We start from the raw sequence: 1,153,433 nt of genomic DNA on the forward strand, positions 1-1,153,433 counted from the left end.
CCAGACACAAAAAGACAAATATTTTATGACTCCACTTATATTAAATATCTAGAATAAGCCAATCCATAGAGACAGAACATAAATTAGATTGGAAGGGGAGTTTTTGCTGAAAATATTTGGGAACTTACATCCTCGGGGAAAGTGCTTAACCAATGACTGACAGCGTGGAGATGTGAAAGGCCAGCTCCCTTGTCTCCAGCTGGCATAAACTCTGAGGTCTCATTTATTCTCCAAATTCCCAGCAGGATGAGGCTGAGGCTGGGACTTGGCCTAAAAGCTCATCCTTGCTTAGTTTCTTCCCTTTCTCTGTCTTGCTTCCTGCACTCCCTTACCAGTTTCTCCTGGAAGCACTACCTTAATACATTACTTCTTATGAATCCTCATCTCAGTCTATTTCTAATGGACAGACAGGCTGGAATGAGAGAAATGTTAAGGTAAGGCTGGTTGAGAAAGTTATTGCAAAATTCCAGGCAAGAGAACTGCGGCAGGACAGTGGCAATATGATACAGGCAAGGAAGGGAGAGGATAATCATTCCAGAAATAAATAGGCAAGACCTTTAACAAGTGGAATATATGGGATGGGGGAGAAGTATGAGTAAAGGAAGATGCCACAATTTTACCTAGGTGACAGAATGCTATTAAAAGAGTTGTAGAACCACAGAAGGAAGAGCATATTTGAGGAGAGAGGCAAGTTTAGTCTGGAGATGTTGTTTTTGCAGTAAAAGGAGAATGTAGTATGAATGCTGAGCAGATAGAAGGGCACACCAGGCTTTAACTCAGGAAAGAGTCAGGATTGGAGATCTCAGTTTGGATATCATAAGCAACGAACTATTCACTGAAGCTATGAATTAGGAGAAACTTCCAGAAAGAATCTGGGATGTGGGTCCATCTATGGAGGTCCCCAAAGAGGAAAACACTCTGTAAATTCTTGGCCTTTGGAAAACTAAGTCCAACACAGGCATCGGTCAGGGCTGGCTCTGGGATGGATCTGAACTGACTTTTGTGCCAGTGTCTATTTTAAACTGTATCTTTAAGCACACTTCCTAGGAACTAACTTCTACTCGCACCTTCCCTTCCTTCAGAGGTGCATGGAAGGCAACTGGGAGCCTGATGCATACTAGAGAATAAGCCTGACAGTTCTTGAGGATGTTGATCTAAAGGTGTGATTTCCTTTGAAGACATAATTGGGGATTTTTTAGTGAATGTATTATTTTAATCTAAAGATACAAACACAGGATTTTAAGGCCAGAAGATACCTGAGAGGTTATCTCGTTTATTTTACAGATGAGGAAACAGACTATAGGTCATACGAACAGTCATAGCTGGGTCATGACCAGAGAAGTTGTGCCTCCAAAGTCCAGTGCTGGATTCTTTTCTCCCAGCACAGCAGTGCCTGCCTCCTGCTGTGCTCTCTGTGCCTGTCCTGAGACTGCCAGTCACATCTTGGTCATTATGTGGGAAACTTTTTGCATGGAGTCATTTTTCCATTTGTAATGATGAGTTACATATGTTGGACATGTTTCTTCATATGTAGAATCATAACATGTCACAGGACTATTGTAAGGATTTGCTAAGATTCAGGATGGGAAAATGTTTCAATGTAGTAAGAATGTTATTCAAATGTAACAATGATATCAAACATCTCATCTTTCTGGCTCAACTCCTATACGGTGATTAGTGATGCAGATTGGGATCATGGAATAAAGTGACGCTGCCAGAGCTATAGAGATGAAAAACTCTTTCTTCAGCTTCATTCACATTGAACTCCAAGCAATCAATTGAACAGTATGTATATGTTGTGAGGGGAAATTATGTTTAAAACCAGTTTCCTAGTTAAGTAAGTCAAGTGAGTGTCCCTGCCATGAAATAATCAAGTTCACAAGCAAATACTGATTGCTAAATTTCAGCCATTGTATGAGGCATTGTATGAGGTTCTGGAGTTAGAGAAATAAACTACAATCTCTGCCTTCAGGAAGTCCCAGTCTAGCAGGGGCAAAAAGCTATAAAGAAACAATTGAAATACAACGTAATAAGTTCTATGATGGAGAATTGTACAAGGTATAGCAGGGGAAAAATAGGAATGTCTGGGGAAGGACTTGCTCCACAGAGAAGTTGGTGCTTGACATAGACATTTGATGAGTTGGGGTGAGCCAAACAGAAAGGCAGGGTATGAAGGACATAATTTCAGGAAAAGTCAACAACAATAGCAAAGACACAGAAGTAGGTAGGGCTTTGCTGCTTTCAAGAACTATACAGGATTTGGCATCACAAGTAATATATACTTGCTAAGTGAGTGAATGAAGGCAGGCCTGAGTGAATGGGTAGTATGTGGTAGCAATGGAAAATAAGGTTAGAATGGGAGAGAGGGGCCAAGTGGTTGAGGGCATTGTATGGAACTATGGCTTTCTGACTTTATTCAGTCCAGACCAGTGATTCTCAAAGTATGGAACCTGGACCACAATCATCATCATCATCATCATCATCATCATCATCATCATCATCATCATCATCTGGAAACCTGTTACAAATGCAAATCACCAGGCCCTGATCTAGACTTACTGAATCAGAAATTCTAGGGGTGGGGACCAGCAATTTGTGTTTTAACAAGATCTCCAGGTGATTCCAATGTATGCTGAAGTTATGAAACCATAGGTTTAGGCACTGGAGAGAAAGAAAGAGTTCAACAAGTATTTTATGGAGACAAAGAGCTGCATTAATTTATTTGAGTTAAAACAGAGAAAGAAAGCATTGGCTTCTCTCCACAAAAATGCTGGCTTAATCCACCACAAGTGCTCAGCCAGAGCCATCTGGGGTCCTGCCTGGGTCTTTTCAATTTAGTCCTCCTATCTCATCAGGTAAGTAATCTTGTAGAAACAGCACCTCATTGCCCTCCATCAAACGAGCAGTGAGGAAGCCCTTTTCATTTGAGAGCTAGATGACTGAAAAGATTCATCTGGAGCAATTGCAGTAGATGGCGGTGATTTAAACTCAATTCAGTTCTGGAAGACAGCTGAGGTATGGTACAACTTGTGTAAAGTTTAGGGTGAGTTTTCACCAGGAATGTTGAATGCTGCACTCATGCCTGGAATGGCAGGAATTAAATTCATTCATGGCTCCTCTTTCAAGCCAATTTATAAATTGAAGAAAATGGAAGTCTGCACCTGTCCCTCATCTCAGGTTAAAGTCTTGTAGCTCATGACTTCTTGGTTGGTCGAAAAAGCAAACACTCAACAGCCAGTATCACCTACCTAAAACACTAATGAAAGAAAATGGAAAAATCAGTAGAGAGCCAAATGATTCATCAAAATCAATTTAAGCAGCATGAGATAGGCAGAGAGCTTAAATTAAAAAAAAAAAATACAGTTAGTGCATCAGACAATCTCAGATGAAAATAAATATCTTTAAACGAGACACTGCGTAACCTTGGGTAATTGTATTGCGCAGGATTTGACCACAAAATCCATGGTTTAAATCCAGAGAGATATCCTTGGCCAGGGACACATTTTAAAGAGCCAAAAAAGGTAAAAGGAACAATTTGCGGATCAGCACACTGACCAAGGACTGGGGGACGATGGACAGACAGACTCAGAAGCAGGTTCAGTGTACATGTTGGAAGCTTTCTTTTTCACCATGACATAACCTGTCCACTGCCCCCACCCCAGCAACTGTGGAGCTCTGGTGTGAAAGCTGGAAGAGCAATAGTCAATAGGCAATTACAGTAATCAAATCCTGGAGGAAGTGACACAAGTGTAAATAGCCTACTCCCAGTTGGCTTGTGATTAACGTGACATCTTGGATATATTTCCCTCCATGAGAGGGGGGCAGCCTAGTCACTCAGAGGAAAATGGATAAAAGATTATTCTATTCTATCCATCATGCCCAAACTCTCAGTATTGGTTGAAAAGGAAATCTAGGAAGAAAGGAATAGGTGAGTGCACCCAGAAATAAAAGAAGCATGTATTGGAAGAACCAAATATTTACAAAAGGTGTCACATATACACTCAATTCTTTTTGAAGTAGATGTTAGCTTGAGCCCTACTTTATGATACCTTTCTGACAAGGAAACAGGCTCAAAGTGATGAAACAAACTGTTTAACAGCATATCAGATTTGAGCTCATGAATTTTCTTAATCTAAATTCTAAGCTCTTTCAATCACAACAAGATTAAGATAATTCTGGGGCTGCAGGAGAGACAAAGAGATGCATGGGTACACAGTAAAGGAGGTTAATGGAAAGCTTACTGGATCCAACCTTAGGTTTTATACATGTCCCCCAAATCAACACCACCTCAAATTCTGTCTGCTCATATGGATACTCAGTAATATGGAGACTCTCCAGACCCTGATTGTGAATGTTCCCACAGAGGCGGGAAAGGCTTTTGCCTTCATTTTGGGACTCAAAAGACAGTGGTGACAAACTAAGACCCAGAGATTTTGAATGTGGTTTGATAAATGAGGCTTTGGAATAGAGACATTTTTAACAAACGTTAAAGGAGAAGGCCATACCTCACTTCCTGAGGAGGTAAGGATAGGGTCTTTCTTTTAATGAAACTAATTTTAAATATAAGGAAAGGGGAGGTGATGAGTACAGCCCTTGGAGGACAGGAATCGTCTCATTGGGAATATATGAGAGAATTTGAAACCAGAATCTCACATGGGAAATAGATGACCAGAATCTACATATGGAAAATAGGTGAGAGGATGGAAAAGTATTCTAAGGTACAGAAAACAGCTTGGCAGGCAGGTGTTAGGGATTGAATCATCTCCCCCACAAAAGGCATGTTCAGGTCCCAACCCCTCTAGCTGTTGGTGTGAATCCATTTGTAAATAGGAATTTTGAAGAATTTGTTGGTTAAGGTGGGCCCAAACTGAATGAGGGTGGGCCCTAATCCAGTATGGATGACGTGCTTATAAGCATGGGAAATTAGATGCAAGAGAGGCCATGGGGAATAGTGAGAAGCTGGACGATAATGGAACCTGAAAGAGAAAGGAGAAGAGGCTGCCATGTGCATTGTCGTGTGGGTTGGTTTGAAGCTATGTACTCCAGAAGAGATCATGTTCTTTTAATCCATTCCTATGGCTGTAGACCTATTGTAGGTGGGACCTATGATTAGGTTATTTCAACTGAGATGTGACCCACCCCATTCAAGGTGGGTTTTAAACCTCTTATTGGAGTCCTTTAGAAGACAATAAAGGACATGCAGAAAACCCAGAGAAGCTCAGGGAAACAGTCCCAGAGAAGCTGAGAAATAAGGACACACTCACAGAAGCTGAAAGAGGAAACCACTGAAGTCAGAAGCTGGAAGCAATGAAACCCGGGAGAGAAGGACTAGCAGACATCACCATGTGCTTTGCTATCTGACAGACGATCTCAAGCTCACCAGTAACCAGTCTTCAGAGAAGGTATCATCCTGTTGACACCTTAATTTGAACATTTTCACGGCCTAAGAACTGTAAATTTTAAGTTAACAAATCCCCATTATGATAGCCAACCCATTTCTGGTATATTGCATTTCGTCAGCTTTAGCAAACCAACACACCATGTGACATAAAAGCCAAGAATGAAGGATCACCTGCCACCAGCCCCATAATGCCGGTCTTCAGGGAGAAAGCCTCGCCTTGCTGATGCCTCGATTTTGGACTTCTAGCTTAAAAACCATGAACGAATAGATTCCTATTGTTTAAGCCACCCTATTGTACGATATTTGTTTTAGCAACTGGAAAGTTCAAACAGCAGAAGAATCCCATTTTCCTGATAGAGGCCAAAACACCAGTGACAAAGGCCAAGCACCGTCCTGGCTATGGCGGCAAGAGACACAGGGCTGGGCCGTGGCTCAGTGGGTGAAGAAATGCGGGAGGAGACTCAGGCTGTGGATTCAAACTGCCTGGTGGGCCCATAACACCATTTGGTTTGAATTCACTCTCAGAGATTCCTGTAGACACAGCAATGCTCAATGGGGCTGGTTGGGGCTGGAGGTGTCATAGAGAAGGCAGGGTGAGGACCACTCCTCACCTATGGGCAATCAGATCCCAGAAGAAATAGCCCAAAAGAGGGGTCTCAGAAGTAAATGCTTTCAGACCGGTTAGGAGGAGGTGAGCCTGCACCTGAGAGCTGAGGTCCCACCCGTGTTCATTTTGACACTTCCCTAAAGCGTTACTCCTTTAAGGAAACAACCAAATAATAACTTGTAGGGGCAGAGAAGACACTTTATTCCCTAGTTGGAAGAAGGCTGGCTAGAGGGAGTTGGCAGAGGGGAGGGGGATGTTCTAATAAGCTGCTTGTGATATGGGCTAAGGGGCCAAAGGCAAGCTCAAGTGACAAAGGATGGCCAGGAGCTACCTTCAGGAAGGAGCATGCACCTAAGTGGAGGCCCTTTGTTTTACAAAAACCATGACAAGTTTGGGTGTACACATGGGATGGTAAGGCTAGAAGAGAATTAAATTGCTCTGCATTCTTAAGCATTGGAGACAATTTAGAGAAGACATCCAGTGACATTTGGGAGCTCTGTGATATTTGGGGATAAAAGAAAATAGCCAAGAGGCCCAGGAGGGATGTATCGGGGAAAACAGGAATATTGAAGGAGGAATTTCAAGTTGTCGTTTCTGGAGTATTATGAAACCCTCTCTACTGCATCCTCTACAAAATCCCCACCAGGCTCTAATGGTGATACTTTTACATAAGTGAATTAGTGTTGAGGAAAGGGAGATCTAGGAAAAAAACTGAGTTCCATGTCAAGTTTGCAGGAGCGAAAACAGCAGTTATTTGCACAGACACAGGAGCCTGATGATTAAGGAGAATAGCTGCCCTCTGGATTACACATGGACAATCTTGTTTAACATTTTCAGCAACTTTGTGGACTAGATACTATCACCACCACTTTGAAAGTGAGGAAAGCAAATCTCAGGGAGGTCTAGTAATTTGCCCAAGAAGCTGAGCAGAGGTTGAATCAAAATCTGAGCAATGCTGATGCTCACTTATTTCACCTCCGTATTGGTGGTTCTCAAAGAGTGGTCCCCAGATCAGCAGCAGCAGCATCACTGGAGAACTCCTTAGACATGAATTCTTGGGCCTCACCCCAGAGCTCTGGAACCAGAAATTCTGGGGGTGGAGCCCAGCATCTGTGCCTTACCAGGCCTTCCAGATGATTCTGACACATGCTCAAGTTTGCACCATTGATCCACCGTGCGGTGCCTCTCAGAAAGGCCACACAGCACTCCAGCTTTGGTGGATCTGTGACATTGCTGAGAAGATGACATGCCATTTGACAGCTTAAGGTGCCTATGTTAGCAAAAGCTGCAGAAACACAAAACTCAGTCATCAGCTGTAAACCTGAAACCTTAGGGGAACTGATGGATCCCATGGGTGGGGAGTGAGCAGAAGTAATTATTGCCGGTTTGAAAGTCAAGGCAACTTTCTTTAAAAAGAGAGTTAACCAGCTTGTTCCAACATCACCCTGCCTCCAGGCCAGCTCAGCAGTTTCTGTCATCCGGTGTGGTTCATCTACCCTGAGCTTTTTGTTATGTCATGTCTATAGACTGTCTTGGAAAATGGGGGGAGCTATTCTATCAGATTTTTATATATAACATATATACAGTTCAGGAAAACTGAACTATGGGCTGAGCTGTTAGAGAAGTAGTATGGTGTAACAAGAGAATCACCTGGATTTTTAGTTCTAAATTCAGGTCTCAACTCTGCAGACTGTTAACTCTGTCATTTTAGGCAAGCCGCACGACCTTTCTATAGAGTGAGAATTATGACAGCTACTTCTCATAGGTGGTTAAGAGAGTAAAAGCTAATGTATGAGGCAATGCTTGATAAAATGTGGCATTGAAAGTTATTTTTATTATCATTTTAATTTTACTCCTCTCCAATCTCAAATCCCCCGTGTTTCAAACTTCACAACCATGTGCCTCGTTCTGTCAAAATTCCCCTGTCTCTGGAGTCAGTGATTGACAACAGGTATTAATCAGTGACATGAATCCTCCTATTCTCTTATTCTTCCCAGATAATGCAGTGCCATGATGTAGGGTAGGCTAGAGAATGCCGGGACAGCATGAAGGTGGAGGGACATTTGGACCTGAGAATCTGTTAGCCACTTGTCCCGCTGAGGAGACACACTGGTTTTAGGTCAGACAGGGGCAGCTGGAAACCATGGAGTTCATTCTCACCACCAGCACCCAGAAAGGGAAGTGGCCTGCTGAAATAGCCTGATCCCTTATTTCCAAGTCCTGAGCTGGAGTGTCTTCCCATGTACAGTGGGTCCTGGCAGGGGCACTGAGAGGGCAGCAGCTGCTGAAACAACAGAGGGGGTCCCCCTTGGAGGATTCTGGTGTGAGACAATAACATCAGACAGATATTCTCCTCCAGGTCCTGCACAGACCATTCCTCTGTGGTATTTGTATGGGACTAAAGCCCACTTCCGGCCAGCAATTTTCCTAGTTATACCATATAAACAAAAAGTCTGCTAGATCACAAGTCAACATGAGTGATGGAGAGGAAAATACACATTCAGGAAAAAATTAATTTTTTAATCTGTGAGGTTACATTATTTATAGTCTCCGAGAGGTAACATGGTGCGAGAAAGAATGTTTCTCTTAAAAATAAAGACAGCCTGAATTTAAATATTAATGATAATAATAATAATTAACATTTATTGGGTTCTTACTGAATGTCAGGTATTATTACCAAGTGTGTTCTTTGCATGGATTACCTCATTTTATCCTTCAAAGAATTCTATGAAGTAGGTAGCAGTATTATCTTTTTTTAAAAATGAGAACACTAAGCTTAGTTAGGGGAGGCTTAGCTAGGTGACCTGCCCAAGGTCAAGTGGTAGAAGTCACCAGGATAGGGACCAAGCAGAGTCTGCCCTAGAAATCACTCTTCTCACTTTGCTACATGGGCTGCAAGGACTGCTCTTTGGGAGCTTGGGCCAAATTAGTTTACCTCTCTGAATGTCATCTGAAAGCATTTAAATAATTGTAGTTCAGCAGGCTTCACAGGGTTGTTGTAAAACTCAAAACAGAAAATAAAATAACTCAGCTTGGAGCCTCCTGTAAGTCAAGGCCAAAAGAGAAACTGATGTCTTTCAGAGCTCTCAATAGCTTGTCAAAGGAGGAAGACTCTTTGTCAGGAAAGACCAGCTTCTTGGTAACACTAACTTCTAAGGGTAATTTCTTCCCTGGGTGCACCATAAAGGATATTTAAAAATTCAATAGAGGTTGCCTGTGGTGGTAGTTTTACAAAATTTGCAGAAAAGTTTTTTGAGTGACCTTTCTTGTAAAAGTTCTTGATGATCATTTTAGGGAAGTATTTTGATGAGTTAAAATAATACAGTCAATGTACGTGTAGCTCTTTACTAACAATTAAGAAGTAGAATCTATCTGAAGAAGAGTTTATACTTTCTCTTAACAATGTGGAAATATTTTAAACATAGAGCCTTTTATTTGAGAGTTGGGGGTCATCCAAACTAATCCTTCTGCCTCCTGATATGCATATAGAAAGAGGCTTGCTCTTAGCCTTCTTCAAGAGGAGTGTAGATCAAACCCTGTGTAGAGAAGAGAGTTCTGTTTGGTGAAGGCAACTCAAGCCATCAGCAGAGGGACAGCTGAAGGGAAGGAGGCTCAGTGAGGCAGATGAGACTGCACAGAGGCAGGTCACTGCCCTAGCACACCAAGAGTGCATAGACTTGGTTTCTGCAGCCCCGAGGAGCAAAATGAAGAACAAATGTAAACTACCAACAGAGAGTTTGATTTTACCACAACATCAGGTAGCAGTTATCCTACCCTAGATAGAACTCTTGAGTGGCCTTCTGAGAAGTTACTTGTGTTCTGATTTTTACAGCTGTGGTATGTCTGGGGATTAGGGGCAGAATGGAGAAGGCGATATTAATAGGGAGGAAACAGAAAGCATTTTCTCCCCCTTCCTCCTCCATCTTAAGCCTCGGGAAAGCAGCACAGCACAGTGGTTGAGAGCCTCGTTCAAATTCAGTTGCTGCTCACTGGGGATGATGGTGATACTTAGCTGGTGGGGTTTGTTCTGGGAGTTCTCATATGTCCCCCCTATTCCCCCCCACACACACTCAGGCCCATTTCCCTTGCCCTTCATGCCTAGAAGTAGTCATGGTTGCCATCGCTGCTCATCTGTGGGCACTGCAGCATCCCTTGTTGGTCCCTAACCCTGACTACATCTCTGTAAATAGCTCCTTTTTTTAAACACTCTTCAGTTACACCCTTTGAATGTGCCATCTGTCTCTGGCAGGGACCATGACTGATACAAAGCTGTAGAGAAGTTAACAAGTTAGACAGCTTAGACACATAGTAGTGCTCAATAAATGTTGTTGACTACTAATAGCAGTAGCAGTAGCAGCATGGCCAGGTCCTTAGTCCAGAAATAAATAAGCCTTCTCAGTGTTTGCATTGTCTGAGCTTTTCCTAGTGCATTAAGTTCTGCCTGCTGAACCTTGGGTTCTCTTCTGAGAACAAATTAGCTGAAAATAGTCATTGGATTTGGAAAGACTAAAAAATGTAGGAGCTTCTCCAGAAGGGAGAAGAAAGGAGGTCTGAGAAATCAGACACCAGTACCCCATCCTGAGTCCATTACTAGCATGAGGCCCAGCAGGTGCTGGAGCCAAAGAATGGGGAGCAGGTTGCTGTGAAGGACCTGCCAGGAGCAGTGGCTGGCTTAGAGGAGCCATCTCAGGCCCCAGCAGGGAAGGACTCTGGGTGGGCTGCCTGTGTTTGGGAATGGGGTTCACTTTGAGTTCAATCACGTGAAGACCCACTGCACAACAGCCTAGGTCACTTGAAATTAGACCCTTAATGGGAGAGAGATGAGCTTAAGTGCCTATACTTTGGTATGAGACTCAGGTATTTAATTGTTCCAGTTTGCTAATGCTGCCATTATGAAAAATACCAGAAATGGATTGGCTTTTATAAAGGGGGTTTATTTGGTTACGAAGTTACAGTCTTGATGCCATAAAAATGTCCAAAATAAGGCATCAACCAATAGGGTACCTTCACTGAAGGATAGCCATTGGTGTCTGGAAAACCTCTGTTAGCTGGGAAGGCACATGGCTGGTGTCTGCTTGCTCCCAGGTTGCATTTCAAAATGGCATTGTCCGAAATGTCTGCATCAGCTTCCGACAGCCATCTTCAAAGTGGCTGTCTCAACTGCAGCTCCTCTCCAAAATGTCACTAGCAGTTGCTCTGTTATATGGCTCCAGTGATTAAATTAAGACCCACCCTGAATGGTTGGGGTAACACCTCCATGGAAACTATCCAATCAAAGGTCTTGCCCACAGTTGATTGTGTCACATCTCCATGGAAACACTCAATCAACAGGTTCCACCCTAATCAACACTGATACATCTGCCCCCACAAAAGTGCATCAAAGATAACGGCATTTTGGGGGAGATAATACATCCAAACTGGCACAGTAATTATATCCCAAGTAGGAGAATCAGGGAAGAGGATACCCCTGTTACTTGTAGAAGAATTTCTAGTAGTCAGAATTGGCCCAGGAGAAACTGTTATGCTTTTGAATATGAATTCCTCTTCACTATTAATGTTCAAGAATAAGGCCCACCATTTTAGAAAAAGGATGTGTCAGTCAGGGTCCTGGAAGGAAACAGAGGGCATGCTCAAAATGGGTAATCTTTCCAGAGTCTAATAAAGGGACTATTTAAAAGGCATGGGCAGTATTGTGCTCTAGGCAATTCAAACTGCCCCATGACAGCCACCTGTGTACACACCTTCTGAGCTCTGACTTGAGGGATGTCACATTGTAGCCTGAAATCAGCCATGGTGGAAATATTACATCATGGAAATCTGCAAACACTACAAATCAGGTTTTGGGTTTTGATTTTGATTCTGGAGAGCTGGTTTACCAACACACTACTGTAAGAAGCATCCAGGACCATCAACAGCTAGGAAATGTTACCACCCTAGGCTTGAAGGAACCCTGGGAGGGGAGCAATTACCAGCACCTGACGTGAAAAGCTGTGTGGGCAAGGCCTCCTGGCAGGAGTGAGACAGTCGGTAGAGAGGCAGACATAACCCATGCTGACCCTACACGAAAGGGGTCGGGCATTTATTTACTGGATTTCACTCTCCCCCTGCAGGGCCTTCCCATTGGCCAAACTCAATGAAAAGCCAAAAGGTCAGAAGCTCAGAGGATAAGTTCACACAGTTCAACTACCTGGGCCTGGAAGGTGAACATTGGAAAGAAGATCTGGAGAGCAAGCAACAGACATGAAACTCACATCCTAGAGGAAATTGAAGTTTATGATGAAAGTAACATTAGGATTTAGACATGGGAATTTTGAGCCCCTTCCAAATGAACAGTCCATGATCAGATGGCAGGTTTTTCTAAAGTCTGAGAGTATAAGCAGGTGCTTAGATGTTTGAAGCAAAGGACAGGGTGCCGTGACGGGAACAAAAGGGAGTCCAACTAGGTGGAAACCAATTTGCCTGCCTCACTCTGGTACAGCCCCACCAAGCATCCACATCTGAATTTGGCTAAGGAAGCCTTGTCTCTGAAAAAGCAGCCCTTGAGCCCTTGGAATTCATAATGAATCCCCCATTTTTGGCTTCTGTTATTTAGCACATTTCAGACTAGAAAAGAAACATAAACATTTCCATGCCACATCTAATATAATTATAAGGTCATTACACATTCTGTAGTGCAAAACAGCTGTTCCAAAGATCCTTATTAGAATTTAACAGAGTTTTATTTGTTCTGGGGTAAAAAAATAGCAATCTTTTAAATTATGATTTAATGAGACTGTTAAATGTTCATCACCAAGTGGTTACTTATTAAAGCTGCATGGAACTCAGCTATTTGGGTTCATAAGAGGTTAACTGAACTTTTCTTCCTCCCCTGCCCCCAGCCCTACAGACACACACACACACACACACACACACACACATGCACGCACACACACACACACACACACACACACACACTACTGCATAGGAATGAATCCACATATTTTGCTCCAAATCCTCTTTTCTCCCAAATTGTGGCCTATTCTTCCATTGTTCTCACTGTTTTTTAACTTTTTATCTTAGAATAATTTCAAGCTTACAGGACGGTTGCAAAAAAGTACAAATAATAAAGAACTCCAACATACTCCCCCAGATACCCAGAACCACTAATTTTAACATTATGCCACCTTTGCTATATCATTTTTTCTATCTACCTGCTTATCTATCTATCTACCTATCATCTATCTATTTTCTGAACGTTTGAGAAGAAGTTGCACACATCATATTCCTTGAACACATAATGCTTCCATGTATGTTTCTTAAGAACAAGGATATTCACCTATATAATCACATAAATTGTAGTTACCAAGTTCAAGAAATTTAACATTATTATAAAGTCTGCTTTCTGTTTTCCAATTTTTTCTTATGCCTCAATAATGTCCTTTTGAGCCTTATTTTCTCCATTCTTAGAACCCATCCAGTATAATGTATTGCATTTAATTGTTATTATATCTTCAGTTTTTCTTTCTTTCTTTTTCTTTTAATTATGGAAACATACATACAACATAAATCTTCCCATCACAACTGTTTTAAATACCTGATAAAACCAAAACTATACACTGGGTTGTCTTAAACAATGGGTTTATGGTTTTGAAACTAGAAGAAGTCCAAATCAAGGCATCAGCAAGGTGATGCTTTCTCCCTGAAGACTGGGGCATCCTGGGGCTGGCTGCCAGCAATCTTTCATCCTTGGATTTTCTGTCACATGGCAATGCACATGCCATGTCTTCTCCTTTCTCTTCTGGGTTCCATTGACTTCTAGCTTCTGGCTGCTCCCTATGGTTTCTCTCTCACTCTGTCTAAATTCCATTCTTCTTATAAAGGTCTCCAGTAACCTGGATTAAAACCCAGCCTGATTCAGTTAGGCCACATCTTTACTGATGTATCATCTTAAAGAGATCCCATTTACAATGGATTCTCACCCACAGGACCAGGGTTTGGGACATGAACATGCCTTTTGTGAAGGACATGATTCAATCCCCAGCACCAACCCCTCCCAAGCACACCATCCAGTGGGATCAATCATATTCACAATTTGTAGTCCTCCAACACCATCCACCACCACAACTTTCCCCTCACCCCAAACAGAAATCCCACATTCATTTTGCATTAACTCCCCCTTGCTACTGCTCCCTATCTGTAGTAACTTGTACTCTATTCTGTCTCTGTGAGTTTGCATATTCTCTGATATTTTCTTTGTAGTTACCATGGGGCTTAAATTTAACATCCTAAATCTATAACAATCTCATTTACTTTGATATCAACTTCAATAGTATACATAAACTATGTTCCTATAGCCATACATCACCCTACTTTTTTGTAATTCTTGTCACAAATTACGTATTTATACGTTATGAGTCTCAAACCATTGATATATTATTACATTTTGTGTATTTGCATTTTAGATCTAGTAGGACACAAAAAAGTGAAGTTACAAATAAAAAATACAATAGTATTGGTATTTATATTTACACATGCTATTGTTTTAATGGAGATCTTAATTTCTTCGTGTGGTTTCATTCAATTTTTTAGTGTCCTCTTATTTCAACTTGCAGAACTCACTTTTGTCACTTCTTGTAGGGCCATTCTAGTGGCGACAAAGTCACTCAGCTTTTATTTTTCTGGGAATGTCTTAATTCCTCCTTCATTTTTGAAAATCAGTTTTGCAGATACAGAATTCTTGGTTGGCAAGTTTTTGCTTTCAGCACTTTAAATATTTCATTCCACTGCCTTTGGCCTTCATGGTTTCTAATGAGAAATTAGCACTTAGTCTTATTGAGGCTCCCTTGTATGTGAGACTTTGCTTCTCTCTTGCAACTTTCAGAATTCTCTCTATCTGTGGCATTTGACAGTTTGAGTATAACATGGCGTGGTGTAAGTTCTGTTTGAATTTATCCTGTTTGGAGCTCATTGAATACCTTAGATGTTTCTATGCATGCCTTTCATTAAATTTGGGAAGTTTTAAGCCATTATTTCTTTGAATATTCTCTCTATCCCTTTCTCTCTTTCTTCTGTTTTGCTTGATGGTGTCCCACAGGTTCCTCAGGCTCTGTTCACTTTTCTTCATTATTTCTTCCTTCTGCTCCTGAGACTGGATGATTTCACATCTTCATTGATTCTTTCTTCTGCCAGCTCCAATCTGCTCTTGGACCCCTCTAGGGAATATTTAATTTCTGTCAGTATAGTCATCAGCTCTATCTGTTTCCTTTTCATAATTTCCACCTCCTTTGATATTCTTGTTGTGTTCATCTATCATTTTCATGATTTCCGTTAGTTCTTTGCCTGTGTTTTCCTATATCTCTTTGAGCATACTTAGAATCATTTTTTAAAAAATCTTTGTTTGGAATGTCTCAAGAATTTGCCCTGTATGTGGAAGGCAGCTCCTACAGAATGCTGTAGGAGAGCAGTCCAGTCATGCTGCCTGGTTCAATAGATTGGTAGCTGTAGGACAGAGAGTACAGTGTCCAGGACTGTGAGGAAACTGTACCCTAGAGAAGAGGGGACATTCAGAACTGTGAAAATGGGGAATTTCCTAGGACCACAGTACATGCCCAAGACAGATTGGGCCAGACATACATGCTTCTAGAACCAGGACCAGAAACCAACACTGAGAGCACAGCCATCCTCACACTGAGCTACTGAGGACAGGGGAAGGGGCCAGCCAGGGTGCCATGAGATCCTACCACTTTTAGTTTGTATTTTTCTTATTTCAGTGCACAGCCTGTTACTGCAATCCTTTAACTGTTTTCTGAAGCATTTAGAAAGTTGTTTCTGCCAGTTCTTGCTGGGGATTCAAAGCTTTCATGGAGGGAAGGAGCTCTGAAGCATCTCATTCTACCATCTTGACTGGGGCAGGGCTCTGCTCTTTGACCTATTGTTTTAAAGATGAACTTAACAAATCTAAATAGATCTAAACTCCAAATTACTATGGTTTATTTGGACTTCAAGTCAAATTCATGAGAAGTCTATATAAAATATCTTGGCTTCTATTAAATTCCTCCTAACACCTTTGAAGGGGGAAGTGTTTGCATTGTAATTCACCAAATGGTAAAATATGTGTAACTGGGTCCAATATTTGGGGTTCTGTGTATATGGATTCAGTCCTGTGGGTTTTATATTTTTTCTTGCTGGATTGAGAAACAACACACAGCCCTATTTTCTGAGTTGTCATTTTGTCAGGCTGCAATACTGTAGCAGTTAATCCACCAGCATTTATAATAATTGCCATATCCTGCAGAAGCCGTACTGTGACACAGTGTATCCCTGGAATTCATAAGTAGGTTGTTTAAATGCAAAATAATTATTAAGCACTCATTCTTGGAATTCATCCTGAGATAAGTAGCCCTTAAGAAAATGTCTAATACAAAACGACATTTGGGTTTTAGAATATATAACCTTTTGTATTAATGGTATCCCAAGGTGTTTTACATAGTAATTGGATGGTAGTGTGGTAAGTATTTCAGTAAATGAAATGGCTCTTGGGACTGAAGCAGAGGTTTAGCTATTCTTGGATTTCAAGTTGGATTTCATTGACTGTGGGGATTTGTGGTGGAATGCCAGGCTTTTTAAAAGTAGCTCAAGGCCTTCCTGAAACCTCATTGAAAAATATCAAGAGGCGGAAGGAGTGTCAGAGGTAGAGAGAACAAACCCCTCCATGACAGATGAGGAACGTGGGTACAGTGGTGAGTTAGTGCCCCAACCAGGTCTCTAACTGTGGTATAATGTTAGTTCTGGGTTCACTTCAACTCTGCCAGGTCCCAGCTGGGTAACTTTGAGCAAGTTACCTAATATTTCCAGGTCTCCATTTCCTCATCTGCGAAATGAGCAATAATATCTGCCAGGCTTGAGGGAGGAGGTAAAAATTATATATAAGGTGACAGGTACAGTTCCTGGCACATAGTAGGTGCTTCCTATGAAGCAACATTCCTATGAATATTGTTATAAATTCACATTGCTATAAATCTTTTCTGTCTGAACATTTTCAGTATTGATTTGCATCACTTCTCGTATTAATGCTGTTATGTTTTACAATTACAAGTTATAATTAGGCAAATATGACTCATCCGACTTTCCATGTCCAATTCTCAGCACTCCAACCGCATATCAAGAAACAAATCAAAATGCAATTAGATGCTGACTAGATTCTAAATAGAAAGTTTACAATTTATTGTCTCATAGAAGATCGTATTGTGAAAGGGAATCCATCTTGTGTCAGTAATGGAAGGGTAGAGACTGGGTCCATGACAAGGATGAAGAAGACTAATGCAGATGCCACTTGACATGTTTGGTGGGGAGGTGTCTTAAATTACAATGGATGGTTGTTAGAAAAAAGTGCAACCACACAGCCACAGACTGAGAGGAGGCTTTTCAGGTATATTTGAACAAATAACATTCCACATTTTATGTATTCACAGCCCCTCCCTCAATTTATATATAGAAGTTCATATTTAATCCCTCCAAGAAATCAAGGATAATTATTAATTTTACCAAAGGAGTCACCACCAGAGGGTTCTTTGAAGTGCCTCATTTCCCTAGTGTGAGTAAAGTCTGATTTGACTTGTTTTAAAATCAATTTACAAGTAAAATTTTCAGGAACACATCTGCTAGGTAAAGCAAATTCTGCCAGTATCCTGCAATGAATGTGACAGTGATATGTTCAGTTTTTATAATGGATAAAATTATGTGAGCAGAGAACATAATTACATATTTTAAAAAGAGCATAGAAATCCTTAAAAACCTGGGCTTTAAAATCACATTTTAAATTTCTAAACCAGTATATGAAACCATTCCATATTTACAGATTTCTCCAGATCAACTATCTTAAGATACAAGGTGGGTCAGTTCACAAATAGTATGGAAAACATACTAACGGCCGTACTCTGGAGGCTGTTAAGGAAGTTGCAGAGCCTTTGTACGTTGATGACCTAATTTAATCCTTTGATAACTCTGTGGAAATGTTATTATCCCTTTTCTACTGAAGAGAAAATTCAGGCTTAGAATATGAAGCAACTTACAGTAGCTCAGGAGGCTAATATGTAGCAAAGTTGGAATTCTGGGCTGACCTCCTAAATATTTCTTAAAACACACCACACTGACCTCCAGTCTCCTCCCACCGCCCTGACTGAGCACAGCAACTTCCCTCATCTCAACTGTGACAACCTCCTCTTCACGCCCCGGCCTCCCGCCTTGTTCCAAGCCATACTTCGCAGATTTGACCTTACCATTCTGCTCAAAACCATCAGTGGCTTCTCATAATCAAAGTTAAAAGTCCAAACTTTGTAATACATATTCAAGATTCTTCACCATCTGCTCTTCATATATGCCTCTACCCTTATTTTCACTCCTTCCTGCTTTGCATGGTTTAATTTCAACCAGACAGACTTGTTTGTACGTCTCTGCATATACCACATATTTCACCTCCATTCTTTTGCTCATTCTGTTCCTTTTCTCTAAAATGCCCTTCCTCTCCTCTTCTTCTGGCTCACTCCTGCTTACCGTTCAAGACTCCATTTGGTTATCACCCCCAAGGACCTTTATTGCCCACTCCCATCTCCCCTTAGCCTGTTTTGCTATGCCTACCCAGGGCCTTCATAACCCTTTGTCATTGCCCTTTCTGCATTTCACAGTAATGTGACTTACTGGTCATGTTACTGGTCAGTGAGCTCTTTAAATCATTAACTCTCTCATTCACTTTTGTCTCCCCAGGGCCCAGTACACATTAAGTGCTCAATAAGTATTTGTTGCATGTATAAATGCATATGTAAATGACATAAAATACAGTCCAGGGATTTTGAAATGTAAGTACAGTTCCCCTTTCAATACTCCAAAGCAAGCTCCCTAGGCCTCACCTTCCACATGCTAACAGATGGAATGGGCATGGGACACACAGACCTGGAACTAACAGAGAATAGCACCAAATGGGGCTGTATCGAGTGCCCAGTGATTCACTGCAGCACCACTACTGACTAATTATTTACCCCCTTTCCCAAGCCCAGCCTGGAACATCTGCAGAACTTAGCTGGCCTGGATGCCGAACCACCAGTTTGCCCATGACCAACTTTCTTATAACCCATACCGTCAATGCCCGTCCTCCTAAATCCGGGTCATTTCCTGCCTCCTGTTTGGATGATGTGCTGAACTGGTCCCTTTCTGGATTTTTGTCTGGTAATACTTTGCATCCTCCTCATATCTTCTCTCACAGACTGGTCTCAGTATTCAGACTCATGCTTCCAGGTACGTGTCCACCCTGGCCCTGCCTTGGCTCTCAGGCTCTGACACCTGGCCTTCACATCACCTGCAGATCTCACTGGGTGCCTGGTCCTGGCTTGCTCCGGGCTGGCCCCTCTCAACTCTCGCAAAGCCCTGATTCTAACAAAGAAATTTTTCCCTTTCTGAAATCCCCTGTGGCTGTTGTAGCTCTCATTTATAAACTGAAATAGTCAAGATGACAAGCTCCTAATATACTAACACTTTAACATCATAACCCATTAGAAGTGAAAATATTCTTGGTCGTCTACTTCTCTTTAAGATGTTTTCTGTTGATCAATCTGCATGCTTCCCTCTAGAGCACCTCTTTAAAATACCTATAAAGGAAAAAGCAGAGCATTCGGCTATATTTGTGCAATCCTTGCAGGAGTGCTGGACCAAAGGTAGATGTGAATTTCATCTTTCATTAGCAGAGCGCCTATAGTCTTTTAAAAATGGACCTGCTTATGAATGTGAGGTATGAAATCCATCTGAATATACTCTTCACCTTGAAAAAAAAAAAAAAAAAAAACAGCAAATTTCACACCAGTAGCTTCCTCCTGTATCAGGCAATGGGGTGAGATGAGGTTTTGACAAAAATGGTAGGTATTACATAACACTCCCATCTTCTTACAGATGCATGCGCAGCTTTAAAATAGAAATGTGAAAGCGGTACATCGTCTACAGAAGCAAACTATTTGAGGGAAGATAACAACGTTCTCATTTCTCTCAAATATGAAATTAACAAATAAGGATGGGAGGTAAAAGGCCTCCTGTTGAACATCTCAGTGTAATCCCGGAGCAGAGATGATGGTTAGACGTCATTTTGGAGCGTTTCAGAGGTCACAGGAAGGGTTTCTATCCCCTTAGGGGCAGAAGAATCTGTCCCCGTGTCCAGAAACAGGGTCTTGGTAGCCACTTCGTATGTTGTACCCTCCAAAGACAGGATTGGGTACGACCACCCAACCCATGTTCACAACTGGGGAGAAACAGGCTCTGTCTAGCTTCTGCCCCATACAAGATGCTGCCTCAAGTCACACAGCGCCTTTTCTGTCCACCAATACACCTTGCTCCTTCCCATCTTCGGAGTCCGGTTCACATTCTTGGCATGGTCCTTTTTCCTTACTCACCCCCAAGTCCATTCCTTCGAAGGTCTCACTCAATGCTTCAGCCCCATGAGACTCACCAAAACCATTTTAGAGAGTCCTTCCACCTCTCCATTAATTGTTTAGGCCAATTCTTTGGGCCCACCAGCATCAGCTTGGAACCCTCTCCAAAGCCTCTCCTGCTGTTCCCTTGTTCCTGCCTCAGCCAGGGGAAGCCCTATGTATACAAGCCCTACGTACAACTCATTGAATTTGTGTTGTATTTGAGTCAATAGCCTAGCTAAAAAAATTGTACAGTTTTTCATTTAGCCTCCAGGACCTTGCTGCAGTGCTAGAATGCAGGCCCAAACAAAGCTGTAAATATTGGCTTGGCACAGTGGGAAGAGAAGTCACCCTGGAGACCTAAGATGGAGATCCACTTACTAGGCATTCAGCTGAATCAGGGGTGACTGGAGACAAGTGACTTCTTCCTTTGGTTGGTAATTCTTAATCTAAGGCCCATCTTTGTAGTCGAGTTTCCTTGTTAGACTGTTGACTCTAACTGTATGCATGGCTTGGGGCAAGGGGAGGGTTAGGACTTACCGCTCTGGCTGGAATTCAGAATTTCTTTCCGCTGGAAGCATAGGAGAGGCAGAGCACACCACTAGGAATGGACCCACTGGGGATAATCAGGGAGTGATGTCCTCTCTGCCTTCCATGAGGTGCCAATCATCCAGGACCCTGCCCTGTGTGTCTCTGATCTACTTCCCCATAGCCCTGCTCCAGCCTGGAAGTAGACCCCTCCCCCCACCCTTGGCCATTGCCAGCTGCCAAGGAGGGGGAAAGGTGTGCACATAACAGTCCAGCTGCTCCCACTAATCAGCCTGTCAGTCATCCCTGGGCCCCCTGCTCGGGACACCTCTGAGTCCCAGGGCTGGAGAGATTTTAGTATCATTTCCAACCTTCATCCAAGTTCTCTGCCAGAAACCTCTTATACATCATTCTAGATCCTGCTGCTTTCTTTCAAATGTTTCTCATAATTTTTCTAGTTCACCAAGGATCTCCCTCCAGTGTTGCCATGATTTCTTCCTTTTCTTTTTGAGAAAAAAATTTTTTTTCCTTTCGTTTCTAGAGATTTAGGTCAGGAAGGGGAAGCCATAGTATATGTGCTCAACCTACCATCTTGAAAGAAAGACCAAGGCAAATTACCTAAGCTCCGTAAGCCTTGGTATTTTTAATAATAAATTTAGGGGAAAAATAGCACCTACCTCATAAACTTGTTACATGGATTAATTGAGATAATACACAGAAAGTGCTTACAATGCCCACACATAGAAGGGGCATTGCTATTATAAATGCATAAACCTTGAGTCACTTAACTTCTTTCGCCTCAGGTTTCTCCTCTGTAAAATGGGAGTCATAACAATGATTTCATATTTGACACCAGTCAATCTTTTTGTCTTTATCCCCTTCCATTCACCTGAAAAACCTATACTCCAGTCACAGTGGACCATTTGAAGTTCCCCAAGCAGGTCATCTGCTTCCATGCTTTTGTGCTTATCCTCGAATTATTCTCTCTGCTTCTGTGAGAGAATCAAACTGTGCCCGTACTTCCTTGCCCAGGGAAACACTACTTGTTATTCAGGCTTCCTCAAATATCACTTTCTCTGGGAAATGTTGACCTTAATTCAGATAGAATTTGTTAATCAAAAAATATGTATTGAGAATCACACTAGGCTAGGAATTGGGAATCCAGCAGTGAACAAGGTGGACAAGAGCCTTCTCTCATGGAGCTAATGGTTTAAGGCTGGCAGCTTAGTCCTCTCTGCAGCCGTAGGCTTTAGCACAACCCACTCCAGAAGCACCTGGGAGGCAGTGTTTCATTGCTGTCTCCCGTGGGATGGAAGGCTTGGAAGCAGGCCCCGTCAACCTTCATTTCTTATTCTCCAGAGCTTCTGGCACATACTGGGTGCTCAATAAATGCATGTGAGACATCTGCATGTTGAATGATTGGTAGAAAACATGAGCAGTAAACTGGCTTAGAAAATTCATGACTGTGGGCAAGAGTAAAAAGATGTTTAGCAGCATTTGTAAAGTAATAAGCAACCGGCACATTATGTCAGTGTCCAGATCAAGCACAGCTCTCAAAATTGCTAACTGACTTCTGGCCAGAGTCCTCTTGGAAGTTTCCTAGTTCTGCTAGTGCAGCTCTTTTACCCAGCTTGACAAGGGAATGTATTGAGCACTCCCAGATGGGCTTTTCCCCAAGCAGGGCCCACTGGGGCCTAAAGGAATCAAGTTGAAGGAGAGTGAGCAGAGTCAGCAGCAAGAGAAAGACTTAGCTGCAAGGTCAAAACCCATCTGAGACAGGCACCATGGAAGACAGACAGTTCTTCTTGGATCATTGTACAAGGAAAAGAGATGTTTCATTCCTGTGCTGGAGAATACCTCCTCACTGTATTATTAAATGCTATTATGATTGATTCTGTATCTCCCATCCAACCTGAGACTCAAGGAGAACAGTTGCAAAAGCCCAGGAGCCTGTGTCATTTGACCCAGGTTCCAGTCCAAGCACCCCTCCATCCCTAGACAACTCAAGTGACCTTGGACTCCTGACCTCTCTGTGCCATATTTTTCAAATCAAATAAAACAAGGATGGTGAAAACTTCATCTTGGTCTGTTCGGATGAAGAAGTGTGGCAATTTATATGAGATGCCTTGAAAAACTGTATAAAAGTAAAGTATCGATATTTCCTTCTTAGAAGCAACTTCTTGAAGTGACCCCTTACCTAATCAGCATCATTTTTTCCTTCCTCTATCTGTCCCTCCTGCAGGAATCAGGCACCTAAAAGACATGGGGAAAAGAGCAGAGAATTCACAATCCAAGGAAACCTCCAGTACACCACCAGGGCACTGAGCCTCATTAGGACGCTTTGCATTTTTCAAAGAGTGTTTGCTACCTTATTTCCTTCTCACAAGAGCTGGTTGGGTAAGTAGAATACATATTCTGTTCCCATTTGAATGATGAACAAACCGAGGCCAAAAGAGGATAAGTATCTTGTTTGAAGTTCATATAAGTCTACAGTAAAGCCAGAACTAGAATGAATGTCTCCTAAATCATAGCCTAGAGCTTTTTCCGATGCAGCACGCCATGCTACAGGATCAGGCAAGAGTCAGTGTACCTTACTACTGCAGACCAAAGCCTAAAGGGATCCCAGGAGACAAGTTCATAGCTTTTTGAGGCTTAATGTTTCCTCTTTGAGATTATAAGAAAACTTCTGTAAAACTGGCTTCCAGAAAAACACATGCACCCTCAGTAACAATATTACATACAAGTTCATGGGCTTTCTTGAAACCAGTTGATGGGTTTGGGGTTAAAATTTCCTGTTCTAGGGTATACTTAGAAGCATTTTCTAAGGGGAAAAGCACTACTGACTATTTAGGGGATAGCTGATATATAAGGGAGTCATCTTTTTTTCCACATGTAATGCTTCAACTTACTGATGTTTGAAAAAGCAACTGAATGTGGAAAAAGAAAAAGAAAAAGTGGCTTCAGTCCAAGCAGCCTGTTTTAAGAATTGCCAAAACTTTAAAGATGCTTTTAAAAGCCTTCAAAGTAGGGCCAATAGGTTATTAATTTTAGAATTTGCTGCTATTGCTGTTATTATTTTTATTACTATCATTTCCACAGTTTCAGTCACTCTTTCTCCCCAGATCTAAGAATTTATCTAAGTAACACTCAATAAGGAAGCTGAATATAAAATGCCAAAATTTTCAAAACTCTGATCAGGATAGAGTCAGCTGGTGATTTAAAAGGTCAACAACTGTTAAGAAGATGATTTAGTCTCCTGTTGATAAGTTGAAACCATGACATGTTTTGAATGAGCTACAGTCATGATTTTCCTGATGGCCAAGCATAAATTCCCACAACCATTCCTTTACTGTTTGAGTCCAAACATTTCTGTCCCATTTTTGCATCAGTCCTAAATGTAAATTGCTTAAGAAAATGCTGAGGAAAGTCTTGAGTCAGAGGTGTTTGAACTTCATAAATCAAAGACATGCTTGGCTCACCTGATATGAGATCTCTTTACTGGTCTGAAACTCTTAAACAGCTGGGAATTTAGAAAACATTGCTCAAAGTAAGCTCATCCACTCTCAGGGATAATGTATAGCCCCTTGAAGCTCCCTCCAGGGTTTCAGTCCTTCCACATTTTTACCAACAATTTGGAAGTGTCCCTGGAACCGTTCATTCAAAATATCTGAAGCTGAGGTCCCTTGACACCTGTTCCTCATCCTCCCTTAATTCCTACTCATGGCACCACCACCCAGATATCAGGTGAGAAACCCAAGATCACTTGGATGCTCCCATCCCTCCTCCCCACCCTCCACCCCCATTCACTTAAAACCTCTTGCCAGGTCTCACATTGTGCATCTCCTCACCATCCGCACCACCTCTCCCACCTCCCCATCATCTTCATGCTCACAGACACTCCTCTAACTCTTACCTGTACTGCTGTGACTGATTTTCCCACATCTGGTATCTCTATTACCTTCTTAATACAAAGCATCCAAACAGAACCAAAAACTAAACAAACAAAACAGCTCCAGTTAAGTCATTCCTGCGCTCAAAACCTTCAAAGCCTTCCCAACATACATCTGAATTTCTTAACACAGCATCCAAAGCTATCCAAGACCTGGTTCCTACATGTTTTTCTAGGTTTCTCCTCCTGCTGCCAAACACATCCTCTAGACTCCAGTCGGACTGCACTGTAGGCCACTCCCTATGCTTGCCCTGTTTGTCTACTTGCATTCTTCAGCTGCTACTCTTTACTCTAATAGAAGGAGAGTTCTGGAGCTTCAGTGCCTGGTTTTCCAAACTCAGCCCATCACAGGCCATTACACTGAGCAAGGCAATAACCTCTCTGTGCCTCTTGTTTGTAACAGGGTGTAATAACACCACTGCTCCATGGGGTGCTATGAGGATTAAATGATTTAAGTATGCAAAACACTTAGCAGAGTGCCCAGGACATAGGAAGATATAAATAATTGTCACCTGTTACTATTATACCCTTTTCCCTTCCTAATTTATTTTCAAATTCGTTTTTCAAGGTCCAGCATACATGTCACCTCTCCTTTGAAATCTCCTCTTGTCTTTACTGTCCTACAGCACTCATTTCCCCCTTCTTTATGGTACTTACCATTTGCTAATATAATTATTTGCACCCACATATTATGTCTGCTACCAAATTATAAATTCCTTTTTTACAGTAGGATTCATTCAATTAACGGTAGTTCAGAGCCTACTGTCTGCTACATGAAAGATCTCTATCTTATTCCTCTTTCTTTGCTTACCAGCGTCCAACACTAAGACATAGATGACTCTTGACAAATATTTCTATCATGAATGTATAATTATACCCACTCCATTTATGATTTTGTAAGCACATAAATAATTTGTTTCCCCAAAATTGGGAGTGTTACGACTTCAATATGATAGGTCTTGTTTTATTAAAAAGAAAATTAGCAAATTCAGACTATCTTAAAATGAAACTTTTCTTAAAAATCCTGCAATCCTAACAGTTTCCATCTGTTTTCTAAAATAGTTTGGAAATTAATATTTTTTATTTAACAAAAATCCTAGTTTGAGTTAGAACTTACAAGCACTTATGCTTATGCAATACTACTCTGCCATAAAAAGAAATGAACTATTGAAACATGGGACAACTTGGATGGATCTCAAGGGCATTATGCTGAGAAAAGCCAACAAGTCTCATGCTGTATGATTGCATTTATATAGAATTCTTAAAATGACAAAATTATAGATTAGTGGTTGCCAGGGGTAGAGATGGTGAGGGAAAGGGGATGGTGTGACTATCGGGGTAGCACAAGGGAGGCTTTCCTAGTGATGGAACAGGTCTGTATCTTGATTGAGGGGATGGTTACTCGACTCTACACATGGTAAAATGATAGAGAAGTACACACACACTTTCTACCAACATCAGTGTCCTGGTTTTGATCATGTAAGTTGTAAGCAATGGGGGAAACCAGTGAAGGGTACATCTCTCGATACTATCTTTGCAACTTGCCATGAATATATAATTATTTCAAATAAAAAGTTTAAAAAAAGTTACAGGTTTAACTTAGAAAGTAGTCTGGGCTCTTCTGAGAAAGAAAAGGAAATCACAAAGTTGCCAGAGACTCAAAAGGTCTGGAATAGCTTTGGAAACAGGTGTCCTTGTGGGAGTCCATCCTTGCCCATCGGAGGTGTGCTTGTCATCAAGCAGTGTCCCTCTGTATCCCTGAGACTGCTGTTTTTGGTAAGCATTCCCCTGCTATATGAATTCTCTCCATCACTTTATTTTTAACCTTTCTGATTTCATGGTGTGTCTCATAAGCAGCATTGTTACATGTTTTAAATACAACCTGAGAGTCCGTGTACAAGACGTGAGTTTAATCCATTTATATAGTATGTCAGTCAAGTTCAACTGGAGAAACAGAACCACTAAGAGATTTACTGCAAGAATTGGCTTATGCAATTGTGGGGACTGGTTAGGCAGGTCCCAAATCCATGGGGCAGGCTGTCAGGAAGGGCAGCCTGGAACTCTCAGACTCGGGCTGAAGCCTTGTCCATGGGCAGAACGTCTTCCTCAGGGAAGCCTCAGCCCTGCTCCTAAGGCCTTTCCACTGAGAGAATCAGACCTGCTGCGATTATCTAGGAGGATCTCCCTTACTTCAAGTCAACTGACTATGGACTCTAATCATGTCTACAGTATACTAACATCTAGATCAGTGTTTGAATAACTGGGGATTGTAGCCTATACAAATTGACATTTAAACCTGACCGTCATGCAGAGTGCATTATTATTATTATTAACACATTTGGATTTACTTCTATCTTACTTGGATTTTTTATTTACTCTGGTTTTTGGTTGCTGCTGCTCCTCCTCCTCCCTCCCTCCTGCCCCTTCTCTTCCTTCCTCCTATTCTCCTCTTCCTTCTCCTCCTCCTTCTTTCTTAAGTTCATGCCTTCTGTTGAACTACTAGTTTTATTAATTTGCCTTTTGGCTTTTTACTAGTTTGCATGCTGTACATTTATTTATTATCTTTATGTGACTCCCCTTAAATTTTTAACACTCATATCTAACTTTATATTTTTCTAACCAACTCTGAAGTTAATAAACATCTTTGTTCACCCAAATAAAACAAGGAAAATAGAAAATTTTATCTTCTGTGTGAACTGCTCCCTGCCCGAATACAATAATTCATGTTTAACCCTTTATTTTAAAACACTTACATTAGTTACTATTTTTCTTCACAGTCAATATATTTTTATTTATAAACATTCTTGCTGAAGTCTTTTCTCACCATTGATGTTTGAATTCTACTCCTTCCTTCTAGATTCTATTTCCCTCATTAGCATGTTCTTTCAGTAAGTAATAAAATCAATTTGTATGTCTGAAAATATCTTTATTTCCCTCTCATTTTTGAGTGATAATTTAGTTAGGTGTAGAATTCTGGATTGGCTGTTACATTTTTTTACTTGACATTTCGACACTTTGAAGACATTATTCAGTTATCTTCCAGGTTAGCTTCTGGCTGATGAAAAGTCTGCTGTCAATCTGATTGTTGTTTTTCATAGGTTATCCATCCTCTCCAGTGGCCTTTAAGACTTCTTGTTTATATTTGATGTATGGCAGTTTCTCTCTCCTCTCTCTCTCTCTCTCTCTCTCTCTCTCTCTCTATCTATCTATCTATCTCATTTTCCTCAGTTTAGGACTTGCTGTGACTTTTCAATCTGAGAACACGTCTTATTAGAAATTTCTCCACCAACACATTTGTATGTTACTCCTCCTCTATTATGTCCTCTTCCCTTCTGGACCTCTTTTAGACACATATAGGAGTTTTTTATTCTATTCTTCACCTCTCATTGGCTCTTTCTTATTATACATCCTTTGAGCTCTGCAAGTTGCATTTTTAGATACATCTTCCAATTTATTAATTCTCAGTTGGTGTTCTGCTATGTGTTTCACTGAGTTTTAAAATTATGATAGCAATATTTTTCACTTATAGAATATATGCTTTTTTTCAAGTCAGCTTTGTTTAGCTAATGTCTTCTAACATTATGAGTTCAGTTGATGCTTTTATCTCTGAACATTCATTTTTAAACATTATTTTGAAGACTGCTCTTTTTTTTTTTTTTTTTTTTTAGTTTCTCAACTGTGAATTCTCTCATTTGTTGTGACTGCTGACGCTCTGTTATCAGGGTGGATATCCTGCTGTGCTTCATATCTTGTCACTGTAAGCTTATTTTCAACAGTTGTCTTCCACAGTCATTTCCCAGTAGTGCCCTGGATTGTGGTGGTGATCTCATGTGGCAAGTTAGCATTTGCTTCTAACAAGCTCCTCTAGGTTTCTAAATTGTAGACCATTTAAAAATTGTTTTATAATAAAATATTTCAGATATACAAGAAGTTATAAACAACAGTATAATGGTTGCCTGTGTGGCCATTATCTGGCTTAATAAATAAAATGTTACAAATACTTGTGAAGCCCCACCTACCTTTCCCCATTTGCAATTACCTCCCTGCTCCCACCTCTAGAGGAAAATGCTATGCGGAATTTGGTGGCTTTCAGTCCTATACATGTATATATTTTGCTCCAAAAATATGTAGTGCTGCTTTGTATATTTTTGAATTTTATAAAATGGTATCATATGGTATCCTTTTGCTATTTGAATTTTTCAATTAAAATTTAACACATAGATCTCTAATTCATTTATGGTGTTTCATCTATTTCATGCTTTTAGCTTTTCATGCTTTTTTTACATGCTTTTAAAAACTATTTCCTGCTTTTATTTTTGCCATTTGAGTTTCTTCCTGTTATACTTATTCTCTTTCAGATGGTCTTTTTCTTTCTAATTTGCAGAATGCTTTATAATTAGCAGAATGCTAATTATTTCCCAGTCATATGCACTGAAAGTATTTTCTCTCACTCTGAAACATCTTTTCACCTTTTTAATGGTGACTTTTGCTTTACAAAGGTTTTAACTTTAATGGAATCAATATTTTCAATCTTTTACTTCACATTTGTGCTTTTTTGCCTTGTTAATAAATCCTTCCACACTTTTTGAGTTGTAAAAATATTTTCCTACTTTTTTTTAATTTTAAAGTTTCACTATTTAAATTTAGCACTTACCTCCACCTGAAATTTATTTTGAGTATGGTGTGAGGTTGGATTCAATTGTACGTTTTGTTTTTGCATATGGGTATTAATTGTACCAGAAACTTTTCTTAAATTGTCCTTCTTTTTCCAACTACTGCACAATTGCACGTCCATCTTATGTCAAGTTTATATTCATGTACAGGCCTGATTCTTCCCCTTTTATTCTATTCCATTCATTTTTCTATCTATCTCTAAGCCAGTTCCAAACCATTTTATTTACTATAGCTTTATAAGAAGACTAGACATTTGATAGGGTAAACTCTTACCCAACCTATTATTCTTCAAAGCTGTCTTTGTTATTTGGGAAACATTACGCGTCAATAAAAATTTTAGGACCAGCTTGTCAAGTTCCACCAAATAATTTGTCAAGGTTTTTATTGGAAGTGCGTTGAAATTTTAGCTTATATTATATAGAATCTACGTCTTTATATTATTGAGTTTCCTAAATTCTTGGTACTCAAAGTGAGATTTGGAAACCAGCAACCTGGGAACCTGTTAGAAAAGCAGACTCGCTGGCTCACCCAGAACAATTGAATAAGAATCTTCATTGAACAAGTATCCCTAGGTGTTTCGTATGCATATTAAAATGTATGGTCTAATCAATAAACATGGAAAACTTCTCAACTATTTCATTCTTAATAAAGTTCTGCATAAAGGTATATTCCATTTTTTGTTAGATTTATTCCTAGATACTTGTTTTGGCATTATAAATTAGCTATATTTTCTGGGTATTACAGAAGTACAGGAATGTAATTAATTTTTGCATGTCAAACTTCTATGCAGAGTACTTGAGGAATTCTCTTAGTTCTAATAATTTTTCTGTATTTTTCCTGAGACCTACGTGGAAAAAAAATCACATCTACAGCTAATGACAATTATATTTCTTTCTGTCCGATCCTTTTCATTTTTGCTTTTGCTTTTTGTCATTCTGTGTTGCATGGGACCTCTAGTATCTTGGGGAACAGAAGTTGAGATAGATGCATCCTTGTCTAATTCCTGGCTTTAAGAGAAGTTTCTAATATTTCACTAACAATTGCAATGTTTGGCATAGGATAAACACAAATACCCTCCTTTCCTAGTTTGTCAAGAGTTTTATCATGAATTATTGAATTTTATTGACTGATTTGTCTGTTGTGTTAGTCTTCTAAGAAAATCAGCTTTTAGCTTTATTGGTCATCTCATAGTATCTTGCTTTTTAAATGTATTATATTCTACTCCTATATTGATCTCTTTATTATTAATTTCCTTCTGCATTCTTTTTCTTTTATAAGCTTTTATTAAACTGTAACATGGTTTCAGTTACAAGCACAGACCTTGAGTGTGTAATAAAAAAGAATATAACTGTGTAGCCACCATACCGAATAAGATACAGAAATTAGCAGGAACCCAGAGCCTCCTTTGTAACCTTTCCCAAAAATTAACCCCATCCTAAAGCAAACCTCAGTGCTGACTTCTGTTGCCTGTTTTTGAACCTCAATGTAAATGGACTCATACAGTATGCATTCTTTAGTGTCTGACTTCTTTCACTCAACATTACATTCATAAAATGCATTCATGGTTTTGCCATATTTTCCTTGATGTATAGCATTCTAGTTTATGGTTAGACTATAATGTATTCTGATGAGCATTTCTTTTGTTTCCAGTTTGGGGCTATCATGAATAATGCTGCTATGAAGTTCAGTTCCTTTTGTGCACACACAAACACTCATTTCTGTTGGAGATATATATACATGATTGAAGGTGCTGGATCATAGGGTTTATATGTTTTCTTTCGTAGATAACTCCAGTTTTCCAAAGTGGTTTACTAATTTACATCCCCATCAGGTGTGTATGAGAGTTCCACATTCTGCATCCTTGACAACTCTTGGTCCATCATTTTTATTTTTAATTTTAAAGGGTGGCTTTAAGTTACATTTCTTTTCACTAATGATTGATACTGACTACTGTTGTCTCTTTTCACATGGTTTTGTTGTTGTTACTGTTTTGCCATTTGGATAACCTCTTCATTGAATAGAGTGTTCACACCTTTTGTTCTTTATTGTAAGGATGGGGAGTTGCTTGTCTTTTCCTCATTGGTTTGTTATACATTCTGGTTACAAGTCCTTTGCAAGAAAGAAAGAAAGAGAGGGATAAATACATACATAAATAAGTGTGTGTGTATATATCATGTTTTTTTTTTTTCCAAACTTCTTCTCCCTCTTTGGCTCTACTCTTTATTTCTTAATAGTCTTTTTAGAAGAGCAAATCTCAGTTTTAATAAAGACCATATTATCAATCTTTTTTTTTTCAGTTAGTGCCTTTTTTTATCCTGGAGAATAAACCTTGTTTAATTTTTAGGAGCATCATTGGTTTTATCATTCACATTTAAGTTGTATGATGCATCTGGAATTGATTTTATATGTGAGGAAGGGTTCAAGGCTCATTTTATCCCATACAAATATTCAGCTGATCTGGCACATTTTATTGAAAATCCTATTTTTTTCTGCAGCATTGTGGCCGTTTTTCATAAATTAAGTGTATGTGAGATGCTTTTGGACTTTTTTCTTTTCTTGAGCAAAGTCACACTGATTTAGTTAATATAGTTTTAATAATAAATCTTGAAAATTAAATTTTTCAACTAAGTTCTTCATAATTATCTTTACTATTCTTGGCCCTTGATTTTTTACATAAATTTTAGAATCAGTTTGTAACTTTCCACAAAAATACCTGCTGGAAATTTGGTTGGGATTAGATTGAATCTATAGGTCAATTTGGGAAGCATTGGTATCTATAACATTGAGTCATCTGCTTTATAAACATGGTATATTCCTCCATTTATTTTGGTCTTTTAATTTCTCTCATTAATGTTTTATACTTTCTCTGTAGAGATATTACACATCTTTCATTAGAGTTATTCCTAGGTACTTAAATTTTTATGTGAATTTACATTGCATTTTTTATATTTTATTTTCAAATTATTGCTAAAATAAAGAAATACATTTTATTGTTGTATACTCATTTTATTGTTGTATTCCAGTTTTATACAACCAAATTTAGTCATTAATCCTAATAGTTGATTTGTAGATTCTTTTAATTTTGTCCATTCACATTCATATTGTCTGTGAATTATGATTGTTTTCTTTCTACAGTTCTTACACCTTTAATTTCCTTTTCTTACTATGTCTCTGTCCTTCAATCAATTTCTTTATCTTGCTGAGCCATCTTACAATTCACTAATCCTCTCTTCTACTGTGTGTAATCTATTAAACCAATCAATTAAGTTCCTTGTATCAGTTATATACTTTTATTCCTAAAATTTATATTTGGTTCTCTTTTATGGATTCACTGATGAACTTCATCATCTTTTCCTTTGTTTTCTTGGGCACATAAATCATATTGTGATCACCTGTGGGACTGATTATATTGTGTTTTATTTTCAACTTTGTTTTTGTTCATTTGGTCCTGTCTCTTGGCTTTCCTGGTAGGTTTTTTAATGAATTCTGGATATTGTCTATAACAATTAAAAATTGTCAAGTCTCTGGATGATGCTATCTTTATAGGGAGGATTTAGTTTAGTTTTGGTTTGGTTCTGATAAGTAAATAGAGTACAGGCAGATCACCTTGCTCCATTTGAGGCTGGGTTTCAGGTGTTGCTATAGGAGGAGTTTCTAGTCTCAGTTTGCCTTTGCTCCTGGGGCACAGTTCTGATATCTAGAGCATTCTCTTCAGGTATCTCAGTGGAAAGCCTGGGTTGTTGACCAGAGCCTCTCCACTTTGATGGGTCCCTAATTCCAACCTCTGTTTCCCCAACCAAAGCCTTTACTCAAGCTCTTTAGCCTCACAGCAGCTGCTTTCTGCTTGCTTTTTTTGCACCTTGCCTTGTGCACATGCAGCTTAGGAGTTGACAAACCGCCCTAAGGAAAACAGCATGTACAATTTCAGGCTCACTTCTCTGCAGTCCCACCCTTTTAGGATTTTGGCTTCTTAAGTCCTGGCCACCTTGGCCAACCAAACTCTAACTTCTGTCTCTCTAGCTCAATGAGACTGTCAGCAGCTCAAGCTTTTCCTTTCTATATCTCTTCCCTGTTCCACAAATCAGCAAATTCTCTCAGGGTACCAAATGAAGGTAAGTTTAAGATTCCCCTCTATGTGATTCCCTTCTCTTTAAGATCTTGGACTCCCCAGTCCTGTTTACCTTGATTGCTTTCTGATGCCTTCAAACAATTCTTTTTGGGATTTTACCCAGCTTGTGTAGTTATTGTTGGAAGGGTTAGTGTCATATAATATTTAACATCACAGGCAAAGTAGAATCACCTCATTATTTTATGACATTCTGTTTTCTAGACGCTTAGCTCATTGATTTTCATTTTTTTCTTCTTTTCTAATTGAAGCATTTAAGGTATAAATGTTCTGGTATATACAATACTGTAGCTGCATTGCACAGATTTTTATATGTCATTATTCCATTAGTATTTGATTCCAAATATTTATAATTATCCACCATGATTTCTTCTTTGGCCTATGAGTCATTTTAAAGTGGGCTTTAAATTTTCCAAGTATTTCAGTGGGAGATTGTTTAATTTCCATTGGCATCCTGATTTTTAAGTTATTTGCATCTTGGTCAGAGAATTTGATCTATTTGCTATCATTTCTTTGGAATTTATTGGAATTTATTTGTGAACTTTATGACATAGCTTCATGGCCAATTTTAATAAATATATTCTATACTTGTTGGTTACAAGTTTCTCTTTTTAATATTTTTTTTCATTTTGAAATAATGTCAAATGTACGGGACAGTTGTAAAAATAATACAAAACCTATACAGAGAGCTCTAACATGCTTCCCCACTCAGATACTCAGAGATACCAAATTTTAACATTTTACCACATTTGCTGTATCATTCTATCTGCCTATTTATCTATCATCTTATCTATCCATCTATCTGTTTTCTAAATATTTGAGAGTAGATTATGTACATCATGCTCTTTAACACTTAATATCTCAATGTACTTAACATAAGAACAAGGGTATTCACTTCTGTAACCACCTTAATAGAGTTATCAAGTTCAAGAACATTAACACTGATATAAAATTTATAGTCTATATTCCATTTTTTTCTTAAGTCCCAATAATGTTCTTTTGGCCATTTTCTCCTCCATTATTAACTCTAGTCCTGGATCACATATTGCATTTTGTTTTTATCATCTCATTAGTCTATTTTTTATTTTTTAATGTGGAAACATATATACAACATGAACTTTCCCATCTCAACCACTCCCAAGCACACAATTCAGTGGGATTAATCACATTACCAATGTTTTGCCACCATGACTACTTTCCATTACCAGAACTTTCCCATTACCCCAAACAGAATCCCTGTACCCATTATTCATTAATTCTCATTCTCCCTCCCCATCCCCTATAAGCTGTAGTCTGCTTTCTGCCTCTATGAATTTTCATATTCTAGCTATTTCACATAAATGGAATTATGCAATAGCTCTCCTTTTGTGTCTGGCTTATTTCACTTAATAGAATGTCTTCAAGGTTTATCCTTGTAGTTGCATGTATCAGAACTTCATTCCTTTTAAGGGCTGAATAATATTCCACTGTATGTATGTACCACATTTTATTTATCAGTTCAGCTGCTGATAGACATTTGGGTTGCTTCCACACAAGGCTCCTTTTCCATCCATTATGTCAGGCATGTTCATTGTGTTGTTCAAATATTCCATATTATTATTAATTTATGCTTGATTTCCAGACTATGTCCTAATCAAGCATTACATTCCCTGTCCTGCAGCATAAAGTAGGTCTTGAAAACCCATGGACTCCCCATCTTCAGCTTCTCTCATGGCTTTAGTTTAGAGTTTCCTCCTCATCTGGACATTTTCCTTTCTTGCTTTCATGCTTGACTATTTTTTTTTTTTTCTAATTTTTAAAAGTTTTCACCATAGTTCCCCTTGAGTAAGAGGGTGATTTTCAGGGTGGCTCATTACACATCTGAATTGGCTCTCAAAATCCAGAAAATTTGCAAAATTTATAAAATTCGGTATTCAGGCTTGGAAGATCTTTATATCTAAATCTGTTACCCATTACAGGAAATTCCGTTACAGTATACCGGAGCTGTTAGTGTGATATAACTAAAATTCCTGTCAGTATGCAGACAGAGTAGTTCATTACGTTTCAGGAAATTCATGCTTTGTCCTTATTCAACCACTAACTTGGTGACTTGAAGTAAGTCATTGAATTCTCTGGGCTCAATTATTTTCTCCTCATGTAATGTGGCTAGCAATGCTTCTTACCTACCTCCTATTTCAAAGGATTCCCTGAATATTAAATGGAAGATTAAAATATTAAATTATATAAGTGAAAGACTTAATTTTTTTAAGTATAGACAATAATTATTATTGGTTGTTTTCATTATATCATTGATCACTTCAACAATGAACCTCCTGGAGGGCAATTACCCCCTTTATTCCTCTTTTAAGCCCTATAGCATCAAGCATAATGCCCTTGAAAAGAGAATTGCTTAAAAATTATGGATGGATCAATGTATAACAAAGAATCTTTAGCAAAATTTATAGCTAGAGCTTTTTTAAATTTGTGTTTGAAATTAATACATTTAGCTTTAGATCCCATGCCATAATTTGAGCTATCTGGTCAGGAAATACTGGTAGAGCATTGCTCCCTAAAGTAGAATTCAAGCAAATCCAAACACATTTTCAGTTATATGTAGACAGTAATGCTTTCAATAAAGTGTGTAGAAATATATCTTATTTAGAATGAATGACTGCCTTGATAGCAGAAGTGGAGTGGAGCCTTAAATAATGCATTAACAAATTACTTGTTGTCTCTCATGTTTGCTGTTAATTGTTCATTGTAACATGAATTTCAATTCGTTTGCTCCCAGAAATCAGACAATGGCAAAGGTAAACATGGAGACTGCTGGCAACCCCTGGAACTAGTGAGCTATACTTCACGTTTCACCTATTTGGACAATATAAATAGAGTTCTCTGCATGAGACCTTCAGAAAAGTTCTTTACCATAGAAACCCAAAGCGGAAAAGTTGATTGCAGTAGCTACCCTGGGCAGAATCTTTCTGGACAAACTATTGCCCAACATAATCAAAAGTGTACTTGTGGAATCTCAATGTGTTTTTTTGGTCCCAGTGGGATATCTTAGGCCCAAGGTTTGCCAGCAGGATGAGGGGCAACACTAAGATCTTTCCATTGTGTTTATAGATCTGCCCAAAATGTGAGAAGTCATCAGAGAAGCTGAGGGTACAGCCATAAATCAGTCTAAGTTCACCAGTGCTCTCAAGTTACTCCTTGATGGAGATGTCAGAATCCATGGCACCTTTATGAAACCACACCCTAGGGAGTGAAGGAGGGTTACTCACCTCCTGCCTTACTCAACTCTTTTTCAGCTCAGCAAGGTTTCCCTTTATCTAGTCATTCTCGACATTGGTATTGAAACACCATCCATTTCATCATACCAACCTCCTACTGAAAAACATACATTGACTCCTCATTGTTTGGCATATAAACTCCTTGTTGTGCACACAAGGCCATCCACTCTGTGGTTCTGGTTCTGGTCCTAGTTCATCTCCCCACCTTAACTCTCACTGCCGACCTTGCTCTGTTGGCCTGGATTATAGAAGGGCCTCAGTGTGTTCTACCTTTTCCCTCTTATGTGTCTGGCCGTCCCCGAGCAAAAGAAGTTTGACTCTCACTTCCATTTATCTGAATCTTATTTTCTGACTGAAGATGGGTCTCTCAGTGTTTGAAAAGTTTTCTCTTTTTGAACAAGTGCTCAGCTTTTAGAGGGTTGCACTTGGCAGAATGAGGGATGAAGAATACCTGTCTAGGCCATGCAGATCAGCCAAATCACTCTAGAATCAGTGCCAGGAGAGTTACCACTTCTGCATGCCCGTTGGCACAGGTAATACTAAATTTTCTGACTTTTCAAGGAACTGAAAACTATGGATTATAGTTAATAGTACAATTATAATAATATTTTCTCATCAATTATAACAAAGGTACCACCCTAATGCAGAATGTTAACAATGGGGGGTGGGTACATAAGAACCCTGTATTTTCTGCATGATTTTTCTATAAAATCCACAACTTCTCTAATTAAAAAATATATGCATGTGAAGTGCTCTGCACAGCGTCTGGCACAGGCAGGTGTTCAATAGCTGTTACCTACTATCATTATGATTATGGCTGTGCCATTATTCTAATTTCATAGTAAAAAGGAAATGAATCATAGACAATGAAGAAACTGGCCTTAGGCAACACAAGTTTCTTTATATCAAAATGGCCTGCAGTATAGAGAGGAGATATTAAGAATTTAGGCTTCTTTGCAGTTATGGTCTGACTGAGCGTGAACAATATTCCAAACACTACAGAACATTGTTTTCATGCTGCAAGGACATTTCATTTCATTATAGTTCATTAATGACTATGGTTTGTTAATTTTCTTGGGGTATGGTAGGAGCATATTGGAAGTAATCAAGTTATTTTAGGATATTTGTTTTTCTTATTCCTTTGTTTTGTTTTGTTTGAAATGTTTTCTTAATTTTTTGATAAAGTTTAAAATAATTCATCTTATTCATTAATTAATTTATTCCCAACAGGATTTGGGAACACATATTCATATATACAATACAAAAACATGGTAAAATAAATTGAAGAGGAAAACAATGTAAAGGGAAAATAATGAGATGATAGTACGCAAGCCAGTTAGGTATGTTATTCATTTCAGTAAAGTCACTAAAGGTAATACTAAATTTTATGACTTTTCAAGGAACTGAAGCATAAGAAACATTTCTTATTTGGATCCTGCAATAGGAATTCTATATGAAAGAGTGTGCATTGATTTCAATAACATCCCAGCTTCAATGCAATTTTGAGTTTCATGCAAATGATAACTTGCATGTTACCTAATGCAAACTGACAGCATAGTGTCAAAGATCAAGTCAGTGTAATTCTATGTCTGCACTAGGTTGGTTCAGCTTGAGCCAAGGTTAATGTGGAGAGAGTGCCACCCTTGGATAGAACTTCTTTCAACAGAGTTTTTGATAAATACTGAACAACAGCTGTTTTTAGGCTGAAAAAGATAAAAAGCTGCACTTTGAGTGACTCCTGTGGTCAAAACATTGAGTGCTTTGTATGCATTATCTCTATTAATAATAACTACATTTATTTGGTGTTTCTATGTGGTAGGTCCTATGTGACTCTAAATGTTATTGCATTTTATCCTACAACTATCCTATTTTGCTGATGAGGGAACAAAAGCTTGGAGAGGTGTATTTAACTCATCTGGGGTCACAAAGCTAACAAGTAGCAAAGCTGAGATTCCATCCTGGGTTTGTTTGACCACAAAGCCAATGTCCCAACCACCATCTCATGTCACTTCAAAGCACCATCAACTCTCACAGCAGCTAAGGCAGGGCTTGATGGCATGGCCAAGATATCCCTCATTTAGCAGTTCATTAGTGGTTATGTATACCTGTCCGGTCATTTTAATTATATTAATGATTTCTAAAATTTATTGAGCCTTAATATTCACCGGACACTGCATTAAGCACTTTATTTTTACTATCTCGGGTAATATATTACCCTAAAAGTTAGGCATCAATATTATTACCTCCATTATATAGATGATGAAACTATGAATTAGAAAGGTTAAGTAACTTGCTCAGGGTCATAGAGATAGGGATGCTAGAATTAAAACACCAGGCCTAACTGATTTCAGACACTGGTCCCATTGCTGTTATGCTGTATTACTGCCTGGACGTGAATGAGGGACATGAATGAGAGGAATGTATTGTCATTATACATCTTTATATCTCCCACATCACACAGCCTTGCAACTGTGGGTCCTCAGAAACTGTTGATTGATTGATTAAAGTGCCAGGAACATTATCACCAAGGGTTGCATGCTGATGGCTGTACTGTAATGGTGCATATAGAAGAAGATGAAAGATAACAGATGCAATGACTGGAAGATAGATAGATACATACATACATACATACATATATACGTGATGGATAATAGATGGATGATAGAAAGAGATAGATAAATTAGACAGGTTATAGCTAAAGAGATGATCTATTGATAGATGATAGAGATAGATGACATATTAATAGATTAAGATGAATTATTGATAGAGAAAGAAAGGGAGATTTATTTTACATATAGTCGCAATTCAGATATTCTGTCCTCAAATGTCTCATCTACAAGAATATTTGACCATTATTTTTTTGGCCACTTTGCCAAAACAGCATGCTCTTGTGGTGAGGCAAAACAATACAGATTTTGTACCAGCAGTTGTGAATTGGGAACTTTTTCTTTTCCCTGAAAAATCTAGGTTTTCATATACTTATAAATATAAGACCATATGGTAAAAACTTGTGTTTGGTGTGCAATTTATGTGGAAATTAGTCCCAATTCTCCATTCTCTTAGTAAGTATAGACCTGGCCAAGTTGTCCTCAAACATCCTCTCCTACCCCTGAATGCCAGCCAAGCTCCAGGGCAGAAGGTAACAGATTTCCAGAATGAAAGCTTTCAGCGCCACCAGCCAATCATGTGGGAGTGAAGGAGAAAGCTCTCTCCTACAAATGAAACCACAAGGGAGTTAGAACAGGAGGCAAGATAATTACCTACCTGGAGAATAGCCAGGGAAGCAGCCCGGGCCTCTTGCAAAAATGCCATGGGAAATGCAATGACCACATGTGGTAAAGAGGACCTCGGTTTCCTACCTGATCTGATAAGCCAGGTCAGAGCAGGACACTCATCCCAGGGACAGAGGGACTGGTATTTATTATTTATCCAACACTGGCAGCCAGCCTGGCTCTGCATGATGCAGGGACCAGTCTGAGCCCCTACCTTAAGGCTTAATTTTTTTTTTCTGGGACCTAAATTCTCTTGAGTCCTAATGTCCCCCATTTTCCTAATCTAAACCCTTGAAATCTAGGAATCTTTAGTGACCTGCCCAGACTGGGGCAATGGCTTCACAGATATTGAAAGTGCACCTAGAACCCCTTACACGTTTATTTTCCTAGGCTTCTCCTCCTCTGTCCTACCCAGCTAATTGTCTATCATCCTTCAGGACTCAGCTTAAATATAATTTCTCTGATGCCCCAAGAGTGGATGGGGGGACACGACCTCTAGGGATCCATAGCACTCTGTAATATCTTTTGCCATAGCACTCCCCTTATTGAACTGTAAACTCCTGTTTTCCCCCCTAGACTGGAAGTTTCTTACAGTCAGAAAGAGTTCAATGTTTTATTCAAAGTCGGTATCCCGCATACACTCTGCTCTGTTGTAACGCATGGTTTCTCTGATGCAAGTCAGCTTATATGCAATTCATAAATTGGAAAATGATATTTTGATAAAGTGGAAATCTTATAGGTAATGTGCCAGTTTGAATGTATTATGTCCCCCAAAACTTCATTATCTTTGATGTAATCTTGTGTGGGCAGAGATATCAGTGTTGATTAGATTGTAATTCTTTGGGTGTTTCCATGGAGATGCACCCCACCCAACAGTGGGTAATGACTCTGATTGGATAATTTCCATGGAGGTGTTACCCCACCCATTTAGGGTGGGTCTAAATTAAATCCTGGAGCCATATAAATGAGCAGACAAACAGAAGGAACTCAGTGCAGCTGTGAGTGACATTTTGAAGAGGAGCTACAGCCAAGAGGGACACTTTGAAGAAAGCACAGGAGCTGCAGATGAGAGACAGTTTGAAGATGGCCATTGAAAGCAGACTCTAGCCCCGGAGAAGCTGAGAGAGGACAAATATCCCAAGTGCAACTAAGAATGACATTTTTGAGGAACTGCAGCCTAGCGAGGAACGTCCTGGGAGAAAGCCATTTTGAAACCAGAAGTTTGGAGCAGATGCCAGCCACGTACCTTTCCAGCTAACACAGGTTTTCCGGACACCATTGGCCATCCTCCAGTGAAGGTACCCGATTGCTCATGTGTTACCTTGGACACTTTATGGCCTTAAGACTGTAACTGTGTAACCAAATAAACCCCCTTTTATAAAAGCCAATCCATCTCTGGTGTTTTGCATTCTGGCAGCATTAGCAAACCAGAACAGGTTCAAAGGCACTTTGTTCTAACACTTTAATGTTTTGTTCCACCAAACAGCTGATGCAAACTAACACAGCTGACTCTAGCAAGCTACAAAAGAACACCATCGCAAACCCAACAGCCTTCACCTCACTGCATACACTCCCCATTTACCCACATGGCAGACCCTGTCAGTTTCTGGCCTGTATCTTCTAGCCTACCCACTTTGACAGAGACCACCTGCAGAAGATTCCAGGACAAGTCAGTGACTTTCTACAGCTCTCTGGCTGAGGGCCTTCTCTGGCGACCAGAAGAGATTGCTTTGCTTATACATAGGGCAAGAAGTGCCAAGGATTTAATGCCCCAGAAGTGATCTGCACCCTGACAGGAGCCCAGTGGGGCTGATTCTGAGTTGCCCACCCTGGTAGTCTGCTCACTAATGCCATCCCAGCTGCATTATTCCACTTCATCACTGTGCTTCCAGGGATCAGCTCCCAATAAACTACTTGCACCAAAATCCTGGTCTCAGGGTCCATTTTGGAAACTAAACCAATACAGCTTGCTCTTCCTCTTGGCTCCATCTGACTTCATGCTCTGTCTTGGAAGATACACAGAGGTATAAAATGATGGTGATACTAGGTTTTTCAGAGTTGTCCTTCACAAATTCTGCCCTCTTCTGCCCTGAAGTACACAAGGCCAATTTTGGCATCTGGATAATGTGGTGGCCATACAAATCAATGTTCTTTGCCTTCAAGGAACTTTAATTTACTTGAGAAGATACACACATGGGAAGAATGACAAGTTGAGACAACAGTACAATACATGTCGAAATAAATGGTTTAGATATTTTTCTCCCAAACTATTCTCCACATGTGTCCTGGAGATTCATCAGAGGATGGAGGGGGAGCTGAGTTTGGTGATGGTTGCTCAGGGCATCCTAAAGCTCTAAATCTGTTTTCAAGTTGGTCTTACAGATTTTATTTGAAAAATAGAGTCTGCTGCTGAAAAAAAAAAAAAAAAACACATTAAGAACCATAAGCAGAATCAAGAAGAGGAAAAATTGGGGAGTTGGGGCAAGGAAAGGGGACCCCTGTATGCTAGGTTTGTGTGGAAAAGCCTTTTGGAGAACAAGGAGAAAGGGTCTTAGGTGGGGCTTGAAGAAGGGATGAAATTAAGATAATTGAAGAGAAAGAAAAAATGTAAGGCCAATAATAAGGCCCATCATTTTATATAGACAAGAATGTAGAATTGAGGCAGTTAGCTACTTAAGGCTGCCTCTGTCCCTGAGCTGAATTATCACAGTTCCTTATTCAACTGCTTTGGTTGATGGTAGAAAATGACTTTGACATTAGTTGGAGGGTGTCATGAGGCTTTGGAGCTAGGGGCAGGGATGGCATCAAAAAGAAACACATTAATCCTCTTTTTTTTTTTCACAAAGGTTTTTTGTTCTTAAAAAAAAAAAAAACCTTGATCAGTTCAATCAAGGAATATCTTTGTCCACCTCTCCACTAGACAGTTCTTCTAAAAGGCTCCTCTGCTCATCATCTCCTACCTCTGTCCTTACATGCTTGAGGACTAAAATCACATTCATCTGCATTAATATTGAGTGACACTTAGTTTTTGTCCCCTGAGAAAACTGCAATGGAGACTGGACAGGTCTTATAGAATAGAACCAAATTTAAGGTTATGGGGACTTTAAACGTCTTCTGACTGATGTTGGTTAAAGTGGCTTTTACCAATCCCTCTCCAAATCTATGTAGATAGAATCTTTGCTAAATACTAAAATCCTTCGGTATGTACTGAGAGTTGTATCCATCTCCAATCAGAGCAGTCAGCAGTAAGCAGCTATGTCTCTTAGGTCTGAGTGCAATCCAAGGACCCAGTCCTTGTGAGAAGCTCTGGGACCCAAGTCAAGACTTGGACAGCTTGTATTTTCAGTAAGGGGTCGCTCATAAAAGAACCCTGCTTATCTTTAGGGCTGCCCCCATATTTCAGCCAAATGGAGTTGAGACAAGGTTGTTGCTGTGTGTTAACTCTAGTGTTCTCCTTCAAAGAATCTGACAGAGGGGACTGTTGTCTCCAACACCATGCTAAGTCACCGAAGCCCTATTGCAAGAGCAATTTCATTTTAATTCATTATTCAACATTTACCCAAGCTTAGGCTTCATTTGAGATATGTAATAGCTAGCAAACCAAGTTTCTTTTATGAAAACTGAGAATCCAAACATAGAGTAATTACTCTGAGGAGGGAAAAACCATCCTCAGTCAAATAGTGCCATTCTAAATATTGACACTGTATAGTTTCTGCTCTGCGTTAACCGTTTGGATCCCATCAGCCTCCAAGTGTAATGCTATCTCTGGAATAGAGACTACAGACATAAGAAAATAATAGGGGGAAGGTTGAAAGTCTGAACAGCAGCACAAGAGGCAGGAATGAAGTGGTCAATATGGTAAGCGGGGAAAATGAAGAGGGCAGACCACATTTAAAAGCCACAATAATCATAGCCACTATTTACTGGTAACTCCTAGTCGCCAGGCCCTGTGCTTTATCTTCGTTCCTTCACTGCTCACAAAAAAACGTCTTTTAGGCAGTTGTATGAACCCCATTTTACCCCCTCATCACTGGAGTCTACACAAGCAGGCCACAAAAGCTACTGAAAAAGTAGTAGAAATCTTTGCATTGACGTTCAACGTTCCTTTGCTTTCACTATCCCTAACATCCCACATCCTAGAGTGAATCGCTGTTAACATTTGTCTTGTATCTTTTCCCCCCTTATAACAATTTGCAGTATCTTTTCCATCTACAGTGAATTTCTTTTTGCATCAAGAAACTGTCTTTCCAGCCAGCTCTCTCTACCTGAGGCTTGAGGATCAAACTCCAGACCTCTGCCAGAGCCCAGGGAGAAAATACAGAATGCCTGTCCCCAAAACTGGAGCATCTTTCTCATCCTGCGGAGAGTTTTGGGTTAAACACAGTCACATATTTTCAAAAATAATAAATATATAGATAATAAATACCTTTTTTATTTTAAGATTCAGTCCCCAAGGAGGAAAGACAATCTCCCCAAATTTTTTATTAATTTTATTTACAAATACTCTATAACCACCAAAAATACACACCTTCTTCCCCATTCCTCCCATCTCCTGGTAACCTGTAATCTACTTTCTTTCTCTGCAAATTTGCTATTCTAGACAGCTCTTATAAGTGACTTCATGCAATATTTGTCCTTATCTGTCTTGCTTATTTCAGGGAACATAATATTTTTAAAGTTCTTCCATGTTACACAGAAAGTCTTAGAACTTCATTCTTTCTTATGGCCGAATAATATTACATTGTGTTTATGAACTACATTTTTTTGTACATTCATTTATCGATGGACACAGGTTGTTTCCACCTTTTAACTGTTGTGACTAATGCTTCTGTAAACATGTGCAAGGATCTGTTTTAAAGACCCTGTTTTCATTTTCTTTGGATATTAACCTAGAAGTAAAATTTCCGGGTCACATGGTAATTCTATATTTGACTTTTTGAGGAACCATATTTGCTTTCTCCAGTGGCTGCACCATTTTACATTCCCAGCAGCGAAACACTAGGATTCAATTTCTCCACATCCTCTCCAACATTTGTTGTTTTCTGTTTCTTTCCCAAAAAAAAAAAAAATAGCCATCCTTGTGGGTATGAAGTGGTATCCCATTTTGGTTTTGATTTGCATTATCCTAATGGCTAATGATATTGAGCATCTTTTCATATGCCTATTGGACATTAGTACATTCTCTTTAAAAAAATGTCTGTTCAAATCCTTTGCCCATTTAAAATTGGGTTGTTTATCTTTTTTTGTTTCACTGTGAAAGTTCTTTATGTATTTTGATATTGAACCCTAATTTGATATATGGTTTTCAACTGTTTTTCTTCCATTCTGTTAGTTGTCTTTTTACTTCCCTGATAATATCAACTGATGCACAAATATTTTTAAATTAAATAAGGTCAGATTTATTTCATTTGTTGCTTATGCTTTTGATGTCTTATCCAAGAATCCATTACCAATTCCAAGGTCAAAAAAATATTTGTCCCTCTGTTATTTCCTAAGTCTTTCATAGTTTCAGCATTTATATTTAGGTCCTTGGTCTATTTTGAGTTAATTTTTATATATGCTGTCAGGTAGGGGTCTAATTTCATTCTTCTGCATGTGGATATGCAGTTTTCCCAACACCATTTGTTGAAGAGACTATTCTTTCTCTATTGCATATACTTAGTACTCTTGTCAAAAATCAATTGGCCATAGATGTGTGGGTCTGTTTCTAGACTCTCAGTTCTGTTGCATTGGTCTGTATGTCTATCTTTAAGCCAGTATCACACTGTTCTGATCATTGTAGCTTTGTAGTTCAATTTGAAATCAGGAAGTAAGAGTCCTTCAGCTTTGTTCTTTTTCAAAATTGTTTTGGCTACTTGGGGCCTCTTACAATTCCATATGAATCTGAGGACCAGCTTTTCTATTTCTGCAAAAGAGACTACTGGGATTTTGATAGGGATTGCATTGAATTTGTATATCATTTTGAGTAATATTGCCACCTTAACAACATTAAGTTTCCCAATCCATGTCACAGGATACCTTGCCATTAATTTAGGTCCTCTTTACTTTCTTTCATCAATATTTTACAGTTTTCAGTTTACAAATCTTTTATATCCTTGGTTAAATTACTAAATATTTTATTCTTTTAGATGCTATTATAAATGGAATTACTTTCTTAATTTCCTTTTCAGATTGTCCATTGCTAGTGTATAGAAACAGTTGATTTATTGTTTATCTTATACCCTGCCACTTTGCTGAAATCATTTATTAGCTCTGGTGGTTTTCTTGTGGATTCCTTTGGATTTTCTATACATATGATCATGTATAGAAAAAAGAGATGATTTCACTTCTTTCTTTCCAATTTGGATACCTTTTATTTCTTTTTCTTGCCTAACTGCTTTGGCTAGAACTTCTAGTACAATACTGAATAGCAAAGAATCCCAAAATATTTATTCCAAAATGAAACTCAGAGAGCACATCTCCTCATTATTCCAGTGAAGAATCTGAGACTCACAGAAGTGAAAAAAACATGTCCAAGTCCACATAACCAGTTAGCCTTAAACCTAATTTGTGTTCTTTCCCCTATACCAGTCTGTCTGCTAGCTGGCTTCTCTAATGAGGCCAGTGGTAAATGTAGAGGCAAACTATTTTGAGTCTGAAATCCCAATTATTTATTGGAGCCCCACCCTGAGCAAGAAACTGAAACTACAAATGCCCAGCACTCACTCCCATACAGGCATAAAAATCCAACTAGCAAATTGAAAATTTCAGTACCATTTGCTCATGACTGGACAGAGGCTCCTTCTTTCTCCTCATTACCGACTTCCAGGGATTTCAGCAGTGACGCTTCACCAGGTTATAATGATGCAGATGCTCCAATTGCCAGGCATACAGGGCTATTGAAATGTGTAACAATAAGGAAGGAAGGTTTTTTAAAATTTAAAATTAAACTTTTATTAGAAGTCATACATGGTGTTTATCTAAAATAAAAAGATAAGGATAACGAAGTAAAATATGACATTTAAAATCTCAACACCCACCACAGAAAAAATTATTGCAAATATTTTGCATCTATGCTCTCAAGTATTTTTCTGTGAATATATGTACATATATTTTTTCCTCAGTACATAAGTATATTTATCTTACAAAAAGGAGATAGCAACATATTTACTATTTTCAGTTAACAATATATTGCAAATTTATCCTCATGTTAATAAATACACTTCTATAACCTATTATGATGGATGCATTTCATTATTATGTGTTCATATAATTCATTTAGCAAACATTTACTGAGCACCAGCTTTGCCCCAAGTAGTGTGTTGGGTACTAGGGATATAGAGATGAATAAGATAATGGGATCATTATCTTCATGGAGTTGTATCATACAGGATATTCCCAGTTTGCTCCCTGGCATCAGCTGGAGCTCTGAAGATTAAACTCTTAGGCCTGTAGGGCACCCAAGGTGCTGTGATGACAGTCTGAGGATGCTGTTACCAAAGGCAAGATCTTTAGAGTGGGTTTCCAGAGGATATCTTCAGTCTCTCATCCTCTTAGTCTCTGATCTTGTTCCTAATATAAGATCCAGTGCATATTAAGTAAATTCATGTACATTGATTGAATTCCTAGTATTTTTATCTGATATATGAACATGTTTATAAAATGTGCATTTAAAAAAGCTTACTCTTCAGCAATTTAATGTTAGCAGCAGAGAAACCTGATTTTTGCTATTCTTTATACTAATTTAAACTAGTCTATTCTAGACTATTCAATACTATGTCTGTTTTATGCTATGCTATGCTACGCTACGCTACACTACACAACACTACACTATATTATTCTATACTATTCCAGTCTATACTATTCCAGTCTATACTATACTATACTATACTTAGTACCATGTGACTAGCTTGTCATATAATATCTTTGTATTTGTCCTAGTGACTGAGTCTACAAAAATAATGTGTTTACATTCATTACCTACTCTAGTTGGTTAGGGTAGGCATTATCCTACTTTTAAATATGGGTAAAGTGAAGCTCGAGATGTTAAGAAAGCTACTAAATATCCTACACTAGTAGCTGTTGAAGCCTGAACCAGAATACAGGCTGCTGCTTTGCTTGTTACTTAATCCACAGCACATCAGAAAATAGTAACTAAATACAAATAAAAGCAAAGACAATTGTGCCAAAGTGGAGGCACAGATGGGGCAGAACTTCCTCAATCTACCGTGTGACAGAAAGATAAGAGTTTTAGAATCTAGAGAAGTGGGTTCAGAGCCCAGCTTCACCACTTACAAGCCGTGTCACTTAACAAGTTGTTAATTTTCTGAGGTGCCACTTTAAGTCTTTAAGAAGGGATTTGCAGAGTTGTGGTGAGGATTAAAAATAATGTATGTTAAAGTGCCTTAGGGCCTGTATATAATATATAATGCTCACTAAAAATATGCTGTTGTAGATAGCACCCTTATTAAGATCATCATCATCATCATCATCATCATCTTCTATAAGAGGGAGGGTATTTCCTTCTCTAATCCTTTATTAGAATATCCAGAAGCTGAAGAAGCTTGTTTCTGCTCATCTGCCATGGGACTCTGTTTACATCTTGAATTACTCAAATGAACTGTAAAAACAGCTTCAGTGCATCTTAAAGTACTCATTACTTTAATTCAAACAGCACAGAGTTCCCTCAAAATAAATGACTCTGTCCATCTGTTTATTTCCCTCTGCTAAACTGGTTTTGTGCTTTTCTTGGGCTGATGGGAAACACTTCAAAGACAGCTGATTCAAGCTAAGTAGGGAAGTCCATAGCCCACGTCCCTGTGCTCTCTAGAGCCTCACACAGCCTGGGCATATGCTTTCCAATCTACCCATGTCCTGAGGTCCACTGCTCCACACACACTGCTGCCCCATCTACTTTAAGGAAGGACTTGTTTTAACGTTAGTTTTTAAATTTTTACATTAGTTTGATTTATATTTTTGATAAAATGTATGCAGATTTTGTACATTTGAATATAATTTTTTAAAAAAATTTTAATCCTTAGATCCTCACTGTCAATAGAATACAATTTACATCAAAATCTTGATTAAAACACACAATTAATGAATTTGTGTAAATAAAAATCAGGGAAAAAATAAATGTGATGGGACTAATATATAATAACTCATAAAATAAATATGTCAGTGTTTTGTTACTCTTCCAAGCATTGTAAGTCCATCAACAGGTCAGCCAAATACATGCAATAATTAAATTTCATTATCTTAGATAATTTTCTTACTTTCAGGCATATGAAAACCATAAATTTTCACATATTTTTAAATGTCATTATTTGTCAAAGTATATTTGGTTTAATGGTTAAGCAACTGATTAATACATTTAACTATTTAGACATATTGCATATAGGCCTCCATTTATATTTTTTGCAGCAGGCCTGGCATATGTTAGACATGCCTATTCCTGCTGGGTGGTGTCCAGTCAATATGTGAATCCATGTATCATATGGGACAAGTGTCTGACAGATGAAGAAGTCCAAGAGGCTCTAACAAAGTCATTGCCTCATTTAGATTCTACAGTGGGCCCTTCTCTCAATTGAAAATCTCAGATCAAGCATATAAGGTTCCCAGATTACTTGCTAATTCTTAAGCACTGCAATACCCTTTTTATTCAGTATCATTTTAGCTAATTTCTAAAACAGTTTAATTACATGCAGATTTTCTGGTTTAAATTATGAAAATAATTACCAAAAATCTTACCATATCCATGAGTCACTTATTTTTATTTTTCTATATTACACTTCAGTGCATATCATCAGCATTTCTAAGAATAGTAATACATATTAAATTATAACCTAGGTAGAATTTGTATTTTCTGCTTAACATGGTATAAGAAACTTTTTCTATGTTGTTACATAGTCACTGCAAATGGCAACAGAAATTCATCAATTTGATAGACCCTATTTTATGTAATCATTTTCCTATTCCAAGTTTTAGTTTACAATTCTTTAATGTTATAATATATTATTTTCCCTCTCATTGCTTGCTCTATTTTGGTAGTTATTTAGAAGAATAGTGATAATGGTAGTAGAAGAAGACACATTCCACAATCAGTTATTCAAAATCCTTGGGCCAATTGTGTTTTGAAATTCAGTCTTTTGGATTTTACAAATGTAATATGGTAAATATGTTGTGTATTATGTAAAACTCCCAGAAGAGTCTGAAACAACACCCCATGATCAATCCCACTGACGTTTCAAAGTGGAATGTATGGATATTCACTCTAAATAATACAAATAAAGATTAAATAGCCTCTCATCATTTTAAGTCAAGTTTATCACCAAATGAGTTCAGGTCAGATTAGGTATTGTTGCAAATTTATTTGCCTGGAGGTGTGCAAAACAGTCTTTTATGATTTTTAAATTTTTTCTCTAGATTAGTAGTTAATTCCTTTTGACATTTGTTATTTTATGTTTTTATTTTCTACCTTTTTCCTTGCTTAAATTAGCTCATAGTTTTTGGTTGTTATAGTTGATTTTTTCAAAGAATCAGGATTTTTATGAATTAATTTGATCTAATGATTTTCTTCTCTGCTTCATTAGTTTCCTCTACTTCATTAATTTCCTCTTTCATCATTATAATTTCCTTCCTTGTGCTTTCATTTGGATTTGGTGTACTTTGGGTTTTTTTCCCCCTAATATTAGAGTTAGGAATTTATTACATTTATTTCCATTCTTTCTTTTCTTATTGATATTTATGTTTAGAGTTATGGATTTCCCTCTGATAATTGCTTTAAATGCACCCCATATTCTGAGATATAGTGTTTTCATGTCATTATTTTTCAGAAGTTCTTTAATTCATGTTTGTATTTTCCCTTGCACCAATTAAATTCACCAATTTAATTTCTGAATAAAAGTGCTTTTTTGGTTTTATATCATTTTACTCTATAAGTTCATTGCATTGTGGTGAGTATTGTTTAGATTAATTCCTATTTTATGGAGCCTACTTTGTGTCACAGAATATGATCATTTTTGATGAACTTTCCACAAGTGCTTGAGAAAAAGGTATATTCTCTATGATCAGGGTATAATATTTGATATTCATCCAGAAGATATGTTTTTAATTATGTACTTTAGATATTTTGTATTATTGTTTTGTGCACTTACCTTTTATTTTATGCACTTACCTATCTCATACTCAGAGTGATGTCTTTTATTATTTGTGTTTCCATCTGTTTCTCCTTGCATTCTGTAGTTTTTGTTTTATAAACAAAAGAAAAGATACTTTATAAAGTTTCCTTATTTACCTCATTTAATGCTTTTTGCTCTGAAGACTGCTTTCTCTGGAACCAGGGTGCTACCCCTACTTTCTCATTGTTTCTATTTGCCTGGTTAGTCTTTGCCCATCCCTTTATGTTTACCTAGTTGAATCTCTTCATATTAAGTGGGTCTTGTAAGCAGCACAGAACTGAGTTTTACTTTATATGCTAATTTGAAAACCTTCTCTTTTTTTAAATAGGTGAGATGAGTCTATTCACATTTATTGATATGACTATAATCTTTCATCTCAATTCTGTCATTTCATCTTATTTGTAATTATTGGGTGTATTTTGCTTATATTTACTGAGTTACTTTCTCTATTTGGAATAAAATCTTTGCTTTGTCAAAAATCTTATTTTAGATTTAGGGAGGTCTCTATTTTTTAACCAAGTGGTTACATTTGTATAATACTTTTTATGGGGTCCTTAATCCCCTCTTTACTTAACCTTTTACTCTTCCTCAGTAAAAATATCATTTGTTTTCCATCTATTACTCATATATAGTCAATGATCTTATTCTTTCTACATTGTCTCTTTTCCTTCCTTCTCTTCCCTTTTTTAGTTGCATTCATTCTACTCTATCACAACATAAAATAATTACATTTTATTATTCTTCAATTCATGATCTCACCCATGTTTTCATCTTATATCTACAATAAAATACCTGAAAGATACACTATCAGTCCTTTTGCAAAAATTTCTCATTCATCTTTTGGTTGGATGATTCTCTGGTAGTGTTAGCCCCAAATTTCTCTTCTCATGCTCTTCAACCATAATTAATGGTATATTAATGGTTCATACTCAGGTTTTCATAGTCATGGTATTAAATAGCCTGTTATATCACAAATATATTACCTAGAGCAGTGGAACATTAAATTATTATTATCAATTAACTCTCAGTTGAATTCAGTTCAATACCCAAGTGAAGCCCTTAGGAAATGAGGCTCAGGGCCAGTAAGGCTGCTCGGGTAAAGGGAAGGTTTGAAGGGGCTGACGAGCAAAGCAAAACCAACGGCAGCAGCACTGGCTACCATGCATCAAGTACTTATGAGTACTTGTTATATGCCAAGCACTATCACTTCACAGAATTACATCGTCTTAACAATTCTATGAGGCAGATATTATTATTCCTATTTTACATAAAAGGAAACAGAACTTTAAAAAAGCTAAGTTACTTTTCCAAAGCACAAAAGAAACTCACTTGGTAGAATGAATTATTTTCCTTAATTCTCATGATAATCTTATGAGGAATTTACTCTGATTATTCCCATTTTACTGATAAGGAAATGGGATCATAGATGATAAAATATCCAAGATGAGAAACTATAGAACTAGTTAAAAGCAAAACAAAGCAAAAGAACACAGACAAGTTGAAATCACCCATAATTTTTAAATCATCCATAATTCCATATTTTGTTTTACTACTGTCAATATTTTGCTATTACTCCTTCCAGTAAATACAGTCATACATTTGATAATATTGAATGAACTTCTTTGTAATCTATTTTTCCATTAATATCTGTTAAAAATGTTTTCTTTTCAAAATATTTGTCCACTTGCTCATATTTAATGACTACATGAAAATTTCTCATTTCATATAGCATAAATTATTTAATTGGTTCCCTGTTCTTTGGATTTAAAATTGAAAGTTCATATCTTGTTCAAAAAAATTGCATCCTTTAAAAACTTTAGTACTTAAATTACATGTCTAATAATCTAGCATGTTCCAGATCAATATAATCCCTATTTAGATAATATTTTTAAACTCCACTCAATATATTTGAGATGTGTGATCACAGAACTCTATATATACATACACATGCATACTCCAAATGCATAATAGCCATTAATAATATATTTCCATTGAAATAATGAAAAATATCTACTACTGAACAATTAAATACATTTCTCTAGACCAAAACACCTAAAGGCAAATGGAAGCTGAAACTTTGGTCCTACTGGATGTCCAGAAAAGAAGTGGACAAAGCAACTCTTAGTTTCATAGGCTGCTTAAGCAAATACCATGAAATAGTATGGCATAAGCAATGAGAATATATTAGCACACAGTTATTTTTTGTTAGTTTTTTGTGTCGTTTTTTTTTTAATTCAGTTTTATTGAGATATATTCACATACCATACAGTCATCCACGGTATACAATCAACTGTTCACAATACCATCATATAGTTGTGCATTCATCACCCCAACCTATTTTTGAACATTTTCCTTATACCTGAAAGAATCAGAATAAGGATAAAAAATAAACATAAAAAAGAACACCCAAATCATCCCCCCATCCCACCCTATTTTTCATTTAGTTTTTGTCCCCATTTTTCTACTAATCCATCCATACACTGGATAAAGGGAGTGCGATCCACAAGGTTTTCACAATCACACTGTCATCCCCTTGTAAGCTACATTGTTATACAATCGTCTTCAAGAGTCCAGGCTACTGGGCTGGCTGCTGGCTCCTCTGTCACATGACAAGGCACATGGTAGTGTCTCCTGGTGTCTCCCTTCTCTTCTGGGTTTCATTGATTTCAGCTTTTTGTTTCCTGTGGCTTTCTCTCCTTGTCTGAATTTTGTTCACTTATAAAGTTCTCAGTAATAGGATTAAGACCCATCCTGAAATAACTTCATCAAAAAGTCCTACTTATGATGGGCTCACACCCACAGGAATGGATTAACTTTATGATCATATTTTTTTCTGGGGTACATACAACTTCAAACCACCACAGCAACCCAGAGTTCATTCCCAAGAAGGAAGGATTAAATACATCCACTCATGATGACAGATAATGTTTAGATTCACTTTGTAAAAATAAGACTCTAGGGTAGGGCTCTCCCAGTGAGCTGAGGCTGGAAACCGTTTTAACTACTGCTTTGGGCTGTGAATGGTATCAAGCTGAATGACTGGGTGATTAAAGATACAGTCCCCTGGAACAATGTCTTAGGTGCTCCAATATAAGACCTGTTTCTGAAGTAAGGCCTAGGAGCCCAAATGAAAGCAACCAAAAACTCACCAGATAGAGAAGGTTTAATACAGAGAGAAAAACATAACAAAGCTCCCACATAAAATGAGCTTACATGCAAACTGTCAAGGCTCCTAAGGAAAAATGAGATATGAAACAGAGTCAACAATTTCATCATCCAGAAGAATTTAGCTCTCAGTAAATGGATATAATAGAGCAATATGAAAAGGACTCAAAATAAATATACTTAAGAACTTCAGAGAAATAAAGGAAGCAGTAACAACCATAAAAATGGTAAAGAAGTTACAGAGGGCTATTCAAGGAGCAAAATAAGGTAAGAATCACAGATAATAGATTTGGACACTCATATATATATACACACACATACACACACGCACACACATACATATATATTCTCTCTCTCTCTCTCTCTCTATATATATATATATAGATAGATAGATAGATAGATAGATAGATAGTAGAAGTTCAGGTAATGAGGAATAGATGGAATGGCAGAAAGGCAATTTTGAAGAGATATTAGCTGAGATTTTACAGAATTAAAGAAAAACTCTAATTCTCAGAAAGAAAAAGCACTGAATTGTACCCAGGTTAAATAAAAATAAATTAACACCTGGTGGGCATATCAGAGTGAAACTAATAAATACCAAGTTTTCTATTATGATATTGAAAAGGTTAGATGCTATGTTTAATACCTGATCACTATTATTTGCCATGTTCTTGAAACAATTATAAGGTATATATGGCTAATAATGGGAAAATGCCTTGTGATACTCACAATACAATGAATTACAAGACTTATGAATTGTTCTGTATACAACTGCAAGGTCTTCAATAGCTCCATTTCTCCAATTTTTGGCCGCCAATGACCATTTAAAGTGTATTCTTCAGACATAAAGATGACCAATTTTAGGTTGATTTTTTAAAGATTTATCATAAATTTTATAAAATATTTTAAATGCTCAGATAGAATGTTAATAATAACCTTATGTCAGTCAATTTTATGCCAATTTTGTATTGTTTGCAGTCAATCATCAAGGTGTTTGTAACAGGTCCAATATGAACTTCCTCACTTACCATGTTTCCTTGCCTTATCTCCTGGCCAAAGTTACTCTAGCCACATTTCACTCCATTTCAAACACTCTAAAGACTGGCTGCTGCCACTGAGTCCACAAATAAAGAAGCCCCTAGGCATTGTGTCAGCTACAGGGGGAAAAGTCCACACCTGTGCACTGACTACAATGGACTTATGGAGACTTTGCCCTCCACAGTGGTACCTGATGGGGCTAGGTGATTCAACCTGGAATTGCAGAAATGATAACACCCTCTGGGTATACTTTTAAAGTTGTAAGAGGAGAGACAAATAAATTTGCTAACCTCTCCTCCATTCAATCCCTCTCCCCTCCCCAGAGTTGTTCTGAAACACATAAATTTCATATGACCTCAAAGATGACATGCCTCTAAGACTGAGTGATTGGGTTGTATTTGTTATGGAATTTGACAATCTCAGTAATGCACGCCCTTGTATTTTGTCTTTCTTCTTCCCATAATCAATTCCCTTTTTCTCTCACTCTTAATTCCCTGGGATTTTCCCCGCCATATAAAGCATTAGCAGATAATCTTTTGCCTCAGGCTCTGTTTTCTAGGGAACATAGGCTAAGACTGTATTAATATCTGACAGATAATTTGAGCCATAGGTGATGTTCTGTATCCAGTTTCTTTCTTTACTCTTCATATTCACTGTATTAGAAAATCCAAATTTACAGACACAATAAGTTTTTGGTGACTTTGAAAAATGGTTCTGGATTGAAAATGGACATAGAAATTATGAAGAGATTTCCCACTGAAGGCTTCTTTCGTCATTCAGTCAGATGCTAAATCAATGAGCATAGCACATTCAAAAGGCAGAAGGTTGAATATTTGAACTTAAGAGATGGCAGCAAATGGATTCCCAATTTTACCCTTGTTGCATTTGATTCTGTAAAGTATTTCTGCATGTTCTTATGGTTCTCATTCTCTGATGAGTGCAGACAATCAAGTGTTGGAAAACGTCAAATTCTTGGTGACTGTTATTTACAGCACATATTCATCCTATAAGGTATCCTAACACTTCATCCTGGACATTTAAAAGCATGATAATTTGGCTCTGAAATAATAGGTTTAGCTTATTCAAAAGACTTAATTTATTATGAAGAAACGTAATTGATCAAACACCTGAAATCATAAAAGTTGTGTTTATGAGAATTTGGGGAGCCATAATTTTATTTTTATCAGACCCTTGTTTTTTTTAACATACAACTATGAAAATTTTCAAACATACAGAAAAGCTGAAAGCTTTGTACTGTGAACGTATGTCATATATGCTTTCTACTGTGAAATTATATATCAGCTACCTGGATTCTACAATTAACATTTTACTATATTTTCTTTATCATGTATCTTCCCAACTATCCAGGCTTCTATTCATCCATCAATTCATCTCATTTTGATACATTTCAAAGTAAATTGCAACATGTGTATTATTAACTAAAGTTCAAAACTTGTTTGTAGTTCCTCTTAAAAATATAATTTACATACAAAGAATGTACAAATTTTAAGTATACTGTTATGTGAGTTTTGATAATTTATACACCTATGTTACCCAAACCCCTATTGATATATAGAAATGTACCATCACCCCAAGAAGGTGCCTCACGCTTCTCCCCAGACAATCCCCATCCCTATCTCCCAGAGGCAATTACATTCTGGTTTTGTTAGCAACAATTAATTTTACTTGTTGCAGAATGTCATATAATTGAAGTCATACAGTATGCACTGTGCATTTTTTTGGTAAGGCCTCTTTTGACTGAGCATAATGCTCTTTGCAATAATATGTCTTCTAAATAAGATTAAAACTATTATTTCAGAGCTGAATTATCACACTTTTAAATGCCCAGGATGAAGTAAGTATTAGGATGCCTTATACGGATGAATATGTGCTGTAAATAACATAGTCACCAAGAATTTGACATTTTCCAACACTTGATTGTCTGCACTCATCAGAGAATGAGAACCATAAGAACATGCAGAAATACTTTACAAAATCAAATGCAACAAGGGTAAAATTGGGTATCCATTTGCTGCCATCTCTCAAGTTCAAATACTCAACCTTCTGCCTTTTGAATGTGAAATAGCTCATTGATTTACTACAATTCACACTATATACAAAAATTAACTCAAAATGGATCAAATACCTAAATGTAAGAGCTAAAACCATGAAACTCTTAGAAGGAAACATGGCTATAAATCTTTATGACCTTGTATTAGGCAATAGTTTCTTAGATATAACCACAAATGTACAAATAACAAAAAGAAAAAAAATTGATAAATTGAACTTCATAAAAATTAAAAACTTTTATGCATGAAAATACACTACCAAGAAAGTAAAAATTCATCCCAAGAATGGGATAAAATATTTGGAAATCATATATCTCATAAGGGTCTAATATCCAGAATATATTAAAAAAAGAAAAAACTCTTACAACTCAACAATAAATAACACAATTAAAAAATAGAGAATTTGAACAGACATTTTCCAAAGATATGCAAATGGTTGATGAGCACATGAAAAGATGCCAGCATTATTAACCATTAGGGAAATGCAAATCAAAACCGGGGGATATCATTTCACACCCACTAGAATGGCTATAATTTAAAAGTGGAAAATATCAATTGTTGGCAAGGATGTGGAGACAGCAGACCCTTTGCACATTACTGGCGGGAATGTAAAATGGTGCAGACACTGTGGAAAATAATTTGACATTTCTTCCAAAAGTTAAACATACAGCTACATATGACTCAGCAATTCTACTCTCCATATATACCCAAAGGAAATGAAAGCATGGGTTCACGTAAAAATGTGTGCATGAATGTTTATAGCCGCATTATTCTTTTTTAATGCAATTTTATTGAAATATAGTCACATACTATACAATCATCCAAATGTACAGAGTTGTTCACAGTATCATCATATAGTTATACATTCATCACCACAATCAGTTTTTGAACATCTTCATTACTCCAGAAAATAAAAAAATAAGAATAAAAATTAAAGTAAAAAAGAACACCCCAAACATCCTATACCCCTCCATACCCTCCTCCCCCATTATTCAATTACTTTTTGTCCCCATTTTTCTACTCATTTGTCCATACACTGGGTAAAGGAAGTGTGAGCCATAAGGTTTTCACAATCACACAGTCACACCATATAAGCTTTGTAGTTATATGATCATCTTCAAGAATCAAGGACACTGGATTGCAGTTCCACAGTTTCAGTTATTTCCTTCTAGCTATTCCAAAACACTAAAAACTAAAAAGGGATGGCTATATAGTGCATGAGAATAGCCTCCAGAATGACCTCTCGACTCCATTTGAAATCTCTCAGTCACTATAACTTAATTTTGTTTCCTTTCTCTTCCCTCTTTTGGTCCAGAAGGCTTTTTCAATCCTATGATGCCAGGTCCAGGCTCATCCCTGGGAATCATGTCCCATGTTGCCAGGGAGATTTATACCCCTGGTAGTCATGTCCCACGTAGTGGGGAGGGCAGTGAGTCCCTGCTGAGTGGGCTTAGAGGGAGAGGCCACAGCTAAGTAACAAAAGTTTCTCTGGGGTCCCTCTCAGGCACAATTATAATAAGTAGGCTTAGCTTTTCCTTTGCAGTAACAAGCTTCATAAGGGAAATCCCCAATATTGAGGGCTCGGCCTACTAAACTGGTAGTCCCCAATGCTTTGAGAATATCAGGAATTCCCCAGGTGGGGACGTTTCATATTTCCACATTTGCCCCCAGTGCATCAAGGGGCTTTGCAAATACTTTTTATTCTCTGCCCAAATTACTCTGGGAGGTATTGGAGCTTCACACTACTCTGTACAAACCAACCAGATCTCACCCCCTATTCAAGGTTCCATGTAATTATCATGTTTGACTAAACTGATCATATAAGTTAAATTATATGGTGTGCTACAGAAAATACAGATTTTGTACCAAATAAACATCTCTTCCTTTGGTCCTACCTAGAAGCCAAAGTTTTAAAACACGTTTAATATCATCCTGTACCCTTTAGTCTGATCTACCCTAAACTCAACCAAGTCCATTTCATTCATATCACCAGTTGAAGTCGGATCCTCTTTTCAGCCTCTTCAACAGTTGCTGCATGGGGCAATAATGACACCCTCAGCTACTGAACTCTGGCTCTGAGTCCCAGGTGCCACACAGACCCCTGCAGCTCAGCATCTCAGAATTTAGGAATAACTGTTACAACTCATGAATAGATGTGACTGCTGTGAGAGCTTACAGTCTAAGAACCTTTACGTAAGCCTTCTCTTGATAACCTGTGCTCCCAGATTCAATTCTCAGAGTTTGTACATTATTGTTAGCCCATATTATAAGACATTATAATGTTTGTCTTTTCATTTCTGGCTTATTTCACTCAACCTACTGTCCTCAAGGTCCATTCACCTAGTTGGATACCTCACAACTTCATTCCTTCTTGCTGCTGCTCAACATTCCATTGTATGTATACACCATATTTTGCCCTGTATCAGTTGATGTACCTTTATAGGCCACCTCCATCCATTGCAAATCATGAATACTGTAACCACAAACACCAGGGTGCAAATGTCCAATCGTGTCCCCGCTCTCAGTTCCTCAAGTATACAAATAATAACAGGGTAGCAGGACCATATGGCAACCCCATACTTAGCTTCTTATGGAACCACCGCACTGCCCTCCAGATGGGCTGCAGCATTCTACTTCCCCACCAACAGTGAATAGGTACAAACCTTCTCTCCACATTTTCTCCAGCACTTGTATCCCTCTTTATTTTTTTAACAGTTTTATTCACACACCATACAATCCATCCTAAGTAAACAATCAGTGATACCTGGTATAATCACTTAGTTATGCATTCACCACCACAATCTATATGAGGACATTTCCATTTCTTCTGCAATGAAAGAAGAAAAGGAGGGGAAAAATGAAGAATAAAAAATCCCATACCACTCCCTTATATCCCCCTCTTACAGACTTTTAGCTTTGGTATATTGCCTTTGTTACAATTAATGGAAGCATATTACAATGTTACTGTTAACTATAGACTCTAGTTTACATTGATTGTATTTTTTAACCTCTATCATCCAGTTTTCAACACCTTGCAAAGTTGACTTTCATTTGTTCTCCCTCATGTAAAAGCATTCTTATATTAGTATTTTTAATCACCATTATTGACCACTCTAGGTTTCACTAAGTTATACAGTTCCAGTCTTTATCCTCGTTCTCTCTGGTATCATATATGCCCCAGGCTTCCTCTTTCACGTGTACTCATACTCGTCTTTGTTCAGAGTACTTACAATATTGTGCTACCATCACACAATATTGTGCTATTTCTGGATCTATGTAATCAATTCTGTTGAACATTCTGTACTCCTTCAGCATCGGATGCCTGACCTCTACCCTCTTTCTATCTCCTGATAACGATAACCTGTGTTCTCAAATTTAACTCTCAAGTTTCACTTATTAATGTTAGTTCATATTAGTGAGACCATACAGCATTTGTCCTGTTGTTTCTAGCTAATTTCATTCAATGTGATGTCTACTGTCCACATTTTGTCTTTTGGATTTTATATGTCATATCTTATTTTATTTTTATTTTTTCTCACTCTCTTTTTACCTTTACTAATAGTCTTCATTTGTACACTCTTCTCTATACCTCGCTTCTCTCTTTTCCTACAGTGCTCTCTTTAGTATTACTTGTAAAACAGGTATCTTGTGCAAACTCTCTCAGTGTCTATTTGTCTGAGAATATTTTAAACTTTCCCTCATTTTTGAAGGACAGTTTTGCTGGATATAGAATTCCTGGTTGGCATTTTTTCTCTTTCAGTATCAAATATATCATACTGTTGCATTCTCGCCTCTATGGTTTCTACTGAGAAATCTGCACATAGTCTTATCGAGCTTCCCTTGTATGTGATGGATTGCGTTTCTTGCTGCTTTCAGAATTCTCTTTTTGTCTTTGACATTTGATAATCTGATGATTAACTGTCTTGGCATAGGTCTATTAGGATCTATTCTGTTTGGGGTACACTGTGCTTCTTGGATTTGTAATTTTATGTCTTTCGTAAGAGATGGGAAATTTTCAGTGATTATTTCCTCCATTATTGTTTCTGCCCCTTTTCCCTTCTCCTCTCCTTCTGGTACACCCATGACATATATATTCATTTGCTTCATGTTGTCATTCAATTCCCTGAGATATTGCTCATATTTTTCCATTCTTCTATCTACCTGTTCTTTTGTGTATAGGATTTCTAACGTCCTGTCCTCCCATTCATGAATCCTTTCTTCTGCCTTTTCAAATTTGCAGTTTTATGTCTCCATTGATTTTTTCATCTCTTCTACTGGGCCTTTCATTCCATAAGTTCTGCCATTTGATTTTTCAAGTTTATGAATTCTTCTTTATGGCCACCCAGGGTCTACTTTATATCCTTCATCTCTTTTGCCACATTTTCCTTCAGCTCACTGATTTGATTTAGAAGATTTGTTTGAACATCTCTAATTAGTTGTTTCAACTCTTGTATCTCATTTGAAGTATAAGTTTGTTCCTTTGACGGGCCATATCTTCATTTTTCCTAGTGTGACTCATAATTTTTTGTTGTCTAGGCATCTGGTTTCCTTGATTATCCCAATCAGATTTTCCCAGACTAGACAGGCCCAGGTCTCAGGAGGAGGATGTAATCAGTATCAAGTTTCCCTGAGGATGAGACCCAGAAGGTTGTCAGACTTTCCTGTGAGGCCTCTAGACTCTGTGCTTTTCCTTCCTGCCCAGCAGGTGGCACTTGTCAGCCAGCAGCTGCCCACTGGCATAAAAATGTGTGGTGCCTTTAATTCTCACTAGACCCTTTCCCTGCCAGTGGCTGAGGGTGTCAGAAGCCATGGTTAAGATGTTTCTAGTTTCTGCCCCACACAGGCCCTGGGGTCTGAATTCTCTGGGGAAAGGCCACCACTTGAGCTGGGCCCTGCCCCCCTTTTCTTAGGGAAGATATATCCTTTAGGGATTTATCTCTTTCACTTGTCTTCTTCCTTTATCTCTCTAACTATCTTAACTCTACCCTTGTCTGGATCAGCACTGACAATTGAAAATGCCTGAGGCTTTCTCTAATGAGCTACTTAGACTGAGAAAAAATAGAAAAAAAGAAAGAAATTCCCTTTTCAGAGCCAGTCCCCAGCCCCCAGTTTTGCTTGTCGACTGGAGTTGGTACCCAATTCTGTGCCCCTTTTCTTGGGAGACAGCCATCTTGCAGTATTCTGAGATCAGCCATCTCCAAAAGCCTGTGTATTTATTTATTATTATTATTATTTTCTGTCAGTTCCACTTCCTCTCTACCAGGAGAGACCTCAGGGTTCCTTTCCTGCTTGCTCCAGGTTTATCTGTGTGTGTAGCTTGTGGTCAGTAGTCCAAATTTGTTAATTAAAACCGCTATTGGAGCTTAGTTGAGTCACTTTCCCTTGCTTCTAGTAGACTGCTTCTTTTGCCCACAGGGAAGTGTTCCAACTCAGCCTGCCTTGCCAGTGGGGGAGGGGTGCCAGCTCCGCAATTAGGGGAGCTTTACTTACAGTTCCATGCTGTGATCTCAGCCGTTCCACCCATTCCAGACTGGTGTATGATATGTATCCAGTCATGGATGTCCACCAACAGTTGTTCCAGAGTATTTACTAGTTGTTCCGGGCTATATACTAGTTGCTTTGGAAGACTAACTAAATTACACACCTCCCTGTGCCACCATCTTGCACCCTTCCTCAGCATTATTCTCATTAGCAAAAAAAGTAGAAACAACAAAAAGTCCATCAACTGATGTATGGATGATTAAATATTGTATATCTATAAAATGGAATATTATTTTATTCAGCCATTAAAAGGAATGAAATACTAATACATGCTACAACATGGATGAACCATGGAAAAGCCAGATACAAAATGCCACATATTGTATGATTACATGTATATGAAATATCCAGAATAGGCAAATCCATAGCCACAGAAAGCAGATTGGTGCTTGCCAGGGGATCGTGGCAAGTGGAATTGGGAGTGATGGCTAACAGGTACAGGTTTCATTTTGGAGTAATGGAAATGTTCAGAAACTAGATATGGCAATGATTGTTCAACATTGTCAATATACTAAAAACCACTCAATTGTATACTTTAAGGAGTAAAATTTATCTTAATACAAAAAAAAATGTAAAAATAAACCAATTAATTAGATAAGTTTAGGTCTATTTCTAGGCCTTCTAGTCTGTTCCATTGATTTATTTGTTCCTTATGCCAATACCACACTATCTTGATTACTGTAGCTTTATTTTAAGCTTTGGTGTCAGGTAGAGTAAGTCTTCTAATTTTATTCTTCTTTTCAAGATTGCTTTGGATGTTTTAAATCAGAAGTCTTGCTTTTAAAAACTTGGATGCATACTTTTCCTTTCACAGCAAGCAGAATGCAGCAAAGAAGAAAAGTTGTGTACCTGTTGCACATTCCTTAGCATAGCAAATTGAAAAATATATATATTTGGTGGCTATACAAAAACTCATGAAGTACTTTCCCTTATATATGTACCACTTTCATATTGTATCCACTGTAGTTATGCTATGTTCATCTGTTATCATTTGATAATGGAATTTTACCGATAGTGTGTTCTTGCTTTCTAAGTACAATATTTGTTATATTGTTTTATTTTAAAAGCTTCTCAAGAGTGACACATGTTTCTTTTTATGCTATAAAGAGAGCAACCTTAAAAGATGCTCTGTAGATTTGGTCCTTTGCCTTTAGCAACAATGTTCATTAATTTCATACTGGAAAACTTTATTTTGTGTTCATTATGGAGAATCTAAATTTATTTGCTAGAGAAGTCTCTGTGTTTAGAGAGAATTTTTTTAATGTTAGAATTTCATGCCACTATTTGACAGTTTCTTATCAGACAAGGTACTTGACCTGAGAGTGAATGACTGGCCAGCTCAATCAAATCTAATTTTCAGATTCGTCATGTTCCTTCCTAGTTCCTCTTTTTCTTTTTTGACTGTGTGTTAAAAATCATCACACATGTAAGTACATTTGTTCAAATAAACAGATATTCACATTTTCTTTTTGCATTATAGCTGCTCACCACTCATGTTTTAGACAGTATTTTGAATTGTGTTGTATGTGAGACTAATTTTATTACCACTCACCTACTTCAGTCAACAACTTCTGAATTATTGACCCTTTTTGGATTTTTGAGAACATAATACAACAATATGGTAAATTTCACAACAATAAATGCAAATTTCACAAACAAAAAAGCATATAAGAAGTCATAAAATGTTTTAACCTTGCTAAACAGGTTATCTGTTAACTAAGATAGAATAACTATTACAATTCCAGTAGTCCATGATAAACATTAAGAATGTAATGATTATTTTGACTTTAACTAGATTTCCAGAAAATCACAATTAAGCTTACAGCTAAAATAAATCTAGGCAGAACTGTTTTAAATTTTTCCTCTGAAAAGACCTGGAGAACACGTCCGACCGCCAGAGACCACTATGATCCCCGTTAGTTTATAGACCCCCATCTCTATCAACACACATAGTTAAAAGGTTTCAATATGACCAGCTAGCAAGCCTGTCTTTTTGAAGTGCTTCACTAATACGTTACCTAACTTCAACAACAATATGTCCCCATGCTGTTGAACAAGCTACAGTTCCCAAATGCCTTCCAGGCTGTTGAGCTTCACTACATTGCCAAATCACCATCAAGAAAGCCTCTATCAACTCGTATTTCCTAGTAGCTATGAATGAGAAAATCTGCCTCCCACTACTCACCAGTTCTGGGTAAAGAGAAGTTGCATTTACTATGATGGTTAGATACTAAAAACAGTATTTAAAGCTAAAAATCAGAAACAGTCAAAATGACCCTTACCGATCCTTTACATTGTCCATAAAGTACAGAGGCGGGAGACAACTCCACAGCTCCTGCCTCAAGTGCAATCTAGTAGGCTCAGTGAGTGGAATGGCAGGTGGAATAACCCCAACTGTTTTCAACGTGATTTTTGTTGCCCTTTTTATTTATTTTATTTGTTTATTTGTTTGTTTTTGGCTGACATGTTTGAATTAATATAAATTAAATGTAATTGTCCTGTAAATTACCTTTGCCATTTTTAAATTTGGAGTGTTCATCTTTTTCTTACATTGAGAGTATTATTACTCTTTTGTTATATGGATGTATTTGAATATGTTTCTGAATATAAAGTCTGCCTTTTTATTTTGCATTTGATGTTGCTGGGTAGGTGTGTGTATGCGATTTGTTTGTGGCCTTTCCCAAAACTAGAGTAAATATATAGCTTAATAAATTTATTTATAGAATACTTTCATGGTTTATATGTAAATTTTTAACTTGATGGAATTCATTTTTATATAGCATTAGGTAAGTATCTAAGTTTATTTTCTTCCCAGAACAGTTAATTATCTCCTGGAGGGACGTCCTTAATAGTTGTCTGATATTTTTATATTTTCCTGTTCTGATTTTCAAATCAGAAAAAATATAAGAATTTCAGCTGTTATAAATCTGAAGGAGAGGGTAAAAATCAAGGCAAAATTTTCCGGTAACTTGCGCCTAGGGCTTTTTCTTCCTCTTAGAGGGGAATTATGCTACATCAGTGATTTGGTTATAAATAAGACAATGGAGAAAAGAAGGAAAGCAAGCTCTTTAATCCTGAGGCAAAGGCTATTATCTCTCGATATTGTTTCTTGCCTGCCTCCTTGGTAACAGAGCTCCCAATTCTTAGGGTACTTTACTACCCTGAATAAAGACTTTTACTAGCTTTCCTTGAAATTAGGATGTATCTGCTTAATGTAAAATGTTCTTTTAAGGGAGAAGTCATGGCCTTCCTTGTCCTGCTTCCTTGTTGTTGGTTAGCGTGTGGGCTTGACAGCCAGAGCTGAAGCAGCCGTATTGGACTGTGTGGTACAATGTTAAAGAAGGGAGAGCAATGAGGCAGAGTGGCTTGGTCCCTGACATGTCAGCCCCAGGCTGTCTGCTTCTTCTTTGCTTTTACCCAAGAAACAGAATCAACTTCTAATACCATAAAACATGGTTCTTTTGGTTTATATTTCTGTTATGTTTACATAGCTGAACTTCATCCTGAATTACATGGAACCACAAGGAAGGACTTACATATTCAGCATTGTATTCACAAGACTTGTGACTGGACCTAGTGCAGAGTAAGTGCTCAATAAATGTTTGTAGGAGGCACAGATTTCAATTTATAGGAAAGAGAGTAGGGATAGTAGAGAATTTCAGATTAGTTGATATATACACATTCCTCATCATATCTTTCATATTTGAGCCTATGACTTTGAAACATCAAAGGAAACATACTCTCTCCCGTAGCAATCTTCTTTCATAGACAACTCTTTAGAAGGACTGTATTTCTTTTTCTTTTCTTTCTTTTTTTTTTAACCAGCCATTTGCTTTAATTTTAACTTGTTGTAATGTTATTATTTCAGACTCTTCTCATTAACATGGCTCATTTGCTACAAGCTAGTAAAACTAGAGCACATTCTGGGGCAAGAATGAAAGAAATGAAATAGAAAAATGAAATAAAAGTGTGATCTTGGGCATGTCACTTAATGTCTCAAAGTCTCAGATTTCACATTTGTTAAGTGAAGGTCTTATGACCTTCCTACTATAAAGTGTTTAAGAGTTCAGGCTCTGGGTTTAGATAGACTTGGGTTTAAATCCTGACCATCAACTACTGGCTGTGAAATTTGGGGCAGGTTATTTAACTCTTCTGAACACCAGTTTCCCTAGTTATAAAATTTGGATAATAGAGTCTGTAGCAAATAGTTGTGGACTAAATGAAGTAGTATATGTAAAGTACTTAATACAATGCCTGACACCCAGTAAGCACTAATTTAATGATAGCAATCATTATTATTTTATCATTAAATGAGATATTAGATGTGAAACTATCTTGGAAAGTATTAAGAGCTACTCTAGTGTAATATTATCACCAAGTACACAAAGAAAGCATACCGTGTATAGGTAGCCTGTAAAAATTGTGGACATGATTAGCATGTACTGCCTTAATTGTGCAGTTGAAATTCCATTTATCTCTACCTCTGAACACATTCCGTGTAAACACATCAATGTGTGAGATGACAGATAACCATCTTTAAATAGATGAAAGACTTTGCATGGACTTAGAAGGCAGAATTATAACTGGTGGATGGAAATTACAGAAATGCAGATTTGGACTAAATAAAATGAAGAACTTTGTTAACATTTGGGATTATCAAAAAAATGAATTGGGTACATAGTGAGCTCCATGCCCCTGAATGACCACTTATTGGGGAAGTTTGTAGAAGAAATTCAAGCATAAGATATAAGTTTGGACAGGTGAACTTTAAAGTTCCTTTTGAATATAAGATCCCATGAAATTCTAGTTGTTGAATATATATGTGTATAGATATATGTGTATGTGTGTGTGTGTGTGTGTTATCCTAGTGGTTGATATTCTACATAAATGTTTGCCATTTGACTAAGCATAAGCAATTAAAAATATACATACAGATGCTATGGGGGAAAAAGATCTCTTCTCCAGTTTTTGACCTGGGGTGATATTTTGAAGCATAATGTTCATATATCCTAGTTTATTGCCCTTTATGTTAAGCCATATATACTGCTTATTGTTTTGAAAAAAAATAGTTATTTCATATTATTGGAAGTGTACCTCTAACATTATACCTTGCTTCTAGATACTCCACATCAGTCCATCATTTCACATTTGCTTTAGATATTCCCATTACCTATTCTCTTTATGTGTTAACCCTGCAGTGCTGAGAATATAGACTGATTAAATTCCAAGGTTTGCTTTGTAGGTATTTTTTCCAAGTTCAGCTTCTTCTTTTTTTTCAATTAGAGAAGTTGTGAGTTTACAGAACAATCATGCAAAAATACAGGGTTCCCATATACCAATACTTTGCATTGGTGTGGTACATTTGTTACAATTGATGAAACCACATTTTTATACTTGTACTATTAACTATAGTCCATGGTTTAACTTACAGTTCACTGTTTGCATTGTGCATTTTCATGGATTTTTTAAAAGTTTTTATTCTAATACCATATATACAACCTATTTCCCATTTTTACCACATTCAAATATATAATTCAGTGCTGTTAATTATGTTCACAATGTTGTGCTACCATCACCACCACCCACCACCAAAACTTTTCCACCGACCCAAATAGAAACTCTGAATATTTTAAGCCTTAACTCCCTATTCCCTACTCCCACCCCATCCCCTGGTAACCTATATTCTAGATTCTGACTCTGTGTGTTTGCTTATTCTAATTATATCATATCAGTGAGATCATACAATATTTGCTCTTTTGTGTCTGGCTTACTTCACTTAACATGATGTCTTCAATGTTCATCCATGTTGTTTCACAATTTCATTCCTTTTTATGACTGAATAATATCCTGTCATATATATGTACTGCATTTTGTTCATCCAGTCATCGGTTGATGGACACTTGGGTTGTGTCCATCTTTTGGCAATTGTGAATAATGCCGCTATGAACATTGGTGTGCAAATATCTGTTTGAGTCCCTGCTTTCAATTCTTTGGGTATATACCTAGAAGTGGGATTGCCAAGTCATGTGGTAATTCTTCCTGAGGAACTGCCAAACTGTCTTTCACAATGACTGTACCATTTTACATTCCCACCAGCAAAGAATGAGTGTTCCTATTTCTCTGCATCCTCTCCAACACTTGTAAATTTCCATTTTTTTAATAGTAGCCATTCTAGTGGATGTGAAATGGTACCTCATTGTGGTTTTGGATTGCATTCCCCTAATTGGATGTTCAGCATCTTTTTCATGTGCTTGCTGGCGTTTGTATATCTTCTTTGGAGAGATGTCTATTCAAGACTTTTATCCATTTTAATATAGGGTTGTTTGTCTTTTTATTGTTACGTTGAAGGATTTCTTTATATAATCTGGATTTTATCCTTTATCAGATATGTGGCTTCCAAATATATTCCCCCATTGGGTAGGTTGTTGTTTTATGTTCATGATAAAGTCCTTTGAGGAACAAAATTTTTAATTTTAATTTTGATGAGGTCCCATTTATCTACTTTTTCTCTTGTTGCTTGTGCTTTGAGTGTAAAGTCAGAGTAACCATTACCTAACACAAAGTCCTGAAGATGTTTCCCTATAGTTTCTTCTAGGACTTTTCTAGTTCTGGCTCTTATATTTAGGTTTTGATCTATTTTGAGTTGATTTTTTGTATATGGTGTGAGGTAGGGGTCCACCTTTATTCTTTTGCAAATGAAAGTACAGTTTTCCTAGCACTGTTTGTTGAAGAGACTTCTTTCCCAATTAAAGGTCTCTGCTCACTTGTCAAAAACTAGTTGACATAAACATAAGGGTTGATTTCTGAGCTCAGTTCAATTCCATTGGTCAATATGTTTGTCCTTGTTCCAGTACCATACTATTTTGATTACTGTGGCTTTGTAATAAGTTTTTAAATCAGGAAATATGGGTTCCTCCAATTTCATTCTTCTTTTTCAAGATGGCTTTGGCTATTTGGGTTCCCTTACACTTCCATATAAATTTTTTAGTTGGCTTTTTCATTTTTGGAAAGAATATTGTTGGAGTTTTGATTGGGCTTGCATTGAATCTGTACATTGCTTCATGTATAATTGACATCTTAACAATATTTAATCTTCCAATCCATGAGCACAGAATGTCTTTCCATTTATTTAGGTCTTCTCTGATTTCTTTTAGGAATGTTTAATAGGTTTTTGCATACAAGTTTACCACCATTTTGATGTACTTTGAAGCAAATTGTGAATGAGGGACAGTGAATACTCTAGAATATATCCCAGCCAAGCTCTGGCCCTGCTGGTGGCAGCTCTCTGAAAGGCTTATGTGCCTATTTAATTGCAGTTACATCTTCTCCCTTCCCTGGGGGCCCATCTTTATGGAGAAATAGGCAACTGGCCGAGGATGTTGGCATTGAACATTTTTTGCTAATTATTTAATTTTTGTTTGGCACAAACTAAAGCCTCTTAAGTTTAATGGAAACTATAAGTCAATTAACTTTCTTTGATACCAACAAGCCTACCACTTACAACTGAAAACAAACATTCAACTCTCTTGCTTATCCTTGTCCTCAACCCTGGCCCATGAAACACCTTTCTCTTACTCCTGTTGTGAATGAAATAATGGCAGTGTGCACCTCATGCTTTTTATTACAAAATGGAGGCATCAATAAAAATGTGTAGACAAGAGCACTGGTATCTCACACTCCCATGTGTGTTCCTTGCACATGCTTTAGCCCTAATTTAATTTATCTATAATTTACTAAGTACTGGCTTCCAATGTGATACTCATAACATCGCAATGAGGAATATGTCAGGAAACTGAAGCTTGGAAAAGTGAAAGTACTCAGCCAAGTTCCCATAGCTCACAAGTGGCTACACAAGGGTTGGTACCCAGCTTGTCCTGGTTCTGATTTAAGCTCTAGACCATGGGTTTATTACCTTTGCTGCTAAGAAGTTCTTTAACCTTCTTCTTTCTTTGACTAATTCCTATTCACCTTTGAAAACACAGCACAGGAGCTACTTTCTTCAGGAAACTACCCCTAATGCCCTGGACTGAGGCCCCTTCTATGCTGCTGTAACAACGTAGTCCAGTATTCCCATAAAATACTTATACTGAGCATTGCGTTTACTATGCGCTGTAAATGTTTTACAGTGATTGCCTATTTAAATTCTCACAGCCCTGCGAGGGAGCCACTATTATTACAGACAATGTACTGAAAAAGATACTGAGTCTTTGAGGTGTTGAATAAGTCTGTTCAGATGGCAAAGAGCAGAACCAGGTATACAAATTCAGGCCTTTTTTATTCCAAAGGTCATGTACTTAACCATTCTGGTGTAAAGCATTATAGTGAATTTATTAACTTCACTACCTCCCTCATGGACTCTACATTCCTTAAGACCAGGGGTAGTTTTTTATTCATTTTTAGTCTTGGCATGCAGTATAGGGTCTGACACGTAACAAGCACTAGTTCATCTGAATTTAAATCTCCCTCTCCCTCTATTGGCCCCTCATGGTGTTACCACTTGAAATGGGAATTTATTTATTAATTTTTTTGTAATGGATGTAGTTCCAAAGAAAAGTGCACATACTATCACAAAGAGAACTGTAGATCCATCTTCCTATTGCATTCACAGGCTCACAACTTTGCTGAAATTTTTCCTCCTGGTACTTCCAGTATGTGATGAAAAATACCTTTCTAAAGAAGTTCCCATATGGGAATATTCTTTGTGATTGTCATTAGTCTTGATCACCAAGTATTTCCCATGCCACCCCTTCTGAGAACATCCCAGGGTTTCCCTTCCCCACACTAGTGAGTTGGGTGTGGCCATTTGACTCGCTTTGGTCCATGCAACATGAGCAAGTGTCAACTCCAGGTGGAAGTTTTAAGAACTCATGAGTGATTTGCCTCTGGATTAGTGACCAGCTGTGTTTGCGATATAACTGTGAAAAGCAGAGCCCTCATTGCTGACCCACAATGAACATTAGAGTGAGGAGGACACAAACTTTGGTTGTTATAAGCCACTAAGATTTGACCGACATTTGCTACCATGGGGTAACAGTCTATCCTGGCTGAGACACTCCTTAAAGTGGCCAGTGGAGTGATTATTGGCATTTTTATTTTACACTGAGGAATGAGAAGGAGAGTCATTAAACTGGGCCTTAACCCCAAAAGCTGTAGAGCAGCAGAAGCTTCAAAACATCCTCAAGCATAAGAAAGTTTTGATTGAGAGGGTGCTGCTAATCACCTGTTCTCCAGCTCCACTGGGGCCAGAGAACGTTAAAATGAACCCAGGCCATAGCCCAAGGAATTAAAGTTAGATGGCAGAAGTATGCTGAAGGTCAAACGGTAGAATAGCATCCTGGAATCTCCTTCCTGATGCTCTTTTAAAATCAGCAGCAACATCATCAACCTTGTCTGAGACTGTGTAAGGGAGGGTGTGCCAGGACGGTGGGGACGGACCTGCTGCTCTCAAGGAGTGCCTTCTGGCTTTATGATTTTATGATATCTTCAATCTTGGCTGGTTAGAAATTCATTTATGTATTTAACCAGATTTTCCCAGGGTGTAAATTTCCCCCAGAGATAAATTAAACACTTTTAGGGATACAATCGTCTGTGAGGCCACCAGGGTACCATTCACTGCTTTGCAGTAGCAATTTACCAAATGGTACCCTGGTGACTTAGAGAGTGAGTGTGCATCTGTAAAAGGGCTTACTTCATATCCAGGATGCATGCTCAGAGTTCTCCCTGCAATGCTTGGGCAGTAGAGGGTAGAAAAAAGGGAGAGTAAGGCCCCCTGGTTGCTCTTATGTTCCCATTACACCCTCATGGTGGACTGCTGTGTCAGTGAAAAATAAGCCAAAGTAAACTAGTCAAGGAGGTGAACTCCAGCTCCTGGGTGCATGCCATTTCCCTTGGTTAGAACCACCTTCCTTGGAGACCTTTCCCCCCCAGGACGCATTCGTGTTGCCTGCCACTCATCTGCCCAGGATCCCAAATATCAAAGGCTTTTCCTGAACCACTTTCCCAGGGAGATGGCTTATGCTTTAGTCCTGCCCTGCCCCTCTCACCTCAACAACTTATAATTGAGTTATTTTTCCTTCTCTTAGGATCTCAAATCCATTTGTTCATTCATTCATTCAACAAATAATTAATGATCACCTATTGTATTCAGGATAGAGTTTTAGTTAATTGCTCAGGTTCTAGATTTAGATGGATCTGAGTTTAAATCTTGGTTCCACTATTTATTAGCCCCCTGCCCTCTATGCCTCACTTTAACCAACTGTGAAATTGGGGTAATAATGGAGTTACAGTGAGGATTAAATGAAACTATGCATGTAAAAGTTTAATAAATTGTTGAGCACAGAATAACTTTCAGCTATTAATATTTGCCATCTACTATGGGTTCGGGGCACTAAAGTGCTAGAGATATACATATAAATAGGACATGGTTCTTACACTCAAGAAATGCATATTCTAGAGCAGTGATAATCTACATGTGGTTCCCAGACCACCATCATTACCTGAGAAACTGCTAGACATGAGAAATCTCAGCCCCTACCCAGGCCTACTGAATCAGAAACTCTGGGGCTCAGTAATGTGTTTTAAAAAATCCTCCAGGTGACTCTGATGTTCAATCAGTTTGAAAACCTTTGCTTTAGATTAGAGAATAATAGTACCATATAGTGTGCTTTAGAGTTTATAAAGTGTTGCCACATGCTTTTAGTATTCACAACAGTCCTGCAGTGTAAGAATGCCTATTTCTCCCATTTTCAGCTGAGGAATGAGAAGCTCTTGTAGCAGAGATGGCCAGTTTCTTAGCCATTATCTCTTCCCTGCTTGCTCACTGGACACTGCACCTGGATTCAGGCATCCATCTCACAAGGAAGGGAACCCTCTGCCCATTTAGGAGTAAATCTCAGTTTGTCCAAGCCAATTTTGGCACTTCCAATTCCTTTTTAAGTCATTTAGTTTAGGAGTGGGCTTATGACTCAATTGTGGCTAACAAACATAAATGAAAATCTGTTGGGGGAGATTCTGAGAAATTTCTCTCTTCTACTGGAAATGATACCTAGAGAGGTGATAGCTATCTTGTCACCATGAGGGCAGCGAGCATGAGGCCCAAGCTGTCATTCGGAAGATGCATAGTAGAGAGAAAGAAGGCCTTTGTTGACTTCATCAAGCTACAAGAGTAACCAACCCCAGGACCATCCTACCATAGAACCTCTTGTACTGTGGCAAATTTTCCTTTTTGTTTAGGCCATTTTGAGTTGGTTTCTTGTTCCTTGAAATGGAACACAACTTGATACAGTCAGAAAATGAGGAAAAACTTGCCTGGGGTTATAGAGGTAGCTATCTGAACCCATGCTTTTGTTTCTAAATCCCTGATCCTTCATAACATAATGCACTGATGGATGGATTTTGAAGGATGATGGTTTGATGGATGAGGTTAAATTAATGCACTAATTCATGTGAATACCTTATATCACATCCCCACACCACTTCTTCTGCCCACCCCATCAGGTAGCTTCTTAAAAACTGAGACTCTAGGTTGTCACATCTTTATTGCTAGTACCTGCAAAAAGCCTGGTGCTTACTTGCCACTCAACTAATGGCAACTAATATTACTTTTACTGTTATAATGCTCTAATTTTTTTGATGTTGATGGAAGGAATGACCACATGAGCAGACGCATAAATGAATAAATCAATGGGTGACTATTCAGGGATCGATGACATATATATATATATATATGCTTTAAAAAATCAAATTCTTATTGTCATCTTCCATGTCTTGCTGTAAACATTTCAGCATTCAGTGAGGAAAGTACTGGAGAGAAGAGAGGCTTAAACTTCCCACAGAATCACTACCTATAAAAGGAGAAAGGGGCTTTGTGGTTACTGAGCCCATCATTATAGAACTGAGGAAACTGAGGCTCAGGATTAGCAGTGACTCACCTAAGGTTACAGAACTGGTTGGAATAAAACCTGAATTTGAGTCCAGTTTTTCTGTCTCCAGGACCAGTATGCTTTCCCCTACATCACTAGGTCCTCTGGCCTTGTAGGCAGCAGCCCCTCAGTACACTTAAGCCAAACACCAGCCCTGGGAGCACTGACTTTCTGGGCAACTGGGCCACTGGGTTCTGAGAAAGCTATGACCAGCCATGCTGTTCTGATTTGCTAATGCTGCTGTCATGCAAAACACCAGAAATGGATTGGTTTTTATAAAGGGAGGTTATTTGGTTACAAATTTAGAGTCTGAAAGCCATGAAAATGTCCAAATTAAGGCATCAGCATGAGTATACCTTCACTAAAGGAAGGCTAATGGCGTCTGGAAAACTTCTGTTAGCTGGGAAGGCACATGGCTGGCATCTGCTGATCCTGGGTTGTGTTCCAGCTCCTCTCTCAGCTCCTGTGCATTCTTCCAAATGTTGCTCTTGGGATGTTTTGTCCTTTCTTAGTTTCTCCAGAGCAAACTCTGGGCTAGCATCTCCATATCATCAGCAGAAGTCCGCTTTCAACAGCCATCTCCAAAATGTCTCTCAGCTGCTCTCCAAAATGTCACTCTCAGCTACTCTGAGGTCCTTCTGTTTGTGAGCTCTTTCATAGGACTCTGGTGATTAAATCAAGACCCACCCTGAATGGGCAGAGTCCATACCTACATGGAAATAATTTAATCAAACATTAAATTATGTGATTGAGTCACATCTCCATGGAAACACTCAAAGGATTCCAACATAATCAGCACTAATACATCTGCCTCCACAAGACTGCATCAAAGAACATGGTGTTTTGGGGGACATAATACATCCAAACCTGCATACATGCCTTGACAGGACATTGAGAAATGTCATGACCATTTCTGGTTCCTGCAGTCTGACAGGCCCACATGACAAGAAAGAAAAGCCCATCTTATGAAGAGCAGGTTTGTTTTCCTCCCTAAGGTATTCATAGGAAGCAACTCTCTGTGGGGCCAGAGAATTCCCATCCTGTCAACTGATCAGTAAAGAGTCCAGGGCTTTACCTTCTGGCTCTCAAAGGCCTCTCAGGGCCCTCAAAGGCTAGAACCCTAGGCTTTGAGAGAACTCTGCTGGTGGGTGTTGAAGAATTTCTATGGGGGAAGGAGCAGAGTAGCGGGTGGCACTATATTGGGAAATTTGGGGAGAAAGGTATGCCACCATTCCCCAGTCCATAGTTCTACCTCTCCTTCCTCTCCTTTTACCTTCTTACTCTAGTGTTTTTTAAATCATGTGCTTTTCTTAGTCTTCCTGCCTTAATCACATAGAATCAACCAATGTAATGTTTAGAAAGGACCCCACAAATCATTTGGTTTTATTGATGATGAAGCTAATGTCTAGGGAAGGAAGATGATTTATCTAGGAACTCCAAACAATCCGAGCAGGTACACGGAATGATGATGAGCAGATCCAGAATCAGCCTGAAATGGAGGGGGGCAGGGGGTGGGTGGTGTTCCAATTCAGCTCTGCTACTGATGAATTATATGATCTTGGTCATGTTACTTATCTTCTCTCTGGGCTTCAGTTTCCTCAACCATAACATGGGAATGATAGTAATAGTTGCCTCACTGGGTTGTGATACAGGAAATTATGTGTTAAGTGTGGGAAATAAATTTAAAGCACTTAAAAGATAAGTGCCCCATAACTGTTAGTTGTTTAATAATATCTAATATGTGCTCATAAGGAGAATGGGATGATATGTCAGTTTGAATCTATTATGTCCCCCAGAAAAGTCATATTTTTAAATGAATCCTGTGGAGGGGGCAGACTTATTAATCTTTTTGATTAGGATGTGACCTTTTGATTGAATGTCTCCATGGAGATTTGACCCCACCCATTCCAGGTAGGCCTTGATCAGTTTACTGAAGTTCTTTAAAAGGACACACAGAGAGCAGAGAGATGAAAATGGCCCGGGATATACTAAGCCAGGACAAACAGAAACTGAAGGAGCCGGCAGAGATGCTTAGCGGTGCTTGGAGATGCAGACAGAAGGACATTTGGAGATGCTAAGCTAAGAGATGAAGCCCAGAGTTTGCTCCGGAGAAGCTAAGAGAGGACCCCCAGACGCTTAGAGAGAAACACCCTGAGAGAAAGAAGCAAGGATGCACAGGAGCTGAGAGAGAGAAGCTAAGAGAGAAGCCCAGAGATATTTTGGAGAAAACCATTTTGAAACAACCTGGAGCAAAAGACCAGCAGACGCCAGCCATGTGCCTTCTCAGCTGACAGAGGTGTTCCAGATGCCATCAGCCATTCTTCAGTGATGGTATCATCCTGTTGATACCTTCATCTGGACTAATCTATGGCATTAGAACTGTGAGTTTGTAATCTAATAAATCCCCTTTATAAAAGCAAATCCATTTCTTGTATTTTGTGTAATGGCAGCCTTAGCAAACTGGAACAGATAACGATGAAGAAGAAAGACCTGGAATTTGGACCCAGATTTCTTAATTCTTATTTCTACTAACTCATCTTTTATTTCCTTTTTTTCTTTTCTCCAGCCTAAGATTTAAGCCTGAATTTTGTTTTTCATTTTATTATTGTTTGTATTTGAGAGAAAAGAACATGGGCACTGGAATTAATGCTGGCCTAGGTCAAACCATCACCCAGTTCCTAGCATTTATGGTCCCATGTGATAATACAGATAATACTCTTAGTATTACAATACATGTGTAATACATGCTGATGATTTTTGCCCCCAGATTTTCCTCTTAGCATCACTCAAGTCCAGTGAACATGGAGGCAAAGGTTCTAAAGCTTAATATCATCTTCTCTGGAGGCAGTGTTCAGTCACCCCTGAGATCAAATCATGGTACCATTTGCCCAAATGACCAAGTCAGTGCAACTACATTAACTAGAATCCAGCCAGATCATTCAGTTAAGATGGAGGCTTATTGCAGACCTTGTACAGTCACATGATTAAGGTGCAGCTGATAATGAACCTAAAATATTAGCCACTGTGGGGCCACATTCATTGGGATAATTCTGACTTCCATCTTACAGGCTGTGTCTGTCCTCACAGGTCTCTTGGCTCACATTAAAACAAATAGAAATTTAGTGACCTCTCTGTCAGCCAAATGATGAAAGCTATCCAGAAAGCTCCGGGCTGCTGAACTTGGGACTATGCAGCAGCCTGGGGAGAGAAAGGATACTCACAGGGAGTTCTGGGTCCTTCTTTTATTTGGCCACCAACACTGTGAGTGATTTTGGCCAAGTCCTTGGTTTCCTCACTGACACTTAGGGAACCTTCCTTTCCTCTGTATCAATAGTTTTATTTCTCTGTTTAATGGACTCCCTCAGCATCTGAACATTCCACCCATAACATCTTCCATATTAAGCATATGCTTTTATCCATCCTTTGTAACAGCTCCCTCCAGTACTGTGTCTTTTGTAGTGCCAAGTATTTTTTAGGCAATTAGATCATGGAATTTCAGAGGATCCCTGGCAGTCATCTAGTCAATCACATGAAAAAACAGAGACCCAGAGACGTTTAGCAACTTCACCAAAGTCACCCAGCTTTTTGGCAGCAGTTCTAGAACCCCTGCCTTCCAGCCCTCTACATTGAATGTGCTTGGTTCATGATGATGCTTTTTTGGTTATGGCATCATGGAATATATATGAAGTGTAACAGCTGTGCAGACCCAAGGCTTTATTTTCTTTATTATGACAACATGTCCCTGGGAAGAAAATATTTGTGGATCTAACTTTTGGATGTGAAGAAGGTGTCAAACTGAAATGTTATTGACTCTATAGTGCTTCCTACTCTGATAAATGTATCCAATATGTTCCCAGTGACTCATCTGCAGGGCAGATGTATCTTTTTTCTCCTTCTTAGACACTGAGATTTTTGTTGTTCTACACACATTTCCCCCCCAAAATCTGCATATACATCAATAATTACCCATAGCATTATGGAATTTCATCCAAAAATTAATAATTTGACTGGTTATTCAAAATCTAAAGGATCCTGATAACCTGCAATCAATTGAGGGGGAAAATAATATGCAAACTGATGATGTATTTTCTTCTTTATCCAACAAATGAACTCGTCTATGAGACAGACACCATATTGAGAAAGGGTGGGAGGATGTTTTGCTCAATCACGATATCTAGAAGATCCCTGAAAAATATAAAGAACATTCCGAAGCATAGGGTGGTCTTTAAAATATCATTTTTCTTAAACTCACACACATGCACATACACATACACACAATCAGAAAGGAGATACTAATGCAACAATTTTTATTTTTAATACCATAAAGAGATATAGAAAGATCCCAAACTGAAAGCTGTGAAATAAAATTAGTGATGGAATAAATGACATGAGAGTTTTAAGACTAAAAATACTCAGAGACCCTAAAGTGGCAAAAGTTCTCTAGGGAAGAAGCATGGTTTACAAAGGAGTGGGGCTGCTAATTTTAGTCAACCCCAAGTATCCCTTTTCCAAAATACATGTCAGAAAACAAACCCCTTAGAATAGATCTTTATAAGATCCTCAAAAGTTGTAAGGTCTGTATAACTTCCTTATATTTATAGAACTTTGTATGCCAAAAGGCACAAAACAATTGAAATCTTTCTCTGTATTCATACATGGAAAAAATATGAAAATAAATGAAAAACAAAATAAATGCTTACATTATGTATGCAAGTGTTCTATGCTTTGAGATGGTAGATTCTAACTTATAATGATAACGCAGCAGTATTCTATGCTCCGGTACTCAGATCCTTCAGAAATGTAGACATTTAGCAGTTAGCACCTACACCAGTGTTTTTCACTTTAAGGATAGATATGTAACAAACAGAATCACAGGCAATTCATTAGGATGCAATGTTAAGAAAATCTCCGATGATGCCTTCTTATGAATCTGACCTGAGGCTGCTCACTGGAGGGAACTGAAATTGCATCTGACAGAGTAATGTGCTTTAACTGTAAAATGTCTTAAAAGATGGGGAGTTCCCAAAGTGAATAAGAAAGCAGTGGTCAAAATTATTTGTTTGTTTAATCGATAGCATTTGGTTTAACATCAGTGGTTTTCAGACTTGGCTGATCGTTAGAATCATCTAGGGAGCTTTTACTACTCCCACCCTGGGCTGTACCCCAAACCAATTAAATTAGAATCTCTGGGGGTGGGACGCAGGCATCAGTACTTTTTACAGCTCCCCAAGTGATTGCAATGTGTAGCCAAGCTTGAAAACCTCTGATCTTGAGACAACCCATCCCTGGCAATTGAATTACTGGTGTCAGTTGTTGACACCCTGCATTAGAGCTTCACCTTCATGCCCTTGCGATTGCCTCTTGGTAGGTAGAGGGTACTTCCTACCCCTTGACTTCGGGTTTGGCCATGTGACTTGCTTTTGACCAGTGGCATATTAGCAGATGTGATGGGTGCCAAGACTTCATTTGTGCTTGTGTGGATAGGTAGGCTCTCTTGTGCCTCTGCCTTTTGTCATGAGAAGAACAAACCTCAGTTAAACACTGTCTCAAGAAAAATGGAGCAGGCCAAAATCCAACTAGCAGCTTGGAGCTAAGCCCAGTGGAACCCTAGCCTGCCCTCAGACACAAGAATGAGAAAGAAATGCTTTTTAATTAGCTACTGAGTTTAAGAGTCATTTGTTGTATAATAGGTAACTGACATACCTAAAACAGAAAAAAAAAAAATTAGGGAGATGGCCACCAACGTTATTTTGGGTGCATGAACATTTCTTCTGGCATGAGGAGGAGGCACAACTTAGAATTATTTCTAAAGGGAAGTTTGACCTATAATATCTACCATGATGTAGCTTTGGGAACCATGCTACTGTCTTTGTCACCCTTGTGATCTGTTAAGCAGAAAATATTTCTTGCTGATTTCACGCAGGCCTTCCATCTAAATATCTGTCTTCACCAGGGCAGAACTGACATTCTGAATCATCATTGCCTCAGGCTAATTTGACAGCTTTTTTTTTTTTCTTCTTTTACTTTTTCTTGCTCCCTTTTCAAATGTAAGCTCTATCCAAGTTTTTTATGGAGGAATAGAAAAAAAAGCCCTCTCTATGTAACTACCACTAAAATGATGAGACATGTATAGAGTTAGTTATGCCAGGTATCGGGAATTCTGTGGATGTGCTGCAGTTATAGGCTGAAAGATTGTGAGGCACACAGTGGCATGGATCTTGTCCTTCATAAGAAGAGCCCTCTTTTAAGATCCATGGCTGACCATGTGTATGCATTTATGAATCCAGTGGTCCTGAATCTAGGACAGTGATTCTCAAATTCAAGCATGCATGAGAATCACCAGGAAGCCTTGTTACAACACAGATTGCTGTATTTCAGCCCCAGAGTTTCTGATTCAGTAAGTTTGGGGTAAGACTGAGAATCTGCATTTCTAAATAGTTCCCAGGTGATGCTAATGCTGCTGGTCTGGGAACTACACTTTGAGCACCACTGATGTAGAGGAGAAAAGTACATAAATATATGTATGTGTGCGATCTGTTCTAACTAGGATATTGCCTCACACAGGGCAGATTCATATATATTCTCTGAATGGAAAAATGTCTCTGTGCAACACTAAGAATAGGCCCATCTGGAGAATACAAATGTTAGTCGACTCAACTCTGTTTGCTAAAAGCTCATCTATTGCATTGACCACTTCCCACATTTGTATCTTTAGTCTTTACTCCAGGGAAAACAACTCAAGAAATGCCTCCTTTTCAAGAAATCCTTCCTTGATTTCTCCAACAGGAAGCATTGCCCTTCACCTGGACATGCCCTATGGCATTCAGTACTTCAGATCTTGAAGTGCAGGGGCTGATGGACTTACTTGTGTTAGCTTCTCTTAGAAGATATATGATCTACATGATTTATCTTAGAATACCCTACAGTCTTTCTCATAGCAAGTGCAAAATAAATATTTCTAGAATCTATGAATGAATGTCCATCTGAGGATGGCTCAGGGGTTCAAAAAATTAAAACTTGAAATGTGGAGCCTACACTGTCCAATATGATGATCATTAGCCACATGTGGCTGTTTTAACTTTAAATTAACTAAGGTTAAATAAAATTACAAGCCCAGTTCCTTAGTCACATCAGCCATACTTCAAGGGTTCAACAGCCACATGTGGCTTGTGGCATGCATACTGCACAGCATGGACAGTTCTGTTGGAGACACTACTCTAAAATTTCCAAAACACCTTCACCTATCTCATTTTATCTGACCCTCACTAACACTGTTGTGATGTAAGTTGTTGAGGGGAAAGAAGTTCACCAGGACCATTTTATAGAAGAGAAAATGGAACCTTAGAGAAGTTCATTCAATTGCTATATAGTAAAGTGGAGGAGCCTAAAAACTGTGAGAAACTATCTAGAACAAAGTAGGCACTCAATAAATGTCACTCTTATTTGTTGATTTATTCACACTTTCCTTTTTTTTTATTTTTAACCATACCTCATTCATTTCCCTTAGTCAACAAACATTACATTTATTATGTAATGTAATAAATTATGTGATTGGCACTGGAGGTGCACGGGTGAACAAGTGAGACAAGGCCCCCGCCCTCAAGGAGTTCACAATCTAGCCAATCAATGATATTAGTGAGTTCAATATCAGCAGGACTGTGGTGGTTTTGTGAAGGACCCTGTAAGTGAATACAGCATCAGGTCACCTTACCCAGGTGAAGCTCAAGTGAAGCTGCTGGAAACATTAGGCTAGAGGGAACCTGTCCCTCCTGGCATTTGCGTGTAAACTAAAGTCCACAGCCCCAGTTCCAGACACTATCAATAAAGGGAAACTTAGCTGCCTGGGGCTGGGCCCCTCCTGTCCCAGTGCCCTGAGGGAGCTCATTAGCTCCTTTGCAGTGGTCTCTGGGGGCAGTTTAAGCCTATTCTCTGAATGCTTTTAAGAAGGCATACAATGCCACTTAGTTTTGGTGTGCACATTTTACCATCTCTACAGAACAATAGCTCAATAGCTTTGTCTCTGTTTTCCTTAGCACCCAGCTCAATGCCCTGCAAATAACAGGACGTCAGTGAAGATTTTGTGAAATGAATAGATGGGTATTAATTCTTGGCCTAGTGGTTCCCCTAGGTGAGCCTTGGCAACTAGTCTTATTATTTATAAAACCTAGTATGTGTCAGATATGTTTCATACCAACAGTCCACTAGGTATGTAATATAAGCCACGTAGCACTTTTAAATTGTGTAGTAGCCACACTGAAAAAGTAAAAGGAGAAGAAATTAATTTTAATAATCTATTTAATTTAACCCAATATATCCAAACTACTGTCAATCAACATGCAATCAATATAAAATTACTAATGAGATATTTTACATTTTTTTATGCTGCATCTTCAAAATCCAGTGTGTATTTTAACACTTCTAATACATGTCAATTTGGTCTAGCCACCTTTCAAGTACTCAAAAGCAACATGTAGCTAGTGGCTACCATATTGCACCTTGCAGTTTTATACAGTATTTTATTGAATGCTGCAAGATGCATGATAATAAAAACAAAATTTTGAGTGACAAGCATTTCAGAAGGGTAATCTCATCTAATCCTGACAAGTTCCTCATGTAATCCTACAGTTCCTCATCTATATGTAAGGAAACATGGACATAGAGATGGTAGTGGCCTGCCCTCAGTCACACTACTAGTAAAAGGCAGAATTGGATCCCAAATTCAGGCTGTCTGACTCCGAGGCCACCTAATTAATTGTGTGGCCTTAGTAAGTCACTTTGTTTCTCTGCATTTTAGTTTCCTTCTCTACAAAATGGGAAAGGGGGTGGAGTGGATCATCCAGGGTCCACACGGCATGCTTTAATCCACCTATTTATTTCCTAGTGTTTTCTGGCAAAGCTGGCTCTCCTGTTTCCACCCAAGAGGACTTCAGGTTCTCATTATTTCTTCTCTGCTTTTCACAGAGGCCTCTTCTTACCCTGAACTTCCTTGGTTTGGGGGCTGCTCTGACTACAAACCCTGCAGCAAAATGGAGCCCCTGCCATGCCCAAGAGCAGTGCTGCATTTCCATTTGTGTTTCTTCTATTTTCAGCTTATGGCGCAGCTTCAGCTTCTTGATGCTTTTTTGAAAGAAAAGAAACTTGTTGTCTGGGCACTCAGTTTTAATTTTCTGTTTTCTTTGTTCTTATGAATGTTGCAGAAAGCTCCACTTTCCCAAGGAAATTCAACCATATATTTCCATCATTTCCCTTCTCTCCCTCTCCAAGAAATGCAAAGAAAATAACTGTCAACTTTTTTTGCATATATAAATTTTAACAGCCTATGCATGTCAACTAATCTCTTATCCAGGAAGGAAAGGCTTATTTCAAGTGATTGAAAGTTGAAATGCTTAGGGTTTCATTCTTGTTCTGTAATGGAATCCCTGTGTGGACATGCTGTCTTATGATTACTTCATCAATACCATTCCCCAAATCCATTAATAGTACCTAATATATGCAGGGCACAGTGCCTGTTTTCAAGGAACAATATCTTTTACTAGGGAGGATAAGGCAAGTGTTCAATAAAGCATAGTACAGGGTAGAGCATATCAAGTGCCTTAAGAGGGATGCAAAGTCCTAAGACAGTTCAAATATTTGGTTGTGGGTGAATCAGGGAAGGCTTTACTGAGAAGTTGTCATTTAGAATGGATCTTGAAAGAAAGGTAAGAGTTTGGTAAACAGAGGAGGCAGGAAGGGCATTTAAGGAGAAGAGGCATAGGCAAATGTCTGTGTGTCTTGTGGACTTCAAGTAGTAGGAGGAGTAGGCAGCATGTGGCATGGTCTGAGGACTACACGTGGATGATAGGGATTATGTAAGGATCTAGGTAGTTTGGCAAACTCCTGGCATGAGTGTTTCGTATCCTCCAGTCATGGGAGACAGCATTAATCAATCACTACCCACACCTTTCCAACCAACCTCAGGAGTGGGTCCATGAGATGAGATCGACATGCCATCCCTGACGGAGGAGCGCAGTGATGAGGTAGAACCTTGTGTACCATGTTCACTACTTAGTAGTTAACTGGATAGGCAATGGGGAGCCATTAAAGTCGTAAGCATGGGAGTGACATGGTGGAAAATAGAACTGTAGTTCAGCATAATTAACTTGGCAGTGCTATCTGAGATGGATTCGAGTGGTAATGCAACTGAAGGCCAGTTATTTGGAAGGTTACTGTAATTGTTTAGGTGAGCAGTAATGTCTGGAACTGTAACAGTGGCAGCAGAAAGCAGGGGCAGATGATACAGAGGTAGAATTATAGCACTTGGTAAGCATATTGGGATGTGGAGAGCTAAGGATATGGGGAACTGAGGTTTCCAGTAATTATCTTCGAGTAGTAGAGAGGTAGTGTTGTTGGTAACAGTGGGGGATCCTGGGATGGGCAAGAAGGTAGGGAGAGTTTTAGAAGCTGAGGGGGCAAATGGGGGCTGGGGGAGAAAGAGGAAAGGCTTTTTTCTTCTACAAAGCAGAGTTTTTCTAACCCGTTGTCTGTTAGAAAACATAGTAGTGCAAAGTAAAATAACCATTTTTAAGTAAACATTATTACCCTTTGTCAATGAACAGAGTCTAAAGAATGCTCCCATCTCATCAAATGTTTGAAAAATTGTAAAGCCTTAATTAATAATCAGGAAAGGGGCATGGAGGAAGGACAGAAATATAAACCTAATCACTGTGCTTTTCAGGTTCAAAATGCTTCCCAATCCAGATTAATCTTTAGTAACAATGATTGACAGTCAAGGAATGTATCTAACTCACTTTTATTTTTCCTTTGGGGAGAACTCTTGAGTTCCCAATTGTTTTAAATTGCAGCAACAGCAACCGTCTTACAGAGTTAGAAGGCATGGGTTTTTGGAGCTGGAATCTATGGCTGAAGGGAATAAAGGGTCTCTTTTAATTGATTACGGTCACTAGGACCATTTTCAGGAAGGTCTTTCCAGATGACCAAATAGGAGTTTTAATCAAAAAGGATAACAAAGGAGCCAACTGATGGCCTAAGGGAACAGACTTAACAACAACAACAAAAAAAGCCAGGGATATTTTTAAGCCACTTGCATCCCCAAATATATATTGGTGAAATTTAATATAAAAAGAATTTTTTAAAATATTCTAAAATAAATATGGGGCAGTGGCATGTATTTAAATGCACACTGTCCCACAGAAAGTTGTTTATTAAATCATGCACTTTGAAATATTTGTTTACTTATAAAAGTGTGACAAGCTGGATCAATTCATCAGTGGTAAATGGTGTGAAGGCTGCTCTGGAGATCAGAGTATAGATACATGGGAGGATTTACATGTCTAATTTGGGATGGAGGAGGCAAGCATGACATTGTTTGTAGGTGCCAACAGACTGGCAAAAGCCTGTGATCCTTGCAGACACTGGATTAGTGTATCAAAATTGCTCACATGTCATTTACATCACCCTGAACAGTGGACCACAGGTATTGCTGATAAACACACAGACCATGGCAAATGGCATGTATTTGAAATCAGACCAAGATCAGTGACAGTAGCACAAACCATGTGTGAAGTTCGGCATATGGAAGCTCCTCAAACTATTATCTAATTAGGTTTTTTTTTCCTTGTTTTTTAGAAGCATTTTCCCAAACCAGGAAGTTAGCAAAAGCAAAATGTTCCCCAGTTCCCTCCCCATCCACCCCTTAAACAAATATATTTATGCCACCTTCTGGTATATAATAATATTTTTTATTGTCAAAATTTGTGAGGCTTCTGGAAGAAAGGTTGGGGGATGGGGATAGTTAAAAATGGACTGGCTTCATCTGTCTTTACAAGGCAAAGGAAATGGTGGCTTGAGTACTGAGGCACTGGAATCAGCTACTACTATTTGAATGTTCCCATCCATCCAATTTGTATTGTTCCTTCATGTCGGATGGGGTCAAGGTAACACTGATGCAACTCTCTGCTTTCCTTGGGTTCATTAAGCACCTACCAGGTGATGGGGGTGGCTCAGTGGGAGTGTGTGTGTGTGTGTGTGTGTGTGTGTGTGTAGGATAATGCCTACAATGATGTAGCTTATTAGGAGTTGTTAATTATGGAATTTTATCATCCAGAAATTGTTAATGCCTCTGCAGTATATCTCTCTTTTATGAATGTGACTGTACATTTAATAGTAAAAATACCAGTGGGAATTGACTATTAGCAGCCAGGCATGAGCTACATGCTGTGTGGCATATTTCACCCAGCTTAGATAGTCGTTGATCAGGCCAAAGTTTTCCTCAATGTAAAGGGGCATGCCAAATGGTTTTTTGATCCTTAGCGGAGGAAACAGCAAAGGAGCTAAAAGCAACCTCTTTCAACTCACCAGAAATTGGCTGTCCATTGCGATTCTAGACTCAGAATATCTGTTTTAGATACAGACCTATCTAACCAAGATTGGAAACCCACTGGCCGTCCCAATCCAAAGTAACAGCGCCACGTCCTTCCATCCTCCACTTTCCTTTTCAGTTTCTCTTCATCCCTGGGCTGGCCAGGAGCTTGCTACTTGCGATCCCCCAACGCGGATAATCTGACTTGTCTCTTTCCAGGCTGGATGCAGATGGGGACGAAGTTCTGTTCCCGAGAGTCTCAGAAGTAGGCAAAGAATCATCTCCCTGAATTTAATTTTTGCCCCTGGGCTAAGGAAGAGGGGAGGAATGGGGCCTCCTCCTCCCCTCTTATCCCCACCTTCCAAAATTGGCAGCCAGTCTGTGGCTCTCCGTCTGGGGTCTGGAGGGTGGAGAATGTGGGTGTGGGGGCCGGCTGGAGAAGCTCTCGCTAGCGCTGCCTGTGGCCAGACCCGCCTCCCATCCCCTCTCCGGCGCACACACACGTCCACCTAGACACTCCGCGCGCTCCCTCGCGCTCTCGCTCGCCCGCCCGCCGCCGCCTGCTCTCTCACTCCTGCTCTCCCTGGTCTCCTTCTCCTTTTTTTTTTTTTTTTTTTTTTTGGTACCATAGAGTTGCTCTGAAAACAGAAGATAGAGGGAGTCTCGGAGCTCGCCATCTCCAGCGATTTCTACATTGGGAAAAAACATGGAGTCAGCTCCGGCAGCCCCCGACCCCGCCGCCAGCGAGCCGGGCAGCAGCTGCGCGGACGCGGCGGCCAGCTCCAGGGAGACCCCGCTGAACCAGGAATCTGCCCGCAAGAGCGAGGCGCCCGCCCCGGTGCGCAGACAGAGCTATTCCAGCACCAGCAGAGGTAGGAGGCTGAGAGAGGGAATGAGGAGGGGGCGGCGAGAGCACCGGGGCGCCGAGCGGGGGGCGGCCGGGAGCGGGCGCCTGGGGCGCGGGGTCCCACGGCCGCGCGCGTGCCTGCAGCGCTGCCCGGACTTGGAAGCACCCCTCCCCCTTTCCCCCTCCGCCCCCCAGAAATGTTGCAAACTTTTGCAGCCCGTGCTCGGGTTGCGGGAGGAGAGGGGGACGGGGAAGGTGGCGGGAGGGTTCACAGCCGGCAGGCTCACGCCTGGCTTTGATTTTTCTGCAGAGAAGAGAAAATATGCATTGTCGAAATTAAATACGTTACCCCAAAATACAGAGAACCGGAGAGTGGGGGCCCGGGAAAGAAACTTTTAAAGAGGCAGTGTCCTTTTAAGAAGGGGGAAAAAAATGTTTATGGCCACCTTCCTCCCCCTTTACCTTCTCTCCTTTTGACAGTTTCTTCCCGGGCGGCCCGAGTTAGGGGTGTGTTTTCGATCACCAGCAGAGCTGGGAGAGGGTGGGTGAAGTGAGTAACCTGAAGTCCCGGGGGTGTAGAGGAGGCCAGCCGGGGTCAGGGGGCAGCGTGAGTGCCTTCCATTGAGTACGGTGGTGGGTTTTGGATTTGGAGGAAGGACTGGAGGAAACGCGGTGCCGGCCCGCGAGGTGCTTGCTAAGTTGTCTGGCGGGCGCGGGGAGGGGAGATGAGCAAGTTTGCAGACCTGGGGTTCGGAGCTCGCGCCCAAGCTGGCTGGGGGGCGTGTGCGCGCCAGCGCGCGGAGGGCGGCGGCCCTGTGGGACGCTCCACGCGCATTCGGAGTGAGCGTCTACAAAAGCAAACAAGCAGAAAAAGAAGATCGAAAGGCATCCAAACTTACTTCTGCTCTGGGAATCCTTCCTTCTCTGAGGTTCCAAGCGTTTCTGCAGGAATCTGGGGATGATCAGTGTAAGCTGACTGCTGGTTGGATGGTGCAAGCGATGGTTCCCCCTCTCCGGGCGATTTTTCCACTTCATTTTGATGTTTGGTGTGCGTACAGGGAAGAGGGGCCCCGCTGCCCCTTTCTTGCTTTTCCCTAGTTCAAGTAGGGGATTGAGGAAAGCAAGCTTTCTTAAAGGTGTCAGAACCTAATGTGGGTTTTTCATAGGGTGAGGATTATTTATTTGAATGCGCCTGGAGTTTGCAAAGAACAGGAGGAAGCTACAGCTTTAATTACTGTTGTAAATAATGTATAAATCACGCCTGTCACTCGGAGGAAGCTGGCTCGTACGAGCAGCGCCGGGCTGGGGGCAGAGAGAATCTCCTGCCCGGCTTGGGCACCGGCCTAACGGCCCCCCCTTCTTGCGACTCGGCCTCCGGCGGCGATTGGGGGGCGCCGGAGAGAGGCAAGTAAGGGCCCCGGGAGCCGCTCCCTTCCTCTCGATGTTATAGTTGGAGGTAGGAATATGGCTGATCATGTGTGTGCTGGCAGTTTTACAGTATGCCCCCACTCCCTTTAGCCACACCCCCTGTCCGGGCGCTTGCCCATTCACGGAATCCCAGTACAGTAAAAGCCATCAGAATGACACATGTGAAAAACATTTAATTAAAGGAGATTTCTGAAGAGTGACCATGCCGAACCGCAGTTTGAGTGGGAGGGGGTCAGCGGGGGCCAGGAGGAGAGGGAGGGAGATCAGGGCTGGGGCCCCGGACCTGCCGCCAGCTCGGTGAGTTTGTATGAGGAGAGCTTTTGGCTGCAAAGAGTATATTTAGACCCTGAGACGGTGGATTTGGAATGTGAGCGGGTTATGTAACAGGGTTAATCAGAAACACTGGAGAAAATCCCCTTCATGTGTTTCTGAGGCTTTTTTTTTTTTTTTTTTGTGGAGACGGGGCACAGCATATAGGAAACTGCACTAGTTTTTGATTTGTGCCTCCATCCCCCTGCTCCTTAACCGCGCCCCCACCCCCACCCCCACCCCTTCCGTGTGTTGTTAGCATCTTCAGGTGTCATTCTTGCCAGAAGGTGTTCTTGCAAGAGATCAGGGTGGCAGGCTGCAGAACCTACTAGCAAATCCGTAACTTGCTGTTCTTGCAAATTATATAACGCTGGGGCATTCTGTACCACCAGCCCCTTAGGCTCAGCACAAAGGTGAGAGGGACAAAGTAGAGGTGGGATGCATCTTGCACAGCTGACCTGCTGACGAACATCCTTCTGACCCCCAGAGGCTCACCCACTACCCCTCACTCTTCTCTGAACCAACCTCTTGTCCATTCCTCTTGTGGAGGGTGGGGGAGGTAAGGCCCAAACGCTGGACTCACATCCTGCACGCAGGCACTAGGTTATATAACAGTCTGAATGGAAAAAGGAAGGTCAGAGATGGAGGCATCCTTTAGCTAACACAGCAGTAGTAATAGCTTCCAGAAATTATGTGCATTTGCAGACTGTAACCTCAGATGGAGCATCTGCTTCTCAGGGGTACCCATCTTTGTGTGTGTAAGCTAGGGAGAAAAAGAGAGAATGTGTAAGTATGTCTGGTGGATGAGAGTGAATTGAAAATGGGAAATGTTTGGGTTTTCAGATGATGTAATGGAGTTGGCAGAATATGCAAGTCGGCTTCCAGAGTGTAAGCAGAAAGAAAATTGGAGCTGGCATCCAGTATTAATGTTGCATAAATTACAATATCGGAAAGAAATTAACCTACACATTAGGTGATTATGCCTTTTTAATACTTAAAATATAAAGGCACACAACTAGAAAGGGAAAGCAAACATCATCACCTTATAATTAGCATTTTCAGTCTTAAGGAAGGTTGAGTGGAGTTCTTGGCGTTGGGTGAAATGGGGCGTTTTCTGATTTGGAAGATGCTTTCCAAAGGGGTACCCAAGTCAGCTTCTAACCAGTAACCATCTGAAATCCACAGATATTGTGGTCTGGATTCTTACGACATTGAGGTGACCTCATGAGACGTTAACTGGATAGACTTGAGGATATTGTTGAATTCTTAACTCCTGGGAATCTGAGTTCGAGTGGGCTGTGTACCTTTAGTCCTGAACTTCCAAAATCACTTGTGTGACTCTATAATCTGAAAGACACCCCTTTGCCCCATCCTTAAAACTGTGCAGGGAATGTCAGCAGTTTCAATGAAACTGTTCAGTTTTCTAGGTGGTATTAGTGATGACTCCTGTCATTCAATCCCATCTTTACAGCACAATAAAAGGAAAAAAAAAAAAAAAGGCAAGAGGCAGGATGGGAAGTAAGAATGAAATGGGGAAAAAACCACAGCGAATCTTTAATTTAACAAGGCTTTCAAAGGGGCTTCAGGAGCCACAGATATTAGGACAAAATTGTTGTTAAAAGTTTCCAGAATCTTGTTGTTATATGCATGCCAGAACCTTACATAGTTTATTTTACTAAAGTTGTCCTCACGGGACTGTGTACCATACTGTCAGTATGCAACACCAGGGCTGAAGGTTGAAGGCTTTTAGGGCAGGTCTACGTAAGGGAAAAATCAAAACCAAAAGGTGGGATTAACGCTGAAAAGCTTAGTTGGGTTCAGAGTGAACCCTGTGAAAGCTCAGCTTAGATTGATTTAAAATCAGTTAACAGGCCCTGGAGTTTATTGGTAGCCCTGAGGACTTCTAGAACCACATAAATCTTTAACTTTGAAAGTGTTTGTTCGTCCTGTACCCCTTCAGTCTTGGCTGATTTCTCCTTCTAGTAGGTCTGGCAATTTAGAGCTCTTTCTAGAGACTGATTCTCAGATTAACTTTTCTCACATGGACCCTGCTGTCCACCATGAACAAACGATGCCCCCATAGTTTGAAAGAGCTACCAGCTGGAATAACTTTGCCTGAGGGATGGAATAATTATTTGTTAAAGTAAGGGACTTTAATTTTCCGGTAAATTGCCCATGAAAACATTTATAATTATACCCTTTAAAATGTAATAGAATAATTTTAGGAAATGCATTTGGTGATAGTTATGATAACCTTTTTCCATTGCTCCCCCTTATTTCTTTGAAAGAATTGAATTATTAATCCAGAAGTCAAGTTCGGAGTGGCTAAAAACATTTATAGCAGACTCTTTTTATGTTAGTCCTCTGCTGGAATTTTCCAAAACCTACTGGCATTCTGAGGAGCCCTTGGCTTAAAAAATATCTCCCTTTCTGAAAGAGAAGTAATGGGGCCTGCACTGAAGTCTCGTAGTTAGGAAACCCATGAGCTGTTTCAAGACAGCAGAAATGGAGGATACAGTGCACAATTTTGGTTCCATACTAGACTTCAAAAGTAGAGTGCAGCAAGGTGCAAGAATGAGAATTGCAGTAGTTGTGCCTCCAGATGAAAATGTTCTGAGGACTTCTGGTGACCGCTGAATTGCTTTTGGAAGCAAAGTGACCACTGTCCAGAGGTAGTGCTTGGAATGAGAGTGAGACAAGCCAATGGGTTCCTCTCCATGGGCCATACTCTGGTCACTTTAGAGCTAAGATGCACATTTTCTCCAGATCACTTTCCTTTTTTGCACTTAAGAACTCGTGGTGTAACGCTGAGGGGGCAGACTGAGTTGTACGTTATTGAAAATTCTGTTTGTGTGATGTGATCTCTTAAAGCATATGCTGCTTTTCCTGAGTGCAATTTTTCTTCCTCCTGCTCTTTCTATTCTACTTGACGAGTTGTGCTTTGTGGATTATGTATGTACTTCTGTCAGCAGAAGCAAAATATATAACTACATTTCAGGTTATCTGTATGTATTGTGACTTCCCCAGTGCAAAAACAATTTTTTATGGCAAATGCAGCTCTCCTTAACATGACAGGATGCTGTTCATCCTTTTTGTCTTTCATGAGCCAGTGTGCACAGACTAAGAGGTAGGTATCATCCATTCCCACCCTGAGATTCCTGATCCATTCATCCCAGATTAGCAATAAAATTTTCCAGAGTAAGGAGAGTCTGTTTTGAAAGATCTTCAGTGCTGGAATGAATGCTAACATAGAATTTGGAATAACTTTCTGAATATGAAGATGGTCTTCCTTGCTCAGAATTTAGGAACAGACATGCTGTTTTTTGTTTTGTTTTGGTTTGGTTTTTTTCTCCTTCTATTTCTCTATCTTTTTCTGGTGTTCTTTCTTCTATTGCTTTTTTTTTTCCTTTTTTCTTTTTTTGGTGCAGTTTTGTTTTTTGCTTTTTGGGCTTTATTTTATTTTATTTTATTTTATTTTTTTGGTATCTAATTCATAATAGGGAGTGTTGATTTGGAAATGAGCTGTTAAGTTTTTCAACCATCAGATTAGGCTGCATGCTAAGAAAAATAAAATTATATATTTTTTGAATTAATTTTTTTAAAAAATCTGTGATTAAGTGTTGATTAATATAAATAAGCCATAATTTTTCTGTAAGGGTACCAAGGCATTGCTGATGAAATGTTTTTTTCTGGCTAACAGTAGATTAATCAGAAATTTTTTTTTGCCTTTTTTTATTGAATATGCTTTTTAAATATGCTGGTCCCCTTTCCTACACTAGAAAGAACGTTGAGAATGTAATTGAATCTTTCCTTGAGGTTTGAAGATATTATATTGCCACAGGGTCACTCTTCTGAGCATGAATTCTGATTGTACATTATAGAACTCTAAATGGAGACACTGTCAGAAGATTGGGCTAAATCTGTCTTTATCCCAGCTTGGAAATTGTTTTCTGTTGTTGTTGTTGTTGTAAAATCTTCAATATCAGTATATTTTGTTATTTGCCTCCCTTGTTCAAGTTTCAAGTAGCGAAACAGAAATTCATTCCAATTAGTTGGTTAATTGAGGTTTTTACTTAATAGGAAAATTTCAAGCAGTTTAGAGCCTTCTTAATTTCTTGCCCTGTTGTTGTAAAGAATGTAACATCATTCTCGAATATTCAGGAAGTCTTTTATATTTACAAATAAGTTACATGTTGACAATTAGATTACCATTACATGGTATGACTTCTCCCCTATATAATGGTAGATAGAAATGCTAGCAAATTTGCCTCTTGCTTAGATATATTGAAGGGGTATCTGTGGTAGGATGCCCTTAAATCTGGGGAGTTAGGAAACTCTAGAGCTAGAATAATGTCAATAAAGAGCATTATGATTCCCCCAGGGGAACCTCTCTGTCCCAGCTTAGGCCTTTGTTCGATGAACCAAAATGGAAGCCATCCCTGGGAGCACATCGTCAGAGGCTGGCTCTCTCAGAGCATCATAGTTTGCAGTTATCTTGTGATATTTTTGATGTCATAGGGTTAGAAATTCAGCTTGGGAGTTTTGGTGTTCTTTTGTGACAGTCCAATTATTATTATCATCATCTCTTTTGCTTTCTGCGTAAAGACATTAAGGAGATTGTCCCAAGAAGTCCTTAGAGGAGGGGAATGGGGCATCATGAGGAATAAATGTGCCACAGTGCACCGTTTAGGCAGCCTCGCTTTCAGCTCCAGCTTTTACATCTAGTGCTAAAAGGAATTACAGGTAACAATTCCCTTGTGTTGGTGGAAGAACGATGTTCTTCTATTTTTTTTTTCCCTAGCAGTTATTTTATGTCCTTAACTGACATTTCATTATTACAGACTGCCTCATAACATTAAATGCTCTGGCACTGTGGTTTCCTGGTGATTGTTGTGTCCACTCTTTCCTCACCTGGGCCCTCCATGCTGGGGTGCTGGTAGCCAGCTGGGGAGCCCTCTGCAATGTCCGGGGAGTTGAGATTATAGGTTTCCTGCATCTGTAGGTGGTGGAGGATTTGCAGGCTGTCTAGGTCGAGTTTCTAGCCAATGCTATTTTCCCTGAAACTCAGAGGCTGGAAATGAGTAGGAAACATGATTTCCCAGCTTCAGATCATCTCTAACCATATTATTGTGCATTTGAGATTTGATTATGAACTATCTTAAAGTTTTCTGAACCAGTTAGGAAGAACCTACACCCATGAACAGACCTTAATAGATGAACTTTTCCAGGATACAAAGAAGAGTGCCACTTAGTATAGGAGCCTCAAGCCAGGGAAAGAGGCAGCACACTGTTAAAAATACCTAGCTTACTTCGGGGGAGGATTTGGCTGAATACTGATGAAGTTTATGAAATATGAATGTAGTGAAGTTGCTGTACGTAAGTGGTAGGCGTGTGTGAAAGAAGCAAAAAGAAATAACATTGTGTATAAATGACACTCTAAAACTTGATGGAATTATATACGTGACAAGAATGGTGACGTTTGGGTCTTTGCTTAATGGGGGAAAATAAACAGATTTAAAATCTGTATGACAAGCCAGACATGGGACTAAAAATTACAGAATATAAAATCATATGACTTATTTCATACGCAGAGAATGCTACCAGGGATAAACAGGCAGGTTGCATAGAATAGAGGTGAGGCAGAATGGGGGAAAAAATAAGGGACCAACACTTGAATTTATAATGAGGTATGGTAATCACTGTTTTAAATAATCCAGACGATTAACTCCTTTGCCATTAGGTAGAGAATTATAGCCAAACAAAAGGCATAAATATGTATTATAGGTTGTGTAGGAGAAATCCTCTTGATCCGCAAAACATAAATGTATGTACTGAGAAGCAAAGCTTCATGTGGTTTAATTTTTTCTGTCTTATCCTGATTAATTGACAGCCAACTGTACGCATCTTTCCTGAAGGTGACTTTACAATCTTCAGACACAGACATTTCTCTCCGAAGTGGAGTGAAGGAAGGAGAACCACAAGCTAAAGTGTGTTTCGTTGGGTGAAGTATTTTTTTGGGGGGTAGGGGGAAGATGAGAAAGGGGAAATAGGGGAATGGAGTAGTGCATTCAGAGATTAAGAATGCTTATTTGGGGCTGGGGAGTTGGGGCTGTGAATAAAGAAAAGGGAATCCCTAGGGGGAAAAGAGACTTCTATGCAAAAGAAGATGAAATTAGCATTGACTCTGAAATGGCTGGGAATATGACTTTCTAATTTTAAATTATCTTTAACAAGGGCAATGAAAAGAGGAAAAGTTGACACTTTGAGAAGTTATGACGAACTGTCGAGAATGCCAATTGACAAAGGCAGGAAAGGGAATACCTGGAAAGAAAAGAACAAGAGCGGGTCTGAAGGGCATCGTGATCTGCTTCCTAGTGTGTTAAGGGAATTGGCGAGCATGTATACTGGCTCTTACAATTAGTTTTAAAGAAACCTGAAGAAATGGACAAAGACAGAGAAAAGGCAGCCAGATGTGGCTCTGCCCTTCAGGAAGGAAAAAGGCTCATTGCATCCAATACAATTGGTGCCAGTGGTGGGGATGAATTGTATGGAAGTTAATGGATTTGCAGCATCCAAATCACGGAGGAAACAAATGTATGTTTAGCAAGTTGACAACTTCTTAAATAAACTGCATTGTTTTTTCAATTCACTATATAATTATAAAACCAATGAATGATGAGAAGGCCATGGTAACAGTGGAGCACATTCTGCCATGAACGTGTGGGTGGCAGGGATGTTATATCTGAAAGGACAGTACAAAGGGAAGGATGAACTGCCCATAACTCCAGTTGTCCAGGCCATAGGCATTGGGAAAGCAAATACAAATTAAATACTTCGATAATCAAAAATGATTCTTCTTTTTGTGATCATATTAGTTGAGCTGATGACAAGTGTGAATTTGCCAGAGTTATATTTTACCTTTTCCAGCACTCATTACCCACTTCAGATAAGCACATTTATGCAGGAAGTTGGGAACTTCGGCAATTTCTATAAACCTGGTGATTAACCCTGAAGTTGTGAAATTTCACAATGAGAAGGATGAAGGCTGGTGGTTAGTGAGGCTCTACAACTTTCTCAAGGCCTCTCAGAGAATCAGTAGAAGAACTGATGCTGCAGTGAAAGGGCTCTTGAAAGTTCTAAAGCTTGCTCTTTAATCTGGAGCTTGGTGGTATGTGTCAGACATATGATGCCTACTGATGATGTTGGGTCATATTTTATTATACTAAAGCCTGTTAGGACCAGAAGGGACCTTAGAAATCATCTAGCCTAGTCTCCTTTTAAACCGAGGCTCAGAGGGGTGAAATAATGTTTCTGAGGTCACACTCCCAAGGAGCGGCAGAGCTGTGACTAGAACCTGGGTCTTCTACTTCCTATCTAACCTTCCTTCCACTTCCTTGCTGTACTACAAGCCTCAGGAGGTGAAATAAGGTACAAGATAAAGTCCCTGCCTGCCAGGGATACCATCTGAGGTTGGCTGTTAATCCAGCATTACGTAGTAGTTATATATGAAGCAAGCATGAGTTATTCTGGTTACCCATCAATAGTGGAACATTGTCAGTAACTGTTATTTTATTTTTATTCTTCATTAAAAATTAACCAGTGAGGCTATGGCTATGTCAGTAAAGCCATTCTAAAGCATAATGAAAATAGTGGCTGAATCTTATGCTCTGATTTAGTAAAACACAGGCCATGGAGTGGAGCATCTTGCACTTATTGCTTGCTAGAGCTAGACCCAGCCTGTGGGCATAGGGATGGCATGTCTCTTAGCAGCGATCTTTCCACAAAGCAGAGGATTTAAAGCTGTGCCTTTTGCAGACCTGAATCAAAAGTGAATCTGTTAATGGAATCACATTATAATAGAAAAGTATTTACTGATGGGGAAAAGGTTCATGATTTGTCGCTAAGTGAGAAGTAACAGATTTTGTAACAGTACGCACAGAATGATCTTTTTGTACAAAAATATTGTGTGTGTACATATGTATATATGAAAATAAATTAACCAGCCCCATATATACCTAAATGATTACATGATAAAGTGGTCATCTCTGGGTGGGAGGATTACCTGCAAGTTTCTTTTTCTTTGTGCTTTTCTGTATTTTCTGATTTTCTTATTTATACATGTATTGCCTTTGTAGTTAGAAACAAATAAATATTATTTTTTAAAAATAATGTCTGTGTTTTGTGAAACTGGGATACTTTAAAAGATCTGATTCTGATCTTAGCTTGTTCCACAGAATTTCTTGATGTTTTGGTATGGGCCAAGTTTACTGGGCCAGAGAACAATATCTTTTGACAGTCACGCTCAACCAGGAAAAGAAGGATCATTCAGCCTAAATGTTAAGAGGAGCTCTGTAATACTGGAACTTCTTGCTCCACTAGGGCAGTGTCTCATCAGTGTCTTTTTATCATGATAAGCAAAACATTACGCTGTGATCCAGTACACACACATATGTACACACGCACAACTGTAAGAAACTTGCACATAAAATATTTATTGTTTACCTGGAATGCCCTCTGTTATTTTTTGCTCTATTATTTAAAGACAAAATACAAGTCATGAGCCACTGAATTGGTTTCATGATCTATTTATGGGTTGCTCTTCACAGTTTGAAAACCCTGTCCTTGGCATGAGGTAGAAGCAGCCGTTGTGTATGGCCATGGCCTGGCAATGGGAGGAAGGGAGTATTTCCACAGTAACTGGTCTTGAACTCCAGGTGTTACCCATTATGGTTTTATGGAGGAGGTGGGGTGGGAAAATAATGTAAATACTTATTTATAATCATATGGTATCTTTATGCCACTTTTAGTTCATGCTGCTTAATTTTCTAGTACTTTTAGATGTGCATCTGCTTAATCTGGCTTAGAATGTAAATTCTGGGATTGCCCCTTTGTTTAGAGAACAGGGTGGCATTCTTTTATTCAACAGATATTTACTGAGCACCTTCTATGTTCCAGGCATAGTGCTAGGATCTGGGGACAAAGCAGCAAACAAGTGGAATCACATCCCTTCTTGTATCTTACATTCTAGTGGTGGCGTTTCTCAATATAGTCTCCTGACTGGGTCACCTTTGACCAAGCACTTCTGATGCTCCCTCTTTAAATATGTTGTGGACTTTGCACTTTTCTCCCCTATACCATATATATGCCTTTACCCTTCCTCTCCTCCAGCCACTCTCCCAAACCAAATCCCCCATCGTGTGTCCCCGTCTCTCTTTGCTTGTTGAAATTCTACCTTTTTCTAGCTCTAGACAAGATTCTATCCTCTCCCACCTGCCATTCCCATGATCACCATTTTTTGTTTGTTTTCTTTTTCTTCTCCTTTTTTTTTTTAAATAGCAGTCAATCTTATGGGCCTCACTCATTCAACAAACATGTAACTCCTTCCTGTGCCAGGTTCCTTCTACACTGTCTTACAGTTCTTCTTTCTGGGTATGAGCCTGATCTCTCCAAGAAGACCAGGACCATGGTATACTTTTTTTTTTTTTTTTTTTAACTTTTTATTTTGAAATACTTTCAAAATTACAGGACAGTTACAACAAAAATAATACAAACTCCATATAGAAAACTCCAACATACCCTTGCCCACTCCCAGATACCCAGATCCACCAATTTTAACATTTTGTCACATTTGCCATAGCATTTTATCTATCAGTCTACCTCTCCATCTGTCTATCAACCCATTTTCTGAACACTTGAGTGAAGGTTACATATACATCATGCTCCTTGAACACTCAATACTGCTGTGTACATTTTGTAAGAGCAAGGAAGTTGCCTGAAGTAACCACCATAAGTGCAGTTATCAAGTTCAAGAAATGTAACATTGATGCAAAGCTTTTAGTGTATCTTCCAATGTTTTCATATGTTTCAATCATGTCTCTTTGAGCCTTTTCTCTTCCCATAGATTCTTAGAACCCATAAGGATCACATAATGTATTTAATTGTTATTGTCTCTTTTGTGGCTTGCTCTTTTTTTTAACTGTGGGAACTTCCCATCTCAGCTACTCCCAGGAATACCATTCAGTGGGATTAATCACATTCACAATGTTGTAGAACCCTCACCACCTTGCATTACTAAAATATTCCTACCTTCCCCAACCAGAAACTCTACACCCATTATGCGTTAACTCGCCATTCTCCGTGCCTCCTGCCCCTGGCAACCTGTAGTCTACTTTCTGTTTGTGTAAGCTTGCATGTTCTCCTGTATTTTCTTTGTCATTACCACCACAGTGTACTTTTGTTGCACCCCTGCACAGTGCTTTGCATAAAGCAGGTGCTCATGAACTGTGCAGATAATCTCTCCCACATTGCCCTGCAGAGCTGTTTGCTTTCTCAGTAGATTCAGCTCAGCATTTCCCTGCTCTGTAGGCATGCTGGGACTTGCTTATACTTTTGACTGGGCCGTGGGTATGTACCCAGCCACCTTCGTTTGTCCCATTTCTGCCTCTCTTGGAGCCATCGATCCCCTCAATTGCAGGCTCAGCCTGCTGCAGTTCTGAGCAACTCAGACCAAGGCTAGACATGTTGGGAAGCTGCATACGTGGTTGTTACAAACCTGCTGGGAGTGAGACAGACTTGGGCCAGAGCCTCAGGTTTGCTGTGTGCTGTGTGACCTTAGGTTAGTTCATTAACCACTCAGTCTGTTCCCTCACCTGAAAACTGGGATGCTTGATAGCAGCCTCCCAAGTTTGTTGGGAGGATCATGTGTGATAATGCATGTGAAGCACCTGGCAAGATGCCTGGCACACAGTAAGTGCTCAATAAAGGGTAGCTCTGATCATGGTGATGAAGATGGAACACATACAGTAACTTTAGGGCCCTTTTGCCACCTTTTTCCCTGTCTCCTCCTCAGGTCTTCAGCATCCTTTGCTTGGATCCCTCCTCCTTGGTTCTGATTGGTTGCTCGGTGAAATAATCAAGAGTCTCAGCGTTGGTGGCGGTCCTGAAGCCTTTCCTTGTATGGCCAGTTCCCTTTCCTGAACTGAATCCTGACCCCAGTGCTTTATCTCAGCCACTCACCTACCAAGTGAGGCCAAATCACTGAAGTTGATCACCCCATCAGCAGCTTACATCCTACACTTTCAGCTCAACCAGAGGAGGGGCCGATGCCTGTCTTCTCCCTCATCTCTGCCCCCACTATTTCTGCAGAACCCACTGACTGCCTCCTCCAGTCACTGAGAATGGAATAGCCCCCTCCTTCCCATCTTGTTCTGGCTCTGTCTCACATCTCATTTTTTCTCAGCAGCCCATCATTTCTCAGCCTCCCTTCCCCTTTACTTACTTTATCCTCCTGCCAAAAAATCACGCTGGAGAAGCTTGTCTGCAAGGGTTCCATTCAACTGGCTCTACATTAATGCTCCACTATGGTGACCTACTGCTGAGTCTTTCACTTGTAATGTAATCTAATAATTTACATGCACTTTGCAAGCAGTACTCTCAAAGACTCACAACTTGTTTGAAATTGCTCTGCTGTTACAGTATTTGAGCTTGAGCTGATGAGAGAGCAGCATGAGAAAGAGTAGTTGTTGGAACCACAATGGGATTGGGTAAACCCAGGAAAAGAGAAATAATATTAGCACAAGGTGAGAGTATGCTGATGGATGATAATATCTTTCTTAGATTATCAGTTAGAATCTGCTTAGGGTCTTTCATTGATTTGGGCTTGTGATTGGACAAGGGTAGGTCAAAGTATGAAAGGGTTAGAATCATAGCAGCTTGAGAAAGTGAACCAAGAGTGAAAGCCTGTTTTTTTGGAATACTGAAAAAATTTTTTATTGTGATATACCACATGACTTTTACAGAATTAATTGGCCCTGTGATTAGGTTGTTTTATTTCTTCACTGAAACATGTTGTAAGCTGGTTCTTATAAGCAGTAGTAATGAAAATAGAGTAATGCTGTAATAATAGTGCCATTGTAAAGTGAAATACACCATTCAGCATCAGTTTGTCTAATTCATCTTGTGATACTGTGGGTAATACACATACAGACTTAGAGTAGCTGGTCCTTAAGAAACAGACTTTAGCTGAAAAGCCTCAATCCTATACTGAACAGTCAGTGAATAAATGTAAGCCATTGGTTAATGGAAAAGTGAATCTATATAAATGTAAATATAAATATCAGTATATATAGTATATATTATATACATTGCCAGTCTGGTAGGTCAAGAAAAAGGTAAATGACTTCAGCATAAAAATGCTTGACTTACTTTGCCTTTTAATAAGTTGACTAGCTTGCCTGGGGACAGATAACATTTTGGCAGGTCAAGTCAATAATAGCACCAAGGCTAGGGTTTGAAAGCAAGGCTTTATGTATTTGTTTCACCCTCTTCTAACTCATTACCATGCATGAGAACCTCTATTAATTTATATTTCTCATGTTTGAGAAGCATCATCAAAGGCCCAGGAACTATAGTCATTTTATTTTGTCATTTGTCTCTTAAGGAAGAACATTGGCCAAATTCTTCCACAGCTGAAAGATCTCCAAGTGGCATATTTTTGCCTAAGTCATAACCCAAGCCCCAAAACAGCAATGAGATCTTGAGAAGGCAGGATCTAATTCAGCTGCTTCCAATGGGATGTGTAAATTAAACAGCCCAAGAACATATTACACTTAGATTCAGTTCAAGTGACTTATTTCCTCACACACAGAAGGACTGGTGTCAGATGGGTGATTTGTCCATGAGCTTCCAACCATTAAAATGGTGCCTCCAGCGAGGTTCTGAAAAGTTACCTGGTCCATCTCCAGTCTAGATTCCTGCCTCCAGCCTCCCCCTACCCCCATCTAGTTGCAGTGGCAATCTAGAAGGAGTGTGCAAAGAGTTTACCAGTAGCCTGCCATCTCTTGCCTGTTTTTACTCAAGGGTTTTGCTTCTGTAGCATTGTCAGCACACTACCACCTGGTAATATGGAACTTCAGAAAGGACCTTGTCCAAATAATTGAGCTTTTGCGTAGTTTTGAATATATTAACTTACAGAGACCTACAATTTTTGCTCTGATGACCAAAATATAGGAAGCAAATTTGCTTCATGAATGAGTAAATGTACATATTAACTAATATTAACTCATCATTTCAAAAATGCGGAAAGTACTATAATGGAGATGCTGACAAAATATGTAGTCCACAGAAGAGGTTAAAAAAACTTCATGAAGAGTCAAGGAAGGCTCTCTGAGATGGTTACATATGCCTCGGTGTTGGAAAAATGGGGATAGATTCTTTATGTAAAGTGAGAGGGCATTCCAGGCCAAGGCACAAGAGGTAAAAGTTCATGGCATAGTATGGGAATGTGAATGAAGCTTGGCCTGAGTGTAGAGAATGTTGGCAAGGGTGGGGCAGCGAGATTGGAGAAAGTAGGCAGGGGTGAGACTAAGTTTTCTGGACCTTTTCCTTTAGCAAAATTTTGAGCAAGTGAAAGTATCTTTTGGGAAAGATTCTTTAATGTAAGGATAAGCATGTTGGGGTCAGGGGTGGAGAATTGACACTGAAGACAAGGACCCTAGGTAGGAGACTTGTGGGATAATTCTGGAGAGAGCTGTTGCAGGCTGAGACCTGGTGGGGGCAAAGGATGGGGGAACTCCGAGGTAGAATTTCCTTGGGGTGGAATTGGAGTTGCACAACTGAAGTAATGGCCGGAGTCAATCCCTCAGTTTGGGTCTGAATTATTAGCTGGAACAGTTCGAGGTAGGATGTGAATAAAGAAGGAATGGGTTTTGTTTTGGATGGATTTAGCTTTTTGGGGAGGTGTCTGATGGGCAGCCAGAAATGTGTGTCTGGTAGGAAGCATGTGACAGTTTGAGACCTGTGGAAGTAAGAAACAAATGTTTTTAGCAAGGGCCTGGAGCTCGGGAGAGATGGCAGGGCTGAAGACAAATGCAGATACAGCGCTGAGCAGTGTTTTTCACAGGGACTTGCAAGGTGCAGGTTTTACAACCACAAGGCCAGATTCTTGGATTTTAAAGTGATAACAGTAGAGAAAAAGTCCGAAGACCAAGCAGATGCGATTGAGAAAGTGAAGGGAATGCAATGGGGCCACGACAGAGGGAAAAGCCTCTCAATAAACTGGATTTAGACCTGGAAATGCTGCGTCTTAAAGGCATTAAAAAGTACGATGTTTTTAATCCAAAGTAAAGTTCTAATTGACTTCTTTGTATGTGATGGTGCTGCTTTGATGGTAGTCTCCCTACTAACATGTCTCACTGATGACTGAGGAGTTGCTGCTTTACCTCCCCCCTCCCTTTTTTTTTAAACTTTCTACACAGCATTGATTTATCCTGTCTCAAAAGGGAATCTGCCTCACACTTGGCAGAACGTCAAGGTTGCGAGAAATGGAATGAATAGTGGCTGTAGAGAGGTCTCCACACTGCCCTGGGAGAACAGCTTTGTGAGAGAGAAAGTTGAAAGAGGGCTTGAGAAAGGGTGTGAGATCTTCAAAGGATGGGTCTAGCCATGGGAAACTAAATGAATGATTTTTTTTTTTTTTAAGTTGATCAGGAAGAGAAAAAGAAGTGCACAAGCATTTGTGGGCAGGGAGGCACTGTTGTGGTAACAGGAGAGGCCAGACATGGTGGTGATGGAGATGGTGGAAATGACAGCTGTTGATTACAATTACAATGGGATCTCCATTGCTGTGTGTATGGCACTGTTTTCCAGGGTCCTTCACATAGGCAGTGACTTCTGGAAGTCCTGGGAGGAAGCTGATAATGCTGCAGTATTTGTAATTACAGAGACCTCTTGTGAAGTGCGACAGGGTGGGGGTGAGAGGGCTGTGCACTGTTGGAAAAGCCATCCCTTTGCCTTCTGAGGCAGGAGCCGAGCTCCCGATTGTTTTCAATGAGCGCTGACTAAATGCTTTCGCTGTAGATATTCCCCTAATGTGTCATATGAATTATTTGTGTTATCTCTGTGCTGTGAAATTAGAGGCCTTCATCCATCGTGTGATAAGTAGATTAAAATGAAAGCCTGTTTTTTATGGTGTGGGGGAAAGCGGGCAAATATCAGGGAAATATTTTGTGTGTGTTTGATCTAACAGTGGGGAGGCCTTGGGATGCCAATGTCTTCTAAAATCTGAAAGCTGAGCTCCGGCTGGAGTTTTCTTCAAAGAGGTTTATGTTTTATCCGTTGGCACTTCTGAGGGGGAAGGACGGTTTGGAGTGGGTGATTCTGTGATGATTCTTTTCTTGCTGTTGTTTTCTTCTCCGTCTTTTTAACTTTGCAGAAAGCCGTTCCAGTTGTACGGTCAGACCCTTTTCAAGTCTTTGGTGGCCAAACAGTCCCCTTTTGTTAAGTGAGCCTCCTATTTTTGTTTCTCTTGAAAGGTGCCCTTCAGGACAGCAGAGCCTTTATTTGGGCTGTTTATACCCGAGCCTTGAAGAAACCTAAACAGAAATCATTCTTAACCCCAGGCCAAGTGCCGCCTTTGCCTAGGTAGGCAAAGCTAAACCCTCACAAGATGAAATCTAACCAGCTGGTTACCTGAGAGCCACCTTGGGGAGTTCCCAAGCTTGCCTTCTCTTGCCTTGGCCACCATCCCAAGAGCCAGTTGAAGGCTGTGGGTCAGGACCTTTCTGCGTGCAGAAATACAGGAGGAGAATTTATGGCTCGTGATGAAGAAGGTTATGTTGGGTTACGTTTTGCCCTGTGTCAGCTTGCAAAATGTTAAGAGCCTAAATACCTGAGCCAATGTGGGTTGGAGAAGACATTTATGACCATAGGTCTAGTTGTCTTAGAGTGGTGCACTTTGAGGGAAATCTTTCCTTTTCACTGCTCAAGCTTTCCACATGTTCATTTAATATACATATCCCCCCTCTTTTTTAATAAAGAAAAAAGGCATCGTTCAGCCACCTCAACATACTTCTCTCATTCCTGGTTCTGCCTTTGCCTTCCTTGATGTAGGTAAATTGGGTCATTTGACAGCGAGGGTATATTCAGGGTTTGATAATTTAGAGGTGGGCAGTTTGGGGTTGTCTTATTTTATTTTACTCTGTTACAAGAGGTATGGGATTGATCTCTGTGATTTGAAACAGAGTCTTTATCTCCTTACTCAAAACCATCTGGTTTTGGGTTCCAACAGGCCTTTTGTACAAGTACTCCCTTCATTTTGGACTTTTTCTTTCCACTTTAGGTATCAACTGGTTCATTCAGAGGACGAGTCTTGGGCTTTGTTAGAGAAAGAAAGAAGGACTGGCTGGACAAGTTCTGATCCCTAGGGGCAGGTTGGAGCCTCCTTGAGTGTTAGGTCACCAGTGTATTTCATTTCTGAGCCGCCCCACATACTGATCAGCAAAGTTCTGCCCGTCCTGGTTAACTACAGACATTTCCCTGGATTTTTAGAGGAAGGGGACATCTGCATCTTGTGGAGCCCTGGCATGTGGGGGGTGCATTGGTCCAACTGGCTCCTGTATATACAGACGACTGAAAAGAGAAACGGTTTGGAGATAGACATCATTTTCAGGCTACATCTAAAAGTCCTACATTTTTGAAAGTTAGGGACTAGATCTGTGGCAGGGAAGTTGAGCTAAATATGCAGTTCTATTTTAACTTTCACTTTATTCCAAGGCAAAAGCATTGGGAGATAGACTATAAATGTATAAGTAAGTTACTGCAAGAATAGCCCCTTGCAAACTGCAAATTTATGGTGGCTAAATATTTTCTCACATATTGTAGTGTGCATGAATAAATAACCCCTGATTGAGTTCCTGAGAAAGAGATGTTGTGTAACCACTTAACCTTGATCACTGTAATGAATTGTACAGAGGTCTACATAACTGAAAAGTAAGTGTTTGATGCTTAAAGCATACTAATAATTTTCAGGGTGGTCGATTTGCCTCAGAAAAGTTGTTAAAAATTCTTAACTTGCTCATTTGTTTGTTTAAACAGAGTCATATTTTCTCTGTGTATATTTTATCTTTGGCAAGGCTGCATCTCATCATATTCCTGTACTGTTCGAAAGCTACAGTAGTAAAGCCCAAGGTAATTAAGGCTGTGGTATCATTGTTTTAAATTAGAATGTGATTTTTTTGTAATTCAGCAACAAATTCCTATATTCTGCATAATTGGATCACATTTTAATTTTGTGGCAAATAAAGATCTATTTTACATTTCTATTAGAAAGACAAGCCCCTGTGGGTAGGTCTGAATTAGGATGTTTGCTGTTGGTTATACTGAAGTAGGCAATCTTTTAGAGATGATACTGCTTTCAAAAAATTCACCTCTAGTTTTTGGGCTAAGAAAAGAATCTTAATCTAGAGGTTATACACAGCCATAGATTTCACCTCAAAAGACAAATATTGAAATAAACAAGGTCTACTGCAAGCAGAGGATAACTAAATCATGGGCTATCCAGTATTGTATATGCTCCAAAACCATATTGATCTCTGATTCAGGCACATCTGAATCCATATGATTAATTCCTGGGAGTTTACATGGAACAAAATAATGAAGATAATCTGTGAAGAGTGTGCTGGATAGGTAATCAAGAGGCCAGGGTTCTAATCCCAGATGGAACATTAATTATGTAAGTGGCTCTGAGCAAATGGCTTTCACTCCTAGGCCGTACCTTCTCCATCCATATAGGGGTACCCCTGGGCTACAGGTTCTTGCCAGCGTGGATGTTCTATGACCCTGTGACTAAGATCCAACTTTTTAAATGAACCGGTAAACAGTAATCATTCCTTATTCTTTCAAGCTTTTTTTTTTTTTTAATTTATTGAGGTATAATTTATATTCCATAAAATGCATCCATTTCATGTGTACAATTCAATGATTTTTAGTAAACTTACAGCGTTGTGCAGCCATCACCACAGTCCAGTTCTAGAACATTACTCTTACCCCCAGAATGTCTCTTGTGCCCCTTTGCTCTCACTCCCCTTTCCTACCTCTAACCCTAGGCAACTGTTAATATATTTCCTGGCTCTACAGATTTGCATTTTCTTTACATTTCATATAAATGAAGTCATACAATACATGGTCTTTGTGTTTGGCTTTTTTCACTCAGCGTAATGTTTTTGAGGTTCATCTATGTTGTAGCGTGTATCAGAACCTCACTCCTTTTTATTATTGAATAATATTCCATTGTGTGAATGCACCTCATTTTTTTTATTCATTCATCTGTCGATAGGCTCCCGTTTCCTTTATCCTTCTCTATTCTGCAGAGCATTTATTCTCACTGCAGCCTACTCCTCACTGAGAAAAGACAGTTCTCTCTCAGAGAAATTCATGGTCTTTATCTCAGACATTCCTTTGCAGAAGAGGTTAGAGTTTTGTGTTTTAAACTATAAAACCTTGCAAGTCAGTGGTCTGAGCTGGCTGGGTCATCAAAAATGTGATTAAACAGCTGTGTAGTAACTAACAGTAAATGTGAAAGCACTAGCTGTCGATACTTTTTGGTGATGTGTATAAATGTGAGGTATATTCCGTTAGGGATCTTAAATGCTTTCCCAATAACAGCCTGCTTTGCATTTGTGTTACACATTGGGTGATGATGTACTTGAAAGCAAGAGTTAAAAGACTGGTTGTTAGACTGACTTAGTAATGTCACTTTCAGCATTTTTCTCTAGAATTCGTCAGAATTATTATGAACAACAACAAACTCACAGAGGGAAATGGTTTCAGAGAAATTCATTACTTTTCACTTCAGCAGGAAACCACAAAGACTGCTAACTATAATTGCTAAGAAAAGGTGAAGAGAATGAGAAGAGGACTGAGTAAAGTCTTTGGGCTGTTGATTGCTTTAAAGAGAATCCATAGGTGAGACAACTCTAGTGGGTTAGGTATTGGCGTTCTTTTTGTTTTGTGTGTGAAGACTGGATGTTTATTTCCATTTGATAAGGTCCTTAGCAACTCAGTATTCTCCATGCCCCTCAGATGGTTTTCCAGGTTGGAGTTTAGTGCTGGAAATAGGGTTCATCAGCAGTATGTTTCAACTTTCATCTGTTTCCAGGTCCATCCAATTTCCTAGACTCCATCTTTGGCTAGTGTGTTGTGTAGGGTGAAGGGGAAAGGCTGCTGTGCTTGCCTTTCTCATCTCCATATGGTGGATATGTTCAGTAGGCATTCTTTATTCCAAATTTCAGAAAGTTTGGGCCCAACAAGCCATATGTATGTGTGCATATAAGTGTGTGTACACATACATGCAATATTCATCTCCCCACATAAGACTAGGCCTATGGAAGCCAGCAGCTTGGCTCAGTTTTATTTAGCACACTAATTATACACAGTATCAGTAATACCTTTTGGGATTTAGAAGTTAGATTGTTTACTATTCCTAATGGTGGAAATGCTGTTTTGAGCATCACACTGTGCCTCTTGGGTTCCGGGAAAGTTTTGCCTTGGTTGAATCCATATGGTAGATTGTTGTAGAGAAAGATTAACCAGGACCTTCTTTAGTCAACATCAGACCATCCCTTGTACCAAGCCTGAGTTACAGTAGTTATGGCAGAGGAGGCCTGTCCTGGGCTGCCCAGGCCTTCTTAAGGATGAGCAAGATCCTTAAGAAGGATGAGCAAGGGTGTTCATGGCAATCTGCATGTGGGCACAAGCCCATTCTTATCCTTCTCTGCTGTAGATTTCATTATTTTTCTTTATTACAGAAGTGGGTTTACAGAAAAATCATGCATAAAATACAGAATTCCAAGATACCACCATGTTATTAATACCTTGCATTGGTGTGGAACATCTGTTACAATGATCAAGGTGCATTTTTTATACTTATACTATTAACTATTGTCCATAATTTAGCTTAGGGGTCACCGTTTGTGTAGTGCATTTCCATGGATTTTTTGAAAATATATTTTATTCTGTTACCATATATACAATCTATCATTTCCCCTTTTAATCATATTCAGATATATATTTCAGTGCTATTCATTGTGTTCATAATGTTGTACTACTGTTAACCACCATCCATTACCAAAACATTTCCATTGTTTCAAAAAGGAATCCTGTACATTTTAAGCCTTAACTTCCCATTCCCTAACCCCAGCCCATCCCTTGGTAACCTATATTCTAGATTCTGATTCTGTGAGTTTGCTTTTTCTGATTATTTCCTATCAGTGAGACCATACAATATTTGTCCTTTTGTGTTTGGCTTATTTCACTCAACATAATGTCTTCACGGTTCATCCATGTTGTCGCATGTATCAGGACTTTTTTACAGCTGAATTAATATTCCATTGTATGGCTATACCACATTTTGTGTATCCAGTCTTTGGTTGATGGACACTTGGGTTGCTTCCATCTTCTGGCAATTGTGAATAATGCCACTTTGAACACTGGTGTGCACGTATCTGTTCAAGTCCCTGCTTTCAGTTATTTTGGACAAATATTGAAATAGTGGGATTGCTGGGTAATATGGTAATTCTATACTTAACTTTTCTGAGGAACCACCAAACTATATTCCACAGTGGCTGCACTGTTTTGCATTGCACTAGCATCCTTGTAATTTTCCATTTTTTAAATGACAACCATTCTAATGGGTATGAAATAGTATCTTGTGGTTTTGATTCACATTTACCCAATGGCTATTGATGTTGAGCATCTTTTCATATGATTTCTGACCATTTGTATATCTTCTTTGGAGAAATGTCTAGTCAAGTCTTTTTCCTATTTTTTAATTGGGTTGCTTGTCTTTTTGTTGTTAGGGAACTAGTTAGGAAAAAATATCATATAACTTTGTTTGGGGAGAATGGAGGAGGGAAAGTTAGTGGACCCTCTCAGTTGGACCTATTTTACAGTATTCTCACAGATCATTTATTGGACTTATTTTATGTATGAGTCTCTTTCTAAGTTGCGAAATCCTTAAAGGAAGAGATACAGTGGAGTTACTTTTGTGTTTTCCAGGTTCCAGCAGTGGGCACTGGGCTTTTGTGTGTGTGTGTGAATAAAGAGATGATGAATAAATACTGTTTCTGTGCAACAAAGTATTTGTGAATTGCTGGTGTTCACTATAGTGCCTGATACTGTTGCCAGGTGCCAAAGATAAAGAAATAAAAGAAGATTCCCTCCCCATTTCTCTTCTCACTTGCCTCCCTCCCCCATCTCTTACCTCCTTCCACAAACATGTGTTCAGCTCACCAAGCACTGTGCTAAGGGCTGGAGTCACAAAAATGAAATAAGATGTCATCTCTATACTCAGTGAGTTTATAAAAACAGTTATCTTGGAGTTTGCTATGTGATTTGGAAGGAGTGCATAATTGTAATGAGACCCTACTTATTGATCGCTTACTCTGCTCTAGGCACTGGCATGCTGGGCTCCATCTTTAAAATTCCTGCTACATCCCTAGGAGGCAAGCAATATGATTTACCCCATGTTGCAGATGAGAAGACTGAGGACCAAGAGGTTGGTTAGTCTGAGTCCAGAATGTTGCTCTGAACCATGGCTCACAGCTACTACCCCATTATCTACCAGTGCTCCTTCCCTCTTCCTCCATCTGTGTTATGTGTGTCTGCTTAATAGCCCTGAGGCCATTTCTGTGGTTGTCTGTCTCCATCTTTGGAGGTGGCAGTTGCAGGTGAGGTGAATGATGCTCCTTGGAGTTGTGCAGTGCTCGGCCAAGTTGAGATTGTTTTTCTTCTGTCTCTTGCTATCTAGCTGTTTCTGTGGAAGCTTTTTCATCCTTCTGGTTGCAGGTTTTCCTTTCATTCCTTAGGTTTTTTCTTTCCCTTCCTAGGCCTGAGATGGTTCTGTAAGAGAGCTCCTTGAGATTAACCCTCTTCCTCACTGTCTTGGCTGACTTCCGGCTAACTAGACAAAGTGAAACCCCGATCTTGCTGGAGTTCCTGCATGCAATTCTGACAAGTAACTTTAACTGGCTGTTGAGAACAACCTGCGGTTGTGGGTTGGCAAATGCGTGTGCTGTGGACTATGAATATTAAAGATGCTAAGTTTAAGACACAGCAGGGACAGTGAACACAAGGATGACACATCCTCAGAACCTCCCCAGCTCCTTCAGTGCTTTGCAGCTGTAACAGGAGCTGCTAACATAGAAGTTGCTGAACTTGGCATTGGCTGGGGAATAGCTTTATTCGGCCAGAATTTGAGGGTTTGCTGCCCCTTTCTGGAAGCTGTCCACAGGAGGAAGGCCATAATTGCTACCATGGACACTTCTGTTGTTCACTGCCTTTGCAAGGAGGGGGAAATCTCAAACTTCATAAAAGCTAGTAAGCCTTGTCTGGGCCTATATGTGACCCGTTGATATTTTGAGGCAGGATTTGGCCCTGTGTAGTGCAGACAACACCAGAACCAATCTTTAACCAAATTTAAGATTTTGGGTTGAAAAGCCTGAACAGAATGTTCATCGAGCTGGGGACGTATTCCTTTCCCATTTTATCTCTGCCATAAGCCTCAGGGCTGATTAGAAAACACACTCACTGCAGGATTTGGATAGCAGGATTTTATGTTTATTTCTTAGACCTGCTCCTGCAGTCAGTCTCTCTCTGTGTTTCTATCTATGGTTGAAAGTGTGTGTAGGTGTGTGTGTGTGTGTGTCTAGCTCTTTTTGGTTGGTAGTCTGAAAGCTGTGCTTCATATTACCAGTGAGGAAGTATTCTTTCCTCTTACAGAACAGTGCTAACTTCTCTGTCGCTAACACTAGGACCCAAGTGATCTTTGAAAGTGCAAATCTAATATGTTACTTCCCTGATTAAAAACCTTCATTGGATTCCCATTGCTCTTAGGATAAAATCCAAACCTTTTAACATAACCTACCTTGGCCCCTGACTAGCCTTCCAGCCTCATCTGTCACCTGTCCTTCCCTGTCACACCCCGCTGTACTCACACACACACTGTTCTCTAGCCATACTGAACTTCAGTTCCCAAACATGCCTTGTGTTCTCACCTCCATGTGCTTTCCCTTTCTGCCCCATTGATTTACTCGCTCATTCATTCATTCAGTAAGCATTTAAGGAGCACCTCCCGAATGCCAGAAGGTTCTGAATCCTGTTCTGAATCCTAGTGCTACAGTAGTGCCCAGACAGGGCCCCTATTCTCAGGAGCTTACAGTCCTCATCTGCTAATTCCTGTTCACCTGCTGCATCTCAGCTTGGATCTGCTTCTTCTGGAAAGCTTTCCCTGATCGCTGTCCTCTAGATTAGACATCCTTCCTTTGCCTTCTAGAGCACCTGTATATCCACCATCACAGTTCTTCTAACTTACCTGAACCGAGAGTTTTGAGCTCTGTGGGAGTAGGGAGGTTCCTTACTCAGGCTGACACAGAGTAGGTGCTCAATTAAAAAAAAAAGTTGAAGAAATCAATGAAGGATTCCTCTAACACTGATGACACAGTGAGAAAATATGTTCCTTTGCAATCACTTTGGACAAAGCTCATTCTCCATATTTTCAGTGACTTGCCAATGGCCTTTGACTATCAATTGGGGTCATCTACTGTTGCAGATGATACTTTGCTGTCAGTGAAATTGTTCCTCCTTTATATGTAATTTGTCTTTATGGTTGCTTTTAAGACTTTCTCTTTATTTGGTGTTCTGCAGGGTCACTATGATATGTTTAGGCATGGATTTATATTTATTTATTCTGCTCAGGATTTGGTGTGCTTATTCATTCTAACAACTCATGTTTTCCCTTAATTCTTGAAGATTCTCAGTCACTTTCTCTTTTCTCAGTCTCTCTTTCTGAAACTCCTATTAGATCTGTGAAGGATCTTCTCATATTATCCCCTAATTCTCTTAACTTCTTTTACATATCTCTTATCCCTTTTTTCCTTCAGTGTAACATGATAGGCAATTTCCTCGATTCTTTCTTTGAATTCACTCATTCTCTCTGTCAAATCTTGTTTAAACGGCCCATTGAATTATTTTAATCATGGCATAACATATATGCAGTGAAGTGATGATGACTTTACACGTGAATCAACTCATGTAGCTATCACCCAGATCAAGATAGAAAACATTATCAGCTCCCCTGAAAAGCTCCTCCAGGCAATAACCTCTCCAAGTTAAATGCTCTTCTGAGTTCTATCATCATAGATTAGTTTTGCCTCTTCTTGAATTTTATATAAATGAAACGTGCAAAATGCATTCTTTTGTGTCATGTCCTTTGTGTTTTTCAATTTTAAAGGTTCGATATTTTATTTGGTTATTTTTCAAATTTGCTTTTTCTTTTGTCCTAGTGTTCTGTTACTTCATTATGTTTTCTATTTCTTCTTTTTTAAAACTTCTTTAATAATTTTAGACTTGCTTATTTTTTATTTCTCTCTATCCAATATTCTGGTTAATTCTCTTGCTTCTTTCTTTGGATTCCTTTTTTCTCGGTCTAATCTGTTTAAACTGTCCTTTGAATTTTTGTAATGGTGGTTTAATATAGTCCAGTAGCAATTATTTTACATGTGAAATTCTATTATCTCAAGTACTTGTGCTGCTATTTTTTGTTATTTACATCTTATGCATAGCATTTCTTTTCCTTATGTGACTGTAATTTTCGACTGTGAATTCATCTACATAAGAAGTCCACTCCCCACCCCCCCATAGTCCTGTGTTTCTTGAGTTGTGGAAGTGTTCTGAGGCAGTGTTTTTAATTTAACTTCTGCTAGAGCCGCAAGAGTTTTACTTTTAGTGATCCCAGACTAGGTTTTGCATCAGTTTTTCAGCTTGAGATTCCGGCAGTACAAAGGTAGCACATTTGCGTATTGCGCAGACTTAGAGTTTCAACTTCCAAAGGAGTCTATTTTATCCTCCCCCCTGGAATTCCAGGCAGATGACAAGTTCCTTTTCCATTTTTCTGGGCCAGGGACAGTGTTTCCTCTAGCCTTTCTGTCATGAGGAGAGCAGCCTTTAGAGGATCCCCATTTTAACAGAGACCTTGCCTAGTGAGGAAGCAGTGCCCTTTCTCCTGTCCCTGAGGGGGTGTTAGCACCCATCCCCCTAGCTCCCAGGTGTGTACATACACAGGTGTGATGCCCCTCCCCTACCCCAGGCCTCAGTGCAGCATCTGGTCATTACTTCTCTGGCTCCAAGTTTTCTTTTTGCTTCTGGCCTATGGGTTTTACCCTAAGTTTGGGCTCTGTTAAATTTGTTTAAAAAAAAAAATAGTTTATGAGGGCCTTGCCTAGAACTACTGAATTTAAGTCTCTAGAAGAAAGCTTAAAAATCCCGTTTTTATCAAATGCTTCAGGTAATTATTAAGATAAGGCACATTTGGGAAATAGTATAGATGGTGATCTCTTCAGTTCTGTTTAGCCTCTGATGGAGACCTAATGGCTTTTTCCATCTTCCTTTTTCTATCCTCTGACATCGCATCCGTGCAAAGGTGGGCATTGAAATATCTGGGTATTCAGGCAAAAAAAATGAGTTTGTCTCATTCTGTTTTGATTTAAATTAATCCTTCCTGGCTCATAATTGGAGAAGGCCCTGTGAGATGGTGATTTCACTAGTTTCTGTCTCTGTCTTATATCAACAGAAACATAGTGATAACCAAGTGGTGTGCAGACTTTTGAAGAACAACAGAAAAAAAAATCACTAAACACTTTAGTTAATTCAGAAATATTTCCTGGAAAATTTTGAGTTAATGTGCAGTGTTTGAAAAACCCTGTGCAGTTAAGTACCTGCGAGACTGACTCTGACTCGAGGCAAATCACCCAATTACTGGCGGAGAATGAAATCGTGTTTACAGAGAAACCTTCAGAATCTCCTCCTGCTTCATTTCTTCACGTCTTACTGCTTGGAACATGACTGCATTGCTTTTGGGGCCTGGGTCCAGGTTTATCTCTTAGTGGATTGCTTTACCTGCCTCCCTTGCCCCCAGCCTCTCCAACCAGCAGGGCTACCATGCGATACAAGAAACTGCCTGCAACTCTTTCCCTTTATTTTGAATCCACAGCAGGTTCATGAATGTGCCAACAAATACACAGAGACTTTGACATTCATAGTAATTAATAAAATTGGCCAACCTGGTCTGACCTTACTCGGGCACCTGGGTCTGAAAACTATAACTATCCATCCTTTGGGAGTATATGTGGGGTCTCCAAGAAATGCCTCACTTTTCAAAACAAAACCTGGAATATAAATTATGAGGGTGGCATAGAAGATAATAATTGTTGTGAAGCCTAATTTAGAAAAATCATTTATTGTTCCGCTCTATCACTGTGAAAAAAATATGTAGTCTTTTGCATTTGTTAAAACAAGTCAGCTTCTGCTTTCTGGTCTCAAAATATGCTTTGCATTTTTTTTCTCTGGGACCGTCAATTTAATTCAGGAGTGATCTAATTATGAGGAAGTGAATACAGCCCTCTGGATGATAAGTGTTCACTACCCTGGGAGAAGCCCTGGCAGATGGTTAGTTCAGAGTGAATTTACCTTGGGATTGGGGCTTTAGACTGACAGCTTTTTTCACTCAATTAAGTGCAACAACTGCCAAAAGGACAGCATTGAACTTGATGCAAATCACCACCTTCGCCAGCCTTGATAAAAAGTTTAAGCTTGTGCCCTGAGTCAGCCGAACCTGTTAGGGTGTTCCAATGTGCCACATTGTGAACAAAAACAAAACCTAATGATGCTCGGAGAGGACTATGAGACCCCTCCTTTAAAGTGTAGGCATTTATTTCCTTTTCCAGGTCACTTGCTTTATTTAGGGCCTCTATTTTGGTGTCCTGTCTGTCAGTGATTCATTAGGTATCTCCTGCAGTTTGTTTTTGCTCTGGGCCCCATGCATCCTGCAGTGGCTTTATGTCCCAAAAAGCTAATTTATTATGATTTTATTTGGGGTACAGAATGACCCCACTCTGCATGCCATTGCCTGCCCTCAATGTGAAGCAGCAGCAGGGTGTGAAAAGGATAGAGGCCTTCCCAGTGGGTGGCACTTCCATGGGTCGAGAAGCCCTACATAGATTTTAGGCCATTCCTCAGAAAGCCGGTAAATCCCCAGATACTGGACAGAGTGAGTCTTTCTCCTGACTTTTTTCCATCAGTGGAGATCCGGTAGTCTCCGATCTTCACCACAACGTACACCTTTGACTCCCTTTGTCTCTTCTGGCTCCCCTAAGATGGTCCTCTTTTCTCCCCTGACTCACTGCTGTAATTCTGTGGTGTTCAGGGTCAGGACCCATTAAGATGTTTTTGAAAAGTGTAGTGAGAAATGGCTTCCTGCAAAGCAAGGTCTTCCGGGAGGGCCTTTCAAATGAGCTCCTTCTCTTCACCCTTACTCTCACGAGGCCTTCCTCCCCCTCCACCCTGCACCCCAGAGGCGTCTGGGTCCCTGGCGGTGCTGTACAGCTTGCTCTCTGTTGTTACGTCTGTTTTGTAAGCCTGGGGAATTTGAGCCTCAAATTTCTCAGTCAGGTATATGCCGTTGTCAGCCTGTTATCAGCTTCCTGATTTACTGTGTAAGCAGTTTTGATAATCCCTGTCATATGTGATTACATTTCCCCCCACTTCCCATAACATCTCAGTGTAATTGGTTTGATAAACTCGACCTCAGTGCAGTAGTTTGCTTGGAATATACTTTCACCTTCTCTCTGTGTGACCAAGATGGTTTTGAATTGCTCTACTGGGGGAAAATCAGGCTTAGAGCATCAGGCTCTAGTTGAGGAAGCAAATCGCCGGGCAGGCGGCTCAGGCCTGGGAGAGCTGGGGCCTCCAGTCAAGCTTCAGGAGTCTAAATGGAATTTTTCTTTCCTCCCCTGCGTGTGGGATTTTCAGGATACGGTGAATATTCATCTTGGAGTTACATTGGATTTCTGGGACTTTTTAACCTCTTTTCCATAGTTAATATGGTGTAGAAGTTGGATGTGTCTGTTAATTTATTGAACACCTACTTTGTTCTGGGAAGAGTCAGTGAAGATAAGGAGTTCCAGATTTTCAGTTTTTTGCTTTTCGTTTTTCTCTTCTCTTTCCAACCCCCCACTCCACCCCCTTACCCCCGGTGGTGCTGCTCCTGAGAGCAGAGGAGTGACACCTAATTAATCAGCGTGCTTTGGTTAATTAAGTGTTTTGGTTAACATAGGGTTAAACTGAAATGCAAATGCTACTTGGAGCAATCATTTGCTTACATTACTTTATTCTATAATTTAGCACCTAACGGAGAGGTTCAAGGCTTAGTGTTGAAGGCTGTTTTAGAATTGAGATTGGAAGAATGAATAAATGTAGAAAGCAGATATGGGTTGGGGAAGTTAAGAGAAGGGCTTTCCTGCAGGAAGGTCCAGCCTAGGCCCAGGAAGGTAGATTGGAAAGCCTGAGAGGGTAAAAGGGACGGGCTAGCTGGCATGTGGGTGGAGGAAAGGGGAATGGTAGGAATTAATGTGGAGAGTAAGGCTCTCCATTGTTGGGCTTTGGAGTTTGGATTTAGGTCTGCAGGCAGTTGGGAGCCATATAAGGTTTTTGAGCTCAGGGGAATATAATCAGAACTTCCCTTGCAGAAAATATATGTATAGCAGTATATAAATGCTTTGTTTCTTTTTAAGGGGAAATACAATGAAAGCCAAAACATTATCACTGCTTCAATAGTGATTATTTAAAAGATTACCTCTTTAGAATACAACCTTTGTGGATAATATTTCCTCCTAGAACACAAACTTTCCTTTAGTTATCTCTAGAATTAATGCTTAGTCTGGTCTTAGAAGATGGAAGCCATATACCCTCTTGTTGGCATATCCTCCCAGTTTGAGTCCATGGCTTTTATTGCTAATTTCCAAATATTCATTATCAGAATATTTAGCAAATGCAGATGTGAATATGACAAGAGTGAGCTTGTGGGTAAGTCATAAGCACTAATTTCCTCTGAGTATTTTCCTAGATCTAAATTTAAAGTGGAATCGGGAGATGTTATGGTGGTTTCTTTTAAAGGAACCTGGCTGTGTGGTTATTCTGAGAATGATGCTGTCTTTATTTAAAATTTTGATATTTTACTCATCATGAATTTTTGCATTAGTTTTAATTTTGAAAATGTTGCAATAAATAGTGATTTATCTTATTTTGAGCTTTGTGGTGCCCCTTAAAATTTACACCTGAGATGAGTGCCTCAATTCCCTCACCCTAGTCCTGGCCCTGTTGTTTTTACAAAGCAGAGTGAAAAATCTTCCAGAGGATCTATGAGTCGTAGAAACATCTTTTCCAATCTAATTCTATCTTTAAAAAATATGACCCTCCAATGCAAACAAACAACAAACACAACTCTCAAGCCTCTTTCAAGCTCAGTTCCCACTGATAAATTCCCTTCAGTGTCTGATGGTAGATTCTTCCTGGGTTTTACTCCTTACCGTATGGCTTTGAGATATGTGCAGTGAGAACATCTCTTGAGTGGGAACCTCCTTATTGTGATGGATTTAACCAAATCTGTCTGGATGGGGTCCAGGGCAAACTTGCTTCATAATGAGTTCTGGGGACTAGTGAGTATAGAAACATGGTCCAGTGGATTTATATTCTTTGACATCTTGACAGTTCCCAGTGAACCTCCTCCTCTCAGCCTCACCTGACATAGCCCAGTTAGAATACAGTTATTCTTGTCTGTAAGGAATAAAGACCTGCTGTTGAAATCAAGGGGGAGGAATGATAGATTCGGAAGGGACTACCAATGACTTAACTGTCATGCATTTGGCAAAACTGAGGCATGGGGAGGAGATGCGTTCTTCAGCAGGGTGGAGGCAGACCTAGAACCCAGGCCACGATTCTGTTTTGGCAGGCTCCCCCACGCCATGGGAACCGTGGAGCCCTTGTCTGGAGACTGGGATCCACTTTGTTCTCACTGTAAGGCAACCTGTTATTAAAGCCTTTCTCTGATTCTAGGTTTCACTGCCTTTCCTTCCGAACCACATTAGGCCCCCTAAGTGCCTTTATTGCCATGTAGGGAGAGAGAAAATGCAGACAGCTTTGTAATTGAACAACCATGCTCTTGTCAGTATTCATTGTTTTCAAACCAGCTATTACAGGGGCTAATGCCCCAATATGGCACTGGCAAGCCGCTGGCCTTCTACAGCTTGCTGTCTGAACGGCTTCCTAACCATCTCTCCCTGGGGTTCAGGGAGGCAATGTGTCTTTAAATTTTTGTTGTTTCCGAAGTTCTGCTCTGGCAAGCCAGCCCAGCCTTAAACCTGCAGAGTTAAATTTACCCAGACTGACAACTGTATATGCAGGGTTTAGTTACATAACAGCAGTTGCTGCTTTTCACATTGCGCTAATCCAAACACCGCGCTCAACGAGACCATGAGAAAGCAACCTTTCCTTTCGGCGCATTCTATGGTGACTGGATTATATGTCTTTAAATTTTTTTAAGCACTGTAACAATTATCCCATTATCCTGACTTTGGTGCCATTAGGTGACTTTTTTAATATCTTAATTATTAGGTTAGCAGATGCTGTGTGCATATGTGCAGTTTGTTAATTTATGCTGTTTGAAAGGAAATCCAGTTGTTTGCAACATATTTCATAATATTATGGCTAACTGAATCTTAGTACTACTGGAATTGCAAAGCTACTCCCAAGGAAAATGTGCACGTGAGCCTCCAAGTACTCTTTGTGTGCTGCTGGTGCAACTTCTCTGTCATTTCCCTATCCTCCCCCACCCCCCACCCCCGTTCCAAATTTCTATCTGGGAAGATCAGTAGATCCTGGCAATGGGCTGGTGGGGCCAGGCACTGTGACTTCAGAGCTGCCAGGATGCTGGAGAAGGAGGCCTTTCTAGTTTTCAAGAAGCCCTGGCTTGTCTGGGCGAAGTGCTGAGTTGTCTGCATTGTCATACAGAGACTCAGGGGGTCTGAGGACTGGTGATGCATGATATTGGTTGGTTAATAATCTGATATTGCAGATTTTCAGCGTGAGCTGCTCCTTAATTAATTAAGCAACCCCTAAATATTTTGTAGTAGATAATGAATGCAATGCTGAATATATGTGCTATAATGGGGGGGTGGTATATGGCTTGTGGGGTGAGACTTGAAGTAGAAAAGAATGGGCCTTGCAAGGCACAGGGTCAGACTTCATTTAGTAGCAGTGAGGTCTTAGTCATGTCATCTTATCTCTTTAAGGCTCAGTGGAGAATAGAGATATCTGTCAAATTGGCTTATCAATCAAGATTATGAAGTGACCAGCAATGTACTTGGCACATATTAGGTGGTAAATAGTCAGACCTTCCTTCTCTTGCCCTTAGACACTCTGAGAGATGGACCAGTGTGACTTCAAGGGATTATAGTCTAGATGGAGAGGCAAAGCATCAGCAGCTGATGAGTTAAATAAAAGTACAAGGTATCATTGCAAGCTTTGTCACAAGATAGGCTGTGAATAATGTAGGTTTTGGTATAAAGCTAATGCTCAGTGAGTTCGAAGGAGGTGATAGATCACTAGTAAACTGAAATGCAGGAAAGCTTCATGAGCTTCAAGAAGAGATTGACCTTCACCAGCCTTTGAAGAATGAGTAAAATTTCAGAAGATGGAGAGAGTGTTGGGCATGGTGTGTGTGTGGGGGAAGGAGAGGGGGCAATTGCTTTTCAGCGGGGGTCAAATGGTGTGTATAAAGGCACACAGATGAAGTGGCTCAATGCTGGTGTGGAGAACAATGAGTATATGTATTTGGAATGATGGTTTGTTTATGGTAAATAGTGGCATAGCAGGTTAGAAATGTAGATTGGGACCTTTTGTGGGGAGCTTTGACTGCCAAGTTAAGGAAATCACTGCATGTGTGATTTGGTTTGTTAAAACATGGAACCTGCAGACCTCCCGGTGGCCCACACAGCAGGGAACCCATTAATGAGGGGTAGCCCTCTAGTGGCAGAGAGAGTTACTGCAAGGCTTAAGGGTAATGAAGCTTGTTTAATGAATAATTCTAGCAAGCGTGGCTTTATCTTAAAAATGGAAGCAGAATGTATGCAATGTCCATGCTGATAGCAGTGAAGGTTGACAGTCTGAATCTCACATAGTCAAAAGAACTATAAAAAGCAGAAAAAAATTACATTTTTTAATCCATTTAGTGATGCAATAAACTGGCCCATATGCCTCTGTAGATCTTAAGGATATCACTGTCTTATAAAAGATAGTAATGGGTGACATAAAAATGATAACATTAATAATAACATTATTATTATTAACAACAATCATGACAACTAAAGGGCTAGTAATTTTTGCCTGGCATTGGTTAAGCATTTTACTTGGATTATTTTATTTAATCCTTACAACACTTTGATGAAAATGGTACTGCTTTATCCCTGTATTACAGATATACAAAATGTAGCTCAGAGAGGTTAATTAACTTGCCCAAGTTTACAGAATTGGAAAATTATGGCACTCAGAGACTGTCTTGGGCAGTGTAGTTCTACCTTCACTTTTTTTTTTCCCCACACTCATTCATTGCTTTTTAACTTTATCAAAAAATTAAACAACAAACAATGAAAAGCAACATTTCAAACAAAACCAAAACAAAGGAATAAGAAAAAATAAATAACCTAAAATAACTACATTGCTTCCAACATGTTCCTACCCTATCCCAAGAAAATAGACTATAACCCAACAAAGGAATAAGAAAAAAAAATAACCTAAAACAACTACATTTCTGTGAACTTGTTCCTACCATACCCCTCAGAAATTAATAAACCATAGTTGTTCCTGAGCATTCCCAGAACATTAAGTTTACCCCCCAAAACTTATCTGTTCTTACTAGATTATTGTTCCTCCTTTACTATTTGCCATCTATCGCTAGGTCCCCTACATTCTATAATATAAACCATTTGTTTTACATTTTTCATAGTGTTCACATTAGTGGTAACATACAATATTTCTCTTTTTGTGCCTGGCTTATTTCGCTCAGCATTATGTCTTCAAGGTTCATCCATGTTGTCATATGTTTCACGACATCGTTCCTTCTTACAGCCGTGTAGTATTCCATCGTGTGTATATACCACATTTTGTTTATCCACTGATCTGTTGAAGGACATTTGGGTTGTTTCCATCGCTTGGCAATTGTGAATATTTCTGCTTATGAACATCGGTGTGCAGATATCGGTTTGTGTCACTGCTTTCAGATCTTCCGGGTATATACTAAGAAGTGCAATTGCTGGATCGAAGGGGTAACTCTATACCTAGTTTTCTAAGGAACCTCCAGACTGTCTCCCAGAGTGGCTGTACCATTATACAGTCCCACCAACAATGAATAAGAGTTTCTAATTTCTCCACATCCTCTTGAGCATTTGTACTTTCCTGTTTGTTTAATGGCAGCCATTTAATTGTGTGAGATGATAGCTAATTGTGATCTTAATTTGCATCTCCCTAATAGCTAGTGAAGATGAACATTTTTTCATGTGTTTTATGGCCATTTGTATTTCCTCTTCAGAGAACTGTCTTTTCATATCTTTTGCACATTGTATAATTGGGCTGTTTTTACTATTGCCGTTGAGTTGTAGGATTTCTTTATATATACAAGATATCAGTCTTTTGTCAGATACATGGTTTCCAAATGTTTTTTCCCATTAAGTTGGCTGCCTCTTCACCTTTTTGACAAATTCTTTTGAAGTACAGAAGCTTTTAAGTTTGAGGACTTCCCATTTATCTATTCTTTTGTTGCTTGTGCTTTGGGTGTAAGGTCTAGGAAGTGACCTCCTAATACAAGGTCTTGAAGATGTTTCCCTACATTATCTTCTAGGATCTACCTTCACTTTTAACAAATACTCTATATCACCTAATAACCTCCAAGCCTTAGGTTATGATCAATGAATGTTCAGGAAACCCTTTTAACAACACACTGAAATGTCCAGCCTACAGTGTATCATTCAAAAATACTAACAATTCAAAATAACCCTTTTGCATTATCTTTTAACTTAAGTGGAATACTGTCTTCTCCAGCAAAACTAAGTGAGAAATTCTTGCACATTTTAAGTTAATATAAGAAATTAAATGTGACGCTTTGTTCTTACCTTCTCCCCTGCACTGTTTTCTTTTTTCTCTGGGAACTTGAGAGGGCACAGGGCCAAAGTCTCTAAAAGGAATTTCAGTTACCTTCTGCTCTAGAATTGATGCAGTTTCATTAGTGCTCCCATTGATTCACAATGGACTTAGTTTACTTCCCACCTGCCATCCATTACCATAGCCTTGGGCCTTGCTCTGAGGGCAAGTGAAGGGCAGTGTGAGGTGGTTTGTAAAAGCCCATCCCTTAGGACTGTAGGAAACTGCTTTGGAGGCCCTTCTAACTAAGACAGTTCTTCAAAATGGGGCTGTTGTATAGACCAGCAACCCTTAGTACACCCCCAGAGCTGTCCACCAGGGTTAGTGTCCTGAAGTGGCATTGGGTGAAAATGGAGCATTGAGTTGGGAGTCTTGACACTTGACACTGTCACTACTTGTGCGATCTTGAGAAATTGATCAAACCTTTCTGGGTCTCAAAAAGTGGAGAATTAAGAGCTATCATTTATGTGAAGCATTTAAACATAATGCTTTGTCACACTCAAATGGAAATACTATTGGTTTTGGTATTGGTCACAATTCTTTTGAGTTCACATGAGAAACTCCAGACTCAAACTATGTTAAGAAAAATGGGAACAATTGACTCATGTAATTAGAAAGTTTAAGGGGTGGATCAGGCTTTAGGAAGGGCTGGATCCAGAGAATCAAAGAGTTTCTGAGAAGGCCTTCCTCTGTTCTCAGGCCATCTCTCTCCAGCAATAGATCCTTCCAGTAAGAGATCCAAAGGAAAAGAGTACAATGTTCTCTCCTGTTGGGCCTAGATGAATCCTTAAAAAAGACACTTGCTGGCTCAGGCTGGGTCATGTGAAACCCACTTTACACCCAAACTCCCTGCACCAACAGCTGTGTTCTAGGGGGAAATGTAGTATAGCAAATGGTCAGCCTGGGTCTTGTGCCTAGCCTTGTGGACATGTAATAGATTCTAAAAATATGCTGTTGTTTAAATGAATGGATAGATTTTAAATAGACTGAGATGAAGACAAGGATTTCAGTATGATTTGAACAAAAGTATAAGATGTGGGAATTGGCATAATGTGGCCGAGGATGAAGGCAAAGATGTATGGTTGGAACAGATGGTTCATATTGGGAGGGAGGAAGAGAGCAGGTAAGAGGAGGAATATGGGCTGGGCAAACCCTCGTGTGCTGGGCTGGGGTTTGGTTGTTGATTCACTTGGTAGCAGAGAGTTGTTCGATGTTTCCATGATGAGGGCTTATAGGATAACAGTAATAGCAATAGCTAATAATTGTTAACGCTTTTCAATTGGCCAGTCACTGCCATAGATACTCTGTCAGTTTGACCACACAACATGGTGAAAAGATGTTTGTTCTTACAGATTAGAAAAGTAAGACTTTGAGATGTTTAAGGACTTACTCCAGCTCTTCAGTAGCCAGAGTTGCAGAGCTGGGAGATAGATGCTAGTCTCTGGTCATTGGATCATGAAATCAGGTTGAGAAACATGGTGGAGTTAGAAGTACTCTGGCAATAGTGTGCATTAATCATTCATTCCTTCCCCAAGTAAGTATTGAGTTTTAACCTAGGTAAAGTGATAGGCTGACTCCCTGCCTGACTGGCTTTGGGTCTCGGGGAAATGAAGAGTCACATTAGATCATGGCAGCCACCTGTACCTGGGGTGCTTCCAGGTAGATGAGGCTGAGCCCAGAACTGAGTTGCAGAGAAGGCCCCAACTACTAAGCATTGTTCCCCTGATTCTGTAACATGTGTGCTTTGGTGGAGAATGGAGGACCTGTGACCTTGTTCCGGTTTGCTAATGCTGCCATTATGCAAAATACCAGAAATGGATTGGCTTTTATAAAGGGGGTTTATTTGGTTACAAAGTTACAGTCTGAAGGCCATGGAAATGTCCCAATAAAGGCATCAGCACAAGTATACCTTCACTGAAGGAAGGCCTATGGCTTCCAGAACACCTCTGTTAGCTGAGAAGGCACGTGGTTGGTGTCTGCTTGCTGCCAGGGTGTGTTCCAGCTCCACTCTCACCTCCTGTGTGTTCTTCAAAGTGTCTCTTTTGGCTGCAGTGAGCTCCTTCTGTCTGAGCTTAAAGAGGACAACAGTGATTAAATCAAAGACCCACGCTGAATGGGTGGGGCACATTTCCAGGGAAACATTCAATCAAGAGGCCAAACCCTAATCAAAGGTATCACTCACAGTTGGGTGGATCACATCTTCATGGAAACACTCAATCAAAAGGTTCCAACGTAATCAACACTAATATGTCTGCCCCCACAAGATTGCATCAAAGAACATGGCGTTTTGGAGGACATAATATATCCAAACCAGCACAGGCCCCCAATAGGGATGGTAAATTTTGTCTGCTTTTGTCACCCATGTAGATTTTGCCCTCTACCCTGGGAGAAGTGTGCTAGATTCCTCATAGCCTGATTGGGACACTGACAAATCCAGGGTAATTTTGCCTTTAGGCACAAACCAGGACATGTCACTTTTAAAATAAAACACATTAATTTACAGAATGACTATTTTATGGTGAAGAGTAGCCTGTCTAAATGAGAGGAGTTAAAGGCCAAGGGTCAAGTCTTCCTGCATTATTCACACCACCCTCCTCAATAAATCAAAAATGCTGAACCTGCAGGTTAACACTTTCTTAAATGCCTTAGAGCACTGGGTAAGAGTGACGTGTGCTGATGTGACCTCTGTTTATATACAACTTTACCCCCCAAAAGCTGCATACATCTCTTAGCTGTCAACCTAAATACCTCATGTGCCATTAAACAAGGTTTAGATTGAGCCTGGGCTGCAGTTGTAATCTTCAGTCTAGGCAGACTTTGCTGAGAGAAGTGAAGCTTGAATGGCAATAGTATTTGGCATACAGACTTTATAGTGCTCTGCAGACTTGATTTTTAAATATTCCTGTTACCACCAGGTTTTCAGAACAGATGCAGACTACAGAACGTGGGGAAACAATTCTTGGATGAGCCTGTTTGCATCTTGGGTCTTGCTGAAGCTGCTTGATGGACAAAATTGTACTTTGGGTTAAAAGGTTGTGTCCTTGGATTGCTGTGTGTCTGTAGTGTTTGCATGAGTACCACTTCTTTATTGTTTTTCTTGTTTGGAGAGAGAGGCAAGGTAAGTAGTTACCCTGTTCCACTTGAAGGAAGAATGAAAGGGGAAGATAAATATTTTGAAGGTGAAAATGTGTTCGTCGGCAAAGCCTTGGATCTGAAATGGTTTGGACACAGCCTAAGAGATACAGGAGCCAGCCTCTTAGTGTCCTGGAACATACCTAAATGAACAAGAAAGGGGCTGTGCTGTAGTGTCATCTTCCCGTTTTTTTCACTTCTTCTCAACCATTAGGGGTGTCCTTGATCAGAACTGATTTCTATTTTTTGCTACAGTGGGAGAGATGGCAGTATAGATGTGCTTTCCTTTGAGAAATACCAATTTGTGAAATAATAATACTAGGTAACAATTATTGCACTGTGCCCCAAGGGCTGTACCAGAGACTTCATGTATGGTGTTTCCATCCTGCATGATGCTTGTGCAAAGGAAGTGCTGCAATTCCTATTTTTAGTTGAGGAAACAGAGGTTCAGAGCTCTTCACAGAGCCACAGTGTTAAAGCCAGCATTTTGACAAAGGTCTCTTCGACTCTAAAGATTATGTTCTTTCCACTACACAACACTGCTTCCCAAATGAAATCCAAGATATACGAATCATCCCCCCGATGCATTTAGTTTTTGTTTATAGACTGTTAATTTCTCAGCTGTAGGGATAAGAACCTTAAAACTAGTGTATTGAAGCTCAATCACGTTTGTTTTTTTAAAAAGAAGACAGTGGGAGAATAGGATATATATTTATATTTGCAAACATTCTGTAACAAAACCTTGGGTGATATATAGGTTCTTCCTTGAATCCTTTATGTAACCTATCATTTATGACTTTGTCTTTTTTTTTTTTTTTTTTTTTAGTAAAAGCATTTTCTGATGTTTAAAAGAGGACCTCACTTTATGCAGAAGATGTCTCTGTAAAGTTCACGTCAATTTAGTTTCCAATGGCATCATGCTTTCCCTGCACCATATAAAGCTCTCAATTTTAATGTGCCCATTAGTGTCCCTTTTGTTGATGGGGAAAATTCTGTTTGCAAAGGGAGGAGTTACAATCTTTTGTGTGTGTGCATTTCCTAATTTTGGATCTGAGCACACTGACATTCTTACAGCAGGGCACATTGATATTTTCTTTCTGGACCAAATACTAATTGGTGGAGAAAAATCATTTTCATTGATACACCTGGGAATTAACCCCAACATTTTAGTTGGAGATGAGGAACAGATGAACTTTAAAATGTGTCATGAACATCACTTCAAGCCAAGAGATACAAATCTAATTTATTCTTTTTATTAATAACTGCATAATTTTCCTTACCAAAGATGCACCTTAATTTATTCATCCCTATTGATGAATATGTAGGTAGTTTTCAGTGTTTTCCTCCTCCATTATAAACAATGCTGGAATAAACACCCCTGTTCATAATTATGGTTGTCAAGTCTATCTTTAGTGTCTAGGGCTCCTTTTAGGCTGCAGCTCTCCTCCTTGCTGGGAAATTGACATTGTGCTGGCCTCACATGGCTCCTTTTTCCCCCATCTTTTGAATTGTCTAAGATCTGCTGTGAGCTGGGAAACCAGCTAAGCAGGCTAGATAATATCCTCTCTAAAACAAGAGTCAACAGATGGTGAGTGAAAACCTGCAAATAAAGTACCTGCATATAGATTCTTTGTCTTTATCCTTTTATGTTCTTCATTATGAGACCATTAACCCTAGGAAGGCAATGACTGTCTCATATTCATTTTCGAATCTCTCATACCATGTAGCATAAATATAAAAATTCATCCATTCATGAAACATTTAAGCTCTGTGTTAAAACTGAAGAGTCAAAGATTCAGAAGACATGGTTTTTAGGCTTGGTGAGTAGACTTTGAACCACCTAGCCAGTCAGCAAGGGAGAATTGGGCTGGGGCAATGGTTTCCTCATTTTTGTTTTCTTTCTCCAATACTGTGTTGTTTTTCTTCTTGATCTAGAAAATATGGGACTGGATTGGAAGCACCTTTGGTTATTATGGGCCTGTACAAATTTTCCTTTCTCAATGAGTACTCAAAATATTATTATTGATAATGGTGGTAAGTAGATTTCTATTGGCTTTTCCACACTGACCTGTCTGTCTCATGTATGAGGAGATGATATCCTGTTACCTTAAACATGTTTTGAGCTACTTGAGGGACACTCTTAGAGAACTGTATGCCATTAAATGCTTTTGAGACCCCCTGTTTGCTATGAAAGGAGGAAAACAACCAATGGGGCCAGTTTTATTACTTGCCTCCTGCCCATCATGGTCCCTGTGTTTTTAAAGATTTTGATCATCAGTTGTACTGATTAATGATTATCTCCCCATTTCCGCTAATCAGACATAGTCAACTTGCCAGTCAGTATAGTGTGGTCACTGTTGCCATAGGAACTGATATGGTTTCAGCCAAGAGATTTTGGCTAGCTTGTGCCTTTTCTGTAAGAAAATTTGAAATATACCAACCAGTTTTGCAGACACTGTTAGTATCTGGATACCTGGATTGGACTCTGCTGCTCTAGAGTAAGGAACACCAAACTATGACCCGTGGGCCAAATCTAGCTCACCCACTGCCCTTCTCTGGAAGTAAAGTTTTATTGGAACCCATCCACGTTCATTTGTTTATGCGTTGTCTATGATGATGGCTTTCAGACTACAGAGGCAGAGTTGAGTAGTTACCGCAGACACTGTGTGACCCACAAAGCTTCAACTATTTACTACCTGATTCTTTACAGAAGAAGGTTGTCCATCCCTGCTGCAGTCTAGAGGGAGGTCACCCTAAGGTGGGTGGGGTGGGAAAACCTCTGCAAAGTATAGGGAGCTTGGGGTTGGGTTGTAAGATTGTTGGGGAAGCCCACACGCTGCTAAATGGAAAGGTGGTGGAAAGAAAGGCATCACCCCAGAACCTGTCGGGGTCCTCCATCTCGTGGGGCAAAGACGCAAGATCTGCTAGGCCGTGGGGAAAGGGGATTGGGAGTATGCTAGTTAATGAATGGAAGAGGGGTAGCTGGGGAACTGGCTTTAAATTCCTGTGTCAGGACCAGTGCAGAAGAAGGAGAAACATTAACCAAGCTAGATGCTGGGCGGTTCTGCCTTCTCCCTTACAAAATGTTCTCCAGAGCACCTCAGGGTGCTTCTGGAAAAACGACTAGATAAACAGTGGCTCTTGCCAGTGGTGCAGGCTTGTAAACTTTTTTCCCCCTTCCTTTTTATGCCTGTGGTGATAAACATATGCTTTGAAGCATGAGATTTGATTATCCTGTCTTAGTGCTTATAAATACAAATGTGATTAATGGTCATAAAAAACAGGTTGACGTGTAAGACTAATTCTCAGCAAACTATCCCTGGGCTGTTGTCTGTGAAAGTAGTTTTCTCTTGCACAGGGCCCCTTCGCCATCCCCAGCTTAACACCTCCCCTGCTCTTGGTTTTACCCTCAGATCTCCCCATCTTCCCCTGGGAGACTCTTCCTCCTTGATAATTAAAATTGGTGGATTTTACCCTAGAGAGCTACCTGAGGTAAATACCCGAGTCTCTTTGTCATACCATTAATACTCCGGAACGCTGTGGAAAGGCATTTGGCTGCATTCTCTCCTCCCCACTTGGGCCTGGCGGGCCGCCTATACATGTTGGGGAGCAACACAACCTAAATCTGGACAATTTGTATTTTAGTAGTTACGGGGATATTCTCTCTCCCCTTCTGTCATTTTGCATTAAGGACCTGCCACTAATAAAACTAATTAATAACTGCTGGCTCGGTGTGGAATAGTTGGGCTTCTTAAACCTGGCAGGCTGCCACTGCTGCTTTTGAAAGAAGCACTTCATCTTTGTCATGGACAGGATGAATATTTCTCCACACTTCTAATTGGACAAAGTGCCTTTCAAACTCACTGGCATTTCAGAGAGAGCAAATAAGTAGTCTGTGTGCTCTCTAGATACAATCACCTCTTGGGCTGCCTTTGAGATCAGGGGTTGGTTCCTGAGAAAAGCTGGCACAGAAGGTTCTGCTCTTTTGCTTCTTTTGTGACTCCATCTGATTTCACCTCTCACCTCTGGCCTCAAAAAGAAGAATGCTTGAAGGACAAGTAGAGGACAGAAGCTCATCAAGCCAGCAGTATGAAGGAGTTGTTCTCAAGTTTGGGGAGGATCACACTTAACTGCCAGGGGTGGGGGGATCTAGTAGAAAACTCAGATTTCTGGAACCTTCCCCAGTCCCCCTGAATCAGAATCTACAGGGGCAGTCCCAGAGCATCTGCATTTTTAATGAGTAGCCCAGCTGATTCTGATGCACACCAGGATCTGAGAACCAAACATATAATCCTGGTATTTTCATCTTCTCTTTCTGCAGATGATTTTTATTCTTCAGTCAACCAACCAATGCACCTTTTTAAATGACCTCCAGTAAGCAGGGTGCTGTGCTAGGAGCTATGAGGGAGGTCAAAGACCTTTGTAGAAACTTGCAGTCTAGTCAAAGACATAACATATATGCACATGAAAACTTAAGTAAGAGTCAAGTAAATTCAGTTCAACAAATTTCTTTTAAGGGGCTGCTATTGACAGGTGCTGTGTTCTGCAGACAATTCATGGATGGATAATTCTCTGTGTTCTGATAGGGGCCAGCCACAGAAAACTTTAGTATTGAATACTAAATAATGCACTGTTTTCCATTAGGCATTGGAAAGTAAGTGGCTTTAGAGCTGGGCTGTGCAGGATATGTAGGAGTTTACCAGGTAGAGAAAGAGGGTGGGGCATTCCAGAGAGGAGGGGTGAGAATGAGCCTGAGCTCAGAGTGGTAGCAGTGCAGGTCTTGGCCTGGGTAAGAGGTCAAAGAGAGGAGAGTCACGTAGACCACTTCCTCCTAGTGGGACTGTCTGAGCTTTTTTGAGGAGTTGAGATTATGTCTGGTCTGAAGCATAGATGGGGTGACCTGTAGGTAAGGAAACCACCACTGTCCACGTAGGAGATGATGAAGGCTGAACACAGAGTTAGCTAGGATGAAATTTCTGAGTGAGAACATTCTGGGCAGATTTCAATTCTTCATACTGGAGTAACCCTGGTGTCACTAGAAAGCCGGCCTGTCTAGTTGCCAAAGTTCATTTCCTACTCCTCTTGAAGCTCATAGGGGGGAAAAAAAGACTGAATCAACAGGTGTTAAGACTAAATATCATTTAGTTTGCTGCAGAGGCTCAGTGAAATCAATGTCAGCAGATAAGTACTTCATGCTTCATCAGTGTGCTAAAGCTCCACTTGCAGAGCGACACGGCCAAACCTTTAAACTTGCTGCAGCAACAAAAAGGGCCGACGGAATGTCTTGGCAGCCTGTGCTCATTTGTTCCATGTAACACCTGCATGTTCCATGTGTCTGCTACCTTTGTAAGTTCCTGGGTGGGAGGAGCCAGGGAATGGGGATGACGTTCATTCTTGATTTTCAGTAGACATTTATTGTACTGCTGACTCTATGCCAAGTACTCCCAAGGGATTAAGGATGCACAGTAAATAAAGCAAAGTTACTGCTCTCAAGGAGCTCCTATAATAGTAGCAGAGATGGATGTGTAAACAAACAATTAATATCAAGTGTTATAAGTACTAAAACAGAATTCTGTACCAGGTACCTAGGTAACAGAGAGAAGGAAGTGATTGTCTAAGGACAGTGGTGGGGTGGGGTGAGTGGTGGTGAGAGTGATGTGGAGGGAAGGCTTCCTGGAAGAGGTGATGCAGTGCATGGAATTTGGAAGGTGAGGGGCATTCTAAACAAAAGAGCACAGGGAATTTTGAACAGCTTTTGCCTCTTAGTGTCTACTATGTGAGGACAGTGTGCTATGTGGAATGCTGTGAAGATCAGATATGTGGTTGCAAACACAACTTGTATGTTTAACTTACGGAGGAAAGAGGGAGATGGGGCAAAGTCATGAAATACAGAAGAACATATGTAATTCATCCATGGGAAGCAGGGGCGTTACTAACATCAGCTGTCCAGAGGTCTGTGTATGAGTTCTGTGGACAAGGATATGGTACTTCAACAGAAGATGGCTCTGCAAAGGTTCAGCCCTAGATGAAGAAGGGAGGGTCACTGTATTAGGCAGAAGGATGTGGGAGGTAGAGGGAACCCTCTCATCTCTGTGAATTCCAAGGATTGACAGACTTAGACAAGGCATGTGTGTCTGACAGTGTCTCTTTAGACTCATTGCAGGAAGGAGAGGTATGAAAAGATGGGACATGGGGCTTTTGAATGTAACTCATTCATTCATGCAGCAGGCTTTTTTACTGAGCATTTACTTTGTGAAAATCATGGGACTGGGTGTTCTTAGCAGTGATAAAGATTACCCCCTGGTCTCTGCTCTTACAAACATTACCATTTAAAAAAGATAGATACACAAATAATCAAAACAGATGAGAAAAAGGAGCTAGTAAAAAGAGGTATAAGCAAAGCGGTTTTGAAAGAATGAGGGAAAAGTAGTTGATTCTAACAAGGGGTTGAGAAGAGAGATCAGAAAGTCTTCATCTTACCTCTTGCTTGTCCATGAGCCATTTTTAAAAAAATTTTTTATTTTGAGATAATTTTAGTCTTTCAGAACAGTTGCAAAGATAATATGAAGAACTTCTGCACACCCCTCATCCAGCTCTCTACAGTGTTAGCATCCCACATAACTATGGTGCAATTATGAAAACTAAAAATTCAACTTTGCCACAATGCCACTAATTAAACTACAGACCTTATTCAGATCCCACCAGTCTTTCCATCAATGTCCTCTTTTTGTGCCTGGATCCAATCCAGCATCTCGCATTACATTTAGTCATCACATTTCCTTAGACTCCTCAAATCTGTGACAGTTCTTCAGTTTTTCCATGTCTTTTATGTCCTTGGCCCTTTTGAAGAGCACTAGTCAGATGCCTTGTAGAATGTCCCCCACTTGGGGTCTCTGGCATTTTCTCAGTGTTAAACGGAGGCCGTGGATTTGGTGGAAAAACATCCCAGAAATGAAGGGCCTTTCTCAGGGCATCATTTCAGGAGTACATGGTGTCAATTTGTCCCATTTCTGGTATGTTAACCTTGATCCCCTAGTGAAAGTGTTGTCCTTCAGGTTTCTCCAAAATTAACTTATTTTTCCCTTTGTAATCAATAAATATTTGGGTGGGCTGACACTTTGAGACTAGGTAAATAATCTGTTTCTCCTTGAACTTGTGCACAGGCTGTGCCTTGGCTCACTCTAACCCATCCTCCTCCAGGAACAGCGTGATGCTCTGTCCCCCATCCTTCACTCAAGGGAATCGGCACATACACACGATTGATGTTCCCAATGTGGTTGTGGCAAGTGTAAAGCATTGCTTTTATTTATGTAGAGAAGAAATGGTGCTTGGGGCTAGTAATTTGTCTGAATGCCAATTTCCAAATGAGTGTCTGTGTTTCTTTGCTTTGGTGTCGTGGAAACAGCCCTACACTGGGGGAAGGGAGACTTGAGTACCAGAACCTGTCTGCCTCTGACAGTGCTTAGCTGTGTGACCCCAGACAAGGAGCTTGAGATCTCTGGGCCTCAATTTTGATAAATTGGAGTTAGATTAGACAATTCCTGGGGTGACTTGAAGCTCTAACATTCTGTGCTTCCATAAAGAGATTTCCCTCTGAGCTAAGACGTGAACTGTAATGAGGAAAGCTGAGTTATAAAATAGGGTAAATAAAACAGATACGGAGGTCTTGGTGTTATCATGACCTTGAAGTCTCTGATAATTGAGACATCTGGGAAGGGTGGTTCGAAATCAGACCAATGAATAAGAAATAAATTGCTATTTTTAACGTCTAACAAAAGGGTACACATGTAATTATTTTGGAATTAGTAAGGATGGGTGTTCTAGTTTGCTAATGCTGTGGAATGCAAAACACCAGAAATGGATTGGCTTTTATAAAAAGGGGGTTTATTTGGCTACACAGTTACAGTCTTAAGGCCATAAAGTGTCCAAGGTAACACATCAGTAATCGGGTACCTTCACTGGAGGATGGCCAATGGCGTCCGGAAAACCTCTGTTAGCTGGGAAGGCACGTGGCTGGCGTCTGCTCCAAAGTTCTGGTTTCAAAATGGCTTTCTCTCTGGACGTTCCTCTCTAGCAAGCTTGCTCCTCTTCAAAACGTCACTTCCTCTTCACTCCGTTTCCTCTTTGAGTCAGCTCATTTATATAGCTCCACCGATCAAGGCCCACCCTAAATGGGCGGGGCCACACCTCCATGGGAACATCTCATCAGAATCATCTCCCACAGCTGGATGGGGCACATTCCAAGCAAATCCAACCAGCACCAAAAACGTTTGCCCCACACAAGACCACAAAGATAATGGCATTTGGGGGACACAATACATTCAAACCCGCACAATGGGCAAGCTCTTTATGCTACAAGTCCTTTACTCTCCCTAACTCTTTCAAAGATTACTTTGCCTTTAGTTACCCAACCTCAGATCTTCAGTCGCGTGCCACTGCTGTTTCCTCATCTTTTGGAGGTGTGTAGACATCCCTTCCGTATCAGATTCTGCCAACATCTTAATTCTTACCATATGGCTATTTTCTTAAAGCTGAACGTGGAAATGACCTGCTTTATCCATCTCTTTGCCAAAGCTAATTCTAGGCATAAAAAAATCTTCCTTTGCTCTTCTAATGAAAAATGTGTGTTCTTTCTTGATGGGCATGTCACTTAAAAGGTGGCAATAAAGTCTTATTGATTTTGGAACATGAATTTCCATAATTCTCTTATGCAGCATAAGCATCCCAGATTGTCAGTTTTGCCCCTTTATCCAGTTCTTTTCAGCTAATTGGCTGCTTTCTACTTTGGTACTGCTTTTTGCCTTGTGAGTTTTTATCGTGGTATATCATTTGAAGATCCTTGCCCATACCATTTGTAATTTGTATCCTTTCAGAAGGATGAAAAGATCTAAATGTTCTTCCAGAAGATATGTTTTTAGGCTCTCTTTAAGTGGGCTGTCCTTCAACCTCAAACAAAGCAGTGTCAACTCACCATCACTGATACATGCTGGGTTTCTAGTCAGGCTAGAAAGGAATGGAATTTTGCTACTCCCTTATTATTTGTTTCCATTTTGCCTGAATTCTGATGATAAACCTCTGCACTTGGAGTGGCCTACCATGTTTTGTGATAGGTGCTGGAACAAGAAGATGGGTATCACATGGACCCTGCTTTCCAGGGGCTTGTGGTCTAGTAAGGGAGATAGTGAAAATTGAGAATTCCGATATGCTGCAGAAGACATATGTACAAGGTAAAGGGCTAAGACAGAGGAAGGGATTTTTAACTTCTCTGGGAAAGAAGAATTCCAGAAAAGCTTTTTCAAGGAGGTATTGTCCAAAATGGAATTTGAAAGATGAATAAAACATTTCCAGGGAGAAAAATGGGAGGACACTTAACACTATGGCCAAGGAACACAGTGAAGTTAATCAGTTGGTCCACAGAGATGACCCTACGCCTTGTGGGGTTCTAAGCACTTGGAACATGTGGGTTGTTGCATATTTAATTAGCCTGTGTATTAAATCCTGACAAAACCCTTTAGATGGAGATGCTCTTTGAGTTCATGGATGCTTTTGTTTCTCTGCAATGAAAAGTAAGTGGGGATAGGATGGATAAAGAAGCCCACTGATAATCAGGGCCAAGTTTCACCAATACTTGCCTCCTACATGGACACTCCCTTTACTTGCTTTTACTTGTCTTTAAACTGTACTTACCAGCATCTTTAACGTAGTAATTGCTGCTCTACAGTTTTAGTCTTCTTGCCACTATTTTTTTAAATCATGTTGTAAGCAGGAACAGAGGACCTGAAGTGATCATCCAAGGGTCCTTATTGGCCATTTCCAGTTATTGAACTTTGGATTCTCTTTCATATTTTAGAATCATCATAAGGCCCTGAAACTAATGAATCAGTTCACCAATTCATTGCAGGTATGTTGAGCATTTCAGTTTGCCAGGCATTGTGCTAAATCAGTGGTTCCCAAACTTTGTAGTCTCAGGACCCCTTTACATTCTTAAAAATTACTGAGAGAGCAGAAATACCCAGGGCGGGGCAAGATGGCGGAGTGGTGAGGAGCAGAATTTCGTCTCTCCCCTAGAGCAGCTGGCAATTACCCAAGAACTATATGAAACAGTGTTTTCGGGGTCTCCAGTAACCAGTCACACATTGGACGCAAGTTTGGAATTGGAGGAAAAGCTGAGATCGCAGTGAACATTGTAAGTTCCCCGGACCAGGGGTCTGGCGCCCCTCCCCACCCAGACCTCACAGACTGTCTTGCTGCCGGCTCCCTGAAAGGGGGGGGAGAAAACCCAAAAAACAGCAATCTGCTGAGGGCAAGAAGGGAGGCTCAACCCAGCCTCAACTGCAGAATTAATTAACAAATTAACTAATTTTGGCAGCTGGGGTGCTAAAGAAGGGCTGGGCTCCGAGAAGTGGGGGCACGTAAAAGTGGGCACCCATTCCCAGACTCCAAAAAAGCCATTTTTTTTTTCCCCTACATTTTGTCCCTTGTGGCTTCTCACTGATCCCTTATCTTTTTGCATTTCAATAGCCCCCGGCAGGGGTGGAACTGAAGGGGTTGGAGAGTAATTATCAGACAATAGCCCAAAGCATATCTTTAAATGCTCTATTCTGACACTGACAAAACTTCCAGGCTGGGGAAAGACTTTTAAAATAAGAGACTCTTTTTTCTTTTTCTTGTTTTTCTTTTCTATTTTTTTTTTTTTTTAATCTAAAAGTAATGTATGTGGTTATTTTCTACCGGAAAGCCCAGGTTGAGGGACTAGGCTGGGCTTGAGGGGAGACAGAGTACCCACAGTGTCTTTGAGTTCCGTATTCACTACTGAAGGCCTCCACCCACCCCCCCCACCCACCCCCCGTCTTTAATTGGCAACTCAGGCTGACCAAGGAATCTACCTGGAGAGGCCCCAAAGAGGAGAGGGGAGAAGGGAATAGTGCCCCTGAGAGACAACTGGAGTTCTGAGGATTGAGAGAGTGGAGGGAGGTCCAGCTCAACTGGCAGTCCTCCTTCTGGGAACTCAGACCCCAGGGGCTGGAATTCAGGTTCCGGCTTCAGTCAGCCACGCCCCCGACAGGATCAGAGTCACCAGGAGAACTAAAGTCTCCATACCCCCTTACACTGGTGGGGGAGCTGCGGGCTGGCAAGCGCCACCTGCTGGACAGGAGAGGAAAAGCACCAATTCTAAAGGCCTCATAGGAGGGTCTCATTCTCAGGAAAACTCCATACCCTCCCAATGAGACCTGGGCCTCACTAGACTGGGAAAATCTGACTAGGATCGACCATATCTGAGGAGACCCACTCACAAAAAGGTTACATAGAGGCAGAACAAGAAACAGAAAAAACAAGAGGGGAAAAATTCTGATCAACTAAATAGAACCTAAGTTAGAGGTCTAGAATAAGTTGAACTGAATAACAGAGGCCAGAGAACAAAGCCAACCAACAAGAAAACCACTAGGTAAAAGATAGAAAACAAGCTCCAAAATAAACTAATCAAGAAAATCAGATGACTACACAACTTAAGATAACAAGCCATACCAGGAAACACGAAAACATGGACCAGCCAAAGGAACAAACTAATAGCTCAGCTGAGACACAGGAGTGGAGGCAACTAATGCTAAATAAATTTGATGAAATGAAGGAAGATATAGCAAAAGAGCTGAAGGATATAAAGAAGACACTGGATGACCATAAAGAAGAATTCATAAACTTAAAAAAACAAATGGCAGAACTCATGGGAATGAAGGCCACAATGGAGGAGATGAAAAACACAATGGAGGGACACAACAGTAGATTTGAACAGGCAGAAGAAAGGATCAGTGAACTGGAAGACAGGTCACTCGAATTCATACACACAAAAGAACAGATGGTGAAAAAAATGGAAAAATATGAGCAGGATCTTAGGGAGCTGAGTGACGACATGAAACGCACAAATATACGTGTTATGGGTATCCCAGAAGGAGAAGAGAGGGGAAAAGGGGCAGAAAGAGTAATAGAAGACATATTCACTGAAAATTTCCCAACTCTTATAAAAGACAGAAAATTAGAGATTCAAGAAGTACAACGTACCCCAAATAGTATAGATCCCAATAGACCTACTCCAAGAGACTTACTGGTCAGATTGTCCAATGTCAAAGACAAAGAGAGGATTCTGAAAGCAGCAAGAGAAAAGCGATCCATCATATACAAGGGAAGGTCGATAAGACTATGTACAGATTTCTCTGCAGAAACCATGGAGGCCAGAAGACAGTGACATGATATATTTAAGATACTGAAAGAGAAAAACTGCCAACCAAGAATTCTATATCCAGCAAAACTTTCCTTCAAAAATGAGGGAGAGATTAAAACATTTTCAGACAAACAGACACTGAGAGAGTTTGTGAATAAGGGACCGGCACTACAAGAAATACTAAAGGGAGTGCTACAGGCTGATAGGAAAAGACAGGAGAGAGAGAGCTGGAGAAGAGTGCAGAAATGAAGATTATCAGGAAACGTAAAAGGAGAGGAAAAAATAAGATATGACATATAAATTCCAAAAAACAAAATGGTAGTAGAAAGTACTGCCCTTACAGTAATAACACTAAACGTAAATGGATTAAACTCCCCAATAAAAAGACACAGACTGGCAGAATGGATTAAAAAACAGGACCCATCTATATGCTGTCTACAAGAAACTCAATTTAGACACAAGGACAAACATAGACTGAAAGTGAAAGGTTGGAAAAAGATATTTCATGCAAACAACAACCAGAAAAAAAGCGGGAGTAGCTATATTAATATCAGACAAGTTAGACTTCAAAAGCAAAACAATTAAAAGAGACAAAGAAGGACACTATGTGTTAATAAAACGGTCAATTCATCAAGAAAACATAACAATCATAAACATTTATGCACCAAGCCAGAATGCCCCAAAATTCATGAGGCAAACACTGTGATCACTGAAAGGAGAAATAGATACCTCTACAATAATAGTTGGAGACTTCAGTACACACTCTCATCAATGGATAGAACATCTAGACAGAGGATCACTAAAGAAACAGAGATGTTGAATTATATGATAAATGAACTAGACTTGACAGACATTTATAGAACACTACATCCAACAACAGCAGGATACACTTTTTTCTCAAGTGCTCATGGAACATTCTCTAGGATAGACCACATGTTGGGTCACAAAGCGAGTCTCAACAAATTTAAAAATATCGATAGTATACAAAACACTTTCTCAGACCACAATGGAATGAAGTTGGAAATAAATAAAAGGCAGAAGGTCATAAAATTCACAAACATATGGAGGCTAAACAACACCCTCTTAGAAAACCAGTGGGTAAAGGAAAAAATTACAAGAGAAATTAGTAAATACCTCAAGGCAAATGACAAGGAAAACACAACTTATCAAAACTTATGGGATGCAGCAAAGGTGGTGCTGAGAGGGAAATTTATTGCCCTAAATGCCTATATTAAAAGAGAAGAGAGAGCAAAAATTGAAGAGTTAACTGCTCAGCTGGAGGAATTAGAGAAGGAACAGCAAACTAACCCCAAAGCAAGCAGAAGGGAAGAAATAACAGATTAGAGCAGAAATAAATGCAATTGAGAACAGGAAAACAATAGAGAGAATCAACAAAACCAGAAGTTGGTTCTTTGAGAAAATCAATAAAATCGATGGACCACTGGCTAGGCTAACAAAAAAAAAAGAGAGAGTTGATGCAAATAAATGCAGTCAGAAATGGGAAAGAAAATATAACTACCGACCCTGCAGAAATTAAGGCGATAATGAGAAGATACTATGAGCAACTATATGCTAATAAACTAGACAACTTAGATGAAATGGACAACTTCCTAGAAAAGCATAAACAACCAACATTAACTCAAGAAGAAATAGATGACCTCAACAAACCAATCACAAGTAAAGAGATTGAGTCAGTCATCAAAAAGCTCCCAAAAAGGAAAAGCCCAGGATCAGATGGTTTCACATGTGAATTCTACCAAGCATTCAAGAACGAATTAGTACCAATCCTGTTCAAACTCTTCAAAAAAATTGAAGAAGAGGCAAAGCTACCTAACTCTTTCTATGAAGCCAGCATCACCCTAATACCAAAACCAGACAAAGATACTACAAAAAAAGAAAATTATAGACCAATTTCTTTAATGAATATAGACGCAAAAATCCTCAACAAAATACTCGCAAATCGAATCCAGCAGCTCATTAAAAGAATTATACACCACGACCAGGTGGGATTTATTCCAGGTATGCAAGGCTGGTTCAACACAAGAAAATCAATTAATGTAATACACCACATCAATAAATCAAAGCAGAAGAACCACATGATCATCTTGATTGATGCAGAAAAGGCATTTGACAAAATTCAAATTTTGTCAAATTTTTGAAGTGATGAAAACACTTCAAAGGATAGGAATAGAAGGGAACTTTTTCAATATGATAAAGGCAATATATGAAAAACCCACAGCTAACATCACACTCAATGGGAAGAGACTGAAAGCTTTTCCTCTAAGATCAGGAACAAGACAGGGATGTCCACTATCACCATTGTTATTCAACATTGTGCTGGAAGTTCTAGCTAGATCAATTAGGCAAGAAAAAGAAATAAAAGTCATCCAGATTGGAGAGGAAGAAGTAAAACTTTCACTATTTGCAGATGACATGATTCTATATGTGGGAAATCCAGAAAAATCTACAGCAAAACTACTAGAACTAGTCAATGAATACAGCAAAGTAGCAGGCTACAAGATCAACACGCAAAAATCTGTAGTGTTCCTATACACAAGTAATGTGCAACAAGAGGAGGAAATCAAGAAAAAAAATCCCATTTACAATAGCAACCAAAAGAATCAAGTATTTAGGAATAAACTTAACCAAGGACACAAAAGACCTTTACATAGAAAACTATAAGAAACTGCTAAAAGAAATTGAACAAGACCTGAAAAAATGGAAGAACATACCATGTTCATGGATTGGAAGACTAAATATAGTTAAGATGGCAGTTTTACCTAAACTGATTTACAGATTCAATGCAATACCAATTCAAATCCCAAAAACTTACTTTACAGAAATAGAAAAACCAATAACTAAATTTATTTGGAAGGGTAAGATGCCCCGAATAGCCAAAAATATCTTGAGAAAGAGGAATGAAGTGGGAGGTCTCACACTACCTGACTTTGAAGCATATTACAAAGCTACAGTTCTCAAAACAGCATGGTACTGGCATAAGGACAGATATACTGATCGATGGAATCGAATTGAGTGTTCAGAAGTAGACCCTCGCATCTACAGACAACTGATCTTTGATAAGACAGTGAAGCTGAAGCAACTGGGAAAGAGCAGCCTGTTCAATAAATGGTGTTTGGAGAACTGGATATCCATTTCCAAAAGAATGAAAGAGGATGTCCGTCTCACACCTTATACCGAAATTAACTCAAAGTGGATCAAAGACCTGAACATTAGCACCAAGACCATAAAACTCTTAGAAGAAAATGTAGGGCAATATCTTAAAGATCTTGTGATAGGAGGTGGTTTCTTAGACCTCACACCCAAGGCACGAGCAACCAAAGAACAAATAGAAAAATGGGATCTCCTCAAAATTAAACACTTTTGTACATCAGAGGACTTTGTCAGAAAAGTAAAAAGGCAGCCTACACAATGGGATATGATATTTGGAAACCACATATCAGATAAGGGTTTAATATCCCAAATATATAAAGGAATCCTGCATCTCAATAACAGAAAGACAAACAATCCAATTAAAAAATGGGCAAAAGACATGAACAGACATTTTTCTGAAGAGGAAATACAAATGGCTCAAAAGCATATGAAAAAATGCTCAACTTCACTGGCTATTAAGGAAATGCAAATCAAAACCACAATGAGATATCATCTCACACCTACCAGAATGGCCATTATCCAAAATACAGAAAATGACAAGTGCTGGAGAGGATGTGGAGAAAGAGGTACACTTATTCATTGTTGGTGGGAATGTAGAATGGTGCAACCACTCTGGAAGACAGTATGGAGGTTCCTCAGGAAGCTATATATAGATTTGCCATATGACCCAGCTATTCCATTGCTAGCTATATACTCAGAGGAACTGAAACTTAAGACACAAACAGACATTTGTAAACCGATGTTTATTGCAGCATTATTCACAGTTGCCAAGAGATGGAAACAGCCCAAATGTCCATCAAAGGACGAGTGGATAAACAAACTGTGGTATATACACATGATGGAATATTATGCAGCTGTAAGACAGAACAAAGACATGGATCATGTAAAAATGTGGATGAACCTTGAGGACATTATGTTGAGTGAAGTTAGCCAGAAACAAAAGGACAGATTCTGTATGGTCTCACTAATATGAACAGACATTAATGAACAAACTTTGGGAGTTAAAAGCTGACAACACAGGCAACCAGGAGATAGAAAGAGGGCAGAGATCAGCCATTTGATGCTGAAGGACTACAGAATGTTTAGGATTGATTGCATAGATCCAGAAATAGATAGCATAATACCGTGTGATGGTAGCACGGTATTGTAAGTACACTGACAATGTACTGACAATGTGAGTAAAGCTGAAAGAGGTGGGATAGGAGAATGTATGACACCAGAGGTAAAGATAGATGATAAAGACTGGGACTGTATAACGTGGCAAAAACTGGAGTGGCCAATGACTGTTACTAAATATACAAATATAAAAATGGTTTTGCATGTGGGAAAGCAAATGAATGTCAACCATGTAGAAATTTGAGAAGGGGATGGTATTCAGGAAGAAACATAATCAAAGCAAACTGGAGTCTATGGTCAACAGTAACATTGTAATATACCTCCATTAAATGTAACAAAGGCAATATGCCAATGCTAAATGTATATGAGAGGGGGATATAGGGGAGAAATATGGGATTCTTGGTAGCGGTGTTATTTGCTGTCCTTACTAATATATTGTATTGTATGACATGTTATTTTTCTTTTTATCATTTTTTTCTTATTGCTAAAAAAAACCAAACAATTTTTCTTGTAGTAATCAGTATGTTCAAGTGCTGATTGTGGTGATAAATGTACAACTTTATGATGATACCATGAACAACTGATTGTACACTGTGGATAAATGTATGGTATGGGAATATAACTCTATAAAATTGTAGGAAAATATATATATAGGAGTAAAAGTGTTGGAGAAAACATGGTGAGAGGGATGATGCCTCACCAAGATGGACTAACTACAATGTGTAAACTCAGAATTGAATCTTAGAACATAGCCTAACGTGGACATAATAATTGTAATAGGCCCTAGATTGTAAGCTCTTACAGCAGTTAACTCTATCCCTGAATTGTAAGGCCTATCTCTAAACTTTGAGATGCTGATCCCCTAGCGTATAACCTGATTGGTCTCTGGAACAGTACATATCTCTGAGACACCTGAAACTCAGAGCTAGAGCTCAGCAGATATGAATGTCAGTATTAGTGCATACAGCCACTGTCAAAAAAAAAAAAAAAGCTGAAAAAGAGCCCAGACTTCAATTAGTGATATGAATGAAGCAGGTCTGGTTAAGACCAGGGCAAGCCAGGCCAAAGGGTAAAGATTGAAACTGATTGTATTTTAAAACTTCAACTTCCATATGAGACCAAGGGAATAGATATCTATTTGGTACAGGATCTAAATTTTCTAAACGGTACAACTCTACAGTCAATTTGTTCAAACACCACAATTGCATGGAACTTTGAATAGTAAGTGAGATACGGTAGGTTAGTATAGGCTGGAGTGAAATAGTGACACATCCCAGAGTAATTTGGGCAGATAATAAAAAATATATCTACAGCCTCCCCCTCCCCAGCCCCGAGGATCTGGGGGAAGGTGCGGATGTGTTGGACATCCTCACCTGGACTGGTGTTGATGTTGTCACAAACATTGGGACTGGCGGTTTGATGTGCTGAGCCCTCGAGCATGGGACTTGCCCTTATGAAGCTATTACCACAAAGGAGAGTCTAAACTTGCATGTAATGGTACCTAAGAGTCTCCCCCTGAGTACCTCTTTGTTGCTCAGATGTGGCCCTCTCTCTCTCTAACTGAGCCATCTCGACAGGTGAACTCGCTGCCCTCCCCCCTACGTGGGACCCGACTCCCAGGGGTGTAAATCTCCCTGGCAATGCAGAATATGACTTCCGGGGATGAATGTGGACCCGGCATCATGGGACTGAGAGTATCTTCTTGACCAAAGAGGGATGCAAAATGAGACGAAATAGTTTCAGTGGCTAAGAGATTCCAAATGGAGTCGAGAGGTCACTCTGGTGGACATTCTTATGCACTATATAGATAACACCTCTTACGTTTTAATGTACTGGAATAGCTAGAAGTAAATACCTGAAACTACCAAACTCCAACCCAGCAGTCTGGACTCCTGAAGACAATTGTATAATAATGTGGATTACAAGGGGTGACAGTGTGATTGTGAAGACCTTGTGGATCACACCCCCTTTATCTAGTGTATGGATGAGTAGAAAAATGGGGATAAAAACTAAAGGACAAATGGGGTGGGATGGGAGGATGATTTGGGTGTTTTTTTTTCACTTTTATTTTTTATTCTTGTTCTGGTTCTTTCTGATGTAAGGAGAATGTTCAGAGATAGATTGTGGTGATGAACGCATAACTATGTTATCATACTGTGGACAGTGGATTGTATACCATGGATGATTATATGGTGTGTGAATGTATTTCAGTAAAACTGAATTTAATAAAAAAAAAAAAATTACTGAGAGAGTCATGTATATCACCAGAAGGAAAGTTGGAGGTCAAAAGATGGGAAGGTATAAAACTGAATCCTGTGGTGGGCAATGTCCATGATTAACTGTACAAACATTAGAAATCTCTTCCATGAACCAGAACAAATGTATGACAATACAATTAGAAGTTAATAATAGAGGGGCATATAGGGAAGAAATATATACCTATTGCAAACTATATACTACAGTTAGTAGTATATCAACGTTCTTTCATAAACAGTAACAAATTTACTATACCAATACTACGAGTCAACAACTGAGGGAGGTTGGTTAGGGATATGGGAGGATTTGAGTTTCCTTTTCTTTTTTTTTCTTTTTTTTCATCTTTCGCTTTATTTCTTGTCTAGACTAATGAAAAGGTTCTAAAAATTGAACAAAAATTAAGTGTAGTGATGGATACACAGCTGTATGAGGGTGCCAGGGGCAACTGATAGTACACTTTTGGTCTTTGGATAATTGTATGGTATCTGAACAATCCCAATAAAAATTAAAAAGGAAAAAAAAATTACTGAGAACCTTGAAGAGCTTTTGTTTGTGTATTAGAAATTGTTTTCTGCATTAGAAATTAAAATGGAGAAAATTTTAAAAACATTTATAAATTCATTTAAAAAATAATAAACCCATTGCATGTTAACATAAATAACATTGTTATGAGAAAACAGCAAGAAGAGTGGCATTGTTTTTCATTTTTTGCAAATCTCTTTTATGTCTGGCTTAATAGAAGACAGCTGAATTCCTGATCTCTGCATTCAATCTGTTGTGATATCACACATCATGCAGATCCTGGAAAACTCTACTTCTTGTGAGAAGTATTATTATGAAAGTAGTTTTGACTTCCTGGGTCCCCTGAGAGAGTCTCTGGGACCCCCAGGGGTCTGTGGACCATACTTTGAGAACTGTACGAAACGATGTCCTTGCTCTCCTTGGAGTGGAGATGACTTGAAAGGAACCCAGGGAGGCCGAGCTGCAAACTGATGACCTCTGGCCTATATTACACTCCAATGGATTAATCTCAGAATAATTCATGTGACTGTATTTGTTTAGGGTGAATACACTTAAGAAAAGAGGCTGCATGTGTTTAGGTTTTCTTTGTATCAAAGGAAAAATTATGTAGATGATGGGGGGGGTCATGTGAAAATATTAAATAATGGATTAGGTATACTAAAACATTTTCATTCCATCAAAGGATATTTCAAAAGCTGTGTCTATTCTTTAGAGTTAGCTATTCAAGGTCTGTGCCCTTGCCATCTTGCCTCTGTCTAATGTGTGTCTTCTGGTAGGTTTTTGTTTGTCGGTTTTACATAGGCTCGTTTTCGATTTTAACTAATTCGCAAACTGTCTTTTTCTCTCTAGTTTTGTGTATGTGTGTTGATACAATGGTATCATCATTCATAGTTTCTTCAAAAAGAGTATTTTTATCTTTAAAAAGTGTTTTGGGGTGGTGGTTTATTTCAGAATTAAGTTAATCAAAATATCAAATAGCTTTCCCTCTGGTGACTTGAGAAACATTTTAATATGCATGGTATCATCTTTATTTTCCAGTATCCATGAAGGAGACAGATACAAGTGTGCTAGATAAGATTGATATATTTATTCTACTCTTTAGTATTTAAAATGGAATTTGATCACCTTTGTATTACATTTGGAAATATTTATGGCAATATATCTAAAAGGTTTTTTAAAATTAACTGGAAAGAACAGATGAAAGACTTTTAATTGCCTTGGACCTGAATAATTCAAGTTGAAAGCTTCTGTATTCAATTTTCCTTGACTTCTATAAGGCTTGATTTGGGATTTTTCTCGGCTTGGGATTGCATATTCATTGTCACTTTAGAGAAGTCAGGATGTATCTAGCATTTAAAGTAATGACCCACATTTATAGTTGAATGGATTTAGAATCAAAGAATTTTGAAAAATACACATTAGGTTCATTGCTTTTTTTTTTTTTTTTTAATGTCATTTTCAGGGAATCATAGTATTCTAAATACACTTTCCAGTGGTGCCCTCAGAAGTCTTTCTAAAGGCTAGGAATAAGAAAATGGAGGGAAGATAGTTTGTCCTGCCTTCCTTATTCACTTACCTCCCTTCTTCTTTCCTTCACTTCCTCCTTTGTTCTTTGGTTGTTTTAAAATTTCTTTATGGCTTTTTCCCTCCAATTTGCAATACTCAAGAGCCCAATAAGAATGTAAAAACAATAATTTGATGGAAACTGGGCCCTGGTGCAGACAGCGGTATTTTCCACATGGTTGTGAATGTGTGTAACCACAAATTAATCTTCGGTTCAATTATTTGTAGTAATAATATAATGATTAATAAAGTCCCTGTTTCAAAACAAAACCTGGAGTATGCAGACTGCACAAATTACAAACGTATTCAAAGTTACTAAATATCTAGGGTGAAGAACCTGAGCTCATTAGTATTTTTAAAAACAGATTTCTGGAAATGCAATCCTCACTAACCTGCTTTTCTAACTGTGTTTTCCTAAAATCCCCTTGTTCTTACTTTGATTCTCAAACCAAAACTCAGAGTAACAAAATCTTCCTCTTTTCTGCTGTAAGGAAACTTATTGGTAGAGATTAAAATGCTCAAGGCTTAGACACCAGAACTCTTTCCATCATTTCACAGAAGGCCTTGATAAACACTGGACAGCCACATAGGACTATGTCTTCAGTGTCTTTTAAATCTCCAAACACCAATATCCATCTAAGGCCAACCAACCCTGTTCCCTTATTTTTTGCCAACATACTCGCTCCCTCCCCTACAAACCTATGTAAGCAGGCATTCAGTAAATGTGGGGTGCTGAATGTTGCAGAGGCCAATAACATGTTAATAAGAGGTCAAGACATATAATACATGAACAGTCATTAAAAAACCTTTGACCTCTTTTGATAATAGATGCATGCCAGCTGTAATTTCAATGACAATTAAAAAACAGCCATTTTATTAGATGCTTATTATGTGCCAGGCATAAACAGCACTTTATATGTGTTAATTTGATTACAAGTTTTGCAACTCTATAATGTAAGTACTATTATTTTCCCATTTCATGATGAAGAAACTGTGACTTCCCCAAGTTCACCCAGCTTAGTAAGAAGGTCTTTTAGTAGATAAAAATATTTCATTTTCACATATTGGTTTAATTAAAGGGCTGGCCATCGTATGGAGCAGGAAATGGAAAGTACTTTCTGAATACAAAGTACTTCCGCCCACCAGTTACTCCCATTTAGAAGACCGAGTTTTAATTTTGACCCTTGTGAAACCAAATGAGTGCAGTACCCATATCAGCAGGTGTGCTATTAAATGGCAGTAGGGTGGTGTGCAAAAGGAGCATCAAACAGTCTGCCTGTCCACCAAGAAGAGAATGTTTGCTGGCATTATGGGGCCTCCTGACTGCAGAGGGTTGGGCAGCATTTAATAAGAAGGAACCAGATCTAGTTGACCTGGTAGATGTCCAACAAACATTAAGTGATAAAATATTCAGAAATAAATAAATAGGCATGTATTCCATTTTTGTTAAAGAAAGAATCTGTACGTATGTTTGTATATATTGTATAAGTTTAGGAAATAGTATAAAGGTGAATATACCAAACCACCGACAATGGTAGTCTCTGGAGAGCATTACACTGGGGTTAGCATGAGATAGGAGATTTTTTTTCTTTATATATGTTGTTATTGTTTTATTGCTGCAATGGTCCTATTTTGTGATTAAAAAGGGGGGTGGGTTGGGGAGTTTAAGGGAAGAGACAAACTTGACTCAGAGCAGCGTACTTGGAGTCTTAGTGCTGAGTGGCCCAGGTCATTAGCTGTGTGACCTGAGCAAAGACCCAACTTCCCCGAACCCACACTTCCCCATCCTTAAACTGAGAGAGTGGGACCAGGGTATCTTCCGAGTCTCTCTGGCGCTTTTGTCTTGTGAAACCATGTGAAAGGCTGTGCGTGTGAGAGTAATTTAATAGGTAACAAATTTATTATCACTTAAATATTTTAGAACACTGTCCTATTGTTTTGAGGTCGAAATGTTAAAGAACAGTCCTGTACTCGCATAAATTATCCCTTTGTATCACTGTCAAGACCATGGTCCTGGGCTAGAGGGTTTTAGGATGATGACTCTTGTTCTGACTGCTTTGGTTGTCATTCTTGAAGAAGAAGTGCCAAATATCTTGAGTACAGTCTGTGAAGTAGTGTGTGGTATTTTTAAAAATTTATCTAAATTTTTATTTTGAAATAATCTTAAACTTATAGGACAGTTGCAAAAATTACAAAACCCATACAAAGGACTCCAACATATTCCCTGCCAGATTCCCAGGTCCACCAACTTTTAACATTTTGCCACGATTTTTCCTTCCTTCCTCCCCCCCTCCTTCCTTTCTTTCTTTCTTTTCCTCTCTTTCATCTACCTATTTTCTAAATATTTGAGAGTATATTGTATACATCATGCTCCTTGAACACTTAATACTTCCATGTACATTTCCTGTGTTTCCACTTTTATTTTGATGTCATTGCTTATACCCTATAGAATTGTAAGGATCTTCTTATTAAAAAATGATCAGAGTAGTTAAGAACATGGGCTTTGCAGTCAGACTGATTTGGGTTCAAACCCCAGCTTGGGTAGATGTGTGAAGTAGGCAAGTTCTTTAACTTCTCTGTGCTCAGTTTTCTCATCTATAAACTAATGGTAATAATACCTCAGCAGGCTGTTCTGAGGAGTAGATGTTATACCTGTAAATGGTACTGAAATCCCTGGGGCATAGTAAGTGCTCAGTAAACATTAGCTGGCAATCAATAAAATCCTGTGCATTGAAAATGTGGAGTTACATGGCTGAGGTTTACTGGGCCTGGGAAGGTGGACTCAGGTTCAGGAAACATTTGCTCCATTTCAGGTTTGAAAGTGGGTGATGATAATGATGACAAATGCAAATATTAAAACATGACGTCAGAGTTTATTATAGGAAGTTTTGATCACAGTGATGTACTAGTTCCTGAGAACCATTTGTGCATTAATTAATCCTGGCTCCATTTCTAAATGAAATGATATTTCATTTTTCCCCTTGTTTAACTGTGTGTGTGCCCTTCCTCCTCTCTCCTCTCTTTCTCCATCGTTTCTCACCCTCAAGAATGGCACAAGCTGTCTACAAGGAGAGTAGTCTCTTTCTAGTACAGTCGCTACTCGGCCTCCAATGACAAATTAAACCTGCTAATCCTTATTTAAGAACCTGCCACGGTCAGAGCTGGTGCTAAGAATAGGGGGAGCAAGATGGTTAGTAAGAATCAGTCCTGTTCTGAAAGAGTGTACTGTCCAGTGGGTCAGACTCCAGAACAGCTCCTCATGGAGAGGAGACAGAAAACAAGCAGGGTGCAGTGAGGGTGGGTAGAACATGGCAAATTCTAACAGAAGGCAGCAGTCAGGGCTTCCCAGAGGAGCCCTTTGAGCTGGGCCTGGGAGGAAGAGTTAGGCGTGCATTTCATTCTGGGGAATGGGCATGAGCAGCGGCACAAAGCTGAGAGTGTGGCTGTTGTGCCTAGTTGAGCTTGCTGAATGGGTGCATCCTCGGAGCCCTCACCTAGTGATTCAGGCTCAAAGTGTGTAACTCGTTCTAGAAGAAGGATCTGAAAAGTGAGGGTCAGTTTAACAAGAGCCTTTGAAGGTCATTCAGTGTTTTGACTTTATTCCCAGAACATCAGACAATATTTTTAACTGGCTGTTTTTGTGTGGACCTAGAAGATTCACATTGCAAATGATATTCAGGTGGTTCTAGGTCAGTGGTTCCTAATGTGTGTCTAGGACAGCCAGGGGGTTCATGAGGACTAATGGGAATCCTCCAAGTTATTTTAGGTGTTTTGCAAAATCTAATGGAAGTTACGCATTTATCCTTCATACATTTGTACCATGTTAAGTAGTTCTTTCTTTGGTTTGGAACTGTGCTAACACAGTGTAGTAACACGGATAAGCTAAGGAAGTACAGTGTTGTGGTTGTAAGTGTGGACGTTGGAGACAGATCTGAGTTTTAGATCCATTCCACTGTCTTCTCACTGCAAAATCTTGAAAAATCATTTAACCCCTGTGTATTAGTTTTCTGGCTGCTAAAACAAATACCAGACAATGGGTTGACATAAATAGCGGTAATTTATTGGCTCTTGAGGCTAGAAGAAGTCCAAAACTGAGTCATCAGCAAGGCGATGCTTTCTCTGAAGACTGTGTCATTCTGGGGCTGGCTGCTGGCGATCCTTGGTCCTTGGCTTTTCTTCACATGGCAATGCACACAGCGGCATCTTCTCCTTTCTCTTTCTTCCAGGTTCCACTGACTTCCAGCTTCTTACTCTTCCCTTGGCTTTCTCTCTCTGGCCTTCTCTGTAAGGCTTCCAGTAATAGGATTAAGACCCATCCTGATTGAGTAGGGTCCCACCTTAACTGAAGTAACTTCATCGAGTGGTCCTACATACTGGACCACCACACACTGTCGTCTTGTTTCCTCTTATGTAAAATGGGATGATAGTCGTACCCAGCTCATTGGGTTGTGGTGAGGATTACATGAGAGAATGCAGGTACAGTGCCTGGCATAAAGAAAATGCTGAAAGAATGTTAACTTCTGTTATTAATATTAAGATGTCTCATGGAAAAATAATTGTATGTTACTACATACATGCACTTTAGTTCAGTAGCAAAACTTAGGGGAAATAATAACAACAGAAGGAGCCTTGAAGGTGAAAAGGTTGGAAAGTCTTTGCGAAGGACTTGTTTGGACACGACATCTGAAGCAGAGAGTAAAGGCATGCCTTTTCTTGGCTCCCCCCAGTCTAGGATATATGCTCCTTAGAGAACCTTCAGACTCAAGCTCTGCCTCTGGAGCATGATTTATCCTGGAAATCGTTCTAACAGAAAATAATAGAAAATTACTTGCCAGGAGAAGAATCAAATGAGAGAGTGTGTATTTACTTTGGACGATTTTCCCATTGCACTGGGTTAAACTGCCAAGAAGTTAAAAATAGTGGTGATAAGCACTCTGTGAATTGGTCCCTCTTGGGGTGCCAAGGGTCAACTTAAAGTAGAATTGTTCCTCTGGGCCCCTGAGAAATCTACTTCATCCCCTTTTAACTCTGTTTTGAGAGCCCCTCTTGGAGCTTCCATTGGTAGCTCTCCTGCGATCTGCATATCCCGCTTGACTTTCCCTGCTTGTCCTATCAATTCTTCAGACTTGTTCTAGGCAGCCTATTAAACCAACCCATTTTAGATGGCCTCATGCTTTAAATATGCTATTTATAACCAGTAATTTATGTTTTCATGATACTTCGTGTAGCAGCTGGTCTCTGTGCCATCGTAATAAGGGAATAATGAAATACACGGTATTTATCCGGGTGGCTGTAGTGTTTGTCATTTTGTGTATGAATTGCTATTGTAAGAAGCATATAAAATTGGAGAGGATATTTTTTTTCTCTTAAAGATAAGCCCCAGCGTATTAAATATTCATCTGCTGTGTAAAAATGCTATTCCATCTTTCCGTTTCCTTCATCCTTATTTTCTCATGGAAATATATTCAGATGTCTACAATATGTATTGTTCTCATAAAATGCTCCTCACTGCAACTGGTACCCTGAGCAAAGCTTAAAATCTTCATCAACAGCTGTTCCAAAATATGCTAATCTGCCTGCCCTTCAGCCTAAGGGTCACCTCTAAATAACATCACCAGAGCACACTGGGGACCTTGGCTCCCAAATTTCCTGAACCCTGGCAAGCTCATGACTTTGAGCTGTGGGTGAGGTGTTGAGGATGGGTGGCCCGAAGAGCCTTTGCCGTTTGAAAGGAACTGCTCCTCAACCCTGCTGCCCCATTCCCAGAGGCAGTGTTTTGTGTCGTGTTATATTTCATTTTTTGGCTCAGCTGCACAGACCAGGAGAACAGATGACCCAGGCCTCTCTTCTGAAGACGTGGCCTGTAAAGCCAAGGCTACAGATGGGGCTTAACCTTGAGGAGCAGTGGGGGAAAGTGAGCAAGACGCTGTAAATTATGTGGAGAAGGTCACCCTGCCCCCTCTGCTGGGTAGTATTAGTCAAGTGCCATGAGCAGCTCTGTGGAAAATCAAAAAGTCAAAGAGGGATTGGGAAGTGAGCACTAGTAACACACATCTAAGCAACATATTCTCCTCTAATGAATTTACATCCAGATCACTCCGGAAGAGAGGTTCTCAAAGTGTGGATCTGGACCAGCAGCAGCAGCACCTGTATCTATTTGAAATGCCAATTCTCGAGCCCTTTCCCAGACCTACTGAATTCTGAGGATGGGCCCAGCAATCTGATTTAGCAGGTCCTCCAGGTGATTCTAGTGCACACTCAGGCTTGAGAACCACTGCGCCAGAAGCGCTTACCCATCTTATTCGATTTTCCTTTTCCTAGCAAAATAACTAAGAAGTCATTGCATACCTCCTGTAGGCCCACTGATGGACGTAGGCTGTGAGAACACGAGAGAAGCATCAACTTGCTTTCTGCCCAGAAGAAGTGCACTGGCTGAGGGTGGGGCCGGCCTGGTAGAGCTCTAAGGATCAGAGTGTGTATAACAATATCTTGTCATTCCTGATGTTCAGAGAGAGGGTGGGCTCTTGAGTTGGACGAAAGAGGGTTCACACCCTGCCTTTGCCAATCACTAGCTGAATGACCTGAACAAATTATGTAAGCTGCCTTTGCCTGCAAAATAGAGCTGTACTAGTAACCAAAAAGGCCTCTTAGGGGGAATGAAAAGCACTGGCACCTGGTGGGTGCCCAATAAACATTTTTTTTTAATGCTGGGTAAGGATATGAAACTTTAAAGATGTTTTTCTGGGCACTGTGTAGCCCCAGTAGCACTTCCTTTTGTTCCCATTAAAATTTGAGTCAGATGGCCTGCTTTTCTTACGTATTCACTAACAGCCACTTCTCCTACTGTTGCTAATACTGATATTAGTATATTGCTGTAATAGCTAATGTATTCTGAGCACTTATTGTGTGCCAGGCAGTGTGCTGAGCCCTTTAAATGCATTATCTTATCTTTATTGTCATAATGATCCTACGAGGCAAGTGTAGTAAGCAAAATAAGAGCCCCTCCAATGATGTCCACATTCTAATCTCTGGAACCTGTGAATATGTTAATTTACATGGCAAAAGGAACTTTGCAGCTGTGATTGAGTTAAGGCCCTTGAGATGGGAAGAGTAGCCTCGATTATCCAGGTGAGCCCAATGTAATCATGAGGGTCCTTAGAAGGGGGCAGCAGGATGGTCAGAGTGAGAGAGAGGGAGATGTAATGATGGAAGCAGAGGGGAGGGGAAGAGGGAAATTTGAAGATGTCACACTGCTGGCTTTTAGGACGGAGGAAGGGGTCATGAACCAAAGAAGCACGCAACCTCTAGAAGTTGGAAAAGGCAAGAAAAACATTTGTCCTTAGAGCACAGAACTCCTGACACCTTGAGTTGATGACTTCTGACCTCCAGAACTGTACAGTAGTACATTTGTGCTGATTTAAGCCATTGAGTTTGTGGTGATATGTTACAGCAGCAGTAAGAAACTAACATAGGATGTCTTACTACTGTCGCCATTTTACAGATGGGGAGCCTGGGGATCAGAAAGTTAAAGCAGCTTGCCTTGGGTCCCTCAGCTGGAAAATAGCAGAACAGAGAATCATACCCAACTCTGATACCAGAGCCCATACTTAAACTCAGACGATAAACACTGCCTCTGTAGTAGTAGCTGTCCTGCACAGCAGCACTGCTTAGTGAAGGCTCTTCTCGATTTCTGTAGCTTGATAGGGTCAGCAGAAAGGTCCACCTTTGAATGGTGGCCAAACTTAGTGATGAAATCAGGTGAATTTTTCCTCCCAAATGTCCTGCTCCATTAATGTGAGCTCTTTCTCTTTTCTGAGGGAGCTTGTAAGGAAGGCAGTTGCTGGGGGTATCATTGAGAGGAATACAGGAATTGGCTTCTGAACCCAATATAAATTAGCCAACAGAAGAAAAGCAAAAAAAGGGGGGGTGTCCTCAAGTATTTAGAAAATACATAGATAGATAGGTAGACAGGTATATGACAGATAGAGGAACAGATGGATGGAGAGAGAGAATGATATGGGAAAATGTTAAAAGTAGTATATCCGGGTGTCTGTATGGAGGGCATGTTGGAGTTTTCTGTGTAGGCTTTGTATTATTTTTGCAACTGTCCTTTAAGTTTGAAATTATTTCAAAAAAAAATTTTTTTTAAGGAATTCTTTTTTCATTGAGGCAGAAAAAAAAAAAAAAAAAACTACAAAACACTGAGACCAAGAATCCTTCTAAGGCTAGAGAGTGGTCTAGTGCCTGGCTGAGCTGTGTTCTTCATTTCCCATGTAAAGGAAAGGGAAAGGGTTTGGGGCGGGGGGGCGGGAGAGGGGAGGAGATGCTGCTCTTCCTCTTTCTTGACAAGTTTATCCTCCCACAGAATAGAGACAAGGAGCCTGGAAAAGAGGAGGTAGACCTGGCAGCAGAGAGAAGCTCTAGGGGGGAGGATGCCCAGCAATGAGGCATCATTAGGATCCCCAGAAGCCAAGCTCCAGATTGAATGTTTTTCAACATCAAAGGCAGCCAGGGCTAGAAGGAAGCCCAGACTTTCTTTGAAGCTGTGTACAGGGATTCAAGAGCGTGAGGACCGGATTGATGATGGTTAAGGCGAAAGGAGGCCGGATGCCTGGTTCGGTTCTGCAGATGAGTGAGGCCGTGCGTGCCTGCTGGGGACCAGCTCTGTCCCAGGTGCTACAGGAGCCAAGTTGCATGAGTCAGGCAGACCCAGCCCTGCCTTCCAGGGTCTTGTTATGTTCTGGGTGGAGGAATCCAGCAATTTCACAAATTCTTCTCAAGTGAGATCCAGCAGGATAGAGCCACGAGGGAGGTACAAAGACTCGTGGGGGTTGAGGGGAGAAAGAAACCACATCTACTAAGTGAAAAGGGAAGGAAGTGGTAACTAGCGAGGGGTCACTAAGAGGCAGGTTCTCTGCTGTACATATTCACATAAGTGATCCCGTTTAGGCTGTTGGAGGCTCTGTGAGGTAAATGTTGACATTGTTTTGTAGATTGAGGCTCAGAGAGGTTACATAACTTGCCCAAACACAGCTAATACATGACAGAACCAAGATTGAAACTAGGTATTGTGATTTCTAGCCTAGTGTACTTTCTACCACGCTGCACTGACTCCTGGGGGAAATCATAAAATGCTTCATGCGTTATTTAATGACGTGGAAAGATGTTCAAGAGACATAGTTAAGTGGATAAAGCAGTTTTATGTGATCCAACTCTTAAGAACGCACACACGTTTTTAATCCTAAAAAATCAAGACTCATATATAGTGCACCATAATACTATCAATTAGCTATTTCTGAAGTTGGGGGTAATTTTTTAAAAATTCTTTTCGCTTATCTATATTTTATGAATTTTCTGCAAAGAACCTGTAATGTATTTGTAAGTGCTAATGGAACTAATAGAACTCTGGGTTTTAAAATCCCTTTAGAGAAGTTTTGCTTGAGCAAAGATTTCCAATACTTTAGAGGAGCCTGAAAGGATGGGTGGACATCGGAAGATTTCTGAACATATCAGAAGAGCCGGAGCAAATGTACAGAAGCACAAATATAAGGATTATTTTTGGATCTGTGTGTTGGTGCAGAGAATAAAGATTTTTGTGCTATAAAATGAGGACTGTGTAGGAGAGTAGGGGGTGTGTGTGACTGTGGGTGGTGGGCTTGGGGCCACCTTGAGTGCCAGGCTAAAGATTTGGTGTGGAGTTCCACAGACTAGGAGAGACCTAACCCAGAGTTGGTTGTTGAGATGCTTAAATACAGTAGAGAATTAAGTGTGCTATGTTTAAGAAGTTGTGAGGTGTTTTGTTTGTTTGTTTTTTGATATAGGAAGGCTGGGGAAACCCTGCTGATCCATGCCATGCTACCACCACCTGGTGGTCACATAGTCAAATTGTAGGGCTAAAGGGATTTGCCACAGCCCAGGGTGTCAAGACATTTCTTCATCAAAGCCAAGTCTTAAAGTTATCTGCAGCCCCATTTGAAAGGATTCTAATTATCTGGATGAAGAACTGGATGTTTTGGTGTCAAACTGGGTGTCTCTAATTATATGGACACTATTTCCTTGTCTACCTCAAAATTGTCCAAACCCAGCAAATAGAGAAGGAACATTTATATCCTGTGGAACATATGAGTTCAGCTGGAAGTTGAGAGGACTCAATAGCTGTGAAACTTGCAATGAAGGGAAAAAATGATTTCTTGATGTTTCTTACCAGGTTGACATTTAAGAGACTCAACTGCCAAGTACCAAATGAGTACTGATTTTTACAGAGGAACTGGTTTCAGCTGATTCCATGGCCTGATTAGATGTCATTACAACAATTATCAGGTTTTGGATAGAAAAATGATTGGGGGTTTGGCCAATTCTGTGATTTTTGTGTCACTGCAACCAATTCAAGGCAATACCTCTGGCAACCATGACTTTTCTTTATCAGTTTCTGTTGTAGTTCTTGGAAGGGCTGGTTGTAAGAGATGATCATAACTGGGATTAGATATTTTTTGGTGGGGAAGGTAGGGGTTTGGAATGGGGGAATAAATCTGATCATGAATCTATATTTGCAGGTAACACGTAAAGGGTCTGTCTGCTTCAACAAAGAGCCCTCCATGTGATGGGACAAGCACTGTGCTAAGAGCCTCTTCCTCTTTTCCTATCCTTATCCCTGGGCCTTTTTCTCTTATCAGATTCAGAAGGCCAACATGGGGAAATTATTCAGGCATTGAAAGTTGTGACTTATACTGTGTCTTCAGTGCTTTGGTATGTGGTAGGTATTTGTTAGTTTAACAGGTCTGACTGTAGCATTCTTGTCTCTTTTCATCAAGGTCCTCAATAGCCTCCTGTAGAAACAGTTTACAAAATGCTTTGGTCTTTATTTTTTGTTACATTCCTATATTTTGGAATATCCTCCCATCAGGTTGATGGGTCCACTTTTAAGTGATCCCCACACAGAGGAGTTGAGAACTTGCATCCGAAGGCAGCCCAGCATGTTATAAAAGCAAAGGCTTCCGAGTCCAACAGGCACGGGCTTGAGTTGAGATTTTGCCGTGTAGTATCTGTGTGACCTTGGGGAAGTTACTTAAACTTTCTGAGCTTTACTACTTCTTTTTAAGGCTGGAAATCTGTAAACCACAGAGAGTAGTTGTGGGGATTAACTGTAATATGTACAAGTGCCTGTGTTAGGGGTAGATATTAGTTTTTGTAAGGCAGGCCTGTGAGTTAAACATTTCCACCTGCCCTTTGCAATGAAGGATATGTTGAAGATTTTCAGCTTCAAAGTTCAAGATGGAATGTTGCTTTCTGCCTCTTTCAGTTTCATGAGCACCACTCACCTCCTCCCCTTACCCAAGTCTTATTTCTTCTTTTCTACTCTCAGGGGTCTGCCACTACCTGGCAGTGATCTACAGAACCCTAGGCTTTCCCAAGGTCAGGAATTGGTGGGACACCAGGTTCTCCACTCTGCTGTAATAGGATAGCTTGCTTTTGATCTATTTTACATATCGGAGTTTGGAATGGGGTTTCTTTCAGATAAAGGTTCTATAGAAAAAAGAGGAAGAGTTTTAAAAACCACCAACCACTGGTCTTGGTCTCAGATAAGGACACTGAATCTAAAGAAGAAATTAGATAAAGGACTAGACTTTGGTGAGGTGTAACTCATAAAATCACAGAAATGACTCTGGGAATATACAGTGGACCTAGATGCATGCACCCACTTTTGAACCATTGAGAAGTTGGGCCTATAATTCCAGCAACAAATAACCCCAAAAGATGGTAGCTGGAGTTGCACCCGCAATCATTTTTCAATTGATGGCATTTTCATAGCCCAAAGCTGGTGGCAAACTGACTTCTGTCACTGGACGCCTGGTGTGATGTTGACATGGGGAAGCTACTCCCTGGGTAGAAGCAGCAGGAATCTGAAAAGAATGAAACTGTGTTCTCTGTGCATCATACAAATGCTGTTTCACAATTATAGCAGCTTATTCTTTGGGGTTTGTGAGGGGGGCCTGGGGAGAGAAACAGGATGCCTGCTTCTCAGTATGGAAAGCGTGAAGGAGCTGTGGGAGTGGGAGAGGTAGTACAGGGTGCACGGTGACCTGGGGCAAGGCTCCTTGCTGTCTTTGAAATGGTTCTCTGCTGTAGAAGCAATAGTGCTGTACTCGTTAGTATCGATGGCCACTGGAATCTTGTGGTGCTTCCTTGGAAGCTCTCCGTAATTATGATTATGTGGAACAATCTTGTTTTGCAGTCATACCTCCATACTGTCTCTTTTAATTTTTCAAAATCTACCTTTCAGCTTCCAAATCTCTTTATTCCTTAATGGGAACTCTTTAAATAACTTGCAGATCTGGTACAGAAAAACAAGCTAATCTTGACCTTACTGATTCAGGATTTGGGATAACTGTATCGGAGGTAGAGCAAAGGTCTAACTAACCCTGCTCATGAGGAAATGACTCGCCAGAGCAAATTCGCAAAGGGAACACAGATCCAAACAGGGAGAAAGTGCTTCTGGGTATTTAGCAGCATACAAAGTGTCATCCTAATGACAAATCCTTCTTACCTTTTCATTAAAGCAGGACCTCTGCAAAGCAATGTTGCATTATCTAGGTTTGTGTTAATCTTCTTGATATAAAGAATGACATCTGGTTGTTCTGGAAAAAGCACACTCTTTTCTGTCTTTCTCTATTTAAATGAGGTAGAAAGGTTTTGCCACATATGAAAAGTAGTCTATGAGCAACTGCTGGTGATTTCTGGATTAGGGGACTACAGAAAGACAACAAATGTGGATGAAATCTTACACTCAAGTTAGAAAAAACACATGTTAATTCATAATTAAGAATATAGTCTCCACATGTTTTAGATCTGAGAAAGGTCACTGAGTCACCTGGATTAACTCGTTGTCTGGCTGTGAATGCCAGATGGGCTGGACGTTCCACTGACACAGACACACCTACACTCCCTTGAGAGATGAATTCTCCATTGTAAGCACTTATGGGTTGTTTGTTTGTTTGTTTTTTGGGGGGGTTGGTTGCATAGGTATTTCAACTACCTAACAGTTTACTGAGCTCAGCCTCAGTAATCTGAGTAATTGGTATCAAATCCTTGGTCTGTCACTTACTTGCTGTGATACCTTGGGCCAGTCATTTCATCTCATTCAAGCCTCAGTTTCCCTATCTGAAACATGGAGACAACAACCCCCATTTGGAGAAAGAAAAGATATGTAAAGAGCTCAGCACAGTCCTTTGCATATAATTATGTTAATTTGCAATAGAATTAGGAAAATTGAACTGTAAATATTAGCTATGAGTGTAGGTGAGCTGCGTGATGGTCTTGAGTGGAGAAGATGGCACCAGATTTCCCGTGAGAAACTCTAAGTGCATCTGTGTCCCAGAGCAAACCCAGCAGCTGGGATTTCTCTGCTTCCTTACCAGCTACCACTGCTTTTATGTCTCACCTGTGCACCCAGGTCTACACACATCTGGTCTCAGTCTTCTGTCTCTTCCTTCAGCACCACCCTCAGTAGGACGTCCAAATAATGAATTGGCTTTATTGGAAGATACTTATGTCTCTGTGTTGGTTGTTGGTGCTGTTTCCTTGCCTTATCTAATTTGTCCGATTCCAGCCACCATCTACATGTCCTGCCCTCTGAGGCTTTTACTTTACCTGGCGGGGTTTCTGGTGTCTGGAGTGCTGACTTACCTCTGAGCAGATATTCACTCCCATCATGACACTGGTCTCTAGGCTCTGACTTACCCTGACCGGCAGGTGTCTACTGGAACAGTGATCCCTTCGTTTTCTCCTCAAGGACACAAGACACTTGTCTGTTTAATTCCTATTTATCCTTCCATGCTTTGATATACTGATACCGAAGCAACTGATATGTACAGACATACACATACATCACACAGATAAATGGAGAAATAGATAGGTGATTGGAAAATAGAATTTGATGGAACCCCACTGAAATGGATGGAAGGAAATCATGATGTGTAACTGTTTTGAATGTGTTTCTGTTGCTACTTGCAACCATTAGCATTGATTCATTCATTGACTTATCACCCAACATATACTGGGTCCATGCACCACATCAGCTACTCTGCTGGGTGCAATCAGTGACAGATACATGAGAAGACTTGCTCTGATTTTATTAAATGGAGCATAAGGCAATTCTATGTTCTGCCAAATTCTTCAGTAATAGTGGGCTTCTTTCTAGATTTATGTTGAAGACTTGTAATGAGGATTGCAGTAGCTGGAAACTGGTAACAGAAAGCACCGTTTCTGAGCAAGCCAAAGTATCTTGTATGCAGGTGGAAGAGGACTGGGTTATGGGTCTGGAGACCTCATTTATGGTCTCAGCTCTTTCATTAACTGTGGGACCATAGATAAAACATTTAGTCTTCTCTGTACCTCAGTCTCTTTAGCCATAAAAAGAGGCAGTTCATCCAGATGAGTCAGCTCTGGAATTCTAATTTGTAAAAATTGTTTTGAAATGTCAGGGCTAAAAGAGAGGGCCACAGATTGCTCTCACCTTGCCCTATTATGTTACTCAGAGTTTGTGGATTCTGTCAGCAAGAGCATCCTCTCCATGAGCTTAGTGTGGAGCTGCCTTTGAGACTAGCACTGGACATGCCCCCACTGGCAGCATCTCCCTTAGGAACATTCCAGCCCCTGTGGCTGTTCTCGTGCATGTGCTGCTGACAGGTCTTTTGCCAAGACTGGTTTCTATAAAAGTACAGACTTATTGAGATGTTTCTCCTTCTTTTGCTTTTTAAATTTTTTCAGTTTGTGCTATATCAAGAGCAAAATCAGCTGTTGGAAACCATCAACACTGCAATGACCTAGAACTGAGGACTCAACCAGGCGGTCACAAAACATCAAAATACATCTTTCTGTAGGATGCTCTTGATCCAGGGCACTTTAACACGTACACGTGACGGGAAAGCCACACGTTATGTATAAAAGCAAATTCATCAGAGTTTATGAAAGCCTTATTACTATATATTTAAAGCTGTCTTTAATTTCTTTCTGACTATAAACAAAATATGTTTTCATTTTAGAATAGGGAACAACAAAATATCCTAAAATAACACCTTTTAGCATATATGCATATATAAATATATACATTTCTATTTTTGTATATTTATATTCTGTCTTTTTTATCAAACATTGTATCTTATGCAGTTCCCATTTGATTAGAATTAGTCCATCCTTTGGTTGTCCCATAATTTTATTTAACTGTTGCCATAATGTAACGATACATTTTTATTTCAGACCTTATGAGATTTTTTTCTAAGTGGTCTATGTACGTGGGAAGATAAATATGTCTTTGGACTAACAGATTTAAAGTTCATATTGGCTGTGAGAAGAAATTGCCTGTAATTAATATCTTCAATTTTTTTATTCTATGCACAGTCTAAGTTTTTTGATGTTTAAAGATTCAAATAATGCACCAGGACTTTTGGGAGATTCCAGCTTTGTATTCATGTATGCCCAAACCCAAGAGTAGAGATAAGTACTGTCAAAACAATAATACATTAAGAAAAGAGATGGAACGGGAAGAAAACACATTTATGAAACACGTGTTATATGGAAGCACATACATCCTCTCATTAAGATCTCAGAACCAGTCTGTGAGTTAAACGTTATGTAGCTCAGAGAGGTTCAGCAACTTTGTTCATCTAGTTTGAAAAGGCAGAGCCAGCTTGGAACCCCGGTCTGTCAAATCCAAAATCCAAATTCTTCCTATATTGTGTACCATGTTGCCTGAAACACAATTAAACCCTGAATCAGGGTAGTTGCTGTGTCCTTCCCTGCCACATAGCATTGTAAAGCTGTAGAAGAAATTCAGAAAGATAATCTCCAAGAGCAGTGGTTTTCTGCTCTTTGGAACCTCCCGAGGGCCTGAGAAGATGGGGGGGATCTGGAGCCCCTCCAGCCCCAGCATCCTCCCTCCCCCTACAGCTTCAGCCACAACAGCTCAACTTTTTCCTGTTTGACATATTGGGCTTCTGAAGAAGCTGCCACCCCTGTACCCCAGCTGCTTGGTTCCACCAGCTGCACCATCACCACCACCTAACGTATCCAAATCCCTGCCCTGGGTGCTTCACTCGAGTGTGACTGGCTTTCCCTGGGAACCTGCCTCAAAGCAGATCTGTGGCCACACCAGTGCAGAGTGGGCTTGTTAGATTAGTACTTCCCCGATGAAACATCCTCCCCAGATTTCCAGTGGAAATATTCAGTCATTGAACACAGTGAAAATAATAAAAAGGATTTTCTTTGTATCAACTCTGCGTTGTGACTTTAATGTCTTCATTTATGAAGACAGTTCTCTTCTTAACCATATAAGATTTCCCACTCAGATAATTCTCCATCTTTGCCTATGTTCAACTATGATAGCTCTAAAATAGTATGCGTTCTGAAATTCTCTACCCGCCACCATGTTATTCATTAGGCGGTTTATTTACTCATACTTTAGTCATCACACAGTTACTGAGCACCAGCTACAGACCAAGCACAAAGATCTTACTGTATTCGCAGCAGTGTCCCTTTTTCCACCCTTTCCATGCTTTGCATTTGTAGAATGCTATTTTTCAAGGGACTTTTACATTTATTTGAAATACTAATAAGAATAAATTTATTTACTGAGTGTTAAAGCTCAGTAATACTCTAGTGTGAAATGTGGTTCAATGTTAAAACAATACCGTGAAAAATATGTAATGCGATATGAACTTGTAAATTATAAAGAAGTTAATCTTTCACACCTCATCGTTACTTTACATATATCACCTAACAAACTAATATTTGTAAACAGGGAACAGCTTTGGTAATTGCAGCATTAGTAATTGGAGACAGACTTTTGCTACTTGGCTATTCTTTTTTATTTGTTTGAACTATGTTTTGTAAGTTCTTGGATCCGTGAACCTTGTCAGATACATGAGAGCTTATGTGTAGTGTATTGCTTCAAAGTTTGCATAACACTTTCACATCATTTCTTTTATTCTTCCTAACAATCTTTAAATGTAGGTAGATGTACGTGTTCCCATTCTATAGATGAAGAAACTGAGATCACACAGCTGATCATCACATAGAAGGGAGAGGAATGAATCATCTTCTGCCTCAGAGTTCACTACATAATAGTTTTCAGAACTGTGTAGGAATTGTGTCTATTTTCTGAGTGTACCCATCTTCGTTTCCTTACAAAATGAAAATTCTCAGTGACCATACATATTCCTACTTGAACAGATAAATGTTTTTCATTCACAATAGAAAAACTGAACCTCACGAAATGAATTTGGAAATAGTTGATCCCTATTTGTGGACAGCTGCCCAAACTGTTAAAACATACATTCTGTACACCTTGTAGGCACCGCACATTCAAAATGAAGCATGATTAACGGCAAAGAGACGTTATTACCTTCAGTCAGTATGTTTGTCTAAATGTATGAATGCCGCACAGTGTGGTATTTTGGAGCATGAAGTTAGGTTCCCTGATTGGAAATGTTCTTGAACTAAAATATCCTCTGTGACAGGCTTTTTTGTGGTTATAAAAAAAGATCAGCTTCTCGCAGGTTACCCGATTAGCTAATTACTTAAAATTCAGATCAGGTATTTGTGGTGAAATGAGCATGCAATAACCATCAGTTCTTGACAAGGGTTTCTGAAGGAAGAAACAGATAGCTGAAGGTGATAAACTGGTAAGAAAAAAAATAGGAAGTGGCTTTTCAGGGTTAAATTTTATCACCTAGGTTAAATGAAAGCTTAGTGTTTTAATGATGTTCAGAAAGGGTAGATGGGTAAATAGGAAAAGCAAAGCTACTTCTTTAAGAGGAGAGAAGTGTCTGGAAAGGTGTGCTTTTCCTTCAAAAAGGCTAATAACTGGAATTTGTAATGTGGACTCAGTTACCCTCTTGCATTCTGTGCAGGAGGACCTGTGAGAGATGGTTATTTTCCTGTTAACGAGGGGTAGGAGGTTGTCCTTAATATATTTATTTAGAAGCCCTGATTTACACGTAAGTTACTCAATGATTGCAGTTTACTGAGATCTAGTCTAAAAATGACCTAAGGAAGGATCTTACTGTATCTCGATCACACACTTTCCTCTGTCCCCGGTTAAAGATGCTGATATAAAATGTGAATTCAGTATTAATAATGTACTTTTTCCTTGTGTTTCTCTACTCTCCATCCCTGCCTCCATCCCTTAAATGCGATAGATTATGCTTCAGAATGACTTACCCCTAAAAAGGAATGAAGTTTTATTCTCCCAAGTGCAGAGTGTTTCACCAAGTATTGTTTCAGCTGACATGACAGCTCCCACCTTGATCCAGACAGGGAGCTGTTTCTTAGCCAGTTTGGGCCTCAGTTACCACATCTGCAAATTGGGGGAAAGAATTGTACCTAACTCACAGGTTTGGATGTGGAGTAAATGAGTTGATATTGTAAAGCACTTGTAGAGCAGTTGGTAAGGGCTCAAAAAATGTTTATTAGATAAAGGCAAAGATTGGCTGCCACCCAGGAAGAAACAAGCTCTGTAGCCAGTGGAACATAGTAGATCAAAAACAATTTGCCAGCCACTGTGGAAAGCAATATGGTGGTTCCTTAGAAAATTAACAATAGAATTACCGTATGACCTGGCGATCCCACTTCTAGGTATAGACCCAAAGAAAGTGAAAACAGAGTCTCAAACAGATACTTGTACACCAACATTTTTGCAGCATTATTCACAATAGCCAAAAGGTGGAAGCAGTTAGAATGTCCATCAACAAATGAATGCATAAAAACAAAGTATGGTTTATCTACACAGTGGAATATTATTTGGTCTTAACAAAGACTGAAGTTCTGGGATGTGCTGCAACAGGGAAGAACCTTGAAAATATTATGCTTGGTGAAACGAGCAAGACACAGAAGGACAAATATTGTATGATGTCACTTAAAAGAGATGACAAGAAATTGCAAATCTGCAGAGACAGAAAGTAGATTAGAGGTTATTGGGGAGGGGGTAGAGGAAGTGTATCTTAGGTGGATATGGAGTGTGTGTAATTAAAATTAACTTAAAAATATATAAATAATGTGCCTGTGACCAACATTCACCACCCTGGAGAAGGAATGGAAGATTAATATCTGATTAGCACTGTGGATTGCCCAACACCCACCAGATCTAGAAAGTTGAGAACCCAGGGACGATTGCAGAAATGTCCTGGCTGATCTCCAGTAGAGATGACACTTCCGGGAGGAGGAGACTGTGAGACCTTGATTTAAGCCAAGTCAGATCAGCACGTATTTCCCTGCTGTCTGGAGGAGTGGAAAACTCCACACTCACATCCAGCACTCTGGGGATCACATCTGTTAGGATGGAATTGTTCATCCTGCACTTTGTGGACAAGGACTTGGCATCCAAGTCTGACATGTGATGAACACTCAGTTTGGGGTAGTAGTCATGGCAAACTCTACTGGAAGGGAATTTGGCAAGTTTTCTTACAAGTCAGTGTGCAGCTGGGGTTGGGCTTTGGCACATCCTTTCATGAATTGAACTGTGGCTTCCCATGCTCTCCGGGGGTTGGGATTTGGCTCCAGTTGAGGAACATACCCATACCTCAGAGGCTGAGCACTGCTGCTTTCTTCAGTTCCCCACATTTTGGAATTTTACTGATCTGGGTCTGAGGAATGGGGTAATTGTCCCGATGCCACTTTCATTTTCATCCATTCATTTCTCTGCGCATGCATTTATTTATTCATTCATTCATCTGTAGCCTACCATGTGGCAGAACTAGGCTAGGGAGCTGAATGTAAAGGGAATCAGATAGCTTTAAAATACAGACAACAGTGGAAAAGGTCAGCATAAAATCAATCACAAGGACTTTATCCGTAGTGCCTGGCACTGGGAGGTATCCCTTCAGTATTGGCTATTTGAGAACAGTGGGATAAGTGTTATAATACACCTGGGTGTGGAACACTATGAGAACCAAATATACTGTGTATGTGAAGCACAAATTCCTAGTTTTGTCCAGCATTTTCAACTTTATACTTTGGTTTCATATTTCATTATATCACTTAGTTTTCACACACACACAAAAACTCTTTAAAACAAATTTTTTTCTTATTTCCTTCGTCAATTAAGCACAGAGAGGTTAATTTACCTCCCCAATATCACATAGCTCTTTGGTTGCACTGCTCAACACAGAACTGTCTACTGACTCTTTTTACCTTCATGGTGTTTCTTATATTCAGGTCAAAAGAGATGTTTTTTTCCCCTAAGAGATGGCAAAAGCCTAATGTTTTAGGTGATATCATCTACTCTCATTTAGCCAAAATACTTGATTTCAATAATTAATGTGTGCCACAAACATATAACTGTACCTACTGTGTGCCAGGCATTAACTTAAATAATCTGTGTAAGATGTACTACACGTATCATGAGTGGTTTTTCTGTTTTTCGAAGCTTGGAAAAGGATAAATCATACATTACCTTGAAACATAGTGATGCTATGCTTGGGTGATTTAGAAGGAACTTGAGACTTTGGCAATACACGGGTTCTTCAATAGGAACATCCTTCTCACCATTCATTTCAGAATATAGATGGTGTTGAGCTGCATCTGCCCTGGCTGTATTTTACATTGTGGAAAAATCCTTTTTAAGAAGTAAACCCTTGATATGGGCCTGTGTTAAGTCATAGAAGTGTGATCTTGAACAAACCTATTAACCCCTTTTCACCTCAGATTTAACAGCATCTGTAAAGTAGGGGTTTGGAGAAGGAGGGTCTTAGTTAATTTCTGAGGGTCTTAACCGTTCCAAGCCTTGGCTTTATTACATATTCCTAAACCAAATGATGGCTCTTACAATGCTACAGCTACCAAAATTTCCTTCCCAGACCTCGTCTACCTCCTAGGGTCTCCAGGTTCCTGTTTGCTTTCACTCCCACAGATTCCTGCTGCGCCGTTCTCTGGCGCCATCTCTCTCGGTCTCTGGGGAAGATAATAGAGAGGAGCTGAGAAGGCTTGATGGCGCTGGTTCTTCCATGAGCTGTTTAATGACTCATGTACTGTAGGGGGTGCTGGCCTGTGGGGGAAGAAGGGAAACTTCCCTTTGTTTGTTCCTTTCTGCTTAAAAGAAACATCTCAAGGAATGCACTATCTTGGGCAGCCGCCTCTTCCACACACGGTATTGGACCATTTGCAAAAATCACAAAGCAAACAAACAAAAAAACTGTAGAATTACACTAAAAATGGTAACATGAACAGATTTTTAAATATCTTAATGCATCCCTTCTGACTTTCTTCTTGTTTTCCCCTTTTCCTTTCTTCTCAACTCTTACAAAAAAAAAGAAAGAGAAGTGACAAGTAACTGGCTTCTCACTCAAAAAATAGGAATGGCCTTTTGGCTTTCGAATAGCTCGTGAGATTTTCTTCTGCAAAAGTTTCAGGGAGTTTCTCCCAGAAAAGTCAAAGATGAGGAGGGTAAATGGTTTGAGCTGGATTAACACCCTGCCTATGGGTTCTGAGGCATCTTTCTCTGTATAGTTGGTTTTCCAGAATGCAAGGCCAGGAATGCACTCTTGCTCATTGCTCTCTGGCAGGAGTCTCTGTCCACCTTGTGTTTGGGGAAGAGAAGGAGCTGCTGTTGCGAGGTGTCTGAATCCTTGGACCTGGGCCTAGTGATTCACCACATTCACTGCTTCTAAACACATCATCAGCCTTTGTCAAGTTTCTGCTGTGGTTGGATAATTAATGTTATTGGAGGAAACGACGAATTTTTTTCCCTCATAGCTGAAGATGAGACAGAATTTGTCAGGCTTCACACACAAGTGTATTCTGCTTAATCTTTCCTAATTTGAACCTTCCTGTTGCCCAATAATCTAGGGATCTGCCAAAGATCTTCCCATGCCTGGTGCCGCAACCCTCCAGATACTCAGGATCCATTTTAAAGGGGGAAAACAAGCCAGGTTTCCAGCTTTTCTCTTTTACCTTCTCTTTTTCTCACATTTTTTTTTCTCTATATGGAAATATTTTTGGTGCCTTCCCTTCAGTTGTATCTGGCTGGTTTTGTGTCTCATTTGCTTCAAGGTTTACAGGTCTAAAGAAGATAAATTTCTTCCCACATCTTGAACCAGGAAATAATAGTGTTGGGCACATGGATGTGCCCAAAGATCTCTTTGTCCCATGTTGATGTCCTCTTTGTCATGCAAAAGGCAGAACCGTTGTTATTTCTCAGCCCATTCTTTACTCCTGAGTCAGCCGAGGTTTTCAGCATGTATTTTTTGCTGCAACAGACATGATCGGTGGCATTCCCTTGCAGGCACACACCCACACTGAGGTATGACAGGTGCCCTGGCTCCAGTACCACTGTTTCTTTCCTATTCAGGGAAACATGAGAATGCAGGATTGTGAGAGGGGCTTTATTATGTGATAACCTTGAATCCTCTCTGGTTTATAAAGAAAATCTTCATTATCTGAAAACTTGAGAATTTGTACTCTGCTTAGCCACAAATGGCTTATGGCACATCTGGGATGACAGGTCACGTAGAGATGCTGAGAGCTACTTCTCTCTATTGCAGTTTCTTTTCACAGACTTCTTGCCCAGAAGCTTGGTTGGTAGTGGAGTTCTGTGGTTCAGAGTTTCTTAATAATTGTGCTTTTCACCTTGAAAGCCAGGGCATCAGAAGGATGACGGGTCTGAGAGTTAGACAGACTAGAGTTGGTTGATGGTCTCAGGGAAGTCTGGACTATAAGTATTGAATCATCTTCCCTATGAGTTCTTCCTATCTTGACCTTTCCTTCTGTATCCTCTTCCATTCCGTAAATAGGATATGCTAACAGGGAGAATGCCATTTGCAGACTCCAAAGAGTGAAGTAATTTTAATGTGAGGAGCAATGCCTTCAGAATGAGCAGTGGTCTTTGGGGAGGTGAAAGGGTGAATGGGGCATGAGTAAAGGCATGAGTTAAAGACTTGGTATTGGGAGACACAGGAGAAAGGGAGAAAGGGTTTGGGTCGGAAGTGTGGAATATAAGCATTTGATCCACAAATCAAGCAGAATCACCTGCTTCATATCTATAAGCTGTGTGAGCTCACTGCTGGTGAGATGTCCAAGTGGCTAGAAATGGCTTGGCTTTACAATTTGTTCACTGCTATGAGTTCAATGAAAGGTAATGTTGGTGGCTCTGTTCTGCTCCAGCCTGGGTTTCCATGTCATTATATGCCCTTGCATAACACTTTGCTTCTGAGGGTTCTTAGCAATTGAAGAGGGAGCCCACGCATAAAACCTACCATCCAGAATGCCCAAGGCCATTACTGATGCATGTAGCTATAGAGAAGAGTCATGGAGTTTTAGAGCTGGAAGAAAATTTAGAGCGTGTCATGCCCAATCTGCTCATGCAAATCAATTAAGAAAAATGATATAGCCAAACATTCAAGCCCATGCCCTGTAATTAGTAACTGGAGTTTTAGGTACTCAACAAGGTAATAAAACCCATTAACAGTCATCAGACCCACTGAGTCTCTCTGGCACCGCTAGTGGGTTAGCAGCTGCTCACTGGATGAAGCCATTGAAAGGAGGAAAATACTATCTCTCTGGGAGTGTTGGGTCCTGTCCAGCCCAGGCTAGTGAGATCCATATCTCTTCCTTTCCTGGTAAGAATTAGCAAAAATTTCCATCGCTTGTCTAGCAGTGGGGTGGGGAAGAGAATCAAAACATTGAGGGACAAACTGCCCCACCCCACTTAAGGGATAAGAAGCATAAGCATATTTGAGCAGGATATTAACTGAAATGGGGTGATCATGCCCAACTTCAAGGGCAAACTCTGGACATGGCATTGAGACCCAGCCCATTTGGGCTCCAGCCTGCCTTTCCGGAATCCTGTTCTCCCAATCCCCACCCAGGCCCCGAGGTTTCTCGTGGCTCTTCCAACCCTCTAGGCACTGTCGTGACTCCTTTCTGATGTGATCCTCCATCAGGAGGCATTGCCTCTCTTAGTCTATCTGGTACACTTCTACTTATCCTTCAGCTGTGCCTTCTGTCTTCTCCTAAAATCTAAGGAACTTTGGTCACCCCTTCTGTACATAGTGCTTTGTCTGTACATCCAGTAAAGTGGTCTGTTGTTCTGTATGAACTGCTTACTAAGCTGTAAGTGCTTGGATCTTATGTCCTTGTCTTTCTCCCAGCTTGACCCAGAGCCTGGCATATAGTAGTTACCTAATAAATAAATATGAATGGATGGATAGATGCATGCATAGGTAGATACCCTCAAAAGCTGCTTCCTTAGTTTTATTTTTATCTAAATGTAAGCTCCATAAAGGCCGAGATGTCTGTATGCTTTGTTTACTGCCCCAGTACTTAGTGCAGAATAGGTTTCAATAAATATTTGTTGAATGAATGAATGAAACACAATGGAATATTTTTCATAAAGGTTTTAACTTAGATACTAGACTTTTTCTCAGAAATATAACTGATTTAGAAGAAACTCTCTGTTAGACATGTACTGATTCTTTTCCTCACAGTGGATTGCTGTGGCTGCAGTCTTCCTAAACCTTAGCACTACCTAGTCCCACTTCCTTCTAGTAACTTCTTAGCATTCATAGTTGGGCAGGAGCTCAGCTGTTTCTCCAACGTAGGAATTGGGGAATCTTTAAGGGAATTTTTACTTCAGAAAAATGCCCTTTTTAAACCTATGTATAACATTTGCTTTTCTTCCACTGCCTTTCCTGGTTTATCATTCTCTACCAGGAGATTTGTGGGTGGGATGCAATATTTGTTTGCTTTTTGTTTTTAGTTTGCATATAGAGGAGAGAAGCTATTGAACTGCAGAGAGTGAAATAGCACTGGAATTTTTCCCAAGCTACTATGACTGACAGCTTGACAGAAAAAGAACAGCTATTTTCACCAACTCTAAAGTAAAGTGGACTCTATTTAGTATATGGTTGTGGCAAGTGGCAAGATGAACCATGTGCTAATAGTGGATGCAGGAACTGGAGGGCAGGGTCTGTATCTCATTCATTGATTACACCATGCACCTATCATAGCACTCTGATTACAGTAAACGTTTAATAAATAGCTGAGAATTTAACTTTTTGATGAATTTTATCAAGAAGGATGTTAAAGGTCAGCTCTTTGAATCCTTCTATTTAACACATGAAGAAGATGGTGCGCAGAAAAGGGAATATTCAGTTTACAGATCTATAGTAGAAAAGATAGGACTTGTGTGTGGAATTTATCCTGTGGTATTTAGCTTGTGGGCTATTTGCATTGGTAATCATGAGATGTGTTATAATGGGATATTCTGGTATTTTTGAATGTGGGGATGGATTTCAGCACTTTTCATTTACCTATCAAGTTTCATTTGGTACCCAAATATTATGACTTAATAATCATTAAGAGCTTTGTTCCAGATATGTCTTCCCAAAAGAGAAGGGAAAGGCACTGAAGAACACAGGGGAGAGCTTTACTTATTCATTTAGCCAACTTAATGATTGCTTGTTACGTGTGCAACACTGCATTAGGTGTCTGGTGGAAAAGCATTGGATTAGAGTTCAGGGATTAGTCCTGGCTCTATTACTTAACTACTCTGATATTAACTAGCCAACAATGATGTGGTGATTTGAAGCTATGTACCCCAGAAGGACATGTTCTTAAATTTAATCCATTCCTACAAGTGTGAACCCGTTGTAAGTAGGACCTTTTGATGAGGTTACTTTAGTCAAGGTGTGGCCCACCTCAATCAGGGTGGGTCTTAATCCTATTACTGGAGTCCTTTATAAGCAGGATGAAATTCAGATAGATAGAGAGAAAGCCACAGGGAGCAAGAAGCTGAAAGTCAGTGGAATCCGGAAAAGAAGGGAGAGGCCAGGAGAGGCCACAAGAAGCCTTTCTGTGTGACAGAGGAGCCAAGGACTAAGGATCACCAGAATGCTAGTTTTCAGGAAGAAAGCATCCTTAATGGTTCCTCAGTTTGTACTTTTCCTAGCCTTTAAACCATGAACCAATAAATTCCCATTGTTTAAGCTAATCCATTGCATGGTATTTGCTTTGACAGCTAGAAAACTAAAACTGCTGTGTTTGGTGTCTTCATCTCAATATTGAACTTGGATGACATCACAGAATGCAGACAGCTTTCATCTCATGTACTATCAGTTGGTATCAGTTGCCCCTAGTGCTGAGATGAGAAGAAATCTGAGACCACATTTGGGCTACTCCTTATTGTTTGGTGCTGTCTATTGTGGACTACAGATTAGGGAGCTATAGCATATGTGCAATTTAATTGCCATCCTAGCCTGATAATCTGTGAAGTTCTAATGTCTGTATTCATTTGTTCTATAAAGTTGAGTTTTTTTCCAAGAACTTAAAAACCTCTTCAGCTATGCGTAGTATTGCTTAAGTTAATTTAAAAAATGAAAGCACCAAAGAGCAACTGAAGCAATGTAATGATTACAAATGCCTACTTATATGTAGAGAAATGGTAGTTTCTCCTTCAAGCACTTTTTTTTTTCAGCCCTTGGCCTTAAAAAGAACAAAAGCTTTAAAGGTATCATTTCCCCTGGTCAGACCAGTTTCCATGTGTTTTGAGGAAGAATATTGAAACTAGTCAAAAATGCACCAGTAGAATTCTGCCAGAGTTACTATTTAGCCTAAATGAAAATTTAGTCATTTTGCATCTTTTCAGTGAAAACCTTGAATCTTTAAATAAGTCACATGAAGTTTAAAAATATAAGCAAGAGGCTTTCTGTATATTTTGGTCTAGGAGACAGATTTAACTCTAATTTGAAATTGTGTTTCATTTGGGATGTTTTCTTTTGACTATGGGTTTATATTAAGGTTGTTATACATAATAATGTTAGCATGGAGAGGGCTGAAGGAAGGTCATTAAAAACAGACCAAATTTATGAGATGATCTGTTTGCATGTACATATTATTTTTATATGTTCATCTATGTGCAAATGATGGTTCTACAGTAATTATTTTTAAATTGTATTCCCCAGTTTAAAGAATGGCAATCCATGTAGAGCTTTGAGAGCCCCAAACTGGATCAACCAAATGAGGCTGGTACTCTTCACACGTGATTTTCAAATAGTGCCTTTCTTTTACTCCTTACAAATATGGCAGAATTACCCTTGTCACATTTGGCTTATTGTTGCTCATAGTCATACTGTTGAGTCATGTGAAGTCTCCAAAAACATCATTCTATAAATTTAAGAGTTAACTTAGAAGAAGGATGTTAGTGCTGCTCTCTTCATGTATAAAGGAGGTTTACCAGGCGTGTTATTCCTAAGCTCTTTTAAAAACAAAGATTTTTATTTTGAAACCATGGAACATTAGTTCTGGAAAGAACCTCATTTGGTTCTCATCTCCCATTTTACCAGATAGGTGAGACTATTTGCCTAAGGATCTGTGGCTACTTGTGGCATAGCTAGGCGTTACACCAGGGGCTCTTGACTCCTTATCCAATGTCTGATTTTTTTTTCTCAAATAATTAAAAAAATAAGGACAATATAAATCAGTGTGAAATCAAATGGATATTACAGAGAAGACATGAGAGTTCTTATTTAGTGATTTGGCCTTCCCAAATTCATGCTTTGAAAGCTGCTTCGCCTCTCAGGTATTGGTAAGTTTTGCTATTTCTGATGATATGAAACAGGTAGCTGTGTCCTAATAGTGCTTTCCATTTTGCTCTGGCTACCTGGAAGCTCCTGGCTACAGTTCATGTAGTGTCTCAACAGTTATATTAATCATTATGGGGTTAATATATTCACTTCTTCCTTGACTGGGGCATGATTTTCTTTATGGTGTGTCTCTCTTTTGTTGTAAGCTTGTTGAATCATCTTTGGATGGAGGGAGGAGAGGAAATGAATAAATTGAAAGGAAATGATTTAGAGAAAATGTTATTGTTCCAGTTTGCTAATGCTGCCTGTTATGCAAAAATACCAGAAATGGATTGGCATCTATAAAGGGAGTTTATTTGGTTACAGAATTACAGTCTTAAGGCCATAACAGCTTCCAAGCTAAGGTATCAACGATAGGGTACCTTCTCTGAAGAACACTGATGGCGTCCGGAAAACCTCTGTCATTTGGGAAGGCACAGGCACTTGGCTGGCGTCTGCCTCAGGGTTCTGGTTTCAAAATGGCTTTCTCCCAGGATGTTCCTCACTAGGTGTCTGGGGCTGTTCTCTTAGCTTCTCCCAGGCAAACTCCAGACTAGCAAAAGTCTACTTTCAATGGCCGTCTCCAAAATGTCTCTCTTGGCTGCTCTCCAAAATGTCACTCTCAGCTGCTCTGAGGTCCTTCTGTTTGTGAGCTCTTTTATCAGTGATTAAATCAAGACCAACCCTGAATGGGTGGGGTCCATATCTCCATGGAAATAATTCAATCAAACGGTTCAACCATGGTTGATTGAATCACATCTGCATGGAAACACTCAGTTAAAGGATTCCAACACAATCAACACTAATACGTCTGCCCCCACAAGATTGCATCAAAGAACATGGTGTTCTCGGGGGGCATAATACATCCAAACTGGCACAGTTATCTTCTTAGCAGTTGGAATAAATTCTTTTCTAATAGTGGTGGTGAGTTTCTTTGATGAGAAACTTGCCTGATGAGCTCTCTGTCAGAGAGATGGAAGTCCTTGGGTAACCAGGTTTCAAACCAAATAATGAGATTTCTTTGTAGATGAAGATGTTCAAGAAGGACCATTGATGGGGGAGCTGGGCAAAGGGAGATGTGGGAGGAGACTGTCTAATGGGGACTCCTCCCCTGACCCACAGATATTTAGTTATGTGAGCAGTCACCATGGGTCAGGAATTACTGAACTTCTCATGGAAGCTGGTGATAAAGATGACTTTTCTGTAGCAGATGGCATAGAAACGGAATCAACTCTCCTGGATGAGGTCCCTAGTGCATTTGACATACCTCAGTGTTTGGAATCCCTGAATGTAACTTCTGTTCATTTTTCTGTGAGCATTGTCAAGGGAAACAGAGCAAGTTGTCTGATATGAAGTCCAAACAGCATTGGAAAGGGAGCCCTGCCTAACTAGCCAGTGGGAAGTGATCCAATACATGCGAGCTGCCTAATCCTCTCTACGATAGTAGTGCGCTGATGCAGGGTTCCTGAGCTCCTTTCGTTTAACTGGCTTTCAAGAAGAGCCACCTGGGTAGATGTTTCCTTACACAGAAGATTCATTCAAGCCTCCTTTCTTCTTGGACAAGCCAGACTGCATGATCGAATTATGATCTGATTTTAAATGAACTGCTGAGTAGCTTTTAAAAGACCTTTTGATGATACTGAACATTTGGTCAGGGCATTATTGGCTCCACTTTCTAACCTGAATGAATTGGCCATGAAATTGCAGGAATGCAATAAACATCATTATGGACAATTCCTCCCCACCCCATTTTTGTTCTTCTTCTTCATTAGATCTCTTAATAATACTTGATAGGCGCAGATCCATTGTTTCATGCCTTGACTATGTTTCCAGAGACTATGGAGAGACTGAAATTGCAGTGGCAATAATTATTACATTCCGTATTTAAAAAGTTGATCTTGAAGTAATTTGAGCAAGGTCATGGAATGACCCAGGTAACAAACCGCCCTTTGGCTGCCTTTGTAGTCCAGTGGACTGTTTAATATACGGAAAGTGGAAACTAGAATAGTCCAAAATCCAGCTCTGGCTTCCGAGCACCTCCATTTGGATGTACCACATGCACCCTGGACCCTGCATGTACAGAGCAGACCCCACAGTCCCTCCCCGACACCCACAAACCTCTGCTCCTCCTCCTGTATCCCTCCAACCACTAGAGACCAGTGTCACCTTCGACCCCACTGCCCTGGCCTGATACCTCAGGTCCTGGAAGCCTCCTCCTCTCTGACCCCCACACTGCTGTCCACTTCACTCGGCCCCCACTCTTGGTGACTTCTTTGGTCCTCCTCTCACCTGGATTGAGGTGAAAGCCTCCTCAGTGGTCTCTCTGCCCCCTCGTACCATTTTCCACCTTGTTGCCAGAATAATCCCTCCAGGAAGCACATCAAATCCTGTCACTCCGTTTAAAACCTCCTGGGGCTCTCCATAACCTCCCCGATAAAGTGTGTAAGGTGACCCTGAATGAACTGCCCTTGGCCTGTTTCTTCCCTGCTGCATTTCTCACCATTTCCTCCATACCCAGGTCATAAGCAGGTTGAGCTTATACAATGAAGCAGGCATGTCAAAACCCTGAAGATTGGACACAAGCACGGGTTTCAGATGCCCCATATCCAGTTACATAGGAGATTATTACCTCTGTCTTTACTCACAGCTCCTTCCTACACACACACACACACACACACACCACTTGCCTAACTACCTGTAACTCCTGTTTTAGAACTAAACTCAATGAAGGAGCTCATGTCCTCCACCCAGGACACTTGGGCTCAGAAATATGCCAGGAGTTCACCTGGTCAAGAAAATTTCCCTACTTACTCTTCTTCCTGTACCCCTCACTAGCAGAATAAAAAGTTCCTGACTGAAGACTCATTTTCTCCTATATCAATTTCATCTTTTTTCTTGGGCTTCCAACCTGTTTCATATTCTGGGAGAGGTGGAGCCAAGGACTTCCTGAGTCAGAGTCATCGCTTCTAGCAAGGACTGGGAACTTCCCTGTTCTTTCTTCAGTATACTCTTGCATCTGTCAGGTTACCCTCTTCTCTCTTTGCCTGGAGGGTTGGGGAAGGTGGCTGGGACTTGCTATACCCAAGTAGCTTGGCTTCCAGCAGGAGCTGAAAGAGCCAAGCTCATGGGACTGGCCATACACCACCAAGGGGCAAAATCACGGCTACCCGGCAGATAAGCATCTTCGGGGCCCCTCTGCAGCCTCTCTGCTCCCTCAGGTGACTGCAGTTCTCTGTGGTTCGTGGCTTTGTGGTTTACTCATGTGAGAACTGTGTAGTGTAAAATAAGACAGCCAGAACGCCTGCGGTATCTGCCAAAATTGGACCTATTGTGAAGTTGGCCTGCATGGTGCTCTCCAAGCGCTCAGGGGTGGCAGAGGAAATGGAATCCATTTAGTTCCCCCATGACTGCCCCCTACCAGGAATAGCCTGAAGAGGGTTTTCTTGTGGAAGCGTCTGCTTCAACCTTCTGTTTCTATCCTGTGTTTTATTGTCTCCCCCCTCCTTTGCTGCTGCTATTTTACTGCCTTTACCCTGACAAAGCACCAGGTTTATGCTCTCGCTCTGTGTGTTTGCCCGCTTGGGTGTCTAACCAATGTATCAGCCTCAGCTAATAAATTAGAATTTGAATAAATGTATAACAGCAGGTAGCAAGTGACTGGTGACAGGGTGACATATTGACTTAATATCTTGTGTAATGTGATATGAAGGATGTGCCTTTTGGTGTGTATTTTCATTTTAATTATTTTTTGTTGCTTTTCTTAGGCAGACACTTGTAGGCAGTTTTGAGTAATTGTCTGAAATCATTAACATGTTTATTAAATAAGGAAGCAGAGTGCATTATCTAGCGAATCAATTATGTAAATGCACAAAAAGCATAAGAAATTAGTCTTTAACTGTTGCTGAACTGCAACCATTTTCTAAATTATAGATGAAAGTAGCTGTGTATGTCTGAGTGCATGTGTGGGGGAGGTATATTTGGATTTATTCCTTTTCTCAGAGTTTTAAAGCAGCAACAATTCATTTATGATTTTCTTTGGGAGGGGGGCATTTCTGAAGTACAACAACTAGTAGGGATTTATGTACATCCTTCATGTAGATGACAACAGATGGTCTACAGTGAGGAACGGAGCACTCTCTATTGAAGGTTCTGAGTGAAATGATAAACAGTGTCAGTGAAGCAGAAGCGATAGCATCCCTCCTCGGGATAGGACCAACAGTATCTAGGTTAAACTCCACAATATTTTTTAAACCAACCCATCATTCATTCTGATTCCTTACAATTAAAATAATTTGTAAAAGCTTTCTGCTGTTGGCTCAAGTCTAATTTTTAGTAGCGTCAGTTGTTTTCATTTGGGGAGCATGGCTGCATAGGGTATTCAGAAACTCACTCAACGTACGGCTATTTGGTTACTCTTAAGTAAATTGTCCTGGCATTCTAGAGAAGCACCCTTCACTTGGTACCCCTTTTGCTTTTTTTTTTCTTCAGAATTTTGTGGTTCTCCTCTCTCCCCACAGATTCAAATAATTTTCCCAGACATGGGTTTCCACTGCATGGCATTGAGGTTAATGACTAAAAGGAGGACAATTGCTGGACTCCTAACCTCTTCTCTTGGCTGAACATATTTCCTCTAATCCTCCTTCTGATGGCAATCCAAAGAGGAAGACTGGGGCAGAGATCCCATCTACTTTGAATTCTCTGTTAGTGAAAGGTTTATGAGCAGATTGTAGTGTACTCAAAAGGAGATAGTAGGAAGATGATGAAACGGCATTCTAATATGTGAAATTTTAGCTTTGAGCTACAGAAAGACATTTACGTAAGTTACCATATCTCGGCCTTTTCGTCTTTCAAATGGAAATCATACCATTTATTTTTGCTTACCAGTGATTGCTTACAAAAGATTTTGGAAGCCAAAAGAAAAATCTTCTGGGAGGCAGGAGGATGTAGTAGAAAGAGGTAAATGTCAAGATATGCACTGGACTCTGCCATTTATTAGTTATATGATGTGGAACTGGTCGTTGGATCTTTGTGTCATTTTCCAGATTTGTAAAATGGGAATAATAAGATACAACTCATGGAGTTGTTAGGATTAAATGTGATAATGTATTAGAGTGCCTGTTATTGACCCTTGATATCTCAATAAAATAGTAGCTCAGTTTCTTTTCCAAAAGTATTAAGAATTACTAAGGATTAAGTTAAATTGGTGTTGTTTGCTAATACAGAAGATAAAAACACCTCAAGACTTCATACAGATTCCCTGTATATAGGACTAAGTTTATTATATTGATTGGAAGAGAATTCAGGACATATTCTAGCTATAGAAACAAAAAGAGGGTTTTTTAGATATAGATATAGGCATAGCCATAGACTATAAAGATATCTTTGTAGATAGATATTTCAATTTCATGTTCAAATTTTCTTTTTGGTGATTATTATTTTTAAAATTGCAAATATAGGATTAAACAATTCAAATAGTATGAAAGAGTATACCACGAAAAACAAGTTTTTTACCCTTCTTTGACTTGTGTCACACTTCTTAAAAGCAGCCAGTGTTAATAGGTTTTGTGCATTTTTTGCATAGACATATGAATTTGTCTTCAGGAACAATGCCTAGAAGTAGAAATGCTGGGTCGAAGGTGTGCATCTTCAGTTTAGAAAGATATGCCAAATTGTCCTCCACAGAGGTCTCAGGAATTCACATTTCTGTCAGTGGTGTTTAACGGTATCAGTATTAACAAACTTTTGTGTTGACAACCAGATTTTATCTTTGCCTATCTAATAGGACAAATGCACTCTTTGTAGTTTTATTATTTATTTTAGTGTTGTTTTAATTTGTTAGTTGTGAATGAAGTTGAGCATCTTTTTGCATATTATTAGCCATTTGTTTCTGTTTTTCCTTTTCTATGAAGTACTTCTTAACTGCAGTGGATGCTGTGCCGTGCTGGCCAGATCCTCTTTGAGAACTGAAGCTCCCATTTCTTCGTCTGCTGTGGAAGAAACTCAGTTGTCAATACTTTCTGGGATTGTTTCAGTTGAAGAGAGCCCCCAGCCCAAGATCATGTTCCTGCCCAACCAATGGCTCATCAGTGTGGGACAGTGAAGGCTCAGTCCCTGTGTGACCAACTCGAAAGGGCTGTCCCAGTTCCAGAGATGCCCTTGGAGCCAGCCGAGGCCTTTGCTCTGATTTCATCATTGCCCAACTTCTTCTGCCCAGTCGCACTTCCTTGTCTTCCCCCACAGGTTTGATCCTGTGAGCTCACTCCAGTAAACTCCCTGCATACTATTCTCCATCTCTAAGTCTGCGCCGCAGAGAACTCAACTTACCTATATTTACACTGGGTTCTTGGTCCTTTTCTTAGGGATTTGAAAGCACCTGTTCAGTAGGAATTAAACCTTTTGTCAACCATATGAGTTGCACATTTTTTTGCCTCTTTGTCATTTGCTTTGCACTTTCTTGATGGTATTCTTTGCCTTTTAAAAGATGCAAATAATGTTAATGAAAATTTATCAATTTTCTTTCTTTTTAATTTTTCAATTTATGGTACTTGATGTTTATCCCTTCCTTGATTATTTTTTTAATGTTCTTTTGTTTTTTTCTAATAACTATCTTTTGCATTAAATTTTTGAGCCATCTGGGGTTTATTTGGATATTAGGCATGGGAATGGAAACAGTGTTATTTCTCCCCCTAATAACTGGTCAATCATACCAGCATTTCTCCTATATCTGAAATGTCAACTTTATTTCATAAATTTCTATATACACTGTCTTTTTATGGACTACTTTTTGTGCCAGTTTTTGACTGTTTCTTTGCTAGTAACAAACTGTTTTAATTACCTTAGCTTTATAGTATGTTTTAATATCCAGTAGAGTTAATAAACCCATATTTCAGTATTTTCCTGGCAATTTTAACAGGTTAATTTTCCATATGCATTTTAGAATTAACTTGTCAGGTTTCAAAAATATTCCTGCTGGTGTTTTATTGGAATCATATGGAATTTATAGGGTAATTTAGGGAAAATAACATCATTACAATATTGAGTCATTCCATCTAAGAGCAAAGTATGTCTTTCCATTAATTGGTCATTTTTTATAACTTTGTAGGATTTTGAAGTTATTTTCTTCTTATGAATTCTATGTGTATCCCAAATTTATTTCTTGAAAATTTATACCTTTTTTTGCTATTGTAAATAGTATCTTTCTTCTACCATATTTAATTTCCCATTGTTAGTATAACAAAAACTTTTAATTATTGTCTACCAATTTTGTAATCGTCTCTCTTACTTAATTCTTTTAGTGTTTCTAACTATTTCCAGTTAATTGTCTTTGGTTTTCTAGGTATATACATGTATCATCTGCAAAAATAATGATAATTTTGCCTCTTGCTCTCCAATTTTTTATTATTCATGGCTTTCTCCTAATTGTACTGGCCAGTACTAACTGAATGGTATTACACAATAGTATTGATGGTGCCCATTCTTATCTAGTGGAAATGCTTCTTGTTTGTCACCATTATTCGTAATTCTGGCTTTTGAGTTCAGATATAGGAAGAACTCATATATTCCTATTTTATTAATGACTTCTTAGATCAGAATGGACTTTTATTTTATCAAATACTGTTTTAGCATCTGTGGAGATAATCATATGATCTTTCTGCTTTAACTTATTAATATTATGAAGTATAGAAGTAGATTTTCTGTTCTTGATTGATCCTGATATCCCTATAATCAGCCCTATTTCGTTACGGTGTATTATTCTTTTAATGTGCTAGTGGATTCTGTTTGCTTATGTTTCAGTTAAGATTTGTACATCACTATTTATAACTTAGATTGATCTGGATTTTCTTTCTTGGGTTATTTTTGTCAAGTTTGGAATCAGTGTTACAGCAGTTTTGAAAAAATAATTTGGAAGTTTTCTTTCCTTGATACATATTTAAATATTTTAATGTGATTCAGCATGAAAAGCATATTGTTAGTGGTTCTTTTTTGGTGCTTCTTGAAATATGTTTTTAGAGGAAAATATTTGATGATGAGTTGTAATTAATAATTGTCAAGTTGGATCTGTCCTATACAAGTTGAAGGATGAAGATGGAGGGGTATATATATATTTATCTTCTTGAGGAATTGAGAGATGCTGGAGGAGCTTGTCCACAACAGTTACAAGAAAGTGAGGAGATGTAGAATTCAGCTGGAACATCCTGATATTCCAGAAAAATGTCTCGAAGATCCAGGGAAGTATTCCGATTGGTTAGACTTGACTCATAAGCCCAACCCTGAACCAAATACTATAGCCAAGAAGGTAACATAGTATGTTCAACAAAAATTGGATCAATCCCTATCAATCCCTATCTCTTTAGCTGCCATAACAAGATACGCTAAATTGGAGTTAGAGACATGTTTCCTCAAACAAGTGTTTGTTATTTTTGGTCACCAGAATACTTTGAGTATTTTAACATGCAATGAAGTCTGAACTCCAATAATCAGGTTAATAATAGTAACAATAATAACAATGACACCATCTATTAAAGGTTTACCATGTGTCAGGCTGTGTGAAAAGCACTTTACAAAAATTATTTTAATTAATCTTCCCAACAACCATATGAGAAAGGTATTATTAATTCCTATTTTACAGATAAAGCAACTGAACCACAGAGAAGTTAAACAAATGGTCCAGGATCACACAGCTAGTGAGTACAGATATGAATCCAGTTTTGTTTGACCCTGGAGACCATCTTTTAACCACTGTCCTACATAGAAATAAGAGAACCATTTGAGGCTTTAAAATAAGTCTATCCTTTAGAAATATCTCTCTGGTAGTGATATGGAGACTGGATTCAAATGGGGTAGGGGGAGATACTGCAAATAAAATGATCACTGTAATTGTCCGAGGAAGTAGTGGTAAAGGCCTGAATGGAAAGGAAAGAACAGATTCCAGAAATAGTGAAAAGGAGATAACAAAACTTGGCAGTCATATGTACAGGTGTTTGAAGGAGTGAATTGAGTTAATGATAATCCCTACGTGGCTTGATTGAGATGGCGATGATGTCTGTATTTGTTTCTTGCTTCCCTCCTTCCTTCCTTTCTTCCCTGCTTCCTATCACAAAAGACTGGGGGTGGCTGGTGTTGAAATTAACCAAGATGGAAAATAAAAGATGTGGAATAATTTTAAAGTGAAACTGATAAAATCAGTTACAGACAGGTTGCATTTAAGATGCCCATGTAATGTTAAAATGACTATGCCTGGTAGGCAGCTGGAGATGCTTCTGGAGCTCAAGAAGAGGGCAGAAGTTAGGTGGAAAACCACAACACCTAATCAAGCCTTGGTACTCCAGTCTGGTGTGTTTGAGTAGTCCTCTTCCCTCTGTCTGCCAAGCCAGTGACAAGGGCTTGGCACAAATAGTAATTGTAACTGAAGCAGAATATATTTAATTACATAATCCTAGATGTCAAATTTAATTCTGTAAAATTTGCCTATTAAACAAGAGCATTTGAAAGAGTACTGATAAAGGAGAACAGGAAATGAATAAATCTATTTGTGGATTTTGTTTCACCATTGTTGTCAAATAATAATGAATATAGTGAATGGTTATCTCTGGGTGGTAGGATTTTGTTTCTTCCTTTTGCTTCTATTTCCTAATTTTTGTATTGTAATATTAAAAGTGTTACTTTAAAAAAGGCTTGAACATATTTAGGGTACAAAAAACCTTTATAAATTGTGCTGTGTTGTATGCAATCTGAAATTATGAACTTTTCTATATATACATGTGTTATCCTGTGGCAAATATATATAAATGCTGTCTTCACTTCCCTTCTGCTCCACTCTGAACTTTGTTTGGAGTCCCCCATAACTTAGCTTCATGTTCCTTGTCCAGGATCCACCTAGTGGCACTCGCTTGCTCAGGCATTAGGACTCTGTCGCTTCTGCTTTCCTTTATGCAGCAGCTCCTTGCCAAGGAGCTGTTAAGCCATTCCAAGCTCTAGTGCAAATTGGTGGTGATGGTTTGTGGCTGCACCTCTTGCAGGTGACCTGTTTGTATTGTGTAGGGACCACTTGACAATCCTTAGACACAAATGAGTATACTGGTGGTGACCTACCAGGCAGGCTTGCGGGTCCTTTTAGTGTGCCTGATGGCGCCGCACTCCCCATTTCTAACTCTGTCTAGTATGGGTAGGGTCAGGCTTGTGCTTATGAAATCAAGTCATGGCACCATTTGATTCAGCCTCAGTGGTCTTTAATCTTCGAGGTTTCTCCTCCAATAGATTTCTAAAATTAAAAAAACAAAAATAGCATTTTTCTGGTTTCTGCTTTTCTCTTTCTCTTGCTGGACAGTGGGATTAAATGGGATCATTTTGCCGCTTTTTAAGGTTTTCTTTTGCTCTCTGGGTCTCTTTCTGCTAGTCCTGAGCAATTGTGTTGGACTTTAAAACAGGTCAAAATATTACATAATTACATGTGTATTGGCTTAAAACCGTTCCAGTCACAAATTGTTCTGATAAATTCCTCATTCCAAATTCAACATTGATTCCAAACTTAACCAATCATAAAAAAAATTTACTCCCAATAACATACATTGAAGAACATAATATGTATCTATCCATGTTGCATCAACCCCGGAAGTCAATATCGTACCCCTTTGTAAATTCCATAAATACGTTTATGAAATATGAATACAATGTTTTGAAATGTGGACAGAACTTCTTGATCAGTCTTTGGCTTTAAAAATAAAAAGGATTTTTTTTGGTCCAATTTACACTTTTCAGTTGGTGATACTAACAGATATGGGTACTGCAAATAGAATGGAAGTCGTTAGGATTTAGGGTTCTGAAAGGAGGTTTCTTGTATGAAAAACAGCTTTCCTTGACAAGCTGCTTGTCAAGGTTTTCAACAGCCTCTCTTTTCATTTATTTATTTGGTTTGAGGGAGTTAGGAAGGTGTTTGGTGTATTTTGTGCTGGCAGCTTGCACGTCAAAAACACAAGACTAAAAATATTCCCCAAATATGAATATACAGTAGATTCTTCTTTTTCCTTTTTTTTTTTTTAAGCCACTATTAAAACCCATACAAAAGGGCCGACCACTGGCAAAACTGCCATGAGGTGAGCTCTATTCCTCTCCTCTTGGTTTCCATGCTCCCCACCCCGGTCCCTGAATTGGCTATTTCTTGCCAATTACAGTACTCCCTTGTGGTTCTTTATCCCACCAGCTCCTCCCTCCATGGCCTGAACATTCCTCTTCTGGTTTTCCTGGTTCTCTTGTTTTGTATCAGGACATTAGGGAGTGAGGGAGAGGTCACATCCAGGTGGAGGCAACATAGAATATTGATGAAGAAGATAGTATTTAGATTGGATCTTAAATGGAGCAGAATTTTGACACGTGATAATCAGTCAGGCAAACCTACCTGTGCAGTATGTTAAGTACCCCTACCAGGCAGCATAATTCCTTAACTTACTTTCAAAAGCACCTATTTACAGAAGATCTTAAAGGAATCACAGTATCACTGAAAATTTTAGGCCTTCTGCCTAAACATAAAGAGAGTGAGGCCAGAACCAACTTGTCTTTGCATTTTTGGAAGTGAGCAGACACTTGTAAAATGAGACAATTGACATGTTGAGTAGAAAATTCTAGAAAAATAAGTTCGCTATGGTGCATTCAGTGTTCTGTGAATGTATATGCATATCGGTGGTTACATTTATAGCAGTACAACTGAGAATGTGCAAATGAAGGCTGAGAAGTGCCAAATGGTGTCCTCCAGCATCTAGCAGAACTTTTCTGGTGTGAGGGGAACTTCCAATCAGGTAAAATTTCCTTTGTTTTACTGTTTTAAAAGAGAACCTAGGAATTTTGGGAAAACAAGAGTGAAAGCTGTTTTGGAAGACTTTTAATTTTTTCTTATGATTCATTTTTAGTTTCTTTTCTCTCATCATGTCTTACCCTCACACTGGCCCCGCTGTGCCCTGGTGCTGACAGGATGGCAGGTGACTGCTGTCAGGTGGTTGAGTCTTTGGATTTCATCAAGAGGTTGGTGAGCAGGAGGTTCCGTTCTCTCCACTGAGTCATACTTATTGGATCCTCTAAAGTGCTCTGCTTCCCCAGAGAGAACGTAGTTCGTCCCTTAAAGCCACAGGGTCCCGTAGTGCTGTGAGCTTCTGTGGCCTCTAGTTTGACTCTGTCACATTTTCTTACCTGCCGATCAAAGTTTTTAATTAACTTATCCAAACGTTGGCATAGTAAGACTCTCCTCTTCTTTAGCCTCAGTCTGACTTTTCTGAATTGAAAACTTTTATTCTTTTATTTCTCTGTTGGTATGTTTGTTTTCGTTTCCTAAGGAAGCAAACAAGACTTTGGGTCTCTTTAGGCAAAAGGTGCTGACTGATCTTTCTGCTCGATTAGACGAGTGTTTCCTAAATGGTGTACTGTGGAATACTGGTGACTGGTGACATAGTTGTGGTTGTTCTTTGGAAATATTTTTGTCATAAATTTAGTTAGGGGAAATACTGTCTGCCATATCTCCCCATTGTTGCTTCCCAGTGCACATTAGCTTATTAAAGACTTTGAGAAGTTTGCAGTTAAAAAAAAGAGAGAGAAGTCTTTAATTTTGTTTAGCCCAGCATTTGCAGAATATTTTTTTTTTTGCTTAAATGTTGTTTTTACCCCTGAGGGCTCCTCATCCTGAGGGGCATGAGTGTTCCACAGAATGCCATCTCGGTGATGCAGACCTCTTGAAGGAGCTTCTCTATCTGTGGTTCACGAGCATTTTTGCTGATGGTAGTAGTTTGATCTTGAGGCACGAAGGGATTTGGTTTCCTTGCAATATAAATACTTGAACATTTTGTCAAAGGACTTCCAAAGAACTGTGCTTGAAACAGGCGAGCCCTGCAGCGTGAGCATTTTCAAGGTGGTCCTCTTTGCCCCAGGGAAGTGATGACAGCCAACCTGCAGCAGTAAGTTTTCATGTTGTATGAAGTCTGCTCTCAGAATATTTTTATTCATATATCATTCGGCACGCACAGAACTATCTAGCTCCATCCCACGTCTATGTGAGTCACTTTTTTTAAGTACTTCTTTTTTAAAAAGTGTCTCATGCACATAGATAATTAGAGAAAAAAGAAGGGTAAAAATAAATCATGTTTAATTTAAAAACCCAAATGAATCTTAAGAGCCAAATACATATGTTTCTCACTTTCTTGGATTACCAAGAACTACCACCTTTGTTCTGATCTTCTTCCAAGCATGCGAGTTAGCATTTTTTTTTTTTACCATAAAAATGAATGATATGGAAACAACATGTCAAAATAGAGGTAACACTGTATTAATGTCTCCCAAATGACTCAATATAAATAAAGCATGGAAAAGTCTGTTGTAACCATATGCTTCAGGTTAACAACCTCTTGTATGTCCCCTTCCAGGGTAATTATGTTGTCATGATGGCCAATAACTTTCCAATTTGTATGCTCGTTTTTCAAGATTGTTGCCCAGGAAATAGGATGTTTAAAATTATTCATTACTGTAGAGTGGATTTACTGATTGTGTGATATTTATGTCAGAATCGGTAACCTGTTATTACCTGTTATTTCATTATTAAATTTAATGCATGAAATGTGTAATTATATAGCTGTCCATTACTATGTTAATTTAATGTAATGCCTATTGATTGTTCAACAAGAGTGGCACTCATCTAAGCACATGTTTTAAATTTTAAAATGTTAAATGTATTTTAGCTCCATTCTGGGCATGGAGAGGAGGTGCATTTTGTGGCTTTGGAGAACGTCTGCATTTGGAAAGGCCCAACATACTTGCAAAAGCACCATGATTCACTACTGCAGACTAACACCTCTTTGAATGACAATCTCAGTCAAGTTACGGGCACACACTGCTGGGGAAGGGGACAGTTTACTAAGGAGGAAAGTGTGTTCGGTATGCTAGTTTTGCACAAAAGAGTTTAAGGTCTGTTCTTTTAAGAAAGTTAATAGTAAAAAACACAAAAGGCATTTGAGCCACAGTCTCCAGGTCTGGGCTGCCTTCGGCTCTGGAGAAAATCATCTTTGAAATTTAGACCCATACCTGCTGTTGCTGATACTTTCCGTGTTGTATTTTGCTATAGACTAAATAAATGATAAAAAGTCTGGAGAGAAATAAAACATGTTGGAGTCTGTAGTATTCAGAAGACAGTTTTAGAGTAAATAAGATCTAGATTTCATTGGGACCTTACTCTTCATTTATATTGGGAAATGGTGGTTGCATTTATTTTGGCTGAAGAGATACCCACCCCTCCCTTTTTCACTCTTGTCAGCTTTGATTTCCAGTCTTTGGATGTTGGATCATCCATTCTTGGAATGGGTGGATGTCAACATAGCAAATCCTAGGAAACATCTTATGCAAAGCTGAGGCCATGTTGATTTGTGATTCAAAATAAATGTGATATTCATAAGCCTTATTTTTTTAAATTAAATTCAGTTTTATTGAGATATATTTGCATACTATAAAATCATCCATGGTGTACAATCAGCTGTTCATAGTACCATCATATAGTTATGCATTCATCACTCCAATATATTTTTAAACATTTTTCTTACACCAGAAAGAATAAGAATAAGAATAAAAAATAAAGGTAACAAAGAACACCCAAATCATCCCCCCCATCTAAACCTATTTTTCATTTAGTTTTTGTCCCCATTTTTCTATTCATCCATTCATACACTGGATAAAGGGAGTGCAATCCACCAGGTTTTCACAATCACACTGTCACCCCCTTGTAACCTACATTGTTATACAATTGTCTTTAAGAGTCAAAGCTACTGGGTTGGAGTTTGATAGTTACAGTTATTTACTTGTAGCCATTCCAATACATTAAAACCTAAAAGAGTTATCTCTATAGTGCGTCAGAATGCCTACCAGAGTGACTTCTCAACTCTATTTGAAATCTCTCAGCCAGTGAAATTTATTTCGTTTCATTTCGCTTCCCCCTTTTTGTCAAGAAGATATTCTCAGTCCCATGATGCTGGGTCCAGATTCATGCTGGGAGTCACATCCTGTGTTGCCAGGGAGATTTACACCCCTGGGAGTCGGGTCCCACGTAGGGAGGAGGACAGTGAGTTCACCTGCCAAGCTGGCTTAGCTAGAGAGAGAGGGCCACATCTGAGCAACAAAGAGACACTCAGGGGGAGACTTAGGCACAATTATAAGCAGGTTTAGCCTCTCCTGTGTAGTAATGAGCTTCACAAGGGCAAGCCCCAAGATAGAGGGCTCAGTATACTAAACCGCCAGTCCTCAATGTTTTTGAGAACATCAGGAACAATCCAGGTAGGAAGTCCAACGCTTCGCATTTTCCCCCAGCTCCTCAGGGAGGCCCTGCATATGCAGTTTTATTCCATGAGCCTTATTTTAAGAGCATAAAGTTTAGAAAGAGATGATATCCTGTATATGAAAACACTTTTAACAAAATTTCAAAGGCTTTACAATGATACAGTTATAATTGCTGTTACTATTTTGATCAACAGCCTTACTTGCCAGTCTTGTGTGTGTTCATCTATCCTAGCGTCTTGAAATTGGAATAATTGAAACCCTTTACTCTGAAGAATTGTCCTCTTGATGTATGTCCATTAATTATTTACAAGAAATCAAACCCCTTTTCTTTCCAAATTCTGTCTTGTTGTGACAATGTGCCCATTCTATTTTGTCTCATTGTAGTCTATTGCTTCCCTTTTTTTTCTTTATTGAAAAAATGAGTATTTACACTTAAAAAGGAAAAAAAAAAGCGCTTAACTGATTTTGCTCACATTGTAATAGTAACTGTAGATAGGACCCCAAACATGAGGTACTAGCTACAAATTTATTCAACTATAAACATTACCACCGCTAACATGGATTCATCTCTAATGTCAAATGTAAGGTGAAATGTAACAGCTGGTTATCAATGCCCATCAACATAACATAACCATTTAAGAAAGAAAATGGGGAAAGGGAATACAAGTGGATAATTTAGGTAGGGAAAGTATAAATTCTTGGAATGTTTTCATGGAAATCATTCTAGTGGGGCAGGGAGCAAGGCTCCAGGTGGGGTGGAAAGGTGGTAATGAGAACCACAGATTCTACATTTGTATGGCTAGGAAAAATATTACACTCTTTCATAGGATAGTAGAGAATAAATTCTAAAAGTAGCACACTAAATTTAGATCTTTGGATAATCCCTAAAAGGAGTGCAGGTGATAAACAAAGATGTTCAAAACAAATATCACTTGGATTCTTCATTAGTCTTGTTTTCTTGAACTTTTGGGGGAGCTAGAGCTATTTATCCCCTGTTCTAGTTTGCTAATGCTGCCAGAATGCAAAATAGAAGAAATGGATTGGCTTTTATAAAAGGGGGTTTATTTGGTTACCCAGTTATAATCTTAAGACCATAAAGTGTCCAAGGTAATGCATCAACAATCAGGTACCTTCACTGGAGGATGGCCAATGGTGTCCGGATAACCTCTGTTAGCTGGGAAGGCACATGGCTGGGTTCTGCTCCGGAGTTCTGGTTTCAAAATGGCTTTCTCGCAGGACGTTCCTCTCTAGGCCTCAGCTCCTCTTCAAAATGTCACTCTCGGTTGTTCTTGGGGCGTTTGTCCTCTCTTAGCTTCCCTGGCGCAAGAGTCTGCTTTCATTGGCCATCTTCAAACTGTCTCTCATCTGCAGCTGTTCTCTCAACTCCTGTGAATTCTTCAAAGTGTCCCTCTTTGCTGTAGGAAGTTTGCTCCTTCTGTCTGAGCTTATATAGTGCTCTAGTAAATTAATCAAGGTCCATGCTGAATGGCTGCGGCCACCCATCCATGGAAATTCTCCAGTCAGGGTTATCACCTACGGTTGGGTGGGTCGCATCTCCATGGAAATGCTCAATCAAAGAATTACAATCTAATCAACACTAAATACTCTGCCCACACAAGAATACATCAAAGATAATGGTGTTTTGGGGGACATAATACATTCAAACCAGCACATCCCCCCACTCCAAGTTTTCAGTTTTTTATTTGTACACCTTAATCTAGATTAATATACACAGACACAGGTTAGTTTTACAAGTGTTTCAGAGGTGACACAGAGGTGGTCAACTGGGTCAAGGTCTTTGTCATGTTTATTGGATTGTCTCTCTTGTTTACTCTGAGATGATGTGTCTGATCTGACTCCCAGTTTTGCTTATTGTCCATTAAGTTTGCCAGTGGCCTGGTTTATCGTTTTCCACTGTCTCTCTCAGTTCACCATCCTCCATGGTTCTTGATAGTCCTGCTTTCTGCTTTACTGGTGCCAGGAGAAAAGCAGCTTTGCATAGTGCTGGAATTTTGTAGCTACATGGCTTTAGGATTTCGTGGGTTTTTTTTTTTTTTTAGTGTTAGAAATACAAGTTTCTGACGTTACAAATGTGAGAATAACATCAAAGTGTGAGAAAAGCTCTCACACTTAGATATTATTCTCACACTTTGGGGAACAAAATAGGCTTTATTGGTAGGTTTCAACTGCACTTGCTGTAAGTGGAATATATCATATTCTTCCTCTCCAGTTATGATATAAACCGATAACAACACAGAAGTTTTGTTAAAGAAAACATTAGCTAGAACATTGCCTAAAACAATATAAAAAAGAAGTAGAAATTAAACTCCTTACTGTTAAAAAGGGGGTGGGGTGGGGTGATTCTTGTGATTCACAAGAGTTCTTAATTTTATCCCTTAAGAATGGCCTGAAGAAATGTGTAGTCAAATTAAGTCCTTCTACCCCTGAAGTGATGGAAGTTCATTTCACAAATAATTTCTGAATGAACTAAAGAACACTGGTGACTTCGATGAAGGTGCTCTTTGATCCAGTTCATTCCAGGTTAAAAAAGGGATGAAGATACCAATTATTTTTTAAAATCTCTTTTTGTAACTGGTGGGTGTAAAGGTTAAGAAAAATGACTTTTGACTCATCTCACAATTAAATGCATTCTACCTATATTTGAGGAACTAATGTAAATAAACTGTGGGTCTCATTGATTTACAGTTTCTGGTCTGAATACCAGTTATGGTGTCCTTTGGTTTGATTTCTCTAACTATAGAGGGCTCCTGTCTTTAAAAGGAAGCTCATTATTTAACCAAGAGTGTTGACTTTCATGTGCATCCTCCAAAGCCAAGGAGAAAACTGAATAATTATACGATAACTAAGAATAAAAATGTATTTCGCTTGATTAAACAGGTGATGGAGACCAAAGGAAGAAGAATTCTTTCTATGTGTTTTTCCTAATAGACCAAAAAATTGTTTAAATTGTCAACTCTACTGCCTTAGGACCTTACGTGGTGAGTTTACCCAGAATCTCTCAGGACAGTGGCATGTTGGAAGGAGCCCACATTTCTGTAGGCAATAGTAGCAGATGAGATGGGGAGGAAGGAAAGTACTTGCTCTCCTGGAGGCCCACAAGACTCTGAAGAATCTTAAGGTGTGACCACACCTGTCAGACATTTGCTGGACCCATGTTTGTTGGGCCAAGGATAACCAGAGCAGGTCTGAATCAGGTTTGAAAATTGTGATATGCATTTGGTAATCTAAAATGCAATGTACCTTTACCTTTTTGTCAGTCAGTCTTGGGCCATTTCATAGCTTTGTGTTATTATTCCCACCCAAGGGATTGAAAACAGGAATTTTTGCTCAATTCTTTATGGGTTCATAATAAAGGCTAATATTTATTAAGTGCCTGCTCTGTTATTAGCATTGTTCCAAATGCTTTACACCTATTTTGATCCTGCCTTATAGGGTACGTGAGTTACTATTATTATCCTTCCTCCTTGTAAAAGAGAACCTGAGGCATAGAAGGGAGCTTGTATTTAAACCTCACTAGGATAGCTGCAGAGTCCATTATCTTTGCTGACACTAAACTAGATATGTTTATGTGGGGAAGGAAATAATTTTTAAGTCAAACTGATCAAGAAACTTTACATAGTTTCTTAACACTGTTGATCATCAATATGCCCTAAAAGTCCACAGACCTTTCTGCACTTTCAAATTGATTTGGCAGAAGTCAATCCTCAAACTTGGGAAGGTTTCTGAGCAAGAAAGAGATGTAAATTTTCAATGAGCCATCGATGGCTACATCAAGTTGCTGAAGGTGGGTGTCAGTTGACAGATCTGATGCCTGGTGCTGAGGGAGAGAAGCCTAGGGCTTATCAGTTGGTAAATTGTAGTTCCAGGAATCAATGACCCACCTGCCTAAAGTCTGCAAGAAATCAGGTATATCCTAAAAGTTGCCTTTTGGCCAGATGTTCATGAGAAGTTGCCTTCCTGTGGGGGAAATTCAAGTGTGTTTTGGTACAGTCAGAGATTTATTCTCATGGAGCCTAAGGAAGCAGTGGGAAAAAGGCTAAGTATTAGACAAGGCAGGAGGATGACATCAAGGCAAATGTTCTCAGATTCCTGGAGCTAAAAGGAAGCTTAAATATGATGCCAGAGCAACCAATCACTTTCAGCAAATGGCTGGTTTATTTCAGATTGGGAGAGAGCAGAGGTAAGTTTATTTTGTGAATGCATCTGTTTTTGTAGTCATGGTCTGAGAGTACTTCCACTGTAGCCCATGAACCTTTTGTCTGTCTACATTCTCCTTGGCCATTCTGACTTGGGACTCAACTTCCTGCCTTGACTTTCATGACCTTGCTCGGGCTACTGACCTTCTCCTTTTCTGATCAGTCAGTGGCCTTCAACTTTCTGGGTTTCTTGATCCAAGTATGTATTTCTCCAGATTCTTTATATTGTGGGTCATTTTTGCTTCTCTTTTGTTTTCACAATAAGATGGTTATGTCAACCTGCTGGAAGGGTCATTTTAACTGTTTGACTATTACTATACAGTCACCTTAAACCTTGCATGAGTTACACAATGAAAATTTGTGGCTGTCCCTTGTTTAAAGGTTTAGGGATGTGTTAAAAGCTGCTTACTCCTTACCTCTCACCCTGGAAAGCATTAGCAGTTACCATGTAGACACTTATATGTTATCTGATTGATATTATTTAATATGCACATTAATAATTTTGGTACTCTCTCTTAAAAAATAAGCAACTTTTCTTTAGGGACAGTGAACAAAGCTGTTGTTTCCTTTATACATTTTCTAGTATTTGCTTTTTTACTTTTAAAAAGTTTACCTTTTGAAGCATGTCTAGTTACTATTAAACAATTGTGTTCCCTTAATAGGATGAATCTAATAAAAATGGGCTATTTTTATTAACTGCCAGATTTCACAACAGTGGAGTGTTCCATTTTGATACAAAAGACTTATAGCAAGATTTATTCAGCGAGTTCTTTATATTTATAAAAGTGTCAACAATGAAAACAGCACATATTTATACAGGTCAATCATACAAATTTACCTACCAAACAAGTGGTATTTCCAAATTTATGGCCTGCGTTTACCCTGCCAGCAGTAGTTTGATCTTATTTATAGAATAGTAGGTAAAGTCAGTGTTGGTTCTTTCAGCTGTTTGCATTTCTGACAGCAGTACTGTTATAAAAGACTTTAAATATACCTAAAAGCCAAAGGAAATCTATTTATGTTTATAATCGCTAAAAAATAAACCCTTAATTACTACACTTCATTTTTTTAGAATTGTAATTACAGCACACTGAAATTTACATTTTCATTATTCATCTTTTGACATTATTTATTGGAATACCATGGGATTGTTAATTAAAGATAATGTTGGAAAGAAGGAAGAATGTCTAAACTGGGATAATCAATGCCTTTAACATAGGAACAAAGATGAGTGTCCTTTCTTTACTGTGAAAGGATAAATTAAAAAACACACACACACGGCAATAACAATCTAGTATATAAAACCCTTTGCTGAATCTTCCTTGTTTTCCCATGATGGGGGTCATGGTTTATTGATTGTTCAAGCATCCTTTAAGATATAAAAAATTAATAATTTTCCTGTTGACATGTATATATGCTAGCATTTAATGTGGTTACACTTTGGAGAAATTAAGATGAATTGAGTTTATTTTTCAGGAATGGCATTATTTCTGTAAACCTCTCTGAATTATGCATATCAATGAACTTTCACTTCTATTTTATACCCAGAATAGAAAGATTAGTGAGTGAATTCTCCCTTTTAAAAAGACTTGAATGCAAATATGATTTCTACTTATAAAAGAGAGAGGGAGGGAGGGAGGGGGAAAGGGAGAGAGGCAATGGGGGATGCCCAGAGGGCTTGAATTCTGAAGTTTCCATCGACTCTGATAAGGAGGGTCACAGAATCTACCTCCAGTTCCCTGGCAGTGCTGTTTCTCCAGCTGAAATTTTCCCAATTTGCCAATGATGAAATTTTACCTGCTGGATTCCCCATCAATCTGGTGGCAGAACTGAATTGAGATATTTTTCTCAATTCAGTGCCCTTTCTCCTAGGCCTGCTCTCCTCCCATCCCCAACCCCTCCTCATGCCAGCCCTGGAACTTCTATTAATTGTGTTGTCTACTCTACCCAACTGAGAATTGAATTTTGGAATACTGACTTTCATTTCATTTCATTTTTGATGAGTTAATATATGGAAAGTACTCAGAATACTGTCTAAACAAAAACTAAATAGTATAAGCATGTTTACTATTTGTAATAATAATATTATTTCTGTAGGAAATTTCATTAGATCCCAGTTTCTCTAGCTTTCCAGTGAATGGCCAAAGCGCTCTATAGTCCCCCTAGTCCTTTCCCAGCAGTCCCTTAGCCCTGCTCCCCTTACCAATATATGCATAGTGTTCCGGTTTGCTAATGCTGCCATTATGGAAAATACCAGAAATGGATTGGCTTTTATAAAAGGGGTTTATTTGGTTACAAATTTACAGTCTGAAGGCCATGTAAATGTCCAAATTAGGACACCAACACGAGTATACTTTCATTGAAGGAAGGCCGATAGCATCGGAAAACCTCTGTTAGCTGGGAAGGCACATGGCTGGCATCTTCTGATCCCGGGTTGTGTTCCAGCTCCTCTCTCAGCTACTGTGCATTCTTCAAAATGTTGTTCTTGGGGCGTTTTGTCCTCCCTTAGCTTCTCCAGAGCAAACATTGGGCTAGCATCTCCAAAGTGTCAGCAAAAATCTGCTTTCAACAGCCGTCTCCAAAATGTCTCTCTTAGCTGCTCTCCAAAATGTCTCTCTTAGCTGCTCTTTTATAGGACTCCGGTCATTGAATCAAGACCCATGCTGAATGAGCAGGGCCGCACCTCCATGGAAATAATCTAATCAGAATTATCACCTACAGTTTCGTGAGTCACATCTCCATGGAAACAATCAAGAGGTCACATCCGAATCAGAAAGATCAATCAATCTGCCCCCACAAGATTACATCAAAGAACATTGCGTTTTGGGGGACATAATTCATCCAAACCGGCACATACAGCTTCCAAAGACTCTGCAGCCAGTGTTTTGTAGCCTTTCCCCTACAGAGGTTCTGGCCACTCTGCCCCAGCAATCATTGCTTCAATCTACTAGAAAATTCTTTGACAAAGGGTCTAGATTTATGTTTCCACAGATGATTCAAAAACTTTCAGAACAGCTTTTTGTGTGTTTTTTTTTAACTGACGAAGATACAAATAGTGGAAACATTTTGCTCAAACATGAGTAGGATCAGTTCATCTAAATAGTTATTGATATAGGCCCCTGTAAAAGCAAAGTGTTGGGACTGATAAAGACTGATGGTCAAGTTAGCAACTGATGTTCGAAAGTGATATGACTGTGTTGGCCAAGCAAAAAGCATGCTAATCCTTCCCACAAAACATGTTATTGAACTAGCTCTTGGGTGATTTGTATTTTGTCTCACTGGATATTACAGAGGGTTGAGTAGTGTGTGCATACTCAGAAATGAATGCATGTGCTAAGATTATTTAATGTGTGGTGTATTGGAAAGACCTCCTTGGAAAGGACACCTGGGTCTCAGCCAGTTATGATGAGCTGTTTAAACCCTGGTTAGGTCTTAGTGATACCTAGACTATATTGTAAAGATAGATACCAGCCTTCTCTCCTTTATTTCTTCTTGAAATAAAGGATTGTGTTTTATAATGTTTTTCTAGACATTTGATTATAAAAATTTTGAAATATATAGAAAAATTGATGGGATTTCACGTTGTTGAGTTTCTTTTAAAAACAGGCTACCACCTTTCTCTCTCTAAGCCCAACTTGGCAAATGAATTCATTAACTTCCCCCCTACATGGGGCATGACTCCCAGGGGACTGAATCTCTCTGGTGACGTGGGACACGACCCCCAAGAATGAGCCTAGCCCTGACATCAAGGGATTGAAAATGCCTTCTTGACCAAAAGGGGGAAAAGAAGGGTAACAAAATAAGGATATAGTGGCTAAGGGATTTCAAATAGAGTTGAGAGACTATCCTGGAGGTTACTCTTATGCACACTCCAGCTAGATATCCTAGATGGCCACAGTATGTCAAGCCCTAACCAAGAGTAGTATCAAAATACCTAGGTCCTTATTTGAGACTCTATAAAAAGTTTCAGTCACTAAGTTTATGTTTCAGAAACGTAAATCCACCAGAGTGTTTCTAAGCCAGACAAGTCCTAAAATCCAGAGGCAACAGCCTCTTAAAAAAAAAAAATAGGCCAACAACTATCGGGTACTGAGTACTTATGTTCCAGTACTGTCCTAAATAAGCACTTTATGTATATTTTCCTCATTTCATCTTCTTAATGACCCTGTAGATAGATACCTCCATTTTATGGATGAAGACATCAAGGCCCAAAAAGGTTAGATTACTTGCTCAGAGTACTTTCAACTGTTGCATTGCATAACCCGGTCGGAACCCAAGTTAGCTCTAAGTCACCGCACCTTCAGCCAGAACAACTCACATTGCAAAATGACAGTTTTCACTTGATTCTTCCATTTTCATAGGAGCAAAATCCTTAAAGCCCACCTTAAAGTACTCTTTCCCCCCCCCCCAGATGTTCAGGGCTCTTTCTTTGCCTCCCTCAGTCTCACTTTTGTAGATTTTGAAGTCTCTTCCAGCTCTTAAGATCATGTAGAGTCAACTACCATCATCAGTCATCAGATATGTCCATTTTTCTCATCCCTTCCAAAACAAATGTGAGTTGTCTCCATTTTATGGATGGAGAAACCAGTAAATGATTATACCAGTATTATTGTAGCTAACATTATTATGAATTTTCTTCAGAGTAATGGAAAAATATTCGTCATGCGCTCAGGGTTCAAGAGAAGGCTTCTACAGATCTTGTCATCTCCCCTTCTCTCCGTCTCTTTGTTTCCTTTCCCACCTTCCTGTTTGTCTTCTTTCCTCTTGGTAAGGAAGGGGCATGTGATTAGGGTGTAACCATGCAGAACATTATGGAGCCGTAATCTTCAATTTTCCATTGTGCAAACATTCGTAATGATATAAGAATACATTCGAAACCTTGTTACATGCCTGCTTAGACTCCTTCTGAGAGCTTTTATGCTAGGAAGGAAGGAAAAGGTGGTGAACTCCCTCTTCATTACTCTCTTCTCAGTCTCGTTTCTCTTTCAATTGCAGGCAGATCTCAGAGTTAGAAGTTAAAGCAGGAAACCAGGTAAATGTAGCACCCTGGCAGGAGCGTTAGCAGAATGTCATTCATTACAACCCAAACTTTGAATCCTACCGTTTAAAATGCTATCTTTTTTTTTTTTACATTGTGGTAAAATACATACAACATAAAATTTACCTTTGTAACTATTTTAAAGTGTACAATTCAGCAGCATTATGCACTTTCACAATATTCACAACAATTTAGTTCCAAAACTTTTTATCCCCACAAATATCCTATACCAACCAGTTAAGCAGTCACTCCCCAGCCCCTGGCAGCACTGATCTGCTTTCTGTCTCAATAGATTTGCTTACTCTGGGTATTTCATATCAATGGTTATGTTATAGTATGTGACCTTTTGCATCTGGCTTCTTTCACTTAGCATATTGTTTTCAGGAAAACATTGTCATTTTTAATCACCAAGTATTGCTTCCCCCCTCCCGGCCTCAAATCACGAATGGTATCTGATTCTTTAGCTCTTCAGTATCTTCTATAACATACAGAGGAGGAAAATATCTAGAAGTGAGGAAGATATCTTGAAATAGGATTTCAATAGGAGATCAAATAAGGAAGAGACATATCTCCGTAATGACCTGTAAAACTGCCAGACATAGATGTTGATTTTCTGCCTGCCTAGCTGGAAAGTCATTTATTGTTAACAAAACACATGAATTCTTAAATTATTCCTTTTAAAAATTATTTTAAGCCATTTTAATTCATGACACTACATGATTATTTTTTAAAGGGTTGGGGGCATTTGTAGAAGTGAATGGGAAATAGGCAAGCACATGCTGCAATGGCCAGTTTCTCTTAGGTGCTGTGTAAATTGATGTGCAGAACTGAATTAGTGGTTCTCCTTCCTGGGGACAATGGTGTACTTATGCTGACTGACTTCATTTACTACTTCACTTCTTTTCTCTCAGGCTGCATGCCAGCCTTGAATTGTACCCTAAGGGAATAGATCCCTTGTGATCTCCTTCTCCTCCCTTGGAGGAAATTCAGAAGTAGTTCTTCTCTCCCTTTTCCTGACAGATATCACGGAATTCGTATGAGTCCCTGGCAACTGAGAACCAGGGAAAGAACATTTCAACCCTTCTGTAAAGCTGGGAAAGACCAGGGGAGTGTATGTGACAAAATTGATTGCACATCCCAGGATTTTTTTCTCCCTGTGTCCCTGAGTTATCTAATATAATCAACAGCCTCATAGGTTTGTGCTGATGGTATCTGTAATTATGTTCATTTGTATGGATGCCCAGGGAATTCCAGTGACTGGCCCTGTAAGTGGTTAACTGCAAACAAGAGCCTGCTGGAATTACAGCGTCATTTGGGGTCTTGCACATTCCATGTCACTGGTGTTATTATGTTTACTGTTCGGATTTATTTTTTTCCTGCTTTTATTTGCAGCTTTAAAAAAAATAAAGGTAAGCAAATAATTCTCAGGTCAGTTAACCTTTTTTTCCTTAGCTCTTTTTAAGTGTACCCCTGGAGGAAACAAAACCCACAGCAGTTGTGATATAGGGGAAATACACAAATCAATCCAACTTAAGTGGAAATGACAAGTAAGCTGACTCCTGAAATTATGTTTCAGTGTGAAACCAAAAGCATTCTCCCTCCCTTTCCCCTTCCTATTTTTTTTCCTCCAGATTTAGAAACCTATGGGTAAGCCTCTTCCACTGACTGCATAATTAGGTAGATTAATTAGCACCTGTCCTATAGCTATATGAAGTTGATGCAAACAGTGTGGACTTGTAGTCTATGCCAGACCACTTAAAAAGAAACCGTGGGGTTCCAACGTCTGGCCCTTAGACATTTTCATAAATTAAAAATATTGAAAGCCAATCCAAGCACTGTGTCCTCGCTGGAGAGTCAGACAGGAGAATAGAGCTGTGCTGGGCGATCTGTCTGGATAGCCCGTATTAATGATGACAAATGAGCTTAAGGACAACTATTGAAAAATATCGGAAGCCTGAGTTCTGTAGTTGAAATGTTCTGTCATATAAAAGAAAATCAACTGAAAAGCCAGCAGTGCAAACCTTCTAGAAGGCAACTGGAAGGAAATCCCTGGATCATCAGATAGGCTGCATATTTGATATCACCACTAATTTGCTGGTGAATCAGTTTGTAAGAAAAGAAAATCTCAAGTAGGGGGGAATGACTGCCCCTTTTATTTGGGAAAAGCATTTGCCAAGTGTTTCACGTCAGCAAAATAACAAGTTGTTTGAACAAAGGCCTAAAGGGTATGAGAGGTATGAAGGCCACATACAGACGTTTTCCTTGATCCTGAGTTTCTTTTCCTCATGCAGATTCCATCTCTGGAATCCCACCAGTTTAAATGCTGAGTTCAATTTGTTTAATAATCTGCATGAGGAAGATTTAATATTCTTCACATGTCATCCTCTAAAGTAAATTGGTAATAGTGTTATTAAAGTTACTCAGTCGTGAGAAATAAATAGTCCTTTTCCTCACAGAGAAAAGCTGCAAACATTGTTTAACACACACGCAAGGTCAGAGGGCACAGTTGGAACTACACATGGAAGCACTTTGAAGACTGTGACACGATGCTTTTCAGAGAATGTCCCCTGCTGGATCTTTCCTGGGTAGGTGTCTAATACAGTAATATATTTATAATTGGATTTTAATTGCAATCTGATTTTAGTGTGTGTATGTTTCAGTTTGCCGCTACCAGAAGGACAAATGCTCCAAATGAAATTATCTGGTACCTCTCCCGGGGCAATTTGTTCTTTGCCAAAAATATATTGGAAGAATAAAATGCATACATTGTTGTTTGCTGTGGTTTATTGACTTAACAACCTAAGTCACTTTATACTTTGGAGTTTTATGTTGCTTTGTGGTTCACCCCAGCAGCACAGCATGGGGAGAGAGCCTGAGCTGTGGAGCTCCAGTTGCGGTTTTACTCTTTCCTAGCCTCGAATCCCTGGGCAAGTTCCTTGGCCTCTTTAAATTGCAGTTTTCTCATCTATAAAATGGGGATAGCAGTATTTATTAGGCAGGGGAGTTGTGAGGATTAAATGGGATAGGCATGTAAAGTATCTAGCATCTAGAATAGGAAGTTAACAATTAGTAATTTGTTAAGTAAAGCTTTTGAATATTGGTAATTTCTCCTTTAGTACTCTTCACTGTGCCTTTGTATTAATCACACACACACAAAAAAAGAATGAATGAATGAAAGACATTTGAGAGCCTTTGTTGATTAGAAGGTACAGAGAATCAAGACCCTGTCGTTGACTGGAGGAGTGGTTAATGTTATCCAAGGTTAATTCTTTATAGGCTTAGAAGAGGGACTTTCTAAAGAAAAGTGACCAGAAATCTTTCTACCTCTCATTACTCAGCTGCAAAGCTATAATTTAATGTACTGTGAGATTTCAGGAAGATTGCAACATTAATATTTGTGTCAATTGGAATTATAGTATAGCTTACCAGAGTGAAATTTTGCTCTCTGGATCCTAAGCCAGAATTCCTGTAGCTGTTATAATAGAGCTCACAAGAAAAGTGACTAGTTTTCGCTACCTGTTGGCCAGTTAATTTTAAAAAATGTGATAATGGCATTGATTTTATGCAAATAAAAAGGATTAGATATCAGGGCTTTGATGGAAAATAGGACTCTTATGTTTATTCTTGTAATTTGATTCAAAATTGGGAGGAAATATAGGGAAAGACAGTAGAAGCAGCAAAATTATAATAGTACTTGCTAGACAAAGGACTCAGGGGACCTGTCAATTAAAAAAATAAATCCATTCATAGAAAAAAATCAAAGTAGTACAATGTTACTTTTGTAATCTAATTTTTGCCAAAGAGGAATTTTGTGGCTCAAATAATACTATAAGGCATTCATTTTAATCTAACAAACTGAATGGTTTGATATATGATTGAAGTTAGCATGAATTCAAACAAAATTAGTAGACCTTCTGTGCCCACTTGTTTGAACACCATTGTGTTCTTAATGCCAGAGTAGTAGGATATACATATTTTGTAGTCCAGTGGTACCAATAAAGAAACTAACTGCTCCCCCATTTTGTAATTTGATAATGCCTTTTTACCTGCAATACCAAGAATATTACCAAAACTCCATCCATTTACATAAATACGTATAGGTTATTTAATGTCATGTTTTGTACTATGCTCATCCCTTTTGCCCACACAAGATGTGCTTTGTGCAATACTGTGATAGTTGGCTTTTGTATGAACACTAATGTTAATAGATGTAAAATATGACATTTAGTGGGGAAAGGGAGCAGCTTTATATTTTATAGCCAAATTATTTTCTTCAGCATCAATGCTGCAATAATAGGAGGAGTTGGCAATGAAAGAAGAAAATAGGAAAAAGCGTAATGATTCCACCCCTGCCCCCACAAAGCATTTTTTTTTTTTTGGCAGGTTGGACATGGACAGGTTGTATAAGGAAAGATATCAATGTTAATGCCTGCCATGGATTAGATTCTAGAAAGGAGACCCAAAGATTATAATAAATAAAAAGAGTTTATAGTTGTGGAGCTTTCTGAGGTCAGCAGTCATCTAGTGAAGTGTGGCTTCCTTACCAGATGGGGTAAACTGAGGCTGAGAGAGAGGTCCAGTCTTAATCCAGTGTTACAGGGCTCCTTAGCCATAGAGCTGGGTAGGATTACCGCTCCCAGGCAGGATGTGAAAAGTGAATGAATTAGAAAAAGTTATAAATGTAGGAAAACCAAAGGTAGGTTAAAAAATGGTTGAATAAATACAGGCAAGACATTGTTTTTATAGCTACTTGTGACAAACATAGGGTTATTCTTTTTTTGAGCTTCTTTGGCTAGAAAACCATGTTTAAGTTCAGCTGTGTTCTGCTGTTGGTCTTACTGAGCTGCCTTAGAAGAAGATGGACCTGTGAGCTCAACTCTGCACACCGCTCATTAAGTGCCAGGGTGCCGAATGGGCAGCAAAAGCGGCCGGAAGTCCCCCCCCCACCCCCACCTCCAGCTGCATCCATTTTGTTCCCGCCTGGAGGGAGAATGCAGTCAGGATCCAAGTATATAGGACAAAACCTACCAGCATGAATTATTATAAGCTGTACCCACTAGAATATAAAAATAGTATTTTCCTAGTGTTTGCATTATCTCTGAGCCCAGATAAGGGAATTGCTTAAAGGAAAAGGAGCTGATACCTAAATGGTGGGGCTGTCAGGCTGCATAATGGGCTGAGAGGCAGGGGGCCGGCCTCAGGGAACACACAGAGAAATCTGTTTTGAAGGGAATCAGCAGAGTTGATGTGGTGCTGGATGCTTGAGGGGAGGTAAAGAACCCTCACACAACTGCCGGTGTCTGTTCACCTGTATTTTCGGAAGGCTGAGGCCTGATAAGCATTTTATTTAGTAGAATTAAACAGAGACTTCTGGGGACTTTGAAGCCGTCTGAGGTGACTGGTTCCTGTCCTTTCAACTGCGTTCTATCTGGAAGTGTCAGGTGATTGCAAAGGTTGGCACCTAGCATGTAGGGAGTGGGCAATGTGATTGCACCCTTCCATCTTCCTTCCTTCGTAGGTGTTGATGTGGAGGGCGGGAAAACATTCTAGATCAGAGGCATGCCGGGGAAACTTAGTGTAGACCTAGGCTAGAGCGGAGCGTCTCAAGCACGGCTGCATATTAGAATCCCCTGGCCGGGAAGGGAAAAAAGAAACAGTGCTGCACCCCAGACTAATTACATCAGAACCTCTGGAGGGAGGGGAAACCCAAGCTTTGGCATTTTTGTTAGGATTATTTAGGCGCTTTCAACATGCATCTGAATTTAGGAGGCTTAAACATTCCCGATCTGCGGATAGTTTATCTGAAGAAGTTTTCAGGGATCCCCTAAGGATTGGTTGTCTTGGGTCACAGGTAACTCTTTAGGGGCTCTTTTTTTCTGCATCCTAAAGTGGATTAGACTACCTGGGGGAAGGAAGAAGAGAAAGAGAAGAAAAGATAAGATGACACCAGGGCAACACATCAGGCTTCAGCTGCTCAGTTGTTACACGCAGTGCTCTGAGTCAGTGAAAGCTCTGCCTCCCCTACCCCACCGCACCCCCCACCCCTGGCAGTTTACACAGCCTTTAGTGTATTAAGAAAAATCCTCACTACCCAAAAAGGGTGAATCATCCCCCCTAAGAATGGGGCAGAGCCGAGACAGAAGAGTAAAGCTCCAGGAAAGAAGTTTCATCATGAGTCGATTAAAACCCCAGCCTCCTGACCTCCAATCATAAGTTCCTGGCCCTGGGAAATAGCTCTCTAATGGGCTTTAGGCGATAAAGCAACAAGGTTGAAATTGAGGTTATATTAAAGCCTAATTTTCTTATGAGGAAAAATGTGCAAATGAATATGAAAGTGATGTACCTTTGTAATATGGCTTCTTGCCTGTGCCCAAACATCCTTAGCCTTTTGTCTCAATTTTCTCGGTACGGCATGTGCCTGAAGCTGCTCAAATATATTTTACTCAGTAATGCGTTCTCCCTCTTAACTGGGGTGTGGGCAGTGAGGAACGGTTCAGCTGCATCTGGAGAGAATCAGGACTAATGAAACCTAGTACAGGTGTGGACATTTGCCTGCAAGCCACACAGCCGACACGCAGGCAGTATTCTGGGTCCAGAGAAGGGTTCCAGATGCCTGACTTCAAGACCATCCCTTAATAGCTGTGTATGCTTAGAAAAAAATCACTCCTAGCCTCAGAGTTTTCATCTGGAAAAAGGGTACCCTCAATAGGGTATTTAATGAGATCATAACTGGTAAAGAGCTTTAAACATGATAGATCTATATGTAAAGTGTAGCAATGAGCTTTATTAGACCCAGTTCTGCCTTGAAGCCAGTTCTGTAACCTCAGGCAAATGACTTCACTGCCTGAGCCCTGGTTTCCTCATTTTTTAAATCGGGAGGTTGAGGGTGAGGGGGGCACTTTTAGATACCTTCTATTTCTATAGTTCTTTTCTAGATTCTAACGAAAGATGGATGGTATGTAATTTTCCAAAACTGTCCTTTTTCAAGTGCCTCTCTTTGTTCCCAATCCTTTTCCTCCCCTCCATTATCCATTATGAGATCTTAGAAATAGGACCAGTAGAGAAGGAATAACGTTGAATAACACCTTCCCAAACATGTCAGCACCAATAAGCATAGCCTGGCTTAAGAAAGAAAGGAGTTCTCCGAGTGCAGAGAACTGCTGAGATGCCATCCGGAAATGCTGTTTACTCTTCTGCAAACACCAAGAGAGGTGATCTAGAAATACCAAGTGAATATTTTTCCTCTTACATGCAGTTCTTATTTCCCTGGTGTTTCTCAGCACTATTAGCCTTTATGCTTAAGCAACCCATCTTATATTGTCCGGGATTTCATACACACTAGATGACATTATGCTATTATCACTTTTAATGCTTCAATGATTTTCATAACCCATAGTATGTTTATGAATCCTTATTACAATTTCTACTTGGGCCTTTTTTTATAAGAAGTTATTTTTTTATTTTGGCAGCTACACTGCTAAGGGCTTTGAGGATTTCCTTAATGCCGTCACTCAATGGGTCTGTGTTCTGCTTTTGTGCCGTTTCTCCCGTTCCTATGAGCTTCGTTATCTGCTCAAGAAGAATATGATTCTTTGGAAGTCCAGATTGCAGGCAGCCCCGGCGATGCCCAGAGTCTTGTTAGGAGGGCATTTCATCTTGCCCTTGGCATGACAGATGTGAGATTTTGGTACACGCTGAAGCTGGAGTGAATTGCTGAGATGAGACCCCAAAGACAAAGAGACTTACAAGTGGCTAAGGGCTTCAAGGAGCAATTTAATCATTGCTGACTTCAGGCTTGCTGGTTTGCAGAAATGGTTCCTGTAGCAGATTTCCCTCTTTGAGGAGAAGTTGTTAGAATTTCAGAAAGAGAAGGTGGTGGGCTACCAAAGTCATTTGATGGTATTTGGTAATTCCTTTTAGAAAGGATGCTTGGATTTGTCAAGAGAAATATATACCCCAGCACTGCACACAACCCCTCTCCCACCCCAGTTCTGTTTCCTATTAACTGTGTGCTTGTAGGCAAGACAGGACCCTCTCGGAGCCTCAATTTCCCATCTGCACAATGGGACTGTTATAACCTACTTTATTTACAGGATGGGGTTAAGGATTAGAGATAAGGCTTGTTTTCAAAAGAGTGCTAACAAGACCCTCAATGAATTTTAGCTATTTTCATTTAGCTAGGGGGCAGTCAGTGGAATATCAGGCTTTGATTCCTGTTAAAAAAGATTTATGGCCTTTAAGTGAGGGGAGGAACCAGGGAATTTTTTTTTTTTTTTTTAAATTCTCCTTCCAGGACAATAGTCTTTAGCCCTGCTTGCATATTAGATTCTGATTTAATTGGTCTAAATGATTTAATTGGACTAAATGAATAAACTCTGGCCTACCCCTACCATCCTGCCACCATCTGCTTTGCCCTCACTGTGATGGGAGGGATATGGGGATGGGCTGCAGTTAGGTCTGATTTTTGATCGTGGTCATTGTGGTCAACCTGGGGAGCAGCAGTGGGGCAAGTCCTGCTCCCACAAATCCTTTGAGAATGTCCCTGAGAAGTTGTCCTCTCACTGCTGGTTCCTGCATCTCTGCCCACACTGAGCCTCCGCATCCTCCCTGACAGCAATGCCCAGTTCATGCCGACATCCCACCTTTATAGTGTGTTCCAAGGACCCCAACCCTCATGGAGCCCTTGTTTTCTTTTTCTTTTTACTTCCTCTTGCAATTGAAGTTTGTATCATGATTGCTCAAGAGGAGCTTGTCAGTGCCACCTTCATTTCACATGAAAAGATGAACTGAGCCTTAGCACCTGCTCTGCCTGCCTGGAAAGAAATGGAGAAAAAAAATAATCATTTCCAAATACATTTTGGAAGTTTTAAATGTGGATTTTGTTTCCTTTCTGACTTGTTTTTATAAAGAAAAAGAATAAAGAAAATCACACACACACACACCCCCCCCTCTATTTTGGGTGTGATGTATTATCTCTGAGGGTAGTAAAAAGGAAGAAAAATGCCATTGAACACCTCCCACCCCACCCCACCCCCACACACGCACAGACACACATCACCGGGGTCCTGAGCTTCTCCCTGACCTCTAGCTGAGCTGAGGGTTTTTCCTGCCAGAATCTTCCCCATCCCTCTGGCTCTGTGTCTCCATTTCCTCATCTGTGAAATGGAGATATATTGTCCTTTTGTTTTTTGTCCTCTATAAATACAAACACAATTGAGAAAATCAGCTGAAACTGAAATTTCAAAAACCCCGTTTCAAGTCATGTTTGGATGTTTTCCTTAATAGCCAGAGATGCAGAAGAACTCACTTGTTATACTGTAGCTTTCTATTTCTCACCATGGAAAATAATGCCAGTGCAGCTTTGGGCTTTGGTTTACAGAGCCCTTTCCCAGCCTTTATCTTCACAGCTGCCTTGGGAAGCCGAGACAGGGCAGGTATTAAGACAAAGTTGAGGCATCAGAGTCCTTAAGAAACCTGGAAACACTGACATCCCCTGCCCCTCCTTTTTTGTTTGAATACTCTCTGCCTGTCTTTATCAATGCACCCACCAATTGTAGGATTTTCTTTTTGTATGTCTTTTTTCCCCCTAAACTGTGTGCTCTTTGAAAGCAGAGACCATACTCTCTTTTTCCCTCCAACCAAGACCCAGTACAATGATTTGCTGTGAAGCTCAGTATATCTTTGTTAAAGAGAAGGAAGGACGGAAAGGAAGAAAGAGGTCGCACAGTTTCCAAGTGGAAGACTGACCAGAACCCAGGTATCCTGATCCCAAGCAATTTGAGGGCATTTAACCCAATTATTTTATAAGTTTTTCTGGATGTTTTATTGTAGACTTTTGTAATCTTATCTTTTTATGTTAAAAATTATATTTATTGGACTTCTCTATATTTATTGTATTTTATAGCATCAGTAATTTAGAATGTTTATATTCTCATTTTGATGCATCATATGATATGTCAAAGTAGAAAACTGGGAATTTCTGAAGCCCAATACAGTAGCTAAACTGAAATTAATGACTCATTTACTTTTGCCAGGATGACTTTGAAAAAGTCAAGTGATTTCAAACCCAACTTGAGTTCTCTCTGAGAGAACTCAAACACATATAGCAGTGAAAACAGTTCTGCTGGGTATAAGAAACAAAGTGATGACATTTCTATTTCAAATTAATATTTGCAGTTCCTATAGATGAGATAAAGGTTGAATACTTGATGGAAAAAAATTTTTAGCTGGAAAATAATTTACTGTGAATGGAACTTAGGCAATTTGTATTATATTAATATGAATGTAAAACAAATTCAGCAGTTTATAGGAACAGAAAGGTCTTGGATTAAGGTAAGAACTCTTTCTCTGTTAATATCTACCTGTTAAAATGGAGAAAAGTCTGTGAACATGAACTTAACCAAGTGGCTATAGATAAACAGTTATGAGAATAGAATCTTTGAATGGTTTTGTTTTGGATTTACTTACTGCTATTAACAGAATTTTTAAGCCTGCAACTCAGTTTTGTTTTGTTTTAATCGGATTTGTTGGTTGAGGCAGTTATGTTGTTGCTGTTGTTTTTAAAAAAGTAACTTTTAACATCCAGCTGCTTTTCTGAGAATTACTATCTCTGAAAAAAAAAGTGGCACCATTAAAATTTATGAGAAACAGACTTAACATTATCATAAATTATACAGTAAACTATCTTGGCCTGGGATTGAAAGGTGTGTGTGTGTCTTTGAAGCTGATGTATTTTGACAGCACAGCAGGAGGCAGCTCACTGAATAATGGGCAATATGAGAGCCGCAGAGGAAAGAAATCACTCCCTTAAGTGAGCCTAGACCAGATAGGGGGTAAATGAACTTCCCCACCTGGACACATCACAATTTTAGAAGCACTTATCATACAAGAAGTCAGTGCTAGCAGGGACCTAGGAGCTATTTAGTTATATCTGTTTTTATTTACAAATGCAGAAGCTGAGGCTTAGGAAGAATAAAAAATTCTTTCGGCTTCATGCAGTGTCTCAGGGGTGGTGCCAGGATCAGAACTTGCCCAGTGCCCTCGAGTCCAGCTCTCAGAGCCCGAGGAAATGCGTGGACTCTTCGGCTTCTGCTTCCTCATTCATAAAATGAGCACACTGCTTGAGCCTTATGTCATTTCCAATTTGAATATACCACGTTTCAATGAGTGAGAGTGAAATTTGTAATCATCTGGGTAATTTCTCTATCTTACTACCTTGTGACATTGGTTCATCTCAAAGGAATGGCTACATCAGATGGAACGTCCAAGAATGCTGTGTCCTGTGACAGAGGATTATTCTGTGAGGTCATTGAGAGAAGAGTTAGAGAGGGGGTCCTTCAGCTGCTGCTGTCCTCCTTTAGGTTAATAGTGGGTCCTATACTGTTTTTTCTACACCTAAAGTCCTATAGCTGGGTCCACAGTTGGAGGGTAGGTCTGATGACATGCTCAGGAGGTCACCTCTCAGCTGTGCGTATTTATTTGTATTCCCATATCCACCATCTTCATTCAAATACCATCTGCATCACTTACCCAAATGATTATTCGCAGATTTATAGCTAGTCTCCTTGCCTTACCAATTCATCCTTCCTACCATTGCTAAAATGGTTCATCCTCCAAAAAGGAGTTAGTTTTTTGAGAAAATGTTTTAAGAGTCAGCAATGGATTCTTGTAGGTCATCTCCAAATCACCCAATCTACCAAGGCTGTCACACTAATAGTAGCTTTTTTATAGTAAGCCACGCCACCGATTTACCTTCTTGTCCCCTACACATGACTCACTCTTTCCCACCTACCCAGGTAGGTTTCTTCTCTGCCAAATAAAGCTTAGCTTATGGCTTATCCCATCAGGGAAGTCACAGGGACCTGAACCTCCCCTCGCTGATCACTTCGTGGCTTTTTAGCTCTTGGGTGCTCCTGGTATAATAATTACTAGATTATTCAGTTCTGATGCCCACATTGTTGAGGCCCTCTTGGCTTCAGAATAGTTTGGTGGTGAATTGCTTCTTCCTTCCCAAGGCTCTTTGCGCCCAGCTTGAGTCTCCCAAACCATGTGGTGCCTTGGCCAAAGCATCTCCCTTCGTGTTGTATCATGGGGAAGCAGACTCGCTGCAAGAAAAGGAAACCCATTTAGCAATGCCATCTCTCTAATAAGGAGAAACCTCACTTCACTCTGAAGCCGCAAGAATGTGCTCTTGGCTTTATTTGAGGGAGTCTGTTTTGGAAATTCCATGGTCAGAACCAGCAGAGCTGTGGCAGGCAGGCCCTGTGGTACAGCATATCCAGGATCAAGTGTCCTGTCTTTCAAGTCAGCCAGGCTCCTTTTAAAGTCAGTGGTTTGTTGATAGATCTCATGTGGGTTTTCCTTTTAAATAGTGCCCTTGAATGGGCTCATATTTGCATTTCGTTGGAATATCCATTACAGAGCCTTCATAGAGCACCTCCCAGTAAAAGGAGCAAAATTAAAAGACTTGAAAGCCAGCTCCTTCATGCACTCTGGAGATATAAAAGAGAGCAGTGTCCTCATTGGGCCAGCCCCAAGCCCCAAGCTTCCAAACCTGTGGGTGCTGGATCCCCACGGACCCCCAGAGCCTTCTTCAGGGGAATGGGATTCCATACACCCTTCCCCAACAAACAGTGCCCTACAGACTGTGCACGTAATGTGCTCTACACTAATATTTTTCAAATAAACGTAGATGCTCTTGGGTTTTATAAGTAATTTTTTTTAAAGTACTGCTAAATAACCTGTCAATGTTTTAAATTAATGGGTTAAGATGATAAGTTTGTGGGACTCTACGTGTTCTGATGTTACAGAGGGGTTTGTGTACCCTCTGGGCTAAAGAGCCGATATAAAGAGGTCCGGGGCTGTCTGCGGCCGTGTCTGGGTGGGTAAACATGGTGACAACTCTCCAGCAGAAGGGTAGGCTTGCTTGGGCTTATTGTTAGAGAGAAGAACTAAGGTGTAAGGATAACTGTCCATGCTGAAAAGCCAGTCACATAACCAGCTTCATCCAAAAAGGATAGAAACCAGCATCTTGCTAAATCATTTTGTAGGTATAGTGTTCGTCTATAGTTTTACTTGAATCTCTGACTCCAAATTCAGGTGGAACTGAAATGGTAAGTTCTTTGGTCCAACAGAGGTGTTTTGCCCAATTTCTTTTAGTCACAGCAACAATTAAGGATGCATATTTTAGTAAATATGCATACTGTAAAGAAATTTGCGTGAGAACCAGACTTAACAGCAGTGCATTTCTCTGCTAGAGAGCATATTAATATAGTGGGGTTCCTCCCCACCCCCGCATGCGAGAGATCCTAATGGGGTAGATTATCTGGTCTTTTCCCCCACAGTGTTTTAAAGCTGAAACTTAACCTGAGCACTAAATGAGTTTGGAAGTGTGTGCCAGTCATGGGATAAAGCTGAAATTTCAGCCCTTTGTCACTTTTCTCCCGAGTTCATTTGGGTTTGGGGAAGAGGGAAGAGGTGACATTGGATAGGCAAAGCAGTGACGTCACTCTCCAGGCGTTTTAAAAAAAAAAGTTTCTCTAGTCGCCTCTGCAGTGAGCCAAATTTTCAGTTTCACAGTTAAATTTAAACTTAAATCTTTGTTGGCTGAAATAAAAATTTTGCAGTGACATTTCTGTTTAAGGACTTCTCTGAGGACCATATTGTTGGGGTAGGAATTTAGCCTCATGGGGCAGGAAACCGTTTCAGGCTATAGTGAGTAATGTTCCCCTATTTCAGATGGAAAAACATTGAAAATCATGATTTTGGCCCTCAAAGAACAGCTATTCCTGGCTACCATGGTTAACTCTGTCTCTAGTTTTGCTTTGGCAATGAAGGCCAATTTACCACAATAACAGTGCCTTTGATTTTATGGCACTTGGCATCTTAAAAGTTGCTGAATTGCTTCACAAATTGGTAAGCAGACCAGACCAAATATGCCTTAATGTGCAGTATCTCAGGAAAAGGTGGGGAGATATGTGTGTGTGTGTGTGTATTTTTTTTTTTTTTTTTTTTTTAAAGCAGTATAGGAACTACCTGGTTAGACACTTTAAGGCCCTGTCTGCAAAATATGGACTCAGGAATGACTGCAAGCATCTGAGGCATCTGGTTTAGGAAGAGCTGACTCTGTTATTTTTCAGCCTTTTCTTTTTCCCTCAAGAGGCCCATGACCTAGGGCCACATGAGTAACTTTGTCATTTCTCCCAATATTGTCCTGCTGAGCAAGAGAATGTGCTTTGTATAGACAAAGAACCTCCCATATGATTTTTATGCTCCATCCATCTGCATTAGCTCCCTAAGTGTCTTTAGAATAAAAGTCCTCAAGCTTGAGCCTGGGATTCGGGGCCTCCATCTATCTCCTGGCCCCAGCTACTTGTCTAGCCTCATGTCTCTCATCTTTGGAGGCAGCCAGGCATGGGTTCGAATCTTCTACACAAATCATGTCACACACTTAACAGCAAATGCAGCATTTCTGTACCCACTAGGGCAGGAGCAGACCACACATCTCGTCAGGTTAGATTAAGTTCTATATTTAATTAGCCAGACACAAGAGCTTATCAATATGAGGTAGCTACTCACAACCAGGCACAGCAAACCTCAGTGGAGCTTTTCCCAGTGTCCCTGAGAAAAAGTCTGCAGGACGGTGGTGTCTTACTGGAGCTGGGAAGCTGGGGCTTGCTGTTAACCGGCGCATCTTTCTTCAGGCTCACATCAGTGTTCCAAAAGAACCTGCAGGAAAATGGTAAGTCCATCTTTTAAAGAGAATGTTTACAAACCAGACTCAGTCCCCATGAGGCCACATCCTCGTCCAGGAGGATACTAAAGAGTAGATATCCAGGGGTCCTTGAATGGTGTCTGTCCTGCTTTCCTGTGCACCTGAGGCTCACCTTCACCCCTGATTTAATATCCTTCATCTCACTGGGAACCAATTTCACAAATCAGTATCCCTGCAAGTAGTTGGAAAGAACAAGTGAGGTGATTCCTGCTATCTCCTTAGCACAGAGCCTGGCTCACTGTAAGTACTTAATAAATGTTAGCTACTATTATTATTCACCTGCCCTTTGCTTTACAGAGACTTAAATATACACTTTACCCTGCATAAACCCTTTACTTCCTGGCCACAACCTTTCTCATTGCCTCTATGTGCTCTTTTTCCTGACGTTGCCTCCAAATCCTTCCCAGTCTTGTTGGTTTTGCTCAAATGCTGTTTCCCCTGGGGGAGCCTTTTGATTTCTCCCTCCTTCCCTTCACCACGCTGGAATTGTGTTCCCTTTCTTTCCCTCACTCTTGTTCTCTCTTTCTCCTGGGCACTGCTTTCCTGGAGGAAAGACCAGGTTTCCCCCCCTCATTCCATCATGGATCAATACTTTTATAAAATACAATTAAGAAAGAAATTTAAAAATGCAAGCCCCAGTTTTTTATTATTAGAGTCAACAGACATAAAATTATACCATCAGTGTCTGTCAAAGTTTTTAAAGGCATACTCTCACTTTCTGTACTTCTCTCACTCCAGATTGGTAATAACAGAATCAAGGACCATTGGTCCATGAAGCACGTTCTAGTAGCAGGTTTACCTCATTCCCGTCTACACTGGCACACTCAGTACACATCTCATCCCGTGAGCTCAGTGAACTCAGCCTTTCACACCTGGCAGGAGCCTTACCACATTGAGGGTGCGCAGCAAATCAGTTGAATTGAATGAATGAATAAATGAATGCACAATAAATATTATGTGAACTGAATGAGTGAATAAACGATCACATATTTAAAGGTCCTAATTCTCAGAAAGAATTTTCCTAATGAATGGCATGCCAAAGGGATTATTTTCTATTTTTGCCTTTTATAAAATTCACTCATTTGCATTGCATATTAAGACCTAGTCTTTTCCTTTGCTTATATTCGCCCTATCTCTGATAGCTAAATAGAGATAAAGTTTATGCTTTCACCAGAATGCAAGGAACCCTGTGAACCCAAGTAAAATACAGTTTGCTTGATGATATCCTGAGCAATAAGACATAGATGAAAATCTGAAGAGAAGGCAAACCTGTGCTTCTGGTGAGAATCAGAATTTTTGAATTTGTTAATTGCTAATTAGACAGTGGAAGGAAGAGATTATATGAACTTGATAAGAATAGTTACAACTCAAAAACCATATTAGAATTAACCAAAGTAAAAGTTTATTTTGTAGTATTGCCTTCAATCACCAAATCAATGGTAAAGAAAATCTCCCTAGGAAGATTTTCTTCCTCCTGGTGGAATGCACTCTGGTAATTCTCACGGATGTGGGAAATGAACCAGTCCACCAGTGCGCAGGGATCTTTCCAATAATCTCTGCTTCTGTCTCAACAGTTGAGAAACCCAGCTTGACCTCCTCTATAACCACTTAGGTGAGGTTTTGAGACTTGAAGATAAGCCATGTACATTCCTCTGTAGATATCACATGCTACTGTTTGTTTCTTTGCCTTAAAAAGAAAGAGAGAAAGAAAACAAAAAACCAAGATCTGCAAACCATTCAGCTTTCTTACTCGCTCACTACCTCAGGTCTCACCTCCTCAAGACATTTCAAGCCCATAATAATCTCTCCTTCCTCCAGCTCCTTGTTCCTGCTGGGTCTGCACTGCATAATCAGTTCACAAATATTTATGGAGGTTTCCTGTGTTTGAAGCAGGAGTACAGATGTAAACATGTAAACACAGGTTGTGTCCTCATGGAGTTGACATTCTTTCACACAAGCAATTACAGGAGTGATGCATGGAAGTACAAGGAGCAAGGGGCAGGGAGACTATTGGGTGGCCAACTGGCAATCTGGGGGAGGTCAGGGAAGGTTACTCCTAGGAAATGATATTTAAGCTCATACATGAAGGATGAGAAGAAGTTAGCCAAGGGAAGTGGTGGTGGTAGAGTGTGCTAGGACTTATGTATGACTGTCTTCTCTAATCATCAGTCCTCAACATTCGGGGCTTTAGTCTGCCAGCACATGGGATTGCAAAACATGATGCTGTATTTCCCAGTAACTGCCCTTGGGTGTGAATTGTTTTTACTTTCTCAATCATGGAATGAAGTAAATATAATGATAATAGTAATCATTCACATGAATATATTAGTACTTATGTGACAGGCACTGCTATTCTGCAAACAACCCTCTTAGTTGGATACTATAATTGCCCCCATTTACAGATGGGGAAACTGAGGCACTGAGCAGTTAAATAACTTGCCCAAAGTCACATATCAAGTAGGTGGCAGAGTCAGGATGTGAATACTGGGCAGTCTTTTCAGAGTGTAGCAAGTACAAAATATTGTTTTGTACTTGCTACAGGCAGAAAGTATCTTATGTTTCTTTTTAGGCTTGTGGCTTCTAATACAGTGCTAAGTAAATCAACACCCAAAAAATGCTTACCATTTAATTAAGTTAGATTTAGGTTGCTTGTTGCCAAAGGGTCTTTATTTAATTGAAAACAAGATGGGTTGGAGGAGGGCTTGCTAGTTGAGCCATGTATTAACAGAGGAAGTGAGGTACTAACAGACTGAAGTCAGTCAAACCACCTGGTTTTATGTCTTCCCTTTGCCATCTGCTAGCTGTCTGAATCTCATAGAGCCTCAGATTCCCCATTGGTATAATGAAGCTAATACCAGGACAAACTATATGGTTTTGATGAGAACTCACTTTCATTCATTTATTTGTATTTATTGGGTAACTGCAACGTGCTAGTTACTCTTCCAGGCCCTGCGAACCAACAGTTAACCAAACAGACAAAATCCTGCCCTCATGGAGCTTCGATCTTAGTTACATAGTAAGATACGTAACATGCTTAGCATAATGCTTGTGGTATCCATTGTTGTTGTCAGCTCAGTGCTTTTTACAGGCAGCGTTGGCATATTCCTAATTTTTTGATGAGGCAACAGGATTTGTAGATGGCAATGGCAAATTCGATCATGCAACAGGGTTCTTATGGCTTTTGGAGGTCTTTATAATGACCAGTATTCAACTATTCATACAGCCATTTGCATCAGTTTTTAAGATAGCCAAAATATTCCTTCAGGCATTGGGCCTAGTACTTTTGGTACTGCAAATTTTAGTGGTAGCATTTTGGTAGTAACAGGGGTCTGCAAACTTTTTCTGTAAAGGGCCAGATAGTAAATACTTGTGGGCAAGGCAGTCTGTCTCAACTACTCAACTCTGCAGAAAAGTAGCCATAGATAATTCATAAATGAATGGGTGCAGCTATATTCCAATAAAGCTTTATTTAGAAAAACAGGCATTCAGCTCACAGGCCATGTAGTTTGCTGACCCCTGTTCTAGAAGGCGGTAGAAATTCTGTTAACAATAACTTTGTAAATGCATCAGCTTTGTAAGATAAAGTAAAATATGAACCAATATAATCAATAACATTAACTCACTTCAAATTTCACCACCTACTTCTTAGACACTTTAAAAATTTTGGAGTAGACCCTTGATGGCTTAAGTTTCCTATTTTGCATGACCTGCTTTCCTGCTAGGTTTAAGACCAAGACTAGTGCAAATGATCTCTCAAAGAAGACGTTTCAGGAATCTGGAAAGGGCATCTTTCCTGGAATAGAATCAGAGGAGATTAACTAGTCACATCAGACTCTATGTTGGATGCAAGGAAGAATTTTCAGCAGTGAGGGCTTTGCAGTAATGAAATAGATTACCAAGAGGGGTATTGCCATAAAGGATTTTCCTTCTCTAGACATTTTAAGTTCCAGATAGATCCTGCTCTGGCAGCTGGTCAACACACAATTATTAATCACTCACTGATTAAAAATGCAACTTTCTCCTTATCTTATCTGAGGTAGTTGCTTTGTGATCTGGCCAGGAAAGCTGGGGTGGATGGATTTAATGGATTTTATGTTCTCCCTGGGATTTGTTGATCAGCTTTATAATATTACCAAACAAGAGTGAAGTATCACTAAATTGCAGTAAGGGAGAGAAAGCCAATCTGAACTAGAGAAAAGGAAGCATTTCTTAATATCTTTCAAGAAGTGATTTTATTCAAGAGGCCAAAAGTGCCACAGGGTAATGGCACCATGACCAGCAAACACCTGTCAGAGATAAAAGTAAATTTTAATTAACGTATCAATAGTTTGGAGATCTTAGGCACTTCCAAAGTGCTTGAGGGTGTTTGACAACTTTTTCTTCCCTTAAGCTCTTTTGCTTTCTCTTTGAAAAACTATTTTAAACAAAGAGAACCCCTGTTCCAATCCATTTTGATCTCAAGGATGTCAGATTTGAGTAATTTTCTCACGTTCCTACCAACGTGCTCAAGGTGAGGAATAATTTACTCTGTTAGAGCCAAAGAACAAAGAACTTTTGGGGAAATGGAGAATAGGGGACTTCCTTTATAAATTAAAAAAAAAAAAAAAAAAACTACTGTAGTTTTTGTACATAGTGGCGAAACTGCCACACATCGTTTTTAAACTTCTGCATTCTTAGATGGTCTTATTTGCATTTTGAGGCCTTTCTGAATTTGTTCAAATAGGCAGTCATGCAAAAATAGCCTGTGTTCTCTTCTATCGGTGGACTCTGTTTAAACTTGGTTGGTGGGTGTATTAGGAATAAGCAGAGCAGGGGTGATTCCAGCCCATTGAATACAGCAAGTAATTACCTCAGTGATTTTGGAAACACTTAAATACACGCCCACTCCCGAAATGAATAGCCAGCGCGGAGGTGGGCAGCTGCTTGGTGTTCAGTGACCATGGTCAGGAAGGCGTGTGTAGGAGGGAAGAAGGGTTCCAAGAAGCCACAGCACTTTCTTCTAGGATTATTAGGATTTAAATGAGCCTCAGTAAAGGGCCCAGCATAGACCACGTGTGCCATAAAGGTTACCCTCCATCCTTACCCCTCTTTCCGCTTTAAGTTGCTCTTAGATAAAACCTACCTTACTTCAAATAAAAACACATTTGTCTTAAAGCTGCTGCAGAAAAGATTTGAGGGACCTTGACCTCATGGGGTACATAACTAGATGGAGAGATTTATATACGGAGAAAAAGTGAAATGAGTTATGCAATAAAAGATGACTATCTTTGATAGCACAGGCGATGCAAGTATCAAATGAGTAGTAAAACCAGCATAAGCAATAGAAACAGTTTTTAAAGGTGGAGGTGGGGGGTGGGGGTGGGACTGGTCCAGAATGGTTAAGGAAGGCTTCATGGGGAAGGTGTGATTTGCCCAAGACCTTGATGGGTGAGTGGGGTTTGGAAGGATGGGGAGGAGGAGATCCCAGGTGGTTAGAGCTACAAGCTCTTGAAGAGTAGGCGTGTATTGATTTTTTAATTTTTTGCCTGGTGTTTGGTAGGTACGTAATAGATGCTTATTAAGTGAATGAATTATTCGATTTCTTTCCTCTCTGAGCTTAGTCTGTACCATACAGTATAAAATCACATTCTGAGTTTTCTCACATTAGCAAGCCTATTCTCTCTCTAGCTACACTGTTAATGCCTTGTAGGAAAGGCCCATATTTACTGTTTCTGCAGTGGAATGATGAGAATGTTTAGGTACTCCCTAAACCATCTTCCTCATTGAACAAGATGGCCAAAAGCACATGATGCTGAGCCTGGATAGAAACTGGAGTTTTGTTGGGTACTTTGAGAAAGAAGTCTTTATAACTGGATTGTTTTGTACCACAGGGAGCAGACTCACCTCTGGGGTCTGCTTGACTCAAATGGGAATGAGCCCATATACTTATTCCTTGTTGGCTACTGAAAATAACTCTTGATTTTCCTGATAACTAATTTTGCTTATGAACTGGGCCCATACTTCTTCTACAATATGAAAGTTTTAGGTATATGGGCTTTGGTTTATGATGGTCTAACTTGAAGAATGAATTTTTTTTCCCCCACATTGTATTAAAAGGGAGATAACATTTATCTGGAATCTACTATGTGTCAGGCAAGGCGTTATTAGTGCTTTAAAATATTTCATTTAGCTTTCACAATAGCATTGTAGATATAACTTTTTCCAATTTACAAGAGAAGCTCAGAACATAAAAGTAGCTTCTCCAAGGTCATGCAAACGGCTGTGAAACCTGAAGTTGAACCAAGGACTTTGATCCAGCATCGTGCTCTTTCCACCGTGTTGTGCTGCTTCATATGACAATACATCTTCATGGGAGACTAGATTAGATTAGATCGAGGGGAGAAAAGAAGCCACTTAAGGTGAGGAGCAGTGATCAAGGCACAATTTTAGGCAATGATGTTTGCAGAAGAGGAGAGTGCCTTCGGAGAGAGTTTAAAACAATCTTGAATTTCTCTGGTTGGTTGGGATACAGAGGTTTCTGAAAGACTCCACAATTTATGAAAAATCATAGGGAGCCATTGGAAAATTCTTAACTAGAGGACTGACATGATAAAATTATTAATTAATGAATAATGCAACAAATACTTATTGAGATCATACTGTGTACCAACTTCTGTGTTGGAGCAAATTACATTTGTTCCTGCTCTAGTGAAATTTGTATTCTGGCAGGGAGGGAGTCAGAACTTAAATAATCTCATAAATATTAGGTATAATTACCAAGAATGGAACATGCTTTGAAATAAATGTATAAGGGCTAAAGAGGGTAAATGTGAAGCCCTCCCTAGTGTGAGGTAGTGACTTTTGAGTTCAGACCCAGAGCAATCAGTAAGGATTAACAAGTTGAGAAGTGGGCTGGTGGTGGCTTGAAGCTGTATGTACCCCAGAAAAAACATGTTCTTAAATCTAATCCATTCCTGTGGGTGTGAACCCATTGCAAGTAGGATCTGTTGATGAGGCTGCTTCAGTTAAGGTGTGACCCACCTCATTCGGGATTACTGGAGTTCTTTATAAAGGAAATGAATACACACGGAGTAAGAAAGCCAGGGAAGCAAGAAGAGAAGGGAGAGACCAGCAGGTGCCGCCACGTGCCTTGTCATGTGACAGAGGAGCCAAGGATTGTTGGCAGCCAGTTTTTGGGAAGAAAGCATCGCCTTGATGATGCCTTGATTTGGACATTTTTTCTCAGCCTCAAAACTGTAGCCTAATAAATTCCCATGAGCCAACCCATCTCATGGTATCTGCTTTCAGCAGCCTAGGTAACTAAAACAGGGCTCCTGCAAAGGAGCTGCATATGCAAAGGCTCATGGCAAGAGGAACTTGCCCTGTTTAAAGATATCCAGGGGGCAGCCTTCAGTGAGGCTGAGTAGTGTGAAGGAGAGAGTGGGGCAAGATGTGGGGGGAGAAGTAGGCAAGAGCTAAATCTCTTCGGGACCTTCTAGGCCATTGAAGAATGTTGGAATTTATCCAGTAAGGTGGTTGTGTGTTCCATAGATGGCTGTGGCTGGTGAGCAGGGGAGTGATGATAAATATGAAAACTCTGTTGACTAACCCCTGATATCTTCTCTGTTCAAAAGAAAAGGCAGAACTCAGAGACACCATCCTCCTGTTATATTTGCAAGCTGTTGACACAACCTGGAAAGGTTAAGAGTTTGCAACAGATTTGTCAGAGTTTGTGTTGTATGGAAACTGACAGAGCCTACAGGCTGAGGGGCTAATTTTAATAGAAATAACCTGGGTGGGCTTGTTAATTTTCTTCATTCCCATGATGACCTGTCTGCATAGCGTGAAGCTGCTTTGATGTGACTAGGAGAACAGAAGGATATTTTGTGCATAGTCGACCGTGAGAGCAATGCTGGTTTTGCAATAAGGAAGCAAAGGAAGATGACAGGTGAGTTGTGTGGAAGGGAAAGATTAGAACATACATTGTGTGACTTTTCCCACCTTCCCGAATTGCAACTTTGTTTAAGATTCATCTTTCTTCTAGCAGAGAATTAACTTTTACGAACTCGGTATTCTCAGTTCCCAAGGAAATTAAAGGAATCAGCAAATTATTTTGTAATTGGCATAGTAAACATCAGAGGAGAGGAAGAACCCCCTCCTCTTCCCTCTGGTTCATTGAATTTGTTGTTTTCCTTTTTGGATCCATGAAACGCACGGTGCTTGCAGAAGGCTATTTCTATCCAAGAGGCAGGGCATATTCAGCTCGTGTAAATGGATGGGATGGGGATGGCCTCTCCCCTGCATGCAAATGGCCTTGGGGTTGCCAGTTTGTAGAGTTCTTTGTCTGCTGGCCACAGTATCTGGGATCTGCTCTGGGGGAGTGGGTTGCCTGGACAGTGTGAATGCCATGGGAATTAGAATAGTCCCCAGCCGGCTGCACTCGCTGTCTTTGGGTCTTTGAGATCCCTGGGCAGTGGCAGGCAGATCTTCACAGGGCCCAGACAGCCGCCTTGCTGACCATTCTTGCGTGATGTCTGCAGGGGCGTTCATGTTGCACAGTCAGCACTATGTGGGAGGATGGCTGGCCTGGGCTCTGCTCTGGGAGCATCACCCTCCCCGTGAGGCCATGGAGAAACTGCCCAACCCTGTGGTTTCTCAGTTCCTACACCAGGAAAGTGGAAAGCATACACTATCAGCTCTGGATCAGCTCTGAATCTACCAGGATTAAGGGAAGAAGGAGAAGCAAAAGAGGGTCTGGGTAACCCCAAGTTCCCTTCCAGTTAACCCTTAATTGCCTGAGTGCTGATCACCCCTGTGATCATAGTTAGGGCTCTACCCCGCCTGTCCCACCCATTCTAGCACAACCCGGTTCCTCAGCCTTGCTCAGGAGGGGAGGGCAGCCTGATCGCCATGGTACCTGCCTGTCCCGTGGTTAGCATTCTGCTTCCTCCTCCCAGATGCTCCCGAGTGCACTGTGCTGGGGTTACCTACCTAAAACCAGTGCAAGGATTGAAGGAGCAGGGGAAATGTGAGGGTGTTTGAATAAAGCCATGAATTATACAGATATCTCCCTGCCAAGCATATAGTAGTCACTCAGTAATTTTTGTCTAGCTTTTGCTGCACTGAGCATTCAAAATTAAGAGACGTTCAGATTTAAAGTACAGAATAATTCTTAAAGAGCTTGGTGGTCCCTCTTAAAAAAGCAACTTGTCCATGAACCGGGACAAATCTGATTTTGTAAAATACTGTCATGTAGGGAAGAGAATGATCTTGCTGAGTGGGAGGCAGCCCCAGAGAGGTGGGGGCCTGGGGATTATGAAAATGAAGCACAAGTGCTCAGGATATGAGTAGAGCCAGGAAGTTGTGGGTACACAGAAGAAAAATGTGGATCAGTGCTCCAGCAAGAAAGCAGAAACATGTTTTTGACAGTAGGGGCCATATAGACGGGAAATTGGATATCAAAGGATGTTTTAAGAAGAGGTTGGAATGTCAGGGGAATGAAGCGGAGAGAATACAGAGCAAAAACTAAAAGCTTGGGAGGCCAGAGGTCCACAGCTGCAGCCCTGACAGTTGGGAGCCAAGGCCAGGATTCACAGTGGGAAGCAGGGCTTTTGCTTTGTTATTTTAAAGGAAGGATGTTTATAGGCCACTCAAGGAAAAGGAGATGAGATTTCACTGTCTGTGTGACATTTTGTAGTCTACTTATTGACAATGCTGAGCGTGTCAAGTTGGTAGGGTCAAGGAGGGGGCTTCTCGTATGGAAACCACGAGAGTGGATATCTACACCCTGCTTGATGACATTTGGCAAAGAGGAGTGCATGGGTTCTCTCAAGCATCACTTGCTTCAGTACTCTCGTGCAAAGGGCTGGTGGAAATGTAGGTGCAGCCTGTGCCAGAACGAGCATCTGGCAGGGACAACCTGGGGCTTGTTACAATGTGTGCCCCACTGAAGCTTCTACTCCAGGTGTGTGCCTCCAGGATGCTTTGGGAGATGGGCCTGCTCTCACTGTTTCTGCTAGTCCAGGTTAGCTTTGAGCTTGCACGAGCCCACACATACATGTTGTGCCTCTGTTTCACCCCCATATCTAATCTATCACCAAATCCTGGGTATTTCTTCCAGTGTATGTGCCATACCTATTCATTACTCTCACCCTAGTCCTAGTCCAATCCCCGCTGACTTCCAGTGGCCCTCTAGCCCCCTCTTGCCTTTGTTCTTATTCCCCGCTTTTTCCTTTGCCTCCATAGAGCAGGGAGAATGCTCTTTTTGCAATACAGATATGAGCCTGTCATTCACTTGCTTGGTAGCTTTCTTTTGCTCTTAGGACAAAATTTAAAACCCTTAACCTCGTTTACAAAGCCTTGCGTGATTTGGCTCCTGCCAGTCTTTGCACAGTCACTCCTGCTTCCTGTACATGTTGCTAAGTTGTAACCACGTTGACCTATCAGTTTCTTGACGCATCAAGCTGTTTCCTACCTCAGGGCCTTTGTACATACTGTTCCCACTCCCTGGAAAACTTTGTCTTCTCCTTCTCTTCCTGGAACATTCCTACTCATTATTCTAGTCTCAAAATAAGCAATCCTTTCTTCAGTTTCTTATGGTCTCTCATTAACCTCTTTACTGTTCTTTCATTTACTGTGTCACAGTTTGCAGTTGAATACTCATTTGTGTGATCACTTCTTCAGTGTCTGTCTTCTCCATTAGCCATAAACATCCTCCTAAGAGCAGGGGCCATGTCTGTCTTGTTCAACTTGATGTCTCCAGGAGACTTTAAATATTGGTTGGATAAAGAATGAATGACTAAATGAATAAATTACAGTAGGTTGTTATGTCCCTGTTTGTGCTTCCATGTGGAAGTGTTTAAGCAGTTATTCTTTAATTATTTACTTAATTTGTTCACTCTGAAAACATTTAATGAGAGCTTAGTGTGTGCAAGCCAAGAAAAAGGTACATTTCCTGTCTTCAAGGGGATTCTGGTGGAAGAGAGAGTCTTTTAAACTAATATTCCATGCAGTGTAATAAGTGCTATAATAAAGTTGTAGACAAGGTGGACTGTGTGCAGAATCATTCATAGGTTATCAAGTCTAATTTTACAAAATTAAAGCTGGTAAGAATCACTGCGCCTCGGACCTGATTAACCATTCCCAAATCTCAAAGCCATTAACCTCAAGTGTAAAGAGTGTAAGATAAGCTGTGATCTGGTTAATTGTAACATGAGGGCTTGCTGTGGTGACAGATAATGTGGTGGCTGATAAGGAATATTGAAATCCAGAGCCTCAGAGAGCAGGAACTTGTCATGACCTCCTCACTGTGGGGAGAAATGGGAGTTCTCATTCCAAATGAATGGTCCTAGGTCTTCAGATAGAAATACCCCTGGAATGCAGAAGGGCAAACTCTTCTGCTTGTTCCACTTAGAACCCCAGTTCTAGCTTTCAAAATGCTGTTATAAATGGGGAGAATGCATACAAATTCACCACTCATAACCAGGTATTGGGGAGAAGAAAGGGGGTAACTTCTACCTTTTTATAATTCTGTTCCTGCAATTTAAGATGACTGACCACTTTAATGGATTTGGTAAATCAAACTTGTTTCCGATTTTTAAAATTATATATGACAAGTGATAATAGTGTGAACCCAAGTTTACCATTTCTAGAACTGTCTTCAAATAACTCTAAAAAGTTGACCTTTAGGTAGTTACTCTAAGAGTGTGGCTACAAACAAGTTTCATTCACCTAAGGGCAGAAGAGTTTGAACTTTATTTCCTGACTTGATGAGTATTTCATGATAATCCAGTTCCAGTCCATTAACTTCATTTCTCAAAACACAGGTTCTAAGAGTGTTCTGCTAAAATGAAATCAGTTCAACTTGCTGGAAATAAAAACGTTCGGAGCCAAACATGGTACACAATCTTGTTGAAAATGTTGTTTTTTTGTTTTTTTGTGTGTTTTTTTTTTGGTTAGAGTGTATTGAAGGATTCCTGTGAAGTGTGAGCCTACCTTCCCATTCTCCTCCTATCTACTAACTTGACTAGAAAATTAAATATTTAAGAAAGCTGTCTCCCTCCCCTGCTGGGTATTTAGTGGGGGACAAGATAGACTGCCCTTTTGGAGACAATTGTTACTCACATACACAGGGGCATCTGACTATGTATAGATAGATTTATGCAAAATGATTTTGCCTAAACTCTGCACTGGGAAATTGTGAACCAGAATCCACTCAGTGAATCCGTTTCGTGAACTCTTTCAAGGAATGTCTGTCACTCCCATTTCAATTAGAGTAAACAGGCAGATACAGTAGGGCACTGGGGTAAACCACAATTAGGTATGTTCGTGATTCTTTGATACCTTTGTAAAATCGACTATATATGAAAGGTGAATTTTCCCCACAGATGTTTCAGCTAATTGCTCCTTCCGGGTAAGGAATGGCCCCATTTCTCAGTCTGTCTGATGATGATTTTTCATTTTCTGCCGTAAACGAACCTGATTTACAAATGAAAAATTTCACTGAAGCATACGTTGCCTGCAAGGGAATGTCAGCCCTGAACGTTTGGAAGTGTTCAGTAGAACACACTGTTGCCTTTTAAACAAAAGACTTACGATCTTAATTCATAGTTAAAGTAACAATCGCTCCTAAGTGGTACTTATTATTTTAAAAAGTGACATTCCAATAATGGTAATCCAGAGGAGTTAAATTTGCTTAAAGCAAACCAAATGAGGAGTAATTGTCAAAACTTGCTTAGCATTTCCTGTTTGTAGGGCGAGGTTTTCCTCAAATCACATCACATTCCCTTGATACGTTTCACTGATGTTGTTTCTAGATCATTGGAGACTAGAAGTCCTTTATAGCTGGGTGTCAAGAAGAGGAGTAGCAATTCTCTTCTAGGCCCAGCATATCATCAGGGGTTTACGGGAGAGAACTCTGGCTCAGGTCTTGACTCCCACAGTTATTAACTCTGCGACTACCAAGAAGCTTCTTTCCCTTCAGTATCCATTTTCTCAACACGAATAAGGAATTCAAATACCGAGGCTTTTTGGGCAGACTGAAGGTTGCTCCTTTATGTGAAAGCTGCAAAAGTTCTTTGCAAATGAAAGGTAATGGTGTATGAGACTTAATACTAGTTGTAGTCCTTTTGGTTCAGGGCAGGTTTGAGTGATTTATAGTTTTTTTTTTTTTTGAAACATCCAGACAAATTATCCAAGGAGAGCATGTATATTTGTTGACTCTTTCCTATGCTAGCTTAGGACTTTGTTCATTTATTTATGTATTCCAAAGCTATTTATTGAGCTCCAATTATGTGCTAGTCACTGAGGGTAAAAGTGGAAACTAAAGTCCCTGCTCTGATGGAGTTTACCCTTCAGACAGAGGAAACAAGGTAAGTGTAAAACACTCTGGGGCCCGGATTAGCTTGGAAGGCCGGTTGGCTGCACTGAGGGGAGGGAAGGGGAGGGTGGTTGGCATTGAGGTCAGAGAAAGGTAAGGTGGAGAAATGTGGGGCCTTGTAGTCTTTTATTTGTTTTATTTATTTTGCATGCAGGAAGCCCTTGAAAATTTAGATATTTAACTAACACTCCAGTGTGCCAGAAAAGCATACAGAACAAGGCTGGTGACTCTCTCTTCTGACTCTCTTCTCTCTGCTAGTCAAATACTTACCTTTCTTTCTGGACCCTGCTCAAATCCCACTTCTCCACCATGTACTCCCACAGCCTTCCCATTTGGAGCAATTTCCCCCCTCCTGTTTGTTTTTTTTCCTTTTTATCATACTTCTCACATTCTGCCTTTTCAAAAAATTCTTCCACCAGGTCTCCCGTGGTACAGCAGGAGCCTCTGGGATGCCAGGGCCTTATGTTACCCCCCCCCCCTTTTTTTTTACTCATTGCCGTACATATGTGCCTCATATATGGGAGATGCCCAATAAATATTTATTGAGCTGAAATAACTCAAATCCAGATATTGGGCTGAGAGTGGTTTTCTGAAAAATTGCTCTAGAGACAAACTGATCTGAGACCACAATGGGAAACCCATCACGAGCACCCACAAAATGATTTCATTGTTTTATGTGTCTTTGACTCTTCAAAGGACTGTGGGGTCAATTGCAGATCGTTTCATTTAATAGATAAATTTGATTGAGAGGATTGTTAACCTGGCAACTTATGGAATTAAATTCCCTTTCAAGGGAGAGTGTTTTTTTTTTTTTTTTCCATTTTAAAAATTAACAGATGCAATACATACAAAAATTCAAATATTAAAGTAAATACATAAAGTTAAAAAAAAAAACAACAAAAAACCACACTTCCTATCCCAAATGTCATCCCCTCTTCAGAGGTAATTACTGTTAAGAATTCCTTGTACAATGTTTCAGAATTTTTCACCGGGTAGTCCATTTCCCTTTGTTCATGTCAGTACACACAGATCTTCCTCATTCTAGTAATGATTACATATTAATATGTCCATAATGTGGATATATTATTTACACATTCTTCTCTTTGAGGGCTACCTTGTTTCTAAATTCTTGCATTATAATGAGCTCTTTGCACATACTACTATAACACTCTAAGTGGAATTTTGCTGGTCAAGTATAAGTGCATTTTATTTTTCTTTCTTTTTTTTTTCTTTTTCTTAAACATGCATTTTCAGCTGCCTACCATGTGTCCGGCACTTTGCTTCCATAGTTTTACTGGGGACACAAAAATGAATTCCGTACCACACCCTGCTTTCAAGGAGCTCATAGTCTGGGGAGGGGAGAACTGGCTATACGCAAGTAATTGTTATTCAATAATGGGAGCTAGTCCAGAGGGATGTGCAAGGTATCACGCTTACATAGAGGGAGAGCAATCAGCTCTGCTAGTGGGTGCTGGGAAAGGCTGTGCCAAGGAGAGGCAGGGCTTTTAAGGGAAATGGGGCTCTGGAGAAGGGCATTTTGGACCAAAGATATGGTGATAAAGAAAAACACCATTAATGGTATGGCCCAGATATAGGTATTGTGGGAGGGAAGAAGAGGAAAAGATGAGATGAAGGGTAGGCCAGGAACAAATCACAGAAGGCTTTTTGTGCTTAATAAGGAGCTTAATTTAATGTCACATCACATCAAATCACATCGCTTCACATCACATCACAAAATAACATAACTTACAAGTATGTGTGTGCCTACATATATGTATATACACTATTTAAAACCCCTGAGTAAATGCCATTGCATTTAATGCAAATTTGCAAGAGATTGCTGCATATTCAAATCCATGTCATAATGAGCTGATTTAGAGAATAGTTCCCTGTTATTTCAAAGAAGACTTGCTAATAATAATAGGCCAGTTTAAGAGCTGAGTCGGCAGTGTTTTACAACGGTACAGACCCTGGGTTCTGGTAATTGGGCTAACGTCTTTCTTGCCATCTCCCTCCCTCTGCCCCCCTCCCACCTCTGCATGGAGACTGTGTGCAGAGGGGTTGCACATCTTTTGTGGCTTCTGCACATAAACGGATATGACTGGTCCCCAAGGATGTCAGCCTGGCAACCTTTGGAGTGTGAAATCCATTTAAAAGAAACAGGAACAGAAAATCAGAAGGAATGGGAAAGACTGCTTAGATGGCGGTGGTTTGTACAGTCAGTGGCTTTAATTTTTATTTCCTGGAAAGGGTTTGCAAGAGAGACATGTAAGGTAAATTCTGTGAAGTCCTTATAGAATTGCTACCCTGTCAGCAAGGAACCGCAGACCAGGGCGTAAGTACTGTGAATTTAAAGCAACCTTGGATTAAATTCCTCAGGTAAGCCAGCTAGTCATGGCTCCCCAGTGAATATTTATCCAGATGTCCTTTTGGAATGCGACAGGACCGATTTTTAATGACTGAACCTCCTTCCCGAGGCTGCATTTTGCTGACTTGTGGAAGCTTCTTTGTGTGAGTGCCACTGTCAGCTGTGCATAAGGGAAGATTTGACTCTGGTCTCAGCCCTGAGAGCCTGCACAAGTCAGTTTCCCTGTCTATAAAATGGGGATTATACCCTCTCTCACAGGGACTTGATGGTAACATAAATTGGAGAGAGAATTGTTTGTCGAGAAAAATGAAGATTTATGGTATTAAAATATGCACATCTAAAATAGCTTCCAGTGCTGTTTGGCTGTCTTTGCCTGAATTTCACTGTGTCTGTAAGTGAGAGTCACACTGTTCCTGTAGTCTATGAATTGTTGCTACTAAATGAGCTTGTCAGTCTCTGTCAAAGAACAGTGTCCTTGGACTTACCACTGCTCAGCTTTGTGGGTTTACACTGGGTGGCTGGATGCAGAATGTACCCGATTCCAGGCTGTTCCTGGGAAGGCTGCAGCTTGGTAAGGGACCCTGGTGCACGCAGCCCTTCCCAGCGCTGCACAGAGGCCCTGGGGACCGCACACCTGGCCCTGCCTCGGACCCTGCGTGGGGTGTGGTGTGGGCTGGGCAGGGTGCTGCCCCCTGGAGCCACACTTCCTCCCCTGCAAAATAGTGGAAGGGTCACACCAGCTCTGGGGTTCATCCAGAGGAGCCAGTCTTTCGCGACCCTTACTTCTTCCCCTTGTGGGTGAACTTCCGGAGCTTTTCCTCCTAGCCCAGTATTCAAAATATATAAAATAGATTATAAAATAGACAAAATAGACAAAATACATCAATATATAAAATATAAAAACATATAAAAATACATAATATAAATATAAAATATATAAAATAGATTATAAAACAGACAGAAGGAAGTAACAATCAAGATGCCTGTGGGACACATCTGATCATTCTGAGGACTCGGTTTTTGGTGTGAAAGGTAAACCAGTTTGGAAGTTTACCTGACTTTCGGAGAGTGGTTTGTGTTCCGAGGGGCTCCTGGGTGTTTGTTCTGGGCCTTCATGGATTGCCTCCAGAGAAGAGAGGACAGAGAATATAGGGTCTGGGGTCCCCAGCCCCCAACACTCCATCCCAACAAAGAATCCTTACTTGTTACCTGTTTTGCCTGTGGAGTTTTGCTTGAGATTTTGTTTAAGCAAAGGGTTTTGCTGCTTATTAAAAAAAATAGGAAGAGTTTAAAACTTCTAGTTTATGGAATCTGTGGTTTTATGTCCTTGCACAACCTTGGCAGTGTCTTATCTCATTCTCCAAGAAATTGAAAAATGCCATTTGTCACTGGGACCCAGCCCTGAGACTGAGGTGATATTTACAGTGTAGCTGGGATCCCACAGATACTGATGTGTAGGCACTGACTTGGTTTAGTTGTATGCAAAGTCTTCTATTAATTATTTATATGTCACTGCCTTTAAAATTGTTGGTACATGTTATTAAAAGCTGTCTCTTTCCATAAGATAAGCCTTTTAAAAAGAGCTGTGTGTATATAAATAAATGTGTTTTTAGAATTTTTTGTTTGTTTGTTTGTAAACAAATCCCTACTGTAAGTATCTAAAATTCATCTGGGAGCTGCCTCCTATGATAACGTCTGCACACCCTGATCTTCCCAACCTCCAGACCCTGTAAGCATCCTCTGTCCTGGGCATTGTATTTTCTCTCTGGACAACCCTGCCCGCTCTACTCTCCTGACAACTGGACCAATTTTTTGGAAGTGATGATCTGACCAGCGGCTCCCTGATTACAGCTTTACATTCAAAGGGCAATCTGTTGATCCAGGCCCTAATTCTCTGATTCATCCAGTAACCTTTATCGAGTGCCCATGATATTCTGTGCTGGGCACTGGAGAATCAAGGTTGATACAGAAAAATGTATGGGCCCTCAGGGTACTGCCCTGGCAAATGCAGTGCCTTCCCCCTGGAATCCTCTTCCCCTCTTCTCTGCCTGGTGAGATGTGGGTTCACCTTCAGTAATCAGCTCAAACAGCACCTCCTGTTAATTCTTCACTGAGGCAAAGGAGCACCTCTTGCTCGTTCTTGAGACACTTTGCATGTATGTCTATTCCTCCTTTTCCCCATTGGGGTTATTGTAGTTATCTGTCTACTGTGCGGACTGTGTCCCTAGAGGGTAGCAACTGGGTCTTATTTGTCGTCGTGTCCCGGTACCTGGCCCAGGCCTGGAGAACTAGTAGGTGTTGAAAGAGTATTTCCCATTTCTTCTAAGAAACCTCCCTAATCTCTGCCCCATCCTCTCCTATTGAACTGGAAATAGCGTATCCCTTTCCCTTATGACATTTAGGTCTTTCCTTTTAGAATAGTTATTTGGATAGCTGTTTTCTCTCTCCTTCTGGAATGTAAGCTCCCCGAGGCCTGCTGTCTTCTCTGATTCCTCCTTACCTTCCCCACAGAGCCATGACATTTTGTGTGATTGGTGTATTTTTCTGGACCTTATCACGTCTGTTTCAGAGACCTGATGTCATCGCTGAGGAGGCTCCTTTTCTGAGAAAGCTTGCTGTGTTTCCGACTTGCCTTTATCCAGTGCATGGGCCCCACCTAAGGGTGGGGCAGAGAAAAAGCTGGGCTGGGTACTGGCTTCTCTTAGAATAGACCAGACAACAGTGACTGAAATATCTGCTACATGGATTCTGCTTGATTGTTCCTTGTGGTCACATTTGATGAAATAGTGTGGATAAGAGAAAAATATCATACCTAGGTCAATTCAGTGGTCTAGCGCTTCCTTCTTGTAACTGGAGGCTGAATATCTGCCACCTAAGTCTATTGGTCTTTCTGGAAACAGGAGTTCTCACTATTCTGAGCTCTCCTTTACATCAGTGGAACCCTTGGAGTCCATGGAACACCCAGTATTTTTGTTCACTTGCCCACAGGCCTACTTACGCCAGGAATGGGTGTCTATTGATGCTCTGTCCTTGGGAGAAAAGGCGAGGGGATAATGCCTGATCATCTACCATGTGGCTTTGACCTGCCGACTTCCCCAGTGTGAGGCTCCTCCCTGTGCTGAAATCTTGCAGATGTGACAAAGCCCTTTTGGAGGTCCTGGGCCTTGTTGGATGTTGGTAAAGCTCTCAGGCCATCATGCACCTAGTAGAACTTGGCAGTGGGAACAGAGAACTTTGTAGTTCTTCTCCTGAGGTAATCAGGTAATCTCTGTCCTCTGTGGGCCCCCGAGCATGGTAGACTCCCTTTCATCCAGCACCTCCGGTACCTGCAGCTCATTCTTGGAGCTCTGGACCCCTGTCGGGCAGCAGCTGTGTGTGCAGGCTTACTGCACTTGGACTGCTTCTAGACTTTGCTGTGCCTCACACCTTCCTCACCTGCTCAGTTTGTTAGCTTCAGACCTGGTTGTCAAGTTATCGGTCACAATGAGGACAGCTTTGCTGTAGCCACCACCTCCAAGGGCTTGATGTGAAATGTGGTTTCCTCAAGAAGAAGAGCTGCAGCCCCACAAGTGAGAGTCCAGGTGAGCACTCACTTGTCATTGCCCACCTTCAGCCATGACTGTACTATGTAGTTTATGGTGTGTGGAAAAACCTTCTCCCATAGGGTCTTCTGCAACTATCCATTGTCCAAGGTAGTCTCTGAGTACAGGGATGAAAAATTGATAGTTCTACAGTTAATTAGCAGCAGAGAGAGACTTGCATTGTTTGTTGGCACCTTTAGCATAGGGGATAGTGCCCCAATCATCTACCATGTGGCTTTGTTCCTACATAATTTATTTGGCTGGTGCTCTTGGCAGTCTCACATGTGATGGCCATCTGGGCCAAGGCTTGAGCTCTATCTTGGGGAAGCTTTGAGTCCAGGTTGGTCTCCTGTGACACCTGATGCAATTATATTGCAGGAAACCCAGTCACAGGAAAGTAAGCTTTTCTTTCCAGTTGGTATTTAAAGAAATTATTAAAGATAGAAAAATATGGCTTTTTTGTTGTTGCTCACTGATCTCTCCGTGGGATAACTGAGGAAATATACTGGCCCTAGTCACGTGAGAATGGTATTAGCCATCAGTCTAACCAGAAAATATTAGGGAAAAAAAACAAAACAAAAAACCCCCCAAACCAGTGGTATTTCTTCAGAAGAGAAATCCAGGGGAATTAGACAAATAAAGAAGGAGGCAGGAGTGGGGTCCGGAAGTACGGGTGTTTAAACAGCAAGAGTTGGGAGGAAAAATGTCCTGCTAGGTCTGCACCTACATCGTTATTCACCTACACAGTTGCTGTAGATTCCCCAAGGGTTTACCTGAAGGGAGGAGCTGTGGGAGACCCCCAGCTCTCCAGTTTGAATTCCCTGAGGACACTGATTCAAAACCTCAGATGGTATCTGTTGACTGGAGGGGAACAAGGTTTTGACTGTGGTAAGTACTCACCCGTTCTTTGCGCCATGCCAGCACCACCCAGGGCAGTTCATAACATTTGAATTTCCTCATAAAATGTGCTTTTATATCATTTTGCAACATGTAAGCCCATTACATTGTAGAGATTTAAGTAAATGGGAAATATTATTTAAGTGGAATCTCATGGAAGACACACCCAGCGATCATTTTCATTCATAGTTTTACATTTCTTTTGGCAGCAATAATGCAGTAGTTCTATTTTTCATTATTATGTAGTGTTATGGAGCATATTTTTGTGGGTTTAGATTCCAAAGTGGCATATCTGATTTATACTTGATAGAGCTGTGTTTGCCAAGTAATTTCGCTGAAAAGCAACCACTCAGGCAGAAAGGGAAAAGCCTACTATGAAAAGAACAGAGAATATTATGGAGTTGCAGTGTAGTTCACTGGAACCAGGGGACTTTGGCTACCAAGACATCTGGAGAGTAAAAGTTTGCTTGATTAGACTTAACTTTAAATTTTATCTCACATTTTTTTGGGCACTCTGCCAACCTTTAAGTTAAATATATTTCATTTTCACTTATCACCAAGGCCCTTGATGATTTCTTTCCTGTAGCATTGGCCACACAAAGTTAAGCAATATAGGTGACTATATATTTATTGTAACCACGGCAACTATTGTTGATGATTTATTAAGCATTCTGTCTTCTGATCCCAAACAATACCTTGTGTCGGTCCAAACTCCTGGGAAGGTTGGCTTTTTTTCTCATCATTTAGACCAGCTTTAACTTTATTTATAACATGGTTTATTTAGTTGTTTGGCTATGGTGTTGGCTTCTGGAAAAATAAAAGCCAGTCTTGGGGAGACCCTTGTGTCTCAAAAAGTGTTTACAAGTATTTAAAAGATAATTTTAACATATACCATCATAGCACAATTAGAAACACAGAAGCTTATTTTTTTCTTTCTCTTCTTTTGAGCCACATAATGGGCCTAGAAGTACTTAGCAGTCCTGGACACTTGTAGACGCTCACAAAGGTGTGTTGATTCTGCTTTTCCTGAATTAATTTCCCTTATGTGAAGTCCTCAGTTGTTTGTGTATAAGAGAACCTTATGCAAATGTTTCTGATAGTTGATCTATTAGGGCTGTCATGTTGAGGATACTGGGTGGGGTGAATTATTCAGACCCGGGACCCTCATCCCAGAGGGCTCTGTGGTGTCTTTTGTCTGAGCACCATAGCTGAGGACAGCCCCTGGGAATGGGAGTCTTTGTGCACCAACCCCCAGAGTGCACTAGGCTTTCTTCATTGAATCAGACGCAGGCAGTGGCAGTGTAGCAGCGCTAGCGGACGCCCATTTGGATGGCAATTTGGCAGGGAGTCAAACTTTGGCCCTAAAGCAGAGGTGGTGCAATTAGACAGCTGAGATGCATTCTCTAAACACACACTTTTAATTGATTTCAGCTTGTTCAGTTCACAAAGATAGAGCTCTGACACATAGCAGCCTTCTTAGAGGGGCTTATTTTTACTTTTCCTTTATTCAGCAGCGTAATTCAACAGCGACAGAAGCAACAATAATACAGAGTTCTAAAGAGTGCGTATTTGGCATGGCTTGGATACAAAAAGTATTATTAAGAACTAATGAGTGAGATAGTTAGATGTTAACCGGAAAAGCATTAATGAGCAGAATAGAATTCTGGCATAAACATCTGTTTCTGAAGCAGATGTTACCTTGTAAATCTGCTGAAGAAAAGCCTGCGTAAATGGAACAGTGACCATTTTAGGTAATAGGAGGGACTGAACGCTGTTGCGAGGTTTTCAGACACCGCTTTCAGCTGTTCTGAGACTCCCAAATGACTTTGTGTGTCGAGGCGGTGAATTTTCCAGGGCATTTGGGGGAATGACAAAAGATATCAAGCAGGGCTGAATTACAGTGGCAGATCACAGTGAGCTTGACTGGATGACACGAGAGCTGGAGACCACCGATTTTGCTTCACAGGGAGCGATTTGGGATTCTCATTAACTCAATAGCTTGTCTCTTGTCCCATCTTGTCTTAGGCTCCATAGTCTTTTCAGTATATGGTTTGTGGCTGCCATCATCTTCCTGGGCTAATTTACCCCGCCTTTGGCTGACTTATTTGATAACTTATTTTATGACGGTGACTAAATGGTCAATAATGAGTTAGTGGTCACACATTCACATATGACACAGTGAGTACATTTTAGTAGCAGCTTTCAATCCAATCACTCCATGGTAAAAATTTTCAGGGATCTCCAATGGAGGGTGAGGTATTTTTATTTTTTATTGTTTTTAGTGCCCTCAGATGACTCTGTGTGGCAATGGCCTCATTCATACCCATGTAGGAAACCTGATTTGAGTTACTTTCACTTAGTGTCATAGAGCAATTTCAGAACTAGAATGAAGATTTAGGATCATTTAGTAAGTCCAAATCTCTCAGTGCGCAGATTTAAAGAGGTGAGGTTCCAAGAGGAAAGTGATTCACTCAGCATCACCCAGCAGTTGGTGAAAGGGTTAGTCCTTGGAACACAGGCTTGTGGCTCCTGGTCTGATACTCTCCCCACTGTACCCCATTCCGGGGCAAAACTCCTGCTGCTTCTCTCCCCTACAGAAGGTCAAGAATGTGAGTCCTCTCCAGGGGGAAAAGATCCTTCGGGGAAGACCCTGGGCTTGGTCCATTTGGTGCTTTGAAAGTCAGAGCTGGGAACTAGAGCTAGAGTGAATCCCAGCCCCCTTATGGCTCATTTATTTATATCCACCCTCAGCATGGTCATTGGCATGGCCATTGGGAATTTTTTGGCTTACCATCCATCTTTTGAAAGCTGTGTTTAGCAGCAGTGTGATCACCCCAGTGCAGGGAGCCTGCTGCTTATCATTGCTGGGCTGGCTGCAGTAGAACCCAGCAAGCCAATCCCAGGGACCCAGAGCCTGCAGTAATTGTTTTGGCTGCAACTGGAACTGGTCTACCTTCCTCCATTAAAAAAAAAAAAGAGGGTGGCTCTTTCTTTAAGGGAGCATTTCTTGATCAGGGACATCTGCCCCATTTGGGGCTGGCGCCAGGACATCTCACTGTGGGCCCCTTTGGCTTCTGCCTGGAGACTGTGTCAAAAAGGTCCCCAAAGATGGCCTGTGTTTTCAGACAAGTGAAATGCATCCATTCCACCTTACACCATGTTTTTGAAAGATGTGGGGCTCAACCCTGCAGGCAAGACGATTCCCTTTCCTGTCCCAGGTTAGCAGGCCTATATTCTTCTACGGAATTCCCTCTCACACAAGAATTAAGGAACTCTGGTGGAAGGTGACCATGAATCTTTGACTTTTTCCCAGGCTACAGAGATTTAGTCATCATATAATCATTAGGGGTTTTTTATTCCCCCTAAGAGAAAATAGGAAAGCTCATGTTAACTGAAAATTCTAAAACAATTCCTTTTGTTATGCTTGAGGTGATGATTCATTTATCTTGAAAGAAACTTTGCATCTGTCATGTAGCTCCTGGCATGTCAGAAGCTGATTTTGTGTCTGTTTCATACACTCTAATAGCATTAGGACACATGGAGTGAACTGAGCTTGGGTTGGGTTTAGACATTGGGGAAGGTGCTCATGGGGCTACCAATTTGAATAGTGTCAGTTGTTATGTGTGATTCATCATCTCCCTTCTTCCTTTCACGTGTATGATGATAACACAGGAAAATGTGAGATTCCAGCATTGCTGTTGTGCCCTTGAGTTCCTCTTAAATGATTCCTTCCATTATAGTTCAGTGCTGATGTAAGAGGCTATAGAGACAAATCTTCGGGGAAAAAAAAGACTTTTTGTTGCTGTGCAGAATGGGTATATTCCCCCCTGGTGGCTTTGGTGTTAGTTTAATAGGAAAAAAAAAAAAATCCTCACTTCGCCAGTGGCTTCTAGACCGTTTTGTTCTCAGAACCCAACCGTTAGCTTCCTTGATCCTCATCTCAACCCTCTGAGGTACATATTACTGACAAAGACTCTGTAGCTCATGGAGATTCAGAAAGCTACCCAAGGTCATGCTGCTGTATACATTTAATCTATCTAGATAGATACATTTAATATATACATGTATCTAATAGATCTAGTCTATCTCACTCTGAAACCCATGTTCTTTTCACATGACACAGTTGTGTATCTCCCCAGTTCCCACCATTTTATTGTGTAACCCTTACTAATCTAAATATATGATGAACAAATCATCCTTTTTCTTGCACCTGTAGCCTTATTCATGCTTCTTCCCGCATGAACAACACACACACACACACACACACACACACGCACACACACACAGAGCTATCTTAGCTGATGTAACTCGTACTGGTCTTTGAAAACTTGCATCAGATATGACCTCCTCAAAGCAAACTTCTATGAGCTCTTGTCTTTGCCACTCCCTGATGGGTCCTGCCTCCCTGCTGTGTTCTATGGTGGCACTCTGCAGGGCTCTGCTATAAAGTGTACCATGTCGTTTTGTGTGTATGGTCTACCACCCAGGCCAAAAGGTGGAAGCCTTGAGATCAAGGGCCTTATCTTAGAGCCTAGCTCAGAACTTGGTAACTCTCTGCAGACCTAGGTGACTCTTGGCAGATATGAAATGAACCAAGTCAATAGTGGAAGATTGCAATCCTGTGTGACGCTGATAAGATAGACAGCATGAACTTCAGAAGCTGGCAGAGGCTGTATCCTTGAGCAGTTCTCAAAAGGGTCTGCTAACAGAGGACATCTGTGTCTCTCTACATTTCAAGCACTGTGACAATTTCCATGAGCAAAAGGTTTGAAGAACTATAACATTTATGACTCCCTGGCCATAAATTCACAGCAGAACACATAAAAAATGCCATTCCCACAGGGTTATGGCGGAGATTCAGTATTGCAAACATCTGCATATGAGCAGTAAAGCTAACCTCTGGTGTGCAACGCTCGACTGTTACCGACATATATTAACATTAGTGACAATTGAATGTGATTATCTGAGATGGCATTTTATCTGCCAACTGCAGACTTATGGCTTCTAAAGACCCAATTTGCCTCCTTTCTTGGATGTTGTCTTTATATGACTTGAATCACATGCAGAAATTCATGATTAGTGTGGCTCTGTTTTTATATTTTAGTGGGATATGGGTTATGTATAAATTTTCAGCACTTAAATTGATTTTAGCACTTTGGATAGAAGAGGCTCTCAAAAGTTTGTTATACAGCTGAGTAAATTTCAAAGCAATATTACTTTACATTCGAAGGCACTTCTGAGAGCCAGGAAAAAGGAATAGATTCTGACATTGGCTGCAAGGGTTTTGATCCAACAGGTTTATAATTAATTTACAAGGTAATTGGTTGGAGAATGCATGTTATACATCACATCTTAAGGTTTAAATTGCTGTTATTTCCTTTCTATTATTTAAACCAGAGGTTGGCAGAGTTTTTCTGTAAAGGGCTAGATAGTAAGTATTTTAGGCTTTCTGGGCCGAACAGTTTCTGTAGCAACTGCTCTACTCTGTTGCTGTGGCGTGAAAGCAGACATAGACAATATGTAAACAAATGTGTGTGGCTGTGTTCCAATAAAACTTTATTTATAATAATAGGCAGTGGGGTGGATTTGGTCTGCTGACTATAGTGTGCTGATTCAAACAAATATAGATTTTTTCAAAAGCTTTTGGGAAATTCAGGACATTTTTATTTTAGAACTTTTGAGAACAAACTCCTTATCTGTCTTCCAATCCATCTGGGAGTTTGTAAAGTGGCCAAGTCAAAATGTAAGTTAAAGTGTAAAATTTTAAATCAAAATTTTATTCTTTATACTATGGCAAGTGTTCTTAATACTTACTTGATTTTAGTACATAGGTGCATATAATGCATTTTTAGTAACAGTAACAACTCACTCAACAATAATTTTCAGAAGTGGAAAGAAGTTGGGAAACACTGGTCTAGAAAGTAAAAATGTCAGTAACGCTACTCTTCATTTTCTTTAAGTTCTCTTTTAAAACTCTGTCTTAGCATGAGCTTTTACATTCAAATTAGTGGAATTTCAGCTCGGCAGAATATTTGGGTGTCTGTAATCAGGAGCTGAGAACCAGATTTCCTTCTTAGAAGTAATTCCGTTGAATTCAGTGATGCTTGAATCCACTGTACTGGTGTTCTTTCCATTTCACACTGAGCCACATAGCTCTGTGAGAATGGATGTATGTGGGAATTTGCAAATATCTGATGGTTTATGGTCAGAATGGCAAAAAGGTTTATGGTTGTGCAGTTTGAAAAGGATTATAGAACTAGGAGCTAGGTAAATATTTGTAGTGTGCATTATAATACTTCTCTTCCTATTTTTCATGCTTCTCTAAGTACGTGATGTCACCTAATTCACATTGCACTGCCCCAAGTAACTTATGCAATTGGCAATACTAGGGCCCAGGATAATAATCTGGGCAAATGGAGCCAATATAATTTATTTTATTCCTGCTTTGCTATTTTGTGTTATTTCTATCTTTTAATGTCAAATGGTTTTCAAGATGCCCTCATAGGTACAGCAACTGCTGGCAGTGCAAGTGAAGCCATTAGCTCTCCTCACCCATATCTTGGCTCCTTGTCTTTGCAAATAGGTGAGTAGAAGTTGGGGGCAAAAGAAAAACTGTGGTAAGGTTGGAGAAGAAGCTTGCAGCCATTGTAGATCTTCCTTTTCATGCATCCTGCTGGGGATAGAGCAGTGGAATATTAGAGATGGAAGATACCTTGAACCAGTGGTTCTCAAAGTGTGGACCTTGGACCTCATCACCTCACCTAGGAGCATCATCGGAGAGTGCGTTGAAAATTCTCAGACCCCGTGGTTGACCTATTGAATTAGGATCTTCGTGAATGGGGCCCAGGAACCTGTTTTTAACAAGCTCTCCAGATGATTATTGTGCCCAACAAGGCTTAACAAGCCTGCCTTCTTTATCATCCAGTCAGATCTATCTAGCTCATCTTTATGTTTGGAGAAACTGAGGGCAAGAGAGGCAAGTGATTTGCCCACCATGAAACAGCAAGCTTGGGGCAGGAACCCGGTGATCTGACTCCCAATCCTGAGCTCTGTTCATCCACACTGCTGGGGAGGCCAGGAGGCTTGCAAAGATTGGTGACTTGGGACCCATGTCTGCGCTTGGTGCTGTTCATGCTGTGGTGGAGAGAGGCTGGGGTTAGGAGAGAAATGGAAGGATGTGTGCTGAGAGCTCTTCTCCCACCCTGAGCAGCAACTCTCCACATTAAAGCCTAGTGCCCCTGCTGTCGAACTTCCCCTTTTAAATGAATAGCTTCCATGAGCATCCTTGGCTGAGCTTAGTAGCAAGGGTGGAGGGAGAAGGGAGGGGGCAGGAGGAAAATGGGCTCCCCCGTTATCATCATGTCAGTGCAATCACTGGGAATTACGGTTAAGGATTAAGAGTCACTTGGGGATAATTCAGCCAAGCTGGAGAGGGAAACACACACAGACACACACACAGACACAGACACACACACACACACACACACACACCATAAACAGATTGCTAAAATTCATGACAGAAAACAAACAGAATAGCAAAAAAAAAAAAAAAAAAAAAGGTATGGCTGGAACTGAAAGAGCCTGAATTTTGAATAGGTGGTATAGGTTTCAGAATGATCTGTTTCCTAAACACTTTTGGTGAAGTTGTATACACAGTGACTAGAACAGAGCAGCTGCTCCCCCAACTCTGTGCATTGCTCTGTTTCAGATTCGTTGCATCCCTCTCCTCCAGGCATCTGTTACTGAGAACACTTGAAGGTTCTGCCAAGAGAACTCAAACTGGCAATAGAATACTTGAAATTTAGAAAATGAGAGCGAGAGAGAGAGAGAAGAGAGAGAGAGAGAGAGAGAGAGAGATTCCTTAGTTTCTGAGAAGATACAGCAAATCCCAAAGAAAAGTGTTGGACATTTCCCTGTTTCTAGGCACCTCTGAAAAAGGTCAAATAAGTTGTCCCCCTCTTCCAATTATTTTTGGGCTTGAACAAGAGACCTCAGCAAGATAGTGTTTTATTTTTCCCAGAATGGGTGAGCAATTTGCTCCCACTTTTTGACTTTGAGACTGTATGATTAGTACCTAGAAGATTTTTTCTTGCCATATTATATGAACGTCAGCCTGGTGGGCTACTCAAGAAACAAGCATGGGTAAGGCAATCTAGAAGGATCTTGTGCTTTTCCAAACATCTCCCGAAGAGCAAAATAGACCAGCGCACTCTAGTGTGAGGAGATGATTTTTTCCCCTAGAGTCTTGGCAGACAATTTGATTGAGGGGAGTGGCATAGACAGCCTCACTATGGGGCCATTCTGAGGTATACGCAGTACTGCCAACCATCATATGTCTCTTGCTTCCAGTTGTCTGCAAGAGAATTGTCTGGGTAGTAGAGAACCTCTTGCCCACTTCCCACCCAGCTGAGTCCTGGGCCTTAAATACTGGTTAACCAGGAAGCGGTGGAAACAGAGACCAAGGCTTTCATGTATTGGTGGCTTGGAGTATGTGCATGGGCTGTTAGTATTCTGAAGCCAAATAAGACTGTCTCTTGAATTATCTTTTATTTTTTATTCTCCCTCCAATCTTCATGCTTTTAGAATTCATAATCATGAGAGGTCCATATCCTCCCACCTTCTGTTTGTCTTGCATAATGAGGCTGACTCTTATTTTCCTGGGGAGAAGCAATCCCATAGGGAGAAGGTACTTGGGAGAAGTGGGTGGAAGTGTGAGCTAAGGGGAATTTTTTCCCCTTTAGGGCCAGACAACTACAGAATCCTTTTCCAGATGAACAAACACTGCAACAGATGTGGTGTTGGCAAACAGTGTATCCCGGGGTTATTTGGGTCTGTTTAATTGGGATTTTCTTGCACTGAATGATTTTGTGAAATATGTTAGGATTTTCAATGTGGAGAGATTTCTAGCCATGGATTTGGAGGGGCTAAGAAATTAATTAACCCATTCCAGAAAGTCAGTGGATGTGGTGACTTTGTATCTGGGAACTATCTCTTCAAGCTCGAACAGTTTAAATGAACAACTCTTCTCTTTTCTCTGATACCTACGGCAACTAGACATTTCATAATCTTCCACTTTAGCTTCTGCTAGGAATTTTAATGACAAGGTCACTGTTAGTGAAGAGGATGTGACCCATTCAGAGAGAAGTCGTGTATGGCCTGAGGGAAGGGAAAGATCAGTACTGCCTGCTCACCGTGGAGGAGCTGAGAAAGACTCCTTCCTGCAGGGGGCGCCGAGGAGCAGCCCTCTGTGCCTTGCCCGGCTTTCACAGCAGTTCTACACCTTTTTGAGAGGGAAGCTTTTGTGGTCTCAAATACCGGCTTCATGTGGAAAGCCTTTTGAAAAGGAAGTCTTTGTATATCACGGAGCACTGAACAGGAGTCGGGAGCCCTTCCGTCTAAACCTGGTTCTGTTAGTCTCCATGCCACCTCTGGCAATTCATTCAGCCTCTCCCAGCCTCCCTTTCCTTATCGATCAAATGAGTGGTGCTCATGGAGATGTTTTATAAGGGTCCTCTGAAAGGACAGCAGTTTTTGATTCTTTGACTCAATATTAAACAAACTGGCTGAGTAAATTATTCCTATTCTATCTCTTCTCTTAGAATTCTAGCCAAAAGGAACCTAAAGAAACAACTAATGAAATTTCATTTTTAAACACAATTTTAAAATAAAAAAATATATATATGTTGGTGTAACTCTTTCCCTGAAAGAACAATCTCATTGGCATTTGTCCTTTCAACCCTCTGTGGGAACTGGAAGGCTTTCAGTTACTACCAAGAAGTACAGTACTTTACCAAATCATGTGATTGTCACAGCAAACCTATGAATTGACTCTGTTATCTCCCAAGTTTTTTGAAATGATAAATAAGTGTTGAAACTGAAACCTATGTCTTTTGCCTCCAAATCTTCTAGAATTCTATTTATTATTCCTATGGCTAGCTCTAATTAATGGTGGTAAACCCTGGTCACTCTATTAATCAAATAGGTTTTTAGTACCTCCTATGGGTGCCTTTAGTTTTCTTTGAAAAGTACCTGATAATTAACGAAATGTGTAGTATACACTGAGAAAGGATTAATCTAATAAGGCCAAATGTTTGTAGCAGTCTACAAATATATTTTTTTGGTTCCAAGATTGTAAATAATTTTGAAAATGACAAAGCCTCCTGTCTTTTCATAAGCCGTATCTAGTTCATTTCCTTCTTCCAAATATAAATCCCTAAAGGTTAGAGTACTCTTATTTTTAAGGCAATAAGGAACAAAGTAAGCATTTTCAGGTATTTTCATGTAGTCAGGGAAGCTCTCTAAAGGAGTGAGGATAAAATGGCCCACTGCCCTCAGGCCTTTAGAAAACATTTCGTGGGGTAAATGCTTTGATTCCCAGCCGTGCAGGAGCTAACAGATGTGAGGCTCTCCATGGTGCTTATCAGAGATATGTATGTACTGTGGGATGGTGCAAGGTGCTTTGAAGATTGGAGAATTCATTGGTCCTTTAACTGTCTACTTTATTGCTTTCTTCCTGTGCAGAATGTCTCTGGGCCCAGAGGGAGAGGACCCAGTCAGACAGTGAGTCAAATGACAAGTTGACAAAATGGTTGTAATTCTAGAAGCTCCAGTCCCATCCCAGTCTCTTTATGTAGGGGTGGGGATGAAGCCAAAATCTGAAACAGCTCCTAGGAGAGCTGAAGATAATGTTACTAATGGTTGGACTGACCTGAATTCTTTCCACATTTATTTATGCCAGACATTGGTATAAACATCTGAACTGCATCCACATTAACACCTTTATCTAGCAATGGTGATCTTAAAAGAGAGTCAGCCAAGCCACGTGAGATACTCCATCCCTACCTTGGGTGGGACAGGGAGTGAATGTTGTGGTAGAAAAGTCTCAAAATGACACCGAGATCATCTTTGCTTCTTATTTCAAGATTTAGTGCCACCAGGTACAGGATGGGGCAGCAGAATGTGATGCCGCATTTGAGCCAGGTGCTTTTATTAAGGTCAGAGCTATGCAGGTTTTGACATGGTATTTATTTGTATTTATCCTTTTATCTTCTAAACAAATGGTTATTGGACACCTGCTGCATGTCCGTAACTGTGCTGGGACCTGCACATATAGCACTGGCATATGGGTTGTCTCCAGTTTCTTACAGTCTGGTAGGGGGTGTAGGAATCTCAAAGGAGAGAGAGACAGGTGGTAAGACAGGTAAGCTCAGGTGCTATGAGACCATATAGGACAAGTCAAACCAACTTATGATGGGGTGGGAGTTTTAGGAACAAATAAGAAGAGAGATTTAGGTTAGGCTGAAAGATGAATAAAGGTTAGCCAGGTGAAGTTTGTTTGGGGTTGGAAGGTGGGGAAGTGAGGATTGCAGCCCAGGGAAGAGAGTGCAAAGTCCTGGAGAAGTAAGAAAGAAGCTCTGAATAACAACCAGGTCCCTGAGCTGCCTGTGATGTGGCACCAAGGAACCCAGTTCCCTTCTGCTCAACTGCATGCTAGGTCCTTGCTTTTAATAATTCTTAATTATATGCTGATCACATGCTGGCCCCTTAAAATATGTGATTCACTTTATCTACCCCACCCTATTTTAAGTATGATTGTCTCCATTTACGAATGTGAAAACTGAGTCCTAGAGATGTTAAAGAACTTGCTCATGGTTGCACAGTTAAAGAAAGAGCAACAGGGCAAGGTTTCAAACCAGTCGGACTCTAAAACATGAGCTGTCCTCCACTACCATTCAAGAATGCACAGTCCAGCCAGGACTGTGGAATCTGATAATCAAGTGTGTCTTGTCTGAGAGTCTCCCCCAACTCCACGGCCAGCTCCTTGAGCTTCAAGATTATTCTCCTGGGTTTCACTACAGTGCCTCAGAACCATCAGGCTACATTATACTTTGTCAGTAAATATTTGCTAACTGAGGCTCTACTACACCTCTTATTCCTTTTCTCCATCCTTCTCATAAGGGTTGAGAAGGAATTTTAAAGTGACATTTGGACTTACGCAGTTTTTATGTAACTCTTCTGAAACTGGGTAAGTGAATCAGTAGGAGATGAGCTGGTTGATGTATGAGAGATTTAGCTACAATTAAGAAACCCTTGAAATCCTTGTATGCTACTTGTTTATGCAAGTGGGATTGTAATTGCTCAAGAGGGAGAGCGCATATCCTGCCAACATTGAAATCAAGTCAGGCTTATGTCATGGAAAAAGTTTTACAAACCAGCTGAGCAATACATAACTGCATCACAGACCTAGCAATGAAATAAGGGATTTAAATCACTTTAATTGATCTATTAATAATATCATTATTATAAATTTAAATTTTATCATTTTTATAGTGAATATCATTTATATGAGAATTTGAAGGCAATGTCTAAATGAATTGGTAACATCAGTTCTGATGCTCAGGGTACATAAGATCTTCACGGATATGGTCTCAGAATAGTTCTGGGTTAGAGTTATTATTATTGTTATTATTTTATAAGTTAAGAGGAGGACAGTAATAAATCTGTAGTTGGTTAATAAAGGCATCTTGGACAAGTGGAGCCAGAGTGGCAGAGTGGGAAGCATGTAGACTTTGGAGTTCTAACTAAATCTCCTCTACCTACCACCTGTGGGAACCTAGGCACGTTATTCAATCACATGGACTCTCCGTTCTCTTGTTTGTTAAATGAGGATATTACATCTTACCTTGTAGGGTTGTTTTAAGGCTTAGCAGTAGAGTATGAAGAACAACCAACTCCTTGCCCAGCATAGAATAGACATTTAAGCCCCTGATCACAAAGGTAGATGGATAGAAGGAAAAAAAAACCACATCTTCCTTCAGATTGTCCCTGTAGTGGCATAGTATCTATTAGTAAAAATTAGAGAATAAGAACATGATACTGAAGATGATTTACCACTTAGTAGCACTATAACTCAAGCAATTTACTTATCCTCTCTGAGCATCAGTTTTCTTTTCTGTAAAATGCAGATAATGATAGCATCTCCCTTAAAGGATTGTTGTTGGGATTGAATGAGAGAATGTGTTTAAGGCATTTAGTATAGACCCAGCTAGGTACAAGTTCTCAAGAGATGCTAATTGCTAATTATTATCAGCTACTTTTTCTTAAGCCAGTGGTTGCCTCAGAAGAAGATGTGGTTTTATTGTTCACCACCTTCTTGCCTGCCCATCTATCCACACGCAGCTCCTATTTAACACATAAACTAGAAGTGGACATCAGGCTCTTCCTGGTACAAAGGTCCTTCCCTCACTGCTGAGTCTTGGTTTGCAAATGAAATTGCAGTTCAGTGTTATTCAAGACATAACATAGCCACTTTGGACAGAAGTGGGGACCCTTGCATACCTTCACGGGGAGCAGGGGATGTCGGACAGTTAGGTAAGAGAGGAGGCCTGCCCGTGAGTGTAGAGATGTGGAAGAGCTACCTACACAGTTTAAGGAAAGAAGACGTTCCTCTGGATGGAATGGGATGATAGACATAAGAGAAGTGTGCTGGCCCTTTATTCTTATTTCAGGGACCTATCTCAACAGAGACGTGAACAGGTACATTTTTCAAAAGGAGATTTTAGAATGCTTCTGGGAGAGAAAGCTTTACAAAAAGCACAAGGCTGCCAGCAAGCTTTTCAATCACAGGACATCCCTCTTCCAGTCCCTGCAGCTTATGCATCTGTACAGAGATGGCCTATGTCTTTGGATGAAACGGCTGGTGAAATGGCAAGCAGTATGGGCAAAATAATTTCAGCCTGTCCACGTCTGTAACCCTTTCAAGGTAGATGCAATCTAGACTGAAGAAAATGATTCCTACTTCTCAATATATACATAGAACGTTTTCTGGGGCATGAATGTAGATGGATGGTAAATGACAGAAGATCAAATCTAGAATTTTTCTGTTCCCTTAAACAGTGTCCTCTTCATTAGGAATCTGAATCTGCTAGGCTGTTCATAATATGGTATCCTCCTAAAATGATTTCTATTCATTTTCCCTCCCGCCTCCTTACCTTTAAAAATATAACCCCTTGATCACACTTTGGTACCTACCACCTACAATTCAAGATTACTGCAACTGCTGACATTATCTCAAGCTGTTCTTTAAGAAGATATCACTCTATTAACAGCGTCCCGTGCCTGCTGATCCCACTGCAGTGTTTTTTCCGTTGAAGACATTGCCTCAACAAAATCTGTTTTAGCATTTTCCATGCTGAATTACAGTCACTGTCAGCGGCCCACTTGTGTGTAGTTCAAGAAGCAATTAAGGGCTTTTTTCTTTGAACGAGCAAGGGAGGGGGTAGAGTGAAAAATGATCATTATTCTGATGATTCCTCCACTTAGCTGAATAGTTCAGAGATCTTTGATACATGAGTCACCCCTATTTAAATCCGTCTCTACAACTGCCTTCTGCAGCCACGCCTGCCTGCCAGAGCTACGGGATGGTGATTTCAGGGCTCACATGCCATTAGGTCAGAGCAGCCCCAACCAACTTCAGAATTGTGATTAAATACAGTTGTAATATCCGTGCAGTGATCCGTGGCATGATGATGCTGTCACTGAAAATTAGAAAGTGCAAACTTCAGGGATCTCCCAAGGAACCTTGCAGTCTCAGCTGAAGCCTTTTGTGTTATTCTGTGAGAATTACTATAATCTGATGTGATGGTCTTATCTCTCTATAAGCATGTCTACGTGAATTTCATCTGTCTTTAGCTTATATGTTCCTAGATGGCAGGCACTTTTATCTAACGTACCACTCTGGGCCTGAAACGTTGCTAATGGTAGCAGCTGCTTAAAAGTTTTAAGGTGGTCAAGGGATGACCTTTTCGCTGTTTACTCAACAAGCGTATACTGTGTGTGGAGCAATGAGCTAGGACCTGGGAAGAGACAAGTCGGTATACATCAGTGGTTCTCCACCTGTGATGTCTGCACCAGCAGCAGAACCACCTGGGAACACATTAAAATGCTAATTCATCGACTCTCCCCTCAGAGTCTCTGGGAATGGGGCCCAGCACGCTCTAACAAGCCCTCCAGGTGATTCTGATGAATCCTCAAGTGTGAGCACCACTTCTTGGCATCCCTTCCAGTCCCCTATCATCTCCATAGACTTTCTTCTGTGAAGAGGAGAGAAACCTAGGGGAGTAGCAAGACTAAATGGGTAGGGACTGAGCCTCCTTGAGGTGAAGGCAAACTTTGACACAGCCTCCCAGCTGCCTCCACAGGGTGGCATCATGATGCGTGCCCTCCTTTGGGTGTTTTGAGGCTGCCTGGCAGCTCAAGGAGCAAAGTCATTCCACAAGATCGTGTGGGTGTGATAATGGGCAATTCTCGTGTTGAAGGGAATGTCCCCTTCTCAACTGTGTGTATGTTGAGGCAGAGAATGGTACTAATTCTTGCTCAAAATCTAAACAGCTGTGGTGTAAAGAGAAGAAGTTTGGACATGGATAACTCGAGTCAAGGCACAGCTGTGCTCTAGTAGCTGTGGAATGCTGGGAAAATACATTAACCTCATTAAACTCAAATGGACCTGAGTTTCCCCATCTCAAATGCAGAGATAATTATATCTGCCTGTTTCATAGGATGTTCTGCTCAATTGACATAGGGGTTAAGAGGGATTTTGCCCAGATCTTACCACTCATATTCCTGGATGAAGGTGCCCTACTCACAAGAATCATAACCCAGTGGAGAACAAAGTACTTTGTTAATTTATTAAGCTGATGGATTCACACGTGCACCCTGTAGGCTTCTCAAGTGAGTGGCAATGGAATGCAAGGCTGAGTATTATCAGCCTAAATGAAGCCTCCCATCTCTACCCTGTGGGGCAGACTCTGCATCCAGTTACCCAACCAGCCCACAAGGGAGCGGCTGGATCCCCAGGCAAGACCAAGGCCAGGATGTGATGACCGCATAAAGGCAGGAACCTGAAAAGAGCCTGCCAATTACAGATGCCATACAAGATTGGGAGGTGAGGCTGGAAGGCAGCTGGAGGACAATGGGCCCACCTGTTAGTGATTGTGGCTGAGCAGTGGGCAGGCTCCCACCAAGCCCACGGAGCCCACCCCCTCCCCTGAAGGGGTGTAACAAGGAGAGGAGGGGTATTTAGGCAGGTCTGAGGCAATCCCTGCAACATGCCCTCAAAATTCGGAGTTGGGTCGAAATTCTCCTTCCCTGTAGTACAAACCCTGGGAGAATATGAGAAGTATCCTCTTTCCTCTGTAACTGAGAGAACACTTTTAAAATGCTAATAATTTCTATACATGCAATTTTGTAATATTTTAGTCCTTGAGTGCTAAAGCTAGTAGCAGGCTTTAGGACTGTGGCAGATTAATTTATGTACCCCAGAAAGAAACATGATCTTAATCCTGTTCCTGTGGGTGTGAACCCATTTATAAACAGGATCATTTGAAGTTGTTATTTTTAGTCAAAGTGTGGCCAATGGAATCAGGATGGGGGCCTTATAAAGGCAAAGCCACAGGGAGGAGCCTGAAGCCAGAAGTCAGCTGACCCGGGAAGGGAACCCGATGGACTCAGGACAACTCGATGGACCCAGGAGGAAACAAACCTTCCAGCCTCCGAAACTGTGAGAATACGTTTCATTGTTTAAGCTGATTTATTGTTTAAAGTGGCCTATTCTGTGGTATTTGTCACAGCTGCTGGGAAACCAAGACTAATCTTCAGCAGCAGGTTTGGCTTTTCCTGCAGGCTGGGTGGGAGTGGAGTTTGGTGCTGGGAGTGGATATGGACCTAGGTCAGCTTGGTTGGGGCATTGGTGCTGAGGCATTTCCAAGGGAGTGGGCAAAACCGAAGAGTGTAGGAAGGCTGAGGGCAAGAGGAAATATGAATAAGAGTCATCGTGCTGAAACAAGGTGGGGCCAGTGGGGGGTGTGGGGGATGGGATCATGGATGAATGCTTCAGATGACATTGGCCCATGTTTGCTATTTACTTTTGTGAGAGTAAATCACAAAAAAAAATGGGGCTTGGTAAGCGGGTGAGTTTGCTGCGTTTAAAAGGTCAGGGGCAAAACACGTTTTGGCCTAATGTGGCGGCTCATCAGAAGTGCTCTTCCCAGCACTAGTTGGGACCTGGAGTGTGTCTTTGTGTTCCTTATCTCTCCCTGTGTCCAGCCTGCAAACTGCAGCCACCTTGGGCTCTGGCGTGTGTCTGCTCCCCCTGACCTTGCTTAGTCTCCATTTTGTCCTTGAGTAGGAGGCTACCCGTGTTTTATGGTTAGACTCAGCTGTGAGTGGTAAGGCAAAGCTTTGATAGTAAAAACAACTAAAAAATAGTATCTTATAGTCGTTGAAGTGGACTGGGATACTCTGAAAAAACTAGTGAGCCTGATATCAGGGAATACTTTCTGAAATTTAGCAGTGATTGGCCTTTGTGATGGGAAAATATGGTAGGGGAAACCACAACTTTTTTTATCTTTTGGTTTTGTAGTAGATCTACTGTGGATTGCTTGTCCCTGATCTGAAGATGGGTGGACCCTGATCACAGCGATGTAGCAAGTAGCTTGAGAAGGCAACATACACAGTTCCTATTTAATATTTACCTTACATTATGTCAGATAACTGACAATTCAGATGAGAATTTCAATTCCCTGCTTTTCTAGACTTTCCCCAAAAATCTATTCTCCTTTATCCCTTAGGCCAAGTGTCCCTGAAACTGTGAGGCAAGTCACAGCCCTGCAGTATAAGCAGTGCTATTGCAAGGCATTTCATGCCATTTGAGAAATTTGAACCACTGAGCAGTGACTGATAGTGCTGCTGGGAAATGGGCCTAGACAACCTTTAATATCCATTCCAACCCTGAGCAAGTTTGTGCTTTTGAGAAGTGTGCCGTTAATAATCCCACAGGGTCATTGAGTGTCTTGGTTTCAAATAAAAGAGCAGTGAGGAAACTTTTTGTGACAAATAGTGCACCTGCTCACTGCTCTCTATCTTGACTCAAAATCAAGCAAAAGTTCTTTAGCATAAGAATCTCAAGATGCATGCTCAGAGGAGCCACTTAAAACCCAGAAGCCAGGGGAAGAAGCCAGGTTCAGCCCTTTGCCACTTGATTTCAGGGCACACGTGCACTACCTACTCTTGCTCAACTTATTTTTCCACAATGAGTTAAGAAAAGAGGCATTTGGTGGTGTGCAAGGTGGATAGAAGTGGATAGACTTTTAAAAAGTCTTTATTTCATTTGCTACAAAACTGCCCAGGGCATGACAGACCTAAATTTCTGGAACTCCCTATTCCTGGGGAACTGCAAAGGAAAGGAAATACTGACTTTGAACACCTGACATTATTTGAACACTTGTGGTCTGGGCCATGTCTTGTTCTCGTTCTGAGTGCTTCACACATACTAACTCATTTAGTCCTCATAACAAAGAGTGTGATTGTTACTGTGATCCTTTGGTCCTCCATCGGATCATATGGTAGGCTTATCAACTTGACTCCCTTCAGTTCACAAAAGAACAGTTTCTGGGAGAAGAGCTAGGCTTTGTAAAATAAGAATTGTTCATAAGAAAATGAAAACAATGTCGCTTCCAACACCTTTTAGTTAATCAAAATATAAGGAGGAAAGACCCCAACTTTATACAAAACTTTGTCTGGGTTCTTTTACCATTCAAATATAAGATAGATTCATTTGAAGGTAATGGACATGTGTGATTCTTGACATAGATGTTTTTCTCCATTCAGAACTTAGAGTTCAACACTCTGCACTCTAATGATTCTTGGAGTAGCTTGGAGTGTGGAAATGTAAGCTGTTTGTTTCCCATCACTCTGGGTATTATCCCATGTTCTAAAATCATAACATAAAAATATAAAGTTACTATTGTATTTCTTGTATGCTTATCAATGCCAATTTCAATTGAGGGGACTGAGAGAAGGGGGCATGATGCAGGTAATGAAATCTTTTCCTAAAAAGAAGGAAATTGAAATGTTTTGGCTTTCTTTCAGTAACATATAATTTGTAATGTTCTTCCCCTCATTTACAACCCTGTCCGTGTATAAACAGTAATTTGCTCTTATAAACACATACTGTAGTTAGAGTTCTGTTGGGAACAATTGGTGTTCTTTATCTGTGATATCATGAGCATTTAAAAAAACAATAATTATAAATATCCTCCAGGGTGAAAAAATAGTAAAAGGAAACAGAGAATTTGTCTAGAGATTTCAGTTGTTGATTTCTTGTTACTGTCTTTGAGTGTCCTGATAAGCACCCCTCCCCATCTCTACATGTTTAGATACCCCTATCCCCACCCCAGTGTCCTTCAAAACTCAATGCAAAGCTCTGAAAATGTTGTTACTATTTGGAAAGCAATATTTAACAATAATTTTTCTTTACATCTGAAATAACTTTTTTGCTGTTGTTAACATTGATCTTCCAGTCCTGAAATCCAAAGAGTAAGCCTGGATTCCTGTGAATTGTGAACTGTGGTTTGATGTTTTCTCTTTCAAATCCAAGAATGAACCAACTGAGTCAAGGTTCATGTTTCTTTCTCTGGTTTGAATCAAAGAGAGACAATCTCATATGGTAATACTGGTTAGTGCCATGAGACCCATGCCCAAGTGTGGGCAAGACAGAGGTTCAATGTATCAAAGATGTATTTCAATTCTGTAAAATTTGCAGCCACAGAGTGGCATTCCAACAGAGGAGAGCATTAGATTTACAGTGGGGGCCACAAAAATAGATTGGATTCAAAATATATGACCTGCTTAGGTTCTAAGTCCAATTTATACCTGGTTGTACTAACTCCTAGAAACTATATTTTGCATCCCTTTTGGGTTCCTTAGCTAGCTTATTTAAGCCTGTGTCAAGCATAAAGTAGTGATATGGTTTCCTGGAAAGAGCACAGAATTAAATAACAGATAATGCTGGATTTGAATCCAAGCTGTAGCACTTACTAGTTGTATGGTCTTGGGCAGGTCACTAAACCCCTCCAAGCTTCGGTTTACTCATCTACAAACTGCAGCAAGTAAAAATGTTTTGTAAACTATAAATTGCTTTCTTGGGCCCAAACCAATCTTGATATAGAGTAGGCATTCAATTAATGTTTGCTGAATAAATGAACAAATGAATACATATCTATCTTATTTCTTTGGGAAGAATCTTTCCAAAGGATAAGGGAATCCTGCAACCTCTGTATCTTCATAGTGGTGATTTTAGGTCAGGGTCTACAGAAATGGAGACTTCTCAAGGAGACATCTGTGACAGTTTGTATAGTGTGGGGTCTCCTCTGCAGCACTTTGTGGATGAATTTATAACTGCATTAGCTTCAGAGGCAGAGCCAAGGGTTTTGGCATGAGTTCTGTCATCTTTGCATCAGAGGCTTTTTTGGACGGCATGGGATGTAGGATCCCCTGGGGACATAATGGTGTGTGGGGACCTCAATACAGGCTTACTCTCAGGTAGTGGTGGCCATAGAAGGGACGTGAAGGCCATTCATATGTTTGACTCATGCCTAAGTTAAATGTAAATCAGGGACTTGGTGTATACTTCTACCTCTTTGAAATACAAAGAAATCTTTTTATACCTTTTATTATAAGAAAATGTATTTACTAAATATAACTACATATCGATTGGCCTTAAGAAGATAGATTACTGCATTTCAACTAATGAGAAGGAAAGAGTAAATGTACTTTAAAAAAAATGAAATACATAATATTATTCTTAGAAGGGAGCAAAAGGACACAAGATAGTACAGACTTTGAGGCAGTAGTGTTCTGACTTTGGGAAGGGACCTTGGGTTTATACTAAAATAACCCATGCTTTTCTAAATATAGTCAGTGGTTGTCAAACAGAGATAAGGGACTCTTAACTGGGATAGTAGCTTTAAGTCTATCTTCTCTTTCAGTAGGCAAGCTTTCTGAAAATCACTAAAATTTCAAGAGGAAATTTTCATCTTTTTTTTTTTTTTTTTTTCTTAAGCAGTTGCTTGTTTTTGAGCTCCGAGGGCTGACAGCTGTTCTAGTTTTGCTTGGGGACTTTTTCACAATGTGGATTAATCAATGTTATGAACTGGGTCCGTGGGGTTTTGGGAATGTAATTGGTTTCAGATGACACTTTGCTAGTCAATCTGTGAAACAGCCGAATGTTGACACAGCTGAACAATTCCAGCTGTTTCCACTCGCCCCTTCCTCCTTCCCTGGACGCTACATCCTTTGCCTTTATTTTTGTCTGCCCTCTCTCATTGTGACTTTGCTAAACTAATTTGTTATCCTTTCTGAAATTTCTTTTTGCTTTTCTCTCCTTTGGGATCACATGGCTCCCTCTTTGTTTTATCCTCCCCCCAATTTTATTTTGCAGAACTTTTCTCTTGACTTTCATAGTTTCTAAGGAAGTAATAGTTTTTTTGTGTGTGTGGCGATTACCTAATTTGGGTTTTTAAGGGCACACAGCAGCAAATTTAGGTTTTATGCAAGTGCTTAGAATCTGTGAATATTGAATTTCACAATTGGTTGATTTACTTTATTTTCTTTTTTCGCTACCAGAGGCATACCATGGAATAAACGATACAAGCCATTAGATTTATTCAGTGCATTGTGTTCTTGCGATTGTATAATCCTCTGAAACAGTGAGAAAAAGAGATTCAGGTGTCAGTATTGCTGCTAGAAAGATGTATGATTAGAAGGGAGGGATCAAAAAGGGCCGAGTCTGGATTATGTATAGTATATTAAGCGTTTATATACTGTCAGGGGAATGGATCATAAATTGCTTTCAGTGGTTTTTCATTATCAGTCTAATTTCTCTTTGTTTTTTCAAGAGCACTTGTGTCTGCATCTTATCTAGTAGAGGAATGGCTTTAACCGCTTGGGTGCCACAGCTTGTTGCTACTTTATTGGGTGATGGGCTGCAGATCTAAGCTAAATGAGCTAAACCAAAGAAAAGGGCTGTGCAGATAGATTACTCGAATGAACGAGGTCATTCCCGATAGCTGAGACTCACTTGTGATGTGGATGAAATAATCCCAGTCTTCCCAGAATGGTCTGTATTGACATGTGGATGCCTCAGATTTATAGGATGATGGTGCAGCCACCTACTCTGCCTGATTTGTACATGTAGATGCACAGCACAATTAAATATTTTGAAGTCAGATCTAAGATGACAAAGAACTTGAAACAGTAGAATAATTATCATGAGAATTTGGCAAGTAAATGCAAGTGACTTAGTGAATTTTCCAGATATTTTCCTCCCACTAAACATTTTAATGAACATATTATCAGAGAAAATAATATCACGGATGGAGACTCTTTCAGAGGCAGGAAACAGTGGGTAGATAGATATACGTCATTTCTCTGAATGACAGTACAAACCCATAGGCTTTGGTTAGGGCTGATCCAGTTTGATGCTTTTATGTAATTGTGTGTAATGAAACTTCTGGATCTTTCTGGTAGCAGAATACTAAGCTGCTGGAGATCATGTGTGCTGAGAAGATTCAGAAGGGCATCTGCAAGAACAAAGCTTATGGAAAAAATAACACACATTGCACGTAGAGAATGAGCCGCCAGATTTATAGGTGATAACCTAGTAAATGGGTTTACAGATCATTGCAGACAGTTCCTAAGACTTTGACCAAAGTGCAGTTGTGGTCCAGAAGGCAGACCAAAGATGGATGTGATGAGGAAGGGTGCTGGAATCAAAACGAAAAGCATGTCTTTGGCCACTGTCATTATATATTATATGAATATCAGTCTGCCCTGTGTTCACAAGTGTCTCCAAGGTTGGTGTTGTTGACCTCTAAATCCATTCACTCATTCAAGAGGTAGTTTTTTTTAGTATTTTCTTTATGTTGAACCCTTTGTGGCCCTCATGTAGCTAGTAGGAGACAGAGACATCAATCAATCAGTCCCTAAATTCATGGCAAATGGCAGCTACATTAAGTATTGGAAGGCAGAGGAAGATATGCCATGCGCATCCATAATGAGGCGATTTGCTTGGGTCGGGGATGGCTCTCTTGAGAAAATGAGTTTATGCTCAGATTAGTAGAAGTTCACCAGGCTGGGCAGGGGGTTGTTGAGGATGCAAAGTTGATTTAAATATGGGTACTTGCCTGCAAGGAGCTCACAGTCTAATTAAAACAGCTGCAGTGCTTTGTGATACCTGCTACCTATGGTGAGGGTTTTCATGGGGATATTATTATGGAGGGAAAATCTAAATCAGATTCTGGGAGAGGGGCTGTCCTCAAGGAAATCTTCCTAGAAGAAGTGACATTTGAGTTGAGTTTTGAATGATTACACCACTGTTAATTTGTGAAACATCCTGGATACTTAACTGCATTGTTTGGGGCTCGGATTTTCCATGTTAGATGTACTGAGGACACCGAGTGATTCTTGTTAGTTAGTCTTATTGGGGAGATCGGGAGGGGTGAGTAAGCAGCCCAGGACAAGCAGTAAAGCAGCATTAGGTGTGAGGGGCAAAAGGGTGGGGGTGGGGGAGGGGAACTTGGGGACTGCTTATTGCCCCCAGGTCGGCGTATCTTTCGGGAATTCTGGAATTCTACTTCTGGGCCAGTAAAAGGGATGGATGGATGGGACAGTTGCTTCTCTTGCTGCCTGCTAGCTCAGCAGAGCTCAGAGGCCACGATTCAGCAGTGGTGTTCCCTCAACCACCAGGCATGGCCTTGCCCAAAGCCATCCATGATACATTTCAGAGACAGTGTGGCTGATGGACACCAGACAGATTTGGGGAGGCTGTTAAAAAGGGCACATTCCTGGGCCCCCACGCAGACCTGCAGAAGCAATATGGCAGGGGGAAATTCTGCATTTTTAACAGGCTCCCTAGGTGACTGTCATTCATTCTGAATTTTGAGAACCCTAAAGTTTGAACTAGGGTTTTAGGGTATGCAGGTTACAGCCCAGGTGTTAGGAGATGAAGCTCACTGGACTAATAAAAAGCTAATTAAGAATGGGTTCTGTAATTGTGCTCTTTGTATTGCAGGTCTATGCAAAACTAAAGAAAGATTTAAGTATTTGGTACTAAGAAGTAATAGACTAAAATACCTGGGCGACTCAGAGCTTATGATGTGAGTTGGTGTCTTTCTTTTCAAAATGTGATTGGATAATTGCACAAGGGACTCTGTCCCTTGAGGCAGAGGGCTAATTACATAATGCCCTGATGGCTCTGTCCTCTAATGACGGTTTATAAAATGTACTGTGTTGACTTTGCCATCACAGCTGCCCTGGAGGTTGATTCCAGAATGTTGTGTCTGAAAGGGGCTTGAGACATTATCCGGCACTCAGTCGACTAATTCTTTTTTCTGAAGTGAGAGCGAGCAACCCAGCAATTTTAAGAGAGGTGTCCAAGCCCACACAGAAAGATGGCTCAGGATCAGGACTAGAACTTGTCTTTCCTGACTTTTCCCCCATTATTGATAGCTAGGCCAAGCATGCTCTTACTGTATTTTTCAATATTGGCTCATTCTTCACTGTTTCCGTAGGAAACCTGATTTGGAATCACCTGGGATTTTTCAGTGGAAAAGCTGTCATTTAGTGTTCTTGTTCTTTTACAATAGCAATAGTTAATATTTATTGAGCATGTGCTATGTGCTAGCAGGGTGCTAAACACTTTGTATGCATTGATCATGTAATCCTTTTAGCAGTCCTATGAAAGAAGATGCCCCTAGTTTAAAGATGAGGAAGCAGAAGCTTTAGATACTTCCAGGAACCTTTCCAAAGAGAGACAACTCATTAATAGGAGTCCAGACTTCAACCAGGCCAGCAGTCTGAATCCAGCATGTTGTTTTAGTTTATATTATAGTATTGGCTGGTCATGCTGACGTACAAAAACTCCTTTTGTATAGCTGCAAGGTCAGTAACCTTACTCAAACTACTCTTTATGTTTAGATAATAAAAAGGAAAATTTACCAAACTTTGACTCTACGCCAAGTTGTAATTACTCATTTCTTATGCTTTATCTAATTACATTTGTATTCTCTAGGTTGTTCTCACTGGGCAGTGACTGCCTTCTATCTGCTTTTTGTCTCCCAACATTTTTTCTACAAACCTGATTTTTATAAAATAAACAAGGTAACTCCAAATGAACAGAATCTGTGTTTTCTATGGAGCCTGAATTTTTCGTCAGGAACATCAGTAGCTCCAAAATGTGAAGACATTGAATATTTCTAACTCTCTAAGGGGAGGCTTGGTTGTGTCAAAATAAATTGTAATGCTCTGAGATGCTGTTGTACGGTGTGTCTTGATTTGTGGGCTTCAAGAGGCCGGCCTGGTGCTTGGAGCTGTGTCCTGCTGCTCAGCGAGCACACCGGTGAACACTTTTATCCGTTAAGTCCCCACTGGTCACATCTTACACTGCGGTGTGTTTCTTGTGCTGTGTTATTGCTGTCTCAGGCAATACACCCAAAAGGTATGAAATTTATCCTTTTCAAATTACTGTAATCAATTAGAAAAAGCAAGTATGGAAAAAGAGCTCACATTTAGCCGAAATGCCTTTTTCTGTCACATGCTTTATCACAGGCTATTCTTGGGGAGCACATCCCTGAACCTCGATAGTAAGTGTGTAAATGCCTATGCACTCAGGGATGAAGGCTGCATTTCCGTGTAGACATGGAGCTCCTGCCATGCCCCTATGCACTGGGAGAGGAGAGGGAGGAAACTGCTGTCGTCCTGCCCAATAGCAATGCCATGTATACACTGAATACGTAAATTAATATACGCATGATATCCAAATACAGCCCAGGGGCTCCTTGAGGCTGCTCCTCTGAGAAGGCGTGTCTTTGTCCAGGCTCCCCGCCCTTCTCTGCTGGGCTCACCCCTCCTGTCTTTCAACACTCTACTCAAGGTCTCATCGTCCGAGACCTCTTCCCTGACCCCTCCAGGCTGGGGGTTACCCTTCCCCACTGCTCACGTGCCCTGTGCTGACCTTGGTCAGCTTCCACACTGTGCTTGGATATAATTTTTTTTATCTATTTGGCCAGACCTGATTTTTAGGGTTCCCAGAGGCCTCTCCAGAGCAGCACAAATTCTGAGGAACTCCTCTTTCTAGCAAAGGGAGCAGAGGCTAATTCTTTTCTTGCGTTCTGTAGAGTCTGGGCCGCTTGCTTAGGGCACGGGGACAGAAATTATCAGCATTCATGGCCAGGAGCTGCGATGTGGCACCCCCAGAGCTTATCATGTGGATGGGGAGACGGGATTCTCTCAGAGGGGAATTCGTACGAAGAGGCAGTGCTCCGTAACTTCCAAATGAAACACAGAAATATGTGGCATTGCAGAAAAGGAGGAGGTTGAGGTAGGGAAGGCTTGGGGAGAAAGAAAGGAGCAGGATCCTGAGGCAGGGGCTGTGAAAGAGACAAGGAGTGGAAAGCATGGCCCAAGGCTGTCTCTTAGGTTCTGTGGTTTAGCCAGAGAGAGCACCAAAAGCCCTGCGGCCTCCACGTTTGTCCCCGTTGAATGTCGATGGTGCCCTTATGCCATGTAGGGCAATTAGACAAGAGGGGACCCAGTGAGGAGGTGTCAGTACCCCTTGGGGAGGGGGTCCTGGCACATGGAGTATTTCCGTTCAATTTATCTTTCATTTATTGAGTACTTAGCTGAAACAAAGATGCATAAAACACCATCTGTTTTGCAGGCCTTCTTGTGTCTAGCAACTAAAGCAGAGGTTTGGAAAGTTTCTTTTAACTGTTGCTATGTAAACCTGAATAATTTTAATATTTCTAGGGATGCATAATCCATTAAAGGCTTTGGGGCTGGTGCACACATATACTTAAAGTCTAGGGATTACAGTGCAGGGTGAGGGAGACCTTGTAAGCTTGTCTACCCTGTACCACCAACCCCCTCCACCCCGACACTGTCCGTGCCTTTGTGTCAGCAGGCAGCATACGTGTCTGTCACCTCCACCCCCTGCCCCCACATGCCTCCACATCCGCACTTCCAGCCATGCCCTGTAAGGCCAAGTACCCAGGGAAGGAAGAACAGTAGCTCCTTCTTCCTGAGAACATTGGGGACGCCTGCTTTTAGATGCGGGCTTGCCAGAGAGGCTTGAGATTCTGTGTCATCTTTGATGTTGAATTCCAGCCGTTTTACCCCTTTTAATAAAATACTTAAGTGGCATGGCCAGTCAAACATCTCAAGCTAGTTTCCCTGTGTGCTCATGTGTATGAGAAAGCAGAGACTCCAGTCCACCGGTTCACTGCGTAGCTGATGCCGGACCAGGGGTAAGAGAGCCGTTACTAACCCACGGATGGGCTCTCCTCACCTCATCCCCTACTTTGAACCTTGGGGTCCCCTATACTCCCTCCCACCCGGAGGCCTACAGGGATGGTCCTTGTGAGCCTGCTCTGAGGGTGTGTTGCTATGGCAACTGCCCAGGCCCAGGCCAGGGCTAAGCAAGTTCCCTGTAGTGGATTGACTCTGGCTGGAGCAGAATGAGGAGGGGAAGGTGGACAAAGAAGAAGATGTGAAAATGCAGTCTGGCTGCCAGAGTACCAGGGAGCATGTTTATCAGGTGCTTACTTCTGCACTGCTTGATGCCAGGTAGGGTGACGGATCCTGAAAAATGTAAGATCTGCCTCTCTCCCTGCAAGGAGTGAGTTTGCAGTCCACTCATTCACCAGGTATGTACTGAGCAGCTGTTTGGAAGCACACCCTGAGTTAGGCAGTGGGGATAAAACACGTCACATAGACAGCCCCTTAGCCTTCACGAGGCTGGTGGCACTTACGAGCCAAAGTGGAACATCAACCTTTATATTTTATGAATTATTTTATTATTGAAAGTAACCAAATCCCTTTTTCTAGATCAAAGCTGTTGTCTGCCCAAATTGGAGGTTTGAAATAACTTTTATTTTTCTCCTTGATACCATCTGTCCTTGCCCCCAATGTAAGAAAAGGGTAAGTAAAGAAAATTTAGAAGACGACTCTTACTATAGCACATAAATAGCAGGAAATCCTGGGCTCTCGTTCCATGAGGAAAGTTCTGTTGGTGTTAATCACAATAGCTTATCTCAAGAAGATTTTGAATGGAGTAAGGAAGATTTCTACAAACCTTTATTCCTCCAGAAACATTCGTAATTGCTCATACAATAGTTTTGTAATAAATAGGTGCATTCGAATGACTCTTTGGTAGGCAGGGAACCGAAAGAGAAATATCCTTCAAAGAGTGACAGATAGCATTATCTACAGTTGAGCAAACATCACTCCAAGGTATGCAGTGAACATCTAGCTGCGATCGTCTGCAGATGGCTCAAGTGGCCTGCGTTTTGTGAGTTTTATTCTTTAGGCAAGGATCTTGGTTGTTCTAACTCTGTTACAGCAACAGGGGATTATGGTCCTCTTTCTCCTCCTGATGTCTACATGGAGGCATCCCCTGAGGTTCAGTCACTGGCTTTCTCCCCTCCTCACTGCTCTCTGTCTCTTAAAGACTGATCTGTCCCCACAGTTGTAACATTCATATGCCCATGGGAAAGACATTAGGAAGCAAGATGTGGAACTAATTGTACATTGTTGACAGGAAGGGTGGCCGTGGTTAGAGTTGAAAGGAAGAAACCAAAGATGCCCTTTCCCCTAAATTTCAGTGTTAGTCACACCTGTGGAAATGTTCTGTCACTACAAATTCACCCTTTTTTCGACTGACTAGTAGTTCCAAAATGGAACCTGCCTTATACAACAGGCATTTCTTGACCTCTTGCTGTGTGTTAGGAATTGTGCTCCAGGTGCTAGGAATATATAATGGCAAATGAGATGCAGACTTTGTCTTTGCCTGGTCTACAGATGGGCAGCACAGACTAAGCATCTGGTTAGAATAAAAGTGATAGGTCCTAGAAGTAGGGACAAAGTGACCCTGAATTTCCTGTCTCTACCAGTACTCTCATCATTCTGCTTACCCCCACATCAAGACCTGATTATCAACAATTTCATCCTCTCTTCCCTAACTCACCGTGTGATCTTCAATTAGTCTGTAACCCTCCTGACATTCCTCAAATTGTCCCCTCTGTTTTCTTCTGCCACTACCTGAACCCAGGGACTTCCTTCGTCCTACCTCCATTATTTTCCTGCTTCCTAAGCTGATTTCCCTGCTCATGAACTAACTTCCTTCAAATCCATCTGAACCCAGTAGTAAATTAATGTTCCCTAAAACATTTCCTTCCTCCTGAGGTCTTGTCTCCTGCATATCCATTAATTTAGCAAAGGGTTAAAGTGTTCTTAGGATTACTCAGAGGCTCCCCACTGCTTCAGGAATGAACTCTGTACTCCTTAGCCTGATGGTACAGACTTTTCCAGCCTCGCCATACCCTGCCTTTCTGATCTCCATCTCTTCCATCCAAACACAACCTTCCACACAATGCTTTTTTTCTCACAGTCTTGCAACGTCTGTTATATTCTTGTCTCCTCCTTTGTTCTTGCTCTACTCTCTACCAAGATATCCACTGATCACGTCACAGTCCAACTGGAGGCCTGCCTCTTCTATGAGACTTCCCAAACCACTCTATCCTCTAGGGAGATGGAACTGGACAACGGAAGACGTCCCCATTCAGTCAGCAGCTGTCTTAGCTTGGCAGGGCTGCTCTAACAAATACCACTGGTTGGCTTAAACCACAGGAATTTGTCTCACAGTTTTGGAGACTGGCAGTCCAAAATCAAGATGTCGGCAGCATCATACTTTCTCCATAACTCAAGCCCAGCCTCTGTCACATGGCCATCTGTCTCCTTCTGCCTCTTCCTCTCTCCTGCTCTGTCTAGTTCCCTCTGCTTAGAAGGACTCCAGTCATGTTGGACTAAAGCCCACCCTGATTCAACTTGTCCTCAGCATAACAACATCTACAAAGATCCTATTTATAAATGGGTTCACATCCACAATGCCGGGTATTAGGACCTAAACATACCATTGTGGGGATGTAGCAGCAAACCATACTCATGGAAGGATGACTCACAAAACCCTACGGCCACTGAATCTGTCATTGAGACTCTTCTTCAGCTTGTTTCAAAACAAAACGCCAATCCTCCAAACTGCCTCATCCTTAGTGGTCTGTTTTAAGAAATTTCTTCCAGAAGGATGAATTCCTGAATGAAAAGAGGAAATTTAGGAGAGCTAGAAACTCAAGTCATCTGCTATTGGCTTAATCACTGCTTTTTAGTAAATCTGGGTGAGACACTCAAGTGTTAGTGAAGGGTCCTGAATGTGTATGAAGACTGATATTTTTGCATAGTTTCCACAACCTCAACCTCCCTGTTTTAAGGAGAAATGCAAAGGGCAAAGAAACTAGAAGGTTCCACGGATGCCTATACCCCAAAGATGGCCTTTAGACACTGAGTGTGGGGGCACAGGAAGGAGAGTGCTCCATAGACATGTATTATTACACAGGTATTTGTTGTTACTCTCATTATATGATGGTGTTAGGAGCTGACTCCACATTTCATGTGCTTTCATTTAAAAATGATTCATGACATCTAATGAAATGCTGAAGCCACTGCCTTCCCCACAGAAAGTACTAAACATGATCATTCTGAGAAATGTTGGCAGAACGATCGAGTGTGAGAGTAGGGGTTAGAAGTCATGTTGTTGCGTATGTATGCACTTTGGGTTCACAACAGTCAGGAATAAGAATCTGTCTTTTATCCTGTGTGTCTCTTTTAGACATGAGTATTTAAAAACCAGGAGTAATGAAGTGCAAAAGACTGAGTTAGAAGTGGATTTGATTTTACATAGAGCATCCAGTGAGCTTGCTCGCCCTTTGTCTTCCTTCCTCTGCCTGTCGAGTCTAAGGCGACCTGGCAGCCTGCGATACCCTTGGGTGTTCAAAGAGATCTTTGGAGGCAGGCGACTTTGATGTGCTCACCTACCCAAAAATGTCACGTCACCCCTGGTTCTGTTATATCACACTGAATGTGAAAGATTAACTAAAAGGTTAATTTCAAGTCTTGTCAAATGTGCATCATTAGAGGCATCCTTGTTTCATGGCACACCTAGAAAAGCCAGGGGACGAGAGGGCAGATGCAAAGGTTGGACAGGCTGCCTCCCATCAGGCACTTTGGACACCACAGGAGGGTATTTTTAGCTCCACTCAGCAGAAATCCTGGTGGGCGACTGTTTGCAGAAGGAAACTAGATGGGTGTCTGCTTTTTTTGTTAATGTTAAAACGGGCCCACTCGATTCTGAGGCTGGTTTTGGTAATTGTTTTTCATTTTTTTGCCTTTATTCTAAGGTAGAGATTGCCCATATATATTTTTTAAATGGTTTTTATATTTCTATTTGTTTTGATTTCTAAGACTGTGTTTAGATGACAAAAACACCAGATTGAAAGACGATCCATCTGGTATATTTGGCTTTCATAAAAGCCACTTTGAATCACATCATGGTTGATCCAATGGCTGGAAAACACACGTTTACTGAAAGTATGGTTGATTCATTGTCTCTGAATAATCCTGGATTTTGTCTTGTTGGACTGGTCAGACCTCTTCAGTTTCTCCCTTTGTTCCTTTCCACAATTTGGGAGACAGAGTGAATAGTGAAATGAACGTGGGATTCAGAGAGAGATCCAGAAGGAGGAGGGGTTCTAGTTTTTCCTCTTTAGATCCTTTGTCCTCTCTGAACCTCAGTTTCTTCATCTGATGTAAGGATAATAATAGCTATCTCACGGAATTTAGGGGAAGACTAAGTGAGAAAACCCGTGTACCAGTGCATAGTTAGGAGCCAGCAGGTTAATAATAGCTACCAGAACTGGTTCCCACTATTGATATTGTTGTTTCCTAGTTTCTTATTTTCTTGATTAGTTGTTACCTTTTTTTTAAACTGCTTTCAGCCTCCACATTTTCCTTTGACTTTTCTGTTTTGTTTTTTTTTAAATAGGGTAGTATGTGGCTCTTTTAATGCATTTGAGTTCATAGCTGATTTATTGAATATTAAATAGTTGTTTTAGGAAACCATGCTGTTTACAAGTAATAAACATTTTTTTAAATTAAAGGGCACTTTCCAATAATAATACAGATACCTTGAACAAAGTGGAGGTATAGCCTTAGATAGAGGAATATGACCTGTGAAGAGGCCTTTACTGCATGAAGTGAAGAACAGTGTCATGATGTTAATTATTAAAAGCCATTTTTTCTGAAAATATTTTCCAAGCCCTAATGATTTTTTGTTGCCTGTAGACATTAGCAATGTCATTTTATACCTTACATTGAGATTGTTCTAAAAATGTGGAAAGGAAATGTTGATGTGCGGTTAAGAGTTCAGGATGATCAAGCTTTTCTGCTAGCACACTCTCTCTAAATATTGCTTTCAAAAACCAGATGGCAACTAAGAAGCAGCCTTCTTCTAAAATTATTGTGTATGGTGGGCCTAGTAATTTGCCCTGCAGATGCCCCAATATCTAAAACATCTTAAGACGCTAAGACACCCGCACAGGCATTGCCAGGGAGGGTGGTACGACAAGTGAGGCAACCGTGTTTCCTTTGGGAAATGAGGTGATTTTCTGCTTAACAGTTTAAGGTGCTCTGTAAATATTAGCCACAAAATAAAACCCCTCACTGTGGCTTGGCCACTCAGTGAAGCTGTGCTCATTTAATGAACCATGGTAATGAAAAGTGAGGAAAAATTGAACTAAAACCAATCCATAAAACATATTAAAACCCATGATATTAAACTTTGTTATGGAAAGGGTGACTTCAGACTTCAAATAGGAAAGGAGAAAGAACTGGGGCAGGGAAGAGGCAGCTTGGAATGGTCAAGGTGTTGTCCTTAGCCACCCCATGGGCAATCTCAGATCTAAGTGTATGACTGTGATTTATTTGTGAGAAAGTTAGAGGGAAAGTCAAGCATCATTTCATTGGTACAGCCCAGAGAATTTGGCCTTTTTCATAAACCGTGCATTTTTTGATGATGATATCATTAGCACATACTGTTCATATGCTGCAAGCTCCTCAAAGTAATTAGATATTTAAAATAATATGCTGAATGATACAAAATATACCATTAAAAACATTCAAGAAAGGGACTCAATTGTAGATGGTGAGTATTACTTAGAGCCTAAGTCAGAAGGTAAGGTGTTTCCTGTGCCTCCTTGATGGATCAGAAATACAGGGGCTTTGGGTTCTAATCCCGACCCTGTCCTCCACTTCATCCCTGCTCTCCTCAATCTCCTGCTCTCTAAGGCAAGATAACAGATATCACTTGAGATATTCCAGAAGTTGAGTGTGGCTGTACCAAGTAAAGAAGGTGAACCCTTTTACCTCTGTGGGAGAACATTTGTTTAGAAAAGAAAAATTCTTTTCAAGTATTTAGCTCCTTGCTTTATTCTTTCTGTTCTCTACATAACAATATGTTTCTTCTTGTCTTCGGAAGAAACTACATACATGTAAAAGTGATGATTAAGTAAGAAGATGCTAACTAAATTCATCCTTGAACCATTTACCCACCATTCTTTTTACTTCCCCCTCTTTTTTGCTCAATCCAAATGGGTTTGCATGAAACAAACTACAGTTTTCTAAGTCACACCTTACCACCAGCAGCTTTGGGATGAAAATGTAGTATAGTAGATTTTACATTGAAAGGATATAACTTTATAGAATAAAAATAGCTTTACAGAAAATGAAGAAACTGAAAATAAAAAAAGTTAGCTGTTCCCCACCCCTCCCTTTTCTTTAAGGATTGAATTTGCTGAAGGAAACTTCTCCCAGGAATGCCACAGGAAAATGAAGGCTTGGCACTCTTCCTTGCCCCTATCTTAAAGGAGCACATTTGTTTGAACACGTACACTTACAATACTTGTTACCTGGCTACAGAAGTAACCGTCAGCTGTGTTATCTTTCTCTAGCCCTTGAAAAAGGGATAAGAAAGAGTTTTGGTTTTGAGAGGCATTCTTCAAGACTGAGCATCCCCAGCTTGGGTTCTGGGGCTCTGCCTCTCTCCCCCCATCTCTGCTCCTCCCTGGGTATCAGCTTTGGGAGCCAGCAGGGACAGGGAATCAGGTGGCATCTGCACATTGTAACTGCTTGGATCCCACGTGGTGGCTTTTATGATGCTGTGTTCACAAAGATGGGCCCTCAAAACCGAGCTTTCTCAGCTGCCATGGGGTCACCTGTCCAAGACCCAGTTACATCTGGACTGGGAGGGGCAATCAAAGGGAAACCAGGACCTTTGTCCTTTTTGTCAGTGTGAGTCAGTGTGCTGCCATCTAGTTCAAGAGGAGGGGGGCAAAAGCCAGATTTTTGTTTCTAAAAAAAAATTTTCACAGCTGACAGCTGTATGCAAACAGTAACAGTACATTGCGGTGAGCATCTTAAAATATAGGGAATCAAGACTATTGGATTTGGGTAAAAAGTGGTCAAGGACCAAGTGATTGAGCAGTTCCAATCAAGTCTGATTTTTTTTGCTTCCTGACAATACAGACATTGGTTGCTACAAGGACAAAAGCAGGAGTGATGTGTGTGGTCAAATCTTCAATCATTAAAATAGAGTGTGAATATGAAGAGTCTTTTCCTTAGGCCACTTTATTTATACTCTGTTGCCATTTAACCCCAAAGGCACATTTAGTGAATTTTTTAAAAAGCTGTCACATATAAACCTGTGACAGGTGCACAGTTAGGGGAGAGAGGTGCAGATTTGACACTTTTGTGCAGGGCACAGGCTAACCAACTGTACATGGCATACTGCCTGAAGTCTGTATCTTTGCGTCTTTTCCCTGTTGGGCTTCTTGTGTACTTTTTGTGCTTTTTTAAAATTATTAACTGTATAAAGATGATGAAGGTTGCATGTTAGGGAATCAGCTATCCAGCCTCAGAACACACTCACAATATCTCTGATTCCCACAGAATTGGTGATCATGTGTAGAAACAGGCTGTCTTTGATCTAGTGAAGCAAATCCATTTTCAGAACTACAATCTGATAAATATCATTTACCTTCCATTTTTCTCATGGACTGATGTTTTCCTTCTTTACAGAAAACACAGTCATAGCTCATTATATTAGCATTGTGTGATACTAGATCACTACTTTAAAGCAGTGTTAGTGGGACTGCTACAGATATCTGTACTTCAAAGGATGAAAAGCATTATGCATGAGGCTTTGCCGTGCAGACTTCCAGGATTCTAGCTCTTCAATAGACCCCTTGTAACGAGTCTGAAATGGGGAAGGAAAAAAAATGTAATTTGACTACAGTGTTTCTCCTTAAACTTGGTAAAGCCTAAAAGACCCCTTCTCCTACTGTGTTTTGTGGAGGAGGAGGAGTGAAAACACAGATCCTTCCTTGTGCTTAAGCTGCACGGAATAGCACTAATGGTTAGCACCTCTCACTTCTTGACACTTGGGGATGATGAACGGATCCTCCCCATGGATCTTGTGTCCTCTGTTTCTGACAGCAGACACTGGCATTTTGGTTTCGTTTAGGAAGCAGCACGTGTTTTGTGCCAAAGACTTCCAGACTCCACAATAAAGAGAACAGATTATTGTAGCCACGGTAAGAAGTAGGAGATGATGCTGGAAGGCTGAATCAGGGTGTCTGTGTGTTCTTTGATAATTAGTGCTACAGAGTCGGGCTGCTCCTTCTTAGCGTGAAATCACTCTTGGTCCCCAGAGGTTCTCCGGGAATGTTAATATAGCCACAAAGAATGTATCGAAGCCAGAGCCGACACTTAAGATGCTTTTGCACGTGGAAGTGTTAGCCAGAAATAGCAAATGCCAGGCTTCCCAGAAACATCTCCCGCTCTTTGGGATGATGGCAGTGCATGTAAACATCACTAGGTGGCATAACTGCCCTGGTGTATTATGCTCATGGCACCACACTTGGAACTGCCATGGGCAGCTTTGATGATCTACCTGATAGGACTCCTATGCAGAAGGGGCCAATAAGGTTCATTCTAGTCAAGTTGTGGTTTCCATTAGCAGTGGATTGCTGGGCTGACTGCGGGAGAAAGAGGAGCCAGGCTTTAGGGTCTGCACACCACAGTTAATCCTGCCCATGCTGCTGCTGAGACAGAGCTGCTGAGTGGAGTTTAGGCTTTCAAGTTTATGAATCAGTCGGCCCCATAGGGCTTGTTTGCCTCTGCCCTTACCTTGCCTGTACCCCCCAAATATATATATATATATATCTCCCCCCCCAAATATATATGTAATTTATCAAAACTTTCCTGATTCCTTAAAAGTTGAGAATGTGGTAGTATGACGTTCTGTGTACCCTCAGTGCCTTTTCCTCCTCGTTTCTTTCGTCCTTCTGTCCCCAGCCTTCTGCATGAGCTGCTCAGTCCACAATAACCTCTCTCCCACCCGAGGCCCGGTGCCCGTTTATTCTGTGGTTGCTGAGTGCGTGAACATGGGCTGAGGGTCACAGCTTAGAGAACACTGCATCTGCACTCCTTCTGTGAGATGCGTGTGCTAGGACATCCCGTGGCGTCTGGTTACATGATATCCCTGAGAAGGAGCCACATACACGGTACTTACCCATTGAATATACTTGTTTTTAGTCCTCATTCAGCACTTCCTAGCTATGTACTTTTTTCTTTTTTTTTTTTTAAACAAGTCAATTAACCTAAGACTCTGTTTCCTCACCAATAAACTGGGCTAATAATAGTACCTACCTCTCTGTGTTGAAAATTAAAAGAAATTCTTCATGTAAAGCAATTGTGATGTGCCTGGTACAGAGTAAGTGCTCAATAAAAAAGAGATTACTGTTGTTATGGAAGGAGAAAATATCACAGGAAGACTAAACTCCAACTCTTTTGGGTCTAAATTCTGTGTTTGTTTTGTTCTTCCTCACTCCTCTTTGTCCTTTTCACTATGCCATATCGCCTCTTATTGTTTAGAATGCCTATTGGCCCTCAGTTATCTGTGCCTTGTATTATCTTTTCCCATATATGCCCTCCAAACTAGTGAAGTCCTTGAAGACAGAGACCTTATATAATGGCACGGTGCCTTTCTATGTTATTGCCAAAATGCTTGAATAGTCACCAAGAGAGTTGTTTATGTAGTTATTAAACAATATTCTACTAAGCATTCTCAATGTCGACTTTAGATTTGTTGGAAATATTAATACCAGGAATGAAGTAGATTTTCGAAACTGCTTTCTATAGTACAGGAGTCAACAGGTATTTTCTGTAAAGGGTCAGGAGTAGATATTTTAGGCTTTAGGGTCCATGCATTCTCTGGCACACTACTCAACTCTATTGTAGGATGAATGCCGTCATGGGCAATATGTAAATGGGTGAGTGTGAATGTATTCTAGTAAAACTTAATTTACGAACAGGCAATGGCTAGATTTGACAGACGGGTGGTGGTTTTCCAACCCCAGCCATGGGTAGGGGTGGGGGGTGATTTGATAAAAAATATAGTTCATGATAAATGGGTTTTGTGGTCAAATCAAAAGTGTTTGCTAAATTCTGATTTGTCTTTGAACTTCACAGCACTCATTACTGTATTAAAAGCACTGAGAAGTCCTGTAGTTAAGGAACACTAACTCTGCTTAACCTACTGTGCCAGTTTGGATGTATTATGTCCCCCAAAACACCATGTGTTTTGATGTAGTCTTGTGGGGCAGAGGTATTAGTGTTGATTAGATTGGAATTCTTTGTGTGTTTCCATGGAAATGTGACTCAATCAACTGTGAGTGAAATGTTTGATTGGATAATGTGCATGGAGGTGTTACCCCGCCCATTGAGGGTGGGTATTAATTGGATCACTGGAGTCATATAAAGGAATTTACAGACAGAGGGAACTGAGAGCAACTGAGAGTGACATTTTGAAGAGGAGCTACAGCTAAGAAAGAACAAAACACCCCAAGAGCAACATTTTGGAGAATGCCATTTTGAATCACAACCTGGGAGCAAGCAGATGCCAGCCACGTGCCTTCTGAGCTAACAGAGGTTTTCTGGAAGCCAGTAACCATCCTTCAGGGAAGGGACCCTGTTGTTGATGCCTTACCTTAGACACTCTATGGCCTTAAGACTGGAACTTTGTAACCAAATAAAGCCCCTTTATAAAAGCCAGTCCATTTCTGGTGTTTTGCAAAATGGCAGCATTAGCAAACGAGAACACCTACTGTTTCCCTTCTCATGTAACATGGACTGTGTTTTACATAGCATATCAATTAATTAACATCCAGCAGGCCAGTATTTCATATCATCAGAATTGCAAGCTTTTTTCATGATGATGCAATAAAATTGAGCCTACTCTAATTTTTAGTGGTAGGACATTTGCCTTTATGAAATTATTATTTTCTTTTCAGGGCTTTTTGGTCTTGTATGATGACCGACTTCTGCATTTTTGTGTTTGTGCATCGAAAGAACTTAGCACCTCCTCAGAAGGGAACCTTATGCATTCTATCCAAAAAAGAGGATGTTTGAAAAGGATACATCTCAATGCTCATTTCTGTGTTGAGCTCCAACCTAAGTGGGAGTTCTTAGACGCCGTGTGGTTTAATACATCTGTCTCCTTGGCTGCTGTGCCAGCTTTTCATGACAGTGCTTTTCATCATCTGAAACATGTAATTGCTTTTGACGACAACAAGAGAATTGTGGCAAGAGAACTCTCCACAGTTTCCGAAAGCACTGAGCTGCCAGCATTTCGGGTCCAGTCAACTTCAGCAGATGTGGTGTTGGGACAGGAGGGTTTTCAGAACCAAAGAGGTACCCAATGGGCCCTACACAGAGTGGCTACCTCAGAGAGCTTTTTTTGAAAGTAAGGATTCATGGATGGAGATTTGTCTATGATACAAAGGCATGATGGAAAACAGAAGTGGAGGATGGTGTGGAGGGATGGGTTAAAAGGTGATTCTTTGTTTTGTAACAAGGTCACTGTTGGCCGTATCTGAGACAGGAGTTGGCTCCAGGAAATGGTGTGTGCTTTGGAGAGCTGGTTGTTAAATAGAAGAGTCTAAGTGGAGAGCCCAAGCCCCCACTCTCCTCACCAATCCCTATTTAAAACCTTCTCTCAGGCGTCCCACACAGATGAGAATTGTTCAAGGGCTCTATATGTATCGTGCTGGAATTGACGTCAAAGTCTTCTTGAGTCCAGAGCTTAAGAAATTTCTGTAATTGCACATGCCAACACATCCTCCCTGTCAAGCAAAATAATCAGAAACAGACTGCTGGGCCATGATGCTCACCCGGCTTTCTGGATAGAGGCCACCATGAGATTTGGAATGTGGAGTGAGAGGGGAATGGTTCCCCCAAGGAAAGGGGTCTTGTCCTCTCTTTTGTGTGGCTCTTGATAGAGAGAAGAAGCCTCATATCAGGATTTTCTGTGCCTTCCTCACTTCAGTGGCCTTGCTGAGCTACTAACCTCTCAGATAACCCAGCTAACCAGAAAAGGAAACCAGGACACAATTTTCTGCTCTCACTTCCTAGGATAAAGTGAAATTAGATAACTTAGGAACAAGTTATCAAAGGCTTGTGGACCAGAATATAACAAATAGACTTGCATGTAATTTAACCAATAATACCTGCATAATCATACTTTTTAAAATGTTAATATTATTTAGTTTTAAGTATAATTTAAAGAGAAGAAGTCATAAATGATGGTGATTTAAAATACACACATCAGGGTGACTCTCAGTGCAGTTTTGAATACTAGGGTCACATTTACTAGGCTACTGCTTGCCCTTTTTGGGCCTGCATTCTGTTTCCCAAAGTGATATCTAAATACTTAACTACATAAACATATATATATCTCTTCTGCTTCCTGAGAAGTTTTTAAGGTATTCATTTTGTCACTGTGGGAGCAGTCCGTTGAATAGGATGGGTCTATCCTGGAAAATCAGTCCCTCAAGAATGTATGCTGAACAAATGATTATATCCTTTCTTTATGGCTGGGGAAACCAAGGCAAAAAGCTTGCAGCCAGAGGACGACAATTGCTCTGCTTTTCTTCCTGAGTCTATTCAGGATGTGAGCTATTATGGGCAATAAAGGATTGGTGTGTTCTGTGTATTATCAGACATGCAAAAAAGGAAAAATGTCAAGCTGTCAATTTCTAATGGAACCATAGAACCAAAAGAGATGATTTTTCATCGAATTTTTTTTTTCTTGACCATTCTCAATACACTGATCCTGATTCATTTCTTGAGAACAAGGCAAGGGACACTCCAAGTAGAACTTCCAATCACCCCTTTGAAAAGGCAGAGAATACGTTGGAGGCTGTTATTACCAAATCCTCTAGAGGCCCGTCTGTGGGCTTAATGCTTTTTATTCCTTCCTACTTGTGAACCCCCAAGCCCTGTTGTTTTTCTCTTCAGGCAAAATGTGGGTATGGAATGAGAAATGCAGTCTTCCTTTAGAAATCCTTCCCATGTCAGAGGACACACATTAGTCCACTGGTGAAGCTGCCTCAGTCCCTTACCGTGTGTGTGTGAAGGATCAGGCAGGAGCCTGTGCTGTGTGCCCGCTGGCCTAAGGAGAGGGCGTTCAAGGCCCTGCATGCTGGACAAGTGGGCACTTGGCATCTGATCACCCACATGTCACAGAAGAACCCACTATGCGGCCAGGGGGAAGTCATATGGTCCTCCCTCCCAGCAGGCTGGAACTCCCCCAGTACTTCTAGAATCAGCAGAGAAAGTGTTCACAGGTTTCACACCAGAAGTGGCTGCCCCATTCTAGGTAAGAAATAAACTAAGGGTTGTGCAAGTTCTGGGTGAAGTTGCCTAAAATGAGCTTATCAGGCTGCCCCAAGGATTAAGCAGAAGATGCTCTCATAGAAGGGCCTTGAGTTTGCAAGTCTCAGCTCCCCTTCCACAAACAGTGCCGTCTGGCAGGAGGCCAGTGCTGGGGGCCTGAGAAGGTCCTGGGTTTTGTTAGAGCAGCATCAAAGTCGGAAGAGCCTGGAAGAGGTCCCTCCAGAAGAGGCTGGCTCCTTCCCTTTCTGCTGAAGGCCTGCTGGTGTCCCGGCTGGGAGCAGTGCTGTCTCTTCTCCTCCGGTTCCCTGCAGGGTCCTGCGTAACACCCCACCCAGGCCAGCTGGAGCTGTGTTTTAGTTTGCTCATGCTGCACAATGCAAAACACCAGAGATGGATAGGCTTTCATAAAACGGGGGTTTATTTCACTACACAATTACAGTCTTAAGGCCACAAAGCGTCCAAGGTAACACATCAGCAATCGGGTACCCTCACCGGAGGATGGCCAATGGCCTCCGGAAAACCTCTGTTAGCTAGGAAGGCAGCTGGCATCTGCTCCAAAGCTCCGGCCTCAAAACGGCTTTCTCCCAGGACGTTCCTCTCTAGCAAGCTTGCTCCTCTTCAAAACATCACTCCCAGCTGCACTCTCTTTTCTCCCCCCAAGTTAGCTCATTTATATAGCTCCACCGATCAAGGCCCACCCCAAATGGGCGGGGCCACGCCTCCATGGGAACATCTCATCAGAATCATCTCCCACAGCTGGGTGGGGCACATTCCAAGCAAATCCAACCAGCACCAAAACCTCTGCCCCACACAAGACTACAAAGATAATGGCATTTGGGGGACACAATACACTCAAACTGGCACAAGCTGGTTGATTTTCTTAAACACTAGTGAGCTGAAATGGCTAAAGGAATTGTCTGGCCCTGTTGCTTGGTGTAGGGGCTTAGGGACATGAGCGCTTGTGCTGTGACCCTCTGTGGCTTAGCTGTGGCTGGCTGAGAGGGGGCTCAGGTCAAGCTCCAAGCTGCTCCACCACGGCGGCAGGCCAGGTGAGGTGGCATACGGTTCTGCGTCCCCAAGCCCACCTTCCTTTCCTGAGAGGCTTGTCAGCTGATAGAAACCTTGTGGCTGTGTTCTCACAAGCTTCTCCTGGGGGAGCCTCTCCCACAGGGCAATTACCAGAGTTGAGAAGGACCTGGCCAATGTTTCCTGAGAATACGGTAGAAGAAGTTGAGTTTCCATAAGAACTAGCCCTGTTTTTTGATGTTCTCTGGATATACGTAGAATCCTTTTTCCTCATTCCTCGTGGTAATTTAAAAAGGAAGTTTATTTAAGACACACTTTCATATCACACATACACACATGCACCATCTCTCTCTCTCTCCTCTCTCTCTCTTTCACACACACAGACACACAGACACACACACACACACACACGCGTGCGCACACACACACACACACACACACACACACACACACACACAGCTTCTGATGGAAGTTCCTGGGCCTGACTCCTTCCTCTCAATCCCTCCTCTTCTCCCCGCCCTCGTTCCTGTTCCCTGATTCCTCAGTCTGTCTTCTTTCCTCTCTGCCCTCCACTGACCCTCCAGCCTTCTCTTTTCCTGGTCTGAGGTTGGCCGGGCGGAGGCTGTGGATGTCTGGGAGAGAGTGCCAGGAGTCAGAGGCAACAGTTGTGACTCTTGTTCTCTGCAGGCCATGACATCCTTTTCCCTGAGCATTTGCTTCTGATTAAAAAGGAAAAAAAAAAGGCTTTATGAGACTATGTTATTACAGCTAAGGCGATCAGACATTCCATTTGTGTCGAGGATTTTGGGTCTAGAAAGGAATGAAATGGAGAGTTGGGAGGCAGACCAAGCCCCTTGTCAGATATTAGCTTTGCCAGCCTCTCCCTGAGCCCTGGCCTGTCCCTGTTCTGTTCCCTGCTCCATGCACCCCTATTCTAAGGTCTTCTCCTCCTGCTCTATACTTGGGTGATCCAGATCCTGTGATCCTGTGATCCCATCAGAAGAAGTTCTGCCACCTGGGACTCTTTCTCCCTCGTCTTCTGGGCTGGTCTCAGCCTTCTTGCTCTGTGCAGCAGTTGACACCCTGTCCTATACACCCCTTATGGTTCACCTGGGCAGGGGCAGTTACAAAGAGGATTCCAAGTCAGCGGGGCTGGGGAGGGACCCAGGATTCTGCATTACTAATCAGTTCCAGGGACGTCAAAGCTGCTGGTCTGTAGACCACACGTTCTTTCCAGGACAACAATCTCCCAAGGCCTGTTTCCACCGACCCTGCTAAAATGAAAGGTGATTAATTTGCTGAACACATCAATATCAACGAGCTAAGGAGAGAGCCAGGAAAAGAGTTTACTCTTTTTCCAAGTATCTCGTGTGCAGCAGCCTCCTGGATATAACTAATTTATTCATTCAACAAGTATTTCTTGAATACCTAGTGTGTGCCAAGCAGTGTTCCATGCTCCTCAAACTTTAATGTGCATGCAAATTCCTGGGGATCTTGTTAAAATGCAGATTCTGATTGAGTAGGTTTGGGGTAGAGTCTAGAATGCTGTATTCCTAGCAAGCTCCCACTTGATGCTGATACTGCTGGTCTAGGGGGCACATCAAAGCAGGAAATTGTCTAGACGAGAGCTGTCCAATAGAAATGTGGCGTGAGTCACAAATGCTCACCGAATATGCAATTAAAATTTTTTGGTAGCCATATTGAAAACAAAGGTAAAAAGAAACAGGTGAAATTAATTTTGAAGATATGTTTTATTTAATCCAGTACATCCAAAATATCATTTCAGCATGCACTCAATATAAACATTGAGATTTTCTATTTTTTTCTCACTGAGTCTTCCAAGTCCAGTGTGTCTTTCACATGTGCAGCCCATTTCAGTTTGGATGAGCCACATTCCAAGTGTTTGTTCCCCACCTGTGGCTGGGGACAGCGCAGGTCAGAGGATGCCTCGTTCCTGGGCGACTCGGGGGAAGTGACCGTCTTGAGAGGGGCAGAAGGTACCACTGTGAGTCTGGGTTGCCCATTACAGGGCCACTTAAGGAGCAGCCTCAAAGACACGAACCTTAGACCAGCCAATTCCCATCCCCTTATGAACAATGAAATCCAAACCTCAGCACTAAACACCATGTTCTTCCTACCAGAGAAGCTAATTGCTTTTGGGTAGGTCAGACTCTTTTCTATCCCAAATGAAACACTCATCCTGCTTCATTAAAATGGCATCTCTTTAAACCCCCAGGTGAGTTAGGGGGCAGGGTGGGAGGAGTGCGGGGTTCTTTGGTGTGCCTCTCTTCCAGTTTTGTTTCTGACGTCAAAGCCTTGAGCAGAACTTGCTCTGGGAACCAAGTTCTGACTTGTACAATCCTGCAAATTGTCTTGATGCTCCAGCTTTGCTGGGGAAAACTAGGAGAGGAGAGCCGAGTGCAGGGCATTGATGAGTCACTACCTCCACCTGCTGGGCCAGCCCATCAGGGGAAGGGGCCAGATTAGAGGATGTTGGGACGTTTAAGAAAAATAAAATCCTTTGCTTCCTTGCCTCCTGCCCTCTCCTTTGTTCCCTATCCCCTGTGCTCTGTGCTTTTATAACTGTTTTATCCTTGTTGACAGTGCATTGGGATGTGGCAAATGTAGCCACATTGTGAGTTAAAACTGAATGACAGGCACAAACCCAGGATACGATGTGTTTCTGTGGTTAGGTGGATTTTTCTCATGCTCTGTGACTGATGTCCAAATGGTAAATGGCTCTACAAGAGTAAAATAAATTCTGAAATAGGGCTTAAGGGCTGGTGTAGTGAGAGCAGTTGAAGTGTATGTAGCACTTCTTAGTTTATGTAGCTTTTTGACATTATTTCATCTCATTTTTGCAAAGTTCTTGTCACAGGTAAGTACTTTCTGGAGGTGGAAAAAAGGACTGGGCAGGGGTCCTGGTCCTCATCTGTCAGTCAAGGAAGTGGAGGGGTGGATTTTTACAGTCCGTTTGTCTCTAACATCTGTCGTTGGGGATTTGTTTGTGTATTTGAATGTCAGCCCCCGTGGGTGCTAGTGTTGGCTCTGAGGTCAGATTGCCTGTGCTGGACTGTGGTCTCAGTCTTTATCTGCTCTGAGTCTCAGTTTCTCCATCTCTAAAATGGGATGGTCGTTGTGCCGGCCACAGAGGATTACAAGAGCAATAAATGAGATCATCAAGGTAAAGCTCTTTGTAGCTTCTTGGAAGTGTTGCCATCAGCCTCACCATCTTGCTCGCCCTTGGCCTTGTGGCCAGTGTCTGCACTGTAAGCGATGTGCCAGGACAAAGGACCTCTGACGGCCTCCTTTCTCAGCCCTGCATTTCCCTGCTGGCCGTGGACCCAGGATCCTCACTCTTTCCTGCACTGTTTTTAGAAGGGGAGAGTCTAGTTCTCTTTGTTGGTGTTTCAATTTCCTACCAAAGCAAAACAACCAAAAAACAGCTCCGTGAAAAACCTTGAAAACCACAGGTCAGAATTCCTTTGGAGAGGCAAAAATGAGTTAAATTAAGTAAAGGGCTTGGCCAGCAGTTCCTAAAAAAGCAGGCTCGGGAGGGGTGATCTGAAGCACAGTGGGAAGGCTTCCGTGGAGAAGCTGCTTGTCCGTGCACTGGCACCGTCCCCTATTGAGTTATCACCGTGTCTGCTCGGCCAGCTAAGTACGAATTAATCTCTCGTGGCTGACCAATTACACAAAGTCTTTTGTGAGAACACACGTTAAAAGAAATATGTTGGGCAAAGAAGGGCTAGCAGCTCTCGGGGTAGGTGGAGGAATGGACTCGCACGGTGTCAGAAGGTATTTTGTTTTACATCTTTAGTCCAGCTGATCTCATCAGAGTGTATCTGAAAGAAATTATGCCTAATCATGTGTGTAACCAGGGTGACCAGGCATCCTCATTCACCTGGGACAGTTCCAGGCTACTCCTGTCATCCTCAGGTAATTATTACTAGCACCCCTTTTCACTCTCCGATGTGTCCTGGTATGGGCAATAAATTACACGGTCACCTAATTATGAGTGCAGAGCATGTTGGCGTCTGTTGCGGGACACTGTTATCGAGTTCCGACTTGGCGGGCCTGGGCCAGGGGAACTGATCAGCCCCTAGGAAAGGTAGTGGGGCACGGGTGGTAGCGCCCTCCACGGCCCCCCGGGCCTGAGAAAGTGGAGCCGAATGCAGGCCCCATTTCCTCACCCCAAAGTACAACCGTTGGGGAGGGCTTGCCGGAGAAACCCCCCCCCCCCCCCCCCCCCCCGTGCCTTACCCGCACCCTCCACCCTCTTCGTTACCGGAGCAACTCTCGCCCCTTTTCAATCAACCTCCGCGCCCTCTCAGAACCAATCCAAGCCTTTAACCCCTACAGCTACCCCGCCCTCTAAACCGCCCGATATAAGCTTGTACTCTCCCCTAATAAACTCTCTTGGCTTCCTCACCCTATAAGAAACGTGTCCCGCCTGTTCCTGCTCGCCGCCCTCCACACCTTGCACGCCACCGCCGGGGACCGGGCCCAGTCCCCCGCCTCGCCCTCGCCTCCGGGAAAGAGCCCCCGCCGCCGGTACCCTCCGAGCAATCCCGAGAGCCTAGGATTTAGCAACCGGTTATGGTGCTGGAAAGGAGCCTTATAGGCTGTTGTTGAGACATAAATATTTTTGTTTCCTTTAGAAAAATAAAATGAAAATTGTATACTTGGAAAGAAGTTGGCCTTTGGAAAGAGGCTGACTGCACCCTATTACGGAGAATTGGTTGGATGTTGAAGAGAACAGGGTCCGGTGCTGACCATCTGGGTTGCAGCCTGAGCTCTGCCACTTACCAGCTGTGACGCCTGGAACAAGTTACTTAACCTCTCTGTCTCTGTTCTGTGACCTCTGAAAAGGACATAGAGATACCTTATAAGGTTAAAATGAGGATTAGATGGTTAATAGTTAACACGCTTGAAAGAGTGACTGTCACTGATGAGGCAGCAGTAAATATTTGCTATCACTTTAGCCCCTGCCTTCTGATTTTTAGCTGTTGGGCCTCCCTGAGCCGTTTCCCTTCTCTGTAAACTGAACACCATAATGTCTACCTTCTGGAAATGCAGCCAGCCTCAGATGGGATGATGTCTGTGAAGAGATTAAAGTCAGTACCTGGTTGTTAATGGGTGCCCTACAATGTTAATTTCTCTTCCTTGCCTTCCTGCCTTCCTTCCTCCCTTCCCCTAATAGGATGGGAGGGATCCGTGATAACTCTTGAACCTCCTCTCCTAGTTTGCTTGTTCTGTGGGAAATTTAAAGTTGTTTTCTGTGCTGTCACTGTCATGAGGCTGGAAGCCCACTAGTGAGATAAGTCAACTTCCTGAGGGCTCCCTCAGCATCCGGAGTGATGCACGGAGTCTTTGAACATAGGATGAGTATAGTGACCACACAGAGACTTTCCACAGCTGTCCTAATTTGTTCAGACTTCTAGAGCACCTGCTGTGAAATACCCTGGTGAGGTTTGCCTTTTTTTTTTTTTTTTTAATCTCTGCCCACTTCCCCTGCCCTGCTCTCCCTCCTCTGCCCTACGCCTGCCACTCCCCAATGTATACGTTATTTTGGCTTGCAAAAATGTTTCAGTTTACATCATAACAAAAATTAAATGAGATGAATACAGCAAAGAAACATCTGTATGATAGCTAGCATTACAAAGGAAGGCATGTTTAAGATACGATATTTGCTTTTGGTCTCTGTGGGGTGAATAACAGCTAACCAAGTGTTTTCTCCATAAGAATATCCTTTGAAGAAATGAGTGGTCATGGATTAACACTGTAAAATATGAATCTTCTGGACTAGCTTTATTCATTCATACAGTATCCATATAACTGAGTTTTCTTTGTTGTCTATCATGCAGCCATACTTTCATTCATTTTCTCATTCAACAAACATTTATTGAGGACTTTCTGTGGGCATTGTGCCGTGTTCAGAGGTAACAATGGTGAAAAAGATAGTGTCCTCAGTGAGTGAGTAGTCTATTTAGTATGTACGCTATATGTTTAACATCATCTAAACATGCCCCAAGGCCCACCAAATGTCATGAAATACGTTAAGTAAAAGGCAGAAATTTTGCTAAGAGGGAAATACAGGAAAAGGATCAGTATTGCTGGTCTAGAAACAACAACAAAAAAGTCTCATGCCAGTTGTTTTGTTTTTTATTTTTGTTTTTGTTTTGCAAGAGGATAAAATAGGTGACTTGAGCCAGCACCATGCAGTAGATTAGAGTAGAAACAACAGCTTCATGATAAAGCATCCAGATGCCTTGCTGCAATTACTAGTCCCATCTCAAGCCCAAAGCCATATCTTTACTTTGCTTTTCCATCTCACTTGACTTACACAATGAATTAGAATGTCCCACGTAACACCTACCTATTTAAGAAAAAGCCTACTTGGAACTAATAGAAAGTGGTTATACATGTATAAAAGTTTGTGATCTGATATGTACAGCCATCAAAATTGTGTTCTTGTGATACAGGGGATGCATACAAAATCTGAAGTTGAAGGCAACTGGGAGAAATGTAATTGGAAAGACACCATTAACAAAATGACCCAGATCCTTTGCCTAAGTGTCATTAGTTACCGATGTTTTTCAAAAGGGTGGGCAGGGAAAGTGGATCAAAATTAGATGAGCCCTGTGCTAAAATCCAGTCTCCTGGGCCCCACCTCATCTGCTCTGGGAGGCTCTCTGGAAGTGGGGCCTGGAGAGCTGCAATTTTAACAGCTTTCCTAGGTTCTCATACACATACTGACCTTTGAGAATCATCTCATGGAGGAAGAACGTGAATATCAGCTTCAGAACACGGCCTCTCTGAGAAATGGGCAAAGCAGTAATGCAGTACAAAAAATAAAATTAAATGAAAGAATAAAATTAATGAAGAATTTTTTAGAGAAAATACTGAGGAATCTTGGGAATATTTGCAATTGCCAGACTAAACCAGTATTTAGAAAGGATGGTTCAACCAAATACCTTTCATTTCTTCAGAAGTCCCAAATGACTTTTGTAATATTTGAGGTTGGCAAGAGCCCAAGCATATTTTGCCAGACAGATAATTTTCCCCTCAAATTTTAGCCCTCCTCCTGCATTTTTAGGGAAATTCAGTCCATGTGTTCTTGATAGTCTGCCCTAAACTCATCAAAATGTCATTTTGTAACTGATTTGGTAGCCATGTAGTATTTCACAGTCTTTTGTAGCCCTTTAGAAACAGGAAGTTGTATTTGGCCAAGGATAAACTAACCCCAAAGAGCAGGAGATTTGACCTGTCTCCAGAATACAGACCCCACAAGTATCTATGAATCTCCCACAGGCTCTGTTTGCTTGCTCTGCTTGGAATTAGAACCTAATCTTCAAGTATCCCTACCCTCTTGTGTCAAAAATAGCAGTGTACTAGAAGAGCACAGACTGGGAGAAAAACGAGTGTTTTAGTCTTGGGTTTTACACCAATTAGCTGTGTAGCTTTGGGTATGTATTTTAACCTCTCTGGTCCTCTGTTTCTTGGTGTGTAAATAAGAGGATTGAATTATATGACCTTTGGGTCTAAAGTACTTCTGTGTCTTAAGTAGCATAAGAATTATTGAAATCATTGCCTGGAATCTTCTGCAACCACAGTGTATTTTGGTTGGCCTGTTTATTGCCTTGGCAAACATAATGCATTGTTGTGTCTTTGGCTTCTTGCCAGGAGAGATGAGCCAATTTGATCATGTTGCTACTGGATGTCAAAACATTCTCATCTGACCATGCCACAGAAAAAGTTTGTTGAAAGTGTGACTGACTGACATAATGACTGATTGGCTGATAACGGTGGCTGACAGTGATTGATTGAGTGTAAAATTATCTGCTCTCATTACTTCAGAAATTGAATTCAGATTGGTTCTATTGGGGAGTTTCCATGGAGACCATAACCTGCTGTAGCAGGTGTTTGTGGATGTGTTGGTTTATTGTGATCAATACCTGCTTCCGTGCCGGTCTGAAGACATTACAGTGACTGTACTCAGGTAGAAAGAGACAGACATTTATAAGGAAGAAAAAAATATCCACAAAAAAAAAACAAAACGGAAACCTCTGGTGTTTTTGTCTTAGTGCTACGTAAAACAAATGCAGGCCTTTGACCAACTAGTCCATGAGATATTCAATAATTTGCCATTCTTATTTTGTTATTAACTCTGAGGATTTGCTTTTGGAATTAAAAAGAGTTCTCTAGAGATTTTTTTTTCCCTTTGAAGATCAAAATAGTAGATAATTGTTCATACTGGTATTTTAAAATGTGACATACTACAGTGATGACAAACACTTAATCAAATCTTAAACACACGCATGTTAATGCAGAGACAGGGATGCCCCTCAGACTTTTTTCTGGGTTGCTTCCATGAATGAAAAAGTCAATAAACAATTTCATAGCCTTGCTCTATTGATCCGTTACAGCAGGCATTCTATGCCTGCTCTTCAGAGAATCCTTTCCTAACTGCCCCATCAGAGTTAATTACTACTTCCTCTGTGTCCACATGGCATTTTTCCATCTTCTATTTTAGCATTCATCTCAAATGACCTTGCGTTAAAATCACTTGCATCTCTATAGCCATCTATATTATGACCTCCATGAGGACAGGGTCTTTTTCTTTTTTTTTTTTTTCTTTTTATCTTTATATCATCCTCAGCATCTAGTGGAGTTCCTGATACATCACAGGGGTTCAGTAAATGCTTGTTGAATTGGATTAACTGGATTTGCATTATGAGGTCATCTCTTCTGAGACTGGTGTTTAATAGGCTTCCCATGAAGTGGATTCAAGACAGTGGAACGTTTACTTGGTGGGTCAGTTGCTTTGTCTACTACCCTGTAGCTGTGTCTGGACCCGAGAGAGTTGTTAGGAAATATTGTGCTACAGGAGGTTTATATTGTATGGGTTGTCTTTACAGTTTCTAGATGGGTGCTGACTGTGCTGAGATGATAGTGGGAGGATACCTAGCAAGGATTCAATTTTTTGCTTAGCCGCATCCATTCATTGGTTCAGTTGGACTTGGCTTTGACTCATCCCCTCCCCCCAAATTTAGCTCATTAGTTAAAAGCTCTTGGGATGAAAACCACTTTTAGTAGCTGCTCACCTTTTTTTGAGTGCTTACCACATGCCTGGCACTGTACTAAGTACTTTACGTATTCTTCACTTCTTATACATTACTACCATTGTCCCATTTTGAAGGTAAGGAAACTGAAGCACAGAATGGATAAGTAATTCTCCTAGGGTCACACAGATAATAAGTGGTAGAGCTGGAATTTGAACCACTATTGTGTGGCTCCAAACCTCAACTCTTAACCATTTACCATGCTGCCTTTTGATAAATATGCTTTTCAAAATTTAATTCTGGAAGCACCTGCATCAAAATCACCTAGAGTGTTTGTTTAAATGCAAACACCCCCAGATCTGCTTCAGACTCTTTTGGCTGAGGTCAGCAAATCTGCCTTTTAAACAATGCTTGCACCAAGATGTTTTACTCCCTTCTATATTCAGGAACTTTGATGTCAGTTTGTTTTCTTGTATTGTAAGTAGGAGGGTAAAGTAGTTTCAATACCACAACTTTGAAATCTTTGCTTTAAGCCAGGCATATTCCTTGAAACTTCAAATGCAAAGTCAAGGCTTTTAGATTGTTGTTTCTTTGTACTGCTTAGCTTTAGAAAGAACCAGAAGTGGTAACATGAAACATTTTAAAAGAGAATTGTCAGGCCTTTCTGGTAGAATGAGAGTTTATGGAACAGCCAGAAAACTCATCAAAAATGTTCATTATAATGCACTCTCAGCTTGCTTTCTATTCTTAGTATCTTAGTTAACTTGTACTCTAGATGGTGGAGACCTTCTTTTTCAAGCTCTTCTATTCTTACCCTCCTCCCCCGACTCCTGGGACAACCACAGCATCTTCGGGTACAAAGACCATGGTTATCTATTAGCATTTATTTCTATTTCATTGCTTTGTTGGTTTATTTATTTATTTTCTGTCTTCCACCATTTAAAATATTTGTAGAAATGGTTAATGGACTTTCTCCATATCCCTTCCCTCCAACTTTTTCTAGCTATCCCCAGTCTCTTAGAAAGCTTCTGTTCTTGTCTGTTTATCCACCTTCTATGGGGAGATTCTCGATCTTGGTGTTTATGCCATCAGTGGCATTGCATTTTTGTATTTAGTGTAAATATTTTTAAAAATTAGTATTTCTTAGTGACTCAGACACCTATCATTTGGCTTACCTGCACTGGTCTTTCCAGGTAAGCTTGAGGCCTCTGTATTGATCTAGAAGCTCACTGCAGTTGAAAAGCCTCCAAGGGATTTGCCCCTGGGGCCCAAGGGCCCCTGCAGTCCCAGAATGCCCTTTGGTGACCCTGGCTGTGTGGTTCAGGCAGGATTCTTAGGACTCCTAAGTGAAATGGGACAAAAAATTGCTTGATGTGTTTTGCCACATGAAGTACATTTAAACTGCCGCTTGTTTCTTTGTACTCTTTTGATTAAGAACTCTCCTAACATTGTGTGGATAAGTAAAAATTCTTTTTATCGTTCCGCTTTAAAAAAAAGAGAAAGAGGAAGAAGAAGAAGAAAGAAAAAAAAAATCTAGGCATTGTCAAAATATTTGCTTAATCTTGCAGATTTGGAAAGTTGTGTAGCCGCTTGCTCTGACAGACCAGAACAATGGTCATTAAATGAGAAGCAGATGCAATAAAGTATGCAGTAAAAGCCTTCTATTATAGGCTGTGAGGGGAAAAAAATTAGTTGTTAACAGAACACAGTGAGCGTTATGGAATAAATCAGAACAAAACCGTTCCCAATTACTGTACAAAGATAATTAAAGTCTACAACGCTAATTAAGGTCTGTTTATATCTATTTCTGTTTGTGTACAAACATATGCACATAGTTAAATATTTTCTATTGTGTTTTATGCTATGCTGACTTCAGAGTTGAATATTTCTGAATTTAACTTGTTTTTATACCACCAGGAAGTACAGTCTCCAGAAACTGAAACTCCAGCTTTTCCTCCTTGATTTTACTTTATTTTTCTTGGCTAACTTCAGAAAATTCTTCAAGTATGTAACCCTACTTCCTTGAGTGGATTTTTTTGGTCTGTGTTGTTTTTGGTGGGATCAGTATTTCCTCATCTTACATAAAAAGGATTTTTCATTGACCTTGACCAATATGCCAAATTATATTCGCACATTAGAGTTATATGAGATTACATGTCTTTCGATATAAATCTCAAATAAATTCTAACTTGAAGAATGAGAAATTGATAAATAATCGTCTTTACTGGTAGTTCCCAAGGGTTTTCTTTACAGGCTATAAATATCACATAAATATTCCCTTAACTGTAAGCTATAATTTTTTGGATGAATGTCAATGGTTTTTAAGAGAGAACAACAATGAGCTATAATTATCATTCAGAAGTGACCAGCTAAACAACTGGGAAGGCAGTAGCTTACAACTAAGGTCCAGGAATAGCCTCTGTATTCACTGTACTTGGCTCAACTTTGTAGATGAAGAAGCAGCTTAATTCTCCCTTGCTGTTGATGTTCTTATGAAAATTCCTTTGTGCCACCAAACTGATCAACAACCACTTGGTTTTTAAAGAAAGTGCTTGATACGCCTTCCGACTTCCTTCCTTTCTTTCTCTCCTTTCAGTCACTGTTGCTTCCTCTTTCTTTTTTTTTCCATTAGTCCACCCTGGATTTAGTATAGCTGCAATTTTAATACAGTTCTTCTTCTAGGATTAAACCAAAACAAAGGAACCCATGTATGATACAGTACTTTAGTGGTCTTTGGCAGCAGTGGCATGCCTTCATTCTGGGTCAGCACTGTCCAAAAAAATACAATGCAAGTGACATATGTAATTTTAAGCTTTCTAGTAGTGACATTTAAAATAGTAAAAATAAACAAGTGAAGTAAATTTTAATATTATATTTTATTTAACCTAGTATATCCAAAATATCATAAATATTTTTACTTGAACATGTAACTAATATAAAACAACTGTAATTAGAGATTTTACGTTCTTTTTTTTTATACTATGTATTTGAAATCTGGTGTTTATTTATAGCTACAACATATCTCAATTCAGACGGCCACATTTGAAGTGCTCAGTAGCCACATGCTCAACAGCCATATTGGACAGAACCTCCCTAGACAATGCTTGGGGAAGACTCAGTGTTAAGCTAAACAAACTCTATAGAGACTTCAGTTTCTTGTGTACATGGAGCTACTATCTAGGAGTTCAGTTTGGAGATAAAGGAGTAATCATCCCCTGGTTCTCACTTGGTTGGTGATGAATTTGGAGAAAGGAATGGGAGGAGTTCTTAAAAATTTAAAAGGTACGACTGAGAACAGGACTTTCTGTTTTCTCAGCAGAACACTGCAAATGTGGGGCTCTTGAGTTTTACTTGCCTGAGAATTCTTTCTTGATGGTCTTCACATTCTTGGTATGAGCAAGCCAGGAGTGAACTGGAAGGACTGTTGGGAAAATCTAGTCCTCTCTGAGCAACCTCAGAACAGGAGAAACATCTGGACTAAAGGAGACCCCGCATGCCTCTCCCCTCATTGCCTGAGGCAGCTACTGCCACAATGAAGAACCACATCGCTTCTTCTGCCTTGTGTTATACCTATTGGCTCAAGTCTAAATCCATTCCAAGCATCCTTATGAACTGGCACAGAAGCCTTGGGGTATAGCTAAGAGGGCATGGACTTTCAGAATCTGATATCCCTGGGTTTCAACAGCTGCGTGACTTGTGGCAAATTGAAGATATAAATCTGTTTCCTCCTCTGTAAAACAGGAAAGAAGATGTCTACCTTGCAGAATTGTTTGAGGAGTTAAGACCATAATGTGTTTAAGCACCTAACAGAATGCCTGGTACATAATAGGCAGTCAATAAATAAGTTATCATTTATAAACATAAACAATAACAAGTGATACCTTATTGAATTCTTGTCCCCAGCTACTGCTGTGGCCCTGTGCACAAGGATCCCTTGAGTCGCTGTCAGATGAATGAAAACAGTGTTCCCTAGTTTATGATCTTTACATGAAGAACTCTTGAGGTGAAGCTGGAGCAGGAATTGTAGATGGCTGGGCCGTGTTAGAAAAACTCCTTGTGTATGTGTCAAACCCAGCTTCTGCTTCTTCGTTTTTTCAAAATGACATTAGCTGCAAATGCAAAATGTTTCTAACATTCCGTAGTTGGTCTATCCTGGGTGTATTGCCTGTGATTAAACTTCTTACGGTTTTCATTTGAAACTGGGCTTCAAAAGGTGGGGCAGGTATGCGTTGGCCTTACCGTGCTTACAAAATACAGGTGAAGTTCTTAGGTCTGGCTTTTTAGGGACTTGTGGTTTTCCTGGAAACCAAACCTTTATTATTTCTTTTCTGTAATTGACTTTAAAGATTGAGAGTTTAGTGAAATCTCACATTGACTCATTCCTTTGCCCAGAAAGGCACTTCTTGCAGGATTCCATTTCATTTGGGGAGTGGAGGTTTTTGTTCTTCTGCTCAACACTCCTTACTTTAGATTATATATGGGCCACATTTTATAGTTTATTTTATGATCCATAAAAGTGGTAACCACATTTGGTTAAAGGTGATATGAGCCACTTAGAAGGGTTTTCTTTGAAATGCTGCATAGTTTCAAGCCCTCTGCATGTAATATTGCTAACCGGTCAATTAACTAAAATGCTCTTTATGGCTGGGGTGTGTGCTGAATTTGACATACCTCACTTACATGACGCTTACATGAAGCATGTCTTTTTCACAGTATACTCTCCCCTGTGACACAAAAAGACATTTGTAGTTAAAGACAAACTTTTACGGGTGATTAGAGATGATTGACCATCCTTCGACAATAGCAGAAGGGACAAATACCCTCCAGTTTTTCAGAAGGGCAATCAGTAATATTGAGATAATTATGTATAAATTAAGAACATCTTTATATATATAAACATCTGTACATAATGCTTTACATAACAAGGGCTCCAACTGTTTCTGTGGTTCTGCTTTCATCCATTCACCCCCTACCTCATGATGGAACAAGTAATAACAGACGGTTATCCTTTCACATCTTTCTCCTTGCTAATACAGATGTACATATGCATCTGTATGGAAACACAATCATACTATACGTATTTTTTTCATCATGTGTACCCCTAAAAATCAGTAGCTATAGTTCTAACCCTATCCTTCCCGCCTAATTTGCTAAGAAGATCTTTGTCTCATTCATGCAAGTCTAGAACATACACACACACAACCACATTGTATTCCAAAACTTACTGATAGTATTCCAGGAATTTGGTTGCTTGCTGAGTTAAGTGTCAGTTCAAATATGCATCTGAGCTAAAAATGAAACAAGAGAATATTCCCATTCAGTTTAGACCAGAGAAGAAATGACTGAAACTGGAGCTATTATCTCTTATGATCACTGTAGATCCTAGACAAAGATGCATAAAATAGAAGTACTCTTCATCTGGAGACTAGGAAGATCTGAAAAAGAAAGAATATAAATTATGCTTTGGTGAATACCTCATTTCAATGAGTTCGACATTCAGAGAGAAGCTTTCTTTATGTCATAATTGAGTTTCAGCTAGCCAATCACACCTTTGATTTTAATATTTTTATGCAGTGACTTCTCTTACCCTTTTCCATTGCCCAACTATTGTCAAAGCTAATAATTTGTAAATAAATTCTTTTTAGTTCAGAAACTATCAAATAATTACTAATGCAATTTGTGTTGGTCCTGAAGAAAGTGCTTAGATGATGATATTTTTTAAAACCTGTAGTAGTAGTATTAAAATGAAATATGTGTGTATATACATATATGTATATATACATATATATACACACACAAATGTGCTGAATTTTTTTGTGTGTTTTAAACTATATTTTTTCTTTAAGGTTGCTAAGCCATTAAATGCAAAATCCTAATATCATTCGCAATTGTTAATTTGAGGTTTTATCAAACAAAATTAATGAGTCACCATACAATGTAGTTGATTAGAAATAAACTTGTTTATTAAGTTGCTTATATATGTGTGTGTATATGTATGTATGTCATATATATATGATCTTAAAGAGTCAGTTCTGAATGCTACATTTTTTACATCCTTGAGTGTGGTTTTGACATGGTTTTGTCCACAGTCACCATCCTGATATGGCCCCAGCTCTGCCTGGCAATCCTTTCTACTTCTCTGATCATCTCATTCTCCTGTACAGCACAGCAGCTATTTCAGGTCTCTTCTCAACTTTCTTTCTTCCTTCTCAAACTCTTCTGTCTCAGGAATTGTGCCCCACTGGTTATTCCATCTCTTTTATCATCTGCTCTCTTTTTCAAATGGATCAGGCCCCGTAGCTTACAGAAAAGTAGCAAGAAGAAAAAAAAAGAAAGGTACAAAGAACTTTATTTTATCCTGAACCATTTAAGATTAAGTAGCTAACCTCAGACCTCCTGGATTACTTTGGTATGTAATCCCTGTACAAAGGGACATTCTCTTGCATATCTGTGATGCAACCATCAAAATCAGGAAATTAACCATCAAATCCCATTCAAGTTTCATTAGTTGCCCTAATTGTATCCTTTAAGGCAAAAGTTTCCAATTCATAATCATGTATTACATTTAGTTATCCTGCGTCTTTAACTTTTTTCGGTGTGGAACAGTTTATCAGTCTTTCCTTGACTTTCATGACCTTGACACGTTTGAAGATTATAGACCAGTTATTTCATAGAATGCCCCTCAGTTTGGGTTTGTCTTATGATTAGATTCCAGCTATGCATTTTTGGCAGGAATAAATGTTGTAATTCTTCAGAATCTTTTCACTGAGGCAAACTAATGCATATACATGGTTCCAATTACCATCTCTCTATAGGTGAGTCACAAATTCACCTCTTGATCCCAGGCCTTTCCAGTGAGCTCTGGTCTCATAGAAAAAAAATGTCTCCTTCATATCTCCTCTTGGCTATAAAAGGCCTCAAAACTTGTTGTCCAAAACCAGACTCATTATCTCCCCTGACACCCCTGACAACCTGGTCCTCTTGCAATGTCCTTTGGCCTTTGAGTGCCACCACCAACTAGCCCATCTCAAAAAACAAAAATAGTAATTCATTCTTCTTCTTTATCCTCAACTCCAATCCATCACCTTTTCCTGTAGATTTAACATCTTAAACATCTTTCTCATCTGTCAACTGCCTGCCATTGCCACCTCCACCCTGGCCTTGGACGTGCACTGGTCCCACTGGTCCCCCACATGCTCTCTGCTCCCCTCTACTCTGTTCTCCTTACTCTGGCAAAAATGATCTTTTCAAAATGCAAACTTGATTGCTTCATCTGCCTTGACTGCTTGAAATCCTCCAGTGACATCCCATTGTGCTTAGGATAGACAAAACATTAACAAGGTCTGCGGAACCCCCTGTGGAGGGGGCTTTGCCTCCCTCTTTGGCCTGATCTCATCCTGACACAGCCTGCTCTGGCCACACTGGCTTTCTTTCTGTCTTTCCAACTGGGCTTCCTTTAACTCAGGACCTCTCATCCTCAGCTCTTCATCTTCCCAGGCTTCAAATATTTTTTAATCACTTTATTGAGATATAAGACACATACCATACAATTCACCCATTTAAAGTGTACAATTCAATGCTTTTAGTTTATTTACAGAGTTGTGCAAATATCACCACTATCTAAGTTCAGAATAATTTCATAATAAATGGGAAGGGTTGCTCCTCATTTATGCCCATTAACATTCACTCTTTATTTCCAACAACACCATCCCCTCTGCCCAGCCTTAGACAATTACTAATCTACTTTCTGTCCCTATAGATTTGACTGTTCTGGATATTTCATATAAATGGTGTCATACAACTTGTGGCTTTTTATGTCTGACTTCTTTTACTTAGCATGATATTTTCAAGGTTTATTCAGGTTGTAGCATGAAATGGTTCTTCATTCCTTTTCATGGCAGAATAATATTCCACTGTATGGATATACCATATTTTGTTTATCCATTCATCAGTTGATGGACATTTGGGTCAGCCTTCAAATCTTGAAGTATGCATCCCTCCCTCTGAGAACTTTCCTGAGCTGCCTGATTATGCCAGGTCCTGCTAGATGGAGTTTCATTGTACTGTGTCTCTCTCCATAGCATTTTTTTTTTTCATGGCTGCAATTTTATTTTTGTTTGCATGGTTCTTGGCCTAATTTAATGCTGATCTTTTCCATCAAGGAGTAAACTGTAGGAAGCAAGGACTGTATCTGTTTTGACTCACCTTCTTATCCCAACACCTAACCCTGGGCTGCACATACAATAGGAACTCATTAGATATTTGTTGAATGAATGAATCCTAACTCAGTTCATTAAAACAAGATTGTTTCTGGAAATCTAGATATTTCTGTAAATCTAGATATTTAAGCTATTTGTATGAATTTGCTTGACAGACGTAGTCTGTGTTGTGCCACAGATTAGAAGGGCCCTCTACAAACCGCGTGGTTCTTCCTCTTGCCTTCAGCATTTCTATACCCAATTGTATTTCTTAATAAAATTCAGTATTTATCATGTATATTTATTTGAATTAAGTTGCAAAAATGTAGGAGTATATGTGGGAGGCAAAACAAAGAAGCATGCTGATAGCAGAGCTGTAAAGATCTGGGAAAGATGGAGTTTCGGGATTCCTGGAACATGCTTCCATCAGTATTTTGAAAAATTTAAAAAAAAAAAAAATCCTCTTTGCCATGAGAGTGTAGGAAATAATTTATGATAGAGACACTTTTGCTTGAATAAGTGGTTAGCTAGAATGACAATAACTACTTTTATGGAGCCCTTGTGCGTTAGGCATTGTGCTGAGGGCTTTAGGTTAGTAGGTCCATTTAATTTTCCAAGCCACCTTGTGTTACTTTTCCCATTTTGCCAATGAATAAACTGAGGCTTTTGAGAGAAAAGGTAACTTGGCTTCTATCCCTTAATTTTTCTAACTCCGTATCTCAGGATAGCTGCCATAGTTTGAGACATTACCTATCAATTTTGGCAGATCTGGAGTCTCTGTTTAATAGGAAGTTTTAAAGTAGAGAAAGAAAAATTAAAGGGGAGAATTACAAGCCTATAATGATGATGCCTGCATGAAACAATGAACTGCTGTGACAGAGTAGAGGAAATAGCTCATGCTTTGGAACTAGATGGATTTGGGTTCAACTTCCACCTCTTCCAGTTACCAGTCGAGCATGTTACTTACTTTTCCAAACCCCATTTCCTAATTTTAAAAATGTGAATAATTATAGCAATCTCAGTGGTATAAGAAGAGATTAAATAAAATAAATAAACAAAGTCCCAAACCAATGCCTGACACAAAGTAGATGCTCAAAAACAGACGAATGACAACAAAAAAACCCCTACTTTCCCTCCTTCTTCTATATTGATGTGTAAATGCATGACTTCAGTATAAAGTTAAGGCTAGACTTCCCAATTAATATTTTTTCAGACCAAGAATAGAAAGAAATTAGGCACTAAAAAGTTAAAATGTTTATTAGAGATAGAAACTTACATTGTTACCTTAAATATTCCTCTTTTCATTTAAAAGAATGTCAATTTACCTAATATTACTTGAGCACAGAAATGAATGTAATAGTAATAGACCTTGCCCACATCAAGCTCATATTCCAAAGGAGAGACACGAACAAACATGCTTCACCATTCAGCCAAATACATCTCACTTCCTATGGCAAATGCCAGGATGCTGAATGGGGAAATCTAACTTTTTTTTTTTTTTTTTTTTTTTTTGCAGTCCAAAAAGCTTTTTAAGTTACTTCCGATGCAGTTAAAACTCAAGGGCCATTGGAAGCCATCGGAAATCCTTACTCCTGACTGAAATGTAATTTCAATGGAGAGAAAATTTAACACATTTTTATGAGGCCAAGTCTCCCATTAGGTACTAAAGGAAGGTATTGCTCAGATGCCCCACCTAACAACTCCTCCAGTAACAAAAGATCATCATCCATAGGTACTTCCTGTGCCTGATTCTTTAGAGTTTTAAACAGGAGTAGACTAAGGACACATTTAGGAGCTAACTGGAAAAGTTTAATTCTATTGACAAACATTTCTCATTACTTCATTGTGAAATAGAATTTGCGAGGCCAACAAGTGACTTAACTTCACTACTTATGAGGCAAGCACATTATGTATGACATACACGAACCGGAATTGTGGATGGTATTTCATGGAATAGTGTCATATATTGGGGCAAGGGAGGCAGAGGGAGTTGGAGTATACTTAATTTGTTTGGCGGTCAGCTTTGCTCTTAAATACTCAAACTCCAAAAGTTTAAACACATTTTCCTGATTCCTTTGTATAAAAGAAGCAAACAGAGTGGCTACTATTGTAATTTTGCTGCTTCTAGCAATTCACCAGCAGAATACATCCCAAAATAGCAGATACACAATGCACCATATGCTTCGGTGAATCTAATAATCTTGTGAACTCCTTCACTGCTGGGTTAGTAATCGACAGAGCTCTTACAGTGAACTTTATAAAATTTGGAGCCTCATGAATCAGAAGGGGAAAAAAAACAAAAGTGGACAGTTTTAACAATGATGGATGAGTTGCTAGGGAGTAAAATTAAATGGCTGATAATAATTGTGGTAGCTCACAAAGACTGATGTTATTTACAAAAGCCCCATTTTGCATATAATCAGAGGTCTATTCCCATGAGCTGGGTCATAATTCATATTCCACTTTAATGTTTGTGGAAAATGTGCTTCTCTCTGTGTATGTATTATTTTTAGGATGTTATGTTTCCTTGGTGCATACACAATGAGCCTGAAATCCTTTAGGAATGTGTTTAATTTGAAAGTTTTATCCTCTGGGTCTGGTTAATTCAAATACACGGCTAGGAACATTACTGTGGTGCCTGAAAGAATGTGGGCATGGCAAATTATGTGCACAAAGGCAACCCCACCAGTGCTGCTGACACTTGTTCAGTAAAAAGGCAATCCCAACCAACGTTGCTAACATTCATTTGGTGAAAGATAATGGAGGATTTTTCCCCCAAACTTTTCCCTTCGTCTGTTCATATAATTTGTCTGCACTAATTCTTACCTTGATAAGTTCGATTCATACTGAACCAGACTTCTCTGGCTTTTAACGTCAGAACCACCTCTGGTGGCTCTTTTGAATTAAAATTGTCCATCCAGGTACCTTTTATAGACAGTTCGTCTTCAGCCCAATAGCTCCAGAGTCACCTGTGTGTTCTCCCTTTGGTTCTTGGTCTCAAAAAAGGTCTGAGCTGCATTTTCATCTCTAGAGGTTAGGAAAAGGTTCTAGAGCCACGAGCAGATGACTTAAGGAACGCGGCTCTCCAAAGTGAGCAGGCTTTGCCCTGCTGCTTCCGAGGAGCTGTCCCTGAATCTTGTCATTGAGGAATAGCTGGGGCCTGGGAATTTCCCTTTCAGGGGATGACTGGCTCTCTGCGTCCTGAAAGGTGTCTCAGGAGAGGTGCTTTGTGATACTTTGCCTTACACATGAGCGGAGGCATGACTTAGGATCTGAGAAGTGTGATGGAAGCCAGTTGTGCATGTCCAGGTGCAGTGCTGGGCCAAGGGAATGGTTAGAACGTTCAGGAGTATCCCCGGGCCTGACATCAGCTCATCAGTTGACACAGAAGGGGGCTCTGGAATGAGAGAGCCATGGGTCTGAATCCTGGCTCCTTGCCTCATTAAATGTATGATCTGGGCCCACATGAAGTCCTCTGGAAAGCTCAGACGTCAAAGATGCGATGCCTTTGCCTCACCTCCAACCATGTAGTGCAAACAACAAATAAAGAAAACCATAAAACAAGTATAAGGAAGTTAAATTTTTGCTTTTTTTCCTAGGAGGGATGCTACTTTCATGATTTTTTGAAATATCAAATTACTTCCTCCAAGTTTGTGTTTGTGCCCTGCTTTGCTGATGTCCTCAGCTTGGGCTTTGTGTGGAAACCCAGCACAGGGGTTTACTGCCTCCCTTTCCTGGGGGTTATGTGTATTAAATAAACAGAAGTCTTTCACGGGCCTCTTCACATGGGTTAATTTTCTTTCTCATTCCTTGTCCCCTTTTTCTTTTCTTCCATAGATTCTTTACAGACCAATTTAACAGGTCCCCAGTGCAACGTAACTGGGCATTCTGAATTGAGTTTGATTATGGTAGGCAGGAGAGCATTGCAGTTGTATATACCAGTGCATTTGTATACACTATAATTTGTATGCACTGATATATACAAATTGGACACTTTCATTTCTTGAGCCACTGGGAATTTCTGCTGACAAAGAAGACACGTGATGAGCTCACTCATCCCATGTAATTTAACGAAGGGAGGAGCCAGATTTGCGACTCTTATGAATAAAGGTGCATGTTTTGTAGATTGTTCATTTGTTTGTTTTAGTGTCTGCACCACCCCAAGGGAAACTTGAAATTATTTAGACAAAAATATCAAAGCTCTTAAATGAAACTGTGGAGATACACTGAGCGCAGGTTTGAAGTTTTAAGAATTTTTAGTAGGGCCTGAGGTAGTCCCACCTCTTCAGAGCCCTGTGGAAATTGAACATCTAGTTTTTTTATTTCTTAAATATTGGTTATCCCTTGGATGCCTGCTGCCTGCCTGCATCTCTTCCCTGAGGAGCTGAAGAGAGCTGAAAACTCGGTCGTAGACTATGTCTGACGCAGCATTTTCTCCTTCCCTTGTCTAGACAGCCAGACTACAAATATGTTTAGATGGGAATTAACCAGCTTTAGACCCTCTGTTAACCATTTCACTTAAATCTGTGTAATCGTTGCTATGATGTATCTCAGGGTCATTTTTTTTTTAATCCATTCTTGAGATAAGAAAACACAGAAGTGCAGAAGAGTGTCTCATTTATCACCCCAAGACTCTAAATATGACCCAGTCTCCCAATTCTTAGTGCTGAACCCCATCCATTTTATTCTGGCTTTTGTTCAATTCATTATTAAGGCCTCATGAAATGTAATGCACTAAGTGTGTTGTGTGTGTATGCCTTGCCGAGTCTTTAGCAGATCTCGTGTCAACATGGTGTGAGTCTGTGTGGGCACCATTGCCAACACTGGCACTAACAATAAAGATGGCACTGTTAAATTGGGCCCTGTTCTGAAAAGCATTGGGGAAACGGAGCTGCCTGTCAGGTCATGTCCAGCATCCACAGGTCCAATCTACACTTACCTTCCTGCAACGTCTAAGCATGTGACACAATTACCAGGCACATTTCCACCCACATGTCTGCTTACACTGGTGTTTATTCATGGGTGCCAAATCTTTGCATGTTTACATGCATTAGCTCACTGATCCCAACCATCCTATGGGTTGGGTGTTTTTGTTACGATTTTACAAATAGGGAAACTGAGGCAACAAAGTAGTGAAGTAAGCTGCCCAAAGTCATATATCCCACAAGTGGTTGTCCTGGGTATGCAAATACAGGCGGTCAGACTGTAGACCCATCTCTTACCCATGCCCCAAAGCTGTTCGTCAAGCAAATCCTGCCCACCTTCCTGGGCTCCCATGGTCAGCACACAGTTAATTCACCAAGTGCACTTACCCTGAGGGAGCACTGCATGAAGCATGCCAGCACCCTTAACGGATAGTCCCTGCCCTTGCAATCCCATTGCACCAGTAAGATGGAACATGACTTTACACAAGGGCTCTAGCCTGAGGTTAGAAGCATAGATAGGGTATTCATACATCCTGGCTTGCCTATGTTTTCCTGGTGTAATTATTAACCTATAATCCCGTTCATTCTCAAATGTGCCCTAGTTTGGATGATATTGTTGCCCTAGCTATAGGGGAAGTACATCAAGAAGGCTTTGAGGGAGGAAAGGGTGTATCTGATCAGGTAGATTGCATGCAAGGTATTCTTCATGGAGAAATTGTACTTAAGCTGTTCATTGCAAGGCAGTATTGTGTGGTGGCTAGGAGTGTAGGAGTCAGACTGCCTGTTTAAACCTCTCAGGCTCAGTTTCCTCAGCTGTGAAACAGGAATAATAATACTTCCTATCTCAGAGCGATTATGAAGATTAAGAGTTAATGCCTGTAAAAAGCATCTGGAGCAGTATCTGGGCTATAGTAAATGCTTACTGAATGTTAGCTGTAATTATTTAACTAACAGATGCAGGTTAAGGAAGGAAAGACATTCTAAGTTTAGGTGGTGACATCTAGGATGCGTTTAGGGAACTCTGATGGTTGGCTACTCAGATACCAAACACAAAGCCACCCTTCTTCTTTGCCAGTCTCCCACCATAGAGACTTAAAAGTAAAAATCATAGCCTCACTTTCCCAGCCTCCGTTGCAGCTGTGTGTCCCAGTTATGGCCAAGCAGACCAGAAGGGGGCCCCTGAGGAGTATCCCTTGCTCAGTTCTTTCATGCTTCCTGTGTTGGATATGGGTGTGGACTTGATGCTTGGAGCTGCTCCTGTTGTGGCTGCTGCTGTCATCTATCCACCCAGATGGGAAGGCCAAGAGTATTACCAAAGCCAGCCCAGAATGCAGACCTTGTTCAACCACTGAACCAATGTCTAAAGCCATCTGCCTCCAGACTTCATGGTAAATGAGAAAAATAGAAGACAGAAGATAGGTGTGGGAGCCTAAAAGGTCTTCAGAAAATTATAGGGAACCCTTGAAGGCTTCTTAGTCTGGCAATAATGTGAGTTGAATTATGCTTCAGGAAGGTAATTCTAGCTTCAATGTCTATGATGGATTAGAACAGAATTTCCAAAATCTAATTAGGCATCAAGATCACCTGAGGGAACTTTTCAGAAATATAGATTTCTGGACCTTTTGTCAGATATTCTGATTCAGAATCAGAGTCAGATCTCTGATTCAGGGTAAAGGTTTGGGAAATATCCAAATTGGAAGAGAAGAACTTGGTGGTTGAAACAACAACCAAGCATTTAATATCTGATTCAGGGTAAAGTTTTGGGAAATATCCAAATTGGAAGAGAAGAACTTGGTGGTTGAAACAATAACCAAGCATTTAATATTTTCAATAAGCATTAAGAAAGGTGCCTCATTCATATTTTAAAGATGGGAAATGGAGGCTGAGAGCAGCTGAGTCACTTGCCCAAAGCCAAGTCATGGAAAAGCATCAATTCTGAATTAGCATCCTGGCTCATCTTTCTCCAGAGTATGTGTGCTTTCCACTATAAGATGCTGCTTCTGAGAACAGAGAAGCCTCGTTCATCCTGGGCTCCAGGTGAGAAGGTCTGAACTTGAGTGGTGGGAGTGAATGGAATGTGGGTGACAGCTGTGAGAAGCAATGTGGAGGTGAGGTGATGCTTGGAAGCTGACTTGATGTGGGGGCAAAAAGAGAGAGAATCAAAAAGACAACTCTGAGGCCTTTCAAACAATGGTGGCCCAAGTGAGTTTTGGAGATAAGGTGTGGCATCTAGGGATGGGTTTCCTTGATACTCTGCCAATGATATTCTATGGTGATGTCCAGCAGATTCTTGGAAATGTGGATGTAGTGTTTCTGAGAAAAGTTACTGAGTCCTTTGATGGTTAATGCATCAAGAGTTGTGGGGAAGGATATAGAGTGAGAAGAGAGGAGGTTGGAGGACAGTAAGTAGGACATGGGATTATACTTGGAGCCAGAGCAGGAATGGGTGGAGCTTTCTGCGAAGTGGAAAAGTAACCAGGAGTGTGCGATGCTCCGAAGTGAAGGGAGCAGGTCCTGGTACAAGGCGACTGACTGGCCATTGGAGAGGGTATCAGGACGCCATTGAGTACCTCATCCAGAGCATTTTCAGTAGAGTGGTGACGAGGAGAAACAAGGTACACAAAATTAGGAAGGGGATTGCAAGGGACTTGAAGTAGCTGAATAATTTACTCCTTTAAGAGAATTGCTGGGAAAGGTTGGGGGGAGGGTATTGGTTCAGTGTTGGCCTCTTCCATAACCACTCTGGTGGAGAACATCCTCTGCCTCTTCTGAACATCAGTAGCAGTCGCCATCTGAACCCAGTTAATTAGCACTAAGACTGACTCTTCCATTGTCCTCTAAGTTGGGGGGGGGGCGGGGAGGTGATAAGTCTTGTGTCATCGACAGCTGTGAGTTAGTAGTATTGCTTCATATAAACTTAATCATTGACTGATTGACAAACCACACCAGGAATTCCTACACAAAATGGACACGGGACCCAGGGAAAGGCATTTTTCCTCTTTAAAGAAAGGGCATGATGAAGGACAGACATGGAGAAAATTCTGTTACTTTAAAATGTGGGAAGCAGAGCCTGAGAACAAATGGGGTTATCATGACAGTGTTAGAAATTTGGGGCGAGTGATGCCAGCAATATCAATTTCCGAGGAGCTGTGCTGGCGCCGTGTGTAATGTATTCCGCTGGGCATGTTCCGTGGAGCTGTGAAGCCAGTGCAATTCTTGTGCCTCGCAGCAACTGGGTCCTTTTGTATTAGAGAGCTTTGGAGATGTTAAGAGCATTTGGGGATCTTAGCAGAACTAAAAAAGATCCTTCCTTTCAGAGGGTGTATTAGATAAGATGGAAGAAAATTCAGAGGAGAATAGAGATGGATAAGCCTGCTCGCATTAAGCCCTTCAGTCTAGATTTAGTCTTGGGCCATTTCAGACACCCTCGATTGCAGTGGTTAATTGGCTCAGATACATACACATTTAATGTGTGTATTGGCATGTATCAACATATGCATATATACTCATAGGTGCTATAAATGTATTTTTACTCTGAGGTCAGTATATTAATATATGCATATATGTGGGTGCCTATACCTGTACACATGTGTATGCACGTATATGGTACAAGTTTAGTATATACATGCATGCACATATGCATATACATGTAAGTATTCCTGTATCCAAATGTATGTATGCGTATAAGTGGTATATGTATTCAACACACCATGCATACACACATACTCACAATATGGAAATGTGACACCTTACTATATACTTTTTTCATATTGTTTTTGCAGCCTTTTTTCCCTCACTTGATTTTCAGAGCAATCCTGGAAGATTGATGGGGGCAGAGAAGCCCCTTAAACAAAAGAGGAAATAAGCCCACTGAGGCTCTTGGTCTCTAAGCTATCTAACTATGCAGACCCACTTGCAGCTAGAGCCAAAGAGGGCCCCAGGAACTTGCGACTTTTAAGCGCCAGATACTTGGCTGAGGAATCCGAAGGCAAGGCCCCTCTGAGTTAGTGAAGAGCTCAGATTATGAACAATTAGAAAGACATGCAATTTTATCACTTTTCTACTATACATAGTAAAATATAATTGGCTAACAAAAGTATTACATAGGAGAGGTTTCTTTTTGGGGGGGATTGTAATAAATAGAAAAGGTGATGGAATAATTTTACTGATTTTATATGTGTAAACAGTGCTTATTCTAAGAGCTTGGAAAGGGCTTAATTCATTATATAGGTTGACTATGCATGCTGAAATATTGTTTGATATTTATTTGTTCTGCCAACCTTTTCACCCCTGAGAGAAAGGTAAACTTCTGCTCCCACCCCTGTTGGAATGATCAACATGGAGAATTAGTAGAGCTAGAATTCCTAAAATTTTACTGTAACAACAATTAGAAAATAATGCACGTGTTTGTCTCTGGGAAGTTTAGAAATGGAAATAAATTTTAAAATATGCTTTTCTGGCAAGTCATCTTTTTTTTTACATGAAGACAGAAAGACTGAAAGCACAAGACAGCTTTGTTTTTCCCTTTTGAGGGGTTGGGGTTGATTTTCTTTCCTTTTCTCCTGGTTTTTGCATAGAAAGAAACTTGTTCTTCTCCCACCCACACCACCCCCCCCCCCCAAGCTGAAATATCTGTCCAAGCTCATCTTTTTAAGTACTCAGTCTTAGAGAAGGGAGAGGAAAAAGAACTGTGATTTAAAATGTATATGTACGTCTTTTTTTTTTTTCAGCTTGCAAACTGGGATTTCTAGACTCAGTTTGTGTTCTTGAGACATTGGAGTCAAGTTTATATATAGTTTTTTGATGTAGGACCTAATTAGGCTCTCAGCATATCTTAATACTTTCTGCTACATCTGCATTAAAGATAACATTGCATACATTTGCATTTCATTTACATAAAAAAGTTAGCCCTGCTGTACGTAATAATCACTTTAACCAAGTACCATCACAGCAAATATTTTGAATAAGCATGCGAAAATTTGTGTCTACACAAAACCTGTCTTGGGTTCTGTTGCATCTCTCACATTTGGAATTTGTTTGTTTATAACACACTTATTCCAGCAGAATCCATGAGGTTAAGCCAACAAATAAAGACTTAGGACTCAAAAGAGTCCTATTCATGTGATATACTCGACTTGGGAGAGAAAAGATCAATTGATACTCTTTTGATACTTTTATAATTTGAACAATAATGGTAATCATTGGTAATAATAACGGTGTGCTTTTTATGACATGTTTTAAGGAGAGGGGATAACCTTGAAATAAAAATGTTCATTCTTTTCTTTATTCATTCAAGTATTTGAATGAGTCTATATGGGGCAACCTTATTTCCAAGTCTCCTTTAATGAATCTCGAGTATATCTGGGCCATTTTATTTTAAAAGTGAGCTTTTACCAGGGGACTGCTCCACCAGTTTCCTTAGAATGAGCTGCTTCTTGCCTTAAGACTTTGTGCCCACCAGCCATATTCCCGTGTTTCAACCTGCCCATGGAGCCCCCTCCCTGGTTTGCCACCCTCTGCTATTCTTTTCCCTTATGGGTCCCAAGACCTCCAGATGGAGTCTCCAGGGCATGGCATATTGACATCAGAAGGTGACAGGCATAGCTTACGATGTGTAGGCTCTTCTGCAATCAGGGGATCCAAAGCTTGTTCTCTGGAGCAGTCCTTCCAAGGAATTTTCTTTAAAAAGGGTCCCATCCAAATGTGTCTGGGTTATTGCTGCATACTTTTACCCCTTGTGAGAGAGCCACAATGCATAGAATAACAAACCTCTTAATCTCTGAGTTGGTATTGTCCAACCCTTTGTTGGCATGCCATCTACTTAGCCTGGGAGACTAGTTTTCTGCAGTGATTTTGGCAATTTTGGAAATTTCCATTATGTTTTAAGAGCTACAAGAACAACAAATAACAACAGCAGATAGCATTTGCTAACAGCCTCTCAAGTGTGCTTCTTGAATGTACTTCTTGAGTACAGTAGTGAAAGCTTTATTTTTATTACCTCATCTAATTCCCTCAAGAACCCTATGAGGTTGAATGTCATTATTAGAGCCATCTTAGAGATGAGAAGACTAGGCCCAGAGAGGGTTAGTAACTTGCCCCACATCATGATGCTAACAAGAGAAAGAGATGAGACTTGAACCCAGGTCAGTGCTCATACTTATTATGCTGTGAAAGAGGGGACTAGAAAAGTGAACTAGTCCGGCACGACATCCAGAGGATAACTTGCCACTCCAGCCTGACAGATGACCAGCCTTTGCTGGTAGGTTGTCAGCAGGATCATCCTTTTGTTGACTTGGGTCTGCTTCCTTTCCAACCCACCCTACTAATACACTGTATTAGTTAGGGTTCTGTAGGGAAACAGAATTAACAAGAGATATCTATAAATATAAAGTTTATAAAAGTGTTTCACACAACTGTGGGTATGCAAGAGTCCAAATTCCATAGGGCAGGCAGCAAACTGGCAACCTCAGTGAAGAGGTTCGATGAACTAACTCCTCAGGCAACGAACTGGCAACTTGGATGAACTCCTCAGGAAACGCTTCGCTGGGCAGCCTAAGAAGAAGTGAAGTTCCTCTATCTATTTCACTTAAAAGTCTTCAACTGATTGGATAAAATCCAGCAGACTGCATTCTCTCATTATGGAAGACACGCCCTTTGTTGACGTCAGTCACAGCTGCAGCCAATTGACTGATGATTTAATAAACCAGCCTGTTGGTTTATTAACTAGCCACAAACATCCTCACAGCAATGGTTAGGCCAGTGCTTGCTTGATCAGACACGTGGGTACCATCACCTGGCCAAGTTGACACATGAACCTAACCATCACACACCTCCTCCTACCTTAACTTCTACCCTCTGATTTCTAGGTCTGTCTTCTGGGACAAGCTAGGATAACTCTACTCCCTCTTCCACAGCCAGATCTTCCAGAAACTTACAAACTATTAAAAGTCTTGACTCTTGTTTCCAGGCTATGGCCACTGGTCCCTGTGTTAGTTCCTCACATGTCATGACTCTAGTCCCTTCATTATCTTAGCCACTTTCCTCCTGGTTTATTCTTAACCCATGTAAATTGTGTTCACTGTACTAGACACTGACTTGCAGATGGATGCTGAGGTCCAAAATGTAGAGAGGACCATCACCTCCTTTGTTCCAGACACTGTTCTTCAGTTAATGCAGCCTGAGTCTGCACTGCCTTTTGGGCAGGTATATAATAATTGTGGAACATACTCTCAGAATTATTCAACTGTTTCCCCACATACAATGTCATATCTTCTTACCTGTGTTCTCTCCTTCCCACCTCCCTCCCCATGTATGCAGCTGATTTTTTTTTTTGAAAATGAGATTTGTGACCTATATAGCAAGTTACTCAATTTCTTTAAGCCTCAGTTTTCGGGTGAGCGGAATAGAGATGCTAATAATACTATTATGAGTTTAGTTGGGACCAGATTAGCTTGTGCAGTCTTTGACACAGTACCTTGTACATAATTACTGTTCAATAAATATTAACTAGTATTATTGTTGTTATTGAAAAATTAGAAATGGTAGTCAAACAAAAAGCCTTTATTCCAAACTTTCTGTGCATTTCAGCGTAATTTTTATTTTACTTTAAAAATTTTGAATTAATACCTTGATAAGAGCAGCTTTGTCAGTACTTTAAAAATGATTCTCACAATGCTGATTTAGGCATTTTACACTTTGATATGCATTTTTAGCTGCTTGTCACTGTCACAAGACTCTGGGAAATGAACTGATCCTCAATTGGCAAGGAAGTCCCTCCTCAAATCCTTGGATTAAAATAGAATCTGCTGCCAGGGCTTTCCTTGTCTTCTGTGATTGAGATCTGTCTTAGGCAGAAAGGCATCCAGTACCTGCACATGGCAAGTTCATTCTTCAGAGGAAGAATCTGCAACTTTTGTATTTATTGATAGTCACACTAATTCTCTTGATGATGGTAATTAATGAGGTGCTTATATCTTATTTTGCGGTAGTTTAACAAGCTTCAGGCTAGTGGGGAGATCCTATGCTTGCTGTAAATGCTGAGAATCAAAGATGCTGGAAGAAAATACAGAAAATGGAGCAGAAAAATTAAGGTTTTAGTAGATAAACTATCTCAGATTAAAAAGAGTCTCAGAGCAAACCTTGGTAAGACAGCTGCATTTAAAAATCAGTGAGGGTTTTCTGTGGAAGAAAGTCACATTTTTTCCCCATTTCTTTTCCCCTGACCATGCTGTTAATTTTGACCACCCATCTGTCTTTCTTACCCCCCCAGTCTGTTCTGTGTTATCAGTATGTAGTAAAAAATTGATAAGAAAACATATTTTGCTGGTTAAAGCTAGGATAGTTAGGGCCAAAATATCTTGTCATATTGAATAATTGTGCCAAATCTACACTTAATTTTGCCTTAGACGGCTAGCCTTATGACCCTAGTTAACCTGTGTTTTCTCTTGTCCTTTCATCCTTTGGAAATGAGGTCCACAGAATACAAATTTGGAAAGGCATAAATTCTAACTCCTCAGAAGACAGGAATAGAAGTCAAAGTGACCTCAATAAATCAAAAGCAAGTTGAAGTTCAATGGGGACAATTGTAAGATGGGATACTTGTGTTCAGTAAACAGACAAATTTAAAATTGAGCACCATTGGTCGGGGGTTTGAGGAAAGTATCCTTGTAGCCTTGTCTAAGGACCTACTATGTCCCAAGCATTTTGCATAGGTTAACTAACTTATAAATAGAATTGTAATCTCTATGGTAACTCTCTTGGCTTATATATTGGTTCTCTCATGTTATAGATGTGAAAGCTGAAGTCTAGAGAGGTTAAATGATTTGCTCAAGTGTTCACAGTTAGTAAATGATTTAGCTGGTTTTTGGACCATGCTCTTTCTGCTTTACCTAGAGCACTTTATTATCAAATTGTTATTTAAAAAGCCAACCTAATTCTTGACTGTATTAATGAGGATTTCACTTGAGAACCTTTCCTGTGTACTATACATTAATTAAAATTTAAAAGAAAAATGAACAGGAGAAACTGGAGCCGGCCCAAAAATACCCCACCCAGAAATAAAGGCAGTGAAAGAAATGGAAAGTCAGCCATATGGGAAAAGGCTCAAGGTGTTTGGGATTGCTTAACTAGGAATAATACAGCTATCGGATGAATGACACACTCATTGTCTATAAGCATTGAAAAGTCAGTAATAAAAATTTACATTTTACATAAATATTTGCAATGTACGATGTACTTCCAGATCAGTCATCTTATTGGTTTCTCACAACAGTGTGCTAGAACAGGAGTCAGCAAACATTTTCTGTAGAGGACCAGCTACTTAAATATTTTTGGTTCTGTGGGCCATATCATCTTTGCTGTCGCAGTTCAAAAGCAGCCATTGACAATACATGGAAGAATGAGCATGACTGTATTTTAATAAAACTTCATGTACGATGACAGGTGGCAGGCCATGGTTGGCCAATGAGCCATAATAAAGTGAGTCCATATTATTATTCCCATGATACAGATGAGGACATTGAGGCACAGAAAAGGAAAGTGACTTGCCCTTCGAGGCTCAATGAATGAACAGTGGCTGTGGAACTAGAATCCAGTTTCTCTGGTTCAGAGTTTGGTGCTTGATGCCCTAAATTGAAGACAGGACCCCAGAAAGATTTCAGAGAAGTTCATTATCCCTTGATACCATTTGCCTGTGATGGTGAATAAAATTTGGAACAGACAAATAAAGAAGTTGTTAGGTGACTACTTGGTTTGGTGAGGTAGTATTTGCCAGGCACCAAGAGGGGTATCTGATCAAAAAACATCTCTCTGCTTGCCTAAAATTTCCATTATTAAAGTTATCATTCCTGAGACATGTGAATTTCATTTGAATTACAGCATTCCTTTACCTGGGAGAGGAAATACATTAGGTGGCTTACAATTTCATTGTCCAGTTATCCTGTTGGAACTGATTTTTAGGTAGCAAAGGGTACAGTTGAGAGGAAATAGCAGGAGAAACTTCGTGTTTATGTAACTTGGGGTTGGGGGAAGGTTGTCAGCAAAGATGATTGTATCACTGGGTGTTATATACAAGCAAATGGAGAGCTAAATTTATTGAGCACTTAATAACCATTTTCCAGGTATTGCTGTAAGTGCTATGCTTGAAATAATTCATTTACTCTTCCAAACTACCCTTAAAAGTAGGTATATTTTTATTTCCAGCACAAAGGCTCACAGTAAGTGTGGTGGAAGTAGCACATCAAAATTATTTTGTGCTATAATCTGCAGTTGAAGCTCCCCCACCCCCTTGGTTCATCTCCAGGGGAGGAAGTTCTACACCATTGGGATGCTTTAACTGCGTGCCCACTCTATGCAATTGGCTGGCCCAGGTGACCTCCCAGCTCTTTCTGTTTCTTGGATAGAAATATAAAATAAGGTAAGCTGTGGAGAAAACCAAGAGTATTTTCTCTGGAAGTTAATGCATCAATCCTGGAGAGGCTTGATGGCATGGAACTCGAGCTGAAGAATGTTTCCACTTGTTTTGCAGAAAGAATTGTAAGTGGGGCACTTACAGCAAGCTTGGTTAAACCTACCCTGCTCAGGGTTAAACCTCATAAATCAGAATAGCTCGAGTGACCTTTGTTAAATTGCCAGGTAACCCACAATGTCTGGAGTAATTCAAGCTATGTTGTGTGTCAAGTAGCTACTACTTTTAAAAAAACACATTTTTTTAATGTGTAGGAAGTTTTTGCAGATATACTTTCAATGAGAGTATTTGCCATTATCTCCCTTGAAAGAATAGAAGGAAATGCCACTTGTTTCCTCTTTAAATTCCAGTTTTATTTCAGCTCAGTGTTCTAGCACATAAAGTAGATAAGATTTACATGTTTAAAAATAAATAACAAATGCAAAACCTTATATCATTTCTCAGTTTTAGGATCATTAGTTTTAGTGTATCCGTATTATTAGAATTTCTTCCCAAATTTCCATCTTTCTAGAATTCACAAACTTGAATACCTTTACAAAATGAGAGAAGCTGATCGAGTAATGAGAAAATGGATGTTTATAATGGAAGAGATAAAAGAATGTGAAAGATATAGATAATGGGAGGAGAAGGAAAGTAATGTGAAATGGACATAGGAAAGAAAGATTAAGAAGCCAGATGCGGATGCAATGGAATGAGGAGGCAGGAAGGAATGCTGCCATTGGAATCAGAAGATCTGGGTTCATTACCCAGCTCTGCACCTTGACTGCATGACCTTTGGCTTGTCACTTGACCTTCATCAGATGCCTTTTACAACATGTTGGAATAATCATATTAGCCTATCAGGGTGCTTAAGTGGGGTGATGTGAGTGAAAGTGCTTGGCTTAATCGGAAATTTACATGGAATCTGAATCAGTGTCTTAAAACAACAACAGAAGAGAACCAATGGACCAGATTCATGACGTGAATAGAAATGGGAAGGAAGTATCTCAGGGAGTAAATTCATTTGAGTGTCCCCAGTCAACAGTACTCATCTCCCAGCTCTGGAAAGTCATGGTCCATCTTTACCCTCTACTTTGTATTGCACAGCACCCCATTTCCAGTAAGAGAGCTCTTATCACCAGGTCACTAATTTTCACCAGAACCTTGTAAGCTAAGTATAGGATCCAGGATGTGTACTGTCTTATAGATGGACACTTAAAGGGTAATTTTGGTACTTGACAGGCTTTTTGAATGAGACTCTAGATGACTCTACTCGAAACAGAATCTCTCTGTGACAGTGTTAGATTCAGGTTCCAGTGTGCCTTAAAAAATTCTCTATGGAAAAACACCCCCCAAATTTTCTCAAATAAGGCTTTTCCTCCTCAAAGCTAGGGAATTTTGTAAACTGGATTTGAATTTAATTCTTTTCTTCCATTGCCTTTTCTTTTTAACTCACCATCTGACAGGGAGTACTTAGTATATAACCCAAAGCATATGTGGCAAGCTTGTTCCTCTCTGCCTAAATATGAGTTTAATAAAAAATAGCAGTTCAACATATGTTAAAAATGAAACAGTACAGTTGGGGGCAAAGACTAAAAGGCAACACAACTGTTTATTAGTTGTGTTTTTCATTTTCATGTTCAGAGAATTTTAAGACCATGATTTTTTTTCAAGCTGCAACCAGATCTGTAGTTGCATACGCTATTTTGGTCTTTGCTTCCTACTGATAAACACTAGATTGACAGTGTTGTAGCCCATGTCCAAAGCAATGAACATTAGCTAACAAATTAATAAATTAGTATCCTTTTTATGTATCAGTTGTCCAGGTTAATAGTGTCGGGGCTAATTTTACTTTGCCTCAAGAGAGAGCTTTGGCAATACTCTGAGAAATAGTTAAAGAATATGTTAAACGATCTTGGCTCTTGGATTGCAGTTCTACGTGTGTGAGATCTAAACATAGTCAGGATCAATCAAATGTTTCCATTTTTCACTGTGGTTAGTACTTTATTAAGACTAAGTCCGTCTGACTTTATCAGTAATTAGTCTTTATATAGGTGTAAATGATCCCTCCATTAATTTGCCAGTTGTTCTTTCCTGTATCATGAGGATAAATCAAGGTAAAGAGGCATCTTTCATCTTGGTGTAAGTATCTACACCAAGCCAAAACAAAGTTCAGAATTGTTTAAGAAGAATTGAAGCTGTTCCTTTCCTTTCAGTGAAGCTAGAGCTGTTGGACCTAAGTTTTCATTGAAATGTTCATTCTGCCTTTAATCTTTTTTCCCCCTCTTTGTGCATGACATCAGTGGCAACTCTCCACACCCATCCTTCTGCCCAAACGGGCTGCTTTGTAGGGAAGAAGAGACAGCCTCAGGACACAGGTGGAATGGAGAACACCAAATTAAGATTCTTCTTCTAAAAGTGTTGCTATTGAAAAGCTTTTAAGACTTAAAGGGATGAATCAATAATGGATATTCACCATCAATCATTAAAGAATACATGAACAAGCTCTTCTTTAACACTCAAAAATTTTATGACTTTTTTTCCTTTGAACTTGTAGTTCTATTGTCTTGCTCCTGTAGAATTTTATCCTAATATTATATATTTTTTATGCTTGAAAGTTTTTTATTGATCATGTTATCACACTTTGTAATAAAGCAGGTGTACAAATTTACATTTTAAAAGTCCTGTTACCATAAGTTCTAAGTAATAAAAAATTTCTTCTAGACTGATCATTGTAATGACTTTTAGTACAAAACTAATAAAAAAAAGTGTTACAAATATTGATAATTATTAAATATAAAGTAAAATTTATTGGAATTACATTCTTAATGAGATGGGTGAGGCATATTTTCCAATTAGTTCATGTACTTATGGATGAATATTATTTATTGCTAAGAATTTGTCATCAAATTCATTCCTATGTATAGTTTTGATGTAAATGTTGAACATTGTCTACATATTATGTGATGGGAATGGAGTAAGTTTTGTTGGTGCTACATCATTCTCATCTTTGAACTTCTGAATTATATGCCACAAACAAGCAATCAACAACAACCACACCAATATTTAATGATCTATCAGTTGTTAAATTGATTTAGTCCTCCTTTGATTTCGTGAGAAGTGAGGAATTAGAGGACTTTGCTTCCAAAAACATTTGTTAATCTTTCATTAGAGTTATCCACATTCTCAGTGTATACTAAAAAGTATGTCATAAAGGCTTTATCAATACTTATCAAATGACTAAAAATTATGTTACTCTTTTACTTAGTGACATGTTGCTTAACATGATCTATTTAGAAAGTGTTGGCAATTTAGAAATACTTGATAATTTCAATACACTTTTGCCTACCAGACAATATTTTTATATAATTATGATAAAAATGCTTTTATCACATCTTTTAAACACATAGCCACCACACATTGGATCTGCAGACTTAGCTCATTCAGCACATAGAAAATATACCCTAATTATCCTCATTATTTAATCAACCAGCCAAGTCACATTTATTTTGTCAGAAAATATCTGACTTCAGTTTTCCATTAACATTTTTCAATATGTTACTGTGTATTCCTGTAACAACCATACCACTTTTGCATTCTAATTCTTTTACAGAATTTCACTGAAGGTAGCTTCATGAGGGCAGGGCTTTTGTTTGTTTGCTTGCTTGCTTGCTTGCTTGCTTGCTTGTGTTTGGAGGGGGAGAAGTTGCTCAATAAGTATTAATCAGAAAGAAAGAGGCATCGAGTTAGAGATGACAGACGCAGGGGGTTTGTGGGAAAGAGAACCAGAGAGAGACAGAGATGGATGGTGCTTTGCCAGGAGCTTGTGTCCTGGATGTCATCAGGCTGCAGAGCTGTTAGTAGTTTTCACTGACTCCCTTTGCTCTGATGGGGTCTCTGATAATAGTTGAGGAATAGACAAAGAGGGGCTGTTCAACCATAATTGTCATCATCCCCATCAACCCACTCCCTATATCTGAATCTCCGAACAGGTCAAAATCCCTATTTGTAATCCTTTACAGAAGATCTACAGCCTTAACCACCTTGGCTTTAGAGTATCTTGATTACAGGAGGCTGAATTTTAACCCATATATTGAACTGACCTTTTGGGGGCACTCTATCGGTGTTCTTAGTGCTGGGCAATGCACTGTAGTAGCTTTGGGATGGGTGAGAGTTTGGCCTCTCAGCAGTAAAGGAGGAGAAGGACGATTGGGAAAAGGGAGATGGGTATTGACGTGTGACCCCTTGACCTTGTGTGCATTCTGACAGATTTAGGAGAGAATCTTAGGAAAATTGAAAATCTGGAAATTAATTCCCTTAAAACTGTTTGTGTCCATGTCCTTAGAAGGATTTTATGACACTTCGGAGATAAGCATACCTTTGTTTGAAGATCACAATAATAGAAATGTAAATAATCTCAAAAATCAAGGACTGTAATTCAAAGAGGGCTAGAACTTGGGAGAGGAGAGACAGGCCAGCTGCATCTGTGGGGCATTGACAAGACATTCTTCAGGTTTAATGTGTTTCCCTTTGGTTTTGAGTCAATGATCTTCCCCAGTACAATGAAAACTTGCATGAGGCAGAGCCTGGAGAATGCCGTTCCTGGAATTGGTGTGTACAGAACACTGGAAAGAGAAAGGCCAGACGGCGTTTATTGACCAACTGCTGTGTGGAGTGGTTTTACATGCCTTATCATACTTATTTCTCACTTTGCCTTAGAAGGGCTAAGTGACCTTGTCCCCGGGCACACAGTCAGTAAGTGGCCAAGCCAGAATTAAAATTTACTGTGCCTGGCTCCAGAGCCCATCCTGGGAAAATGCGTCTCTTAGTTCCTCTCCCCTTCTTCTTGAAACCTCTGGAATCCTGGGATGTCAGAAGATAAGTCTAGTCAAAATAAGATCTCAAAAGAGGTGCTGATGGTATATTTTTCCTTAATTGCAAAAGAAATGCATGCTCATTGTAGAAATCATGAGAGGCACAGGAAAACACAAAGCAATAAAAACAAAAATCACCTCTATGCCAACACTCAGAGATGACTATAAACGTAGTATATGGGTGTGCACATATGTGGGCATATGGACCAGCACACAAACATACACTCACTACAGAGAAAGATAATTCCTCTCATTTAGACCACCACTTACCTGGGTTTAAATTCTTACTGCCCCATTTACCTGTTTCTTCACGCGTGAAGAGGCAATAGTAATGTATGTACTTAATGGGTTTGTTGTGTTAAATGAGTTAATGTATGTGCGTTAACTAAATGTTTAGAACACAGTAAACACTATAGATAAAGCTTATATAGGTATATATAGATGTAGGTATAGGTACAGAGACATATTTATATACGTATACCTACACTTATACCTATACCTATATCAATGTCTATACCTCTATCTAAATAAAAATTTTTAGACTTTTTAGTTAGCAACATTTTCTGAACACTTAGCCATTTCATTAGTTATGAATTTCTCTAAGCATGACTTTTAATCACGTCTATTGTGATTGCAACTGAATTAACATGATGCAACTGAATTAACCAATTGCCCTATTGTCAGGACACCCAGATTGTTTCCAACAATTTGCTATCCTAAACAATGCTGCACTGAACATCCTACTGCTTATAACTGATACAATAAATTGCAAAAATGTGGAATTGCTGCATGGGAATATGCATATTTAAGGCATTTGCAACATGTTGCTTAATTTAAGCCCAGAAAGTCCCTAACTATATTCCAACTCTGACCCTATGAAACTGCCTGTTTGCATAAATGTGCACCAACCCCGGTATTATCTTTCTTTTTCATCTTTACTAATTTGATAAGTTTTATACAAAAAAAAAAACCTGTCACATGTTTTAGTTTGCTTTTCTTTGATTGTGAGGGTGCATGTCCTTTCTCATTTCTTTAGACTTTTAAACCAATCTAACAGTGTGAGTATGTGCAGGTGTTTTTCCTTGCTATGTTGCTTAGTGTAATTTGCTCCCTGCATCTGCACCCTCTCTCCTCTCTGTAGGAGGCATAAAATTAAAGTTAAGCTTTCCTAGAGCTAGTGAGTATGCGTAAGAGGTCTAACCAACAACTGACAGTTTGATTGGGGTTCAGAGTGCCCTCCCAGGTCTCTGTGGAGTCTTTCTCTTTGAATCTGGCTGCTTCTTCCCTGACAGGTGCACTTCCTAGCCCTGGAGACCTGGACCTGACAGCCCTCAGCTCTCACTCTGCCCAGTGCACCTCGGGACCCCGGACGTTGCAGAAATACATATGGCCTGGAGAATGCAAAAGGTCATAGGCTTATTTTCAGATGGGAAAAATATGACTCCATTTTAAGTGTCAAGAATTCCATAATAGGATATGCCCTCTTGCTATGTGTTATTTGTATCCTGGGTATCAATTCTTCTCCCTATTTCTCGCTAAAAGACAAATTAATCATCAGTCTTTTCCATGACAAGGAGTACTGTCGATAAAGCAAACACATGACAAGTAATTTAAATAATAGATGAAAATGTCCCAAACCTAGAAAATCATCTTGTTTGTAAATTGACAAAGTGAGAAGGATTTTTCTCACCTTGCAAAGAGTTGAAACTTCATCTTGTTTGCGTTTCCTTCACTCCGGGATCTGAAACCTGTGCCCGAAACTCCCTGTTGCTTTAATTACTCCACGCTGGGGTGTTTTCTTCCTCAAATATTTTTTAGGGGACCATGAAAAAAGTTTTCTCGCACAGAATGTGTGTGTGTGTGTGACAGACAAAGACAGACAGAGTGACAGTGACAGAGGAAGCGGCAGCAGCGAGGCCTGCAGCCTGTGCCTTTCTCCCACCTGACCCTCCCCTGTTCCGTTTCCTTCCTATAGAGAAGAAGCCAGGTCTCCACAACCACTGCTGGAGTCAGTCACAACTATTACCTGTACCGCTTCTCAGATTTTAGCCATTTCTTTCTTCTAAAAGCAGGCTGATACAAGGTTAATTTCTTCCTAAAAGCTGGCTCTGTCCTCATACCCACTCACCCCCATGCTTGGCCTTATTTTGCACTTTGTAGTTGAAAAGTCTTGAAAAAAATGTTAAAACTTGCTTGATTAGGTAAGCATTCTCTGGCCTCGGATACACACACAAGCCCATGTGATCAGTGTGAACACAAAAACATAAGAAGGTGCCAGAAATAATCTATCTTGTCTCTGAATTTCGAAAGTTTGCATCCTCCAGCTGGAATCCTCTAGTGGGCCTGAATTCATGTATATTCAATACGAGCATAAATGGGATCCTAATTAATGAGTTTGTAAATTCTCCATGGCCGCTAGGGATAAAAACCATTGTTTGGTCTCCAGCCATTGTGTATGTGTGTGTGCGCGTGCATGAGAATCTGAAATCCCCAGATTTCAAATCACTGGATCAGATTATATAGTCTCTTCCATTGCTCAAGATTTTTTATGAAGTGTGGAAATTCTCTCTTATAGTGGTTTATAATCAAGAACAACCTTTTTTAAGGCTGCATACTAGAAAGCTTATCATACGGAGGATAGATAGATTAAAAATAGTTACGCCCTTGTATTTTCAAGTGACTTATGGAAAAACTGTTTTGTGGCATTGGCAAGCTCGAGCTCTTTATATTCCCTGGCTGGGTGCATCCAATAACTCCTGTTCAAATTGGAGTCTCAGCTCCAAGGATGAAAGGATCGCTTCATGGAGTTTAAACCCTAAAGCGGTGTCATTCATGACAATGATTTGCTTGCAGAGATTCACTCTCTGACTAGATGATGCTTTGCATAAAGTAAGAAGTGGGCTGACTAGTTCTTAAATTAGAGGTAGGCTGCTTTCAGAAACTCTGAGGTATTCTTTTGATATGATACAAGCCCTTTAATCTCTCTCTATGGCATTGTTTTAGCACTGAGCAAGGATCTTCAAAGCCCAAGATTAAATTAGGAGAAATCCCCCTGCTGCTTCTATTGAATTGAGTTAATATAATGAGAGTTTATTGTTAAATTAAACAAAATGAAACCTGCCATGTGGAAGAAATACAGCTGAGATCGCAGTGGGATGTTGTTTTTCCCTTCCTACCTTGCTTCTGTGTTGCTTAGAGTTGGCTTACCGGCTCAGATGGCGCAACTCGGACACACTGACTCAACTTTCCTTGGGAGGTGAAAGCTGGAGTTAAGGTTGACGCGTGAAGCAGACGGGAATTTAAACCATTCTGGGTAGCAAGATGCAGTGGCAGCCTGCCTGTGACTAACTCCTCCTTCATGGATGCAGGTGATATTGTTACGTGGATTTGGTTTCTGTTTCCCTCCCATTGCTTCTATTAACGGCAAAGGATGACACCCCTCAACTCACACGTGACCCAAGGAAGGGGCTCATTAAGGCAGCAGCTGGCTTATCTGTTCCCCCTCCCGTCCGTCATCAGTCACCGCTGCTGGCTGCGTTCTGTTTGAAGTTTGCCATCTCACTATATAGCCTGTGCCCTTTCCTCTTGTTCACCTGATCTGACTCTTCCCCAGATCTTTGCTGGGTGGGTCCTACTTGTCATTCGGTTCTTGGTTTAAATGTCACCTCCTCTGAGAGTTCATTTTTCCTTTGCCACATAGAAGTAGCCCCTCAGTCACTCTCTATTATTGGCCCTGGTTTTATTTTTGTCATCTTTCATCACTACCAATTATTTTTTCATCAGTTAGCTTAAGTGTTTTCATCTGCTTGTTCCTCCTACAAGGAAGTAAGTTCTGCCAGGGCAGGCACCGCGTTGACTTCTTGCACAGTATCCCACGATGTCTAAAACACAGTAAGCGCCCAATAGATGCTTGTTGAAAAAGTGACTCTTCAGTATCCTGGGTGACCTTGGGGGGCTCCTTGACCTTTCTGAACTTGAGAGTCCTTGAATATGACATGAAGATAATAAATACCTATCTTCTGGTGGGAGCAAAATCTATTGTAAACTAGCCCAACACAATGCATAACACTACTAGTGTCCTTCTCTTAGCTCTAAAATTTGAGCTTCAGATGCTTGAAGTGTCTTGGAGGCCACACCTCACTCAGCCAGAAAGCACATTTTTAGGTAGTCAGTGCTTCCAAATGAGAAGTTGAGCTCTAATTTGAGTTATTAATGACTTTTCTATAGCATACTCTCCACTTCCTACTGGGATATATGTCATTTTCAAAGATATCATTTCCTCCAACAGGCCATAGACTTGGTAAGTTTTGTCTTTATCCCAGCGGTGATGGGCATAGTGATGGGACTAAAGCTCGGCGGCAAAGCAGGCCAAAGGCAGACTGTCGAGAAGACCATCGGGTCAGACTTTATCTGTTACTTTCTTAAGGAAATTTAAGATGGAGAGTCCTCAACAACCTACTTGATAGTTTTTATTGATCTTCCCAGTTGAGAAAGTTTTTTTTCTTTTATTGATTTGTTGTTGTGGTAACCTATATAACAAAATTTGCCATTATAACCATTTTAAGTGTATAGTTATGTGGCATTAATTATGATCATCGACACTATCAATTACCAAAACTTTTTCATTCCCACAACAGAAACTCTGTATCCATTAAGCAATAGCTCCCCATTCCTCCCAGCACCTGAGAACCTCTAATGAACTTTCTGTCTCTATAGATTTGCCCATTCTAGATATTTCATGTAAGTGGGCTCTTACAATAATTGTCATTTTCTGCCTGGATTATTTCACCTGGCATAATGTTTTCAAGGTTCATCCATGTGGTAACCTGTGTCACTACTTAATTCCGTTTCATGAATGAATAATATTTCGTTGTCTGTGTATATACCACATTTTGTTTATCCATTCATCTGTTGATGTACCCTTGGGTTGATGGACCTTTTGGCTATTGTAAATAATGCTGCTGTGAACATTGGTGGACAAGTATCTGTTTGAGTCCCTGCTTTCAGTGCTTTGGAGTATATACCGAGGAGTGGAATTTCCAGGTCATATGATAATTCTATGTTTAATATTTTGAGGAAATTCCAAACTGTTTTCCACAATAGCTGTACCATTTTGCAGTCCCACCAGTGGTTTTTCCACATCCTCACCAGCAGTTTTTCCACATCCTCTCTGGCTGGTATTTATTTTCCAATTTTTAATAATAGTCATCCTATTATTAAATGGATGTGAAGTGGTATCTCATTGTGGTTTTGATTTGCATTTCCCTAATGGCTAATTATGTTAAGCATCTTTTCATGTGCTTATTACCCATTTGTTTATCTTCTTTGGAGAAATGTCTGTTCAAGTCCTTCACCTATTTTTTAATTGGAGTTGTGGTAGTTTTTAATATAGTCTGGATATTAAATCTTTATCAGGTATATGGTTTGCAAATATTTTCTCCCATTTGTGGGTTATTGTTTCATTTTCTTGACAGTGTCCTTTGATGCATAAAAGGTTTTAATTTTGATCAAGTCTAACATCTATTTTTTTCTTTTGTTGCTTGTGCTTTTTGTGTCATATCTAAGAATCCATTGCCAAATACGAGGTCATAAAGATTTCCCCCTTTTGTTTTCTTCTAAGTGTTTTATGGTATTCACTCTTACGTTTAAGTAGTTGGCCCATTTTGAGTTAAATTCTGTATATGGTGTGAGGTAGGCATCCAAATTCATTCTTTTGCCTGTGGTTATCCAGTTGTCCCAGCATCATTTGTTGAAGAGACTGTTCATTGCCCCATTGAATGGTGTTGGCACCCTTGGCAAAAATCAGTTGGTCATAGATGTGAAGGTGTATGTCTGGACCCTCAGTTCTGTCCCATTGTTCCATATGTGTGTCCTTATGTCAGTACAACACTATTTTGATTACTGCTACCTCATTTATTCTTTAATTAAAAGGTCATATGAGCTGGGAGCAATCTAAGAAATCATTTGTTGCAAACTTTGTCCCTTACAGATGAGGAAACTGAGGCCTACAGAGGTTTAAGACAATTTTGCAAAGTCTCCCTGCTTATTAGTGACACACTAGGTACAACCAGGTGATTTCTGGCTGATAGCTCCCTCCTCAGCTGATCTCCCTCCCCAAATGCCCACCTGAATTTCTCCTGCTTGCATTTAATTTCCCTAAAATCCCTTATAATAGTCATGAACTTGAAGAGAGGGATCAAGTTGCCATTTTTTCTTTTATTTTCTGAAGTCAAAACTGCCCTAATTCCATGAATCTTTCCTCACCAGAAGTTTCTGTCTGGTTAGTGGCTTTTGCTCCTCTTGTGTAAATTCTCTCCACTCACTTTGCACCGGCTTAAAGGGCAGTGTCCAGCCATAGCTTCTCTCTGCCATCCCTGGCTTTCTCCCTGGACAAGGTTCTCCTTGCCTTTTAGCCTGTGATCCTGGGCATCCCTTGATTTCAAAGTTCTCTCACCAATGTGATTAATTATCAGTTTCAATCGCAAGATGTGCACTTTGTGTATGATACCATCCTCAGCCTTGGGGCCTCTCATCTTTTAAATTAATCATCTGATCAGTAGGAGAACCTATCCCCAATCTTAAAAATTGTGTATTAGTGCCTGCAAATGCCCACTTAATCTTAGGCGAACCTGGACAAGCCACATGTTAAGTTGATTCAAGTATGATTTAGTATAATGAACATTTTAAATTTTAAAAATGTCTTGCCATCATCAAGAAGTACTAACCATCAGATGTATTTTCCAAAAAAGATCTTCTTTAGCTAATAAAAAAAAACCCTAAATGCTAAGTATATCCTATAATTTTACATCTGTTAAGTGATTTAAACTGTAAAATAACACTAAAAAAAAAAGTTTGCCTTTCCAGCTGTTGATCTGCTCTAAACATTTAACGTGGTAGTACAGGAAGTCTCCCTTGCAGCCTTGAAGTAATTCTAACTGTTGTGATTTCCTCCCCCCATTCCCTTTTTTGGCAGATTAATTTTTGTCTGCAATTCAGCTGTTTTCATTTTAACATACAAAGCCTGTTTTGAGTTTGCCCCCCCCAAATCTGATGCACTTCTATGTGGCCACAAGCCTGTTTTCATGGCCCTCTATTCAGAAAGGGTAGACTTTGCTGTGATGCTAGCAGAAAAAAAGAAGAACCCAGCAGCAAAAAATCTCTTCCTTCCCTTCTTTTCCATATGTACAGTCAAAGGCCTGCGGATTTCCCTCAACAGCCCACACAGCTGAATACTGAACCCCCAGCAAACACAGACAGATATATGAGAAGCCTTGGTTAGACGGCAGTGGGGACAGAGGTGGTTTGGGGCTTGAACATACGTGTAGGAGGGAGGGAGTTGACACAACCTGCCATATAATGAAGGACATGTCTACAATACAGCATACCTGCTACCTTCGAATGTATGGAGATTTCTACCTGTGAAATGGGTATATAACATTTTATTTAGCCTCAGAGGTCAGCTACCATCAGTGAATTTAATCTCCCTACAGATAGATTTCAGTTCTGTGTAAGAAAGAAATCTTCTAGGAATGAGCGCCCTGCCATGTTTTTTTGTTGTTTGCAAATGCCCATGTTCATATAATCTCTGAGGACCCTCCCACAGGAGTGTTTCAGGGCCCCATAAGCAAGGAAAAAGAGTCTTTCCCACTGAACAGCAGCTGCCCAGCAACATGTTCCTCAATTTTAATTGTTTTCTATGGCAGGGGTCAATGTAAAATTTAATTTAAAAAGGAATTCTGCTTTAAAAAATAAAAGAGTCCCGAACATCCTCACTTTATGATTTTTGAGCGCTCTTCTAGCTCTAAGATGCTGTGGCTATAGCAGAAGCCAGTGTGGTTGGTCATGAGATCCTGGGCCTACAAGATCTCCAAACAGCCACCCTGGTTTAAGTGTCCTCAACATTTCCCAGAGAGGTTCACTTTCCTGTTGAAAGGAAGATGGTAGCTCTGATCTGTGCATTCTTTCTCTAAGACCACTTTGGTACTTCCTGTCAGTTGGTTTTCTTTGTAAAATGAAAATTATCATGTCTGCCTCCCCAAAGTGTTGAGAATCTGCAGGAGGGTATGTGCAAGTACAGGTATGTGCCTCAACCAGGCTCAGGGAGGCATTTAGGATTTGTCAAGAATTTCACAGTCATCAGCCTTAAAAAGAGCACTGTCAGAAGTACACATGGTGATGGTAACTTTGGCTAAAAGTAATTAAGAGCTTTCCTCTGGGACTTTGAAGTTGCACTTGGCCCTCACCCATTTGGTCTCTGGGGTAGGCACAGTTCTGCTCTGGGCTGTAAATCACCATCTTCAGTGTGGCTCGTGGGGATAGTAATATCCTGTTAGTGTCAGTTCTTGGTGGATCACACTCTCCACAAACAATGTGTTGAAGACAAACAAGAATTCTTTTTTTATTAAACATAATAAATGGTTTCCATTAGATCATGGCTCTTATGCATTGTCATCGGCAATTCTTTTTTTCTTTCTGTATGATTTTTTTGTGTGTGTGCTATTTTATTGAGATATTTTCACATACCATACAGTCATTCGAAGTATGCAATCAGCTGTTAACGGTATCATCATATAGCTGTGCATTCATTACCACAATCAATTTTTGAACATTTTCAGTACTCCAAAAAAAAAAAAAAAAGAACACCCCAAACATCCCCTACTCCCCAACCCCTATTATTCATTTATTTTGTCCCCATTTTTCTCCTCGTCTGTGCATACACTGGATAAAGGGAGTGTGAGCCACAAGGTTTTCACAATCACATGTTCACACTGTATAAGCTAGTTATATAATCATCTTCAAGAATCCAGGCTACTGGATTCAAGTTCAACAGTTTCAGATATTTTCTTCTAGCTCTTCTAATACACTAAAAACTAATAAAGGATATCTATATAATGCATAAGAATAACCTCCAGAATGACCTCTCAACCCTATTTGAAATCTCTCAGCCACTGAAACTTTATTTTGTTTCATTTTTCTTCCCTCTTTTGGTCCAGAAGGCTTTCTCAATCCTACAGTTCTGGGTCCAGGCTCATCCCTGGGAGTTACATCCCATGTTGCCAGGAAGACTTACACCCCTGGGAGTCATGTCCCACTTAGTGGGGAGGGCAGTGAATTAACCTGCAGAGTTGGCTTAGAGAGAGGCCACATCTGAGCAACAAAAGAGGCTCTTTGGGGGTGACTCTTAGGCACAGTTATAAGTAAGCTGAGCTGCTTCTTTGCAGTAAAAAAGATTGAGAGCTCGGCCTTCTAAACTGGTAGCCCTCAATGCTTGCAAGAATATCAGGAATTCCCCAGGTAGGGAAGTTTAATATTTCCACATTTTTTCCCCAGTCCCTCAAGGGGGCTTTGCAAATACTTTTAATTCCCTGTCATTGGCAATTCTTGTAGGGAAAGATAACTTGCCCAATCATTGAAGTGAAGTTAAAGGAACATTGTGGTCCAAACAGGAGAAATTGTGAATTTGTGGTCATAAAAATGCCTTCACTATCTTCTGTCATAGCAAACATGAATTAAAGTGTTTAAACCATAACTGTTAGACAGAAATTATACATGAGTACTTTCTAAGAAAATAAACATGAGTACTTGAGTCCAAGCCTAGACTATCTTAAGTTTTTAAACACATTTTATTTGGGAAACACTCATTCTCAGGGGATAAACAATTTTCTGAAGATGTTTTTTCATATAAGTATTTGTTGAAAGTTGGTGATAGATATAAATATCTTATTTGCTTCAAAGTATTAGTAGAGGATGTTATTTGGAAGGAGATCAGACTGGGAAGCCAGTAGACCCATGTTGGGCAGACAATAGCTGTGCATCTTTAGGCAAATTTTTCTCCTTCAAGCCTCTGTATTTATATTGATTTAATTAGGGGATTAGACCAAATAATCTGATGCCTTTTCACCTCTGAAGTTCTGTCATTCTCTTCCTGAATGTAACAAATTTTCTCATTTGATCTGTGAGTCATATAGTTCAAACAGACTGTGTTGCCCTCCCCGCCGAACTCCCGGTCAGTTCTCCCACCCCGGAGTTTTTGAGACCTGCTAATTCAAGCACCAAATATATTTTATTTTCAGATTAGAGGAATAACAATAACCAGCCAACTCATGTGTAACATAGCTATAACAATACCATCTCTTCCTCCAAAAATATCTTTCTGAGCCAGTCTAGGTAGGTTCCTAAAATGTCTTTGAAGATGGTATAGGAATTCCTTTGTGTTCTTTTGAAAATGTTCTGTTATGTACGGAGTATCTGATGAAGTGACATAATGTATGTATCTCCTGTGCATTTTTACAGTAGCTGCCACTTCAGTACGCTGATGTAGATCTCAATAAATGTTACTGGACTGTAAGCACTTACACTTTTTATTATTTTTATTCAGATACAATTAACACTCAACAAAATGAACAGCTCTTAAGTGTTCAGGTCAGTTGAGTTTCAACAACTGTATTTATACCCATGTAACTACCACTTAAAACAAGATATAGAACATTTCCATCCTCTACAAACTTATTTTCTTATCTTAGTTCCTCATTGTTGTCCTTTTAAATTTCAAGCAATCCATAAACAAGAATCACAGGAAAAGTAGACAGTTTGACAAGTAAGGACCTTGCACTGTTTCTTACAAAAAGTTTCTACCTTGAATTTGATTCAAAGTTTCACTTGCTTTTCTCAAACCGAATGGCCACATGTACTCTCCTTTTGTCATGATTGTACTGTGTGTGTGGACATGCAATGAGAAAATCAGTATGTGGGGCATACTATTTGGTTTTAGTGGACATTTACAAAGAAGTCCTCTGTGTCTTATGGGGAAGCACCAGGGTTTTCTGCCAGGGTGTTGGCGGACCCTGTAGTTTGATGTGGTGACCTGAAAAGAGATGCTTATCAGGCATTTTCTAAGGAGGCCTTGGGTTGGACCATGAGATGCTCCCCATCCTGCAGACATGGGCTCAGGCACTTTCCACTGGGTACTGGGGCTGCAGCCTTTCCACTGGATGGGCAGGAGGAAGCCCCACCAATCTGAAGGAAGGAGATCATGTCAGAGGATATTGGGGGAGGGAGGAGGGACAAATGGAGGGAGAGCCTTCCTCCAAGGTTACCTTTATCAGAACAGAGGGAGAGGGTAGAAGGGAGCGCATGGACATTCTGAAGGCCAGGAGGCCACAACGCTGGCTGAGAATCTCTCAGGGATAGTTCTGGAAGATCTGCTGCTACACCTGAAGCAGACCCTCATTTATCTGAGCCTCTGTGTCTGGGCTGCTAACAACTGGCTCAAATTGGCTGATTTTTCCACATTTGTGAGGAAGCCAGCTGCACTGGCTCAGCTCAGCATCTGCAGAAAGGCAAGCAGAGAACCAGAAAAAAAAGCTTTTAAGTCATTATTCTTATTCATTTCCCTATTCTCTGCCCCACCCCTTCCCAGTCTCCATGCCATTCCTCTTTCTTCTTCTTCTTTTTTAAAAAGTCTTTTTATAACAATCTTTTCCTTTATGTGGTGAGAGCCCTTGGCATCTTTCCAGTGACCTGTCTGTAGAGACATACTCCTCCCTTATAATTAGGCCTTTGTTAAACCACTTCCTGGTTTTCTTCTCTTTCTTTCCTTTTTTAAAGCTTCTGGCCCTTGACACCCCAGTGCCCCAATGGAATAACCACTCTTGTTAAAACGAAGGGCCTTCAAAAGGGTGATAAAGTTGGCTTTCTGAAATGGGTCTTCCTTGGAGGCATGTGAGCTCATGCACGCCCGCTGTTACAACGGACTAGGTGCGGTCGCAGTTGACTCGTCTGGGGGAGGGTGGCGGCCGGTTGCTAAATCCTAGGCTCCCAGGATTGCTCCGAGGGTACCGGCGGCGGGGGCTCTTTCCCGGAGGCGAGGGCGAGGCGGGGGACTTGGCCAGGTCCCCGGCGGGAGGCGTGCAAAGTATGGAGGGCGGCGAGAAAGGAACAGGCGGGACACGTTTCTTTTAGGATGAAGAAAACCAAGAGAGAAAGAGCTTTATTAGGGGAGAGTACAAGCTTATATCGGGCGTTTAGAGGGCGGGATAGCTGTAGAGGTTAAAGGCTTGGATTGGTTCTGAGAGGGCGCGGAGGTTGATTGAAAAGGGGCGAGAGTTGCTCCCGTAACGGTGTCTGGCAACAATGTATGCGCACCGGTGGTGATGGGAGTTGCGCTGGCAACGGGGAGTGTCCGGGCAAGATAAGGGGGTGGGGAAAAGGCGGTTCCCTCCGGCAAGCCTCCCCTAACATTGGTATTTTGGGTGAGGAAATGGGGCCTGCCTCCGGCCTCACTTTCCCAGGCCCGGGGGGCTGTAGAGGGCGCTGTCGCCCGTGCCCACTACCCTCCCCAGGGGTGGATCCGGTCCCCCAGCCCAGGCCCGCCAAGTTGAAGCACGTAATCAGTGTCCCGCACTAGGGCGTGGAAGGGCCCAAAAGATGGTGTACGTCGTGACATCTTCATTCTGGTCACCACTCACCTACAGTGTTCTCCCCACGATCCTATCCCCCATTCTTGGGCCATTTCATTTCTGGATTTCAGTTTCTATATTCCACCAGTCCTGGGCTCTACCCACGTAGGCTTCTGGGCAGGAGGATGGGATTTCTTCCTGTCCAGTCTCCTGAAAGGACAGAAGAGCTAAAACCCAAGACGGAGGGAGAGGACAGAGATGGCAACAACAGGGCCTTGCTACAAGGACTAGACTCCCTTCTCCTGGGACTCATGAAGTGGTAAGCCAAGGAGAAGGGATGGACTTTCAACAGACTGTGAGGGAGCACATGTAGGCCTGATTATTGGATTGGACACTTGGTTACATTTCATTCAGTCCTTTGAAAGAGAATTGGTAATAGGAGATAATACATTCATAGCAGCTGCATTTGAAGGATCACAGTGAAGGTCTCTGTAAGACTGGGCCTCGCTGAAGTCTTCAGAATATAAAGAAGAAATCATGAGGGGTTTAGCCCTTCCCCTGATATCAGGATTTATGAGGCACAACCCTGTTCTCTTTGTTCTGAACTCCTTGGTTCAAAAACAAAGATGTTCCAACTAAGCTAAATAACCATTCTTAGTGACCTCTCTTTATCTAAGACAGCATTTAGACATAAACCCATTTGTCCAATCCAAACTTGGACAAAACTTTGGATTTTCATTTGTCCTCAGATTGATTTCTTGGGTAGCCAAAAGTATTCAGGTTTTACCAGTTTTTCCACCAATGGCTTTTTTCCCTCAGTCTCCCACACTGTATTTAGTCATCATGTCTCTTTATTTTCTTCCAATCTGTGATGGTTTCTCAGTCTTTTCTTGTTTTTTATGACCTTGACACTTTTGAAGAGTACTGGAGGTCAGGTATTATGTAGAATGTTCCTAAATTTGGCTTAGTTTGTTGCTTTCTCACGATTAGACGGTGGTTATAGATTTTGAGGAAAAAAAAATCAAGAAGTGAAGTGCCCTTCTCATTACATCATTTTAGGGGTTTCATGATATTAACGTAACTTGTTACTGGTAATGTTAACCTTGGTTGCTTAAGGTGGTGTCTGCTAGGTTTCTAAATAACCTAATTTTGCTTTCAAATAGGGTAGCCAGATTTAGCAAATGAAAATACAGGACATCAAATGGGACATACTTACACTAAAAAAATATTGTTTTGCTTATCTGAAATTCAAATTTGATTGGCCAGCCTGTATTTTTATCTAGAATCCCTACATTCAGAGATAAATTCCCATTATAAGCCATAAATGTTCACTGAACCCCTCATCTTGTGCATGGAACTTTCCTCATCCCATCTTCCACAAGCATCCCTTCCCCCAAAGACTGAAGTATAAACAAGAATCCTAATTAATGCTTAATTAATGGTCCTTAAACTTTGGCATCCGTCAGAATCACCTGGAGAGCTTATTATACATTGATTTCTGGGTTCTGCCCCCAATTTCTGATTCACAAGGTCTAGGGTGGGGCTCTGGAATTTGCATTTCTAATACGGTCCCAGGTGATGCTCCAGCTGCTGGCTGGGGACCACAATTTGAGAACCGCTGGCATTCACAGAGGGGAATCTGGGTATTTGTATTTCCCACACTTACTACAGGAGAAAAGGTCCACAAAACACACGTTACAAATCTATCATAACGACTCTCATAGGGTAGATCCTAACCAAGGCACTTTCAACTTATGGATGGCTCCTGTATAAGAACGGGGACGTGGAGTCCACGCCAGCCAAGTCAAGACCAGATCTTCCTATCCCCTGTGAGTAGGAATCCTTTGTGTCCTTGTTATAGTTGAGAATTAATTAGGCCTAGATCTAGCTAGGAATGTACAGTGAGATTGCTCTCGCACCCCTTCCACCTCTGTAGCTGTTGAAAGGGTACAAACATCGACTCATCTGTTTTCATCTCTTGTCCTACGGTCAGAGCCTCTGACACCATGGAACTTGTCAGAGAGCCACTCATGTAGCTTGCGGAGAAGTAGGAAAGGGATGTGTGTCTAGAAATGAGAATGTACTGTTTTCATAGAATAAAATTCTGATTAGCTGTCAGATACTGACCAAAGCGAGTCCAATTCAGTCTGTACTAATGTTCTAATGTTAATTTCTTAGTCTGAATCAATGTACTATGGTTCTATGGGGTATTAACCTTAGGGGAATATAACCAGGGTGAAGGGTATATGGAACTCTCTGTACTATCTTTGCAACTCTTCTGTAAATCTAAAATTATTTCAAAATAATTTTTTTTTTTAATTTAGGTTGGGTACATCTTAGTAGTTTTGTAAGTACTGTCTTTCTTTGTCTTCTTATGGAAACAAAGAAATATTTTACCTAAATGCTGAGCTGTCTGAGAACATTTAGATTAATTATGAACACATGGCACATGTCTCTTCCAACACTGCAGGGGCCAGAAATGTTGTGGTGGTTTTAAATCTGTCGTGGACAAATGTCGTCTCTTCTGTGAGTGTATAATGTGTTTTGCCTGGACATTCATGGGAATCCATGTTTCCTGTTACGATTTTTTCACCCCAGAGCTGATTGAGATGTGATGTTAGGAAGGAGGAAGAAATCAATGGTGGGATGGAGGTGTGAGAAGAGGTTGCAGGAGAATGGCTAATCAGGGTGCCTCAGTTGTTCCAAGAAAATTATGTTTTCTTCCCCCAGTTTACAGTCCTGTCTGCAGAGACTAATCTGTGTGAGCCCATGAGCTTGGGATGCTACAGTAGTTTTTCAGCCAGAAAGGTCTTTCCACAGCACCAGCTTGCAGGTGGTTGACTAATTTGTTCTGGAATTAGTGGTTTCAGATAAAAACTTTCTGGTGGGGCCTGTGTTTGCAGGCTTTTGGAATCAGGCTGTTAGTTTATTTTTTCCCCTTTCAGTCATTTGTATTTCCTTGCATGGGAATATGTATTGAATTATAAGTCCCCCAAACACAGAGACCGTGGGGTTTTCTTGTTGGAGTAGAGGGGTGGGTACTGAGAACTCTTCCCCACAACAAAAGGCCTAAAGATTGCAATTAGCTTTTCTGTAGAGGCTTAGGTTAGCTTCAGGCTTTTAGATCAGTCCTTAACCAGAAATGAGTGTGGCCAAAATTCTAGCCATTAGACAGAACTCACTCGTTATTCTTCTCTCTTCCCCATCATTCCAAACCCAAAGGCCTTCTCTGTGCCAGCAGGAATCCATTTTCCATCCTTGCCTGAAACTCTTGTGTGTGTTAATAAAATAATGTTTAAAAGCATACATTATAGTACTTATAAAAATTTTATACTGCCTTTTTTCACTTAACACTGCTTCACATCTGCTGCTCCTTGGGTCCAGAGTCTTCATTCTGTTTATTCACTTATCATAGTTTTCTTACTGTTAAACTGTTAGGTCGTTTCTAACTTTTTAGTATTGTAAATAACAGTGGTATTTATATTTTTCAGACTTTGCTGCTCTTAAGTTTTTTTCATCTCTTGAATCATTTTTCTTAGGAAAGACTCTTAGGGGTAGTAGTATGGGGCTAAAAAAACCTCCAGAATTCTTAGGACTTTTGAAATGCATTGACTGCCAATTTGATTTTCACATGTTTAGAGTAGCCTGGAAATGTCCTTCTCTGTCATGTTCCTTAATTCTATCACCTTCTTGAAAACCACATTGAAACTCCCCTCACACACTATGTAGTTTCCAAGTAAATTCTACTTATTTCTTTGTCCTGTCTGTGGTGTTTACTTTATTATTCATTCATTCATTCGTTCATTCATTCATACTGATAATTTTAGTTTTGGGTTTTGGTCTTTGATTAGAAGTCTGCTTGGTACAGGGAGTTCTGCTCTCTTCTCAGCTCCTTTCCTGGGTAAAACTGATGTGTTCTCACACAGAAATTAGGTTTTCCATTTATTGTTCTTAATTTAATTTTTTTACAAGCAAGCATCCAATTCAGTAAATGAAATTGTAAGACTTGGCTTTCACTAGTTAAAAAAAGTTACTTGTTTTAATAAACATAATATCTAGATAAGGATTGCCTGGAATTGGATGACATAGAGAATAATTTTACTTCGTTGTCAGTTACTCACTTTATCTAAGAAAATATAAGGTTTAAAATTTTATTTCTGCCTGAATTGTGTTTTGCAATGCCATTTATTTTAACTCTTAATAGCATCTACAGCTCAAGACCCTCAAGTGTTGAGTAAAATAATGGTCCAAATATTTTTGCTCTTTTGGAAGCTTGGGAATCTCTCTCAGGCTATTGGTGTCGATATGGGGTGTGTACCTATATGGGTTTATGAGAAAATAGCCATATAATTGTATACGTATATTACAGACATATAAAATTATTGGTTGCCTCGTTCCCAGAGCCCTATTTCTTCCAGAATTCTCTGTCTTACCAGTTTAAATTCCTGATGAAAGTTTGGGATAAACATGTTGGCTGTTTGGCCAGCCATTTTTTTATCCAAGAATAATTGGATTTGAATATATTACACCATTTTTTAAAACTCCACATTATATTTTAGTTTTTATTTTGTTCTCACAACTCACTGCTAAAAGATAGAAATTTACTCATTTTCTAGTTCTTGATGACTGAGTTACTGTCCAGTCATAATGTGAGACAAGTGTAATTATATCTTAAAACAATGGCTAATGAAGAAAATCACATATAAGCCTTCCTAATTCCACAGTATCCTAACACTTTTATACCATTAATTGACAATTAAAATTTCATTTATTATCTCATTAACACCTCTGAGTGCATAAACTCTACATTAGGGCATAATTGGAGCTGTTTAAAAATAAAAGTTATATTTGATCTCACAAGATAGAGTCTGTTGCTATTGATTTGCCTGGGAAACACAAAGCTCAGATCTCAGCATGAGCCAGAGGAAACACAGGAAACTGTGGGTTCCATGAGTTCAAATTAGTGCTATTAATCATATGACCTCAGGGTGTTTGATTTGAGGTTAAAAGTTAGAAATCTTTTACAAAATAGTTATTCAGTGACTTTTTAGCCAAAGAGGCCCTAGGTGTAGTGAATGGACCATGGGGTTTGGAGTCAACTGGACCCGGGTTCCATTTCTGCTCCACCACTAATGAGCTGAAAGACATGGGTAGGGTACCTACCCTTTTTCACCTTCAGTTTCCCCTCTTAAAGCAGGACTGAGAATACCCTGAAAGTTATCAGGATTAAACCAGGGTGAAGTGCACACAGTAGGCTCTGAAAAAATCCACTTCCATTTCTTTATTCTATACTTCTCACCCCTACCCAACATTTTCTGGATGATTCCTTCTTCCCTTGGGTATAAAAGGAAAGAGTAAGACTGTAATATTTTCAAATGAAAAGTGAGTGAAAATGATGAGGGAAGGGTACAAATTACTACTTTCTGTGCACCTGCAGTAGGTACATCTAGTTCAATCCTTTAAGATGTTAGCGTCTATTAAGCCACTTTGTGTATCTCATTTAGGGATTTAGGTGGCCTTTAAACAGCCAGCATCTTTGGAGGGGTGGAAGTGGACAGAGCCAGCAGATGGGTCTGGAGTACTTTATCTAGGGAAGGCGTTTGCTAAGGAAGCAGTGAGTCATAATTCTAATAGTTTAGCAACAGAGGATTTGCCATGGTCGATGGGCTGTTTGTCAGCAAGGCAAGTGTTCTGCCTTTGGCTATGACTTTCATATATTCTTTCCAACAGCAGCATAGCAACAAAACAACAGAAGTCCCCGAACAGTTCACTCACTAGTTGAAAAATAGGCATTTCCTGAGCTCGATGAAGGTAATTGCCTTCTGACCTACGAGGTTATCAGTTCATTTCCAGAAGCATCAGATGTGACTCCCCTGCTATTAGCATGCTATGACTGATTGTGGGTATGTTCACGCCTGATTTTCCACCCCAAGGGGAATTAATATTTCTACCTGTTTTTAGAAATCGGTAATCTATCCCTTGCCCCCAATATCTTCCTTCTCTCAACCCCTCTTCTGACCCTTCAGACTTGCTTGAGGGTTCTGCCTGCCACCCTGTTCTCATTCTTACCATTTAGTTCTCCAGTAAAATATGGTTTGTTAACTGCCTGAGTCCTTGGAATTTTATTTCATCATGCTGGCCCTCAACATAATGGCAAGAGTAAAAGCAGAATCAGTGTAGGTGAATATTTCGTAACAATGGGATGGCAGGTACAATGAAGACAAGGATGCAGTCTGACTAGGGAGATGTGTGGCATTCAGCTAATCAATCAGTAAGTATTTGCATTGGAGCATCTACTGTGTACAGATCACTCTGTTGGGTTGAAAAGAAGACGGGTTCATGCCAGTTAACTAGCCGTGTGGCCTTGGACAAGTAACTGATGGCTCTGAGCCTTAGTTTCTTCATCTATAAACAGGGATAAAAAAATTTCCTCTTCTCATAGCTCTTTGGAGAATTAAATGATGACAGGTTTGCTTATTATACAGGTTTTTATTTAAAGCTAATGCAAACTTTGGATTTTTAAGAACTCCTTGATTTATATAAAACATATCAGGATGAGCTCCTAGCCTAACTTTGACACAAGATTAATTTTTCATATATGGGAAAATGTCCTTTCATTCATTTCCAAACAGAATGATGGCTTTTGGAAACAAAGATGCTAAAATTAAGAATTCTCAATTTGGATCAAATATTCTGATTATGTTCAGTGCAAAACATTTTAGTTTAGTTCCTTTTTCTCTTAAGTGGGAATAAGCTCATCTATCTAATTTTGAAAATGAGAAGGTGTGCCGGTTTGAGTGTATTGTGTCCCCCAAATGCCATTATCTTTGTAGTCTTGTGTGGGGCAGAAGTTTTGGTGCTGGTTAGATTTGCTTGGAGTGTGCCCCACCCAGCTGTGGGAGATAATTTTGATGAGATGTTCCCATGGAGGTGTGGCCCCACCCATTCGGGGTGGGCCTTGATTGGTGGAGCTATATAAATGAGCTGACTCAAAGAGAGAAAAGAGAGTGCAGCTGGGAGTGATGTTTTGAAGAGAAGCAAGCTTGCTAGAAAGGAACGTCCTGGGAGAAAGCTGTTTTGAGGCTAGAGCTTTGGAGCAGATGCCAGCTGCCTTCCTAGCTAACAGAGGTTTTCCGGAGGCCATTGGCCATCCTCCGGTGAAGGTGCCCGGTTGCTGATGTGTTGCCTTGGACGCTTTGTGGCCTTAAGACTGTAACTGTGTAGTGAAATAAACCCCCATTTTATAAAAGCCTATCCATCTCTGGTGTTTTGCATTCTGCAGCATTAGCAAACTAGGACAGAAGGCAACTTCCTTAACATTTTCTCCCTCACTAAAAGATACTACCAATCGTTCACATTATTTAAGTCTAAATCCCTTCTTTAGGAAACTTCAAAGCCAAGGAGGAAATCAAAAGATTTTAATCCATTCCCTAATCTCATCCATCATAATGGAAAGAGACACCTCTATTCAGACAGAAGAAATGCAAAACCATAGAGAAATCTACACATCTTTCATTTCCAAACTCTAAAAACTTGATGCTGGGATATTCCTACATTTTTCACTTATACTTTGTAAGAATGTCAAGTCTCGTTTTTCCCATAAATCCCATTCAAACCACTCTTGTCAATAGTGAATTCTCTATTCCTCCACATTCAAACAGTAAATGTTGCCTGAACCCTTTATTTCCCAAATCATACACCTTATATTGCTTAAACTAATACTTCTTAAACTATCTGCAGTGAAGGACTAATTCTTCTCCCAACACAATTTACTGAAGACTGATACTTCTGTTAAAAAAAAACAAAGACCAAACAATAAAAACGAATTACCAGAAAAATGAGATGAGGAGGAAAAAAGGGCATACAAAATCTAAGCCCAGATTTATTATAATTAAACTCAAAAGAAAAACTGTTCATTTTGGAGGGATTGTTGTCCATTGTCAAAGTGCTGCAAACTTTTAAATACTGCTCTCAATTTCTACATTTATATTGTCTCAAACCAGTAACAAGTTTGCAGATCAGCTCTGGCCAACAGTTCTTTTGTTGAGTAGCACTGGTTATTACATGCACTGTTTCATAATTTTTGCATATATTATCTCCTATATTATGTAAATTACTTGGATCATGTATATTTCTGTATCCACATCCCCTATCTCCCTACAGTAAGACTGGTAAGTATGTGACTGGCTGTAGTAATGACAATGATGATGATGATAATGATGATGATAATTTTAAAAATAATTAAAATAATCAGCAGTACTATCAGTAATATCAGTGAATTACTATTATTACTATTACTGTTCTTTTTATAAATAACAAAAAATATATATCCAGAACTCATTCTTTTTCACCTTCTATTTAGTAATATTATACTCAAAATACTCAATTGTTAAAATCTAGCTTTTAGGGAGAGGTAATTTTTAAAATCTGATGAAAGATAATCATCTTGTTTATTATCTTTGCTCAATCAGCATGCTGTATTTTCTTATAAAGTGCATTTAAAAAACAGATTTGTAAATAGGAAGCTTCATAATTGAGCATGTTTTCTATATCTTGGTTTTTGTCTTTTTAACATATGCTAAAAAATAGTTTTTTAGTACTTTCCACAGTGTATTCCAAGACCCAGTAGTCCTAAGTGGAGAGAAAACACTACAGCATTATAATTTTGTTACAACATCACAAGTTATCAAATATGAATTCTCCTTTTCCAGAAACTTCCACGCTCCACTCTCCATCCCCCAGTCTCTTTCAAGGACTATACAGGTAGCTATGATGCCCAGAGTAGGAGGTGCTTTCACACTAACAGTAGTGGGGAAGCAAAACTGGAGGATGACATCAGAAAATGGTTGAGTAAGGAACTTCAAAAGTACCCCCTCCATAAAAGTAGTGAACAATCTGGCAAGAACTATCAGAATCAATTTTTTTTTGTTTTTTGAATTCTGAAATCTAACCAAAAGCGTACAGCAGTTAGGAAGCATTTAATTTTTAAAAACCCAAGCAATTCTTGGTAAGAGGAGTGGGCTTTGTGACATCTTAACTTAGCCTAGTCTCATCCCCTGTTCACAGTGGCTGCCTTGGAGATAACAGTTCACTTTCCCAGAACTGGTATCTGAGGTAGCAGAATGGACCTCATCCACAAAGAATTCCTATTTGATCTGTCAGGTGGCTTCCTAGAAGGCCAGATAAAAAAAATCATCTTTATCTCTCCTGACTGGGAATTAGCCTAGTGCTAAAGCTGCTACCTCCGGGCTATTGTTAGAGATATTTACAGGCAAATGTTCTAGTCTCTGCTGCCTGAGGCACCAGATAAAAGTTTGAGGAAACAATAGATCAACCAAGAAGATTGAAGGAAAGGATGGAGAATGGGATGCTTTGGTGAATAAAAACCTTGAAAAGCTCCAACCATTCCTGAGGATCTGGAAGGGGATGTACTTGCCCAGTATTCATGTTCATGCTCAGAAAAGACCATAGAAGGCCCAAAGCCCTCACCTCTGGCTGACCTTCAGGATCAGTGCAACTGGAAAGTAAAGGCCAAGGCAGAGTGATAGACTGCTTGGCTCAGTGCTGAGGGTATGCTCCCACATGCACACAGAGTACCTTGGCAAAGACTGTGCAATTTGTTCATTCCATGCATTTAAGGAAATCTCTCAAAACATTAACAGACTACTAAGCTAATGGAACAGAGACCTCATAGCCACACATGACAAAGAATACACACTTTGCAGAATTAGTTGAGAAGAGTCAAGAAACAAACAACTACAAAGCAGCAACAACTACAGACCTTGGGGAGGAGGGAGAAACTGATTTCCAGTTTATGACATTATAACATTCAAAATGTTCAGTTTTCAACAGAAGAATCACAAGGCATGCAAAGAAAGAAGAAACTATAGCCTTGCACAGGAAAAAAATTAACCAACAGTAACTGCCCCTGAGGAAACCCAGACTAGACAAAGACTTTAAATCAGGTCTCTTAAATATGTTCAAAGAGCTGAAGGAAATCATGTCTCAAGAACTAAAGAAAAAGTATGAGAATGATGTCTCACCAAATAGGAAATGTCAATTAAAAATAGAAATTATAAAAAGGAATCAAATAGAAATTCTGGAATTGAAAAGCTCAAAAACTGAAATGAAAAATTCACTAGGGGAGGTTCAACAATAGATTTGAGCAGGCAGAAGACAGAAATAGTGAACCTGAAAATATGTCAGTTGAGATGATCCAGTCTGAACAGAAAAGAAAGAAAAAAAGAATGAGGGAAAATGAACAGAATCTAAGACCTGTGGGTCACCATCAATTATGCAAACTTATGTATGGAATAGCATCTTTAAAGTACTGAAATAAAAATTAACTGTCAACCAAGAATTCTATACCTAGTAAAACTATCCTTCAAAAAAATTAAGGAGAAAATAACATATTCCCCAATAAACAAAAACTGAGACATTTTTTCATTGCAGTCCTACCCTGCAAGAAACTCTAAAGGGAGTTCTTTAGGCTGAAAGGAAAAGATATTAGACATTAACACAAATTCACACAAAGAAATAAAGAACATTGGTAAAGGTAACTACTTAGGTAAATATAAAAGATGGTATTAATATGCTTTATTTGTAACTCCCCCTTTTTTTCCCTATCTGATTTAAAGACAGCTGCCTAAAGTAATAATTATAAATCTATGTTGATGGGCACATAATATAAAAAGATGTGATTAGTGAAAAATGGGATTCATCTCAGTAATGCAAGGTTGCTTCAACAAATGAAAATCAATTAATATAATATGCCATATTAATAGAATAAATAAAAACACATGATTATCTCCACAGATACAGGAAAAATATTTGACAAATCCAATGCCTTTTCATGATAAAAACACTCAGCAAGCTAGACATAGATGGGAACTTCCTCAATATGATAAAGAGTATCTATAGCTAACCCACAGCTAAAACCACACTTAATGTTGGAAGACTGAATCTTTCCCATAAGATCAGGAACAAGGCAAGAATGTCTGCTCTTACCATTTCTATTCAGTATTTTACCGGATGCTCTACCCAAGGTAATTAGGCAAGAAAAAAAAATTAAAATCCAGATTGGAGAGGGTAAACGGCATGATCTTATATATAGAAAACAATGAAGAATCCACAGTAAATGAGTTCAGCAAAGGTGCACAATACAAGGTAAACATACAAAAATCATTTGTATTTCTATACATTAGCAATAAATAATCCAAAAATGATATTAACAAATCCATTTGCAATGGGAATCAAAAAGAATAAAATATTTTGGAATAAATAACGAAGTGCATGACCTATATACTGAAAGCTACAAAATATTTATGAAAGAAACCAAGGAAGACCTAAATAAATGGAAAGACATCTTGTGTTCATGGATTGGAATACTCAATATTTCTAAGATGACAAAACTCTCCAGGTTGATCTGCAGAAACAATGTAATACCTAACAAAATTCCAACAGCCGTTTTTTCCAGAAATGGACAGGCTTATCCTAAAATTCATATGGAAATGCCAGGAACCCTGAATAGCCAAAATAATTTTGGAAAAGAACAAAATTTGGAGGATTCACATTTCCTGATTTCCAAATTCACTACAAAGCTGAAGTAATCAAGACACTGTGGTATTGGCAAAGGGTAGGTATTTAGATTAATGGAATAGAATGGAGAGTACAGAAAGAAATGCACACATTTCTAGTTAATTGATTTTCACCAAGGGTGCCAGGACTAGTCAATGGGGGAAAGAATAGTCTCTTCAACAAATAATGCTGGGATAATGGAATATCCTTTTGCAAAATAATGAATTTGGACCCCTACCTCACATCATATACAAAAATTAACTCAAGTGGGTCAAGAAACTAAATGTAGGGATCAAAACTATAAAAACGTAAGGGTAAATCTTAAGTATCTTGGATTTCACAATGGATACTTAGATATAACACCAAAAGTATAAGCGATCCAAAAAAATAAATAAATTGAAATTTGTCAAAATTAAAAAAAAAATTCTCTGCATCAAAAGGACATTATCAAAAAAGAGAAAAGAGAATCTGTGGAATGGGAGAAAATATATAAACAACTCCTACAATTCAGCTACAAAAAGACAACTCACTTAAAAAGTGGGCCAAGTGCTTAAATAGACATTTTTCCAAAGAAGATATATATATCATATATATGCAAATGAAAAGATGCTCAACATCATTAATCATTTGTGAAATGCAAATCAAAACCACAATGAGATACCACTTCACACCCAGTAGGAAGGCTGTATTTAAAAAGATGGGAAGGAAAATAACAGTGTTGGTGAAGATGTATAGCAATCGGAATGCTCATACATTGCTGGTGGGAATGTAAAATGGTGCCGCTGCTGTGGAAAACAGTTTGGCAGTTCCTTAAAAAGTTAAAGGTAAATTTACCATACAAACTTGCAATTCTACTCCTAGGTATATATGCAAGAAAATTGAAAATATATTTTGTTCATTCAAAAACTTGTATATAAATGTTCATGGCAGCATTAATCATAATAGTGTGAAAATGAAAAACAACCCAAATGTCCATTAACTGATGAATGGATAAACAAAGTGGCTATATCCATAAAATGGAATATTATTCAACTATGGAAAGGAGTGAAGATACATGCTACAACATAGGTGAAACTATGATGCTAAGTGAAATAATCCAGACACAAAAGGCCACATATTATATGATTCCATTTATATGAAATATCCAGAACAGGCAAATAAATAGAGACAGGAAGTAGATTAGTGGTTGCCAGTGGGTAGAGGAGTAGGGGAATTGAGATTAATTGCTAACAGTTATGGGGTTTCTCTTTGGGGTGATGGAAATATTCTGGAATTAAATAGTGATGATATTTGCAAAAAATTGTGTATATACTAAAAATTATTGAATCATATTTTGATTAAAATGTGAATTTTATGTTATGTGAATTTTATCTCAATTAAAAAGGAAAACCTTTTTATAGGAAAATATTTTAAAATGAGTATGAACAAACATTATTTGGTTTTAACGTAACATTTTGTTGTTAAGTAAAGGGCACTTTGTTGACAATGGATATCTGTTAAAAAACAGGATAGAGAATACCATTCTTGTTTGCATAATTTTGTAACACTAAATTGCATTATTACTTCCTCCCCACTTGCATCTCAAACTAAATAGATAACTTATATGGACAAAATTTCTGGTCATCTTGAACTTGGAAATGTCATCTTACAGTGAGAACTGGTGGCTCTATAGGGTTTTTCCTGCTTTCAAACCAATTTTGACAACATCTTGGTAGAGCCTGGGTAAGCACATAATTTATTGACCAAATGGGACACGTTTGAGTGTGAATGTAGGCACTAACTAGATGGGATGCTGGGACAACAGGTGTAAACCAGCCTGTCCTGAGGACCCAGGACATATGGCCACCTAAGCATTTCTTTCCAGCCACAGACTCATGGCCGGGAGGACTGTTTTAAAAGGATAATGGCTGTGTGATTGCTGCTACTGTAGGTGGTAGTGGCGGGCTCTGCCTTGTCTTCCCTCAGAGCATGACGGACTGGGTCCCTTGGAACTTCCTGCAATCCCTGCTCACTGGAGCCAGGATTTCTGTGGAGGTAGGGAAGGGGACAGGGTCTTCCAGTCACTTACCTGTGCCTGTCCAGGGACTCCTCCTAAAATCATTACTGCCTTTCCTGTTCTGCATCTGGATAGAGGCTTTGACATTAGCTCTGGCTGCTTTGCTAACCTTTGTCCCCCTCTATTATCAGCTGGTCGTGGGAGAGAGAAAATCCACATGGTCAGATCAGATTGGGACATTTGAACTGTGGCTGCTGATGTTGGGGAAGCTGGGCTTTCCAGTCACAAACAGAATGGGTGTCTAATAAAGACTCAGTCTTCAGTGTTCTCTATTTTGATCTCCTTGGCCTGAAGGCACTTTCCAGATTACGTAAACTGAGGCTCAGAAAGGTTCATGGATCTTCCCTGTAACGCCCCCTCTACTGAAATAGGAATTGTTACGTTTCCTTTGTGGACTATCGATAAAGCTTCCATTTTACTGGGAGAAAAGGAAAGAAATCTGCAGAGTGTTGGGTGCAAATCTTGAGGGTCAAAGGCATTGATTCCCCCAGGAGTGTCTGCTGAGCTGCCCAGCTCCCTGCCTGGCCCAGCCCATGCACCTGTAGCATGGCTCAGCTATCTCATTAGTGAAGTGGCCATCCTTTCTCTGCCTCCCTGAGCTGGGTGGTGGATTAATTGCTCAACATTCAGACAGTTCTTTAAGGAAGGAATGGTTACTGGGTCCTTCCAGCTATCATCACTCAGGCCCGTATCTGCCAGTGGGTGGGAGAAGAGGTAAAAATTGTGACATCCGGGCCCTGTGAAAAGACTCCTACTCCTGAAAAACCTCACGGACTGTGTTAACTGACAGTGGAAGTCGAGATGGGGTGTGTGCTGACTGTGTGTGGGTGTGGTTGGGGGGGTTGTTGTGAAATAAAAGGGACACATAACAGGCATATAAGTATCAGGGAGAGGAGCCAAACTATTTTAGGGGTGTGCCAGTTTCTGCACTGGGACTGTAACATGTATTTGATATCCATCCACACTTTTCATTCTCTTGACAACTTGGACACATGTATTTTTATCCCTGTTTCCTAGATGAAAACTGAGAGTGCCCCAGAATCCACCTTAGTCTGGATGGGGGCTCTCCTCAAAGATGGCCCAGATTCTCCCACACTCGAGGCAAATATGCCCTAAATATGATCCCACATGTTTATCTTAAAACTGTTCATAATGAGTTTCGGGGTTGGCTTTTCTGACAGTCTTGCAGTTTGGCAAACTGGAAATGGACTCCTGGGGAAATTGTGTAAGAGCCCAAACCCTGCTCCACAAATCCCAGAAGAGGCCGCGACAGTGGTGAGACGTGGAGAGCCTGGGAAGGAACCTGGCTGGCCGGGGCGACTGAAGAACAGGAATCCAGGGCTCTGTTGGCCTGCTGTCCCTTTTCAGACCCTACTTTCAAAATTTTTGCAAATCTTCATGCTGTATCTCACAGTCGATTGGGATTGTTTGGGCACCCATTGCTCCCTGCCCCCAATTTCTGCAGCAGCCTCCCAGGTTGTCACCCTGCGTCTGCTCTCACCCTGCCCTGGCCCCATCCACCCTCTGCTCTCCCACGAGGGAGAACTTTCTAAAACGTGCATCTCTTTGTGCCACTCCCCTTGTTGAAACCCCAGTGCTCACTCCCCTCTTCCTCAGCTTTGGGAAAGATTCCCGACTTGCCCAGCGTGGGCTTCAAGGCTCCCTGCAGCCTGCCCCTACCCTGGCCACACTTGTTCACAAGTCCAGCCAGACAGAACGGCTTGCCCTTCCCCAGATGTGCCAGGCTTTCGCACCTCCTCTAATGCCGAGGTGGCCACCTTCCATTTCTTCACTGGCTAAATCCTGGCACATCTCAAATCAGCTGTGAGGAGACCCCCTCCCTCAAGGAAGCATGCCTGCTGCCTCCAGGTGGAAGTTGGCCTACCATGAGGTCAGGTTCCTGGCGTTTCAATGACACAATGCCGCCACTCATCGGGGGGGCTTCTCGGGGGCCTTGTCTGCAAATTCTTTAAACCCACCACCTTGCACAGAGCCTGCCACAGAGGGGAAGCTAACTCCATGTGGAATAAATGAGGCCTTTGGAAGGCTGAAGCTCCCGAACATATTTCTCACACATTTTGGCTCTAGAGGGTCCTGATAACTCAGGAGCCATGAAGGTCAAGCTGAGTGAATAAATCCTATTCTCACCCAAAGGTGCAATAATAAGTTCTTATCAGGCACAGTGCTCTTCACCAGAATTACCTGGCTGACTGTGTGAAGTGGGGAGGTGGGGAGGCAGGGATCGTTTCCCATTTATAGACATGGAACCCAAGATGTGAATCAACTTGACTAAAGTGAGTTGACAAAGACATGCTGGTGAAGAGGGCTGCTTGTGGGTTCAAGGACAGCTGTCGTCTCTGCACTTCCTACCACACCTCCCTTAATAGCAGCCTGGCAGGACGTGAAATAACTCAGGCTCATTAGGGGACTCGGGGGTAACTAATGGAGTGAAGCTGGAGGAGAATGGGATACTTCTTTACCTGGTGAGCTCTGCAGGGGCAGGGAAGGAGGCTAGGGCATCGATCCTCCTAAATTGTCCCCAGACTTTTTCTGAATTTTCTACTTTTTCTGGGTAACTTGCCCCTAGGACTCTAGGAGCAGCACATTAAGTAAATGAAGTCAATTAAAATAGGCTTGAAAAGCAATGCCCTGAAACTCAGGTATGGATTGGGGACAAAAGGATTGAAGTGGCAGGGTGACAATGTGCTAAAAATAAGCCCCCCGTATAAAATGATCGTCCCTCGGCTAAGAGCTGAAAGGGATGCAGTGTGGGGGTCCCTCAGCCCTGGGAAAGGGTCTAACTGGCCAGTCCAGTGGCTGCATCTAACGTTTCCGACACACGGTCACAGAAAGCAGTGGTTGTGGGAAGCCCAATTGAGCTGCCGGCAGCTCCCAGGCCCTCAGTGCTGAGGTGACTTCTCTCCTTGAGGTCTGGCCCTGGCAGTGTCACCTCCTCCCCGGGCCTGGCTACAAGGGTCTCGAGGGCACCCTCTGTTGTAAGCGGAAGGATGTTCACAGCTGGGGCGTGCCAGTCTGTCAGAGGTCTCTGCTGTTACAAGTCTCCGAGTGAACATTTTTAGTAGAAGGTAAGACAGGAGAACCACTGCAGGCTACACTTTGAGGCTACAGACTTGAAAAAAGGAGCATCTTCAGAGCAGCAGGCTGAGCCTGCCCAGCCGCCCCTGCTTGTCCCTCACGGGTCCTATTAGTCAGGCAGAGCCTAAGTAAAATTGGGCAGGTGGCAGGAAAAAACTCAGTGGCCACCAAATCAGGAGACAGGAGTTTTAATCCTGCTCTTCCACTGCTTAGGCAAGTAATTTAACATCTCTGGGTCTCCCTATCTGTGGTTGGAGGGAGGGCTCTCAAAGATCTCAGCTCTGACATTCAGTGAACTGTGCGTCTGAGAATCTTTCATGTTTCAGCGTCTTCCGTATCCCTTTCCAGGGCCCTCCCTGCTGTTATTCAATGTCTCCACCCCCGAGATGCACAAGGCTTTAATTTGTGTCCTTCCCATGCTCAGCTGTCCAGGCTGCCTCCACTTTTAATTCTAATCCTAGATTTCCCGTGAGTCATTGGGTGGTTTAGCGAAGCTGCCTCTTTTATGATGCTTCTTAATCAGTTAAAGCAGGACCTCGTCTGCTAACTGATGAGAGATGGGGATACATATTTTTTTTAATTGTATCATATATGACATAAGATTTTCCATCTTAACAATTTTAAGTGTATAATTCAGTAGCATTAATTATATTCAGTGTTACCACTGAGTTGTATAATCATCACCATCCATTACCAGAACTTTTTCATCACCTCAAACAGAAACTCTGTACTCATTAAACAGTTGCTCCCCAGTGCCCCCCATCCTGGGTTATTTCACTCAACATGATATCTTCAGGGTTCATTCCTTTTTGAGGCTAAATAATATTCTACCGTGTGTATGTACCACATCTTGTTTATCCATTCATCTGTTGATGCACACTTGGGTTGTTTTTACCCTTTGGTTATTGTGGCTAATGCTGCTGTGCACATTGGCATTCAAGTATCAGATTGAATCCCAGTTTTCAATTCTTGGGATATGTGCCTAGGAGGACTGAGATGAATGATTCTTGGGGATTCCTGAACGAATGCTTGTCCGATGAGCTGGAATGTTCTAAAGTCAGAGGGCAATGATAATAGCAACCATCATCATAATAACAGCAACAAATATTAAGAGCTTACTCTGCCTGGTCCTGGTATTGTGGGATTGAGAAAGTCTTCTTGGACCAAAAGGGGGAAGAGAAATGAAACTAAAGTTTCAGTAGCTGAGAGATTTCAAATAGAGTCAAGAGGTCATTCTGGAGGTTATTCTTACGCATTATGTAGATATCCCTTTTTAGTTTTTTGTGTATTAGAACAGCTAGAAAGAAATTAAGGAATAGTCTTGATTCTTGAAGATGATTGTGTAACTAGCTTTTACAGTGTGACTGTGTAATTGTGAAAACCATGTGACTGACACTCCCTTTATCCAAGGTATGGACAGATGAGTAAGAAAATACAATAAATAAATAAATAAATAATGGGGGGCAGGAGGAATAAGGGGTATGGAATGTTTTGGGTGTTCTTTTTTTTTATTATTTTTTTTTTCAGTAATGAAAGTGTTCAAAAGTTGATTGTGGTGATGAATACACAACTATACGGTGATACTGTGAACCACTGATTGTACACTTTGGATGATTATCTGGTATGTGAATATATCTCAGTAAAATTGCTTTTAACAAAAAGAACTTACTCTGTTCTGGGCCCTGTGCTGAGGGAATAACATATTTTACCACATTTGCATCTCCTAAAAACCCTATGAGATAATATTATTTTTCCCTTTATACAGATGGGGAAACTGAGTTTAGAGAGTATAAATGATATACCTGGGGTCACACAACCAGTAAGTGGTAGAGCAGCATTTGAATCAGACTAAAAACTATGAGGTATTCTTTCTTTCCTCAAAGACTAACTAGAGAACTTCTGGAGTTTGACTTTAAAGCAGTGCTAAAAGTAAGTCCTCATATAAAATTATCATCCACTGGCTAAGAGCTGAGCGCATACACACACACACAGTCATATTCATAATCAACAGGAAAATTTATTTGTAAGAATGAGTTATGAACTTCAATGAACACCTTGTCCAGTCAATTTATGTTTTTGGTCCAACAATAACATAACTACTTGGATAGTAAATTCCTCCTGCAAACATGCCATGAATGACACACACACACGCGTGCGCGCAAAGTATTTTTATATCTAACCACAGTCTACTTTTTATTCTGTTACTGTTATTCTCTTAGCTTGCAGTGGTGTTATTCATTGCAATTACCTGTCCTTTCATGAGGTTTGGCTCCACGTGGCTTTTGGCTGTTTCCAATGTGTAAATCCAATCTACCCCTAATGGGAAGATTTGCCAACATTCAACTGGTTTGACCGACAATATGTTTTCTCCCACTCTCTTAGTGGCTAGCAAAACATTTTAGCAGTAGAACCGTTTTTTTTTTCCTACTGGAATCTTATAGAGAAGCCCAATTAATAAGGCAGATTAAAGCACAGCTTCTGTGTTTGAAGCATGAGTGGGAAATAATCCCTGTCCACGCTTCTCTCTTGCCCTTCTTGTACCACCACGGGAGCTTTAGGTTCCAGGGGACACAGTTTGAAAACCACTTCCCTGGCCCAGGCTGCCCAGGGGTGGGAGGGACAGTGTCAGGAGCTTCTCGCCACTTCGTCAGCACAGCTGTGAACTGAGGGAAAGTGGGGTCAGCCTCTGGACTGTACGCAGAGCCACCCCTATACACATGCTCATGTCTCCTAGAAATTCTTACTGGCTGCAAGGGAGGAGAATGTGACTCCTTGGTGGCTGCCAACTCAGGGACTTTAATCTACCATTCATGTTTGCAGCGGACTTTTAAGAGGTTTGCAGAAATACATTAAAGATGGAAGAAGAGAGAGCTTGGTGGCTATAAATAGAGAGGCTACTTTTGAAGTCAAGAAAGATAAAGGGGAAGAGAAAAAAAATAAGGACTGGAATGGAGTGAGGAAAAAAAATCAGAAAGATATTAAGAAAAAACACAGAGAGTGGGAGATTCCAGCAGAAAGGGAAGAGTACGTTGTTGTTGGCATTCCAGGCCAAATGCTGGAAGCTTGCCGTGTCCTCTGGTGCACCCAGCTTCCCATTACATTACTGGAAGGGTATGTGGATACCTGCTTCATGCTGGGCCCTGGAGACACACACAAGCATCTGTGAGATAGGAATCCCTCCCTCAAGGACTTTGCTGTCCAGTAGAGGACATACACAAAACTCTAAATCATAGAGGAAATCAGGAAAAGCAGTAAGGGAGAGAGATGGGGGATGATAGGGGAGTACAGAGGATGGGAGCTTCTGCAAAAATATCCAAGTGAAAGCAAGGCCTCCAAAGATGCATGGCATGATGTCCCTCTCAATTCTTAAATATGGACTTGGGTGAAATTTTGGACTCTTCAAATTTGATCTTATCAAACTTGTGTTTCCAACTCGCATCCTAGCTTAGTTCCTCTCGAAAGGAAGAAGTTACTTCTCTGTTTATACCCCCAAAGGAGATATAAAACTGTGACTCTGCTCTTTTTCCAACATGAGTCAGTTGAACTCTTGCTTTCGTTTAAGTCATGATTGCATGTGGCTCAGGAATTTTTCTATCCCTCCCTTGTCTGAATTTCAGTGGAGCACAGCAAGGCACTTGCATTTTTGTTTAATTGCTTAAAGTTCCTTTCACTTGAGAGTGTTATTATCTAACACCTGAAACCAACACTGAGGGGAAAAGTTCTCTTTGATAGCCAAGAAAGGAAAAAAAAGACCCCATTAGTTTGAAGGATTAGCTCTCAGCTGATTATTGGCAAGCTGGGAGATGTTGTTATCATAGACTATAATAAAACCAAGGGTGAGTATGGAGTATTGTTGGATCTAATCCTATTATTTACTCATGTTCTCAGCCCCAATGCCATGGAACAGTTTCCAAACCAAATGTCTGTTTCGTTTTGTGAATCAGTCCCTTTATTACAAATGGAATCTGAAACCACCTCACCGTGGACAGCACTGGGCGGCGTCTTCACTCGTGGCTTTGGACTTGAAGTAATGTCTGTTGTACTAGGTATTCCCCAGGCCTAGTACAGTGCCTGGCATACAGTAAGGATTTGGTCAGAAATGTTTGTGGGACTGTGCGGGGTGTGTTTGAGGACAAGTTAACTAGTAGAAACAGCAGACACTTTTTAGCATTTACTAAGAACCAGGTGCCATGATGAGTGCTTTATATTTCCTTCTCATTTAAACCTCATAGACTTCAGTGAGGTGGGACTATTATTATCCTTTTACAGGGGAGATACTGAGACTTAGAGCAGTTAAGTAGCTAGCGCAAGGTTGCATAGCTGGGAAATATCAGAACAGGAACTCAGACCCCCTTACCTTGAACTCCATGCTCTTAACTGTGAGGCAGTACTGCAGGATGTGTAGGTTATAGCTTAGTGTCCAGGTTGCGATATGACCCTATCCTAGGAGATGATGATGGAGAGATACTCTGGGTTCAAATGAACCCTGAAGGGTGAATCTCCTGCTACTCCATCTCCCATCCCACCCTCCAACCTTACTGAAATCCTTGCAGTTCTTTGATGCTTTTGTTTGTTGACTCCATGCCTTTGAATGTGGTGCTTTGCTCTGCCTTGAGCAGTGGCTCACTGGCAGGCTTTAAGACAAAGAGATGTCAGAGCCAGATTGAAGGGTTCACACTGGTATCAAGAAATAGTGATATTAACAGATTTTAACCCATTGAGCAAAAGAAGAAGCTATGAGTTCATGCTGATATAAATTACATGGTGAATAGATTGAAAGTTTGGTGACGAGCAGGATATTTACGTAGTTTCAAAGCACTTCCTCACAAAGGACTTACTGATTACAAAAGGAAAAATAAATACATTTACAGTGGGGAAGTCTGGAAGATATCACCATAATCAAGTGACCGAAGTGAATATCATAAAAAATAGGAAGTCACTTTATCATAGAATGCCTGGAGAAGATACCAGGTGACTACTGTGATATTCCTGTCAAAGATGCATGATCTGGATCTACTCATGAGGAAACATCAGGAAAAAAATAACAGGCCTCTAATTTTCAAAAGCATCCAGGTTATTAAAGAAGGAAACTCTGAGGAACTGTTCCAGTATAAAGGAGACTGAAGAGATGCAACCCGTAATTCTGAACTGGATCTTGTTGCTATAAAAAATACTATTGGGACATTTGGCAAATCTTGAATGCAATCTGAGAATCAGATGGTTAAAATGTATGAAGATGAATTTCCTAATTGTAGTTATGTAGGAGAATGTTCTTTGCAGGAAAACACACACTACAAAGAAGGTGGTGATAGGGCATCAAGTCAACAAATTACTCTGAAATTATTCAGGAAAAATAGTTATTTGTACTATATTGGCAACTTTTCTCTAAGTTTGAGACTGTTTGAAAAACAACAAACAAAATCCCTGATGTCCAGTTTGTACCCCAAACCATTTAAATCAGAATCTCTAGGGATAAGACACAGGCATCCTTGGCTGTTGAAGCTCACCAGGTAATTCTAACGTGAGCCGGGGTTGAGAACCCATGGCCTATTCTAAAACTATGGTCCCAGAAGCTGCAGCAGCAACACTCAGAGACTTATGAGAAATGCAAATTCTGTGGCCCCACCCTGGACCTACTGAATCAGAAACGCTGAGGATAGGACTCAGCAATCTATTTTAACAAGCCTTCCAGTTGCTTTGGGTGCATGCTTAAGATCCATTGGCCTAGAACCTTCCTGTCACAATCCCCACTCCTTTTCAGTCTATACTTGCTCACCAGTATCCTTCAAGCGTCAGCTCGTACTCTCATCCCTGAGGCTACCCCATTATTTTAGCCGTCAAGATCTTAGGGTTTAGAAAGGATCTGTTTATTTGCTTGTCTCCCTAACCAGGGCTGACCTGAGTCTCATTCATCCTGGCATCGAGTAGGCACCAAGTGCATGCTTATTTAATTGATGCTTATCAAATTCAAATGAACTGAGGGACTGGTGGTGAGGCCCAGTGTTCCCACTTTGCCACACTTCCATTTGCATGTCCGTAGGAGGCCTGCAGGGGTGTATCTCAAGTTTGATTAGGGGCTCCATGGAGGCAGGGGAGATGACAGGCATTTGAAACCACCTTCAGAAGTGCCCCTGCCTTTATGGGAGCTGGTTCTGAAGCCTTTTGTTAAAAGGTGCTTGTGAGCTGCTGGGCTCGCTAATTAAACCAGATGGATTGGATGATAGCTGATTAGATTCCTGACTTACCGACCGTCCTTCTATTTACTCACATAAATTCGTTGATGAGCCAGAAGCCATCTCATTCAGGAAAAGTACCTTGCTGAATATTTTTAGAAAATTAAACTTTCATGGATGACCCAGTCTGTGAACAGCTCAAATGCCAAAGTCTGTGTCCTACGGCACTTGAATGGTTGAGTTTTCAGCAGGGGAACTGTGAACAAGTTTGTTGCTGCAAATGTGTGCCAAAACAACAGCAACAACAAATTACAGGCCCATCAGTCATTTGGGAAGTAGAGAGGAGCAAGTCATAATGCTAGACATAACTAGGGACGTACCTCTGCCTCCCCTAACTCCATTTGATGGTGTCACATTTGGTTGATGCTGACTGCCAGTTCACTTTGCTCTCTTGATTGTTAATATTTTGGAAGAAAGGTGATGAAGAATATGCTCGCAAAAACACATACGTACATTAAAACATCTGTTTACAAGCACATGCCTATAAATACAACTGCATCTGCCTGTATATAAATATACATGCATGTTTATGTCAATAATTATATACCCCATGCTTTTAAAAAAATCTCTTTCAGTTTCACCCTACTCAAAATATACTGAAGTAGCAAGGACCTTAAGTAATGATGGGTCCTGAGGAAATCTTAACTTCAGGTCCTGCTACTGATTAGAATCCATACCCATACTCTGTGGAAAATATGTAGGTGGCCCTCATTGGATCTGTAGAAATCATTTGGAGTAACACATTGCTTTAGGATGGTTCCAGGATTTGAGTTGACAGGAGAGTGGAATGTTTTAAAGGTATGACATGGGATTCAAGGTCCTGCGGAAACTTCATGGTAGTCAAGAGGAACAAACCACAGTCCCAAATGCTCAGATTGGCTTTTATTGAAAATTATGTTGAGCTGGAATGACTTCCTTGGCTGAGCTATATAATCAGAATTCTATTCAGTTACATCTAAAGAGTATTTTTGAGTACCTGTTGGAGAGCTAGCATGTGTTTACTTCTGCAGCTGATACAACATATTTAGACATGTCAGGGAATGTGGAAGCATTCCCTACACATAACACTTTTTTATGGTGAAAGCCAAGATCAGGTTGCTCGGTAAAGAAAGGCAGGTCTCTGGGAGAGCAGAAGGATATAATCCCAATGGTTTAACTTTCTGGTCATTTATTCATTCATCTAGTATCTAATGAATTTCTGCCGGATTTTATTCTAGGAGTAAGCAGTGGTCAAGACAGGCACAGTTTCTTCTGTCATGCAGATTACAAATTTTAAGTTTTATGTCAACTAACCATTACGTTTGGTGAAAGCAGGAATGAAAGGCATCAGTGGAATTTATAGTTTAGCTGGGGAGTCAAAACTCTTCTTCAGGATACCAGTCAGGAAGCCATCTCTACAGAATATATTAAATGCTAAAACATAGACAGAGAATAGACTGGCCTAATGGGGGAGAGGGGGTTCATGGCAGGGACAAAGACATGCGATAGGGTAGACAATTGGTCAGGTTTTGAGTAGGAGGGAGGATGACATAGTTGGTGTTTCAGGAAAAAATAAATAAAACAGTGCTTGCAAAAAAAAAAAAAGTGCTTGCAAACAGAGAAATCAAGATGCAACTCTCTTTGCATCTTAATCACCTCATCAATGTAAAAGAGGCTTCAGTTCTCTCCAGAGGATCCATTCCCCTTGATGTCATGTTTTTTGAATTTTGTTTTTCAAAGAGGCAAAATGGCTTCATGTTGGGCAAGTCCCTTCCTTTGCATCCATATATTAAGTTCTTCCAACGTATGCTCTCTTTGTCCCTTGTAATTATACGTTTAGGCATTTCCTTAATGCTGGGATTTAGAGTTTAAGCTCAGGGGGCAGAGACCAATGCTAGTTTTGCATTAGGATTTGTGCCCAGACCACCTGGGACAATATCAGGACACACAACTGTAGGTGGAGAGAGAAGCAATCGAACTGAGTAATGGTGATATTTTGCCATTCCTGCTCTATTACTGGGATGTTCTATGACAGTGTTGAAAAATTAAGCTGGGAAGGAAGGGTAGGGCATGCCCTACAAGATGTGAAGTCAAACACTTGTGCCATGACATGGTACATTGTTGGTTCTCATAGAGGCCTAAAATTTGCCACAGTGCATGAGGCCCCTACAGTGGTTCTGCTGGTCCCCAAAGCTGTCTTCATCCAGGGCTGTAAGACATACTTGTGATATGGTCTGATTGCTTTAAGCATTGGTTTAGAAGTTCACTGTCTCTCCCTCCGTTCCTTCATGTCTTAAAAGCCTCGATTTAGATATTAGGCTCTGTCCCAGTGGTCATCAGACAGACCAGCCCAAAGGGCAGAGGAGTTGCTCAAGTACTCAGAGAGGGATGAGTGCTAAGAGGTTCAGAGGATCAGAGGATCTCCTGCAGTATAATTGCTAATTACTACTCTGTCTCTCGCAACAAATAGAAAATGTTCACTGGCAGGAACAATCCTATTGTTGTATCAGTATCCCTAGAAACTAGCCTATGCCTGGCACATAGTTGGCACTCTATAAACCTTTGCTACAGGGAGAAGGAGGAGGAAAAGAAACTTTCTCTTTGGTCCAAGGAACACCCCTTATGGTATAATTACTGTGGCCTAAGCAGTGTAACTTTTGGTTCCCAAGAGTCTTAAACTGAAGATTTTCCAGATTCCACCCTTATCCATTCTCTAGAAACTCTCTGTACCCACGGCCCCTTCCTGATTACTTCTTCCACAACAGTGACTGGCTCTGTGCTGTTGAAGCCAGTCCTCTCAGCTGCTGCTCTAGGCCACCATTTTCCTTTCCCCCCACGTCAGCATCTGCCATGTTCTTTGCCGCTAGAGCTGCCAGGCCTGGAGATGGAGGCCACTGTTCTCCCTGAGTTCCTTCAGGTCTCATGGTAAGCTTGCCTGGAAAGCTGCTCAGACACTGTGATATACGGCAGCTGGACAACTTACGCCAACTCCTGCTGGCAGTATTTACCTCCATTTGCCACAAGGCAGCACTGCCTTCCTCACACTGCCTGATTTCTACTAGCTTTTTTATTGTAGTTTCTCTCTTCAGAATCGGGTAAGAAGCCACAGAGAATGGAACAGAAAGAAATCTTAGAATAACTCTTCCCTATGACACTGACCCTTGTCCTTAAACAATGCTGTGCCTCTCATGACTTGTTCCCTTAGGATGGGTGCTTTCCCAGGAGGCTCCCTAGAACCTCCTGCAAAGGAGCTCTACCCCACCCCACCAGCCATACTTGAATCCCAGGCTGAGTACCACTTAGGCTCCAACTGGGATCCTTGCTTCATAGAGACGCAGACTAGGCCGTGGCCAATTTCTTCATTTAGAGGCCACGCCTCATTTTATCCAGGGATGGTTTTCCTACTCTCCTGGATGCCTCAGCAGAGTAGGAAACCATGAGGCTGGGGAGTTGGAGTCAGATGACCTTCTACTTGCAACCAGAATGTACCGCTTACTAGCTCTGTGACCGTGGGCACGCGACTAAGACTTTCTGGGCTACAGTTGCCCAGTCTGTTAGATCAGATATTTCCTATCTCATAGGATAATGTGAAGTTTTAATGAGTGAAAATGTGAAAGGAGGGGAGGCTGCAGCCTGCAAAGTGTAGGTATTAAATCCACCTGGGTTTTCTTTTCTTCCCATTCCCTGAAGTTAGGAGGAAGAAAAAATTTGATGTAAATCTCTGTCTCCACTGAGGGCTCTCCCCTTGAATGCCCTGTCAAGGGTTCTTACCACAGCTGGGACACATAAGTACATGAACCTCGACTGTGCCAACTGGTACTGAAATCCACACCCGCCCACCAGAGCTTCCCAGGAATATGCTAGCAGAGCTAACTGGGCCATTCCTACTGAGTTCTGTGGCATTCAATAGAACCCTTTGTGGTAGGCTGAATCATGTACCCCAGAAAAAAACATGTACTTAATCTTAATTCATTCCTGTGGGTATGAACCTATTGTAAATAGGACCTTTGGAAGATGTTATTTTTAGTTAAGATGTGGTCCAACTTAATCAAGTTGGGCCTAAATCCTGTTACTGGAGGTTTTATGAAGAGAAGGCCACGTGGAAGAGGAGAAGCTGGAAATCAGTGGAACCCAGAAAAGAAAGGAAAGGATGTATATTGCCATGAGACAGAAAAGCCAAGGACTCTGAAGCCCCAGAGTGCATTGCCTTGCTGATGCCTCGACTTGGACTTCTCCTAGCGTCATGACCGTGAACTAATATATCCCCATTGCCTAAGCCAACCCATTGTATGGTATTTGTTTTAGCAGCTGGGAAACTAGGACGATTTTCATCAACACATAGACAATGCTCAGCTAGGACCCAGAAAGAGAGGTGCTGTCAGCAGAGTGAGCTGAGCAAGGAGCAGAAGATGGAAGGAAACCTCATAGGTATATACAACCTCTTTGCCAGCTGACCACCCCCAGGAGGCTAGGGGGCCAAAACCTAGATGATGCCTGCCGCCGTTCCCATCACCATCCAGAAATGCTGAATTGTCCTAGGTCATAGGAAACTAACAAAAACCTCTCTAGGTTCTCACTAACCTTGGTTGTTCTCAAACCATTTGCTCCCACCCCCCTCCTCCACCTTTCCGCATTACTGCTATTCCTGACTGTTCTGATTTGCTTGACTGAAGAAAGTTCAGTGGCGCCCAGATGTTGGTCCTTTGCTCCTGGGCTGTGTCTCAAAATGGCTTTCTCTGAAATGTCTCTGGGCTTCTCTCTTTGCTTCTCTCAGCTCTCTGCTTGGTGCATCTGGGGCATTTCTCTCTAATATCTGGGAGTCCTCTCCTAGCTTCTCCAGGGCAAACTCTGGCCTTCATCTCTTAGCTTAGCATCTCCAAACATCTATCTGTCTGTGTCTCTGGGTCTGTGTCAGCTCTTAGCTTCTGCTGGGGACAAACTTAGCTTCTTTCCAAAATGTCCTTCTTTCTGTGAGTCCTCTTAAAAACACCCCAGTGATCTAATTAAGACCCAGCCTGAATGGGCAGGATCATATCTCCAAGGAAATAATTTAATCAAAGGCCTCACCCAGAGTTGGGTGGGTCACATCTCCATGGAAACACTCAATCAGAAGTTCCTACCCTAATCAAAAGACTAGTAAGTCTGCCCCCACAAGATTGCATCAAAGAAGCTGGCTTTTCTGGAGGACATAATAGATGCAAATTAGCACACTACCTAAGAACTCTGATTAGTGGACCGTGCCTTATGGCCCATGCCTTATCTTTGTGCTCTGAAAAGGGGGCTTCCTGCACCAGTACCCCCTGAGTCAGACGAGCATGCTCTGTATTCCAACTTCCATGCTTTAGAGCAGGACTAAGAGCACAGACTTTAGAATCAGAGTTGATCTCACCTGGTCATGATTCAATTTGGAGACAAGCCATTTACTCTCTGAAAGCTTCAATTTCTTGTAAGTATACATGAGGATGGTCAGATCTACTTCACAAGTGTGACGATTAAATGAAATGATGCATTTATAGCATTGAACTAAACATCTTGCACATATGTGTTATGACATGGGCGTGTGGTGGTGGTGGTTAGATGCATTTACCCATACCAGTTTCTTTGACAGGAGTACTCTCTCCCAACCTTTTAAAGCCCTGCCTATTTTCCATGACCATGAATATACCACCTCCATATTATCTGCCTAATCTCCTACAACCGTTTATTTTCTTCTGAACTCAAGTTGCACCCACTTTGTACCACTTCTTGGCCTTGATCTCTTGCTACCAATTCTTCTGAGCATGTCTTATGTTTTCCCAATGTGACTAGAAGCCCTTTCAGGCAAGGACCACGCCACCACTATCATCTTTCTAGGGAGTCCTCCAAAACGTGGCTCAGTGAATATCGACATTCGTGTTTGGGCAGATGGATGTGTTAAGGCTGGCAAGTGTTCATTTCATGGTATCTAAGGTGGCTTACTAACATGGTGAGGACAGCTCAGAGATAGCTATGGTGAAGTGCAGGGAGAGCAGCCATTTAATGTCATGCCAGGGGGCTGCTTTAAGAGAAAAGACCAGCTTCTTTGGTCTGTGTATGCCTTTTGGAACCAGGTGATTGTACATTAAGATGGGTTTGGGAATTTCTATGCAGCCCAAGTCACCATCTGTGACCCTCCTTGGTTCTGACAGCAGATGTGAAAAGGAAAAATAATATTCCATCCATCTGCAGTAACCTCTTTTTTCTCTAGCAGTTAGAAAGAGAAAGAGGTGAGAGAAAATGAATCAAAGGCCACATCAGAAAAAAAATCTGAAGAGCCAGGCTTATGCTCAGTTTGTTGCCAGGTCATTTTCTAGTCGTACAGGAAATGCCAAACTTCTGTGGCTATTGGGTGGAGGTGCTGGGAATATAATCATTTGGACTGTGATGACTGAAGGCATTAAAGAGGAAAGCCTAACTGAAAAACTTCCAGAAAAACAAAGGCCCCCAGAATTCAAAGCAGGCCACTCACCTACACAAGCTTTTGGCTATAGTAAGAAGAAAGCTGCACTTGGTCAGGATTGGAACACCTTTCCGTGTCCCAACAGAATCCACCCATCTGTAGCTGTTGCTCCATGCCAAACAAAATCCAACCTCCAGTGCCTTTTCACATATTTATTTGCAGAACTTCCATGTTTGTAGGCACAAACTCATCCATGTGGTGCCTGTTATCAGTTACTGCTTTCAGGCTGGGACCCCAGGGAGCATAAACCTGATGAGAGCTCTGCATATCTTGATATGCTGCCCATCAACTTAGCATGTGCTTGTGTTGGCTTGAGTTGGCAGTTCACAGTGCTCCAGAAGGCTGGCCAGGTTGACAACATATATCTGCAGATTAAACCACTGAAGCTATGATGGCTTCTCCCCTGCCCCCCTCCTCCCTCCTCCTTCCCTTTGGCCCATTCACAGCCAGGGAATGGTTCTCAAAAGGAAGAGCTCTTGCCCATTCATATCCTAGGCCAAATCTAAAGTAGCAGCAGAGATACTGTATGACAGGCATGGTTGCTGCATACGATCAACACTTGACTTTTAAGTTTCTGTCATGTACATCATTGGGTGATAAACATCTTGTTGTTGACTTATATTTCTTTCCTGTGGATCTTGGCTTCAAGGATCAGGTGTGTCTGCATCTCAGGTATGGGAAGATTGAGACTGGCTCAGTGCCTTCATATGGCCATCAGAGAACTCATCCACAAACAGGTTTCTGTTGAGTGTGATGTGCCAAGCAGGGCATTGTAGCACACAGAAGTAATAATTTTTGAGAGGTTCTATCTTGAGGGGAGTCAGAGTCTGATCAGAATCCAGACACGCAAAAATCGGCAAACCACAACATGAAGCAGAAATTGTGGGAGATACAGCGAAAGGGAAATGGGGGTGGAGGTGAGGGAAGCACTGGGGCTAAGACCTCTTAGAAAGTGCTTCCAGAAGCAGGTGGGATTTGCTCTTGACCTTGATGGATTGGTCAGATTTGGAGAAGAGGATAGGATGAAAAAGCATAAGATGCTCGTGGAAGAATCAGTGCTTCCTATAGCCTGGGTTTAAATCTCCGTTCCACCTCTTCACAGCTGTGTGACGTTTGACAAGGTTCTTAACATCTGTGGTAGTCTGGAGCTGTGATGTACCCCATAAAAGGCCATGTCCTTTTAATCCTTTCCTGTGGGTGCAGCCCTGTTGCAGGTGGGACCTTTTGGTTAGGTTATTCCAATTGAGATGTGACCCATCCCATTCAAGGTGGGTCTTAATCCTTTTACTGGAGTCCTTTAGGAGAGGCTAAAAGACAGAAAAGGCCAAGAGAAACATATAGAGAAACCCCATGGAGAAGCTAAGCGAGGGCCCACAGAGGAAGCCACTGGAACCAGAATTTGAAAGCAACGGAACCTGGGAGCATAAGACCAGCAGACGTCACCAGGTGCCTTCCCATGTGACAGGGGTGTCCCAGATACTGGCAGCCTGTCTTCGGAGTCCAGGTATCACCCTGTTGATGTCTTAAATGGGATATTTTCATAGCCTAAGAACTGTAAATTGTAAATTAATGAATCCCCATTGTAAAAGCCAGTCCATTTCTGGTATATTGTATTCTGGCAGCTTTAGCAAACTGAAACATCTTTGTCCCTCAGTTTCCCCAGTTGTAAAATGAGGATGACAAAAATAGTATCTATTTTGTAGGGCAGCTTCTAGGGTTACCTCGAATAACATCTGTAAAACACAACTCAAAAAGCAGCAGTGATGGTGATGATGCAGGGCTTATGGGAGAGCAGAGAGAACTGTCTAGAATGAGAGAAGTGCATTAAAAACCAGAAGACATAGAGAACCCTGTCCTTGAAGGGCCATAAAGTCATTCAAAGGAGTTTGGACTTGGTGCAGTAGGAAATAGCAACTGTTTTTAGTTTTTTGTTTTGTTTTGTTTTGTTGGTAGGGCGTAATGTGGTGAAAGTGGACTTTAAGGGAAAACTAGTGTGTCAGCAATTCATCTTCTTTCCAGCCATTTAAATCTCCAGACCTTGCCGCCTTTGTTAGATCAGCTGGATAGACATCTAATCCAGCCATTCCAGTGGGCCAAAGCATCAACCTGGCTGCTTTCTGAGCGGGTGTTTTATTTTTAATCAGATTCACAAATATGTGACCTAAATCAGCTCATGTTTGAGTATCATGGCAACCCCTTCCTAAGAGGGTCACCCAGTTTTGAGGCTGATTTCAGAACAGGTAAAAATCAACTGGTTTATTTGCTCTGGTGCATATCTCTGCCAGAGGAATTTCATAAGAGTAAAATGCTTGCAGGTCATCAGCCATAAGCTAATGATTTTATGATAAAGTCACGGATTTTTGTTGACCTGTCTCTATGGAATCTAAATGACTGAAAACTCATCTAGACTTTGTAGAGACGAGAGGGATATGAAGTCAGGTGGCTGTACAGCTGGCAAGAGGTGGAATCTAAGGCAGAGTCTAGAGCCCCTGAATCCCAGTTTCAGGCACTTTTTTCCCCTTCATTCCCCAAAAAAGTACTATTTCCATGTATTTTGGGGGCTTCTGTGGAAACTGTTTACAATCCCTTCTGGCTGCAGAAAAGCATAGGGGGGCACCTCTTATAACGTCTCCCCACCCCCCACCCTCAAGCCCAGCAAAGGGCACTGGTGAGATGAGGTGGTCTTAAGCATTGGAGGGGAGAGGGAAGGGAGAGATTTTCACAGTTGTGTTTATACCATAAATACAGGTTTATGGTATTTTGTATTACAAAATGAAACCCTTTCTGAAGGTCATGGGATCCAGCAGCAGAAGAACCAACCCTTCAGGACCCTTTAATGCAGTGTCCCTTAAAATGTGTCCTATCAGTTTCCCAAGATGTTTCCAGGCATTGCATTTCATGGTTCACTGCTTTGGAAATGGTGGCATGAAGGATCTTAGCAAGTCTGTTACGAGTTTTTAATATGCTAATTGACCTTGTGATTCTCCAAGAAAGCAATGTAAATGGAAGGCATATTCATGTTTTGTGCAGTTATTGTTACTGTTTTGTAAAGAACCCCTTTACTTTAAGGCTCCTGGAACATCTCCCAGCATTCAGGTTCTGTGGAATTTTAGGATACATGGATTTTTTCTAATACCTTAGTTTACAGTTGAGGAAATTAGAACAAAATCACCATCAAGTTAATGCTTGCACCAGAGCCTGGAGCCCAGGTCTCCGAGCCTTTCCTTCAGAGAACCAGAATTCAAATCAGACAGATTAAGCTGCTACTTGAGCTGTAATTGTCTGAATGTTTCTGGGATTTATGTTGTTTGATAGTTTTTGTGTAAGTGTTTCAGACTGTCATTCTATTAGTCACACAGAGTCAAACAGCCATGGACTATTAATACAATTCTACGCCCAACAGACATAGAGAGAAAGCAAAGGGACACTTATTTCTTTTCCTTCTGTACAAAGGTGCCCAACAGGGGTGGCTGTACCAGGCAGACTGGTAATCCGGCTTTTGAAATTTCCCAAGCATTCTGCATGTAATTAATCTTGGAATGTGTCCATAAGACTCTATTAGCAGGTACAGCTTTAATAGGGGTTCCAATTCGGTAGTGCCTGAGCGGTTTTGATATTCTGGCTTGTTGGGAGAGAACAGAAAGACTTGGACTCCTGCCCCTCCAGCACAGAAGAGTAGGGGCCCTTTGCCTCTCTTGAGTCCTTGCCAGCCACCTAAGAATGTTTTGCACTGAGCTTAAGTTGCTGTACAAACCTGCTGTGTGGACATCTGGGCTTGTGTCATATCCTGATCAACAGTCAGGAAACTTCTCACATGGTACGTTTTCCAAATAATGCATCTTGTGGACGTTAGAGTTAGCTTTTCTTAATGATGATACTGGTTGCCATTAATATGCGGCTAACCATCTACCAGTCGCCTTATTAGGCATTTTACCTATATCATATCTTATTTATTCTTCACAGCTTCCACTGGGGCAGCTAGGTTCTAGTTACCTGACCTCAAATAAGATGTTTAATCCCTCTGTGTGTCAATTTCCTCATCTGTCAAATGGGGAGGAAGTTCCAGCCTCCCAGGGTGATTGGGAATATTGAGAATGAGGTGGTGTTGAATGAGCATCCAAATTCATGCCATCATGTGCTAGGCAATTAATAATAAATGGGGGCAGAATTTGTATTATATAGGATATTATAAAATCCCCCCTTCCTCTCTCTCACCTTCTAGTCAAGGCAGTTGGTCATTAGTAATATTTTAGACAGTCATATGTTTTGATAAAAAGACAGTGGACCATGTTAGCCAGCTAAATCCAGAATGGCTTTCTGCAGTAGCTTCTTATCAGGATGAAATGGAATTTGATTCTCCATACATGCTAAGGCTCAGGTAATTTGAGCCTGATGTTTAATCCAATATGAACATCCCTTTGTATGAAATCTCTGCCATCGCCACTTTAGGAAAATTAATATTTATATCAAACATCTTCTGTAATGAAATATGAACCTTTGACCACCAAAATTCTAGCTCATATTTCAGATTTGCATGTTGCAATAGTCAGGTTTCTGAATAATTTATTTATCCAATTGGAGAAATAAAGTAGATGAACTATTTCAAAGGAGATATTGAATCAAAGCATATCACTAATTATTTCCTTCTCAAGGTTGCCTGGATCTGAAAAAAATAAATAAATAAAAAAGACTGAAATAAAACATGCCTCACATGTCATTTGAATATATTACTTATGTCTTATGTTTACAAAGTTCCTTATAGGATAAACCATGAAAAGTAGGTGATATAACATGATTATATTTGGGGACCACATATTTATATTGGAGAAGAAAATGAGTCAGTTTGCTGGAATAATTGGTTAGCTTTTTCACGTGGTTTCTATCTTCTGTTTGTGCTTTTCCCTTCTCTGTCATAAACTTTGATTTTGTTACTTTTTCTGTTTTTCTTTTTCATCTCTCTCTTACCTTTAAGAGCAGGTTTTATCTCCTCCAGGAAGCCTTCTCTGACCTCTACATGGGCCCGGGCCCCATTTTAAGGTCGAGCCCTTTGCAGATCCATGTACCCACTCAGAGCCTGGGCAAAGTGACCTTTCTATTTTTCTATAGCAGGTACATAGTAAGTAGGCCTCCAATAAATGTCTCCTTAAAGGAATTAAAACAAACCCTGCGACAGTGGGCTGCACCACTGCATTATTGCGGGAAAAAGAGCCAAACGGTTACATGGTATTGAGGAGCTGATGGAACCATAGCTCAAAAGCCCTCTTGCATTCTCTTATGCTTCTTTGCTTAAGAAATGACAGGCACAGTGGAGTCCTCACCTGCCTTTCTTGGCAAAGTTCCTAAATGTGGGTGTTGAGAGGATGTAAGTCTTTTCTCTCCAACGAGATTGGGGGCTGAGTACACATTTTAAAAGATCTCTTGTAGCCCCCACATGTCTATTTCAGTTGTAAGCACACTGTGATACCTTATTTGAATTCATATCATCGTACAGCCACTTCCCACTTTATGTGTCTGTCTCCCCAACTATACTGACTCATTTTTGAATCACCACTGTTTAGCCCAGAGCCAGGCACTTAATAGGCACTCTGCCAACAGGCTATGAATGAATGAATGAATTCGCATCACACCTTAGAGGCTACATAATACTTTCCCATCTGATCTCATTGGATTTAACCCTTACAGTAGCAGTGTGAGACTGACAGGACTAGAGTTATTATCCCATTTCACAGATACAGATAACTTGCTCACGATCTCACAGTTGATAAAGGGCAGAACCAGGGCTTATGCCCCTAACTCACAGCTTCCTCTACTACCAATAGTATATTAGGTATGTATTTGTTAATTGAAGGGACAACTAGACTTACGAAGACATTTTTCTAGGACAGAAAGCATAATAATAATAGTAACAAAAGCTACTATTTATTAAGCCCTTAAGTTGAGTACCCAATAAATGCCAAGCACTTTACACAAGTCATCCGAACAAACTAATACACTGAAGAGGTAGCTGCTCTTGTTACTTTCATTTCTCAAATGAGGAAACTGAGGCACAGAGCATTTCTATAATGGACTCAGCTAGTTCATGTCAGAGGCATGATTTGACCCTAGACAGTTCATTCTGCCATACTTCCTCCCTGGGAAGCCTAGTTTTCTTCTAAATTGTCGTCATGTCTCAATGGATCAATGTTATGAGCAATTGTGACCTTGGGCAAATTATTTCACTTACCTGGGCCTCTGCTTTCTGAATTATAAAATGAAGAAATGAATATTTACCTTTTGGAATTGCTGGGAGAATTAAGTGGTGATACATGAAGAATGTGCTTTGTAAGCTAAAAGCATTATACAGATGGAACTTATTATTGCCCAATGGAAAAAAGCAACAAGCTATTGTAATAATAATTTGATTGAACAAGTATTTATTGAATTCATACTGTGGGTAAGTCATGATCAAAATAAGAGAAATAATTCTTTTCATTATTGAACATAATACTATTAAATTTCCAGCAAGGGTCTGCTTTCCCTGCTTCTTTTTGTTACAAACCTGGAACAAAAAAGAAAGAAAACAAAACCAGGTAAAGCAATCTTGTTTAAAATTGTGCCAGTGATTACAACGCTGTTTATGATTTTCTATCTGTTTTCAATAATACACTGTCCTGCTTAAAAGCTTTGTCTGCCATTATTGTAATTTCAGACAGCATCTGGCCCCTTTGGAGAATATATGTATGTATACTGTCCTTTTCTCAGTGGAATAAACAAAACGGATAAACTAAAAACATGATAGAACGCTGCAGGGAAAAACTAGAGAGGCACTGGGACTGCCAGGGTTGGAAGGCAGAATTCTCTCTTGGGTCTGATTCCTCCTTCTGCTCCTTTCTTGCTCTGTAACCTTGAGTGAGACAGGTAAGCTAGTTGGGACTCCTTGTCTTCATCAGCAAAATACAGTGGTTGTAACTGTGTAAAAGCATTTTATAGAATTTTTTGCACTCTGCAAATGCGAGTTATTATTATTATTATCTTGAATTCCCAAGAGTATTTAGCACCTTTTGAAAATATTTGTACAAGCATTAGAACCAGAAATTTTAAAGGCCCTAGGTTAATGTCTGATTAAAGTTACGTATGAGAATAGTACAATAGCTAACATTTATTGAGCATCTGCTATTTAACTGACATATGCTAAATGTTTCACCTGTATTATCTTATTTAATAATATCCATTAGTTCTTATAATGAGAGAATTCTAATCTGGAATAATACATATAAATAAAGATGATCTTTCTAAAGATGTAAACCCTACATAAATGAAGTAAGTCTGAGTAAGAGATAGCTGGAGAAAATAATTTTTCCTTAACAATTACCTACTGAACTAAAGTTTGCTAGTTACTGGATGGCTCCACAGAGGAAGAAACAAGTGGCTGCTCTCAGGGAGTCCACTGTCCAGCTCAGAATGTGATGGGAGCTGAATAAGGTGTATGAAGTACTGGAGGAGCTCAAGAAAAATCATTGGTTCTCCCTGGGGGGAATCAGAGAAGGCATTCACCAAGAGATGGTATTTCACTTAAAACTCCAGGGTTGATTAGGATTTCCCCTTGATGTTTTCTGGCACTTTCACTTCTGTTAAATCCAGTAGAACTCACACATAGGTCAGTAGGTGATGGATCCAGATCCACTGGGGATCAAATCATGACTCTCCTCCCAAAACATTCCTCCACAGAGCAAAAGCTTTCGTTATCCACTTATAAGGAGGACTAGAGGCCTGCCCGTATACCTGTGGACAATTTCCCCTGTAAGTATACCCAGAGTCTCTTTAAGATTTAACTTCTATCCTAGAGCTTGAAAAATATTCAGAGAGTTTTGATAATCTTAAAAGCTCCTTCTCATCCCTTTTGCAAAACCAGTGTTTGTGACATATAACAGGTGGTATGAAATGGAAGCTTTATCAGTTGATTTCACTTACAAACCAAATACAGATAAAAATGTAAGGAGGAACAGAGTGGAAAAAGTATTGCTAAAAATTTGTAGATGCCCTTTCCCAAACCCCACAAGGGACGCCTGGTAACTGAAACAAGACACCAGGCGACAAAAAGGTTAACTAGCCACCCCACCCCTTGCCCCCGTCCCTTCCCTGTATCCTGCAGTGGCACAGTCCTCAGAGCTCAGATGAGGTTCTGACAAATAGAACAGAAGTGGAGGGGCTTCTGCATTTGTGCTTTGTGTCTGCCTGGTATCCTCATGTATGTGGTGACAGACCCCCAAGGGAAGACGATTCGGGCAGGTCATTTTTCCATGCTGAGTTTTCTCCCCTCTTTGCTCTATATTGGGACGTTTAATCTCTGTGAAGCAGTGCTGATAAACAGCCTACCTTGAGAAGCCAAGCAAGATTTGGACTGGCAACTTCCAATGTTTTCATTATGGATGCAGGAGATAGTTTGGCTGGCCTGGGAATCGCATGGGGTTCCACTTTCTCACCACATTAGGCCTTCAGCTTCCCAAGGCAGGGGCCATGCTTTAGGTGTATGTGCCTGGGTCCGGCAATGTGTCTACCACGTGCTTGGTGCTTCATAGAGGTTTGCAAAGGAGAGAATGAACGTGCAGGCACCCCCATTAGGCTGTATTCCTTCACTCCAGTTCAGCCCAGAAGGAGCTTGTGCATTCTCCTCATTCACCATTGACAGTAACTTCAACTCAACCCTGCCTGCTTTCTATTTGCTTAGCCAAATCCTCACACCACACCTTCTCTAGAACAATTCTCTGCCAATTCCAACTTTTGTTGATATCTCTCCTACCTGATTATATCCCTGCTGCATCCATCTTTGGAACCAGAACAGACTTTAACCAGGATCTAGTTTCTAATCATTTATTGGGTTTGGTTCTCTTGACTCCTTGAAAACAAAGAGTAAGTCCACAGCTTTGAACTCCACGTGGGAAATAGTTCTCGGGGATGGAAAGAATCTGGGGCTAGAATTGGAAGATCCAAGTGTGTGACCTGGTTCTTTCCCATAGTATTTGTATGATCTTGGCCAAGCTAGTTAACTTCCCCAAGCCTCAGTTTTCCCAATTTTAAAATAGGAAACACTGCTGCTTGTCACAAGGTGGTCATAAGGATTGAATAAGGTTGCTTATGTAAAATGTCTGGCAAAAAGAAAATATTGTTATTGTTGTTTGTTATTTATTCCTCACTGATGCTAGTGCTAGCTGGGAAGTTCATCTGTTTTTAGTTACTCTTTGTTGAGGGGTTGAGGAAATGAATCATGGAGAGTAGTTTGTCTTAGAACTCATTTGTAAATGTTGGCATTTTGGAGCAGAAAGAAAAAATGGATTTTGTTTTTCTTCAGTGAATGGTACCTTGCTTTTGCTTCACTAGAAAAAGCAGAGAAAATTTTCCATTCAGTTTTATTTTCTTCTTTAATACCAGTGACTCGTATTTCGTAGGCCATATTAGTCTGGGAATAAGAAAATAGGGTCACCGAATAGTTTTGTCCCCATCCATTCTGAAGAGAACTCTTAGCCCTCCCCTTCCCAAATACCATTTTAGTCATCTGGGAGTCTCAGGCCAATATCTCAAGTGGCCTGGTTGTCGTGGTGCCTTCGCTTTCTGTGAGGCTCTCTGCCGTCACATCTTCCAAAGCAGCTTAGCCTTAACATCCACGGAAAGCATCAATCACCACCAGAGATGCCCATGGACAGCAGTGGTGGTGGAGTTGCTGCCTGTTGACAGCACTGATGCCACATCTGGTGCCGTCAGATAGTTGCCCCTGCCCACTCAGGAGGCTGCCACTGCTGCATCTCCCACCAATAACCCGACGCAGGTGCCAGCTCCCACTACTGCGGCTGCAGGATTGGGGGAAATGGCTCCTTTCTGTTTCATTTTGTTTTAACTCACCCAGGGGACCCAGGACAGTTGGAGTAAGGGACACCATATCCTACTCAAGATCACCCATCCTCTGGTCCTGGCCAAGTCTCTTTGATTCAGAAAGATGCTCTTTGACTCAGTCTCCCCTTGGAATGCATAGTCTTCCTGGAGGCTCATTGGTCCCTCCTGTGTATAACCCCCACTGAGTAGCGCCTCTCCCCCAGACCTGCCTAAATCCAAGGTGAGCCCAGCCAGAACTCAGGGTGTGGATTCTGCTACCCTGCTGAGTCTTGAAAGCATCCAGCTGCTGAGAAAAGTCATGCCCGCCATTACCTGGATGGAACAGGACAGATCTAGTTCATCTCATGGATTTAAAATTGTGTCAATAGTTTGGCTTGTGTTGTGACTTTCTGCCTCTTCTGGGTGACTTCAAGTTGTCCTGGCTTTCCCACAAACAAAGGTGACCTCACAATTTCGGGTCTCACCATATGCATTGTAACACATGGGCACATGCTCCAAAGGAAATTGCCTTGGGTTTGCTAGGTAAATGCCCCTCCCCTCTGAACCAATTATTTTCCCTTTTCCAAAATATAGTCTCAACTGTATTTCTTTTTTTTTTTTTTTTTTTTTGGGGGGGGGGGTTATTTTTTTTTTTCATTTTTATTGAGATTGTTCAGATACCACACAATTATCCAAAGATCCAAAGTGTACAATCACTTGCCCCTGGGTACCCTCATACAGCTGTGCATCCATCACACTTAATTTTTGTTCAATTTTTAGAAACTTTTCATTACTCCAGACAAGAAATAAAGTGAAAGATGAAAAAAGAAAAAAAGAAAAGGAAACTCTAATCCTCCCCTATACCTAACCAATCCCCCTCAATTGTTGACTCCTAGTATTGATATAGTACATTTGTTACTGTTTGTGAAAAAATGTTGAAATACTACTAACTGTAGTATATAGTTTGTAATAGGTATATAGTTCTTTCCTATATGCCCCTCTATTATTAACTTCTAATTGTATTGTCATACATTTGTTCTGGTTCATGAAGTGATTTCTAGTATTTGTACAGTTGATCATGGACATTGCCCACCATAGGATTCAGTTTTATACATTTCCATCTTTTGACCTCCAACTTTCCTTCTGGTGACATATATGACTCTGAGCTTCCCCTTTCCACCTCATTCACACACCATTCGGCACTGTTAGTTATTCTCACGTCTTGTTACCAACACCCCTGTTCATTTCCAAACATTTAAGTTCATCCTAATTGAACATTCTGCTCATACTACGCAACCACTCCCCATTCTTAAGCCTCGTCCTATATCTTGGTACCTTATATTTCATGTCTATGAGTTTACATATTGTAATTAGTTCCTATCAGTGAGACCCTGCAATAATTGTCCTAATGTGTCTGGCTTATTTCACTCAGTATATTGCCCTCGAGGTTTTGTCATCAACCCATTTTTTTTAATATGGTTTTGTTCACTCACCATACATTCCATCCCAAGTAAATAATCGATGGTTTTCTGCATGGTCATACATTTATGTGTTCACCACCTTCACCACTATCTATATAAGAGCATCTACATTTCTTCCACAAGGCAGGAGGGAGAGTCAAAGAAGGTAGAGAGGCAAAAGAAAGAAGAAAAAAAAAATGACAGCTAGGAAGCAGCAAAAGGAAAAATAACCTTAAATCAAAGTAGAATAAAGAATCAGACAATACCACCAATGTCAAATGTCTAACATGCCTCCCCTATACCCCCTCTTATCTGCATTCACCTTGGTATATCACCTTTGTTACATTAAAGGAAGCATAATACAATGATTCTATTAGTTAGTCTCTAGTTTATGCTGATTGCATCCCTCCCCCAATGCCTCCCCATTTTTAACACCTTGCAAGGTTGACATTTGCTTGTTCTCCCTCGTAAAAGAACATATTTGTACATTTTATCACAATTGTTGAATACTCTAGATTTCACCAAGTTACACAGTCCCAGTCGTTATCTTTCCTCCTTTCTTGTGGTGTCTCACATGCTCCCCATTTTCCTCTCTCAACCGTATTCATAGTTACCTTTGTTCAGTGTACTTACATTGTTGTGCTACCATCTCCCAAAGTTGTATTCCAAACCACACACTCCTGTCTTCTATCACCCTGTAGTGCTCCCTTTAGTATTTCCTGTAGGGCAGGTGTCTTGTTCACAAAGTCTCTCATTGTCTGTTTGTCAGAAAATTTTTTGAACTCTCCCTCATATTTGAAGGACAGCTTTGCTGGATACAGGATTCTTGGTTGGTGGTTTTTCTCTTTCAGTATCTTAAATATATCACACCACTTCCTTCTTGCCTCCATGGTTTCTGCTAAGAGATCCGCACATAGCCTTATTAAGCTTCCTTTGTATGTAATGGATCGCTTTTCTCTTGCTGCTTTCAGGATTCTCTCTTTGTCTTTGACATTTGATAATCTGATTATGAAGTGTCTTGGCGTAGGCCTATTCATATCTCTTCTGTTTGGAGTACACTGCGCTTCTTGGATCTGTAATTTTATGTCTTTCATAAGAGATGGGAAATTTTCATTAATTATTTCCTCTATTATTGCTTCTGCCCCCTTTCCCTTCTCTTCTTCTGGGACACCAATGATACGTACATTATTGTACTTTCTTTCATCCTTGAATTCCCGGAGACGTTGCTCATATTTTTTCATTCTTTTCTCCATCTGCTCCTTTGCGTGTAGGCTTTCAGGTGTTTTGTTCTCCAGTTCCTGAGTGTTTTCTTCTGCCTCTTGAGATCTGCTGTTGTATGTTTCCATTGTGTCTTTCATCTCTTGTGTTGTGCCTTTCATTTCCATAGATTCTACTAGTAGGTTTTTTGAACTTTTGATTTCTGCCGTATACATGTCCAGTGCTTCCTTTACAGTCTCTATCTCTTTTGCAATATCTTCTCTAAACTTTTTGAATTGATTTAGCATTAGTTGTTTAAATTCCTGTATCTCAGTTGAAGTGTACGTTTGTTCCTTTGACTGGGCCATAACTTTGTTTTTCTTAGTGTAGGTTGCAATTTTCTGTTGTCTAGGCATGGTTTCCTTGGTTATCCATATCAGGTTTTCCCAGACCAGAACAGGCTCAGGTCCCAGAGGGAAGAAATATTCAGTATCTGGTTTCCCTGCAGGTGTGTCTTAGAAAATTGCTCCACCCTTTGATGCCTCAGGTCACTGTGCTTTTCTGCCCAGCAGGTGACACCTGTTAGCCTGTAATTCTTGACTCGTGTGAGGCGGTGTGGCCATGTTCCCCCAGGCTCTGGGGTCTGGTTCTGAATGGAAAGGGCCCCACCCCTTTCCTCCTAGAGAAGAGAGACCCCTCAGGTGGAGGTCATTAGCATTTCAATGGTCTCGCTCTCTGCTTGTGCTGTCTCCGCCCTTCCCCGAGTCACAGCCCTGGAAACTTAAAATGACTGGGGCTTTCTCCACTGAGCCAAAAAAGAAACAGATAGTCCCCTTCAGACCCAGTCAAGGCAACTCTCCGGCTCTCCCAGGTCAGTCGTCACCCAAAGCCTCTGTCTGGTTTTTTGGGGATGCCTACCTGTAGTGAGCAGTTCACACTCGCTACTTAAAACCCCAGTTGGAGCTCAGCTGAGCTGTATTCGCTTGCTGGGAGAGAGCTTCTCTCTGGCACCACGCGGCTCTGCAGCTCGGGCTATGGGGGAGGGGGTCTCCTGAACTGGTTCCGCAGGTTTTACTTACAGATTTTATGCTGTGTTCTCGGGCATTCCTCCCAATTTAGGTTGGTGTATGATGAGTAGATGGTCTCGTTTGTCCCCCCACAGTTATTCTGGATTATTTACTAGTTGTTTCTGGTTTTTTGTAGTTGTTCCAGGGGGACTGCTTAGCTTCCACTCCTCTCTATGCCGCCATCTTGCCCCTCTGCCCTCAACTGTATTTCTTTATTTCTAATAACATTTCTTGATGCAACATCTTTGTGAGTGTTTTGGGGGTGGGGAGAGGTGGATACAAATGGAAGAAATTTTAAGAAAGAACCCTTTTTCTCCCAAAATGGTGAGAAGGCTTATTTCTTCTAACAAGTACTGATCTTTGCAGTTGTAGCCTGGAGAGCCTCATCCCTTCCCTCACCTTCCCCTCTGCAGCAGCCATGATATATAACATTTCCCCTAACAGGAGCTCAGGCAAGCCACTGTCTGTTAGAACAGAGCCAATCTGATGTGCTGGCCAGTTGGCACCACTTGCCTGCAAGCACGAAGCCAGCACTTTGCTCTGTCCCCGGAGATGTCAGCCCTGCAATGCATAGCTCCTTCCAACAGGAACCTTGGAATACATATTTCACTCTTACAAAAAAAAAAGAGAGAGAGACTGAGAGTTACTGTTCCCTCCCACCCTCATAGCATGCACAGTTTATATGATCTTGAGTTTGGATTTTCAGAGAGGGGTTGGGAAGGGAGAAGGATTTTTACAGGTTGTCTACCCACTCCAGCCCACAAAAGCTGGATCTGCTGGGTATTTTCAACTGTAGCCTTCCTCATCACAGCTTTTAAGCCAATCAGATTCTGGCTTTTTTCCTCTGCAAAATCAAAGTGAGCTGTTTGCTTTTGTTGTTATTTCATTCTATTCGTTTTGCTCATTTTGGACATCTGTTAGGTCTCTTAGCTGCAGACCCCGTGGAAACTCTGATTTGTCTGCTTGCCTCTCCTATTGCTAAACGCAGGCCACTGTCAGTGGGAATTCAAACCATGCTGGGCACATAGCATCCTCAGCCACAGGGGTCTGACATGCAGTTTTAGGTGTTAGTCTAGTTGTTGATGTATTTTTAGCTTCCATAGGGGCAATCATTGGGAATGATTTTCTGTCCTCTGGGAATACGAGAAGCATCATTCAGGAACTCTGGGCCATGCTGCTTACTGTGCACAGATTTGTGAGCCGCCTCCCCCAACCCCTACCTGCCACTGCATCACTGTGATTTGTGAAGAGCCTCTGAAACTGCACTCACTACAGTTGGCGGGTTCGAGAGCCTCATACTAACCCGAATTGCACATGAGACTCTCTCAGGGACCTTTTAAACAATACAGATGCCTGAGCCCCAGCTCAAATCTGTTCAGTTAGCCTCTGGAGAGTGGGGGTTTGGAGGTGGTTCTCCTGTTAAGTCCATTTTGCAATTCTCCGTTTATGGATTTTTCTCTTAACAGCCAAATGACCTTGTGTGTGTAGATTTTCCCCTCCACAGTGATGGTCAACTGACTAACAATGGCAAAGGCTTCTGTTTTATGGTTTGTTTAGCCAGTGAAAGCAACATATTTATGCTAGTATTACAGACCCTCTGGTCTGGTTCCCTTTGAACCAGCTACTCACTTTTTTTTCAATTCAGTTTTATTGAGATATATTCACATACCATACATCATCTCTGGTGTATAATCAGCTGTTCACAGTACCATCAGGTAGTTGTGCATTCATCACCCCAGTCTACTTTTGAACATCTTCCTCACACAAGAAAGAATCAGAATAAGAATAAAAAATGAAAGTAAAAAAGAACACCCAAATCATCCCCCCCACATCCCACCCTATTTTTCATTTAGTTTTTGTCCCCATTTTTCTACTTAACCATCCATACACTGGATAAAGGGAGTGCAGTCCACAAGGTTTTCACAATCACACCGTCACCCCTTGTAAGCTACGTTGTTATACAATCATCTTCAAGAGTCAAGGCTACTGGGTTGGAGTTTGGTAGATTCAGGTATTTACTTCTAGCTATTCCAATACATTAAAACCTAAAAAGTGTTATCTCTATAGTGCGTAAGAATGTCCACCAAAGTGACCTCTTGACTCCATTTGAAATCTCTCAGCCACTGAAGTTTTATTTCATTTCATCTCGCATCCCCCTTTTGGTCAAGAAGATGTTCTCAATCTCACGATGCCAGGTCCAGATTCATCCCTGGGAATCATATCCCACATTGGCAGGGAGATTTACACCCCTGGGTGTCAGGTCCCATATAGGAGGCAGGGCAGTGAGATCATCTGCCGAGGTGGCTCAGTTAGAGAGAGAGAGGGGCCACATCTGAGCAACAAAGAGGCACTCAGGGAGACTCTTAGGCACAATTATTAGCAGGTTTACCAGCTACTCACTTTTGCAAGACCCCTGACTAAGGTTAAAGGTATGATCACTAGCATGGGGAAACAGAACTGTTTCCAACTGAGGGATGTGGGCCCTCACTGGGCTGAGACCCTCAGTCCTGTCTTTGTACGGTTCTCTGAAATAGTGGCTGAACTTTAACACTGAAAACAACTGGTTCAAAGCCCCTGCTTAGGAAATAACATTCTTGTTAAGAATGGCCATGATTCAAGCAAAGAACAAGAACACCACAGAAGAGTAGAATGGGACTTGACATCCCTAAGCTAACTTAAAATGTGAAAAATACGCAAAATGTAACAAACAAAACCCTATACCTGGCAGTCCACTTCAAAATTGTCCTGCAGAGCTTTAGCTCCGTACAACATCTCAGCAGAGCCCTCTTTCTTTCTAAACCATTAATTGAACAGCTGAATCTCCAAAATAAGAAGATAATGCTGTGCTTGACTGCTTGGACTTGGACTGGTACAGGATGCCAGCAAAGATGGATACAGGTACCCTGTTTCCAACTTTCTTGATTTGGGTGAAGATATTGCAATGAAAAATGTATGCTAAAAAGAGGAAGTTGTTCTTCAACCATTCTGTGAGGGTGGAAAAGAAATTCTAATAACTTTGACCTTCAACGAGCTGCCTATTTCAACTCAAACAGGGCTTTGTGGGCTTGATATTATTAACCGAGTTTCTTCCAGAATGTCTAAGGACAGCCTTGGATTTGTGAGTTTTTGCATCATGCTCTTTCTTGTTATGTTCTTCCCCACCCCCTTCCCAGTGTATTCCCTCTGGTATACTTTTGCATGTAAACCTGAAGATGAAAGATGGTGTATGTTTTGAAGGAAGATAGGAAGATCCAGTAAAAAGAGACAACTTAAGTGTTTGCATGTATAAGCATATAATATGCATCCAGAGTTTTAACAACTGGGCTCTAAGTGTCATCAGTACCAGGAAACTTCTTTTAAGTGATAATCTTGTGAACTGCTTACAGGTCAGTGCTTACATGAACATGTGCCTGAGGCTACATCTCTAATGTGACGTAAAGTGCAAGACATGAGAAACCTAAACATAGATCTATTTATCCAGGGATGAATAATTACAGAACATCTTGCTTAACACATATAATTAGCCGTATGAATAGAAATGTAAACAGAAGCCTGGTTCTCAACTTTGAAATTAAGCACTAGAGGGAAGAGACTGACTTTGGATTTGGGCAGACATGGTATCTTCCCAGCCCTGTTGCTTACGTGCTGTGTGGTCTTGGGCTTGTGGTGTGAATTCACAGTTTCCACATCCAGGTTGTAAAGCTTGAAAGATCTATGTGTATAGAGTACCTGACCATTATTTAGGGGCTCCATAAAGAGTTATTTTTAAGGTTAGTTATGGCTTTTGCTGGTTTTTAGTTTTCAGCCAGATTCGTTGTGTGAAAAAAGAAAATTGAATGCTTTCAGAATATTAAGGGGAGTCTTCCAAGGATATCATGGATGAAGTTTTCTCTCAGCCTTTAAGGAAGGGAGGATTTGCTTGAAGACTTAGTAGATTTTATGCATGGGAGATTTGCCTGCTTCCTGCACTGGTGGATGATGCAAAAATCAATAATTAACTTCAAAAATGCTCCGCTTTTGAAAACCATTTCTTGGTAATAACTGCAATGCTAGTCACCAGTAACAGGTTCTCATGTCTTCACTTTTCAAGGGCAAACATTTAAAGCCCTTCCTTACTTCTAGAATCCTTGAAGAGATGAAAAAGATACATCAGTGATGAGAGAGGGTCTTGGGTTGCAGATGCTAATGTGCTGAATGACTCATAATTGCATAAGAAAGCGAGATCAAAAATTCCTCATTTTAGGATCTAAACGTTTTCATGGACTACAAAGTGAGCCCTAAAAGGAGCTAAAAATAAAGTAGATAGGCCAGTAGAGGTTTTCCAAGAACACCTCTGGGTGGGAGCATGATAGAAACTGTGGCCCCAGCGTCTAGGCAGGGAAATCAGCCTCAGGGGTGTCTCACCATTAGAGTCCGCAGTTGACTATAGCTCAGGTAATGTCTCCTCCAGGCAGCTTAGGGCCCTTCACCCTTTCTACAGATTGATGATTTGGGGACCAGCCACATTTGGCTCAGGGTCCCAAGAGCTAAGTGAAATCATAAGATGCCGACATTTTAGAGAACTTGGAGAAATCAAAGAATGGCATGGTTGTGTCTCTGAAAAGCTTTAACAACCATTTTGTCCAACCCCTTTAACTTTAAAGACAAAGAACCTGAAGTCCAGGGAGGTGAAACCACTCACTTCAGATCATACCACTGGTTAATTATTCACGCCAGAGTTGAACTGAAACCAGCAGTACTTTTCAGCCACAGTGGTGGTGTATGTAGCTTATCATCATACCCTAGAGATTATGAGGGTTTGGTCTCTACAAGTTCAGCCTCAAAGGTTGGCTTATTCATTTTTTCCTAATGAGTATAACTCATTTTCCTATACAATACCAATTCTATCTTGTAGGATTTCTGAGACATACGAAGGAAATCAGGGTGAGTCCCCTTACTCAACAATGTCTTTTTGTTACCAGTTTTTTGTTGTTTTTTTTTTTAATGTATGTGTCTCCATTTAATACGGCATGATTTACATGTAATAAGATTCACCAATTTTAAGTGTACAATTTGATGAAATTTGGTGTAGCCATATAACCAACATTATTTAACATAATGTTTATGAGATACAGCCATGTTGTTGCATGTATTAATATTCCATTTCTTTTTATTGCTGGAATAGTATTCCATAGTATTGGAATACAATTTGTTTATCCATTCACTGGGTGATGGCCATTTGAACTGCTTTCAGCGTTGGACTCTTAGGAATAATCTTAGCTAATAATTTTATCCTTGATTTCTCTTGGACAACAAAGTCAGTCACAGTCACCTAATTCCTTGACCCAGCCTTTGATTTTTATGATCTTGCATTGTTTATCTTCACTATTACAGTGAAATCTTTTCCAACAATGCTGCTGGGGGAGAGAAGGTGGCCCCAGATCATCCCATCTGTGACTTTGAAAGGGATCTTCCACTCATCTAGAAGTAGGTCCAAAGCTGACATGATGGCCTATTTAGTGTGCTATAGTGTAATTTACCATCACAGTAGGCCTTTGGGGATGTGACAGAGTGCAAAAACTGCAGTGTCCAACATCTATAGTAAATAGAGTTGAGTGGATTTTTTTTTGTAATCTTGCCTTGTAGAAAATTACACACATTGTATTTTTCAGCCATTCTAAGTGCTGGGGAAAGGCAAAGAGGAAAGTCCAGTTGGATGGAACTTCCCCTTGCTTAAATGTTGAGCAGGAAACGGGGCTGGTGCAGCAGACTTGGAACAACCTGGGACAGGCTAGCACTTAGACCTAACAGAGGAGACTCTCCTGAAAAATGTGCTGTCCCCCTGTTATAATTCACTGTAATGAGCAGGGAACAAAAGATTGTGAAGGAGAGTGGTGACTGATGGCCAACACGGCTGCCCTGTGCTGCAGCTGGCGCAGCTGCAGCTGGCGCAGCTCCCGCTGGTGAAAGACATAATATATTATTGCTCCAGGTCGCATAGTGGTAAATGAACACTTACGGCCGCTATGGCAACTGGATTGATTATCGCAGCCACCTCAGGACCAGCCTGGCCCGGCATTACAAGTGAGCACGTGTTTCCCCACCATGTTTCAGTCAGAAGAACACCTCAAAGACAATTTGTACAGAATGAAATCTCTGATGATTGCAGGTGCCTCCCCTCCAGCCCCCCTCCTCTGGTGGGGAATTTGGGCAAGGCTGGCCCAGAAAGTTGGGTCTGAAACTAGAATGGAAGGCAGGGCCACTCTGCTTAAAAGAATGCCTAGCTCAATGTGAAAGTTTGGAAACCATTTGTTGAATACTATAAAATGAATGAATGTGTGAAATGAATCTATGAGTGGAATGCCAAGCAGTCTCTTACAGAGTGTTAAATGGGAAGTGAGGGTGGAGTGGCCAGGGTGGGTGTCAGGAGCTTGAATGGTAAGGCAGGATGTCCAAGAGGGGGCAAGAAGATGAAAGCAGGATACAGCAAGTTGAGATGGACTAAACGGGCAGTGGTCTGAGCAAATAGTATTGATCAAGCCATTGCTAGTGACTGGACTTTTGCATGCTCCTGGAAGCATGTTGCATGGAAAGGCTTGGTTCATTTAAGTGAGGGAGGGGCCAGGTCCTTTTCTTTTAATCCATGGATATTGATTGGAATTTATAGGTGAATCTCCAGTTTTTTTCAGTAGCCAAAGGAAAAGGAGCCATCTCTATGCTCAATGGCAGGTCTAAGCAGATTTCGTTGTCAATGTTCCAAATACCTTCTATCACTTTTGTTTTTCCCAATATTTTACTAAACATTTAAAATGAGTTTTTCTCTCTTGTTGTTTGGGTAAATTGATCTAAATATAGACCATCCAGGTTTGCAGGTGGATAGTATTAAGGATGCATTAACTTCCTATTTTATTTGGCAGAAGCTTTATCCTTTGGAGTTGAAATGTGAACATAATCTACTTCTTTGCACGTGACTTCTAAACTTGACCATCTATGATGGCAATTATAGTGGCCACTACCTTCTCTGGGACTGTGTCTGAACATAGCATCCAACCTTCTATTTTAGGAGCCTAATGCCATGGTAATAATAAGAATTATCTTTATTATTTATGGGAGATAGCTTGATGTAGTGGAGTTAGAACAGTGTTTCTCAACCTTTTTTTCCCCAATATTTCCCCCTAAGGAAACTTTTAGACTTTTTTTTTTTCCTTATCACCCTTATCCTTGAAATTATAATACCACAAATATACTGTATTTAAGCATTACCTGTGCTTTATATATGAAACAGTAAGATTCTTTTGCCTTCCCCGAGCCGATTTCCACCACCTCAGGAGCGATACCACCTCTGTGGAAAAGGCACGAGGTAGAAACACCCGGGCACAAGTCCTCCATCTGCCACTTCAGTCTCTCTAAGCCTCATCATCTTCTTCCCCAATTGCACATGGAGAGACCAGTATCTACCTCATGGGGTTCCTAGTACAGAATAAGTAATCAGCAGATGTTGTTATCACTGTTTTGTTATTTATATCCATACATCCTTTCTTATATAATATCTTTGTTAGGCCTAATTGTGAACCTCTGATGTGTGCAGGTTTATGTACCATTATTACAAATGCCATCATACCACAGCTGGGCAGAGTAATTCCGTGATTTGTTCAGGGTCATGCAGGTAGTAAAGTTAGTTATTGCTGAGTCTTGAGCCTAGGTATTTTAATCCCAAAACTCAGAATTCTCTCAGCTACACCTTCCTGCCTGGTTTTATGATGACCCAAGCTGGAGATTGGAGAATTGGGGTAATCACCCATGAGAATGGGCTTCAAGGACCAATTATACATTTTTTCTGCCCCCAAAGAAAACTGAATTATCAAGGTTTTGAATAGAATGGTCACACCCAGTTTCAGGAAATCTCTGATAAGCTTTTCCTGTGTCACTTGATAGCCCATGGGGTTTAATGAGGGTGGGGCTCCCCAAGCTTGGGAGACCTTAGCTTTCCAGCTGGTTGGAAGACTTATAAAATGAACATTAATTCTCGCTCAGAGAGAAAATACTTTTGAGCCACTACCATGCTGCGGCTCTGTGCTAATAATGTAGAAGTTCTCCGTCAGGGGAGGGAGTGTATTCTCCCTGAGCTCTGTGAAAGGCCAGTGCGGCAAAGGAGGCAGCCTGAGCCCTGGATCAGACGTTCAGAGTTCTAAATTGAGTTCTGACACTTACAAGCTGCGTGCCTCAATTTCCTCATCTGCTAAATGAGGTTGATACCTTGTAAAGTTGTAAAGATTAAATGAGAGAATCTAACATAGAACAATCCATACAGGGCCTTAAAAAATTTAAGACATACACCCCTCCCTTCACAGAGCTGGAGATCTGTCTCTACTCCTGTCTAACAATCATACCTTACACTAGCATAGTGCTTTGTATTTGTTGAAGTGGTTTTTCTTGAGGAGTTCTCAGGAATGGAGTCCTTGACCTCTGGAAGTTTCTCTGATCTTCCCCCTACCCCATGAAAATGCCTGTCCTATATCTTTTATCAGTGTTAGCTGCTCATTTTCCTAACTAGCTGCGAGGTATTGAATTCTCTACACCAGAGAAAGAGGAAGTATAGGGGACAAGGGCTTGTTTTTTAGCTACTACCTCTGTTGCTGTATGGTCAAGGGCAATGTGATCCTTACTGGCTTCTCCACACAGTCACTCTTGGGGTGGAGAGAGCTGGTGTGATCCGAGTTTGAGGTGCTAGGTGGTAGTGACGGTGACGGGGGGATGCAGGAATAAACCTTCTCACTTCTGTAGCTGTTGTTGTCAGACGTCATTGGAGAAGGTAGAATTGGGCAGAGGCTGAGGTCCTGACAAGCATGTAAGGATACCCCCTGCTTCTCTGTTCAGGCTGTTTCTGGGAACATACCCCTGTGTTGCTAATAACACTAGATCTCTCCCATTAGAGCTACTCCATGGGTTGCCTAGTGCCAGGATAAGCACAAGAACTGGATAAGAGTAACCTAGTTTGTTCAGTTAAGAGAAGGCTATTGTGAGCAGCCAGATGGAAGACTGTAAGGAACAAAGCAAGTGATGTTGCTGCTGGAGATGGGTCTTACCTTTGCCCAAAAGGGCTTTCCCCAGGGCCATGGAGACTGCGGGGACGTGTCTGAGGCCTGATACCATTGTTTTTCTCCTGGGACTTTGCAGGGGCACTATGAACATTTGTTTCATGTGTAGACTCCCCCGTGGCTATTACCATGGCAAACCTTGAGGCTAGGTAAGTGCAGGGCCCGCCAGCATGGGGAGCCCTGGGAAGTGACCCAAAAACTTCAGCAAGAGATGAATTCAATATCAGTCTTGGTTTGCTCAACTCAAAGATATTTGGGTTGAAACTCACTTTGTGATCATTGTCTTCTCTGCTCCCCAGAAACCAAGAATGTTCTCCAGAAGGGGTAAAGCTGAGTATCCTTTGGGAAAAACACACATCTTGGGAATGACTCGCCTGCTCTGGTCTCAAAGGGTCCCATTTTCTGTTCATTTGTGCAGCGTCTAGCTGGTGAAGCCCGCTTCCTCCAAAGCAGTGAAGGATGAAGTTACCAGTTTGAGTCTGATGTTTTATTTATCTGTAGTGGTAGCTTTATGTATGATGTTTTCTGTGTTTGGGCCTCAAGGCTGGTTAAGTAAAAGGCGGGAAACATAAATAAGTAATAGATAGAGAGGGCTGTCCATTTATAGACTTTAAAGATGACCTGGTTTTCTGTTCCAATGTAAGCATTAGGGTTGCTTTAGAGTAGTATGCATCTGTAGATGTTTTTGCTGATGCATTTCATGGTGCTAATCAGGAGAGACATATTCCTGTTCTATTTTTATAATAAAAATTAAGAGGCCTCAGGCCACACCATGGGCCGTTGTTGGCAGCATGAACACCACGAACTTGAGCCGTCCAGTTTCCTCAGATTGTGCGGGATCATTGTGTTCCTTTCTGCTCTCCTCCAGTTTCTGGTTATTATTAAACAGCACTTTTGTCAGGGATGAACTCTGGCTTTCCTCCCAGCAAGGAGACGTCCACATACAGCCAGAATATCCAGCCAATTGTGGGGAAATGGGTTATTTGGTGTAGTACAGGAACAAATAACTGGTTGGCAAGCCAGTTCTTCACTTTTTGATGGCTTCCCTTGGCTTGGAAACAGCTTTCTGTAGTACATGATGTAAATGTTTATGAGTGTCCCTTTATTCATTCATTCAAAAAATATTTCCTGAGGGCCTGCTGTGGGATTCTTAGCTTCTAAAATGAGGATAATACAAGTACTACAGAATTATCTGGATTAAATGACTTACTATGTGTAAAGGGTTTAGAACAGTGCCTGATACACAGTTGGGGCTTAGTTGATACATGCCATTCATTCAGCAACAAATGTTTATTGAAACCTTCTATGTGCCATGGATTCTTCTAAGTGCTGGGGCTACATTAGGGAATGAAACAGACACAAACCCCTGCCTCTATCAGCTTAGGTTCTGGTGGAAGGAGACAGACAATACGTGAGGTTAATTAAATAGCAGGCTAGAAGATATATGCTTGGAGAAAAATAAATAAACCAAGGAAGAGGGATAAGGAATGCTGTTTTATGTAGGATGATCAGGGGAGGACCTCAGGTAATTAACTTCTGGACAAAGATGTAGGGAGCTGAGGGAGTGAGCTGTGCAGAATCTGGGGGAAGAGTGTTGCAGACAGAAGGAACAGCAAAGGCGAAGCCTCCTAAGGCTTCACCAAGGAGGCCATTGTGGCAGGAGTGGATTGAGCAAGGGGGAGCTTTGATGGAAATGAAGTCAGAGAATTGACGGGAGGCCAGAGAGTTATGTGCCAGGCTCCACAGGCCATCAGAAGGACATTGGCTTTCACTCTCAGCCAAAAGGGAAGGCATTGCAGTATTTTGAGGAGAGTGTCATGATCCCACTCACACTGAACAGGAGCCCCCAGGTTGCTGAGTTGAGTAGAGGCCATCCTAGACCAAGGGTAGAAGCAGGAAGACAGATCGTGAACCATTAATAACAGAGCCTTTGACAACTCTATTGCATCTCCAGCAGTTACCTTGTCTTCCTCCCTCTGCGTTATTGGAGGCTCATGTGTCCACTTTTGCCCCCATCCTTTTGTTTTGCACTCAACTCAATGATCAGAACGAGTCTGCCAGGGATGGCTCAGTGTCAGATGGTGACAGAGGTCTTTCTTGCTTGGCTGTGGAGTGTGGGTTTTGTCTTACAGGCAGTGAAGAGGCAAAGGAACCAGTGAGTATGCAGATGTGTGTTCCAGAAAGTTGTTTTGGTGTCAGAATGGGGGGCACATTGTAACAGGGGAGAGCCTGGAGCAGGAGGCGGTCACATCTCTCTTGGTCCAGCCTCTGGTGGCTCTCAGTCACTTTCTTGGGATAGTCTTATGAGGTGGTTCCCCAAGTGCAGTCCCTGGGCCAACATCATCAGCATCACGTGAGCCCCAGAGCTATTGGATCAGGAACTCTGGAGCTTTGTTTTAACAAGCGCTCAAAGTGACTCTGGTACTTACTAAAGTTGAGAACTGCTGGTTTAGCACCTGAGAGAAAGTGGGAAGGGGAGCTTTAAAACTACCCCCAGCGTGCACGCACGCGCGCGCACACACACACACACACACACACACACACACTCTCACACTCATTTGGTCTCTACTGGCCCAGTGGGGGGAAGGCATGCAGATGCTCTTGGGGTAGTGCCTGTTAGGCTGGAAGGCTTTGTGGCAGGTCTCCCTGCATGAGGCAGGCAGCAGTCTCCTTATGAGCTGGTCACACAGGAGCAGGAGCCTTCTTAAGGCAGATCAAGGCCACATGTTGAGCACAGCAAAACCAAAACGCAAATCTCTGCCTGGCTTGCTGCCAAGAGGGCACTGTGACCCACCCTGGTTGATACATATGGTGCGGAGCTGGACCTAGTGCTATGCTAAGTAGGTGTTTCTTTCCAGAAAGACTGTCAGCTCTCAAGCCTCCAATGTGGCTCTCATCACACTGAGAAACGGGAGAGGCAAGCCTCTCAGGGCCCTTTAAAAGCAGGTGTTGCATTTGGTTTGTAGGAGTCTGTGCACACGCACCAAAGGACATTTCATGGGCAACAGAATGGATCATGCTGATGCCTCTTCCCCTTCCCATATGAAGAGCTTGTGGCCAGGCTGGTTTTTATTACTGATGTGCAGCCACCTCTGGGATGAAGTGCCACAGCTTTAGATAATTTTAGAACATCCATCTAGATGTTCTGAATTCATTAATTTGTTCATTAGCACAAATTTGTATACAGAGGCATGATGGAGAATGCCATCCAGGAGGAGAGAGAAGTCATTCACATAAATGTCTGCAAATCAGAACAATGTGCTGTATGTCAATAGAAGGGTACCAACAAGTGGTATAATAGATCAAAGGAGCTTCATACAAGATGATCTGGAGAAGCTGCATGGAGGAGGTGGCTTTCAATCTGGGCCTTAAAGAAAGGGCAAAATTTCAAGAGACAGGGAAAAGGCACCTCAAGTGAAGGGAACTACAAAAGCACAAGCATGGAGGTTGGAACGTGTATGGTGCATTGAGGGAGTGAGTAGTCCAATTTGCCCAGAACATAAGCTACAAGTAGAATAATAGAAGAAAAAGAGGCTTGAAAAGTAGAGTAGGGTTTGAATACCAAGCTAAAGAGTTTAGACATGACCCTATAGGCAGTGGGAGCCATTGGAGGCTTCTGGTAAGGAAATTGGTATTGATCGTCATGGTGATAGAGAGCAATTGGGCTGATGATGAAATTGGGGTGGGTGGGACTTGAGGTACACACGAAGAGATGTTGTCAAGGTCACAATCATAGAAAGCAGCAGACAAAGCTAGAACTGGGTGTTCTATAGCCACAAGTTCACCACTGTGGGAGGCAACCTGGAAGCTCCTGGGTAGGAAGGAGGAGTAAGCTTTTAAATTAAAAGTTGCCTGATACAGAAAGCCATCAAAATTCTCCAGAAATTGAGAGGCGAGAGAGAAGGGCCACTGAGTGAATTCACCTCCTTCTCTGATCCACACTCCTTGGTCCAGCTACCAGATGAGCACTCATCCCTTTACAGATAAACACCAGAGGTCCTCAGTATTACATGCCAGCCCAGCTCCAGATCATCTCAAAAATGCTGGGGAGTCTTGGCTCGGGGCTGGGTCATGGGCTTGGTTCTGACTCAGAGGAGTTGGAACCACCTACTGAGTCATTAGCTCTAGCTTTGGTTTCCTGGGAGGTTTCCCAACCAGTCACCCACCCTGCCAAATGGCTGGTAGCATGCGAAATCTAAAGGGAGCCGCACATTCACCATGCCATGGCTTCAGGCAAACTCAAGTTGCACATCTCGAGCTGTTGCATGGAAATTGTCTCCTTTCTCTGCATAGAGAAACTTGGCACTTGGCAGAAACACATAAACAGATGAAACTTTTCTATTTACCTGTTAGCTATTTGACAGTAGGGAGGCCTCAGCCTCTACATAGCCCAACTATAAAAATGAAAGGTTTAGATGAAATTGCCAAAGACCCTTCCAAACTCTAAAAACCAGTGGATTCTTTTCATCAGACTGAAAGAATTGAAGGTTCCTAATGGTTTGTCCTCAAAGAGGTCCAGAATGTCTTAGCCCCAATCTCAGCTGAAAGAGAGTTTATAAGAATTGCCTTCCCCTGCACACCACATGCCTGAGGTTCCTGGTGGGAATGAAATTTGGTCCAAATCTGCTCATGGCTCCTCTGTTTCTTACATGTTTTTCTGCTGCCCCTCAAACAACTTTGCCTTCTCAGGTCTCTCAGATTTCCACATAGTTGGAAATGTTCAAACACTATGCAATCTTTCCACTCCAAGGGACACTGTAGTTTGTTTTTCATGGTGAATTCAAAGACATTGGTACTGCTGTGTTACTCCAAATAGAAGTTGCCCCCCATGCCCCACTGTTGAATCTTATTTTTTTGGATAACATCTCTTTAATCAATATTTCTCTGGAGGCTGCTTTTAGAATTCAAGTTAAAACAGAAGTATCCTTAAGTCCTGTTTGTCAATTCCAGACCCAAACTTCCGGTGTTTAGTTTTTTGCTGAGCTGGAGTGTCAAGCCAGTACGATAGCTTAACATGGCTACCTAATATTGCTGTAATGTTGAGATAACGAATTTTAGCTGGAGAGCTCAGTCAGCTGCCTTGAGCCTGAGCTACTACCATCACAAGACAGAAGAGCCGGAGGGGAAGGGTGAGATTTTTGTCAGACAATCTCCCTTCTTTTCCTGCCCCTACATTTGTTGATGAGTTACTTGCAGCAGCCAATGACCCATTAAATTCTCCTGTAGGACAAGCCTTCTCTGCTCAGGGCAGAGGCAGTTTTGTTCCTATGCAAGATATTTGGGTATATTAAGTCTTGGCATTAGGTACAAATCTTTCAATACCAGAGCCTATTTTCTGGAGGCAAAAATAAAGCCATGTGATGAAAAGAAAGGAGAACAGACTCCTAGAGTCTGGGAGATTGGCAGAGCTAAATCTCTGGAAGCTGGAGCCAGGCTTTTCTTCTCCTCAGCTATTCCCCCTGCAGCTATGAGTTGGGCTTCTGCTTCCCCAGAGTCAGAGGAGTAAGGAAAAGCATTTGGGTGGGGAGAGGGTGTGTAATGGTGGCAGGGATTTCAGTGGAGGCCTGTGAGCCACCCCTTCCCTCCTGTGACAGGGCATCTGTGCCTCTGGTCATGGGCTGCCCTCCTTCCAACGCAACTCAGTGCCTCATGCTTCCCGGGGCCTGCCAGGCCTCACTTGCAGGCCTGTACCTTTCTGCTGCTGCACCCTTCACTTTCCCATGCAAGAATTCTCCTCGGACCCTGACTGAGAGTTTCTTTTTTCCAACCTTTAAATATGTGTTTGTATGTGTATCAGGATGAATCCGTTTCAAAACACTGTAAAGGGGGAACACCCATGTCTTTTACCCTCAAGATCAGGCCACTTTCTGCTTTTTAGGGGCCACTGGCCCATGTGACTCGCAGCCTTTAAGCAAGACTTGAGGGGCCTCCCTAAGGCATATATGAGGCGACTTCATTTAATACATGTTGTGTGGGCCCTACGTGTGCCAGCCCTGGGATGGGCCGTGGGACTCAGAGATGCAGGAGCCCTGGTCTCTCCTCATGGAGCTCACAGGCAAGCACAGTCCAGCAGGGGAGCAGGTGATGACAGCCACCACGTGCAGCGTGTCACCGGAGAGCTGGGTACCCATTGCAACATGGCAGACGGGGGAACCTACCTTGGAGTCTTGAAGGAAGGAATTTAGAACTCTTAAGTTCTCTTGTTAATTGGGCACAATTAATTGCTCGGCTGTCTCAATTCCCAAATGGGGAAGGAATTTCTCATGTCTGGAAGTGTTCACAACACTAGCAGGCAGAGGCTGAGGACTCCTGGCTCCTTGCTTTTTTTTAGGTGTTTTCCTTTACAGTCTCAGGGCTTTCTTCTCTTAGAGAATTTATCACAGTCTGCCACCTGCTGTTGGCTCCCTTGTGTATTCATCTTCTGTCCTTGAATTGGGAGGCTGTAAGGGACCAGGACCATATCTTATTCTCCAAGGCATCCCCCAACAGCCACACATAGAAGGTGTTTAAGGAAACGAATCTCTCTGTCTTACCCCTTGTCTAGACCTTGGGAATGGAGGAAGGAGCATATGCTCCTCCCTACTCCTGTTCAGAAGTGACTAAATAGGGAATACCCCAGGGGCTTGCAGTATTTATTAGCTGGCAAAATATGGGGGAGTGGGAGGAGACGGGCATATCAGGTCTTATATGCTTCTTGAGTTTTTAAGTTTGTACATGCTTTCCATAATTCAGATATGCGGTGATGAGCTATAGCTGCACTGTCCAACATGGTAGCCACTAGCCACATATGACTAATTTAAATTTCAGTTCCTCTCTCATACTAGCCACCTTTCAAGTGCTCAATAGCCCTCTGGCTACTGTATTAGTGTAGATTTGGGATGTTCCCATCAGTCAGCCAACGCTGGAGATTCCAAGCAGCTTTTATAAAGTGTGGTCCACAAATCACATGCATCTGAATTAACTGAAGGCAAAGGGAGAGGAGAACTTGTTAAAATACACATTCCTGGGCCCCTCCCTAGACCTCTTAAATCAGAATCTCTGGGGGTGGGGCCTGGAAATCTGAATTTTAACAAGCACTCCCAGATAGCTGTTATGCAAACTCATATTTGCAAATCCACATTCACAGGGAAGCCAGAAGTTGAATAGAGAAGCTGGAAAACATCCTGGTATAGTGACTCTGAGCTTCTGAGATGTCTTGGTAGCAGTTTCAACTCTAGTTTAAGGTTTTCCATCCAATACTTCCAAGAGTGTGTGACTCGAGTTTCCAGTTTGGCAGCTAAGGGCTCCATCTCTGTAAAGCCCTAGCCGTTCTTCTACTAAATAGTAAATAATGAAGGAAGAGGCTGTTCTAGAATTATCTCCCTCTCTCCTTTTGCAAAACCAGGAGGATAGAAATAACCTCCTTGCTCCCCTTGAGTATGTTTGAATCACAAGTACCTTCCCTCTGAAATGAATTTATTTCCTGCTGCCTTCATGCCAACAAAGACCAGCCAGTGATGAATACCAGACTTCATAGCTTATTTGTCAAAGCAGCACACCTGTGAGGATTCCTGTGGCAGATAAATTTTGTTTGGGGAGGGGGGGGTTGGGGGAAGGAAGAGGAGGGACCTGGTCAGGAATAAATCTTAACATGTTGCTCCAGACTGTGAATGAGCCTTTGCCTCGCAAGGTTCGCCCTTCTGACAAGGTATGATAAATTACCCTCTTTGTTGACACCTTCATTGGGTTATTTATGGCTCATTAATTGAACCGAAAAGGGGACTTGTAGACCCAGCAGGGGCACCGTACAGTGCTCTTCCAGTAGACCCAGCTCGAAGCGGTGAACAAAGAAGGGAAGTGGAGGAGGGGAGCACACAAGTGTGTCTGCTCCTTGACTCAGGACACTCTTCACCAAAGAATTCAAGATTTGTTTAAAAACACAAACAAAAAAAACCACCTTTCATAGCCCAGGTGAATCTCTCTTGGGATGATTAGCTGTGCCCCTCCCCCCAGCACACACTGCTGTCTGGAACCTTCTGTGCCTAGAGCGCTGTGCGTGATTGCCAGCATTGCTTCCGGCTTGCCTAGAAAGTCAGCATGGCAGAGAGGAAGCCCTCAGCAGACCCAGCACAGTACCTCCAAATCCACAGACTTCCTCTGGGACTCTGAGGAGGTCTTGTGAGCTCTCTGACCTTCAGATTTCTCGCCTGTGAAGTGAGGGAATCAGACTGGACAGTCTCAGAGTTGTCTTGAGTTCTAAACGGTCTAAGAAAATAAAGAACAGTTTGCTTTTCACTGCCCATTGTATTGGTTTAACACCTCCATTTCTGGTTTTTAATTAGTTTCTTCATTTGGCAAATAGTATTTACTGAGCTCCTGCCATATTTTGGGTTCCAAGGGGTGTGCAGGCGTACGGACTTTGCAGTTTTGTTGACTTCCAGGAACTTCCAGTCTAGAATTTTGTATGGTATTTGGTAACTGATTAGCACTTAAGTTATTACTAGAATAATCCCTTGGAATGAACTCTCCCTTACGTCGTAGTGAGGGAATATGCCGTATTTACAGCTGTTATATTTGAAAGGTTGTTTCTACAGAGTGTCATTATAGTCCAGGAATATATTGTAAAAACTCTTCTTTAAAGAGTTAGGTCTTTTTTAATCATTTTTGTATTGTCAAATATAACATGTATACATAGAAGTGATAACTTTCCAAGTGCAATTTAACAAATAGAGAGCAAGTTTCTAAAAATTACAGGTTACAGTGCAGTTTCAATTATTTCCTCATTATGAAATATATATACAAAAAGGTAATAACTTTCAAAGTATGATTTAACAAGTAGATGTATAGGAAATTTTCACACTTGTTATGAGTTATATTACCATGGTTTCAGTTATTTCCTTATTGTGAAATATAACATATATACAAAAAGGTATAGCTTTCAAATTACAATTTAATAAGTAGCTATAGAACAAATTTCAAAGGATGCTGTGTGTTACAGTTCCACCATTTCAGTTCTTTCCTCCTAGCTATTCTAGTACCCCAGCAATTAAGAAAAAGAAAATTATATAAAGATTCAGTATTCATAATCTTTTGTTAAATTCCACCTTGTCTGTTGTTACCCCTTCCTCCAGTTTAATCGCTTTCATGATCTTCAGGGATGACTAGGCAGTGACCACCCTAACCTGTTCATGTTGAAAAGGGATGTCAACTTTATGAGAAAAGGGGACACATCTAGATGATGTTCTTGAAGAGGCTATTGCCTCTGGGTTTGGGGACTTAGCTGGCGTAAGGGCACTCTAAAGGATTTAAGTCTCTGAAGAATAAACTTAGTGAGTGAAACCTTCATAGAGTCTCAAATAGGGATCCGGGTATTCTTTTAAGTTTTCAGGACTACTGCTGACTTGCGCTTATCATATTGTGGTCATTTGGCATATCTAGGTGAAGCTTGCATAGGAGTAACCTCCAGGACAGCCTCTTGACTCTATTTGAATTCTCTTAGCCACTAAAACCTTATTTTGTTGCCTTTCTTTTCCCCTTTTTAGTCAAAAAAGCACTCTCAATCCCTCAATGCCAGGGTCAGGCTCATTCCCAGAATCCATATCCCACATCACCAGGAAGGCTCATTCATCTTGGGGGTCCTGTCCCACATTGGGGGTAGGATGATGAATTTATTTGCAAAGTTAAGGACCTAGGTGTTTTGGCTGTTGCTCGTGCCTTCCAGAAGATTCCATCCTATGGAAAGTACTTATGAATAAAAGGAGTGGCAGCCTGATTTCTTTCATTCATCTATTTGTTCATCCATTTGATCATTCTTTTATTAAAAAAAATGTAATTGCATGTTTACTTTCATCTTTGTGTTAAGATTTGTATTTCCCAAGATGAATAATACAGCATTCAAGAATTCAAGGAAACTGCACACTGGTGGGAAAGTATACACACTCCAAAATTACTGAGTGCTATTATAGAGTCATTCACAGGAGTCTATGGGAGCATATGGAAGGGAGCATAACTGTGCCTGGGGGCTTAGGAAAGGCTTCCAGGAGGCTTAGTTGGGGTTTTGAAGGAAGAGTAGGAGTTTTCCAAGCAAACAATCTGTAGAAGAATATTCCAAGTAAGGTCAAAGCACAAATACGTACATCAGTTGTTTGAGAAATTGCGAATTTAGTCTGGTTGGAATATAGGGTCTGCTTGAGTTTAGGAGGTAGGCAAAGTATGGGAAGAGGAGGCTTGCACAGGGCTAGATTTGAAGATGCTGAGGAGTCTGGCCTTTGTCCTAAAAGCCATGAGGAACATTTGAAGAGATTTAATGAGGAGAAAGACATGGTCAGATCAGAGTTTTAGGAAAATCCTCTGGTACCAGGGTGGAGCAAGATTAAAATATAAAAGAGACTGCGGTAGGAAAAGCCTGTTTGATGACTATTCCAATAGTTCAAGCAAGAGAAAATATGGGCCCCAGAAAAGGGCATAGCTGTTAGGAAGGTGGAGGGAGGACAGGACTGAGCTAGAGGACATCCGTTCTAATCCAGGATCTGTCAGTATCTAACTCAGATTATTTATTTTCTCTGGGACGTGTATCATCATCTATAAAATGAGGATGTTGGACTGGATGGTCTCCACACTCCCTTCTGAATGTCACATATCTGCAAGGAAGAAGGAGGAAGATACAGTGACTGAATTTAAAAATGAGAGGTGCTATTTAATAATTACGACTGGAATGTTCATCAGCTACTTACTGCCAAAGGTGAAGATGCGCCAGGATGATGCCTGTTACAGAAGATAGTGGGGGAGTCCTTTGCCTCCTTTCCAAAACTCCTATGATAGAACTTCCTTAGGACACACTCTTTGCAGAAACCCTCTTCTGCTCAGGAATCATTCACTTGGAAGCCAGAAGGGAAAGGTTTTAGGAGAACTGTCCACAAATGTTGAGTGGTTTGCATCCAGTTGGTTAGGTGGGAAGGATGAGCTTAACTATTGCATGCTGAGAAATTCAACACTTTGGAGAGATCTCCATTCTTTCTCCTTACTTTCCAAGGCTACCACTGATTTTTTTTTTAATTGCAAAGAGAAATAAATTATTTTTCTGATCTTAACAAAGATCATCCTCATTTGAATTTGAATCAAGAGAATTCAAACTGTAAAGAAAAGTATAAAGAGCATATAAAACTCATTCCAAATTTCAAGGTCTAAGTAGTAAGTTAACATGTCCATAACATTCTTCCAAGTTATCTCTCTATGCATATGTATCTGGATATTTTTATATGTATGAGCTTATGTCATGTAAACTTTTATTCAGTCAACAATGTCTTGACATCTTTTGTGATATATTTGTGCATCATCATTTTTATGATACATAGTATTTCATTCATAGGTCTATAATAACTGATATATCAATATTAATGGACATTTAGGTTATTCCCAATTTTTATCTTATAAACAATACTAAGGAACATCCATATACACACGCATTTATGCATTTGTGCAATGATCTGCTAAAAATGGAAGCTTAGGGACAAAATATAAGCATGTTAAAAAAAAATTTGCTACCTATTGCCAAACACACTCTCTGGAAAGATTTACCAATTTATTTAAAATGTAATTAAATGTTTTGTTTCACTGGGAAATTAATGTGGGATGGATTGAGGTTGGGGACAGGGTGAAGGCAGAGAACCCTGTGATCTGCTCAACAACTGTTTCCCCCAAGCATTGCCGAGTCCATAGGCCTCATGGAGATGTAAGACTTTGCCAAGGACTCATGGAAAGCTGTGCCAGGTCAGATAGGGGCCTCCCAGGTTCAGCTCCGGGACGGCTAAGTCCAAATCTGGGGACATTTGGCTTTTGAAAAGTGATGTGTCACTACACATATAAGCTAAAACAAACACAGATGTGGAGAGGCCTCCAAAATGTTACAGGGTACCTGTCTGACATATTACCTTCTTCAGGCCCCAGAGCAACGTTTTCTGGTCACTGATATGGCAGCCTTATGGCCTTGGTTTTCAAGAACAGTTCCTATTTCAATACGTTCCATCTTGCTGCTTTCTTGGTGTCTCCGTGTGTGTCAGACCCTGCAGGCCAGATAGTGGGTCAGCATTTTTGGGCCACCACAGAGTTCTTTAACACAGTGTGACAAATTGATAGAATTCCTCAGCTGTTGTGTTTCCATTCATGGAAAACACAGTGTTTCCACCCATCATCCACTCATTCATTCAACAAATGTTACTGAAAATCTCTTTCATTGCAAGCACTGTGCTAGGCACTGAGCAGACCCCAAACACAAACAGGAACTTATAGGCTGATGGTATTTTGAGCAAGAAGGAATCCTGATACTCAGGCTCAACTGTCTCATATTCCTGTTGAGGAAACAGAGGCCTCTAGAGGCAAAGCGTTTCTCCCCAGATCACCCGTCTGATCACTCTCCAAGAGGGGTGTTGGGTACTTTTCCTGAGCTGTGTTGCCGTTGGGCCAAAGTTGCATATTGGCCTCTCTGGGGATGGCCGTGGCCTCCATTTGAGGACAGCCAGTCAGGCAGAGCCTGGAGCCTTTATGATGGGGCCACACAGACGGTTTGTTGTTAGCACTGCAGAAACAGAGCAGTGTTTTGTGGCCCCTAACAATGCGTGTAACTTGACATCTCTTGGCTGGTCCAGCTGGTCCAGCTGGTCCACCTGTCTCCTTTAGGATTGAATGCAGAAGCTCTTGAATTGCCCCTTTGGAAGTAGATCCTCTTCAGAGAGGACAGACTGTCTGAAGGTGACAAACTGAGCTGGGAGATGTTCCAAAGTTGACAATTCTCAAAAAGTGCTTTTGGAGAGAGTGTTCTACAGTTATGGCTACAGCTAGGGTCTGTGCCAGGTTGTGTATGGAGGAGATTTCTCAATCGTTAGATCACCTTTGAGTCCTTGAAAATGGTAATATTTCTTATCAGTAATCACTCCTCGTACATCTACGATCGTTACAGTTTATGAAATATTTTCACCGCGTTACCTGTTTCACCCCTGATGCATCCTGTGTATTAGTGCTGACCTGTTTTTATTAATGACGAACTTGAAGATGGAGAGGTTGAATGGCTTGTCTGAGGTCCCTGAGCTAGCAAGAGACGAGTTGGGATTGGAAACTTGATTTTCTGACTAGTTCTTTCCCCAGGTCTCCCTTTGTAGGCCCCTGTGTTTGTTTACCGATTGGGCACAGAAATGGCCAGCTGAGGGTGTTGGCAGGGAAAGAGGCCCTTCTGTCTAGAGATTTGAAGGTGGGTTAGGAAAGACCCTTTGCCTCAAAAATTTGTTCTACCACCAAATTCCTTTGGCTCCTAGAAGCTTTCTCTTGTTCAGAATTCCCTCTCAAAATGCAACTTGCTACTTCGGTAAGTCAAAAGTGCAGCCATATATTCATATAATAGAATTCCAAAAACCATTAAACATGATGGATGGAAGTATGGTTATGGACCTATAAAAAATGTATTCACATATAGGTATATTTTTAAATCTGGGAGGCTCTATAATTTAAAATGTCTATAGTATGTAGTAACTTTAATTTTCTTTTTTATTCTAGTCTGTATTTTTATTTTTGTACTGTGATGATACATTAACTTACAATTAGAAAGTCTAAAACATTTAAGAGAATACTCATCCTAGTTGTGTGCTTAATTTTAAATGGGTGAAAAAGGACTGAATAAATGTAACCACTCCCTCCCTTTCATTCTCCCGGCATGCATGTTGGTCACACCTTAAGCCTCGGAAAAGTCACCAGCTAATACTTTAAGGACATGAGTTGTCAACAAGCTAAGAGCCAGAGCTCTTTTCTAGAATGGGCTCCTGGAACGAGATGTGGGATGGATGGCAGGAGAGGGGAGAGAAAATGCCACTTTTTTGTCATGTGACCCTACCTGTGCCCCCTCTGGAAGCACATTGCCCTGTACTCACACACAATACTGCCCTCCGTCACAGCTGTACATGCAGCTGAGTCAGACAGGGTCAGAGGGGAAGGAGGAGCTTAGCCAGTGACTTAGTTCCGCTGTGTCGAACACATGGCATGGCCCTTGGAGAGTTAGATGGGAAGGTTCGTTCCGGCCTCTGAGGGTGGGTGGTTGCCATTGCGATTTGTGGTGAAAACACAGTGGGTAGAGGGCAACTGGCAAAACAGTTTTGTGGCTGTGGGTTGTTCTGAAAGGCATCAGCACTTTGCTTTGCAGTTAGTCTTCAGTTGTCAAGTAATAGATGAATCAACACAGCAGAGTAGTAAGCGATATAAATACATTCTACAATTGTAGACCTTTTTAAAATGTTAGAAGAGGCCCTAGAAATCATCTGAAGCCCAAGATGTTAGAGGACTTGCTTTAGGTCCCCCCTATGGTGAGGGGTAGGAAAAGACCAGGCTTCAGGCCATTTATGTCCCACCCACCCGTGCTCTTCCCACAGACTCTTATAACTCTCATTCTCTAATTTATCCCAAGATACATTGGTTTTTTGGGCCTTCTATATGTCAGGCACTGTGCTGGGATGGGGAAATGTAGAGATAAATAAAGTGAGGGTGCTTTGTCTGTGGGAGACTCGTGATTTAGTTGGAGGAGACAGGAACATTAGCTGGTTATTTAATAAAATACAGTAAGATGCCTCCCTGCACCAAAGGCTGTTAGACGCATGCAGTCCAGGAGACAATCTTTTTGTTTGTTGGTTGGCTGGTTTTTTTTTTTTAAGGAATCAGCACGAGGTAAAATCCTGCTTGGGCATGCAATACTGCCTTTGTTCATACTTTATCCAGTATGCAAGATAATGCAACAAGGATGAAAACCGAGGTTTCTTTAGGTAGTGTTGAAAGAGCAGATGAAAGAGATACAAAGTAAAAAATGTGGGTCCTGTCTACTTCAATTCCACCTTAATTTGGGCATTGTATTTATTTGAGGACTGTAAAACATTTGTCTCAAATAAATAGCTGAGACCATATACTGCACCTTGTCTATCTTCCAGGAGATGCCTTGTACAGAATTTCTTCTGTATGTTGTGTGACATAGTTGCTGCTCTCTCATCTGTATTCACATTCTTGTGTTAAGGGGTCTTTCCTTTATTGCATTAGATCTAGCTCTGACAGTGACAGCAGCCATCCCTGGTTCTGAGAGAATACAGAACAGTGCTCTAGATGGAAACTCTGGATGTTTTTAAGAGCCTCCATGACAAAACCCCCTTTCCTTCCCTACAAAGTGTTCTGTGATTGGTGGCCAAATGTCATCGACTACCTCTCTATCCATCAGTCTGTGATGTGTTATAAAAAGATTGAATGAATTAAGAATGAAAAAATATATACGCCAAAAACATCTTGAGTCTTGATTTGAGCAAACCAGTTGTAAAAAGACATTTATGAGACAAGTGAGGAAACTTGGTTATTAGTAGTAATAGTAGTAGGAGAAGCAGAAGTATTTAATAATGATGGTATATGATTATGCTTTTTAAAAGAGTTGTTTCTTAGCCTTGCAAACTGAAGTATATATGGATAAAAGTATCTACCTTTAAAATATGCTATTAAAGAAACCAAATGGTTGGGAGGCAGACAGAACTAAAACAAGATTGGTCGTAGGATGATAATTACTGAAGCCAGGTGAGGGGGGTATGGAGTTTGTTAAACTGTTGTCTATAGTTTTGTGTATGCTCAGTAATTTCCATATTAAAATGTTTTCTAAAAGAATGAATGACTGTATTTTGAGTATCAACCATGTATTAGGTTCAGGGCTGGATGTTCTACATGCTTCGTCTTATTAGATCCACATAACTCTGTGAGTGACTTGTATTATGCCAGTTTCTCAGAGGAGGAAGAAGCTGTAGCTTAATGGTGATGAGATGGTACACAGCAGAGAGCTGGCAACTGAACCCTGATCTTTTCCTTTACCTTTTCTTTGAAGTGTACCACATATACAGAAATATGCACAAATCATATTTGTACAGCCCAATCAAATTTTCCATGAACATTTCAAGTCCCCTATACCCAGATCAAGAAACAGAATAGTTACCAGGATTCCTGAAGCCACCTAGTGACCTTGCCAGTTACTACCCCTCTTCAGAGATAACCATTAGCTTCATTTTTAGCATCACAGGTTAGTTTTGCATGTATTTTCAGCTTTATATAAATGGAATCAGTGGTATATACTCTTTTATTATGACTTCTTTTGCCCAACATTATGTCCATGAAATCCATCCACATTGTTATCACTGTTTCTTTTTCGTTGCTAGATAGTATTTCATGGTAGAAATACCCCATACATTATCCATTCTCTTATTGAAGAATTGGTGGTGTTTTCCACTTTGAGTTTATTACAAATAGTGGCTCTGTGAACATCCTTATATATGTCCTTGGGAGTTTTCCTAGGAGCAGAATGGCAGGTCCTGGGTAGGCATTTGATAGCCAGGAACCTGGGTTTTATTCTCCCTGTGATATCACCAATTTGCCTCTAAAAATAGATTAAGAAATTACTTTGTATGATTAATTCCATATGCCTGGGCAGTAATATAGGGTCCTGGAATGCTCTAAAAGGAAACAAGAATTAGGATTTGGACCTTGAATATTCTGATCCAGGACTGCTGAACCAACCCCATTGCCCAACTTGGGCCTTTTGGACTTCATGTATCCTCCTTGAAATAAATTAATGTAAGAAAAGCAATATTCTGAAGCGTCCTGCATCTGTGATTTAACACAGTGGCATGTCATTCAAGGACACCAAATATCATACAACAGAGAAACATGACTACTCTTGTCTAAACCATTAGCTATATATATAATAAAAGAGTGTCAGTAAAATCCATCTTAACATTTAGCATACTTGAAGATCTGTCAATATTATAACAATGGCGTCATCGCAGTTTCATTGTGAAAGATGAAAATAGCTTTGTAATAAATAGCTCACTGTCAACTACCAACCCCAGGAAATTGGTTCTCCCCTTGTTTAAATGGGTCATCCTCATCCTTCACACCCATGACCCCTACTATGTTTTTCCTGGGAGTCCAGTTTGGACATTGATAAAGTCTGGTGGCCTTAGGCCTAAGAGAGAAATAAAATGGGTAGCTCCTAATGACAGCTCCAGGTGAAACAGTGACGGTCTGAGGATGGGGATGATATGGTGGAAAGAATGTGGGCTTTCAATACAAACGGGCCAGGGTTCAAATTCCATGGCTACTTCTTATTTGACCTTGAGAAAAATTGCTTAATTCTGAGCCTCTGTTTCCTTATCTCTGTAAGACTATGGATGATAAAGCCAACCTTAGAAATAAGTTAACTAGAAAGATGATAGAGAGGTAGATGATAAAATGATTAGATAGATAGATAGATAGATAGACAGACAGACAGAGACCGATCAACAGACTGACCTCATGCAGTACCAGGCATACTGCAGCATCTAGGAAATGTCAGTTGCTTTTCTTCACTGTCTATTTATGTGTTCCAAGTTATTTAGGCTCTCTCCAAAAATCTCACAACTCCAAGGTCTCTAGAAGCCTTTGTTTCTGCCTTTGATTCTTTGGGATCTTATGGTTAGTGGGTGAGATGCTGCTCCTGAGGCTGAAGGCACTGGCCTCTTCTATTTACCTACTGGTCCTTTTCCCTAAATTTGCCCCTTCTGCCCCTCCCCTATGTATGTGGATAGCACAGGAGGGCATGTGAGCCTTCTCAGCTCTTCTATAAATTCTCTAAGATTTTTTTCATGTGTGGTTGAACTCCAAAGTTTGAGATCATTGCTTATTTTTTATTCATTGATTTTTTGATAACCCTACCACCATCCAGAAATTTTATAATAAAAACACAGGGACAAAGTGATCAAAACAATTTACATAAAACAAAAGAGAGGAAAAGAAAACTCTTAGGAAAATTCCTACCTTAAGTAAATTAGAGCAGCTGGAGGAAAAAGGAAATCATTGGGAACTGCAGAGTTCTCATTGTCTTGTGGAGGAGGCATTTCAAGTCAGGAGGAGCAAATTTTGCCTGGCCTTGACCACTGAAAGGAATTTGATATAGGAGACTTCACGTGAGGGCATTAAAAAGGGTAAAGAAGTTATCCCAGGGTAGCTTTCCTAATGGATGCAAAGATGCTCCCCATACAGCTATTATTTATATTAGCCTCATCTCCACTTTAGAGCCTCATCTTCTCCCTTGTGACAGAGTTGCATTATGGAAAATCACTCGGAGGTGGCCCATGTGGGTTCCAGACCTGACTCCACCATTTATCTGCCATGTGACTTTAGAGCACATATTGAACCTTTCTGGGCCCTGGCTTTCTCCTCTGCTAAAAAAGGAGCTCCTTGCACTTCTAAGATCCAATGAGTCTCTTACTCTTCAAATGCACTACGTAGCACAGTGCTCCAGGAGGGCTGAGAACTCATCATATTGCATGGGTTTCTCCTTTCTGTGTCAGGTGATAGCCAGTGGAAATAAGTGGTGATAGCAACCTCAGAGGAGAATAGTCAGCTTGAGGGGGATGAGAGGAAGGGACAAAGAAGGCACTGTTGTCACAAACCAACCTGGGGCCACTTTTTTGGAGGGGAGGGGGAATTTGCATACTCAGTATATGTTATATGAGCTGCTTGCCTTTTCATAGCACCCCTAGTGTAGGGAGTGCACCATCTCTACCACTTCTGGCCCCCTCTCTACTGCTTATTGTTCCCCTGAACCCCAGAGCAGCAGAGGACCAGGCAATCACTCAAGTCTTCTGACTCCTGCACCCCCGAGCCCAAGCTTAGGTACTCTGAGGTGCCACACTCACTGCCCAAGTTGGTAATTCCCACCTGCACCCTGGCTCAACAGAAGTGGAGACGGACCTGGAACAACTCAGGTCTTGTACCCTTTGCTAAAACTCACAGAGCTCCTTCTGTCCCCTCCCTGTCACCAGGGCACCTCAGACATGCCCAGAAACAGGACAAACCTGCACAGCTACATCATATCCTGCCAGAAGAAGAAGAAAAGATTCCTGGTATTTCCAAGCTTCCTGCTTTTTCCATCAATTGAGAATGAAAAGATAAGAAGTCCCTTACATAACAACTTTTCTTACAAGGCCACATTAATCATGTCATTAATGGGTAATTCCAAGGTAGCCAGTTGTTGGTAATCATGGGCCTCTGAAGTACCCAGTTTTTACATGGCAATTCCAATTGTAATTACAGGAAATGCTGTAACTGCAAATTATCCTGTCATGTGAGTGATATAAGTAAGTATATACCTGCTCTACGATATAAATTTTGATGATGTAGCTAGTTAGTTAGTAGCAATTGGAAATTCACCAGTAGGCTACCAAACCAATTAACTTACTCCTAGAAAGGGAAGAAGATGGTTGGAGTTTGTTCAGTTTGGTTTAATCAAGTCCCAGGGAAGGCACTGAATTTGTCTACTGTTTCTCCTCTCTTAGTCCCTCCCATTTGAATCTGGAAAATGAGCTTCTATTGTTGGCAGGCAGGGTGCACTACAATGAAAGCAGAACTGAGAGTCCAAACACGGTGAGTCCCAGCTTAGCTAGCCGCTGACTAGCTGTGGGATGTTGGGACAATCCTTAATCTCTCTGAGCCTTGATTTCCTCCTCTGTAGATTGGGAGTGATGTTGAGTGATAATTTGCGTTCCTCCTGGGGCTGTCATGAGGATGAGAAGAGTGTACACACGTGAAAGCATGCTGTAAACTCAGCCTCTCCGGTGTTAGCTGTTACCATTGGCTGAGGACGGGAAGAAAGCCCAACTTCACAAGCAGTACAACTTCTGTACTCTCAGGGACAGGTCTGATTTAGTTGGGTGTGAAACACTGTCAAAGGAGAGACACTGTCACGCTTTGTCACTTGAGGGTGACAGATTGAACCCAGCTCTGAACTTTTTGCCAATTTCTGAAGAGAGATTATAACTCCATTTCCACCAGGAAATAAGGGATGATGCTTCAGATGCGTGAGAGGAAGGGATTACACCCAAAGAAATTTAACTCCTAAGAGATTATGTTCTCAGCCCTTGTCCTAAGCTGGAAAATAAATCAGCCAAGGGTAAACTGACCAGTAAAACACTCCAGTTGTGCAACACAGGAACCGTGGCCCAGCAACCACAGCTACCCCACAGCCGACTTTCTCTTCCTTCTCCCGAGAGGTCTCTCGGGTGCTTCACTCAAGGCAGGAAAATCTCAGAGGGAGAAAGGGAGACAGTGCCCAGCAATTTCAGGAGTGTCTGTACTAGGCTTGAAGGACTTTCATATACAATCAGACCAAGAGAGGCCACTTTCCTTAAGACCAAAAACTAATGCTGCTATTCAGCTTGCTTTTTGATGCATATAAGGACTGCACCTTGACAAACAGAAAGCTACTTTCGGGGATGATGGATTTATATTCCAAAGTGCTACTAAAACTTGTAACCATAGTAACAAACAAAGCTATTACATAAAATGGCTTTGCCATGTGAAAGCAATAATTATATTAACCAGATGGGAGGAAGAAGGAGAAGGAAGTCTGATCAGTGTGGAAGGCACCGGTAAATTGGATTGAAAATGCATGACATTTTCCTAAATTATATCTATTTAGGGGAGGGGGTGAGAACCCGGAGATGAGGAACAGTGATGAAGTTGGGACCAGGCCCCACCAGGTGGCAGCAAGCAGAAGTTGTTGAAGCCGTTGTCGATGGCTTCCATGCTCCGGGAGCCTAAGAGTCTTCAAGGCTTGATTTTAAAGCACCCCTTCCCATCGTCAGTTTGATGGGGAATTTACTTGTCAACACCAGCAATGTGGAACTGGCCCAAATTAGACTCTGGTAAAGAGAATGTTGGTTGAGAAATATTCTAGTCGCAATAAGTAATATCTGCTAAACAAAACATCAGTAGGATCTGATTAGGCCTTGAGTGGCTGATACAGATCAGGGCCGCTGTGCAGTTAACCCCTGAGACACTACCCAGATCTCTACTTCTAAACCAGTTGTTCTCAAACTCAGCTGCATGTTGGAATCACCCAGGACGCTTTAAAAAATTCTGACGCCCAGGTCCCACCCCCACCATTTCTGATTTATGTGGTACAGCCTAGGCCTTGGGATTAAAAAAAAAATTCTCCAGGAGATTCTCGTGGTGTTTGCAAGTGTTGGACGGGTAGGAAGCTATATATTAAGATGGAGCTGATACAAATTATTCAGAGTTGACATACTTGGGGGGAAATGGGGATGGAGACTGACTCTCTTATCAGCTGTGTTCTCTTTTAGTCCAGTGGGTAGATTTCTGTTTAATTATTCTAGCTAGAAAACACCAGCCAAATAGCAAAGGAAGTGTTCTCCAGATGTTTTAGGCTGCTCCGTGGATTTCTGGTAGAATGTCAAGGACCTTTGTGTGTAGTGAAATGTAAACACCAGAGATGATGCCTCCTGTAAAATCCCTGGCCAGTCGGATCTTTTCCTTTACAAGGCCATGAGGATGACCCAACACAGGCATATCTGAGGGAATTTAATATATAGCCAGATCTTGTGTAATTTAACCAAATCAGTCAAGGGACACAGGCAGGGATGGCCCTGGGAAAAATGTAAACGAAACTGCCTTTCCTTCCACTACTGTCCTCCTCTCCTCTGCCCCTCCACTACCCCACCCAAGGGATTTTAAATGTCTCTCTTCTTGCATTCAATTTTAGATGTGACATGTGGAAATGAAATAATGGGTTAATCAGGGAGGGAAATCCACCACCACCAGGGCTACTTCATGGACCTGTTATAATAACCTCCATGTATGGGACCCTCATTATGTGACAGACGTGGACTAAGTGCTTTATCTCACAGCAAATTTATGTGGGAGCCGTTATTATTTGCATTTTACAGAGGAAGAAACTGAGGCTGGAAGCAGTTAAATGTCTCAGACTTTTAACCTCTCAGTAAGTGGTGGGATGGAATGTGAACCCCCATCTGTGTGAGCTGGAACTTTTAATCTTACCTCATACTGCTTCCTTCCCCACTTTTTTAGAGCAGAAGTTGCATCACTTCCCTGTCCCTTATGGAAGCTTCTACATTTAAATATAAATTAATTAAAATTAAGTGAAATTAAAAATTCAATTTCTCAGTCACACTAACCATATTTTAAATTCTCAATAAGCATATGTGGCTAGTGGTTACTGTGTTGGACCGTGGCGAAACAGGGACATGTATCCTCACAGAAAGTTCTAGAAAGCTGAGAAAAATCAGTCAAATCTCTTCAATTTACAGAGGAGCAACTGAAGTGATTTGCCTAAGAACCAACCCTCCTGTACTGCACCTCCCTCTTTCTTCTTCCTGCTCCCCCGACATCTGCCGCCCCCACCCCTGACCGTTGCTCTGGCAAAGCAGGAGCTAGAATCTGGGCTTCCTGCTGCTGACCTCTTGCTCCTTCACACTAGACCTTACCTGCTACTCAAAATCATTCTCTAAAGTTGAATAAAGGAAAATGTAAACCCAGGAGGCTCTGTATCATCCAAGCTAGCCATACGGAGGAGACTTGGAATGCTGCCAGCTCTAGAAGACCCTTCACAAGGCTGTAGGATTATTGCTGTTAAAGTGTGTTGCAAGGGTTTGTTTAATAGCAAGGAAACCGTCTCTCTGGTGAAACTCTGTGCTCCGCCAGTCAATCAGTGCTGCCTGAGCACTTCCTCAAGCATCCAGCACTTAGGTGCATGTCCTCAGGTGGTGACTGGGCTGGCATCAGACCACCTATTGGTAAGTAAGTCTTGTCAGTGTTTGTGATCCAGAATGCAGCTCAGAAAACATGTCTCCCTGCCTCTTATGGCCCACCCTGGAGAGAGGAGGATACAGAGATGAATAAGATTCAACTCTACCCTGCTGGGACTCAAAATCCTGATGAATACTAGAGGCCAGATACATGGTAGACTGGAAAGAGTCTGGTCTTTAGAGTCAGATCGGTTTGTGTTCATGTCCTGGTGAGGCTCAGGCTGTAGCCGGGCAACCTTGGGCATGATCTGTAGCCTGACTGATCTGCCCCCTTCTCTTTTGCAAAGTCAGGATCACCATAACCATTTCGTAGGGTTTGTTGTGAGAACTGAGATGAGAGATGAGAGCATTTGGCTCAGTACCTGATTCAGAGTTGGTGCCAAAGAAACTTTATTTCTCCTCCCTCGCTTTCACTCATGCTTCTTCCTGGTTGTTCCACCAGCTTCCTAAGTCCTCTGAAGTGTCTGGGGCCCCTCAGAAGGTGCACAATCACTTTGGGATGCCGCGGATTTTGATTCTTCTGCTTTTATTTTCTAAATGGTGGAACTTCCAGGCTTTGGTTCCCATGGATTTACTATCCATTCATTAATCATGTTCACGAGTTGTTTCCTAGCTAAGTAAGATGTTCAATGGAAAACTCATTTCAGGACATTTGTGTTTTTAGAGCACCAGAAAAAAAAATACACTTTTTATGAGAAAAGAAGACAGCCAGACTCTGAAATATCCATTCACAACACAAATATTTACTAAGTGCTTTCCATGTGCCAGGCACTGTGGTAAGTGTTGGAGATAGAACAGTGAGCAAGACAGCCAAAAATTTAAAACTGTGACGGCAATCCCATCAGCCACAAATGGAAAGCACACGTTTGTATTTCTTGCGATGGATATGGATTTGCTATCGATATATATAAAAAGGGGTGGTTGCCTCTTTCTCACAAAGCATGACTGTGGAATTCACACATTTCTTCTCTTTGCTTGGAACCTGCACAACAGACAAGTACTTTGAGAAAGCCCCTTCCCCAAAGCCTCCCACCCTTTCTCTTGTAATCCAACATCACAGTTTACATCGGTGTTTCTTGAGTCCAAAACAATTTCTTAATTTTAAAAATTATCACTAATCATTTCCTAGCTATATATAGCCTGGCAAATTAGCACAGCTGCCTAAAGAAGGAAGACAGAACCCCTTTGTTTTCACAGCCCTTTCCAAGTCGGTTGAGCCCAGATCATCTATTGGGCATCCTTTATGTGCCAAACACCAGGGTTACAAAGGTGAACAAGACCTGTTCCCTTCCTTACACACTCATGAAGGGAGACAGACATGAAACAGAAATACCTAATCCACCAGGATAAATTCCATAGCAAAGAGTGAAATGGAAAAAGGAGTTGTCAGTAGTTTGGGTTTGGGCAACCATGAGATGGAAAGACAGACAAGAGGAGGAAAGAAGGTGTTCAAAAGAGAGAACAGCATTTGTAAAAGGTATAAATACCTTTTGTTCAGACTCCCTCTAATAGACTGTAACTCCACAACCGTTGCTTTGACTTAAGCAGTAAACCCATAGTGTTTAAGCAGGTTTTAAACACAACCAAATATTTGCTCATACTCTTTCTTTACCCTGTCTGCTGCTAACAAATGCCAGCAAAGCACAGCAGTGTCTTTGTTCTAGTGTGTGACTTAAAATAGGGCTGCCTGTCTGTTTTCCACTTGATGTTCAGTGAAAGAAAGACCTGGAATAAAGTAAGTCATTTGGTGTCCTGAGATATCGGATGGTGCAGCAGCCTGTTGCATGGTGGGCAGAGGTGAAGTGGCACTGACAGTCTCTAAGAAGTGTAAGAACAATAAGGGTACTTGGCTACCAGAATGTAATGCCAAAGATACTGGTCAGTTGCCTTCAAGCTTTCCAAGGAGAAGTGGATGTAGGAGCCGGGAGTGGGGGTAGGAGGGTTGGGGGCCAATTACATTCTTGCTTACCTGGCTTAGGAAACTGGAGCTATGACCAGGAGCTCTGAAACTTTCCATGTAGTGAGGATGGAGACTGTGGAAGTAGCAATGGGCCTCATGTTCATATCAATACACCCCCCGCTTGAGTCTAAGTGCCATGTGGCTAGACTCTGAGCTCACCCCCAAATCCTAGCAGACAATTTCTCTGAAGCCAGGGAAAGGAGGCAGATCCTCCAAGGCCTGGCTCCCCTCGCCAGTGGTACAGTGGAGTCTAATTTAGGCAGCTATCAAGAAGAATAGATTCTATAAAGTGCTATGATGGACAAGCGGTAGTATTATCTTTCAGAGTATTATTTCTCCAAAGTAAACCTGTTTCTAAAGTTGGATTGTGGTGACAGTTGCACTACTCAATAAATGTACTAAAAAAACATTGAATTGTACCCTTATAATGGATGAATCTTGTAATAGGTAAATTATGCCTCAATAAAGCTATTAAAAATAATTGAAAAAAATAATCAGACATCTTAAAGGATTCTCAGACAATTACTTCAAAACCCAGAGGGTTTGAACAGGTATTGCCATAAGCAAAATAATTCAGCCCCGGGGGCTGTCTTCAAGGTTTCTAAAATACTGTTTCCACCCAATTCCCACTTTCGTGACTTGATGCCCCACATCAGTTACTTGATACCCATTTCTTCTCTCTTACCCTTTCTTACTCCTAGGAAGAATTTCTTAGTATTTTTCTTATCCATTAGTGAATGTGTCTATTGCCCTGTATTAATTCTTTTAAGATATTTGCACTTCAAGCCTGTCTCATTGTAGAATGATTTTTTAAATCCCCATGCGAGGGAATGAATAGAAGGGGATTAAAGAAGAGGGGCCTTCCCCAAAGAACCTGAAAATCACAACAGGAAGGCAACCATCTATTTTGTCTGCAAGTAAAATCATCCGACTGCATATGACGAAAGATTGGGTAGGTCCAGTATTCTTGGATCTAGCCATGTAAATGGCCGTGGGAGCCGTGAGTATGCGGTAAGACTGGTCCAGTCATTTTATCCATCCATTAGTGAATCAGGCAGCCAGATGCTTCCATCACAGAGGAGCTTGCTGTAGTCATAAAGACAGCCAGAAACTTGTAAAGATGATTTACGTCCATGGAGACATGACTGACAGCATGGAGAGGAATATAATTAGTTATTACAGTGTCACTCTTTTAACCTTTAAAGGCATCTTGCTTCTACCAAGATAGAAGCAGTGTGATTCCATGGCGAGAGAATTGGATGCAGAACGAGCCATTGTAGGTTTGTCCCTCCTCTGCTGCTCTCTAGCTGTGTGAACTTAGAGGAGTCACCTAACTCCCCTGAGCCTTAGTCCTCTCATCTCTAAAATAGGTCTGTAATTCCCAATTTCACAGGATTGTTTTGAGGAAGGTAGAATTGTCCTGTTTACAAATGCTGCAGGGAGTAATTGAGATTAGGGATTGAAGGGTGGTTTTTACAAGTCAAAGTGCCCTTTAAATAGAAAGTATTATTATTTCCTTGACCTATCCATTAATATTCCGAAAAAGATATCGCAGATGCTTGTTACCCATCTAGCTGATGACAAAGAAGGGCACCAGTTAGCTAAGTGACTTCCCTAAGATTGATATTCACCTCTCCTTATTAAAACGTGGGGCTTCCTAGAAGTCAGCATTTTAAAGTTTCAGGGTTGGTTTCCACTGTGGTTCAGGGAATCCAGACAGGGAGTGTCAACATTGACATTTCAGAAGCCTTCCAATTAGTCTCAAGAGTGCAAATATCTCCCTCTGTTCAACACAACCCAGAGTGTAATCATTTGTTGGTAATAACCTGGCCCTTGTTCACCCTCATAGATCTGCCTCTGAACCCAGTCATCCCATGGACAGAAACACTACTTGCTTTTTTATTGGCATGTTGGGTGGAATGGCCGTATGCAGCTAGGAAACAATTTTATTTTTCCCTTTTGCAACTCAATTATGAGGCTGAAGGGTACATATAGATTTTTCCGCAGGAAGCAAAGGGCTTTCGGGTTTACTTTATTGGTAGATTTCTGCATCACCTCTATCGTGAAGGGTTAGCTGCTTTTAAGAGGCAGAAATGCCTGAACTGAAACAAAGACAGACAAAATGATAATACATTTGAGATCGCCTGGTAAAAAAGAGGGAGGCATTCTAAATCCTGGCCTTTCACTCCTGTCCCATCTGAGACCACTCTCTTAGCCAGAGGCTTTATAATTCAAATGAGAAACAACCAGAAGGTCTCCATGGGGTGGTGAGAACTCTGAATTAGGAGCCAGAACCCTGGGTCAGGGCTCTGTCCCCAACTCTGACATACACTGAAGGGGGACCCTGTTCAAAACCTTCAGGTTTCTGTTCCTGCTTCTTCACCTATAAAATGAGGGAAATGAACTGACTGTTTCATAGACTCCCTCTTTATAAATATTCTGTGATTCTATCCCATAGATTTTCTCAGAGCACGTCTTTCTCCATTTATGTGCATGAGGATTAAATATTTCGGTATAGGCTTGATGTGCAAGATGATGGAAAAGAAAAATAAGTTTTGGTCCTGGGTCCATGGCTAACTTTTGACTTTTCCTGCTAGCCCACCTCAGTGCTAAGGAGCCACTCCTCAAAGCATGAGTGCCTGGGGCTTGGAGCTTTGGAGAGATACTCTTTTTGGTTTTCTGTTAAAATCCCAGAAATCCCTTGAATCTTCAGAACCGCTCATGTGGGAGTCTGAGACTAAGGCTGGAGAAGATGCCCAGCATGGCACTTGGAAACCAAAGTTGGATTTTGGCTCTGAATGTTTGGGGTGGAGAGAGGTGGCTCAGTTACACACACCTCTGCCGCCCACTGGGACTGCTTTTGCAATTGTTTTCCTAGTAAAGCAGAGCTGGCAAGGCTGGCATGGCCTCTTAGCACACGCTCCACCCTAACTGCAGATCAGCACTGTGAGCAGGCCCCTCTGCCCCCCACCCCCTGCCCCACCTAAAGGAATGACATAGAGGCTTAGCCAGGGAGGGAAAAGCCGACTGGGCAGGCTCACCAGGCCCCGTGGAATGATAGAACCCCCAAGTCCGTAGGGACGTCTAGAGGGGATTTAGACATCCATTCTCTCCAGCACTGGGTGGTTTGCCTACAGTAACCTTGGAACTCTGTAAACAATAAAATAAACATAAAAAATTCCTGTCTTCAGTACACCAAGCAGCAAGCAGGCTCTAATCGCCCCAGGGCTGTGGCATCTGGCACAATATTCAGTTGCCAGAACCATGTTTTCTGTATGGGCAATAAGCTCAATATTCAGCCCATATTCCTGGGGGAGTGGGACAAAATGAGAGAGAGACCACTGTAGAAATGAATATTGAATCCAAAATATTATTGTTGGAATCTCTAGAGAAGATGGTTCCTGAACATCCAGGATTTCCAATACAGTTTACAAACAGAATGAGTCTTCTGTTTTTTTCCACTTATTGTAGCTTCCCAAAGCTTATTTTAGTAGCACTAATAGTGCTGTCTACCCCGTTCTCATTTTCTACAATTTTAAAATTTGGTATTATCCCGTCCTTCTCAGAGGCTCTTCTATTTCTAAAACATTAGTACCATGGAGGTGGGGAAAATAGGGCATTTTCTGAGAGAAAGGAGCCTTGGATATTTGCATTCCATTTTGATGAGTATTTTTGTTCCTCATGGTTCCTTCTGAATCAAGGGAACACATTTAAATGGAAATAACGTGATACCAGGGACTCCACACCAAAGGCCCCTGACACAGGCAGCTCTGGCAAGAAGGCGAGTGTCCCTTTAGGGCTGAGTGGATGGTGTCCTTGTATCAGGGCTGGCTTCACCAAGATGGAACAATTATAAACTCAACCGAGGAGAGGAGCCCGAGCCACAGTGAGCTATGGACAGCAAAGACGCCGCGTGGGTTCCGGGATAGGACTGGGGGATGCTGAGCCTTCCGACAGACACCATGCACAGGCTCAGAAGCCAGAACCAGGCATGCCGTCCCTGAATGGTAGGAAATCAAGGAATTCACATCACAGAAGAACCCTCTGTTAATTTTGCACCTGGGAGCAAGTCTTCTGGCAACAGAGTCTGCCACTGAAGAATGACAGCCCTTGAATTCTAACTGGAGTTACAAACCTCAGGGACTTTGCATAGACCTCTTAAACTGGGCAGCTTGGCCAAATTACACATGTGGATTTGCTGGGCTGCAATGCATGCTGTTATTACCTTTTGGCTCTTCGAGTGGCTAGTTATTCCTGAAAGGAAAAACGTGGGCATGCTCAGCCCATCACTCCTCCTTTTACAAAGAGATGACTTTGTGACAACATGGTTATCTTGGTTGTAACAGGGACATTACGGGTCAAATTTTGAGAAAATAATGCTATGCTAGATTTCCTTGTATGGCCTCTCCAAAGAGCTCCATTTAAGAGCTTAAGACGTCAGATGTGGAAGGGACTAACTCATTGTTGCCTTACTTGGAGGCACTGAGCCCAGAGAGGGGATGTCACTGGCTCAAGGTCACCCAGCCAGATAGTGTCTGGTACAGGATTATAGGCTGAGTCTCTTGACGTGTCCTCCATTGCCCTTCCTACTGATCCCTAAAGATGAGAAGTAGAATAGCTGCTGTGGCATGATGTTCGTTTGGAGAGGCAGGGATTCCACTGACTCTCCACAATTGCCTCTTCTCTTTCACCCATCTGAGACTTTTCTTCCCAACTCCTCCATGCTGTGTAGCCCAGAACGAGTTGCTGGACCTGTACCTCATTTGTCTCGTGTGAAATGGAAATGATGATGATCATGGTGATGATCCAAAGTGGGAAAGTGGGCCAGCAAGAGTTTCTGAGTCAGAAAATTGGAGTCAAATCCTGGTGGTGCTCCCTCCTCCTGGTTGCTTGGAGCACTTGGAGTCCCTTAGTCTGTCGGAGCCTCAGTTTCTTTGGTTTTAAATTACGGATAGTACTTCCTAACTCAAAGTTGTTGGGAGGATTAAATTTTATATGTAATTTATACATTAGCCCAATAGTTTATGCTCAAATGGCTACTGCTATTACTATAATTACCCATAATAATAATGAATTAGAGAATGTAGGTAAAAATCCTTAGAAAAGCCTAACGTACAACAACCAAAGTGGCCTGAGTATCCACCTCAAGCAGTTGTTAAGAATCCTGCATATCCAGCAATGCAACTGGATCAGCCAGAGCTGGATACTGGATTTGCTTGCTAAAATAGTATAAATAACTCTTTTACCTCTGATTCAGTCTAAGTATTTCTGACATGGCCAAAGAGATGGCAGAGGGCATTAAGCGGCAGAAGAGAAACTACAAAATAAGAAAATCCCCCCCTGTAATGGTGGGGACCACCTCCCTGCCAGTTTGATTTCCTGTGCAGATGAGTGTGGTGAAAAGACTGATGTGGGCTCAACTTTCAGACCCCTGTTTGGAGATTATGCTGACAAACGATACTTTAATGGTACATGTGGCAGTTAGGGGGTTGTGTTAATTACATTTGAATAGAGGGATGGCGATAACTCACTAGCTCAGTCCCTGGTAGTTAATTTTGTTACATCCAGGGGAAAATTCTGCTGGGGTCTATGAGTAGCTGCGGTGCAATTAGGCGGCAAGAAGGTTTTTGTCGGTACAGTTGCTATTGATTAGTATTTACTTTAAAAAGAGTAAAAGCTATTCCCTTGCACCAGAGCTGCCTAATCTGTCAGAGGCAAAGCTACACGTTTCAGAGACTCATAGCAGGCTTTTTCATATATTATGAAACCGCCCCCAAAAGAGGGTCCAGTATGAAAACCCTCCCAACTGGTTTTAATGATGCTCAAATAAAAGGCATATACCACAGCCAAGATCTCATTAAAAGAGAGAAGTCTTTTTGTAGATTTGCTTATTTATTTATGAAATGCCTCTGAAATATTTATAAATGCTTCCCTGATATTTGTCTGAAAATACATTTTAGGGCTTCCTTGGTAGAAGGGCTCGGGAGGAGGAGAATGGAGGAGAAGATGCAGATAGAAGAAAAAGAGGTGAATTGGGCAGTTTCTTTCTTTAGCAAGGAAATGGACGTGCCAAGATATACTAATGTGTCACTAGGGGGTGCCCCAAGAACCAGGCAGAGTCTCACCTGCTCAGCACAGGTGACCCAACTTGTTTGGGTCTCTTAAACAGAAGCAATGGCAATCACAAGTGCTCTGTTTAATTTTTCTGACAGAACCAGGGCAGATACAGATGCTCTTGAGGCCTTTATCATTTCCTTCACTTTTAGAGCAATTTATTAATTGAAATAATAGTTATGCTACCCCTTGCCTCAGACCTACTTTCATCTGTTTAGCAAATGCTTTCTCCGAAATACAAAAGAGCTCAGCAATGACACTGGTGTCTTAATTAACCATTGAATACCTTATAGAGCAGCTATCACAACTCTTGTCACTTGAAAGAAAGAACCATGGTCCCTGTTTAGACACACACACACGGAAAAAAAGTTGATCTAATGAGCATTTTTTTTTGACATGTCTTAAGAATTGCATTTTCTTAAAATCATTGTGCATTACACTCACATAGCAATGCAAATTAGGGAATCTCAAGCTGCCCTGGAGGAAACCACTGAATTTGCTATTTTCTCCCCCACCTTCAGAAAGACATTGGTTACCCAGTGGCTCCAGGAACTGGTCCAAGGTCAGAGGTGACAACAGAGCTAAGACGGCTTGTCAGTTAAAAGACGGGGAGGGACCGAGGTAAACTTATGTAACCAAAATGTTTCTAAGCGTTTCCAGCCGACGGGTACCCATGAGTCTCAGCCTTAAGACTGGAGCCTCCAGAGCCCGGAGCTCTCACCTATTAGCACAGATAATACAGTCCCTTGCAAGGTGCATCCCTTTGTGTCCCCAAATAGGTGTTTCACAAGTGTTCAGGAGTTACTCCTGGCTTCCGCTCCAGCTGAGCTCTGCTCACTTCCCTGAACTCTGCTAGTGCTGTGATCTTTGCTGCCCAAAACCACATCACTTCCGTTTTTCCTGACTGTTACTTGTGGACTTCTGCCCCTTCCCACAGCCACCAACCCTCTACGATCTTTTATTACCATGACAGAGTAGCAGTTGAAGTGAGGAGCAAGTTTTCTCTGCCTGTGCTTATTTAGGAGGGTTTCACTGCAAAGTAGTTTGAGCCATAAAGTGTTCTAGAACTTGGAGAGTGAGTTTTTCAGTTTATACCTTTTCTACCCAATGTATACACAGCCCCTGGATGGTAGAAATGGTTTGGGTTCAAACACCAGCTACCATAATAAAGGAGAACCCCAACCCATCTGAACATCTTCCCTTCTGACTCTCAGATTTGTGGCAGAGTCTACCTGGTAATTTTCCCCTTTTCCCATGTGACCTTGTTTTCCATCCCTGTCTCCTGACATTCATCCCCTCTCTCCTCTTCAAATCATATTTGTTTCTAAGTGCTGAATCTCTGTTGCTGTTAAAGTTCAATTCTACCACCCCCAAGTGGGAGGCTCCTTAGCTCTCAGGTAAAAGGTCTCATCTTACTCCACATATCATGTATCTTAAGCTCAGCTCTGGCCCCCATATCATATTGGTAAAACCTATAAAAGAGCAGACTTTTAGAAAAATCCAGCATAAAACTTGGGGAGGTTAGAAAAATCCAGCATAAAACTTGGGGAGGATAAAAGTGCAAACAACATAATAAATTGCTTGTTTCAAATGTGTTACTACAGTTATACACTACTCAAAAGTTTACAAAGGACATCCACGCCTAACTAGTTTGCAGACTCCTCAAGGGCAAAATGAACACTATTCCCGACACTGAATTTACGGTCCATAATTAGTAGGCACTCAATATGAATGATAGGGAAATCATAGCAACCCAAGGGTTGTTGGTATTGGCCTTTCATTTTTCAAAATACTTTAAATAACACTATATGAAAAGGCAAAATATATCCCCACAAGCTTATGAAGTCAATAGAACAGCAATGCATTTGATAGCAGGTTTTACCATGGAAATTTTAGCATGTTAGAAGATATTGTACCTATTGCTACCTCATTTAAATCACTGTTTGTGAACATTTAGGGCCTGGCCTCCTCCTATTTCATGTAATTCCAAATTCAGAATCCCCGAGACAATACTCACCCCTTTAATATCTTTTGTGCTTCCATTTATTCTAAATTAGGAGTCCACTCATTTGTGACTTTATGTTGGGAAAGCATGGTGCATTCTGAATGACAAACTTCAGAGTCTGCCACCCTGAAGTGTATATAGCACTTGGGGAAATGGTTGCCAGTTGATTCTCAAAATAAAATATAATCTTGAAAATCACGTGCTTGGGGCCTAGCGAAACTGAGGAGGTCTGGTGCAAAGCAGACAGAATCAGGGCTCTGAGGCTTACTTATGCACAGGGAACAGGATGGTTCTGGAAGACATTTTATATAAAGCTTCTTGCCAAATTGGCCAGTAGGGCCCATAAATGCACCCGACAGTAGAAACAACAGATCTGCTGGGTTCTGCCAAGGGTGCCCCTGGGAAAGCACACACTGTTTCCTAATTTACTCTCAAGTTGTGATGCGAAAGGTCTGGAGCAGGGTTTTGCTTGCTTCGTGTGTATTAAGCCTCCTCTCCACAGCTAAATTGTCATCTCAGGACAGAGTCTGCAGTGTCTTCCCCTGGGACCCTGCAAAACACCCAGTATAAATATTGGGCCTGTGGTTGGTTCATGATGAAAACTTGTTGACTTGACTTCCCTGGAACACACCCCTGAGTTAATAGGCTCAGCCTGAAAGTCCAGCATAGTTTACCCCATATAGAGAGGAGAGGAACAGAATTCCTCCCCTGCATAAAATGCTTTGGATTAGATACTTTCTCACCAAAGCACTCTTTTTTCCAGCTTTATTTATTGTGTCTGGGAGAAAGCCTCAATCAGGAGCTAATAAACCTGAACACTTGCAAATCTTCCTTTCAGCAGAGTATCTCCCTTAATTCAGAGCATTCTGCAGGCAGCTATAGACAAGAAACACTCTTCAGGCTGTGGTGGGCTAGAGCCAGTCCCGGAGAGCTGATCATGGGCATCTCTTCCCAACTCCATATTCAGTCAGCCATGGTGGGAATATTTATACCACAGAAGCCAGCAAATGCTACAAATCAAGATTTTCCCTCTCAAAAGCACCTCTGTTAAGCATTTATCAGCATATCTTCTGCCTCTCCCCACCTCTCCGCATCCTCTTCTTGAACAAGGTTTAAACTGCCCTTCACCTCTGCAGATGTGCCTATAAAACAACATAAAATAGCATCTGAATAGAAACAGATGGTAAGCCTTGTTGCTTTCTGAGGCCTGGGTTCTAAGGCAGGACAGCAAAGCTACAAACAGAGTTCTCAGGTTTTGAACTGTTGTTAGACATAAAAGGAAATTCCCTTCTTTCATCTCATATGTTCTACTGGAAGCTGATCCACAGTTCACAAAGTCATATTAATGAGAAAGATCAGCTGGTAAACTTCGAGATACTCTATTAGTTTGTTTGTTTGTTTGTTTGGTTTTTTTAAATCATAAAATCCAGATAAGTAAACATCTTTTTTAAGTCCCCAGAATCTTCACTGCAGTATTTATTTGGTGACCATATGACACAATTAGAACAACTTTTAAAAGGTTGAAATATAAACGGACTGAAAAGTGAAGAAGAAATACAATTATAACCCCATTATAACAAGTTTCATTATTATTCAGATTTGTTTATAGTATTGTTCAAATTCATGTTTCAGTAATGCAGTAGCATAGAAGAACAATCTGATTCAATATGGTTGATTAGCCCCCTCGTTCCCAAAGTGTGAACCAAGGCACCCAGAGGCATTGCAATGAGCTCAAAAGGGTGCCAGGAAATATTTTAAGTATTTGAGGATAATACAGCAATTCTTGATATCTGTCAGACACCGTGTGAACTAGTAGCTCAAGATAGCTCACAGTTTCAATATTGGAATGCACTATATTTTTCTCAATGATGTCATATCTTTGTGAAGCTAGGTTTTTGGCAGTTACTGTAATAAAAAGTAATAAAAAGTAAGTACCACATGAAAATCAATGTGGAACTGGAAATGAGCGTGAGGGTGCCCGGTGAGGATGCCAAGGTTTGAAAAGTTGTGCAGTACCCTGTTGGGCACATACATTTCATTAAAAAGTACTTGTGATTATTCAACAATGAAATAAAAATCTTGCAAATATATATCTTTCAATTCATTTTTATTACTTTTTCAAAAAGCTCCCAAGCTCCAAAGACATAAATACTCGTTAAGTTATTTGGGTCTAATTACTTAATAAACAAGAACTACAGGGTATTTCTTTTAGCCTAGGAGTGCTGTAAAACTTACTGGGACAGTAAGTACTCCGAGAATCAAGAATGTTTGGAAACCTCTGGGTTAGGCATTGCAGAAGGTAAATAATCAATATTCAGTATTGAATAAATGACAAAAAAGACTTATGGTGTGCCTACTATATATAGGCATAATTTCAGTATTAAAGGCAAACACACACACACACACGTACACACATACGCATACTCTTCCCCTAAAGGAAAGTGCCAGGGCCAGATACTTTGCATGTAGTCGTATTATGTCTGTACCAAAACCTATGAGGAAGACCATATAGTTCTCATTTTACAGATTATAAGACAGTTTCAGAAATTGGGTGCTTGTCCCAAATCACACATGTACTAAGCGAACAGGCTAGTATTTGACCCAGGTCTATCTGACTCTGAAGGATACTCAGCCATGCTAACAGTGCACTGTACTATCACAATAGCGGTATTGAATTAGCAGTCCACACGTTTCAACACAGATCAAGAAGATGCCATTTTCAGATTTCTGGGACAATCCAAATCACTCTGTGCTCTCGGGCAAAGGTTGTTTGTATTTTTCTGTTGATCATTTTGTGAACATACTTAATTCTGTATGTGAGTGTACACTTTAATTCTTTCTTTTTCTCCTAATTATATGACTGGATCATTTCACTTTGAAACAATCTATTTGGCAGACAATAAATGACCCTTTTAATCTTGGACCTTATAGCTTGTATGCCAACAAAGTCAAAAAGTGCCAAACGATGGCAGTTGTATTATGGTTTTAAGGATGTGTGATGTTCAAGCTTAACCCACAGCAATTAAAGAAACTCAGAGGAGGAGCTTACCATTCTGCCTAATAGGAGAAGGCTATCTTGTTCTTTCCAGAAGACAGTTAAAATAGTTGTACAGAAAATTTGCTTTACTGGTCTCTGCGTAAGGAAAAACAGACCCTGGGGTGGAAGCTGGAATCACTGTCAGCTTCCCTTGCTGTCCTGAATTGGCTGGATGAGGCAGTCCTTAACAGCATCTCAAAAAAGAAAAAAAAGAGTTTGACTTTGTGGTCTGACATTTGTATAATGGATATTCTGTAAACACGTTTGCCAGATTTTGTTGATTCAGAGATTACTCAAACTCCATCCTGATAAAGCTGTGTTTAATCTGGGTTTACGTAGTTGTTTGTTTAGTTTGATGTGTGGGGAGTTGTTTTGGAAAATAGGTTGCCACTTGTGCTGAAAAGGCTTTTTGCTGACGTTCTTACCTGGTGAAATGGTAAGAGGTGGTTTCAGTAGCTGGTCAAGCCTTGGGTCAGAAATCCGTCAACCTAATTTTAAGAGAACACCATGAAAGAAGTGTGGCTAAACACTGCTGGGTTATGCTTGCTCAGGAAACTCCCCGTCTGGGTTACTTACCTTTTATTACTAACTTTTCACCCAGTCAATCTACTGGATTTCCCCTCTTCCCCCTCAGAAAATTAGTAATCATGTCATTTCCAATCCACGTTTGTTCATTTCAATCAGATAAGAGCTGTGAAGGCACCATGTCCATATTGGGTTATATAATTTGGCCTATCACATGCGAATCTGCTTTTGGCCTGCCCAGGTGGCTGAGTGCAGAGTTATATGCTGTCTATGTTTAGGGCTTTTGAGAAGGGTACATTTATTTCTGTGACATCTTGCATAGAAGATCCGAAAGCAGGATGGAAGAAGATGAGCTTGGAAAATGACAGGTGTAAAGCATGTATTGGCTGCCTTACGTAGGCCAAGTCATGGTTTCTTCTGCACCATGGACAACCCCTGGTGTCCTGGAGATGTGATGCTGCCCCTTGTTCCCCTAAGTAGGGTGTGGAGCACCCCTGACCACGATGCTGGTTTACAGTCACGTGGAAGTCACTTACTGCCCTTCAGACTCCTGGCTTGCTGCTTTCTGGAAGCTCCAGGGTATATCTTCCATGGTCTTATTCATCAGTAAGCCTGAGATCATGCCTTGCTCCCCACCTCATCCCCTATGCCCTCATTTTAGATCCCTGAAACCTGTGCTAGATAGAACCTCTTTGTAGTAATTGTTGTTGGAGTGCTTCCCTGTCCAACCCCATGTGGTGTTTCCCAGAAATAAAGCCAGAAAGTATTGCTTTGTTTTCTGACGAGTTCTGCCCTGCCTGCCTCCCTATCTCCAACTCTGGGAGAACAAAGCTATAAAGAAATATTTACCAGTTATGTTTACTGCTCTTTTTTTGAACTAAGCCTGTATCTCCAGTGAACAGAAGGCTTCCAACGCATGATGATCATCTTGACCTCATCCCACACATGCTTTGTAGTCATCGGAACTCAGTTTGAATCTTCATTCCCTCACCTTGCTGAACCTCTGCTTCTTTGTCTGTAAAGCAGAAGAAAAAAATATATTTTATTGTGTTTTTACATAATATATTAGGTGAGTTAGTGTGCATAAAGTATCTAGCACATAGTAGGTGCTCAGGCATTATAGCTTCCTTTGCTAATCTTACGCCATTTCTTCACTACTGCTTAAGATCCTGTGTTCATCATTTGCGTGACCCCAGGAAAAGGATAATGTCTTTAGTGAACATGGTTTTGCTTTGCACTGTGCATAACTTTAGTGCTTAACAGGGAAAACAAGAAGATTGAAGTGAATGAATGGAATTAAAGTTGTCAACGCTTAAAGGCGTAGACTGATCCTGGGAGAGACTTAGCTCCCTCACTGTGTAAGCATGATCTATGAGCAGACATCGCAAAATTTCCAGGATCATCCCTTCCATGTAAGCTCCTATCTTTTAAACAAAAGTGCAATTTCATAAGAACTTCCACATAAATAACATTCACAAATTATTTGCAAAACCAAATGCCTGAATTTGGGACTTGAAAATATGTCTGTAGCCACAGGACATCTATCTAGTGGACCTGGGACACACAGACACGGTGTCCTCTCTGGGCAATGATCAACCTCATGGAAACTTTTATCCTCACTGAGAAAACAGGCACTCCTGGTCTCTGGAACTGTCACCAAGATCATTGTTTCATGCTTTCCTTTACATATTCGTTTAGGATTCATAATCTCTCCCACATATAAGAAAAGGATATGAGGCAACTATTTAACTTGATCTTTAGCACAGTAGAGATTTATGTGGTACATCCTGATTACTCACTGATCCCACAGGCAAAGATCTTGAGATGTCATTTTTGAGATAATGAGCGCAAAGCCCTGATACGTAATCAAGTCAGGGCAGACCTAGAATGAAACTTGTAAAGCTGTGGGTAGAGCTGGCTATCAGCGGACGGATGGAGCAGACTAAATGTTGCCCTTCTAGCCTCTTTGCTTCCTCTCCTTTTGATGGTTGTTTCCTCCATTCTGCAGTCCTCTCTCCCAAATGACTAATACTCTCCTTGTTCCTACTGCTGCCAATTAAACATCATCACATACACACACATGCACAGATACCTGCTGACCCACTCCTGGAGCTACCCTTCCTAGGATGTGCCACTTGTTTCTTTGATCTCTTTTCAAGCCTGGGAAGATAATCTAACCTGACCTCACTCTCCTGTCTGGCCAGCCCATCCAGAAAGGGAATTCACATTATTGAGCTCCACCTGGGTGACAGGCCACACACAGTATCCTATTTCTTCATTTACTTCTCACAGGTATGAATTATTATTCCCCTTTTATAAATGATAAAGCTAACCCTCTAAGAGGTTAAGTTACTTGCCCAGAGTCCACAGAGCAAGGAAATGATGGTACTTAGATTCCAACTAAAGTCTGAATAATCTCAAACCTAAACTCTTTTGTCTGTACAACAAAAATGAATGGCTTGCTATATCCTCTGGAGTCTTGCTGACTAAATAGATTTAATAGGTTGCCTCTCTGGGAATAATTTACTATTAAAAGGGTATCCCTGGACTCAAAATGTCTTGAGCATTTTTTCAGTGGTGAAAAATTAGACATCAGGTAGATTGGGAAGGGAAATATTTTTTGGCTGGGATTTTTGATCACCCCTTCATACCACACCAAAGGAATGGCCTAGTATTAACGTCTAAAACCTTCACGTGTAACTACAACCTCCTGTATGGGTATTAGGAGAAATATCTGTGTCTGGAAAATGGATGTTTTTAAAGAGTCTAATTGTGTAAATGGAAGAATTAGAAACATAGTCTTTGTCCAAGGGAGTAAAATCAATCCTTTTTCACATGTGGAGCATTTGGAAATGTGTTAGCTTCCTATTGATTGGCACCAGTGATGTCCAGGATGCATTAGCTTTGAGAGCTGATATGAGAAAAAGGGTTGGGCAGAAAAAGCCAGCTCTCATGGGGAAAGATGCCCAAGCGTTTCCAAGTGCTTATGGCCTGAGTTGGTCTTTTCTACCCACAGGCTCAGTGAACAGAGACAACCCTCCCTAATTCAGTCCATGATAGCAATGCCAGAGATGGCTCAGAAATATAACATGATCCCGAGGATGATTTTAAGACAGTAAATAAGACGATCCCTTCCTGAAAACCTTAAAATGTGCGTGCCTAGAAGACTGCCCATTGAAGAAGTTTGTTATTATCAGTTTGCCTTTTTTAAATTAAAAAATGAGTCACTCACACATTTTTGAGGATGTAGTGTAAGCTCTTGGCCTCACCCAATGAATACACTGTGATCAGTTAACCCTAAAGAAAGAGACCAAGATGGAAACCGAGGTAAAGAGCTCAAGTAAGAATACTCGTTTATAACAGTTAATTGTGATCAGGGAAGTTGCTGAGGAGTGAAAGGACTGCACTTGAACATGTGTTGTAAGGACAAGGCTCTGCAAAAATGGACTAGGTGCCTTTAACAATTTATTTTCAGCCACTGACTTTGCTGTGAGTGACAGGGTTTATTTTATTTTATTTTTTTAAAGTGGAAGCCTCAGCGTAAGGAAATTCTGGGCTTCCACAGGATGCCAAACTATTGAAAGGGCTGTTTCTGAGAGGGGGTGGGAAGCGGGCAGGGGGGTGGGAGGTAAAGGGAAGAGAGTATATTTTCTAAGATTTTCCGATACTAAAACCCATTTACGGCTGTTGAGAAAAATCTCTCTGACGGAGGATTTAGCTTTCACTAAGCCTTAAGTGACTTGTTTTGACAGAGCCTTTATAGGAGATTTTCTCAGTAACTTTGGTTTCCTCTAAAGGAGCAATTACTGATTTGTCTTGCAGCACCTTCTTTTTTTTTTTTTAATTTTTCTCTTTTAATGTTTGCCAGTTAATGAAATTCATGTATGTTCCAAAATAGCAAGAGAATCCGATCAGAACTGTTTACCGTAGAAATTCAGGAACGTTTGGATTTTCTTGGATCTTGCACTCTCTCTCTTGCCTCCGGGTGTCAAGGACCTGGATTTCATTTCGTGTGTCATGTGGCCTTCTCAGCACATTCTTTGACTTGAGCTTGTGGAAATCGAGCCCTACTTTCTATTTACACTGCACTTTCTCTACATAAAGACATTTTCTCCTGCTTGAGGAAGGAGCACGGGGACCCCGGATTTTTAAGCTTCCCGGTGTTTGCTTTGGCTCAGCATTATCTTTTTAGCAGTGACTAAAAGAGCTGGAGTACATCGCTCACCTCCCTGTTACAGCGACCACGGGGCACGCTGATGACAGTCCCTCACATCTGCGTGGTTGGCTCCCCCCCTGCCTGCTGTGCCTACGAAGGGCTTTAAATACTCCACTTCACGTTCAGTTTCCTACATTTTGATTAAGTCCCACTCCAGCAGAGGCTTGAGGGTGCCCTTCCAGCCCAAGAGTGTGTCAGAGTGTGGGCCCCAGACCAGCACCCAGCGTCACTTGGGAACTCGTTTGAAATGCAGATTCACAGGCCCTCCCCAGACCTGCTGAATCAGAAAGTCTCTGGATGGGGCCCAGCAATCTGTGTTTTAAACAGACTGTCAGGTGATGCTGATGCACACTCAAGTGGGAGAAGCAGTTTTCTGGTCCATTGCCCATTCTTAGGAAAGGACTGCAAGGAGCTGTCCTCCAAAATAAGTATCACTGATTGTCAAAAATCCCCAGAATGGTGACTCCACACCTGAATTTGGTTTGCCATTTCTAGGCTTCATTTGCACAATTAAATTTCTAGTTCTAATTTGTGATTGTATTTATCTTTTTCTCTCTTTCTTTCTTTTTCTTAATTTCAACAAATGTGCCAGTTACAGAATTGTCATTAGGGTGTGGCATGAGAGATTTATGACTCTTCAAGAAAGTGTACAAAACCCTAGACAAGCATTAACATATTGCATTTTACATTGTTCTTGAGACTTTTTTTGAAAGCCTCCTGCTTTAATTCTCTTGTCAGGGAGCTGCTGTGTTAAAAATGATCACCGAAGCGACTTTGCCAGCTTCACATAAAAAGTCCGCTGTGAGAGCTCTTCGCAGGAAGAACCTGTCTCTGTGCCCCTGTGGTAAACGGAGATAGTTTTTAGAGAAATGGGCAGCCAAGACAGTGTTTTGGAGGAGAGGAGCATTATGGGAGGCCTCCTTGGGGTGGACATGGGGTCATCCTCTAGGAATTTTGGTCCTCAAAATGGCTGCTTCATGGTGATGGTGGCAGCAGCTGCTGGGAACTGTGGAGAAGTTACTGGACTTGGGGACTAGGAGAGCTGGATTTGGGTCCTGGCTCTGTCTTCATAAGTTGTGTAACCTTGGGCAGGTCCATTAACATTTCTTATTCTTAGTTTCCTTGCTTATACCAGATGACCTCTAAGGGTCCTGTCAGCTTTAAAATTTATGATTCTGGGATCCCTCCCCGCCATCCGGCTCCCTGCACCATCCTTCCCCTTGTGCAAAGGAGCGGTCAAGTTTATTGATCCCTTAAAGGCTCTGCTACCCACGTCTCCTTCCTTCATTTCCCTCCTTCCCTTAGGAGACTCCTACAGGGCTTGACAGAAACAAAGAGAAACAGATACAAGGGGATCCCCTCTTTTCAGCCACATGGAAACTCAGTTGCAAATTTGCTGCTTGATTTCTTGTGAGGGGGTAAGGTAGGCACCCCAAGACGATGGAGGGTCAGGGGATTTGGGGTGTCTGTCCAAGAAACCCTTCAGAGAAATCTGAAATGGAATATTTAATACCCTCTTCTCTCAGAAAAATCAGGGCTCCCAACCTAATCCCATTCCCTCTTGCCTTGTCCTCTGAAGAAACCAAGCTGCTAAAAACACAGTGGAGGTGAGACAAAGGACATGGTTGCTAATTGCTATTGAGCATCCTGGGATGGGGGGGTTTAGGGAATGTCCTATCATCTTGCATTTGCTTCCAGATCTGGGAATTCTCATGCCTTTGGTTAGAGCTGTGTCCTTGGGTAACCTGGCGAAGCAGGTCATTTGATGTTAAAGCACATGACAGGAAGAGACCCTGCTGATTTTGTTCAGTCCAAATCTGTGACCTGAGGTTTAAAAGTTAAATCATCTTTTGCAAGTTTAAGCCACACTGGGAGAATTCATCTCTATTTCCAAACCCTCACAAAAGAATGGGGGTGATGAAAGGGAACAGGCAAGGGTTTGGTTTTGTTTTGTTTTTTAACCCTTTAATGATGCAGGAAAGTACATTATAGAATCCTGTAAGATGCTCTGGCTAAATTTAAACTACAATGGTAATGTGACAACTTTGTGTCAGGCTGGAAGCATGCCAGCTTTCCTTCCCCTTTACCTTGTAGCCTCCTGAAACTGGAGCCCACTGGAAAATTCCTTTCAGAGTTAGACAGGAAAAGAGTATTATCTAATGTGACCAATGGAGTATATTTCTTTCTCAGGAAAGTTTCATCTTCCAGGGTGAGGAGCGAAAGATGAATTGGGAGAAGGGGCTTCAACTCCCCTACCTCTCCTCCCTCATCAGAGCAGCACACATCAGTTTTGACGGTATATTTAAAACACCTTCATTTTAACTTGGGTCACAGGCATTAGCAGTGCCAAACCACAGACTAGAGAAAAGCACTAAGGCAGAGATTGAGAAGGATTGATCCTTGACATGAAACCTTTTTGCCATCTTCCCTTAGGCAGAAGCTCAGAAGTTGGTAAGAGGTCGTCAGAGCACACAGAAGTGGTACTTAACCCAGTCTGAAGTTTTGGAGAACAAAGAAGGCTTCCCGGAGGAAGTGATTCTGAGGCTAAATCTTGTAACATGAGAGGCATTATTAGGAGAAGGGAGAAGGGACTTTCTGGGCACATAGAATAGGAAGAACTAAGGCAAGAAGCTGGGAGAATAGCACCGAGGGTGCTGTATTTTTAAGCTGTTGGCATATAAACCATCACATGGGGAATAGCCGGGGTGAAGTTGGAAACAGGCAGAGATCAGATCCTCAAGGGCCTTGGTGGCCAGGCTTCAGCGCTGTTTCACTGCCCTGTCCCTCTAGTCCTCCGTGTCCTCTTGCCTTGCGTCCCACCTGCTCTCTGCTGGTTTCTGAGTCTGTGCCTCTCGGCCTCTGCCTCTCGTGGCCTGTTTGACCCCTTGCTTGTCCCTAGCTCTGACCCTTCTCTGGCGCTAACATTGTACTTATCGTTACTTACATTCTCTGTGACCTAACCTTATCCTGAGGCTCATGCTCAACGCTTGTCCATGTTCCCCCACTTTCAGTAGCGCCTTCCTTGCATGCACTTTCTATTCTTCCCTGTCCCCTCACCCTTCCCCCCACTGTACACACACACACTCACACACACACACCCCCTAGATCTAGATCTGAGCTTACATCAAGGGCATTTGGGAAATATTACATAATGACAGCTTCCTTCAGATAGAGTTTGAGCTGGTTAGAAAAGAAAAATGGGCTCATTTGCAGGCTCATATTGGCACTCACATGGAAGATGGTCTTTTTGAGGCGCTAATGGGCAGGCAGCGGATTCTGACAGCAGAATTCTGGGTCCTTGATCTTCCCAAGACATTTCCCCCCTGTTTTGAACGTTGGCTGTGGTGTGGGTCCTTCCCACGGAGAACTGTGAATCCTATTCAGCTGCTCCTTGTGATTTGGACATGAACAGGGAGCTTTCTCTGTCTACTTAATTCCCTTTGAAAGCTTTCTCGTCCCACTATTGGGCACTTCAGAGAGAGCACTGCATTAATATCTTCTGCTCTGGTTTCAACTTGGTGTGGTTTTGTGATCTTAAAATAGATGGAATTACCACAGCAAGGCATTGTTCTGCCTTGAACTTAAAGTCTCAAGAGCAAGTACTTCTAAAAAAGTTAATCCTTTTCTTATTTGCAAGGATTCTGGACTGCAGTTTACAAAGAAATATGCTAAATTATTTATAATCCAGGATTACTGCAATGCCAAAGATTTCCTTGCATCATATCCCAGCTCCACAAAAATGGCACAAACGGATCAGCCCTTGGCCACATCTTGTCACAGCTTCTCTCCGTGGTCCCCCTGAAGGGAGCTCCTGGGCCCCGGGGCATGTTGAGGGTTGCTGGTGCCCTGACTGCAGGCAAGCATGTTCTTCTCTGGAGCATCACCCTCCATGGCTCGGGTGCTCACAGCTTTGCTGCTAGGACTTCCGGGGCAAGAGAGAAACTGAGACAGTGTGGACTAGCCCTCTCGATGGCAAGCATGCCATTTCTTTCTTAGTAAGATTTGTACCCTACGTTCTTCTGGAGGGGGGTTGGAAGGGTCTATAGTTAAGAGTGGCATTGTATGAGCCATTTTATAAGTAGGCAGTGTTTTAGGCCCACCTCTGCTATTAACTTTGAGAAAACTCACTGAGCTCTCAATTTTCCCAAATGTAAAATAAGGGGATTAGAATGAATTATCATGAAAGTGCCTTCAGCTCTAACACTAGATGCCTTCAGAAAGAAATACTGATATAATGCAAGGATACTTCTGGGTAAGGCACAGACTATTGGAAAATAAGACAGCAACTTTGAAAGTGCCCATGATGTATAGATGGAGCCTGGGAATCCCAATAGAGTGGGGAAGCTTCCAAAATATATGAGTGTATGTAAATATGTATAAATATAGTTTTCTTTATTTTCAAAATGGGAAAATTACTTGATGCTGTTTTATAATCTTGTATCCTTTATGAATAGTTCCGTGTTTCAGAAGTAATCTTATATTCTTCAGGTATTTTTAAATCTGTTGCCATCCAAAAGAGATATATTGATTTACATTTCCAGCAGCAGTGTATATTGGTTTCTATGTCTGAGTTCAACATGGTATAAATTTAACTCTGCCAGTGGGTAAAGGTGAAGGGGGAGAGGGAGAAATTGCATATTTTCCTGGGTTGGGTCTACTGCCCTTCAGCATTTTAACTTCAGGATTCTCTGTCTTTGCCTGCAAGGCAGGCCAGATCTAAATTCTAGTGGGCATCGGTGCTGCCCAAATGCTCTCCTTCTGCACAGCTCTGTGCTCAGGTCTCTGATGAGCCGTGAAGCTCCTGATGCTCTCCTACCCCACGGCCACTCCTGTCACCATTTGCCCTTTGACTTTGTACAAGGTTGCACTTCATTCTGTTCCAAGTAAATTTGTGTCCCCGCACTCACCAGCAGATCTGGAGGGCAGCAAAGCCTAATTCACTGCAGTTCTGGGAGGAAAATGAATTAGTGGAAGTCAAACACCAAAGATGCTCACTGGCCCATTGATTTGTTTTCCTCCCTTCATCCTTCCCTCTCTTCCTCCCTAAATATCAGTTTTTCGCTCTGCAAAAGGAGGCCAGACTAAATGATCATTCAACAAACATATAGTGAGCACCTCCCTCTGCCAGGGTCCGTGCCAGGGTGCTGGAGACCCAGTGGTGGAAGGTCCAGTACTTCCCATCTGGAGTTCACAGTCTGGTGGGAAACAGTCAGCTACAGGCCGGAATAATGGCAAGGGTGAACACAGGATGCTTGTGGGGCCAGGAAGGCTGGCCTGACCCGTGGCTGGGGGCTGGGCTGAAAGGGTCAGGAGAGGTACTCCACAAGTGGAGTACCAGTGTGGGCATTTTCTGGTTTCAGCAACTTTATGTATGCCGAAGACACATCATCTTTGTCTTTGTGGTACAGGGCCGTTCTCTGCATCCACCCTCCCACCCTGCTGAGGATAGGGAACGTGAGGGTCCTGTCTGGTCCACCTGCCCTGTCCCCTCTGGGCAGGGGCCTGCTGCATCCGAGGGGAGGCTTGCCTGGTGGCGGGTTCACGTCACATGGGGCAAGAAGAACCAGCAGCTTTTCTCTCCGTTGCTCACTCTAATTGACAAGCGCCTGCCTGAAGTGTCAAAAAGAAAGAGAATCTTGAGGAACGCCAGAAACAGCAGTGCTGAAAGAAGCCATGGGGCAAAGGACATAATCAGCCACACCATGCTCAGAAATGCCATGTGTCAGGTGGATCAGGTGGCTGCTGTTACCTTGTGATTTGGTTTGATTGTATTTAGTTGAGGAAACATGGCCATTAGCCGCTAACTTCCAGAAGATTGTTGGTGCACGCATGTGTTCGTGTGTGTGCTCACGCGTGTGTGCATGCATCCACAGTCGTCTTCTCCCTGCCTCTCATTGCTCTCACTCCTGGGTAACTCCTCCATGGCACTCACATGTTCTGTTCACCAAGTTGATATGACTTGGTAGGAAAACCCACTCCAGGGATTGGTGGCACTCAGGACCAGTCCACTGACCTCTGCCCCCGGGGTGGGTTTGAGTCAGGCCTGACAGGTGTGACAGCCACCAGCCAGACCCCTGACATATTCACCTGGAGTTGATGGAGCCAGAGAGCAGATGAGAAAAGACCAAAACAAACGAACACTTGCTTAGATGAAGTGCTGTATGAATCAAGCCAGTGAAACAGAATCTGTGGCTACGTGTGTATGAGGCTTCCCCTCTTCTGGGAAAAAGCTGGGGGCAAAAGCTAGAGATCAGGAGCCTGTTTAATGAGGCGAGATTAAGGAACAAAGTAAGGGTGGAGAAAAACTTTCCTGACCTTTTTCCCCAAACAGAGCTACGGTTTCTAGGGACTCCTTTTATCGGCTGAATAGGGCTAATTTTTGGTTTTTCTTCGTCTTGAGTGCTCATTAGCCTTATTCTTTTTAAATGCCCTTGATTAGTATACATGAAGTAAGATGTGAGGAATTCAGTTGTTCTTAGGTGTAACAAAACATGGCCACTGGAATCTTGACGTCGTGTCTAGCTTATTATCCCACCCAGAGGCTGTTAAGGTCATGGTGAGGTATTTGCAAGAGGAGAGCCCCACACTCTGTATTAGTAGTTTGGAACAACCAACCTTTCATACTATAACTGTCTTGTGCCAAAGAGAATGGGCTATTTTTAAAAACCCTTTCCCTACCTTCTGCCCATCCCAATGCCCAATAACCACAAAAGTATAACCACAGAGGAAGAAATAGACGTCCCAGAGTTACATCCAACATGCATGTAAAGGTGCTTTTTTCCTACTCATTTTGTTTTCCTGATTTCTTTGCCGATTCCTCTCTTTCTTTCTGCTCCTCTGCTCTTTATGTAATATGTAGAACATTCAGGGTTGAGGAACTTAGGTTTAATCCTAGTAAGGGTCTTTGATCATTTTGAGACTTCTGAAATTCCTGTGAAACCCCAGTTTGGTTCCCCTTTATCAGGAAACGGGCCTGTGCCCCAGTGACAGCACGGCAGTCAGAGTGGGACAAGAGAAGGCCTTCACAACTGACCAAATCACTAGATCCCTTGTCCACAAAGGGCTGCAAATCTGATATGCTTTACATCTCTGTCAAAAAAAAATCATCAGCATCACAAAGGCACTTGAAACCTTTTTTCTAATTCCAGCTCTCTCTCCCAGCTTTGGCAAAGGACAGTTTCTTGCTGGCAGAGAAGCCAGCTTTCTACTGACTTGTCCTGGCTTTCCTTTGTGATAACCTGATGTAGAGCAAGTCACTTCCAGAGGCAATAACAAATACCGAGGGAGGTGATCTTTGCAGCCTAGGAACACGAGAAGGACAGTCGTAGCTGATGTAGTTCTAGTGGGCTGTCAGGTTTAAATGTGGTGACCACAAGTCTTGCCAGCTTTTAGCAAATGGTAGGGATTTTAAAGTTCTTAGTCACCTTCCAAGTCTTTGCCACAAGCACTTAGCAGGTATGCCAAACCATTTCAGAAAGAGACTTGGTTGTCTAGGAAGAAGTCATAGCTGTAAAATATACTCATTGCAAAATTGGGATGAAGACATGGTAATTTTAATACCGTTTTAACTTGTGCTTTTAAGAGTTTTAATCTTTTCAACCTCCTCACCATTGTTTATGCAAGAAAAGTTGTTTTTCTCATTACCATAGACCCACCTCAGATGGAGATCAAAGCTATCCATATTGACTTGAGCAAATGGCTTGAAATATTTTGCAGAAGTTGAAATCCGTGACTGTAACTGGGTGGCCCTTGGCAGGTTTACCCTGTAAGGAGTTTAACATAAGCAAGTGTAAGGAAAGGTTGCACAAGCACCTCCTAGGCATGGGATTTGGGCAAAAAGATGTTGGAGTGTATCCTGTGAGACCTGGCTAGTGTGTCAACCCTTATGAACTGTAGAATAGTGAGGTGGGATAACTTATATGGAAGTGGAACAACTTATGCTCATCTTTGTCCAGTCACTTAACTGAAATTCCAAGTTAGAACCTTTTTTTTTTTTCCTATCATCCTAACTCTCAGAGCCCCTCCACAGCTTTTATTTTTGGGGACTGTCTTAAGGATTTTTAGATTGTTTGCCTTATTATCAGATCAGGTTGTCTGATTTTGTGTGGGAAATGTAATCTCCACATATGAAAAGCTCTTGTCCCTTTTTCAATTTGAGACGAGATTGCAAATCAGAGGGAGTTCTTTTAACATGGGGTTCTTTCCCTGAAGGACTAACAGTGAGTTGGGTTGAGATATAGACAAGACAAACAGTGGGGAAAGAGAGAGTGTCCAGGAAATGAGATGGCAGAGGAACTAGCTGAGATTTGGAAACCCAAGGTGCAGGTGGGCATCACGACACAGGGAGCATGGGCTGCGGGGGCTCTCCCTGTGTGCCAGGGGCTGTGCTCTGCGGTTTACGTTTGCTTTCTCAAATAACAATGACAGCACCCCAGTCAAGAAGCTGTTGTTGTCCCTATTTTATAGAAGAGGAAATTGAGGCCCAAAGAGGTTAATAATTTGCCTAAATTCTACTACCAGGCAAGTGGCAATGCTGAAATTTGAACCAAGAGTCATCTGACTCCAAGACAGATACTAATTGCCTTGCATTCAATTTTAGAAACAGTATAGACTGTGTTTTAACTCTTATTTCCCAGATATGGATATGGATATGGATAGATTCGAGGTTTAAAAATAAGGTTTTCTGAGGCAAAGCCAATACTGAAAATGGACAGACCATGTTAGCCTCCTGCCTGGACCGGACTATCTAATTGCCGTGTAACGTACTATCCCAAATTTAGTAGCTTAAAAAACACAACTGTTTTGTTATATATTCCAATCTTTGAGATTAGGAATTCAGGCAGCAATAGGCTGGGCATTTCTCCTGGGCTAAATGACATCAGTTGGAGTCATTTGTTAATTCAGCCACAGCCAGGCAGGTCGAAGGGTCCACGTTGCCCTTACTCATATGTCCAGAACCTTGGCAGAGACCACAGGAAGTCTGGGAGCAGCGGGCCCCTCTCCCTCTTCTGTGTGCCCAGGTCATCTCCAGGTGGTTTCTGCCACAGGGACTTGGACTTCTTATGCGACTCCTCTTAAAGGCTGGGCCCCAAACTGAAACCGCATCACTTCTGCCAGACTCTATTGATCAGAGCATCACAGGCTGTCCCAGGCTCAAGGAAAAGGGAAAAACCACCTCACTTCTCAACGGAGGGAGTATCAAAGAACCTGTGGCCATCTTGAATCCACCACAGTCATGGAAGCAAATGAAAAGATTGCTTTTAAGACCAGGCTTGCGTGCCTTAAAGAAGGCTGTACAGAGTGGGTTTGGGCAGAGGGGCCTTGACAAAGCCACTAAGCTCTAGACCATGCCAGGAACTCCTAATTCTACCCTGAGGTGGTGGATGCTGAGTCCACCCTGCTTTATGAGTGTTCCACATTTGCCCTGTCTCGCTCACTCTCTCTGTGTATTCCTCTCTTTTCTTCTCTAGTTTACTCTCTGTCCATACACACTGGTGGATTTATATTTTTAAATGTTTATTTCTTCAGTAACCCCACGAGGATGACCACAAGTAGTGAAAAACATAAATTCGCCATGCTTTTTTTTTTTTTTAACCTAAGTAACGTAAAGATACAGCCATTCCAGGAAAGTGGCAGATGACATTTTTCAGGGTTGCAGTCCCAATGGGGCATTTGTGAAAAGAAAAGAAAATGTTCTACAAAGGATGTGAGAATCATATTCATGGGTCTGGGTTAACGCTGGTCTTTTTAGGCTGTTCCAGAAGCTTGCCTCTCATGTCTGTGTCATGTTCTTCTTCTCTCTCTCTCTCTTTTGGATTTTTTTTTTTTTTTTCTGTTCTATTTCGAGCACCACAGCATAGCTCTTTTATTCCATTTGTCAGCCGCAGTCGCAGATCCAGTTAAAAAGCACCCCAGCCTCCACCACCACAATGCCCATGAACCTTACGGCCACTGGCATCTCTGACACAGGTCTGTTGATTTGTGGCTTCTCTGTTGTTTTAGCTTTTGGTGTTACCAGTGGGAGAAAAGCGCAAATGAGGGAAGAATGCTGAAACAGTAAACTATCTATGACAAAGGACTGCTGTCTGTCCAGTGCGTTGTAGCGAAACCCCATATTTTGAATGCATGGTAGCTGTATCTTTGTATCCCTCAGTTGTGGCATGGAACTGGCTACCCAGGCACGGAATGCACTTTTGTGCTGCATTCTTTTTCCCTCGCTCGCTTAGGTTCTATGTGCTTTTACTTTTTGAAACAACAAAATCTACATATCCTTTTTCTTTTTGTAAAAATACATGCTTATTTGAGAATCTTTGAAAAATACAGAAAAATGAAAAGATGCCAATTATCTATAATACTGCCACTCATTGATAATTGTAATTCATTCATTCAACAATAATTACTGATTATCTCTGTGCAAACTGCTTTGGATATCAGGGATGCAGCAGTGATCAGAAAGGAAAGTTTTCTGAACTTCATAGCCTTTAGTTTAATAGGGAGACCAATACTGAAATAATAAGACGTTTTTAACAGCTGCATAACATTCCATCATTTGCATATATTTGGGATTATAGTAACACTATCCTTTTATATAATTTATATATTTTATTCAGCCAAACTATAATTTATTAAACTAATCATTTGTTACTAGGTATTTAGATTATTTCCAGTGTTTTACTTTTATAAATAACATTTCTCGTCACATTTTTGTAAATAAATCTTTGACATACTGTATTTTCTTTCACTGGGATAAATTCCTTAAAGGGTGATTACTAGGTCAAAGACTGAACACTTTAAGACTCTGCGTACATACTGTCAAATTATTTTCCAGAAGAATCCCAATTTATATCCCATGCCCCTCCCCACCCTACCCCTGCAATACTTGTCTTGCTGTACTCTTGTCAGCAATGAATATTAATTAGTTAAGCTAAATGTTATCACATTTCATATGACTTTTCAAAATGAAAATAGTTTCTTGCTCTTTTTGCTTCTAAAAGCAATAAATGCTTTTGTGAAAGCACACAAACAAAAACCAACCAAATGAATCAAGACAGATGTAGAACAAAGAAGAAAAATTAGTGTAATCTGACCATTCAGAGATAAACACAGATAACATTTAGGTGTGTATCTTTCCAGACTTTTTTTTTTTCTCCTGTAATTAAGCTCCATTTTAAGAATAAATCCTTAAAGAATAAATATGTTGTAGGGAAAACTTACAGAACCAGATAAACTGGGGGCCACCATGGGCTCTGTCACTACCCAGCTGAGTAGTTCTGGGGAAATCCTACCATCACTTCCCCTCCATGGGCTTCAGTTTCTTTATCTGTGAAGTAAGAGGTTAGCCTAACAAAGTTTTATCCCTGTTTCTTCTTGGCCAGGGTTTCTCAAGCTCAGCACTATTGACATTTTGGCCCCAATGATTTTTTTGTTGTGGGGCTCGTCTGTGCATTGCAGGATGTGTAGCAGCATCCTGGGCTCTGCACACTGGATGCCAGTGCATGCCCCACCTCTTGGTGGTAGTAAGCAGACATCACCAAATGTCCCATTGGGAGCAAATGTGTCCCATATTAAGAACCACTGTTTTGGACTGAAAAATGTCATAAAAATTCCATGTCTAGTGAATTATAATGGTTGTAACAAAACAAACCTTGGTCTTCAGTCAGCATGCTGTGTATCAAGAGACAGAGATGGCAGCTCTGGGACCGGCGGGCATCCCCAGCAGGAGAGGAAGGGTGCCGCCTGGTAGTGGTGTGGGCAGCATGCTGGGGACAGTCCTGAGCATGTGCAGGGGAGACAATGCTCCAGACCCTATTTACGTCTCAGGTGTCCATTCATGGCCAGCACGTGGGAAAACAAATTTCCTTTGGAGTAGTTATATTGGAAGCCAACAAGGTGATGAATTATTGAATGGGGTCTTTTTTTTTTTTTTTTGTACAAACATATTTATCATCTTTCTTTTTCATCAGTCCTGTGGTGAAAAGGGAAGGCAGAAACAGGGAAACATTTTGCAAAGAACTTCAGATGTTACCTCCTTTCGGTGAATGGCCCCCTGGTCTGAGGTGTTATTTCCTCTCTGAGTGGTCTCTCTGCCTCAAGGACACTTTTTAATGCAACTATTGTTCAGCAAAAAAGAGTCATCCTGTTTTCTAACACTTTTTCTCTCTCTTTCTCTTTCTCTCTCAGGTGGTAAAAGGAGGCCTGGAGGGTTATTAAAAATGGGATAATTGGCAGAGTGGCCATTTTGTGTTTTGAAAAGTGCTCTGAGCCTCAGCTGTAAGAGCCAGCCAGGCAGTTGAAGCCACATTCCCATTTTACAAATAATGTACTGAATGTTAAAACTATCAAAACTGCGGCTCATCCGGTGGTGGGACTGGAGACTGCAGGAGAGTGGAGCATGTTGAGAAAGCCCCTTCGGGCCAGCGATGGCACAGCAGGGGTCCTGCGGCCAGCTGGCCTGGGAGGGGGGTTGGGTCTGAGCAGAGGCAGCTGTGGCGGGGGTGCCGGGTCCGCCCGCGCGTTGGCTGGAAGGCTCCAGCTCTGGGGGCCACGGGGAGCGGGGTCTCGGCCAGTGCAGCCGGAAAGCCGAGGACAGGCCGAGAGAGTGAAGATGCTTTAGGGGTCTTAAGGACATGATGAAGTTAAGAATCCATAAGAATCAGTGTAAGAAAAGTGAAGCACAGGGCATTGTTCCAACTGTCTGCTAATTAATCAGTCGGTTTCTTTTGATTAGTGGTATCCAAATGTTGCTTTCAGGGACCCTTAAGAGGTCCCTCAAGGTTTAAAATGTTGGGGTGGGGGGTGGGGCTGGGGTATTAAATGAGTTGTTAGCAGCAAAATATGTTTTGTATATTAGTACCTGCCTTGATTTCCACTTAAAGAAAGGTATCATGTAATTAAGAAAAAAAATGTTAAACCTGTTGGGTGATTTTTGTATTTCTGGTTTTCTCAAAGCAGGTATATATTAAATTTAATCTTTCTGTACTGTAATTTTAATATCTGCAACATTCAACCATTGTTTTTATTTTATTCATACTGTTCACGGAAGCTTTGAGCTGACCTACAACAAATCCATAAACTAAAAAGTGGTAAAAAAAAAAAAAAAAAAGTTGAATTAAATAAAATTGTTGAAATATAACAATTTTTGACCTACAAAAATGACAGTCATATATTTTAACCTAATAGAAATCATTAATTAAAAATAAGGACCTGCACACAAATGTTTATTGCAGCTTTATTCATTATTACCAAAAATTGGAAGTGAACAAGATGTCCTTCTAAAAAGAAATGAGCTGTCAAGCTACAAAAAGTCATGGGGCAACCCAACCTTAAGTGCATACTGCTTAGTGAAAGTAAATAAGCAAGTCTGGAAAAGCTACATATAGCATGATTCCAGTTAAATGATATTCTGGAAAAGGCAGAATTATACAGACAGCAAAATGATCAGTAGTTGCCAGGGGTCCAGGAGAAGGAGGCAGGGATGAAAAAGGGGATCCCAGGACATTTTTAGGGCCACAAAAGTGTTCTGCATGATACTGTACCAGTGGATGCATGACATGATACATTTGGCAAAACCCATAGAACTGTGGGTACACAGAGTGAACCTTGATGTAACTAAGGACTTCAGCTAGTAATAGTGTATCAACATTGGCTCATAGTTGTAACAAGTGTACCACACAAATGAAGATGTTATTGATAGGGGACACTCAGGAGTGGGGGAGGGGAAGAGATGTGGGAGCCCTCTGTTCTTTATGTGCGATTTTTCTGTACACCTAAAACTTCTCCAGAAAATAGTCTATCTAAAAATGTTGAGATCAAGGAGCAGTTAGAGCGAAGGGATGTAAGCCGAACCAACGCCAGGGAGAGGGTGGGGTGGAGAAATAGAAATGCACAGATCAGGTGGACCTGAGGCGTTGCTATTATTTGAGCCTTAAATGGTCCTGGAAATTGACGTGTTAAGTGAGATGTGGTTGGGTCAGATGTGGTTAAATCTCTGAAGGAGGCAAATCTGTTTCTTACACTTTTACTTAAAGGAATTTTGTATGGAGGCCCTCCTACAGGACTCTTGGGTGAGAGAGTAAATTCTTTCTTCAAAGCATGCTTACAGGAAATGCATGTAGTGACCTAGATGACAATATTATATTAATGGTGATGGCTTAAATAGTTGTTTTTAAAGGAAGTAGTATGATAAAATAGCGCATTGAGGCAGAAGGTTTATGTTTGTGTCTGATTTTACAGGTGGTGAAAAAGGAAATTATTTTCTTCTGCTAAATAACCTTTAAAAGCCTTCCCTTTTATGATATGGGGAATGTCCAGAACCCTGACCCTAAGCCCTAATTCTGTGAGAACCTGTTAGAGATAGATTTTATTGATGCCCTCTTAGGTCTGATGTCCACTGGTATCACTTCATGTCCTCTTTAAAGTGAGTCCTCACAATTCGTTCCTATAATCTAAATAATTGATCATAGAAACTAAGTGTTCTTTGTAAGAAACATGCTTCAAACATTATAAACAGAGCATTTATTTAATGAGCAGGTTGCATCTAATTAGATGTTGGTGTGTCATTTTATTGACTTGATAGTTGCTGGATTTCCTTCTCCAAATAACACTAAGAGAACATTCGCTGCTTGCCAGATTCTGTCCTCAGGGGTTTGCATGCATCATCTCACAGACTCTAGGTAGTATTATTATTCCCATGTTATGGATGAACAAACTGAGGCTGAGGGAGATTAAAAAACACTTTTCAAGGTCACCTGGCCAGTAACTAGAAGGCCAAAATTTGTACTCAGCTCTGTGAGCTTCATGACACTCATTCTTTATCACAGTACACTCTTGCATCCCTCGAAAGACATAACTATTCTTTGCTGCTGTTTAGTGGAGATGAAATGTGTGCCTCTGACACATGGGGACAGCTTGAACTTGGACGGTAGAGGAACTGGGTAGCCAAGAGGGCCAAGGTCATTAGAGGTCATTGGATCCAACCCGAAACCTGTTCTCATTGACAGGTGAGTGGTTGAGTTGGGGCTTGAAGAGCAGATAGATACCTCTTGACCCTGAAGATCTATAATCCCAGGAGCTCAAATTAAGAAACAAAGATGAAAGGTCCTAGGACAAGACAGCAGTTCTGGATGCCTAGAGGGAGAGCCGCATAGTGGGAATTGTCCTTGAACCAACACACTGTAGTAACTTTAGGAAAAGGAGTGACCCCTGGGCACAAGTTACTTAATCTGGAAAAACGAGCACAGTTAAAGTACATTGCTCCTGAAGCTGCTGCTTCTATGGGGCCCGGGTTTTCCGGGAAAGATCTGGGCAACAACAGGAAGTTGGGATTTAGCCAAGAGGGCTAATGAAACAGAGTTCTAGTGGAGGATCGGTGCTTTCTTCTGAGTAAAGGCTTTCAGGAATGAGGACTGGCCTCCCAGAGTGGCAAGACATGGCCACCATAGAGTGAGCTGGCAGACCTGCGAAGGAGCAAGGTGTTCTAACACTTAACTTTAGTTTCTGTGTTCCCATTTCCTTCCTTCTGAGTCACATCAGAAACCAACGTGGTGATGCCAAATCCCCAGCTATTGCTGAGTCCCAGGAGGGTGAGTGTCGATGAGAAGAAAGTAACTCCATCTGCCTCAACATTGGAAAATCCTGTTAAATTAATTTAGGCGCCACACTTGGTTCCTCCACAGCACAAACTATCTTCAGCGGGATCAGTGTTTGAAGTTTGTGTACTATGGTGAGCCGTTAGAAGTAGGGCATTTTACACATTTAGTTTGTCTTGAATAGAAATGAATTCAATTCGGGTCTCATTAAAGCACCACTTGTGTATGATTTAAGCAATTTTACCATTATCTGCAAAGAGAAGAAATCATGGGTACATTCAGACATAATTCCATAGCATAAAAGTGAAATCTCCCTTTTATTGCTTTGGCTGCTAGATTTTATTTATTTATTTTACTTCTGTTCTGAAAGTAGTAGGCATCAGGAACCACCGTGAGTATGGTCTTGAATTGTTAATGAATTTTTAGACCTTGCAACTGACTAAGTCTTTGGGGTGAACGCTAGTCTTTTCATTAAAAAGAGCTGGTTATTTTTTGAATTGAGAAAAGACAGTGGCTTTTTGATAATTGTCAAAAAATGTTTCTTGAATTCTGCTTTGGGCTGAGGCCTAGGCAGATACCATGGAAAGATACCAAAGAGACAGAAGACTTAGACTGTTCTACAACAAAGTCCCAATGGGTTAAAATTTCAAAAGAGAAATACAATTGCCAGTTATTTTGTAAAGGCCTCTGTTCAGTGAAGTAACTGCTTGGTCACATTCACTATTGTGATGGCGATGGCGATGATGATAATGAGAATGATGGTAATGAGGATGATGACATCTACCTTGATTGCTTTTTTCTTGAATAACAGCTGTATTGAGATATGATTCATATTCCATAAAATTCAGCCTTTTAAACGGACAATTCAGTAGCATATTCAGAGTTGTGCAACCATCACCACCATCAGTTTCAGAATAGTTTGATCACAACAAAAAAAAGGTCCATACCTGTTAGCAGACAATCTCAATTCCACTATCCCTCCTTCCCCTGATAACCACTAGTCTACTTTCTGTCTCTATAGATTTGCCTCCAAGTCTGGATATTTCATATAAATGGAATCATACAATGTATGGCTCTTTGTGACTGGCTTCTTCCACTTAGCATAATGTTTTCAAGGTGTATCCATGTTGTAGCATGGGTCAATACTTAATTCCTTTCTATTGCTGAATAATATTCCATTTTATGGATATGTACATTTTGTTTATCTGTTCATCAGTTGAACGCTTGGGTTGTTCCCCTGTTTTGGCCTTTGTGAATATGAATGTTTGTGTACAAGTTTTTATGTGGATATGTGTTTTCAATTCTCTTGGGTATATACCTAGGAGTAGAATTACTGGGTCATATGGTAGCTCTACATTTAACATTTTGAGGAACTGCCAAATTGTTTTACGAAGTGGTTGCACCATTTTACTGCTGCCCTCCCCGCCCGCCAACCCCCAGCAATGTCTGAAGGATCCAGTTTCTCCACATCCTCACCAGCACTTGTTTAGACTGTCTTTTTTATGTCAGCCGATCCTATTGGGTATGAAATGGTATCTCACTGTAGTTTCACTTTGCATTTGCCTAATGACTAATGATGTGGAGCATCAGTCTATGTGCTCATTGGCCATCTGTGTATCTTCTTTGGACAAATGTCTATTAACATCTTTTGTCCATTTTTTTAATTAAGTTGTTTGTCTTTTTATTGTTGAGTTGTAAGAGTTCTTTGTGTATTCTGGATACAAGTCCTTGATCAGATATATGATTTGCAAATATTCTCTCCCATTCTATGGGATGTCTTTTCATTTTCTTGATAGTGTCTTTTGAAGCACAACAGATTTTAATTTGATGAAATCCAGTTTATCTGTTTTTTTTTTTCTTTTGTTGCTTGTGCTTTTGTTGTCATATCTAGGAAACCATTGCCTAATTCAAGGTCATGAAAATTTACTGCTATGGTTTCTTCTAACAGTTTTATCATTTTAGTTCTATTATCTATGTTGCCTTTATTTGTATATATGATGTGAAGTAGGGGTCCAGCTTCATTCTTCTGTTTGTGAATATCTAGTTGTCCCAGCAACATTTGTTGAAGAGACTGTTCTTTCCCAATTGAATTGTCTTTGAACTCTTGTTGAAACCTTGTTTTATATTTAACAGTTAAATCAACTAGATATCCTAGGATCACATTAAAACAATCCCAGTCCCTATCTTCAGAGAAGTTGCTACCTCTTGAGAAGAAAATGCATGCCAAAAAAAGTCTTAAGAGTGCTCATTCATTCATTCAACTTCATTATTACATATTTACAAAATCCCAGGCACTATGCCAGGACCTGCGGAGATTGAGACATGTAAGAAGGCTAGGAGTGCACTACACAGAAGCAGGTGAAGGGGACACAAGCTTTCTATTCTAAATAAAACTACATTTAGTCGTAAGAGGTTCTAGAAGTACATTTGTGTTTGGCACATGTTCAGCCTGATGTGCGTTACCTCATTTACTTGTCTTGGTGAATTACTTTTTACCCTTTAATTTAGATGATCTTTCTTCCAAAAGATCTTTGCCAATATCCCCAGATTTGTAAATACATCTGTTATAAGCAGTTAGCATGTTGAATTGTAACTGGGTATCTGTCTGTCCCACTAAGATTTGAGGAAAGAACCCTGTTTTCATCGCATTGTATACCTGATAACTCTCAAGCATAGTTAGGTGTTCCATGCATGTATATTGAATGAATGAATAATTGAATCATTCATGCCAGATGGAGTTGCTCTTTGAAATTTTCCTGAAGGTGGTAGTTTGCAAATCTTCCACTTGATTTCAGAAATGAAAATCAATACAAATCTTAACCTGTGCAATACATTGTATTATAAGTGGACTGAAAGCATGTGACTCATATCACCTTGAGTGGACTTCACATGCTTCTGATGACAAAGTTTAAAAATGGGAGAGGGCGTAGATGGGCACTGGTGTAATGTTATCCAGGACTTCCAAAGAGAACATTGTCTTTGGCTCAGGAAGAAAGATCTTAAAATCAAATTCAAGTCCAATATGACCCAGATGTCTCAAGTCAGTGAAACCGTTTGTCAAAAGAATAATTCCACTCAGTATAACAATGTGGTGGGCTTCTAGCTCCCACTTCCTGCCAGAACCCACAACGATAGATCCCAGAAGCACTAAGCATTTTTTTGGACCAACCTCAGGAAATTAATTCCCCGCACTCCAGCTGCCACATTCACTATTAATTAGCTCAAAGTTCCTTGAGAGAACGTTTATGCTGTTGTGGCTAGATTTGCCTGAAATAGTAGAAATATGTGGGCCTTCAGAAGGGTGTGGTGGTAAAAAGCCCTTGGTTTCCACAGCTCTGTTTTTTTTTTTTCCCCCTTCTTTCTCTTTCCCTGAGGATAGTTTACACTAAATACGCTGAACCACTGTGGTCTTCAAAGGAGTTTTTGGAGAACCTGATCCTTGAGTAAAACAAGCAAAAGGTTTGAAAATAGTTACCATGAAAAATAATATTTTGAAGGACTCATTGGGTGGTCTGTCGGAGCATGCCATCAGGTGGAAGAAGCCAAAACATTTAACGTAATCCAGGAGTTCTGGGTCACACTGAATATCTACTGAAGGCCTAGCTTCATTCCATGTATGGAGGGGTTGGGTTCTCTCACTCATCTTGGGCCTCCATTTTAGAATTTATTCTGCAAATGACCATGTTCTCCTCATGGGTCATTTCCATTGCTAGCCTCACCAGTGGACATACTGCTGAGATACCAGCAGATTAACAGAAAGATTTGGGGTAGGCCTGTTGCCTAAAGTCCCTCCCCGTACATCACAGGACAGCCCGAAAATTCCATGGAGGATTAAACTGAGGGAGCCCTACTACTGTTTTTGGATGTGTCCCATTTTTATTTCTCACGGATATGTGAGTTATTGAGATCCTGAGAGAAAAGCAAGTGTGTTGGACAGGACTCCAGCTTTGGAGGCAGCAGTGTCTGGGTTCCCATCCTGACTCCAGCATTTATGAGGTATAGGCCCTCTGCAAATCATGTCACTTCTCAGAGCCTCAGACTTTTGCTGTTGCCATTATTACCGTTGTTGTTGCCATGATGATGAATAGCTAGAATTTGTAGTGAATTTCCTGTGGGCCAAGTGCCCTGAGAAGTGCTTTGCTTGGATTCTCTCAAAAGCCTACTGAGACATAGATATTATTATTCTCTTCCTTTTATCAATGAGAAAATGAGGCCTAAAGCAATTAAATAACTCGCTCCAAATCAACTGTGGTAGGTGGCCAAGACAAGATTAGAATCCTGGCAGGCTGACCCCAAAGGCCACTACTTACCCACGACACTACCTCATGAGGGGATAAAGAGGTTCCAATCAGGGATGACCTTTGTCAGCTTTAAATTTCTGCAATTCTTTCAGCAATTCTATTAGTTCTATAAGCCATGTTTTTAGTTTCAGTGGTTCATAAGAAATTTCATGAACTAGATCTAGGGCCTGCAGGCCAAATCAAGCCCACTGCCTGTTTATGTTAATAAAGTTTTATCGGAACACAACTATGCTCATTTCTTTACATATTGTCTGACTGCTTTCACACTGTAGGCATACCTCAGAGATATCGTTGGGGCTTGCCTGTTTATGTTAATGAAGTTTTATTGGAACACAACTATGCTTATTTCTTTACATGTTAGCTCTGCTTTCAAACTGTAGGCATACCTCAGAGATATCATTGGTCCGGTTCCAGACCACCACAATAAAGCAAATACCACAACAGAGTGTGTCACACAAATTTTTTGGTTTCCCAATGCATATAAAAGTTGTTTGCACTATATTGTAGGATCTTAAGTGTGCAGTAGCATTCTGTCTTTAAAAAAAATGTGCATACCTTAATTAAACATGGCACAGAGACACGAAGTGAACACATGCTATTCGAAAAATGGCACCGAGAGACTTGCCACAGGATTATCTGAAAGCAGGATTGCCACAAACTTCCAATTTGTAAAGAAAATGCAATATCGGTGAAGCACAATAAAATGAGGTATGCCTATATAATGGCAGGGTTGAGTGTTCTGCATGACAGTATGAGCTGCAAAACCAAAAAATAAAAACTTAATTCTCTTGACCTTTTACAAGAGAAGTTTGCTGTCCCCCAAACTATAATGTATGTCCATAATGCAGGGATTTTGTTCTGTTTTCTGCTGTTTTCCTGGCTTGTAGAACAATATTTGGTACCTAGCAGGTGCTTAATCTATAGTTTGAAAAAAAAATGAACAAGATAAAATGTTCTGTTTGTAACTTAACAACTCTACCCTTGTAGATACAGATTTAGTCTGCAAATAAACAGATTCTTAGTAAAAGCTATCCCCCCAAACCCAAAACCTATAAAATCTGACGTCTCAAATATATAAATTTTATGAGTGCTGAATCATAAAATGAGATTTTATCAATTTTCTTGAGCATTTGCCAAAGAGGGAGGGAATGCTAGATGTAAGATAAACGGTTTGGTTTGGGTTGTTCTTTTTACCCCTTCAGGAACTGATGCTGTGGTTTGGTAAAATTAATATTGACATTGAAAACTAGTTTATTTGTTTTAGGTGGATTCCCTGTAAAGGTGATTGGTAAATATGCCTAGAATGATAGACAGACTGTTTTGCATTCTGTATTTGCCTCTTCTTTTGTGATTACTCTGCAAAAGATAAATTCTCTGGTATTTTACCCTGTCAGTTACCTACAAAATTTGTCTTTTGCTCCTGGAATGTATTATTTGGAGTTAGTTTAAAACAGCAGCTGGTTATCGCTAGTTGTATCCCAATTTAATAGAGCTAATATAGCTAATTGGAGGTGGGAGTTGTTCAGTGAAAGGTACTTTATATTCCAGAACAAAATTAGAAACGTAATAGCTATGGCGGCTTTTTTTTTTTTTTTTTAACCTCCGAGTTCTTATAGTCATTTATCTTAGCAGTGAATTAATTAATTTTCTTTCATTATCTGGTACTTAGTCATAAAATGTTGTCATTATTATGTCATTCTGCAAAATGCTCTGTACATATTAGTACTATAAACCTTGTAAACCCACTACTAGTCATGTGAGTCTGTTATTCTAGTAGAATTAATACTCAATCTTTAATACCAAGTTCTCCTTAACTTTTAGAGGCACATGCATAATTCTGGAGTAGACCTAACTGGCCTGACCATTTATTCATTCATTCATTTATTCCTAAAACCTACTTTGTTCAGAATCCTTTGCTGAATGATTGGGATACTAGAAAACACACACACACGGAGTCTTTACCCGTAAGAGATTACAATCTGGTGTGGAGGATGTTGGGATGACAGTTACAATATGGGATGAACAATTTAATCATGAATTGAGGGGTGGTTATGGTGGCAGAAAGAAGGATACCAGTCGGGTTTAGTCAAAATTTGACTTGGCAGTGTTTATTTGATGAGTGACATTAGTTTGGCTGGCCATAGTCTCTTGAAACAAATAGTGCTCGTAAAATTCTTTGATGCTCGTGTTGGTATAGTCTTCCAGTCCCATAAGCCATGCCTTGTTGACTAGGGCAGTGGTTCAGTGAAGGTCAATATTGAGTTCACAACTTTGGTTTGTAAACTGAATTCCAAATTTAGTAGGAAGGTTACCAAAGACTTCTTAAGTGCTCTTGAAGAGTTTGGCCTCCAGATATGTGCTTTGGTGTGGTTTTAAAATAAAAAAAAAAAATGTTGATCTGCAACAGGAATGTAATTTGGAAAAGTGTGCAAAACTTCTGTTGCCTAGATCTGTCCAACCTGCCTACTTTCCTTGACTGGAGCTATTGTGCACTGAAGTCCATTCTCATGCTCTCTGTGCATGTTCTAACATGCTGAAAAAGCCATTTCCAAAAGTTCTCACTTTGGGAAAAAGATGTTTTGGTGGTGTCTGCACAGAGTAACAATTTTCCAACTTGAATCTTCCAGCCAACCAGTCAGGTATGATATGTTTTCATTACAAGACTGGTGAAGTAACTGAGCGAGTTAATTTGTTTTAAAAATACTTCTTGACTGGAGATCACAGTTGATTGTCTTGGAAAAGAATAGCATGGTTAGGACTTGTCTCCCACTAGGGCCAGAGGCAGGCTTGTTCTCATGTCACAGGGACTGTTTAATGGACTCTAGAAGTGACCTATCTGTTACTAATGGGAGTGACGATTGAGTTAACATGGAATGCGTGTGACCATAGAAAACCAGAAAATCCAGTGAGAAGGAGAAAACCTCATGCCATTGTCTAGGGCTTATGCCTTTGTAACACCAAGGTTTGTGGGCAAAATTGTTGGAGCATCATCACTGTTCCAGTTTGCTAAAGCCACCATTATGCAAAATACCAGAAATAGATTGGCTTTTATAAAGAGGATTTATTAGATTACAAATTTAAGGTTTTAAGGCCATAAAAGTGTCCAAACTAAGGCATCAACAAGAGAATACCTTCACTGAAGAAAGGCTGATGGCGTCTGGAACACCTCTGTTAGGTGGGAAGGCTTGTGGCTGGCATCTGCTGGTCCTTTGTTCCCAGGTTCTGGTTTCAAAATGGGTTTCTCCAAAATGTCTCTAGGCTTCTGTCTCTCTTAGCTTCTCTCTCTCAGCTCCTGTGCATCCTTGCTTGTTCTCCCAGGATGTTTCTCTCAAAGCATCTGAGGGTCCTCTTTTAGCTTCTTTGGGGCAAACTCTGGGATTCATCTCTTAGCTTAGCATCTCCAAACATCTTACTGTCTGCATCTCCAAGCATCTGGTCTATGTTGGCTCTGAGCTTGCTCTCTCTGCCTGAGCTCTTAAGGACTCCAGTAAACTAATCAAAACCCACTCAGAATGGATGGGGCCACACCTCCATGGAAATAATCTAATCAAAAGTTCCCACCCTCAATTGGGTGGATCACATCTCCATGGAAACAACCGAATCAAAAGGTCCCACCCATAATAAGTCTGCCCCAATAAGATTGCATTAAAGAACATCCTGGCATATATAACAGTTTAAAACCGGCGCAGTCACACACAAACACAATAAACTTCCTGCCTAATAACAATAAAATGCATCGTTAGCATTTGGTACACAGACATTTGCAGGCTCTAAAGCCTCTACCTATTGTTTGCTGCCACTACCACTGCACCACCACTACCTTTTCAGGTTCAGGATTTTTTTTCTTTAATCCATCAAAGACAGGCATACAAGCTATCTCTTCCATGCATCCTGGTAGAATTATGTAGAAAGAAGAAATCACCTTCCCTCTAAAAATCCTCAAAATCTCTGTCTGTAGCCTCTTAGGTGCCCTTCTTTCTCTCCAGTTATGTAAGTGGATGTCTAATTTCTCTTTGTATAGTACAGTTAATTTGCGGACTTACATTTAATTCACCTTTGTATATCCCACAGTGCCTATCATGCGGCTTGGCATATAATAGCAGTTCAATAAATATCTCAATAAATAGCATCTGGTTTCTGCAGCCAGTTAGTTTGCAGCTGATGACAGAATAACCCTAGTCTTCCTCATCAACTTATGAGTGAAATCATGAATCATGGGAAGACCTGGCCAGATGTCTGAATTCTAATGCCACTAGTGCAAAAATCACTTCATGGAAATATTTTCCTTGGTCTTCTCAGCCATCATTAGCTTTCAGCAGCAAGTGAGACAAGACAATCAGCCAACCAAAGAAGACAGAGAATCCCGAAGTCCTTTTTCTTGACACTGCTGTGAATTGAGAGTCACACACCATATCCTAACCAAATTGCCTCCTCCCACTGGGATATGGGGTAGGAAGCATGGAGGGGCCCTCTGAAAGACAGAGGGGACAAGAGGAGGGTGGCACAGGCATCCAGGCCAGTCTTCTTGGGCCAGCATCACTTACGCAGTTTCTCATCCATTTTGTGGTTTTCCAAGGGGAGAGGGAGCTATAGTCACCCTCTTGCCCTTTAATTATTTGTTTGTTTGTTTGTTTGTTTGTTTCTCATGGAAGGCTGGCATCCTTTATGGAAGCTGTAATCTGGGAACAGCTAAGCCACATGAGGGATACTGTGTGCCACCAGATCTGCCCACTCACCTTTCAAGATGTTCTGTTAATAACAAATGCCAGGCATGTCTCCAACCTAAGTACTACGTAAACCCAGGAGTATTAAGTTGGAATGTGTCATTCACTATTAAGACTGTCATTTCTTCCCCAGTTAGACGAAGGTGCAGTTGGATGGCCTACATTGTAGACAACCTGGGGTGACACATATAGTCCCAACCTCTGTAATAGATCCTCCTCCTGGAATTTTCATGGAAAAGAAAAATCCATCTTTATTAAAATCATGAAATCCACGTATGGCCTCCTTATCTCTGGAAAATTTCCCACCTATCAATTCGGCTTCCATTCAGGTACCTGACAACTCTTAAGACAAAGGTCAGTGGAAAAAACGGTTACCATGGTTGCGATGGGGAGCTGCAATTTTATGGTCATCCCAGGCAAGATGTGGAGAGCTGATCTGTTCTTTTTCCTTGATGTGGCGCATTTTCTGAAGGACGCCACCCTGAAAATACTGTAAAATAATGGGGGAGTGATTTGGTCCAAGGTGACTATAATATCACTGGAACGCTCATCCCACTCAACTTGGGTTCTGGGCAGCTTCCCTGTCTGTGCCTTGGTGGAGATAATTCAGGCTGCCAACCTGTGCTTGGCAAGCCATGTAGAAAGCAGCTTTTTCCTTACAGACAGATAGCGAGGCATGAAGTGCTGCCGACATTTCCTCAACTCACCTCTTCCTGGGTGGTTTTTCCCCACCCTAGAAAGTGCTCTCATATTCAATTGATGAGGTCTCTAATGCAATTTCTACACGAATGAAGAAAGGATAGCTAATAAAATGACACCAGAATCCTTTTCTCCCAACATCCATATGCTGACTCTGAGTGGATTTAAACAGACCACCGTGGACCTTGTAGTTGGAAGGAAGCCTGAAGTTCTCTTCATTGGCTCCTCATTTGCTGTGCAGATCCCCACACAGAAGCCCATTCAGCAGGGCTGGTCCCTGACTGCAAATCCACGATCCTTCCGATGACTGAGCACTTGCTAACCCAATAGAATGGTCAGTTTGGGAAGTGAACTTAAGCTGATAAAACAGTTTCCAATGTGAGTCCTCTTTAATAAAAATAGCTCCTTTTTTTTCCCCAGTGCCCACTATACGTGTCAGACAGTGTTCCAAGAGCTGGCAGTCAACACTCACATGCTGTTCACCCCACCTTCCACAGGAAATACTCTTACCCCCATTTTACAGGTAAAGAAACCAGGGTTTATATGAGTTGGGCAAAGGGCTTATCTGGTTTATTCACAAATGCCTCCAGTGAAAGGGACCCTGTGCCTCTTTAACCAGCTCTGTCTTTTAGAAAATGCTTATTTATAAGGTGAAATGCATTTCCCTGTAAATCAAGCAGTAGGTATTAATTCAGAACCAGGTGCATTTCTGGCACTATCTAGGCCTTGTGGATTAAAAATTATAGGCTTTATTTATGTATTTATTTATACTTCATCTTATTTCAAAAATATTGGGGGCAAACGAAAAGGAAATTTCTGGTACATGGCAATGGCGAAATAGAAATAAGACTAGGAAACCAGGATCAGAGAAAGTATAAATAAAATTGAAAGCTCTCATGACCAATTTAAAAAATATACTACACAGATCATATGGAACAGTAAAGATCATATCAGTCAGTTTTTCCTGTTTTTCTGGCCACCAAAACATAAGGGGAGACATTGTCAATTCACAATTTTGATTAACAAAGTGATCATCTAGCAGCACAGCTATTTTCTTGAAATTAAATTGCAAAAGAAATCTCTCTCATAGGACTTCATATTGGGAACATTGAAAGAACAGGTTAGCTGTAACCCCAGCAAATTCCTATAGGGTATGCGATAACATATTTAATGCAATTGTTCTTGAAGCATCTTTCATTAGAATCCTAGGGCAGAGCATTAAAATAATCTTGGCAAATAGGGCAATATAGGTCAGAAATGTAGCCTAGGATCTTCCGGGTATCTGCCCCCAAAAGCCTGAAACATTACATCTGCCTTTGAGGATATTCCGTATAGTTCTCAGATATTGAAACATATAGACATGCCTGAAAGTCCAGGCCTTAAATTATAAGAGTATAAAAATCAGGAACTCTTCTGAGGTTCACAGGACAATGCTTCACTGCAGGCCTTGAAGGGCCACTTCTAGGAAGGGCTGGGCTTTGAACTGACCTGGACCGGACAAGCATTGGGGAAGGATTTGGATTAAAGATGATTCAGGCTGAACATGACTGATTTGATTTACTCCTTTCACTTAAACTCTGCCGAGATTATGTGTATTGCACCTCAGTCTCATGTGTCTGTGGAGGACACTAACCCTTGGCAACCACTGGAAAATATAATTTCAGGGCATCCATGGGCACGGTCTCGAGGCCATCAGCAATCCCAGTACCAAGGCTCAGAGTGAGTCTCTTTAGACAGATTTGGCTCCAAAGAGCAACCACAGCTCTGTTTTCATAAACTAATTTCACTTGTTTGCCCCAGTTAATTTTAATAAGCCCAGGGCTACATGCTTCTACTTACCAGAGCACAAAGATAATAGAATAATGGAATGTTCAAGCTGAAATTTGCCCTACCTAGTCCAGTCTCCTCATTTGATAGATGAGAAAACAGGCACAGGGAAGTGAAGGGATAGCTTGAGGATAGTCAGGTAAATAGCCTGGACTGGAGACCAATTTTTCTGACAGCCAGCTCTGTATATGTGGTCTATCAGATACATCTGGCATCTTGCTACCTCATCCCTAAGAACTGTAGGGTTATGGAAAAAACACTGGACCAGGCAACAGGAGAACCAGGTTTTAAACATATCTTCATTGATTTTTATCTGGAGTTTCTGTAGCCTCTTATTTCTTCCTCACAACATCAGCCTCATTGTGAAAGTAGACACCTGATACTGTTTCCCAAAAGAGTAGGCAAGATAAAACAGAGTCTTTGCATTGCAGCCAACAGTATTGCAATCAACCCCAAATTGGTACAAATCCTAGTAGTGGTGGCACTTGGTGCTCTGGACCTTGAACAGATTGTTTAACCTGGAACCTAAGTGTCCTCAATAATAATAATAATACCTGCTTCACTGAATTGTCACAATTCCTAAGTGAGTAAATATCTGTGTAAAACACATACCACATGGCTTGATGCTGAGATGCTCAAAATATGCTCATTCTCTTTACTGTGCTCCTGTTGTCTTCTCTCCCAATAGATCACATGTGAGTCCTTGTGTATCTCTAAGGGGCATGAATCATCCAGAACTCTAGCTAGTCAAAATATAGAGTGATATAACGTGCCTAGTTGCTACTGAATAAGTCAGCCTGCGGGATTCATTTCCATTTCTCTTCAACTAGCCCAACATCCATTTTCACCTACGTGGAACCTTCTACAGGCCCGGGGACAAATAAATCACATTTAGAGTGGTCCCAGGACAATTCAGCTTTACGGAAAAAGAAAGTATGGCAACATGAAGGACATTTGCTATGTTGGACTGTCACCAGGTCCCCATCAGAACCATGAAAAATTGTGGCCAATAAAATAACATTTTTCAAAACGTAACACTCCCCTTAAATTTATCTTGTGAATAAATGGGTTTTGAAAAGAACATTTGAGGGCAATCCATTCTTCAAGCACTCAATAACACATCATAAATGAATTGCGTTATTAATTTATAATAGAATAATTGTTTTGTCTCAACAGTCATTTTCAAAAGCTCTGACTTTAATTTTCTCTTTCTTTTTAGTCATCTCAAAATATTAGCACTTATACCACCCCCAGCATGCCAGCCAACCCTCTCCGCCTTCCCCTACAAAATGTAAAAATGATTCTGACTAGCTGACACACAGAATCTTCTGGCTATCCTCTTGTGATAATGAAAAGAATAAGAACAAAAGCAGCTAGAATTGATTGAGGTTGACTGTCTGCCAAATAGTGTGCTAAGCTGTTTTTTACAGTATTATTTCATTTAATCTTCCTGACAATCCTGTAAAGCAGGTGCCATTATTATGCCTGTTTTACATAGTAGGAAACTGAGGCAGAGAATCCTTTCCCTAAAGCAGAAACAAACACACACATACACAAAACACCCCCCTGATTTATTAAGCTTCATGTATACAGGTTTTCATAGAACATACTTGCTTAAATTAGGATGTGCTTATACAACACAAAGTAAAAATAGAATCCTTAACTGTACCCAAGGTAAGTAGAGAAGGGCTGAGAAAAATTAAGTGAATTACCCATTGAGTTAAAACCATGAAAACTATGTATTTGGAGAAGAATTCTTTTTTTTTTTTTTTTTCCAAATTAACAGTCCAGTTTGGCTACATATATGCTGGAGTGTTAGGATGACAGCTCAACCCAGCTCCTCCCCTCACCCAATGACCTTATTGTGACATGTATGGATGGAGTGGGGCCCCTGGGTGCCAGCCCCCAGCTCTGTCACTAACTGTCTATGCCATAGTAGGCAGATGATTTCATCCTTGTCAATCTCAGTTTTCTCAATTCTAAAATAGGGACCCTGAGAGTCTAACATTCCCAAAGGTTATAATTGACTGCAGGGTGGATCCAAGCACCTGTTTACAAACTTATCATGAAGATAAGGAGAAAACAACCCATCTTTCAGGCTCACCATTTGATACACACTCAGTCTTACATTTCAACCTGTCTGAAGGGAGAATTTAGTAATTGGACTGCAGAGAGGAAAGAGCTTGTGTGAAAGCTTAATAATAACAATAACCAAAAAAAAAAAAAAAAAAAAAAAGAGGCAGTCTTGAAGCATCATGACACTAAAAGCTCATTAAGATCTCTGTCCCAGCTATTACACTCCTAATTGAACAGTTACACAAATAGACATACAATACAATTGTGACTCTAATTAAGGCTCCAACCTCAGAATCTAGTAAAAGCTTGCACAGTTCTCGCCCCCACCCCTTCCCCCCTTTAAATATCTGCTCTGGGCAAGCTCTGGGAAGCTGTCCTGTTAGGACTTTACTGAAATAACCTGAAAACTCATACAAGTACTTTTTTTTTTCTTTTCCTACCCCAAAACACCGCTTACCCCCCGCCCCCCCCCCTGCTTCCTTCCTTTTGCTTGTGGGAGTATGAACCCTTGGCATCAAACGATGCAGTTTGTCATCTCCAGTGGTATCTGCCATATCGCTTTCAACATTTTCCTACAATGCTGCCCATCAGCACGTTGATTCATAATACTATGAGCTTGAGATTTTCCTGTCTGATACTCTCAAGCCAGACTCTCTCCTATTGGGTAATTGACTTTCTTGCCTAAATATTAGTTTCACTTTCCCTGCCCACTTGTCCTTGCCCATGTGTGTGTCCAAGCTAAGGATTTTGCCAGGTGCACAGTCTTATATTTTTCTCTGCTTTTTCATCTTCCCTCTTGTCCTGATCTTTGAGGGGAGGAAGGATTTCATGATCCATAGGAGGTAATCTTGGAAGGATTGAAAAGTCCACAGCTGTCTTTGAATAATGGAGTTACTAGATTAGAAAAATTCTAAAGAGTGAAAAATGTAGCCAAAGATTTGTACAAAGCAGATATTCATAAAATGCCCAGGTTCTCTTACTCTGAGGGAGTCACCGTCAATGTTAACAGAAGTTGGAATATCCAACTGAAGCTAAGACAAAATCTAGAGTGAGTATAATGTGAAATTAAAGTTGACCATCTCCATGAATTATTTTTCTTCCACTAAAGCAAAGGACCTTTTTTGAGGGAAGCTTAGTCCACCTGTTGAGGGGAGCCTCTAGATCCTTCTGTCACATTAAATCTGAGTGATGTAGCCTCCTGCAGGACCACTTGAATGGAGGAGAGTCTAACCCACTAGGACACTTAATGTAAAATTACATAGCAGAGGGCAGTTTAAAGAGATGCCTCCTTTCCTGGAATTCAAATTCTTATTTCTAATCCATTTCAAGTTAGGAATGACTCTTTTCTTTTACTGAGAACATGGTATAGGAGAGTCCTTTCCTCGACCCTGCAGAAACTAGCCTTGTCACACTGAGGCAAGCCGTCAACTACGCCCAGGGTTACTGCAAAGCACAGCGTGCAAACATTTATAAAGGTGCTTTTTAAACTGAAAGTCACCTTACCAATGTAAGTGGTTGGGCCTGCAAACACATCCAGCTCCTCTAGTGGGAGATGATTTACAAAAATCAAGACATAAGCACTTTTCTGAGATAGATGAATGACAGTAAGCCCCCCCCCCCAGCTATCTTACTTAATAAACTCTCAGTGCCTCAGTTTCCTCATTCTAAAAAGCTATGATGATGAAATGAGTTAAAATATGTTCAGCTTTTACAACCTGACATTTACTAAGTATTAACAACCTGACAGCTATTTTCATTATTATGATCATGAGGAACAGGTGGAAAGATAGACTTGAAAGTTTTCTCTAAATTGTGACCTGCAAAACAAGTATCAATTATTGGTTCTAGTATTAAAGGCAAGATTCTGAAACCTCTAGTATTAAAGGCAAGATTCTGAAATATATGCTACAGATATCAGGGCCATTAATTCAACGTACACTTATTGGGCATTCACTGCGTGGCCAGGGACAATATTAGGTATTTAGGATTCAGTGTAATTTGCTTCAAGTTACCCAGTTTGTAAGTGGCAGAGCCATCCTTTGACTTACATGGGAACTGTTGTTTCATGGACCCATGGTTGAGCTATAGTCCTCTGGGGCAGAAGGCACTGTTTGGATTGTTGCTGTCCTTAATGGTCTAGCAAAGAGCTCAGCCATTTTTAAGGGGCAGCATAGTGCATGCCTATGTATACTATATATTGGGTCAAATGCCCTCCATTTTCCTCAGAAGGTTTCACTAAGAGCCTTTATTATTGGAAGCTTGAGGTTTGGCACAAAATTGAGAGTGTCAAGTTTCTTGCAACTTTTGACCTTTGATGCTACACTTAGATTTTCCATTGATGAGCAACTGATGCATATGTGATTAGAGAAATGACTGTACTCTCTTGGATTAGGTTGTAAGGCAAACTAAAACCAGTAACCAACATATTTGGAATGGTTTGAGAACACAGATTTGGTTTCAGTCCCCATCTAAAGGTTTGGATGGTCATCTGAACTTGACTCATCCGATATCAATTCAGACTATTGAATTTGCAACACAAAGCTTAAAACCCAAAGAGGGAAGACTCTTGACATTTCTGGTCCTGCCAACTTCTCATCAGGCCAGTCACATTTCACTGAAATGTCCTCGGGAATTTTGGCACGTTGTGGTTTCTTTGAAAGTAGTAGGTGTCGGTAGTAGGTGCATGGGAACAGGCCATCCACTCCAGGGCTGAGAGCCTTAAAGGGCTTGCATTCCCTCCACCTGTTTGCTCTGTCTTCCTGGAGGAGAGGTCAATTCAGCAGAAATAACTGGATCATTAAGTAAATTCCACAAATATTGACTGTCCCAGTCCAGTGCATCTTAACTTTAATGTGGCCACAAATCACCTGGAGATCTTGTTAAATTGAAGATTCTGATTCAGTAGGTCTAGGGCAGGGCATGATTCTACATTTCTCACAAGCTCCCAGATGACGCTGGGTGTCTATAAACCACATTTTGAGTAGCAAGGTCTCATGTCTGAAGCCCTGTGCCGAGTGCAGGGAACACAAAGATGAGTATGTGAATAAGAAAAGATCATTGCTTTTAAGGAATCATCTCTTGGTGGGGAGACAGTAAAATAATAACCATTCTACAAGGTACTCAGTGGGACAACTGGGTTGAGTAGAGCCCTGTGGGAACCCTTGAACTGGGCCTTAGAGATGAGTAGAAGGTGAGCAGGTAGGGAAACCAAGAAATCCTATTTCAGACAAAGGCAAGATTCTGGGTACAAAGAGAAACCAAACATAAGCTCTGCATCTTTCTGCAGACACCTAAGAAATTGCCCAGTTCAAGAAAAAGAAATAAATAAATGAATAAAGTAGAAGCCCCAGAAAAAAAAAATAGAATAAATAAAGCATAGGAAAGCACAGAACATTCCTGTGGCAAGTAAGCGATCGCTCACATCTAAGGGCACCAGGCCTTCTTTCTGCTGCACACATAATTAGAGCATTTGAGACGTGGTGTCGAGAGAAGCACCAAGCCGGGGATATTATGAGACACCTGAAGCTGTGAAAAAGTCCTACATGCCCATTCTCAGCCCTTCCTACAGACTTGTCTTTCATTTCTTCTGGGTTGGCCTAACCGGGGTTTTGCTTTTTGCTGCTGCTTCGTCTTCATCTTCTTCCTCTTTGTCTTCTTATTCTAATTTTTTGGTATATTTTCTTTTTCTAATGAATCTTAAAACTGAAAGGGAAACCCAGGCAGATTGCTCGATTTCCCCAGGTTTTTTCCTTGCCCTCCTGCTGCCCACCACTGCTTTACCTCATCTCCCGCCCCGTCCCATGAAATCCCACCCAGAAATGAGACCCTTTGGTGTGGCACATGCTGAAGATCTCTTCTCACCCTGTAGCTCCTCACTGGCCCATCACACTTTCTGATCCAGACTTGGAGAGTCCAAAGATTGCAACCCAACAATTCTCCTGAAGAAACTGTACCTGGTGTGCCTAGTGTCCTGCATTGGCTCTGCCACTACTAACCAGTAGGGAGCCCCGGAATGTGTCTCTTTATAATAGTAACAAAAATAACACCAAGCTTGCTTGGAAATTTACAAAGGTCTCACCATCAAGTCTTCTTGACAGGTAATTAGGGCAGGTACCAACATTCTTATCCCTTTTTACAGGTGGAAAAACTGAGACTCAGAGAACCACAACTCAGTAAGCAAGGCTACAAGGCCAGTGTTCTTACTCTACCTAGTAATGCTATGTACTTACATAAGCAGGCCCTGTGAAGATCCTCAGTTCATCCTCACAGCAGTCCTCATTTCACAGAGAGAAAACTGAGGCTTAGAGAAGCTAAGAAACTTTCTTGAGGTCAGTGAATTCCAAACCTGAGATGCAAACCTCGGTTTGTTTGATCTCAGAGTGTTGGCTCTTACCCCAATGCCATATAGCTTCTTAGACCATCCACTGGCCCTGTTTGCTCTGCGTTCAGTTCACCTGTCGTGACTGTATTTTCCAACCGTAAAATAGAGGTGGCTCTCCTTGATGTCTCAGACCCTTCCCGGCTATAATATCCTGTGATCCTATAATATTGTCTCAGAAACCAGAGTTTGTCACTGCCAACTTCTATTCAGTGCTAATCATTTTGCTTAATTATGTTTAACTCTGAGTGTGTTTTACTGCAGCTGTCACCACACTTCAATTTGTTATGCTCGGGAAGTTGAGAGCTGGATGCTAGCGCCTGTTTGCCATTTGACAGGGTGCATTCAGCAGCCAGGCAGGTCTTCTACTTGGCGTCGTGTTACCGTGTTGCAACCTGATGCCAGCTTGGTTCTTCTGTTTGTACTGGAAAGAAACAGTCTACAAATACCCAGAGAGGAACATTAGTCATCTTTGACTAAATGTAAATTGCTGGCTATTTTCCAAAGCCTGGCATGTTGCGTCAATGGATTGTTCAAGGTAAAGGGGGCAAAGACTCATATATGGTGTGTGTATATATATATATGTTTTCTTCCATTTTTGGTGCTTGAGCAAAGAGCATTTCAGTCTCAGTTTCTCTGTTATAACTTCACCTCCCCCTGTGGAAGAAAACTCCCTGTTTTCCTTCAAGCCTCCCTGGAGGTTCCACATCATCTTGTAAGCTTTCCCCAATATGTTCTATCTGCGCTCACGCTTTGCCTGTGTGTTCCTGAGTTTCTACCCATCACAGCCTTGTCCCACCATAATGAAAATCTATTTTTCTGGCTGGCCCATCAGCCTGCAAGTTCCTTTAGGGCACCAGCTGCACATGATGCATCCCTGTATGCTCTCCCACTAAATGTTTATAGAATGAAGACTGGATGAATGAGTGAAACATTAACACCTTCCTCAATGTTCACCCTCCTGGTGTTCTACATACAGATTAGGAACAAGATTTTCCTTTCTCTTTCTAATGTTCTCCCACCATTCCTCCTCCTTCCTTTATTGACAGATTTGCACAAAGTTTATCCAGTTGCCCCTATCTCTCCTCTGAGCCTTCTCTCAGACATTCAAAATAGCAGCCCTTCTCCCTCTCTTTTCTCACCCTGCACACTCCTCTCTTGGGCCGGGTTCTCTGTGCTGTCCTCCACCCCTGAAATGATGCCTGAAACACTGTTTCGTGACTAGCCCACGAAGAGGCAGCACCTTCTCGGTTGCCCTATTTGAAGTAAACATACAGCGTCCAAGACTCACCTGTCTTCTCGCTTTACAAAATACTCCTTTTTTCCCTTTGATGTACTTACAATGTAACATTTCATATTTTTACATTGTAAAGTATTAATTCATTTGTATCAGTGACCTTTTCTTTTCTTGTCCACCTAATATTATGGTAAACTATAAAAGACCCGACTAGCTGTAGTCAGTGATGCTTATAGATAAGTGATGGATTTTGTCCCCCAAGACAGTCCATTCAGGAGATCTGCTAGCACACCTTAAATCTTAGTGGGTGACTGGTAGGCCAAAGGGAGGCCTGGCTGGGGTGAAAATCATTGGATGCGATATATGGGGAGAGGGTTGGAAGGGAACTAAGAAATTGGAAGGTGGGAGGCCTTGGATGACTTCCTTCTTCAGTGACTAAACCCTCATTCCCCTTAATGGTGGCCTCAGATATGCCAGGAAGTTTTATACCAGCTTCTCTTGTTGTCTCCCACATTTTCTTTTTTCTACTTGGTCAGTTTTCCCAATTGGTGCTGATGACCTTCAGACCCGTTCAGGATTGTGGTTGGTGAGAAAGGATCATCATTTGAGAATGTTTACAAGTTTGGATTCCCAGGCCCTTGACCGTAATTCCTGATTTAATGCATGTGGAGTGAGTGCAAAAATCTGCATTTCATTTAGTTTTAGTTAAATTTTAATGCAACAAGATGTGTTTTTTTAAATAAGCAAGCATTGCAGAAGAAGTAACCAGTAAAATATAAGACACTACACATCTGTCCTCCAAGACCAGAGTCAAATTCTACCTGCACAATGGAAGAAGCATGGCAAAGTGAACTCCGACATGCCTTTGCTTCAATTTCTACCACTGTTCTCATAATTGTGTGACTAAATCTGACCAGTTAAACCAAGTGGAACTCTACTGAATGGTTCTTAACTGTTTTGGGGAGGTGGCAGCAGAGATATCCTAGAAAACCTGGCAGAGACACCTTAGAAGATCTTAATTCCACGCATGGATTCCCTTGGGAATGGGGATAGAGGGTCCATACCTCTCCAGTGAAAAGTCTGGCCCATGACTTGACTGGCTTTTCTCCTCAGCATGGATCCTTGAAGCTGTAGAGGGCAGGAGCACCTGGAGAATGAGTCAGAAGTCATGCAGGCACCTAAACAATCTGTCATGTGGTTTCCATGTTACCGTAAATGCTGATCCTAAGCTTTAGTTGCCCTCCTAGGCTGTGTATCTCTCTCTAGATTGCAACTTGAAAGGCCAGGAGACCTCTCTGTCCTTTGATATCCAGCACTTCAGGAAACTATAAAGGACAGATTTCTCCCACGGCTTAACCAAATAGCTTGGGTGTCTACCAGTGAGTTATGTGCAGGCTAGTACAGCAGGCAGAGCCAGGAGCCTCACTGACATGGTGAGACCCCTGCAGACAAACGTGATCTTAACCCCTGCCCTGGCCTCTGAGCCTGAGTCAGCTACTCTGGGGTTACCGTGCTATGTTTAAAATGGCTATAAGCATCTTCTCCATACCAAATCACCAGGGACGGGTACAGAACTTTAGAAGGAAAACGCTTATGGCTATGCTGGATGATTCTCAGTTTCAGAGTGTTGCTGATGCCACAGTCGATTTCTTTCTGGTGAGGAATGGGGCAAATAGTTTGAACCACCAAAGTATCATTCCTTCTTCATCCTCTATACTGGCAGCTTAAACCTCAGATTCTCCGTAACTGTAATAGTTGATAGAGGTCAAAAGTTTTTAGCTAGAGCACACTTGGAGGGACCCATGTCACGTCCTAATGTTATGGTGTTTTTAGGAATAATCGTCATAAGTATTTGTTATTTATGTACTTCAGTTGCCAGGAAGCTTAGCTGAAGTGCTACACGTTGCTAATTTTGTTTCTGATACCCACCAAAGGCTACATTCAGCCGTATGCTCACACGTGCTGCGTGCCTTGGTTTCCTTCTCTTCTCCCGTTTTATTTATCGTCCCACTTAAATAGTTCTATGTGTAACATTTTGCAGATTCCCTTTAATCATCAATAGTAGGAAATCTTCTCTCCTAGAGGGTCTAATACAGAAAATCTTCCCTTCTAGGAGGATCTAATACAGGAAAAAGACCCCTAGGAGGGTCTAATATCCTTACTAGAGTGGCTAGGGTAATAAAAATAATTATTAATATTATTATCATTTGTATTTGTATCATACCTGATTATTTATAAAGGATTTTTCCAAAGTTTCTCAGATTTAATTTTCACTAGGGCCTTGTACAGTAGTTGTTAAAATCATCCTGACTTTCCAGATAAAAACACTGTGGAATCACGGCCCATGGATGATAAAGGACTATATAATGCTGCCAATCAAATATTGACAAAAATTGAGGTTTGAATGCAGGTCTATCTGACTCCAAGTCCAGCATTCTTCTTTCAGTTCTCTCTATCTTTAAACTTTCCTGAAATTCAAGAAACTAGATGGTGGCATTTTTGCCCCTGCTGGGCCATAATGATTAGGATAGTGATGGAACCACATGGCAAACTCCCTGCACTGTTGCAGCAAGGTCTGTCCAGATATACGGTGAGCCCGTTTCCAGATCCAAGGTGATGTCATGAGATGTTTTAATCTTACTTGCTCCTTCCTGTTTGATGTCTTCTTGTTGGCAATGGTAGAGCCATTTGTTATGCACCCAATTAAGTCAGCAGTCTTGTAGTCTTTTGTAGAATGTGGAAACTTCTCGTTTTATGAGTTGTGACTCTGCTTCATGGAGCCGACAAGAGAAGTGGTGGAAAAGGTTACAGTCACTCTATTTCCCTATTATCGTCTTCTACTGAGAGCTTATCACTAATTTTGGTGTCAGAGCAATAGTCATTTTGAGGCCTCGTGAAAGCCTACATACTCCCCTGAAATGCAGACAGCCCTCTGACCTTTGCGGCTGGAGATAATGGCCAAGGCTGTGGCACAGTGACCTTTAGGCCAGGAGTGGGTGGCAGCACTTTCTTTTTCTGTGACATTCATTTTGCTTTTTGCCTCTGTCTGTATTTTTAATTGGAAGCATGTACAATGTGAATCTGCCTTGTTCTCTCCTATCCTGAACTCTGAGTAGAAAGATAGATCGTATCTGGCTGGCCCTTGTCATAAAGGAATGCTCTCAGCACTAGACTGGGGGGTCATTACTAATTGCTACAGCTACAGACATAAGGGATATAAATGGTGAGCTTCCAGGAGATGCTGTTAGCAGATGAGGGCCTCTGTACCACCTGGCCGGGCTCATGCTTCTTTCTCGTACTCATTTTATCCCATGATTGTGTGAGATGAATCTGGCATTTGGATCTTTTTATTTTTTTTCCCCAAATGGCATGTTTTGTTGCATCAGAACTCTTGTTATCCAAGGAGAGCCACAGCCACTTATGCCATTTCTTCAAGTTCCATCTCAGGTCTGTGTCCTCCATGACACTGTTTGCTGTGGCCTCATCTAGAACCATTTATTCCCCTTCCAGGCTGCTGACAGCTCAAACCTATACCAAAGATTTTATTTATTCTAGTTAGTTCTTTATTATTTACTGATTCTAGAATGTTCCCAGTTTGCTTTCTGCATGTACATCTTATCTCCCCAGATAGATTTTTTTTTTTTTTACTACTTATCAAAGGAAAGCATGACTGGCCACCAGATTTCATAAACACCTACTATGTGCTGGCTGAGCCCTGAGGTAGGCGCATTACATACACAGCTTCATTTAATCCTTACAACAAACCTGGGAGTTAGGGCTTGGTATCCCCGCTTTATAGATAGGGACTGAGGCTTATACAAGTTCATGAATGTTATAAACTTGCCAAGTGCCCCACATAGCTGGTGAGCAGTGGAGACATGCCACTGTGCAAAGGCAGATGCCAGCCACTGGGCACTGGTTGGGGTGGGCTGGGGGGGAGTCTTCAAAGTGTGTACAATGATAGGCTCCTAGAGGGTCCCCCAAATGGGTAACCTTCCCTTTGTACCACCTGCTACTTAGCACCTGGCACATGGCCGGTGTTGAGTAAATAATATCTATACCTTATGGAAGATTTTGCACATAATCTTCACAAGAAGATGAGAAGTAGGAATCATCTTCACCATTTTACAGATGAGAAAATCAAGGCTTAGAGAGATTAATTAGAGGAAAGATCATGCAACTCGACAGTGGCAGAGACACTATTCAAAGGAGGCTCTGCGCTCCCTCACTGTGGTCCCTCGGACAGGGTTCAACAGGGATTATGAATTCAGAAAAAGGCCATCAGCTTTTTCAACAACTAATCAGCTCCCTCAACAACTACTCACAGTGTGGGCACTGGGGACACTTTTCAGGAAACGTGGCCGTTAGTGTCCCTACCCCAGGGACATTCCTCCTTCCTCAGAACTGTCCAGCAATCCAGACGAAAAGTTCTCAGATCTGGTTGGCACAGTGACCTTTCTGACGAAAGCTGAAGAGAGGAAAACTGTTGTGGGGGAAAAATCACCCACACATATTGGTATAAACCAAAGCCACTTTTCCTTAATAAAACCAAGATCTCCTTCTTCCTTCACGTTATTAGAAATTGCTTTTTATTTTCAGAAAAAAAAAACAGAGTGAGAGATAATAGTTTTCCCTTACTTCTTTGAGTTTTGTTAATTGGATAGGCTGGAACCCAGAACACCCCAGTACCCTAGTACCTCAAACTTGGCCCCGTTCTCCGGGCACGTGGCTGCCACCCCCTGCGGGGCACCCAGCCGAGGTCGTTCACACACACACTCAGGGATCCTGCTTTGTCAGAGGATGGAGCAATCATGCCTTGTTCCTGTGGAGCAGGAGGAACAGTGTTTCCAAGGCAGCAGGACTGATGCGTAAGATTGTCAAAGGGGAGGACAACGTGCCGTTATCTTTAGAAGAACACTGTGTTTTCATGTTCTGCCGACTTTTGAAATCCAGCTCCCCACTCATAAATTGTCATGTAACCATGTCAAGGATTATGTAGGGTTTTTTTGTGTATATATATATATATATATATATATATATATACACACACACACACACACACACACATTGTTGTTCCTGATGATTCAAGCAGTGGGGCTAGTGGGGAAGCTTGGTCCACCTCACAAAGTGCTTAACAAGAGACCTGACAACAGCAATATATTACCTTTTGTTTGTGCTGCATCTTCACACCCACTCACTCAGCAACAGACTGAATGAAATGTGCTCTGGTGCTTTGTGTGGGGGAAAAGAATGAAAATAATGGCCATTCAGGCAAAATAAAGCTTTTTGGTGCTTTTCAGAAAGCAGGCTTGTTTTCATTATTGTCCCTGTGTTCACATAATGGCCTTCCCCTAGTGCTTCATTGAAACACACCCCAAGCAAGAAAAACATCTCCGTGTGCACTCAGACAAGCATGTGCTCTTAAAGTGGTCAACAAGGAAGGGAAGGAACTGGGGGCTGTTGGGCCAGTGTCTAGGGGATATGTGAGGAGAGGGCTCCCTGCTCAGTGCAAAGAAGATGGACAGGTGACCTGGATGGCAGGAAGGGACTCGTTAGGAAACAAGCTTTGGTTCTACCTGGAAAGACCTTGAGAAAAGGAAAACATTGTTCTCACCATCATCACCATCATGGCGCACATTTACTGGGCAATTACAGCTTGCCAGGCACAGTTTACTGGGTGCAGTATATACATCTTTTAATTATAATCCTCACAAAACCCTCTGAGGAAGATAAAATTATGATTCCCATTATACAGTTGAGGAATCCAAAGTCTAGAGAGGTTAAGAAACTTCCCTAGTGTCACTCACATGGGAGGTGGTACCGTCAGGATTTGAATCCAGAGCCCATCCGACCCTGGGCACCAACCTTTTAAACACCACCCCGAAATCCTCTGAATTAAATCTCCCGGGCTTGTGAATTGGTGGAGACGGCTCCTAGATGAAGATGGGCATTTCAGGGAGGGTTACTTTGAGAACTGTCCCGAAGTGGTTTGTTCTACATTCACTAAACAGCTCATCTTTATGATGGGGCCGTGGGGGAGCTGCATGCCGTATCATTCCTAAATGTATGAGAGGCACAATGAGTGAGGACATTAGCCTGGACTCGGGTCTTGTCTTCTCATCACCAGCTTGGTGAATACAGACCACTCACTGCCCTTCTCTGGGCTTCAGTAGCCTGAGCTCTTGGCTATACCCCATACTCATTAAAATATGTGCTGGGCTGTGGTAAATAGTAAGTGTTCCCCCATACCTGTCAGTGTGGTTCACTTCATCTTTTTAGGGTGTACTTTTTCTCTGAAATGTTTCAGATGATGTACAGTTTATTGAAAGAGCATCCTTCAGATAGCCAATTGCCATTCACTCATTTATTCAACCATTCGTTCATAACAATGAGCATTCACTATGTCCAGGGTAACTAGTGGTAAACACAGCAGAGGGAGTCTCTGTCCTCAGGGAGCTCATATTCTAGTCAGGACAGACAGAAAATAAACAAGTAAATGAGTCAACAAGTAGATGCTTTCTGATAGCTGTAAAAAATATGAGGAGAATAACTGGGAGGATGGGATCAAGGAGCTATGGGCTGAGGTGCACAGGCTCAGATTGGGAGGTGTAGTAGTATCCTATCTCTGCTGTAACAAATTATGACAAATGTTTCAGCCTCTAAAACGACACAGATTTATTATCATACAGTCCCAGAGGTGAGAAGTCTAAGACGGGTTGGCAAAGCTGTGTTCCTTCTGAAGGCTCTAGGGAAAGTATGTTTTCTTGAGTTTTCTAGCTTCTAGAAGCTGCCTGCATTCCTTGGCTCACGGCCCCACCCCATTCTGGCCTCTGCTTCATTGTCTCATCTCCTTCTCTGACTCTGGCTCTCCTAAAAGGAAAAGGTCCCCACCTCAAGATCCTAGCTGAATCACATCTGCAAAGCCCCTTTTGCCCTGTAAAATGGCATATTCACAGGTTCCGGAGATTAGGTCGTGGGACTCTTTGGGGGTCATTGGCCTGCCTTCCGCAGGTGGTGAGGGAAGGCCTCTCCAAGGAGGGGACACATGAGACAAGTCTGATGACTGAAACCACCGAGGGAAGAGTCTTCCAGGCAGAAGAAAGAGTATTCCTGACATAAGTCTGAGGTTTCTAAGGAAGACACCAGGGTGCCTGAGCTGAGCCACCAGCAGGAAGCAGGAAGGAGCTCAGAGAAGTAAGCAGGGCCAAGACTCCATGTCACGGGGGCAGGGTGGGGGCAGGGTGGGAGCAGGGCTTTCACTCTGGATGCTACAGGAAGCAGGCAGAGGGCTTGAGAGTTGAGTTTTTCACTCAATCAATCTTTGTTTGAGTGGAAACGACTTCTCTAGTAGTTGTTTAGAGCAGCACTGTCCCATAGAAATACGGTGTGAGCCACATGTGTAACTTGGAAATTCCTGGTAGCCACATTTTAAAAAGTGAAAAGAAGCAAGTGAAATTAATTTTAATAAAATGTTTTCTTTAACCCAATATATCTAAACACCACATGTAATCAATTTTAAAGAGTTATTGGTGTGATATTTGACTTTTTTTTTTTTTTTTGCACTAAACCTTGAGTAGCCTCTTTGAATTTTATACTTAGAGCACATCTCAATTTGGGCTAGTCACATTTTACGTTCTCAGTAGCCACATATAGTATGTGGCTACCATTTTGGACTATTACTTGAGTCCTATTCAAAGTCTACCCAGACAGTGTTTGAAAAAGCAGGGAACAGTGGAGTGTCAGAGAGTGTGGCTGTCACCCCCATTAGCCATCCCTGACTTCAGAGGCTTTGACTAGGCTGCAGGACGTGGAGGAGCAAATAGCAGATTCTAGGAGGTAATGCATGTCCCTGCCAGGGTTGGTGGGGCTCAGTCCCAGACCCTGATGTTGGACTCTGGGAAACTCTTGCCTGGTTGGACCCTCCAGGGTTCACGTTGTTTCTGTGCATTTGATTGATCTTTGAGTTCACCTCTGTGTGCAGCTCTCCCACCTTTAGTCCCCTGAAGGAGCTTGAGCCAAAGCCAGACTTTTCCTATCTCTTAATAGACAGCACCATTTATTCAACTCATTATACCAGTATTACTGAAAACAAGGGCAGAGGTCAAGAACAGGAAAAACTCATCAAAGCAACTGAGTATATATTGTTAGGGCCAGAAGTATGTGTCAGGCACCTCCAAGTTATGCTGATGCGCTTGAGCTCGTACTGTGACCCTGATATTAACCATAAAGTGTAGCCCAGAATGCATCATACCAGCAGAGGATTGTGTCCATTCTTTTAGATTTTTACAGTGATATTAAATTAAAAGGTTTATGAAACAGAAAATAAAGATCAGAATGAAACATTGAGGTCACGATGGTTTGCATAAAGGCTACCTTATGAGAAGCATATTCAGCACGGCACAAGACAATAAAAATAACAGCATTGCTTGTTGGAGTGTCCGATTTAGAGCTAACAATCTCTGCAACACCCCCACCTTTCAGGGGAAAGGCTGGCGGTGAGTTCCCTTCTGGTAACTGATTTGTGGGCTGGCATCTTGACCCTGACATCAGGGCTGTGGGTGCCAGCAACCCCATCCAAAGGCAACTTGGCTCTTTTGATACGTAGTGACAAGAGCTCTAATGTACAAGGACAATGGGGCCTTCAGTGAGTGCTTTGGGGCTTTAGAGCATCAGTCAAATTACCAGTGGCTCTAATTAGTGTTCCTGCAATCTGGAGCGATCTATATCTGCATTCCAAAAAGGGGTAGAATATTTCCCTCTGATTAACACATTACTACAAACCCTTCCTGGATGAGTTTTCTGAAATTATGAGGAGCTGATGGTGTGGGGGGAGAAGCAGCCATGACATAGAAACCTCTTGCTGTGGAAATCAGGAGCAGTCTTTGCAATCAGCTGACTAACAAATATTTATCTGGTACCTAAGAAGTGCTACACCATTTGGGGGGATTTAAGAATCACAAGGTCCCCTACTTTCCAGGGGCCTGAGATGTGGTTGGAAAGAGATAACCATGAAATGATAAATAATAGTACGTTTACTAATGCAGCACAGTGGGACAGGCTCTGGTCTGAGATTCAGTAGACCTGAGTTGTGCCACTAACTCAGTCACTTGTGAGTGATGCCTCCTGGGGTCTAGTCATTACCTAGCAGAGGCAACAACTACTGGATCATTCAAGACTCATCTCCTTGGAACAAGTCATTTTACCTCTCTAAACCTTAAGATCCTCTTCTAGAAATTGAGAGTTAGAATGGATTATAATGGTGGTGCTAATAATAATACCTCAATAGAGTGAGGTCTTTGTGCTTATGTCTGCGTGAAGTACTTTTTGTGAATGAATTAATATATTCCTAATGCACCTTTAACTAGGATGTGGGTTCCATTATTCCCAATTAATAGGTGAGAATACTGGATTTAAGTTAAGTAACTTACCCAAGATCAAAGAGCATTAACTAATGCCTGAGCTAGGATTTGGGAGTAAGTCTCCGAGTCTGCATAGTTTGTGATGTTAACTTTTCTGAGGCCCATCCCAGCTGTTGTATTCTATAATTCTGGGGACCTTAAGGAATCAGCATATTTCTTGGGGGGGGGGGATAAAAAGGGTCAAGACTGATGTAGGAAACCACGTTGCAGTAAAACATAAACCAGGCATAAGCAGAACTTCAGAGAGGAGAAATGCCATTGTCTTTGGGGAATTCAGAACCTAACTAGATCAGAAGGCCTTGATATTGAAATTCAATATCTCTTTCTGGGCTATGCTGATTGATCTGTGCTGAAATCCCAGTTTGCACTAACATCACTGGTCATTCAGCAAGAGAGTCTTCACATGGCACGTGGTGTCACCAGGGAAGGTGCTTCAAGGCTTGCTGCATGACAACTAGTCTCACCTTTTCAACCTTTTCATTGTATACCAGTCTCAGCCGCAGTTGGAGGAGCTATGAATTTCACTTTACCATAGGTTTAGCAAAGACGCACACAAACATACACACACACACACAAAATTGGCACCCACAGAGTCTTCACTTTGAGACAAGAGTGGGTTTGGTTTCCTTGGCTAATATAATTGATGCCACCCAGGGACACTTTTGTTTAGATGGCTTTTGGCCACAAACCGTTTCATTATGTGTTGCCCAGTTACCTTGGCTTCCTGCATGTTCTCTTGAGCAGATAGATCATCTTCTTATCTCAGAGAATTGTTTCCCCAAGCATAGCCTCAGAGTCAATAGCTTTGATACCATCAAGGCAAGAAGGCACTAAACCACCCTTTTTTGTAATTATTTAGGTCCTACTTTTTCATGTCTGTTTCATGAAAAGATAATGTGGTTAGATTTAAGCTGGGCCCTGCCAAGGATGTCATTTATGCTTGGGGTTACCCACATCATCACGTGACTTGCCTTCTTTTGCAGCCTGGTGATCTTATCTTCTTTGCTGCATCTTGCCGTAGAGCACCCAGCTCCTTCCAGCGTCTGTGTGTGTGTGCGTGTACACACATGTGCCCATAGGCATATGTGGAGGTTTGCTGAGGGCAGCAGCTTGTAAACCAATCCCCTACCATTCATTTATAGAATGGAAACTAACTGTTTGGGGGCCTTTGCTATGCCCTTAGAACAAACATTCGTGGTTTCTTACTTGGGAACCTGGAGCAAAGTTTTCCTTAAGCAGGTAGATTTCTGTTCAGTTTAAGCCAGTAATTGTATTTTCCCCTCTGTGTGCCAGGAACTGGGCCTATCACTCAAGATACAGAGATGAATATGACTGAGCCACTGTTCCTGAGAGATTCTCAATATATCCATAGACAGAAAACATGTTAACAAATAGCTGGAATTCAACCCAGAAGGGGCCAAGGAGGTGCCATAAACAGAGTCTGTGGGAAGACAGATGAGGGGTGCTAGGAGGGAAGGGCCAGGGGAGGCTATGAAAAGGAAAAGATATTTATGCTCCACCTTCAAACTCAAGTATGACTTTGCCAATTAAACAAAGAGGGGAAAGATATTCCCAGCAAAGGGAATAGCAAAACAAATATATGACGTTGTGACAGGGTGGGCAGTGTTTAGTATGGCTTGAGCAGAGCAGGTGTACTGGGGCAGAGAGACAGAAAGGGCTGACCCAGCTGGGGAACGACTTTGTGTTGTGCATTGCTCTGAGATGGTCAGCAGTTGGCATATGTGTTAAGATTTAAATCCAAAGAATACACCAGAGACCCCAGGAAAATCAAGAGGAGTCCTTCGTGAATATCATTGAAACAGAGAGCTTTGCCTTCCCCAGCCACATAGGACTGTATCTGTGAGTCTATCCCCTGGTCCTGACTCAGCCTGTGGCTTTCCTTTTGCAAGTCACTTAACCCTCCTAGTACCTGGCTTGCTGTGGTCAGAGTTTATCATAAAATTATCCTTGACCTCTACTGACAACTGAAAAGACACGTAGGAAGGTTCACTCTTAAATCCCTTCAGGCCCCTGGGAAAGCAGTGGATGCTTAACCATGTCATGTTTAATAGGAGCAGTTGTCTGTGTGGCTACACTGGGCAAAGGCAAGGGCTGCGTCCTGCAGACATGGGACTTGTGGTCTTGTCCAGACTCAGCCACTCCATGCTACTGGACCTTGGACAAGTGATTTCTCTCCAGGCTCCAATTTCCTGTCTGTAAAGTGAGGAGGCTACACACCATGACTTCTAAGGGACCTTTTCTACCTCCCCTGATCCTGTCTTACCTCTTTAATTTTTAGGAAATCAGAGTGGTCCTTGACTGAAAAGTCTGACCAGCAAGTGTTTCATCTTAACATGAGGGCTCTGGGATTTTTGTGCCTTGGGCAAGGAAGAAAAAATCATGACACAATCCAGTGAGAATGCACATTTTAACATCTCCCTGTAGCAAAACACCAGGGGGAGGGAAAGATTCAGACTCCAGCTTCCTAACTGAGTAGTCCTTGGATTTGGAAGTTTGGAGAAATCACCCTAGGAATGGAGTTCCATGAGGGATGCAGGGAATGAAAAAGGAGGGTGGAGACAGAAGGAGGAGGCTGCAGGTTGCAATTAAAGGACGTACATCTCAAATGCATATGAGACCAGCTCAAACCCTTCCACCACCCACTCTCACCCAGCAGATGCGGTGCAGCCACTCCTATTGCCTGTCCACTCAAAGCTTCCCAGGCTCATATTGTCTTTAATCATCCAATTTTCACCATTGAAGGCAGAGGAATTTCAGCTAATGTGCATTGAGGGCTTCTCAGGGTGCCTCCGACCCAGGCCCTGGGTTGGGTTTTGGAGAGTGTGATCCGTGACTGCCTCAGACCTGAGTGGAGGGCAGGGGGCAGGGGTGGGGTGGCCATGGCACGGTGAACCTATTGAGGTAGAAGAGGCCATGAAAGATATGGGCAACGACATGGGTTTTTGCTATCACATGACCTGGATTCAAATGCTGGTCCTGCCACAGACTGGCTATAGGACCTTCCACAGTTCCCTCTTTTCTACAGCCCTCATTTTCTCATCTTTCAAGTGCAAATAATGGGACTTCCTAGGACCCTTGTGAGAACCAACCCAGATAAAGCACTTAAAACTGTGCTTGATGCATAGTAAATGCCCCATAAATACTAGCTTTTTTAAAAAGTCTGTTTTTATTTATGTCTAGAAAAGTAAGTTAGGGCCAAAATTGTGAGGATTTTGTGAGGAAATTGTGAAGCCAAGGTGTTTGGACTTTGTCTTGTAGTCCATGGGCAGCTGATAAAGGCATTCCTGCAGGGAAGGATGTTAAGGAAATTGATGATTGGGGAAATCTTCACCTGCCACCACTTTGGGGAGTGTGGGAAGAAAGAAGGAATATTGGGAGGAAACTTGGTCGGTGTCCAAGCAAAGTGGATGAGGGCTCAGGGTGGTGGTAGAGAGAATGGAATGGAAAAAAACAAATTTAAGAACTTTGGAAAGGAAAGTGGCTGAGGAGTAAAAGATGGGTGTTCAAATTGGGAGAGTAAAGGAGAAAATAAACGAGTATCCAAAGATGTGTTTTGAGGATGCACCAGTGACAGCACAGACCTAAAGTGAAGCTTGAGGGGAAGAAGGACAGAGCTATTTCTGTCCTGGGGGGAAGGTCACCATCCTGGGTCACCTGACTCGGGTCCCACAACCCCAAGGGAGCTACTGCAAATACCAATTTGTTTGTTAAGTTTATGTCCTATTTTTCTCAAAAAGGATTTGAAGTAGTTTTATTCCTGAGAAAGGAGGTGGTTTATACTTGTCTCATAAGGAAAAATGAGTGGAAGGAGTAATAATAACCAAAGCAAAAAGGAGCTGGAAAATGGAATCAGATATAATGATAGGGAGAAATGAGGATCATGGGAAATGGACTAAAAAGAGGGAGTCTAGTACCTGAAATCCTACTCTTTGCCTTAGAATTAAGACTCTGTCATTTTAGTCCACTCCCTTTCTAAAGACCTTCCCAGAAGGGGCAGAAAACCCAGGCTCCTTTAATTCTTCTCTAGTCTGGTATTTTTCATTGGTGCTTTCAATTATTTTCAATCTTCCTTTTCATTGTGATGTAAGAACCAATGGCACGTGCCTCCTTCTCCAGAACCAATACATTCCCCAAGAAAGGAGGAAGGAAGAGAGAGAGAGGAGAAAGAAAAAAAGAGGGAAAAGAACAGAGCAAAAGAAAGGGAGCGCATGACTGAGAGACACCCCTGCCTGGTAGGCTCTGCCAGGTGACTTGCTGGTTGGATAGTGGTGGCTGCGGCTGCCACAGAGCTATCCAACTTGTGGCTTTGCTTCCTCTCTTTCTTTCTCTTTAGTAGCACAGAATCACTCAGCCCTAGATTCCTCTGAGTTTCGGAACCCAAGAGGTCTGTGAGGGCATTTTGCAATATCTGAGGCCCCTGAGAGAGTCCCCAGCCACTTCAGAATGTTTGGAGTCCCTGGGTAAGTGCTTTTTCTCCCAGCTGGGTCAGCTGTTGGGTGGCCCAGAGAGAAAACAAGAAAGAGTTGTTTCCGTCTTGTCACTGCTGAAAATGCTAACGGAGAATCACTCAACATTTGGTAAGTGCACCGAACGTTTTTACTTTCAGTGCCCAAATTTCTCTGGCTTCCGTAAGTTATTGTTGTCAAGGAAGGAGGTGGTATTATCACTACCCCTCCCCCCCCGCCTCCCCGTGTGGTGTGACAGAGCAGAGATAATTATCTTTACACCCAAATCAGCATTGCTTTTTTTGGGGGTAACAGCTTTCGAAAAACCATCGACTGGGCTCCCGCTGGTCAGGTTGCGATGGTAGTTGCCAGCAGTGCTAAGCAGGTTGCTTTGTGAGGCAGACTGCTCGGCCGCAGAGACTCTCGTTGGGAGATAATGAACTCCCCTTGCCCTCATCACAAACCAGAATCTAAAACCATCCATTTCTGAGATGTGGAGGGAGGAAGGCGGTGAGAAGTTTTGCTAGTTCACCCTTCTGCCAGAGCTCATCCCATCCTCTCCTGAGCAGCCCAGCAATGGCTGGACACTTGTGGATGCAGTCTCTTTCTGGAGAGGAAAAGAACCTTAGCTAGTATCTCACTCTCCTGGTCCTTTTCCAAATGGGAACCTGGAGGCCCAGAGTACTGAAATTAACTTTCCCAAGGTTGAGCCTCTGCAGATTAGAGCTGGGACAGGATTCTAGGTTTCATGACTCCAAATCCAGTGTTCAGAGACTCCTTGATAAAGTGCAAAGAGCCTGGCTTTGGAGTCAGATGGACCTCAGAACAAGTCCTGCCTTAGCAACTGGGAGAACTGGCCTTTCCCCAGCCCCTTGCCAAGCCCTCTGTCCCCACCAAGGATGCTGTGCTGCCCTACGGGACAGGCGCAGAGGACATCTGCATAAGAAGACAAGGCATCTAGAGCCATCAAACCAGAGGAACAGGCCTCCCTCTTCCTCCTGACAGGCTGCTCCTCCTACGCTGAAACAGGACGTTCCAGAACTGAGGGCCATTGAGTTAGGGCGGCAGTTGACAACATCAATTTCCAGCAGGTGGATTTTACTCCTGAAAACAGTTCTGATTGCTGCTGCAGACCCAGGCCTTTCTCAGCCCACCGTGAGCAATCTTGGGACACACTCTTGTCCACCAAGCCCCTTCCCATGGTCACAGCTGCCCACTCTCTGATGATCCCTCTGCAGGGAGGGCTCCCCTGCCAACCACCACAGAACCAGATGCCCAGTTCATCTTCTTCCAATCTTGGCTCCTTCTTTCTCTATTTGCCTTATTAAATGTATTCATTTAATTAGGGCAAGCACCTCTGGATTTCTGCCTCCATATCAGGCACTACTAGTGACCCAAAGACATATATCCTGCTTATATCTTCTTATGTAGGAGTTTTTTTTCCTCCCATGCTTTAAGTTCCTCTAACTGATGTTGGGATAGGGTCACTGTCACCCAGCTTTTAGGGCATCATTTACCTTGTATCCCATAGAGCTGTGCCCCAGCAGGTGCAGGTCTCATAGAGTACACACTGAATGATGCTCCCTGCAATTGTGAACTCAGTGAACTGACCCAGGGTCCTCACTGCTGTATGTACTGTGCAGACTTGGGATTAAATAATGCAGGGATGAATGCATATAGTGTCTGAAGGAAGGCAGCTCTGGATCCAAGTTTGGGCTCACTAGCAATAAGCTGTGTGACTTTGGGCAAGTTACTTAATCTCTCTGAGCTTCAGAGGAGATGATTGTATTTATTCTTAGGATGGTCTGATAAATCGAAAATACAAATAAAGAATTATTTAATGAGATGCAGAAAGGATCAATAAATATGAGCTCTTATTATCATCATTAATATAATTGCTGTTTAGTCTTATTGTCATTATGTTCATTAAGGGGAGATATACTCTTCCCACAATCCCTGACACATAAGCACTTAATAAATAGGTGTGGAATGAGTGTTTTGAAGGATGATCAGGTGGAGAGCTAAGTGCTTTCTTGCAAGAAAAGGAAGACCAGTGCCTGGTGTAACTGAAAGCCAAAAGACATGCAGCTTTTTGTGTGGCTTTGGTTAAATTGTATTCCCTGGGAACTGGAAGCAGAGAGGGAAATCTTGACCTGGCCACACTTTTGACACCTGCATGTAGGAAGCCATTGTATCTGAGGTGGGTGGGGCTCAGTTGTGAACAGACTTGCTGCTTCCTGCCCCCTCCCTCTTCTTTTCTAAAGAAAACTTTAAAGGAGAGGCCTTTAGCTCTGTAGTTTTTGTTTTGTTTTGTTTTTGTTTTTGTTTTAATTTTATTTTGAAATAAATTCGAAGTTACAGGAACAGTTGCAAAAACAATATAAACCCCATACACAGCATACCTTGATCCCCCTCCCCCGATACCCCGATCCACCAACTTTCACATGCTGTCACACCACCATTTCTTTCTTTCCCTCCCTCCCTATCTATCATCCATCATCTATTGCTCTGTCTTCTGAACATATGAGAGCAGGCTGCACACATCCTTGAAGAAACAATATAATTCACATATATATTTCCCATGAACAAGAACATTCTTTTATGCATTCCCGTTAAGTGCTAGCTCTGTAGTTTTGATGTCGGTGTTCACTCTGCACAGAGATAAGGCGGCAGGCTTGGACCGCCAGGGTCTGACCCCACAGTCAGCATCTGTTACCGGCTGCCCTTTTGCTCGGACAGCACACCCTGGTAGTGGGGCAGGTGCCAGGGGTTCCTTCTCCCCTACACCGGACATCTGGATAACTTTTTGGTTTTTGTTTTCCATCTTGTTCCAGATGCTCGGTGCTGTGCAGTCACAGCTAGGGTAGTCCCAAGCCTGGGCCACACCTGGGTCAACCTGTGTTCAATATTAAAAGCAGGATGAAAGTCCAGGACACTACGAGCTGGGGCCAGGCTTGCATCAGCAGATGGGGTTCAGGCCTGAGCTGGTGGCAGTAAAAACTGTACCTGTTTTCCAGAGTTGTTGGTGGATTAAGCAGATTTGGAGTCTGATACCAGAGGGGCAGGGTGCTGGGGAGAGGGATAATGCCAGAAGAGACAGTGGGGTAGGGAATCCAGATCATCCTGCAGCTGATGTAGGCTCAAGAGGATCTCGAAGATCAACTTCAGCAGTAGAGAACCGAATCTCAACTCAGACAGGGGCTTGGAAGCCAAACCTTGAAGTATCTGAAGGGTCAAGTCTGCCCCACCTCACAGTGTATGGCCCAGGTTATTTGTTCATATGGTCCCTTCTCAAACATTCACTGATGTTTACTCTGCTATCCCCCATGCTAAGTAGCAAGGACACGAAGGTGAAGGAGACAGTCATTGCCCTTCGGGCTATACCTTCACAAGGCCAAATGCCTGCATAGTAAACAACTCAGTTGCTTCCAGATGTTTCCAAATGTCCAGGCTTTTGGCATCATGAGAAGAAACAATCAGATGCTAACTTCATGGTGCATCCCTTTGTGATTCCATAGTGCATGGAGACAATGAAGACTGTGCCTCCAGTTAGCTCTTGAGAGGGGTAGATGGTGCACTAAACTTGTGGTCAGCATGGAAACCAAGTGCAGGGCTACAGGCCAGCAGGAGACATGACTTAGAGTAGGTGTGGCCCACTGGTCTCTACACTCCAGACAGGCTCCTGTGGAAGGAAGGAAAGGAGGTGGCTGTGTTCCTCCTTGTTTTTCCCATGTTAAACTTGTAGTACCTGCTACCAAGTCTCTGATGACATGTGCAAGGAGGGATGAGTTGGCAATTTGTGGTACTCATTGATTGATATACGTGCATCCTCGTCATTCCATAGTTATTAGAGCCCCACCTGTGGATGAGCCTGTCATCCAGGCTTCATCCCACATCTGGATCCAAGCTTCATCCCACATCAATTAAATAGGCTTCTTTATTTTTTCTAGTCAGTTTCTTTTCTTTCTACAAGGTGATGACAGAAAAGAAGTAGGTAATTTCGGCTAGGGAAAGAACAGGCCAGAAATGGTTTTAGTGACAGGGGCTTAAGTTGGGGAGACAAGAGTACTGGGCTCTGGCCCCAGCTCTGCCTCTAACCTTCCTAGTCCCTTCGTTGCCCTGATCCTCCTTCAAATAGCCTGGGGGAAGGGCAGCAGGTGAGGTTAGAGAGGGCCTTAAAGGTCCAGGTAAGGATTTTGTACTTGATTGTGAGCCAAGGGAGTCATTGGAGGAGTTTTCAATGGGGAAGGGACCTGTTCAGGCTCACCTGTGAGAAGCATCACTGGCTGCAGGGGACACAAGGTTTCGGTTGTGATGTTAAACTCAGTGAGAGAGACCGAGGGCCTGAGTGTACGGTGATGGTGGGAGGAGGAGGGGGGACTGACTGGGGAATTCTTTAGGACATAAATCCTTGAGGACTCCGTGTCTGATGAGCATGAGCCATGATGGAGAGGGAGGAGTACAGAAAGTTTCCCAGCTTTCCTGCTGGGGTTGAGTGGAGGTGTCTTCAGCTGAGAAGCAGAACCCAGGAGGCAGCAGATTGGGCAAAAAGGCCGTGAGTCTGGTTCTGAGCTGGGTACATCTGGAGTCTCCACCAGCCCAGTGAGTGGATGTGTTCAGGGAACCATAGGAGAGTGAATCTGAAACTGGGTGAGAAATCCAGTCCAGAGGTTGAGATTGAAGAGTCCTTTATTTTCAGGCAGGCTGTGGAGCATGCTATTACCAGTCTGCTCATCAGGGAAACACGTGGGAAGGTGAGGTGGCGGAGGATGTTGTGGTGGAGATGGACAACCACTGTAGCCTTTAAAGTCTCTTCTCATTCTGTCATTTTTTTAAGTTTCCAAAAAAAACAAGAATGACCTTTCTCTGTTTTGTCTCCTCTCTCAGTCCACACATAAAACAAAATGGGCCAACACAAATTTTTAAGTGATGTTTGAAGCCAAGTCTTATTTCTAAATGGGAATGCTCCTCTCACATGGGCTGTAATTTATACCAGTATATGCTGGCTAAGCAAGCATTGTCACCATATGGACTATATTTCCGCTGAATTCCATCTATTCTTTTTAATTTCACCAATTTTTCATATTACTGTTATGACCAAATTTTAACCATCAAAAATATAGCTGTACTGGACACAGTAAAAGAACTCAGTGTAATGGAGCACATATATGATTGGGAAAGACTAGGTATTGATCTTTATGAATACCACAAAAAAATGACCATTTTAAGGGCAAAAAAAAAAAAAAAAAACAGGTAAATACCAGGGAGGCTGTTTGCTTTTCAATTGGCAGTAACTTTTCAACCTAGTGCCAATTTTTGGTGGTAAAAGGGTATTTCTAATTTTTTTCTGCCTTTGGAGGTAAGTCAGATGTTGCAAACCAGCCTTATCCCAGGGTTGATCTGTAGATAGTAAACTAAAGCAGAGAACCTTAGTGGTTAAACAGACTGCTTGAGCTCACAATATGTAAACAAGCTACTGAGGAATTTGTGGAAAGAGGACACAGTTAGGAGACAGTGGGATGGAGTTCCCATTCTAACTCTGATCTTCAGGGTCATCTGTAAAATAGGGACGATGATAAAATCGAAATCATGGTTGTCATGACAATTAAATGTGTGTGAAAATTGCTTTGTCAAGTGAAGTGTGTTGGACAAAGGTTGTTTTTATTGTTTTCCTATCTTGTTGGGGAGACTTCACTTTCAGGAATGTCTCCAGGCTCTGAGGGAGCCAATCAGAGAGCTGAGAGAACAAGCAAGGATGCACAGGAGCTGAGAGGGAGAGAAGCTAAGAGAGACAGAAGCTCAGAGACATTTTGGAGAAAGCCATTTTGAAACCAGAACCCAGGCTATGTTTTTGAAACCTTTTTGGCCCACACAGTTTTCACTTACCTTCTCCATTTTACTGACGTCAGAAAGATTATATGATTGACTGATAGAACACCAGCAACCCTGAGAGATATTGTACCACAGCCCAGGGCTATACTTTCCATTTTTATTAAAATTCTTATTAACTCATAGCCCAGGAGTTTTTAAGCCAAGCCTGATCTTTAGGGCCCCTCAGTTCAATCAGAGCAATCTGTGTGCAGTGTTCTGATCCCACTTTGTGAGGACACAGTCAAGAAAGCAGGCAAATAGGATGTTATTCTAGGAGACTGGGGTCCTCTTTCCCTCCAAAACCACTTGCTCTTGCAACACCACTTCCAGACTGCACATGTAGATGCTTCGAGGTCCACAATTCCAAGTCTACTCCTCTATCTAAATATTTCTAGGGAAAATGACTATCTCATTTATCTCTCAGTGATGCTAGGCTTGTCGGCTTCTATTCTGAGAACAGAGGTCACTCTTTTGGGGGGAAAGTCCTGCAAAGATGGGGCCCCGAGGGAAAAATATATTCTTTCCTGGGTGGGAGGGGAAAAGGGGAAAAAAAAGGGGAACTTGAGACGTTAGTTCTAGCTCATAGCCTTATGGAGGGTGGCTATGGCCGGAAGCTCTGCTGTTCTTTTTTCTGAACAAAATGGCTTCCTCTCACCAGATGAGCAAGGGCTCTTTATCTGGGGATGAGATCAGGTCCCTGGTCTCGGTTGCATCTCTGTTCTTCCCCTCCGGCTTCATGGTGATTTTTATCCTTCAATGGGTATTTGCTTAAGTGGCCTCACTTAAGCAATGTGAATTACTCACATTTCTCTCTCCATTAATAGGTAGTCTTAAACTTAATGTCATCACCTTGGTAATCTGCTAAGCTATAGAGCACCTGAAAATAGCAACTCTCTTTGCAGCTTGCTAAGTAGAAGCTGCTTCGTTCCTGACACAAAATACATCCAGAGTCTTTTTGATCTTTACTCATGCTCGTGTCAAGGTACAGAGCACACATAGTTGAGGCTGAGAAGGGTGGTGCCAGTGTTCATAGAAACCAACCTTGGATTTCTGTTGACTGATACCCTAATGCCATGAATTAATTGGTAATTTAGCCCTAAAAAGCCACTCAAAAATGAAAACCTGGATGTGAGCCTCAGTTTGACATATGCCCACTGTTTTGTGCCTTCTTTGCAGTGAAGGAAGAGCCTTATTCTTTGCAATTTCTTAATATTTGAGGAACTCTTATTTTTACCTTTTGTACTGGTTTCAACCTATTATGTCCCCCACAAAATTCTTTATGCAGTTCTTTAATGCAGTCTTATGGGGGCAGACTTATTAGTCTTTTGATTAGGCTGGGATGTTTGATTAGGTTGTTTCCATGGAGATGTGACCCATACAACTGTAGGTGAGAACTTTTGATTAGATCATTTCCCTGGAGGTGTGACCCCACCCATTCTTGGTAGCTCTTAATTAGATCACTGGAGTCCTTTAAGAATGCTCAAGAAGAGAAAGGACTCAGAAGAAAGTTGAGAGAAACATTTTGGAAAGAAGCTAAGCACCAACACAGACCCAGATGCTTGGAGATGCAGACAGAAAGAGGTTTGGAGATGCTAAGCTAAGAGATGAAGGCTACAGTGCCTGGGAGAAGCTGAGAGAGGACCCCCAGACAATTAGAGAGAAATGCCCTGGGAGAACAAGCAAGAATGCACAGGAGCTGAGAGGGAGAGAAGCTAAGAGAGACAGAAGCTCAGAGACATTTTGGAGAAAGCCATTTTGAAAACAGAACCCAGGAGCAAAGGATCAGCAGATGCCAGCCACATGCTTTCCCAGCTGACAGAGGTGTTCTGGACAGCATTGGCCTTTCTTCCGTGAAGGTATCTTCTTGTTGATGCCTTAGTTTGGACACTTTTATGACTTTAGAACTGTAAATTTATAACCTAACACATCCACTTTATAAATCTGGTATTTTGCATAATGGCAGCTTTAGCAAACCGGGAACACCTTTCATTCTCATTTTTTTGTTCTACAAATATTCATTCTCCAAAGCTTCCATGTACTATGTACCTGGAACTTGCTAAGCATGCTGGAGATATACAACGACGTATTAGAAAGAGACCAGTTCTCAAGAACTAACAAGGCTATAGTGTTGATCGTTGATATACTCACATATAACAGAGTTGGTGTTATAGTCACTGCAACTTTACAAACGAGGAAACTGAGGCCTAAGATTATCCATGCAGCAAAAGTTGGAACCCAGACACAAACCCAGATCTTCTAACCTCTAAGCCATGTTTCCTCCAACACACCGCCTCCCTGGATCTTAGACTTTTTCTTGGGAGACAAGACTTAAGTACATGAGAAGATAAATGACAGAGCAAAGAAGCTGTGATTAAATAAAAAATTCATGATAAAGACAGGTGTTAATGGATCCCAGAAAAGGGCAAAATCATGGTAACCAAAAAGGGTAATAAAGACGGAGCTTGATAGATTTGGTTAGCTGGAGAGAACGTAGAAGAGACCTTTATCTGAATAGCACCAGATTAGTGAAGGGACAAAGAAAGGAAAGAACCAGCAGGCTGTGGTCAAGAGGAGCAAGAAAAGGTTGGGATAGAACAGAAGGCTGAATGCCAGGAGACACTGTGATGGCAAAATCAGGAAGGGGGAAGAAATGCCAGGTAAGGATTTGAACTTTAATACTATGAAGGATGTTCACCTTTTTTTTTTTTCTTCAATAAAATGTGACAGATGATGTTTTCATGCATGATGCATTACCACTGGCATATTCAAATTTTGATGACCTTACCCTTTTTTTCATCTGAGAAGTAAATCAATGGAATTGAATACTTGTTAAAATACATTTTGTCAGAGTATGCTAGAGACCAAAAAAAGTAGTAGCCTAATCAAGATAGAAGTTGGTTTGTATTCCACATAAAAGTCTGAGCTGGTGTGGTTGCTGTGCTACAAGAAGTTGGCACAGTCCCAGGTTCCTTCTGACATCCCTGAGATGTGCCTTCGTCTGCATCCAGTTCCATATCCTGTCTGTATTCCAGGAAACAGGCGGAAGGAAGGGGGAAAGGGAGGGCACCAGCCATCCCGTTTTTACCTGGAACTGAGGAATTACCCAGGATATGGGACTTTCAATGCTAAAATCAGGGAAGTCCCTGGCAAACTGGGACATTTTGAAAGCTGTATGCTTCACTTGTGCTTACGTGCCATTCGTTGGAACATAGTTGCATAGCCACAGCTAGCTGCAAGGGAAGCTGGGAAATATAGTCTATATTCTGGGTAGCCATGTGCCCAGCTAAAATCTTTATTCCTATGGACAAAGGGGATAACAGATATCAGTCCATAACTAATTGTCTCTGCTATTAAATACAAATATTTTTGTTGGGAGAAGAGAATAGTGTTCACAAATGTTGACACACATTTATGTGTCTGCTGGTGCTCTATCAATAAAGGTAGCTCTGCAAATACTGTCCCATAAAGTCAGGCTTTGGGATTAGTGTACCTCCTAGCATATTAGCTACAACTTCACCCTTTTCCCATTCCAGGAAGCATATCTGAGATCTATTGCTTTATAGGGATAGCGTTGAACTCCTACTAGCTTATTGAAAAAAAAAAAAGTATTTATCAGCCACAGACTTTCTTGGTGACACCCTCACAACTGATTGCCGTGCTCACCACTGTGGCATTTTAGTAGATTGTCAGAATTGTTTTGAGTTCAGGAGTAGTGAAGTGACATGATGAGAAAGTACTTGAGAAGGATTCGTGGAAGGGTAGGGTGTCTCTCTACTTCATCCCAAAATATCCATAGGCAGGGATAAATGTATGGTTCTCGAGTTTTACATTTAAAGATGATCAGAGATTTCTAACTGTGGGCTTCTAGAAGACTAGAGCTGTAGGGAAACTTGAAAAAGAATCTGCTCCAACCCTGCCCTCTGGGAAAATTTCCCCACTTCCCATCAAGATGTCTAAGTGTTAGCTTGTTAATATCCCAGAAACAACTTTCAGACAAAGGTCTGCTGTGTGCCCCATCCTATTAGGAGGCAAATTCAACCCTCAAGCTGACATGGAAGGAGGGAAGGAGCCAGTGTACGGAAGTGTGGCCTCGGAGTCCTGAGGATAACCAGTCCTGCCCCGCCAAGCATGCCTACCAGACTGTCTCGAGCTTTCCGTATAAAACCCACCTAATTAGAGAGTCAAATCTAGCTTATCATATGTTCCAGCTGCAGGGCAAAGCAGACTGAATTGGGGTAGTGTGGGACCCAGGAAGTGAAAGAGAATATGGCAGTGTTTGGAAACTAGTTATTCATTATCAGAGTCCAAGACACAACGTCCTTAAGGTTTCCCTTTCTGGGAAAGGCCCTTGGTCATCTCGTCTTCCATCACCCAGTCGTCTTGCTGATCATACCAGTGCATGACCTCATTTCTACTTTGAGTTGTTGTTTCTCTTCTTGATGGTTTAATCTTCTTGTTAGCAAAATCACTTTGCTGTAGAGAGCTAAACTATTTCTGCTCCTAAATTAAGGTGTGGTCCCTCATGCCCAAGCAAATCTTGAGTGAATCAACTAGACAGTTGCCATGTGTTTCTCATCACACTCTGTGCCTATTTTCTTGTGTCCTCTGGAGCTTCCAATTTTAAGAGAATAAACATTCCAATGGCATTAGTATGCTTGTATAAATTAGAAAATTTGAGGAGGGAAAAGCTGAAGACAAGATCCAGCCGTACTTCCAACAGCTTTACTTGCCCGGAAATATTTGTCATTTATAAAGGTTTTCAGTCTGCATTAGCTGCTGAGAAGGTGACAAAGGCCTGGGAATAAGTTTGATTGTGTAGTGATGCAGGGAGTTATTAAGGAAAACAAATCTGCATTAGTTAAGATCTGAAGAGTTGCGATGTAATAGGCAGCCATTGCATGTAACATTTTCAAAGAATATTTAATGATGTGGTAAAATACTCATGGTTGTTAAATGGAAAAAAGCGAGATATTCCAGTTTTGTGAATTTGTATATATAGAAAAAAGACTAGAAGGAAACTCTCCTAAATGTTAACACTGAGGTAGGATTATGGATGATTTTTGGTTTTGTCCTTAAAATGATCCATATTTTCTACATTTTTCTAAATAAATATTTATGAATTCTCTTGTTAATACAAATAAATATTACATTTATAACTATAGAAAGTTATTCTTTTTTTAAAGAACAAAGGCAAAAATCTCATTGATAGAAGTAGATAATTTTCTGCAAAGACAAATAATGTAGCCCCTCACCTTTGAATGTTTTAACACACAGTCACATGCTCAATGGGATACCTTTAAATCTATTCATTCATTCAATCAGTCAGTCGTTCAGTCAACACCATGTGTTGTACTCCTACTATATGCCGCACAGTGCTAAACTGAGAAGCCTGCAATCCAATGAAGAGCTGTTTACTAAGTGTAAGGCAACATGGTGATCGTCTCATGGTGCTGTGAATGCAGTATGTGTTTAATGAATGAATTAATAGATGGGTGAATTAATGAATAAACAGAAGCAAGGGTTTTTCATAAGTACTGACCTTTCCTTCTGAGTTTCCTGCTGCTCTGTGAGATTCCCACCATCTCCTTACAGGAATCTCAAATATCTGGGCCCTACCCTTCAAGTTGATTGCTTCATGAAACGCCAGAGGCTCATGGAAGAACTGACAATCTCTTTCCATGTGCTGTCCTGGCGAGTTTGTACCGTGTAAGGAACAGATGACTCTGGAAGGAGTTCGGTTTGGAGATCTCCGAATGTGGGAAGTTCTTCCCTCATTAATGCAGGGTTCCTATGAGACTAGAACTCAAATTAGAGATGTGGCCAGACTGCTATCTTTTGGCAGACCACTATTTTTTTTTTCCTGAGGGGAGAAATTAGGACCTCCATGGTGTGCTCTCGAGGGCCTTGAAAAGCCCTCTGTCACCCCCACTTCCCCTTGCTTACTGAGGCAGTAACTGAGGATAGCACCTTCCACTCAAGTGAGAGAGTTTAACAGGTCAGTGCCCCAGGGAGCTGCGGCCCAGTGAATTTCAGTAGCCCTAAGGTATAAATACATGCCTGTGGAGACTGAGGCTCACTGACCTGAAACTCTCTGGGGTATCTCCTGTCTCCAGATTGGCGATAATCCACATGAGCTAAGGTGAGGCCTGAACCAGGCTGGGACAGAGGAAAGACATCTCCTCCTTGGTATGTTCTCACTAAATGCTCTGACCAGCTGTCTCACTTTCTAATGGCACCACCTCCCCCACTGGGGCTTGCAAGTCTTTTGAAAGTTTTTTGGGGGGAGGAGTGGAGGGGTGCAGAGGGGGACGCTTAACATCTTCTTTGCAGGGCTCTTGGAAATCCTTAAATGATCTAAGTAAATGAGTAACTCTTTGGATATTGCAAGATGAAAGTAAATGAGTTGCCCTGAGACCATAATGAATGCAAATGAATTCTGCACCTTTACACAGGTTCGAGAGAGACTAGAGAAGCTTCTGGTGGCGAGACGTTGTCTGAACATGAGAGAGAATCAAAATCAATGGGAAATCAGGAAGAAGAAAAGGAAGGAAAATGTGAAGTGGTGGTCCTTGGAGAAGCTATTAACCAAGACTGGGCTTTTGTTACTTTCTTCCCAAAGTTATAAAATAATATCCTGGAGGCTTTCTGTCTCAGTGCCTCCAGGGAGCTTTCTCTTCAAGGGCCACACATCCCTGGAGTCTGGACCAGGTGCAGTGCATCCTTCCCCTGCACAGGGCTTCCCGAGGATGCGGCCTCGCTTGCCCCCGTGCCTCAGTCACTGGCACTGCCGGGAAGTAAGTAGACCACCCCGCTGAGGCAGAATCAGGTTTTACAATCACTGAAGGCTGTGTCTACTTCCCCTTCCCCGCCCTTCTTCTCTTAGACTTTTATTCTGGGCAGGAGTGCCTTGTAATGCTCCGGACCCCAATCCAAACCTTCCTTTACTGGAAACCCATTGCTAGAATGCACAGAACCACCTGCCTCACCTACCTGCCCCTCTTTGCCTCCCTGCTCCCGGCTGAGGTCTGGAGTGAGGGTGGAGAGGGTAGGGGGAAGGCGCTGCCACTCCTGACACTGGACTTCTCACCCAGCAGTGCTCCCCGCTTCTCACGGTTGCCACCAACCTCCATGGCTCTGCTCTCTTCCCATCTTCTCCTTCATACTGTCTTCAAGAAGCCTCTTTTCCCAGATCCCTTATCTCGCCTCTCCTGGCCTTGCCTATTCTTCACCACAGTTGACCCTCTACAGTGAAATGCCCAAGAGAGCTGATAGCAGTTTTTCTCGGAAATGTATCTTACTCCATCCAGTACCTATTGCATACCTAATACATGCCAGCCTCAGTAGCAGAGTTACAAACATGAGTGAGAGGCTGTTCCTGGCTGTTCACAGAAGCATCAGACAGTAGCTATAATACAGTCTGCTGATTGCTATAATGGCACTGACTTCTATAGAGTCTTCAAGAATCCTGACTGGAAACAGCAGTAATAAGGAACAGTCAATAACCCCTGTCCCCTGGGGAGCAAACATCCACAGATGAAACCGGTCTCTTCCCAGGGACCAGCACAGGCGGCCCAGTGCTCTGTCAGGATTCCTTAGAAGACCCCCTCTCTCCCAGGAGGCAGCTCTGTAGCCCCCACTCCTCTGAAGGCAGTTTCCCATGGAAGCCTTGTCTTGCAGGGTGGTTTGGGGATACGCTTTAGGATTATCCTTCAGGGACTTCATGGTTAAAACACACTTGTGCAGACTGTCCCCTGGGAACGTATCCACCCTTCATAACTGCATTTCTAGGGGGGAAAAAAAGCTTTCAAATAACAAGTGAACAAATGAATTCATTTTGGGTTTCATATACACCAGATGTTTTCTTACCAGCCCCAAATCCTTGAAAACCCCCATTCTTACAAGGCTCCACATCTGCAAGCTAACTCGTTTTTTAACTCATTTAAGTCAAGGTGTTATTAGATTAATATGTTACTTTCGTAAGTAATAAACATGCATTTTAGCAGAGACTTAACCCTTAAAAAAAAAAAAAAAAGGTTCTTGGTTCCAGTAATTCTCTCCATATTTGTAATAGGAGGGGATCTCAGATACGGAGGCAAGTCAGTAAAAGAAACATTTGGGAAGAGGAGATTTGGGGCACCCTGAAACTGTACACTTTGGGTTGGGACCCAGTACATGTAGACACAGCCTTAAAGTTGTTTTCCCACTGGGTTTAATCTTATACTCCTACAAAGAACTTGACATTATACCTGCATCACTGGGGGGCTTTGGTCTACCCAATTAGATGTCTCTAATTCTGAAATGTAATTGAAGGGCATGGGGTTTCTGAACACAGATTACATACCTTTTCCTTTCTGTGGTTGCGTTAGGACTTGGGAACTAAAGCTTAGACAGTAAATATCTTAAGTTTGAAATTTGATGGGAAGGAGAGAAAAAAAAAAGAGTATGTCTTTAAAAAAAGAGAGCAGTAGAATAATGTCCTCAGGCCAGGAAAGTACCAGTCATTTTCAGATAAATTATACCCTCCTCCTCCTCCATGGGAAAAAAAAAATCACACTCAGACTTAACTGTCCCTTTGGCACTTTTGTCAAATGAGTTTTAGTAGCAGGAGCTGCTAAAAATATAAGCCAATTTCTTTCTTCATTTAAATCAAGTGCTTAAAAAAAGTGTAGCACCTAGAACTGGTGCAGGGCTGAGCACAGCAGCAGCCTGGGCTGCTTTGTCCCTGCATAGTCCTCAGTGACAGCCCAGCACCCTTTCAGAGCTCGGGGACGTCAGCAGCCAGGCTGGAAATTGCCCCTCGTGAGCAGGGGTTGTTTTTAACACCTAGACCCAGGTTGGAAAGATGTCCTTGGGTACAGACTGACCGGGTCAGATGTGGGAGTACTCTCAATACTTCCTTGTTTATTCATTCATTAATCCTTCTTTCCTTCTTTCCTTCTTTCCTCCTTTCCTTTCTTCCTTCTAAAAAAAAAAGAAAACATAGCGAGCATGTGCCAGTACCTATATTAGAACTAGGACTTGGGACACAGTCCCTACTCCCAAGTAGAATGAGATACACCCATCCTGTCCGATGTTCTGTTCCCATACAGCCCTTCTCTTAGCTGTCATGTAGGGAAACAATCATCAACTTGCCCTGCCTGTGAGATGAGAAACAGTGAGATGAGAAACAATGAAAGGCTTAAATTGTTTTCAGGGTTATCTACTTTTTAATAGACTCTCAAGAATTTGAAGACTTGATGTCTAAAGGAATATATTTATAATAGTAAAATTTCAGGAACTATGACAGTGAGAGGGAGAGAGATTTTTCACCATGGAAACCAAGAAGTCCCCATATTTTGTTCATCTGCTTGTCCTGCCCCAAAATATGCAAGTTGCATCTAAGGTAAGCACATCAAAGATAATCTCCGGTTCACATTTTAGCAGTGGAAAAGGTCTTCCAAATTAGCTAGTTCAATTCCCCTATTTTTGTAGACGAGGACACTGGAAGGGTGAGGATCCTGATGTGCAGTCTGGTGTACTTTCTCCCTCACTATGCTTTGAGCTAGGGGCAGCACACCATTTCTAGGATGAAAATGTAAAAAGGGGAAGCAGGCTTACTTGGAGCCTACTGTAGATTCTGCTAGGCTTTCACTATCATGTCTCCAGTTCTTGGCCTTGGGACTTATAAATGAGGCCACCTTGAATCAAACCGCCTATGGAACTTCACCGATTCAAACAAACCTCCTGAATGAGACACTGCGATAGCTTTGCCATAGTTCAAATTCTAGTCTCTAATGAATAGTGAACATAGTTATTAATGTCACAATGACTTCCACAGAATAGCTACATCATTTTTTCTGCCCTGCATGTCAAGCCTGATTTTCCTATACGATAATAGTACTCATACTTTCTGTGTGTATGTGGGGTGCGGATATAGAAGTATCTAAACATGCACTTCAAGGTGTGTTCTGGAAGCTGTGATGGGTTGTGGCAAGCCATCCCCACTATGCATTGCTCCAGTTCTGCTCAGAAACAATAGCCCAGAAATTTAGAAGGCTCCCCAGATACCTCTGTTGCCACAGCACAGCAGGGAAGTCAGCTGCCCAAAACAGGGTTAAATATTTTAACTTTTTCTCCTTAAAACAATGCTCTAATCATCTGAGCTAATCCCCAACTGTCAGCACCAGGCAACTCCAGAAGTTCCTGGCTACATAGTCCCACTTTAGTCCATTAGGATCATTATTTACAATGTTTTATCTTCTACCAGTGAGGTTACCTCTGTGGCCTCTTCCACATGTCTCAGGTTCTTGAGTACTTGGCCAGTGGCAGTCCTGTCCCTTAGCTGAGTTACAATTCATTTTAGGTTGTCTTTCGGATAAACAAGTCAATCTTGACAGCAGATTTCATGGGTTTGAGATTGGGTTTGGTTTCTAAATAATGATTGCTGATACTTCTGTAGCATTTCTTACGTGCCAAGCAGTTCTAGAACCTTACATAAATAACTCAATCTTCACAGCAACAGCCATATGAACTAGGTATTATTATTATCCCTATTTTGCAAATGGGGAAACTGAGACAAAAGGAGACTGTAATGTTATACCAAGGCCACACAGCCATTAAATGGCAGAAATTCAGATTTGAATCCAGCTAGCCTGTTTTCACTACTACAGCTTATGGCTACTAGCGCACCAAGTTTTGAAACATAGATTTTATTATTGAATCTAGCACCCAGTTTCTGGCACTTTAAGATTCCTTTTATCAGGGAAAATGTCCGTGAAAAGAATAGTCTGTGTCAGTAAAATTGTATTTAAAACTCACAGAGACTATTGTTTCTCCTCACTTGAACCCCTAAATCACAACCAGGGGCAAAGTTTGTCTTGACTTCATAGATAATGCCTGTCCTTCCTCATGCAAGGGCAGGAAGAAATGTTGACTAAATTAACTTCCAAAAGCCTAGTTGATTCAAGAATGTTTCGAAGTCCCACACCTCTTCCTCTCTACAGAGAACCCCCTGATTATCCCACCCCATAACTTACCCTCCCTCCATGGAGCTCTTCTTGGATCGCCCTGAATCAAAATTTGGACAGCTGATCTGACAATTGCACATATGTTCAAGCATTCAAAGACCTGCGTATTGAAAATGATACTTTTCTACTTACTAACATGTTATCCTTCTTCTAGTTCCACATCTATAAGCTCTGTGCTTCCAACAAACTTAAAAGCCAATTACCATGTCTTAAACTTCATTATTTCTCACAAAGGGGTTATCAATCTACTGGTCACTGCCAAGCTACATTTAATAAATATTTAAGGACCTGACCTAACGAAACAATAGTGTCTTAGACAAAGTTGCTCTTTTGGTCAATGCTATTATGTTGATTTTTTTTTCCTGTCAATATCTGTTGTTTTTCTTGTCTGTTCTTTTTCTGTTGTTTCTGGTACTTGTCTAAAAATTTCTAGTTGCCTATTACATTGAATTAAACATACTTTCTTCTTTCTGGGTGAGCTAAAGCATTATTGCATATACATATATTCTCTGTCTGTAAGGCCACAGCAATGAATTCTGAGAATGAAAATTCAATGATATAACTTGTCTTGCCTATACACACCTCACATTCATTCCTTTATTCATTTGTTCACTGAATCTATGTTTATTGCTTCCCCACTGCATGTCAGGCATCAGGCACTCAGATAAAACAACAGATGTGGTTAGAACCTCCTTTCATGAAGCTTATCATTTGGGGTGGAGGGGCATAGACAAAGGACGTGAAATGAATGCATGTGTAATTTCACCCCTTGCTAAGTGTTTTGAAGACCAACAGTAGGGTTCCTGTGAGGGAAAATACAAAGGATACCTAATGTGGAATTTGAATTTCTAACAAGTTCCCAGGTGTTGCTGCTGATGTGGGGACCACAGTGAGAACCACTGTCCTGGGTGGAAAATATTTCACTAGCCTAGAGATTAGCTCAGCACTTGCTAGAATCACCTGAGAGCTTTTAAAAAAATTACTGTTGTCTGGCCCCACCTCCAGAGATTCTGTTAGTGTTGGTCTGGTGTGGGACCTGGGCATCAGCATTTTCAAAGGCACCTAATGCTGTTGAGGATGAAGACCCTCTGAAGCTAGATGGCAAAGGGAGGGTGGGTGCTGATTGATGAGTGCTGACTAGTGTAGATATCCTTGTGTGGTTTGAAACAAAAATCCTGATTCATTCACTCACTAGCTAGTGATAAGGAGTTCTGCTTTCTTTCAATGTGGATCTCATAAATCCTCAGTTGCAATATGATTCTGTAATTCTGTCTACCTGTCATATGAAAGAACTGGACCTTGATGGACTTGCTTGCCATGGATTTGAGCTCTGGCTTGGAGTGTTTCTGCTAAACTTGAGTCAAGGACATTTGGACAACCTGAGCTGTGAAGCCTGGGACAAGAGGGTGTTTGGGAATGGATGGGCTGTTGGGTTCGGTTTACTTCCAGCTCTGCTCTGATGAGTTGGAGACCTTGGGCAAGTCATCCCACTCCTTCGGCTACAGCTTCCTCATTTACAAAAAGAGATATTGTCCTAAGCATTCCCATACTTCCTTTAAATTATCAAATTTTAGCAATTGTAGTGATGGGACTAAATCTGAAACTTAGTTCTAGTTCCCTACTCTAGTTATAAAGAGCTGGGTTTGTGGCCTCTGATACCTGTGTCCACCCCCACATGTATGATTCTAGCAGTAATACCAACAGAGAACATTTCAAGAGCATTTCTCGTCTACCAGGCACTGTTCTAAAGTATTTACATTATCTCGTTTAATCCTCACAAGAAAGCAAAGAGATAAATTTTCGTTGAGTGCAGACTCCCCACTGTTTTCCCATCAGTATCTGCTACACTGAAGTAGATTTTACAGATGAAGAAACCAAGGAACAAAGAGGCTAAGTGCCTTGCCCAGGCTCACACAGATCGTAGATGAAAGAGCCGTATTCCAACCCAGCCATCTCTTCCACAGTGGTGTTCCTAGTCACTGAACAGTTTGTCTCAGACATGTCATTTCACTGTTCTTACCCTCAGTTTCTCCAGCAATAAAATGAAGCCTTGGACTAAATGCTCTCTAGAACACTTTTAGCTCCAAAAGGCAGTGCTTCTATGTATACTTCCATTCATTCATTTGCTTATTTTTTCTTTTATGTTTTCAGTAAACTTTGAGCTCTTATTATGGAGCTCAGAAGTCAGACTTCCTAATTTTAGTACTACCCTGACAAGCTGTGTGACTTTGGTCAAGTTACCTAAACTCTTTGGCACTCACTGGCATCATTTATGGGATTAATATAAGTATTTACCTCGTAGGGCTGTTGTGAGGATAAAGTCACATGTTGCATAAAAGCACCTAGCACAATGCCTGGCAAAGAGTGAGCATTCAGTAGCTGTATCACTATCATTAGTCCTCATGCTAGTTGCTAGGGATGCAAAGATGAATAAGATACAGCCCCTGAAATCACGGAGCTTACAAGCTAGGCAGAGAATAGAGGTGAATACAAATAATTAGAATACAATGCAAAAATAAGAAAAGTATGTTCCAAGCATTTGGGGAGCATAGAGGAAGGTATTTGAGTGCAGGGGTAAAGGTGGTAAGTAAGAACTTTCATGGAAGATGGCAGAACAGGGAGCTATAGGTCTCATTTCTCCTCCAGAAACAACTAGTGAGGAGGCAGGAACAGTCTGAAACAACTGTCTGGGATTCTGGAGGCCAGGGGAGCACTGTGTAGCATCCAGGGAAGAGTAGGATGAAGAGGCTGAGAAACTGTGGTAAAAAACTGTAGCTCACTCTGTGGCAGCGGCTGGTGCCTACCCCCCACCCTTGAGGTGAGCTCCCTGTGGTCCAGTCCCTGGCCGGCTGCTGTGGATGAGAGGAATGTGGAAGCTCTCCTCCCCAAGAATGGGGGGTAGGGGCTATAGCCAAATACCAACCGTGGCTTTTGATCAGCGATTTAGACCACTGGGTCCCAGCTCTGAACCGCAGCTTTAGCCCAGCCCAGACAGGAACCACTGTGGCCGTTGCTTCAGTCCTGCCCCTAAAGGGGTGGAACCAAAAGAAGTTTAAGGACACACTGCCTACTTAGGGCTGCAGGGAAAAGTTTGCCATCATCTGCTGGCAGGTCAGGAAAGCCAACAAAAAGGCTTTTTGGTGTTTTTCCTGACGCTCTCCCCAGGGCCCTTTGAAACTTGTCTGTGTTCCTTTCATTGGTTCCTGGCCCTGTTTTGGATGGGAAATACTGACTTGGAAAAGTCCTCTCCAGGGTAACCCTCGTTCCAGAATTTGCCCTGCAGGGGAAGCAGCTAGGGACAATGACAATGAAAGGAGAGTTTAAAAAAGAACAAAAACAAACAAAAACAAACAACTATAGAAGCAAAACAAAACAAAACCGATAAAGATCCCCAGAGAAGGGACTGAGGAAAGGGAACTTTTTCCTGGGGATGAAACAAATGCACAAAGAGAGCAGTCTTAAAAATTGTACCACACACCCAGGGCAAGAATTAGATGTGAAAGAGTTGAATAAATATGATCAGTTTAACACAGGCAATTCTAAAGATCTAGAGTAAGTTGAACCAAGTATCAAAGAAGAGCCTTAAAGCAAAGCCAATCAATAACAAAACCTTGGACAAGAGAGAAAGAAACTGACCTTCAGAGTAAAACTCATCAAGATAATCAGATGACTAGACACCAGCAAAAAATTGCGAGAAATTAAATTTCATATTAAGAAACAGGAAGATGGGGAGGCGGGGCAAGATGGCGGCATAGAGAGGAGTGGAAGCTAAGTAGTCCCCCTGGAACAACTACAAAAAACCAGAAACAACTAGTAAATAATCCAGAATAACTGCGGGGGGACAAACGAGACCATCCACTCATCATACACCAACCTGAATTGGGAGGAATGCCTGAGAACACAGCATAAAATCTCTCAGTGGAGAAAGCCCCAGTCATTTTCAGTTTCCAGGGCTGTGACTCTGGGAAGGGTGGAGACAGCACAAGCAGAGAGCGAGACCATTGAAATGCTAATGACCTCCACCTGGGGGGTCTGTCTTCTCTAGGAGGAAAGGGGTGGGGCCCTTTCCATTCAGAACCAGACCCCAGAGCCTGGGGGAACACGGCCATACCTCCTCACACCAGTCAAGAATTATAGGCTAACAGGCATCACCTACTGGGCAGAAAAGCACAGTAACCTGAGGCATCAAAGGGTGGAGCAATTTTCTAAGACATACCTGCAGGGAAACCAGATACTGAATATTTCTTCCTTCTGGGACCTGAGCCTGTTCTGATCTCGGAAAACCTGATTTGGATAACCAAGGAAACCATGCCTAGACAACAGAAAATTACAACCTACACTAAGAAAAACAAAGTTATGGCCCAGTCAAAGGAACAAACGTACACTTCAGCTGAGACACAGGAATTTAAACAACTAATGCTAAATCAATTCAAAAAGTTTAGAGAAGATATTGCAAGAGATAGAGGCTGTAAAGGAAACACTGGGCATATATACAGCAGAAATCAAAAGTTCAAAAAAACAACTAGTAGAATCTGTGGAAATGAAAGGCACAACACAAGATATGAAAGATACAGTGGAAACATACAGTAGCAGATCTCAAGAGGCAGAAGAAAACACTCAGGAACTGGAGAACAAAACACCTGAAAGCCTACACGCAAAGGAGCAGATGGAGAAAAGAATGAAAACATATGAGCAACGTCTCTGGGGACTCAAGGATGAAACAAAGTACAATAATGTACGTATCATTGGTGTCCCAGAAGGAAAAGAGAAGGGAAAGGGTGCAGAAGCAATAATAGAGGAAATAATTAATGAAAATTTCCCATGTCTTATGAAAGACATAAAATTACAGATCCAAGAAGTGCAGCATACTCCAAACAGAAGAGATATGAATAGGCCTACGCCAAGACACTTAATGATCGGATTATCAAATGTCAAAGACAGAGAATCCTGAAAGCAGCAAGAGAAACGTGATCCATTACATACAAAGGAAGCTTACTAAGACTATGTGCGGATCTCTCAGCAGAAACCATGGAGGCAAGAAGGAAGTGGTGTGATATATTTAAGATACTGAAAGAGAAAAACCGCCAACCAAGAATCCTATATCCAGCAAAGCTGTCCTTCAAATATGAGGGAGAGCTCAAAATATTTTCTGACAAACAGACAATGAGAGACTTTGTGAACAAGACACCTGTCCTACAGGAAATACTAAAGGGAGCACTACAGGGTGATAGAAGACAGGAGTGCGTGGTTTGGAACACAATTTTGGGAGATGGTAGCACAACAATGTAAGTACACTGAACAAAGGTAACTATGAATGTGGTTGAGAGAGGAAGATGGGGAGCATGTGAGACACCACAAGAAAGGAGGAAAGATAAAGACTGGGATTGTGTAACTTGGTGAAATCTAGAGTATGTGATAAAATGTACAAATATGTTCTTTTACGAAGGAGAACAAGCAGATGTCAACCTTGCAAGGTGTTAAAAATGGGGAGGCATTAGGGGAGGGATGCAATCAACATAAACTAGAGACTGCAACTAATAGAATCATTGTATTATGCTTCCTTTAATGTAACAAAGGTGATATACCAAGGTAAATGCAGATAAGGGGGGGATAGGGGAGGCATGTTAGACACTTGACATTGGTGTTATTGTCTGATTCTTTATTCTACTTTGATTTAAGGTTATTTTTCCTTTTGCTGCTTCCTAGCTGTCATTTTTTTTCCTCTTTCTTTTGCCTCTCTACCTTCTTTGACTCTCCCTCCTGCCTTGTGGAAGAAATGCAGATGCCCTTATATAGTTAGTGGTGAAGGTGGTGAACACATAAATGTATGACCATGCAGAGAACCATTGATTATTTACTTGGGATGGAATGTATGGTGAGTGAACAAAACCATATTAAAAAAAAAAAAAATGAGTTGATGACAAAACCTCGAGGGCAATATACTGAGTGAAATAAGCCAGACACATAAGGACAATTATTGCAGGGTCTCACTGATAGGAACTAATTATAATATGTAAACTCATAGACATGAAATATAAGGCACCAAGATATAGGACGAGGCTTAAGAATGGGGAGTGGTTGCTTAGTATGAGCAGAATGTTCAATTAGGATGAACTTAAATGTTTGGAAATGAACAGGGGTGTTGGTAGCAAGATGTGAGAATAACTAACCGCGCTGAATGGTATGTGAATGAGGTGGAAAGGGGAAGCTCAGAGTCATATATGTCACCAGAAGGAAAGTTGGAGGTCAAAAGATGGGAATCTATAAAACTGAATCCTATGGTGGGCAATGTCCATGATCAACTGTATAAATACTAGAAATCGCTTCCATGAACCAGAACAAATGTATGACAATACAATTAGAAGTTAATAATAGAGGGGCATATAAGGAAGAACTATATACCTATTACAAACTATATGCTACAGTTAGTAGTATTTCAACATTTTTTCATAAACAGTAACAAATGTACTATACCAATACTACGAGTCAACAATTGAAGGGGGTTGTTTAGGGATGGGGAGGATTAGAGTTTCCTTTTCTTTTTTTTCTTTTTTCATCTTTCACTTTATTTCTTGTCTGGAGTAATGAAAAGTTTCTAAAAATTGAACAGAAATTAAGTGTGATGGATGCACAGCTGTATGAGGGTACCCGGGGGCAAGTGATTGTACACTTTGGATCTTTGGATAATTGTATGGTATCTGAACAATCTCAATAAAAATGAGGGAAAAAAAAAAAAAAAGAAACAGGAAGATATGACCCAGCCAAAGGAAAAAATTAAAACGTTGGAGGAGACACAGAATTTGGAACAACTAATCAAAGATGTTGAAACAAATCTCTTAAATCAATTCAAGAAGATGAAGGAAAACATGGCTAAAGAGATAAAAGACATTAAGAAGGCACTGGGTGAGCATAAAGAATGAAATTATGAAAAGAAATATAACTTGAATGAAAGGCACAATAGAAGAGATTAAAAATACACTAGAGGCATACGACAGCAGATTGGAACAGGCAGAAGAGAGAATCAGCAAGCTAGAAGACAGGACATTCAAAATCTTACAGAATAATATATAGAGAAAAGAATGAAAAAAAAAAAATAGAGCAGGGTCTCAGGGGATTGAATGACTGCACAAAGCCCACAAACATTCACATCATGGGTGTCCCAGAAGGAGAGGAGGAGGGAAAAGGGGCAGAAAGAATATTTGAGGAAATAATGGCTGAAATTTCCCCAACTATTATGAAAGACGTTAAGTATACATGTCCAGTAAGCACAACATCCTCCAAACAATAAATCCTAATAGACCTACTCTGGGACACATCCTAATCAGAATGTCAAATGCCAGAGATAAAGAGAGAATCCTGAAAGTAGCAAGAGAAAAGTGATTCATCACATACAAGGGAACCACAATAAGATTAAGCCCTGGTTTCTCATCAGAAACCATGGAAGCAAGAAGTCAATGGTATGATATATTTAAGGTACTGAGAGAGAACAGCTGCCAGCCTAGAATCCTTCACCTTGCAAAACTGTCCTTCAAAAATGAGGGAGAGTTTAAAATATTCACAGATAAACAGAAACCGAGAGAATTAATCAACAAGAAAGCTGCCCTAAAAGAAATACTAAAGGAGTTCTGCAGGCTGAAAGGAAAAGGCAGAAGAGAGGTTTTGAGGAGAGTACAGAAATGAAGATTATCAGTAAGGGTAATTAAAAGGGTAAAAAAAGACAAAAATAAAATGACATATAAAAACCAAAGGGCAAAATGGTTGAAGTAAGTACTGCCTTTACAGTAATATCATTGATTGTTAATGGATTAAACTCCCTAATCAAAAGACACAGATTGGCAAAATGGATAAAAAAGTATGATCTATCTCTATATTGTCTACAAGAGGCTTGCCTTAAACCCAAGGACACAAGTAAGTTGAAAGTGAAAAGTTGGAAAAAGATATTCCATGCAAACTAGACTAAAAAAGAGCTTGGGTAGCTATACGAATATTGGATAAAACAGACTTTAAATGCAAACCTGTTATAAGAGTCAAAGAAAGATGTTATATATTAATAAAAGGGACAGTCCACCAAGAAGAAATAGCAGTCATAAATATTTCTGCACCTAACCAGGGTACTTTAAAATACATGAGGCAGACACTGGAAAAATAGATATCTCTGCAGTAATAGCTGGAGACTTCAGTACACCATTCTCATCAATATATAGAACATCTAGGCAGAGGATCAATAAGGAAACAGAGAACTTTAATAATATGTTAAATTATTATTAATACATTTTCTATTTTTAATATGATAGGTGAAATTAATATTACTATATTATTATTATATAATATAATAAAACTTATTATTCAAGTTCTAATATGCCTTAACAGACATACACAGAACATTGCAACCCAAAATAGCAGTATATATATTCTTCTCAAGTGCTCATGGGTCATTCTTCAGGATAGACCACGTATCAGGTCACAAAACAAGTCTCAATGGATTTTTAAAGATTGAAATTTACAGAGCACTTGCTCTGATCATAATGGAAGGAAACTGGAAATCAATTAACAGGTGGAGAACTGGAAAATTCACAAATGCTTGGAAGTTAAACAACACAAACAGTTTTGGGGGGGTCAAAGAATAAATTGCAAGAGAATTCAGTAAATATCTCAAGATGAATGAAAACAAGAACACCACATACCAAACTTATGGGATGCAGAGAAGGCAGTACTGAGAGAGAAATTTGTAGCCCTAAACGCCAACATTTAAAAAGAAGAAAGAACTCAAATCAAAGAACTAACTGCACACCTGGATGAACTAGAAAAAGAATCTCAAACTAACCCCAAAGCAAGCAGAAAGAAAGGAAGAAAAAATATTAGAGCAGAAATAAATGAAATTGAGAATGAAAAAACAGTAGAATCAACAAAAACAAAAATTGATTCTTTGAGAGGATCAATAAAATTGACAAGCCCTTAGCTAGACTGACAAAGAGAAAAAGAGAGAAGATCCAAATATATAAAATCAGAAATGAGAGGGGGGACATAACTAGTGACCCCACAGAAATAAAAAGGATCATAAGAGGATACTGTGAAGAACAGTATGCCAACAAATTACACAACTTAGATGAAATAGACAAATTCATAGAAACACACAAACAACCTATGGCAACTACAGAAGAAATAGAAGACCTCAACAGACCGATTACAAGTAGAGAGATTGGATTGGTCATCAAAAATCTCCCGACAAAGAAAAATCAGGATCAAAGGGCTTCACAGGTGAATTCTACCAAATCATTTCAAGAATAACTCATAATAATCTGGCTCAAACTCTTCCAAAAATTGAAGAGGAGGAAATGCTACCTAACTCATTCTTTGAAGCTAACATCCCCCAATACCAAAGCCAGGTAAAGATGCTAGAAGAAAAGAAAATTACAGACGTAACTCGCTAGTGAAGATAGATGCATAAATCCTCAACAGAATACTTACAAATTGAATCCAACAGTACATTAAAAGAATTATACACCATGATCAAGTGTGTTTTATCTCAGGTATGCAAGGGTTTTTCACACAAAGAAAATCAATTAATGTAATACACCACATTAACAAATTGAAGGGGGAAAACCACATGGTCATCTTGATTGATGCAGAAAAGGCATTTGACAAAACCCAGCATCCTTTCTTGAAAAAAAAAAACAAAACACTTAAAAGATAGGAATACAAGGAAACTTTCTCAACAGACAAAAGGCATATATGAAAAACCCACAGCTAACATTCTACTCAATGGTGAAAGACTGAAAGCTTTTCCTATCAGATCTGAAACCAGAGAAGGATGCCCACTGACACCACTGTTACTCAACATTGTGCTAGAAATTCTAGCTAGGGCATTTAGGCAAGAAAAAGAATTAAAAGGCTCCCAAATTGGAAAAGAGGAAGTAAAACTTCCACTATTTGCAGATAACGTGATCCTATGTATATATATAAAGTCCCAAAAATCTACTACAGAGCTACTAGAGCTAATAAATGAGTTCAGCAAAGTGATGGGATACAAAACCAACATGCAAAAATCAGTAATATATACACTAGTAATGAGCAATCTGAGGAGGAAATCAAGAAAAAAATTCCTTTTACAATAGCAACTAAAAAAATCAAATATCTAGGAATAAATTTAACCAAGGATGTAAAGAACCTGTACAGAAATAAAAATAAACTTAAATAAATGGAAGGTGTTCTAGTTTGCTAATGCTGCAAGAATGCAAAACACCAGAGATGGACTGGCTTTTATAAAAGGGGGTTTACTTGGTTACACAGTTACAGTCTTAAGGCCATAAAGTGTCCAAGGTAACACATCAACAATTGGGTACCTTCACTGGAGGATGGCCAGTGGTGTCTGGAAAACCTCTGTTAGCTGGGAAGGCACATGGCTGGCATCTGCTCCAGAGTTCTGGTTTCAAAATGGCTTTCTCCGAGAATGTTCCTCTCTAAGCTTGCAGTTCCTCAAAAATGTCACTCTTAGTTGCACTTGGGGTTTTTGTCCTCCCTTGGCTTCTCTGGAGCAAGAGTCTGCTTCCAACGGCTGTCTTCAAAATGTCTCTCAACTGCAGCTCCTGTGCTTTCTTCACAGTGTCCCTCTTGGCTGTAGCTCCTCTTCAAAACATCACTCACAGCTGCACTGAGTTCCCTCTGTCTGTCAGCTCATTTATATGGCTCCAGTGACTCAACTTAGACCCATCCGGAATGGGCAGATCAACACCTCCATGGAAATTATCCAATCAGAGTCATCACCCACAGCTGGGTGGGGCGCATTCCAAAGAAACACTCAAAGAATTACAGTCTAATCAACACTGATAGCATCTGCCCAAATAAGATTACATCAAAGATAATGGCATTTGGGGGACAGAATATATTCAAACTGGCACAGAAGGACATTCTGTGTTCATGGATTGGAATACTTAAATATTGTTAAGATGTCAGTTCTACCCAAACTGATTTACAGATTCAATGCAATAACAATAAAAATTCCAGTAGCATACTTTGCAGAAATGGAAAAGCCAATTATCATATTTCTTTGGAAGGTTATGTGGCCTCAAATAACCATAAACATTGAAAAAGAAGAATTCAGTTGGAAGACAAACTTCCTGACTTTAAAGCATATTGCAAAGCTGCAGTGGTCAAAACAGCATGATATTGGCTTAAAGATAGACAAATTGACCAATGGAATCTAATCAAGAGTTCAGAAATAGAACCTCACATCTATGGTCAATTGATTTTTAACAAGGCTGCCAAATCTACTCAAAGGTACAGAGCAGTCTCTTCAACAGATGGGGCTGGAAGAACTGTATATCCATATCCGAAAGAACGGAAGAGGACCCCTATCTCACACCTCATAGAAAAATTAACTCAAAATGGATCAAATATCTAAATATAAGAGCCAGAACCATAAAACTCCTAGAAGAAAATGTAGAGAAACATCTTCAAGATATTGTGGTAGGCAGTGGTTTCTTAGATTTTACACCAAAGCACAAGCAATGAAAAAAAAAAATAAATGGGACCTCCTCAAAATTGAAAATGTTTGTGCTTCAAAGGACTTTGTCAAAAAAGTGAAAGGCAGTCTACTCAATAGGAGAAATTATTTGGAAACCACATATCTGATAGGGGTTGAATATTCAGAATACATAAAGAAATCCTGTAACTCAACAATAAAAAGACAACCCAATTAAAAATGGGAAAAAGACTTGAATAGGCATTTTGCCATAGAAGAAATACAAATGTCTAAAAAGTGCATGAAAAATGCTCAACATCACTAGCCATTAGGGAAATGCGAATCAGAACCACAATGAGATGTCTTTTCACATCTACTAGAATGGCCATTATTAAAAAACCAAAAACCTGTAATCCCACTACTAGTTATATATCCAGAAGAGCAGAAAGCAGGGATGCAAACAGACATCTGCACACTGATGTTCATAGCAGCATTATTCACAGTTGTCAAAAGTTGGAAGCATCCCATCAACTGAAAAAAGGATAAACAAAATGTGGTATATACATACAATGGAATATTATTCAGCTCTAAGAAGGAATAAAGTCCTGATACATGAAACAACATGGATGAAACTTGTGAACATTATGTTGAGTGAAATAAGCCAGACACAAAAGGACAAATATGGTCTCACTAATATGAACTAATTATAATAAGCAAACTCATAGTTAGAATCTAGAATATAGGTTACCAGGAGATAGAAGGAGGGTAGAGAATGGGGAGCTGATGCTTAATTTGGGCAGAATTTTAATTAGGTTGGTTGTAAATGTTTTTAACATTGTAAATGTATTAAGGGGATGGTAGCACATTATTGTGAATGTAATTAATAGTGCTGAATTACATGGGTGAATGTAGTTGAAAGGGGAAGTTGAGGGTCCTGTATGTCACCAGAAGGAAAGCTAGAGGATAAAACGTGGTACCATATAATACAGTGAACCCTGTAGTGGACAATGACTGTGGTTAATAGTACAAATATAAGAATGTTCTTTCATGAATAGAACAAATATATGTCACTATTACAAGTTGTTAACAACAGGGTATTGTATATCTAATGCAAGCTGAGGTCTGTAATTAACAGTAATATTTTAATCATCTCTCATCTTATAAAAGGGGGTTTATTTGGTTGCAGTTACAGTCTTAAGGCCATAAAGTGTCCAAGGTAACGCATCGACAATTGGGTACCTTCACTGGAGGATGGCCAATGGTATCTAGAAAACCTCTGTTAGCTGGGAAGGCACATGGCTGGCATCTGCTCCAAGTTTTGGTTTCAAAATGGCTTTCTCCCAGGACGTTCTTCTCTAGGTCACAGCTCCTCTTCAAAATGTCACTCACAGTTGCTTTTGGGGTGTTTGTCCTCTCTTAGCTTCTCCGGAGCAAAAGTCTGCTTTCAAAGGCCGTCTCCAAAATGTCTTTGTAAACTGCAGTTCCTCTCTCAGCTCCTGTGCATTCTTCAAAGTGTCCCTCTTGGCTATAGCAAGCTCGCTCCTTCTGTCTGAGCTTATATAGTGCTCTAGTAAACTAATCAAGGCCCTTGCTGAATGGGTGGCCCACACCTCCATGGAAATTATCCAATCAGAGTTATCACCTAGAGTTGGGTGGGGCACATCTCCATGGAAACAATCAAAGAATCACAATCTAGTCAACACTAATACATCTGCCCGCGCAAGACTGCATCAAAGATAATGGCATTTTGGGGAATATAATACATTCAAACTGGTACAAATGGGTATAGGGCTTTTCTTTTAGGAATAATGAAAATATTCTAAAATTGAGTGTGGTGTTGAATGCACAACTCTGTGATTATACTGAGAGCCATTGATTGAACACTTTGGATGGATTGTACAGTGTATGAATATATTTCAATAAAACTGCTCTAAAAACTGGTGGTGAGTCACCAACCACCTGGAAGCCTTTAGGCCACTTTTGTGGTGAAAGGAAGAAGTAGAAGGCTACCTCTTACTGTGGGCCCCATCTTTTGAAGAGCAGAAGATTTTCGAGATCATCAGCACTGGGGCACGGGCAGTGAATGGAGTATACTGAGCCCGAGGTGCAGGGGCTAGGAGCCCCTGGTCCATACAATCAAGGAGGCAGAAGCGTCATGCTGATCAGACTGAGTCAGGCTAGAGTCAGCCCTGAAACCGATGGACAGGCAGCAGGGAGGCAGAAAGAAGTACAGCGAGAGGGAGTTGGCTGGAAGCAGAGCACAAACCACGGCCAGAGAGCAGAGAGCCAGAAGGCATGGAAGGTGTGTTCAGTGGAAGATGGATCCCTTATACAGCCAGCTGGCCCTGCTTCTGGGCTCTTCTTGGCCCAGGTCCTAGATAGGAATGGGTAATTGTGACACCTGGCAGAGGTGAGGTATACTCTGGCTGTGGGGCAGCGGCAGTTCCCAGTGGGGCTCCTTTCCAGAGAGTCTAGAATCACAGACTTCAGACCTGGGGTGGACAGGGGTGGAATTAGAGACCAGCTATCTCTTTTACGGATCCTTGGACCATGCCCAGAATTCTCGAGGGTGGGATCTGGGAATCTGCATTTTAACAAGCTTCCCAGCTAGGTCTAAACTTGTAGTCAGTAACCACGCTTTGAGAGACACTGTGGTAGAGGGAGGTTCGGTAATGAAAACCAAAGTTGGGACTTCCAGATTTGCAATTCTCACAGCTTAGGGGAAACCTGTGTTGTTGTCCTCCAAGTTTCCTGTAAGACCCATATACCTGCCACTTCCACCCCCACCTCCTGTCCTCATTCTCAGTGTGAAAGCTACAGTCCTACGGGGTAATATTTAAAAAAAAAATTTACAGGAAAAGAAATGTACCTTTTCGACCTCAAATCTTAAATTCCCTTCACATAATGCAGGCCTCATTCTGCTCTTCTCCCACATGTGAAATATTTAATCAAGGGTCTTCTTTCTTTAAGACCTCCTGGCACACTGATAGCTGGCGAGGTGGGGGCAGGGGGGCTTCTCCCTGTCTCTTCCTGTCCTCAACCCCCTGAATGCCAGTTCTGATATTGTCTAGTCTCTTCAAACTTAAGGGAACCAGCCTAGCTTTGATCAGCAGCATTTACCTATCTCTGGAGTTAAAAAAAAAAAAAAAGCAACTTTCAAAACACATGCTAGGACCTGTCCTGAGCCAAAAGAGAAACCCTATAAATTCCCTGACCCACCCTCAGGTTTCTGGGAGGTGGAAAGGAGAGTCCTGATTTGCAGCATCACTTATCAGCTTGTCCCAAGCTCCTAGTTTCCCAATCACAAGACAGCAGGGGAAGGCTTCAAACTTCTGTGACCCAGGAGAGGATGTTGCAAACACAAACACACACAAACACACACACACAATATACACACACACTTGAGGTTGTCTGAGAGGGGAGGGGTTGTGTGGGAAAGGTTTCCTTCCAGGTTGCTCTGGGGCATCTGGAGGGTAGAGTCACTGGTCCCAGAAGCAGACAGGGTGCCTCCTGGATCCCTTCTGCCACGGGGATTTGCCTACCGAGGTGAGCCTCGCCCCTGCCTCATTTGGGGAGCAGGGTCCTCTCTCTGAGACAGGGCAGAGAGGCAGGCCGGGAGCTCCACCCGGGAAAAGGAGGCGTTTTTGTTTTGCATCTGGGTTTGACCTTGATCCAGGATGATATTCCCCAAAATTCTAGGAAGCCCCTTACTGGAATTCAACTGCCCGACTGGCCCAAGGGTCCATGAAAAGAGGAGGGAGCTAGAACTGCTTTCCTTCCACTCCACACACAAGCCTCAGCCTCCGAAGGGCGCTGGCAGTGGCCCACAGTGTGGAAATTTCTCTAGGGAAATCTCACAAGCCTGTAAGAAACTTGACCTCATTTGCATTTTCTGATTGAATCACAGATACATTTTGGTTCTTTCCTTCTCTTTACAAAGACAGGCCAGGAATAAAGTCCAAGTTCCCTAGTATTTTTAGGATAAATGTGTGATTATTGGTTGTCATCTTGGCTCTCGTACACATGGTATTTCTGAGCCTTGACCATTTCCGAAGTGGATGTGTGTCTGAATCGTACTGTTTAAAAATCTTTCTTCCCTTCTCGTACAGCACTGTTTAATGAAAACTTCAATAGCATCTGAGCACACTCCTGAAGGATTTATTAGTTAACTAAATCTTTGCCCTCATTAACTCGGTGATGGAATTTCTTTCAGGGGCCACAGTTCAAGTAATAGCATAAATCAAAGACAACACTATTGATTGCATCTTGTTTTCAATTTCATTCCCCAAAGGGCAGGGGACAGGAGAGGGAGAGGTTTAGATGTAGAAAACCAGGGTGTAAAACCAAGTTATTTAGATGTCAGTAATGATCTGGGCCACTGGAATCTATTGATTGGTGTCACAGAGCCCTTTCAGGAAGGCAAACAGTAGTGCAGAAAGCTTATTCTTCAGCTTGCTTGCTGGGCTCCTTCTGCTGGTTTTGCAGCACAGTTCTGGCTGTGAGGCCCAAACCATGGTGGAAAGTATTGGCATGACAAGGAATTAACAGCTTTCTTGCTGGCTGTGTACAGAGAAAGACTCTGAGACATGTACCTAAGAAAAGGAAAGATAAACCAAAAGCCAGGGAAAAGCAGTTCAATTCATTTGCCTCCTGATAAAAGAAAATAGGTATCTTTTCTTTTTTTTTTCTTTTTTTTCTTTTTCTTTTTTTTCCTTGCAGAAGCAAGAAAAGCACACTTGGGGGTGCAACATTTAACTCCTAACTTGGTGCTAAGTTCCCTTTCCAGGTTATTAGTCATCCCTTTTCTCCTCTGCAAACCAAAGAGAAGGGGCCCTTGAGGGTCCGCAGTCCCTCAGGAAGGACATTCCATCAGCAGAGTGGACGTCTGCCTCTTCAGAATGGGCAGGTGGGATTCAGACACCTCTGATCTCCACGTCGGGTTTTGCTACCTACCAGGTGCTCCACCCATCAGAAACCTCTTTGGTTTTTTCCTCAGTTCAGGGTTGACTCCAAGTCCCATCTGCTAGGGCAGGAAAGAAGGTTAAGGGAGATAATGTGTGTAGAGCATCCTAACAGTTTCTCCCTTTCCTCCCCATTTTTCTTGTATGGAAAATTCCTGAAAAAGAAAATTTAAGGATGGCTCTATTTTCAGCATCTTAAAATATTATAATCCTTCTCCATTTCCCCTACTTTAATTTCAGATCCTCCCCTCCCAAATTTTCCTCCTCCGTTCCCATTTTGCCCTCCTCCTAATTCCCCACACCTCTCTCTGAAATCCACTGTTTTCTTTTGTTTTCCCCCTTCTTCATCCATTTTGCTTGCCTATGATTGGTATCGGGAAGGGGTAGGAATGGACTAAGGTTAGGATCAGGGCCACAGAATATAAGAGAAGAGAATATAAGAGAACAAACGAAGCTATATTCTTTCATTGATTCAACAAATAGGGATTAAGCCAGAATTGACAGGCATCCCCTGCCCCAAGTTATGGGGGCAAACCTGGATGTGAACAGGCAGGTACAGTTCTCCCTCTGGCACAGGAGACAGAGGTGAGGTGGGAGCCCCTAGGAAGGTAAAGAGAGGAAGAAAGGGCTTGCCAGGTTAGAGAGATTGTGTATGTAGAGGCCCTGAGGAGAAAGACAACCTGGTGTATTTGAAGAAATGAAAGACGATGAGGGTGGTGGGACAGAGAATGCAAGGGAAAGAGTATCAAAAGATAAGGTGGAGGGGCAGGCAAGGGTGCAGCCCGAAGGCTTTGCCGGGCTTCGGGAGGAGTTTAGTCTTGGCTCTAAGAACCAGAGGAAGCAACGAAGGTAAACAGAGGGGCAGTGGCGATTGGACTTGTGTTATAAGCACCTTGCCCTGGCTGCAGAATGAGCAGCTGAACCTGCTTATCTTTGCTCTGAGCCTACATTTTCTTATTCATTGCTGGGCCATCAGAGTTCCCAACTCTTGGCTTTGAAAGCAAGCCATGCTGCTAGAGTTAACTACTTTCAGGGGTCCAGCGAACTGAGGTCAAAAGAGGTCTCCCTTGGCCAGGCACTGTTTTAAGGACCCTGCTGAGGGTTTAAACTGGCTAGTTTTGAAATGTAAGACAAACCATAATCACCAGGCAGTGCTTCTTTGTTTTGCCAGAGAGAGACATTTATAGGTATTAAACATGATCCAGAAGGCCTCTAATACAGTTCCTTAAATGCAATAATAACACAGAATTATTAGGGGGAACTATTATTATTATTCCAAGTAATACCATGGTTTTATGCCTATGGAGGATATCCAAAGTGCTGAGAGAAATGGGCATTGGTTAATTAAGCCTCACCACTCCTCCATCAGTTAGGCAAAATATCATAGGACTCATTTTTATAGGGGAATACACTGAAATGCTGTTGGGTTAGTTAACTTCTTTAAGGTCAAACCTTGGGAAGAGAAACTGGGGATTTTTACTTTTTATCAACCCCTTGTATCCCTCTTAGGACGTGGATGCAGATATCCCCAAGGCCTAAGCCGAGAATATACCTTCAGGATTGGGGGAGACTTTAGAGACCTGGGTGTCTACTTCCCCACCCCAGGGACAAGAACTTGGAGGAGGAGAAGCAACTAGTAGCAATCCTAATAAATGTGCCCCTCCACACTCACACTGGCCTAATGCACAGAGGGAAGCAGATTCAAAGTGATGTCAAAGGCAGCCCTTTCGAGCAAAATCACGGCAGCCAAATTGGGGGTGGCAGTGGGGTAAACAGAGGGGTCACTGTTGTCAGAGGCTTCATGTTCTGATGGCAGGAGTATGAATGCCAGAAATGTTGAAGCATCAGCTGAGGCAGTCCCTTTCTTCTCCTCTACGTGTTTTCTTTAGCTCTGTTCTCCTGCCTCCAAAATCCTAGGATCCAAGCTTGGGAAAGACACCTTTGGGATGACATTTGGCATGTTAGGAAGCTGTGCTCTTTCTTCCAGATCATTCATTTATTTATTTTTTTCATTCCATAAACCTTTAACTCAGGTCGGGACACTGGAAATACAGAGCCAAATGAGATTTGTTTCGTCCCTCAGGAAGCTCACATACTGGGAGGAGAAAAAGATACAACCCCCCCCCCCATACTCTGCCCATCCCCACCAAAAAAAGAATAAAAAAGAATCTTAACATCTAACATCTATGTGCCTAATGTGCCTAATGCTCCAGGAAAAAAAAAAAAAGCATATGCAGGGTGCCTTGGAAACTCGGTTTGACTAATTTTACCTCAGAAGTCAGAAAAGGCTTTCAAGAGGAAGTGGCATTAAGCCCTGTTTAGAAAGATGAGTTTATTGGGCTAAGAACTAAGACAAAGTCCTTTTGGGCAAAAGGAAAAACCTGGGTAATGGCATGGAGACATAATGCTATATAAGTTTGGGAACATTTAAAAACTTACATTTTCATCATGCAAAATCATCCCTTTGGACTAAAAGAGCGACATTGGTGCCTAATTATACATTCACGCATAATCTTCATAGATTCTTTTATAAAATGTAGTAGGCATTTTTATCCAAATAGGTTATAAGTTACGTTCTAAGACCTTGTTTTCCCCCGTAGCACAGAGCTGAGCAGTTCAAGTGAGTATCCAACATTTATCTCATAGACATAAACGAAAAGGCAAAGTTACAACCAAGTTAGAAGAGTTGGGCTCAAGGGACACCTCTGTCGCCAGCTCGCTGAGTAGTCTTCAGTGTGATATTTAAAGTCTCTGAGCCTTGATTTTCTCATACGTAAAATTGTAATAATCCTGCTACTTATTTCCCAGGGTTTTGTCAGTGATAAAATAAGGCAACATAGGTGAAAGCACTTCATCAGCTATAATGTGCTATACAAAATATTCTTGTTATTAGGTCTAACCTAATAAATAATTGCAATAAAGATATAATATTCTAGAGTATTTTCTTTCCTTTCTCTTCCTTCAGCTATCACCCATTGGAATCTCTAAGTTAAGCCTCAGGGGGTGCTGGGATTTCAGTGGCAGGCTGATGGGAAGATGGGTAAAGGATACAGTTGAAGAGACTTCATTTTGAATACCAGGTTTCAATCACCAGACAGATTCCAGACCCCACTCAAAATTGGGGAGGGAGCTCCTACCACATTGCCTGGCTAGACTCCCAAAACCATGAAGTCTGGGAGGGCCAAACACAAGGTTTCAAGTCTTTGCCACCTATAGGTTCCACAGGACTCAAGCAGAGACTGAAGGGGCCCACCGTGCACAACATGGGTGCTCAGTGTCGAGGTAGAAAGGTGTTTCCTGAAGAAAGCAGCTGGCCATTCAGTAGGTCTCCATACCAAAGAGGGGGTGGCCCACACCGTGCTCTGTAGTCACCCCTTTTTGCTTTCCCTGGACTCACAAGCAGATGACATTCCCAGTCTCCTCATAGTTAGGTTGGGGCCATGCAACTGAGTTCTGACAAATGGGAATGTGGGTAGAAGTGATGCAAGTTCTATTGCAAGGCATTTGAGAACAGATGTGCCTCTTCTGTCTCTTTCCCTCCTGTGGGACCTTGGAGGTCACATGTTCCAGGTGGCATGGAAACAAGATGGAAGAGATCTACTGATCTGCAACAGACTTTGTAGAATCAGGAAGTAAAGTTTTTCTGTTAAGCTACTTAACAGAGATTTAGGGACTTACGTGTTGCTACAAAGCCCAGCCTCTTCTAGCCTGATGGTGGCATTGCCTTGGAAATGTCACCATAGTTCAGAATCCAGCAGCATCCTTTTACAATGCAACAGAAGGACATGCCCCTTCTGGATTATATCCATCCATCCAATGTGCAGATTCCATCAGTCACATTGCACTAGGGCTTTCTGACACTAAGACCTCCTTCATCGCGACTCTGTGTGTTTCTACTCTAATCCTCTATGTGCTGAATTTACAGTTTAACTCTCAGATGACACCATTATTTCTCTTATATCATCTGTGATGAGGGGCTATCTCACCTTCCAAACCTGCACCTACACTTAATGCATGTCGACTTTATTCCTAAATCAAATAAAAATATGGACAATAAGGAATTGTGTTAGCTAATCTCTGTTGAGCTCTTTCTATAAAAGTGTCAGTATTGGTAAAAGGACTTTATCTTTTATTTATCTCCTTTAATGTTCGCAGTAAACTTTTAGATTAGGTACTATTGCTGTTTCCATTTTACAGATGGGGAATCTAAGGCACAGAGAGGTTAAGCAATTTCTTCAAGGTCAAGCAGAGGGCAGCAAGGATTCAAATCTAGGCAATGTGGCCTCGAGGCCATGTTATAAACATGCTGTGCTTTACACAATGTGCACAATTCTTGAAAACTAATGAATGCTGACATTTGGTTCAGTTTTGGAGGTTTTAAACAATTAAGGAAATTTACCCTTTGGGCATTAAAATAATGAGCGTGCAAAATTTCATTAATAAATTGAGATGGAAAATTATTAGCTGCCAAAAAAAGAATAAATGAAATTGGGAAACTTTGGTTCTTGGCTGGTTTTGCACATTGGTCATCCAGGATTAATGGTCAAATAAGATTTTTGAAAGGCTCAGATTATAAATCCACAGCACATGACCAGGCCTACAGATATGTACTAGATAGAAGTAAGCATTACAATATGGGCAAGAATAGATGGCATAAAGAAACTGTCAGTGTTCCAGTGGATTAATTTTTTTCAAACAGTGTTATATTGTTGTTCAAGAGTGTGCTTGATTATTTTACTGTATTAAAGACAGAATGAGGGACTTTAGAATGGTTGGAGGTAGCAGATTAAACACACATTTAATTCTGCTGTCTCCTCAAAATCCACTAAAATGATTTGTAAAGAATTTTTTTAAAGGGATAACTCACGAGACCAACAAGAAAGGGAGAGAATATATCAACAACTTTTGGAAGCTGAAAAGCAGATAGAATATAGATGACTCACCAGACCTGAGAAAGCTGAATCCCAGGCCAACAAGAGGGGAAGTTAGAAATCACAGAACCCACTGCTACAGAGGTTCCAGAATTGATGGCACCATTTCCTCTGAAAGTGGGGTAGAAGGTAGGCTTAAAATAGTATACAGATTAAAAGTCTTTTTTTTTATATATTTTTAATTGAGATTTTTCACATACCATGTAACTATCTGAAGATACAAAGGGTACAATCAATTGCCTGTGGTACCATCATACAGCTGTGCATCCAACACCACAATTAATAATTTTTTTTTCAATTTTTAGAACATTTTCATTACTCCAGAAAAGAAAGAAAGAAAAAAAAGGAAACTCAAATCCTCCCCTACCCCTAACCAACCCCCCTCCATTATTGATTCATAGTTTTGGTATAGTACATTTGTTACTGTTGATGAAAGAATGTTAAAATACTGCTAATTGTAGTATAGATTTTGCAATAGGTATGTATATTTTTCCTATATGCCCCTCTATTATTAACTTCTAGTTATAATGTCATACATTTGTTTTAGTTCGTGAGAGAGATATCTAATATTTGTACAGTTAATCACAGACATTGTCCACCACAAGATTCACTGTTTTAAACATTCCCATCTTTTAGCCTCCAACTTTGCTTCTGGTGACATTCATGACTCTGAGCTTCCCCTTTCCACCCCCTACACACACCATTCAGCACTGTTAGTTATTCTCACAACATGCTACCATCACCTCTGTCCATTTCCAAACACTTAAGTTCACCCTAGTTGAACATTCTGCTCATAATAAGCAACTGCTCCCCATTCTTTAGCCTCATTCTATATACTGGTAACTTATATTTCTTGTCTGTGAGTTTATATATTATAATTAGTTCATATCAGTGAGATGCTGCAATATTTGTCTTTATGTGTCTGTCTTATTTCACTGAATATAGTGCCCTCAATGTTTCTGCATCAATCCATTTATTTTTAAGATGGTTTTGTTCACACACCATACATTCCATCCTAAGTAAACAATCGCTGGTTCCCTGTATAGTCATGTATTTATGTATTCAGCACCATCACCACTGTCTATATAAGGACATCTCCATTTCTTCCACAAAGAAGGAAGAAGAGTCAAAGAAGGGAGAGAGACAAAAGAAAAAGAAAAAAGAAAGAAAAAAAAACATGACAGCTAGAGAGCAACCAAAGGGAAGACAGCATTAACCTAAAGTAGAATAAAGAGTCAGACAGCATCACCAATGCCAGGAGTCCCATACCCTTCCCCTCCCCCATATGCATTTACCTTTGATATACTGCCTTTGTTTTATTAAAGGAAGCATAATACAATGTTTTGTTTGATCATAGTCTCTAGTTTGCATTGATTTTATTTTCCCCCCAATCCCACCCTATTTTTAACACCTTGCAATGTTGATATTCATTTGGTCTACCTCATGTAAAAACATATTTGTACCCTTTATTACAATCATTGAGCACCCTAGGTTTCACTGAGTTATACAGTCCCAGTCTTTATCTTTCGTCTTTCGTTCTGGTGTCCCACATGGTCCTACCTTCCTTTTTCAACCATACTCACAGTCATCTTTGTTCAGTGTACTTACATTGCTGTGCTACCATCTCCCAGAACTGTTTTCCAAACCTCTCACTCCTGTCTTTTCCTTTTTGTCTGCAGTGCTTCCTTTTGTGTTTCCTGTAGAGCAGGTATCTTGTTCACAAACTCTGTCATTGTCTGTTTGTCAGAGAATATTTTAAGCTCTCCCTCATATTTGAAGGACAGTTTTGCCGGATATAGGATTCTTGGGTAGTGGTTTTTCTCTTTCAGTATCTTAAATATATCACACCACTTCCTTCTTGCCTCCATGGTTTCTATTAAGAAATCTGTACATAGTCTTATGAAGCTTCCTTTGTATGTGATGGATCACTTTTATCTTGCTGCTTTCAGGATTCATTCTTTATCTTCGCCATTTGATAATCTGATTGTTAAGTGTCTTGGAGTAGGCCTATTCAGATCTATTCTGTTTGGGGTTATGCCGCTCTTCTTGTATCTGTAATGTTATATCTTTCATAAGAGATAGTAAATTTTCATTGATTATTTCCTCTATTATTGCTTCTGCCCCTTTTCCCTTCTCTTCACTTTCTGGGACTCCCATGACATGTACATTCCTGCTTTTCATTTTGTCCTTAAGTTCCTGGAGATGTTGCTCATAATTTTCCATTCTTTTCTCTATGTTCCTTTGTGTGTAGGCTTTCAGATGCCTTGTTCTCCAGTTCCTGAGAGTTTTCTTCTGCCTCTTGAGATATCCTGTTGTATGTTTCCATTGTGTCTTTCATCTCTTGTGTTGTCCTTTCAGTTCCATAGATTCTGCCAGTTATTTTTTTGAAGTTTCAATTTCTACCTTATGTATGCCCAGTGTTTTCATTTTACGCTTCATCTCTTTTGCCATATCTTCCCTAAACTTTTTGAATTGATTTAGTATTAGTTGTTTAAATTCCTGTATCTCAGTTGAAGTGTAAGTTTGTTCCTTTGACTGGGCCATAACTTTGTTTTTCTTAGTGTAGGTTGTAATTTTCTGTTGTCTAGGCATCTGGTTTCCTTGGTTACCCCAGTCAGGTTTTCCCAGACCAGAATGGGCTCAGGTCCCAGAAGGAAGAAATATCCAGTATCCTGTTTCCCTGAGGGTGTATCTTAGAAGATTGGTACACGCTGTGAGGCCTCAAATCACTCTGCTTTTTTGCCCAGTAGGTGGTGCCTGTCAGCCTGTAACTCCAGACTGGTGTAAGGAGGTATAGCCCCTGGCTGTTTTCTCCCAGGCTCTGGGGTCTGGTTCTGAATGGAAGGCAGGTAGTAGAGCTGGGCCCCACCTCTTTCCTCTTAAGGAAGATAGACCCCCTAGGGAGAGATCATTAGCATTTGAATGGTCTCTCTCTGCTGTGCTATCTCCACCCTTGTCTGGGTCAGAGCGCTACGAACTGAAAATGGCTGAGCCTTTCTACACTGAACCGAAAATGGGACAGAAAGCCCCCTTCAGGGCCAGTCCACGGCCACCCTCTGGCTCTCCAAGGTCAGTCGTCACCAAAAGCCTCTGTTTGTTGGGGATTGATATCTTATATTGAGCAGTCCACGTTTGTTAATTAAAACCCCAGTTGGAGCTCAGCTGAGCTATATTCGCTTCCTGGGAGAGTGCAGCTCTCTAGCACCATGAGGCTTTGCAGTTCAGGCCATGGGAGGAGGGGGCTTCTGGCTTGGATCTGCCATTTTTACTTACAGATTTTATGCTGTGATCTTAGGCATTCCTCCCAATTCAGGCTGGTGTATGATGAGTAGACAGTCATATTTGTTCCCCTGCAGTTATTCCAGATTATTTACTAGTTGTTCCTGGTTGTTTATTAGTTGTTCCTGGGGGACAAACTAGCTTCCACTCCTCTCTATTCCGCCATCTTCAAGACTATCCGTAAGTCTTTTTAAGTAGCAGTTCGATCGTAGATAACACCTGGGAAATTTCCCCACCCTTCCCTGAGCTGACAGTTTCTTCTCTGACTAGTATGAAACTGAGGGTCTCTGGACTGGGGGCTGCCATGTGTGAACAGTGGGGTTAAGAGTAGTTCATCTACTACTTAACATAAGACTCTGCTTTTTTCCCCCTACGTGGCTCACGCAACACTGGCAGGCAGATATATACCTCTAAGCCATGGCTGGAGTCCTCTCTGCAGTATCTGACAAGTCTAAGGGTAAAAAAAGAAAAGACACTGGCATTGGGGTTCCCCAAAGAATTGGTCCAACAGATTATTCTAATAGTGAATGAACCCCTCTTATGGGCCACAAATCAAAATCAGCTTTTTAATGCCTCTCTCTGAAATTTAAGCAGGTAACTAAGAATTACCAGTTATTTGAGGAAAACATCTAATGTGAAAGATTTTTTTTTAAGTAGCAAATAAGAGGAAACAGTGACTGTGAAGGGAGAAGAAAACTTTAAGGGGAAACATCCAGTGTTTAACATACTCAGAAATAGAAGTGGAGATATTATTATATCCATGGAGGAAGAACAGAATGTTCTAAAAAAAGAACATCCAAAAACAAGAATAAGCTGAAAGTAATTAAAAATATAACAGCAGAAATGAAAAACTAGAGAGGGAACAAGGAGAGAGAGAAAGAGAAAGAAAAGAAAAAGTAAGTAAACTCATTCAAGAGATGCTTCAAGAATATTTCTCAAAACTGAAGTCCTGAGTTTTCTGTTGAATCTAACAAATGTCCAACACAGTGGATGAAATTAGATCTACCCAAAGGAAGAATCATGAAATGTCAGAACACTGAAGACAAGGAGAAGACCCTGGTTTTCAAAGAGAAACAACAGTCTTCACAAAAGACCAAGGACTTCTCAAAGTAGCAATATTAGAAACTAGAACATGATGGAGCAAGGTTTTCAAATTTCTAAGAGAAAATTATTTCCAATGTAGAATTCTATGTTTAACCAAACTATCAATTGAGTGTGAGATTAGGATAAAAACATTTTCAGATATGTGAGAGTTCCAAAATTTTATATCACATACACCCTTTCACAGGAGGCTCCTGGAGGATGCGCCATTAAATTAGGGCATAAACCAAGAAAAACACTAGACACTAAGAAACAAGTAGAGAGAGTGAGAGGAGTCCCTAGGATTATGAGAAAGGAAAATCACAAGACAGCTATGGAAAAAAAAACAGAGAAAAACCAGTCCAGATGGACTTTCAAGAAGGTGAAACTGATATGATACCTAAGCTGTTTGAATGTATTGACTCTTACACCAGTAGGGATTGTTTGGGGTTGAATCAAAAGGAAGTAGATGGAAAATTAGATAAAAAAGGTAATCACTAACTCTATGAAGAAAACATAATATTGTACAGAATAAGATTATTCATTTTATGTAACATGACTAGTGATGAATGACATTTACATTGCCATAAAACTGCAGGCACAGAATATCGATCCAATCAAAATTGTTGATAGAACTACATTGGGAGGATGGGGAAGAGGAAATGTACATGTATGTGGTGGGGGTAGTGAGCTCGTGAAAGAAAGCAAAAACCTCATCTTCCATAGTGGAAGGCCAATAGATAAAGCCTAAAACTGAAAAGTTAAGAGGCAGTTACATAAACATGTTATTTAGAGATGTGAAGTTAAGTTTCAAAAGAATCAACTAAAAGAGTTGAAAGTGGTTGCCCTTGGGGCATGAGAAATGGAGGGAGAGGACTGTTGGTTTTTCTACAAAGCTTTGTAGAATTATTTTTCTCTTTGAGTAATATTTTTAAAATTATTTTAGGATCCCTAATTTTAAATAAATAAAGACAGAATGGGGATTCTCTGTGAACATTTCCACCAGCTGCTCCAGTTCGGGCCACTGTTACCATGCAATTTACTAATCCAAATCTGATTCAGCTTGGTCATTCCAAGAAGGCAGGGAAATATTTACAGAAATCAGAGAAGTGACCTTTTTTATAGACAAGAACCTCGCCACAAAGAAGTTAAGTGACTTGCCCCAGGTTCCCAGATCAATTAGAGGAAGAATCAAAACTAAAAACCAGAGTTCCCGTCACTTGGCTCATCATTCTTACCCGGATTCCACTCTTCTCATTTTTGCAAGTTAGAGGGTGCCCGGCACAGCAGAGAGAGCACGTAGAATGAAGACAGACAACGCTGACTTGTCCTAGCTCCATGCCCCAAAGTCCAGGGTCCTTTACGTCCCTAGGCATGTTGGCTGGTTTTGAATCCGTAATCTGGGGATAATGATAACTGTGTTGCCAACTTTTGCAGCATTGTTGTGGGGACCCAAGGAGAGGATTCAGGTGAAAGCACTTGATGAAACTGTAAAGCCCTTACAGATAGCAGGAGGTACTGTTATTCTCAAACAGTCCTGGGAGGGTCCTGGGAGAGACTACTGTGAAGACAATCTGAAGTGCCCATCAGTAAAACTGATGAGAGTTCTTGTGTACTGTTAAAAGAGTGGCATTCCAGAAGGCAAGGAAAGAGATGCGTTAACCTTTCTATTCTGGGCTGGCTGTTTTAGTCTGTGCTGCTGCTGTTTATGGGTGGATGTATAGACACTTGTCACACAGAGGTAAAGGTATAGTCAGAATGTGCATAATTGCAGGTGCTTTGGCCTCAGGCACAACCAGCCATTAGAAGATGTTCTTTCCTCTGCTCCTGTGGGTTTTTGTTTGTTGTTTTATTAACCCCCCTTGCATTTTTTTCTCCATTGGGCTCTTACCAAAAAATTAAAAGCAGAATTAGACTCTTTCTGATGGTCTGACTTTCCTACTTAAAGGAAAAATTTCAAAGCAGCCCTTCACTGTCTAAAATGCTTGTTAGAGATGCAGTTGAATTGGCTGGAGCACTCAAGGGGGAGGCATTACAAAAAATTCCCAGGCACCAAATCCTACGCAATCTACCCCCTACATTCCTGGGGGTTGTGGGACAAGATTGGAGAGAGAAGACAGGGCCATCCAAAGGAAAGGTTTCTTGGACACCTAAAATTTAAACCTTGGCCGCTTGTGTTGATAGTTTGGTATTGCACAATGGGTAGAGGAAATGCTATCATATTATGGAATCATAAAGGGAATTTTGGAAGGCATCCAGCTGCCATCTTATTTGACAGAATTGGAATCTGACACTAAGTAATGTGACTTGCCTCAAATCTCTCATCTGGCCAGTGCAAAATCAGAACTGGAATCCAGGCCTCTTTTACATCTTTTTAATGGTATTTTGCTCAGTTTGCCAGAGGAGGAGGAGCATGTTGGGCTGTAGAACTTTCACCAATGTAGAAGGAAGGCAGACCTACCATATGATCCCATAACAATATTAAAATATAATATCAGCTAGCATGATTTGAGTGCTATGTACTAAGTACATACGTAGGTACTCATAATCTTGCAACAACCCTGTGAGTTAGGTCCTTTTATTACTCTAGCCTATAGAGAAAGAAACAGGATCAGAGAGGGTAAGTAATTTTCCCAAGTTTGCACATCCAATGAGCAGAAGTGCTGAGCTCAAACCCAGTTCTTTCTGACTCCTTACTCCTCCCCTTCTTGCTGCACTATTTCCCTACGTTTCCCAAGTTGAGTAATCAGTGCCTGTGTTTAAATAGTTTGTGGCAACAGCCCTCTTCTCTTTCTCTCTGCCCTTTTCTATGACTCTGAGTTCCACATCCCTGTTGGATTGTTGTTTATGGTTTGAATGACACAGCTTTATTTGGACTGTTGTCTGAGTTACTGGGTATGGTGAAGTCACCCTCTGGCAGGTGCTCCCTTGCCTGTCAGAGGAGAGTGGCGTCATGGTGAGAGGGGATGGCTGCATATGGGGGGAGAAGCAGAGAGGAGCTTGGGACAACTTTGGCCACATGTTGGGGAAGTGACTGGTGGAAGCAGTGATTCATCATGCTGGATGTGCTCAGAGCTGAAGCCACAGGATTCGCACAATTTTCACACCCTGCACAATACTGGTATATTTAAAAATTGTAGCTAGGAAATCATTTTCCCTTGATTTACTTGGCCAATGAAAAATAATTTTTAAAGCTACAATATAAAGGGCCAATAAATGCATTAAAAAAGGACAATTTACAAATTTGGATCTTAGGTTTCTGGTTCCGTCTCTCGAAAGGGAGAATCTATTTTAATTTAAGAACTGTGATCACAGGCTTAAAAACACATAATAACTGAGCCAGGATCTTGGAATTTATACTTCAAATATATGAAGGCTGGCTAAAATGCAATGAGACTAATTTTTTGTGTGGCTCTTGAAATCAATCCTTTAATCTCATACATATGTAATTTTATAGTCACACCTCTCATTTGTGGAAATTCAACAATATTTTGTAGTCCCTCTTGGCTACCAGTGATCTTAATCACCAGTGGAGCTTAAGCAATCAAGCTGACTTAGTCACATCTTACTTCAGTGGCCCTGATTCATGAACTTGTTCACGTCAGCCTTATGGAAATAGCACTTGTTTGGAACCGTGATGACCCTGGGTTCAGATTCTGACTCTGCTCTTCACCGTAGGGCTTGGGCAGGTTACTCTCTCAGCCTCAGTTTCCTCATCTGCCGAATGAAAGGAATTAATATGGACTTCAGTAGGTTGTTTGGAGCATTAAACAAGATAGTTTTATTTAAAAGGTATGTCATAATACCTAACACAGAGCAAATACACTTTGAATGTTAGATAATATTAATGCCAGTTCCAGAGAGACTTTTGTCTATTCCTGAGAGATGTAGAAGAAAGAAACAATGAAACACAGACAGGGAGAAAACCAGAAAAAATAGAGTGGAGGAAGGAGAGAGGAAGACAAAATATGGGCTTCTCCATACAGATGCATGAATACTAATTCTCCGAATTCTGGATCAGAAACTTATAGTCATCCTGCCCTGTCTTTTTGGGGTAACTGAAGAAAATAGCGACCAGTTGGGGATTGTAGGGAGTAATAAACAAGTGACCCCTTCCTCTTGATTTAGAGTCATAGAAGGAAGGGCAATCCTGGAGACCTTTTATTTTACTGCTAGGGAAACTGAGATAATGTGCCCTGACTGAGGTGACACATACTTAGTAGCAGAGCCAGGGCTCCAGCTGGGGCAGCCACTCTGGAGTGCTCTCCAACGTGAGATGCTGCCTCTTGGACTTCCTTCCCTCCCTCTCACCCCTAGTTACTTCCCTTTTCTTGGAGCAACAAAAGTTGACACACATGTTGCATGCATGTCCCTCCTCTTTAAGCTGGAATTGTTGAACATTTCCTAGTTAGTCATGTCCTTGAATGGTGGACACTAAGAGGCTGAACAAGGGGACTACAGAGGACTGTTTGGCCCCCAGCTTTCCACGAACTTCTCTCTCCTTCCTTGAGAGTGAAAAATTGTCTGGATTCTTCCCTGCCCCAGGCTTTGCACAGTTGGTCTTAAGGGGCTGCTGCTGGGGATGTGCAGATGTGAGGGAAGGTTTCAGCCAACCTGAGTTCTAATTTGAGGCATAAATTAAGGCACACCTGAACAGGTGACATTATCCAAATGATAAATTACTATAGGCACAGGCCATTGTGCTCGTAAGGGTGATTTATGGCCCAGGTTTGGAAATGAACAGAGAAAGAAATATTTAAATGTAGCCATTTAAAAACCAAGCTGTTAGGTTTAGGGCTGTCTTTAAAAAATTGAGGCATATTTCCTCTGTCAGAGTCGTCCGTATTAATTGAAATAGAGTGATATGGCTTTTTTATTTTTGTAAAAGCTGGGGGGGGAGCGTGGAAAGCATTTATATTTTTAATAGGACATGTAAGGCTTTTCCTACCTATTTTACTTTTTTCCAGAACATAGACCCAGAATGAAACCTCCAGGAATCTGTACATACTTTCTTTACTTAGGCCTTCTCTCATCATCGTGTCTTTTGAGGCTAAGCAGAAAATGAAAACCTTAATTGATTTCCTGCCTTATTTAATTTGGGAAAAAGTTTTCATCTCTTTCAACACAGAAATAGTCTTAAAAATACAAAGACAGTTTGTCAACAACGGGTGAATATCATTTCAAAAGTGAAGGGGAGTGGAAGAAATAAGCTGCCACATTCACAACACACACGCGCACACACACACACACATGCACACACACACAGTGTCTTGACGGGCATGGTTTTTCCTTCTGAACATAGAAGCCCCTGGAGGAGGGAAAGAGAGATAGGCCCTATGAAGTATTTAATAGAATTCCCACCCAGGCAGAGTCACAAAGAAAAATGAAACTAGCCCCTTTAAAGGGCCAAGAGTTCTCTGTAAAACTAGAAATAATGATAAAATTCTAATGTCACCATTTGTATCATCCCTAGCATGTACTTTATGTGCCCAGGTCATTTGATTCTATAAAAACCCTGTGCATTGGGAACCATTATCTACATTTTTAGAGGAGATATAGTTGGCCTAGGATCACTGGTCCTTGCAGGGCCTAGATCCAGAATCAGTTCTGTCTGACTCAAGCACTTGTGCTCTTTCAGAGCCTCTCTGCTAGCGCTGCTGCTCTCCTTGACCAACTCCCACCCCCGCCTCAACCCCTCCGGGCAGCGTGAATTAGATCTGGGTTCTCCTGCCAGCTCAGTCACTGCCCAGCCATGAGACCTGAACCCAGCCACGGCCCCGCTGTCAGCCTACCACTTTCCACACCCATCACCTCAGCAATTCATTTCCTACCTCACTAACATGACGGTTCTATCAAATAAAATGGGACAAAATATATGCGAAACAGCTTTTTGTACCAAGATACACTATCATCACCCTCATCATCATTACCTTTTACTCTAAGTTGAGACATTTAAGGGAGTACCTTATACTGACGTGCTTGTCTTTTATTAGGAAACTCCTGTAAACTAAAAAGCCCATGAATGATCATGAAACTCATCTGAAATGGTGAATTTCCCTTGCAGGGGTCTACTCACAAATTCCACACTGTGGTGAGCCGCCTCTCCCAGGCTCGGGACAGCCGAAACAGGGGCATTTGAGGCCAGAGAACTTCATGTCTTTGTAAGATTATGCATTAAAGTCATCTGTAAAATGAAGAGACATTCCAAATAGCCCTTATGTTTTTCATTTTTTCATTTTGGCATGGGGACACAGAGCAATTTTCCAGAATGTTTTAAATAGGAAAAAATGGTCATTCTCAAGACAGCCGTTGCGTATTCCCGAGCCTCTGGGTCATATTCACATTCAGAAATATCTGAACCACTAAAGTCTGTGTTTCTTTAAATGGGCTATTTCTTTTATTAAAACAAATGAAGGCAGCATTCATTCCTTATATAATATTCTTACCTCTGAGCCCTGTGGGCAGGGAGGGTTTGGAATCCTGAAATAAAGTTTCTGGAACACTCGGAAGGAGGGCGGGGGTGGGGGAGGAAGAGGAGGCCACTATTTAGAACGCTTTCTGTAGTTCTTACTCGAGCCTTTCCTCCCAAGTCCTCCCAGGTGTTTCACCAATTTTATCTGGCGGCCATGCGATTAAATGCTCTCGTCGGGTCTGTGCCAGGAAAGGGCTGTTCCTAAGAGTTGGCAGCTGTGGTCTGCCCTTGAAGATAACTTTTTATGTTTTATTTGTCAAATCCGGAGTTTAAAAGTCCCTTCACGTCTAGTTTTCCAGTGGCTCTCTTTAATAAACATGCAGTGATCAACTCTTGTGCAGTAAGTGCTGGAGTGGGGTCAGGAGTGACGTGCTGCAGCACCTGCCCACCAGAGGAGCAAGCAGTCTTCTGGAGGAGGTCGGTGGCTTTGTAAAAGCAGCAGAGGACTGGGAGCATGTGAACTGGGTCCTGGAGGATGCATAGGAGTTGGCGATGTGTCTACCCTGTGGGGGGGAGACAGAGCAGGTATTATTTATGAGCCTCCAGCAAGGAAACCTGGACTCAGAGAGAGTCACTCACTCCCCGAGGTCACACAGAGAAGAAGGCTGCCATACGTGACTGCTCACTCCGAACCTGGCACCCTTCCCTTCACAGCCCTGCCACCTCATTTTAGACAGTTCTCTTTTTAACATCAAAAGAAAAAAGAAACGATGTGAAATCTTCACCTCTTCCTTGTGGGTTTATAACGTTGATACTTTCCACCAGAGCTGAGTCAGAAATACTTACCCAAAGAGAAATTTTGTTTTAAATCAGTCTTCCTGACATTTCCGTCTCTATTTCATAATTAAATCCTAATGCTTGTCATCCTGTTGTTGAGAAGAATATACAGAGGGTTTGCTATGATTAGGGTCAGAGAAGTGTTGGAAATGTTAAGTGGGACAGCTTATCATTCTTCGTTCATTTTTTTTTTTTAACAAGTATTGATGGTATACCTATTATCAGTGGTATGATGATAAATCTTTGACAACTGGCTCTCCAGGAAAGGAAAAAAATGCCCTGCTTTGTAGTGCTCGCCAATTTCTGTGATGTAAATACTCCCATCGTGGCCAACTTCAGGCCACCAATGTGATCTCATTGAAGGCAAAGTTGGGAGAGGACAGAATTGGTGCAAGTCAGCTCAGCACTTCTTGCAGGCTTGGGCTAGGTGTTGGGACAGATTGGTGAACAAAATCAATGTGGTTGGTTCCCGTCTTCCGTTAAGAAATCAGACAATGTTTTCCATGATCCTAGCTTTATTGCTGTTAATTGTTGTTAAAGAGAAAGAGGTAGAGGGACTCAGAGATAGAGACAGAGAGCTAGATAGAGAGAGGCAAACAGACTGAGACATTCCAAAGTGCATATCTTGATAAACCCTAAAATGCTTCAGCCATTTGCCTCTTCCTGTGTACTGCCCCCAACCCCCACTCTCCACCCCTTATCTACCCCTCTGCTATTGCAGTCTCCAGCACATGGGTGTTTCAAAGAACATCTGATTGAAGGGGGGAACGAGAAAAGGGAAAAGAAATGATTGCTATGTCTCAACGCATTTTAGCATGGAAGCATAATGATATATTTAGTATTTTGGTGGTGGTATCTTATTGGTATAAGAACTTGCTTGCCTTATTGACGCAGCTCCCCTCTCCTAATTATTTTTGGACCAATATAGAGGATAAATAAAATAAATGAATATGAAGCAGTCAGAAGGGGAGTCAGTGGTGTGAATGGATATTCTACATCCAACTCTTAAAAAGAAACACCAGATAGCAGTAAGGCCTTGTGCTTGGGTCCTGTTAGTACCCCGGTCTCCTTATGAAACATTCCAGGCTTGCCATAAAGAAGACACTCCTCATGAGGTGTGACTGAGAAGACACCGGGCAGAGACTCTCACCTCCAGCTAATTCTGCATGGGGCTGACAGCTTTGCTGAAACATCACTATTGCTGATATATTCCTTTGGTTTACAGCAGTGCCCCTTGCTAACAATGGATACCCAGGCAAAACAATTTCTTTTGTTGTTATCAAGCATTGGGAGCTTAGGGTAAATGATAATTTATAGGAGAATAGCTAGCTGAAAGTAAGTTTCAAAGAGAAAGAGGGAGAAAGTCTGAGCGCTGCTCTCACACAGAGGCCACAGAACCAGGGGTTCTGCGGAAAGATGGGGGGTGAAGATCCACTGCAGGGAAGGCTCCCAGCCTCTCACAGACACACACAGATGCTGTTAACCCTCTCCAGATCACTTAAGGTTCTCATCACAAACAGTAGTAATAAACAGACTACGCCATGATACTGGCTGTCTTCAGGTCTTTAAAAAAAAATGTGTTTTATTGAGCAATAACGAGATGCCAGGCCCTTTGTTAGCTCATTACATAATTTATCTCATTTTCACAACAACCCTATAAAGTAGATATGCTTATCCCCAATTGATAGTAGGGATAGATCCTCCTTTATAGAAGAAAACTAGGGGTCATTACGGGGAAGTAACTTGCCCAATACTGCACAGCCAATGAGTAGCAAGGTCTGGCTTGCAAACTTGGATCTGTCTGACTCCTAAGTTTGGGTTCTCTCCACTCTGCTATGCTGTTTGTTAGGCTGGGTGTGGTTTGCTGGCACTTCAGATGGTTCATGGATATTTTATATTTTGATTTCTTCTGCTTGCTTTTAGTCCTTTTTGTATCTTCCTGCTATGGTGGTCAGTTATTAGTTGTTGCTGTAGTCAGGGTACTTGACCACAGGGTACCTTACCTAGGTTTAGGAACCAGAGAACTAAGCATGTGGTTTCTATTTATAAAATAAGAGTCCATTGATTTTGAGTCAACTCCTAAGAGTTCTCCAAGTTTAGTACTTGGTCCTTGAGACATATCTTGAGTAGCCTTTTCTACTGGTTTCCTAATTCTGTACTATTTTCTAAATAGATTAAATTCTTGGTTGTCTTCTGGATAAATGAATAGGTAATGTATTACATTATATTGGTGAAATATTCCATGTATATTTAGATGTATTTTTAATTAGGCAAAATTTTATAGGAGAAATATATATACACAAATGTATATATATATACACACGTGTGTGTAGAGGGGTGGGGAAGGAAGGGAGATAGTGAAATGGTTGGGGGAGAGCTCATAAGCTCATCATTTGGGGCTCATGCATTAAACAACCTTTTTTTTCAGATTTACATAATTGGTTTAGTGACTGTTGCCTGGTAAAATCTTTTGAAATATGTTTGTCCTTAATGCCAAAGTTCAAGTTCAATTGATCAAACTAATCACCCTCCTGGGTCCAGCTGGGGCCGGACTCCTGGCACAGCTGTAAACTGCTAATGATTATATTAATGTCTTAGATATGTGGTTGATTTTAAAGCCTTCAGTGCATTATGCCAAAGGTCGATTTAGCTGCTGGAAAGACTGCAACTTGTAGGAACCACTTTGCTTAGGCGAGGCCCTTCGCCTCTTTGGGAGGCTCAGTATCCTCACGTGGAGAACCAAGGACCTGGCTGGGCCCCGCGGTTGCTTGAGGGGCCCCCCAGATCTGCAATTCCACTGCAGCTTCCCATCGACCTCACGCTGGTCTTGGTAGAAGCAGGAGTGTGTTTGTTGCTTTGTAAATGACACCGGGTGTCCTCAGCTGTGCCAATAAGGAGTTAACAGCTCATCTGCTGAGTGTGAAAAGTCTTACATAACTCATTCAGTCTCATCTCATGGGTGTTTTTCTGTAAGCTCTGCCAGAACTAATTTCACGGTTTTAAAACAACTCATGGTACCAAAAGACTACGTAATGAGCTGCCATGAGATATGATCATTTTCCATTTGTAAGGAAAATACCTGTAACTCCTTGGGACTTATTAGGAATAATTTCTCAAGACAACAGTGCGAGCCCTTTGAAAGGGCACTCACAATGGAGCGGAGATGGTTCTCCCTCTCATGGAGCTTCAGAACTCTCCCTTCCTTCCCTCTCATCCCCACCTTTGTCTGGCTTTGTTTTGGACATGTTTACCTAGAGAGTTTAAAGATTTTCAGAGGTAGAGAGCTTGGGTAGGCCGAATCGCTGCGTAGCCCAACCTAATCCTTTAGTTCCTCATCACATCTCCACGTTGGAATCGGTCTTTTGCACTTGGGGAAGACAGAGGGTCGCCTGCAAGAGAGTAGTGCATGCTGGGATGCTCAAGCGCTCTCCCAGCTTCTTGAGTGTGTGCCAAGAATAGCCTGTGCTCGCTGCCAGAGCTACAATGCCACCCTCTCTGGAATACAGAGAGACACTGGGTGAGGTGGGTGGTGCCTTGTTCCCCAGAGAATGAGATTACAGCAGAACCAGAGCTAGGCCCTGGCTCACTTCTACTCTAGGCTTCTTTCTAACTCTGTCACAAAGTACAAATTCACTTCTCTCTAAGCAGAGGGTAGGAAAATGTTGTGATGGTAATGGTACCATTGAATAGGCTTTACACCTGTTGTTACCCACAATAAACCTGCAACATATAGGCAGGCATCAGGTAGCACCATCCCATTTTAAAGATGAAGCCAAGGCATAAGGCCATTTATATAATTATTCAGAGCTATTTCCACTTTATTATGTCATCCCTTGTCTAACTTTTCATGACAGTACAGTGCCTTACAGTTTACAGGGCACCTTCACATCTAGTATGGCTGGGGGCGAGGGGAAGAATGAGAGTCTAGATGAGAAGAATTGGCATCTGTGGAGTGAGACCAAAAGGAAGTTCTCCTCTGATAATCTGAGGTTGACATATAAACCTGCTGTTTCTGACTGGCTCACCTTGGAGGGAGGTGTCGGAGGATGGTCTGAAGTGGCAGTCTTAGAAGTTCAGTGGCTGTGCCACATCCTTCCTTCATCATTGCACCGTAGGCTTAGATGTCCATGTTCCATGGTGTCACACTATGCCCCTTAAAAATTAGATCAAATGACTGGTACCTTCTCTCAGGGAGCTTCCAGACTACACAATTGTCAAGGTTTTAACCCAAAATACTCTCCTGGGGTTTGGCCACTGTTTTAGTTTCCTAGGCTACTCAGAGCAAATACCATGAAATGGTTCAGCTTAAACAATGGGAATTTATTCACTTTCAGTTAGAGTTCAGGAAAATGTCCCAATCAAGGCATCATCAAGGCGATGCTTTCTTCCCGGAAGATGAGCTGCCAGTGATCCATGGCTTCTCTGCCACATGACAAGGCATATGGCAGCATCTTCTGGTTTCTCCCTTCTCTTCTGGGTTTCAGTGATTTCAGCTTCTTGCTTCCATGGCTTTTTTCTCTCTCTGTATTCATTCCATTTATAAAGGACTCCAGTAATCAGAATAAGATCCATCCTGAAATGGGGTGGGTCACACCTTAACTGAAGTAGCCTTATCAAAAGGTCCTATTTACAAGGGTCCATACCCACATGAATGGATTAAATTTAAGAACATGTTTTTCTGGGGTATGTACAGCTTCAAACCACCGCAGCCATCTTTTTAGGTTGTGGAAAGAATAGCGTGGGAACAAATTTATCAAGCAGCCCATCTAGGCGATGGGGTTTTATTGCTCTTTCTGCTGTGGCTGCTGTTGTTGCTGTTTGGGGTGAGTAGAGGAGTGACGTTGCCGAGTTGCTGCTGCCTACAGAAAGTGAACAATCCTTGTTAAGCACTGGCTTGAGGGCACCATTTTGGATTCTCCCAAAACCTGTCCCCACCACCAGCCACAAAATCCGGAGCTAAGGACTCTTTGTCTTGGTCTCTTGGGCTGGAATACATCCAGTGGGTGGCGTTTTGGGATAGCCGTTATCACTCCAGGAAATGCACAGCAAAATGGTGATAGTTATAAAGGCCAAAGCTTAAAGACAACAGTGTTTTCTTGAAGCTTTTATGTGGTTGGCAAGAAGTGGGAAAGCATGTCATATTTTAGAAAATAAGGTCCACGATTTGTTTTTAGAAAAACCCCTCTGAAAATTGTGTCACTGCCTCCCATTTCCCACATTTACTTGGTTGAAGGACCAAAGGACTAAATATGTAAAGACAGAACTCCTAGCTCAAGGGTTTGTGCAGATGAGCAAAAGGGTCCTTTTGAACAGAAGGCGAGAAGGAAGCCAGGTGCTTTGGCTCTGGCTCTAATTAATTAAATGAGAACTCTGTGCTGTCTGAATAGAAGTACTGTTATTTGACAACGAATGGTCATTGGTTTAGAAGGCCCTGGTTATCATTTTGAAAACAGATTGGATTTTGCTGTCAGGTTCCCTCAGGCAACTCACAGGGACATTGGTGACTCACTTGCCTGTGACGTCATTTGAGGTTTGGGTATTTGAAAGCAGATTTGGGTTCACTGATTATATAGCCAGACTTTCCCCCTAGGGCTTTGTTGTTGTTGTTTTTCCCCAAAGGGCAGCATAAAAGCAGGTATAATGGTATTGAGGTGGCAGTGTTCAAATCTGTCTAAGAGCCATTCAGAAACATAAGTGATGTGTAGACTGCATTATGTACTATAAGTTGGCAAGTTGGAGCAAATTAAAAAGGACAAATTTAACCTGGCACGTCTGTGCAGAAGAGAGAAAAGGTGTATTAAGAATGCTGTGAAATAAGCAGAAAATTATTCAGCATTTCTCTGCTCTATTCATTAAAGCAATAGTGTTAGGCTTTGAAATTTTCTGTATTAGTCAGGTTTTTATTTCATTTATGTCAGTATTTGTAAATAATTATATTAATGTGACATTTTAAGTAGACCTGTTTCCAAATAGCATGTTCTTCACCGTGACTGTTTTCCGGGGAAGAAAAGAAATAATTGAACACACTGCACTCAGCAGAATTATAAAGCTACTGCCAAGGAAGGGACTGAATTTTTCTACCTTTTCTCTGCCACCTCAGAGAGGCAGCTGGGACCCAGGTGCTCCAAGAACCCATTCTAGAGTACATGGTGCAACTGAAAGAACTACCCGGTGCTCGCTTAATGCAGCAGAGTCACAAAAGTACTGAGGCAGGAGGGAAAGCTTGCACAGCTCAAAGGTCACAGAACGTCAGAGCGGAGGAAGGCCAGCCCAGGGGCAGCCTCCCAGGATTTGGTGGCCGCTAGTAAGCCTTGGAGTCTAGCCTGGCTTAAGTCCATCTCTGTGGCAGATATCCAGAATGCTCTTTGAAGTTCCACAAATTCTACCCCCAGTGAAACACAGACACACTAAACACACTAAATATTTAACTAACTGTTCCCTGTCCTTGGTGCCCCACAGTTTCCTCACTCCCTGCTTCTCTCACAGGCAGGACTTGTACAGTGGACTTTCACACTTGGCCAAGCAGATTCTGATATGGTTTGATGTCGTTCTTCGCTCTGTAAGACGACTAAGAAACTGACATCTAGCACTGATGTATTGGAAATGTGAAAGGGAGTCCCCTACAACTGGGATAATAAAACCACCTCACCGCCTTCCAAATAGGGCTTTGCACAGTAAATGTGCTGTGGCAAACCTCACTTGATTACTGCAGCAGTGAGAATATGTTTTTGGTTTTTTTGAATCGTGAGAACAAAGGGTTTTGTTATATCGAAGAAGCTTCTAAGGCTCGTTAGTTCTTGGGTAAGTTTTATGAGGTCGTCTGATTATTAAGAATAAGACTAGGTGACCTTAACCATAATAATGAAAATTGAAATGGTAAAAGTTAAGTGGAGAATATTACTAACATACTGTTTCAATTTAGTCATGGAATCACAGTATGTTTGGGCCAAAATGAACTTCAGAGATTACTTAATCAACCTTTTCATTGTACAAATGGAGAAACAAAAGCACAGATAAGTTAACTTCTTGCCCGGGATCACACAGCTACATAACAAAACCAAGTTTTCTTTTCTTTTTTTTTTTTTTTTTTTTTTCTTTTTTTTTTTGCGGCAGGGGGTGATGGTGGCAGGAGGAGACAAAATTTATGGGAATTTAGAGTTCTGTGACAGAGGCCATGGTCATTTAGTCTAGGGAAAAGTATGATTATGTGGGATGAATTTGCTACTCTGGAAAAATTAATAACTGCTTACATTTTAAAAATAGGTTTCTAGTGATACTCATAACTTTCATGGAGATCTGAATTATCATTTGGTGTCATTTCCCTTCATTTTTTTTTTCAGATTGTAGAACTTCCTTTAGCATTTCTTTTAGTGCAGCTCTGCTGTTGATGAAGTGTCTTTTATTTGATCCTTTATTGCTGAATACAGAATTCCAGGTTGACCTTTTTTTTTCTTTCTATACTTTAAATATTGATTCTATTGTCTTCTGGCCTTTGTTATTTTTTGAAGAGAAGGTAACTGTCATCGTGTTCTTAACTCCTGTAAATAATTTGTTGTTTTTCTCTGGCTGTTTTCAAGATTTTCTCTTTATCTTTGGATTTCAGAAAATTGATTTTGCTGTGCCTGGGCATAGTTTATTTGGTATTTACCCTTTTTAGAGTGTTTTGAGCTTCTTGGATCTGTAAGTTGATGTCTTTCACCACACTGGGAAGTTTTCAGCCATTTCTTCAAATATATCTGCCCCTTTCTGTCTCTCCTGTCTTCCTGGGACTTCAATTTCAGATGTGTTAGACTGTTTGATGTTGACCCACAGGTCTCTAAGACTCTCTTCACTTTTCTTTTGTTTATTTTCTCTCTGTTTTAAGGATTAGTTACTTTCTATTGATTCCACTGATTCTTCTGCCATCTTTGAATCTGTCGTTAAGCCTGTATAGTGATTTTGTTTTTCATTGCATCACTTTAATTTTCAACTCTAGGATTTCCATTTGCTTTTTTTTTTTAATAGTTTCTATTTGCTGAGCTTCCTCATCTAGTCATTTATTATGCATTTATTTCCTTCAAATCCTTGAACATATTTATAGTCGTTTCTTTAAAGTCCTTATCTGCTATAAGCACCGTCGGAGTAATCTTGGGGTTGGTTTCTTGTATGGATTAATTTTACTTTTTTTTTTTTTTTTTTTTTGCATGTCTAATGACTTCATTGTAGAATGGACATTTTGAATGATTGTTGCGGAGACTCTAGATTCTGTTATGTTCCTCTGAAAAGAATTTTTATTTGATCAGCCAACTAAATTGGCTGAACTCAAAACAGAGGTCTGTCTTCCCTTTGATCAGCAGCCACTAGCTTTTGCTCTGTTCCTTCAGCTTCCAATTTTTGCTTTTTTAACTGGGGCTTCTGGGGTCTTCCTCAAGCATATATAGTTAAGTTCTCCCTTAATTTTCTTGTTCCTCTGCCAGCCCTGTCTTTGCCCTCTGAAAGCTCAAGCTACCCAGAACCAAAAAGTACTGGGAATGCCCCCAGGCAAAAATCCACAAGTATGCAAATTTCACCAAGTGGAGGTCCTATCTTTCAAGTGTCAGCTCCTTTCCAGTTTCTGTTTGCTTTTGGTTGCACTCTATTGCCTTCATATAGTTTTAAAATACATATATTTTTTGTGCAGATATTTTAATTGTTTTCTGCAGGAGGATTAGACTGACCAAGCTTCTCTGGTATGGCAAGAAGCCTTTACCCCTTACATCTACCTTTAACCTTCTCAAAACACTTTGGCCCCATATCACAGCTCTACAAGCCAAGCAGGGATAACATTATTAAGCCTATATTATAGATGAGGAAACAGATTCAGAGAGGTTAAGTGTCATGCCCAAGTTTACACAGCTTTTTAGTGGCTGAGCCCGGCCTGGAGTCCAGAGCTCATGCTTCCAACCTGGGTTCAATTCCACAATACGTGTTTTGTACATTTGATTCTAAATGAGCCAGACTTTTCCAATGCCACAGCTCCAACTGCATTCTCTTCCCCCTAAACACTACTAAACAAACAAACAAACAAGGACAATTCTGGTTAGTTTAAGCTGTTTGGTCCAAAGGAAGGATCTGGACTCCAAGGGTCATGAATGTCTTTGAGAAGAGAGATCTTGCCATGCTGGTGTTGAAAACAGAGTGCCTGTGATAACCCTGGAACTAATTGACACCTGCAAGCCCCAGCATGCGGTTTATTGTGAAACTGAAGACAGTCTAGAAGTTTCTTTTTTTGGGGAACCGTATACAACCATGACAGGAGTGCCGTAAGTTACATATTCAGGGGCTCCCCGTTGAAATTCTTAACAGAACATCAGAGCTGAAAACGCAACCTGCATTGGCCCTGTGGGAAGGTATTCTGTTCCTCTCCTTCATGGGGACTCAGTGAAAAGAGATTTAAAGTCACGAGAAAATAAGAGTTGTTCTCAAACTGGTGGATTGCATAGAGATTTCAAAGTAAGTCCACAGTCTTCTCCACCCTCCAGGTTCTGGATGCATGTTTTCACACCATCTGTCAGTCCACATCTTCCTTAGGCCATAATGTCAATGTCATGTTATATCAGACTCAGCTTCTTGAGGGAAGTGTGATTCTCAGTGAGCCCTCCCAGCCAGCTCCCACCCAACTCCTCCCACCCCCAACCAGCTCCCTTTCAAATCACCATTTGTTTTTGAGTCAGGGTTTCTCAAAGTGTAGGCCTTAGAATACCTGCAGCATGTGATTGAGCACGCCTGATTAAAATGCAGATTCTTAGGCCCCACCCCAGTTATAAGAAATCTGAATCTCTAGTTGTGGGACCAGGGTGTATGCAGTTTAGCAAATGAGCCAGGTGTTTCAGGTGCTTGCTGCTGTATAAGAGCCACTGGTCTGGGTGAAATGATGAATGCTAAGAGCAGTCTAAAGTCTAAAGACTGACGAGCCACTTGTCTTTTCACTTGGGGGCATCACTTCTCTTTTCCTGGGCCATAGGGTCTCAGAGAGGGGAACCTGATCATTGGAAATAAATTCTGGCTGCTTTGAATCATCTGGGCTGCTGTGATGCTTAGTGACAACCCTTGCCATGGCTGTGCCTTTCACAGCCTGTGTATCCCAGAGTAGTTTCTTTCCTTTCGTTCATTCAATTCTTGCTACCTACATTTATCAAATGCTTATTATGAGCAAGGAACTGTGCTTAAGACACCAAAAGGAAACACCTTCATGCTGATAAAGCTTAGGACTCCTCATTTTCACAGATCTCTTCCAAGGCCCTGGGAGGGGCCTTAGCAATGTATTCTCATGGTTATAGGTTTTTGTAGTATTTGCAAACATTAGATAGTTTCTAATTCTTTTTATTTAAGGAAAGTCCCCCAAATCATATAAACTTCAGTCGCCCAAAATCTGGACCTGCCCATGCAAAGAGCATACAGGCAGTGGGGGAAAGGGACATAGACATGGATAATTAAGATACAGTGTGGTGAGTGCAATGTAGACACTTTGCCACACATATTGGGAACATACTTGAGGAAGGAGGGTGGTCCAGAAAGACTTCCTGGAAGAGGCAGTGCCAGAACTGGGTTTACAAAATGAGAAAGATTTAGTCTTGATATAGGGGAAGGAAGGCTATTCTAGAGAAGTAGCTTGAGCAAAGTTAGAGGTGAGATACTTCATGGTGTGGTGCGGTATGGGGTGTGTGTGTGTGTGTGTGTGTGTGTGTGATTAAGGCACTTTACTGTTTGAGGGCATTTTCCTTTATGCTGGGGGAGCTTTCTGATGGGAGGATGGTGAGGAGATTCAGTTTTGGGGGACCTATGTCGTCTGCTGGGCTGTGTTCCCAGCAACGACCTGGTTCTCAGGTTTCTGGATCCCAGCTGCCCCCTCTACTTGGCCTTTGGGAGACCTATTGGTGACTACATCAATAACTGTTCTTCAAGGAAGAATTACCCTTTACTCCTTATTTCTTCTCCCTCATCCCTCCAACCCTTCTTTACTGTCAGCCTTGCGAATCAATATTTCATTTTGAAGAGCCTTGTTTGATGCCAGTTCTGCTGATTTGCTTTGCAGCCACTATGGGTAATGCTTTGTAGGTCTGTCAGTATGTAAATTAAACCAAGCATAGATAGCTTTGTGTTGCTTAATGTTCAGCTGATAAAAATTAATGTGGTGTGAAATGAGCATTTTATCTGACTGAAGATACAGTGATGGAGTTAATTAGACAGGCAGAGGGAAAATGTCATGAAGCAGGACAGGGGCTTCTTGGCGGAATGGGACCCGGATCTTCAAACAGCAGGCTTGGATGGGCAGTGGGTAGCCCGAGTGCCCCAGCTGAGGCAGGCTTGGGCCATGAGGCAGGGAGGATGCCCTCTTTAAGCAACCAGCCAGCAGTGCTGATGATTGCATGGCTACTGCCTGGGGACAGTGGGAGGGAGGTGCAGGCCCAGCCAGGCCGGGTACTTCCAGCTCACTGCAAAATGCACTCATCAGCATTTGCTGGCAGGCTGAGGTGCTTCTCGGAGCAGCATCAAGGCCTTTGGTAGAGAAAGTAGTTTCATTCTTAAGCAAGGAAGAGCAGATGATGGGCCAAGCACCACCTCACACAGCAGTTAACCCAGGGGAGTTGGGAAGCCCCAACCATGAGCTAAAATGCCTCAAAAGAGCTGCTGTGATCCCCCTCCACCGGCCTTTGCACATGCTATTTCCCCTGCCAGGAAAGCTTCCCCCCTTCCCAGCCATGGAATGTAGCACATCTTATTACGGTTAACTGCCTCCCCCAGTACATGGCAAGCTCCTCCTGCTTACCATAGGACCATAGGGCTGAGGCCTGGGCGACACACATACGTCCTTCATCAATGCCAATTGAGTGAATAACTGCACAGGATGTTCTCTCTGCCTGGAAATCTCTTCTTGCCCTTGCTTCCAGCCCCTTGACTTAGCACACTGATGAGCAACATCTTTCCCATCTCAGCTCAAATGTCGCCTCCTTGCCAAAGCTCCTTCTGCCTCCCAGACCAGATCAGTTCCCCAACATAAATACCCTTGAGGCTCCTTGTATTTTCCTTCTATAGCTCTTTGCAAATTTAAATTAACTATTTGTGTGCCTGCTGCCCCCACTAGTCTCTGAGCACCATGAGGGGAGGGTCTGAACTGTTCTCATTACCATTGTATCCCCAGCAGAGTGCCTGGCCACAGTCAGTGCTTCACAGGGGTTTGTTGAAAGTGAATGAGTGAATGAATGAATGAACAAATGAACAAACTTTCTGATGCCTGGTGAATTCCTAGTCTTTCATCAATACCTTGCTTTGGGAAGCTTTGCTAGGCTCTCCTGGCAGAGTTTCTTCTTCTTCTCTGTTCCCATATCATCTCGTACCTGGCGCTGAAAGGCTTGTCAAAGGGCAGCTGTAGGTGTTGGTGTGTGTGCCCTCCTCACCAATGAGGACGTAGCTACTTGAAAGCAGTCTTGGTATCTTATTTAGCTTTGGTTCTCAGTGCTTGGCACAGTGCCTGGCATTTATAAGTGCTCAATATGTGATTATAGGATTAGTAAAAACAATTCTGCATATCCCTTGGTTAGTTAAGCAGCCTTTCTGTGATAAACAAATTCCTTGCCCACTACTGTAGTCTCCCCCCCCACTCTACCCCTAGCAAAGGGACCCTTAGAAAGATGGCTGGCTGTGGCCGTCCCTCCTAAGTCTTGACCACAGTTGAAAGGGATGTTGTGAGGAGATGCCACCTTTAGTGGGTCCTTCAAGATTTATGCTAGCATTTGATGAGGGGATAGCCTTTCATATATGAGAGGGACTTGTGCATCTGTTTTAATCCCATGACTGCCACATCTGGCTCTCAGCTAAGCCCGAGTCCCTGAGCTCCTAAACTTTGCAGCAGCTGTTTGAGCAGTAACAGGGCCTTCCATTTTTATAGCCCCTGTGTGTCTACCCAGCTTGTCTTCTGAGTTATCCTGTTAGAGCTCATTTGATGAACCTGAACCTACCTTTGCAGCATTAAATGACTTGCTGTCGATTTGTTTATTAACCTTCCTGCTCCTCATTTGTAAAATGGGATGACATTGCATTTTTAGAGCTATAGACTGAAAGTCTCTAGTATGTTCGTAAAACTCTGGTGATCTTCCACGCACATCCCACCCTGTGATTCCTAAGCCTCCTTATCCTGAGAAAGACCCTGGTTCTCAGCCTGTGATCATTCGGTACTCTCTGCCTTTCTGCTCCTACGATTGCTAAATGGTTATCATGTGTGGAAACTCCAAGACGCTTTTACCTGTACTCACACAGCCACTTATGAGTGAGGGCTGGAGCCAATCAGCCCTCAGGTAGGGAGGAGGCTTCCTGTTTGTTTGCAATTCCAGGTGAGGCAGGGCCCAAAAACCACCAAAGAAACGACAGAACTCAGAGCAGCAGGCAGTTTGCTTTACAATAGCATCTGCCCCCATATCCCCTCCCCCTGGTCTTGTCCTCTGCTCATCATGAAGCATTGCTAAGTGTCCCTTTCTCAAGGTGTTCACCCAACCCACCTCCCTCCTGGGCTGCCCTGGCGGCGGGCAGATGGTCTTCCCCAGCTCCCCAGGGTGGCCCCTCTAGAAGCTGAACTGTGTCCCAGCTTGGCCCCACCCCTCCCCTGCTGGGCAGGCTGCATCTCACCCAAGAGATTTGCTTCCATCATATTTTTCTAGTAAGGCCCAAGACTCTTTATAGAGGTGGCCAAGGAGATGGTTACTTATAGATAAAAAGCAATATCAACACTTATACTTTTCAAGGCACTTTCATTTCTGCTGTCTGAGCATTCAGTGAGGGGTGCACTGGTATTGTCACCATTTGACAATTGAGGAAATGGAGAGACAGATGATTTAGTGGCTTGTCCCAGGTAGTGTGTACCATCTGGAACATGCCTGGATTCACTGGTGCCCCCACAGCCCCAACTCTCAGTGTTAGTGACATTGCTTAGGTGTGAAAATGACATCTCTGGCTGATGAAAACCCCAGAGACCTGGAGCCATGACTTTTGTCTTGATCCATAGGATGCCTTGCAAGAGCAAGTCATCGTAAAGTCAGGATCCATTCACTCCATTCATTTAGTACTTAAAAATGTTTACTGAGCACCTGCCTTGCGAGGTGCTGGGGACAAGATGGGAGCAAGCACGGACATAGTCCCTGCTCTGTGGCGCTTCCAATCTCCCAGGGGAGCCAGAGTTAACCAAATAGTCACCAGATGAATGTAAACTAACAACACAGACAGGTGCGATCAAGCATACACCCTTCAAGAATATATAATAGGGAATCTGCCCTCGGTGTGGATGGGGAGGAATGCTTCCCCGCGGAAGGGGTGATCATAGACATGAATAGGACTGAACCAGGCAAAGGTGATGTCAAGTGCAGAGGCCTGGTGGAGAGAATTATTTTGTGTTTGAGGAACTGGGTGAAGGCCACTGTATCTGGAGCCCAGAAATGTGGGAAAGAGCAGGGTGAGATGGAGCTGCAGAGGTGGATGGCATCAGAGAAGGCCTTACTTAAGCTTCCATGGCTGCAGTAGGCATGGCATCTGATGCTTCTTTGTGCCACGTGTGGTGTAATTTGCAAATGAATTTGTTCAAAACAAAATAGAAGAATGGTACTGACAGTTAAAGCTCTCTTTGCCTCTTCTTGCCTCACTTACTAACAGTTAAAATTCACATCACTTCTCCATTTACTGATTCATTTATTTAAAATATTTATCACTGGAAAGGGGATGGCTTAAGAGTCCCCCTTCCTTGTTTATAGCCGTGACCTCTGGATGAAAGTTCCAAACACACACGCATCTCCTGCTGGAGTCTGTGGGTATGGATCAAGCCTGCTAGAAAGATGCTCACTGATGTTTACTTTTCAAGGGCATGAAACCAGACACTGAAACTGCACATGAAAAATTCCTGTGTTCAAGCAGACAAAGCAAAATCATTTCAGAAACTCTGTAATGAATGTACACGTGGGTACAGGTTATCCTGTCAAACACAATAATCATGAGTAACTGCAAACAGATGCTGCTTGTCTGTTTGCCTTTAATTGAAGCACACTGACAGCTGCCTCTGGCTCTCCACCTCCCAGGGTTGAGGAATCTGATCTTGTGCTTTGTGATCATCTCTGGCCAGGGCTGGGGTAGTGGTGGCATGTAGATGTGAGAAGGCGTCCAAGATGGAAGAAATTAAAGCGCATGAATACATATGCAGGTGCTTTCACACAACCCATCGTGCAATGACAGAGCTAGGTAGGAAGTGTTTTTAGTTTATAGAAAGGAAATTGGAGCTGAGAGGGCAAGTAACCTGCTCAAGTCACACAGCTGGCTAGTGGCAGACCCAGGGTTTGAAACAGGTCTTCTGGACCCACAGTAAAAGCTGTTCTTCAGATTTCACACACGTTGTATATCCAAATGAAGAATACAGTTTAACAACAGTATACCCTAGGCTCTGCCAGTCACTTAAAAACAGAAAGATAAATAAGGCCCTGGCTCCCTGTCAAAGGCATCCACTTTCCATAGAGTGGAAAGACAAATATATAGCAATGGAAGCAGAGCTGTACAATGGCCATTGAGCATATTTGGAAGAGCCCATGGGACCAGAACTTTTTGCCAAATTATTTGGTATGGCCCAATTGGAATATCCAGAATCTCCATCTCTCTATTGAATTGTGGATCCAAGATTTATGTGGTCAACAGATCAGTATCATTTCACAATTGTGGGAGGACAACATAAGCTTCCTACATTTTAATTTGTAAAGGAAGAATGCGAATAAAATATTACTCCCATCAATTTCCACCACCTTTATCCACCTCAAAATTGAAAGGACATTATCTTAGAGTAAGGAATAATTCTTTACTTTGAATACACTAGGCTTTATCACAAAGTTATGATATTATCATTAGTTTCCCCAATTGGACACAGACCCGTGAAAACCATGCTCACTGACAGACATGTGGATAAAGAAGACATAGCTCCAGTTGGTTTTATCAGAAATCCCCGAGTTAAACCAGTTGTGGGGCTGTTTTATTACAATATGTAGAGATTCATTTCTTTGCTAGTCTTTTTATTTTTTAACTTTTTTAAAAAATTAAGTTAAAATCCACTTAACATCAAATTAATCATTTTAAAGTGAACAATTCAGTAGCATTAAGTATATTCACATTTAGTACACCTCTATCTAGTTCTAAAACACTTCCATCTAGTTGGGTGTTTCATCTCTCCCAAAAGGAGACCCCATATCCATTGACCAGTTGTTCCCCATTTTCTCCTCCTCCCAGCCCCTGGCAACCACCAATCTTTCTGTCTCTATGGTTTTACCTCTTCTGGACATTGCATATAAATGGAGCCATACAAGAGGCGGCCTTTTGCATCTGGCTACTTTCAATCGGCATAATGATTCATCCACACTGTAGCATGTGTCACTACTTCATTCCTTTGTATGGATGAACACTGTTCCATGGTATTTGCTAGTTTTTTTAAGATGATCCCACACATGGACCTGAGTTTCTTTAGTAAAGGCTTGATGACCATGGCTTTTAGAGTTTCCTCAGGTTCCCTCTGGAGGTTCTCCCAGGGCCTGAATTGACAATAGCCAATCATCTGATATAGAAAGAGTAAAGCTAAAATGGGGCCTTTTAGAGTTATCCCATTTGGAAACATGGAAGAGGTTCTCTGACAAGGTGAGACTCCTCGGCTAAGGACTCGACCTAGAATAGGGAACCAAGGGTGCAATATTTGGAACCCTCCACTAGTGTCCAGTGTAACCTTGGTGACACGCTATATTCTCTTCATTTGCAAAATGCTTCATAAAAGCTCCCTTGCACAGACAATGGGGACAAGAATATAATTGTCAGATGGGACTCATAAGACATTCTCTATAATACTCTTCATTTCTTTTCTATAAAAAAAGATACAGAAAAGAGTTCAAGTAAATCCTAACATCCTAGTGATATTAGATCTTAAACTCCCCCCCCCCAGTGTCTTTTTTAGCCTAATGGTTGCATAATATTCCATTGTGAATATACCATAATTTGTTAAGCCACCCCCAATTACTGAGCATTAGGCTCCTTCTGGAATTTTGTGTGTATGTGTGTGTGTGATTAGATTTGATCACTGGGGACAGTGCTACAGTTTGTATAGCTTTTTGCTTCTGTCAGATTATTTCTTTAGCATAAATTCCCAGGAGAAGGATTGCTGGGTCAGAGTAAGCACATCTTTATGATACTTGTTACAAATTGCCATATTTCTTTCGAAAAGAATTATGCTGATTTAACTCAGTGCCTGTAGCATTTCAGTCTATCAGTTTCACTACAGCCTGACCAACATTAGGGTATTATTAGGGTATTTAGTAAGACTAAATTACTACCTTTTCAAAGTTGCTTTAATTTGCATTTTTTATTACTAACAGGGATGAACATTTACCCACATGCTCATGTATCTAGCACTATTCATTAAAAGTGTTTTAGGGCCACATGGAGAGGATGGGTATGGGTGGGGAACTTCCTTCACTTCTAACTGGAGGGGCAGATGACAACTGTGGATGAGTCTAAATGAATAAAATTGAATTGATTTATGTGATCTGGAGTGACTACAGCTCATATGATGACCTTTCCTGTTTAAAAAAAGTTGGTTGTAAATCTCCTGGCCAAAAGAAACATACCTAAAAATAGAGGGTCCTCTGGGAGGGGGTACTCCTTTGTTTACCCTGTTGTCCTTCTAGAAAAGTTTCAAGGAGCTTCAGGGAGGCCACAGATCCTCCGTTCTTTCCCTCTTTCCGATTGTCCACATTAACACTTGAGAAGCAAACGAGTAGTCTCAAAACTTATGAAAAGGTACGGCTCCTTAGCTATAATTGTGCATTAATTTTCATGTGTTCTTAATCATCAGGTTCAGTTCAGTTCTTTAGAACAGTCAGACAACAGGGCATATTTTAAGTCTAAATAAACTCACTGCCTGAAAGAGTCTGAGCCAGATTCACTCTGCCTGCCTCCGCCACCCCCGGCTGGTCAGGCTCAAATGCTCAGAATCCTAAAATTGTAGAACATGGGGTCACTAAATGGGAAACGAACGTCTCCAAACTCTCAAGTGTCTGGAAGATTTCAGTCTGTTTTCTTAACATTACACTAATAATGTCTTTCCTGCTGCCCCGGCCCCGCCCCCACTCTCCCCCCTCCAGGGAGGCATCCAGCCCAGAGGTTATATAACTGTGACTCGACACCGCAGCCAAGTTACCAGGAGCCCCATGCTCAGCTCGCTGAACTGTGGCAAAGCGCGTGTTCCCCTTCCTTGCACTTGCCAGTGGAGGAGCACAGTTAGAGGATAAATAGATGACTTCAAGTTACAGATGAGCTGCACTTAACGCTGTGCCTGGCCTCGGCCACTCCCTGCTGCCAAAACATTGGTAAACGGGCCAAGTAGAGTCCTGTCCCGGGAACTGAAAATGAATGGCTCTCTGGTACCAAACTAAGCCCTGAGGACTCTGGGCTGGTTACGTTTTCTTTCCCTCCTCAAGGGAGTGGCCTCAAAGGCACTGCTGACAGTAAAGCTGCCCAGGCTGCTTGGGCATGAAATTCAAGTGGAAGGGATTCCTCAGTGCCCACCTTGAAACCAGCAGGTGCCCACGAAGCTGCGTCTGCAGCAGCGCTGGCCTGAGAAGAGAACAGGATGTGGTCAGCTTTCTCACCACACCCCCAACACACAGGCAAACTGAGCACCCAACGTGCCTGAGCCTCGCATGCCTTCTGTGCATTCAAGGAACAGAATAAGATAGGGGGTATGAATTTGGCCTACTGAGTCAGAAAGACCCAGCTCTCCTCCCTACAGATTTTGCAACCTTCAACATTTTACCTAAGCCCTTTAAGTCTCAGTTTCCACATATGTAAAATGGAACCCACCTCATAAGGTTGGTGTGAGGATTCACTGAGACATAGAACAAAAACCCTTCCAAGATTGCATGCCTCCATGGTAAAAGCAAATAAATTCAGCTTTTAACAGAGCACTTTTCTTTTGCTTTTGCTTTTGCTTTTCACTTATCCTGCTACTTAGAGGTGACCCTAGCATACAGGGACAATGTCCATCTCATCTCAGTACTGCTAGGAGTATGAGGTATGGTTCCTGACACACAGTAGATAAATTTGGTGACTGAAGAGCTACATGGATGCAGTCTCTGTGTGGAAACCTGGCCTAGAGGGATCATGGCTGGAGTGGTGTTTTTTGTTGCTGTATTTTAAAAAAAAATTTTTTTTTCATTTTATTTGTGGGTCCATAGTGATATCCCTCCTTCCTGCTCCTCTATGAAGCTAATAGTTTCTTTTGAGTCATTTAAATGAAAATAAGATCAAAGAATTTCCCATTTTAAAATAGTTTCTCATGTAAAATAGCAAATAAAACTAAATATTAAGTGAACTATAACCCTGGTTGGAAGCAACTACCTGAGGAGCCCATACCCAATTCTTTATAAAGAAATGGCTCACTTGCATGTTCCCTAACAGGTGACAGGTGATGTAACTCACAGGTGTGTGTCCTCCTGTGTGTTCCCAGTCGCCCTTGTACTCCCTAGACCAGCCAGTGGTTCCCAGGCCTGTCTGCACATTAGAGTTACCATTGGAGCCTTTTATTTTTTAATACCCCTACCTAGGTCCTACTTCTGGAGAGGCAAATTCGAGAGGACTGAATTAAACATTAGAAGTTTCAAAAGTTCTCCAGTGGTTCTGATAAGCAGCTGGGGTTGAGTCAGGCTAAACTTTTCTACTCCTAGAATGGCAATAGAGAAAGAAATTTCTCTCCCTCTATTTTTTCTTTAAATTCACATGGTCATCATGGCTGAGCTAAAACTCCTCCTCCTCCCATCTCCCCATTTCACATGTGTTCTATGAAGTACGGGTAGTGTTGCTTCTAAAGCTACTTTTATGAGATGTACACGTTTGCTGAAAACCCTCAAGGGCTTTGGAAAACATGTATCCAGACATTTTTGATGAGAGAAGGCTGAAATCTGAGTGGTACTGGCCTTAGAACTGAGGCAAACCTCCTCAGTACATATGAACCACAAGGTTCAGTACGCATGCCAAGATGTTTTAATGAATAGAAAGAATGGTGAATGCTCATCAGTTTAAGGCAATTCTTTGGGAAAATGTAGACCCATTTCAAGGTAACCAGAAGCTCAATTTCTAGGACTGTTTTGAGAAAAATCTTGTCCAGTTCCACACACAGTGACCACCAGTTTGTTGTTTTTGTTTTTGTTTTGTTTTGTTTTTGTAGAAGACTTATGGATTACTAACATTAGCCCACAGGTTTCTAGAGTGAAAGGGTACAAAAATTGTTGGCTAGCTTTTATTTTGGTTATTCATTTATTCAGTTGTTCATTCATTCCTTTACCCATGCCAAACAGCACCCTCTTCTATAGTCCCACCTTATGTCTTCCGTGGCTGCAGGTGCACTGTGCAGGAAGCAGCCTGGTCTGAAGACACCTTCCACCTATCAGGTATGAGATAGTAAAGCCCAAGCTTGTGATTCAGGCAGTCTTAGAGAGAGAGATGTGTTTGACAGGCTGGAGCAATTAAATGGCCTGCCGGTGAGCCTTTCATCTGATCCCCTTCCAGTTGTGTTGGAGGAAGGCAGTCCTTTCTGACCAGAAAAATGAGGATGCAGAGAGGTGGTAGCTGCGCTGAGCTGGGAGAAGCTGCTCTGGCCACTCCAAAGAGACAGCTAGGCTCAGGGTCCTGGTCCTGGGACAGGAGTTTTTCATCAAGTTTTGCAAACGAGTAAAATAGGCCGCGCCCTTCCTGAGCACAGGATTCCATGTTCCCTTCCCTTCCCTGACTAAAGTCCCTATGTGCCTGGAACCAGCCATTCGTACTCCCCACCTAAATTTTCTCATCTATAAAATGGGGCTGATTCATACCTCACACGATGTTGTGAGGGGGCATTGATTAATTAATGTTTACAATCCACTTTGAACTTGAAAAGGGTTTCCTGAAGTTGTTATTAAGCCTATATCATTTTTACTTTGAGTTCTGGGGTGTGTCTGAACCTGAAACTCAAAGGAAACCTCACAGTTTGTCACACCCCAAAAGGGAGATAGAATATAATAAGATTAGAACAGATTCCTTGAAAACGGCCACCCTTTAACCAGTACACTATGTGTTCTTCATAAGACTCATAAAGGGTCCTGAAGCAAAAGGAAAAGAAAGTAGCCATCTTCCATGAGAAGAAGCAGGAAGCAGTTCTTTGAATTGAGAAGCCGTGAAGATGGGGAGATTTTTTCCTTTGGTAAAGAGCTGTCAGTTCTCAGAAAATTTAGTTCTTGACCCTTCTGCCTTCATTAAGTCCCTGAGGAAGTCAAACAGAGTCTGCCAGGCAGAAGGGTTTACATGTAAGGCATTAAAGCTTACCCAATATAATTTAATTTCTAGCTCTAATTTATCCTGTTGTCACTCAGCAGCCAAACAGCCAAATACAGACACTTGTCTGCAACTACTTAATTGGGCTGGGCTATGGGGTAGGTTTGACACCAAGATAATGCATGGCAGAGAGCACGTTGATGGAACCGAGCTGTTTAACTCTTCCGTGTGAACGCGGAGGGTAAAGTGGGCCCTTTTGTGTGGGGAAAAAAATTCACCGTAGCCTAATTCCACCAGAGAACCCTCATAACTCATGAAGACAGCAAGCCTGTGCCCCTCTTGAGTAAGCCAGATCAAAAATTATTAGCTTCATTGATCTCTTAGCACTGGCCATTCCCACCAAATGTGGCTTGGAATAATTGCTTCTTACTGAAGAAACAACTATGTCTTGTATGTATCAATACCAGGTTTGCACAGTTGTGTTAGATTTTTCTTGCCAGAGGCTATGGCTTAAGCTTTAAGCCAACCAAGTCTATACAACAGAACCTTGTATTGACTGCTGGTTTAAACAGCAAGTCAATTTATTTTTCTGGGTTCAATATTCAAAAATGCAAGAGAGCAAAGAGATCCTCCAGATGTGCTTTTGTGAGGCGGTGGTAACCCATTTACATTGTTGTGATGCTTTTTAAGCCATTTGAAATAGCTGTTGCACACCCCCTTGCTCAGCAGTTCAATATATGCCTTGACTATCGGCATTTTGCTCATTGCCTTGTGCAGGGGGAGATGGCCATTTGCTGCTTTTTATTCAAAAGTGGTTATGAGAGGTGAGCACCTGAACTCGGCAGCACTAAGGGACTCTTACCACTCCACCTCTCGGAGTAAATGCCTGTTCTGCTGAATAGGGCGTCTGAATAAAGGTGTAATCCACCTGGGGGCTGCAGCCCACCACCATGGGGAAGGGGTGTGGGGAAGGGTGTGTGCATGCAATTTTAATGTCTCTCCCACGAGTGACCAAATTTAGGTAGTAAGCCATTTTGGCATCTTAATATTCAGTGTGACTAGGAAGGATTATATTTCAGGGTTGGAAGTGATGAAATAGGCACTCATTTGCTATTGGAATTGAATCGAGCTTAATTTAGATGGAGAAACTAAGGCCCAGAGAGAAAAGGCAATTTTCCTAAGGTCACACAGCTGGTATGTACCAAAGTTGGGACTTCAACCAGGATCTCCTATCTAGGCTAGTGAATTTTCAGAAAGTGATACTGTCTTTTCTGTATATCTGTGTTTCTTCCTGAGCTAATGTTCTGGTTTGTGGGTTTGTCTTCTTCAGTTTTTCACTTAGCTAATTATTAGAGTGGACTAAATGGTATAAATGCACTATAATTATACTTTGTTTTTGATTTGTTTTGATTTTGCTGTTGCATTAAAGGGCCCAATGTTTGAGAGTGTGAGGACTATTTTTAAGGATTAATTACTAGGTATTTTGTAAATATTTATTCATTTATTTAATAAATATTTTTTGAGGATTAACCAGATCCTTTTTTAGTGCTAGGGATATATCAATGAACATAAACAAACAAATATCCATGCCTTTGAGGAGCTTATATTCCTGCAAGGAGAAGACAGACAATTAGCAATAAACATAAGAAATAAGTAAACTATATAGTGTGTTAGAAAGTGTTAAGTGCTACAGGAAGAAGTAAAAAATTAAACAGGGTAAGGCGAAGCAGGTTACGATTATAAATAGGTGGATAGGATAGGCCTGCATAAATCTATAGACTAGGATTGCACTTTTATTGATCCAGTGTATAGACAGTGGTTGGTGCAGAAAAAAGTTTGAGGATTTGTTACAATCACTCCACCCCCAAGCCAGATCTGGATGCCACACCTTGTCTCTGCCTTTTACAGCCATGGCTCAATTGCAAGCTTCTTAACCCTTTTGGTTTGGGTCATTCTCTGTGCTGTGCCTATCTGAGTTTGGTTTGCAACATTTAAAAGGAGCAGAAAGCACGGGTGTTTCATAAAGCCCATTGTGAAGTCTTTGCTCTGTCTCCCTCTTTCTTTCTTCCCAGAACTCAGCTCTTTGTTGGTGCTCCCTAGCCTCTCTGCCCTTCATTCCCTACCAGGCAGCCTTTTGCATCTCCAAATGCCTGGACAAAGTTGACCTGTTTTATTTCCCACCTCTCCTGAAGATCTTGCTGAGAGATTACCGAGTTATCTGACAGGCCAATCCAAGATGGGGGGGGGGAAGTGGCTGATCTGCCACGTCTATACTGAGTGTCATTTGCATTTGAACAATGAGAACAATAGCAAACAATATATCCCACTTAATATGTACCAGAAACTGTTCTCAGCATTTTATCGTACTAGCTCATTTAACACTCACAACAACCATATGAGAAAGGGACTATTATTATCCTCATTTTACAGTTAATGAAAATGTGGCACAGAGTAACTTGCCCCAGGTCACACCACTTAGAAAAGTGTAAAGCTGAGATTCAAACCCAAGCAGGGTACGCTTATTCAATGCCTTAATCCAGGAATATAAATAAGATTCAGCTCTCATGTCAACTCCAGCTGATTGGTAGTGACTGCTTGAAGTGCTGTGGTGAGGAAGGTTTTGAGGCTAAGTTTGGAAGTGATGGGGAAGAGTTCTGTGATTGGTTAGCAATGTCTGCTGTGGGTTCAGGATGGGGGAAGTGATGGTGTCTTTGCCTTAATTCAAAGGACTAGTGAAGTGCACACCTTGGGCTTGGCCAATGAATGTGATATTTTGGGACTGGTCATTATTCAATCATACCGGGAAGTCAACTGCCTAATATACCAGCATAATCCAATTCTTATTCTCTTATTATGGATTTTTTTTCCTGACAAAAGTTGCAACAGTGACATCAAGGATGCAAGGATGCAGTCTTTTTAAGAGCATCCTTTGGAAATGGCAGAGGAGAGGCTTGCTACCCTTGGCTGGTCATGAATCCCTTCGCCTCCAGCCAATTGATTATCACAATATGCTGGGTACTGTCTAAACTCAATTCTAACTGAGCCAGCAAAATACCTTCCCCTTCAACAAAGTTTCAGGTCCCCGTCGAATTACCAATAAGGACTAAGTCACAGAATTTGAGGTTGAGCTGGTGCACACACGGGCATTGCTGACATCCGCAGATCTGTTGACTTCCTGGCACTAAGGGATGGAGGAACCGGAATCAAAGGGTCGAAAGAGTCAAAGCCCAATACAGGGGACTTTTTTTTCCCTGCCACATTGGAGTCTATAAGGACCCAGCCGTAAAAGGATGGAGGTGCATCACAAGACAATTTTTTTATGTCAGTGATTTTAAACCTAAAGAGATTTGATGTCCCATAAGCACATTCATCTTTCCATGTTTATTAAATTAAGTCCTCCATGAGTCTGCAACAACATACTGTTCACTAATAGGAAAAGAGACCCTTGTTTCCCCCAAGGGAAGATGTTGGCTCAGATCTGTTCTTAGGTAGGCAGAAATGAATTGTGTATGTGTGTGTGTGTGTGTGTGTGAGTGTGAGGCACATGCTTTGAGTAGAGGTAATAGGGAGGGGCCAAGAGCAAAGAGGGAAAAAGAGGTCTTAAAGCTTAGACCAGAAATATCCAAAAAGGATTTTTTATCAGAAGTAAATCCAAGTACTCCAGGCAGAGTGCCTAGCAAGATACTAGTTTTTATAAGGAGAAAAACAAACATGTAATTGTAGTGTCTCCATGGGAAGAAAACTGCAGATCTGTTCAGGAGAATCCCCATGCAAGTTTGAAAACAGCTTACCTATAGGAAAATCAGTATTTTTCCTTCTAGGAACATTAACATGGTCAAATCACTGAAGAGAGAATTCTATTAACTAAACCAGTCCTATCAAGTTAAAGCCTAGTAACACTGCCACTGGGGCTCAGTGGGGATTCTAATCATTTGCAGCTTGGGCCAGAATACCATGGAAATCCCATCCATTTAGAATCATGTTATTGCTAATGCTGAAGGCAAATCCAGGAAGCCCAATGCAAGTACGGGAAGCTTAAGAGAGAAGGATTGAAAGGAGAAATAAGAGGGCAAAGATGTCTGGCAGCCCCGTGATTCACAGGTGAGAAACCTAAGAGGTGCGGGATGTCTTGGACCCCAGTGGTAATTTTTTAGGACAACATACTTTATTCAGAGAATGTTACAGTAATGCACGCAAAATATCAGTCACAGAGGAAGTTGAGGAAATGTGTTGAGTAATCATGAATTGGTACTACAATTACCCTTCATGAATTGATACTACAATTACCCTAAGTTTACAAGTTTCCAGTTAAAGCCAATGGTTGTTTTGTAACAGAATCTAAGGAACATGGTTATGATGTGGGTTCAACAATGAGAAAGCTTTTGCCCTCAATTCTTAAGCCGTGCTTCAGGATGAAAATAAGGTTATAGTGGGAGGGGGTGGACTAGAACATTTAGAAAGAGACCAGCAAATGATTTCCGTCCACTCAGAATTACTAGTGACAAGTGTGATGTGTTTCAGGATGTTAGTGTTAAGGAAAGATGAAGGTGGGAGACATTTCGAATGACGTAGATATGGGAGCAGCCACTGAGGCTCCCAACTGCTACGAAGGCTAGTGGCTACCCGGGGCAGTAAGCGGGGTAGGGAGAGAGGAGCTTTCTCTTTTCTAGGAGTAAACTCTGCATAGAAGCAGGAATGACCAACAGCCAGGTGAGGAGGAGTCCTTAGAAGCGAATTTCTGGTGGAGGGTCCGAGGAGGAGGTTGGGCCTCTGTGATCCTTCTGAGGTCTCCGGTGAGAACCTCCTGGGATGAAGCAGTTTCCAGTGATGGCTCTTGGATTGGGACACATTCTCAGATGGAGATATCACAGCATGGGGCAGCACATTTGATGATGACCGTTAAGAGTGGCCTTGAAGGGGGAAGCAAAATGAAACAAAATAAAGTTTCAGTGGCTGAGAGATTTCAAATGGAGTCAAGAGGTCACTCTGGTGGACATTCTTATGCACTATATAGATATCCCTTTTTAGGTTTTAGTGTATTGGAATAGCTAGAAGGAAATACCTGAAAGTGTTGAACTGCAACCCAGTAGCCTTGATTCTTGAAGATGGTTGCATAACTATGTAGCTTACATGGTGTGACCCTGTGATTGTGAAAACCTTGTGGCTCACACTCCCTTTATCCAGTGTATGGATGTATGAATAGAAAACTGGGGACAAAAACTAAATGAAAAACAGGGTGGCATAGGAGGGTGGAATGTTTTAGGTGTTCTTTTTTTACTTTTATTTATTTATTTATTTTTGAAGAAAGGACAATGTTCAAAAATTGATTCTGGGGATGAATGCAGACAAATTAAAAAAAAAAAAAAAAAGAGTGGCCATGACATTGATAAGCACTACACAAACACATGGGGCTCAGCCACTGTGACAAATGCTAATCCTTGGATGCCAATACAGGCCTCCTGGGAGGAACAAAGCAGGAACTGCCCTTTTAGGCATCTCCAGAAGCCACGGCTGTATTAGGCAGGTGCTCCAACTGAGTCAGGCCAAAGACACTTAGTATCATCCCAGGGCCTTTCAGCTGTGCCCCTCTCTGTGTTCTTCACATTGCTGATGAATGCTCCTGATTTATTCCTCCCTAGATGGCTACACAGTAATTCATAAACTATTCATAATCTTAAATCTGGGAAAAAGATATATTTCCAAGAAGTAGGTTCATCTATCAGGAGGCCTTTATTACGCATCACATAAATGCTGAGGATACCCCTAAAAAACCAGAGCTCTTGGCCTCTGAACTCAGGAAGCCTCTGTGCCTAGGGTGTAGTGTCCAGCTAGGTTGGGCAACTCGCTTCGAGTACCTCCAGTCGAGGCTGCCCTGGCCTTCCTTGAGTCTTTATGTGCTTATCAGTGGCCAAAAGTTGGCCTTGTATTTTACTACATTAGCTCCTTCATGACCAGTTTTGAAACTTTTATTAGCAAGCGAATTCTTTCTTCAAAATAAATCTCCCCCATGCCCCAAAATATAGGTATGGATATACGTATATACATATATACACATCATACACATATAACACATGGCAGTGGTGGGTGGGAGAAGACCATGGCAGCTTTGCCTGCCCCTGTCCCCACTTGGCCCCTGAGGTGCCTCTTTGACCCTGGAGTTCTGGAGAAGACTGAGCACCTCCAGGGGGATGAAAAGCTGCCTACCTGAGTTTCTGGGTCGGAGCCCTGACTCTGCCGCCACTATGTGACCTTCAAGTTATTTCTCCTTTCTCGCCCTATTTCTCCATCTCTAAGATGGAGAGTTTGGGCCAGATGATCTCTAGGGTACTTATGCTATAAACTTGGTTTTCAACTTTACTGGAAATAGTGTCCCTTCCTCTTTCCTGAAAATACTGTCTCTTTTCTTTCAATTACTGCTCCTCTTTTGTACCCAGATCCTAGGAGGTACCCAGAGTATTATTTAGTGAAGTAGATTTAGGTAAATCAGTATTCACAGATTAGATAAAAGAGAAATACACACTGAAGTATTTAGGAATAAAGGGCCGTGCCATGCATATCTTATCCTCAAATGCTCGAATGTTTCAAAAAACAGAAATATATCGATAGATATTCAGGGAGAGAGAGACAGGCAGACAGTGGCAGAGCAAATTATAAAGCACTTACAAAATGCAGTTACAACGTAAAATGCAAACAGTATATGAATCTGGGAAAGGGGTAGACAGACGTTACTTGTACTTTTTTTATTTTTGCAAATTTTGGTAAGTTTAAAATTATTTTCAAGTAAAAAGTAAAAAAACATTTGCTTTACAGGTAAAACACTATTAGTAATAAAGACAGCATTCAGTGTTTAAAAAAAAAAATTATTCTTCAGGTCAAAGTTCACCGCGTATTAAGGCCAACAGCCTGTCCTAAAGCCTGTGGCTCCCTGTGTTCTGGCTTTCATGGATTTGTCAAGATGGATCACAGCTTCAGCCACCAACCTTCAGGTGCAAATGAGCTGTCCAGAGAGGTTTACAGAGAGCACTAAGGAGCCCCATCCCTAGAGGCCAGGAGAGTATGGGTCTCCCATTTTAGTCCAAGGAAGCTAAATGGGACTTGCAACCCAAAATGTGTAATGATTAACCCCATGGTAATAAAGCAGCCCTGGAAAACTCTCAAGGGGGATTAATCTTAATCGGCAATTAAGATAAAGTCTGGGCACAAGCTAATCCAGGGCTTAATCGGAGACATTTTAATGCACTGCTGTGGTGTGGATATAAGACTGGGATTCCACTGATGGAGCCTGGAATATGGGTGTGGGAATGAGGAATCATGGTCCACGGAGAGCCTGCAGATTCAGCAGGGAGATGAGGTTTTGCAAGAGAGCTGGGCAGCCTTGGCTAGCATGCATAGCGTGCAGCTTTACCCTGCCGTAAGATGCACAGGTAAATGAAAGCCTGTGAAAAGAAATGCAGTGGCAATGCAGCCACAGCAAAAAGCAAGAGCAGGGTCGTGACAAGATGTGCAGAACACTGCTTGCAATACCAGCCTGTTCTGAAAGCCCTGGTCCGTGAAACAATTGATACATAGCTCATTCATACAAAATGTGGGGACAAATAGGAGGAACAGGAAAATATAAAAAAGAAAACAAAATTAAAACAGTTTTCAAAGAAAGTTAAAGCCAGTGTCATTACTATGTTGTTTTCTTCCTGGAATTTCCTGTTCTGTATGTTTCTAAATCCTGGCAATCACACTATATAGTTTTTAAGTGTAAATTCCCAGTGGCCCTGATTTAGTACCATAGGTTGGCAAGAGAATCCTGCCACCTGTTTGGCTGAATGATTTTAAGTCCCACCTTGTCAGCCATGGTTTCAAGATGTGATGTTGGCATTAGCCCTGAAATTCTCATTACAAAGCTGAGCATCCAGTTTGAACAGCATACACTTTAAAGAATTATTTCATGTTCTTGCCCTTATCACTAAAAGCACTGCAACCCCTGTGCTACCCATGTTCATCCAAAATCACAAATATCCTTCACCAGCCTAGGAGATAGGGGGGTGCCACTCCCTGCTCACACGAGACATGGAGAGATCAAGTTTCCTTTCCCATGTAATACTAGGTTTTACATTGTTTAGTGACTTGTCCATGAGAAATGAATCTGGTTATCAAACTTTTAATCAGGTATAAGACTGGGTGCATGTGTGTGGGCTTCCCTGTGTGCCTGGAGCTCACACTGTGCAAGAGGTATGGAGCCTTCCATCAATGCAAGAAAATAATTAGGAGAATGTCGAGGCTACAGAAGAGAATAGCTCAGTGACAATCAATAGTCGCCTTTTATTTTGTGAGCAGCAACTATGTGAAAGGCCTAGTACTGAACTCTGTGAAGCACACAAAGAAATATAAGGCAAGGTCACTATCATCCAAGAGCTTGGGCCTTCTTGGAGAGAATGTAACATACCCTTGAAAAGATAACTGGAGCTCCTAGGTAAGAGGCACAAATGAAAGGTCCCAGACAAAAAGCATTCTGGAGTCTAAAAGGAGCAAGGGATAACTTTTGATTGGGTATTCAAAAACAGCTTCCCCAAGGAGGTAGGGTTTGAGTAATCCAGGGAGAGAGAAGGAAAGGAAGCATTCCATATGGGGAAGTGGGGTGGGAGTGGGGGGCAGGAGACAGTTCCAGTAGAAAATAAGGCAGAAAGAAAGGATTGGGGTCAGTGTATGGAGGGTCCAGTAGTCCTGGCTTAAGAGTTTGGGCCTGTCCTCCCATATACTGTAGATAGGGTTGCCATATTTAGCAAAAAATAAAAATAAGAACTACAGGACACTGGTTAAGTTTGAATTTCAGTTAAATAACAAATAACTTAGATTAGCATGTCTCGAATATTGCATGGGACATACTTATACTGAAAAAAAAAATTGTTTATCTGAAATTCAAATTTCACTAGGCATCCTATATTTTGTCTGGCAACCCTAACTGTGGAACCATTAAATAAAGTTTTGGAATAGAAAAGTCCCAGGAAGGTAAATTTCTTCCAAAATGAAGCTTGAGAATCGTACACCAAGAGCTCACTTGTCATACCCCTTATGGGAAAGCTCGGTGGAAAACCCGTGTCCCATCTAAGGGGTTCCCTGTAACTGAAATATGTGAATATCCTGAGCTTAACAAGAACCCTGAATTCAACATTCTCCTAAATGGAGCAGTTGTCACAAGGAAGGCTGATTAGTACAGAGCTGAATTGGAATTTGAAAACCTCATTTCTTACAAACCCCTGACTCTTAGGCTTTTTACACTTCGCTGTGTGTGCTGGTCAGCTAAGAAACACAAAGGGAGATAGGACATAATAGGTTTGACATGAAAAGTGTAATAGGAAAATAATATTGGACCACTACAATTTCATTACAATCTGTGTTTTCTCCAAGGAAAAAGTCATGTATATTTTTTTTGAACATTTATAGTTTGTAGAATTTAAATGGGCAACATTCAGAATCAAAAAACCCTGAAACGAAGGTGTAAATTGTGCCTTTTTAAAATGACTTTTCTTGCCTACCCTGGTACCCACAGTAATGAACACTTCTACCCAATCAAAATATGAAAACAAAATTGGAGCTGTGTCAGCATCTTGGCTGCAAATAAAACTCAAAACAGGTTATAGCACATGCTAGGAATACAAAATAAGGTTAGAAATAATGCTTCAGCTGTGAGTTCTTCAGGCTGTGGAAATAATAGAGCATAATTTAGTAGAAGAGGAACTAGGGAGTCAGCATACACAGGAAAAATGCAAGAAGCAGGAAAAATGCACGGGGTAGGAAACAAGGTTGGAAGAAATTTGAGGACAATAGGCGGCTGATCATTAGAGGAGAAGGAAGGGCCTGCGTGGCCACAGGAGTCCGCTAGTGTAGCCTCTGAACTGGGTGAGTTGCGTAGGAACTGCTCACATTGAGGTTTTCAAGGTGATTCCAAATGGACATCAGGCATCAGAGAGGCAGGCCAGTTAGGGTTGGTTAATAGTCAATGTCTGGGATTCCCGACAAGGCCAGAAATAGGGAATCCACTGAGAACTAAGCTGTCTTTTGTTAGCTGGTGACTAGAACATTCAGGGACTATTTATTTTATTAGGCTAAGGTTATTCCCTAAACCCTAACCAAATTTGTAGAGCAGCTCTGTAATTATCTTGGCTTATAGGTGCAAATGCCAGCTCACAGTGTTCAATCGAATGGATTTTAAATATATTTTTTGCAACTTCATCAAGATATTACAAGCTCAGATTCTGCCCCCACCACGTCAGAGCACCTGACCCTGGTGAATAAAGAAAGGACAAAAATAGTTAAAAGCTTTTCTGCTTTGTTTTGTTTTTGCAAGAGGCTTATCAAGACAGTTCTCTCAAATAGTTTACATATTTACTTCTATTCTCACTCAATGAAAGAGTATTTTCTTAATAAATATTTTTCATGGAAGTTAATTACTTTACTTCCTGGGGCTGACAGTTAGGGCCTACCTCTACTCCAGGAAAAAATCATTCAAAAATGTAACCTATGTCATACATCAGTCTTAAATAGGGTAACAGTTTGCCTGATTATGATGATGAAAATCAAAGTTTCACAGCTCTGTTGGTCACATTTTGGAAGTAATTGCATGTGCAGTGCACATGCAGTGAATCTTTGGAAAGTCTGGGAAATGAAAATATGCCAATCGAAACTTCCCTAATGTACTATAGCCTCTGCTCTGTGCCTTTCTTGAAATTATCATTTTGTGAGAAGATACATTTCTCACCTTTATTAATTCATTTGCCAAAGTCAACTCCTCCCTCTCATCTGGTCAGTCCTTTCTCATTGTCTGCATGTGATGAGTTCATTAGAAAGAATAAAATCCATTTTATCAGGCCAGACTTCCACCTCTGTCTGTCACTACACCCACTCTTAATTTTACCAATTATCTTTATAACTCAGTTGTGAGACAGATTTTAAGCTTTGGCCTCTGGTTTCGTTTATTCTACACTTATGCTGCTCCACATTAATTTTTTTTTTTTTAATGAGGCCTTTAGTGGTTAGCTGTAGAGCCAATTATATTACTTGTTCAAAAATACTACGAACATGGAACATAAAAATGGGAAGTTCATTTGAGGCCCAGCCAATGTTTTGGAAGAAAACCAGTGTATATTCAGAGCTTCCCATGCACTAAGTGAGAAAGAGGTGTTCAGTTAGCCCACAGCCCGCATCTGGGCAAACTTGCCCATCCTTTCAGGTATTTTCCCAGACCCTGTATGTGATTGTCTTTTCTTGTTTGCCTTTATAGTCCTGCCATGATCTTGCATTACACATATGCTGGTCCCTCATTACCTGTTCAGTGCTCAACAAGTTTCCAATTTGTTTCAAATTTGACATTGCTTGATGAATTTATCTAGGTATTCAAAGGAGTACTGTTCAACTATCTGGCAACAGATAGGCAAATGGCAAAGACTTGTTAAGTAGAAAATGTGAAAGAAAAATGAGGGTGTAGTGATGAGGTATGAGAAAACAAATTCAAAGATGGGTGGAATTTACTGCTGGTCCTCCCAATCCAATCTCACCTTCCAAGGAGCAACCTGGACAAGTGTGTGGGTCAGATCCCTCCACCCCGTAGACCACCCGGGGCTGAGTGCTTGCTGTGTGTCAGGCACCGGTGCTAGGCATGGAGGACACGGGGATGAATGAGACACCACCCCGCCCTTTAGGAACAGGAAGGGAGACAAGCATATGGGGAGACCTTTTACTGTGGGAAACTTGAGTGAGAATGAAGGCTACAGGAGCACAAAGTCAGAATAACTGACTCAGGGATTCATGAAAAGCCTCACAAAGGAAATGACAATGAAACTGGGTCTTGAAGGATGAGAAATTTCCAAGGACAGAAGTGGTGAGGACAGAGCATTCAAGGCAGAGGGAACAGAAAGTGAAAAGGCAAGAAGTAATAGAATGACATAGAATAGCCTGGGGTGCAGTGAGAATTTCAGTATGGCTAGACTAAAGCAGTGCTGAGTGAAGGTTGAAGAGGAGAGAATGGGTTTGCTAGCATCTGTATTTGGAAAGTGGAATGCTGCAAAGCCAATAGCTCTGGTTTTAAACCCCAACTCTTCCACTGATCAGCTGTGTGAAATAGGGCAATGTACTTAAAAACAGAGAGCTTTTTTGTTTTGGGTATTACATTTTTTGTAAAGGGGTATTATCCCAACTTTATAGATGTGTGGGGATTACCAAATGAGAGGACGTATTTAAAGTTCCTGATGGTGGCCCTCATTTATGCCAGTTGTTATTATTTGCCTTTGTGGGTATCCTTACCAGGGACCACAGAGTCAAAAACCCAGTGATCCAGCAAGCAGCATCGAGGAGAAGCCAGCCAAGGGGCTCAGGGGTCTGAGTCAATCAACCTCAGCATCAAGGAAGCCCTGTGCAACCACATCCCCCGATTTTCCAGAAATTGGAAGTGCTGATTTCTAAGTGAATTTTCTAAGCAACTTTTCTATGTTGGCTGCTAATTCAAATTTAAAACACAGCCCATGTCTATGGGCCATACACAACCTGGGAGCTGCCAGTTTACAGTCTTTGCTCTCTACCTTCTCTCTCCCGCCGCATCACAGGCTCTTACAGGCTTTGGTTGTTAATGATTTGTAACAGGGCTGGCACATGGCAGGTGCTGCATGGTTGGAGAGCACTGACTTCAGCCGCATACAGACATCGGCACCAGGGGCGAGGAAAAGCAAGCCAACAAGTGAGGTGTTCAACAGTGCAGAATTCAAAGAGTGACCCGGTGCCATAGCACAAGCTCAGGAATGAAAAACTTTTTAAACTCGGCCCCAGCAAGAAGCTCCTCGGAGAAAAGCAGATCCTTGAGAAAGGGGGGAAAAAAGTGCAGTCTGTGAAGGGCAAAGTTTGGCAATCTATTAAACAGCAAGTTACAATAGGCGAGTGCGGAGATCACAGAGGCAGGGATTAATGTACACACATCTATACTGGGAACTTTGATGCTTTCAGATGCCTCCTCACCATCTGAAAATCCGGCAGCAGCCTTCGCCTACATATTTCACAGCAGTCTACCTGTCTGGGTGTTTGGGCTTGACAGCAGGAAGCTCTTTGAAATGAGGCTGAGGCATTTCAAACACTCTGCTTGAACATCCAGTTTGTATATTCCGGCGATGCCTTTTTTATTATTTAATTTAATTATTTTCACTAATTTTGGAATCACTTATTAAGTTGGAAGTCTATAAAAGAGCAAACTACCAAGTGAAGATGCCTTTTGACAATCTCAGGTGAATTATACATACACACACACACACACACACACACACACACATGCTCACACGCAGTCCCTGGTAGCAAGAAAGGAAAAAGGCAGCTGTATTTTCAGATCAGAACTATTTTCATCAGCAGTCCGGTAAAAGGTGCCAAATGTTGGAACCATTTGACTCCTGCCCAGATAATTTCATAATGGTTTAGGAAGGGATGTTTACAGCTTTCTGTGAGTAATAAATAATTTGGAAACCATTCATTAAAACCATCTAAAGTACAGACACTGTGGGGAAGTTCCATCTTTTAAGAAGGAAATGATGACCTGAAAATTGTTCCCCAGTCTCTTGACTTCTTCTCTTTGATTGTTTTTTTTATTCTTCCTACTAAGTCAGTAAATACCAGTATTTGCAGGTTTCTATCACCTAATGCTTGGAACCATGGTGCAGGTGAACTTGAACCTGGGCCACACTGCTCTGGAGAAATCATGGGGTGGGAATCTGAAAATCCTAAATTTTCTTCTCATGTCCTCATATGTCTTGCTCATTCTCTCTGCTCAGTTTTTAAAGGAGGTGCTCACGCGTTGGCAGTTAGAACGAAAAGGGAAGGATTTGCATAGGGAGGTTCTGTGACTCAGGTTTCTAAAGCTGCCATATAGAAGGCAAAAAATATTATCCTCATCCTAGTCACAAGGGAGGTGTGGTAGCTTGGCTATCTCTTCTAACACCACACTGCAAGACCTTGATTGTGGGGTGTGGGAATCTTACACAAGACCTAACCAAGCCAGAGAGGATTAGCTTTAATTTCATTCAAAAACTCTAAGTAGGAGAAAAGGCTGTCAGTACCCTAGGGCAATACTTGGAATGAAGTAGAAGTAGGCATCATAGTTTTGAGAATGGTGCTGAGACGGTGACTCTGAGTTGATCTCAGGAACCCCAGATAAAACTTGGTGGGCACACATTTAACTTCTTTTCATTTGGCTTGGTCAGGGATCTTGGGAGCAAGGGATGCTGGTTTGGCCAATAGATAAAAAAGGTAAGAGACCAAACTATAGATTTGGGCCAGTACCTTCCCCTTTAACAATAGTTTGTATCAGCAAGAGAGAGGAATTAGAAATGTGCCATGGTTCCTAGGATCTTCACAACAGGAAGCCATTCCCCCCTCCCTAACATAGGCCTTTCTGATTCCCACTGCTTTGTCACCCATATTGAAATTCGACACGAACGTTCCCGTTGCAAACGAAATCAAGGCACCACAGGATCCTATCTTGTGGTAACAATCTCTAGGCTGTCCTCTTATCATCCGGGCAAACCACTGAGAGGGCACATTTCTGGTTCCAGGTACAGAAGCCATCTCCAGCTAAATGATGAACAATTTTAAAAAGATGTCTTTTTATGGTTTCTTAAATGACAGGGCATTTTAAGCACAATGTGATAAAGAGGCATGATCTTAAAGTAATGTGGGTGGAAAGGAAGGTATTTAATATGAGAAGGAGTGTCAAAGCAGAGCTTTATCAATGAGTGGAATTTCCTGTAAGGAAAAAAGATAAATGAATTAGTAACTTGGAGTAATGTTTTAAAAATGCATATCCAGATGAAAGCTTGGATAAGTTTGATCCCCTTTAGCCAATGAAGTATGATCTCTAATTAGGTTTCCACACAGACAGTGCAGGCTCAGCATACATTTCAGAATCTAGTTGACCTTTTCAGCTAGAGAAGCCAAATGATTTCCATTCCAAGCTCTTTAATTCTGGAGGAATTTCTAATTTGTTGCCAGAGATAAAAACTCACTCCAAACAGGAAAAAAAGCTTAAAATAGTCGAGTCCCATTTAGAGACTATTAAAATTTTAGAGCTGGGAGAGCCCTCAGAGGCAATTTTTTTCAATCCTTTTATTTTATTAATGATGAAACTGAGGACCAGAGAAAAATCAGACTTGCCCAAGGTCACTCAGGGACTTCGGACCCAGGACTAGAACCTGCCTCCTGCTTTTCCTACCCCAGACTCCCTGCTTGGCTGGTTTCTCATTTGCCTGCTGGACCTTTTTGTGTCATCCATATGTTGCTGAATCAAAGGTCCCTCACTGAGCTCCAGCATCAGGCCTACTTTAGGGAACCTTCCAGGGGCCAGCACCTACCCTCTTGCCTTTCTTAATTTCTTTTGGAAATTCTCTATTCTCTCACCTTATTAATGTTAAAACAAAACGGGTTCTTTTATTGCCACAGGCAGCAGGAAAGTGAACTTCTTGATGGAGGAAAGTGTCTTCCCTAGTGAGAGCAAGTAAATTAGTTCTGAGGTACTCTCACTCACTGTTACTGTAATGAGAGAGACACAGCCCTTCTTCATTAATGAGATGCCAATCACAAAGGGAGCAGCCTCAGAGAGCCTTTTGGGAGGGGGGCGACAGGAGGAGAGCAGTGATTGGCACTATACTGAGAAGGTAGGAAGCAGAAAATAAAAGCCTCCAGAGGTGGGAAAACCCACAGAGATGATCTAGAATTGGAAGGGCAGGTCCAGTGGGAGCTGGCAGTAACCTGAGTGGAGTTTATGGAAAATAATCATTGAAACGGAGCCAGAGAATTGAGGAACTATACTCCAGGATGTTTTCCCACCCAGGCCTCTTGAGGCAAAGTTGTGCACGTGCTAAGTGTGTCCCACAGGGGGACCCACATGATTGGTGACAGGTGGGATTGGTTAACACCTGGGTTCTCTCAGAAGGTTGGCAGCGGCATATCTTGTCTCTCCTCTGCCTTAGATCTGTCAAGAGTTTAACAGGCTGTGTAACCTCTTAAAACTTTGAAAAGGAAACTCTCTAAAAGAAAGTTAAGGAGGAGTTTGATGCAAAGGGAGTCTTGTCCTTGTATAAAATAATTTCCCTGGTAAGAGACACCGCCTTAAGTTTGCCAAAGGACCGATGAACCCAGGGCAGTGGAAACAGCTAAGTCATATTTTTTTCTGCTCTCCCTATCAAAAATGTTTTTAAAGGGAAATCCTACCCCAGCAAGCCTGTGTTGTCTTTCCTCTTGTGCTGCCTGGAACAGTGTTACCTCATTGTAGAGAAGGTTTGGGAAAAGATCTGTGCAATTTTCCTAACTCAGTTTTCAGTACCTGCAGCTTGCCTTTGCTTTGCTTTGTAAGGTGGTAAAATTCTGCACATTTTGGAAATGAATAAAACTTCCATTTAGAATTAAATGCCTTTTATCCCCAGTTTTTTTTTTCCTAAAACACTTATTTTTTACAATTATGGGTCTAAATGAAGGTTAAAAGATTTTCATCACTCAAAACAACTTAATAAAATGTCTGAGCACACAATTAGGCATGCTTATGTCCTTCAAGAACCAGGTAGCGGAAGTTCTAATTGGCAAAGCAGCAACTTGAATGTCATTTTCTAAACCCATTAGACCATGTCTAACAGAGAAAGAAGAGAAGCAGCAGTTTACAAAATACAAATAGTGTCCCTTTTGAAGACATAATTTTAGAGTAGCAACTAGATGGTATTGAATTTGTAGATGTTATGAAATGTGGCTAAAAAGCCACAATAAGATGTCCTCCCTGTGGACCTGTCCTACCAGGTAAAATGACTGCTCAAGATCCTGTGTTCTAGGTTGTCCGTCTAGGCTCATCTGTTCCTAAAATGGAAGTAATTATGTGTGCACACAACATGAAGACACAGTCCTTCATTCTGCGTGTGTGCAAGTGTGTGTGTTTCACACATTTCTTTAAAGACACACAATCAGAGGGACAGTAACATGTCCTCCTTCTCTGAATTCTTGATGACCTTTCTCCACAGGTTAGTGAAGACCCAAGCTTGTCACTTGATAGAAGGATAGCACATCTGTCGTCAACTTTTCAAGCATGATGCCATAATCTCCTTCCCTGTCTGGCTGCATTGGGTTTACCACCATTAACATTTAAATTAAGAAGAACCAGAACTTTACCATAAATCCAAGCCAGAGAGGAGGCTCTTAGAGACTCTAGTTTGCCTGGAATCTTCTAGTTTAGTTTAGCTGTACTTTTGGAAAATCTGACAAGAGTCACCTAGGAATGCCAACCTTTTTGAAAAACAGGAGGAACTACAACGGAAAATAAAGATTCATAAAGCCAACTGCATTTTAGTTTTGACATTTTGGTTCTGCTAGAACCTTGTTTTTCAAAAACTTAGTTGACAAAGCCCCACTTGCATATTTTTTCCCCTTAAATTTTAGACACCTGAATTTTTAAAGATAAAATGCTTACAGATGTTTTGGATTAATTTGTTTTCAAAGTTCCCAAGAACTTTCTTTCCAAGAAGTAGATGTTTTCCTTCATTACCAATCACCTTGGTCTGCAAGGAGGGAGAAACTCAGCTTATGATTTTCTTGAGCGCAGTCTCATCCTCCTGGTTTTTAGGAACATTTGAAACTAATGAAGCACAAGTGTGCCACTTGAGTCAGATTTTTTTAAAAATAATAATTTCTACAACATTTGAGAGGTATCTTTTTCTGATCAAACTTCTCATGTAGTGATTTGAACTTAATTAGAGTCATATTGAAACGACTGGGGGAAAAGGACAGCAGTCTATAAAAAATGGTCCAGGGGAAAATAAGGGAATTTTAGCTTTACCTACTCAGTCATACTATAGAATAGGTTCTTCTGCAAGCTGACAAAGTAGCCATTTTTGCAAAGAACAAGCTTCTGGGTGAGATCTCTAAAGCAGAGAAGACTAGGGATAAAATCTAATTTTTAAAAAATATTCTCAAAGAGGGTTGTCCAGCATTTTCTTAACTAGTACTTCCAGTGAACTGGCTCTTCCACACATTTACCATAAAATAATTGATGTTTGTAATACTAACCCTAAGGCACTACAGGATTCTAAAGTACCTCTTGCATCATCAAAGAATGATTCATTGCATTCTGGGTGGTTTTCTTGTTGAGTGTATTTTATTGTACACTAATCCCTTTGAAAATTGGTAATACACCTATGACAGGTACCAGAGGTTTGAAGTCAAGGGCACGCAGCCACAACTGAAGAGTGGGAGGTGTCCTTGGTGTACAAGCTGACTGCCTCCCTCATATCCCCCATCCTGCTTGGAAGAGGGGGTGCTGCCAATGGAATCTGTAGAAACTGGTCTCCGTGAATGTCCATGGAACCCCTCACCCTCCTTGCTTTCCTGCTTAGTTGCTTGCTGAAGTCGACGTACGACAGCAATCCCGTATTCCCACCCCTCCCCGCACCAAGGAAGAGAAGGGCTGGTAACTTGGGCAGCCTTAATTAGGTTGAACCCTATACAAACTCTGATATTTGTACCCTTTTTATCTACAAACACTGCAATTTCATATGACTCAATGTCAATGATTACAAATATCAGGCCTGTGTGTGTGTGTGTGTGTGTGTGTGTGTGTGTGTGTGTGTGTAGACATGCATGTATCATTTCATTTTCCAGAAGACTCAGTTAACAAGAACACCAAAACCTCACCAGACCACACAATTTGCTGCCCCCTGGTTTGTTAAGGAAGGTGATTTTTTCTTCTCTCCTGTTCTTTAGCTCTTATCCAGGTATGAACCCCAGCATGTTATAGCTCTGCTCTGTATTAGGTGAAAATGGCCTTCCTATTTCATGGTATTCTCTGTTTATATTTTAATGCTGTTTACAGATAGAATATCCCATAAATATTCATATAGTGCCTGTACAAAGGAAAGGCTCCAAAGATTTCTTTATTAACAAGCTCCCTCAAGTAAGGGTAACTATGGGAGAAAGGGCTTTAATCCATCCTCATGAAGTTCTCATACAAAAAATGAACTACCCTCTTTACACATAGTGTTGGGGTGACCTGGGATTTACCAAGCTAAATTCACAGCTAACAGTGTTAGCTAATGAATTATTCCGAGTAAATTAACAGACCAAGGGGATCTTTTTTCAGTCCCATACCAGTGCTCCCTTCATTAGCGAACACTCTTTTAATGCAGGAGACGAATCAACGTTCTGGGTGCCCAGGAATGTTTAGCCCACATTGAGCCCCTTTGCAGTTCCCCAACCCGAAAAATTCTGAATTTTATTTTAGTCTCAATGATCAGTTTACATTTACTAGAAAAACATTTTATTCTTTCCAAAGGAAGGCTCAGAATATTTGGAAAATAAAAGAAATAATAATAATAAAGGCTCAGAGAGAACTTATATTGAAGTGAATTGAAATGACTTTTTAACACAAATGGACATTTCAGGAAATAATCAGGAACTTTGAATTTGAAGCTACAAAAACCATAATCTAAGGTTATACATTAAATAATTTAAAATACTGAATTACTGGGTGACTGGCAAATCCAAAATACTATCATACTGATCTTTATACCAAAAATGATAATATAAATTATCTTGTGTCTCTTCGATGAGGGGGAAATAAGATACCAAATGATAGGTTTTTTTTCCTTATCTTTGTATCAAAGATGGTGAAATATTCTTTTCTATTCAGCCAGACTGGCTAAACTGGCAAGATAATGTTTGGGGAAAGAGGAGGTAAGAAGAATGAAACCAGCAGCCCTTGGAATCTGCAGGGTTCCGTTTGGCATGTGCTTCTTTGAGGCTTACCCAGAAGTGGTTAATCAGAGAGTAGGGACGATGTCAGATTACATTCGAGGCAGATTTCTCTATGTTTATGGGCAAATCCGAGACGGCCAGTCTTTCAGGTCTGGAGCTGTGGTTGCATGCAAAATGTGATCCTAAAAACAAAATGCTAGTATTTAATCCTTCCAGCTACTCAGCTTCCTCATTTTTCCCTTGTGGGAATTGTGGTTGCTACTGACTCAAAGTTGTCCCCTCCCCTCTGTTTGGTGATGTATTAATTGCTAGCATTGGTCTCAACATTTACTTCAGTCTGGATTCCAGTCGAGGGTCCTGGGGTGAGAATTCAATTTGTCTCAAGATAAAATCTAAGAACAAGAACTTTCAAGCCTTGAAATGCAGAACACTGTGTATATATTTATGGGTGATGTGATGTTCATCCTCAAACATAGTCTGGGCTGGCCTCTTTGGAGCAGGATTCTCAGTTCTCTCGGGCCCCCTTTGGGGAATATTTCTTAGCAAAGCACATTTTTGTTAAATGAGGCCTTAGCTGCATGTGGCCACTGAGTCAACCATTTTGACGTCAGTTAGTTCTTTCCATTTGCTCTAATGACTGTTCATTGAGCATTTGATTGCATTATGATAGGATGGCACAGTTCAATTGAATCAAGGTGTAGAGGGGTTGGCGGTGGGGGGAAGCACTGAATGGTAAACATCAAGAATGGTTCCATCCTCAGCTCAGTTACTAACTTACTTTCTGACATTATTCAAATTTTTTCACCAATCTGAACCTCAGTTTCTTTATCTGTAAAATGTTCTCCATCTAGCCTCTCTTACTGAGCTTCCAGAGTTTTTATGAAGATGAAATGAGTTGGTGGATGTGGAAAGCACTTTAATCCATTTGAGTTATCAGCCAGAATTTACACAGAGTTAGTTGACTTAAAGCTACAGTAAATAATTTGAGGACATCTTTGCCAGGAAATTCTGTGCCAATCAGAAAAGATTCTTTTATTATACACCAATGGCAGTAAGAAAATTAGGGGGTCAGTTGGATCAGTTGGACCCAGAAGATCATTACCACTTTAAAGGTGAGGAAAATATAGCTGAGAGAGTTGTAGCAAATTCTTTGTATTACCCGTTACTAAAGAGCTATAAAGGAAAATTCCCACTCTGCAGTTGTATTTTAAAACAGAGAAAATTAAACCCCTGGAACAAGTCATGGTGAATGGGCAGGATGTCCTAGAATGACACTCTAGGTGTAAATAAATCACTGGAACTGATGGCATTCACCCAAGACTTTGAAGGAACTCAGGGGTGAAATTGTGGAACAATTGGCCAAAATGTGTAACCTGTTACAAATGGGTACTGTGCTCAAGACCTGGCAAATTGCCACCCCAACCCTGAAAGAAGAGAAGTACAAATAGGGGAGACTCACTTTGGTAGTTGGCAAGCTAGTAGACACAATCCAAGCAGGGGGTGTTGCTGAATATGTGCTGATCATTGCACAAAGCATTTATTGAACATTCACCGTGTCCCAGGAACTGTGCTAGATGATAGATGTGAACACAAGGAATTGTCTAGAAGGCAGATGGAAAAAGGAATCTGAAAATTCCAGGATATGAAGATAGATTTGGGAATTTTTGGCATACAGATCAGAGAAGGCAAATAGCTTTCAACTCCTTTCAACTGGCAGAGCCAAACTGAGTACTATGCACACCAGCTCTGGACTCTCTTGAAAAGAGAGCATAAATCCACTACAGTGTCTGCCCTGGGCAGTCCCATGCTCTGTATTTGCATCTCCATATACATGGATGTTGGAATTCTGAAAGTAGCTGTGATAACCCAGGGAGAGTGTGAAAAGGCAGAATCCTGCCATCTAAGGAATGAAGTTGTGGAGAGACAGCAAAGGAGGTTGAAAAGTATCATCATTTATTCATCCGTTTATTTAACAAATAAATAACAAGCATCATCTACGTACCTGATATTATTTTACATGCTGGAGTCACATCTGTGAAGCAGACAATGCTCTCTCTCATGGAACAAACAATAAACATGCAAGATAGTAATAAATGCTCTGCAGAGAATCAGAATAGAGCAATGCAATGGAGAGGGATTGGGTCGGCACTTTAACATTGTTGGCCATCTCTTGTAGGAGCTGAGACCTGAATGGCAGGACTCAGCCGGCTATGCCAAGATCTGGGTGAAAAGCATACCAGGCAGTCTGTTTCCAACATTCAAGATGTCAATGCAAGGTGTGATGGATCCTCCATGCAAAATGCTGAATTTCCCTGCCCCCCCCCCCATATGACCCGTGATCAGCTGTGCTAACAGCTCAGGAGCCAAAAATCTGCATTTCATCTCTGTGAAGGGAATCAAAGGACAGAGCTGAATTGACTTCCTGCTGCTAGTGTGGGTGACATGGTAATGGCCATAGTCAAGAAAAGCAAATCAAACACAGAAAGAAGTTACACCAGCAGTAGTAATTCAACAACAAAAGTCATACTGGAGAAAAGATGGTGTGTTCCTTTATATTGAAGATAATTCAGGGGTTATAGTAAACAAAAAAGAGAAATGAAAACCTGGTGAATTTAAATCTGCTTTAATATGGTGTGAAGGCTTCAGGTTCACCATTTAAAAGGAATCCTTTCCAATCAAGATGGCAGAGTGAGAAGCTTCAGGGCTCCAACTGCCGCCACCCCCACCCCCAGAAGCTTTGAACAATCAGCAAGAAGTGACAGAAACAACTTTCTCAAAGCTCCAGAAAAGAGTTAAAGGACTTCAATAACAGGATTAACACTGAAACAAGAAAACGGCTACATAAAAGCTCTCTCTGCCACCCCTCAAAGACTCATGAAGCTGGCTGTTCCGGTTTGCTAATGCTGCCAGAATGCAAAACAGCAGAAATGGATTGGCTTTTATAAAAAGGGGTTTATTTGGTTGCACAGTTACAGTCTTAGGGCCATAAAATGTCCAAGGTAATGCATCGACAATCAGGTGCCTTCACTGGAGGATGGCCAATGGCATCCGGAAAAACTCTGTTAGCTGGGAAGGCACATGGCTGGTGTTCGCTTGCTCCCAGGTTGCATTTCAAAATGGCGTTCTCCCAAATGTCTGCATCAGCTTCCAGTGGCAGTCTTCAGATTGTCCCTCTTGGCTGTAGCAAGCTCGCTCCTTCTGTCTGAGCTTATATAGTGCTCTAGTAAACTAATCAAGGCCCACGCTGAATGGGCGGGGCCACACCTCCATGGAAATTATCCAATCGGAGTTACCACCTACAGTTGGGTGTGTCGCATCTCCATGGAAACCCCCAGTCAAAGAATTTCAGTCCAATCAACACTAATAACCTCTGCCCACTCAAGATTGCATCAAGGAACATGGTGTTTTGGGGGATATAATATAATCAAACTGGCACACGGGCCCATGCTCCAATATGGATCCCTAGTCTTGGTTCCAGAGGGAGCAGAGTAACCTTCATGCACATACTGGGAGCATGTGTGGCTGGACCAATCTGTCTGGTGGTGGCCTGAGGGACTTGCTGTCTCAGAACTCACCTTGCATGTGGAAGGTGGCTCACAAAGACCTCTTACAGAACACTGTGAGAGAACAGTCAAGTGGCTGCCTGGGGCAAGGGATTGATGGCTATAGGATGTATAATGTGGTGCCCAGACAGTGAGGAAAACTGTTTCTTAGGGAAGAGGGGACATTCAAACTCCTGTAAATGGGGAAATTCCTAGGACCAAATACGCATGCTCAAAACAAGACATGTGTAGAAAGGATTGCTTTGGCCTGGAGCTATTCTCTAAACTCATTGTATGGATAAGCTCTTAAGGAGCACTTGCATAGATCAGTGCTCCTTTAAAGATAGGAATGGTGTTTTTTTCCTCCTCCTTCTTCTTCCTCCTCCTCCTCCTCCTTCTTCTCCCTCTCCTTCTTTTTCTTAGCTCCTGGCATTCAAGGAAACCTCTGTCAATACACTGACTGGATAAAAGTTTAAGGAATAGACACCTCAGAGTCTAAATTCCAGTGATAACACATTAAAATATCACAATTTCCAGGTTTTGACAAAGATTATATAACATGCAAAGAAATTGAAAGCGATGGCCACGGCAAAGGAAAAGAGTGAAAGCATTAGAAACCACCAATGAGAAAGATTAGACCTAGGACATTCCATATTTTAAAAAATGATCCTAAATATGCTCTAAAAGCTAAAGGGAAACATGGGCAAAGAACTAAAGGAAATCAGGAAAATGATAGATGAACAAAAAGAGAATATCAAAAGGGAGAAGAAATTATGAAAAGGAACCAAACAGAGCTGAAGACCACAGTAACAGAAATTAACTATTCCTTAGACAGGTTCAAGAGCAGATTGGAGCTGCCAGAAGAAAGAATCAATAAACTCGAAGATAAGAAAAGTGAAATCATCCTGTCTGAGGAGCAGAAAGAAAAAGAATGAAGAAAAGTAAAGAGAGCCTGAAGAACCTGTGGGATACCATCAAGTATACCAATATATACATTGGGGGAGACCAAGAGGGAGGGAGGGCAGAGAGAATATTCAAAGACATAATGGCCGAAAACTTCCCAAATTTAACAAAAGACATGAATATATACATCCAAAACCTTAGATGAATTCCAAACAGGATAAACCCAAAGAGATCCACACTGTACCACATTACAGTCAAACTGTTGAATGCCAAAGATAAAGAGAGAATTCTGAAAGCCACAACAGAAAAGCAACATTTTACATACAAGGGAGCCTCAATAAGATTGTGTCGTTTTCTTGTCAGAAACCATGGAGGCAAGTAGGCAGTGGGAAGATGTATTTAAAGTTCTGATGGCAAAAAATTGCCAACCAAGAATTCTGTACCATTTGTCTTTCAAAAGTAAAGGAGGGATTAATCTGAGGAAATTCATCACCATCAGACTGGCCCTAAAGAGATGTTAAAGGGAGTTCAGCATGTTGAAAGAACAGGATGCTAGACAATTGACTGAATCCACGTGGATTAATTGAAGATCTCTGGTAAAGGTAATAACATGGGTAGACATAAATACCAATGCTAATGTATTTTTTGTTTGTACTTTTTATTTCCTACAGGTTCTAATGGCAATGGCATAAAATATAATGATAAATCAGCAGTTTGGGACTCATAATGTATGATCATGTAATTTGTGACAAGAACGACGTAAAAGTGGGGGAACATAGGGTATAAGAACATAGTTTATGTATGCTATTGAGTTAAGTTGGCTTTGAAGTAAATGAGATTGTTATAGACTCAGGATATCAAATGTAAGCCTCATGGTATACACAAAGAAAATATCAGAGAATATACAAACTCATATAGAAATAAAGTAGGCTACAGCAGTAGGGGGCAGGGACAATGGGAGAGTTAATGCAAAATGATAAAGCGATTCTGTTTGGGTGAAGGAAAACTTCTAGTAATAGACAGTGGTGAGGGTACTGCAACATTATGAATGCAATTAATCCCACTGAATGGGAGATGAGAAGATTAATTATATATATGTATCCATCCACAATTAAAAAAGAAAGGAAGGAAGGAAGGAAGGGTAAGGGAGGGCGAGGAAGAACAACTAGAGACAATGATAATTACATACATGCAATACATGATATTGGATGAGATCTAAGAATGGAGGTGAAAGGCTCAAGGACAGTATAGGCACATAAGAAAAATGGAATATAGAATGTATGCTTTATATCAGTGTTAAATTTCTTGAATTTGATAACTGGATTTATGGGGATTACATAGTGAATATGCTTGTTGATAGGAAATGTACATGGAAGTATCATGTGTTGAAGGAGTAGGATACGTACAACCTGCTCTCAAATGTTCAGAAAAGAGATAGCTGGAAGGAAGGGAGGGAGGAAGCAAAGGTGGCAAAATGTTAAAATTGGTGGGTCTGGGTATCTAGGGAGGTGGGGGTATGTGGGAATTCTCTTAAGGGGGTTTGTATTATTTTTGCAACTGTTCTGTATGTTTGAAATTATTTCAAAATAAAAGGTTAACCAAAAAAAGAGCATACCAGGCAGAAGGGACAACTAGAGCAAAGGTCCTGAGGCAGAGGAAGTGGCAGAAAAATATTCTTCCAAGAAGTTTGACTGTGTAGGGTGATAGCTTGAGGGAAAGAGGGCTGAGGAAGAGGTTTCCTGTTGCTGTTTATGTTTGGTTGGTTGGCTGGCTGTTTAAAACAGGTATATCTGATAATGTCTATTGCCTAGCAAAAAGAAGAAAGTGGGAAGGGATAGACTGGTGATAAAGGAGACAAAAAGAGCGATTCATGGTGTTTAAAGGGACATTCACCTTGGAGCCTAGGTGGTAAGGGCAGGGGCAGATATGAAGAATTTAGAACAGCATTCCCCAACCATTTCTCTAATATCTTTTTTATTAGAGAAGTTGTAATTTATAGAAAAATCCTGTAGAAAATACAGAGTTCCTATATACCCTCTCCCCATTATTAATAGTTTGCATTAGTATGGTACCTTTGTTACAACTGATGAAGGAATATTATTATAATTGTACTGTTAACTTTAGTACATAGTTTACATTAGGGTTCTCTGTGTTGTACAGTCCTTTTTTTTAAATTTTTTCTAGTAACATATATACAACTTAAAATTTCCCCCTTTTAACCACAATCAAATATATGATTCTGTGGTGTTAATTACTTTCACAATGTGGTGCTGCCATCACCACCATCCATTACCAAACTTTTCCAAAACCCAAACAGAAATTCTGTACCAATTGAGCATTAACTCCCCATTCCCAGTGCCCCACCATGGCCTCTGGTAACCTGTATTCTGGTTTCTGACTTTGTGAATTTGCATATTCTAATTATTTCATATCTGTGAGATCATACAGTATTTGACTTTTCCTGACTGCTTTATCTCACTCAACATGATGTTTTCAGATTTTGTCATGTTGTCTTATGTATCACAATTTCATTCCTTTTTACAGCTGAATAATACCCCCCGTATGTGAACGCGTCTTGTTTATCCTTTCATCTTTTGATGGACTCTTGGATTGCTTCCATCTTTGGGCAATTGTGAATAATGCCACTCTGAACACAGTGTTCAAATATCTGTTTGAGTTCCTGCGTTCAGTTCTTTTATGTATACACCTAGAAGTGGGATTGTCAGGTCATATGGTAATTCTATACTTAACTTTCTGAGGAACCACCAAACTGTTTTCCACAGTGGCTGCATCATTTTACATTCCCCCCAATAATGAACAAGTGTCCTATCTCCATAGCCTCTCCAACACTTGTTATTTTCCTTTTTCATTAATAGTAGCCATTCTAGTGGGTGTGAAATTGTATCTCATTGTGGTTTTGATTTGCATTTTCCTAACGGCTAATGATGTTGACCATCGGTTCATGTGTTTTTTGGCCATTTGCATATCTTCTTTGGAGAATTATCTATTCAAATTTTTCCCCCATTTTTAAATTATTTGTCTTTTTAGTTGCTGAGTTGTAGGATTTCTTTATATATTCTGGGTATTAAACCCTTTTTGGATATGTGGTTTCTAAATATTTTCTCCCATTCTGTAGGTTGTCATTTCACTTTCATGATGAAGTCCAGGGATGCACAAAGTTTTTCAATTTGATGAGGTTTCATTTGTCTATTTTTTCTTTGGTTGCTCTTGCTTTCAGTGTAAAGTCTAAGAAACCATTGCCTAACACAAGGTCCTGAAGATGTTTTCCTATGTTTTCTTCTAGGAGTTTTATAGTTTTAATTCTTACATTTAGGACTTTAATCCAGTTTGAGTTCATAACTGTATATAGTGTGAGTTAGGAGCCCACCTTCTTTCTTTTGCATATGGAGATCCAGTTTTCCCAGCACCATTTATTGAAGAGACTTCTTTCCCCATTGAGTGGACTTGGCAGCCTTGTCAAAAATCAATTGACCATAGATGTGAGGGTCTATTTCTGAACTCTCAATTCGATTCCATTGGTCTATATGCCTGCCCTCATGCCAGTACCATGCTGTTTTGATTACCATGGATTTGTAATAAGTTTTAAATTCATGAAGTGTGAGTCCTCCAACTTTGGTCTTCATTTTCAAGACGGTTTTGGCTATTCAGCTTCCTTTACCCTTCCATATTAGGTTGATGGATGACATTTCCATTTTTGCATAGGAGGCCATTGGAATTTTGTTTGGGATTGTCTTCAAACTGTAGATTGCTTTGAGAAAAAAAATTGGTATCTTAACAATATTTTGCCTTCCAATCCATGAACACAGAATGTCCTTCCATTTATTTAGGTCTTCTTTGATCTGTTTTAGCAATATTCTGTAGTCTTCCAAACAGAAGTCATTTACATCCTTGATTACATTTATCCCTAGATATTTGATTCTTTTGTTGTTATTGTCACTGGAATTTTTTTTTATTTCCCCTTCAGATTGTTCATTACTGGTGTATAGAAACACTACTGATTTTTGCATGTTGGCCTTGTATTCTGCGACTTTGCTGTATTTGTTTACTAGCTCCAGTAGCTTTGTTGTGGATTCCTCAACCATTTTTAAACTTGTCAACTCATTTCATAGTAATATAAATTATTTTGAAAGTTTTTTAATCATCTGATATTTCACTGCTATGCAAAATGAAGTGATTTAATGTTTAAAACATATATTTCATTTTAGAGCATTACATATTAAAAATTTTATTACAAAATTAATTGAATACAATATTTACTAATATTCATGGATTATAATAATAAATTCTGGATGAGTCCCATCTAACAAGCAATGCACATGGTTTAATTTACTTTAATTATATAAGAAAAGATGCATTTATAAAACATACATTTAAATGACATCTAATATTGTACCTAGTTTGGAAACCAAATAGATGTTAAACTGTGAATTGAGATTAGTGTATTATAGCATCAATAATAAACAAAAATATACAGAAATCTGTTTTCATAATGTTAGGAAACCTTACATTTTGGGTAAAAAAAAAATCTGAATTTTTTTTTTTTATTCTGTTTTCTTTTATTTCTAAATAATGAAATGAAAGAGGGGACTTGGCTTCTATTTTTAAACAGTTCTATGCCAATAATTGCAAAGCCAGATTGGATTTAAATAACTTAAAATTTTCTATTAGTAACATTGGTTTTCAAATTATGGAGAGATCTCCATGGCTCATGTGAGTGGTCAATTAAATGAAATTCTGAAATCTGGTGAAAACATTTTGAAGTGTATTTGTAGAATTATTACCATATGTATACTCTTCATAAACTTTTTAAATTTTTACTTCAGAAATTTTCTCCCACTTGGCTTTACTCAAAAGCCCATCATGGGTAAAAACTTAGGTTACTTAATTAAACAGTTAACAAAGAATAAAAATTGCACAGTGGCTGGTGACATTCAGCTTACTGGATGATATTCCCAGTAAATGGAGGGTGAGCACACAAACCTGATCCTAAGCTATTCTTTTTTAAATGGGAAACATATTTAAATAATCATTATATCTATTCAGTTGTTTAAATAAAATTTAAAATATGTACCATTATCACCTTTAATGATGTGAACACTCCTGGAACATTTTTGCGAGACCCTAGGTTTTCCTCAATTTGGGAAGTGTTATTCAGGGTAGAGGATGGTGATATTGAAGGACGATAAGCTCCAAAACAAGAGAGATTTCATTTTGTTCGCTGCCACGCCCTCACAGTTCCTGGCACAGAATAGACACTGAACAGACATTTGCTGCATAAGTGAATGAGAGAATGAATGAATGAGTGATGATCATGTGTGCAGCCTGATAAGCTGAAAAGGCCAAGTCCTCTGAGGAGATGTGAATGGAGTGGAGGGGTGATTTGAAGAGAGGGCTGTGTTTGGAGGATCCTGCTAGGAACTAAGGGGGGATGGGTTAGCAAACAGTCTTACAGATGAAAAGTCAAAACATTTCCATAAAGGACAGTTATTTACCCCTTGCCTTGAAGAAGCTTACCAAGTTTGTGGGAGGTAATGAGACAACCATTCTAGACACGTGCACACACGATACATGATCCACAGACATTTGGGGGGAAAACAGAGAGGTCTAACGCAGCAGTGCTGGCCCCAGGAATCAGGAGAGTGGAGTACTAGTTCCAGCTTTGCATCAACTGGAGAGTCATTTGACCTCTCTGGACTCCAGTTTTACCTTCTCTATAATAAGTGGTTAGAACTGGATCCCCTTTAAAGTGCCTGTAAAGTAAATCTCCTACAAGCTAAAGACTTTGGAGATCAGAGTAGGAGGGTGTCAGGGTTGAAGCAGTTTGTGGAAACGTTTCCTGGAGGACTCGGGACTTGAGTTGGCCCTGAAGAATGAAAGAGGATTGTAAAAATTGAGAGCCAAGCATTTCAGGCAGAAGGACTAGCATGAATTAAGTCATGGGGTTAAATTGGTACAAAGAATACGTTGCAGCAATTGTGTAAATTAATCAAGAGAAGAGAGTTGTGAGGAAGCAGTCATGTGATAGGATGGATTCCATGCTAAAGTTGGAATTAGCATGAGTCTGTTTATGTGGTGTAGATGGATTAATGCTCACATACAGGAAAAAAAGGGTTAAAGTTATATAATTGGAGTAGTACCAACTTTGGAAACCCCATGTACTGGTGGTAAGAGCAGTCTTATAAAAAAGCTAAATAAGGGAATGCCCGATAAAGTCTCCACATTAGTGAACAGTGATGATGTTAATAAAAGCTAATAAGTAAATGCTACAGACCCATCTAGAGGAGGTGGGGCGGGGTGGGGGGAGGATAGCCACTGACCAGGTTCCAGGTCTAGATAAGAGCCTTCAGCCAGTTACTTAACCTCCATCTCCTCATATTTCCAATAGGATTAATCATACCTGCCCACATGTATCACTTTGCTGTTGTAAGAGTCAAATGAGATAGTAGGAGTGAATTTGCTTTAAAGAAAATCAAGTGCTTTAATTGCTGGGATGAGGCATTAAAAGAGTATGCATATGTGATATCTGTCTAGAATATGAACAGCTTGTACAAACACACTTAAAAGGATTCCTTTTATTTGCAGAGTGCTTTGGAGTCTATCAGATTCCAAAAAATACAAAGGGACTCTAACACGGCTCAAAGCTGGATTTGAATCCCATCTTGTCATTTGCTAATGTTATGATTGAGGGGTAGAGTATTTAACAATATCAGGGCTTGATTTCCTCATCTATAAAATGGGGATAGTGATACAACCTTTTGCAGGATGGTTGTGAGATTGAAGTACAATAATGTGTCTAGCTCAGTGCCTGCCAACAAGGCCCTCAGTACACGGAGATTGTCTTTGTTTTCACACTCCACAAGGACGGGAGCTCCTGGAGCTGAGACTGGGTCAGCTGGCATTCCCAGTGCCCGGCACAGTTCCTGAGACAGAACTGGTGTTTGCCAAGTGTAAGGATGAACGGGTGGGTTAACACCAACCCTATAATAGAGATGAATGAAAGGGATATCTGCTTTTCTAGGTAGGAAAACCAAGGTTCAGAGAGTTTTAATGACTGTCCAAGGCTAGTGTCAGAAATAAGAGGACTTAGGACTTGGGCCTCTTTTCCACGCCATCCTCCTGCTGCCCTGTGTTGTAAATCTCTTGCCTGCAGTAGGGTCCTCAGCTACAGTTCTCTGAGCTGTTCTTCTCGTATCTTTTAGAAAAGAGGAAGCAATAATATTTGCCTCTGCTTGTTTTCTGTTGTTCTTTCTTTCTTCTTTTTATTTTTTGACCAGAGCTCATAGAATAGAAAATTCAAGTCAACATTTATTTTATCTTATTTTATTTTGAAAAGGTTCCAAAAGGGAAACCAGAAGCAAAATCTCAAGTGTCTTAGGTTTTGACAGTGCTTGGTTAACTGAACATGGCCTCCAAAAACGGATCTAATCTTTGCAGAAAGTTTGTTTCTTTCTCCTGCAGATAGAAATGTGTTTGGAAAGCTGATTCATCCATTGGTCCTTGCACCGGCCTGGGACCAGCACTTTTCATTATTTGCTCTGTTCCTCTTTCGTTTACAAGGTCAGAGTCCATGTTTTGGTTGTTTTCCCAGCAGTGCTCTACTGACCAACTTCACTCTAATCCCTTGATGTCACTTAAATAAACTGGAGGAGGGTGGGGGGCGGGGGCCATCTGAGAACGCCTATGATTTCCTGCCGCTGTTGTTCTCGGCGGCAAATTAATTTGATGCTGTTATGTAAGTGTAATCATCCTCTCTAATCACATCACAGGATTGGGAACTGCCAGAAATAACAGAAGGGAACATTCGAGATATCAAAGGGGAGCCACTAAAATAGATTGTTTATTTAGGTACCAAATCGAAATACTATTATGGGGAGATGGAAAACAACCCTTGCCACACTTTCCTTTCACACCTCCTTGCATTTTACATACTGTATTTGTCAGTGTGCATCATCCAGAAGTAAAAGGAGATATGAAATCAGAGCTTCCATTTGTGCCATTGGGGAAGGGAATGAGGGGAGTGAGGGGTGTCTGAGCGTCAGTGGGTTCGCTCCTGCTGTTGATACCTGAAATTTTAGTTGCAGCCGTTTCTCTTTGCCTCGTGGTCCTTAGGTCTGCCACGCTCTCCCCTTTATTTTCCCCAAGCTGCCCCCATTGCCTTCTCAGAGAAACCTCAGCATAACTCAAGCGACCTCTTCAACTCCTTGTTGATGACCCCTCTGTTAATTGATGGGGTCATGGGAGATAAGTCAAATGTTTACAGCTTCCCTGTTACCTAATACAAATTGTCAGTTCTCTTTCCTCTTCCCAAACTGTTCTTCTCATATCTGGACATGGAGTCATAGTAAAAAGAAATCAGGGTCAATCCTTATCTCAAAATGTGGATTCACAGAGGGGCCTCTGGAAGAATGGTGGGATGGCTTGGTGTCCTATTTTTGGACCTCAGCTCAGTTCCTCTCACTGGGCAGTCATTTATCATTTCTCAGCCTCAGTTTCCTCATCTGTAGTGGGGGGTGGTCACGCCCAGCTCAGTGTGGCTGCGAGGATGCTGGGAGATCACACATATAAAAGCCTCGCACCTGGTGGTTCGAATGTAGGCTCTGGAGCCAGTCTGTGGTCAGACTTGCGGGATTGGGTTCCCAGCACAACCTCGCCTGCCCAGTGACTTTGGTCAGGGTGCTTGCTCACCTCTTTCTGCCTTCATGTCCTCATCTGCAATGTAGGATAATGGTGATACTGATAAGAATATCATGAGGGTTAAATAAGATAGCTTATTTTAAATGCTTGATAGAATGCCTGGCTTACTAAATGTTAGTTATCATCATTATTATCATTCTCACTATTTTATTTATTGTTGTAATAGCAAAACTTAAATCCAACAACAAAAATAATAATATTCCATTTCCTGCCATTCCCATTTCTTATTCCCACCTCTTATCTTCAACAGCTGCTAATTTCTCCTAACTTTATTTACCATGAATGATCAATCCATGCCAAAAGGGTTGAGATTGCTTTTGAAAGAGGCAGAACAAATTTAAAACATGGATATGTTATGGTCAGGGTTGCGCCACCATGAGGAGAGAAAGGACATTTAGCTAAATGATCTTAGTAGATTTTCTCCTTGTAGCCTCTGACAGTTGCCTCTCCCTTCTCTCCTGGGCCCTGGAAACCTCAGCCCCTACCCTGTTTTCAATCCCCTGTCTCTGTTCTCTACTTTGATCATGGCCAGCTTTGAAATTCATTTTCACCAAGGAAGTCTTCACATCAAGATGAAGTAATCCCTTTAACATGATGTGATGAGAGGGACGCCTGGAGTTGAATCCTTCCCTGCTCTTTACCTCTTGGGTGATTTTGTTTATGGGCCTCAGTGGCTTTTTCTGTAAAATAAGAAACCATGTACATCAAAGGTGTGGACCAGTAACCTGAAGTACCAGCAAATTCCAAGATCTCCCTCTTTCTAACACAATTGGCTGCTTCTTTTCCTTGCATTCCTTGAGTGGGATTCAGCTAGTTTGTAAGTTAAAAAAAAAAAAAAATTCCATTTCTAAAACTATTTTCTACATGCTGATCACAAAAGGAAATAGATGACTATAAATGGTCATCTTTCCCTCTTTTTCCTCTAATCTAATCTGAGTGCGATGTCCTCCTTCTCCCAAAGATTTTACAAATGGAAAGTGTAATTATTAGGCAACCCAAAGCAGATGTTTTACCTGGGCAGAATAAATGAGGTTCAGTTGCCAGATCAAGACAAAGCTGAGCTCTGTGGCAATCCAGACCAAAAGTATTTGGTTGAAAATAGTTTGACACTGGAATTAAAAAGGGGTATTTTTTTTTCTTTTTCCTGAATTGTCTGAACAATTATTCTCTGTGCACCAATTCATTCTACATGAAGTATTTGAACTGCAAGGTTTAGCTAACCAGCTGAAGCCTGAAATAAAGACAACACTGGTTGAGGAGACTAGTGGCAGTGTGGACAGCAAGGCCTTTCTCAGCTGTAGACACAGCCTTGGTCTTACGAGCTTTGGAGTCAGACAGACTCTAGCTGTGCCACTCTCTTGCTGTGTGACTTTGGGCAAGTTCCTTAACCTCTCTTCACCTCAGTATCCTCATCTGTAAATTGGAGTTGATCATAGTATCCATCTATGAAAAGGTTGTAAAAATAATATGACATAATGCACATAATGGCCCATAGAAAAGGCTTGATCAACATCAGCTACTGTTGTTATTGTTGTTTATATTTAGATCCTCGTGTGCCTAAACCTATGGAAAACATTTTCTCTTTTCCGGTAAGAGGAGACATACTTCTTCATATGCTAAGAGACATCCTGAACCATTTATCTGAACAGTTTCAGTTTGCATCTACTCTGTCCTGCAAAACTTAGTCCGTTAAGGCAAGGGTTACATAAATTGATTATCAACTCTGTTCTCCCTCTTTTTGCTAGTGTAAAAATAGCCTTAACATTAATCTCCTAAAATAGCTGAAACAGTTTGATATTTCAGTATACCTCATAACTCACCAATAGAATATTAGTTGGAAAAAACAAGCATTTACAGAAATCTCATTAATTTGCATTCCATCCATTCTTAGAGCAATTTGCTGTAATATCCATCTGGAACAGGCTAGGTTAACTTTTTCACCTACGTTTTATAAAAATAATTTACCAGAAGAAATTATTAATGGAGCAATGAGATCAAGGGGAATATACTAAACTTTTTAAAGATAGCAAATATTTTTATATCAATAATGGTTTGTATGAAAATAAAAGTTTTAATTCATACATGGTGGTTGTTTAATAAATACATGCAGCAATGTTTCTCAGAGTTCCATCTAAGAGAGAGAATTGTGAGGAGAACAAATACAAGATTCTTGAGCTATACCCCAAAACATCTGAATCCAGATCCTTGGGGGTGGAACCTCAGAATTTACAACTTAACAAGCTTACTGGGTGATTCTTTTGTTCACTAACGTTTAAGAACAGCTATTAGACAGAATATTGATACATCACCTATTCTCTGTTTACCGTACCCCAGAAACTCTTCTTGGCTGTTAACTAGAATTCCTCTGTGTATTGGAAAACACTGTAGCCTCTGTTCTTTAAAATATTATAGAATTCAAAGTCTTCCATTAGTGCAGATTGACCTTCCCCATTACTAGAAGTTATACTGAAACATACTCTAATTTCCCATGAGCAATTCCATGCTTCCTGCATTATATAACCCTCCAAAGGTCAGAAAACCTAATGGCCTAAAAATCAGGGTTATAATTTGTATAAGGATTGAGATTCCAGAGGAGGCTGAGGAGGGGAAAGGAACCAGGCTGGGACCCTGGGAGGCCTGAAAAGAGAACCACTCTCTGATGTAAGGAAAATGTTCAGAGATAGATTGTGGTGATGAATGCATAACTATGTTATCATACTGTGGACAGTGGATTGTATATCATGGATGATTGTATGCTGTGTGAATGTATTTCAATAAAACTGAATTTAATTAAAAAAAAAAAAAAAAAAGAACCAAGACAGATTGTGGCAGGGACGAAGTTACTGAAGCAGGAGCAGGTCGCATGTATCATATCAGAAGGCCAGTTATAGGAGCTAAGCTCGACAAAGAGGCTGCCTTGATTGGAAGCCACTGCACAGTACACTCTTGAGTTGACCTGTTAACCAAAGTGACATGAAACTTTGACATATCTAAGAACCACCTGGCAAGGAACTTCTTTATTCTGTTTTCATATGACCTTTGAGAGCAAGTCGTTTGTTCAATATTTGGACCCATTCCCTTCTTAATAAAATAATGACTTAATAAAATAAAATAATGAAGGTGATGGTTTATATCTCCCTAGATCTTTATTTGCTAATTGTACAAATGTGGGGTTTGGATCATGTTTTTCACCCATTTCTACATATAGTATATCATAAAGATGTGCACATACTCATGCACACACCCTGGAATCCAGCACATGTATGAATATATTTAAAGTATTTTATGCTAGTCATTGACTCAAAACTTGATCTTTTTATCTTTTTTTTCTAATGGCAGAGAATGTGCAGCAAATACAAAGTTGACCCAAAGGTTCATTTATGCTGCTATTTGCCAGAGATTAAGACCATGGGGTGAGCAAGTTTGCTTGTTACGAAAGCACAGACTCTTGGCTATTTGCAACATTTTAAACTTTAACAAGTGGGCGATGCAATATAAATGATGCTTTAAACATTCATGCATGGGGTGGGAATCTATATTAATTATAAAACAAAGAGCCCAGCCTAGAAACAAAGAAGCATTTTTTTATTCTTCCTGAGTTGCTTTAAGAATTAGATCTCCAAAGGAGAGGTGTAGAAACAAAAAAGGACCTGCCTACTTACCCAGGAGCTCAAGACAATTCATTTAAGAGCTTACCATTGCCTGTTGACTGGTCTGCTCCACGCCTTGCTTGTGTCCTGTAATGGTTGCTTGCCCTGCGTCTGAATGCCACCTCTGCTTTTAACCCTGTCCATTGCAGCCCTCCTTATGGTAAAGCCTCACCTATTCTGAAGCCCCGAGATGGTAGAGGCAAGTCCGAACTATAGGATATAATAAAGTGTTTCTGGCAGGTAATTGGGGGCATATGATATATGATAATATATACAAACTGGTACGAGAATATTTCCCAACCCTGAGATACTGCCAAGCTTTCATGGAGGGTTCCTGCTGTTGGAAGTTGAGGGAAACAACACTGGAGAGCAGAAGGGTGTAAACAAATGGCAGCCAGTTCACAATTCAGCCTGAGGCTGACTCTCTTTAAATGGTCAAGGTTAAATAAAATAAATAAAATAAAAAGATGTCATTTTTAAAAACTTGTTCCTTTATCTTTACCTTCAGCCACTCAAACCCTACACCACAGAGTAAGGCAAGCTCATGCATTTGCTTCCTTCTCTCAGGGAATGTTCCAGTACTTGCCTGGAGCTGGTAGATAAAAAAGGCTGGACTTACCCATCTCCTAATTAAAAATATCTCCCTCACTAGCATGCCTTGGTGCCAAGGATTCTGACTTTTTTATGACTCTCCCTTGGGAATTAAACTATTGCAGTTCTCTGGGCAGTGGACCTTTCTCATCCGCTCTTGCCTCAACAGAAATTACTTTATTGGTTGTTTAGAGAATAGAACTTAGAGGTAAGTTCTAGTTTGAATAAGAGAATTGTTCTAGTTTGCTAAAGCTGCCAGAATGCAAAACACCAGAAATGGATTGGCTTTTATAAAGGGGATTTATTTGGTTACACAGTTACAGTTTTAAGGCCATAAAGTGTCCAAAGTAACACATCAACAATCAGTTACCTTCACTGGAGGATGGCCAATGGCATCTGGAAAACCTCTGTTAGCTGGGAAAGCACATAGCTGGCATCTGTTCCAAGTTCTGTTTCAAAATGGCTTTCTCCCAGATATTCCTCTCTAGGCCACAGCTCCTCTTCAAAACGTCATTCTCAGTTGCTCTTGGGGTGTTTGTCCTCTCTTAGCTCCTCTGGAGCAAGAATCTGCTTTCAACGGCCATCTTCAAACTGTCTCTCATCTGCAGCTACTCTCAGCTTCTGTGCATTCTTCAAAGTGTCCCTCTTGGCTGTAGCAAGCTTGCTCCTTCTGTCTGAGCTTATATAGTGCTCTAGTAAACTAATCAAGGCCCATGCTGAATGGGCAGGGCCACACCTCCAGGGAAATCATCCAGTCAGAGTTATCACCTACAGTTGGGTGGGACACATTTCCATGGAAACAACCTAATCCAAATGTTCCAACTTAATCCCCACTAATATGTCTGCCCCCACAAGATTGCATCAAAAAACATGGCTTTTTCTGGGGGACATAATATATACAAACTGGTACAAGAATATTTCCCAACCCTGAGATACTGCCAAGCTTTCATGGAGGGTTCCTGCTGTTGGAAGTTGAGGGGAACAACACAGGAGAGCAGAAGGGCGTAAACAAATGGTAGCCAGTTCACAACTCAGCCTGAGGCTGACTCTTAGCTAGAGTCTATCAGTGAGTTTGTGCTCACTATGTTATGCACAGTAACTTGATACAGAATTTTACTCTTTCCCCACTAGAAATGAAATACATAATTCCTTAGGTATAACTAAAGTGGGCAACGTATAATGTGAAGTTGAAATAATAATATGAATTATCTTTTCAAAACCACAAAGAGAAAGATATTTTTATGACTACATGTTTGAGATGGTCTGTGCTGGTTTAAGTGTCTGGTTAATTGTACACCTTCCATTTCATCTTGGCTATCCACACACAGACTTAGCAAGAAATAGTCACACTCAATGAACGCAGGCCTGGAATCTTTTTCTATTCTGGAAAATCAGTAGAATCTTCTGTCTCTTTGAGATTCTCTTTCAAAAGGTTTCAGTTTTCTCTTGGGACAGAGTAGTAGGGGTCTGGATCATTGATCATGGGTAGTTTAAGGTCAGAATGTTTTCTGTCTTTCCCTTTCCAATTTTTAAACATGCTTATACAAAGAGTTCTTTAAGACTAGAATTTATGACTCTCAAGGCTCATAAACCACTCTCCACCCACCATTTGCTTGTAAGCTACAACTGTACACATCTACAGTGCATACCAGGCATGTTTGGCATCTGAAAAACTACAACTGGGAAGCAAGCTAGAAAATCAAACCTCCATTCATTACCCAAAAAAAAAAAAAAAAAAAAAAAAATGCACGTGGCCCTCCACCCCTGACAGCTGGCAGCCTATATTTTTCCAGCTGGATTTTAGCTTAACGCCTTTTGGGATTCTGCCTTCCGAAAGGATGTACTTGTGCTTTTCAAATCTGACTTTTAGATTTAAAAAAGGGAGCCAGGAGACTGTGTTGCACACACACACATAAATCCATGAAGGCTTAGCCTACAGAAGCCACAGGAAATACTATGATATTTTGGAAAAGGTCGTGTTTCATATATTCTGTAAGGCACTCAGCAGGTTGTAATTATTTCTTTTATTTAAAAGGCCTCCAGATATTTTTTTCCAGAGGGTCTGCAATTGAAGGTAGAAGACATTTTTTTCATACTGTACATTCTTTTTGGCTGAGCACTGGAAAGACTCAGGAAATAAGTGGCTTTAGAAGACCCAGCAGACACCAGGCCAAGGCATGAAGTCACTGGACCATAATGGGAAACCTCCAGATCAGCAGCATCAGTTTTTGGCTACCTTTCCACCCTCCCTTGCTTGTGCAGGAGGGAAAAAATGAAGCAGGTGAACACACTGATCTGTTGTGTTCTAACAGAAACCAAATGTCACTGCATCTGAAGGCATAGCTCAGCAGCTGGAATGATTCAAGATGTTTAGACACAGGCCTACAAGACAGATGTGTTGAGGCAGCCAGAAAAGTGGAATGAGTCGCCCGTGTCTCTTTTTTAAGGTCCTGGTGCCGCTTTGGGCCCTGGTTTCTGCTGGCCCAGCCCAGGGTGAGGACAGAGTGGACCAAGCTGAGGCCAAGGGAAGCAGTGCAGCTCCTTGTTGCACCAGCCTCTGGGCTGTGTAGTCAGGGCAGCCAGTTACAAGGTCTCTTTTCCTCAGACTAAAGAGAGAATAGGCTGGGATCTTGGTCTCGGATACTAAAAAACAAAAAGAAAGGATCTGATTCTGAGGCAGCAGGTAGGCATTTGTCTGACTCCCTTTCCATGGAGACGTGCATATCCTGGGAGGAGCAGAAGCTAATGGAGAGGAACCTCAGAAGGCAGACACTTGGCTGCAGTCAAGCAGCTGCCTGTGCAGTTGGATGACAGTCTGTTGGAATCCTGGAAAGCAGAGAAAACTCCCCTGGAAACAGATTTGTAGTGTGCGTGGTCTTCACTCACCAAGGTCTCGTCCAGATTCCTTTTGTCTGCTTTGGGCCTAGTAGGGTTAATTTTGAGCAAAAGGCGAAAGAACTCCAGCCAGCGTGAATGAAAGGCTCCCAGGGCGAGTTACAAAATGGCCTTTCAGAAAGAGCCATCCCCTGAGATGGGATCCAACCGTGAAGTCACCATCAGGCCAGGGCGCGATGGCCAGGCGTAGGCTGGATTCAGCAGAACCCTGGCAGGCGCCCATCACGCCCTCCAGCATTTCCATTTAATCAGTGGTGGCGGCCCGGGTGAAGTGAGGTGGGGAAGTTGTCCAGTTCTCAGTAGATTTCCTAGGACTGAGTTTATTCCTCCTGGCTTCCAACTTGGAGAAGACACCAGGAAGGAGTGGAGTAGCCTTGGGCAGACTCGGTCCTGGAGCTGTGCCAGCCCCCATTGTTGCCGTGAATTACAGTGAGTCTCTGAATACCATGCTGCACTAGAGGCCACACTAAGGAATGATTTGGGTAGCTCTTTACAGTTCACAAACCACACCCACATGTCTTACTCTATTCTCACAAAAGCCCAGGGTGCAGGCAGATATCACCAAAAGTGCCCCCTATTTACTTGTGAGGATGCAGCTCAGGGAAGTTAAGTGGCATGCAGATCTTGAGCCCCTTCCTCGGTGCTTTTGGAACTGAATCGGCCACGTGGATATGGGTGACTGCCTTCCAGAAACTGACAGCCCAAAGCAAATAACACATTTATGTGTAACCCGTAAGAAACCAAGCTGCCTCATGCCCCAGTGTCAGCACAGGGGACTTCCTCCAAAGAAACACACATCTGACACCCAAAATAAATTTGAAAGCAATTTAAATCTTTTTACAGTCTCTCAGAAAACGCTAGAGGTTCCATCCATAGCTTTTAGCCGATTTTCTGAAAAACTTCTTTATACATCTTCTTAAAACCCCACCCATCACATTATGACACTGCCCCAATCACTCCGAAAAAAAAACAATAATAATTTTAAAAATCTCTCCAAACTCTTTCTCATACCTAGTGCCTTCTGATTATTATCTTTTTCTTGCCCTACCCCTTACTTTCCAGATCTAGTCTTTTCACTTCTGTGAGTCTGGTTTCTCCACTGTAACCCAATCAGTCTTGGCTTCTTTTATTCTTCTCTCCCATCCCCAACTAATTGCTTATTACTTTGATTGGAACAATAAGGCTCAGCATCAAAGGGGATGCAGGCTAACTTCTCCCTGGCGGGTGAGAAGGAGGGAGGATGCATGTGACATAGAGACAGTGGCCTGAAGCCTGAAGCCACAGCAGGGAGTGTGTCAGATGGCACTGGCAGAGCCTCACACTGAATTCAGTCCTGGAATCAGATTCATGCTTTCTGCAAATGCACAGAAAGATTAGCAGATCTTGTTTACATTTTTTTTGTCAACTCAATCACTCTTTTATTCAAACTAATTTCCCACCTTTATTAGACTCATCAGTGTCTATAGCAAAGTGATAATGGAATTGAACTTCACTCATCTTCCACGTCACGGAAGATAGCCTGCTTCCATTCACTGTTTTCATAGTACAAGCTCAGTTAAGCTTAAGGTTTCTGCTCAAGTATAAAAATGATCCTTTCATGGTAGGCTAGTAAACAGGACCAGTTAATCAGTAGCTGTGGAAATTAGCCTCAGTTTAATCTTTGCCTCTGTCATAAAGCCACTAGCAGTCCAGAGTAAACGCATTTATGTGACATGTATCTTACAGTAGCTCTTATCTCTGTGTAGTGGTGTTTTGTGTCATTTCCACATGCTTCTGGATAGGTTACTGCTTCTACAAGTCTGATTGTTTACAGTGAGCATGTAACATTTTACCATCAGTAAAACATTAGAGTTATTTTCACTTTTTAAAAGAGTAACAGCCTTCATTGTGAGTGGCAGAGAAGTGACAACAAGCCAAATGTGTACTTGATTGGCTGTTGGAGACAATAACTCCTAAAGTTATATATTTATATTCAGTTCAACTGGGGCAGTGGGAATCATTTGCATTTCTTTCTAATCGATCTAGAATGGCTTCCTGGAGGAAGTCAGATTTCAGAAGTTATATAAATGCTGTGAGAGAAACTTTTGTTCGGTTGGGAGGGAAGGAACTCGCAGGCTCAAGACACTGTTCTGAGGAAGCTTGGCAAGAAGCAGTGTGTTGGTTCCCAAGGAGATCTGCACAGTCGCTCCGAGGCAGTGGGGGAGGTCAGCTGCGGCCACGCCACGCAGGAAGGGAGGAAAGAAGACAAGGACAGTGAGATTGCTGCGAGGACTCCCACGTGAATAACGAAAAGGCAAGAGAGTGAGACTCCCTCTAAACTTGAGGAGAGGACTAAAACCCTGTAGCCAGCTCTCTGCGGGCCAACAGCTGAATGAAGCCTGGCTCTGGGTCTCTGCCGGGAAGCTGAGGTATCAGCTCCTGCTATAGGGAATGGTGCAGCACTTGCCCAACACCCAAGGTGTAAATTTCCATATTTCCAGGTCCAGACAGGGAAGAATCAGCAGCAGTCTCTGCACTGGAACACTGCCCTCTGAGCAGGGCTGAGGAGACTTTTCACAGTTAGCCTGAGCCTCCCCTTTACCCTATTCCATTCTCTGTAAGCTCTTGCCCCAAGGAGGCATTTACCCGTCTCACGGTCCCCTGATCTGGGTTATTGTAACCTTAAGAAAGAAACCCTGAAGCCCATGGCCTATTGAAACCCATATTATCAGAGATAATGTGGACAGAGAGTAAACAGTCTTAGGAAGATGGAGAGGGAGAAGCCTGGGAGTAAAACAGCTCCTCCTAGGTAAAAAGAGTCTCAAGGTCACAACGAGCAGAAGCCGCTGTTCCTTAGGATGCCATTCTCTGAAAAACGTGCTGTGCGGCATGAAATTTCTGCCTGGACTGAATTTGAGTCATTTGTTCACTGAACTTTCTCTTTCTGTCCCAGATTCTTTGCTAGTGGTCGGTACTGTAGCATGATTAGTCGGCTGAGGCATTTGGAGAGGACTTGGGGATACCTCATGTGGTTTATCACATACTGACCTGGAGCATGGAATGTCTATTTGCTCTAAACCACACCATTTCCACTGCCCCAGCAGAATGCCTAGGGTTTATATTTCGCAGTTGCTGAACATCATGCAGGAATTATAGATGATCTGAGTGCACAGCCTCGAAAAATACCACCGCTTCTTTCTCACCCTGGGCTTGCTTAGTCTTTGGGGTGCACCTGCTAGGTAAACCAAGGATCTTTTGTGAGGAGAAAGGGGGACTCTGCTAATTCCTTCCACAGGGTTATAGAAACAAAAAAGCTATGATCCAGAGGGTGTGTGAGAAGCAGAACAGTTAAAGGGACAACGCCATTTGGTCTTGTGTATGTACATAGCACCATCACTTTTTTTTTTAAGCAAACAAAGACCTAAGGCTTGGCTCAGATTAACCACTGCCATTATTTTATTATTATTTGTACACAGAGAAACAGCCTTCCTAGGGTGACTTCAGCTTCTCCACCTAAACAGAGCTCTTCATTTTTGACATGCACACCCACAAAGCAATTACTGTTATTTACCCCTGCTTGCTCAAAGAGGACCATTTCACAGAGACAGTTCAGCTTTTGACACAGCCTGACTGGCATTATCATTGGTGCCTTTAATGATGCCTTAGGCTCCAGTTCACGTCGAGGACTGTGAATGTGAATGGCTTTGCCAGACCCGATTGTGTGTCTGCGAATGAGCTGGAGATTTTGCATTTTAAATGGACAGACCAAGTTCATGTACTGTTTCAGTTCTCGCTTTATGGGCCCCTTCAGGCTGTGCTGCTTTATTTAGCTGTTTTTGTGTAAGGTGATATTTCTTCTGAATGTGGAGCAGGTGAGGGGAGGTAGCCCACACGTTGTTTGGGTTTAGGGAATCCTTTGGGAATTCAACTTTAGCCATAGACTGAGAAAGAATTTGTTTCAATGAGCTGATTGTAACATTAAAAAATTGAAGCAAAAAGGGGGGGGGATGATAATCTCAGGTATCCTTTCCAGTTTCCCTCACTCTTTTGTCCAATAGAGGAGAGGAGTCAGGTGAGGAAAAAACAGGTTGGTATCCAGGGGGAGATGAGAAAATCTCTCTCTTTAGAGAGAGCCTCTCTTCCCCCTTCTCTTTTGGGTCAAGACTTAGGGGCACGTCTAATATTTCTTGCGGGGGGGCAGAAAAGTTAACATGGGCAAAGAGCACAAGAAGTACATTACCTCAGTGAAATCAGAATTTTTTAAAAAGTGAAATTATTTTCTTTCTCAACTCCTGGGACAGTTCAGCTCCAAGGAACAGGAGAGATAAAATAGCAAACATGCAGGATGGGCTCCTTGGGCTGGAAAGTGTCTCCCCTGGGCTGGGATCCTGGGATCCCCGGAGTAGAGGCAGGACTTAAGTTCAGCCTCACGCTGGACCTGGTTGATGTGGGGTGCTGAGAGAGGACAGCCTTCCTTCACCCCCACTTTCCGTTGGATTTAATTTGTCCACATAAAATCTTCCTTGAAGTGTTCCTGAATCCTGAAGTATTTCCTTTAAAAACAAGTCAAAGCCAAAAGCTTCTCCCTCTTTCATCCACTGGGCCCATCTCTCATTTCTCACGCTCCTAGGGATCCCAAGAATTCCCCCTGGCCGTCAGAATCCTAGAGAAGGCTGTTCAGGGCTGGCTTATCCACTAGCCACAGGACCCATGATACTTTTAGGGGCTCAGAAAAATGTTTTAATTTTAAGTTCTTTTAAAATCAGAGAAAAACTGAATACACTAATAATGAATGTCTATAATAAAGAAATCCAGCCTGGTTTATATTTGTCTTTATATCAACACCAGTCATAAAATATAATTTTTCATTGTTTTGTATTGAGCAGAGGGCTCATGGTGGCAAAAGTGCCCAGGGCCCAGGAAAGATAAAATGTGCCCTGAGGCTTTGCAGATGAGCAGCCCCCAGATTGCTAGAGCAGCCCTGGAATCTGTGGCCAGAGTTATCCCGAGTACCTAAGGAGAGATGACACATCCAATATTTTGTATAACTGCATTGCAAAATATTCCTCAAGCTTTGCTCTTTTCACTTTTGATTTCTGTGGGAGGACGGTTTCAAGAATGTCTGCATTTGGTAGACTGACCACGTTCTGGCCTAGCTGAAGCACAAAGTGAAACAGAATCCACCACCGTCTCTGCTTATCCCTTGTGGAACTACTTGCTTCACCAACATGAGAAGGTAGAACTTTTAAAATTAAGTCTGGGCTCCCTGGTTCAGTTCCCAATAGGTCTTTCTTTTCAACCATCTCTTCCTGTTCCCTTTCAAAAGCTATATTACTTATTTATGGCCCAATCCAGTAGAAATAATATGCACTTAACTTGCACTTATAACAGTTATCCTATTAATTCCTCAGCTAAAATCCATAACAGTGGATGGCTGTCACCAAAGTCACTGCTAAAATCCTCACAAAGGGAGCAGCTCTTGACAAATTCATTAATCAGCACCTTGTATATAGTTCTTCAAAGTAAATACTGGAATTCAAATAAACGAGCTCTTCCTCACAAGCAGCAATAAAGAAGGGAAACCTTGGTCAGAGAAATAAGTGACTCTAAGTTGACAGCAGATATGTGAATATATCTCTCATTCTCCAGACCAGTGGCTCTCAAACTTCAGTGAGCATCAGAATCCCTTCTAGAGCGTGGTCTTTTTAAAACCCAGATTGCTGAGCCCCAGCCCCAGAGTTTCTGATTCAGTAGGAATGGAAGGGACCCAAGAATTTGCCTTTCTACCTAGTGCTCCCTAGTGCTGAAGCTGTTGTTCCAAGGACCACACTTTGAGAACCACTGGGCTGGAAATTAGCCTTCAATTGGTCTAATAGTTGGAGGAGAACCCCATGCTGAGTTACTAGGGGACATAATGAATTTTAAATACAGGAATGGACTGTCTGAAGTGATAGAATCTCCTTTCCTAGTTGGGAGTAGACACCATCCCTTTTCCAGAAGGGTTAGATGTAGTTTGGCTATGAGACCATGCAGCATAAATGAGAACATAATCAACGTGCTTATACTCGGCCCCCATTCCATGCTAATTGTTACCCTTCCCACTTTATCCCACTGGAGCCCCTTCTAGGTTTGTGTGGATATGTAATGGCTGTGACACCTGGTCCTGGATGAAGGCACTGCAAGGGTTCAGCCTGAGGGAGCACTTGCATGCTGAGGCACTTAGGGACAGCTGCACAGGAGGTCTAAGAAGGGATACCGGCGTGGGGGTTAATAAAGGCCTAGCAAGACCTCAGTCTTCTGAGCAGTGGGAAACTGGAAAGAGCGTGACTTCTCTCTGCTTATTCCTCCAGCCAGGGTGTATTTAGTGAACACTCCCCCTGGGCAAGTGTCTATGCTGGACACCGTGGAAAACGCAAGGACAATTTCATCTAGGGGAGCTGAAGATCCAGTGGAGAGAGTGAAGCAGGCTCACAAATCACTGTTATACTATAGAAAGTGCCACTAAAGCAGACTCACAGTTCCTCAGGGATGCTCCAGAAATCATCATACCTCAAATGCAATTATCTTTTAGGAGAAAAAAAAAAAAAAAGAATATCAAATCAGAGTTCACGAACTGAGAAACTGAAGCCAAAAGTGTTAAACAGCATGCTGGCATATGCAAAGGTTTCCCTCTGAGTGCAGGAATCCTTTTACTAATATTATTAAATGCTGAAGGGCCCCTCTGATCATTGCTAGCTGGAGGGAAACAGAAGGGGGTCATGTTTTGAGATGTTTTCCTTAATAGCTCTGACCTCCTGTCTTGCCGTTAGCACCTCTGCCATCTGCCTTAGTTCCCTGTTCCAACTGAGATTGCCACTGTGAAAGTTCTTAGCCCAACAACAAAAGTCCCATTCCAGGATGCTTTGGGACCAGGAGAAAAAAGCAGAAGCCTGAATCTGGGTCCTGCACTTAGAAGCAGTGAGCTGGCATCACTATTCTCTCCCCTCACCCCATCACCACCTGCACATACCTTCCCCTCACCCAGATTCAATCCCTGCTTCTGAGATCATCTGTTTGATCCCAAGAAGACTTCTTAGAGGTGACAGTTGAGCAAGATAATTAGGAGAGGTTACAGCTGAAATGTGACAGATAATACCCGGTTATGAAGGGCCTGGATGGATTCATATTCTGTACTGTGTGTTTAAAATTGGAGGTGGAGGATTAAATTGGGCATGGATGGTCAAATCAACATGTCTCTCTCTGATGATGAACCAACCTTTGAAGGTGCCACTTTGCTGTTTCCCAATAATTAATCCCAAATGGAAATGAGGGATTGAATTTTATCTTTAAAAGTACTGAGCTTTGAATCCATTGTGCTGCTTTGCTTGTGTTCCCTCCCAACTTCTTTGTGAAATTTTATGCATTGATTAATGCTTATCTCTTCTATGAAGGCTTCTCCAGCCACATTCCAATGCACGTGGACTTCTCTAATGCAAACATATCAGTACTGACCCTCTTTTTACCCTGTCTCTTCTGGAGGACAAAGTAGGAGCTGTCTTTTTCTTTTTTCCTTAGTGTGCCAAACACAGTTCTAAAGGTGGTAGGCACTCAGTAATGCTAACTAAGGCTATTCTAATTAGATAGCATTAGTGTCTGTACCTAAGCAGAAAATAAGGCATGTAAGGTTTAGAAGTCATGTGCTTTCCCAGACATAGATTAGAAAGATGCCTGCCACAGATTCAATAACACTAACCAGTCTCTGTCTTGTTAAAAGAGCTACAGAAATAGTGTTCGGAAATATTATATAAAAAATAACCCTTTACAAAGCAAGCTATGTTTAGTTAGGGGTCAGATAATGCTTTGTTCACTATGTCTTGTCACAGATGTCTTTTATCATAAGCAACAAATCTTTCTGTGTTGGGGATCATCACTGAGATAGATGTCCTGTGACCCAGGGTGGAGGTTTATTCTTTGTTCGGTGATATATTTGCCTTCTCTTGAATTGCAGGCTCAGTGACTCAGCTTCCTTTTCCCCTCTGAAGAGATGTCAGTGACTGTTGTTTTGCCCTCAAGTGCTTTTTATGTCACAGGGATTTGCTTTTGTAAACTGCATGGCTAAGGTGCACATCTTAAATAACACCATTAAATAACTCTCTTTTATACCCAACTGTGCTGCCTGCAGTTGTCTGCAAGTCAAATGCATGTAGGAGAGAAAATGAAACAATAAAAGCAGAATGGAAACAAACACCATGTTGATGGATAGGAAATGCAGGAAAACAATTTAGTTGTCTGTTGCCAAAAGTGCCACAGAGCTTTCTAACCCTGTCACCTCAAAGTGGCTGCTTGATTACCATGCCATTACATGCAGTGCTGAATGGCCTTTTGGAAGAGTGCAAGGGTTCTTGCTGTGGCATGTTACCCAGGTGAAGATCTCTCTCAAATCAGAGAAACCTGTTTTTCTGTAAGTGTCTGAAAATGGAAGAGGACTCACACTCACATGGAGAGGTCAGGGGGTCCCAAAGAAGATTGAGGAGGAGCCTCTACTCTTCCCGATTGGCAGAAACTAGTTTCAGTCCACAGGCTCAAAACTTGTCTTTGTAATGTTCAGAGATGTGAGGACAGACTCAAATCCTCCAAGCTCCCAGAAACTGGCTGCATTTTTTTAAAAGGAGAACTTTCTCAGCTGTTTCTTCAGTAGAGCACCAGAAGCAATAATTGGATTATTTGGGGCTGTTGTTCTCAAACCTCATTGGGTATCAGAATCTCTGAGAGAACTTGATAAAGCACAGATTGCTGGGCCCCACCCTTTAGAGTTTTTGATTCTGTAAGTCTGGAGTGGGACATGAGTTTGCATTTCTACCAGGTTCCCAGGTGATGCTGATTCTGCTGGTCCAGGGACCACACTTTGAGAACACTGGTTTAGGGTTATGTTGAATTAACAACAGTTGTAATTAAACACTAAAAATCATGCCAAGCACAGAGAGATACTCATTTTCTGAGAGGCTCATGAACTGAGGCTAACTGTAGGATTAGCAGACTCACATCTCCAATCTCCATCTCACTTTTTCTTTCTCTCTCCTCCATCCCTTCTGTTTTCCCTTTTTCTCTTCTTCTCTCTCTCTCGTTTCCCTCTCTCCCTCCCTCTTTTCTCTTTTCTCCCCCTACTCCAACACCTCACCCTTGTGCAGATAGTTGGATACACATAAGTTAACTCAACTTCCCCTGCCATTGGGAACAACTGACGGAGTTCAACGCCCTAAAAAATCCATAGAATTGCATTGCCCATGTTTATCTCCATGACTCTCCTTTCCCTTTGCTTCCACAGCCTGACTTATCATACCTTCTTTTTTTACTGTGGAATATAACATATATACATAGAAGTAATAACTTTCAACTACAATTTAACAAGTGGTTAGAGAGCAAATTTCAAAGAACGTCATGGGTTACAGTTCCCCAGTTTCACTTATTTCCTTATATAAAATATAACATATATGCAAAAAGGTGGTAACTTTCAAATTACAATTTAACAAGTAGTTATGTAGGAAATTTCCAAGAATGTTATGGGTTACAGTACCATAGTTTCAGTTATGTCCTTATTATAAAATATAAGTTACATACAAAAAGGTGATAACTTTCAAATTACAATTTAACAAGTAGCTATGTAGCAAATTTCAAAGAATGTTATGGATTGTAGTTCCACCATTTCAGCTTCTTTCCTTCTAGCTATTCAAATGCCCTGGCAAAAAGAAAAAGAAAATATATTGAGATTCAGTATTCATAATTCTTTGTTAAATTCTCTCTTGTCTGTTGCTACCCCTTCCTTTAATCACTTTCCCTATCATCAGGGATGTCTAGGCAGTGACCACCCTAACTTGTTCATGTTGAAAAGGGATGTCAACATTTTGGGAAAAGGGCATGCAACTGGCTGATATTCTTAAAGAGGCTGTTGCCTCTGGAGTTTGGGACTTAGCTGGCCTAGGAGCTCTCTGGAGGATTTAAGTTTTTGAAGAATAAACTTAGTGAGTGAAACTTTTATAGGGTCTCAGATAGGGCCAGGTATTCTTTAGGGTTTTGGGGACTACTTTTGACTTGTGCTTACACTGTGGCCATTTGGGATATCTAGCTGAAGCTTGCATAGGAGTAACCTCCAGGACAGCCTCTCAACTTTATTTGAAATCTCTTAGCCCCTGAAACCTTATTTTGTTGCCTTTCTTTTCCCACTTTTTGTCAGAAAAGGCATTCTCAACCCCTTGATGCCAGGGTCAGGCTCATTTCCAGAATCTGTGTCCCACATTGCAGGAAGATTCATTCATCTTGGGGTTCCTGTCCCACATCAGGGGGAGGGTGATGAATTTATTTGAAGAGATAGGCTTAGAGAAAGCCCACATTTGAGCAACAAAAGAGATTCTTTGGAGATGAACTCCTAGGCATAATTATGGGTGGGCTTAGCCTCCCCTTTACAACCATAAGTTCCAGAACAGCAAGCCTCAAGATCAAGGGCTTGACTTACAAAGTAAGAGGTTCCTAATTTCACACAGCATATGTTCTGCCCACGATAATCAATCAGTATCTCACATTATCAATACTTAGTTGTACAATCCTCATTGCTCTCCATTTTAAACAATTCTCATGACCCAAAACACCCCATAGCTCTTTTCAGCCCTTAATTGTTTGTCCCTAGTATTTGTGTGGTACTAGTAAGGTATTCCTATTAATTATACCCCCTAGTGTGCAATAGGTAGATTTTTCCTATGTATCACTCTGTTGTCAACTCTGTACCAGTGTCATACCTTAGAAGTATATCATGCAAGCACCTATCTATATTTGTAGTGCTGATCTGTGGGATACATGCCTTTAAATAACCCCTTTCAATCCTGTTCGCCTTCAATGCAGCTCTGATACTTATAATCCTATTAAACAGTCACCACCCCTATCCATTTTCATACCTTTACATTCACCCTCATTAACATATCTGAACATGTTAGGTTATAATTCCCTCTTCACTAGCTTCTTCTATCTCTATGTCCCTAATATTCTACATTGTAAGACACTGATTTTACATTGTTTAGGCATCATACCTTCTTTTGATGCACTTACATATTCAGGCAGGTTCCAGTCAAATTTTGCCTTCCAGAAGTCTTTGTAAGGTGACTGCATATCTCTGCTGTGACCCTATATCATATAGTTTTTTTTTCAGTCCATGGTCTTTTTTTCCATCTTAATACTCATTCTTGGGGAACACCCTCTATCACCCTCTAATTTTGACAGCATTAATATTTGCATTTTAGTTCAAGTCTAAAGATTTCCCATATGTAAGTGTATTCTTTCCTTGTCATCTCACAATGACACTGCTCAGTCTTCAGTAGAACTCTGCATTAGGTGGGATGGCTTGGCCCGCACAAGGACCCTTACTTGCCCATGGAAACTTAACTATATTCTGATCATACCCTAAATGTCTAAGTTTGGCATTTGTTTCTTCACTTTTCCTCTTTTCTCTCTCAATATGGTGCCCTGTTTATGGTTGCTACACTTTGTAATTCTACTAATTCAAAGAAATCACACCAAAGAAGCAGGAAAAAAAAAAGATTTGAGGAGTAGGGGAGAGGGTTGAGGACATTGACTAATATATTTCCTTATTTAGCTCCATTCCAAATTTAGGGAACTCATAAGAAGCATAATTGAGTCTCCTACTTATAAAAGTTCTGAGCCAGAATTCCTCAAGAGGAACAGGCTAATACCATCTCAGCAATAAAAGGGCCAGCAGCTGAGCAGGTGTTGGCTTATTTTCCACACAGTCCCCGGGGCTTGGTGTTTATGAGTCCTCCCACTGGGGAGAAGGAGGAGATTTCTGTCAAAAGAGAGTAGTTTTGTTTAGGAGGAAAATAATGTGATAGGAGAGGGGACTATATCTGAACCTGCTTCTCTGGGGGCTGATAATAAGACTGTGTATATGTGAGTGTGTGTAGGTGGGTGGGGGTGTGGTTCTGTGAGTGTATTTGTGTGTGTGTGTGTGAGCATGTGTAGCTGTTGAGTGTAGATGTATGGTTGTGAGTGTATGTGCTGTGACTGTATGTAGATGTATAAATGTGTGTAGGTGTGATTGTATGTAGATGTATAAATGTGTGTAGGTGAGTGTAGGTGGCTGTGAATGTGTGTATATGGGATATGTGTAAGTGTGTACGTGTGTGGTTTTACGTGTATATGGGGGAGAGTGTGTAAGTGAGAGAGGGAGGTAGAGAAGAGAGAGAACGAGAATGAGAATCACATCTCAAACAAACTGGAAGGGCTTGCTTGACCTCCCTCTGACTCGGTTGAACTAAGCTGGCCAAAACAGGGTGCAGTTTTTTATATGATTGCCTTAATTTTTTTGACTAGGACGACTTATAGACTGAAACTCCAAGAAGGCTTCCTGAAATGTGGTGGTAGGTTCTTTGGTGTGCCCTGGCTCGGAGAGCTGACTGCTTGCTGAAGTTTTCGCTCAGGGAGAAGACAAGCTTTGCTGGAATTCTGCTCAGGGACCCGGCCATGGCGTTCTTGGGCAGCCTGCCTCTCAGGCATCTGGAAGGCGCTGGCTCGCTCTCACCTACCTTTCTGTCCTATATAACCCAACAATTTGACACTCATGTCCTCCTCCTGTGAGATTCATTTTCTGCTTTCCTTGATGATTACCACATTTTAATATATGACACTGCATTTTTACATTACAGGCCTTTTTAAAGATATCTCATTTGGGGTGCTTAAGTAGAGCTGCATTAGTCAAACACAACCTTTTAAGGCAAACTTTTCTTTTTTTAACTCTTGAGAAATCTGTATACCATATATCTGTTAGAGATGCACTCTATGCCGCGGTGTAGTTGATTTAGACAGTCATTGAACTTGGCACCTGCTGTGAGTTGTATGCCATCTTGGGCTCTCAGGAACAAAGCCTTTGGCCACATGGAGCTTCCAGCCTGGTGCAGAAGGATCCTAATTTATTAGCTAAGAGATACCTCCTGAATTACCTGGGACATGTCATCCTTTGCAGACAGCTGGCTGAAAAAGAACCCCAGCAACAAATTTAAGCTTATGAAATCAATGTCTACTTGTGAAATTCAAACCTGTGGTGGGTGACAATGGAGACTGAATGACAGTCATGAGTTGGAGGCTCATTTTGGGCACCGACTGCAGTCAGTTGGTCGTGGCTGCTTAAGGTGCTGAGTACAGGAACATGAGGCCAAGTCCTGGCTCCGTGAGAAAAAAATGCCGCAATAGATTGGTGATGTCTGCCGTAATCGAGGAGTCGGGAGTGGACTTGCTGTACTTTCCTCCACTGTTCTAGTTAAAAGAAACCACCAGCCAACTTTTATAAAATCTATTTTTATTCACTTGATGAAGTTAACTTTTGCTGTCAGCAGTTGGGGCCATCTCTAGACAGGTGACGGATTCTTTAGCTAATTTGGAATTCTTACTGTTTTTTGGTTGTTGTTTTTTTGTTTGTTTGGTTTTTTGTGCTGTTTCCTTCTTCCAGCATGTCTCCTCTACCTTGGGCCCCCCTCTCTCCAGTTTTAGAATCCTCTCCCACCAGAAACACTCCACAGTTTCAGGTTTTGCTTCACACTTTCTGCAAAGGAAGAAAGTACCTAACAAACTAAGTTGTTGCATTTGCATTTTTAAAAAGAATACTAAGAGTTGACCATGATTAGCTCAAAGGAATGCATTTCTGTTGATGATATCCAGGTATTCTATTTGGAGGTTTGGGGCAGGACCCTTTTCTTGACACCCATCAAATGACTATATCCACAGGCCATTACTGATAGTCCTTTACCCCATATGGCCCATCAGAGTTCTCAAGTCGCCCTACTTAACAATGCTGGGTTTCTGTCCTAGCAAGGTGGCCGTTTCCTTGCTTACTGAGTTAACCTCTGTATATGCCAGATTATATCAAGAAGCAATAAAAATAGTGTTCTTTCTATCAAAAGAAGCATTCCTTTCATATATAAGAGCAGCTAACTTGGATTTTTGATGAGACATAAAAATTTAGATTGTAGTACAACTTTTTTATTCTACGTAAAACTACACAGCAATTAAAAAGAAGGAAATTAGCAAATATATATATTGACTTGGAAACCCATCAATGAGGTACTATTAAGTAAAATGAAACAATCCCAGAATAATGGGCAAAGGAAAATATAATACACGTGTGCATATAGCGTATACTTAAGCATATATTTAAAGCATATAAAGTAACCTAGAAGAAGTTACATTAAAAAGTTTTACCTTGGAAGAAAGGAGAGGGATTAAGGAGTGCAGGGACTGGGAAGTAGGGGTGACAGTAAAAGGGGCCTTCGGATTTTTATTTTATATACTACTGTGTTTTTTCTCTTTCTACAGCCAGCATGTATTACTTTTATAATTTAAAGAAAGAATGGTCTAAATTAATTGGAGAACAACAAAAGAAATCAGGCCACAAAAAGATTGGGCTAAATTCAGTTATTCAGAGTAAGAAGAATGGCATTTCCTTTGATCTTTGGTGACCCAAAGTTTCCAGCTGCTAGCAATCATCTCCAAGGAGCCTGTGAACACATGAAATGCAGGCGGAAAGCCGTCTTCCTTTATAATGAGAAGGACCTTCCAGCATCATCTGCTTCAGGCCATCTCCTATGGACAACTGAAGGAAGACAAGATGCTTGGAACAGAACCTTGTATGGAACTCTTGGGTGTTTGCAAATCTTATTGTTGTCTGCTTTTTAAAATTGTTCCCCAAACATTAACTGTTTACTTTTGTTCATTTTTTTTTTTCTAGTATGATAGGAGATTTATGGGAAGGGTGACAGGGCACAAGAGGACCACTCTCTGCCGTGATCCAGTGCCACTAGTGCTGCTGTCTCCAGAGATGGAACTGGAAAGGGGGGAATCTAGCAATTTTTTCAAGTCTAGACCAAATCCATGGTCAGCAATTGGCCTTAAAGCAGAGAGGTAAGATATTAGATAGAAGATACTCTATTATTACCTCTACTCCTGACTTTAAGTGTAAGTTGGATTAAATTGTACTTTTTAGATTTAATGCACAGAGAAACAAATGAACTAGGGACTGCATAAACTTTTACAACCCAAGCGAGACAGATCTGATGCCATTTCTTAGTATAGCTTTTGCCTCAGAACAAATCTACCACACCCAAGTTACTATAGACCAAGTTCCTCCCAAAAAGATCCCTTGCACCTGCCTTAATTCCCACCCATGATACCATTAAAATGTATTTGTGTAACTCAGGAGAGCTTCATATTGCATACAACATGTTCACAACTTTTGGAGCCTGCTATTGTTATTCTCGTTTTAACAATGAAGAAAATAGGGGTGCATGTAAGTGAAAGGGTTGGTTCAAGATTACTATAATGACTGACTAAGCTGGGATAAAACTCAGGGCTCCTGAGTCCATTCCCTCCAAGTCTCCTAATATGGAATTTCTTTTGGCTAAGCACTCATCCTCAGAAGACCCCTCTTAAAATAGTTATTGTTGGGGGTTTGAATAAAGAAAGCAACGGTGACAGTAAGTCTTTCAAGTTGGTGTGTTGTCCTCTTCAGTGGCATTCACGAGGGTCTTTGGTGATGATGTTTTGATGGAGGCAGAAGAGAGGTGGGAGGCATCCAGAGTATGGGATGGAGGAGGTAAGTAAGGGGGGCCCCACTTGGGAGGACCCCGCACCCTAAAGCAAAGAACACCAGTGAATGGGAGGTGAGGATCAGCATCAGCTTCACCTCTTCCTATTGGCTTCCAGCTCTTCTGTTAATAGTAATTAAGCCTAGAATAAATACCCCACAAGGGGAGTTGTCCAGAGCTTATCTTTGGAGATATGAAAGTATTTGTTCAAATTGAATGACTTAAGGAGCATCCTGCCAGATCACATGAATAGTAATATCTGACATTTATATAGCACCCTTACATTTTTATAAAGTTTTTTTTTTTTTTTTTTAATCAGCATCTCTGTTATAATCCTTTTCGCACTCTGGCTTGCAGTTTATGTAATATATATAATCTTCTCTACTATCATACTCTACGCTTTCAGAGGGTGGGAGCTGTGCCTAACTCATCTTTATGAATTGAGAAATGAATAGCACTTGATACATACTTGTTGCATTAATGAATGGGCCAGGGATGTTCACACAAATCTTTTAAAATTCTCTTCAATGCATCATACTTGCAAATGCATTGTACTTGTAAAATAAGAAAGTGGGAGACTAAAAGTATATTCTTGATTTTTAATCTGCTTGTTCAACTTTAAGTGAATATATGCCTTTATAGGTGTTTTGGATGAGAAAAATGATCTATTTAATAGTGACATTTTAAATTGCAAACGAACCAACTTCCTATACTTATCTGTGTTAACTTGCTATAACTTTCTTTTCAACCAAATAGGTCATTGAATAGGAGTAATGTAGTCCCTACATAATAGGGACAATAGAGCCCCCACTCCATATTGCCTGTCTGGAGGCAAGGGGCATACTATAGATCTTTAAACAACAATGTTGTTTAAATGTAAGAGGACATTTGTCTCTCAGTTATATATTCTGGTTTAAAAAATGAAAAAGGATGCATCTTGTTATCTTGTTAAATTCCACATAAAGAGTAATCACCCAGATGGAAAATAGAACTAAGATTTTAGTTCCAATAGTATGCAAGAAAAAAAAATGGAAAAATTCTTTTGGCATTCATTCTCTTGATACAGAGGAGAAACACTGGGCTTGATGTTTCAATGTTTCACAAACCTTGGTTTCCCCATCTCTGAGTTAAAATGGGGGTGTCGCAAGCAGAGCTTTCAAATCTGTTTGCTATGGATTCGTAGGCAGGAGATGACGCTGGTTCCAGGAGTGCATTCAAAAAAGGGATGAACACCTTCAGAGTGCTGTGAATGTCAGAAGCGCCTGTAAACCTCACCTAGGGTTTCACTTGGCAGGCAGGCACCCCATTAAAACTATCTCCCCAGGGATCTCGTGGGATCTGAGATCCTGTTCCTTCCTTTGCTGGGTGGGATAAGAGTGATGGCCAGTTCATGTAAGGACAGGACAGATTCTTTTCACTCTCATACCATTTAAAAGAAAAAAAAAAAAGCCCCAAACAACCTGTTCCATGACCTTCTCCCTTCCCAGTACTGGTCCCAGTTGCCCTTCCTTTGCATCTCTCTTCCCAATGATACTCTGAACACCTGAAGCATATAAACCCGTCTGCATTGTTTCCCTGTTCTGTTTTGCGCCTGAACTTTGCTACTGGAGCTTTCGTTCGTAAGAGATCAGCTGTCCCTGAGAGGTATGCGAGGCTTGTGTTTTGGACAGGATTTGGGCAGAGTCTGTCTGAATCCTCGATTTTGTCTGGAAATGTTAAGAACTCTTAGAGCAATGTGTGCCCAGTGGCCTGGGAGTGTAGGTGAATCTAAGCCAGGGTCTCTAGCTAAGGAAGGTATGTTGGGAATTCAGTGGGTTTTCAACCATGGATATTCCAAGTCATTTTACAAGCTAAAAATGAGCATAGGGAAGCAATTATAATGAAAGGAAAGGAGGCACAAATATGGTTGCGTTTCGGTCTATCTCTGCCAAACAAAAAATAAAAGCAATGGGCTGAGTTCGAGGGAGCAGTCAAGTTAGCTGAGGGCAGAGATATTTGTCTTTGGTTGTGCGTGGCAGTGTGACCATGAGGCTTGTTGGGGACAAAAATCAGGCAACCTGTGGGAGCTGCTGTTTGTGAGGTGTTTGGAGCAGTTTGCAATCAAAACGATTGTGAATGTGAAAGTTATTACTGCTCAAAAAACACTTTATATCAGGGTTAATTATAAGGAGATTCTGTAGTATAATTAGTGTTCTTTCTATGGAGGATTAAGGGGCTCTCCTAAATGGCCTTTTTGATTGCCTTCTTCCCTTTTTTAATTTCCTCCTTGTCCTTTTTGATTATCTACCCCACGACCCTCAGGGCTCCTCAATGTAATACAATTAAAATAACATTTTTGTGTTAGAGGGTTTTATTTTATGAGCTATTAACCCCCTGCTTGCTGAAGTCTGGTTGTCTCCCTGCACGCCGGCGGGTTCCCCAGATGCAGTCGCGCCTCTGCAGCCCCCATGGAATGTGCCTCTGCTTTGGGGCCCACCACCGAGCAAGGCTGCAGAACCACCTGCTGCTGGTCTTTAAGGAGATGGCTGGCAGCTGAGTTTCAAGTGAGGAAATGAAAAGGAAAATGACCCTTCCTGGCTCAGCTGGCTTTAATGTAAATCCCGGCTGGGTCATAGGAGCTGGCCCCAACTCTTACCGTGCTGTGTGCCCTGGCAGACTGCTTTGCACAACGAAGGTGCTTAAAACTGGCCAGTGATGACCTGCTTAGAACCAATTTGCCTTCTTCATTTTTGCAATCCCCAAACAACCAGGAATTTAGTTATTTATGCTTCCTTTCCCTACTGGTCCTGCCCCAATTCATTTATTAGACTTGCCAAATAGACCCCTCATTAATCTTTATTTCCTCCATTCTGACCCTGAAAGAGATTCTAGACAGGGCATGCAAGAAGTGAAAGTGAGTCTAAGGAAAAGTATGATTTTTGAGTCAGATAAACCTGGCGTCATAGCCCAACCCCATCACCTACTAGCTATGTGGACTTAGGTAAGTTACTTAAATTCTCTGGACTTCATTTTAATCATGGGTATTATTCCAACATCGGAGGGTTACTGTGATGATTAAATGAAGTCAAGCGTGTAAAACATTTAGCCAGTGCTTACCGTATGGAGCCACTCAAGAAATGCTGAGCCGTTGCCACCACCACACCACCCTTCACCCCCACCCACCCCCACCCTCAAACATTTGACCCAGCCTTCTTCAGTTCTACCTGGGCACTGCTCCGTAGAACTCCCTTCCGTGTCACTTGTGAATGACCCAGTAGTGGGAGGTATTTATTTTCAGTTTATTTGAGAGACAACCCAATTCTTGGGTGACTAGACACTATGCAGGAGTCTATGAGGTACACATTCGGCATGTCCCTTATCAAGAAATTTTGACAGGAGACAGTGAGAAACATGGGAATCATGAATTAAGAATGCAAGAGTTAAATAACAGTTGGGCACAATAATATATATTACTAGGTAAAGCATGACTACTTGTCAAGTTAATAGCCCAGGTAGTCAGAGCAAAGAATGTGAGAGAGGGGAAAGACAGTGTCGGAGCAGGAAAGAGGGAGGCTTTCAATACTAGCCACATCGCTCTAAAATGAGTTGGGAAAAAGAAGACATTGAAATGCCTGAATTCACAAGATAATTAAAAATGCCCATTCCAGTTTTGAATATGGCACTTATAAATGTGGTAAGTTAGATTAAAATTAAGCCAATTTAAAAATCACTGATTAGGAAGAACATTTTTTCCTGGCAAAATGTGCTTTCTTTCTGTTTGATAAAACCTGAATGCATATGCTTTACAACTCACAGATTAATAACTGTTTCATCTTCAAAGCATCACCCAGACAGGTAGAACTGTCCAAACACAGGCAGATGAGCCTACAGTGCCACCACCTCAGAGGACAGGGAGCTACCACCTGGATGTACCTCTCTAGAAGGGTGGCCATACAGTCACAGACACAGTGTTCACGGAGAAGTGATGGGGTCCTCATTCATTCAGTCAACCCACACCAATCTTGATTAAGCACCTGCTATGGGATCATGCCTGCTTCCAGACACTGGTGACTTGAAAGTGAGTAGAACACAGCCCTTTCCTCAAGTAGTTCACCCTCCAGAGCCATAGGTGCTCAGATTTGGGAGCCCCTGTTAATCTGGCCAAGGAATCATAGAAGGGTCACAGAGAAGACGGGGCCAGCATTTGAGAAGGTCCCCAAGACTAGATAGGGCAGAACATAAGAAACCTAAAGTCAAACAATATGGGAACCCTGGTAAGTCAGACCAACTAAATAGGCTTCTATCCATCATTAGCAGAACTGGAGAGCTGCCCTTCCACAAGCAAAGTGTGTAGGTCAAAATCCTGGCTCCACCACTTACTAGCTATGTGCTTCATTTTCCTCATCTGTAAAACAGAGATAATAATCATAACAATCTCAGAGGATTATTGTGAAGAATAAATGAGGAAATACATGTAAAGGGATTGGAATGGTGCCTGATGCATATGGGCCCTCAATGAAAGTTAGCTGTAACAATGAAAATTATCTTGATTATTATTATGTGATCTAGAAGTGTAATTGTATGTATTTTTTAAGAATTCATACCTCTTTATTTCCCCAAAGAATTTGAGGTGGCTTATAAACTAATTCATACAGTACATATGATAAAAATTCAGTGACTATCAGGGTGAAAAGAAAACAAAGGTGCACATTCAGCATGTCCCTTATCAAGAAATTTTGACAGGAGACAGTCAGAAACATGGGAATCATGAATTAACAATGCAAGAGTTAAATAATCCTTTGTGGTGGTTTTCACACCCAAACAGAAATGCAATACACTCATGAGAGGTTATCAGGATCAGAGTTATGACTCTGGGCAGGACTATACCTCCCTCTCAGAGATAAAGTAAGTATACAAATTGCATGCTCTGTACATTTGGTAAGCCTTCAGAGAATTAACACCTTTACATAGGTACATAGTCTCTAAGGCAAGGTCAAGGGCTGGAGAATTAGTTTTGCTGCATAGAGAGACCCACCTGGTCTCTGGAGTGACTGAGTAGAGCCTGCACACCTGCACATATCCAAACTGTGGCCTTCCCCTCAGCCTCTCTGTGGATGGAGAGCTTGCCTGTTCTTGTATCCTCCAAGCCCCAGGAACAGACTCTTGCATTTACCAAGCACTCAATAAATTCTTCTCAACTTGTCATCTGGAGGGAGGGAGGGAGGTATAGTCCCGCCGAGTCATAACTCTGATCCTGATAACCTCCCGTGAGTGTATCGCATTTCTGTTTGGGTGTGAAAACCACCACAAAGAATTTAGTTACTTGGAATTTGTCATTTACTTTATTTAGGGAGATTCAATATTTCAAGCCACTTCACTAAGAAAGTGTTCAACCAGTCTAATTTACCTTCTTCTCCTTTGCTTTTTGCCCCGCTCCTGATCTGGGAAGGGTGTCTTTCCACAAATTTTAAAGGTAATGGCCTTTTCCTCTGGTGGAAATAAGTGGATAGGGTCGCAGTTGTCAGTCTCAATGGGTTCTGAGGTGACAGATGGTCTTTATTTTTCTCTCTTTTCAGTAGATCTTTCAGCATATCTGCCCTTCTAAACTAAGGTTAGCTGCTATTTACTGAAATAAAACTTCACATATTAAGCCATATATATAAATGTATATTTATAACTATATCTAGCTATCTATCTATCTAGTTGTTAGGCTTTTTATTAAATCTACTCTGGGTCATTAACTTACTTGGCAGTGGATATGGCATTTCCTAAGGAAATTTCTATGTATTATTCTGATTTATTATTGAAAAAAGCAGGGCTCAGTGATTTGCACACCCACCCTTAAGGAACTCAGTGGTCTGACCTTGGGACAGACAATCCAGAGAACACAGGGCTTGTTGCAAGCTGGTTTTGTTCCATTTTTGCAAAGATCTGTTGAGGAGTTGAACTCAAAGGATGGCACACATCCCTGGCAAAGTGTTCATGTATAGATGTCTTTTGGCTCTGGGTCTCACTTTATCCTGACCGCTTCTCTGAGAAATGTTCTCATTCGTGAACTGCAGAGAGGAATGGATGAGAAATGGGAAGGAGGGACCTTGGGGCTGATGCTGGAAATGTTCATGAGAATGAGAAGGTCCACAATGGCCAAGGGTGTGGTCCTTCTTTTCAACATTCTTCTTTGACGACAGTAGGACAAGGCTGGCCAGGAATGACCAGAGTCCACCCTTGCTTGAGGGTTCTGGCATGCAGCTCAGGTCCAAGCCAACAAGGAAGTGAGTCCAGGGAAGTCAGCTAAACCATGGAGAAGCAAGTGGAGATGATATCCCCAAGTGGGCAGGGCCTTGAATCCAGCAGGTCAGAGAGGGGGTAAAAGCAGTAAAAGTGAGCCAAGGACTCTGAGTCTTCAGAAAGACAGCTTTCTGTGGGTTTCATCAGCCTATGGTGTGTGGGTGACCCAGGTCCCTCAGTGGTTAATCAGAACCAGAAGGAGGTCAGAGAGCCGCAGGTAAGTCCTCTGCATGAAGAAGGTAGGACAGAAACATTCTGTTTATTTGTACATATGTAAAGATTAAAGTTCTAAGATATAGTGCAGTACAGGTGTGTGGGGTGGGTTGTTATTTTAATCATACCTCAGTTTGCTAGGTTTTCTTTGTGATTTTTTTTTCCTCCTCTGTTTCACTAACTGGAACACAAGTGCAGTTCTTTAATGGTATGTAGATAATTTAAAGCACTCATGTTAATGATATATTGATAGCACACAGAAGCTTTCTTGGAATTCAGAACTTAAGAAAATAAATTTTGTTTAGCAAACAAAGTGAAGAGAATGGAATGAAGGGTGAAAAGGTCAAGAATAAATGGTGATAGTGTGAGCTAATGTTATTTGTTTGATAGGTTTTCGGTAGAAAAGGTATTGGTATAATTTCACTAATTGTGATCATTTATTCTCTGGCTGGACTAAATCTATGTCAAAATGATTTGCTAAGCAAATACATGTAGGCATTGTTGGAACAATTGATGTGTTTCTAAAGGTGTGCTAGTTGCGCACCTTCTAAGGTGAATCTTTCAATAAAATAAATCACCAGCCCATAAAGGAATGTCCCCCAAAGATTGAGGTTGTGCTTCGGGAGCAGGTGCTTCTCACCCTGGAGATTTACCTCTTCAGAAATAATCTTTGCTCAAATTGAAAAGGGTTTTGTCTTTTATTTTAATAAGGAAGACTAAGTTCTGATTTATCTGCTTTGAAACTGCTGCATATGTTAATGTTTCGTGTATCTGGTTTGTTTAAATAGCCTTGTGTATGTTAAATGTAATGTAAACAAGATTCTCAGCAATGACTTTTTCCTACTAGAAGAGCAACTTATTTTCCAGTGCTTAAAAAATAGCTGTGTACTAAGTTCTTGGAGAATACCCAAGATACATCTTCCCCACAGCATTTCATGCATAGTGGTACATAGTGGCACTCCATATATCTGGTCTACATGAGTAAATAAATATATGCTTAAATAATATACATAAGTACACAAAATAAATATTATCGCAGTGGAAGCACAGCTTCACTTTCCTTAGATAGGTGCTTGGGTCTGGTTGCTTCAATTTCCTCTTAATCTATTTGTGAATCAGAACTTACACCAGGCGAATATATTTGCCTAGCTCTTGAGACTGTATATAAAATAACAAAACTGCATTTCCATTAATTCATGATTTTTGTTACATTTGGGCTGTCCTCGCCACACTGGCAATTAGTCCAGCTTGTTAATAGGGTTATTTTCCCAGACCAGCTGATCTGTCAGAGACACCGAGTCATAAACCCAGGGCCCCTTTTCTTCTCTTCTACCCCTGACTCATTCTGAGACCTTCAAAACGCAGGCAGCAGCTACCCCAGGAAAGGTGGTTGTATTGATTGCAGTTGAGAACTGAGGTTCCTGTGTCTCTGCTTGTCTGATTGATGGTGTGTGAGGCAGGGAAAGCAGGGAGACTCTCAGGTGTGGGGGCGGGAGGTAGTAAGTTCAAGAGTACCAGAAAGTTCTCCCGGCTGAACCGAGAGCAGGCCGGGGGTTTTGGTTAATTGTGTTTGAAAGCTCTAGCAAGCCCCCAGATGAAAAATGGCAAATTCAAACCAAGGAAAGCTGTAGAAGTCATACCCACAAACTGGGAAATTACGGCCGGCGGTTATTAGTCATTCTTACGGGCAATAGAGAGTGTTGTTTAAAAAATTCAAATCTGATGCTATGAGTAAAAGCTCTTCTCTCCTGGACCAGTTAATCATATTGCCAGGATCCATTCAAGAATTAATAGGAGACCTTGCTCCATGCTGCCAGTAAGCATCCTTTCTTGTCAGGTTCAGTCTGCATACAGGTGTTCTTAAGTTCGTGGAGAATCATCAATACAGAGAATCTCAAGACACTCACTTATGTAGGCATAAATACAGAGTTCTAAGGGAAGTGGAAAGCAAGTAAACATGTGGGGAATGAAGGGAGCGACCAATAGGGATTGTTAAATTTACTCTTGATTAAAGGTGATTGGGCTCTTTCTGGCATTTTTGACTGGGGAGTCTGGATTTTAAATTGTTAACCTAGATTGCATTGGTTGTCTACTGCCCCTTTCTATTCACATTAAACTGTGCAATCCAAATAGTCCTCTTGTATGGCATCTAGCTTTGGAGGAGGGAGATGCAGATGGTGGGGATATCAGACTAGCTCTCATACAAATCACAGTCAATGCACATAGTGGTCTTATGGCCAGAAGGATTCAAGAGAACTTTGTGGGGTGAGATGTTGCCCTCATGCCATAGAAGGGGAACCCAAGACAGAGACATTGGCTCAAGGTTTACACTAACACACAGGAGCAGGGGTGAGCTACATCCTAGGCACCTACTTTCTAGTTTAGTGCTTCTTCCCCTTCAACACGTTGCCTCTATTTCTTTTGACAGAGACAGAGAGGAATAGTAGAAGGGGGGAAGAGTCTTTACAGGAGAAACTAAATGCCTCTCTCTCAAGGTGGTCAATTTTGCATTACTGAGAGGTACTACTCTAATGTAATTATGCTCCATACATTCAGAACTGGGGTCACTGCTCTTTCTTAAGCATCTGACCATTTATTTTAGCTGTGAATGCCCCAAATCAATTTTGTCCTGTACCCAAGCACCTCAACTGGTCCTTAAAGTAGGAGTCTGCAAGGTGGATTCCCTAACAAGCTGACTTTTCAAAGGTTTTTCAGCTTTCAAAAACATGAAAGCCATGTTTAAAAATTTAGGGGGCAGATATGTACCAGTTCTGTGGAGCAGCAGCAGGACGTAGCTTTTCTCAGTGCCAGGAATCCCCAAACCCCAGCTCTTTAAATTAAGATGTTTATGACAGCTGCTGGTACTTAATGGAATGCACATAGGATTGGTCATTAATTATTGCTCTGGGTTTTTGTTCTTATTCCCTCCATTCCACTGCAAGAGTCAGTATTGTAATATGAATTATTTTTGGTGCTTTTTAAAAGAAATCCTGTTTACTTGGGTTTGTATTTTTTGTTCAACTTTTATTGTGAAAATTCCCAAACATACTCAAGAGTTGAGAGAAAAAGGGACCCAGCATTCAATTTCAATGACCATCGACATTTTATCATAGTTGTTTCATCTATCCCTCCCCCACACTCACACTTTTTAATTTTTGCTGGAGGATTTTAAAGAAAATCCCAGACATCATGTCATTTCACCAGTAAGTAATCCATTTACATATTTAAAAAAAAATTTTGGAACATAACCATAATGCCATTATCAAGCCTAAAAAATTAATAATTATTAATATTATATAATATTCCATCCATTTTCACATTTATAGTTGATTTGTTCACATGAGGATCTGAACAAGGAAGAATCCTACCTGAACAGTTTTCATGAGGTCTTTTAGCAGTTTTAACTGGGTTGTTCACCATCCACCTGGAAATGCCTCACTTCCGTCTCCACACTGCTGATTATTAAAGAAAAGGTCAAGCAAGGTCAGTCCTTGAACTCTGACCTCCGCACTTCGCTTTCAGAATGGATCTGGAGCCTGGACCAATTTGCATAGGTAACGATGATACAGTGCCCGTGTTTCTATTGTGGAAATTCTTTAGCTTTGAGACAGAACTTAATATTTTCCTGTGGTAAATATTTGTACAATTCCTTTTGATTTTCATTAGTGAAGGGCACTCAGTCTTGGTGTGCCTTTGAGAAATTCCTTTTCCACTTATTAATGACTTCCTCGTCTGCTTTCTGCCAAGTTCTGTACTTTGGGTTACAAGGAGGTCAAGACATGGATGTTTAGATGAATTTCCTGCTAACTGAGCTTCGGGTATTAAGTTCTCACTCTTGCACTTTCGCTCTAGTTATCTTTTTAAAGTCTATTTGCAACATGGTGACAATTTTGACAGGAAAGTCAAACTTACACACATCGAATGTGATTAAACCAATGACAATTATCTTCCATTCATATTTAGCAGGAAAGAAAAAGCTCTTCTAAAATGTGGGTTTTTTTTTTTTTCTATTTGATTTATAAATCTAACTTTTTTACTGGACAATTTTAAAAGTGGGGTCACCCTTTTCTAGATGAGTGTCTTTGCTTCTCTGGTGCATATTTTCCTTGAATTCCACAAGAAAAAACCTTTAGGAAGTCAGAAGGTGCAGTGGTTGCATCTAAATATACATCAAGGATTGATTGAGAAGTTTGAGCATTCTGGAGATTCTTTGATAAGTGACGGATGAAGAGAAGGATGAAACCTCTGCCTAGTGATATCTAGACTGCCATTATTTCTGCCTGTACGCCAAATTAATTTTCACTATGCCAACTTTACCATGTTGACATCACTTGGATGATGTGAAATCCCATCTACAGAATGCTGGATATTAAAATGATCAATTATCCAGATGTTTTTCTACCTACAATCCAAGTAATCTGGAAGCTGCCTGCATTTGGAGGCTTCATCTGGATGTCTGGTTCAGTATCTGGCACATAACAGGGGGCTTAATAAAAATGAATTACTTAATTGATCAGGCCAAAAGGTGCCAAGTTAGAGGTGATGACAGAAGACAATCAAGCAGGATAAGAGTTTTATAGCCTACTGCCAAGAGAGGAAGATTGTGCCAATGCTTCCATCCACCTTGCCTTCCAACTTCCAACGTCAAGCACAGACTTTTATTGCCATGCTTTAGGTATTTCAAACCCCATCACCTGCTTGGGTCTGTGCTGATCAGGCCCTCTGCTTTACAGGAAGGAGGAGACGGACCTGATATTTGTTGAACTCCTCTTGTGTACCAGGCACTGTCCTGGGTATGTTACATTCTCTCATTATCCATGAGAACAGCCTCATACGGCAATATTGTTAGCCCCATTTTACAGACTGTGGCTCAAGAATGAGAATCAACAGGCTAGTTAAGTGGTGTCGCTGAGATCCAAACCCATTTGTGTGCTCTTCTCCCTGTGCCAGTGCACCAGGCTGCCTCCTTCAGGCTAGTGACCTCGAGTACCTTTAGAGGACAGGGAAGGAAGTGGGGAGAGAAGGATGTATCTGAAGGAGAGAGGATTGATGGGGGTATGTGGTACTACAGAAGACTGCTATTCCAGCCACAGTTGACTGTGACCTGCTTCTTGTCCTGGTGAGAGCAGCGTTAGTGGGCTTAGTCTGGAATCTTTTCACTCAAAGGTTAGTCCATGGACTGGAAGTTTTGGTATTACCAGGAAATTTGTAAGAAATGTAGATTCTCAGGGCCCTCCCCAAACCTACTGAATCTGAATCTGCATTTTTAACAAGTTCTCCAGGCAATTCATCTGCACATTAAACTTTGAGAAGCACTGGCCTAGATGCTTGTGGGAAATGATAATTAAAGATGCTGACTGAGTAGTTTTAGTGTAGCTTAAGATAGTTTCTGGGTAAAGGCAATTCTCCTACATTAGGCTGAGAGGAAGAATCATAATTATATGTATATTTTTTTTAAAAGCAGAAGAGAATTTCTTCTATGAATCTCAAGATAGGTGCCTTGAACTAGGAAAAGGATCTTTTCTCTCCCAAATGTTTTTAGATTTCATTTTTTTCTTAAACTTTTTATTCTGAAATAATTTCTAACTTATGGGATAGTTGCAAGAATAATATAAAACCTATACAGAGAACTCCAACATACCACCCTCCCCCATATACCCAGATCCACCAATTTTAACGCTTTGCCACATGTGCTGTATCATTCTTTCTACCCACTTATCTATAAATCCATCCATCCAACTTTCTATCAGTTTTCTAAACATGTGAGAGTAGTTGAATACATCATGCTCTCTGAACAAAGACTCACTTATATAACCACCTTAGGTACATTATCAATTTCAAGAGCTTTAACATTGATATAAAACTTCAGCCTATATTCAGTCGTTTCAAATGTCCCAATAATGTCCTTTTGGGCCTTTTCTTCTCCATTATTAGATCCAGTCAAGGATCACGTATTGCATTTAATTGTCACTGTCTCTTTAGTTGTCTTTTGTTTCTGACTGTGGGAACATAAACTTTCCCATCTCAGCCACTCCCAAGCATACCATTCATTGGGATTAATCACATTTGCAGTGTGTACTGCCTTTACCAGCATCCATTACCAGAACTTTCTCATCACCCAAAACAGAAATCCTATACCCATTATGCATTAACTCCCTATTCCCCTCCCTGCTATGCTCCCCATAATTGTGCTCTTCTTTGTTCTCTACTTTCTCTATGCCTTATATATTTTAGCTATTTCATATAAATGGAATCATGCAATATCTGTCTCTGTGTATGACTTATGTCACTTGACATGATGTCTTCAAGGTTTATCCATGTAGTAGCATGCATCAGGACTTCATTCCTCTTTAAGACTGAGTAATATTCCATTGTATTTGTATGTCACATTTTGTTTACCCATTCATCTGCTGTGGACATTTGAGTTGCTTCCATGTTTTGACTATTATGAATAACTCTGTGATGAATATTGTTGTACAAATATCTGCCCGAGTTCCTGCTTTCAATTCTCTGGGGGATATCTAGACGTGGGATTGCTGGGTCGTATGGTAATTCTGTGTTTAACTTTTTGAGAAACTGTGAAACTGTTTTGCACAGTGGCTAAACCATTTTACATTCCCACCAACAATGGATGACAGTTCCTATTTCTCCACATCGTAGCCAGTGCTTATTATTTCCTATTTTTTTAAAGACCATTCTAGTGGGTATGAGTTGGTATCTCATTGTGATTTTAATTTGCCTTTCTTAGTGGCTAATGGCATTGAACATCTTTTCATGTGCTTATTGTTCATTTGTATATCTTCTTCGGAGAAATGTCTATTCAAGTCCTAGGCCCATTTTTTAATTGGGTTGTTTGTCTTTTTGTTGTCAAGTTTTAGGATTTATTTATGTATTCTGGATATTAAGCCCTTAAATGGTTTCCAAATATTTTTCCCATTCTGTTGGTTGCATTTCCACATTCTTGATAATGTCTTCAGTGGCAAAAATTTTTTTAAATTTGATGAAGTCTAGTTCATGTATTTTTTTCTTTTGTTGCTCATGCTTTTGGTCTAGAATCAAAGAATCCATTCCTTAATACAAGGTCTTGTAGATATTTTCCCTATGTTATATTTTTAGCTCTTATATTTAGGTCATTGATCCATTTTGAGTTAATTTTGTATTTGGTGTGAGATATGGGTCCATTTTCATTCTTTTCCATGTGAATATCAAGTTTTCTCAGCACCATTTGGTGAAAAGACTGTTCTTCCCCATTGAGTGGACACAGCACCCTTATCAAAAATCAGTTGGCCATAGATGTTTGTAGATTGCTTTTGACTAAACCATTAGTGTATTTGTGTATATCCACACACATACATACACACACACACACATACACACACTTGATTGGGAGAAAGCTAGCCTGAAAATTTATTAGAAACTACTATTGCCAGGAACTGTTTGGAGAGTTAAAGGAAAACCAAATTGCGTTTTCATTGTATTCCCTGTCTAAAAGATATGATTTTGGTTTTTCTGTTTTTCAATGTGCAGCACAATTTGCACAATTTGTGTGAATGCAAACCTTAAGGAATGAATGAAATTATGCTTTTTGTACCTTTGTCCAGGTTTCTTCTACTCTACCTAGGCCATCTCTGGAAGCTCTTTTTAGTCTGCTGTTAGACCATGAGACGGTCTTTGGAGAAACACTGTGAGAGGTTCTTGCCCACTGTTGCTGGGAAGTTTTACAAGAAAGTTCGGAAAGGAGGACAACACTTTACAGCTGGCTGTATCAAGTCACTTCTTTGATAGAAGGTTCTAAGTTTTCAGTGTTTTCAAATTTTCATCACAACTGAAATTCTATTTCCCCCACTTTTTTCTCCTTTCCTCGTAACTCTGTCATTGTGGGTCAGATTTCTACAGGGATTTTACAGTGAGAGGCATGGCTGAGATGCACACACACAAAGCTTACTAGAGAAAAACGAGATATTTTGCATAGCGGTTAGAACTTTACCTCTCTTTCAAGAAAGAGCTAGAATTGGAGAGTCTTGCAAGGCTTCGCACTTTCCAAAAGCAGTCAGCCCAGCTACCAGAGATAGCTTGGTGAAATGAAAAACTCATTTGATAGCATGTCAAATACCTGAATTCTAGTCCCACCTCTGTCCTAAATAGGAGATTTTGATAATATCCTCTCAACTGTCAAGGGTAAGACAGCACTTCTGTGAAAAGAGGACCTCATATAGCCTTCCAGTGTAAGGATTCCACTATTCAGTCTACAAAATAATGAGATCATATTTCTTGTGAGGTGGGTAAATGATCCCATTTTCTGTCTGGCTGCATATCACATCAGTAAATTGTCAGACTGAAAAGGCACAAGCCTGTGTTTGACATCCGAGGATTCCCCATAAACACAAGCTTTCCATGTGGAAAGAATAACCCTTCTCTAAAAAAAAGAGAAAATAAAGAAGGTGTTAATTCAGTTGCTCTTGGATCTCTGCAGGGCCAGCTTTCTGCCAAGCAAGAGAGCCTCACTCAGTCAACATGGTTGTAGGACTTCGCTTGATCACCCTGTGAAATCTTAGCCTGAAGGACTTGGGAGAAATGGTCAGCCAACTGGCAGCTATTGCTCTGTATTGTCAGTCCTGTTGTAGGTGTGAGTCACATCTTAGAAATCAGGTGCTTTCCTTAAAATTTTGAAATGATAATAGCAGCTCATAGTTGTTGAGCCCTTCCTATGTACTCACTTTACTGAGGTGGAGACTGGGGCACAGAGAAGTTCCGTGTCTACCCAGGTCCACACAATTAGTCAGGATAGACTGGGATGTGAACGCAGACAACCTGAGGACACTAAATCCTCTCCTTCCTATGGGAATATTCCCAAGTGGTGAATATGACTTGGTTGGGGAGGAGGGAACAGCAAGGAAAGTGGATACACGGGGAAGTGTATTGTAAAATGTTCTTTTAATTTTGGATCTTTTCCCCCTCATTGCCTCTGTTCACTCTCAGTTACACAAAACTCTTCAAATATCCACCCAGTGTTCCCTGAAAACTGGGAACGCTGACAGTAGGAACCAACAATTTTAAGTACAGAATTAAATATTCCCTTTGTCTTTCTGCCAAGCTGATAAAGGCACCATTGGTTTTCTTAGTGGGCAGGGGTGGAGGGGTAGGAGGAGCTGAGAAGCTATTTCCTCAAACCAGATGATCTCTTCAGCCCCATTGCTGTGACCAGAGGCATGACTTTCACGCCCCCGGGGTGACCAGACACCCTAATAAGGGAATGAAATTCCTGGTCTCTTCTGGCAGGGATTTATAGTATTATCACATTCGTTTTCTTATGGGAAGATGATTATATTAACAACTATAATCTTTCTACATAATTTACAACAATTTAGTGTGATCGTTTATTGGCAGTGGAGCCATGGTCACAGCCTGAAAAAAGTAAAGGAAATGAGAATTTTCTTTATCTTGCTGATTCATGTAACCTAAGCTGTTGTTTTTAATTCCCTGCTTAACCCAGGTTCAAGGTCTCCACCCTGACTTTTGAACAGGGTACAGACCCAGTATCAATGAGCAGAGAGATTAGGGGCTTTCTAGACCAAGAGATAGGATTCCCATCTTTGAGGAGCTTTTTTTTCCAACCAAGGAGAGAAGTCTATCCTAAGTGAAGCAACGGGGGGACTTTGTGAGTCCTAGCCCTAAATGGTGAGTCATTAACCATGGCTGCTGGGGAATCCTGCATCAGGGAAAGAAGCTGGGCACCAGCAGTCAGGAAAGACATCTTGGAAGCAACAGAAATTGAACTAGATCTTGCACTATTTGAAAAGAATAGGTTTCTTGCTTCCAGAAGAACTACCAGAACTTTACTTGGGCCTTATCCATCATATAATGCCTCACAATACACTGGGGTCCTAAATGCAAATGACTAAGGAAGCCAGGCAGATACCTTAAGCTGGCTGGATGCACATTGCAAAACCAAAACAAAACAAATCAAAACCATTATACAAACCTGAGGAAAAAGGGCAATTGACACACAGCCTCAGGTCCACTGGCAGTAGGGAGTGATGTGGATGGATTGTGTCAACTAGAGAGCTTCATGCCCTGGCTCAAGATGGCAGCCACTTACTCAGACCAAATGGTTAATTGCCATGTTTTTGCTTTTCAAAAGAAGACAGGTATGTATCTATGTGTGTATGTATGTTTATATATGTGTATATATATATATGTGTGTGTATATATATATATATATATAAAATCTAGATGTTTACATGTTGGAATATAATTCAGTTTTTTAAATTGCTGGACAAACCATTTTCCATTCAAACAGAACATGCCAGAACCTCTGAAATGAGTCTTGATCCCTAAATCAACCCAATGATATTTTCAACGTGTGCTATTTAAGATATGAGTTCTATCTGAAAATATCAGCCACTCTTTCAAAGATAACAAACATCTCACTTCTAGTAGTCATAGAAGAAAAATATACTGTCATTGACATTTTGGATCTTGTTTCTCAAAAATCAGTGGATTATTAGATTATGTGTAATATAAGTTTTATTCAACTGCTGCAGAAAAAGAGAAATCAAGCCTCAGGTGTCAGAATTTATAGCATCTTGAGACTATGTCTGGGAATTTGATGTTTAACATATAATTTGTTTTAGTAAAGTATTTTAAATTTTGGAGTTTTCTGGTAAGTCATGGAGGCAAAGGTATATTGTTGGAGGCTTTTGAGAAACAAATCAAAGACACATCGGAGGTTAAACCATCTTCCCTAAAGGAATCGTCATTTCCCTATAGCTTCTGAGTTAGAAGGGATCAAAGCAGCAGAGATTCGAAGGAAGAAAATAATGGGAAAGAACAAGGGATGAATGAACCAAGATCAGTTACCATCAATAGGGGGTGCTTCTCACAAGATAAGCACCCCTCAAACTAGCCTCCTCTTCATTCTTAGAATAGTTCTCTAAAAATAAACCTCTCTGGTTTCTGGTGTGGTAGGGTGCAATAAAGAAGAAGAATCAACTTATGTTGTGCTTTATTGCAGTTGGCTTCTAATTAACTACTCCTTGAAGCTGTCCGTCTTCTTGCATACTTTAGGCAACTTTTTGACATTTATTCATTATATATTCATTTATTTAATAAATATGTATTGATTACCTGCTCCGTGCTGGCAGCTATTTGGGCAAAAAGAAGTTGGCAGTTAAGAAAGAAATATGTAATCCCAGGCCTGCAGAAGGTTGTGGCTTGGAAGTAGGAGTGAGGAATGTACATGGATGATTTTAAATTCAGGTGATATAAGAGCTGCTGCTCATGGCTGTGAGGGCACAGAGCTATGCTGTGAGCCGCACAGAGGCAGGGCAGGAGTGGCCATCCTCATGAGGCCTCCCAGGGGACAAGACCTGCTCTAGAATAAATTTACCCAACTCAGATTGCAGGGGAAGAACAAGGCCAGAGAAGCCCTGGCAAAGTGGAATGAAACAAACTCTGAAATTCTAGTCTTGATGCACCGCTTCCTAGCAGTGTGATCATTTAAGCAAGGAACTGCCTTTCTCACTGCCTCTGTTTCCTACTTCTAAGTGAGGGAATTGGATGGATCATCCCTGAAGCCTCTTTTGGCTCAAAGGTCCATGACTATATGAGTGTCCTGGAGCAAAGAGGGCTGACAGATGTCCTGGGATGCCTCCTACATCCTTCTTCTCTGGCCAGGGTCCAGTGTTGTAAGGAGAACCTTCCTTTCTGGAGGCACCACAGGAACCATCCAGAAGGTCTGCCATGGTCTTCCCACTACTCAGGGGGCAGAATTGGGCTTCAACAATGAAAATGTGAATAAATGCATACCAAGTGAAGGTGACCTAGCCCATCAGCAAACCACTTCCAGTTCACACAGTCTTGACCTTGGCAGAGACTTGAATGCCCTCTTGCCCAGAATCCCACCCAGTGCAGCAGTCTTCAGGGACACATCCTAGATGGATATTCATCTATGATCTCCTTGAACACTTACACTGCTAGGGTTATCCATGCTATTTTTTTAATATCCTAAATCTTAACTTAAGGAGGAACCTGTCTCCCCAAGTCAAGAGAAAGACCAGATAGGGCTTTGCCCAAGGTGGCAGCACCTGGGTTAAAATTTGGTCTCCACCCTTCGAGGCCACCAGCCCCAAAGTGTTGCTGAGACAGTGAAATCAAGGGAAAAAGTCCTGATTAACCAAAAACTTGAAGTTTTGCTAGTAATTGAAGCTACTTCTTCCCTCCTCACCAAGACCATCAGGCCCCACCCCCTGCACGTGGCCATTACCTCCCCTGCCGCATGCGAAGGCAGCCTTTCACTCAAATACGTCTGAGTTCTAACCCCCAGTTTGTTTCTTAACGTATGTGAGATTTTAGGAGGTTACTTTGCCTCTCTGAGTTTCTTAATAAGTAAAACAAGGGTAATTATAATTATTTTTCAATGGTGGTATAGAATTAAATGAGATCCATATGTGAAATACCTTGCACATAGTAGAAACTCAACAAAAGGTAGCAGCTGTTAATTATACTGCTGCTTTAATAAATTAAATGTATTTAGTTCAAGAATGAGTTTGCATGTTCTCCAAGCTAGGGGAAGAAATATTAGGGCATGTTATATTGTAGAATCCTGCAGATGATCATTCAGAAGTAAGTTTTGGGGTAGGTAGGCCTGGAGTAAGGGGCTGGAAATGAATGGTTTTCTGAAGGCCTTTGTGATTCTCCCCATCCCCATGAACCTTGAGAAACTGCTCCGGGATAGTTATGCCACATCCTTTTGTATCAAGACCTTTTTTCTGCGTGGCCATTGGTATTTGAGGTTCACAGTAAAAGCTGCTGTCATGCATGGTTTTGTTTTTTTGTTTTTTGGTTTTTGTTTTACCTTATCATCATCACTTGTGTTCAGCCTGACCCCTGGGTGCCCTCTTAGGATAGATCTCCTGATTCACTTCCTTCTCCACATTCTACTGCATAAACAAGCCTGAGCAACAAGATATAAATATTTCTAAGTTTAATACCAAACAGACTTAGCTATACTATTGCTGTTATACCCTGGAAAAGGGAGGGTAAAAGTCTAGGAAATTGAAAAGAACTGAGAGGGAGGGAAAGATGTCAGAATTTCTGTTGAGAGTCTGGGGAGTTGAGTGAAAGAATTTTTGTGCAAACAGTTTGGAAAATTCTTTTATGGTCCTTTATACAATAGAAGCTATTTCCAAGTGTTCCTCCCACCCATCTTGGGACACACACAGACATCAAATGCCAAAGAAGCTCATCCTCTAATGCTAAGCCACAGCTGAATGCCACTTGGATGGGAAGTAGATGACATTTTATTTTAAAAAAGAAGATAGGCGCCTAGAGAAGCCCCAGTGGGTCAGTAACACAAATAATACAGAGGACCCTTCACTGGGGAAGTTCAAAGAACCTAACAGACAGGCTTTCTACCCTCAAGAAACCTAAACTTTAAGCCTCAGTCCAAGGAGCAGAGAGTTTGTTTGGAGGGAGCAGGCTGAGCAAATATCCATAAAAATGTATGTAAATTGGTGATAAACATGAAATCAAGTATCTGTGTAATTAGTAGCTCAGTGTAAAGCCTAGGGACCTATTGAAGTGATTGGGATGAGTTGCAGATCTTGGAGAAATTAGTATGGGCACCCAGTGTTCAAGGAGGAGAAAGGCTAAACTTGGAGGGTTGGGGTGATATTACAGGCTGGGAGACTGGCCTGTGTACAAGCTAAGAACTGAACACAAAAGGAAACTTTCTGGAAGGAGAGAAGAATTACAAGACAGAAGGGAGATAAGGAGGATATTAAGAGAAGATTTATGTGGGGATAAGAATCGGGGCATCTTAGGGACTGATTGACTTCAAGCAGCAGAGGATCATAAATGTGTATATCAGGAGCAAGCTAGAGTGTGGACGCAAGCTGGAGTTCATCCAGGGATTGGGTGAGAGGTGTTCTCTTGGTGATACCCAGCAGTGAGCTAGTCTGCCATTCTGAGGAGCTTCAGAAGATGCCTGCCTTCCTAGAGGTAAACCAAGTCCCATAGGCTTCATTGGCCTACTGAGGACCATCCAGTTGATCTATTGAATTCCAAGGTTGGGCAAAGTGGTATCTTCCCTCAGAGCACATTGCGTACCTCCATTTGCTAAGCAAGCAGCATTATTGTTTGGCAGGTTTCCCCGACCCCTGGAAAAACAGTTAACACTTCTCCTGAGTTAGGTAAGTAAAAATCAGAAACTATTTATTCTCACAACGTGTCAAAAAATGCAGTTCACATCAGAGGCAACTAGTTTATTAATTTGACTGAATTTTCTCTTGGGAGTTTTTCCTTTTTGGGAAGTGATTATACCAGAGCCCTCATTCCCCAGAGAGCTTGGCACTAAAAGAGTCTGAAGTTTAGGAAGTGCTACTGCTGCTTTTATTTTAAGGCTCACTCACTCTTTGCAGAAGCACCCTTTTCCTGTTCATCAGTTATTGATCAAAATGCTGGTATAGGCTCTGTCTCCAGGGAGGGTTGCAATAATGGGAAGCTGAATCCTGCCTATGGAATGTTTTAAAATAGAATGGAACAGCCCTTAAAGCAACAGGGCAAATACTTCCCTCTCTCAAGACTCTCGGGTATAGATTCCCTATTGATACAAGAGATGTAGATTTGGAGCATGTCTCCTATTGATTTATTTGATAGGGGCTATCAAACTAGATTGTTCAAGCTCCCTAACCGTTTCTTCCCAAACTACCAAAAAAACAAAAATTATCACACAAAACCACATTCAGGAGGACAAGAGACACAGCCTCAGTCAACCCAATGTATAAGGACAATGAGCAACAAATCCATAGCTACATGCTTGATGTGCTATTTGAGGGGACTGTGCCAAGCAGCAAATGGGAAAATGAGTTATCCTTACCATTTGTGCTGTCCAACTTTGCCTTCTGGAGAGACCACAAGGCTGAACGTCGGCAAATGTGGGTTCTTTCATTGGCACACCATTAAAGCTCATGCTGAATGAACACAACTTGGAAGAAAGGCAAAACATTCTTTCCATTGATGGAGGGGTGGTTTATTCAGTTGGCAACTAGTATCAAACTTGATTGATTCTCCTTTTCACTCCATTGATTAAGTCAGGCAGGCCTAGCCTAAATAACTAGGCATGTACCCTCTTTATTTAGCTCCATTTCCTCACCTGAGAGATGTTGATGGTGCTGATGAATATTCATAATACCTGCTGCCTTCCTTCCACCTGGGGACCCTAGGAGGATTAATTAGATAGTGCCTGTAATATATTTTGCACTCCTTGGAGAAAGATTCTACATAAAAGCAAAGTATTATTATTTCTAAGAGGGATAATTCTTATTAGCTCCTTGTAGGATCATTAAGCAAATAAATAATGCCTCCCTGTAAAGAAATTATCTCCCAGCTTTTCAAATTCTTACAGTCTATAGAACAGAATATGCAAATAAAAAAAAAAGTTGGTGACAGGGATTGGGACTGGATTTCTAACCACAAAAACTCCAGAAGTTTGCTTCTGAGCACTTAGTCACCAGGGAAAAGAGACTACTGTCACCTTACTTTTGTTTTTATAAAACACCCTTATCTCTTTTATAATAATTACATGGTAGAGACACCTCTACATTTCTAAGTTTGTTCATTTCATGACCTTTGGCCCTTAACAGTGGTTGAATCCCTTGATTAAATTGCAGTGTAGTTAAGTAGCTGTTCAGAAATCACAGAATTTTTATTACCCATATACTTGTGGTGATATTTTACAAATTGATAATGTAAGTTATGGGGGGAAAATTTTAAATCCAAACTCCAATCCACAGAAATTTCTGAGAGAACACAAACCAGTATTCATTTTATGTTCACCTCATTTTCCAGATTGTGTCAAAATTCCTGATGTGGCATTTAATGCAAACCCAGTCTTCAGATGAAATCAGCTGGACACACCCTGTGTTTTGAATAACTTAATACAATGAGGTGCAAACTGCCTGGGTCTCTTCACTGCATAGATAGGAAACTGCTCACTTTTTTTTTTTGTCTTTTCCATTTTCTTTTTTTTTCTTCTGGCGCAAAAATACCATGATGAGAAGGAGAATCTTACTAGAAGGAAAGCAAAACAAAGCGCACACACACACACACACACACACACATATGCACACAAAAACACCTTGAGACCTTGAAGTGAGTTGTTGAGTGAATTTTAGAGAAGAAAACTTAGAGCAAATGTTTATCACATCTTGGTGAGCACACGAAGAGCCTCACCAGCCCCTGGCAGTCACATGTGGAAGCTCATACGAATCAGATCTTAATCCGTTAAACTCATTCACAGTCAAATGTAATGTAGGTCAGTGTGGAGAGAACATGATGTCGTGTGCTAGCTCATTCACCATCCAGAGCAATATGAGTCATGGATGTTCGATGTGGAGCACGTCAAGCCAATATTGTATAATACCCGAAGGTAACCATGGTATTAAGCTGAATCAATAACCAACAAGGCCTGATATGTCTCCCTAGTATAGTTATCGTGAATTAGCGCACAACAGGCCTAGATTATGCATCTGAAGTACCGCAGCTTCGTTTCTGTTACCTCATTCTTTCCATTGAATTCTTGGTCATCTTTTGCAAGAGTTTATTTCATTTTATTATTTTATTTCACTTTATTTTATTTTATGAGAAGATCAATGCTTTCCTCTGAGGGGTTTAACCAAAGACCAGTCAATGTCTGTGGAGAGTAGGGAGCGGGGAGAGAGGAGACAACAGAAAACTTTGCCAAAAGAGCCCTGGATATTGTTTTTATTTTTGCATCTCAGCCTTTTCAGCCACACCCTCTAAGAGTGTGCGTCCAGCATCTTCGGGGAGCCACCCAAGCAGTGTGACAACTGGGCTTGTGGGTTGTGTTTGCTCTTGGGATGGGTGTGACAAAAGGAAGGTGGCAACACCCATCTTTTCTCTCAACCACACTCTGATAGAGCCCCTCCCGCCAATGCATCTCCAACCAAAATCAGGGGAAAAGACCAAAAAGAGCCCAACTGGAAACATTTGGTTAAAAAAAAAACCAAACAAACAAACAAACAAAAAAAACACCACATTAATTTTATAGTTTGCCCATTTAAGCTTGGAATCACCCATTTTTGTCACAGCCATGTTTCTGTGACAAATTAGAATTAGAGCTAGAATTCCTTGAGAGCAGTGAGGACTCTTAAAGCATATTTCATAAGAATTGATGTTTTTTAAAAGCACTTTTAATAAATTATCAAAATCAATTTCCTTTTATTTTCTCTGTTATAAAAGTATAATAATACTCATAAAATTGGAAAAGTAGAAAGGAAAAAATAATCATAATCAGTAAAATTTTGGTGTATTTCCTTCTAGACCTTCTTTCTTCTTCCCTCCATCTTTCCTTCCCCCTCCCTCCTTTCTCTTTCTTCCTCTTTTCCTTTCTTTTATTCCTCTCCCTCCCTCCCTCTCACCCCCTCTCTTTCTTGCTCTCGTTCTTTCGTTCTTTTTTTTCCTCTCTCCCTCCTTCTCCCTCCCCTCCAACTTTCTTTCTTGTGCTCAAATTTTTCCTAAACCCCAGGTATTATGTTTCTGGGCATCAAATATGTGATATTTGGCAATATACCGCTGTAACTGAAATACAGATGTGTATGGGGATAGGACCTTAAAAGTTACCCAACAGCACTTCTCCAGCACCTTCTCCATTCACATAGATCAGAAAGGATGCATTGGTGGGAGGGGCTCTATCACCATTAAGCAGATTAAACCTTCTAATAAAGCTCTGGTGGTAAAACCTGCTTGTGACTGTCCCCATCTAAGCTTCCCCCACCCCCGTGTCCACTGTTGGTTAGTCACAAGCTTGCATGCTTCAAGAAGGGGGGTGAATACTTGTGCCCTTCTCTGCTCTCTGTAAGTCCTATGTTCATTGAAGAAAGGGGAGCCAAGTGGGAATGTGCCCAGTGGTGCAACTGGCTTCCAGATGTGTGTTTCTATAACACATCTCAGTGTTCTATTTGTCAGTGGACTTAGTGCCTCAGAGAACTTTCCAAGGTGAAAGCTTAACATCGCTTCTGTGAACGTTTAGGGTAAAGCCCTTAGCCCTGCAACTTAATGAGAACAAAATTAAGTGCTTCTTTAAGCAGCTTAGATTTATCTTGTCAATATAAGTGATGGGAGGTTTCTTTGTGTGCTTTAGAAAAGAATTTGTGTGTGTGCTAATCTAAAGCACCGTCTCCTTGCTTCATTATGTCACCATCCACACTGCTCCTTTATGATAGACAGGGTTCATCTATTCCCTTGCTCTAAACTTAATTACTTTGCAATTAATTCTTTGTTGAAAATAGCAAGGCTCCTAAACTTGGAACATCTCATGGTGAGAAAGGCTGTTTATGGATAGAGGTCAAGAGGACGTATTGGAATATTCCGCAGCACTGCCACAGATATTTTGAATGAAAATGGCAAGAGAGAAAGGGCCCATTCCAAACAAGGTGGCCGTGGAAGGAGAAGGCTTCCTCCCCAAAACTGAATTAAAGTCAGTCTTAGAGTATGAATTTTAAATGTAGCACTATAGAAAAACCTCCTACCAAGGATCTTAAGGAACTAAAATTTTAGCACCTACTACAAGGCAACCACTTGTACCTTCACTGTTGTAGCTAATCCCTTTAAAAATCTTCCAAGCCAGGTAAATTAAGACTATTTTATAAATGATGTAACTTCCTTAAGGTTGCACAGATAACTCCATTTCAGCTGTTGCTGAGTGGTTTGTATATATAAGCTCATTGAATCCTAGTTCTAACCTATGAGATGGGGACCATCATTATTCGAGTTTTACAGATGGGAAACTGAGGCTTTGAGAGAGTAAGTAACTTGTCCACTGTCCCAGAGCTGGTAAGTTCTGATCCCAGCCCTCAAACTCAATACATCTGCCTATGCTCTCAGCTAGAATTCTAAACTCCCTCACAGAGACCTGGTCCTTACCCCACCCCCTACCCCCAGACCATTAAGACATCTTCTAGAGGGCTTCCAGCATGTTCTTTCGTGAATTAAGGGCTCCTCAGGAAGGACTCAGAGGGAATTGCAGATTTGTGACCTTTGTGAGAAGTTGCTGTTGTCTTACAATATTCTGGGGCCTTTGAGGAGTTAGAAACTGATGACATGGCCCCTGCTAGCCCCAGCGCCCACTGCCTCATCAGTCTTCCCGCCAGCCCTCAGAGGTCAGTGGTGAGCATGTTAGCAATGCAAACAGAGCAGGCATCATCTTTCTCTCATACAAAAACAGTTTGGGTACTAAAGGACAAGCCCGGGAAACATCAGCGCCCAAGGAGGATCAGGGCCCTCCTTGTAGCACGTGCACCAGTGGAGGGCCTGGGCGTTGTCAGAGTTTTGCAACTAGTAGGTAATAAATAAATATTGTTGAGTGAATGAATGAATGAGTCAGTACTTACAGTTGTAAGGGGAGAACAGAGGTGGAACATTGGTGAGTTCTAAAACCTTTGCCCTCCCATTAGGTTACCCTAAATTTAGAGAAACTGAGTCTCCAATCAGAAGTCTCACTGTGAGACCCGCTGAGTTAGTGATACGGTCTCACTTCTTCCATGCAGCTTTTTCCACTTTTCTCAATCCTCCCTGACCCTTGGTTCTTACTGCTGTCCCTCTTCAGACACTTAACATAGGAAGCTTTATGTTATTTGTGATGGGACTTCTAGGAAGATAAGATACTCACCCACAGCTGCAGTTTTCTTGAAGGCATTCAGTTTTTATTCATTAAGCAAATATTCAACAGGTAATTTCCAAGGGGCTACTATGTACCAGGCACAATGGCACGGGCTTGGGATCCAGTGATAAAAGATAATGTCCCTGTCCTTAATTGCAAGGAGTGATGCTTTATATCCTTTGGGAGGGAGGATGGTGGAGAACAGAGGGTGTGTTTGTGGGGGGAAGGTGTATGCAGACAGACAAGTACACAAAAATAATGCAGTAGGATAGCTCCTATGAGAATAGTAGGCATGGGGGGAGAATAGGCCACTTTTGGGTGATTTAGAAAAGATACCCCTTGCCGGAGGTGGATGCAGACCCTCCCCTGGGCACATTGATGGTGAATGGGGCATGCCCCCACTTACCCCTTCAGCTAACACCTTTAGGCTGTCACCAAGCTATGCAACAGACCACAGCAGCGGAGTTATGGTTACACCTAGGAGAGACAGCCATCACAGCCTGGGGGTGATGACAGAGTGAAGCCTGCACTGAGGCTTGAAGAATGCGTGGGCATTAATCTGGTAAAGAAAGAGGAAAGAACATTCCTGGCAAAGGGAACAGAAGGCCACAAAGCTCAGAGGCATTTCAGAACTCGGAACATTTGGGAGTTGTGAAGACTGAGCAACCAGGTGCACTTCTTCATTAGTAACTTCCTTGGTGCCTTAAACATAGCATTATGTTGGGAAACCCTTTATTGCTGACGAAGTGCATCAGTAAAAGGATTCCTGATATTTTTCTCTTACTTTATTGATTGAGTTGTTCTTTTCTCTTCATGATATAAAGAATGAATGTAGTGCAATATAATATGAATGTAGTCAGCCCCCAAATCCTTAAGAAGTGATTTGAACGTATCCTTTGGATCCTATTCCCTATGAATGGAATAAAAGGTTTCTCTTAAGCATCATCACATTGGCTCTTCTTCCTCCAGTTTCTGCAGCACTAAGGATTCCAAGAATCTGCGACTATGCAGACAGGATCGAAGGTCAAGTAGCCTCTCCCCTTCCCTTAGAGTAGGCTTTGCCTTCCCTTTAAGGAATGCATTGCTGCTGAAAATCATGTTCTGCATCACCTCTGCCGGCAATTGTCCTGAGAATAGAGAGTAATGATGCAGGATTGTTTTACTTTAGATACTTTTAATAGAGTGGTAAATTGTTATTCAAAATTCCATTTGATGGCCAGGGTGCACTTCCCATGCTCCAGTTTTCTCAGAAAATATGGGCTTCCACCACATGCCTACTTCTACTAATGAGTACAGTTTCCGTATCTGGATGGGGCAGCCTTCTCTGCAGTGTCCTTCCTGTCTCTCCAACTTCCCTGGGTTCCTCCTGGACAAAAAGCAGATCAGCCAGTGTAACAGCCATGGGAGTGTCACATTGTGTTCTGTGTGTGTGCGTTGTTTGAAATGAGTGAATGGTGCTCTCTTGGTCTCTGGAACATAATTCTAATTTGAACAGATTTGGGTAAATAATACATGGGGCCTTTTTAATATTGAATCATCCCTATTTGGATAACTATTGATAACTATTATCACATCACTAGTCATCTGCGTTGCAGGCAAATATTAAATATACCAAAGGTAAAAGTGGAAACTTTCTATTGTGCCAGTAATGTTACTGATTGTTACACATTTGTACTACTGTTCTATGATTCTCTCATTCTAATCACCGTTTCACAAAGAAGTCAGGAAACATACTAAGGTTTATTCAATGATAACAAATAAACATACTTAAAAAAGGATGTATGTAACAAAGATATTTATGGTAGAATTATTTTTAATAGCCTCCCCCCGAATGAAAATAATATAAAGGGCTATAATTATCATTAAGTGGTGAGGTTAATAGGAATTTTAATTCTCTAATTTTTCATTTTTTTTATTTGCTACAGTGAGTATGTATTACTTTAATTATTAAAAACAATTATGTATTCTTTTTAACAAAGATACTGAAAGGCCTCCACAGTGGCATAACAAATGAGGGCAGGTGGTGGGCTCCTGGGGAAAGGACCATTTTATCATTGACATTGCTTAGAATTGTCAGCACATGGTAGTAATCGAAAGCAAACCAGCTTTTCGTTGGGTTTTTGTTTTTGTTTTTGTATTTTTAAATGATGGCCTGCTTTCTCCTCTCCTTGACACATGGCTGTAGCTGCTGACTTGACAGGAAAGAAAGAGGAAGGGGAGACACCTCAATTTAAATATCAAGTATGTAAAAAGATCACTTTAAATTGATGCTTTATCCCAGTCTCTACCATAAAATATATAATCACTTCATGACTACAAGTGCTAAAGCATTTTTCCAGCTTACCTGGTTGATCCTACTTCAGGAGTAGAATGGCATTATTTTCTCTTTGTAGACCTTTTATATTATACATGTGTGTGGAATCCCCACAGGACCCCATTTGTCATTATGCTACAGGAGCTTCACAGGTATATGAGTACTGTTGGCTGACTGAACGATAGAACTCCGTGCTTCTATCTCAGAGGAACAATGAATGAGATACCATATAATATGAATGAATATCCCCCCAGGCACCCTATAAATTTATTATAAAGTGCTGAATTTTGAAATAACAAAAATAACTTATGAAATTTGAGGAAAGTGTAAAAATTAGAAATTTATTTCTCTTCACCCCAGAGCACAAAATCTACTGAATAACAGAGCAGGCCTGATTTCCTTAACACAAGAGTAGGTCTTATTTTATCCAGAGCAGGCAGAATTATTGCTAATGTGTAAGTGGCTCTGGAGTTTCCAGAGTTTGGGAGCAACTGAATGGAGCAGCTTTTTTGGAAGGAAATAGCAAATGTAGAAGACTGTGTAGGTTGAAGCAATAGTAGCCACCGGGTGGTTGATGCTTTGCTCACATTTAACACAGCCCTGTGAAGGATTCTTAGAAATGTCATACATAGACTTCTGGCTGTCCTTACTGACCTTGGCAGATGAGAGGAAGAGAAGCTTCATTTGGGCAGTTGCATGGGATGTGTAGCATCTACTTAGACTTGTGGCTTTTGAAAAACAGTATGTCAGGATTTAAGTAGCTCTTTACACGTTTATGGATCAAACTGGCTTGGCACTTAGTTGTCTTTTAAGGAACTCATAAGTAGAGGTAAAGTTTGCAATGTAGCTGTTACTCAGAATCCTACAAAAGCAGTCAGTGCCAATTAGAGTTGCTTTTAGTTCATTAGAGTTGAAAAATCAGGGGTGTTTTCTCTTTCCCCCTATTTTATTGAGTCAGCCAAACAAGCGTGATAGCAGAAGGTGAAAGTTGCCTTCAGAAACCAGGGCCATCCCCCACCCTTCTGACCCCCATTTTTTGCTCCACAAAAATCCTTTAGTTTCAAGAAACAATTTCCCCCTTTCAGTTGTCCACCCACCCTAAATGCAGATAGTATCTATCCATGAAATCAGTTTAATGAGAGGGCCATCTCACACACGTTAAGTTGATTTGAAAAAATGGCCACAAGAAGGGCGACTGTGTCCTTCAAGAGTATAAATGCCTCTAAGGCGATATCCATTTTAGGAAAACCAGGTCTTTTACCTTTGCTACCGCTTCACTTCAGCATTTTCTTTTGCAGCAGAAATAATGCATTTAGTCATTTTGGAACAACAGTTTAATACATCAATGATTGCAGGTGCCATTCCTAAAATTTTGGCTCTGCAAATGTTATATGGTGAGTGGGTCAAAAGCAGCAAACAAGGGTCATGGAAAATGAGTCTTTTGTGAAGTCAGGATACAGTGCAGTATAAGCAGAAGCACCCGACATAAAATAGGTGAGGAATATGAGCTAAGTAGACTGTCAAAGGCATATTGGGGGGGGGGGGGGGTTGAGCTGGGAGAAGGGGAGGGGAGAGTGGAAAGGGCATTGAAACAGTACAAAATGACATAAAATGCTGGCCTCCTGCTCCTTAGCTTTGGTATTCGGGAGTCGTTATATAATCCAAGCCAGCAGCTTGAGGAAATTTGGCTAATAGTTCATTTTTCTGGAATATCTTTTTCTTCTATTAGTCAGCCTAAGTGGAGAGAAAGTGGAACTCTCGTCAATGAATCAAATGGCGGGAGGGGCCAGCTGGGAAGACTGATTCTCCCTGGATCCTGTACATATTATTCCATACTTTGGCTGTACTTCAGTGCAGGTTAAATGAATTGTTCCCATTAGTGAGCTGATAGGACAGCTCCTTTAGATGAAGGAGACTCTGTACTTTGAATGTCACTGTGAGAAAAAGGTAGTGCTCATAGAAAAGTTGACAGTGTCACTTGTGGCAGTATTTTACTGTCATTGTTAAAACTATATAAAATGATGACTTACAGTAAGGCTGAGAGTTTCAGCCTAATATATAATAATAATAAGACTTCTGTCAGCTTATAAGTGATGGAAGAATTCTGTGCAGGTTGGTGGTTTGTCTGAGATATGGTGGTCGTAGAAGCAGTATCTTGTACCAGACTCACTGAGACGTATCCACTCTGTGATTGATGCCTCTGAGTCTTATTCACACGGATTAGTCACTTTTGCCTTCATTTGCTGCAACTAAAATCCTGAAAGTTTACTTGCTTCATCCTTGCGCCTTTTATACCTATATTTAAAGCACTCTTCAGTAAGTGACATGAAGTGTGACTGTTAGGGGAAAACGTTAAAAAACGGGGATGCTGAGTTGTCTGAAAGATTCCTGATGTCTGAGTTCAAAGCCATCCCACCTTTAACAGTACTGGAACCAGGGGGAGATGGTGGCTTGTTTTATTTGTTCTGTTACCTTGGAAACCGAGGCACAAGTTTCATTTGCGTGAATAAAGAGTAATAGGATAAATTATCCTTATCATACATCAGTTTTAAGAATTATCTGGAATATTTAGATCCTGTATCAGCATCTTTTGAAATGCAAGTAAAAAAATCATTTGAAAGGGGAAATATTTTGAGCAAGAAGAGTTTCCTGTAGTGCATGTATCTTGAAAATACCTGCAGCTGAAAAAAGATCAATAATGCCTCAAGTGACCACAACCTAAAAGGGAATTTGTTGGGATAAGGATTTCTCCATCAACTAAAAGAAAATTAGCATAGTCTGCATTCTTCCAGCAATGCCAATACACTGTTTGCTCTTGAAGCTCACAGATATAGAGAGCAGTATTTGAATTTCCCTAGGAAGAAGAGATAACTTCTAGGGTCATGGGTGAGACTAATGCAAAACGTGTGGCCAGCATGGAATTTGGGTCACCAGTGTAAGTAATCTTACACTGTAGACTGCCGCCCTAAGCTCCATGAGTACAAGGATCCTTCTATCATATTTGCTGTTGTTTCCCATCACCTAACATACTGTCTGGCTAACATGGGGCGGGGAGAGAAGAAACAATTAAGGATGCAGTAAATCAGGGGCACTATAGATGGCACGTCTGAATTTTCACACTTGAACAAATTCTCCTTTCACTTGAAAGCTCAGATTATCCATATATTGCCCATTAATGAGCTATTCAAATAGTTTTAAGCTTCACTCTGGCTCTGTAGACCTGGTTATTAAGAGATTCTGGGACTAATTAGTGGCAGCTCTGAAGTTAGAGGTAACCAAAGCTCCCTCAATGGATACAGGATAGTTTCTATATTCATAAAGGTGTTGGGAGTGCTGTCTTTACATGTGTGGGTGAAAGGGCACAGAATGGAGCATACGGCTGAGGGTGGCAGATAGTACCCAGTTGTATCTGGGTACTATCGTTAAGAGTCCCATCTCTCACCCTGAGAGCTAGGAGTGTCCTCAAGGCTTGGGCAAGGCCCCTCCACTCCTGGGCACCTCTTACCCATGAATGCAGGGGATAGCACTGAGGGACACTTAACTAAAATCTGGTTTACCAAATATTAGCTATCAACCAAGATGCAAAGGTAGGAGAGCCAATTGGTGAAAAAGTCCAATGCTGGTAGAAGGCAGAGGAGACCACAGGAAACCTGGTGAGCCAGCACTGAGATGTTTGTTGTCAATGCTTTTTGCTTAATACCTTTGGTGTTGGGTGTGGATGTGTGAGGAAGACTTAAAGGATCCAGCCAGGTGTCCAGGAGAAGGAGGAGGAGGAAATAGCTACAGTCATCACTGAAAAAGTCACGTGGCTGAGCTCTGGCCCCAGCTCCACCACTCATGAGCCGCTTGGACTTGAATTTGCCCCTCCACTTCTCAGACACTCAGTCTCCTTTCTGAGAAATGGCTTAACAATATCTTCACTACTTACTTCACAGAGGGAAATGAGGAAATCAAAAGGTGAATTGCAAATACACTGTCAACTATGTAACAATGAATATGTTGTTAAAAGGGTTTACTACAGATTGACCTTGAATATCTTCAAATGAGTTAAAAATTTAGGACTCATAAAAAGAAACTGATGGGGAAATCCTGTCTTGTTCGAACAAGAGTAAGATTGCTGTTTCGAATGATGAATTGAAACTATCTACAGAGGGACTAAACTTGGTTAGAGACAAACACCTGCCTCAAAATAGTCACTTTAAGAGAATAGCTACAATTTCTCAGTTTCTTGTTTGGGAATCATTGGCCAGAGGACTTCTTATAATTCTATTTGTTCTATGTAGTAGAGCTAACCTGGTTTTAAGGATGGCTGCTGATTCCTGTGCACTGATGGGATTCCTAATTTATACCTACAAAACATGTGCTGCTGAGAACAAGGGGAACTGACCAAAAAATTGTTCAGAGAGGCAGGCCCATCAAAACTATAGTCTAAAGGGGGATGGAGGAATTCGTAGTTTACATTTTCTGATGTATTTTCTACCACTATTCCCTTTATTATCCCAGAGCCAATATGAGGTTAGCTTTACAAATTGGGTTATAACTTTTATAAGCTTCTTTGTCAAGGATGCATTAACAAGACTGGACCAAAGTCCAGTACTTCCTCACCAACCAATGATGTTATACTCCTAAAATACATCGCGGTTGACAAAATCATGATTGGAAAGATTAAACCTCACTGAAGTTAAGTATTTGAGAGGTGGATGGAATAAAATGGCATTAAATATGTCTTTCCATAAATAAAATCAAATGAGTAGACAAATAAGTGAAAATAAACAAATAAATCCATCTGGAAGGTGTCCACTCTCCAAAGCATTGAAACCTCCTCTAGCAAAGCCTTCTTCAGTTGTTGCGGAAATATTACTGATGCATACTCAACATGCACGCAAAGAATCACTCAGATTTTTTATGTGAAGGAGAGTGAGCATCTTTTCAAAGTTTTCCAGCCAGCCCTTGAATTTTTTAATATGAAAGTTTCAAACATCCAGACAAATTGAGACAGCAATACAAAAAACTGTCATAGACCCAAACACCCAGACTTATCAAGATTTCACCATACTTGCTTCATCTATGCTATTTTCTTTGCTGAAGCATTTTAAAGCAAATCTTAGACATATCATCTCATCCCTACAGATTTCACTATGCATCTTATTTGAAATTAAATGCCTGTTTCACTCATATTCTTAATCACATTCTCCCGTTTCTTTCAAGGCCACTCAAAAAGGTTTTGCACTTGATGTTTGGTTTTGTTTTCTGGTTTTGTTTTCAGGACTTGCTAGGTGGCATAAGCTCATCTTCCCTTCCTGTACAACCCCCACAGACCGTCCCAAGTGGGCCAGAATAATGAGTCAAGAAATGAGGTTGTATTATTTCATTAAAGAAGAATGACCCAAAACTCACATATCAATAATAATAAGAAATCAGGGATATATAATTAAGGATATACAAATATAAAAGAGTGATCTTTAAAAAAAACTAAAGCAAAAAAGCTAATGCATAACTCAGTGGCACCCTGACTTTTATTTTAAAATCACTTGGAATAGACGGGAAATTGCTAAACCCAAGTTAACTTCTAGGCTGTTATAGCTAAGAACCCTAAGAACTAAAATCATTGTTTCCAAGATAGCTTTCCCAGTCTCAGAAACTGCAGAGTTAAGCCATGTAAGAGAAGTCACACAGGCCCTGCTTCTTGCAGAGAACTATGCTCTGTCGTGTGGTTAAGTGGGAATTTTTCTGTAGTTCTTTATTATCCCAGAGCCAATATGAGATTAGCTTTACAAGTTGGGTTATAACCTTTACAAGCTTCTGTGTTAGGGATCCATTAACGAGACCTTAAAGATCTTTTTAACAGATGAGGCATACATGCCCTGTGTTCAGCTCTGGTAATGACCAAATTGATTTTATTGAAAGTATTTAAAAGCACCATTTTAACTTTTCTTTCAGGTGCCTGACCTCTCTTTTGGGTCCTGGAGTTAGTGTGTGTTCTCCTCCCTCTCACTCTTTGTGTGTACCCTTCCGGTTTCTCTTCACCTTTGTAAACCTCTTCTGACTTGTCCCCCAGGTCACCTCATTTAGCACTTGTCTCACCAGCTGTGTTTCCCGCATGCTCTCTGTGCATTTCCAGAGGACCAGGCTTTGAGGTCAGGATCGGTAAACTAGATGCATGACTTTGGGGGGCCATCTTCATTCATTCATTCAACAAATATTCTTTTGAGCTCCTATTCTGTGCGAGGCACTATTCTAGACACCAAAAAAAAAAATAGTGGTAAATCAGGAACACTGAGTCCCCGCCTCCAGGAGCTGACATAGTTGGGAAGACATACAATAACTCTGTACAGTGTAACAGAATGCCAAGAGAAGAAAAATACTGTGAAGAAGAGTAAAGCAAAGCGAAGGATTGGGGCAGGTGCACCTTTCCAGGTAAGCTAGCCAGGAAGCTAAATCAGCTGTGAGCAGGTGACGATCAAGCAGCGATGTCGGGCACGTGGGGCAATCAAGCCGAACCAAGCAGAGGGGGTTACAAGCCCAGAGGACCCAAAGTGGGAACAAGCTTGGAGCTTTAGAGAACATTCAAGAAGGCCAGTGGGAAGAGTGAGATGGATGAGGCGGAGAGAGGAGGACACAAGGCTGGAGAACGAGGCAGGCTAGTCATGCAGGATCTTATGAGCCCTAGGGAGAGTTTGAGCAGGGGACTGACATGACCTGATTTACAGTTCAAAAACTCACTCTGGCTTAAATGAAGCTTCTAAATGGTGCTGTTGAAACCATTCATGGGTCCAGTCGAAGGTTCTTGTACGTTAACGGGTGACTGAACACAGCCCAGGCCTCAGAGCCTACAGGCCATGTTCTACCCTATCCCCTACCTCCAATTGGCTGGGTGACTTGGAACCAATCAGTTAATCCCCCGAGCCCCAGTTTTCTCTCTTTTGCGAGAGAGACATACAGTTCCTCAAGTCTCTTCTGCATCTAACATTTGGTGATCTAAGCTATAAACTTCAGTCGAATTTCTAACCTAGTATATTTGTTGGGTTAAAGTCTAAACTGCTATAGCAAAGAAACCCAAGAACACAGTGACCTATATGAAGTAGAGATTTGCTTCTTTCTCCCGTGGTGTTCAAGCCAGAGGAGGCTGCCATGGAAGCCCTGCTCACAGTGTCATCAGGACCAGGGACCTGTCTAGGGGCTCTGCTCTCCCCAACAGATGGTCTTGCTCATAGGGTTGGAGCTGGGCCATGTCCTCATCCAAGTTTCAGCTTTCAGGAAAGGGAAGAGAGAGGATATCCAGGGCAAGCAGTTTCCTTTTAAGTCACTTGGAAGTTGGACATGTCCTTTCTGTTCACATCTCATTAGTGCGAGCCTGGTTGTGTGGCCATACCCTGCTCCAAGGGGCTCTGGGAACTGTAGTGTCTAACTGGGTGGCTGTGTGCCCAACTAAAACTTACTGCTCTGGAAGAAAGTGAGAATGGATTTGCAGAGGCAGCTAGAAATGTGCCATACCCCATTTTTGAAAGATTTCAGAATATTATCAGATACCTTAAGTTCATAAAATATCCTACCTATTTAAGACAAAATTTTTTTCCCAGGAGAAGAGCTATGTTGATTGAAATCAAACAAATTATTAAAAGTTTTCATCAGTTTCAAAAAGAGGCCATGATTTGTTCTGAAGCTCAGTGTCACTTCAATGCCACAATCTTAGGACATATGAGCCTTTTGGAATTTTTTTCCCTCCCTATCAATGCAACACTGAAAGATACATTGCTTAGATAATGAAATTCAATGACAGCTGACTTTTTGTTTCTCTTAATATAGCTTGAACATCTTCTATTTTGTTTCTCTTATATAGCTTGAACATCTTCTATGTCATTAATTTTGTATTATTTGACAATGGTCAAATATTTCATTATGCAGACATACCATGGTTTACTTATCTCACCCTCTACTGTTGACATCTGGGTGGTTTTCTTTGTAATATGTTGCTCACATAAACAAGGTTATGTGAACAGCCTTGTCTGCAGACATGATTACTTCCTAATACTACATTTCTATTGGTGGAATTGCAGATGAAAGAAGAAATTGTTTCCCCCTCCTTTTAGAGATGAGGAAACTGAGGCTCAGAGAGATTAAGTTCTTGCTCAAAATCACACAGCTGCCAAGTGAGAGCTAGGACCAGAATCCAAGTTTCCTGGCTCTAAATCCCAAATGGAAAAATAGTCTATGCATCTAATATAATAATTTCCATATTGTTGATGAATTTTGTGACTGCAATAAAAATACCTTGATGACTGCTTTCTTTTCTTTGTCACCCAGCAGAGGCTAATCCAGACGAACTATAGTCAATTCTTGTTGTATGGGTAATTATGTTCTATAAAGTCACCAAAACACTGAATTAGCCAATACTAAACTGTTGCCCTTAGTGGAAATACAGGGTTAGGTTCCTTCAAGCCTCTGGTCACAGCATTTAGTCGGCCTTGTTTTTTGTGTGTTTCTGTTTAAAGACATAACTTTTGCTTGCTCCTTAGGTTTGCATACAATGATTCCCTAGAAAGTTCTTTGTTTTACCAACCTCTTAGACACTGCCCCCATTTAACCCTATCTAGAAACAGTAGCATTGCCTTCAGAATATTTTAGGGCAACATTTAAACACTGTTTATAGTATGAGAGCTGAAACAAGAAGGCAGAGCTTGGCCTTGATCAACCTCAGCTGGGAATGTGTGCATGGGGAGACTCCAGTTTTTCATCACTCTGCACTTGTCCACAAATGGCCTAATGACTACAAATGATTGTGAAAGTTCCCCGAACACAGAATCCACAAATAATTAGGATCGACTGTCCCAAAAGTCTGTCATCAGAAAAGAGGGGAGACACTACAAATAGTTGGTTTAACCAGTGTTTTCATCTTTCTTCTTCAAGATAATAACAATGCTGACATTTTTAGAAATCTTTTACCTCCGTTGATTTCCTACATGCTCAGGAATAACTGAAGTTGCCTCTCCACTTCTAAATTTTTGTTTGATATCCTATGGATCTTGGGACTTTTGCCAGTCATCCTGGTTCTGACAGTAGAGCTCATTTCCTTCAAATTTAGAATCAGATTCCCATGATGCCCACTTTGGCAGAGTCCCCTCTCCTTTCTAGCTGATCCTGGTAAAGAGTGAGCCATGGAGTTGTTCCTTCCTTTGTTGTAACTAGCATACCCTTGTCTACCCATGCTTCTACCATCGGGAGCAGACTTGAGTTTTGGGGTGGCTGCAGACCTGGCCAAGATTTCTTCAGTCTTTTCTTGTCTTGACCTGTATGCTGCCCAGGATCCATGCTACAATTTAGGTTATCAATACAAGGTCTTTAGATATAGAAAGTGTCTATAGTGCCTGACTTGCTTTAGGGCCAGAAACCCCATAACCTCAGGGTCATTCTTATCCAGCCAGTTCTGATGGCTTTGATTTTAGGGACCACAGCTGGAGCCGTGTGCCTGACAGCATCTGGGTGTGTCACCTACAAGCAGTTCAAGTCAGTACCTGCCCAGATTAGTGGCAAAGACAAACAGATTTCAGACGTGTGTAAAGGAAAGCATTTTCTGGAAAAACCTGTTGATTTCTACTTGAGTTAAATTATTCACTTATAAGATGAAACTTCTCAATTTCAGAAGGCTAAGCTAGAAGTGTTGATAGTATCAGTGTACACCTCTGCTTAGAGCTCCAAGATGAAATGTAAAGCAACTGTGTAATGGCTAATAAGTAGCTCCATTTTCAATATAGCGACTCAATAAAAGGAAATCAATTTAAAAGACAAGGATTCTTATTATTCTTACTATACATTAGTACTAATCATATACTTGGCACCAGCATGTGATAATGAGGGAAATTACCCTCCTTTAGGTATGGGTTTTTTTAATAATGCATTGAATAGTAATCTCTAAGAGAAAAGATAGATGTTTCCCAAATAAGTTTAGTCCCAAGATTTCTTTCACATATAGACTAATGTTCTCTCTGTGTTGCCTTTGCTTAGGGAACACAGATGAGGAACAGTTTTGTGAGGTATAAAGGCAGAACTTGAAAGAGTGTATAGCTCTGGGCTGCCTGTCCAAAATTAAAAGATATTTCTAGAGACGAATGCCAGGCACATAACATAAAGCTGGACAGCAATCAAACACACAGAAGAATTTTAATTCAAAAAACAGGAAAAAATTCCTATCTATTTCCATCATCATTTTTCACACTAAAATGGAACTTTTTCAAGGTATAAAAATTGCCTTGGTTGGTAAAAGAGCTGAAATATTATTGAAACGGCTCAACCTAGGCTCAAATCTAACATAAAGAAAACCTCACATTAAAGTATTATTTATGTTCATAATTAGTATTTCTAAATGAATTTTAAAGGCTTTTTATGCAATTACAAATTGTTTGATTGTCGTAAAATTGCTAGTGCTTCGATGCCTTCCACATATTGTCCTTGTTCCCTGCAACCCTGGCACATAATTTATTTCTCTTTTGAGTGAACTCTAAGCATTAGTGTCCATTAAGAATTTTTGAAACAAAGTCCAGAGATTATTTGGAGCACTTTCAGTAATATGTACTGATTACCATTAATAGTTCTTTTGTCCTAGACAAGGACATTGTTTTGTAACATCATTTTGTTTGGCGAGGCCCTATTTGGGGCTGTGTTACTAATCTGCCTCCTGCATATGTTTTCTCTTTGTCTATGTGTAGAAGGTAGCAAGCTCATGGGCAACGTGGGATTGAGGAAGAGGGGGACACAGGGCCAGCATCAAGTGATATTTTTCTTTTGTGGAACAATCATTAGCCTTTCTGAAGCAGCAGCAGCCACCACCGCCACCATGGCCTAAATGCTGGGCCTCGTTTCTTAGCTAGTGTTCATGTCCTACTTATAAATTGTTGTTTTAGCTGTTAGCTCTTGACAATGATAAAGTAAAGAAGGAGAGCATAGTGGACCATGAGATGGAAGCCTTGCTGTTGTGTGTCAGTCATGTGTAAGGAAGCAGGTTAAGGGTTCCAGATTTTATTTCAAAAGTTCTGTCCTGAGCTCTCAAACATCAACTTACCTGATTATCCACCTCTTTAACGATAATATAATTTGTGTGTTGTGCTTGCCTAAGGGATATCTCTCTGTGTATCTGATGCAAAATGTATGTGATTAGAAAGAGCTTTAGTAGGAAAGAGGCACTATGCTACGTGTCAGTTGTGAATTATCTTCAGACTTACTCTAAACCTAATACTAAGAATTTTATTCCCGTTTTATGGGTCAGAGTGTGGAGGCTCAAAGAGGGAGGTTACGCCATTTGCCCTAGATCTGCCAGCCTGAATTAACTCAGACATCTTGTGTGGAGGAAGAGTGAATTTTTTGAGGGTCCTCAGATTTGGAGCCCTTTTCTAGGAATTAAATGATGTGCAAGCAAGAAGAGAGAGAGAAAGAGAGAGAAGGGAGGGAGGAAGGAAAGGGGAGAAGGAAGTACTTTCATTGCATTTAATTTTAGGTATTCTTTATTTTTTATTTGTTTTCCTTTTTGTTTTTGACTCTAAATAGAACTTATCCATGTTTAAAATATTGCTATCTCAACAGTTTTCTCATTGTGAAACAGGACAAGAGAAGGCAAACAGGCTGAATATTGGCAAAAGGGCATCTCTTATAGTTAGAGACTTGCCCAGAATTCAGAGCCTCTGGAAATGCTCGATCAGTAACTGGTAATGTCTGAGGAGAAGGAAAGATGCCATCTCTTATGGGGAAAAAAAAAAAGTTAAAATAAACTTGGTACCTAGACAATTGCCTAGAAACAAGAGACAAGAAGAAGTCCATCAAGGAAGTTAATATGTTCAAGATTTGGCAGTGATTCGAAGTATCAGATTATATTCCTAAAGTGCTCTGCTGTATGATAACTATGACTCTGAAACTGTTCCCTAGTGATAACCATGACAGTGATAGATCTGTGGTGTTCTCATGACATTTCCTTTACTTTATTTGAAGCATGGTCAACTTGAAAGAGTCAGGCAGTCTTGTTGTATAGAAGCCCTACTTTGGATTGAGTTTTACTGGGGATTTTTTCTTTGTTTTAATGGTGTTAATTGGCAATTTAAAACTTCTATCATATGTTAATTTACCAATAATCCCAAAGCATTACCTGGAAATATTACATAGATAGATAGATAGATAAATAGTTAGACAGATAGACAGATAGATAGATAGGTATGGATGGATGGACAGATGGACAATGCAATAAAATATAAGGAGTCTAGCAACTTTTATCAAAAGGTACCATTTTTCTCTAGCCCAGATCATTTTAAAAAATCACCCAAGAGAGTGTATCTTTTACTTATATAATCTTTTGTGGGTACTGACTTCTTTCTTCTTTGGTTTTTAAAGCAAAAAAGAAAAAAAGTTTCAGGGGGTTATCTTTGATTGTGAGCTGCTTTAGATTTTTCACAGTGAAAAATAGATCTAGCAGCCTATCGCTTAGAAAGAGGAGGATTGGTTTGATAGTTCAGAAGCAGGGCAAGGAGCCATTGATGGATAAGCCAGAAGGGAAATTGAGAAACCACATAGTTCTACTCCGTCATTCTACAGATGAGAAAACTAAGGCCCAGAGAAGTTAAATGATTTGCTCAAGTCATCTAGTGAGTTCACTTTTGGCTTGGGGTCTCTGTGTGCTGTGCTTTTAAAACATTGCTTCCCCCATCATCCACCCACAACTCCATGAAGTCCCAATATCTGCAGGGAGCATTATCCTATCTGCGGTGGCCTGTTGAAGATCCCTAGGAAAGATCTTGGTGTTCTTCCCAGTCATTTGGAAGTGAACCAAAACCTTCACAACAGCTGGACTTGGATGACACCCTTTGGTGGTGGAGATAAAAGTCCTTTACCCATGCTGGCCAGCAGCCCACTGAGACTATGCCACTTGTTAGTGACCATTTATCTTCCCTTGACTTTAGAGAGTAAATGATCATAATGGAGTTCACCACCTAGAATAGAGTACTCTTGCTTTTAGAAACTGGGTTCTCTGTTTCATACTCTCCTATATCAAATATGAGGACATGCAAGTCAGAGCACTTGGTCTGAAAACCAGAGTCCCCATGAGTCAGCGTGAAATCCAGGGACATCTTGAGTAGCTGTGGTGGAGCTTCTGGTAGCACATTCTAATTCAACTTTGTTAAAATAATACTGTGTGGGTTGGCCACTCCTTAGCAAAGTAAATAACATTTATATCACACTTTCCAGGCTGGAAAGCTCTTTAAACATCCTTATTTCATTTAATTTCACAGAAGCCTTTTGAGGTATTTTTATGATTATATACAGTTTTAAAGGCCAAGAAATTAAGGCCCAGAGAAGTTAAGTAACTTGCCCAGGGTCACTCAGCCAAGAAGCAGGAAAATGTACAGGCTAAGAACACAAGCTCAGGTCTGTTTGTTGCCACATCCAGTTATCTTAAGAGCTGCCTTTAAAAACTTCATCCTTCTACTTTTATGAAATAACTAGAATAAGCAAATTCATAGAGACAGAAAGTAGATTAGAGGTTACCAAAGGCCAGGGGAAGGGAGGATGGGGAGTTGTTGCTTAAAAGGTACAGAGTTTCTGTTTAGGGTGACGAAAGAGTGTTGGTGACGGATGGTAGTGATGGTAGCACAGCATTCTGAATGTAATTAATACCACCGAATCGTACACTTAAAATGGTTAAAATGGCAAATTTTATGTTATATGTATGTTACCACAATTTTTTTTTAAATGTTCATTCTTTTTCACTCCTGAGTAAACTTAGAGCTCTTTGCCTCTCAAAAAATACTCATTGTAATTTATCTTTAGAAGAAACAGTTTCCCCAAAAATTGTTGATTCAGAGCTGCTGCTGGTAGCACTTAGGTATGGATAAGGGTTTTTGTTTTGTTTTGTTGTTTTTCCTGAAGGCCCTTCCCCTTCTGTATAAGGACAAAAATTGGCAATTTATGACAGCTGTCATGTTATTGAAGATGAGCTCTACAGTGAGGACAGGACTCTTACAACCTCTAGGGAAATGACAAGACAGAGTAAAGGAAAAACTCCACCCCTCCCCCACCCCACCCACGTTTTACAGATAAGAAAAGGCGGCTGGTAGCAAACCAAGGTAAATGTTTCTACTGTGAGAAAAGCCCCAGTGGGACAAAATTAGGTACTTCAGGCAGCTGGATTCCTGGCAGAACGTTCTCCTTCTCCTAGAGGTTCAACCTAATATGACCTTCTAATCAGAAGGAGTGTTGTTTCTGTGTGTTTGCTTCAGTATCTGTTTGAGTCAATTTTTCACCCAAGCCCAGGATGAGGCTCTCTGGTTTAGATAAGGCAGGGGTGGGGCTGTGTTGGTTTAAAATTATTTACAAAGCTGACTGCTAAATGGTATGGTCCAGAGGGAAATCTATTTTTTGAGTATATACAGTTTTGAGAGGTGCTGTCTTTACCAGGGTCTTGAAAGACTGCCATGGGCAAACTGCCGGTCCAGTATTAACTTTCCACAGAGAAACTTTTTATTGTGTTAAACTTCTTTGAGCCTCAGTTTCCCCCTCTGTGAAATGAAAAGAATGTTTTCTGCTTTTTTTTAAAACATGTCTTTGGAGTCAGTGATGAAATACTTTGAGTTTCTATTAAAGAAAAAACGGAATTACACAAATTCAATCCCAATTGTTATTTCTCAAGGAAGGAAAGAGAAAGGGATGCCAATAAATTTTTTGGATAGTTCTGTTAAGGTTTTCTTTTTTGTGTGTGTTTGCAATGTTTTTGTTTGCTTTCTTTTTCTGGGGAAATAAAATTTTGTCTTCATAATGGCTACTAAGTGAAAAAAATTTAAATGTTATACACAGTCATATGCATAGTTCCCACATATGCACATTTTAATGAACATTTAAAGAAAATATTGCTTTTGTGGGAGGAAGGTGTCTTTTAACCTTTTCTCCATAAAAATGTGGTTAATTGATTGGTATAGTCTTCCTTGTCCATAATAGATATAATTTGCATTATATTTATGTAAGTTATGGTTGCCAGATAAAATCCAGGATGCCTAGTTAAATTTGAATTTCAAATAAACATCAAATTATTTTTAGTGTCTGAAATTCAAATTCAACTGGACAGCCTATATTTTTATCCACTAAATCTGTCAACCCCAATACAGCTATATCCCTCATTGATCGTTAACCAGCAGCTAAATCCAAAGGATCAAGAGTTTGTGCTATTTCTGAAGTCATGCCTTATGCTGGGGACAGATAGGAGAAATTTTAGTTCCATGCCTGCTGCTGTAACCTCAAAGATCAGACAGCTTCCCTGGGAAGATTTTCTAAATCTATTATCAATGTAATAATCATGAAAATATTTGATGAGAACACTGCATCATGCTGTATAATAAATTTAAGTAGAAAAATCAAAGCAGTGGTATTTTCATCAGGCCTTTGGATGTCAGGAGAAAATAGTTACACAGTCAGCGAATATAGATAGGTCTCTTTTGGGCTGTGTTAAATCCAATTGTGCGGAGGTTCTGAATAATCAAGAGTGACAGCATAAGCACTTTCTCTTCAAAGTGATTTTACAGAAAGCATTATTTCCTAAGGAAAGTACACACATAGCTCTCATAATGCTGAAGGAGCACTAATGTATCAATTTATTGGTGCTGGTATCGTGAGCTGGAGCTGTAAATTGTATTCAAATTTTAAACTTTCCTCACTGTTGTTGCTGGGTGAAGTTCCCTTCCCCTGATAAAGAGTATTTTTTTTTTTAATTCTAGAACACTTCTGTAGTTCCCATGTGAGACAGCCTGCAAGGATCTTTGCAGGAGATTCTAACTTCACTTTGTGAAGCCAGCTCAAGCAAGATGAAAAACAATAGTTTATTTTTCCTCAATAAAAAGGAAAAAAAAACTGAACTCAAGTTGGGCTATATAATTTCAGCTTTGCTAAATAAGTCCCTTGGAAAGTTGCGGGGGGAGCAAGTGTATGATTTTGGTCTTGGAGCACAACTTTGGAATTAACATTTTTTGATGTCAACAGTAGATTTTCATAATGGATTTCTTCCCTGTACCACATGTTCCATAGCTAAGTAACAGATCTGATGTGGGTGCCAACATTTTCAACTTGTACTTTCCAGAGGAAGATTAAATAGTTCCCTTAATAATCTGAAAGAAAAAAAATCAAGATTTTAGCACAGTTCTTAGTCACAGGCTAAATTCTTCCAACATTTTTATTACTTTGAACCTATTTAGTTTCAAAAATGTCCCCAAGAAGAATGATGCATAAAGGACTTAAAAAGTAACACTTCTGAAAAGGAGATAGTACTGTTTGCACTGAAGCATGCATCTGTGTTATCTTTATGTGGTCCTAGTTGCTGAGTATTACTTAGTTTCATTTGTCACCTGCTGTCTGTAAATCATCTTGGAAACATCAGAGGTGACAATTCATGAATCCCTTACATTTTCATATAGTCTGTGTTCTTTTGGGTGCCATTTACAAAAAAGTAGCAGTCATTCCCTTCTGACCTTAATGAGTATGGACAATTAGGGACATTTTGTGGATGTTTTCCCCCTCACCATTAAAAGTTATGCTTCATGTGAGCAGGAAGGGTCATTTTCATTAAAACGTAAACACAGAATCACTGGCCATAGCAAATTAATTACTCTGTTGCCTGTCCCGCTCGTGTCTGAGTGTGTTGACATTATTCTCTTGTGCCTTAAATCTTCCCCACTCTGCCTATAAACATGCTCATATCCCCTATTTAAAATAAAAAATAAGTTCTCCCACCCTGCTTAGCCCTGCTTAATTACTGTCTGTGCTGCTTCTTTTTACCACAGAACCTCATAAACCGGCTGGCGGTGGTCACTGCCTCCATTCTTCAGGGTTGCCTTCCTTTTGGTTGGATCCAGTGACGCTGCCATGCAAAATTAAAACTGATCTTGTCTCCACGTCACCATCTGAATGAAATGTATTCCTGAGTACACTGTGAACGACGTAAATCTGGGGAATTGCCCACAGGACACTCTCTTACCTTTGTCATGGTTTCTTCTCTTCTAGGTATCTCAGTAACGAAGAAGACGCATACATGTAAGTAATGCATTTTTCTTTTGTCCAAAGTTTTCTGGAAAGTTGGAATTCACATATGTCTGGCTGCTGTGACCCTTCAAGTAGAAACTAATGTTTCAGCTGTGATCCATGGTCAACAGAGGTCATAGTTTTCAACCTGTAGTGGTCGGAAGTGGTACATCTCCACCTGTTTGTATCTGAGTGTATGTTGAATAGAGAGGCTAAGGAATAGTCTGATGACTTCTAGCGTATCAAGCCATGAATCTTTAGAAAAATCATGAAATCTAGCCAGGAGGATCAATTACTTACTGATCACCCTTACTCTGGATCCTTCTCAGAAGAGTTGGTATGTTTCTAGGAAACATCACCTTGATTTCTTGTAAACTCTGGTCTCCTTTTCCTTCACCACTAGTTACATTAGGCCGTTTGTACTTGTGTCTGTGAAGCAGAGATGCTGACTGGGAATACAGGCGCTGTCATTTGACCTCAGGCAAGGGCCTACGAGGGCCTAGTAAATGGCATCCGGTAGTTTGATGTGAAAATGTGTGCTGGATTTATACTCTGTATTCATCACCACTTCTCAGGTTCAACTGCTTTCATCAATTTCCTTCATTCAAACTACACCATAAGTTTACAAACTCATGTCAATGTAAGGTGTTGTGATTTGCAATCTGAGCAGTGATGTTTTATTGTGCCTAGAACAGCAGGATGAAACTAATATGTCATTGACGCAGGCAGTCAACTTTCACTGTACGTGACCAGCATATCATTGAGACTGAATTAATGGTGTCATTAGAATTTGATACTGATTGTAGACCACAGATATATACTGTGCTACCTATGAGATACGCTCGGACATTCTTCTAAGGCAAGCAAGGGAGATATTCACGGCACAATTTAGGGCCGACAAAGAAGTATCCCCAGATTTTTTCTTAATTATACTTTAAAATTTTTTAATTTCGTGTGAAACATTTGGGGACAAAAAAGAATCTGTGGAACACCAATGTAGTTTAGCTTGTGCCTCTGTTGATTCTTGAAATCTGGTCTTGGGTTTGTCTGTCTGTCTATTCGTATTTGTAGAAAGCAGGAAAAAAAAAAAAAAACAACCAAAAAACACACCAAATTCCATGAGAAGTTGCCTGACTTTTAGGGCCCAGGCCTGTAGTCTCTTTCCACATGGCTCTCCCATGGGCTTCCATGGAATGTTTGTTTGAGGGAAGATGAAAAGATCACGCTCATATAGACACATGACAAGGACAGCACCTCCATCTCTCAATGCACAGATCCAGTTGGCTGTCCTTCCACTAGGGTAGTGTGTGGCCCTTAGCTTTTTGGGGGTTGTTTTGTTGTTGTTGTTGTTGTTCTTGCTGTCGTCGGTGCATATTTGAGCTCATGATGACTGAGAGATTGACAGTGCAGGAGACTGAAGTCCTCTGTATATCCGCAGGGCAGGCATGGTACAGAGCGCTTCCTTGCACAGCCTTGCCCATGAGCTCGTCCCTGGCCTGGAGGGACCTACTCTAGAGGTGGTAAGTAATTCAGTCTTTCTGCTAGCTCAGTCCTGGGCCTCTCCTGAACAGGGGCTGGTGATTGTCCCTACTGTGTATGGTGGTTTGGGGATGGACTCCTGTCCACCTGGCAATATACAGAAAGCTGCTATTTGCATTATGACTTGGCTGTTGGATAAGTGGACAAAACCACTAGGTCAACTCCACTGGACATGAAGAATACCCCTCAACTGATATCATAAGACAGAAACTATAGATGTTAGCTAATACACAGATCATCTGTCTATAAAGACCTTCAAGAAATTGTCATCCCTGAGACTAATTGCATTGACCTATCTGCAGAAACATTCATCTGTGGTTGAATTTAAATCCATGGAAGGATTTAGGTGACAGCATGGAGCGGTGGCTAGTGAGGAAACACTGGCATCCCAGTAACAGGGAATACAACCAGGTTGGCCTTTCAGCAAAGGCTCAAAGAAGTCCATCAGTTATACCTGCTTTGAAACAAAATCAAGTTACAACAAGAGTGGGTGGATTTTGAGTGCCTTTCTTAGCTGTGAAAATGAGCAGGAAAATTCTTAGGCAATAAGATAAGATATGTAGAAAGACCTAAAACAGTGCTCTGTTTATATAATTCAAATATTAAATTGATAGAAAGACCAGTAACTACCTTGTTTTTTGGTTGATTTTTACTTTCATGATTTGTGGGAGAAGGTCGAAGATAAAATGGCTCATTGACAAGTTGGGAAGAATAGCACCTGAATAGAGAGTTGGCACAAAACTTTGCACATGCCAAGGAGAAATTAAATTGTCCAAGTTGTGAGTGTTAGTGAAAGATCTCTATGCCATTTAAATGTGGAGATTGTTTTTGTCACCCAACTCAGCAGACACCCATCCTATTTCTGATGTTAGCATCTCTACAGGGGCTATAACCTGTGAGGAAAAAGAAAATCAATCAGTTCTTCCTCTAAAAAAAAGTCATCCAAATGACTTCTTCTTTAGCATCTGTCGGATTTTTCTTGAAAACTGAACTGTCTTAACTTGCCTATAGGTTTTCTTAAGATGTTAAATTCCAGCTTCTCTTAAATCATCCTGACATCTGTTCTTCAAAAAGTTTCTCTATCAGGAAAGTGTATGAATTCATTTTTGTAGTGTCTGAAGACTTCCATTTTTAGCCAGGGCTCTGGAAAGCATGGTCAAGACTTGACTACATAATCATCGACAGCTGAAGTCACCCCCATCAGCAATTTCAACCTGGGTTTCCTAACTGCCCTCACAGAGAGATTGTTCAACTTACAAATTAACATGTACAGTTGCAGAATATATGCTGAGACCAGAGTGTCAGCTCATAGATACACCAGTCAGAAGTACATGAACCACAAAATGAACCTGAACAATTATGACACCTGATATTTTAGGCCACCTTGTTATGGAAAGCACGGGTATAGCTTCTTTTTAAAAAAAAAAAAAAAAAAAAAAAAAAGTATTTTGGGGGCTTAAGCCAGAAACTCCCATGAAAGAAAATCTGATTTTAGTTTCAGAGGAATTTGTGTTCACAGTCTTTGGAGAACGCAGAAAGGAGATGCCTGAGAATGGAACCTTGAGTGTTTATCTTTAAGTTTATGCGGTCTGGGGGGATGGCAAACATTTTGGGCTCCTGGTAGAAAGCCATATGCCCAAATTGGTCAAGAACTTCTTACATTTGCAGTATTCTTCAGTTGTTGGCAGGAAGCGTTGCTGTTGGTTTTTGTGCATGAACATAAGCGGGAGTTTTTACTTGTGGACATATTAGATAAATTTTACACTGTGGTGTAGGATTTCAATTTAATTTTCATGGCAATTATTTAGCACATGTATTTGGTTGAACACTTTCAAGATTGCTTTTGCTTTGGTGTTTCACAAGTTTGTTTTTGTCTCTTTCCTGCTGAGATAGCATCGTGTGGCTACGTATCATTTCCTGGGAAGCAACTGCTGTCTTGGTTTTTATTATTTGCCAAGGACAGCTGATCATTTATTCCTAACTTCTTAATTAATATAATTTTACTTGGATAGTTCTGCGTTCAGTAAGATGTTAGAAGATGACAAATACGGAAGTAGAAAAGTGAAAAATGCAACAATCATCTTAGGTATTTCCTACTACTGGAAGGTTTAGGATCATAGAGTCATAACTTTAGGGAATATATCAAACAGCTGCCACAATGCAGGCTCAAAAGATACTTTAGGCCCCTGGATTGTTTCTAGGGGCAACAGACCATGACAGTTTCCTTCTGTTCTCATCCTTGTGTGTATTCTTTATTCTTCCTGTTCGGCCCAGCTTGTTTCCTCCATGCTCAGGGCCAGGCACTTACAAGGGTACAGAAATTGCAGGTTACTCAGTAAGCAGTCAGAAAAAAGGGTCAGTATAATCCTAACTTGAGTTTTTCCATTTTTCCCAATAAATAACAAATAAAATGTGCTTCCAAACCTTCCAAAATATTTTAATACAAATAATCACTAAAAGGTTAAAAAGAAAAAAACATTTTCAACTGTTAAGTTGCAGCAGCAACTGTGTTATTTATACAGGTCTTTTAATTCTCAATACTAAAAATATTTTAGTACAGATCAGAAGATTTATTTAAGAAATAATCTTTTGGATCTATAAAAACAGTGTTTATTGCAATCATTTAGAGTGAAATAGGTTAATGTATTCATTTTTTGCCCCTGGAGACTTGTTTTTTAATTTGACTGAGAGAAAATTAGTTTTGAGGCCTCAACCCCTTCTCCTTAGGCATTTGTTGATATCACAAAACCAACCCAACAATTTGTCACAATTGTTGCCGTTTAGTCAGGAGAGGCTAAGAACTAGAATAACCTTATTTTCTCCTTTTCTTTTCCTTTCCTTAAGGCCATTCTTTTGGACTGTAGACTCTTAGCAACCCCAAACTTGGGGCTCACCCACTTTATTTTCACAAGCCAGGAAAACTCAGGAACCATTCTTGGCAAAGCTAGTGGAAGGTGCTTTGGTTATATAGTTAATGGGTTGCCATGACAACCCATGTGACTCACAGTGTGACTCAACGCAATTGTAATTTCACTTGCTGGCAGGGTGTTTCATTAGGACAGTCGTGAGAAGACACCATGTTGAAGTTTCTACAGGAGACCTTCACCCAGATCCTGTCTACCCATTGACAAACAGTCAGGAAAGGGACTAATATAGTGTTCCCAAAATAGCTGGAGGATTCATTCCTTAGCTTCGTAAGGCTACTGGCCACCTCAGACTTAAGCTTGCTGATTATGGTGCCCACCTCTCTGAGGGCTAATCAACGGCCAGTCGTTTATTGAAGATCTTCTATGTGGTGATGGGTTCTTTGCCCTCAAGGAGCTTACACACTAGGTTTTTTAGGGAGTTGAATGGGGGAAAGAGGCACATAGTCCCATAAAACAGTCTGAAAACTCAAATGCTGTATACCATTTCCAGAAGATTCTGCTCATAAGTGGAAAGCAGACTGAGCTAGAGGTTTGGAAAAGGAGAAAAGAATTAGAGAGACCATCAAGGGTTCTGATAATATGATCCAAGCATACATAGTAATGAAGTAAAAGATAAAGATTTACCCCTGGATGCTAAAAACCATCCCTATTGCTGATCTCCATCCGTCTTCACCCAAAGTAATACCTTTTTGTTCCCTTAAGGTCAACCAATATGAAGAAATTAAATAATGTCTGTTCTGACTGGAAATGTTGGTCTTGTTTAGACTCAGCTTGTGCAACGAGAGCAAACCCCTTGTAAGCTTAACAAGATTCTTCTGTCTCATCATATTAAGATATAAATGGACTGCAGTTTGCCCTGCCAGTTAGTTCTTCCAAGGTAAAAGATTTGCATAGTTTTTAACACCCATAGTTCATAGTGGGTGTTTTTCATGATTTCCATAGAAAAAGAAAATATTTAGCTAAGTGTTTCCATCAGAGAATCTGGTTGATTCATGTTTGCTCTGTTAGTAGACCTCAGATTCATTAATTGAATTTGGACAAAAGTATTTCTGTTCCCATTTCCTAATATAGCTTCAAAAGGGTATGCTGAGACTTCATTGACTCTTTAAAATCCATGATCTCCACCATGAAAAAATAAAAATGCCTAACCTACCAGGTACTTGTGTGTATTTGATAGATTCATTACATATTTAATGAACTCTTAAACATGATTTGTTGCTCTTTGAAGATGGGCTAGATGTCCATTACAGAAGTCTGCATTACTTCTAGTTCAATGACAATGAAATGGAGATGTTCATAGTAGAAATACCAGTAATTAGAACAGTAGCAGCAACGACCACCCACTAAGCAATTCTAACACCCCAAGGATTATGTTTCATGCTTTACATGCATTGTCTCATTTAATCTTCTCATTTACTCCATGAGATATATATTACTTACACCCCCAATTTAGATGAGGAAACTGATCTGAGAGGTTAGTAGCTGTTCCAGTTTGCTCATGCGGCCATTATGCAAAATACCAGAAATGGATTGGCTTTTATAAAGGGGGTTTCTTCGGTTACAAACTTGTAGTCTGAAGACCATGAAAATGTCCAAACTAAGGCACCAAAAGGAGTATCCCTTCACCGAAGGAAGGCCAATAGTGTCCAGAAAACCTCTGTTAGCTGGGAAGGCACATGGCTGGTGTCTGCTGATCCTGGGTTTATTCCAGCTCCTCTCTCAGCTCCTGTGCACTCTTCAAAATGTTGCTCTTGGGGCAGTTTGTCCTCTCTTAGCTTCTCCAGAGAAAACAGTGGGCTAGCATCTCCAAAGTGTCAGCAAAAAAGTCTGCTTTCAACAGCCATCTCCAAAATGTCTCTCTTAGCCGCTCTTAGGTCCTTCTGTTTGTGAGCTCTTTTATAGGACTCCAGTGATTAAATCAAGACCCACCCTGAATGGGTGGGGTCCATACCTCTGTGGAAATAATTTTATCAAACGTTTCACCCACAGTAGATTGAGACACAACTCCATGGAAACACTCAATCAAAGGATTCCAACCTGATCATCGCTAATACATCAGCCCCCACAAGACTGCATTAAAGAATATGGTTTTTGGTGGGACATAATATATCCAAACTAGCACAGTAGCTTAGTTTAGGAAAGTGAAATAACTTTCTAAATCACCCAGCTAGTAAGGGGAACAGCACAGCCAGGACTCAGTATATAGTAATTTGACTCTGCATGCATGTAAATGCAAACGATATTATCTTCAATTTCAACAGTAGTTAATAGTTATTGAGTACTTACTAAATGTCATGCACTCTTCTAAGGACTTCATAAATTTTAATTTATTTAATCTTTACCACAATCTAGTAAGGTAGGTATTGCTACTATCCTCCCTCTACAGACAAAAACTGAGGCTCAGGTTCCTATAGCGTGCTAATATGTGGTAGAGCCAGGATTCAAGGCCAATGCACAGAAACTAAATGCTTCCAAAATGAAAAGCCTCATTCATTAGAGTGGCCCTTCCACTCCAAAGTATAGGAAGAAAACTAAGTGCAGCATAGTTATTCCTACAATCGATTCAAGTTTTCTTTTACCATACAAAGCTTGGCGAATCAACTGATTATAAGAAAGGGGAATGTTCTTCCTACTATATGAAAAATTCCTTTAAACAAAGTGGTATACTGGAAACTAATCAGCCTTCTTACTTTAAAATGATTGTTACTTATCTTTTTAACAGTCTAACCTAATTTTTCAAAGAACTGCCGTGCATTTAACATCACTGTTCAGACAACACAACTGAATCTATTATAAAACACCAGTTCAGTGTGGTTAGTTATGCTATTGGGATAATTGTGTTCCCCACACTAGTGGCAATGCATATTTCTTATGACATGAGCCCATTTTCCATTAATGGTGGGCATTAATGTCATTTATAATGAAATTGTACATTTTTCTTTTATTAGGCCACCTTGACAATTCATGTATAACTTTGCCACTAAGAGGTAGTATGATTCAGGATATTATGGTTTCCTGAAACCTAAACAAAACCAACCAAACAAAACCCTGAATGCTAAAACGATGCCTAGGGAACTGAAATATATATCTCAAATGTTATATAAGATAATTAAACATCTAGGTTTTGAGTATGCTCAAGCATACCCTAATTTAGAATTGGATTTATGCTCACATCAGCTTCTCTTTTTGTTGGTGTCTGCATCTGAAGGGATAGAAATCTAGAAAAAGCAGAGATGCCTAAGGGTTTGCGATATGAGCAAAGTCAGTGCTTACCCCAAGGGAATCTTTATCACTTGGACTGCCAAGGAGTAAAGTGTATTTGTAGTCACATGGTCCTTCCGATTATAATTGATCTTCATATCTGTACATGATGGCGACTGAAGTTTTCATTTCCAGGCTATTTGATTAAACTTTTTCGTATGGCTTCCCAAGAGTCTTCACAGTGGAATGAATGTTACCCACCCACTCCACCCCCACCTCGGGGTAGACATTTTTCCTATATAGGAGTGAGGGCTCTTTTCCTGTTTTACTTCATTGACCTCCTATGCATTGACTCTTGTTCCTAATGTCTTAAATAGTTAAAAGCCAAACATAATGATTGAAAGACTTATCGAGAAGCTAAAAATGAGAAGATATGCTCTGCAAGGTTAAGGTTTAGATTCAGTGACAAGGATTTAATCTCTAAATCTTTTTTTTAACCCTTTCATTTTTTTTCAAAGATGGGGAGAAGGTTATATGGTGGATAATCCAAACATGCAAAATACTGGGATCTGAGGAGGGAAGGCTGGAAAGCACTGGCAACTGATCCCCAAGACCCAGTGTCCTTATAGGGCTAGGAGTCAGGCACATTTTATTAGCTTAATATTTTTTAGCCACTACTCTGTGCCTAGCACTGTGTTAGGCATGGTGTAGTATAGAAAGCTTAGCTCATCCTCCTCACTAATAGTTTAATCTGTATTAGAGGAGAAAGGGCAGACCTACTTGAGGGATTTATAGCAATGAGAGAATTACGGGAAATGCAGGACTGTGATTCCTGTTGGATTGTTTATTTAAATGCTGTGTAAGTTGGAGTTGACCCAGAGAACGACCTAGACTTGAACTTGAGTAGTGAGCCAAGCTTGATCTGGAAGAGTAGTGAGGATTAGGTGTGATCAGGTAGATCAATAGAGGGTTCAGTAGACAATGTTTTCCCTGCCACTGTCATTTAGTTAGCATTATATAAATCTGATGCTTTATGTTTCAGTTCCATCTCTGAGCCCTGACAAAATTTTTAGCCTTGAATAGAAGTTCTTCTCTGGCCTTTCTTGTGGTCAACTGTGTAGAAAAAAAAAAAAATGCTTATTGAATAGGAAATATCTAGTCCAAAAAAGGGAAGATTATTCTGATTATTAAAGAAAAAAAAGTGTGTGGTTTTTTTCTAGCTCCCTAGACTTAAGGTCTGGTTGTAAGACCAGTTTTTGCCATTTCATTAAAAGCAGAGGCAAGGAATGAGCAATGAAACTTGAAACATACGTATTCACTTTGAATTAGGTGGCTAATGGTTCTCCTTGCTTTCTTTCATTGGCACTGCTAATTGGCTCGAGGCTACAGTGATACACTAGGAGCCTCTGCCTTTCCAACCCTGTTTAACTCAGCCACAGTTAGCTTTATAAAGAATTTGAACCCCAAATTTTGCTCACACCTTAGGTTGGCAAAGTAAACTGCATTGATTGTTATTTTTTCATCAGCACAAAAACTTATTTCCCTCACATAGCTGGACAGTGCAGCAAGAGGATAATCACTTCCTTTTCTCTTTGTTAGTATTTCTTACTTTTCCAAGAATGAGTTTCTATTATTACCCCTAAAGAAAGCCAAGTTCCATATGAGGCGTTTTCATTGGATGCACGTTTGTAAAAATCTTAAGTATAATGAACCATACCATGTTAATGTATCTGTCTTTCTTACATGATGTCTTTGTATGTCGACAGAACTGAAAATTCACTTTCCCTCACCAAGTTGGGACATTGAGATAATTGATTGTCACCAGTCTCTGCTGTTCGTAGACAGGATAACACCAGTTCCTCTAGAGAACAGGTGAAAACTAAACTCTGTCCCCCGAGGCCAATGAAATAGCTGTTTGGTCCCTTGTGTGAAACTTCCTAATAACTTAACTGGGCAGCCTCTGGGTCCCTGGAGGGTTTCTCCACAAGAGTATTCCCTTTTTGTTAAGATTGCTTATTAAAAATGATTTTATAATGAAGTTGCCTCAAATAGCAGCTCTTTTCCTGGTTGTCCTTGAAGCTGTGGTGAAGAATCGCAGAGACAACTGTCTAGGGTTTTCATCCTTGTTAAAAACTTCTCTCTTACCACTGTTAATCTTGATTTTTAAGGAGACCAAGTCTAACTAACACAAGTCCCTCTCCAGTTGATTATGTCGCTTAAAACCCTTTGCAAGGCATTATTGGTAGTTCAGCTTGTCATTTGGGCTCAGGAACCGCATTGATCTCCATGGATTGAAGACATTTAAGCCGGTGGTGGAAACAAGTCTGTCAGGCTCCCCTGTGAGAACAGTGGCCAAGGAATGCTGTTGCTAAGTCTGCCCCTGACTCATCAAAGCAGTGACTTCCAATTATTTTATCTCTTTGGCCCTGGATTTCTCCCATCTGTAAACTACTTCTTTCTTGCTACAGGGAATTATTGTGAAGAGGAATCAAATAGTAAAAAATTAATATTGCCCTCTTTGCTACCCATGCACTATATAAATTCAAGGATGTCTAATAAATATGGGCAATTAGGAAAGAAAGAAAAAACAGTTTTTTGTTGTCTGCAAACATCAGCTTAGCTTTTTTTTCCCCAAAAGTGCTTAAATATGTTGGTATATTTAACATAAGGAATGATAAAGCAGTTTTCAGTAAGGTTCACCATTGGAAATATCTACTTCAGACTTGGTTTCCCAGTGGCCAGGCATTCTCAATGAACGACAACAAAGCATAAAACTTTGTAGTGACAGATTCAGCTTAAAATATTTATTTTCTAACTTTCAGGCTTGTCAGGCAATAAATCTGCAAGAGCAGAGTCCTCAAGTTGGCACTAGGTGCTCCTTTTGCTTCGCACTGTGAATTCAGTAGAACAGCAATAGTAAGAGGAAACTTTGTGAATCCTTTAGTGGAGACATCAGTCTTCTTCGGTTGTGCTGAGAATTGTTTTGTGCTAACATTGTCCTTAAGAACATGCCTTGGCTAAGTTCTGCTCTCTGAGGCCAGGTATATTAGAAAATACTACCCTATATTCAGCAAATTCTGCACCACCACCCCCCAAATTAAAAAGTAAAGAAAAAGAAAAACTATGGCCAGCTGTGGGATGGCACTGTCAGCAGAATCTTCTTATTCCACCTCCTTAATTGCCTTCAGGTTTTACTTCGCCTGAGGAGTCCAAATGCTGTAGCAAGGTGCTCAAGGCCCTTCACAATCTGGTATTAATCTTTCCACAACCCTTCCCATGACTTCTACCATGACAGGCAGTTCTTGCCATCCTCAGTGACCAGTTCCTGAAAGACTCCATGCTTAGGCACGGCCCATTGCCTTTGCTTCTGCTCTGTCTCGTTTGTTCTGGAATGTCCTTCAACACCTTCTGCAGCTGTAGACGTCTTTGTGCTCCAACAAACACCCACATGAATAGCATCTCCCTTGCAAAGCCTTCTCCAATCCCACTTTGTTCAATTAATTGCTGCAGCCAGTTTGCCCCCAAACCATGTTATTAAGGTCATAGTAAAGAAAATGTATTGTAGAATAATAGTTGTTTATGTAGCCTTGTCCCATTAGATATGCTGTACTAATCTTTGTTATCCCTTGGACTTAGCAGATTGATTGTATCTACAATATGCTCATTTGATAACTTTGGATTTCACTCCTGCACATTTGAGTCTGGGGAAAAATAGTAATCTTTTCATTGTCAGCAGCTATAAGAAGAAACAGATGTATTATTTCAAACTATATTGGGAGATTTGTACTATATTCTTTTGGAAACAGAAACTATAATTTAAAGGCTTTGTTGACGTCTAGCAATTTACCATATAAATTTTGAGTCTTAAGTTTTAGAAATGATGCTTTAAAGTTTCCTTTAATGTTTTGTAAGATTTAAGTCAGAATCTCATTCAGGAGGTTTAAAAGTACTTGTATATCTTTCTAAGATAAAGAATGTGTTCTTTTCCTGAGTGACCTCTTAAACATCATTTGTTTGCACTATCAATGCAACGTTTCTCCAAGCCAGATGATCAAATCTATAGAGTTACAAGGGTAAAGGACATTGTCAGCCACCACTGTCATCTATCTAAATGCAAAATGGAAAACTACCAACTAGAGAAAAGAATTGGCCAGCCCTTTCAAGAATGGAGGGTGGTGGATTCTATCAAAGGAAATAGCCTGTATTTCTCTAGTCTGTAGAGGAATAAGTGATCCTATTATGTTCAACAATTTCTTAGGTAATTCTGGAAAGATATGACATTTATTTGTTCAAAGTCAAAACACATGACATTGCTGTGCTTGTCTGGTCTAGAATGTACATATGTTTCCCTAATGGTGCAGGAACCAATGCTTTCAAAACTATTGTCCATCTCATGACTGGTCACACACAACCCTGGTTTCTGTCCCCTTTCCCTTGGAATCCTCTGTCTTTTAAGCTATATCTGCTGCCCCCTCCCCACTTTTGTTTGTAACTTTTTCCTGAAAAACAAGAGAAGCAAAATTATCCCCTGCAGTATCAATTCTTTGAGTGGAAACCTTGCTTATAAATGAGAAGATGAGATTTGACCCAATAAAAGAATCTATTTTAATTTTAATTTGTTTCCTCGTGGCCCTTTATGCTCCTTAGGCTATGACCTAACCAATTCTAACTTAACACTGATTTTTTTCTTCCAAGGTCAAAAAAATACTTTGAAATTATTATAAGATGAGAATAAAAGTCTTGTCTCTAACATAAAGTCTTGCTCTTCATATGAAATTTAAATTCTAGTGTTCTCAGCTTTATTATAATTCTTCTCTCATTAGGCATCTATTAGCAAGCAAAATGAGAACAGGATGAAGTTAGAAGATCTTTTGGACTCTAAAGTTGACTTTAAGATAGGAAAGCCATCTCTTGTATCCTCTTTCACCCCTTTCCTTTCTCTTTAATAAAGTGGTGAGAGGAGCTGTCTTCATTTTTTGCTGCACTTTCACCTAGCAAAGTGGAATCAAAGTTGAAACTGTCCTAGAAGGCAAGTCAACCTATCGTTTTCCAGGTTAGAAAAGGAAAACTGTTATACCATCACATACACAAACACACCATGATCCCCACCTCTACTCCACCCCCATCCCCACCCCCAGAAAGAGTTCTGCCTAAATCAAAGAACTTTTTATGCCCTTATTTGCGGAAGTTACCTAATCCTGCGAATAATTGGGATTATTTGGAAGATTGAAAGAGATTTTTATTTTCATTATGGGAGCCACTTAGGGACAGTATCATTTGGAAGAATATGCTTTTATTGCCCTAAATTACTCTATTTGTGATTCTGCTGACGTGTTTCTCTTAGGTTAGATTTCTAAAGAACAAAATGACTAATATGGGTGCCATTCTCACAGATTTTTCTAGTGCTTAAGCCACTGTTTGGCGGTCAGAAAGTTCTTCTTTTTGTTCTGAAGTCTCACTTGCAAAGAATTCCAGAGGGTTGAATTAATATGCTCCTGATTCACAGAAGAGCCAACTTCTCACAGTCTGCAATGGCCACAGACTCGGCATGCTATACACAATTCATCTGCAATAATACAATAGTTAAACCTCATTGCAAAGTTTCTCATGTGTAACGACCATTAAGTAAGTTCACCTCAAAATGACAGATTTAGAAAACTTTTGGACCCAACCCTCTTGGCTTAAAGGCTAGGCTAGGTATACCTCACACTGAATAAAGCGAGGTTCTACCGTGTTCTCATCTGAGAGTCATCTTTTTCCCTACCTAGTCATTCCACTAAAGTATCCTTAAGTAAATCGATGCTGTAAGTTGTATTCCCTGGATAATAAACTTTAAGACTCTGAGATTTGCATGCAGAAGGTTTTGGGGGATCATTTTTAGGGGTGAGGAAGCTGCATTGGGCAGAAGGAGAAATTGATCTGCCGTTCAGGTGCTACCTAGGCTTCATCAGATGCCATAGGGAGATCAGAAGCCGGTATGAAGTTCAGAGATGTCCCAAATCGAGGCAAAGGGGCTGGATCTTTTATCTTGCATCAACCAGCCATGGAAAGCAGCTACCCCCAGAGAGGGACATAACTTGGGTAGGGCACCTCCCCCTAGCCAAGGGCAAGTCTCTAGGAAGAACTCAGCCGGGAGCCGTTGGCAGCCAAGACCAGGCAGCAAGAATTTGGGTGGCATATCACAGCATCCACCATAAGGAAGCAAAAATGGACATTAAATTTAACTTTTTTGAAATTTTTTTTCTTAATTTAAAACAACACATATTTTTAAAAAGTCACACATTAGTCACTTTAGTAGTATTTTTTAATTAGAAAAAACTCAATCAACAATGCTTATACAATAAATATAAATAAATACTACATAAGGAAACTAAACTATCTGAAAACATGGCTATATTAGACAGGAGTTTTTATTTTCATTTCTATGTCTCTATGTGACAGGATTGCAAAGAGTAGAAACATCAGTTGCTCCAAGGCAGTAGACAAAGTAAGAGAGTTAGCAGTACTTTGATAGTCTGTATGTTCACATATATGGACTAAATCAGGGTGAACCAATGTTAACCAAAAATGTAGGGGTACATTAACTAAAGGATAGCATTTCTAAGACATTTTGAATATTAGCTCAGTTAGTGGTTTTCAGTAGCTGAAAGGCACTTCCCATGTTTTGAAACTATATGAATTTGTGGAAAATGATTTAATACAAGGTCGAGTTTTAACTGTAGGCCAGTGGTTTTTCAGTTTCAACAACAAAACAAGTATTTGTCTGTGACATGCATTGTGTGTTTTATTTCATGGATAATTGTTTTCATCTACAGATGATAAATTCTAATTTTCAATTTTAATAGTTGGATTTTTGCTTTTGAGTGGTTGTACAATAGAACTAGGACCCATTATTTTGAGGGCACTCTGCTATAATAGTATATAAAATAGTAATTATCTGTTTGGATTTGGACAGGTTTATTCTAGTTAAGCCATAAGGTTCAACATGTAAATTTTTGATTGAAGAATTTTTCTATCAAAAAAATAAAATAAATGAAATGACACACATTTTATTGCTTTGCTAGGACTAATAAAATATATCCTTGGCCTCAGCATTACAGTACAGCAGAATTGCAAATGCTGAAGAAAAAATTTTTTTTCTGTTGAATAAGGTTCTTTGTTCGGAATTCGGGTCCTTGATATGTGTATTATAAATCATGTGTGTGCAATTCCATATTATGTTTTGTTCTTCTACACATGGACATTCCAGAGAGTTAAGACATTTTTCTCATTTATAAAAATGAATAACACATTTCCAACCATTTTGGGCTCATGTAAAATGTATTCACTTAGGAACAAAGAGAATGCCTGCAAAGAACTAGTTAATACATATTAGATGTTACTTTTCCGATTTTGACAGTATGCTACTGTCTTAAAATTGAGATACAGTATCTAAATTATTTTGCAGGGCCTATTTATATGAATAGTAAATCTCTCTTTTTAATGATTTATGGGACTCCACCCTCATTTTGCCTTTTAGCAATTACTTGCAAATGAATTCAGAATTAAATGGGAGATTAGTGGTGGCTGTCAAAGGGGTGAAACATCTTTAACTAATAATCCCACCCCACAACTGTTGTCATACTGAGGAAAAGGTTCCTAACACACAATACAAGTTAGCTAGTATCTGCCTTGCACAGCTTCTCAGTAATAATCAGTGATAAAGCACAGAGTGTATTTTAGTTTCATTATTCAAAACCCCTGGATAGCCTCCAATGTAGTGGAATATGACTTCAATTGCATGGTAGTTCCCAATATGAGAAAATAAACCAAAACTGTTTTGTAGAGTATTATCTATTATGTGTGCATTCTTCCCACCTGGATTCCAAATATATCTCCCCAAACCCACATCAGCCATCTAAAGCCTCCCCAAGGTTTTCTTCATGTGTTTCTGGGATTGCCACAGCTCAGAATACACCTATTCCCTCTGGCACTGGACGCTAGAGACACCTCACAGAGCTGAACAAGGGCTTTCTAGTTCACAGCTGCTGGAGGTTCAGACAAACACCTGAACCTCTCGAGTTCAGATGGAGTCAGGGTTTATCTAACTGGAATTAAATCTTCATGGTTCTCCAGGGTTTCCTTTCTGTGCCTCTGCCCTGGAAAAGCGGGGGCCCTTTCAGGTTGAGAGTGATGTTAATTAAGATTATTCTTTTCCTTATTCAAAGAGAATTAATGGAATGGAGAAACCTTTTACCTAATCTAAAAGCCTCCATGGTTCCAACAGCCTCTACCTGGGAAAGTCCCCAGCCATTCTTCTCAAGATCCCTGTCTGAGTCCCTGTGAAAGAAATTCTGAAGCTGTCCGTGGACATCAGTGGCAGCTTGACCAGTCTGCCCTGGGTATTAACATAATAATTACAAAGTCCCAGCTGATAGAAGCTTTTCAAGTAGCAAATCATTGGTGGGACAATCTACTGTAACTAACTCTTGGGAGAGGAATCCCATGTATGTCATATTAAGTAACCCATCTTAATTTGCCATTTTCACAGATTATGTCTGACCCAACCCATCCGTTTGCATGCATTGTGCAACTATGCTACTTCTCTATAGTATATGCCGATGGTCCGAATTACAGTGATTTTATATATATATATATATATAAAGGTATCTAATGAGCTGAAATGCAAAGTAATTGCTGTTTCCACTGGACAGGATGAATCTGCTTCTGAATTTTTTCCTGGAAAAAAATAACTCCGTATTTTTTTTCGCCAGAATTTCAGTGAGTGAGTCACATTACTGTCAATTACACGCCCTTATTATGTATTACAGCCACTAGGCAGCTGTCCAGGAAAACACAAGTCTGAAAATGCTTCTGTTTTAAGAAAATTAAATTCATGGTTGCTCCTCCTCTGGGCATGTGCAGCAGGCAAGAAGCCTCCACTTTGTTGCCAAGGAAAGGGATAAGGCCTTGCCTACTTTATCTGGATTAAACAGCCACTCTGACATCTTGAGATCTTGATACCAGTGCCCAAATGCAGGGCTTGGTTTGGGTTTCTAAATAGTCTATTTTTTTTTCCTCTCAGTGTGTGTTACAAAACACAGACTGGTGTTATAAAACAGTATTTCTAGTGATGAGTCACAGTGCGCCTGCGTGCTACCAGAGAGGCCTCGTGGAGGCTGAATGGAGAAATTTTCCCTTCCTCCCCAGAAGGCAGTGTCCAAGACAGTAAAAGGCTCTTGGATCCATTGACGAAGATGGCCTCGTCGTCCTGTTCAGTCCCATTTTTCTTTCTTTTAAGTGCTGGTGAAGCTACCACTGAAAGTGCTACCTTTGCTATTGGGCTGCTTGAAGGTCTAGGAGAGTCTCCTTTCAGATGGATAAAATAAATAAAGGCTCTTAGGGTTTGTCAGATGTGTTCTTCCTAGGAATGTTGTCAAGTTTAACAAAAATATCCTTAAAATAGGCAATAAATGTTGTCTAAACAGTTGATGCATTTGGGAAAAGTCTGAGAATGACTTGTTATTTTTCAAGTTCTGGGCCTTTAACTACATTTATATCTGATTCATAGAATCAGACATTTCAAATAATGAAATATTTAGTAGCTATGAAGCTGGCCTTCACATTGTCTGTGTTCCAGATACATTGTGTCTAAGTAATATGAGCTTCTAAAAGAAATACTTGAGAACAAAGGATAGTGAATTGGATGAAATCAGTTTCGCGTCTTACCTTATTTAGATGCTGATTTAAACTAAAAGGTGAAAGAAAGATTTAAAAAAAAAAAAAAGTCTTAGACAATTGAGGAAGTTTGAATATGGACTGGTATTTTAGATGATACTAAGGAATTATTTTTTTTTTAATAATGACAGGTATATTAGTGGCATGGTGGTTCTAAAAAAAAATCTTTATCAGAGATGAAGACTGAAGTAGTTATGGGTGAAATAGTAAGATGTCTGAAATTTACTTTAAAATTCTCCAGGAGAAAGGTGCGTTGAGGTGGGGCTGCCAATAGGTGAGACCAGAATGGCAAAATATTGATACTTGTTTTAACTGGGGAGTAGGTACATGGGGTTGTATTATACTACAAGCTTAAAAAATTTTATCATAAGTTAGCACCTTTTTTTTTTTTTACCTCATTGTGATTTATAAGATGATTAATTTTACATTTGATGTTCTTAGTACTTAGCGTGAAGGAGGTGACAAGGTTGAGCATATCAGATTCAGGAAGCAAGGCAATCCATGCATTGCTATATAAATTACATGTTGATTATTAACATAAAGTAAGAACATTTACTTTTTGTAATAAGGTTCCTTCACCTTTATTTCAGGTGGGAAAATGGAGTGATCTTTAGTTGGTCTTGTTTTAAAATCTTTTCAGTGTTTTTGTGGTCATAAAGACCCAGGTTTCAGAGTCAAAAGGAACCAGCATTAATGTTGTGGTCCACTCTTATATTAGAGATGCAGCTATTTACACAAGGAGGGGTAAAGTGTGTTGTTCAAAGTCAGTGGCTATTTACACAGTGGAAGCAAGACGAGAACCCTTCAAAACCAATAGTCTTTCCAACTATCCTGCTACCTCAATCTTGTCCTTTAAAATACTCATTAATATTCTACTCTCTGGAGATCAAAGCAGTTTTCTAAATCCAGACCAGTGACTGCATGTCAGATGTTCATTCCAGGTAGTGTGGCCCCAAATTATCTTTTCTTTCATTGAACACCATTTCCAAGTTGCATGATAAAACCCAGAAGTGATCATTTTTAATTTTCCTCTCAGGGAAGGGTCAGTGGACTTAAATGGGAGTCTAGGCTGAAAGGAGGAAGCACCTGGCCAAGTGACTGCACAGGAACCCTCAGCCACTTCTAGAATGCCTTTGAAGGGCTTTTGTAGTTTAAGCTGAAATTCCAAACATCAGATGGAAACGGGGAGGTTCTTCTTTCATTGGAAAAAATGGATTCTGTTTAGCATTTGTGACCAAAACCCTTTAAGCGCAGACTTCAGTACTAAAAGTTTTTCTTCTTTGCACTGTACTTAACAGCAGCTCATTGGGATAAACTAGAGGATCAGACTGGCATTTACAAAATAAGTTTTTCCCACTCTTTTTAACAATTTTATAGGAAGCAACCTGTGGTTCCTAAAAATATAGTTCTACAAATAGATGAGAAGATAGAAATACAAAAGGGCAAGGGTGATGGTGTGGTCTGTGGAGAGACCAACCACAGAGACTGGCCCTTTTGCGTGTACTTTGCTCAGAACTCTGGGTTCTTTTGTCTGTTGGATGCCCAAGACAAATATGCATATTTCATTTATTCATTCATTCATCCTGACCTTATTGACCTCCTAATATGTCGAAGGCACTGAGGATATAGAAAGAAAAGATGGAATCCTTATCCTTTTTTTAGAAGAGGTGGGAGCAGAGCAGAAAAGTATGCAAAGGCACAATGTAAGTGCTTTGGATACAGTTACTAAGGAAAGAGATCACCTAGCACTCTTCCTCTCTTTGGGGTCTCCTGGAAATCACATCAGATGAAAAAATGGCTACCTAATAATTCAGAGGATTAAAGAAGGTAAAGAACTGAGAGAGCATTCCAAGCAGAGGTAAACGGAAGGGCAGTGTAAAAACCTGCCTCTTTGTCTATGTCCAAAGTATACTTAATTCTGAGGTTTTTAAAACACTTGTTTCATCTTTTCCTTTTTTTTTTTTTTTCCAGAATTATATCTTCTAAAACACATCCACTTAACTTATTTCAAACTCAAGATAGAGTGCCATAATCCTGTAGAGAGGTCTATGACTGGACAAATAAAAACAGGAAAGTACTTTGTTTCAATGTCAGGCTCCTGGGAGAAGTTTATAAAGGATTCCCCAGTCTGGCTCAGCTGCTCAAGAACTGGCTTTGTTGTTTACACAGGGAGGTTTTTCTCCTTTTCTGGGTCCCCAAATGAAGCACAGTCTGACTGGGGGTAACTCTAGTCCTCTGCCCTCTAGAGGCAAAAGAATCCACTTTCCTTGGTTTTGTTCATGGAGATACCGTCTGTCCCTTGTCCCAAGCTGTTTGTGAATTCCTAGTTGGTAGTTGTCATGGAGAACGCTGTTTCCTCTGGGGGGTTGGCACACACATCAAGTTACAGTTAGACCCTCTAAGATGCTCATATCCAGGAGGGAGGGGAAGAGGAGGAGGGAGAGGAGGAAGAGTGGCAGAAGTGCCTGTGGAGCTCATCCAGGGGCTTCTTCCGTGAGCCAACCTGCAGCCTGGGGAGCCATGGACAAGACCTTTCACTTTTTGCAGGAAACCCTGGAGATTTGTGGTTTCCAATCTTCACAGTGCTGTGTGCCAAACCACAGAGCCCATTCTGCAAGCAACGAGTGCTGCAGCAGTATGGCCCGTATTTCTCACAAACCTCGCTATTCAGTGGTCTTTCCATTCTTCTAATTATGCCAAGAAGAGAGTTTCTAGTGGGTCATAATCTCCCTTTGCTAATACTTTGTAGTTTGAGCCCAACCCAAGGGCTTCCCTGTTCCCTATCATGCTTGATTGTGGTATTTCTATTTTAGAGGAAGCCACCACTAATGGGGAGAAGAGCGTCTCTGGGGCCTCCTGGGGTGGTGGTCAATGGATTTATCTTGCACTCCTCCTTCCTTTTTGACTCAGTGCCTCATTTGGTTTGGTTTGGCTTGCCTGTGCAGATGGGGAGATACCTGCCCAAAAGATCCCATCCAACCCGCGCTGTGGCTCTGTCGTTTTATGTTTTCAAAGCCAATCCTCAAATAGTGTATGTTGTGAAATCCTTAGCTAAGTTATATTCCAAGTACTTGGTTTCAAGGAAACTTTCGAAAAGGAGGAAGTTCACTAGTTCACAAGTTTGGTTACTATTGTAAAAAATGAAAAAATAATCTCAGAAGTCAGTGATTTAAAGATGCCGCTTTACTCTGTCCCTCTTATGGAGCTATACACCTCTTTAATCTATATATATTTTTTGTATACATGGGTTATCTCCCTTACTAAATGATACATCTTGAAGGCAGGATGTGTCTGCTATATATCTGTGGGCCTCCAAACTCCTTGTACCATCATCTAATGAAATAAGGCAGAGGGGTGTGCGTGTTGAAGTGGGAGACTCAAAAGTTCTGGGTCCTACTCCTGAATCTGCAGCTTCCTAGCTGTGTGATCTTGGGAAACTATCTGGGTCTCAGTTTATCTCATCCATGAAATGAGGAAGATGAATTAGATGATTTCCAAGGCCCTTCTCTTCCTAAATTATGATCTTAAAAGGCAATCAAATTTTGATTTTGGAGAACTGGAGTTATTTCAGTCTTTTTAATTAATTTTTCTCTCTTCCTATAGCTCTAAAAGGGACATTAAATTTTTCCAGTTTGGTAAGAGATACTGATTTTACCTCCATACCTCCATAATACATCTAAAAGAATCCTGAATGAGAAGTTACCGTAAATGGCTTATATAGTCATTAAGTGTTAAGTTCCATAGGGGAACTATACTTCAAATTAGCCAGAAAGACTTAATTTACTTTTCTTTAAATTAAAAGACTTGCAAAAAAGTAAACAGGTGATGGGGGACTAGAAAAAAAGTATGGTTTGCAGTCCCTGTGCCCAAAATACGTGAAGTATGTATCAATGGGTATTTATATCTGTGTCTGGGGTTGAGAGAGTGCTGCTCTCTGCTTTTCTTTTCCTTATATAGATAAAATCTGATTAAAATTAACACCCAGGGAGGCAGAGAAGTTAGCAGGTGGGGGAAGACTGGCTTCTCCTGTAGAAGGAATTGTTTGCTTTCCTATAGGGAAGGGGTTGGGTGGGTGTTACACATACCTGCTGGTTCTGAATGTCATTCACTCTTTCATTTATTCACTGAGTGTCTACTGTGTACCAGACGTTCTTCAAGGTGCTAGTATTAGTTGTGCAGTATTGACACAGCCTTGTCTTCCTCCCTGACTTCCCGGTGTTTTGAGTCCCTGGAAGTGCTAAATATATGTTCTTGAAGCAATTGGTCTCTGAAATGCTGTTTATCGTGCCTTATGATCTCCTCCACCTCTTCCCAGGAAAAAGCTTGCTAGGCCAGAAGAGCTAATACAAAGCTGCCTGAATGGTAGGGCCTTGCCACGGACAGCTGAGTAACTCTACACTCAGCTGAGCCTTAAAGAAATGATGTTCTCATCCTCAGAAATGGGGCATTTTTTAAACCAGAAAATGTTGCATTGAATTTGGTATAATCCATTCCCATGATTTCCTTCTTTTACATTTTCGTCATTCAATAGATTGTAATTTATGAGTCTATATTACATGCTAAGCACTAAGTTCCACACAACAGATGCAATGAATGATAAACAAATGCATTAGATTCCTATTGCTACTGTAAATTACAGAAACTTCATTGCTTAAAACAACACACATTTATTCTCTTAGGATTCTGGAGGTCAGAAGTCCAAAATCAGTTTCACTGAGCTAAAATCAAGGTGTTAGCAGGACTAGTTCCTTCTGTGGCTCTAGGAGAGAATCCATTTCCTGCCTTTTCTATCTTTCAGAGGCCACCTATATTTCTCACCTCAGGGCCCCCCTTCTCCATCACCAAAGCCAGTCCCTGTGCCTGCCCCTCCCCTGCCATTGTCACGTTAATTTCTGTGTCTTTGACCCTCCTGCCTTCCTCTTATAAGGACCCTTGTGATTGCACTGGGCTTACCCAGATTATCTGGGATAATCTCCCCATCTCCCAAGGTTCTTAGCTTCATCACATCTGCAAAGTCCCTTTTGCCATGTAAGGTAACATTTTCACAGTTCTGGGGATTAGGATATGCACATCTTGGGGACCATCATTCAGCCTACTTCATCAGGATATACAGCACACTGGAATCTCAAGGAACAGAGATTCTAGTTTCATAGCAAGGAAAAAATGAGGTAGGTTTTTTGCTTCTTTGTTTGCATGTTTATTTCTTTGTTTTGGTTTGTGAGTTTTTTGTTTTTTTTTTTTAATTGTGCAAAAATACAATGGCATTAATTATATTTACAATGTTGTGCAACCGTCACCATTATCTATTTCCAAAACCCTTTCATCACTCCAACCAGAAACTCTGTACCCATTGAGCAATAACTCCCCATGCTCCCCCCAGCCCGTGGTAAACCCTAATCTACTCTCTGATTCTATGAATTGCCTATTCTAGGCATTTCAAATAAGTAGAATTGTAGAATATTTGTACTTTGTGTCTATCTTATTTCACCTAGCATGTTTTCAAGATTCATCCATGTGGTAACTTGTATCAGCACTTCATTCCTTTTTATGACTGAACAGTATTCTGTTGTATGTATATACCACATTTTGTTTATCCATTCATCTTTTAATGGACACTTGGGTTGTTTCCACTTTTTGGCTATTGTAAATAATGCTGCTATGAACATTGGTATATAGGTATCTGTTTGAGTCCCTGTTTTCAAATCTCTTGGGTATCTACCTGGAAGTGGAATTTCTGGGTCATATGATAGGTCTATGTTTAACTTTTTTGAGGAACCGCCAAACTGTTTTCCACAGTGACTGCACTAGTTTACAATCCCACCAGCAATGCATGAGGGTTCCAGTTTCTCCACCTCGTGGTCAACACTTATTTTCTGTTTTTTAAATAATCTCCATCCTAGTGCATATGAAGTGGTATCTAATTGATTCCTAATAACTAATGACATTGAGCATTTTTTCATGTGTTCATTGGTCATTTGTTTGTCTTCTTTGGAGAAAAGTCTATTCTATTTTTTGCTCGCTTTTTAATTGGGTTGTTTATCTTTTTGCTGTTGAGTTGTAAGAGTTTGTATATATACTAGATACTAGACCTTACTCAGATATATGATTTCAAAATATTTTTTCCCATTCTATTCATTGTCTTTTCACTCTCTTGATAGTGTCCTTTGGTGTACAAAAGTTTTTAATTTTAATACAGTCCAATTTATCTATTTTTTCTTTTGTCACCTGTGCTTTTGGTATTATTTTTAAGAATCCACTGCTGAATCAAAGGTCATAAAGATTTTCCCCCATGTTTTCTTCTAAGAGTTTTGTATTTTATAGTCTTAGCTCTTTATTTAGGTCTTTGATCCATTTTGAGTTAATTTTTGTGTATGATATAAGGTCAATTTCCAGAAGTCTCAGTACCATTTGTTGAAGAGACTGTTCTTTCCTTGTTAAATGGTCTTGGCCCCCTTAACATAAATCAACTGACCATAGATGGGAGGGTTTATTTCTGTTCTATTCCATCAGTCTATATATCTATCCTTATACTAGTACCATACTGTTTTGATTAGTATAGCTTTGTAGTCAGTTTTGAAATCAGGAAGTATGAGTCTTCCAACTTTATTATTTTACAAAATTTTTTTAGGCTGTTTGGGGTCCCTCAAAATTCAATATGAACTTTAGGATGGGTTTTTCCATTTCTGAAAAGAAGTCCATTGGAATTTTGATACAGACTGCATTTAATCCATTTATCACTTTGGGTTGTACTGTCATCTTAACAGTAGTCACTCCTTCAATTGATGAGCACAGGATGTCTTTTTAAATTATTAATTTAATTATTTAATTCCTTTTGATGCTATTGTAAATGGAATTGTTTTCTTAATTTCCTTTTTGAATTGTTCCTGGCTGGTGTATAGAAGTAAAACTGATTTTGGAGTGTTGATTTTGTATTCTACAACTTTGCTGAATTTATTTATTAGCTCTAATAAGGATTTTGTAGACTATTTAGGGTTTTATACATATAAGATCATGTCATCTGTAAAGAGATATTTTACCTCCTCTTCTCCAATTTTGATGCATTTTATTTCTTTTTCTTGCCTAATTGCTCTGGCTAGAACTTCTAGCACAATACTGAATAGCAGTCATGAAAGTGGGCATCCTTGTCTTTTACGTGATCTTAGTGGAAAGCTTTCAGTCTTCTACCATTGAGTATGGTGTTACCTGTTGCTTTTTCATATATGGCCTTTATCATGGTGAGGAAGTTCCTGTCTAATCCAAATTTATTGAGTGTTTCTATTATGAAAAGGTGTTGGGATTTATAAAATGCTTTTTCTGCATCAGTTGAGATTCTCCTGTGTTGTTTCTCCCCTTCATTCTGTAGGTGTGGTATACGCTACACTGATTGATTTTCATATGCTGAACATTCTTACATTCCTGGAATATATCCCACTTGGTAATGGTATATAATCCTTTTAATATGCTGTTGAATTTGGTTTGCTAGTACTTTGCTGAGGCTCTTTGCATCTATGTTTATAAAGGATATTGGCCTGTGGTTTTCTTGTTATGTCTTTGTCTGCTTTTGTTGTCAAAGTAATGCAGACCTTATAAAGTGAGTTAGGAAATGTTTCCTCTTCAAATTTTTGGAAGAGTTGGAGAAGGAGTGATGTTAATGCTTATATGTTTTTTGATGCTCTATTCCAGACATACTGTTCCAGTGGAAATGAATTTGTGAAAGAATATATGGAAAAATATGTTAAATTCAAATTGTGTCAAAGTTAAGAATGAATCTTCCTTTTATAAGACTTTATCTTGGAAAAAGAAATTTAACTATACCATAAAACGTTTTGAGGTGTCAATCTAAATTGTTCAATTACCCATATTTCATTATGAAAAGATTTGAATCTTTATTTGCAAGAGAGAAGAATTAAGATTTTTCTATCCTTGGCCTGTGAAAAACTTTGGTCAGTAAGTCTTTATTGTGCAGCTTCTTTGATTAAAACGATAGACATTCTAAATCCCAGCTATCCAGAAAGGTGGCTTCCATGGGAGAGGTTTGGATGCTATTTCCTAATAATTATTAGAGAAGTTGTGGGTTTACAGAAAAATCATGCATAAAATACAGGGTTCCCTTATACTGCCCTATTATTAACACCTTACATTTAGTGTCGTATTATTGTTACAATTCATGAAAGAATGTTTTTATAATTGTACTATTAACTACAATCCAACATTTACAATAGGATTCACTGTTTGTGTTGTACAGTCCTATGTTTTTCCGTATTAAGTGTTGGCTACAAAGGTCAGAATCTCCTGATGGGTCACAAGCTCTCATTGAGATGTTAATTGTCATTAAAATTATTTGTTTTATTGAAAATTCACTAAGTGAAAAATGATAACCTTGGGTATCTGAAACATAAATGATAACTTTAGGCAAATAAGGGAACAACTTGGAGAGTGAAGAATCCAGCCACAAACAGCAGGAAATATGATACCAGAGACAAAAATGAGAGAAGGTAGCTAAAACAGGGCCCGGGAGACACATGCAATCAGACTCTGTACTAAAAAAAAAGCCACCAAAATAGGTCTGTGACATGAAAAGTCCGGGGGCTTCAGAGTCATCATCCTGGGCTCAAATTCCAGCCCTACCACTAGTGGTCACATAACCTTTCTTAGCCTCATCTGTAAAATGGGGATAACAGTGACTGGCTGAATAAACAAGGTCATGTATGTACAATCACCTGCTTGCACGGTGCCTTCCTGATCAGTGAGTTGTCAATAACGACAATGATTTTGTGATAGGGTCTAGGATGGCAGTCCTGGTCAGAGCATTCCTGTTACTGGTGCCTGATGACCTTTCATCTTCTGTGGCCGTCCTCCAATTTAAGACTGCCCTAGGTATTCACTGTGGCTAAACAGTAAGTACTGTTTTGTAAGGCATGCTTATTATGATGTGCTTCATGCATAAGATGTGTTAAGAAGCACACACACACTACCCCAAAGGATGATCCTGGATCTCTGACTCATACATGGCAACCAATTTTCCAAGCCGACTCAGGTTCTATAACAAGGGTATAGGCTTTGCACAATCAGTTGGGATTTGTCTGCAGGTTCACAGGTCATTTTCCCTAGCAAGCTAAAAAATTCACTTTCAAAGTGGTTCATAACCTGTAGAAATGAAAGCCTACAGTGTAACATCTCGGGTAAAAAATCCAGTGTCACTCAGATCAGGCTTACTGGCTGAACTCTCATGATTATGAAGTGAACTCTGTTGTTGGAAACCTGTGTGAGCATCAAAGTCTGTCATCACTTTTATTGGCAGGTGCCACGGGCTCAGACAGCAAGAGTGCAGGATGGGAAAGTACTACCAGGCTAGTCAGACAGAGAAACAATGGGGAGAGGGACGGCAAGAGGCAGCAGAGAGCATTTTGATTTTTCTAAAAATGAAACTATTTGTGTAATGGGAAGTAATTATAACTTATGGCCATGTGATTTGTGTTAAATGTTAAGTGTTTCAAAATGGTTAAATATGTTCTGTGCACTTGGTGGAAATGTGATTCTCTACCAACTGAGTGGCAGGGAAAAAAACATGGATGGGGGATTAGTTTTCTAGAAGGAAAATAAAAATGAGAAAACAGTGTCATTTTACTTTTCTTCTCAATCACGGATTTCAAAAGGACTTAGCTTTTCTGGAAAGACACATATGCAAATCATAGAATTTCAGGAATAGTAGAGATCTTTTGCAATTTTCCTAGTCCAAACTCCCATATATTCCCAAAATGTACTCACCACACATCCAGCTTCTGCACAAATGCCTCTGGTAGAGGGTATTCACTTCATTTCTTTTCAAGGCAGCTTGATGTATTTTTGAGCCAATCTGGAGTCTAGAAAATTCTTCTGTCTACTGACTAGTAAATCTGTCTCCCTACAATTTCTACCCATTGGTCCTAGTTAAACCTTTCTTATATTATTATTATCTTTAATAATTTTGCAGTTGGAAAATCTGGAACCAAGATGGGTTAGGTAACTTCTGCATTATTTCATAGTTACTAAACAGCAACACAAGGATGTAAATCCAGGTCTGCCTGCCAGCAAATCTCTGGTTCTTTCTACATGTCACCCAGCCTCCCACTGTAAGTAAGAAAAAAGCAGAATACTCCCCAACATGGGGGACAAGTCATAAAGGTCTAACAAGAAATGAAGAAGGCAGGTTGAGTTCAGAGGAGGAAGGAAAGAATTGGTAACTAGTGACAGGGGTGGGGGTAAAAGGACACCCCTCCATGACCAGGGCTATACTTTCTTAAACCAAGCTGACTGTGTTTATCTCGATGTAGCTCAAATCTCAGCTACTGACAGCTTTCCACCTGGTAACATGCTTAATGGCCGTGAAATTCGAGCCCTAAAGTCTCAAGCCTGATATTTATGGTTCCCCACATAAGCCTAAAGTGGATTGTAAATTTATCTCTCTCAGATTTAGGTGACTAAAATGGCTGTTCAAAGTTCTGAAAGGGATAGTCGCTTTTATGGACATGTACCAACTTTAAAAGGTGGGGGCGGGGGAAGGGGGTAGCTGCTCTCTGTGGAAAATCTCCCAGAAGCCTCCTGGAATGGAAGCCTTCTCCTGCACTTGAATGTACTGATGTTATTGGGGGGCAGGAGGTACATAGGAGGAGAAAGATTATTTTGTGCCATAGGACAGTTGAATATTTTGTGTAACCAAAATCTATTATATCATAACAGAAAGAGCGTGAAGGTTTGCAGGAGACTTTTTCTAAGCCCCAGAGTGAGCCAAGTGGATATTTATATGGCTAGACATACAGCAGAAACATCTAAATAGAAATACTCTACTTGTGGAAGACTTGTTCTTGCTCAAGTGTGGATAAACCTTACCAAGACCTTCCGAGCCCAGCCACATGTGTGGTATTTATGTGAGTTTAGGTGCATACATCCTTCAGAGTTGACACCTCTGGAGACAGCAGCTTTCTCATCTCTTGCTTCTCTGATGTGGACTTGCACCATATATAAGGTGTGACTTAAATTTTACCGGCAAGTTCTGACATGAAGATTTAAGAGGAAACCTCTGCAGGTTTCCATGAAAAGATGGGGATATAGTAATAACAATCTAAGTGATAACCTTTCTCTCTGCCCCATGCTCACTCCACAGTCAAAATTCTTTCATTTTCTTCTCCAAAATTTCCTCTGTCTTGCCACAGAAAATAATGTCAGTTATTTGGAAGGATGTACTCGGGAGACAGTGCAGTGTGTTTGAACGAACTCAGGCATTAGAGACAGAAAGGCCCAGGTGTGAATTTTCGGTTTTCTACGTATTTATTGTGTAACTTTGGATTTGTTATTTAGTCTCTGAGCCTCAATTTTCCATCAAATCCATCAAATGGGAATTAAAATACCAACCAAAACATTATTATGAGCATCAGTCAGTGACACGAAGAACTGAAAAGTCATAGGTCTATAAAACAAAGATATTGTTTGTGAGGGGTTGGAATTGTTCCTCTTTATTGTGGAGGAGTCTGCTTGAAAATACAAATAGATACCAGACTCTCCTCCCCAGGGACCAGCAGAAAATTGCAAACTCCTTCTGAGTGGAAACCACTAGGACTCCACAAAAAAGCTCTCCTGTTTCCCAGTTTCATCCCACAAGGACAGACTTTCTCCTTTCTGGCATGTTCACACACTGAGAAAGCTTTCTCACCCTCTCTCTGTGGAATTTCTCCAGTTTTTGAGATATCCTAGCTCAAGGGCAAAACGGTGGTTTGAACAGTGTTTGGAAATAAATTCAAATTGGAGAACATTCCCCTCCTCCACACCTGCCTCCTCATCCCCCCAGCCGGAGGTGGTATATTCAGGCCTCGGTTTTTCTGAGGATGCTTTGTGAGTAACCTGAAGCTGGAATGCCCTCCTGAGGTCGATGTATAAAAGCCAGCAGCATAAATATGAACGAAGGCTGAAGACAGGGTAAATGTTCTCCAACGACTTCAATAGAAAGAGGTTTGTTTGATCCTCTCTAAACTTCCTGAAACAGGGTTGAGTATTTATTTGTTTTGTGGTAGCTCAATTTTTTTTCAGGCCTTTTAGCACATGGCGGTTGGTTTCTCTGTTTAAAAGGAAAATGCTTTTTCTCAGTAACGATACTTGTGTTCTGAACTTGGTGATACCCACTTCTAAAGGCCGTTTCATCATAAAGATAAAGTTCTACTAATTCTTAGGACCCTACAGATAAAGGATGTGGCCAGTTACCAAGCCCATGCTTATCTTGTGGAGTGTGTCATTGGGAGCACATACCCAAAAATGTGTGAATGGATTGTTTCTAGATTTGTTTTTACATTGAAGATTTGATTCCACAGGGGGGGAATGTCAATATAAGTGACTATGCAAAAATGTCAAAATAGCATTTTGAGCTTTCAGCTGCCAAAGAAACAAAGTCCAAATTAAGGTGAGTTTGTTATTCTCTTGCTTTTTGAGGCACCTTAGATAATTAGCACTTTGGTTTATTATTTTAATATTCATGAAACCTCAGTGTTCAATTAGCTTCATGGATGCACAAACCAAATTAGACAGATGACCCAAGAACAATATGGAGAGAAAGCACCTAGGGCTAGGTGAGGGACTGCGGTCAGGAGTGATCAGATCATTTGCAGAAGATAGCTGTGGAGGTAAGACCTTCCTTTTGGCCTCTTTTCTGGTAGATGTGTATCAACACCATAAACATGGCCTGTAATGCTGGGCTGATTGACAACTCCTAAAACGGAATGTCTGAAGTTGGAAGAGCAGGCGAAGAAGTAGTGTGTCAAAGTTGCGGTGCTTGGCAGAGTTTTCAGTTGCATGTAGACTGCTTTTCCTATATGTCCAAATGCTAATGCGTCCAGGTTGCTGTGTGTCTCGAAATCCCTCAAAGTGTGGGAGACTGCACGTAAGGGCATGACAGCAATGGACAGATCGCCCCTCGTGGCCTGTGAGCACAGTGGAAAATGTGCTAGGTTTCAGAGGCAAGATTTTCTATGCCATGATTTTTTTTTTTTCCTGGAAGCAACTGGAAACCAACTTAGTGACACTTAAGTCTTTCACCTGCTGCCTTATTGTAGCCAGTGTGTGTGAGTCAGAGTGGTGCTAGGAACAGCCTTCAGCCGAACGGCCGCATGAGTTCTGGGCTCTGGCATGGAGTAGGAATGTTATACTACGTTCAGAGTCATGGCAACTTGAATTTGGCAGCCACATCTGCTTCTGAGTTTACAAAGTGCCTCACAGCCAAGTGTACCTGTGATGAAAATTGACCTCGGAGTGGGATGGAGATTGAGAAACCTCTCTTGAGTAGCTAATAATTCATTTATTTGAATGCCTTTAACGGCTGGATGGCTAAGTGGCCGTTTAATGTTGGAATTGTCTTGCACTGCTTCTCCATCCTTCATATATTCAATATAAGATACATGGGGAGTCATTGAAAGCTCTCCTCCCCGCCTCAAATGAAAGAGGGGGTAGAATGAAAAGGATGTTTCCACAGTATCTTTTGTTTAAAACATCAAAGTGGTTAAGACTAACCTCATTAGAAAGTGAGAGCCCTCCGTGAGGCATAATAATAAGCTCTTTTTGCAAAAAGGCTATTTTTCAAAGAATTGCTAAGACCAGTTTTCATGACAGATCTATTTCAACATAGTTGCACTTCTCAGAACATGCTATGTTTGCTTTCATGTTTTATGATTAGCTGGTTTCTGTTTTTAATCCCTGGCATGTGGTATTTTTCTATACTAAGGCTTCCACAGAAAATTTTACTCTAGGCATGAAGGACACTAGTTATAATTCTTTGGCTTGAAAAACATCTCTCCAACATTCCCAGTACCAGTTTTCCAATAACATTATCTATGGGCACTAAAGGTTAAAGTTACAAAATTATGTTTGTGTTTTCTTAAAGTGATTTTTAAATGATGTTGAGAAATGGTAATAACAATACATCCAATAATGATGTAATTAGGATATATATCATATTCTACTGACACCATATTTCTTTAATATGTTCCTGTGCATTTGAACCGGCATGTGATTTATTGCAAGTCAAATTTTCTATTTATCTGCACCTTCAGGACTGTGTTTGGAAGGCACCTTCTTGTTCTCTTGGATACAGATGAGACAGTCAAGCTTTCAAAGGTGTGTGTCTCGTGTTAAATTAGTCACTCAGAATCATTATTGCGTCCTCCCATTTGGCCTGTGTTCTCCATCCTCCACCAGCTCAGGTGTTATATAAGCCTTGGTGGCCCCACACCTTTCCACAGCACTGCCACACCTGGCCCAGCAACCTGTAATAGCTGCCTCACTCTTCCTCCTCCTCACCTGATCCCTGTGGCTGACCCAGCAGCCTCTGGGATGGGAGCTGCGGATTCTGAAGACAGCTGCAGGGGTGTGAGGCTGATTTGTTGGGTCTAGAGGAGGCTCTGTTTAAATGATGGGCATTCTCTGGCATGCCTTCCTCGCGCAACAAACAAATCACGTGACATTTCTTAGTACCTCCTGTGCATGAGGCACTGGGCTTTTCCCTCTTTCTAAGCAATTCTCTTCTTAATATTCTAAGCACAGAGGCAGCCTCTTTGATTAAAAAAAAGTAATACTAATAATAAAGCTTTTCAAGGCAGTAGCTCAATCCATCATGATAGTTTGTTTTCTGTCTCTCTCTTACCATCACACTGTTGTCCCAGGACCAATTGTCCTTTTGCTCAGTTTGTTCAACAAACAATTGGCAACAAAGCTGCAGGCTCTGGCGGTGATGGAAACACTGAATGCAAGTGCCAAGGTGTGCAAGCACTTAGAAGACAGGTGGTGATCCCCCAAGCCAGTCAGAATTGGGGTGTCATCTGTGAAACGTTTCACAGGTCCCTGTCTTCTCTGGATCAAGGAACCAATCCTTGTGGGTTCATTCACAAACCTGTGTACTTTTCACCAACCTTATTTCCACCTGTGGTTTGAGGATACAGGAACTGAAATAAAAATTGTAAGACATACAGGACATCTGAGCACAAAGGAACCACAGAGAAAATCCTTCTATTCAAAGAAACGGGAGCCTAGTGTTAGCCAGCTGCACACAGCAAGTTAGCAGTAAGTGCCACAGAACTTACTAGAGCGAAAGAAATTACTACACATGATCCATTTCCCAATTAAGACCAAGCGAGCCATTTTGGAATGAGAATATCTAGTTAAATTTCTTGCTAGACTCTTCTCCAGGTCACAAACACTTTCTACCACAGGTTACTGAGCCCAAAAATAAATATGGGAAGAAAATCATTTGCATGCATGTCACGCTTTGTATTTTCTGCCTCCTTCTCAGTCGTTAATTAGGCTTTGCAGCCACCCTGTGAAGCCGGTCATTACCACTGGGTGAGGAAACGGAGTCCCCCAGGAGCTAAGTGACTTGCCCAAGCATACGAAACAGGCAGGCCAGGCAGAGTGAGACTTTCCAGTTTCTGATGCCCACGCCCCGTGTGCAATCAGCTTCATCACCCTGGTCTTGGCGCAGGGAGTCAATAAACAAATAAACGACTATTACATTGCTTTTACTTATGGGAGCAATGGGTCCTTATTCAAAATAAGAACAAGGGGCGAAACAGATGGCAACTAAGACGAAAACTGTTGAGGGAGAGTAGTGTCACCTTTCTGGGGTTTGGAGTTCTGCTCTTTCTCCATCTACTTTTGAGTTTCCCTTTACTATTCAACATACCCAGGTTTTATTCAGCAAAGGCACCATACATCTTGCTAAGCAATGAGGATACAAAAGAGGGTACCCTGAAGTCTACCTTGTATTGCTGTTCAAGCTGTTCAATGCCATGAGATACGGTCTGGTAAGTACTGTATTGGAGGTATATAGGGAGAGATATGCAAGTTCAGAGGAAGGAAATTATTCTCCCTGGGGGAAGGCTCCACAGATAGGGTAGCATTTAAATAGAATGTAAAAAGATTAGTAGGAGTTTGCTAGTTGGAGACACGGGAAAAGAGCATTGAGGAAGCTATGGTAGAGGGTTGATAAATTATGACTTCATAATCCAACCCCATATTCAAATCAGGTTCCCTATAAACTACAGTGTAAAACTGTGAAATAATAAGATCATCTCTCAACTCCAATGTCAAATAAGTTCTCTCTGTCCCTTGAGGTGTCCCTCAACCCCCTTTCCCCATGCCTTCTGGAAGACCAAAACCATCACCAGGATTTCTGAGAATTCTTAGGTTTGAGAGTGTATGAGGGGTGCCAGGGGCTGCATTTTCATGGTCCCCTCCAATGCCGAATTTCTGCTTTCACTAATTTGTCTCCATTTTTGAAACGTCTGATCAAATCCCAAGGACTACCTAAGTTTTAATCCATGAAAACCCACAAATAAAAATCAGCCCCTTACTAGAGTAAAAAAAAAATCTACTTAACTAAAGATTTTCTTTTTTGGGGGGTGGGGGTGAAGGATGGGTAGCAAACATTGGGTTTCTTTCATAGAAACAAGAACAACTTCAAATTGATTCTTAGAAACCTTGTTGTTCAAGTCCTCCAGCAACTACACCTCCATAGATTTTTTCACTACAGCCACTTTACCACATGTCCTATTCGTGTCCTCCTTTTTCTCCTTTGCACTCTCATCCCTCTGCTCTCTCTCACCCTGAGATTCCTAGCTATCTCTCTACTCTCTCTTCCTCTCCTTTCTCCCCCCTCACCCTACAGTCCTGGCTCAGCCCAGTTTAGTCGTCTCTTGATTCCTATCATCCACATCCTTAAGGTCTTAGCATTTCACAGAATTCTCCTAAGCAAAGATAGTTCCCTCCCTAAAAGAAATTTTGATATTGCAGTGGTTTTCGTTTCCATTTGTCTGTCTTGTGACTCACTGTATCTCAGCACATAGCACAGTCCCTGACAACAGTGGACCATCACTATTATTTGCTCTGTGGATCAATTAATCTAACAAACAGTGCTTTAAAGGGGCTTTGCCTTGTTCTGGTCTTTTATGTACTGTCATTCTGGCCTTGAATCTGAATGATAGTAGGCTTAGCCACCTCAATAAGACTGGCCCAGTGACTGCATTAGTGGGGATGCCCACCCTACCACTGAAGCCAGCTGTCCACATACTTGGAAGGCCACATTTGTCCAGCTGAGCAGCTATTTGGTCCAGCCTACATAAAGGCCCAGGATGGGGGGACACACGTCAGCTGCAGATCAGGCCTGGCCTCTTGGGAGGGAGGAGGAAACATTGTGACATCTTGGGACTAAGGATGTGTACATTTACCCCATCTAAATTTTTCTATATATTTTCAATATTTTGTAATTTAAAAAAATGATTCATTGTAAAAAAAGAAAAATCCCGTATCAGAGATGTCAATTGAGACAGAGGTTATCTCTGCAAATGAAAAGACCTTTCAAATTGTGGTGTTCTTCCAGGAACAACCACCCCACCCCACATTTCACAGGAAGTCTTTGTAGATTGAGGTTTCTGTCCCTCACTACTGTTATATGTTAAATCAATAAAGGCCATGTCCAAGACTCGCAGACTTGCCCACAGCAGTATTAGATGGGTGTTCTGATTCCTAAAAGCTTGGCGATATGTTCCTCTCCTCTCTCCCTGAACAGGGAACAAGGTTACAAAGGGTTTTAAGAATTTTCTGAAACTAATCCCCTCTCCAAATCCTTTTCAAAGCAACCTGGAAATAGTATTTCAAAATGAATCATTGTAGGAAAAAAAAAAAAAATCCCAGTGGCTTCCCTTGCTATTCTGGTAACTTCCTGGGAAGGTGAGAGAAATGCACAGACTTTCCCGAAACCACTTTGGTTACTAATAAGTCTCAGAGAAGGCCAGGTCCCGAGGTTCCATCCAAGTTGCCACACAATATCCTGAACCTTCCTTCTCAGTTTATTTATTTATTTTTCCCATTCTAGAACAGCCAGCAAATGATTTCACACCTTTTTGTTTAGCTGCTAAAAGCAACACAATAACTCCCCTCAGGGCTGCCTCTGTGGGTTCCAAAAATAAAATGGGCTCATTTTCATGCTAAGCATTCAAAGACTCATAGGGATTCTAATGAAAGGCAAGGGAAGGAAAGAAGGAGAAAAGAGAGGTCAGGCTGGGGTGTCTCTAAGGAGGACCAGCTTCTGCCTTGAGTTACCAGCCACCCCTGCCAGAAGGGATACGTAGAAAATAACAGCTCTTAGGCTGCAACTTAAAAGAGGATCTAATTCAACCCATACCCTCTACAGCGTTATCCCTAAGCCCAGGGTTCTTGGAACACAAACTATGGTTCCCCAAGAAGAGTAGTAGCCTGCTTCAGCCTTGCAGATTAGAAATCTCTTGGGTAGGAAATAGACAGTAACTTGTTTCCAGGTCAGAATGTGAAACCATGACTCCATGAGATTCTAGGTTAACTTTTGAAATTCCAAGTTTGCCGAGCCTAGCTCACTGGCAATAGCAGACCCATCATATTCTGCACATTATATATTATTAGTCCCTACTAGACAGCCTAGAATGTATGAAGAGGAGTCAGTGCAGGCTTCCCAGAAGTGTGCACGCTGTCCAAGCAGGTTGTTGTTGGCTGCTGCCCTGCCTGCCTGAACTTGAAACAGCAGTGACGGCGGATGCTCATTGCATTTCCAAGCAAGTCTTTGCTTCGATTCCAAGTCAGACTGCTAGACATTCCTTCTATTGACTGAGCCAAAATCTGCCTCCCAGCAGCTTCCACTCACCAGTTTCAGTTTTGTCCCACGGTGCAGCACAGAATCTGTTTTTTCCTGAGAAACGTTGAATATCCTTTCTCCTAACACGATTTCCAGTTCATTCTCTGGGATGTGATCCCAGTTGACACAGTATTCCCCCTTAAAGGTAAAGCACAGCCCCATAAGTGGTCAGACCTGGAACCTCAAAGGCTGTGGTAAGGAGGTTGGATTTTATTCCAAATGCAGCAAGAAGCCATTGGTTTTAGGTAGGGGAGTGGCATGATATTATTAACATCTTTAGAAAGTTCTCTCTGGCTATTGTGCAGAGTGGGATTAAACAGGGTTAAGAACAGAAAGAGTGAAACCAATTAGGAAGCTTTTGTAATAGTCCAGGCAAGAACTGATGACAGTGGCTTGTACTGGCAAGGTAGCAATGGAAATAGAAGTGGATAAATTCTTGATATATTTTGTAGCTAGAACCAGTAGGACTTGCTAACAGTGAAACAACTGTAGTCCAAGGAGCTGCTTAAAGAGAGGAAGAAGAAAGCACCAACAAATGCTGAGAACTTAATAGTGTCATGAACTTTAATCCTAATATTAATCCTAATAAAGCTGTGAGGGAAATAGTATTTTACTTATATTTAATATATGCAGACCCTGAGGCTCAGAGAGTTTAAGTAATTAACCACAAATCAAACAGAGGATAAGTTGCAGAGCTGGGATTCAGACCCAATACTGTTTGACCTCATACCTCATCATCTTTCTTTCCACTCTTCCATGTTGTTTTCCAAAGTGGTGGTGGAGGAGAAACCCTGAGTGCACATTTTTGGGGTAGGGTCCTTCTAGGTGTCTTCTGGATTATCAATGCCTGATTATATTTTAAGCAAATACGTCATTAATTCCAAATCCCCCACTGGCATTATATTTAACCAAAACTAAGACTCCTGTCTCCTTTTTCTCTTCTACCTCCTTCCCTTCCTCCTCAAATTCCCTAAGTAGGGTCAGCTCAGCTTTATGCAGTTTAACTACCAGAGAAGTGAGCCTCAGTGCCCCCACCCTTCCTGAGGAGCTGAAGCTGGAAATGGCTTGTGTAACCCGTTGACAACTTATCTATATTTAGCAGAAAAAGTGGTGGCAAGGATCTGTCCAGTTCAATTTTTTTTACAGATTCAATGTTCAGAATCTCACAATCTCTTGAAAGGCACATTGGCCCTGACAGTATTTGCGTGGAAGAAAATTTTCTCTATGTCACAGGGTTAACCACTGGAAGCCTCGTTCCAAGAAATTACGTGGATATCCATTGCAGACCAGAGATTTTACATGCAGAACACTCCCCCACACCCTTGAAATGGGGAGATGCCGGTAATGTCAGTGCTCTGATGACTTTTAAGTGTTATTCTAAGAAAGCAAAATAAGCATGAAAGGTTTAAGGGGGAAATGGGCTATTACCTAATTGTTTATGCGTTTAATTGATATGTATGGGGCTTGGTTTTTATTTCTTTTCAATATGGCGTAGAAAAAAATGCAAAGAGCTGCTTATGGTTTAAAAGCAAAGATAAACTTGTTTGCGGGGGAAGGGGGAGTGAAAAAATTGTAGCAGGTATTCTCAAGTGCTTACTCTGACAAAATCATTACCACAGAGTCTGACTATCACTTATACTTAAAGTGAGTAATTTGAGGAAGAGGCACAGTTTAGCTTTCCTCGAGCCAGACTAAACCGGATATAGTATATTGCCCATGACTCTGACCCTCATCACTGTTGGTCAGGCAGAGAGAATTATCTACTAATGAAAAGCAGAACAATTAAGAAGCAGCTAAGGAAAGAAGAAGGTAGAGACCGTTAAAGAAAAGTGGGAATCTTCAAGACAGTAAAATAGCACCAGTTGTCTCCCAAAAAGGGAATTTACAGGAAAAAAAAAATAAATTGTATTCATTGAGTACTTACTCATAGCCTTTTACGTTTTAGCATGCAAGAGGTATCAATCCTTGGTTGTTCAAGTTAAAAAAAAAAATGCTATTGCAAAAGAATTCTTATTAGCTTTAGAAATAGCAATTCTAAGAGGTAGTTTTTTCATGCTTTCTTCCAGTCCCAACCTCATTTTGGGTTAAATCTTATTCAGAGGCAAAGCACTTGGTTTAGAAATGTCCTGTCTCATTTTCATAAAGTCTCTTCTAATGAGATGAGTTTTAATATTGCTGTGTCTAAAGTAAGAGGTGAAGAAATGGAAAATCCATTTTTTATAACATTGCACTTCTTGGAACTAAAGCTTCCAAAAAATAGTGTGTTCCCAAGTTAATTAACAGACCACTATTAAAAAATAATAATAATAACTTTATGCAACTTGGAAAAAAATTGAAAATAAATTAAATTAAATGAAATAAAAAAGAGTCACCTATCACCCCATCATCCTAAGGTATCAATACCACAGTTAACAAGCTTTAAAAACAAAACAAAATAATTCAGTACATACATTGTAGAACCCTAACAGGACCATCCAAACCCATTTTTTATTGTGTGACAGCTTCTGGCAATTTTCTACAGACACATGGATTGATGTCTTTACTGCTGCCATAGAAGCCCAAACAGAGGTGATCTTTTAACATAAAATGTCTCAGTCTCCTCACTGGAAAATTTATTTTCTTGTGATGAACAAACACCTAATTCTTTATATTATTATTTCATAACTATCAAAAAACCAAGAACTTCCTTTCTGATTTTCTAGCAGGAACTCCACCCTTCGTAGACATTAGAAGAGCTAATATTATATTGTTTTCCCATAAGACTAAAACCCCTAAAGGCAGAGATTCTCTTTCTCCAAGAATTTTAGAGGACCTTTTTTGTTCATTATCTTGGCTACCTTTTAAATTGGAACAATCCACTGTAAGAAGAGCTAAAACAACCTCTTAAAAAACAAAAGTACTGGAGATGGGGAAACTACTGGTGAAAGAATAGATAAAGAGTAAAATATGGAGGAAAAACCATGAAACACAATCTTGCATACATATATTCTTGAGCATGTGTATATGCAAAATATAAATTAAAGTTGTAGGGAAAAAGTAGTCAACAAGTGGTACCGGGACAATTGTGAGCTTATCAGGGAAAAATAAATTTTTCCCGTACAATATAACAAATTAAGTTCTAGGCAGATTAAAGAATTCATTCTTTAGAAAAAAAAATAAATAATTAGAAGAATTATCTTTTATTTTTTAATATATTTTTGCATGTTTATCTAACCTAAATGGGTGAAGACTTTCAAACACTTGAAGACAGTGGAAGAAATCAGAGTTAAAAGTCAATGAATTGGAATATAGAAAAATATAAAATTTTTGCATGTTAAAAATTATGAAAAATAAAGTCAGAAGTGAAAAAGCAAACTGATGAGAAAATGTGTTTTTTCAATAAATATGGCACGCAAAAAAGTTAATAGCCGTAACATATAATTTACTACAAATCAATGATAAAATAGACAAAGATCATAAACCAACAATTCATAGAAGAGAAAATACAAATAGTTAGTCCATAAACCATTTTCATCCTCACCAGTGAAAATAAATAACAGGGACCTAAAAAAATAGTAAAGATTTTTAAATGACATTATTCAATGCAGTCAGAGCTTCAAGAAGACATTTATACACTCTGTTAATATCAATTGATACAACCTTCCATGTAGTATGTATTAAGATCATTAAAAATGATGATACTCTTTGATCCAGTAGATTATCCAAAGGAAAAAATTTGAAATGCTAAGATTTGCACTTTAAAAAAATGTCTAAGTACTATTTATAATGGTTCAAATTAGACATGCCCTGAATGTCCAACATTTGGAAAATATTCCTAAATTATAGTATGGCCATATGATGGAATATTATAATAGAAACAAGAAAATAGTATGTGAAATTCTGCATGCAAAATGATCTCAGTTTTATAAAGATGAAAAAAAGCATAAGAGAAAACACTGGAAGAAATCATTCTAAGATGTTAATGGTGGTTGCATTTGGCTGGTAGGGTTATGGGTGATTTTTCCCATCTTCATTTAACTTCTTTCTATATTCCAAATTTTCTACTATGTCTGTGTATTATTTTGTAGAAACTTTCAAAAAGAAAGATTAAAATTAAACTACTAAAATAATTTTTTAAAGAATCAATTGTAGGCATCTCTTTCCTTCTTTCTAATTGATAATAGGGATATAGCAAGGTAATGCTAACTTCTTTCAGTCAGTTTACTTCAAAGGACAGACTGCTAGGTGATTTTGGAGAGTTAGCTATTTTCTCTTCTCCTCCCCTATAGTTCAGTGTCCCCTTCTGTTTTCTTCCTTTCTCCCACACTTGATCCAAGTAAAATTAGCCAGGGCACTATGAGGCATCACATCCCTCCCCCTTCCCAAGAGTGGAGAGATGAGGTTGCTTCCACTGGTCCTTCCAATCTGGTGATAACAGACCTGAAGAGAGGAACATGGATTTCCTCTACCGTGGCGGGAATGGTTTCTGTACCAACCTGGGCAAGATTGTCCAACTCTTGTTCTTGTAGAATGTTTCTAGGAACACACAGAACATAACAGCCTCAAGAAGTTCATTTGACACACAGATAAAGGGAATATTTAACTCAAAGAAAGGTTTTGGTGTTTTAAAAGGGCAGTTCTTATGGTGACAAACCCAATCACCACCACCACCACTACCCCCACAGAGAGAGCCAGACCTGAAAGTAAGGGAACTGAAAATTTAACCACCCCTCCACCCAGAGCTGACTTGGCCAGAGAATGGAAGATGAATGGCTCAGGACATCTCTCCAGCCAAGTCCAGAGTGCAGTGTTTTGGATTTGTTTGGGGGTTTTTGTTGTTGTTTTGTTGTTGTTGATGATGTTCAAAGAGAATATGCAGGGTTTTAAGCATGTTTCTGTTTCTAGGAAAATGAGGGCTCCAGTCTCTGATTCATTTCTGAAATGCCACATAGTATCTTTGGGTGAGAGTTCCTCTATCCGAGAAAACTTGGATTCTTTTTGAAGAGCCTCTTAATGTGTTCATTTCCCTTTAAATTTCGTGGTCCCATTCTGAGGACAGAAAACATATTTTAACACAATAGAGACAAATGCTATTAAAATCTGAATGCAAAGATACTGAATATGTCTGGCAAGAAACACCTTGTTAATGGTTAAAAATTCCTGCAGTTTAATTATTATATTATTGTGGCTATTTTTTTTTTTTCTTATACCTAGAACCCAGGAACTGGGAAAATCTGTAATTTTCTCTCTCTAATTTTCCTTGGGTTCAAGATTCCTCATTCTCCCTCAACCCCCCAAAAAAAAAAAAAGTTTAATTTATTCTAGTTAGACCAAAACACATAGTTCAGCAATTTGCCACCATAATCCTGAGGTTTAATGTTTTCTTCCACTAAAATTAAGTTAAAAAAGCACCTTATCCTCAAACTTGGGGGTTAGGGAGAGAAATACATAGGAGAATGTCACGTAACAGCTGTCCTAAAACTGCGACTTGGGGGGCCCAGCATTTGCATCCTTCCGCCTGCCCTGGGGCTGCTCGCGGATGTGCAGACTCATGACCGTAGTAGCTTGGACCGGGTGACAGGAACCATTACAGGGAAACGGAGGCCAGGCAGCGCTCCGTGGGTTTCATTAGCTTGCTTGTTGTGTAGGAGGCAAACGGTATCTGAAAGGCTCTGGGCTTGCTAACCAAAATGTTAATTGCTTAGAAACAGTGAGAAATTAGTGAGTGAGATGTTTATCAAGTACCTGGAACAAGAGTTGACTTTCTGTGAAACATCATTCTGGAATCAAAGCCAAAATCTCTCTCCCCTATCCGGTTGAGCCTGAAAAGAAGTAATCATGTTAGAATTAGTAAGGCAAACAACACAGAGGAACGAAAACAAGCCATTATTAACTAGGACTGGGGGGATGAATATCTGGCACCCTAATTACAGAAGAGCTGGAACTGAAGAGGTTAAAAAGAATTTAAGAGGTAGCATTGCTTCTCTCAGTTGAATTTCTCAGGCTAGCAAGGGTAGGTTGGGGAGAGTACTGTGGGAGGGTGCAGTTACGAGGCCATATAAAATGGCCTCTCTGAAATCCAGGTTGAAATGGTTTTTAAAGGGAGGGTATGTGTTTTGGGCTTCTTTTATTTTTTACTTATTCTACAACTAATAAACAATTACAGTGATTGTAAAACTCTATCATTACAGAAAAACATAAGATAGAAAAGCCTCCTCATTGCCCTAACCCAGGGATTATCACTTTTTAACGGTGGAAGTATTCTTAAGATTTTTAAACATATACTAACATATATTTTAATATGTGTGTGCATTTTAAATGAATGATTCTTTATTTCAAAGAGCCCCTGAAAGTATATTCAGTTTCCAACCTCACAGCCATGGGGAGAGGATAGGGAAGAATATTTGGAGATAACTGGTAAATAATGCTTTGAGTCTCTCTACAGCATATGAAACTGAATTTCAGTCCTATTTAAAGAAGAATTTCCCAGGTAAAAAATCCTTATTTGTGTTTTTCGGGCAGGTGGAGTATAGGAGAAACTACATACAATACTTGGGTTGGGCAGTTGATTCTCATCATGGTTTCTGTCAATTACTCAGCAATTTCAGGCGGTTCTCTGCTTTCACACCATAGTTTTCCCTTGTGTGAAGTTCCCCTTTTCAAGGGGGTGATAGGAAATGGTAACTGACTTGGTCTGCCAGCACCTGCCTTTTGACATTTGTCATTTTGACCCAACTCTTCTCAACCAGGGTCGTGTGTTGTGCCAGCTCACAGGAGCCAGGACCTGTGCTTTCAAAGACCCCTGAACCCTCTTAGGAAGGGGGGTTATTTGAGTTCGATGTCATATTATCCAGTTCCTGAAGCATTCATTCCACAGAGAGAGAGAGAAAGAGATCAGAGAGGGGGCCGTGCTCCACAGTGCAGAAAAGGGCTTTCAATATATTACAAATTTAGATGTTTTATGATTAGAGAAAAGTCATATTTATATATCTACACAAATAATGTGTATCTCAGATACAAGCTACTTGAATTAGATAGTAATTTGAGGTTGTCAAAATTCAAACAGGCTGTGTTTACCTTCTCTTTCTTTTACTACAAGGCACTCTGTGATTACCTCCTACCAGCACAAATCTGGATTATACACAGTCTGGCCATTGCCATTTTGCAGGTGTCACTATGGCATAATCTGGCCTGGGTGTTCTCACGTCCCACGGCCAGTGCCAGATGGTGACAAAGTTTTTACAAAAAATGAAGGCAACACATTGTAAGGCTGCCAACTTTACTAAAGAAGTATTACGCTTTATAAGGAGAGTGTTTCCTTCCTCCTTTTTGGATATTAAAATGTTATTTTCTTTTATGAATTAATCACTAATGAAGACGGTAGCTGTGGTATATTTTAAACATCTTTAATTAAATTTAAACTTGACAACACTATTTTTATCTTCCCACAATTTCATAATTTCATTTTATTTTCTGTTCTTTTTTACATTTCACTGCATGTAAAATCCAAGCCCTGGAAAACGTTAGTCTATGGCTAATTCTGTCTACATAGTAATAGTGAGAATACAGGTAATCACCATTTTTAGCCAAAGGTATAAAATTACTCTCCTACCAAAGTGTGTACCTCAACCGATGATAAGTAGGACATACAATTCACTTGAGTTGTATTTCTCCCTCTATCCTCTAATAAGGTTCCTAAAATTAAGTCACTATAAGATCGGAAGAGAAGGAAGCAGGGAAAGAAATAATCTGAATTATTATAAACTGGCTGGTTAATAGACCCAGTAGTATTCACTAACAATGAATATGTTTTAGTATAAGTACGTCCCCAAAAATATTGGGAATATACTTATACCAAAAAAAATTATTCGATGTTTATTGGCAATTCAGATTGAACTGCACAGCCTATATTTTATCTGGCAACTCACATCCAAGAATATCTGGGCCTTTAGAAAAAACCTGGGTAATACCACATGATTTAAAGTAGCCCCTACACATAAATGACTATTAATGAAATACGCGTTAGTGGCTATTAATAGAATACTCCTTTAGTTGTATTTGTGTTGTCTAGTTTTCTTGTGTAAATATAAAATATTTAGATTATTGGGTTTTTATAAAAGCGTAATAACCTTCAATTAAATCAAGAGAAGTATAGAGCATGTTAACGCCCTCCAGTTGTGTTACCTTGTAAATGAGCTGATAACCAGTGTTTACAGGTTGCCAGTTCACCTCAGCTGCTCACCGCTGAGCTGGCTGTTCAGGTGCTGCAGTGTGACTCCCTTCAACCCACTGTGATGTTTTAGGATCTGAATGTTTGTGGGTGGGAAGTGGGGAGAAAAGCCAGGATCTTGTGAGGTCCCCATAGCTGTACTCAACATGCTGCCAACACATTTGTTTTTTGTTTCTTGTTTTACCCTTTGGTGTTAAAACTAATAGTAAGTTAAAAGCTCTACATTTTTGTTTACCATACTACCCTGCAAAGGTAGAGTTCCCCATGTTAGCTCAAAACAAAAGTAATAATAAAGCTGTCAAGAAGTGCTGGTAACCTCTCGTAGTATTTTCAGGGAAATTACTTTCCACCTGCAAAGGTGTCACCTATTTTCTTTTAGGGAAATGAATTGATATGAACTGGAGATTGGCAGAGAAGTAGGGGTCTGAGTCAGATATCTGGCATGCATTTCATTAAAATGTGTGTGAATGTGGGTGGTATTCCACCCCCACCAACCACCTCAAGGTTGTTGCAAAAGTAGTGTGAGAAAAAAAATGGAGAACGGTGCTCATGCATTCAGATCAATGGGAAGTGGAAATCAAAATGTGAGATCAGAGCCACCTGTGGTGGTCAGTCAACCACATGTCCACAGACGGGCTGCTTAGGACTGTAAAAGGAAAGATGAGTTAGGAAATCTCCCACCCATCTACACTGGGTGACTTTGGCCGTGTTGCCCTCTGAACATTGGTTGTCTCCTCTGTCAAATGACGGGATGGGACAAGCTGATACCTATGGGCTCTTTCAGCCCTAAGTCTCTAAGTAGGTACAGAGGAGAGAAGGAGTTCCCGCGTTACAACAAGTCATGCACACAACTCAACCCACGTACCTGCTGGAAGTTCAAAGGCTAATGATTGGAAATAACAAGGACACACTTCTTAATCTCTTGTTCTGACCTTCAGAAGTGTAAGTGTGGTCATTCCTTATGCCGTCTGCTGCCCATCACCAGCCTTGTAGGAGGGAGGTCGGCTGGACTGTCAGGATTTCCATATGCCCTGGTCATTGTTATCTTTCTTTTTCAAAGCTATTACTTAGGTCAAATGAAAAATCAGCAGAGTTGACCAATAATAATTGTTTATATATATATACAAAGATAAGATGTACCACTGTTTTGTTACTAAAGCACACTCTGGACTCAGAGTTTGTTTGCCATGTTTTCCAGGCCTTTTCCCATTGAGATCCTGCCAGACAGAATCTGTATAAAACACTGCCCTTTGGGTCAGCATTTTAAAATTGGATTTGGATGGGAAAATATATACTTTCAAGGTAGGCAGTGTATATCCTAATTCTGTTCTTTGTAACCAGGTAGAAAGCATCGTGGTAAAGATCAGAGATTTCTATGAGGTCCTTTCCATTCTGAGCCCTGAAGGTCATTATTGCCTTGTTTTAAATTTGCTCACACTTCCAAAGGTGGCTGTACTTTTCTGGAACAAAGTCCTGTAGCAAAACATCCAATTTTCTAAAATCATGGGTATTCATCTTCCATTTTATCTTTCCTTTTTGGAAGCACTCACTAAATTACACTTGGAGTTCTTGGGTTTGTGCCTTCACCAGAGAAGTTAAACTGGATACCACCTTTGCTTTCCAGGACCTTTAGTGTCAATTCTCATTCGTAGGATACTTTCTCTGTGTTAATTTATGGAGGCATTCCTAGAGCCCTTGTCCTCTCTTTGCCCCGGTTATCCTTAGTCCCTCATTCTTTACCTGATGAACCCTTGTTGGCCTTCCCAAGATGGAAAATTACTGGATGACCTATACCTCTGTGCAGCCCACACCTAGTACACTGCTGGCCTTTGCCCAAATTATGCCACCCCATTTGGGATGACCTGGCACCATCCCATCTGCCTACCTGCCTCCCCAGTCCACTCTTGCCCCATTCCTCTGCCTCTTACAGCAATTGCTCATATCTTCTTTTCATTGTCCTAGGTATTGCCAAGCTCATCCAACATTAACCCATTCATTCATTCAACAGATAATTTGAGTACCTCTATGTGCCAGTTAACATGCTTTGACAGGGCAAATAAAGAAGATAGCACTTGCCCTCAAGGAGCTTTAGCTCTAATGAGGGAGACAGGCAATAAAGAAGTAAAAAATCAATCCTTACAAATGTTGTCAGAGGCATTGAAGCAAGTAAACAGGGTGCTGTGATGGGGTGACAGGAGGAGCCTATTTTATATAATGTGGTCTATGGAGGTCATACTTAAGCCAAGACCTCAAGAAGACAAGAAGACAGCCAGAAGAACACTGGGATGGAAAGGCCTTCCAGACTTAGGGCTCAGCGTGAGAGCAGACCTTAAGATAGGAGAGAGCTTGACATGTTTGAGTACCTGACAAAGGCCATTTCAAATGCTTTCCACTTTTCCAGTCCCTTCTTTCACAAAGAAGCTGCTAACCTCACCCACTCACACCGATTAATCCATCTCCTAAGGTGCCATAGGTCACTCTCTCGGTTCCACGTATTTGACACTTGGTTGTACACTGCTTTTTATTATTTGGCAGTGTAGAAGATCATTCTGGGACTTGAGTTCCATCCTTGATCTCTCCAAGGGCATCAATCAGGGTTCCATAAATAGAGAAGATGCTTGGGAAATATTTGAATTATATTCAATTCAGTAAGCATTAATCAAATGCCTGGTCTATGTTGGTGGTATATGCTAGGTGTTTAGATAAGTACTGGTGTTTAAAAATAAACAAAACCCAGTCTAACTATGAGAAAAACATCAGATAAACCCAAATTGAGGGATATTTTGCAAGTTACTGATCAGGACTCCTCAAAACTGTCAAGATCATCCAAAACATGGGAGGTTTGAGAAACTGTCCCAGACTGGAGGAGGCTAAGGAGACATGATGATGAATGTAATATGGTATCCCAGATGGGATCCTGGGACAAAAACAAAGGACAGTAGGAAAAAAGAGTGAAATCTGAATAACCTCTGATGTTAACAGCAGTTTACCAATGTTGATTCCTTAGTTGTAACAACTGTACCATAATAATGCAAGATGTTAACAATAGGAGAAACCCTCCATACTATTTTTGTAACATTTTTATAAATATAAAACTATTTTTAAATTGTTCATTTAAATTAAAACAAACAAATAAATATATAAGCAAGACATAGTCCCTGTCCTGCACTCAGGGAGACAGACATCCAAATAAATATTTGCAATACAGTGTAAGAAGAACAGTAGAAAAATGTATCAAGTACAAAAGGAGCCCAAATGAAGGTATAGATTACCTCTAAGAATTTAGGGAAGGATTCACTGAAGAGGTTAACATCTGCAGCCGGATTTTGAAGGATTAATTGAAGTGCAAAGAATGGGGAAGTCAAACAGTTGACAAAGCATGGAATCCTTCAAGCAGCTTGGTTTCCTCAGGTCACCCTGGACTCCCCAGAAGCCAGGCTCTGGTGAGGAAAGGCATTGAGGCAAACATGGGATAGTTCTGAAGACAAATCTTGTCTACCTCCATCCCCAGAAAATGTTACAAAGTTCATCCTTTTACTTTGTTATTTAATCAGTGGTTTCACACCCAATAGCGTGACATAGTTTTTTGAATAGATAATATAGGTGAATGATACAATATTCAAAAGATACCAAAGGGTATAAACTTAAAGGTAAGCCCTATCCTTTAGCTACTGTTAATAGTTTAAGTAGCCTTCCAGAAATCCATTCTATGAATATATGAGCAAGATGAATATATATACATGCAAACATATATATTCAACATGCACTCACATTTGTGATCAGTGGGCATGTAAATGGTAAAATCTCTATAGAGGAACACTTTGCAGTACCAAAGATATTACAAATGTACTTACACACTGACCTAACAATTCCACTTCTAGAAATTTATCCTGCACATCTGTTTACATATTTACAAAACGGAGTATAGCCAAAGTATTCAATGCAGCATTGTATTAGTACAATGTATTAGTAAAGGACTAGAAACAAACTAAAAGTTGATTAGTAGCCACACAGTTGTTTAAAAGAATAAGGCAGCTCTCTCTGAACTGCTTCGATTTAATTCTTCATTTTCCATACTGCAACAGGTTTTATTCTTTGGTGGTTTTAATTTGCAAAAGTAGTTCTTGGGTGAGTGTTTTCGTGGAGTCCTACATTCCCCAATGTAGAGAGTCTCTTAATCTTTCCAGAAGTGATTGCTGCCGCCAGCATGCTAGGGCCCATTTCTTCATTAATTTTCCAAAGCCCTGATAATACTAAGGGGAACGATACCTGGGCTGATAATGCTTGGTAATTCTCAGTATTTACAGAGCTTCTTTGTCTGAGATCTCAAAGCGCTTGACAGCATTAAATCGTTGCTCCCTTGGCTCTCTCAAAAGCATCTTTGAACATAGATGGATGATGCACAGAAATTAAAGCTTTGCTTTCTATCCGGATTGCCATGTGGCTGGGAAGAGAATGCAAACTAGCCAGCACAGTTTCTAGTCGTTATTGCATGTTCCCTTTGGTTACTACAAATTTTCTACCTTTTGTGGATGCATTTCAAGTGAATAATATCTGTGTATATACAGCAAATAGAAAGGTATCTCTTCCGTGCATGTGGCCAAGTGGTTAAATTATACCAGGGGGTTGGGTCCTGGACATGACAGTGTGCACTCAGGTCTTCAGGCACTCAGATTCTCTCTGCTCTGAGTTTCTGCTAGTGCAAAACACCATTTCCATTTGCCCACCAAGGAAAAAAAAGACAGAGGAGGAGGAGGAGGAGGAAGAGAGAGAGGAATAGTAGAAGGGAAGGGTAGGGAAATAGAGAGAGGAAAAAAAAACCTAATTCAGATCTAATGTTTCCTTCCAATATTGGACAACACCTTATGAATAAAAAGCCCAGTCTCATGTATAATGTCTGTTTACACCAGTGAGCAGTTGTCCTTATAAAGAGCATTTCGCCTAACCTTAATCCTCCCCACCCTTTCTTACCCTCCTCCAATCTCTACCACCTTCTGCGTGTTACACACAACATATACCGAATTTCAACCTTAAAACAGGCATTTTAGTGGGAAACTGTTAGCAGGTATTAGCTCATATTTCAGATACAGAAACCAAGACATAGAAAAACTGTAATTTATTCAGTGACAAAGATTCCATGTTAGGCATACATATCCCAAACTGTGTCTACTGAGTTAGAAATCATCAACCAATGGGTTGAAATTTTTTAAAAATTACTTATTACACAAATAACACTGATGGACATCAAAATGAAAGTAGTAAACATTCACTGCAATCCCACTACCCCATCCTGTCTCCGTGTCCCATGTCCTATGGAAATATTAACAGTTCCCAACTCATGGAGCTTTTAAAAGGAATCAGTGAAATGTCCATGATAAGTAGCTAAAAAAGTGCCTAGAATATAGTAAGCACTTAGTAAATGTTAGCTGCTGTTGTTATGAAGTTTTGTATTCTGCTTTTAAAAGTGTTTCATAAGCAAGTGCAATAGAATTGACCAATCGATCCTGAATCCTTCCCAGGTTGGTTGCCCACTCCTGGGTAGAACCACTTCTAGTTCCCAGGGAACCCTTCTCTATGGAGGAGCAAGCAGGATCTTTTGGCCCTCCCCGTTCAGGGTCTTTGCAGACCCTGTTTTGGGCTTCACTGCTTTCCTGACCCTCTCACCTCACAAATCTCAAAGTTTCAGAAAAAAGAGAGGTTGGGGTAGTGAGGAGGATGCACAGAAGATGCTGCACTAGATCCTTCCAACCAAATTATGTTCTGATTATTGCTGATGCTTTTCAGAAAGACGGTAAATGAAAGGCATTGGCATCTCGGTGCTCTTTAAAATTTTGGTAACTTTTGTGTTGGTATCATTGCAAGCTTTTAGAAAAGTCACAAGTACAGCAAGAAACTCCCATGTACCCTTTTTCCAAATTCACCAACTGTTTACATTTTGCTCTATTTGCTTTATCATTCTCTCTCAATCTCCCCTCTCCCTCTTTTCATGTATATACACTTGTACAGGGATATATGAAGTGACATGTCCATTTACCCTTTTCAGTGTAGGTTCCCTAAAAACATGGCCATGACCATGACCATGGTACAATTATCATAATCAGGGAATGCAGCATTGATATAGTACTATAGTGAGTACAAAACAACTCACAAAATGGTTTTATATTTTTACAACCTCACTCAAAGAAGCATGTGTGGGACAAAGATGATAAATGTAAATCACATGGGGAACATCTTCTTGACCAAAAGGGGGATGTGAAAGGCAATGAAATAAGCTTCAGTGGCAGAGAGATTCCAAAAGGAGCTGAGAGGTCACTCTGGTGGGCACTCTTACGCACAATTTAGACAACCCTTTTTAGGTTCTAATGAATTGGGGTAGCTGGTGGTAGATACCTGAAACTATCAAACTACAACCCAGAACCCATGAATCTTGAAGACAATTGTATAAAAATGGAGCTTATGAGGGGTGACAATGTGATTGGGAAAGCCATAAGGACCACACTCCCCTTTGTCTAGTTTATGGATGGATGAGTAGAAAAATAGGGGAAGGAAACAAACAAACAGACAAAGGCACCCAGTGTTCTTTTTTACTTTAATTGCTCTTTTTCGCTTTAATTATTATTATTGTTATTTTTGTGTGTGTGTAATGAAGGTGTCAGGGATTGATTTTGGTGATGAATGTACAACTATGTAATGGTACTGTGAACAGTCGAATGTACGATTTGTTTTGTATGACTGCCTGGTATGTGAATATATCTCAATAAAATGAATATTAAAAAAAAGAAAAAATGTAAATCACAGCCTAATTAGGCCACGTGTTCATTTGGTGACCTCCTTACTGGAGTCTTCAAAGCCCAGCTCAAACAAGACTCCCCTGCAAGATTTTGGGGGTTGCTCTCTGCCCACCCGGCAGAATTAATTTCTCTGCCCCAGAGCCCTCTGTGTGTGCTACCGTCATAGCCCTTCATATTATAATGACAAGATTTACTATCTGTCTCCCCACTGGACTAGGAGCTTCTCAGGGTTCCCAGGGCCTAGTTGGGCAACTGACAGATAATTGGTGCTCAGGAAATGTTTGTTAGAAAATGAATGAGCACATAAATAAACGGAAGCCTCTGGTGAGTTGAACTTGATAGAGGATTAGGTTGCTTTTTTAAAAATCTATCACATGAAAGCTCAGTGATACACAATACAGGGGGTGAAATTATACATCATCTTCAGAACATCTCTGGGCAAGAAGAAATCCTACATGGGATCTTGGCTCCTGCCTTCCTGCCACTCCCTCAAACTTTTTCTCCCCTCCCTCTGCCTCAAAATATACTAACTGCTGAAAGAATACAGTTATGTGCAGGGAACGTGTATAGACTAGACTCTCAGAAGAGCCATGCCTGTGAGCATAAGAAACGCAGCCCAGGATTTCAGCACTTGGCAGCTTTGGGCTTTCCATCGTTCCTGCCACGTTAGCACGCAGTAACTTTCCGAGCCGGCTCGGGGCGGGAGGCGTGGGGGAGGAGCTCCGGGCTGTCCCCCTCCCCGCCGCCGCCACCAATGGCTGGGCGCCAGGGTGCCTGGCAAATCTTCCTCCTCCTTTAACCCGAGAAGCCACAAGTCCCGGCCCTGGGAGCGCTCCAGCTGAACCGTGTTTGTTGCAGAACCTGGTAACTAACAGAGTCCTTGAGCTGGAGCGAGGAGCTTGCTGTCTTCCCAAGTGATCATTCTCCTGAAAGGCAGGGTCACCGGGAGCCCCTTGGTCCTGGCAGCCCCTCCAGCCCAGACCCAGGAGCAATCAAGAGGCACAAAATACAGGGCGATAGTTGAGTTCCACCTGAATTGAGCACCGACCCTGTAGCAGGTTGTATGGTGGATTTTGGCATTGCGATGTTATTTAATTTTTGTTTTTATTTAACGTATGCTTGCCTAGCATTTGCTACACCACTGGCTCTGTTGTAAGCACTTTACAGATAAGAACTGGTTTAATTCTCATAACTGCCTATGAAGTGGGTACTATTATTATTTCAATTTTTGGATGAGAAAATTAAAGCACAGAGATGTTAAGTAACTTCAGAGGGTGAAAATGGGCCTTGTTTGAACTAATAACACAGTATCTTCTGTTTTTGCACATTTTCTACAATATTTTCACTTACCTCCTTTTTTATTTGATAGTTACCTCATCACCAATATTATTTGGCTCAATCTTTAAACATGTATTAATACTTCCTGTATACAAGGCATGCTAGGGACTCCAAAAGATATAAGGTATATTCCTCAGGTTTTGTTAGAGGGGCAAAACATCCGTACTTTAGCAACACAGGGAGATGGTGAGAGATGCTGACTCTGGCAGATTCAGGAGTTAAAAGGTGGGGGAGGGTCTTACGAGCAGGAATGATTGGGAAAGTTTGGATACATAAAACAGAGGATTGGCCTTGTAGGTCAGTGCCTTAGCAGCCAGCAAATTCAGGCAAAGATGCTATGCACATTCTGCAGAAAGTGCCACAAGCAATGCCTATGATTCTAAATCCTAACGTCATAAAGCCCTAAAATCTTGGGTAGTTTGGTTGTTTGGCCAGCTCCACAGTGATCCCGATGGGTGTTCTTGTGCTGCAATTCAGCATGACTGTGATGAAGTCATGATAAAGAAAAGCTTGGGGGCAAGCAGAACTCCAACGTGTATGCAGACAGATTTCAATGCTGTGACCCTGAGGAAAAAAAAAAAAAGTAGTTAATATGTTTAAGATTCCAAGATTATTAGTAAATTTCTCAGATATGATATTCTTATGCAATGAAATTTTAAAATTTTAACAAAGCAAAACAAAAATCCCTCAGTCCTGCTGATTATCAGTGGGACCAAAAGAAATCATTTTGACACATCCTTTGTGAATGTGGGTGGCCATATCTGTAGCCCCCAGATATTTTGACCCAGAATTGATCAAATGAAGTCAAAGTGGCTGCTGACCATGTAAAAAATTAAATTCAATCCTCAATAATGGGAGACATCAGAACTTGCCTTTGTCTCCAAGGAAAGATGATCTTCTGAAGATGTGTCAATTTTTTGTACTCATTTCAATTACCATAATCATTCTTTAAAACCAAAGAAACCATTACTCTGTATTGAATTCTGGAGTGTGGTGTTTATCGTGAAACATTACGGTAAACAGCTTAATGTCCAACCTGATTGCAATTAGAGTTTAGTGAACCACAAGAAGGGAAAATCCATGTAGGATGCATCACTGTAACCTCGTTTGCCAGGAACAAGTTTTAACCTTTTGTACCGCTGTTGAGGGAAATGTTCCAATATTCCCTGGAGAATGCCTGTCAGGTTTTCATTTGAACAAGAAACACCTAGTGTATGTTTTCAAAGACCACTCCCTTTTAAAGCTACGCACTTTTGGGCATGTGTCAACAGGAGGTGTTGGGAGAGATGAAAAAGTTGCACGAGATTGAACCCCAACAGGATAACAAGATTTGGGAAAATGGCAAGACAGGATAATTCCCAAGAAATTCTCCATTCCCATAACACCTAAACATTGGGAAGTAAGGTTTGGAGGGCCACTATGGATGGGGTTGTTTTTGAAAAGTAAAACGCATTGGAAAGATGACTTTTTGACACCTTGAAATGAGAAATAAGTTATTTTTCTTTCTGTCACCAAAATACAGGGAATATACATATATGTCCTGGCTTCTGTAAAACTCCTGAAGAATACATACATGAAAAAAAGTTGTCTCCATGCAATTTTATTGTGAGTTCAAGCTTGGTAGGGGCAAATACACAGTATTGGTGGGTACCCTGTCTCCTGATATTTTGATCCAGTCATTAAACATTTGACACATGGATTTAGCACTGCCATGTGACAGACAGATGCCTGGGGGTGTGATACTGAACCTCACAGACATGGTGTCTGCTCTTGTGAAGCTTATATATTCTAGGTACAGCAGAGTGAAAATGGTCAAAAAGCACTATCAGCTAGAGTCACAGAAGGATGGGCTTTGAGGTGCATGTGTGTATGCAAAAGCTCTGCGTTAGCATGTACTAAGTGTGCTGTGGGAGGACTGTGGGTAGGTGGAGAGGCAGTGACCTCTCAGTGGAGGTCAGGTTGATGTTCTTGGCCTCCATCAAAGCTGATGGGGGCTTGCATGCTGAGGCCCAAGCATCTCTCCAACGCTGGTTCTGAGGATGGTGTTGCCATTAGATTCTAGGAGTCACCAGTTACCTCTGCCTCCTTTTCAGGAACTCAGGAAGGGAAAACCAGCCAAGCCAAGGCTCAGTGGCCAAGAAAAGAAAAATACATGTCAGTAGTTAGAAGAGTGCCTGTTTAACAGCTTACCTGTGACCTGTAATTGTCCTTGTCCCTATCCGATCAGTAAAAGTTGCCTTCCGATGCAAGCCCCAATCACGTCTCTGTGACTTCAGAGTTTTAAGAACCAGAGTTTGGCTTTACCGTTATTGCTCTCAGGAGTACAGCACACTTCTCAAGCTTCTCTCATCCCCAGCTGCCTCCTTGTCTTTCCCTGTACATGCAGGGACACCCCAGTCCCTAACACAGATGGGCCTGGCCCTGAAACAGTCTGGCGTGAACTTTGGCTCAGCCACTCTTGTCAAGGATCCAGTGAAGTCAGGCTTCTTGCCCAGCAGGGGTGAAGGCTTAATGAAGACTGTGAAGAAGCTCATGGTTTAGATTCTTCTCCAGGTGTGTGTGTATATTTTTGCTCTATTCTTTCTTCCTTCTTGATTATATAGCTCATCATCTACCATCCATGTTACAAATCTGTAACAGGCATTGAGGTTGACCCATGACCGTTCTCCCAGCATCCTCTGCAGGAGCCTACACATGGGGTGTTCTCTGAGAGGACTTCACTCTGTCATGGTTCCCCACTTGCTAAGTCATCACCACAGACCTTGCTGCCCTTCAAGACTCAGTTCAGAGTTCACCTTTCGCTCCTGTATTTCTGAGGTTAAAACAAGGGCCCCCAAATTTCATTGGCACCAGATCTAACTTCCTCGCCTTCATGAGTGATCAAGCACTTTCTGAGTATCTGCTGGGAGCCCCATCCTGCTGATTTATTTAATTATTCAACAAATATGAATGACAAAACAACACCCACAGGTGCGGGCATTGTAGTGGGCTCTGAAATTATAACACTGAGCAAGACATATAGACATACGGCATCTAATGGGCTCATCAGAAAGGGATATGTATCATTCCTGGCTTTGATAATTTATCCTAGGATAGAAAGGAAAGGAAAATACGGAGGACTGTTTTGTTTTATTTTGTTTTGTTTTAAGCAATTCTCTGTTGTGGAAGTCTTCCTCAAAATTCATTGTTTTTTATATGAAGGGTCTGTCGCAGTAAAAGCATTTCCATCGAGAGTTCTTCAATCTGTTTCTCTGAGAACTCACCCATTACCCACAAAGGCAGGGGTGGGACCCTGGGCTGAGAACAGGGGGTCTTCCTACAGTCTTGCCACCAACGCAGCAAATCTTCGAGATAGTCGTGCCGAGCCTGGCGTCACCCCAGCCATAGAATTGGAAATATGGTCATTCTTATTCGCACAAAGTACAAGATTATCCAGGGAAATTCATTTTGTTTTTACCTTACAAGTTTCCTTTCCCAAACCGTTTTCCTGGAACATAGTTCTTACATATTTGGGGTCTGTTTTGGTTCCAAGACCAGAATCTCTTAAACCCTATGACCACTGGAATTCCTCAAGACTTCCCCCAGACACTCCTTAGCTACTCTTCAGGCTCTTGTACTTTCTGAACCTTCATAAAAATTACAAGGAATATTTTCTAACTTCTAGTTAACAACAGATACCAGTAAAACAACAAATAGAAGTTGGAATTTATCAATCCTTGCCAACTGGTGCTGTCCCTCATGCAACTGGGTGGGTGCTTGGCAATGTGGAAGATAGATTTTAATAGACAACAAGGTGAAAGAGAGGAGGGAGCGGGTACGTGTGCTAGCCTTAATCTCATACATGCTGAAGACACGTCATAGCACCACTCTGGAGGATACACACCCTTGTGGGATTTGATCTACACTTTCTTAATTGTTTAATGCTATCAGTTGACATGTTCTTGAATTTACCTTGTTCTTGATTCCCAGACCACAAATACAAGTGTATATGTATGTATGCATTCATGACACATGAGAAAGGATATGAAGTGTTTTATGTACATACACACACACAATTTTACATATTTTTAAATACTCTTCATATTGAGTTTTGTAAGATTCATATGGAGATGTATGTGCTTCACCTGGAACATCAGCACTTTTTGGATGAAATAAATCTATTTCACCAAAATGAGCCATGCCCATAACAATAACGCGTACAGGTCATCCACGTGTGAAGGAACAGGAGCTCACATGGGAGGATGGAGAGTGAGAAAACAGACTTCTTTCCAAAGCAGCCCTCTCAACCTCAGTCCACAAAATTCCAGGCAGCTAAGGGTTTTCATGGTGGCAGCGCCCCATCAGAGTCATTCCTTACTCATTAGCAAAACGACTTGTCATCTGGAGAACTGGTTGCCATGTGTTTATTGTTAGGAGTTCAGGACAAACAGGTTTCAGCAATGCACAAAGGTTTTTTGGCAAAGAGAAAACATAAACAGTTTCCTTATGAGCTGGATTGGCAAGGAGAAGCTTCCCCAGGCCTTGGCTATCTCACACTCACATTTTCCCTCCACCTACCAAGGATTGCTTGTCTTGGGTTTTGCTGGGTAAACTCAAATCCCATTATTAGCCGTCCCCTTCCCAGCTGCTAATGGAACCCCGGGTCCATGCTTACCTGCCTTGTGAGCTCCCTATAAATACTCGGAATCCTAATCCATAATGCTTAGTGAAGACTCTTCCTTCTCTTTCTCATTTTACACATGTTGAAAGGTAAGAGCTAGAGATACTGGCTGGGGTATAATTCTTTCCTATCACCAGCCTCCCAGATGAGATAGGCAAACCTTCAGGACTTAGAAACATTCTGTCTCAGGACTTTGTAGAAAATGGAAGCCACCCTATGCCCCTTTATCTATATCCCCTGACCTCAAGCATGGTAAGCATGGGGTATTACAGGATTCAGAATTGAGGAATCAGAGCAATCAGCTCAGCCAAATGTTCCAGCCAGAAGATGAAGAAACATGAGAGAGCATTAGGGCTTGCAGCTCTGGATGATGGCAGCTAATCCACCAACAAATTCTAGGAAGCAGAATGGGGGCCTGTGGGTAGGGCTGTTTCATTTTCACTGGCAGCTATTTAAACCCATGGCCCTCTGAGAAGGCTGTTCTGTTTCCTCCCTGTACATATAAACATGGATGCAGCTATGACCTGTAACTTTATTAATTTTCTTATCTTGGGGTGGCAGTTCTTATATTCCCTGCAGCAAAAATTGGTACATTATTTGAAAACTTATTATGTTCAAAGCATTATATGTGTGTATGTGTGTGTGTGTGTGTGTGTGTGTGTGTAATGGGGGGTGTCTGTATATTTAAACCTCATGATGACTATGAAAATTAAGTATCCTCATCTCTTTAGTTTAGGAAACTGAGATTCAGGTATTAAGCAACTTGTCCAACCCACGTGGCTAATGGGTGGCATGGGCTTGAACCCAGTACTGTCAAGCCCCAAAGCCTTTGTTCTTTCTACTGTATTGCTGCCTCCCTAAGGCCCATAGAACCAAAGGCAGAGACAGTGACTTTACAAGCCAGAGTGTCAGCGAGCTGTATTCCAAACTCGTGAAGGCTTTTCTTGAGGCCCCCTTGAGAGACAGGGAATTCCTCAGTGCTCCTCATTGAGGCCTCCTTTCTTCCAAAATAAACATACATATACAGACACATACAACCAAAGAATCAACCCCTCAAAGCACCTCCCTGCACAACCAGAGCCTCTCAGAGGTAGCATTTTCACTTAGCTGTCTTTCCTCTACAACTTTCTCATTTTCATTTTTCCCACTGTGTCCCTATCCTCCAGCTCGTATCCAGAGCCCACTTTCTCCAAACAAACCTCATTAAAGGAGTGGCCAGAGATATTATAAAAGAGAAAAAAAGGTACCCATTTTTCTCACTACTCTTAATAAAAATGATTCCTGTTTTCCTTTTTTGTCTTTTATCATATGCATATATCATATCACATACATATATCATATACATATATCAGTTTTATATTTTTATAATCATAGTTTGGGTACAATGTTGTATTTTTTCACATAACATTATATTGTGAATACTTTTCCATACTGCTGCATAGTTCATATATCAAATTGATGTAATGGTTGAACCCTTCAAAAATATTTGCAGCCCTCAGATTTCCCCATGTCCCATATCACCTTTTTGTGTGAAGAAAAGGCTGACCCAGGTTGCAGCAGCAAGTTTATCATCCCATAGTGCTGCTTCCGGTTTACACAAGAGCTATCCAAGTGAGATTTTGAGAGTGGCCCTTACTAAATAATAAAGATAAAGGGAGAAAGTCTTCCTCTTTGATGCCCCCTTCTCATGTGCCTTTGTGACCCTAAATCCTAACACACATGCACACAAAAAAAAGTCATCAAATGTAAAATTTTATGATTATCATGCTATTTACACATTAATTTTTTTTAGTATTTTCAAAAGAGATCAGAAAGATACATTCATTGTACGCCTTGGGCCCGGCACTTTGGTGGGCATTTTACAGTGAGCTATCTTATTTAACCTCACGAGAACCCTGTGGGGAAGGTAATAATATTACCTTCATTTCCAGATGAGAAAACCAAGGCCCAAAAGAACGGAGCTGCCTGCCCAGCAGAGAAGTAACAAAGTAAGATTCAAAGTTGGATCTTTGTGATCCAAAGCTTTTCCCAATTTGCCATCTGACTTTCTCTCCTTAAGTAAAACTTTCAGCAAGTGAGGACTAGTCCATGTGTCATTTCCAGGATACACCAGATCAAATGTAACAAAGGCACACAGAGAATATGAAACGTAAATTTACTCAAATATTATGAGAAAGGTGGTTGCAGTGATACATGTTAACAGAAGACCTATTACTCATAATTGATTTTACTAATATTTTAGCATTTAACCTGTTTCCCTTAATTGAATTGAAATGCCTTATGCAACACGTGTTTTACTGACTTTGGAAAGATATAATCACCTTCACCTAGGCTTTATTTTTAAAATAGATTTTAAAAAGAATAATTCCTGAACAATGGTCATAAAGATAAGTAAAACACAATTAGAATTTTCTTCCCTAGGAAACTCCTAGAAAATTACAGTTATTTTGGTTTAAGAAAAAAATAAGGAAAGGGCATTTTGTGTAATGATTAGTGGGGTCACCCTGAACGAAAATATGTCCACTAAACCCTTCCCAAGAATCACTGATCAAGTCACTCGGGGGAATGTTAGAAAATCACACTGCTCTATTTCACTTAGTAGAAATTAGTCATTTCAAAGCTCTTAAAATGAGTTTACAGAAAATACTTTGCCACTGGGGACCAGGGTGAAGCAGAGAGAGATTCTCATAGGAACCAGAGGTGTCTAGGACTCATCGTCCTTAGGACAGATGACTCTGCCAAACTTAAGAGAGGATCAGTCTGCTGGGTTTGCTAAAGCCTGGCCTGGCAATATACCAAGGAAGAAAATTCAAGAATGTCCCAGGGGATTGTTCACTAAAGCAGGTAAAACTTATGTTTCTAACCTCAGGCTTCAACTGGGCACTCATCCACCTGTTTCTGCCCAGGATTAGCTGAGGCTTGGAGGAACATGCCAAAAGTAGGGGAGGTTCATTTTGGTGTTTCAAGTTGGCAGGTCTTATTTTGGAAAAGAAACAGAATTGGTATACCAGCTTTAATGGATTAAAAGATGATTGGGTGTTGGGCGAGAGGGGAAGAAAAAAGAAAGGCAAGCAAAAAGAAAAAAATTATTTTTGAGAACTTGCAAGAAATAGGTCTTGCTGGCCAACTGTGGCCCTAGGTTGACATCTGTTGTATGTTACTTTTGAATGTGTCTGTTTCTTGATAAATGATCTCAGAGCTTCAGTGATAGCATCCAAGGGAAAAAATCACAAAATGACTTGAAGAAACATTTTTCTGGGTTCCTTCTCCCTGTGCCCAACAGGGAAAGAGCCGATAGAAGCCCTGCCTAGTCTGACTTGAGGCCACCCATTGGCTGGTAGGACTAGGATGAAACATCAGCACCTTTAATGTAGGGTTGAAAAACGGAATGCCAGGAAGTTAAAAGGACTTAGGGGAAAATGTCCTTTGGCCTTCCGCTGCGTGACAGGATTCTGAAGTGGCAGCTAGTGAACAGAGTAGACTCAGTTAGTCCAGTCAGAGGAAAAAAGCAGCAAACCAGAGGACCAACATCAGTAATATCTTTGAGTACAGTGATGAAAGAGTGAGGATGGCTCTGCCAGAAAGGCGGGTCTCTTCATCATGTTTCCCAAAGCAGTTTTTGTCTCCGGCCAACTATCAGAGGAAGCGATCCCTGCCTTTTGGCTGGTATTTATTGAGCACCTACTAGGTGCTCGGAGTGCAGTAGGTCCTTCATGCAAAGAAGACTCCATCCTTTTCTTTTGCTAAATTTAAGATTGCTGAAGATGAGAGAGGTGGTAATTTGTTTCCCACCAAAAAAAAAAAATTTGAAATTAGGAATGAAATTATGGAAAACAGGCATTTTCATATTGATAGGAAACCAGGACCCTAAAATCACAGAAGACTTTGAGAAGGGCCAACACTATTGTGAGCTAAATACCTTTTCCCATCCACTGGTGCCCTGTTCCGGCCCTGATTTAGTGCTGGGAACATGGTGGGGTACAGAACTGGACAACAAGTGTTAGAAGAAATCAAAATGAGGCCCCAGTTGCTCCTGTTATGGAGCTCCTCAGATATATATTGAGGTTTGAGAGATGGGACCCATTCATGAGTAAAGAATTTTCTATTCCCCATTGCCTGTGTAATGATACTCAGCCCAACAGAGTGAAAATGGTATGAGAAGAGAAACTTTATTTACCTTCCTTATGTGCATGCCCTTTGACTTGTCCCTACCAAGGATACCTTCTCCCACCCTTTTGTCAGAAATGGGGTTAAAGGTTACCACAGGAACACCACTGGCCCATGAACCTTAGGTGACACGACCCCTTAGCTTTACTTACAAATATGTTCCTCACTTTTGACCATCTTATGATTTAATATCATACATGAACCAAAACACGTTCAATCATGAGATAGTATCAACAATTATCTACATGAAAACAGAATGGTTTTTTTTTAAATATGTATTTAAAAGTCTATAGGTTGCTCCACAATGCAATTTATCCGCATTGTGCTTGGGTGACCTTGAAAGTTTTTATTCGGATGGTTGCCCTGGATTGGAGACAGTCCTGATCCTTTAATTCTCTCTTTCTCTCTCCCTCTCTCTCTCTCTCTCTCTCTCTCTCTCTCTCTTTCTCTCTTTCTCTCTATCTGTCTCTCTCTCTGATCTGGGTGCAATTGCTCAATTGTGCTGTTTCTGTCATTACCTTCTTAGGGTCAGCAATGGGAAATGAGCCTTGAAAGTGATAACCTAGCATATATATTTTTTTGTTCTGCTGGTCTCATAAAAAACGACCAGTCATTTATTTCATCTCACTTATTGTCCATCAGCCCCACATTTTTTACCTCCTTACTGTGATTTTCTTTGTACTGTGGTTCCCAGCCACAGCCTGCTTCCTGCTGAATTAAACTGCAACACAGACAAAACCAAAGAGCACATCACCCCCAAAGTTCACTCCGAAGGTCGCCCCTGGTGAGATGGACATTGCAGATGTGCTAGAAAGATTAGAGGCTGCTTTGATGAAACCTGTGTCTGTTCTTTGTTCCTGGTCCGCAGAGTGGAAGATCGGATGGGTTGCCATTGCCTTGCATTATTTAAGAGTTTTGATGAGCAGCTCCCATCAAAATTCCCCACAGACCCTAGAGAGGTATGTGTGTGTGTGTGTGTCTATGTGTGTGTCTGTGTGTGTCTGTGTGCCTGTGTTTTAAACAGCACTTTAGAATGATGGAGATCTTCAAAAGGACATAGCAAAGTGAGCTCTTTCCAGGGCTCGCATTCCATTAGGTTGCCCTTCCTTAAGGTCTCTCGGTTGGCCCTTCTGTTCTATTTGTTGGCAATTTCTGTTCATTCCAGATTGTATTAAATCCCTTTAGCAGCTTCAAACAGCTCTCTCGTGCTGCAGTTTTAGCATTTGGGTGCTGATCACATCAGTAACTGGACTTTTGTTATTTTTCACTTCTTTGATGGTTTTCCTCCGTTCCTCTGTTTTCATTGGCTTCTGCTTTCATCTCAAGTGTCTGTTCTGCAATGGTGTTATCTATTCATTTCCAGGAGTCCAGCCATTCAGCCCTCTGAGGAAGAGGCCATGCCTTACTTCTCTGGCCTGGCTTCCACAGTGGGTCGTCCATGCTTTGTGCCTTTCATCAGGCAATTGTGGAGGCCCTTCTATGGGCAATTGCTTTGGTGATAGGATAGGGATTAGTGTACCATGATTTCCTTTTTTATCAGCGTCTTCTGTGTCTTCTCACTTTTTATTGAGGTTCAGCAGTTTCTGCTATGGCAGTAGTCTTAGAAATAGCTTCATCTCTGATCATCTCAAATGATGAAAGTTAGGACACCTAATTACCATTTGTGGACTTTCCACAGATATATATTTATTGTCTATACCTGGAGTGAGACCAAAGGATCAGATCACTGAATAGGAATGAAACTTAAGATTTTATTCCTGGGCCTGTCAGTGTCTCTACTTTTAGACTTAATATGAACCATTTAACTCTAGGGCTACCACATTTTTGTTCCCTGTAAAATCCCTGAGATAAATGTTGTGTGTTAATTTGCCCAAGTATTTTACATATTTTATTGTCAAAAGTCCTAGAACCAAGAATATAATTTAAAAAAAAAAAAAAAAGATAATACAACCTGCTCTGATTCTTTTCTAAATTATTTCAGTATTTCATACCAAGCAAAAACGATAAGAGCAACGTTCTGTGGGACAGATGCCAAATAAGCATCCCTCAAATGTCAAAGGAGGTTAGTTTTAGATAATCAGAGGAACTTCTTTACAGGTAAACACATGTGATACACCTTGCCTGCAACTCCCCTTTCTCCAGACTGAATGGATAAAAGTTCAGAAGGTACAAGAATGGTTTAAATAAACTAATTAAAAAGCAGGGCCATAAAAATGAAGAGATGTGACTTCAAAATATAACTTTAACTTCTGGAGAAAACGTCATGATTGGCTCCAGAGCCTCCCACAAACATTACATGTAGCTCTGTCTACCTGAAAGGACTAGAAACTGTGAAACAACAGACATGACCAAGGGTTGATTTTTGCTCTGTATCATATGAATTAGTTTTCTGTAGATTGTTAGGAGGCTCAATTAATTAAAGATTATTTGACGATTCATTGATAGAACATTGTTGAGGAACCTTGTAAATTATCTATTATGGCAGGAATGAATAGATAATATAAAAGTATATAAACAGAAAGGAAAGTATAATTAGTGACAAAAATTTTCTGAAGAAATATAAGGCAGTCTCATGTTTCATTTTAAAACACCCTTCTCCAATGGGAAACTTTCCTTCTACTTGCCAGCCTGAATGGCTCAGGATATAAGTTTTTGAAGAACAGGAAATCAGTTTTCCATTTCTAGCATGTGGCAGCATTTAGCGAGCACTAGACTGGGAGTCAGAAACTCTGGTTCAAGTCCCAGCTGTACCATTAGAGTGTGACCAGGCAAAATCAACCAACCTCACGTGCCCCATCTGTGAGTGGGGATAATGATCCCTGACTGCTGTCTTCCAAGGGCTTTGTAAGCTTCAAATATAGCCTTTAAACTGCATTCTCATTAACAGCAATAGCAACATAGTAATAACAACAACAATAATGACAGTAATGATAATGTGAAATTTAATAACAATTTGGAGGTGGTCATGGTGGTTTTAATACAAAAAGCATTTCTCTGAAGCCTGGATAATATATGGAGTGAAAGTAACAGAAACCCGAAAGTATCTAAACTCCTGGCCCCAGGCATTCACAGCAGTGGCCCACTCGCTCTTCCTAAGTCTAGGATGGAGCCAAGAGAATTCATTTCAGGACCTTCCATTCCATCCTTTGTGGAGGCTGCACAGTGTGGGTCGAGCCTGGCAGGTGGAAAGGCAGCGATTTCCGTGCCTCCAATAAATTAACTGGTTTTCATGGATGTTTGGCAGCTCCCCTGGAAACAGGCTAGCAGTTTTGAAAAAGAATTTTTGCAGCCATGAAGAAGGTATCGGTATCTATGTGTGCACGTATAAAGCATACTTTAAAAAATCTGTCACGTTACCTGCACTAAGTAGAAACAGTGCCAAGCTGTGCCTATGTTTTCTTATTTTTTTTTCCATTGAACTTGTCACTGCTAGACTTTCCTTCCTCAGCATTCCAGCAGGTCAAATATTATTATATAAATAGCAATAATGACAAAGATCTTATTATAATAATATATTTAAACCTCAGCCTTGAACACATAATTCAAATAATATTTTGCAAACCTTCTAGCTTTAATAGGGGGACATTTGAACAGTTTTTATTTTATTGATATTTGGCTAATATTAGAATTGAGTGAAATATCTGTGTATAAAACAATTATCCTACTATGGAAAGCTCTTTATTTTTCTAAAAGGCTTCAGAACATTGCTTACTAAAACTGGAATAACTAAGACCTTGATTGTAAAGTCCTAAGTAATTAGGATTATATTTGAGGCCTGTATACTAAGGCCTCATTCATAGGTATTATTGGAAAAAGATATATTCCATATAAGCTTATTTCTGTAAGTGCCGAAACTATTTTACTTTATTTGGGGGTGAGGGGAGAAACTTTCAAAATATATTATGTAAGTCTTTGTCATCTTCAAGTTCATGGGTTAATCCATTCTTAATGATTCAAAGGTATTATAAACTAATTATTATGTTGTGCACAGTGTGCTGTAATACAGGATGTCCTCAGAGGCTCTGCAGGTGCGGCCAGTTGTTTGTCCCTATACTAAATGGTCCCGTGCTGCTGTACTTTTTGAGTTATGTGTAACTTTTATCATTTTTTCTTCTTTTCCCTCAAACTTTGTTGTTTCTCCTTGCTCCTATGAGCAAAACTCTCTACTTCTTTCTGTTGTGCTTTTTAAAAATATCTTTTACATACTAGAAAATTCGATATCAAGGTTGTCAGATTCTGCCTTACATAAGAGTAAATAGTCTCTGAGTGAAGTCCACAGGGATGCATTTTTATGCACATACATGAACATCACTTCTTGGATTTTTAGTGGTATCTGTGAATCTTTTTTTTTCTTTTTGTCTGCCATGTTCCATTTCATACAGGCTCTTGAAAGAAATATCTCCACTTATAAAAGCTGTTTTTGCCATCACTTATACTTCTCTGGCAACAGTTCTAATTTAGTATTATTTTAGATAACCATTTGCTTCAGCTGTGGATATATTGGAAACCCACACACCCTCTACTAGTCTTAATAACAATGTCTGGTGTGTAAGCAAGCGTAGGGCTTTTCTCTTTGACTTCCTTTTTCAAATATCTCCCAGTGCCTCACCCACAGTCTGTTCCCAGAAAAATGTCTAATAATTAGCTGAGATTTAAAAATAATCACACACATGCTACATATGAATGAAACTTTCTAAGAACTGTAGTTGTCTTTCATCTTCTGGAAAATGCTTCTGTGCTTTTCACACCTTGGTTTTTAAAAAAAAATCAAGAAAGACCAAGTTGAACATTAGTGATTTTTTAAAAAAAAGAAAAGTATGAAGAAGCTTAGAATAGATCATCTCATAGATATGAATTGCAAGTACATTGCAGCTTTCCTATGGGATGATTTTGTTGATGGAAGAATATGTGACACATAATTAGAAAGCATTTAATTAATTCATTCATTCTGACAATAGCATTTATTGAATGCCTGCTGGGCCCCACCAGGGATGCACAGGCATATCAGACATAATCTCAGGAAACAGAACTTTTGGCCAGAATTTGAAGTTTGCTGTGAGTCAGAGCCCAGCTGCCATATGTTAGAAGCATTCCCTCAGTTAAAACTGAAAGCTTTGAAGTGAAGCTTAACTTGTTTTTAAACTAGCCTTGATTCTATTAGGATGATCCCATATTTCATGTTCTGGGAAGAAATCTGGAGAAGTGTCATGTTTTCCTATTCCCTGACAAGTCATTCGGTAGCTCTGTCCAAGATCATTTAAAATAGCCTGGAAATAATCAGAAGTGATATGCCTCTGTGGAAAACACTCGGAGGATGCCTGTCAGCAAATGATGTTTTAAACCCTAGGTTTGATTTTGACCTGTTACTATGTTTCTTTTAAGAATTTATGTGTTTAGAAAACATCATCTCAAGATGAGTTAATATAAATGTAAGTTAGGAAACAATGAAAGCTTCATATGAAATAATGATTGATTCTGTGTTTTTACCTATATGTTCTGCTTTGTTATCAAATTCACAAACTTAACATCTCTCCCTCCCTTCCATTAGCTTGCTTTGTGAATGAATCATCGTATTTTGCATTTGCTGAAGACCAATAATCTTCAACAGTGTCACTTTATCGTATCTGATCATCATAGTTTTGTGAGGCAATCATTTGTGTAAATTTTGAGTGAGGTAACCACTGCATTGTTTACGTAGCTTTTTCCCGTCGTACTTCAGCATTTAGCTTATTTTGTTAGCTTTAGTCACACACAGGAGGATTTTGATAATTTTATAAAAATTATTTGATTTGTTTATGCTTTGAAACCTTAAGGGACCAATATGTCTTTGAAAGAAAGCATTTCAGACGAAATCATACTCTGCGTATTAATTAAATTTAATTCTTTGGTTTTTTTTTCAAGAGTGTTTGTAAAAGAAAAAATATATATCTTATTTCCAGAGAGTCCAAACTCTAACTATGTAATTGAAGAATCATTTTTACACATGCAGAAAATATTTTTGAAATGGGACAGATAAATCATCAGTTCTTTTAAGACATATTCATCCTATATAGTTTATGACTTTTTATCCTGAACAGTGTGACTAGGTTGACAGACTGACAAAACATCTACTTCTAAAGTGGAAAATTCTCTTAACTGTTTGGAGGTTCTGAATACATGTATAACACCAAATATATGGCAATTTGACACTATCTGGATTCCAAAATAAACTCACTGTCCATCAGTTTATTTTGTATTGCTCATATAGTTACAAACATCTAGCTGTAGTTAGTAAACCATTCCAATCCAATTACTATTTATTGAGTACAAAGAGTGTGCTGGACACTGACTGAATTTTAAGATCTTAAAAAAATCTTAAGAGATAAGTGTTATTTTCCAGTTTTGTAGGTGAGGAAACTGAGGCTCAAAGAATACAGGTAACTTGTCCCCAGTCACACAGCCACTAAGTATTAGAACTGGGATGGGAAACCAGATTTTCTAACTCCGAATCCAGTGCTCTTTCCATTATACATGCAGCTTTCAAATAAGTATCCATTCATTAAAAAAACATATTTATCAAATACCTATTATATGCCAGGCACTAGGTTATAAGAGATAAAAGGTGAGTAAAGCAGATGTGTTCCTTGTCTCTTAGAGTCCAGAGTGAGGGAAGAGGTCAAAAAATGTAATAAATGGTCACCAAAAACAATAACAACAAACAGTATGAAGAGTCATGTTTACACAAAGAGAAGAAAAGGAATGGGAGCCCAAAGCAAGCCCTATATAGACTAGGGGTGTGGTCAAGGATTCCTGAAGGCAGTGATACTTAAGCTGAGACCTTAGGATAGCAAAAATATAGATAGATGAGAGAGAGAGAGAGAGAGAATATCTGATAATACCAAGAGCTGGTAAGAAGGTAGCACAACTGGAGCTCTCAAACATTGTTGATTAGAATGCACAATGGTACAGCCACTTTGAAAAACCATTTTGCATTTCTTATAAAGTTAAATTTATACTTCCTATATGATTTAGTAGACCGATTCCTAGGCATTTAACCCAAATAAAATGAAAACATATTTATACAAAAATCTGTATGTAAATGTTCATAGTAACTTTCTTTGTAATTGCCAGAAAATGGAAACAATCCCAATGTCCCATAATTGGGGAATGGATAAACAAACTGTGGAATGGAGTATTTCTCAACATTATAAAGGTACACAGTAATGATATGCTCAACAACATGGATGGATCTCAAATACATTATGCTAAGTGGAAGAAATCAGTCAAGAGGCTGCATAATGTATTATTCCATTTAAAGGATATTTTTTAAGGGAAAGACAAAAGAGAGAGAAAACAGATCAGTGGTTGCCAGGGGTTTGGGGTGGAAGGATAAGTTGACTACCGAGGGGCCCAGGGGAATTGGGGATGTGGGGTATAACTGTTCTATATCTTGACTCTATTGGTGGTTACACAATTGTCAAAACTCAAAGAACTGTATGCCAAAACGGGCAAATTTTACTATTTGTAATTTATATTTTAATTAAAAATGGAGGGGAACCCTGAGATCTGAAAGATGAATTAAAATTCAATTCTTCTAGTTTGCCACAGCAACATCAGAAATTACCATTAAAACAGAGAGCACCCCATGTGCTTTTATGATAGTCCTAGTTGATAAAATACTGTTTGTGTAAAATCAACGCTATGAATTGAACAGTGGTCACTCTGAACATATAAAACATGTTTTCTTTCCTCCTTTTTTGTGATGCCTAAATCTCACATGGTGACAGAAAATAGTTTCTTACTGGTTTTTTGACATGTTGAGATCTGCAAACTATACTATAATTCTAATATATGAACTATTTATAAGAGGACAGAACCCTTGTTTTATTGGAATTACCCAGTTAAACAGCAGTTTGACCTTGGGATAACAGAGAAAACGAGACAACAGTACAAGTATATAATATCCCCTATCTCACTTATATATGGTTATTTGATGATATGTAACTGTCACACGTGGACGATGTAGCTGCTCACTTCCTTGGAAGCAGGTGGACCTACCACATAACTTATTGAGTGTCTACATAGTCTGATCTTCCCATTTTTTATTCTTCCTTGTTCATAATATCTTGGTCACATTTTCTCTGTTATATTTCAAGGAACAAAGAGGTTGTAAATCAAATCACCATTGCATTCTAATTTATGAAAGTCAGTTTCACAGTACAACATGTACCTAACCTTTGGAACAATGGGGCCAGTGGGGCTTTCTGAGACTATTATTGTACTTCAGCCTTTAAAACAAATTCAATAATGCATATCAATATTTTCTCAATAATGTATACCATAGCTTACACAAACAAGTCATTCTTTCTAACTTTTATTAAGACATCTTAAAAATTGCTTTATCTGTATTTTACTTAAGAGGTATTGTCAAAACATCTCAATGCTGTGTTCTGTCTTTGTATAAATAAGGCCATGCATCACTATAGTCATTTAATAAATGTAGACAATAATTTATTCAAGTGCTCTGAAAACTAAGTTACTCTGCTTAAGATTATTATGCTATCAAAGCCATTTGTTGGGTGATTAAAATAGGTGAACCAAATGCTATATTATATGACATATGTTGCAAAAACTATTTATGGAAAGGGCAGCAGTGATACAATTTGTAAGAATCGGTAAATGTCTTCATCTTATACTTTATTCTGTAGAATATAATGAACTGTGAAATTGTTGTTTTTTTTGTTTTCTGTTTTGCTTGGAATCTTTATAAATGCCAGCATTGGCTTTTGTATTTTTCAGTTTCCTTTCCTTCCTAGCTAACAGTCCCTTACCAATATTTAGAATTGTTTATTCCAAAATTCAAAAGAACGCCCCTCAAGAGTTAATTTAATGTGTAGCAAGTGATTTCTTAAATATACAATTGGCAACATTGTTTTCAAACAGTATAATTACAACCATGTACAGTATATTTCTTCATTAGTAAGTAATTAAATAATTTACTAAATTGTGCAATAATTCATAATGACACATGCTAACCTTACTCAATTACAGGAGCTAGTGATAAAAGAATTTCTTGCGCACATGCCTAAATTTTATTAGAATAGCAATTTTTGATTTCTGAAGAAGGCAGTTTGCTATTTTCAAAATACCGAGTACTGCTGAATTCAAGGGAAAATTAAAAGTATTTTTGAGAGTCATAACATAATCATAAAGGGTGGACCCCTTAGAATCAGTTTACATAGGTTGGAATGGCAGTTCCACCACTTACTAGCCTTGTGTTCTTGGACAAGTAACTTAATTTCTCTGTCTCAGTTTCCTCATCTGTAAAATGAGAGAAATAAAAGTACAGAGTGTTATTGGGTGACTCAAATGATTAAAAAAAGTGCCTGCCACAGAACAAGTCCCAGGAATTGTTAGCCAAGTAGGGGAGGGATTAGCAGCAGCAGCCACAGCAGCGGTAATCTGTGGTTATTGGAAGGCCATTTTGATTTTGGAGATTTTATCTTTGGGAGCACAAATTTTAACTGGACACTAAAAATTCTATGTGGATTTTGAGGCTTAGAGTGGAAGATACCTAATTTAATCTACCCCCATCTTACAAAAAGTAGCAATCAGTTTTCATTCAGGAGAAAGATGTTGATTATGTTTTAAAAATACAAATTAACAAATTTAGAAGAATTTCACATTTTTATTAAAACATAAAAAAAATACCCAAATCTATTCTTGTTTTATAACGTCCTTGCAACACACTTCCTCAGTGCCGTACCGGACATAAATAATAGATGTACTTCTGGGAGAGAATAGACTTCTGATCAGATACTATCAGCCCAGATGAATCCCATCCTAAAGCTAGAGCTTAAATGTGAGCATCAAAACCACTATTGACAGGGGCACAACTGTCTGAAATGTCAATAGTTATAAAATGAGTATTTCATAATGCAGAATAATTGATTACTTTCCTTGACTGATCAGAAACATAGTTTCTCTGTGAAAGCAAAATAATGCCAGCATTTGCTCCTGGAACTCTCCTAGCCATGAGACTCGGATTTCCCAAAGAAACCCATGTTACACTGTGGTTCTTGATCATGTATGACAAAAATAGGTAAAACCATCTGTAACTGCTTATCTTATCTCCTTTATTTGAAAATATATATTTAAGATAGTTCTTTTAAAAATAACACATGGTCTATATGCGAAGCATCTATATTAATAGAACTGCTTCAGATAATTTTCAGAACTGAAATGGATGCAATACAAAATCAAATAACATTCAATTTATCTTGTTCATCCTAAAATACTCTGCTTAGCTTTTCACTCTGATGAAATAACACCCACTTCCAGTTTTATTCTTCCTCGGTGTGCTGTGATGTGGAACTCTTTTGCTCTATGTGTTTTATTAGGTGTAATTGAGCTTTATGACTATCAAACCAACTATTAATCTTTACAATAAGCCTATGAAATAGGCAAGCTGCAAAGAGGTTTATTTTTTAAAGCACAATTCCCTTCTTCTGCCCTCAATTTGTTTTTCAAAATCATTTTCTGAACGTGTATAGTTTTCAGAGGTCCATACTAGGCACTTTGAGGGAATACAGAAGAAATAGCTACAATCTACGTTTTGAGCTTTAGTATGTGACTTTATGCTACTGAAAATCTGCACTCCTAGTTGTTCCTTAAATGAGAAACACCTTTTCTATCTCTATAGTTTTACTTGTGTTCTGCATTCCTTCTAATCCCCATTTCCATCCCCTAAGTTGCAATCTGTCCTTTAAGATCTAACCCAAATGATACCTCCTCTATGAAGTCCATTTTCTCATGAATCTTAAGATTAACCCTTCACAAAGTAACCTCTCTTATTCTTTACTTCCATAGCACATTATTTTCTGGAACTCTCAGAGTGTGTGTCACACATTCTGCCTTATACATTATAAGCATTACATTCATTTTCCTAGTAGATTGCAAGCTCCCTGAGGGAACAATTGATGTCTTCATCTTTATCCTTCCCCCTCCATGTCCTAGCACAGTGTAATGCACTCACAAGACATTTAGTCATTGTTTGTTGGATGGGTGATGGCATAAATTAACTCTCTCCTCAAAGAGCTTGCTCTCTTGTAGGAAATAAGACACCAAAAACTTCTTAGGTCAAAGTGTAACTCTTATTCATCTTTCTATATCTGATACTTAGCAGTGGTCCATAAATGCTTGTTGATAAAAAAACTATATATATATATGTATATATATATATATGTGTGCATATATGTATGTAGCTGTAAAATTGTAGAGTGCTTAGAAAAGCGCATGTTTATAGTATCACTATTAAGGGTCAATATTTCATGTCAGGCACAGGTTCTCTGTGTATAACAACATAGGGATTGGTGGTGGTGGTGATGGCGGCTCCACTTCCCAAGCTCCTCTAAGAGATAATTACTCTTCACCTTCTTTGTATTATTTCATTTAATCTTCCCAGCAGCCCTATAAGGCTCTACTATCCTTATTTCACATATGAGGAAATAAAAGTTTGCTCAAGGTCACTCAGCTGGTAGGTAGGATGGAGGTTGGTTTTGAGCCCAGCTTTGTCTGATGTGAGAGCTCATTCTACCATACCACAGAGCTGCAGGAAACAAGGCTTCTTGGAGAAGTAAGTAATCATAGACAGTAAAGAGAAGACTTAACGATGATGTTCCTAAAAAGTGGATGAGAAATGATCCCAAAAGCAGTTGTTAAAGTCACAGTAGCTGTTTGAGGTCTGTTCTCACTCCCTCATTTTACAGATGAGGGGCTTGATTTCCTGAGAAGTGAAATAACTTGCCCAAGGTGACATCAAAAGCTAGTGGCAAGTATGAGACTAGCACCCAGGGCTCCAGGTTCCAAATTCACTTCTATTTCTCCTACTCCCTTAACTAAAAAATAATAATTTCCTGACTAGGCTGTTGTGCTGACAGCTCTAGGAGTGGGGTGAGGACAATCCCACATGAACATAGGGAGATGGAGGGCCCTTTGGCCTCTGGTTTACATCTTTTTCCTTGCTGCCTTGGCAGGTGTATGCATAGTGAAGCACCTGCTATCTGCCTGTTTTGTGGAGGCTGCTCAGCTTGGTATACCTGTGAACTTTACCCTTTTCCTCATTGTGAGGGTTACAAAACACATGTCATGTCTCTGAATTTCCTAACAGGTGCATGGGATACCTGCTTCCCGAAATCCCAGAATCCCTGCACCATTGTCTCCATCCAGCTAAATCTTTCACTTCGGGTATCCCATTACCTTAATAGCCACGCTAATAAGCTGCAGCCTTCTATCAATTGTGAGTGGCAAAGTGCTATGCAGATATCTTTTCAACGAGCAGCCCTCCTTGGGGTTGTTCAAACTGATTCTGGGAACTGACCCTTATAGAGTTTTCAGAGCAAAGGTCAGCTGATTAGTGAACTTCTCAAGATCAGAGCTGCTGTCGTTCTTTTTTAATTCTTCACATTTATAGCACAGTGTTAGCCACATAATAGCCACTCAGTAAATGTGGTTCATTATATGAACACACACACACACACACACACACACACACACATAATTGAAGATATCTCTTACCACCAAAGTACATTTTGTTTCCCCCATATTTCATGGAATATGTATATGTATACTATATTTAAATCTACTTTTATATTTGTTTTAAAATCACAAGACAGACAAGCTATATTATCTGTTCATCCCCTCCTCCTTAACACTCATAAATAGGTGGTTCCTTCTGTCACCTTCTTTGGTTTCTAGGTCTCACCAGTATTATAAATGCTCCTTCCAGACTCAAAATTAATTAAGGCTGGGATTTATTGAAGATAAATGTATCCCTTCTATGTCTTTTCCCAAATAGTCTTGCTTAGCACTCTCCTGGTCTGACCCCATTTAGTCTGTCTGTTGGAAACGTGGTCTCCTTGCTCTATGTCCACCAGAATGGCCCAGCTCCTAAACATTGCAAGTGCAGTGGTGGCTGTTTTCAGCTGAATCAAGCTGCCTAGGACCACATTAACCTTTCACTGATCCCTTTCTTGTTCAGCTAGAAAGAAATTAATTGAATTAACAAGCTGCCACACATTGGAGAGAGACAAATGGGGCCTGGGTGAGAGAGAATTACAGAGTGAAAATTCTCTCTTTTCCCGTGCATAAGCAAACCTTAACATCACCTTTGTACTAAAAGCCAGTTGCAGAATTGGGATACATTTGTTGATCCCTTAGTTCACTATTCTTCCAGGTGCACTAAATGTGTCATTCAGGATGTCATGCCATGAGATCAGATCCAGTGTGGTGAAAAACCAAATGTACTCTCATAAAGTCAAATATCATTTCTTTACCTTCTGAAAGTGGAAAGATTGGCACCAATTTACTGATTAAACTCCAGGCTAGACTCCTGCAGAAATACATGGAACTTTGCACATTGGCATTTTGTAACAGTCTGGCATCAGAAGTGTTTAACCATGTCCTTGCTAAAAGCCAGTGTGAGACCCAGCATAAAGGGCACCATGGTGGCTGTGACCATTTCTGGGGTACTCCAATGAATGACATTTGTTTATAAGTGTGCTGTGTGCCTTTTTTTTTTCTGTAATTATCCAACAGAAAAATTTGAGTCAATAATTAATATATAACATAATCCCATTGATGATAAAATATTCCCATCCTATTTAATTATCTTCATGTAAGCAGTATTATTTTTATGTTTCTTCAGAACACTTGGTAAAAAGAGGAAAACTGAAAGAGTATTGCTTCCCCATCATAGGCATTCCATAAGCATTTATTTAATGTAATCCAAATAATTATTCTTAAATTGGATAGACATTTGTACTGGCACATGCATCGTGTCTGATTCCAGTTTGAAAATATTAAAGGGAGATACAGATCCGTTCACTACCAACTGATTTATTTGGTTGGGAACTTTTAATTCTATGGAAAATTTGTATTTCAAAGGGCATTTTAAAAAACCAAAAACAGTCTCTCATTTTTACTTTCAAAGTTTCATGAGAGTATTGGGTTTAAATATAAAGAACATTAATATACACTGGGTTAAAAGCTGAAGACATTTAATAGAGGCTTGTATTACAAATTGCATGTAGCCACACAGGAAGGTTAAGACTTAATATCTGAAGTTCTGTTGCTCCTTAGTTGTAGGATGTGAATAAAATGCATTTCTGAAGGGCAAGGTCAGAATTACATTATCTGGAAATGTCTTTTGTTGAACCAATGTGTAAATATTTCAAATAAGTGTTAGGAGATTATATTTCTATTGGGAACATATGATAAATGATTCTACTACTTGTAATTGCAACAGCACATGTCACATTACATGTCATTCTCAATTATTGATTTCATTTGAAATGGCCTGAAAATAAATACTATAAGCAATGAATATGGAAGAACATACCTATAAGCATGCAGTCTTTGATATTTTTCTATCCTTTACCCATACAAGGGGAAAATAAAGTTGTACCTGGGACCTACCTATAGGATAGCTTGGTGCTACCCTTTCTGCCTATATTTTTGTGAGCCCAAGCAAAATCTAGAACAATTATGAACAGTGGTGTCAGTGTAACCATGGGGCGTTGCCTTGCTGAGAGATGTAGTTGCATCATGGGAACATGGTGTGATTTAATTTCATAATTGTAAACATCATAGTGGGTTTGATTGATTCATTTGAGACTCTTGTCCACTTTGCTATGGCTGGACAGCTGAGTTAACATGGGTAGGTCTTGGCTTCACACTTTTATAATTTGTCTTTTCTTATTTTTGTGATTTTATTTGGAAAAATTCTAAAGGAAAAAAAACTGTACTAGGATGACTTTATCTGAAATCAAACTTTTATAAATCCATGGCTTGGTTTTAGGTACAATTAATTTTTTTATCTAAATCAGAACACTGTAAATGTTTGGAAGAGTAAATTTTGCCTTGAAATTGGGGGGTGGGAAATATATGAATCGTTTTCTACAGTGCTGATTGCCTCCATGTGTTTTAAATTATAGGCAAAATCAGTGGCAAGTGCAACTTAGTTATATGGGGAGAAAAAAGCTATAACTCTCCCTGTTTAATCACCATGTAGGCAACATATTAACAATCTTAATAACCATCTAAGATTTTAAATAGAACACAGGACCAACAGAAATCAGAATTGAAATTGCATAAAGGAATATGTTGCAGTAGGTACTCAAACTTGGCTTTTGAGAATTTTTCTGTAATGCTCAGTATTAGAAACAAGCTTGCCAAACTTGTCAATAATGCATGCTCTGTATATGTTACATTCATCATAAGGAGATTCATCTGTAAAATAATAATGACATGATTTAAGTTTCCATAAGCCTAGTGAAAAGAATTGAGCTTCAAAGTTTGGAGAGAATTAAGTCGTAGTTGCAAGTTAAAATTCACAAAGTTGACCTTTAGAGACCGTTTTTGTTTGTTTGTTTGTTTTTTTACCGTGCAAAGTACTGCAAGATCTCATTTTTAGAGTGTGGAAACTAGAGTCTCTTTTTACTTGTAGATGGGTTCTCTGGAGAGAACCTGTACATGGAAGAGCCTGGGATTTAGCGTTCAAATCGACTGAAGATTCTAGTATATGTGGGTGCTTCACGGAGTTTTCCGTTCTCCTTCCAGAGATCAGTGGTCCTGGAGGTAAACCCGGATTTTAGAGTTGTTTTATCTGCGTGCGCAGGGTTCCTGTGGCCAGGCTAAGGCTCTCCTGAAAGTCTTAGGAGGAACCCACTCCACTCCCTGATAGGCCAAGACGGTCCCGGTGATTTCGTTCTCCACGGCCCTGGAGGGAGATGTACCCTTCGAATAGAGCTGTGTCGCTCTGGGAAATTAAGGTGACTGCCGCCCCCCGGCCGAATCCTTTTTTTCCGCCAAAGAACGGGCGCATTATGACCCCGGGGGGCTTCCGAAAGGGAATAAAATAGTGGTGTCGGGCGGCGCGCCTCTCGCTCCACCAGGTGGAGAGGGTAAAGTAGACTGGCACGCTTTCCACGGGCGCTGAGTGCAGAAAGCGCCCGGGCGGCCACAGGTGCTCTGGGAGGCGGGGAGAAGGCGCGGGCTGGGGGCGCAGGAGTGCAACGCAAAGCCGGTATGGACCCGCCGAGCCGCCGCCACCGCTCACCTGCCCGCGGAGGCGGGGCGGGGCGCGGCGCTGGGGCGCGCCAGCCTCGCGCCTCCCGCCCTGAGAGGAAGCGGAGGGGCGCGGTGTAAACAGAGCGGCGGCCGTGATGTCAGCCGGTCACATGGAGCCTCTTATGGCTCGGGATGGCTCTCGGCGGGCGAGCAGCTGCGGCAGCTGCTGCTGTGGCTCGGGCGGTGGCGGCGCGGCGGCGGCAGAGGGGCTCCGGGGTCGGATCATCGGCTCTCCCTGTGCTCTCCGCACCGCGGCTTAAATGATGTATTTTGTGATCGCAGCGATGAAAGGTGAGCCCGGGGGCCCCGCAGGGGTCGAGTGGGGGCTGGCTGCTCCGGGGGCGGGGAGGAGGGCGCGCGAGGGGAGGAGGGCGCGCGAGGGGCGGGGTGGGGGGGGCGCCTGCCCGAGCGCACGTACTGCCCCGGGCTGGGCGCAGGAGCCCCTCCAGGGCCTTCTGGGCCACCGCAGCGGCGCCACCTGAGCCCGGCCACAGGGTCGGCCTGCCTCCTGTTGAGGACAAAGGTGCAGGGGCAGGCCCCCTCCGGCTCCTGTCAGTCGTCCGGATCCGCCTGGCACCCAGCGGAGCTTCTGGAAGAAACTTTGCCGTAGTCGCCGCGTTTGGGGAAGGGAGGGTAGGGTCTGAGGAGTTCGGAGGAGGCTGGGGACGCCCGCGGCCAGTCCCCAGCGCCCGCACCCCGGACCGCTCCGGCCTACTTGCTGGAGCCGCCGCGACCGGACCGTGCGACGCGCGGACGCGTTGTCATCCTCCGGGACTGGTCAGCGCCCCAGGCCTTGCGCCCTCCCCCGCTGGCTGCCCGGCGGCCTTGAGCGCCCGAGAGGCCGCCAGCCGAGAAAGTGCTGTGGGGCCGCGCTGCGCCTTGCCGCGGCCACTTCCGAAAGCGCCCGGACCGGAGCGAGACCGACGCCTGGAGCGTGCTAAGGCGCGTTCGACTGCCACCCGCAGCCGCAGCGCAGCCCCCCTTGATACTTTAGATTGTGAATGTCTGTGGGGAGAGAACTTATCTGCCCACAGGATTCGCGGGCGGAGGGGAAGGTTAGACGGTGGTGAGGGCCGACCCACGCTGTTTAGACGCAGACAGCCGTTCGCGCTGCCAAGCCTCCCCACCCGACCTTCCGTCCTGACGGGGACTGCTTAGCTGGGCCGGGCTGGTGGCAGGATGTCAGCGGGGACTGGCTCGAGGCCCTCCCAGGTGAGGAGGAAAGAAATCCTGGCAAATCAGGGAAGTTTTTGATGGGAAAGCTAAAGTTTGGAGGTGTGCAGGAAGTCGCCTGTGCCGGCTCGGAAAAACCGAATGCTCTTATGACTTTTGCAAACAGCCCCTGGGAAACTCAGCCCGAGCGTGCTGTGGGTTTGTACGATTGCAAGTTCCTCGCCGAAGATAATCTGCGCGAGCGGCTTCGGGGGCCGGATGGCTCCGCATACAGGTTTAAAGCCCCATCTGTTTGCGGCGGTCAGGGCTCCTCTAACGCGACCGATTTGCGCAGCTACGGTCCAACGGGTTCTGCCCACCCATGCGGGCGCCCGGCATGGCTAAATATTTGCTAGGTTGGGGTTTTGTTGCAATCCGGGATGAAGGACGCCAGTTCGGTATCTTTGCTGGGTTTACTTTCGGATCACCGAGCTTTGCCTTTCTTCTTTAGAGATTGGGTGGCATCTCTTTTATTAATTATTAACGTGCTGAAACGTACTGGACAATAAGATGAGCTGCTTGAGATGAAAGCTTTCCTTAGGATGTGCCCTTGGCAAATTTTATATCTTTTCCTCTATGGTTTGTGGGAAATGGGAATTAATCACTTTTACAGTATGCAATAGATATAGTAAAAGAGAAAAAAGTTATCAACGCTCTACGTTCTTTAAGCACTGAAAATCATTTTGGGCAAAAAAAAAAAATGGTTGAAGTTTTGTTATTGACTTCCATGTAAATTATGTTCTTGCCCACCCCAACAAAACTTTTTTGCTGTTTGCTACAGTTTCAGTAATCCTGCAAGCATAAAGTGACTGGAATGGTCTTTGTAGTTAAGACATTTTCTTTGGTTGTTTTCTTTAAGTCATTAAATAGATTTTGCCATGGGAGGGGGTGTCAGTGCCACTCATCCATTTTATTTAGTTTGATTTGGGTTGACATTGGTGTGTGTGGAGGGGGAAGAGGCTAAAGCATTTTAAACTGCTATTTTCCTAGTGAATAGTAACTCCCAAATAATAAAGTACAGTTTAATATTTTAATTTATTTTTGATGTTTTCTTGTACATAGACTTTTGCTTTTGTAGTTCTAGTACAAAGTGAAGTTCCATACCATGCCTTACTAATAGAATCATGAGAATCTCACACACATCCCCAAAGCTTTGGCCCACACATTTGTCTTGGAATGACCTCTGGCTGCCATAAAATAATAGATTCATGCTATTGTGCTTTGAGAAAAGTAGCTCAGAAGGACTGGCAATTTTTCTATAAGCTCAACTGCCTAAGAGAGAGAGAGAAATAGAGTGCATCTACAGAAGTAGAATATTTCATTCCCAATATCATAACATCCTGTATTTTAATGGGATTATCTTGCTTTGGTGCAAATTTAAACTGAAGAAGAACAGTTTGTGGGAAAATGAGGAATGCTGTAAATGTTTCCATATCAGATTTAAGGGGGGGTAGGGGGGAGGATTGGCCCAGAATCATATTAAATATTTCCCACCCAGTTTTAATACTGAAATTGGTTCCATATGTAAGAGAGTTTGTATAATTAGGTTTTTCATGCAAAGCAAAAACGCTCTTTACAATATAGCTTTTTGGTATGCATATGCATGTTGACCAGGGAGGAGAGAACAAGCAACCATAAAAGAGAAATGTCTCTTTGTTGGCTGATTTACTGATGTTTTTTAAACATCGTTAAATCAGGCCTTTTGAACTCAACAAAGAAGAAAATCCTTCCTCTGCGTTAGTTGTCAAATAAGTTTAAGCTTAAAGTGGTTTCATTCTTAGAAGTAATAAATCTTCATTTGAGCAACTCTACTCTCATCCTTCAGTTTTTCTTTTTGTTTATTTAATTCACAACAAAATTCCAATACCATTTGGATTGCTGTTTGGGCAAATAGAGGCAGTGATAATGTTTATAATTAGGGGAACACTTGTTCTGCTCATCATAAAAGTGCATCAGCCAAATGTCATACGGCAGCCGAGTACTTAAAGGAAATTTCAAGCACTTCATCAGTTTCAGCAGGTCATATCCCGCTTTGCTTCATGAGTGCTCAGCTCAGCCCATGTTCGTGTAAATGGAGTTATGAAAGTGAAGGGAGGCTTAAAGGGAATTTCTGTCACAGGGTAGACTCTTCCCCCATCCCTGCCCCACTAGATTCATGTGCAAATGTGAGGCACCTCACTGTTTTTAAAATATGGTTTATGTTGTTGATTAGTATTTCCAACTCTAATAAATGTGGTTTTATAGTTTTTAAGAACTTAGCCTTTCTTTTAACAAGTGAAATCTGAATTCTATTCCTGGTCTCATTTAAATCACCATTTCAGTGATATCCCTTAGCTGGGATTTTGTCCCATTTTTGTGACCTTTGATGGGTAGGATTGGAAGAGGGTGATAGCTGAATCTTGAAAACAGAAAACCCAGATTGTCACCACCACAGAGCAGAGCATTTATCTGGCAAGCAATGGTCAGTTCTTCTAAAAACAAAGAGAATCTCTAAATCAGTTTGTCCATGGGAGGGGGAGGGGACCGGACACTGTACGAAGTAGAAAGCATTTTAAAAGCACCATTTTCATGGGCATCCCCTTGAGTTCATATATTTCATTCATATCACTGAGACACAAAACAACGTCACGCTCAAGTAAACCATTTTGCCCCCAACTTAAATTGATTACCATATAATATCTTTAATGCTGCCGGTTATGAAATACAATCTCTAAGTAGAAATAGTTCCTGCTTTAAAATATGTGAGTGTGATTTAAATCTTACTTTTTTATGTACCTAGCAAATATACTAGTAAAAATATTAATAGTTGTCACTTGACTCCTTTTTCTCCCATCTTTCCCTCCCAGCCAAAGTGAATCATAATAAAATAGATGAGGTCAGCAATAGATAATTGCAAAGCACCTATGGTAGCACCCAGCCACTTTTTAACTTGCTCCAAAGCGCCTAAGAAAGCAGTATTTGCAAATGACCATTCACTGGGAGAAAAAGTTGATGGATAGACAGATGGATATATACATACATGCATACATACCTACATTCTTACATACAGAGATCTGCAGAGGTCATTGTGGAGTTTAGGGTCTTCAGATTCTCTTACAGGATTTTAAAGATCAAGAAAACCTCTTGTATGGAAAGAATATCTTGTTATGGAAATGTTTTCTCCATTCATTTTAAATGTTCATATACTGTCTATTAGAAATCAGAGATGCTTTAATCTATATATTTCATATGTATTAATTTAAAAAAACATAATTAGACACACAGAGTCAGAAGCTACCCTTTTTCATATTTCTCTGTTAAAAGTAAAATCCAGGAGATCTACCAGTGACACTCAGGTGTGAATTGACATTTGCTATTATCTCAAAGACCATATACTGACCTTTGTGGAATGATTTACACACTCTCTCCCATCTAGCCCCTCCATTGGCTCCACTGATACCTCCCTTCTACCTCAGCATTTTGTGTTATTTACCGAGAAATTCATAGGCAGAGCTTTTTGTATCTATCAGTATCGCAAATGATGTGATAGAACAAGCTTCTCTGTAAAGTCTAATAGGGCTGTGTCCAGACATAACAACATGTTAGCCAGAGCCAGTGGGCACAATGTGAGAAAGCAGCTGAAATCTTTTGTTTCTAGATTTTCTTTTTTAAGTGACATTTGTTAGCCTTCATCATATTATAAGAAGGTAATAAAATAACTTTAAAGTCTTTGTTCCAATGGGTATGAAAAAGGAATTAGTCAAGTGTAATCTCCAGGTTTGCCAATGATTTCACCTTTTGCTTTTGAGTTCTTTACCTCTGAAGTTTACTAGGCATTTCATAAATAGGGCAATGATATTAATTTATATTTGTTTTGTGCTTTACAGTTTACAAACACTCTTATATCATTAACCCTCACTGGATAATCATTGATAGTCTCATGTTCTTTGGTTGAAGGAACTCAGGCTGACAGAGGTTATGTGATGTACCCAAGCTCTTCAAGCTGATACATGGTGACGCAAGGACTAGAACCTTAATTTCTATTACCTTCATCTTGCTTCCCCTTGAGGATGATGTGAAAATGTCCTGGATATAACTTTGTCTAGTTAGTGGAAATTATAACTCTGGCATTTATAAGGGAAAAAATAGATTGAATTATGTAATGCTTTGCTGAGCCTAATATCTTTAAATTACTATTTAATAAAATCAATTTGGTGCAAATGGGGTTATTCTTATTTGCTTATCATTAGCTCTCTTCATCCATGATTTTCATTAAGTCCTCTTGTAATGAGAGGATCTGGGTGAAATATAAGCATTACTTTCCTAAAGAACACAGAATGCATAGTAGAAAGCTCATGAATCTTTGTGCTCTAAAGTGCTGTCCTGTTTGTTTCCATGACAGCTAAGGGGCATGATTGTAGACATAATACTCTTGAAAATCTGTCTTTAAGAAAATCACCTGAAGTGTACCAAGTTTCCAATAGATAGATCTGCTAAAGCTCATTTCTCATTTCGTGGGTGCCCGCTCACCTATCTGACTACTGGACTGAGTGAGGCATGTATGTAGGAAAGCAAATAAGCAAATGTGCTTTATGTAGTAGTCTTAAGGATAGAAGAAACCTTAAAAGCCACTCAGATAAATGTCTCATTGGCACTTGGGTCTGCTTCACAACATTGCTGCCAAATGATTGTCTGAGTATGCCTGAACACCTCCAATGATGGGGACCTCAGTACCTTTAGAGGTAACTTACTCTGTCATGAATTAGAAAAGTCTGCATATATTAAGCAACTCTCTTTTGTACTTTTAAATCTGTTGATCCAAATCCTTTCCTCCTTTGCTTTGGAGCTTGTAGAACACATTTAGTCAATCTTTCAAATGAAAGATTGCCAGTAATTTGAAGACCAGTAGCATGGAAGACACACACACACACACACACACACACACACACCTCTAACCCTTTATCTATGATTCCCTTCTTTGCTCTGTTTTGTTCATAATTCATAATTCAGTTGTTTCTCTTATGCAGAGGTTTATTGTCATCCCACCCTCGTGAATTTTTGGTGCCAAAAATGGAACCCCAGTACCAGTTGTTTATGGTTGATTCAATCCTTTATCCAAGGAAGAAATGACTTAAGAAGAAAAAGAGTTGTTATAAATTTTTTAAGACACATGGGCTCGGCTGTATCTTGAGCCTGTCTCATGACCAGTCTTTGTGATATCCTTGTAACTTGAGAAATGGACTTTTGACATGTTTATGGATACTTTTAGTTCAACTGACGTTGATTATTAAATATCTTGGAAAATCAAAGTTATTACAAAAATAAAGGAACCTTAGAAGCATTAGAGTGGTATTTTTCTGCAAAGTGGTGTGTCAGATCTGAGATAAGGCTGCCATCTAGTGGTTATTTACTCATGGAAAGCTAAAGGCCCTAATGGTGCCAATGAATTTCCCGTCAGGCTAGTGGGAAAGGTCAAAGGTTGAAATTATTTTCTCAATTGCTGTGGGACATTCTACATCCAGATTAAAAGTATAATTCCTTGTTTTATATACAAAATTAGAAATGTAACTGTAGGGGAGATACTGGATTTTAAAAGTTTTCTTGGAAGGAAGGGAAGTGGAAAAGTTATTTTAAGATAAATTATATCTGAGTTATAAAATTCTGTTTGGCTCCATATTAAGTGTGAGTGAGATTTGGGTTGTGATTAAACACTTATTATGACCTTTTCGGTAATCCTTGTATTTTTTTTTTTCAAAGTTTAAACCTCAGTTCTATTCCCCTACCCTGGAATATGTTTTTAAAACGATATTGTCAATCTTTTTGATCAGCTAAATCCAGTGTTTTCCCTTGCTAGAGAGCGCTTACTTTTTTCCAAAAATACAAACATTTAGAAAGAAGTTCTACAGCAGTTCTTCTTGGCAATAAAACAATTTTAAACGTGGATGCAGAAATTATTAACCCCTTGGTTAATAGTTTGATTTACTGTTTGATTCACTTAATTTATGTATTGTTTGCCAAACAAGTAAAATAGAGTGCATTACATAGATTTTTAAAACATAGGAGTGTAAGCTTTAAAATACTGCATGAAATAGAGATAAACGTTTATTTAAGTATTAGAATAAATAGATAATGCAAGTGAACTATCATGGGTTTGCATTTCAGTAGTGTATCAAGTGTGAAACAATCATGAATATAGTCTGATTTCTGGGTTGGAATCAAAACATTAAGTATTGATTTTCCTATTTCCTTAAAAGTCTTTTGTTGGCTACACAGAGGTGTGAGCATGCAAATTTACATGAATTTTGCAGTGCTCAAGAAGTCAAGGCTTCTGTTGTGAGCTGAAATAATCAGGATAATAATGAGAGTACTCACCAGGATTTTAAAGGATGACGGTGTTCACTTGTTCTCAATATAAATATGAAATTGCATGTTTTCATGAAGAACAAGAAAAAATAAGAAAAACCTGTTTAGACCTTTCCATCATAGCTATAACATGGTGGTTCAAAAGGGAAGACTTGTGGTTAAGTTTCAGATCAGTTATTGAAGCAAACTATTTTTCAAATTTTGCCACCTAGAAGTGTGATTCTTTCACTACATGAGAAGTATTCTCTTTTTCACAGAAGTTTATTTTCATTTTTCAGTTCTTGTTAGCTTTTTTCTTCTTTTAATTTGTTTATCTTACCTCAAATCTTCTGTAGAACAGTAAGTATAAATGAGTAAATAAATTTGTTTTAGCAAATACCTAAACGTGCCTACTATGTGCTGGGTTATTCAAAAGCCACCTGTGTACTTTTCTAATAAAACTGAGACGCCTTCTTCCCAAGCATGTATCTTAAGCCATGAATCAGCATTTTAAAAATGCACTGAGAAATCAGCAGCCATATTTAACCAGACTAGGCTGCTTTAAGAGTCTTGGGGGGTTTGCAATTTCTATGAGCTACATACCATTTAAAATAAAGAAGATTTTGCAAAATGCAAGATGACCCAATTAAATGTTAATATAATTGAATAAGGCAACCCTTATACCACCGCCTGAAGCAGTGGTTCTGAAACTTTAGGGTGCAAAGCATCACCTAGAGAGCCTGTTTAAAAGGCAGCTTTCTGGGCCCCACCACAAGAGTCTGATTCAGTCAGTGTAGTGGGGGCCCAGCAATGCACATATCTAAAAAGTGTCTCTGTGTGTTTCTGATGAAGGTGGTCTTTGGGCTTGCTTCACTTGGTGAACTCAATACAGAGCTGGGATATGCCATGGAAACCTCTAGTCTTTCAATGGGTCTTAACCGTCATTGGTCTTCACAATCAAGTGGAAAGCATTTAAAATTAAATGTCCATTCTCCATCAACACTTGCACTGCTTTTTCTTCCAGTCATCTGGATTGAAGCCAAGAAATCTGCATTTTTGAAAGCTCCTTTGGTGATTTTGAAGACTAGCTGGGTTTGGGAACCACTGCTCTAGTCTAACCATCTCCTTTTACTAATAAGGAAGGTGGGGCCCAGGAAAGTAAATGATATTAGGGGAAGCATAAGCTTCCCTGTAGTCCACTTAAATATCTTTTCAGAGTGGAAGAAGTGCTGAACAGGAGCAATTTCTCCCACTATTTAGATGTTATTAATGCACTTAAGTTAGTCTTCCAGTTTCTTAGGACCTGCTATCCACCATCATATAGAAGGACTCCAGTGTGTACATTCCAAATCTTTTACCCCAATGATCCAAACAGGAGAGAACCATGAGGCTGTTTTGGTAGGAGGACTGTGATTATTTCCAAGCACTTATTCCCTTTCTTCATAAAGCTGTACATGACAGACACAGTACATTTTACCCCTCAGTGTGTGCTGGTGCTGGGTCTTGCCACCACTGTGGCCACTCAATGGAAACAGGGTCAGCTCCAGTGGAAACACTGATATCTCTTCTATGTTGCTTTTTTCAGCAACAAAGCAAAAGTTTCCGTGCCTGACAAGTTTGTCAATACTTCCTATTTAACAAGATGACATTTCTCAAGCTCTGAACACCTGGCATGTATCTGGCAATGTCTAGACACTGGAGGTGAAGTCTGAATAAGCCAGGCACAGCCCTGCCTTTATGCAGCAGAGTCTGGTCTGGGGACAGATAAAAGAGGAACTACTCTGGTTGACGTGGAGGAAGGGACCTGTGCCCTTCCACATAGCAACTCTAACACCCCCACCCCTTCTTTGGAAAATAGCACAATATCCCACTCACATGGCGGATGTGGTGCTGAAGACTGTGGGTGCAACAGGGAACACAGCAGAGAGTACATTCTGGTGAGAACAGATAGACTATCTAAGTAAACATAAATGAGCCAGACAAATACAGATAAAGACAAGAGCTATGCTGACATATATATATATTAAAAAAAAAAAAAAAAAGTGTAATGTTATAGAAATGCTTAGTGGCCTCATGGATGAAAGTCATGGAACCAAATACAAAAGTTTTCCTCCAACTGATGGTGAATGTTTTGTAACAGACCCAGAAGGGAGCTTAAGGGTCATCTGGTCTTTTAGCTCTCAGTCTTGTCTGTATATTAGACTGTCTGCAGAGCTTTTTAAATACACAGAAGCCTAGGCCCCATTCCTAGAGATATTGATTTAATTGTTCTGAATTGAGGCCTAAGCATTGATAATTTATTAAAACTACCCACATGATCCTGGTTGAGAAACTCCTGAAGCCCAACACCCTTAACCTTGTACATGAGTCACCAGGTCCCCAGTGAGGCGAAACGGTTGTTATATAATAGAAACTCCTCTTTGCAAGGTGGGAGAAGGCATGAGTTCTGGTCCCAGATCTACTACTCAATACTTGCATTGTTACCTCAATTACTCATTTTCCCCACTTGTAAAATTCAGAGGGTTAGACCTAATTGCTAATGTGATCTTCTCCAGCTCTACACTTCTATGAAAATGCTCCTATTAAAATAGAATAATGACTGGTTTCCTGTTCAACACATGGAAGAAGTAAACCAATGCCTCCTAGTTTCCTGTTCCGTGTCTCAACCCCTGATTGCTATAGGTGCTTCAATCAGCTAATCATTTCCTCCTGGAAGTGAAAATTTAAAGTAGAAAGAGGCGATTACTTTGCCCACTATTTACATGCATTTAAGGACCAGCAAACTTTCGTTAATAATAAATGTGCCCAGACCTACTTCTGGTAAATTACAGTCATACTTCATTTATCAGATTCTAGCCCCAGAGCCTTTTCAACTTTTGATGGTTGGGTTAAAACTGAGTAGGTAGGGGGTGGGTAGTACTGCTTAAAATTGGAAACTCTGGAATAGTCTTAACCATGGCACATGACAGTAATTTCAGTCCTTACCAATTATACCAGGCCAGAAACCCAAAGAAATTGAGACTCACCTAATGTATTTGTTCATAGTTTATTAGCAAGCAGAAACAATGTAACTCCTTTGTTGTCAACCTATAAAAGGAAAATAACAGAACTAAATTCTGTCATGAAAAATATCATCATATTTCCTCATTTGAGACCTGATATCACTAAGAACTTGGGTTTCATTGAAACATTTATTCAGAAAGATAGCAGTGTGGTTTGATTGTAAGTGCCTTAACCTTATTTCCTTTTTGTGTGGAATTTCCCAGTGGGGTTTGATAATATCCAACAGTTCCAGAAGTGATAGAGGAGTTTGAAAAGTAAATCTGATGGGAGCTGGTAAATGAAATTAGAGTCGTGTCTTTGTCAACAAAGATCTTTAAAGATTAGCATTTTGCCTACTTTGCATGTGTATATTTAAGAGATTGTACACACATCCACATTTGTCTTAGACATAAGATTATGAACAACTATCTTCCTCTAGCATAAGTTGCATCCATAAGAGCAAGTACCGAAACAGTATTGTTTAAAAAAAAAAAAAAGATTTGCCTTTGAAACATGTGTTTCAAAACCAATGTGTTTCTATCACAAGCAAAATCATGTAGGACAGACGTGTTTTGTTTCCACCATTGCAGAGAAACAAAGTTGTTTAAAATGAGTTAAGATGTCTCAAAGTTTTGGCAGACTTTCTAAGCCCCCTGCTGCTGTTGGGTTCAGAATCCCTTTTGAAGTGTCTTGGACGTTTCTATGTAATTTCAATGGCTATGCTTAGGGGAAGTATTGGCAAAACTACTCATTTTGACTGTTAAGATGGCTTGAGTGTTTTCAGAGTGTTTTCATTTGCTAGAAATAATGTTTTGCACTCAGGCTTCTCTTGTTGAAGAAGGTTGGTTAGCAGCCATCTGATGATGCCTCCGGGTGTTTACAGAAAATGTGGGTGCTGTAGTTATATTTGAGCATAGCCCTCCCCCCACGAGGAGAGTGTGGTAATCAGCAGGAATGCGAAAACATGTATTTAAGGATTGATGCTTGTAAAAGAGATGCCGTAAAGAAACATGGTTGTTCAGATGTAAGAAATGACTGACAGCTCTCCTTGTAGGCATGCTAGTAACAATAAAGTCGAGAAGTTCAACATCAAAGCGATTGCAGCTTACTCCACCAGTGACTTGCACATCAAAGAGGGAGCACGAGACAAGGAAGTGCACTGAGGTATGCTTCTACCTCATAGCCGGATCCTCAGGGGAAGCTCCCAAAGCTGCTTTCATGAATGCAAAGTGATTTTTGCAGATCAGCGTCTTCATTTCATAAATGTCCGGGAATATAAAAGCAGGGCAAATGAGTGCTGTAATTGCTTCCCATCACTTTAAGTTTGGTTAGGAAAGACTCATCACAGGGAGGGCTTGATCTCTCTGGTTCCTTTGAGTAGAGAATTTTGTACCAGTGTGGCCAGCTCTAATAACACCTATTCAGTGCAGGGAGTTATTCACAAATTAAGATAGTACAAACTGGATACATTTTCAGTCTGGTTGTTGGAATTATGCATGAGAACATAAAACTGGACCTAAGTCTGTGGAGTTACACCTTTTTTCTCATTTGCTTGCTTTTCAATTTTTTAAAAAATTAACTTATGGGTGGATTTTTGCTGAATCAAGTGGGCATTACTTAACAGCTGTGTGTGATAATGATGTTCAGACCTGTTAAACCAGCTCTTAATTAATCACCAGATCTATGCCATGGTTCTCTAATGCAAATGGTGAGTCCTCCAAAATGCCAAAAGTAAAACAGGAAAAATAGTCTGGATTCAACTGTTTTTGTTCTCTCGTGATATTAAATTGCAAATAAAATTAACCATGCTAGTATTATGGATGGTTTGAAATAATGTGCCTTTTTTTTTTTTTTTTTTTGCTTGCCTTTGAAATGTAAGGTTCTTTTATAGTTGATCTTCAGTAATTTATTCATTTTGAATGCATTGAAAAATAGTAGTGCTTTGTGTAGTCATTAATAAATACAAAGCAGCTTTCTCAAGGCCCAAAGGAGACCTAATAAACACAATTGTGTTAGTAATTGATGCTATACTGAACTGACAAAAGTATTACATCGGTAAACAGAAGTTTAGAAAGCAAGAAGTTAGGGAACTATAGGGGATTATGTAGACATCAAGGGTTGGAAATTATAATAAGGCCTCTTTAGGGGAGCTATTAATTTGCATGTGGCTGAATTAGGACACCCAATTTTTTCTGAGGACACTACTGGATGCTCATCTGAAATACTCCCAAACTGGAAGGTTTGGGAGGGTTGGGAGTCGGGTGAAATGGAGGGAGAACTGAGCATGTCATATTTCCTATAACTCATGATAGTTTTCCCAATAGCTTGTTAAAGTAGCTTGCTTTCTTAGGGAGAAAAATGCTGATGAATTCAAGAGTAGTGCAGGTTCTTTGTTCTGTGCATACAATTTATGTTGGATTACCACAATGGAATACTTTTTAAGCTGGAAGGGCAGGAAGGTGGAGACAAAAATAAACCTTTTAAATCTTCTTCACTTGAACGCCACAAGGGCATAAGAATTGAGCAGATCAAGAAGGTGGATTTATGTGGCTACTGTCCTCTACAGCAGTGATTCTCAAAGTGTGATCCGTGGGCCCCTGGGGGTCCTCAAGGCCCTTTTAAGGATTCCAAAAGATAGAACTATTTACAGAATAATACTAGGGCATTATTTGTCCTTTTTACTGTGTTCGCCATTTGCATTAACGGTGCAAAAGCAATGATGAGTAAAACTTCTGTCACCTTAGCAGGAATCACGGCAGTGGCACCAGCCTACACTGGTGGTAACTGTTTTCTTCATTGCTGTGCACTTGCTGTTTAAAAGAATTGCCAGTTTCATTTAAGAACATCCATGATGAAGCAGTAAAAATTATTGTTTATTAAATTCTGACCCTTGAGTACACATCTTTTTAATATTCTTTGTGACAGAATGGGAAGTACGCATAAAGCACTTCTGTTCCACACCAAAGGACAATGCTGATCTCCAGGGAGAAGTACTTGTACCATTGTTTGAGTGAAGTGCTGAACTAGCTGCTTTTTGAGTGGAATGCCATTTTACTTAATAAAACATCTGGGTATAGTTATTCAAACTTAGGCATATGCCGTACATTTCCTGAGAAATGAATGAAGTGATTTTCATTTCAAGAAAAACAGCTGAAAGTATTTATTGCCAATAAATTTGAGCTTACAGGTAAAAATTAGAATTTTGGAAAACTTGTATCCAACACCATGAACTTAACAGCTTCCCATACTTAAAAGACATTTATGATGATGTAGGTGGTGATATTCAATGTGTGTAACATTTGATGTAATCACATTTGATAATGGATCATAATCTGGAAAAGCTACAAGACTAAGTGAACCAATAATTTCCAATTGACCATTGCATGATGGTTAAAGATTCATTTAAAGTGCAAAACGTACCGATGGATTTTAAGTTAATAGAGGAAAACAGTTACCGATACAACTTCAGGTTCCATATTGCAACTAATCTGTAAGAAATCACCACTTGTTGAATTTTGCTGTAGTATAAAGAAGAGTATTCAAAATTATCTTAAAAGACTATTAAAATACTCCTCCCTTTTACAACTACATATCTGTATGATACCAGATTTTCTTCACATACCTTAACCAAAAGAATATAACCCAACAGATTGAATGGAAGGGCAGGCATGAGACTATACCTGTCTTCCTTAAGCCAGAAATTAAAGAGATTTGTGAAAATGTAAAACAATGGCATTCTTCTCACTAACATATTTAGTTTGGGTAAATAAATTTCTCATAAAACACTTTATGTTAATATGTAATAATTTTATTACTGTTAACTTAAAATGGATTAGAAGTAAATTTTTTTAAGTTATCCATTTTAATTTTTAATACAGTATCGTTAACCTGCATAACAAAGCTCTTTGTGGCTTTTAAGAACTTGAAAGGATCCAGAGACCAAAAAGTTTGAGAACCACTGCTGCAGGCAGAAGATTTTATGATGAAACACAAGATAACAATAGAAGGGATATTAAATTAAGACACATTAATTATATTAGCCATAAATTATGTTAACACACTTTCAAACATGAATTTTTTGCTCTTAAATTCTTTATAATGATCAGAATCATTGTTCTTGATTTTATTTTTCAGAGTTTTTGTTGTTTCCTTTATTAATAAGCAGAGATTTGGCATAAAACTGTGGTTTATGGAGGCTTTTCGATTTATCTTTAATCATTGGCGAACTCCTTTAGCAAAAATAGTAGTCAGTAGTACCATTAGTGCCTCTTCCAGAGCTGTCCCACCTCCTGGTAGGGGTGAGGTTTTTGCCACTAACGTGGGCACTTTGGGGAATATTATTACAGTGTGAAGTGATGGACAACCCTCACGGTCCTGCCACGTGCAAGTGACGGTTACGTACCTTAAGGCACATCATCCGCCTTCCCCCAGACCTCTGTGAGGGAAGAGTTCTATCCAGGGATCAGCTGGCTCCCGGAACAACTGAGAAAGGCACTTGGCAGAATGGGTTCCATTATACTAATTAAACATATAATGTCCAACCGTCACTCAACTTCCTTATGAAAAATAACATGCGGTTAGAAAGCAGTGCCTAAATACTTGTTCTTAATTTTATAATCACTTTGTTAGCATCAAATATATAGACAGTTATATTTCTCATTCTCAGCTAGATCATCAGCCTCTTTGTTATTATCAAATAAGGGTGCAAGGTCTTGAGTTCCATTTGGTTTCCTATCAACGGGCTGTTGGATGAATGGGAGCAAATGTCATTTAGCACATTCTGCTTTTGCAGGGTCTGGCTTCTGATTCTTGTTATGAAAAGAGTAGCTGATGCCCATAGAGCCAGATTAGTCTCATATTGGGACCCCTTGTTCCCAGCATGTTTTATTTGCCAAAGGTAGGTTGAAGCTCACTCATGATGCACACAGAGGTTGGGCAATGGCCCACAGCTAACGTGGCCCTGAGAAAGAAGTACCTCATTTTCTCTGTGATCTGCCCAAAATCATGCGGGATGAAGGGAGTGAGATCGCTGAGTGCCAGAACAACTCATGATCAAAATGTGGGGGGAGGATGGGAGTGAGAGTTAGGAAAGCAAAGATATCTGTCCTCTATCCTTAGAAAGGCTGTTGGGACAGTGAAGCTAAGGAAATGCATGCCTACCCTTAGTTAAAAAGGAAACAAAATTTCCTCCAAATTTCCAAGATAATTATCCTCTTTGAAGTAAACTAAAAAGACAAAGTATTTCATTAAATTTCTAGCATTTTCTGCTAAATGAACTTAAAATAATGCATTTTATACATTAAGTTATGAGTTATTCAGTGATTTTGACCCAAGCGTTGAAAATGTTAAAACACACACACACACACACAAAAGCAAAAAGCAAAAAACAAAAAAGAAACTGGGCATTTGGTTTCTTGATCTGGGAGTATTGACTCTGAAAATTCATCAAGTTTACATTTATGATTTGTGCCTATTTCTAAATGAATGTTACACTTCATTAAGAAGCTTACTAAAAGGCAAGGACAGCCTGGTAATTTTTTGTAAATAATCCACTCTCAACACTGAAACTATTCTCTAGGTTCAAGACTTTGCATTTTTTCACTCTGCTATTTAACAAACATTTCATTTATTCTCAATTCCTTTGTACCACCATGTTCACAAATACAGAATTGAATCTATGACCTTATGAAGGTACACTAAAGGCATTTATATACTTCAAGTATGTGTACAAAACTGTAACTATTGTGAAGGCTCGACAGCAACTTTTCTTTGGTTCTTGTTTTATTTTGTCTTGTTTGTGTTTTTTGTTTGTTTTACATTGGTCTTTGAACAATCTGTGAGGATGGTGGAAATGACAAAGTGAATCAGAAGACATGGTGATGTTGTTAAAGGAATGAGAAGTTCTGTAAGACTAAATGGTTCTGTGCACTTTGCAGCTCTTTGCTAAAGTTCCGTCCCTCGGTATTACTGGCAGACTGGACTATGTCTTCAAAGTCCATCATCCCCCTTCCCAGTGCCCTCAGTGCTCCTCTGGCTTAGCAGCCAAAGGCAGAGTTGCCCCATGACCACTACAGAGCAAGTGGGCTTCACACCACCTCCTCTTCCCAGTCCTCTCACTCAGTGTATGGTCTTGTATCCCATTGTCTCCTGCCTCTTCCCAATCACATGAGATAAATGAATAGGAAAGAATATAAGGAATCTGTTTAAGTCCCAGAAATGCTCCACACCAGCTGAATGATCTTGGATAACTCACATAACTCTCGAAACCTCAGTTTTAGCATTTGTAAAATGGAGATAATAAATATCTACGTCATAGGAGGTTTGAGAATGAGGAGGTAACACATGGAATGCAAAAAACACAATGCCTCACACATAGACACTGAATAAGTTGCTGTTACTATTGTCATCATCATGTACACATGGTGAATGACACACATCATGTACACAAGGTGGAAGGTAGATAAAGACTCCCTCTGATCTTATCTAGCGCGTACATGTTAGTGTTTTGACAGAGACCCTTGGCAGTGCCCAAAGCTATGAGTTGTGTGATCTGGTCAGATGGGAGCTGATGGAAGGGGAACTTTGATGATATTTCTCATCATATAACAGTAAGAGACTTCTAAATCTGCATTATCAAAGCCCTGCGGTTGTAACCAGTAACGCACATTCCAAACCTATTATTTATAAAGTGCTTCTTCTGTGCCGAACACTGTGAGATAAATTACCACATTTAAGGCTCACATTAACCCTTCATCCCTCTTTCTACCGATGAGCAAGCTGAGACTCAGAGAGGCAAAGTAACAGTCCAGGGTCACGGGGCTGGCATGTTGCTGCAATTGGAGGCCGAGTCTGCCTGACTCCAAAGGCTGTGCTTCTAACCCCTTAGCTGTTCCAACCCAACAGCCGCAGCACCGTGAGAGTCTCACAGCACTACATTGTTCTGGATTCTGAGATTAGGCCATCATGCACATTGCGGGTGGGAGCTCTTTTGAACACTTCAGTAGCGTGAGCGTAGGCAAAATACAAACAGATGTTGATTGAACATGTCAGGCACTTTAAGAAGAGAGATGAAAGATGCAGTTCCTGCCTTCATGGCGCTCACAGGCCTGTGAGGGTAAGGGGTAGAAATAAAGTCACGGTACAGCCTAACTGTTGACTGGAGAAGTGCGGGACACAGCGGGAGCACAGAGGAGGACCCCTAGTCAGACTGAGGGCTTATGAACGGCTTTTTGGAGGAGGTGATGGCTTAGCTGAGCTTTGAAGTGAAGGAAGGTTATTCCCAACAAAGGGTACAGCTTGTGAAAATTCTCAAAGGCTAGACAGTAAGCGTGACAAGTTTGGGGACGGCAAGTAGTTCGGTGTGGCCTGTAGGGACTGGCAGGAGATGAGGCAGCTAGAGGGGGCTGGCGGGGTTCAGACCATGAAAGGCCCTGACTGTCATTCAAAGGGAGTTCTCTATTCTGACGGTGATGGGAAGCCCTTGAGGGAGGTTGCCAAACAGATTTCTAAGGCATATGGAGTCATTAGTAACAATCAGATGTTCTCAGTGGCTTCCTTTCCCATAATCATTTCGGGGTGGGGGGACTTTGGGGATGTAGCAAAAGACCCCTCCTCGGTGTGGTTTGGGTTTCTGTGAGGACGCTTTGCTTCTTGTGTGCTATTGAGAGATGTATGAAAGACATCCCGCCACAAGACTCCTTCAATGGATTTGTGCACTTTGCTTGTTATAAATTGATTCAGGGACTTCATTATGATGTCGCTAAGATGAATGGGGCAGTAGTGTTTTGGCTTGTGCTGCCAGGAGGAGGGAAAACAAGTTTCTCTGGTGCCGCAGTTCAATCACGCTGCTTACAGAAGTAGGGCCATGAAAGGATGGAGGAGTGCGTCTTTGATACTAGAAACCCTGTAGCCCTGTTGGTGCTACAAGCGAATGCTTAAATTAAAGGTTGGAGCCAGCTTTCAAGTATTGACTGTTGAGCAAAAAGCCCAGCCCACTCTCATGCACTTACTCAAGCTTGTTAAAATAAAAACACACTATCGGCTGAGCTCGTGTCACAGCTAGCGTAATTATTACTTTGAAGATTGTTTGAATTTGAGTTGCTATAGCATACATTTATTTAAAGATATGGTTGGTAATTTAACACATGCTAAGAAAGGACTTATGCCCAAACCATGAAGAGATATATATCATTGCCAGCTGCCTCTCAGGTTGTCTCTCTTCCCTGTACTCAGGATAAACACTTCGCAAATTTATCCAGAATATAGGCTGGGTTGACTTCTTGCTGTAGGGCCAGTTGCTTAACTTGCTCCTCTCTCATCTATCAATGAGGATAATAATGGCATCAACCTTATAGGATTGTTTTGAGGATTAAATGAAATAATGCATGTAAAGTGCTTGGTCCATCAGGCAGTTCTTAATAAATGTAGCTTTATTTTTGTTGTTATGTATAGGTATTTAAAAATGATGGGAGGGAGAAAGGCATACACCTTCTTGTCTCGCTACAAATGATAAATACAAGTCTATCCAGTTATCTGTAATATAGCCTTGTGTTTATTAAACCATTTGGATTATACTCCCTGTATTTCTTGTGATTGAATATGCTCAAATTAATCAAGTGTTTAGGAAAGTCGTGGAAAGCTATGCAAATATGAGGTATCATGTCCATTTTGTGATTGGTTTCTTCTGGGGTACTTTCCCCTGACATACAGTTCTAATTCTCCCCTCCTTGCCCCTGTTCTTCATATGAAGTGCAGGACATAATCATCTCCAACAAATGAATCCCCCGTTACACCCTCTTACTGAGCCACCTTCTACGTTTACAGCTGCATCAATTTTGCTATGTAATTTTAAGGCCCGCAAATTTAAATCTCAGATACTGAGGAAGGGATGTAGAATCCCATGCATGATCTCCACCATCAAGCCTTTTCTCCCCATCTGTGTGTGCTGGGCTTTATGAACCACACCTGTGCTCTGCAATATGTCCTGGTATATTTAAATTAGGATATTGTCCTGTTGATCTAAATTACCCTCACAACATGCACTTTTAATGGATTATTGCTTTTTAAGGAGGAGGTAACAGAAAGATATTTTCACAGTGTTCTGATGAGTGAATTTTGATAATTCCCCAGTTTGGAGCAGAGTTTTGGTTGTGGAAGGTGTGATAACCAAACACAGCAGTCCCCTAGTTGGAATCATTTTATGGAATATTGCACCTCTAAGCAACCTTCGAAGTCCTCTAGTCCAGTCCATTTACTTTACAAGTCAGATGGTTGAGAGAGTAAATGCCTTGCCCAGGATAAATGAGTGGCAGGTTAAACACTAGAACCAGGGACTCCTCATTTCTCAGCCCGCTTGTCTTCTGCTGCTCATATTTCATCTAAGAGTGCTAAAGATGGAATATTCTATCAAAAGTGCTCTTAGTGGCATGTGAAGCGTATTTAACTCTTAAATAACTAGGCCATACATTTTTATCAAAAGGTCCAATTGATCTTCACTTTTATTTGCATTTTTATTTTCATAGAAAAGGGAAAAAAAATTAATTCCAGCCAAGAATAAAAAAGAAGACCCCTATGCACCCCAGCTTTAATTAGCCTTTAAAAACACAGAAAACACAGGAAACCACTTCAAATCTGCCATTGCAGTAAATTCAAACCGTGTCAGGAAAGCCAGCAAAATGGTGTCCCTTCAGGCTGACTATTGTAAAAATGTATGCTTGTTGTTTGCTGTGGTCTCCCTGTTGGAGACACATCGAAATTCCTCTCCCTGCCTCCAGTAAAAAAAAATAATAGGAACAGTAAATAACAACCGTCAGATAATACAGATGGGTAAACATTTCCAGAATTGATTATATAAGGCACTTAGATAAGCCACCAGGAGGCAAAATGAGGAGAGAAGAATAAAAGAACTTTTATCTGCCATTCAGCATTGGGCATACAAGGCAGGAGAGAGACAGCAAAGTATGTGAATAATAGGATAACGTACTACACTGCATGTGTAGGATCATGAGAGGGTCCTCAGAGGTTATCTGGACCAGGCCCCTTTGACTACTTTTGAGGAAACTGAAACTCTGAAAGGTTAAGTGGCTGGCCCAGCATCACATACTTGGGAGCAAAGCCAATTTTAGAGCCTCAGTCTCCTGACTCTCAATGCAGTGCTCCAACTACTTCACCATGATCCTCTAATTGAATATATGCCAGGACTAGTGTCAGGGGTACAAGATGAAGCTCATGGAAATTTCTCTAAAAGGATAGCTGCTTTTAAGTCATCATTAGAAGTGCCCAGAGTTTTAAGCATCTCCAAAGGACAAAACCTTGTTAATAAGGTATCGTATAAAATATTAATTTATCTTCATATCCAGAAAGGAAGGAATTTTTCATGTTCTTTTAGTCATTCAGCAAATATTTATTGGGTGCCCGTTCTGAAGTTGTGTTACTTAGAGTCCATGATCAATTAGCCTGTCTCTTTTCTCTGAGCCTAATAAGCAGGGGAATAGTTCGATCTGTCCCCTACCCCTCCCTTCTATCCAAGGATATCATGCTCACATCGTCTTACTTTTCTCTAGTTTTTCCTATCCTTTTAATCTGGTCTTTAAATGTCAGTCTCTGTTCTCGTCTGCTTTTTTAACCAGTGTGGGTTTCTTGTGTTTATCTTGCTCTCCTTTTGCTGACGTATTTGCATCACTTTAGCTGCAGTTAATATCTGCTAAATCAAACCATATCAGTTTGAATAAGTTCCCATTGACTTCTGAATAAAAGGATGCTTCAGTTGCCTGGCCCTGCTTTCTGTACGTTCTTTGTCACCAGTAGGTTTAACTAACTCAAAACCCTCCTTGTCTGCATCGCTCTTTTACCCCTGCCTTATTTACCTGCCCCTGTTCAAGCCAGTTCATCCATTCTTCTGAGTTGTTACTGTAAACCAGATCTCTTGTTTTGAGGGATGGCTGCTCTTTCATTTACTCATTATTTACTGAATGAGGAGACTGCCATTTTTCTTTGCTGTTGTCCTGTTTTTTTACTTTTAAACACCCCAAGTTATTGCGAGGACCACAACCACTGCTGTCATCAGCTAAACCATACTGAGCATCTCCCACCTAGCTGCTAGGCATCATTCAGAAGACTTGAATTTTGTAAAATTTGAGCCTTCCGTTTCTTTTCAGAAATGGTGCAAAATGAAGAAGCCACTTTCGTTGATTAATTCAATTCAACAAATTTTCTATATAGAATACCACTTACCACAGAGAAATGATTAGATACTAAATGCCAGAAGAAAGAGGTGTGAAAATGCACTAACCGCAAAAGGCCTTTTGTAAATCATATGTTCAGCCTACCTACGTAACCCTACAGGAAATGCCATAATCTTGATATTTTTCTTAGCACAAAACCAATCCAAACTGAAATCAATGTGAAAGCTATCAAAAGTATTCAGTAAACTTTTACCTACTTCTCGGCTTTGTCATTCAGCAACTGCCTGCTTCTCACCTGCAAAAGAAGCTAATCTTTTTTACTAATACCAGGAAAACATAGGAAACCATAGTGACAGTTTGATAATATAACAATAATACTTGGAGTCAAGATTAAATTTATATTACATGAAAAGTGAAAGAAGTTCTCAGGTGAGTGAGCTCTGTGTTAAGGGGAGGGCTTGGGACTTGGTCTGATTTATCCTGAGATCTGTGCCTGGGCTGCCTCCTGCCCTCCCAGGTATGAGCAGCAGCAAGCCCTGCTTTCTCCAGTTAGAGCTGGCCTCGGCCTCACGGCTGCCTTCTGGGAAGAAGCAGGATCTTCCTTTCTCAGAGGCTTTCCAACACACGCTTGGCCTGAGTGTGTGAGTGGGGAAGTTTGAGTTTTTGAGAGTAGAGAATGCAAGTTCTTTTTTTCTGTCCCTCAACTGTATAGACAGTAGAGAGCAGAGAGTAGCCTTCAATGCTCTGTACCTCATTGAGGTGTTTGAAGATTCTCACAGGTAGAAGAGGCCTTTGGGGCCTGTTTTGTCATCACTAGCTGAGGCTGCCTGACTATCCTACCTCCCCATGGCTGGGGGCAACCTTTGTTCCTGACAGAATAGAAGTGGGGCGCACAGGTGCAGAGGTAAAAGCATGAGGTATAAGACATCATCCTGTCCATTTTCTAGCATGACACCCACTCTCCTAACTCAGACCTTATTTTCCTAGAGACCCTCCTCCCCGTAGAGCAGTGGTTCTCAAATGGGGGCCCCAGGGGACATTTTGCAATATCTGGAGGCACTTTTGATAGTCACGACTGGGAACTGCTACTGGCATAGTGGGTGGAGGATGGGGATGCTGCTAAACGTTTTACAGAGCACAAGGCCCTAAACATCAATAGTGCCAAGACTGAGAAACCTGCCGTAGAGCGTGCTCTTTACCGCGTGCTCGTCATGGGCCTCTCACATGCAACATCTGCACCTTCTTTCCAAATAAATTGTTAGTAAAAGTACTTATTTTCATCTATGAATAAAAGAATAAATAGGAAATCCTCATTGGCATGAAGGACCAAAAAATATGGAAATAAGACATGAGCAAAAGAATCAAGAAGTAATCAATATAAATTAACTCATTTAAGTTAATTTATGTGCATGCAATGGTAGAGAGACTCTTACTAGCGAAAGAGCACTTTCTCCAAAACAGAAAGTACAAACCCAAATGCCTAGATCCATGAGGCAGGTGATGTGAATATGGCAGATAAAGGAGGCACTTGGATCCCTGGACAGCTTGTGTGCCATCTAGAAAGAGCTGCCACCCTTGGTTCTGACCAACTGGCTCTGTTCAGAATAACTGGTCTACCAGTTATTGCTGGGTCTCTTGATTTTTTTTTTTTTTTTTTTTTTTTTTTTTTTTTTGTAAGCGTATCTGGAAACCTAGACTTTAATGTGAGAAATCCTCTGGTTATTATATGTTAGAAACAAAATTTTAAAGCTCCAGGTTGTTGAACATTGGGCAGAACAGACAAAATCTCTGCCCTGAAACACAGATCTGAATAGGTGCTTCCCCATTCCGAAAACTTTCAGTGACGTAGAAAAAAAGTCCAAATTCCTTAGCAGAGTATTCAAGGCCCTTTAGTATTAGGTTGCTCAACCTAGCTACCTAACTGTTTATCTCGTATTGTACCATTTTCATTACTCCACCCCTCATTTGAGACACAGTGAGTCTGTCTTGGACACACCATGCATGTTCATCTCCACCACCCCAGTAATATATAAGACTTTAAGCCTAGAAACCTAACTTACTTATCACTCTCTCTTCCATATAAAGTTAGCTTTCAATATGTTTATGTCACCTTCTCTTTAACTACCCACTAGCATGCACTGTGATTAACGTGGCAGCCTCTGCATTTACACAGACCAGAATTTCCCTCTTCCCTTCCTGTGACTAACTTTTCAAGAAAAATTTGACATTAAAATAATGACAGTAAGGGAAATTATGATTTTTTTGCATCATCTAAGACCTTTTAAGAAAGAAAAAGTGAAACTTGAGAGATGAGTAATACTTATTAAACATTTGGAATAACATTAAAATAAGAATTTTTACACATTAATATTTGCATCTATACTTAGATGTATAAATTACTATTCTTTGAACTTGAAGTGATTTTTGAACTGGGTTATCCATAATTATAATAATCATATTTTATTTATATATAGTTGAGCTATATAGACATTAACCAATGAATTCTTGATCACATTGCCTAATAAGACTTTCGTTGATACCCTATTTTTAGGGTGCATATATGAGTGTGTGTTAATTATAGAGCTCTGTTATTAACTTTGCATCATATTACTCAAATGCTTACTTAACAATATACCAACATCAAGGGGGTAGGTGGGAAAGAAACTTATATCAGACATAGTGTCTCTTTTCTAGCCAGGAGGCAAATGACACTTATAAATCCATCAAATACCTGGCCTGAGTCCAAGGGCAATTCATTTTCCTTAAGTGTTTGAGTGGCTATATAAGGGGATGTGTTGACTTTCCCAATTCATGTCACATCATAATTAACTTAATAAAAAAAAAAAAGATAATCTATATGTTTGAGTCAAATTGAGTTTTATTATAATCCTGATTCTATGTAGGTGATGTAGTTAATGGTTAAGTTATCCCCATTAGGTTATGATTGTGGAAGTTCCCATTTCCTATATCCCTAAAAAAACCACTTTTATCACTAATCTTAAGATGAAACAGATCCATTTGGAGAAACAGAGTTGGCTGTTAAATAACAGGTTTAGGCTCAAGGCTGAATATAAATGATAGAAATGGGAAGATATTGGACAAATGCGGTTTGTCTCATTATTCAGCAACTTGATATTCCAAATGCCTCTGCTAATGAGTAACAAAAATAGGTTATATATCATGTGCATGCTGTGAGTTGCATTTGCAGAGTTATTTTTGCCACCTTTACCACTGTCTGAAACCAACACTGTTGAGCAGCAGCAGTATGTGAGCTTCTGGTTACAAGAAGGAGCTCCTTTAAAACTTTAAAAAAAAAGAAAGAAGAAAAGTCACTGCATTATCTATGGAATTTACCTTTATGGAAGAATTCTTGGGAATACAACAATATTATCTAAATCCGTTTGTGTTGCCCTCTGTTAAACCCTTGATATCAGCTCACATGAAAAAAAGACAATGTTCTTCTTCAGAGCTCTGAAGGATGAATGCAAAGACTGAGGTTTCAAGAACACTGTATCTTTTTGCTGAGATACTAGTAGAGGACAAGAGATAATATGCACAGAGCTCAGAGGAGGGCATCGCTTGCCCATAGCAGTTGTAAACAGTTCCTTGTGGCACTGAATTTAAAGTCCCAAAGAACAAAGCAAAAATGTATGATAATGCTATTATCTCACTGACTACAGGGTTTTAACCAGGTGTTATTAGGGTACTGAGTTATTTAGATATCAATTCTTTTATGCTCTTGTATAATTTTGTTAGAATAATCCTCATGTTCCATTGAGAAAATAGTTCTAATCTAGGATTCTCCCTGATTCCCAGTCCCCCAAATATATTTGATGAACAACTTGTTGAAGGATAAATTCAAGGATGACTCACTCTAGTGAGTGGCGATCGCCCTGGGTCCCCAGCTTTCCCAGTTAGAGAATTCTGCTAATAAGACCAAAAGATCAGATTCACCACAGCCCAGCAAGCTTTGAACACAGGAAAATGGTATTTTACAACCTTCAGTTTTACCCCTAACTTTAACCAGCACTCTCATAATTAAATGTAAAGTAACTAGTTGAGAAATGTGGTTGAGTCTCTCCAAACTGTCATCACTGGCAAAATATGAAGAGCACCATAGAAGGATAGAATCAGTAACAAGAGTAGCACAAACCAACACCGACTGCATCCTGTCTATATACCAGGCACCCACTCGATGTGCATAATCACATTTAACTTTCAGCAACTCTATGATATAGGAACTGTTTTCCCCATTTTATAGACAAGATAAGAGAGATAACCTGGCAGTGTAAACTGGTTTGGAATTTAGATCTGTCTAACTCCAGAGCCTCTCAAACATGGCTCTGTAGCCACAGCTTACAGTGATTGTAAGCATCATGTTTTTGAGACACTGGGTTCATCGGGCAACGGGAAGAAGTATGTAGTAACAAGCCTGGGGAAGGCGTCACTTAATAGGAAAAAGTGAAAGCTGGATCTATGCCCATGGAATACTATTGAAGTGTTTCATACAATACCAAGCCTCATGTTTCATGTTCAATAAATACATAGGTCATTGTCACCTGTGTGTGTGTACCCACCCTGTTGGAGTAAATCTCCCGGCGACCACCAAGGATGAACTGCAGCAAGCTAGGAGCCATGTCTTCTGATAAACAATGTCTGTGATGTAGCCACACAGGAAAAGCCATGGATTGAACCTCTGAGGAGCCAGTTGCCTTTGAGGTATAATATTAAGCGCTGTTGTTTACTGAGTTTCCTGTGTCCCCCAGGCACTGTACTATCTCATTTCATTTTTAGAACACCACTCTGAGATGAGGTAGGTAGTAAGATCTCCACACTATGAATGGAGAAACTAAGGCTCAAAGAAATTTTCCTAAGACCCACATAAGTAGCAGAAGTGGAATCCTATGAGTTCTTAACCACTACAATACTTGAAAATATACCTAAGGGCTAAAACTTCATGAAGTTTCCCTAATTAAAATCACAAGGAGGACTTTGTTTTGAAATGAAGGGAGCCATCTTTTAATTCAAAGTCTATTTAATATCCTCCATACATTAGAATAAATGTACAATTCAGCTAAAATACAGGAAATGGAATCCCATGTGGAAAACTGCAAAAGAGCATAAAAAACTGGACTCTTGTCTGGCAGACCTGGTTTTTGCATAGTCAGGTCTTGCACATAGTAGGTGCTAAGCAAGTATTTGTGATTTGTTTCACTAACGGGGATCTTTCTCAAGATATTCAAATGGTCACCTCATTTTGGTTTAGCTTTGGTAGGCTGACTGTGTTCGCTTTAGCAGAATTTCAAATTATGTGGATATAGTTTTGGATTAACATTTACTTTCATTCTGTATTTCTTAGCCCTTTAAAAAATGTATCGATATTTTGCAAGTCAGAGTCTGTTACATCATGGGAGTTCAAAAACCTTGGGAGCCATCTTGTGGTTAAAGCATCATCCTCACTCCTGGATCTACACTGGGTGAAATTTTGCATTACTTTCAAAAAACAAAGAGTTCAAAATTTTTTTGTTACTTTCTTGTCCTTGCAATTACAATTATACCTCAATTATTTATAATAAATGTGCATTTTCTAATATTTAAAAATACAAGTTAAAACTCTCCGCATAGAGAAACACATGTATTAAAACATCACAGCCAACGTGTGTGATGTTTGTGTACATACATGCTGTGCATGTGTACAGATATATACAGTTTTAAAGCTTTATACTTTTCTTATTTCCTAAATTCTCTTCAATAAGCCTCTGTAACTTTTACTATAAGGAAAAATGTGTTTTTTGCCAAAAAATTACAGTTAAACGTTAGCAGCTGCTCATAAGGAAAGATTGACAAATTGTCCAAGCAACCACATTAGAAGGAGGATAGCCATTTGAATATAGTTATTAAAGCCAACAAAAATGGAATGGCACTTAGTTCCTGTGTTGATGAAATATTAAGAGTGTTACTGGGGCAAGCTGACCCTGGCTATGTCACATGAATTTGTTTCAGAAAGCACTCTTGAAAACAAAAAGAAAAACAAAGAAGCCAAAGAAAAAAATGTGTAAAAGACTCTTGTTACTAGGTGCTTTTAAAATGGACATACATTTTAATATACAACTGGGCTGCATTTTGTTGACTGAATGATTGTTTTCAACCTAAATCTCCTTGAGAAGTGAGTCAAATTCTCTGGAAGAATCTAAATTCAATACAGTCTCACGGATAACACTATAGAGTTGCTCCGATAAACTTTTTGCTTTGCCAGATATGGACTGCACGTGATTGGTGGATATGGTTCAAAAGTGAACTAAATCAAATAATTCACAGACTTCTTGTTATTAGTTAAATTGCTTCCTTAAGAAAAAAGCCACTGTAGTAACCCTTGACTATCTGTCATAAAGAAATTTGAACAGGTTTGTGTATTTGGTTTTAGAATATTTTTTTTTTTTTTTTGGAGCATGAAGTTTGCCTTGCTTGAGTAAATATTAGGTCTGTTTGCCATTCTTTAAAATATATCTACTTGAAGGCATTGAGAAGAGACCAAAAAACTTTCTCAAACTGGATGTGCTGTCAATTCTTACGAAGCCATGATGCACCTAACAGAACGGGGATTGTTGTACTCTGTGCCCACGCTTTGTCTTGGTAATTTGAAGAACATGGTGTATCGGTTTCTTTTGTTGCCTCCCTGCTGCAGCAGTACGTCAACTGTGATCCATCTGTCCTCTCTCAACCTCGTACATCAGGAACCATCTGAGAACCTAGGAAGTAAGCAAATAAGGCCTTTGGGCTGCCAAAACAAGAGTCCCCAAGTTCAGGCACTAGAGCTCATGCACTTGACTCATAGGAAATCCCTTTAGACCCAATTCATCCTATTTGTAATTGGTTTATACACAGGTCCTGGACAAGCTTGGTTATGTAGTTGGGTTTCAAGCACATGGTAACTTCTCGGAGGAAATACCGTTAACTAATAGAGGGAAAGTGTCATAAGATCTTGCATATGACTACTGATGGAAGGGGGAAAAACTGATGATGGAAAAAAATTATGAAAAGCATAACAGACTGGAGCTATTTAGTTTTGTGACAAAATGCCATATAAATCTCAGAAGGCCTCAAGAACATTATAGCAAATATAAAAAATTTATACTTTTTTGGTAAGGTTTTAATATATGTTAAAACAAGTTTTTATATAATGACTTCATTGAAAAAGTAAATCATGTTCAAAATACACTAAAAAGGGAAATAGGTCATAATTATAGAAATATTCCATCAAAAATATTTATAACTATACTCTTTCTTCTTTATGCTTAATTGGATAAAAAAAAATCCAGCTATTTGAAAACTCAGCTACCCCAAAACTCAGCTTTATTTACTAAACATCTATTAAGCTGAGATGTATTATTGTTTACCCTGGTGAAGCCCTGAAATTCATAATATTCACAAGGGTTTCTAAAGTTAGGAATATTTATTTCGTTGAATTCTTTGAGAGAACTATCTAGAAAATAACTGCTATTTGTGTCTAGTTTGCAGGATATTTCTCTTGTTCCCCCAAGGGAATGTGTTCTTTTTTATACTTGGCCTGACAAACTGGAGGACCGAGCACAGAATTTCCTATGTTTATGCTTCCATCCCAGAGTTTGTAGCAGTTGACTCCTTGGTTATTTGAACTCAAGCAAGGCTGACCTTGCATCTCATTACATAATGGTACAAAGTGACTTGGCCAAAACATAGTGTTCACTCCCCTGGCCCTTCCTGTCACGTAACCACCACTGCTCTGATTTTTCTGCTTCCAAATGAAGCCCAAACCACATTGTCATTTTACACATCCTCTTCTAGTACCAAAAAACCCCGCTCTTTGGTTCCCAGATAACCATAACAGTTGTGTGCATTTTAGATCTTACTTAACAATGTGAGGGATTTTAGGTATGACTATAAAGTGATAATGCACAGTCTTCCATGGCAACTTGAAGGTCAGCCTTCACAGAACTGGAGAATAGTAGGCAGAAAGAATACATTACGTGGCAGAAAATGATTCCTGCTATCAAGAAGGAGGAGAAGGAGTTTTTTTAGAACGAGGGAAAAAAGACATATCTGGTGACAGCGAGATTAAGTCATACAGTGGAAATCGGCCACTTAAAATGTATTCATTGTGCACTTATTGCTTGGTCAAATATTTGGAGATGCACTGTGTAAATGTACTTGACATTTATCATTGAGTTGGGGCCCACAAGCAAATGTTCCTGGAAGGAAAATGGGAAGACAGCATATCTACACAAGGAAGATAAGGAAGTACAAACTGGATACATGAGTGGAGAGAGGAAGCATCTATTGTAATTTGCAAGGTCTCTTTGTTTTGGGAGACTTTTAGGAGGAAGTGAAGTTTGAACCAAAGGTGGAGCCTCCAGGGGAACCTGCACTGATGGAGAGAAAGGGGGAAACTGAACTTCCAGGCATAGAGGACATCATTCGTGGTCAATAGAATCATGGGACTGGGCTCAGACTTCTCACACCAGAAGAGGTGCTGGTGTTGGCTTATGGCCCACAGATATGTGTGACCACCACACCTCAAAAATGCAGGGTACAGGCAGTGACATAGCTTCACCTGCAGAGTGACCCCGAGAACTGAGAAAACAGCATGGACACTCGTAGGGGAAAAAACATTTTTAGATAAGTAATTCAAAACCTATTTTCAGATAACTGCCTTTGTTCTTCTTTTATGTGTTGGATTCAAAAAAGAGAAAGGGCAGGGCACAAACGAGAGTGGGGGGATAGTGAGAATAAGTGACTTGAATCCAGAAGTTGACACTTAGGTCTGATTTTTCTCCTTCCTGTTTCTATTTATGAGACTGCCTACAGCATCTTCAGTTTAGAGGATAGATGTAGAATATGTATGTTCACTTTGGTGGATGGGGGGAACACGGAACCCCTCTTACAGAATTTGTTGGGTCTGTGGAGGAGAGCATGAAACAGAAACGAGAAGCAGCCATGATTTTTCCCCTCTACACTCACCTGAAATGCCAGATACTCCGAATGCTTTCATTACAGCTAACACAAAATCTCTTTGTTGTCTGTGCTTTATTGGAAAGTAGAGGGACTACCAACTGTTTCAAGTGGGGGAGATTTGTGTAATGAAATGGCAGAAAATAGGTCAACAAAGTCAAGTGGTCTACACGATAGGTGTTTTGAGATGTGTAAGTCACAGTTCCACAATCACTAACCAGATTCACTTGCAAATGTCAGGAGTAAAGGCCAGAAGTGAGAAAAATAATTTCTGGTCAGAAGGGAGTGGGGAAGAGAGAGAAATGGGTTATCACTCTTCTGTTTCAGTTAACATTTTTGGAAAGTGTAAATGAAAACTTTTTTAATTTCCCTTAAAGTCATTTTACTCAACAGATGAGAACATTTCTTGGAAAAAGAGTTAAAAAAAAATTCAATATGAGTGTCTTCCCAAACTCCTTCCTTTTCTTCCCACCTGTAAATATAAGACAATTTCATTCTACTTTATTGATCTTGTTTTGCTTGACTGTTGCAAAATTGTGGAATCACTTCTTGTTTCAAATAGTAACTTAATACCAAACAGAATTTTAACATAGCCACTAATTCTTTGGAACAAGGCTATGTTGGCAGTTATGAAACAGGGTAGACTTTGGCAAGAGCTTTTCAGAATAATTGTAGGGTTCCTTGAGCAGTACAGTAGAAATAATTGCTGGTTTAAAAGCATTATTGTGTGTAGCAATTTATACCAAAATTTATATTTGCTCCTTGAAACCAATATACTTCAAAAGTGCCTCATTCCCACCCCCCAAACCCTCACCTCGAGATCTCAAGGGCTTTGGAAGGAACCTTTAGATTCCATTTTACTTTTAACTTAGCAAGGCAACTACCAGGCACGTCTGGACTGCAGTGAATGAGGGTGAGAGTAATACATTTAATAAATGGGCATGAATGAAGTAATGAAACCGTTCCAGCTCTGGCCACCTGGTGTGCTCCCAGCATACTGACGTGCACAAAGGCCATTTTGGTAGAGAGAGAAGCTAAGAACTGCAGCGATATTACTTTAGCTTGGCAAGTAGGGCATGCTGAAGATTATCACCTCCTCTTTGGCTTATGATGGTGTGGATGCAGGGCTCAGAGGACGGAGACACAGGAAACTCTTGGAGATAATGCCACTCTGAAATAGCCACAGAGACTTATTAAAATATATATTTTTCCCCTCTGTGGAAACTTTAATTTTATCCTATGGCATGTTAAAAACGGGTAGGTACGTAGAAGAGCAGCGAGTGAGAGTGGGGGAAAGGAGGGGGAAATAGCGATGGGGTGGGGCAGCCTTTCTGAGTGGGCATCCTCTCTTTGTAAATGCTGAATAGAAGCCCATCTTTTCCAAGCAGGTGACTGTGTGTGTCATCTTCTTGCCTTTCTGTTGATGCTAGTTGCTTCTCTTAGCTGATATGAGAACTCCCCAGAGAGTTTTCACATCCTGGATGTTTCTCACCAAAGTAGCGAGTGTTCTAGGATAATGTGTTTTTTGTTTCAACTGCTGTTCCTGGTTTCTGCTCTCTAAAACTCTTTTGAGCCATATTTTCCATGATTGTTCAGTTCTGGCTTTGGTATTTAAATATGCTTTTCAATGGGTCATTAGCCCTGTAATTAATTTCAGCTATTTTTAAAGAGTGCCTTGGATATTAAAGGGCCACCAGATTCACACAGCCTTGTTTTTCTGGGAGAATCGCTAAGCATTAACTGATTCTTTTTCTTAGTGCCAAAAATATTGTAACTATTTTTTTATCCTTTCAAATATATTTCTCTTTAATAGGAAGAGGCTAACATTGAATGAGGACAGAAAATACTTAACTGTTCCAGTTCTATATTTTAGCCTTGTGCTTTTATTTTTCTTTCAAATGATCCCAACAAATACCCATCAAGGACCCTCTGTATGCCAAGCCCTATCCTATATATATTTACTTACATTTTGTAAGGGATAAATCAGTAGACAAATCACAGTATTTGAACAGGAAGTGCTTTTAGGGAGAAGCAAAAGTGACTAGATCAAAATCACTTAGCTAGAATTAGAACACAGGCCACTCGATTCTTACTAACCCATTCTTTCCATTTCCCTATGCTTTCTTATATAATATTAAAATAGCTGTTGGTTTCTGTGATCCTAGGAGAGGCTTACCGATTCCAGTATTAAAATCTGGGGTCTTGGCTCCATACCCTTGGCAGACGTCACAATCAGTTACAGCACAATGCATCTCAACCAGCTTCCTGAGCATCTGCTACAAATCCATCTGACTTGGCAAATGAGCTGAAACCCACTTGCCATTTGACCTTGTGATAATCCCAGGATAAAGCAGTAATTCCTGGTTCAGAGAAACAGATGGAGATTAACTTTGATTATTGAGTATTATCTAAGATCAAATAAAAATACCAATAACTCATCTAATAATAGTAATAGCAGCTACCATTGTGTGCTGGGCAATGAGCTGGTTGATTTATATATATGTATATATGTATGTATGTATGTATGTATATTTTCTTGCATTTGATCCTGATAACAACTCTGTGAAGCAGTAACCATTATTGCAGTGGTACAGAGTGGGAAACTGGGGGTTGGATAAATAACTTGCCCACAATCACAGAACCAGTGAGTGACAGACTTAGCTTTTGAACCCAGGTCTGTCTAGCCGAGAGCCACTCTCCCTGACATTTTGTAAGGGATAAATCAGTAGACAGCACCCACAGGGGTGTCTGTGTATAGACCACTTGGGGCACAGCCCTGGATATCAGAAGACTTGTTTGTGCCTTTCTCATGGTGAGAGTTCCTCCCCGTACCTTTTATTATTTTTATTTTTATGTTTTTAGTTCTGTGAATTCTTTGGGCAATTTTAGATTATAGGCTCTAGTAAATGTAGTTCAGAGAAGAATGCTTTCCCAGTTGATTTTTTTTGTTTCCTTTTATGATAAATTAGAAACATTTTAATTTATTTGGGTTTGTACAATAGAGTTTCCATGCTACAAGGAAATAAATGCCTAGGGCTGTCCTTGGATATCTTTAATAACCCTTTCATTGCACTCTAGGGTGATAGAGATTACATGGTAGAAGCAGATGGTAGGGTTCCTCTCCTAATTTATTCATTCCTTTTGAGCCCCTGCTGTGTGCCAGGCACTGAGCAAGGCACTGGGGATCCAGGATGAGGAAGAGAGGCAGGCCCTGCTCTATATACCTTTGTGGAGTGCAGGAGGCTGTCAGTTGCATTCCAGGTAGTGATAAATGCAAAGAAGAATGAATCCAGTTATTACAATAGCATGTGACTTGAGGGGGAGGGCTAGGAGTGCCTCTGGTTGCTGAGTACCTGTGGATCATAGGCCAAATATGAAGGGAGACTTTAAAAGGCAGGTTTCTGTATACCTAGATATGTTCAGCTGTGGCAAGGACTGAGCCTCGGGAAAAATGTAATGGTTTTATTTCAATGTAGTCTTCCTCTTTGGCACTACCATCTTCTTCCCAGCCTGCCTGGGACATCGTCTATCTGGTAGCTCTGTCTCTCTCAGCACCCCAGCTCCCCAGTGTTCTGCCTTTGGTGCAAACCCCTGCCTCTCCCTAACACCTCCACAGTGAACCATTAACAATCCGTGTTTCCTGTCATCAAGGTCAGGCCCCCAGCAGCTGCCAAGACCTCAGCTAGTTACCTTGATAAACTAACCTCTGCTCACTCCTCTCCCAGGTGAATTACTTCTGTTCACAGTGGTTCTGTTTTCTATCTGTGAAATGGGGAGGTTGGGATAAACCTGGTTGAAAAGATGGCAGAAGGATGAGCAGATTGGGTTATAGTTTAGCGTCTGTCTTATCCCAGCTCGGTCATTTGGGGCCATTACTCTACCTCTCTTAGCCTCAGTGTCGTGGCTAAAAAGTAAGGGGTTTGACTGGACAATCACAAAGGTTTTCACAGGTCTGAAATTCTGTGATTTGAAGGTTTGGCTTAGCTCTTTACACCAAGCTAAACCAAACAAAAACTATGATTCACTGGAGGAGGTGCCTCCACTGCCCAGAGAAGGCATTTCAGGCAAGGAAGGAAGCCAGGGAGATATCACTGTAGGGAAGGAGAAGAAATTATTCAAGATCCTTTAGCTTCTCTTCCCAAGGACGATTAGTGTGCGAAATGAACTCTTAACTGAGGTTATTAATGAGTTGAGGACAAAGACGGCTCTTTGTACATCCAAACTTTGTCTAATTTTTTTAAAACCTTAGAAATAGTAGATTTTATAACCAAGTCAGCCAAATGTGCTGACCAGGATGTGGGGAGCTGAGCAGGGACCAAAATGAGCCAAAGCTTCAAAATCACTTGTGTAAGTGACTGCCTTCTACTTCTTTATCAGTGATTTTACCCCATATTGAAGTCAGAGTGGTAAACCTATTATTCCATATACATTTCCTTTTACTTAAAAACACATGAGATCATCAAAACAGGCAACAGCACTGAATCAGGCTCACCAGTAATTTCCAAATGCTGAAAATAAATGTGCATGGATATATTCTAGATGGACATACTAATGTGTTGTATATTCCCTGGATAGCTATAGTTATTACTTAATTGATTTCACTTATGGAATCCTATGAAATTTTGCAGAAATCTGACAGGTAAAAAAAATACTACTTAATTTATAGCTGTCTGATCTTTCCTAAAGATGTTAGTTTAGTGTTATGAAGAACAAGTGATCCACACAGTGTGACTTTTCCACACAAAGCAGATTAGCAGAAGGAGGAGCAAAATCAGCATGGGTTTTGCAAAATGCATCTTTTGTTTTTTCCTAAGTGCGGTAATGATTTCATGTAATTAAAAACTTATTTTTGCATGCCTGTATTCGGTGTAATTTTGAGCTGTCAATTCAGCCATTCATTTGTTGAGCTTTTATTATTTCAAAATTAAGGTAGCATAATTTGAGTTTTCCTTCATCATATCCTTCAAGAACCGCCATCTACATTATGGTATATACCTCCATTTACATCTTCTTCTGAATGTACTTGGGAAAACCAAAAAAAAAAAAAAAAATCATTTCCCAATGAAAGCCTATCCCTGTGTATGCTGACAAAAACTTTAATGCATTTACTGTGCAAGCGAGGAGGATTGAGAACTGATACACTCCCTTTGATATTTTCTGGATATGATGCTGTAGCAAAATTAAAAATTAAACTGTCTTTTTAGTGAGCATTAGAGGGAAATCACTGATATGTTGATTATAAATTCTGTGGCTTTAATATTGTTTTTTGAGATGAACATGTCTTGGTTGGATATGAACAGCTTAAAACAGTAAATTTCCCATCTGGATGTCAAGTCTGGGATGTCCCTTGGCTATACTTTTTATTAGGTCAAAAGCACCTCAGATATGAACAATTACATCTTTTAGCCATTTAGTTTTCACTTATATTTTGTTTTACAAAATGAACTGTGTTGTTCTTGAGACTAAACATATAGTCAGAAGAAAATCGGGCACTTTATACAAAGCAGGACTTATGAAATACTTTGGTCCCATTTGTGACTGCTTCAAAATACAAATAATAAAATATGAATTCTAATCTTTTGAAGCTTGGTAAGGAGATAAAAAGGGTAGAAAGTGGCATTGCAGTTTGAGTCTATAATTTGAAAGCATAGAAAATGAGCAAAATGAAAGACTGCCAGAAGAATAAAACCAGATACCCCCACCATCACCCTCAGGCAATCTTTTTGTGAGAATTCACCTTGGGTGTTGAAAAATCATTGCAATGAAAAGTGATATTTAAAATGTTACACTATCACTGTAGGAAGTACAACAAATATGTGATATATTGGGAAACTGTAAAATGTTTTGTCATCCGAAGGTTGGTACCTGGCTCTTACAGTATTTGAAACTAAATATAGCAAATACTATTTTACATTTAGCCTGTTACCTGATGCCCTGTTTGCTTCTTAAATTAATTCATGGACCAGGAATGGGAGAAGGAAAAGAACAATAACAACAACAATATATGTATTGTACCCTGGTCATAAAATTGTGAATACTACTCCTAATTTTTAACTCCTTACCTAAGAAAATAGTTTTATTTTCCTCTCCCTTGTGCCCAACTCATTAGCATAGAATGAGAGGATGGATGGCAACTTTGTTTTTTAATGTTATACTATTAATTCCACCTAATATAATTTGCTTAATTTCTCATAACTTTGGGCATGAAGTATGGTGTCTTCATGCTTGTTTACAATATAGCCAGGCAACAGACACAAAACATAAAAGGTACTGTGTATAATCAAACATAGCAAAAATACCAGAGGTTTTTCTACTTTTGCAAAGACCTTGTTAAACTGTGCGTATGAAGGTCACTAGAAGCAATGTAAAGCTATTCTAATATCATTCTATTTTTATCCACATTATTTTGAACCCACACTATGTACCTTTAAATGTAGTATTTATAATTCTTGCCTCCCAAAGTTTGAGGATTTCATCATTAACTTAAAGTGTTTCTCTGAAAGGAACACATTCTCCCATGGAAATTATTGACCGACTTTAGCAAATTCAGGCCAACAATTCAATTGAAAGTGTTGTGTGTGTGTGATTACCAGAATGCATTGCCCAGAGTACTAGCACAATGCCCGAAATGCCAGGGAGTGGAAAGTCTTGGTCTCCATGGGGAATGACTGGAGTGTTCCTGGAGACCGTGTTTTCGCCTGGCTGACATTAATGGCAACACAATGCCGTGCAGTCACTGAATGTTTTTATTTCAGAAGAGCATCAAAACCACTGTGTCCTTTCAAGTCGTCTTCTTTTACTGCGAAACCAGATACCATGCAGACGACTACTTTGAGTAATAACCTGTGTCTCAGCTGTAGGCTGAATTAAACTCGCTGTCATGTAATTTTCTAATTTGTGTGTAGGTAGTTGTAACAAACAACTTAGTTTATTTCAGAGCATGACATCAGAAAGCACATTTTAATGCCTTGGTGATGGGTAATGAAACCAGAATTTCCACAAAGTCCACTCATTAAACATAATTGTAAGGGAAAATAGAATATGGTAGTCAGACCCCCTCCCACCCTCCCACCCACAAGCATTTATGTTGTTACGCAATGAGGCTGATTTTATTTTAACAAATGTACTTACTAGAAGGCATGCTTCCATGTGAATGTCAACTGGGTTGGCTAACTATCTGTGCCAATAATGCTTTCATTGCCCAAACCAAGTAGCTAATTCCTCTTCTGGAATTGTTATCAACTCCTTTAGCAACTTTTTATTATTCTCCATGGTGGCCATTGGTCTCCTGAAAAAGTGGTTTGATTTTTTAAAACAACCAGTAGTTAATTTGATGAATAAGGTGTGTGAAGAAACCAGGCCTGGCCATTTTCCTTCTTTAAAAAAAAAAAAAAAAAAAAGTGACTATAAAGTGACAGATTCATCTTTCTCATCTCATTGGCACTAAGAGCAGTTGCAAAAGGAGTAGTTCAAAAGTACTTTGTGGCAATGACAACATCACTGTTTTGAAGAGAAATTCTCATTCTGGTGACGAGTCTGATCCCAGTGATTTTGTTGGAAGAAAATATTTGCTACTACTTCTCTTCTTCCTGAAAATTAGTATAACAGACGATGACAACAGCAACAAAGGGGATTCAAAGGCTGCCTTTGGCAGCAGCCCAGTAGGGTCTCCACACTCACAGTACATGTCGGGTATCCAGATTACACCAGCCTTCATCTCACATGTGTTCTGTTGTGTCAGAATTACGACTCTCCCGACTAATAGAATTGTACGGTTGGCAATGAGTGTGAGACGCTGAATGAGAGGAGAAAGAAAAAGGAACTCCAGGCCAAGAGGACAGCAGATTGGTGACTTCCATTGACCTAATCTGAGAATAGTCTCAGGAGAATTCTGACTTCACGTATCAGTTCATAAATCACTAAGATGCTGCGGGGATTTGTCACTTGGCAGCTCGGTGTCTTTACTGCAGTCAGCACAGGCTTCCTTCCCTATTTTGGGCTCTGGCAAAGCAGAGCTCAGTTACTCAGCTGTGGGGTTCCAGACAAGGGTGCCCTGGGGAATTTGACGTAAATTTCAGTGGTGGCATTGAAACTTTCCCCATGAGAAGTTCTTCGAAACTCTGGCTGTTTTATTCCATTTCTTAATTTGGTGTGTTTGGGGAAATAACGATGGGCTTTCTTACAGTTTTGTTTTTTTGTTTATAGATGCCAGTGAAGAATATGTAGACCTGCTACCTTTTTGTTTTAGTCTGCTGCAGATGGGGAAAAGTAGTCCCACTGAAGCAAAATGAATGGCAGCCTTCTTGGAGAAAGCATTCTTAGGTTTACCACTCATGATCTCAAGCTCCTTGACCAACTGGCCATTTGTACTTGTCACTACAGTCTTTGTGACTAATTTCACCAGTTTAGCAATTACTCTCAAAAGATAGACCGAAAGTTAATTCAAATTACAATAAATGACTATTTAAACCCCAGAATATTAAAATACATAATTATTTTAGGAAATTAGTTAGTTGACCCTCAGGGCTTTCAACTTTCTCTGACATAATCCTTCCTTGCCTTCTCCTCCCTCCCCCATTTCTCATTTATGGTTGACGGGCCTGGCAGAGTCAACAGGGTTGGATATGGCCCCAAGTCACTGCTGTTTAAGAAACTGTAATATCAGGAGGGTCCAACAGTTGCACAGCCTCTTGACTCCCTGACTAAAGCTAGACTGAAAGGCAACCAGATCACCCACCCATTTCAAAGTTTTGCTTTCTCCCTCTTAAACTCTTCTTTAAAGCTCCCTTACCCTGAAACAATATAATAAAATTACACAGACCTTTTAAAATCATTGATATCACTATTCCTGAGTGATCTCCTTTGTCTTATGAATGACATATTTTTGCATGGTGCCTGGAATTTGTTATAGGTTCAAAAGAATATTTGTAAAATGATGCCCAAAGAAAATAATCTTTGAAATTAATTAGTAATGTCCAAATGTGAGGAATAAGAAAAGAAAGGAAAATTGCAGATTTACTCTGAAATGAACTGTACTTAAATTGGGCAATGAAATATATCTGTTCAGCACTATTTACCCCAATAGCTCAGGCAGAGGGGAAAGCCTTCAGTCTTTCACAGATGCACTAAATCACTCTCAAGAAACATTTTCAAATGTTTGATACTGCTTTGTTAGAGTTACAGGCTTTGCTATTGACAAGTTCTATGGTAACGTAATCAGTTCATCTAGTCCAACTGACAACTCAAAAAGCTGATTTCAAGAACAGGAAATTGGCTTCAGTAGAAATATTATTTGTTTTAAAGGGTGGGGATGGGTAAGGACCTGTCAAACTTATCCTTTTGACATATTTCAAAGGCTATTTTAAATGAATAATAATTCCTCATAGGCACTAGCCATTCTTCTGCTTATTGGTGGGTGTGTGTGAGGTGTGTGACTGTTTTTTTAAAAAAAAACAAACATACCAAAGGTTATACACTCACAAAAATCATGCCACATTCAAAGTTTCAATTTGGGAGCCCTCACAGTCATTCAAATGATTTTTCTAAGCCTTAATTCTGGTTTTGAACTCCATTTCTTAGCCCTGCTTTCAGTGATTCTTCAGGTCCCTTTGAATAACCATGAAGGAAAAATCAGGGCAGGCCGTGGTGAGGAGTTAGGTTGGTTTTCCTGGAACCCTGGGAGGACTCCAGTCACCCCTCTGGGAATGGGCTCCCCGACATCTCACAGGGGAGGCTCTCATCTGCTGGTACACTTCTGTGTTGCCACCAAGGCCTGCCTCAGAAGTTACTTCTCTGTGTCCTAATGGTCTTTGACTTGGCCTGACATATAATGTCTCAGTTGTAACTGGGAACCACGTAACTTGAGGTCCTATAATGCTTTCCTTATGGAAGGTTTTTTTTGAAAAATGAATAACAATGGAAAACATTTGCTACCTGATGCTACCTGCCATGGGCTTTGCCATCTATTGATCTAAAGCAAAAGTGCATAATTAGCAGCCTTTGAAGGGAGAGAGAAAAATAAAAACAACCTAACTCAGTTCCAGCACAGTTAATTGAAATTGTTTACCGTGAAGTGAAAAAAACTTTTATTTTCTATCAGCACCGTATTAGTATTGTGTCACCCTGTCTCTTGTATAATGGTAGGGTGTGTTATTGAAAGGAATTTTCTTTGTTTGACAGCAGTGATTACTGTTTTTAAAAATAAAGCAAAAGTGTGGGGGGTGGGGGGAGGCATCAGGTATATACAATCAGTGCATTCTAGCTTCAGTGGGCATTTGCCAGAACTTTTGCTCTGGTCCTCAAAGACATTTCAGTGCATTCTCTTTCCTAAATGAAAATGCGACAGTGAATGGAGAGATTGCTTGTTAGGAGAGCTTCTCTTCTACTCTCCGTCATCATCTTTCTTTGCCTGGGATGACATCTTGCTGGTTTTTACCATGAAAACATGTCCCTACTGTTGGGGAAATGACAGTTCAGCTCACTCGGAGTCATCACATCACATTGTAAAAGAGCTGGGCCAGATCTGAAGATTACCTAAGCCAACATTGTACCTGAGAACAGGAGAGGAAGCTCACCCCTGGAGAGAGAGGGGCACAGAGTGTCATAGATGTTTGGAAAGTCTTACTCCAGTTATGTGGTAGTTATGGAAGTCTCTCCTGACCCTTTAGGTCAGACTTTTCCCCGATTTACCACCCAGCTCTTAAGGAGCTCTCCCTCACTTCCTCCACTTTACCACCTCTCCATGATGCCACCCTCCCTATGGGCTTACCTAGCAGGTTGGTAGCTGACAGAATACTCACCAGTTTCTTTTCAATTACATTTATTACTTGCTTAATATTACTTATCACATTAGGCCTCTTCCTGAGCAATAAAAGTGCTAAACTCTATGTCTTTATTTACACAAAAGAAATATCATAACCTGTCCCACTTCATTCTTCTGCAAGTTCCCTCAATTCCAGCTGCAATCCCTGCCTTCCTTAAAATATAGGTTTGGTGATGAAGGCAATGATAATAGCTCACATTTATTGAGCACTTACTGTGTGCTAGTCCTGGATTCTAGAGGCACTGTATTTGTGTACCCCATAAAAATGAGTTTGGTATTATTTTAAAGATGAGGAAGTTGAGGCACAGAGAGATTAAGAAAGCTGTCCGACAAGGGTGTTGGAATAAAAAAGCTGCCCAAGTTCATAAAGCTAGTAAATGACAGCATAGAGATTCAATCCCAGGTAGTCTGGCTCTAGAGTTTGCTCTTGCAAACTCTACACTTTACCTTCAATTTACCACTCTCGTTCTCCTTTTTAAAAAGTTTTCCCTTATATCCTTAATTCATATGCACTGAAGCAAATGTAGCAAGATGAAATGTGCTAGTGGGTTCTGTCTACCCTCTTCGTGTCCCTGGTACTGGTTGTGCAGGTTCTCAGCAAGTGGTGCTGGGTCTTGCAGCTGGATGTACCTGTGTGTGTTATGATTTAAGATTGTAGCAGCCATCGGCATTAAAAAGGACGTGCTATTCTGAGCTCTGGCTGTGACAGAGAGATGTGCCCGTAGCAGCTGTTAGCAATCAGAGTGTGTTTCCATCAGATGTGAAATGTGCTGCCATCGCTTGTGAAATGAATTTCAAAACCTTGCTGTGCTGAAGTACCAAAGTGTGTGAATGGTATACTTTTACTGCAAATTAGAAGCATTCACTTATTCCAAGAATAAAGTCACACTCACTCACTCATGCTAACTTCAGTGACAAAGACACAGATTGCTAAGTGCTGAGTAGCTGATAGGAGTATGTGCAGGACAATCATAGAATGTCGTCTGAAATATTTGTCTCTGCAGGTAAAAGAAGCCCCTTGTACCATAGGAGCAGACACTGAAAATGACATAGGATGAACAGGGTTGTGTACCTTATTTTGATATCTTTTACACAGCTATTGTATTCTTGCCTCACCTCTAGTGCATGACTTGCATAAAAATCAGTAGCTTCAAGATAAACACCCAGGATATACATTTATTTTTGTGGGGAGAAAAAAAATGACATTTTATTAGGTGTTCTAGTTTTTGAATGGTTGCTCATATGTCAGACCTTCTTAGAATAAGTCTGGCAATCTCGTAGCTTAGTCCAGAGCATTCCCTTTCCTCGTGTCTTAGAACCGTTTAATATCCCCAAGGCTCTGCTGCCTTTTCGTATAGTTCCCTTTTCCACCAAAAAATAACTACCAGCTCCAGCTTTCTCCCCTTGGGAATAAACATAGAAACAACTGTGCTTCAGCTATCAGCAGATATTGTTATCCTTTCTCTTGCTGATCAAATATATTGTTATTAAGAATGGCAATGTTTCTTTAAAGAACATGACTCTCAAGAGGGGGTAAGAAAAAAAACCCACCTCAGGTCATTTGTCTGGTCATTCCTATGCCTGGATGAACTGGTTGTCATAGGAAAGAATTATAAAAGAGATTTAAAAAAAAAAAAAGTCATTGAGCTGCAATCCAGAAATACATCGCTGATGTATTTGAAAACTTAGAACTGCCATACCTACTATTGAGGTGTATTGGCTATGTCCTGGAAACAGGAGGTGGAGGAACTAGGAGACATTTTCTTCTAGCAGTTGATCACTAAGCCTTCAAGGTCTTACAGCCTTAAAATGATTAATGTGACAACATCTACACTTCTGCTTCTGGCAAACCTAAATAATTTGCTTATGATTTTTAATAAAACCCAGACCTTTCCCTGGTCTCTCATCCAAAACTCCATTCTCCCTACTAATTCTAGGGAGGTTTTTGGTGGTGGTGGTGGTGGTGGGTTTTTTTTTGTTTGTTTTTTTTTTTATTAACTTTATTTATCAAAAAATTAAAAATCATTTCCAAATAAAACATATCAAAGGAATAAGAAAAACAAGGGAGGTCTTTTTTTAAACAGAGAAGAGCACAGAGGTGGAGCTAAGGATATGGGCTGTGGAATCATCCCCTCCACCATCCTCACCCACTAAAATGATCTGAGGCTCAAGTAAGATTTAGTGTCACCACTGTGCTCCCATAATAATGGATGTGTTGTCTTTTTAGCCCTTTATGTCTTAATATAGAGATATATAAATATATTTTCAAGGTTTAAAGTTACAAGTTATTTCTAGTCTTTTGCTATGAGTCCAAAGTTGACTTGGTTGGGGGATATTTCTTAAATTTCATTATCTACTAATTAACGAGCAGTGACAGATCTTCGAAAGACCAGGCAAGCTAATGGAAGGAAGCAGTGGATTCCCTTGCCTGGTAAGCTTTGATGATTTAACCTGTTTTCTTATTTTTTGACCCACTTTTGAACATTTTCTTTCTTCTAGCTGATTTTTGTGATGGCAGAGTTAGGAGGGTCATGGAAATTGTGCAGTTGGAACTGGCAATCAATGGCTAACTTTTAGGCAGAAGATTTTGGCCTTTCAAGGAATATTCTGAGATAAGCAGAATGTTCTGATTAATTTATTCAGTGAACTAAGATGCTGCTTGCTAAACATACAGTGGGTCGGACTCATATGACACTATAAAACAAATAGATTTAAATAAATATCCTATTTGCTATAAATCCCATTTCTGGGTCAATAAGATTTTTCTGTGTTTTGGACTTGAAATTGAAATCTCCAGATTTGTTCATTTTTGTAACACTACATGTACCCATTTTAAAAAATAAAGACTTCTAACTTGAAATACCAGGACTGTACAATGGGTATAATTCATACTACATAGGCAGATGTGAAGTTAAGAAAGCTGTGAAATGAGTGATTAGAGTATGAAAATTTGGGAGTAATTATGTAAAGTAAGATTGTTTCATAAAATGCAATCAGTAAGAGTAATTCTGATGTTTCTGGTTACGCAGAAAGTAGATAAGATCTCCAGATTTGGTTTGGTTTTAAAAATATTCTTTTCTCATGTTATGAAAAACAGATTTTGAGTGATAACAGCAAAGAGTCGGCCCCATTGTTCTCAGCTGAGCAATGGAAGATTCAACCTAATGTGGCATATAGTTGCTAGTATTAAGAGGGAAAAATATATTGGTATCTGGAGTGAGGTTGATTGCTAGAAAAGATTAGATGCTGTTCTGTGAGTCTGACATCATTTTTTTTCCTAGTATTATTAAGAATTATATAAGGGATACCTATTGTTGGAAAAGAAATTATTAGGAATTTTCCTTCAGCATATTCTAACCACTTAGTAAAATAAAATAGATTATTTTTCTGGTTGATACAAAATGACATTTGACCCACACTGAAAGATTCAAGAGAAGGATTTTTGTTAGATGGGCCTGTTTTGATTCTGAACCCAAGGTCCTGTATCTTCAAGAACTATATACTGAAAGATGTAGTTAATCCTAGAGTCTTAAAGGGGCCTTGACCCAGCTGAGAGTATTTAGCTGAATGGCCAGTTACCTTTGTTATCATCCCTGATTTCATATAACCTCACAAATACTTAATGACAAATGTGGGTTTCATTTTTTATAAAGGCAACAGAGAGGTTGCAGCAGGGAAAACAAAAAGGGACTAGTATTTGGATTGCTGAGCTTAGTGTCATCATCTTTTATTGGGTGAGCATTTATTCAGTATTTGATTCACTAGATGAGTAGAATGAAGTATTAGGGAAGCTGCTTCTGCTGTTCAAGGATTTTACTCAAGGTTAGTTGGTTATCAGGTAGTTACCAAAAGAGGTCAAGACTCAGTTACCTTAATGTTAGGCATTTTGTGTGTTACTGCATGGTAGGAAAATTCTAGGGAGAAATGGATCTAAAAATCAAAGATTTATCTATATGAAATCTGTTTCTCTATATGAAAAATCTATATCCTCTCTGATTTGACAGTATTTTCCTGTCTAGGGACAAAAGTGCTCATTTGGATTTGGCTTTTAGCAAAGATACATAGGCATCAGGGAATGTAAGTCAGTTTCTTTGGAAACTTTAATCTAGTAAGGATAGAAACATATTACTACAAAGGATTAATATTCAGTTCCCATTGTCAGAACTACCTGCATATTCACAGAAAGCCACATGAAAGATGTGCCTGTCTTTCTTATTCTTCAGAGATTTCCTGCATACACAGCTCAGCTTTGGGCATCCTGGCCCAGTGTTTTAACTCCTATGTACCTAAGTCTTAAATATATAAAGACTGATAAAGTTGTCAAAGTACCAAAACTCCAATTTTGCCATATTTTTAAATGATTTTGTTTGCAAATGCTTGATCTCTTGATCATGAGAGATGTTTGTGTGTGTGTGACAGTTATATGCAACACATTTTATTTTAAAAATGACTTTTAAAAAACTGTTATGTTTTCAGTAGAATTCACAAGCATGTTAAACCTTTTAAGTGGCTTTTACTAGTTGATAAGGTACAGGACTTTTTTTGATGGGAGGCGGAAAAAGTACAGAAGGGTTTTTTTTTTAATGGAATAATTTGGCAGGATCTTTTGAATCAGATATCAACAAAAAGCACAGCTGAGAATGTCGGAGGGTAACCCTTTGTGTTTAATGAATGGGAATCACGCCGTTTTCTTGATACCCAGCAAAACTGTACAAGCCCTGGTTTAAGTTTAGTTTTGTTTCGTTGCAAGTGACAGCTGTCATAAGAGAGATGACTTTTCCATCCAAGCATTCTTTTTCTCACAAGTTGAGACTAAAATAATAGCATCTAGACAGACACTCAGGAAGGCATTTTGGAAACCAACGATTTTTTAAAATTTTTGAGTAAGTCTAACTAGCAGATGCAAATTACAGCACTACGTATTTTTCTTTATTCTCTTTGTGGCAAAGCCAGTTGAGGGTAGTAAGGGCACAGCGTCCTGATCGTTGCCAAGAATGATATGCCAAGCTTCCTAAAGCTTCCCATCTTTATAGGTCTTTTCATCTTCAAAGGGCTTTGCAAGCATTGGTTTACCACCACCTGCCTGGGAGGTAAGAATTATGCCCATTTTATTGATGGAGGACTTGGAGGTGGAGGCGTAAGTGACTTGCTCAAAGCCACCCTGTGAGTAGGGCATCAGAGGAGTACCATCTTCCACTTCTTAGCTGAATCCACTAGCAGCTCTTTCTCTCTGGTGTCATTTCCCCTTGAGAGCCCCAGATCAGATGATAAGATAAACACTAAAGTCTTCAAATAATCCTGAAAAGGAAAGAGACACAGACTAGAGAGATTCTCTTTTTATGGCTTTTACAACTAAACCCTGGGAAATCTAGACATAAAGAATAAGCCATTTAACCCTCCTAAGGCTTGTTTTCCACATCTGTAAAATGGGGACGATAATACCCATCTGCCTACTTCAGGTACTTGTGAGTACCAAACTCAAGACAAGCAATGAGGATGAAAACTTTTAAAACTGTATAGAACTCTGCAAATTTCAGGCATTATTATTGTTGCCAGAAATGATGATGTGACTGCTTATTGAAGGAGTAGGGGTTTTCTAATTAGGGATCTAATTGTTTTGGTGATGTCCAGCAAAGATTAAGTACTGTTCTGTAAGGATCCAAATACAGTGGAAGGACTGTATTAGGGAAACATATTAGTAATATTTAGTATATATTTAGTAGACAAAAAGGCAAAACATGGTGATTATTAGTTTGCACAGAATGCAAACTAGAACACTGCCCTCCTCAACCTAGACGACCATTGAACATGCCTGGCCTTTGGAACCTATTTTTGCCACAGGTTCAGCCCACAGCCTGTTCCTCTCATGGGTCTGTTCCACCGTGGAGATGCAGTGGAAGCTCTCTGCAAACCCTTATGGTGGGTGGCTCTGAACTGTCAACCCCGAAGCGCATACTGCACTTTTGCACAATGTAGAGAGCAATGCCCCCTCTGGAAGGATGGTTTACACCAAAGGAGCCCCAAGGGGCCGACAAATTAGAAAAGAGCTCCAGGCTGTTTTAGGAGTGGGGCTCAGGACCTGGTGAATTTCAGCCCTTAATTTTCCCCCTCTGCTGGGCTCCAGAATGCAGGGCACAACCTGCACAACCATCCTTGGAGACCCTGGAATGTGTTGGTGACAGACCCACAGTCTAGAAGACAGGCGCTCCCAGAGCCCCTGCCCAGAACAAGGTGAAGTCTCCTGAGCTCTCCACCAGCGGCACTGATAACACAGACCAGGCTGCCATCCCGGCAGCTGCAGAAGCCTTTAATACCCCAGCAGTTTTTAAATGGGAATAAAATAAAGTGACTAATCTGTAAAGGACTCGGGCCATTTTGCTGAAAATAAAATCAAACGCCTTAGGGTTTTTCTTTTTAATCTTTATTGGTTTTTCTGCTTACAAAAGTAATACATTCTGCTTGTAAAAAATTCAGATATTAACGAAATGTGTAACATAGCAAGTGAAAAGTCCTCCATATTCTCAGCCCTTCAGGAAAAAAAATTGTCAACAGATTGGTGTAAAAGATAGTTTGTTTTTTTAAAAGCAGTAGTTCTTGAATGTTTTTGCAAGACACACAAAACTGGTTGACCTTCATATATGGGACATACTTTCATGGGAATACCCAGGGTTTGGCCATTTCCTGGCAAACCAGCAGGAACCCCACATCGTTCAGTCCAACTGAAGAAAATATATGGTTATGCAAATGAGCTACAATGAATGACATTATTGGGGTAACCTTGTTTCCATATTAGTTTACTTTTTATATGAACCAATAAAAAACTTTAAAGATTTTTTTACCTAAAAAAATTTTTTTTTAATATTAGTAACAAATTCCACAACTGTTTGCAGCATACCACTGTGTTGCAGCAAACAGTTAAGTGCCAATGTTGTAAAGGATTGCTGAGGTAGCTGGTATGAACTGCCAGTCATTATTTGAAGGATAAGCAGCTTTCCTCTATCCTCACTTATGGAAGAGCTTAAAGTCTGGAGAAAAGAATTTCATTTGGCTATAAGGCAGGATTCCTTATCAACAACAACAATAATAATAACTACTATTTATTGGGTGCCAACTACTTCTAAGAACTATATGTTGTACATATATATATATATATATTTTTAATAAGTATATCAAATAATCATATATACAGCAAGTGGTCATACATACGCTGTGTCATTTATGCATCATATCATTTAATCTTCAAATATGAAACTGAGGCTCAGAGAAGTTGTGTAATTTGCACAGCCTGAAGAATTATGAAATCTTTATATTGGTTACTTTGTCAGAAACTCTACCTGAAATTTTATAAAATTCAGAAGAGTGGACTGAAGGAATTTGAGGATTACTTCTAGTTATAAACTAAGCAGGTCATTCCCAGAAAGGTATCTTATCAGTTCCTGAGTAAGAGCGTAAGTTTGAGCAAGTCACTTACGCAATGTATTTTGATCCTCAGTTAATGGTCGCATCATATTAAGAGCAGTGCACTTTAGCTTGGCAGTGCAGTATGGTGAGGAAAAGAGAAAAAAAAAGAAAGCTAAACCTTTTGAGTTAGATAGAAAGACAAAATGTGTCCACATTCCAGCCTTGTTGCTTACTGTCTTTCCAACTTTGAGCAGGTTGTTTAGCTTCTCTGACCTTCAGTTTTCTCACCTATAAAATGCAAATAATAATAATACCTCGTAGTTGCTGGAGGAGTGAATGAGATAATGCTGACACACTCTAAGCACAAATAGATGTTAGCTATTACTTACTGTTATAAACTCATTAGATTATTATTGGGAGATCACTACTCACCCACAGAATGAAGTGAAGGATGCATTTCTCATACAATTCTTCTTTTAAATTCTCTGGGAGAATCGGCATTGTTCTCCGCACCAAGATACCTCCCAAGATATCTCATGAGCAATAAATGAAGTGTTAAGATTGCCAGTTTCCACGTTCTTGTTCCTTTTCTAGTCTAAAATAGAAAGAAAACGTTTATAAAAGTACAGTGCTAAATATCATCCCAGCCAAAAGACCTCTTGGTCAATTAGCACATTTGCATTCCAAGATTTCCTGAGGCCCGGCTGCCACTTGTCAGCTCTTTGAAATTGCAGAGATTTGCCTTTGCAAGAATGAAGAGGTTGCTTGAATCACTTAGGGTGCATGAGAGCAAATTCTTTAGGCAATAGAGCTGAAAATGTGGGCAAATTCAAATTTTTCATAGTAAGATTGTTCATTGTTAAGCCAATTCATGATTATATGTGCACATCTTGCTTCAGATATTCCACTATACAATAAACCTCTTTGTTGTGATGAATATGTATGTGGACTAATTTAATCAATATACTTGTGAACGTTGACAGTAGTGGTGTCTGGCAGAACTTATCCTTTGAAGTGCTGGCTGAGTTAATGTGTGCAGTATATATATGGGCCAAGAATCATAATTTGTGTTAAAAGAAGATTATTTTGAGTAGACACAACACTATCTGTTAGAAAATGGAAAAGCCTAAGAAATAGAAAGCAAAGGGCAAAGGGATTCTTGTCTTTTCCTCCTTTTTGGACTGAAAATTCAAATTTATGGATCTAAACTGTCTTCCTTTTGAAAAATTTACAAAGCTTTGACTACATTTTTTTTTTCATTGATTCATCTGAATTCTTTAAATTGATTAAAGGGGAAGGGGGTACTTTGTGTACTGGTGGATTAAATGGAGGGCTGAATAAATGCCTTGTACCAATCTGCAAATGTTTGCCTTCTGCAAGTACCAACATGTGTGATTAGATCGCATTCAAAGGTTTTGCTTTTTGGAGCAGGTGGATTTTAGTCATTTCCTAAAGAACACTTGCAACTGAAATTGTCTTCTGAGATAAGAGAGCCACCCAAGGAGTATTCTGATTCTTTGGCCAACCTTGCCCACTGGAACTAAGCACAAACACAATGGGGGCAGAGGTCTATGAAATGCAGGTCAGTCTACAATAATTCCATTCATACTAAGCTTGCTGGTCTCCATAAGTCTTGTGAAATCTGTCTCAGCTCAGGTACGCTCCAGAGCTGAAAGCCCCTGGAAGCTGGTGTATGACTGAAGCCCAAGGGTTTGGGAGCCTTACTCAGACCAGCAGTCCTTTGCCATAGTGGCACCAAATCTGGGGTCTGTGCTACACCTACCCCACAGCCGGGAGCCATCTGATAGGCAGAAGTGCTGGGGCCAGGATGGAGCGCCCAAGGTCACCCCCCAATGCAAGCAGACCCCTCCATGCCAAACCTCCATACCTATAACTTGCAGGGATGGAGAGCCATTACAGGCATTTTGGTTGCTGCCTTTAATTTAGTACCATCATTTCCATTCTCATGGGTAATCCACTAAGAGTCCAGTCAGAGTGAACAGCAATAAATCAGTTTAGATTTGCTCCAAATGCAGCCTTACTCAGCATTCCCAATATGGCCTTTCCATCATACTCTTACAAAAGACTAAATAGATATGCTTGATCTTCCTGTTGTTGAGATGGAATTAAGGACTCTTGGAAGACCAAGGCTTTGTATTAGTATTGCCTTAATTGCCACAGGTAGTTTTAATGCTAACTTGAACAATGGAGCCTATCAAAATTTGCCCATCTCTAATTTTGGTGATTACACTTGAGGTGAGACATAAGCAGAAGCAGCTTGGTATCAGTCTTTATTTCACATATAAATTCTGTTTAATAGGTGGTCCAAGCATTTTGTTTTGCCTACTTATTCTGTCCTTTAGGGTTAGGCGTAGAGGAAGCTGGTTCTTACTATAAACTAGTTGATTCAGGTGAGAAAATCCAGAAAATAACTCTCAATTGATATTACCCTTCAGAATTTTCTAGCAATACCTAACTTTTATGTATCTCTGAAAAAATGGTGGGCATAACTATCTCTCTCCAGACTTGCAGACTATCTGTGGCACAAAACTTTGCCTTGATTATATTAAAAATGTAAGAGTCAAAAGTGTGAGGCATTATTATAATGTTCATAATTTTTTCTTGAAAAAAATCAACCTAGGCACTCACAAAGGAAGGCAGACTTGCAAATGCCAATTTTTTCATGTAGTCTTAAATAGAGTAAGACGCATAACTCAGAATATACATATTAGGCAGTGTACAAAGCAACTATTGTTGGGATATTAGAAAGCTTCAGAATTATGGAAAATATGTTGGATGTGAGATTTTGAACAATATTTAAATCTGGACAGCATAACTTAGTGTATCAGTGATTGGAAAAGTGGTTGCTAGGAAAAGGACCCTCCTTCTACAATAGCTTTCACTCCCTAAAATCACCACTGTACTTTTACTAAGCCCCTTGAAAGGAAGTTACCAGGTACTCTTAGGTTATAATGTGGTTAAATCCAGTAGTTTTGTGTTCACTCTCTCTAGGTATTGGATGTAACATCACGTCAAATCCAAAGTGAGTGGTTGTGGAAATTATCCCAGGATATTGGGTTACGTTGGGAGAAGGAGTGGGCTGTGTGTATGTGTGTGCTAAGTCCATCGTGTGATATATTCCCAGGACATAGTCATTACTCTGTGCAAGGCTTGGGGCCAGTTTGGGGCTATATAAAAAATGTAACAGACTGGAGCCCTTGCAGTTGTGTTTGCATGTAATGTAGTAGATAATCTGACATGACATCCAGTAGTAAAAATCATGGACTAATAAATTTAGCATAATAGAACATTCAGGTGAATTGCAAACACTGCCATCCCGTCTTTATTTCACACATAAATTCTATTCAGTAGTTGGTCCAAGCACTTTGTTTTGCCTAATTATTCTATTCCTTAGGTTATTTTTTGATTCTTAATTATGCTCCTTACAGCTCTGCTCAAGATGTAATGAATTTGCTTAGAAATGTGCTTTGTCATATTTGGGAACTTTGGTGTAATCTGTTTTAATTATTTGGCTACTCTTCCAGCATGAGGCATCTTTAAGTAATCAGCTAGCAGAAACACATACATGCTGTACCAGGAAATCCACTTCTATCATAAATAACTCAGAAGCTACGTATTATTAAATTCAGATAGGATATTAACTTTATCGTTGAAATGTTTTGCTCGTACACAAATGGACTAATTTTTAACACATGGCAACTATGTTAATTTTTAAAAAAAAAAGATGAGTAAGCAATGCTTAATTCATAATTGTGTGTAACTTATTAATATTCTGAATTGAATTATTTTCCTAATTAGACCTTTTTGGAGTATATTTTTCTCTACCTTCAAGCTATGCTGCTCAGCCAAGACAGATTTATGACCTTTTAAAAATAATGATGGAAAAAAAAATAATGATGGAAAATGAGATCGGAGGAAACAATTTAGTATCTGCTTTGCTCTGAGGCCTAAACTGCAAACTCTCTAGTTCTTGAAGGCTTTGAAATGCTGATTCCAGCCTTCTTGTGGATTCTTAAACACCTTCTCAAATGACCCATTTTAATAACCCAAAAGCTATTATATAACGAGCAGCCATAATTTAGTCCAGGGCTCTAGGGGGACCCTCACAGTTCAGCAATGAATAGTTAATGCAGTATAATGTTTAGCAGGTTATTAGTTTTCACTATACAAATGCTGATCAGGGAATGCTTTTATAAGGTGTTTAAAAGAAAATGTAATTAACTGGTTGCGTGCTTCTGTTGCAGCTCAAATTGAAATTATTCCATGCAAGATCTGTGGAGACAAATCATCAGGAATCCATTATGGTGTCATTACATGTGAAGGCTGCAAGGTAAGCCCTTTTAATTGTTGTTGTTTCTGTTTATGTGAGAATCTTTGTGATTTTTATTATTTTACTTCTGTTTCTAAAAATTCAACTCCTTGGTATTCTGAGTGATGAGAAATAACAGGAAAGAATATTTTGGTCTTAAATTACAATTAAGTCAGTTATGTATTTTAGCTACCCCCTCCAAAATGTCAGAAGGCTAGCAAAAGGATTGAGTATTATTTATGATGTTTGATTTTCACTTTCAATCCCAGCATTGATTGACCTGATGAGCAGTCTCTTTGGTTATCCAAGTAGTCTAATCAGAATGTGATTGGAGGTCTTTTTGTTGGCACACAGATGTTGACAATTCTTTCCAAATATTGGGGAACCTGCTGGGAAGAGCTGAGTTTTGGTCATGACCCCACCATGTGGCCATATCATTTTGGGCATGCCTTAATCTTTTAGTGACTCAGTTTCTTTGTCTATGAAGTGGGCATGGCACCTGTTCTTCCTACCTTTTAGAACTATTTCAAGAATAAAATGAGAAACTGCATGTGAAAGTCCTTATAAACTGAAGAGTGCTATTTAAATCTAACTGTTATCATTGTTATTGTTTCTATTTTTGTCATTACGGACTTTATCTTAGGGCATAAAGAAATAAAGAGATGTTTATCATAATAATTTGAGACCCCTGAACCCAGATTACTGCTATTATTCAAATTACAATTTATTAAGATCTAAATCCTCCTGTTTATATTGGAAGGGCCTTGAGACAGCTTACAGGATAATGCAGTGCAAAATAAACAGGAGAGAAGCTATCTAAACATGCAGGAGGCCTCTGAGACAGCCGTTGGCTCCAGCCAGCCCTGAATTAGCCTGAAGGCTTTTTGAGGCTGAGGCAAAAAAATAAAATCCATGAATTCGGTCAGCTTTGATTTAGTGAAATTAGAAAGTACAATGTCATAAAATACAAAATTACCTACAGACACAAATCAGAGACTTCTGGGAAATTATCCAGGTAATTTCTTTAATTTTTCATTTTACTATTAATCATTAAAATATTTGCTTCTTTGTACGTGTCCATATGTGAAATGCTGATCTCTCATGGGTGAAGTGTTCCTATTGTGATTTCTGCACACCAACTAACATACTAAATTAAAAAAAAGGAAAAAAGAAAGAAAAAAATCACCTGCCTTTTAGGAATAGAAAGCTTGCTACATTTAAAGGGGATTTTGAATTATTCATCTCTGTGGTAATCCCTCCTGGCCTCAGGATTCTGGATTACCAAATGTAAAATGAAAAATAAAAGTTATGCCCTTTTTCTTCCTCATTACACCTTCAAAACAAACAAGCAAGCAAGCAAACAAAATAAACGGTGTGGCTTATGCCAGCCCAGGACCTAAGGTTGATGCAGCTGGACGGGTAGGTTGCCCCCCATCCTCCCCACTCCTCATGCAGACCCCAAAGCTGGGCCCCTGGAAGATGACAGAGCAGATGGACGGCAGTGCCTCCTTACAAGGAAGTCCAAGCCAACATACAGTTTGTGCATTGCACCTGGGTGTTTTCTTAAGTGGGCAGGGTCCTGGATTCCAGTTTGCTACGTGTACCTTCATTTCACCCAAGAAATGGATCACTTTCTCAGAATGATGCAGTAACACCCCAAGTAGTTTTATGTGATAAACTGAAGTGAGTAGATAGGAGTCGGGTCTGGAGCCAGGTTAGGTGGGTGTGGGAACTACCTCACATGAAATGCCCCAACAATCCAGAAGATTAATTAACAACATGCTTTCAACAACTGAATTCACTGGCTGAGCACCACTGTATTTATGTAGGCAGAAACAATTTACCCCCCCACCCCGTTTGTGTATGACAAAAATAAAAGCAGTAAGGAAACAAAAGGCAGTTATTCTTCCACAGGTGTCATTATTCTAGAGTCTTTCCAGATTTTGTCCAGATACCTTGATGACCAAATGGTTTTCAGTTATCCATGGTTCTAGACCTCTGTTCCCTTGATGTTATACAATGAGAGCCACAAAACAAACAATTAAAACTCAGTTTTATTAACATATTGGGCCTCTGCCCACCCTGAGACTTATACAATGTTATATGTTTATGTATTGTACATATAGTAGTTGTTCTGCATTATAGTTTCTCTGTTTTATGTAGTACTTTGATTCCTAGTTATGAAGTCAAGAGACTTCTATTTTTGCCATTGATGTGAATTATTTATTGTGTTCTAACCAGGTGAAGGTTTATTGTGACCAATTGTAAATAATTTATTTCTGTGGTAGTATAAGTAGACATATGGAAATTTTCTAATGAGATATATTAAATAGATACCTAATGAGAGGAAAGAAAGTGACTTTTTTTGAGCTAATCATTTTGTGAATGTATTTTAAATTGCATTTTGAAATCAACAACCTGAAACCTTAAGAAACTAATTGCTGAAATAATCATCTTTACCCCATATTTATTCAGGTGAGCATTGCACTTGAACTGTAAAACTGGGTGAAGTTTTGTTGCTTTCTATTATTCCTCAGTGTTTGCAGATTGCCCCCTCCCAGTCCCCTCTGCTCCCTATTAGGCAGTATCATGATGTACTTAAGTGATGACTCTGGCACCAAACTGCGTGGGTTTGAATCCTACTGCTATTTACCAGCTTGCACTTTCTGTGCCTCCGTTTCCCCAGCTGTAAAATGAAGACAGTAATTGTAGTGATTTTATAGGTTTAGAACATTCATTTGGTTAAGCATTTAGAAGAGTGCCTGACAGATAAAAAGCTCTTGTTGGCTCTGGTTATCAGTACTTTTACCAGCCAAACTCTTGGTGCCTTCATAATATTGCTCTGTACCATCCAGATATTATTTCCAGGAAATCTCTGGGCCCAGTCTTGATTTGTGTAATTATTTGCCATCTGTTATGTAGAATCAGCCAATAAAAACAACAACACTATGAGTACCCCCTTGGAATCAGGCACAGTGTAAACTCTATATGAGACCCAAAGAACTAATTCCTCCCTCAGGCAGTTTACAGTCTAGTTATAGAGACGAGGCATGCATAGGAAAAGCGAAACAGCAATGTTAAGAACTAAACAACAATTCAAGACTACAATCGAATGAAGCACATAGCTGCAAGGCAGCAAGAGCAGTGGCTTGGGGAGGGAGAGATGGTGACTAGTGAGGTTTCACTAAGGAGGAACCAGCAGAGGGCTGGGGCAGGGGAGGTAGAAGAGAGGGATGCAGGCTGGCTGGGAGCACATTCTGGGCTGGGGAGTTGGGGAGCAGCGAATGCCAGAGGCTAAGTCCCAAAATGGGGGAAGCCTTGGCTGTACATAGGGGACAGCATATAACCCAGTTTGACTGAAGCAAAGGGTCAATTTCAGTGAGTAGTGGAAGATGAGGGTAGACAGGTACGCCAGCCCCAATTTTTTAAGGGCTCTGTTATGCCAAGGTTTTTATTAAAAAGGTATTTTGCTTGTTCTTTTGAAAGAATGAAGGAACTGTGCAGTGGGATTGCTCAAGCCCTCAGTATCGCACTTGAGAAGAACAGATGTTAAGAATTCAGGCCCGTGAGTCCGTCTATTGGTATAGCTGTGTATCTGGGCGCTTGGACTTCAGTCCCAGCCAGGGTGCAAACTGTGAGGTGGTATAAGGGGGGCTGGGGCAGGCTGCCACGAAGGAGGGGGCAGGTCATGGAACACAGGGGCAGGGGAAAAAGCCAGAAATAAAACAAGAGCTGTAGATACTCAGGTTAAGATTCAGTCATCAGATGAATAAAAAAAAAACTAAAGTGTTTAGAGAAAAATGCCTAACAGCTGAGGTTTTCTTTTGAGCTATGGTCCCTTTTATCGTTCAGCTTCATCATAAGATAGAGTAGTTCATTCAGATGATGGTGAAATGTACGATCAAGCATTTGGTTTCTGATTATATCTAGGACCCTGTGATTTTGATAGATGTAGGTTTTAAGAACAGAGTTGCATTCGTTTGTCAAATATTTACTCAACATTCTATGCAAAACTTCCCTTCACCTAATAGAGCTGAATTTGGAATAGTTTCCTTAAATTATCAACTATATTATTTTAAAATTTGGAAGTTTCCTTGCATTATCAACTATATTCTTTTAAAATTAACAGTGAAAGCATTTTCAAAGATATCTAGATAGCTAGAGCATAAAATTGGTGTTTTTTTCCTGAACAGAAATAGTTAAAGCAATTTATGGAAATTTTTGTTTACTAATGTTTAAAAAAAATTCCATGTTGTCTTTTAGAAGAGTCTAAAATTTTTATTTCAGCTGTGAAGTCTCTCCACCCCTGTATGAATTTTGTTCACTTTTCCACATTGATAGAGTCACTGTCAACATTTTTACTTTAACGCTTTGTAACACCCAGCCCCAGGATTAGACCTAGCTATTTAAAATTAAATGTAGACTTGGGGGAGGACCAGCTGTTATTGCATCCCTGTGGCATCCAAGTTTCTGTTCTGTTTTATACAGGTGATAAACACGAAATTTTTTGTTAGCTACATCTTTTAGCTACCATCATCTAGGATGATGGCAGGGATGGGTTAAACCCCAACTCGCGTCAAGATGATCTGGATTTTGGGGGGTAGTTTTTGTTTGTTTGTTTTGTTCTTAATCATGTCTCGGTAACCACTGCCCTCCCTCAGCTCGCAGAACACCCCGGGCTCCCGGCCATGCTGCGGACAGGGTCTTCGCACAGCGCCTGCTGGCTCAGGGGGGCCCTCAAGCCTGTTGGCGAATGGCTGGTCCCGAGTATGTTCACTTGGATTGGATCTGAGTGTGGCAAATTACAGTCAAAACAGACATCTACACTGAACAAATATGACACATGAGGTCAGCTTTAATCAGAGATCATTTGCACATACAATTCTACAGGGAGGCCGGTCATTATTGAAAGAGAAAGTAGTTCAGGAGATACGCATTTCCGTGATTTATTGCTGCCAGCTGTAGGAGTGTGGGGCTGCATCGTCTAACGTGTGCAAATGAGGCTGCCTGATCTTTTCTAAAGAACATATCTGCTTCCTCATTTACTTTGTTGGTGACTGCTAATCCTGCCCCCCTTTTAATTTTGGCATTTCCTCTGCCTCCTCCTCTCCCTAGTTTAATCTATGCTGTCAGGATACCCCTCAGTGAAATTAAGTTGACAGTTATCCTCTTTTCTCCCTTTATCCAGATACTTTTCTTTCTGCCCACATTCACTCAAGGCATTAGCTTCTTCCTTACCTCCGTGCTTCTGAACATTCTCAACAGAGAATTCTCGAGATAAGTAAGATTGCATCATAGAGCATCCTTTCATGTGGGCTGCCCTGCTTTTCTCAACCTCAGAAACAGAAAGGGAGGGAGACATGCAACCACTTCAACAGCCCCCCGAATTCCACAGTTTTAATTGTATTGGAAAATATAATAATCCAGGCAGGCATATGAGCATTTACAATAAATCATAGAGTTATGAATAAATCTTGGTTGTCAAAAGCAAATGTGTAGCCGTTCCAAAGCGTCTGCCATTAGGATTCAGCAAGGCAGCTGTCAGCTGTTTTCTTGTAATTAAACAGCCAATGAGCAGCTAATTAAGACATATGTGTATACAGAAGTGGAAGTGGGTATGTTAATGAACTGTAGGAATCAATTCATTAAGTGAAAATTGTCAAAAGACCAAACAGCAGATCAGCATTTCAGCCTGTGCTTCACTGAGAGGGAGCCCCAGGCAGGAGGGGTCCCATCCCCCACCTCCCAGGGCATGACCCCGAGCCCCTTCCTGACCCCACCATGGTGCAGCATCCAGCCAACCCACACTTTTGGGCAAAACCCCAATAACCCCAATAGAAAATGCCATGTATATTTCAAAGCTTTAAGTAAATGAAAATGTTTTCCTACCTCTATACAGAAGCTTGGTATTCAATACTCTATAAAAATGCCATCTCCCTCACCCTGTGTCAGAACCATTATTCTTTGACTACAGAATTGAAAGGTGTTTTTTTGCTTGCTTGTTTTGTTTTGTTGTCTGTCTGTTTGGTCCACCCTCCGTGGTTGTCTCAATGCTTTTTTGGCATTGCATAAGCAAGCATATAGCCTTGGGAAAAAGATGCACCTAGAATTCAGAAACTCAAAACCTAGCTCCTCCTCTTATCTGCTATGTGACTTTGAATACATGGCTTCACCTCTCTGCACTTGAGTTTCCTCATTTGTAAAACAGGGTGGATGCACATTTCAAATAAATAATGGTTGCAAAGGGTCTTACCTGGATGCCTGGTAGAAGAGGTGCTCAGCACATGGCCGTTACCACTGTTTTTAGCACTACCATCATTCTTTCCTCTTGTCCTTCATTCATCAAGTACTTGTTGACTTCTCTAAGTACCGGGTTAGCTGCTGGAAACCAAGAAAGCAAGGAGGTAGTCAGTGCTGGAGACAGACTAGTAATAGGCAATGATCATAATATAGCAAAGGCAGGGCTATGAGGAGGTAAATACAGGCTCTAAGGGTGCATATGGGTCAGAGAAGGTCTCCAGAAAAAGTGAGTCCTGAAGGGAAGGGGTGAGCTTTCCAGCAAGGGTGGGGGTGCCCTGGGGAGCTGTGAGCATAGTAGTTAGGCTCAGTCAGAGTGTGACTTTGAGATGAGGACTGAATCCAGGAGGAGATACCCGGACAGGTGGTCGTAGCTCGGTGATCAGTAGGGAGCCACTGAGAGTTAAGAAGCAGGGGAGAGGTTTGATCACATTCAAGTTCTAGGAAAAGATCATCAATGAATGTGTGAAAAATGGTTTGGAGGGAGGGAGGTGGAAGCAGAGAGATCAGTTGGAAGGTCTTGTGGTTACACACCAATTCAGGAGATGATAGAGATGAAAACTTCAGATAAAGATGCAATAAAGGTGGAGAAAAGAGGATGGGTTTGAGAAATACGAAGGTGGCAAGAAGCACCCTAAATTGGTGTCTGCTTGGATGTGGGTAGAGAGAAGTCAAGGATGAGACAAAGCCCATCTTCCTGGGGTGAAGGTAGTGCCCTTCACATAGCAAGAAAACACTGAAGGAGACAAAGCTGGAAAACAGGCAGTGAGTCAAGTTATAGTCTCTCCTGGGGTGAAGAGAAAACATTCAGCTAAAGTATGTGTGAGGGAGTTAGGGTTGGGGGCTCTAGAAAGCCAAACCACACCTTTGGGTAAATGCCTGTCCCAAGCGGGGAGAGTTTCATTCAGACAGCCTGACAGGCGAGCAGGGGATACAAGTCCAGTCAAAGGTTTGTAAGTGTTAACCGTCTCTCTGAAAAGCAAGAGTGTGTGTATATATAACTTTGGCATATATTTCACTGATATAATTTCATACAGATAAATGATTGCCTCTGAACGTTGGTTGATATTTTTGTTTATGTTAATGAATGAGAGGAAAGAGAAATGGCATAACATGTTTTGGAACTTCACTCATTCATCATTGATGTGAGCAACTTCTTTGCTGAAACAGATAATAGTTTTTAAATACCAGAAAGATACTTCCTTAATTTTTTGTGCTCTTCGCAATGTGAAAGCTACAGACGAGACACACTTTTAAGTTTAATCTGCATTATCATTTTTTAACATCTAGACAGTGAGCACAACAATAAATCAAGCCCTGCTTTGTAGCATTTGCCAGCTTTTGTGGTGTAAATACTCCCACCACATGGCCAATTTCAAGCCACCCACATGACATCTTATTGAGTGGAGGATTGGGAAGAGACACAAAGTAGCACATCATATTGTATTTCTACCATTCAGATATAATCAATGAAATAATTATAAAATAATGGCTTCCAGTAAAATCATTAGAAAGTGATGAGTTTTGAATATTACCTTTGTTTTTAATATAATTTATTTAATTATAAGTTTATGTAAGTTAATTTTTCATTACGGTTATGTTTAACAACTGGCTCACAAAATTCCCGAAATTTTAGCAGTCAGCTTGTGCAACCTGTTATGGACCTTCCCCTGCATACATAGCCTCAGTTCTGGTCCTGGGGAGCTCCAATCTGGTTGGGGTAGATGAATGATTTCATAGTGCACAGTCATATTGGCAAAAAAAAAAAAAGGAATGTATTAGGCAATAGAATTTTCCAGAGAAAGGAAGGCAGAAGTCAGAAGTAAAGCGTAATAAAAGGCTTTTTGAAAGGCTAGGTAAAATGAAGGTAGAAACACTGGAGAAGAGCCACAGTCAAGACAGTGAGACAAAAGGTCGATATGCAGGAGTCTGTGTGTCAGGAAGTCAAGACTGCAAGGCATTAGTTTTTGTTAGGCCAACACTTATGAAGACATACTGAGATGAGAGGGCACTGGACTTAAAACCACGACCCTGGAGTCCCAGCAGTGACCCTTACCAACTGAGGGACCTTGAACAAGTCACTTCACATTCTGAGCTGAGCTTCATTTCTGTTACCTGCAAAATCAGAAAACTAGAGTAAATCTCTGGTTCTTAACAAATGGAAGGCATTAGCGTCTTCAGGGAGTTTTGTTTAAATACCATACAAAACTGACCTTCTTTCTTGTTTAACTTACAAAAATGGCAGTGTCATGTTTTTCAGACTAAGACATATGCCTGGAACACATCCCCAAAGGTTCTGGTTCAGTAGATCTAAGGTGGATATAAGGTGTATTTTTCCAAAATCTCCATGAGTGGTTCTGATATACCATTTGTCTGAGAACTACTGGACCTATTTCCAGCTCTTTAAGTCTCTATCTGTATTATTCTAATAGTTTGCAATAACTATCTTAGTGTGCTGCCACTAGGTGGTGGCAGTGTGCCACTGTCACACTAGCATCGGCTACCCTGAATTCCATCATGGTGGCTCTCTGCTCAAGCCACTTAATTATAACATAGTGGCTTGTATTTTGACCTCCATAAAAAGCAAACTTTTATGAAAGCCAGAGAAAGAATTCATTAGTTCATCTTTTATAAATAATACAACTCCAAAATTAGGTGCTTAATATTTTTCCTAACAGCTTCAGCACTTTCTCTCTATATATACATCTCTTCAATTCCACCTCCAAGCCCCATTCACTGGCTTGTGCTGGCCCTGCTCTCTGTGTGGCCCCAGACTCCCCAACCCCTGAGAACCCATCCCCAGTTCACTTATTTCTTGGTGGCACCTTTTCCAGGATTGCTCTCCAGTCGGTAAAGCTGCTCCTACACTCATGAGCATACTTCCCACCAAATTTCCACCTTTCTTCCTTGCCCTTCTCTTGCTCCTAATCCTTCACTTTTAGTATTGTATCAGTTTAACGTCCCAAACCTTAAACTTCTGAGAAATCACAAAGAATGTTGAAGATAAGGGTTTAAGGAAAAAGGGAGAAGACAAAGCCCTCATTCTCTCTGAAATGCAGAGCTCAGCTTGTCTGAGTCACAGAGACCTTTCTCTCTCCTTTCACCACGCTCCGCTTTAACCCCACTTGACCCCTCCCATCCGGTATTTAGTGGCTCACCTTGTGGATATGACTGTTGACTTACTCCAAAAGAAAGAACTCAACTCTGGCTCTTAGCTGTGCCACTCCCAAAACATTTTAGCAGGGATTTGCTCAATTGAGGAATAGATGTAGGGGTAAGGGGTGTCTGTTTGCTTGTTTTCCCCAAACCCTTCAACACTCAGATATCTAAATAAGTGTAGTCCTCTTCAAAGAAGATACCTGGAAAGCCAGATACATTAGTTCCAGTCGTGGTGTCAGTTACTCAGAGCCCATGTGGAAGGCCTCTTGTGGATTTACCTTTGCAATTTATGGCACAATTACTCAGACATCCTTAATAATAGTGATCCTGTGTCTTTGAAGTAAATATATATATAGTTAGTTAATGAGCCAAAGTCATGTGGAAATAAGTATGGTGAATAAAAGGAGACATAAGTCTGGTCAGAAATGAGGAAAGGTTATGAAATCACGAGACTGACTTTCCCATGTGACTCCTAACCCTGGTTGAGGAGACAAGTGTAGAAGAGAACTTGATAAAATGTCTGAGTGATGGCAACGTTGTATCAGCTGAAGGGGCTAATGTGAAGGTCAACACTAAGTTCAGAGTAGATCAGCCTTGATGATACAGACACCTTCTACACTGCCTAATTTAACTGTTGCCATCTCACAATGAAAACAACCAAGGAGAAATTTTCTTAGATATGCAAGGGAAGCAGGAAACCGAAGAAGATAAGACTGCGAGCTCTGGAATTAAACTACATGAATTCATACCCTGGCCCGTCCCATGCTGGAGGTGGGACTTCGAGCACATCACTGTGACTCTCTAGGCCTCAGTTTCCTCAACCCTAAGCCTGAGGTAAGGACAGTATCTCATCATAATACCGTTGTCAAGATTAAATGACATAACCTACATCAATCCCAGGTGCCTAGCACATAGGATGCATTTTTCATCATCGTCGGTATAATTATATCTTCTCAGCATTCGCTTGTAAGAGTAAACTGGTGGTTAGATGCGGCTTCGTTGTTAACATGCTAGAGCTTTATTAGTGGTGTTTGATGTTAGCCTGAGTTTAATGGGTGGAAACTAAAATGTAGCATCCTTTTCGTTAATGACCCAACCATCATTCAAGAGCTCTTTTGGATTTCAGATTTTTGAAAGAAGTGGAGGTATTGGAGAGGATACTGAGGAAGATGACCGAAGGTGGAAAAGAATCTTGAAAGAAGGGTGGCAGAGACTGTGGTTTGGTCTGCAGAAGAGATATGTAGGAGATGTCTTGGCAGCCCTCCAGTACCGTAGATGGTTCCTGCAGACAGTCTCCATGTTCAGTGATCATAGGAAAAAACAGAGTGGGCTTAATGTGAAGCAAGCAAAATTTAGGCCCCACTAGAGGAAAAGCAAATAAATCCCTGATCCTAGCACCTAAATACGACTACCACAATAATGATCACACAGGCTGAGTGGTAAGAGAGTCTCAAGAAAACGATAAACACCTTTCAGTTTTGACAGAGGTTGTAGGTCTTAGACTAAAATGAATACCTAGACAGGAGACCACTTGGTATCTCTTTCTAAGGATTACCTGACTCTGTTACCATTTCTGTTTTCTTCACTTCTCTCCATTAAGCCCCAGAGAAAGCTGTACTACTACTACTTCTTTTTCATAGGGGGAGAAAAAAACAAATAATAAAAAATTTTAAAAAGCTGTTTTAGATATTTTGGGAAAAAAGAGACAGCGAATGCCGGACTGGTATAGAGTAGATTTAAAATACAGTAGAGAGGGGTAGCAACAGACAAGATAGAACTTAACAAAGGATTATGAATACTGAATCTTTATATAATTTTATTTTTCTTAGTTGCTAGTTTATTAGAATAGCTAGAAGGAAAGAACTGCAATGGTGGACCAGTAACCCATAACATTCTTTGAAATTTGCTTTCCAATTACTTTGTTAAATTGCACTTTGAAATTTATCACTTTTATGTTTTATTCCACAATTTAAAAATTAAAAAAAAAAAAAAAATACAATAGACAGGCTGAGACCCTGGGTTCCCAAACAGTGTGGAGGAGAGCGAGAGTGGAGGGGAGGTCTGTGCCCTGCCCCCTCCCATCCCAGGTTGTTTCCAAACTTTCTTCTATGTTAAATATTTTTTAAAAAATTGGATTGTATTATGTTTGGTTATCACCTTTCTATTTCAATAATTGTATTTCTGAAATACCATTTTTAATGGTTGCCAAAAGTATGGATATGCCGTATGACTACCAACTCACCAGTGTTGGCATTTAAGATCTTCCTCAAAATTTTTTAATATTACAGATAATGCCGTGATAAACATCCTTGTACTTAAATATTTGCACCATTCTTAATATTCCTTTGAGATATGTTCCTTAAAGAGTAGTTACTGGTTCAATGGGTAGGCATGTTTTTGAGGATTTTGAAACAACTGCCAAAGTGGCCTCCTGAAAATTCTTTGGGGGGCAGAGTACCCTTTTCCCTTTGCCCACCTTCTTGCCAATTCTGTAGGATTTACCTTATTTTCCTCTGCATACCTCCCTAGCTTACTAAAACCCTAAGAGATAAATCGATGATAACTAAAAAACTCCTGTATGTTTGGAAATCAAGATATACAATATGTCAGTCATAGACTAAATCGTTTTGAAAATCAGAATAATATTTTCAACTGAATCATAATAAAAACACTACATAGAAAAACCGGTGAATTTCTGCTAAAACCGTCTAAAAGGAAAACTTGTAGCTTTAAGAATATCAACACTGAAGATGAACAAGCTAAACATCCAGCTCAAAAAGTTAGCAAAATTAAACAGAAAATTAAATCCTTGAGGTCAGTAGCTCCTTAAGCATTTTGATACATCCTCTCGTTTCCAAAACAGTGCTCCGTGCATAAGAGGAACTTGATGGGCATCGAATCTGATTTGTTAAGTCATAAAGGCCACAGTTCTGAGCATGTGGTATTTCCAAACTGTCAAGGACTGGGGAATATTCCCAGTCTGACTGATCTGCCAAAATAACCTGACCTGCTGCCACCTGACCACTTGGACAGTAGATTCTGACAGGAGTGAGAGACTCCTAAAGGACGATGCATAACAGCAGGCTCTGGTAGACACGAGCCCTGGGCTCTGGTGTGCCTGTGCTTTCCTCATCTCTGGACATCCCAGAGAAGTGTTTTGTGTTTAGTTTACTAAAAATAATTTGGGGATAAAGGTTAAAGATAAGTCCCTCTCTGTTGTTCTACCGGGTACGTTGCTTTTGATCATCCCCAGCCAAGAACAGGGACCTGATCCTGTGCCTTTTTACATAGGCACGTGTCCATGGAAGTTAAAAAAAAAAAAAAAAGTTTTGCTTGTGTAAGGGACACAGGATTAGGCTCCAGGGATCAATTTTACTGAAGGAAAAAGAAGTGACTTTAATTTCATTAATGGTCTCCTCGATGATTCTGCTTGAGTTTAATTCTCCATTAAATATTAATTCCACTTGGTGCTTAGTATACTGCCTTTAGTATCAAACAGCTCAAACTGACACTAACCTGTTTCATATTTTATAACTGAATCACAGGGCTTTTTCAGGAGGAGTCAGCAAAGCAATGCCACCTACTCCTGTCCTCGTCAGAAGAACTGTTTGATTGATCGAACTAGTAGAAACCGCTGCCAACACTGCCGATTACAGAAATGCCTTGCCGTAGGGATGTCTCGAGATGGTGAGCTCTCACAGCTTGAATTATACAGTAGTATGGGGTCACCTTCATTTTAGAGTCAGAGGTGAGAAACTGGCTTCTAAAACATGGATGCAGATCTGCCAAAATATGTACCCTCACCTCCACCCCTGAGTTTTGTCTGGGCTTCATGGATTTCACAGCAGTCGTTTGCTCCTTCATAGCCCATTGGAGTCCGATAACCGGCTGGGGCAAGAGCAGGTGTGTGTGGGGAAAGGTGTCCATGTGGTCAGAACATCTGCAGGTTTTTGATGAATTGATTAAATATAAGTGTCATCTGCGGGCCTTAATAAATATGCTTCCTATGGGCATTTTCCCCAGTATGATGCACCTTCCCAAAGCCATAGGCAATCATGCTTTATGATAGTCAACTTATTGGCAGTTGTGATGAATTAGCTTTTAGGTTAACTAGATATTTTGAATCACATGCCAAAGTCAAATATTTGTACAAACAGAATTTGTGAAAATAGGGCAAGTCGTAGCTCAGTGACAAATGTTCTTTTCATTCGAAGAAGCTATTTTAAGAAATAGAGACCATCTACCATCCAATTACAAAACATTTCAAGATCTTCCTGGAAAACTATCTTAAGTGCATTGAATAATCAACACCAGATTTCAAGACAGTTATTCTCATACATGGAAACTGGGCAGTTAAGTACAGTGGGTACATTTTAAGGACTCTAATATACCGGCTGGCTCTTTTAAGAGATCCTTTTGAAGGGAATGTCTCTTCCAGTGGTCTTCCTTCTGAAAGCACCAGCCTGTGGAAAAAAATACTTCAGAAGTCCGGGCAGGCTTTCAGAAAGCAGGCCTTCCCCATAATCAGATGTTCTTAGGGCTTGGGGATGGGACCAGGCACTGATTATGACATTCCTTGACTAGTGTTACCCAGGATGGCCTTTTAGAATATGTAAACAAAATGTAAATGTAGAATATGTAAAACAAAAGTGAAATTTTTGGCTTTGGAAGATGGAAGTCATAGAACATATACCATATCCTTCAAAATTCCTGTGATATGCAAGTGCAAAGATTTCATCTTCTCATATCTCTTATGAACTTGCAAATTAAATTAAAATCACAAGTGTGTGCAAAACTTAAAACAGTTACACAGTCACAGCAGAACGAGTTTCACCTATGGGTACTGATGCCCTTGGATCTTCTAGAGTATTCTTTTAAAAAAAATAGAATGTCATCAGTATGCCTTCTGGAGATTTTGCATATAAGAAATCATACAAGTTGTTGGAGTAAATATGGGGACTTATAAAATTATGGGCTTCAAATTCAGAGCCCACATCAGCCCGATTGCTATCTAACCAGCCTCAACCAAGTTTGTTTGTAATTAGTACCTGAATCATAGAAACTGAAAATTGATCAGTGTTCTCCAGCTCTCCTGTTTCCTATGTGTGAAAGAACAGCAGGTCCTCCCTGGTGTAACAAAGAATCCACCAGCTGGCCAGTGCATTGGCCTTGGTTCCCAACCTCATTTCCTTCTCTCCTGCCTCCTGCCCCTAGACTCAGATAACTATGGTAATGGTCAAATAGAGGAATTCATCCACCCCTTCAGGTATAAATTTAACCACATTCAATTAGGAGAATTAAGTCCTGCCAGCAAAGGATTTTTCTTTGCTAACAAAGTCTAGTGGAAAAATGAAATGGGGTAGTGGGAGGATTCAGACCAGGAAACCATAGGTTTTTTTCAATTATCTGGGTGTTTCAGGAGAAATCATTTGGGGTCCTAAATGAGCTGGAAAGTTACTAGCCATTGCTGTACTTTAAATATGAGGACACATCCCAAGGAGAAGCACTGGAAATGCAAATCCTCCCAACAGAGATCTTATACCCTTTCCAAAATTCCGAAGCTTGTTTAACTTGAGGCTAAATGACAGCCACAGAGAGTATCATTTAAATATTGGGCTCAAGGCTTCACAGGGACTACCATGACCCATGAGTGGGAAGAGGGGACGTCTTAAGTCAGGAAGACTCAGGGATGTAATTCAGGGAACTACAAAGGCCTCTTCCAGTCTATTTAGGCCTCTCCCTAAAGCCCCAGATTCAGCCATTTGATTGAGAAGACGCTCGTGCGAGTGTGCTGAGTAGTGAACGGAATGAAATTTGAAGTTTGACTGCTTGTCTTGATGCACCGCTGTACATCGTGCATCTCTGGATGGTGGTCTGAATACGGGGAAGAGAAAGAGGTAGACTTTGCCAGCTGCGTGGAAGGAGTGAACAAGCCCTTCACGCTGCATATCAGTGGCAGCCAGCGAGCCTCAGGTCTGCGACAGTAGGAAAACATGGGCAGTCATTGCTCCAGGGTGTCTTCTACCCTGTCCTAGGTCTCTTCCTGAAACATCCTTTCCTCTGGGATATGTGTTTGCTATTGAGGGTGGAGCAAGCCTGTGTGGGGCAGGACTATTTTCACCTTTTATTCTGTCCTTATTATGTGGTCACGTGGTTTTAGATTGAGATTGAGACTTCAAAGGAAACCCCCAAGCATGCTAGAGAGGATGATGAAGGACAGAGCACTGTATATGCTGTGGTCTGGCTTTTTTCTTCCAGCTGTAAAATTTGGCCGAATGTCGAAAAAGCAGAGAGACAGCTTGTACGCGGAGGTGCAGAAACACCGGCTGCAGCAGCAGCAGCGTGACCACCACCAGCAGCCCGGGGAGGCCGAGCCGCTGACGCCCACCTACAACATCTCGGCCAACGGGCTGACGGAACTTCACGACGACCTCAGCACCTACATCGATGGGCACACCCCTGAGGGGAGCAAGGCAGACTCTGCCGTCAGCAGCTTCTACCTGGATATACAGCCTTCCCCGGACCAGTCAGGTCTTGACATCAATGGAATCAAACCAGAACCAATCTGTGACTACACACCAGCAGCAGGCTTCTTTCCCTACTGTTCTTTCACCAACGGAGAGACTTCCCCAACTGTGTCCATGGCAGAACTAGGTAATGGCATAGGCGTTTCCTATTGGGAAGCTCTACTCATGCCTTTTGAAGTGAAAGTGCTATGTTTGACTTTCCAGTGATGGGTCATGTTACCAAAATGATGCAGCTAGACAGACAATTCATCTTTACCATGGGGCTGCCCTGTAATTCCATTCTGCCTCTTGCTTCCTGGGGTATATCCAATAAATGGGTTGCTCTCAGCATCAGAGATGAGACAGAATGAACCAAGACAGTCTATAAATTCCACAGAAAGTTTTAAGTTCAGGGAATGCCCATGTTAATTTCATTAGTTATTTATTTCAGTTATTTGCCAGGTGTTGCAAAGGTCACACGGCTGCCCACAAATGGAGCCTGGCTTTTAGACGTATTTCTTTGATCTGTGCAGAATTTTAAAAATTTTTTGACTCAGTTGCTAAAGTTTAGAATCTTGACAATGACACACAAAAGTTCAGATTTTCAGCTTCTCGCAGGAGGGAAAAAAAAAAAAAGATCTGGTTATACTGGGCCAAGGCTTATGAATGGTGACAACGGGCTGGTACCAGTTTGCGGCTGACACCTTTAGACAGGCTCAGCCCTGGTCAGCACAGTTTGCAACCCTGATGTCAACTATAAATCTTAAGGAAAAATTAGCTCCTTTACTTGCCAACATGTTTTGGTGCTAGATACTGGTGACAAACTGAATGTATTTCATATAAGGCTCACCATGTAAAAAAATTGTCATTTTCTTATTGCTGTGACATTGCTACTGTTTGGGAGATGTGACCCAGAAATGTTGACAACACAGACAACAGAAAACTTTCCATTTCAAGGAAGCTGTGTTAACATCCTCTGCTATATTGGATAGATTTTTAAGTACGGCACCAATATTAGAGAAACTTTGATAAGAATCGTTTCTGTTTTAGAATTTGACGCGCTCCTCCTGGTGATTCCTCACATAAAGTTATAATCCTTCGGGACATTTCAATTAGTTGCTGTGGCGATGACTAAGTAAATACAAGGAGAGAATGAAGGCTTCAGACAGAAAAAACCCCAGCAGGTTCTGACTCCAGCACAGAAATCCTCAGTTCACAGAAATAGCGGTTATGTTCTTTAGATGGTTTCTCCACCTCTGTACCCCATAAAACATTTTTAAGTGAAAATTTATATTTCCAGTAAAATCTTTCTCCAAATAGAACAAACTGAATGTTCTTTACGGTTTTTATACAAGTACTTCTTTATGGGTCTAAATTTAAATCCCCTAGAGCAGGGACATTTTAAGCTGGTCTTTAGCCACCAAACAGCTTTAAAGGTGTATGGCAGCTCTTCTGATTAACAGAGAAACCTCTGAACTAGAAGCCAAGCCGAGCAGAGGTAGGTTTGATTCTTTTTTTTCTTGAACTAGAACAAAAACCTTCCTTTTTTTTTTTTCTCCTGTAATCTTGGTTGACTGAGCTTTAAGCAGAACTGTAATGAAAGTACAATTTTCAGAAATGAATAAGGATTTAATTGAAAACTGACATCATACCATGAAAAATGACCTGGCTCACTTTAGTTTTATCCTACCTGATCATAAACACTAGTGGATCTATCCTGTTTGCTCGTTAAGTATTCAACCCCAAAATGAATCCATAAAGCTTAGTCAAAGTGTTGTCAGTGAACATGGCTCTTTTGGCTAACAGTGTGCTAATTCCTGACTGGAGCCAGAAAGGCTGAGACCGACTCCCCAGGCCCCTCACACCAGTAAGTTTCTTCCTCCATGGTTGTCACCTCCCAGTATGGTCTGGGAGTCCTCACACTTTCTTTACATTCTTCTAAATTAAATTTATCACACGTATTGTGGCAGTTTCCAAAATGGAAAATTAACTCATCACTAAGATTAGTCCCAAAGCCAAAACTAAACTAGAATTTATCTGTAAAGGATATAATTGGGTTCTAATTTTCTAGCCCATTTACATGTACAAAACTGGGGAGCTAAGAGTAGCATAAAAGTGACCAAACACTTTGCTGCTCCTTCTTCAAAGCTACCTAAAGTTCCCTGATCTTTCCTTTGGGGCTCAAGTACTGCTTTCTCTTTAACTAGACCCTTGACTTCATTGTAGGCTAGATTTTGTCATCAGATTTTATACAAATGAAACCGTTTAACAGGAAAATAAAATTGTAAATTAACATATCCTAAGCCCAATTCTGTCTTTCAATAATAGTATCTATAATCCATTACTTTTAATGGAAATATATCTGCATCTATGGCTAGGAAATTTAGTCCTTGATGTACAATTAATACTCAATTTACACATTCCAGATAAAAAACCTAGGTTCATTTAAAAAAAATTAAGCTAATTGTGCTTAAGAAACAACAATATGTTGGGTAAAGCATGAGACAAGAAGTTAGCTGCTATGGATTGTGGTCCCAGCTTTGTTTTTTACAAGTTGTACAACTCCAGTAAATCATGTAACCTCTGCAAGCCTCAATTTCTATATGTATGGAATATTACAGTAAAGAGCACAGACTCTGGATCCAAAATGTCTGGATTTGAATCATGGCTCTGCCACTTGCCAGCTGTGACTCACACCTTGGAAAAGTCACTTAACCTCACTGTGCCTCAGTTTCCTCATCTGTAAAATGGTGATAATACTAGTACATCCCTCCCACGGTTGTTGTGAGGATTAAGAAAGAGGGGGAAAATTATATATATATAATATGGGCCTGGCACATAGTAAATGCTACATAAATGTTACCTGTTATCATCGTTGCATGTATTAACATTAACTGTAAAATGAGGACAGTTTGGACTAGGTGTCATCTAAAGCTCCTTCCCACTGTGAAAATCTGTGACTAACTCAGAGGTCAGGACTTTACAGCCAACATATCTGGTCCTTGGTTTTACTGATGAAGTAATCATGGTTGAGGAGGTAAACTGACTTGCCCCAGTCATAAAGTGAGATATCAGCTGAGCTCAGACAGGAACCAGGTTTCCTAACTCCTAGTTTCAAGGTATTTCACTACTCCACTCTGTTCTTCCGAGAGACGACACTAACTTTTTAACTTTTACTCAGGCTGGCCGTATTCTTCTTTGCTGAAATGGAGATTTAAAAATAGCAACGTGTCTAAAAGCTCACACTTGCCAGATCAACTGAGTTGAAATCAAAGGCTTAGTAGCAGTGGTGAGAATGCAGCCACTGCCCTCTACTGGTTATTCATATACATTGCATCACTGGTTACCTCACTTATTGCCTTTTCTAAAAGCTGGCCTTAAATAGGTGGGGAGATACAGGAACATATTTTTTTAGGATGAAGTGAAGCACCAAGATGCTGACCATCTTAACTAGAAAATAAACATAATCTGGAAGAGAATTCTATGAGCTTATTCACTCCATAGGACCCCTCCTGACATTGCTTACTATGACTACTTTTTCATCTTTTTTTTTTAATCTGCAAAAATTGGTTTACATTCTAGAAACCGGTTTGGTAAATGCTGAATAGAGGCCCTTCTTTTCCAAGCAGGTGACCACATGTGTCACCTTCTTGTCTTAACTTATTTACACATTTATTTTCGTATTTCTGATTCCCCATCATTTTTGTCTTTGCTCCCCTCTTCACAAGTGTCATTGATTCTAAGACATAGAATTTACTGGCTTCTCCCTCTTTCCCTCTGTTTATCTCTGCCTCTTTATTCCCTTTAGGCTTTTCTCCTTTTGTTTATATTTATTTTTATGTTATTTATTTATGTTGTTTTAGTGTCTGTGTGTTGGCAAGTAGAGCCATTAAGGTTTATTATGTTTCAGCGTCTCTAAGGAGATTCTAGTTTCAAGCTTCATTTAGGTGAGCCTGCTCTGTTTTCACACAAACAAGTCTGGTTCTGTTTGACTCAAGCAGTAACAGATTTCCAAATAAATAGACATTCTTACTAGTGTTGCCAAGTTCGCATTCAGCACCATTCTTTTAAATGGCTTCTCTATTACGTATTCAAGACCTTGGGAAGGTGGGGTTTTATAGTCATAGAATCTTGTCAATTCTTCTTTTAAAATACTTTTTTTTATTCATTCTCCCATAAAATTATTACCAACTTGCTCCAAGTTCTTAGTCTCTCACATCTAGATTCCAAGAGCCTTCTAACTGGTTGCCCTGCCTCCAGCCTTTCTCTGCTCCAACCCACCAAGCACAAAACTTCTCCTACTATTTCCCCAGCTTTAGTTACCAACATGTCACCTCCCCTTAAGAATCCAGCTGATTCTTTTTTGTTACATAAAGTCCAAACTCTCTGTCATAATAGGCAAGACCTTTCACAATTTGGACTCTTACCAACCCAGACTTCTATTTTGACACTGTCACTTTAACACACCTTTGTTCCTCTGCCTACCAAATACTGCCCATCCTTCAGGGTTCAACTCAAGTGTTGTACTTCTGCCAAGAAGGGTCCCCTAATTCCACTCAGGAAACAATGACCTCTCCCATTCCTGACAGTATCTATTTTTTTTCTTTCTCTTCTCATAAAATTCAACTTTATACTTTCTTATTATTTAGTGTCTTGAATTGTCCTTCCAGTGTATCCATATATGTTTACCACATTATAAGCTCCTAGAGAAACTTCTCTGATCTCAGTTTCTTTAATATCTTCAAGCTCCCTACACTCAAGTATCCCATCCTAAGTGCTCAATTCATTTCTCACAACAACACTATGAAATAGGTACTGTTGTTCTGATTGTACAACTGAGAAACCAAAGCACAAGGAGGTTAAGTAACTTAACCCAAGATCACACAGCTAGTAAGTAGCGGAGCTGAGATTAGCCTAGGCTGTCTGGCTCCAGAATCCATCTCTAAACCACTGCATGGTACACAGTCACATGGTAGGCCCTCAGTAATGGTTGTTCTCTTATTTGCAGGATAAACAAAAGAAATGCATAGCTGTCATCATAGAAGAAAATAATTTCCTATTTTTTCAAGAGTAATACTTCCCAGGTCAATATATATTGCAGATGTGTCTTCATACAGATACCAAGAAGAGGCTGTGTCAATTGTTTCCCACACATATCTAGGTTAATATTTTTTCATTCTCAGACACTTGTATAAAGGCACAGAACAAGGTCACAGTCAGGAGGGTCTTTGAAGTTATCAAGCCTTACTGCAAAATGTTGGTTTTGCAAAGTCCCTGTCCTCTATCCTCATGTTCCAAAATACAGAATAATTCCAAATAATTACAAGGTTTAAATGTGTAAGGATACTCAAAATTGGTTCAAGTACATTGCTTTATGCATGTCATTTTTCAATCAAATATTAAGTAGGAAAAATAGTGATTATCCAGAGAAGAACCTTTTTATGTTTGTGATCTCCTATTTTCTCCTTAGAGCACCTTGCACAGAATATATCTAAATCACATCTGGAGACTTGCCAATATTTGAGAGAAGAACTCCAGCAGATAACATGGCAGACTTTTCTGCAGGAAGAGATTGAAAACTATCAAAACAAGGTATAGTCCAAGGACGTTTGCCTGGGATTGAGGCAACATTGGGAAGGGTGTGTTGGTGCAGAAGTTGGTCAAGAGTACACAACAGACTGAAGAAAGAATGTCTTTCATCAGATATCAGTTTTCTATTTTTAAAACTTTCTCCAGAGCTTATCGTGTATTCCAGGCTTTGTCATCTTACCGAGATGCCAGCTTATGCAATTTCAACGATACTGAATGAACCCTATTGTGCTTACAAGTATACTCATATCTCCTTCAGTTTGTCAACAAGTGACTAGATTAAAGCATCTTTCAATGTCCGAATGAATTGGAATTTGTCCCAGTATCACAGTGGAAGGTTTTATGGTCAGGGGGTTGGAGTAAAATAACCTCAGCCTCATGTTTTCAGAAGTTAAGAGAAGTTTAGGGAGTGTATATAAAAGAAAAAGGTTTGCAAGCTATGATTGTAACTCCAGTATGAACCAAGCAAAGTGAGACTGACAAATAGCGCTGCTCCTTGCCTTTTTCTGTAAAACACTCTGATCAACAAGCCACTAAAATGGAAGGGCAAGGCCAGATATGGGGAAGTTTTTATTCATTTTGCTTTAATAGAAGAAAATGATGTGGGTTTTTCCAATAATCAGAGAAATCCAGGGTTAGAAAGGACTATAGAGATTATCTAGGCTAATCCTCCCTTCCATGTGTGGAAACTGAAGTCCCTTAGCATATGGCTAGAGAGTAAAAACATCAAGACTAGCACGCATGACTCCTGGCTCCTAATTCATTGTTTCTTCTACCCCAGTCTGAAACTAAGATTGGGGAAAAAACAGATCCAGGTCATCCTCTAACTAAACTGGACAATGAGTTTATAAAAGGAAGTGAACAGGAAAGACCGGAGACTAGCAACCCATCACTTTGTTTGCCTTTGCGTAGCAGGTAATACCAGAGCCAAAGCTACCAAGGAGAAGCAAGAAAGCACCAAGAAGTAGCATGGCATACGAAATGGGATTTCAGAGTCAGACATGTTGGGTGTGAATCATAGCTCCCATATCGCCTAGCTGTTAAACTTCCGTGAGCTTCAGTGTGCATTTCTATAAAATAGAAAAATGGTCTTGTAAAAGTGAAATAAGACCAGGATGTCATAAAGCACTTGGCTCATAGTAACTGTACAATAAATTTAGACTTGCTTTTCCTTCCCTTCCCCCAACAAAGTGGTATTACATTCCCCAAAACAAAATAACTTCTCAAAAGAAGATCCTACTTTACTATTCTCAGCAGCCCAGGATTAAAGCAGTGGCACGTGTCTCTTTTCCTAGCTCTTGTTTTCAGCATCTGCTACTTGGGTTTATAACATCTTTCCCTGTCCCTTTGCCACCAAAACATAACAGAGGAACTGGAGGAGATGAGAAAGTATGTTGAAGCAATCATTATAGCCCAGAGTAAAACTAGTCATCTGGCTTGGGTTTTTTTGCTAGATTTTAAAAACCCAGAGGATTTAAAAACAATTTCTAAAGAGGGGCTTTACAAAATAGGAACAATTAAACCAGCTGTGCCAATAATATGGATAAAAGTATATGTTGCTATATTTCTCTCTTTTTAACAGCAGCGTGAGGTGATGTGGCAATTATGTGCCATCAAAATAACAGAAGCTATACAGTACGTGGTGGAGTTTGCCAAACGCATTGATGGATTTATGGAACTGTGTCAAAATGATCAGATTGTGCTTCTAAAAGCAGGTATATGCGTTGCTGGTAATTTTGAGATCTCTTCCTAACCTGCCTTCATTGGCTTATAAAAAAAAAAATGCTTGTGAAGACCTTGTGGATCACACCCCCTTTATCTAGTGTATGGATGAGCAGAAAAATGGGGATAAAAACTAAAGGACAAATGGGGTGGGAAGGGGGGATGATTTGGGTGTTCTTTTTTTCACTTTTATTTTTTATTCTTGTTCTGGTTCTTTCTGATGTAAGGAAAATGTTCAGAGATAGATTGTGGTGATGAACGTATAACTATGTTATCATACTGTGGACGGTGGATTGTATACCATGGATGATTGTATGGTGTGTGAATGTATTTCAATAAAACTAAATTTAATAAAAAAAAATTAAAAAAAAAAAAACTGAACCCCCCCCCAAAAAAAAAAAATGCTTGATAAGGAAGGTGTCAGGAATAGTTTTTCTCAATGATAATAGCCCAGGTTTCTCTTAGCAGGGACTAAGTTCTTTTTAAAGGTTTTGAGCTATTTTTAGGAAACATTTCTTCTGTTTCCCTCCCATCCAGGGTAAAGGAATTAATGTGAAGACACCTGCACTCCCAAATTTTACCATCTCCTGTTTTTTTTCCCCCTATACTCCATATCCTCTGGAGATTATGATAAGATGTTAGGAAGAAGGACTGTTTGTGGAACTCAGAGAAGCATCCCTGTTTTTTCTTCAATTAATATAAATGAAAGTTTTCCTAGCAAACTTGAGACTCCACATGGCAAGGCAGAATGGAGCCAAGGAAGTAATTTGTAAATTAAACCTCTCCCCTGTAAAACAGGCCTTTGTTTCTGCACAGTAGTCTTTAATTACAGCAGTAAAACTTGCCCTTTCTGGATAGATGGCTGATGTAACTGAAGTGCCCACTAGCTAAAACGTACACGACACCCACTGGGCTGGCTCAGAAAGGGATCTCTACATGAGCACCTTAGAAATAAACTCACTAGGATATAATCATCCAAACCATTTCTGCTTTGCTTTAGGTTCTCTAGAGGTGGTGTTCATCAGAATGTGCCGTGCCTTTGACTCTCAAAACAACACCGTATACTTTGATGGGAAGTATGCCAGCCCAGATGTCTTCAAATCCTTAGGTAAGGAAATCTCAAGGTGCTTTATTTTTAAGTCAAAGCTCTAGGAAAAGATGTTGATTGGGTGAAAGCTCTTATTGAACAGAATGGAAACTGGTTATTTGGATATAAAAATTTATAGGTTGTATACCTATTTTACTTTGTAGTTAGCCACTGTAGAAAATTTACACAGCTCAACAGCTTTTTTTACTACATTACATGTAAAGGTCTAGAGTTTCATTTTATCTCCTTGGTAATCAGAGAGATTTATGTTATATGCCCTTCCAGTTTTCTTCTAGATTTTAAGAAACCAGATTTGCAGGGAATATATTATTCAGGTAACTTAGAGGATGTGATCAGATACATAAAACCAAGCAGAGTTAAGTCTGCTGTTCCAAACTCCTCAAACAACAACGCTTACTGAGAATTATATGTGGATATCAAAGAAATATAACTAAGGGAAATTGGTATATATCTCTTTTTAAATAAAATATTTGTGCATTTCTATAATATAAATAAAGTAGAGTACAGTCATTAAGAATGGGAAGGTATACAAGATATGTTAAGTAATTTTTTTAAAAGTTGAATGACAGAAGGTATGTATAGTTAAGTGTAGCTTTGCCTATACTGCAAATCTGAAAGAAGAGACACCAAACCTGCCTAGTCTTTTGATGATGGGATAATTTTTGCAGGGGACTTTCACATTCTACGTTTTCAGTTCTATAATTGTCATAATAGTTTTACTACCAGAATGTGTCATGTGTTAACATTTTAAAGGGTATTTTAGATAAAATAGGAAAGAAAACAAAAACTGATTAATTTAACATTTCACTTAGATTGTAGCTATTAGTTTCCACTGGTTAAGAGAATGGGCTCTGAAGTCAAGCAGCCTGGGTTTGAATCTCGGGCTGTTACTTCCTACCTGTATGACCTTGGGCAAATTACTTTTCAGTTCTCAGTTTCCTCACTTCTAAAATGGGGATAACTATAACACTTCCTTCATAGGGCCATTTTGAAATAGGAAGAAACCCAAAGAAATCTCTTAGAGAAGTACCTAACATACACTAAACATACCACAAATATTCACCCTTATTATGAATGATGACAATGCTGATAATGGTGGTGATGGTGATGATGATGACAGTGGGTGATGGTGAGGATGGTGGTGATAATGGTGAGCTTGACTAAACAGACTAAACAGATTTTTCTTTTAAGATTTCAAACTAGTAAGCTGTAAAAATCCTATTCTTTCCCCTCTGATCTTCAACCACTAGATCTCTCTTTACCTTCTTCCCTACTCTTCTCCTAGGATAATAACCAAATCCCTAAACTGTCTTTAATTTTGGCAGGTTGTGAAGATTTTATTAGCTTTGTGTTTGAATTTGGAAAGAGTTTATGTTCTATGCACCTGACTGAAGATGAAATTGCATTATTTTCTGCATTTGTCCTGATGTCAGCAGGTAAGATATTTGTTCCAGTTTGCTAATGCTGCCTTATGCAAAATACCAGAAATGGATTGGCTTTTATAAAGGGGGTTTATTTGGTTACAAAGTTACAGTCTGAAGGCCATAAAGTGTCCAAGGTAAGGCATCAATAGGGTACCTTCACTGGAGAAAGGCCATTGGCATCCGGAAAACCTCTGTTAGCTAGGAAGGCACATGGCTGGCATCTGCTTGCTCCCAGGTTGTGTTTCAAAATGGCATTCTCCAAAATGTTGCTCTTGGGGCATTTGTCCTTTCTAAGCTGCAGCTCCTCTTCAAAATGTCACTCTCAGTTGCTCTGAACTCCTTCTGTTTGTCAGCTCATTTATGTGGCTCCAGTGATTTAATTCAGACACACCCTGAATGGGTGGAGTAACATCTCCATGGAAATTAGCCAATCAAAGGTCTTGTCCACAGTTGATTGAATCACATCTCCATGGAAACACTCAGAGGATTCCAATGTAATCAACACCAGTATATCTGCCCCCACAAGATTGCATTAAAGAATATGGCTTTTTCTGGGGGACATGATACATTCAAACTGACAATAATTAATAAAAATAAAATGCTTTAAAATTGTCCAAGTAAAGAATTTTTACAAGGTACATAATGACTATGAAATATCTGCAAGGCTACCAAAAGAGGCTGCCACCCTTACTAAACCTAATGTTAAGTTTTTCAAATAAAAACCCCCTTCCCATGCACACACATCCATATACTTTTAAGACCTCATACCTTTCAGATAAAATCTTAAACAAGAATTAAATAAAACCCAGTCCAGAATTAATCTTCTGAAAACAAGAGAAATGCTATGGTAGGGTAGGGTTGCCAAGATCAGATGTGGTTTTTAAGATATTCTACTTTTTCTTAAAATCCATTTAGATGTCACCCACAGGTTTCTCTGGATTTAATCTATGTTTTCAACCAGTACCACTTCTTTGGGATATTCAGTTTTACAAATTTACTATCTTCTATTTGGAATTCTTACACATAAAGACTTTATCCTGAATTTACTACCTTTAAGTCATTTGAAATTCTATTGACATTTTTAGTTGCCTTGGGTTATAAGGCAATTTTCATGTCTGCCAGAAAGGCTAACAGGATGGTTATGAGTGTTTCATTCAAAATATAATTACTGGGAAGGCTCAAGGGGCCATGGTGGTTTCATTAGCACTTGTATAGATACGGCCTTTAATTTAGATGGCTATCCTTTTGGAAAGGAAGATTCTCCCTTTCTTTAAGCATCAGTAAAAATGGAAAGTTTTAATATCCTGTTTTATAATATCAATCAGATTGCCACTCCTTCAGAAGCAGATTTTGAAAGAGGAATGAATCTGGCCCTTTAGTCTCTAAATATGCATTATGGCATAATATCGGTGTCCACAAATCAGGAGGAATGGGGTTTTCTAACACCATGTTGGAAGAATACTAAGAAGTATCATTTTTCATGTTTAGATCGCTCGTGGCTGCAGGAAAAAGTAAAGATTGAAAAACTGCAACAGAAAATTCAGCTAGCTCTCCAACACGTCCTACAGAAGAATCACCGAGAAGATGGCATACTAACAAAGGTTAGAGGCAAAGGTTTCCGGTTGGCATGGCCTGAATTATTCCTTGGCACAGTCATGCTGCCTGCTGCTCTTATAAGATGAAGAACTTATTCCTCTGACATACCCCCCAAAGTATCAGAAAGGAAACAGGCTACTGAAAAGAAATATCTCCATTTCAAAAAATACCACTGGGCCCAAAATCACTATTCAGGTTAAATTTAATTTATTATCATTGCGTACAAAGTGTCCTGCAATGATAAGAATGGCAGATTTTTTTAAAGATCACTAATACATTCTCCACCTATTTCATCAAAGTTGGGGATGAAGCAGAGTTAATGTTCTGCAGTGATATAAATTAGAGAACAAGTCTTTGAATTTAGAAGGAGGAAAGTATAAAGGACTAAAAGAAATAACCAAGATAACCATATATTTTAATATTAGTTCTGTCTCCTTTAAAGTCATTAGTAGTCAACAGTAAATGACTTTTCTTCAACTTCTCATGACTGCCCTGTATTCAAAGCATATGATCATTTTTGCTAATTATTGTCTTTCACAATAAATATAATCAGGATATCAATTTTAAATATGCTAATATCCTTCAATGCTAGTGCCAGTAGCATGTTTTTAGCCTTATAAAAAAATCACCCCTTTTCTTTCTTAGGTTAGTTTGTGTGTTCAGTTGAGAGGTTTTTGAAAAGGTTTTTTTTTTCCCTCTGTTTGGTTTTCTCCTGATACGTTAGGATGTTTAAATTAGCAAAGGATGAGGCAGAAAGGGGAAATTGGGGGTGAATTGCTGTTTTGTTTTTGTTTTTTGTACATATTAAATGAGAGATTGGGACAAGAATGGGAAATGGAAGGAGGAACTGTCAGGAGCTTCACTCCCTCTCCTCTTTCTTGCCTAAATGCAAGTGTGCTGTTAGGTTCTTTCATTATAGCACCTACCTCATGGACAAGACCTGATGAAAGCATTGCTCAGAGAGGATTATGTGGGGTTGAAATAACAAGTATTTTGCATTTGTACAGTGCTCTAGAGTTAACAAAGCATTTTTGCAGATCATGTTGTTATCCTCAATTGGTTAAGTGTCAATGCTAGAACTTCCATCCAGGCCATGACTATTCCTTTCTCACTCAGGGTCTCTTGCTTAGCCCCAAAATTGCTTTGTTATAGGCAAAGCTCTTCATTGAGAAGAACCTGTTATCATTGGCATTGACTAGTGCTCTTTCTGTAAGAATGTGTAGGGGGTGCTGCCCTCTGTAGCCTCAGTGGGCCTCACTTGCCCACAGCTGCCCCTTGCCCTCTTTTCTATCACCAGATCTCTTCCCACAGTGTTAGAGGGCAGGGAGGGCAGGAGAGAGACTCGGGTTCTCATTTCAACTCTGCCACTGACAAGCTTTGTCCGCTTTTGCTTATGAACATCTTTTTTGTGTTATTAAACTTCATCTTCAAAATCATATTGACTGGACACCTGGTATTCCATTATATGACTGCATCATCATTTATTTTTACCAGTCCTCTGTTAGTAGACATTATGTTGCTTCAAATATTTCACCATTGTAAGCAATGTTGTGACGATCACCCAGATTCCCTGACTTTTGATTCTCAGGCCTATTCCCTCCTGACAACATGTCTTTTCTTCTACTTACAGTTAATATGCAAGGTGTCTACATTAAGAGCCTTATGTGGACGACATACAGAGAAGCTTATGGCATTTAAAGCAATATACCCAGACATTGTGCGGCTTCATTTTCCTCCATTATACAAGGAGTTGTTCACTTCAGAATTTGAACCAGCAATGCAAATTGATGGGTAAATGTATCACCTGAGCACTTCTAGAATGTCTGAAGTACAGATATGAAAAATGAAAAAAATTAACCGAGACACTTTATATGGCCCTACACAGACCTGGAGCGCCAACACACTGCACATCTTTTGGTGATCGGGGTCAGGCAAACGAGGGGAAACAATGAAAACAAATAAAAGTTGAACTTGTTTTTCTCATGCATATGATTTCCATTATGCCTACAGATATGGACCCTTTTTCTGTCTTGACTTCTTGATCGTTGACCTCTGTTTACACAGGAGGAAGGTACTAAAGTCGGATTTCCTTTTCTCGTAGCTCACTGCCCACAGACTTTCTACAGAGTCGCCAATCTGTCGGTAACAACAGAGAGCTGAGCAATAATCGGTGACTGGTGTGCATAGCGGAGGTTGCAGCATTACTTTGCACAACTTGCTCTTTGTTTCATGAAGGAAGTTTTTTTTTTTTTCCCCACCGATTATTGCCAGTCAGCAGGATGGCATGAAAAGGGTCCATAGCACTAGCAACAATAGCATTATAATATATTACAGGGTAAATGGGCATGAAGACTATATATAGCTAAAAGAGATATTGTTTATATATTGTTTTAATTAATATAAAATGTAGTTACTGGTGTAGCTTTTCCTGTTGAATTGATAAGGCACTTTCATTTTGCACCTTTTTCTTTAAATTAAATGCTAGCGTGTTCACTGTCGTGTCGCATGTGCACCAGAAACACAAGTTTAACTGAGAAGGCTTGGAAGGTACTTCGGGAGGTATTTATGCTGCTGTTTACAAAATTACTTTTAAAAGACTGGCTGGTCATATCTAGAAATCATGATGTTCAATTATTTTTTTTACACATGAATTTGGAATTAGAAACTGAACTCTCCATAAATAAAACTTCACTTTCTGGTAAGTTTAAAGATAGATGTGTTTATGCTTCATACAAAGTTGAATGATCAATTGGTGCTGTGGATTTATACCATCATGCAAATTTAAAAAAAAAAAAAGCTGTTAAAAATGCCACCTCAAGGAGGTAGGGAAGGGGAGGCTTATTTTAGTAGATATTTGGATTCTGTCTCAACTTGAAATCCTTATGCTTTGAAACAAACTAGTAACCAGAATATTTATTGGAATCTAACTTTTATTATAAGGAGGATGCAAAGACTATATCTGGAGCAAGCATACACTCCACATGTGAAGACATGAAGCATATACTTTGTGAATGTTCTGTTCTTGGTATAATCTAGGAACCATAACGGTTTATCCAGAGTTAACTAATTCTAAACTAAATGCCTCTGGATACTGTAATTCTACAATATGGCCCTCCATATTTTAAAGACAGTGGACAGGAGGGTGAGGGAGGCAATAACGAACCAGGTTCTCTTATTTAAATATTAAATATTTTAAGGATTTAAAGTGAAGTTGATGCTAGCTGCAAACATTTACTCTTGTATTTATCTTCCTAGAAAACTGTGGACTGTAATTTATTTTATCAAATATTTAGAAGATTGTTTGGCTTGTGTGTTCAGGTGAGAAATACTGCGTTGTTTTTTGTCTCGTTTCGTTTTTATTTTTAAAAATCCCCAGTCAGGGAGGGGGAGGAATAATCCGATAGACTTGTGCATATTTTAAAAACAAGGTGACCTGATGGGAATCTAGGCACTTAGAAGATCACACCAGGGTTAAGAGTCAAACTTCTGATCTGACATCCAAGGCTATGTTTGTATACATTTTTACAGAAAAGGGAACATCTCCCTGTTGTGTAAAAGTAGGAGTTTCTGAGCAGTGCTTTAGAGACAAGAAAGTGTTTTCTGCCACTAGGGTTCCCCTGAAGCTTTCCAGGGAGGTGCTAGCATGGGTTTCCCAAGTCCCTGCACTCTGCTCCTAACTCCATGACATTCTGACTTTTTTCCTGGAGGAATTGGAAAAGGGGATGGGATTATTTACACAGAAGTGTGTATGAAGCCTAAATAACATCTAAAATATTCTTGTTTCAAAAATATAGTAAGGGTTTAATCATAAAGAGAAGACAAGAGTAACATTTACTTATATTTCTTATGGGCATATAAAACTTGATGTAAGTATTTATATAGAGGGTTAACTGTCAGCATATAGTATTTATATTTGGACAAGAAGAGTTAAATCAAATTTTTAATTTAAGAAAGTATAGTTCCTTTAAAGATCAATAGTATTTATACTCCAAAAAAGAGTACCAAGTTTAATTTAGTTATTTATTTGTCCATTTTATTCTATCTTTCTCCTTTGGGGAAAAATGGTGGGGTTTTATGTTTTGTTTTTGTCATTCTGATTCACTAAATTTGGGGATAGTTTTATTAAAGTATATTAACTTCTTTTTAACCAAAGCTTTCTGAATATGACCAGCCTCAGGTGCTAGCGCATTAAAGAACAACTAAACCTAATTCCAGTGTCCACTTATGAGATAAGAAGAGCTAACTGAACTTTCCTAAGGGTGAGAGAGAACTTAATGTTCAACTTACTTAAAAGAAATTCTTTTTTCCGGAGAGGAGTTTGCATGTACGTAATGCAAAAAAAAAAAAAAAAGGAAGCATCTCTAATCTCAGTAATAGTCACATCATGGTGACATTGCTTTTAGGGTAAACCAAGATAAATAATGTGATGCTGCTACTAGGTCTTTCTGAAAGAAAAGCAGGATGTGGAATTTAAGAGCAGGGTACATTGTGTAGGAAAAGAATAGTGGAGACATTTTTGGTGAAATGAGGGAACAACGAACTGTTATTTAGATCTAAATTGGGATCTGAAGCTAAACAATAAATTCAATTGAAAAAAAAATATGGAATCCAGAAAAAGATGTGGACATTTTTGCAGTTTTACTTTTTTCCTTACCTGTGTGATGACACCAACTATTTGATAATACCACAACAATTATTCTTGGTAGTTCTTATAAAGTTTCCTAAACTCAAGTGTTCAAAAGTCTTTTAAGGTTTGGAACCATATCATTGTCATCTTGGCTGCTACAATGAAGTTTATGCATTATTTACCTTCTGTTACAGTGGTGCCCAAACAGTTGCTATACATTTTGAAAAAATTGGCCTTGGTCACAATGAAAACAAAAGTGCAGATGAAAGTGATTTTGGACTGTTTTCAAATTATGTTAAAGCTATGAATCTTTTAAGTGTTCAGCATCCTAACTTACGTTACAGAGATGTTTTTCTAAAAAGTCTTCAGCATCCTAATTCACCCTTCCTAACTTAAGGAAACACAACTTAAGACACTGCTTCTAAGTTTGGTTGTTCTTTATAGTGTGGATACCCAGTTCTCTGTGAGCATAGGGGATAGGGTGGGGGTCAGATGAAGAGGGAGCATGAGTGTGTATGTGTATGTGAGTGTGTGTGCACGTGCGTGTGTGATGTGCGTGCATATGATGGGCGTGCGTCGGACCGCGTCTAGGCTACTAAGTGTCAATGGAAAAGAAAATGTATTCAAAATACTTAAATCTAGAGGATGGAAAAAAAAGATTTATTCTATACAAAGCCTTGTCTGGACCACTTTAGAGAGACTTCTATTTTTTTAACCCTTCTATAAATATTTGATGGCACTTGAAATATTCCTGCAATAAAATGTGATTTGTGTAAAGAAAAAAAGATTTTGTAATGTGAAACAATGAAAGAAAGTAATGTAATTTTCTAAAAAAACAAATACAAACAAACAAACTTTGTATTATTTTCTTGATGGAATTTGTCTATCTGTCTTTGAAAACCTTTTTATTTCATTGAATGTGCCATATATGTTTTTAGTTTTAGGGTAAGGAATAGCTGTTTGTGTTCCGACATTCCAAATTGCAAAACAACCTAGCAGAATCTTTAATGAAAAGGTTTTAGTAGTATGTAAGCTTCTCTCATTGTTGCTTTTTTGCACATGTTCTTCATTCCTCTCTAGTGCAATATGTACATAGAGCACTTGCGGGTGTACTTTGATCCCTCAGGGAAAAAAAATACATATTTGTACAGTTTTTTTTTCCTTTTTTGTTTTTGGCTAAGGAATGTCGATTGAATCACTTGTTATTGTTGAGGGGCAGCCAGATAATAATCCTAAAGCCACTGTTTCAAACATTGATTGTTTAAATATGTCCTTCCAGTGCTATTATTTTAAGATAATAATAAAAAACTATTTTCTGACAGTTCTTTGTGCTAATTGGTGGGAAAAGAAAAGGGTAAATAAGCACCTTATGATTGACTTACTGTGAATGACAATCCATCTTGATAGCAACAATAGAAGCCCTATCATTTTGGAGTTGGGGTTAAGAGTCAGAAACAATGTGCTCAGGGATCTTCTAAAACTCTTAAAACAGGGTGGCCAGTACTACTGGGACAAATTGTGTTTTTTATTATTAATAATAATGATAATAATACTATCCCTCCAAGGCACAAGTGAACTGTGTAGAATTGCGTGTGTGTGTGTGTGTAAACTCTTCACTGTCACCTCATTTTGTTGAGTTTGAAATGTATGTGCTCCTCGGTCCTGTGTGCTTTTTAGAAATGTTGAATAACTTCCAAAGCAGTGAAAAATGATGCCAGTGTGTTTGAAAGATACATATGTCATGTACCAACCAAGAAGATCAAAGTGCAGTTGTGCATACTCCATTACCATTTCTCTAATAATTAAAATATTCATGGTAAACATTTGTAGTGTTATATATTTCAAACTGTTTCAAATTCTACATTTTCTTGATAAGAAATTTTAAAAACCAGTGATCAGAAGAGAGACCTGCCTATTGGTACAGTGAAATGAGTAGAAAAGGAAACACATTTTTTAAAATGTCTCTTCTGGAAGCAAACCAAAATATCCCTTAATGTAAAACAATTCTACTTCCACATTTCAAGTTTATATCTTTTGCATTAATACAAGAGGTAATGTTTAAAAACAAAACCTGCCTGTATCACAGCAACTTGAGCCAGTTTTGACAGTTACATTTTACATTTTTGAAACACAGTCCTGTTCTAGTATTCCCAGATATTTCTTTGCATAAAGTTAGTCAACCTCAGTGTGATTGTTGCCTTTGATTCTTCTGCCCCTGGAATACATAGTGAGAAAAAGCTTTGCATAGTTTCTTACTACCATAGGAAGAGCATAATTTGGGAAAACTTTCCATGTCTATCAGATCAAAAAGATACCTTCACCTTGTTGTTTTTGATAATAAAGAACATGGAAAATAGCAGAAATATATATACACAAGCTATTGAGACTTTTACACATCATAACATGCACTAGCCACATCTTGTAAAAATATGATACAGCAGAACCCCATAAAAACAACTTTATACTGTGGATCAAATTGTGTACCCAGAAAGGCAATTGTAATAGTAAATCTTCATCTATGGCTAATAGTCTGTGATACAGGTCTTCATTCTATTCCTTACACTAGTATTATAAAGAGGTTCCACTGGATTTGATGAAAGAGACTTTCCCATTTGCTTATGATTTTGAGAGGTGAAAAGGCTGACGAGCAATGTTTCCACAAAGTAATGTGTTTCACTCCTGGGTATGTTTGTTTGTTTGTTAAAGTGAGATCAGTTTTGCCAGGCTCTCAAATAATTTAGAACAACCCAGAAGTCTGGCTTCACACCAAGCAGCCATTACAGATGGGGCATCTCCATGTTCAACCAGAGCCTCAGAATTTAGAGCAATAACTACATTTGGTCATTTGCTTACAAATGAATGACAGAATATTCAGTCCAAATAGAAGCAACTTTTCTTCACTGATGCAACATAACATGGAGTCGTGTATTGAAAGAGTGAATATGAACATTTTATATAGATGGCCTAGAGAATCGTGTTTTCTGTTTACATATAGTGTGCTTTGCAACATTAGCAGTCCCATTCTTTTTTTCTTCCATAAACTAATGAAAGATAGCTCACCATTAGCTTTGACCTGCTGTACATGCCATTATGTTGTTCTCTAACAACAACTAAATCTTCGCAGTGTTCATGCGTAATTCCTTTCTCATTCATTAATGTGGTTGAATACTGTTTTTGGGGACTTTTTTATCATCATACAGATTGCATATATAAATGCAGATAATTCTTGAGCAATATAGTGAATATAATTTCACAAAAAAAAATCTGTATGTACTGTACACATCTTCCTGAACCCTAAATTCTCTTCTTATCCACAATGGTTTGAAATCTCATATAAAACAGTGGTAAATTTTTAAACATTAGGACATTAGCTGGCTGCTTCTTTAAATGTACCTGTATTGTCTGCCTGCTCCTTTTGTGGAGACGTGTTTTTGTATTGGATGTTTGGGCCAATGGGAGGCTTCAAGCGACAACATATTTTCCCAATTTAAATGTATTTAACATATGACAAACCCCAGACAAGGCTTTTAAAATGTATAAAGAACTGCAGTGTTAGGTGGTTTATTTGCAAAACCGTTTTCAATGTTGTCCATTTTTATGGCACCTTTAACAATACTCTTGTTTCCAAAGTACAAAAAAAAAACAAAAATAGGTTAAATAATCTAGCCATAACTGAATGTCAAGCAATAAAACAAATGACTTTTGTGCATAGATTTGAAAAAAAAATACGAATTTTAGACATCTGCATGTAAATGCAATCTCTTGTTTACTGCTTTCTTTCTTCAACTTGAGCAATTGATTCCTTATTTACTATTAACTTAAGAACTTTTAATGGCCTGTAAACATTTTCTCTCTTCCTCTTCTTTCAAAATTTACCTTCACCCTGCTTTTGAGTCATAATATTTAATGTTGTTCTGCACACTCCTATACAGTTAACTTTTTGGCTTTCATTCTGTATAGATAAGAAAATATTATATTATAAACAGCCTACTCAGTGCAAATATTTATCTGTTTATCAAATACCACAATATGCTGTATAATACCAGTTTTACTATATAATCTATTTTAGACATAGTTGTTTAGAACTAGAGTGTGCTATTTTTGTGTTTTTCTGATGTGTGGTGCTAGATAAGTTACTTTTGTGAACAAAAAAAAAAATCCCTTTTATTCCTAGACAATACCACCTTTGGGTCTTGTTAATTTCACTGAGTATAACTATATATTTGTATATATATACAGATATATACATATATATATATATATATATATATATATATATATATATATATATATATATATATATAAATCTACCTGTGCCCAACTGGCAACTGTATCAGAGTGCTGGATTTGGGACATGCTTTTCTCTTTAAATACATAATATCATTATATAAATTATTCTAGAGTGTATTTAATTAGGATAAAATTACTTCCTTAGCATAGATATTTGACATCTAAAGGGTGAATTTGTTTATAAATATGGATATATGAAAACTGATTAGCAGTTATTTTATGTTTGCTACTTGGCTTTACACCTTTATCTCCTGAGCAGCAAAATAATTTGCCAGGCCTTCAAGTTCCTAAAAGAAACACTCTAGTTTAATGGAGTAATACTTTTTCTTCTTACTAGGGAATTTTACTATTGGCATCTGACAGAGTTGTGTGCTTAGCTCCTATTATAGATACCAGGAATTTATATAAAATATCTTGGGTGACTTGATGGCAGAATAAACATTTCCTTTCCCACCAGATTCATAAAAGGCATGGAGACATCCACTGGCAGAACATGGGCAATAAAGCAAAGACAAGAAGTGATGTCCTGTTTTAATATGACCTCAACCAGTTCCATGAACTGAGTGAAGGGCCTATTAAATTTAAAAACTCATTTAATAGTGAGCTTAAACTTTTTCACATATTTTCCCAAGACCTACTGGCATAAAAATCAAAGCATATCAAATATCTAACTAAGGATGTAGTTAGCCTTATTAAATATTGATTAGAATTGTTCTGTACTATTACTGAATTTGTAAGATCTTTAGCAAAGATTTTCAAGCAATTTATAAATATAAAGCAAATGTTTCTGTTTACTGCACTTTTTCTAATTGAAGGTGATAAACTCTCAAGTCAGGACTGCTGGCTTCCATGCACTGCACATTTACCACAATTCTAGAAATTTTCCATTTTTATGGAAGATTTGCTATTACCTTAATTATAAATGCAATCATATGTGGTTAATGAGAGCTAATGCCAATAGTTAACCTTTTAAAGTGAATTGGCTACCATTTAGGGAGAAATCTCTTTTAATACAAACCGCATCATTCCTTACTGCTTCCCTTAGAGATTGAAACCTTTTTTTTTTTTTTTTAAGCACCATTTAGCACACTAAGCTTCCTGAGAAGAGTGGTTATATCTCTTTGCATCTGCACAATGGCCAGCACATGTCAGAATTTGATAAATGTTACATGACAAGAAGTGTGCCCCAATTAAACTTTTTCCTGGGTTGTTTTGGTAAATTTGTAACATATGCCAAGCCTTATGGGTTAACATTTTCTTCTACAATCAAGAATAAAAGCCACATTAAAAAAGACCACATGAAATACTGATTCTAATTGTGTGTAGGTCTTGAGGATTAAGCACACAAATTTCACAAAACTCTGTGAGTAACAAACTCAGCCTTCTGTAAATATACATGCAAGTTTGGAAACAGTAATACTGTACCTATAAATATATGCTGTATGTTTTGTGTACAGTGTATAAAAACTTTCCTGCCACACTAAAAATGCAAGCTATTTATGGGAATCCTAAAAATAGTATTGTACTAAAACTTTGCTAATGATCTTTATTAGAGGATCGTCCAACTTTTCACTTACATTGGGTTTTCTTTTCAATTCACTCTTACAATAGTCTGCTTATTTCCAGCTCTTTATTATTTTATTGAGTCCTAAATTTAAGAAAAAAAAATATTTTGGTTCATTTTGTAAATACAAGCTGTATTAAAAAAAAAGAGAGAGGGATTTAATGTTGTCTTTTAAATACTCCAATTTTCATTCTAATATGAATGTTGTTATAATGTACTTAGAAACTGTACCTTTAATATTACATTACCTTTATTAAAAGTGCATTGAACACATCAATTTTAGATGTGCTTTATGTACTGTTATCCTATAATAAAACTTCAGCTTCTAATGGAACACTTGCCTTGTTTCTCTTCTTTTTCTTGGTTACTGAGTTACACTGTCATAGTTTTCTAGCATGCCTTCAGATTCACATCTTGTCTCCAGCAAATGGTCTAGTAGAACCTCGCTACTCAAAGCATGGTCCACTAACCAGCAGCATCAGCATCAACTGGGACCTTGTTAGAAATGCAGAATCCTAGACCCCAGCCCAGACCTACCAAATCAGAATTTACAGTTTTAGGAGATCCCCAGGTGATTGGGATCACATTAAAATTTGAGAAGCACTGGTCTATAGTATAGTACTTGAAAAAAAATCCTTTCATTTTGCAGGGAAAAAAAAATGTCTATGAGGATCAAGCTATTCTCTGAATCAGAGATGGCAAAGAAAGAAGTTTTAACTTGTAAGATAAAATCAATTGAATGGAAGCAGCTGCCTGAAATGCAGAATTGAGGATTCTGAGACTGCCTCCTGTCTCAAAGGGAAAGGGTCCCATGACTGATCCATGATGCCTGCCCTGAATATAGGAGAGGAGAAATCCTAAATGCACACTGTATATTTGTCATCTTTGCTTTGTAAGTCGTTAAAATGGAATATCAGAAATGATGCTGAAGACTAAAAACCTGACTGCCTGGGCTGTCAGTGCCCCAACTCCAGCCCACTGCTTTTCTTCAGTAGAGTGCATAAGGGTGAACCAATAAATATGCTATCAGCTAAGTATCACACTGTTTTGAGTATCACACAGTGCAAAACCTCATCATAAATTGTTTTTTTTTTAAAGCAATCTCAAAGACATTCTAAAGGAACTGAATTGGCATTTTCCTCCACACACATACTGCATTGCCTATGTGTCCCTTGCACACAGTGGGAATTAAAAAATATTTGAATTGATCCCCAAAACTGTTGCATATAATGAAACAGTCCCTAATTCTGTTTTTACTACCAACTACCTCAGAGGCAAAGAAAAATGATACTTTGCATGTGAAATCTTCATAGACTGTCAAGTTCTATATAATTATGTTCACCACTTTCCAGTGTCTCTGAAAATTAAAAGTCCAATGGAAAACAATGGAGTTAAAAAATAAGCAATCCGTCACCTCCAGGCCTTTGCCCAACCTAGAAATAATGTTTTACACTCACTTCTCCATCTTGTACTAGCTTGCTCAGCTTGAACAAAGGTACTTAAATGGTAGACGAGGGACTCAGAGTTCTGTTTGTAATGATTTCATGAGAAAATCTGAAAGGAGAACAAGTGTCAGGTTATTGATCTAGAAGTATTAGGAAAGAAAGCAAAAGCAACAATCAGATGAATCATTAAGACCTGACCACAAGAAGGTCTTAGTTGCTACTGTTACTATTAAATTTTGAGCCCCTCGAAATTAGACTCCCACTTCTAATATGGAGGGAAGGAAACTGCTCATGTGCTGAGATGCAGCTCAGCTCCTTGGCTTCCCACTTGGAACAAGAAACTGAAGATGCAGCCATGGTCCAAGAGAGGCCATTAATGTCACAGAAACTGCCAGAGAAAGGAAGAATAAGAAGATGTCTCCATGCTTAAGGAATTTCAGAAACATGGGGACAGGGGAGGGAATTTTTGTCAGGAGAACTACCTGGATCCCAGAAGAATCACAATGAATGGTTGCCTCATACCACTTTTGCCTTCCCCTCAATTTTCAGGGCAAGCTTAGACTCCTGGTTGTGGCAGAAGCCTCTTCTAGGAGAGTAATAGGCACCCTGTTCTTTCACTGCACCACCAGCTGTGAGCTGGAGAAAAATCCTACCTCTGATGTAGGAGGAAAGAGGTAAAAAACTGGTCTTTCTACACCAACTTGGTTCTGGATCTTTCCCCTTGGGAGGGAGAATTCTGGCTCCAGTAAAATGTACTCAGCTTTCAGCAATCCATTTGTTGTTTATCTACTTGATGGACTGGACTCCTTACGCAATATATTCTTAATTCCAGGATGACTTTCCCTTTGTGGGAAAAGCTGCCTCATCTAATCAGTGGCTCTGTGCTCTCTCTCTTCCCCCAGAATGAAATATACATTGCATCCTAAAGACAAAAATAAAGAAATTTTAAATTATCCGGCTTGGGATTATCTCTGTTATCATTGACCTCTCCCTGTGGAATACTTAAGAGTTCCCTAAAAAAAGACCAGTATTCAGATGAACAGTTACTTCTGGGTCTTTTTCAGACCATGGACCATATAATATAGGAGACAACAAAATATATTTTAGAAAGCGTTATCTTTTGAGTATAAAACTTTGAACATTTGAGCCAGAACACTGCCACAGCATATCTTGGGACAAATCATTTTGTTGGTTTTCAGGATTACTGGTGGTTTCCTCCCCCTTGAAATGCCACATATTGCTGAAAAGCCAGATTTGAACAAATTGCTATTAGCAACAATATTTTCACAGTAGTTTCTGAATCAATTACTAGATTGGAACTTCTTTGCTAGAGGGTCATTTCCGGATTCTCATTTTGAAAGCACCTAATGGAAATGCATGAAGTAATTCCCTGAATGAAGTAGTTACCAAGCTATACAATCTAAAGGCCAAGTGCACCCCAAATCAAGCAAAGGAAGCTTCTTAGCAGAGGGACAGGAAAATGACTTAGTACTGAAAAAAGAAAATATGATCTTACACATTGTTTCTTAATTTGGTCCACAAGAAGAAATACACGTCCATTAACACCTGTAACTTCACTTAGCCAAGTACTTGCAGTTTTTTTTGTTTTTTTTTTATCTTCATTTTATTGAGATATATTCATATACCATGCAGTCATACAAAACAAATCGTACTTTCGATTGTTCACAGTACCATTACATAGTTGTACATTCATCACCCAAATCAATCCCTGACACCTTCATTAGCACACACACAAAAATAACAAGAATAATAATTAGAGTGAAAAAGAGCAATTGAAGTAAAAAAGAACACTGGGTACCTTTGTCTGTTTGTTTCCTTCCCCTATTTTTTTTTTTTTAAGTTTTTTTTTAAATGCAATTTTATTGAGATATATTCACATAACATACAATCCTTCAAAGTGTACCATCAATTGTTCACAGTATCATCATATAATTGTACATTCATCACCACAGTCAATTTTGAACATTTTCATTACTCAAAAAGATAAAATAAAAATTAAAATACAAAAGAACATCCAAAACATTCCATTGCCCCGCTCCCCCCAATACTGATTTACTTTTTTAAAATTAAATTCAGTTTTAATGAGATATATTCACATACCATACAATCATCTATGGTGTACAATCAGTTGTTCACAGTACCATCACATAGTTACAACTTAATCACCCCAATCTACTTTTTTTTTTTAATCTTCATTTTATTGAGATATATTCACATACCACGCAGTCATACAAAACAAATCGTACTTTCGATTGTTTACAGTACCATTACATAGTGGTACCTTCATCACCCAAATCAATCCCTGACACCTTCATTAGCACACACACAAAAATAACAAGAATAATAATTAGAGTGAAAAAGAGCAATTGAAGTAAAAAAGAACACTGGGTACCTTTGTCTGTTTCCTTCCCCTATTTTTCTACTCATCCATCCATAAACTAGACAAAGTGGAGTGTGGTCCTTATGGCTTTCCCAATCCCATTGTCACCCCTCATAAGCTACATTTTTATACAACTGTCTTCGAGATTCATGGGTTCTGGGTTGTAGTTTGATAGTTTCAGGTATCCACCACCAGCTACCCCAATTCTTTAGAACCTAAAAAGGGTTGTCTAAAGTGTGCATAAGAGTGCCCACCAGAGTGACCTCTCAGCTCCTTTTGGATTCTCTCTGCCACTGCCATTTCCTTTCACATCCCCCTTTTGGTCAAGAAGATGTTCTCCGTCCCACAATGCCAGGTCTACATTCCTCCCCGGGAGTCATATTCCACGTTGCCAGGGAGATTCACTCCCCTGGGTGTCTGATCCCACGTAGGGGGGAGGGCAGTGATTTCATCTTTCAAGTTGGCTTAGCTAGAGAGAGAGGGCCACATCTGAGCAACAAAGAGGCATTCGGGAGGAGGCTCTTAGGCACAACCATAGGGAGGCCTAGCCTCTCCTTTGCAGCAACCGTCTTCCCAAGGGTAAAACCTGTGGTAGAGGGCTCAACCCATCAAACCACCAGTCCCCTATGTCTGTGGTCATGTTAGCAACCATGGAGGTGGGGTAGGCAAATACCCCTGCATTCTCCACAAGCTCCTCAAGGGGGCACTGCAACTTTTTTTTTCCTTGTTTTTCTTTTTTTTTTTTTTTTTTTTAACTTTCCCTTCTTTTTTAAATCAACTGTATGAAAAAAAAGTTAAAAAGAAAACAAACATACAATAAAAGAACATTTCAAAGAGACCATAACAAGGCAGTAAGAAAAAGACAACTAACCTAAGATAACTGCTTAACTTCCAACATGTTCCTACTTTACCCCAAGAAAGTTACCTAATATAGCAACATTTCTGTGAACTTGCTCCTACTATATCCATCAGAAATTAACAGACCATAGTCATTCCTGGGCATCCCCAGAACGTTAAATAGCTTATCTGTTCTTCTTGGATTATTGTTCCCCCTTCCTTAATTGCTCTCTATTGCTAGTTCCCCTACATTCTACATTATAAGCCATTTGTTTTACATTTTTCAAAGTTCACATTAGTGGTAGCATATAATATTTCTCCTTTTGTGCCTGGCTTATTTCGCTCAGCATTATGTCTTCAAGGTTCATCCATGTTGTCATATGTTTCACGAGATCGTTCCTTCTTACTGCCGCGTAGTATTCCATCGTGTGTATATACAACATTTTATTTATCCACTCAACTGTTGAAGGACATTTGGGTCGTTTCCATCTCTTGGCAATTGTGAATAATGCTGCTATGAACATTGGCGTGCAGATATCTGTTCGTGTCACTGCTTTCCGATCTTCCGGGTATATACCGAGAAGTGCAATCGCTGTATCGAACGGTAACTCTATATCTAGTTTTCTAAGGAACTGCCAGACTGACTTCCAGAGTGGCTGAACCATTATACAGTCCCACCAACAATGAATAAGAGTTCCAATTTCTCCACATCCCCTCCAGCATTTGTAGTTTCCTGTAGTTCCTGCAGCCATTCTAACCGGTGTTAGATGGTATCTCATTGTGGTCTTAATTTGAATCTCTCTAATAGCTAGTGAAGCTGAACATTTTTTCATGTGTTTCTTGGCCATTTGTATTTCGTCTTCAGAGAACTGTCTTTTCATATCTTTTGCCCATTTTATAACTGGGCCGACTGTACTATTGTCATTGAGTTGTAGGATTTCTTTGTATATGCAAGATATCAGTCTTTTGTCAGATACATGCTTTCCAAAAATTTTTTCCCATTGAGTTGGCTGCCTCTTTACCTTTTTGAGAAATTCCTTTGAGGTGCAGAAACTTCTAAGCTTGAGGAGTTCCCATTTATCTATTTTCTCTTTTGTTGCTTGTGCTTTGGGTGTAAAGTCTAGGAAGTGGCCGCCTAATACAAGGTCTTGAAGATGTTTTCCTACATTATCTTCTAGGAGTTTTATGGTACTTTCTTTTATATTGAGATCTTTGGTCCATTTTGAGTTAATTTTTGTGTAGGGGGTGAGGTAGGGGTCCTCTTTCATTCTTTTGGATATGGATATCCAACTCTCCCAGCCCCATTTGTTGAAAAGACCATTATGACTCAGTTCAGTGACTTTGGGGGCCTTATCAAAGATCAGTCGGCCATAGATCTGAGGGTCTATCTCCGAATTCTCAATTCGATTCCATTGATCTATATGTCTATCTTTGTGCCAGTACCATGCTGTTTTGGCAACTGTGGCTTTATAATAAGCTTCAAAGTCAGGGAGTGTAAGTCCTCCCACTTCGTTTTTCTTTTTTAGAGTGTCTTTAGCAATTCGAGGCATTTTCCCTTTCCAAATAAATTTGATAACTAGCTTTTCCAAGTCTGCAAAGTAGGTTGTTGGAATTTTGATTGGGATTGCATTGAATCTGTAGATGAGTTTGGGTAGAATTGACATCTTAATGACATTTAGTCTTCCTATCCATGAACATGGAATATTTTTCCATCTTTGAAGGTCCCCTTCTATTTCTTTTAGTAGAGTTATGTAGTTTTCTTTGTATAGGTCTTTTACATCTTTGGTTAAGTTTATTCCTAGGTACTTGATTTTTTTTAGTTGCTATTGAAAATGGTATCTTTTTCTTGAGTGTCTCTTCAGTTTGTTCATTTCTAGCATATAGAAACATGACTGACTTATGTGCATTCACCTTGTATCCCGCTATTTTGCTAAATTTGTTTATTAGCTCTAGTAGCTGTAGCGTCGATTTCTCAGGGTTTTCTAGATATAAGATCATATCATCTGCAAACAATGACAGTTTTACTTCTTCTTTTCCAATTTGGATGCCTTTTATTTCTTTGTCTTGCCGGATTGCCCTGGCTAGCACTTCCAGCACAATGTTGAATAACAGTGGTGATAGCGGGCATCCTTGTCTTGTTCCTGATCTTAGAGGGAAGGCTTTCAGTCTCTCACCATTGAGTACTATGCTGGCTGTGGGTTTTTCATATATGCTCTTTATCATGTTGAGGAAGTTTCCTTCAATTCCTACCTTTTGAAGTGTTTTTATCAAAAACGGATGTTGGATTTGTCAAATGCTTTTTCAGCATCTATTGAGATGATCAATTGATTTTTCCCTTTTGACTTGTTAATGTGTTGTAATACATTGATTGATTTTCTTATGTTGAACCATCCTTGCATGCCTGGAATAAACCCCACTTGGTCATGGCGTATGATTTTTTTAATGTGTCTTTGGATTCGATTTGCAAGTATTTTGTTGAGGATTTTTGCATCTATATTCATTAGGGAGATTGGCCGGTAGTTTTCCTTTTTTGTAGCATCTTTGCCTGGTTTGGGTATTAGATTGATGTTAGCTTCATAAAATGAGTTAGGTAGTGTTCCATTTTCTTCAATGTTTTGAAAGAGTTTGAGTAAGATTGGTGTCAGTTCTTTCTGGAAAGTTTGGTAGAATTCCCCTGTGAAGCCATCTGGCCCTGGGCAGTTATTTGTGGGAAGATTTTTGATGACTGATTGGATCTCTTTGCTTGTGATGGGTTGGTTGAGGTCTTCTATTTCTTCTCTGGTCAGTCTAGGTTGTTCATATGTTTCCAGGAAATTGTCCATTTCCTCTACATTATCCAGTTTGTTGCCATACAGTTGTTCATAGTATCCTCTTATAATTTTTTTAATTTCTTCAGGATCTGCAGTTATGTCACCTTTTTCATTCATTATTTTGTTTATATGGGTCTTCTCTCTTTTTGATTTTGTCAGTCTAGCTAGGGGCTTGTCAATCTTGTTGATCTTCTCAAAGAACCAACTTTTGGTGATATTTATCCTCTCTATTGTTTTTTTGTTCTCTATGTCATTTATTTCTGCTTTAATCCTTGTTATTTCTTTTCTTCTACTTGGTTTAGGATTGGTTTGCTGTTCATTTTCTAGCTTCTTCAGTTGATCCATTAGTTCTTTGATTTTGGCTCTTTCTTCCTTTTTAATATATGCGTTTAGTGCTATAAATTTCCCCCTTAGCACTGCTTTTGCTGCATCCCATAGGTTTTGGTATGTTGTGTTCTCATTTTCATTCGTCTCTATATATTTAGCAATTTCTCTTGCTATTTCTTCTTTAACCCACTGGTTGTTTAGGAGTGTGTTGTTTAACCTCCAGGTATTTGTGAATTTTCTAAGTGTCTGATGGTTATTGACTTCTAATCGTATTCCATTGTGGTCAGAGAATGTGCTTTGAATAATTTCAATCTTTTTAAATTTATTGAGGCTTGTTTTATGTCCCAGCATATGATCTATTCTGGAGAAAGTTCCATGAGCACTAGAAAAGTATGTGTATCCTGGTGATTTGGGATGTAATGTCCTATATATGTCTGTTAAATCAAATTCATTTATCAGATTGTTTAGGTTTTCAATTTCCTTATTGGTCTTCTGTCTGGTTGATCTATCTATAGGAGAGAGTGATGTGTTGAAGTCTCCCACAATTATTGTGGAAACATCAATTGCTTCCTTTAGTTTTGCCAATGTTTCTCTCATGTATTTTGTGGCACCTTGATTGGGTGCATAGACATTTACAATTGTTATTTCTTCTTGCTGAATTGCCCCTTTTATTAGTATGTAGTGGCCTTCTTTGTCTCTCAAAACATCCCTGCATTTGAAGTCTATTTTATCTGAGATTAATATTGCTACACCTGCTTTCTTTTGGCTGTAGCTTGCATGAAATATTTTTTCCATCCTTTCACTTTCAGTTTCTTTGTGTCCCTGTGTCTAAGATGAGTCTCTTGTATGCAACATATTGATGGTTCATTTTTTTTGATCCATTCTGCGAATCTATATCTTTTAATTGGGGAGTTTAATCCATTTACATTCAACGTTATAACCGTGAAGGCATTTTTTGAATCAGCCATCTTATCCTTTGGTTTATGTTTGTCATATTTTTCCCCTCTCTCTATTAATATCCTTTATTGTACCCATACTGAATCTCTTTAGTACTGAACCTTTCTCCAAGTCTCTCTGTCCTTTCTTTGTTTCTCTGTCTGTAGGGCTCCCTTTAGTATCTCCAGTAGGGCAGGTCTCTTGTTAGCAAACTCTCTCAGCATTTGTTTGTCTGTGAAAAATTTAAGCTCTCCCTCAAATTTGAAGGAGAGCTTTGCTGGATAAAGTATTCTTGGCTGGAAATTTTTCTCACTCAGAATTTTAAATATATCGTGCCACTGCCTTCTCGCCTCCATGGTGGCTGCTGAGTAGTCACTACTTAGTCTTATGCTGTTTCCTTTGTATGTGGTGAATTGCTTTTCTCTTGCTGCTTTCAGAACTTGCTCCTTCTCTTCTGTGTTTGACAGTGTGATCAGTATATGTCTCGGAGTGGGTTTATTTGGATTTATTCTATTTGGAGTTCGCTGAGCATTTATGATTTGTGTATTTATGTTGTTTAGAAGATTTGGGAAGTTTTCCCCAACAATTTCTTTGAATACTCTTCCTAGACCTTTACCCTTTTCTTCCCCTTCTGGGACACCAATGAGTCTTATATTTGGACATTTCATATTATCTATCATATCCCTGAGGTCCATTTCGATTTTTTCAATTTTTTTCCCCATTCTTTCTTTTATTACTTGCAGTTTTAAGAGTTTTTTTTTGGAATTTTAGTCTGACGAAATATTTTATAAACTCAAAACAAGTATATGCTGTTGTAAATTCTTTAAATTTTCAAAATTAAATGGGCTTCTCATTCAACTTCCAGGTTTGTTTCTTAATTGAGTAGAACTGGGTAACTAAATCCTTCTGCTTAAAAATTCACAGTATAACCATCATTTGTAACAGCAGAAACTTGGAAAAAAGCAAATTGTCCTTCAGTAGATTATTTGTTTTTCTTATTCCTTTGTTTGGATATGGTTTATTAATTTTCTTGGGGTATGGTAGGAACATGTTGGAAGCAAAGTAGTCATTTGAAGTTTTCTGTTTTTTTAATCCTTTGTTTTGTTTGAAATGTATGTCTTTTGCTGCTTGTTTTAATTTTTTGATAAATAAACTTTAAAAAATTAAAAAAAATCACAGTATAAAACAGTACAATTACTTTGGAAAACAGTTTGGCAGGGTTTTTTTTCCTTTTTCTTTTTGATTGTTTCACTTTAATAGGACGTAATTAATAGTTTTTAAATTTCAACTTAGAGGAAAAACTCTTATCACACAGTAATGAAAACTGAGAAAATGTGAATTTGTGATTACAAGAATGGCCTTCTTTAACATATTATTCAAATTCTTCCATGGCATGCAAATTGTAATTTAAAACCCAGTAAATAAGAAACCACATAAGAACAGGATCCAACTCTACTATGAAATGAGGAATTATAATAAAGTCTACTCAGCCCCAAATATTTAGTTTAAGACAATGAACAGAGTAGGATACACTTCATCCAAAAGGCATCACTTAAACAGTGCTCTAAAATAAATGTTACTTAAGATTTTAATAAGTGTGCTGCATTATGTGATCCTAACCATTCAGTTAAGAAAAACATTAACAAGTAACAGCATCCCCACCAGCCTGGAGCCTAGAAGTCAATTACTTTGGCCACATCTTTCCAAATGATTTAGTAATGCCTCTTAACATTGCAAACATAAATATATCATTGTACTGAAATTCTGATGTATTTTCGTGCTTCTGGGTTGCCTAAAAAGAAACGGCATTCTATTTCAGGGAAGTCTGTGATCAGTCACACTATGCAATAGTCTGAAATGGGTGGAAAGGCTAAGATCGCAGCAAAATCTGTAAGTTTCCCCGGGCCAAGGGGGCTGGCGCCTCTCCAACTCAGGCATGACAGACTGTATTGGAGCTGATTCCCCAAGGCAAAAAGAAACAATCTGTGCTGGAAGCAAGGTGGGGGACTCAACCCGGCCCTAACTGCAGAATTAACAAACTCAGACTGCTGAATAAAAGCTTCAAGCACAGATAAGCTGAGAGCAGTCACAAAAGAATCTGGAAACAATCAGCCTGGCAGGGAGGAGGCAGGGCTAACAAAAGCAGCAAAAAAGAAAAACAGACTTTTGGAGTTGGAGGTGTTCACAATACTGGAAAAGGGCTAGAATCCAACAAAGAAGGGCACATAGCAACAGGTACCAACTTGTGTCTGCAACCCAGGTAGCCAGGGTCCAGCTCTAAAGTGTGTTTTTTGTTGGTTTTGTTGGTTTTTTTTTTCCCTCTTTTCTTGCTCTCTGACTCTTTATCTTTTTGCATTTCAATAGCCCATCAGAGCTCCTGCTTCAGGCCAGCCACCCTGCAAGGGTGGAATTAAAGTTATCTCAGAGTAACTATTTAGATGAAAGAGACAATAGCCTAAAGGGCGCTCTTTAAATAGTCTTTATTGGGACTGACAAAACTTGTGGGCTGGGGAAATTCCTTGAAAGGGGATTTCCTTTTCTTTTTTTTCCTTTTTTTTTTTTTTTTTAAATAACTATACTAAGTAGTTCACTACAGAAAGCCTCGGATATTTTCAATTGGCCACTGGACCCAGGGAAGAGCAGAGCTAAGATAGCTCTGGGAGACAAGCCCCTGAAGGGCATAACTTCTTCAAGAAAAGGGGAGGGTGGGGCCCAGCTCAGGTCGTGGCCCTCCTTCAGAGAACTCAGTGCCCAGGGGCTGGAAAACAGAAACCAGCTTGAGTCAACAATGCCCCTGGCAGGGACAGGGTCTGCAGAGAATTAAAGGCACTTGTGGCACTTTACACTGGTGGCGCTGCGGGCTGACAAGTGTCACCTGCTGGACACAATAGGAAAAGCACTGTCTAGAGGCTTCACAGAGGGGTCTGACAACCTTCAGGTTCTTATTGTCAGGGAAACTCAATACCCTCCTCCTGAGACCTGGACCTGTCTAGACTGGGAAAATTTGATTGGGGTTGATCATATCTGGGGGGCCCTCTCACACAAAGGTTACATAGAGGCAGAGCAAGAACCAGAAAAACAAGAGGAGAAAAATTCTAATCAAACAGAAGCTACAGTAGAGATCTAGAATAAGTTGAACTGAATGGCAAAGGATAGAAAACAAAGCCAACAAGAAAACCCTAGGTAAAAGAGTGAAAACAAACTCCAAAATAAACTAATCAAGAAAATCAGATGTCAAGACAGCTAAAAATAATGAGCCATACTGGGAAACACAAAAATATGGACCAGTCAAAGGAACAAACTAACAGTTCAACTGAGATACAGGAATTGAAACAACTAATTAAAGAAGTTCAAATAAATTCCCTAAATGAAATCAATGAGCTGAAGGAAAATGTGGCAAAAGAGATGAAGGATATAAAGAAGACACTGGGTGAGCATAAAGAAGAATTCATAAACTTGAAAAAACAAATGGCAGAACTTATGGGAATGAAGGGCACAAAAGAAGAGATGAAGAACACAATGGAGACATAAAACAGTAGATTTGAACAGGCAGAAGAAAGGATCAGTGAACTGGAAGACAGGACATTTGAAATCATACACACAAAAGAATTTTATATCTGGCAAAACCGTCCTTTAAATATGAGGGAGAGTTTAAAATATTCTCAGACAAACAGACAATGAGAGAGTTTGTGAACAAGATACCTGCTCTACAGGAAATACTAAAGGGAGCACTACAGACAGATAGGAAAAGACAGGAGAGAAAGGTTTGGAACACAATGTTCAGAGATGGTAGCACAATAATGCAAGCACACTGAACAAAGGTGACTGTGAGTACAGTTGAAAGAGAAAAGTTAGGGGCATGTAGGAAACCAGAAGGAAAGACAGAAGATAAAGATTGGGACTGTGTGGCTTAGTGAAACCTACAGCAATCAATGATTGTGATAAAATGTACAAATATGTTTTTGCATGAAGGAGAACAAACGAATGTCAACTTTTCAAGGTGTTAAAAAGGGGGTGATACTGGGGGGAAACACAATCAATGCGGACTTGAGTCTACAGTTAACAGTAACATTGCCATATGCTTTCTTTAATTGTAACAAGGGAAATACCACCACTAATGCTAAATGCCTCTGGGAGGGGGACATAAGGAAGGGGTATGGGATTCTTGGCATTACTGTTGTCTGACTTTTTTATGGTATTTTATTGTATTTTAACCTTTTCTTTTGTGGCTTTTTAGTTGATTTTTTTTTTTAATACTTTTTTCACCTCTTCCTCTATCTTTGTGGATGTCTATATTTTATTTTATTTTTACTTTTCCTTTTACCCTCTTTATTATTCTCTTGTTTCCATTCTTTCTTTGAGTAATGAATGTATGTAAGTGCTATCTGTGGTGACGAATACAGAACTATATGACAATACTGTAAACAATTGATTGTACACTGTGGATGACAGTATGGTATTTGAATATATCCTTATAAAATTGCAGAGAAAAAAAATAAACAGAGGGACACAAGTGCTGGAGAGAACTTGGAGAGAGAGATGTATGTATTCACTGTTGGTGGGGAAGTAGAATGAGATAGCCTATCTGGAGGACAGTGTGGTGGTTCCACAAGAAGCTAGGTATGTGGGTGTCACAAGGTCCTGCAACCCCACTATGGGGTATGTGATTGGAAGATCTGAGAGCAGGGACACAATCAGACATTCGCACGCTGGTGTTTATGGCGGCAGTATTCACAATTTGCAATGGGTGTAGATTATCTAGGGGTACACTGATGAATACAATGGTTAACTGTGGTGTATGCATACAATAGAATATTGAGCAGCTACAAGAAGGAATGAAGCTGTGACACATGCAACTAGGTGAATCGATCTTCACTACAGCATTCTGAGTGAAGCACACCAGAAACAAGAGCGCAAACACTAAATGCCTCTCTAATATGGACTAATGACAATGTGTAAACTCTGAGAACCGAATCTTAGGGCACATTTTATAAGGGGAACACTTATTATAATGGTCCCTAGATTATAAGCTCTTACAGCTTCACATCTATTCCAGAGTGGTAATATTATCTCTAAATCCTGAGATGCTGAGCTCCTTGCGTATAACCTGGTCAATCTCTGGAACTCTGGGTATCTGTGTGACACATGATACTCGGGGCTAGAACTTGGCAGCCATGAATGTCATTATTACCCCATAAGGCAACTGTTCAAAGAGCTGAAAGAGTTCAGACCTCAATTAGAAATATGAATGAAGCGGATATGGTTAGGACTAGCAAATCAGGCTCAAGGGCAAAGGACAATACTGACTGAGTTTTAAAACTACAACATTTGTGCAAGACCAAGGGAAGAGATGTTTATTTGGTGCAGGATCTATATTCTCTGTAGCATACTAGATAATTTAACCTGTATGATCAGTTTGTTTGAACACCATAGGTGCATGGAACTGTGAAAGAGAAGTGGGACTTGATAAATTTGTATAGGCTGGGGTGAAATCCCAATACATCCCAGAGGGATATGGGCAGAGAGTAAAAGTATTTTTGTGGGGCCCCCTGAGGAACTGGGGAGAAATGCTACGGTGTTGGACTTTCCCTTCTGGGTTACTGCTGATTTTCCTGCAAACATTGAGGACTGCCAATTTAGTGGGCTGGGTCCTCAATCTGGGGTTCTCCCATGTGAGGCTAGTTGCTGCAAGGGAGAGGCCGAGCCTACTTATAATTGTGCCTAGGAGTCCCCCTCTCCAAGAGAGCCTCTGTGTTGTTCAGATGTGGCCCCCTATCTCTCTAAACCATTTGTCAGGTGAACACTACCCTCCCCCAATGAGGAAAATGACCCTCAGGGGTCTAAATCTCCCTGGCAACACAGGAAACAACTCCTGAGGAAAAACCTGGACCCAGCACTGTGGGATTCAGAAGATCTTCTTGACCAATGGAGGAAGAGAGATGAAACAAAATAACGTTCCAGTGGCTGAGAGGTCACAAATGGCATCGAGAGGTCACTCGGGAGGGTATTCTCACACGCTTTATAGATGTCACCTTTTATTTCTTAGTCTGTTGGAATGGCTAGAGGGAAATACCTGAAACTATAGAACTGCAACCCAGTGACCTTGATTCTTGAAGATGATTATATAACTTCATAGCCTGCACAGTGTGATTTCATGATTGTCTGGTTTACACACCCTTTATTCAGTGTACACACAGATGAGTGGAAAAATGGGGACAAAAATTAGATGAAGAATAGAGAGGGATGGAGGGAATGGAAAGATCAAGGTGTTCATTTTTGCTTTTATTTTTATTTTGTAGACAGGCAAAGGTTCAAAACTTGATTCTGGTGATGAACACACTGATGTATGACGGTGCTGTGAATAATCAATTGTACCCTGTGGATGACTTAGGGTGGGTGAATGTATCTCAATAAAACTGTATTTTAAAAAAGTAAATGAACAATGGGGGGAGGAGATGTTTTTATTTTAATTTTTATTTTATTTTCTGGAGTAATGAAAATGTTCAAAGATTGACTGCGGTGATGAATGCACAAATATAGACAATACTGTGAACAACGGTTTGTATAATTTGAATCATTGTATGTTATGTGAATATATCTCAATGAAATTGCATTAAAAAAGATTTAAAAAAAAAGAAAAAGAAAACTTATGGGATACAGAAAAAGTGTTGCTGACAGGGAAATTTATTGCCCTAAATGCCTATATTAAAAGAAAAGAGAGCAAAAACCAAGGAATTAACTGTTCATCTGGAGGAACTAGAGAAAGGATAGAAAACTAATCCCAAAGCAAACAGAAGGAAAGAAATAAAGATTAGAGCAGAAATAATGAAATTGAGAACAGGAAAATAAAAGAGAGAATCAACAAATACAGAAGTTGATACTTTGAGAAAAATCAATAAAATTGATGGACCTTTAGGTAGGCTAACAACAACAAAAAAAGTGTTGCAAATAAATACAATCAGTAATGGACAATTCATCTATGGACAATTGATCTTTGATAAGGTAGTCAAGCCAAAGGAACTTGGACAGAGCAGCCTCTTCAATAAATGGTGTTTGGAGAACTGGATATCCATATCCAAAAGAATGAAAGAGGACTCCCATCTCACACCTTATACAAATAGTGACTCAAAATGGATCAAGGCTCTAAATATTAGTGCTCAGACCATAGGGCTTTTAGAAGGAAACAGAGGGAAATATCTTAAAGATCTAGTGATAGGAGGTGGTTTCCTAGACCTTACACCCAAAGCATGAACAATCAAAGAAGAAATAGATAAATGGGATCTCCTCAAAATTTAACACTTTTGCACATCAAAGGACTTTGTCAGAAAAGTAGAAAGGCAGCCTACACAGTGGGAGACAATATTTGGAAACCACACATCAGGTAAGGGTCTAATATCCAAATATATGAAGGAATCCAACAGCTCAACAATAGAAAGACAAACAACCCGATTAAAAAATAGGCAACAGACATGGACAGACACTTTCCAGAAGAGGAAATACAAATGGCTCAAAAACATATGAAAAATTGCTCAAGTTCACTGGCTATCAGGGAAATGCAAATCAAAACCACAGTGAGATCATCTCACACCTACCAGAATGACCATTATCCAAAAAACAGAAAATTACAAGTGCTGGAGAGGGTGTGGACAAAGAGGCACACTTATTCACTGTTGGTGGGAATGTAAATTGGTGCAGCCACTCTGGAAGGCAGTGTGGCAGTTCCTCAGGAAACTAAGTATAGATCTGCCATATGATCCAGCAATTCCATTACGAGGTATATACTCAGAGGAAATGAAAGCTGAGACATGAACCGCCATTTGTAAACCGATGTTTATAGCGGCATTATTTATGAATGCCAAGAGATGGAAACAGCCCAAATTTCCATCAACAGATTAGTAGATTAAAAAACTGTGGTACATACACACAATGGAATATTATGCAGCTGTAAGACAGAACAAAGTCATGGAAGATATAATAATATGGATGAACCTTGAGGACACAGTGTTGAACGAAGTTAGCGAGAAACAAAAGGACAAATACTCTATGGTCTCACTAATATGAACTAACATTAATGAACAAACTTTGAAAGTTAAAGCTGAAAACACAGATTATCCAGAGATAGAAAGATGGTAGAGATCAGGCATTTGATGCTGAAGGATTATAGAATGTTCAACAGGATGGACCGTGTAGATCCTGAAATGGAGAGTGCAGTGCTCTGTGATGGTAGTACAGTATTGTAGGTGCACTGACCAAGGATGTCTGTGAGTAAAGTTGAAAGAGGAGGGCTGGGAGCATGTATGATACCAGAGGGAAGGATGGACAATAAAGACTGGGACTGTGTAACTTATTGAAACCTAGAGTGGTCAGTGATGATGACTAAATATACAGATATAAAAATGTTTTTACATGCAGGAGAACAAATGAATGTTAACCTTGCAAGGTGTTGAAAAAGGGGTGGTATTGGGGAAAAAATATAATCAATGCAACTGAAGCCTGGGGTTAACAGTAACATTGTAATATGCTCCCATTAAATGTAACAAAGGCAATATAAACTAAATGTCTATGAGAAGAGAATTTAAGAAGGGTTACGGGATTCTTGATAGTGGTGTTGTTGTCTGATCTTATTGCTGTATTTTATTTTATTTTTACTTTTTCTTTTATCCTTTTTTATTTTTTGTTTCAGTTTTCTCTTTGACTATTAAATATGTGTAAGTGCTAATTGTGGTGATGAATGCACAACTGTATGATGATACTGTAAATGATCTATTGTACACTGTGGATGATTGTATGGTATTTGAATATATTCCTATAAAATTGCAGGGAAAAAAAGTAAACAGAGGGACCCAAGTGCTGGAGAGAACTTGGATAGAGAGATGCATGTTTTCACTTTTGGTGGGGAAGTAGAATGGTGTAGCCTATCTGGAGGACAGTGTGTTGGTTCCACAAGAAGCTAGGTATGTGGGTGTCATAAGGTCCTGTATCCTCATAACTGGGTATATACTTGGAAGAGCTAAGAGCAGAGACATGAATGGACATTTGCACACTGGTGTTTATGGAGGCAGTATTCATGATTTGCAATGAATGGAGGTGACCTAAGGGTACATTGACTGATGAACAGAATGATGAACTGTAATGTATACATAGAATACTGAGCAGCTACAAGAAGGAATGAAGCTGTGAGACACAAAACTAGGTGAATGGATCTTGAGTACAGCATTATAAGTGAAGCACACCAGAAACAAGAGGACAAACATTATAATGCCTCACTAATATGTACTAACTATAATGTGTAAACTCTGAGAATTGAATCTTAGAGCATGGCTTATCAGGGGAACACTCATTGTAATAGTCCTAGACTGTAAGCTCTTATAGCCATCACATTTATTCCTGAGTTGTAATGGTTGTCTCTAAATCCTCAGATGCTGAGTTCCTTGTGTATAACCTGGTTGGTCTCTGGAACTTTGGGTATCTGTGTGACACCTGAGACTTGGAGCTAGACCCAGGCAGCTATGAATGTCAGTATTAAACCATACGGCAACTGTTGAAAGCTAAAAAAGAGTTCAAACTTCAATTAGAGATACGAATATAGCAGATCTCATTAGGACTAAGGCAAATCAGGCCAAAGGGTAAAGGACGATACTGACTTGGGTTTTAAAACTACAACTTTTGTGCAAGCCAAGGGAAGAGATGTTTCTCTGGTACAGGATCTATATTTTCTGTAGCACACTAGGTAATTTAACTTGTATGATCAGTTTGTTTGAACACCATAGATGCATGGAGCAGTGAATGGGAAATGGGATTTGGCGAGTTTGTACAGGCTAGGGTGAAATCCCGATACATCATAGAGTGATATAGGCAGAGAGTAAAAGTGTATTTGCGGGGCCCCTGGAGGAACTGGGAAGAAAGGCAGAAATGTTGGACTTCCCCACCTGGGTTATTGCTGATTTTCTCACAAACATTGAGGATGGCCAATTTGGTGAGCCTAGCCCTCAATCTGGGGGCTTTCCCTTGTGAGGCTTGTTGCTGCAAAGAAGCTAAGCCTACTTATGGTTGTGCCTAAGAATCTCCCCCAGAGAGCCTCTTTGTTACTCAGATATGGGCTCTCTCACTAAGCCCACTCGGCAGGTGAACTCACTGCCCTCCCCTCTATGTGGGATGTGACCCCCAGGGGTGTGAATCCCCCTGGCAACGTGGAAAATGACTCCTGGAGATGAGTCTGGACCCAGCACTATGGGACTGAGAGGATCTTCTTGACCAAAAGGGGGAAAGAGACATGAAACAAAATAAGGTTCCAGTGGCTGAGAGATCTCAAACGGAGTCAAGAGGTCACTCTGGAGGGTATTCTTACACACTATATCGATATCACCTTTTAGTCTTTAGTGTGTTGGAATGTCTAGAGGAAAATACCTGAAGCTGTCGAACTGCAACCCAGCAACCTTGATTCTTGAATACGACTGTATAATTATGTAGCTTGCACAGTGTGACTGTGTGATTGTGAAAACCTAGTGGCTTGCACTGTTTTATCCAGTGTATGGACAGATAAGTGGAAAAATGGGGACAAAAATTAAATGAAGAATAGGGTGGGATGGAGGGGATGGAGAGTTTTGGGTGTTCTTTTTTGCTTTTATTTTTATTCTGGAGTAAGGAAAAGGTTCAAAAATTGATTCTGGTGATGGAAACACAACTGTATGATGGTGCTGTGAATAACTGATTCTACAGTGTGGATGACTATAGGGTGTGTGAATATATCTCAACAAAACTGTATTTTCAAAAAGTAAATGAACAATGGCGGGAGGAGGGGTACAGGATGTTTTGGATGTTCTTTCTTATTTTTATTTTTATTTTTATTTTATTTTTTGGAGTAATGAAAATGTTCAAAGATTGTGGTGATGAATGCACAACTATATGATGATACTGTGAACAAATGATTGTACACTTGGATGAGTGTATGTTATGTGAATATATCTCAAAATTGCATTAAAAAAAGAAAAGGCATCCAAGTGAAATGCATTATATACTTACTATACCTCAAAATTTTATTGTGAAGCATGAAATAATTCTCTACCATTTAACCATCTTATGGTACATTCTAGATTTTTACTTCCAGGATTTTTATTGTACTTTAAGAAATTAGTGGTAAAGCATGGTTTTGAAAAACAGTATGTGGCTGTGCTTAAATGCATATAAAACCCATATTCAAATTTAATCCTTTTACACAGGTTAACAAAATATCACACACATACAGAAACTAATCCTAAATAATACTTTCAAAAGTGGAATAATGCAGATTTAATCCAGGAAATCATATTGCAAATGGTCACCTCTGGGCCAATTTACCACATAAGGGGAACAAAATTGTTAAAACACAGCTGTGCTCAAGCAAGCCACTTGTGTCCTCTATAGTACAGAACTTGAAATAAATCCTAAAGTCAAGGTTTAAACCATTTTAAAAGACAAGATCCTAAGTGTTTATCAACTGGTGGTGAAGCAACATGAGGATGAACTTTTTCAAGGGGAGCAGAGTATCAGATTTTCCAGCTCCTTATGGTGGTGGCTGATGTGAGCCTTGGCAGTTTCTTAAAGTTACACATAAATTACCATACCACCCAGCAATTCTACTCCTAAGTATCTAATATAAAAACATAAGAGATGTTTTTCCTACCCAAAACAGTCACAATTTAATTAAAAGGTTGATTATGTAAGGTTTTTTTTTTCCTTATCAGATCTTCAAACACTGTTCAGACTACTATCGTCATTGTTTATCTGGTCTATATCTCATCTGACCAAAATGGTGTGATCCAGGAAGTGGAATCCAAGAGGGATTCTGCACTGGGGGAGGAGGTGGCAGTCCTCTCCATACAGCCATACACCAGGACTTTTTCCCTCCATTTGTGTAAATGGAGGGTTGAGTTTCTTGGACTTCTGTGAACTGAGTTAAGGAGATAGGATTATAATAGTAAAGAGGGAATGTACTCACAGGTGGGCCATCATTTTGAGGTCAGGAAGATCCCGGAGGAGAGCGTGTATTAGAGGTCATTGGTGGAGGCTATAAACCAGGTGAGGGGTCCCTGTGGCCTGAGAAGGATATGACATTCAATGGCCTCCTGGTAGTGGAGGTGGTAGCTGTGATGTGTAACATTCCTCTGGAAGCATAATAGGATGAGGGTGCGATCCCACTGGTTGACTCTGATTCAGGATGATGATGAGCAGGTGCTGAGGCAGGAGGTGTTGATTCTTTAGCACCTGAAGTTAAGTCACCTTGAATAGAGACAATGATTAAAGTGCTGTATTTTCTTGTGGAAATACAAAAGGTTTCCTGGTGAACAGAAAGAGGTGGAGGTGAAGGTGGAGACAATTCTGCTGGAGGAGCGTGAAGATCCTCGTGTGGCTGATTACAGTGCTTGTCTGGAGTCATGGTGCACTGCTTTGGTGGAATGAGGTTCACATGGTGCTTCTTTGGTAGCATTATAAACCATCAGAGATTCCAACTAGTGGTGAAACAACATGAGGATGAACTTTTTCAAGGGGAGCAGAGTATCATATTTTCCAGCTCCTTATGGTGGTGGCTGACATGAGCCTTGGCAGTTTCTTAAAGTTACACATACATTACCATACCACCCAGCAATTCTACTCCTAAGTAACTAATACAAAAACATCTGCACAAAGACTTATATACAAATGTTCATAGCAAGCATGATTCATAATAGCTAAAAGTGGAAACAATCTAAATGCCCATCCACCGGATAACATCCGTTTGGATAAACAAATACACACACACACACACACACACACACGCATGTATGTATCTCAAAATGGAATACTATTCAGAAACCAAAAGGAGTGACCTATTGATACATGCTACCACGTGGACAATCCTGAAAAATATTATGCAAAGAGAAATAAGCCAGTCACAAAAGACCACATATGGTATGATTTCATTAATATGAACTGTTCAGAAAAGGCAAATCTATAGAGACAGAAAGTAAATTAGTGGTTGCCTGGGGCAGGGGTGGGAATGGTGACTGACTATAAATGGGCACAAAGGATCTTTCAGGGTAATGGAAATTTCTAAAACTTAATAGTGTTGATGGTTACACAACTCTACACATTTACTAAAAATCAGTACACAAATAGCTGAACTTTATGGTATGTTGAATATACCTCAGTAAAGCTGTTTGAAACACACACACATACACAGTGGTTCCCCGTCACCCAAAGAATAAAGTACAAATTCTCTAGCATGGCACGAATACGCTCCCTGGACCTTCTCTCCCTTTCCAGCCCAATCACCTTCATTTCCCCTCAACAACAATTCAGTAGCCTTTCTCCTGAGTGTGAAACAGGTGGAGATGTTTCACACTCTGTGCTTTTCACATGTGCTTTTCTTTTAGCTTGAAAATCCACATCCCCTTCTGAATCCAATAAACTCTTCCTCATCCTCCAAGATAAAATTTCAATTAATTTTTCTCTCTCAAATGATCTCTAAATTACTCTTTTGTGTTCACATAAAATCTTCGATAATATATTTGTTTGTGTCTATCATTTCTTATTTGTATTATAATTGTTGCTTTACTATGCCACCTCCACTGTTTTATTGATCTTTAATTTTTTTTCAGCAGAAAAAATTATATACTAATAGCTGCCATTTGTTGAACATTTATTCCTTGCCATATACTTTTTACATATTACTTCTAGTCCTCACAACAATCCTGTAGATGAGATATTACTGTTACCATTATCCATATGAAGAAACTGAGGCTCAAAGCCAAGATGCAACATGCTTAGTATCACACTGCTAATAAGCAGGAAAACTGAGATACAAACCACATCTGCTGGACTCCAAAATTCCATGCTCTTTTTACCTAAGTTCCTTCTGGTTTACAAGGCAGGGTACAAAGAGGAAAGGATACATATACTAACTATACTATAATAGCAAAAGTTCTGAGCCCTGAGTCCTAATATCACTTTTATCTCTGATTATGTGATGTTGGGAAATCACTTAACAATCTGGCCCTTAGTCTCCTTATCAGAAAAAGGAGAGAGTGGGACTAGATAATCGCCAAAGTTTCTAAAAATTCTGATTTTTTGTGCTAACTTGCAATCACCAGAACTCAGATACACTGGATCAGAGCATAATTTGATGATAATCTGGAAGCTCAACACAGGGCATGACTGGTAATGCTACCACACTACACCACTACGGACTGGTACATTGCAGCAGCATGAGTTTTTAAACAAACTTGAAGTTGCTAAAGGCTAGGACAGGAGCCCCTAACTCTCCCTTACTGCATGCTTTGTGAGATAACTTCCAACACCTGAATGTCTTCATTGACTAAACGTCCATCCCTGTCCTACCCCAGGCCGTCAATACCGCTCACCTAATAACAAATGCTACCGCACAGAGCCAAACATTGCACGAGTTGATCTGCAAGCATACACAAGCACTGTCTCCTAAACAGTCTCCTCCCTCCAATTCATTCAGTAGGTTGCCAGATAAACTTTCTGGTAGCACAGCAGCTCTTACCAGGTCATCCCTCGGCTTATAAATCTCCCCAACCCCCAAGCATTCCATAACCTTTAAAATAAAGTCAAAACTCCTGTCTGTTTTATGAAGTCCTCTGTGGTCTGCCATCAACCTGTTTTCCCAACCCTTTTTCTTCTACTGCCCCTCAAACATCTTGCATTTCAGCTAAAATGAACTACTGAAAGGTCCCTGTATTCAAGGGAGACTTTTAATATTTAATTCCATAAACCATTCCAAAATTTAGAATATGCTTTTTGATAGCACACAAACGAGATTCTGTTTACGCAATGGGTTCAAGCAGTTCCTGGTGCTGGTCTTTCGGTCCAGAATGCCCTTTCCCACCATTGCACATACCCAAATTCTTCAAATAAGCTGACATACCAAGCGTTCATTGCGGTACGCTCCTGCCACTACCACGGGCCCCGCCCTCTCCGTCGCGGTGACATCATCACGCAGGGCCGAAGCGGTGGGGCCACATCCTTTAAATAAGGTCTTTCCAGGGTCCCCGCATCTATGTGAAGATTGAGGTGAAGTGTTGCGGCCGGGGCCTTGGCCGGAGCTACGGCGAACCACGAGGTGGGCGGAAAGGCTGTTTTGCGGCCGGCTTGCAGAAGGGAGGGCGCTTTCCTACCCGCGCCGCGCTAGTGAGGGACGGGAGGAGGGAACATGGCGGCCCCCTCTGAGCGCCCCCTCCCCGCTCTGGCGCGGTCTTTTCCCACCCCACTATGCTAGCTCCTTTATCTCCCTTCTTGGACCCTTCTCTCAGCCGTTCCCTTTGCCTTCATCATCTACCCCCTCCTCAACCCCACACTGGGTGGAGTGTGAGAGGGATTAAGTGGGAACTCGTCAGTCCCGTCGGGTGCCCAGAAACTGACTCTTAAATTTGACCCTTAATTTCTCGTATACCACTTTATCAGTCCACCCAGCGTAAAGGGAGAATACTTAACAGGGAATTGTCAAACCAGATTCATAGTACCAAAAAGTGACCCTGCGAAATGTCACTTAACTTACCTGCACTTCAGCCTCCTTCAAATGTGAAGTTCTTTTTCTTCGAAAGGCCCCGCCAGGTTTAAGATTCTTGATGTTCTGGGAGCGTTTGTCCTGCGTTGCCTGACAGAATCTGCCCCATCAGCGTATGATTGGGAAAACGGAAGCTTGATTTCTTTTAGCAGTAAGGGAGAATGGGGGATAGGTGAGTTAAAACATAGAGCTCCATGCCATAAAGTGATCTAGTATATAAACAATGACAACACTGTGGTGCTTCAGCTCTTATTTCCTTATTTCAGCGTCTTAAGAATGTCACTTTTGGCCATAAGTGGGAGGACTCACCCTACATTATCATTGCTGCTCTAGTACAGAGAACCTTGGGGACATTCATCTGTTGGTTGTGTTCTGTGTTCGGTGCCCAATCATTTGGGAGTAGGAGTTGAGGAGAGGATCTCTCTCACCTCAGTTGATAGCACCTGGCCCAGCCAGTTACCTGCTTTTGTTCTTGCCTTTTTTGTTTTTTCCTCAGGTGAGTGTAGATTCTGAAGGGATTCTGCCTCAGCTGGAGCCTATACTGCCAGGCAGCAGCTTTGTGAGCAGAAACCTAGGAATGAGCTCCAGTGTGGCAATGGGTGAACCAAGACTGAACTGGTAAAGTTACATTTGTTTTTCTCTGAAGAGAACTGAAGTGGGGCTGATGGTTGGAGTAGGAAAGGTGTGGGGATGGGGGGTTGGGCCTGGAGAAATTTGGAAGAAACAGAAGATATAAAAATTCAGGGCCTCAGAATTTAACCTATTCTCATCTTCACATACTGAGTGTTTTTGAGTTATAGCTGACTGCACTTCCACTCCTTAAGTGACAATCAATCAGCATTCAGATTGTTATTAGGTCTAATTCTATTATGTATATTGTTGGTCTCTTAGCAAAGGAGAAATGCTGGAATTTTCTTGGGTCCAAGAACCTTGCCCATTTCCATACAAGTAATAAAAGGACCCCTCCCCTTTTTTTTAAGAATAAACAAGTTTTGTTTTGTTATATCGGAGTCTATATCAATTGCTAATGTAAATCCAGGTACCTTGTTTTAAAAGAGTCTGGGAACTTTGCAAATAGAAGACCCAGTCAAGTAATATATTGGTTTTGTAGAGATCTAACTAATACATAATGTCATTTTAAATCAACACATTTAAATTCAACACACATTTATTGAGTACCCAGTCTTTATCAGCCAAGAGGAATGTGAAAGTCCTAAGAAGTTACAGAGATGACTAAGACAGTACCTGACCCAAAGGACATTAAATCAGAATTTGCTCAATAAGTATTTGTTTATTACACACAATGTCCCCATACCCAAGGAGCTCAGTCTCTGAAGCCTGTGACTTGGTTTGTGTATGATATGTGAAAACCTTAAAATTTAGTGAGACATCACAGATAATAGCACCGTGACAAGGTAATAAAAACTCTTCAATGGTACAGAGCAAATAAATTCTAATTTTACAATTAATACCTTATAGTTTTTTGGATAAATACCTTTAAATACAGTGTGAAATGAGTATGAAGCAAATATACTAGTTAGGTTTTAGGAATGGGCCAGCCAGAAATTGCCAGTTGATTAGATTGTTGTTTTTATTGTAGGTTTCAAGTGATATGCACATTTGCATTCCTTGCCATTACTATAAAGTTTGTGTTCAGAGACAGTGCACATGCTCTAATGTACCCCTGACATTGTGAAGCCAAATGTAGTTTAGAGCCTTAACCAGAGGTGGAGTTCTTGGGACTCTCCTTTTTGACAGAATCCTACCTACTATTCTTTGTCCTCCCAAAGAATGGCTTTCAGTGTTACTAATTTTTTAATTCCTTCATCTCAGCTAATATTATTGGATGCTTACTATGTGGAAAGCATTGACTAAGGGCTATAATATGTTGGTTGCTAAATTAATTATGATGTTATGAAAAATCATATCACCTTAGGGTGGTTTTAGCAAAGGCATACTATTTATCCTGTTTGCCAAGTTAGTGGAAATACATAGAATATTTTGGCCTGGCACAATAGTGCATGGAACAAAAATAAGTTGAGAAACATCTTCCTTTGGTATTCAGACATTCTAATGCTATGCCTCAGAGTGAGAGGTGAGCCCTGCTCCTGGAAGACCCTTCCTTGTACTGTCTTTACTCTCAAGTCTCCTGGCATTTTTTAAATTGGGTATCAAAGGAAAAGCTAGGCTGATTGTTGAACTGGAGAGTTTCAGAGTGGGCCTGGGCTAAAAGCGATCCAAGAAGTACAACATCTGAATTCACAGATCTGGTACATGAAATTAAAATTATTAAAACATGATTATCTGGCAAAGGGGGTCGATGGAGGGTAAGCAGTTTTAAATTACAATTGTACCGTTATACCTCTTAGTCTAGCATAAGATTTTGAATTGTCATATACAAATAAATTACTTTGTTTCACAGGGATGTTTCCCCAAAAAATGGCCTTAAGACATTTTTCTCTCGAGAAAATTATAAAGATCATTCCATGGCTCCAAGTTTAAAAGAGCTGTGTGTTTTATCTAACAGGTAATATGCTTATTTATTTGGTTATTTATTTACATGTTTGATTGTTTTTCTGATAAGGTTATTTATACACACTTGTATATATATATGCAGTTGTAAATATTCAAACTATAGAAATGTAAAAAATAGGAAATCGTAGTACCTAGTACCCAAAGACAACCACTCTTAACAATTTGGCATTTATCTTTTTCAGACCTTTCTCCATACATAAACAGCTATATATATATCTATACTGATATATTACCATTTTAAAACAAAAATGAGATCATGCAATAAAACTTTTACAGTTTGTAATTTTCATTTAAAAGGATATTTTGTGTATCTTTCATTGCCCCCCTGCATTAGTTCTGTCTTTTTAATGGGTACATATTACTTCATTATATAGATGTATTTTCAATTCATTTAGCTAGTGCTCCATTGCTAATATTTGTATTGTTCCTCTTTTTTTTTTTTAAACAATTATAAACAACATATTCATGAACTTTTGGTAATTATTTCTACAAGATAAATTCATAGGAATAGAATTATTTGGTCTGATGGTATATACATTTTAAATTTTAATAGATACTGCCAAATTGCCAAGTTTCTTTCCTCTCTGGTATGAAAATGCCTGTTAGGTGATAATATCACTTTTCACTGCTTACCTGCCTGTAGCAGCTCTTCTTTCCTTTTTTTAATTGCCTGTTTCTAATTTGTTGTAGATGAATCTTAAAAACAAGTAAGTAATCAGGTTCACTAAAAAAGTGTGTAAATAAGCCAGTTGAGGACTTAGAGTTACTCCAGGGGAGTGCAACATTTACTTTCATACTTTCTCTTCTTTTATGATGGAGGAAGCCTGTCTTCTTTCACAGCCCGCCCCTGCATGTGAATGGGAATCCATCTTCTCCTGCCTTCTCAGAACCCTTACTATCAATTATCATTCCATCTTCCTCCTGTCTTTGTTCTTTCTTCTTTCCCATTTCCAGTCACCTTGATTAATATGTAAGCATGCTCAAGGCTTTCTTGTCTTAAATAAATCTGTGGATTCCATATTCCCTTCTGGTTTCTCTCTTACCTCTCCTGTTGTTTTATGCTTAGAGTTCTTTAAAGATTTGTGTGTGCTAGCTTTACTTAAAGTTACTGCAAATCCCACTGCACTTACCTTTCATTGAACATCCCACTCTTATCTAGCTTTGACTTCACTACTCTTCTAAAACCACTCTCAATATCATTAATGAGCTCTTGGTTATGAAGACATTTCATTCTCCTCATTTGCCTCCTAGCTTTCTGGTTACTGTGGTATTTCTCAGTCTTTTTTGCCATCTTCCTCTTCAGGCTTTCCACACTGGCTGATCTGCAGGCTCTGGAGCTTTTAAATGTACAGATTTTCCACTCTCAACCCCATCTTTTGAATCTGAACCTCTGAGGATGCGTCTGTGGAATCGACTCAGTCTATAATTAGTGTGTATGTGTAATAATATACACACACATGTATCAATACACCCCTCCTTTTGTAACAAAAATGGGAGCATGCTATAGATGGTATTATGCATTATACCCCCTCAACATATCTTGGTGATCTTTCCTTATAGATTGACATTCTTTTCCATAGTCATATTTTATTGTTTGGGTATAATAATTTTATAATTGATCCCCTGTTGATATTTAGCTTATTTCTATTCCATTGCTAATAAAAGCAGTAAGCATCATTTTTATACATATGCTTGTGTAAGTAGGGTAAATTCCTGCAAATGGAGGATATATGTGCATTTTTTATTTTGATAGATTTTGCCAGATATTAAAGACATTTAAGAAACAAATGCTTTTTTTAATTCCATCAGATGAGTAGCTAAGTTCACAAAAATAAGCAGTAAGTTTTATTACACAGACATTTTCAAAAATAAATGTTTTGGCTGATTAACTTAAAGGTGGAAGTTGAGTTAGAACTTGTTAATGCGTAAGAATGGTGTTTTCCAGCTTCCCAATAAAAATGATGAAAAGGAATATCCACATAGGAGTATTGATATCAGGTTGATACACAAGGATCAGTGTTACAGTGTTCTCTATTTCATTGGGAATGATATTTTCAATAAGAATATGAGAGTGCCTGCCCTAGAAAAGGGCTTCACAGTCAATGAATACACAGTCCATCCCTTGGGAGTCACAAGTTGCTGGAGAACCCCTGCCACTGAATAGTGAGGGGATATCATTTATTACATCCAGTGGAAATCCTGAGAACCCAAGGACTAAAGCAAGTGAGACCTACCCTCCCAAGTACAGCCCAATAGGAGTCTTAATTTATTTCTTAACCTTTGCTCTGTAAGACTCTTTGATGTTTTTAAATAAAGCTTTAGCTTGCAATATAGTCAATAAAATCTCTTGTAATACTATCAAAAAATAAAATAAATATTTTAAAGAGGCTAAATTGCATATCTGTAATGTAGAATCTCTTTTTACTTTGCCTAGTATCATGTCTCTGGAAACCCTCAGTGAGAGGCTTTTTTTTTTTTTCCTAATGCCAGCTACAAAAGGGTGAGATGATAGATACTGAGGACACCTTATAAATTTGCATCTATGAATATTTAAAAAAAAATTATTCCTGTTCAATTTGTACTACTTCTTGGGGATAATCTCTTAAAATTTACCAATTAAATCAAGAATTGCTTTTGTTTATTTGAATCAGAATACCCCCAATTCTAGTATCCTTGAATTTAGTCAACGTATTTGTCTTCATGTTTTTTTAAACCTCTCACCATTTTATGAACTTTTATGTCAGACTTCATTTTTCCAAACTAAAAATTTTTAATATTAGTCTTCATCTTACCTCTGCTTCTTAGTTATTTTAGTGGTTCTTTCCCAATCCATATACTTCCTTGAGACAAAATTTTGTATAAGAGAGAGGACATTTTGTTGACAGTTGGGAATCCCTAACTCCTAAAATCTTTTTTTCTTAGAATATTCTTATTTTACATTAGATTTACACATAGCAGGAAATAATGTATTGGTATTTGTTTATTTACCTTTTAGTACAGAAAAAAATAGACAAGACAATGATTGTGTTTCAAGTCTTTTGTCCTAACTTAAAATTTTTTTTACAGTAAGAAGTGGATTTTCAGACATTATTAATTTACAACTGTTTTCTTGATGGGGAAAAAAAGAAAAACAGGAAGAATGTAAAATTTTTATCCTTAATTTTGTATTTTCGTGTGTGTGTGTGTTCTCCAGCATTTTGGGAAAATATTGATAGCTTTATTTACCCTTTTTTCAACAATGTTGGTTTTTATTTGCCACCGTAAAAAGGCTTTTTACTCTTTAATTACAAGATGATAAGCTTTCCATTTACTCTGTAGCTCATAAAAGTGCATAAAATGAAAGGTCAAATTAAATAGTGTTTTTACGTATGAATAATGTTTAAAAATTAATATGGTATTGCTTTTCTGTGAAGTACCTAAAAGAAATTATGTTCATTGTAGAATATTTGGAAAGTGAACCTAAGATTAAAGGAGAAAATTAAAATATCTTGTGAGCCATACATGTTGAAACAACCACAGTAAACATTTTACTATACAGTCTTTATTTGCCTTTTTTTTTAAATTAAAATTTCTAGTTACAGTGATTTATAACAGAATTTTTAACCAGGAAGGGGAAAAGTAGCTTACAACAGAACAAAAATTATAAAATTTTAACATGTTTACTGTACAAAAGTAAAGCAAGCTCAGAAGTTGCAGGTAGACTTTAGATGGAGGGTATGAACCATCATTTCTATACTCTGCTTTTGAAGAATCGGCTCAAACCAGTAGTTTTAAAGCATAAGAAACTAAGTTTTGAATTCTATCCTTTTTTCATAGATAGTTGGCAAATGGAGGGGAGAAACTTCAAACTATCAAGTGAAATAAAATATAATGCTGCCAATGTGGGTAGGAAAAACCTGTCAGATGCTTTTGGTTTGCACCCTGATGAAGATTTGACAGTACTGCACACTGAAATGATCTTGATGTGCTGCCATTTCATTCTTTGCTGAATGTAGCAATTTAAACTGCTAGTTTCTTGACATTCCTATGCTGGCATATCTGAGTCAGCATCTTGTTACTGCAGAAGCTTAATTAAATTTGCCAGTTTATGCCACAAGGACAGACATGTTCTCATATTCAGAGTGACAGCTGTGAAGCAGTATTGTTAAGAGTTACGGACACAATACTGTTAGTTTTGAATAGCTCTCAAGACGTTTTCTAGTGAGACATCAATTTGCTGTAATACACTTCTCCCAAGATCAGCAGTTAATATTCATTTTGTTAACCTAAAATATACTTATTTTTTATATTGTTATTGGAGAAAGTTTAGAAGCTAAGTATGTCTTCTTTCACCTTTATTTTTAGAGCTAAAACATCCTTCTTTTAATTTTCAAAATTATTTTCCCATTCACTATTCACTTCTCTTGATTAACTTTTTAGTCATAGTTTAGCTCTAAAGAGGGGTTTCTGATATTTTGCTTTAATTTTTAGGCCTAAGTCTTTTCTTAAAACACTGTTTTCATCTTTTAAAATTTTTACCATATTTATTCCAGCAGTGTAAGCTTGGTTTAAAACAATCATTGGTAGTTTGGAATTGGACTTAACACCTCCTTTGCCCAGACATTCATCTGGATTGGTAATTCTCACCCTTATCAAACCAAAACCCTCCTACTTTTTATAGAAAACATTTATATGAAATAAAACATTTTCTTTACTAGCCTAAAATAAAATTTATAGATATTAATAACCACAAAGTTAATTTTTAAACCGTATGTGATGTCCTATATATGTAAAGGTGAAATAAAAAGAAAATAATTTATAGTAAAATAATGTATTTTAATATATAAATATATAGGCACTATTGCTTAGAAGATTTGATGTAAGATACACCAGTTGAAGTGAATAAGGCTGCATTTAAGAGAAGATAAGCCATACCATAAAAGACTCATAGGAAAAATAAAAGAGAATAAGATGTGTTATTAAAATAAGAAATAACAGTCCGGACTTGTATATAATAAGAGGAAGCCTCAAGGGGGACCTTTGAAAATTGTGCAGGCCTTAATTCTTCATTATGCAAGACACTATCCACATTACAGGCATTTAGTATTCCTGGCCTCTAAATACCTTTAATCCCCACTTCCACTTTCCTTTATTATGAAAATCCAGATGCACCCACAGGCTTCCAGAATGTCCCTAAGAAATTAATACTGACCTATTGAGAATCATGGTTCTGGATAATCCCCTCCACTCCCTTCCCTTTCTCCTTATTCCCTAATCATTATGTCTTTAGGAATGTTCTCAGACACAGATTCAGTGTGTTCCGTTTGGAAACTGAGATCTTCGTGGTCACATTTTATTGATGTTCATATTTACTTTTCTTTCTTCCTCATTCACTTGTCTGGTCCACTTGTTTGTAAAATCCTGGAGAGCACAGATTGTATCTTGTTCAATGTTGTATCTCCAACACATAGTATAGAGTTAACACATGGTAATCACTTAACAAATCTTAGTGAATGGAGGACTGAAGAGTGAATCAACAGACATCCATCGCTCTCATTAATTTTGCTTCCTCTGCACTGTTGTTTAGTTTGGAGTCAACTCACAGGGAGCAGCTGTTTTGATAGAAATTAGAGTCACAGAGGCTCAGTGCGATCAAAGGAAATAGTTTTTTTTGTGGACTTTTTGATTCTCTTTTCATAAACAAATGGGATAAAATTTCATAAACAAATAGGGTAACAGGTTCTCTAGCTAGTCATTACTTCCTCCTCTAGTGCATTTCTTTATCAATATTCAAGATTTTTCTTTTGCATCCATAAAATGCATAAAGACAGTTTCTTTGCTTTTGAGCCATGGATCTAACCATGTGCTGCATGAGTGATAAGAGGATTGCACTTTTCTAGAACCACTACTGCTTTCATAAGACACGGCGCATATTGTTGGAATTTTTTTTTTAATTCTTGAAACAAGCAGAGGAAACCACAAAATTTAGAATCATAGCAAATTTGTTAAAATACATTGTAGAGTGGTGGGATTCACATTGCCTCCACGGAGACCGGTAAAGGCTATAGAGGAGGCCTCTTCCTGATCTGGGTCGCTGCTCACAGCCCTCGGCATCTGGCACGCCGGCTCCTCAGGGCCCCTCGGTCCGAGCCTACCATGGAGAAGACAGAGCTGATCCAGAAGGCGAAGCTGGCCAAGCTGGCCGAGCATGCTGAGTGCTAACGACAATATAGCCAACTGCATGAAGGCCATGACGGAGTTGGGCACCAAGCTGTCCAACGAGGAACACAACCTGCTCTTGGTGGCCTGCAGGAACATGGTCCAGGGCCGCAGGTCCATCTGGAGGTTTATCTCCAGCATCTAGCAGAAGACTGACCCTTCTGGCAAGAAGTTGCAGTTGATTAGGGACTATCGGTAAAAAGTGGAGTCGGAGCTGAGATCCACCTGCACGACTGTCCTGGAATTGTTAGATAAGTGTTTTAATAGCCAATGCAACTAATCCAGAGAGTAAGGTCTTCTGTCTGAAAACTAGAGATTACTTCCTGTCCCTTGCTGAAGTGGCATGTGATGATTGAAAACAAACAATAGATAATTCCCAAGGAGTTTACCAAGAGGCGTTTGATGTAAGCAAGAGATGCAACCCACACACCCAGTCTGCCTGGGGCTGCCTCTTAACTTTTCTGTATTTTACTATGAGGTCCTTAAAAACCCAGAGCTTGCTTGTACACTGGCTAAAACGGCTTTTGATGAGGCCATTGCAGAACTTGATACACTCAATGAAGACTCATACAAAGACAGCACCCTCATCATGCAGTTGCTTAGAGACAACCTAACATTATGAACATCAGATACTACAGGAGAAGAATGCTATGCAGCAGAAAGGGCAGAATACTTAAAGCATACAGAGTATCATCCTTCTTCCCCTCAAGAAATCTTTTTACACATCTCCATTCCTTGTTCCGCTTGGATTACCTATAGCAAAGAAACCCATTCATGTGTATGGACTCAATTGTTTATAGTCTTTTCATGCTACAGCTTTGGGAAAACTCCATTCCTTGATTTGTGTTTTGGCCTTCCTGCCCTGCAGTACTGCTGTAGAAAAGTATTAGTAGCTTCCGTTTCATATAAACATAAGAAACTTCCAGACACTTATGTAGAGAACTAAAATGTATCTGGTATTTAAGTAACCTGAACCAGTTCTGCAAGTGACTGTTTTGTATTACTGTGAAGCTATGAAAATGCAGTTACAATTAAAGAGTATTCTACATAACTTCTTAATTTCTACATTCTTTCCTTTACTCTTCAGGGATTTCCATTCAACAAGCAACTTTTCCATGATCTTAATGTATTCCTTTTCAGTAGGAATGCAGAAGTATTAGATTGAATGGAAAAGCATTTGAATTTGTAGGCGCTGGGGGATCACAAATTGAAATGCCTCCTATATAATATACCATGGAGGTCATGTGTATCTGTGACAACAGGGACTTTCCTTATTCACTCTTCATATGCTGCTGTTTGTTGACAAATTCCCTTCCCAATAAAAATTAGCTTGAAATCCTAAAACAAAAAAAGTGCATTGTAATAAAATGTAAACACAAAGTACCTGCATATATAAAAAATCTCTCAAATAGAGTAACTAATATGTCTGCCTCTTCCTCTCCATCAGGTAATTGAAGGTAAGTTTGCAATATGGTCTTATCTTGCAGAATACTTCATCTACACTAAGTGACTGAACATCAGAATGCAGGTGGCAGAGTTAGATAATAATCCAGAATTTACTATGTTAATCATGCTATATTCTCCTTGGTGATTGAGAATCATAAAGTTCCATGATAGTAATCTTCATGTGAAAAGCACATATTTGTAATTGTATTTTTTTTCCAGACGTATAGGAGAAAATTTGAATGCCTCAGCAAGTTCTGTGGAAAATGAGCCGGCAGTTAGTTCAGCAGCTCAAGCAAAGGAAAAAGTTAAAATCACAGTTGGAATGGTTCTTCTTCCAAAACCAAGAGTTCCCTATCCTCGTTTCTCTCGTTTCTCACAGAAAGAACAGAGGAGTTATGTGGACTTGTTGGTTAAGTATGCAAAAATTACTACAAATTCCAAAGCTGTTGGAATAAATAAAAATGACTATTTGCAGTACTTGGTATGTATTCTGTTCTTCAGTTTCAGTAAAAAAAACATTAAAGATTGGCGCTTTTTTGGGTTTTTCTGTGTTTTTTTTTTTTTTTTGGTGCAATCATTAATAGAACTTGAATATTTAAGGAGTTTGAGGGCATATTGGTGGTCTAATTCTTTTGTTGGTTCTTTTGTAGTTTGGGTATTTTGCCCTACTTCTGAATATATCTCACTCCAGTTCATCTTAAGTAGTAGCAATAGAATTTGCATAGTTTATTGAACAGATGATTTATTATTGGATATTTAAATAATTTCCAAATTCTTAGTTATATAGATGAAAATATGAGGAACATCTTTGTAGCAAAGTCTTTGTTCATATCTATGGTTGTTTCCTTAAAATAAAATATTTAAAATGAAATTTCCAGGTTAAAGACTATATGTTTTTAAGGTTTTGATCTATATCTACACATTAGTAAATTGTTCTGTAAAAAGTTTAATTCGTTTGTACCACTATTGTGTGAAAGTGGGTTTTTAAAAATATTTTCACTAATACTGGGCATTATTTTTTTTACCTCTAATTACGTTATGTGAAAAATGGTGATCTATTGTTTTGTGTTAATTTAATTCACATTGAATACTAATGAAAATGAGCATTTTCCTTGTGCCTATTAGCAATTTTTATTTCTTTTGTGACTGGCCTATTCATATTGCCTGCCCATTTTTCCATTGGAGTCTGTCATTTTTTTAATAGTAAGAGCATTTTATAAATAAGGTTATTAATCCTTAAGCATGTATTGCAGTATTAGTAATTTGCTTTTCTATTTTATGGCATTTTTAATAACAAGTTTGCCATTATTATGCAATAATTTTTATTAACTTCTTTGTGGTTTCTGTTTTGAATGTAAGACTTTATTCTTTAAATCCAAATTATTGGAGAAATGATTGGGAATTGTCAACCAAAATGTTTATTCCAAAATGTGTCAATTTTTTTTTTACTCAGGATATGAAAAAACATGTGAACGAAGAAGTTAATGAATTCCTAAAGTTCTTGCAGAATTCTGCAAAGAAATGTGCACAGGATTATGATATGCTTTCTGATGATGCTCGCCTCTTCACAGAGGTAAAAAACTATCACATTTCCACAAACTGCCAAGCAATAGCAATAGCATTATTCTAAAATGTGTGATGATCCTGTCAAAAGCATATAGAAATTTCAATATTATTAATTTAGAAACTAAATTATATGTACATCTTTTATTCATCGTAAGTTTATATAGTATTAATAGTAGTACCTCAAAATCATATACTATACTACATTCATATGTGTGTGTGTGTGTGTTTTTTAATGATCCAACTGTGGTATTTGAGAGTTATATTTTAGTTACATGGATGATTTTATCTGATCCACTGATTTCCCTTGTGAGAGTGGAGGAGTTATGGTCATTCTTAAAAATTGTCCTTTAGAACTCAGCCACATAATGTATTTGTTATCTTCATGATAACCAACCACCAAATGATAAACTTCACCTGTGAGTTCATTTTTTGAAACTTAAGTTATTTATGCATATTTATCAGCAAAGCATGTAAATCACCCTGTCTTGTAACTTACCATTCATTCTGTGAGTCTAAGAAAAATGTAGAGCATACTGCTTAAGTAATAGCTACTAAGATGTATCTTTGTGATAGAGTGTATCTACAAACACTAGTTCCAGTCTGAATTTTTTAAACCTTTAAAACTGGTCACTATAAATAAGGTATGGTGGAGGTGGCATTAGCTTTACTGTTTAAAAAAAAAAACCAACCCTTTTTAAATTAGAATTCTGTTATTGATGTGTACCGGAAGAATGAGGAAAGCCTAAAAGGTAGAATTTGATTATTTTTTCTGAAACTCATTATGATATACTCAAAGGGAACATTTTGTTTTTCCCGTTTTAATAGTGCCTTTGAAAGGGCCAGAGTGATTTTTTTTAAAATATGGATCATATCCCATCATTTCTTTGCTTTGAAATGACTTCCCATCTCACTTAGGAAAGTCTTTGACTCTATAGAAAATAGCGTCATCCTCATTTTTCCCTTTGCTCTATTTTATTGTTGTTGTCTATTGACTTTCTCTGCACAGCTGAATGTTAAGTACTGTTTTTTTTTTTCACTCCTGTATTCCCATTGCCTAGAATAGTACCTGGCACATAGTAAGTACTCTAGCGCTCAATGTAAATATTTCTTGAATGAGTATAAATGTTTATTAGCAAAGTACATTATTAGATAGCAAACAGTAAACATTGCCTTGTTTTTTTAAGCCACATTGACTTGGCAGCAACATTTTCTCTAATTTATATTTTAAATTCCCTCCCAAAAGACTCATTGATATTTTCTAAACTTTTTTACTGTTTTTAAATTTTATATCATGAAATGTAATTTACATATTGAAAAATGCATGGATCAAGTACATGTAACTTTAGCAAATAATTGTAAAAGTGAGCACTTATATAGCTGCTCTCCAAGTCAAGGAGTAAAAGCATTACTAGCAACCCAAAAACCCTGTGTGTATCCTTCCCTCCCTGAATAAACAATCACTACCCCAACTTTTGTGGTGATAATTTCCATCTTTTTTGGTAGTTCTGGTACCTTTCTGTTTTTTAGATTTTATGTGAACAGAATTCTTTTGAATCTTCCTTCTTTCGCTAAACATTAAGTTTGTGAAATTTCACCTGTTGTGTGTAGATGTAGTTAATTTATTTTCATTTCTGTACATTATTCCATTATGTGAATAAACTACAATTTATTTATTCTTCTGTTGATCACCATTTGGGTTGATTCCAGTTTGGAGCTATTCTAAACAAGACTTCTGTGAAAATGAGGTTGAGCACCTTTTCATATGCTTTTTGAACACTTGGATTTCCTCTTGAGTTGACTATTCAAGTAGTATCCTTTGTTCTACTGGATTATCTTTTTCTTATTGGTATGTGGCAGTTCTTTGTATATTCTAATTACAAAAACTTTATGGGCTATATATGTTGCAAATTCTTTCCTTTATTTGATAAAAGTATCTTTAAATCTACAGGGTTCCCCCATGTCTATTAACCTGTCTTTCACATTTTCCATCTCCTTAATGACTCCATGCTACATTTTATTTATTTATTTTTAAATAATTCAATTTTATTGAGATATAGTCACATGCCATACAATCGTACAAAGTGTACAATCAGTTGTTCACAGTACCACCACGTAGTTGTGGGTACATCACCAAAATTAATTTTTGAACATTTTCATTACCACAAACACAAAAGTAATAAGAATAAAAGTTAAAGTGGAAAAGAACAATTAAAGTAAAAAAAGATCACTGAGTTTTTTTTTCCCCCCATTTTTCTACTCATCCATCCATACACTGGACAAAGGGAAGTGTGATCCACATGGCTTTCCCAATCACATTGTCACCCCTCATAAGTCCATGCTACCTTTTAAAAAGCTGTCCTCCAATTCACTATTTCTGTAACTTCAGCTGTGTCTAATCTGGTGTATACTTCCTTGACATTTTTTTTTAATAATCTCTTGTTCTTGGCTAAATTTTTGTTTCCATCTTTTATTCTTTTAAGCATTTCATGTATAAAGTTGTTTTACATTCTATATTTTATAATTTGCCCAAATGAAGTCTTGTAGTCTATATTTGTTTGCTGTTTCTTCCTGTCCTCACTCACATGTCTGTTTCTTGTACCAGGTAACTGAGTGCGTGTATGTGTGTATGTGAGCTTACATTTTCTTGAACTTAATCTGTGACACTCCTGGGTGTCTAAATTGAGGATGCTTTCTGCTAGTACCCAGGTCACCATTGACTCTCAACCACTTCGCCCCTTTAAGGGTACCAGGCTTAAAACATAGGAGTCTCATGTTCGGCTCCCCACCTGATCTTAGAACTGGCTGAGGTGTTTGCCCTCAAACCACCTTACCTTTCATGGATTTGCTTACTGTTCACTTCTTCTGTTTCTTCTTACTCTGTATTTGGGGGTTAATTATGGTCCTTGGAGATTCTCTTTGCTTTTTCCAAGCCAGCAATACATAAAAATTATTAATTGTAATTTATCCAGGATCTACTTTTATATGAAATAGGAGGGCCCTTCAAAGTATGTACCCTACCATTCAGTCAGAAGTAGTATTTCTTAAATTTTTAAGTTTTAAAACATGTTTGATAGTGCCCATATTTTTCTTTTCTGGCCCGAAATAAAATTTAGGGAACATAGTCATTTTCAGCTTTCTTTATAATGATAGATTTGAATTATTGTGTACCTGGATATGCTTTTTTTTTTTTTTAATTGAACTTGTTCACAAACCATACAATTATCCAAAGATCCAAAGTGTACTATCAGTTGCCCATGGTACCATCATACAGATGTGTATCCATCACCACAATTAGGTTTTTTTTTTTCAATTTTAAGAACATTTTCATTACTCCAGAAAAGAAATAAAGACAAAAAAAGGAAACTCAAGTCCTCCCATACCTTTAACCACTCCCCCTCCATTATTGATTCATAGTATTGGTATAATACATTTGTTACCGTTGATGGAAGATGTTAAAATACTACTAACTGTAGTGTATAGTTTGCAATAGGTGTATTTTTTTTCCTATATGCCCCTCTGTTATTAACTTCTAGTTATAGTGTCATACATTTGCTCTAGTTCATGAGAGAGATTTCTAATATTTGTATTGTTAGTCATGGACATTGTCCACCACAAGATTCACTGTTTTATACATTCCCATCTTTTAACCTCCAACTTTCCTTCTGGTGACATACATGACTCTGAGCTTACCCTTTCCACCACCTTCACACACCTTTCAGCACTGTTATTTATTCTCACAACATGCTATCATCACCCCTGTCTATTTCCAAATGTTTAGGTTCACCCTACTTGAACATTCTGCCCATAATAAGCAACTGCCCCGTTCTTTAGCCCTGTTCTATATCCTGGTAAGTTACATTTCATGTCTATGAGTTTACATATTATAACTGCTTCATGTCAGCGAGACCCTGCAATATTTGTCCTTATGTGTCTGTCTTATTTCACTCAATATAGTGCCCTGAAGTTTCCTTCTTCAACCCATTTTTTTAAGACGTTTTTGTTCAGACACCATACATTCCATCCTAAGTAAGCAATCATTGATTCCCTGTATAGCCACATATTTATGTATTCACCAGCATCACCACTATCCATATAAGGACATCTCCATTTCTTTCACAAAGAAGGAGGAAGAGTCAAAGATGGTAGAAGGACAAAAGAAAAAAAGAAAGAGGGAAAAAAAAAAACAAAAAAGAGGGAAAAAAAACCATACAGCTAGGAAGTGACAAAAGGAAAGATAGCATTAAACTAAAGCAGAATAAAGAGTCAGACAACATCATCAATGCCAAGAGTTCTATACCACCCCCCATGTCCCCCCACCTCGCATATGCATTTAGCTTTGGTATATTGCCTTTGTTATATTAAAGGAAGCATAATACAATGTTTCTGTTAATTGTAGTCTCTAGTTTGCATTGATTGTATTTTTCCCCTAATCCCACCCCATTTTTAACACCTTACAATGTTGACATTCATTTGTTCTCCCTCATGTAAAAACATATTTGTACCTTTTATCACAATTGTTGAGCACTCTAGGTTTCACTGAGTTATACAGTCCCAGTTTTTATATTTCCTCTTTTCTTCTGGTGTCCCATATGCTCCTAACCTTCCTCTTTCAACCATACTCACAGTCATCTTTGTTCAGTGTACTTATATTGCTGTGCCACTATCTCCGAAAATTGTTTTCCAAACCTCTTACTCCTGTCTTTTCCTGTCTGTCTGTAGTGCTCCCTTTAATCTTTCCTGTAGAGCAGGTATCTTGTTCACTAACTCTGTCATTGTCTGTTTGTCAGAGAATATTTTAAACTCTCCCTCTTATTTGAAGGACAGTTTTGCCAGATATAGGATTCTTGGTTGGTGGTTTTTCTCTTTCTGTATCTTAAATATATCACACCACACCACTTCCTTCTTGCCTCCATGGTTTCTACTGAAAAATCCACATATAGTCTTATCAAGCTTCATTTGTATGTGATGGATTGCTTTTCTCTTGCTGCTTTCAGGATTCTCTCTTTCTCTTTGACGTTTGATAATCTGATTATTAAGTGTCTTTGTATAGGCCTATTCAAATCTATTCAGTTTGAGGTACGCTGCACTTCTTGGATCTGTAATTTTATGTCTTTCATAAGAGATGGGAAGTTTTCATTGATTATTTCCTCTATTATTGCTTCTGCCCCTTTTCCCTTCTTTTCTCCTTCTGGGACACCCATGACATGTACATTCCTGCATTTTGTGCTGTCATTCAATTCCTGGAGAACTTGCTCATATTTTTCCATTTCCTTCTCTATCTGTTCTTTTGTGTGTAGGCTTTCTGGTATCTTGTTCACCAGTTCCTGAATGTTTTTTTCTGCCTCTTGAGATCTGCTGTTGTATGTCTCCATTGTGTCTCTCATTTCTTATGTTGTGCCTTTCATTTCCTTAGATTCTGCCAGTTGTTTTTTCAAACTTTCGATTTCTACCTCATGTATGCCCAGTGTTTTCATTGTACACTCCATCTCTTTTGCCATATGTTCCCTGAACTTTTTAAATTCCTTTAGCATTAGTTGTTTCAATTTCTGTATCTCAGTTGAAATGTAAGTTTGTTCCTTTGACTGGGCTATAACTTTGTTTTTCTTAGTATAGGTTATGGTTTTCTGTTGCCTAGGCATCTGGTTTCCTTGGTTACCCCAATCAGGTTTTCCCAGACCAGAACAGGCTCAGGTTTCAGAAGGAGGTTGTAGTATTAGGTCTCTCTTAGGGCGTGTCTTAGAAGATTGGTACACCCTTTGAGGTCTCAAGCCACTGTGCTTTTCTGCCCAGCAGTTGGCGTCTGTCAGCCTGTCACTCCAGACTGGTGTAAGGAGATATGGCCTGTGGCTGCCTTCCCCCAGGCTCTGGGGTCTGTTTCTGAATGGAAGGTGGGTAGTAGAGCTTGGCACCACCTCTTTCCTCTTAGGGAAGATATATCCCCTGGGGAGATATCATTTGCATTCAAGTAGTCTCTCTGACTCTGCTGTCTCCACCCTTGTCTGGGTCAGAGTGCTGGGAAATGAAAATGGCTGAGGCTTTCTCCACTGAGCCAAAAAAGGGACAGAAAGCCCCCCTTCAGGACCAGTCCTGGCCACCCTGTTTCACCTGTCAGCCAGAGATAGCACCTGGTCCTCTGGTCTCCCCTTTCCTACCAGAGAGGTCCTCCAGCTCTCCAAAGTCAGTCATCACCAAAAGCCTCTGTCTGCTTCTTGGGGATTTGTAGCTTGTACTGAGCAGTCAAAATTTGTTAATTAAAACCTCAGTTGGAGCTTGGCTGAGGTATATTCTCTTATTCAGAGAGTGCTGCTCTCTAGCACAGCCAGGCTTTGCAATTTGGGCTGCCATTGGGAAGGGGCTCTCAGCTTGGGTTTGCAGATTTTACTTAGAGATTTTATGCTGTGATCTCAGGCTTTCCTCGCAATCCAGGTTGGTGTATGATATGTGGATAGTCACATTTGTCCCCCGATAGTTATTCCAGATTATTTACTAGTTGTTCCTGGTTGTTGATTAGTCATTCCAGAGGGACTAATTAGCTTCCACTCCTCTCTATGCCACCATCTTCTTCCGACTCCCATGTGCTTTTAGTATACTTAAGTGAATAGTAAATAGCCTTCAATGAGGTGGGTGATGGAGAAAAGCCTGAATCTTAACCCCCTGTGTTCATAATTCGCTGTTTTTCAAAGAAAAAGATATTATTTATAAATATTTTTCTTAGATCAAATAATGATCCTTTAATTGCTTGAGTACCTACCAGTTGTGAAAGACCATTGCTAGTGGTATAATGTGTCTGAGACAGGTTTAAAACACTCTGATTCTCATTTGACTCTTTCTCCTTGCTATAATTACTGAATTAAGTATAATTCATTTAAAAGCACTTTAACATCCAGGACAGTTTAAATCAAGAAATATGTGCCAATAAATACCTAACCAAAATAGATTCTGTGTCACAGTAGTCTCTGTGTCTTATGTTTGAGCTCGCCTTTGCATCCTTAAATTCTTATAATGACTGCCATAGGTGGAGAGCATTAGATTTGAAAGTTAATTGATGGTATAAATAAGGAGCAAACATTATACAGCTATGAGTTTGCAGTTGACTAGGGTTTTTGAAAATAACTTTGTCATTTCAGCCCACATGTATCTTTGCACCTTAATTGTAAGTGATATCCTGAACTAAATATCAAGATTGGCTTTGAAAAGAGTGGATGGAGGGGGTGAAGGGGTGGTTTGTAAAAGACAGCACAGGGAGAGGGTTAGGGGAGAGAAGAAGTTGTATGAAACTAGATGAAAAGACAGGTACTGGAGTAAAGTTATTTATTTGTAACTTGACACATTTTATCTATGTCTGAAGTGATAAGGGATATAGGTCTATTACAAAGATGCTTATTGCAAAGAGCTTTTGTGATCTAAAATTTATACCAAAAGGTTCAGACGGTTGACAGAAGAATAGAAAATACTATCTTAGAAGATAATATATGTATGTGTTTTAATTATAAACCCACCCTCCCAAACTGCTATGGTTCTCTAAGTTATTTGCATAGTAACATAAGTGGCATCTATTCTTCTTGGGTAAAGCTATGAATTTTATTTCTTTCCTGGTTACATTTTCTAGTAAGTTATTAATATTTTGAAAACAGTTTGGGGAGGAAGAAAATACTAAATAGTCTGTTATTTGAACTAGTTATTATATTTCTCATTTATTTTTAATATTGTTGATAGAATGACCTATAAGATAACTTCTTCATTATTTCATTGTGCTTGGCAATTTTTTTAGGATATTAAACTTATTTATTTCTAATCATTCGTGTAACTTTTCATGGCAGTAAAGTGTGTTGATATTTGCTTGTTACTTGATTTCTTTGACAGTTTTTTAAATAGCGTAGAAAATAAGTTTTCTCTATTTCATTTTAAATTTTAATAAGATTGCTAATTTTAGTGTTATTAAGTATTAGTATTTTAAGCAATTAGGTTAAAAAGAAATTCCTGTGAAAAAATAAGTAAAATCAAATGAGAAAGGAATATACAGTATGCCTGGATTGTTAGATGTTAGATTAATGAAATGAGGATAATTTTTCAAATGAATAATTATATATGTACATGTAACTAAAATATTTTTGTTGCATTTTTAGAGATATATAATGCAAATTAACTTTTCTTAATTTTTATTTCCTAGCAAATTTTAAGAGCTTGCATTGAACAAGTGAAAAAATATCCAGAATTCTATACTCTCCATGAAGTTTCCAGCTTAATGGGATTCTTCCCATTTAGGACAGAAATGGGATTGAAGCTAGAAAAAACTCTTCTTGCATTGGTAAGATTTAACATGAAATTATAAAGTTATTTTTGTCTGAAATATCATCTGTATCATATAGATATGTTTTAAAATAAATCTTAATAATGAACTGTAACTTTTTAGATAGTAATACAAATCTGTCTCTTTATTATAGGGATACAGTACTTCAGTCTGTTTCTCTTTTGTTTTTAAAAATGCCACTACCAAATTTACTTCTTGATTTTCTTTTCTTAGTTCCCATCAGCCTTAGTGCTCCCAAATACAAGCAGAAAAGCTTTTTCTTTGAAGAGATTATATTCCCAATCATATCAGAAATAAGTATGTACGGATAGGCTATTTTAAAGTTACTACTATATCCTATTATGATTTGTACATTATAAAACAAGAGGTAAAATTTTAAAAGGCAAAGAAAGTACCCTGTCATCCTTCTCTTGGATCTTTTTTTAAAAAAACATACATGGTGGTTGTCAAGAAAAATATAAAAGTCTTGATTTGAGGAGACTAAATTTGACATTTGCATTTGCTAGAGTGAAAAATTTCAAGTTAAGAATTTCAAACGATGAAAGGATACTTCCCTTAGGAAAAAAATTACATTAACATTTTCACAATAAAACATTCATTTTTCTTTGCTTATTTAGGGCAACGTAAAATATGTGAAAACAGTTTTTCCCTCAATGCCTGCAAAGTTGCAGCTCTCAAAAGATAGCATATCTACCCTTGAAACACCAGAACAAACAGCTGCAGCTATGCATGATGTAAGTAGCAAGGTGGAAATCTTTGGATCGTCCAAGATAACTTATATACTTCACAAAGTACATATAACTTGATTATTCTAAAGTCCCCTTTGCAAACTTTTCCTTCTTTTCATTACTTGATCAAAGAAATTTTCAATAATTATAATAAAGTAACAAGTTATATGTTATTTTTCAGGATATTAGTAAGGATCCAAATGCAGAGAAGCTTGTTTCAAGATATCACCCTCAGATAGCTCTAACTAGTCAATCATTATTTACCTTATTGAATAATCATGGACCAAACTACAAGGAGCAATGGGAAATTCCAGTGTGTATTCAAGTAATACCTGTTGCAGGTTTGTGGTTTGCCAAGTCAAGTAATTCTTTCAAAGAGAGGTTGGGATGGTTGTGTTTCAACTGTCTAAACATATGTGGTGGTTGTCAAGCAAAATGAAAAGTCTTGATTTGAAGGAGGATGTGAATTGACATTTGCACTCAGAATTCTTTTTCATATATAGGATTGGCACTTATAAATGAGTTATTAGGTCTACAGTATCTCTAGTCATGTTGGAAAGTGAGATGTAGTTGGTGAAGTAATTATGGAGTAGGGTGGCCAGAAATCCCTGAAATGATGGTGGGATTCTTCTATCTTTCATTGAAATAAAAGGAATTCAGTGTTTTACTAGGTAACTTCAAATGGGTGAATTTCCAGGACTTACTGCTTTATTACTGGAATTCAGAGTTAAAGTAGGCCTATGCTTATAAGCAGTGCAATAGTCTATGTTTTGACAGTAAAATTAAATTTGCATAGAAATTCTTCTCTATAACAGCTGATTCCTCTTACTGTTTTGGTTCATATTTAATAATTTTTTTCATATATTCCAGAAATAATACCGTTATATGTAACAACATAATTGTAGTAAATGAAAGAATATGTCTAGTGAAACAAAACTACGAACTAGAGTTAAATGTAATATTCTCTGTATTAAAAATTTCATCACTTTTTGAAAGTATAACCTACTTGTAAGAAGTGGGTAATGATAATAAACGTTTAACAGTAAAAAGCAGGTGGTCCTTTAAAAAATTATGTTACAGAACATATTTCTCTTACCAGTCAGATTCTTTTGCCCTTAGATCTCTAAAGGACTTTAAAGATCTTCTAGTCCAAAGGTGGCAAATAGAAATATATGCTAGCATTCTCCTATCTTATGTCTCTCTGTTTAGTGATCCTTCTGTAATACATTCTGTTTTTGTTTTTTTTTTTTAAATATAATTACTAGAAACTAATCAAACCCTTTTTACTGTTTTTTAAGGTTCGAAGCCAGTTAAAATAATTTATATTAATTCACCACTTCCTCAAAAGAAAATGACAATGAGAGAGAGAAATCAAATCTTCCATGAATTTCCATTAAAATTCATGATGTCCAAAAGCTCATCTGTTCCCGTCTCTGCAGTATTTATGGACAAGCCTGAAGAATATGTATCTGAAATGGATGTATGTAATGCTTTCTTTTTTCCTTAGATTAATGTACTTGTTTATCCTTTAGAAACATGAAGTTTTTTTGCAAGTCTCTATCCTAGTACTTAAAAATATAGGCTTCAGAATTAAACTTAAAATGAAGGTTTAGGTAGACTTTAGGCAACAAACGTAACCTCCTTAAGCTTCAGTTTTCTCCTTTATAAAATAAAGATGATAGTACCTACTTTACAAATTTGTTGTAAGGAATAAGTTTGCTATTATATGTAAAATGCTGATCATAGTCTTTAGCATCTATGTACTAGGAATACGTTGGTAATCATGGTTGGTGGTTAATATGAGGTTTCATATAATTTGTCTTATTCATATTCAAAAGTGTTTAGTAGTAAAAGGAAGAGATGAGTTCGGTTTGGTGCAAAATCAACAATGTGATATTGGGCAAGTTATATAATTCTCTGTGTCTAGTTTGCTCATAGTAGTACCCAACTCATAGGATTGTTTTGGGATTAGATAAGTTAATACATTTAGAGCCGTACTTGGCACTCCATAAATATTAGCTTTTATTGTTTTGTGGGTTTTTAGGTATTTTTTCCATGGTTATTAAAATAAGACTTTCTGTTTTTAGAAAATTTTATTCAGTCATTACATTCGTATTTATTGAGCAGATACTGTTCTAGGCACTGAGGATACAGCAGTGAATAAAAACAAAATCTCTTTTCTTTTGGTGTTTATGTTAGTGGGGAAGAGTACAGATGATTAATAAAACAATCACAAAAAACACAGGGAGTTATACACTGGAGAAAAACAGAATGGGTAAAGGAGAAATAGGGAGATGGATGGGGATAGTGCTGTTTTAGATTCATCATCAAGAAGGACTTTCAGAGAACAGGAAATATGAAAAGTCTTGAATAGTGAGGGAGGAAACCCAAAATTAGAAAATAAATTGTAAAAATGCTTTTCTTATTTATTCTTAAGAACTAATACTATTTTAAGGATATTAGTCTTTTGTCTTTCTATTTGTTTTATGTTTTTCTCTTTGCTGTTTGCTTTTTAATATTTTAATGATAGGTATGTCATAAAGCCATAAAGTACTTCTAACTTTTTAAAAGTGTTTTTCTTTTATATTTTGCTTTTGAATCTACCTGCAGCTTACACTGGGGTGAGATAAATGTCAGGAAGTAACAAGTGCTTTGAAGAAACATGAAGTAGGTTAAGAGGGATAAGAAGTGGCAGAGTGACCTCTTTCATTAATGGCAGACTAGATAATTTGGACCTCCCTCATTACTGATGACTGCTTAAGATAACTGGACAAAATATAAAAATTTCTTTCCTAAAAGCATCAAAGAGCTAATAAGACAAAAGAATTACAGGGCTGAGATCCTAGAAAAGATAGGAATCTAGGGAGGTAAGCCCTCAAGTTCATTTTTGCCCTGGATGATATTTGCCAATTCTGAAGAGGCACCTAGGAAAATGAACTGTGCTTTTGGTAACAGCACAGGGCTACAGAGACAAAAGTCAGAGTTCACTTTTCTACCAAGGGCTTGGATCCCGGTGGGCTGCACCCCAGGAATGAGAGGAACCAAAAGTAAGTTGAGTTTTCTCATAGATTATAGCCTGTGTTCTCAGGCTCTGAACTTGGATTAAGATGCTCTTGAATTGCTGATATCTCCAGACAACTAGCAAAAGCAAATGAAAAGAATTCAGGCTTGAAGATGCTATACTGGTAGTGAGTAACTTTACAGCTTTGCCCAGGATACCTGCTCACAGTATAGAGGCAACAGAGAAATCCTGAAAGGCTCTGAAGCCTAGGCCTGCCACCCATGAGGAGCAGCACAGGCAGCCCCAATGTCATTAGATATAAAATCACCCATTAATATCCTGGTTTAGGAGCCTTCTGCTCTGTCAGACTCAATGGAAGCCAGAAGACAATAGCGCTACATCTTACAAGTGGATAATCCCCTTCACAATTGAACTTCTGCAGGTCAGAAGAGTGATGAGGTCTCCCTGGGTTAAAATGAACATGTCAAAAAAGATACATTCCTTTCTGGAGGCACTTGGGGAGAATCTCTTACCAAGCCTTTTCCAGATTCTGGGGGTGCTTGCATTAATTGCTTCCTGTAGGAATTTACTCTTCATCTTCAGAGCCAACATTCTTCTTCAAAACAAGCCTCCATCTTCAAAGCCAGCAATGGGTAGGTGAGTCTTTTGCACATTGTTTCACTCTGAAAGGAACTCATCTGCCTCCTGTTTCAACTTTTAAGGACTTTGGTGATTACTTTCAGAACACCCACATAATCTAGGATAATCACTCTGTTTTATGTGGTCAGCTGATTAGCAACATTAATTTCATCTGCAAATGTAATTTCTCTTTGCCTTAAAACAAAACACATTCATGGGTTCTGGGGTCTAGAATGTGGACATCTTTGGGTGACCATCATTCTGCCTGTGACAGAATTTTAAAGTGATTTCTTCAAAGAGAAATGAAATTATCCCCTATAGAGATATAGTCATAGACATAGGAATGGAAATTGATGGCAACATCAACAATAACAACAACTAAAAGTAAATATGTTTGACATATATAAATGAATAATGACCGCAAATAGAGTATAATAAACAAAATTGCAATGTGAAAAAATAGCAGATGAAAATACTTCTTAGAAAATATGTCATTTTGAGCTTCAGATTATTTCTACAATAATAAATACAGTATCCAGAAAACATTTAAACATAACTGACATGGGAGGAGACAAGATACTGTGAGCAAGAATCATCAATACAATGACAAAGGAAGACCCACTGAGACTCCTAGAATTATCACTGATTGCTGTAAACCAACTGTTTAATTATACAACATTCCAGGAAATTAAATCCTTGCTTGAAAATGTAGGAGGAACTAGAAATTTTAAAAAGAGGTAGCATGTTTGAAAATGAACCAAATAGCAATTTGAAAAATGAAAAAGTACAGTAAATACAAGTAACAATTCTATAACTGGTGGTATTGGCACATTAGATAAAGCCAAAGAGAGATCAGTAAACTGGAAAACAAGTCTAAGAAGACTATCGATTATGAAGCACAGACATACAAAAGGATGAAAAATGTGTAGAATAGGGCAAAAAGTATAGAGGATATAGTGACAATGTCTAACATATGTGTAGTTTGACCTAGAAGGCTAAGCATGAGAGAGCTAATGGGACAGAACCAATACTTAGAGACTAAGTAAAAAAATATTAAAAGCAGCCAGTTTAAAAAAAAAAAAAAAAGTGGATTATTTTTAAAGAAAGGAGAGCTAGACTGACATGATTTTCAGCACCAACAATGGAAACCAGGAGATTTTGGAAAATATCTGTCTGCTAAGAGAAAATAACCCACTTACTAAAATTCTATAACCAGTGAAAATATCCTTCAAGAATAAAAATGAAATAAAGATATTTTCGGATTTAAAAACTCTGTTTGCCATCAGCAAATCACGCGCAAGGAAAATAATCCCAGCTGGAAGGATGATGGTGAAATGCAAGAAGGAAGAACAAAAGTGAAAATAATGTGAATAGGCTCTTATGTGTAGGTGAATGGAGGAGAACTTAGAAGGCTAAGTACTGAGATAACCTGGTCTTAAGAACTCTAGAAACTAGCCAGCCAAAGTTCTCTCCAAATCAGAGTCCTCACTAAGGAGAGATCACTGGCTATAAAATCCAAATTGAGTGGAACTGGGACATTAAGGGTAAATAAAAGAGAAATTTTCAGATAACTGTGGGTGGGGTGGAGGAAACAGATCTCAGAAAGTACTGAAGATCTAGTACATGCACAAACCTACATGCATAGATGCACACTTTGTGGTAATTATGAAGAGTGAACGTAGAGCCAAGAAGCTAGGAAAGCTATCCTGGCCTACCCCCACACAGGACCCTTCTCCCAAAGAAGCAGAAAAACCCTTCTCATTTCAACATGACCAACAGAATAGGATCATTGATGGAAGCACTTACAGAGATGTTGTAGGAAAAAAGAGAATTTAATTGCCATAACCTTCCTATTGTAAGTAAAGGCAAGCTACAAAGAGATGCCTACAAAACAGAAAAAAAACTAATGTGTTAAGAACTTCCAGGGAAGATGGCGGAGTAGGGGGCTGCAGTGTTCCTTGCTCCGCCAAAAACAGCTAGTGGACTGGTAGAAACGGTCTGAAACAACTGTTCTGGGATTACAGAGCCTAGGGACGCATTGTATGGCCAGGGAAGAGCAGGACGAAGAACCTGAGACAATGCAGTAGAGAACTGAGTAAACCCCCCATAATGATCACTGGCATCCATCTCCCACTCTTGAGGATAGCCACCTGGGGTCTGGTTCCTAGCTTGCTCCTGTGGACAGAGAAGGATGTAGAAGCCCTCTTTCCCAAGAACAGGGTTGTCAAGATTGAGAACTGATCACAGCTCTTCATGGGTGAGTTTAGATCACTGTGTCCCAACTCTTTGAGTCCACCCTGGACAGGGACAGCCATGCCATTGTTTCAACCCCACCCCCAACAAGAGAGAAGGCAGTGCAAATTCAAAGAAGCAGAACCTATGTAGGGCTGTGGGGAAAAGTTTACTAAAGAGCACCATCTGCTTGGCAGGCCTGGGAAGTGCAGCTTTTGGGAGCCATCAGAAAAGCTTTTGGGTATCTTTCCTGACCCTCTCTTCAGGGCTTTTTGGAATTGCTCTGCACCCCCTTCACAGATCCCTGCCCCTGTTTTGGCTGGGAAATACTGATTTGGAAAGTCCTCTCTGTAGTGACCCTCCTCCCAGACTGCCCTCTAGGCAAAAGCAGCTAGAGACAATGAAAGGAGAGTTAAAAAAGAAAAAAAAGAAAAAAAAAAAAGGAATAGAGGTAAAACAAACAGAACACATCAAGATTCCCAGAGAAGGAACAAAGGAAAGGAAGCTTTCCCATGGGAGTGAAACAGTTGCACAAACAGTACAATTGTAAAAATGGTACTGCATACCTAGAGCAAGAATCAGATGAAGAAGAGCTGAAAAAGTCTTATCAGTCTGATTCTAAGTCTGAAGGTCTAAAATAAGTTGAGCAAAGTATTGAAGAGATGCCTCAATACAAAGCCAATCAACAAAAAAACCCTAGGCAAGATAGAGAAACTGATCTTCAGAGTAAACTCATCAGGATAATCAGATGCCTAGACATCAGGGGAAAAATTACAAGGCATATAAAGAAACAGGAAGATACGACCCAAGGTAACAAATTAAAACTTCGGAGGAGACACAGAATTTGGAACAAGTAATCAAAGATGTTCAAACAAATCTTCTATATCAGTTCAAGGAAATGAAGGAAAATATGGCTAAAGAGATAAAGGATATTCAGAAGACACTGGGTGAGCATAAAGAATAGTTTGAAAGAATAGAAAAATGACAACTTATGGGAATGAAAGGTACAATAGAAGAGATTAAAAATACACTAGAGGCATACAATAGATTTGAACAGGCTGAAGAATCAGTGAACTAGAAGAAAGGATAATAGAAATCTCACAGACAGAAGAACAGCTAGAGAAAATGGAAAAAAATTGAGCATGGTCTCAGAGAATTGAATGACAGCACAAAGCACACAAAAATACATATCATGGATGTTCCAGAAGGGGAAGAGAATGGAAAAGGGGCAGAAAGAATATTTGAGGAAACAATGACTGAAACTTTCCCAACTCTTATAAAGATATACATATACATGTTCAAGAAGCACAACATAGTCCAAATAGAATAAATCCTGATATGCCTACTCCAAGACACATTCTGATCAAAATGTCAAATTCCAAAGATAAAGGAAGAATCCTGAAAGCAGCAAGAGAAGAGCAAATCGTCACATACAAGGGAACAGTAATAAGATTAATTTCTGATTTCTCATCAGAAACCGTGGAGGTAAGAAAGCAGTGGTATGATATATTTAAGATACTGAAAGAGAAAAACTGCCAGTATTTGTCTGGGAAAACTGTCCTTCATAAATAAGGGATAGTTTAAAATATTCACAGACAAACAGAAACTGAATTTGTCAACAAGATGCCAGCCCCACAAAAAATACTAAAGGGAGTTATGCAGGCTGAAAGGAAAACACAGGAGAGAGAAACTTGGAGGAGAGTGTAGAAATGAAGATTATCGGTAAGGGTAACTAAAAGGGTGAAAAACAGAGACAAAACATATGAAGTAACATAAAAACCAAAGGATAAAATAGTTGACGTAAGTACTGCCTTTACAGTAATAATGGTGAATGTTAATGGATTAAATTCCTCAATCAAAAGGCAAAGATTGGCAGAATGGATAAAAAAAAGTGATCCATCTGTATGCTGTCTATAAAAGACTCACCTTACACCCAAGGACACAAATAGCTTGAAGGTGAAAGGTTAAAAATACAAACAGTAACCAAAAAAGAGCTGGGTAGCTATAATAATAAAGGAGGCAATCCACCAGGAAGAAATGACAAACATAAATATTTATGCACCTAAGCAGGGTACCCCAAAATACATGAGGCAGACACTGGCAAAATCAAAGGGAGAAGGTGATGTCTCCACAAAAATGTTTGGGGACTTCAATACACTACTCTTACTGAAAGAACAACTAGACAGAGGATCAATAAGGAAACAGAGATCTTTAATAATATGATAAACGAACAAGACCTAACATACATATATAGAACATTGTACCACCAAACAGTAGGATATACATTCTTCTCAAGTGCTCATGGATCATTCTCCAAGATAGATCACATGCTGGGGCAAAAAAACAGATCTTAATAAATTTAAAAAGATTGAAATTATACAGAGCACATCCTCTGATCATTATGAAATGAAGCTAGATATAAATAACAGGCAGAGAACTAGAAAATTCACAAATATATGGAGGTTAAAAAACATGCTCTTAAACATTTAATGGGTCAAAAAAGAAAGTGCAAGAGAAAGCAGTAAATATCTCGAGACAAATGAAAATGAGAACACAACATATCAAAACTTAAGGAATGCAGCAGAAACAGTGCTGAGGGGGAAATTTACTTCCCTCACTGCCTACATTAAAAAAGAAGAAAGAGCTAAAGTCAAAGACCTAATAGCACACCTAGTGGAACTAGAAAAGGAACAGCAAATACATATTGACTGTACAAAGCATGGGTTAATGCCCTATAAAGTTTAAATGCTCACATATAATTAAATTATAAAACAATAGCATATTCAGTCAGAAAAGGGGAAATAGAGATCGAGGATATTAGGATTCTTGTATTGTGTAAGAGAGGGTAAAGCTTTTAATTAATATTAGCCTTTGATATTCAGGGATGCATGCAGTTATTTCTAGGATAATCAATAAAATAAAGAGTGTATCACTTCTAAATTAATAAGGGAGTAAGTGGAATGATAACATTCTCTTAGTCTGAAAGGAGGTAAGAATGAAGAGAAAAAGGAGTACAGTAGGGGTGGAACAGATCGAAATAAATAGTTAAGATTTTAGATTTAAACTAACAAATTTTAGTAAATGCATAAAATGTAAATGGACTAAACTCCAATTAAAGGACAGTTGCCATATTCAATTAAAAAATAAAGCCCATCTATATGCTGATACAGGAAAAACATCTAAATCACAAGGATACAAACTAGACTAATAGAAAAAGACATAAAATGCAGTTTAGAATAGGGACTGGAAAGACCTCATGGAAAAGATGATATTTTAATAGAGACTTGAAGGAAGTAAGGCAGTTAGCCATTTGGCCGTCAGCGGTTGTACCAGTTTGAAACTGTTACGTACCCCAGGAAAGACTCTGTTCTTTAATACAACCTTGTGGGGACAGACTTATTATAGGTGGGACCCTTGGATTAGGTTGTTTCCATGGAGATGTGACCCTGCCTCAAGAAAGCTGAGAGCCCATACAGACCCAGATGTTCGTAGACACTGGGAGATGCAGACAGGAGGATGTTTGGAGATGCTAAGCTAAGAGATGAAGCCCAGAGTTGGCCCCAGAGAAGCTAAGAGAGGACCCCCAGATGCTTAGAAATGCCCTGGGAGAACAAGCAAGGATGCACAGAGGCTGAGAGAAAGAAGCTAAGAGAGACAGAAGCGCAGAGACATTTTGAATAAAGCCATTTGAAACCAGAACCCAGGAGCAAAGGACCAGCAGACACCAGCCATGTGCCTTCCCAGCTGACAGGTATCCCAACACCATCGACCTTTGTTCAGTGAAAGTATCCTCTTGTTGATGTCTTAGTTTGGACACTTTTATGGCCTTAGAACTATAAATTTGTAACCTAATAAATCCCCTTTATAAAAGATTGGCTTTATAAAAGCCAATCCATTTCTGGTATTTTGTATAACGGCAGCTTTAGCAAACCAGAGCAGAGGTAAAAGCGTTCTAGACAGAAAGAAAAGCTATTGGAAAGATCCTAAAATGGAACAGTGCCTGGATTATCTGGTATAGTAAAGAAGCCACTGTGGTTGAAACAGAGTGATATGAACAAATAGTAGAAGATGTGATCAGAGAGATAAGGGAGTGAAGTGGGGGCTGAATGATGTGTAGCACCTTGGAGGCTTCTCTGAATTTTTGTTCATTTTTTAATCTGTGTAGTTACTGAACACTCTTATTCAAATAATTTGTTGGTTGATTTTTCTAGAGTTAAAAAACCTGCGACTATTGATAATGATCTCTTTTTCCAACAGATTTATCTCTTTTCTGCTTTATATTTTTGTGTGGTGTCTAGAACTTCCAGAGTAGTATTAATAATGGTGATGTTAGTGAACAGGAATGTCTTGTACTGGATTTTAATAGGCAAAGATTTTAGTGTTTTAGAGTAAGTAAATCACTCTCTTATCAACGTTAAGGAAGTGTTCTTTATCCTAGTTTACTAAAAGAGTTTGTTGGTTTGTTTCATTAATCAGGAATGGGTATTCAATTTGAATAAATGCCTTCTTGGGCTCTATTGTCATCATTATGTAGAGGCAAACTATAGTTTAGGTTTAAATCCTGGCACTACTTTTCACTACCTGCGTAACCTCGGACAAGTTTCTTAACCTCCCTCAGCCTCAGTTTCCTAAGTATAAAATGTGGATAATAACATAAGGACCTTCCTTATTAAATTGTTTTGAGAATTTAAATGAGTTAATACATATACATGCTGAAAATAGTGTCTGATATATAATATTCCCTCGGTAAGTATTAGCTATTTTTACTGATGTGATGTATTATTATGTTTTCTGACATTTAGCTATGTTTGTGATCCTAAAGTTATACATGGTGTGTTACTTTTAAATACATTGCTTAATTTTACTCTTTAGCGTATTTTTGAGGTTTTTACATTAAACCTGTTTGGTCTGTAGGTTCCTGTTTTTTGTTTTTCACGTTGTGTCAGGTAGATGTCACAGTTATGCTATCTCATAGAATAATTTCTGAAGTTTTCAGTTTGTTTTGACATGATTTCATGTGGTATGCTGTTCAGAAGAACTTACTGATAAATACTTCTGAACCTAGTGCCGTTTTTTAGGGTATTTTAGACAGATTTCCTCCTTCCTCCTCTTTTCTACAGTTGTTATCAGAATAGTCTAATTTTCTACTCTAGTCAATTTTGATGATTCATATTTCACCAGAAATTTCATGTTTATTGAAGATTATTGTCATGAAACTAAAGATTTAATTGCCTCAGGATTTGTTCCCCATTTCAAGATTTTAAAGTTTATTTGCATGGTATTTTATAGTCTTCTCTTATTTAAAAAACTTTTGTTTCTGTCCCTTTGATTGTTCTTTATTTTGGGTATTTGTGTTTTCTTTCTTTTTTTCCTTTGTTTAGGTTTTCCAGAGGTTTTCCCCCAATAAATAAGCTATTTATCTTTTCTTCTGAGAATGAGAAAATTGTTTAACTCATTAATTTAGGGGATTATATTTATTAAATTTTTTCATATTATTATAATTTTCCTCCTTAAGAAGACTATGAATGATACTTCTGAAGATAGTTTTAGTCATATTTCATGAGTTGTACTGTCAAGTTTTCTAAGTTTTGTCGTTTTCCAAATATCCTGTAATTATCATTTTGTTTTTCTCTTTTATCTAACAATTTGGAGTCTTTTAAAATCTCCAACAGCTCAGGTTTACTGTTGCTTGTGTTAACTTTTCTTAATGATTTCTAACTTTATTTCCTTTTAAACAAAGAGTAAGACCTTAGTAGTTTCTGCTTTGTGCCGTATTGAGGTTTTCTTTGTAGATTGTTGTCCGCTTTTTTAAATACCCCTTGGATTCTTTGGAGGGACCTATATATATGTTTTCAATCATTCATATATATTTTTCAGTCATTTAATATTAGTCATACCTTCTATATCCCTATTTATCTTTACTATTTATTTAGACAGTGTCATTGACCTAATACAATTGTGTTTCTTTTTTAATTATGACTATATGTATTTATTTTATTTGGCATGTCACAATTCACAACCAGTATCTATTCATCATGGATTTCATCTTTTTTTCAACATAGCATTCCTCCTTGTCCAATTTCCTGCTTTTTGAATTGAATTCTGCTTTGACACTGATGTTATTATTCTTCCTCTTTTTGTTTCTTGGTGTTGTGTCCCATTGTTTTGTTTTTACCTTTTTGAAGTCTTTTATGTAGGAATGCCTCATACAAACAACATATAGTTTAAGTTTGCTTGTTAACTAAAATGGTAGTCCTTTTATTTTAGTATAAGCTGCCGTTTATTGGGAGGCTAATCACTGTGCCAGGTACTGCACTAGGGACTTATATGCAATTTCTCACTTATCCTTAGAACAAATCCAAGAACACTATTGACTTTATTTTAGAGGTGAGATATGGAGGTTAAAAAAGTTAAATAACTTATATGTAGGTAGTAAATGATCCTTCTGTCTACCTGATTACTGTTAAGACTCTTTCTCTTAAATCCTGAACTATAAAGCTAGTGTGGGTACATAGTCTGCAACCAAATTTCCATGGTATTTATCTAAACTGTCTCTACCAGATTGAGGAGAGATCTGCTACTGCTTCTTTGTCTACTTGGGGAGGGGAGAATTTATTCCTGAATAAATTAAAGCTATCTGTAGTTCTTCCATTACTAAAACAGGATATGAATAACTACAAACAACCTCAGTATAATTCCAGAATACAGTAAACCACTTCTTGGCCATTTCTGACCCATCTGATATTACTGAAAGTTGTTTTCCTTGAGTAGATGTGGTAAGTCAGATCCATGATAGGGATGAGCAAGAGTCAGGTGACAATTCCTTGATTACATTAGAAAGCAGCTTCCTTACAGCAGCAAAGAGGCGTTCCTCCTTCAGTTCCTGTGAGGCCTAGGGTCTCTGCAAGAGTGGATGTGGGCGGAAATCGACTGCCTTCATGTTTGTCCTACATTTCCTCTTTGTGGTCCTGTCTAGTTTTCAATTAGTGGAAATTCCTACTAGGATGTGGTAGTTCACAGGTATTCTGTTTATTGTGCTATTTATTACTACTTGGCAAATTTGTCTGTGTTTTCATGAACATTTCAATGGAAAGGTTAAGTTAAATACAGTAGTTGCTAATAGTTTGTTGTCATCTTAAGCAAGAACGTTTCAAAGTCATTGGAATTTTTTTAACTTTTTATTTTGAAATATTTTCAAACCTACAGGACATTTGCAAAAATAATACAAATCCCATACAGAGAACACCAACATACCCTACTCCACTCCCAGGTACCAAGATCCACCTATTTTAACATCTTGCCACCTTTGCCATATCATTCTATTACCTATTTATTTCCTGAACATTTGAGAGCAGGTTGTACATATCATATTCCTTGAATACATTATACCTCCATGTACATTTCCTACAAATAATGATATTCACTTATGTAAGCTATTAGACTTTCCGTTCTACTTTTAAAGAGCCTTAAACTGTATAAGGGGTGGGGACATTAGTAGATGGATGAGTGGTGGTGTGGAATTTTTCTAATATTTTACCAATATATTTTCTTCAGGTGTCTTATGAAGTTAATGAATGCCGAAGAATTGAGACTCTTGAAAATTTGGATCTGGATTTTGATGATGACGTCACAGAACTTGAAACTTTTGGAGTAAGCACCACCAAATCATCAAAGTCACCAAGTCCAGCAAGTACTTCCACAGTACCCGACATGGCAGATACTCCCATAACCTCCAAAGTTGCAGCTACACCCATGGCACCAACTGCATCAGACATTTCTGCTAATTCTAGAAGTTTATCTCAGATTCTGATGGAACAACTGCAAAAGGAGAAACAGCTGGTGACTGGTATAGATGGAGGCCCTGAAGAATTCAAAAAGAAAGATGATCAGGGATTTGTACCATGTAGTGATAAGGCATCAAATTCTGACAAGTCTTTGTTGCAAGGTAGTGAATTGAACACTTCTGCTGCTTTACAGTTGGAAGGTATTAAGGCACAGGAAATTGAAACCTCCAATAAAAATGATATGGCTACTGATAAAGTATATGCTGATGAAAGAACAAATATTCTATGGAACACAGACAATTCAAAGGAAAAGACTGTTATATCAGAAGCAGCTAAAGCTGAAGATGTAATTCTTTGCCATAGTGATACAGATGAAGACTGTTTAATCATTGATACAGAGTGTAAAAATAATGGTAATGGAAAGACAGCTGTTGTGTGTTCTAATTTAAGTTCTAAACTAGCTAGCCCAAATTCTTCCTCAGGCCAGGCTTCTGTAGAAAACCAGACTAATACTACTTGTTGTCCTGAAGAGTCATGTGTTTTAAAAAAGCCTATCAAAAGAGTATATAAAAAATTTGATCCAGTTGGAGAAATTTTGAAAATGCAGGATGAACTCTTAAAGCCAATTTCCAAAAAAGTGCCTGAATTGCCCTTAATGAATTTAGAAAATTCTAAACAACCTCCCACTTCTGAGCAATCCACTACTCCTTCAGATGCCTCAAGTTGGCCAAAGTTTGTATGGCCTACTGCGTTTCAGAAACCAAAAGGACGTAAGTAAATATTTTTAAGGAACTTTTTATATTGCCTATTTTGCCTGTTCTCCAGAGTGACCTCTTGACTCCATTGAAATCTCTTAGCCACTGAAACTTTATTTTGTTTCATTTCTCTTCCCCTTTTTGGTCCAAGAAGGTTTTCTCAATCCCAGGATGCAGGGCCAAGCTCATCTACACGAGTCATGTCCCATGTTGCCAGGGAGATTTACACCCCTGGGAATCATGTCCCATGTAGGGGGGAGGGCAGTGAGTTTACCTGCAGAGTTGGCTTAGAGAGAGAGTCCACATCTGAGCAAAAAAGGAGGTTCTCTGGGGGTGATTCGTAGGCACAATTTTAAGTAGGCTTAGCCTCTCCTTTGCAGTAACAAACTTCATAAGGGCAAGTCTCAAGATCGAAAGTTTGGCCTTTTAAATTGGTAGCCCCCAATGCTTGTGAGAATATCATTAATCCCCCAGGTAGGGAAATTTAATATTTCCACATTTTCCCCAAGTCCCTCAAGGGAGCTTTGCTGTTTCAGAATTCTCTCTTTCTCTTTGACATTTGATAATCTGATTATTAAGTGTCTTGGCATACATCTATTTGGATCTGTTCTGTTTAGGGCATGCTGCACTTCTTGGATCTGTAATTTTATGTCTTTCATAAGAGATGGGAAATTTTCGGTGATTATTTCCTTCATTGTTGTTTCTACCCTTTTTCCCTTCTTTTCTCCTTCTGAGACACCTATGACATGTATATTCATGTGCTTCATGTTGTCATTCAGTTCCCTGAGACACTGCTCATATTTTTCCATTCTTTTCCCTGTCCTTTTGTGTGTAGGATTTCAGATGTCCTGTCCTCCAATTCATGAATCCTTTCTTCTGCCTCTTCAAATCTGCTGTTTATGTCTCCATTGTGTTTTTCTTCTCTTGTATTGTGCCTTTTATTCCCATAAGTTCTGCCAATTGTTTTTTCAAACTTTTGAGTTCTTTCTTATGTTTGCCTAATGTCTTTATATCCTTCATCTCTTTTGCCATATCTTCCCAAATCTTGTTGATTTGATTTTTGAATTGATTTAGCATATTTGTTTGAAGATCTTTAATTATTTGTTTCAACTCCTGTATCTCTTTTGAAGTGTAAGTTTGTTCCTTTGACTGTACCATGTCTTTGTTTTTCCTAATATGACCCATAATTTCTTGTTGTCTGAGCATCTGGTTTTGTGGATTACCCCAATCAGATTTCCCAGACCAGACAGGCCCAGGTCTCAGGAGGAGGGTGTAATCAGTGTCAGGTTTCCCTGCGGATGTGACCCAGAAGATTGTCCGACTTTCCTGGAGGCCTCTAGAGTCTATGCTTTTCCTATCCTGCCCAGCAGGTGGAGCTTGTCAGCCCTCAGCTCCCCACCAGCATAAAGAGGTGTGGTGCATTTAATTCTCGGTGGAACTGTCCAAGCCAGGGGCTGAGGGTGTCAGAAGCCAAGTTTCATCTGTTTCTGGTTCTTTTTTTTTTCCTTTTTTCCCCCAGATCCTGGTGTCTGAATTCTCTGAGAGAAGGCAGCACTTGAGCTGGGCCCCACCCCTCTTTTCTTAGGGAAGATACACCCTTTAGGGAGTTATTTCCTACACTTGAATTCCTTTTTCTCTCTGACTGTCTTAACTCCACCCTTGGCTGGATCAGGGCTGACAATTGAAAATGCCCGAGGCTTTCCCTAATGAGCTACTTGGAATGGGAGGGGGAAAAAAAAGGAAAAAGAGAGAAAGCCCCTTTTTAGGGTGAGTTCCCAACCCTCCAGTTTCACCAGTTGACTGGTGTTGGTACCCATTTGTCTGTGCCCCTTTTCTTGGGACACAGCCGTTTTCCAGTATTCTAAGCTCAGCCATCTCCAAAAGCCTCTGTTTTTATTTATTTTTTTTTTTTCAGTCAGCCCCACCTCCTTTCTGCCAGGAGCAACCTCAGGGTTCCTTTCCTGCTTGCTTCGGGTTTATCTGTGCTTGTGGGTTCAGTAGTCCAAATTTGTTAATTAAAACAGCAGTTTGAGCCTGGTTGAGTTACTTTCCCTCACTTCATGTAGCCTGCTTCTTTTTTCCACAGGGAAGTGTTAACAGCTAAGCCTGTTGTGCCATAGGGGGAGGGGCGCCAGCTCCACAGTTTGGGGAGCTTTGCTTACAGTTCTATGCTGCGATCTCAGGCTTCCACCCATTCCAGACTGGTGTACGATGTGTGTCCAGTCATGGATGTCCCCCAATAGTTGTTCCAGACTATTTACTAGTTGTTCCTAGCTATTTACTAGTTGCTCCAGAGGACTAACTAAATTCTACACTTCTCTATGCTGCCATCTTGTCCCATCTCCAACTTTATGTTTTGAACTCTTTTTTTTCTTCTCACTTGATATGCTATCTCACTAACTTATACTTTACCTGGAGTTGGTGAAAGTCATAGTTAAAAGCCTGACAGCTTGAAAGTTTTGATTGGAGTACTTGCTAAATTCCAGTAAAAAGTAAATAGAAATTGTTGATAATGTGAGGGTCAACTAGGAAGAGGAAGTAGGAAGTTAATGTTGATAAGGGATACAATGTAGATTTTTCTATGACTAACCCATCAATAGATGATAGAATTGTTTTACCTTGGTTATGATAGATAAGTAGATAGCATTTTTTAAAAGCAAATGAGAAAATACAATTACTATTTTTAAAGGATTGCCATATGAACTTCAGGACCATGTTGAAGATACATCGGAATATCTAGCTCCTCAAGAAGGAAATTTTGTTTATAAGTTATTTAGCCTGCAGGATCTGTTGTTGCTCGTGCGTTGCAGCGTCCAGAGGATAGAGACAAGACCACGTTCTAAAAAACGGAAGAAAATCAGAAGAGTAAGTTCTTATTTGGGGAGTTAGGATGTGGTAATGTAAGTAGATAATCAGAAAATATGCCATTTTAGGAAGTTTAATTTTAACTGGTTGATCATACTTGTAGTTTTTCAGGTTGAAGTTTGTAAGTAAAATACTGAGATCAGTTTTACTAAGGGGAGTTGTTTAATTACATATGATAGTCATGAATGCCTGTAACATTCTTGCATGAAACATAAACTTTGTGAAGAAATTGCACCATTGTGGATTTGACCTAGATTGGCACATATTTCTGCTTTTTCAGTGTATTTGGATTTCCAAATAAGCCTCTTTTTCTCTTACTTTTTCACTCATTTTAGAAGTCCAAGTTTTCAAAGATGGGCTTTCACATATATCTAAAAAGTCTTTCCCGAATGGCTAGAAGACCAAATATTTTGCTTTTTCTCCTTTGTTTCTTTTGCTGCTTATTATAAATGTTTTCCTCAGTTAAAAAAGTTTTTGCCACAATTTCAGTAATTGGTTCTTTCAACAATTAAAGCTGTTTTTCATTTTTAGAAATTTAGAAATTTTCATGTTTGAGATTAGTTCAAAGTTTTGTTTATGACCACAGAATTCTGATAAATAAAGAGGAGCTTCTATATTTTAAGTAATTATGTAAGAAATATTGAAGATTCTTTATTTAATTTTTTTTAGAAAAATTTTTCCTTTGGGTGCATTTGTCATAATACACTTAGAACTTCTTAAGTTCCCATGTCTGTTTCTTGCTCTCCAACCCACCACCCAATAAGAATCATCAGTGACTACATGAGAATGTCAGTGAGTTTTGGACTAGGGTTTAGATGAATCAAGAATAGTGATATTCTAGCTTTGACCATGTGGATCAATTCTCTGACTATACTTTATCCTATTCAAGAATAAGAGAAAAAAATATAAATGTCAGCCTCTCCAAGCTGCTATTATCAGACTATCATGAAAAACCCTAAGGCTAACCCATCCAGATCTGGGACATACACTTTGCCATCAGAGTCCAAGCAGTTGGTATATCTTCCACTTGATGATATATTGTCCTTTGTTAAATAGAAAGAAGATTATGAATAAATTATTAAATTCTTAAATTATGAAATTCCTAATTCTCATGATTTGATTTTCATCATTGGTTCAAACTTGAAATATTAGAAAGCAAGTGGTTTTGGACTAAATGTATGGAGGGATGCTTTTTACAAGAGAAAGTTAATGAATGACTGCTATAGGTTTGATACCATTGGTCTCCTCCTGGGAAAATACTAATATTCCCTCTATTAAAAGATTTTACTTTATTTACTAATTTTTCCTGCCTCATCCTTATTCAACTGTAGTAAATTTAATGGTCATAAGCATGAACATCTTGAATAATATAGCCTCAGTGCTATGGATTGTATTTTTGGGGTTTTATTTTTTTAATTCTTACTTGCTATCTCTCTGATTCACTTCAGGGTAACCTTATTTCTTTCACTTCCTGCCCTGTGAGCCCATATGCATTGTATTTATTTGTCAGGTTCCAGAATTTAGAAATTGTTGATGACTGTTATCTCTTAAGTGAGAATAGTCCAGGGAAATCTTGAAGACTGATTTAATTCTTAAAAGAGACAACTTGTTAATTGATAAAAGTCAAACACCCAAAAATATCTAAATATGTGCCTTATATTTTTTTACTGTGCCAAACCCAGAATAAAATTTGTCAGTGAATGCTAGTCATATTGTACCTGTCATTATATGTAATAGTTTAGTACACATGGTTTAAATCCCTTGGTAGAATGTAAGCCCCTTGGAATAATGTCCTGTTCATCTCTGTTTCTCCCAAATATTTTATACCACAGAAACTCAATAAATAGATATTAGTAAAAGAAAAATTGAGGAGGCGGGAAAGGGAGTAATGTTAAAGAAGAGAACTTTAGGGAGGCTGAGGCACTAGTCTGAGAAATTTTCAAGTGGGTACTATTTAAACTCTTAATTAGGTAAGAAAGTATACCCATTAATAATAAAAATCAACTTTTTCAGGTAGAGCTTTAGAATGCTTAAAATTCTCTTCAGCCTCTGATCCAATACTCAACCTCATCTCTCTTTTGTTTTTCCTTTGTTGTTCAATTCTTTTATTATACTGGTTGAGATTTTAATTTCCAATATCATTTACCCTTCCTTAACAAAAGCTTCTTCTTGATACATGAGAGTTGCGCTTCATAAGAGAACTTAAAACAGCATCCAGCGTCAAATGATGGAATGAAATAAAAGAGGATTAATTATAAATTCCAGACTGAGTAACTATGGATGATTTGGTATTACCTGTGATTGTCTGTCTCAGTTAACTAAGTTTCTCAAATGCTGTATTCTAAAATGGTTCAAACCTTTAGATCCAATTATTTAAAAATATATATTGGCCTTCTAGGGCCAGAGAAAGGGATCCTGAAGATGCTAAGTATTAGGAAAGAATAGGAAGTATATAATGGGATCAATGAGAGGTTACTAGCTATGTAACATCTATTTAGAAATGTATGGGATCATTGAGAGGATACTAGCTATGTAACATCTGTTTAGAAATGTATGTAAAAGTTTAAAAGATTTATGTGAAAAATTGGAAATAGAGAACCAAGAAAACGTTCACTTGGAGAGAATAGGAGCTACTGATCAAGAGAAAGAGGAGATAATAAAATTGATTCTTGTAGCATGAAAACTTTTTAAGTGTATTTGAAATTTTACTTTGATTTTGGAATACTAAGGAAAGATAAAATAGTCACTCTTCTTTTCCATGGCTTCCTGGAGATGGCAGTAGAATACACCTAGAAATTAAAACCAGATTCCGGGCTTGTTTTTATACGTAGGGCAGAATAATCAAAGAAAATCCTCCAAAGTATTTTCTTTTCAGAAGTATTTTATATTCTTTAATTTTTAAAAGAAAACTAAAAATAACTGTTGTCCATTCATGATCCAGAAAGGGGATCTTCTTTATCACTTATTCTTTTCCCAACTCTTTTGTAACCAGCTGTATTGAGCAAGTTTCTTAACCTTCTGTGTCTTCAATTTTTTCTTTTATCTGTGGCTCCTGTTTGCTTTCAAGTTCTAAAAGACTCTAAATCATATGCAGATTACCAGTTTCTGAAGAATTATATAGTCAAAAGCTTTTAACAATAAAATTACCATAATCACAATTTTATTTTTAAATTCAGAAGACATTCTAGGGCCTAAAGTATGATCCCTCTAACAGCAGTTTGTTAAAAATGCAAAATTTTGAGCTACACTGCAGAATCTGTGCTTTACCAAGATGACCAGGTGATTCATCCACACACTGAAATTTAAGAAGCACTGCTTAGGGTTCAAAGGTAATTTTATGAACCTCACTTGCTATTGATAACAGAAATTTTACTGGATTTGAATTTTTCTTACCACCACCATTGCACCAAGCCCTCTAAGTTTGTTACTTTGTGAATATCAGGAATTCAGAAATATTGATGAAATATTTTCAAATATATATGAATTTAGATACCTTGGGATAATTTTTGAAAGTACTAATTAGTCATATCACTTTGAGTAAATTCTTTAAATCATGTGTTTCTCTTTCCACAGCTGGAAGGAGAGACTCCTATTGAGAGTAGAATTTTCTTTGGCAAAAATGAGGTAGCATGAGCACAGTGAACATAGCTAACATTATATTATTTCATAGAGACAGAGATAAATTTCCTTACATATCCTCCTTTTGTCCAGTAAACTGAATGGATAATTTGTCAGATACTTAGTGTCTGGAAGAAAACCTTTTTATTAATAAAGATAGTGACATTCACTGGGGGTTAATGCAGATATTAAGGCTCATAACTTTCATGGAATGAAAACAAGTTGTTCAGAGTATTTGAGCCCTGAGACAATGTGATTAATGCTTTAAAGATTCAAAAACCTGGATTCTTGCCTTTGTTATTCTCTTGCGAATTATTAGTATATATTACAGTCATGGCTTCCAGCATCTAGCTTTGAACCTTTGGATAATTATGTATCATAAGCCTGTGTTCTGTAAGATTCTACTGTCAGTCCCATTTCCTCACAGAAATACAGTATATGCATATGTGTAGAGGTATGTTGGTTTTGGTTGGAGGGAGGGGGGTGAGGAGGAGATCTCTTTTATCCAATCCACCTCTTGCTCATATCTACCAAGGGGTCTACTGTCTTGCAGAGTCAAGTGTATCCACCGTGTCTGATACCTACTCTATTTGAAAAGATGAAATAAGATTACACAAAAGCATTTTGAGAGCTGCAAAGCACTATATAGACAAAATGTATTTGCTTTTAATAGTAAATTAGTGGAGCTTTGAAAAGTATAACCTTGCATTGCAGCAATTTCCAGTTTATGTATTGCCAAAAGTGGAGTATCAAGCTTGTTATGGAGTTGAAGCTCTGACTGAAAGTGAACTTTGTCGCTTATGGACTGAAAGTTTATTGCATTCCAACTGCTCATTTTATGTTGGTAAGTTTTACAAGAGGCTTTGTTCTCATTTTTAATTTCCTTGTAAATGCCTACTTTTTTAACTCCATTGTAAACAGTTCCATTCTGTACTTTTGTATTTTTAATTTTCTGATTGTGTTAATCACATTCTTTTCTATTAAACCATTCTTACTCCAATAGTAAATGGCAGGGGTAGGGTTAGTGATATGAAATGTTTTAATTTCTCTTATTTTCCAAATCTGTTTAGTTATATATAAATGTCACCATAATCATTTTATTTTTTAAATTTTATTTAAATTATAAGTATATATTTACTAAAAATACAAATATGTTTTCTAACAAACTTCTTTTTAAATTACTATTTAATTTAAATATATTTTGAAATGTTAAAATTATGACATTGTTTTTAAAATGTCAAATATTAACTTGATTAAGTGGTTTTTACTTTGTTTTTCATTTGTTTTTGGGAGAGTGGGAAGGGTTTAATTTACATCAGCTGGGTCCATTTACACCTAACCTACCTCATGTGATGGATTATTGTTCATCATTACTGTTACTGTTTCCCTCCGTGATTGCCTAATCCCAGACATCTCACTTCATCATATATCCCTGTTGGTTCCAACCATCTCAAGCTTACACTTTATGAAGTCATTTCCTTCTTTTGATCTCTCAATTCATTGTTCTTTACTTCCTTTGTGACTTGTTTCTTTCTACTTTGTTTTTGTTACACCTATCCCATCTTCCTGTTAATGTGCAGTTTGGGGTCAGTGTCTGGTGAAACTGTATTCTTATAGTGCTTAGCATAATTCCTTGTATATAATAAATGCTGTGGGTGTGTTTTTCCTGCTTAATCAAAAAAAAAAAAAAGTTTTGCTTAAAAATTATTTTCCCTATTTTAGTTAATCAGTATTTTGTCTTCATACTTTATGAGGGTACTAGTAAGATAATGTATCTGCTCAGTCTGCTTATCCCAAAAAAGGGAGTGGTTAAACTATTGACTAATGGTGCAATCACTACCCTTTCATATAGTCTTCCAGAAATTATTTGTAGTTTTCAACCAGTAATCACAATTTCAGTGTTCCTGCAAAAGAACTCTTGCTGGCAAACATGTCAACAGTCTTCATGCAAGCTACTTGAAAGCAGTTGCCAATCACATCCATTTTAAGAAAGGATCAAACAGAAACTTAGCAGATAAATATGTACTGACAGACAATGGAGACCTGTGACTATACATTTTAAAGTTTTTGGGTTTTTTTGTTTTTAATTTGTGGTTTAACTGATAAAAACTACCAGCAATTGTATGGCATGCTTCATCTAAACTGTTCTTAAAAGTCATTGGTAATTGTAGGTTCATACCCAAAAAAATTGAAAGCAGGGACACAAATACTTGTATACCAATGTTCATAGCAGCATTATTCACAATATCCAAAAGGTGGAAACAATTCAAGTGTCCCTTGACAGATGAATGAATAATCAAAATATGGTATATACATACAATGGAATATTATTCAGCCATAAAAAGGAATGAAGTTCTGATACATGGATGAAGCTTTAAAGTTTTATATTAAGTTAAGCCAGACACAAGAGGACAGATACTGTATGATTCCACTTAAACAAGGTATCTAAAATGAGCAAATTAAAAAAGACAGAAAGTAGATTAGAGGTTACCAGGGACTGGGGGGAGGAGGAAATGGGGAATTATTGCTTAGTAGATACAGAGTTTCTGTTTGGGGTTATAAAAAAGTCTTGATTAGAGATGGTGGTGATGGTTGCTCAACAATTGTGAATGTAATAAATAGCACTGAAGTATATAATTAAAAATGGTTAAAAATGGGAATTTTTGTGTTGTTCATATATCACAATTAAAAAATAGAAGTCATAAATACTTTTTATTGCAATTATTACATTGCCCTATGTGTTAGTTTTCCTCAGTGAATCCTATCCATTTTTGAGCCACTGATTTACATGTAATGTGAAGGTGTATTTTGTTTCTATGACAACTTTTTCATAAAATCTTAAGTATATTATATTGTTACATTTGCAAAAAATGTAGGTTGTATTTATGGAGGGTATATTTGCTGAAGAGGGGTACATTTTATAAAGCCATTTTAAAAGAATGAATGAGTTTGGGGTTTGTTTAAATGTTGTTATATTACCCTTTCAATTTAAGAAAAATGTTGCACCAGGAAGGGAGTAGAGGACAAAGGGCTTCTAAGTAAGTTTTTATTGTACTTACTTTTTGGAAATAGGATTAAAAAATAAAAATAAAAATAAAAATAAAAATAAACCAGAAAATAACCATCATTTTATCATTGTAGCATCTGCCTGAATGACTGAATTTAATTAAAATAAGTTAGTGGTATGTGTCACTCATTACATAGTCTATTTTATAGTTATACCTAAAATAATTTAGACTTATAGTGGTTTAGGTGCCTGTCTTCATGGATTGAAGAGTTAAAGGAAAAGTGTGTGTCCTAGTTTGCTAATGCTGGAGAATGCAAAACACCAGAGATGGATAAGCTTTTATAAAACGGGGATTTATTTCACTACACAGTTACAGTCTTAAGGCCACAAAGCGTCCAAGGTAACACCTCAGCAATCGGGTACCTTCACCGGAGGACGGCCAGTGGTGTCCAGAAAACCTCTGTTAGCTAGGAAGGCAGCTGGCGTCTGCTCCAAAGCTCCGGCCTCAAAACGGCTTTCTCCCAGGACGTTCCTTTCTAGCAAGCTTGCTTCTCTTCAAAGCATCACTCCCAGCTGCCCTCTCTTTCTTCCCCCCGACTCAGCTCATTTATATAGCTCCACAGATAAGGGCCCACCCTGAATGGGCGGGGCCACGCCTCCATGAGAACATCTCATCAGAATCATTGCCCACAGCTGGGTGGGGCACATTCCAAGCAAATCCAACCATTACCAAAACTTCTGCCCCACACAAGACCACAAAGATAATGGCATTTGGGGGACACAATACACTCAAACCGGCACATCCCACCCCCTGGACCCCAAAATGACATTATCTTTCCAAATACAAAATACATTCATTTCATCACAATATCACAAAAACTTAAATCATTTCAGTAACAATAGTTAAGCACAAAATCTCATCAAAATCAATTTAGGCATGGTCAGTCCTAAGGCATAATTCCCCTCTAGCTGTGGATTTGTGAACTTAGAACAAGTTATATGCTTCCAATATACAAAGGAGAGACATTCATAGGATAAACATTTCCATTGCCATAAGGAGAAACAGTAAGGAAAACAGGGTTAACAGGAGCAAAACAGTTCCTAAAACCCACAGGACAAACTCCATTAGATTTCAAAGTCCGAGAGTCATTTACAGAACAATGTTGCATCCTTGGGGCTTGAGAGAGTGGGAGCCTAACCCTTCCCAAGGGCCTTTTCGGCAGCCCGTTCCTCTCCAAACACTTAGGTGAGTGCTCCAACATTTCCACACATTGGGGAGACCACCTTCTCGGCCCCACCCTCCTCAAACATCGGGGCAGCTCCCGGATTCCCTTCCATCTCCGGGTCACACGCTCAACCCCTTCAGAACAGTGTGGTGGCAGCCAGGCTCTCCCCAATTCCCTGGAAATGTGCTCCACCCTCTTTGTGACCTGAGGTGGCAAAACTCTTCCAGAGCATCGAGGCGGAAAGCCCGCCCTCGACCTCCAGGGCAAACTCACCCTTTCCATGCGTGTGGGCTGCTCCGCTCTCCCCGCCCTAAACCTCTTGACTCCAGACCTCAACCTCCATGGCTCTGTCTTTGAAGAGATTTTTCCTTTAATTTTTTCCTTGTCTGTCTCCTCCAGTCCAGACCGGCAATGGCTCCGTCTATAAAGATCTTGCAAAAATTCTGTTGGCTTTGCATGAAGCATGCAGGGGTCAAAGCCATCAGACAATAGGAGTTTCCACAAATCCTTTCTGGATAATTCCATCTCCAATCTTGGCTTGTACTGAAATGGCGGCTGGGTTCCATGTTCAGTTACATCCTCACGTTGGGCTGTAGCTTCTGGGATTCCACCCCCTGGAAGCTCGTAATTTTCAGCTTCTGGTCTCTTTGAACCCAAGAGTTCAGTTCTAAGTTTATCTCTTTCTGCTCGCATTTTACTATAAGCTGCAAGGAGAAGCCAGGTTACGTCCTCCACACGTAGTTTGGAGATCTCCTCAGCTAAGTACTCCAGGTTGTCACTTTTAAATTCTTCCTTCCATCTGACACCAGGACTCAATTTTGCCAAATTCTCTGCCACTTTAAAACAAGGATCGCCTTTCTTCCAGTTTACAACAACATATTCATCATTTCTGTTCAAGGCCTCATGAGAAGTATCTTTAGAGTCCATATTTCCATAAACAGTCTCTTTAAAGCAGTTTAGGCCTTTTCTATCAAGCTCCTCACAATTCTTCCAGAAACTCCCCATTATCCATTTAAAAAGCCGTTCCAACATGTTTGGTATTTGCAAACACAGCAGCAAAAGCACCCCACTTCCGGTACCAAAATCTGTCCTAGTTTGCTAATGCTGGAGAATGCAAAACACCAGAGATGGATAGGCTTTTATAAAACGGGGGTTTATTTCACTACACAGTTACAGTCTTAAGGCCACAAAGCGTCCAAGGTAACACCTCAGCAATCGGGTACCTTCACCGGAGGATGGCCAGTGGTGTCCGGAAAACCTCTGTTAGCTAGGAAGGCAGCTGGCGTCTGCTCCAAAGCTCCGGCCTCAAAACGGCTTTCTCCCAGGACGTTCCTTTCTAGCAAGCTTGCTTCTCTTCAAAACATCACTCCCAGCTGCCCTCTCTTTCTTCCCCCCGACTCAGCTCATTTATATAGCTCCACAGATAAGGGCCCACCCTGAATGGGCGGGGCCACGCCTCCATGAGAACATCTCATCAGAATCATTGCCCACAGCTGGGTGGGGCACATTCCAAGCAAATCCAACCATTACCAAAACTTCTGCCCCACACAAGACACAAAGATAATGGCATTTGGGGGACACAATACACTCAAACCGGCACAGTCTGTAAAATACCTATGAAGTCTCACTTCAGAAGCACTTAGTGCCCTTTAACATCCAAATAATAGGCTAATTGAAAATTATTTTTACCTATATGATACCTTCCTTGGTATGAGTTACAGGATGTACTTGAAAGCAGTCAAGTATTTTCTTGTCAAATGATTTGTTCTTTAACTTTCTTTGTAATCTGTCTGTCTAGTTTGCTGTCCAATCCCTTCTCTTCTCCTCCTCAGCCTCCCAAGGTACAGCTCATATGAAACTGTTGGGATTTTTATTTTCTTCTTTTGGTTCATTTTGTTTAGACTACTCACAAACCAAATTATAGATTATATGATACACTTGAAATGCTCCAAAGTCATTCCTAGAAGCTATTTAAAATTATGTAGATATATAATTTTATATATAATATGATTATATATCTACACACACACTCAGAAAGAATAATAAAGAATGTTACTAATGGAGTACCTGCTGTGAGCCAAGGACTATATCCATTATTCCTAGTCTACTACTCTGTAAAATAAGTGATGTTTTTGTTTTACAGAGGAGGAAACTGAGGCTTAGTTTGTTGCTCTATTTCACACAGTATGTGGGATATCCAAAATTTCTATCCATATCTTTCTGGCTCCACAGCCCATGTTTTTCCACCATAATGGAATAATGGAAATCATGCTGAATGTGGGAGCCAGAAGGTATGTGTATGAGTTCTTTATAGTTTATACTTACTGATTTTTTTTTATACTTTGGGTAAATTATAAACTTCCTAGGCCTCAGTTTTTTCATTTCTATAATGGATATAATAATACTTTTCCAGTCTACCTCAGGGATTGTATGTACAAATCCTTTTTATTACAATTATTATATGATGTATTGCCCCGAAGGTAGACTTCTCATTGGTGATAATAGGTCCCACAAGACAATGGAATAATTCCTTTGTATGTTTTTGTGCTGAGAAAAAAATAACTGTCAACCTAGAATTTAGATTAAGGTATGAATAGGTCATCTTTATGACTTAGGAATTACTTCTTAGTACTTATGCATAATTTAAAAAAGAAATATATATATAGTACTCTTCCATTCTAAAATATTGTCAGTTATAAAATGCACCATGTTTAATTCTATATTTTTCTCCCATTTTTAATTTCAGTATAACACATCCAAAAAAGTGAAAAAAATATTAATGTACACCATAAGGAATTATCACAAAGCCAGCACCGGTATAGCTAGCAACCAAGATCAAGTAGAAAACTACCACTGCCCCAGAATCCCTATCTGTGACACTTCCCAAGCATAATAGCCTTCTCCAACAGTAACTACTCTTCTGCCTTCTAAAAAATAGGTTTTTTTTTCCCAACTCCATATACAAATGGAATCATAAAGCAATATTCTTTTGTTTCTGACTTCTCTCACTTAACATTGTTTATGAGATTTATCCATGTTGTGCATAGTAGTTTGTTTATTTTTATTGTTTTGACCTATTCCTTTGTAAGATAAGACCACAATTCATTTAACTCTGGAAGCACATTTGGGTTGTTTCCATTTTAATGCAGCTATGAACATTTTTGTAAATGTCTTTTAGTGCAGTGTGCATTTATTCTGTTGGGCATACCTCTAGGTGTGGAATTACAGGGTTCTAGGTTAAGCATATGTTCAACTTCATCAGATAATTCCTAAGTTTTCTAAAGTAGTTATACCAGTTTACACTTATATTAGGAGTGTGTGTGAGTATTCCAGTTTCTCTACATCCTTGCTGACACTTGGCCTTGTCAGTCTGTTTAATTTTAGCTTGGTGGATGGTTAGTATTAATATCTCATTGTTTTAATTTGTCTTTCCCTGGTTATTTATGAGGTTGGATACTGACCACTTAGATGTTCCATTTTTTTTGAATGAATGCCTATTGAGACCTCTTCCTTCTTCTATTGAGTTGTCCTCTTTTTATTTTTTATTTTTTTGGTAGTTCTTTATTGTTTATATATTTTACAGATATTTTTGTCCCCTTCTGTAATTTGCCTTTTTAGTCTCTTAATGGTGTCTCTTTAATTTTAATGTATTCAATTCATTTAGCCATTTCTTTTATGGGTAATGCTTTCTTTGCCATGTTTAAGAAGTCTTTCCCCACAGCAAGGTCATGAGGTTGTTTTCCTATATTATCTTCTAGAAGCCTTAATTTTAACCTTTTATTTTTGGATACACAGGTTTTCTGGTATTTATTTCTCCATACCACACATGAGCTCTATTTGCCTGTCCTTGAGGTAATACCACACTTTCTTACTCAGTTTGGCTTTATATAATATGTTTTACTATTTGGTAAAGTAAGTCTTGCCAACTTGTTGTTCTTCAAGAGTTTCTTGGTTATCTTATCCTTTGCATTTCCAAACTTTAGAATCATCTTGTCAATTTCTACCAACAGTGAAAATTGGGATTTTGTTAATAAGTGCATTGACTCCATCAATGTGGAGCAAATTGATAGTCTTACAAATCTTCCAATCTGTGAACTTTATATATTCTTCCATTTGTTTATTTCTGTTATTTCTCTTAATATGTTAAGGTTTTTCCTATGTAAAGATCTTGCACATCTTTTATTAAGTGTATTATTTGATATTTTTATATTGTAAATGATATTTCATTTTTAAATCTTTTTTTCTCATGGTTTTGTACTAGTATACAGAATCTATTTGCATGTTAATTTTGTGTATTGACTTTATATCCAGTAACCTTGCTAAACTCACTTTTTCTAATAACTTACCAGTAGATTATTTTGAATTTTTAAGTTAACAATCATGTTCTCTACAAATAATGACCATTTTATTTCTTTCTTTCCAATCTTTATACTGTTTAAATTTTTTTTTTTTTTCCTGGCCTTCACTGCCTAGGACTTCCAGGACATTTTTGAATAGAAAGTGAATAATGGACACCTATGCTTTGTTTTTAATCTTAAGAGGGAAGGCTTTCAACATTTAACCACTGAAAAGAATGTTCTGTCCCAGTTGAGTGGACTTGGGAGCTTTGTCAGAAATCAATTGACCATACATCTCAGGGTCTATTTCTGAACTCACAATTTGATTCCATTGATCAATATATCTATCTTTATGTCAGTACCATGCTATTTTAACCACTGTTGCTTTGTAATATGCTTTAAAGTCAGGAAGCATGAGTCCACAACTTCATTCTTCTTTTAGAAGATGTTTTTGGCTATTCAAGGCCCCTTACCCTTCCAAATAAATTTGATAATTGGCTTTTCCATTTCTGCAAAATAGGCTGTTGGAATTTTGATTGGGATTGCATTGAATTTGTAGATCAATTTGGGTAGAATTGTCATCTTAGCAACATTTAGCCTTCCAATCCATGAATACGCTATGTTCTTCCATTTATTTAGATCTTTGATTTCTTTTTGGATTGTTTTGTGTTGTTTTCTGATATAGATCCTTTACATTGAAGTTAAGTTTATTCCTAGATATTTTTTTATTTTTAGTTGCTGTTGTAAATGGAATTTTTTTCCTTGATTTCCTCCTCAGATAGCTTATTACTAGTATATAGAAACACTACTCATTTTTGCATATTTTGTATCCTGCCACTTTGCTGAACTCGTTTATTATCTCTAATATGAAATGTCTAGAATGAGCAAATTTATAGAGACAGAAAGAAAATTAACGATTACACCAGGAACTGAGGAAAGGAGAGAATGGGGAGATAACTGCTTAATAGATATAGACTTTCTGTTTGGGATGATGAAAAAGTTTTGATAATGGATAGTAGTGATGGTAGCACAACATTGGAAGTGTAATTAGTATCACTGAATTGTATACTTAAAATGGTTAAAGTGACATTTTATGTTATATATATATATAGTTTTTTTTTTTTAATTCCAGGAAAGGGAAATGGCAGAAAATTAAGGGAAATGGCAGAAAATTAACCATTGAATTTACATACTTTATTCTATTTATTACCCTTAAGCATGTATAAGAAAATATTAGAATTATTATTTGTATTTATTTTTTCTCTGAAAAATTAAAATTGACCATTATTCATATTAAGTATAAGGATTGATAAGTGGTATTCTCTTTTGGATGTTTGTCGAGTCCTGTCACATTTAATATATTAGGTATCCTTGTCTCTCTGCTATGCACAATTCTAGGCAGTGATGTGCTCACTGTATTCCATATGACTGGCTACTCCCAGGGTTATGCCATACAGCTTTGTTGGGTATGTTTAGTAAAGAATGGCAGTTCTTCATCCTAAAGGGATTGGCAGTGTACCTTAAACTGGTGCAGTATACTTTACCAGCTATAGACATCGCTAGTGTGATTAATTTTATTAGGAAAAAACTGTTAAATAATGCAAACTTTAAATGCTTTGTAATGGGATTGAGAATGATCCCCCAAAAAAGCCTGTGTATAACACAGGTTTGCTGATTATATTGTAGCAAAGTACTGTCAAAAAAAGTTGTTGAACTTGAAGATCTTGTGTATAATTAAAATCAACTGTAATAAATTTGCTCATCTTTATTCTTTGACTTATAGGTCGGTTAAAGGTAATTCATTTTTATTTTTTAAAAAACCTATTCTGGACCTTGTGGATCACACCCCCTTTAGTGTATGGATGAGTAGAAAAATGGGGATAAAAACTAAAGGACAAATGGGGTGGGATGGGGGAGATGATTTGGGTGTTCTTTTTTCACTTTTATTTTTTACTCTTGTTCTGGTTCTTTCTGATGTAAGGAAAATGTTCAGAGATAGATTGTGGTGATGAACGCAAAGCTATGTTATCATACTGTGGACAGTGGTTTGTATACCATGGATGATTGTATGGTGTGTGAATGTATTTCAATAAAACTGAATTTAATTTAAAACAAACAAACAAACAAACAAACAAAAAACCTATTCTGTCCCTTCAAAGTAAAAGTGGCATTTTAATTTAGATGAGCTGAGAAAACAACTGCTTTTTGAAATAAACTATTACTATGGAAAGAGTTTTCGAAAACAAGTGTTTGGAAATCTTTCTATTGGTATATCAAAATTGTGTTGCCAAAAATAAGGTTTTCCCTATTAAGCAAAAACCTTTCATATCTGTATGCTTTAAAGACTTGGAATCAGATTAGGAAAAAATATATATATCTTTTAAAATATCCCAGCGAGTCTCAAGGTTAGGATGCAGCCCCTCTCTATTTGTAAGAAAACTTGATTAACGTCTGGAAAGATAGACATTTACTAATAGAATTTCAGCAAAAACCTTTGGTTTTTCTTATTTCATTAATCTGTTTATTGTTGTGGGTCTCTTTTTCAGCTATGACAGTCATTAAAATCTCTAGGGAAATGAATTCAACTTTAAACTAGTCCTTTAAATAGTTGCATCACACAATATTAGACTCAGATTTTTTTTTTATTTTTTTAATCATTTTATTGAGATATATTCACATACCACGCAGTCATACAAAACAAATTGTACTTTCGATTGTTTATAGTACCATTACATAGTTGTACATTCATCACCTAAATAAATCCCTGACACCTTCATTAGCACACACACAAAAATAACAAGAATAATAATTAGAGTGAAAAAGAGCAATTGAAGCAAAAAAGAACACTGGGTACCTTTGTCTGTTTGTTTCCTTCCCCTACTTTTCTACACATCCATCCATAAACTAGACAAAGTGGAGTTTGGTCCTTATGGCTTTCCCAATCCCATTGTCACCCCTCGTAAGCTACATTTTTATACAACTGTCTTCGAGATTCATGGGTTCTGGGTTGTAGTTTCATAGTTTCAGGTATCCACCACCAGCTACCCCAATTCTTTAGAACCTAAAAAGGGTTGTCTAAAGTGTGTGTAAGAGTGCCCACCAGAGTGATCTCTGGGCTCGTTTTGGAATCTCTCTGCCACTGAAGCTTATTTCATTTCCTTTCACATCCCCCTTTTGGTCAAAAAGATGTTCTCCGTCCCACGATGCCGGGTCTACATTCCTCCCCGGGAGTCATATTCCACATTGCCAGGGAGATTCACTCCCCTGGGTGTCTGATCCCACGTAGAGGGGAGGGCAGTGATTTCACCTTTCAAGTTGGCTTAGCCAGAGAGAGAGGGCCACATCTGAGCAACAAAGAGGCATTCAGGAGGAGACTCTTAGGCACAAATACAGGGAGGCCTAGCCTCTCCCTTGCAGCAACCGTCTTCCCAAGGGTAAAACTTATGGTAGAGGGCTCAACCCATCAAACCACCAGTCCCCTATGTCTGTGGTCATGTTAGCAAACATGGAGGTGGGGTAGGCGAATACCCCTGCATTCTCCACAGGCTCCCAAGGGGGCACTACATCTTTTTTTTTTTTCCTTGTTTTTCTTTTTTTTTTTTTTTTTTAACTTTCCCTTCTTTTTTAAATCAACTGTATGAAAAAAAAAGTTAAAAAGAAAACAAACATACAATAAAAGAACATTTCAAAGAGACCATAACAAGGGAGTAAGAAAAAGACAACTAACCTAAGATAACTGCTTAACTTCCAACATGTTCCTACTTTACCCCAGGAAAGTTACATAATATAGCAACATTTCTGTGAACTTGTTCCTACTATATCCATCAGAAATTCACAGACCATAGTCATTTCTAGGCATCCCCAGAACGTTAAATAGCTTATCTGTTCTTCTTGGATTATTGTTCCCCCTTCCTTAATTGCTCTCTACTGCTAGTTCCCCTACATTCTACATTATAAACCGTTTGTTTTACATTTTTCAAAGTTCACATTAGTGGTAGCATATAATATTTCTCTTTTTGTGCCTGGCTTATTTCGCTCAGCATTATGTCTTCAAGGTTCATCCATGTTGTCATATGTTTCACCGGATCGTTCCTTCTTACTGCCGCGTAGTATTCCATCATGTGTATATACCACATTTTATTTATCCACTCATCTGTTGAAGGACATTTGGGTTGTTTCCATCTCTTGGCAATTGTGAATAATGCTGCTATGAACATTGGCGTGCAGATATCTCTTCGTGTCACTGCTTTCCGATCTTCCGGGTATATACCGAGAAGTGCAATCGCTGGATCGAATGGTAGCTCTATATCTAGTTTTCTAAGGAACTGCCAGACTGACTTCCAGAGTGGCTGAACCATTCTACAGTCCCACCAACAATGAATAAGAGTTCCAATTTCTCCACATCCCCTCCAGCATTTGTAGTTTCCTGTTTGTTTAATGGCAGCCATTCTAACCGGTGTTAGATGGTATCTCATTGTGGTCTTAATTTGCATCTCTCTAATAGCTAGTGAAGCTGAACCTTTTTTCATGTGTTTCTTGGCCATTTGTATTTCGTCTTCAGAGAACTGTCTTTTCATATCTTTTGCCCATTTTATAATTGGGCTGTCTGTACTATTGTCATTGAGTTGTAGGATTTCTTTGTATATGCAAGATATCAGTCTTTTGTCAGATACATGGTTTCCAAAAATTTTTTCCCATTGAGTTGGCTGCCTCTTTACCTTTTTGAGAAATTCCTTTGAGGTGCAGAAACTTCTAAGCTTGAGGAGTTCCCATTTATCTATTTTCTCTTTTGTTGCTTGTGCTTTGGGTGTAAAGTCTAGGAAGTGGCCGCCTAATACAAGGTCTTGAAGATGTTTTCCTACATTATCTTCTAGGAGTTTTATGGTACTTTCTTTTATATTGAGATCTTTGGTCCATTTTGAGTTATTTTTTTGTGTAGGGGGTGAGGTAGGGGTCCTCTTTCATTCTTTTGCATATGGATATCCAACTCTCCCAGCCCCATTTGTTGAAAAGACCATTATGGCTCAGTTCAGTGACTTTGGGGGCCTTATCAAAGATCAGTCGGCCATAGATCTGAGGGTCTATCTCTGAATTCTCAATTCGATTCCATTGATCTATATGTCTATCTTTGTGCCAGTACCATGCTGTTTTGGCAACTGTGGCTTTATAATAAGCTTCAAAGTCAGGGAGTGTAAGTCCTCCCACTTCGTTTTTCTTTTTTAGAGTGTCTTTAGCAATTCAAGGCATCTTCCCTTTCCAAATAAATTTGATAACTAGCTTTTCCAAGTCTGCAAAGTAGGTTGTTGGAATTTTGATTGGGATTGCATTGAATCTGTAGATGAGTTTGGGTAGAATTGACATCTTAATGACATTTAGCCTTCCTATCCATGAACATGGAATATTTTTCCATCTTTGAAGGTCCCCTTCTATTTCTTTTAGTAGAGTTATGTAGTTTTCTTTGTATAGGTCTTTTACATCTTTGGTTAAGTTTATTCCTAGGTACTTGATTTTTTTAGTTGCTATTGAAAATGGTATCTTTTTCTTGAGTGTCTCTTCAGTTTGTTCATTTCTAGCATATAGAAACATTACTGACTTATGTGCATTCACCTTGTATCCCGCTACTTTGCTAAATTTGTTTATTAGCTCTAGTAGCTGTATCGTCGATTTCTCAGGGTTTTCTAGATATAAGATCATATCATCTGCAAACAATGACAGTTTTACTACTTCTTTTCCAATTTGGATGCCTTTTATTTCTTTGTCTTGCCGGATTGACCTGGCTAGCACTTCCAGCACAATGTTGAATAACAGTGGTGACAGTGGGCATCCTTGTCTTGTTCCTGATCTTAGAGGGAAGGGTTTCAGTCTCTCACCATTGAGTACTATGCTGGCTGTGGGTTTTTCATATATGCTCTTTATCATGTTGAGGAAGTTTCCTTCAATTCCTACCTTTTGAAGTGTTTTTATCAAAAAGGGATGTTGGATTTTGTCAAATGCTTTTTCAGCATCTATTGAGATGATCAATTGATTTTTCCCTTTCGAGTTTTTAATGTGTTGTAATACATTGATTGTTTTTCTTATGTTGAACCATCCTTGCATGCCTGGAATGAACCCCACTTGGTCATGGTGTATGATTTTTTTAATGTGTCTTTGGATTCGATTTGCAAGTATTTTGTTGAGGATTTTTGCATCTATATTCATGAGGGAGATTGGCCGGTAGTTTTCCTTTTTTGTAGCATCTTTGCCTGGTTTTGGTATTAGATTGATGTTAGCTTCATAAAATGAGTTAGGTAGTGTTCCATTTTTTTCAATGTTTTGAAAGAGTTTGAGTAAGATTAGTGTCAGTTCTTTCTGGAAAGTTTGGTAGAATTCCCCTGTGAAGCCATCTGGCCCTGGGCATTTATTTGTGGGAAGATTTTTGATGACTGATTGGATCTCTTTGCTTGTGATGGGTTGGTTGAGGTCTTCTATTTCTTCTCTGGTCAGTCTAGGTTGTTCATATGTTTCCAGGAAATTGTCCATTTCTTCTACATTATCCAGTTTGTTGCCATACAGTTGTTCATAATAGCCTCTTATAATTTTTTTAATTTCTTCAGGATCTGCAGTTATGTCACCTTTTTCATTCATTATTTTGTTTATATGGGTCTTCTCTCTTTGATTTTGTCAGTCTAGCTAGGGGCTTGTCAATCTTGTTGATCTTCTCAAAGAACCAACTTTTGGTGATATTTATCCTCTCTATTGTTTTTTTGTTCTCTATGTCATTTATTTCTGCTTTAATCCTTGTTATTTCTTTTCTTGTACTTGGTTTAGGATTGGTTTGCTGTTCATTTTCTAGCTTCTTCAGTTGATCCATTAGTTCTTTGATTTTGGCTCTTTCTTCCTTTTTAATATATGCGTTTAGTGCTATAAATTTCCCCCTTAGCACTGCTTTTGCTGCATCCCATAGGTTTTGGTGTGTTGTGTTCTCATTTTCATTCGTCTCTATATATTTAGCAATTTCTCTTGCTATTTCTTCTTTAACTCACTGATTGTTTAGGAGTGTGTTGTTTAACCTCCAGGTATTTGTGAATTTTCTAAGTCTCTGATGGTTATTGACTTCTAATTGTATTCCATTGTGGTCAGAGAATGTGCTTTGAATAATTTCAATCTTTTTAAATTTATTGAGGCTTGTTTTATGTCCCAGCATATGATCCATTCTGGAGAAAGTTCCATGAGCACCAGAAAAGTATGTGTATCCTGGTGATTTGGGATGCAACGTCCCGTATATGTCTGTTAAATCCAATTCATCTATCAGATTGTCTAGGTCCTCAGTTTCCTTATTGGTCTTCTGTCTGGTTGATCTATCTATAGGAGAGAGTGATGTGTTGAAGTCTCCCACAATTATTGTGGAAACATCAATTGCTTCCTTTAGTTTTGCCAGTGTTTCTCTCATGTATTTTGTGGCACCTTGATTGGGTGCATAGACATTTACGATTGTTATTTCTTCTTGCTGAACTGCCCCCCTCATTAGCATGTAGCGGCCTTCCCCGTCTCCCAAAACATCCCTGCATCCGAAGTCTACCCCATCTGAGACTAACATTGCCACACCTGCTCTCCCCTGGCTGCAGCCTGCATGAAACACTCTTTTCCATCCTTTCACTTTCAGTTTCTTTGTGTCCCTGTGTCTAAGATGAGTCCCCTGCATGCAACATATTGATGGTTCATTTTTTTTGATCCATTCTGCGAATATGTATCTTTTAACTGGGGAGTTTAATCCATTTACATTCAACGTTAAAACCGTGAAGGCATTTCTTGAATCGGCCATCTTATCCTTTGGTTTATGTTTGCCATATTTTTCCCTCTCTCTATTAATATCCTTTATTGTACCCATACCGAATCTCTTTGGTACTGAACCCCTCTCCAAGTCTCTCTGTCCTGTCCTTGTTTCTCTGTCTGCAGGGCTCCCCCTAGTGTCTCCAGTAGGGCAGGTCTCCCGCCAGCAAACTCTCCCAGCATTTGTTTGTCTGTTAAAAATTTAAGCTCTCCCTCAAATTTGAAGGAGAGCCCCGCCGGACAAAGTATTCTCGGCTGGAAATCCCTCTCACTCAGAATTCTAAATATATCATGCCACTGCCTTCCCGCCTCCATGGTGGCTGCCGAGTAGTCACTACTCAGTCCCATGCTGTTTCCTTTGTATGTGGCTAACTGCCCCTCCCCTGCCACTTCCAGAACTCGCCCCTTCTCCTCCGTGTTTGACAGTGTGATCAGTATATGTCTCGGAGTGGGTTTACTTGTATTTATTCTATCCGGAGTTCACTGAGCATCCATGATTTGTGTATTTATGTTGTTTAGAAGATTTGGGAAGTTTTCCCCAACAATTTCTTTGAATACTCTTCCTAGACCTTTACCCTTTTCTTCCCCTTCTGAGACACCAATGAGTCTTATATTTGGACGTTTCATATTATCTATCATATCCCTGAGGTCCATTTCGATTTTTTCAATTTTTTTCCCCATTCTTTCTTTTATGCTTTCATTTTCCGTTCTGTCATCTTCCAGGTCACTGATTCGTTGTTCAACTTCCTCTAGTCTTGTACTATGAGTGTCCAGAATCTTTTTAATTTGGTCAACAGTTTCTTTAATTTCCATAAGATCATCCATTTTTTTATTTAGTCTTGCAATGTCTTCTTTATGCTCTTCTAGAGTCTTCCTGATTTCCTTCATATCCCGTACTATGGTCTCATTGTTCATCTTTAGTTCTTTGAGTAGCTGCTCTAGGTGTTGTGTCTCTTCTGGTCTTTTGATTTGGGTGCCTGGGCTTGGGTTATCCACATCGTCTGGTTTTCTCACATGCTTTATAATTTTCTGTTGTTTTTGGCCTCGTGGCATCCGCTGAACTTGATAGGGTTCTTTTAGGGTTTGTAGACCTATTGAAGTCCTTATCTCTAATTTATCAGATCCACAGCTTCGTGTAGCACACTTTCTCTAACTAACCAGCAGGTGGCGTCCACGAGCCACCTGTTCTCCACAAGCCAGTTCTCCCCTGCTTAGCCTTTTTGGTGAGTGGGGGAGTGAGTCTTGTGGGGCCCAATTGGTGCACCAAGCCTGCGTGTGTAGCTGGTGTTGCCTGCCCTGTATGTGGGGTGTGTTTCCGGGCAGTCGGGGAGGGGGGGTGGCCCTAACAATCAAATCTCCCTGATGATCCTAGAGTTTTAAAGCTGCTGCAATAGTCCAATCCTTCAGTTCAGTCCTGCCACAGTCCGTCTCCGCCACTGACCCACAAGTCCTCGGCATTGGCGCATGGCTCCTGAGACTTGCAAGTGGGCCCCTCTTCCAGGCTGTGCACCCCGGGTCCTCTGGTGAGGGATGACTGTGCCATGTCACAGGTGAGTGCCGTCCCCCCAGGGCAGTTCTGGGCTGCTGGGCTGTGCAGGGAGGCTCCCAGTCTGCTCAAATGATGGCTGAATGGGGCTTTGCTAATTCACACTGCTCCACCTTCCCAACTCTGGGACAATCAGCTGAGGTTGCAGGGAAGGCCAATGTCCACGCCCAGTTTTGTGGTGTGTGCCTGTTATTTGAAGCACTTCCGTCACACTGGGTTGTCTGGGGCAGCTCTGGGCTATGGGGCTGGTGATGAGCAGGAGTGTTTCCTGTCTACCAGGATGGTGGCTGTGAGCGGACACCCCCCTTTTCTTGGGAAGTTGTGGTGTTTAGTGAATTTTCTCAGCCACTGGATTATTGCCTTTTGTCTCAGAGCTCTCTTAGTTCTGCTCTTGACTTGACGTGCCCAAATTGCGATTCTTTGAAGCTTTCTGTATTGGGCTTCTTAGAGTAATTGTTTTAGAAAAAGAAAAAAGGATTTAAAAAAAAAAAAAAAAAAAGGGCCCTCCTCAGAGATCTAATGGGTTATTGAAATGCTAATAGACAAAGCTACCAGGGCCATTAAGGAAAGGTCCACAGGGCAGAGAGATCAGCTTTTCTTCGGGATTTGCATATGCGCCTCAAGGCCTGAGCTCCGCCCTTCCCTTTTCTGTGTTCACCAGAACTCCAAAAATCCTCTGCTTTTATTTTGGAGTTTTTCGTGTTATTTTTTTTTTCTATGCCTGTCTCCTCTCTGCTGGGCTGGCAGCTCTCAGATTCTCTGGTGTCTGGTCTCAGTCTATCTATGGTTGGAGTATGGATCAGTAGAATGAGTTTCCGAGAAGGGCTACCACTGCAGTTCTCCCTTCTCCTTCCCGGAGCTGGCAGCCCCTCCTCCCACGGGACTGAGCCTGGCAGGGAGAGGCGCGGGTCCCCTGGCCGCAAAAACTTACAGATTTCGCTGATCTCAGCAGTTCGACATTTTCATGAGTGTTGTATGAAGTATGCCCAAAGACAGATTGCTCTGTGGTGTCCAGTCCACGCAGTTCCTGGCTTTTTACCTACTTTCCTGGAGGAGTAACTAAAACTTACAGCTCACCAGTCTGCCATCTTGCCCCGCCTCCTAGACTCAGATTTTTAAAAACAATGAAGTGTAGTCAGTCATATGTACGTATTATTTCATTCTTTCAAGATTTTTAGCATTTTAATTGCTATTGAGGAACAGTTTTCACAGTTTGGAGACAATGCTCTAAGAAAAAGAAAAAAACTGAAATTCAGAATGATAAAGTAACTTACCTGTGGATTAGTGACCATTGCATTAGGTCTGTTGAAGATAACAGTGATAGTAGAGTTTACCTGTTTATTCAGATGATTCAGATATTCAGATAAAGCATATCTTATGAGACACAGGAGGTGTAAGAGTCATTAAAATCTTTTGGTCAGCAGCTTAAATTATCCAGTAAACAGCAATTTTTGTTTTGTTTTGTTTTGTTTTGTTTTACAGCCATAAGTTGCATAAGAGCAAGCCTCAAGATTGAGGTCTTGACCCATCGAGTAGGGTCAAGCATATATTTCACATAGCATATATTTCACATAGCATTTATTCTGTCCAAGATAAACAATCAGTGTTTCACATTATCTTCACTTAGTTACACAATCATCATCACTCTCAATTTTAAACAATTATCATAATACATAACTCCAGGGACCACACTTTGAGAACCACTTCTATAGAACATAGTCTCTTTTTCAGGAAAAAAAAAACAAACATACTTGGTTTTTGTTAATTTACATTGCTTTGCTTTGCTAATGCTTTGTTATGAACAAGTTCTCCTCTACCCATAGATTTCCATACTCTTTTTTTGTCCTCGTGCCCAATAAAAACATTAAGATTTAGTTCTCCAAGAAAATTTACAAAGTATTCCTATCACACCTCTGTATCCACATCCAATCCTATTTTTTTAATATATATATGTATAAATTATATATAGTTGACATGTGTAGTCACTTTGCACATTTCTGATACACACAAATTTCAGTTACCACGCTATGTTATCTCCTAGTAATTGCATCAAGTACAAACTTTACTGCTGGCTTTTGAGTCTACACATCACTATGTGAGTAACAGATGACATCATGATCAGTGACCAGTCACAATCTGTCAGTGATTGGTCACTTTACATCTGTTATATGCATGGGCAGCAAAGCATGTAGTTGTGTTGTCTTCTTGTCTCCCAGGGATAAACCCAGGTGATACTTCATAGAAATGGAGAATCAAAAGAAAGAATTGGTTAACAAAAATTAAAGCACAGCAAAGAAATAAAAGATGATAATGATGAAAGTGAAATTTGAATCGAACATAAATGGAGTTATAGGAGAAATAGCTTACTGAGGGAACACTGACACTACTGCCATTTGAGAGACTGTAGATATGCAGCCAAAGGAACTTAGTGAAGGCGAACTTGTTGACATCAATGCAGAAAGTAGTTGTGAATAAGATGATGTCCCACAGAAGTCACACTGACATAACTCTCAGAGATACTGTAACAAAGGATCCAGTGTTGGGAGCTGATCCTAACTTAAAAAGGAATATGACAACTCACCACAGCATAGAAAAGATAATCACTTCCTAGCATCAGTTAAATGACTAGAAGATGGCAAGCGCTGTTCAAATTACTTTTAATAAGTTTTCTACAAAGAAATAAAATGCTTTAATTCTCAACATTTCTAATGTTTTAGATCACAGTGTACTAAATAAATATTAATTTTACTATTTTTTCATTTCCCTATACATTTAAAATGAACAGAACTTAAAATGTTTTGGCAAAAATTTTTTAAAGGTAATGGAATAATTGTAAGTTTCCCCATTGATTATTGAGACTGCTTTGCATGTTTTCAGCTTTCATGGTCATTTTCATGGTCCCACACTGCCAGGCAAAGCAAGGACTGCCTATATATACATATGTATGTGAATATATATATATATGCATATACAGTCTATCCTCATTATTCATGGATTCTATATTTGCAGATTCACCTACTTAATAAAATTTGTTACCCCTAAATCAGTACTAATGGTGCTTTTGCAGTCATTCATGAACAAGTCCAGAACAGCAAAAAGCTTGAGTCACCCAACACACACGTTCCCAGCTGAAGTTGAACAAAGTGACACTCTGCTTCTTGTATCAGCTCTTGTACTGTAAACAAGTTTCCTTTTCATGGCTTACATTTTTTGCATTTTTCTGCTTTTTATTGGTGATTTCACTGTTTAAAATGACCTCCAAGCACACTGCTAAGTGCTGTCTAATGTGCCAAATGCAAAAAGACTGTGATATGCCTAGTGGAGAAGTTGTGTGAGATAAGCTTCTTTTAGGCATGAGTTGTGGTGCTGTTGGTCATAAGTTCAATGTTAATGACTCAACAATATGTATTAAATCAAGTGCCCTTGAGGAGAAACACACATAAAACAAGGTTATGTATTGATCAGATGACAAAAATGTTGTCACCAGAAGGTTGCAGGAACCTACGTTTATATTTCTCCTAGGAGCAATGGTTCAGTGTTGGCTAATTCAGTGCTCACAGCAACTGTATAGAACATAACTACCATGAATAACAAGAATCAACAGTATATAAATAGTGTATTATCATTTTGTCATTGTTGAGATGGATATTTAAACAACTTTTTGATACTCAGGGTCAGTTATTGGAATATTTTTAAATTTGTAAATCTACTTTTCATCTGGACATTTTATAAAATCTTAATGCAAATCGAGTATTTCCAATGTGCTGTAAGTGTAAACTACATACAACATTTTGAAGACTTAGTACCAAAAAAAAAAAGGAACGTAAAATAGTAATTAGTGATCATATTAAATTGAAAAGTTTAATGTTTTATACATTTTGCCTGGACTAAAATACTTCATTAAAGTAAAAAAAAAAAAAAAGTATATTATATAAAGCAGTGCTTCCCAACCTTGGCACACATAAATATAGTACACTGGTATACAAAAGAAATTTCTCATGGATGAAGGGCAGTAGCTAGGAAGCTGTCATCACTCCATGCCTTGCTCAGGTTCCCCAGCGGTTGAGGAGATAAAGATCTTAAACACATGTATAACCCATTTGAGGTCTGCAGATTGGAAAGCTCCAATATCAAAAGCGTTGTAAACTCCTTGAGGAAGAAGGTCATCAACGCACTTATGTATTTGGTATTCACTCTGTAGTTATATTTGACTGACCATATTTGGCCTATAGATACTTCTCATGAGATTTCTTTAAAAAGGTGAGAATTGTTAGTAAATATTCTCAAAGGCATATTTAGTAAATGTCTAAAAATATTTTATTGTACTTAATATCCCCTTTGCACATTTATTAAGCCATTCAAATGTGTTTTGGTTATTAGAAACATCACTGTAAAATGAGTGTTAGAAATTCAGAGGTGAAACTAAAACTTGGCATAGGAAATAACAAGTAAGTGTGAAAACAAATGGATTTGTTCTCTTATAAAGAAGGCATTTCATAAAAATGTGTCTAATTAAATTATTATGAGCACAAAGCAAATAAAATAAAATTATTAAAGGGCTAGATATGAAAATGAGACGTTACATTACGTGCATTTTTTGTTGTCCCAACGACTGACGTCAGCTTTCCAGGTAATTTGTTCTAAATATTGGGAGTTTAAAAAATAAAAACAAAAACATTATTGTTTTCAGCATTTGGTGAGTGTTGCACTCTTTTCATGCAATTTGTTTTTCAACTATGGTACAATAACATGGTTTTTGTATTGACTAGATTATGTAACACTTAACTTGGGACTGTTTTGTATACCACTGTTCTATGGTAGATTTTAAGGCCTCAGTGTTGTGTCTCAACCTGTTTTCTTTTAGAACATATGCATTACTTGTTTTAAAAATTCAGTTTTATTGAGATATGTTCAGATACCATACAGTCGTTCATGGTGTACAATCAACTGTTCACAGTTCCATCATTTAGTTGTGCATTCATCCCCACAGTAATTTTTGAACATCTTCATTACTCCAAGAAGAATGAAAATAGGAACAAAAATGAAAGTAAAAACGAACACCCAAATCATTCCATCCCCCCCAATTCCACCCTATTTTTCATTTAGTTTTTGTCCCTATTTTTCTTCTCATCCATCCATACCCTGGATAAAGGGAGTGTGATCCACAAGATTTTCACAATCACACCATCACACCATGTAAGCTACGTAGTTATACAGTTGTCTTCATGAATCGAAGCTACTGGGTTGCCATTGACAGTTTCAGGTATGTCCTTCTAGGTATTCCAATACACTAAAAACTGAAAAGGGATATCTATATAGCACATAAGAATGCCCTCCAGAGTAACCTCTCGACTCCATTTGAAATCTCTCAGCCATTGAAACTTTATTTTGCTTCATTTCGTTTCCGCCTTTTGGTCAAGAAAATTTTCTCAATCCCATGATGCCAGGTCCAGGCTCATCCCCGGGAGTCACATACACATTACTTTTTAAAATAGAAGAGTTGTCTTGAAAATTTGCTATTTTGTCTTTTGGAATTCTAGAATCATCTCGTGTTTGTAAAAAAGTAAGACTTTAAGCAGATTGGTGGGATTTTTTTTTTTTTGTTTTATTTTGTGTTTTGTTTTTGACCATAGAAAATCCTATTGGGGTGGTTTAATTTAAAATAACCCAGGTTTTAATAATGTAATTTTTATCTTAAGAACCATCTCTAATTTTTATCTTAGAGATGTATACAGCATGCAAAGACTATAAATTTGATTTTATCTGCTTGCTTTAATAATAGGCACATATTTCTCTAGGAAATTGCTATAAAAATGTACTTTAATTGGAATTAGAAGGGCCAATATTTTAACAGTTGTCATTCTTAGAGGTGATTTTTTGGTGTAGACGTGTAAATTCTTCTACATTTAGCCGATATTTTAGAATTAATACATATTTCTTTTACACTCTGAATTTTTAGGTCATTTTTATTTACGGCTTTCATTACTAGACTTCACAAAAATGTGTATTTCTTCTCCTCCTAGAATGTATTTAAAGTTCCTTGAATGTCATTGCAGTTGTCTAAAATCATCTTTAAGGAGATTGGATAACTTGTTGGTTTTTGTTTTTAGATACTACAATTACTTTTTTTTTTAAGTTTAATGTTTTATTTTAGGGCATATTGATGCATTTACTTCAAAGCTATTCCTGCTTGAAGAAATTACCTCAGAAGAATTAAAAGAAAAGCTTTCAGCCCTCAAGTAAGAACATTGACATTGATGGGAATTGAAAAACTTGTTGATGTGATCCCTAATTTTCCTTTACCTCTAAATACTGGTTAAATTTAAATCATTTATTCTCAAGGCTTTTAGTCCTTTTATTCACTGAACCTTCCCTTGACCCAGTGTGTAATCCATATTAATCTTCTCCATCTCTACAGTAAAAATAATGCCAGTAGCCCTAGACCTTCTCCTTAAGACAAAAGTGGATAGAATGAGAGTGGCTCACTATCTTCTAAGAGCATTGGAAGGATATACCTTACCTCTTTGCAGGGCAGGGAAAGGATAGGACAGTCACTGGCTCTTAGCTCTAAGGATTGTGTGCACTGATTTGGACGCCTTAACTTCTAAAAGTTTTCAGACAGAAATGAATTTATTATATTCAAGCACTCCAGCGCCTAAATGCGAAGGAAAATAATTTATGAACATTATTCACTTGAATCTGCCAGCTTACGAAGACAAGACAGTGGCAATATCTCCATTTTTCATATGGGGAAACAAGATCTTAGAGTGACTTGCCCCAGAGCACACAGCTGAGATAGAGTGACAGCTGTGGTGTTACCATGCTTGGCTCACCAGTTAGGGTGAGAACTCCTCCTGACTTATCCTAGCTGCATAGATTAGCTTTGGATCTTCACACAGATTTTTAAGGGTCCCAGATTCAAACCTTTAATTCTGCTTGTACTTAAATATATCCACTTCTGTTATTAGTTTGCTTCCCTTGAAGGGTAACTTTGCTTTTCAGATGTGAATAGAAAATCTTTTTCATACCCTACTCCTTCTCACCCCCTCCCCCAAGTGAAAATCATTTTTTAAAAAAAGAAATAATAGAGTGAGTTTAGGCCTAGAAGAGATACCAAAGAAATATTTAGAATATTTTATATTTCGTTTCCCTTTAACTATCCTGCCCCTAAACAGTAACTTTTCTGGTAGCACACATTTAAATTACCAGTCATTTTCTTTGGAAGCAAATTCACTGCCTTCTCAAAAAGGCAAATTCTTCTACAGATTAGTTCTGCTGAAGACTTCTGAACATTTTTAACAGTACATAATTTGAACATAAAACAATGGTCTCTTTACAACTGCTCTGACTTGCACAAAACCAAATAAATACTTTATGATATTGAAGGGAAATCCAGAAACAGCAAAAGTTTGAGTAAATATTATAATTCAACCCACATGAAAATAAATGTTAATGAAATTTTGAGATATATTCACATACCAGATAATCATCCGAACTGTATAATCAGTGGTTCATGGTATCATCATATAGTTGTGCAATCATCACCACAGTCAATTATTGAACATTTTCATTACTCCAAAAAAAAAAGAATTAAGAATAAAAAGGAACACCCAAAACATCCCATACCCATTAACCCCCTGCCCTTTATTTATTTATTTTTGTCTTTATTTTCTTACTCATCTGTCCATAAACTGGATCAAGGAGTGTCAGTTGCAAGGTTTTCACAATTACACAGTGACATCATAAAAGGTATATAGTTATATAGTCATCTTCAAGAATCAAGGCTACTGGATTACAGTTCAACAGTTTCAGGTATTTCCTTCTAGCTATTGTAATACACTAAAAACTGAAAAGGGATATCTATATAATGCATAAGAATAACCTCCAGTATGATCTCGCAACTATTTGAAATCTCTCAGCCACTGAAACTTTATTTTCTTTCATTTTTCTTCCCCTTTTTGGTCCAAGAAGGCCAATCCACATAGAAATAAGTTTGATATTCCATGTTTTATCTTATTCTTTTACTATTTCCTTTTTTATTGTGGTCTCATATATATATCAAAATTTACCATTTGAATCGTTAAGTGTACAATTCAGTGGTGTTAATTACATGCACTACATTGTGTAGCCATCACAACCATCCATTACCAAAACATTTCATCACCCGAGTAGAAAATCTATACCAATTAAGCAATAATTCCCCATTCCACACCCCACACCCCCCACCTCCCCAGCCCCTGGTAACTTCTAATCTACTTTCTATCTCCATGAATTTATATTCTAGATATTTCATATAAATGGAATCATATATTTGTCCTTTTGTTCTGGATTATGTCACTTTTTCTACTGTTTCCTTTTGTTATTGAGGGCAGTTCTCTTCCCAAGGAACTATAATTGGTAAGATTAGTTTTGAGTTTCATTTTATGTGGTTGTCTTCTCTTTAATAGGATTTCAAGTTTATTTAACATCCTCCAACACATCCTAAAGAAATTAAGTAGGTAAGTATTTTTTAACATGTTTCCTGGATGAAAATTCACAGAAACCTTGAATATATGCTGCTAGGGATAAATGGAAAATCTTAGAAATACAGTGTTTATTTTATTGTATCAAAGTTAATTTTACAAATATAAGTAAAAAGATAATATGATAGTATCATATTCAGTGAGCTTGCAACTATATTTTCCTATAAGGCTATTGTTTTGGGTTCCTATTGCTGCTGCAGTTTCACTGGACTAAAGTCAAGGTGTCAGTAGGGGTGGTTCATTCTGGAGGCTCTTGAGGGAATAATTGTTTCCTTGTCTTTTCAGCTTCTACTGGCCAACATATTTCTTGGCTGTGGCCTGTTCCTCCATCTTCAAAGAGTATTGCTCCAATCGTTCCTTCCATCATCATGTTGCCTTCTCCCCTTCTGTAGTGCTCCCTGTGTCTTCCCTTACAAGAATACTTGTGACTACATCATTAGGCCTACCTGGATAATCCAGGATAATGTCCCATCTCAAGATTCTTAGTACATTCATACCTGCAAAGACCCTTCTGCCATATAACATTCACAGGTTCTGGCGGTTAGGATGTGGCATTATTGGGTGGCATTATTCAGCCTACCATAAGCAATACTGTTTTCATTTTCAGAATGAGGAAGCAAGATAGAGCTTATGAGTAAATGTCATTAGGTCCATGGCAAATCTTAGAATATAGATTCTCTACCTAATCATTTAGCAAATGGTTTTGTTATATGAACTTTTATATTACTTCTGTTTTGTCCTTACCAAAAGACAGAATAGAAAACAGTTCAAGAGCCTGAACTTAATATCTTAAAGTTCTAGTTCTAACTCTTCACCTTAAGTGTATTACTATGTAACCGAATGTCAGTTTCCTTATTTATAAATGACAGTGTTGTACTCAATAACTGCTTATGTACTTTTCAGTCAGAGATTCTATGATTCTGTGACAGGATTTTTATTTTATGTGTTCTTTCTTCATATCACATATAGTGCTTATAAGTACATATAGAGTACTTATATATTTATTAGATGCTGTTTGAAATTGTAATATCTTCTTTGGTTTGTGTATTAGTTTTCTCTTGCTGCTGTAACAAATTACCACAAATGTAGTGGCATAAAGCAACACAAATTTATTTTCTTATTGTTCTATATTTCAGAAGTCTGACTTGGGTCTCACTGGGCTAAAATCAAGGCATCTGTGGGGCTCTATTCCTTTTTGTAGGCTGTGGATAGGATCTGTTTCCTTGCCTCTTCCAGCTTCTATAGGCCACCTGTATTCCTTGGCTAGTAGTCCTCTGCTTCCATCTTCAAATCTAGCAAAGGCAAGTCCTTCTCATGCCTCTTCACCCTGACCTTTTCCACAGTCACATCTCACTTGACTGACTTCTGCCTCCCTCTTCTACCTTTGAGGATCTTTGTGATTACATTGGGCCCACTTGGATAATTGGGGATAATTTCCCCATCTTAAATGTTCTCTGACTAGCAACCTTAAATCCATTTGCTGCCTTAATTCCCCTTTGTCATGTTAACGTAACGTATCAGTAGGTTCTGGGGATTAAGATATGAACATTGTAAAGAGGTTATTCTGCCTACCAGAGTTTTTATCCCTGTACATTGTTCTTGTTTGGCATTTAACTCTTCTTGGAGTGTCTCATTATTCTCAGTGAATTAAATACATTCCTCTGTAAACCAAAGTTGTCTTCATTTATAGTGAAGGTAGTTAAGATACGTGATTTTCATTGATAAAGCCTCGATCTTTGAAATGTTATGTATTACTACCACCAAATCAGTTATTATTCTTTTCCTTACTTGGAAGTACACAAGTGAGTATTTGGAGAAAAATTCTCAAGGATGCAAATAATTCTGTGGACCCCTTTTGTCAACACCTATTTCTTTTCCATTTAAAAAGTTAACCGAAATCCAACTTATTAGGCTTGTAGGCAGATACATGTAGCTAAAGTATGGTAAATCTTTATTTTTAATGATATATTGGGGGAAAGACCTGGTGTTCTCTTTATTGCCTTTGATACGGAGAAGTGTGTAATCCCAAGAAAGCACAGTATATTTAATTGTATCCCTTTAGCTCTTTATGGTAAAATGTTGAGTTCTTTTAAGCTTTCTAAGGAAGCAGGAAAATGTAGACTTGATGTTTGATATAAGTCTGATTATTGTGTTAGTAGAGTTTGGTGATTAAGGGTATGGCCTGTAGAGTATGGTGATGAAGGATATGTCTGGGTTTAAATCCAAGCTCTACCACTTCAAAACTTTGGGAAAATTGTTTGACTCCTCTAATTTCTGTTTCTTCATCTCTAATATGAGGTTCATAATACTAGGTGTGTAGGGTTATTGTGGAAGATTTAATAAGAAAATACCTGCAAAGCACTATAATATTAGTTTGTTCATAGTAAACATTCAATACCTATTATTATTATTCAATAACTATTAGCTACTATTGATACTATTACCATTCTCACAGTACATCATATTGTATTGTCAGTGTTACAATAATTGTTCCTGCCACTTTATCTTAAATGACTCTACTGTAGTGTGGCACATTCACCTTTGTATCTCTGTTCACCTATTACCAGGTACGAAGTAGGTGCCCAACCATTGTTTGTTGAGTGAATAAAAATGCTATGTATAGTAATGCTTTGTATATGCAGTCATGAAATGCTCTTCAGTATAATTGTATGTTGGCCATGTTGGACTTAGGCAGATTATTTGATTCCCATTAATATTGAAAACTCATTTTACAAATTGACTGCTCTGACAGTAAAGAAAATAATCAGATTTTCTGAACTTTGGAGTAAGAATTAAAATTAATTGCAAAAAAAAGACAAACAAACATGAAAATGGTTTAAAAGACTTGTAAATCTTATTTGGTCATAAAAGTATTATTAGAGGTAGGTGTTGCATTCCCATGATTTTTTCAGTTTTACTAAATAGATCATGATTAAGAAAGTGCTGTTAAAATTGGCACAGTGACAGATGAATTAAGTTTCATTGTGTGCATTTAGCTTGCAGGAAGGTTCCTACTTGTTGTCTCATGCAGCAGAAGATTCTTCACTACTAATCTACAAGAGCTCTGATGGAAAAGTCACTAGGACAGCATACAATTTGCATAAAACACATTGCATCCCTCCTGGTATACCTTCCAGTCTCTCAGTTCCCTGGGTCCCTTTAGATCCAAGTCTCTTATTACCATATCATATCCATCATGGAAGAATACCTTGTACTTTCCCACCTAAATCAATAGGTCCTACAACACAACAAAAGGTAAGATCTTTTTAGAAATTAAATGTTCCATTAGATTTTTTAGACATCTTTTAAAACTTTCTATTTCATTGACTTTGCAATATTTCAACCTGATGTCCACATTTAACACATTAATCATAGCAGCATTCTAAAAGCTATACTCACAGAAAGGTTAAAGTCTTATGCTATACCAAGTCCAGTCTTTATGTTAGTGGAACTTTCTGTTTGAGTAAGGTTTGTAAGTCAACTAAAGAAAATTCTATTGGCTTCCCAATAGAGACATGGGTAAAGTATCCATAAAGTTAAATCTCTACGCTTCTACTAAAAGTAACTTTCTTGTACTTTTTATTTGTATATATTTGGTTTCTTTTCATACAGTATTTGAGCTGATTTGCAGAAGAATAGATAGAATAAATACATAGAAATAGAAATTGATAATTCATCTATGGAAAAATATAAAAGCAGGCATGAATAATTAGTGAATGGGAATATCTTATTAAAAATACAACTGAAGTATCAAGGACTAAATTGTGTTTACTGTATAACTCAGGATATTTGTCATGTTGTAATTAATGTTACATTCTTTATAGAATCCTTCCTGGATATACTAGTTGAATAACATTTTTTATAAAGCCATAGCTGGAGATATTCTCCACAATGTTATTCATTCTTTATACTATAAGAAATTCTTATTTGAATTTAGTTATACAAAAAGTTTTGTTCCCTGCAAATGAATGTGAATGTTCAAGAAACAAAAATCCAGTGTATTTTCCTTCCCTGCTACCAAAAATCTTTGAATCAAAATTATTGTCTGAGTTTTATAATCTTCTCAATGTGGTTGCATCAAAGTTTCCACTGCTTCTGTATCCTGTGGATATTCTATTGTTGTTTTCTTTCTTTATTATATCATTCTGTAAATATTCCCGGTTTCTTTTAAGAAATAGCTAAAATGCAAATGTTGAAGTTTTTTTTTTTTCATAATTTACAATGAATGAAGCTGTTTATATGCCTTTAAGTTCTCCCAATGTTCATTTCTCCCTGATGTTAATGTTTTGGGGAATCCATTTATAAATAAGAACTCCTTGCACATTCCTAGTTGAGCTTGGCCAAGAAAAGTATAAATGTGGTAAACTAGTTGGAACAAGTGAGAGAATGGAGTTAGTTGTTAGCATTTTCAGCTATTTTATCTACAGTTTTGTTTGGCTATTTCCAGTTTTAAATTAATAAAATTAGTGATTTTTATAAATTTATAAGACAAAATTGTCTTAACTAACTTAAAAATAATAATGAAATATCTCTTTTTGAGGTATCTATGTTCTTTCTAGGAGAATGATTTCCTTTTAATTTAGGAACTGTGATTATAGTCTCTCATTCATAAACATATAATTCTTTGTGGGGATGGCTTATTCCTTTTTCATGGAAATGAACAGTTTAATACCTTGACATTTGAGAGTAAAAATGTATTATGTTTATTTAAGATGTTTTCTAAAACATGAAGTAAGTAATATCCTTGTAGTTTTCTAATAGATATATACTGACATTAAAGTAATGTTGGGTGCTTTATGCTTTGGAAATACTTTAATAATTTAGTCTTTTTAATCATATACATGGTCCAAAATGTGGTTTAGTACAATATAAAAATAAGGAGAAATTCCTCATGTGCAAGATTTGATCACATAAATATAAAGTTAAGCAATTCAGTTATGTGTGTGTCACTGAGCAATCATTGATTTGTATTTTTTCCCTGTAGAAAGTTTTTGATGACCTCCTACACCTCCCCATAATCTAGCCCTACATTTACTGGAAATTACTGCACCCTCCTCCTTTACTTCCTCCTGACCAGTCTATGAGAATGGGACTTTTTAGCCCTGACCAAGCAAGGTACAGATAGGGATTCTAACCTTAGCAGCAGTGGGGAAAGACCAGAGGTTCATGATATCTAGGGAAGTGAGTCCCATATGAAACAAATTATCTGCATATGTTCTTGGTATAAAAGTGTATATAACAAATGTATGTGCTCTAATAGATCCCTTAGCCAAGCTGCTATTCCACGTGAACTCTGATTTCATCTTTATGTAGTGTCTTGGGCCCTAACCCAAAGGGATATCCCAGTATAGCCTGTATCTTTCTCCCTACTGCATCATACAAAGCTTATATCAAAGGGTCCCATTTGTTTCCTGAGCTACTCTTGACTTCTTTCGCTTCTAGTACTTTTGTACTGGCACCATACCTATCCATCTTCTCCTACAACCTTTTCAATCAAAATTCATTTTATACACCCGCATATCCTCCACCACCACCACTACCACCACCTCCCCACACACACAACACATACACCTATGTGATCTCACAAAGGAACTTTTCAAAATGTTTGCCTCCACAATCTAATACATACAGTTAGTGTGGTCAGTATACCTCTGTAGGAAATACCATTGACTTACAATTATCAGCTGAATGGGGAGTGTTAAAGATAATGTAAAAGTCATAGCATTTTTCTAGTGAATATGTTATAAAAGTTTACCAGATTCCGACAGACTGGCAGACTTAAATCCCCACTCAAGTTTGTCCTTTCTAGTCATCTAATTGTAAACCAAAAGTTGCCCCTACAGAGACAGAAAATTCTGGGTAAGAAAGCTGGAATCTGATCCATTCTTTAGTAAGTTGGTAGCTCCTTGGAGCAATGCCAGTACTGTTTCTGTTGGGCTAGGAATATGAGATATACTTGGAGTTAGAGAATCATCCATCTTTCCAGGCCTGGAATTCAGTGGACAGGATGTGAAGAAATAGAGTAGGAAAATAGAGGCAGATTTGGGCAGGTTCTGCGGAAATCATTTCAGGCTATGTACCAGCTTTTTTGCTTCTCTCATAGGTCTGGCCTTCTCCTTTACCCTTTTAAAAAACTTTATGCTTTCTTGGTGACCAAGGAGGTGAAAGCATTTTCAGATCTCATGGTGGATCTCATCATCAACAGGACAAAGATTAGGAAGAGATTGTATCCTAGGAAAAGACCTTCTCTGTTCCTGAGGCTGTGAGCTTGAAAGTGAGGGTGAACAACAAACAATCTGCACTGAGGAAGAACAGACCTTAATAAAGCCAGCACCACAGCAAAGTTTCTTCCTTCCACCTCTCTTCTTCCCCTTTCCTGTCCTCTGTATTCCTCTTCCATTTTTTTCTTCCCAATTTCTTTCTTTCTTAGCTCTTTCCTTTCAGCCCCTCTTCTTCCCTCTTCGACTCTTCTGTTTGTCATACTCTGTCTCTTTCTCCATCTTCTTTCTCCCCTTCCTTATCTTGTCATTTGTCTCTTTTTGCCCATGTTGTTTCTTCTCCCTTTTTACCACTTCTGAATTCCTTTTTGTATTTTCTTTCCTTCCCTTCATATTTCTCATTTCTTCCTTTCTTCTGCCCTTTGGCTCCATTATTGCAGACAGCACATTGCCCAAAAGGCCTGTCATTTCCTCATTTTCTAACTTAACATTTTAACCTCTTCTAAATTTAACACAGAGAGTATTTTCCCCCTTCTGTCCGTCCTACCCTGATCATTGATTCAGAAGTTTAGGACTTTTAAATCCATGTCAGATTAAAACTTGTTTAGAAATAGCCAGGTGTCTGTGGATTAGAAATATAGAAAGGATCATCCACAAGGAACATGTGTAAGTAATACAGAATTGACTGTATATAAGTCTGTTATGAATATGTTAAGCTACTCTATTCTTTGCTTCATTTCTCTTAGGTTGGTGGAACAAGAATGCCTACACGCAGCCGCAGGAATCTAGTTTCCATGGAAACCAAAAGCAGTTGCTTGCCTGCTCAGCAAGTTGAAAATGAAGGAGTGGCTCCAAATAAAAGAAAAATAACTTAAGGACTGTACCATGGAAAATGAAATTTCAGAAAACCATTTACAACAATGTTTAGTTTAGAAAAGCTGGAGGGGAAATCTGCCTAAAAGATCAGTTTGCAAGAAGAAAAATTTTCTTTTAGTATCCTAAGTTTACAGAGTGCCTTGAAAAAAATATATGGGCCATGTGAAAGAATGTTGGAACTATAATGAAATGTTTGCTCCGAACCCTAGGTGTTTGAAGAGAATCTACATATATTTTAACATTATCATGGCAGGGAAAATACATGAGGAAGAAAACAATATTTTTATACTAGACCTTTCTAAAAATTGTAAATAGGAAACCAATTTGCTTTTTTCAAAACATTTACCACTATATAATATGTTAGTAATTTGAGTTGTATCTCTGTTGACACTGACTCAAATGGTTAAATCTTAGCACTGTCAGAGATAATTTTGAGCAATGTAAGTCATTTTTCTTACGCATTGGAAGAATTTTTATATTCTACTTTAAAATGAGGATTATTGCAGGTTAATGAAGTTAACTTAGAAAACTTGGTGAAATTACATTGCAGATATCAGAAATAAAAATAAAAAGTAAAAAAAACAAAAACAAAACAAAACCCACATGAAGTCACAAATTACGTATTCTTCTTAGGCAGCCATGAGTTTTTTGTTTTGTTTCGTTTTGTTTTAAACTAAAACAGGTTCGGTGACAAACACCTCTACCTCTTGGCACAAATTCCAGCTGAGTGTTGAAATATACTAGTGAAAGGAAAGAGATGAGTATGTTTTCTGGAAAAATCTCACCCAGTCCAACTGACAAGTCAATGTGTGGTAAAGCATAAGCTACTTTTTCTTCATCTATGTTGATTGATTTAAATTTTCTGGGATCATATTTTAAAGAAATGAATTTGAAAAAAAGGCATGATCAGTTGATGTTACAGAAACCAGTTTGGACTTAAGAAGGGACAAACTTGTTTAATTTTGCAGCTCTGTTATTTAATGTGCCCTAAAATACTCACAAATATATATGTAATTTGTAAAATACAAGCTTTCCAGCTTTGTTTGGGTTTTTTTTTTTTTTATGTGTTAATATAAGAAAGTAAGTTGAAAAAGATTCTCAACAGTTTAAATACGTTATAATAACAGTAATAAATAACAGTTGAGAATTTTTATCTTCAACTACCAAGTTTTGTTTTATTATGTTCTTGTCGGTTATATTTTTAATTACTTTATTATTTAATCAGTAATGATTAGTTATGTTTTTTGTCTATGTTAAAATATCATTTACTTGTCCTGCATTTTTTTAAATGATTAAGCTTTTCTTTTTTAGTGAATTCAATCATAGTTTTTAAAACTTTATTTAAGTCACTTTTCCACAGATTCCACAAATATTTCAGTTATGAATCATTTGGCAGTGAATCAAGGGAGGGCTGGGAAGGATTCCTTTGGAATTGGCTCTTTTTAAAAAGCTGGACAATGACTGCTTCAGCTTTCTGTATACCAAAATGTCTTGGCTTTCATATCTTTAATATTACCTTTTATATAGCAAAATGCGTGGTCTTGCAAGTAATTATTTTGAAATTATCTTAATTGATAATATATATAGTCAGTATATATCCTTGTGCTTAGTCATGCATATTTATAATATATATTTGGTCATGTTTTGTATTCTTTTTCTTCCTTTTTAATACTAAGAATATATATATGGAATTAACATTGATGATATGAGCAAAAAAAGATGTTTTTAAAAATTTTTTTAAGGTTAAATCCTGTGTTGACAAGAATGTGATGAATGTGGCCCATTTATACCTCAGTGATGAAAGCATATTTTATACCAACACCTCTTGGAAAACAGTTTGATTCAGTAAGCATTTGAGTGCAGCTGTGTATCACAAAATCGAAAGTAGGTTCTCGCTGTTATTATCTCATAACATTCCTTTTTCACCTATCACAATATTTATTTGGTTATTGTCTTTCTACTTGAATAGACTACAAGCTCCACTAGGGCAGAGGCACATTTGTTTTGTTCACCATTATATAATGAGCACCTAATGTAGTTTTTGTCATGTAGTTGCTTAGTAGATATTAGCTGGATGTATGAATAGATGAATATTAGTTATCAAGGATAGATTTTTTTCAGGAGCACACCTTCTAGTAGAGAACACAAACTTGAAAATAAATAGTACTGGTCTATGTGATAAGTGCTCTGATAAAGTAATGTAAGAAAGGCATCTAACCTGAATCTGATAGTTAAGGAAGGTTTTCTAAGATAAAGCTTGAGCTGAGTCTTTTTTAAATGATGGGAAGAAAAGATTTTCCACCAAAAAAGAAGAGCAGTGTATGCAAAGGCTGAAAGATGGTCAGATTATAGGATATGAATTTGAGAGATGAGAAAGAAAGCTCCAGGACAGTAAACTGCATGCCATGCTAAAACATTTGAATTTTGTCCTTGGCAGTGTGGGGACAAATAGTGGATTTTGGTGAAATAAATATCATCAAATAGGTGTTTGAAAATCTCCTGTCAACATTAGTCTAGAGAATAGAGTGGAGCTGGGAAAGACTGCAGGGAGGAAGAAAAGTTGGAAAGGTGTTATGTAGTAATTGGAAAATGGTAAGGCCCTGAATTAATAACAGTGGGGGTAGGTTCAAGTGATATGAGAAAAAAATGACAGCTTTGTGATGTGTTTGGTAGGAAGAATCAAGTATGACTTCCAGGTAATGATGGTGCTATTCATTGAGACAATAGGAAAAGGAGTGTGGTTAGAGTAGGAAGAAAGTTCAGTAAAGATATTTATTTACTTCAACCATTTCTACTCCTTAGATTTTGCATGGATGATATACTAGTTATGAATTGCTGTGTAGCAAATTCACCTATAGCATAGCTACTTAAACAATGAATATTTATTATCTGGTTTTTTGATATGGCTTAGCCGGGTACCTCTGGCTCATGGTCTCATGAGGTTCTAGTCAAGCTCTCAGCCAGGGTTGCGGTCATTTGAAGGCCAGACTGGAGCTGGAGGGAGCACCTTCAAAGGTTCACTCACATGGCTGTTGAAGGAAGGTCTCCGCTTCTCACTGGTTGGTGGCAGGAGGCTTCAAATCCTTTACCACCTGTATCTCTCCGTATACATGCTTGAGTGTCTTCACAACATGGCACTTGGCTTACCCCAGAATGAGCAATCCAAGAGAGAGAGCAAAAAGGAAACCACAATGTCTTTTATCACCTAGTCTTGGAATTCACACACTCATTTCTCCCATATTCTTTTTGTTAGCATTAAGTCACTAAGTCTACACTCTTAAGCTCCACTTCTAGAAGGGGGAGTATTCTTTTGTGAACACATTTTAAAACTATCACAGATACCATGAACATTTTAGGGATATAGAAGAAGCAGGTTATGGTGGGGAGAAAAACTGACATTAAATCTGAGGTGTAGAGATAGTTGATATCAAAGATAGATGATCATTTGGATCTTGAACTCGAGAGAAGCCTTATCAATACAGATTTGAGAGTCACTGGTTTGTCTGTGGTGAATTGAAACCAGGAAAAGGATAAGATGACACAGCAGAAATAAATGGAATGAAAAGAGAGTCATGAATGGAGCCTTAGGGAAAACCAAAGAACTTCAGTGAAAGGAAAGAAGCCATTGGATTTGGCAATTAGAAAGTCTTAATGGCCTCAAGAAGAGAAGTTTCATCAAATTGGTTAGTGGTTAGTATGGAAGTCAGATTTATAAATGTTAAGAAATAAATAGGAAGTGAGGTAGAGTCAGTGAAATTCTTTGCCAGCTGATCAGCAAAACTTGTAAATAGCTTTGCTATTCAGGACATTAATATGCCCATTTCTTTTAATCAGTTCTGCTTGGATTCTAGGTTTGGATGCTATGAACATTTCGGGGAAGATAAGATTTAGAGTAGAGGAAGAGAAAAGAATTTTTTTTTTTCTTTTTAATGTTTTTTTTACCAATATGCTTAATCTGAAATTCCTGATGGACATGGCAGATATTAGAAGGTATTTGCTCTATGCTATAGGTATATGGTCCATTTTAATCAAATCTTAGATTATTTGATATAAAGATTTATTGAATTTCTCATTGAGATGTAGAAATAAGAGGGGGGGGGATAGTTTCATTGACCCTTCCATGCTCTTGCCATGTTCCCTTAGCTAATGCCCAGACTTCTTATCAAAGTACCTAACGACAGAAACACACAAGGCATCTATTTTGGGTTTGGGTCTAGCCTGTAGCCATATTACATAGCAGAACTTACTGAAAGAGTCTAGAGGCTGAGGACTATACTGTTAGGGTGGGTCTCTACATCACCCCATCAAATAAAAAGATTCAGACAGTCTAGGGTTCACCTTGATTGGTATAAGTGGTTTTTAAATATTGAGCTACTGTTAAAAAGTGAATCAAGCAAGGAGCTGCAAAACAGTTGTTTATTGCTCTCCATACATGGTATAACCTGTTTAATTTTCTAAGGAAATTAAGCAGGTTTTAATTTAGGGAGATGAAGTTGAAGAGGTTAGTGCTCAGTAATGGAAATTAAACAGGTAATGAAATTAAACAGGTATTTCTAAGGAAAACATGAGCCTAAATATAAATTGATTGCTGTTTTGAAAGTGAAGAGCCCTAAAGATTCTGATTAGTGGATTGAATTCTCCCACCCCTTTCTTGAGACTGTGCATTTCTTGGGAGAAAATAGGAATCTTTTTTGCATTCCCTATCCTAAGTTTTGCTTATCTTGAAAATACACATCCGGGAGGCGGGGCAAGATGGCGGACTGGTGAGCTGTATGTTTTAGTTACTCCTCCAGGAAAGTAGGTAGAAAGCCAGGAACTGCGTGGACTGGACACCACAGAGCAATCTGACTTTGGGCATACTTCATACAACACTCATGAAAACGTGGAACTGCTGATATCAGCGAAATCTGTAAGTTTTTGTGGCCTGGGGACCTGCACCCATCCCTGGCAGGCTCAGTCCCGTGGGAGGAGGGGCTGTCAGCTCTGGGAAGGAGAAGGGAGAACTGCAGTGGCAGCTCTTATCAGAAACTCATTCTGCTGATCCAAACTCCAACCATACATAGACTGAGACCAGACACCAGAGAATCTGAGAGCAGCCAGACCAGCAGAGAGGAGACAGGCATAGAAAAAAACAGCACAAAAAACTCCAAAATAAAAGCGGAGGATTTTTGGAGTTCTGGTGAACATAGAAAGGGGAAGGGCAGAGCTCAGGCCCTGAGGCTCATATGCAAATCCCGAAGAAAAGCTGATCTCTCTGCCCTGTGGACCTTTCCTTAATGGCCCTAATTGCTTTGTCTCTTAGCATTTCAATAACCCATTAGATCTCTGAGGAGGGCCCTTTTTTTTAATCCTTTTTTCTTTTTCTAAAACAATTACTCTAAGAAGCCCAATACAGAAAGCTTCAAAGACATGCAATTTGGGCAGGGCAGGTCAAGACAAGAGCAGAACTAAGAGAGCTCTGAGACAAAAGGCAATAACCCAGTGGCTGAGAAAATTCACTAAACACCACAACTTCCCAAGAAAAGGGGGGTGTCCGCTCACAGCCATCATCCTGGTGGACAGGAAACACTCCTGCCCGTCGCCAACCCCATAGCCCAGACCTGCCCCAGACAACCCAGTGTGACGGAAGCGCTTCAAATAACAGGCACACACCACAAAACTGGGTGTGGACATTAGCCTTCCCTGCAACCTCAGCTGATTGTCCCAGAGTTGGGAAGGTGGAGCAGTGTGAATTAACAAAGCCCCATTCAGCCATCATTTCAGCAGACTGGGAGCCTCCCTACACAGCCCAGCAGCCCAGAACTGCCCTGGGGGGACGGGACTCACCTGTGACATAGCACAGTCATCCCTCAACAGAGGACCTGGGGTGCACAGCCTGGAAGAGGGGCCCACTCGCAAGTCTCAGGAGCCATACGCCAATACCAAGGACTTGTGGGTCAGTGGCAGAGACAAACTGTGGCAGGACTGAACTGAAGGATTAGACTATTACAGCAGCTTTAAAACTCTAGGATCACCAGGGAGATTTCATTGTTAGAGCCACCCCCCCTCCCTGACTGCCCAGAAACACGCCCCATATACAGGGCAGGCAACACCAGCTACACACGCAAGCTTGGTACACCAATTGGACCCCACAAGACTCACTCCCCGACTCACCAAAAAGGCTAAGCAGGGGAGAACTGGCTTGTGGAGAACAGGTGGCTCGTGGACGCCACCTGCTGGTTAGTTAGAGAAAGTGTACTCCACGAAGCTGTAGATCTGATAAATTAGAGATAAGGACTTCAGTTGGTCTACAAATCCTAAAAGAACCCTATCAAGTTCAGCAAATGCCAAGAGGCCAAAAACAACAGAAAATTATAAAGCATATGAAAAAAACAGACAATATGGATAACCCAAGCCCAAGCACCCAAATCAAAAGATCAGAAGAGACACAGCACCTAGAGCAGCTACTCAAAGAACTAAAGATGAACAATGAGACCATAGTATGGGATACAAAGGAGATCAAGAAGGCCCTAGAAGAGCATAAAGAAGACATTGCAGGACTAAATAAAAAAATGGATGATCTTATGGAAATTAAAGAAACTGTTGACGAAATTAAAAAGATTCTGGACACTCATAGTACAAGACTAGAGGAAGTTGAACAACGAATCAGTGACCTGGAAGATGACAGAATGGAAAATGAAAGCATAAAAGAAAGAATGGGGAAAAAAAATGAAAAAATTGAAATGGACCTCAGGGATATGATAGATAATATGAAACGTCCGAATATAAGACTCATTGGTGTTCCAGAAGGGGAAGAAAAGGGTAAAGGTCTAGGAAGAGTATTCAAAGAAATTGTTGGGGAAAACTTCCCAAATCTTCTAAACAACATAAATACACAAATCATAAATGGTCAGCGAACTCCAAATAGAATAAATCCAAATAAACCCACTCCGAGACATATTCTGATAACACTGTCAAACACAGAAGAGAAGGAGCAAGTACTGAAAGCAGCAAGAGAAAAGCAATTCACCACATACAAAGGAAACAGCATAAGACTAAGTAGTGACTACTCAGCAGCCACCATGGAGGCGAGAAGGCAGTGGCACGATATATTTAAAATTCTGAGTGAGAAAAATTTCCAGCCAAGAATACTTTATCCAGCAAAGCTCTCCTTCAAATTTGAGGGAGAGCTTAAATTTTTCACAGACAAACAAATGCTGAGAGAGTTTGCTAACAAGAGACCTGCCCTACTGGAGATACTAAAGGGAGCCCTACAGACAGAGAAACAAAGAAAGGACAGAGAGGCTTGGAGAAAGGTTCAGTACTAAAGAGATTCGGTATGGGTACAATAAAGGATATTAATAGAGAGAGGGGAAAAATATGACAAATATAAACCAAAGGATAAGATGGCTGATTCAAGAAATGCCTTCACGGTTATAACGTTGAATGTAAATGGATTAAACTCCCCAATTAAAAGATATAGATTCGCAGAATGGATCAAAAAAAATGAACCATCAATATGTTGCATACAAGAGACTCATCTTAGACACAGGGACACAAAGAAACTGAAAGTGAAAGGATGGAAAAAATATTTCATGCAAGCTACAGCCAAAAGAAAGCAGGTGTAGCAATATTAATCTCAGAAAAAATAGACTTCAAATGCAGGGATGTTTTCAGAGACAAAGAAGGCCACTACATACTAATAAAAGGGGCAATTCAGCAAGAAGAAATAACAATCGTAAATGTCTATGCACCCAATCAAGGTGCCACAAAATACATGAGAGAAACACTGGCAAAACTAAAGGAAGCAATTGATGTTTCCACGATAATTGTGGGAGACTTCAACACATCACTCTATCCTATAGATAGATCAACCAGACAGAAGACCAATAAGGAAATTGAAAACCTAAACAATCTGATAAATGAATTAGATTTAACAGACATCTTCAGGACATTACATCCCAAATCACCAGGATACACATACTTTTCTAGTGCTCATGGAACTTTCTCCAGAATAGATCATATGCTGGGACATAAAACAAGCCTCAATAAATTCAAAAAGATTGAAATTATTCAAAGCACATTCTCTGACCACAATGGAATACAATTAGAAGTCAATAACCATCAGAGACTTAGAAAATTCACAAATACCTGGAGGTTAAACAACACACTCCTAAACAATCAGTGGGTTAAAGAAGAAATAGCAAGAGAAATTGCTAAATATATAGAGACGAATGAAAATGAGAACACAACATACCAAAACCTATGGGATGGAGCAAAAGCAGTGCTGAGGGGGAAATTTATAGCACTAAACGCATATATTAAAAAGGAAGAAAGAGCCAAAATCAAAGAACTAATGGATCAACTAAAGAAGCTGGAAATTGAACCGCAAACCGATCCTAAACCAAGTAGAAGAAAAGAAATAACAAGGATTAAAGCCGGAATAAATGACATAGAGAACAAAAAAACAATAGAGAGGATAAATATCACCAAAAGTTGGTTCTTTGAGAAGATCAACAAGATTGACAAGCCCCTAGCTAGACTGACAAAATCAAAAAGAGGGAAGACCCATATAAACAATATAATGAATGAAAAAGGTGACATAGCTGCAGATCCTGAAGAAATTAAAAAAATTATAAGAGGATACTATGAACAACTGTATGGCAACAAACTGGATAATGTAGAGGAAATGGACAATTTCCTGGAAACATATGAACAACCTAGACTGACCAGAGAAGAAATAGAAGACCGCAACCCACCCATCACAAGCAAAGAGATCCAATCAGTCATCAAAAATGTTCCCACAAATAAATGCCCAGGGCCAGATGGCTTCACAGGGGAATTCTACCAAACTTTCCAGAAAGAACTGACACCAATCTTACTCAAACTCTTTCAAAACATTGAAGAAAATGGAACACTACCTAACTCATTTTATGAAGCTAACATCAATCTAATACCCAAACCAGGCAAAGATGCTACAAAAAAGGAAAACTACCGGCCAATCTCCCTAATGAATATAGATGCAAAAATCCTCAACAAAATACTTGCAAATCGAATCCAAAGACACATTAAAAAAATCATACACCATGACCAAGTGGGGTTCATTCCAGGCATGCAAGGATGGTTCAGCATGAGAAAATCAATCAATGTATTACAACACATTAACAAGTCAAAAGTGAAAAATCAGTTGATCATCTCAATAGATGCTGAAAAAGCATTTGACAAAATCCAACATCCGTTTTTGATAAAAACACTTCAAAAGGTAGGAATTGAAGGAAACTTCCTCAACATGATAAAGAGCATATATGAAAAACCCACAGCCAGCATAGTACTCAATGGTGAGAGACTGAAACCCTTCCCTCTAAGATCAGGAACAAGACAAGGATGCCCGCTGTCACCACTGTTATTCAACATTGTGCTGGAAGTGCTAGCCATGTCAATCCGGCAAGGCAAAGAAATAAAAGGCATCCAAAATGGAAAAGAAGAAGTAAAACTGTCATTGTTTGCAGATGATATGATCTTATATCTAGAAAACCCTGAGAAATCGACGATACAGCTACTAGAGCTAATAAACAAATTTAGCAAAGTAGCGGGATACAAGGTGAATGCACATAAGTCAGTAATGTTTCTATATGCTAGAAATGAACAAACTGAAGAGACACTCAAGAAAAAGATACCATTTTCAATAGCAACTAAAAAAATCAAGTACCTAGGAATAAACTTAACCAAAGATGTAAAAGACCTATACAAAGAAAACTACATAACTCTACTAAAAGAAATAGAAGGGGACCTTCAAAGATGGAAAAATATTCCATGTTCATGGATAGGAAGGCTAAATGTCATTAAGATGTCAATTCTACCCAAACTCATCTACAGATTCAATGCAATCCCAATCAAAATTCCAACAACCTACTTTGCAGACTTGGAAAAGCTAGTTATCAAATTTATTTGGAAAGGGAAGATGCCTCGAATTGCTAAAGACACTCAAAAAAAGAAAAACGAAGTGGGAGGACTTACACTCCCTGACTTTGAAGCTTATTATAAAGCCACAGTTGCCAAAACAGCATGGTACTGGCACAAAGATAGACATATAGATCAGTGGAATCGAATTGAGAATTCAGAGATAGACCCTCAGGTCTATGGCCGACTGATCTTTGATAAGGCCCCCAAAGTCACTGAACTGAGTCATAATGGTCTTTTCAACAAATGGGGCTGGGAGAGTTGGATATCCATATGCAAATGAATGAAAGAGGACCCCTACCTCACCCCCTACACAAAAATTAACTCAAAATGGACCAAAGATCTCAATATAAAAGAAAGTACCATAAAACTCCTAGAAGATAATGTAGGAAAACATCTTAAAGACCTTGTATTAGGCGGCCACTTCCTAGACTTTACACCCAAAGCACAAGCAACAAAAGAGAAAATAGATAAATGGGAACTCCTCAAGCTTAGAAGTTTCTGCACCTCAAAGGAATTTCTCAAAAAGGTAAAGAGGCAGCCAACTCAATGGGAAAAAATTTTTGGAAACCATGTATCTGACAAAAGACTGATATCTTGCATATATAAAGAAATCCTACAACTCAATGACAGTAGTACAGACAGCCCAAGTATAAAATGGGCAAAAGATATGAAAAGACAGTTCTCTGAAGAGGAAATACAAATGGCCAAGAAACACATGAAAAAATGTTCAGCTTCACTAGCTATTAGAGAGATGCAAATTAAGACCACAATGAGATACCATCTAACACCGATTAGAGTGGCTGCCATTAAACAAACAGGAAACTACAAATGCTGGAGGGGATGTGGAGAAATTGGAACTCTTATTCATTGTTGGTGGGACTGTAGAATGGTTCAGCCACTCTGGAAGTCAGTCTGGCAGTTCCTTAGAAAAGTAGAAATAAAGTTACCATTCGATCCAGCAATTGCACTTCTCGGTATATACCTGGACGATCTGAAAACAGTGACACGAACACATATCTGCACGCCAATGTTCATAGCAGCATTATTCACAATTGCCAAGAGATGGAAACAACCCAAATGTCCTTCAACAGATGAGTGGATAAATAAAATGTGGTATATACACACGATGGAATACTACGCGTCAGTAAGAAGGAACGATCTCGTGAAACATATGACAACATGGATGAACCTTGAAGACATAATGCTGAGCGAAATAAGCCAGGCACAAAAAGAGAAATATTATATGCTACCACTAATGTGAACTTTGAAAAATGTAAAACAAATGGTTTATAATGTAGAATGTAGGGGAACTAGCAATAGAGAGCAATTAAGGAAGGGGGAACAATAATCCAAGAACAGATAAGCTATTTAATGTTCTGGGGATGCCCAGAAATGACTATGGTCTGTTAATTTCTGATGGATATAGTAGGAACAAGTTCACAGAAATGTTGCTATATTAGGTTACTTTCTTGGGGTAAAGTAGGAACATGTTGGAAGTTAAGCAGTTATCTTAGGTTAGTTGTCTTTTTCTTACTCCCTTGTTATGGTCTCTTTGAAATGTTCTTTTATTGTATGTTTGTTTTCTTTTTAACTTTTTTTTCATACAGTTGATTTAAAAAAGAAGGGAAAGTTAAAAAAGAAAAAAAAGAAAAACAAGGGGAAAAAAAAGATGTAGTGCCCCCTTGAGGAGCCTGTGGAGAATGCAGGGGTATTGGCCTACCCCACCTCAATGGTTGCTAACATGACCACAGACATAGGGGACTGGTGGTTTGATGGGTTGAGCCCTCTACCATAGGTTTTACCCTTGGGAAGACGGTTGCTGCAAAGGAGAGGCTAGGCCTCCCTATAATTGTGCCTAAGAGCCTCCTCCCAAATGCCTCTTTGTTGCTCAGATGTGGCCCTCTCTCTCTGGCTAAGCCAACTTGAAAGGTGAAATCACTGCCCTCCCCTCTACGTGGGATCAGACACCCAGGGGAGTGAATCTCCCTGGCAATGTGGAATATGACTCCCGGGGAGGAATGTAGACCCGGCATCGTGGGATGGAGAACATCTTGACCAAAAGGGGGATGTGAAAGGAAATGAAATAAGCTTCAGTGGCAGAGAGATTCCAAAAAGAGCCGAGAGGTCACTCTGGTGGGCACTCTTACGCACAATTTAGACAACCCTTTTTAGGTTCTAAAGAATTGGGGTAGCTGGTGGTGGATACCTGAAACTATCAAACTACAACCCAGAACCCATGAATCTCGAAGACAATTGTATAAAAATGTAGCTTATGAGGGGTGACAATGGGATTGGGAAAGCCATAAGGACCACACTCCACTTTGTCTAGTTTATGGATGGATGAGTAGAAAAATAGGGGAAGGAAACAAACAGACAAAGGTACCCAGTGTTCTTTTTTACTTCAATTGCTCTTTTTCACTCTAATTATTACTCTTGTTATTTTTGTGTGTGTGCTAAGGAAGGTGTCAGGGATTGATTTAGGTGATGAATGTACAACTATGTAATGGTACTGTGAAGAATCGAAAGTGCGATTTGTTTTGTATGACTGTGTGGTATGTGAATATATCTCAATAAAATGATTAAAAAAAAAAAAAAAAGAAAAGAAAATACACATCCAAGAGAGTATGTGCATGTTAATCTGAAGAGTCACACTCCAGTAGGGCACAGCTACACTGATGTCATGGCTTTCCAGTCCCTCCAGAGCATTGCATTAATGGAACATCTGCTCAAGCCAGGTTTTACCATCTCACAAATTACTGTTCTTGTCCCTGCCTACATGTTTTTGCTCCTGAAGCTACACCTGCTAGGATTTATTGTCCCCTATCAAAACCTTGCCTGTCTTCTATTGAATTGATGATGCATTTTTGAGCATATATTGGGTGTAATGCATTATTCCGATCTCTTGGATTTAAAGATAAATAAGATTGGCTTCTGCCTTAAGGGTAATTCCTAATCTATTTGGGGAGATAGAGAAGCCTAATCAGCTATAATACAGGGCAGAATGTTCAAATGGCACAATGGTGCATAGGAGTGAGAAATAGGATGTCTGGAAGTGAAAGACATGGTAAAATGACATTTAAGCTGTGTTTGAAACACAAGTAGAATATTAATATGGATCAAAAAAAGGGAAGTAGGGTAATACAGCATGAGGGAAAATTATGTGAAAGATGCTGGTTTTGGGAAATAGTAAGTATGCTCATGTAATAAGCATGGATGGAGATGAAAGATGGTAAATGGGAGATGAAGTTGAAGAGGTTAGTGCTTAGTAATGGAAGGTTTTGAATATTATCCCCAGGTAGTTTGATTTTATTCTGAAAGCAATGAGGAGACTTAAAGTCTTTTTGAGCAAGATGGCATGATCGATCTTAGGATGGTTACAATGGCAATGAGGTATTAACTATACAAGTAGCATGGATGGGAAAGGGTTGCTTGGAAAGCTATATAAGAGGTAGCAGCTATCAGATTTGACCCTCCCACAAAAATGAATGTTTACTCATATAACATTGAATTACAACTTTTTAACAGACACTGTGCCATGTGTTGGTAACAAAAGTGTTTACAGTCTCCTGGAAAGGGTAAAAGTTACACAAAGAGATTGGGGTTGCAGGCTTCAAAAGAGATTTCATAAGTGAGGTGAAATGAGTTGAAAATTATATCTTCTTAATGTTTTGTGCCTAGAACCAGGCCTGGAAAATAATATTCAGTAATTGTGTATTAAATTATTGAATAAATGTGTGCATGTTCTCCAAGCCAATAAGGTTGGAGATGAGAGTGGGAAAGGGAAAAGAGTAAGCAAAGGCAAGGCATGCAAAATAGCATGTGTGTGTGGAATTATAAAGGTAGAGGATTTAAAGACAACTGAGGTTTTTAGCCTGAGTTTTGCTGAAAATATTAAAGGTGAGTTTTATTGACCTAAATGAAAATAGTAAAGGAAGAATAGGATGGAGTGAAATGACAGCAAGTTGTGTTTTTAACCAAACATTAGCAGAACAAATAAAGGAATGTCCTGTAGATTCCTGGAAATTTGGGTCCACAAATCAGGGGAGAGAAGAAATGGATAGGCATGTTTGGGCTGATGCACAGGCAAGGTAGGGCTGGTATGTCTAGGAACAATCTTGCCTTTTCTCCTTTTTTTATCTTCTTTCTCTTCCCCTTTGTTTGAGCCAAGGGACTGAGAGTTTGGTTACATACCAAGGTAACTGAGCAAAAAAATAAATACATTGAGAATAATGGGAGAGAAGAAAACAAAAATAAACCCTATGGTATTGGATTGGAATTGGAGATATCAGTGTGAATCCATGGTACTTAGTATATACATAGAGATGAAGAAACATATATACCTGTGTGTGTAAGCAGGTATACATATTTCCCAACTCTGCTGAGAGAGTCTAGAAGCAATGACACCCCAGTAGCAATGAGCACATCCAGCACCTAGATCTTGGTGTCTAAATCTCATTCTTAGAAGAATCCAGGGCTCCTTGGAGAAATTACTAATTACAGGACTGGGGCAGGAAACATACAAGATGATTTTGAAATATCATGTAATATCAGAAAGTAAGAAAATGCTCAAAGAATGACGGGGGCATGTCAAAAGAAAATAGAGGCTAGCTTACAGGAGTTTCAGGTCTGGGCAGTCAAGGAGTATGAAGACTGAGGAAAAGGGCTACTGGATTTGAGAATAACAGCAGATTCAGTGAAGTGATCAACAGTGATTACACTAGGCTGAGAAGGTTTATGAGATGATGTATTCTCCCTCTCATTGTGAATGAAGATGCACCATAGCCATGGTGCTGCTGCCAGCTGTATTTTATGAATGGAAAACATGAAGATGAAATCCACACTCTGAAGGAAAAAGCAAGGAATTTATAGGGAATCAGACTTGGAGTCCCAATAGAAACCTAAAGCTCTCCCTACCTGTTAGTTTCCTATGGCTGCTATAACAAATTACCACAAATTTGTTGGCTTAAAATAACAGTTTTAATCTCAGTTCTGGATGCCAGAGGTACAAAATATGTCAGCAGTCTCCCTTCTGGAAGCTCCAAGGGAGAATTTTTTTCTGGTCTCTTCCAGCTTCTGGCAGCTCCAAGTATTGTTGGCTTGCAGCAGCATCACTCCAATCATCTCTGCTTCCACCTTCACAAGTGTCTTCACATGGCCTTCTCCACTGTGTCTGTGCATCCTCTCCTCTCCTTACAGTAACACCTGTCATTGGCTTTAGGTCCCACCCAAAATCCAGGATAATCTCATCTCGAGATCTTTAAATTAATTAGATCTTTAAAGAGCGTTTTACCAAATGAGGTCATCTTCACAGGTTCCTTATCTTTTGGGGGACTACTATTCCAACCACTAGATTATTCCCAGACTTTTTGGTTCCTTTAGCCAATATGCTTCTTTTATTCAGTTTGAGTAGACTTCTCTGTACTTGAGACCAGAAACATCCTATTTGTAAAGAAAAAATGAGGGAGTTTTCCTTTAAAAAAAAATGGTGCAGAGAAGGGTAAAGACAAAAGTAATGAGATGTAAGTACACTCAACAAAGATGACTATGAATATGGTTGAAAGAGAAAGGCTGGGATCATGTGGGACACCAGAACAAAAGACAAACAATAAAGACTGGGACTGTGTAACTCAGGGAGACCTAGGTTGCTCAACTATTTTAATAAAAGATACAAATATGTTTTTACATGAGGGAGAAAAAATGAATGTCAACATTGCAAGGTGTTAAAAATAGGGTGGGATTGGGGGGAAAATACAATCAATGCAAACTAGAAGCTAGAATTAACAGAAACATTGTATTATGCTTCCTTTAATGTAACAAAAGCAATATACCAAAGCTAAATGCAAAGGGGGGGTGAATAGGGGAAGGGTATGGGACACCTGGCCTTGGTGATGTCTGACTCTTTATTCTACTTTAGGTTAATGCTGTCTTCCCTTTTGTCACCTTTTAGCTATCAGGTTTTTTTGTTTGTTTTTCTCTCTGTTTCTAGCCTTTTTCTTTTGCCTCTCTGTCTTCTTTGACTCTTCCTCTGTCTTTGTGGAAGAAATGTTCTTATATAGAGAGTGGCGATGGTGCTCAATACATAAATACGTGACTATACAGGGAACCAATGATTGTTTACTTAGAATGGAACATATAGTGTTTGAACAAAACCGTCTTAAAAGAAATGGGTTGATGGAGAAACCTTGAGGGCACTATATTGAGTGAACTCAGACATATAAAGGCAAATATTGCAGGGTCTCACTGATATGAACTAATTATAATATGTAAACTCATAGACATGAAATATAAGTTACCAGGATATAGAATGAGGCTAAAGAGCAGTTGCTTATTATGAATAGAATGTTCAACTAGGATGAACTTAAGTATTTGGAAATGGACAGGGGTGATGGTAGCATGTAATGAGAATAACTAATGGTGCTAAATGGTGTGTGAAGGTGGTGGAAAGGGTAAGCTCAGAGTCACTCACGTCACCAGAAGGAAAGTTGGAGGTTAAAAGATGGGAATGTATAAAACAGTGAATCTTGGGATGGACAATGTCTGTGATTAACTATACAAATATTAGAAATCTCTCTCATGAACTAGAACAAATGTATGACACTATAACTAGAAGTTAATAATAGAGAGGCATACAGGGAAAAATATATACCTATTGCAAACTATATGCTACAGTTAGTAGTATTTTAACATTCTTTCATCAACAGTAACAAATGTACTATACCAAAACTATGAATCAATAACGGAGGGGGGGGGGCGTGGTTAGGGGTATGGGAGGATCTGAGTTTCCTTTTTTTTTGTCTTTCTTTCTTTTCTGGAGTAGTGAAAATGTTAAAAACAATAATTGTGTTGATGGATGCACAGCTGTATAGTGGTGCTGTGGGCAATTGATTGTACACTTTGGATCTTTGGATAGTTGTATGATATCTGAACAATCTCAATAAGAAATATATATATATACTTAAAAAAAAAAAGGTAATGAGATGAAACAGAAATTCAGTGAGTCCTGTGTTTAGGGTCTAGAGCATGAAGCTTTTCTTACAATTCAAGCCCACAAATTTTCCTCCTCCAAATTCCTACTGTACTTATTATAATATCACAAATTCTGACTATCAAATGTTATATTTTTCTCTTTCAAGTATTTTGTATAAATCCCTAAACACACTATAAGCTCCTCACAGGCAATGATAGTGTCTTTATACAGCTACATATCTAACCTAAGACCCAGCATAGGGCTAGGCAAACTACAGCTGCTCAGTCAACACCGTTGAATTGTGCTGATACCCGAGAGCTCCCCATAAACCAGCCTGTGGCTCAGTTGTCTCCACCTCAATTTTAGACCTCCCTACTCACAAGAACAGCTCTATGGGCAGCTGTGAGTCCTGCCCAAGAAAAGAAATAATACTCCCATTAAAATTAAAAAAAAAAATAACTTGTATTTGTTAAGTGCCACACAAGCCTCAAGAGAGAATAAAGCTCCACAATACTAACTCATTTAATGTTACTCTATCTCATTCAAGAGCAACAAAAGAAGTACAAATTCTGGTTAGATTTAACAAATTTGGATGATACCATATTTCAAAACCTCTTAAAAACATTCTACCTGGCAGGTAAAACTCTGTCTGGACATGAATATGTAGTCTGTGATTCTTTCTGGAGCAGGAAAAACAATAAACAACAAAAACGAAAACATCTCTTACCAAAGGGAGTGACCTACGTCTAATCACTGGTGTGCTGGAACGAAGATACCTGCTCTTTTACACAACTCGAGGTATCACCATCTTCAAATACTGTTCTTAATTGCCAGGTAAACACAAGTCGTCCACAGTGTGCAAACTGGTCTTCCAGCAAACCTCCGCCCAACTTAAGCTCCTGAAAATAAACTTGTAAGGATTTTGCTTTTTAACCTGTTAGATGGGACTCAAATAAATAGAACATTGTGTCCAGGAACAGTCTCACTAATTACATAATTCTTCATGATTATATTTAAATTTACTTCTGGAGTTTTCAACTGCAAGTTAGAAATGAGTTCAGAATAAATGACTAAGTGAGTAAAGATCTACTTAGTTTAACTGAATGATAAAAGTTAAAATTTCTATGCAAGTAAGAAATAGAAGATATTTTATGTCTAGTTTGTATTTTATTGACTTGAGGTTTATTTAGTCATATGCTCCAAAGATGCACAAACAGCAGTTTTCCTAATGTGAAAAATAAATAATAGAACAAATTTTGCAAGTATAATGTCTGCCCTCTGCCCCACCAAAAGTGATGCACATGATAGTTTCCCAAGTGCCAGAATGGGCAGCTGGGAACAATTTCTGTCCAGTTCCAACATGCAGTCTCATGGACTTGCACAATGAATTTCTTTCGCATTCAGGAAGGAGATGTAAATCAAGTGCATTAGACTTGAATGTCTCTGTATGCGTGTGCATTTGGGGAGGCTAATAAAGTGGTAGGTCAGCCTCTAATTCAGTTTGGTTTCTTTAATGCTACACTCTAGTGCCCAAAAACTTTTGCTCTTAAGGAGCAAGGACTATGTAACTTAGTAAGTGCCTAAGGGCAAAATGTCATTTTGCATACAAGGGAGTGCTGAGTTGCTGTCAGGCAGGTCTGCCTCCAACAGCCCAGTGCTAAAGTTAATTCACATCTAGCAGTGGGGAAGTCCACAGCTTTCAGATTGTTAAAACTGTCAACTGCAACTTAGAGAGGAGAAGTATGAGAGATTCAGTCTTAAGAGGTAGCAAGGCCAGAGCTGGAGTTTGTTGGAAGAGGTCATGGGGGGAAGACGAAAGAGCACTGAGAAGTCTCAATTCCACCATTTGCTAAGACCATATTTCTTCCCCTCCTTAAGGCAGACATCTCTGCCTTTCCAGCATATTCTACAGGCTATATCATCAAATAAATGATGATAAATAAGATCTTTTTAAGCTGAAAGTATTGTCAGATCAAGACAATGAGAGGTGTCTTTCGATCTAGAACTTGAAAGACTAGTAAGAATTTGCCAGATTGGAAAAGGAATTTCAAGCTGAGGGACAAAGCATGATCAACGGTGCAGACACATAAACACACATAGCACGTTGGAGTGGCAAATCATCCAGTGTGACTAAGACCCAGACAGGTCACTACCCAGAGCAGAACAAAAGGAACCTAAGAAGGTTTGCGGTCGCAGTTGATTTGTCTGGGGGGGGGGGTGGCGGCCGGTCGCTAAATCCTAGGCTCTCAGGATTGCTAGGAGGGTACCGACGGCGGGGGCTCTTTCCCGGAGGCGAGGGCGAGGCGGGGGACTTGGTCAGGTCCCCGGCGGAGGCGTGCAAAGTATGGAGGGCGGCGAGAAAGGAACAGGCGGGACACGTTTCTTTTTAGGGTGAAGAAACCAAGAGAGTTTATTAGGGGAGAGTACAAGCTTATAACGGGCGGTCTAGAGGGCGGGGTAGCTGTAGAGGTTAAAGGCTTGGATTGGTTCTGAGAGGGCGCGGAGGTTGTCTTTGGTTGTTGGGTGTTGCACAATGATTGGTGCATGCGCACTGGCAGTAGGGGACGTTGCATTGTAACGGAGGGGTTGAGTGGTTAGACGAGGGAGGCGGTCTTACCCGGCAAGCTTCCTCCAACGGTTGGTTTTGGGTGAGGAATTGGGGCCTGCCTCCGGCCTCACCTTCTCGGGCCCGGGGGGCTGTGGAGGGCGCTGTCACCCGTACCCACTACCCTCCCCAGGGGTGGATCCGGTCCCCCGGCCCAGGCCCGCCAGGTTGAAGCACGTAATCAGTATCCCGCAAAGGTTCACTGGGGAGAACCTGCAAATAATGAGTTTGTGGAAGTTGTCTCGAGATGGCAAGTAATCAAAAACTTTTTAATGAGGGTAGAGGTGGTGTGCTGTTTTGAATCTGTTATGTACTCCAGAAAAGCCTATGTTCTTTTAATCCAATCTTGTGAGGGAAGACCTATTGTGGGAGGGACCTTTTGGTTAGGTTGTTTCCATGGAGATGTGACCCCTGCCCATTCAAAGTGGGTCTTAATCCCCTTGCTGGAGTCCTCTGTGAGAGGATAAAGGCAGAGACATTTTGGAGAGAGCTCAGAGAAGCTAAGAGAGAAACACCCAAGATATTTTGGAGAGAGAGAGCCATTTTGAAACCAGAACCCAGAAGAGAAGGGCCAGTAGACATAGCCATGTGCCTTCCCATGTGACAGAGGTGCCCTGGATGCCAGTAGCCTTTCCTCAGAGAAGGTATCCTCCTCCTGATGCTTTAATTTGGACATTTTCATGGCCTTAGAACTGTAAATTTGTAACCTAATAAATCCCCATAGAAAGAGCCAACCCATTTCTGGTAAACTGCATTCCAGCAGCTTTCACAAACCAAAGCAGATGGTAGTATGGTTAAATGTTTATAATGGAAAGTTATTTGGCTCTAATAAATATGATAGATTGGACACAGAATGAAAACCAGGGAAATCTGAGGGTGGGGAGAACAGAGGAGTTTGGCTATTTTTCAATCTAAACCTAAGGTCATAGTGAGCAATCTTACTTGGCAATCCATGCACCCCTGTTCCTGTGGGGCCAAATATGCCTGCCATGTATGTGAGAACATGGCCAAGCCAGTAAAATAGAAGGTGCAGATCTTAAATCTACTGGGAATTGGACAAGCCCAAGAATAGGGTGATAAATTCTGCAGACATTCACAGAAAGTGGGTCAGATGCCTCTCCTTCCTCTAGGAACCAAAGCTAAATGGGGTAGGGGGTCCTTTGTAAAAATCTTTCTTTGGGGAAGAAATTTAAATTACATCCCTTGAAAGTAGATCTGGAATCTAGAAAGAAAGGTTAAAAACTGTCTTGGTTCACAGTCTGCTATGGAAAATACCACACAATGGGTTGTCTTAAAACAACCACACTTTACTGTCTCATGGTTTTAGAAGTTAGAAGTCCAAAGTCAAGACATCAGCAAGGCTATGCCGTCTCCTGGTAGTCAGTGGCATTCTGGCACTGTCTTGCTGCAATCCTGGGGTTTCCCTGGCTTGCATATCTGCCTCCCACCACATGGCCATCTCTCCCTCTCTCTCCTGTGTCTGCTTCTCTGGTTTCCACTGACTTTTGGCTTCTGTGTGGCCTTCTCCGACTGCCTGGATCCTAATTTCTTTTTTTTATAAACGACTCCAGTAATATGGATTAAGGCCCACTCTGATTTAGTTGGCCCACATATTAACTAAAAAAAATCTTCAAAAAATTCTGTTTATAAATGGGTTCACACCACAGAAATGCAGATTGAGATTAAGAACATACTGTGTCTGTGTTGGGGGACATAATTCAATCTACCACAGTATCCTCCAAAGAAAGTTACTTAAAAATGAATGCTTAACTCTTTAAATATTACTTTAACCACATTAGCCTCTCTTTTAACCCTTTAAAACTTAGACTCTGGGATATAGGAAAGAAAAATAAAGTAAGCCAAGCAGCTGAGCCCAGGTACCCAAATTGAAACTGAAATTGCTCCCGCCGAGGGGCTTGCCATCCCACAAGTTCCTCCTCAGAAGGTTTTATTGTTATATTTACACTAATGTGTAAATGTCTCATCTGGATACTGTTGCCTTGAAAGAAAATTGGGTTTAACTGGTAAAAGCTAAACAGTAATATGGAGTGCAGCACCATCAGCCCATGTGAGCCCCGGGCCATGCCCCCACCTGGCTCCTTTGCAGTTTGATATCAAGAGTACAGAGGCGGCCCCTCGCCGGCCGCCCGGCCAGGCAGCGCCCGCGGGTCCCGGGGCCCCTCACGGCTGGCTGCGGAACCGCCGCCCGCGCCTTGCTCCGCGGGTTCGAAGCCCGGCCTGGCCGGCTGGCGAGGGGCGGCGGTCAGGGAGGGGCGGCCTCGGGGAGCGTGAGGTGGCACGGAGTCTCGCCTTTCTGGCACGGCGCCTTTCGAAATGCACCCGCGTCTCCTCCCCCTTCCCACCCCGGTGACTCGGCCTCAGCTGACTCCTGCCGGGCAAAGTCTCCGGTGGACTCTGCAGATTGCGTAGCGCGCGCGGGTGCGCGCGCGCCAGTGACCCGGCTTGTCTCAGAGCCCTGAAGTCCTCTGCCCAAGTTTTGTATCTAGCCATAAATGAGGTTGTATCGGAGTAAGATGGACGGTAGCTTTGATTGTGATTGTGGTGAGCTGGAGCCACCTGATCACTAACAAAAGACATCTTCTGTTAACCAGCAGCCGCCAGAGCTTCCTGTTGAAATATATAGCAACAAAGGAAGAAAAGAAGCAAAACGGAAATAGTGCTTACCAGCACCTTAGAATGATGCTGCTCAGGACCAGTCCAACACTGAATGTATCTGCACTGTGAGGAGAATGTTCAGAGAAGCCTGTTGTGTGCATATTTATTCACATTTTTGTTAAATGTTAAATTGTTTAGCACAAGTAAATCTGAGTGCATAGTATGTCATTTCATTCCGTTTGAGTTTCTTGAGTGTTTTCTTTAAATGTCTGCAGAGTTGCTGCCCCTTTCTTGAACTATGAGTACTGCAATCTTTTTAATTCTCAGTATGAGTAGAGCATTTTGAGCTTTAAATCTAAGGGGAACTCAACAGCCTGGTTGGCATATGCAATGAACATCAAGAAACCATCTTGCTGTGGAAGCAAAATTATTTTTCTTCTCCCTTTTTGAAAGATCTTTCCTTTTGATGCCAGTTTTCTTCCTTGTTTACACAAGTTCAACAGTTCGAAAGGACGAGGCAATAGTAAGGGTTTCAAAATGGCTGAGAAATTTGAAAGTCTCATGAACATTCATGGTTTTGATCTAGGCTCTAGGTATATGGACTTAAAACCATTGGGTTGTGGAGGCAATGGCTTGGTTTTTTCTGCTGTAGACAATGACTGTGACAAAAGAGTAGCCATCAAGAAAATTGTTCTTACTGATCCCCAGAGTGTCAAACATGCTCTACGTGAAATCAAAATTATTAGAAGACTTGACCATGATAACATTGTGAAAGTGTTCGAAATTCTTGGTCCCAGTGGAAGCCAGTTAACAGATGACGTGGGCTCTCTTACTGAACTGAACAGTGTTTACATTGTTCAGGAGTACATGGAAACAGACTTGGCTAATGTGCTGGAGCAGGGCCCTTTACTGGAGGAGCATGCCAGACTTTTCATGTATCAGCTGCTACGTGGGCTCAAGTATATTCACTCTGCAAACGTACTGCACAGAGATCTCAAACCAGCTAATCTTTTCATTAATACTGAAGACTTGGTGCTGAAGATAGGTGACTTTGGTCTTGCACGGATCATGGATCCCCATTATTCCCATAAGGGTCATCTTTCTGAAGGATTGGTTACTAAATGGTACAGATCTCCACGTCTTTTACTTTCTCCTAATAATTATACTAAAGCCATTGACATGTGGGCTGCAGGCTGTATCTTTGCTGAAATGCTGACTGGTAAAACCCTCTTTGCAGGTGCACATGAACTTGAACAGATGCAGCTGATTTTAGAATCTATTCCTGTTGTACATGAGGAAGATCGACAGGAGCTTCTCAGCGTAATTCCAGTTTACATTAGAAACGACATGACTGAGCCACACAAACCTTTAACTCAGCTGCTTCCAGGAATTAGTCGAGAAGCACTGGATTTCCTGGAACAGATTTTGACATTTAGCCCCATGGATCGGTTGACAGCAGAAAAAGCACTCTCCCATCCTTACATGAGCATATATTCTTTTCCAACGGATGAGCCGATTTCAAGTCATCCTTTTCATATTGAAGATGAAGTTGATGATATTTTGCTTATGGATGAAACTCACAGTCACATTTATAACTGGGAAAGGTACCATGATTGTCAGTTTTCAGAGCATGATTGGCCTATTCATAACAACTTTGATATTGAAGAAGTTCAGCTTGACCCAAGAGCTCTGTCTGATGTCACTGATGAAGAAGAAGTACAAGTTGATCCTCGAAAATATTTGGATGGAGATCGGGAAAAGTATCTGGAGGATCCAGCTTTTGATACCAGTTACTCTACTGATCCTTGTTGGCAGTACCAAGATCATCATGAAAACAAATATTGTGATTTGGAGTGTAGCCATACTTGTAACTACAAAATGAGGTCATCATCATATTTAGATAACTTAGTTTGGAGAGAGAGTGAAGTTAATCATTATTATGAACCCAAGCTTATTATAGATCTTTCCAATTGGAAAGAACAAAGCAAAGAAAAATCTGATAAGAAAGGCAAGTCAAAATGTGAAAGGAATGGATTAGTTAAAGCCCAGATAGCTCTAGAGGAAGCATCACAGCAACTGGCTGAAAAAGAAAGGGAAAAGAATCAGGGATTTGACTTTGATTCCTTTATTGCGGGAACTATTCAACTTAGTTCACAACATGAGCCTACTGATGTTGTTGATAAATTAAATGACTTGAATAGCTCAGTGTCCCAACTAGAACTGAAAAGTTTGATCTCAAAATCAGTAAGCCAAGAAAAAGAGGAAAAAGGAATGGCAAATTTGGCTCAATTAGAAGCCTTGTACCAATCTTCTTGGGATAGCCAGTTTGTGAGTGGTGGGGAGGACTGTTTTCTCATAAGTCAGTTTTGTTGTGAGGTAAGGAAGGATGAACAAATTGACAAGGAAAACACTTACACCAGTTACTTGGACAGGTTCTTTAGCAGGAAAGAAGATGCTGAAATGCTAGAAACTGAGCCAGTAGAGGATGGGAAGCTTGGGGAGAGAGGAAATGAGGAAGGCTTTCTGAACAACAATGGGGAGTTCCTCTTTAACAAGCAGCTTGAATCCATAGGCATCCCACAGTTTCACAGTCCAGTTGGGTCACCACTTAAGTCAATACAGGCCACATTAACACCTTCTGCTATGAAATCTTCCCCTCAAATTCCTCATAAAACATACAGCAGCATTCTGAAACATCTGAACTAAAAACACTCAGTAGACATTTCTCTTTGTATTCTTCATGAATTGTGTCCTTTTTTATTACTAGTGTTTTAAGTCATTTTTTTTACTTGAATCAGATTGTGTCATTTTAGTAAGGATTTCATTAGTTTTTGGTTTTTAAAATCCAGATTTTCTACATGTGAGATAGTTTTCATTTTAACTGGCATGTCATTTGCACAGAAAAATTTAAAAAATAGAGCAAAATAATGCAATGCAGGCAGAGACAAAAGAAATGCACTAAGACAAGTAAAAACATTCTCTCATAGAACAGTGATCTGTTTTTACAGGAAACAAAAATCTTGCCTTGAAATTTACACAGTGAGACTGTACATAATTGCATGGAAATATCTATTTTTTTCCTAAAACATTTTTTCATTCATGAGTATTTTCAAGTTTTTCATACTGTACACATTTCTTAAAACACATGATACCAGCAGCAACTGAAAATGAATGCCGAATTTGGTACACATGTGTTATCTACCTCAAGGTAACAAAAGTATGTGGCAAAACATATACCACCCATAGTGCTCCACAATATGCACTTCTATTTAGCCAGCGTTTATTATAGTAAACTATTCTCAAGATTCATTCACTGTTTATAAATGTTCTGGTATGCATTCTTTCTAGTGAAGTGTTAATACATCACATCTTATTTATTTTAGCAAATCAGTATATTTTCTGTATTTAATTATAGAAAGTTAACTTTTAGTTTTTGAAATTTATTTGCAAATACACTTTTTCCATTTGGCACTATGGTTTGTTGTCTACCTAGCTGAATATTTAATGTCAGCTTATTCTAAGGCTGTCCACGTACTTAATTTACTTACGTGTCCATTTTAAGTAAAGCACTCACTGTGTATAGGAATTTGTATTTTGGAGGTGCTTGATCTACAAAGAAAAATTAGGAATTACTTTATTATAAAATTCTCCTAGAAGTCTTAATTGTGTTTATTTTTTAAAACAAACTGTAATGTTAGACTTGTGTGCATGGAAGTAATTAAGGTACATCATTATTGTAGTTTAAAAGTTGTACATGATAAGACATTTTCTTTTTACTGTATGTTTTTACTGAATGATCTATTTCCTGTCTCAAGGCAAGCATGAATAAAATTAGGTTAAATGTAGCATGTGCCATCGCAGTCTCTTAGAAATTTGTTTCTTCTATTTTATTTTTACTGAATACTGTCTGTATCTTTGGTTATCCTGTTTAAAGAAAAAGGACAAATAAAACATGGCCAGCAAAAAAAAAAAAAAAAAAAAAAAAAAAAAAAAAAAAAAAAAAAAGAGTACAGAGGCTTGGGGGAGGGAAAAGATGGTGGCATGAAGAGGAGTGGAATTTAGTTAGTCCTCTGGAACAACTAATGAGCAATCAGGAACAACTAGCAAATAATCTAGAATAACTGCTGGGGAACAACTGTGACTGTCCACACATCGTACACCAACCTGGATTGGGAGGAATGCCTGAGATCACAGCATAAAATCTGTAAGTAAAAACTGTGGAAATTTGCTGGGAGCCCCCTCCTCCCATGGCAGGCTTAGCTGCAAAACCTTGCTGTGGTAGAGAGCAGCACTCACCCAGCAAGCGAATATAGCTCAACCAAGCTCCAACTGGGGTTTTAATTAACAAATGTGGACTGCTGAATACAAGCTACAAACCCCCAACAAGCAGACAGAGGCTTTTAGTGACAACTGACCTTAAAGAACCAGAAGACTCATCGGTCCCAGGAGGGGGAGCCCAGAAGACCACATGTTACCTCTGATCAATGAGTGAAACTGAGGGGACAAGTACTGGCTCTAAAAGGGTGCTTTCTGTCCCTTTTTCTCTCTCTCAACCTGAGGGGCTCAGAGGAGAGAGCTGCAGCCATTTTCAGTTCTCAGTGCTCTGACCCAGGCAGGGGTGGAGATAACAGAGTCAGAGACACAATTCAAATGCAAATGATAACTCCCTAGGGGCTGTATCTTCCCTAAGAGTAAGGAGGTGGGACCCAGCTTTCACTTCAGAACCAGACACCAGAGCCTGGGGGAGAAACAGCCAAAACAGAAACTGAAGCCAAAAAACATCTCCTTATACAAGTCTGAAGTAACAGGCTGACAGGCACCACTTGCTGGGCAGGTTAGGAAAAGCACAGCAACTGGAGACCTTACAGGAAAGTCTGTCATTCTTCTAAGATACACCCTGAATATAACCCCATTCTGAGACCTGAATCCGTTCTGGTCTGGGAAAATCAGACTGTGGTAAGCGAGGAAACCAGATGCCTAGACAATAGAAAAACTACAATCTATACCAGCAAAAATGAAGATACGACCCAGTCAAAGGAACAAACTTACACCTCAATCAAGATACAGTTGAGACATTATTTCAGTTTAATGAAACAATCTATTAAAGATTTTCAAAGAAATCTGCTAAATCAAATAGAAAACCAAATAAATTAGTACAGGGAAGATTGGCAAAAGAGATGAAGGCTATAAAGAAAACACTGGGCAAACATAAGGTAGAAATCAAAAGTTAGAGAAAACAACTGGCAGAATCTATGGAAATGAAAGGCACAACACAAGAGATGAAAGACACAATGGAGACATACAACAGCAGATCTCAGAAGGCAGAAGAAAACACTCAGGAACTGGAGAACAAGGCACCTGAAATCCTACACACATAAGAACAGATAGGGAAAACAATGGAAAAATATGAGAAACATCTCAGGAAATTGAATGACAACATGAAATCCATGAATGTACATGTCATGGGTGTCCCAGAAGGAGAAGAGAAGGGAAAAGGGGCAGAAGCAATAATAGAGGAACTAATCAATGAAAATTTCCCATCTCTTATGAAAGACATAAAATTACAGATCCAAGAAGTGCAGCGTACCCCAAACAGAATAGATCTGAATAGACCTACACCAAAACACTTAATAATCAGATTTTCAAACATCAAAGACAAAGAGAGAATCCTGAAAGCAGCAAAAGAAAAGCGATCCATCACATACAAAGGAAGCTTGATAAGGCTATGTGTGGATTTCTCAATAGAAACCATGGAGGCAAGAAGGAAGTGGTGTGATATATTTAAGGTACTGAAAGAGAAAAACCACCAACCAAGAATCCTATATCTGGCAAAACTGTCCTTCAAATATGAGAGAGAGCTTAAAATATTCTCTGACAAACAGACAGTGAGAGAGTTTGTGAACAAGATACCTGCGCTACAGGAAATACTAAAGGGAGCACTACAGACAAATAGGAAAAGACAGGAGTGAGAGGTTTGGAACACAATTTTGGGAGATGGTAGCACAGCAATGTAAGTACACTGAACAAAGATGACTGTGAGTATGGTTGAAAGAGGAAGATTAGGAGCATGTGGGACACCAGAAGGAAAGAGGAAAGATAAAGACTGGGACTATACAACTCAGCAGAAAACTAGAGTGCTCAACAATTGTGATAAAATGTACAAATGTGTTTTTACATGAGGAAGAACAAATGAATGTCAACCTTGCAAGGTGTTAAAAATAGGGTGGTATTGGAGAAAAAATGCCATCAATGCAAACTAGAGACTATAGTTAATAGAAACATTGTATTATGCTTCCTTTAATATAACAAAGGCAATATACCAAAGCTAAATGCCTTTAAGAGGAGGACATAAGGGAGAAGTATGGGACTCTTGGCATTGGTGATGTTGTCTGACTCTTTTATTCTACTTTAGGTTAACTCTTATCTTTCCTTTTGTTGCTTTTTAGCTGTCATGTTTTTGTTTTTTGGGGTTTTTTTCCTCTTTCTTTTTCTTTTTCTTTTGTCTCTCTACCTTCTTTGACTCTTCCTCCTTCTTTGTGGAAGAAATGAAGATGTCTTTATATATATAGTGGTGATGGTAGTGAATATATAAATATATGACTATACAGGGAACCATCGATTGTTTACTTAGGACAGAAAGTATGGTGGGTGAACAAAACCATTAAAAAAAAAACAGCTTGATGACGAAACCTTGAGGGCATGACACTGAGTGAAATAAGTCAGATTCTTACACTTAAGGACAAATATTGCAGGGTCTCACTGATATGAACTAATTGTAATACGTAAACTCATAGACATGAAATAAAAGTTACCAGGATATAGAACAAGGTTAAAGAATGGGGAGCGGAGTGTTCAACTAGGATGAACTTAAGTGTTTGGAAATGGACAGAGGTGATGGTAGCACGTTGTTGTGAGAATAACTAACAGTGCTGAATGGTATGTGTGTTGGAAAGAGGAAGTTTAGAGTCTCGTATGTCACCAGAAGGAAAGTTGGAGGTTAAAAGATGGGAATGTATAAAACAGTGAATCTTGGGGTAGACAATCTCTGTGATTAGCTGTACAAATATTAGAAATCTCTCTCATGAGCTAGAGCAAATGTATGACACTATAACTAGAAGTTAATAATAGAGGAATATATAGGGAAAATATATACCTACTGCAAACTATGTAGTATTTGAACATTCTTTCATTAATAGTAATAAATGTACTCTACCAATACTATGAGTCAATAATGGAGGGGGGGGTAGTTAGGGGTATGGGAGGATTTGAGTTTTCTTTTTTTGTCTTTATTTCTTTTCTGGAGTAATTAAAATGTTCTAAAAGTTGAAAAAAATTAATTGTGGTGATGGATGCACAGCTGCATAATGGTACTGTGGGCAATTGATTGTGCACTTTGGATCTTTGGATAATTGTATGGTATATGAATAATCTCAATAAAATTAAATTAAAAAAAAAAAAAAGAGTACAGAGGCTTCATGTATTTTAAACCCCAGTTGGTCAGTATCCACTCTTCTTACTTAGTCACAAGACTTGGGTTTCTCAAAACTCCTCTCAGGTGGCCGAGATTTGCCTAAACTCTGAAGATAACACTTAAATGGAGGAATTCCAAAAATATTTTCACAGTTTTCACAATGGTGGCATTAATGAAATAAATACATCTCTTTTCCAGTGATTAATTCTCTTTACCTGTTTTTATACTGGAATTGTTTCAAAAGAAATGGTCACACCTCTCTTAAAAATAAATGGTGAAGAATAAACTTAGTGAGTGAAATTTCTATGGCGTCTGAGACAGTTACTGGGTATTCTTTAGGGTTTTCGGGACTACTGTAGACTTGGGCTTATCATATTATGGTCATTTGGCATATCTACTTGAAGCTTCCATAGGAGTAACCTCCAGGACAGCTCCTTTTGAAAGTTATCACATTTTTGCATATATGTTATATTTCACAATAGGGAAATAATTGAAACTATGGTACTGTAACTCATGGGATTTTTGGAAATTTCTTATATAACTACTTGTTAAATCATACTTTGAAAGATAAGTAAATATATCTGTATCTATCTATCTATCTATCTATCTATATAGATACAGATACAGTGACACTTTCTGCCTATATAGAATACACTGAGATATGATACATTTCCTCTTTCATGGTTGAGCAATGACCTTAAAACAACTATGAATAACTACGAAGGCAGTGGCCAAGATGGAATATCTTACTTCCTTTCTCTAATAGTTAAGTGTCCCTGACAGAATTAGTCATTCTTATAGTATGCACCCCCTGCCCCCGCCCCAGCACTTTGATTTCATTTCTGACACACTAGTCAGATTATCAGATTACATTGTAATTACTGATCTCCCTCCACTAGGCCTTAAGGGTGGAATTATTTTTCCCAATAATTTATCTGCTACAAAGTCCTACCCAAGTACCTGGCATTTAGTATTCAATGTTTGTTAAATTGAAATAATTTGTCTTGACAGTCTCTTGATTTTTATAGTCAGGCAGACACGGATGATCAGGACCAACTAGGCTTCCATCTGTACTAGAAGCAGCATTTTACCCATTTCATAGAAAAATGTTTGTGAAATACTTTATAAACATTTAAGTGCATGTAATTGATAATTAGAGAGGAAGATTACGGGATACGAGATACAGGGAGACTTCCAAGGATATATTCTGAGTTAGAAGTATTCTACATTAGATTTTTTTCATTATTTAGCAATCCTAACAGTTTATCTTGACTTCTTCCTTTTCAGCTGCCACATAACCTGAATACTGGAGTTGTTTTGTTTACCCCACCCTAGTTGCTATAGCTGATGAATCACAGAAACCAGAGAAGGGAAAGACCAGTGAAGTCATCTGGTTCATCTCCGAATTAGGGAGTGGAGCATTGGGATTTGGGGAGGACTAACCTCTAATTTTAAAAAAAGAAAAGAAAGAAAAAAGGAACTGAGCTGATGAGAGCAATCCACCCATCTGTTTGCCTTTAGCTTCTAACACAACCCAGAGATCCACCCCATCAGAAAGCAATTGGACAGTTTTACAAGGGCCTGAGTCAGAAAAGCCAGATGCCAAATGGTTAAGATGTTGAACTAAAATTCTGCTGCCAGGTAATAACTTTAGATTATGAATCTTTTGATGGTTCTTTTGAGACTTACAAAATTTGAGACTCTGTTTTAGCTGGACCTTAAAAAATTTAAGAGCTAGCAAGAATCTTAGAGATGATCTGGGCTAAAAGGTTCAGTTCCCAGACGCAGAAACTAAGACTGGGATATCAAGAAATGACAGGTGTGCCCAGGTCAGGACTGCAGACCTCTTGATCAATTTCTGTCTGTATCACAATCTCACAGTATCCTCCTTTGCAACACTCTCCTCTACCACACTGATTTTGTTTTTCCTCTTCTTCCTCTTCTCCTCCTCCTCTCCTCTTCCTCCTTCTATTCCACCCCTCTTTCACCTCCTCCTCCTTTGCTTCCATTGTTTGAAGAAATGGCAGAGATGACTTTAGCATCCTTGCCAGCTATTCACTCCAACCAAACCTCCAGCCAAACCTGACACTTTCCCCCACCCCCACCAGGTATCACATGTCCTTGAGTCATAGAAGAAAGTGAACACCACTTCTGCTCCTTCTGCAGCCACTATCTTCCACACTCCTTTTCTTCCCACTTGTTTCTGTGTCATTCCTTTTGCAGACTCTTGGCTTCATCTCTTTAGTCTTTGCTCTTGTCCTTTGGACTTTTTGACAAGGCATAGTGTCCTTGGTTCCCCCTTGGTATAAAACTTAACTCTACCTCATCTTCTTACATTCTCCCATAGCATCCTCTGGGCCAACGCTGACCTCTCGGGTTATAAAACCAGTCTCCAAACTGCTCGCTCTTTGCCAAAACCCCATCAGAGAGAGGGGAGAAATATTTGTAACCTAGTGATAGGGATGGCATCTGTATAAGTGTGCCCCTTGTGTAAACCCTCATTTCTAGTTACATAAGTATGTCATCACAGGTTCACTTTATTAGAAATCTAAGTTTCTTTGCAATGTTAGGGATATTTGACAGTTGCCTGCTATTATTATTTTCATAGTATTCTACACAGCCTCATTTTACTTTAAAGTGGTATTTCTCAATCACAGCTATACATTTGAATAACCTGGGGACTAAGACACACTGGGGTCCCACAATCCAAAGAATCTGAATTAAAGCAACAATTTTACATTGATACATTCAATTATAGGGACACCCTTCCCAATTTGGACAAAAAGGGAAAGGAGACAAAGAGGGAGGCCAATCATGTTTGATAAAAGTGAGAACTATTGGTCATTTTTATTATTCAAAAGTACTTCCATTTAGAAATCCTATTGGGACTGTTTTAATGAATAGATAAAACCTGTCTGTGTATAGCAACATTCATCTGCATATATATGATTAATGTGCCTAAATCCATTACATTTGCATTAGAGCTAAAAGAGAACTCGATGATCTTGTAGTCCAAGTCCCTCATTTTTCAGATGAAAAACTGGGAGCCAGGGGGTTTAGATGACTTGTCCAAATACACCCAATTAGTATAGGAGCTAGGATGAGAACCCCTGTCTCCTGATTTCAATGATGGTTTGCACAGTTCCCAGAAATAGGCCAATCCAACTCAGTCAGGTCTCTAAACATGGAGAACCTGTTATGGGCCCAACACTGGGCAGGTTGTTAGGATTGCACAAATGAGCAAGAAGCTCCCAGTTTGATCAGGCAGCCTGCTACATAACAGTCATAGCACCATGAGATAAGCGATGCAATACAAATAACCCAAAGGTTATATGAACAAAGCAGACATCTACTTACCCTTCCCACAAACCTGTTATTTATTAATTTGCTTACCAAACTGTTTTTTTAAATATGTGATATGAAATACCTAAACTTTGGCCCTGCCTGAGTTGAATTATTGTAGATTACGATTAGAGGAATCAGACTCAAACGAGATTTTCAGAATATTGAGTGTTTTCTTTGTCATCAGAGGATGCTATGATGTCCAGTTTCCCTCTATTTTCAGATCTTTTTATTGTGTTTTCTGAAACATATATCAAAAGTACCATCAATAAGCTTAAAGTTTTCCTCAAAGCCTGGAATGGGCTGTTATGATATTAACCTGAAGAAGGCAGCCCTTGTTTTCACTAGCTATGTTTTTTTTTTTTCAAATTTTTTTTAAATTACAAAAATAATATATGTTCACTGTTAACAAATATCAAATAGTATAAAGAAGTGTATATAATAAAAGGTGAATGTTCTCTTTCACAGTTCTCTTTCACCCATATACTCCAGTGCACTCCCTTCCCCAAAGCTAGGCAGTAACAGTTTGGTGTATATCCTTCCATATGTTTATAACTGTGTGTGTGTACATATACATGCCTATACACACATATATAGGAAAACATACATAAATATTAGTGTTAATAGAATCAAACTATATTATTCTATTTGGTTTTCTTTTTTTAATTAGCTAACATAAGATCTTCAAAGTTTAAAAAAAATTCAAAACACTCAAATACATCTAGTGAACATTTAATAAAGATGAAAACATTCAAAGTACAGCTATTCTTGTTCTGTGTTTCATATTCACTAAAAATATTTCATTTTATGAAAAATACTGACCTATTTTAAACAAGGTCTTATAGCTAAGAGATATAGATTTGATTTCAGAAATAATATTTCAGTTGATGACAAATACTTAGCACCTAAATATTAATACCTATTTTGTCCAAAATTATGTGGAAAATGCTACTTAAAGAAACAATAGAGACTGACAGAGTTTGCAATATTCATCCTCTGACTTATCAACCTACAAAAATACAGTAAAATCTGTTGAGGTAAGCACTGAGATGCTTATAGGTAAGGAAGCACCCCTATTTACCAGCCAGTTAATATGAAAATAGTCATGACAAGGTAGGCATTTGTAGCCATATTGTTTTTCATATCATTTTATATATCAATATTATAACTTGGCTTGCCAGCAAAACACAGTTATACACTCACATTCTGCTTATTTTTTATTTAACACTATATCTTGGAAATTTGTCCATATCAGAACATATTGATCTATTCCATTCTTTTCAGCAGCTTCATTCCTTAATACCACAATTAATTTAGCCTCATTGATGGATATTTACAGTGTTTCAACATTAAAATGCTGCAATAAGTATCCTTATACATATATTGTTATGGTTGTGAATGTCTAGCTCTTCAGTATAGCTACCTAGAAGTACAACCACTGAATCAAAGGGCATGAACATATTAAATATTGATAGAAACCACCAAATTGCCCTCTCATCTACAGCATGTGAGAATTCCAATCCACCCATTTCCTCCACACTGGATACTATCATCCCTTTAATTTTTGCCAGCTAAGTTTAAGTGTGGATAAGGATAAGATAATGCATATCGAGAGAAATCCAATAGTAACAGGTGCTGGTTAAGACAGTGTTAACACAATGGTGAAAACAATCCTCAAGGAAATTTTAACTAATTGTGGAGACCAAAAAATAAAAATAAAAGAATATTAACAATGCAAGATGATAATGGCTGAAAGAGAGTTATATAATAATGTTAAGAGAAGCAGAGATTTGAGCCAAACCTGCCTGAAGGCTTTGGGAAAGGCTTTCCTTCATGAGGAAGTAATATTTGATCTGAGGCTTGAAGGATGAGGTGAAGTTCACCACTGAGGAAGGCAGGAAGGGACATTCTAGTCAGGGAAGCAGCGTGGAGAAAGGCAGGGAGGTGTGAATGTGCTTGCCCTTCTCAAGTAATGGCACATGGACGGGGTGAAGGGGAAGGTGGTGGAAAATAAGGCTGAAAAGGCAGGTCACAGCCCTGCAGTGGAGAGTTTTCAGAAGGGTCATATAATCAAAACTATGTCTTAGAAATTTAATTCTGACTGCCTTGTAAAGAATGCTTTGTAGAGTATTTGTTTCAGCTGTCAAAGAGATGCTAGAGTCACTCAGATACTGCCCTGAAAATATCTTAAAACTAAATAGAAATTGTGACTCATTCACTCCCAGGTCCCCCAACCCTGCCAGAGTACTCTCTGTTGTTTGGGTCTTGACTCCTCAATTCAACACACATTTATTGAGGACTTACCATGAGTTCAGCAAGGCTAGATGCTGAAAAGATCCTTAAAAGCCAATGAAATAGCTCCAGTGTTTCCAGCATCTAATGTACTAGGCACATTTTATACATCATCCAATACTTAAAACAGCCCTGCAGTATCACAGATGAAAAAAATTCAGATTTACAGAGGTTTTACCCAGCCACAAAGAAGCAGAACCAGGATGAGAACTTGGGACTGGTTCACTCCAAAATCCATGCTTGCTCACTCTCTCGCTCTCTTTTACCTCTCTCCTTCTTTCCTTCCTTTCTCTTTGAGTTTTTATCTTTAGTCAAGTTATATATGTGAATAGTTCTAAAAGTCAAATATTTACACAAGAATTCTATATAAGATAGAGTTAAGTTCTTGTGCTAGTAACAGGGATGGGAACTACCTAATTTAAACAAGATTGAAATTTATTTTTTTCTTTCATGTAAAAGAAAGCTGGAGTAAAGCAATTATTAAGGCTTTCTGGGGTTCTGTGTTATAAAAAAACATGGTTCCTGTTGTCCCCCACTGCTAGAGTAGGTTCCAGATTCCTAGGTCTGCTAAGTCATTTGTCATTTGTCTATGTGTTTCTCAGTTTCCAAATTTTTGTCATTGTAATTACCTTTCCTGCTCTCTTTGTCCTAGGGGAACAATCCTACAGTCCTACCTTCCCAAAACGTGGCAGATGGGTGTTTAAAAAAAAAAAAAAATCCTCTGTTACCTATAGAATACATCCATCCATCATCTTATTTTTTTTTATTCATTTCAAAGTTAATTGCAGAATTCAGTACAATTTGATCCTAAACACATCAGCAAGTACATCATTAACTAGGGTGCAATATTTGTTTACAAACCTTTTTTGAGGTAAAATTTGTATAAAACAACATGCAGAAATTGTAAGTGTACCATTTGATGGGTTTTGGAAAATATAAACACCTGTAACCCAAACCCCTAGCAAGATATAGAACATCACCATCACATCGGAGTTCTTTCTTGCCACTTCCCAGTCAAGCCTCATCTCTATTCACTACCCAGAAGCAACAACTGTTTTGATTTCTTTCTAGTATGGTTCAGTTCTACCTATTCAAGATCTTTGTATAAATGAAATCATTCTGTATGTACTCTTGTATGTACGGCTTCTTTCTGTCAACATGTTTCAGCAATTCATCCATGTTGTTGGGTACACAATGGTGTTTTGCTTTTTATTGCTGGATACCATTTCATTGTGTCAATATCTCTGTTTGCTTATCTAGTCTTCTGTTGATGGGCACCTGAGCTGTATTGATTTTAATTTTTTTTAAAAAAGTGCTGTGAATATTAAATATTTTTTGCACAAGTCTTATTGGGGACATGGGTTTTCACTTGGGAAATAACCTAGGAGAGGAATTGCTAGGTGATAGGGTAAATATATATTTAGCTTTAAAATCATAGCCTTTAAAGAAATTCTATTGATAAGTGGTTGTGTTAGGAGCAAGATCCTATGTGACAGACATCCTATTTAGCCTAATCTGAGGTTCATGAAGGCAGTAAAGTGCTAAACTTAGATTTCACATTTGAGAAAGCCTACTGCTATATAGGTTTTATTGTATACAAAAATGAATTCAGCAAATAGTTATTAAGGACCTACAGCGTTAGGATTTCTTTCAGGAAATGGGGGGTATGCCGGTTTGAAATTGTTATGGACCCCAGAAGAGCCATGATCTTTTAATCCAATCTTGTGGGGTGGAACCTTTTAATTGACTGTTTCCATGGAGATGTGACCCACTCAACTGTGGGTGAGAACTCTGATTATATTCTTTCCATGCAGGTGTAGCCCACACCCATTCAGGGCAGGTCTTAATTAGTTCACTGGACTACTTAAGAGAGCTCAAGAGCCAATACAGCTACTGACGCTTAGAGATGCTTGGAGATGCAGACAGAAGGATGTTTGGAGATGCTAAGCTAAGAGATAAAGCCCAGAGTTTGCCCCAGAGAAGCTAAGAGAGGATCCCCAGATGCTTAAAGAGAAACATTCTGGGAGAAAGAAGCAAGGATACACAGGAGCTGAGAGAGAGGAGCTAAGAGAAACCCAGAGACATTTTAGAGAAAGCCATTTTGAAACACAACCTGGAAGCCAAGGAACAGCATACACCAGCCACGTGCCTTCCCAGCTGACAGAGGTGTTCCAGATGCCATTGGCCATTCTTCAGTGAAGGTATCCTCTTGTTGATGCTTTAGTTTGGACACTTTTATGGCCTTAGGACTGTAAATTTGTAATGAAATAATAAACCCCCTTTATAAAAGCCAATCCAATTCTGGTATTTTGCATTCTGGCAGCATTAGCAAATTGGAACAGGGAGCCATTGCAAAAGTAAATGAGCATGGATTCTATTTTCAAGGAGCTCAAATATTGGATGGATTCCTGTCACTAATGGTAACTTCATGCTTTCCATGAGTAAAGCAAATGGCTTCTTTTTGAAAATGAAAATAAGAAAACGTATTTCAGAATAGTTCATTGATTCCATAAATAATTTTTAGACATCTTCCAGGACCTAGCATTATATATATTTGTTGGAAGAATAAATGAACAAATAAAGATAACTGCAAAGTATTGTACAAATTTTGCTAAATTTGTGAACTTAAGAATTCCATGTCCCAAAAAGCAAGACACATTTGGTACAGGACCATCACTTGCCATCTTCAAATACAAACATTATCATATACTGATTGTATATAATAGACTCAAGTCAATAACAACTTTATGATTATTGAGAATCCAAACCATGTAAGACAGAGAGCCTGTGGACAGCCTGTATCTCACTAAAGTAGTGGTGGTATCTGAGACATGCTGTAATGGAAAAAGCAGTGGATTTAAAAGTAGAAAAATAAATTCTGGCTCCAGCTCTGCCACTTACCAGCTTAAAGATTGTGATCTATTGTCTGCAAAGATGGGTGCCAACAATTCCTTCCACCCATGTAAACCCATGTCACTCCTTTCATGAAGAGGTGGACTATATTTCCCTTCCCCTATATCTGGTTGTGTGACTTGCTTTGAGCAACATAATGCAGTGGAAGTGACGTTCCAGTTATGGGCCTGGCCCTCTTGGATCTTCCAGCTCCAGTTGGGTTGACCTAGCCAGCACCACATAGACCAGACATAAGGTGACCCACTGAAATCTTCCCTTTCCTGAATCATGAACAAATAAACAGTGGTTGTTGTTTAAGCCTTTCATATTCGGAAGTTTTTTTTGGTTTTGTTTTGTTTTGTTGTAGTAATAAACTGGCACGTGGAAGTGGAATACTGCTGTAACAGAAAGCTAAAACATGTGACTTTGGCTTTCCTGCCAGGTGGTAACCAGAGATTAGAAGGCTGGGGAAGGAATGGTTAGTGGAAGTTGAAAGAGCAGTAAGGAAATTGCTACGGGAAGCTGGGGAAACTGGAGAAAAGGCAACCTACGTTCCATAGTGGCACAATGTTTGACATTACTGTTACTTGCGGTAACATGAATGACAGAAAATTTGCCTAATGCATTTGTAGATATAGTCAAGGAGATTTCCAGACAGAACGTTGAAAGTGCCAATGGTCTTCTTTTAGCTGCCTATGATATAGCACAGGAAGAAAGAGACAAACTAAAGAAAGATATGTTTGGTTTTCAAGCAGAATTCTAGCCTGTGAAAGATTTGCAAAGAAATGGTCCTGGGATAATGATCAAATCATGAGTGTGGCTATAAAACACTTTATTAAGACTTCAGAAAAATTTAATATATTTCCTAGAAAATCAACTCAGTGTTTCTAAGAATCTTAAGTGCCTTGTCTCACTCCATTCTGATGTGCGCAAAGAAGAATGCAGTCTATTTCAGAAAAAAACAAAAAAGTGAATGTGAATTTTAGAGCATGGAGTAAACCTCAGTAAGATGGCAAGATGACCCATAAAGTTTTTAAGAAAATTGTAATGGATGTGAATTTTGGAGCATGTAATAAATATCACCATAGAAAATCCACATTGTTTTAAAGATAATTTTATTAGTGAAAGAACTGCTACCTTGGACACAAAGATAGTTCAAAATAAAACGAGGGCACTGGGCCTTTGAGTTTCTACTGGCATAAAACAGATTGAGAGAGTGGCTCCGCTATAGCAGGGGCCATTCTTAAGTAAAAGGAAAGACATCTCAGAGAGTGAAGCCAAGGTCCAGAGGGCAAAGCCAAAAACTGACAGATATCTATAGTTTCAATGCAATACCTATCAGAATGCCAGTAGCATTTTTGACAGAAATGGAAAGCCAATCCTCAAATCCATGTGGAATTGCAAGGGGGCCTGAATAGCTAGAACAATTTCATCAAGAAAGGGTGCTGGACTTTGATGACCATGTGGTTTTTTTCCTTCATTCTATTAATGTGGGGTATTGCATTTATTGATTTTCTTACATTGTAACACGCTTGCATTCTTGGGATAAAATTTCACTCGATCATTGTGTATAATCCTTTTAATGTGCTGTTGGATTCAGTTTGCTAGTATTTTGTTGAGGATTTTCATCTATATTTGCAAGGAATATTGGCCTGTGATTTTCTTTTCTTGTGAAATCTTTATCTTGGTTTTGGTGTTAAGGTGATACTGGACCCACAGAATGAGTTAGGAAGTGTTCCCTTTGCTTCAAATTTTGGGGAGTTTGAGAAGAATTGGTGTTAACTTTTCTTTCAAAGTTTGGTAAAATTCACCAGTGAAGCCATCTGGTCCAGAACTTGTCTTTGTTGGGAGGTTTTTGATTACTGGTTCAGTCTTTTTTATTTTGTTCTGTGGAGATTTTCTATTTATTCTTGAGTCAGTTTAGATGATTTTTGTGTTTCTAGGAATTTGTCCATTTTAACTAGATTATCTAATTTGTTGGCATACAACTGTTAATAGAATCCTTGTAATTTCTGTAAGGTCAGTAGTTTTGTTCCCATGTTCATTTTGGATTTTTGTTATTTGCCTCTTCTCTCTTTTTTCTTTTGTCAGTCTAGCTAAAGTTTATCAATTTTATCGATTTTTTTTTCAGAAAACCAACTTTTGGTTTCATTGATTCTCTCTATTGGTTTTCTATTCCTATTTAATTTATCTCCACTCTAATCCTTATTATTTCCTTACTCTCCTCACTTTGAGTTTAATTTGTTCTTTTTCTAGTTCCTCCAGTATGAAGTTAGGTTACTGATTTAAGATCTTTCTTCTTTTTAGTGTACGTATTTATAGTTATAAATTTCCCTCTGAGAACTGCCTTTGCCCCATCCCGTAAGTTTTGCTATGCCGTGTTCTCATTTTCATTCATCTCATGATATTTCCTAATTTCCGTTGTGATTCCTCCTTTGACCCATTGGTTACTTGAGTGTATCGCTTAATTTCCACATAGTTGTGAAATTTCCAGTTCTCCCTCTGTCATTGATTACTAGATTCATTCCATTGTGTTTGGAGAAGATGCTTTGTATGATTTCAATATTTTCAAATTTATTGAGATTTGTTTTGTGATCTAACTTATGGTCTATCCTAGAGAATGATCTGTGTGCACTAAAGAAAAATGTGCATTCTGCTGTTGCTGGGTGAAATGTTCCACATATGTGTTAAGTCTCATTGTTATACAGTATTGTTCAATTCTACTATTTGTTTATTGATTTTCTGTCTAGATGTTCTACCCATTATTGAAAATGGTGTGTTGAAGTTGCCTACTATTAATGTAGAACCATGTATTTCTCTTGCATCATGAAGAACCCCTGTTAGCATTTCTTATAGGGAAGGTATAGTGGTAATGAACTCCCTCAGCTTTTGTTTATCTGGGAATATCTTGATTTCTCTCTTACTTCAGAGGGACAGCTTTGCTGGTATAGAATTCTTGGTTGACCATTTCTTTCAGTACTTTAAAGATGTCATCCCACTGCTTTTTGTCTTCATGATTTCTGCTGAGAAAATGGCAGTCAATCTTACTGAGGTTCCTTTTGTACATGACATGCTGCTTCTCTCTTGCAGCTCTCAGGATTCTATTTTTTTAAATTCAATTTTATTGAGATATATTCACAATCAATTGTTCATGGTACCATTACATAGCTGTGCATTCATCACCACAATTAATTTTTGAACATTTTCACTACTGTAAAAAAAAAGAATAAGAATAAAAATTAAAGTAAAAAAGAAGACCCAAAACATCCTATCCCCCATCCCTCCCTATTATTCATTTATTTTTGTCCCTATTTTTCTACTCATCTGTCTGTACAGTGGATAAAGGGAGTGTGAGCCACAAGGTTTTCACAATTACACAGTCACTCAGTGTAAGCTATATAGTTATACAATCATCCTCAAGAATCAAGGCTACTGGGATGCAGTTCAACAGTTTCAGGTATTTCCTTCTCGCTACTTCAATACACTAAAAACCAAAAAGGGATATCTATATAATGCATAAGAATAATCTCCAGAATCTCCTCTCAACTCACTTGAAATCTCTCAGCCACTGAAACTTTATTTTGTTTAATTTCTCTTCTCCTTTTTGGCCAAGAAGTCTTTTTCAATCCCTCAATGCCAGGTCCAGGTTCATCCCTGGGAGTCATGTCTCACATTGGCAGGAAGATTTACATCCCTGTAAGTAATGTCCCACGTAGAGGGGAGGGCCATGAGTTTATCTGCAGAGTTGGCTTAGAGAGAGAGGCCAATCTGAGCAACAAAAGAGGTTTTCTGGGGGTGATTCTTTGGCACACTTAGAGGTAGGCTTAACCTCTCTTTTGCAGTAATAAGCTTCACAAGGGCAAGCCCCAAGATCAAGGGCTTGGCCTTCTAAATTGGTAGTCCCCAATGCTTATGAGAATATCAGTAATTCCCCAAATGGGGAAGTTGAATGTTTCCACATTTCCCCCCATTCCCTCAAGGGGGCTTTGCAAATAATTTTTATTCTCTGCCCAAATTACCCTGGAATGTATCAAGACTTCACACTAACCTGTAAAAGCCAACCAGATCTCACTCCCTATTCAAAGTTCCATATAATTATGTGTTTGAATAAACTGACCATACAAGTTCAATTATATAGTGTGCTACATAGAGATTTTGCACCAAATAAACATCTCTTTCTTTGGTCTCACACAGAAGTTGACATTTTAACACACTGTTTCCAGTATAATTCACTACCACAATCTATATGAGAACATTTCCATTTCTTTCACAAAGAAAGAGGAAGAGGAAAAAAAACAAAAAAGAAAAAAAATGGGTAAAAAAATAAAAATAAAAATAAAATACAATAAAAAGTTCAGACACCACCACCAATACCAAAAGTCCCAAATCTCTCCCTTATATCCCTCTCTTATAGAATTTTTTTTTTTGTTGTATTGCCTTTGTTACAATTAATGGAAGCGTATTACAATGTTATTGTTAACTATAGACTCTGGTTTGCATTGACTGTATTTTTCCCCAATACCATCCTGTTTTCAACACTTTGCAAAGTTGACATTCATTTGTTCTCCCTCATGTAAAAACATTCTTATATTTGTATATTTAATCACAATCATTGACCACTCTATGTTTCACTAAATCACACAGTTCAAGTCTTTATCTTCCATCTTTCCTTCTGGTATCATAGCTACCCCTAACCTTTCTCTTTCAACCATACTCAGTCCCTTGATGCCAGGTCCAGGTTCATCACTGGGAGTCATGTCCCACATTGCCAGGGAGATTTACATCCCTGGGAGTCATGTCCCATGTAGGGAGGAGGGCAATGAGGAAGCTGCTTCTTCCCTCAAGGTTAGGGGAAGGGCTTTCAGACCTAGGGCTGGAAACATCTTTGTTCAGTGTAATTACATAGTATTGTGCTATCCATTTCTGGATCTATACAATCAGTCCTCTTGAACATTCTATACTCCTTCAGCATCAAATGCCTGATCTCTACCCTCTTTCTATCTCCTGATGTCTTCATTTCTACACTCTTCTCCAAACTTCTCTTTCCTGTCTTTTACTATCTGTTCTGTTGCACTCCCTTTAGTATTTCTTATAGAAGAAGTCTCCTGTTCACAAATTCTCTCACTGTCTGTTTATCTGTAAATATTTTAAACTCTCCCTCATTAATGAAGGACAGTTTTGCTGGATATGGGCTTTTTGGTTGACAGTTTTTCTCTTTCAGTATCTTGAATATATCATATCACTGCCTTCTCACCTCCATGGTTCCTGCTGAGAGATTCACACAAAGACTAATCGAGCTTCCCTTGTATGTGATGGATTGCTTTTCTCTTGCTGCTTTCAGAATTCTCTCTTTGTCTTTGACATTTGAAAATCTGATTATTAAGTGTCTTGGAGTAGGTCTATTTGGATCAATTCTGCTTGGGTATGCTGCACTTCTTGTAATTTTATGTCTTACATGAGTTGGGAAATTTTCATTGATTATTTCCTCTATTATTCTTTCTTCCCCTTTTCCTTCTTTTCTCCCTCTGAGACACCTATAGCATGTATATTCATGCATTTCATGTTGTCATTCAGTTCCCTGAGACCCTGCTCATATTTTTCCATTCTTTTCCCTATCTGTTCTTCTGTGTGCAGGATTTCAGATGTCCTGTCTTCTAGTTCACTGATCCTTTCTTCTGCCTCTCTAAGTGTGCTTTGTACATCTCCATTGTGTTTTATATCTCTTCTGTTGTGCCTTTCATGCCCATAAGTTCTGCCATTTGTTTTTTCAAGTTTATGAATTCCTCATGCTCACCCAGTGTTTTCTTTATATCCTTCATCAGTTTTGTCACACTTTCTTTTAACTCATTCATTTGATTTAGAAGATTTGTTTGAATATCTTTAATTAGTTGTTTAAACTCCTGAATCTAAGTTGAGGTATTCGTTTGCTTTTTGACTGGACTACATCTTCGTGTTTCCTGATGTGGCTCATGATTTTTTCCTGTCCAGGCATCTGATTTTCTTGATTAATTTATTCTGGATGTTGGTTTCTCTCTTTTTCTAGGTTTCTTTTTGTTGTTGGTGGTGGTTGTCTTTGATCTCTATCTTTTCTTTGTTTCTCTCACTGGCCAGTTGTCAGATTGGTTCTGACCCTCTGTCTTCCCCCCAAAACCAGGTGCCCAGTGTGGCCTGCCACAGAGACGGGAATTAGGCACTGGGTATCCCAGCAGGTTCACTGTGTGTTGTAATACAAATCTGCTGGCTTCCAGTGGTGCTCTGTTTTCCACTGGACAGCAAGACCTAGGTTTGTTTTAGAGCCCTGCTTTGACAGTTGGGTCTTCCATATTTCTCAGGCAAAACAGCACCAGTTTTCCATACAAGGCATGTAGACCAGCTCTTGTGATCTTAAGAAAGCGTCTGGAGCATCTTTTAAAAAGTTTTTCAATTCCCTTGCACCTTCTGGACTATCCAGCAGATGGTGCTTTTCAATAACTTAACTGATCTCAGAAGCTGCTTTGCCTCCGAGTACAGGCTGCATCTACACAAGTGAGCTGAAACTGCAGGATTCCCATGCCCTCATTTTGCCAGTCAAAATCTGGCTCAATGTGGGGCTCCACCTGTGGCAAAGTATTCCCTCAGCTGACCTAGTTTGCTGGGCAAGGAAATGGCTGCTGTCTGCTGCTTCCCTCAAGGTTGCAGTAAGGGCTTTCAGACCCAGGGCTGGAAACACAGTGTCTGTCCATGTTTTCTCAGTCTCTTTGTCCCTCACTGACCTGTGCCTTGAAATGTCCTCCCCTGTCCTCCAGGTCTTCAAACAGTGGGGGTATGTCTCACTGCTATGAAAGATTTTGTAGTCCATGTTCATGGTGAGAGGGGTCCTGTCTGCTGATTCTGTGCCATTCCCACACTCTGACTGAGTGAGGGGGAGGGAAGAGGACCAGCTGGTCTGGGATGGAAGATTCCTACCTGATATTTCTTCTCTTTCTTCAATTTGGCATTTACAAGGTCCTTGTCCAGTCTATATCCTCTTCCAGAGCTTCAAACAATTCAGAATTGTCCTGTTTTTTTTTTATTGAATCTCTGGAGAGAAGTTTTTCAGTAGGTGTTTACGTCACCATGTTGATGACATCACTGTCTCAGGATTCCCTATTTAGCCTCAACATTCAACAATTTGATTATAATATATCTGTGTGAGTCTATCTGGATTTATCCTGTTTGGAATTTGGGAGCTTTTTGGATGTATGTTCATGTATCCAATTAAATCTGGGAAATTTTTAACCATTATTTCTTTGAGTATTTTCTCGTCCCCTTTCTCTCTTTCTTCTCTTTTCAGATCCCACAATACATGTGTTTATATACTTGATGGTGTCCCACAGGTTCCACAGGCTCTGTTTACTTTTCTTCATTCTTTTTTCTTTCTCCTCCGCAGACTGAATGATTTCAATTGTCTTATTTTCAAATTCACTGGTTCTTTCTTCTGCCATCTCCAATCTCCTGTTGAACCCCTCTAGGTAATTTTTAATTTCTCTTACTGTGGCCTTCATCTCTGTTTGGTTATTTTTCATTATTTCTCTCTTTATTGATATTCACTTTTTATACATCTATTATTTTCTTGACTTCCTTTAGTTCTTTGTGTTTTCTTTGAGCTCGTTGAGGATTTTTAGGACAATTTTTTTAAAAGCCTTTGGCATGATTAAGGTCTGGTTTTCCTCATTGATGGTTTCTAATGCTTCATCTTGCTCCTTAGCATTGGCCATCATTTCCTGTTTATTTGTATGCCTTGTAATCTTCTGTTGTACACTGGGCACTTCATGTTGTATTGCATTATCTCTTGAATTTAGTCACTGGGCATCAGTTCCTTGAGCTTGTTTTGAGCTAATGTAATGGCATAGATTTCCTTGAATGCCACAGCTAACAAAAAACGAAAGTAAAAGAAGAAAACAACTTTACAATTCTGTGAGGTTATCATGTGCAAGTGCTCTCCTTCAGAGCTTAGCCTGCCTAACAATGAGTTTAGAGAATATCCCAACATGAAAGCATAAGCTCTTCCTTGGTCCTTTCTGAGCATGTGGCATGTCCTGGGCATGAGCACATGGCCCTCAGTTTCCCCCTTACCTGGATCTCAATGTCCCTTTCCCTCTAGGAAATATCTTTACCTCCAGTCCTGAGTGCTACACTGCACGTCCCAAACCCAGCAATCCTTTTCCACAGGCAGCTACTATTTGATTGTTCTCCTACATCATTCTAGCTGCCCTGTGAGTCATCTCTACATACAGGGCAAGTTCTGGAACAGTGAGCCTGCAATGTGTGCCCCGGATCAGTCCTTCATGCTTATACCAGACAGACTGGCACAGACATGAATCCACTCTAGAATATGCACAGGGTTACTTTGTTTCCTCTGGCACTGGGACCAAAGGACTTGTGCTGGGGAATGAGCTTGCTCTGCCCCTAGCCAGGAAGTGGCTGGGAAAAGGGCCATCAAGGGCAACTTAAGGTTGTCCTATAATTTTTAAGTTGCCTTTTCCTTGATTTGGCACTTGCCCTGTCACTGAAACCCTTTAACTGTTTTCAGAGAACTTGAAGGTTCTACTCATTTTTGCTTGTTGTTTAAAGCTTCTGTTCCAGTCCACATTGGAACACATAACTCTACCATCTTGGTGATTCACTCTCAGCCAAAACAATTTTTAAAAAAGACAAAGTTGGAGGACTCACACTACCCAAATTCAACTTACTACAAAGCCGCAGTAATTAAAAGTATGTGGTATTGGCAAGAGGTAGTTGTATAGATCAATGGAATAGATTTGAAAGTCCAGATATAGACCCACATATCTGTGGCCAATTGATTTTCAACAAGGGTGCCAAGTTCATGCAATGGGGAAAGAATAGTCTCTTCAACAAATAATGTTGGAAAAAACTGGTTATCCATATGCAAAAGAATGAGTGGGACTCCTACCTCATACTGTCTTCAAAAATGTACTCAAAATGGATCAATGACCTAAATATAAGAGATAAAATCATAAAACTCTTAGAAAATAACCTAGGGTCAAATCTTGAATTTGGTAATGGATTCTTAGATATGACACCAAAAGCATGAGCAACAAAAGAAACAATAAATTCTTCTTCATTAAAATTAAAAACTTTTGCATATCAAAAGATATTATAAAGAGAGTGAAAAGACAACTTACAGAATGGGAGAAAATAGCTGCAAACTATATACAGGAAAAGGGCTTAATATCCAGTATATATAAAGACTCTTATGCCTCAACAATCAAAAGGGCAAGCAACCTAATTTAAAAATGGGTGAAGAACTTGAAGAGACATTTTTCAAAAGAGGATATATAAATGGCCAATAAACACATGAAAAGATGCTCAACATCATTAGCTATTAGTGTAATGCAATCAAAGACACAGTAAGGTACCACTTCAAAACTACAAGGATGGATATTAATTTTTTTAAATGGAAAATAACACATGTTGGAGAGGATGCAGAAAAACTGGAACCCTTGTGCATTGTTGGTAGGAATAAAAAATGGTACAGCCACTGTCAAAAGCAGCATAATCATTTCTCAAAAAGTTAAATATAGAATTGCCATATGATCTGAAAATTCTACTCCTAGATACACAAAGGAATTGAAAACTGTGATTCAAATAGGAACTTGTACATTAATGTTCATAGCAGCATTCACAATAGCCAAAAGGTGAAAGCAACCCAACGGTTCATCAACAGATGAATGGACAAACAAAATGTGGCACATACATACAATGGAGTATTATTTGGTCATGAGAAAGAATGGAGTTCTGAGACATGCTGCAACATGGATGAACTTTGAAAACATTATGCTGAGTGAAGTAAGCAAGGCACATAAGGATAAATATTGTATGATTTTACTTATATGAAATATCTAAAGATAACAAATTTGTAGACAGAAAGTTGCTTAGAATTTACCAGAGGATGGGGGGAGGGCACAGGGGGAGTTGTTACTTGGTAGGTGTGGAGTGTTTGGAAAATTTGGGAATTTTAAATTAAAATTAATTTTTAAAAAGTTTATTGGTTTGCACAATCTTCCTCATTACACAGTCCACATGTAGTTTATTCCTTTCCATAATTATAAAAACATGAGCTAAAAAATAGAAAAAAAAACAAAAAACAAATCTGAGCATAGCAACAGATTCAAACAGGGCAACTGCAAGCCATATCAAGCCTATCACTTGTTTTTGTACAGCCTGTGACCTAAGAGGCCTGGCAACTTCGACTTTTGCTTATTGAAAGCTAGCTGCCGTGACTATGTTGGCATAGAGGGAGAGGACTTGGAGTATGTGACAACAAGAGAGAAGCCCAGTCAGCCCTCAGCCATTCCAGCCACCCCAGATGAGGCACCAGACAAGGGAGTGAAGCCACTTCACATCCTCCAATCCTGGGTGAGCTGCCACAGCCAAAACCACAAGGAGTAGAGACAAACTGTCCTAAGTCCTGCCCAAACTGAAGAATCATGAACAAATAAAAGATTACTTATGTTTTGGCCACTAAGTTTTGGGGGTACTTTGTTACATTGCAATAAATAACTGATAGAAGGACTTACTTGGGTGCATTATTTAATCTCTGGAATGGGCAGATTTTATTTGGACTCCAGTTTCTTCCCTTATGAAAATCAGAGATTGAACAAGTTAACTTGCTAAGGTTCCTCTCTGCTCTGTACTATTACTCTGAATAATTATTTTGTATCATTCTATAACATTATTATGAATGCCTAGCGATGCTAATAGAGACACTATTAGAGTTGTTGAGGTGCAGCAGATAACAAAAAAAGTTGAGCCCTTTGAGAACATACACACAACAGCAGACAAAATCTGAGGTCTGATATGGTACAAAAGAAAAAAAAGAAAGAAAGAAAGGAAAGAAAGGAAACTCTTTGGACTTAGAGATTAAAAAATTATTTTATACTGGCAGAACTGGCCTCACATTCCTCAGAAATAGCAAACTATGACCCAATAACTTCATTAATGTGATAACATCAGTGCAAAGCTCTTCAGCATGAAGCAAACAGTGACTGTTACACAGATATATAAATTTGGATTTGCAGGATGTCCAGGATAAGTAAAAAAATTCTTTTGGATACTTGGTGGCTTTTATACCTTCCACATGACTTGAATGAAATATTTTCTTTCATAGTGGGCCCACTGTAGCACAATTAGTACTAAGAACCTGCCCCAAGAAGTAGAGAAGGAAGGCAGAATTACGCCTGCTATTATTTTCCGGCTGGGTTCCCATGTAGGGGGGAGGGCAGTGAGATCACCTGCCAAGGTGGCTTAGTTAGAGAGAGGGCCAGATCTGAGTGACAAAGAGGCACTCAGGGAGACTCTTAGGCACAATTATAAAAAGGTTTAGCCTCTCCTTTGCAGGAAGGAACCTCCTAAGGGCAAGCCCCAAGATAGAGGACTCAGCATACCAAACCGTCCTCAACGTTTGTAAGAACATCAGCAACAATTCCGGTGAGGAGGTCCAACACTTCGCATTCCCTCCCCCTCCCTAGCTCTTCAGGGGGGCTCTGCATATATATTTTTATTCTCTGCCCAATTTACTTTGGCATGTGACTGACCGTCTTTTGAACTTAGCTTCCTCTTCTACCACAGGAGCACTGGATGACCTTTCTAAGATTCTGATTCCCAGGAGTGAACTGACGCTTAAATGGAAGGTAAAAATGGTTATGTAGAAAATGGGAGATTAAAACACAGGAACAAGTCTAGGAGAAAGCTGTATGAAGTGAGTGTAAAAGTAGGGAATTCAAAGGTGCGGTGAGAAGTCTTTGGAACTCTTAGCAAAGCAGTCCTGCTAGTTTGAGGTTTGAATACAGTGTTTGCTCAGTCACACACGAACACATTTGTTTGCCTACCTGTTGCCAATGCAGCTCATGGAAGCAAAGCAAGGAAAGAAAAAGCAAGACACTAAGCAAAACCGAGCTAAGTGGCTGAGAAAGTAATAAAAGAAGTAATAAAAGAAGGAAGGGAGGAAAAGCCTTTGTTGGAACTTGGGGTTCAAAGTCCCGCCACAAAGATGCATAAAGCTGCCAGACGCTGGGGGTGCGGGGCTGGGTCCTCATCCGGACTCCCGCCCCCACAGGCTCCGGGAGAAGCTCAGCACAGCGGGGGTGGGATTTTGGCTGCAGGCTTCGGCCTCCCGGGAGCTCTCGGCTTGGGCTCTGAGCCTCGCTGCGCTGGGAGGCTGGGGCGGGCCATTCTCCAAGGCAGGGCCGTCGCCTTCCCGGTGCTCCCGCTCCTCGCGGGAACTGCCGGTCAGAGGTTAAGCTAATGTGTTTGCAGACCGTAATGGGTAGCGGGATGCCGACGGCCTTAGTTCAAGGGAATCATGATTTATGTTTTTTTTTGTAACAATTGTTTTCTCCATTGCATTGTCGCTTTAAAAAAAAAAGTAAATTAACTAAGCCCAGAGTCTACTTAAGTGCTAACTTACTAAGCCCAGGCTGAGAACTCGACGTGGCACTCCTGAAGGGAGAAAGAAACAAGGCCGACAGTGGGCCTAGAGGAAGCCTGAGCTCGCTGAGCGTCTCGGCGGGGCTTTAATGGAAGGTAGGGTCGTGGGCGTGGGGGCCGCTCCCTCGTGGCGCGGCTCGGGGAAGGTTCCTGGGCGAGGCCGCCCCTGCCGGCGGGCGGGCCGGGGACGGTGAGTCACCCTGAGTCGGGGTGGGGGCGGGCAGGGGAAGGGGGAGGCGGGGCGGGGCGGGGCGGGGCGGGGCTGGCCTCGCCTTGCAGAGTGAGGATGTGGCGGGTATAAAAGCCCCTCCCAGGCCAGCGGACTCCGTTTGGCATCTGGGGACGCTTGGAGCTCTTGCCGCTCGGCCCAGGTAAGTCGGTCGCGCCGGGCCCGCTAGCCCGCTATGGCCCCGGGGCCGCTGCGCTAGCGGGGCGCGGGAAAAGCAGGGTGTGGGGGGAAGTGGCTTTGTAAAAGAGGCTCGGGCGACGGGGACCCGGGAGGAGGTCGTCCGGGAGAGGGAAACCGTCCGCAAAAGGGGGCCTGCGTGGCATGGAGGCCGAGCTGCGCCAGGGCCTGGGGGTGCAGCGCAGAGGTCGGGAGTCGGGAATCCCTCTGAATCCTCGCGGAAGCCGGGGCGAGGCTGTGCAGGGGAGGGGAGCCGAGGCATGTCCCGCATTCCTGAGGCGCCGGGCGGCGCGGAGCAGGGTGTGGCCACCGAGGGAGCGGGGCGGTGCGGAGCAGTTGTCCACCGGTATTTCCCTCCACTTTTAACAAAAGCCCTACCGCCATCTAGAAAGTAATCCCTAGCGGTTCCAAGTTACTTTACTGGAAACAAACTCGCATTTGTGGAGCTTGAACCGACCAGCAGAAGGGAAGCTGTGGAAGAGGAAAGGGGTGGGAGTTTTAAGTAGCTAGCCACACCCCGTCCACCCAAGTAAAATCCAAACTACAACAATAACCAAAAAACCTCAACTCATTTTCTTTTGTCTAGATTTTTACCTTGTAGGATAACAGCTGATTTTCAGTGTTTCTGGAGACTTTCTCAATTGCGAGTCACACTCGGCCTAGTTGGGCACATTTGCCTCAGGAAGTGCCCCCCCCCCCCGTGATTCTGTGGGGAGGCTGGGCTTGACTGTTACTCGGATGATGCGACAGTGAGTCAGGGACTGAGGGTACAGAAACGGGCGTGGCTCGGCGCCAGCTCCTTGCACCTTTGTGAGGCGGGTCCCCAGTACCTGGTATGGGAGGGCTTGGGTTTCTTGTCTGTTAGAGTAGTTTAACGTTACCCATTCTTACCCGGTTCACACAGGGTTATTATTGAAGATTTCAAAAACCAATAAATGTGGAAAGCACAATGAATACATCAAGTCCAGTACAAACGCATAGTTTCATCATTGTGTGGTTAAGACTTGCCATTTTAAACTTAGGGGTGCTGAATCTCTGTGTGTAAAAGAGCCAGGCCTCATGGATGCACATGGGCTTATTTTACCAAGCTCCTGGAGTTCAGGTCCTGGGCCTCTGAGTTCAGACTGATTCAACTGCTGATTCTTTCGAAAAGTGTGTGTCTCTGTGCCTGTCTGGAGTTTGGTGGTATTGAATGCAGAATAATCTTCCCCACTGAAACAATGTTGTAAGAATGTGCTTAGGTTCCCAGGCTAGCCCAGAGAAACCTATTTAACATGCACTGTATCTCAGTGCTGATAGTACATGCCTGATTTGGTGGTGGGAGGAACAGGGTAAGGGAGGATATATGGGTAGGAAGAATGAACAGCGAAATGTTTTTCCAGAACTTTTCTTAGTTTCAAGGCTGGCCTTGATTAAATTATTTTAATGAGAATATTATGTATTGGTCCCCTCTCTTTCTTCTCTTGGCCTTCCTCCCACTTCCTTAGAGACTCGGTCTTCCAACATGTTACACGCCATTCAGGCTTGTCCAGTTCTGTTGCATTCACTCCTCTTTCCTTTTCAGTGTGGTTATACCCAGCCAGGAGATTAGCAGATAGAATCAGTATTCATTAAATTAGCATTTGTTTGCTGGTCCTAAAATCCCCAGTAACCCAGAGGAGTTGCATTATTTAAAAAACAACAAAAACTAAACAGATCTGTAATTTATAGGATTTGAGGCTATGGAATCAAGGAATAATAATATTCAGGCAGTGTGAAGGGAAAATTTAGGTGCAGGTCAGGTCCAGAGAGGCAAATTTGAAATGTTCTTGTGGCCAATAGTGCTAAAGATATTTCAGTTTAGCAGTTTTCTCCCTTTAAGCATACCTGATACCTAAAAGTGTTAAGGTTTTTTTCAGAAGTACCCATCACATCTGCAGTGGAAGGGTGTGGCCATCTATATATATTTATTTTTAGTTGGAGGTTATGATTTAGATACTGCCAGGCTTTTGTAATTTCCTGCAGTGCAAAGTGGCCTGCCTCCCTGCAGAAAATGCACAGGAAATACTGACTCACTGGCTTTGATCAGGAGCTCAATTACGGATTGGAGTTTCAGTGTTTAAAGTATTGATTGACATTAGGCCTGCAGTCATGGCCGTTAGTTTCCTGGCTAATTTCTGATTTAAGTAGTTTTCCTGGCAAAGTAGATATTCTTCTATAATTGCTATTGATTTTGAGGGCTGTAGGCACTTCCTACCCAGATGGGCGTGGTGTCTGGGACTAGCACCCTTCCATGAGCCTTTGTTCTAGCTCTTTGCTTGTGCAGGGTTCTGGGCCCACTGAGGCATGTTTCATTAAAGGAGGGTGGGCATGTCACAAAAGGAGTCCCAGGCTCCATTCATTGAACAAAATATTTTTTAAGCACCCCTATTTGTGACTCACAGTTACGGGTACTGGGGATATAGCAGTGAACAAAACAGACAAAAAATAATTCCTTCTCTTGGAGACCTTAAATCTAGCAGGAAGAGAAAGAAAATAAACACAATAAGTGAATTGTATAGACAGTTATCAGATTTTAAACTTGACATTTACCTAAATTAATATGAGTTTTTCAAACTTGGCCACAGACCCAAGCATACTATTAAGACTGCCTCCCGGAAGCATTGTATAAAGCTGATCCTGACTGACTTTAACCTGCCTTACAGATTTGATTGTGAGAATTAAATAGAAATGACATGTTGTTCTTTTTTTTTTTTTTTTTTTTAACAGATGGAAATCCACTTCCCTCATTTTCCCTGGGCCACACCCTATTCTAGTTGTAGGCCACACCAGAGGAAATTCCAGTTCTTTAAAAAAAATTTTTCTGCCCATTCACTGTCGGGTATATTTTTCTTTCCCCTGTTGCCAGAGGTAGTTTCTGACCACTTTGTTGAGGGGTCAGGTCAGTAGTAGGATTCAGGAGATGCCCAGGCTTATGCTTTTGAGTGAAATCTGCCAAGATTACCTCCAGATCTCTCTTCTTATGTACACTTGGAAGCTTTCAAGTCAGTTTAGCTCAATCCTGACAAGAGGGCAACTCAATGGCACCCAAGTGGTCTGAATTCTAATCCCAGGAATGTCTATGACATGGAACCATTGCCCCTTCTCTCCCGGCCACACCCAGTCTACACCCTCATAATCTAACGAAGTCAGAGTCCCAAGATCATTGTAAATCCTCCTCCTTGCTACTCCCTGGCCTCCAGTGCTAAGAGGAGATGTCGGTTACAATTCCATGTTGTCCTGAGGACCCAGCTAGGACCCTAGCAACCCTGACAGTACGGAGTGGGGTGCTGGGCTTGGGGTAGGAATAGGCTACATTCCATGATGAGAAAGAGGCTGCCCCTGGGGTGACTGATCTGCCAGGCTAGGCAAACATTTGCACAGAGGCTGAGTTATGGAATTGAAACCACATTTAAAATGTTCAGTCCGAGGAAGAGAAAGAAAATTGAGGAAGGAGAGTGTGTTGGAATAAAAAAAAAAAGAAAAAGACCTTCTAACATGGAAAGGCCCAGTATGTGTAAACCACTCAAGAATGCGAATGAACACATTGTGTGCTGTGCTCAGACCTATAAAGAAACTAAAATGAGCAAGACGCATGCCCTGTGGGCAGATAGTACAGAAAACAGGACTTACCTGCTCAGCTCTAGTATTTCACAGACATAAAAAAACAACAGGAGCACTGAGCAGGGAGGTGGAGCATGAGGAAGGCTAAAATTTATTACTGATTTTTGAATCCTAAAGACTGATCCACTGATCATGATTTGGCATTCCTGGTGCAGGGAACATGGAGAGCCAAGGCTGGGAGGTGGCAGGACAGTGCTGAAAGTGCTTTGAGAAGAGTTAACAGTCCATTCTGATTTGTGCTGAGTGTTTGTGTGTGTGGGTGTGTGTACACACACATATGCCTGTATAGGAGGTATTTAAGGGGGGAAAGGTAGAAAAAGGCCAGAGTGTAGAAGATCTTGAATGCTAAATTTAGACGTTTTTCTGTAGGCAGTGGGGCCCAGTTGGAAATTCAATATATGAGCTCTAAAACAATGAAATTGAGTTGTAGAGGTGAAGGCCTGGATTTCTCAACCCTGAAAGAGTTTCAGGCCAAGTGATCTCATTCTTCCTGCTGGTTTCTTTTTGTGTACTCCAACCCGATATCAGGAAACTGGCAGAGAGAGGCTCTGAGAGCAAGAAGCTACAAAGGAGTCTATAGATAGCAAACAAATATTGATTCAGATCAGGCAGCAGAAGGGACAGGCCAGAGCTAGTCCTGTTGAGTCTGTTCTGCTCAGTTTGATCAAGGCTACTGGGCAGAATTCCAGGAGTTCTGGGCTAGGTAACTCAGGTATTAACGAAGACCATAAAACCAAGGAGAAAAAGTATGTGCTTTTAGGGAGGTTCTGTTAAACAAAGATGCTTAGGTGGGGGAGGTGGAGTACAGCAGGAGAACCCCCCATTACTGTAACACACATGCACACACACACATGCATTTCCCCCCACCTTTCATTTAAAATTCCATTCTGGTCTGTAGTGTCTAGGACAGGGTACAATAAGGGTTTTAGTACGGAAACTCAACCTTCTCGCTCCCACCCCCACCCATTTTTGCTTTAAAATCATCCGTTTCATCCAGTCCCTGATTGATTCATCATGGTTGCTAGGGATTTGTTTTGTGGTTATGCATCAACACTCCACGTTTAAACTGTAAGATAGAGTGTCCACAAAACTGCTGGATTATATTCAGATTTGACTGTACAGACCAGTCCTGTTGCCACAAGTTTTTGTTTGTTTGTTGGAATTAATATTTGGGTTTACTGGAGATGGTTCTTTTTAATTCAGTATGAGCAAACTTGTTTTTACTATTTGAAGTGTTGACTTTTAGGTTTACTTTTTTGTTTGTTTGTTTCAACTATTTTGCAAACTTTGTTTTACTTTCTATTTTGTTGGAACAGGTTAAAGCTGCCTCACTTGTACTTTGTGTTCTATGCTTTTGGAGTGAAATGATAAAATAGTCTACAATAAAATCTGTAGGGCTTTTTAAAAAGGACAAACTCTTAAAGAGAATCTTTAAGTGTAAATGACTTATTTCCAACAATTGCACAGATTTCATTAGTCTGGTTTTGCATTCTGAGAACTTTCTAATTAGGCAATTAACAGTCTAATTTATTACTGTGTTCAAGGCCAGAGGAAACCATTCTGTTCCTTTCATTAGGTGGAGCCTAGCAAGACTTTTCTCACCCCAGTGGTGAGTTATTTCAAACCAGTTTGATATATGGGTGTGGCTTTTTCCATAAGTCTTACTGTACCTCTCCAGTTTATTTTCTTAAATGAAAAACTTTCCCTGAAGAAGGGCCATTTTAACATTGTTTTCTAGTCACCCAGCCCTTCCCTGGGAATGGAAGACACTCATGTGTAGAGGTACTCATCAACAGATTGAATTTGCTGATTTTCTTTTTCTTGTTTGCAAGTTGAAACCAGTTGGCAAGCTGGGTGACGCTGAGATATTGGAAGGAATGATGCAGACTGACATCTTTGTGTTCCGTAGAGAAGTTGCCAGAAGGAAGTGGTGGCTCTGCCTCTTGGGTGTTTGTGAATTTTACTTTGTGCTGAGGAATTGGTAGAGGTGGAATTGTCTCATATGGCAGGTAGATTTAATTTGTATTCTCATTCTCACAAAAGGTGAGAATTTGTTTTCCATAAGAAAATTCAGCCACCAGAACAAATGTTTTGGTGAATAGATAAATGTAGGCATTGGGTCCACATGACTTTCCTTTCAGGCTCTTCAGTATCTCCCAATCCAAGCTTAGTTTTGCACCATTCAGAACCTTATATGTTAGGCTCCCCACAGGGTGTCACACTGGACATGGCTCACAGCTCATTTCCACACCTCTCCTCTGACCTCCCTGCCACCTGGAATATTCTCCCCCTTGCCACGTCCCAGGCCTTCCCGTGTTTCTCTGGCTGGACCCTCCCATGGCGACTCGCTCTTCTCAGACTGGTCACTAACACCTCACCGTCGAGCCCTTAGCTGGTCTCACTTGTGCTTATATCTTTCTATGTGTTATTCTCTTGGAATGAAGAACCACTATGGTGAGGTTGGAAGGGCAACGACCCAGGAGTAAGGAAGCTGGAACCTCGCCCTGCCTCTGCTACTCTTTAGCTGAGTTACCCTGGACCAGTCCGTCCACCCTGCTAGGTCTCAGGTGCTAAGAAGGGAAAAGAGAGCTCCACAGTCCTGTGGGGGTGGGAGTCTGTGTTTCATCCTTTTGTGTGTCTCTCACAGCCCTCAACGGTGTGTGGCCCGTGTGCTTGTTATGGTTTTGTTGATGGATTGCTTGAACATTACCAGTGTCTGTAATCCGCAGAAGCACTGCCAAGACTTTCTTTTTTCTGCTTTCAAGGGTAGCAGCACACTGATGCATTCTCATTAGTCAAATGGACTGTATTAAACTAATGTTTTAACCAGCGTTATGTGCAGCAAAGCCAATATTTCTCTTAGCGACTAATCAGTCTTATGCAAAATGATTGCATTGCCATGGGATTTGATAGAGTGAAGAAATGAAGGCCATATTTTCTTTCCAAGGTGAAAGTGTGCTTTCCATTAAACTTGCATGAAATAGGAATGTGTATATGTTTCAAAAGACACTTTTATGGAGTGATAACAAGCCTCATGGATAGTGCTTTGTGGTTATTGCAATTTTTGGTTATTGTGCCATTTTTGCTTTTTCTGCAGAATAATTATAAATATAATAAATTAAAAGGTTAATTATGCAAAATAGAAGCTCATTCCCCACCCCACCTCCACAAGTTTATTTAGCCCCTAAGGTGTGGAAAATATTCTTAGATCTTTGGGGGAAGTGGGATTCCATAGGGGAGACAAGGTATAACCTACCCCCAACTGCCTTGAGTTGTATTTACGCGTTTGCCATGTGATGCTTGACATATGGCGGGCACTCAGTAGACTTTTGCTGAATGAATGAATGTACTGGTATTGGGAAGTGTTCTTGGCTTTGAAAGGTGACAGAGTACATTGTGGAATGGGGTCTGCAGTGACCCCATTGGAGCAGGAGCCAATGTAGTGGTGACTTGAAAAGAGGGTGAGGGTAAGGAGATGGGGGAAATATGAACCCAGAAGCTGTGGATTAAAGGAGTGTGGTGTGTTTGGGGAGAGGCAAGGTAAACATTTGACTTGAGTTTGCCTTTGCTGGGGAGTAGAAAGAGGGAGGTGGGGCTGGCTTCCAATGCCAACCTCTGAAGGCAGGACTCTGCTGGGGTAAGAAGGAGCCGTTAAAGGGTGGACTTTGAACTCTTTTGACATGATGAAGTAGATTTTGGTGATGGTGGCACATACCACTGCTTTGATAAAAGAGTGACACAATTGTGGAGGTTGAAAGGGAAAGAAAGATTTGTGGGGCTTTTACAAATCCCTGTTTTCAGTCTCTTCTTCGATGTGTTATAGCTGTAGGAGAACAATAAATGTGAATAGAGAGTGTCAAGAAGTATCAGATTGTCTTTGATCTGTACAGGACTGCGTGGTCCCAGTGGGACACGTCTAGCCAGCTGTCTCCTAAGTCAGTGCTCAAGAGTTAGAAAGACAACATAGAAGAAGAACACAATAAAAACGTACTGTGCTGCTGTAGTAGAGTTTTCCTAAACATCAGAACCAATAAGTGGAATTTAATTCCTCTTTCTTGTAAGTGGAGACAACTATGTTTGCAATAGGCACTAGAATTCTGCAAGGCAGATGACAGCGGTTTACCCCTTACTCCAGACCTACTCCAGTCTGATCAAGTCCCAGGGGTGAGAGTCAAGGCTGGGGTTTGGTGGTTAGATGTCCTAGGAAGCTCACCTCTGCTTTCGTCTTGTCTTTGACAAGACCCTTGGGGATGTTTCTTGGACCAAGTTGAATTTGGAGGATTCTTGCTGTTATGGCAGACTCAAACTTGTCTGTCTTGACAAGAAATCTCAAACTTAGACTTGGACTGATCAGCCTGTACAGAGGTTTTGAACCAGGAGAGAAATATGGCACCATGCAGTCCTCTAGACAAACACTACCCAATAGAAACAGAATGTGAGCTGCAAAAGCAGTAGAAAATTTTCTCATAGCCATATTAAAATTAAAAGAAGCAGGCAAAATTAATTAATTATATTTTACTTAACTTGGTATATACCAAATGTCATAAGTACAATGTGTAATCAATATAAAAATTATTAATGACAGATTTTACAAAATCCTGTGTCTATTTTATACTTACATCTCAGTTCGGACTAGCCCCATTTCAAGCACTCCATGATCACATGTAGCTGGGGGCTACAGAGCAAGACTTTTCACAAAGCAGAATTATGTCCCAGTGGCAGGACATAGGGAGGGTCTCAGAGTTGTGGGAGTGAGAGAAATTGAAATAACTGTGACTGACTTCCTTCTTAACATGCTTCCAAAGCTTCTGTGAGCATCAAGAAAGGAGAGGAGTGGTCTAGGAGAGAGCTCTGGTTGAAAATCTTGCAGAGTTATATCTTTAACCACACATAAAATCAAATTCTCTCCTCTTACATTCCCTCCTACCTCCCACCCCACATAGGGCCTGGAATCTGCTTAGTTTAGAGCTTTCCAATAACTTAGCAAATGTCTATGTTAAATACTCTTTCCAAAAGTTTTGTGAAAATATTTAGACTAAGCAAACTGTTTGAAGAGAACAGAAAGCTGAATTTGCATGTGCACAATTTTCTTGATCAAAGTATGTTGAGCAAAAAGAGACCAAAGCTAGTTATTGCAGTTCAGATTATGTCGAATGACCTGACTTTCTCAGTTGAAATTAAATTATTGCCAATTGAGTACTACTTATTGGCAAAGGTTGGGTGTATCAGTTCTGAAAACTGTATGATTGCAAAGCTGGGAAGCCAGTTCATCGGGCTTCAGTGTCACTGCCCAGTTAAGTCTGTTATCTGGAAGAAGATGACTTCAATTCGGCCATTTTAAATCTGAAATCCAAGCAGTTCAGTCCTTTATGGAATGAGTTAAAGTCAGAAAATCCATCCATTGTCATTCTCATAAACAGTTCAATGTTTTCTAAGCATCCTTGGGTTAAGAAAAATAATTAAGAATAAAGGATTCCATTTAGGAATGGGACAGCGTGAAATGCTATTGATTTCAGTTCACACCCGTAGTTTTAAGGCCCTTTCCAAGATGTTAAATTTCTTATGAGAAATACAGAAGTAGTGGCTGGCTTGAGAAGCTTATTACTTTGAGAAGTGGTACACTCAGTTTGGGCCTGTTTGAACAAGCTTCATTAGCCTTGGGGACTACTTTGTTTTTGCTTTCACAACTCAATCTCCCCAGGTTCTGTTTAAACCAAAGAAAGTTTAGTAGTCTTTCCCAAACCTAAGGCAAACTCTCCAAGCTTTAATTTTCCTAATCATAAGATGGGAATTGCATCTATTTGTAAAAATTACTCTAATATCCTCAGATGAAATGGACCAAGAAGTAGAAATTAGTATAATGAATTACTCCACTTCAGGGAAAAGGAGAACCTCTTGGTAAAGACTTTTTGTTGTACTTTTTTTCCAGCTTCTTTCAAAATGTCTACCGTTCATGAAATTCTGTGCAAGCTCAGCTTGGAGGGTGATGTAAGTATATCATTTTCATTTTGCATAATTTTTGTGAGCTAGACATCTCTTTAGATAACTGTGCTACTCTCTTTCCTGGTACATCTAAGGAAAACAGGGACAAATTCAGACAATCATTATTTGGTTCCCCACTCATCTCCATTGCTCTAACTGTTCCTAGCAGTTCAATTTGAAAGAAATTTTATGGCATTTCACTTTTTTTTGCCATCACATTAAAATTGCAAAGAGTCAGTGACATCAGGATGGCTAGAATTTTATTCTGCTGAACTTCACATGTCAATGAAAATAATTATTGTGATAGTACTTTTAATGTCATGTCCCTCAATTTTATTAATGGCTGGCCGAAGCTGCAACCATATTGAAAATGATCCTGAGCCTTTCTGGACTTCTTACAGTTTTCAGGAAATTATTCTAGGCAAGGACCTATACATTGTTTTTGTTTGTTTGTTTTAAAATTTATTACCTGGGAAAGCTTTTCTCCAAAAGAGCTAGGATTTTGTATTTATATTTTTAAACTAAATAATGTAAGTATTATAATTCATCATGTTTCCTTTTTTGCTTTGGCTATCAGGGAGCTCAGAATAAACTTAATTGTCATTCATGGGAAATAAGTGAATCTGGAAATTCTAATGCATTTGCTTTTTTCTTTTTAAATTAAAAAAATTAAAAGCTATGTATGAAATTATACTTTCACAATTAAGTGGGATATAAACTATGAATACATAAGATAGCTAATAATACTATACATCTTCGAGTCATCTTGGTAGAAAAAGGTTTTACAGAAACTCAGTGGTGATGCTGGTTTGTAACCATATCCTGCATGATGTTTCAAAATATGCTTTCATTGAAATTAAAATGCAAAGAAGTACTCAACGAGTTGACAGCATCTTCTGTTACATGGTACAGAACCCTCTGTATTGTCTATGGCCTTGCCATCAAAATGTTCGGTCTGGATGGGGTGTGTAGGAAGCACAGTTTGTGTGAAACAAGCCTCTTCTTGGAAGGTGTGTGTACTGTTGTTGGCAATGGTACAAGCTGCATGTTGAGTCCAGACAAGTCCAGGTGCCACTTTTTTTTTAATTGATTTGATTCATTAGAATCAGAATCCATTAGTATCATGTTTCATGAGAGAACTTTTCTCATAGCCTTTGAATTTAATCTACTCTGATGTGATGTATTTCTCTGCTTGGAGAGATGGGACTCAATTAGAAAATGTCACATATTCCCCAATATTTTAAAGGATGAAAAGGTCACTTTTGCCTCAATAATTTCATTTTCAGACAAGCACATTTTATGGATAATAGATTCATTTAATTTTGTTTCCAGAGGTAATATAAATTTACACAAAACTTTTCCCCACTCACTGTTTTTGGAATATGGTGGCATATCGCCTGGTAAATGAAACCATATGTGATAGAGCCCATGCCCAGACTGTCTGCCTTTGTAAATAATTGATGGCACTGTGAATATGTGGGAAAATATTTTTCCTTAGATTTGTATCCACATTTTGTAGTCACCATAGCAAATGCTGTAAGCATTTCAAATTAGCACATTACCCTTAAATTTTCCTGAACTTACTGTGTTCTCCTTCCCTTGAGTTAACCTGACTGCAAAATTTAAGTGGTGAAATGAGATGGAACATACTTTGATAATCCATTTGTGTTTCAGAGTTATAAATATTAACTGAATTTACTATTTTGGCCAAGATGGATCTCACAAGTACATTTTGAAACATTTCATCTAGTCCTGAACTTTGATTTCTGGCATGTCCTGGGAGACATTTGAGAGGATGGCATCTTAGATGCTTGCCTGTACAGCCTCACTGCTAATAAAATAAAATGGTGGGGTGCTGGGGGGCTTGTGCCTTCATGCCTGTGGTTGGAGAGGTAAGTCAGGGTACCTTCGTCTCCTGACTTTAACAGAGCCAAGGCAAAGTCACCCCATTACAGATCTGAATTATATACTGGGGTGTGTGTGTGTGTGCGCGTGTGCACGTGCACAGGTGATGTGGGCATTTCAGGATGGGAGCATCGATGTTGAAGGTGGGACAGTGGTAGATGACCCATCACCCGCCCCAACCCACACTGTCTATCTTTTTTGTCTGCCCTTTGCTTTGGGGGCTGGAGTGACAGGGAAGAGGGGAAGCTGCAGGAGAATTTCAAAAAAGTAGGGAAACTTGCACTTTGGAAAGAAGAACTGATGTAAAAGCACACCATTATCCTTACTTCTTTCTGGGGTGGGCTGGGAGAATTCCTGACCTTCAGATCAGGAAGGCTAATGGAATTTGAAAAGCATTGGAAAAGGAAGAGGGTATGGTTTCAAAGGCAATAAGACAAAAAATAGTAGGAAGAGTGGTAGGTAGAGGGGGTAGTGTTAAAGAAGGCAGAGGGGAAGGTGCAGAGGGGAGAGGGGGAGGAAGGAAGTTAGCAAATAATAAGAGGATGTGGCTGTCAGGCCAAACCACCTGGGTGCCACAGCGGTGGCCAAAGTAGAGGAGTAGCGGAAGATGCTTCTCCTCGCTTATCTAGGTAGTCAGACCTTTTACATCTGCTTTGTAAAGAACCACGAGCTCAGCGAATATAGGCCTAGCGGAAATTCATGTGCTGTGGCAAAAGCTTAGTTAAACACACTTGTCATTCAGGCATTGCCACATTTTCAGCTTGTTTCAAATTGTTACCATCCCAGGTTACCAGTCTTCAAAGCCTACCCAAATAAATGAGTTTCGGGTCCCCAGCTTTTCATTGTTTGCTTTTGAGCTTTCACTAAAAGTAAAATAAAAAGTGGAAATATATATAGTATATCCTAAACTAGCTGAGCCCTTGAAGAATAAGAATTCTAATAAAAAATGAAATTTCCTACCCTTATGTGTGATGGCACGTTAATCCTTACCTAGTTACCTAGTATAAGAATTATTTCAATTGTCCAAAGAAACTATAGAAAAAAACTTATTTTAGGAATTGTTTTTTTCAACAAGAGGACTTTAAATGTGTGTTGTGTATGCTTGTCTTTTAACCTTAGCACTCTACACCCCCAAGTGCATATGGGTCGGTCAAAGCGTACACCAACTTTGATGCTGAACGGGATGCTCTGAACATTGAAACGGCCATCAAGACCAAAGGTAGGCGATGCGTTTGTCCTCTTATCAGGGTCAGATCTCCATATATTGGTCATTTGAAATTGTCATTGAGCTTTAATTGAGCGGATCCAGATCTACCCTATTCCGTATCTCCTCACTACTTCCCTCCCCCTTTCCCTCTCCTTCCCTCCCTCCCTGACCCCCTTTCCTAACCCCTCCCTCCTTTCTCTCTTGTAAGAGAAGATCTAAAGCATGAGAAGGTATTTTAACCAAATAGTTCAGTCAACTGGAAACAGGCCTAGGCTAAGAGTCAGGAGGTCTGATCCCATGGGTGTGTGCTTTGGGCTCCGCTATTCCCTTGGAAGCCCCAGTCCCTCGTATATAAGGAAGAAGTTGGTCATGGTGATCCCTAAGGGACTTCCTCTTTCTTAATATCCTGAAATTTCCGTACAATTGTTTGAAAAAAATGCTGGGAAAATTTTACTACTTTGCTCTTAGATTGATCTAATGATTGAAAAATTCAGACTTTTTTTTTTTTTTAACTTAAAGTTATGCTACTCCTTAGCCTTGGGGCTCAAATTAGAAGAGCTGTCTGAACAAGTGTAGTTCTTCGAGTTCCACAATAAGTAAGAGAGGACCAGGAGGCATAAAAGCCTCCGTTTTCAAATAAAGCAAATAAAGTAATTGGTCAGAATTGAGCAAGAAGTTGCTTGGATCGTTGTGCCATTTGCTGTATCTACAAAAGTAAATGTATCAGACATTTTTGGCTTATGTTAATGAAGCATGTATCTTTGGAGCCACCCCATCCCCTGATTCCCTGGAACTCTTATGATTCACCACTTTTCCCCCCTACCCGCTTTTTGGACAGAGTACTTCCTTTCACTGTGAAGCTAGATTGAGACGCAGATGTGACCCAGCATCCAACAGCAGCTGCTGATTCATACCACCACAGAATTCTGCAATATTTTTCTTTTCTGAGTGTGGTTTTTTTTTTTTTTTTTTTTTTTTTTCCTTTTTTTTCTGAGTGTGTTTGAAGTTGTAGAGTTCACATTCAGTTCTGTGAAAGATGGGAAACCCCAACCAGGATGATCTGGGACCCTGAAACTCAGGTGACTGTATGTCCTGGGTTATCCTTGGCACATTTACAAATAGTTCCCCCTCTCCCCTAGAACTGTTTTATTTTGGAGGGTAAATTACATGGTCACCTTTCCTAAAACCCTTGGAGATACAGAGTTACTTTGTTTTCAGAGACAGGAAGGCAAGTAGAAAGATCCCTTTGCATGCTATGGTTCTAACGGGTCGTAACGGCTGATATCCTCTGCCTCAGAGCAGCCTTGCAATCCATCTGGTCCCCGTGGGCTGCCCCAGAATGGCTGCTGAACAGCGGAAGGAGGGAAAATGAAGGGTTCAAATTAGACAGTTAAAAGGTTTTTTGTTTTTTGTTTTTTTTTGGGGGGGTGCTTTTAAATAACCATACTTTTCCAAGTCCAGGTTGGAAAGTCAGGAAGTTAGTAAGCAGAAAACTAAACCAAAATCTGGAGGACTTGTCTCACTACAGTCACTTCACAGTGTAACACAGTGAACGAGAGCACGTGGGAGCCTGGGTTCAAATTCTGATTCTGCCATTTATTAGTTATCTGAGTCTGGAAAAATGCTTAGTGCTGCTAAGTCTCAGTGTCCTCATTTCTAAAGTGGGGAAAATCAAAGTATCCCCCTTGCAGAGTTGTTGTGAATTATGAAAGCCTTAGCACAGTGCCTACTCTGGTGTATAGATGGTGCTCAAAATGTGTTACCTTTACACACTCACAGGTTCCCACAGCACCCTTTTTCACTTTGGATGTGGCTAGATTCCTGTGGTTTTCCAACAGGCCATTGCAGAAATGCACTCTTGAAAGTTCAACGCTTAACTCCTCTAACAAAGATAGTGTTACAAATTTGGGACAAAGGCTTCTTTGATCTGTCCCTGAATAAGAAAGCTTTCAGAGCACTGGAATGTAAAGATTGCGCAAATGAACCCTGGTCATGGCCGAAACTCCCATGGTAATAAAAATACCTTCAGGCCCTTTCTGAGTTAGTAGAACATTGCTGTCGTTTCCAAGCAGAAATGTCTGGAGGGCTAAGATTTGGATTCCTGCACTCCTGTTTGGTCTGAAGAAGCTGACATCATCATCGTTATTGTGGCAACTGTTTCTCAAGTGCTCATTGCAGCAAGCACTTAAGGAACAGTTTGTCTTAGGTAAACTTCACGTTAACCCTCTGAAGTAGTGTTGTAACCCCAGTTTATGGGTGACATGGTTTAGGAGGAGCGTGCCCAGGTCTCCTGGCCTTAGTGGGAATTGGGCAGCCACGGGCCTGCCTTCAGAAGCACCTGCCTTTGGAAGCCAGTGTTGTGTGTCCCACCTGGTAGGACTGGACTTTTTTTGTTTGCCTTTAGTTATTTTCAGCATGAAAACATTTTCTCACCATGATCCTACTGATATCTGATACATTGTGCAATTGTGTTCCATCTTTAGATAAAGGTACTCTGTCTTCTCTGGTTCTTCTAGACTTGATGTCCACTGAGTTCCACTTAGGACCCCCCTTTTTTTTTTAAGATTCATTTATTTATTGATGCCTAGTGATTTTAGAGAGTGACTAAATTTTCTTGAGTTAAGTCCATTGGTCCTTTAAAATCATTTCTAGATTGCCAGTATATTTAAAACCTTATATCCTTCTAGGAAACTATTGTGAGGAAAGAATATATAATCCATACAAAGTGGCATACCAAAGATGTTCATTTCATCAGCTTTGGTTTTGGTAGCGAAGACTGAGATAGATCTTAGAGCTGGGGAATGATGAAGTAAATTATGGTAACTCTGTTTCTATTAAATAGAATATCTGTAGAATGTCTGTTGGATAGACATGAAAAATAAACTTTATCAACATTTTAAAATCTTTTTATTGGCTTTATTGAGATATAATTCATATTCCATACAATTCACCTATTTAAGGTATACAATTCGGTGGTTTTTAGTGTATTCACAGAGTTGTGCAGCCATCACCACAATTGTAGAACCTTTTTATCACTCCAAAAAGAAACCCGTACCCATTAGCAGTAGAACAGTCTGTAATAACATGGAGAGTAAGTATGTTAAAATACTAGGTAACAAATGAGGGTGTTTAATGTATGTATACATACTCTAGTACTACATTTATTAAGTACTTGCTGAGTACCAAATCTTATTCTAAATCCTTTATATAAGTTATCACATTTCACCCTTAGAGTGGGCCTATAAATTAGATAACTCTTATTATCTTAAAGATGTTAGCTGTGTTTTAAAAAAGCACATAGAAGAGAACTCTGGAGGAAATATAAGTTAACAGCAGTTTCTTTTGGGGATAGGATTAGGGGGAATTTTTATTTTCTCTTTTGGACTATTCTCTATTTTTCAAATTTCTACTTATAAGCATGTATACTTTTACAATAAGAAAAAAGTTATATATTTACAAGGTTATTTTCCAGAATGTGGTTCTATCTTTTAGAAACAGGGCAGCTTAATAATTTGCATGAGGGGGTCTTTGCTACCCTGATTAATGCTTTGAGGTTGTTAGTAGTTGGAGATATAAGAATAAACCAGAGGGTGGGGAATGGGCAGTTTTTGCTTAATGGGTACAGAGTTTTGTTTTGGGGTGATGGAAGAGTTTTGGTAATAGATGGTGGTGATGGTAGCCCAAGATTGTGAATGCAATTAACGCCACTTAATTGTACACTTGTGAGTGATTGAAATAGGGCAAGTTGTGTTGTATCTTTGTTATCACAATAAAAGTTAAAAAAAAAAAGTTACCTTTTCTCTATGAGAACATGTGTCATGTCCATACCATGCCTGTCACAGGAGAGAAAAAATGAAAGAATAAATCAGAGTTTATTCCGAAAGAGTTAACTCAAAGAGTTATACTTGTTTATCAAGTTTCTGAGGCTATTGTTTCTGTGGGAGACATCATTCCAGCTTCAAGTTTAACTGAACATTTTGTAATATGTTTATCTTTACGTAATCAAAACCGGAAGATTGTGCTTTTGGATAAAACTCCTAGGACACAGTTCAGTCTAGTTCTAAGATTTTAAGATTATATTAATTAATTTTGCTTTTTGTAACAACAACAAAAAATTCTGAACCTATACTGCTATTGTCTGGAATTGAGGTCAGCAAACTTTTTACATAAAGGACCAGAACTTAAATATTTTAGGCTCTGCCATTTGGTCTCCTTGTAAGAAACAATATAGCTGTGCCATTGTTGCAGGAAGGCAGCCACTGGCAATGTAACTGAATAAAATGGGTGCGGCTTTGTTCCAGTACGACTATTTACAGAAACAGGCAGCTGGCTAGATTTGGTCTGAGGGGTGTAGTTTGCAGCCTGCTAGTCTAGAATTCAACTCATTTTCACATCCATTCACCTTCAATCCATCAGTTGTGTGGTAAAATGAGTATAAAGTAACATACAGTACGATCACAATGACGATTTGTTTACATCAAAAAGAAAGAAATGGCTTTATTAACTGATTATTAAATGGACTTGTGGATAATGGTTTCCTTTCCTTTCTTAATCTTTTGGCATATTTTATATTTTTTTATTCCCCAAATTTCCTATGATGATGTGTATTACTTTCATAATGGAAAGCAATAAACTTAAAGACAAAAAGAAATCATTAGTTGGAAAAGATGACAGCTTTCTGGTTCCTTTCTTTGACCTCGTTAATCTTTTTTCAGATAACTGACACCATTTAAAGAAAATGAGCTAGTTAAGATTTTACCTTCCTTTTTAGAATGCCTTCTACCTTACCTGTAATTAAGAAATTTATGCCACACCTTAATCCCATTCCCATCTGGAACACTTAGAAACAATGACACAATCCTAAATAGTTGGCCTTTTCCTTGACATAACAAAGTATAAACCTCAAATGTTGATAGAATCAAAGCCAAAGGATTGTGACAAGATACTATCTGGGCCTCCTTTTCTCCTAGATAAGGGTAGCCCTGGTGTGGGCACATCAGGTGCAGAGCGCACTGGGGCATTAGGGCTCCGTCCCATGGGCAGACCGTCTACTTCCCTGCTGTTCAGGTACTCTCAGGAGAGCTGGGAGAAAGCTTGCAGTAGAGGGTCCATCAACTGCTGTTAATCCGGAGCAGGCCTGGGGTGGGGAGGCTTGTTAGGAGGGCAGAGCTGGGTGGAGATCTCTGGGCTGGTTCTGCCTTTACTAGTCAGAAGATCCCTAAAGCAGCTCTCCCCATCTCACACCTGGGCTGCTAGGCTTTCCTGCCTCATCCCTTTGTAGATGCGAATTCTAGCCTCATCTCCAGGCTGCATCCAGTGTCCCAAACAGAACCAGCCTCTACTTGTGCTTTTCCAGGAGGGCACTGCCCCTTTGCTTCTCGCTTCTAACATCCAGACATTTCCCACCCACCCTGCAGGCTGAGCCGATGCACAGATTCTTATGGTACGGATTTGTCGTGAGAATGTAAGCTCCTTGTGGGGAAGGACTTTATTTCATTAACTATTTTTAATGTCCAAGTCCATGGGACTCTATGAGAACATAAAGATTTAGTCTGAATACTAACCAAAGGGTACACAGATACCAGAGCACACAGGTAAGTTCAGGTGAGGGGGGACCTGTGGATGGAAAAGGGGTAGTGATGCAGTAGCAAAGGACGGTTCTGGAATTTGCCTTCTGTGGATAACAGTCACCTAGTATGCTTTGATCCATTTTCACTAAGTGAATTTAGGCCACTCTTGTAAGGCTGTTTCTAGTTTGAAGGGATCTCAGTATTTCTCGAGTATGTTACCTAAACCAGATGCTTCTGTGTGCTCTGGCTTGAGGGAGACCATGCTTTACTTTCCTTAATTTATGTCTACCTGGAAATTGAGTAAAGCCATGCAAAAGTAGTAGTATTGTTTAATTAACAAGAGGTTTCTGAGACTTAAATCTGTAGGAGTTTCTTGGTCTAGATTGGCCTTGGGTTAAATATATACTGTGAAGTGTACAACACAGCTGCAAATGGTTTACCATATGGGTCCAAGTAACTAGAAAGGAAAGTCAGCTAAATTAGAAAAGGATGAATCTAGACTACATAAAATAGATTGTAATTAGCAGCCACACAACCCCAGAGTTAGCGTAAGTGCCAATAAATTGGTACGGCTTTGGTCTCTGTAAGGGGAGGGTAATGAGTTGCCCTATTATTATTGCCAGTTTTGATTTTAGCAGTATTTGTGTTTCCGGAAGGGATGCAAAAAGCGGGTGATTTTCTTCCCATTCTCAATAAGCACAAGTATAGAAACATAACAGCAGCAAGTTTTTGCATTTCTTTTTCCCTCTGCAAGCACAGGTTTTCTTCACAATGTTATTTGTCTGCATGGCTGTGTAAGTGCCAAACCTGAGCCAGTAGCCTATAAAACACAGGTGAAGGAGTTCCTGAAGCCTTTCTCATTCTAGTGTCAGCTTTCACCATTCTTTCTTTTTTGTAAAAACTGTTACTTTTTTTCCCTGAGGAGATCCAAACACCAGTGTCACTGGGGACAATAGAAGTAACCAGATTCTTCTCTGGTCTTAGTAATGCTAAGACAATAAATAGTAACACCCCCACTATCAACTGAGGCAAGGGTGGGCATGTTGGTTTCTCTTGCATCTGTTCGCATTTTTTATTTTCTATTTCAAGAGGCTGATAGAGGAGCAGGGCCCAAGGTGGGGCTTACATTCTATGTATACTCCCTCATTTACAATTTTATCTGATTTGAATGTTGAGTGGCAGTTGTCTTTTATTTTCCTGCTGGTCCTGTAGCGTATTTCAGAAATATAGTGAAGTCTGGAAGGCAGGCAGGGTTCTAGATTTTTAAAGTAGCCAGTGAGATTAGCAAATACATTATACCTGAAATCTTTTCTAAGGAACCCAGCTGACGTGGGGTCAGAACAAGATGGGAGAAATTTGTTTTCTGGGCCAAACCTTCTTTCCAGGTGTTTAACTGAGCCAGGTTTTTCCTGAGTTGGGGCTGTGTCCCCTGGCTGTGCCAGACCTGGGGGAGGTGCCAAGCTTGCCGGTCTCCTCCACCCTGCTATGGTTTCTGTTTTCTGTCCCATCTTTCTCAAGCAGCTGCTAGGGTTCATCATGTAACTGGACTGGTAATCGAATGTTTTTTGCTAATCACTAATATGTTCCCCATCTTCCTTTGTGCCTTATGGTTTCATAGTACAGGGGTCAGCAGTATCGAAGGCATACAGGGGCCAGGCCTGCAACAGAGAAGTGAGTCAAGAAGGCAGTAGATAGGTTCCCAGTTATTGACTCAGCCAGTCCTTTCTGCATCCCTGTGAAATAACTGTTATCACGATCTCTGTTTTACAATGTAAGAAACCGAGGCATAGGGAGGTAACTGATGCCCCGAGATCTCACAGTTCTGAGTCACACATACATAGTTTCTACTGCACTACACCTGTTATCACCACTTTCCAAGGGTTTCCCCTGCTTCTGTCGCCCACCAGAGGCCCTGCTCCTGGTGGGAGGCCGTCTGGAGACAGAATGCTCACTTCTGCTGGATGGCCCAGGGGGTGACTCCCATCACAAGAGTTTGGGCCAGGCAATACCATGGCTGATTTGGGGGGAAGATGCTTTTTTGAGCAATGGTGGTGGTGGTGGTGGTGGCTTGGGGATTCTCTGTCCTTGGAAACATGTGCAGTAGACAGGTGTCTTGTTGGCACTGTAGGCTTATTGGGAGAGACCGCCTCTGTCCCACTGAGTTACCAATGGCTATCTCCAGAAGGTAGTCTTCTAACTCTTCAGTTGAAAGAAAAAAACCTCAGTTGGGTTGTCTCCTTAGTAGCCTTAGTAGCATTGTTACTATGTGGCAATTCATTAGCTACAGATTATTAAATGTGTGTATGTGTGTGTGTGTACTTGACCTTAAGTCTGGTTTTATGCACATATAGACACATCACTGTCCCAAATCCTTTTTTTGGAACTAGGTCGAGGAGTGTGGTCTGATGTGTGTCAAAGTATAATTTCAAAAAGTTGAAAACACGACTCATATAAATGTAGGATGAACATAGGAAAGATTTATGTAACTCATTGAGGTAACCTGGTCCAAAGGGAAATTTGAGAGATTGGGTATTGATAGGCACCAAGAAAAGAATGTTGGAAAAAGATGGCTAGGCTAGGATTGATGCAAAGTGGGTTAATGTCTTACCCAGCTGTGAAGCTGTAAACCTTGGGGTTCTCATCCATTCTACAGGACAGAAATCATTTGCATCTCTACCAGACAAACTATCTTCAAGTTCACGTGTAAACCTGCAGAGTCTGCACCCTAACCTGCGGTAAATAGCCAGCCGAGGGAGACAGTCCTTGATGGGCCTGTAGACCCTACTCCAGTACTCAGCCAGAGGACGTGCTATAACTGGAGGCAGGGTAGCTCATTAGTGAGCTTCAGTATTTAATCCTGGTTTGAATCTCAGCCCTGCAAGTGGTTTGTGTGACCTTGGGCCATTTCCGGCCTTATGTGAGCATTGGTTTCCACATTGGTAAAATGGGGATGACAGTAACACCCACCCCACAGGACCATGGTGAGAATTACATGATAGAATGTGTCTAGAGCACGTAGAAAATACCTCACACATAGTAGGTGCTCAGTGAATGGTTGCTAATTTCAGAACAAATAAAGCATATCCATATTTCTAGAAACCTATGGCCCTCTCCTGCCTTTGTGGCCTGCCTCTGACCTTCTTGTAAAGATGATTGCTTCTGAGGTTTGCTACTGACATGCCACCTAATTTAGGCAGAGTCATGGTTTTCCCCACGATCTAGATAAGGAGAGGATCTGGGCAATTTTCTCTTTACTTTCTAACTAGTCCGTGCTCACCAAGGGCCTCCTGAACCCTTCATCAGACACCAAATGCAATCCATTTTCTTTGTGCAGCCAACGTGTCCCAGCAGATGTGAGTCAGCATCCTGTTCAGAATGGCCTGTTGGTTCATTGCCATGGTCAATAAAGCCACACATTTTCCATGGAATGCCAGACTGGTGAGCTGACTTGGGGTTTCCACTTGCAGAAAAGAGGACACTCCAAGGAGACTGATTTTGTGGTTTTGGATTCAGCCATCATTTTAAACTGGAAATGTTCTTTATGCTTTAAAAATACTGCAGATGGTTGAAGGGGCCCAGGACCTCAGAGTTTTCTGCTTGAGTTCTGCTGTCAGTGGTGTTGCCCTCTGTGACATTCACTTAGCAAAGTCATTGCTTCAGGTCCACTGGCTTTAAGATATCCTGTCGGATCTGAGTGTTGAAATCATTTTTGTAGTTAACCGAGTGTATTATTTTCATTCAAGTAGTAAATGTTTAAAAGTTCATTGTGCTGTTTCCTGTAGGGAGCCAAATAAATTTGCATCTCATTTCCTCACTAATCTTGAAAACCTTTACTTTACATTAGTTTTCAAAAGAAACTTTTAAAAATCTCCCTGGATCACAGCGTTTGCCGAGTTCTCACCCACATTCAGTGAGATCCTTCCAACCTGCTTAGCTTTCCCCAGTGTGAGCCTTTGCTTAGATTACTTTGTGGCCCTCTGTATCAAACAGAAGAGGAATGGAATACAAAAGGAAGCATTATTCAGGTGTGCTATTTTTTCTTTAGGCTTTGCCATCCCCTCAGTTTCTTTTAGTCCCAGGCCCTTCTTCCCAGCAAACCCTTCCCTAGGCATTGAAACACAAGAGATTTGGAAGTGCAAATCCAGACAGCAGGAGCCTCAGCTCCCGGACATCTGGCCTGCTATCCGTCAGAAACAACATTAAACGTGAGGCTTTCCTGGTGCCATCAGCACTCCCTGTGCATTGCTGGTGAGGATTGTGCTGACCGAGGTAGCTGAGTGTTTAGTCCTCATCCTGCAGCTGCATCCTGGGCAGAAATGGTGACTCTCCAGATGACCCTTGGCAGCTCCAACCTGTACTGAACTATTTTCTGCAGGAATAAACCGCCTCACTAATCAGGATGGCAGGTCAAGGGGAAGCAGTCGTGTTGGCAAGATAAGATGGATATATCCCACCGGCAGATATGTGCAGTCTGGTGATACGACGTAGGACACACCTTCAATGGCTTAGACTAGGAGTGAATACTGGGCTCCTTTATTTTCTCCTCTCTCTAGTTCATTTTGAAACGTGCAGACAATGGGTATGGGAGAAATAGCTGATGCTGGTGAGGTTCTTGGGGGCTTTCACTTGCAGAAATAGCCTCCATATAATTTCTTTGTAGTCCTGGCATTAGCATTTGTGTAATGGATCAAATTGTTCACTTGCAAAAGGTCCCACATGTAAGATGTTGCATCTCAGCAGGCTGTTTGTGTGGTAAATAATTCAGGTAAAATACATTTAGACTGTAGTTGTTGCTGCCTCCTAGATGAGATTCAGGTTAACCACCCAAGCTCTTTTTTTTTTTTTTCCCCATTTTTTTTTATTTGTAGAATATGACATATATACATAGAAATGATAACTTTCTAAGGACCATTTAACAAGTAGTTAGAGAGCAAATTTCAAAGAATATCATGGGTTACAGTTCCACAGTTTCAGTTATCTCCTTATTGTGAAATATAAATGCGGAATGATAGTATCTTTCAAAGTATGATTTAACAAGTAGTTATATAGGAAATTTCCAAATTTGTTATGAGTTACAGTACCATAGTTTCAGTAATTTTCTTATTGTGAAGTGTAACATATATACAAAAAAGTGATAGCTTTCAAATTATAAATTAAAAGTAGCTATAGAATAACCACCCAGGCTCTTTACAGGGATTTCCAGTAATTGGATTGAATTCCGACTCTGCTGGCTGGATGCTTACCATTTAGCTTCTAGGGAAAGGAAGGCAAAGAGCTGATGTGTTGACTAAGAGCTTGGGACCTCACTTCAATTTGCATAATGAGCTCTTTTTAGCTCTTACCTGGGGCATTTGGGCAAAGATAAGCATTTCTTTCCCTAAAACTATATTGGGCTGTATACCTCGCAGAAGCACAGGCAGATTTCTGAAGTTCTTCCCCTTTTCCACCCATGTCCATCCATCTCAAATAAAGACTCACCATGGAGCTTGTTAAAATGCTGCTTCCTGGGCCCTAAATCCTAGAGAGTCTCAATCACTAGATCTGAGGTGGGCTCAGAGACCTTTGTCTTAAGAACCGTATGTGAGTCAAATCCAGGACCACATTCAGACACAAACATAAACTTTGCATTTGTTTTCCAGAGGGAATGTATTTTTATGGCTCAGTGTGTTTGGTAGGTGTTCAGGTCAGGAAATACTAGAACAGAAGTGAGAAGCTATAACTGTATTTTGTTATGGCTCTTCAGCATTTTCAGATCTTGGTAATAACGTTAAGTATAAGGTGAAAACACCTTTTCGAAGAAGTAGTCTTCCCAATATAAAGTTGGAGCCATAGAAAGGTCAGGAAGGGGCGGGTATGCCCTTGTGCATGTGTGTGGGGTTGTATCCTGCACACATCTGTGTCCAGACACATGTCGCTGAAGTAGCCTCGCAACTGGAAGGAGTCTTTGAAGAGATCCATCCTACTCATGTGAAAATGAAGCCAAATACAAGTTAGAGCTCGATTGTTATTTCTGTCCAGGTATCATGGAAGCAGAACCGGAGGTCATTGTTGAAGCCCTTTCCTTCTGTAGCTGTAGAAACAGAGGCCCAAGGAGGGCAAATATTTAAACAGGGAACAGTGGCAGAACTGCAGCTCAGTGCCTCTCAGCAAGCCTTAGCTTGCTCAACCACACTATAGGATTGTGGTAAGGGTTAAATAAGGTAGCTTGTGTTAGGACGTTTTGGAAACCAAAAAGAATTATATAGACATGGTTCCTAATTATTATGCACACTATATTTTATTCTAACCAAAGTATTTAAAATCATCCCATGATTAAATATATAATCTATAATCACCTCAGATCTAGTGATTGAGACTTTCTAGGATTTAGGGCCCAGATTTAGTGAGGTGAAGTCACTAGTTGGTTCTAGATCAATATAGGAAAATACATGTCATTCACTGTGTATTAAAAAAGAACAACATTGTTAAGGTCATTATAGTGAACTTTGAGAATGTAGATCGTCAAAAGGAAGAAAATTTAAATTTTAGTAATTTCAGTACTCTGGTGATCACTATTATAATTTTGGTATAAAGGCTTCTAGATATTTTCTTATACATGCATTAGCATTGTACAAAAATGGGGCTGTACTTTGCATACTCTTTGCAACCTACTTTTTTTTTACTTAACAGTATTTTGTGAACGTTTTTCCATGTCACTGAATATTTCTATACCACCACTTTAAATGATTGCATAGTATCTCATTATATGAACAAAAGGTCATTTATTTCATTAAAATCTCTTATTAGTGGACATACATTTCCCTTTATTTTTTGATATTATATACAATGCTGGAATAAGTATCTTTGAAGCTGAAATATATAGCGGTTGGATTCATTATTTACTTTGTCTGCTCTAAAATCTGAGCTAAAGTTATAGGTGTGGCATTTAAAATAATTGAGTAATGTCCTGGTTAGCTCACTCTGAAATGTTATTTATTTTTATACCCGGAAATGCTAGCTTTATGCCTTTTGATCTTTCTAACACGCTTGAGAGTTCAGGATACCTCCTCTGTCAGTCTGCTCATCACCTTTGCCTCAGTTGTATCATACTTCTGACCTTTCTGTCTTTTGTGGGACCCCTCTGATTTCTTTAGGGACCTCTCTGATTTCCTTTAGGTCAAGCCGTTCGGGATTTACATGTTAGCTTGTGGGCTTAGCGACTCTGTTCTCTCACCCAAGAATTACCTATCTTGTTATAGCAAATATTCTTCTTTTTATTAAACAAAGTTCATAACCTGTTAGGAGAGACCTTTTGCATTTTGAATTCTTAAAATCTTGCTTTCTTAAGTTAAATGGCATGTTAGGAGTTTTTCTGATGTAAAATTGGAAACTTTCCAATGCCAAAAGCATTGCTTATCTTTGTAAATACACATGTTCCAATTAAAATGGGTACTAAAATATTTTGGTGGCACTTCAATACTCCCGATTTAGATTTAATTTAGATTAAAACACTTACTCTTTTTAATACAGTTATAAAATTGATTATTAAAATTGCCTATTGAAGATTAAAAGCAGTAGAACGTTTATTTTCCTTACAGAACAATTTAGTTCTCAATAAGTATGATTGTATTAATCAATTATGCTATTAAAATACAACTGCCATATTAAATCTGACTCATTTGTCATGACAGTTTCTATAATTATGGAAATTATACCTAGCTGCTTATATAGCTATAATCCTGCAATAAATATAAATAATTGTCTCTATTAACTCACTCTGCAGTTACTGTCTATTAAATCCCCAGTTAAATGGCAATTTGGGGACCTTCATTTTAAATCCTACTAAATCTTTGTTCCATCTGACTGCCAAAGCCCCACAAATGCACCTCCTACTGTTGATTCCAGAAACCAATTTATGAGTAAAATAGTTTTTTAAAAAACACAAATATTTGAAAGTCCCTTTAGGCTTAAGGTGGAGGCTGTCAGGAAAAAAGGGAGAAAGAGGGTGTCCAGGTTGGGTAGAGATTGCTTCCAAGAAAAGAACAAATCGTGATATCCTGGTATTTCAGTTTGGAAAACAGTGAAGAAATTTCAGTTTAAAAAACCCTACTTAGAACCTCCTATTTAAATGCAATGTACTACAGTAAATAGTTGAGTAACTGTATACAACTTTTATTTCCATAGGTGTGGATGAGGTCACCATTGTCAACATCTTGACCAACCGCAGCAACGAGCAGAGACAGGATATTGCCTTCGCCTACCAGAGAAGGACCAAAAAGGTACAAAATAAGCCCTTTCAGGAATGGAGGCCGTTCCTTCTAAAATTCAGTTTCCTTAGCCATTGCTTTTTCTTTTCATGAATTGCAACGCTTCCTGAAAAGATTGTTACCAGCAAGAAACTTCCTGAAACCTTGAGTTTTCCTCTTGCCTCTTTGCAAGATTTGTTAATCCCTTACACCTTGCCCCGGAGTGCATGGTTGCTCCTATATGAAGACAACTCCCTTCTTCAAACCAGAGTATGGGAGTAGAAAGTTAGAAAGGAATAGAGATAATAACAACAGTAATAACAGATGCCGTTTATTGAGGGCTTATTTTGTCCCAGCTACTGTATGGAGCTCTCTACATGTAGCGTCTCATTTTATCTATGAGATTTCTGTTTGCCCTTGATTACATGTCTATAATTGAATCTTAGGACACTGGCGTCCATTGAGTATTGGTCCAGACACACTCCTCTCATTCTTAAAAAAATACCCTTGAATTCTTAAGAACCTTGCAACAAAAGGGTTTAGTTCGTAGTTCATTCTGTCTACCAGGCTATCTTCAGCATGCCAGGCTCCCACTATTTAAAGTCTTTGTGTGCTGTATTGCCTTGCTTGTCCACTAGTGTTTAAGGAACAACCCAGTGCTTATTCACTATTTATTTTGCTGTAGTGTTAGGAAAATTTATTTTTAAGGACTTGCTGTTTTATTTTTAACTTTTTGCTATTTTAAGCTTTTGATTTATTCTTGGAAGGTGCAGTGAATGTGGCTCCCTGCAGCTCCCCTTTGACTTAGAGCTTTTGCTTGTAGCCACAGTGGAGGTGAGCTGGAAGGATTCTGGTTGTGCTTGAGACATTTCTGCCTATATGGTTGATGTGACCATATAATACCCCCTCTCCTGAAACAATTGGAAAGGACCTAAATAGGAAAGTGTCTGGCTTCTTTCATCCCATGTGTATTAAAATTCTTCCAACTAGACTTAAAGCTTATCTTCTGTAATGGCTTAGAGGAGGCTGTTTTATTTCTTCACCTTCCCAAAAGGATCTGTGAGCTGATAGAGCTGAGTCCCAGTTGGTGCAGATGGCCCACTTTTTGGACAGTTTGCCCATAATTGCCTCTCCAGTTGTCACTTACAGAGTGGTTTTGGAACACAACCTGGGGCATATGGATTTACACACAAATGTGGAAGCCTGGATCTCAATTTCATATTAGATAGCTGAAGAGCAAAGCTCTCCCATAACCTGTTGGAGGGATGACATCACCAGTCTCCTGATGGGGGTCAGTGACCTCACAAGCTTCACTGTGTGCTGGAAACTGTCTACTGATATCCTGATGTCTCTCAGCCTTGGGCCAAAGAAAGTTATCATCTTTCACATAAAGATACCAAACTACTTGAGATAATTTCAGAAGGAAATCTTTGAGGCAGAAACTTATTGTTTCAAATAAGTTGTTTGTGAAATAAAGGAGGAAGCCCTGTATTGTAGAGCAGCTTTAGAGAAAGCTTTAGGGAAACCATGGACCATGGCTTCTAGGTTTGAGGTAATGAGCTTGATGCGCAGCCAGTAGAAGTGGAGAGGGGCTGGGAGAGGGGACTTGTTTTATATTTCTTTATGTTCAAGCAGATGCCAGCTTTCCCTTTTTAGGGAATGGTTTTATTTTGCTTATCAAACACTTCTGGAGTTTCTGTTGAGTGCAAAGCCCTGTGTTAGCCATTAAGGGAAACAGGAAGTTGAACAATTATAAGGAGTTTAAAATAAAAGTGGAAGAAATCCATAGGTGCGCAATTGCTATTTGAGGTTTGAACAAAGGTTAGGGAGTGAGAACGGAGAGAGGAGAGTGTCAGGGTAGGCTAAGTTTGGAAATGGCTACCCTCAAAGAGCCAAATTGGAAAATTGGTGTTATAATTGGGAGGTGTTGCTTTCCGAGTCCCCTCCTAAGTACTATGTGTTACTGGGACATTGGGAAGCAGAAGAAAGTAGGTGGCTAAAGGGTTGGGCCAGATGATTTCTAAGATCCATGTCAATTCTAACATTCTTGACATCTATGAATGAGTTGAGAATAGTTTCTCTGAAGCAGGCTGCAAATCACCTCTTATAGCCAGCAAATACCTCTTGGGGCTAAACATTGTATATACCATGGGATGCAGAAGAGAATGAAAGGAGGGAGAAAAGAAGAGGGGCAAAGTTAAAAGAAAGAAGAAAGCAATTATAATGGGAGTCTTCAGTCATCTTCCAGTGCTCTGGGCTGCCTGGGGCTTACAGGAAGTTTAATCCCTGAGGAAGCATCTATAAAAGCCACGTTTAATTGGGGTATCTATCTAAATACTTGGGTGCTGATTCAGACTTCCGACTTAAATTCTTATGGAAATGGTGCCAGTGGAACCCTTAAGAAATAACATGCAGTGGGGAAGTCAAAGGGGCGATTTAGGGGGCTTTAGTCCTTTACCTTCTCTATCAACACCTCCCTGGTTTGATAAGGACAAAAACATGTTTTCTCAAACTTATATGATGTGTTTTGCAAACACAGCCTCATTACCCTGCTTGGTGGGGCCCTCTGTTCTTTCTGGAGACTTTCAGAGGCCACCCCTGAAGCTTTTGCAAAGCAGTTTTCACAGGATGATGTCAGACAGCCACGAGGGCTCTGCTTGCTGGGAAGCTGTCCATTCTAACTGCCTCCTTCTTAGCAGGGTGCCTGGACCCCAGACTTCCACAGGGTATTAATAAGCATGTTGTAAAATGCCCTTGCATGTCCTTTCTGAGGAACTCTGGTTTCCTTTTAATGACTTGGGGAGAAGTCAAAATCAGCATGATTTTTAAAGGATTCTGTTAAAGAAACAACTGATCTTTAGGTTTCTGACATCTAGGTCTGTGGAAGGAAATAATGTTGAGGGATACGTTCACCTGAGGATATTGGTAACCAACCAGTTTTCCATGTGATTGTTTTTTTCTAAAAGGAACTCGCATCCTCATTGAAGTCAGCCTTATCCGGCCACCTGGAGGCGGTGATTTTGGGCCTGTTGAAAACACCTGCTCAGTATGATGCTTCGGAGCTGAAAGCCTCCATGAAGGTAAACACTTGTGCAATTTAATCTGTCAAAACTGCCATTAATATTTGTGAATTACAGCTTTCTGAGTGTAATTAGGTGATTTTCAGTTTTGTTGAATTCTCATTTGGAACCTTTTTTTTTTTTAAATGAACTGAAGCTATAAGTCTCAGGATTTGTACCAAAAATATTTCAATTACTTTTTTTAAAACCGTAAAGAAATTTCATGTTGCTGAGAAGTCAGTTCCCAGCTGCTACTGCTCAGCACCTGGGCAATTGGAATACCATTTGGAAAACTACTTCCTTGATTACACTTCCTCCTGTAAAAATATATGTTGTGGTATTAAAGCAAAAGTAAAACTCACAGTTTTTGTTAAGTAAAGCTTGCAAATTCTGCCCATGCTCTCATGGGCATTTCCTCTCCTGTCAGACTCATTGTTTGATTCAAATTTGGGCAAAATCAGAGCATCACAGTGCATATAAGGAGTGATTTCAGATCCTGAATGTACCTGTATTTTCTTCAAGGTGTTGAGGAAATTACGTATTTCTTCTGCAAAGTTATTTTGAACATGGAATTATAGGTTGTATTAGCTAGTAAAAGTTCCAGGTTAGGAAATTCCCTGAATGTTATGCATAGCTAAAAGATCAAATATCATGCAAACCTAATAGCTGCTTAAACATAAATGCATGTTACAGCAAAGCATAAGAAACCTTTCCGTAAGTGTGCCTGAAAGATTTTGAATAATCTGTTACCGCCCTCTGCTGATATAACTGGGTAAAGCCTCTGCAGAGGGTGGGTGGGGGGAACCAACTTTCTGATTTTAGTTATTCTAAGTCCAAGTGCATTTCTGTGATGCCACTGTTCCTGAATTATGAAGAGACCAAGCTGTAAGCCTGTCACCAGAGATAATGTCACAGTTCAGTTGGAATCCTTTTCCCCAAGTGACTCAAGAGTGAGGCAGCTTCTTCATACACTGGGCATTTCCAGGGCCCCAGAACTCAATAGCTCAGGGCTTTTGGAAGGGATGCTGGAAGATTTGTTGTTAAATGTCTTTTTTCCTCACTTCTTCAGCATAGCCCAAGCTTTCCTCAGTTTATTTGAGTGACTTTCTCTGAGTTTCCTATGTAGGCAGTACTGCAGGCATAATTAAGAACAGTATAATGTCAGCACCACTTAATGATCTTGCTCTTACAGATAACCCTCCTGAAAAGGGAGTCTTGGGACCTTTGGGAATTATAGATGAGTCAGTCTCCCCCAGGTTTCTTCTGACCATCAACCTGTCAGATCAATTGACTTTTTTTCATCAAGAATCCATTTAGTTGGGATTCATGTGATTTTACTAGTACCTATGATTAGAGATTAGTGACTTGAAATGGGTTTGTTTGAGCTGTCAGCCACTGTTGTCATCTATGTAATTGGGCCCAATGAAAGATGCTTTAACTGCTAAATCTTTGACCTTGTGCCAGCTCTTCCATTAGCTATCACAGCTGAATACCCTTCTGAAATCCATAAAGCTCCAAGAGACATTAACTGAACTCAGCTTTAAAAAAAATCTGTTTTGACTTCCGGCGATACCAGTGGCAGTGTCTGCCTTATATTAGAGTAGAAGTTGCCCTTGTGATAGGAATTGTGGAAAATCTGTAGAAAGCTCGGGCCAAGTCTTGAAATTGCCAAGGTCATCTTCATTATATAGAGATGAAACTACTATTAGATTTCTTGGATATTAGTGCTGATATGTCATGGTGAAAGGAAGTAAATCTTATATTGCTCTACCTAACAGGATATAACATTTCTTCCTATGCATGAGTTAATTTTAGACTGTATTTCCATCAACCTTGAGATTGAAAAATGGTCCCCCTAAAATATTTGAAGATACTAAGTAGTCGTTCTCTAACATTTGTATAGAATTTGTGTGTGGATCTTTTGCTGACAAGGGGATAAATTTTTGTCTTTGTTCAAACCTCTACAAATCATGATAAAAACTCTGGCAGAAAAGGCATTGGCTCATAGATTAGATTAAGAATAAAATTCAAAATTAACCATTGACCTGAGGCTTAGCTTATATTACACAAACCATGCTTTCAGGGGCATGTAAACTCTGATAAGTCTAATTAATAGCTGAGACACTGTGTGTGTGGATAAGTAAGTTTCTTCTTGTATTGTAATTAACACCTTTTAATTGATTTATGTTTTAAACAGTTGTAATTCTACTTAGTTCGAAGTGGTATTTCCATATTCGGAAAGACAAGTATTAGAGAATCCTGATTATTAAATCTTTACTTCGATCATGAAGCTAGCTTTGAAATACATTTCAGTGAGTCTTTTCAAGTCATCTGCCATGCTCAAAAGTATATATATTAAATTTGAATACATCACCCATCAAATTTTTATTCCTCAATAAAGTGATGGTGTCTAGATTTATTTGGCAGTTCATTATTACCTTTTGCTTCCCTAAAATGTCCAAAGGGTGCATAATAATCAAGTAAAAGTGTAAGCAAAAGAATGAAATTTTTAACATTAACCCAATTTTACATTTCAAAGAGTTGAAGCTAAAAATTTAATTTTATATATTCCTTTCCCTGGTAAAAAGACTCATTCTAATCTAATGATGCTGGCTGAAAATGACAACATAAAATCTGTGTATTCCTTTGTTTTAAATTAGTGAGAATTTTTTAATTAAAAATTATTTCTCTTCTATTAAAATAATGGGTGATTACTCTAGAAATTAAAAATAAATAAAAATAGGAAAAAGAAAAATAATCTCATTTTGAACCCATCATTCAAAGACACTGTCTTTTGACACTTTTTAACATTTGGTGTCTCTTCCCATTCACTATTTATTTTTTTTCTACACAGTTGAACTCAAACATGCCATTTATGCCGTTTTGTATTCTGGCTAAGCATTTTTTTTAGGGAATAGAAATTACTTCATGCTGAGGAATATAGTACAGACCCCTCCCTCAGTAAGAATGTAGAAAGGGGAATGCTGACTGACCCAACCCATGTTTGCCATTTACTTGATTGAGATCAAGACATAGGCTAACGGTTAAGAGGACCTTCCCTGCTGATTCCCATGCTGCTGATTCACAGGGTCTGGGGACAGATGAGGACTCCCTCATTGAGATCATCTGCTCAAGGACCAACCAGGAGCTGCAGGAAATCAACAGAGTCTACAAGGAGAGTGAGTAGCCCTATTTCTTCGGTGAATCCTCTCAGCCTGATTTCCCTGGCTTGGAGTTCATAACAGGATATGCAGAAGACATCTTCTGTCTTGACTGTTCAGGGAGGTTACTGTGACCCAAGTCCTTCTCTTCTACCCCCTCATTGCCTGGATTTTAAAAATTAACTGTGGTAAAATACCCAAATATAAAATTTACCATTTTAACCATTTTAAAGTGTACAATTCAGTGGAACTAAGTACATTCACAATGTTATGCAACTATTTCCACTATCTAGTTCCAGAACTTTTTCATCACCCCAAAAGGAAACCTGTACCCATTATGTAGCCACTCCCCATACCCCTTCCTCTCAACTCCTGGCAACATTAATCTGCTTGCTGCTGCTGTGGATTTGCCTGTCCTGGAGATTTTGTATAAATGGAATCATACAATGTTATTGCCTGGATTTGATTATTATATTCCACTAGAACTTCTACAAAAGGGTAGATAGGAGGGAAAGGAGAGAAAACAAAATTTATTAAAAAAAAAAAAGATTTGGTGGGGAGAATAGAAGGTATTCCACATGAATTTCTTTTATTGAGTGCCATCCAGTCTCTGCTTAAAAGATTTCCAACTCTGAAGTGTAGATCATGGAAGAATTATTGCAAGAGGTGTGTAGACTTATGTGTAACAAGTATAGAAACTGTCAGTAGGAGAAATAATATGGCTCACATGAATACGTGTTACCACATTTGAATATAGATGCTATTGAATATAGATGCTATTTTGAATTTAAAAAACACAAATTCATTCAAAAGTATTAATTCTTACTAGCTTTTGCCATTGTGCATTTTCTCACTTGGTGAATAATAAAAGCACAGGTGTGTGTGTGTGTGTATGTGTGTGTGTGGTATAGCACTCCAAATTTTTGATATTCAGAATGAGTCTTCATAGTTAAAAAGGTTGGGAACCAGTATTTTAGCTATAAAAGAGGCCATCCATCAAAGGTGAGCTTGAGGATCCCTGATTTGATCCCACTTTGTCTGTCCATTGTCACTAGTAATGACACAGGCTGAGATCATGAGGGCAAAAATCGACTAGAGAATCTGCCCCCAGTTTGGGGTTAAGGAGTAGGTCTACACTCATGGGACACAGCCTTTTCTGCTTTTTGGTGTCTTAGCGGGGAGTGGGGTAATTGTGATAGGTAGGGGGTTGGCTGCATAGTCAGGAAGCCTAAAACCAGATGTATTGTTTTCCAAGTGTACAAGACCGACCTGGAGAAGGACATTATTTCCGACACATCTGGTGACTTCCGCAAATTGATGGTTGCCCTTGCAAAGGTATGTTTCTCAGTTTATTCCTTTGCCCTTGCGTCCTCCCAAGGCAAGTCACATACCTCATTTTATATTGGGGAGTGAATTAACTAAATCCTCTGTGCCTGCATCAGAAATTCAGCTGCGTTTCTGACAGTGGGTTTGCACTGTCACTGCAGTGTTGCCATTTTTGTATAGTAGGATTTCTTATCCTGAGAAACCTCATGGACAAGTGGACTTTGGGGGCCAGGAGAGGAATAGGCAGCTCTCAAGTCCTGGCCTGGATTTATGTGTGCCAGCCCTTGCTGCATGACGTAGGGAAGGTCACTTTGCTTTTATCTGTGGTCACACAGGACCCAATGGGAAGTGACTCTCTTGTTTCTTTCACCTGCTGTTACTTTTTATGAGGATTTGTCCATAAAGTCCATTGCCTGGAGGTGGGGGACATGGTGGAGTCATTTGCTAAAGGTAACGCATTAATACGGGTGAAATGCATTTCCCCTCCAAGTCTGAGTTCTGGTCATTGTTCAATTTAATGCTTATGTGCCAGGGGCGGGAAGAGAATGTATTTTCTCCAGGTCCCTGAAAATGAATGATTGATTGGGTGCTGCAGCCTCGCCCAGTCACATCTCTATTACTGTAACAACTGCCATGCCATTCTCCCTGGCTGTCATCTCCTATCTACCACCCACCCAGGGTACTGCCATCGACGGGTCTTTTAAAAATCCACTCTTACCATTCCACTCCCCTGATCAAAACACATTTCTGCTGCATCAGATCCAAACTCTCAACTGCCTTTACAGGTCCTTTGTACCCTGGCCATTCCTAACTTATCTTTTTCCTAGGATTCTCTGCTGCTCACCTCTGCTTCAACCTGGAAGCACCCCGTCCCCTGTGAGCATGCTCTGCCTCTACCTGTGCTCTTCCTCTTGTGTAGAATGTCTTTCTCCCCCTCCTCTTTACTACCTTCTCTGGTTCACTTTTCAAGACCCAGCTAGAGCCTCACCCCATTATTCACAAAGACTTTGCTGACTATACTGTTTTTTTATACTGCTTTTTCCCTTCTTTTACATTTCACTTCTTCTTAGTGCCATAGATTATCATATTATTTGACTATTTGTTCCAAGCTTATTTCTCTATCTGGATTATAAGCTCTCTGAGGGAAGGAATGAAATATTCTTAGCTTTTAGGTGGTGGATTTATAAGATGCTTAGCTCAGGGCTGGGTGCCAAGGGGAAGGCAAGTAGATGATGGTGAGGCACAACCCCCCGACTTCACTGTCTCAACTATTTGACCATTCCTTGTTTCTTGTCTAGATTTTAAAATGAAGAAAAAATTAAAGTGGGTGTTTGTTTAGTAAATTAAATAATGGCTTACATGAGTTAGAGAAGGAATAATATTTTCCATTTTAAGGTACACAAAGAAATACATTCGATGTTTTTAATTTTTTTTTTTTTTTTTTTGTTCTGTAGGGTAGACGAGCAGAGGATGGCTCTGTCATTGATTATGAACTGATTGACCAAGATGCCCGGGTAAGTGCCAAGCCTCTTGGTTTGGGATTCTGCTTTCTAGTAAGTGTCTGGATAGTCTGTGTATTAGGCATCTATTACTGCATAACAAATTAGTGGTGTGAAAACAACAAACATTTATTATCTCTCTGTTCTGTGGGTGAGGAACTCAGGAGTGTCTAGGCTGGGTGGTTCTGGCTCAGTGTCTTTTATGAGCTTGCAGACAAAATGTTGGCCAGACTGCTGTCATCTGAAGGCTTCCCAGATGGCGCACCTACATGGCTGTGTCTCTATGGGATGCAACATGGTAGCTCACTTTCCCTAGAGTGAGTGATCCAAGAGAGAAAGCAAGAAGGGAGCCATGGTGACTTGCATGACCTGAACTCTGAGGTCACACATCGTCATGTCTGCCATGTTCTATTCAATAGAAGTGAGTCACTTAGTCCAGCCCACACTTTATGGGAGAGGAATTAGCCTCCACCTTTAGAAGGGAGTAATGTGAAAGAATTGGTGGACATATTTTAAACAGACGAAAGGCTTATTGGTCCTCCGTGGGGGAAAAGGAGGGAGACAGGGCCCCTTCCTTCTTTTGGCTAAATAGAACTTTTATAGGTTGTAGTCCCGTCATGACTGAGAACTGTTTGTTAAGCTGATTCAAACTGCTGTGATCTATATTCCTTTCCTAGAAGGTCAATATTTATCTCAAAACATTTCATAAGAGTCAGAAAAAAAATAAATTTGAATTCATTTCAGTTTTAAAATTCAGTATATTTTACGCAGCGCTTTTAGCAGAAGGTAGAGAAGGGTTTTAAATAAAGAAAGTTGGGTTTTGCTGCTCCCAGATAGGAGAGAGTCACTGAGTGGGTTATCTACCTTTCCATTCTTTCCTCCCTCTCATTCTTAGCCTTACTTGTAGCTCCTAAATTTTCCAGAAATAGAAAATGAGATTGGACTGGCTCCTGTTGCAGCTCCATTATTTCTAGAGTCCCTAAGAGGTGTGGGTATAACTGTCTTCAATAGACAACCTCTAGCTTATCTGCTACTGAAAGTGCCAGAAGGGAGGAGAGCCAGATGTTCTAATGAACATTTATTTGTCCTTTTTTTATGTGAATAGAAGCTCTTGGTCCTTCCTTTCACGTTCAAGGAGGGAGATTTGTACAGCACCCACCTCATGAACAATCTACAGTTTTATCTATCTGTGCCTAAGAAAGACTGCTTGTGATCAAGACTTGGGACCTCAATAGTACATTTTTGGCCATATCTGCAGTACAGTCATCCTCTTTCATTTGGCATTTTGAATGTGTGGTTTTTTGTTTTTTACATGAAATTTTTTATGACCCTGCCCTGGATCATGTAATTAACTTTCCTGATTGGCTCCGCTCATAGGATCTCTACGATGCTGGAGTGAAGAGGAAAGGAACTGATGTCCCCAAGTGGATCAGCATCATGACTGAGCGGAGTGTGTGTCACCTCCAGAAAGGTAGGTGCTGCCTGAGGAGACCCCTTGTCTGGGACAGGGCCCAGGTCTTCCAGAACAGGGTTCACTCTCCACGTAGCACTCCCATGGGCTCACCTATTTGCATTCTCTGAGTCCATTGGCGATGTTCTCTCTCAACCCTTCTCACCCCAGAATATTTCCCATGTTCCATGTTCTTAGCTTGCTGCCCCTTCTTGTGTGAGGAATGTTTCATCTCACCACATTTGTTGCGGAGGTGAACTTTCCTGGGTGTCAGGTCCCATTTCTCATGGATTCTAGATAGAATGGGTTTCACTAAGAGGTGATGGTCAAAACACATAGCCTAGGAGATGCCATTCAGGACAGATCCATGACCTCTTAGGAGGCACTGCATGGGTGTTCCAGGGCAAACTGGCAGAAGGTCAACTCTGGTCCACTGTGACAGCCCCTGACCCTTTAGATGCTCTACTCTTACTCATTTTTTTTTTTTTGTCATGGTGCATAACTGTGTGAGTGATCATTGATGGCTTTGACTAGTGGCTCTGTTATTCTACCTATTCATTGTTTTTCTTTAGTATTTGAAAGGTACAAGAGTTATAGCCCTTATGACATGTTGGAGAGCATCAAGAAGGAGGTCAAAGGTGACCTGGAAAACGCTTTCCTGAACCTGGGTAAGCAAGTGTGACCCACCCATCCCTGGTGGAAATCAGCTTTCAGTAAGTAGTGCTGAAGCTGAAGAAGTAAATGGCCATCCTATTAATTCAAGTGTGTTTGGGAGGTGTGGCTTCCATACATGATTTGGGTAGTTTTATAATCTTAACTGTATACATTTGAGGATTTTAAACTAAACAAGAGCTTAACCCGGTAGAACAGAGTCAAGAGAAGAAAGGATTCTATTGGTTGGTGAAACTCCATATCTACTTGGGTTTCTGTAGCTCTCAGAGTTCCTTGGTTTAAAGCCACAGTGCAGCTTAGGATTTCAGAGGATTTCTGGTTTTCCCTCAGCCTTTCTCATTTCTGTTGTGTCTGGTCATTTCCGGAGTCAGGGCATCACGTCCCATTGGTGGAGAATAGAGGAGTGGCAGCACCTCTGACCCCCTTTCCTTCTCTCCACAGTTCAGTGTATTCAGAACAAGCCTCTGTATTTTGCTGATCGGCTGTATGACTCCATGAAGGTAAGGATGGCTTTTCTTTTCTGTGTCCCTAACTAACTCTCCTGTGAAGTTTCAGAAAGTATTTCTAGTAGATGGAGGAGGGGACCCCACTGTTTAGATTCAGTAGTCTGCCAGTCAGCTGTCATGGCATTTGCCAGGTGAGAAAACCACAAATAGATCATCTACTTCTTTCAATGACTTGAACCCATTTGTGTGCAGGTAGAAAATGGAGTACCACAGAAGAGAGAAAATGCTAGATGATAATCATATCAGATTCCTGCTCAGATTTCTCAGTGATTTCCTGTTATCCCCAGTATAAAGATAAGCAAGGAAGGGAAAAATTATTAAGCAACCACTATGTAATAGATACTGTGCTACTTTGCACATGAAATCCCCTTAAATCATAACAAAAAACCTATGAACAGTTATTATTATCTTCTTTATATATAAGGAGCGTGGAGCTCAGAAAGCCTCAGCTTACTGTGATTGCATGGCCAGATTTGAACCTGGGTTTGTCTCACTCCAATGCCAGCCTTACAGCTCTGCTTCGCAAGTTTAAATTCCTTGACTCAGAATTCAAATCCCTGTACAGTTGGTTCCCAATTAAGTGTTCTTGATTTATCTCCCTTCAGTTAACCATCTCTTCCCATAAACCCAATCCCATTTTCCACCCCTCAAATGTGACTTACGCTTTCTGGCTTTCTATGTGTTTTTTACTTCTCCAGGATCACCTCCCCTTGTTACCCCACTTCTCTCCAATCTCTTATCAGGTTCCATGTCAAACATCACCCCTTCCTGGGGCCTCTGGTCTGAGGTTCTCGGGGTAAACTCAGTGGTCCTTACTGCTCATACTCTTCAAAACGGCATAGAGCCATGATAAAAAAATGCTGGCATGTCCTTTGTTTGTTTGTTTTTGCTTTTACAATTGGGGTTTATTAGTTCACAAACTCATATTTGTAAGGCCATGAAAATGTCCAAATTAAGGCATCAAAAGGTATATACCTTCTCCGAGGAAAGACCAATGGCATCTGGGGTTCGTCTGTCACATGGGAAGGCACATGCCTGGCTCTGCTGAACCTGCTTTCCCAGGTTTAGCTTCTGGTTTCAGTGGCTTTCCCCAAAATGTCTCTGGGCTTCTGTCTCAGCTCCTGTGGGTCCTTGCTTGCTTCTCCCGGGGACAAACTCTGGATTACATTTCTTAGCTTCTCTCCAAAATGTCTCTCTCAGCTTCTCCAAGGTCTGGGTCTGTGCTGACTCCGAGCTCTCTCCCTGAGCTCTCTTAAGGACTCCAGTGATCTAATTAAGACCCACCTTGAATGGGCATGGTCACATCTCCATGGAAACAACCTACTCAAAAGATCCCACACACAATAGGTCTGCCCCCACAAGAGTGGATTAAAAGAATATAGTCTTTTATGGGGTACATAACAGATTCAAACCAGTATGTTCCACCCTGGCATGCCCTTTCTGCTTTTGGTATATATGTAAACTCCCAGACTTCCTTGAACTGAGCCTTGCAGTAGTAGGTATGTTTATTGCTCAGTATGTTTATTGGTATGTTTAGAATTCTAAGATGCTCATTTTCTTAAGGAAATCACATCACTGTTATCTTTGCAGTCTCTAAAAGGGCAGCATCCAGAACCCAGATCAGTTCCATGTGTGAGAAAACATTTACTAGACTCTCTTTTTTTAATGCAATTTTATTGACATATATTCACATACCATACAATCATCCAAAGTGTACAATCAGTTGTTCACCGTATCATCACACAGTTGTGTATTCATCACCACAATCAATTTTTTGAACATTTTCATTACTCCAAAAAATAAGAATAAGAATAAAAATAAGAGTAAAAAAGAACACCCAAAATATCTCATATTCCTTTTCCCCCCCTGTTATTCATTTACTTTTTGTCTCCCTTTTTTTACTCATTTGTCCATACACTGGATAAAGGGAGTGTGAGCCACAAGGTTTTCGTAATCAAGTAGTCACACCATATAAGCTATATAGTTATACAGCTGTCTTCAGGAATCAAGTTTACTGGATTGTAGTTTAACAGTTTCAGGTATTTCCTTCTAGCTATTCTAGTACACTAAAAACTAAAAAGGGATATCTATATAATGCATAAGAATAACCTCCATAGTGACCTCCCGACTCCATTTGAGATCTCTCAGCCACTGAAACTTTATTTTGTTTAATTTCTCTTTTCCCTTTTGGTCAGGAAGGCTTTGTCAATCCATGATGCTGGGTCCAGGCTCATCCCCAGGAGTCATTTTCCATGTTGCCAGGGAGATTTATACCCCTGGAGTCATGTCCCATGTAGTGGGGAGGGCAGTGAGTTCACCTGCCAAGTTGGCTTAGAGAGAGAGGCTGCATCTGAGCAACAAAAGAGGCTCTTTGGGTGGTGACTCTCAGGTACAATTATAAGTAGGCTTAGCCTCTCCTTTGCAGTAACAAGCTTCATAAAGGCAAGCCCCAAGATCGAGGTCTTGGGCTACTAAACTGGTAGTCCCCAGTGCTTGCAAGAATATCAGGAATTCCCAGGTGGGGAAGATTAATGTTTCTATATTTTCCCCCAGTCCCTCAAGGGGGCTTTGTACATACTTTTTATTCTCTGCCCAAATTACTTGGGGATGTATCAGGGTTTCACGCTAACCTATAAACCAACCAGATCTCACTCGCTATTCAAGATTCCATGTAATTATAGTGTTTGAATAAACTAACCATACAAGTTAAATTATATAGCATGCTACAGAAAATATAGATTGTATACCAAATAAACATCTCTTCCTTTGGTCTTACACAGAAGTTGAGGTTTTAAAATACAGTCAATATCATCCTTTTCCCTTTATTCTGGTTTACCTTAGTTCTAATCAAGTCCATTTCGTTCATATCTCTAATTGAAGCCTGATCTCCTTTTTCAGCTTTTTTAACATTTCCTGTATGGGGTAATACTGACATTCATAGCACCTAAACTCTCTTTTTATGACAATATTTTCAGGGAATTGTAACTCTAACATCAACTTGACTTTCAGGGCAAGGGGACTCGGGACAAGGTCCTGATTAGGATCATGGTCTCCCGCAGCGAGGTGGACATGTTGAAAATTAGGTCTGAATTCAAGAGAAAGTATGGCAAGTCCCTGTACTACTACATCCAGGTAAGGCCCTGAGCCTCTGTGTAGGCCATGCCCTGCCATCCAGAGGGCCTGGGATCCCCGGAGAGGTGGCCTGTCAGAGTGATGGTGAATGGTGATTTTCTGTTTTCTAATTCTTTGGGGGAGAGATGCCAGTCATCAAATATCTAGGATTTATTTTGAAAAAAAAAAACCTTTATGATTTGTCCTGGAAATCTGTATAAAATCAGGCAAATATTTTATATTTTTCACATCTGTTATTTTACAATTATAAACAGTGTTCATGATGATGATGATTCTGCAAACCTTGTTGACACCCCAAGGAGAATTTGAAGATAAATTAAATTTTACATTTTATTATATTTCTATTTCTTGAAAAATAATCTATAACAGGCCTGGCAACTTTTACTTACTCAGTTACTCATCAATTTAACTTCTGTCCACTTTGCAGAGACAGGACATGCATATATAAGGAGGGAGTAATTGCATTCTAGTTCTGCCTTGGTACCTCTGTGTATAATTCAGAGGAGCTCAGTAATGCCCCTTTCTGTGAGATCTTGAAAGTTCCAAAGGCATGTCAGTAGCTACCAAGGATGAAATTAGGTGGGTTTGGTATACCCAGGTTTATTAGAGCATATGTTAATGTTTAGGGACCAGTTAGACTCTTAGTAACTGTTTCCTCACCGGCTTATTTCTGTGTGACCTTTGGAATCCATGCACAGTGAGGCGAGAAAGTACCGCTGTCCTCTCTGGAAGGGTCAGGGTGAGGGAGAAAGTGACGCCATTTGCAGGACATCACTGCATTTAGAGGGAGCAGGGCAGTCTTGGCCACTTGAATCCTCTGGACCTTGCCTTTTCTCCACCTTTGTGGTATGATGTGACTTGAAAATCTCCCAGGACACGTCCTCCTCTGACCTCACTCACGCAGTGACCCAGTGAGGGTTGGGGGGCAGCCTCCTGGCCTCTACCTGCAGAGTCTTCATTATGCTCCAGAGTAGGAGTGGCTCTGCTGTGGGTGGGGCTTGTTTGTGTGTCACTGTAGAGTTTGGGTCTTTTTCTTGATATCTCCTTTCTTTTTTTCCTTGGCCATTTGTAGCAAGACACCAAGGGCGACTACCAGAAAGCGCTGCTGTACCTGTGTGGCGGAGACGACTGAAGCCCGAAATGGCACGAGCATCCAGACGCGGTGTCCCCTATGCTTCCAGCTAAGAGTTCTAGAAAATCAGCTTGCAGCTAATAGCCTCTTATACTCATCCCAGTGAGGATGATGTCAGCATTGGTCCCCCTACCTTATTTTAGTGGCCTAAATGTTGCCTGGCTTTCCGCCGAGTCTATCCTTTTAGCCAAAGAATGAACATTCCAAGGAGTTGGAAGTGAAATCTATGATGTGAAACACTTAGCCTCTTGTGTACTGTGTCATAAACAGATGAATAAACTGAATTTTTACTTTAGAAACAAGTTCTTTGTTGGCCTTACTTTCAATTTAATAGTTTTAAATTAAACATGCTTATAAGGGTTGTTATTGTTCAGGTAATGGTTGTCCTAGAGGAAGAAAGCTCTAGAACTTAGCTGTCTCATACAGTAGCCACTGTCCAAATGTGGCTGTTTAAATTGAAATGAATTCATAATGAATATAAATAAAAATATAGTTCCTCAGTCACATGATCCATATTTCAAGTACTCAGTGCCCTTATGTGGTTAGCATAGCGTATTGGACAGTTCAGGTAGAGAACATTTCCATCAGCACGGAACATTCTGTTGGGCAATGCTAGATGCCCAGGGTATGATAGTACTTGTGGGGAAAAAGAACATCCCAGAGTGACCCCTCATCTGCTCATCTTTCTATAGGTAAGTAAATTAGGTGGAAATAAGCATCAATGGTGTCGTCAAACTGGGAATAGTGGGCATGGGCTGGAGTGGTGGATTCTGGTTAGCAAATATTGAAAATATTTCTATAAGCCTTTAGGCTTTCAGAAATAAATGCCATTCTGGCCCAACTTCAAGTACTCTGTCCATGAATCAGGCCTTAGCATGTTTATAAAAGATGTCTAAAAAGTAGTTGTGGGGACACAGAAAGGAAAGTGATTGCTTTGGGGGTTTGAGGAAGATGCCACCAAGGAGATCTGCGCTCTAAAATTCAGGTGAAGTTTCACAGTTGGGAGGAAACTCTCCAAGCAGATTCTTACAGTTCTGATAAGGAATAAAGGGTAATTCATGTAAACAGTACACATTTGAAAAGGTACAAAGACCTACAATGAAGATTATGTCCACCCCCTCTCCTTTCCCCAACCACCCAGGGTCATTCCCCAGAGTCCACTGGTTTCTAATAACATCCTTTCATGGACAGACTCTGCAAAATAAACATGCATGTATTTATATATCTATATAATGCAAAAGTGCTGTTCATAGGCTATTGGACCAGGACGCTGGGGCCTTCTTGCTTATGACAGTGCTTTCCCTAGACAGGGTGTAGGGCTAGGAGTAAGGGGCAGTTGATGACTGTTCCCAAACACACTACATTTCCACCTCATCAAGGGATGCCGTGTCAACTGCTAATTCTCATCCATGTAAGACTGGCAAAGGACACCTGGCTGACTTAGGGAAACCCAGTAATCCTCAGGAATGAAACAGGTAATGTAAATATGAATGTGTGAAATTGACTTGTTAGCCCAAAATCTGGAGTCTGGAGAAATGGAAAACTCCCACCCCACTTTGGACGCTCTGGCAAACTTTAGATGGAAACTTAGATGGAGCCTTGCTCTTGAATCACTGGTGGCCCATACAGTACCTATTACATCACTGGGATATTCTTTAAGATGCAGGTAATAATGTTCCACACCAATGCAAGGTGTTAATAATAGGGTGGTATAAGTGAATCCTGTATTTTATGCATGATTGTTCTGCAAACTCACACTTTCTCTAATAAAAAAATGCAGGTTATGGAAAAACTGTTTTATCTGCATGTAAGAATTGATTCCCCAAATTCCAAAATATGCTTATCAATGTATTTGGGGCAGAGTTTAAGGAAAAGCATAAGAAGCAGGAACTTTCTTTTTAACCCAAATTATTGTGATGGACTCAAGTCTTGATAGGGCTGTGCAATGGCTGTCGGGAGCAATTGTTCAGATCAGGAAGTGTTTAGGTTTTGTTTCCTCCCACTCTTAAAGTACCTTTCAGGCTGCAAAGGGGAATGTGGTAGAAGGAGAAAGCAAGGCTGCTTATATGGCAAGGATGTGGGGGGCTTCTGCTCCTGCCGTGCTCAGGACAGCCTGGCCATTGGTCTGGCTGGTCTGGCCCTCGGGCAGGCATGACAAAATCCAAAAGGCAAACTGGCAAGCTCTGCTTGCTGTCTCTGCCCTGTATAGTGGGATAATGGTTTTCTAGTGTTCCAAAACTGACAGAAGGGGCTACTGGAATTTGGTCTCATTTTCTTCTGGATTCCAGCCTGTCCTCTTCAGTGAGGCTGCCCAAACTATTTCATGAAGTAAAAAGAACCATCTGGAGATTTGACTATTCCTCCAAATAATTTTTCTTTGCAGAGGAAACAAAAGGAGCACCAGGCAGTTGAGCATTTTGAGCTGATAACAGAGTGAGAACTTTGGTTTGATTCTTTAAGGAGTGAGAGGCAGTGCACACAGTGTAGCCATTGAAGTTTATTGCACTCTGTTTTAGTCTCTTAGACTGCTCCAGCAAATACCATGAAATGGTTTGGCTTAAACAATGGGAATTTATTAGCTTACAGTTTTGAGGTTGGGAAAATGTCCAGATCAAGGCATCATAAAGGTGACGCTTTCTTCCCAAAGACTGGCTGCCATTGATCCTTGGCTCCTCTGCCATGTGGCAAGGCACGTGGCGGCGCCTGCTGATCTCTCCCTTCTCTTCCGGGTTTTGTTGATTTCAGCTTCTTGCTTCTGTGGTTTTCTTTCTGTGTGTCCAAATTTCATTCTCCTATAAAGAACTCCAGTAAGAGGATTAAGAATTTCCATAAGGATTGAGGTGGGTCACACCTTAACTGAAGTAGCCTTATCAAAAGGTCCTACTTGCAATGGGTTCACCCCCAACAGGAATGGATTAATTTTAAGAACACGTTTTTCTGGGGTACATGACAACTTCATACCACCACAAACTCTGACACTGTGAACAAGAGCATGACTTTTTTTTCCCCCAGACCCAGGTGGTGGTGCTGGGCAGGGCCATCACGTTGCACAATTCCAGAGGGTGCCCTTCACATTGTAGTCTATGTGAGTGGTATCTTCCCCAGGAGTTGTGCAGTGCACAAGTTTAGCAACCATACATGATGACCTTATATGGCATCTACACCCTGACTATGCGTGTGTGAATTGGCTTCCAAATTAAAAAGCCAGAGACCAGTCTCACTTTGAAACGGATGACCTCTAAAGGCCCAACTTTTCCATGGACTCCTTATCTCAGGACTCATTTTACTGGTCTATGCACAGATGACTGTATATGAATCTTCCCTGGTATATGAAGTTCCTATGGTGTAAATTATTAGTAAAGAAAACTAAAGCAGGGAAAACCAGGTTCACAACGTGACTACATTTAGCAAGAAAAATGATTTGAGGACAGAAATCTTTTAAATCAATTTTTAGTCTTTAAATGACTCCAGTCTCTGAGCCTCCCCCTATGTTCTGACAAATGGCTTTGGCTTCTTATCCACATCAGTTTATTTGACCTCCTTTTTTCATCAACTACCAAAATGAAAATTCCAATGTGAAAGAGAGAGGGAGCAATTTTAAACATCCCTCAGCAATGAGGCAGAACATGCTATAGCCATCAAGTTCTAGTTGGTCATTCTATTTATTGAAAAAAGCCTGTAGCCTGATTTCCTTTATGTGAGTACATTTGAGCAAGCAAAGTTTATAGAGATGACTTATCTCATTACATTAGAAGAGTGATTTGCTATCTCAGCATCTATAAGCAATTTTAACAGACATTTCTGGATGAAGAAAAGCTTTTGTAAATATATGCGAAAGACGCGATTTCATCAAGCATTAAATTGGAGGTGCCCTGGAAAAATATTACATTTGTGCATTCAATTAGCTTGATTGTGGCTGAATTTTGTCCACTGAAGGCAACATTTCTGCAGAAAAACAGAAGCTTTCCCTATGTCAGCATGTTTCCGAAAACAGAAAGGCACACATTCCCCCTTTACAAGTCTCCCTTTGCATTTTTGCTGTTCCCGGCTATAGGTCCCTGATCAGGATGCTGGGTCTCGTTCTCCATGTAGAGTTTAAGTAGAGAGTGAACCCTGGGCCACTTCATTCTGGCCTTATAGAAATCCAAACCCAATCATTCCAACTTTAAATAGCCTTCATCAAGTCTAAAAACTAGGCAAGCCTTGGGTAACAGTGGGAAGTGGTCAAAGATGGACCCTGAAAATCACAGTGAAGAAATGAGCTAAGTATTTAGGATGATCATCAGTTCTCCAGGTCCTGCCCCCCAACCACACCCCTGCTTGCTGATCTGGAGTTGAACCAGGAAGTTTCTTCTAAGACACAACCCAGAAGAACAGATTGTGCAAGTGGAACCTGGCTGTGAGGGTGGCTGTTATTTTTAAACAGTAGGTGGAGACAAATTGGAACTTTCTCAGCTACACTTCATATAGCCCAATGTTATTATACTCTTGAGTACATTTCAAAGATTAATTAATTAATTGAATAAATAGCAAGGAATTTGGATCTGGGATAGAAAGATATTTGAAACAAATTTGGGATTTATCTTTCAATGGATTTGACAGATTTCAAAGTTTACCACGATTTCTTGAACTTTGGAGAATCGTACTGATCTTAATGGAACCCTGTCCTAATAGATACAGAGTCAAATATGACTAGGAAGAATTTTAAAGTTTAGAATTTCATAGTAATATCAGGCCTCAGCCATTCACTGACTTGTTTATTGACATTAATTTATCCAATAAACCTAAATATTGGGTCCTACTGTGTGCTGGTCACTGAGCTCAGCGGTGGGCACATGGAGATAGGGGAGAAGAAAGAGTGGGGCTGACCATGTGGAATGATCAGGGCTGTGACAGAGCGAAGCCTTCCCGGGTCCAGAGGAGAGGATCTTGCACAGGCTGAAGCTCCTGGAGGGTTCCCAAGGGAGGTGATGGTGATGCTTTAACCATGCTTTTTTTTTCTTTCTCCATTCTGATTTACGAGATGAATGCATAATCATTGTAGAGAACTGGAAAATACATAAAAGTATAAAGAAAATTTAAGTCACTGGGAACTTCATCATTAAATTTGCAGGAGAATCTGTTTGCAAATTAGCTCTTGTGTGTCCTTGACAATAATCTCATCAGGAAAGGATGAGAGGCAGTTATTTCAACCCTTCTCAACAGGTTGGCCTGGGCTTTAGGCACTGATAGACTTCCCCTGTCCCAAAGAAGAGTTAAGGGGCTTTTGATATTTCAAAGTCTAGATCCCTGCATTTTCCCAAAGTGGGAGCACTAGGAGGCTGAAAGGGAGTAGGAGTAGCCTATCCTTGGGACAGCTGTATTTCCAAAAATTGAGAGGGGCAGCGCCCCCGGTAATGGGGAACCCGCCCAGCCTCCATGCCGTGCCTGGAATATCCCATCTCTGATTTTTACATACCCCAGAAAAAACAGTTCTTAATTTTAACCACATTCCTGTGGGAGTGAACATTGTAAATAGAATCTCTTGAGAATGTTATTTTAGTTAAGTTGTGGCCTAAATGAATTGGAATATGCCTTAATCCTATCACTGGAAGCCTTATAAAAAGAAAGCAATTAGGGAGGCGCCGAAACAGGAAGTCAGCAGGAACCCGGAAGAGAAAGAAGACGTCGTCGTGTGCATCGCCACGTGATGGAAAAGCCGAAGAACTGCTAGGTTTCCCTGCCAGCTGGAAGATACCTCCTGGGGAGCAAGCAAGCTTTCTAGCCTCTGAAACTGTGAGACCACCAGTTCCTGCTATTAAGGAACCTACTGTGTGGTAAGAGTTGGGCTGGGAAAGCCTTAGCTACTGGGCACGGTGAATGCGGAATGAGTTTCTGCCCAGTGAAAAGAAGGAAGGGAATCTGTTTATGTTTACCTTCTGACATCTTTAATTTTAGACATTTTATGATCTGCAGTGTCCCCAGATAAGTCATAGTTTGGAAGTATTTCAGACACATCAGAGCTTCATTATGTAGGGGGCATGATTTTTGCTTTGAAGGACCTAAGTTAACTAAATTTTGTGTATCAGGAAGAAAACAGATTCCTATTAGGGAGTCTTAAACAACAGAAGGAAAACGAAGATTGCACACTGGCTATTGTATTCCAAGTTGCTGGGAAAACAAAGAAATAACACAAAATTAATTCAGAGCATAAATGAGACGAAGGAAGAGGTAGAATAAAAACTTTTCGTCCTTTCAGTGAGAAATTGACGGTTCTGTTTTAAGACAAGTTTTCCATGTAGTTAATAACTTGGCTTCTAATATAACAGATGCAGTGTAAGATAAGGGGTACCAGGCCCCGCCTTATTAGCCTCTGCATCGTTTTTTCTCCCCTCAGCTGAGGGCTCCAAATCCCCAAAAGGAATTCAGTTCTGTCCTGCCCCTGGTTGCAGACCTAGCCTGGCATGAACGCGGGGATTTAACCAGCTGTGCCTCTTCTGTAGGTCTTGCTTCCACTCTGGGGCTCACGCTTTCCGTCCGGCATTGTGCCCCGCTTCGGTAACGAAACTCCCAACCTGGTCTGGACCCCCACCCACTAGGGACCGGAATTGCTCTAGCTTGTCATCTGCCCTGGGAACTGACCTTGTCTCCCGCCTGCCCCACAGCCCTGTTCTTTCACGACCCCTCTCCCGATGCCCTGAAACTTCCTGCAAATCCCAGTCCTTCTCTGCTCAGTCTCTTCCCGGATGATACGGCAAATGGCAAATCCTGCGTGGTGGGCTCTGCCGGCAACTGGAACATCCTCCCACTTCATGTGAGGGGCTCCACGGTCTATTTCCATCATTAGCTATTTGACTCTACTGAGAGCATTTTCTCTGGTTCCTCACCTGCCCTGCCTGCTATAAATAACTGGTCAGGCATTGATGAATTCAGAGAAAAGAACGCAAGTTGTTTGTTTGACGCGCGGAATGTGCTATACAAATTCAGAAGTAAGATAACCTTTTCTTCTCCTCAGTCAACCTCTGCTCTGCCAGAATCTTCACCTCCTTTGACATGAATCTTTGCATTAAGACCTTGTCCCCACAAAGGTTTTATAATTTGCAAAATTAATAATTAGGAGGGAGATGCATTTCTCTTTAGCATACTTGATTAATTTATCATTTCCTCAACAGAGACTATGGCTCTTAAAGAAGGGACATAGGATGGGGAATTTTGAATGGAGTATGAGGAAAACAAAGTGTGCAGCATAGCTGGGAACTAAATATAAGAAAAGCACTTAAGTGGAAGAGCCAGATAAGATGGGTTATTAATATACTAGTTGATGTATTTTAAAATGGAACTCTGGCTTGATATAACAAATGTGGCAAAATACTAATAGTTGCTAAGTCTGGGTGGAGGGGCATGCTGGAGTCCTATGTATTGTTTTTGTATTATTTTTCCAACTTTCCTGTAAGTCTGAACTTATTTCAAAATAGATAATTTTAAAAAAAATGGAATTCTGTCTCAGATATTAAAGTTTTTGAGGGCTCCCTCTCAGAGATGTGTTAAACAAATTGGTCACTCCCATCCCCACCAAAAAAAGAACACAGTGTTGAGGGTGCCCCGTGGTTAGCCTTGGGTCTCGTGTGTCTGGATCCAGCTCTGCTGATCCAGGCTCCTGGTGAAGGGGTAAGAGGATAGTTAGGGCAAAGTCTCTGGGTTGGGCTCACCCCGACACAGGCCTCTTCCCCTTGAACTGCCCCTGTGAGCCTGGGGTTCCCTGACATGGAATCTTTTCTCTGGGGACTCCCTAGGCAGTGTGTCCCACACGTCTGCTCCCCTGGGAATAGCAATATGGACCTCAATGGGTTGTTGTTAGGGTTAAATGAGCTAATGCATGAAAAGTTGGCAGCAGAGTTCTTGGTATCGAGAAAGCATTTAATAAACCAAATAAATAAATTTAATGTGTAATTAGGTAATAGATATAAGTCATACTATATAGTATTATTACTGTTAGAGAAAACTGTCTTTCAGAATGGTCCTAGGAGAGACTATTCCTCCTGTGTGGTCTTTGCCCTTAGAAGTCTCCAGAGGGCATTTAACAGTGGTTTCAGAGTTAAGTGGCCTGTCCTTCTTCTATGTCCTGTTTCCTTTTGGGGATTCAGTCTTCTGGTTCTCTTGGTGCTTTCCCTTGTCAAGTAGTTAGCCTTGGATGTGTCTCCTGCTTCCTTCCTTCCTGTCAATGAATCACAAGACCTAACTCAGTGTTGGGGTGTTAGGTGGTGTGTGTAAGTGCCCTTGAGTTTCCTGTACAGCTAACATCATTCATTTGCTTAGAGGTGAGGCAGTTTTTTGTTTTTTTTTTTTTTTAATTCCTATCAACTTTGGACTGGTCAAGTAGATGAATAAATATGGGCTGATGATGGTCAGAAAATATGTTTCATAATGGCCAATTCCTCCTGTTCCTGAAAATCATTTAATTTGATTGCCTAACAGAGACCACTAGCTTCTTAAGGGAGAGGATTAAGAGTTCATTTCCTGGAACCAGCTGACAATGACTCTGGGATAAAATGACAGTAGGTGTATAACTGTAGGAAGTATCAAGCTGACTTGATTCCACAAGATCAGAAAACATTTAAAGGGTCAGAAAGCCCAGGACACATGGCTTCTATTCCATATGAACGTTAAGCCAGCCTGATGACGTTTACTCCCAGGAAGTAGTTTTCACACTTGTTCTGTGGTCTGGAAGTCAGTTCTGGGAACATTATGGAATAATGATCCATTTTACATTTATTATAAAAACCAGGACCAGTTTTATTAATAGGAAATTTTATAATTTCCTCAAAAAAGTATATATAAAATATTTTTAGGAAATGACATGTACTGTGAAGGATTTTTCTCCCTCCTTCTTGCACCTGTCCTCACCCCCTTCCCTGGAGTCTGGTCCTTAATGAGGTCTGGTGGTAGGATACCTTATGCCACAAGAATCAAGGTGCAGGTGGTCACGGATACCCTTTAATTGTAATAACATTTAGGAAGGAGATTTGCTAGCAGAAGTTAATCATCTTGATTGTGTTTTAGTCTTCTCCATTTTCTCCTTCATTCTCAGGATTTGAGAGTAGAGATAAAGCAGAGAATGCCTGCCCCATCTATGTCAAAGGGGAGGCCCAGAGGGGATTTGGGGAGAGAATGGGGGTAAAGGAGCAAAGGGAAAAGCAGCGCAAGTAAGGTATAAGGGCAGGTGTTTTAGTTTCCTAGGCTGTTCAAGCAAATACCATGAAATGGGTTGGCTTAAACAGTGGGAATTTATTAACATATGGTTTTGAGGTTAATAAAAAGTCCAAATCAAGGCATCATCAATGTGATGATTTCTTCCTGAAGACTGTGGCATTCTGGGGCTGGCTGCTGGTGATCCTTGGCTCCTCTGCCACGTGGCAAGACACATGGCAGCACCTTTTGGTCTCTCCCTTCTCTTCTGGGTTTTGTTGATTCCAGCTTCTTCCTTCTGTGCCTTTCTCTCTCTTGATGTCTGAATTTCATCCTCTTATAAAGGACTCCAGTAATAGGTTTAAGATCCATCCTGAGCGAGGTGGGACACACCTCAACTGAAGTAACCCCATCAAAAAGTCCCTTTTACAGTGGCTTCACACCCATGGGAATGGATAAAATTTAAGAACACGTTTTTCTGGGGTACGTACAGCTTCAAACCACCACAGCAGGGCTATGGATAGATGGCACCTTCTGCAGGGTTGGCCCCAGGGACTAGAGAGCCCATGTGTCTCTAGTTGGCTGAGTCCAGGAGTCAGATTGAATGAATTAGAGAAGAAACTCCCAAATCTCTCCCACCTGAAGGACTTCATGTTTGTTGGAATATACTACTTGGTCCTGGAGTAAATAACTGATTGAGTAATTTTCTGGAGCTGGCGTTGTTGCTTGATGGGTTAAGCTTTAAGACCATATCATTCATCCATGACAGAGGGCTCAGTCCATACCTGAGTCTATTTACCACCTGGGTATTCATTTTGCCAACTAATACATGCTAGCTAGCTAATGACAGCAACAATTTATAGAGCTTACTTCTGTGGCAGACTCTGTGTTAAGTGCCTGACATAAATTATGATATTTAATTCCTACAAAACACCTAGGAAGTTGGTGTTCTGAGCCCCATTTGATTGATGAGAGAACTTAGGCTCAGAAGGTAAAGCAACTTTTCCAAATTCACACCGCTAATAAGACGCAGAAACAAAATCTCTTACTCCGTAACCTTTGTTTCTAATTGGCTTACTCTACAATCTCTGCAAGAGTGGATGCATCAGAATTTTAGTAAAAATGGATGGAAGAAAAATCTGTCCATTAATGTTGTATATATATGAATTGGGAAAAGAGTACCATTTTTTTTAAACAAACTTTATTTATTTTATAACAGTTTTAGATTTACAAAATTATTGAGAAGACAGTACAGAGAGTTCCTGTATACCCCCACTCAGTTTCCCCATTGTTAACATCTTATATTAGTATGCTACATTTGTCACAATTGATGAACCTTTATTAGTTCAGTATGATTAACTGAAGTCCATACATACCTTATTCAGATTTCCTGTTTTTCCTTTAAAGTCCTTCTTTCTGTTCCAGGATCCCATCCAGGATATATTACATTTAGTTGTCATATCTCCTCAGGCTTCTCTTGGCTGTGGCTTTCTCAGACGGTCTTTGTTGTTGATGACCTTGACAGTTTGGAGGATTACTGGTCAGGTGTTTTGAAGATTTTTCCCTCAGTTGGGATCTGTCTTATGTTTTACTCATGATTAGACTGAGGAAGTACGTTTTGGGGGAGGAAGACCACAGAGATAAAATACCATTTCCATCACGTCATATCAGAGGTTAATACTAGCAACACGACTTATCACTGTTGATGCTGACCTTGATCACTTGGCTGAGATAATATCTGTCAGGTTTCTCCACTGTAAAATTAGCTCTCCCTGGTCCCCCCCCCCTTGGCATACCATATTCTTTGGAAGAAAGTCACTACATGTAACCCATACTTAAGGAGTGATGAGTTATGCTCTACCTCCTTGAGGGTGCAGTATTTATATAAATTATTTGGAATTCTTCTGCATGGAGAATTTTTCTCTTCTCCATTTATTTACTTACTTGTTCATTCATTCATTCATTCAGTCCTTAATGGCAGTATGGACTCAAGGATACTTATTTTATACTTTGGGTTCCAACCCAATACTTCTTTATTTTCTTTCTCAACTTTTTCCATCTTTGGCCATTGAGAGCTCACTAGGTTGGCTCCTGATTCCCCTTTGACGTACCCCCATCAACTTAGTGTGTTGTTTTGAGTGCTTCTTTACCATAAGATACTCCAGGCTCATGTTATGTATTTCCTGCTCCAGCCTAAAATTTCTCTAAGAAGCCCTGGTTCGTTTCACTGGAGAATGGTGTTAGAAACCAAGATCTGGGTGTTAGGTGTGCTCATTGCTACTGGGGTATCACTGCTTCTAGGCCCTCTCATCTGAAAGAGCAAGGAAATGTAAGTGTATATACTAACCCATCTATTTATAGATATGTCTAAGTATGATTATACGTAACCATCTGCGTCTGTATTAAGCAAAATTTGAGTTCAAACTGATGTCTCCAACTTAACCCATTACCTCATAAATCATTTTAGCCTCCTCCTCTTGTTTATTGGTAAATTCCCACTCTAACAATGAGAAACCTGGCTCCTGCCATCTGTCTTTCGTGTACTTAATTGTTCAATTCTATTACATATATATAGCAGCTAAGAATTGTTAATCTGTACCCCTGTGGGGGAAAAAAACTTTATCAACTAGAGTGCAGTGCTTATTTGCCTTTAGTGTTACAGATTCTACTCATTTCCGAAGTTACTTAGGTCAGCACCTTTTCCTCCCACTGCATTCAGTGAGGTTGTTGCACATATTTGTCACACAGTTAGGTTGTTTTGTCACATTCTACATTCCATCCTGGTATCCCATGACTTCCTAAATAGATGTTTTTCTAATTTACATACATTAAGGTTCTCTCCTTGTGCTATAAAGTTCTAAGGATTTTGACAGATACTCAGTCTCTTGTTTTTGCTACTACGGTATCACATAGACTTGTTTCTGTTCCAACTCAGATTAGCCCCAAGACCAAAGAACACCCTGGCATGGAGTTAACCATGAGTTTAATTAGGGTCTTACACACAAGAGATGAATCTTCCCAATTGTGGTGGGTCAGTAACAGTGAAGTCAGCCTTCCGCACAGAGAGAGAGAGAGCAGTGCCATTTGTCAGGGGAGGGGTCCCTTATAAAGGTTTGTGACAACAGAGTTTCTCCTGAGATTTGGTTACAACAAGGTCTCGCAAAGTTTGGTTGCAACAGGATCTTGCGAGATTCGGTTACTTACAGTGATTAGGGGAGAGAAGTTTTAATGCTTAACCACCCCCTGGGGGACAGGGCTGTTGCCTGGTCATGTAGGCAGCTGAGTCTCATAATGGAGGAGGTGGTGGGGCCCTGGGCCCTGGGTTCTCGCAGTTTCACTGCCCACAAAAGTCCCCTGTGCTCCACCTATTCTTCCCGCTATTCCCCGCTGGCAACTACTGATCTCCTTATTTTCTCTATAGTTTTGCTTTTTCCAGAATGTCATATAATTGGAATCATATAGTCTGTAACTTTTTTCAGACTGGCTTCTTTCACATAGCAAGATGCATTTAATATTCATCCATGACTTTTCATAGCTTGCTGGCTTTTTATTGCTGAATAATATTCTATTGTATGGATGTACCACACTTTGTTTATCCATTCCCCTATTGAAGGGCATCTTAGTTGCTTCCAGTTTTTGACAATTATAGATAGTTACTGTTAACATTCACTTGAAAGTTTTGGTGTGGACATAAGTTTTCAGATCAGTTGGGTGAATACTTAGGAGTGCATCTACTAGACCATATGGTAAGATTATGTTTAGTTTTGAAAGAAACTGCCAAACTGTTTTCCAAAGTGGCTGTACAATTTTGTAGTCCCAATAGCAATGAATGAAAGTTCCTCTTGCTCCACTTCGTAACCAGTAGTTGGTATTGTCAGTCCTACTCAACCGTCTTCCTGCCAAAGCAGATGTTACCTGCTTCCAGTTAAAGAGAACCACAAAGGCTTTGTTATTTTAATAGCACAGGAGAGGAATTACTATGGGGGCATGGGGATATAGACAGGAAAGTTCCTTCAGAGAGGATAGTTATGGAGGAAGGAGTGGTGATGGGAGGGCCTCTGTTTTAACCTTGATGATAAACTCTTAAAAAATGACTCTATCATAATTTTGAGACCAAATTCACCTTTAGGAAAAACATGTAATCGTGCACAACACACACATACATATACACACAGAATCTTTCAACCCCAGGCCAGGCCTTCCCCAGCAGCATCACCCACACCTCAGTCAGAGCCTTGGAGGAGCCAGGCAGGAGCCTCCGACACACACCACCTCCTCAGGGAGGTGTGGGTATAGATTTTTGTAACTGTGACGTATGTGGCCATATTAAACATGATAGTATATGAATTTAGCCATGTATTTCACAATCCTATTTATTCAGAGACTGTAAAAAATCACTTCTTTTTTTCTTTTTGATAAAGGTGAATTAAAAGTAAAGAAGAGTGCCATCTTGTGGGATATTTACTATTGCCATAACCACATCAGATTTTGGTTGAGGTCCATGGACCCCATCGAAATGTTATCCATAAGTACAGATTTGTATGAAATGTCTCAACTGAACACTTAAAAACCTTTCTTCAGTTCTTTTGCCAACAGTGAACAATTCTATGGACTCTTATTTTTATGAATGACTAAAACCTAGTTAATGAAAACCTATAAAGTTAGTCATTGTGGGGGAACTGAAACTGGCATGGATAACAAAAAATGGCACATTAGTAATTTTCTTACATACTCTAATTTTTTTTTTTTACATTTTTTTCTTTATTAGAGAAGTTGTAGGTTCACATGCATAAAATACAAGATTCGCATATCCCACTATTATTGGTTTGGGGCATTTGTTACAATTGATGCTAGCACATTTTTTTTTTTTTTTGTTAATTTCTTTTTTTTTTTTTATTAAATTCAGTTTTATTGAAATACATTCACACACCATACAATCATCCATGATATATAATCCACTGTCCACAGTATGATAACATAGTTATGTGTTCATCATCACAATCTGTCTCTGAACATTTTCCTTACATCAGAAAGAACCAGAACAAGAATAAAAAATAAAAGTGAAAAAAAACACCCAAATCATCCCCCCATCCCACCCCATTTGTCCTTTAGTTTTTATCCCCATTCCTCCACTCATCCATACACTAGATAAAGGGGGTGTGATCCACAAGGTCTTCACAATCACACTGTCACCCCTTGTAATCTACATTATTATATAATTGTCTTCAGAGTCCAGACTGCTGGGTTGGAGTTTGGTAGTTTCAGGTATTTACTTCTAGCTATTCCAATACATTAAAGCCTAAGAGGTGTTATCTATATAGTGCATAAGAATGTCCACCAGAGTGATCTCTCGACTCCATTTGGAATCTCTCAGCCACTGAAACTATTTCGTCTCATTTTGCATCCCCCTTTTGGTCAAGAAGATACTCTCAGTCCCACGATGCCGGGTCCACATTCATCCCCGGGAGTCATACTCTGCATTGCCAGGGAGATTTACACCCCTGGGAGTCGGGTCCCACGTAGGCGGGAGGGCAGCGAGTTCACCTGTCGAGATGGCTCAGTTAGAGAGAGAGAGGGCCACATCTGAGCAACAAAGAGGTACTCGGGGAGACTCTTAGGCACCATTACATACAACTTTAGACTCTCCTTTGTGGTAATGAGCTTCATAAGGGCAAGTCCCATGCTCGAGGGCTCAGCACATCAAACCGCCAGTCCCAATGTTTGTGACAACATATGCTAGGGGATCAGCATCTCAAAGTTTAGAGATAGGCCTTACACTTCAGGGATAGAGTTAACTGCTGTAAGAGCTTACAATCTAGGGACTATGACAATTATTGTGTCCACGTTAGGCTATGTTCTAAGATTCAATTCTGAGTTTACACATTGTAGTTAGTCCATATTGGTGAGGCATCATCCCTCTCACCATGTTTTCTCCAACACTTTTACTCCTATATATATATTTTCCTACAATTTTATAGAGTTATATTCACATACCATACATTTATCCACAGTGTACAATCAGTTGTTCATGGTATCATCATAAAGTTGTACACTTATCACCACAATCAGCATTTGAACATACTTATTACTACAAGAAAAATTGTTTTTTTTTTTTGTTTTTTTTTTTAGCAATAAGAAAAAATGATAAAAAGGAAAATAACATGTCATACAATACAATATACTACTAAGGACAGCAAATAACACCACTACCAAGAATCCCATATTACTCCCCTATATCCCCTTCTCATATACATTTGATGCTAGCACATTTTTATAATTATACTATTAACTGTAATACGTGGTTTAACTTAGGGTTCACTGTGTATTGTAGTTCCATGATTTTAAAAAAATTTTATCCTATTACCATATATACAATCTAACATTTCCCCCTTTTAATCACGTTTAGATATATAATTCAGTGCTGTTAATTATGTTCACAATGTTGTGCAACTGCCACCATCATCCATTACCAAAACATTACATCATTCCAATAGGAACTCTGCACATTTTATGCCTTAATTCACCATTCCCTATCCCCACCACATCCCCTGGTAGCCTATCTTCTAGATACTGATTCTATGAATTTGCTTATTCTAATTATTTCAAATCAATGAGATCGTGCAATATGTGTCCTTTTGTGTATGGCTTATTTCACTCAATACGATGTCTTCAAGTTTCACCCATGTTGTCACATGAATCAAGACTTCATTCCTTTTTATGGATGAATGATATTCCATTGTATGTATAGATCACATTTTGTTAATCTATTCACTAGTTGATGGACACTTGGGTTGCTTCCATCTTTTGGCAATTGTGAACAATGCTGCTATGAACATTGGTGTGCAAATATCTGTTCAAGTCCCTGCTTTCAATTCTTTTGGGTATATGCCTAGTAGTGGGATTGCCAGGTCATATGACAATTCTGTACATAGCTTTCTGAGGAACTGTCAAACTGTCTTTCACAGCAGCTTCACCATTTTCCATTGCCACCAGCAATGAATGAATTTTCCTTTCTCCACATCCTTTCCAATACTTATTTTTAACTAGCAGCCATTCTAATAGGTTTGAAATGGTATCTCATTATAGTTTTGATTTGTATTTCCCTGATGGCTAATGATGCTGAGCAACTTTTCATATGCTTTCTGGTGATTTGTATTTCTTCTTTGGAGAGATGTTCATTCACGTTTTTTGCCCATTTTTAAATTGGGTTGTCTTTTTGTTGTTAAGTTGAAGGATTTCTTTAATATTCTGGATATTAAACCTTTATCAGCTATATGATTTCCAAATAGTTTCTCTCATTGTATAGGTTGTCATTTTAGTTTCATGATAAAGTCCATTGAGGCACAAAAGTTTTAATTTTGATGTGTTCCATTTATCTATTTTTTCTTTTGTTGCTTGTGCTTTGGGTGTAAAGTTTAAGAAACCGTTGCCTAACATAAGGCCCTGAAGATGATTCCCTGCATTTTCTTCTAGGAGTTGTTTTCCCAGCACCATTTGTTGAAGAGACTATTCTTTCCCAAGTGAGTGGTCTTTGCCCCTTGTCAAAAATCTGTTGGCCATAAATGTGGAGGTAGGTTTCTGCATTCTCAGTTTGATTCCATTGTTTTATATGTCTGTCCTTATGCCAGTACCATGCTGTTTTGATGACCGTAGCTTTGTAATAAGTTTTAAGATTGAGAAATGGAGTCCTCCAACTTCATTCTTTTTCAAGATGGCTTTAGCTATTTGGGGTCCCTTACCATTCCACATAAATTTGATTATTGGCTTTCCCATTTATACAAATTAGGTTGTTGGAATTTTGATTGGGATTGCATTGAATCTATAAATTGCTTTGAGTAGGATTGATAATGATATTTAGTCTTCCAATCCATGAACACAGAATGTCCTTCCATTTACTTAGGTCTTCTTTGATTTCTTTTAACAATGTTTGTTTAGTAGTTTTCTGTGTACAGGTCCTTTACATCTTTGGTTAGATTTATTCCTAGATATTTGATTCTTTTAGTTGCTCTTGTGAATGGAATTTTTTTTCTCGATTTCTTCTTCCTATTGTTCATTGCTTGTGTATATAAACACTACTGATTTTTTGAGTGTTGATCTTGTCTTATGCCACTTTGCTGAATTCATTTATTAGCTCTAGGAGCTTTATTGTGATTTTTTAGGCTTTTCTGTATATAGGATCAATATCATCTGAAAATATGGAAAGTTTTACTTCTTCCTTTCCAATTCAGATGACTTTTAGGTCTTTTTATTGCCTAATTGTTCTGGCAAGAATTTCCAGTACAACATTGAATAACAGTGGTGACAGTGGGCATCCTTGTCTTGTTCCTGATCTCAGAGAGAGATCAGGAACAAGACAAGGCTCTTGGTCTTTCACCATTTAGTAGGATGTTGGCTGTGGGCTTTTCATTTTTGCCCTTTATCATGTTGAGGAAGTTTCCACCTATTTCTAGTATTCTAAGTGTTTCTATGAAGAAAAGGTGCTGGGTGTTTTCAAATGCTTTTTCTGCTTCAACTGAGGTAGTCAGATGTTTTTCTTTTTTCTTCATTGTGTTAATGTGGTATATTATATTAATTGGTTTTCTTATGTTGAACCATCTTTGTATACCAGGGATAAATCCCATTTGATCATGGTGTATAATTCTTTAATATGCTGTTGGATTTTGTTTGCTAGTATTTTATTGAGGATTTTTGTATTTATGTTCATAAGAGATATTGGTCTGTAGTTTTCTTGTGGTATCTTTCTCTCTCTTTGGAATGAGGACAATGTTGGCCTCTTAGAGTGAATTAGGGACTGTTCCCTCCTCTTCTAGTTTTTTCGTTTTTTTGAAGATTTGGAGCAGAATTGGAGTTAAGTCTTGTTGGAATGTTTGGTAGAACTCCCCTGTGAAGCCTTCTGGTTCTGAACTTTTTTTTCTTAATACATATTTCCTTTTATTTTGAAATTGAAACTGCAGAATAAATTGGTTTGTGGCTAAAACAATCATAGGAAAGAAAAGTGGAGCGCTCATCCATCAAAAGAATAAATTCTCAAAGTCTGAGCCAGCAGCCCCACCTCCCCGGGACAAAGTACAGAGAGTGGGAGGATGGGCCCAGTCAGATTTGGGGTGATGACAGCTGGCAGATTTCTAGTAAAATACAATTTCCATCACTGCCCCAACTATAGAATTGGGTAGCTCTTTTTAAAAACAATTTCAAGCAAGAGCACCCCCTCCAGCCCTCACCCTGATTTGCCTCTGTAACAATAATTTTCACTACCCTGAGTAAGTGACATCTAGGGACTGAATACCAATTCACTTTGCCTCAGGGGAGGGTACTTTTTGGGCTTGTTCTTGTTTCTGGAACCAAGAACAAGATTATGAGGAAAGTGGGAATCCAAATGGTGGGAGGGGATGGTTATTCATTATGCTAACTCATTACCTGCTGAAATTCGTTTTGAACACCTTTTCATAGCAGTGAATTACAAAAAAAATTGCACAGAAATGTTACAGATAGTCCCCCAACTCCCACAGGGGACATGGTGAGTCAAAAGTTAAGCACCCCCAACATAAACAAAATCTTTGGGGGGCGGGGGCTGAAGTCACCTGGCTGGGAGGGCAAAAGGGGTGAGAAGTACAGGTTCTGGCAGGAATGGAGTGGGGGGTGAGGCAGGCCAGGGGGGAGACTGTGAAAGCTGTACATTAGAGTAGTACATTATCTTAAATGAGTGAAGAAAATTGCCACAGAGTGAACTTATTTACAGGAGCCTGACCTTTTTGTGGGGAATGGTTTTTGATGACTGATTCGGTCTCTTTACTAGAATTGGTTTGTTGACATCTTCTATTTCTTCTTGAGTCAATGTAGGCAGTGTGGGTGTTGTAAGAACTTGTCCGTTTCATCTAGGTTATCTAATTTATAACAGTTGTCCTAACAGTTTATAACAGTTGTTCATAGTATCCTCTTACAGTCCTTTTTATTTCAGTGGGGTCAGTAGTAATGCCCCCCTTATCATTTCTGGTTTCCATTTTTTGTATCCTCTCTCTTTTTTTCTTTGTCAGTCTACCTAAAGTTTTCTCAATTTTATTGATCTTTTCAAAGAACCAACTTTTGGTTTTGTTGATTCTCACTGAATCTCTGTTTCCTTATTCTTTATTTCATTTATTCTGCTCTAATCTTAGTTATTTCCCTCTTTCTGTTGCTTTGGGTTTAGTTTGCTTTTCTCTTTCTAGTTCTTGAGGAAATTGAGGCCTGGAGTCAAGAAATCTTGGGCAGAAAGAGCAGAGCAACTCAGACACATGGAAAGGGTGAGTTTGCCCTGGAGGTCGAGGGCAGGCCTCCTGCCACGATGCTCAGAAAGGGTGCTGGTGCCCCAGGCCCCAGAGAGGGTAGAGCACATTCCCCAGGGATTGGGGAGAGCCTGGCTGCCACCCCACTGTTCGGAGAGGGGAGAGCCTCTGCCTTGGAGCAGCAGAGTCTGGGTGGCACTCCGATGTTTGAGGAGGGTGAGGCCGAGAAGAAGGTGGTCTCCCCAGTGTGTGGACATGTAGGAGCACTCACCCTAGCGTTTGGAGAGGAAAGGGCTCCTGCGAAGGCCCTTGGAAAGGGTTGGACTCCTGCTCTTTCAAGACCCAAGGATAAGTGACTCTCAGACTTTGAAATCTAATGGAATTTGCCCTGTGGGTTTTAGGAACTGTTTTGGTCCCTTAAACCTTGTTTTCCTAACTGTTTCTCCTTATGGCAATGGGAATGTTTATCCTATGAATGTCCTTCCTTTGAATACTGGAAGCAGATAACTTGTTCTAAGTTTCATAGGTCCACAGCTAGAGGGAAATTTGCCTTAGGACAGACCATGCCAATGACTGATTTTGATGGGATCTTGTACTTAACCATTGTTACTGAAATGATTTAAGTTTTTGTGATATTGTGATGGGATGAATGTATTTTGTATGGAAAGGTCATGTCATTTTGGGGGCCAGGGGGTGGAATGTGCTGGTTTGGATGTATTATGTCCCCCAAAATGCCATATTCTTTAATGAAATCTAGTGGGGGCAGACATATTAGTGTTGATTAGGGTGTGACCTCTTGATTGAATGTTTCCATGGAAATGTGGGTCTTGATTAGTTCACTGGAGTCCTATAAAAAGAGCTCACAAACAGAAGTACCCCAGAGAGCAACTGAGAGTGACATTTTGAAGATGAACTGCAGCTAAGAGAGGACAAAACACCCCAAGAGCAATATTTTGGAGAACACCATTTTGAAACCCCACCTGGGAGCAAGCAGACACCAGCCACATGCCTTCCAAGCTAACAGAGGTTTTTCAGACGCCGTTGGTCATCCTCCAGTGAAGGTACCCAATTGTTGATGCCTTACTTCAGACTGTAATTGTGTAATCAAATAAACCCCCTTTATAAAAGCCAATCCATTTCTGGTGTTTTGCAAAACGGCAGCATTAGCAAACTGTAACAGTTCTCTTATTTGAAGTCTTTCTGTTTTATTTTTTTTTAATCTACCAAAATGAGAACAAATTTTATTTACGAAAATCATAAGCACAAAACTGAGAAGCTCCACTTAGGTGCGACCAACATGCATATGACGCTAAGCAACTCTAGTCTATTCTGTAAATTGAACAAGAGGCCAGTTTGACAGAGCATAGTAATCCTTAAAACAGCAATCCTCTAATTTCCATATGGCCCTGTATCTTTTATTTTTAAATAAGCAAGGCTGGAATGAGCTAGACAGTTTTGTTTTAAGAACATGAGTGACCAAGAGCAATTTCATGAAACTATCCAAACAAAGGTGCTCATAAGCTTAAACAAAATACAACATTTTTTACATAGGCAAAATAACCAAATCATATAGTTCATAGTTTCATTAAGATTACCAGAGTCACTAGATTAGATGATAAGTAGCTTGTCTATCCCAGCTTCCCTATTCTTTTTTTTTTTTTATTAAATTCAGTTTTATTGAAATACATTCACACACCATACAATCATCCATGATATACAATCCACTGTCCACAGTATGATAACATAGTTATGCATTCATCACCACAATCTATCTCTGAACATTTTCCTTACATCAGAAAGAACCAGAACAAGAATAAAACATAAAAGTGAAAAAAGAACACCCAAATCATCCCCCCATCCCACCCCATTTGTTCTTTAGTTTTTATCTCCATTTTTCTACTCATGCATACACTAGATAATGGGGGTGTGATCCACAAGGTCTTCACAATCACACTGTCACCCCTTGTAATCTACATTATTATATAATTGTCTTCAGGAGTCCAGACTGCTGGGTTGGAGTTTGGTAGTTTCAGGTATTTACTTCTAGCTATTCCAATACATTAAAACCTAAGAGGTATTATCTATATAGTGCATAAGAATGTCCACCAGAGTGACCTCTTGACTCCATTTGAAATCTGTCAGCCACTGAAACTATTTCGTCTCATTTTGCATCCCCCTTTTGGTCAAGAAGATACTCTCAGTCCCACGATGCCGGGTCCACATTCATCCCCGGGAGTCATATTCTGCATTGCCAGGGAGATTTACACCCCTGGGAGTCGGGTCCCACGTAGGGGGGAGGGCAGCGAGTTCACCTGTTGAGATGGCTCAGTTAGAGAGAAAGAGGGCCACATCTGAGCAACAAAGAGGTACTCAGTGGTAGACTCTTAGGCACAATTATATGCAAGTTTATCCTCTCCTTTGCAGTAACGAGCTTCATAAGGGCAAGTCCCATGATCGAGGGCTCAGCACATCAAACCGCCAGTCCCAGTGTTTGTGACAACATCAACACCAGTCCAGGTGAGGACGTCCAACACATCTGCACTGTCCCCCAGATCCTTGGGGCTGGGGCGGGGGGGAGCCAGCTTCCCTATTCTTAACGTGTTAAATTTCTAGGGATGCTTGTGGTATAATTAGCTGACATTATGAAAATGCTTTTGCCTAGAAGAGGCATGAATTCTGTTAATATTAGAACCAGCAGAGGGACCTTGACATTAAAAAATCTGGGTATAGGATGGATCTTATTAGAAAACTCAGGTGTACTGTGACTTAGGTAAAGACCGTTTGAAAGTTAAGAGCAGTAAAAGGTCTTTTGAGTCAAGAGGGCAGGACGATACAAAAATAAATAGAAAAGAAAACTGAGATGGTACAAATTGTACCCCAATATTAAACAGAAATTAAGCAAATTGAATGAAAAAATTCTCACTTTAATCCCTTCCACTCATTCCCTGTCCTACTCACTCTCACTTGCCTGAAATTACTTCTATTTAAAATACCTAGTTAAATCTTTAACAATGTGGGAGAAAAAGGTCTGCTGACAAGAGGCTGAGATGGGCCCCAGGCCTGGGCTGGGCACTGCGCACCTGGAGCCCCCACTTTCTGCTGGGAGCCAGTCTGTTTTATATCCTGTTTTAATCCATTCAGCTCAGGTGAAGTGGCATTCAGTAGCTACTGACCATTTGAGTATGGAGAGAAAAGTAAAGTAGAAAACTGTTTTTTTTTCAGATAGAAAGCAAATGGAAGGCCAGCTTACAGCTCTGGAGCACGTCAGGTGCCACACTGAGCAGCCCCTTCTGGATGTCCGCATGTCATGTCCACAAGTATACAGCCACTCACTTCCCTGACCCTCTTCCTTCTGTCACTGTGGCCAGTAGCTACCACAGAGGCCTCACGGAGAGCAAAAAGTTTAGGGAAGCGAAGTCTGAGACAAGCCGACAGTGATAGACACACGCAGGATGACTGTTCTTAACAACGTTGGCTGATTGCTTTCAGCAGAACCAGCTCTTTAGAACATGTTTTATTGAGAGAGACACTGCTGGTCTTGGAGCAGCATGGAATGGTGAGGCTTACCTTAGTGGTGACAAGAACGATCCTTTTACACCATATGGCCAAAGAGCAGCTACCCATTCCCGAGTCTGTGAGGACTTGTGTTGGTGCACGTGTACACACACATGGGAAAGTTTAATAAAATTGCTTTTCTTCTGTTTCATTACTTCATGAAGTCACATCCTATAAAATATCACCACTGAAATTCACTGACTTTGTGATTGTGAAAGCCTTGTGGATCACACTCCCTTTGTCCAGTGTATGGATGGATGAGTAGAAGAACGGGGATAAAAACTAAATGAAAAATGGGGTGGGATGGGGGGATGATTTGGGTGTTCTTTTTTACTTTTATTTTTTATTCTTATTTTTATTCTTTCTGGTGTAAGAAAAATGTTCAAAGATAGATTGGGGTGATGAATGCACAACTATATGATGGTGCTGTGAACAGCTGATTGTACACCATGGATGATTGTATGGTATGTGAATATATCTCAATAAAATGGAATTTAAAAAAAATTCGCTGACTTCCAGTACCCAATTTAGAAAGCTCCAGCATGGCAAAGAGTTAAGGACCTCCAGGTAAGTTTCAGGATGGGCTAACACTGACATTACTCACTGCTGAGCACAGCACTAAGTTCTGTTTAGTCCTGTCTTAGAAGAAAGGACTTCACCCACAAGTACTGTCACTCCATAACTAAATAGGAAACAAGGGCTTGTCCTGAAGGTTTAGGCACTCTGTCCCCAGGAAGGGTGTCTGATTGTTAGAGGCAGTGAGGACAGTGAGTGGTCCATGGTGGCTGGACAGCTCCTAAATGGGCCGACAGGAACCCTGTCCAGGCCAGGACCTGGAAACCAGAAGCAAAGAACTGCTGTCAGCCTGTGGGTCGCCATCACAGCATGGCAACATGGCCCATCCCCTCAGCTCTTGCCTCAATCCAAAGCCCAGCAGAATAGAAGTTTTGGAGAGGGAAGAGGGGAAGTTGACACAGGGGAAGGCTGTGCTGCTTCCCAAAGACCTGATGCTCTAGGTCACACCTAGCACTATACAGTGAGGAATATGATCCCACTTAGGAATTGAATTGGCACTCTTTCAGGGAAGAGTGGAGCTTCTTGGGAAAATTCAGGATGCCTGCCCTGAAACTTTAACTCAAGAATACGGAAGCCACACTGGTATGCAGGTATATTCCCCTCTTAAAAATATATATGGATATTTTGGTTCTTAAGCTCTACACAGAAACTTTTTAAAAACTTTAACTGCTTACTATGGTGCACATGTTAAGCAGACTTTAAAAGAGGCCCTACATCTTAAATGGGTTAAGCAATCATTTATAACCATCTTCACAGAACATGGTCAGGGCTGGGTTTTTCTGCGAAATCTGAGGTTAAACATGGAACCAAATTGCGTGTTTTACTCAACATATAACCAAACTGCATGTACCTCTACAAGTTTATGCAAAAGCCCTGATGTAACTATCTTTGACCCTCCAGAGAAGGTGCTTAGGGCCACTGACTCAGCCTGTATATTTGACCAAGGACAAAAGCAGCAACTTTTCAATTTCAGTACAATTATGGGCAGAAATTATATGATGTTGTGCCAGTTTGAATGTATTATGTCCCCCAAACGCCATTATCTTTTATGTAATCTTGTGTGGGCAGACCTATCAGTGTTAAGTAGATTGTAATTCTTTGAGTGTTTCCATGGAATGTGCCCCACCCAACTGTGGGTGATGACTCTGAGGAAATAATTTCCATGGAGGTGTGGCCCCACCCATTCAGGGTGGGCCTTGAGCAGTGGAACCATATAAATGAGCGGACGAAAGAAGGAACTCATTGCAGCTGTGAGTGACATTTTGAAGAGGAGCTACAGCCAAGAGGGACACTTTGAAGAAAATACAGGAGCTGCAGATGAGAGACAGTTTGAAGACGGCCGTTGAAAGCAGACTCTTGCTCCGGAGAAGCTAAGAGAGGACAAATACCCCAAGTGTAACTAAGAGTGACATTTTTGAGGAACTGCAGCCTAGAGAGGAACATCCTGGGAGAAAGCCATTTTGAAACCAGAACTCTGGAGCAGATGCCAGCCACATGGCTTCCCAGTAACAGAGGTTTCCTGGATGCCACTGGCCATCCTCCAGTGAAGGTACCCTATTGTTGATGTGTTACCTTGAACGCTTTATAGCCTTAAGACTGTAACTTTGTAACCAAATAAACCCCCTTTATAAAAGCCAATCCATTTCTTGTGTTTTGCATTCCCGCAGCATTAGCAAACTAGGACAGATGTAAAATATAGGTCCTTCCATAAGGTTTAAGATTTAGAAGAAGGGAAGACAAAAACATAAAATTCTCAGGAAGCTGTGAAACCCTGAGATGAACTGTAGTCCCTAAATGTGTTTACTTGGATTCAGGTTCACCAAGACACTTCAGCATGCTTCAAACTGGCTCATCAATTTCTTGTGGTATTCACAGGTCAAAAACAGGCCCCATTGGCAGGGAACACTCAAATTATAGTAGGCGTCAGTCCAGAATACCAGGGCTGATACTTCTTCATTTTTCACAACACTTACAAAAGTTCCGATAAATCCTGCCTGTTTTCCAGCCATGAAAAGAATGTGAATTCTGGATTAGATATAATCCATTGGGTATACAGCCAGTCAGAGGCAAATTCCACCAAGTCCACCATTTGATATCAAAGGAACAGGGCCTCGTTTATCTTTTGATTTTCCTGATGCAAAAAATGATTGGCTCAATTTATAGTCACCCAAGAGGCAAAAATAGCCTGGTACTTCTTGAAGTAAAGCAATGGGGAGACCCTGGGGTAGAAGCCAAAGGGGCCATCCTTTATGAGGATGCGCTTCATGACAGATCAAACTGTATTATGGCTTTTGGCGATCTTTCCTGATGTCTCCATCTCAAACATGGTCTACAGGTGGCACTTCATGAGCTCAGTGGTCCAGAGCACCAAGGCAGCAAAGGCAGGGTGAAGGAGCTGGCGGTGGTGTTCTGCAGGTCACTCAGCTTTGCCTGCTCATCCAGTCCAACCACCTTCTTCACGACCTGTTAGCAGAAGCCATGGCACATGATGTGGATGGAGTTCTCAGCAATGTTGGTGATTAGTGCCGGGATGGCCCCTTGTAGAAGCCCTGGGAGCCCATCTGGGTGTAGGTCTTGAGGTAGCAGTCAGTGAACTGTGCAGGTCACAGAAAGTCTGCATCTGCATTTTCACGTGTCCGAGGGCTGCCTGGTCAGTGCACATAGTGTGAGGTTGATGGCAGCTTGGATGGTAGGATTGAACTTCATGTTTGCTAATGCTGTTGGAATGCAAAACACCAGAAATGGATTGGCTTTTATAAAAGGGGGTTTATTTGGTTGTACAGTTACAGTCTTAAGGCCATAAAGTGTCCAAGGTAACACATCAGCAATCGGGTACCTTCACTGGAGGATGGCCAATAGTGTCTGGAAAGCCTCTGTTAGCTGGGAAGGCACGTGGCTGGCATCTGCTCCAAAGTTCTGGTTTCAAAATGGCTTTCTCCCAGGATGTTCCTCTCTAGGCTGCAGTTCCTCAAAAATGTCACTCTTAGTTGCACTTGGGGTATTTGTCCTCTCTAAGCTTCTTTGGAGCAAGAGTCTGCTTTCAATGGCCGTCTTCAAACTGTCTCTCATCTGCAGCTCCTGTATTTTCTTCAAAGTGTCCCTCTTGGCTGTAGCTCCTCTTCAAAACATCACTCACAGCTGCACTGAGTTCCCCCTGTCTGTCAGCTCATTTATATGGCTCCAGTGACTCAACTTAGACCCACCCTGAATGGGCGGAGCAACACCTCCATGGAAATTATCCAATCAGAGTCATCACCCACAGCTGAGTGGGGCGCATTCCAAAGAAACACTCACAGAATTACAATCTAATCAACACTGATAACGTCTGCCCACACAAGATTACATCAAAGATAATGGTGTTTGGGGGGGACATAATACATTCAAACAGGCACATTCCACCATTCCACCCCCTGGACCCCAAAATGACATTATCTTTCTATATACAAAATACATTCATCCCACAATATCACAGAAACTTAAATCATTTCAGTAACAATAGTTAAGTACAAAATTCCATCAAAATCAATTATGGGCATGGTTGGTCCTAAGGCATAATTTTCCTTTAGCTGTGAATCTGTGAACTTAGAACAAGTTATGTGCTTCCAATATAGAAAGGAGGTACACATAGGATAAACATTCCCATTGCCATAAGGAAAAAGAGTAAGGAAAACAGGGTTAACAGGACCAAAACCGTTCCTAAAACCTGCAGGACAAACTCCATTAGATTTCAAAGTCTGAGAGTTGTTAACAGAATGACGTTGCATCCTTGGCGCTTGATAGAGTGGGAGTCTAACACTTCCTGAGAGCCATTTTGGTAGCCCTTTCCTCTCCAAATGCTGAGGTGAGTGTTCCAACATATTCACACATTGGGGAGACCACCTTCTCAGCCCTACCCTCCTCAAATACTGGGGCAGCACCCGGATTCCCTTCCATCCCTGGGGCACACACTCAACCCTTTCAAAACAGTGTGGTGGCAGCCAGGCTCTCCCCAATTCCCTGGAAAGGTGCTCCACCCTTTTTGGGACCTGGGGAGGCAAAACTCTTCCAGAGCATGGAGGTGGAAGGCCCTGTGCCAATTTGAAAATATTATGTCCCCCCAAACGCCATTATCTTTGATGTAATCTTGTGTGGGCAGACCTATCAGTGTTAATTAGATTGTAATTCTTTGAGTGTTTCCATGGAAATGCACCCCACCCAACTGTGGGTGATAACTCTGATTGGATCATTTTCATGGAGGTGTTGGCCCGCCCATTCAGGGTGGGTCTGAATTAAATTACTGGAGCACTATATAAGATCAGACAGAAGGAGCAAGCTGCTACAGCCAAGAGGGACACTTTGAAGAATGCACAGGAACTGAGAGAGGAACCTTCAGTTTACAGAGACATTTTGGAGACGGCCTTTGAAAGCAGACTCTTGCTCTGGAGAAGCTAAGAGAGGACAAACGCCCCAAGATCAACTAAGAGTGACATTTTTGACAAGCTGAAGCCTAGAGAGGAACGTCCTGGGAGAAAGCCATTTTGAAAGCAGAACTCCAGAACAGACGCTGGCCATGTGCCTTCCCAGCTAACAGAGGTTTTCCGGATGCCATTGGCCATCCTCCAGTGAAGGTACCCAATTGTTGATGTGTTACCTTGGACACTTTATGGCCTTAAGACTGTAACTGTGCAACCAAATAAATCCCCTTTTATAAAAGCCAATCCATTTCTGTTGTTTTGCATTCTGGCAGCATTAGCAAACTAGAACAGTCCCTCTCTGTAACCAGCAAGCTAGCCAGGGGCTGGACTCATGGTAGCCTGCCACAAGACTGGAGGATGGGTTCTGGTATCCGCCATGAGGAGAGAGAAGTTTACTATTCTTTACTGTTATTTATCAGCCCCTTTCTCTTGCTCCTCCCTGTTACTATATACTGTTCAGCTGGCCTCCAGAGTTTCAGAATAGTTTGTTTCAGACAGTTCTTGCCTGTTTAATAGTTGTTCTGGTAGAGGGTCTGAGACCTGGAGGTACCTACTTTGCCATCTTCCCACAATGCTAATTTTTTTTTACATATAAAAGTCTGAATGACAAGCCCCACAGTGCATAAGGAAAATGGAGGGGGAATTCCAGAAATTTCCAGGGAAGGTGTTTGTTTTCAGTGTTGTCTCAAGTTTGGTTGTGGTTTTCAGTTGCTACTAGTCTTTTCTTATGAGGAAAGAACCAAGATAGACCACTCAGTGGCAGGATGGAAGTTTCAGGAGCAGAGCAGGGGCAATTGAGCAGGATTATTGATTACAGAACAGGGTGGAGAATCAAATGCCAGACAGCTCTTGGATGGTGAAGGATGGATCATGCTAAGGATTGAAGAATGGATCATGCTAAGAACCTGAGAGTCTCCTTTCTAATCCCAGGTTTGTTGCTTTGTATTGTGAGACTTTGGGCAAATTCCTACACCTCTTTGGGCTTTGTTTTTTTCACCTATGAAATGACAAATTTGAAATATATAACCTCCAGGGTCCCCTCAAGACCTAAAATTTGATGCATGGAGAAGGCCTCATTTCTCAGTCCTTTTTAACCCAGTCTTTCTGGTTGAAGACAGTATATATCACAAAGATCTTTATTTTTAGTGATGCTTCTCGGTAGAATATTCTGAAGCCACACAAATTATTCATATTTTTACATAGTTAGCAAAACTTATGATAATACTTGAGTATTACCACTCTCTTTAAAACTTTTTCGCCTCATTTTGAATTTCATATCCCTGTTGGAGTGGATTTCAGAGAAAATACAAACTTTCACTCAACGCCTCATGCAGCTGGGGCCCTTGCTCCATTGGGAAAATATATTCTCCCTTCAGATGGGTGAACTCAACATCACAGCAATTTAAGAAATCTCAAGCAGGGATAGTGACATTATTCACCCGGCCTGCATCTGCTACCTCAACCTCATGCTATTGTCATCTGACAGTGGTGCTGGCACAAGAGAAATAAACCACCCCTTCCATGGCCAGCTGAAATGAAATGTCATTTCATTAGGCAGACTTTCTCAAGTCACTAAGGAACATTGCCTTGTATTTGTGTTTAATTTGTATGTGTGTGTTGTAAGAATTCTCATACATTTAAGAATTCCTATGCACTCCTGTTTGCTTGAGTGAAATCAGTTTAAGGCGTTTTCAGAGAACACAAGAGGATCCAAAATCTAACAGGATATTAGGAAGTAAAACTGAATTGTAGCTTCTGTTTATCAACATTACGCTATTCTGTTGTCAGATGAACAGTAGTTGTGGTGGTGACATTTGACCACTAGAGAGCGCTCTAACAAAACACCTCACAGCTCAAACATCTACATCCACCTCAAACATTTACATGCGGCAATTTCTTGCTGATTTTATGACATAAAGGGTAATTTCACAAATATTGTTTCAAACTTTATAAAAAGAGATTTTCTAGAAGGTTGGGAACCTGGGAATGAAACTTGAGCACAAGTTAAAGTAATTCACTTAGCTGGAGGTGCTTTATAATTCCTCTATCAATTTCCAAAATAGGGGCAAGGAATTTTAAAACCTTTAATTTCTTTCGCAACAGAACAAAACAATACAAATCACATTAGGAACATTTCCATTTCCAGGCTAGAGATTTTATGGATTATCCTCCTAAGAATTCTAAGTCTAGAAATGGTTCTAAAGTGATAAAAATCCCATTCTTCACTAACAGACAAAACTGCGTTACCTCTTCCTGTTAAATACAGGTACTTGAAAAAGAAAGTGGGGGGGCTGTGTATGAAGTAATTTAAAGTGCCCAAGACTTTATTTAATAATAAGCAAGTGAAATAAAACTTGAGGGCATAATTGCCAACAATGAACAACCTTTACGCTTAAACAATCTTTACTGATAATAAAATAATTAGAATAACTTATGTGCATCTGTGCTACGATTAATGTGGCTTTGCTTAAAGGAGATTCTGCTGGTTATTCACATATTAAGAGCCCACCCTCCTTCTTCTCAGATGACATGTTTATACTCAGGCAGCACATCTAAATTTTTAATAGAGAGGAAGAGATTCCATTTTATTAGGCAGAGTGAATTGTTTATATGCAGGTTATACATTTACAAGTTCTAATGAAGAACGGAAAATACCCATTGAGCTGTCTTTGAAGTTTCGCCTGTTGAAGGATGATTGTAAACCCAGCTCAATGGAAACAGCATCACAGTCCATCAAGTGATTTGAGAGTAGAGTATAGGGAGTTAAATCCAGGTAAAATAATTGCGTAAATCGCATGCTGATCAATGTTCAAAGGCTTTTTTTTCCTTCCCAAATTAAAGCTCATCCACCTTACATTTAATTGGAATATTGAAACTGGGTTATAGGAAAAAAATGTTAAGGATATAACAAGATATTTTTTCTTTATTTAAAAAACTCACCATTTATATAAAAATCCTTTCTTTTATTTCTTTCAATTTATACTTCATATATTCTGCATAGCTACTCTGTTTGTGAATTAGATAACATAAATAAATTACTGTCAAAGCATTTTTCCATGTTCATAAATCCTTTCTGAAAATGAGAAGTTAATTTTTCTTCAACTCCAACCTAAGGTAAAAATTCCAAATATTTGCATGCCTTGGGTGTACTGCAAAAAGGCCACCTAAATTAATGAGGTTTCTTGAATTGGTGTACAGAAATGAATTACAAAGCTTAAGAAGTCGAAGAGACTTCTCGTGATTTTTTAAAGCAATATTAATGATTGTATGGAATGAGAAATTGAGCTTTGTGTTATTACGGTAGGATTAGTTTTTCGTTCTTCAAAGCTGATCTATTTATGGGTACATAGGATGGAATTAAACTCTGAAAAGGTTAATTTTTTAAAAAAAATGTTCTGTAGAAGGTTTATTTCCTATCACCTTTCATAAGTTCCCTTTGAATTGCAGTTGCAATCTGCATTTGGAGTGAGTCCAGGAAGCTTGAATAATAATGTAATCCCCAGTGGAGACTCTCTTAGGGGAGGGAGTGGGATAAATGAAATGCTACATACAGGTTCCTGACAATATATTCATCTTGATATTATCACAGCTGATGGATTGTAGCAAGGCTACTCCTAGGACTTGCTTTTGCCATCTTTCGCGTACGTTATAATTTCAGTGTGAAAAGCAAAATCCTAACAAACAAAAGAAATAAAGCAATCCCTAATTCAAAAGTAGTGCCTTAAAAATATATGTTGAAAGAAAAATATTTGTCTTGTTGGAGGGGAGAATGGAGAGTAAAGAATGAAAGGCTGCAGAAGAGGGGAATGAAACCATTGCCTTTTGGTTAGCTCTCTGACCACATTTAAAAAGGCTCTCGAACATTTTAGCAATTGCACATCCATTTTCTTTTTCTTCTGTGTGCTTGTCTAATTTATTTTCATAAAATAACTCTGTACTTCTTGTCCGGAGCCAGCATTATGTAGCTGAAATCTTGGATCATGTGGGTTTAAGATCAAACAGGATCTAATAAGGTGGGATTTGTTTTCTTATTGATCTTCTCATGGCTTGGATCTCACCGAAGTACTGTGAAGTGATGAGACGGAATGAGGACAGTAGCTCTTCAGAGAAAAGCCTCCTGGTGCCAGCTCACCTTGAAATGGGAGAGCAAGAGATTGCAGAGTGCAAAATGAGGGGCTCACAGGCTGAATGGAAGTGGGTTTGGGGGACTACCCACCAGAAAAAACATAAGCAGTGGAAGATGTAGCTGAAGCCATTTATTTTGAATTCTGGCAGGTTCAAAATACCTGATGTTCTTGAACAACTCTAAATCAATAAGCCTAAGTCTGGCCTGATTTAAGAAACGAAACCATCCCAACTTAATGGAAAACACTGTAATTAAGAGCAGGAAACCATCCATGTAAGAGAGAAGCAAAGGAGTTTGGTACTTATTTTTTTTTTTCAAAATTCACTTAAGGGTCAAAACTACTGAACTGTTTAAAAGAAGCTAAAGGAAAGTAAAATGGGTAGAGAGCTCTGTGAACAAATTGAAGTCTTTGCCAGGAAATTGAGAAAAGCAAGAGAAAAGGTTGTTTGAGAGAAAGTATGCTATTGCTAGAAATAAATCATTCTGGCCCAGTCTTCCAAAAACAGACAATTGAATTAAACAACCATTCATGGTCTTGTTAGAAAAGTTGATTGAACTAGGGAACATTAAAATGTGTCTTCTATTATGGTAAACAATACATGTTTAATGTTCTTACTTGAAATTGAGTTGCAGCATTTTTATAGTATCGGTAAGCAAGAAAATATCTAGGTTCTAGTTTATTTTAGTAAACCACTTCAGTCGGCTCAGGCGTTAAGGACCCTGTTCTGTTTCTGCTCAGCTTTTAGTGTTTCAGAAGAGCAAGGGGGAAATACAGAACAGAAGGGAGTAGCCATTACACGTGAAATATTGTCGAGGACACTGAAACTCCCAGTTCTTAAAGCTGACTTCTGGAGGTTCTTTGGCAAGGTATTTGCAGATGCAATATTTCTGTCATCCCCCTCTCTTATTTCCCTCTTTGTTCCTTTAATGGGTGAATTAGCCTTCGGTTCTTGTTAAATCTATTCCTTTTGGGAAGAGAAAACGATGTATGTCATTATAACAACTCACTACCAGGCAAAATATCAGTTGGAGGAGCATGTCCCTCCTCGTGGGTGCTTTATCCTCGGTGTGCGGCTTTCACCTGCTGGTTGAATGTCAGCTTCTTGGTCTGCCACATCCCATTTCCTCACTGTGCACCTGATAGCAATCCTGCAGTTTGAAGGGAAGAAGGTATTCAAAATTGTCCTACTGGGAAAGAGTTTAGTTCTATTTGGACAAGGGAAAACTTCCTTTGCTGTTAGAGATGGGAAGGAACATAAAGACCAGCTACTCCTAGCTTTTCATTTCATAGATGGGTAAACTGAGGCCTTTTGAAGCTTCATGAATTGCCCAAGACCATGCAGTGAGTTAGTGGTAGAATAATTTCACTCCTGCAAGGTACCTCAGAGGAGGAAGCTGACAGGGAAATGGGGCATTTTTTTAGTGCCTGGGAGGGCCCTCCCGATATGAGAATTTTTATCCTTGCTCCTCAAAGTGTGGTTCTTGGACCAGCACCTTTGGCATCCCCTGGAACTGGTTAGAAAGGCTGCATCTCAGGCTCCAGCCAGACCTACTGAATCAGACCTGCATTTTAACAAGATCCCCAGGTGATTGCTCTGCATGATAAAATTTGAGAAACACTGGTGCCTCAAACCCAAACTAGAATTATGGCACAGCTTGAAACTGCTTAATTTCAGCAAGTGTCATAATTACTACTAAAAAAGATGCTCTTGTAAGCAACATTTTACTTAAGGTGGGTAAATTAAAATTGAAAAGTCCAAGGGGCTAAGAGTGAAAAAAATGATACTATGTAGGGAGGGTGAAGAAGTGGGAAAATGGTGGCATTTGATGGTGCAACCTTTCTGGAGGAAATTGGTAATAAGTATCAAAGTCTTCAAAATGTACTCTTTGATCCAACAATTCCATTTCTAAGAAGTTATACTGAAGAAATAATCAGACAAGTTGTAAAGATGTATGAATAAGAATGTCATAATATTTATGATAGCAAAAAAAAAAAAAAATCAAAACAGTCTACATATCCAAAAGCAGGGGATAGTTAAAGAAATTATGCTACCTAAAATGGAATAGCATGCAACCATTTAAAATGATAAATTACATTAGCATTTGATACTCTATAAATATTTTTAGGATGTTTGCTGAAAGGTGAAAAATATAAGTGTATAAAATGATCTCATATCTTGTTAAGATTTAAAGTCTTTATTAAGATTTTAAGATCTATACTAAAAATATAATTAAAAGTCTGGAAGGCCATGCAGCTAAATGTTAAAGTCGTTGTTTTAGAGGATGAGCTTTAGGTGCTTTTTTATTTTTTTCTTCATTTTAAGATTCTTTTGCAATTGATGTGTATTAATTAGATAGTCAATGGGGTAATATAGTTATTATTTTGGAAAAGCAGCTTTTTCTTTAACTTCTGAATATTTTTCTTTCCAGGCCAAATTCCTAAAAGGAAAAATATTTTAACATCATGTGTGTGCTTTTATCATTTTACTGACTACATTATATTACAATTATTTATTAACCATCTTCTTCCTCATCAGACAGTGAACACCTTGAAGACACAGAGTGAGTCATGCATCTTTGTGTCTAGGGGCTAGCACAGAGCAAAACTTATTAAGTGCTTTAAACGGATGAACGAAAGGACCTTGCATGACTTTCTAAAGGTTTTTTTTCCCCCCTTTATGAGTGATCTGTGGGATCAAAGTTCTTAGCATACAGGGATTGATGGCTATTGCATACAGGTAATGTGCTTGATCAGAAAACTATGGAGAGCAAAGTTCTAGCTAACCTATTGGCTTAGCTGCAATTTCTACCCTAGTAATAAATCACTTCATAAGGAGTGGGCTGAAGTTGAATGCATCAGGAGGTCGGTCAGGCCACAGAGGACTTTATAGGTTCCGAGGGAATGTGCCTCCCAGTAGTTCACCACCACCAGCTCCAGTGGGGCCAGCTGCTCCCCCAGGTGGCCCTAGGGGACAGGGGAGTCCTAGGAGAGGATTGTTCCTCTGCCTAAGTGGAAGTTCACGGACAGCGGAAAGTGGATTTCCGAATACCAGTGTGTTTGTTTTACTGAAGGCGCAGCTTTGGATCTTATTAGGAGACAGAGTTTTGAGAGGCTTTAACTATTGCTAACTAGTGCTCACTATGTTTCAGCATTATTCTTAGAAGTATTTGCATGTATTTTCTCACTTAATCCTTGCTGCTTCCTTTAGGGATACGTACCCATTTTATAGAGCAGGAGACTGAAGCTGAAAAACATTAAGCTATGCACCTGAAGTTCAGGCTCGACGAGGTGGAGCTGGGATCCAGTGCGGGCCCCTGAACCTAGAGCCCAGGCCCTCCCACCATGCTATAAAGTTGGGTGGCGAGTCAGAGGGTTTCCTTCAGCTCTAGTGCTCTGTGGTGTGAGGGTGCCAGCCCAGTCCTCCCTCTTCCTGGGCCTTTCTGAGTTTCCTGAGTTCTCCTTGTTAAAGACTCCTTTTAAGAATGAGCCTCTGCATTCTGTCATCACATTCTTTCCTGCTCTTGTCTCTTACTGAAGCTACCAGAAAATCTATTTTACAGCTTAAAAAAAAAGTTAGGGCAATAAAAAATATTTTTGGATAAACTAATTCATATTATCCAGACATAATTTCAAGGTTCAAGAAAATGACTTGCAAACTTTACCTAATGGTAAACCCTAGCTTTAATTTGGCAGTTATTCATAAAGTTCTGAGAAAATTTACGGAAGAGTTATTGAATGTATCTGAACATAGGCTTGCTTACTGGGATATACCAGTTTCTATATTTGAAAATGTTAACAGTACAAAAAACCCCACAAGTTCTAATCTACAAAATTGGGGAAAATGTTTCTGATGTTGGGTGATTGATATAGTAATAAAATGTGAATGTTTATAAAATTTTGGGCTGCTTTTCATTTGGAATTTGCAGAACAATACTGGAAGGTCTTTAAAAACATGACTTAGTCCAAATTATATACCAAAGAGGTTTCAAAATCATAAAATGATATGAAACTAGCCTGGGATTTTCCTAGGGTGTTGTTTTTTTTTTTTAAACAAATAAGTTATGCTTTAATTGTAACAGTTTGTAACATATTTATTTGTGTGATTATTTGATTGATGTCTATCTCTGCCACTAGCCTGTGAGCTCATGAGAGCAGGAAAACCACATCTGTTTTGCTTTTCATTGTATCTCTAGTACTTAGTACATGATAGCACATAACAAAACAATAACAACAATGAATAAGAATGATAACTAAAACTTGTTAGACTCTTGCTCTGTGCCAGGCATTTTTCTAAGTGTTTTATACTTATTAACTCATCTAATGTAACCTCTCAACAAATTTAGTTGAATGACTAAGCCTTTTATATAAATGAAAATAAATTTTGAGTTACATCCAGTAGCTATTTAGTGCTGTGGAGGTTTAGTGTTGTGGAGGCTAGCATCTTTATTATGACATGTTTATTACAATGAAAACTGGAAGATATTGGGCTGGAAGTAATTTGGCAAAGAGTTTTCTGTTTGTTTGTTTGTCTGTTTGTTTGTTTTTTGTTTGTATCAGGCAAATATTTGAGTTTCCAGTTTTTAAGCGTTCTTTTTTATTTGTTGTCCCCTAGAGCAGATTTTAAGAAACAAGAGAGAAGGCTTAGAGACTCTTTAACTAAAGAAATAGAACAGCAATCTAATTCTAAAATTGGGCTTTATTTTAGTTGAAAAATCTTTAATTAGCAGCTCTCTAACTTCGATAGTGGGAGGGTTGTCTTTCAAGAAAGTTTCAAGTTGATGTCTGTGTTGCTGCTGCAGTAACCTCTGGTTAATTTATTATCATTTAGTGCAAAAATTGATGAGAACATAATCTTTGTGAGGTTTTTATGTTTTATTGGCTATAAAAGATAAAATATGGAGTAAAAGGAAGTAAAATAGTATTTTGTTAGCTTGGGGGATGGATTTATGCTTTAACTAGCTGATAGAATAATAAGAGGGCCATAAATATCAGAGTATCTGCCTCCTATCTCTTCTCTTTTTATGTGTGCATTCAAGAAGCTTCTCTTTGTGGTTGCCAGGCCCATGGGAGCTCACCCAAACACCAGGCCCCTTTGTCCAAGGGTATTAACTCAGCTGTTTAGATCAAGAAGAATATCACAGAGGCTTCTGTTGCAGACATTAAGCAATTGGGATAAGTCTAAATGAATCAGATACTTGACATGTGCAAATGGGATGTTTGTTCACAAGGGACTCTGGGGCTACATTGTGTCTTGAATGAACAGGCAAAAACAAAGTGTGTGAGTTAAATTGAATTTTGCGGGAAACACACAAAGAGCTCCTGATCTTCCTGAATTGCCAGTTATTGCGATGTGTGTGTGTGTGTGTGTGTGGTGGAATGCTGGGAAGGCCCACCCGCAACTCCCACCACACTACATATCCTCCTCAGCCAGCAGAGGAGGGAAACAAAGGGGAAAAGAAAAGATATCAAACAAATTTCAAAGGGATTATATTTGATTATTTAGGCCAGTGTTTCTCAAACTTTAGCACGCTCATCAGATTCCCCTGGAAGACTTCACATCCAGATTGTTAGGCCCTACCCCCAGAGTTTCTGAATCAGTTGGTCTGGGGTGGGGTCCAAGATTTGCATTTATAACAGGCTTCCAGGTGATACTGATGCTGCTGTCTGGGGACCACACTTTGAGAACCACCGATCTGGGCACTCATTTGTCAGTGGTAGAGCAGGGTGGCTGCGCCTGAAAGTCCTGCACCATCAAAAGTAACTGCCAAAGGCCAGATGGTACTGAGCTGGAACCTAAGAGGCCAGGATGAAGTCTCCTGATCTCCAGAGGGCAGAAGTGGGCAAGTCTGTAGGGGTCTATGTGTGTGTGATGTGCAAGCAAGCCATGACCTATCCTGAGGATAAACAACCACTTTGGTCTCTAGAGTTTTCAATCTAAGGTTGGATACAGGAATAAAGTACACAAGTTAGCATCTTCCCTTAAATGTCTTGTTTGTTTCGTATTTACTTGGAGATCCTTGAGGGCAGGGGCTGGTCTTTCCTATCCCTGTGTCCTGAAAGCTAAGCACAGTACCCAGCACCAGACTCTGTTACAAAGTTTGCAGGATGCAGTCCCAAAGGAAAATGCAGGGCAACTTGTTCAAACATTATTATGAATTTAAAGGTGACAGCTGAGCATTAGACAAAGGGTAGGGTCCTTCTGAGTGTGGGGCCCTGAGGGTATGCTCAGGTGTACGAACATCTAAGGTGCCCCTCCCTTGTTGCCTAGTAGGAGCTCAAGAGAAGCCAGATGCTTATCAATTCCTTTCCTCAAAGGATCATTGACTAAGGATTCATCAAGAAAGGATTTTGCAGGACCTCTTGGTTTGAGGTACCCCTTCCTCACTCCCTCCCTTCATTTCTGATGGTTTTTCCCTTTCCATTTTATGGTAACATTTTATAGTTAACCTGGCACCTTTGTATGTGTTATCCCACTTTATCCCCTTAGCAGCTCTGTGAGGTAGGCATTTAATCTTCATTTTGACACAAGACTCAGCTGTGACTTGATCACAGTGACTTGCATCTGTTTTCTGAAGTCCAATGTTTTTTTCTTGTTTTTTTTTTTAATTTTATTTTTGAATTGCCACATATGCATCTCAGACATGTTTAGCAATTTACTTGAAAATACACAGCCAGTAGACAATCAGACAAGAATTTGGACCCAATCTTCTAAATCCTATTTGGAAATTCTTTCTACTGCCCCCCACTGAAGAAAGCAAGGTTTGAGAAGTTCATTTATTCAATTGACTGATATTATTGATCTCTGAAGCTCTAGCATTGATCTGAGTAAATCTAGTTGAATCCTGCCGGTTTCTGTCCCTGTGTGCTATTTAGTTCTGTGAGCAAATAGCTCCACAGATTCACCCAGGTCCCAGGAGAATCTGGACCCTTGAGTTTCACTACTGCTGGCTGAAGGCTTTTTGTTTGATTAATCTACTACTCCAGATGATCCTCTTCATTGCAATGCAATATTTAGATTGCATAAAAATATATATTTTTCCAGTTTACTGGAATTCTCCTCTGTTCCCTCACTCTCTTTGTTGGTCTGTGTGCACTTTATTTTGTCTCTATAATTTGACAGCTTTCTAAAAACCCCACATTGTTGGTACCCAATAAAAGCCACAGTCTTCTTGTGGTGTTGATGAAGCTTGTTGCCATCTCTTCTACAATTTGCTACCCTGTGCTTTGGAGACAGCCTCTCAATGATTGATGTCCAGTTTTCATGGGCTTTTGGTTGGGGATAATGCCATAAGGGTCATCAAGGAAGATAGAGATACTGTAGTGGTTTGAAGCTGTATGTACCCCCAGAAAAACATGTTCTTAAATCTGATCCATTTCTGTGGGTGTGAAATCATTGTAAGTAGGACCTTTTGATAAGGCTACTTTAGTTAAGGTGTGACCCACCTTAATCAGAATGGGTCTTAATCCTCTTACTGGGGTTCTCTATAAGAGAATGAAATTCAGACACACAGAGAGAAAGCCACAGAAGCAAGAAGCTGAACTCAACAAAATCCAGAAGAGAAGGGAGAGACCAGCAGATGCTGCCATGTGCCTTGCCATGAGACTGAGGAGCCAAGGATTGCTAGCAGCTCATCTTAGGGAAGAACATCATCTTGATGATGCCTTGATATGGACATTTTCCTGGCTTCAAAACCATGAGCGAATAAATTCCCATTGGTATTTGCTTTGAGCAGCCTAGGAAACTAAAACAGATAACTAAAACCAGAGATAATCTAAGCACTTCACTATTACAATGGGATTCTCTCTTCCCTCACTCTACTTAAAAAAACAAACCAACTGGTATTTTCTCCTTTAATTTGCCTTCTCACCACTTTGGGTGTGGGCTAATGAGCATCAGATGATCAGAAGCAGACATACAAATTCAGTGCTGAGTCATTAGATGCTAATTTACAACTCATTAATTCCTACCTTATCTCCCCTCCCCAACACCCCTGCCCCTCTCGCTGAATCCCCGATATTCCTTCTGAATTCACGATCCAAACCAAATTCTTGAGAATCATCCTAGATCCCTCTCTCTGCCTCACACCAACATCCAACCACTCACTGAATAGTCTTGATTGTATCTAAAGTCTCTCGAAACTCTACCCCTTCTTCATCTCCACATTCCTTCCCTAGTTTAAGCTATGGCACCTCGCACCTGGATTGCCATGGTCTCCTGTCTGCTCTCTCATCCTGTGCCGGTTTGAATGTACTATGTCCCCCAAAATGCCATTATCTTTGATGTAATCTTGTGTGGGCAGATGTATCAGTGTTGATTAGATTGTAATTCTTTCAGTATTTCCGTGGAGATGCGCCCCACCCAACTGTGGGTGATGACTCTGATTGGATAATTTCTATGGAGGTGTTACCCCACACATTCAGAGTGGGTCTAAATTAAATCACTGGAGCCATATAAATGAGCTGACAAACAGAAGGAACTCAGTGCAGCTGAGAGTGACATTTTGATGAGGTGCTGTAGCCAAGAGGGACACTTTGAAGAATGCACAGAAGATGAGAGAGTAGCTGCAGATGAGAGACAGTTTGAAGATGGCCGTTGAAGCTAAGAGAGAACGCTCCAAGAGCAACCGAGAGTGACATTTTGAAGAGGAGCTGCGGCCTAGGGAGGAACGTCCTGGGAAAAAGCCATTTTGAAATCAGAACTTGGAGCAGACGCCAGCCACGTGCCTCCCCAGCTAACAGAGGTTTTCTGGACACCATTGGCCATCCTCCAGTGAAGGTACCCGATTGTTGATGCATTATCTTGGAAACTTTATGGCCTTAAGACTGTAACTGTGTAACCAAATAAACCCCCTTTATAAAAGCCAGTCCATTTCTGGTGTTTTGCATCCAGGCAGCATTAGCAAACTAGAACACATCCCTAGACTCAACCTGCTCCTAGCATGAGCCTAGCATCACTTATGATGGATACACCGCATTGTGTTTGGAATCAAGTCCAAACTCCTCTTTTTGCAAGGAATAGAATATTTTCCTAATCTGCCCCTGCCTACCTCTCCAGCTACATCTACTTGCCTCTCAAAAGCAGTCTAAACCCATTACTTTTCATTTCCCAATTGGGGCAGGGTCCTTTAATATTCTGGGCCTTTTCATGTGCTGTTTCCCCATTCTCCCCTTACTGTGCTATCAGGATAACTATTCTCAGCTCAGAGGTCAACTCCTCATCAAAGTTTTCCCTGATTGCTCAGGCAGAATTAACTGCTCCTTCCTTTCAACTTTGTATATAAAAACATACCCTGGTGGTAATGGACTGTAGCTATTCTTTAGTAGGTGCTTGGAAGCAAAGAGCCCTTCTCCTCCTCCTTCTTCATATTACAGTATTGTTTTACTTTCATTATAGCACATTATAAACCTATTTTATAAACTGTAGCATACATACAAAAGAGGGTTTGAAATGTGTATGTACAGTTTAAAGAACCACCATTGCAAAAATCAAACACTCATATGTCTATCACTGAGATTTTAAAAATAGGACTCTTTTGCCAATCTCCCAGAAATCCCATGTGCCCTCTCTGATCTCTTCTGTCTCTCCCACCCCCTCTAGGTAAATATTATCTGGGATTTCATGTTAATTATTAACTTACTTTTCTTGATAGCTTGTTGAAAACCACCTAAGAATATCTCTGTAGGCAATATAGTCTTTAATTTTGTCTAGTTTTTAGTTTTATATAAATGGTATTGACCTGTTTATATTTTTTTGTGGCTTGCTTCTTTCTTTCATTATTTTGTTTATTGGATTTATTCTGTTGATGTTTTACCATGGTTCATTCATTTTTTCATAGCTGTGTAGACTCCATTTTATGAGTACATCATCTTTTATTTACTGACTATTGTTGATGATTATTTCTAGGCTTTGCAATTATGAACAAGACTCCTATGAATATTCTTATCCATGTATTCCAGTGCACATAAAAAAAGTGGTGTTAAGGTATTTATATAGCTGGAAGGGAGATAACTAGGTAGAATATATATGCACGTTCACTTTTACCAGGCATTTCCAAACATTTGCCAAAGTAGTTGTACCAGAGACTTTATCTTTTTCATCTTGGTATTCCTAGCAAGGAATAGGACAGTGGATGGCCAAACTCAGTTGTTCAGTACATACCCACTGAATTAAAGTAGAGATGCAAAGTGAGTGTTAAGTCATAGCCCTTTGTCTATGAATATCTTTGGGAAATAAAGTCAAAGCAAGCACTCTTTCCATCTCCAACCTCAGCCTGTAGAGCAGCTCTGTTAGCTTGGTACAGAAAGATGCAGTTTAATAATAATGAAGATATGAGTGATGCAATTGTAATGCCTATACCATTTAAAAAAAGATTCTTAGAAGAATCAGTTGAAATGATGACTATAGCAGGCAGAACCTTCAGAGTAAAATGTGTTCCAACTACTCTTTTTTTAAACATTTTTTATTGTGAAATAGATATGCAGAAAAGTGATAAATTTCAAAGTACAATTTAACAAGTAGTTATAGAGCAAGTTTTAAAATATACTATTGGTTACAGTTACGCAATTTCAGGTATTTCATTCTGGCAGTTCTAATACACTAGAAACTAAAAAGAAGTATCAATATAATGATTCAGTAGTCATAATCATTTGTTAAATCCTAACTTCTCTGTTACAACTCCTCCCTCTCATTTGATCATTCTCTCAATCTTCAAAGATATTTGGGCAATGACCATTCTAATTTCTTCATGTTAAAAAGGGGTGTTGACTTTATGGGGTTGATGTTAGGGGAGAGACTGATACCTCTAAGTTTCGGACTTATCTGGTGTAGGAACAATCTGGAGGTTTTAAGTTTTTGAAAAATAAACTTAATAAGTTAAACTTTTATAGAGGCTTAGAGTCCTGGGTTTTCTTTAGGGTTTTTAGGAATACTTTTGGCTGGGGCTTGGCATACTATGGCAATTTGCAATATCTGGCTGAAGCTTGCATAAGCATAACCTCCAGAATGACCTCTCAACTCTGTTTGAAATCTCTTAGCCACTGAAACTATTTCGTTGCATTTCTTTCCCCCATTTTGGTCAAGAAGGCATTATCAATCCCATGATTCCAGGGCCAGGCTCATTCCTGGGAATCATGTAACATGTTGCCAGGGAGACATAACATCCCTGAAAGTCCTGTCCCATGTGGGGAGGCGGAGGGTAATGAGTCTATTGGCAGGGTTTGGTTTAGAGAAAGAGAGGCCACATCTGAGCAACAAAAGAGGTTCTCTGGGGGTGACTTTTAGGTGTGTTTATAAGTAGGTTTAGATTCACCATTACAGAAATAAGTTTCATAAGGGCCGGCTTCAAGATCAGGGCTTGGATTATTAAATTGGGAGTCTCCAATGCTTGAGAGAATATCAGAAATTTCCCTGGTGGAAAATCCAACTACTCTTTAAAAAGTAGTAATCTTAATATCAGATAAAATAGGCTTTAAGTAAAAAACTGTTACAAGGGATGAAAATGGATATTAAAAAAGGATAAAAGGGTCAATTCACCAAGAAGACATAACAATTATAAATATAGATGCACCTAACAGCAGAGCCCTAAAATATATGAAGCAAATATAGATAGATTTGAAGGGAGAAACAGACAGTTTTATATTAATATTAGGAGACTTCAATATACCACTTTCAATAATGGGTTGAACATCTAGATAGAAGATCAATAAGGAAAGAGAAGACTTGAATGATACTATAAACCAACTAGACCTAACAGACAATGTAGCACACTTCACTCAACAGCAGAGAAATACACATTCTTTCTAGTGCACATGGTTCATTCTCCAGGATAGACTATATGTTAGGTCACAAAACAAGTCTCAATACATTAAAAAATATTGGCTTCATACCATGTCTGTTCACCAACCACAAAGGAATGAAGCTACAAATCAATAATAGCGGTAGAACTGGAAAATTCACCAAAATGTGGAGATTAAAAAACACACAAACAACCAATGGGTCAAAGAGGGAAATTAGGAAATACCTCGAGGAAAGTGAAAATGAAAACAAAACATAGCAAAACTTGTGGAATGCAGTAAAAGCAGTGCTGAGACTGAAATTTATACAGTAGTTCTAAATGTCTACATTAAAAAAGAAGATCTCAAATCAGTAACCTAACCTTTATAACTGGAGGAACTAGAAAAAGAAGAGCAAACAAAACCCAAAGCAAGAAGAGGGAAGGAAATAACAAAGATTGAATGGCAATAAATGAAATAGAGAATAAAAAAACAACAGAGAGAATAGTTAAAACCAAAACTTGTTCTATGACAAGATCAATAAAATCAACAAACCTTTAGCTAGAGAGATGAGGAAGGAGACAGGACACAAATAACTAAAATCAGAAATGAAAGGGGGCATTACTACCAAACCCACAGAAATAAAAAGGCTTATGAAAGGATACAATGAACAACTGTATGCCAACAAATTATATAATCTAGATGAAATGGATAAATTCCTAAAATACTCAAAACTACTTACACTGACTCAGGAACAAACAGAAGATCTCAATAGACCAATAACGAGTAAGAGATTGAATCAGTAATCAAAAACCACACAACAATGAAAAGTCCAGGAACAGAAGGCTTCACTGGTGAATTTTACCAGCATTCTAAGAATGCTCAAACTATCCCAAAAAACTGAAGAGGAGGGAAAACTTCCTAACTCATTCTATGAGGCCAACATCACCTCAGTACCAAAGCCAGACAAACATACCACAAGAAATGAAAATTACAGACCAATATCCCTCATGAATATAGATGCAAAAACCCACAACAAAATACTAGCAAACCAAATCCAACAGCACATTAAAAGAATTATACACCATAATCAAATGGGATTTATCCCAGGCATACAAGGATGGTTCAAAATAAGGAAACCAATTAATGTAATACACACATTAACAGAATGAAGGGAAAAAAACACATGATCTCAATTGATGCAGAAAAGCATTTGACAAAATCCAGCAATCCTTTTTTGTTTTCCTTTAAATTATTCCTGCCAAAAAATTATATGTTAATCTGATCAAGCCTCCAGATCCAGCTATCAATTTGAGGAAACAGAAAGTAGAGGAACTTAAAAGTCATGGAGACATAATCAACAAAACAGACTATGGCAAACGATAAAAGAGAAACAACTTCATTTCCTCAACAAAAGAAACTGCAAGGAAAATAGATGAAAGGGGAACATATAAATTTAAAAGACACTTAAGATACTTACTTGGATCCTGATTATTAAAAATATAAAAACAAGCAGTATTTGTGATATAATTGGAAATCTGAACCCTGATTGGGTATTTATTGATATTGAGGAATTATTGTTAACTTTAAATATGAAATGGAATTGTAGTTAAGTTTTAAAAGAGCCCGTAATTTTTAGAGCTATAGTGAATACAGACTAAATAATTTGATATCTGGTATTTGTTTCAAAATAATACTGTTGGAAGAGAGTGACTGGGGTGTAGCTAAACAAGAATGTTCAGGAAATGATAATAGTTGAAATCTAGGTGATGAGAACATGGAGGTTTATTATAATATTATGTATACTTTTGTGCATGTTTGAAATATCTGTAGTGAAAAACCCCATGACTGAAAAATGTCCTAATATTTTTTTCACAGAAAGAAAATATTACGGAATCAAAGAGCTGAAAAGGACCTTAGAAGCAATCTATTCAACTCCCCTCATTTTATAAATAAGAGAATTAATCTGATTGATAATGACTTGCTCAGGGTCACAAAACTTGTCAGTTCCATTCTTAAGATCAGAATTTAAATCTCCAAATTGTAGTCCAGGGCTCTGTTCTTTTGCAAACCATAAGGAATGACTGCATTTAAACATTTAGTCGAGAATATCCTAAAAATTTACTGTAATAAAAGAAAGCCAGGTGGCAATGAATGAGTTAGTTCATGCCAAAAATGAGCTGTCAGTCACTGTGATAATGTCTGTTTCTTTCCAAGAATTTTTCCTGATGGATTGGAGAACCCAAACTGGGTTCCTTTTTCTTGTCCAAAGAAGTCAGAGGCAGAATGTACACTCCATTCCAATTTGATTGGCGTCAGTGGTTCTGAGACACAGTTTTCAAAAAGGGTGCTTGAAGGAATCAGGGCATCTGTGTCCACTGTCAAGACTTATTGCTAGGAGTCAAAGCTTGGGGTCCTTGACTCAAGTTCTTCATAGCCACAGAGCCCAGAGATCCCAGTGACCCCGCACTTACATTTGGGACATCATCCATATCTAAAGTGGTCTGCTGAAGAACCTGCCCCAAATACTGCTCCATAAAAGAGAGTTATCCAGTCCTTGAGGAAGGTTACTGGTGGCCATCAAGGCCTGTAGGTCCACAGACTGCCCCAAGGATTTATTATTAGCAGGCAGTTTCCCTGCCAGAGTTGAGCTCACAGAAACCACATCTATTGTTAAGATTTCATAGTTCACCAATGCTGTGCCCAGTGCTGCAGCAAAACTATTGCCAGGCATATCAGAAGAGATCTGCATCACTGAGATCACTCTGTCCCTGGCTGATAAGTTCACTGCTAGGTGTAACAGAATTTGCATTTTGTAGCTGAGCTAAGAGATGGTGACTGAGGTTGTGCCTTTTGGCCATGTGGGTCTTCATGCTGTGCTTGGATGTGAAGAGTTTATTGCATGTTGAGACTGGGCAATGGCTTTTCCAAGTGTCCACATCCTGCAGGTGTGTTTTGGAGTGAATTTAGAGACTACTGTGAGCAGAGAACTGGGAATAGCAGCCTTCCATGGGGCACACAAAGGGCTTTGTGCCCAGGTGGGTTATCCTGTGGCCTTTCAGATGTTTGGCTCTCGTGAAAGATTTCCCACAGCCCTCCACAGGGCACATGAACCTCCGGTCATCATTGTGTTTCCTTTTGTGCCTTAAGAGTATGGATATGCTGGTGAAGTTCCGGCCACAGCTGTCAAAGTCACAAAGGAAAGGTCTCTCACCAGTGTGGCTCTGCAGGTGAATTTTCAGCTGACAAGCCTTGTCAAACTGTTTGCTACAGCCAGGAAAGGAGCAGGAAAAGAGTTACTGTTCCCTGAAATGGGCGTGATTATGGGAAAACAAGGCACTCACTGTGATAAACATCTTCTTGCAGCCCGAAAACACGCACTGGTGTGGACTCTCTGGCTTGAAGTGGCTGCACTGGTGAGCACTGAGCTTGGCCTGAGTGGGGAAGCTCTCTTTGCACACCTCACACTTAAATGAGTTCTTCTGCTTGCGGCTTTTCATATTGGCCTAGAGGTTGTACATGGTGGTGAAACCCTTGCCACAGCACTCTGCCAGGCAGCTGCAGGACTGCAGTTTGTTGTGCAACTGCAGATGCTGCCTGAGCTTGTAGGAGGTGGTGAAGGTCCAGCTGCAGCCACCCAGGGGGCACCTGAAGGGCCTGTGGCCTTGGCTGTTGCTGTGCATCAGCAGGTGCACCTTTAGCTGGTGTGTCTTGACAAAGGTCTGCCCACCCTGCACCGTGGGGTACATGTATGGCTCCATCCTTTGGCCCAGGCCCAGCAGCCGGTGCAGACCCTCCACAGTGGCCCAGCCCTCTGCTTCCTTCTTGAGCAGCACTCCTTCTCGATGAAAACACTCAGAAAACTAGGAATAGAAGGAAACTAACCCAACATGATAAAGGGCATATATGAAAAACCCACCACTAAAATCATACTTAACGGTGAAAGACTGAAAACTTTCCCTCTAAGATCAGGAACAAGATAAGGATACGCACTGTCACCATTGTTATTCAAGGTTGTACTGGAAGTTCTTATTAGAGCTTTAGGCAAGAAAAAAAAATGACATGATCCTATATACAGAAAATCCTCAAAAATCCACAGCAAAGTTCCTAGAGCTAATAAACGAATTCAGCAAAATGGGTATACAAGGTCAACACGCAAAATCAGTAGTATTTTTATATACTAGTAATAAACAATCTGAAGGGGCAAGGAAGAAAAAATTCCATTAACAATAGCAACTAAAAGAATCTAGTATCTAAGAATAAATTTAACCAAGGATATAAAGGACTTGTGCATGGAAAACTATAAAACATTGTTGAAAGAAATCAAAGACCTCAATAAATGGAAAGACATTTTGTGTTCATGGATTGGAAAATGAAATATTGTTAAGATGTCAATTCTATCCCATGCAAATTTATATATTTGATGTAGTCCTAATCTAAATTCCAATAGCCTTCTTTGCAGAAATGGAAAAGCCAATCATCAAATTTGTATAGAAGGGTGAGGGTCCCTGAATAGCCAAAAACCACATCGAAAAAAGAAGAATGAAATGGAGGACTCACAGTTCCCTATATTAAAACTTATTACAAAGCTCCAGTAATTAAAGTAGCATGTTACTGGTATAAGGGCAGTCATATAGACCAATGGGATCTACCTGAGAGTTTAAAAATAAACCCTCACATCTATGGTCAATTGATTTTTGAGAAGGGTGCCAAGTCCACTAAATGGGGAAAGAATAGTCCTTTCAATAAGTGGTGCTGGGAAAACTGAATATCCATATGCAAAAGAATGAAAGTGGACCCCTCTCTCATACCATATATAAAAATCAAGTCAAAATGGATCAAAGATCTATGTATAAGAACCAAAACTATAAAACTTCTTGAAGAAACATAGGAAAACATCTTCAGGACCTTGTGTTAGGGAATGGTTTTTTAGACTTTTCACCAAAAGCATGAGCAATAAAAGAAAACATAGATAAATACGAATTCATCAAAATTTAAAAAAAAATTGTGCCTTAAAGGACTTCATCAATGAAAGGATAAAGACAACCTACAGAATGGGAGAAAGTATTTGGAAACTATGTATCTGATAAGGGGTTAATATACAGAAATCATCCAACTAAACAACAAAAAAGGCAAACAACCCAATTTAAAAAATGGGCAAAAGACTAGAATAGACATTCTCTCCAAAGAAGATATACAAATGGACAAAAAATACATGAAAAGGAGTGTGACATCACTAGCCATTAGGGAAATGCAAATCAAAACTGCAATGAGATACTATTTCATATCTACTATTTTAAAAAGATGGAAAATAACAAGTGTTGGAGAGGTTGTGGAGAAATAGGAACACTTATTCATTGTTGGTGGGAATATAAAATGGTATAGCCACTGGGAAAATATTTTGGCAGTTCCTCAGAAAGCTAAGTATAGAATTACCATTTACCCAGCAAGCCCACTTCTAGGTATATAGACCAAAGAATTGAAAGCAAGGACTCAGTTATGTGGACACCAATGTTCATAGCAGCATTATTCACAATTGCCAAAAGATGGAAGCAACCCAAATGTCCACCAACTAACGAATGGATCAACAAAATGTGGTATATACATACAATGGAGTATTATTCAGAAGTAAATAGGAAGAAAGTTCCTGCTAAAACATGGATGAACCTCGAAGACATCCAGTTGAGTGAAATAAGCCAGACACAAAAAGACAAAATTGTCACCTATATGACATATTTAGAATATGCACATTCATAGAGTTAGAAATTAAAATATAGGTTACCAGGGGCAGGGATGAGCGTAGGGAATGGGAATTTAATGCTTAACTGGTATAGACTTTCTGTCCATTACCATTGGTAACGGATGGTGGTGATGGTGGTGATGGTAGTAAATATTGGAATGTAATAAACACCACTGAATTGCATACCTGAAAGTTGCTAAAAGGATAAATTTTAGGTTTACATATGTTACCAGAATAAAAATGAAAAACAAAAACACAGAATGGTACAACACAAAGAGGAAACGCTAATGTAAACTATGGACTATAGTTAACAATACAATTATATTAATATTGTCTCATCAATTGTAACAAAGGTATTACACTAAAGCAAAATGTTAATAATAGGGCAAACTGTGTGATGGGTCTTTGAGAACTCCGTACTTTCTGCATGATTTTCTGTAAACCTACAATGGCTCTAATAAAAAAAACAGATAATTTGGGCTTAACCTTTAGAGAGAAGTTTTGAGATCATAGGAGATAAATGAAGTTACACTATACTATTTACTGTTATCTTCACACCAACATATCTGTATTTCCATATTTACCTTTACATATCTCAGGCTCCTGGACTAACTTTTTTGATGATGTTTATGATTCCATCTGTAGTCAGTTGAATTATGTACCCCAATTTGGACATATTGTTAATCCACATTCCTGTGGGTTTGTCCCATTGTAAATAGGATCTCTTGAAGAGGTTATTCTAAATTAAGGTATGGCTCAATTGAATGAGGTTGGGTTTCTGTTTTTTTTTTTTTTACATTCAATTTCCATTTTATTTTTTTAGTCCAGAAACTAGTTTTTCTTCAGTCTTTAATAACTCAGCTCCTTAAATGGGCTTTGGTGGAGATGGAGGGTGGGGAGCGGGGCAACACCAACAGGTAGATTGGGGTAGGGGTGGGAATGTTTGGTCCCTTCAGGGCTTCAACAGTTTCTGAATAACTTGCTGTGAATGACACAACTCACGCAGTAACGTAGTTTCACACACAACTTAGGAAACACATAGGCAATGAAGACACTTTCTTCAGAAATGTCCCTGAGGACTCCAGTCTGTACTATGTATTGTATGATGAACTACTTATCCTTGCGCATCCAGTAGGTGCATTTGGTGCAGCAAACACCACTGTTCCTTCTTTCTTTATCATCTTGAAAGTGAACGCTACAGAGCGAAGCTGGGGCTTAAACCGCTTTATTGGCGGTCTTAGAAATAGAAAGAAACCGGAAGTCAGAGAGAGCCAGGGGAGGAGCCAGAAGCCGGAAGTCAATGAAAGCTGGAAGAGAAAGGGGTGGCTGTCGCTTTGTTATCTGTGAGGCTCTCATACAGGTTAAAGAATTCCGAGCATTGTTGGCAGCCAGCGCCAGATTGCTACCCACCTTGGGAGAAAGAATCCATTTTGGACTACTACTATCTTCAAATGGGTGAGTCAATAAATTCCCATTGTTTAAGCCAAACCAAACCAAACCAAACAAAAAATGTTGGGAGCATAGGGCAATGGGAAGTATGCTCATGTGTGGTAGGTATGTGTGTGTGTTCGGGAACTGGGGCACAGAGACAACGAAATACTCATTTTCAATAGGGGAAGTCAGTGGTTAATATGTAAAACTAAAAACTTAAACCGAAAAAGTTTATGCTTCCTATTGGAGATGCGGAGGTAACTACCAAAATAAACAGCTCAAAGTACTTAGTTGGAGTAGAGGGAAGACTAGGGGAGGAACCGTTTTCCATGATAAATAGCCTTTATAGAACTGTTTGCCTTTTTAAATTCTTTGCACCTATAATTTTTTTTCTTAAGATAAAAACAAACAACAACGCAAAAACATTAGAGTTAAGATGTCATTACCTGGGATGGCAAAGTTTTTCAAAAAAACTTCTGAAAATTGTTTAGGAAAAGGTTAAAAATACTTTCAGGAGTCAGAATTCTTGTCTTCACTTTCCCAAGCTTTGAAGTAAACTTGTTTGTTGCTGCTGCAAATGTCTGAAATGATTAAAAAAAAAAGAAAAAAAGATTTTCCATAGTGTGTCCCTCCCTCAGGTAATATAGAGTAAATGTGTTTAGTTTGCCCAGGCCTTTTTCCCAATGCCTCACCTTTGGGAAGGGACTTCATTTCCTATTCAACCCATGGTGCTGGTGGATATGTCATGGTTCATCTTTCCTGGGCCACAGGGATGGGCACATAATGGAGTCTGGGCCCATCATGGTTTACAATCCCTGTTTACTGGACTAGCCCAGGAATGGGCACATGACTCATGTGAGACCAGTCAGGACCTTTCCCTTTTCCAACTGGAAGTGGTAGAGAAGAGCAATTTTTTTTCACTCTTGACTGTCTTTAGTGATATAAGCCCAGACTGCCTGTTACCATATTTCCGAAGTGTGAGGACAGTTGTCTGGAGAAAGTTAAGCAGTCATACAGATAAATACAGAGACAGAGAAATGAGAGAGAGAAAGGGAGAGAAAGACCTCTAGGAGAGACGGAGAGTGTGCCAAGGAGTCCCAGGATTCAGCTGACCTTCAGTGTGGCTCTATCCCTGCCCTTTTCATGGTTTGAACTCAGAGGCCTACAAACCCACCCCTCACCCCCACCTCCCACCTCCCTTTTTTTTTTTTTTGATAAAAAATTAAAGTTGGGTTTTTGTCACTTGAAACCAAAGACTCCAGAGTAGTACCACTAGCCGGCATGTTTTATATCATTAGGCAAGAAAACAGTTTTTCGCAGCCAGGAAAGAGGACGTACAGATATGCCCATTACTGTTTTTTTTTTTTTTAAACAATAGGGATTGTCTTTTTGAAAGGAAAAGCCTCTCAGATGGGGTGGAAAAGAAATCTGATGGGTTGACAGTAGAAGTACAGAGATCCTCTGTTTAAATCTCAGAAACAATAATGTTTAATTTTTTGCTGTTTTGTGCTGAGATAAATTTGATTCAATTCAAGATGCCAATTTATGGGTTTCATATTTCTATAAAAATTTTGCTTGAATTCAAAACCGTGTTTGAGGGTTTAGCAGTGATCTTGTGGTCATGGTCTTGGTTGCCACCTTGGAGATGTAGGGAATTTGTATGATGTGTGGCTCATGCCCTCATGTAGGTTAAAATCAGCTAGGAGGGTGATGTAAACTTGTGAAATGTTTAAATACTACAATAGAAGGTCTATAGACCCTAACCCAAGAGAAATAAGCGGGTCTCTTGATGCAGCGTCAGGCCAGTTTAGCCTAGAACTTGCTTGTAAGTCTCTGCCCTATAGACTGATCATTTTTCTCCTTCTTTCTTTCTTTCTTTCTTTTTTTTTAATCTCCCTGCCTGAGCTTGAGTCCTGACATGGGACAAAGGACTTGACTATGCCTGGGACTACAGCAGCAAGTCTGTTTTTTAGTGAGGTTGTAGATAAACCCTGTTGGTACCAACATGGAGGCCGAAGAACCTTTGTTAGGAAGGAAGTGAAAAGCTCAGCTTTTCTGTGGGCTAGAAATGCTGAGTCTGCAGGATCCTCAGCAGAACTAAAGAAACTGCTCTGCAACATCCTGACTCCTCCAGGATTGCCCTGCTCCCATCAGATGCTTTCCCTGTTCCTATAGGCAGGCATCGCCCAGAGGAGGAGGGGATGGCAAGGTGCCAGCCGTAAATAATGAATAACACTTTCATCTACATTCTTTTTTAGTGGAGCCTGTTTGCCTTGCAGGAACCTGGAGCCTGAGGAAATATGACTTGGAGTCTGCTTGGGCTCCTTCCCTCCAGTGTGCCTAGCTGGGGAAAAGGCAGGGCTCTTTCCGGTAGACCATCTGGCTTTCTTGAATGTGCTTATTAATAACAGTGGAGGTGGGTCTGTTAGCCTGGGATAGCATCTCAGAGACAGATGCTGAGTTTATGTGTGAAATATGGCTTCTAGCCAAAGCACTAATCATGATTGCCTCTGAAGTGGTTCCATTCGTCTGGGTAGTACAGCTCCAGCTCTTATGTTGTTTGTACAAGCTGGTAGTTAAAGGTGTTGTGTACAAGATATTTGTAGTCATAATTTCTCCAAACAGGTTAAGGCAAACATTATGAGAATCAGCATATTAATGTGCTGTGTTTCAAATTAGAATTATAAACACTTTCCTCATTGGAGGCCTAATCTGCTAGGAAGAAGCCAGATGTTTAATGATGAAACCATTATTTAGGAGGCCCTATCAAAATAAAACAAATTGTTGTTGTTTAAGTGGAAGAAAAAACCTGCCCATTTAAGTAAGGGAACTCAGAAGAACTGCTTTGAGAGGATTCTTGCTTGTGTTGAATTTCCATGCTTTTTGCCACTGTTCAAGAACAAGGGTTTCTTCTGGGAACATCATACAGCATATGGGAGTTGGGAGTTCTGCCCGTCCTGGGGCAAAACTACAGACCAGGGCAGTGCATTTTCCCCGTGAAGAGGTGGTAGCAAAGTTTGGCCAAAGAGGCTTTTTCATATGAATTGAATGAAAATTCTCAGAGCTGTTTCTGAAAAGTGTCAGGAAGCAGTGCTTGGTGATGATTGGCATTTGTCCCCTTTACATGGTGACCATGCTTCTTCATATAGAACTGGCTCTCAAATTTCTGCTTTTTGGGTACAGTAATTCCATTAGCTCCTTACCATCTTTAAGGGAACACAGACATGTACCCTTTGCATCTATCTGTGAGTACGTATTTCTTTCCTTTTCTCATTTCTTCCTTCTTCCCCTTTAAATTCCACTCCACTTTCCTGTCTTTTTCTTTTTTCCCTACCTTTCCCCTTTTCTCTTGATCCTCCTTCCCTCTTTTCCCCTTTCCTGTTGGAAATACATCTTAGAAATATGTCCAGTTGCTCCTTTAGGCTGAACGGCACACAAAGAGCAGGAAGGTCCCCAAAGATGTGCATTGGTGAGCATTTTCAAAAACTTGACACAGTCATGCATCTTGTCGTAAGTATCCAGAATGCTCCGCTCCTATTTTTAAGAGTTCCAAGTTATTCATCTTCAAAAACTTTGCTTGATGCTGGTTGATTTTTTGGACTATCCAAGTCATTTTAGAGTACATTAAGCTGTTTCTAGCAAATTATGAGGCCGTTTGACTTACACAAATTTTTAATGATTACGTTAATGAGAGGAGTAACAGCTTGAAGTGGTTAGAACCCATGGAGGGCTGGAGGCTTTCCTTCAGCTGTATGCTAGATCTGGGAGCTGTCAAGTCCTGAAAGAATACAGAAAAGCCAGCACCTCACATGAATTCTTTCCACAAAACCAGGGGGGTGAAGCTGGCCTCAAGGGCACGCATTCCCTGTCACCTTGGTCATTATAAGGGGATCAGAAAGAAATCATCTCAAAGAGATGAGAATTTGTCCTATTTCTGAAAATGCCTTAATTTCTATTAATGTCACCTCATTTTCTTTGGAGTAGTTTGTTTTTGTTTTTTTTTTACATAAAGACACTTTATTAGTTTCTTCTACATGGGATAATAACATCAAGCTTTTTTTTAACAGAAATCTCAGGTAGTTTGAGAGGCTGAACAGACCCAAAGAAGTAAGATGAAAATTAAATATTTAAATTAATCAAAAGACACTATACCACCACGAAAGATCTACTACCATGGTGTTAGCAGGCTAAGGAAGGTTAAGCTACAGCAAAATCATCTGATGTAAATGTTAGAGATTATACAGCTTTCCACAGGAGTATGGTACACTGATCATTTGGCCCCAAGAAGATATTTGGCTGGGAAAAGGTCAAGATGGCTGAAGGTAAAGTCAAATCAAAAGGAACAGGTGCAAAGGAGAATCCAAGATACATAGTCTCTGAGTGATGATGATGGATCAGTCAGTCTTCTTCTTCTCAAGAAGCCTTTGTTGCACTATGCTGCCTCTCCTCATCACTCCCCCCAGTGGCTGCTCAAGCTGAAAGCTGCCTTCCCTAACTTATGGGAAGCTCAGCAACTAGAACTAGGTTTGGGGTTGCCTGTGGCTTTAGGAGTAACTTAGCATAGACCTTGGGGATAGGGGAAACTGAGCTGGCTTTGTTGCTGATTGTTCTGAACAAAGAAAACCCTGAAGCATTCACATGCAGAGTAGTCCAAGATTCCCTTAAAAGTCTGAAATCTTGCTGCAGCTGGGCTAGTGAAAGCTGTAAGGCTCACAAAGTCAAAGAAGCCAGAATGAGCTAATGCAGGTAGAAAATTCTAGCAGTTAATCTTAGTCTGTCTTTCCTCAATTTGGGATCAGCTCTAATTTACCTGATATGGGATGTAGAAAGCCACACTGGAGCAAGCTGGGTCTTCTGCTGAACTTTTCATCAAATACCGAGAGAAAAGGGCTGGGGTTGATTTTGTTTTTAAAAAGTTATTCTATTATAAAGGGACTTGGCTGAACAGGTAGGAAAACAGATTCCCCACTGTGAGTTCTCCTGATGGATTCTGCAAGGATCATGGAGCTGTCGTTCACTTGTATTTTGGAGCAATGCTTCATCTTATCCTCCTGAAGTATGGTATTTACTGCTTCAAAACATGCATTGTTGATGCTAGAGATGGCCAGGCCAGAAAAGATTCCACAAGTCAAGATAGCATAAACTCTGACAGAGTGTGCCGTTAAGTGTCAGTCATGTCATCCACAAGGATGGCCACTCAGTCCTTCAAATCTCCCATCAGCACCAGGCAGTCTATGTCATTGATCTTCTTCTGTTTCTTGTGAATCAAGGCAAACTCCACATTCAACCGCTCTGCAATGGAGGTCACTCTCTTAGCTCAACCAGCATCTGGTGAGACAATAGTGCATTTCCTCCACTCGAAGATATTCTCCCTTATGCACTGCAGTTCAGGTGGCTCTGCATGCAAATTGTCCACTGGGATATTAAAAAGTTCCTGAATTTAAGAAGCATGTAGGTCCATGGTGTTGATGTGATCTGTGCCTGGTACAGATAGCATACTTGTGACAAACTTGGCCGAGATTGGGGCCCGGCTCTTATCCTTATCCTGCCAGGCATAAGGGAAGCATGGGATGACTGCAGTAACCTGGCTGGCTGAAGCAGTCTTGCATTAATCAACATCAAAAGTTTCATGAGATTGTTGATTTCACTGCAACCGTTCTCAACAGTGTAGACATCCTCTGCACATACACTCTCTCCAGCTTCCACACAGGTCTCCTGATTGCTGAATTTCTTAGTCACCATCTTGCCTAGCTCCAGGCCCAGGCAGTCAGCAATTTTCTGGGATAAGTTCAGGTGGGAGCTGCCACTGAAGATTTTGATATTCAGCGTCTTGGCAGCCATGGTAAGCACTCTGCTCAGCGTTCGCTTCTGCTGCTGCCAAGACAGGAACCAAAGTAGTATCAGAGACTCAGTACTGACCACTCTGTGCTGCTACTCCACCATCTTCTCCTTGAAAAAATTTTTGATTCTTCCATCCAGTCTGTTTCCCATGTTTCATATTCCTCTGTGTCATTCAATCAAAAGCATCTGTCAGCTCTTCTTTGCTTCATGTAACTCTTTTCTTTTTCACTTCAGCAAGTCACAGAGGGGACTTGAAGTGTGATCTAACTCAACTATCTATCTGATACTTGAAGACTCCCAACAACATCCTCTTGCCTACATGATTGGTCATTTCTAGTGACAGGACATCATCTTCCAATACAGCCTATTTCACTTTTGGAGACTCTAATTTGTGTTGTCTTTAAATCCGCGTCTTGGTAACTACCACTCATTAATGCTAGGATTGTTATGACAATTAACTGATATAATGAATATAATGCACTTAGCATGGTGTCTGGCAGAGGGAAAGAACACAGTAAAGGGTAACTGCCTTTATTATTATTACTATTGGTTCTCTGTATCTTGTGGTTATTCTGCATCTAGGATTTATATAACACAAACCAATTATTCCACATGGAAGCACTTTGCATAATTGAAAACAACAATTGTCTCTCCCTGACCCCTAGTCCCCCTTTCATTTTTTAAGCTAAATATTCCCATTAACGTGAATCATTCCTCACATGACATGGCTTGAGTTTCTTCACTATGTGGTCACTTTACTCAAACAAGTTATAGCTTATTCTTGTAGGCATACTTCCTAAAAATGAAAGCATTATTCATGTGAGGAAAGGTGTGGGGTGGGTTTTGATTTGTGCAGAGTGTAGCAGCTGCTATTGAGACCTGCGTCATATTGACAATACACTGGTCAATCCTACTGGATTTATTGGTGACCAAATTTCCATGCTTTTTTTTTTTTTTTTAATAAGATAAAGGTATTCCTCTCCCTTCCTATACTTCTACTTTCTTTGACCATCTTACTAAATAATTGTAGCCTCTTTTTTTCTAGCTTTTTAAAAAAACCCTTTTGGCTCCATCCACATTACACTTTGCTGAAAGGAATAACTTTCTTTACTTTATGGTTTGATTTTTTTGGAAACCCTGGATTTCTGCAAAGTGGGTTCCTTAAAGAGGAGAAAAAAGAATCTGGATGAACACAATTGTTCAAAGTGACAGAGTAATTGCAAACTCAACTAACAAAACAAAGCAGGGCAGAGAAATAGGTAAACTCAACAGACTGAGTGAACATGAACATGAATTTGGGGACATCTTGAAAACCTGAAAATAATCTCACTATTCCTGTGGAATGCGATCACGAGCACTGAATTTAAATTACTAAGCATAAGAATAGTTGCATAAAAACTCACCCTTCTCCCCAGAGATGCTATTAGTAGGTTCAGATGAGATCATATATGTAAAAGAGATTATCGGGATGCTAGACTCTTGGTTGGGAATCAATAAAGATTTGTCTAGTAGGGGTACCATCTCCTTAGCCTACCTCTAAATCTAGACTTTGGCCTTCATCTGTTTCTCTATATTTTCTTCTTAGTTAATCACATCTAGTCCATTATCTCCTTTAACTTCTCATATTCTCACCACCAGTCTAGCATTTTGTGAACAAACCCATGTTTTTGTTCTCCCTACTCATTGTGATTTTGCAGCCTTTGATCAGTCTGTCTTTCATTCTCAATTTTTACAGGCTAAAGGGTCCTAAGGTTTAGCCTACCATGCTCTCCAGTGCTCTCCAGTGAGCTCTCCTCACTGTAGTCGCCATTCTCAGGGCTTTTCCTAATCCCTGCCTTTTTTGAAGAAGGGCTTCTTGCTGGGATTGGCAGTTGTTACCATAGGCCCCTGGTCATCTTCCCTTGCCTCCTGGTAGTCTGAGACTCAGTTTATTAATCTGTAAATTGGGGCATGAACCCAATAATACTGCAAGAGGATGTGTTAAGGATTAAGGGAGTTGAATATAAATTGCCTAAAACAGTGCCTGGCATGGGGGAACACTCAAAGGTGTCATGGTTAAAGCAATTATGTTTTAGTGAAATCTCCTCTTGTAATTGGACTTAGAAGCATTTGGTGTGAAATATGCAAACCTCAAGGCAGTGGATTTCTGGTGAGGAATACAAAAATAATTTGTCTAATTGCTAACAGATTTAACTTGCTTTAGCCTCAAGTTAATATGCTTTTGTCACTTGTGTGGAGGATTGTGAGGGAAGAATCCACGACCAAGTCATTCATTCTGCCCCAATCCCCTCCAAACTATCACTTTGGTGATTGACAACTGCTAGGAGTAGGGCTTATGGGCTCCATAGGCCTTACTGGAGCATACCTCTGAAAAATGTTGGTCCAGCTGCCACCTGGGAACCTATCTACCAATAACAAGAGTGATGAGAGTGATGCTGCTGCTGCTGATTATGATTATGACAAAGAGAACGATGGCTTGAGCCACTTACTATGTGTCAGGTGCCATAGTAGATTCTGGGGACAACAGGATGATAATGCAGTGAAAGATTAGAGACAGTCTACATAGAATACCTAGCTCCATGTCTGGAAAATAGGTATTCAGTACATATTTATTGAATGAAGAAAGGAAGTAGAAAATGAAAATGATGCTCAGAGAGTCTAAGTGACCTCCAAGAAGGTCCTTTGGATTCTTGGAAAAACAGTATCCTTTTATGGGACCTGAAATACATCCTTTCTGTACCAAATTTAGTTCCATGGCAAGTGATATGGTTGTGAGATTCTGTTGCATTTAGGGCCTGTCCAGTTCAAATAAGCTTACATGAGCCTGGCTTTGGGTTACTTGTCAGTCCCTTCGGTCTTCTCCTTGGTGCACCACACTGTTTCATGGAGCATGTCTCTACATTTAAGCTAGAAAAGTGTGTTACCACTTTTTCTGCTAAGGCAGTAGGGTACTCAGTTTGTTAGGGCATTTTTTTTTTCTAGTGCCAGCCAGCACTTAAGAAGACAACACTTTTCTATTTCAGTTTATTTTTATTCACAATTACTGACTTTTAGCAAACAGATCTCATGTTAAACAGTAAAGCTGTTTTCATACTGCTTTCGAAGTTGGAATATTATTTGACAAATCTTAGCGCTCTCTTTTTGTTGTAACACAGTAGTCTTTCTGCTGTAGTGCACATATGTATGTGTGTGTGCTTGTGCATGTGTATGTGTGTGATGTATGTGAAGTACAGTATATTTGATAAATTCTCTGGATTAGCTTAATTCATGCTAGCACAGTTATTTGTGGCTTTAATTTCAGAGTTTTGTATGACTTTTGGTGGTGAATTTGTTAGATGTATTAACTCTTTGTGCTTCTTAAAATCCATTTATTAAATTACCTGTTTCACTATACCTGATGGCTTCTGGGTCCTAAGAAAGTTAATGCCCCCATTGAAAGAGAACAACTTTATTCCTGAGCCTTACGCATTAGGAGGATTATCCCCAATGTTTCTGAATTACTTAAGGATGTGAAAAATATCTTTATTTTCTATTTGATGACACTTATAGGTAATGTGAAGAATTATAGAATAATACTTTAGCTTGGAAAGGATTTTACTCCAAAATAAAATCAAGTCAGATTCTCAGCTGTTGCTGTTAAGTGCCAGTTTGACATTCAAAATGATCTGAACTTCGTGATTTGGAGAACCCCACAACCAGCACTATGACTTTCATCCACTCAACACCTATTTGGCCATGACTGATGAAGAAGCTCATTTTGTTTAGGGGGATTGAATTTGAGTGATTGGGGATGAAAACATAAGACCTGATGATGGAGTATCCACTGTGCAACTTCAAGGTGCAAATTTGTGTTCATGTTAAAATAAACACTCTTACTTCTTTGCTTCTTTTTCTTAGGAAACTTAGGCCAGAACAAAAATAAACTGGTGTTGAGAAATGGTAGATGTGATGCTAACAATATTCTTTGGCTCATGGGAGGCAGTATCGTGTGGAGGCCAATCATGGGTGCTGGAGGTGGGTCGTGGCTCTGCCCTCAGTGGTGGGGTGGCCTTGGGCAAGTTGCTCAGTCTTTCTTGGCCTCAGTCTCCTCATTTATAAAATGAGGATGAAGTTAGTACCTTTCTCAGAAGGCTGAGGTGAGGCTTAAGTAGTTTAGCACATAGAAAGCACCTAGCAGAGGCTTGCTCCTACAAAAAACTTGAAGACGAGAAGCGGATTTACTGTGAAGCTAATGAAACTTAAATGTCAGGACTCCCCACTTGTGTATAGTTCTCTTAAATAAATACTCACTTTTGTACCTAATTTTGTATTCATAATTGTTCTCTTTTGTTAAACAGGCCCTCCCAAATTATATGGTCCCACAAAACCTGGATCCTCCCTTGTGAAGGTATTTTAAAAAGAATTCCATCCCTCTTTATAAGATTGTTCCATTATTACTCCTACTTTGGCACAGACTCCAGAATTCACAGTTTTAAAAATTGCTTTTAATGACTGCTAAAAATAAGACAATATTTTTAAAGCATCTGAATGATGTATGTTGTGATAGAGCTTTCCCAGACAGGAATTATCTAGAGGGAGAAGAATTAATTTGTCTCCAAGCATACATTAAACAATGAATTTATATATTGCCAAGGAAAGCAAGAGTGTAGAAGCTTCCTTGATGAGATTTAATAATTTGTAGAATGATCCACTGATGAATGTCATCCAGTGTTAGAACAGTAAACCCACTGAAATAATATACATCGTCCTTATTGAATGCCTCTGATCAGAACCCCAGTTATGTGGACCTTTTTTTGTCTTTGGTTAAATTGGTGAGCTCGTTTTTTGTAGTCTTGGTTGCTTGTGTGCCGACTGACACACAGACTGAGAGAGGTTGAGTGAAGTGGAGGCTGAAAGAGATATACCACTAAAAGACCGAGCTTTCACATGGAGATGAGAAAAAAATATATAATACTTCTTCTCAGACTGAAGGCAACCAAAACTGTGGCTTGGTTTTGAGGGACAAGGGAAATAAAACAAATAGTTCAGTTAGTTTAAAGGATAATTTTACTAGGCTGAAAAGTGTGTTCAAGGTATAAGTCTGCTCTGACTATTATCAGGAAGGGACAGGGAGAGTTCAGTGAGAGATACTGAGAAGCCAGGACCACCTACTCCGTGAGTGGCTGAAGTGACTGAAGGCAGTGAAATAGGGCTGGCTGGACCAGTAGTGGCCAGTGGGGCCATGAGCCTTATAAATGAAAGGCTATGATCTTCAGGATAAATGATTAAATTAATTGAAAATTAGGTGAGTGTTCTAATGCATTGTGGTTTCTTCAGTGATTCATATACATTTCATTTATTAGTTACTTAGTGTTATTAGTTTATCAACACAGTACACATATTATTGGTAACAGTAAAGACCAGGCCTCTAATTTTTTTATTGATGCATCCAGTTCACATGTATGCTTAAGTGACAAGGTTTTCAGCTAAAGTTACATGTAGAATTTTTTTTTTTCTTTATGTTGGTAGCAGTGAAATCTGAGAGTTGACAAGGTAAAATTCTTGGTTAGGAGAAAAACCTGATTGTTTTACTGATAGTGCCGGTAACAACATATACTACTCACAGCAGCCAGGCACCTGGTTCTTGGCTGGCAATGGTTCAAAATCACTTAAAGATATGGCCCCGTTTTCAACTCCATAAGTATTTAGTGAATGTGTCTAGTCGTGGGCTAGAGTCAGTTTTCACTTCTCACAAGAGTTGATTGTGCACAGCTCTTCCTATCTCTGTTTTCAGTGGCATCAAATTGGTAGCATGAAGTTGGCATTATGGGAGTATTTGTACTGTGGAATTTGGCATTCGCTACAAGTCAGGGTTCTCCCCACCCTGAGAGAGTTGGTTGTTAAACATTTACAGCACACCACTGAGCACATTGTATTCCAGGGAACTGTGCTAAGCAATGTAGGGGAATTAAAATGTGAGTGAGATGTGTCTCTGTCCTTAAGGAACTTACAATTTGGTAGAAAGAATTAATGATGACAGTGTTGTTGTTGATGATGGTGATAGCATTTACAGAGCACTTAACATGCTTTTGCTAGAGGCTTACATGTATGAACTCATTTAATCATTACAAAAACCCTGTTAGATGTCTCTTATTATTTTCACTTCATGAATGAGGAAACTGAGGCTCAGAAAATTAAGTAAGTTGCCCATCACTCAGCTGGTGAATGGTGAAGCTGAGGTTCAAGCCCAGGCAGTCTGGCTAAAGGATGTTTAGGACAAACTCAAGGAAAGGACTATTATAAGAAATTCTGAAGAAGAAAAAACTGGATGTGGAGCATGGAAAAAACTTCATAGAATGGGTTGAACTTTAGGTGGGCTTGGGTTTCTACCAGGACAAATGCAGTGAGAACATCTGTGTTAGAGAACAGAAGCATGAAGATGGGGTGGTGTGGGGCATGTGCTAATTCAGTGAGTAGTCCTGTCTGGCTGGCGCTTAGGGCATGTGGAACTAAGAAATGGAAATAAAGCTGCAAAGGTAGGCTGATGCCAGATCACTGGGAGGTGCTGAATGTCTAGTGAAGGTATCTGAGCTTTATTTGATATCTTCTCCATGGGTCAGTTAAGCTAAGTTAAACTTCAGCTCAGACTATACCCCAATGATCTGAAATTTAGATTTACTACAGTCCGTATACATTAGATAATATAGTACTCACTTTATGGAATCTTGTTGATTTTTTTTTTTTAAGCCCTGAAGTATTTGAAGGGCATTCCTTCAGATGGCAGATGGAGGTCATCTCATTTTATATATTGTATACCGTAAAAACTTTATTAAAGCTCAAAGCTATGCACAGTGTTGTATACACAGGTACCCCAGTCATTGAAGGCCTGACACCCAACATTGTCTAATATGCCTTGATAGAATTAGTGGTCTCTGTTGATTAGGATAGCCATTGTCCAGTTTGATTTGTAAATCAGACTTTAAATTCCCTGAAGGCAGGAAGCATATTTGTCTGGTTTTTGTTTTCCCAATACCCGGCAGCTTCTGAAACATAGTGTGTGCTCAATAAACATTTGTTGACAGAAACACTCAAGTTATCTCCACGTGCTGCATGGATTGAGTTTTCAAAATGCCAGTGTACACTCTTTTTGCTCTGTTGTAATCAATAAAATGTTAAGACCATTAAGGGAAAAACCCCAGATTTCTCATTGTTTTATGCATTTGTGGGGTTTTCTTCCTAGAGATGGCAGGTTGGAGAAGTTAAGGCAGGTAATCTGTATGTTCTTTTGCTAAGCAAAATGATCCCAGACTTAAAAATTTTGAAAACCATCTTGTTAAAACACTGAATGTCTGTTCCATTTCTCTCTCCAGTCGGTCTCAGGATGTAGGTCCAGACAACCCCTTGCCCACCTGCACTTGGCTCTCCTGAGTCCTCAGTGACCCCTTGGGACCTGCTGGTACCTGGACTCACTTTCCTAGATTTGACTTCAGGGCTTCCTTGAGACCACACCATCCTTGACACTCATATCTTAGACAAAAATCACTGGTGATTTATGAGTAGGTGCTTTAATTCATTTGTTGAATGTTAGGTGAATGACTGAATAAATCAATAAATGAATGAATATTCTGTGACTGAATGTTTTAATTTCTTGGCTTCTACTATTCTGACCACTGAATAGTAGAAATAACATGTAGTAGACATTCTCCTAGTATACATAAAAATCTTTATCTCAAGGAAATACATTGTGGAATCTCCTTTGTTAGTTACCCTGACCACTTTGGGAGCTATCCATGTGGTGGCAAAGATAAGTAGGTACATGGAACCCAATTGACAGTTTACCATAACCCGTACCAAATCACAGAAACCATTGGAGAATGTGCTTTACCATTTCCCAAGCCTATGTTCCTTCTGAAGTACAACTTGTGAGGAAACATGCATGCAGATCTACCTTATTTACCTGAACAACTTACTCTGCAGGAGTAATTTGAATTGGTGGAATTCAAAAGGGCTTACATAGTCCTCAGACCGTCACCTCCTGATTTCGCCACTGTACAGCTTAAGGTCCCTTCCAACTCCCCCAAACTACCCCAGAGGAAGCCGTGCACATGGATTTTTCCCTCCCCACCCATTATGTTTACTTCATTGTTTCCTTCTCATTTTACTAACTAAACTGAATTCCTTTCCATACTCCATGATAATAGATTTCTCATTTGATTAAATCCATCCAATATCTGCTTTTCCTTCTCAGTAATTTATTTTTATTTTTTTTAATTTTTATTTTGAAATAATTTCAAACATATAGGACAGTTGCAAATACAATACAAACCCCATACAGAGAACTCCAACAACCCCCCCACCCCCAGATATCTGTATCTACCAATTTTACATTTTGCTACCTTTGCAGTCTCTTTCTCTTTCTCTTTCTCTTTCTCTTTCTCTTTCTCTTTCTTTCCTTCCTTCCTTCCTCCCTCCCTCCCTCCCACACTCTCTGTCTTTCAACTATATCTGTTATCTATCAATTATCTATCCACCCATTTATCTTCTTCTGAACATTGGAGAGCAGGTTGCATGTATCATATTCCTTGAACTCATAACACTGCCATGTATGTTTCCTATGAACAAGGATATTCACTTATGTCATTAACTTAACTGCAGTTAATTCAAGAAAATCAATATGGATATAAAGCTTAAATTCTATGTTCCAGTATTTCCTTATGCCCCTTTGAGCTTTTCTCCTCCATTCTTAGATCCATTCCAGTATCATATATTGCATTGATTGTCATTAACTTTTAATTAACTTTTTTTAAATTAACTGTATAAAAAAAATTTTTTAAAAAAAGATATGCAATAAAGAAACATTTAAACAAACCATAACAGGGGAGTAAGAAAAAGACAACCAACCTAAAATAACTACTTTACTTCCAACATGTTCTTACTCTACCCAAAGAAAATAACTAATATAGCAACATTTCTGTGAACTTGTTCCTACCAAACCCATCAGAAGTTAGCAAACCAAAGTCATTCCTGGGCATTCCCAGAACGTTAAGTTTACCCACGATAGCTTATCTGTTCTTATTGGGTTATTGTGCCAGTTTGAATGTATTATGTCCCCCCAGCGCCATTATCTTTGATGTAATCTTGTGTGGGCAGACGTTTTCCATGTTAATTAGATTGGAATTCTTGGAATGTTTCTTTGGAATGCACCCCACCCAGCTGTGGGTGATGACTCTGATTGGATAGTTTCCATGGAGGTGTTGCTCTGCCCATTCGGGGTGGGTCTAAGTTGATCAGTGGAGCCATATAAATGAGCTGACATAACAGAAGGAACTCAGTGCAGCTGTGAGTGATGTTTTGAAGAGGAGCCACAGCCAAGAGGGACACTTTGAAGAAAGCACAGGAGCTGCAGATGAGAGACAGTTTGAAGACGGGCATTGAAAGCAGACTCTTGCTCCGGAGAAGCTGAGAGAGGACAAATATTCCAAGTGCAACTTAGAGTGACATTTTTGAGGAACTGCAGCCTAGAGAGGAATGTCCTGGGAGAAAGCCATTCTGAAACCAGTACTTTGGAGCAGATGCCAGCCACGTGCCTTCCCAGCTAACAGAGGTTTTCCGGACACCATTGGGCATCCTCCAGTGAAGGTACTTGATTGCTGATGTGTTACCTTGGGCACTTTATGGCCTTAAGACTGTAACTGTGTAACCAAATAAACCCCCTTTTATAAAAGCCAACCCATCTCTGGTTTTTTGCATTCTGGCAGCATTAGTAAACTAGAACAGTTATCATTCCCCCTTCATTAATTGCTCTCTATAGCTAGTTCCCCTACATTCTACATTATAAACCATTTATTTTAGGAGTGTATTGTTTAACCTCCAGGTGTTTGTGAATTTTCTAAGTCTCTGATGGTTATTGACTTCTAAATGTATTCTATTGTGGTCTGAGAATGTGCTTTGAATAATTTCAATTTTTTAAATTTATTGAGGCTTGTTTTATGTTCCAGCATATGGTCTATTCTGGAGAAAGTTCCGTGATCTCTAGAGAAGAATGTGTATCCTGGTGATTTGGGATGTGATGTTCTGTATATGTCTGTTAAATCAAATTCATTTATCAGATTGTTTAGGTTTTCAGTTTCCTTATTGGTCTTCTGTCTGGTTGATCTATCTATAGGAGAGAGGGATGTGTTGAAGTCTTCTACAATTATTGTGGAAACATCCATTGCATCCTTTAATTTTGCCAGTGTTTGTCTCATGTATTTTGTGGCACCATGATTGGGTGTATAAAGATTTATGATTGTTATTTCTTCTTGTTGAATTGCCCCTTTTATTAGTATGTAGTGGCCTTCTTTGTCTCTCCTAACATCCTTGCATTTAAAGTCTATTTTATCTGAAATTAATATTGCTACTACTGCTTTCTTTTGGCTGTAGCTTGCATGAAATATTTTTTCCATCCTTTCACTTTCAGTTTCTTTGTGTCCCTGTGTCTAAGATGAGTCTCTTGTATGCAACATATTGATGGTTCATATTTTTTGATCCATTCTGCCAATCTAGATCTTTTAATTGGGGAGTTTAATCCATTTATATTCAATGTTATTTTCTGTGAAGGCATTTCTTGAATCAGCCATCCTATCCTTTGGTTTACATTTGTGAGATATATTTTTCCCCTCTCTCTCTCTTAGTGTCCTTTATTGAACCAATATTGAATCTCTGTAGTACTGAACCTTTCTCCATCTCTCTCTCCTTTCTTTGTTTTTCTGTCGGTAGGGCTCCTTTTAGTATCTGAAGTAGGGCAGGACTTTTATTAGCAAAATCTCTCAGCATTCGTTTGTCTGAAAAATTTAAGCTCTCCCTCAAATTTGAAGGAGAGCTTTGCTGGGTAAAGTATTCTTGGTTGGAAATTTTTCTCTCTCAGGATTTTAAATATGTCATGCCACTGCCTTCTCGCTTCCATGGTGGCTGCTGGGTAGTCACTGCTTAGTCTTATGTTGTTTCCTTTAAATGTGGTGAATTGCTTTTCTCTTGCTGCTTTCAGAACTTGCTTCTTCTCTTCAGTATTTGACAGTCTGATCAGAATATGTCTTGGAGTGGGTTTATTTGGATTTATTCTATTTGGAGTTCGCTGGGCATTTATGCTTTGTGTATTTATATTGTGTAGAAGGTTCGGGAAGTTTTCCCCAACAATTTCTTTAAATACACGTTCTATACCTTTACTCTTTTCTTCCCCTACTGGGACACCAATGAGTCTTATATTTGGATGTTTTATTTTATCTATCATATCCCTGAGGTCCATTTCAATTTTTTCAATTTTTTTCCCCATTCTTTCTTTTGTTCTTTCATTTTCCATTCTGTGGTCCTTGAGGTTGCTGATTTATTGTTCACCTTCCACTAGTCCTGTACTATGAGTATCCAGAATCTTTTTAATTTGGTCAACATTTCTTTTCTTTCCATAAGATCATCTATTTTTTTTTAATTTACTCTTGCAATTTCTTCTTTATGCTCTTCTAGGGTCTTCTTTATGTCCTTTGTATCCTGTGCCATGTTCTCATTGTTTATCTTTAGTTCTTTGATTAATTGCTCCAAGTACTGTGTCTCCTCTCATCTTTTGATTTGGGTGTTTGGGTTTGGGTTATCCATATCGTCTGGTTTTATCATATGCTTTAAAATTTTCTGTTGTTTTTGGCCTCTTTGCATTTGCTTTACTTGATAGGGTTCTTTTAGAATATGTAGGATTATTCAAAGATGAATCTCTCATTTGTCAGATCTACAGCCTGGTGGCTTACACTTTCTCTAACTAACCAGCAGATGGTGTCCACAAGTCACCTATTCCCCTCAAGTCAGTTCTCCCCACCTTTGTCTTTGTGGTGTGTGGGGGTCTGATTCTTGTGGGGTCCAACTGGTGCACCAAATTTAGGTGTGTTGTTGGTGCTGTCCGCCCTGAATGTGGGGCGTGTGTCTGAGCAGTTAGGGAGGGAGGGCAGCTTTAATGATAAAGCCTCCCAGGTGTTCCTGGAGATTTAAGGCTGTTGCAAGAGTCTAAACCTTCATTTCAGTCTTGCCACAGATTGTCTCTGCCACTGACCCACAAGTCCTTGGTATTGGCATGTGGTCCCTGGGATTTCCAAGTGGGTCCCTCTTCCAAGCCGTGCCCTTCTAGGGCCTCTGCTGAAGGAAGGTTGTGCTACGTCACAAGTGTGTGCCATCCCTCAAGGGAAGTACTGGGCTGCCGGGCTGTGTAGGTGTGTTCCCAGCTTGCTGTAAGGATGGCTGTATGGGGTGTGCCAGTTTCCCCCTTTTCGCACAGCTCTGCCTTCCCAGCTCTAGGACAATTAGCTATGGGTGCATGAAAGGCTATTGTCCATGCCCGACACTCTGGCTTGTGCGCATGCCACTGGAAACACCCCCCATGATACTGGGTTTCTTGGCGCGGCTCTGGGCTGAGGCCCTGGTGCTGGGCAGGAGTGGTCCCAGGCTGCTGGGAAGATGGCTGCAAGGGGTGTGGTTTTTTTTCCCTTTTGGCTAACCTCTGCTTTCTCGCTCTGAGACAATTAGCATCAGGTGCTTGAAAGGCTATCTTCCATGCCAGATATTGAGGCATTTGCACATCCTGTTCCTGCTGTGCTTCACTGTGCAGTTCTCGCTGCCATATCTGCAGCCGCTTTTGGATTTTTTTAAAAAAGAACTAGTCCGCCACCAAATGCCAACCCTTGGTTTCCCCACACTGCAGTGTGGCTGCCGTATATTCAGTGGCTTACTCACTCATTTCAGAATGCAGACTCCTGGTTTCACCAAGTGCACGGTCCCTGTGGATTTAGCAGACCTTGTCCAGCAGGTGCATCACTGGAACTGGTGTTCTGGGTCACTTTCTGGCTTTTTTCTAGTATTTTTCATGGAGGTGTTTTTTTGCCCTGTCTCACCTAGCCACCATCTTAGGTTCTCTCTCCCTTCTCAGTGAATTTTATAAGAAAGTGCCTGTAGTCACCAGAACCTGCAGCATCTTGGACATATTCTTTGTGGGCCTTCTGCCTCTTCCTTAGTGTTTCTTGTTTCTTGAGGAAAGATATTCACTAAGGAGGACTGAAGGAAAAATCATACTTTAGGTAGGTGAATAAGTGTGTTTTTGTTTCAGGAGACATTCTAGTTAAAATAACAACAGCTAAAACAACAATCTTTGAAATGGTTTTATCTCCTAGGAACCTGTTTGTAATTTTAGTCATATTTTTGGGGGCAGGGGAGTGGTTAAACCTGAGGGGGCAGAGGTATGAAGAACGGGGAGTTTAGAGTAAATTAATTAGTTGCATCAACTTATATGGAAAGCAGTGTTTTGTCCTAAATAAATCTGTTTGAAATGTCAAAATTGCCCCTTTTCACTTCTCCACAACTTCCCTACTTGTATTCTAGCATTTTGTGAACAAACTCAGGTTTATGCTAGCTCTACTCTTGAGGATTTGATAGTCTCTGATCGTTTGCCCTTTCATTCTCTATCTTTTCAGGCTAAGATTTTTAGTGCACCAGGCTCTCCTCCTCTCCCTCACTCTAATTGCCCTCCCCGGAAGTTTCTCTAGCACTCTTCTTTTCTTGAAGAAGGACTTCTTGTTAGGATTGTCAGGTGATGTGTAGTCCCTATTGTGTAAATGTAATTGTCATAACAAGCTGAAAGCAGGTTGAATCGAAAGTAAATTCAGCACTTGAAGGAAAATTTGCTGCAACAATAGTTTGAATATTCAGTGCAACTTATTTGCTTGCTTAATTGCAAGCTGCCATCACAACCGAGACACAATAACTGGGTCAAATGCACACAACACATTTAAAGGTGGAAGATACCAGACTCTCTTAAGTCCATTGGCCTGAGAGCTGACACAGGGCAGGCGGGTGCTTTTAATGAGTCTCGGGAGCTGGTCTGATGCCTCTACCTGACTTTCATCAAAGTGGCATCTACATTAGGTTTTTATGTCTCAGAAATCTGGTCATCAGTATTTTTATCAAGCGAGTGCCCAGTGCATCAAGCCAGTCCATTTTGTATCATCACACAGATGCCTGCTTATCACTTGTTAGGAAAGCATGTTTTTCTCAATGTGCCTACATTCTAATTGTGGTCAGCATGTTTATGATATTTTTGGGATTCAAGATCATTAATGTCATTTCAGTACACAACAGTCACCCTCCTCATTTTGAGGTCTTTGTTTTGAATTACAATCACAACATTCATATCTAAGCATCTTTTTTTTTTCATTAGAGAAGTTGTGGTTTATAAAGCAATCATTCATTCATGCATAAAATACAGGATTCCAGTATACTACTGTGATGGTTAGGTTCATGTGTCCATTTGGCTGGGTGATGGTGCCCAGTTGTCTGATCAAGCAAGCACTGGCTAACCATTACTGCACAGTCATTTGTAGCTGGTTAATAAACCAGAAGACTGGTTTATTAAATCATCAGTCAGTTGATTGCATCTGTGGCTGATTACATCAGCGAAGGGTGTATCTTCTGCCGTGAAAGAATTCAATCAGCTGGATTTAATCCAATCAGTTGAAGACTTTTAAGGGAGAAGAGAGAGAACTTTCACTTCTTCAGCCAGGCGGCCTCTCCTGGGGAGTTCATCAAACACCGTCATCAGAGTTGCCACCTCGCTGCCTGCCCTATGGAATTTGGACTCATGTATCCTGCCCTATGGAATTTGGACTCTTGGATCCTGTCCTATGGAATTTGGATGCATGCCTCCCCACAGTTGCATGAAACATTTTTATAAAATTTCATATTTACAGTTATAACCAGAGAAATGGGGTGCTGCTGAGTTTGCAAATACCAAATGTGTTGGAATGGCTTTTTAAATGGATAAGGGGAAGCTTCTGGAAGAATTGTGAAGAGCTTGATAGAAAAGGCCTAGATTGCTTTAAAGAGACTCTTGGTAGAAATATGAACTCTAAAGACACTTCCAACAAGGGCTTAAACAGAAATGTTGAATGTGTTGTTGCAATCTGGAAGAAAGGTGATCCTTGTTTTAAAGTGGCAGAGAATTTTGCAAACTTGAGTCCTAGTGTTGGATGGAAGGCAGAATTTGAAAGCAATGAGATAGGATACTTAGCTGAAGAGATCTCTAAACTAAATGTAGAAAATGCAGCCTGGTTTCTCCTTACAACTTATAGTAAAATGCAAGAGGAAACAAATAAGCTGAGAACTGAACTCTTGGGTACAAAGACACCAGCAATTGATGGTCTGGAAAATTCTGTTCTTCCCAAAAGTGAGGTGCCAGAGGATAGTGCACCCACCATGTGAGGATTTAATGAAAACTGGAACCAGCCAGCCATTTCAGTACAAGCCAGGGTTGGAGACGGAGTTATCCAGAAGGGATTTGTGGAGAGACCTATTGTCTGATGGTTTTGACCCCTGTATGCTGCATGCCAAGCCAACAAATTTTTTTGTGAGATCTGTATAAACGGAACCGCTACCACTCTGGTCTGGAGGGTACAGAGAAGGTACACATTGAGAGAAGGATGACTTCAAAGGCAGAACTATGGAAGCTAAGGTCTGGAGCCAAGAAATCTTGGGCCAGGAGAGTGGACCTACCCATGCATGTGGAAAGGGTAAGTTTGCCCTGGAAGCAGAGGGACGGCCTTCTGCCTCAATGTTCAGGAAAAGTGTTGCCACCCCAGACCTCAGAGAGGGTAGAGCATGTTCCTCAGAGATTGGGGAGAGCCTGGCCACCACCCCAGTGTTCTGAAGGGGTTCAGCATATGCCCCGGAAATGGCAGAGAGTCTGGGTGCCACCCAGATGTTTGAGAAGGTTGGAGCCAAGAAGAGGGTGATCTCTCCAATACATGGATATGTTGGAGCACTCTCCCCAGCATTTGGAGAGAGCAAGGCTGCTGCGTCCTTTGAACAGGGTGTGACTGCTGCTCTCTCAAGCCTTGAGGGTAAAACGTCATTCTATAAATGACTCTCAGACTTTGAAATCTAATGGAGTTTGCCCTGTGGGTTTTCAGAACTGTTTTGATCTTGTGAATAGTTTTTCTTTCAGTTTCTCCCTATGGCAATGGGAATGTTTATCCTATGACTATCCTTCCTTTGTATATTGGAAGCAGATAACTTTTTCTGAGTTTCACAGGTCCACAGCCAGGGGAGAATGTTGCCTTAGGACAAACCACGCCTGTAACTGATTTTGAGAAGACTTTGTACTTATTTATATTGTGACGGAATGAATGTGTTTTTGCATTTGGAAGGAACATGTCCTTCTGGCGTCCAGGGGGTGGGATGTGTGGGTTTGAAACTGTTATGGACCCCAGAAGAGCCATGGTCTTTTAATCCAATCTTGTTGGGTGGAAACTTTTAATTGAGTGTTTCCATGGAGATGTGACTCACCCAACTGTGGGTGAGACCTTTGATTAAATTATTTCCATGGAGGTGTGGGCCTTACCCATTTAGGGTGGGTCTTGATTAGTTCACTGGAGTACTTAAGAAGCTAAGAGCCGACACAGATACAGATGCTTGGAGACACTGGGAGATGCAGACAGAAGGACGTTTGGAGATGCTAAGCTAAGAGATGAAGCCCAGAGTTTGCCCCGGAGAAGCTAAGAGAAGACTTCCAGAGAATTAGAGAGAAATGCCCCAGGAGAGCCAAGCAAAGAGCTGAGAGAAGCTAAGAGAGACAGAAGCCCAGAGACATTTTGGAGAAAGCCATTTTGAAACCAGAACCTGGGAGCAAAGGACCAGCAGATGCTAGCCACATGCCTTCCCAGCTAACAGAGGTGTTCTGGATGCCATCGGCGTTTCCTTAGTGAAGGTATCCTCCTGTTGATGCCTTAGTTTGGACACTTTTATGGCTATAGAACTATAAATTTGTAATCTAGTAAATTCCCTTTATAAAAGCCAATCCATTTCTGGTATTTTGCATGACAGCAGCTCTAGCAAACCGGAACAACCATCCTATCGTTAACACCTTGCATTGGCATGGCTCATGTGTTTCAATTGATGAAAGCACATTTTTATAATTGTGCTATTAACTATAGTCCATGGTTTAACTTTGGGTTCACTGTTTGTGTTGTGCAGTTCTGTGGATTAAAATAAATTATTATAGTACCATATATATACAACCTAACGTTTCTCCTTTTAACCACGTTCAGATATATATTTCAGTGCTGTTAATTGCATTCACAATGTCGTGTTACCATTACCAGTACATTTCCATTGTTCCAGATAGAAACTCTGTACAATGTAGACCTTAACTCTCTATTCTCTATCCTCACCCCAGCACTGCAGACCTGTATTCCAGAGTCTGACTGTATGAGTTTGATTATTCTAATTATTTCGTATCAGTGAGGTCATACAATATTTGTCGTTTGGTGTTTGGCTTGCTTCACTCAACATGATATCTTTAGGGTTCATCTGTGTTATTGCATGTATCAGAACTTCATTCCTTTAAATGGCTGAATAATATTCTGTTGTGTGTATGTATCATATTTTGTTTACCCATTCATCACTTGATGGACATTTTGGTTGCTTCCATCTTTTGGCAATTGTGAATAATGCTGCTATGAATAGCAGTGTGCAAATATCTGTTCAAGTCCCTGCTTTCAATTCTTTGAGCTATTAGGGGATTGCCAGGCCATATGGTAATTCTATTTTTAGCATTCTGAGGAACCACCAAAATGATCTATGCAGTGGCTTCGCCATTTTACATTTCCTCCAACAATAAACAAGTATTCCTGTTTCTCCGTATCCTCTCCAACACTTGTTATTTTCCATTTTTTTAATGGTCGCCATTCTAGTGGGTGTGAAATCATACCTCATTTTGATTTTGATTTGCATTTCCCTAGTGGCTAATGATGTTGAACATCTTTTCATGTTCTTTTTGGCTATTTGTATATCTTCTTGGGGTGAATGTCTATTCAAGTCTTTTGCCCATTTTTAAATTGAGTTGTTTATCTTTTTGTTGTTGAGTTGGAGGATTCCTTTATATATTCTGGATATTAAACCCTTATAGGATAGGTGGTTTCCAAATACTTTTTTCCATTGTGTAGACAGTCATTTTTCTTTCATGATAAAGTCCTATGAGGAACAAACATTTTTCATTTTGAGGAGGTCCCATTTATCTGTTTTTTCTTTTGCTTGTGCTTTGAGTGTAAAGTCTAAGAAACCATTGCCTAATACAAGGTCTTCAAGATGCTTCCCTACATGTTCTTCTAAGAGTTTTATAGTTCTGGTCCTATATTTAGATCTTTGATCCATTTTGGTTTGATTTTTGTATATGTTGTGTGGGAGTCCACTTTCATTTACCTTTTTTTTTCTTTTAAATTCAGTTTTATTGAAATACATTCACACACCATACAGTCATCCATGGTATACAATCAACTGTCCACAGTATGATCACATAGTTATGCGTTCATCACCACAATCTATCTCTGAACATTTTCCTTACTTCAGAAAGAATCAGAACAAGAATAAAAAATAAAAGTGAAAAAAGAACACCCAAACCATCCCCCCATCCCACCCCATTTGTCCTTTAGTTTTTATCCCCATTTTTCTACTCATCCATGCAGTAGATAAAGGGGGTGTGATCCATAAGGTCTTCACAATCACACTGTCACCCCTTGTAATCTACATTATTATATAATCATCTTCAGGAGTCCAGACTGCTGGGTTGGAGTTTGGTAGTTTCAGGTATTTACTTCTAGTTATTCCAATACATTAAAACCTAAGAGGTATTATCTATATAGTGCATAAGAATGTCCACCAGAGTGACCTCTCCACTCCATTTGAAATCTCTCAGCCACTGAAATTATTTTGTCTCATTTTGCATCCCCCTCACTTTCATTTACTTTTGCAAATGGAGATCCAGTTTTCCCATCACCATTTGTTGAAGAGACTTTTCTCATCCAATTGGGTGGTCTTTGTCCCCTTGTTGAAAAACATTTGTGAGGGTTGATTTTATGTGATGGTTGATTTTTTGAGCTCTCAGTTTGATTACATTGGTCTGTATGCCTGTCCATTGCCAGTACTATGCTGTTTTTATCACCATGGCTTTGTAATAAGTTTTAAGATAAGGAAGTGTGAGTCTTCCAGCTTCATTCTTCTTTTTCAAGGTGGCTTTAGCTATTCAGATCCCCTTACCCTCCCATTCAGATTTGATGATTGGCTTTTCCATTTCTGCAAAGATGGTTGTTGGAATTTCTATTGGGATTGCACTGAATCTGTAAATCACTTTGGGTAGAATTGACATGTTAACAATATTTAGTCTTCCAACCCATGAACATGAAATAATCTTCCATTTTTTAGGCCTTGTTTGATTTCTTTTAGCAATGTTTTGTAGTTTCTGTGTATAAGTCCTTTACATCCTTGGTTAGATTTATTCCTAGATATTTGATTCTTTTAGTTGCTATTTTTGTAAATGGAATTTTTTCTTGATTTCTTCTTCTGATTGTTCATTGCTTTTGTATAGAAACACTACTGATATTTGGATACTGATCTTATACCCTGCTGATTTGCTGAATTCATTTATTAGCTCTAGGAGCTTTGTTGTGGATTTTTCGGGCTTTTCTGCATATAGAATCATGTCATCTTCAGAGAGGGAAAGTTTTACTTCCTTTCCAATTTAGATGTCTTTTATTTCTGTTTCTTGCCTAATTGCTCTGGCTATAACTTCTAGAACAGTGTTGAATAATAGTGCTGACAGTGGGCATCCTTGTCTTATTCCAGATCTTAGAAGGAAAGCTTTCAGTTTTTCATATAGAGTATGATGTTAGCTGTGGATTTCTTATATATACCCTTCATCATGTTAAGGAAGTTTCCTAATTTTTTTAGGGTTTTTATCAAGGGTGATGGACTTTGTCACATGTCTTTTATGCATCAAGTGAGATGATCATGTTGTGTTTTTTCCTTGATTCTGAATGTGGTATATTACCTTAATTGAGTTTCTTATGTTGAACTTGCATGCCTGGACTAAATTCCACTGATCATGGTGTATAATTCTTTTAATTGGGTTTGGTTTGCTAGTATTTTGTTCAGGATTTTTGCATCCAAATTTATAAGAGATACTGATCTGTAATGTCCTTGTCTTGTGGTTTCTTTATCTGGATTTGGGATGAGAGTGATGTTGGCCTTGTAGAATAAATTAGGGAGTGTTCTATCCTCTCTTTTGGAAGAGTCTGAGTTGTTCTTCGAAAGTTTGGTTAAATTCCTTGGTGTAGCCATCTGGTCCTGGGCTTTTTTTTGTTGGAAGGGTTTTTTTTTTTTTTTTTAAATAATTCAGCTTTATTGAGATATATTCACATACCATACAATCATCTATCGTGTACAATCAGCTATTCACAGTACCATCATATGGTTATGCATTCATCACCCCAATCAATTTTTGAACATTTTCCTATACCAGAAAGAATAGAAATAAGAATAAAAAATAAAACTAAAAAAGAACACCCAAATCATCCTCCCCATCCCACCCTATTTTTCATTTAGTTTTTGTCCCCAGTTTTCTACTCATCCATCCATACACTGACTAAGGGGAGTGTGAGCCACAGGTTTTCACAATCACACCCTCACCCCATGTAAGCTACATAGTTATAAAATGGTCTTCAAGAACCATGGCTACTGGGTTGCAGTTTGATAGATTCAGGTATTTACTTCTAGCTATTCCAAAACACTAATACATAAAAAGGGATATCTAATAGTGGATAAGAATTCCCTCCAGAGTGACCTCTTGAGTTCATTTGAAATCTCTCAGCCACTGAAACTTTATTTTATTTAATTTTGCTTCCCCCTTTTATTCAACAGGATTTTCTCAATCCCATGATGCCAGGTCCAGGCTCATCCCCTCCCTCATCCCCAGGAGTCATATCCTGCTTTGCCAGGGAGATTTACACCCCTGGGAGTCAGCTCCTATGTAGAGGGGTGGACAGTGAATTCACCTGCCAAGTTGGCTTAGCTAGAGAGAGAGGCCACATCTGAGCAACAAAGAGGTACTCTGGGGGAGACTCTTAGGCACAACCACAAGTAGGCTTAGCCTCTCTCTTGCAGCATCAGACTTCATAAGGGCAAGCCCCAAGATGGAGGGCTTGCACACCAAATTGTCAGTCCTCAATATTTGTGAGAATATCAGTAATAACCCAGGTGGGAACATCCAACATTTCCACATTTTCCCCCAGCTCCTCCGGGGAGCCCTGCATATATATTTTTATTCTCTGCCTAAATTACTTTGGGATGTATCGCTATTTCACACTAACTTATACAAACCTACCAGATCTTACTTCCTATTCAACGTTCCATATAATTATGGTGTTTGAATAAACTGACCGTACAAATTAAATTATTTAGTGTGCTGTAGAAGATACATATCCTGCACCAAATAAACATCTGTTCCCTTGCTCTCACACAGAAGTTGAAGTTTAAAACACAGTCCATATCATCCTTTACCCTTTGGCCTGATTTGCCTTAGTCCTAACCACATCTGCTATATTCGTGTCTCTAACTGAAGTCTGGACTCTTTTTCAGCTTTTTTAACAGTTGCCGTATGTGCTAATACTGACATTCATGTCTGCCAAGCTCTAGCTCTAAGTTTCAGGTGACACATAGATACCCAAAGTTGTTGAAAGTGTTTTAATAACTGATTCAATCTCTTTACTAGTTATTGGTTTGTTGAGTTCGTCTGTTCTTCTTAAGTCAATGTAAGTAGTTTATGTTTCTAGGAATTTGTTCATTTCATCTAGGTTATCTAATTTGATGGCATACATTTGTTTGTAGTATCCTCTTAAGAGTCTTTTTATTTCAATGAGGTCAGTAGTAACATCTCTGTTTTCATTTCTGATTTTAGTTATTTGTATCCTTTCTCTTTTTCTCTTCGTCAGTTTTATTGATCTTTTCATAGAATGAACTTTTGGTTTTGTTAATTACATTGTTTTCTTAGCTCTCTATTTCATTTATTTCCACTCTAATCTTTGTTATTTCTTTCCTTCTGTTCACTTTGGGTTTAGTTTGCTTTAGTTCTTCTAGTTTTGAGATTAGGTCTCTGATCTGAAATCTCTTTCAATGTATTCATTTAGAGCTAGAAATTTTCCTCTCAGTACTACCTTTGCTGCATTCCATATGTTTTGGTTTGTTGTATTTTCATTTTCATTTGCCTCAAGATTTTTCTCATTTCCCTTGTGATTTTCTCTTTTACCCATTGGTTGTTTAAGTGTACAGAGTTTAATTTCCATGTATTTGTGAATTTTCCACAAAAATTCCATTGCTTCATTCCACTGTGTATGATTTAAATATGTTTGAATTTATTGAGACTTGTTCTGTGACCTAAGATACAGTCTATCCTGGAGAATGATTCATGTGCACTGAAGAAGAATGTGTATTCTGTTGTTGGGTGATGTGTTCTCTCTGTGTCTGTTAGGTCTAGTTGGTTTAGATATCATTCAAGTCTTGTATTTCCTTATTGATTTTCTGTCCAGATATCCTAGCCATTATTGAAAGTTGTGTATTAAAGTCTACTATTAATGTAGAAACATCAGTTTCTGTCTTCAAATCTGTCAGTGTTTGATTCATGTATTTTGGGGCTGTGCTGCTAGGTGCATGTATATTAAAGTCATTACTGATAATACAGGGCTTTTTTTCTGCCATTTTGCTATTTAATCTTTGTAAATCTTACACTTTTTTTGTCCCTCTGTTCTTCCATTAATTCCTACTTTTATGTTTATTTGAGTCTTTGGTGTTGTATTCATTTCTATCTGAATATATTTTTCTTATATTTTCCTTGTGGTTACCATGAGGTTAAAATTTAACATCCTATATCTATTACAGTCACATTAATTTTGATACCAACTTGACTTCAATAACATACACATACACTTTTCCTCTACCCTTTCCTCCTTCCACCTTTTTTTGTACTTGTTACCAATTATATCTTTGTACATTGTATAGAGTTATAACTTTTTATGCATTTGCTTTGTAGCACCTGCAGGAAGTAAAAAGTGCAGTTACATACAAAAAAAAAAAACAAACAAAACAACAACAATAAAAAACAATACAATGGTATTGGCATTTATAATTACCCAAATGGTTACCTTTATTGCAGGTCTATTTCTTCATGCTACTTTGAACCACTGTCTAGTGTCCTTTCCTTCCAGTCTGAAGAACTCCTGTTAGCATTGCTTGTAGAAGAGGTCTAGTGATGATGAAACTCCTCAGCTTTTGTTTATCTGAGAATAGCTTAATCTCCCCCTCATTTTTGGAAGAAAGTCTCTTTGGATATAAAATTCTTTGTTGGCACTCACTCTAATTGGGGCTCCCTTGTACATAATATGCTGGTTTTCTCTGGGAGCTTTCAGAGCTCTCTCCTTGTCTTCTGTATTTGACAGTTTGATCAATATGTGACAGGGTATGGTTTCTTCAAGTTTATCCTGTTTGGTATTCTCTGGGCTTCTTGGATGTGCATAGTCACCTCTTTTGATGAGTTTTAAAAGTTTTCTGTTATTATTTCTTTGAGTATTTCTTCTGTCCCTTTCTCTTTTTCTTCTCCTTCTGGGTCTCCCATAATAAGTGTATTTGTTTGCTTTGTAATGTCCCAGAGGTCTCTTAGGCTGTTTTCCCTTTTTATAAATTTTTTTTTTATCCTTTGCTTGTCTCATTTCAGTTGTCTTGTCTTCAAATTCACTCATTCTTTGTTCTGCCAGCTGTAATCTGCTATTGAAGCCCCCCTGGGAATTTTTCATTTCAGTTATTTTGAAACTACAGTAGTTCTGTTTGGTTACTTTTAAAAAGTTATAGCTTTTCATTATGGTTTTCATATTGTTCTTTCATTGTTTTTCTGTTATTTTGTTTTTCTTTGTATTTTCCTTCATCTCCTTGATCATATTGCAGATCATTTTTTAAAGTCTTTGTCTACATTCTGGTCTTCCTCTTTGGTATTTTCTGCATTTTTATCCTCTTCCTTTGGATGAGCCATCATTTCCTGTTTCTTTGTTTGTCTTGTAATCTTTTGTTTTTGAGATGTGTGTTTCTTGAATTTGTAACCACCTGGTGATATGACAGAGATTTTCTTTAGTGTCAGCCCTCCTGTCAGGAAGGTTCACCCAAGGCAAATGCAAATTTCAGGGTCCTCTTGGTCTTATCTGGGCATGTGTCTTGTCCCGAACTTTTGCTTGCTAGTGGCCTTAGAAGTCCCCCTGTTTACAGGAGCTTGAATGCCATCTCTACTTCCCAGGAGACAGACCTTTTTCTTCTCCCAGGTGTTTCACTGTGGGGCTTATATTTGGTAAGCTGTTGCCCAATGCCGTCCACTTCGGTTGTTTCTTACATTGCTTTAGTTGTCTCAAGCTGCTTTTGTCTGGAAGGCAAATTTTGGGAAGGAACTTCCAAAGTCAGTTTTTCCCAACTGGAATTAGGCCAGGGACCCACAAAGGGAGTATGGCTACCTCCGAACTTCCCGGAGAGGGGAGCAGAAAGGGTGCCTGGAGCTTCTTCCATGGCTTCCCAAAGCTGTGTTTTCTTGACCTGCCCAGCAAATGTAGCTCTTCAGCTTTCCTCCACAGCTCTGAGGAAGTGTGACATCTTTGTCTCCTCTGCTGTGTGTGTCTGGGGTGGGTAGGAACAATGGCTGCTCTCAGAGCCTGGCCCCCAGCGATCTAAAGTTGCCAATCAAAAGCCATGATCAGTGATTCACCCATGTCCACCCTGGATCTTAGGGAAGTGGATTTTTACATCCCTTTTGGGTACTTGCAAGCTACACCAGGGACTAGACCTCATTGCAGCCTACCTCAAGTGTGGGGGATGGGCACTGGTAACTTTCATGCAGATAGAGTGATTTACCAAAATACTGCTATTTACTATAATTTGCTAGCCTCTTTCTCCTGCTATTCCCTGCAAGCTGTACAGTGTTCTGCTGAACTCCAGAGTTTTGAAATGGTTGATTCAGACATTTCCTGCCTGATTAATCAGTTTGGTTGGAGGGACCTATTCCTGGAGCTTCCTGTTCCACCATCTTCCAGTAATCCCATACCCAAGCATCTTTAATGCAGGCTGCAAGAGAGAAGGATAAATGTTAATCACCATAACTTTGGAACTAAGGTTTTCAGAAAAAAAGCCTTTACAAACACTTCAATTCTTGTAGCATCTAAGTCATACATCAGACCAAAGGACTGGGGAAATGATTTTCACCGAAACTGTCTGGGTCAGAAAGGTGGAGAGAGTCAGTACTTGTCTATACTTGTACCTTGAATCATGTCTGAGCAAGCCACCATGAGGGATCCTTTGCATGCGTAATTCTGCATACTTCTCAGCTATTTGCTGTAGGTTCAGACAAACCCAGGGTTGGAGTCGCGATTGCCGCTTCAAGCCTTCTTCAATAGCCCAAGACATTTATAAGGATATTTTATTCATCTGAGATCTGAGGTGGAAATATACTATAGCTTCTGGAAATGGATCAAGATTCTAGCTAAGAAAACTTATTTTAAAACCTCAATGCGATCCACCAACTTTCTTAGTCAAAAAGGAAATATGGCCAGCAAGCAGCTATTTAGTTTGAATTGGGAAAGAAAATGCCCAGTCTTTGTCCTGGAGTATTTAGTGAGAGCTAACTCTTTTCTTTCCTTCAAGCTTCCTCCCTCAATTAATGTAAATAAGTTAATGGGATATGATTTCCCTAATAGACAACACTGAAAATAACAGGGGTGGGACTGAACCTAATGATTTCTTAACAAGTTTAATTTCTGATGTTGCTGCTAAATGTTGAGGAAAATTAGTCACATTTAGAATCATCTGTTTCCAAAAGTGGTTAAAGTATGGATTGCCTCGTGACTAGCCATTTTATTGCTTGTGATAATAGTTGTGGTGTGAAATTATTCTTTTGATTCTTTTTCTTGTTTTGTTTTCTGCTGTAAATGCTGACATACTTTGCTTCTAGGGACCTGGGATTAAAAATGTCAAAGGACATCCTTCAGACATCTTGGCCATCGTGGATATAAAATTAATCTAAATTCTAAGTTTCTTCTTTAATCCCAATATACATTAACTTCAATTTAGATACAATTACAAATCAAAAACCTTAATTATGAAATTGTATGAAGTCACTGATAGTACATAAGCACTGTATGATCGATCAGTGTTGACTGAATCAGAGGACTTATATTAGATGCCTTAGATGTTTCATTTCCTGGGTTATTAATATTGAGGGAATGGAGGAGATGGGGGACAGTGGAGGAGACTCTTGAATGTATATTTGCATTTCACAAGAAAAAGACAGATTTCAAAGCTGACAACCTACTGGTTTCTTCAGTGTTTCCCCCCATTTTTTTTTTTTTTTTTTGACTTTCAAAATGGTCATTTATATAGAGTGGGCATAAAACTTTAAAATGATGGCCCAAGTCTCTTAATCAGCGAGGTCAAAGTTCCGGGAAGCCCAATTGGGATATATTTGTAGAATGTTTAAAATGTTCACTTAACGTGCTCCTTTAAGTTAGGAAAGGTCTTTCCTCTCTGGGTTGTGCATGTGGGTGTGGTGCTTTATCCTTAGTGGTTACTGGGATCTTTGCTGTTTCCTAATTCTGTGTTACTCCCTGGTGTGTGCTTGTAGAAAAATAAGGTGCAAATTCTTTTTCTGTCTTGGCTGGCTATGGATATGCAAATTTACCCCAATAGGGAAGCAGTTGAAAACTCTGCCCTACAGCCTTCACACCACGGAGGAAGATTTGTCTGCTCAGTTAAAAAAAAATTATATGCTTGGCAAAGAAATAAAAATAGTGACTGGCAGTGTTCATAAAACCAAAAATCAACTGTTTATTGCAAGTATATTGAAAATTTTGTTTGCCCACAAATTAAAAGGTAAAATAATCTGGATGTGAGATGAATTTTTGAAAAAAACTTTGTTAGAGAATGACCTTAACTTCCAGATGTGAAAATCAATAAAGTATTAAAGTTATGCTAATCTAAATTGTACAGTGAAAGTAAAGTAGCCCTCTCTTTATGTTGTCAGGCATGGCAGCAGGCTGAGATTACTTGCTTGAGGTTGGAAGTTACATGGAGCTTTGGATGCTCAGTTAGTGGTTAATCCTGAGCCAAGACTGATTCCTCTCCCACTGTCTATCTATGTCTTTTGGTAGCGGAGGAATTGGTTGTGTTTTAAAACTATTTATTTGATCTGTTGAATAGGTGCAGGGGACAGATAAAATTGTGGCCTTATGAAAATTAAGAAACTTAGCTAATTATTGAAGAAGTTCTCCTTTCTAGTACCTAGGTGGGCAAGCACCTAGATTGGCCTCTACTAAATGAATTTCAAAGTAGGTCTTGCACGACGGTAATTTCTAAATGACATTTTTCTCCTGTTAGGGTGGAATTGATTGCTTGCAAAAAATTTAAATGGTTGCTTTTTGTAGTTTACAGTACAAATGTGAACTGAAACACCTTAATTAGGTTACTGCAAAAATGAAATGGCCCGTTCTTACATGATACAGAATCCTCGACGAAAGTTCAGCAGAGAGAATTTTTGATTTGCTGTAGTTGAGTGCAACAGCAGAGCCAAATCACTAGCTGCCTGTGCAATCTGTAATAAAATGGGCAGAGCTGCTTCAAAGAGAATTAATGTGATTAGCTTCACCTATATTCTGTCAGCATTCACTGAATTACCTCCTAACCCTTTCTCTTTGTACCTTTCTCCTATTCATAGCAAAATCAGTCCTTGTATAACAAATAGGAATTCATCCACGCCTTATGCATAAAGACTTCAAATTGGAATTTTAACACTTTTTTTCCTAGCTAAAAATTAATATGGATGTGAGTAAAGGAGTAAAGAAAGACTCAGTGCCCCCCCTCCCCCACCCAGAGTACCTATTTTATACAAAGAAAATTTATAGTATAGGAGGGAATGTGACAATATTATCTTACTTTTTCTGCTTTTCCCTACCAGGCAAGCCCTTTGCTACAGGTGACTAGAGGTATATAGGTTATTTGACTAGAAACAGCTGACAATATGGATACTAGCAATTTTGATGACAAATTTGTGAAACAGTGGTTAAAAGAACCTATTTTTCCCACCATGTAATAGTTGGACAGGAAAGATCTTTGAAATAATCTTGTGTTACTAAAACACATTGCCATTCTCTTTGGATGTCTGTTGTTCATTTTTTAATTCATTTATTCATTCCTTCTATACATATTTATTCTGCACCCACTAAGGGCCTGCTCTTGTATAAGGCACTGCAGATAGAGTGGTGAATCAGTCAGACATGGAGCTTATAGATGTTGAACATTATTGAAATAATTACAACAGTGGTGGAAATTTGAGGCAGAAGCACAGGGTGCTGTGTGAACGTTATTTAGGGGAGACCTATTAAGAGTAAGGATGTTTGAATTGTGTGGAAGCTGCTTTTAGTCTTGTTTAGTAGCAGTAAAAATAAATAGATTAACAGGTGCCAGAGTCCTAAAATAGCATTTCTAGAAAGATATTTGTAGGGAAATGTAGCTGTGTGTCCAGAGAATACATGGTGAGGGATTGTGGAAGTAAGTACCTGTACAATAGAACAGCATTTCAGGGAGATCATTGACCACCCATTTTGTTTAAAGTGGTAGCCATCTCATTGGAAAATGAATTCAGATTTGTTTTGCTGATTGAGCACAAGGAAATGGTGGTCCCTGTGCTCAGGATAAAGTTTTCCAGAGTCTTTTCTGAGAATGAAACATTCTGGGTTCCAAACAGCTTTAGTAGGATTTCCCAATGAATTTATTTTTGCAATTCATTATCGAACAAATTTATTTGACAGACTTGTACATGCATCCCTGTTATATTTTACATGTTGATTTTAGTGTGTTTAGTTCTCTCTGAACTCTCATTCTGACATCCACAAACTTGCCTCTTCTGGCTTGTGTTACCTGGAAATTGGTTAAAGATGCCTTGTCTGCCTTCATCTTGTCTGATAAAATTGCTAAACGTGACGGCCAGATGCAGAGCTTGGTGAACATTCTAGGGATCTCCCTTCAGGCTGACATTGCTACATTAGTGAAGTGTTTAAGTAGATTGGAATTTCCAGGACCAAGCTGTCATCACCGCTGTGCAATGTGAGGGCCAGATAGCTAGAGAGGAAGCACAGGCTGGGGCATCAGGAATCCTGTCATGGAGTGGCTGGCCAACCCACATTAACTGAGGAAGTAGAAATGAGTGCTGGGGCACAAAAGCATTTTGTCTGTGCCAGTAACTGCGAGTTGAGGGAGGGGTGTGCCACAGAAGCTAGAACTTCTTTCTTGAGCTCAGGCTGCTGTGTCCAACACCGTATTTACATCTCTGTAGGGTGTCCCACAGGGACCTCAAACCAAACAAGTCACAAATTGAACTCTTCCCTACCTTCCAGAATTGTCTGCTCTGCCTTTGTTTCTTGTTGATTAGTTTTGCCATCATTCTGAACCATCTTCCAAATCTACCAGAGTGATCTTTCTAACCATCTAATTTTGTCTTTTCTTATATGAAATTCTATAATGGCTCCCTCTATAGATGCAGGATAGCATCTAAGCTCTTCTGTGTGAATTTAAGACTCTGTGATCTGATCTTCTAACCTGTCCCACTTTATCTCGGACCACACCCCCTTGTTAATTTACATCCACACTGAACTTCTTTGTTTTCCTTAACACGTTATGTTTCTCATTCTCTTAGCCTTTGTGTATTTCATTCCTTTTGGTCAGAATCCTTGACAGCCCCCTTTTCAACTTCCTAGCCTCAGTCTCTGAGCCACCTTTGATTTCCAGTCTTCCCTGGCTGGCTCAGGGGCCCCTCCCCAGTGCTCAGACTAAACCATGCCATTTTAGTGCTGATCATGGGTATCATAATTGTGTTTTATCTTGAGGGTAGAAATCCATGTCATTCTGCCTTTGAACTTCCAGCACCTCCCAAAGTGTTTAGCTCATGAAAGGTGTTTGTGAATGAAGGAAAGCTAAGTAAGACTAGAGCTAAGGACACTATGGGAAGAGAGACAAGCAACATCTAATTGTAGGGCTGTAATCTGTGATAAAGACAGAAGGACAAGTTTCCCATTTGTAAATGCTGTCTCATCTCTGTCATGGCCCTGCCTTATCCATACTGTGGTAGAGGTGGTTAGTAGTCCACCTATATCCATTCTTCTCTTCTTCCTTTAATGTAAAACTGCAGGGTTTAGCTGGGCACATGGTTTTCCAGCCAGAGAATTTCTCACATTCCCTTAAAATAAGGTGTGGTCATGTGATGAAATTCTGGCCAGTGGGATGGGAGAAGAAGTAATGTGTAACACTTCCATGTTGTGCCCTTAAAGGGAATGGGGCATGCTCTACACTTTCCTCCTTTCTCATTAGCTTTTTGTAGATGTGATGGAGAGAGTTAGAGCATCCATCAAGGCCCTAGAGATGGATACTCTGGGTTGAGGAAGGCAGAGCTGCTCCATGAGCCCTTGGCTACAAGCTGTAGACTTGTAAACAGAAGAGAGAGTTGTTTTGCCTAATCAATAATAGTTTTGGATGTCTGTAGAGACTGAACCTAAATGATAAATATCTTTTTAAAGAAGTATGTTCTTGAACTGCTCTTTGATATGTTAAACTTGAAGCAGAAGACGACCTAGGAACTGAAGTTCCAACTTCCCAAAATGAAAAACTGGTTTTTTTCCGGAGACTTTGCTGCTAAAATAATAATATAGGGTTTATTGAATAAGAGCAAACATGCATGTGGAGCAGAGGTGAGAAATAGCATCTGCTTGAGAGTTGGGGTTTAGAGAGTGGCTTATAAGAGCTTCTGGGGCTTGGACTGTCTTGGGAGGGAGTAGGGTATTGTTAGGGGTGGTCCAGGGGCAGAGTTGTCCTCAGACACTGTTGGCCAGTTCAGATACTGGAGTGGAGTGTCCTTGGACCTGGCTAGTTCAGATGCTACAGAAGAAGGATGTTCGTTAGTGGATTTTTTTTGTGTGTGTGGCTAGCTTAAACTGGTTGCTTTGGCCTGTGGTTGCTGCAGCTGCAGAAGTCCTGAGCATGCAAGGGATCATGGGTATGTCAACCTGGAGCTGCCTCCTTGGATTCCCAGTTGACTCAGTCCTCCCCTGATAATGTGGGAGCTTGAGCAAATCAAGATGGCTAGTGTAGTCATTAACCGTTCCATTTTCATGGGTATTTAGCAGAGGCATGCCTTGTTGTATATCTTCAAGTGCTCATTTTATCACATTTGTTTAAAAATTATGAAAAATTTCAAACATATATGATTATAATGTACATTTTTACATATTTGTTTCATATCTTTTCGTTTTTTGAAGTAATATGATTTTACATTTAGTCAAAGCTCATTCTCAATCCATTCCTTCTAGTTTCTCTCAGATACATGTCTATTCTGAATTTTGTGTTTATCAATCTCATACATGTGCTTATACTTTTAAATACATATTATTGTGCCCCTAGAAAATATATAGCATTTTTGTTTGGTTTAAACATTTATAATAAACATATCACACTGTATTTATGCTTTTTAAAAAATCAGTATTTGGTTTCTGAGATTTGTCTATGTTGACTTATATATTGTTGGTTCATTATTTTAACTACTGTGTAATATTTCACTAAATGATTATAATCCATTTTAGTGATCCATTCTCCTACTGATGAATCTTGAGGTTGTTTATAATTTTTAAATATTATAAAAAGTTGTTACAGAAACACCCTTTTACATGTCACCTCTGCTCGCTTTTAAGATTTTCACTAGGGCAGACACCTAGAAATAGTTCAGTATTAGGGTATACATAGTTTCAGTTTTTAAAAGTATTGCTAAATTGCTCTTCCAAGTCTTTTTTCAAGAAAACAATTCAAGTTCTCATTAGCATTGTATGCAAGATCCTATTGTTCCTTGACAACCTGTGGTATTATCAGACTTTAAAGATTTTTATCAATTTGGTAGCTTTTAAAATTTTCCATTTCCTTGTTAAGTATTGAAGTTAAGCATCCTTTTTTTTCTTGACCATTATGTTATCCTCATTAGTAATTTGAGGGAGTTTTAAAGAAAGGTAGTCTGTTTAATAATACTTTTTGGTTATATGTTTAAAAATATTTTCTCTTGCTCTGTATCTTATGTTTTTGACTTAGCTTACGGTGTCTTTTGTTATGCATGATTAAAAATTTTTAGTATAGCCAAATTTATTCCTCTTTTATGCTTGATGGTTTCTGCTTGTTGGATCTTGTTTTAAAAATGTTTTTATACTCCAAGATCATGAAGATATTCTATATTTTATTCCGCTTGCTTTACTTATTTAGGCATTTAATCCGCTTGGAATTTATTTTTTTGTGTGATGTCAAGTGGGATTTTCCAATAGGATGGTCAATTGTTTTAACACCATTTCTTGAATGAGTTATAATACCAGTGAGTTTCCATGGATATGTGTGTCTGTCTCTGGGCATCTCTGTTCTCTTCATTCATTTATTACTGTATGCCTATGCCAATAATTCACTATTTTAATTAATAAACTTTTATAATAAGTCTTTATTTGGAGAAGTCCTTCTTTTTCAGAAATATCTTAGTTATTATTGGCCTTTTGCTTTTCTGTGTGAATTTTAGGATTAGCTTGTTAATTTAAAAATATTGAGATTTTTGCTAGAATTTAATTGGGGGACATTTTCAACTTTAGGGTATTGCATATACCTTTTTCGAACATTTATTGAGTGTTTCTTTCAAGTCTTTCATTGAAGTTTTATAATTATCTTTATATAGTATTGGACTACTTTTGTTAGATTATCCTTAGTCACTTTATAATGATGTGATAATGGATGAGGACTTTTAAAAAATTGGGCATTATAGTTGATTGTTGCAGATAGGTAAAAATGCTATTTTTTTTAAATTGATACTGTATCCAACAACCTTGTTGAATTCTTATTCGTTTTAATAATTCATCCACAGTTTCTGTTAGATTATCTATGTAGGCAGTTATGTTATTTGCAAATAAAGACTTGGAAACAGTAATAAAAGGCAGCCTTAACTTGTTACTGATTTTAAATGAAATGATTCTACATTTGTTATACTGTTAAGTGTGATCTTTGCTTTATTTTTGTTATGATGTATCCTTTATCAGATTAAGAAAATAGCTCACTCCTATGTTGCTAAGAATAGGTATTGATTTTATCTATGGTTTTTCTACATTTGCTGAGATAATCATATTGCTTTCCCCTTTTATTGATTAGTTTTAGCACATTTCTGAGCGATTCTTACTGCTGTTTAGGAATCTGTATTAAATAAGGAGGCCACTGGTTAGAGCTGAGTGATTCCCCACTAGAAGGGACGTAGGCTCATTTTAAGCAAAGCCACTACAGAGATGTGCCCCGTCTCATTAAGAAAGTAAGCATCGAAATTTTCTCCAAAGCTAAAAAGACCTGTTATTAAAATATTTATTACTGAAAAAAGTTTCAGATAAAATTCAAATAGTAGTGATTGTATGTTCTTGGCATCAAAATATTCAGTATGCTCTTCTAAAAACTGTCACTGAGGAAATTTTACTTTTGATAATATGCTAAATAGTAGGGTAAATATAGCTAAAAATATAATGAATTAGAAAGCAGAAATGAGAAAATATGGTGAATGGTGAGAGCCAGGTTTCTCCCTGTCATAGTTGGAGGTTACAGATTAGCAAGAGTAGGAGGCTAGAATGATCCATGCGTAAAGAGTTAGAGCCAGAGACATCAGTATGAGCTCATGTTTACTTAATATACATACAGATGATTACATGTTAAAAAATATATAAAAATGTACATATATCTAGGTTAGTATACACACACATATTTCCTTGTTCTGTCAGCTGAGAGTGCCTAAATTTAATGACACCTGGTAGCAATAAGCACAACTAGTGCCCAGATCTTGGTTTCTAAGTACCATTCTCCAATAAAAGGGACCTGGAAATGGTTGATTTTAGAACTTGGGGGAGAAAATATACAAGATAAGCCTGGGACCTCTTGTAGTGCCCGTAAGCAAAAAAGTACCTTTTCCCCCAAACTCCAAGATGATTACTGTATGTCAAAGAGACACAGGAGCCAACTGACCAAAGCTCAAATAATTTGAGCAATAAAATAAATAAAGCAGTATTATATTATAACTCAAAGTATAAAATAAATATCCATGAATTGATAATGGTATAAAATGATTGAATAAATAAATAAATGGGGTAGAATAGATAAATATCCTGTGCAGAAGAAATTCAAATACTTTATGTAAATACTGCACCCTCAAAGAGGTGAAGCATAACTCATCACTTCTTAAGTGTGGGCTGCACATAATAACTTTTTTCCAAAGGGTATGGTATGGAAAGGGAGGACAATAACAGCAACTTTGCAGTGGAGAAACCTGACAAATACTACCTCAGCCAGGTGCTTGAGGTCAATATCAACAGTGATAAGTCATGATAATAGTATGAACCTGTGATATGATGTGATGAAAATGGTACTTTGTCACTGTGGCCTTCATCCCCAAAACACATTATTTCAGTCTAAACATGAGTAACATATCAGACAAATCCCAATTGAGGGACATTCTACGAAATACCTGACCGGTATTTCTCAAAACTGTCAAGGTCATCAAAAACAAGGTAAGTCAGAGAAACTGTCATAGCCAAGAGGAACCTAAGGAAACATGACAACTAAATGTAATGTGGCATTCTTGATGGGATCCTAGAACAAAAAAGGACATTACATAAAAACTGAGTAACTCTGAATCAAGTATGGGCTATAGTTAATAATAATATATCAATATTAGTTCATTAATTGTTACAAATGTTACCATAGTAATGTTAGGTGTTAATAATTTGGGAAACTGTGTGTGGGATATATGGTAAATCTGTCTACTGTCATAGCAATGTTTCTGTAAACCTAAAACTGTTCTAAAATACAAAATTTATTAAAAAGTAACTGTGACTGGCTGTCCTGGTTTGAATCTATTATGTCCCCCACAAAAGCCATGTTCTTTTATACAGTCTTGTGGGGCAGACTTATTAGTCTTTTGATTAGGGTGGAACCTTTTGATTGAGTATTTCTGTGGAGATGTGACTCACCCAACTGTGAGTGAGACTTTGATTAAATTATTTCCATGGAGATATGACCCCACCCTTTCCAGGAGGGACTTAATTAGATTACTGGAGTATTTTAAGAGAGCTCATGGAAAGGAGGAGCTCAGAGAAGCTGAGAGAGACATTTTAAAGAGAAGCTAAGAGCTGACTCAGACCAAGATGCTTGGAGATGCAGATAGAAAGATGTTTGGAGATGCTAAGCTAAGAGATGAAGCCCGGGTTTACCCCAGAGAAGCTAAGAGAGGACCCCTAGATGCTTATATGCACAGGAGCCAAAGAAGCTAAGAGAGACAGAAGCCCAGAGACATTTTTGAGAAAGCCATTTTGAAACCAGAACCCGGGAGCAAAGGACCAGCAGATGCTAGCCACGTGCCTTCCCCGCTAACACAGGTATTCTGGATGCCATCAGCCTTTCTTCAGTGAAGGTATTCTCATGCTGATGCCTTAGTTTGGACACTTTTATGACCCTGAAACTGTAAATTTGTAACCTAATAAATCCCCTTTATAAAACTAATCCATTTTTGGTATTTTGCATAATGGCAGCTCTGGCAAACTGGAACACTGGCATATCAAAAATTAAATATCAAAATGAAACAATTTATCAGAGAATGAGAATTTATAAAACATAATTAAGTGGAAAGTACAGAAATAAAAAAAATAGCTGAAATTAAGAATGTAATACATAGATGTAAGAACACATTAGACTGGGAGAGGCAAGATGGCAGCATGGAGAGGAATGGAATTTAGTTAGTCTCCTGGAGCAACTAATAAACAACCAAGAACAACTAGTAAATAATCTGGAACAACTGCTGGGGGACAACTGTGACCATCCACACATTGTACACCAACCTGGATTGGGTGGAATGGCTGAGATCACAGCATAAAATCTGTAAGTAAAGATTATGGAACCATACTGGGAGCTGCCCTTGCCCCATGGCAGCCTGAGCTACAAGACCTCGCTGTAGGAGAAAGCAGCAATCCCGGAGCAAGTGAATATAGCTCAGCCCAGCTCCAACTGGGGTTTTAATTAACAAATGTGGACTGCTGAATACAAGTTACAAACATAGACAAACCCCTAACAAACAAACAGAGGATTTAGAGATGACTGACCTTAAAGAGACAAAAACTCCTGTGCCCTGGGAAAGGGAGCCCAGAAGACCAGTTGCTCTCTCTGACTGACAGGTGAAACTGCAGAGTTGTGTTGTGGACTGGCTCTGAAAGGGGGCTTTCTTTCCCTTTTGTTCTCTCTCAACCTGAGTGGCTCAGTGGAGATAGCCTCAGCCATTTTCAGTTCGCAGCACTCTGACCCAGAAGGGGGTAGAGATAACAGACTCAGAGAGACAAAGGAGCAATTCAAATGCAGAAGATAACTCCTTAGAGGGTATATCTTCCCCAGGAGGAAGGAGGTGGGGCCCAGCTCTAGTGCCGGCCTTCCTTTTAGAACTCAGACCCCAGAGCCTGGGGGAAAACAGCCAAAACAGAAATTAAAGGGGCCACACCTCTTTACACCAGCCTGGAGAGACAGGCTGACTGGTGCCACCTGCTGGGCAGGTTAGGAAAAGCACAGTGGCTAGAAGCCTCAAAGGAAAATCTGTCATTCTTTTAAGATACACCCTCAGGGAAACTTGAAACTGAATAGAATCCCATTCTGAGACCTGAAACCGTTCTGGTCTGGGAAAATCTGATTTGAGTAATCAAGGAAACCAGATGACTAGACAATGAAAAACTATAAATTACACTAGGAAAAATGAAAATATGGCCCAGTCAAAGGAACACACTTACACCTCAGTTAAGATAGAGTTGAAATATTGTTTCACTTTAATGAAACAATCAAAGATTTTCAAAGAAATACACTAAATCAACTCAAAAACCAAATCAATGAGTTCAGGGAAGATATGGCAAAAGAGATGAAGGATATAAAGAAAACACTGGGTAAACATAAGGTAGAAATTGAAAGTTTGAAAAAACAACTGGCAGAATCTGTGGAAATGAAAGGCACAACACAAGAGATGAAAAACACAGTGGAGACATACAACAGCAGATCTCAAGAGGCAGAAGAAAACATGCAGGAACTGGAGAACAAGACACCTGAAATCCTACACACAAAAGAATGGATAGGGAAAAGAATGGAAAAATAATGAGCAACGTCTCAGGGAACTGAATGACAACATGAAGCACATGAATGTATGTGTCATGGGGGTCCTGGAAGAAGAAGAGAAGGGAAAAGGGGCAGAAGTAATAATGGAAGAAATAATCACTGAAAATTTCCCATCTCTTATGAAAGAGATCCAAGAAGTGCAGCATACCCCAAACAAATTAGATCTGAATAGACCTATGCCAACACAATAATCAGATTATCAACTGTCAAAGACAAAGAGAGAATCCTGAAAGCAGCAAGAGAAAAGCGATCCATCACATACAAAAGGAAGCTTGATAAGACTATGTGCAGATTTTTCGGTAGAAACCATGGAGGCAAGAAGGAAGTGGTGTGATATATTTAAGATACTGAAAGAAAAACCGCCAACCAAGAATTCTATATCTGGCAATACTGTCCTTCAAATATGAGGGAGAGTTTAAAATATTCTCTGATAAACAGACAATGAGAGAGTTTGTGAACAAGATACCTGCACTACAGGAAATACTAAAGGGAGCACTACAGACAGATAGGAAAAGACAAGAATGAGAGATTTGGAACACAACTTTGGGTGATGGTAGCATAGCAATGTAAGTACACTGAACAAAGGTGACTGTGAGTATGGTTGAAAGAGGAAGGTTTGGAGCATGTGGGACACCAGAAGGAAAGAGAAAAGATAAAGACTGGGCCTATATAACTCAGTGAAGCCTAGAGTGCTCAACAGTTGTGATAAAATGTAGAAATGTGTTTTTACATGAGGGAGAACAAATGAATGTCAACCTAGCAAGGTGTTAAAAATGGGGTGGTGTTGGGGAAAAAAATGCCATCAATGCAAACTGGAAACTATAGTTAATAGAAACACTGTATTATGCTGCCTTTAATGTAACAAAGGCAATATACCAAAGCTAAATACCTATAAGAGGGAGACATAGGGGAGGGGTTATGGGACTCTTGGCATTGGTGACATTGTCTGACTCTTTCTTTGTACTTTAGTTTAATTCTTTCTTTCCCTTTGTTGCTTTTTAGCTGTCATGTTTTTCTTCTCCTTTTTCTCTGTCTCTCTACCTTCTTTTACTCTTCCTCCTTTGTGGAAGAAGTGGAGATGTCCTTATATATACAGTGGTGATGGTGGTGAATGCATAAATACATGATTATTCAGGGAACCATCAATTGTTTACTTAGGATGGAAAGTATGGTGGGTGAACAAAACCGTCTTAAAAAAATGGGTTGATGAAGAAACCTTGAGGACACTATATTGAGTGAAATATGTCAGACGCATAAGGACAAATATTGTATGGCCTCACTGATATGAACCACTGATATGATATGAGGCACATCACCAGAAGGAAAGTCGGAGGTTAAAAGATGGGAATGTATAAAACAGTGAATCTTGTGGTGGAAAATCTCCGTGATTAACTGTACAAATATTAGAGATCTCTTTCATGAACTCAAACAAATGTATGACACTATAACTAGAAGTTAATGATAGAAGGTATATAGGGAAAAAATATACCTATTACAAACTATGTACTACAGTTAGTAGTATTTTAACATTCTTTCTCATCAACAGTAACAAATGTGCTAAACCATAACTATGAGTCAGTAATGGAGGAGGGGTGGTTACGGGTATGGAAGGATTCGAGTTTTCTTTTTTGTCTTTATTTCTTTTCTGGAGTAATGAAAATGTTCTAAAAATTGAAAAAACAATTTATTGTGGTGATGGATGCACAGCTGTATGATGGTACTGTGGGCAGTTGATTGTGCACTTTGGATTTTTGGATAATTGTATGGTATGTGAACAATCTCAATAAAATTTAAAAAAAAGTGGTGGTATAAAAAAAAAGGTGGTGGGATGGGGCTCAGGCATCATGGAACTGACAAACCATGATGCAGATACTGAGAACTACAAAACAAAATCTATTAAAAAGCTGATTTGACTATATATTAAAAAAAGAACACATTAGACTGCAGAACAGATGACCAGTGAACATGAAGACAGGTCAATAGAAAAGATTCAGACAAAATCATGAAGGGAAAAGACATGAAAAAGAAGGAACATAAAACATATATGGAAAAAGTGAAATATGTTAAAGTCCAAAAAGGAAAGTAGAAAGATAATGGGGCAGAACCAATATTTGAAGAGCTACCAATCAAGGATTTCTAAAAATGGGAAAAGATACAGAATCAGCTAAGATCCAAGAAGCTGATGAACCCCAAACAGGAAAAATTAAAAGAAATCATGTCTGGCACCTGTGAATAAAACTGCAGAAAAACCAAAGAAAAAATTCTTAAAAGCAATCTGAGATGGGGGGGCCATAGGGATCACACTCCCGTTTGTCTAGTTTGTGGATGGATGAGTGGAAAGGTGGGGGAAGGAAACAAACAAACAAACAAACAGACAAGGGCACCCAGTGTTCTTTTTTACTTTAGTTGCTCTTTTTCACTTTAATTATTATTCTGGTTATTTTTGTGTGTGTGGTAATGAGGGTGTTGGGGACTGATTTTGGTAATGAATGTACAACTATGTAATGGTACTGTGAACAATCAAATGTACGATTTGTTTTGTATGACTGTGTGGTATGTGAATATATCTCAATAAAATGAATAAAAAAAAGCAATCTGAGAAAAGAAGGAACCTTAGTTTCAACAAGCAACAATAAATGAACAGCTAACCTTTTAGCATAAATAATGGAAGTCAAAAGTCAAAGAAAATTATTACTGTCTAGAATTATATACCTGGAAAAATATTTTTTTAGAAATGAGGGCAAAGTATAGATATACTCAAATAAACAAATACTAAGAGAATTTTTCATCAGAACTTCACTAAAATATATTCTAAAGAGATTTTTTTTTTAGCAGTAGGAAAAAGATCCCAGGTGAAGCACAAAAGTACAGGTAAGACTGACAGCCATCAGATGTGTGAAATATGTGGCTAAATATAGATTAATATTGACCTTACTAAACAACAGCAACAATAATATCTTGTGGATTTGCAATATTTGTAAAAATAAAATATATGACAACAATAGTACATAGAGTAAAATAGTGTGTTTTGGTTTCTAAAGCTGCTGGAATGCAATATACTAGAGTGGATTGGCTTTTAACAGTGGAGATTTATTAAGTTATAAGTTATAATTTTAAGGCTGTAAAAATGTCCAAATTAAGGCATCAACAAGAGGATAAAGCTGTGAAGAAAGCTGCTGGCATCTGGGATTTCTCGGTCAGATAGCAAGGCACTTGGCTGGTGTCTGCTGGTCCTTCATTCCTGGGTTCTGTTGCTCACAGCTCCAGTTCTCTCTTAGCATCTCTGGGGCTGTTTTGCTCTCTTGAAATGTCTCTGCCTTTTTCCTCTCATAAAGGACTCCATTAAAGGATTAAGACCCACCATGAATGGGCTGGGTCACATCCCAATTGAAACAATCTAATCAAAAGGCCCCACTCACAATAGATTTGCCCCCAGAGGGGTGGATTGAAAGAACATGGCATTTTCTGGGGTACATAACAGCTCTAAACCATCAAACTCCACCCTCTGGATCCCAAAAAGACATGTTCTTTACATATGTAAAATACATTCATTCCATCAAAATATCACAAACGCTTAAATCATTTCAGTAACAATAAATAAACGCAAAGTCTTATCAAAATCCGTTACAGGAGTGGTTTGTCCTAAGGCAGAATTTCCCTCTGGCTGTGGACCTGTGAAACTTAGAACAAGTTATCTGCTTCCAGTATACAATGGAAGGACAGTCATAGGATAAACATTGCCATTTCCATAGGGAGAAATTGAAAGGAAAACAGGAGTCAGAGGTCCCAAACAGTTCTGAAAACCTGCAGGGCAGACTTCATTAGATTACAGGTGTCTTGAGAGTCATCTTTGGTATGATGTTTTATCCTCAGAGCTTGAGAGAAGGGCAGTCCCACCCTTTCCAAGGGCTTGCGCAGCAGCCTTGTTCTCTCCAAACACTGGGGTGAGACCTCCAGCATTTCCAAGCCTTGGGGAGACCACCATGTTCTTGGCCTCAGCCTCCTCAAGCATCTGTGTGGCACATGGACTCTCAGCCATCTCTGGGACACAGAATCAACCCCTTCAGAACAGTGGAGTGGTGGTCAGGCTCTCCCCAATTTTCAAGGAATGTGCTCCACCCTCTCTGAGGCCTGGGGCAGCAGCATTCTTATTGACCAACAGGGTGGCCAAGCTGCCCTCAATTTCCCAGGCATCTGAGAGTCCTGTGATGGTAACACTCTTACTGAACAATGGGGAGGAAGGCCCACCCTCTGCAAACTCTGGGGCAAACTCACCATCTCCAAGTGTATGGGTGGGTCTACTCTCCTGGCCTGAGGTTTCTTGACTCCATACCTCAGCTTCCATGGTTCTGCCTTTGAAGTCATTTTTCCTTCAATCTGTCCCTTTTCTGTTCCTTTTAATCTAGGCTGGCAGTGATTCCATTTATACAGATCCTGCAGCAAACTTGCTGGTTTCACATACAGCATACAGGACTCCCAGTGGTCAGACAGTAGGACTTTCCACAAATCCTTTCTAGATAACTTCATCTCCATTTCTGATCTGCACTGAGATGGCTGACTGCTTAAAGCCACACATGGGACTCTCTTCTCTGGGGATTTGCTTTCCAGAAACTCAGAATTTTCCAAACCATCAGTTTCTGATTTCTTTGTAACCAATAGTTTAGTTCTCAGCTTATCCCTTTCCTCTCTTGCTTTACTATAAGCTGCAAGGAGAAGCCAGGCTGCCTTTTCCACATTTAGTTTGGAAATTTCCTCAGCTAGATATCCAAGCTCATTGCTTTCAAATTCTACCTTCCATCAATACCAGGACTCAATTTTATCAAATTCTCTGCCACTTTAAAGAAAGGTCAGCTTTCTTCCAGTGTGCAATGACACATTCATCATTTCTGTTTAAGGCCTCATTGGAAGTACCTTTAGCATCCATATTTCTACCAACAGTCTCTTCAAAGCAATCTAGGCCTTTTTCTATCAAGGTCCTCACAGTTCTTCCATAATCTTCCACTTATCCATTTATAAAGCCATTCTAGCCTTTTTTGTATTTTCAAATTATAGCACTCCACTCTTCTGGTACCAAAATCTGTTTCAGTTTTCTAAAGCTGCCAGAATGCAATATACCAGTGGGTTGACTTTTTCCATGGAGGTTTATTAGGCTGCAAATTTACAGTTCTAAGGACATGAGAATGTCCAAATTAAGGCATCAAGAAGAAGATACCTTCTCTGAGGAAAGATTGCTAGCATCTGGGGTTCCTCTTCACATGGGAAGGCACATGGCAATGTCTGCTGGTTCTTCTCTCCTGGGTTCTGGTTTCAATGGCTTTCTTTCTCAGCTCCTGTGGGTCATTATTTATTTCTCCTGGAGTGTTTCTCTCTCTTTGCTCTCCTGCTTTACCTGTCTTTTATCCTCCCATAAAGGACTAGTAGAATCTGATAAGTGGTAAAGATACTAACTTATATTACTTTCTAGTAAGTCAAGGATATTTGTTGTATTTTCTAGAGAAATCATTACAAAATTGAAAGAACATGTAATTAATAAGGTAATAGTGGGGGAAAATGGGATGATAAACAATACTTGATTCATCCAAATGAAAAGAAGAGAGAAAGGAGGAACAAAGAACTAGTAGAATAAACAAATATTAACCCAAATATGCCAGCAATTACATTAAATTTAATGGATTAAATATTCCAATTTAAAGACAAAGGTTGCTGGAGTGTACACGACAATATGTTTTTACCAAAAAAGGCAAACTTAAATGTATGGCTATCAAGAGGTGGAAAATAAAAAGATGTGGAAAGATATACCATTCAACTACCAACCAAATAAAGATATACTAATATCAGCCAAATAGATTTTAATACCAAAAAAAAGATGGAAAGGAGTTTTTCATAATGATAAGAGAGTCAATCCAATTCTACATTTGTAAACATAGCCTCTATGCATATAAAGCCAGCAACAGTTCCCTTTAGTCTGTTGGAAGCATCAAAAGTAGTTTGCTTTAATTGTAGTGATGAGATAAAAGCCAGATAATGTAGAAAATTGTAAGTTTTCTGGAGGCTGTTAGAGAGCTGGGTTTGCAAGGCAGTTCCCGAAGAGTTACAAGCCACTCTTGGGAGAGACAGGACATGTGAACATTATTACATCCATACAAACAGGTAGGAAGAAATCAACTAAATTTTTTAGTACATTCTAAGGCCAATTGTGGGCTAACACATCAGTTTGGAATAAGTGGGAGCCAAAACACACTCACATGCTCTTTCCCATGGATCTCCTCCAAGTGCTCATGGGAAAGACAAGGCAGGGGACCAGAGAATGCCTTACTTGAACTGCCTTGGTGGCTCAGGTATGCAGTTGATGATAAGCAACTGCTTTGGACATGACAAATACCTCATACATAACTGGATCCTTTTCTCATGGGATACAAAAGCCTTAAGCTGCTATGAGAAGGGAAAGAAATACTCCTGGTTACAGGGTGCAGGGAAACAGTCATTGTTTCTGGGAAAGAATAGTAACAAAACCTTTCTGCCTCTGAGGGAGAGACAGAAAATCCTCTTGGGATCAGCATTCCACATCAGTTCAAAGTAGAGGTCTGCTGCCACTGGCAGAGGAATAGAAAACTGTCTTTCCAGGAGCCACCACAGATACAAAGAAGAGTTTGGCTGACATGAGGGTAGGGGGAGAGTCAGGAATGCTGAGAAGCTCTACCCTGAGTCCAGAGAAGAGGTTAAATCAATGAAATTGAAAACAAAAATACAACAGAGAAAATCAATAAAACCAAAATTTGGTTCTTTGAGAAAATAAATGAAATTGATAAACCCCCAACCAGATTGACAAAGCCAAAAAAAAGGAGGGGAGAGAGATGTCACTACAGACACCATTTATATGAGAAGTGTTGAAAGGATAATAATGGGATATAACAAACAATTATGAACATAAATTTGACAATTTAGATAGCTTCAAACTACCAAACTCACCAAATATATCCTCTTTAAAAGAAACTCACTTTAAATATAAAGGCAAAGAGGAGACGGGGCAAGATGGCGGACTGGTGAGCTGTATGTTTTAGTTACTCCTCCAGGAAAGTAGGTAGAAAGCCAGGAACTGCGTGGACTGGACACAACAGAGCAATCTGACTTTGGGCATACTTCATACAACACTCATGAAAATGTGGAACTGCTGAGATCAGTGAAATCTGTAAGTTTTTGCGGCCAGGGGACCCGCGCCCCTCCCTGCCGGGCTCAGTCCCGTGGGAGGAGGGGCCGTCAGCTCCGGGAAGGAGAAGGGAGAACTGCAGTGGCAGCCCTTATCGGAAACTCATTCTACTGATCCAAACTCCAACCATAGATAGACTGAGACCAGACACCAGAGAATCTGAGAGCAGCCAGCCCAGCAGAGAGGAGACAGGCATAGAAAAAAACAACACGAAAAACTCCAAAATAAAAGTGGAGGATTTTTAGACTTCTGGTGAACATAGAAAGGGGAAGGGCAGAGCTCAGGCCCTGAGGCTCATATGCAAATCCCTAAGAAAAGCTGATCTCTCTGCCCTGTGGACCTTTCCTTAATGGCCCTAATTGCTTTGTGTCTTAGCATTTCAATAACCCATTAGATCTGTGAGGAGGGCCCCCTTTTTTTTTTTTTTTAAATCCTTTTTTCTTTTTCTAAAACAATTACTCTAAGAAGCCCAATACAGAAAGCTTCACAGAGTTGCAGTTTGGGCAGGTCAAGAAAAGACCAGAACCAAGAGAGCTCTGAGACAAAAGGCAATAATCCAGTGGCTGAGAAATTTCACTAAACACCACAACTTCGCAAGAAAAGGGGGGTGTCCGCTCACAGCCATCATTCTGGTGGACAGGAAACACTCCTGCCCATCGCCAGCCCTATAGCCCAGAGCTGCCCCAGACAACCCAGTGTGACAGAAGTGCTTCAAATAACAGGCACACTCCACAAAACTGGGCGTGGACATTAGCCTTCCCTGCAACCTCAGCTGATTGTCCCAGAGTTGGGAAGGTGGAGCAGTGTGAATTAACAAAGCCCCATTCAGCCATCATTTCAGCAGACTGGGAGCCTCCCTACACAGCCCAGCAGCCCAGAACCGCCCTGGGGGGACGGCACTCACCTGTGACATAGCACAGTCATCCCTCAACAGAGGACCAGTGGGTGCACGGCCTGGAAGAGGGACCCACTTGCAAGTCTCAGGAGCCATACGCCAAAACCAAGGACCTGTGGGTCAGTGGCAGAGACAAACTGTGGCAGGACTGAACTGAAGGATTAGACTATTGCAGCAGCTTTAAAACTCCAGGATCACCAGGGAGATTTGATTATTAGAGCCACCCCCCCTCCCTGACTGCCCAGAAACACGCCCCATATACAGGGTGGGCAACACCAACTACACACGCAAGCTTGATACACCAATTGGACCCCACAGGCGTCACTCCCCCACTCACCACAAAGGCAAAGCAGGGGAGAACTGGCTTGTGGAGAACAGGTGGCTCGTGGACGCCACCTGCTGGTTAGTTAGAGAAAGTGTACTCCACGAAGCTGTAGATCTGATAAATTAGAGATAAGGACTTCAATTGGTCTACACATTCTAAAAGAACGCTATCAAGATCAGCAAATGCCAAGAGGCCAAAGACAACAGAAAATTATAAAGCATATGAAAAAACCAGACGATATGGATAACCCAAGCCCAAGCACCCAAATCAAAAGATCAGAAGAGACACAGCACCTAGAGCATCTACTCAAAGAACTAAAGATGAACCATGAGACCATAGTACGGAATACAAAGGATATCAAGAAGACCCTAGAAGAGCATAAAGGAGACATTGCAAGACTAAATAAAAAAATAGATGATCTTATAGAAATTAAAGAAACTGTTGACCAAATTAAAAAGATTCTGGACACTCATAGTACAAGACTAGAGGAAGTTGAACAACGAATCAGTGACCTGGAAGAAGACAGAATGGAAAATGAAAGCATAAAAGAAAGAATGGGGAAAAAAATTGAAAAAATTGAAATGGACCTCAGGGATATGATAGATAATATAAAACATCCTAATATAAGACTCATTGGTGTCCCAGAAGGGGAAGAAAAGGGTAAAGGTCTAGGAAGAGTATTCAAAGAAATTGTTGGGGAAAACTTCCCAAATCTTCTAAACAACATAAATACACAAATCATAAATGCTCAGCGAACTCCAAATAGAATAAATCCAAATAAACCCACTCCGAGACATATTCTGATCACACTGTCAAACATGGAAGAGAAGGAGCAAGTTCTGAAAGCAGCAAGGGAAAGGCAATTCACCACATACAAAGGAAACAGCATAAGACTAAGTAGTGACTACGCAGCAGCCACCATGGAAGCAAGAAGGCAGTGGCATGATGTATTTAAAATTCTGAGTGAGAAAAATTTCCAGCCAAGAATACTTTATCCAGCAAAGCTCTCCTTCAAATTTGAGGGAGAGCTTAAATTTTTCACAGACAAACAAATGCTGAGAGAATTTGCTAACAAGAGACCTGCCCTACTGGAGATACTAAAGAGAGCCCTACAGACAGAGAAACAAAGAAAGGACAGAGAGACTTCGAGAAAGGTTCAGTACTAAAGAGATTCGGTATGGGTACAATAAAGGATATTAATAGAGAGAGGGGAAAAATATATATGACAAACATAAACCAAAGGATAAGATGGCTGATTCAAGAAATGCCTTCACAGTTACAACATTGAATGTAAATGGATTAAACTCCCCAATTAAAAGATATAGATTCGCAGAATGGATCAAAAAAAATGAACCATCCATATGTTGCATACATGAGACTCATCTTAGACACAGGGACACAAAGAAATTGAAAGTGAAAGGATGGAAAAAAATATTTCATGCAAGCTACAGCCAAAAGAAAGCAAGTGTAGCAATATTAATCTCAGATAAAATAGACTTTAAGTGCAGGGATGTTTTGAGAGACAAAGAAGGCCATTACATACTAATAAAAGGGGCAATTCAACAGGAAGAAATAACAATCATAAATGTCTATGCACCCAGTCAAAGTGCCACAAAATACTTGAGAGAAACACTGGCAAAACTAAAGGAAGCAATTGATGTTTCCACAATAATTGTGGGAGACTTCAACACATCACTCTCTCCTATAGATAGATCAACCAGACAGAGGACCAATAAGGAAATTGAAAACCTAAACAATCTGATAAATGAATTAGATTTAGCAGACATATACAGAACATTACATCCCAAATCACCAGGATACACATACTTTTCTAGTGCTCATGGAACTTTCTCCAGAATAGATCATATGCTGGGACATAAAACAAGCCTCGATAAATTTAAAAAGATTGAAATTATTCAAAGCACATTCTCTGACCACAATGGAATACAATTAGAAGTCAATAACCATCAGAGACTTAGAAAATTCACAAATACCTGGAGGTTAAACAACACACTCCTAAACAATCAGTGGGTTAAAGAAGAAATAGCAAGAGAAATTGCTAAATATATAGAGACGAATGAAAATGAGAACACAACACACCAAAACCTATGGGATGCAGCAAAAGCAGTGCTGAGGGGGAAATTTATAGCACTAAACGCATATATTGAAAAGGAAGAAAGAGCCAAAATCAAAGAACTAATGGATCAACTGAAGAAGCTAGAAAATGAACAGCAAACCAATCCTAAACCAAGTAGAAGAAAAGAAATAACAAGGATTAAAGCAGAAATAAATGACATAGAGAACAAAAAAACAATAGAGAGGATAAATATCACCAAAAGTTGGTTCTTTGAGAAGATCAACAAGATTGACAAGCCCCTAGCTAGACTGACAAAATCAAAAAGAGAGAAGACCCATATAAACAAAATAATGAATGAAAAAGGTGACATAACTGCAGATCCTGAAGAAATTAAAAAAATTATAAGAGGATACTATGAACAACTGTATGGCAACAAACTGGATAATGTAGAGGAAATGGACAAGTTCTTGGAAACATATGAATAACCTAGACTGACCAGAGAAGAAATAGAAGACCTCAATCAACCCATCACAAGCAAAGAGATCCAATCAGTCATCAAAAATCTTCCCACAAATAAATGCCCAGGGCCAGATGGCTTCACAGGGGAATTCTACCAAACTTTCCAGAAAGAACTGACACCAATCTTACTCAAACTCTTTCAAAACATTGAAGAAAATGGAACACTACCTAACTCATTTTATGAAGCTAACATCAATCTAATACCCAAACCAGGCAAAGATGCTACAAAAAAGGAAAAGCTACCGGCCAATCTCCCTAATGAATATAGATGCAAAAATCCTCAACAAAATACTTGCAAATCGAATCCAAAGACACATTAAAAAAATCATACATCATGACCAAGTGGGGTTCATTCCAGGCATGCAAGGATGGTTCAACATAAGAAAATCAATCAATGTATTACAACACATTAAAAATTCAAAAGAGAAAAATCAAATGATCATCTCAATAGATGCTGAAAAAGCATTTGACAAAATCCAACATCCGTTTTTTATAGAAACACTTCAAAAGGTAGGAATGGAAGGAAACTTCCTCAATATGATAAAGAGCATATATGAAAAACCCACAGCCAGCATAGTACTCAATGGTGAGAGACTGAAAACCTTCCCTCTAAGATCAGGAACAAGACAAGGATGCCCGCTGTCACCACTGTTATTCAACATTGTGCTGGAAGTGCTAGCCAGGGCAATCCGGCAAGACAAAGAAATAAAAGGCATCCAAATTGGAAAAGAAGAAGTAAAACTGTCATTGTTTGCAGATGATATGATCTTATATCTGGAAAACCCTGAGAAATTGACGATACAGCTACTAGAGCTAATAAACAAATTTAGCAAAGTAGCAGGATACAAGATTAATGCACATAAGTCAGTAATGTTTCTATATGCTAGACATGAACAAACTGAAGAGACACTCAAGCAAAAGATACCATTTTCAATAGCAACTAAAAAAATCAAGTACCTAGGAATAAACTTAACCAAAGATGTAAAAGACCTATACAAAGAAAACTACGTAACTCTACTAAAAGAAATAGAAGGGGACCTTAAAAGATGGAAAAATATTCCATGCTCATGGATAGGAAGGCTAAATGTCATTAAGATGTCAATTCTACCCAAACTCATCTACAGATTCAATGCAATCCCAATCAAAATTCCAACAACCTACTTTGCAGACTTGGAAAAGCTAGTTATCAAATTTATTTGGAAAGGGAAGATGCCTCGAATTGCTAAAGACACTCTAAAAAAGAAAAACGAAGTGGGAGGACTTACACTCCCTGACTTTGAAGCTTATTATAAAGCCACAGTTGCCAAAACAGCATGGTACTGGCACAAAGATAGACATATAGATCAATGGAATCGAATTGAGAATTCAGAGATAGATCCTCAGGTCTATGGCCGACTGATCTTTGATAAGGCCCCCAAAGTCACTGAACTGAGTCATAATGCTCTATTCAACAAATGGGGCTGGGAGAGTTGGATATCCATATCCAAAAGAATGAAAGAGGACCCCTACCTCACCCCCTACACAAAAATTAACTCAAAATGGACCAAAGATCTCAATAGAAAAGAAAGTACCATAAAACTCCTAGAAGATAATGTAGGAAAACATCTTCAAGACCTTGTATTAGGCGGCCACTTACTAGACTTTACACCCAAAGCACAAGCAACAAAAGAAAAAATAGATAAATGGAAACTCCTCAAGGTTAGAAGTTTCTGCACCTCAAAGGAATTTCTCAAAAAGGTAAAGAGGCAGCCGACTCAATGGGAAAAAATTTTTGGAAACTATGTATCTGACGAAAGACTGATATCTTGCATATATAAAGAAATTCTACAACTCAATGACAATAGTACAGACAGCCCAATTATAAAATGGGCAAAAGATATGAAAAGACAGTTCTCTGAAGAGGAAATACAAATGGCCAAGAAACACATGAAAAAATGTTCAGCTTCACTAGCTATTAGAGAGATGCAAATTAAGACCACAATGAGATACCATCTAACACCGGTTAGAGTGGCTGCCATTAAACAAACAGGACACTACAAATGCTGGAGGGGATGTGGAGAAATTGGAACTCTTATTCATTGTTGGTGGGACTGTATAATGGTTCAGCCACTCTGGAAGTCAGTCTGGCAGTTCCTTAGAAAAGTAGAAATAGAGTTACCATTCGATCCAGCGATTGCACTTCTCGGTATATACCCGGAAGATTGGAAAGCAGTGACACGAACAGATATCTGCACGCCAGTGTTCATAGCAGCATTATTCACAATTGCCAAGAGATGGAAACAACCCAAATGTCCTTCAACGGATGAGTGGATAAATAAAATGTGGTATATACACACAATGGAATACTACATGGCAGTAAGAAGGAACGACCTCGTGAAACGTATGACAACATGGATGAACCTTGAAGACATAATGCTGAGCGAAATAAGCCAGGCACAGAAAGAGAAATATTATATGGTACCACTAATGTGAACTTTGAAAAATGTAAAACGAATGATTTATAATGTAGAATTTAGGGGAACTAGCAATAGAGAGCAATTAAGGAAGGGGGAACTGTAATCCAAGAAGAACAGATATGCCATTTAACGTTCTGGGGATGCCCAGGAATGACTATGGTCTGTTAATTTCTGATGGATATAGTAGGAACAAGTTCACAGAAATGTTGCTATATTATGTAACTTTCTTGGGGTAGAGTAGGAACATGTTGGAAGTAAAGCAGTTATCTTAGGTTAGTTGTCTTTTTCTTACTCCCTTGTTATGGTCTCTTTGAAATGTTCTTTTATTGTATGTTTTTCTTTTTTGTTTTTTTGTTTGTTAAATTTTTTTTTCCATACAGTTGATTGAAAAAGGAAAAAAAGGTTAAAAAATATATATATATATGTAGTGCCCCCTTGAGGAGCCTGTGGAGAATGCAGGGGTATCGGCCTACCCCACCTCAATGGTTGATAACATGACCACAGACATAGGGAACTGGTGGTTTGATGGGTTGAGCCCTCTACCACAGGTTTTACCCTTGGGAAGACGGTTGCTGCAAAGGAGAGACTAGGCCTCCCTATAATTGTGCCTAAGAGCCTCCTCCCGAATGCCTCTTTGTTGCTCAGATGTGGCCCTCTCTCTGCAGTTAAGCCAACTTGAAAGGTGAAATCACTGCCCTCCCCACTACGTGAGATCAGACACCCAGGGGAGTGAATCTCCCTGGCAACGTGGAATATGACTTCCGGGGAGGAATGTAGACCTGGCATTGTGGGACGGAGAACATCTTCTTGACTAAAAGGGGGATGTGAAAGGAAATGAAATAAGCTTCAGTAGCAGAGAGATTCCAAAAGGAGCCGAGAGGTCACTCTGGTGGGCACTCTTACGCACAATTTAGACAACCCTTTTTAGGTTCTAAAGAATTGGGGTAGCTGGTGGTGGATACCTGAAACTATCAAAGTACAACCCAGAACCCATGAATCTCAAAGACAATTGTATAAAAATGTAGCTTATGAGGGGTGACAATGGGATTGGGAAAGCCATAAGGACCACACTCCACTTTGTCTAGTTTATGGATGGATGAGTAGAAAAATAGAGGAAGGAAACAAACAAACAAACAGACAAAGGTACCCGGTGTTCTTTTTTACTTCAATTGCTCTTTTTCACTTTAATTATTATTCTTACTATTTTTGTGTATGTGCTAATGAAGGTGTCAGGGATTGTTTTAGGTGATGAATGTACAACTATGTAATGGTACTGTGAACAATCGAATGTACGATTTGTTTTGTATGACTGTGTGGTATGTGAATATATCTCAATAAAATGAAGATTTAAAAAAAAAAATAAAAGAAACTGGGGAGAAGAGGAAGAACCAGAAGACTGAAAAAGAGGGGCAAGTGAGGTAGGCCAGGGGTGTTTGGTGTCCTGGGAGCAGGTTCAAGAGAGTGAAGCAGACAGAAATCCAACTGGAAAGGTTTGAGTGGAGTCAATGAGTGTAGAAAACTCTTAATAGGCTTTAATGTGAATGGAACAGAGGAATGGCGCTACAGATCATTTCATCTTCTCTTTTTTTCTCTCTCTATTAAGTGCAGTGTTTAAAGATGATACATTTTTTAATAGCTAGCTGTTACTATATAACCCACCACCCCAAAACATTTATAATTATATAATATAAACATTTTAATTTCTCATGGTCTTCTCTCTGGCTGTTCTGGTCTGAGTAGGCTTGGCTAAGTTTGTCTGGTCCCAGATGGCCTCACTCACATGTCTGACTCTTGGCCCTATGTCAGGCAGGACAGTGGATGACTTGGTCATGTGTCCTTCATCATCCAGAGGCTAGCCTGGGCTTGTTCAAGCGTGGTGATTATAGGGTTCCTAAGAGCACCTAGACAGGGCAAGTCCCAATGTACAAGCCCTTTTGAAAAATCTGCTTATGTCACATTTGCTATCGTCCCACTAACCAAAGCAAGTCACATGGGCAAACTCTGAGTAAGTGTGGGAGTGGACTGCTTGAGGACATGGAAAGAGAGAGAAAATTATTGCAGCCCTTTTGCACATCTCCCACAACCATCATGCTATTTCTAATTATGCGAACTCATCTGAGTTGCTCATGTTAGAAACTTCAAAGTTTTCTACCTCTTTTTCTCTCCTAGTGTAACATGAAAGATTATTTAATTAGCTAAATAGAAATGCGTTTTGTGGGAAACCATTTTCTCTCAGCACTTCAATAATCTAACTATTAATATAAACTTTGATTAAGGATCTATTATTGTTTTAATTAGTTATATTCAGAAACTGTAGTGAAATAACAATAATTGGCAGACTAAAATATGAAACGCATTTTAAATCCCTTATAACAAAATGTCACTTAATATCCCAGTAATCAATTTCATTTTACTTATTTTCTTACAAGTATATAAGGAAGCAATCACCATTAAGTGGACATATTTAAACACTTAGAAAAATATTAAGCAGCACTTCTGTCTCTGGTGACTGTGTATATGCTTATCTGAAAGTTGGCAGCAGGTGAAATTAAATGGCTTTCCAAATGACTAAAAAAAAATATATATATATATATAAAGGCAAAGAGAATTTAAATGTAAATGGATGGAAAAAATATATAATGCAAACACTATTCAAATGAAGGCTTGAGTGACTATATTAAAATAGTAGTCTTTAGAGTTAGAAATATAATCAAGTATGAGAGACATTATAATAAAGGGGTCCAGTCATCAAGAAGACACTAATAATCCTAAAGGTATACATATACACTTAACAGAGTTTCAAAATACATAGTATAAAAATGGGTAAAAATTAAAGGAGAAATAGATAAATCCACAATTGTCATTGGAGAGTTCAACCCTTCTCTTACAGTAACCAAATAGAACAAATAAACAGAAAATCTGTCAAAATATAGAAGACCTGAACAACACTGTCTTAGTTTCCAACTGCAATCACAAATACCACAAAATGGGTTGGCTTTATCAATGGGAATTTATTGGCTTGTGGTTTTGAGGCTAGGAGAAGTCTATACTGAGGCATCAGCCAGGCAATGCTTTCACACCAAAAACTGTGGTGTTCTGGTCCTGGCTTCCCGTGATCATTGAGTCCTTGACTTTTCTGTCTCATGGCAACCCCCATGGCGACAGCCTCTCCTTTCTCTTACAGGTTCCGTTGACTTGAAGCTTTCATTCCTTCCGATAGCTTTCTCTCTATGGGCTTCTCTATATAAGGCCTTCAGGTGTAAGTTTAAGACTCATCTTGATTCAGTTGGCCACACCTTAACTAAAATAACATCTTCAAAATGTGCTATTTATAATGGGTTCACATCCACAGGAATGAATTAGGATTAAGCATGTTTTTCTGAGATACATAATTCAATTTACTACAAATACCATCTCCATCCAACAACAGAGTAAACAACCTTTGCAAGTGCCATATGAAACATTTACTAAGATAGACCATACTCTGGGCCATAAAACAACACTTAACAAATTTAAACTAATTAAAACAATACAAAATATGTTCTCTGACTGCAAAAGATTTAAATAGAAGTGAACGACAGAAATATCTAGAAAATCCAGAAATATTTGGAAAGTAAACAATATACTTCTAAATAACTTTAGTCAAAAGAAATTAGAAATGTTTTGAATTTAGTAAAAATAGAAACAACATATCAAGATTTATGGGTACAGTTAAAGCAGTGCTTAGAAGAAAATTTATGGCATTAAATGCTTGTATTAGAAAAGAAGAAAGTAAAATTTTCAGAAAAAGAATAGAAGAAAAATCTTTATGACCTGGTTATAGAAGGAAGTTAGATACCAAAAGCACTCAACAACCTGATAAATTGGACTTCATCAAAATGACATGACTTACAACAAATATCTGCATAAATCTAAAGAAAACTACAGACATTATTGAGAGTTATTAAAGAAGATCCAAATAAATAGAGAGATAATGCTGTGCTCATAGGTTGGAAGATGCACTATGTGAAAGATATCAGTTTTCCTCAAATTGATCTATAGAAGTAATGTAATCCCAATCAAAATCCTAGAGGCTGTGTGTGTGTATTGACAAGCTGATTCTTAAAATGTATATGAGAATACAAAAGGGCTGGATGCTACTGTAGAGTAGTGAAATTAGAAGATTTATGCTACCAGATGCCATGATTTATTAAACTACATTAATTCAGATGGTGTATTATTGGTGCAAGTCCAGATAAATAGAAAAAATGGAATAGAAGAGAGTGTTGAAACCAACCCACACACATAGCATGATAAAGACAACACAGAAGGGCTGTGGAGAAAGAAGGATGGTCTTTTCCATAAATTGTGCTTGGTCAATTTGATGTTCATATGGAAAACAAATGATTTTGTCCTCTTAGTGGATGCCATACACAAAAAATCAATTCCAAATCAATTGTTGACCTAAAAGAGAAAGGTTAAACTATAAAATTTCTAGACGATAATGTGGGAGAAGAGTATCATCACCTTGGGAAATGAAAGATTTCAACAGATTACAAAAATATTTCCTAGTATAAATGAAAAGATTGATAAATTGACTACATTAAAAGTAACAACTCTTAATTAAAGTGTAAAATTAGGAGACTTAAGAGGCAAACTATTGAGTAGGACGAAGTATTTGTATAGTACCTATTAACTGAAAAAAAAGGTATGTATTCAAGACATGCGCATACTTATGTTCACCAAAAGACATGTAAAAGAATGTTCATAGCAGCATTATTTGTAATAGCTCCAAACTGGAAATGACCCAAATGACCATCAAAAGTAGAATGTGTAAATAAACTGTGGAATATTTGTACAGCAATGGAAATGACTGAGGTACTAGTGTTACATGCAACAACATGGGTGAATTTTATGAAATCTATATTCAGCAATAGAAGCCAGACACAAAGAAATATATACTTGATGTTTCCATTTATATAAAGTTTAACAACAGTCAAAACTTATTTAGTGATGTTAGTAGTCAGGATAGAGGTTACCTTTGCAGTGGAGTGGGGGGTTAACTACTGGGAGGAGGCATATGGGGCCTTTTGGGTTATATTATATTTCTTTTTCTCAGGGGTAACATGGAGATGTTTACTTTTTGAAAACTAATTGAGTTGTACACTTAAGATTTATGTACTTTTCTGTTTGTATGTTATACTTCAATAATTAAGTTTAATTTAAAAAGTCATCAGATGTTTTCTTGAATTAATTCCAGACTGATGTTATTGAAAGGAATGTTATTGTATCTGCATATACAGACCAATTTGGAGGTGGGGTGGGGGGTGGGGGGGTAGGGGTGGGATGAGTTAAATTGGTCAAAACGGATGGATTAAGTGATTGGTTACATTAAAAGTATCCAGAAATTTGAAGTCACTCCTTCTCCTGTACCTCAAATGTTTTGCATGTAAAGGGTATATAGAATTGGACTCATTTCAGGAAAAGTGATTGATGAAGGATGGGTCTATTCATTGATTTGGTCTTATAACTTTGGTCTTGTAACAGCTATAACTTCTGAAAGCATTTATGTCATCTTTTGGAAAACTTAATGAATTTGAACACTGGCAATTAAAGGTGGCTGCCTAGCATTTCATAGCTGATTACTTGATTTTACTCTGAATTTTAGGGTCTCTTGCTTTGCTTTGATCTGCAAACTGCCTGTCATTGGACTCTTTCAATTTCCCATCTTGGGAAGGAGGAGTGAATGGAAAACCCCCAAAAAAGGGACAGAACTACTTTGATAGGGAACTTGAACTGAAAATTGGCTGAATACTCCAGTAAAAATACTGTTTGTTCCAAGCTGATGTTTTTATATCTAAAGAGGTCAAGCTCCTTTTAAATGGAAAGTTTCCTCTCTGGCTCCCCAAGTTCATTTTATAGAAAATGAAGACAAAATATAAACTGCTACATGGGGTTTCCCAAAGTATGTTTCATGGCTTACAGTTAACTCTTAGTATCTTGGTGTATTTTCTCACTCCCTAACCCCAGACTCCAAACTTAGAGCCTGTCTGTGGTTTTCCAGCCTTCTCTCCCCCTCTTTTTTTTTTTTTTTTAAATATAGATTGAACAAATTTCAACACCTATGTCCTCCTACATTTAATTATACCTCTCTAGTCCTGCTCCTCTCTACCTGTTCTTAAATACTGTATTGTGTGTGTGTGTGTGTGTGTGCATGCGCACGTGCACATGCCTTGAATCATAAAAGATTGGAGAACAAGCTGGAAAAGCCAGATTATTCTGAGAAAGTACGAAAAAGGTTGGGGGGAAAGAGGCAGAAAAACCCTAATTCAGTAATTCTTGTCTCCTTCATATGTATCTATAAAATGGAGATTATTTCCATCTCAGGTTTTTTTTTTTAATTTTGTAAAAATTAAAGTAGGTAATGCATATGAAAACATGTAGCATAGAATTTAGTTTCTGGTGCATGATCACCAAAATTTGTTGAATTCTAAAACAAGAAAACTCAGAACTGCTCTGCTTTGGGTAGCACAGGCTAGATATGCTGCAGAAACATATAATCCCCACATCATATTTCAGTGGCTTAAAATGAGAAAGGTTTATTTATCACCCATGTTTCAAGTCCATTGTTGGTTGGCAGGGGTTCTGTTCTCTGTCTCCTAATTCCAGAGCCCAGGTTGTTGGAACAACCATCAACTTGAACATCTGAAAGTACTATAGCAATGAGAAGAAAGCTCTGGAGGGTTTTGCATGAACAATTAAATGCTCTGACCTGAAAGTAACACATGGCAGTACCTCTCATGACTATTGACCATAATTAGTCACATGAGTCTCCCCAACCTCAGGGGTCAGGAAGTATACTTCAGGCCAAGCATGTGCCTGGAAGGAGAGGAGAGTCAGAATATTTGACAAACATTAGTCACTGGCGTATGTGCAAACCATACCTCTTTTAAAACCATCAAATCCAAAAGCAAACACTTTAATTTCTGTTTGACAAATCTTGTCAGAATTGATACCAGTAAGTGACATTTATTTAAGTGCTCACTATAATCCCGGCCCTGGGCTTTATTTATTTCATTAAATCTTGTCAGTAACTCTAGGAGGAAGGTAGTAGTATTATTCTCATCTTACAGATGAGGAAACTGAGACAGAATGATCAAATCAGTTACATAGAGCTAGGAGGCAGTGGTGCCTGAATTTTGACTCCAGAACTAGCCTGGAGTTTTACCCCACACAAACTACCTAAGTGAATCCTCAAAGCCCCTGCACTGGTTAACTCCTTGTCTAATAGGTTCAGAGACAATAGGCTTCCCTCTCGCTCTCTTCACAATTTAAAGCCACTAGTCCACTCTCTAGAACAGAGTTTAGCAACATTATTCTCCCACAGCAAGCATTCAAAGCACTTCAGTGTCCTAGTCAGGAGATAAAACAGCTGTCGCCTCCGAATGGCTTATACTGAAATGTAAATGAACAAGGACATTAAAAAAAAAAAAGGAAAATAAATTTAAGTTCTTGCCTTTTAAAATTTTTATAATTTTCCATTCAAGCTTACTGTTTTTGTTTAATCTTGCCATTCCTTTTCTTCTTCCTTGTATGCTCTTTTTCTTAGGGATATGCAAACTTTATTAGTCAGCTCCTCTTTCAAGCTCTGTGTGCTTTTGTGTTTGAGAATTGGGAATCAGGTGCTTTTACTGTTAGCCCCAGGGTGTATCTGAGCAAGAGGAAGCTTTATGAATAATCAAGGTTGACATCTCCAGCGTTGTTCCTTCATTATAAATATTGTTAAAGGAGCTGTGACCACCATGGGCTCCCACTGAACCAAGTGTGCAGGGAGAGGCTGAGACAGCCTTTGATTTTAGCTCTTTCCAGGTTGTCACTTCACTGATGACCCTGGTGTTGACAGGTCTCTTAAATTGGGCTGCTTTTTTTTTTTTTTTTTTTTTTCAGAAAGTTTCTCTTCTATTAGCATAACTATTTGGTTTGCAGGAAGCTGGGCTCATCTCTCTAACTCCAAAGGCTGAGAACCATGATTAATACTAGTGGTAGTGCGTTGCCTTAGCCTGAATCCCTAATGAGTGCTGAGTTGCTTTGTGATATTAACCATTTTTAGACCCTTTTGGATTACATTTATAGCATCATGATTTTTTTCAGGAGGAAACAAATTACAGTGCCCCAAATCTTTGGTCCTTGTCCCCACGTTTGGATAAAGCCTAGGCTCCACAAACGTGTGAAAAGACACCAGTATTCCATATCTTCTACTAAGGTGCCCTCTGCCTGAACCCCACCAATTTCTGATCATATTTAAGTGAACCAACCTTTAGATTATTCGTATTATCTTGACACTGTTTTCATTTTCAAAATGGAGGATACATGAAAAACTGAATTCATATCACATGAGCAAAACTTGGCAGAGTTCCTCTGCCTCCCGCTCCCCAGCACCACTGAATTCTATCTATCTCCAGCAGATTCACCAACCAGTGTTAAAGAACCTGCTAAGAACTTTTATGGGCTTCACTTCATTTAATTGTTCCAAAAACCCCTTGAGGAAGGTGATATGACCATTCTGATTTCCTTGAAAGCTACAGAGTGAAGGGCCTTGCCCAAGGTCACGTGATAAGTCAGGGTTAGAATCTGGGCTAAAACACTGGCCATGTAATTGAAACCTGCTACTCTTCCGTCTAGTCCATGCTTATTAATAATATTTGCCATCCACTCATTCCACCAGCAGTCAACATTACTGAGCATTTATTTTGTGTCAGGTGCTGGGATTATAAAGAAAACTAAAGCAGAGGCTCTGTCTCAAGGACCTTAAAGCCTTATGGGCAAGAAAAATCTGTTAAGCAGTGGTGATGATACTAAGTGATCAGTGCAAGGATCCAAATAGGGAACTTTGGGAGGAGAGACACTAGCTCATAGGGGGCTCAGGGAAGGCTTCTTGGAGGCAGAGAAGAATCTAAAGTTAGGGATAAAGGGGTCTCACTGGTATGTGGCTGAGTTCCAGCTTTTAGATGAAGAGAAGGGGAACGAGATTCCTTCCTTTTCTAGGCCTTTTAAAAACACTTCAAATACATTTGAACATGCTTGTAATAAAGACTTTGATTTGTGTACATGCATGTATGTGAGTATAGTAAAAAAATCCACATTCCCAAATTTTAGGTGGAAGTATATTTTTGTATTTTGCTAGATGAGGGCATAGGGAAAATCAGAGGAGTAGCAGATTTTGAAAGGAGTCTTATGAATTTGGTTTTGGGTGTCTTGAATTTGAGACTTTGTAGGAAGTTTGAGTAGAGATATACAGTAGGCATTGGGGAGTTCTGGAGTTCAGGAGAAAAACCTGGGCTGGAGAGGTCGATTTAAGAATCAACATCCAGGCAGGCAGGGAAATTTGCATGTGAGGAGGCAGAAGAGAAGTGGGCCAAGGGTTGAGTCCTGAAAACTACCAGTGTTTCAGGGACAAGCAGAGAGAGGCACTCTCCAAGGAGACTAAGGACTCAAGAAAGAGGCGGGGAAAATAATGAGAGTTGGTATTGTAAAACCCTGGGGAAGAGAATGTTTGAAGGACTCAATAAAGTCTAATGCTGCTGCCAAACATATGATTGTTAATGATGAATGTCCTTCGGACATGGCAGCAGGGAGGCAAAAGTGACCTTGGTGAGAGTAATTTCTATGGGGTATGAGTCAGACGCTCATCTGCAGGGGTGGAGGTCTGTAGAGGGCAGGAGTTGGAGCCCACCTTTTATGAATTGGCCTTTTAAAAATGACCACTTTTTCTAGAAGTTTCTCTGAAGGAGAGGAGAGATGCAGGGTAAGTAGCTGGAGAGGGACGCAGGGTTGAGGGAGAAGATTTTAGATGGAAGAAGGCATTAGGATGCTGATTGGATGTATCTAGCAGAAAGCAAGAGGGGCAATCAACTGAGCAAGTCTCTGAGGTAAGGGAAGGGTAGTGGGGTCTGGGGCAAGGGTGGAAAAATTAACCTAAGCAGGAAGAGGAAGCCTTTTCCCTTCTGACAGGGAGGAAGGATGGAAGAATAGATTCAAGACTAGGATGGTAGAGGCCCACAAACAGGGTGATTTAAAGCAATAAAAAAGTTATTCTCTTACAGTTCTGGAGGACAGAAGTCTGAAATCAAGGTGTCAGTGGGTTGGTTCTTTCTGAAGGCTCTGAGGAAGAATCCATTCCTTGCTTCTCTCCTAGCTTCTGGTGGCTGTTACTAATACTTGGTGTTCCTTGGCTTGTAGATGCATTTCTCCATTCTCTGCCTCCAACATCACGTGGCCTTCCCCTTGGTGTCTCTCTTGTCTTCTCCTTTTCTGTCCCTTGTAAGGATGCTTGTCATTGGATTTAAGGCACACCTTAATCCAGAATGATCTCATCTTGAGATTCTTACTTAATGACATCTGCAAAGACCCTTAATTCAAGTAAGGTCACATTCTGAGGTTTCAGGAGGACGTATCTTTTGGGGGCCACAGTTCAGTCTACTACAATGGGTACTAGGAATCAAGACCTCAGGGTAATTTGCTGAGTGCTGTGTGCTGGGCATTGTGCCATTCACTTACATAAATGAACTGTTGTAATCCCCATCCTACAGATAAAGAAAGAGAGACCCAAAGAAGTCAAGTAAGTTTGCCCATGTCAGAGCTGGTAGTGGCGGAGCAGGAATTAGAACCCAGGCATCTAGCTACAGAGCCTACTCTCCGAACCACATGCTATGCTGCAAAATGGAGAAAAGACTTGTGACACAAGCAAGAGTCAGGAAGCCTCAGGAAACTGCAGCAAGAATCTGAGTCACTCTGATTTGTTGCCCCAATTCCACCCATCTCTGAAGCTGGGCTGCCTCTTTCTACTTCATGTTTCTTACTGGACTTTGGTCCTTGAAAGTGCAAATAATGTGTATTTTGAGGTGTGAATATTTGACAATCTCATTCTTGATCTGTGTCTCTTTACCATCTCTGCAAGTTATTCTGTGTAGTAGTCAGTGTTTTCCAAACTAGAGTTTTCAAATAAATTTCAGGGGAGCTATGCCTTTTCTATACTCTGAGTGACTGCAATGATCACCTTGTAATCAGCCCTTGTTCCAGAATCACAGACCTCATGTTGCATTTGTATTTTTAATTTTGTTGGCACCAAGTATGCAACCACGCTTATTGTTTTGGGCTAGTGAGAAAAAAACAGAGACTTAAGATGAAAATAATATATCCACACCAAGTGAAGGGCAAGTAACCTCACTTAGCAAATATTTAGTACTGGCTGCTATAGGGAAAAAAACAAAAGACATGGTAAGAATCTAGAATATCACTCTTTCTTTTGGAGAGATGACATTCTATCCAAGAAAATTAGACTAATATAAATAAAATCAATTTTAGGGTTTAAGTGGGTGGGGTTTGCTAGCTAGTGCTAGTTAAGTGGGAGGGGACTTCTGAGGCTTTCTGGTCAAACTTTGAAAAAAGAATGTGGCTTAGGCTTTAGGCCACAGAGGATGTCTCATTCCAGTCAAACCCCCTACCCTACCCTACCACCAGATTAAATATTAGAATCAGTATGTTCAGTCAAGCCTCTGGGAATAGACAGAAAGATGACTGGTTGTGTAGACCTAGCTATATTCCTATTCTTAGAGGAGGTAGAAGAGAAAGCTATACTGGGGCCAAGCCAAAAGCGGGAAGAGGTAAAGAGAACATCAAGAACTCTTAGGACAGAAATCCTGTCCTGTCTAGTCAGTGGCCTGACAAAGGTCTCTGTGCCTGGCCACGGTGGTGCCTCCTCCTCCCTTAGATGGGGCAGGGTAGATAAAGTGGGGGAGGAGGGCCTGGTGGGACAAAGGGGGCTTCACAGTCCCCATGCACTTCACTTCTGATGAGGAACCGACAGTATATATTGTCGTTAGAGGAACGGGGACATTTTAGTGTCAGCACCAGTGTGGATGTCTTCACAGAGCAAATGTATTGCTCAGCTTTTGAAAAACGTAAGCTCAATTCTTTTTGCCAGAGGGGATTAGGCTGGTAAATCAGTTGACATGCACAAATCCCACAGGAGACCAAGGCACAAACTGGAGTGATAATGTATTAATTTGCAGTGGGAAAATGTGACCGTATCAGCTCTCCACACCAGGCACTTTATGTTTATACAGGCAGGAGATGATATTACAGGCTAGATGGTTGCCAGATAAGTCCCAAATTTGAGTAGAGAACTTGAATATTCTTGAAAGAAAACCTGATGAATTGTGCTTCCCCAATCTAAGGCCACATCTGTCATAGGAATCAGAGTTGATTATCAAGACTTAAAGCAGTAGTCTCATGGACAATAATTTTGTTGCATACTCTCCTTTGTCTAGGTTCATGCAGGTTACTAGAAACTTTTGTCATTACATATCTTCAAGACACTATGTTGTGGTTAGTTTACAGATCATCTGACACTAGTTTGGATTGATGCAATGCAGAGAATATTTGGGGGAGGCACCTTAGTCTTATGTTTGCAAGTGACCTCTAATTGGGGGTAACATTTTAGGATGATTTCCACAGATGGCCAGTACAATAGTTTTATGTTGGCTTTTGTTAATTTTAGTTTCTTAGAGTGTCTGGAGTTCAGCAGCTTGATGTTCTGGCTACAGTTTAGAGCAAAATGGAAGAAAGGCAATGAATTAACATTACCAAGTACTGTGCTGGAGATTCTGAACTTTCTGGTGAGGTAGAAGACGCTCCATTTTACACATGAAGATCAGGGAGGTTCAGAAACATTGCCCAAGATCATATGATTAGAAGTGGAAAACATGGAGTCCAACTTAGGCCTGAATCTAAAGGAAGTACTTTGGAAATTCAGAGATTTCAAAAATAATTTCTTCCAGTTGCAGGGTTTTATGTAAGAGGTGGGGCTTAGCCAAACCCTGAAGTAGGGAGAGGAGAAAGTTTTGATTTAATGAGCAAGTCTGCTTTGCACAGGTGCTTTTTTCATTCATTTCTAGCTACTACACTTTTCAAAGGAAGTAGACAAACTGGGCCATATTTAAAGCAATGGTTCTTAGCTTTTAATCTACCATGTATCCTGTGATTGGTTATATTCACAGGAACAAAACATTCACATGCTGGACTGTGGCATTTATAATGTAGAAAGTTATCTTTTTCCAGGTATAGGTAGCTGTAGTAATGTACTCTTCCTTTTCTTATTGATCATAACAGTGATTTTATCAAGGTATTATGGTTGAAATCCATTGATATAAAGACTAGAAACCTGGATGGTGTTTGTTCTGGTTTGCTAATGCTGCCTTTTTGCCAAATACCAGAAATGGATTGGCTTTTATAAAGGGGGTTTATTTGGTTACACAGTTACAGTCTTAAGGCCATAAAGGGTCCAAGGTAAGGCATCAATAAGCAATTGGGTACCTTCATTGGGGGATGGCCATTTGTGTCTAGAAAACCTCTGTTAGCTGGGAAGGCACGTGGCTGGTGTCTGCTCTGGAATTCTGGTTTCAAAATGACTTTCTCCCACAACGTTCCTCTCTAGGCATCTGCTTGCTCCTGGGTTGCATTCTTCAAAATGTCTCTGTAAGCTGAAGCTCCTCCGAAATGTCACTCTCAGTTGTTCTTGGGGCATTTGTCCTCTCTTAGCTTTTCCAGAGCAAAAGTCTGCTTTCAAAGGCCATCTCCAAAATGTCTCTGTAAGCTGCAGTTCCTCCCTCAGCTCCTGTGCGTTCTTCAAAGTGTCCCTCTTGGCTGTAGCAAGCAGTGAGCTCCTTCTGTCTGAGCTTTTTATAGTACTCTAGTAAAGTAATCAAGGCCCAAGCTGAATGGGCGGGGCCACACCTCCATGGAAATTATCTAATCAGAGTTATCACCTACAGTTGGGTGGGTCGCATCTCCATGGAAACACTCAATCAAAGAATTACAATCTAATCAACACTAATACTTCTACCCACACAAGATTGCATCAAAGATAATGGCGTTTGGGAGGACATAATACATTCAGTTTCGCACAGTGTTGAAACCAAAATCAGGTTATATGAGGAATGATCAAGGAACTGACCATCTTGAGCTTGGAGAAGAGAGTATTCAGAATATGGTAAGGAATTTCATATACTTGGTTCACTGTCATATGAAGGAATTATTTTTGTCTTGTGAGACCTTTTGTGAGGTCATAACTGGGATTATAGACTGAAGCTACAGGACAAAAAAAGTTTACTCAGAATAAGGAAAACATTTCTAGGATGATGTGAGAAGTGAGGCAGTAAGCTCCCCATAACTGGGGATTTTTGAGCAAGAAGGGACAATTGCTTGTTTTTTTTGTTTTTTTTTTAAAGGAAAAATAACCTTAAATCAAAGTAGAATAAAGAATCAGACAACACCACCAATGTCAAGTGTCTAACATGCCTCCCCTATCCCCCCCTCTTATCTGCATTCACCTTGGTATATCACCTTTGTTACATTAAAGGAAGCATAATACAATGATTCTATTAGTTACAGTCTCTAGTTTATGCTGATTGCATCCCTCCCCCAGTGCCTCCCCATTTTTAACGCCTTGCAAGGTAGACATTTGCTTGTTCTCCCTCGTAAAAGAACATATTTGTACATTTTATCACAATTGTTGAATACTCTAGATTTCACCAAGTTACACATTCCCAGTCTTTATCTTTCCTCTTTTCTTGTGGTGTCTCACATGCTCCCCACCTTCCTCTCTCAACCATATTCATAGTTACCTTTGTTCAGTGTACTTACATTGTTGTGCTACCATCTCCCCAAATTGTGTTCCAAACCACACACTCCTGTCTTCTATCACCGTGTAGTGCTCCCTTTAGTATTTCCTGTAGAACAGGTGTCTTGTTCACAAAGTCTCTCATTGTCTGTTTGTCAGAAAATATTTTGAGAAGGACAGCTTTGCTGGATACAGGATTCTTGGTTGGCGGTTTTTCTCTTTCAGTATCTTAAATGTATCACACCACTTCCTTCTTGCCTCCATGGTTTCTGCTGAGAGATCCGCACATAGTCTTATGAAGCTTCCTTTGTATGTAATGGATCGCTTTTCTCTTGCTGCTTTCAGGATTCTCTCTTTGTCTTTGACATTTGATAATCTGATTATTAAGTGTCTTGGCGTAGGCCTATTCATATCTCTTCTGTTTGGAGTACGCTGCGCTTCTTGGATCTGTAATTTTATGTCTTTCATAAGAGATGGGAAATTTTCATTAATATTTCCTCTATTATTGCTTCTGCCCCCTTTCCCTTCTCTTCTCCTTCTGGGACACCAATGATACGTACATTATTGTACTTTGTTTCATCCTTGAGTTTCCAGAGACGTTGCTCATATTTTTTCATTCTTTTCTCCATCTGCTCCTTTGCGTGTAGGCTTTCAGGTGTTTTGTTCTCCAGTTCCTGAGTGTCTTCTTCTGCCTCTTGAGATCTGCTGTTGTATGTTTCCATTGTGTCTTTCATCTCTTGTGTTGTGCCTTTCATTTCCATAGACTCTACTGGTTGTTTTTTTGAACTTTTGATTTCTGCCGTATACATGTCCAGTGCTTCCTTTACAGCCTCTATCTCTTTTGCAATATCTTCTCTAAACTTTTTGATTTGATTTAGCATTAGTTGTTTAAATTCCTGTATCTCAGTTGAAGTGTACGTTTGTTCCTTTCACTGGGCCATAACTTTGTTTTTCTTAGTGTAGGTTGTAATTTTCTGTTGTCTAGGCATGGTTTCCTTGGTTATCCAAATCAGGTTTTCCCAGACCACAACAGGCTCAGGTCCCAGAGGGAAGAAATATTCAGTATCTGGTTTCCCTGTGGGTGTGTCTTAGACAATTGCTCCACCCTTTGATGCCTCAGGTCACTGTGCTTTTCTGCCCAGCAGGTGATGCCTGTTAGCCTATAATTCTTGACTGGTGTAAGGAGGTATGGCCATGTTCCCCCAGGCTCTGGGGTCTGGTTCTGAATGGAAAGGGCCCCACCCCTTTCCTCCTAGAGAAGACAGAGCTCCCAGGTGGAGGTCATTAGCATTTCAATGGTCTCTCTCTCTGCTTGTGCTGTCTCCACCCTTCTCCGCTTCACAGCCCTGGAAACTGAAAATGACTGGGGCTTTCTTCACTGAGCCAAAAAAGAAACAGATAGTCCCCTTCAGACCCAGTCCAAGGCGACCCTCCGGCTCTCCCAGGTCAGTTGTCACCCAAAGCCTCTGTCTGTTTTTTTGGGGATGCGTACCTGTAGTGAGCAGTTCACACTCGCTACTTAAAACCCCAGTTGGAGCTCAGCTGAGCTATATTCGCTTGCTGGGAGAGAGCTTCTCTCTGGCACCACGAGGCTTTGCAGCTCGGGCTATGGGCGAGGGGGTCCCACGACTTGGTTCCGCAGGTTTTACTTACAGATTTTATGCTGTGTTCTTGGGCATTCCTCCCAATTCAGGTTGGTGTATGATGAGTGGATGGTCTCGTTTGTCCCCCTGCAGTTATTCTGGATTATTTACTAGTTGTTTCTGGTTTTCTGTAGTTGTTCCAGGGGGACTACTTAGCTTCCACTCTTCTCTATGCCACCATCTTGCACCTCGACAATTGCTTGTTAATGGATGTTGCTAAGGAGACAAGCTCTGGTTAAGGATCTTGACCAGACATGTTTTAAGACTCATTTCAACTTTTAAATTCCAAAATTAATATTTATTTTAAAAAATATGTATTGATACCAGATACCAGACAGAATATTAATAACCTGATTAATAACCAATAAGTAAGAGTTTTAAAATCTTTGACCTATAGGAATTCTGCCATGCATTTTATTTTCAAAACTCCAAAGCCAAAAATTCCTGACTTCTAAAGATATTACAAAGTTGACTGTAAGATTATTTATCATGTATGAAAAAGTATTCTTGAAAAGGAAAGTTTTTCAGGAGCCATCATATTAGAATAAAGTCCTTGAGAATAAAGAGACTTAAAAATAAAGGAGTCCTTGGTATTTATCAGTAGTTTATTTTTTCCCCTCCAATGCCAAGCTTATGTTAAATGATCATTAAAGTAAATTACTTATCTATTTGCTCTCTAAGTATTTAGTATATAGTCATGAGAGTATAAAACCATCTCTGGAAAGAGTATAGGGCCAAGTCATCCAAGGTTTTCTTTCTCTGTGACATTTATTAATTATGTACAACTTTGAGCATTTGTTTTGAATCTGCCTTTGCCCTTCAAATGTTATAGAACACAAATTATTCTTAACCTCAGAGAGTATAATGGGCACTAAAGTAAATGAACTTGTATCAGAGAATTTTTCTGTCAATCTGGTAGAATGCAGTAAGCCCATTCCATTTGCTCTTTGGAGCCAATGCATGTGTAGGTATTGAGGCTTTGCCACAACAAAGCAAATTTTGGCTAAATATTACAGTTTTCTTACCTATGTGGAATATTGGAAATAGAAAAAGAGCAATGGGAAGGTCATTAGATTCTGATAGCTGATGTCTGATGACTACTGAGAAAATTGCTTTGTGGTATAGATAATACAGTGTTGGAAGAGAAAGAGTTTGGAGAACAATTTCTATTCCTAATATTATATTTTAGTCTTTCACCTCTATTCCCAACATTAAGCAGAGTGTCTAGAGCACAGAAAGCTTTCAACGAATATTTTGGGGAGAATGAATTTTCCTAAAGGAAAACTGCTCAAAATGTCAGTTATTTCTATTACTGAGACCATAGCTGTGTGACTGATTAAAAAGTGAAAATTCCAGTCATCATCCAGTTGTTATATATTTAGGCTGCCAAATCATTTATTTGACTGATGCTTATCCCCTTAGAATTGACGAACTGCTTTGGCTCAGTGTAGACATTGTGAGAGTCATATGTTGCAGTTCTTGTCAGTCAGTGGTTGCATTTCCATGCATAACCAGTTTGACTTATGTTGGTTACATCAGTCACAAACATAAATCATGACAGTCTAATAATTGGTACTTGGGCATTTTCTGACTGGAATGATTTCTTGGCCATTCTGGTTGCTCCTGACACTTACTGAATACTTAATGATTGAACAGAGCTGGACAGCTGACTGAAGAAGTTTCCTGCCCTGAAAAGATCTTATAGTATAATGTAATATGGAATTGGCTGGTAAACATGAATTCATCTAAGGGTGAATGCCAATCCTAGACCAGATGGAGAGTGGCTCTCCACTAAGGAAAGCTGGGCAAAGGTGTAGTCAGGCAGGACACAAATAATATGTTTTTTTAGGTTTCTAATTGTGGCAGACAGACTTTAGGGTGGCCCCCGTGATCTCTTCCTCCTGATGTTCGTGCCCTTGTGTAATCCCCTCCTCTGCGTGTGAGTTGTGACTTGTTCCTAATGAATGGAATAGGGGAAAGGCCATAGGCTGTCACTCCATGACTGTATCATGTTATATAAAACTTTGTCTTGCTAGAAGACTTGCTCTAGAGTTTTCCTCTCATTGCTGGCTTTAAAAAAGGAAGCTTCTATGTGTCCTACAATCACAAGGAAATGTATTCAGCCAGCTCCCCAAGTAAGCCTGGAAGTGGATCTTTTCCCAGTTGAACTTCAAGATGCAAACCCAGGCCTGGCTGACACCTTGTTTGCAGCCTTGCAGAGGACCTTGTTAATCTGTGCCTGCACTCTTTTTTTTTTTTTTTTTTTTTTTGTTAATTTCTTTTTTTTTTATTAAATTCAGTTTTATTGAAATACATTCACACACCATACAATCATCCATGATATACAGTCCACTGTCCACAGTATGATAACATAGTTATGTGTTCATCACCACAATCTGTCTCCGAATATTTTCCTTACATCAGAAAGAACCAGAACAAGAATAAAAAATAAAAGTGAAAAAAAACACCCAAATCATCCCCTCATCTCACCCCATTTGTCCTTTAGTTTTTATCCCCATTCCTCCACTCATCCATACACTAGATAAAGGGGGTGTGATCCACAAGGTCTTCACAATCACACTGTCACCCCTTGTAATATACATTATTATATAATTGTCTTCAGGAGTCCAGACTGCTGGGTTGGAGTTTGGTAGTTTCAGGTATTTACTTCTAGCTATTCCAATACATTAAAGCCTAAGAGGTGTTATCTATATAGTGCATAAGAATGTCCACCAGAGTGACCTCTCGACTCCATTTGGAATCTCTCAGCCACTGAAACTATTTCATCTCATTTTGCATCCCCCTTTTGGTCAAGAAGATACTCTCAGTCCCACGATGCTGGGTCCACATTCATCCCCGGGAGTCATACTCTGCATTGCCAGGGAGATTTACACCCCTGGGAGTCGGGTCCCACGTAGGCGGGAGGGCAGCGAGTTCACCCGTCGAGATGGCCCAGTTAGAGAGAGAGAGGGCCACATCTGAGCAACAAAGAGGTACTCAGGGGGAGACTCTTATCTGTGCCTGCACTCTTGACCTCCAGAAGCTGTGAGGTAAGTGTGTATTGCCTTAAGCTGCTAAATTTGTGGTAATTTGTTATCCTGCATAGAAAACATACACACTAGAAATCATTGTTACATAAAATCTTGACTACAGTGTCGCTGTTCAGGATATAGAACTAGGAATCAATCGGAAGATGCCATAATCTGCTAACTTCCCTGGATTAGCACACATAAATACTGAATATTGTTGAAAACAGGAAGAAGAAAAAAATAGAATTGGAGTCTGTGTTCTTTTTGTCAAGTCTAATTATCTGTATATTTGGATTATTAACCAGGACATTTGTGTTTAAAGTGAATGGGAATATGATTGAATTCCTCCAAATATGGTTAAATATTGGATTTAGATTTATGGTCAGTGTGTTAGATATTTGCTTGCCATGCTTTCTTCCCTCTTCTTGCCTGTGGATAGAATATGTGTCCTGCTCTGCCTGTGTTGGGCTTAGCCATATGACTTGCTTTGGTCAATGTAATGTGGTAAGTGACAGTGTACCAGTTCCAAGCTGAGAGCTAAGATACTTGGGGAATGTTTGCTAGCCATTTTGTGCTCCTCCCCTATACCATGAGGAAAGTATATTTGACGTAGCCACTACTTCTTTACCCTGGATTCCTGAATGAGAAACATGGGGAACAGATCTTAATTTGACCCGTTGCTTGAAGCCAAATTATTCCAGCTTGCCCATAGATGCATGAATGAGAAGTGGATGTTTGTAATTATAAGTGTCTGGGACTTGGAGATAGGTGACTAATAAAGTACGGATCCAAAAATCATTTAACTCTTTTCTATTAGCATTTAAAATGAAGGCAGTGAAGTTTTTTTATCCATTATCATAGACTTATAAGTAGATAAATTTGTTAATTCTTTCTTCTTGCACAGTATATTTGGTCTTTATTTGGTCAGGAGTTTCTAGAGTGATGTTTCCCAATCATGTTCTGTTGAATACTAGTGTTATCCAAGATACACATAGGTGTTCTGTGAAATTAGGATTCTATATTCATGTAAGTTAAAAGAAGAGCAATAATGTTTATTAGCTCTAAGAAGTTTTGCATTGAAAAAAAAAAACCTATTAAATGTCATTTTATCCTATATTTTCCAATCTTATTTGCCCATGGCACCCTGTTTTTGCAGAATACATATTAATACTTTCTTCCTCTGAAACCAGTTTGGACACTGCTATTCAGAGCCTTGTGCCCAGATACCTGACTTTGCCACATTACTAGCAGATGCTGCGCCATATAAATTTGGATTGGCTCCCTTAAAACTTAAGGGAACCGATAAAACAGATCCGAAATCACTGATTTTGGAAACCACAGAAATCACTGATTAGTATATCTTTCTGAGATATTATTACAAAACCTGGGTAAGGAAGATGTCCAGGTAAAGCAGGTGATAAACAAAGGTCTTGTCAAAGCAAAGCTATGGAATCTTTAGACAACTTTGAGTAGACTTCTGGATAGTAGGGCAAGAAGTCAAAATCATGTAGAATCATTCCTACTTACATTTCAAATAGTAGCCTACTTACTTTTATCCTATCAATGATTGATTCAAATCTAACAGTGAATGACTTCATATTTGGTCCAGATTGATCTCGAACTGCGTATTTGAAGGCCTGATGTACATGAAAGGCCAATCACTTAATAGAAATCTTTGTAAAATGTGCGCTCAAATGCTCGGTGTTAGCGGCGTTTCTTGTTATCACCAGATTTGCTATAGGGGTGAATAATACTTCCAATTTGTGGCCTGAAGTGAGGATCTTGACTGCTTATAAGTATGTTAAAAATAAACACATATAAAAACAGAAAAAAAAAAACTTTAAAAAATTCCCCAAATATATTTATCACCCAATTTAGGAATAGGAAAAGTGATTTCTGGCCCTCCCTCAGGGCTTCATCTTCAGTTTACAGTTGATGTTTCCTTATAATCTAATTTCTGTCTCCCGAAAAAATTCAGTTCTCTTTAATAAGAGTTCTGGTTATTTCATTTCAAGCACAGACCCATGAGCTGTGTCTCTGCTTTCTATGGAAATGATAACGCAGTTCTAGGTCAGGTGGAAGTGATTGGGGAAGCAACGGAGAAGACTGCCTTAAAAATGGCTTTGATGGAGGAACAAGATTAGCATATTAATTAAGGTCTTTGTATCTAGTAATAATCTCATTTGCTTGTATAAACAGATTACAACATTGGGAGAAATATCTTAAACCTTTTTCTTTTGGTATATGAATTAATTTTGGTAACATATAGGAATGGCTATTCCAGAGTTATGGAAGCTAAAGCCAAATGTTCTGTCTGTTTGCCTGTTTTTATATGCTGGTCCCCCTTGTTTGCCTGCTTTTTCTCATCTATAAAACAGAGAATTGTGACCAGGGAACTGGTTATAATGTTTCTTGATAAACCTTCGTAAAGCAGTGTGCTGTTGAGAGTAATGGGCTCCATTCATTATTAGCCCAGTTGATTTTCATTTACACTTGGCTCTAACAATTAGCTTGAGCAGGTGTGAAGGTGATGGAGGGGCTGGGACGCCCAGAGGTCAGCCTCGGCTGGATGTGATAAATTAACCATTATTATCAGTGGTGAAAGTGGTTCTTTACGCTTGTCAGCAGCAAACAAAGGGACAACATATCTCACATAAACTCACTGTTCAGAGCTGGGTTTGTCGAAGGGTAAGAGTTTTCTTCACAGCCCTACAGTCAGATGGGAGGGTGGTAAAGAACCCACATAGGCCTTGAGGGGCCATATTTGTTGATAGAGTGGCTTATGGATGTCCCAACCAGGCTTTTTGTGATGCTCACCCATTCTAGTATGAAGCTGCCATCAGCCTCTGTTGGTGATGGGGGTTCCATATGTGTTTAAGGATTATTAGGGAGTGAAGAGTTTGCACACAGGGTGTAGATAGATGCACATTTCCGTATACCAATCAATAGATATATTTGAACAATGACTTATAATTGAACATATTTATATTCAGTGAGATGGAAAAGTTAATCAGCATACCTCAGTTCTTTTGAATCTATCTGCATCAGTTTTTGCTGAATTTCAACAGACAAATCTCAAAAAGATCATGTAGTACATTCACAGGAGGCAATTCCAGATCCTATATATTCTAGATCCAATGAATCTAAATATCTTTCTTCTGAAAATGGTGTTTTTTCTCACTTAGTTACACCATGGCATGGAAAACTCACTGAGCACACCTAGAGGTGAAATAGTCAAAAAAAAGGAAACATGATGATTTATAATTACTGTACATATAATGAGATCCCAAAGATCTATTTTTTTTGGTTTAACAGTGTTTGGAGGACAAAAAATTTGAATGGAATGCCCAAGCTCATGAATGGGACTTGTTGACTGTGATCTTTATTTTAGAATGATTAGATTGAGCTTTCAGCGAGGAAACCCTGATGTCAGTGTCTATGGTCTTTGGTCTTGGGCTGGTAAGACCCCAGAGAAAAATTTTCCCCATCTTTTGCCTGGAGGTAACTACCTGGTTGCCAGTGTCCTCTAAGTTAAGAGGGGAAAGGCTGGGGGTATGTTTCAGTTTCACTTATTCTCCTTATTTTGAGAATGGCATCTCCACTTTCAACACTACCTAGTAGTTTTTAGTCCAGAAACCCTTTGCATTGCCCTCATCAAACAAAAAACTTTAAATCTCCATTGCAGAGTGGGTTGTTCCAAGCCCTGGGATCTGGGGTTCTGACTATTTCTTAAACAGTCTTCAAACAAATATTCCCTATTTAATTACCCCATCAATTCCCACCTCTAGATGTAACTGGTGTTTCAAATTCTTGAACCTTTTGTGATTGCTGTGATGTAAATTGAATTTCTTGAATTTGTTTTTAGACCTTTCCGCTGCCAGTTTAGGATTCAGCTTTCTTGCATTGCTAAGGCATTTAACCATCATTTATCTTTTCCAGATTCCAAAATTTTGTGCCTTTTGTCTCCTCACTTATTTTCCTTGCTTATGTCTTTAAAATTTTCCTTTACTATTGTTTGAGAGGGATTTTGGGTGGGAGTGAAATGTGATGATTATTTCAATCTGCCATTTTTATCCCAGTGCCCAAGCAATCACTATTTAATCAGGTGTTTGGTGATTTTTTTTAAGGTTTTGTAGATATGACCAGATACTATTTAATACTTAATCACCATATACTTTTCTATTTTCAATTTTAAATTATAGGAGTTTAAATATGGTTGCACACACTTGGCATTCTTCTCTTGTTCTCCTGGAAATCTTAGCTAAGCCATAGTGGGAACTGAAAACAAAAAGCCAACTCCATTTTATTGAAAATGGGAAAAGGATTACAATGTATTGAACGAGCTCCCCCAAACAGCTGAGTATATATTGGAATAATCAGAGAGGGGATGGGGAGATTCCAGGAGCAGCACATCTCAGAAAGAACAAAAGAAAGAAAGGAAAGAAGGAAGGAAAGAAGTATGGGAGGATGAAAGGAAGAAAAGAAAGAGGTAGAAAACAAAGAAAGATACCCTTCCCAAAGGTGAGGCTCTCTTGAGGTATAAAAGCTTACATCCTTGAAGCTGTATATACCCCAGAAAAAAAATGTTCTTAAATTTAATCCATTCCTGTGGGTGTGAACTCGTTGTAAGTAGGACCTTTTGATGAGGTTACTTCAGTTAAGGTGTGGCCCACCTCAGTCGGGATGGGTTTTAATCCTATTACTGGGGTCCTTTATAAAGAGAGTGAAATTCAGCCAGACACAGAGAGAAAGCCACAGGGAGCAGCCAGAAGTTCAAGTTCAGCGGAACTCAGAAGAGAAGGAAGAGGCCAGGAGAAGCCTCCATGTGCGTTGCCATGTGACAAACTAGGGACCAAGGATCAGCAGCAGCCAGCCCAGAATGCCACAGTCTTTGGAAAGATGGCATCACCTTAATGATGCCTTGATTTGGACTTTTTCCCAGCATAAAAACTGTGAGTGAGTAAATTGCCATTGTTTAACCAGGGGTAGGGGTGCATATAAGGATGAGCTGGGTGTTACAGGAGAACTTTGGGAGCCAGTTTAGGTTGGAGACATAGAGGATATGGGTCTACATAAAGAATCATACAGAAAAAGTAAAGACAGCTGAGAGGAAAGCCTTTGAATAGAAAAAAACAGCTAGTTTGGAATGTTTCCCTGTCCCTTCCCCCCTATAGAAACTGTGGCAAATAGCTGGTCCCTTAAAAACCAACTCATTCAATGATAAGTAATGATAAATGAACAATGTCTGTAAAGAGAAACTATGAGAAAAAAAGATGAGATGTAGTAAAATGTAATAGCAGATTATGAATACTCACCACAAAGATGTTGTCATGGAGCAGATGAAAATTGTGAATGAACATTTTGACATAAATTAAAAAAAAAAAATTCAGTGAAGCAATAACATCTAGGAAGAGACAGAGAGACAGCAAAAGAAGTACATCTAGTAGAACACTGGAAAGAAGTAGGGGGAAGAAAATAAAACCAACACAGAAATTAAGACAAACTTGGAAGGGGTAACAGGCAATAAGGAAAACACTGTAAGGAACTTAAAAGATATGTGAGAAAAGTGAATGCAATGAAATAGAAATTAAAGAGTTGAAAAACATAAAGAGAAAATGATACAAAAGATATGCAACAGAGATGCAAAAAGCACAGAAGTAGAGTATCCAAAGAAGACAGCCCAAATAATGGTACAGAATAAATACTTAAAAAAATGATTCAAGAAAATAAAAACTTGAATCTGCATTTTGAAAAGTCCTACTGTGTGCCAAGGAAAATTGACCCAGAATGATCAACACCAAAACAGAACCTACTAAAGTTAGTGGATCTTAAAAGATAAAGAAAGATCATTGTGAAGACTGAAAAAGAAAAGATTTCACTTAGATGAGAAAAAAAACATTGGTCTAGGATCAGGTTTTTACACAGCATCTTTTAACACCAAAAGATAATAGAGCATTATCTGTAACCTCCTCAAGGAAAGGAAGAGTGAGCCAGCCAAACTGCACTTTAAATATGAAGGCTAAATATAGAATATTAGGCACCTTGGGTGCAAAATTTAAGAGAACGCCAAAAGAAAATTCAGTAATCAAAATTAATAATATTTTAATGCAATATTTAAAAAAATTAAAATTAATGCAAAAATCCATGATACACAAAATTTTAAATAAGACAAGATCAGTATTATTGATCTTTTTTCTTCTGCTTCAAGCTCCTGTATAGTCTGGGATGGCACCTCCGTGAGCTCTTCCTGAGAAAACTACAACAGGACAAACTTTAGTCAACTAAGATAAGCCAGCAAAAGAACTGGAGGTGAGCCCGGAATATATTTAAGAGTATTATTAAGACTAAAACAAATGGGATTAGAATGACAGAGAAAAATTATAAATGTTATATGCCCTAATAATGTAGAACTAACAAAAAATGGGAAAAAAAATGAGAAAGAACAAGGCAGTTCAAGTAGGTATCTGGTCTCTTGTCTACAATAGTTGAGAGTAAAAGGATATAATTTAAAACTGACAAATCAAGTAATAGATGTAAAAGCATCTCTAATATTACAAAGTCTCATTCAAAGATAACATTTTTGAAGACAATATGTTGGTGGTAGAGAGGAAGGGATAGAGAGGAAGGAAGAAGATGTTAATTTTACATCACTTATAATGGGGAACTAATAGACACTGATTTTCAAAAAAGTGGTATCACATTAAAGTTGTAGAGGTAACCAGAAATAACCAAAGGTAATTAGATAACATGATGGCAGAATTAAGACAGATATGACTTATTAATAAAATAATATGCCTATATTAATAAATACAGACTAAAATTCATCTATTAAAAAATCAAATAGGATCCAATTTGTAGCTCTCTGCAAGAAGTATATCTTAAAGTAATGGGAAAGGTGAAAACAAAGGGCCAGGTATAGGTGCCAGCCAAATGTACACAAGAATGATGGCAATGATGGCAATTATAATTTCAATAAGGAGGAATTCAAGCCCCCAAACACTCAAGAAGGCAAAGAATGGCTCTTTATAGCCTAAGAGTATAATTCATGATGAAGAGATAACAGTGGAGATCTTAATGTATTACTCTACCAATATCAAATCAAATGGACAAAAGTAAATAGGGTAGAGGAAATCTAAAATAATAGATACCAAACTTGATAACCTGAAAATAGAATATATTTTTTTGAACTTTTGGAAGATTAACAAAAAGTGAATTCATGCTTTGTCACAAATCTTCAAATTCCAATATGTGTCTGGCCTACTTCCAATATCTGATCACCATGCAAAAAATCATGGAGGTTAACAACAAAATCAGTAAACTAAAAAGCTTTACACCCTAGAGTAAATAAATAAATAAATTCTCTTTTAAGCAATAATTGGGTGAAAGAGGAAACAAACTAAAGTGTTGGGATGGCTATAAAATAATGATTAAACACACACTACATACCAAAACATGGTATATAACTAAAGCAACTCCAAGAGGAAAAAAAAATATGTACACACACACACACACACACACACACACACACACAGAAACATATGAATATACATACATGCATATATGTTAATGAAGAGGAATGGAAATAAATGCTATAAGTATCCAACTCTAGAAGTCAGAAAAGGAAAAACAAAATAAATTGAAGGAAAAGAGGAAAGAATTAATAAATATATAAGCATAAAATTATGAGTTCAGTAGAATCAATAAATAAAAAGCTTTGGAAAAAAGATGAACCATGAGCCTATTTCATGAGTAAAAAAGGAAGAAAGTGCACATACACAAAATAAGAATTAATAAAGCAGAATTATCATAGAAATAGAAAAAGTTAAGTAATTCTAACCTAATTTAATTCTATTTAATAATTGAAAGTAGTCTGATCAATTTAATGCAAACAAATTTGAAAACCTGCATGAAATAGACAACTATGTATGACAAAATAGTTTATTAAAATAGACTACAAAAGATATAGAAAATCCAAATATGGATTAATTTCCATCCTAGAAATAGAGGAAGTTATGCAAGTACCAGTTCACAAAAGCACTAAGATAAACTGGATAGATTCACAGGAAAATTCTAAGAAACCATTAAAAAGCAGATAACATTAACGGTATTTAAGTTGTTCCACAATTTGAAAAAAGAAAGAAATCTCAAATATATTTATGAAATCAGTGTAAAACTGAAACCAAACCTAACAAATATTAAACAAAAAAGAAAATTACAGACTAATCTGGCTTAAGAATATAGATGTAAAAATTCTAAATAAGTTATTCATAGATACAATCATAAAAATCTAAGTAAAGGATTTGCAGCGTTTTAAAAGAACAAATTATGTGGGGTTTTAGTTCAAGAATGTAAGATTCAAATATTTGGAAATCTATTAGCATAATTCATAATATTGGTAAGTGTATAAAAGAAGTCATATGATTTTATACATTGATGCTTAAAAGGCTTTTGAAAACATTCAATATTTATCCTTGAAAAAAGGCACTCAACAAAATAGAGTTCTTTGTGTTTTTTTTTTGACATAAAAAAATTTATCTCAATCCCAAAGCCAGCATCATTTTTAATTGGGAAACATCAGACTTATTCCCCTTAAAGTCAGAAATAAGAGTAAGGTAATAAGGCTGAGTAGTTAACATTGTGTTGGAGGCTGGAACAACTCTTCTTCATCTTAAAATAAGTTAAATAAATCAAGATTAGAAAGAAGTAAAAATTATCCCTATTGGTAGGTAATACTATGGTATACCTAAAAAAATCACAGGAGAAAAACTAAAAACCTGAAAGCAGTGAGAGAATTTATTAGGATAATAGGTAGCAAAATTAATAAAAAGAAAGCAACAATTTTCAAATGTACAAAGAACAATCAGGTAGAAGATAAAAGGAAGCAGAAAAAACACTTGCAAAAGCAATCCAAAGATAAAACCCTTAGGAATAAGTATAACAATAAATGTAAAAATCATATCTGAAGAAATCTTTCTTAACACTCCTAAAGAACTTAAAAGAAGACTTGACCAGAAATGGAAAAAAAAAAAGCATAGTCTGTTCTTGGCTAGGAAAACTCAATGTCATAAGATTCACATCTTCTTTAAGTTAATTTATAAATTTAACACCGTTCCTCAAAATTACCAAAAGGCTTTTCTTTTGCTTTAGAACTAGCAAACTGATTGCTGCATAAAAGAATTTTTTTTCCTATAAGTAGCTAGGAAAATTTTTAAAAGAATAAAAATGAGGGGTACTAGATACCTCAAATATTAATCTGTGCTATAAGGCTTTAATTATTAAATTAATGTATTAATTAATACATGTCATAAAAATGGAACAAAATAGAGATTCAGAATATACATGATTTTCTATAAGATAAGGTGACAGTGCAAATCAGTGGGAAGAGACAAACTATTCAAAAAATATAGAACAACTGGGCAGCCTCTGGAAAAAAATAAAGTTTATTCCTATGAAGTAAAGGATTAACTTAGCTGACCTGAATTACTCAAATCTTGTACATTCCAAAACAAGGCCTGTCTTCAGAACTGGCCCTTGACTGGCTAGTAGGAGGTAATCTCTAAGCCCTTGGAATATTCTGCCTGATAAGTGTGTTTTTGTATGCCTGAGGCCTTGGGCTACACTATATTTATGATTAAAACCTATATTTATATGCCCGAGGCCTTGGGCCATGCTGTGCCAGTCTGACCAGATAGGTTTATCTTAACAGTGTGATTTATGGTGAATGCTTGGTTTTGCTCTTGTGGTGATAGTGGAACTCGTGTCTGAGTAGCAGAACTCAGTCTCATGGGGATGCTAACTGACTCCCCAATAAAAACTCTGGACTCCAAGGCTCTGGTATGCTTTGCATGTGTTGTCACATATTGTTGCTAGGGAATTCAGTGTGTAAGTGCATCCGTTTGACTCCACTGGGAGAGGACATCTGTAAACTTGCATCTGGTTTCTCCTGGACTTCACCTCAGGCTCCCTTTCCATTTGCTGATTTTAAACTATATCCTTTCTCTGCGGTAAGCCATATCATGAATATAACAACTTTTCTTAGTCCTCTGTGTCCTTCTAATAAATCACTGAGCCTGAGGGTGGTCTTAGGGACCTCCAACAGATCCATACTTCATACTGTATACCAGGATAAATCCTAATGGATAAAATTTTTTGACATGAATAAATGAACCCGTGAAATTAAAGAAGAAAGCATGAAAGAATTATCTTAATATCTCAGAATAAAGAAGGCTTTGCAAACTGTGGCATAAAATGCAGAAGCCTTAATAAAAATTAATATATTCAATTATGTGTGTGTATATTAATAGTCATGTATTTATGTATATTCTACTTGGGAAAAAACATCATAAGCAAATTCAAAATAGAGATGACTAATTGGAAAAATATTTTAAGCTCATATCACAGACAAAGATCTAATTTCCCTAATACTTAAAATTGAGTTCCTGTAATTTCAATAAGAAACTACTCATTAGAGAGTTCATGGAAAGGGAAATGCAAATGATCCTTACTTTGTGCAGAGATGCTCAAGCTCACATCTAATAAGAGAAAAGTATATTAAAACTACACTGAGATAGCATTTTTCACCAGTTTGGTAAAATTCCAAAGTCTGATAACATATCATGTTGGCAAGGATGTGGGGAAACAGGCACTTTCATGCATTGTTGGTGAGAGTGGTGGTATGTCTTCCATGGAGAACAATTTGATAATCTGAGAGTTACAAATGCATGTACCTTTTGACCCAGCAATTTAGCATCTGAGAATTGACCTTACAGTTATACTCATGCATTTGCATGAGAACTTACATACAAGATAATTTATTGTAGCATTGTTTGTGTTATCATAAATTTGGAAGCAATGTAAAAGTCTTTCAGTAGAGGATGACTTAATAAATTATAATACATTCATGCAACATAATACTATACAACAGTAAAATTGAGAACAAGGATACTCTTTATATAATGATGTGGAAAGATCTTTAAGATACATCAGTAAGTAATAAAAGAAGGTGAGAAAAACAGTGTAGTAGTTTGGATAAAATAAGAGGTAGAAAAATAAATACTGTGCATATGTGTGCTTCTTTTTGCATTTAAAAAATCTGTGGAAGGGAGATCTAAGATGGCCACATAGAAAGGAGTGGAGCTAGTTAGTCCCCCTGGAACAACTAATAGACAACCAGGAACAACTAGTAAATAATCCGGAATAACTGCAGGGGGACAAGCATGACTGTCCACTCATCATACACCAACCTGAATTGGGAGAAATGCCCGAGATCACAGCATAAAATCTGTGAGTAAAAACTGCGGATCCAAGCTGGGAGCCCCCTCCCCCCATAGCCCAAGTTGCAAAGCCTTGTGGTGCTAGAGAGAAGCTCTCTCCCAGCAAGCAAATGTAGCTCAGCTGAGCTCTAACTGGGGTTTTAATTAACAACGTGGACTGCTTGCTACGAGCTACGAATCCCCAACAAGCAGACAGAGGCTTTGGGTGATGACTGACCTTGGAGAGCCGGAGGGTCACTGTGGACTAGCTCTGAAGGGGGTTTTATGTCTCTGTTTCAGCTCTGTGGAGAAAGCCTCAGCCATTTTCAGATCCTAGCGCTCTGACCAAGACAAGGGTAAAGATAGCACAGGCAGAATCTATTCATATGCTAATGACGTCTCCCTAGAGGGATTATCTTCTCTGAGTGGAAAGGCATGGGGCCCAGCTCTACTACCCGCCTTCCATTCAGAACCAGACCCCAGAGCCTGGGGGGAAAACAGTCACAGGCCACACCGTCTCACAACAGTCTGAAGTTACAGGCTGATAGGCACCACCTGCTGGGCAGAAAAGCACAGTGACCTGAGGCATCACAGGGTGTACCAATTTTCTAAGACACACCCTCAGGGAAACCAGATGCTGAATATTTCTTCCTTCTGGAACCTAAGCCCATTCTGGTCTGGGAAAACCTGATTGGGGTAACCAAGGAAATCAGATACCTAGACAACAGAAAACTACAACCTACACTAAGAAAAACAAAGTTATGGCCCAGTCAAAGGGACAAACTTACACTTCAACTGAGATACAGGAATGGAAACAAATAATAGTAAGTCAATTCAAAAAGTTTAGGGAAGATATGGCAAAAGAGATGAACCATATAATGGAAACACTGGGCTTATATAAGGTAGAAATTGAAAGTTCGAAAAAACCAGCTGGCAGAATCTATGGAAATGAAAGGCACAACACAAGAGATGAAAGACATAATGGAAACATACAACAGCAGATCTCAAGAGGCAGAAGAAAACACTCAGGAACTGGAGAACAAGGCACCTGAAAGCCTACATACAAAAGAACAAATAGAGGAAAGAATGGAAGAATACGAGCAACATCTCCAGGAACTTAAAGACAAAACAAAAAGCAAGAATGTATGTGTCATTGGTGTCCCAGAAGGAGAAGAGAAGGAAAAAGGGGCAGAAGCAATAATAGAGGAAATAATCGATGAAAATTTCCCATCTCTTATGAAAGACATAAAATTACGGATCCAAGAAGTGCAGCATATCCCAAACAGAATATATCTGAATAGGCGTACGCCAAGACACTTAATAGTCAGATTATCAAACATCAAAGACAAAGAGAGAATCCTGAAAGCAGCCAGAGAAAAACAATCCATCACATACAAAGGAAGCTTGATAAGACTATGTGCGTGTTCTAGTTTGCTAATGTTGCCGGAATGCAAAACACCAGAGATGGATTGACTTTTATAAAAGGAGTTTTATTTGGTTACACAGTTACAGTATTAAGGCCATGAAGTGTCCAAGGTAACGCATCAACAATCGGGTACCTTCACTGGAGGATGGCCAATGGTGTCCGGAAAACCTCTGTTAGCTGGGAAGGCACGTGGCTGGCATCTGCTCCAGAGTTCTGGTTTCAAAATGGCTTTCTCCCAGGACACTCCTCTCTAGGTTGCAGTTCCTCAAAAATGTCACTCTTAGTTGCTCTTGGGTCGTTTTTCCTCTCTTGCCTTCTCTGGAGCAAAAGTCTGCTTTCAATGGCTGTCTTCAAACTGTCTGCAGCTACTCTCAGCTCCTGTGCATTCTTCAAAGTGTAGCTCTTGGCTGTAGCTCCTCTTCAAAATGTCACTCACAGCTGCAGTGAGTTCTCTCTGCCCATCAGCTCATTTATATGGCTCCACTGATCAAGGCCCACCTAATGGGTGGGCCAACACTCCATGGAAATTATCTCATCAGAGTTATCACCCACAGTTGGGTGGGGCACATTCCATGGAAACACTCAAAGAATTATAATCTAATTAACACTGATAGGTCTGCCTACACAAGATTACATCAAAGGTAATGGCATTTGGGGGACATAATACTTTCAAACTGGCACAGTGTGGATTTCTCAAATAGAAACCATGGAGGTAAGAAGGAAGTGGTGTGATATATTTAAGATACTGAAAGAGAAAGACCACCAACCAAGAATCCTATATCCAGCAAAACTGTCCTTCAAATACGAGGGAGAGCTTAAAATATTCTCCGACAAACAGACAATGACAGAGTTTGTGAACAAGATACCTGCTCTACAGGAAGCACTAAAGGAAGCACTGCAGACAGAAAGGAAAGGACAGGAATGAGATTGGGAAAACAATTTTGGGAGATGGTAGCACAGCAATGTAAGTACACTGAACAAAGATGACTGTGAATATGGTTGAAAGAGGAAGGCTGGGACCATGTGTGACACCAGAACAAAAGACAAAGGATAAAGACTGGGACTTTGTAACTCAGGGAAACCTAGGGTGCTCAACTATTGTAATAAAAGGTACAAATATGTTTTTACATGAGGTAGAACAATGAATGTCAGCATTGCAAGGTATTAAAAATAGGTTGGGATTGGGAGGAAAATAAAATCAATGCAAACAGAAACACTGTATTATGCTTCCTTTAATATAACAAAGGCAGTATACCAAAGCTAAATGCATATGGGGTAGGGGGGGAATAGGGGAAGGGAAGGGTATGGGACTCCTGGCATTGGTGATGTTGTCTGACTCTTTATTGTATTTTAGGTTAATGCTATCTTTCCTTTTGTTGCCGTCTAGCTGTTGAGTTTTGTTTTGTTTTGTTTTGATCTCTCTTTTCTTTTTCTTTTGTCTCTCCTTCTTTGACTCTTCTTCCTTCTTTGTGAAAGAAATGGAGATGTCCTTATATAGATAGTGGTGATGGTGCTGAATACATAAATATGTGACTATACAGGGAACCAACGATTCTTTACTTAGGACAGAATGTATGATGTGTGAACAAAGCCATCGTAAAAGAAATGGATTGATGAAGAAACCTTGAGGGCACTATATTGAGTGAAATAAGACAGGTACATAAAGGCAAATATTGCAGGGTCTCACTGGTATGAAGTAATTATAATATGTAAACTCATAGACATGAAATATAAGTTACCAGGATATAGAATGAGGTTAAAGAATGGGGAGCGGTTGCTTAATATGAGCAGAATGTTCAATAAGGGTGAACTTAAATGTTTGGAAATGGACAGGGGTGATGGTAGCATGTTGTGAGAATAACTAACAGTGCAGAAAGGTATGTGAAAGTGGTGGAAAGGGTAAGCTCAGAGTCAACGTATGTCACCAGAAGGAAAGTTGGAGGTTAAATGATGGGAATGTATAAAACAGTGAATCTTGTGGTGAACAATGTCCGTGATTAACTATACAAATATTAGAAATCTCTCTCATGAACTAGAACAAATGTATGACACTATAACTAGAAGTTAATAATAGGCATATAGGAAAAAATGTATGCCTATTGCAAAGTATATACTACAGTTAGTAGTATTTTAACATTCTTCCATCAACAGTAACAAATGTACTACACCAAAACCGTGAATCAGTAATGGAGGGGGGTGTGGTTAGGGGTATGCAAGGATTTGAGTTTCCTTTTTTTTTTTTTGTCTTTATTTCTTTTCTGGAGTAATGAAAATGTTCTAAAAATTGAAAAAAAATTAATTGTATTGATGGATGAACAGCTGTATGAGGGTACCATGGGAAACTGATTGTGCACTTTGGATAGTTGTACGGTATGTGAACAATCTCAATAAAAAATTATATATACGTATATATATATATATATAGAAGGATAAACCAGAAACTAATAATATGGTTGTCTGTTGGAGGAGGATGGGTACTGTGTGGATAGGGTACAAGGATAAGAGGGAAACTTCTCATAGCATGCTATTTTGTACTTCATGATGTTTGAACCACTTCAGTGCTTTACCTACTCAAAAAACTAAATGAATACTTAAAAAAATCTAGGAATGGGTATGGGAACTTAAATAGAATCTGCCTATTTAAGATCGCAAAGTAAGTCACTATATTATAATAGGATTGCATCAGGAATCCAAAGGAAACTGTTTCTTAGGGAATAGGGAACATGTAAACAGGGGAATTCCCAGGGCCACACATGTACGCCCAAGACAAGACATAAGCACAAAAAAGATTCATCGAGGCTCCTATGCTTTGGCCTGGAACTATTCTCTAAACTCATTTATGGATAAGCCCTGAAGGAGAGCCCTTGCATAGGTCAATCTACAAAGACTGAGAATGAGGTTTTCTTTTTTCTTATTCTTCTTCTTTCTCTTCTTTGTTAGTGCCTGACAATCAGGGAAAGCTCTGCCATAACACTAGTTTTTCTGTTGCTTGAACTGCACAGATAAGTGACTGGGGCTTGCCTAGAGGCAAGGTTCTTTTGTATCCAGGTCTGCAGAGCAGACAGCCAGGCGGGGACCTTGTGGCACCTAAGTAACTCCCAGGCCAAAATAAGGCCAAAAAAGGTAATGACCATCAGAGGGAGCATTGACAGAGCCAAGAGAATAGAACATGGATTCACTTGCTGCCAGTTTGAACACAGTGGCTGGGTGAACAAAGTTCATTTTTCTGGAGACCCAAGAGTGCCAACCAGATACACCCAAAGACTTGCAGGTGGCCAGGAGCCCCTTTTTCTCTCAAGTTCACCAGGTTCTCTAAGACACCACCCTTTCCATATACTCAGAAGCTCTCTTAGGGAGAGAAGTGTTGGGATGGGAGAGCTCTCTGACATAATGAATGTTCTCTGAAGGGGCCGGGTAAACAATCAAATCAGACTTAGTTCTAAACCCTGTTAAACATTGAGCTATTTCTTCCTCACCAAGCAGTGGAGGTGAGCTTGTGATAGAAACATCAGCTATGGACAAAAGGTGGGAGCTACATTTTCTCTCCACTTTTAAATCATTATAACAAGTTAATTTGTAGTTCCGTTGTAAAGACTATTGCAATAAATGTTAAGAAGCTAACTTCCTAAGAATTAAACAGAAAATGAACTCCCTTAATTTTTTGTGTGCTTTAAATCCTAGGCTATTAATACTGTTCACTAACTTTGCTTTTTCTCTGTGTAATAAGTTGAAAGTATTATCTGAGCTGATATTCAGTAGTACAGGTAAATAAATCTACAAATGCCATGGTGACCATATTAGTTTCCTACGGCTGTTGTTACAAATGACCACAAACTGGGTAGCTTCAAGCAACAGAAATTTGTTCTCTTATAGTTTTGGAGGCTAGATGTCCAAAATCAAGGTGTTGGGCACGACCATACTCCCTCTGAAGTGTCTAGGGAAGAATCCTTCCTTTCCTCTTGGCTTCTGATGGCTGCTGGCAGTCCTTGGCATTCCTTGGCTGTGGATGCATCACTCCAGACTCTGCCTCTGTCTTCACATGGTCTGCTCTCTGTGTCCTCTCCTTTTCTTACAAGGATATGAGTCATTGGATTTAAGGCTTACTCTAATCCAGTCTGATCTCATCTCAATCCTCAACTGATTATATCTGCAAATATAGTTCCAAATAAGGTCACATTCTGAGGTTCCAGATGGACATGAATTTTGGGAGGACACCATTCAACCCATTACCCTGACCAGTATTTAAATTCTGATATACACATTTTGAAGGCAAGAGATTCATTGTTGGAGAAATGTATGGCTTAATTATGGAACCAGTTTAGAAAAATGGCAGTGAATAGCTTTTGAAGAAATACTGTAAAAAGTGAAGACAAAACAGAACTGTATTGGGTACTTATTTCATACTTTGAAAATTAAGTTGAGAAAATAAATAAAATGGAAAAACTTTCAGAAGAGAATCAGAGAGAATATAGGCTCTAAATATGCCACTGCAGCTTATTTGCTTAATAGTTTTAAAAAAATCCATTATTAGTGACCAATTTTAATTCTTTAAGCACCTCAAGGCATGTGGGAAGCGTTCCTTTGCAAAAGGCAAGGAAGGTTGATTTGTTTGATAAAAGTAAGATTTAGGTATGGGGAATAATGAGGTCAGACAGTATGTGCTAATTAGAATTTGAATGAACAAGGCAATGGAGATGAATTTTTATTAATTTTCATGGCAAATAGCTGTTAAGATAATTATTCAGGAACCAAGAGAAGCATTTTATTTGAGCTGTTTTCATTCCATTTCTAGTGATTTCTATCTCAAAAACTCTCTGGTTGGGTAGGTAAAAACTGTCTGCAAATCTAAATACCAAATCTGAAATGATGAAGGTTAAGGGAGATGAAATCTCAGCAGTTCATTCATTACTTATTGGGGAGATGGGTTCTTACAGCGCTCTCGGGTGTAAGAAGATGGTGTTAAAGGAGCAAAGCTTGAAGATTCCATCCCCAAAGGGCCAATCAACTTTGTAAGGACAAAAAAATTCTCTACTAGGGTCTGCATACCTACCACCTCTTTATCTTTCATATCAAATTCATTAATCGGTGGAGGGAAGAGGAGAGATGGAACAAGGTGAGGAGGGGAGAGTTCCAGGATTTCCTGTAAAAGCAATTCAAATTACATTTACTGATTCCTGGAGTCGGCTTCAAATTAGAAAATATTTATGGTCCATCATTTGTTAACTCAGTGCATATGTTAATCCTATCCTGCTAATATACCTTTTAAGGTTCCTTAGCTTGGGGCCTTTTTCAGACAGTATTGAAATGTAGGTTTTTGTGATTATGCCATTCTGAAAAATCTCAGAGTAATAGAAGGCAAGACTGCAGATGGAGAAATGTAAAGCAAAAAAAATCCAATTGTGATACTGTCATTATAGCAATATTTAAATTACATTGATCTATCAAAACTTTCACCTTCATATCTTATGTATAGATACTAGAGATGAATGAAATTCAGGAAGTAATCCACCATGGAATTTGTGCATCTAGAAATGATCTGGGGAGCCTATTTTAAATGAAATTTTCTAAAGCACTAATTTCCTTTGTTCCTGTGAAATCACTTGATGGATATTATCTAATGGCATGTTGGTGTTGGAAGCCTTTGGAAGACTACTTAACATCTGGTTCAAAATAACTGCATTCTGGGTATGAACAGTTCAGTCAATTGCTTGGTTTCACTGTCAGGTAACACATTTTAATCTGGTGGATCTTAAAGCCATCTGTGGTCTGAATTCTACAGAATGTAATTGTATCTGTACCCTATAATTTATAATTTATAGCTTAAATGTAATGTGTCTAATATCAGCTAATTGCTTCAGGTGTACTCTGCCGCCTCTATAGTCTTGTCTTTCTAGCAGAGATCAAATCTTTTGTGTGCCCCATAGCTCCTAGGTAAATACTTTGAGCTTCAAGTTTCCCCTGGGGACAAAAGGTATATTTATATTTATGTATGATTATATGTACACACACACGCGCGTGCTCACACACACAGACACACATACACAGAGTCCACAGTGATGACTCCTTTTTTTTTTTAAGAATTCGTAAACAATATGGATGTTTTTCAAGAAGTGTACCTAAAAGGTTTGAAAAGAGCAACAAGTAATTCCATCATCCTCTCATTCTGATAGGATTATTTCATACCTTGCCTGGCAGAAAGTTATTCAGCTTTTTGGGACTTCTTTCATTGAAAGGTAGGTTTATCAGTTGGGGTTCATTTAGCTGCAAATTATAGATTATCCAGCTGGCCACATTGCAAAATCCAGGTTCCCTTTGCAAGGAAGAAGGGATCAGTAGTATCTCTTGGGTTGGCCAATCAGTGATACCAGAGCAGGACCTTTCTTTTAGGAATCAAAGTTGTTCCTGTTGAAGATATCTAATTATCAGTACGTATACTTCTTCATATTGACTAAAATCTGACTCCCTAAAATTATAGTCTAAGAAATTGCATTCTGACCGTTTAACAATATGGAATAATTTTATTTTATTTTCCACCAGAAAACTCTTCAAATAGTTCTTTTCTAAAGAGGCTTTATTGCGGTTTAATTTGTGTAACATAAAACTAATCCTTTGTAAGTATACAATTCAGTGACTTAAGTAAATTTTTTTAAAAAATGCTATCACCACAATCCAGTGTTAGAACATCTCCACTACCACATAAAGTTCCCTTGTGCCCATTTACAGCCAATCCCCACTTCTACTTCTCCTACCTCCAGCCTCCGGCAACCACTGATCTGCTTTCTATCTAAGGTTTTCTTTTTCTGGAATTTTTTTATAAATGAAATCATACTTTGTGTCTGACTTGTTCCAGTTAGTTTAATGATTTTGAGGTTCATTCACATTGTAGTATGACTCGGTGGTTCATTCCTTTTTATTGGTGAGTAGTATTCCCTTGTATGGATATACCCCATTTTCTTTACTCATTCACCAACTGAAGTACATTTGGATTGTTTTCAGTTTGGCTGTTATGAATAATGCTGCTAAGAATATTCATTTTCAAGTCTTTGTGTGGACATAATGTTTTCATTTCTCTTGGGTAGATTCCTAGGAGTGGTGTTGCTGGGTTGTATGGTATGTCTAAGAAACTTCTAAATGTTTTCCAAAGTAGCTATACCATTTTTCATTCCTAGTCGCAATGTATGAGAGTTTCAGTTTCTCTGTATCCTCAGCAACACTTGGTAATGTCTGTCTTATTTATATTAATTATTCTTGTTTGCATAGTGATATTTCACTGTGGTTTTAATTTTCATTTTCCTACTGAGTAATGATGTTGAACATATTTTCATATGCTTTTTGGCCATTTGTGTGTCTTCATGATGAAATGTCTGTTAAAAACCTTTTCCCAGTTTTAAATTGGGTTATTCGTCCTTTTATTATTGAATTATAAGAAATTTTTATATATTCTGAACATGTCTTTTATCAGCTGCGTTATTTACAAATATTTTCTCCCGGTCTATACTTGGCTTTTCATTTTCTTAATAGTGTGTTTTTAAGAGCCACTTTATTAATTTAATGAAGTCCACTTTATTAATATTTTCTTTTATCGATAGTGCTTTTGGTGTCATATCTAAGAAATTGCTGTCTAACCCAAGGTCACAAAAATTTTCTCCTATGTTTTTGTCTAGATGGTTTATAGTGTTAGTGCTTACATGAAGTTTATAATGCATTGTAAGTTGATTTTTATGTGTAGTGTGAGGAAAGGCTTTAAATTTGTTTTTAAAAATATGGATGCCCAATTTTCCAGCACCATTTATTGAAAAGAACACCTTTTACCCACTAAAATCCTTAAATGCCTTTGTTGAAAAGCAATTGCCCATAAATGTAAGGATTTGTCCCTGGATTTTCAGTCCTATTCCATTGAATAAAAAAATATGTCTGTCTTCGTGCCAATACCATACCATCAATTATTTTGAAATCAGGCAATGTAAATTTTCCAACTAATTTTAAAAAATTGGTTTTTCTATTTTAGGTGCTTTGCATTTACATATACATTTTAGAATCAGCTTCTCATTTTATAAGAAAGTATATGCTGGGATTTAATAAGGACTGCATTAAGTCTATAAATATATTTGGAGATAATTGCCATCTTAAGAATATTGAGTCTTTAAATCCATGAACCTGGAATATATTTTCATTTTATTAGATTTTCTTTAACTTCTTTCAGGAATGTTTTGTTGTTTTCAGTGTACAAATTTGTACTTCTCTTGTTAAACTTATCCAAAGAATTTTATTCTTTCTGATGCTATTGTGAATGGAGCTGTTTTCTTAATTTTATTCAGATTGCTCATTGCTAGTACTGCATATGTAAATATAATTGATTTTTGTATATTACTCTTATTTCTGCAAACTTGCTAAACTTGTTTATTAGTTCTGATAGTTTTTTTGTGTGTGTGGATGTTTTGGGAATTTTCTGTACACGATATCATAGCATCTGCAAATAATGATAGTTTTACTTCTCCCTTTCCAATCTGGATGACCTCAATTTCTTTTTCTTTTTTCCTTTCTCCTTATTGCACTAGCCAGAACCTCCAGTACAGTGTTGCAAAGAAGTGGTGAGTACAGATATCCTTGCCTTGTTCTTGATCTTTAAGGAGAAAGTAATCTGTCTCTGCAATAAGTATGAGATTTACTGAGGTATTCTTCGGAGTTGTCCTTTATTATATTGAGGAATTCCCTTTTATTTTTACTTTATTAAGAATTTTTATCATGAATGGTTGGTGGATATTGGCAAATGCTTTCTCTCCACCTTTTGTGATGATTTCTTATACTAAATTGGTGCACTACATGAATTGATTTTCACATGTTAAAACATCCCTGAATTCTTGGGATAAATCCTGCTTTGTCATGGTGTATAATCCTATTTATATATTGCCAAGTATGGCTTGCTAAGTTTCTGTTTAGGATTTTCTGCATCTAGTTTTCATGGTCTGTAGTTTTCTTTTCTTATGATGTCTTTGGCTTTGGTATCTCGGTGATACTGTCTCCATAGAATGATTTGTGAAGGAGTCCTTCCTCTTCTGTTTTCTGAAAGACTTTATGAAAGATTGATTTTTTTTTTTTCTTTAAGTAGTTGATCAAACTCACCAGTTAAGCCATCTGGGCCTAGGTTTTATTTTGTGGGAAATTTTAAATTACTAATTCAATTTCTTTAGTTGTTTTGTATCTATCTAGATTTTCTACTTCTTACTGAGTCAATTTAGGTAATTTGTGTCTTTCTAGGGATTTTTCCATTTCATCTTAAGTTGTCTAATTTGTTGGTATAAAGTTATTTGTAATATATATTGCTTATAATCTTTTTAATTTCTGTAGGGTTAATAGTCATGTTTCCTTTTTCACTCCTGATTTTGGTAATTTGTGTCTTCTCTCTCTCGCTCTCTCTTTTTTTGGTTATGCTAGCTAATGGCTTATTTTTTGATTAATTTTTTCAAAGAAACCGTTCTTGGTTTCATTGATTTTCTTTTATTTTTAAATTCAGTTTTATTGAGATATATTCACATACCATGCAGTCATACAAAGCATACAATCAGTTGTTCACAGTACCATTATATAGTTGTGCATTCATCACTGAAATTAATTTTTGAACATTTTCATTACCACACATACGAACATAATAAGAGTAAAAATTAAAGCAAAAAAGAACAATAAAGTAAAAAAGAACACTTGGTGCTTTTTTTCCTTTTGCCCCCATTTTTCTACTCAACCGTCTATACACTGGACATAGGGGAGTGATCCACATGGCTTTCCCAATCACATTGTCACCCCTCATAAGCTACATTTTTATACAATCGTCTTCAAGATTCAAGGGTTCTGGGTTGTAATTTGATAGTTTCAGGTATTTACTACTAGCTATTCCAAGTTATTAGAACCTAAAAAGAGTTACCTATATTGCACGTAAGAGTGCCCACAGAGTGACCTCTCGGCTCCTTTTGAAATCTCTCAGCCACTGAAACTTATTTCATTTCATTTCACGTCCTCCTTTTGGTCAAGAAGATATTCTCCATCCCATGATGCTGGGTCTGGATTCCTCCGTGGGAGTCATATTCCACGTTGCCAGGGGGATTACACCCCTGGGTGTCAGATCCCACATAGCAGGGAGGGCAGTGATTTCACCTGCCAAGTTGGCTTAGCTAGAGAGAGAGGGCCATATCTCAGCAACAAAGAGGCTTTCAGGAGGAGGCACTTAAGCACAATTATAGGCAGGCCTAGCCTCTCCTTTGCAGTAACATTTTAAAGTAATTATTTAAAATTAATTTAAAAGTAATTATTTTTTAAAAAATTATGTAATTTTTAATTACATTTAAAAGTAATTATTTTTCTTTTCTAGTTCATTGACTTCTACTCTCACCTCTATGTTTTTTCTTCTCTTGCCAAGCAATTTAAATTTAAATTTATTTACCCAAATTTAAATAAACATTTAAGTCTCTAAATTTCCGACTGAACACTGCTTTAGCTGTATTCCGTTATTTTTTAAAACTTTTTATTTTGAAATAATTATAGATCTACAGGAAAGTTGCAGAGATAGTATAAAGAGGTCCTTTGTGCCCTTCACCTAGTGTTCCCCAGTAGTTACAGCTTGGGTAGCTGTAGTATAAAACCAAAACCAGGGAATTGACATTGTTATATTGTGTATGTATAGTTTTATGTCATTTTATCACATGTATAGATTTCTGTAACCACCACCATAATCAAGCTCTAGAACTATTCCATCAGCGTAAAGATCTACTGATGTCAGCATTTTACCAGTTTGAATTAAGTGTAGAAATCTTATCTCTTTTTAAGTCTCCTTACTGCCTTCATTTATAACATAGTTATCTTAAATATTTTCTTTACATACACTGAGATCTACTTAAGGAGTGGGAAATTATACGCCACTTCCTCCAGTACAGAGTATTGACACAGATTATTTGGAATTCTTCTGTATGGGAAATTTATCTCTTTCTCCCATGTATTTCTTTATTAAGTCATTTATTTATATCAGTAAGGACTCATGGATATTTATTTTATACTTTGGGTTATAATTCAATACAAGTTTATTTTATTTCATTTTATTTTTTGCTCAAATTGTTCCGACTTTGGCCATTAGGAGCTCTTTCAGCTGCCTTTCTTTGGAAACTTTTTTATCCTTCCATTCTACTCCTAAATTTAGTTTAAAGCCATTGTAATTAAGTCAAGGAATCTGTTACCAAATATTTTTACCCTTCTGTGAGAACGTCCCATCACTTCTTAGTACCTAATGATTCTTTGACAAGAGCGATTTGGCAAAACAACAACAGAAACCTCAAACCTCCTGGATTCCATGTCCTATGTGATTATCTTCTAGTAATGTTTCCTTTCTATAATAGGTTGTATCTCCCACTATCCCAGATACTTCTGACATCGCCAGTGGGTAACAAAACAACACTTTAAGAGCTAACCAAGGTCTTCAGTACCACCTATGGCCTCACTTTCTCCTTCTCTTTGAAAATCATAGATTTTAATAGAGAGTTTCATAAACTATACCCCACCCCCCATGCCTCTGCATCCATCTGGTTGGCCTACAGTCTTTTGAAATGGCTAATTTCTTCAGACTGTAATTCATTCCCATAAGAATGAGCAGAAGTGGACTGTGATACATCTTTGAGTACAGGACAAGTTTTTAGACAAGTTTTTTTATACTGATCAAGTAAATTGTAAATCTCTTAGATGCTGGCAGTCAGAATTCCTAAATTTAAATGAGTTGACTGAATTCCTTCAACCAAAAGAACCTAAATAGAATATGTGCATAGACAAGTAGAATGCAAATGCTTCAATGGATATTAGAATACTTACTACTTTTAGTCTAGGCCAGTTTTATCAATCTCATTTCTCAAGACTTCTTGTGCTGTTAGTATCAGAATGAGGTAGGGAATTGTTCCTGCAGAAAGCAGTGAGTCAGCTTGGAATATACCTTATTCCTAAACACATACCTCCTTGAAAAATCATCTGTCCTATGACTTACAACATGGCTAGCTCACCAAGAGCTCCTTAGTAACATTCTTTTGCATTTTATAGCACTTGATAGTTTATAAGAACTTTACCACCTTTTAACATTTCATGCTCACAACAACCCTATGTCTGATTAGGTGGAATTGCTCCTTCTTTACAGAGGAAGTGAATGAAGCTTAGGAAAGCTGTATTGTGTGAGCTCATGTAGCAAGTAGGTATATCTAGGCCTGAAATTTTAGTTGAGAGTCATAGCTCCCAGTCCATTTTCTGTCCA

General features: G+C 39.9%; 4 protein-coding genes, 1 long non-coding RNA gene and 4 pseudogenes across 11 annotated transcripts; 5 read left to right on the forward strand and 4 right to left on the reverse strand.

Moving 5' to 3' along the window:
* The first annotated feature begins 88,188 nt into the window (after positions 1 to 88,188).
* RORA (RAR related orphan receptor A) lies at positions 88,189 to 803,630 on the forward strand. Of its 3 annotated transcripts, none has more exons than XM_037833806.1 (11): positions 88,189 to 88,378; positions 640,090 to 640,119; positions 770,677 to 770,762; positions 783,743 to 783,884; positions 786,456 to 786,851; positions 792,174 to 792,295; positions 793,875 to 794,007; positions 795,015 to 795,122; positions 796,448 to 796,558; positions 798,035 to 798,147; positions 799,773 to 803,630. In XM_037833806.1, exons 1-11 carry the CDS (start codon positions 88,213 to 88,215, stop codon positions 799,935 to 799,937), a joined length of 1,572 nt encoding a protein of 523 aa, XP_037689734.1. In that variant the 5' UTR covers positions 88,189 to 88,212; the 3' UTR covers positions 799,938 to 803,630. The 3 variants fall into 3 exon arrangements, with proteins under 3 accessions (XP_037689734.1, XP_037689735.1, XP_037689736.1); XM_037833807.1 differs by lacking the exon at positions 88,189 to 88,378 and adding an exon at positions 467,583 to 467,918; XM_037833808.1 differs by lacking the exons at positions 88,189 to 88,378; positions 640,090 to 640,119 and adding an exon at positions 717,600 to 717,733.
* LOC119531940 lies at positions 763,613 to 833,130 on the reverse strand. Of its 3 annotated transcripts, none has more exons than XR_005216453.1 (7): positions 832,915 to 833,130; positions 829,357 to 829,637; positions 810,081 to 810,177; positions 779,095 to 779,153; positions 776,995 to 777,122; positions 766,844 to 767,006; positions 763,613 to 764,308 (listed from the first exon to the last, which is right to left on the reverse strand). It is a non-coding gene; the product is annotated as an uncharacterized LOC119531940 (long non-coding RNA). The 3 variants fall into 3 exon arrangements; XR_005216454.1 differs by lacking the exon at positions 832,915 to 833,130 and adding an exon at positions 832,285 to 832,317; XR_005216455.1 differs by lacking the exon at positions 810,081 to 810,177.
* ICE2 (interactor of little elongation complex ELL subunit 2) lies at positions 832,350 to 911,407 on the forward strand. 3 transcript variants are annotated; one of them, XM_037833803.1, is made up of 16 exons: positions 832,353 to 832,479; positions 833,420 to 833,541; positions 835,346 to 835,450; positions 843,322 to 843,583; positions 844,556 to 844,675; positions 852,839 to 852,976; positions 853,597 to 853,713; positions 853,889 to 854,048; positions 855,006 to 855,187; positions 867,134 to 868,133; positions 870,808 to 870,983; positions 875,316 to 875,445; positions 898,681 to 898,765; positions 900,974 to 901,024; positions 904,045 to 904,303; positions 908,013 to 911,407. In XM_037833803.1, the coding sequence occupies exons 2-16, from the start codon at positions 833,501 to 833,503 to the stop codon at positions 908,139 to 908,141; spliced, it is 2,955 nt and encodes a 984-aa protein (XP_037689731.1). In that variant the 5' UTR covers positions 832,353 to 832,479; positions 833,420 to 833,500; the 3' UTR covers positions 908,142 to 911,407. The 3 variants fall into 3 exon arrangements, with proteins under 3 accessions (XP_037689732.1, XP_037689731.1, XP_037689733.1); XM_037833804.1 differs by lacking the exon at positions 833,420 to 833,541 and having other exon boundaries at positions 832,350 to 832,479; XM_037833805.1 differs by lacking the exon at positions 904,045 to 904,303.
* LOC119531939 lies at positions 841,594 to 842,843 on the forward strand (annotated as a pseudogene).
* Positions 911,408 to 929,795: 18,388 nt separating the features above from the next.
* On the forward strand, positions 929,796 to 934,228 carry LOC119531942 (mitogen-activated protein kinase 6). Its single transcript, XM_037833810.1, has one exon. The coding sequence runs from the start codon at positions 930,810 to 930,812 to the stop codon at positions 932,976 to 932,978; it is 2,169 nt and encodes a 722-aa protein (XP_037689738.1). The 5' UTR covers positions 929,796 to 930,809; the 3' UTR covers positions 932,979 to 934,228.
* A 24,778-nt stretch (positions 934,229 to 959,006) lies between these two features.
* On the forward strand, positions 959,007 to 1,001,913 carry ANXA2 (annexin A2). Its single transcript, XM_037833811.1, has 13 exons — positions 959,007 to 959,108; positions 968,715 to 968,773; positions 971,792 to 971,891; positions 985,613 to 985,707; positions 988,641 to 988,754; positions 991,822 to 991,912; positions 993,150 to 993,229; positions 994,675 to 994,734; positions 996,097 to 996,190; positions 996,742 to 996,837; positions 997,283 to 997,341; positions 1,000,357 to 1,000,479; positions 1,001,552 to 1,001,913. Exons 2-13 carry the CDS (start codon positions 968,726 to 968,728, stop codon positions 1,001,609 to 1,001,611), a joined length of 1,020 nt encoding a protein of 339 aa, XP_037689739.1. The 5' UTR covers positions 959,007 to 959,108; positions 968,715 to 968,725; the 3' UTR covers positions 1,001,612 to 1,001,913.
* Positions 1,001,914 to 1,026,998: 25,085 nt separating this feature from the next.
* LOC119533339 lies at positions 1,026,999 to 1,027,875 on the reverse strand (annotated as a pseudogene).
* Positions 1,027,876 to 1,047,686: 19,811 nt separating this feature from the next.
* On the reverse strand, positions 1,047,687 to 1,057,563 carry LOC119532774 (annotated as a pseudogene).
* Positions 1,057,564 to 1,057,617: 54 nt separating this feature from the next.
* On the reverse strand, positions 1,057,618 to 1,058,534 carry LOC119532775 (annotated as a pseudogene).
* Between the last annotated feature and the right edge of the window lie 94,899 nt (positions 1,058,535 to 1,153,433).

This window comes from Choloepus didactylus, chromosome 4 (assembly GCF_015220235.1).
Source record: "Choloepus didactylus isolate mChoDid1 chromosome 4, mChoDid1.pri, whole genome shotgun sequence".
Classification (NCBI taxonomy): Eukaryota; Metazoa; Chordata; class Mammalia; order Pilosa; family Megalonychidae; genus Choloepus; species Choloepus didactylus.

Excerpts from the sequence above, each read along its gene's own strand:
- ICE2 (XM_037833803.1), top strand. The coding sequence starts at position 833,501 with ATGAGCTCCAGTGTGGCAATGGGTGAACCAAGACTGAACTG. Across the intron at positions 854,049-855,005 it reads TCAAGTAATACCTGTTGCAG|GTTCGAAGCCAGTTAAAATA; the intron begins GTTTGTGGTTTG and ends CTGTTTTTTAAG. Across the intron at positions 904,304-908,012 it reads GTCCTACAACACAACAAAAG|GTTGGTGGAACAAGAATGCC; the intron begins GTAAGATCTTTT and ends CATTTCTCTTAG.
- ANXA2 (XM_037833811.1), top strand. The coding sequence starts at position 968,726 with ATGTCTACCGTTCATGAAATTCTGTGCAAGCTCAGCTTGGAGGGTGAT. Across the intron at positions 971,892-985,612 it reads AACGGCCATCAAGACCAAAG|GTGTGGATGAGGTCACCATT; the intron begins GTAGGCGATGCG and ends TTATTTCCATAG. Across the intron at positions 1,000,480-1,001,551 it reads CCCTGTACTACTACATCCAG|CAAGACACCAAGGGCGACTA; the intron begins GTAAGGCCCTGA and ends GGCCATTTGTAG.
- LOC119531942 (XM_037833810.1), top strand. The coding sequence starts at position 930,810 with ATGGCTGAGAAATTTGAAAGTCTCATGAACATTCATGGTTTTGATCTA.
- RORA (XM_037833806.1), top strand. The coding sequence starts at position 88,213 with ATGGAGTCAGCTCCGGCAGCCCCCGACCCCGCCGCCAGCGAGCCGGGC. Across the intron at positions 640,120-770,676 it reads AACGAAGAAGACGCATACAT|CTCAAATTGAAATTATTCCA; the intron begins GTAAGTAATGCA and ends CTTCTGTTGCAG. Across the intron at positions 794,008-795,014 it reads GATTGTGCTTCTAAAAGCAG|GTTCTCTAGAGGTGGTGTTC; the intron begins GTATATGCGTTG and ends GCTTTGCTTTAG.